Raw genomic sequence first — 1,013,764 nt, forward strand, 5'->3', positions numbered from 1 at the left:
GCTATCAGGAGGGACCAGTCCCTGGAGAGGGACATCATGCTCAGTAAGGTAGTGGGTCAGTGAAAAAGAGGAAGACCCTCGACAGCGAGTGCAACAAGGGGCACAAGCATAGCAATGATTGTGAGGATGGTTCAGAACCAGGCAGTGTTTCGTTCTGTAGTACACAGGGTCACTATGAGTTGGAACTGACTCAACAGCACGTAACAACAAAAGCAACAGATGAATGGCCAAAAAAATTGTGTCCATTTGTATCATGAAATACCACTCTGCAATAAAAAAGGAATGACCTATTGATACACACAAACATTTGGACAGATCTCAAGGGCATTATGCTGAGTAAAAAAAAGCCAATCTCAAAAGGTCACATACTGTATGATTCTACTTACATAAATGTTTTGTAATATTCTCAAAATGACAAAATCAGCATTGGGGAACAGAATAGTGGCTGTCAAGGCTTAGGGATGGGGAAGAGAGGAATAATGGATGTGACTATAAAGGAATAGCATGAGGGAGATCTTTGTACGAATGGAACAGTTCTTTATCTTGAATGCAATGGTGGCTACACAAATCTCCACGTCTGATAACATGGCATAGAACTATACACACAATTGTGTCTATGTCTAGTTCCTGAATCTGATACTGTACAGTAATTATATAAGATTTTTTTTAATCATTGGGGAACAGTGGATAAAGAATAAGTGGAACCTCTGTGCTATCTTTGCAAATTCCTGTGACTGTAATTATTCAAAATAAAAAGTTAAACATTAAAAAAGAGATATAAGAAGCCACTGCAGACATTATTTTTCTGGCCTTAAAAAGTAAAAAACATGTTATAAAATGCTTATGGTAGGGGCCATGTGGCCTCTAGTAACTGCGAGTAATCCCTGTCTGATAGCTAGCAAGAAAATGAAGGACTTTAGTCCTATAATCACAAGCAAATGAATTTTGCCAACCACCATGAGCTTGGAAGAGGACCTTAAGCTTCAAGTGAGATAGCAACCCTGACCGACATCTTGATTTCAGCTTGGTGAGACTCTGAGCAAAGGGCCCAGGTAAGTTGTGCCCAGACATGGAAATCATGAGATGATAAATATGTGTTGTTTTAAGCTACTTTGTGGTCATTTGTTATGCAGCAATAGGTAAGTAATATGCAGTCTAAGTGTGACAGGCCATTAAACAACTTGGAAATTTGTTTCCAGGGGCCATAGTTGAGAACTTCGTGTTCTGACAAAAGAAATCAGGAATATTGGGAAGGAGGAGCCAGTCTTGGAGTTGAAACAAATGCTCAGGGTCTTTCCTAAAAAATATGGTTCTCGGGTCAGAGTTTTGAATTGCCTCCAAGCCAACCCAGCTCTGCTGGCTGCTTGACCCTGCAGTCAGCTGACATATTCCAAATATGCTATTCACAATCACAAATGAATTGCACATTGATGGCACTTGCTCTGTTTCTTGCTGTAGATTTTTTAACCCTAGCTAATTCTCCTCGCAGCCTGCCTGGCCCACCTGGGGAGATAGCCTTGCATCCATGGCCCCAGCTGATTCAGCAGCCTTATCCAATTCACTGGCAACTGCATCAAGCCAGCCTGGGCCTCAGAAACTGGCTCTTTCTCCCTTTCTTCTAGGCCCCAAAACAGGGGCTGATAGGACATTCAGGCTGGCTTTCAGTGAATGCCAGAAAGGTCAAAGACATAGAGCAGGATTGCACAAGTGGGGCTGGGAGTTTTGTCTCAATCTTGGTTTCTGCTGCCACGTGTCATGGTCACACTCTGCTTTGCCAGCATTCACAAATGTTATTCTAGTTCACGTGGGCAAGGCTGGGGAGAGGTGGGAGCGAGAGCTGCTTCGTTATGCCCTCATAGATTTGATCAACCTCATTTTCCAGTCTTGGAAGGTGGTACAATATAGTAGAAAGAGCATGTTTCCTTATATTGGTTATGAGGTCTTGGGGGAAGTCGTTTAAACTCTCTGAGCTTCAGTTTCCTCATTTGTCAAGTGAAGATTAAAATACATATTTCTCAATAGTGTTATCAGGACTAAATGAAATAACGCATGTAAAAGCACCTATCAGCATAGTGGCTAGTTAATAAATATAAGTAACTTTCACCACAGAATCTCTCAGGCCAGTACCCTACCATTCACCCCCACCAGGTCTAACGCATGCTCTGGCTACTACACACTAAGCTCCTTTGTTCTGGGTGGGAGACAGCAATACTCAACATCACTGAATTAGAATGTGGTAGGCAGAACTTCTAGGAATGGTCCCCAAAACTCCATGCCTATTTCCCAGAACCTGTAAATGTGATAAAATATCACTCTCATGGTTACGTTACGTTACGTTACGTTATGTTGGTCTGGTCTGGTATGGCATGGCATGTTGTTATGGGATGCTATGCTGTTATGGGATGCTATGCTATGCTGCGCTGTGCTGTGCTGTGCTGTGCTGTGCTGTGCTGTGCTGTGCTGTGCTATGCAATGCAATGCTATGCAATGCTATGCTATGCTATGCAATGCTATGCTATGCTATGCTATGTTATGCTATGTTATATTTTGTTGTGTTATGTTATATGGCCCAGTTGACTTTAAAAGGGGAGATTATCTGGGTGGGCCTAATATAATCATGTGAACCCTTAAAAGCAGAGAACTTGCTCTAGCTGGTGGCAGAAGAGAGATTTTAAAGCTTGAGAAGGAGTTGACATGCTGTGCTATTTTGAAGATGGAGGAAGGCTTGTGAGAAGCAAATGCAGGTGACCTCTAGGAGCTATCACTGGTCCCCAGCTGACACCTAGCTAGAAAACAGGGACCTTAGACCTACAGCAGCAAAGAACTAGCCTCCAGATAAGAGCCCAGGCCAGCCAAAAGCTTGATCTTGACCCTGTGAGATCCTGAGCAGAGAACCCAGAAGCACCCAAGAGACTTTCGACTGAAGAACTGTGAGCTAATAAGTAGGAATTGTTTTAAGCTGCTAAGCTTATATTAATGTGTTATGGCAGCAATAGAAAACTAATACAGAGGTTTTGGAATTTTAGTTATATGAAGAGGCACTATCTCAAGCCCTAGAAGTTTGTTGCTATGAGCTTTATTCATTTAGATGTTTATGCATGTACTTATTCAAGGTACTCATTGAGTGCCTCCTATGTGTCAGACACTGTGCTAGACTTTGGGGATACAGTAACCAGCATAGATAGACCTGTGAAACTTACAGCCTAGTCCAGGGCAACATTCCTTCCCTCTGGCCATGTCTGGAGGCCATGACCTGGGTGGGCACCTACCCTCCAACAGAGAATTCTGACCTGCTATCAGGGTCCCCTTGGCCCCACCCAGAACCCAAGTGCTCAGTGACATTCCATAATGGTTATGATGGGAGTGACAGAAAGGTACAAGCTGGGCAAGTCTCTCCAAGGTCCAGAGCCTGGGCACTGCCGTTCTGCTCTGTAGCATAAGGACACTCCTCAGAGGTGTTTTGGGGGGTTGGGCAGGGCTCTCAGCATCTTGGGAAAGTCTGAGATCCAGATAAATTGATCATCTTGTCTGGGCTTCTGGAAGAATGGGGAAGGGGGGGAAAGTGAGTGTTATCTAGGGCCATTTTCAGGGTTCATAGTGGGCATTTGGAAGGGAAGGCCAGAGAGGGAGGGCACATAGTTAGAAAAGGACTTGGAGGGGTTTAGGAAGGGAGCTGTGGGCAATGAAAGACTGGCAAGAGATGGCAGAGTTGCACAGGGAAGAAGGGCAAAAGCCCAGGCTTAAGAAGCAAAAAGAGTTGGAGTAGGATTTCCAGAGTAGAGAGGACAGGAAGTGAGAGGTTCCAGCCTGGCCAAGCTCAGGTCTTCCCTCAGCAGCTGAGAGGCTGGGTGGAGCCCAGGCTTTGGAGACCCAATCTCTCTTCCAGGCCCTCCTGGGCAATTCTGGGGGGAAGTGCTAGGGATGGGGTCTGGGCCAGCTCAGCTCTCTAGCCCCTTAGCAGCCCTTCCTAACTCATTGGTAATCTGTTTACATGTTTGTTTGCAAGACTGGTTTCTACTTCAGTGAAGGGAGGAGGGGTTGGCTCCCTGCCTAAGCCCCCAGCTCTGAGCTGAACTCCCCTACAGGCTGGGCTGCCTACTCCCTGCCCCGTTTGGCTGACTTTCCACTACCCTCTCTGTTTTTACTTTGGCCTCGGACTGGCGTACAAGAAGTTCTGGGGTCTGGTCCTCTGGGACTGGCCAGGGAAGCAAAGGGCTCTGGTTCCCTAAAGGCACAGACATCTGGGGTGGGGGCGGGGTGGGTCTGGGCAGTAATTCAGGCTCCATAGGAGCCCTGAGAAAATCAAACTGAAATCCTGCCCAGGGAAATCTGCAGTTGTCCAACAAGAGCTTCACTTTAATACATGTGGCAATTTTTTTGCTGCTTTTATTCAGACTGCTGCAGCTGCAGAAGGAGAGGCCCATGAAGGGGACAGTGATACTGCAGCAGGGTGGCAGAGTATAGAGAAGGTAAAGGATGGGTTGCCACTGAAGGCAAGAATCTAGCAAGGGGAACTGGAAGAGATGCAGGCAGTTGGGGTGTGGGAGAGGAAATACTCAGAAATGCGGGACTGTGTTTGAAGTGAGAGAGGAAGGGGAGGGGCAGTGGCAGCCTAAGAGTGGGATGAGATCCTGACTGGGGTGGCACATGGTATGGATGATAGAGGCAGAGGCAGAAGAAGGAGGGTATGAGAGATCAATCCTTTTACTATGAATGGATATTGTCTGTTACTGTAACTCAGCATGTGAAGAATTTTTCTATTGCAAAAGTGGAGAGATAAAATTCTGGAAAGTCATTCCCAAGAATAGCTCTTTCACCCCTACTGGTCCATATAGGCACCATTTACACTTTCCGCCTCTGGGGTTTCTGCGGAGGCTTTTTTTTTTTTTTTTTTTACCACTTATAGTATGTGCTGGTGTTGGGGGCGGGAACTTACGTAACTGCTTTAAACAGAACGAAGTTAGTGCGTGCCGTATTTCTGGATTGAGAGGTTATTGTATGAGGGGCTGCATCCTGGAGGAATGATTGTGTATAACTTTTGTCTCTTTGGGCTTGTGTACAGTGAAATAAGGCTTATAAGTATATTTACTTTTTCCTGTGTATTGTTGGGAAGATGTGGTTTTGGGGGTTAGGTAATATTAAAGTGAATAAGTTATTTTCAGGTACAGTACAGGGTAAGCATGTGTCCTTGACATACTGTATCACCACAGGTACATGTAAGTACCACTTACGTTTTTCAGCTCTCGGGCTTCTGAACAGCAAGATAAGTCTTGCACGTATATTTACATTTTCCAGTGTGTTATTGGGAAAGTGCGGTTTTCAGGATTAGGTGATATTCAAGAGAATAAATTATTTTTAGGCATAATACAGTGTAAGCATGTCTGGCTCCAACAGATTGGATAACATTCACCTGTCAAGAAACCAGAAGGTGACGCAGAGAATGCAGCACTAAGAACAAGCAGATTTGAACAATTATGTGCAGCCAGTGCAGGGTGCTTTTATGTGTTACTTCATGTTTTCAAAAGTTTCATTCAATAAAATAAAATTGCTAAGATAAAGTGATTTTTTCCCTGCCTCATTCCATCTATCCTACCTCTGGAACACACTGGTACATATGTGTACCATATAATATTTATAAAAATCCATCATACATAACAAAAAATTACCAATACTCAATGATTCAGCATGCATTCCTTTAGTGAAAACAACATTACATGACAAAAAAAAATTACAAAAATAATTCGATAATGAAAGGGATAGGAGAGGGGCACCTGAATGAATCATCAGAGAAACTCTGGGGAAGTGGGTAGAGTTCATAATCAGAACTGGCAAAGGTCTGATGATTCATTGGGCTCAAGACCTGTCAGTCATCTCTACTCTGCCAATGGACTGAGAACTGGAGGTGTCCCTCAGCCAAGACACTGAAACTCAGTGAGTGCTACAATACGGGAAGAATACAGAGTTTTGAAACAGGAAGAGACAGGGAGTCCACTATATCCCTTTGAAGGGAGCTGACCTGTATATAAAAGTGGAAAGGACCTTGTGATCATCTAATCCAACCTCTTTATTTTACACATAAGGAACTGGAGCTTAGAAAAGGTAAATAATTTGTCCAAGGTCACAGAGTTATGTTAGTGAAATAGGCAGGCAGATAGGCTACTGAAAGAGGCCACATGGGCTACTAGAGACAACAGCCTCAGGTATTAGCCTAGATTAAAAAAAAAAAAAAACCTGAACCAGTTGCCATCTAGTTGATTCTGGCTCATGGTGATCCCATGTGTTGCAGAGTAGAACTGCTTGACCTTTCAAAAGCAGGTCTCCAGGCCTTCCTTCCAAGGTGCCTCTGGGTGAGTTCTAACCACCAACCTTTTGGTTACTAGTCAAGTGCTTAACCTTTTGCGCCAACCCAGGGACTCATATTAGCCCAGATAGGGTCTGAAAATACTTAGCAAACATAGTGCCACTTCTCATTCTTGCACTGGTGATTAAAAAAAAAAAAAGTTGCTGTCAAATCAATCTGACTCATAGCAACCATATAGGACAGAGTGGAACTGCCCCCATAGATTTTCCAAGGCTGTAATCTTTATGGAAGCAGACTGCCACATCTTTCTCCCCCGGAGCAGCTGGTGGGTTTGAACCACCAACCTTTCTGTTAGAAGCCAAGCGCTTAAACACTGCATCACCCAGGGCTCCTTGTACCTGTGGTAACCCATTGTTGTCGAGTTGATTCTGACTCATAGCGATCATCTAGGACACAGTAGCACTGCCCCATAGGGTTTCCAAGGAGCAGCTGGTAGATTCGAGCTGCCGACCTCTTGGTTAGCAGCTGAGCTCTCAACCACTACACCACCAGAGCTCCTGTACCCGTGGTAGACATTGTTAATTGATCACGGTACCCCCAACTCAATGTTAATTCTACCTCACAGTCCTTCTTAACAGAATACTCTAGGCAGCCACTACCAATATATCAGCACTGACATGGAAAATGAAATCAGTTTGTATTTTCAGGTCTAGAAGAGCAGCTCTATGTCACAGAAGGGTAGAACTAGTCCTAATATCTAAGTGGTTGGATGTCATTATTTAATGTTTTTTTATTGTAAACAATGGAAGAAAGAGTTGACCTCAGTAAGGGCAAGAACCAGGACTTCTTTCTAGACCTAAACAGTAGACACTTGTGGCCCTTTTTTGCTAGAGCACTGCCACTTATGGGACTCAGGTTCAATGACTGGCTCCCAGGCTTTGGATCTCCTGATACTGGTTTCAGATTCCCTGGAGAGAAAAGCTTATTGGACCAACTTGAAACAGTTTTAAACTAAACTCTGGAATAGTAAATGATGGAGGAGGACAGGATCATATACCATAGGACAAACTTCATCACTGCACCTATGAATTGGGGCATTTCTATTGAAGACAGTGTCAGTTAAGACACTTTCAGCTACAATTAATAGAAACCCCATCAAAAAATGACAAGCTATGAGGGAAATTCGTTATTTTATCAATAAGATGTTCAGGGGTTGGGATTTCTGGGATTGGTTAAACCATCACCAAGGACCCAGTGTCTTAGTTATCTGGTGCTGCTGTAACAGGAATACCACAAGTGAATGGCTTTAACAAAGAGAAGTTTATTTCCTCACAGTAAAGCAGGATAAAAGTCCAAATTCAGGGCATCAGCTCCAGGGGAAGTCTTTCTCCCTCTGTCAGCCTTCTCATCAATGTTCCCCCAAACTAGGAACTTCTCTGTACAGGGACCCTGGGTCCAAAGGACACATTCTGCTCCCAGGACTGCTTTCTTGGTGGTATGAGGTCCCCCACTCTTGCTTGCTTCCCTTTCCTTTTGTCTCTTGTAAGATAAAAGGTGGTGCAGGCCACACCACATTGGATCAGGAATGTGACCTTAGTAAGGGTAATACAATCCTACCCTAATCCTCTTTAACATAAAATTACAATAAAAAAAATGGAGGACAACCATACAATACTGGGAATCATGGTCTAACTAAGTTGACACATATTTTTGGGGTACACAATTCAATCCATGACACCCAGCATATTTGCATCTGTTAACAAAGAGGTTTCTATCCCAGAGAGGCTTCAGGGACCCCAAAGGGGACGAGGAGAAACAGGCTAGGGTAAAGGTGGGCTTTCCAGAGACCAGAGCCATACAGGCTTCTAAGAGGAGTTATAGAAATATCTGCTAGGCTTCCTAACTGTTATAGGCTGGCTTGAAGTACAAGAAAGGTTTCTTTAGGGGTAGATAAGGAAGTGCTTTCCTTGCCATGGGACTAGGGACTAGGATAGTTCTCTCAGGGGCCAGAAAAGCTTCTTAGGACAAGTGTAGAATTTCCCAGGGCCAGGAGGTAATCTGGCAACACCTCCCCCCACCCCCAAAGCTAAATTAATAAAGCAGGCTCTGGAATGGACAGAGAATCCCACCAACCCTAAGGTGCACCTACCAAAATCTTTCCAGGCAATGAGTCTGAATAGAGTGGTCGAGCATCCAGCTGAGAGGAAATTGAGGCCAAGAATGGGAATGGGGGTTGGGTACCCTATAAATTGTGCCCATCAGTGGGAATATCTGAGTTCTATTAGGAAAAGAATCAGTCTTCTGTAAAATTATTTATTTCTAGGGTTTTGTAATTGTAAAAAATTTTTGTGTCCCCTCAGCTTCTGAAGAAAGTTCCTTTTGAAAATCCCCATCTTGTCTTAGATTTAAGTGTAAAAGCCTTTGGCTACAGAAGGGTCAAGACGACTACGAGGATTATCAAGTTCCCAGAAGGGAGGGATGGAGGTGGTGGTGATAGACCTAGTTGGAGTCTTGGGATGAGAAAATAGAACCCAGGTAAATCAAGAGGTAGCATTTCTATTAGACTTAAAGGTCCTTCTTGGACTTTTCCCTCATGGAGAGGGAATGTAGATGACTGTACTTTGTAGTTTAGAACATTATTTTAGAGCTTCAGGCCTGAAGGCAAGATGGAGACAGTGAGGATTCAGGTTTTAAGGAAAGACTACCTCTAGAGGGAGTTAATTTTTCTTTCCCCCTTCACCACTGCCTCTGCCTTTGACTGTATATGTGAAATTGTGCAAGTTACCTAATGTAGTAGAGCTCTGGTTTCTTCATTTATAATGTAAAGATTCCAGGTACACCTATTGTGAGGATTAAATGAGATAATATAAAAAAATACTTAATAAAGTTCCTGGCCCAAAGCAGATGGTAAAATAGTCAATAAATTTAGTAAAGACACTTTTTTTCGCCTTGCTTCAGTGTACATATATATACATAGAGAGAGAGAGAGAGAGCCTTGGTAATGCAAACAGTTAAGCATTCAGCTGCTAACTGAAAACTTGGTGGTTCAAACCTACCCAGCAGCTCCATGGGACAAAGACCTGGTGATCTGTTTCCATAAAGATTACAGCCAAGAAAACCTCATGGGGCAGTTCTATTCTGTCACACGGGGTCACTGAGTCAGAATCTACTCAATGGCACATAACAACAGCAAGAACAACAACATATATATTTTAGGGTCTGGGCCTTCAGAGATGAAATGATATAATCCCTGCCCTGAAGTATCTTGCAGTGTAGAAAAGAAGATAGCTAAGGAAACATCATTTACAAAGGAGTCTCTAGTAAAGATATATATGTACAGGCTCAGTGGGAATATGGGGAAAATAAGGCCACAGTCTACTTGAGGAAAACAGGGAAGACTTACCTGAAGAGTTAGCATTCAATCTGGGCCCTGAAGGATGAGTAGGAATTTGCTCAGTGGACAAGCATGGAGAGGGTCTTTGGGATAGATGAAACAGCATATGCAAAGACAAAGGTCTGAGAGGGCATACTTAATTCAATATTGCTGGATCATTACATATGACCATATCAGGCAAAGAAGGTGAATTGAATGCAGTAGTCTGGGACATCTTACTGAAGAATTCGAAGCAGGAAAATGGCTTACTATGTTATCAGTAATATTTAGGATGGTTTGGAGGGATGTGAAATTAAACATTAGATGAAAGACTATTAACTATTTGGGACAAAACAAAAAACAAAAAAACCAAACCTGTTGTGGCCGAGTCGATTCCTACTCATAGCACCCCTATAGGATAGAGTAACACTGACCCATAGGGTTTCCAAGGAGCAGCTGGTGGATTTGAACTGCTGACCTTTTGCTTAGCAGGTGAATGCTTAATGTTGTTGTTGTTGTTAGGTGTTGTCGAGTCACGTCCGACTCATAGTGACCATATGTCCAACAAAGATACAGAAGAGCTAAATGCCACAATCAACCAACTCGACCTCATAGACATACACAGAACACTCATTCTTATCCAATGCACATGGACCATTCTCCAGAACAGAACACATTTTAGACCACAAAACAAGCCTTAACAAAATCCAAAACATCAAAATAATACAAAGTATCTTCTCCGATCACAATGCCATAAAAATAGAAATCAATAATAGCAAGACAAAAAAAATCAAATACACAGAAACTGAAAAACAGGAGTGGAGCCAACATGGCACTATAGACAGTAGCACTATGTTGTCCCTCTACAGCAAAGACCTGAACAACTAAGTAAAAGATACAAATGCCAATCCTGGAACCCTAAACATCAAATGAAGGAATAAAGAACTCAACCAAGCACCAAATGGAATAAGAAACAGAGAACGAGGAGAGCTACAGAGTGGAGGTCTCCTATCAGCTAATGCGGCCTGGACTCACCATCTTGGACCCCTCGGCCACCAAGAACGGCAAACAGGGAGTACGGGAAGGCACCTTCACAGAGTTCCCAGCATGAGACAGAGCACTCAGTAACTAGGGATACATGCTTTCCCAGCCCCCTACATTCTTCCCTCTGTGAGGCCTCCACTGATTTCCTGTGGGCTACAGTTGCTTGGCTGGGGAGAAGCTGGTGCCTTACTGCTCAAATTGGCCATGCCCCCACCGGCTGGCTCCTTCAGTGCCTTTTTTTTTTTTTTTTTACTTCTTTTTGTCTCTTCTCTCTGTAACCTCCTTCCTTTACTTTCTCCTGCCCAGCTGGCGCCATGTGCCATCTCTGCTCCTTGATAGGCAAGCCACACCACTCAGCTAGGGAGCCACTTCCCCGGTCTGCACCACCATGCCAGTGAGCTCCCTCAGGGCATTTCTTTTCTATTTTTTTTCTCAGTTTCTTGTCTCTCTCTTCCTTCCTTCCTTCCTATCCTTTCTCCCAAACACCTGGCCGCATGTACTTTCTCAGCCACTTATTGACGGGCTGTGCCACACTGCTCCACTCAGGAGCTGCAGGCACAGAGCTTCCTGGTCCTCACTGCCACGCTGGTGGGCTCTCTTGGGGTATTTTTTTTTTCTCAGTTTCTTGCTCTCTCTTCCTTCCTTCTTTTCCTTTCTCCTGACCACCTGGCTGCATGTGCCATCTCTACCATTTATTGACAGACTGTGCCACACCGCTTGGCTGGGGAGCCACCAGCACACAGCTTCCCTGGTCCATGCTGCCATGCCAGTGGGCACACTCTGGGTGCTTGCTTTTTTTCTTGGTTTCTTATCTCTCTATCTTCCTTCCTTTCCATTCTACTGACCACCTGGCTGTGTGTGCCTTTTTTTTTAAATTACTTATCCCTCCCTTCATTACTTTTCTTTCTCCTGCCCACCTAGCCATGTGTGCCATCTCCACCCCTTCTTGATGGGCTGTGCCACACTGCCCCACTTGAAAGCCACTGGCACGTGGCTTCCCTGGGTTCTCGCCACTCCACTGGCAGTCTCCCTCAGCACCATTTTTTTTTTGCCTTCTGGTTCTCTCTCTTCTTTCCCACACCCACTTAGCTCCACACATCACATCCTCTCCCTTCCCTCCTGCCTATCTGCACCGCACACTGAGTGCTGCACCCACCAGTGGCACAGGCACAGACCACCAGACCCCACCCTGCACTGCCCCACAGCCCCACCCTGTCGGCCCCAGTACATGCTACAAGCGACCTATCCCTACCTCTCCCCTTCTGCAGGACCTGCCCTGCTGCACCATAGCTGAGCAACCTGCCCTGTCCACCTAAACAAAATGGTGAGAAGTATCATGCCCACAGATGAGCAAACAACAGTTTTTGGCTATGACAAATGCAACAAAGTTCTAATCTCTAAAATCTTCAGGAAAATCCAACACCTCTACAACAAAAAGACAAACAAGCCAGTTGACAAATGGGCAAAGGATATCGCCTTAGTATCTAGTGGTGCTATAACAGAAATACTGCAACTGGATGGCTTTAACAAACAGAAGTTTATTCTCTCACAGCCCAGTGTAGGCTAGAAGTCCAAATTCTGGATGTTGGCTCCAGGGGAAGGCTTTCTCTCTCTGTTGGTTCTGGAGGAAGGTCCTTGTCACCAGTCACCCCTTGGTCTAGGAGCACCTCAGGGCAGGAACCTCAGGTCCAAAGGACACGATCTGCTCCCGGCACTGCTTTCTTGGTGGTATGAGGTCCCCATGTCTCTCTGCTCTCTTCTCTCTTTTATATCTCAAAAGAGATTGGCTTAAGACACTATCTAATCTTGTAGATCTCATCAATATAACTGCCACTAATACATCTCATTATATCATAGTGATAGGATTTACAACACATAGGGAAATCATATCAGATGACAAAATGATAGACAATCATTCAGTACTGGGAATCATGACCTAGCCAAGCTGACAGATATTTTGGGGGGACACAATTCAATCCATGACAGATATGAACAGACACTTCACCAAAGAATTCATTCAGGTGGCTAAAAGACACATGAGGAAATGCTCACGATCACTAGCCATTAGAGAAATGCAAATCAAAACCACAATGAGATACCATCTCACCCTGACATTACTGGCATGAATAAAAAAAACAGAAATTAACCGATGGTAAAGACTGCACAGACATAAAGGACATATAATCACTAGACCACGAGTTCCTCCAGTGAAAAGACCATATACTATTCATTTTCCATATATCCAGCTTCCAGTAGGAGACCTGACACAATGTAACTGACCAATTGACTCATTAAATTAATGAATGAAGCAAATGGATATTCATTAAAAACTTTACAATTGTGTAAAAGTTGGAAGATAAGAGAAATTAGATTTCAATGGTAGAGGGATAAGGAAGTGAGGAAGAGGAAGGATAGTAAAAGTTTCTGGTTTAGTTAAGGACAGCCTAGTTTGTGTGTGTGTATATGTGTTAGGAGTCCCGGTGGCACAATGGTTAAGCACTCAGCAGCTAATGAAAGGTTGGTGGTTCAAACTCACCAGCTGCTCTGTGGGGGAAAGATGTAGCAATCTGCTCCTGTAAAGATTTTGATTCCGACTCATAGCGACAATGTATGACAGAGTAGAACAGGTCCATTGGGTTTCCAAGGCTGTAATCTTCACAGAAGCAGACTGCCACATCTTTCTCCCATGGAGCAGCTGGTGGATTAGAACCACTGACCTTTCAGTTAGCAGCTGAACGCTTAACCACTGTACCACCCAGACTCCTTATAGCCTTGGAACCCCTATGGGGCAATTCTACTCTGTCCTGTATTGTTGCTATGAGTCAGAATCGACTGGATGGCAATGAGTTTGGTTCTCTTTTTCTTTTTTTTTTAAGTTTGTGTTGCCAATTCAAGCCAGGCAGGAACAATACCTGAGCAGAGCTGGCCTACTCTGAGGCCTTAGGGAGTAATGGGCCTAGGGAGAAGCAGAGGGATGTGCCCAATCCACAGGCGTTCCAATACAAACATCTGAAAACACTGCCCAAGGAACAAAAAACTGCAGGCCCTATGTGGCCTAAGGGAATTTGACCTTTGGGAAGGCTTCTTAAATCTGAGATGTTAGAATTAAGGAAGAAAGTTTGTGAGTTGTGAGGGGTGTGCATTCTAGGGTCATGTTGGGGCAGATTCTTAGAGGAAGGGGGCTTTGAGTAAGGGACACTGACAAGCTAGCCAAGGGAGAAAGAAGAGACTGGAGAAGTGAGGTTAGCTGGAGCTGCCAGGAAGGAGACAATGTCCCAGCAAAAGAACAATGAGAAGCCACCCTAGGGGAAAGAGAATTTGTCACTCCCTCCATTGAATTCTGATACCACTTACCCTGCTGCCTTAGTCATCTAGTACGGCTATAACAGAGATACCACAAGTGGATGGCTTTAACGAAGAGAAATTAATTTTCTCACAGTCTAGTAGGTTACAAGCCCACATTCAGAGTGTCAGCTCCAGGCGAAGGTTTTCTCTCTTTCTCAGCTCTAGAGGAAGGTCCTTGTCCTCAATCCAAAGGGTCCAAAGGGTGTGCTCTGCTCCTAGTGCTGCTTTCTTGGTGGTATGAGGTCCCCTGCTCTTTTGCTTCTCTTTCCTTTCATCTCTTGAGAGATAAAAGGTGGTGCAGGCCACACCCCAGGGAAACTCCCTTTACATTGGATCAAGGAGGCGACCTGAGTAAGGGTGGTATTACAATCCCACCCTAATCCTCTCAACATAAAATTACAATCACAAAATGGAGGACAACCACACAATACTGGGAATCATGGCCTAATCAAGTTGATACACATATTTTTGGAGGATGTAATTCAATCTATGACACACATAGCATGATAGTAATTTGCTGAAGTGCTTGTCTTACCACTAGGCTGTGAGCACAGGCCCATATTGGACTCTTGTGTGCATGTGCCCTGATGCCCTGCGCAATGATTGCAGACTGAATGAATGAGTGGATGAATGGATTATTGAATGAGAGGAGGAAGTGTATTTAATGTGATAGGCAGTTTAGGAAACTATCCAAAAGAAGAAAAAAGCTCTATGTGAGAGAATGTTTATTGCAGCATTCATTACCTGTAATAGTGAAAAAATTGGAAATACTTACGTAAATGATGGTACATCCACTCAATGGAATATTATGTGGCCATTAAAATGATTAATATGAAGACCTTGTAGCAACACAGGAAATGATTACGATATAATGCTAAGTGACACAGACAGAATACAAAGTTGCATCTATGCTGTGATTATAAGTATGTAAAAATGATATATGCATATGGCCAAGCTGTGAAAAGGGGAGCATAGAAAGTCAAAACTGATGAGTTGGAGTGTCAGGATTGTCAGTCATTTAGTTTTTCTTTTCTTTTGATTTATGTTGATATTGTTTATGTCATTACAGAGAAAAAAGTAAAGTTGGTGGGTGGGAGGCAAATTAAAACATGAACTTTAAATTTGGACTGAGAGGGCTGGTTCCAGAGACAGGGATTCCTACAGATATGAGGTTGCCAGGTGAAAGAAGACTGGAGCTGGAGCTAGGGCTGCTAGAAGGGATGTAATTAATGTCTGCCTGGCATCTACTTATGCAAGCCTGTGACCTGGGCAGGTTGTACCTGCACTGTACTGGAGAAAACAGGGAATTTGAAGTCAGAAGACTGAAGTTCTCCTGCTTATCAATTGTGACCTTAGGCTAGTTGGAAACCCTGGTGGCATAGTGGTTAAGAGGTATGGCTGCTAACCCAAAGGTCAGCAGTTCGAACCCAGCAGGCCCTCGTTGGAAACTCTATGGGGCAGTTCTACTCTGTCCTATAGGGCCACTATGAGTCAGAATTGACTTGACAGCAACTGGCTTGGTTTTTTGTTTTTTTTAGGCAAGTTTATTAACCACTCTGAGCCTCAGTTTTATCACCTGTAAAATGGAGCTAACAGTCTTTACCTCACAGAGCTGTGAGGATTAAGTGGAAAAGAATGTATACGAAAACCTTCTGTAAATGACGAAGCCTAAACAGCTATAGAGGGTTATTATCATCATTATAGTTATCATTATGTCTCCCAACTTGAACCGGAATTCCATCCATAAGAGATCTATTTCAGTAACAGGAAAAAACGTCTGGAAAAGTTTTAAAGGAGAAGCTATCAGTCATTCAAGAGTCAGTATAGCCTGGCCCAGTGGTTCGCAATTCTGGATCCTAGTAAAATCACCTGGGAAGTTTTTTCTTTTAAATGATGTCCATGCCCCGCCCCTAACCAATAAAGTCAGGATTTCTGGAGGTAGGGCTCAGGCAGGATTAATTTTTTAAGGCTCCGAATTTGCAGCTAAAGTTGAGATCCACTGGCAAAATAGGCTCTGAAGCAAGATAGACTTTGATTCAAATTCCAGATTTCGACTTTGGAGAAGTCCCCATACCTTTGAAATGGAAATAACAATGGTACATTCCTCACATAGTCGTGGTGAGAATTAAATGAGTTAATACATGTAAACCACTTTAGTACAGTTCCTGACACACAGTAAGTGCTATGAGGTGTTAGCTATTTTTGCTGTCATGTGTAGGTTCTGCTCCAACCCCATCCTGAGTGACAAACCCTGACCCTAACAGGTGAAATAGAAGGTGCAGCACAGCATTTGCCTTATTATCAGTCTTGCTCTGACTTTCTAACCCCAGGTTCCCAGTTGCTGGCCTTTTTGCATAGATGTTGTAACACCTTCAGTTTGGATACCTGACACATGACTTTTACAGCTGGCCCTTCTTAATGAAAATTAAGCATCCCCCTGAGGTCTCACATGCCTATTCCTCTTTTCATCACAGCCAGGTCTACTGTGTGCTATAGACTGGTCTTGATTATTGGGTAAACCTTGGCTTCCAGACTCTGTCAGTTAAACCAAATCCCATTTACCCTCTTTCATCTGAGCCTTCCCCCATGAGATTCCACCCAACGTGAATCTTGATTTCTGAAGCATTTCTGAAAAGGAAAAAAGCTACGTTTGTACACTGTCTTCCTGGAACAAAGGACATAGATAAGTGACTCCAGATTTCTTACCTAATGGGGAAGTGAGAAAGTAGTAGAAGGAGGCCAGGCATGTGTCTTCACTGTGGGTAATCTGCATTGGTGACAGAGCATCCACAATAACAGAAAATGTTTTGTACTCCGTATCAATTTCTTACGGCTGCTGTAATAAATTGCCACGAACTTAATGGCTTAAAACAACAGAAATTTATTCACTCACAGTCTGGAGGCCAGAAGCCTGAAATCAGTATCACTGGGCCGAGTGGCTGCAGGGCCACACTCCCTCCAGAGGATCTAGGGGAGAATCTGTGGCTCCTTGCCTCTTCCAGTTTTTGGTGGCAGCCTGCATTCCCTCACTTGTGGCTGCATCACTCCAGTCTCTGCCTCCATGGTCACATGGCTTTCTCCCTTCTCTGTGTGTGTTATAATCTTCCTCTGCTTCCCGCCTTATAAGGATACATGTGGTTGCATTTAGGGCCCACCTGGATAATCTAGGCTAATCTTCCCAACTCAAGATCCTTAATCACATTTGCAAAGTCCTTTTTCTTGCCATATAAGGTAACATTCACAGGTTCCAGGAATTAGGACATGGATATCTTTTAAGAGGCCATTATTCAGCCTTCTACACACTCCAAGATGTTTTCTCCTTTAATTCCCCTCAGGTCCTCTGCCTTGTCCCCTTCTGCCTGAGAAATGAGGCCATTCAGGCTTTGTGAATTTTGTTTTTGTCTTTTCTGTATATGTTTATGGTCTATTTGCTGTCTATTATTCATTTTGATGGCCTCTGCAGAGTCCTGTTCACCTAGTGGCCTGGGAATCCCAGCATTCTTATGAGAGATTCCCTGTCTTTGGCTGTGTGGAAATAGGCCTTGCTGGGGGCAGGGTTTGAAGAGACTGAGTGGTTTGTTTCTCTGGAGCTCATTCGACAGTTGCTGCCCTGGAGCTTCCTTCCCGTGCCTGAGTCCCAAGCCCTACATTTTAGATTCAGCTGCTTCCTGTTAGTACCCACTCCTTAGATATAGTCCACTTTGTATCATGCACTGGTGCCACTATGCTGTGGATTAAAAAAAAAAGATAATAGCAGGGAAGAAAGAAAAGTAAGCACGATTCCAATGCAGCATGCTGAATGGGATACTAGGAATCTTAAGGTGTTATAAGCCCACAAAGGGAGGTCCCTAATCCGGATCGGAGGTGTATGTTGGTGGCCAGGAATGGCTAAGGTGCCTCAAATAGAAGGTCTATATCACTTAACGCTAAATCTCCCTGCCCCAAGATACTCTAGGGCATAGTACATATATAGGAGTTAGTGCACTTGGATTGGAATCCCGGCTTTCTCATTAGATTGCTGCATGACTTTAACTGATTAACTTCTGAGCCTCAGTTTTCTCTTGTGCTAACACTGAGAAGAGGGGACTTGATATAATAGTTATATTAGTGAGCTGTTGTGAGGGTTCAATGAACAGTGTACAGGTAGTCCCTGCATTATGAATGAGTTCTGTTTCTAAATCTGCCTTTAAGTCGAACTTGTATGTAACTCAGAACAGTTAGGTATGGTTTGTAACTGACATTAGTTGTATCAAATGTTTAGTAGTTAGTCAAATGTTTGTCTTAGTATATAGTATATAGTGTACTTTTCTATGCATAAAAATATTAAAGAAATGCTTCCAGATACACTAAAACATTTTAATATAATAATACATTAATAATAATAATAATGTTATGATGTGTGTTACAAAGTAGCACATATTTGTTATTATAAATCATTGTATATAACTCTAATTTTTAATATAATAGGCTTTATGGGGGTTGGTTCATGACTGCGGGTTGTAAGTTCAATGTCCATAACCTGGGGACTGCCTTATGTGAAAGGCTTTATAAAATATAAAGTACCATAGCCTGCTCTAATTGTTGTTCTTAACCCGCCACTCCACTTTCTTCCTTACTTTCCTACTCTCCAGCTTCCTACAGGCTATCTCATGTTAATCTTTTATTTTAGCAAATTCAATCCTGATTCTTTCACTGTTTCATGACTCATCTTTGCTCTACACACAGAAGGGAACAATTCATTTCTCACCTATTGTTCTCCTTCCGGTCAATCTCTTGCCAGTTATACATTAACATTTACAAACAACCATTTATAGAGAAACGCTCCTTGTTTATCAGCCTTCCAAATTTATGTCCAGTCTAGACAAAACTTCTCTAGTGAGTTCTAGCCACTCATTTGGTCAACAAATATTTATTCAGCAGCTACTTATACCAGGTACTGTGTTAAGCACTAGGGGTATAAGTTAGAATAAGACAGCTCTGATCTCTGGCCTCACAGTCTCATGGAGGAACCAGACAAGTAAACAAGTGATTCCAGTTTAGTGTGAAGGTACCACTAGATGAAAGCACAAAGTTTTGTGAGAGCAAATGAAGGGACAGGATACTCAGATTTTGTGGGTGGGTGTAGTTAAGAGAGGCCTCCTGGAAGAAACGACATCCCAGAAGAAGTGATCTCTAAGATGAGGCCTAGCAGATGAGTAGAAATTAATGAGGTTGTGTGGAAAGTTTGCAAGCCAAAAGAATGGCATCTATTTTGGAGGAACTGAAAGAAGTTTAGTATGGCAGGGGCATTGAGTGAGGAAGGGTGTGGGGAGTGGAGAGTAATAGAAGATAAGGCAGGCAAGAATGACAGTAGCTGGATTGTACTGGTCCATATTCTAAGCTGTGTTTTGACTTTACACCCAGGGAAATGGGAAGCCATTGAAGAGTTTTCAACAGTTACATATCATATTTGCATTAACAAAAATCCTTCTCACTCATGTATGGGAAACAGATTGGGGGAGGGCAAGAATCAGATGCAAGGAAACCAGTAGGGAGGCTGATGCAGGGATACAGATGAGAGATAATGGTGGCCTGGATAGAGTGATGGCAGTGGGGACGGAGTAAGTTGGAACAATGCAAGAGACATTTAGGCAGTAAAATTGATAGGCTTAGTGATTGATCAGATTCGGTGAATAATGAGGAAGGAGTTACCACACTCAGGTTTCTGATTTGACCAACTGATGGATGGCAATGCCATGCATTGAGATAGAGACGACTGAAGGAGGAGCAGGTGCAGCATGGAAGAATATAGTAAATTGGGTTTTGAATATGTTGATTTTAAAGTGTCTGCAAAACATCCAATTAGATACATGGATATATAAAACTGCAAATCAGGAGAGAGAAAAATGTGAAAGTCAACTGAATAGGAATGGTCATTGAAGCCATGAGGATGGCTAGGATGGCCCAAAGACATTGTGTAGAGAGAGATGAGAAGGGAGGCTGAAGACAGCCCTGAAGAACCCATCTTTAAGGAACAGAAAGACAAATAGGAGCATAGGATCTGCCTAATAGTAAATGCACAGTAAACATTGCTGAATAAATGAAAGGAGACTGAAAATAAGAGGCTAGAGAAGTAAGAGAAAAATCAAGATAGTATGCCATCATATTGCAGATATAATTAATCCTCCTTGGGATGGAAAAAGAGGAGAGACAAGGATTCAGAGGGAAGGTCAGGCGTGAGCTAAATTGTGAAGGATGCCTAGGAGTTTACCAGGAAGATAAGGAAGGAAAATTTCATTTCAAGAAGAATAAAGAACATGTTCAAAGGCTCAAAAACATAAATGGTCATGGCCTACACAGACAAGATTATCTGATTTACTATACAGGTGCCTTAATTTCCTTTTAGGTCCTGTATTCATAACCAAGGGGACCTAGGTGTGAGATAGTAAACACATTTCATGCTGCCCTTCAATTTGAGTGGTAGTGATTGCTTGGAGTGATATGTTGAGAAGGTACCTGAGCCCACAAAGGGACTCAATGGTAGAGTGCCATAACTGATTACCAATGCCTACCACGGTAAAGAAGTTGTAGTACATGTGTCATGTGTTTGACATCCTGGCCTATACTTTTCCCTTTTGCTTTCATTTCTCCTTCACCATCTGAACCCTTGGGTGTAAGGATGGAGTCTCAGCTGATCATGAATTGGCAACTCTTATGAAGGATATAGTCTCCAGGAGAGAATAAATATTTACTGAGAACTATCCTCTAGAGATTCTGTATAGAATAGATTGTTCCTTTAGCCACAGACTTCGTTGTGTTGAACCAATGGAGGAAACCCCAAGTTTTGGGCTCCGTGTTGAAAGAAAATATGACTACTTTTATCCCCAGAATATGGAAAATGTCTAGATTTAACTATAAGGTACTAGCATACAGTAAAAGGGTCTGTTAATTGTGATCCGGTCCTTTTCTTTCTTTTTTTTTAACCTTAGTTTATGCTGTGTTTACTGACTCAGTGAGCACAGGAAAAGGGCAGCTTGCTCTTATAAAATCTTACAAATCATACAAGTGTAGTCAGCACAGTTTAGCACACTTTTTCTCACACAGTAACTACTCGAAGCTTATTTTGTGTCTCCGCTCTTATTTATATGTATTCTTCAACTCTCTATTCCTGCAAAACCCTCCATATGGGTTGTAATTCTCACAGCAGGACTGTTATATTGTGTGGTGAAGGTCTTGTTATATGGCAGAACTTCAGTGGGTAGTGAAAAGGGCTTACCTAAATCCTCATAGAAGGCTCTTGGGCCAGTTCTGGGGGACTCAAGGTAGCAATCACTCATCTTTAGAAAACTGGCTATGAGCTAGGTAATTGTTGCAAGCCAAACACCAGAATTGAAAGTGTGAACCCTTTCAAGGCCTGATAAATTTCAAGCAGCAGAGTGGTATTTTTAGCAGCTGCTAGTTGGAAATTCCACCACTTGTCTGTCAGTTTGACATACCATGGTGGCTTGTGCCCTACTGTGATGTGAGAAGCTATGACACAAGTATTTCAAATACCAGTAGGGTCACTCATGGTGTACAGGTTTCAGCGGAACTTCCAGACTAAGACAGACTAGCAAGGAGGACCTGGCGGTCTACTTCCAAAAAATTGGCCAGTGAAAACCTTATGAATAGCACCAGAACATTGTCTGATGTAATGCTGGAAGATGAGCCCATGTCTTAGTCATCTAGTGCTGCCGTAACAGAAATACCACAAGTGGATGACTTTCACAAAGAGAAATTTATTTTCTCACAGTCTAGTAGGTTAGAAGTCCAAATTCAGGGCGTCAGCTCCAGGGGAAGTCTTTCTCTCTCTGTCGGCTCTGGAGGAAGGTCCTTGTCCTCAATCTTCCCCTGGTCGAGAAGCTTCTCAGGCACAGGGACCCCATGTCCAAAGGATGCGCTCTGCTCCTGGTGCTGCTTTCTTGGTGGTGTGAGGTCTCCAACTCTCTGCTTCCCTTTTCTTTTATCTCTTGAGAGATAAAAGGTGGTGCAGGCCACACCACAGGGAAACTCCCTTTACCTTGGATCAGGGAAGTGACCTAAGTAAGGGTGGTATTACAATCCCACCCTAATCCTTTCAACATAAAATTACAGTCACAAAATGGAGGACAATACTGGGAAGCATGGCCTAACCAAGTTGATATACAAATTTTTGGGGAGACATACTTCAATCTATGACGTTCCATCCTTTGGCCCCCAAAAATCACATCCTTGTGACATGCAAAAGATTCATCCCACCATATCATAGCAAAAGTCTTAACTCCAAGTCCAAAATACAAAAATTCCTCTTCATCTGTGAAATCTAGAATGCAAGTCATCTGCTTCCAATGGTACGATGGCAGAACAGGCACAAGCTAGACATTTCCATTACAAATGGGAGAAACTGGATGGAAAGAAGGGATAACAGGCACCAAGCAAGTCAGCAGAACACGTTACATTAGCCTTCAAAACTTTTCAAATAGTTCTCTGTTCTCTGAGACAATTTATACAATAACCCTGCCCTCCAGCCTCTAGGTATTGGCCACACTCTCTGGATTCTGAGTGGAGGCCTCTCAGCCCTGGACTTCAGCTCCGCCTTCCAGGTTCCCTGGGACTGCAACTCTGCTCCCTCAGCTTTAGGTGCACCATTCTCCTAGTCCATCTGAGTGGCAATTCTACCCTTAAAAACATCAGAGCCCATGGCTCCCCACTTTGTAACCCCTGAAGTCATGGCCATACCTTTTGAGACTGAGGCAGCTCGGCTTCTTGTGTTGTCTCTTTAGCTTCTGCTTCCTGGTTTCTTGGCCTCTCAGCTCCTTAGGCCTCACACCCGCATCTGCCCTGCTGGGGTAAGTGTTCCAAAGCTCTGTAGATCCACTGCTAAGTGCCCAGAGGCACCCCACTCTGCCAGGAACCCTCCTGCACACAAGCACTCAGCTCTCTCACTCTGTGGGTCAGCTCCAGTGCCATCTTGTGCTGGTGTCCTGGTTCTGCTGCTATTGGTTCTGTGCTGTTGTGGCTTCTTCACCAATGTAGGTTCTCTGCTGCACTGGTCCTCTGCTGCTGTTGCAACTCTATTCATTCACAGTTTCAAAACCACTTCGCAGCACCCCACTCTCAGTACCAAATTCTGTCTTAGTCATCTAGTGCTGCCATAACAGAAATACCACAAGTGGATGGCTTTGACAAAAAGAATCTATTTTCTCACAGTCTAGCAGGTTGCAAGTCTAAATCCAGGGCGTCGGCTCCAGGGAAGGCGTTCTCTCTCTGTCAGCTCTGGAGGAAGGGCCTTGTCCTCAATCTTCCCCTGGTTGAGGAGCTTCTCAGGTGCAGGGACCCATGCCCAAAGGACACACTCTGCTCCTGGTGCTTCTTTCTTGGTGGTGAGAGGTCCCCAGCACTCTGCTTGCTTCTCTTTCCTTTTATCTCTTGAGAGATAAAAAGTGGTGCAGGCCAAACCACAGGGAAACTCCCTTTACCTTGGATCAGGGAGGTGACCTAAGTAAGGGTGGTGTTACAATCCCACCCTAATCCTTTCAGCATAAAATTACAATCACAAAATGGAGGACAACCACTCAATACTGGGAACCATGGACTAACCAAGTTGATACACACATTTTTGGGGGGACATACCTCAATCCATGACAGCCGCTCGTGATGGAAGGCACTCAAAATATGGCTGGGGAGGAGCTGCTTCCTCAAAGTAGAGTTGACCTTAATGACATGGATGGAGTCAAGCTTTCGGGACCTTCATTTACTGATGTGGCATGACTCAAAATGAGAAAAAAACAAAAACAAAAAAACCCTATAAACATTCATTAATAATTGAATGTGGAATGTATGAATTATGAATCTAGCAAAATTGAAGGTTGTCAAAAATGAAATGGGACACTGGAAGATCAGTATCCTAGGCATCAGTGAGCTGAAATCGACTGGTATTAGCCATTTTGAATCAGACAATCACATGGCCTACTACGCTGGGGATAACAAATTGAAGAGGAACAGCAACACAGACGTTCATCATCCAAAAGAACTGTTCAAGATCTCTCCTGAAGTACAATGCTGTCAGTGATAATATCCATATGTCTACAAAGAAGACCAATTAATATGATTAGTGCTCAAATTTATGCACCAGCTACTAATGCCAAAGATGAAGAAATCGAAGATTTTTACCAATTTCTGCGGTCTAAAATTGATCAAACATGCAATCAAGATGTATTCATAATTACTGGTGATTGGAATGCAAAAGTTGGAAAGTATGGCTTTGTTGATGGCAGAGATAAACAAAAAAAAAACCCAAACCCAGCGCCATCAAGTTGATTCCGACCCATAGCAACCCTATAGGACAGAGTAGAATTGCCCCATAGAGTTTCCAAGGAGCGCCTGGCGGATTCGAACTGCTGACCCTTTGGTTAGCAGCCGTAGCACTTAACCACTATGACACCAGGCAGAGATAGCAGGATAAAATTTTGCAAGACCAATGAATTCTTCATTAGAAATATTTTTTCTCAATAACGTAAACGGCGACTATATACTTGTTCCTAGCCTGATGGAATACACAGGAATCAAACTGACTACATCTGTAGAAAGAAGTGATAGAAAAGCTCAACATCATCAGTCAGAACAAGGTCAGGGTACAGCTGCACAACAGACCATCAATTGCTGCTATGCAAGTTCAAGTTAAAGCTGAAGAAAATTAGAACGAGTCCATGACAGCCAAAATACAGCCTGGAGTATATCCCACCTGAACTTAGAGACCATCTAAACAATAGATTTGAACTGTTGAACACCAATGACCAAAGGGGAGATGAGTTGTGGAATAACATCAAGGACATCATACATGCAGAAAGAAAAGGCCATTAAAAAGACAGGAATGAAAGAAAAGACAAAAATTGATGTCAGAAGAGACTCTGAAACTTGCTCTTGAATGTAGAGTAGCTAAAATGAAAGGAAGAAATGATGAAGTAAAAGAACTGAACAGATTTCAAAGGGTGACTCAAGGAGACAAAGTAAAGTATTATAATGAAATGTACAAATACCTGGAGTTAGAAAACCAAAAGGGAAGAACATGCTTGGCATTTCTCAAGCTGAAAGAACTGAAGAAAAATTTCAAGCCTCTAGTTGCAATAGTGAAGGATTCTATGGGCAAAATATTGAATGACACAGGAAGCATCAGAAGAAGATGGAAGGAATACACAGAGTCACTGTACCAAAAAGAATTAGTCAATGTTCAACCATATCAGGAGGCAGCACATGATCAAGAAACAATGGTCCTGAGGGAAGAAGTCCAAGATGCACTGAAGGGAATGGTGAAAAATAGGCTCTAGGAATTGACGGAATACCAATTGGATATTTCAACACTGGAGGTGCTCACTTGTCTATGTGAAGAAATTTGGAAGACAACTTCCTGTCCAACTGACTTTAAGAGATCCATATTTGTGCCCATTGCAAAGAAAGATGATCCAACAAAATGCAGAAATTATCAAACAATATCATTTAATATCACACACAAGTAAAATTTTGCTGAAGAGCATTCAAAAGTAGTTGCAGCAGTACATCAACAGGGAACTGTCAAAAAAACAAACCAGATTCAGAAGAGGACATGGAACGAGGAATATCAATGCTGATGTCAGATGGATCCTGGCTGAAAGCAGAGAATACCACAAAGATGTTTACCTGTGTTTTATTGACTATGCAAAGGCATTCAACTGTGTGGGTCATAACAAATCCTGGATAACATTGTGAAGAATGGGGATTCCAGAACCCTTAATTGTGCTCATGAGGAACCTGTACATAGACTAAGAGGCAGTCGTTTCAATACAACAAGGGGATACTGAATGGTTTAAAGTCAGGAAATGTGTGTGTCAGGGATGTATCATTTCACCATACTTACTCAATCTGTATGCTGAACAAAAAATTGAAGGAGGTGGACAATATGAAGAAGGCAGCAACAGGATTGGAGGGAGACTTATTAATAACCTGTAATATGCAGAAGACACAACTTGCTTGCCGAAAGTGAAGACAACTTGAAGCACTTACTGATGAAGATCAAAGACTACAGCCTGCAGTATGGGTTCCACCTCAGCATAAAGAAAACAAAACTCCTCACAACTGGACTGATAAGCAAAATCATGATATATATAGAAAAGATTGAAGTTTCCAAGGATTTCATTTTACTTGGATCCACAATCAGTGCCCATGGAAGCAGCAGTAAAGAAATCAAATGACATGGTGCAATGGGAAAATCTGCTGCAAAAGACCTCTTTAAAGTGTTAAAAAGCAAATATATCACTTTGAGGGCTGTGATGGTTAAGATTGTGTGTCAGCTTGGCTGGGCTATAATTCTCAGTGCTTTGGCAGTCGTATAATGTTGTGATCACTTCCCTGTTGAGATTTGATACATGATCACCACCATGATGGGATCTACTGTGAGTGGTACTGATGGGAGTAGGGCCTGTGGTGAGTTACTGCCCCGTCAGCCTTCATCTCTCCGCCCTCTGCCACCTAGTTCTTCCTGCTCTCCTTGCTGGGGCTTTCGTTTGTTCTGGATCCTGCAGCTGGCTCCTGTTCGTCTGACCTCCGGTTCTTGGGACTTGAGCTAGCAGCTTACTTGTGGTCTTGCCTGCTAATCTTGAGATTCATTGATTTTCACAGCCTGTAAACAACAGCTCTGCTCTCCAGACTGCCAATGTTGGGTTCACCAGCCCCTGTGGCTACATCAGTCAGGAGAAGCTTCTTTCCTGCCCCACAGACTTGGGATGTTGCAACCTCTGAAAACCATGCAAGCCGTTTCCTTGGTATAAATCTTTCTCTTTCTATATATATATATATATATATATATATATATATATATATATATATATATATATATATTATATGCTTTACTGGCTTCACTTCTCTAGAGAACCCAGCCTAAGACATTTGGTACTAAAGAAACAAAATTGTAAGGATGAATTTTCTAAATTGGTTCTTAGATCTGATTAGTCTTAAAAATGTTGATGACTCTGCTTCCAGTACTTAAGAGGACACTGCTAATCCATGGCGTGAGGTGGCAATTCAAATATGCAAAATATCACTACCAACGGATCAGGTATTGGGAAAGACAAGGCTCTGGGTAAATGCATCAACAATACCTTTCTACAATTTTGTCATAGTAAGAAAGCTTGTTGATTGGTCCTACTTTTCACTAGACAAACTACTGAAAGAAAGAGATCAGATCAGTGCTACAGAGTCAAAGCTCAAGCGCCACCAAATGACCTCAAAGAGTCCACTGATGCCTTGAAAGAAAGCCTTAATTCTTGTAGTAACAGAGCTGATATTGCTGAAAAACCAAACCCAGAATCTTATTGTAAGAGTGACTGAATTACAACACCAACTCAACTGCCAACCTCGAGAGGTGTCTGAAGTTAAAGTGAGGGCATTGACTGGGAAGAATTGGGGTCCTGCAGCCTAGGATGGGGACATAGGGGCAGATAATCAGAAAGCTGGAGACACTGAGCCCCTAAATTCCATCGAATCACTCTGCTAACAGAACTATTAGCCCCTCCACTCCCATCTAATGAGATTAACCCAGCTGCATCTAAAGCACCTTTGTCTGAGTCATTGCCTAGGACATTGCCTGAGGCAGATGCTTTACAAGACAATGCAGAATGTTCTCAAAACTTTCCTCTCTGATTTTGACTTTTAGACCGGTAACTAGATTTAAGTCCCAGCAAGCCCTAAAAGGTAAAGTACAAAGTTTAACCCAGGAGGAGGTATGCTACGCTCCCAAAGAACTGCTTGACTTTTCTAATATGTACAAACAGAAACCTGGGATATATGTGTGGGAATGGCTATTAAGGATGCGGGACAATGCTGCAAGGAACATAAAGATGGATCAGTCTGAGTTTATTGATATGGGCTCACTAAGCACAGATTCTTCATTCGACATTCCAGCTCGAGAAGTTAGGAAAGGAGCTAATAGTTTATTTGACTGGGTCGCTGAAGCATGGATTATGCAGTGGCCTACACTAAATCAAGTTGAAGTACGAGACTTGTCCTGGTATACTGTAGAAGAAGGTATCCAAAGGCTTAGGGAAATTGGCATGCTAGAATGGATTTATCAGGTTATATCCACAGACCCACACATGGAGTACCCAGAGGACAAACCTTTTATCACAACTGTGGGGAACAAGTTTGTGAAGGGAGCCCCAGCATCCCTGAAGACTGCTGTCATTGCTATTTTATGTAAGTGAATTAAGACACCTAACTGAATTAAGACACCTAACTACAGTGGGGCTGATTGGAGTCTGTGGTGGTAGGGGCCAAGTGCTGGCAATCAACAAAGGCAAAGTGGGCGTGGTTATCATAATGGACAGCAGAATCAAAGCAGTAATCAGAATAGTCTGACTCGTAAGAAGTTATAGCATTGGCTAGTTAGTCATGATGTCCCTAGGAGTGAAATAGATAGGAAACCTACTAAACATCTACTTGATCTGTACAAGTGGATGAAGTCTAGGTCAAGTGAACAGCAGTCTAAGTCGAATCTCCAGAATAGAGAGTCACGGCCCCTTAATCAATTCCCAGACTTCAGCAAGTTTACAGACCCCTTGATTGAAAGGGAGGTTGGGTCCCTTTGAGGAAGGACTCCAATACACTGCCAAAAACATACTATTAATCTTTATCCCAGCCTTCCCCAAAGGGATCTACAGCCTTTTATGAGAGTGACTGTTCACTGGGGAGAAGGAAACAATTACACTTTTGGGTGATTGCTGGATACTGGCTCTGAGCTGGCACTAATTCCAGGAGACCCAAAACATCGCTGTGGCCCACCAGTCAGAGTGGGGGCATATGGAGGTCAGGCTATTAATGGAGTCTTAGCTTATGTCAGTCTTACAGTAGGTTCACTGGGTTCCCGAATCCATCCTGTAGTGATTTCCCCAGGTCCAGAATGCTTAATTGGAATAGAAATACTCAGCAACTGGAAGAACCGCTACACTGGAACCCTGACAAATGGAGTAAGGGCTATTATGGTTGGAAAAGCCAAGTGGAAGCCATTACAACTACTCATACCTAGGAAAATAATAAACCAAAAGCAATATTGCATTCCTGGAGGGATTGCAGAGATTACTGCCACCATCAAGGACTTGAGGATGCAGGGGTGGTAGTTCCTACCACATCCCCATTTAACTCATCTATTTGCCTGTGCAAAAAAACAGATGGATCTTGGAGAATGACAGTTCATTATCAAAAACTTAACCGGGTGGTAAACCCAATTGCAGCTGCTGTTCCAGATGTAGTCTCATTTCTTGAGCAAATTAATACATCTCCTGGTACCTGGTATGCAGCCATTGACCTGCTTAAATGTCTTTTTCTCCATACCTGTTTTGAGGACCTTCAGAAGCAGTTTACCTTCAGCTGACAAGTCCAGCAATGCACCTTCAGTTGCCTATCTCAGAGCTATATCAACTCTCCAGTCCTATGTCATAATTTAGTCCAAAGGGACCTTGATCACCTTTCCCTTCCACAAGATGTCACATTGGTCCATTACATTGATGACATTATGATGATTGGACTTGGTAAGAAAGAAGTGCCAATGACTCTGGACTTATTGGTAGAACATTTGCCTGCTAGAGGGTGGGAAATTAATCCCATGAGAATTCAGGCACCTTCAACTTCAGTGAAATTTCTAGGGGTCCAGTGGTGTGAGGCATGTCCACATATTCCTTCTAAAGTAAAGGAAAAATTATTGTATCTGACTTCTCCCACAACTAAAAAGGAGGCACAGGGCCTAGTGGACCTCTTTGGATTTTGGAGGCAACATATTCCTCATTTGGGTGTGTTACTCCAGTCAATTTACCAAGTGACTCAAAAACTGCTAGTTTTTTTTTAATAATTTTTATCGTGCTTTAAGTGAAAATTTACAAATCAAATCAGTCTCACACAAAAACCCATATACACCTTGCTACATACCCCCAATTGCTCTCCCCCTGACAAGACAGCCCTCTCTCTCCCTCCGCTCTCCCTTTTCGCGTCCATTTCGCCAGCTTCTAACCCCCTCCACCCTCTCATCTCCCCTCCAGGCAGGAGATGCCAACATAGTCTCAAGTGTCCACCTGATCCAAGAAGCTCACTCCTCACCAGCATCCCTCTCCAACCCATTGTCCAGTCCAATCCATGTCTGAAGAGTTGGCTTCGGGAATGGTTCCTGTCCTGGGCCAACAGAAGTTCTGGGGGCCGTGATCACTGGGGTCCTTCTAAAAACTGTTAGTTTTGAGTGGCATCCAGAACAAGAGAAAGCTCTGAATCAGGTTCAGGCTGCTGCACAAGCTGCTCTGCCACTTGGGCCATACTCTCCAGCCAAACCTGTGGTGCTGGAAGTGTCAGTGGCAGATAGAGATGCTGTCTGGAGACTTTGGCAGGCCCCCAGTGGTGAATCAGTGCAAACCCTTAGGATTTTGGAGCAAAGCCCTGCCATCCTCTCCAGATATTCTCCTTTTGAGAAACAGCTTTTGGCCTGTTACTGGGCCTTAGTAGGGACTGAAGGCTTAACCATGGAACACCAAGTCACTATGAGGCCTGAGCTGCCCATCATGAACTGTGTGTTGTCTGACTTAGTGTCATGAAGTTGGATGTGGAGAGCAGCACTCCGTCATTAAATGGAAGTGGTATATATGAGATCGACCCCAAGTAGGACCTGAAGGCACAAGTAAGTTGCATGAGGAAGTGGCCCAAATGCCCATGGTCTCCATTCCTGTCACATTACCTTCCATCTCCCAGTCTGCACCTATGGCCTCATGGGGAGTTCCTTATGATCAGTTGACTGAAGAAGAGAAAACTCATGCCTGGTTTACAGACAGATCTGCATGGTATGCAGGCACCATTTGAAAGTGAACAGAGGCAGCACTACAGCCCCTTTCTTGGACTTCCCAGAAGAAGAGTGATGAAGCAAAATCCTCCCAATGAGCAGAACTTTGAGCAATGCACCTGGTTGTTCACTTTCCTTGGAAGGAGAAATGGCCAGATGTGTGATTGTATACTGATTCATGTCCTGTGGCTGATGGTTTGGCTGGATGGTCAGGGACTTGGAAGGAACATGATTGCAAAATTGAAGAAAAAGATTTATGGGGGAGATTTGGATAGACCTCTCTGAATGGGCCAAAGAAGTGAAGATATTTTTGTCTCATGTGAAAGCCCATCAAAGGGTGAACTCAGCAGAAGAGGATTTTAACAATCAAGTGGATAGGATGAAGCATTCTATGGAAACTACTCATGCTTTTTCCCCAGTTACTCCCGTCATTCCTCAATGGGTTCATGAACAAAGTGGCCATGGCGACAGGGATGGAGGCTATGCATGGGCCCAGCAACATGGACTTCTACTCACCAAGGCCGACTTGACTACAGCCACAGCTGAGTGCCCAATCTGCCAGTAACAGAGACCAACACTTAGTCTTTGATATGGCACCATCCCTTGAGGTGATCAGCAGCAACCTGGTGGCAATAGACACTTACTCTGAATGTGGGATTGCCCTCCTGCACGCAATGCTTCTGCCAAAACTACCATCCACGGACTTACAGAATGCCTTATCCACTGTCATGGTATCTCACATAGCATTGCTTCTGATCAAGGGACCCCACAGCAAATGAAATGCAGCAGTGGGCCCATGCTCACGGAACTCACTGGTCTTACCATGTTCCCCATCATCCTGAAGCAGCTGGCTTGATAGAACAAAGGAATGACCTCCTAAAGACACAATTACAGAGCCAGCTAGGTGTCAGTACCTTGCATGGTTGGGGCAATGTTCTTCAGGAGGCTGTAAAAAAGCCCAGTGCTGTCTATGCTTTAAACCAGTGTCCACTATATGGTGCTGTACCTCCCTTAGCCAGGATTCATGGATCCAGGAATCAAGGGGTTGAGATGGGAGTGGCACCACTCACTATTACCCCTGGTGACCTACGTGCAAGATTTTTTTAAATTGTGCTTTAGATGAAGGTTTACAGAACAAACTAGCTTCTCATTAAATAATTAGTACACATACTGTTTTGTGACACTGTTTTCCAACCCCACAATGTGCCAACACTTTCCCTTCTGAACCTCGGATTCCCAATCACCAGATTTCTTGTCCTCTCCTGCCTTATAATCCTTGTCCCTGGGCTGCTGTCCCCCTTTAGTCTCGTTTTGTTTTATGTGCCTGTCTAATCTTTTGTTGAAGGGTAAACCCCAGGAGTGACTTCATTACTGAGATAAAAGGGTGTCCAGGGGCCATAGTCTCAGGCTTTATCCAGTTTCCGTCAGGCCAATAAGTCTGGTCTTTACTTGTGAGTTAGAATTTTCTTTTATATTTTTCTCCAGCTCTTTTTTTTTTTTTTCTGTCCAGGACCCTCTATTGTGATCCCTGTCAGAACAGACAGTGGTGGTAGCTGGGCACCATCTAGTTATTCTGGACTGAGTCTGGTGAAAGCTGTGGTAGTTGTGGTCCATTGGTCCTTTGGACTAATCTTTCCCTTGTGTCTGGTTTTCTTCATTTTCCCTTGCTCCGATGGGGTGAGATCAGTGGAGTATCTTAGATGGCTGCTCACAGGCTTTTAAGACCACCAAAGTAGTATGTAGAACATTTTCCTTATAAACTATGTTATGCCAGTTGAGTTAAATGTTCCTTGACACGATGACCCCACAGCCCTCAGCCCAGTGATTCAGTCCCTCAGGGAGTTTGGATGTATCTATGGAGCTTCCATGACCTCACCTTGGACAAGTTGTGCTGGCTTCCACGGTATTGTGTACTGTCTTACCCTTCACCAATGTTACCACTTATCTATTGTCTATTTAGGGTTTTTCCATCCTCACCCCTCCCCTACCTCGTAACCATCAAAGATTGTTCCTTTTTGTGTGGAAACCTTTTCATGACTTTTTATAGTAGTGATCTCATACAGTCACCAAGCCCATATTTTCCAACTACCGATTTTTGATCCTTCTGTTTCCAACTTTCGCATTCCAATCACCAGCAATTATCAGTGCATCTTGATTGCATGTTCGATCAATTTTAGACTGCGGAAGTTGGTAAAAATCTTAAATTTCTTCATCTTTGACCTTAGTGGTTGGTGTGTAAATTTGAATAATAGTTGTATTAACTGGTATTCCTTGTAGGCGTATGGATATTATCCTATCACTGACAGTGCTGTACTTCAGGATAGATCTTGAAATGTTCTTTTTGACAATGAATGTAATGCCACTCCTCTTCAAGTTGTCATTCCCAGCATAGTAGACCATATGATTGTCAGATTCACAATGACCAATACCAGTCCATTTCAGCTCACTAATGCCTAGGATATTGATCTTTAGGCATTCCATTTCATTTTTGATGACTTCCAACTTTCCTAGATTCATAGTTCTTACATTCCAGGTTCCAATTATTAATGGATGCTTGCAGCTGTTTCTTCTCATTTTGAATCATGCTACATCAACAAATGAAGGTCCTGAAAGTGTGACTTCATCCACGTCATTATGGTGGACGGTACTTTGAGGAGGCAGCTCTTCCCTGGTCATCTTTTGATTGCCTTCCAACCTGAGGGGCTCATCTTCTAACACTATATCAGATGATGTTCATAAGGTTTTCACTGGCTAATTCTTTCCAAAAGTAGAGCATTGGATCCTTCTTCCTACTCTGTCTTAGTGTGGAAGCTCAGCTGAAACCTGTCCTCCATGGGTGACCCTGCTGGTATTTGAATACCAGTGGCATAGCCCCCTGCATCCCACCAACACATAAACCTGCACAGTACAGCAAACTGATAGATGTGTGGAAATGATGCTGTAGATTGCATGATTGAATTTTGCAAGACCAACAACTCCTTCATTGCAAATACCTGTTTTCACCAACATAAATGGTGACTATACACATGGACGTCACCAGATAGAATACACAGGAAACAAATTGACTACAACCGTGGAAAGAGATGATGGAAAAGCTCAATATCATCAGTCAGAATGAGGCCAGGAGCTGACTGTGGATCCAACCATCAATTACTCATAAGCAAGTACAAACTAAAACTGAGGAAAATTAGAACAAGTCCATGAGAGCCAAAGTATGACGTTGAGTATATCCCACCTGAATTTACAGACCATCTTAAGAATAGATTTGATACATTGAACACTAATGACCGAACACCTCTCAAGTTATGGAATGACATCAAGGACATCATACATGATGAAAGCAAGAGGTCATTAAAAAGGCAGGAGAGAAAGAAAAGACCTAAATTGGATGTCATAAGAGACTCTGAAACTTACTCTTGAATATCGAATAGCTAAAGTGAAAGGAAAAAATGATGAAGTAAGAGTTGAAAAGAAGATTTCAAAGGGCAGCTGGAGAAAACAAAATAAAGTATTATAATGACATGTGCAAAGAACTGGAGATGAAAAACCAAAATGGAAGAACATGCTCTACATTTCTCCAGCTTAAAGAACTGAAGAAAACAATTCAAGCCTCAAGTTGCAATACTGAAGGATTCTATGGGGAAAATATTAAGCGACTCAGGAAGCATCAAAAGAAGACAAGGAATACACAGATTCACTGTACCAAAATGAATTGATCGACGTTCAACCATTTCAGGAGGTAACATATGATCAGGAACCGATGGTACTGAAGAAAGAAGCCCAGGCCACACTAAGGGCATTGGTGAAGAACAGGACTCTGGGAATTGACGGAATACCAGTTGAGTTGTTTCAACAAACAGATGCAGCACTGGAAGTGCTCACTCACCTATGACAAGAAATTTGGAAGACAGCTACCTGGCCAACAGACTGGAAGAGATCCATATTTATGTCTATTTTCAAGAAAGGTGATCCAACCAAATGAGGAAATTATTGAACAATATCATTAATATCACATGAAAGTGAAATTTTGCTGAATATCATTCAAAAGTGGCTGCAGCAGTGTTTCAACAGGGAACGGCCAGAAATTTAAGCTGGATTTAGAAGAGGACGTGGAACCAGGGATATTATTGCTGACTCCAGATGAACCTCGGCTGAAAGCAGAGAATACCAGAAGGATGATGACCTGTGTTTTATTGACTATGCAAAGACATTCAACGGTGTGGATCATAACAAATTATGGATAACATTGCAAAGAATGGGAATTCCAGAACACTTATTTGTGCTCATGAGGAATCTGTACATAGATTAAGAGAACAAGGGGATACAGCATGGTTTCAAGTTAGGAAAGGTGTGCATCAGGGTTGTATCTTTCACCATACCTATTCAATCTGTATGCTGAGCAAATAATCCGGGAAGCTGGACTATATGAAGAACAGGGAAATAGGATTGGAGGAGACTCATTAACAACCTGCATTATGCAGATGACACAACCTTGCTTGCTGAAAGCGAAGAGGACTTGAAGCATTCACTGATGAAAATCAAAGACCACAGCCTTCAGTATGGGTTACATCTCAGCACAGAGAAAACGAAAATCCTCACAAATGGGCCCATAAGCAAAATCATGATAAACAGAAAGGAGACTGGGGTTGTCAAAGATTTTATTTTACTTAGATCTACAATCAACACCTATGGAAGCAGCAGTCAAGAAATCAAAAGACACATTGCATTGGGCAAATCTGCTGCAAAAGACCTCTTTAAAGTGTTGAAAAGCAAAGATGTCACCTTGAGGACTAAGGTGCACATGCCTCATAGGCATGCGAAAGCTGGACGGATGAGTAAGGGAGACTGAAGAAGAATTGACACCTTTGAACTGTGGTGTTGGAGAAGAACATTGAATATACCATGGACTGCCGAAAGAACGAACACATCTGTCTTGAAAGAAGTACAACCAGAATGCTCCTTAGAAGCAAGGATGGTGAGACTACATCTCACATACTTTAGACATATTATCAGATGGGATCAATCCCTAGAGAAGGACATCATGCTTGGTAAAGCAGAGGGTCAGTGAAAATGAGATGGGCTGATACAGTGGCTGCAACAATGGATTCAAGCATAGCAACAACTGTGGAGATGATGCAGGACTGGGCAGTGTTTCGTTCTGTTGTGCATAGGGTCGCTATGAGTCGGAACCGACTCGACAGTAACTAACAACAACTCATACAATATTCCCCTTTTCTGATTGACTTATTTCACTCAGCATACTGCCCTGCAGATTCATCCATGTCGTGAGATTCTTCACAGATTCATCATTGTTCTTTATCATTGCACAGTACTCCCATTGTGTGTATGTACCATACTTTGTTTATCCATTCATTTGTTGATGGGCACCTAGGTCGTTTCCATCTTTGTGCTATTGTGAACGATGCTGCAATGAATTTGGGTGTGCATATGTCTATTCATGTGATGGCTCTTATTTCTCTAGAATATATTCCTAGGAGTGGGATTACTGGATCATATGGTATTTCTATATCCAGCTTTCTAAGGAAGTGTCATACCATTTTCCAGAATGGTTGTACCATTTTGCATTCCCACCAGCAGTGCATAAGTGTTCTAATATCACCGCAGCCTCTCCAACATTTGTTATTTTCTGTTTTTTTTTTACTTTTTTATTTTTGTCAGTAACGCTGGGGTGAGATGGTATCTTATTGTGGTTTTGATTTGCATTTCTCTAATGGCTAGTGATGGCAAGCATTTCCTCATGAGTCTGTTAGACGCTTGAAGGTCTTCTTTGATGAAGTGTGTTTTCATTTCCCTTGCCCATTTTTGAATTAGATTATTTGTCTTTTTGTTGTAGAGATGTTAGATTTTCCTGTAGATTTTAGAGATTGGACCTTTGACAGATTTGTCATAGCCAAAATTTTCCTCAGTCTGTAGGTTCTCTTTTTACTTTATTAGTGAAGTCTTTTGATGAGTATAAGTGTTTAATTTTTAGAAGATCCCAGTTATCTAGCTTATCTTCTGGAGTTTGTGTGTTGTTAGTTATGGCTTGTACCCTGTTAATGCCATGTATTAGGGCCTCTACAATTGATCTTATTTTTTCTTCTATGATCTTTATAGTTTTTGGTTTTATATTTAGGTCTTTGATCTATTTTGAATTAGTTTTTGTGTATGATGTGAGGTATGGGTCCTGTTTCATTTTTCTGCAGATGGATATCCAGGTATGCCAGCACCATTGTTAAAAAGACTGTCTTGGGAGCACAACAGAGAACTCCTGAGGGATCAGGAGAACAGTGGGATGCAGACCCCAAATTCTCATAAAAAGACCAGACTTAATGGTCTGACTGAGACTAGAAGAATCCTGGTGGTCATGGTCCCCAAACCTTCTGTTGGCCCAGGACAGGAACCATTCCCGAAGACAACTCATCAGACATGGAAGGGACTGGACAATGGGTTGGAGAGAGATGCTGATGAAGAGTGAGCTACTTGTATCAGGTAGACACTTGAGACTGTGTTGGCATCTCCTGTCTGGACGGGAGATAGGAGGGTAGAGAGGGCTAGAAACTGGCAAAACCATCGTGAAAGGAGAGACTGGAAGGAGGGAGTGGGCTGACTCATTAGGGGAAGAGTAAGTGGGAGTATGGAGTAAGGTGTATATAAGCTTATATGTGACAGACTGACTTGATTTGTAAACTTTCACTTAAAGCACAATAAAAATTATTTTTTTTTAAAAAGACTGTCTTTTCCCCCATTTGATGGACTTTGGGCCCTTGTTGAAGATCAGGTGACCATAGGTAGATGGATGTACATCTGGTTTCTCAATTCTGTTCCATTGGTCAGTGTGTCTGTTCCTTGTACCAGTACCAGGCTGTTTTGACTATCGTAGCTGTATAGTAGGTTCTGAGGTCAGGTAGTGCGTGTTCTCCTACTTTATTCTTCTTCAATATCCAGGGCTTCTTCTCATTTCATATAACATTAATGATTAGTTTTTCCATTTCTTTAAAGAATGCTGTTGGTATTGGAATCAGGATTGCATTTGTTTGTAGATTGCTCTGGGTAGAATTCTCATTTTTATAATGAGCATGATATGTTTTTCCATTTATGTAGATATCTTCTGATTTCTTGCAATAGCATTTTGTAGTTTTCTTTGTATAGGTCTTGTACATCCTTGGTTAGATTTATTCCTAAGTATTTCATTTTTTAGGGGCTATTTTTTTAATAAATCATGTTGTTTTCCTAATTTCCTTTTCATTGTTCTCTTTGTTGGTGTATAGGAATCCAACCGATTTTATGTTTATCTTGTATCCTGCTACTCTGCTGAATCTTTCTATTAGTTCCAGCAGTTTTCCCATGGAATCTTTTGGTTTTTCTATGAATAGTATCATATCAAATAGGGACAGTTTTACTTCTTCATTACAAATTTGGATGCCCTTTATTACTTTTTCTTGCCTTAATCCTCTAGGTAGGACTTCCAGCACAATGTTAAATAGGAGTGGTGATAATTGCCTCATATGCATATTAAACCTAGCCAATGAGTAAGTGAAACAGAAGAAGAATTTTCACCTTTATGGTGTTGGCGAAGAATATTGAATATATAGTGTACTGCTAGAAAAATGAACAAATCTGTCTTGGAAGTACAGACAGAATGCTTCTTTAGAGGCAAGAATAGCAAGGCTTGGTCTCATGTACTTTGGACATGTTACCCAGAGGGACCAGTCCCTGGAGGAGGACATTATCCTTGGTAAAGTAGAGGTTCAGTGAAAAAGAGGAAGACCCTGGATGAGACGGATTGACACAGTGGCTGCAACAATGAGCTCAAGCATAAGAATGATTGTGAGTATATGGCAAGTGACTGGGCAGTGTTTCGTTCTGTTGTATATAGGGTTGCTATGAATTGGAACCAACTTGATGGTAGCTAAAAACAATAACAACATGTCTTTTGTTAAGATTGGTATGTTTTGGGCCATTATTTCTTTGAATACTTTTCTTCCCTTTGCTCTCTCTCTTCTCCTTTTGAGATACCCATAATGCATATGTTGGTCTGTTTGATGGTCCCTTAGGCTCTATTAACTTTTCTTTATTCTTTTTGTATTCTAATCCTCAGGCTGGATCATTTCAATCATTCTTGCTTTAAGATCATTTATTCATTCTTCTGCCAGCACAAATCTGCTGTTGAGCTCCTCTAGCAAATTTTTATTTCAGTTATTGTACTTTCCCACTTTGGGATATATGTTTGGTTCCTTCTTAAAATTTCTGTCTCTTTATGAATATTCACATTTTGTTTATACATCATTTTCTTATTTTGTTTACTTCTTTTTCCATATGTTCTTTTAAACCTTTGAGCACATTTAAGATATTGTTTTAAAGTCTTTGTCCAATAAGTTCATTGTCTGGGCTTCCATAAAAATGGTTTCTGTCGGTTTATTTTGTTCCTTTCCTGTTTCCTTGTATGCCTTTTGATTTTTTTTTTTGTTGAGAAATGGATGTTTGAATATTATAATGTAACTCGACAGTGAGATTCTCTCTTTCCCCTGGGTTTACTGTTTATTATTATTATTAAGGCTCTAGTAGTCCACTGATTTATTGACTTTTCCAAATTATTTTTACAAAGATTGTATTCCTTGTTGTGTGTGGTCACTAAAGTCTCTCTTCCTTTAGGTTTTGTTCAGCCAGTGTATTCAGAGAGGTATCCGTCAATGTCAGGAGTGTATTGAAGTTTCTCTTAATTAAATGTTTGCTTAGTTGCTGTAAACCTTTGAGTATATTCCAGAGTTCTCACATGGTATGAGTCTCTGCTTTTTTTAATGTTTCTATTAAAACAAAAACCAAACCAAACCCAATGCCATTGAGTTGATTCCAACTCATAGTGACCCTATAGGACAGAGTAGAACTGCACCATAGAGTTTCCATTAAGGGACAGAAAATCTGAGCTGTGTAGTCAAAGCAATTGTCAATAAGTCGAACAAAGCAGGAAGACTCATACTCCCCAATCACAAAAGATACTATAAGGCTATAGTAATCAAAACAACCCAGTCCTGGTATGTTAGAATTATAGATCAATGGAATAGAATTGAGAGTCCAGAAATAAACGTGTACATTAATGGTCAACTGATTTTTGACAAGGGTACTGAGTCTGTTCAATAGGAGAAGGAATACTTTCTTTAATAAATAGTGCTGGGAAAACTGGATTTCCACCTGCAAAAGATTGAAGTTAGACACATACTTCACACCATATATGAAAAATTAACTCAAAATGGGTCATGGAACTAAATATAAGGAATACAGCTCCTAGAACAAAACATAGAGGTAATACTTCAGGATATGGCTTTAACAGTGTATTCTTAGATATGACACCAAAAGCATGAGCAACAAAAGACAAAATAGATAAATTGGACTTCATCAAAATGAAAAAGTGTTGTCCATTAAAGAACTTTTTCAACAAAGTGAAGAGACAACCTAGAGATTGAGAGAAAATGCTTAAGAATCATATATCTGATAAGGGTTTCATATCTAGCATATAAAGAACTCTTAAAACTCAACAACAAAAAGACAAATGACCAAAGAAAAAACTGCACATGCAAAGATGTTGAACATCACTAGTCGTTCCAACAAATCTGAAACTCGTTGCTACCGAGCAAATTCCGACTCATAGCAACCCTATACGGCAGAGTACAACTGCCGCATAGGGTTTCCAAGGAGCAGCTGTTGGATTCAAACTGCTGACCTTTGGTTAGCAGCCAAGCTTTTAACCACTGCACCACCAGGGCTCCTCACTAGTCATTAGGTAAATGAAAATCACGACCCCAAGAGGGATCACTTTACTCTCACTAAGATGGCAATGACTAAAAAAATAGAAGACAATAGGTGTTGGTGAGGACGTGGAAAAATTGAAGCCCTCATCCATTGCTAGCTGGACTGTGAAGTGGTACAGCCACTGTGGAAAACAGCTTGGCAGTTCCTCAAAAAGCTAAACATACCATATGATCTAGCAATTCCAATCCTAGGTATATGTCCAAAAGAACTGAACGTAGGAATGCAAACAGATACTTGCACAGCAATGTTCACTGCAGCAGTATTCACAATAGCCAGAAGGTGGAAACAACCTACATGCCCATCAAGAGGTGAATGGATAAACAAAGTGTGGTATATACATATAATGGAATATTAGTCATAAAGAGAAATGAAGTCCTGATACATGCTACAACATGGGTGAACCTTGAAAACATTAAGCTGAGTGAACTAAGTCAGTCACAAACGGTTAAATACTGTATGATCCCACTTAAATAAAGTATCTAGAATAGGCAAATGTATAGAGAGCAAAGTTTATTAGTGGTAACCAAGGGTGAGAGGGAAGGGAGAATCATCGTTTAGAGAGTACTGACTTTTCATCAAGGTGACAGAAAAATTTGGGAATCGATAGTGGTGATGATTGCACAACACATTGAACATAATTAATATCACTGAACTGTACATGTAAACGTTGTTGAAATGCCAAACGTTTTTTATATATATCACAATAAAATAAAGGTGTGGGTCAGGTGCTCCTCCTTGCTGCTCCAGATCATCTATAATTAATCATACTACAACATCGTCAGATTGTATTGTATTTGCCTGTTCACTTGACTGTAAGATCCATGATCAAAGGAATTCTGTTTATCTTGTTAAACAGTTGCATCTCCACTGCTTTTTAAAGTGTCTGATACATAATGTTGATCAATAAATATTTGTTGAAGAAATGATGAGCTTACATTCTGCTTCTAGTAATGGGAGACTAATTTGGAGCAAATTTCCAAATGAAAACAAGTGGCCAAAATAATGTATGTTTGATGGCATAAGAGATCTAACACGACAATGAGGAAGTATATGTCGTTGTTGTGTTGTTAGGTGTTGTCGAGTCAGTTCCGACTCATAGCGACCCTATGCACAACAGAACGAAACACTGCCTGGTCCTGAGCCATCCTTACGATCGTTGTTATCCTTGAGCTCAATGTTGCAGCCACTGTGTCACTCCACCTTGTTGAGGGTCTTCCTCTTTTCTGCTGACCCTGTACTCTGCCAAACATGATGTCCTTCTCCAGGGACTGACCCTTCTGACAACATGTCCAAAGTATGTAAGATGCAGTCTCACCATTCTTGCTTCTAAGGACCATTCTGGTTGTACTTCTTCCAAGACAGATTTGTTCATTCATTTGGAAGTCCATGGTATATTCAATATTCTTCACCAACACCACAATTCAAAGGCATCAATTCTACTTCGGCCTTCCTTATTCATTGTCCAGCTTTCACATGCATATGATGTGAGTGGAAATACCATGGCTTGGGTCAGGCGCACCTTAGTCTCCAAGGTGACATCTTTGCTCTTCAACACTTTAAAGAACTCCTTTGTAGCAGATTTACCCAATGCAATGCATCTTTTGATTTCTTGACTGCAGCTTCCGTGGCTGTTGATCGTGGATCCAAGTAAAATGAAATCCTTGACAACTTCAATCTTTTCTCCATTTCTCATGATGTTGCTTGTTGGTCCAGTTGTGAGGATTTTTGTTTCCTTTATGTTGAGGTGCAATCCATACTGAAGGCTGTGGTCTTTGATCTTCATTAGTAAGTGCTTCAAGTTCTCTTCACTTTCAGCAATCAAGGCTGTGTCATCTGCATAACGCAGGTTGTTAATGAGTCTTGATGCCCCATTCTTCTTCATATAGTCCAGCTTCTTGTATTATTTGCTCAGCATACTGACTGAATAGGTATGGCGAAAGAATACAACCCTGACATATATCTTTCCTGACTTTAAACCAACCAGTATCCCCTTGTTCTGTCCGAACAACTGCCTCTTCATCTATGTAAAGATTCCTCATGAGCACAATTAAGTGTTCTGGAATTCCCATTCTTTGCAATGTTATCCATAATTTGTTATGATCCACACCGTTGAATGTCTTTGCATAGTCAATAAAACACAGGTCAACATCCTTCTGGTATTCTCTGCTTTCAGCCGAGATTCATCTGGCATCAGCAATGATATCCCTGGTTCCCACAAGCTCTTCTGAAACCAGCCTGAATTTCTGGCAGTTCCCTGTTGATATACTGCTGCAGACATTTTTGAATGATCCTCAGCAAAATTTTGCTTGCGTGCGATATTAATGATATTGTTCTATAATTTCCACATTTGATTGGGTCACCTTTCTTGGCAATAGGCATAAATATGGATCTCTTCCAGTCAGTTGGCCAGGAAGCTGTCTTCCATATTTCCTGGCGTAGACGAGGGAGCACCTCCAGCGCTGCATCCGTTTGTTGGAACATCTCAATTGATATTCCATCAATTCCTGGAGCCTCGTTTTTTGCCAATGCCTTCAGAGCAGCTTGGACTTCTTCCTTCAGTACCATCGGCTCCTGATCATATGCCACCTCTTGAAATGGTTGAACATCAACTCATTCTTTTTGGTATAATGACTCTGTATTCCTTCCATCTTCTTTTGATGCTTCCTGCGTCATTTAATATTTTCCCCATAGAATCCTTCTCTGTTGCAACTTGAGGCTTGAATTTTTTCTTTATTTCTTTCAGCTTGAGAAACGCCAAGTGTGTTCTTCCCTTTTGGTTTTCCATCTCCAGCTCTTTGCACATGTCATTATAATACTTTACTTTGTCTTCTGGAGACGCCCTTTGAAATCTTCCGTTCAGTTCTTTTATTTCATCAATTCTTCCTTTTGCTTTAGCTGCTTGACATTCGAGAGCAAGTTTCAGAGTCTCGTCTGACATCCATCTTGGTCTTTTCTTTCTTTCCTGTCTTTTCAATGACGTCTTGCTTTCTTCATGGATGATGTCCTTGATGTCATTCCACAACTCGTCTGGTCTTTGGTCACTAGTGTTCAATGCATCAAATCTATTCTTCAGTTGGTCTCTAAATTCAAGTGGAATGTACTCAAGGCCATGTTTTGGTTCTCGTGGACTTGCTCTGATTTTCTTCAGTTTCAGCTTGAGCTTGCATATTAGCAACTGATGGTCTGTTCCACAGTTAGCCCCTGGCCTTGTTCTGACTGACGATATTGAGCTTTTCCATCGTCTCTTTCCACATATGTAGTCAAATTGATTTCTGTGTGTTCCATCTGGTGAGGTCCATGTGTATAGTTGTCATTTATGTTGGTGAAAGGAGGTATTTTCAGTGAAGTTGTTGGTCTTGCAAAATTCTATCATTTGATCTCTGGCATTGTTTCTATCACCAAGGCCATATTTTCCAACTACTGATCCTTCTTCTTTGTTTCCAACTTTCGCATTCCAATCGCCAGTAATTATCAATGCATCTTGATTGCATGTTCAATCAATTTCAGACTGCCACAGCTGATAAAAATCTTCTATTTCTTCATCTTTGGACCTAGTGGTTGGTACGCAAATTTGAATAATAGTATTAACTGGTCTTCCTTGTAGGCGTATGGATATTATCCTATCGCTGACAGCATCGTACTTCAGGATAGATTTTGAAATGTTCTTTTTGACGATGAATGCAATACCATCCCTCTTCAAGTTGTCATTCCCAGCATAGCAGACTACATGATTGTCCTATTCAAAATGGCCAGTACCAGACCATTTCAGCTCACTAATGCCTAGGATATCGATGTTTATGCATTCCATTTCATTTTTGGATGATTTCCAATTTTCCTAGATTCATACTTTGTATATTCCATGTTCTGATTATTAAAGGATGTTTGCAGCCGTTGCTTTTCATCTTGAGTTGTGCCATATCAGCGAATGAAGGTCCTGAAAGCTTTACTCCATCTGCGTCATTAAGGTCAACTCTACTTTGAGGAGGCAGCTCTTCCCTAGTCATCTTTTGAGTGCCTTCCAACCTGGGGGGCTCACCTTCCAGCACTATATCAGACAATGTTCTGCTGCTATTTGTAAGGTTTTCACTGGCTAATGGCTTTCAGAAGTAGGCTGCCGGGTCCTTCTTCCTAGTCTGTCTTAGTCTGGAAGCTCAGCTGAAACCTATCCTCCATGGGTGACTGTGCTGGTATCTGAATACCAGTGGCGTAGCTTCCAGTATCTCAGCAACACGCAAGCCCCCACAGTATGACAAACTGACAGACACGTGGGGGAAGAAGTACATAGCCGCAAAAAAGAATAAAAAGAAAACTCAGACAGGGAGGTTTTCTCCTAAGACTGATTACAGATCAGTCAGTTGAGTGGGAACAGATCTTTTGCTAGACTCTTAGAATTCAGGGCCTGTCAAGGATAGAAAACACTAAAAAACTCTCTGGACTTTGAGTTCACACCTAGAAGGGATATACACTAAACAGAAGGGTAAACCATAAATTAAAAAGCCTTCACAAGAATTAAAGGTCAGCTTCAAACTATTTAAATGTTTATTTTTATTAATGTGATCTGGGATTGCTAGTGTCCTTAACCACCATCTAGAAGTCGTCATAAATCCTTTCTGGATAAGGATAACATTTGAGGCCTCAGATAATTTCTAGTATAATTTTTCAGTGTCTAACAATCAAAAATAACCAGGCATATGAAGAAGCAAGGCAAAGTGATAGAAAAGCAATAAAAATTATACACAATAGAAATATACCCTGAAGGACTGAAATAATGAAGTTACCAGACATATTTTCCAGTAATTGTAGATTGTGATTTTGCTTAAATATTTTTTTATAGGAAACGCTACCCATGTCTTTGTTTTTAATTAACTTTTATTAAGCTTCAAGTGAACATTTACAAATCCAATCAGTCTGTCACATGTAAGTTTACATACATCTTACTCCCTTCTCCCACTTGCTCTCCCCCTATTGAGTCAGCCCTTGCAGTCTCTCGTTTTGTGCCAATTTTGCCATCTTCCCTCTCTCTCTATCTTCCCATCCCCCCTCCAGTCAAGAGCTGCCAACACACTCTCAAGTGTCCACCCGATTTAATTAGCTCACTCTTCATCAGCATCTCTCTCCCCCCCGCTGACCAGTCCCTTTCATGTCTGATGAGTTGTCTTCGGGGATGGTTCCTGTCCTGTGCCAACAGAAGGTCTGGGGAGCATTGCCGCCGGGATTCCTCTAGTCGCAGTCAGACCACCAAGTATGGTCTTTTTATGAGAATTGGGGGTCTGCATCCCACTGATCTCCCGCTCCCTCAGGAGTTCTCTGTTGTGCTCCCTGACAGGGCAGTCATCGATTGTGGCCGGGCACCAACCAGTTCTTCTGGTCTCAGGATGATGTAGGTCTCTGGTTCATGTGGCCCTTTCTGTCTCCTGGGCTCTTAGTTGTCGTGTGACCTTGGTGTTCTTCATTTTCCTTTGCTCCAGGTGGGTTGAGACCAATTGATGCCTCTTAGATGGCCGCTTGTTAGCATTTAGGACCCCAGACGCCACATTTCAAAGTGGGATGCAGAATGTTTTCATAATAGAATTATTTTGCCAATTGACTTAGAAGTCCCCGCAAACCATGTTCCCCAGACCCCCGCCCCTGCTCCGCTGACCTTTGAAGCATTCATTTTATCCCGGAAACCTCTTTGCTTTTAGTCCAGTCCAATTGGGCTGACCTTCCTTGTATTGAGTGTTGTCTTTCCCTTCACCCAAAGCAGTTCTTATCTACTGATTGATCAATAAAAACCCTCTCCCTCCCTCCCTCCCTCCCCCCTTCGTAACCACAAAAGTATGTGTTCTTCTCAGTTTTTTCTATTTCTCAAGATCTTATAATAGTGGTCTTATACAATATTTGTCCTTTTGCCTCTGACTCATTTCGCTCAGCATAATGCCTTCCAGATTCCTCCATGTTATGAAATGTTTCAGAGATTCGTCATTGTTCTTTATCGATGCGTAGTATTCCATTGTGTGAATATACCACAATTTATTTACCCATTCATCCGTTGACGGACACCTTGGTTGCTTCTAGCTTTTTGCTATTGTAAACAGAGCTGCAATAAACATGGTTGTGCATATATCTGTTTGTGTGAAGGCTCTTGTATCTCTAGGGTATATTCCGAGGAGTGGGATTTCTGGATTGTATGGTAGTTCTATTTCTGTTTAAGATAACGCCAGATAGATTTCCAAAGTGGTTGTACCATTTTACATTCCCACCAGCAGTGTATGAGAGTTCCAATCTCTCCGCAGCCTCTCCAACATTTATTATTTTGTGTTTTTTGGATTAATGCCAGCCTAGTTGGTGTGAGATGGAATCTCATCGTAGTTTTAATTTGCATTTCTCTAATGGCTAATGATCGGGAGCATTTTCTCATGTAATTTTTTGCTTAAATATTTTTTATTGTGCTTTAGGTGAAAGTTTACAGCTCAGGTTAGTTTCTCATACAAAAATTTATATACACATTGTTATGTGAGCCTACTCGTCATCCCTGTAATGTGACAGCACACTCCTCCTTTCCACCCCAGATGTCCCGTGTCCATTCAACCAGCTCCTATCCCTTTCTGCCTTCTCATCTCACCTCCGGACAGGAGCTCCTCATTAAGTCTCATGTATCTACTTGAACTAAGAAGCACACTCTTCACGAGCATCTTATAGTCCAGTCTAATATTTGTCTGAAGAGTTGGCTTCTGGAGTGGTTTTCGTTCTGGGTTAACAGAGAATCCGGAGGATGTCTTCTGGGGTTTCTCCAGTCTCAGTCAGACCATTAAGTCTTTGAATTTGTGTTCTGCACCCCACTTTTCTCCTTCTTCATCAGGGACTCTCTGCCTGTTCCCTGTCAAAGAGGTCATTGGTGGTAGCCAGGCACCATCCAGTTCTTCTGGTCTGAGGCTGATGGCGTCTTTGGTTTATGTGGCCCTTTTTGTCTCATTGGCTAATATTTTTCTTGTTTCTTTGGTGTTTTTCATTCTCCTTTGCTCCAAGAGGGTAAGGACCAGTTGATGCATCTTAGATGGCTGCTTGCTAGCATTTAAGACCCCAGATCCCACTCTCCAAGATGGGATGCAGAATGTTTTCATAATAGATTTTATTATGCCAATTGACCTAGATGTCCCTTGAAACCATGGTCCCCAGACCCCTGCCCCTGCTACTCTGGCCTTCGAGGCATTCAGTTTATTCAGGAAACTTCTTTGCTTTTGGTTTAGTCCGGTTCTGCTGACCTCTCCTGTATTGTGTGTTGTCTTTCCCTTCACCTACAATAGTTCTTATCTACTATCTAATTAGTGAAAAGCCCTCTCCCTTCCTCCCTCCCCACTCTCGTAACCATCAAAGAGTGTTTTCTTCTCAGTTTAAACTATTTCTGGAGTTCTTATAATAGTGGTCTCATACAATATTTTTCCTTTTGCAACTAATTTCACTCAGCATATTGCCTTCCAGATTCATCCATATTATAAGATGTTTTGAGGATTCATCGCTGTTCTTTATCATTGGGTAGTATTCCATAGTGTAAATATACCATAGTCTGTTTATCCATGCGTATGTAGATGGGCACCTAGGTTGTTTCTGTCTTTTTGCTATTGTGAACAGCGCTGCAATGAACATGGGTGTGCATATGTCTATTTGTGTGAAGGCTCTTATTTCTCTAGGATATATTCCAAGGAGTGGGATTGCTGGATCGTATGGAACTTCTATTTCTAGCTTTTTAAGGAAGCACCAAATAGGTTTCCAAAGTGGTTGTCCCATTTACATTCCCAACAGCAGTGTATAAGTGTCCAGTCTGTCCACAACTTCTCCAACATTTATTATTTTGTGTTTTTTGGATTAATGCTAGCCTTGTTGGGGTGAGATGGTATATATATCACTGTAGTTTTGATTCACATTTCTCTAATGGCTCATGATCATGAGCATTTCCTCATCTATTTGGTAGCAGGCTGAACGTCTTCTTTGGTGAAGTGCCTGTTCATATCCTTTGTCCATTTTTTAATTGGGTTATTTGTCTTTTTGTTGTTGAAGTTTTGCAGTATCTTGTAGATTTTAGAGATTAAACCCTGATTGGATATGTCATAGCCAATTTTTTTTCCCCAGTCTGTAGGTTCTCTTTTTACTCTTTTGGTGAAGTCATTGGATGAGCATAAGTGTTTGATTTTTAGGAGTTCCCAGTTATCTAGTTTCTCTTCTGGTGTTTGTGCATTGTTCATTATGTTTTGGATACTGTTTGTGCAATTTATTAGGGCTCCTGGTGTTATCCCTATTTTTTCTTCCATGACCTTTATCGTTTTAGATTTTATTTTTAGGTCTTTGATCCATTTTGAGTTAGTTTTTGTGCATGGTGTGGGGTATGGGTCTTGTTTCCCTTTTTTGCAGGTGGATATCCAGTTATGCCAGCAGCATTTGTTAAAGAGACTGTCTTTTCCCCGTTTAACAGACGTTGGGCCTTTGTCGAATATCAGCTGGTCCTAGGTGGATGAATTTACGTCTGGAATCTCAATTCTGTTCCATTGGTGTACATATCTGTTGTTGTACCAGTACAAGGCTGTTTTGACTACCATGGCAATATAATAGATTCTAAAGTCAGGTAGTGTGAGGCCTTCCACTTTGATCTTCTTTAGTAATGCTTTACTTATCCGGGTCTCTTCCCTTTCCATATGAAGTTGCTGATTTGTTTCTCCATCTCATTAAAAAATATCATTGGAATTTGGATCTGGATTGCATTGTGTCTGTAGATTGCTTTGGGTAGAATAGACATTCTCACAATCTTGAGTCTTCCTATCTGTAAGCAAGGTATATTTTTCCACTTATGTAGGTCTAAAAGAGTTTCTTGCAGTAGCGTCTTGTAGTTTTCTTTGTATAGGTATTTTATCTTCTTTAGGGCTATTGTAAATGGTATTGATTTGGTGATTTCCTCTCAGAAGTTCTTTGTTGGTGTAGAGGCATCCAACTGATTTTTATGTAAGTCTTCTTTTTTTCTATTAGTTCCATAGTTTTCTTATGGATTCTTTGGGGGTTTTCTGTGTTTAAGACCATATCATCTGCAAATAGGGATACCTCACTTCTTCCTTGCCAATTTGGATGCCCTTTATTTCTTTTTCTAGCCTAATTGCTGTGGCTAGGACCTCCAGCACAATGTCGAATAAGAGTGGTAATAATGGCATCCTTGTCTGGTTCCTGTTCTCAAGGGGGCTGCTTTCAGACTCTCTCCATTTAGGACGATGTTGGCACTTGGCTTTGTATAAATGCCCTTTATTATGTTGAATTTTCCTTCTATTCCTATTTTGCTGAATTTTTATCATGAATAGGTATTGGACTTTGTCAAATGCCTTTTCTGCATCAATTGATATGATCGTGTGGTTCTTGTCTTTTGTTTTATTTATATGATGGATTACATTGATTGTTTTTCTAATGTTGAACCATCCCTGCATACCTGGTATGAATCCCACTTGGCCATGGTGAACTATTTTTTTTGGTATGTTGTTGAATTCTGTTCACTAGAATTTTGTTGAGGATTTTTGCGTCTAACTTCATGAGGGATATTGGTCTGCAATTTTCTTTTTTTTTTTTTTTGTGGTGCCTTTACCTGGTTTTGGCATCAGGGAAATGCTGGCTTCATAGAATGAGTTTGGGAGTATTGCATCCTTTTCTATGCTCTGAAATACCTTTAGTAGTAGTGGTGTTAACTCTTCTCTGAAAGTTTGGTAGAATTCTCCAGTGAAGTTGTCAGGACTAGGGCTTTTTTTTGCTTGGGAGTTTTTAAGTTACCTTTTCAATCTCTTCTTTTGTTATGGGTTTATTTAGTTGTTCTACCTCTGTGTTAGTTTAGGTAGGTAGTGTGTTTCTAGAAATTTGTTCATTTCTTCTAGGGTTTCAAATTTGTTAGAGTACAGTTTTTCATAGTAATCTGATATGATTCTTTTAGTTTCAGTTCAGTTTATTGTGATATTGCCCATCTCACTTCTTATTTGTGTTATCTGCTTCCTCTTCTGTTTTTCTTTTGTCAGTTTGGTCAGTGGTTTATTGATTTGCTTAATCTTTTCAAAGAACAAGCTTTTGGTCTTGTTAACTCCTTCATTTGTTTTTCTGTTCTCTATTTCATTTAATTCTACTCTAATTTTTATTATTTGCGTTATTCTAGTGCCTGAGGGTTTCTTTTGTTGCTGTCTTTCTATTTGTTCAAGTTGTAGGGATAGTTCTTTGATTTTGGCCCTTTCTTCTTTTTGGATGTGTGCAATTATTGATATAAATTGACCTCTGAACACTGCTTTAGCTGTGTCCCAAGGGTTCTGATAGGAAGTGTTTTCATTCTTATTGGATTCTATGAATTTCTTTACCCTGTCTTTAATTTCTTCCATAACCCAGAAGTTTTTGAGCAAGGTGTTGTTCAGTTTCTATATGTTTGATTTCTTTTCTCTGTTTTTCCTGTAACTGATTTCTACTTTTATGGGTTTATGGTCAGAGAAGATGCTTTGTAATATTTCGATGTTTTGGATTCTGGTAAGGCTTGGTTTATGTCCTAATATGTGGTCTGTTCTAGAGAATATTCCCTGTCCATTGGAAAAGAAAGTATACTTGGTTGCTGTTGGGTAGAATGTTCTGTATGTCTATGAGGTCAGGTTGGTTGATTGTGACATTTAGCTCTTCTGTGTCTTTACTGAGCTTCCTTCTGGATGTTCTGTCCTTCACTGAAAGTGATGTGTTGAAGTCTCCTAATATTATTGTGGAGCCGTCTATCTCTCTTTTCAATGTTGTTAGAGTTTGTTGTATGTATCTTGAATCCCTGTCATTGGGTGTGTATATACTTAATACGGTTATATCCTTCTTGTATATCATCCCTTTAATTATTATATAGTGTCCTTCCTTATCCTTTGTGGTAGATTTAACTTTAAAGTATATTTTGTCAGAAATTAATATTGCCATTCCTTCTCTTTTACGATTGTTGTTTGCTTGATATATTTTTTCCATCTTTTGAGTTTCAGTTTGTTTGTGTCTTTAAGTCTAAGGTGTGTCTCTTGTAGGCGCCATATAGATGGATGGTGTTTTTTAATCCATTCTGCCACTCTCTTCTTTTTATTGGTGCATATAAGCCATTTACATAATTATTGATAGGTATGAGTTTTTTTTAGTGCTGTCATTTTGATGTATTTTGTGTGTGTGTGTGTGTTGGTCACAATTTCTTTGTTCCACTTAATTTTCTGTGCTGAGTCATTTTTCTTTATGTATTTTCATCTTTTTCATTGTTGATTTTGTATTTGCTGAGTCTTTATTTATTTATTTATTTTTGATGTGTAAGTTTGTTAGTTTCCATTGTGTTTACCTTAAAATTTACCTCTATTTTTCTCACTTTAACCCATTCTTTTATTTCTTGATATCGCCTCAACTTCCTGTCCATATGAAAGATCTATGACTACATTATATAGTCCCTCTTTTTTGTTTTAATGTTTTGATCTTTTGCGTATTCATATCTCTGTCCCCCTATTTTCAGTTTTATCACTTTGATTTATTTTTTTTAACTTCCTTATCTGAGTTGATATCTGATTGTTTTGTCTCATGTTCTAGTCTTGGGTTGTTATTTGATGTTACTGATTTTCAACTGGAGGACTCCCTTTAGTATTTCTTGTAATTTTGGTTTGGATTTTACAAATTCCCTAAATTTCTGTTTCTCTGGAAATGCCTTAATTTTGACATTACATTTAAGAGATAGTTTTGCTGGATATATAATTCTTCCTGGCTATTTTTTTTCCTTCAAGACTTATATATATTATTCTTCTTTGCATGGTTTCTGCTGAGTAGTCTGAGCTTAGTCTTATTGACTCTCCTCTTAGATGACTTTTCTTTTATCCCTAGCCACTCTTAAAATTCTCTCTTTATCTTTGGTTTTGGCAAGTTTAATTATAATATGCTTGATGACTTTCTTTTGGAGTCTACCCTGTGTGGGGTTTGATGAGCTTCTTGAATAGATATCTTCTCATCTTTCACAATACCAGGGAAGTTTTCTGCCAACAAGTCTTCAACAATTCTCCCTGTATTTTCTGTTATTGTTCCCTGTTCTGCTATTCTAATCACTCATAGGTTATTCCTCTTGATAGAGTCCCACATAATTCTTAGGGTTTCTTCATTTTTTAAAAGTATTTTATCTGATTTTTCCTCAAGTAAGTTGATATCAAGTGCTTTATCTTCAGTCTTACTAATTCTGACTTCCATTGCCTCAGTTCTGGTCCTATGACTTTCTATTGAGTTGTCTAATTTTGAAATTTTATTGTTAATCTTCTGGATTTCTGTTTGCTGTCTCTCAGTGGATTCTTGCAGCCTGTTAAATTTGTCATTGTGCTTTTGTACAACCTTATGAAGTTCCTCTATTGCTTTCTCTGTGTGTTCCTTGGCTTGTTCTGTGTTTTTCCTGATCTCCTTCCTGGTCTCTTGAAGACCTCTGTATATTAATCTTTTGAATTCTACCTCCAGTAATTCCAAGAAGTTATCCTCCTCTGGAAGATTTCTTGGTCCTTTGTTTTGGTGATTTGCTGGAGCTATCATGGTCTGCCTCTTTATGTGATTTGATATTGACTGTTGTCTCCAAGCCATCAATAAGTTATTATATTCATTTATTTTATGTTTGCTTACTGTGTCCTAGCTCCTTGTTTTGATATGCCCAAATAGGCTGGTCGTGTGAGCTAGTTTGATTATTGGTGTCTTTGAAGCTCTCATGCCCTGTCACCAGGTCGTTAGAGCTGTTACTAAGTATGTGAGCCCAGGAGTCTGTTTCCTTTTCTTGTGGGTTCAGCTCAGGTGTCCAGGTCATGTTTCCCCTAGAGCATGGTGCAGGCACTCACCTACAGTCTTGGGTGGACAGGGGTGATTGGAGTAGGCACAGGTATCTGGCTGCAATAGGGGGTCATGTGCTGGGCAACGCAGGGAGTTGATGGCTGCCTCTGAGTGTCTGGGTGGAAGGCGTGTCCCTGTTCCCTAGAGCACATAGGTGGGTGGGTTTTGTAGCCAGATTATAGGCGCCCAGTGCTGTTCGCTCTAAGGGCTGGGAGGAACCACTTATTCTTGGACCCCTATTGCAGGTGGCTAGGAGGAGTGGGTGAAGCCACCAGCCCTCAGGCCCCTGATGTGGGTAGGTGAGGGCTCTGCTTAATGGGCAGGGCAGTGTCAAATATCACCAGTGAATCTGCCACTCCCTCTTAGAGATGATGCTATTGAAAACAGCCTTCAGGTATATAGCCTGTTGTTTGTGTTAATGAGGGCCTACACTGTTGAAATGAGCCCACACAGGTCTAGGTAGGGGTGAAAGGCATTTAATGTCCTTGGACCCTTTATGCCTGTGCCTAGGCGAACAGGCTGTGCCTACCCTGAGTTCCCAGCTTAGGGGAGCTGGCAGATTATTTTTTCCTGTTTGTTCATTTGTTCCCTCTCCAAAGCTTGGAGAATGGCTCAGAACATGTGACAGATCCTACTTCCAGCCCAGGGGTTGCAGCAGTCACTGAAGCCAGACTGGGACCTGAAGTGGAGCACAGAGGGAGATAGGTAAATGGGAGAGAGATACTTCCCAATGGGAGGAAGGTTTTTTTTTTTTGATCCACACTTTAGGTTAGTAGTTTGTACTTAACTTTTGCTGATTGAGCACCGCTTCTCACTGGTTCTGGACTCTTGAGCAGTCTCTTCACCACTCAGTATCTCCTGACGTGGAAAACACATCCTGAACACTACTGCTTGCCTCACCCCGGATGCCCAGCTAGTCCAGTCTGCAGGGTTCTGGTGCTGGCTAGGTCAGTTCTGGCAACACCTCGCTGCTTCTGGCCCATCTCTCCCTACCCCTGCTGCTCAGTCCAACTCCTCAACTTTGTCTTCGATGTTCAGAGTTCCTAGATCGTCATATGTAATTGATTCATTTGTTTTTCTTGGGTCTTTGTTGTAAGAGGGACCATAGAAAGGTTCTGACTACTCTGCCATCGTGGCCTTGTCTCCCCAAAATTGTGAAAAATAGATGAACCAAATGGAAATTCTGGAAAAATAAAAGATGTATAATAAGTGAAATTAAGAACTCAATGGATGAGTTTAACAGAAGATTAGACATAGCTGAAGAAAAAATTGATGAATTGCAAGAAAGGTCATAAGAAAATATCAAGAATGAAGTACAGAGAGAAAAGGGAATAGCATATAGAGAAATGTGTATAAAAGAGATATGGGATACAGTGAAAAGTTCTAAAATAGGAAGTAACTGAATCCCAAACATAGTGAGAGAGAATAGGGTAGGAATAATATTTGCAGAATATTATAAAGAAATGTGCAAATACCTGGAGTTAGAAAACCAAAAGGGAAGAACATGCTTGGAATTTCTCAGGATGAAAAAACTGAAGAAGAAATTCAAGCCTTGAGTTGCAATACTGAAGGATTCTAAAAGGAAAATATTAAACAGTGCAGGCAACATAAAAAGAAGATGGAAGGAATACACAGAGTCACTATACTAAAAAGAATTGGTCGATGTCCAACCATTTCAGGAGGTAGCATATGATCAGGAATGGATGATACTGAAGGAAGAAGTCCAAGCTGTACTGAAGGCATTGGTAAAAAACAAGTCTCCAAGAATTGACAGAATACCAATTGAGACGTTCCAACAAACAGATGCAGTGCTGGAAGTGCTCACTTGCCTATGACAGGAAATTTGAAAGGCAGCTACATGGCCAACCAACTGGAACAGATCCATATTTATGCCTGTTTCAAGGAAAGATGATCCAACCAAATGTGTAAATTATCGAACAATATCATTAATATCACATTCAAGTAAATTTTTGTTGAAGATCATTCAAAAGTGGCTGCAACTGTGTATCTTACAGGGAACTGCCAGAAATTCAAGCCAGATTCAGAAGAGGATGTGGAACAAGGGATAGCATTGCTGATGCCATGGATCCTGGCTGAAAGCAGAAAATACGAGAAAGATATTTACCTGTGTCTTACTGACTATGCAAAGACATTCAAGTGTATGGATCAAAACAAATCATGGATAACATTGCAAATAATGAGAATTCCAGAACACTTAACTGTGCTCATGAGGAACTGTACATAGATCAAGAGGCAGTTGTTCAAACAGAACAAGGGATACTGCATGGTTTAAAGTCAGGAAAGGTGTGTGTCAAGGTTGTATCCTTTCACCATACCTATTCAGTCTGTATGCTAAGCAAATAATCCAAGAAGCTGGACCACATGAAGAAGAACAGGGCATCAGGATTGGAGGAAGACTCATTAACAACCTGCATTATGCAAATGACACAACCTCGTTTGCTGAAAGTGAAGAGGGCCTGAAACACTGATGAAGATCAAAGACCACAGCCTTCAGTACGGATTACACCTCAACAAAAAGAAAACAAAAATCCTTACAACTGTACTAATAAGCAACACCATGATAAATGGAGAAAAGATTGAAATTGTCAAGGATTTCATTTTACTTGGATCCATAATCAACAGCCATGGAAGCAGCAGTCAAGAAATCAGATGACGCATTACATTGGGGAGATCTGATTCAAAAGACCTCTGTAAAGTGTTAAAAAGCAAAGATGTCACCTTGAAAACTAGAGTGTGTCTGACCCAACCCATGATGTTTTCAATTGCCTCATATGCATGCACAAGCTGGACGATGGATAAGGAGTACTGAAGAAGAATTGATACGTCTGAATTATGGTATTGGTGAAGAATACTGACTATATCATGGACTGCCAGAAGAATGAACAAGTCTGTTTTGGAAGAAGTACAACCAGAATGCTCCTTAGAAGTAAGGTTGGTGAGACTACATCTCACATACTTTTCACATGTTATCAGGAGGGATCAGTTCCTGGAGGACACCATGCTTGGTAAAGTAGAGATTCAGTGAAATAGAAGAAGACCCTGGATGAGAAGGATTGACACAGTGGCCAGAACAATGGGCTCAAGCACAACAATGATTGTGAGGATGGCGCAGGACTGGGCACTGTTTCGTTCTGTTGTACATAGGGTCACTGTGATTGAGAACTGACTCGAGGGCACCTAACAACAACAACAATATTTGAAAAGGTGATGGCTAAGAATTTTTCAGAACTGACAAAAGACATGAAACCACATACTCAAGTACTATAAACTGAAATGAACATAAATATAAATAAAACCACACGTAAGTACAACATAGTAAAATGGACATAAGCCAAAGACTATGAGGAAAATCAAAAGCAGCAAAATAAAAAAAGCATATCACCTTCTATGGAGCAACTATAAGAATGGAAGCTGATTTCCTGGAAGAAAGAATATAATCCACTAGGTAATGTTCAAAATTTTCAAAAAAGAAAAAAAAAAGATAACCTAGAAACCTATACTCAGCAAAAATATCCTTCCAAAATGAAAGAGAAATAGACATATTTTCAGACAAACAAAAACTGAAAAAAAAATTATCACCAGCACATGTACACTAAAGGAAATATTAAAGCATGTTGTTCAGGTAGAAAGATTTTTTTTTTTTGATGGAAGCTTAGAGATGAAAAAAGGAATGAAGAGTAATGAAAAGGGTTAACATAAGTGGAATCTAAATGAATATTTACTATACACAACAAACCTAATATCTGGTGTGGATTTAATTATTGTTGTTAGGTAGTGTTGAGCTGATTTTTGACTCATAGAGACCCCATGTGACACTACTGTCCCATAGGGTTTCCTAGGCTGTAATCTTTATGGAAGCAGATTGCCAGGTCTTTCTCCTGCAGAGCTGCTGTGTGGGTTCAAGCCACCAACTTCTGGGTTAGCAGCCAAGAGCTTAACCATCGTGCCACCAGGGGTCCTTGGATATAATTATAGAGTTAATTTAATTACAAAACGACAATTGCATGTCGTTGATGGGGGAGAATGAACTTAAAAGTATTCTAAGGTTCATGCCTTATATAGGAAGATTTCAAAGGACTAATTTATTGCTCAGCTGCTAACCAAAAGTTCAGCAGTTCGAATCCACCAGCTGCTCTTTGGAAACCCTATGGGGCAGTTCGACTCTGTCCTATAGAGTTGCTATGAGTCAGAATGGACTGGACAGCAATGGGATTAAAGACTTAGACAATCTAAGTAGGCTGGTTAGAGGGTGGGCAGAGCAAGATGGCAAAGTGAATGGACACTCCCATCTACTCCCCCAGCAACAAAGACACTGAACAACTAATGAAAACACGAACAGACTGAGATCTCAGAACTCCAGATAGCAGCTGAGGAAGTGGAGAACTGAGGTGTGTCCAGAAGTGGGGGAGAGGAGGAATGGGGTCAGCACAGAAACTGAGAGATCCTACCTGCTAACATCAGGAGTGTGAGTTCATCACAGCCATTTTGGGATGGGACTGGGCAACAATCCAAGCAGGGAACATGGAAAGGGAGCTTATCAGAAGATGCTCTAGCTGAATAATTTTTATGGTAGTGCGAATTCGCCATGAGAGCTCACGGGCCATGAAAGGGGGAAGAGCCAAAAGAAGACCTTAACGCTGTGTGAGAGTACTGTTGAATGTCTCTGAGCCTCTAAACTAAAAGGCATTAGGACCAGGAAGAACTGCAAAGGTGACAGACTGAAAGGCAAGCAGGAGGTAGCCCCCCTCCCCAGGACACCATGAGTAGCAGGTGTGCCAGTGCAGGGGAGCTGGTAAGGGAAAGGCTAAAAAAAAAATCTTCATCATCGCCATAGTAAAGTCCATCCCCACCTCGCACACTAGCAGAAGTGTCCAGTGAAGCCTTTCCTCCCCCATGCATGAGTATTGAATCCAAGAGACCAAGCGTACAGGCTTCTTGAATTTTCTCTCAATAAACAGAATAAAAAATTGTAAAGAAAAGATAACAAAATATCTCAAATTCAACAAAAACTTGCAAGAAAACACCAAAGCACAAGAGAAGAAGGAATACTCAAAAGCAAAACATGAAAAATAGGAAATCTTTCCCCAAGGAGGCCAGAATAATGCAAAGAATTGACAATTTTTGGACTATGGTGCTAAATACCTTTAAAGAAAGCAAAAAATACACTGGTGAAGTTCATGAAGCAAACAGAGGAACACAATGAGAGACTGAACAAGGAATTTGAAAACATAAAAAAGAAAAAGAATACTAGAGAACTGAAGAATAAAACGTCTGAGTTAGAAAAAGCAAGAGAAACACCCAAAAATAGAACTGACCAAGCAGAAGGTAGATTATCTGAATTAGAAGACAAAATATTTGAACTTATAAATCGCAAGAGAAACAAGAGAAAAGAACAAAGATAAGCGAACAAACCCAAAAAGAAATGTGGGATTCAATTAAGAAATCTAACATTAGAATTATTGGAATCCCAGAGCACCACCACAACAATATAGGCATAGGAACAATTTTCCTTAATCACAGAGAATTTCCCAGACCTGTGCAGAGAACCAAGACTGCAAATACAGGAAGCTACATGAACTCCAATCAGAAGAGACACAAAAACATCAGCTCTGCAACATATCCTAATAAAATTCTTGAAAAACAAAAACAAGGAGAGAATTTTGAAAGCAGCAAAAGAAAAACACAATTTAACATACCAAGAGTCTTTCAAAAGAATAAGTGTGGCTTTCTCCCCAGAAACTCTAGAGGCCCAAAGACAATGGAACGACATGTATAAAATACTGAACCAAAACAATTGCCCACCAAAAATACTTTACTCAGGAAAAGAGTCATTCACAAATGAGGGAGTAATCAAGATATCCCCAAACAAACAGAAGCTCTGAGAATTTGCCTCTACCAGACCAGCTGTGCAAATATTACTCAAGGAAGTACTACAAACGGAAAGGCAAGAACATTAAAAAATAAGTACAAAATAAATCTATCGAATATAGGTTGTACATTGATGTTAATGGAGACACATCAACAGAAATGGGGGAAGGAGGAGCATATCAAGAATGAATTTATTATATTAAGGTTGTATGTTAACAGTTATTCATATGCTAGATGCTGTAGGAATCGACTTGATGGCACTGGGTTTTTGGGTTGGTAGTAATTATGTCGTTGTCTTAGTCGTCTAGTGCTGCTATAACAAATTCCACAAGTTGATGGCTTTAACAAAGAGAAATTTATTTCTTCGCAGTAAAGGAGGCTAAAAGTACAAATTCAGGGCATCAGCTTCAGGTGAAGGCTTTCTCTCTCTGTCGGCTCTTGGTGGTATGAGGTCCTCAACTCTCTGCTTGCTTCCCTTTGCTTTTTATCTTTTGAGAAATAAAAGGTGGTGCAGGCCACACTCCAGGGATATCCCCTTTTCACTTTCAGCAAGCAAGGTTGTGTCATCTGCATAACACAGGTTGTTAATGAGCCTTCCTCCTATCCTGATGCCCTTCTCTTCTTCAAATATTGCATGAGACCACTACTATAAAAACTCATGAAAAGATTTACACAGGTTTGCTGTGAGTCAGAACCGACTCCACGGCACCTAATAGCAAGTTGTTTTCACCTTTTGGCTCTTGTGAATAATGCTGCTATGACCATTGGTGCACAAGTATCTGAGTCCCTCTTTTCAATTCTTTTGGGTATCTACCTAGGAGTGGAATTGCTGGGTTATAAGGTAATTATGGAAACCCTGGTGGCATAGTGGTTAAGTGCTAGGTTGCTAACCAAAAAGTCAGCAGTTCCAATCTACCAGGCGCTCCTTGGAAACTCTGTGGGGCAGTTCTACTCTGTCCTATAGGGTCCTATGAGTCAGAATCGACTCGATAGTAAGGTTTAACTCTTTGAGGAACCCCCAAGCTGTTTCCCACAGTGGCTGCACCATTTTTACAGTCCCACCAGCAATGCATGAGGGTTCCAATTCTTCATATCCTTGTTGACACTTGTTATTTTACACTTTTTGATAATAGCCATTATCCTGTGTGTGAAGTGATATTGTGGTTTGGATTTGCATTTTCCTAATAACTAATGATGTTTAACATATCTTTATGTGCTTTTTGGCCATTTGAATATCTTCTTTGGAGAAATGTCTATTCAAGTTCTTTGCAAATTTTTTTTCCATTTCATTTTTTCTTACGCCAATTGAGCTAGATGTTCCTCAAGACCATGGTCTCCACAGCCTTCAGCCCAGTAATTTGGTCCCTCAGGGAGTTTAGATGTGTCTATGGAGCTTCCATGACCGTGCCTTGGGCAAGTTGTACTGGCTTCCCCAGTATTGTGTACTGTCTTACCCTTCGCCAAAGTTACCATTTATCTATTGTCTATTTAGTGTTTTTCCATCCCTACCCCTCCCCTCTCTCTTAACTACCAAAGATTGTTTCTTTTTGTGTGTAAATCTTTTCATGAGTTTTTATAATAGAGGTATCATACAATATTTGTCCTTTTGTAATTGACTTATTTCACTCAGCATTATAATGCCCTCCGGATTCAACAATGTTGTGAGATGCTTCTCAGGTTTGTCATTGTTCCTTATCATTGTGAGTACCCCATTGTGTGTATGTACCATAGTTTGTTTTTCCATTCATCTGTTGATGAGGCATTTAGGTTGTTTCCATCTTTGTGCTATTGTGAACAATGCTGCAATGAACATGGGTGTGCATGTATCTATTCATGTGATGGCTCTTATTTCTCTAGGATATATTCCTAGGAGTGAGATTGCTGGATCATATGGTGTTTCTATTTCTAGCTTTTAAAGGAAGGGGCATATCTTTCTCCAAAATGGCTGTACCATTTTGCATTCCCACCAGCACTGCATAAGAGTTCCAAGATCCCCATAGCCTCTCCAACATTTGTTATTTTTCTGTTTTTATTATTATTATTCATGCCAGTATTGTCAGGGTGAGATGATAACTCATTGAGGTTTTGATTTGCATTTCTGTAATGGCTAGTGACCATGAGCATTTCCTCATGTGACTGTTGGCCACTTGAATGTCTTCTTTGATTTGTGTCTGTTCATAGCCTTTGCCCATTTTTTAATTGGATTATTTATCTTTTTGTTGTAGAGGTGTTGAATTTTCCTGTAGATTTTAGGAATTAGAACTTTGTTGGATTTGTCATAGCCAAAAAATTTTCCCGAGTGTGTAGATTCTCTTTTTACTCTTGGTGAAGTCTTTTGATGAGCATGTGTTTAATTTTTAGAAGATCTCAGTTATCTAGCTTATCTTCTGGAGTTTGTATATTGTTAGTTATGCTTTGTATCCTGTTAATGCCATGTATTGGGGCCTCTGGTGTTGATCCTATTTTTTCTTCTGTGATCTTTATAGTTTTGGGCTTTATATTGAGGCCTTTGATCCATTTTGAGTTAGTTTTTGTATACGCTGTGAGGTATGGGTCCTGTTTCATTTTTTTTTTTTTTTTTTTGCAGAAGGACATTCAGTTTTGCCAGCACCATTTGTTAAAAAGATTGTCTTTTCCCCATTTGATGGACCTTGAGCCCTGTGGAAGATCAGGTGACAGTAGGTGGATGGATTTACATCTGGGTTCTCAGTTCTGTTCCATTGGTCAATGTATCTCCCATTATACCCATACCAGGCTGTTTTGACTACCTTAGCTGTATAGTAAGTTCTGAGGTCAGCTAGTGCAAGTCCTCCTACTTTCTTCTTCTTCTTCAATAGTGCTTTACTTATCTGGGGCCTCTTCCCTTTCCATATAAAGTTAATGATTAGTTTTTCCATCTCTCTAAAGAATGCTATTGGTATTTGGATTGAGATTGCATTGTATTTGTAGATTGCTTTGGTTAGAATTGACATTTTTACAACATTGTGTCTACCTATCCATGAACATGTATGTTTTTCCATTTATGTAGTTTTCTTGCAGTAGTGTTTTGTAGTTTTCTTTGTATAGGTTTTTCACATCCCTGCTTAGATTTATTTCTAAGTATTTTATTTTTTTAGGGGCTATTATAAATTTTGTTGTTTTCCTGATTTCCTTTTCATTATTCTCTTTATTGGTGTATAGGACTCCAACTGTTTTTTGTATGTTTATCTTGTATCCTCCTAGTCTGCTGAATCTTTCTATTAGTTCCAGTAGTTTTCTCGTGGAGTCTTTTGGATTTTCTATGTGTAGTATCATATCATCCAGAAATAGGGACCGTTTTACTTCTTCATCACCAATTTGGATGCCCTTTATTTCTTTTTCTTGCCTTATTGCTCTAGCTAGAAATTCCAGCACAGTGTTAAATAGGAGTGGTGATAAAGGGCATCCTTGTCTTGTTCCTGTTCTCAAGGGGGATGTTTTCACCCTCTCTCCATTAAGAATGATGTTGGCTGTTGGTCTTGTATAGATGCCCTTAATTATGTTGAGGAAATTCACTTCTATACCTATTTTATTGAGAGTTTTTCAGGAATGGGTGCTGAACTTTGTGGAATGCATTTTCTGCATTGACTGAGATGAACATGTCATTCTTTTATTTATGTGGTGGATTACATTGATTGATTTTCTAATGTTGAACCATCCTTTCATACCTGGTGTGAATACCATTTGGTCATGGTATATTATTTTTTTTTATGTCATGCTGAATTTTATTGGCTAGAATTTTGTTGAGAATTTTTGCATCCATATTTGCCTCATCAACTTTCTGCTGTATTTCTGCAATAGTCTCCTAAGTGGGCTCCATGCCTTCAGTCTCTGCCCCATGTAGACCACCCTCCAAACACTGCCACTGTGTCAATTTTCCTAAATCACCACTTTGTATATACCCTCTCCATGCAAATGTCATCAAAGATCTCAAAATTACCAAAAAATTAATTTCAAACTTATTAATATGGTATACAATATTAAGAGCAGCTAACATTTGTATGGTACTAAATGCTAAGAATATTCTAACTGCTTTTTTATATATCGAATGTTTTAATCCTCAAAAGAAACCTTTTAGGTGGTGATTGCAATCATCATCCCTATTTTACAAAAGAAGAAAGTGAGGCAGTAGAGGTCTTAGAAATTTCCTAAGGCCACAGAGCTATTAAGTAGAAGAAATGAGATTCAAATCCTGGCAGTGTGGCTCCAAAGTCTGTGCTTTGAAACTACCTCATGACATTGTCTCTCTACAATGCCTTTCACCATCCGCTAATTTAATGACCTGTAATCTTATCACTTTCTCATCACCACCCATGCACCTACATTCTAGCCACCTCAAGCCAATTGCTCTTCCCTGAACACACCATGTCCTTTCACATATCTGTCCGTTTTCACATGCTGCCCTCTCCATGGACTGTTCTCACCACCAGATGTGCCTACCAAATTTGTTTGGCAAACTCCTGGTCATCGTTCTTTCTCAGCTTTTTTTTTTTTTTGCTAAAATGTAAATCTAATTCTGCAGTTCATGACTTCCCCTTCAATGAAACCCCACTGCCTCTAGGAAAAAAAAACATATATATATATATATATATATATATATATATATATATATATATATATATGCTCAGTGTAAACAATGTATAAGAGAAAGTTACGAACAGGCTAGAGTAAATTAGAAAGAAATGGAAACACAAGAATAAACTGCTACCTTTGTCACTTAACTCAATTTTTTTAAACACTGTATAATTAAATTTGAGCTTTTCTTTCTCTTTGAGAAAAAAAAGTGGGAAATGGTTCTTAAAATCACGTTTAACTCTTTATTAGACTGATTTCTCCAGTCTGGAGTTTCAACAAATACTTATTGAATACCCATTATGTGCCAGGAACTGTTCTAGGTGCCAGGAATATAGTGGTGAATGAGACAATGTCTCTGCTCTTATGAAGCTTATATTCTAGTGTAGGGGCACAGACACTAAACCCATAGAAAAACAGATACCTCAGTTAGCTTCAGGTAGTGAAGAAAATAAAGCTGGGTAAAATGGGATAGAGAGTGACTTGGTGAGTGTTCAGGGAAAAGAGTATTTTCACTTTTGTGGCCATGGAAGGCCTTTCTAAGGAGATAACATTTGAGCTGAGATCTGATAAAAGGAGGCTTTGCAGTTCTAGCTGTCAGTCTCTGCCTGTCAGAGACTTGCCATTTGTAGGAACTGAAGCTCTTTAACCTTCACAGTCAGCCTCACCCAGGCCCTGTCAAGTCTGAAAATATATCAGGAGTTTCTTCCCACTGGTGACTGAAGCTCAGAATTTTTCTGATGCCCTAATCACATGAGTTGCGTGTCTGAGGAAAGCCCTAGTCTGAAGAACTGGGTTTCACTCATTTGAGACATATTTATGGAATACAAATCTGTGTCAAGGATTATTTTAAGCGTCGAGGATACAGCAGTGAATAAGACAAAGGCCCCTACTTTCATGGAGCATCTAGTAACTTCTGTGGTGGTTGCTGGTTTAAACTCCACTTTTCTGCACCAGCCTAGCACTTGCCTAGTCTCTCTCCTTAGGTTAAGAGGGGAGACTCATGATTAACCAGCTGTGACTTGAATCCTCTTTAAACCATATCAACTCCCGGAATCTAGAAACTTCCATCCAAATTTCTGTGATTACTGCCACTACAAAAATATTATTCTTTTGGGTCCCAGACTCTAAACTGACTTTCTAAACCAGTGAAAATCAGACCTGAATTAGATCCAGCCCCCTGGACCCTGTGACATGAACTTTTGGTCATCTCTTTTCTTCAGGTTGGGCTCCCTTCTCCTCAGTGCTGCCTGCCAGTCTGCTCTGTCCTCTCTCCCTGTTGAGATCCCAGCATGCCTGCTGTGGTTATGATACTGATTCCCAGAACTCTTTCTAGCTTGCTTGCTCATTGCCTTATGATCAAAGCTAAATGAAAACAAAGAAGATGGAGGATGCTGTGCCTGGATCAGCAGCCTCTGGCAAGTGAAAGGTTCCTTCTAATCAGGAAGAGGTTGCTCTGGCAACCAGACTTCTCACTTCTAACTTACTCTAATCCCTCTTATCAACTGCTATTACAACTGAATGAGTTTTCTTTCCTGAGACAAGTTTCTCAACCATTTTACAACCTGCTTCAGGCCTCTGTGGCACCAATTAGCCTTTTCTTAAAGGGAACAAATTCTTTCTCTTTCTGAATGCTTGCAGCAATTATTTCAGTGCTTATTACATGCAAGGCAGTGCACTGGACCTTAGTGGGAAATAAGAAGATGAAAATATAGCTATGGTGTATGAGACAGAGCATTGGATTTGGAGTCAGAATACCTAGTATTTTAAAATAATTTTTAAATTTATAGAAGTCATGTCTAAAAGCTAAAATAGCACAAAGAAGCATACATTGAAAAATAAAAGTGCTCACCTCTCATTCCTATTTCTTACATGTATGTAAGAATTTTTCTTGTGTTCCTTCCAGTAATATATGAGCATCTATGTCTTTCTTGGAAGCCCTGGTGGTGTAGTGGTTAAGTGCTACGGCTGCTAACCAAAGGGTCGGCAGTTCGAATCCACCAGGCGCTCCTTGGAAACTCTATGGGGCAGTTCTACTCTGTCCTATAGGGTCGCTGTGAGTTGGAATCGACTTGACAGCACTGGGTTTTGGTTGGTTTATGTCTTTCTTATGTTTTCTCCACAAACAGGATCATTACTATACTTATTATTCTGCTATTTGAATTTTTGCATTTCGCATTTGAAATTAAGCATTTTCTATATCGCACATATCCATTACATTCTCTTTTAATGATTGCATAGTATTCTGTTGTATGGATAACTACATTTAAGCAATTCCTTACTGCTGACTAATTATATTATTTGCATTCTTTTCTATTACAATGAATTTACAATAAACATCTTGACACACATATTTTGATAGAAGCTCCAGTATTTGTGTTGCATAAATACTTAGGTGTGAAATTGTTGGGTCATAGATGTGCATATTTAGAACTTTAAACATTTATTGCCAAATTGATCTCCAAAGCAGTTGTGCCAATCTATCATCTTGACAACAGCATATGAGATTGAGTGTTCCTCAGAAAAACCTGGTTTGGAATCCTATTACTTTCTGGTAATGTGATTTTGAACAAATTACTTAACCTGGTTAAGCCTCCATTGCCTTCTCTGTGGAATAGAGATGAGAATGTCTTGATAATGTCTTCCTCACAGAATTGTTAGAATTAAAATTGAATAAGATACCTTCAAAAGGTTAAACACAGAGTTATCATATGACCCGGCAATTCACTCCTAGGTATATACCCAAGAGAAATGAAAGCTTGAGTCCACACAAAACTTTGTACATGAATATTCATAGCAGCATTATTCATAATAGCCAATAAGTAGAAACAACCCAAATGTCTATCAATTAATGAATGGATAAATGTGAAATGAGATTTGAAATGTATCCATGCAGTGAAATATTATGGTAATCAAAAAGAATGACGTACTCATACATGCCACAACATGAATGAACCTTGAAAACATTATACTAAGTAAAAGAAGCCAGTCACAAAAGACCATTTATACCAAACAGCCAGAATAAGCAAACATATAGTGAGAGAAAGCAGATTAGTAGTTGCCTCAGGCTGAAGGGGGTGGGAAACAACAGGGATGACTGCTAATTGGTACAGAGTTTTGGGGGAGACTGATGAAAATATTCTAAAATTGATTTTGATAATGGTTGCACAGCTTCATAATACACTAAACATCATTGAACTGTATACTTTAATTGGATGAGTTGTATGGTATATGAATTATATCTCAATAAAGCTCTTATACAAGAAAATATTAAATAAGATAGCACTCTGAACTTCCTCTCCTACTTGAAATGATCCCTCCAAAAAATCCAGAATAAATATAGGAAACAAGGGTTTTCAAGACATTGGCTATAAAGAAAAAAAAAATTTTTTTTAAATTAGGCAATGAAAAATAAGGAACAAATGAGGTGAGCCCTATGATTGACCCTGCTTACTGCCATGAGAGAGTTTCTAGGCCACTAGGTAAGGAAGGGGAACCCAGGTGATCCCAGCACACTCCTTGAGCTGAGGGAATGGAGCTGAGAGTCCAGGAAGACTAAAGCAGCTAGAGTTCCCAAGACAAAGTACTGAAGAGGCGCAAGTTATAAAAAAGAAAAAAAAAAGAGAGAACCCCTGAGAACTGCATAAGTTCCCCCTCAAGTATTCAGCAAAACACTGATCATTACATGCATATTAGAAAGCTACACAAGACCAGGGAAAAAGCTATCCAAAAGGACTAAAGGGTATACTACCTGGCATTCACATGGGGCCAGGAATAATGCCTGCTCCCGCTAGCCAGAATGACGAAACTCATAATTCACAAGGCATTGGGTGGAGTGCTTGGGAAGGTCTCGCCTCAGTAACAGAAAATAATTAGCCCTAAACTGAGCACTGTTCCAGACTCATCTAACAAATTGTAAAAGCAAGACCTCAAAGGATCAAACCCCTTCCAAGTTTATGTCCCTCAGCAAACTTCAAGAAGATTTATAGAAATACAAAAAAAAATATTAATTTCATCTGACAAGGTGAAATTCACAATGCCTGGCATTCAATCAAAGATTACCAAGGCATGTTAAGCATTATGCTTTTTTAAGAACTATATATGGAATCAAGAAGGAGCCCTGGTGGCACAGTGGTTAAAGTGCTCAACTGCTAACCAAAAGGTTGGTTGTTTTAACTCACCAACTGCTCCATAGGCGAAAGATATGGCAGTCTGCTTCTGTAAAGATTTACAGCCTTGGAAACCCTATGGGCCAGTTCTACTCTGTCCTATAGGGTCTCTATGAGTCAGAATTGACTTGACAGCACTAGGTTTCTATATGGGATCCAAAACACAACAGTAACTCAAAAGATTAGATAGGGAACTTAGGGGACAGTAAGTTTATGTTAATGGGAAGAAACAATTCAGAAAAGGAGGATTAGAATGGTTGCACAATTTGAAGAATGCAATCAATGTCACTGAATTGTACATGTAGAAATTGTTGAATTGCTGTATGTTCTGCCGTGTATATTCTCAACAACAACAAAAAATAAAATTAATTTGATTACTAAGCATGCAAAGAATCAGGAAAACATGACCCATAACTAGGAGAATAATTAATCAATTGGAACCAACCTAGAACTGACACATGTTAGAATTAGCAGAGAAAAACACATTAATATGTTTATTATAACTGTATTACATATGTTCACAGAGTTAACTAGAGATGTGTTGCTGTCTTAGTTGTCTAGTGCTGCTATAACAGAAATACCACAAGTGGATGGCTTTAACAAAGAGAAATTTATTTCCTCACAGCAAAGTAGGCTAAAAGTCCAAATTCAGGGCATCAGCTCCAGGGGAAGACATTCTCTTTCTGTCGGCCTTCTCATCAATGTTCCCCCAGACTAGGAGCTTTTTCACACGGGACCCTGGGTCCAAAGGATGCGCTCTGCTCCTGTGCTTCTTTCTTGGTGGTATGAGGTCCCCAACTCTCTGCTTGCTTTCCTTTCCTTTTTTTTTAATAATTTTTATTGAGCTTTAAGTGAACGTTTACAAATCAAGTCAGTCTGTCACATATAAGCTTATACACACCTTACTCCATACTCCCACTTACTCTCCCCCTAATGAGTCAGCCCTTCCAGTCTCTCCTTTAGTAACAATTTTGCCCGTTTCTAACCCTCTCTACCCTCCTATCTCTCCTCCAGACAGGAGATGCCAACACAGTCTCAAGTGTCCACCTGATACAAGTAGCTCACTCTTCATCAGCTTCTCTCTCCTACCCATTGTCCAGTCCCTTCTATGTCTGATGAGTTGTCTTCGGGTTCCCTTTCCTTTTTATCTGTTGAGTGATAAAAGGTGATGCAGGCCACACCCCAGGGAAACTCTCTTTACCTTGGATCAGGGATGTGACCTCGTAAGGGCTTTACAATCCCACCCTAATCCTCTTTAACATAAAATTACAATCACAAAACAGAGGACAACCACACAGTACTGGGAATCATAGCCTAACCAAGTTGACACATATTTTGGGGGGACATAATTCAATCCATAACAGTTGCTGTTATTGTTGGTTGCTGTTGAGTCAGCTCCAACTCATGGACACCACATGTACAACAGAACAAAATGTTCTCCAGTCTAGCACCATCTTCATGATCATTGGTTTGCTTGAGTCCATTATTACATCTGCTGTGTTTGAGGCTCATCTTCCAGGAATGTATCAGACAATATTCTACTGTGATTCATAGAGTTTTCATTGGCCAGTTTTCTAAAGTAAATTGCCAGATCTTTCTTCCTAGTCTGTGTTAGTCTGGAGGCACTGCTAAAACTTGTCCACCATGGGTTACCCTACTGGTGTTTGAAATACTGGTGACATAGCTTACAGCATCATAGCAGCATGCAAGCCACCATAGTATGACACACTGACAGATGGGTGGTGGAACTGCAGGCATAAAAGATATAAAAAAGAGTCTAATCAAACTTCTGGAGATGAAAAATACAATATGTGAGATGAAAAATACTCTGGATCAGATTAGCAACAAATTAGGATTTGCAGAAGAAATGATTAGTACATATGAAGGCATAGCAATAGAAATTACCCAAAATGAAACACACAGAGAAAAGAGGATTAAAAAAAATGAGTAGGGTATCAGTGAGCTGTGGAACAACCTCAAGCAATGTAACACATGTGTAACTGGAGTCCCTGAAGGAGGGGGCAAAAAATATTTGAAGGAATAATGGCCCAAATTTGATGAAAAAAAAGTGTAAACCCAGAGATCTAAGAAGCTCAACAAACTTCAGGAAACATGAACAAAGCCACACCAAGGCACATCAAAATTAAATTGCTCAAAACCAGTGATAAAGAGAAAATATTTAAAGCAGCCAGAGGGGAAAAAATAAACAGATTGCACACAGAGGAAAATGCTAACAGCAGCCAGGAAAAAAAAAAAAAAAAGACATATCACATTCAAAGGAACAAAGAATGAGATCAGGCTTTTCGTCATAAAAATGTAAGCAAGAAAACAGTGGAGCAACATCTTTAAAGTACTGAAAGGGAAAAAAACTGAATCTAGAAATCTTTCCATGTAATGTCTTCATCTGGCTTTGGTATTAGGGTAACACTGGCCTTATACCACGAGTTGGGAAGTACTCCCTCCTTTTCTATTTTCTGGAAGAGATTGTGTACAATCAGCATTATTTCTTCCTTAAATGTTTGGTAGAATTTGCAAGTGAAATCATCTGAGCCTGGGAAGATTTTAACTGCAAATAAAATTTCTCTAACAGGTATTTGACTATTCAGCTTATTTTGAGTGGGTTTTGGCAATTTATATCTGTCAAAGAATTGGTCTGTTTCATCTAAGGAGTCAAATTTATGGGCATAAAGTTGTTCATAGTATTGCTTTATTTTACTTTCAATGTCTGAGGGGTCAGAAACCACTAAAAATAACAAAACAAAGAGTTATAGCCAATAAGCAAAAAAAAAAAAAAAAAGTTTGGACTTGCTTGGTGCCAATGAACCCTTTCCCTCCAATTTCTCCTGTTTGAAATTGAAATGTCTACCTTGTGCCTGTCCCACCATTGTACTTTGGAAGCAGATAACTTGTATTCTAGGTTTCACAGGTCCACTGATAGAAATAAATTTTGCCCCAGAATGGAACACACCCAGAGTCACACTTGATTTCGATAATTCAGAAAATGAGATTTTGGACTTAGAGTTGATGCTGGAATGAGATCAGGCTTTTGGGATGATGTGAAATGGTGAATGTGTTTTGCACATAGGAAGGGTATAAATTTGGGAAGGCCAAAGAGTGGAATGTTATGGATTGAATTGCGTCCCCCCTAAATATGTGTTAGAATCCTAACTCCTATACCTGTGGATGGAAACCATGGTGACATAGTAGTTAAGAGCTACGGGTGCTAACCAAAAGGTCATCAATTCGAATCCACAAGATGCTCCTGGGAAACCCTATGGGGCAGTTCTACTCTGTCCTATGGGGTTGCTATTGGTTAAAGGCAGAAGGATGGGAAAAATATACCTTGGAAACCCTAGTCAAAAGGAACCTGGAGTGGCTATATTAATATCAGAAAAAGTAGATTTTAGAGCAAAGGATGTTACTAGGAATAAAGCAGGTCATTTAATAATGATAAAAGATTCATCAAGAGGAAATAAGATTCCTAAACATACCTAATAAAAGAACTTCAAAATATAAGAATGCAATCAATGTCACTGAATTGTACGTGTAGAAACTGTTGAATTGGTGTATGTTCTGCTGTGTACATTCTCAACAACAACAAAATAAAATTTAAAAAAATATTTTTAATGATAGAAAATACCCTGATAGAATTGTAAGGAGATATAGACAAATTCACAATTCTTGTTTGAGGTTTCAATGCCCCCTCTTAATATTTGATAGGACAAGTAGAAAATCAGTAATGATATAAATTTGAACAACATTATCAACAAACTTGACCTAACTGATATTTACGAAACACTCCACACAACAAAAGAATACGCTTTCTTTTCAAGTTTACGTGGAAGATTTGTCAAGATAGACCATATTCTGAATAATAAATTTTTTAAAGAATTTTAAGAATACTAAAAGTGTTCAAGCCATACAAAGTATGTATCCTGACCATAATGCAACTAAACTAGAAATCAATAATAGAAACATACCTGAAAAAATCCCTAAATATTTGGAAGCTAAATAACACACTTCTAAATAACCCATTAGTCAAAGAAGAAATCTAAAGGGTAATTAGAACATATTTTTATTTGAATGAAAATGAAAGCACAGCATATAATATTTGTGGGATGCCACTAAATCAGTAAACGGGGAAATTTATAGAACTAAAACATCTATATTAGAAAAAAACAAAGGTTTAAAGTGAATGATCTCAGCTTCTGCCTTAAGAAACTAGAAAAAGAACAAATTAAGCCCAAAGTAAGCTGAAAAAAAGGAAAAAATAAATAATAATAAAAATCAGAGTGAGAATCCCACACAGAGTGAGAATCAGTACATAGAAAACAGGAAAATAATAGACAAAAATCAATGAAACCAAAAGGTGATCCTTTGAAAAGATCAATAAAACTGAAAAGCCTCTAGCCAAACTGACCAAGAAAACAAAGAGAAGACATGCATTACTAATATCAGAAATGAGAGCAGTGACGTCACTACAGATTCTGCAAATATTAAAAGGATAATTAAATATTATGAACAACTCTATGCCTATAAATTTGACAATTTAGATGAAATAGATTATTTGAAAGACACAAACTATCAAAGCTCACAAGAGGAAAATTAGGTAACTGAATAGTCTTATATTTATTAGTGAAATTGAGCTTGTAGTTAAAAACCTTTCTACAAAGAAAGCACTAGGCCCCAGATGGCTTCACTGGTGAATTCTAACAAAAATTTAAGGAAAAAACCGTATCAATTCTATAGTAACTCTTCCAGAAAATTGAAAAAGAGTATTTCCCAACGCATTACTCTCGTAGCAAAACATTTTCTCCCATTTGTGCTTGCTTGCCTCTGTGCCTGATTTGCTCATTTTATATCTCAAAAGTGGTTAGGTTTAAGGCACACCGTACGCTGATATGACCTCATTAACATAACAAAGAAAATCCTATTCCCAAATGGGATTACATCCACAGGTATAAAACCCTTTGCCCTTGAATCAATTCCAACTCATAGCGACCCTGTAGGACAAAGTAGAATTTCCCCATAGGGTTTCCAAGGCTGTAATCTCTATGGAAGCAGACTGTCATATCTTTCTCCTGCAGAGCAGCTGGTGGGTCCAACCGCTGACCTTTCGGATAGCAGCTGAACATTTAACCACTGTGCCACCAGGGCTCCTTATCCAGAGTTATAGGGGTTAGGATTTATGACACGTTTTTGGGGGGGAGGGGCACAATACAATCCATAACCAAACCAAACCAAACCTGTTGCCATCGAGTCGATTCTGACTCATAGCGACCGTATAGGACAGAATAGAACTGCCCCCCATACAGTTTCTGAGGAGCGCCTGGAGGATTCAAACTGCTGACCTTTTTTCTTAACCACTATGCCACCAGGGTTTCCACAATCCATAACAGATGGGTCGTAATCCAATCTGAGTGGTGTCCTTCTAGAAGAGGAGAAGAGATATAGACAAAGAGTGGCCATGTAAAGACGCATTTATATAAGCCAAGGAATGCCTAGGGCTTCCAGAAGCTGTGAGAGACAAGAAAAGATCTTCCTGTGCAGAGGGTGCATGGCCTGGCTGACAAGTTGTTTTGGACTTCTAGCCTTCAGAACTGTGAGACAATAAATTTCTGTTGTAAATCACCCAGTTTATGGCATATTGTTATGGCTGCCCTAGAAAACCATACACCATGCAATAGGATGCTCTTCAGCATTAAAAGAAATAAACTCTTGATAGATGCTACAACATGGATGAATCTCAAAATAATTGTGCTGAAGTGAAAGAAGCCATACAAAACGTTCATAGTGTGTGATTCCATTTATGTAAAAATCTAAGAAATGCAAACTAATGTATAATAACAGAAAACAGATCACTAGTTGCCTGGGGACTGGGGACTGGGCTGAGTTGGGAAGAATTACAAACGGGCATGAGGAAACTTTCAGGGGTATGAATATGTTCATTACCTTAATTGTGGTGGTGTATACCAAAACCAAACCAAATCCTTTGCTGTCGAGTCCATTCTGACTCATAGCGACCCTATAGGACAGAGTAGAACTGCCCCATAGAGTTTCCAAGGAGTGCCCGGTGGATTCGAACTGCCGACTTCTGGTTAGTAGCCAAGCTCTTAACCACTACACCACCAGGGCATATATATGTCAAATTGTATACTTTAAATATGTGTAATTTTATTATATATCAATAAAGTTGTTAAAAAATTAAATGATAGTAGCAAGGATTTTTTTGTTAGAGATAGACAAGATTTTGTAGACAAAGGCAGATTTTATTCTAAAATTTATATGGAGAGGCATAGTCCCGAGAATTGCATAAGCAATCCTGAAAAAAAGAATAAAGTGGGAAGAATCACTGTACCCAATATTAAGGCCTACTATATAGCTAAGGAGTCCTGATGGTGCAGTGGTTAAGAGCTTGGTTATTAACCAAAAGGTCAGCAGTTCAAATTCACCAGCTGCTCATTGGAAACCCTATAGGGAAGTTCTACTCTGTCCTGTAGGGTCGCTATGAATTAGAATAGACTCCATGGCAATGGGTGTTTTTTTTTTTTTTTTTTTTGGTATATAGCTAAAGACCAGTCCCTGGAGAAGGTCATCATGCTTGGTAAACTGGAGGGTCAGCAAAAAAGAGAAAGGTCGTCAACGAGGTACATTGACACAGTGGCTGCGACAAAGGGCTTGAACATAGCAACAACTGTGAGGATGGCACGGGACCAGGCAGTGTTTCATTCTGTTGTACATAGGGTCACTATAAGTCAGAACCAACTCGACAGCACCTAACAACAACAGCATATAGCTAAAGTAGGAGTCCCTGGGTGGTACAAACAGTTAAACACTAGACTACTAGCAAAGAGGTTGGTGATTTGAACCCATCCAGAGGTGCCTTGGAAAACAGGCCTGGCAATTTGCTTCCAAGAGGTCACAGCCTTGGAAACCCTATGGAGCACAGTTCTACTCTGACACACATGGGGTCACCATGAGTCGGAATCAACTTGGCGGCAATTTTTTTTTTTAACAACATACAGCTAAAGTAAAGTTGCATGATATTGGCAGAGAGATAGACACATAAATCAGTACGGCAAATTAGAGAATCCAGAAAGAGACCCACACAAATATGTTCAACAAATTTTCGACAGAGATGTAACACTGATTCAATGGAAAAAGCACAGCCTTTTCAAGGAATGATGCTGGAGCAATTGAACATCCCTGGACAGAAAAATTAACCTTGATCTAAACATCACGCCTTAAACAAAATTAACTCCAAATGGATCACAAACATAAGTGTAAAATGTAAGCCTATAAAATTTTAGAAAAATAGGAGAATATCTTTGGAATACAGGACTAGGAAAGAAGTTTTTAGATATGACACAAAAAGCATGATCTATAAGGGGAAAATCTGACAAATGAACCTCTTCAAAACTGAAAACTTTTGTTCCCCGTTAAGAGAAAGAAAAGACAAGCTACAGACTGGGAAAAAATATTTGCAAACCACATATTTGAACAAAGACTTGTATCTAGAATATATTAAAGAACTCTCAAAACTCAACAGTATAAATACAAAGAATCCAATTAGACAACGGGCAAAAACATGAAGACACATTTCATCAAAGAATGTATTGTTTTTGTTGTTTGTTGTTTTTTTAGGTACTGGCCAGTGACTCACAGCAACACTATGTACAACAGTTCTGTGCCATCCTCAGAATTGTTGTTATGTTTAAGCCCACTGTTGTAGCCATTGTATCAGTCCATCTCATTGAGGGTCTTCCTCTTTTTCACTGACACTCTACTTTATCAATCATGATGTCTGTGATCATTAAGGTTGCAGTCATATGATGATGTGATAACTTCCATGATGAGATTTGATATAATGCTATCTATCACCTCCAAGGTGGAATCTGCTGTGAGTAGCCCATCAGTTGAAAGGCAGTTTCCTTGGGGGTGTGCCTTGCATTGAATGTAAGTAGGCTTTCTGGCAAGGCTTAGGGGGTTTTACTCGCACTGGATCCTGCAGCTGGCTCCTATTAATTTGACCTCCAGTTCTTGGGACTTGAGCTAGCAGTTTACCTGCCATCTTGCCAGCTGATATTGGGATTTGTCAATCTTTGTAGCTTGTGAGCAAGAATCCTACTGTCTGACCTGTCAGTCTTGGGTTTGTCAGCCCCTGCAGCTACGTGAATCAGGAGAAGCCTCTATTCTAACCCATGGACTTTGGACGTTCCAGCCTCTACAATTATGGGAGCCACTTCCTTGATATAAATCTCTCTCTAGATATTTATATGCTTTACTGGTTTTGCTTCTCTAGAGAAGCCAGCCTAACATATTTGATAACAAGAGTGATTCTAGAGAAACAAAATTTTAAGGATGAATTTTCTAAACTGCTTCTCAAGCCTGGTTAGTCTTAAAGATGTTGATGACTCTCCCTCAAGCAACAAAGAAGGCACAACTAATCCATGATGAGAGGTGGCAATAGAAATATGCCAAATATCACCACCAACAGATCAGGTATTGGTGAAAGGTGAGGCTTTTGACAATACCTTTCTACAACTTTGTCATAATGAGAAGTATAAGCAAGCTGGTTGGTTGGTTCTACTTTCACTAAACTAAGTGGTAAAAAAAGAGATAAGCTCAGGGCTTCGAAGATCAAGCACCACATAAACGACCTCAAAGTTTCCATTTATGCCTTGAAAGAAACTCTTATTTCTTGTAGAAACAGAGCTGATATTGCTGAAAACCAAACCCAGAGTCTTATGATAAGAGTGGCTGAATTTCAATGCCAACTCAATTTCCAAGCATGAGTGGTGTCTGAAGTTAAAGTGAGGACATTGATTGGGAAAAATGGCATCCTGAAACTTGGGATGGGGACCTATCGGCAGGTAATCAGGACACTGGATACATCAAATCCCTAAATTCTGTTGAATCACTCCTGCCAACAGAACCAGCCCTGGCACTTCCATCTAAAGAGATTACTCCATGTTTGTCTGCTAAACCATCCTCCCCAGTAAAACAATTAGCCCCTCCACCCTCATCTAATGAGAATAACCCAGCAGTGTCTAAAGAGCCTTTGTGTAAATCATTGCCTGGAGCAACGCCTGAGCAAGACAATGCTGAATGTTCCCAAAACACATCACCAGGACTGATTTTGGCTTCTAGACCTATAAATAGACTTAAGTCCCAGTGAGGTCCAAAAGGTGAAATACAAAGTTTGACCCAGGAGAAGGAATGCTACATTCCAAAAGAACTGCTTGATTTTTTTAATAAGTACAAACAGAAACCTAGGGAATATGTGTGGGAATGGCTATTAAGGGTGTGGGATAATGGTGCAAGGAACATAAAGATGGATCTGTCTGAGTTTACAGATATAGGCCCACTAAGCACAGATTCTTCATTCAATACTCCACCTCAAGAGGTTAGGAAAGGATCTAATAGTTTATTTGACTGGGTCGCTGAAGCATGGATTACACTGTGGCTTACACTAAATCAAGTTGAAATACCAAACCTGCCTTGGTATACTGGTATCCAAAGGCTTAGGGAAATTGGCATACCAGAGTGGATTTATCAGGTTAAACCTACAGACTTACACAGGTAGGTTCGGTGGGTCCCTGAACACATCCTGTAGTGATTTCCCCAGTTCCAGAATACATAACTGGAATAGATATACTCATCAACTGGCAGAATCCCCTCATTGTATCCCTGACAAATGGGGTAAGGGCTATTATGGTAAGAAAAGCCAATACGAAGCCATTACAACTACCCCTACCTAGGAAACTAGTAAACCAAAAGCAATATTGTATTTCTGGAGGGATTACAGAGATTACTGCCACCATCAAGGACTTGAAGGATGCAGGGATGGTGGCTCCCACCACATCCCCATTCAACTCACCTATTTCACCAGTGCAAAAAAACAGATGGTTCTCGGAGAATGACAGTGGATTATTGAAAACTTAACCAGGTGGTGACTCCAATTACAGGTGCTGTTCCAGATATGGTTTCATTGCTTGAACAAATTAATATATCTCCTTGTACTTGGTATGCAGCTATTGATCTGGATAATGCCTTTTTCTCCCTACCTGTTTTGAGGGACCACCAGGAGCAGTTTGCCTTCAGCTGGCAAGGCCAGCAAAACACCTTTACTGTCCTACCTCAGAGCTACATCAACTCTTCAGCCCTATGTCATAATTTAGTCCAAAAGGATCTTTATCACCTTTTCTTTCCACAAAATGTCACACTGGTCCATTACATTAATGACATCATGCTTATTGGATCTAGTAAGGAAGACGCGTCAATGACTCTGGACTTATTAGAAAAACGTTTGCGTACTAGAGGGTGAGAAATTGATTCAACAAAAATTCAGGTGCCTTCCACCTCAGTGAAATTTCTAGGGGTTCAGTGGTGTGGAGCATGGCAAGATATTCCTTCCAAAGTGAAGGATAAGTTATGGCATCTGAGTCCTCCCACAACTAAAAAGGAGGCACAACACCTAGTGGTCCTCTTTGGATTTTGGAGGCAACATATTCCTCATTTGGGTGTGCTACTCCAGCCTATTTATCAAGTAAATGGAAAAGCTTCTAGTTTTGAGTGGGGCCCAGAACAAGAGAAGGCTCTGCAGCAGGTTCAGTCTGCTGTTCAAGCTTCTCTACCACTTGGGCCATATGATCTGGCTGATCCAATGGTGCGTGAAGTGTCCGTGGCAGATAGAGATGCTATTTGGAGTCTTTGGCAGGCCTCTATTGGTGAATCACAGGACAGACCCTTAAGATTTTGGATCAAAGCCCTGCCATCCTCTGTAGATAGCTACTCTCCTTTGAGAAACAACTTTTGGCTTGTTACTGGGCCTTAGTAGAGACTGAATGTTTAAGTATGGGCCACAAAGTCACCATGTGGTGTGAGCTGCCCATCATGAACTGGGTGTTTTCTGACCCACAGAGCCATAAAGTTGGACATGCACAGCAACGCTCCACCATTAAACGGAAGTGGTATATACAAGATTGGGCCCAAGCAAGACCTGAAGGCCCAAGTAAGTTACATGAGGAAGTGGCCCAAATGCCCATGGTCTCCACTTCTGTCACATTACTTTCCATTTCCCAGTCTGCACCTATGGCCTTATGGGGTGTTCCTTATGATCAGTCGACTGAGGAAGAGAAAACTCGTGCCTGGTTTACAGATGGTTCTGCGCAATATGCAGGGACCACTCAAAACTGGGCAGTGACAGCACTACACTCCTTTCTGGAACCTCCCTGAAGGACAGTGGTGAAGGGAAATTCTCCCAATGAGCAGAGCTTTGAGCAGTGCACCTGGTTGTTCACTTTCCTTGGAAGGAGAAATGGCCAAATGTGCAATTGCATACTGATTCATGGGCTGTGGCCAATGATTTGGCTGGATGGTCAGGGACTTGAAGGAACATGATTGGAAAATTGGAGACAAGGATTTATGGGGAAGAGGTATGTGGATAGGCCTCTCTGCATGTGCCAAAGAAGTGAAGCTATTTGTATCTCATGTGAATGCTCATCAAAAGGTGATTTCAGCAGAGGAGGATTTTAACAACCAAGTAGATAGGATGATGTGTTCTGTGCAAACCAGTTATCCTCTTTCCCCAGCCACTCCTGTCGTTACTCAATGGACTCATGAACAAAGTGGCCATGATGGTAGGGATGGAGGAGAAGCATGGGCTCAACAACATGGACTTCCACTCACCAAGGCCAACTTTGGCTACAGCCACTGCTAAGTGCCCAAATTACCAGCAGCAGAGACCAACACTGAGTCTCCAATATGGCACCATCCCTTGAGGTGATCAGCCAGCAGCCTAATAGCAAGTTGATCGCATTGGACCGCTTCCATCATGTTCTTACTGGAGAAGACACTTACTCTGGATACACATTTGCCTTCCCTGCATGCAACACTTCTGTCAAAACTACCATCTGTGGACTTACAGAACGCCTTATCCTCCATCGTGGTATCCCACACAGCATTACCTTGGATCAAGGGACACACTTCACAGCAAATGAAGTGCAGCAATGGGATTATAATCATAGAATTCACTGATTTTACCATGTTCCCCGTCATCCTAAAGCAGCTGGCTTGATAGAATGATGGAATGGCCTTCTAAAGACACAATTAAGGCACCAGCTAGGTGGCAATACCTCACAGGGCTGGGGCAATGTTCTCCAGGAGGGTGTATGTGCTCTAAATCAGTGTCCAATATATGGTGTTATTGCCACATTGGCTGGTGTGATTGATCCTGATTACCAAGAGCAAATTAGATTGATATTACATAATGGAGATAAAGAAGAGTATGTCTGAAATGCAGGAGATTCCTTAGGGTGTCTCTTAGTACTACCATGCCTTGTGTTAAAAGTCCATAGAAAACTACAGCAACCCAATTATGACATTACTAATGGCCCAAGCCCTTCAGGAATGAAGGTTTGGATCATAGCACCAGGCAAAGGATCATGACCAGCTGAGGTGTTTGCTGAGGGCAAAGGTATCGGTGGTGGAAGAAGGTAGTTAGTTCTAAATACCAGTTACAACCATGTTCCAGTTGCAGAAACAAGGACTGTAATTGTCATAAGTATTTCTGCCCTGTATTGTGCATCAAATATTGTTTTCTTCACTTATAAAATATAAGAAATAAGCAGGGCTAGTGCATTTTTTTTAGTGCATATTCAGTTGTATGTGTGTTTCTTGTATCATGTTAAGCACAAGTATGACTTTATAATTGTCTTTATTCAGAGATTATGAATGGTTAAGGAGATGTGTACAGGTGCCAAGCTGACAAGGCATGTACTGTGACCATTAAAGTTATGTGTCAACTTGGCTGGGCCATGATTCTCAGTGATTTGGCAGTTATGATGTAGTTTGGTAGTTGTATGATGATGAGATTTGATTTAATGTTATCACCTCCATGATGGGATCTGCTGTTTGTAGCCAATCAGTTGAAAGGGAGTTTCCTTGGGGGTGTGGCCTGCATTGAATATAAGTAGACTTTCTGGCAAGGCTCATGGGCTTTTACTCCCATTGGATCCTGCAGCTGGTTCCTGTTCATCTGACCTCCTGTTCTTGGAAATGCTGCTAGCAGCTTACCTGCCATCTTGCCTGCTGATCTTGGGATTCATTGATGTTTGCAGCCTGTGAGCAAGAGCCCTACTGTCTGACCTGCTGCTCTTGGGTTTGCCAGCCCTTCGGCTACGTGAATCAGGAGAAGCCTCTGTCCTAACCCACGGACTTGGGACATTCCAGCCTCTGGAATTGCGTGAGCCACTTCCTTGATATAAATCTCTCTATATATTTATACACTTTATTGGTTTTGCTTCTCTAGAGAACCCAACCTAAGGCAATATCCTTCCCCGAGGACTTGTCCCTCCTGATAGCACGTGTAAAGTAGGTGAGACAAAGTTTCATCATCCTCACTTCTAAGCAACACTCTGGCTGGACTTCTTCCAAGACAGATTTGTTCGTTGTTCTGGCAGTCCATGGTATATACAATATCCTTTGCCAATACTGTAATTCAAAGGTTTCAATTCTGGTTGGGTCTTCCTTATTCATTGTCCAGCTTTCACATGCATATGAGGTGATTGAAAATACCATGGCTTTGGTCAGGCACACTTTAGTCCTCAAAGTGACATTTTTGCTTTTGAACACCTTTGAAGCATTAAAAGGTTTTTTGCAGCAGATTTGCCCAATACATCATTTGACTTCTTGACTGCTGCTTCCATGGTGCTGATTGTGGATACAAGTAAAATGAAATCCTCAACAACTTCAGTAGTTTCTCCACTTATCATGATGTTGCTTATTGATCCAATTGCAAGAATTTTTGTTTTCTTTATGTTGAGGTGTAATCCCTACTGAAGGCTTTAGTCTTTGATCTTCATCAGTGTTTCAAGCCCTCTTTTCTTTCAGCAAGCAAGGTTGTGTCATCTGCATAAAGCAGGTTGTTAATGAGTCTTTCTCCAATCCTGATGCCCTGTTCTCCCCATAGTCCAGCTTCTCGGATTATTTGCTCAGCATACAGACTGAGTAAGTATGGTGAAAGGATACAACTCTGACACACACATTTCCTGATTTTTATCCATGGATTATTTCCTTGTTCTGCTCAAATGACTGCTTCTTGGTCTATGTAGAGGTGCCACATGAGCAAAGTTAAGTGTTCTGGAATTCTCATTCTTTGCAGTTTTATCCATAATTTGCTATGATCTACACAGTCAAATGCCTTTGCATCATCAATATAACACAGGTAAACATCTTTATGGTATTCTCTGCTTTCAGCCAAGATCCATCTGACATCAACAGAGATATCCCTCATTCCACGTCCTCTCTGGAATAAGGCTTGACTTCCTGACAACTCCCTGTCAATGTACTGCTGCAACCATAATTACTGGTGATTGGAATGGGAAAGTTGGAAACAAAGAAGAAGGATAAGTAGTTGTAAAATATGGCCTTGGGGATAAAAATGACCCCAGAGATCTCATGGTAGAATTTTGAAAGACCAATAACCTATTCATCGTAAATGCATTTTTTCAACAATATAAATGGCAACTATACACGAAAAAAAATTTTTTTTATACACATGGACCTCACTAGATGGAATACGCAGAGATCAAACTGACTATATCTGTTTTTTTTTTTTTGTGAGAAGAGATGATGGAGAAGTTCAATATCAACTCAGAAAAAAAAAGGCCAGAGACCAACTGCAGAACAGACTTTTGATTGTTCCTTTGCAAGTTCAAGTTGAATCTGAAATAAAACAAGTTCACAAGAGTTGAAGTATGACCTTGAGTATATCCCTCGTTAACTTAGAGGCCATCTCAAGAATATATCTGACACACTGAACACTAATGACTGAATACCGGATGAGTTGTGGGATGACGTCAAGGACATCATACATGAAGAAAGCAGAAGGCCATTAAAAAGACAGGAAAGAAAAAAAGACCAAAATGGGTGTCAGAAGGGACTCTGAAACTTGCTCTTGAACACAGAATAGCTAAAGTGAACAGAAGAAATGATGAAGTAAAAGAGCTGCACAGAATATTCCAAAAGGTGGCTCGAGAAGGCAAAGTAAAGCATTATCACGAAATGTACAAAGACCTGGAGTTAGAAAACCAAAAGGGAAGGACATGCTTGGCATTTCCCAAGCTGAAAGCACTAAAGAAAAAATACAAGCCTCGATTTGCAATATTGAAAGAATCTATGGGCAAAATGTTGAACAATGCAGGAAGCATCAAAAGAAGGAATACAGAGAGTCACTGTACCAGAAAGAATTGGTTGGCATTCAACCACTTTAGGAGGCAGCATATGATCAAAACCGATGGTGCTGAAGGAAGAAATACAAGCTGCACTGAAGGCATTGGCAAAAAACAAGGCTCCAGGAATTGATGGAATACCAATTGAGACGTTTCAACCTATGGATGCAGTGCTGGAAGCATTCACTCATCTATGGCAAGAAATTTGGAAGATAGCTATCTAGCCAGCCAACTGGAAGAGATTCATATTTATGCCCATTCCAAAGAAAGGTGATCCAACAGAATGCGGAAATTTTCGGACAATAACATTAATATCACATGGAAGTAAAATTTTGCTGAAGATAATTCAAAAAGGTATACAGATTGCAAATGAGCACATGAAAAGATGTTCAACATCATTAAACATTAAGGAAATGGAAATCAAAACCACAATGAAATACTGTGACACCCATCTGTATGGCGAAAAGAAAAAACAGTGACAAAACCAAATGTTGGTAAGCATGCAAACAAATTGGATCACTCACGCGTGAAATGTGTGTAAAATGGTATAGCCGCTCTGGAAAACAATTTGGCATTTTCTTATAAAATTAAACTTGCAATGCCATATATAACCCAGCAATTTCACTCCTGGGCGTTTATCCCTGAGAAACGGAGACTTGATTGACAAAAAAAACCTGTCCATAAGTGTTCATATCAGCTTTATTTGTAATAGCTAAAATCTAGAAACAACCCAGATACCCTTCAATAGTTGCACAAACTGTGGTACATCTTCACCATGGAATACTATCCAGGAATTAAAAAGGAACAAACTGTTGATACAGCATATGCAGCAACTTGGAGGAATCTCCATGGAATTATGTGAATGAAAGAAGCTAACCCCACAAGGTTATATACTGTCTGATTCCATTTATATACCATTCTTTAAATTACAAAATTATAGAAACGGAGAACAAATTGGTGGTTGCCAGAGCTTAGAGATAGGATGGGGGGGGGTGCATATTGGAAGATGGTAGGTGTGGTTTTAAAAGGGCAATATGAGGGATCCTGTGGTGATGGAACTCCTCTGTATCTTGACTGGTGTTGGACACACAAACCTATGTGATAAAAATGCACAGAAGGAAACACACACACACATACACAACTGAGTCCAACTAAAATGGGGGAAATACTATGATGGGTGCATTGTATCAATGTCAATATCTGATTGTGATATTATACTACTTTTCTGCAAGATGTTACCATTGGGGACGTTGGGAAAAGGGTGTATGGGATCTCTCTGTATTATTTCTATAATTGCACATGAATCTACAATTATCTAAAAAATAAATATTTAATTAAAAAATCCTACCTAAAACAACTTGAAAAAATTAACTTATGTAAAAGCATCTGGCCCATTTTACATACTTAGCAAACATTCAGAAAAAGTCGTTATCATAACAAGTCATTCATTTAATCATTTATTTGACACATATTTTTTGAGGGCATAATACATGTCAGGAACTCTTCCAGGCCCTGGGTTATATGGTGATGGACAAAATAAAAAAGATTCCCATCCTCATGGAACTTACACTCCAATGAAGGCAGCTGTTAGTAAACCAAAAGGCAAACAAACAATTAAAATTACTCGTTTTGGTAAGTTCTCTGAAGGAAATAGGCAGAATGCTATAATAGAGAACAACATCGGTGAACCTCCTTTTGATAGAGTGACCTAGGGAGGCTTCTCTGAGGAGGAGATGTTGAATGCTGAGAATTGAAGGTGAGAAGGAAGAAGACGGACATGTAGAGAGATGAAGGTGAAGGGGTTGGGAGTAGAGGGCAATAAAAGGTGGTACAACATGTGCCATAGCCCTGAAGCATGAAAGAAGTTGCATGGGGAAGGAGGGAGGAGAAAGAAGATAGCTAATACAGAGGGAAAGGAGATGAGCTTAGAGATTTAGCTAAGATCAAGACTATGTAGTGTCCTATGTTGTTGTTGCTGTTAGGTGCCGTCGAGTTGGTTCCGACTCATAGCGACCCCATGCACAACAGAACGAAACACTCCCCGGTCCTGCGACATCCTTACAATCATTGTTATGCTTGAGCTCATTGTTGCAGTGTCCCATAGACAGTGGTAAACCCTGGTGGTGTAGTGGTTAAGTGCTATGGCTGCTAACCAAAAGGTCGGCAGTTTGAATCTGCCAGGCACTCCTTGGAAACTCTACGGGGCAGTTCTACTCTGTCCTATAGGGTTGCTATGAGTCAGAATCGACTCGACGGCAGTAGGTTTTTTTTTTTTAGGCAGGTAGACAGTGATGAGGGCTGGATTTTATTCTGATTGAAATGGAAATCATTAGAGGATTTTAAGCAGAGAAGTACCATGATTTACTTCATATTTTAAACAAATTATACACACTGGTATATAGGCAGAAAAAGGATGAAAGGGCCAATTTGAAGGTTGTTGCAGTCATTCAGTCAATCAAGGGATGGTGGTTTGGCCTACGGTAGAAGGGATTTACCTATTGACTTTGGTGAGTGAAGAAATGCCAATGTCGTGGATACTTTAAGGTTTCATGCTAAAATCTCAGATAGAAGAGCTGATGTTGAATGGGTAGCAGCAAGTATCTTCAGATGGTATTTTCCAGCAAATGGCTGGAAATCTAGAGAGCAGAAGGGACCAAAGATATAGATATGGGAGTCATTGTCATTGAGGGTATGACTGAATGTAAGGGAATAGATGACATCACTAAGGGAGAAAGAGAGACAAGAAAGGACCAAGGGCGGACTTTGGGGGAGCACACGTACTTATTTTATTTTTCTGTTAAAAATGACCTTTAACACTTCACCAAAGAAGACATTCAGGTGCCTAACAGATACATGAGGAAATACTCAAGATCATTAGCCATTAGAGAAATGCAAATCAAAACTACAATGAGATACCATTTCACCCCAACAAGGCTGGCATTAATGCAAAAAACACAAAGTAATAAATGTTGGAGAGGTTGTAGAGAGATTGGTGCAACCACTTAGGAAATTGATTTGGCACTTCCTTAAAAAGGTAGAAATAGAATTACCATATGATACAGCAATCCCACTCTTTGGAATATATCCTAGACAAATAAGAGGCTTCACAGGAACGGATATATGCACACCCATGTTCATTGCAGCACTGTTTAAAACAGCAAAAAGATGGAAGCAACCAAGGTGCCCATCAGCAGATGAGTAGGTAAATCATGGTATATTCACACAATGGAACACTACGATAAAGAACAATGATGAATCCGTGAAACATTTCATAACATGGAGGAATCTGGAACATTACGCTGAGTGAAGTTAGTTGCAAAAGGACAAATATTATATAAGACCACTATTATAAGGACTTGAAAAATAGTTTAAACAGAGAAGAAAATATTCTTTGATGGTCACGAGAGCAGGGAGGGAGGGAGGGAGAGGGGTTTTCACTAATTAGACAGTAGATAAGAACTACTTTAGGTGAAGGGAAAGACAACACACAATACAGGCAAGGTCAGCACAACTGGACTAAACCAAAGGCAGTTTCCCGAATAAACGAAACTCTTCGAAGTCTGGAGTAGCAGGGGTGGGGGTTTGGGGACCATGGTTTCAGGGGACATCTGAGTCAATTGGCATAATAAAATCTATTTAGAAAACATTGCATCCCACTTTGGAGAGTGGTGTAATTACAAGTATGTAAAATCATTTATGCCCACTGAAGGTAATATTCAGAAAGGGAAATCTGTTCATGTGATGAAATTACAGGTGTAGTTATGATTTTAAAATGTTCTTTATCACTGATATATCACCTTCAAATAAGCACTTAATAACTAAAAAGTAACTATTATGTCCTCTGGGAAAGGAATATTTATTTTCACAGCTGCTTAAAATAAATGCTTTCTATATCCCTTAGTATGGATTACACCTCAACGTGAGGAAAACAAAAATCCTCACAACTGGACCAATAAGCAACGTTATGATAAACAGAGAAAAGACTAAAGTCAAGGATTTCATTTTACTTGGATCTACAATCAATGCCCTTGAGAACAGCAGTCAAGAAATCAAACGATGTTGTGGGCAAATCTGCAAAAGACCTCCTTAAAGTTTTCAAAAGCAAAGATGTCACTTTGAGGACTAAGGTGCACCTGACCCAAGCCATGGTGTTTTCAATCACCTCATATGCATGTGAAAGAAAGCAATGAATAAGTAAGACCGAAGAAGAATTGACACCTTTGAATTATGGTGTTGACAAAAAATATTGAATATACATACCATGAACTGCCGGAACAATGAACAAATCTGTCTTGGAAGAAGTACAGCTGGAGTTCTCCTTAGAAGTGAGGATGGTGAGACTTCGTCTCACATACTTTGGACATGTTATCAGGAGGGACCAGTCACTGGAGAAGGACATCGTGTTTGGAAGAGGGTCAGCAAAAAAGAAGAAGACCCTGGACGAGATGGATTAACACAGTGGCTCAAACATAGCAACAATTGTGAGGATGGTGCAAGACCAGGCAGTGTTTCATTCTGTTGTACATAGGGTCGCTATGAGTTGGAACTGACTCGATGGCACCTAACAACAGCAACAAAATTGCTGAGTAAACTTAAATGGAGGTATGGAGGGAATCCTAGTCAGCTGGAATGCTCAACTTCTTCAGCACAAAAGATAGAGGCATTCAGCAGCAATATTCTAGCTGTCACAGGCACATTTTCTTGGGCACCTCCTTTAGCAACACCCCTTTTTTCTCCTTTCCCTATTCCAGGATTAGAAGCAGATGGCAGTAACTGGTAGATCTGGAAGGGCAGCCCAGGAAGAAAAGAGATTCTAATATTAGGCTCCTAGGTGTTGTGTTCGATGGCACTAGATGATGATGATACAGGTGTTGTGTTAGGCCAGTACTTGTTTCATTTATTTATTTGCTTTTAAATTATGTCAGCAACTGTACTCCATGACTCGATGGCACTGGGAACTCCATGAAAGAAAATAGAAAAAGAAACCATTTTCATCTATAATTCCACTGAACTCAATTGTTTTCATGTACCTTTCTTTTTTTTTAAATAATTTTTATTGTGCTTTAAGTGAAAGTTTACAAATCAAGTCAGTCTCTCACACAAAAACCCATATACACCTTGCTACACACTCTCAATTACTCTCCCCCTAATAAAAAAAATTTCTTTTTTTTAATTAGACAGCCTGCTCTCTCTCTCCAGTCTCTTTTCCTGTCCATTTCACCAGCTTCTAACCCCCTCCACCCTCTCATCTCCCCTCCAGGCAGGAGAGGCCAACATAGTCTCAAGTGTCTACCAGATCCAAGAAGCTCCCTCCTCACCAGCATCCCTCTCCAACCCACCGTCCAGTCCAATCCATGTCTGAAGAGTTGGCTTCGGGAATGGTTCCTGTCCTGGGCCAACAGAAGGTCTGGGGGCCATGACCACCGGGGTCCTTCTAGTCTCAGTCAGACCATTAAGTCTGGTCTTATGAGAATTTGGGGTCTGCATCCCACTGCTCTCCTGCTCCCTCAGGGGTTCTCAGTTGTGTTCCCTGTCAGGGCAGTCATCGGTTGTAGCCAGGCACCATCTAGTTCTTCTGGTCTCAGGATGATGTAGTCGCAGGTTCACGTGGCCTTTTCTGTCTCTTGGGTTCGTAATCACCTTGTGTCCTTGGTGTTCTTCATTCTCCTTTGATCCAGGAGGGTTGAGGCCAATTGATGCATCTTAGATGGCTGCTTGCTAGCATTTAAGACCCCAGACAACACTCTTCAAAGTGGGATGCAGAATGTTTTCTTAATAGATTTTATTATGCCAATTGACTGAGATGTCCCCTGAAACCATGGTCCCCAGACCCCTGCCCCTGCTACACTGGCCTTCGAAGCATTCAGTTTATTCAGGAAACTTTTTTGTATTGGTTTAGTCCAATCGTGCTGACCTCCCCCGTACTGTGTGCTGTCTTTCCCTTCACCTAAAGTAGTTCTTATTTACTATCTAATTAGTAAATCACCCTCTCCGACCCTCCCTCCCTCCCCCCTCTTGTAACCACAAAAGAATGTTTTCTTCTCAGTTTAAACTATTTCTCAAGTTCTTTTAATAGTGGTCTTATACAATATTTGTCCTTTTGCAACTGACTCATTTCACTCAACATAATGCCTTCCAGGTTCCTCCATGTTATGAAATGTTTCACAGATTCCTCACTGTTCTTTATCGATGCGTAGTATTCCATTGTGTGAATATACCATAATTTATTTATCCATTCATCCGTTGATGGGCACCTTGGTTGCTTCCATGTTTTTGCTATTGCAAACAGTGCTGCAATAAACATGGGTATGCATATATCTGTTCGTATAAAGGCTCTTATTTGTCTAGGATATATTCCAAAGAGTGGGAATGCTGGATCGTATGGTAGTTCTATTTCTAGCTTTTTCAGGAAACGCCAAATTGATTTCCAAAGTGGTTGTACCATTGGACATTCCCACCAGCAGTGTGTAAGTGTTCCAATCTGTCCACAGCCTCTCTAACATTTATTATTTTGTTTTTTTGGATTAATGCCAGCCTTGTTGGAGTGAGATGAAATCTCATTGTAGTTTTGATCTGCATTTCTCTAATGGCTAATGATTGTGAACATTTCCTCATATATCTGTTAGCTGCCTGAATGTCTTCTTTAGTGAAGTGTCTATTCATATCTTTTGCCCATTTTTTAATTGGGTTATTTGTCTTTTTGTGGTTGAGTTTTGGCAGCATTATGTAGATTTTAGAGTTCAGGCGCTGATCAGAAATGTCATAGCTAAAAACTTTCCCAGTCTGTAGGTAGTCTTTTTACTCTTTTGGTGAAGTCTTTGGATGAGCATAAGTTTGATTTTTAGGAGCTCCCAATTATCTAGTTTTTCTTCTACGTTCTTTATAACGTTTTCTATACTGTTTATGCCATGTATTAGGGCTCCTAACGTTGTCCCTATTTTTTCTTCCATGATCTTTATCGTTTTGGATTTTATATTTAGGTCTTTGATCCATTTTGAGTTAGTTTTTGTGCATGGAGTGAGGTATGGGTCTTGTTTCATTTTTTTGCAAATGGATATCCAGTTATGCCAGCACCATTTGTTAAAAAGACTGTTTTTTCCCCATTTAACTGTTTTGGGGCTTTTGTCAAATTTATGTCTGGATTCTCAATTCTGTTCCATTGGTCCATGTATCTGTTGTTGTACCAGTACCAGGCTGTTTTGACTACTGTGGAGGTATAATAGGTTCGAAAATCAGGTAAAGTAAGGCCTCCTACTTTGTTCTTCTTTTTCAGTATGCCTTATTTATCCAGGGCCTCTTTCCCTTCCATATGAAATTGGTGATTTGTTTCTCCATCTCATCAAAGAATGTCGTTGGGATTTGGATCGGAATTGCATTAAATGTATAAATCGCTTTTGGTAGAATAGACATTTTTATAATGTTAAGTCTTCCTATCCACGAGCAAGGTATGTTCTTCCACTTATGTAAGTCTCTTTTCGTTTCTTGAAGAAGTGTACTGTAGTTTTCTTTGTATAATTCTTTTACATCTCTGGTAAGATTTATTCCTAAGTATTTTATCTTCTTGGGGGCTACTGTAAATGGCATTGATTTGGTGATTTCCTCTTGGATGTTCTTTTTGTTGGTGTAGAGGAATCCAACTGATTTTTGTATGTTTATCTTGTATCCCGATAGTCTGCTGAGCTCTTCTATTAGTTTCAGTAGTTTTCTGGAGAATTCCTTAGGGTTTTCTGTGTATAAGATTTAGTCATCTGCAAATAGAGATACTTTTATTTCTTCCTTGCCAATCTGGATGCTCTTTATTTCTTTATCTAGCCTAGTTGCTCTGGCTAGGACTTCCAGCACAATGTTGAATAAGAGTGGTGATACAGGGCATCCTTGTCTGGTTCCTGATCTCAGTGGGAAAGTTTTCAGGATCTCTCCATTTAGGGTGATGTTGGCTCTTGGCTTTGTATAAATGCCCTTTATTATGTTGAGAAATTTTCCTTCTATTCCTATTTTCTGAGAGTTTTTATCATGAATGAGTGTTGAACTTTGTCAAATGCCTTTTCTACATCAATTGATAAAATCATGTGATTCTTGTCTTTTGTTTTATTTATGTGGTGGATTACGTTAATTGTTTTTCTAATGTTGAACCATCCCTGCACACCTGGTATAAATCTCACTTGTTCATGGTGAATTATTTTTTTGATATGTTGTTGAATTCTGTTGGCTAGAATTTTGTTGAGGATTTTTGCATCTACATTCATGAGGGATATAGGTCTATAATTTTCTTTTGTGGTGTCTTTACCTGGCTTTGGTATCAGAGATATGGTGGCTACATAGAATGAATTTGGTAGTATTCCATCCTTTTCTATGCTCTGAAATACCTTTAGTAGTAGTGATGTTAACTCTTCTCTGAAAGTTTGGTAGAACTCTGCAGTGAAGCCATCCGGTCCAGGGCTTTTTTTTTTTGTTGGGAGTTTTTTGATTACCTTTTCAAACTCTTCTTTTTTTATGGGTCTATTTAGTTGTTCTACCTCTGTTTGTGTTAGTTAGGTAGTGTGTTTCTAGGAATTCATCCATTTCTTCTAGGTTTTCAAATTTGAGTAAAGTATTTCATAGTAATCTGATATGATTCTTTTAATTTCAGTTGGGTCTGTTGTAATATCACCCATCTCATTTCTTATTCAGGGTATTTGCTTCCTCTCCTGTTTTTCTTTTGTCAGTTTGGCCAATGGTTTATCAATTTTGTCAAGTTTTTCAAAAAACCAGCTTTGGTCTTGATAATTCTTTCAATTGTTTTTCTGTTTTCTATTTCATTTAGTTCAGCTCTAATTTTTATTATTTGTTCTCTTCTGGTGCCTGCGGGTTGCTTTTGTTGCTCTCTTTCTATTTGTTCAAGTTGTAGGGATAGTTCTTTGATTTTGGCCCTTTCTTCTTTTTGGATGTGTGCATTTATTGGTATAAATTGGCCTCTGAGCACCACATTTGCTGTGTCCCAAAGGTTCTGATAGGAAGTGTTTTCATTCTCACTGGATTCTATGAATTTCTTTATTCCATCCTTAAAAAAAAAAAACACTATTCCATCCTTAATGACTTCTATAATCCAGTCTTTTTTGAGCAGGATATTGTTCAGTTTCCAAGTGTTTGATTTCTTTTCCCGTTATTGATTTCCACTTTTATGGCCTTATGGTCAGAGAAGATGCTTTGTAATATTTCAGTGTTTTGGATTCTGCTAAGGCTTGTTTTATGACCCAATATGTGGTCTATTCTAGAGAATGTTCCATGTGCACTAGCAAAGAAAGTATAGTTGGTTGCTGTTGGGTGGAGTGTTCTGTATATATCTACGAGGTCAAGTTGTTTGATTGTGGCATTTAGATCTTCCATGTCTTTATTGAGCTTCTTTCTGGATGTCCTGTCCTTCACCGAAAGTGATGTGTTGAAGTCTCCTACTATTGTTGTGGAGCTGTCTATCTCACTTTTCAATGCTGATAGAGTTTGTTTTATGTATCTTGCAGCCCTGTCATTGGGTGCATAAATATTTAATATGGTTATATCTTCTTGGTGTATTGTCCCTTTAATCATTATATAGTGTCCTTCCTTATCTTTTCTGATGGATTTAACTTTAAAGTCTATTTCGTCAGAAATTAATATTGCCGCTCCTGCTCTTTTTTGATTGTTGTTTGCTTGATATATTTTTTCCATCCTTTGAGTTTGTTTGTGTCTCTAAGTCTAAGTTGTGTCTCTTGTAGGCAGCATATAGACGGATCACGTTTTTTAATCCATTCTTCCACTCTCTGTCTCTTTATTGGTGCATTTAGTCCATTTACATTCAGGATAATTATGGATAGGTATGAATTTAGTGCTAACATTTTGATGTCTTTTTGTGTGTGTTATTGACAGTTTCTTTTTCCCACTTGATTTTATGTGCTGAGTAGATATTCTTCATATATTGTCCTTTCCTTATATTTGTTGTTGATTTTGTTTCTGCTGAGTCTGTATTTTTCCCTTGTATTTTATTTTGATGAGTAGGATAGTTTGTCTCCTTTGTGGTTACCTTATTATTTACCCTTATTTTTCTAAATTTTTAACTAACTTTTATTTCTTTGTATTGCCATATCTTCCTCTCCCTATGGAAGGTGTATGATTACATTTCTTAGTTCTGCTTTATTATTTTAATGTTGTCTTCTTTTATATGATAACGTTGCTATTACCCTGTGTTGGGCTTTTTTTTACCTTGCTTTTTTTTTTTTTGGATTTCCCTGTTTGGGTTGACTTCTGGTTGCTCTGCCCAGTGTTCTAGTCTTGGGTCGATACCTGATATTATTGATTTTCTAACCAAAGAACTCCCTTTAGTACTTCTTGTAGTTTTGGTTTGGTTTTTACGAATTCCCTCAACTTGTGTTTATCTGGAAATGTCTTAATTTCACCTTCATATTTAAGAGACAGTTTTAATGGATATATGATTCTTGGTAAGCAATTTTTTTCCTTCAATTTTTTAAATATGTCACCCCATTGCATTCTTGCCTGCATGGTTTCTGCCGAGTCGTCTGAGCTTATTCTTATTGGCTCTCCCTTGTAGGTGACTTTTCTTTTATCCCTCGCTGCTCTTATAATTGTCTCCTTATCTGTGATTTTGGCATGCGTCATTATCATATGTCTTGGTGACTTTCTTTTAAGATCTACCTTATGCAGAGTTTGATGAGCATCTTGGATAGATATCTTCTCATCTTTCACAATATCAGGGAAGTTTTCTGCCAACAAATCCTCAACAATTTTCTCTGTATTTTCTGTTATCCCTCCCTGTTCTGGTACTCCAATCACTCATAGGTTATTTCTCTTGATAGAGTCCCACATGATTCTTAAGGTTTCTTCATTTTTTTTAATTCTTTTATCTGATTTTTCCTCAAATATATTAGTGCCAAGTGATTTATCTTCGAGTTCAGAAATTCTAGCCTCTACTTGCTCAATTCTGCTCCTCTGACTTTCTATTGAGTTATCTAATTCTGTAATTTTATTGTTAATCTTCTGAATTTCTGATTGCTGTCTGTCTATGGGTTTTTCCAGCTTATTAAACTTTTCATTATTTTCCTGAATAATCTTTCTGGGTTCTTCAGTTGCTTTATCTGTGTGTTCTTTGGCTTGTTCTGCGTATTGCCTCATTTCCTTCCTGATGTCTTGAAGGGTTCTGTATATTAAACTTTTGTATTCTGCATCTGGTAATTCCAGGAATGCACTTTCATCTAAAAGATCCCTGGATTCTTTGTTTTGAGAGCCTGTTGAGGTGATCATGGCCTGTTTCTTTATGTGATTTGATATTGACTGTTGTCTCCGAGCCATCTATAAGTTATTGTATTAGTTTATGCTTGCTTACTGTGTCGTAGCTGCTTGCTTTGTTTTGTTTTGTTATACCCCTATGGGTTGCTTGAGTGAGCTAGCTTGATTATTTTCGCCTTTGGAGCTCTGGTGTTCTGTCCCCAGCTGGCTAGAGCTGTTATCATGTATATCAGTCTAGGAGTCCATTCAGTTTTCTTGTATGCATTCAGCTCAGGTTTCCAGGTAGCTGATATCAAGTGTGTGGTACAGGCTCTGTCCTACAGTCTTAGAGGGGCAGAGGTGATTGGCGTATATACCCATATCTGATTGCAGCAGGGGGTCACATTCTGAACAAGGCAGGGGGCTGAGTGCCAACCCCCAAGTGTCTCGGAGGAAAATGCGTCTCTGTTCCCTAGAGGGTGCTGGTAGGTGGGCTCTGCAGAGGGACCATGGACACCCAAAGATTTTGTTGTAAGGACTGGGACGTACCAGTTATCCCTGGGCCCCTGTTGCGGGTGGCTGGGCGACCCAAGTGGAGCCACCAGTCCTTAGGTCCCTGTTGCGGGTCGGTGAGGACCTTGTTTAATAGGCAAAGCAATGCCAAACGTCAAACACCCACCTCTCTACCGCACCGCTGAAATGGTTGGAGTTTGCCAACAAGGGCCTATTCTCCTGAAATAGGCCTACACAGGTCCATGCAGAAGGGAAAAGTGCTCAAGGTCCACAGACGGTTTATGCATGGACAGGAGCTGCTTCTGTCCTGAGCTCCCCCAGTTAATGGAGCTAGCAAATTATCTTTTCCCCCCGGTTAGAAATTTTTTCCTTCCCCAAGGCCGGGAGGATGGCTCCAGGTGCTCACCAGGGTCTATCTCAAGCCCGGGGATTCAGCCGCTAAAGCCAGCTTGGGGGGGGCGCAGTTAAATATATGCAAGTACTTAGCTTTTGCCGAGAGCGCCCTTCTCCTCAGGTTCCGGAGGTGTGAGTGGGCTGTGTGGCTGGTTGGTTCTCCCTGAGGAAATTGCGGCCAAACGCTAGGACTAGCCCACTGCCGCCGCCACAGCCACTCCGGGAATGGTCCCTGAGGACTCCCCGTGATTCAGGTCAGGAAACTCCTCTCCACCTCTGAACGGCCTCTTCCTCCCCCTGCCCCTCGGTTCTTTGTCTAAGCTTGCCTTTGATGCTCAGGGCTCCCAGCTTGTCACAATATACTCGTTTCACTTGTTTTTTCGGGTCTTTGTTGTAAAGAGGGCTCCACGGAAGCGTCTGTCTATTCCGCCATCTTGGCTCCGCCTCCTCATGTACCTTTCTTATAATCTTCCTCTGGAAATATGTTTTTATGTAGTTACAATGAAAATGGCTATATAATCGTGTGTTCTATTTTTGTCTCTTAAAGTAATTGTGTTTAGACTTTTCTATGTTTCCTGCAGTCCTCAGAATTATGATTTTTATTGCCCACATAATATTCATTCAGTCTATGTGTCATAGTTTACTTAACTACTCTTACTTTGTTGGACATTTGGCTGTTAACATTTTCTGAGATTATATGTAACTGCATTTTAAAATATATTTGCATATATGTTTTTTTTCCGTCTTTTGAATGATTTCCTTATGACAAATTTTCGGGGTTGGAATTTCTATATGAGAGGGCATGAATATATTTTATGACTTGTGATATATATTGCCAAATTGCCCTTCAAAAGAATTATCCTAAGTTATCCTGCTGCTGAAAAAGCATGTGGGTGCGTTTCCATCTTCTCCCTCTGAGCAAAACCAACATTGTCTTTGATAACTTTTGCTACTTTATTAAGTATAAAATGGTATCTTTTTATAGTTCCTTAGTACCATGGTTGAACATGTTAAATCATAACATCTAAGAACCAGAAGGAATCTTAGATCTGGGATTAGAACTCGTGGCTCCTGACTCCTAGTCCAGTGCTTTTTTTTTTTTTTTACTGTCTGTGTTTTCTTGTATATGAATTATCTGTTTCATGCCTTTTGCAGCTGCCTAATGGTGTGGCTTGTTGTTAGAGGGCAGGGGAGGGGGAATGGGACAAGTACCAAAAGTTCCTAAAGGGTTCAGGTTACCCCTGCCATATGTTGCTCTTCCACACTATGAAGAGATGCCAGGATGCCAGTCATCTCCAAACTAGTCAATAGAGGGATGAGAAAAAAAGGAAGCTGATGAAAACTGCAGAAAGATGGAGAAAACAATCAGTGAAAAGACTCAAGCTTGCTTTTGATTTCTGGACCTCTACTGGTTTTCAGGCATACATAAAACCCAAAGGTGTACACTTAATTGAAAATCAGTTACACCATATGCAAAGTGCTAGAAAAATTGGCAGAATTCTTCACAATCCTCCTTAATGTGTTCCTGAAGTTTCCCAGTGGGCCTGCTCGTGGGGATTGTATTTACTCATACTTTGTTGCCAGGCAAGAATCAAGGTGTTATATTTCAACCAGATGTCCTGAGCTCAGCTCTGCAAGAAAGAGTAGCAAAGGGAGACATGTGTTTTCCTTTACACAGACCTTCTCAAGCCATCACCAGCTTCTTTCAGTCTCATAGACGGATCTCTCCACTTGTCATGTTTTCCTGCTCCTGAGACTTCGGGAAAGCCACCCTTGGTTTCTTTAATCCATCTTGTGCATTACTAATTCTAAGCATCAAATTACACTTTCAGCAGATTTCTTCCTCCCTGACAAGGGCCCCGAAGATAACTGGACCTGTTGTTGCTGTTAGGTGCCTTGGAATCTATTCTTACTCATAGTGACCCTATATGACAGAGTAGAACTGCCCCATAGGGTTTTCTAGGCTGTAATCTTTATTTTATTTTATTTTTTTAATCTTTACAGGAGCAGATCACCAGGTCTTTCTTTGTCCCACAGAGCCACTGGGTGGGTTGGAACCACTAATCTTTTTGTTAGCAGCTGAGTGCTTAACTGTTGCACTACCAGGGGCCTACTGACCTTTAAAGCAGTCTGATTGCAACAGTTGTTTCTAGTATCAGGGAAAATCGTGAAAGACTTTGAATGGGCAAAAAAGGTTAGTGGATGTCCAGACTCTGTACCCTTCTGGGTTATCTATGCATTTCATTGGCTTTGAGCTATTTAACAACTCTATAAGTTATAGAAACTGATATTTTATAGTAATGCAAAAGATTTTTACTCACAAAAAGGAAAATGGATTTGTCTAGTGTAATGCAATTGGTATTGCCCTGTGGATATTGACTAGTTTTGCATCTATTTGAAAATTATTTCCAGCATTCCTGATTGCCTGTAGAAGTCTATTGAATTCTCCTTTGAACTAGTTGTAAAATCCTCCTGTTCCCCTCATTAATTAATGAGTCAAATAGAATCTTTAACATGTGCTTCTTTTATATTTGTTTGAGAGTCATGATTTTACCTTTTTTTTATTAAAAAAAAGATCCTTCAACGCTAGCTGGTCTTTCTGCAGTGGCTTTTAGGTGCCAACGGGCTTCTCCTTTTGACTTTTTGTCTGAACCCCAGACATTTGGCTCTGTTTACCATGATATTCTCAATTTTAAGTTTTTTTTTTTGAAGGAGAATTCAAAATGACAACTCTATTTAGATATAACTTCAACCAATGTTTCCTCCAGCCAGCTTTTCCCAGAATTCTGTTCTCTAGCCTCCCCAAAAAAAGTTTTGGAAAGAACAATTTACTTTGACAGCAAATTTGGCCCCATCAGAATCTGCAGAAAGAAGCTCTCTGACTTGTCCAGAGTATGTTTGGAGGTCGGAGCTTCTCATAAGTCAAGTGGTAGACTGCAAGTAAATTTTGACCTTTCCAACTCTACAATTTTATGTAGAAACCATTTGTATGAGAACTTTGTGTTTCTCATTCAAATTTCAAAATTTTAAGAGTTTATTTACAGGACAGTTTGGCAACTCCTTTTTCAAAAATAAATGTTACTAATTAAAGAATCAAGGTCAGTTGAACAGAGCCTTTTGGTGGTAGGATTCTGAAATAGTGCTGATAAGATAAAGATTTGTACTTAGCAGATTGAATACGGTAATGAGACTGGGTAAAATGGAGGACTACTCAAGGCAAAGTACAAACCAGCAAAATTATTGGGGTAGGGGAGTGGTAGGGAGTGGAGCTATAAGTCAGAAGCAAGGCTACTAATTTCCAGTTTCAAGTTTTTGGATCAGCAGATGTAAAACAAAACTGTGTTTTTAAAATGCTTTAAGATGGTTAGGTATAGATACATAAGCTAGTGACTCGGGAGAAAGGAGAGAGGAGCAATTGATTCTAGACCAGCTCATTGATTAACTTGATGGGCGTGATTCTTGGCATTTCTGGGCCTCAAATTCTTCATCTGAAAAATGGATGGGTTGGACTAGGTGGTCTACAAAGAGCCCTCCAGTTCTGACCTCTCGAATCAGTTGTAGAGACTGAAAAAAGAAAATGGGCACGTCTTTTGGGACTCTGGAAGTTAAACAAAGTAGAGCTTAGCTAAATTACGGGTGTCACATTTGGCCTTGCATGTGTAAAGCCTTTGAGCCCAAGGGCCCAAGTTCTGGTTGGGTAGTAGTGACACTGAGAGGATCATGCAACTTGTCTGGGCTGCCAGCTACTTCCCTCTCAGTAACCAGCCTCCTTTCCTAAGCAGTTTGGCACTTCCTAAGGGCAACTTCTTTCCATCAGGCATGACTTGGTGTCTTAACTCCTGCTTCTATGGACCCTGCTTTCTGTTTTTAGGTAAAGCTTAGCTTCTAGTCTCCTTGAGATGAATCAGTTTGTGAAAACTCATTCTTCAGTAGCCATTGCTGTAAAGTGCATTTCAGTCAAGCAAAGCCTATATGCCCAGTATTAACTGGAGATAGGTTCCTACAGGAAAAATAAAATATCTAAATTGACTGATTCGAACTTGTATGAAAAGAAGGGTTAAGATGGTGGTCAGGTCTGTTACAGGTCTATGGTGTTCTAGATATGGCCTCCTGGATATTCACTCACTGGTTCACACCGTTCTCATAAGTTCTATGAACTATGAGTGCCTATAGCCAGTGCTCAATTACTATTGGAAAAGTGGAGGGATGAATGAATGAACTAATGAATGGACAAATGAAAGAATCAAATGAACAAGTGAAAGAAACAAATCCTGCTGGCAAGTTTTCACTGAAACTATTCCTTTGCAGTAGCACTCCATGGATCCCCTCTTCCATTGTGCATACCATTTCTCCTTGACTCCACCCACTGCTGTCGAGTCGATTCTAACTCATAGCGACCCGTAGGGTTTCCAAAGCTGTGAATCTCTATAACAGCAGACTGCCACAGCTTTCTCCCACAGAACCACCGGTGGTTTTGAACCACCGACCTTTTGGTTAACAGTCGATCACTTTAACCACTGTGCCACCAGGGCTCCTTCTCCTTGCCTCTACTTCATACAATTTCCTGGTTCTCTCTTTTCTGCTGTTAGAATTTTCTTATTTAGTTTTGTTGTTTGCGTGGTTAAATGCTTGGATGCTAACCAAAAATTCAGGAGAAAGTTCTGTCAGTCTGCTTCCATAAAGATTAAAAAAAAAAAAAAACTTTTTTTTTTTTTTTTTTTTTTACAGCCTTGGAAACCTATGGGGCAGTTCTATACTCTGTCCTACACGGTCACTATGAGTCAGAATTGATTCAATGGCAATGGTTTTAATTTGGCTTGGCAGCAGTATCACACCTTCCCAATAAACTGTAAGATCACGTTGGGATGATGAAAGGGTACCACCGTCTAACATCTAATAAACTCCAACTTGAAAATTGTAGAAAACTTATTTTTTGGGTTTCTCAGTGTAAAAATAAGTTGGGCACAATGACATAATGGAAGTAATGTGGGCTTATCTATCAGGACAGACCTGGATTTGAATCCTGACATTATCATTTACTAGCTTGGGGAGTTTAGGCATGTTACTTCACTTCTCTAGGCCTGTTTTTATTTGTTTGTTGTTTATTGGGAAACATGTAGGAAAATGAGAAATTTACCTTGTAAGGTTGTTCCTGGAGATTAAATGAGATCAACATATGTAACTTTGCCTAGCATAATGCCTGGCATATAGTAGGTCTCAACACAAAGAAGATATTATCTTGATACCTTATATTTGTGTAGCATTTTACATTTTATAAGGCATCATCTCATACCATCTCTTACTTGTCCTAATTATATCTTTTCAATTTGGAGTTTGGGAAAGTTATTACGAAGCTAGAGTCTTCTAAGTCCTGTCACAGGTTGCTTATTACAGAGCCAAAACTGAAGCCTAAGAGTGACTGATTCCCTGTCCAGGGCTCAGATCCTTAGGATCTGTTCCCTAACTCATGACCAGGAAATGCATATTATGGGCACAGTCAAGAAACTCTTTGTCCAGACCAGCTCAGGCAAAACTTAAATGTAATGGATAAATATGGCAGTTTTAGTAATAAAAAGAACCTCAGGCTAAGAGTTGGGTATCCTGACTGTGTGTCCTTGCATAAATCATTCTGCCTCTCTAGGCTTCATTTTCCTCCTCTGTTAAATGAGGGCAAATGACCACTGTACCCACCACGCATAGTTGTTTAGAGGATGTGAGAACTCATAATGGCACTGTCAAGGATTCTCTTAGAGTCTTACTCTGCCAAAACTGAATCTGAAATCTCACTGTGGTCCTCATGTGACATGTAGCAATGTCTCTGTGGAATACAGTCTGTATTTTCAGGCCACGTGGTGGCCTGAACAGTGGGGCTGACACACACGTTGCAGGGGACACAGATGCAAATGACATTCAGCCTGGAACAAGGTTTTCTATTTTTGAATGAAAAATTCCCCTCACGAAGTGAGAGCCTTCCCATATGCTCAGCCACCCATGAGTAGCCAGACTTTATTGTAATAACGAATATTCCATGCTAAGGTTGTGCTCCCTTACAGGAAAAAAAAATTCTCTTTTCTTTGCTTCTTGGATTTCTGCAAACATTTCTATGTCCACTGTGGCAACAGTCATTTCCTCCAGCAAGTAAGAAGCTGGCTGCTGTTCCCCCTTCCTTAGTGTGTGTTTTATTTTATTTTTTTCTTAAATAGTCCTAGTAGCCTTGCTTATATATTTGTGCTCAATATTTTATTTTACTCTGTTTTCCACCTAGAGCAGTTTTATTCCTTCCGTCAAACTGAGACCCGTTATGCCTTCAAAACCCTGCTTAAAATTCATTTCTGCAGTCTTCAATCCGTTAACAAATATTTGGTACGCACCTGCTTGAGGCAGGCCCTAAGACGGGGTCTGGTCCCTCAAGAAGCATTAGCTATAAGCTTGGGAAATGAGACCCACACACTGGGTGTGTGTTGGGGGGGGGCAGAATTAACAATTCTGAGTGACTTGTGCTGAATGTCAGATGAGTTGTATAGGCAATGAATGTCACGGTGAACAGTGCTGTGGGCAGGCAAGACCAGAAGGGGAAAATTGAGCTGGGCCTTGAAGAATGTGCTGATTTCAAAGGGGATGGGGAAGGGTATTGAAAAGAGGAGGGATAGTAAGGTCAGCAAGGTAAAGAGGCAGGAGTGTGGATGTTTGTTCCTGGACCATGAGAGCCGCAGTTATGCAGAGGTTAGGTGGCTTGAAGCCAGATTGGAGGGCCTTGGATGGTAAGCTAAGGAGTTAAGCTACTAGTCTGTGGTCAATGGAAAGCTATTAAGGATTACTATATGGGAGGATGACGTGGTGGGACTCATATTTAAGCACATTTTTTCTAATCATAGTATGCACAATAGCCTTGGAAGTAGGGCAAAATGATGGTGGTGGCAGCAACCAGGCAGGAAGGAGAATAAATTCTGGCTTCCACCTGGTTTATCACTCTGTCACTCAAGAAATCTCACAAGTCTCTGTGTGTCTAGCTTTTGAAGCTGAAATTTGGGAAATTTTGTATCTATCTGCCAGTAGCTAGGAGGTAAAATTGATAACAGAGCATAAAATTTTTGAGCCAGTCAGAACTTAGTTCAAATTCAGACTCTACTACTTAGTTGCTACGTGAATTTTGGCTAGTCATTTATCCCCTTTAAGCCTCAGTTTCCTCATCTGTGAAATTCGGATAATATCTCACATAGAAGTTAATGAGAAAGACTGGTGCACAAGAGATAAATGTGGAACAAATGTCTTCCTTCCTTCCTTCCTTCCTTCCTTCCTTCCTTCCTTCCTTCCTTCCTTCCTTCCTTCCTTCCTTCCTTCCTTCCTTCCTTCCTTCCTTCCTTCCTTCCTTCCTTCCTTCCTTCCTTCCTTCCTTCCTTCCTTCCTTCCTTCCTTCCTTCCTTCCTTCTTTCCTCCTCTAGTTAGCTGTGTAATCCTGAGCATATCTTTCTCTGGGGGAGTTACCTCTATAAAACAAGAAGGCTTTCCCTTCCCAGTTCACCAAGCTAGAAGAAAAGCCTTACTTATCCAGTAACACATCTGTCCAGTCCTCCTTTCTCCTTCTTTACTCTATTAGGAGAGGAATACATTCATTCCATCAATGAACATTTATTGACAGCCTATTATTATGTGCCAGGAGTCCCTGGATGACTGAAAGGTTGGTGGTTTAGGTCTACCCAGAGGCACCTTAGAAGAAAGGCCTAGCTATGTACTTCTGAAAAATCAGGCATTGGATACCCTATGGAGCACAGTTCTATTCTGACACACATGAGGTCATCATGAGTTGAAATGGACTGGACAGAAACTGGTTATTATGTGCCATGCACTGTTTCTGGTCCTGTAGATAAAGCAGTGAACAAAAACCAAGAAAAATTTCTACTCTTGTGGAACCGATATTCTAGTTGTGGCTGCAGAGGAGTTGCACAATAAACAAACAAATATACACTGTCTGATGGCGATAAGACAAATACAGCAAAATAAGAGGACAGAGAATGATGAGAAATTGGTCAAGGAAAGGTTCTCTGAAAAGGGAACATTTAAGAAGAGGCCTGGAGGAAATGAGGAAGAAGTACTCCAGGCAGGAGAAAATTCAAGTAAGAAGACCCTTAGCAAGTTCAAGGAACAACAAAGAGGCCAGCGTGTCTGGTAGAGTGAGCAAGGAGAAGACTGGTAGGGGAGGCCAAGGAAAGGACTTGGAGTGAGATGGAGAGTTATTGGAGGATCTGGAGCAGATGAGCTACAGGATCTGACTTACATTTTAACAGAATGCCTCTGACTACAGGCTTGATGTTGTGTGCGATTGAATTGATACCGACTTATAGCAACCCTATGTGACAGAGGAGAATTTCCCCATAGGGTTTCTTAGGCTGTAATCTTTACGGAAGCAGACTGCAGACTGCCACATCTTTCTCCCATGGAGCAGCTGGCAGATTCAAATCACCAACCTTTCAGTTAGCAGCCCAGCGCTTAACCATTGTGTCACCAGGGCTCCTTCTACAGGGTAGGGAAGGACAAAGTATATCTATCTGATGGAAGTGGAAATGGAAAGGAGGAAGATAGATATATGGGTTAAGAGTTCAGGGGAAGGTGGTGGGAACATATAGGCCTTATCCCAAACTCTAAGGATGCAAAAAATGGGGCAGTTTTTGGCAAGGGCAAAGTAGGTAGATGCTTTTCTGTGTTTCTGCCATGTTCTTGAGTATTTGTATGTTTTTCCTCTCATCTCCTTTTGACGAAAGGCTCCTGGACAGCAGGGACTAACATTTACTATGCATTTATTATGTGCCAGACACTTTCACTTATAGCATCTCATTTAATCATAGCTAGATAAAAAAAATAATATTGTCATCTCCATTTTCCAGATGAGAAAACTGAGGCTCTCTGCAAGACAGGTAAAACTCACTTGTCCTAGGTCACACAGCTGGTAAGTGAATAAGCTAAGATTCAAACCAGGATCTAATCCAAAGTTTATATTCCTTCCAACTATCTGCTTAACATTAAGTGGATCAGAGAGTCAACTCTGTGATCTCTATGTCAATTATTTGTTCTGCAGATTAACCAGAGCTAAGAGGTACTGTATTTCAAAGCAGTTTCTGCCCAACTCCCTAACATATTCCACTCAATTGATGGGTATTCAGGGTCTTCAGTTTAGCTGACTTATTTTAATATTAAGCCCAAATTAGAAAGGAAAACTTGATGGGGCAGAAAGGCCAATGAGTTACTATAAACCAATTATATTTGAATTTCTGGATTACTTACTTTTCTGGATTATTCACAACCACTATGGTAGCATTAGTTTTATTTCTTTTGCATAGTGCTATACAGTTTGTATACAACAGGTGCTTCTTAAGTGATACTGACAGGTATCCTTTAGCCCAGTTCCCTTTTTGGAATTCTAGGTAGTCTAGGTTACCATAGCAGACTTCATGCCCTATTCATTTGATAAACAATACTGGTGCCTGCTACGTCATAGGTGCTCTGCTAGATACTAGTGATACCCAAATAAAAAGAACACCGTTCTTACCATCAAGGAACAGCTCAGGATTTAGTAGGGAGAGAGCCATGTGAAAAATTAAAAATACAATATAGTAGGTGATATCATTGAGCTATGCTCAAGGTACAATCTGTTTGGAGTGGGCTGTGGAGCCCAGAGGGAACATATGAGTTGATTCTTGAAGAATTTATAAGGTTTCCAAGGTGGTGATATTCCTGACAAAGAAAAAAGCTTGTGAAAAGGCACAACTGTGACAAAGCAGTCAACTAATTTAGTATCGTGGGAGCATGTGTTCCCTGTAGGATGGTGGAAGATGAGGTTGGAGAGGCAGTTTGAGACCAGATTATGAGTACCTTGTAGGTTACGCTAAGGAGTTGAGATCTTGTCTCCTGTATTACAGGGGTCAGACAAAATAAGTGAGTGACAAGGACAATATTAGAGAGAAGAGGAAGGAGATGGGGGTGGGGCGGGTGACTGTGGAATTTGATAGCCTGTGTTTGTATCAAGGGGTCAGTTCTAGCTGAATGCAGCCATAAGGGAATGTGGACACTCTGGGCTTATTTATTTGTTTCTTTAAACAGAAACAGGAAATCTGGATTTTTTTTTTTAATGTGAAATGTCCTGATTTCTAATTTTTTTTTAATTCAAAGTTTTAGCCAACGCTGCATCAAACACAACACAACAATTTGCTGGATGTAGCCTGCGGGCTGTCATTTTAAGACCTGTGGTGTAGGTAATGGGGTACTTATGGAAGCATAGACACTAACTGTGGAAACACTTAAAAAAATGACCATGTACATTCCTCACTGGATTGCCCCAGACCAACAATTCTACTGCATATAAAAACATATGTTCTTCCTCTGGCGGCTGTTGAGTTGAGCAAAGTGAGGCACAAGGTCAAATACAACCCCCAGGGCTTCTGAGGAAGATGGTGCAACTCAGGGTCTCAGTTAAGCTGTTAAAAACCTGATAGAACATGGTAAACTGAGACCAGTATGGCCCCTGAGCATGACCACCACCACCAGAGATGGCTTCATTTGTCCCCTTTTCATTTTAGGGGAAACAGGGACAGCCTCTTTGAACTGTGTACGCAACCAAGTCAATATAGTCAGTTACAACACAAATAAAAGACAATGTTATAGCTGTTCAAAATCCTCATTTTACAATTGGAGAAACTAAGGCCCCCAAAAGCACAGTGACTTGCAAATTAGTGGCTATGCCAGATCTCCTGACTCCTAGTCTAGCATTATTTTGAATAATCCTGGGCTGTGATAATTAAGGTAAATCAGCCTGGCAATTTCCCCAGCAGCTGGAGTTCCTGGACTGGACAAGCAGGACTTGAGAGCAGCTGTTAAATGTTTTTTTTCCTGTCTGTATAATGAAACCCTGGTGGTGTAGTGGTTAAGAGCTATGGCTGCTAACCAAGAGGTTGGTAGTTTGAATCCACTAGCTGCTCCTTGGAAATCCTATGGGGCAGTTCTAGTCCGTCCCATAGGGTTACTATGAGTTGGAATTGACTCTGCAGCAGTGGGGTTTTTTTTTTTTTTTTTTTGGGTGTAATGATGATATTCTTTGAAAACTTTATATTTCATGGGTTAAGGTTAATGAGAGGACACAAAGATGTTGTTGAAGCACGGAAACCATTCACAAAGTGTGTGGAAGAAAAGTTGGCTGTGGCTGAAATATTTAAGACCTATGGTCTCTGTGCTTTCTGGACTGACCTCCCACCAGATGATTTTGGTTTAGTTTTGTTGTTTTCCTTTTGTCTCTCTTCTATTTTACCGCTATTTTTCTCTCCCTCCCACCAGTCTAGGTTATAGGTCTTCCCATCCACACTCCTGGGCATTGTTGAGCCTCCTTGGTGGCATTCGTGATGGCTTTGTCATATCACTGAAACTGAGAATTACTTGCTTCTCAATTAATAACACGGGAATGGGATTGCAAGGTGACCAAGAAGCGTGAATATTTCCCTTCTACGGTCATTAAAAAAAAAAAAACTTTCTTTTCCACCACGGTCATTTAGCTCTCTATAATCTCCAACTAACTGTTGTTAATTATGACTTTTGATTTAACTAATCCTTTACAATCTTCATATCAGGATCTATTGTTCTGACATCTGCCCACTTTTTTTGTTGTTGCCTTGAATCCTTTTCCGATTGGTGCAGCTGTTAAAGATGCTGCAGTTGCAGCAGAATACATCTGGAACATTTGGCTGACTTGTTGAACTTCCCCTAGGGACTGCTCCAGGGGAAGGAGAGGAGGGGTGGAGGGGCCAGAACAGTTGCCTGCAAACAGAGATGCCAATACTGTCTGGCCATTCTGTGGACCACCCTTGTAAAAATCAACCTCATTCTGGCTCTCAGTTTCCCAATTTGCTCATTGAAGTCACGTGTTCTCCACTGAAAACTCCTGCTGCAACTGAAGAAGAGAAACTATTCTGGTTGTGAATTCTCTTATATAGCACTTTTTACGAAGTAAAGGGATTTTATACATGTTTGCTGAATTAACATATAAGAAATCTTAGGGGACTGGTTTGACCTTCAGGGGGCAACATCACTTCAGTCCTGCCTGGCACAGGTCACCTTCTTCCTCACTTAGATTGAGCCCCCAGACTCAGTCCAGGAGGGAGGCTGCCTGAGTCACACCCCATTCCCACTCCCTTTGGCTCCCAGGCTCCCGACTCTTCTTTTCTTCTGGCACGCCAGTGGATTACAAACACAGCAGACATGGTTTCATTCCAAACCCAGAACTGTTTTAATTAGTTTAACCTCTGTTAAACGCTTTGAAGTTCGAAAGTAACAGATAAGTGCTGAATGATGTTATTAAAAACTAAAGTTAATTGCAAGCATTTCTGTTAATCCTCGTTTCTGCCTTCTTTTCTTTGCTCTCCTCTTTTTCCCCCAAGGTTCCCAAATTCTTCTCAGCCTTCCCCTCCTTCCTTCTCCCCCGTACTGGCGCTAAAGGGTTAAATAGGGGTGGAGTCCAGGGATGAACGACAGCGGCAGTAACCTACCCGTACCGGGAAAGCGGGAAGAGCTGGGTGGGGCTGCCAGGCAGAGGCTAACCCACACGCCTCCAGGCCCCGCCCCGCGGTTTGAGGCGCCCGTGGAACGACAGGGGGCGGAGCACCCAGACTTGGCGGGACGGGTGGTTGGGCGTACCAGCAGCCCCTTGAGGGATGGGGCGGGGTCGGTCAGGGCCTCCTCCTTCACTCCTTCGGCGGGCAGAGCCGCCCCTCTCTCCCGCCCCTCCTCCTCTCTTTCCCACCCTTAGGAGTGGAGCTGCACATGCGGCTGCTCCTTGCTGTGTCCCGCCCAGCCACCGACGCACAGGAACGGGTCCCTGGAGCCCCCAGCCGATGGCAGGACAGTAGCCGCCTGTCAGGGGTCCTGAACGGTTGAGGCAGACGCGACGGCTCCTGGGCCTCAGAGAGTGTGTGTCTCCGGAGGCCATGGGCTACCCAGAGGTAGAGCGCAGGGAACTGCCGCGCCAGCGGGGAAGCCAGGGCTGCGGCTGTCGCGGGGCCCCTGCTCGGGCCGGCGAAGGGAACAGCAGCTGCCGGCTCTTCCTGGGTTTCTTTGGTTTTTCTCTGGCCCTCCACCTGCTGACGTTGTGCTGCTACCTAGAATTGCGCTCCGAGTTGCGGCGGGAACGGGGAACCGAGACCCGCCTTGGCGGCCCCAGCACCCCTGGCACCTCTGGCACTCTGACCAGCCCCAGTGGCCTCAACCCTGACGGTCCCATCATCCGCCACCTCGGGCAGTCGTCTCCTCAGCAGCAGCCGCTGGAACCCGGAGAAACCACACTCCCTCTCGACTCCCAGGACGGGCACCAGGTGAGTCACCTAGGAGGGGCGGCGGCAGCAGAGGCCCCCTTCCCTTGTGGATAGGGCGGGGGCCCTCCACCACAGGGCCCTGGGAGGACTCTGCCACCTCGAGCCAAGTTAGAGGGCAGGACCAGGAAGGGGGCAGGCCAATGAGGGGAGGGGTTGCCCCAGGGCAGGTTGTTCTAGGTCCCTGGCCCAGCTCACCCAGACTCTATGAATCCCTTGAATTGGCAACTCCGTCCGGTGCCTGCCTCTGCCGCCCCCGGCTACGGGCTACCTCAGGGAAAGTTGGCAACGCTCTGGCCCGGGCCGCGGAAAGGAGGTGCCCGCGCTGCCCCTCTGAAGGGTTAAGCGCGAGTAGCTTGGCCCCCTGGTCTTGGTGAGGTTCTCTGCCCACGGTGCTTGTTTTTTCGTGTCCAGGGCTGGTGGCAGCACTAGTAGACTCTCCTTTGGAGTTGGAGGTATAAACAGCTGTAATAAACGCTCCACGCCCGTTGAAACAACAGTTAACCGTATTTTCAGCGCGGGGTCATTGTGCGCTGACCAGTCGTGGGCTTGTTTACACTTACCTGCAACTTGAGACTGAAAGCCTGGTGGCGTAGTGGTTAAGTGCCACAGCTGCTAACTAGGAGGTCGGCAGTTCGAATCCACCAGGTGCTCCTTGCTGTTCTATTCTGCCCTATAGGGTCGCGATGAGTCTGAATCAACTCGACGGCAATGGGTTTTCTTTTTTTTTTTTTGGTTTGTCCTCAGTGCTCTAGTGAGGATTAGCGCCCCTGAGGAATCCTGGTAGAAACATGCGGTCTTGTTAGACTACTTTTGAAGAGCAATTTAAGAAAATCTATGGAAATAAAACTCACCCTTTGCATGCTATTTCTAGCTTTTTTGGGGGGGTGAAATGGGGGAGGTGGGTGTGAAGTGTCGTCACTATTTCTAGCTTGAGAACAGGAATTTATTGATGGGATAATTTCTCAGGAGTAGGGTCGCTGTGAGTCGGAATCAACTCCATGGCACACAACTACAGCCTCTCAAGAGCAGTTTATTTATATTCTATCTTTATGGTGTTTGTGCCCTGATTAGCAAACTTTGGTGTTTGTTTTTTTTTTTTTTACTTTCTCTAGCTCTTTATTCAAGTAAACTTAGTATAATTAAAGTATTGTCTCAATGTCTATGTTTTGTCTTAATAGGGAAAGCATCCAAGGATCTTTTTGAGGTGGTTAAAGAATAGTGAATTTGTACCTCTTGAGGAAGAGGGCAAGTTGTGCAAATAAGTTCCTTGAGGTTGGGGAGGCAGGCCTTCTATATTTACTGCCACATTCAAAGTAATTGTCATAACTCTGTAAACATTATTTGTGCTAATTTGACCACCTAGCCAAAGTTGTACTCTATAGCCCATCCCATTGCCTTTGAACGACTCTATAGAGGCATCATATTTATAATACTGTAATGTTAAGACTGACACATTTTTTACATTGCACATTGAAAAGTTGCCCTGAGCCTTGAAATGTCTTGCTTGCACACTCCAACTTATATAACAGCTTATCAAAGAAGGGAATCAGCAAACATGCTTCTCATACTTGAAACTTTAAACAGTGTGACTAAATGATAATTAACTAGGATTTTGGCTCCTTTATCTACCCATCCCCCCTACCAATGCCCAGCAGAAATATTTAGCAGCTGAACAATGAAATTCTGTGGAAAGATGAGGGAATTGAGCTTCTTTAGTCAAATGTGGCCAAACATTTTTTGGCATTCAGAATGGAGAGACACATCTTTAAGGACTGAGGTTAACAGAACAGCTGTACTCTAGGGCTTTTGTAATGACATGGGACTATCACAGGTGTGTAATGGAGTTTCTTGCCTGCTTTTTGCATGGCATTTTAAATTGCTCTGTCAGGTTTAAACACTGATTCCTATCTTCTGTCCTTTATTCTTTCTGTTTTAATGTTTTTGAGCAGTAGAAGCAAGCACACTGGCTGTTTATATTTATTGACATCAACTGGAGTCGATGTTTTTTTAGAGTTACGTGGGGCCATATGAATCAATTTTATTTGATCCTCTAGGAGGACATGTTAGGCCCTGGGTGAGGAGTGACTTGGTCAAGGTCACCCAACCAGGGCGACAACTAGTATGGAAGTTGATCTCCTGACTTGCAGTTCAGTGTTCATTCCCCTATGGCATACTATCTCCTGGGGACTCTTTTTGAAGGGGGAGTGGAGGTACATAGTAGATTTTTTACAAAGTAGAGGGCTCAGATCTGCACCATTTTCTTCTACTCTACCTACGTTTTGACCAGACTAAATTTAACCATGTATTTCTTATTCTTCCTTCACTTTCAGGAAAATTGGAGTACACTTTGAAGGAATTTTAGCCCAGATTCAACTTAAGTTTATTTTGAAATGTTAGCTTTAGTATACAAAAAGAAAAACAAAAGGAAAAGTTTATTGGCTATTAGGGTAAAATTGATACTGAAGCACATCTTGGGTAAAATTTCTAGTGCCCTGGTGCACCCTCTGCTGGCTTTGCAGGGACATTTAATTGCAGTATCTGCTGACAGTCAAGATTCTACAGTTGTGCTGACAGACAGATTTTGATTCATAAATAAGGAAGTAAACAGCCTTGTGGGATTTGGCCACGTAAGTCATATTTTTATATTTTAGTTTTTCAACACAAACAGCTGCTGTTACAGCAACTCTTGGATGGAGAGGGAAAAAGATAAAAATATGCACCCTTTAATGGGCAGTACATTCAGGTTTCTCACCAGTATATCTGCAAGAGGTGAAGGCAAGTTGATGAGAATAAACTGCAGGAAGGTATCATGAGACCAACTGGGCAGAATAGTCAGAGGCATTTCATTGTGAACACATGTAAGTCTATGCAGTTAGGCAAAAGTAAACATATGCATACTTAAGAGATGAACTACAAAAGTAAACATATCCATGGTTATGAGATGATGGGCTCTTGGCTCTCAGTTACAACTCAAAAAAGGGACCTAGAAATCACTATAGATGTATGTATGTTATCCTTCAATTAAAATAAATAAATAAAAGGATGCAGAAGGGCAGTCAGGATACATAGCAGAGTGATCACCAAAGTTGCCCATGAGAAATGTTGAAAAGTCTTCCCCAGTAGTGGAGACACAGTTGCTGATAACAAGTGACAGGGTTATATCAGATCTTCTGGAATTATATCTGTTTCCTTTAGCTAGAGCAACCATGTACCTGTAGACTTACCTAGATACTTGATGGAGATGATCTCAGTGGCTAGTTATATCCCATCAGTCCCCAACTTAGACAATACACAATATGATTGTTAGAGTGAAAAAATAAAAATTAAACTCACTGTTGATTATTCTGTATAGAAGTTTGCCCATTCGTGATTGTGGTCCTCAAAGGCCAAGAATATGGTGAGTGTCATCAGGAAGGGTGTTGAAAACACCAAAAGAAAACCCTTGTATTTTCTATGTAAAAGACTGAAAGTGGATTTGCATTCACAATTATACGGGAAATTTTGGTGACTACGCCTTAAGAAAAACATAACAGCTAATAAAAGTCCCCAGAAACCCAATTTTATGATCAAAAGGGTAAAAGGACTTCCTAGTTGTTTTTTCAGTCTGAAGAGAGGTAGGTTGAGAGAGGGAAATGATCAAAGGATACCAAACCATAAGAAAGATGAGTAAGGTTAGTATATTGGTAAAATTTAACAATTCAGTTCAATAAATAGAATGCTTGCTATGTGCCAGGCATTATGATAAATTATTTTAATGCTTGACAGATTGTTTTTTTGGGGGAGGGGGAAATAAAGGTAGTATCTCATTAACTCATTGCCCCAAGAGATAGTCTAAAGTGAAATTCTAAGGTTTAAAAAATTTTTAGAAATGAAAGTATGGGCTGCCTCCTTTTTCCACGAGACCAGAACTGGGTGGTATCTGGCTACCATTACAGAATGTTTTGTTTTTAATATTTTATTGTGCTTTAGGTGAAGGTTTACAGAGCAAAATAGCTTCCCACTCAACAATTTGTACACAGAATGTTTCAAGATATCGATCAAAGTCTGCTCAGTGTGTCAGCACTCTCCTCATTTTTGCCCTGGGTTCCCTGGTACCTTTCTTCGGTCAGGTTTTCCTACCTCTTCCTGCCTTCTCATCTTTGCTTTTAGGCAGATTTTGTCCTTTTGGTCTCATATTATTAACCGTTCTAAGGAACTAATTCCTCTCAGGTGTTATTATTTATTTTGTAGGCCTGTCTATTGTTTGACTGGGAGCTGGTCTATGGGAATGGCTTCGGTTCCATGTTAGAAGGGTGTCTTAGGGCCATAGTCTTGGGGGTTCCTCCAGTCTCTATCAGACCAATAAGTCTGGTCTTTTTTTATGGATTGATTTTTGTTCTACATTTTTCTCCCACTCTGCCTGGGACCCTTTATTGTGATCCTGGTCAGAGCAGTTGGTAGTGGTAGCTGGGCACCATCTAGTTCTTCTACTATCAGGGTCATGTAGGTTGTGATTCATGTGGTCCATTAGTCCTTTAGACTAATTGCTTCCTGAGTCTTTGGTTTTCTCCACTCTCCTTTGCTTTGGTTGGGACAAGACCAACAGTTGCATCTTAGATGACTGTTTCTAAGCTTTTAAGACCCCAGACGCTACTTAGTAAAGTAGGACGTAGAACACTGTCTTTATGAACTGTGTTAAGCAAATTGACATAGATGTCTCCCGAGTCAGTGGTTGTCAGACTTCAAGCCTAGTAACTTTGCCCCTTGATGTGTTTGGTTATGTCTAGGAAGTTTCCATAACCATGACCCTTGTGTGTTCTATTGTTTATATTAATATACTGCAGCATGTACAAATGTGTATGTAGTAATATCTGCAACCCAATCTATATCTGCAGGTGGGTGTGCTCCCTTGCACCCTCCCACTCTTTTTTTTATCATACCTCTCTACCTATATATCCATTTGTAGATTGTTTGTTAATACTATTGTTGTAGGGTTGTCTATGTTATGGTAATTACTGTGATTGCCCTTTATTCTTGCATTCCTCTCAGTGCCTTCTTTTGTCTTGGTTCTGTTGTGAGGATTTCCACCTTATTGTGTAATGTATTTATTTCCCTTTACCAGTGTTAACACGTGTCTTCTTTCTGGTTGGTGATTTTCTCTCCCTCCCCCTCCCATCCCTGGTAACCATCAAACAATTGTGTGTGTGTGTGTGTAAAACCCTTTTCTTGATTTTGTATAGTAGTGGTCTCATACAATTTTGTCTTTTTGTGATTGACTTATTTCACTCAGCATAATGTCCTCCAAGTTCATCCATGTTGTAAGATGTTTCACAGATTCATCCCTGTTCTTTATCATTGCATAGTTGTCCAGGCATGGGTCAGTAATGTGAAACTTGCCTTCAAAAATGGAGGGTTCTGAGAGACCAAAGAAAGCGGCGAGAAACTCCAGTGTGGTAGCAGAGGAGTTTATTAGGGAGACTTACAGATGAGGCAGTCCTGGGCAGCTGCAGGACCACAGCAGATCTCTGCACCCCACAGTGGGAGGGCAGAAGTTTTACAGTGGCTGTGGACAATAATGGCTACATGCTAGGGATTTATATAAGGATGACTTAGCAAACTGTACTGAACTAGTGGACCACATGAGGGTGCTCATGCTTGGCCTCTCAAAGCCTGTTTCCCCTTCAGTCCACCCCTCAAGGCTGGCTCTTACAATCTGGCACCCTCCCCCACTTGTGCTGTAGTGCAAGAGACCCCGTTTCCTCCCTGCCAGGAACAGAGATAGAAGTGGGGTTGGCCAGGTACCATATGGTGCCCGCGCATGTACAAGAGACAGAGAAAGTTACTGTGTGCCCAGAACAGGGGAAAGCCTTCTCTGATAAGGAGAAGGAACTGGGAGAGAGAAGGTGACCCAATTCCCAGCCTCCTTATCAGAGAATTCCCCGGGCTCAAGGCCTTTACTTAGTCAGCCTGGATGGGAGGCATAGAGGCAAACCATTCCCCCAACAGTTCACCCCCCAGACTCCCATCAGGGTGCCAGAAAAATAAGCTAAGCAGTACCAAGTCCTGGTTTGTCCATGTGGCCGTTGAGCTGCATGTCTGTGGTTTGGTGTATAACTCTGGTGGATGTTATATTTGTGTATCATTTGAGGCAGCATTTAATGAGGGTTACTAGTAGGAGTACCCTCAGCAGATTGATCAGGCCTATTTGTAGGAGAAATCCCAACCAGCTACCCCAGTTGTGGTTTAATCTAAGCCAACTGAATAGATCAAAGGGCTGCATTTGTCCAGTCCTGTGTATGTATAACATGTCCTGATTAATTTATATAAAAACAGCCTATATCTCCCAACATAGCACATTACATGAACAGTACACATTTCAGTACAAGTAATACAAAAGCTCCCTTTCTCAGCACAACTGAACAAGGTATTACCATTTCAAAAAAAAAAAAAAAAGCACCAAACCTGTTGCCTTCCAGTCAATTCCAACTGCTAATTCAGACTTGGTGTAGTCATTCAATGTACACTGGACCACCTGGTCATATTCTGCAAGTTCTCCATGTCCAGAGTAATGTCAAACCCAGTCTTAAAATACCGTTCTCAGAGGGAAACCGTCCTGTCCTGTGCCATTTAAATTTTTAACACACAGATAGAAATTTCCTTCTAAAGTTGGAGCACTTCCCACGGACAGGTTTTATATTTTAACAAATGTTTTCCATGAGTAATGGACTTGACTGTATTCAATTACCACATGATCTCCTCAGTACACCAGGTTACACATTCAGTTGGTACACGAGGTATCCTCCTTGTTGACAGATCAGCTGGAACAATGCGGGGAGATGTCTTGTCATCTCCGTTCAAGTGTTGACAGAGCCAACAATTGGTTCTGGTTGGTAGCTCTACCAAAAGCCTGTGTTGTTAGGGCTCATGGATGAGCGGTCTGTCCATCATTGTGAGATAGCCTGGGAGGAAAAAGTGACAACATTAACAATTCCCCCCTCCCTCCCCTATCTCCTGTGGGACTTGAGGTGAAGATTGCCTGGGTATTGCCACTCAGACTGTCTGTCCTAGTCTTGAGGCAGTGACCTCTGTGGGAGCTCAGATATTTTTTTAAAATAATTTTTATTGTGCTTTAAGTGAAAGTTTACAAATCAAGTCAGTCTCTCACGCAAAAACCCATATACACCTTGCTACACACTCCCAATTACTCTCCCCCTAATGAGACAGCCTGCTGTCTCCCTCCACTCTCTCTTTTCGTGTTCATTTCGCCAGCTTCTAACCCCCTCCACACTCTCATCTCCCCTCCAGGCAGGAGATGCCAACATAGTCTCAAGTGTCCACCAGATCCAAGAAGCTCACTCCTCACCAGCATCCCTCTCCAACCCACTGTCCAGTCCAATCCATGTCTGAAGAGTTGGCTTCGGGAATAGTTCCTGTCCTGGGCCAACAGAAGGTCTGGGGGCCATGACCACCGGGGTCCTTCTAGTCTCAGTCAGACCATTAAGTCTGGTCTTATGAGAATTTGGGAACCCAGATATTTTTTCAGGAACAGTTGTATACAAAAGAAACACATTTTATAGAATGGACAGTTTGATGAAACATATGGTGCAAAGGAGAAATGCCCTTGCATGGCACTGCTGCATTGAGACCCCAGACTGCCTGCCTGAGATGTGTAGTTCAGTCCCCTTCCATCAGCCATTCCATTGATGTCCTCAGTCACCCCCATGGCTTGAGGGTGATATAGAGTGTGAAGAGTTCATTCAAGATCCAGTGGAAGCCTCCGTATAGGATAAGAGGCCCTGATGTGATTTACCTTCAAGAACGCCCTGGCCTGTTGGCTCAGGAATCTGTCCCTGGACAGGTTTTAGCCTTGGCCAGGGTCTCATAGGCAGGTCAGCTTTTCTATGCTGTCTGGTGTTTTCCGATGACAGTGGCAGTCCATGTGTATAGGCACAGTCTAGGATGGTATGTGAATCTCCATGGGCTGCCCTCTCTTAAATCCAGGAGGTGGTCGGTTGTAAGAGTGGTCTGCTCATTGGTTGTTTTTCCCTCTCAGTGTAGGGGCCTTTCTGGTGACTATCCACACAAGTAACAAAAGCTTATTAGGAGTATAACTGATTTTTTTTTTTTTGCCCAGATGTCTCATCCCCATGGGGGTTTGCTTTATATGTCAGTCTGAGAATTGACAGTGGCCAGATGAAATGGCCAGGCTATTAGCTATAGCCTATGTCATAGTTTCTGTGTACACCACTAAAAATAGCCCTAATGGCAGCAATTCCACTCAGGGCTTGGAGGCAAAAGTTTACAAAAGTACATTAATACATCAATATCATCAATACATATAATTAGGGGTTTGTAGGGGTCCTGAAGGGACTTAGACATAGTCAAGCTTGGTCAGGGGTCACAATGATGGTGACCTCAGACCCAAAAGTTTTCCTCATTTTGCTGCCAGGTGTTATAGAGATCACAGTCATCTGTGCAATGGTACCTAAATACCTAAGACATACAATTTTTTCATTTTCTCATTGAACTTTAATTGTAACATAAGGCCTTTGGTCCTCCTTGGTGACAGAGGGACCTAGGCTTAATTCTCAGTTTTAATTATTTCTGGAAGTCAGATAATCTGGGCAAAGTTGGTAGAACCCTCAGTCAATTGTGGAGCCACACTGCCACCATACCAAGTACAAGCATGGGTTCAGCCCAGCTGCCTGGTAACATGGAGGTGGGCCCTCCTATTTTAGTTTTCCCCTTACTATTATAGCTGTGACTATGTTGTTGCTCAGTTATCTTGGTAGGGGCAGTTATCAGAGGATTCCAGAAAGGGCCTTTAAGGTCTCTTAAAGGCTGCTGAACACAAGCTATCTTGAAGGGCTTTTTGCTCCTTTTTTTCCCTGCTCTTTTAACTCTTGCTTTGTGCTGGGTGTTACAGTGTGTTCTCAGTTCCAGGGACCTGCTCAGCCCTGCCAACTATCTCCAGTCCTATTGTTGGAGGGCTTTGAGCAATGGCTAGGGTATTTTTCCCCTAGCCCTTGAATCCCCCATCTTTACAAACCTGCAGGTGAATGTTTCTGGTTGCTCATCCTGTTCATGGATGCGGCTGCTCAATATGTCAGCTGTGACCACACACGACTGCCACATATCTCTTTTTCACTGTAACTCTTTCTGCAAAGCTGTCATGTGCACTTCAACAGCTAGCTGGGCTTCAGTGGTCAGCCAAACAGCTCAGAGCAGCAGCCCTCTCACAGCCACTACCACTCTTCTAGCTTCTCTTCCACACTTATGAAGGTGCATGTCTGCTCACAACCGGGCTATGCCACTTGGCATTTTCAGGGCATGCCCATACTCAAGCAGTGGTCCACAAGTATCAAGTATACGGGCCAGACCTCCCCACATGGAGGTCACTGGCCAACCTGGGATTTCCCTTGCAGAGACCTCACTCCCATTCATGATTTCCTTGGTCTCCTGACTGGCTCACCAATTGTGTAGGCATGGACCAGTAGCATGAAACTTGCCTCCAGAAATGGAGGGTGCCGAGAGACTGAAGAAAAGTGGGCATCTCCAGTGTGGTGGTGACGGAGCTTATTAGGGAGACTTACAGATGAGTCAGTCCTAGGCAGCCGCAGGACCAAAGCAGATCTCTGCACCCCACAGAGGGAGTGTAGAAGTTTTATACTGGCAGTGGACAATAGTGTCTACACGCCAAGGGCTTACGTAAGGATGACTTAGCAAACTGTAGTAAACTAGTGGGCCACATGAGGGTGCTCATACTCGGCCTCTCAAAGCCTGTTTCCCCTTCAGTCCACCCCTCGAGGCCAGCGTTTGCAATAAGACATGCTCCCCATCTTGTGCCATAGTACGAGAGACCCCGCTCCCTCCTCTCTGGGAACCGATAAGATATAGAAGTGGGGTTCACCAGGTGCCATATGCTGCCTGTGCATGTGCAAGAGACAGAGAAAGTTACTGTGTGCCCAGAACAGGGGGAAGGCTTCTCTGATAAGGAGAAGGAACTGTCAGAGAGAAGGTAACCCAATTCCCAGCCACCTTATCAGAGAATGCTCTGGGACCGAGGCCTTTACTTAGACAGCTTGGATAGGAGGCATAGAGGCAGACCATTCCACCAACAGTAGTATTCCATTAGGTGTGTGTACCACAGTTTGTTTATCCATTCATTAGTTGATGGGCACGTAGATTGTTTCCATCTTATTGCTGTTGTGAATAGTACTGCAATGAACATGAAACTGCATGTGTCTGTTCATGTTACAGCTCTTAGTTCCCTGGGGTATATGCCTAGGAGTGGAATTACAGGATCATATATAGGCATTTCTATTTCTAGCTTTTTAAGGAAGTGCCACACTATTTTCCATAGTGATTGTACCATCTTACATTCCCACCAGCAGTATGTAAGAGTTCCAGTCTCCCCACAACCTCGCCATTATTTGTTGTTTTCTGATCACTGCCTGTCTTGATCAAAGATTCTATAGAAGAATCCTGATCAAAAGGGGGGAAATGCAGAACAGATTTCAAATTTTCATGGACTCTAGACTTTCTGTAGTCACGGAGGCTGGATGAAGCCCTGAAGCTATTGCTCTGAGGTAATCTTTAAGCTTCAAGCCAAAAATATCCCCTGAAGTCTTCTTAAAACCAAACAGTAGTTTAGCTTACCTAGTAAAAAATGTGTAAAATGGCAGGAGTAGTAGTATCAGTGTCATCCGAACCTGTCTAACTTCCTGGGGGACAATGAGAATCACTATCAGCACAAAGCTGATTCCACTGAGGTGGCGATCAGACATACCTCTACTCTCCAACCTTTTTACCAATTCTGACACCAGTCATCCTTCCCATAGCGCTCTCTGCTTCCCTGCTGGATTCGATAATCCGTTGCATTGGCCACACAGAACTCACAGACCATACTTAGAGTTAAGTGGTTTATTAAGGAACAGGGTACAACTTGGGATCAGGATTAACAGGCTACAACTCAGGAATCAGGATCAGGAGGCATGTATGCAGTCTCTCTTCTTCAGTGCAGGACAGCTCTCTTAGCTCCTTTTGGCCCCCTGAGGACAGGCTCCTCTCAGCCCCCTCAGGACAGGCTTCCTCTGCCACGGGGCACCTTCCAGGCCTGTTGTCACTGGCTCTGCCACTGGGCCCCTTGCTATCTTTAGTGTTACAGCTCTTGACCAGCATTACAGCTTTTAGGAGGTTCCTTGCCTCCTCTCTCTCTCTGCTTCTCCCTGCTTCTTTCCTTATGCTTCTTTCTGCTGCTTCTCTTCTTGCTTCTCTCCGACAAACCTCTGTGGGGCTGGCTGGTTATATACACAAACTCCTTGTCAGTTTCAAGGCATGGCACTCCCACCAGGGAGTGACCAGTCCCCTCTCAAGAAGCCACAGACACTTCGTTTGCATAGGAGGCACAGTCATCAACTGTGCCTACCACAACTCGATTTATTCACGTAATCTATTGACCAATCTCAGCAAGGTGCATACCAATCTCAGGGCAGGCTGCAGCCCAGGACCAGACAAAAGGTATCAAACCAAGTTATTTACAGTTTACCCAGGAAATGTCAATCAACCTGGCTAAAAGTCATAAACCCTCTGGGGTGGAAAACTAGGGCAAAAGTAACTTCTCAGGGCTTAGGGGAAAAAAATCTCTCAAGCTGTTTTTCCAAAGAACCGAGGTGAAAGGCCACATAAAGGAACACATTTCATCACAGTTGGCCTTAAGCATTATGCTCTTTTAAGAACCATCTCTGTAGGGTCAAATTGACAACAGCAACTTGAAAGATTAGATAGAAAACTTAGTATAACTAGATTGGCCATTAGTAAAGTTGAAAATATTAGTGTGTCCAGACTTGATATTATTTACATTAAGGCTGGTTAAAGAAAATGACTAGAAGTTAGTTGGTTAAAGGTCCGCATAATGAATAAATCCAAGGAACTTTTTAGGGGAGTGGTACCCAGATAAATCTATTTTCTGTACGTTTAAGTCTAGACTTTTCGGTGTGACATTCAAGGTTTTGATCAACTGGATCACTTATATCCACCTCATTTTCTCTCTCACTAACTATGCCTGCAACCCACCCACCATATCCATATCCTGTCTTGAATCATGCTTTAGTTGTTACTGCTGAATTGTTGTTGATAACTATTGTGTCCTTATATTAGAGCTCCTCAGAAATCTGCATTCTTTATTGTCTTTCTTCACAGTGCCTGACACAGTGCTGGTTACATTAAGGTACTCAAATAATTGTTGAGTTGAATATTATTTTGGGACTTTGGAAATGTTCTGTAAAAACAAAAACATTTTCTTTTGTGTAACAGGCCTGTTTTCCTTAGGTCACGCTAAGCCCATGAACCGTCAGCTATGCTTAGGTGAGTAAATAGTTCTACCGCTAATGTTTCACTGGTTTCTAGAATCATTAGAAAAAAAAATGGAGAAGAACCCTAACCACATGGATCATCTCCCAGTTTTGTACCTCATCTCTAAGATGGTGCAAAAAGCTTTCTGTAATGTATTGTTTGATGTTTTGTTTTATTTGCTTTTAGATTGCGTATCTCTCTCTTAGATCATGCGGAAAACAACCTGCAATTTATCTGTAACTACCTTATAGAGAAGATCTCTTTATACTAGAGAGTTTTTGAAGCCATTTAATTCCCAAGAATATTACTAAGACAATCTTCTTGTCTTGTTGCAGTGTGGCCCTCATAGAGGACCATCTTTATCTGATTTCTCTGTAAACAGCACCTAGTTCTTAATTTCTTTTAAAAAGTTTTCTATTGTTGTATAACACACGTGGAAAAAGGACACAAATCACAATTGTACAACTTGAATTATTATAAAGTTAACATACTCAGATAACCAGCACCCAGATCAAGAAATAGAACATTGCTAGCACTTCAGCACCCCTTTATGTCCCGTCTCTATCACTATCCCAGCCTCCCTTTCCAAAGTTAATGACTATCCTAACTTCTAACATCATTAACTAGTTTTGTTCATTTTGAACTTACATAAATGAAATCAAACAGTTTGTGCTCTCTTGTGTCCATTATTTTTGCTCAACACACTCTTTATGATATTAATCCATGTTGTTGAATGCAGCTGTAGTTTTTCATTTATATTTTTGTTCATTTGATTTTTCTTCTACACTTTTCTCCTGCTCTGCCTGGGACCCTTTATTGTGACCCTGGTCAGAGCATTTGGTGGGGTAGCTGGGCACCATCTAGTTCTTCTGATGGAGTCCCTGTTTTATGTGGCCCTTTTGTCTCATGGGCTAATATTTTCCTTGTGCCTTTGGTGTTCTTCATTTTCCTTTGCTCCAACTGGGTTGGAACCAATTGATGCATCTTAAATGGCCACTAACAAACTTTTAAGACCCCAGATGCCACTTACCAGAGTGGGATGAAGAACATTTTCTTAATAAACTTTGTTATGCCTATTGACCTAGATGTCCCCCAAAACCATGGTCTCCAGACCCCTGCCCCTGCTACTCTGTGCCTCAAAGTGTTTGGTTGTATTCAGGAAACTTCTTAGCTTTTGCTTTAGTCCAGTTGTGCTGACTTCCCCTGTATTGTGTGTTGTCCTCCTCTTCACCTAAGGAGATTCTTGTCTACTATCTAGTTAGTTTATTCCCCTCTCCCTCCCCATCCTCGTAACCATCAAAGAATGTTTTCTTCTGTGTTTAAACCTTTTCTCAAGTTCTTAAAATAGCGATCTCATACAATATTAGTCCTTTTGCAACTGACTCATTTCACTCAGCATAATGCCCTCCAGGTTTATCTGTTGTGAGTTGGTTCATGAATTCATCATTGTTCTTCATCATTGTGTAGTATTCCATTATGCGTACGTACCATAATTTTTTTTATCCATTCGTCTGTTGATGGGCACCTAGGTTGTTTCCATTTTTTCATATTGTGAACAGTGCTGCAGTGAACATGGGTGTGCATATATCTATTCATGTGACAGCTCGTAGTTCTCTAGGATATATTCCAAGAAGTAGGATTGTTGGTTTGTATGGAACTTCTATTTCTAGCTTTTTAAGGAAGCACCAAAATGATTCCTGAAGTGGTTGTACCATTTTACATTCCCACCAGTAGTGCATAAGTGTTCCAGTCTCTCCGCAGCCTCTCCAACATTTATTATTTTCTGTTTCTTGGATTAATGCCAGCCTTGTTGGGGTGACATCGTATCTCATTGTAGTTTTGATTTGCATTTCTCTAATGGCTAATGATCGTGAGCATTACCTTGTGTATCTGTTAGCTCTCTGAATCTCTTCTTTGGTGAAGTGTCTTCATATGCTTTGCCCATTTTTTAATTGGGTTGTCTTTTTGTTGTTGATTTTTTGCAGTGTCTTGTGGATTTTAGAGATTAGATCCTTATTGGATATGCCATAGCCAATTTTTTTTCCCAGTCTGTAGGTTCCCTTTTTACCCTTTTGGTGAAGTCTTTTCACGAGCCTAAATGTTTGATGTTTAGGAGCCCCCAGTTATCTGGTTTCTCTTCTGGTGTTTGCGCATTGTTAGCTATGGTTTTAGATCAAGAGGCAGTTGTTCAGACAGAACAGGGGATACTGAGTGGTTTAAAGTCAGGAAATGTGTGCGTCAGGGTTGTATCCTTTCACCATACCTATTCAATCTGTATGCTGAGCAAATAATCCGAGAAGCTGGACTATATGAAGAAGAACGGAGCATCAGGATTGGAGGAAGACTCATTAACAACCTGCATCATGCAGATGACACAACCTTGCTTGCTGAAAGTGAAAAGGACTTGAAGCATTTACTAATGAAGATCAAAGACCACAGCCTTCAGTATGCATTGCACCTTGACATAAAGAAAACAAAAATCCTCACAACTGGACCAACAAGCAACATCATGATAAACGGAGAAAAGATTGAAGTTGTCAAGGATTTCATTTTACTTGGATCCACAATCAACAGCCATGGAAGCAGCAGTCAAGAAATCAAAAGACGCATTGCATTGGGTAAATCTGCCGCAAAGGACCTCTTTAAAGGGTTGAAGAGCAAAGATGTCACCTTGGAGACTAAGGTGCGCCTGACCCAAGGCATGGTATTTTCAATCACATCATAAGCATGTGAAAGCTGGACAATGAATAAGGAAGACTGAAGAAGAACTGACGCCTTTGAATTGTGGTGTTGGTGAAGAATATATAATAGACTATTTTTTTTTTATGGACCGCCAAAACAGTGAACAAATCTGTCTTGGAAGAGGTACAACCAGAATGCTCCTTAGAAGCAAGGGTGGCGAGACTGCATCTTACATACTTTGGACATGTTGTCAGGAGGGATCAGTCCCTGGAGAAGGACATAATGCTTGGCAAAGTACAGGGTCAGCAGAAAAGAGGAAGACCCTCAACGAGGTGGATTGACACAGTGGCTGCAACAATGAGCTCAAGCATAATGATTGTAAGGATGGCGCAGGACCAGGCAGTGTTTCTTTCTGTTGTGCATAGGGTCACTGTGAGTCAGACCTGACTCAATGGCACCTAACAAGAACAACAACAGTTATGGTTTGTATTTTGTTTGTGCCATGTATTAGGGTTCCTAGCATTGTCCCTAATTTTTCTTCCATGATCTTTATCATTTTAGATTTTATATTTAGGTCTTTGATCCATTTTGAGTTAGTTTTTTTAAATGGTTTGAGGTATGGGCCTTGTTTAATTTTTTTTGCAGATGAATATCCAGTTATGCCAGCACCATTTGTTAAAGAGGCTGCCTTTTCCCCATTTAATGGACTTTGGGCCTTTGTCAAGTATCAGCTGCTTATAGGGGGATGAATTTAGGTCTGGATGGTCTTTGTGTCTGTTGTTGTACCAGTACCAGGCTGTTTTGACTACTGTGGTGGTATAATAGGTTCTAAAATTAGGTAGTGTGAGACCTCCCACTTTGTTCTTTTTTCAGTAATGCTTTACCTATCTAGAGCCTCTTCCTTTTCCATATGAAGTTGGTGATTTGTTTCTCCATCTCATTAAAAAAATGTCATTGGAATTTGGATCGGGATTGAATTGTATCTGTAGATTGCTTTTGGTAGAACAGGCATTTTTACAATGTTGAGTCTTCCTATCCATGAGCGAAGTATGTTTTTCCACTTGTGTAGGTCTCTTTTGGTTTCTTGCAGTAGTGTCTTGTAGTTTTCTTTGTATAGGTCTTTTACATCTCCGGTTAGGTTTATTCCTAAGTATTTTATATTCCTGGGGGCTATTGTAAATGGTGATTTCCTTTTTGAAGTTCTCTTTGTTGGTGTAGAGGAATTCAACTGGTTTTTGTATGTTTGTCTTGTATCCTGATACTTTCCTGAAATTTTCTATTAGTTTTAGTAGTTTTCTTGTGGATTCTTTGGGGTGTTCTGTATATAAGATCATATCGTCTGCAGATAGGGATACTTTTACTTCTTCCTTACCAATTTGGATGTTCTTTATTTCTTTTTCTTGACTTATTTCTCTGGCTAGGACCTCCAGCACAATGTTGAATAAGAGTGATGATAAAGGGCATCCTTGTCTGATTCCTGTTCTCAAGGGGAATCCTTTCAGACTCTTTCCATTTAGGATGATGTTGGCTCTTGGCTTTGTATACATGCCCTTTATTATGTCAAGGAATTTTGCTTGTATTCCTATTTTGCTCAGAGTTTTTATCATGAATGGGTGTTGCACTTTGTCAAATGCCTTTTCTGCATCAATTGATAATGATCAGTGACCTTTGATGTTACTATTGTAATTGTTTTGGGGCATATAAGACGGTGAACTCAGTCGATAAACATTGTGTATGTTCTGACTGCTCTACTGACAGTCCATTCCCCTGTCTCTCTCCCACTCCTTGGGCCTCACTATTCCCTGAGACATGATAATATTAAGATTAGGCCACTTAATAACCCTACGGTGACATCTGAGTGTTCAAGTGAAAGGAAAATTTGCACATCTCTCACTTTTTATCACAAGCTAGAAATGATTAAGGTTAGTGAGGAAGGCACATTGAAAGCTGAGATAGGCCGAAAGCTAGGTCTTTTGCGTCACTTAGCCACGTTGTGAATGCAAAGGAAAATTTCTTGAAGGAAATTCAAAGTGCTACTCCGGTGAATACGTGAATGATAAGAAAGTGAAACAGCCTTATTGCCGATATGGAGAAAGTTTTAGTGGTCTGGAGAGAAGATCAAACCAGCCACAATATTCCCTTAAGCCAAAGCCTAATCCAAAGCAAGGCCCTAACTCTCTTTAATTATGTGAAGGCTGAGAGAGGTGAGGAAGCTGCAGAAGAGAAGTTTGAAGCTAGCAGAGGTTGGATCACGAGGTTTAAGGAAAGAAGCCACCTCCATAACGTGAAAGTGCAAGGCAAAGCAGCAGGTGCTGATGTAGAAGCTGTAGCAAGTTATCCAGAAGATCTAGCTAAGATAATTGATGAAGGTGGCTACACTAAAGAACAGATTTTCAGTGTAGTCGAAACAGCCTTATATTGGAAGAAAATGCCATCTGGGACTTTCATAGCTAGACAGGAGAAGTCAGTGCCTGGTTTCAAAGCTGCAAAGGACAGACTGACTCTTTTGTTAGGGGCTAGTGCAATGGGTGACCTTAAGTTGAAGCCAATGCTCACTAACCATTATGAAAATCCTAGGGCCCTTCAGAATTATGCTAAATCTACTCTGCCTGTGTGCTATAAATGTAGCAACAAAGCCTGGATAACAGCACATCTATTTACAACATGGTTTACTGAATATTTTAAGCCCACTGTTAAGATCTACTACTCAGAAAAAAAAGATTCTTTTCAAAATATAACTGCTCATTGGCAATGTACCTGGTCACCCAAGAGCTCTGATGGAGATGTACAAGGGGACTAATGTTTTCATGCCTGCTAACACAATACCCATTCTGCAGCCCATGAATCAAGGAGTAATTTTTGACTTTCAGATCTTATTAAGAAATACGTTTCATAACGCTATAGCTGCCGTAGATATTGATTCCTCTGATAGATCTAGGCAAAGTAAACTGAAAACCTTCTGAAAAGGTTTCACCACTCTAGATACCATTAAGAACACTCATGATTCATGGGAGGGCGTCAAAATATCAACATTAACAGGAGTTTGGAAGAAGTTGATTCCAAGTCTTATGGATGACTTTGAGGGGGGTTCAAGACTTCAGGGGACGAAATAAATGCAGATGTGGTGGAAATAACTAGAGAAGTATAATTAGAAGTGGAGCCTGAAGATGTGACTGAATTGCTGCAATCTCATGATGAAACTTTAACAGGTGAGTAGTTCTCGTGGATGAGCAAAGAAATTGGTTTCTTGAGATGGAATCTACTCCTGGTAAAGATGGTATGAACATTGTTGAAATGACAACAAAAGATTTAGAATATGACATAAACTCAGTTGATAAAGCAGGAGCAAGGTTTGAGAGGACGGAGTCCAATTTTGAAAGAATTTCTACTGTGGGTAAAATGCTATCAAACAGCATTGCGTGCTCTAGAGAAATCTTCTGTGAAAGGAAGAGTCAACCAATGCGGCAAACTTCATTGTTGTCTTATTTTAAGAAATTGCCACAGCCATCCCATCCTTCAGCAACCACCGTCATGATTCATCAGCAGCCATCAACATCGATCCAAAATCATCCACCAGCAAAAAGATTACGACTCACTGAAGGCTCACAAGATGGTTACTATTTTTTAGCAGTAAAGTATTTTTAAATTAAGGTATGTACATTGTTTTTTTTAGACATAATGGTATTGCTAACTTACTAGACTACAGTATAGTGTAAACATAACATTTACATACATTGGGAAACCAAAAAATTGGTGTGACTTGCTTTATTGTGATATTTGCTTTATTGCGGTGGTCTGGAACTGAACCCACAGTATCTCCAAAGTGTCCTTTTATAATTTGTAACACTGAACCTTTTTTATTCCTGATGTTGGTTATTAGTGCACAGTCTCTTTTTTCTTGGTTAATCTTGCCAATTTTATTAGTTGATCCTCATTATGGATTGTTTGTTTTCTATTTCATTAATTTCTGCTATTATTTTTTCCTTTTAGATTTTCTTATTTCTACTTCCTTTGGAAAAAAAATTTTTTTTTGGATATAATTTGATTTTTTTAAAAACAAAATCTAGCTTCTTGAGATGATGCTTAGATTATTCCTGTTTTTCAGTATGTGCACTTTAGAGTATCAGTTTTTGTCTAAGAACAATTTTTAGCATGTCACATAAGTTTGAATATGTTGTATTTTCATTATTCATTTCAAAATATATTCTGATTTCCATTGTGGTTTCTTCTTTGGCTATTTTTAAGTTTGTTAATTTTCAAATATGGTAATTTTCTAGTTGTCCTTTTGTTATTGATTTACAGCTTAATTCCAGTGTGATTAGAGAACATCTTTGTATAATTGAAACTATTTCAAATTTATTGGGGCTTGCTTTGTGGCCCACCATATAGTCAATTTTTATAAATGCTTTGTGTGTAGTTGAAAAATAAGTGTTCTGTAATTGTTCCATGCAGTGTTTTTATAATTAAAACAAGGTCAAGCTTGTGTTGTTCAAACATTTTGTGTCTTCTTAACTTTTTGTCTACCCTATTCTATCAATTGCTGAGATAGTTGTGTTAAAAATCTCCCCTGATTATTGTGTATTAATCCATGTCTTCTTTTAGTTCTGTAAATTTTTGATTCATGTATTTTGAGATCATGTAATTAGGTGAATACAAGTCTAGAACAGTTATATCTTCCTTTTGAATTTAACCCTTTATTATTACAAAATATTTCTATTTATCTCTAGTAATGATTTTTTTTAATGATTTTTACCTTAAAGTCTACATTGTCTGATATTAGTATAGGTACTGCAGCTTGCTTTTGGATACCATTTGCACGGTATATCTTTCATCTTTTTAAATTTTACCCTTCCTATCTGTTTTAAGTGCATGTCTTGTGAACAAACTTTTTTTTTTTAATCCAGTCTATCTCTTTTAACTGACAATTTAATCAGTTTTCATCTAATGCAATTAGTGGTATATTTGGCTTTACATACACCATCATACTATTTGCATTCTATTTGTGTGGTCGTTCTATGTACCTTTTCTCTCTTCATTGCCTTCCTTTGGATTTTTTCTATTCGATTGTTTTTTTTTTTTTTACCCTTTGTTAACTTGGTAGATATGCTTTTAGTGGATATCCTAAAGATTAAAGCATGCATTGTTGACTTACTATAGTCTAATATAAACTGGTTCTTTGAACTATTCCTATCCAATGCACGAACCTTAGAATACTTTTAAGTCCATCCTCCCCCTGCCAACTACATATGCAATTGTCATTTTGTAATTAAATTATCTCTAAAAAAAATTTTTTTTTTGCTTTTATAATTAAGTCCAAGGAGCCCTGGTGGTGCAACGGCTAAGCTCTGGGCTGCTAACCCAAAGGTTGGTGATTTGAACCCACATAGCAGCTCTGCAGAAGGACCTTGCGATCTGCTTCCATAAAGATTACAGCCTAGGAAACCCTATGGGAAAATTCCACTCTGTCACATGGGTACATTGTGAGTCCAAAATCAACTCCATGGCACCTACCAACAACAATAATTAAATCCACACAAAATATTATTATATTGTTGTGTGTAGTAAATATTCATTTAGATTCCACCTATGCTTACCATTTTCCTCACTCTTCATTCTTTTTTTTTTTTTTTTATCTCTAAGCTTCCATCTGAGATCATTTCCTTCTACCTGAACAACACTTTTTAGTATTTCCTTTAGTGTGCATGTGCTGGTGATAATTTTTTTTTTTTTTAGTTTGTCTTAAAATATGCCTTTATTTCTCTTTCATTTTGGAATGACAGTTTCACTGAGTATAGATTTCTAAGTTATCTTTTTTTTTTTTAATTTTGAATGTATCATACCATTGCCTACTGGATTATATTGTTTCTGCCAGGAAATGAGCTTCCATTCTTATAGTTGTTCCTTTGGAGGTGATGTGCTTTTTTATTTTACTGCTTTTGATTTTCTTCATTGTCTTTGGCTTATGTCCATTTTATTACGTTTTGCTTGGGTGTGGTTTTATTTATATTTATCTTCATTGCAGTTTATAGTTCTTGAATATGCAGTTTATAGTACTTGAATATGTGGCTTGATGTCTTTTGTTGCTTTTGAAAAATACTTAGCCATTAGCTTTTCAAATACTATGTCTACCCTATTTTTTCTTGGAAACCCTGGTGGCGTAGTGGTTAAGAGCTACCACTGCTAACCAAAAGGTCGGCAGTTCAAATCCACCCTATGGGGCAGCTCTGCTCTGTTCTATATGGTAGCTATGAGTTGGAATTGACAGCAATGGATTTATTCTCTCTCCCTATGCTTTTTGGGATTCTGTTACAACCTATTTTAGAACTTTTCACTGTATCCGATATCTCTTTTACACACCTTTCTCCATATGGTAATTCACTTTTCTCTCTGCACTTTATTCTTGATATTTTCTTCTGACCTTTCTTGAAATTCATTGATTTTTTCTTCAGCTGTGTCAAATCTTCTGTTAAGCTCATCTGTTGAGTTCTTAATTTCACTTATCATACATCTTTTGTGTTTCTAGAATTTCCATCTGGTTCTTCTTTTTTTCAATATTATCGAGTTCTTTGTCAAAATCACAATCTTGTCTTTTCTTTCTTTGAATATTTTAAACACAATTACTGAAAAATATATATCTGGTAACTCCATTATCTCAAATCCTTGAGGGTATATTTCTGTTGTGTATAATTCTTATTGATTTTCTATCACTTTGCCTTGCTTCTTCATATGCCTGTTATGTTTGATTGAACGTTAGACATCGAATATGAAAAATTATACTAGAAATTATCTGAGGTCTCAAATGTTATCTTTATCCAGAAAGGATTTATAATGACTTCTAGAAGGTAGTTAGGTGCACTAGGAATCTCAAATCACCTTAATACAATGCTACGTTGAAATAATTTGAAGCCGACCTTTAATTCACGAGAAGGCTTTTTAATTTATGTTTTACCCTTCTGTTTAGTATATATCCCTTCTAGGTCTGAACCCAATGTCTGGAGAGTTTTCTAGGGCTCCCTATCCTTGACAGGCCCTGAATTCTAATTTTTGTCCCTTTAGTCCTAGGAGTCTAGTAAAAGCTCTGCTCCCACTCAACTGACTTTTCTGTGATAAGTCTTAGGAGAAAAACAGCCTTTCTGAGTTTTCTTTTTATTCCTTTTCATGGCTACATAATTCTTCATTGCTTTGTTACATCTTAGATGCCATCAAACATATATTATTTTGTCCTACTTGTTGTTTTCTGTTGGAAATTTGTTCCAAATTACTTACTCTTCCATTACTAGAAGCAAAATAAGCTCATCATTTCTTCAGCAAATATATATTGAGCACCATTATGTATGTATTAGACACTTTAAAAAGCAGTGGAGACGCAACTGTTGAACAGGATACAGAATTTCTGTGATCACGGAGCTTACGGTCTTAAGAACAGGCAAATACGATACAATGTGACGATGTTGTAGTATGATTAATTACAGGATGATCTGGAGCAGTAAGGAGGAGCACCTGACCCACACCTTTATTTTATTGTGGTAAATATATAACAAAACATTTGGCATTTCAACATTTTTTACATGTACAATTCATTGGTATTATGTTCAACATGTTGTGTGCTGTTTCCAAATTTTTCTGTCACCTTGATTAAAAGTCAGTATTCTCTAAATAACGATTCCCCCTTCCTTCTCACCCTTGGTTACCACTAATAAATTTTGCTGTCTGTACATTTGCCTATTCTAGATACTTTATATAAGCGGGATCCGACAGTATCTGCCCTTTTGTGACTTACTTCACTCAGCATAATGATTTCAAGGTTCATCCATGTTGCAGTATGTATCAGGACTTCTTTTCTCTTTATGGCTGAGTAATATTCCATTGTATGTATATACAACAATTTGTTTATCCATTCCCCTGTTGATGGGCATTTAGGTTGTTTCCACTTTCTGGTTATTGTGAATAGTGCTGCAGTGAACATTGCTGTACAGTTCTCTGTTTACATTCCCACGTTCAGTTCTTTTGGGTATATACCTAGGGTTGGAATTGGTGGATCATATGGTAGTTCTATGCTTAGCTTTTTGAGGAACTGCCAAACCGTTTTCCACGGTGGCTGTACCATTTTACAGTCCCACCAGCAATGGATGAGGGCTTCAATTTTTCCACATTCTCACCAATACATGTTGTTTTCCATTTTTTAAATCACAGCCATCTTGTGGTTTTGATTGTGTCCTATAGGGTCACTATGAGTCAGAATTGACTTGATGGCAACAGTGTTTTTTTTTTAATGACTAGTGAGGAGCCCTGGTGGAGCAGTGGTTAAGAGCTCAGCTGCTAACCAAAGGAAACAGGCCAAAGGAACTACATCTGTTGTCCTCCAAGGGAAGAAAAGGACCATCCATAGAGCAGCTCAGATATCAGCAGAACTGTTGGAAGGAGCAAGGGAAGCAGGGCAGTCTCAGTTTCAAAGGGGGGGCCATGGCCTCGTGGATCTCAAATAGTAGGGTCACAGCCTCCTAGGTTTCAGAGAGTTGGATCTTCACCAACGGATTTCTGCCGTTGAGGTATACCAGGGGGATAAGGCTGCCACCCCAAACTGAGGGGACAGGGCTGTCATGCCCAAGACAAAGAAGAATATGGCCTGCTAGGCCTGAGGGGGTGGGGTTACCACTCAGTTGGACTAGGAGAATGGGGCCACCCAAAGTCAAGGGAGCCAAGTTGCCATCCCAGTGAGCCTGGGAGGCAGAGCTGAATCCCAGGGCTGGGGGGCCTCCACCCAGAATCCAGAACGAGTGCCCAATAACTAGAGCCTGCAGCACAGGGCCATTGTCTGGATGGTCTCAGAGAACAGAGGATTGTTTTCAAGCCTCGAGAGCTAATGTAATTTGTTCTGCTGGGTTTTGAAGTTGCTTACTGCCCATTATTCCTTCTTTCCCTCCAATTTCTCCCATTCGTAATGGAAATGTCTACCTTGTGCCTGATCTATCATTGTACTTTGGAAACAGATAACTTGTATTCTAGATTTCCCAGGTTCACAGATGAAGAGGAATCTTGCCCCAGGATGAAATATGCCTAAAGTCTGATACATATTTGATTTAGATGCTTCAGAAGATGAGATTTTGGACTTGGAGTTTATTTAAGACTTTTGCTATGATGTGATGTGGTGAATGTGTTGTGCAAGTGGCAAGGACATGAATTAAACTAGATAACTGAAACACTGAGATATCAGTTTTTCAACCACCTCCAGATCTGTTATAATATACACCTGACCTGTCCACTAGCAATATCTGCCATGTTTATTTCAGTGCCAGAGATCAGGACCCTTCCCAGTTTACAGAAGAGTCATGTGTTGGCTGGGGGTATGGCTGTGGGTTCTTTACAGCCCTCCATCTGCCATGCTGGGAAGAGGAGGGGAAAGACAGTGGAAAAAGATTTTCCTACTGGTCGATTTATACTTAATCTTCCTTCAGTTTGCCGTTCCTTGCTGTGGTCACGTGGTCAACTTTCCAGTGTTCTTGCGTGGATGACTTATAGACGTTTAGTTGCTTTTGTTGGTGTTAGTGTGAGGACCATTGGGTTCTTAGACCTGTTCACACTATCATCTTCCCAGTATTCCTGACCCACACTTTTGAAATCAAGGAACATTTTCTGGATAAAACATCTTCTGATCTTTAACTTGAAATCTAAGTAAGAATTATATAGACTAGTGTAGGCAAAAGGCGCAGTATGTGGAAAGCCCTGGAGGTCAGAGAAAGCATGGCATATTTAGGGAACAGGAAAACCAGTTTCTATAAAACTACAGTTATCAAGACAGTGTGCTGCTCTCATAAGGATAGGGATATAGATAAATGGAACAGAAGTGAGAGTCCAAAAATAAATCCTCACAGTTTTGGTCAATTGATTTTTTTATTATTTGATTTTATTTTTGATGAAAATATACATAGCAAAACTCACTCCCATTCCACAGTTTCTAGATAAAATGATTAGTGACATTGGTTACATTCTTCTTATTGTGTCAGGATTCTCATTATTTCTATACTGTTTCACTTCCATTTTCTTAATCCCCCCACTTCCCAATCTTCTCATCTATGCTTTAAAATAGCTGTTGACCATTTGGTCCTATTTGGATAATTTCTTTGTCTTTTTTTAAAAGAAGTGTAATACTCAAGAGTGACAGTCTTTACTCTTTGGGCTACAGTGTTACTTAGTTTAAAAGTGACCTCAGGGGATAGTTTCAATTCAAAGTTTGAAGAGAAACTCAGGGCCATAGCCTTGGGGACTCCTTTAACCTCAGCAGGTCTAGTAAGTCTGATTTTTTTTTTAAGAATTTGAAGTTCTGTTCCACGTTTTTCTCCATTTTTTTAAAATCAGGATTCATCTATTGTATTCCTAACCAGAATGTTCAGTAGTGGTAGCTGGGCACCATCTAGTTCCTCTGGTCTCAAGGTGGAGGAGGCAGTGGTTCATGTAAACAATTAGTCCTGTAGTCCAGTTCCTTCTATGATTCTTGGATTTCCTTCTTTCTCTCTTGTTTCAGATGAATAAAGACCTATAGCTTAACTTAGATGGCCACTCATAAGCTTTCAAGACCCCAGACACTACTCACCATACTGGAAAGTAAAACATAAACTTTAAAAGAACTATATTATGCCAATTGACTGGATTGTCCCACGAGACCATGGCTTTAAGCCTCCAAACAAAGAGAATTATTCCCATAAGGTGCTTGGTTATGTCTAACTAGTATCAACATCTGTAACCACCACCTTTTTATGGCTGTTGTGATTGTTGCAAAACCATGCACACCCTAGCATTTGCCCATTCATCCCCTTTCCATATGTAAAGCTTATAGGCATCAGTTACATCAGACATGCTGTGCAAACTTCACCCATATCCAATGCCACCTTTCTCATTTCTATAAACAAAAAATGACTACTACCTAGGGAGTACTTATCTCCCCGGCACTAATGAACTTCTCGTTGTTGTTAGGTGCTGTCGAGTCAGTTCTGACTCATGGCGACCCTATGCACAACAGAACGAAACACTGCCTGGTCCTGCGCCATCCTTACACTTGTTGTTATGCTTGAGCTCACTGTTGCAGCCACTGTGTGGATTGCCACCTCGTTGAGGGTCTTCCTCTTTTCTGCTGACCCTGTACTTTGCCAAGCATGATGTCCTTCTCCAGGGACTGATCCCTCCTGAGAACATGTCCAAAGTATGTAAGACGCAGTCTCGCCATCCTTGCTTCTAAGGAGCATTCTGGTTGTACTTCTTCCAAGACAGATTTGTTCATTCTTTGGCAGTCGATGGTATATTCAATATTCTTCGCCAACAGCACAATCCAAAGGTGTCAATTCTTCTTCAGTTGTTCTTATTTATTGTCCAGCTTTCACATGCATATGATGCAATTGAAAATACCATGGCTTGGGTCAGGCTCACCAGAGTCTTCAAGGTGACATCTTTGCTCTTCAACACTTAAAAGAGGTCCCTTGCAGCAGATTTACCCAATGCAATGTATTGTTTGATTTCTTGACTGCTGTTTCCATGGCTGTTGATTGTGGATCCAAGTAAAATGAAATCCTTGACAACTTCAATCTTTTCTCCATTTATCATGATGTTGCTTGTTGGTCCAGTTGTGAGGATTTTTGTTTTCTTTATGTTGAAGTGTAATCCATACTGAAGGCTATGGTCTTTGATCTTCATTAGTAAATGCTTCAAGTCCTTTTCACTTTCAGCAAGCAAGATTGTGTCATCTGCATGATGCAGGTTGTTAATGAGTCTTCCTCAAATGCTGATAGCCTGTTCTTCTTCATATAGTTCAGCTTCTCAGGTTATTTGCTCAGCATACAGATTGAATAGGTATGGTGAAAGGATTCAACCCTGACGCACACCTTTCCTGAGTTTAAACCAATCAGTATCCCCTTGTTCTGTCCCAACAACTGTCTCTTGATCTATGTAAAGGTTCCTCATGGGCACAATTAAGTGTTCTGGAATTCCCATTGTTCGCAATGTTATCCATAGTTTATGATCCACACAGTCGAATGCCTTTGCATAGTCAATAAAACATAGGTAAACATCCTTCTGGTATTCTCTGCTTTCATCCAGAATCCATCTGACATCAGCAGTGATATCCCTGGTTCCATGTCCTCTTCTGAAACCGGCCTGAATTTCTGGCAGTTCCCTGTCGATACACTGCTGCAGCCATTTTTGAATGATCTTCAGCAAAATTTTGCTTGCGTGTGATATTAATGATATTGTTCTATAATTTCCACATTCGGTTGGATCACCTTTCTTCGGAATAGGCATAAATATGGATCTCTTCCAGTCAGTTGGCCAGGAAGCTGTCTTCCATATTTCTTGGCATAGACGAGTGAACACTTCTAACACTGCATCAGTTTATTGAAACATCTCAACTGATAATTCCGTCAATTCCTGGAGCCTTGTTTTTCGCCAGTGCCTTCAGAGCAGCTTGGACTTCTTCGTTCATTAGTTTCTGTATATGTACCTATTCATCTTTTTTTTTTTTTTGATTGACTTATTTCATTCAACATAAGGTCCTCCAGGTACATCTACATTGTAAGATGTTTTGGGAACTCGCTTTTCTTTATTGCTGAGTAGTAATCCATTGTATAAGGGTAAGTAAAAAAGCACTGCTACAAAATCATAAAACCCCAGTGCTGTCGAGTCAATTCTGACTCATAGCCACGCTTAGGACATAGTAGAACTGCCCCACAGAGTTTCCAAGGAGCGCCTGGTGGATTCGAACTGCCAACCCTTTGGTTAGCAGCTGTAGCACTTAACCACGAAGCCACCAGAGTTTCGAATCATAGAAAATCATACAAAATTATAGAAAGTTCTATTAAACAAAAATATAAAAATGTGAAGCTATTGTTTCTCGACATATCTTCCATCTAGGTCTATACCCATCTGAAGGCAGTGTTCCCACCTCTCTAACCCTTCCTGATGAATTCTGCAGCCTTTGATTTATACCATATCAAAACAGTGGTTTTGGCATCCTTGAGGGACTCAAATTGTGTTCCTTTTAAATTTTCTTTGAGTTTTGGGAACAAAAAAAGTCTGAAGTGGTAAGTTCAGGGCTGTAGGGTCAATGGGGTAAGGTTTCCCAGCAAAATTCTCATAGGATAGCCCTTGCTACCCTTGAAAAATGAACAGGTACATTGTCATTATGGAAAAAATATCCCTTGATGCAACTTTCCTGGCCTTTTTCTCACCAATACAATTTTCAGTTTTCTTAAAATGTCTTCGTAATAAGCCCCTGTGAGTGTCCCATGTCCTTTGAGAAAATCTATCACGATTACCCCTTTGGGAAGAGGCCCCGGATAAGTAAATCATTACTGAAAAAGAAGAACAAAGTGGGAGGCCTCACACTACCTGATTTTAGAACCTATTTTACCGCCACAGTAGTGAAAACAGCCTGGTACTTGTACAACAGCAGATGCATAGTCCAATGGAATGGAATTGAAAATCCAGACGTAAATTCATCCACCTATGAGCAGCTGATATTTGACAAAGGCCCAAAGTCCGTTAAATGGGGAAAAGACAGTCTCTAACAAATGGTGCTAGCATAACTGGGTATCCATCTGCAAAAAAATGAAACAAGACCCATACTTCACACCATGCACAAAAACTAACTCAAAATGGATCAAAGGCCTAAATATAAAATGATAGAGATCATGGAAGAAAACAATAGGGACCACTTTTGAAACCCTAATACATGGGCATAAACAGTATACAAAACATTACTAACAATGTACAAACACCAGAAGAGAAACTAGATATCTGGGAGCTCCTAAACATCAAACACTTATGCTCATCTAAAGACTTCACCAAAAGAGTAAAAAGAGAACCTACAGACGGGGAAAAAAACTTTGGCTATAACGAATCCGATCAACATCTGATCTCTAAAATCTACAAGATACTGCAAAACCTCAACAGCAAAAAGACAAATAACCCAATTAAAAAGTGGACAAAGGATATGAACAGGCACTTCACCAAAGAAGACATTCAGGCAGCTAACAGATACATGAGGAAATGCTCACAGTCATTAGTCATTAGAGAAATGCAAATCAAAACTACAATGAGGTACTATCTCACCCCAACAAGGCTGGCATTAATCCAAAAAACACAAAATAATAAATGTTGGAGAGGTTTTGGAAGGACGAACACTTATATACTGTTGATGGGGATGTAAAATGGCACAACCACTTTGAAAATCAATTTGGGACTTCCCTAAAAAGCTAGAAATTGAAGTACCATACGATCCAGCAATCCCACTCCTTGAAATATATCCTAGAGAAATGAGTCCTGTCACAACAATAGATATACGCACACCCATGTTCATTGCAGCACTGTTTACAATAGTGAAAAGCTGGAAATAACCAAGGTGCTCATCAACAGATGAATGAATAAACAAATTATGGTATATTCACACAATGGAATACTACACAATGGTAAAGAACAACAATGAATCCATGAAAGGTCTTATAACATGGAGAACTCCTGAAGGCATTATGCTGAGTGAAACTAGTTAGTCTCAAAAGGACAAATATTGTATGAGACCCCTTTTATAAGAACTCAAGTAAAGGCTTAAACACAGAAGAAAACATTCTTTGATGGTTCCGAAGGTGGGGAGGGAGGGAGATATTTACTAATTAGATAGTAGACAGGAATTATTTTAGGTGAAGGGAAGGGCAACACATAATACAAAGGAAGTCAGCACAATTGGACTAAACCAAAAGCTAGGAAGTTTCCTGAATACAACCAAACACTTCAAGGGACAGAGTAGCATGAGCGGGGGTCTGGGGACTATGGTTTCAGGGGACATCTAAGTCAATTGGCATAACAAATTTTATTAAGAAAATATTCTGCATCCCATTTTGATGAGGGGCGTCTGTGGTCTTAAAAGCTAGCAAGCGGCCATCTAAGGTACATCGATTGGACTCAACCCTCATAGAGCAAAGGAGAATAAAGAGCACAAAGACACAAGGAAAATATGAACCCAAGAGACAGAAAGGGCCACATAAACCAGCGACTCCAATCAGCCTGAGACCAGTAGAACTAGATGGTGCCCAGCTACCACCAATGACTGCCCTGACAGGGAATACAATAGAGAATCCCTGATGGAGCAGAAAAAAAGTGGGATGCAGACCTCAAATTCTAGTAAAAGATCAGACTTAATGATCTGACTGAGACTGGAGGGACCCCAGAGCTCATAGCCCCTGGACTCTCTGTTAGCCTAAAATTAAAACCATTCCCGAAGCCAGCCCTTCAAAGATTAGACTGGATTATAAGACATAAAATGATACTGGTGAGGAGTGTGCTTCTTAGCTTAAGTAGACACGTGAGACTATGTGGGCAACTCTTGCCTGGAGGCGAGATGAGAAGGCAGAGGGGGACAGGAGCTGGTTGAATGGACACGGGAGATACAGGATGGAGAGGAGTGTGCTGTCACACAGTAGGGTTAACAATGTGTGTATAAGTTTTTTGTATGAGAAAGTGAACTTGAACTGTAGACTTTCACTTAAAGCGCACGCACACACACACACACACACACACACAAACGATTAGCCCTTTGTAATACCCCGAAACAGTCACCATAACCTTCTGAGTGATCTTCCCTCTCTTGGCTCATCTTTGGGGTCCTCCCAACTTTCCTTAAAATAATGATCCATCTAAAAACTGTTGCTTCATGTGGGGCAGCATTCCCATAAACTTGTTTCATAGCTTCACTGATTTGGGACGATGTTACCACAATTTCGTGAGTTAGAGCCACCTGCCACAAACAGCCAATTCTTGAGGCAGGGATGAGGTGGGTAGCAAGAGCTTTATTGTATATCGGTATACAGGGGACAGGGGGAATGATCTCCTCTTAAACCTATCTCCCCCAGCTGGAAACTGGCTGAAGTCTTTATAGAGCAAAATCATGGATTTCAGGAACTTGTGAAATGTCATTCTCTCCTGGGGTGGTTTCGGTGATCATGGTCCCAAGGTATTATCTCGTCTGCCCAGGGGGTGACTGGCACCGTCTTAGTCACTGGTCATAAGACTTTCTTAGGCTTAGATCATATCATTTGTTTTCTACAGTCTGAAAAGGGCATTAGTCATTAGTAAAAATTTAACAAGGAAAAAGGAACTGAGCAGTAAAATTACATTTAGAGGCAGGAAGAGAAGAAAATGGTGCGAGCCTTGTTTAGGACACGACCAGGTAACCTGTTCCACTGTCCACTTGAGTTTTTTAAAAAATTTGATACTAGTCCTGACCTCAAAATTTTTGTTTTGGCATGGCACAAAAGTGTCCTTTTTTTTTTTTTTAAAGGCATCCTAACGAGACTAAGACAAGTGTATCACTGACAGAACTTCTCTGCAGCCATTCACTGATTGCAGAGACATGTTTTAACATGTTTTATTTGGAATACACCTGTGCACTATGAACTGGAACCCTAGTAGCAATACTTTTTGACTTACCCTCATATGTATGTTCCACACTTTACTTATGCATTCATCCATTGATGGACACTTAGGTTGTTTTCATCTTTTTGTTATTGTGAATAGTGTTGTAATGAACATAGGTTCATTACATGACATTACATAGACATTACATGTCTGTTCATGTTACTTCAATTAGATCCCTAGGGTATATAACCAGGAGCAGTCAATTAATTTTTGATAAAGGTACAAGAACAGTTCAATTGGGAAAAGGTACTGTGTTCAATAAATATTGCCGAGACAGATATAAACATGCAAAAAGATTAACTTAGACCTTCACTTTACACAGTATCCAAAAATGATCTCAAAGTAGATCACAGCCAATAAGCATAAGAAAAGATGCTCAGCATCATTAGTCATTAGGGAAATGCAAATCGAAATCACAATGAAATGCCACTTCATACCCACTAGGATAGCTATTATTTTAAAAAAGAGGAAAGTAACAAGTGTTGAACAGGATGTTGAAAAATTGGAACCTTCTTCCATTGCTGGTGGGAAGGTAAAATGGTGCAACCACTGTGGAAAACAGTGTTGTGGTCCCTCAAATTACCATATGACCCTCAATTCCACTCCTATGTGTATACCCAAAAGAATTGAAAGCAGGGACTCAAACAGATACTAGTACAATAATGTTCATAGCAGCACTATTCATTAGTTAAAATGTGGCAAGAACCCAAGTTCCCATCAACAGATAAATGGACAAACAAAATGTGGTAAATAATATAGTGGAATATTATTTAGCCGTAAAGGGAAAAGGAGTTCTGATACATGCTACAACAGGGAGAAACGTTGAAAACAGTATGCTTAGTCAGACACAAAACAGCAAATATTGTATGATCCCATTTGTATGAAACATCTAGAATAAGCAAATGTCTAGAGACAAATTTAGATTAATCTTTTCTGGGGAATGGAGTGAGGGAGGAATGGGGAGTTATTTCTTAATGGGTACTGAGTGTCTGGTGGGAATGATTAAAAAGTTTTGGAAATAGATAGTAGTGTTAGTTGCACAACATTGTGAATGTAATTAATGTCAGTGAAATGTACACTTAAAAATGGTTAAAATGGTGAATCTTGTTACATGTTATGGATTGAACTGTGTTCCCCGACAAAGGTATGTTGAAGTCCTAATCTCTGTACCTGTGAATGTGACCTTGCTTGGAAATGGAATTTTTTTCTGTTATCAGTTAATTTAAATAAGGTCATTCTGGAGTAGGGTGGGGCCTAATTTTAATCCTTTCTAAGTAGTGTCTTATAAATGGGAGAACAAACATGGAAACAGAGTCATATATGGGGAAGATACTGTGTGAAGAGACATTTACATGCAGCAAAGGAGCATCAAGGATTACTGTCAGAAACCAGACGCGAGGAGAGAAATTCTTCTCTCAAGGTGCTGAGAAGGAATTCACTTGGTTGAGACCTTCATTTGGATTTCTAGCCTCAGAACTGTGAGAAAATCAATTTCTGTTCCTTAAAGCCACCCTTAGTGTTATTTTGTTATGGCAGCCCTAGGAAACTAAAACACAGTTTGATACCAGAGAATGGAGGTGATGCTCTAACAAATACCTAAAAATAGAAGTGCCTTTGGAACTGGAAAATGGGTAGAAGTTGACAGAGTTTTGAGATGTGTGATAGAAAAAGCCTGGGTTGCCTGGTAGAGACTGTTGTTAGCGTTATGGATTTAATAGGTGATTCTGATGTGAGCTCAGAAAGAAGTGAGGGTTGCTGTGGGGGAAAATTTTATTGTCGTGAACAGAATGTTGTTAGAAATGTGGATTGTAAATGTACTTCTGGTGAGGCCTTAAAAGGAAATGATGAGCATGTTTTTGATCACTGGAGGAAAGACAATCCTTGTTATAAGGTGACAAAGATCTTTGTTGAATTATGTTCAAATATTTTGTGAAAAGTAGACTTGTAAGTAATGAGCTTGGATATTTGGATGAGGAAATTTCTAAGCAAAATCTTTAAGGGGCAGTCTTGTTTCTCCTTGCTGCTTATAGTAAAATGCGAGAAGAAATAGATAAACAAACCGGAATTTGAAGATTTGCAGAATTCTCAGCATATCCATATCGTGAAAATGAAGAAAGTGCACTCTGGGGAGGACACTAAAAGTTTGACTAGACAACCATTTGCTGAAGAGATTGGACATGTGACTTATGGACCCAATCAATGATCTCAGTAGAAACGCTCCCTGTTAGACTGAAGAGAACAAAGATGGGATGAAATGAAGGAAAGCTGTCTGATTCCTGGGAATCTATAGACAGGAAATGGGACACTGAAGCTACTTGGCTGTGAACACCTGTTGTCCTTTAAGAAAAGGAAAGATGATTTGGGGAGTAGTCCAGAATCCAGCAGAACTGATGGCACAAGCCCTGAGAATGGGGTCACTGTTTCCTCAGTTTCAAAGAGTGAGGCTTGAATTCCAGGGGGTGGTGCCACTGCCCTGGTGGGCCAAGGGAACAGGGCTGAGAGGGTGGGGCTACCATCCTGGTGTATCTGTTTAAAAGGAGAAAAAAGCCACTGCCCAGTGTTAAGTGGGTGGGGCCACTGTCCAGGTAGACTGGGAGAATGGAGCCACCCATGGTAAAGGGGGCGGGACCACCCATGGTAAAAGGGGCAGGGCCACCATCCCTATATACTGGAAGGATATGGGGTGCATGGCTAATGCCCAGGACTGAGGGGCCCCAGCCCAGAGGGCAGGACCACCTCAGAGAAGTGCCTGGAGAACAGAGCCTTGAAATCTAATAAGATTTGCCCCGTTGATTTTTGGACTTATTTGATACCCATCACCCCTTCTTTTCCTTCAATTTCTCCCTTTTGGAATGGTGGTGTCTACCTTATACCTGTCCCACCATTTTACATTGGAAGCAGATAACTTGTGTTCTAGGTTTTACAAGTCCACAGATACAGAGGAATTTTTCCCTAGGATGTATCATACCCAGAGTCTCACCCATACCTTATTTAGGTGACTCAGAAGATGAGATATTAAACTTAGAGTGGATGCTGGAATGGGTCAAGACTTTTGGAGATGCCGGGATGGGATGAATGTATTTTACATGTGGGAAACACATTAATTTTTTTAGGCTAGAGGGTGGCGTGTTATGGATTGAATTGTGTTCCCCAAAAAGATATGTTGGAGTCCTAACTCCTGTACCTGTGAATGTCACCTTGTTTAGAAATAGTTTCTCTTTTGTTATTGGTTAGGTTCAATGAGGTCCTACTGGAGTAGGGTGGATCCTAATCCCAATCCCTTCTGAGTGGTGCCTTAGAAAAGAAGAGACATGGAAACAGCTTCATATTCTAGGGGAAGATGCCATGCAAGGCTATACCTACAAGCAGCAAAGGAATGCCAAGAATTGCTAGCAGAAACAGAAGCTACGGGAGAGGCACAGAACAAGGCCCCGAGAAGGAATTGATACAACCAAGATCCTGATTTGGACTTCCAGCCTCCAGAAATGTGAGAAAATAAATTTCTGTTCTTTAAAGCCACCCACTTTGTAGTATTCTGTTACGGCAGTCCTAGATAACTAAGACATATATTTTACCACACAATAAAATTTTATTTTAAAAAAGGATCATAGGCTTAAATGTAAAACCCCAAATATTAAAACTTTTAAAAGAAACATAGGAGAAAATGTTTAGGACCTTAGATTGGCAAAGATTTGTTAGATAGAAAACAAAAAACATGGTCCATAACAGAAAAAAAAATAAGCAGGACTTCAACAAAATAAAAACCTTTTGCTTTTCAAAATAAAATATTAAAGTGAAAATACATGCAATAGACTAGGAGAAAATATTTGTGAAACACATATCCAATAAAGAATTTGTATCCAGAATTTATAAAGAATGCTTCAAGCACAGTAATAAAATGACAAACAAACCAATAAAAAAATGGGCTAAAGATATGAACAGCCATTTCACCACAGAAGATATATGAATGACTAACTGACACATGAAAAGACGCATAGCATCATTATTCACCAGGGGAATGCAAATTAAAACTACACTCACACTCACACTCACTAGGATGGGTATAATCAAAAAGAAAAGTGGAGATGTGAAGAAATGGGAACCCTCGTACATTGGTGGTGGAAATGTAAAATGGTGCAGCTGATTTGGAAAAGTTTGGCAGTTCCTCAATAAGTTAACATTAGAGTTTAGCACCCCCCCCAAAAAAAAAAAAACAAACAAACCCTTGCCATTTAGTCGATTCTGATTCATAGCGACCCTATAGGACAGAGTAGAACTGCCCATACGGTTTCCAAGGCTGTAATCTCTACAGGAGCAGATTGCCACACCTTGAGAGTTAGCATGTTGTTGTTGTTGTTAGGTGCCGTCGAGTCGGGTCCAACTCATAGCGACACTATGCACAACAGAACGAAACACTGCCCGGTCCTGAGCCATCCTTACAGTCGTCGTTATGCTTGAGCTCATTGTTGCAGCCACTGTGTCAATCCAACTCGTTGAGGGTCTTCCTCTTTTCTGCTGACCCTGTACTCTGCCAAGCATGATGTCCTTCTCCAGGGAATGATCCCTCCTTACAGCATGTCCAAAGTATGTAAGACTCAGTCTCGCCATCCTTGCCTCTAAGGAGCATTCTGGCTGTACTTCTTCTAAGACACATTTGTTCGTTCTTTTGGCAGTCCATGGTATATTTAATATTCTTCGCCAACACCACAATATGAAGCCGTCAATTCTTCCATCTTCCTTATTCATTGTGCAGCTTTCACATGCGTGTGATGTGACTGAAAATACCATGGCTTCGGTCAGGCACACCTTAGTCTTCCAGGTAACACCTTTGCTTTCCAACCCTTTAAAGAGGTCCTTTGCAGCAGATTTACCCAATGCAATGTGTCTTTTGATTTCTTGACTGCTGCTTCCATGGCTGTTGATTGTGGATCCAAGTAAAATGAAATTCTTGACAACTTCAATCTTTTTTCCATTTATCAAAATGTTTCTCATAGGTCCAGTTGACCCTGACGCACACCTTTCCTTACTTTAAACCCATCAGTATTCCCTCGTTCTGTCTGAACAACTGCCTCTTCATCTATGTACAGGTTCCTCATGGGCACAATTAAGTGTTCTGGAATTCCCATTCTTCACAATGTTATCCATAGTTTGTTATGATCTACACAGTCGAATGCCTTTGCATAGTCAATAAAACACAGGCAAACATCCTTCTGGTATTCTCTGCTTTCAGCCAGAATCCATCTGACATCAGCAATGATATCCCTGGTTCCATGTCCTCTTCTGAAACCGGCCTGAATTTCTGGCAGTTCCCTGTCCATACACTGCTGCAGCCGTTTTTGAATGATCTTCAGCAAAATTTTGATTGTGTGTGATATTAATGATATTGTTCTATAATTTCCACATTCTGTTGGATCACCTTTCTTGGGAATCGGCATAAATACGGATCTCTTCCAGTCAGTTGGCCAGGAAGCTGTCTTCCATATTTCTTGGCAAAGACAAGTGAGCACCTCCAGCGATGCATTTGTTTGTTGGAACATCTCAAATGATATTCCATCAATTCCTGGAGCCTTGTTTTTTGCCAATGCCTTCAGAGCAGCTTGGACTTCTTCCTGCAGTACCATCAGTTCCTGATCATATGCCACCACTTGAAATGGTGGAACATTGACTCATTCTTTTTGGTATAATGACTCTGTGTATTTCTTCCATCTTCTTTTGATGCTTCCTGCGTCATTTAATATTTTCCCCATGGAATCCTTCCCTATTGCAACTCGAGGCTTGAATTTTTTCTTCAGTTCTTTCACCTTGAGAAACGCCAAGTGTGTTCTTCCCTTTTGGTTTTCCATCTCCAGCTCTTTGCACATGTCATTATGAGACTTTACTTTGTCTTCTCCAGATGCCCTTTGAAATCTTCTGTTTAGTTCTTTTACTTCATCAATTCTTCCTTTTGCTTTAGCTGCTCAATATTCGAGATCAAGTTTCAGAGTCTCCTCTGACATCCATCTTGGGCCTTTCTTTCTTTCCTGTCTTTTCAGTGACCTCTTGCTTTCTTCATGTATGATGTCCTTGATGTCATTCCACAACTTGTCTGGTCTTTGGTCTCTAGTGTTCAATACATCAAATCTGTTCTTCAGATGGTTTCTAAATTCAGGTGGGATATACTCAAGGTCATATTTTGGCTCTCGTGGACTTGCTCTGATTTTCTTCAGTTTCAGCTTGAGCTTGCTTATGAGCAATTGATGGTCTGTTCCACAGTCGGCCCCTGGCCTTGTTCTGACTGATGATATTGAGCTTTTCCATCGTCTCTTTCCACAGATGTAGTCGATTTGATTTCTGTGTGTTCCATCTGGCGAGGTCGGTGTGTATAGCCACCGTTTATGTTGGTGAAAGAAGGTATTTGCAATGAAGAAGCCATTGGTCTTGCAAAATTCTATCATTCGATCTCTGGCATTGTTTCTCTCACCAAGGCCATATTTTCCAACTACTGATCCTTCTTCTTTGTTTCCAACTTTTGCATTCCAATCACTAGTAATTATCAATGCATCTTGATTGCATGTTTGATAAATTTCAGATTGCCACAGCTGATAAAAGTCTTCTATTTCTTCATCTTTGGCCCTAGTGGTTGGTGTGTAAATTTGAATAATAGTCGTATTAACTGTTCTTCCTTGTAGGTGTATGTATATTATCCTCTCACTGACAGCGTTGTACTTCAGGATAGACCTTGAAACATTCTTTTTCACAGTGAATGCAACACCATTCCTTTTTGAGTTGTCATTCCCAGCAGAGTTGACTATATGATTGTCCATTTCAAAATGGCCAATACCAGTCCATTTCAGCTCACTAATGCCTAGGATATCAATGTCTATGCGTTCCATTTCATTTTTGACAATTTCCGATTTTCCTAGATTCATACTTCATACATTGCAGGTTCTGCTTATCAATGGATGTTTGTAGCTGTTTCTTCTCATTTTGAGTCATGCCACATCAGCAAATGAAAGTCCTGGAAGCTTTACTCCATCCAAATCATTAAGTTCTCCTCTATTTTGAGGAGGTAGCTCTTCCCCAGTCATCTTTTTGAGTGCCTTCCAACCTGGGGGGCTCATCTTCCAGCACTATATCACACAATGTTCCACTGCTATTCATAAGGTTTTCACTGGCTAATGCTTTTCAGAAGTTGACTGCTGGGCCCTTCTTCCTAGTCTGTCTTAGGCTGGAAGCTCAGCTGAAACCTATCCTCCATGGGTGACCCTGCTGGTATCTGAATACCGGGGGCATAGCTTCCAGCATCACAGCAACATGCAAGCCCCCACAGTACGACAAACTGATAGACATGTGGGGGAGAGTTAGCATAGGACCCAATAGGCGTAAAGATGGATGAGTGAGCATGTCCAGCACTGCATCCATTTATTGAAACATCTCCATTGATATTCTATCGATTCCTGGAGCCTTGTTTTTCCCCATTGCCTTCAGTGCAGTTTGAACTTCTTCCTTCAGTACCATCAGTTCTTGATCCTATGCTACCTCTTGAAATGGTTGATTGTTGACTAATTCTTTTTGGTATCCTAGGGATTAGTGAGCTGAAATAGACTGATATTGACCATTTTCAATCAGATAGTCATATGGTGTACTATTTCGGAAATGACAAATTGAAAAGGAATGGCGTGGCAATCATCATCAAAAAGAACACTTCAAGAACTTTTGAGTACAAGAAATTTTAAGTACAATGCTGTCAGTGATAGGATAATATCCATAAGCCTACAAGGAAGACCAGTTAATACAACTATTATTCAAATTTACGTACCAACCACTAAGGCTAAAGATGAAGAGACTGAAGATTTTTACCAACTTCTGCAGTCTGAAATTGATGGAATATGCAATCAGGATGCATTGATAATTACTGGTAATTGGGATGTGAAAGTTGGAAACAAAGAAGGATCACTCTTTGGAAAACATGGCCTTGGTGATAGAAACGATACCACAGATTGCATGATAGAATTTTGCAAGACTAACGACTTCTTCACTGCAAATACCTTTTTTCCACAACATAATTGGCGACTATACACATGGACCTTGCCGGATGGAATACACAGGAATCAAATCGACTACATCTGTGGAGACAATGGAGAACATCAATATCATCAGTCAGAAGAAGGTCAGGGGCCAAATAGAGAACAGACCATCAATTGCTCATATGCAAGTTCATGCTGAAGCTGAAGAAAATTAGAACAAGACCATAAGAGCCAAAGTGTGATCTTGAGTATTTCCCACCTGAATTTAGAGACCATCTAAAGCATGGATTTGACTCCTCAAACGCTAATGGCAGAAGACCAGAGTAGTTGTGGAATGACATCAAGGACATTATACATGAAGAAAGCAAGAAGTCATTAAGAAGACAGAAGAGAAAGAAAAGACCAAGGTGGACCTCAGAAGAGACTCTGAAACTTGCTCTTGAACGTCGAGTAGCTAAAGTGAACAGAAGAAATGATGAAGTAAAAGAGCCGAGCAGAAGATTTCAAAGGGTGATTTGAGAAGACAAAGTATTAAAAAGACATGTGCAAAGACCTGGAGTTGTAAAACCAAAGGGGGAGAACATGCTCAGTATTTCTCAAGCTGAAAGAACTGAAGAACTAAAGAAAAAATTCAAGCATCAAGTTGCGATAGCGAAGGATTCTATGGACAAAATATTGAACAATAAAGGAAGCATTGAAGGAAGATGGAAGGAATACGCAGAGTCACTGTACCAAAAAGAATTGGTCGATGTTCAGTCATTTCAGGAGGTAGCATATGATCAAGAACCAATGGTACTGAAGAAGGCCAAGCTGTACTGAAGACACTGGCATAAAACAAGACTCCAGGAATTGACGAAACACCAACTGATATGTTTCAACAAACAGATGTAGCACTGGAAGTGCTCACTCATCTATGCCAAGAAATTTGGAACACAGCTACCTGGCCAACTGACTGGAAGAGATCCATATTTATGCCTATTCCCAAGAAAGGTGATCCAACCAAATGCGGAAATTATCGAACAATACCACTAAGATCACACACAAGCAAAATTTTGCTGAAGATCATTCAAATGTGGTTGCAGCAGTATATCGACAGGGAACTGCCAGAAATTCAAGTCAGATTCAGAAGAGGACATCGAAGGAGGGATATCATTGCTGATGTCAGATGGATCCTGGCTGAAAGCAGAGAACACCAGAAGGATGTTTACCTGTGCTCTATTGACTATGCAATGGGATTCTACTGTGTAGATCATAACAAATTATGGATAACATTACTAAGAATGGGAATTCCAGAACACTTAATTGTGCTCATGAGGAGATTGTACATAGATCAAGAGGCAGTTGTTTGCATAGAACTAGGGGATACTGAGTGGCTTAAAGTCAGAAAAGGTGTGCATCAGGGTTGTATCCTTTCACCATACTTATTCGGTGTGTATGCTGAGCAAATAATCCCAGAAGCTGGGCTATATGAAGAAAAGGGCATCAGTATTGGAGGAAAATGCATTAACAACCTGCAATATGCAGATCACACAACCTTGCTTCCTGATAGTGAAGAGAACTTGAAGCACTTCCTGATGAAGATCAAAGACTACAGCCTTCAGTATAGATTACACCTCAACATAAAGAAAACAGTAAACCTCACAACTGGACCAATAATCAATATCATGATAAACTGAGAAAAGTTCAAAGTTGTTAAGGATTTCATTTTACTTGGATTCACAATCAACACCTATGAAACAGCAGTCAAGAAATCAAATGAGGCTTTGCACTGGGCAAATCTGCTGCAAAAGATATCTTGAATGTGTTAAAAAGCAAAAATGTCACTTTAAGGACTAAGGTGCCGCTGACCCAAGCCACAGTGTTTTCAATTGCCTGATATGCATACAAAAGATAGAGAATGAATAAGGAAGACCAAGGATGAATTGATGCCTTTGAATTATGGTGTTGAAAAAGAATATTGAATATACCATGGACTTCCAGAAGAATGAACAATTCTGGCTTGGAAGACGTATAGCCAGGATACTCCTTAGAACCATTGATGGCGAAACTACATCTCACATACTTGGGACATGTTATCAGGAGGGATCAGTTCCTGGAGAAAGACATCATGCTTGGTAGAGTAGAGGATAAGCGAAAAAGAGGAAGACACTCAGTGAGATGGATTGTGACACAGTGGCTGCAACGATGGGCTTAAGCATAGCAATGATCATTACGATGGCACCGGACTGGATGGTGTTTTGTTCAGATGTACATAGGGTTGCTATGAATCTGAACTGGCTTGAGGGCACCTAACAACAACAACAATCTTTGGTCGAAGGGTGAATCTCAGGAGTGACTTCCATACCAAGTTTAAAGGGTGTCTGGGGGCCATACTCTCGGGTTTCTCCAGCGTCTGTCAGACTAGTAAGTCTTGTCTTTTTTTGTGAGTTAGAATTTTGTTCTACATTTTTCTCCAGCTGTGTCCGGGACCCTCTATTGTGATCTCTTTCAGAGCAGTTGATGGTGGTAGCTGGGCACCAGCTATTTGTGCTGATCTCCGTCTGGTGGAGGCTGTCGTAGCTGTGGTCTCTTAGTCCTTTGGACTAATCTTTCCCTTGTGTCTTTGGTTTTCTTCATTCTCCCTTGCTCCAGACAAGGTGGGACCAGTGGAGTATCTTAGATGGCCATTCATAAGCTTTTAAGACCCCAGGCGCTACTCACCAAAGTAGGATGTAGAACATTATCTTTATAAACTATGTTATGCCAGTTGAGCAAGATGTTCCCCGAGTCCATGGTCCCCAGCCCTCAGCCCAGTCATTTGGTCCCTCAGGGAATTTGGATGTGTTTATTTATTAAGTTTCTACGACCTCGCCTTAGTCAAGTTGTACCGACTTCCCCAGTGTTGTGTCCTGTCTTATCCTGCACCAAAGTTACCACTTACTTATTGTCTAGTTAGTGTTTTTACCTCCCCATACCTCCCCTTCCTTATAATCATCAATGATTGTTTCTTTCTGTGTGTAAACCTTTTCATGAATTTTTATAAGTGGTCTTATACAGTATTTGTAGTTTTGTGATTGACTTATTTCATTCAGCATAATACCCTCCAGATTCATCCATGTTGCTAGATGTTTCACAGATTCATCATTGTTCTTTATTGTTACATAGTATTCCATTGTGTGTATGTACCACAGTTTGTTTATCCATTCATCTATTTATGGGCACTTAGGTTCTTTCCATCCTTTTGCTATTGCGAATAATGCTGAAATGAATGTGAGTGTGCGTATGTCTATTCATGTGACAGCTCTTATTTCTCTAGGATATATTCCTAAGAGTGGATTGCTGAATCATATGGTATTTCTATTCCTAGTGCCACATCATTTTCCAAAATGGTTATACCATTTTACATTCCCACCAGCAATGCATAAGAGTCTAGTCTCTCCAGAGCCTCTCCAATGTTTGTTATTTTCTGTGTCTTTCATTCCTGCCAGTAATTTTGGGGTGAGATGGTATCTTATTGTAGTTTTGATTTGCATTTCTCTCTCTTTTTTTTAATGGCTAGTAATCCTGAGCATTTCCTCATGTGTGTGTTCATATCCTTTGCCCATTTTTAAATTGGATTATTTGTCTTTTTGTTGTAGAGCTTTTGGATTTTAGAGATTAGACTTTTGTCAGATTTGTAATAGCCAATTCTCTTTTTCCCAGCCTTCAGGTTCTCTTTTTACTCTTTTGATGAAGTCTTTTGAAGAGCATAATTATTTAATTTTTAGAAGATCCCAGTTACCTAGCTTATCTTCTGGCATTTGTGTTGTTAGTTATGGTTTGTATCCTCTTAATGCCATATATTGGGTCCTCTAGCATTGACCCTATTTTTTCTTCTTTGATCTTTATAGCTTTTGGTTTTCTATTTAGATCTTTTATTCATTCGGAATTAGTTTTTGTGTATGGTGTGAAGTATGGATCCTGTTTCATTTTTTTTTAACAGATGGACATCCAGCTTTCTCAGCACCATTTGTTAAAAACAGTGTCTTTTCCCCATTTAATGGACTTTGGGCCTTTGTCAAAGATCAGGTGATCATAGGCAGATGGATTTACATCTGGGCTCTCAATTCTGTTCCATTGTTCAATGTGTCTGTTGTACCAGTACCAGGCTGTTTTGACTACTACAGCTGTATTGTAGGTTGTGAGGTCTGATAGTGTGAGGCCTTCTATTTTATTCTTCTTCAATAATGCTTTACTTATTCGGGGCCTCTTTCCTTTCCATATAAAGTTAATGATTAGTTCTTCCATCTCTTTAAAGAATGCTGTTGGTATTTGGATTGAGATTGCATTGTATTTGTAGATTGCTTTAAAAAAAATTTTTTTTTGGGTAGAATTAACATTTCCACAATATTGAGTCTATGTATCTATGAGCATGGAATGTTTGTCATTTATGTAGGCCTCTTTTGGTTTCTTGCAGTAGTGTTTTGTAGTTTTCTTTGTACAGGTCTTTTTTGTCCCCGGTTAGATTTATTCCTAAGTATTTTATTTTTTTACGTGCTATTATAAATGGTATTGCTTTCCTGGTTTCCTTTTCATAGTTCTCTTTATTGGGAAATTACAGCATTCTTTAAGGTTACTAAAAATCATTCAAGTGTACACAAGATTTGGCAAATTCTATGGCATGTGAATTATATCTGAATAAAGTCGATACTTTTAAATAGTGTTTGGCAAGTAGAAAGAAGATTGTCAATAAATGTCTGAAGATTGTTGGTGTTTCTGGGTATGATGCCTATCTTTAGTGGGAGAGTATCTTTAAGACTTTTCATGCAAATTATCCCTGAACCTGTTCCCCCCTGATGTATGCATCTAGTGCCCCAATCTAGAATCAATTCAATCAGAAGTTCAAGGGATGGGGGTCTAGTCATGTACGGTATGAAAAATCTCTGTTGGTGATTCTGGTGTGCATTCCAGGGTGAAAATCTGTTATTTATGGAATTTGGATCGGTTGGTATGGTTAAACCTAGGGTGCACATTTCACCTCATGGCTACTTACAATGGAATGGGTGTGAAGTAATCAGGAATCTTGGCCCAGAACAATCTCTCTCCTTCTCCCTCTCTCTCTCACTGTCACTTTCATTCTCTCTGGTAGAAGCATCTAGTTCTTACTAGATCCTGCTTAGAAATCTCCCCAGAATAATAGAGTCGAAATGTATTATACAGATCATCTATTTGCAGTGGTTCTTAACCAGGGGTGCATATTAGTCTTACCTGAGGAACTTTTTTAAAGCATACATGTCCCTGGCCACACCTAAGCACTTATCATCAGTCTATACAGTAGGACTATGAACACATACATTTTGGGGAAAAAAAGCTTCTCAGATGATATGGATGCTCATCCCTATTTAAGAACTACTGCTCTAAAGGAGGAGCCCTGGTGGTGTAGTGGTTAAGAGCTATGGTGTGCTACGGCTGCTAACCAAAAGGTCAGCAGTTTGAATCCACCAGTTGCTCCTTGGAAACGCTATGGAACAGTTCTCCTCTGTCCCATAAGGTCACTATGAGTCAGAATCAACTCAATTGCAATGGGTTTTAACGGGCTCTAAAGGAAGAAGGAAGAAAGGACACCCTGGTGGTGTAGTGGTTAAGTGCTACAGCTGCTAACCAAAAGGTCGGCAGTTCAAATCCACCGGGTGCTCCTTGGAAACTCTATGGGAGCAGTTCTACTCTGTCCTATAGGGTTGCTACGAGTCGGAACGAGTCGGGTTTTTAAAGGAAGAAATAAAATAAACAGTATAAAGGAGATAACATTTGGTTTCCTGTGCCTGGCTTTAGCTGCCCTGTCATGGATCATTAGGTTTTTATCTCCTATGATATTGGGACTACCTTTGAAGATCACTGTTTCATAAGCTTAGGTAGTAGTGAATGCTTAATGAACATATCCGTGGAATACCATTTGGAAAATTAATTCATAAACTCTATGACTTTTGGCATGAGAAGGGTTGGATTTCAGAAAACTCTGATACACAGTTCCTCAACAAGGTGATAATGCTATGTACTTGGAATAGTCCAGGGATGAAGGTGGTTCCCTGTCTTTTGTGGCTTCCTGGGAATTGGTCTGCTGCTGACTGCTGGAGCCATTTAAAAATAATGGGCTGCTGAGTAATTATCTCCGTGCACATCCACCTGTGAGTGGGCCTGCACTTCAGAGATGAAGAGTAATTTTTATTGGAGGGATGGCATATAGTAGTGGTTGAAACTAAACAGCCACAATGAAATTGATTTTCAAAGGGAGATTACATCTGAATTTTATTTTGTGGTTCGTTGATTGTTATTCTTATTTCATTCTGCCACACCAATGGCCTGCAAGGGGAAAGAAACCTTGAATATTAGTAGAGTTTTGGATTGATCCACAAAACTCCATGGCTAGAATCATTGAATGCTTCTAAAGTACTTTGTTCTCTGTAGTCTAAATGCTTAGGTTGGGGGAAACTCTGAGGTTTTCTTAGGAAAAGGAAGGAGCTTAACACCTGTCACAGCTAGTTAAACTGAGGGGAAGAAAGAAGAAAGCTAGAGTTCAGGAGTTCCCTCAACTCAGCTACCCCTTCCTTGAGTCCCTGTTATGCCCAAGACACAACGCTAGTGTGGATTCTAGTTCTCAAAACTGATTTAGCCAACAAAGAATCAACCAAGGAGTACAAACCTACCTCGTTCTTAATGACATTAGACAAATCCTTCTGGTACAGTTTGTTTCTGCCTGGATTTCCAGCTGACATCTTTCCCTTCCCTCCTCCACACCAAATTTTACAAAATTAAACCCTAGTTTAATTTTCTCAATCACTCAGGCATAAAACATTGGAGACACTTTTTTTTTTTAATTTTCCCTTTCCTTTGCTACTCATATTTAGCATTCAATTGCCAAGTTGGTTCATACTTGGTGAAATTGGTTCATACTTAATAATGTCTCTTGTATCACTCACTCCCTTTCTTTCTAGTCCCACTGCTACCACCTTGGCTATGTTTTGATTAGATGATACTCAGATCCCTCCCAACCAAGAAAATCTGTAATTCCACCTACCTTCTTATTACTTCACTCCTGCAGTGGTTATCCAGCTATTGTTGTTAGGTGTCATCGTTTCTGACTCATAGCAACCCTATGTACAACGGAACAAAACATATGCTTGAATCCATTGTTGCAGCCGCTGTGTCAATCCATCTTGTTGAGGGTCTTCCTCTTTTTTGTTGACTGATCTGTTTTACCAAGCATGATGTCCTTCTCCAGGGACTGGTCCTCCTGATAACATGTCCAAAATATGTGAGAAGAAGCCTCGCCGTCCTTGCTTCTAAGGAGCATTCTGGCTGTACTTCTTCCAAGACAGATTTGTTCATTCTTCTGGCAGCCTATGGTATATTAAATATTTTTTACCAACACCATAATTCAAAGGCATCAGTTCTTGTTCAGTCTTCCTTATTCATTATCCAGCTTTTGCATCTTTTAATTTGTATGCCATCTTTGGAGAAATGTCTATGCAAATCCTTTGCCCATTTTTAATTGAGTGTGTATTTTTATTGTTGAGTTGTAAGAGTTCTTTATATATTCCAGATACTAGACCCTTATGAGAGATACGACTTGCAAATATTTCCTTCCATTATGTGGGTTGCAATTCTTTATTCTTGAAATGCTCTCCTCTTTTGGTTTTTGTGACAATGGCTCTCTTATTTTTCTTTTTTTCCTACCTCTCTGGCTGTTCCTTTTCAGGTTCTTTTAGAGGTTTCTCTCTAGCTCATCTCTTAATGTTGGTATTTTCCAGGTCTATAAGCAGCCCTAGTGCCCAATGGTTAAATGCTTGGCTGCTAACCAAAAGGTTGGCAGTTTGAACTCACAGCTGCTTTGAGGGAGAAAAGACCTGGTGATCTGCGCCCATAACGATTTCAGCCTGGGAAGCCCTATGGGAAAGTTCTGCTCTGTCCTATAGGGTTTCTATGAGTTGGAATTGACTCTATGCCACACAACAACAACATACCCTTGGGTCTTTCCTCTTGTTACTCTGTATATTTTCCCAGCACAACCTCTTTAAAACACATGGCTTTAACTGTCACCTATGTGAGATGACTTTGAAATCAAGATCTGTAGCCTAGACCTCTTTCCCGTGCTCCATGCCTACTGAGCTCCAGCATAATTTCTATTGGAAATTGTCACTTCAGTGTCCCGTAGACAATTTAAAATCAAGTTATCCTAAACTGTGTTTGTCTCCTCCCCACCTCAAGCCTGCTCCTCCTCCCCACCTCAAGCCTGCTCCTCCTCCCCTGTTCATTAGTCTCAGTGAGTAGCACTGTGGTCCATTTACTTATCTAAGGCAGAAATCTAGGAGTTGTTCTAGATTCCTTCTCACTCCTCCACCACATTTGAACACCAAATATTATAGATTATACCTCTTTAAAGTATGTTCAGTCTATCTTATCATTTTAGTACCTACTTCCTCGAATGCCATTACCACCCTGGTTTAGTTTACCTTCTACTTTTTTACAAAACTCAGTTCAAGTGTTTCTACTCCAGAAAACTTTCCCTGCTAATTCTGAAATAGAGGCTGCAAAAGACCTCTTTAAAGTGTTAAAAGCAAAGTTGTCACTTTAAGGACTAAGGTGTGCCTGACCCAAGCCATGGTATTTTCAGTTGTCTCATATGCATGCAAAAGATGAACAATGAATAAGGAAGAGCAAAGAAGAATTGATGCCTTTGAATTATGGTGTTGGTGAAGAACATTGAATATACCATGGACTGCCAGAAGAATGAACAAGTCTGTCTTGGATGAAATACAGCCAGAGTGCTCCTTGGAAGTAAGAATGATGAGACTTCATCTCACATACTTTGGACATGTTATCAGGAAGGGCCAGTCCCTGGAGGAGGACATCAGGCTTGGTAAAGTAGACAGTCAGCAAAAAAGAGGAAGACCCTAGACAAGGTGAATTAACACAGTGGCTGCAACAGTGGTCTTGTGATGGTTAAGATTGTGTGTCGACTTGCCTGGGCTACGAATCTCAGTGTTTATATATGATCACGCCCATGATGGGATCTGCTGTGAGTAGCCAATCAGTTGAAAGGGAGTTTCCTTGGAGTTGTGGCCTGCATCCGAATATAAGCAGATGTTCTGGCTTTTTGCTTGCTCTGGATCCTGCAGCCACCTCCTGTTCATCTGACCCCTGGTTCTTGGGACTTGAGCTATCAGCTTGCCTGCCAATCTTGAGATTTGTTGATCTTCACAGCCTGTGAGCAAGAGCCCTGCTCTCTGACCTGCCCATCTTGAATTTGCCAGCCCCTGTGGCTACATGAATCAGGAAAAGCCTCTATTCTGATCCACAGACTTGGGATATTTCAGCCTCTACAATCGTGTGAGCCATTTCCTTGATATAAATCTCTCTCTCTCTCTATATATATACACACTTTCCTGGTTTTGCTTCACTAGAGAACACAGCCTAAGACATTTGGTACTGAGAGTACTTCTAGAGAAAAAAAAATTGTAAGGATGTGTTTTCTAAATTGGTTCTCAAGTCTGGTTAGTCTTAAAGATGTTGATGACTCTGCTTCCAGCAGTAAAGAGGGTACTGCTAATCCACGGTGTGAGGTGGCAATACAAATACACAAAATACCACCACCAATAGATCAGGTATTGGTGAAAGGCAAGCCTCTGTGTGAACACGTGTGATATCTTTCTACGGTTTTTTCAGAATGAGAAGTATAAGAAAGCTGGTTGGTTGCTCCTACTTTTGCTAGACAAACTGGGAAAGAAAGAGATGCTCTCGGGGCTTCAGAGTCAAAGCTCAAGGGCCGCATAAATGACCTCAAGGCTTCCACTTGTGCTTTGAAAGAAAGCCTTATTTCTTGTAGTAACAGAGCTGAAATTGCCAAAAGCCAAACCCAGAGTCTTATTGTAAGAGTGGCTTAATTACAATGCCAACTCAATTGCCAACCTCGAGAGGTGTCTGAAGTTAAAGTTAAGGGCATTGATTGGGAGAAATGGGATCCTGAAACTTAGGATGGGGACATATGGGCAGATAATCAGGAAGCTGGAGGCACTGAGTCCCTAAATTCTGTTGAATCATTCCTGCCAACAGAACCACTCCCATCTGAAGAGATTACTTCATGTTTGTCTGCTAAACCACACTGCCCAGAAAAATCATTAGCCCCTCCACTCCCATCTAATGAGATTAGCCCTAGCCCAGCTACCTCTAAAGAGCCCTTGCCTGAGTCATTGCCTGGTGCATTGGTGAGGCAGATGCTTTACAAGACAGTGTTCTCAAAATAATTCCACACTATAGATTCTGGCTTCTAGACCTATAACTAGACTTAAGTCCCAGTGAACCCCAAAAGGTGAAGTACAAAGTGTGACCCAGAAGGTGGCACACTCCAAAAGAGCTGCTTGACTTTTCTAATATGTACAAACAGAAACCTGGGGAATATGTGTGGGAATGGCTATTAAGGGTGTGGGATAATGGTGCAAGGAACATAAAGATGAATCAGTCTGAGTTTATTGATGTAGGCACACTAAGCACAGATTCTTCATTCAGTGTTTCAGCTGGAGAAGTTAGGAAAGGATCTAACAGTTTATTTGGTTGGGTTGCTGAAGCATGGATTATGAGGTGGTCTACACTAAATGAAGATTAAGTACCAGATCTGCCTTGGTATACTGTAGAAGAAGGTATCCAAAGTCTCAGGGAAATTGGCATGCTAGAGTGGACTTATCACGCACAGACCCACACATGGAGTTCCCAGAAGACACACCTTTTACCACAATTGTGAGGAACAGATTTGTGAAGGGAGCACCAGCATCCCTGAACACTACTGTGATTGCTATTTATGTAAATCAGGTTTGACAATGGGGAAGGCCCTAACTGAATTAAGGCACCTAACTACAATCATTGCTATGAGTCGGAATTGACGCGATGGCAACAGATTTGGCTTTTGGTTTTAACCAAAATCAGGCTGATTGGACCCCATGGTAGTAGGGGTCAAGTGGCTGCATTCAATCAACAAAGACAAGGTGGATGTGGCTACTGTAATGGACAGTAGAGTCAGAGCAGTAATCAGAATAGTCTGACTCATATGGACGTATGGCATTGGCTACTTAGTCATGGTGTCCCTAGGAGTGAAATAGAAAATCTACTAAATATTTACTTGATCTGTACAAATAGATGAATTCTAGGTCAGGTGAATAGCAGCCTAACTTGAATCATGGTCCCTCAATCAATTCCTAGATTTGAGCAAGTTTAAAAACCCACAACCCCTTGAATGAAGGGAAGGCCGGGTCTCCTCGAAGAAGGACTCCAGTACATTGCCAAATATTTCTTCTGTTAATCTTTCTCCCAGCCTTCCCCAAAGGGATCTGTGGCCTTTTACAAGAGTGACTATTCATTGGGGAAAAGGAAATAATCAGAATTTTCCGAATATAAGCAGATGTTCTGGCTTTTTGCTCTCTCTGGATCATGCGGCTGCCTCCTGTTCACCTGACCTCCAGGTCTTGGGACTTGAGCTAGCAGTTGCCCACCAGTCTTGGGATTCATTGAACTTCACAGCCTGTGAGCAGGAGCCCTACTCTCTCACCTGCTGATCTTGGGTTTGCCAGCCCCTGTGGCTATGTGGGAAACCCTTGTGGTGTGGTGGCTAAGAGCTACAGCTGCTAACCAAAATGTCAGCAGTTCGAATCCACCAGGCTCTCCTTGGAAACTCAGGCAGTTCTACTCTGTACTATAGGGTTGCTATGAGTCGAAATTGACTTGACGGCAATGAGTTTGGTATTTTGGTTTGGGGGCTGTGTGAATCAGGAGAATCCTCTATTCTGATCCACGGACTTGGGATGTTCCAGCCTCTACAATCGCTTGGGTTGTTTCCTTGACATAAATCTCTCTCTATATATATTTATATACTTTACTGGTTTTGCATCTCTAGAGAACCCAGCCTAAGACAGGGCTCAAACATAGCAACGATTGTGAGGATGGCACAGAATCAGACAGCGTCTTGTTCTGTTGTGCATAGTGCAGCTATGAGTTGGAACCAAATCGAGGGCACCCAACAACATATAATTCTCTACTAAACTGCCTTCTCTGATAAACTGAGGTTCTTCCCTCCTAAACCCTGTCTTATACGACTTTACCTCCTCAGTACCTAGCATGATCAAACTTTTTTTCTTCTTCTTGCTTAATTTTTTTCAAACTCCCCATTCCTTCTTCCTTCATCCCCAGTAAGCCACTATTCTTCTTTTGTCTCAATGAATTTACCTATATTGATGTTTCATATAAGTGGGATCATGCAGTATTTGTCCTTGTGTTTCTGGCTTATTTCACATAGCATAATGTTTTCAAGGTTCATCCAAGTTTTGGCATGTATCAGAACTTCATTTCCCTTTATAGCTGAATAATACTTCATTTTATGTATCTGTCACCTTTTGTTTATCCATTCATCTGTTGATGAGCACTTGTGTTGTTTCCACCTTTTGGTTATTGTGATGAACATTGATGTACATGTGTCTGTTTGGGTCCCTGCTTTCAGTTCTTTTTGGTATATGCCCAGAAGTGGTATTGCTGCATCATATGGTAATGATGTGTTTAATTTTTTGAAGAACTACCAAACTGTTTTCCACAGTGGCTGCAACACTTGTTAGTTTCCTTTTTTTTTTAATAGCCATCCTGGTGGGTGTGAAGTAGTATCTCATTGTGGTCTTGAAGGACAAAACAGAGACAGGCACTTTGCTTTAGTTCTTTAGGTAGTCACTAGAGTGATTCAAACAGGCAAAAACCATACTTTGTTAATAAAGTATGTTCTACTCATTCCAGAAACAGGGTCCAAGATCCTAAACCTGACATGCAGCTGCCACTTCTAGCTGGGCAGGGGTAGTGCTCAAACCAGTATATTAAAACAAACGTAGTTTCATACTCTTCCTACTGTTCTGCAAGCGTCCACCCAGCTGCCATTATTTCTTGACTGTTCACCAGGGTTCTGACATAGCTGGTACTATCATTTTCTGCCTATTTTTGTCTTTCCTGTGGAAGGATGGGAGTGTGTAGCGTCTTACTCCACCATCTTAGTTCTGGTATCAGTGCTCAAACCTTCAAAGGAAAGAATGAGAATGTAGTGCTTTATTATGAGTCTTCAGGCAGGATAATGCTCAAGGAAACTGTTCTTTCTAGCTGTTCTAGCTTTTTTGTTATTATAGCTGTCCACTTATTGATAGGATTGTGATCTTGGTGGGATATGGACTTCTGTGAGGTGAACAAAAGAAGGTTAGTTGTGTTATGTCAGACATGCCATCTCGCTTTCTCCATTATGCTCCAGTAGAGTGTTGCAAGGTTATGACAGTGTCATAAATGGGATGAGGGGTTGGGAGGACAGGACAAACAGACTTTTTAATCAATATTTTTGGCATGGCTCTGGGAGATCACACAACAGTGGAGCTGAACAGAATTTGAATAGACTATATGATCCTGGTCCTTCTGGCCTTAAGCAGGTGAATCTAAAGTATTCGTGAGAAATGGTTGCTGAAAAGTCCCTAATTATCTCATTGAGAAGAATATCCAATGATGATGGGAAGAAAAAGTACAAGTAACACACGTAAAAGTGAAAAAATTATGTATGCCACGGAGTCTACAGGTGTACTTCAATATAGAGAAGAGATACGTTAGAAAAAGACTAAGTTGCAAATCCATAAAAACCAAACCAAACCAGACCCATTGCTGTTGAGTTGTTTTCAGCTCCTAGACATCCTATAGGGCATAGTTGAACTGCCCCATAGGGTTTCCAAGGCTGTAAATCTTTAGGGAAGCAGATTTTTCTCCTGCAGAGTGGCTGGTGGGTTCAAAGCAATGACCTTTTGGTTAGCAGCCAAGTGCTTAACCATTGCACCACCAGGACTCCTTAAATCTATATACAAAACCTTGTTTTTTTCATTGCCTTTCATTAACACATGGGAGGTTTCATTCCTGAAAATAAGCCTGGACTCCAGTGTGATCGAGAAAAGCAATATTTCATGGATATTTTAGGAAGGGTTATAATAAATTGGAGTGTTGGCTTTGAGTCAGTCTGATAAGGGTGAGGGTTTGAATCTCACCTCACCCTTATCAGTTGTGTGAGTGTGAGAATGCTACTTAACCCCTCTAAGCCTCAGTTTCCTCGTCTGTAAAATGGATACTATAAATTATACCCACTATTGCAGTCACTGCCAGTTACCTACCCAACATTATGTGTCCCTAAACAGAATAGCAGTTCCTTCCAACCTGACAGATCCCAATATTTTTTCATGTATCTGCCTCCTCTTCATGTCTTGTGCTTAAGTGTAAGCTGGCTGGTGCAAATCTAGGAAGTGAATCCTGATTGGCTGTGGTGATTAAATCAGTAATAAATATGTAAAACCCTAGCAATGTGTTTGCATTGTCCTATAAATGGTGACTATTGTGTGGATTTATGAGTTCCTATGTCTTCATGTGGCACAGAGGTTAAGAGCTCGGCTGCTAACCAAAAAGGTCGGTAGTTCTAATCCACCAGCCACTCCTTGGAAAGTCTACGGGGCAGCTCTACTCTGTCCTATAGGGTCGGTATGAGTCGGAATTGACTTGATGCCAGTGGGTTTTGTTTTGTTTTGGATGTCTTCAAGGACAGGCTTAATCATAATGCAAAGTAGACTTTAGAGATGCAAGTCTTGGTATTCAGGGGACAGTTGGTCCAGGATATGTGAACAAAGAAAATTTAAAAAGAAATATTAAAATAAGGAATTCTGGAAGCTTCAGAAACTGGAGACAAGTGGCCATTAGACAAGGTTGTACTGTGCTTATTAGAATGATAAGGGTAAGGTGACAGGAGCCAAGGAAGGAGTGAGACCTTTATTTGGGGAGGGCAGGGCAGTACTTCGGATTGTGGGTCCAGGAGATATATTTTGAACTTAATTCAAGGATAAAACCTATAGGTCAAATAGAGAGATCCTGGCTTCCTAGCCTTCTCAGCAGTTATTCCTTACTGTGCTAAGCACACATTCAGTGCTCAGAGAACTGAGCACTTTATCCGATGTGGAGTCAAAGGAAAGAAGGAATTACAGGGTAAAAGACTCTTACGTTGCTCCTAGGATCTGGGCTAAAGGAGTGAGCCAGCTGCCTTGGGAAAGACCCACATCTTATAGATGAGTTAAGCTGCTTTGCTTCAGGCTGTTTAATTTATGAGGTTGTGTCCTGTAACTGACTCTGGATATAAAATCTGCAGACAGAGGTTGGATCATACCGTTGTAATCAGGTTTTGCATTCTAAGTGGAGGATGGTGGAGAGCTAGTCTACATGGTACTACATAGACTTTGGAAAAGGAAGTCAGGGTTCGAATCCCAGCTCTGCTATTTACTACTAGCCTTCTCCATTTCCTCATTTACGCAATAAACATAATAAGTGATCTACTCTATAGAGTTAGGACAATTATAGAGGCCATGCATACGAACCTTATAACACTGCGCTTGGTACATAGTAAGTGCTCACTAAATGTTAGCTATTATTATTACTAGAAGTAGTAGTAGTAATAATAGTATTTTAATCATTATTGTGCTGTACTGAAGAGATAATAAAGAATTAAAGGGGGAGATGCTTGGTCAATCTTAAGAGGAGGAAATTCTTAGCTATTTTGTGGTGATGATGGTGACAGTGAAAAAAGGCTACCAAAAGTGTAAATGCCTAGAGAGCCTTCTCATGGGCACCTGAATTTCATCGCAGTTCCAGTATTAGGTAACATTTCCCCATTTATATGAGGCTTACAACTACCATACAGGGTTTAGCTTAAAAACCTTTTCAGTGCCTTAATACTTTAGGCTCTTCCTCTCCTTCTAAAATAGCGATACAAATCAAACCCCCAAAAATTACCTGAAAACTCTATTTTACATTCTTTCTTAAGAAATACTGTAGATTCCCCTCCCAAGAATGCCTACACTTTGCCAATGAATTAAACAACAAAGGGAAAGAAAAAAAAAAAAGAAAAAGAAATAATTTTGTTGTACCAGAAACAGCTGGTGTTTCCATATGATGGATCCATGGCATTCAAGCAAAAGCAGTTCATGAGTAGTTCAATACTTGGAATCTGACTGTTTGCTAAAAAAAAAAAAAAAGAAAAAAACCAGTCGTAGATTAGGAAAACTCAAGCAACATGTGTTAACTCCAGCTTGAGGGATTTGTTTTAAAAAGAACTTCCCGATAATCATCTACAGTTGAGTTAGCTATTTTCCCATTTGTAGTAAAGGTTTTTGTTCAGTCTGTTTCATTTGAAATTGGTCTTCAGAAATGCATTTGGGGCTTGATAACTGTGTAAATGATTTTCTCAAATAGCATTCTGATGATGCCAAGTGCTCTGTGTGCTTTTTATGACTTCACCACAATTCTGCATTTGAACCTGTATATGCTGAACAAAGCTTTCTCTGAGCTAGTCTAGGCAGGAACTACTGGACACTGTACTATAGTGGGTAAAAGTTGGAGTCACAGACCTGATCTTGAATCTCAGCTTTACTACTTAACTGAGCAATAATCTATGAGTTACTCAACCTCTCTGATATCTGTCCATGTAAGCTTCACGAGGGCAAGAATTTTTGTCTTTTGTTTACTGCTATATTCCTAGTATTTAGACCAATCAATCAATAATGGAATAAAATCAATAAATTCATTGTTAAATTATTGAGTAATAAACTTCCTCTGATGAAGCTGTTGTAAAAGTTAAATACAATAATATATGTAAAGCTTTTAGCATACTGCCTGGCACATAGTAAATGTGTATGAAATGTTAGTTATTTTAAATATTCACATTAATTATGTAACTTCTATGAATAAATTAAGTGGTGAATATAAACTGATACTTTACTTGGGTGGATCCCTCTTCTGATACAAGGTATGGGTATGGAGTTACCTTGAATTGAGTGGCCCACAATCAGGGGGCACACGAGAACTCAACACAACCATCTTCCATACTCCTAAATTGCTGAGGTTGATTCTCTTATTTCTGGAACTCCAGAGAAAAAGGCTGGATGAACATTGCTACTGGGATGCCAAAGGAGAAAATGAGGAGTTTAGGGTAAAGTAGGGAAAGGAGAGCAGGCATCTGGGAGGTGCCTCTTTAGGTCTGAAAGGAACAAAATTGGTGTTACCACAATGCCATAACATTTTTGCAGGAATGCCAGGCCTGGAAGGGAATTAGAGCGATTTTGATTGTTGAGGGTCTACCATGTGCCTAGTGCCAACCATTGGAATAAGGGATTTACACATGTTCTAATTCAGTCTTCACAGTTTCCCTGCAAAGTAGGTATTATCCCCATTCTACAGCTGAGGAAACAGGCACAGAGATTAAATAACAGTGAATAGCAGAACTAGGATTTAAACTCAGGTTTTTCTTGATTCCAAGGCCTGAGATCCGAAGCAACATAGATTTTATTTAGCTTTCTTGTCAAATTCCAACCCTTCTGGTAAGTGTGAGAATAACTAATGCAAATATTTGGTGTCGTGTAATGTCTTTGTTTTTTGTTTTTTATACGTAACTGCTATGCCCTTGCATTATTGTTTGTTCTGTTCTATTGTTTTAATTGGCAAGTTTGAGGTCCCATAGGTGCTTGCAAGCAGTTTTTCTGAGAAATGTAAAATTTTCTAGTTTATAAGCCTATGCATTTTTATAATTTGTAGTAGCAATTATAAAATGCAGTAGCAGTTATGTATGCCATTTTTAGTTTGTTGCATTTGGCAAGATCTGTGATGGGATGGGTGGTTGGGAGAGGTGTGAGAATATATATGTATATATGTATGTGTGTATGTGTACATAAGACAATAGTGGAAATTTTCTAAGTTGGCAAAATGGACAAGAGATTGGAGAAGACAGGTTTAAATTTCCCAGCAAAAATAATGGCATTTTGGGATTAAGTCTTGGATCAGTTTGTTTCACTCTGCTTCTAAGCTATACTATTTTTTGCAAAATTAATAATGGCAGAAAATATGGCTAGTTCGTCAAAAAGTCATTATCTTTTGCGTGAATTGACACGAGGAGGTATCTTTCTCTACCATTGGTGCCATCTTTATAGGAGAAGGGTAGGCCGTTGCTTAGATGTATGCATGTGTATATGTAGCAGGAGTTATGCTAGGACTCTCAGTTGAAAGGGTGGATGCCTTCTTTCTACATCATGAGAGGACAGGAGCTCGGACTGTACAGCTGAACTGCATGGTTTTGAATCTGTTTTGACATTAGCTTTGTGACCTTGAACAAGTTAATTAAGGAAACTGAGGCTCAGAGTTTATTTGAAAAATGAGAATAATATCTAACTTATAGGGTGGTTATGAGAATAAAATAATACATGTGAAGAACTTAGAAAAGTTCCTGGCTCACAGAAAATGTTCAATAAATGTTAGCTGTTGTGGTTGTTATTGTTGATTGCTGCTGTTATTATTACTGTTATTATTAGTAGTAGTATAGATGTGTTACAGACTGAAAATGAGTGGGGAGGCAATGCCATACAGCTGCAAAATTTTAGCTTTTGAGGCTGTAAGGCCTGGGTTTGATTACTGCTTTCACTGTTTACCAACTCTGTGACTCAAAGCTTACCTGACTGTTCCTTTATTTGTAAAATAAATAAAATAGTATTAATGCTTACCTTACAGTAGTATTGATGATTCACAATTTGGAAGTTATTGACCTTGATAAGAGCAGCTCCAGTAGCATGGTGGGGAACAGTTTTAAGATGGCAGATAATAGAGTATGTTTGTAAATGCCTGGGGATAATCTATACAAAAGGAGAGATTGATGATGCAGGAGAGAGACATGGGATAACCAAAGAAGTAAGTTTTTGAGAAGGGAGGAGAGAAAATGGAAAGTTTGGCCTTTGAGAGGGAGAGGATGAATTCATCCATTATACAGGGGGAAAGAAGAGCATATGTGCACAGATGGAGGTCAGCTGGTAGATCTGATGATGGGAAGAGGAGGGAGTGCCCACCTCTGATGGTATACTTCTCAGTGAAGTATGGGGAAAGATCATCAGGGGAGAGGGCAGAGGAGAGTGTTGTGAGGGGTTTGAAGAGAGGAAAAAGATATAAAATAGTTGTTCTGGAAAGGTGGAAAGTAGGCTTAATAGAGAAAGGTAGTGGATTTCAAACAGGCTGCAGCACTGAGTACCTGTTTAAGGTCTGTGATCATGAATTTAAATGCGACCTCTCATCAGGGTTGCGTGATTTCCTTCAGCAATATTCAACCGCTCAGGTACAAATTCAGAGCAGGTAAATGGTCAAATTTATCCAGACTTAAGGACTTGCCAGACTAGTCTATCCACAGAGGGGAGAGACAAGGAAATCGAGGAAGTGATTATAATGGCAGACCATTAAACATATTGGATAAGGAAGAAGAAGACAGGAGGAGTTTGAAGGCAGTGAGAAAGTGGTAGGCTCAATATACTTGAGTCTTGATGTTATTATTCATTCATTTACTCGTTCAACAAATATTTATGGACCACATACAGCGTGCCAGGAATTGTTCTGGGTACTGGGGAAACAAAGGTGAATAAAAACAACATGGTTTCTGCTTGCATGGAGCTTACATGTAATTGAGGGAAGCAGACAATTAAAAATGAAAAAATTAACAAGAAAAATATCAATGTGATTAAGTGCCATGCAGAGCATTAAATTAGGGTGTGATAGATGAGAACTGGGAGTCCCTGGGCAGTGCAACAGTTAAGTGCTTGAGTACTAGCTGAAGGGTTGGCAATTAGAATCCACCCAGAGGTGATTCAGAAGACAGGTCTGGAGGTCTGCTTCCAAAAGGTCACAGCCTTGAAAGCCCTGTGGAGCAGTTCTACTCTGCACACATTGGGGTTGCCATGATTTGGAATTGACTTTATGGCAACTAACAACAGATGGGAACTGAGTGACTACTTAAATTGGAATGGTCTGAGAAGGCTTCAGAGAGATAATTTGAGCAAGTGAACTGGTAGGGTGGAAGTTTTAGTTGAAGAATTGGAATTTCAATTAACATTTCAAGGTGTGGCAGCTTCTGGTAATAACAAGATTTAGACCGTGCTTGTGGGAATGGATGGCTTAGGTGGTGTGGAAGAAAGGGTCATTGGAGACAATAAGAAGGTTATGGAATGAAGAGGGGAAAGTGGTTCATGCGGATAGTGAAGTAGCCAAAAGTAATGAGATCAGCTGGGTGAAAAAGACTGTGTTGGGAATAAAATCTCCAGTAAAAGGGTAAGGGTGAACCACTGCTATAGATCAAGGTTTCTCAACCTTGGCAGTATTGAAATTTTGGGCTGGATACTTCTTTGTTGGGTGGGTGGGGGAACTGTCTTATGAGTTACAGGATGTTTAATGGTATCCCTGGCCTCTACCCACTAGATGCCAGTAGCACCTTCCTCCCCACAGCTGTGAAAATCAAAAACGTCTCTAGACATTGTCGAATGTCTCCTGGGGACAAAAATCTCCCTGGTTGAGAAACCACTGATATAGGTGTTAGCAGTGACAAGGAGAAGCTGTTATAAGCAAAGAGTTTGAGCCTCAAAGAAGCAAAGGGTTTTGCAGTATGGAGTGGAGTAATCCTCTGGGTGTAGTAATAGGGGAAACAAAGAAGACTCCATCTTTCTACCTTGTAGTATGTAGGGTAAGCAGTCTTCATTTGAGAGAACTCCAAGGGAAGTAATGTCTTTAGGGGCCAGCCAGGTTTCCATTAAACGAGGGAAGAGGTATTGGGAATGTTCTGAGGAGAGGTTGAATGCTTATTTCTTCATTAGGATGGATAGATTAGTATTATATAGTCTATTTATACATACAATTTGCATGTACAGGCTTTGCAATATATTTTAGAAAGTGTTCCCCATAAAAACATGTTTACACTTCTCAAAATCCACTCAGAAAAAATGAAATGAAAGGAGCAAAGCTTGAGAGGCACAATATTTAGATGCAGGGTGGCCAATAGCAGAGACCAAAACCAAACCAAACCCACTGCCGTTGAGTCAATTCTGACTCATAGCGACCCTATAGGACAGAGTAGAACTGCCCCATAGAGTTTCCAAGGAGCGCCTGCTGGACTCGAACTGCCAGCCTTTTGTTTAGCAGCTGTAGCACTTAAACACTACGCCACCAGGGTTTCCAATAGCAGAGAGGAGAGTCTAAATTTGAGGAAATAAAATACTTGATAAGAAGTATCCATATACATTTATTTTATAGTAGGTATTTTTTTTTATAGCATTATAATGCCCAACATGTAATAAAACTGAACTTGTTTTTCCATGGGTTTTTTAATGGCTTAGTTTATAAAAGGCTTTATAGAAACACTTTTAATATGACTTTTTCAATGGAACTTAATAGGAAATAAATTTCTCTTTTAAAATGTTCTCTTTTCATTGCTTGCCCTAGAACAACTATGTTGGGCTAGAAAATGAATACAGTGGTTGTAATGTTCAGGCATATAGCACTTGTCTCACAATAAAAGTGCAGTAAATGATTGGGGAATGAAGTCTAGGATTGAAGCCTTACCGATTGTAAAGAAATAAGTGTATCCTGCTCTCAATGGTGTTTCATTAATTTTTGCTACATGATCTAATTTGTTTCTGAATCCCCTCCGAGATGAATGAAATGCTGGTGAAATATCAAATACGTCCAGCTGCAAAGTAGGTTGTATGAACTAGGTTCTCCTCTAGGGTTAGCAGTAGTCTGGTGCGTGTTGACAACTAACAGCCAAACCAAATGTTCGACATTTGCCCAAAAGCAAAGTTGAGAAGCCAAGGAGGGAAAGGGCAGCTAGATCGATGGAAACAGAACAAACAGAATGGAAATAATGAGAATACTGGCACGTTGGAACTAATGGCACGGAACAATTTGTATAAAAATTGTTCACTGGAAACCAAATTTGCTGTGTAAACTTTCACGTAAAACACAATGAGAGACTATTAAAAAAAAAAAAAAAGAAGAGCGAACTGCTGGAAGAAGCCAGCAAACTAAGGAAAGCATAAGGGAGGTAGTGATTTACTTTGAGAAGGGACAATGAGGGAGAAGTGGAAGGAAGAGCCTTTACTGAGCACCTATTAAATTCCAGGCATTATGCATTAGGTGCTAAGGGATATATATACGTATATATATATATGACATTGTTTCTGCTCTGAAGAGACCTAATCTAGGTCGGGAGATAGACAAGTAAACTGTTAGTAGAATGCTGTAGGGTTGTGGCAGAGGGATTTGAACATTCCATATGGAGGGAAGAGCATATGTAAAATCGTGGAGACATAAAATAACCTGTCACATTTGGGGAACTGAAGTAACTGTGCCTAGAGTTAAGGAGGAATGTGATGCAGTGGTGGATGGAGCTAGAAAGGCCTTGTATGTTAGCTGAAGTAGTTTCAACTCTTTGGGAAGCCACTGAAGGATTTTAGGTGCAGCGGTTAAGCGTTCGGCTGCTGACTGAAAGGTCAGCGGTTCTACCCTCCAGCTTTTCCACAGGAGAAAGATGTGGCAGGCTGCTTCCGTAAAGATTACAGCCTTGAAAACCCTATGAGGTAGTTCTACTCTGTCCTACAGGGTCACCATGAGTCATAATCAACTCGATAGCAATGAGCTAGTACTGTGATCATATTTGTATTTTAGGTGACTATGACAGATGTATGAGGAATGGATAGACTAGAGGGAGGAAAGACTAGAACTAGAGGCCAGTTAAGATAACTGAAATATGAAAGGAAGAAGTGATAAATGGCCTGACTAAAGGTACTGAATGGAAGGAGGGCAGATTCAGATGTTATTAAGATAGTAGTGTCTGCATGGTTTAAAATCAGGAAGGGTATGAGTCAAGTCGTATCCTTTCACTACATTTATTCAATCTGTATGCTGAGCAAATAATCCAAGAAACTGGACTCTATGAAGAAGAATGCAGCATCCGGATTAGAGGAAGACTCATTAATAACCTGTGATATGGAGCTGACACAACTTTGCTTGCTCAAAGTTAGAGCAAGGATAGCTGGACAAGGTTGAGGTCTTAACTGAACAGAAGTTGGAATCTAGAGTACATGTGGAGAGAACAGCTTTAGGTAAGGAGGGGGAGCAACTAAGAGGAGTACATAGGTGTAGACAAGTGTGTGTAGGTGGCCAAAGAATCTGTTGTAATTTAATCTTTCTAACAATTCTGTGAGGTAGACATTATCCTTCTTTTTCAGGTAAGAAAACAGAGAGGCTGTAATGTGTCTAAGGTCACATAGGTAGTGATAGACTTAGCATTTGTCTAAGGTCAGATTAAGTGGTGATAGAGCCAGCATTTGAATCCTTGTCTGCCAGAGTCCATTGCCAGTTTTCTTCCCACTGTCCCACTTTCCCACAGCAGAAGAGAATGGAGCAGCAGTAAGGAAGATGGCATAGGGTAATGGTTGTCAGGAGGAGCTGGTAGCCACAGCAGCCTTAACTGCATTCTTCACTTTTTTTTTTTTTTGGTTCATTGTTGTCAGAGTCCCACAAAGAATTCAAGGGGTTAATATAAATATAGTAATATAAATATAAATATAAATATAAATATAAATATAAATATAAATATAAATATAAATATAAATATAAATATAAGACTGATGGACCAGAAAAGATAGAAATTATAATAGACAACATAGAATTGGGGGAAAAGGCATGTAGTATAGGTAAGGGCACCATTAGAGACAGCAGGAACATATTTTTAATGAAGCTAAAAAAAAAAAAAAACTTTAAAATTTCTCAATATATTTCATATGTGACTTCACAATCTTTCATCTTGCCTGTTTTAGTAGGCTTCTGGCTTAAAGACTCCCAATAGAAGTAGCTTTACTGTTCAAAAAGTTCAACATTCCTTTTTTTTTTTAATGGAAAAATGTGAGTACAATCTGCTATATATTATTTATTGCATACACTCACAGACACGCACACACGCCAAAAAATTCAATGCTAGATATTATTTGTAGAAACACAGATATACTGTAGAAATTGGAACACAGGCATGGAACTGATAAACACAAAAACCAGGAAAGTCGTGACCTCAAGGGAGGAACTACAAGAGAAACTGGAGAGAGTTACTTTTCCTGTAATGCTTTATTCTTTATAAAGCAGGCAAACAAACAAAAAAAGCTATCTAAGGCGAAAATGACAAACTCTTAAGATTTATTAAAACTTATTGGTGGGTATACTGTTATATTTTTTCCTATGGGTTTTTTTTTTCTGTGCTTAAAGTATTTTGTATGTGTGTGTGCTTTAGGTGAAAGCTTACAGCCCAAGTTAATTTCTCATTCAAAAATTTATACATACATCGTTTTGTGATATTTGTTGCAATCCCCACAGAGTGACAGCATTCTCCCCCCTATCTACTCCGGATTCCCTATATCCATTCTTCTAGTTTCTGCCCCTTCCTGCTTTCTCTTCCTGCTTTTGGACAGATGCTGCCCACTTGGTCCTGTATATTTGACTGAACTAAGAAGCATGTTCCTCACATGTGTTATTTTTTGTTATATAGGCCTGTCTAATCTTTGAAAAGTGGGCTTCAGGAATGGTTTCAGTTCTGGATTAGCAGAACTTCCGGGGGCCATAGTTTCAGGGATTCCTCCATTCTCTGTCAGACCTGTAAGTGTGGTCTTTTTACAGGAATTTGAATCTGTTCTACATTTTCCTCCTGCTCTGTCCAGAACTCTCTGTTGTGATCCCTATCAGGGTAGTTATTTGTGGTAGCCTGGCACCATCTTGTTCTTCTGTTCTCAGGCTGTTGGAGTCTCTGGTTCACGTGGTCCTTTAGTCCTCTGGGCTGGTATTTTCCTTGTGCTCTTCATTCTCCTTTGCTCCGGGTGGGATGGGACCAATAGATACATCTTAGATGGCCACTCGCAGGCCATCTGAATGTCTGTTAGCTGGCTGAATGTCTTCTTTGATGAAGTGTCTGTTCAAATCCTTTGCCCAGTTTTAATTGGATTATTTGCCTTTTTGTTGTTGAGGTGTTGCAGTATCTTGTAGATTTACAGATTAGACACTTATCGGATATGTCATAGCCAAAAGTTTTTTCTGAGTCTGTAGGTTCTCTTTTTACTCTTTTGGTGAAGTCTTTTGATGAGTGTGTTTGATTTTTAGGAGCTCCCAGTTATCTAGTTTCTCTTCTGGTGTTTTTGCATTGTTAGTTATGGTTTGTATACTATTTATGCCATGTGTTAGGGCCCCTAGCATTGTCCATATTTTTTCTTCTATGATCTTTATCATTTTAGATTTTATATTTAGGTCTTTGATCCATTTTGAGTTAGTTTTTGTGTACGGTGTGAGGTATGGGTCTTGTTTAAATTCAGGAAAGGTGTGTGTCAGTCGGGGTTGTATCCTTTCACCATGCTTATACAATCTGTATGCTGAGCAAATAATCCAAGAATCTGGACTATAGGAAGAAGAACACGGCATCAGGATTGGAGGAAGACTCATCAATAACCTGCATTACGCAGATGATACAGCCTTGCTTGCTGAAAGTGAAGAGGACTTGAAGCACTTACTGATGAAGATCAAAGACCACAGCCTTCAGTATGGATTATACCTCAACATAAAACAAAATCCTCACAACTGGACCAATAAACAACATCATGATAAATGGAGAAAAGTTGTCAAGGATTTCATTTTACTTGGATCCACGAAAGAAATCAAACGACTCATTGCATTGGGCAAATTTGCTGTAAAAGACCTCATTAAGGTGTTAAAAAGCAAAGATGTCACCTTGAAGATTAACATGCGCCTGACCCATGGTGTTTTTAATCACCTCACATGCATGCAAAAGCTGGGCAATGAATAAGGAAGGCTGAAGGAGAATCAATGCCTTTGAATTATGATGTTGATGAAGAATATTGAATATACCATAGACTGCCAAAAGAACAAACAAGCCTGTCTTAGAATAAGTACAGCCAGAATGCTCCTTAGAAGTGAGGTTCGCGAGACTTCATCTTACATACTTTGGACATGTTATCAGGAGGATCAGTCCCGGAGAAGGACATCATGCTTGGTAAAGTAGAGGGTCAGTGAGAAAGAGGAAGGAACTCAAAAAGATGGATTGGCACAGTGACTGTGACAATGGTCTCAAGCATAGCAACAATTGTGAGGATGACACAGGACCAGGCAGTGTTTCTTTCTGTTGTACATAGGATCGCTATGAGTTGGAGCCCACTTGACGACCCCTAACAACAACGATCTAGTTATAGTTATGTAAGCACCATTTGTTAAAAAGAAAAAAAAAAGGGACTGTCTTTTCCCCATTTTATGGACTTTGTCAAATATTAGCTGCTCCTAGATGAATGGATTTACATATGGGTTCTCAATTCTGTTCCATTGGTCTATGTGTCTGTGGTTGTACCAGTACCACGCTGTTTTGACTAATGTGCCTTTGTAATAGGTTCTAAAATCAGGTAGTGTGAGGCCTCCCACTTTGTTCTCCTTTAGTAATGCTTTACTTATCCAGGGTCTTTTCCCTTTCCATGTAAAGTTGATGATTTGTTTTTCTATCTTGTTAAAAAATGCTGTTGAAATTTGAATCAAGATTGCATTGTATCTGTAGATCACTTTGAGTAGGATTGATGTTTTCACAATGTTGAGTCTTCCTGTCATGAGCATGGTATATTTTCCATGTATGTAGGTCTCTTGGTTTCCTGCAGTGGTGTTTTGTAGTTTTCTTTGTATAGGTATTTTACATCCCTGGTTAGAGTTATTCCTGTATACTTTTTTTTAAAACCGGTAAGTGGTTTATTAAGGAACAGGGTACATCTCTGGATCAGGATTAACAGGCTACAACTCAGGATCAGGATTGGGAAGCATGTAGGCAGTCTTCCTTCCTTAGTGCAGAATAGCTCTTTCAGCTCCTCTCAGCCATGCAGACCTCCTCTCAGCCCCGAGGACAGGCTTCCTCTCAGCTCTGAGGACAGGCCTCCTCTCAGCCCCCTCAGGACAAGCTCCTCTTGGCCCTGTCGCCTGTTACCACCGGCTCTGCCACTGGATCCTTTCCAGGCCTCTTGCTATCTTCAGTGTTACAACCCTTGACCTGTGTTACAGCTCGTTTAGGAGTTCCTTGCCTCCTCTCTCTGTCTGTTTCTTCTCTCTTCTTTCTTCCTTCTGCTTCCTGCTGCTTTTCTTCCTGCTTCTTTCTGTCTGAAAAACCTCTGTGTAGTTGGCTGCATACAACTCCTTGTAGATTTCAAGACTTGGCCTCTCCCAGTGGGGGGCCCACAAACTGACCAATTTCCTCTTGGTAGGCCACAGACACTTCATTTGCATAGTCTATTGACCAATCCCTGCAAGGTACATACCAATCACAGGACAGGCTGCAGCCCAGTACCAGCCAATAATAAGTATCAAACCAAGTTGTTTACAGTTTATGCAGGAAATGTCAGCCAACCTGGACAAAAGTAACAAACTCTCTGGAATAAAAAGCTAGGGCAAAGGTAACTCGTCGGGGCTTAGGGGAAAAAATCTCTCAAGCTGCTTTCTGAAGCACCAAGGCAAAAGGCCACATAAAGGAACTCATTTCACTACAACCCTCTAGATAATGGGTGGCCTCTTCTCTCTTCAGGGACTTGTAGTTCACCTGTCCTTTCCTCTGTAATCTCAATTCGTCTTCAAAGTAGTGAAACTCAATATGTGGTAAATTATACGTTTGTTTGCTGATTGATTACACTACTGGGTAAAGTAAATGGATTTCAGTCTGTATATTTATTTATTTTACTTTTTCATCTCTAATTGGGGAAAAGCACAGTTCCCAGGTGAAAATTTCAGATTGAGTGCAAGAGAAGAGTGGAGATTGGCATCGTCCATGGAGGTCAGCAGGGCCTTTCTTCAGTTGTCCTTGAAATCCCTACAAGCGAAGAAAAGCTGCTGGTCTAGCTCGCTGCCTCTTACTTCTTGCCTTCATTCAAAGATATGAAGGTGGACTTTGTGGGTGCCGTGGTGGGGAGCCTAGCTGCCCCTCTATCTGCATCTGTGCCTTCAGAAGCTCCTTTTGCTGAAGACAGTTTGAGTCCTTCTTCCTTGCCACTCTTGCTATACTACATCCTTTTCCTTTCCCTTCTATGCACAGGATCTTCTCCCTAACAACCCTCCCTCCTGAAATTGGTGTCTGTTCTTCCTCCTCTCTCTTTATATTACTCTTGCCATTCCCAGTGCTGGCCATTCCTGTCCTGGAGCCCTCTGATGACAGCCTCAGGCCACTGGGTCATCTTTGTTCTTCAGCCAGCAAGACAGGAGGATTTCAGGGCAAAGAAGCAGCGCAGACATAGGAAAGCTGCTAGAGGACTCTGAGGGGACTTTATCTTTTTTTGAGTCAGAATTGACTTGATGACAACAGTTTTTTTGTTTGTTTTTGTCTTCTTGGGGGCTATTGTAAATGGTATTGATTTGGTGATTTCTTTTTTGAAGTTCTCTTTGTTGTAGAGGGATCCAGCTGATTTTTGTATCTTGTATATTGATTCTTTGCTGAAACCTTCTATTAGTTCCAATAGCTTCCTTGTGAATTCTTTCGTGTTTTCTGTATATAAAATCGTATCATCTGCAAATAGAGATAGTTACAACTCTTCCTTACCAATTTGGATGCCTTTTATTTCTCTTTCTTGCCTTATTGCTCTTGCTAGGACCTCCAGCGCAATGTTGAATAAGAGTTATGATAAAGGGCATCTTTTCTCTGGTTCCTCGTCTCAAGGAGAATGCTTTCATCTATGACCATTTAGAATGATGTTGGCTGTTGGCTTTGTATAAATGCCCTTATTATGTAGAGAAATTTCCCTTCTATTCCTATTTTGCTTAGAGCTTTTGTCAGGAATGGGTGTTGGGCTTTGTCAAATGCCTTTTCTGCACTGATTGATAAGATCATGTTGTTCTTTTGTTTTATTTATGTGGTGGATTACCTTGATTGATTTTCTAATGTTGAACCATCCCCACGTACCTAGTATGAATCCCACTTGGTCATTATATATATATATATATATATTTGGTATGCTGTTGAATTCTATCGGCTAGAAGTTTGTTAAGGATTTTTGCGTATATGTTCATGAGGGATATTGGTCTGTAGTTTTCTTTTTTTAAGGTGTCTTTGCTATCAGAGTTATGCTGGCTTTATAAAATGAGTTCGAGAATACTCCTTCCTTTTCTATGCCCTGAAATAGCTTTAGTAGTATTGGTGTTAGCTCTTCTCTGAAACTTTGATAGAATTCTCCAGTGAAGCCTTCTGGCCCAGGGCTTTTTTTTTTTTTTTTAATTACCTCTTCAATCTCTTTTTTTTATTATGGGTTTGTTTAGTTTTTCTACCTCGGTTTGAGTTAGTTTAGGTAGACAGTGTGTCTAGAAATTTGTCCATTTCCTCTAGGTTTACATATTTGTTGGAGTACATTTTTTCATAGTCCTCTGTTATCCTTTTTATTTCAGTTGGGTCTATTGTGAATCACTCATCTCATTTCTTATTTGGGTTATTTGCTTCCTCTCCTGTTTTTCTTTTGTCACTTTGGCCAATGGTTTGTCTGTTTTACTGTTCTTTTCAAAGAACCAATTTTTGGTCTTGTTAATTTTTTCTATTCTCTATTTCATTTATTTCTGCTTTAATCTTTATTATTTCCTTTCTTCCGTGTCTGAGGGCTTCTTTCACTGATTTCTTTCTATTCATTCAAGTTTAGGGTTAATGTTTTGATTTTGGCCCTTTCTTCTTTTTTATGATGTGTGTGTTTATTGGTATAAATTTTCCTTTAAGCCCTGCTTTTGCTGTGTCCCAAAGGTTTTTGTAAGATGTTTCATTCTCATTTGATTCTATGAATTGCTTTATCCATCCTTGATTTCTTCTATAACCCAGTAGTTTTTAAGCAAGGCGTTGTTCTGTTTCCATGTATTTGAATTTTTTTCCTTCCTTTTTCTGTTATAGATTTCTACTTTTATGGCATTATGATCAGAGAAGATGCTTTGTATCATCTCGATGTTTTGGATTCTGTTAAGGCTTGCTTTGTGGCCTAAAATGTGGTCTATTCTGGAGAAATGTTCCATGTGCATTGGAAAAGAATGTATATTTTTCTGCTGTTGAGTGGAATGGTCTGTATATGTCTATGAGGTCAAGTTGGTTCAACGTGGCGTTTAGATCTTCAGTATCTTTATTGAGTTTCTTTCTAGATGTTCTGTCCTTCACCAAAAGTGGTGTGTTGGTCTCCTACTATTATTGTGGAGCTTTCTATTTCTCTTTTCAATGTTGTTAGAGTTTGTTTTATGTATTTTGGAGCCCTGTCATTGGGTGCATATATATTTACCATGGTTATGTCCTCCTGGTGTACTGATCTTTTAATTATGTAGAGTCCTTTATCCTTTATGGTTGATTTTGCTTTAAAGTCTATTTTATCAGAGATTAATATTGCCACTGCTGCTCTTTTTTGGTTGTTGTTTGCTTGATGTATATTTTTCTATCTTTTGAGTTTTAGTTTGTTTGTGTCTTTGTGTCTAAGGTGTGTCTCTTGTAAGCAGCGTATAGATGCATTGTGTTTTTTTAATCCATTCTGCCGCTGTCTCTTTTCTGGTGCATTTAGGCCATTTACATTCAGTGTAATTATCGATGGGTGTGTGTTTACTGCTGTCATTTTGATTTTTTTTTTCATGGTGTTGACAGTATATTCTGCTTAATTTTCTGTGCTGATTTCTTTTTGTTTATGTATTTTCTTTTCATCTCTTTCATTATGTTGATTTTGTGTTTCCTGAGTCTTTATGTTTTCTTCTTTTTCATTTTGATGGGTAGGTTTGTTAGCTTCCTTTGTGGTTACCTCAAAATTTACCTTTATTTTTCTAAGTTTAAACTGATCTTTTATTTCTTGATATCGCCTTAAATTCCTCTCCATATTGGAATTTCTATGACTACAGTGTTTATTCCCTCTTTTCTGTTTTGACAGTGTTGTCATTTACATATTGACATCTCTGGTTCCATATTTTCAGTCTTTAAGCTTTGATTTGTTTTTGTGAGTTCTCTATCTGTGTTGATAACTGGTTGATCTGTCCTGTGTTCTAGTCTTGGGTTGTTGTCTGATGTTGTTGGTTCTCTAACCATAGGACTCCCTTTAATGTTTCTTGTAATTTTGGTCTGGGTTTTACAAACTCTGTTAATTTCTGTTTATCTGGAAATGACCTAATTTTGCCATCGTATGTGAGAGGCAATTTTGCTGGATATATAATTCTTGGCTAGCATTTCTTTCCCTTCAAGGTTTTATATATGTCATCCCATTGCCTTCTTGCCTGCATGGTTTCTGCTGAATAATCAGAGTTTAGTCTTACTGGTTCTCCTTTATAGGTGATTTTTTGTTTATCCTTGGCTGCTCTCAGGATTCTTTCTTTGTCTTTGGTTTTGGCAAGTTTGATTATGGCATGTCGTGGTGATTTTCTTTTGGAGTCTATCATGTATGGGGTGTGTTGAGATTTTTGGATAGACATCTTCTCATCTTTCATGATATTAGGAAAGTGTTCTGCCAGCAAATCTTAAACAACTCTCTCTGTGTTTTCTGTTATCCTCTCTATTCTGGTACTCTGATCACTTGTAAGTCTTTTCTCTTGATAGTATCTAAGAGGAATACTTGGATACTACCTGGGTTATCAGTCACTGAGTGTGTGGTGGATACTCTCACCTATGGTTCTAGGTGGGCAGGGCTATGTGGGGGTGTTTGGAGCAGGCACAGGTCTCTTGTTGCAGTTGGGGGTGATGTGTGGGGCAAGTCAAGGGGTTGATGGCTACCCCCAGGTGCCTGGATAGAGGGTGTATCCCTTTCCTATATAGCCCAGTGCTGTTGGCTGGAGGGATTGGGAAGCACCAATAATTTTCAGACCCCTGTCGTGGGTGACTAGCTGGAGTGGGTGGTACCACCAGCCCTCAGGCCCCTGGTGTGTGTGGGTGAGGCACCTTCTTAGGTGCCAGGATGATGTGGAACATGACAAAATTTGCAGCTCCTCCCCTGACTGCTGCAGGTGAAAATGATCTTCAGGTGTATGCCCTGCTTTTTTACGCTAATGAGGGTGTTTGGAGTTGAATAGGCCCACAAGGGACTGAGCAGAGATGAAGGGCACTGCAAGTCCATGGACCCCATATGCCAGTGGCTGGACAAAGGGTCAGGGCCCCCTGACCAGCCCTGAGGTTCCAGGTTTAGAGGAGATGGGTTGTTGAATGCTGCAGGAATGGTGTCGGAATGGGATGAGGGGTGGGTGAGGGGAAGGAAGTGCTTCTAAGCTGTGGCATTCCAGGGGGAGAGAGGCTATTTTACCTGCACGTGTGGTGGGTTGAGAGCTTGCATCTAACTTTCACAGGTCTGGTGTTGCTCCTGTTTTATTCTGGAGGTGAGTGCAGATCTGCTGCTGCTTGGCTGCACCAGATGTGGTGGGCCTCGGCTTGGGATGTTGCTGCTAACTTCAGCATGTGTACACTGTGCAGACCCGGTTAGCAGGGTGACAGCAATCCCACAATCTGTAGTTCCCCTTTTCTGCTGCTTTTGAATTGTTTCTCCTTCCACCTGCCACTCAGTCTGATTCTTCAGCTTTATCTTTGATGATTAGGGTTCCTAGATTGTCGTATATATTTGATTCACTTGTTTTTTCTGGTCTTTGTTATAAGAGGGACAGGAAGTCTTTGACTGTTCTGTTATCTTGGCCCTGATTCTCCTACTGACTTCGGTTTCTAGTTTAGCTTTCAAAGAGCTTGAAATTCCTCATTTTTGTCCTCACAACAAAAAAGAGCTGGAAAACTGAAAATTAACAAGTCTTATGAGATCTCAGAAGAATTGAAAATTGAGAATCCATCAAAGAATTGAGGTTATATGGCCAACTGCTGCCTTGAATGGAGATACAGACACGTGCTTAAATTATCCCAAATAAAATTAGCTTTGTTGTTGTTAGGTGCCGTTGAGTAGGTTCCAACTCATAATGACCCTATGTATAACAGAACAAAACACTGTCCAGCCCTGCATCAATCTCATGATCATTGTTATGCTTGAGCCCACTGTTGCAACCACTGTGTCAATCCATCTCGATAAGGGTCTTCCTCTTTTTCACTGACCCTCTACTTTACCAAGCATGATGTCCTTCTCCAAGGACCGGTCTCTTCTGACAACATGTACAAAGTACATGACATAAAGTCTCGCCATCCTTGCTTTTAAAGAGAATTCTGGCTGTACTTCTTCCAAGACAGATTTGTTCATTCTTTTGGCAGTCCATGGTATATTCAATATTCTTTGCCAGTATCAGAATTCAAAGACATCAACTCTTCTGTCTTCCTTATTCATTGCCCAGCTTTCGCGTGTGTATGAGGCAATTGAAAACACAATGCTTGTGTTGGGCACACCTTAGTCGTTAAAGTGACATCTTTGCTTTGTAACATTTTAAAGAGGTCTTTTGCAGCAGATTTGCTCAATGCAAGGTGTCATTTGATTTCTTGACTCCCGCTTCCATGGGTGTTGATTATGGATCCAAGTAAAATGAAACCCTTGACAACTTCATTATTTTCTCTGTTTATCATGATGTTACTTATTGGTCCAGTTGTGAGGATTTTTGTTTTCTTTCTGTCGAGGTGTAATCCATACTGAAGGCTGTGGTCTTTGACCTTCATCAGTAAGTGCTTCAAGTCCTCTTCACTTGCAGCAAGCAAGTTGTGTCATCTGCATAATGCAGGTTATTGATGAGTCTTCCTCCAAGCCTGATGCCATGTACTTCTTCATATAGTCCAGCTTCTTGGATTATTTGTTCAGCATACAGATTGAATAAATATGGTGAAAGGATACAACCCTGACGCACACCTTTCTTGACTTCAAACCACACAGTATCCCCTTCTTCTGTTCTAAGGACTACCTCTTGATCTATGTATAGGTCCCTCATGAGCACGATTAAGTGTTCTGGAAATCCCATTCTTTGCAGTGTTATTCATAATTTGTTATGATCCACACAGTCAAATGCCTTTGCATAGTCAATAAAGCACAGGTAAACATCTTTCTGGTATTCTTCGCTTTCAGCCAAGATCTACCTGACATCAGCCATGATAGCACTCCTTCCACATCCTCTTCTGAATCCAGCTTGAATTTTTGGCAGTTCCTTGTCGATGTACTGCTGCAACCGCTTTTGAATGATCTTTAGCAAAATTTTACTTGTGTCTGATATTAATGACACTGTTCATTAATTACCACATTCTGTTGGATCACCTTTCTTTGGGATGGGCACAAATATGGATCTCTTCCAGTTGGTTGGCCAGGTAGCTGTCTTCCAAATTTCTTGGCAAGATGAGCAAGCACTTCTAGTGCTGCATCCATTTGTTGAAACATCTCAGTTGGTATTCCGTCTATTCCTGGAGCCTCATTTTTCGCCAGTGCCTTCAGTTCAGCTTGGATGTCTTCCTTCAGTACCATCAGTTCCTGATCATATGCTACCTCTTGAAATGGTTGAAAGTTGGCCATTTTTTTTTGGTATAGTGACTCTGTGTATTCCTTCCATCTGCATTTGATGATTCCTTCGCTTCCTCATTTAGTATTTTCCCCATAGAATCCTCCAGTATTGCAACTCAAGGCTTGAAGTTTTTCTTCAGTTCTTTTAGCTTGAGAAATTCCGAGTGTGTTCTTCCCTTTTGGTTTTCTAACTCCAGGGCTTTGCACATGTCATTATAATACTTTTTCTTCTTGGGCCACCCTTTGAAATCTTCGGTTCAGCTCTTTTACTTCACCATTTCTTCCTTTCGCTTTAGCTCCTTGACCTACAAGAGCAAGCTTCAGAGTCTCTTCTGACAACCGTTTTGGTCTTTCCTTTATTTCCTGTCTTTTTAATGACCTCTTGATTTCTTCATATATGATGTCCTGATGTCATTCCACAACTCATCTGATGTTTGGTCATTAGTGTTCAGTGCATCCAATCCCTTATTGAGATTGTGTCTAAATTCAGGTGGGATATACTCAAGGTTTTTTTTTTTTTATATATATACTCAAGGTGTACTTTGGCTCTCATGGACTTGTTCTAATTTTCTTCAGCTTCAATGCGAACTTGCATATGAGCAGTTGATGGCCTGTTCCACATTCGGCCCCTGGCCTTGTTCTTAGTGATGATGTTGATGTTTTCCATCATCTCTTTCCACAGATGCAGTTGATTTGATTCCTGTGTATTCCATCTGGAGAGGTTCATGTGTATAGTTGCTGTTTATGTTGTTGAAAAAAGGTATTTTAAACGAAGAAGTCGTTATTCTCACAAAATTCTATCATGCTATCTTCATCATCATTTGAATCACCAAGGCTATATTTTCCAACACCAATACTTCTTTTTTGTTTCCAACTTTTGCATTCCAATCACCGGTAATTATCAGTGCATACTGATTGCATGTTCCATCAATTTCAGACTGTAGAATTTGGTAAAAATCTTGAATTCCTTTAACTTTGGCCCTAGTGGTTGGTGTGTTAATTTGAATAATAGCCAAATTAACTGGTCTTCTTTGTAAACTTAGGGATATCATCCTATCACTGACAGCATTGTACTTCAAGATAGATCTTGAAATGTTCTTTTTGACGATGAATTCGATGCCATTCCTCTTCAAGTTGTCATTCCCGGCATAGTAGACCATGTGATTGTGCGATTCAAAATGGCCAGTAGCAGTCTATTTCAGCTCACTGATGCCTAGGATATTGATGTTTATGCATTTCATTTCATTTTTGACAAGTTCCAGTTTTCCTGGACTCATACTTCGTACATTCTATGTTCTGATTGTTAATGGATATTTGCAGCTGTTTCCTCTTATTTTGAGTCCTGCCACATCAGCAAATGAAGGTCTTGAGAGCTTGACCCCATCCTCATCATTAAGGTCAAATCTACTTTGAGGATGTGACTCTTCCCCAGTCATATTTTGAGTGCCTTGCAACCTGAGGGACTCATCTTCCAGCACTGTATCAGAGAATGTTCTGCTGCGATTCATAAGGTTTTCACTGGCTAATTCTTTTCAGAAGTAGACCACCAGGTCCTTCTTCCTAGTCTGCTTTAGTTTGGAAGCTCAGCTGAAACCTGTCCACCGTCAGTGACCCTGCTGATATTTGAATAACGGTGGCATAGCTTCCAACTTCACAGCAACACAAAAGCCCCTATAGTATGACAAACTGACAGGTGCTTGGGGGGAGTTAACTTTAGCCCGAAGCAAATATATGTGATTAATTGCATTTTGCCTTCCAAATAGCCCATTCTTTTGTCTAGCTGCTTGGTGCCCAGTTGATTCCCAAGGCCTTAACCTTAACTGCATGCCCATTACTTCCCAAACAGTATTGATTCTCTCACCCTCTTCCCTTCCTTTCTTAACTCTTTCAAGGGAAGTTCATCATTTTTGTTTTCGACCTTTTGCTTCTGGCCTCTATGGAGCTGGTCCAGGAAATAATTTTAGAATTAACTGCTTAAACTTCTTCATAGCCCTATTGAGCTAGTGCTAGTTCATATCTATCTTATACATGTGTATCAAACTTTAGAGAATTTAGTAACACTATAATCATAGAAACAGCTTTCATTTCATATGAACTATTAGAAAGAAAAGTCCGTATTAGATATTTGTATAGCACTCTTGGGTATAAAAGCGATTTCTGGTATTCATTCACTTAAATATTCATGAACTCCTACTATGAGTGAGACCAAATGCTAGAGATACAGTAGGAGACAATACAGTAAAGGTCCTTGCCCTCAGGAATCTTATGTTTCTATGCGCACACCTTATTATTGTGTAGGGAGAGCACCATTACCTTCCTTTCCAGATGAGGAAAATGAAGCTTAGATTACTCAGCTAGTACTAGAAGCCAGGTTTTCAGAGCCCCAGTTTTGTCTTCTATACTGTACAGTTTACTTATTAGCATGTTAATACCTGCCTTTTGTGATCACTGCTGGATACATTTGAAGGTGTTTTGACCAGGCATTTTCCCTATGCTCATGAATCCAGTTGGAAAGGGGATATCTTAAGAAAGTTCTCCAACATTATTTACACTATTAGAGTATATACTGTACTTTGTGATTGAAATTATGCTTCAAAAGTTGAGGAGGGTGAAAGGGAGACCAGCCTAAACACACACAACAAAACACTTGTTCCTCTGTCCCATGATTCTAGTCTCCATTATTGACCCTGTCCTAGGAGCCCACTCTGCTTCTCTGCCTCACTTTAGGTGATAATCTATTTCATAAACCACTGATCTCCTTGCCCACTATCAAAACTATTGCTGATTCAGGCAGAATTATCCTTATGAATATAGCACTATGCCTTCCTCTTCTAATTTCCCTAGCCCACCATTTGCCAAATAAATGCCTTACCTGCTTTCAGGTAGTTCAGCAGTACTCCAGGAAATCTTGGACTACAGCTGACCTCCCAAATCACACCTTTCCAGCAAATGACCAAAGCCTATGTCGAGGCACTTTTGAACCTCTGATGCTCCTTAGCTAAGTCCTATCAATTTGATCTTCATGGACTCTCAGTCTTAACCTTTTCTATTTCTACTGCTGCCACTCTAATTCAGGTTCCTTGCATATACCCTCAACTCCTTTACTCCCTCTCACTTTTTTTTTTTCTTCACTTGGCAAAATCACAATCGTACTAACTTCCTGGCTACTTGGTGCTTGTACCTATGCAGTGTAATGTGGCCAAAGCAAAGCACACGACCACACTGTCTGGTGTCAATTTGAATTCTAATTTAGACCCTTAATGCTGTTCTCCCAGTCCAGTCACTCCCTCCCTTTTCTGGGAGAATATTTCACACCTCCTCTCTCCTCAAACCCCAGCACCATTCCCCCTACCTCTCTCAGATAACTTCCTTTCCTATATTTGCATAGTTTTTTTTTTTTTTTTTACTTAAGAGTTTACAAGAAAACTGGTGGCGTAGTGGTTAAGTGCTACAGCTGCTAACCAAAAGGTTGGCAGTTTGAATCCACCAGATGCTCCTTGGAAACTGTCGCTATGAGTAGGAATCGGCTCGATGGCAATGGTTTTGGTTTTTGCTTTCAAGTGCCTTTTCTGATTTAATCTCTCTCCTCTTCTTCCCTGGGAAATTGCTAGTTTCAGCAGCCTTCTTCTTTAGAGCAAATGACTTGGCTTTTTATTTGTTTTTAGCAGCTAGTTCCCCTGTCTCGGCTCAGAAGTCCTCACCATATACTACAGTGACCAATCTATGCTTGTATTTCTCATCCTGAAAAAGGAGGATCCTCAAACCTGCTATTTTCACTCACAGGAACATTGTGTGAACAGTTGCTTGTACTCTGACCTTTCTAAATCTTAGGGTACAAAGAAATGAACTTGCCATCAACATTCTTTGTTAGATTAGTGTACAGTACTACAAAAGATTACCTCCTTGGACTAAAAACTCAGTGATTATTTTTTTGGCTCCAAAGTGCAGTTTGAGAGTCAAGAAAAATGCCGTTTGTATTGTAGCCTACACTAACATCGACTTAAATATTAGTGTGCCTTGTTTTGCTATATCTTCATGTATTAACATTGAATTTTCACAGCAAAAGATAAAAATAAGCTTTAATTTTCTAAAAGTTTTCCTTTGTTTACTAAATGAGTCATCACAGGGTTCCTTTTAGGTACACAGAGTATATTTTAAATGACTTGACTGATAGAAATTCAGCTTATACTATTTTTCAGGAACATACCTTTTGTGTAAAATGAGCTACACTTGTACAGGCAGGCCCTAATTTTCACCATAGTGATGTTCCTGGAAACCACATCAGAAAATGCATCATATTTTCCCACAGGAACACTATTAGAATTGGGGGTTGTGTTCCTGACCAAAGACTCAGTATCAAATAAAACATAGATATGATCAACAATGTGTCATAAAGGCAAAGCTATGTTGTTGTTACTGTTAGGTGCCATCAAATTGGTTCCGACTCAAGTGACCCTATGTACCACAGAACAAAATGCTGTCCGGCTCTGTGCCATGCTCACAATCATTGTTATGCTTGAGCCCATTGTTGTAGCCACTGAGTCAATTCATCTCATTGAGGGTCTTCCTTTTTTCTACTGATCCTGTACTTTACCAAACATGATGTCCTTCTCCAGAGACTGATCCCTCCTGACAACACATCCAAAGTATATGAGACTCAGTTTCACCACCTTGCTTCTAAGGAGCATCCTGGTTGTACTTCTTCCAAGACAGATTTGTTCGTTCTTTTGGCAGTCCCTGGGATATTCAGTATTCCATATTCAATATGTCAGTTTGTATGAAAAACTGACAGACACCTGGGGGAAAGGCAAAAATATAGTAATTATAAATTTCTAGTCATTTACAATAGTTAAAAATTATGCTCCAAGTCCCATAAAAATGGACATAAATATTGTATATACAATCATTATTCAAGAGATGCCAATGCACTATAAAGTGTACATAAAGTACTTAAATACAACCCAACTGTATAATAAACTTTGCCTAAATTAACCAGCTAGCCACAAGAAATCTATTTTTAGCAATAAATTAATAATTGCTTTTTCTATTTTGTGATATAGACATTCTTGTGGAGTTGGGGCAGTGGATGATTTAAATGATCTAACCATGGCTTCCAAACCTGGCAGCACATCAGAATCACCCGAGGAGCTTTAAAGATGCAGATTTCTGGGCTTGATCCTCAGAGATTCTGTTTCAGTAGGCCTAGGGGCTCCAGGAATATGTGTATATATATTTAGAAACTCCTTGGTGATTTTGATGCATGGTCAAGTTTAGAAGACTAGGCATGGTTGGGCCTCTATTTTTCTTTCCACTCTCTTTGCTTTTTTCAGCAATCTGATACAATCAGAATCATTCTACTGACCTTAAAATTTGTGCAAGTAGTAGGTTTAATATATGTTTCTGGTATGCATGTGGCAGGTGGACAATGAATAAGGAAGACTGAAGAAGAACCGATACCTTTGAATTATGGTGTTGGTGAAGAATATTGAATATACCGTGGACTGCCAGAACAACAAACAGGTCACTCTTGGAAGAAGTACAACCAGAATGCTCCTTAGAAGTGAGGATGGCAGGAATTGTTCTCATGTACTTTAGACATGTTATAAAGGAGGGACCAGTCCCTGGAGAAGGACATCATGCTTGTTAAAGTAGAGGGTCAGTGAAAAAGAAGAGGACCCTGAAGGAGATGGATTTACACAGTGGCTGCAACAGTAGGCTCAAACATAGCAATGATTGTGAGAATGGTGCAGGACCAGGCAGTGTTTCGTTCTGTTGTACATAGGGTTGCTATGGGTTGGAACTGACTTAACGGCACCTAACAAGAACAATAAACGCTGTTTTGAAATTTGAAAAACATTTTAACAAGTCAGAACTAATTCACTTTTCTTTACTCAAGCGCTCCTACCTAACCCTTTAGTTTGGGCAGCTCAATCTAGCTTCAAATAGTCTCAGGGCCTATCTTAGGAAGTGATAGTTTTTTGACAGCCATCTTCACTGTTGATTGGAAAGCAGTAAAAATTGCTAGTCTTGAGTGCTCTGTGAAGGCAAAGACTAGATCTTACATAGCCTTTATTCTCTCCCATAAATCCTAACACACATAGTAGGAGCTCAGTAAATATTTACTGAACAATGAATGATAGCACCTCTCCCAGTTGAGAAGACAAGCATAAGATGGTGTTTCCTGGCTACTGCTGCTCTGTTTGCTTTTGAGAAAATCCTTTCTTCGACACATTGCATTCACGAGACCTGAAATGTAACCTAAATTTTATTACCATAGCATGTAGACCTGGGAGGGCACTTAGATAAGGTTATGCAGCTCTTTTTCAGATGAGGAAACTGAGGTCTAGAGAAGAGGAAGTGCTTTGTTTAAGGTTACCATGCCAAGGTTTTTTTTTTTTTTTAATGTGTTTTATCCTTTTTCATTTAGCAAAAATATCTACTATGTGCTGGCCCCAATGAGCTAATGGTCTGTTTTCTCTATGAAATAAGAGGCAAGGTCATTTTCTGAAAGGAGATGGAGCTGGGCAATAGCGCTCTGGAGGTTTGAGAAGAGAGTGGAGAAAGTTTGATAAAGTGGTTGCTGAGAGTTAAAAAAAGTATACTGACCAGAGAAACACACAAGATTGGTGAGCAGTGTTCAGGATCCTGCTACAAGTAATGATTTTAAGTCTATATACTGAGACCAATCTGCCTGTTGTGTGAATTTGCTCCAAAATCATTTACTGGATACATACACAGACAAAGTGGATAGTAGGAATGATCAGAGGTTGGAATTTCATTGTTATTGTTGTTGGCTGCTGTGGAATTGGCCTCCGATTCATGGTGACCCTGTGCACATGGAACGAAACAATGCCCAATACTGCACCATCCCCATGATCGGTTGCAGATCAGACCATTGCTATCTATAGGGTTTTCACTGGCTGATTTTTGGAAGCAGGTTGCCTAGTCCATCTTAGTCTGGAAGCTCTGCTGACACCTGTTCAGCATCACAGCAATATGCAAGCCTCCATTGACAGATGGGTGGTGGCTGTGCGTGAGGTGCGTTGACCAGAAATTGAACCTGGATCTCACTCATAGAAGCCAAGAGTTCTACCACTGAACCACAATGCCTCAAGGGCTTTGGCTAGATGAGTACAAAATCATTACCATGATCAATAAAAACAACAGCAACATCATCGTAGTGCAAAAAGAGCAGGAACGCATGACCGATAAGCAAGGTATGCATGGGCTTACTAACTAATCTGTAGTGCACAGTTTCACAGGGGTCTGTGATAAAACCCATGTGAAACTGTGCACTACAGGTTAGTAAGTAAGCACAAGTAAACCCGTGCATGCCTTGCTTACTGGTTAATCCACCCCTGGGCAAGAGAGTATTTTGGTTTTGGCAAGAGCGTTATCACAGTAATTCACCATGGAACCTAAGCTGGATAAGAAGGGAAGTGAAAAAAAATTCTGACGAATGGGGAGAAAGTAGAGGAGAAGAGGTCAGTGAAGTGGAGGTCTTGATGAGCTGAAAGAATGATGATTGTGGGAGTAGTTGAACCAGCAGCTTGGAAGGTTGTGGTCAGGGAATGCTTTGTTTAAATTAGTAATTATGGAGATGGAGCGGTAAAGGGTAATGCTAACTTCCAAGGTGTGGAGAATGGATAACTGACATGGAGTGGAAGAAGGTCACTAGAGATGAGTAGGTTAAGGAACTTAGAGGCCAGAGTATTAGTGCAATACCACACTTTCATTAAATTATCTTCCTTTTAAATAGTAGTAAAAATATACTCCACATCCAGGCAATTTTTACTCTATTCAAAAAAATCATTTAGAATCTAAGTTACTGGGTGGGGTGAGGTGAATACATTCTGTAGTCTGAGGCAGTCGCAAGAGCTAATAATGTTCAGTAACTATTTTCTCTACGTTCAATAGTTTTACTATTAAATTTATTGTCTGAATCAAGCTCTTTTTTTAGGTGGAAGATGGAATCTTTATTAGTGTTCACAAGAGACACTTTTAAATGTCATCTCTAGGACAGCTATTTTAGGCTATTCAAAGTCCATTCTCCAAGGACTTTAAAGAGCTCTGAATGGATATGTTAAATTACTTGTTGCGGTTAAGAAAGATATGTGAATTTTCAATGTCTCTTTCTTTGCTTTGTCTTCACACAAGCTGAGGTTTCCTCTTCTAAAAAGTATTTCCTCAGCTCTGCTACCCCCTCAAGAGACTCTCTCAACTCTCTTCTTCCTTTCATTGATATAAATATTCACTTTTATCACTTTTTATTGAAAAGAGCTATACAATATTGGGGAGCCCTGGTGGCGCAGTGGTTAAGAGCTTGGCTGCTAACCAAAACGGTGGCAGTTCAAATCCACCAGCCGCTCCTTGGAAACCCTGTGAGGCAGTTCTACTGTGTCCTATAGGGTCGCAATGAGTTAGAATCAACTCGAAAGAAATGGGTATACAATATTGGAGAGAAAAGGTAGCCATAATCCCACCACTATAACATACAGCTTTTGTCATTTGGAAGTATTACTTTTCTCTGTTTGCATACCTAAATACATTTTTCCCCCACGGTTTTAATTATAGACTAACTCCTATGAGGGTAAGAGGCCTGACTGTCTTGTTTGCCACTGTTACACCTAGCATGTGTCTATCACATAACGAGGGGCTCCATAATTAAATGCTAAATGAATAAACAGTGTATCTTTTAAATGTATCTTTTACTTTTTTCTATTTAACATATTGATCATTTCCCAATTTATTTATATTCTTTATAATATTTTTAAAACATTTTGTTGTATTAATACATCATAAATTACTAAACTATTTTCCTATACTTGGTTATTTCAAGTAGCTTACAGTATTTTACTATTACTGACAACCATGTAATATACATCTTCCTGCATCCATGCATTTGTTTACTTTTTTCTTTTGTTAAACCATTTTTTTAAGACAAATTCCGAGGAATGGGATTAACTAGACAAAAGGATATGAACATTTTTATCCTGTTCAGCTTTTTGAAAGAATTGTATGCATTCTGCCTTCATATCCTGACTCCTTCCTTAAGTACCTTGAACCTTGGCTTCTGCCCTTACCACTTCAGTGAAACACCTCTTTCAAAGGCCAACAGTGGTTTCCTAATTGCCAAATCAGCCTGCTTATTCTGAGTTCTAAGAAACTGCTTGACTTCTCTGGAACATTTAGTACTAATTACTTCCATTTTCTTGAAACTTTTCTCTCTTGGCTTCATGACATGATGTTATTTTGGTTCCATTCCTACCTCTCTGATTGATTTTCTTCCTTGCAGCCCCTGAAAGTAGCCTTTCCCAGGGTTCTGTCCTATTCCCCCTCCCAACACTTAGCATCTCCTGAAAAGTTATCTCTAGCCCTGATCTCTTTTTTAAGCTCCAGACTTGCATTGCTTGGCCTTCCATTAGTGTCCCATACCATATATTCATGCCTAAAAATGAATTAATTTCCACATCCCCCAGATCAGTACCCCTTAGCTATTCTGTTTCTGGTAATACTACTGCATTCCTGGATATATTATGGAGACATTTTGATCTTTTCTCCTTCCTTGCTCCATCCATTCCATCAGTTGCCCAATTATATAAATTCTACCTCTTCAATTTTATTTTTTTACCTTGTTTTCCATGCATTCATTCATTCATTCAACAAATATTTATTGTAAACTACCTTGTGCCAAGCTCTATTTAAGACACTAAGGATATAGCAGTGAACACAGATAAAATTTTGGCCATCATGGAACTAGTGGAGGAAGACACACAAACAAGTAAGTAAAATATATAGCATGTCAGATGATGAAAAGTTATATGGAGAAAAACTAAGGAAGTGGGATAGGAAAGATCGGGATAGGGTGTGTGTGTGTGTGTGTGTGTGTGTGTACGCACACAGTTTTAAATGGGATAGTCCAGGGAAGCTGAGAAGGTGACATTTGAATAAAGATTTGAAGGAGGTGAGGGGAGAACCATAGAGATACTGGAGAGGGAAGGGGAAACATTTCAGGTAGAAGGACTAGAGAGTGTAAATGCCCTGAGATGAGAAAAAATTTAGTGTTTACTGAAATAGCAAAGTGGCCAGTGAGGCTGAAACAGAGTGTATGAAGGGAAGAGTAGTAGGAGATGCCGTCAGAGAGGTGAAGGGAGGGGACCAGATCATGTAGGGCTCTGTAGGCCGTTGCAAGGACTTTAGCTTTTTACTATAAGTGAAATAAAAAGTCATTGGAGCGTTTTGAGTCAAGGAGCAATCTGATTTGACTTGTTTTAATAACAGGATAAGTCTGGTTCCTTGGTTGACAATGGACTGTAGCGAGGCAAGGGAAGAAGCAAGTGGTGAAAGGTTGTTGGATTCTGGATTTACTATGGATTGGATGTGGGATGTGAGAGTAAAGAGAGGAGTCAAGGATGATTTCAAGGTTTTGACCTGAACTAGAAGAATGAGTCCATCAATTACTGTTATACACGTACATGCGTATGTATGTGTGTGTGTGTGTGTGTTTAATCTCTTCAGTTCTTGGAACTTTTATATCTATATTACATTTATTATGTTATATGCCTTAATTACTTTTCACTGGGCTGTGTCAATAGTCTTAATAAAAGTTTAATAGTAAATTTGATCTTCTTTCCTGGCCTTTCTCCTCACATTCCTGTTAAAAATAATCAAAATTCACCGAAATTTGAACATAAGGTGTATTCTGAGCAGTTATTCTATATGCATATAGGGAGGCCGTTTTGATTCCAGGAAAAACAAATGGCTAGAAGAATCTAGGTGCAATGGGGCTTGAGAAGAGGAGGGAGAAATATAGAAACTCACCGTAGGCTAAATGAACTTATATGTAAAGCACTTAAAACAGTGTCTGAGACATGTTAAGTGCTTTAATGTGTTAACTGTTATTTTTGTTTTTACTCTTACTATTTTTGTTCATTCTCTCTCTGTGTTCCCACTGTAATGTTAGCTCCAAGAGAGTAAGGGTTTTTGTCTATTTTGTGCACTGCTCTATCCACAGTGCCTACAGCAGTACCTGGGACATAATAAATACACCGTAAATATTTGTGAAATGAATGATTACAGTTTTCTCAGCCTGAGATGTTTACTGCTGCTGCCTCTTCCCCCTACCCACTTTCCCTCCTAAGAACCTGTCCAACCTTTAAGGATCATCATGAATGCCATTTATTCCCTGGAACCCTTTGTGATTTCGCAGCCCTTCTCCCCAAACTAAGTTTAATCTTTAATTTCTTTGAACTTCCATAGTTTCCTGTTTATGCTTTCCCTGCATCCCTTACCTTTCTCTGCCTTTCATCTTAGTCATTTGTGTCTAGTCTTGCTTACTAGATTGTAAGTTCTTTTTTTGTTTTGTTTTTTGTAAACAATAATATTATTGTACTTTAGATGAAGGTTTACAGAACAAACTAGTTTCTCATTAAACAGTACACATACTGTTTTATGACATTGATTAACAACTCCATGACATGTCAACACTCTCTCTTCTCGACCTTGGGTTCCCTGTTACCAGCTTTCCTGTCCCTTCCTGCCTTCTGGTCCTTACCCCTAGGCTGGTGTACCCCTTTAGTCTCATTTTGTTTTATAGGCCTGTCTAATCTTTGGATGAAGGGAATGTTTATAAATTTAACTTTAAAATGTGTTTGGCATACACGCAGAAGCCATCTAAAAAATAGCATACATTTAATATGATACTAACATGAGTAATAATTTGATATAATGCTAACATAGCAAACGTCCAAAATATACTGGAAATACTAATTTTTATCTAACAAGAAAAATTTTAATTTGTGTATCAAGTGAGTTTTGTTTTTTATTGTCTGTTGTGTGGGACACAGTGCTTGATATTACTTTATATATGCTAATAAACGCGGCATATATATATATATATATATATATATATATATATATATATATATATATATATATATATATAAACTCACATATCCTGTTTGAATGCATAAGCAGAGGAGGGGGCACCACAGATTATCAATGTTTAGGGCCCTCACATGCCTTAATCCGGCCCTGGTGAAGAGGTCCCCTCCTTCTGTGAATGGCTCAGTGTGAATGCTTCCATTTGGATGGCAGGCAGGAAGTGGTTGCTTGATGGTGTGTGTTGGGTGGTGGTAGGGAGGGGAGAAGGTATGAATTCAGGGGGGTGTGTTGCAAGGCAGCCGTGGCTCTGATGAGGTTCTGCAGATGGTCAGTCCTCCTGCTGGGAACACCTCCATCGGTGGGGGTGGTCTCCTCCAGGTCTCTGCAGCAGAGATTTTCTGCCCTATTGGCCCCTCCTCTCCATCATTATAGTCCTCCCCTGACACCTGGGGCTGGGATTGTGAGGACACCAACTGCAAATGGAGGGGAGTCCTGTGTGCTGAGTGCAGCCAGTCACAGCTGGAGGCACTTCACACATCTCTCCTCACCTTTCCTGAACCACACAGGTGGCAAACCCAAGGGTTAGGATCACAGAGCTTTCTTTTTTTTTTTTTAAATTTTTATCGTGCTTTAAGTGAAAGTTTACAAATCAAGTCAGTCTCTCATACAAAAATTTATATACACCTTGCTATATACTCCTAGTTGGTCTCCCCCTAATGAGACAGCACACTCCTTCCCTCCACTCTCTATTTTCGTGTCCATTCAGCCAGCTTCTGCCCCCTCTGCCCTCTCATCTCCCATCCAGACAGGAGCTGCCCACAGAGTCTTATGTGTCTACTTGATCCAAGAAGCTCACTCCTCACCAGTATCATTTTCTATTCCCATAGTCCAGTCCAATCCCTGCCTGAAGAGTTAGGCTTTGGGAATGGTTCCTGTCTTGGGCTAACAGAAGGCCTGGGGATCATGGCCTCCAGGGTCCTTCTAGTCTCAGCCAGACAATTAAGTCTGGTCTTTTTATGAGAACTTGAGGTCTGCATCCCACTGCTCTCCTGCTCCTTCGGGGAGATTTTAAGTTCTTAAGGCACGAACCTTGTCTTACTCATTTTTATATTCCCTGTAGTGTCTAGTATAATGCCTTGACATGGTAGATGCTCAATAAACATTTGCTGATTGAATTGAATTAAATTTGTTCTCCTATTTGTATACTTACTTTTTATGAATTTTCAGATTTCTCAGTAATGCTTCCACAGTATTAAATCTCTATGCAATTTATTTCTTAGGTATTGTAAATTTTCAAGCTTAGAAAGATCATACTTTTTTATCTGCAGTTGCAAAAGTAAATTTGTCTTAACCAAATCTTGTTTCAACTGCCTAAGGATCTTGTACCAGTTCATAAACTTGTTCTGAGTGTATGATGGTAGAGAGGTGGTTTATCAAATATGATCGCATATGAATAGAAGTCAGTGATCTGTTAACCTTACCTAAGAACGAGGATGGAGAATTTGTGTAAAGTGCTGTGTTTTTGTTGTTAGGTGCCCTTGAGTCAGTTTTGACTTATAGTGACCCTATGTACAACAGAATGAAACACTGTCTTGTCCTGCACCATCCTCACAATCATTGCTATGTTTAAGCCCATTATTGTACCCACTGTGTCGTATCAATCCATCTCCTTCAGGATCTTCCTCTTTTTCACTGACCCTCTACTTTACCAAGCATGATGTCCTTCTCCAGGGACTGGTCTCTCCTGATAACATGTCCAAAATACATGAGTTGAACGCCATCCTCACTTCTAAGGAGCATTCTGGCTGTACTTCTTCCAAGACAGCATTCTTCTGACAGTCCAAGGTATATTCAGTATTCTTCACCAACACCATAATTCAGAGGCATCAATTCTTCCTTGGTATTCCTTATTTGTTGTCCAACTTTCACATGCATATGAAAAAATAAAATATGAGGCGATTAAAAATACTATGGCTTGGGTCAGGCGCACCTTAGTCATCAAAGTGATGTCTTTGCTTTTTAACACTTTAAGGAGGTCTTCTGCAGCAGATTTGCCGAATGCAATGTGTCATTTGATTTCTTGACTGCTGCTTCCGTGGGCACTGATTGTGGATCCAAGTGAAATGAAATCCATGACAACTTGATCTTTTTTCTGTTTATCATGATGTTGCTTATTGGTCTAGCTGTGAGGATTTTTGTTTTCTTTATGTTGAGCTGTAATCCATACCGAAGGCTGTATAGTCTTTGATCTTCATCAGTAAGTGCTTCGAGTCCTCTTCTCTTTGAGCAAGAAAGATTGTGTCATTGGCTGTTAACGAATCTTCCTCCAATTCTGATGCCCTGTTCTTCATATAGTCCAGCTTCTTGGATTATTTGCTCCGCGTACAGATTGAATAAATATGGTGAAAGGGTATAACCCTGATGCATACATTTCTTGACATTAAACCATGCAGTATCCCTTTGTTCTGTTCGAATGACTGCCTCTTTGTCTGTGTTTTATTGATTATGCAAAGGCATTTGACTGTGTGGATCATAACAAATTATGGATGACATTAATTCCAGTACACTAATTGTGCAGATACAGTATGTGTCACAAAATCCATACAGAGTGAAATACAAAGCACATACACTTTATAGAGTTAACTCCTCAAATTCTCACTTATAATTTATTTTACTGGTATTTATGCATAAATCATGGTTATCAAATTTCCTAGCCAATTGGAGAGGCAATGTAGAACTTTTAGAAGGGCTCATAGAAGACAGAAGCAAGAAGGAGACAGAAAAACCAAAAAACAGATCAAGGACACACAGCAGTATGGGCCCATTTAATGTAGGTGCTAATACATTTATATTACTTAAATAGGCTTTGATGACATTAAAGTATTGTAACATACTACAGTAATTGGTGCTCATAATAATGACCCAAATTAATCAAGAGATGATTAAATCATGATCATCCACCATATTCTATTTATGAAGATAAGCCGTGGATATTAAGTATTTAGATTTCCATCTAAAAGTTTAAATTAAAAATGGTTTGTGTATAAAGTAGTAAACCTTTAATTATCTGGACAGTTTGGCTAACTCATTCCTGAGAGATTCTGAATAATCAATTTTTTCCTACATTCCATATTACCTTCCTGTTTAGGTCTCTCTAACTAGGATTGAAATACAATGGTAAGGCAGTATGAGGCAAGCAATGACAGGAAAGAAAAAAAAAAGAAGAGTAGCTGTTGAGGCTGCTTATGTACCAAACACCTCATGGGATTTGGTTCATTGGTTTGGAGGTTCAGGATCATGGTTTCGTGGGACATCCCAGTTAACTGGCCTTGTACCATGCTTAATACTTCTGTTCTACCTCCTAGTTTGTTGTGTAGTGCCTGGGGTCTTAAATGCTTACAAGTAGCCATCCAAGTCACAACAATTGGTTTTATTTGCCTAGAGCAACAGAGGAAGAAGGAGAATCAGGAGTAGGAGGAGAAAATGGGGTGTTTGGCTAATTACCTCCACGAACAAACTGCCTCCTTTGCCATGAGACCAAAAGAACTGGATGGTGTCCACGTACCAATACTGGACATTTTGACCAAAGATTCTATAGAAGAATCCTGATCAAAAGGGGGGAAAATGTAGACCAGAATATCAAATTGTCATGGAATCCAAACTTTCTGTAGCCATGTAGGCTGGATGAACCCCTGAAACTATTACCCTGAGATAATCTTTAAAGTTGAAACCAGAAATATCCCCTGAAGTATTCTTCAAACCAAACAGTAGTTTAGCTTAATTGATAAAGAATGCCTGCATTGAGCATTGTGCTCTTTCAATATCTATTAGTATGGGATCAAATTGACAACAGTAACTCGAAAGGTTAGGAAATTTAGGGAAAAGTGAGTTTATGTTAATGCAAGAGGAGCAACTCAGAGAAGGAGGATGAGAATGGTAGACCAACTTGAAGAATGTAATTAATGTCACGGAATTGTACACGTAGAAATTGTTGAATTGATGTATGTTCTGCTGTGTATATTCTCAACAACAATAAAAATAAAAAATGAATTGTTCATTCACACTACATTTCTAATAGGATATACTATTATAGAAGAGATGCTTACTGATTGAAATGCTGTTTGCTTCATCATGTTCATGTTTTATTTTAAAAGGAATGCCATTTTTTTAGCTTTTCTCATTTATTCAGTGACTGCTGCCTGGAATTTTATTCGATGTTGTATAGCTAGAAATTGACAGAATCCTAAAGAGGGTTATCGGTTTGAATGAGGTTGGATAAGAACTTAAAGCTTTTTAGCCTTTGAAGTGAAGATAGGAAGAAGTCTGTTTTTGAAGATTTTTAATTTTAAAGCTCTTGGTTTTGTTTTAATTCATTTATATATGAATGCAGGAACAGAGCAGCAACTAAAGTCTGGCAATGTTTGTTACTTGTTTAACTTTATTCTGAAAACTTACATCTTCCTAAATGTCTTTATAGTGACTACCCAGGGAGAGAAAGAACCAAGAAGATTTCCTGAAATGGAACCATTTTACAACAGATGTGTTTTTGAATAATGGAGAAACTGAAAATTTAATTTTGAAAGTACTGCTGTACTAAACAGCCCTTATATTTGGAATAAGTTATTCAACTAATTTTTTATTCTCCCTGGGAACCAGTTAGCAAATATCTTTTGTGTCGTAGCGGGATTATAGCAAATGATTTCATGGGAACATTTATTCAAATGTTGTATTTTATTAACCAATAATATCTGGTCCTTTATGATATGGAACCTAACAATAAATGTTTGAATAAATGGGTTTAGGACCTATGTATTTTGGAAGAATTGTTTTCAAAACTTGGATTAACTATGATATTCAGAATTAGCATCTTAGGTCATCTAACAACACAATGTAAAATTCAAGATACGGTGAAATATACTTTAAAAAATTAAGACCTTAAGCAAAATATTTTAGAAAGAAACTTCCTTATTTTTCAGAATAAAATAAAAATTTCTAGCATCCCCACTCATATTTTTTCCAATATTTTGTCCCCTTGAGAAAGGCAGAAGAGGGTTTTTTTACTGTGGCCAATGCATATCAGGATTTGTTAACCTCTAAAGCTAAACAACCAAACCGAAGTCAGTTCAGGATGTGGTATGTTACGTAAATGTAGTATGTTGTACAGCATTACAAGCTTCTTATAATCTCTATAAATAGTGTCTTAGCATCATTAATTTACTTAAAATAATAATAAGCCCATTACATATTAAAATCAATAGCATTTTTAATGAAAAAACAGGTATAATTTCTACTGTTTCATGAAGAACATTTTTGGGTGAAATTTTTTTGCAAATGCATGGTGGTAAAGAATGCAATGACCACATGTAGTTCGGTGCATCTGGCTTAATCCATGCTAAAGTGCCAGCAGTTTTAACCATCACTATTTTTCTTTTTCTCTTAATAATAGCTTTATTGAGATATAATTCACATAGCATACAATTGACCTTTTTAATATATACAACTCAGTGTTTTTTAGTATATTCACAGATTTGTGCAACCATCACCACAATCCATTTTAGAACAACAAAAAGAAACCCCACAGCCATTAGCAGTCACTTCCCACTTCCTCCCTTAGCCAGCCACTCCTGACCCCAGTCCCTGGAAACTGCTCTACTTTTAGTCACTATAAAAAAAAAAAATAGATCGGACTATTCTGCACATTTCATCTAAACTGAATCATACAATATGTGAACTTCCATGTCTGGCTTCTTTCATGTACCATAATATTTTCCAGGCTCATCCATGTTGTAACATGAATCAGTACCTTGTCCATTTTTAGGGCTGTATAATATTCCATTGTATGGCTATACCATTTTGTTTACCTACTCATCATTTGACGGACAGTTGGGTTGCTCCTGATTTTTGGCTGTTGTGTATAGTGCTTCTATGGACATTTGTGCACAAGTTTTTGTTTGAATGCCTGTTTTTAATTCTTTTGTATACCCAGAAGTGGAATTGCTGAGTCATATGGTAACTCTGTTTATCTTTTTGAGGAACCACCTACATTAAACAAGAGGCACAGTGGCCAAATCCCACCTTCATTTCTAACTGTGTGGTAAGGATCAGCATGAATCCAATTCCCAAAGTATGGAAATAGACCCAGTCCTCACCTTTCCACTTCTCCATCCATTCTCACTGCTCACAGAGCATACTCTGTTCCTTGCTAGCCACCCAGAGCTGGGTCAGACCACCTGCCCATGCTGCATTTCTCAGACCCTGGCCACTGAGAACTAGGTCAGAGCTCACAAGTTAGAAGGACACCTTATTTCAGACTGCCAAATAGGCAGACACCAGCCCCTGCTGGTTCTCACTGTTCCTGCGGGTTTCTTAATTTGCTGGAATGATTCACAGAATCTCACAGAGAGTACACCATACTTCTGGCTACAGCTTTATTACAAACAAGATGGAAACAAATGAAGAGACGTATAGGGTGAGGTCTGGGAGAGGCCCAGCACAGAGCTCCCAAGTCCCAAAGAGGGACGCGTTAATCTCTCTTTGCATGGTCACCGGCCAGGAAACTCCATCTGAGTCTTAGGGCTCAGGTCAGCCTCACCACATGACCATGATAGATTATATCGTGCCTCTTGAGGCTTAGTCAGCATTGTGGTCCCCAGGTGGTCCCTCTTGATCTGGTCAGCCCGCATTCATTAGCCCCAGGTGTTGGGATGGCTTGAAAGAACCAAGAACAAAAGCTAAATTTCTTTCTGTAAGGTGATTCCACACCTGGCACCACCAAACTGCTTTTCAAAGCAGCTGCACCATTTTACATTCCCACCAGCAGTGTATAAGGGTTTCAATTTCTCCACATCCTCTCCAACACTTGTTATTCTGTGTCATTATACTAATATAGCATTCAGAGAGACTCTGTAAGTTTGGAGAACTAATAACAGAGTGCAAAGCAATGGCCAAGAGTTGGTTGCTCCCCGTAAAGCCCAACTTGGTCAAGGTAAACCCTTTTCATGGATGTTTTCTAGTCCTCCAGCTTGTTTCACAAGAATTTGCCATATAATATAATGGCAACAACCAAGAACTTTATTTGGTAGAAATTGCCTAGATCTTTTTTCTAAAAACTAAATGTAACCTAAATGTAAAAGCTCAAACTATAAACCGTTACAAGAAAATATAGGAGTAAATCTTTGTGACATTGGGTTAGGCAGTGGCCACTTGAGTATCTTCTTTGGGGAAATGTCTATTCAAATCCCTTGCCCATTTTAAATTATTTGTCTCTTGTTGAGTTGTAAGAGTTCTTTATATATTCTGGATAGTAGATCCTTATCAGAGACATAATTTGCAAATATTTTCTCCCATTATGTGGGTTGTATTTTCACTTTCTTGGTGGCATTCTTTGATGCACAGAAGTTTTTAATTTTGATTAAGTCCAATTTATTTTTCTTCTGTTTCTAGTATCTAAGAAACCACTGCCTAACCCAATGTCACAAAGATTTACTCCTATATTTTCTTGTAACGGTCTATAGTTTGAGCTTTTACATTTAGGTTACATTTAGTTTTTACATTTACATTTTGATTTAATTTTTCTGTATGGTGTGAGGAAAGGTTTAAACTTCTTTCTTTTGCATGTGGATGTCCAGTGGTCCCAGCACCATTTGTTGAAAAGATTATTGTTCTCACCATTGAATTGTCTTGGCAACCTTGTCAAAATCATTTGACAATAGATGGGTATCTGGATGGGAGCCCCAGTGGTGCAGTGGTTAAAACGTTTGACTGCTCACCGAAAGGTTGGCAGTTTGAACCCACCAGCCACTCCACAGGAGAAAAGTGTGCCGGTCTGCTCCTGTAAAGATTACAGCCTTGGAAACTCTGTGGGGCAGTTCTGCTCTGTCCTATAGGGTCCTTTGGCCATAGATGTGAATCTGGGTTACTGTACTTCTCTAGTAATTTTTTTTACAAGATGTTAGTAGCTATTACAGCAAGGGCTTTACACTTTTCCCTTGGATATATAAAATGATAAATTCTATAAGATATAATTTATTTATGTAAATGACTGTCATTTCAGCATTCGAGTCACCAAAGGTCAAGCAAGAGACCCTCCTTTCTTCAGGGTAAGATTCAGGAGCACTGCTGCTTCTTGAAGTAGTAAAAACTTCCCTGGCACCTAGGCTCCAATCCTAGCCAAAATGTGGACCAAAGTGAATAGCAAAATGGCTTTTACTGCTATGGTATTTCTCTTTTAGTTTTTCAAATGGACAAAAAAAAAGAAAGAAAGAAAGTAAAAAGATCTAGGTAATTTCTACCAAATAAGGTTCTTGGTTGTTGCAATTATATTATATGGCAAATTCTTGTGAAACAAGCTGGAGGACTGGAAAACATCCATGAAAAGGGTTTACCTTGAGTAAGTTGGGCTTTACGGGGAGCAACCAACTCTTTGTCATTTCTTTGTACTCTGTTATTAGTTCTCCAAACTTACAGAGTCTCTCTGACTGTTATATTAGTATAACTTTTAGGAGGTGGCCCGAGCATATGCAGCAGTGTGCATCGGAAAAGCGCCTCTTACTTCCAGTTTAGCCATGCCCCTTCACGGATTAAAGTAGGATCTCGTACGCTGAAAATCTGCTGAAATTGTTTATTAGCTCTAGTAACATTTTTGTGGATTCTTTGGGATTTTTCATATATAGCACCATGTCATCTGAGAATAAAATAGTTTTACTTTTTCCATTCCAGTTCAGATGCCTTTTATTTCTTTTTCTTGCCTGTTTGCTCTGGCTATAACTTCCAGCAAAATGTTAAATAGCAGTGGTGAAAGCAGGAATCCTTATCTTGTTCCCGATAATAGGGGGGAAGTGTTTACTCTTTCACTGTTGAGTGTGATGTTAGCTGTGGATTTTTCATAAATGCCCTTTATTACATGAAACACCAGTGGTGTAATAGTTAAGAGCTACGGCTGCTAACCAAAAGGTTGGCAGTTCCAATCCACCAGCCACTCCTTGGAAACCCTATGGGACAGTTCTCCTCTGCCCTGTAGGGTCACTATGAGTCAGAATCAACTCGATGGCAATGGGTTTGGTTTTTTGGCTTTATTACGTAAGGATGTTCACTTCTATTTCCAGTTCTCTTCGTGTTTTCATCATGAAAGGGTGTTCGACTTTGTCAAATGGCTTTTCTGGGTCAAGAGATGATTATGTGTTGTTTTTCCCCCTTCGTTCTATTAATGTACCTACCCTTCGTTCTATTAATGTAGACCACTTTAATGCAGAACTTTTATGTTTAATGTAGAACATAATTTGGTAGAAATTACCTAGGTCATCATTTTTTTGTCCATTTAAAAAATTAAAAGAGAAATACCGTGTTCCTCCATAGCAGTAAAAGCCATTTTCCTGTTCACTTTGGTCCACTATTACATTGATTGGTCCTATTATCCTATTATTCCTGGGATAAATCCCACTTGGTCAAGTTGCATAATCCCTTTAACATGTTGTTGGGTTTGATTTGCTAATATTTTGTTGAGGATTTTTGCATCTGTTTTTATAAGGGATATTGGTCTGTAATTTTCTTTTCTTGTTATATCTTCATCTGGCTTTGGTATGAGGGGGATGCTGGCCTCATAGAATGAATTAGGAAGTGTTCTTCAATTTTTGGAAGTGTTTGAAAAGAATTGGTGGTGATTATTTAAATGTTTTCACTGGCTAATGCTTTTCAGAAGAAGACTGCTGGGTCCTTCTTCCTAGAATTCCAGAACACTTAATTGTGCTCATGAGGAACCTTTACATAGATCAAGAGGCAGTTGTTCGGACAGAACAAGGGGACACCGAGTGGTTTAAAGTCAGGAAAGGTGTGCGTCAGGGTTATATCCTTTCACTATACCTATTCAATCTGTATGCTGAGCAAATAATCAGAGAAGCTGGACTATATGAAGAAGAACGGGGCATCAGGATTGGAGGAAGGCTCATTAACAACCTGCATTATGCAAATGACACAACTTTGCTTGCTGAAAGTGAAGAGGACTTGAAGCACTTACTAATGAAGATCAAAGACCACAGCCTTCAGTATGGATTGCACCTCAACATAAAGAAAACAAAAATCCTCACAACTGGACCAGTGAGCAACACCATGATAAACTGAGAAAAGACTGAAGTTGTCAAGGATTTCATTTTACTTGGCTCCACGATCAACAGTCATGGAAGCATCAGTCAAGAAATCAAAAGGCGCATTGCATTGGGCAAATCTGCTGCAAAGGACCTCTTTAAAGTGTTGAAAAGCAAAGATGTCACCTTGAAGACTAAGGTGTGCCTGACCCAAGCCATGGTATTTTCAATCACATCATAAGCATGTGAAAGCTGGACAATGAATAAGGAAGACCGAAGAAGAATTGATGCCTTTGAATTGTGGTGTTGGTGAAGAATATTGAATATTGAATATACCATGGACTGCCAAATGAACGAACAAATCTGTCTTGGAAGAAGTGTGGCCAGAATGCTCCTTAGAGGCAAGGATGGCGAGACTGCATCTTACATACTTCGGACACGTTGTCAGGAGGGATCAGTCCCTGGAGAAGGACATCATGCTTGGCAGAGTACAGGGTCAGCAGAAAAGAGGAAGACCCTCAACGAGGTGGATTGACACAGTGGCTGCAACAATGAGCTCAAGCATAACAACGATTGTAAGGATGGCTCAGGACCAGGCAGTGTTTCGTTCTGTTGTGCATAGGGTTGCTATGAGTTGGACCCGACTCGACGGCACCTAACAACAACGACAACATTTAAAAGTTTGGTAGTTTTCACCATGTGGTTCAAGACTTTTCTTTATTCTGAGGTTTTTGATTACTGATTCCATCCCTTTACTCGTTACAGATCTGGTGAGGTTTTCTATTTCCTCTTGAATCAGTTTACAAAATTCGTGTGTTTCTAAGAGTTTTTCCATTTCATCTAGATTATCTAATTTGTTTTTGTACAGTTTTTCATAGCATTCTCTTATAATCCTTTTAAGTTCTGTAAGGCCAGTGGTAATGTCCTCATTTTAATTTATTCAGTTATTTGCATCTTCTCCTTTTTTTTTCTATTTCAGTCTAGCTAAATGATTATTAATTTTATTGTTTTTTTTCAGAGAACCAACTTTTGGTTTAATTGATATTCTCTATTGTTCTTGTCTCTTTTTATTTCTGCCCTGTTGTTATGTACTGTTAAGTAGATTCCAACTCATAGCGGCCCAGTTGGACAAAGTAGAATTGCCTCCTAGGGTTTCCTAGGCTGTAATCTTTATGGGAGCAGATCGCCAAATCTTTTCTGCCAGGGAGCGGTTGGTGGGTTTGAACCATCGACTTTTTAGTTAGCAGGTGAATGCTTAACCATTGTGCCACCAGGGCTCCTTATTTCTGCCCTAATCTTTATTAATTCATTCCTTCTGCTAGCTTTCAGTTTAGTTTGTTCTTTTTTTTTTTTAATTTCTTCAAAGTGTAAAATTAAGTTTTTGATTTGGGTTCTTTCTTCCTCTTTAATGTAGATGTGTACGGTTATAAATTTCCCTCTGAGAACTGCTTTCACTGCATCGCATAAGTTTTGGTGCATTGTATTTTTATTTTCATTTATCTCCAAATATTTAATTTACCTTGTGATTTCTTCTTTGACCCATTGGTTGTTTAGTAGTGTGTTGTTTAATGTCCACATATTTGTGAACCTTCCAGTTCCCTTCTGTTATTTCTTTCTAGCTTGATTGCACTGTGGCCAGAGAAGATACTTTCTGTGATTTTGATCTTTCTAAATTTATTGAGACTTGATTTGTGGCCTAACATATGGTCTGTCCTGGAGAATGATCCATAACTATGGGAGATGAATGTGTATTTTGTTGTTTTGGGGTGGAATGTTTATATATATATATATATATATATATATATATATATATATATATATATATATATATATATATCCATTAGTCCTAGTTGTTTTATAGTGTTGTTTAAGTACTCTATTTCTTTTTTGATATTCTGTCTGGATATACTATCCATTATTGAGAGTGGGGTATTGAAGTTTCGAACTATTATTGTAGAACTGTCTGTTTCTCTCTTTAATTCTGTCAGCATTTGCTTCATATACTTTGGGGGCTCTGTTGTTAGGTGCATATATGTTTACAATTGTTATATTTGCTTGATGAATTGACCCTATTATCAATATATAACATCTCTTCATTACTTGTAACAGTTTTTGACTTCAAAGTCTATTTTCTTTTTATTTTTTATTGAGCTTTAGGTGAAAGTTTACAGCCCAAGTTAATTTCTCACACAAAAATTTATGCACATATTGTTATGTGACCTTAGTTGCAGTCCCTATAATGTGACAGCACACTCTGACCTTCCACCGTGAGTTTCTTGTGTCCATTCAACCAGTTCCTGTTCCTTCCTGCTTTCTCATCCTGTCTCTGGACAGGAACTGCCCATTTGGTCTCATGTGTCTGCTGGAACTAAGAAGTATACTCTTCTTGAGTATTATTTTATGTTTTATACTACAGTCTAAACTTTGTCTGAAGAGTGGGCTTTGGGAATGGTTTTAGTTCTGGGTTAACAGAGCATCCAAGGGTCATGGCTTAGGGGGTTCCTCCAGTCTCAGTCAGGCCATTAAGTCTGGTCTTTTTGCGTTAATTTGAGTTCTGCTCCGTACTTTTCTCCTGCTCCATCAGGGACTCTCTCTGTTGTGTTCCCTGACAGGGAAGTCATTGATGGTATCCAGGCACCATCTAGTTCATCTGATCTCAAGCTGATGGAGTCTCTGGTTTATGTGGACTTCTTGTCTCTTGGAATAATATTTTCCTTGTGTCTTTGGTGTTCTTTATTCTCCTTTGCTCTAAGTGGGTTGGGACCAATTGAGGTATCTTAGATGACCACTCACAAGCTTTTAAGACCCCAGACACCACTCACCAAAGTGGAATGCAGAACATTTTCCTAATAAACTTTGTTATGCCAGTTGACCTAGAAGTCCCTGAAATCATAGTTCCCAGATCCCAGCCCCAGCTACTCTGTCCCTCAAAGTGTTTGCTTGTGTTCAAGAAACTTTGGAAATGATAGTGGCATAGTAGTTAAGAGCTACAGCTGCTAACCAAAAGGCTGGCAGTTCAAATCCACCAGGTGCTCTTTGGAAACCTTGTGGGGCAGTTCGAGTCTGATAGGGTCGCTATTATTTGAAATCGACTCGACAGCAAAAGATGTGGTTTTTTCCTTTTTTACGCCAATTTACATAGATGTTGCCTGAAACCATGGTCCCCAGACCCCAGCCCCGGCTACTGTGTCCTTCAAAGTGTTTGGTTGTGTTCAGGAAACTTCGTAGCTTTTGCTTTAGTCCAGTTGTGCTGACTTCCCCTGCATTGCGTGTTGTCCTTCCCTTCACCTAAGAAGGTTCTTGTCTACTATGTAGTTAGTTAATTCCCCTCTCCCTCCCTTTTCACCCTTGTAACCAATCAAAGAATGTTTTCTTCTGTGTTTAAACCTTTTCTTGAGTTCTTGTAATAGTGGTCTCATACAATATTTGTCCTTTTAGGACTGAGTAATTTCACTCAGCATAATGCCTTCCAGATTCCCCCATGTTATGAGATGTTTCAGGGATTCATCATTGTTCTTAATCATTGTGTAGGATTCCATTATGTGAATATACTATAATTTATTTATTCATTCATCCATTGATAGGCACCTTGGTTGTTTGCACCTTTTTGCTATTGTGAACAGTTCTGCAGTGAACATGAGTGCGCATATATCTATTCACGTGACGGCTCTTATTTCTCTAGGATATATTCCAAGAAGAGAGATTGCTAAATTGTATGTAACTTCTATTTCTAGCCTTTTGAGAAAGCATCAGATTGATTTCCAAAGTGGTTGTACCATTTTACATGCCCAGCAGCAGTGCATAAGTGTTCCAGTTTCTCCCCAACCTCTTCAACATTTATGATTTTGTGTTTTTTGGATTAGTGCCAGCCTTGTTGGGGTGAGATGGTATCTTATTGTAGTTTTGATTTGCATTTTTCTAATGGCTTATGATTGTGAGCATTTCCTCATGTATCTGTTAGCTGCCTGAATGTCTTCTTTGGTGAAGTGTCTATTCATATCCTTTGCCCATTTTTTAATTGGGTTATTTGTCTTTTGTTGTTGAGATGTTGCAGTATTTTGTAGATTTTAGACATTTAGATTTTGTAGATTTTAGAGCCAAAATTTTTTTTCAACAGTTTGTATTTTCTCTTTGTACTCTTTTGGTGAAGTCTTTTCATGAGCATATGTGTTTGATTTTTAGGAGCTCCCAGTTTTCTAGTTTCTCTTCTGGTGTTTGTGCATTATTAGTTATGGTTTATATTCTGTTTAGCCATGTATTAGGAGTCCTAGCATTGTCCCTATTTTTTCTTCCATGATCTTTATTGTTTTAGATTTTATATTTAGTTCATCGATCCATTTTGAGTTAGTTTTTGTGTGTGGTGTGAGGTATGGGTCTTGTTTCATTTTTTTGCAGATGGATGTCCAGTTATGCCAGCACCATTTGTTAAAGAGACTGTCTTTCCCCCAATTAACGAACTTTGGGCCTTTGTCAAATATCAACTGCTCATAGGTGGATGAATTTACATCTATATTCTCAACTCTATTCCATTGGTCTATGTATCTGTTATACCAGTACCAGGCTGTTTTGACTACTGTGATGGTATAATAGGTTCTAAAATCAGGTAGTGTGAGCCCTCCCACTTTGTTCTTCTTTTCAGTAATGCTTTACTTATCTGGGGCCTCTTCTTTTTCCATATAAAGTTAGTGATGTTTTTTCTCCATCTTATCAAAAAATGCCATTGGAATTTGGGTTGAGATAGCATTGTATCTGTAGATCGCTTTGGAAGAACGGACATGTTCATAATGTTGTCTTCCTGTCTGTAAGCATAGTATGTTTTTCCACTTATATAAGTCTCTTTTGGTTTCTTGCAGTAGTGTGTTGTAGTTTTCTTTGTATCGGTTTTTTACATCTCGGGTTAGGTTTATTCCTAAGTATTTTATCTTCTTGAAGACGATTGTAAATGGCACTGATTTGGTGATTTCCTTTTCAAAGTTCTCTTTGTTGGTGTGGAGGAATCCAACTGACTTTTGTGTGTTTATCTTGTATCCTGATACTTTGCTGAAATCTTCTGCTAGTTCCAGTAGTTTTCTTGTGGATTCTTTAGGGTTTTCTGTGTATAAGATCATATCATCTGTGAATAGGGATACTTTTACTTCTTCCTTACCTATTTGAATGCCCTTTATTTCTTTTTCTAGCCTAATTGCTGTGGTGGCTAGAACCTCCAGCACAATGTTGAGTAAGAGTGATGATAAAAGGCATCCCTGTCTGATTTCCATTCTCAAGGGGAATGCTTTCAGACTCTCTCCATTTAGGATACTGGCTGTTGGCTTTGTATAAATGCCCTTTATTATGTTGAGGAATTTCCCATCTATTCCTATTTGGCTGAGAGTTTTTATCACGAATGGGTGTTGGGCATTGTCAAATGCTTTTTCTGCATCAATCGATAAGATCATGTGGTTTGTATCTTTTGTTTTATTTATGTGATGAATTACATTGATTGTTTTTCTAATGTTGAACGGTCCCTGCATACCTGGTATGAATCCCACTTGGTCATGATGAATTTTTTTTGATATGTTGTTGAATTCTACTGGCTAGAATTTTGTTGAGAATTTTTGCTTCTTTGTTCATGAGGGATATTGGTCTGTAATTTTCTTTTTTTGTGGTGTCTTTACCTGGTTTTGGTATCAGGGTTATGCTGGCTTCATAGAATGAGTTCAGGCGTATTCCGTCTTTTTGTATGCTCTGAAATACCTTTAGTAGTAGTGGTGTTAACTCTTCTCTGAAAGTTTGGTAGAATCCCCCAGTGAAGCCATCAGGGCCAGGGCTTTTTTGTTGTTGTTGTTGGGAGGTTTTCTTTTGTTATCTCTTCAATGTCTTCTTTTGTAATGAATTTATTTAGTGTTTTTAACTCTGTTTCTGTTAGTGTAGGTAAGTAGTGTGTTTCTAGAAATTTGTCCATCTCCTCTAGGTTTTCAAAGTTGTTGGAGTGCAATTTTTGATGATATTCTGTTATGATCCTTTTAATTTATATTGGGTCTGGTGTGTTATTGCCCATCTCATTTCTTATTTGGGTTATTTGCTTTGTCTCCTGTTTTTCTTTTGTCAATTTGACCAATGGTTTATTGATTTGGTTGATATTTTCAAAGTACCAGCTTTTGATCTTCACTCTTTCAATTTTTTTTTCTGTTCTCAATTTCATTTATTTCTGCTCTAGTCTTTATTATTTCCTTTCTTCTGATACCCCAGGGCTTCTTTCACTGCTCTCTGTTTGTTTGAGTTGTAGGGTTAATGTTTTGATTTTGGCTTTGTCTTCTTTTTGGTTGTGTGCATTTACTGCTATAAATTAACCACATCAAAGTTCCTGGTAGGATGTGTTTTCATTCCCATTTGATTCTTTGAATTTCTTTATTCTGTCTTGGGTTTCTTCTGTAGCCCAGGTCTTTTTGAGCAAGGTGTTTTTCAGTTTCCATGCTTTTTACTTATTTATTTTTTTCTTGCTCTTTCTGGTATCGATTTCGACTTTTCTGGCTTTATGGTCAGAAAAGATACTTTGTAATATTTTGATGTTTTGCATTCTGTTAAGGCTTGCTCTCTGGGCTAATATGTGGTCTATTCTGGAGAAGATTTCATGTGCATTGGAAAAGAAAGTATACTTGGCTGCTGTTGGGTGGAGTGTTTTGTATATGTCTATGTTTTTTTTTATGAGGTGAAGCTGGTTGAGCTTCGTTCTAGATGTTCTGTCCTTCACCAAAATTGGTGTTTTGAAGTCTCCCACTACTTTTGTGGCGCTATCTGTTTCTCTTTTCAATGCTGTTAGTGTTGGTTTTATGTGTTTTGGGGCCTTGTCATTGGGTGTATATATATTTATTATGGTTATGTCCTCCCGGTATATTGACCCTTTAATCATTTTATAGTGTCATTCTTTACTTTTGTGGTGGATTTTGCTTTAAAGTTAATTTTATCAGAGATTAGTGTTGCCACTCCTGCTCTTTTTTGATTGTTGTTTGCTTGATATTTTTTTTTCCATGCTTTGAGTTTTCTTTGTGTCTTTGAGTCTAATGTGTGTCCCTTTTAGGCACCATGTAGATGGATCATGTTTTCTTATCTTCTGACACTCTCTGTCTCTTTATTGGTGCATTTAATCCATTTACATTCAGTGTAATTATCAAAAGTAATGGGTTTAGCATTATCAGTTTGATTTTTTTTTTGTGGTGTTGACAGTTTCTCTGTTCCACTTAATTTTCTGTGCTGTGTCATTTTTATGTCTTTTCTTTTCATTGTTGTTGATTTTGTATTTGCTGTGTCTATGTTTTTCTTCTTTTTTATTTTCATGGATAGATTTGTTAGTTTCCTTTGTGGTCACCTTAAAATTTACCTCTGTTTTTCTAAGTTTAAGCCAGTCTTTTATTTCTTCATATCACCTTAACTTCCTTTCCATATGAAAGTTCTGTGATCAGAAATCTTTATGTCTGTATATAAATTCAAGTATATAGGCTTTCATTTCAAGCTAGATGACTCCCTTTAACATTTCTTGTAGGGCGCATCTAGTAGTAATGAACTTCCTAGTTTTTTTTTTAAACGGGAATGTTTTAATTTCTCCCTTACTTTGAAAGACATTTTAGCCATATGTAGAATTCTTCATTGACAGTTATTTTCTTTCAGCTGTTTAAAAATATGTCATGACACTGACTTCTGGTCTTCATGGTTTCTAATGAAAAAACATCTGTTAATCCAATTGAGAGTCTCTTTTTGTATATGATGAGTTGATTATCTCTTGGTGCTTTCAAGAGTCTTTGTATTTGGCTTTTGACAGTTTGATCATAGCGTGTTTTGGTGTGGATATCTTTGGATTTATCCTACTTTTATGAGCAACCTTGTATAATACTTGAGCTTCATGGATGTGTAAATTCATGTCTGTCATAAAATTTTGGAAGTTTTCAGCTATTATTTCCTCAAATATTCTTTCTGCCTCTTTCATACTCTCTTCTCCTTCTGAGAAGGAACCTTGATGGGACAGTGGTTAAGTGTTTGGCTACTAACTGAAAGACTGGCAGTTCAAACTGTTGTAGAGCAAAAATGTCAGAGTTTGGTTGAATTTAAAGTAAAGAGTTTTTATTGAGAGGCAAGACAATTCATAAGTTGGAAATTATAAAGTACAAAGGGTTTTGAACTAAGTGAATGAGGAGGACATAAAAACGAGGGAATTTTTATAAAATACAAGAAACTTTAGTTAAAAAAAAGATTTCAGTGATTTGTTGGCATTTAGGTAATAGTTATAAAATTGGGTGAGGGTACATTTGATTGGTAACAGATTGCGTACATTTTTAAAGTTGTTTTTTAAAAGTTACAAAAAAATCATTAAATTGGGTACATCTGGCTTTGAAACAATCATGAGACCCTCCTCGTGTGACTACAGGGAGGACATGTGTAATTCTGAAGTTTATCTTGAGTAAGCATTTGTTCTGAGAGTTGTTTTGGAACCAGTTCTCTGGGAAGGGTGTAAGCAAGTGAAATACTTAGAGCAAACAAAATCACATTGTTCTTTAAAATTGTTTACCAAGTAATTTTCTCAGGGTACACTGGAGAGTTACAAAAATGACAGGCTGTATTCTCAATGTAAAAGTTACTTTTAATTCAAAATCGAGTTCTAGCCTCAGATCTTAGCATAGCCACCATCTCATGTCAGGAGTCCTACATTAATTTGGGGTCCTCTTACTCAGTCCCCCCTTTTGATCATGAATCTTATTAGAAGGAGATTCCTTGATCACATTTTAAGTTTTTACCTTGCTGGGCTAGGAGTTTTATTTTTTGGGTGAATTGATTTTTTTTTTCTGAGTACTTGCAAAGGAGTAACTTGTTTTCAGCAAGTTCTTTTCTGTTGGATGGCAGTCTATTTCTACAGACATTTAAGACCCCAGACACTGTAATTAGACAGCTGGGCACTATTGGATGTTAAATAGTGGATTGGAAGAGTAAGATAAGAGACCTTATCTGACATGATGAGGAGGCCGAGCCTATGGTGAGTAGTATTTTTTTAAGTCTATATTTTTTTCTGTACGAATGGAGTTAGTAGCTTGTTTGAATGTATTAGACATACATTTTATACAGCATTTGATGATAGAAATGGAACAACAATGAGTATAATTAAACCAGTTTGTAAAACAGAATGAAGTCAAGATCCAATGCCTTTGAGTAACAACAAAAGATGTTTAAAAAGAGAGAGTTGGACATAGAAGAGATAGAATGAAGCCAAGTGCCTTTTTGGCAGATTTGTTTAATATCTTGTTTTACTTTCCCTGAAGAGTTTATTTAGGTACAGCAGGAGGTGTTGGCAATGGCACAGATTCCTTTTTGTTGAGCAGTAATTACAAGAGGATATTAAAAAATGTTTTAGCAGATTGCATGAAATTTGATTTTATAATTTTGGGAGGAGCCGCTTATTTCTGATATTGTTTGCTCCTGGCAATAAAGGCATTTGAACCTCAGTTTAAGTTTTTTAGTGAGTTCAACAGTTCAGACAGGGGTTTTATTTAACCTCCTTTAACTGAGACAGCTGGATCCAAGTTTTAACTTCCTGTAATTTAGCAGCACAAGGGTTAGTGAGAAGGAAAAAGTAGGGTTTCTTTTCAGCAGGGTTTTAATGAGTTTTTTGTTTATTTTTTAAAATATATATGTTCTTCTGGGGAGGTGTTAAGTAGGTTTTTGGATTTTAGTCTTTGTTTATTAAAGGTTTTTTTTAAACTGTGAAAAATAGTTTTTAGAGTTTTGGATTAAAGATTGTTAGTATAAGTAACATAGGGAAGGTCACTCAGTTTTGAGGTATTCTTTTTTTTTTAAGTTATTTTAGTATTTAGTTTTTGAGTCCACGGACAGAGTTATTTAAAGTATTTTGAATATATTTAGCTAGAATTTTGGCATGTGCTATAACATTTTTTAATTCTATCTGAGGTACAAAAATAGAAGTTAAATGATTACACTGTTGAAATATGGGTTTGGACTAACAAGGGAAAAATGTTTTTTGATATTTAGCCAATAGAATATTGAATATTAGCAATATTTTATAAAAAGCTAATAATAAATTTTTTTTTTACTTAGCTTGATGTAGTTAATTTTGATCCCATGCAATTCTGGAATAATAGTTTGAAAACTCCATCAGCTTTTGCATGAGAGTTTTAGAAATTTTGATTTAGTTCAATTGTATTTACATTTGAAACATTGTAGTCCTTTTTATAAGTTTGACATAATTCATTTTTATTGAAATATTTTGGTTAAGTGGAGTAAAACTTATCTGCAGATGACAAACTTAATATGGTTATGATTAATTTATAATAATAATAATACTTTTTAAAAGTGACGATAGGAATTAAATTACAAGACTAACGCAAAGCCAAATAAAGTTAATTACAAAAATTTAGACTAAAATATTTTTAATATAATGATTAACCTTATTTTTAAAATGCTTTAGATATAACACATAAAAGTCTTGAGACATAATATGCCCTATTTTGTGACATAAAAGAGCCTATAAGCTTTAATTATAATGCATATTTATTAATTTAATCTGATATTAATAATTTACCTAAAGACCTTGGAAATTATTTTAAGTTTATATGCCATAAAACATAATAACTGTCAAAATAAAGCTTGTTAAAATAATTTAGATTTTTATTTAACCTTTACTGTTTTTGTCTGCATTCCATTTTTCTTTGTTTTAAAAGTTCTTTACCTAGTTTGGGAGGGATTTTTTAAAGCCTTTCCTAGAGCAGTGTGAGTCTTAGAGGCTTATTATTAAGAAATAATTGGTTAATTTTAATGTATTTACATATATTTAAGCTGGCAAAGCATTTCAAAAGACAAGGAGCAATTAAATTATTTTCTTAAATTTTTATTATTTTTTGGTAAGCAGTTTAGCCTTTTTTGTTTCAATTTTTTTATTTTCATTAATTGTTGATATTATAAAAGTCTTTTTAAATTGAATTTATCAAAATTAGAGTCATTAACCTTAAGAAGGGCTTTTTACTTTGTTTTTTTGTATTGTTCGTTCTCATTGTTGAGGACTTAGAAGGCTGTTAAAATTTTCCCAGTCATGTAAGCCTTCTATTTTTTGTTATTCTGGAATTAATAAAAATTACTTCTGTTTTGAAAAATGAAACCCATTTTATATACTAAAAAAAAAACCTATTTAACTTAAAAGGCTTAGAAAGGTTTTGCTTCTAATCTTTTGTTTTTAAGGTTGACATAAACATGAAAACCATTGTTAGAACAAATTTATTTTTATTGATTTCTGGGGCTATTGCAATTGTTTAATTTATATAAGAGCTTATTTGTTATTAAACCAATTAGAGCAGATTTTTTATGAAATATTGTAATTTAATTTACAATACCATCCAGAGGCAGGAAATTATTATATTTTTATGATCCTTTTTTTGTATGCTTTATTGGATCTTTTAGAGAAGCAATTTAAAAATAATGTATCCTTTTAAGGCCTTGTTATGCTAATTAAAATGAACAATTTATTCTTTTTTAGTGTACTTTTTAAATATATTGGTTTATATTAAAGTCTTTTAGAGTAAGAAGCAGTTTTTCTTGGGAGAGAAAAGAACTGAGAATTTTAGAAAGCCCCATAGAAACCACCAGCCATAAACTTTAACTTGATACAGAAACTCAGACAGAGTAGAATTTAGAGCAGAGGAAATCTTTTAAAACAAACCAAAATAAAAAGGCGACATAAATTTATTGGTTTTTGAGGTCAGCTTAAAAAAAAAAAGTTAATGCAATACCATACAACACAATTTATTTTCCCAAAGTGATTACTGAGATTTTCAGTTACTTTAAGTATATTTAGCTTCTAGTGTTTTTGAACATGAACCCTAAACCAGCATCACAGCAGCGGGAAATCCAGGCTCATTTATTAAGGAATTAAGAATTAGGTTGTAACTTTGGTTTCCCAGAGTCAAATAAAATTCTCAGTAGGGAGTTATCTTCTGGGATTTCTTTGTAACATATCTATGAATGAAACCTGGTTTTATTTCTTCCGAACTTAACTCATTTTGCCTGCTAGAGACCTAGTTTTTTTATTTTAAAATACACTAGTCTCTCTAATTGGTAAGTATTTTAAAGTGGCTACTGATTTCTTAAACTGCTTTTGGTCAGGTGATACTAACTAGGAGCTGCCACCTCCCCTGAAAATTTTACAAAACAGGTCAGAAGCCGCCACCTCTCCCTGCGAATTGGCATTACTTATTTTCTTGCAAGATGTGGTGATTCCCACCCAACACTGAAAATAAAAGCGGGGCACTATTCTCTATTGCCTTGGAGGAAAAAAGCCTTGTGGAGCACTACTTTTGGTTTTCTCAGTGTTACAAAAACCTAGAGGGGAATGCTGAGGGATTTGGACAGTGTTTTGCTTGGACCAATGTGTACCTTTGTTTGCATCAGTGTTTGCTTGTGGGCGACAGGCAGCCTAGTGCTCTGGTCTGTTTCACAAGCATCTTATCCTGTCACAGGGATCTTTAATGCTCGTGATATGCACTGGTGACCACCGTAATAGCTTTTACTCATTGACTTGTGCCCGAATTTTACAGCTTATAGTCACCCGGAGCTCTTTGAAGGTAGAATTACCTCCATAGCTGCCAAGATTTTGAGGATTAGAATAACGTCCATCCATACAAAATTGTGCACCAATCCTAGGAGAAATTAAAGAGAAAACAACTCCAGACAAAAATGAAAGAGAAAGTAATCCTTAATAAAACTCAGAGAACTCTATGCAAAGAGAGTGGAGTTCGGATCCAAGAGGGGGCTTACCTGAGGTGACTCCTGTGGAGGTCCGGGGAAGCAGCAAGGCAAGATGCTTCCGCTGCTACCAAAGCCCTAGTTCCTGAGCCTCCTGGGAATCACTCCAGCAGCTCTCCTTTGGACCCAACTTCTGACATCAAGAAATGTAGAGCAAAGATGGCAGAGCCTGGTTGAAATTAAAAATGAAGAGATTTTATCAAAAAGCAAGGCAATTTGCAAATTTGGAATCACAAGATCCAGAGGGTTCTGAACTAAGTGATTTGAGGAGGAGATAGTCCAGGGAGTATTTATTAGAAAATACAAGGAAATTCATTAGAAAAAATTCAGTGATTGGTTATCATTTAGGTAATGGTTGCAAAATTGGGTGAGGGGACATCTGATTGGTAGGAGATTACATTTGTTTCTAAAATTGTTTTTTAAAAGTTACAAAGTAATTATCAAATCAGGTACATCTAGCCTTGAAACAATCATGAGACTCTACTTGCATGACTGCAGGGAGGACATGCATAATTCTTAAGTTTGTCTTGATTAAGCATTTGTTCTGAGAATTATTTTGAAACTCGTTCCCTGAGCAGGGTATAAGCAAGCAAAACCTTTTAAGCAAACAAAATCATGTGTTCTCTACAATTGTTTACCAAGTAATTTTCTCGGGGTACATTGGAGAGTTACAAAACTGACAGGCTGCATTCTCAAAGTAAAATTTACTTTTAATTCAAAATGAAGTTTTAGCCTCAGACCTTAGCATAGCCACCATCTCATGTTGGGAGTCCTAAATTAATTTGGGGTACTCTTACACACAGAACCTACCAGCCTCTCCATGTTAGAAAGATGTGGCAGTCTGATTTTGTAAAGATTTACAGCCTTGTAAACTCTGTGGGGCAGTTCTACTCTGTCCTATAGGGTCAATATGAGTCTGAATTAACTCGACATCAATGGTGTTTTTTTTTTTTTCTCCTTCTGAGACACCTATTATATTTATGCTTGTAGTTTTCTGATGTCTCACAGACTCTTAGGTTCAGTTTTTTCTTCATTGTCTTTCTGCTCTTTTGACTTGATAATTTCAATTGTCTTCAAGTTCATGGGTTCTTTCTTGTGCCAGCGCAAATCTGCTGTGGAACCCCTCTAACAAATTTTTCATTTCAGTTATTGTACTTTTCAGCTCCAGAATTTCTGTTTGGGCCCTTTTAAAAATTTTTATCTCTTTGTTGATGTTCATTTTGTTCATATATCATTTTCCTGATTTCCTTCATATTTTTGCCTATGTTTCCTTTAGCTCTTTGAGCATATTTAAGACATCGTTTTTAAACTTTTTGTCTAGTAAATCCAGTGTCTGGGTTTCCTCAGGGATGGTTTGTGTCATGTGGGCCATTCTCCTCCCCCCCCGCTTTTTTTTTCTTTTAATAGGGCTTCTGATTCTTGTTGTTGATGAACAGTGAATATTTGAATATTATAATACGGTCAATTTGGAAAGAAGATTCCTCCCCTCCCCACAGTTGCTTTTATTTTTGATTGTTGAATGCTGTAGTAGTCTGTTGGTTTAGTGACTTTTCCAAACTAATTTTTTTTTTTGGTATCTTTGTCACGTGTGGTCACAGAAGTCTATGTTCCTTTAGTTTATGTTCAGCTAGTGTTTTAGCAATGATTTCCTTGAATGTCAGCATCTAGAACAAAACAGAGACAAACGATGATACAAACAAAAATACCTCACCTAGTCTTTGCAGATTGGCTTTTTGCTGGAGCTGTCCTTGAAAACCTAGTGAGCTTACACTGAGCTTAGAGAGATCAGTCTGAGGTGAAAGCTTGGGGTTTCCTTGCATCTTTTCTGAGCATACATCTTGCCCTGGGTATGTTGTGGCTTTCTAAATTCCTCCGTATACATGGGTGCTTTTGAATGCCCTAATTTCCTAAGGAAACTCCCTGCTTGGCTTTTCCTCCCAGGCCTGCAATCTATTGTATGTCTCAAGCACCCTCTTTTGCCTACAGGTTGATCATTTGCCTTACACTGTTTTTGAGGGATGCCTGCTACTTTTCTTCTCTGAGTGAGTTCTGAGATAGGCAAAAAAAGCAATGAACACCTTACATCAGTCTTGCAAGTAGACACCAGATAGGTTAGAAGAAAGAAAAACAAATTAAAAAAAAAAAAAGGTCTGCTCTGCTCACTCTGGGACCAGGGTTTAGCATTCCACACTAGAAACATGGGCTGTTGTCTTTAAAAATGCCTTCAAGACAGGGAGGGGGTGGGCACTGGCAAGTAAAAAAGTCAAAAGGCTTTCCTATCATTTTAAGTTGCCTTTTCTTGATTTAATGTTCACTTGGTTACTGTAAACCTTCGACTGTTTTCAAGTGTTCTGACAATTTCTGCTTGTTTTCAACATTTCTGAGGGGAGACAGGAGCTCTGTACTACTTACTGTGCTTTCTTGCTGACATTGCTTGCTCTTTTTGTGTGTGTGTGTTGTGTGTGTGTAGTAAGTTTTGAAATAAAAAGGTTTGATTTCTCTAGCTTTGTTCTCATTTTTCAAGATTGTTTTGGCTATTCTGTGTCCCTTGAATGTTCATATGAATTTTACGATCAGCTTATCGATTTCTGCAACAATGTTAGGTGGGATTGTGGTAGTGATTGTGTTGAATCTGTGCATCAGTTTGGGGGGTATTGCCATTTTAATCATATTAGGTCTTCTGATCTATGAACATGGGATGCCTTTCCATTTATTTCTGTTTTCTTTAATTTCTTTCAACAATGTCTTGTAGTTTTCATTGAATCCATTTTGCAGTACTTTTGCCAAATTTATTATTATTTTATTTTTTTGATGTCATCGTAAGTGTAATTGTTTTCTTAATTACATTTTGTATCGTGCATTGCAAGTGTAGACTTACAACTAATTTTTGTATATTGACCTTGTATCCTACAACCTTGCTGAGCACATCTATTAGCTCTAGTAATGTGTGTGTTTGTAGATTTCTTAGGATATTATTTATGCGGTATCACTTCATCTGTAAATATAGTTTTACTTCTTCCTTTCCAATATGGATGGCTTTTATTTCATTTTCATCCCCAGTTGCCCTAGTTTCAGCCTCCAGTACAATGTTGCACAGAAGTGGCAAGAGCAGATATCCTTGTCTTTTATATGTTTTTAGGGGAAAAGCATCCATTTAGTATGATGTGGGTTTTTCATAGGTGCTCTTTATCTGGTTAAGGACCTTCCCTTATATTCTGAGTTTGTTGAGTGTTATCATCACGAAGGGGTGTTGGATTTTGTCAAACAGTTTTGCCTACTCTTTTTGTATTTAATGGTGCATTACATTAATTTTCTGGTGTTAAACCAGCCTTTCATTCCTGGCATAAATCCCATTTGGTCATGGTGAGTCATCTTTCTTTTTTTTTTAATTGTGCTTTAAGTGAAAGTTTACAAATCAAGTCAGTCTCTCATACAAAAACTTATACACACCTTGCTATGTACACCTAGCTGCTCTCCCCCTAATGAGACAACACACTCCTCCTCTCTACCCTGTATTCCTTGTGTCCATTCAACCAGCCCCTGTCCCCCTCTGCCTTCTCATTTCGCCTCTAGACAGGAGTTCAGTTGTATTCAGGAAACTGCTTGTGGTTTAGTCCAGTTGTGCTGACCTCTCCTGTATTGTGTGTTGTCTTTCCCTTCACCTAAAATAGTTCTTGTTGACTATCTAATTAGTGAATACCTCTTTCCCTCCCTCCCCACCCTTGTAACTGTCAAAGAATATTTTCTTCTGTGTCTAAACTTTTTCTTGAGTTCTTATAACAGTGGTCTCATACAATATTTGTCCTTTTGCGACTGACTAATTTCATTCAGCATAATGCCTTCCAGATTCCTCCATGTTATGAGATGTTTCACGGATTCATCATTGTTCTTAATCATTGTGCAGGATTCCATTATGTGAGTATACCATTATTTATTCATTCATCCATTGATGGGCACCTTGGTTGTTTCCATATTTTTGCTATTGTAAACAGTGCTGCAGTGAACATGGGTGTGTATATATCTGTTCATGTGAAGGCTCTGATTTCCCTAGGATACTTTCCAAGGAGTGGAGTTGCTTGATCATATGGTACTTCTATTTCTAGCTTTTTAAGGAAGTACCAAATGGATTTCCGAAGTGGTTGTACTATTTTACATTCCCAACAGCAGTGTACAAGTGTTGCTGTCTCTCCACGACCTCTCCAACATTTTTTAATTTGTGTTTTTTGGATTAATACCAGCCTTGTTGGGGGGAGATCATATCTCATTGTAGTTCTGATTTCCATTTCTCTAATGGCTAATGATCTTGAACATTTCCTCATGTATCTTCTAGTTGCCTGAATGTCTTCTTTGGTGAAGTGTCTGTTCATACCCTTTGCCCATCTTTTAATTCTGTTTTTTGTCTTTTTGTTGTTGAGTTTTGCAGTATCATGTAGATTTTAGTGATCAGGCGCTGTTCAGAATTGTTGTAGCCAAAAATTTTTCCCCGGTCTGTAGGTAATCTTTTTACTCTTTTGGTGAAGTCTTTGAGCATAAGTGTTTGACTTTTAGGAGCTCCCAGTTATCTAGTTTCTCTTCTGGTGTTTGTGCATTTTTAGTAATGTTTCGAATACTGTTTATGCCACGTATTAGGGCCCTTAGCATTGTCCCTATTTTTTCCTCCATGATCTTTATCGTTTCAGAATTTATATTTAGGTCATTGATCCATTTTGAGTTAGTTTTTGTGCTTGGTGTTAGGTACGAGTCTTGTGTGTCATTTTTTTGCAGATGAATATCCAGTGATGAAAGCACCATTTGTTAAAGAGACTATCTTGTCCCCATTTAACTGACTTTGGGCCTTTGTCAAATATCAGCTGCTCATATGAGGATGGATTTATGTCTGGATTCTCAATTCTGTTCCATTGGTTTATGTATCTGTGGTTGTACCAGTACCAGGCTGTTTCGACTACTGTAGTATGTTCTAAAATCAGGTAGTGTAAGGCTTCACACTTTGTTCTTCTTAGTAATGCTTTAATTATGCAGGGTCTCTTTCCCTTCCATATGAAGTTGGTGATTTGCTTCTCCATCTCATTAAAAAATGTCATTGGTATTTGTATCAGGGTTGCATTGAATCTGTAGATCACTTTGGGTAGAATAGACATTTTCACAATGTTGAGTCTTCCTATCCATGAGCAAGATATGGTTTTCCACTTATGTAGGTTTCCTTTGGTTTCTTGCAGTAGGGTCTTGTAGTTTTCTTTGTATAAGCCTTTTACATCTCGGGTTAGATTTATTCCTAAGTGTTTTACCTTCTTGGGGGCTATTGTAAATGGTATTGATTTAGTGATTTCTTCTTGGAAGTACTCTTTGTTGATGTATAGGAATCCAACTGATTTTTGTATGTTTATCTTGTATCCTGATACTCTGCTGAACTCTTCTGTTAGTTTCAGTAGTTTTCTTGAGGATTCCTTAGGGTTTTCTGTGTGTAAGATAATGTCGTCTGCAAATAGAGATACTTTTATGTCTTCTTTTCCAATTTGGATGCCCTTTATTTCTTTTTGTAGTCTAATTGTGCTGGCTAGGACCTCTACCACAATGTTCAATAAGAGTGGTGATAAAGGACATCCTTGTCTGGTTCCTGTTCTCAAGGGGAATGCTTTTAGACTCTTTCCATTTAGGATGATGTTGGCTGTTGGCTTTGTATCAGTGCCCCTTATTTTGAGGAATTTTCCTTCGATTCCTATTTTGCTGAGAGTTTTTCTCACAAATGGGTGTTGGACTTTGTCAGATTCCTTTTCTGCATCAATTAATAAGATCATGTGGTTCTTTTGTTTTATTCATATGGTGGATTACATTGATTGTTTCTCTAATGTTGAACTATCCCTGCATACCTGGTATGAATCCCACTTGGTTATGCTGAATTATTTTTTTGATATATTGTTGAATTCCATTGGCTAGAATTTTGTAGAGGATTTTTGCATCTAAGTTCATGAGGGATATGAGTCTGTAGTTTTCTTTTTTTTTTTGTGGTGTCTTTATCTGGTTTTGGTATCAGGGAAATGCTGGCTTCCTAGAATGAGTTTGGGAGTATTCCATCCTTTTCTATGCTCTGAAATACCTTTAGTAATAGTGGTGTTAGCTCTTCTCTGAATGTTTGGTAGAATTCTCCAGTGAAGCCATCAGTGCCAGGGTTTTTTTTGTTGGGAAATTTTTAATTACATTTTCGATCTCTTGTTATGGGTTTATTTAGTTTTTCTACCTCTGTTTGTGTTAGTTTAGGTAGTTAGTGTGTTTCTAGAAACTTGTCCATTTCTTCTAGTTTTTCAAATTTGTTAGAGTACAATTTTTCATAGTAATCTGATATGACTCTTAATTTCAGTTAGTTCTGTTGTGATATCACCCATCTCATTTCTTATTCCAGGCATTTGCATCGTCTCCTGTTTTTCTTTTGTCAGTTTGGCCAATGATGTATCAATTTTGTTAATCTTTTCAAAGAACCAGCTTTTGGCCTTCTTAATTCTTTTAAATTGTTTTTCTAGTCTCTATTTCATTTGATTTTGCTCTAATTTTTATTATTTGCTTTCTTCTGGTGCTCGAGGGTTTCTTTTGTTGCTCCCTTTCTATTTGTTCAAGTTGTGGGGATAATTTTTTTATTTTAGCCCTTTCTTCTTTTTGAGTGTGTGCATTTATTGCTGTAAATTGACTTCTGAAGACTGCTTTAACTGAGTCCCAAAGATTCTGATCGGAAGTGTTTTCATTCTCATTTGATTCTATGAATTTCTTTTTTCCGTCCTTAATTTCTTCTATAACTCAGTCATTTTTATGCAAGGTGTTGTGGAGTTTACATATGTTTGATTTCTTTTTCCTGGTTTTTCTGTTATTGATTTCTACTTTTTTGGCTTTATGGTCAGAGAAAATGCTTTGTAATATTTCGATGTTTTGGGTTCTGTTAACACTTGCTTTATGACCTAATATGTGGCCTATTCTAGAGAATGCTCCAAGTGCATTGGAAAAGAAAGTATACTTGTCTTCTGTTTGGTGAAGTGTTCTGTATATGTCTATGAGGTCAGGTTGGTTGATTGTGACATTTAGATCTTCCATGTCTTTATATTGAGCTTCTTTCTGGATGTTCTGTCCTTCGCCAAAAGTGGTGTGTTGAAGTCTCCTGGTATTATCGTGGAGCTATCTTGCTTTTCAATGCTGTTACAGTTTCATGTATCTTGAAGCCCTGTCACTGGGTGTGTAAATATTTTATACAGTAATATCCTCTAGGTGTATTGTCCCTTTAATCATTATGTAGTGTGCTTCCATATCCTCTGTGGTAGTACGTGATCTGCACAGTAAATTAGATGCGAGGACTTATTTTTTGCTGAGAGTGCTGTTCTTCGCTGGTTCCAGAGGCATGAGTAGTCTCTGTGCCATTGGCTCTCTTTGGCTAAGTAAACCACGTTCTGAATTCTACCACCAGTCCCGCTTTGGTCATGCCAGGGCATCGAGGCTGAAGGGCTCCGGTTCCCACTGATTCAGGTCCGGAAACTACTTGCTGCTTCCGAACTGTCTCTCACTCCCCCTGTAGCTCAGTCTGATTTCTTAACTTTACCTTTGATGTTCAGGGCTCCTAGCTTGTAATATATATAACCAATTCACTTGTTTTTTCGGGTCTTTGTTGTAAGAGAGACCACTGGAAATATCTGACTACTCTGGCATCTTGGCTTTTCTCGCCCCCCCCCTTTTTTATATACATATGTGTTCCTTGATTCCATTTGCTAGTGTTTTGTTAAAGATGTTTGTGACTATATTCCTAACAGATAATTTGTCTTTTTTTTAATTTTCTTGTGATATCTTTATCTGGTTTTATTATCAGGGTAATACTGACTTCATAGAATGAGCTGGGAGCTGTTCTTTCCACTTCTATTTTTGGGAAGGGTTTATTAAGGATTGGTGTTAATTCTTCTTTAAATTTTTAAATGTTTGGTAGAATTTACTAGTGAAGGCATCTGAGCCTAGGCTTTTCTTTGTTTATTTCTTTGTTTTTTTAATTACTCAGTCAATCTCTTTACTTTTTATATGTCTATTCAGATTTTCTATTCTTGAGTCAATTTTGGTAGTTTGTGTCTTTCTAGGAATGTGTCTATTTCATCTAAGTTATCTAATTAGCTTAAGTATGTTTCTTCATAGTATTCTCTGAAAATCATTATATCTGTAAAGACAATAGTAATGATCTTTCATTCCTGATTAGTAATTTGACTCTTTTTTTTCTTGTTCAATCTATCTAAAAGTTTGCAAATTTTGTTGATCTTTTTAAAGAATATAAATAGGATTTTAAGCAGGGTAATATGAAATTAATCATAGGAGCGCAGCTAAATAACCCCTACATGATGTCTTTGCTACCGGTGAGACCTTGGTCTGATGTTTCTTAACCTATTGGAACCTCAGTTGTCTCATCTTTAAAATGGTATAATAAAGACTTGTCTCACAGATTTATCTTGAAGATTAGGTGAAATAATATGTAAAATCTCTACCACAAAGCCTGTTCATGGTAGAGTTTTTATAAATCCCAGTATCTTAATTTCTGCACAAATATACTGACCTCAGGTTTACTGCATTATTCTTTGGTTAATTTAACAAATTAAACATTAGAAATTTCTTCTCTTTTTAAGAAGTCTGATAATCTTCTTTTTTGTCTACCTACCATAGAACCAAGATAATATTCCTTTTTACTAAGATTTAGGAACACAACCAATTTCTGAATATATTTAGGAGGAACAAAGATACTATGATATTAATTGTAGATGAGCCTAAAAGCAAAAATGTGTATACAATAAAATATACTTTTATTGTTTTCATCTTTCCCCCCTCAATAGTAATTTTATTTTCCTATTAAGTATCCGTAGTGATAATTTCCATCTTCTTGAATTATCATTCCTAATATCACTTTTTTTTAATATAACTTTAACATTTCTGAGAGACAATTATGACCTTCTAATGAACTATCTTGAACTTTACAATAATTCAGCACTGTTTACATAAAGAATAAGAAGCTCTAAAAAGTATTGAAACTCAAATTGTTTTATACATTATTCAGGTAAGGAAAAATATCTCTGATCTACTTGTAATCTTTTTTATTCATGTCTACGTTCTGTAATTAGTATTTGCATTCTTTTTACTGAGCATCTTTTGGCTGAATTTCTTGATTATCTAGTGCTGCTATAACAGAAATACTACAAGTGGATGGCTTTAACAAAGAAGTCCAAATTCAGGGTGCCAGCTCCAGGGGAATGCTTTCTCACTCTGTTGGTTCTGGGGGAAGGTCCTTGTCATCAATCTTGCCTTGGTCTAGGAGCTTCTCAGCATAGGATCCTCAGGTCCAAAGGATGCACTCTGCTCCGCGTGCTGCTTTCTTGGTGGTAGGAAGTCCCCACATCTCTCTACTAGCCTCTCTCTTTTGTCTCTCAAAAGAGATTGACTCAGAAGAGAATATTTTCCAAAAGCGTGCATCCTCATTGCTTGCCAGTAATTTGAGGAAATAAGAACATTTTTTCTGCCAAACTTTGAGTCAGTCAAGACTGGCATAGGAATTGAATGTTATTGTCATATATTTAAACTGGGTATATGCTCACCAAATTTTGTGATTTTTCTAAATCTAAGTATACAGAGCATATATTTTTCATTCTTGTAAGACAAGAAAGATTCGATGGTACCTCACTTCACATGTGCCAGGCCAGCTGCTGTAACATGTAACTCTAACCATTTTCATGAACCCTGTCACTGGCTTCACATTGAGGATGAAGTACATAGCTGGATAATTAGATTGCAAAGTGGGGTTATAGCTAGGTTGTGATAGGGACTCTGTAGCCCAGCCTGGCAGAAGTAAATCACAAAATATAAGCTTTGCACTGGAAAGCACTCCATACTCCCAGGGTCCGTGTCAGTAGAGTTCCCACCTCTCATCTGAATAATTTTCCAAGTCCAACCAGAAGACATTTTTCCCCATGGGATACTGACAGCAAAGGCTCCTGAATGGATGAGAATAATTCATTTTCAAGACCTCTGTCTTAGCTAACTTATGCTCTTATGATCTTAGGCAAGTTATTCAACTTCTCTGGGTTTCATTTTACATGCATACAAAATGTGGGTGGTGATAACAAGATTGTTTTGAAGATTTAATAAGATAATGCTTGTAAGTACTTAACACTAGTACTTAATGCCCAGCTCATTGTAAAGAATCTAAAGTAACCTTTCTCCTATGACCCTTCTGGGTGTCACTACTGGCCCATTAAAACTTTCTTTCCCTGCATTTGAAATTTCTGATTTTGGACTATTTGACCTTGAATATGGTTTAATTTTAGTTTTTTTATTTGGATAAGTTACTACTGGGTGCAGTGGGTGGTTCAGTAGTAGAATTTTCACCTTCTATGTGCGAGATCTGGATTTAATTCCCAGTCAATATACCTCATGTACAGCCACCACCCATAATGCTGAACAGGTTTCACTGGAGCTTCTAGACTGAGGCAGACTAGGAAGAAAGGCCTGACAATCTGCTTCTGAAAATCCATCAATGAAAATCTTATGGATCACAATGGACAGATCTGCAACCATTCATGGGGATGGTGCAGGTCTGGGCAGTGTTTCTTTTCATTGTGCTTGGGGTCACCATGAGTTGGGGGCTGACTCTGTGGCAGCCAATAGCAACAATGAGTTACTACGGCTAACAAACCATGTTTGTCTATCCTTCCCTATGCTAGCTCTGCCATTTTTGGTCTGCTTTATTCTGGTTTCTGCCTAGCCTATGCCTGTGTTAACTTATATATCACCACCAGCTTCTGGAATACTGTTGTGTCCCAGCAAGTGTTCAATTCTTGTCTGGACTGGAACAAGCCCACCTCAGCCAGGCTAAATGATAACTTACCAGGAAAAGTAGACCCTGCTCTTTGGCACAGTGTTGTGATGGCAGAAAATGGATCCCAATAGATGAAGAGGCTATCGGATTATAATAGACTTACTTCTGCTTTGGTGATATTACCAAAGTATGTTTATGGACTTACAGTCTCTTATAATTGGGAGATATTTTAAAGATTACCTAGTTCCATTCAATAAGAAGTTCTCTGCATTTTTACAAATGAGAAAACAGACTTGGAGAGATTAACTTGCACAAGTTCACATAGTTAAGAATTGACACATCCAGGTTTCAAACACAAATCTGACTCCAGAACTGCATTCCTCAGTACACTATAGTGACTCTCATGTACTGCTAGTATTCCTGAAAGATTGTTCTGTTCTGTATTCTTTTTTTATTTTTCTTGTGCTTTAGATGAAGGTTTACAGAGCAAATCAGTTTCTCATTAAGTAATTAATACACATATTGTTTTATGACATTGGTTGCCAACCCCATGACATGTCAACACTCCACTTTTTGACCTTGAGTTCCCCTATTACCAGCATTCCTGTCCCCTCCTGCATTCTCATCCTTGCCCTTGAGCTGGTGTGCCCATATAGTCTCATTTTGTTTCATGGTCCTATCTAATCTTTGGCTGAAGGGAGAACTTCAGGAGCGACTTCAATACTAAGTTAGAAGAGTATCCGGGGGCCATACTTTCTGGATTTCTCCAATATGCCGGACCAGTAATTCTAGTCGTGTGTGTGTGTATGTTTGCATATGTGTGTGTGAGAATTTTGTTCTACATTTTTCTTCCTGTCTTTCAGGGACCCTGTGTTGTTATCCCTATCAGAGCAGTCGGTGGTCGTAGCTGGGCACCATCTAGTTGTGCTGGACTCAGTCTGGTGGAGGCTGTGGTAGTTGAGGTCCATGGTCCTTTGGACTAATCTTTCTCTTGTGTCTTTGGTTTTCTTCACTCTCCCTTGCTCCTGACAGGATGGGACCAGTGTAGTATCTTAGATGGCCGCTCATAAGCTTTTAAAACCCTAGATGCTACTCACTAAACTAGGATGTAGGACATTTTCTTTATAAATTATGTTTGGCAATTGAGCCAGATATCCCCCAAAACCATGGTCCCCAGCCCTCGACGCAGTAGCACAGTCCCTCAGGGAGTTTGGATGTGTCTATGGAGCTTCTATGACTTTGCCTTGGTCAAGTTGTGCTGGCTTCCCCAGTGTTGTGTACTGTCTTACCCTTCACCAAAGTTACCACTTATCTATTGTCTATTTTTTCCCTCCCCACTATTCCCCTCCCTCGTAACGGTCAAAGATTTTTTCTTTTTGTGTGTAAACCTTTTCATGAATTTTTATAGTAGTGGTCTCCTATAATATCTGTCCTTTTGTGATTGACTTATTTCACTCAGTATAATGCCCTGCAGATTATCCATGTTGTGAGATGTTTCACAGATTCCTCATTGTTCTTTATGGTTGCCTAGTATTCCATTGTGTGTATGTACCATAGTTTGTTTATTCATTCATCTGTTGATGGACACTTAGGTTGTTTCTGTCTTTTTGCTGTTGTGAATAATACTACAATGAACCTGGGTGTGCATATGTCTATTTGTGGGACAGCTCTTACTTCTCTAGGATATATTCCTAGGCGTGGGATTGCTGGATCATATGGTATTTCTATTTCTAGCTTTTTAAAGAAGTGCCTTGTCATTTTCCAAAATGATTGTGCCATTTTGCATTCCCACTAGCAGTGAATAAGAGTTCCAATCTCCCTGCAGCCTCTCCAACATTTGTTATTTTCTGTTTTTATAATTTGTGCCAGTAATGTCAGGGTGAGATGCTACCTCATTTTGGTTTTGATTTGCATTTCTCTAATAGTGATTGCAAGCTTTCCTCATGTGTCTGTTAGCCTCCTCAATGTCTTCTTTGATGAAATGTCTGTTCATATCCTTTGCCCAATTTTTGATTGGATTATTTGTCTTTTTGCTCTGGAGGTGTTGGATTTTCCTGTAGATTTTAGAGATTAAGACTTTTTCAGATTTGTCATTTCCAAAATTTTTTTCCCCAGTCTGTAGGTTCTCTTTTTACTCTTTTGGTGAAGTCTTTTGATGGGCATAACTATTTAATTTTTAGAAGACTCCATTATTTAGCTTATCTTCTGGTGGTTGTGTATTGTTAACTATGGTTTGTATTTGTTTATGCTGTGTATTAGGGCCTCTAGCATTGACCCTATTCTTTCTTCTATGATCTTCATAATTTTTACTTTTATGTTTAGGTCTTCGATCCATTTTGAATTAGCTTTTGTGTATGGCGTGAGGTATGGGTCCTGTTTCATTTTTTTGCAGATGGGCATCCAGTTTTGTCAGCACCATTTGTTGAAAAGACTTCCTCGTATGATGGGCTTTGGGCCTTTGTTGAAGATCAGGTGACCATAGTTGGGTGGATTTACATCTGGGTTCTCAATTCTGTTCCATTAGTCAGTGTGTCTGTCATTGTACCAGTACCAGGATGTTTTGACAATCATAGCTGTATAGTAGGTTCTGAGGTCACATAGTGCAAGGCTTCCTACTTTGTTCTTAAATAGTGCTTTACTTTTCCAAGGTCTCTTCCCTTTCCATATATACCTAATGCTTTGTTTTTCTATCTCTTCAAACAATGCTGTTGGTATTTGGATTGGGATTTCATTGTATTTGTAGATAGTTTTGGGTAGAATTGACATTTTCACAATGTTGAGTCTACCTATCCATGAGCGTGGTATGTTTTTCCATTTAAGTAGTCTTTTTTGGTTTCTTACAGTAGTCTTTTGTAGTTTATTTTTGTATAGGTCTTTTACATCCCTGGTAAGGTTTATTCCTAAGTATTTTATTATTTTTTTAGGTGCTATTATAAATGGTATTGCTTTCCTTGGTATCCTTTCTGTAGTTCTCTTTATTGGTGTGTAGGAATCCAACTGATTTTTTTAATATAATTTTTATTGTGCTTTAATTGAAAGTTTACAAATCAAGTCAGTCTCTCACATAAAAACTTATATACACATTACTACATACTCCCAATAACTCTTCCCCTAATGAGACAGCCCGCTCTCTCCCTCCACTCCTTCTTTTTGTGTCCATCTCGTCAGCTTCTAACCCCCTCCACCCTCTCATCTCCCCTCCAGACAGGAGATGTCAACATAGTCTCAAGTGTCCCCCTGATCCAAGAAGCTCATTCCTCACCAGCATCCCTCTCCAACTCATTGTCCAGTCCAATCCATGTCTGAAGAGTTGGCTTTGGGAATGGTTCCTGTCCTGGGCCAACAGAAGGTCTGGGGGCCATGACCACTGGGGTCCTTCCAGTCTCAGTCAGACCATTAAGTCTGGTCTTTTTTATGAGAATGTGGGGTCTGCATCCCACTGCTGTTCTGCTCCCTCGGGAGTTCTCTGTTGTGTTCCCTGTCAGGGCAGTCATTGGTTGTAGCCAGGCACCATCTAGTTCTTCTGGTCTCAGGATGATATAGTCGCTGGTTCATGTGGCCCTTTCTGTCTCTTGGGCTCGTAATTACCTTGTGTCCATGGTGTTCTTCATTCTCCTTTGCTCCAGGTGGGTTGAGACCAATTGATGCATCTTAGATGGCTGCTTGCTATTGTTTAAGACCCCAGACGCCACTCCTCAAAGTGGGATGCAGAATGTTTTCTTAATAGATTTTATTATGCCAATTGACTTAGATGTCCCCTGAAATCATGGTCCCCAAACCCCTGCCCCTGCTACACTGGCCTTCGAAGCATTCAGTTTATTCAGGAAATTTCTTTGCTTTTGGTTTAGTCCAGTTGTGCCGACCTCCCCTGTGTTGTGTGTTGCTTTTCCCTTTACCTAAAGTAGTTCTTATCCAGCAGCTAATTAGTGAATACCCCTCTCCCAACCTCCCTCTCTCCCTCCTCTTGTAACAACAAAAGAATGTATTCTTCTCAATTTAAACTATTTCTCAAGTTCTTATAATAGCGGTCTTCTACAATATTTGTCCTTTTGCAGCTGACTAATTTCACTCAGCATAATGCCTTCCAGGTTCCTCCATGTTATAAAATGTTTCACAGATTCCTTACTGTTCTTTATTGATGCATAGTATTCCATTGTGTGAATATACCATAATTTATTTATCCATTCATCTGCTGATTGGCACCTTGGTTGCTTCCATCTTTTTGCAATTATGAACAGTGCTGCGATAAACATGGGTGTGCATATATCTGTTTGTGTAAAGGCTCTTATTTCTCTAGGATATATTCTGAGGAGTGGGAATGCTGGATCGTATGGTAGTTCTATTTCTAGCTTTTTCAGGAAGCGCCAAACTGATTTCCAAAGTGGTTGTACCATTTTACATTCCCACCAGCAGTGTATAAGTGTTCCAATCTCTCCATAGCTTCTCCAACATTTATTCTTTTGTGTTTTTTGGACTAATGCCAGCCTTGTTGGAGTGAGATGAAATCTCATTGTAGTTTTGATCTGCATTTCTCTAATGGCTAATGATCGTGAACATTTCCTCATGTATCTGTTAGCTACCTGAATGTCTTCTTTAGTGAAGTGTCTATTCAAATCTTTTAACCATTTTTTAATAGGGTTATTTGTCTTTTTGTGGTTGAGTTTTTGCAGTATCATGTAGATTTTAGAGATCAGGCGCTGATCGGAAATGTCATAGCTAAAAACATTTTCCCAGTCTGTAGGTAGTCTTTTTACTCTTTTGGTGAAGTCTTTGGATGAGGATAGGTGTTTGCTTTTTAGGAGCTCCCAGTTATCTCGTTTTTCTTCTGCATTCTTAATAATGTTATGTGTAATGATATGCCATGTATTAGGGCTCCTAGCATTGTCCCTATTTTTTCTTCCATGATCTTTATCATTTTAGATTTTATATTTAGGTCTTTGATCCATTTTGAGTTAGTTTTTGTGCATGGAGTGAGGTATGGGTTTTTTTCATTTTTTTGCAGATGGATATCCAGTTATGCCAGCACCATTTGTTAAAACGACTGTCTTTCCCCCGTTTAACTGTTTTGGGGCCTTTGTCAAATATCAACTGGTTATATGTGGATGGATTTATGTCTGGATTCTCAATTCTGTTCCCTTGGTCTATGTATCTGTTGTTCCAGTGCCAGGCTGTTTTGACTACTGTGGTGGTATAATAGGTTCTAAAATCAGGTAAAGTAAGGCCTCCCATTTTGTTCTTTTTTAGTAATGCCTTATTTTTCCTTTTTTTTTTTTTTATTTTTCCGGGGCCTCTTTCCCTTCCACATGAAGTTGGTGATTTGTTTCTCTATTTCATTAAAGAATGTCGTTGGGATTTGGATCGGAATTACATTAAATGTATCGATTGCTTTTGGTAGAATAGACATTTTTATAATGTTAAGTCTACCTATCCATGAGCAAGGTACGTTTTTCCACTTATGTCTCTTTTGGTTTCTTGCAGAAGTGTACTGTAGTTTTCTTTGTATAAGTCTGTTAAATCTCTGGTAAGATTTATTCCTAAGTTTATTTTATCTTCCTGGGGGCTACTGTAAATAGCATTGATTTGGTGATTTCCTCTTCGATGTTCTTTTTTTTTGGTATAGAGGAATCCAACTGATTTTTGTATGTTTATCTTGTATCCCAATACTCTGCTGAACTCTTCTATTAGTTTCAGTAGTTTTCTGGAGGATTCCTTAGGGTTTTCTGTCTGTGTATAAGATCATGTCATCTGCAAATAGAGATACTTTTACATCTTCCTTACCAATCTGGATGACCCTTATTTCTTTATCTAGTCTAATTGCTCTGGCTAGTACCTCCAACACAATGTTGAATAAGAGTGGTCATAAAGGGCATCCATGTCTGGTTCCCAATCTCAACGGGAATGCTTTCAGGTTCTCTCCATTTAGAGTGACGTTGGCTGTTGGCTTTGTATAAATGCCTTTTACTGTGTTGAGAAATTTTCCTTCTATTGCTATTTTGCTGAGAGTTTTTATCATGAATGTGTGTTGAACTTTGTCAAATGCCTTTTTTGTATCAATCGATAAAATCATGTGATTCTTATCTTTTGTTTTATTTATGTGGTGGATTACATTAATTGTTTTTCTAATGTTGTACCATCCCTGCATACCTGGTATGAATCCCACTTGGTCATGCTGAATTATTTTTTTGATATGTTGTTGAATTCTATTGGGTAGAATTTTGTTGAGGATTTTTGCACCTACGTTCATGAGGGATATAGGTTTATAATTTTCCTTTCTTGTGGTGTCTTTATCTGGTTTTGGTATCAGGGATATGGTGGTTTCATAGAATGAGTTTGGTAGTATTCCGTCCTTTTCTATGCTCTGAAATACCTTTAGTAGTAGTGGTGTTAACTCTTCTCTGAAAGTTTGGTAGAACTGCAGTGAAGCCATCCAGGCTAGGGCTATTTTTGTTGGGAGTTTTCTCATTACCTTTTCAACCTCTTCTTCTGTTATGGGTCTGTTTAGTTGTTCTACCTCTGTTTGTGTTAGTTTAGGTAGGTATTGTGTTTCTAAAAATTCATCCATTTCTTCTAGGTTTTCAAATTTGTTTGAGTATAATTTTTCACAGTAATCTGATATGATTCTTTTAATTTCAGTTGGGTCTGTTGTAATATCACCCATCTTATTTCTTATTTGGGTTATTTGTTTCCTCTCCTGTTTTTCTTTTGTCAGTTTGGCCGGTGGTTTATCAATTTTGTTGATTTTTAAAAAAAACCAGCTTTTGGTCTTGTTAATTCTTTCAGTTGTTTTTCTGTTTTCTATTTCATTTAGTTCAGCTCTGATTTTTATTATTTGTTTTGTTCTGGTGCCTGTGGGTTTCTTTTGTTGCTGTCTTTCTATTTGTTCAAGTTGTAGGGATAATTCTTTGATTGTGGCCCTTCTTTTTGGATGTGTGCATGTATTGATATAGATTGGCCTGAGCACTGCTTTTGCTGTGTCCCAAATGTTCTGATAAGGAAGTGTTTTCATTCTCATTGGATTTTCTGAATTTCTTTATTCCATCCTTAATGTCTTCTATAATCCAGCCTTTTTTGAGCAGGGTATTGTTCATTTTCCAAGTGTTTAATTTCTTTTCCCTCCTTTTCCTGCTATTAATTTCCACTTTTATGGCCTTATAGTCAGAGAAGATGCTTTGTAATATTTCAATGTTTTGGATTCTGCTAAGGCTTGCTTTATGACCTAATATGTGGTCTATTCTAGAGGATGTTCCATGTGCACCAGAAAAGAAAGTATAGTTGGTTGCTGTTGGGTGGAGTGTTCTGTGTATGTCTATGAGGTCAAGTTGGTTGATTGTGGCATTTAGATCTTCCGTGTCTTTATTGAGCTTCTTTCTGGATGTCCTGTCCTTCACCGAAAGTGGTGTGTTGAAGTCTCCTACTATTATTGTGAAGCTGTCTATCTCACTTTTCAATGCCGATAGACTTTGTTTTATGTATCTTTCAGCCCTGTTATTGGATGCATAAATATTTTATATTATTATATCTTCTTGGTGTATTGTTCCCTTAATCATTATATAGCGTCCTTCCTTATCCTTTCTAATGGATTTAACTTTAAAGTCTATTTTGTCAAAAATTCATATTGCCATTCCTGCTCTTTTTTGTTTGTTATTTGCTTGATATATTTTTTTCCATCCTTTGCGTTTTAGTTTGTTTGTGTCTCTAAGTCTAAGGTGTGTCTCTTGTAGGCAGCATATAGACGGATCATGTTTTTTAATCCATTCTGCCACTCTCTGCCTCTTTATTGGTCTACTTAGTCCATTTACACTCAGGGTAATTATGGATAGGTATGAATTTAGTCCTATCATTTTGATGTCTATTTTTGTGTGTTGTTGACAGTTTTTTTTTTCCCCACTTAGTTTTATGTGCTGAGTAGATTATCTTTATATATTGTCTTTTCCTCCTATTTGTTGTTGATTTTGTTTCTGCCGAGTCTGTATTTTTTTCTTCTTATTTTGATGAGTAGGATAGTTTGTCTCCTTTGTGGATTCCTCATTATTTACCCCTATTTTTCTAAATTTAAATCTAACTTTTATTTCTTTGTATTGCCGTATCTTCCTCTCCGTATGGAAGGTGTATGATTACATTTCTTAGTCTGTCTTTATTATTCTAATGATGTCTCGTTTTATATAATAATATCGCTGTTATCCTGTTTTGAGATTTTTTTTTTAATAATCTTGCTTTATTTTTTTGGATTTCCCTGTCTGGGTTGACTTCTGGTTGCTGTGCCCAGTGTTCTAGTCTTGGGTTTATACCTGATATTATTGATTTTCTAACCAAAGAACTCCTTTTAGTATTTCTTGTAGTTTTGGTTTGGTTTTTACGAATTCCCTCAACTTGTGTTTATCTGGAAATGTCTTAATTTCACCTTCATATTTAAGAGACAGTTTTGGTGGATATATGATTCTTGGCAGGCAATTTTTTTCCTTCAGTTTTTTAAATATGTCATCCCATTGCCTTCTTACCTGCATGTTTTCTGCCCAGTAGTCCGAGCTTATTTTTATTGGCTCTCCTTTGTATGTGACTTTTCATTTATCCCTCGCTGCTCTTATAATTCTTTATCTTTGGTTTTGGCAAGTTTGATTATGTCTTGGTGACTTTCTTTTAAGATCTACGTTATGTGGAGTTCGATGAGCATCTTGGATAGATATCTTCTCATCTTTCAGAAATCAGGGAAGTTTTCTGCCAGGAAATCTTCAACAATTCTCTCTGTATTTTCTGTTATCCCTCCCTGTTCTGGTAGTTGAATCACTCATTGGTTATTTCTCTTGATAGAGTCCCACATGATTCTTAAGGTTTCTTAATTTTTTAAAAATTCTTTTATCTGATTTTTATTCAGATATATTAGTGCCAAGTGCTTGATCTTCGAGTTCCAATATTCAAGCTTCTACTTGCTCAATTCTCCTCCTCTGACTTTCTATTGAGTTGTCTACTTCTGTAATTTTATTGTTAATCTTCTGAGTTTCTGATTGCTGCCGGTCTATGGATTTTTCCAGCTTATTAAACTTTTCATTATGTTCCTGAATAATCTTTCTAATTTCTTCAGTTGCTTTATCTGTGTGTTCCTTGGCTTGTTCTGCGTATTGTCTCATTTCCTTCCTGATGTCTTGAACAGTTCTGTATATTAAACTTTTGTATTCTGCATCTGTTAATTCCAAGAATGCACTTTCATCTAGAAGATCCCTGGATTCTTTGTTTTGAGAGCCTGTTGGGGTCATCATGGCCTGTTTCTTTATGTGACTTGATATTGACTGTTGTCTCCGAGCCATCTATAAGGTGTTGTATTAGTTTATGCTTGTGTACTGTGTCGTCGCTGCTTGCTTTGTTTTGTTTTGGTATACCTCTATGGGTTGCTTGAGTGAGCTAGCTTGATTATTTTCACCTTTGGAGCTCTGGTGTCCTATCCCCAGCTGGCTAGAGCTGTTATCATGTATATCAGTCTAGGAGTCCATTCAGTTTTCTTGTATGCATTCAGCTCAGGTTTCCAGGTAGCTGATATCAAGTGTGTGGTACAGGCTCTTTCCTACAGTCTTAGAGGGGCAGGGGTGATTGGCGTATATACCGGTATCTGATTGCAGCAGGCGGTCACACTCTACATAAGGCAGGGGACTGAGAACCAACCCCTGAGTGTCTCTGAGGAAAGCACTTCCCTGTTCCCTAGAGCGTGCAGGTGGGTGGGTTTTGCAGATGGACCATAGGCAAAAAAAAAAATTTTTGGTTTTAAGGACTCGGAGGTACCCGTTATCTTTGGACCCCTGTCGTGGGTGGCTGGGTGACCTGAGTGGAGCTCCCAGTCCTTAGGTCCCTGATGTGGGTGGGTGGGGACCTTGTTTAATAGGCAAAGCAATGTCAAACATCAAACACGCACCTCTCCACCGCACAGCTGAAATGGTCGAAGTCTGCCAACAAGGGCCTATTCTCCCGAAATAGGCCCACACAGGTCCATGCAGAAGGGAAACATGCTCAAAGTCCATGGACGGTTTATGCCTGGATAGGAGCTGCTTATGTCCTGAGCTCCCCCTGTTAGTGGAGCTAGCAAATTATCTTTTCCCCCAAATGCAAATTTTTTCCTTCCCCAAGGTCAGGAGGATGGCTCTAGGTGCTCAACAGTGTCTATCTCAGGTGCAGGGAATTCAGCTGCGGAAGCCGGTTTGCAGGTGGTGGGGGGCATGTTAAAATATACGCAAGTACTTAGCTTTAGCCGAGAGTGCCGTTCTTCTCAGGTTTAGGAGGTGTGAGTTTATCTTGTACCCTGCAACAATGGTGAATCTTTCTATTAATTCCAGTAGTTTTCTTCTGGAGTCTTTTGGGTTCTGTAGTATTTTAGTATACTATCATAAAAAAAAAAAAATTTTTTTTATATCGTCTGCAAATAGGGACAGTTTTACTTCTTCCTTACTAATTTGGGTGCCCTTTATTTCTTTTTCTTGCCTTATTGCTCGAGCTGGGGCTATCAGCACAATGTTAAAATAGGAGTGGTAATAGAGGGCACCCTTGTCTAGTTCCTGTTCTCAGGGGGAATGTTTTCATCCTCTCTCTGTTGAGAATGATGTTTTATTATGTTGAGGAATTTCCCTTGTATGCCTATTTTATTGAGAGGTTTTATCAGGAATGGGTGATAGAATTTATCAAATGCCTTTTCTGTGTCATGAGATAATTGCATGATTCTTTTGTTTTATTTATGTGGTGGATTATGTTGACTGATTTTCTAATGCTGACCCATCCTTGCATGCCTGGTATGAATCCGATTTGGTAATGGTTTATTATTTTTTTATATGGTGCTGAATTATATCGGCTAGAATTTTGTTGAGAATTTTTGCATCTATGTTAATGAGATATATCAGTCTGTAATTTTCTTTTTTTGTGGTGTCTTTGCCTGTTTTTGGTATCAGGCCTATGCTGGTTTCATAGAATGAATTCAGCAGTATCTTTTTCTATGTTCTGAAATACTTTGTGTAGTACTGGTGTAAGCTCTACTCCGAATGTTTGGTAATATTATCCAGTGAAGCCAGCTGGGCCAGGGTATTTTTGTTTGTTTGTCTTGGGGAGTTTTTTTTAAATTACCTTTTCATTCTCTTCCTTTGTTATAGGTTTGTTCAGATTTTCAGCTTCATTTTGTGTTAGTTTGTGTAGGTAGTGTGTTTCTAGAAATTTTCTGTTTCCTCTAGATTTTCAAATTTGTTGGAGTACAGTTTTTCATAGTACTCTGTTATGATCCTTTTTATTTCAATTAGGTCTGTCGTAATGTCCCCCGTTTCATTTCTTATTTGGATTATTTGCTTCTTCTCCTGTTTTTCTTTTCTCGATTTGGCCAGCGGTTAGTCAATTTTGTTGATCTTTTCAAAGAGCCAACTTCTGGTTTTGTTGATTCTTTCTGTTGCTTTTCTATTCTTAATTTCGTTTATTTTTGCTTTGATCTTTATTATGCCCTTTCTTTTGGTGGCTGTGGGCTTCTTTTGCTGTTCTTGTTCTGTTTGTTTGAGTTGTGTAGGTATTATTTTGATTTCATCCCTTTCTTCTTTTTTGATGTTTGCATCTATTGCTATAAACTGACCTTTGAGGACTGCCTTTGTTGTGTCCCAAAGGTTTCGGTATGATGTGTCTTGATTCTTGTTTCATTCTAGGAACTTTTTTATTCCATCTTTGATTTCTTCCATTACCCAGTGGTTTTTAAGCAGAGCGTTATTCAGTTTCCATATGTTTGATTTTTTTCTTTGCTCTTCCTGTTGTTTTATTCTACTTTGATGGTGTTGTGATCACAGAAGACACTTTGTATTGTCTCAATATTTTGCTTTTGTTGAGGGTTGCTTTGTGGCCTAAGATGTGGTCTATTCTCGAGAAGGTTCCACGTGCATTGGAAAAGAATGTGTACTTTGCTACTCTTGGGTGGAGTGGTCTGTGTATGTCTATGAAGTGAGGTTGGTGGATTGTGGGGCCTTTAAGTCTTCTGTGTCTTTGCTGAGTTTCTTTCTGAATGTTCTGTCCTTTACTGAGAGTGGTGTGTTGAAGTCTCCTAATATTATTGTGGAACGGTCAATTTCTCTTTCAGTGCTGTTAGAGTTTGTTTTATGTATTTTGGAGCCCTGTGACTGGGTGTGTAGATATTTATTATAGTTATGTCTTCATGGTGGATTGTCCCTTTAATCATTATATACTGTCCTTCTTTGTCTTTTGTGGTGGATTTTATTTTAAAATATATTTTGTCTGAGATTAGTATTGCCATTCGTGCTCTTTTTTGGTAGCTGTTTTCTTGGTATATTTTTTCCCATCCTTTGATTTTTAATATATTTGTGTCTTTGCTTCTAAGGTGTGTCTCTTGTGACAACATATCAGTGGGTCCTGTTTTTTAATCTCTTCTGTCCCTCTTTGTGTCTTTATGGGTGCATTTAAGCCATTTGTGTTCAGTGTGATTATTGATAGGTGTGAGTTTATTCCTGTCATTTTGTAGTGCTTTTTTTTTTTTTTGTGGTGCTGATGTTTTCTTTGTTCCTCTTACTCTCCTGTGCTGAATTCCTTTTGTTTGTGGGTATTTTTTTTTTGTTGTTTCTTTCATTATTGTAGATTATGTGTTTACTGAGACTTTATTTATTTTTTTTCTTTATTTTAGTTTGATGAGTAGATTTGTTAACTTTCTTTGTGGTTACCTTGAAGTTTACCCCTATGTTCCTAAGTTTAAACCAGTCTTTTATTACTTGATAATGCCTTGTCTTCCTTTGCAGTTGAAAGTTTTATGCCTACACCATTTCTTTCTTCTTTTATTGTTCTGACGTTTTGCCATTTACTGACTGACCTCTCTGGTTCCCTGTTGTAAGTTTTTTTTTCATTATGTTGTATCCTTGAGATTTAATTCTGTAGATTGGTATCTGGCTGATGCTATCTTATGTCCTACATTCTGGTTTTTGTCTGATGTTGCTTCTATAACTGAAGGACTGCCTTTAATAATTCTTGTAAGTTTGGTTTGGTTTTTTCATATTCCCTTAATTTCTATTTCTCTGGAAATGTCCTAATTTTGAGAGTTTTGCAGGATATTCTTGGTTGGTAGCTTTTTCTTTGAAGATTTTGTGTGTGTCATTCCTTTGGTTTCTTGACTGCATGGTTTCTGCTGAGTAATCAGAGCTTACTGTTTTCCCTTTATACATGACTTTTTGATTTTCTCAAGCTGCTCTCGGGATTCTTCTTTGTCTTTGGTTTTAGGGAGTTTAATTATGATTCGTATTGGTGTTTTTCCTTTGGGGTCTGTCCTATATGGGTTTTGCTGAGGTTCTTGGATGGTTTGTCATGATAATAGGGAAGTTTTCTGTTAGCAAATCTTCAATAATCTCTCTGTGTTTCCCAGTTTCTCTCCCTGTTCTGGAACTCCGTTCACACATATTTTTGCTTTTGATTGTATCCCACATCTTTCTCAGGGTTTCTTGATTTTTCTTTGTTGTTTTATCTGATTTTTCCTGAAACAAAATGGTATCCAAGAGTTTGTCTTCAGTTTCCCTGATTCTATCTTCTATTGTTTCTAATTTGCTCCTAAAACCTTCTATTGCACTGTCCATTTCTGAAATCTTGTTGTTTATCTTTTGGATTTCTAATTGCTATTTTTGTATGATTTCTAGTTTATTACAAATTTATTTTGACATTTTGTTCCTGTATTATTTTCCTGAATTATTCCATTGTTTTGTCCACATTTTCCATGATTTTGTCTGCATTTTTCTTCATCTGTTGAAGAGCCCTGAATATCGAGTTTTGAATACCCTATTAGGTAGTTCCAGTGCCTTTTCTTGTAGCAGAAGGTCATCTGGTATTTCATTTTGGTAGCTTTCTGGAGCCATCCTCTCCTTTTTTTTTTTTTAATATGTTTTGATATTGTCTGGTGTCTGTGGGATGTTCAGGAATTATTTTATTCACTGTTTGATTGTAAATTTTATTGTTTTGTTCTGCTTTTTTGTTTTATTTTGTTATGTCTAGGCAGGCAGGCTGGGTGTGTTTTGTTGCCTGCTCACCTGTGGGCACAATACTTCTCACCACCTTGTCCAGGAAGGCAGGACTAGTTACTCAGCTATGGTACAACAGTACAGGTCCAGCATATGTGGAGGGGTGAGGATGAGTAGTTTCCCACACAGACTGGGGGCAATGGAACAGGGCTGGGATGCAGTGCAGGAATGTTTCTGGTGGGCATGACACTCATTGCATGGTGCAGATGTGCAGGATGGAAAGGAGAGGATGTGATGTGCAGAGCTAAGTAGGTGGGTGAAAGAAGAGAGAGAAACAAAAGCAAAAAGAAAAAACGGCAAAAATGAAGTTAAGAAAATAAATAAAATGAAAAAAAATGTAAACAAAATGGCAGCTCACTAAAATAGGGGCAGGGTAGTCCTGACAAGGATGTGCGCTGGTGCTCTCTAGCCAAGCAATGTGGCTTGGCCTGTTCAGAAGGGGTGTGAATGGCACACATAGGTAGGTGGGTGGGAGAAGAAAAGGAAAGAGGGGAAAGAGAGAAGAAACCAACAGTCAAACAAACAAACAAATAAAAACTACAGCAACAACAACAACAAAATGTGTTGGTGGGGGAACTGGCCATTGGAGGTGGGGCATAATTGGGGTCGTGGCAAGCTGATGACTCTCTTGTCAGGTGGCATGGCATGGCATGGCCCATCAGGAAGGGGTGGGTGCAGTGCAGGGCCTAGGTGGGAGGGAGAAGGAAAAGGGAGAAAGGGAAATAAAAATAAAAATATGGCACTAAGGGAGCCAGCCTCTGGGGGTGGCACAGACCCAGGAAGGCTGTGTGTCAGAGTCTCTCGAGCCAAGCAGTACAGCAAAGCCCACCAAGAAGGGATGGATGCTGGTGGATGGGAGAAAGAGAGAAGAAACAAATGAACAAAACAAACAAACAAAATATATTAATAAATAAAATGGCACTGAGGGAGCTAGTGCAGACTCAGGGAGGCCTCGCACAGTGACTCTCCAAACAAGCTGTGCAGCACAGCCCCTCTAGAAGGGGTGGGGTTGGTACACAGGGCTGAGTGGGTGGGAGAAAGAAAGGAAGGAAAGGAGAGAGAGACAGAAGGGACAAAAGAAAAAAGCAAACAAACAAAAAAAAATCACAGTCTGTCAAGAAGGGGGGGAATGGCACATGGGGCTAGCTGGGGGGCAGAAAGGAAAGGAAGGGGGAGAGAGGTAAGCAACAAAAAAAGCCAAAAAATAAAAAAAACAAAGAAACAACAAATCGCAGCCCATCAAGACAGGGAGGGGATGGGACACAGAGCTAGCTGGGCAGCAAAAAGCAAAGGAAGAAAGGGAGAGAAAGAGAGAGAAACAACAAAAAATAATAAAAAATCAAAAAACAAACAAAAATACAAAGCAAACAAACAAAAAAATGGTATGAAAGGGGCTGCCTAGTGGAGGCAGCACGGACCCTAGAGGGAGTGAGCTGCTGTCTCTCCAGCCGAGCGACCGTGGCCTGCAGCCCATTGGAAAGCGACAGAGGCCTCATACAGGGAAGAACGGTGGGGGACAGGAAAGCACGTGTCTCTGGTTACCAGGTGCTCTTTGTCCTGTTGGGAGCTCTGTGAAGTTGCTTTCCTGTCCTCCTTGTCTGCATTCCTTGGTAGCTGTAGAGCAAGATGGCAAATCCTTGCCACGTTAGCTGGTAAGGGACCTCCACTCCATAGCTCTCTTTTCTCTCTGTTCTTTGTCAGTTTCTTATTCCATTCAGTGCTTGATCTAGTTCTTTATTCCTTCATTTGATGCTTAGGGTTCCAGGGTTGACGTTTGTTATCTGTTTTACTTTTTGGGTCTTTGCTGCACAGGGATGGCATGGTCCTTCTGTCTATATTTCTGTGTTTGCTCCACCTCTCTGTATTCTTGTTGAAATATCTTCAAGAATGGTCAGTTTACTATTTTCTTGAGACAGTTCTTTCCATTATTTGACAAATTTAGTAGCTGGTGGGGAAGATATTGAGTTAAAATCTGCTTCTTTGTAACAACAAAATCATGGAGTATTAGAGTAGGTGGGACATGGAAATAGCCTAGTTCATTCCCTTCATTTTTATGGTTGAGAAATTCCAACCCAGTGAAGGGAGATGAACAAGATTACATGGAGCTTCCAGAAATTTTGTCTTCTGGAGCTTGACAGAATAACTCTGTTCTATACGCTTCAGATCAGTACTATTAGTATTGTGATAATCCTAAATTGCTTAGAGACACACAAGAAATTAGCATAGCAGAATATATTTATTGTGAATAGATATGATTCAAATCAGGCAGTGTCATCCGAACATCTCGGGAAGGTTCTCTGAAGAGGGCACAATGAAAGTGGGTTATATAGGCCTCTGTTTTGTTAATTTTTCTATAGCTAGTGTCAAAGCATTGCATTGGGTAAATCTGCTGCGAAGGACCTCTTCAAAGTGTTGAAGAGCAAAGATGTCACCCTGAAGACTAAGGTGCACCTGACCCAAGCCATGGTATTTTCAATCACATCATATACATGTGAAAGCTGGACAATGAATAAGAAAGACCAAAGAAGAGTTGATGCCTTTGAACTGTGGTGTTGGCGAAGAATATTGAATATACCATGGAGTGCCAAAAGAATGAACAAATCTGTCTTAGAAGAAGTGCAGGCTCCATAGAGGCAAGGATGGCGAGACTGCGTCTTACATACTTCGGACACGTAGTCAGGAAGGATCAGTCCCTGGAGAAGGACATCATGCTTGGCAGAGTACAGGGTCAGTGGAAAAGAGGAAGACCCTCAACGAGGTGTATTGACACAGTGGCTGCAACAATGAGCTCAAGCATGACAACAATTGTAAGGATGGTGCAGGACCAGGCAGTGTTTTGTTCTGTCATGCATAGGGTCGCTATGAGTCGGAACCGAGTCGACGGCACCTAACAACAACAACAGTGTTGAAGCACAGGGCAGGTTACAGAAAGTAACCAAGGATATGCTATACATCCTAAAACAGCCTTTAGTCAGATCCTGGAGTTCCTGCTTCTAAAACAGCCTTTAGTCAGATCCTGGAGTTCCTGCTTCTCGAAGCTGGTTGCACATAGATAATTTTTCAAAAAAACCCAATGCCTAAGGCAAGATACTCTCTGCTAAGCTGCTTACTAAGCTATTGGTTTGATCTGAAGGTGACTCCAGGGAACCAGTTCCTTCAAGGTTCAAAAGGACATCTAAGGACATTCAGAAATCTGGATTCCAGCAGAATCAAAATGATTTTGTTAATCTTTAAGATAACTTTTATGTTTCCTCTTAATCTTACCTCTATGAAAAATATTCCCAGTTTTTTCACTCCTTCCTTGTATTAATACTTTTCAAAATTTTCAGAACTCTGCTTGTAACCTCCTCTGAATTGTTCATGTCCTTCTTTAAAATGGAGCACACAGAACTGGATCCCATACTTTAAAAAAAGAGACTGTATATACAGCAGAGAATACAGTGGAATTATGCCCTTCTGTAATCTGGTCATTAAACTTCTATTATTATGAACTAAGATTGCTGTAGACTTTTCTTTTAAGCAGCTGTGTCATGTTTTGGGTGCACATGAAATTGTGGCCATCTAAAACCTTAAGTCAAAGAAACCACCTTTGAGACAAGAGGCATTTATGAAATCATGGTTCTGAACACTGATACAGGAATTGTTTTCTTCAGCTTTGTATCTCTGCATGCTAGTTTCATCAGTAATCTATTTGCTTAGAGACTGCTTATAGACTTATTGGAAACATGAAATGGTATTTGTAATTGTGTATTAGACAATTATACCTGCATACCTATATTTGATTGGTTACTTTTTAAACACCAATGTTTTCCACATTTGGGATTCAAATCTTGTTTAGGTGGAAGAGCTTACAGACCTTAAAATTCAAATGGAATTGTGAAATTAATCTTTATCTGAAGCCCAGGTGATGAGAGGCTTTTTTTTTTTTTCCCCAAGCAAAACTAATAATACTCCTGAGTTAAATGAAAATGGTTTAACCTGGAAGCCAAGAGCATGTTGCTTCCTCAGTGCTGCTTTCTTTCTCCTCCCTCTAAGAGGAAGAGGGAGGGCATCATAACCTATGGGGAAAGGCTGCGGGAGCCAGAGCAACTGGAGTCAGATCCTGGAGTTCCTGCTTCTCGAAGTTGGCTGCACATAGATAATTTTCATAGATAGATAATTCTTCAGGGCTGACCTGAACAATATTGTTAAAGGAAAAGAAATTTCAGAAAGAAGAGAGAATCAAATTTTATTGGAATTTGGACACCTTTACTAGTCCTTGGATGATTGGGGATAGACCTTCAAGGAAAAGATCTTGAAGAATAAGGGAAGCAGTAAGGAATGAACCCTCTTTCCACCACTCTTTAGAAGATGTAAGAATTATTTTGTTACATTAACATTTTAGGAAACCCTGGTGGTGTAGTGGTTAAGTGCTACAGCTGCTAACCAAAAGATTGGCAGTTTGAATCCACCAGGCGCTCCTTGGAAACTCTATGGGGCAGTTCTACTCTGTCCTATAGGGTTACTATGAGTCAGAATCGACTCGACGGCACTGGGTTTGTTTTTTTTGGTAACATTTTAAGACATAAATACTTGCTCATTGCAATATATAGAAAAACTGTCATTTGCAAACATTCAAGATTTTTTTGCCTTTGAAAAACCTTAGCTCCATAGACTGCACTTTCTGAATCTCAATTTTCTTATGTATAAAATGAAGACAATAAGAGTATGTAGAATGCTCCTTTGCTTCCTGTTATAGACTGAATTTTGTCTTTCAAAAATATTTATTGGAATACTAATCCCTATACTTGTAGGTGTAATCCCATTTGGGAATGAAATTTTCTTTGTTATGTTAATGATCTCGTGTCTGTGTAAGGTGTGTCCTAAACCTAATCACTTTTGAGTTTTAAGGAGCAGCATACACACAGAGACAAGAAGCATAAACAGCAGAGGTGGTGGTGGCCTAGGGGGATAGGAGCCATGTAGAGATCTCCAAGGAACTGAGGAACACTGGGACTACAGAAGCTGAAACAAGGATCTTCCCCCAAAGCCAACAGAGAACGTTCCCCTACAGCTGGTACCCTAAATTCAGACTTCTAGCCCCCTAAACTGTGAGAAAATAAATTTCTGTTCTTTAAAGCCACTCACTTGCAGTATTTCTGATACGGCAGCACTAGCTAAGACACTTACTTCCCAATCACCCCAAGTGGAAAGTCGTCTGCCTCCCCACTTAACTCTTTTAGTGCCTTAAAGTACTCTTGGTACCTCATATACTTATGTGTATATGTGTTTGATCTTCCCTACTGGATTATAATCTCCTTGAGGCCAGGGATTAGTTGAGTTTTCATCTTTTTTGACTCTCCTAGTTCCTGCCCTAGTGCTTATATTTTTAATATTTTTAAATATTTACTGTAATAATTTTAGTGACCTTCTTTAAATCATGATTCTATCTCATCTTTTTCTGATAGAACAGTGGGAATTTATTCAGGCATAAGGATAGCATGAGCAAGCAATAAGTAGACAAAGAGAATGAAAAGAGCAAAATAAGTGTACTTGACATAAGAGAAGATTCAAGTTAGGATGCACACAAAAATGAAAACTTAAGTGGACCGTTTAAAATTTAGGCAGAGAAACATTAATGACTATTTCAAGAAGTCTCAAAGGGCTGAGTGAGATTACTCTTAGTAATAAATTGTTTGATTATATATGGTAACAGTCCTAGGCAGGAGAAGAATTAGAAGAGATGGGGCAGTGAGAAGTCAATTATCAATGTGAGAAAGCATTTAAGTCATACTTTTAAAAATCTTTGTTAGTTAATTACTGAGAGTTCTATTTCAAACATTTTATTGTGGTTTGGGTGAAAGTTTACAGAGCAAATTAGTTTCCCATTAAGCAATTTATACACATTTTTTTTCATGACATTAGTTGCAATCCCCTCAAAGTGACAGCACTCTACCCACTTCCTCCCTGAATTCCATGTTTCCATTCGCCCATCTTTACTGCCCCATCCCACCTCTGAATTTTGTTTTTGAGAAAATGCTGCCCTTTTGGTCTTGTATGGTTGATTGTTCTGGGCAGCACGTTCCTCACAGGTATTATTGTTCATTTTATAGGCCCGTCTATTGTTTGAGTGAAAGGTGATCTCTGGAAGTGGGTTCAGTTCTAGGTTTGAAGGGGGTCTAAAGGCCATAGTCCCTGTTCCACCAGTCTCTATCAGACTAGTACGTCTGGTCTTTTTTATGAATTTAAATTTTGTTCTACATTTTTCTCCCACTCTGTCCAGGACCTTCAGCTGTGATCCCAATCAGAGCTGTTGGTTATTGGTAACCGGGCACCATCTAGTTCTTCTGGTCTCAGGCTAGTGGAAGGTTTGTTTCATGTGGTCCCTTAGTCCTTTGGACTAATTGTTTCCTTGAGATTTTGATTTTCTTCACTCTTCTTTGCTCTGGACAGGAAGAGATCAACAGTTGTATCTTAGATGGCCACTCACAAGCTTTTAAGACCTCAGTCACTACTCACCAAAGTAGAATATAGAACATTGACTTTATGGACTATGTTATGCCAATTGGCCTAGATGTCCCCCAAGACTGTGCTCCTAAGCCCTCAAGCCCAGTGACTCTGTCCTTCGAGGTGTATGGTTATGGCTAGGAGGTTTTTATAACTATGTGCTCTACTATATACATGGATACACATTTGCAGCACATGCAAATGTATATGGAGAAATATCTTCTACCAAACCTATATATACTCCTGGGTGTACTCCCATATGCTATCCCACACCTGTTCAGCTTACATGTCTATCTATGTATCCAGTTGTAATTTATTATGTTATTACTGTTATTGGAGGATTGTGTATGTAATAGTATTTTCCGTTGTGGACTTTTACTCTCGCATACGTCTCATTGTCTTCCTTTGCCTTGGTCATGTTGTGCTGACTTCCCCCATATTGTGTATTGTCTTTCCTTTTGCCCAAGTTAATACATGTCTACTATCTAGTTACTGATTTCCCCTCCCACTCTCTCCCATTTTTGGTGACTACCAAAGAATGTTTCTTTCTGTGTGTAAACCTTTTCTTGACTTTTTATAATAGTGGTCTCATACAGTATTTGTCCTTTTGTGATTGATTTTTTTCACTCAGCATAATGTCCTCCAGGCTCATCCGTGTTGTGAGATGTTTTGAGACTTCATCATTGTCAGGGATCAAATTATCTCCCCACAAAAATGTGTGTATCAACTTGGTTAGGCCATGATTCCCAGTAGTCTGTGGTTGTCCTCCACTTTGTGATTGTAATTTTATGTTAAAGAAGATTAGGGTAAGATTGTAACACCCTTACCAGGTCACATCCCTGATCCAATGTAAAGGGAGTTTCCCTGGGGTGTGGCCTGTAGCACCTTTATCTCTCAAGAGATAAAAGGAAAGGGAAGCAAGCAGAGAGTTGGGGACCTCAGACCACCAAGAAAGCAGTATTAGGAGCTGAGCACGTCCTTTGGACCTGGGGTCCCTGCACCTGAGAAGCTCCTCGACCAGGGGAAGATTGAGGACAAGGACCTTCCTCCAGGGCCGACAGAGAGAGAAAGCCTTCCCCTGGAACCGATGCCCTGAATTTGGACTTTTAGCTACTAGACTGTGAGAAAATAAATTTCTCTTTGTTAATGTCATCCACTTGTGGTATTTCTGTTATGGAAGCACTAGATGACCAAGACAATCGTTATTCTTTAATGTTGTGTAGTATTCCATTGTGTGTATGTACCACTGTTTGTTTAAACATTTATCCCTTGATGGGCACTTAGGTTGTTTCCATCTTTTTGCTATTGTGAATAATGCTGCAATGAACATGAGTGTGCATATATCTATTCATCTCATGGCTCTTATTGTTCTAGGCTAATTTTTATATACCTAGTAGTGGGATTGCTGGGTCATATGGTATTTCTATTTCTGACTTTCTAAGGAAGCACCATACTATTTTCACAGTGGTACCATCTTACATTCCCACCAGCAGTGTATGAGAGTTATAATCACGCCACACCCTCGCCAGCATTTGTTGTTTTCTTTTCCTTCTTTTGATCATTATTACCGGGGTAGGTGACATCTCATGGTTATTTTGGCTAAGGATTGTGAGCATCGTTTATGTATTTGCTGGTTGCCTGAGTTTCTTTTTTGGTAAAGTTCATGTCCTTTACCCATTTTTTAATTGGGTTGTTTGTCTTTTTGTAGTTGAGGTGTTGGAGTTTTCTATAAATTTTAGAGATTAGTCTCTTGTCAGATATGTCATTTCCAAAAACTCTTTCCTAGTCTGTAGGTTCTCTTTTTACTCTTTTGGAAAAGCCTTTTGATGCACATAAGTGTTTAAATTTTAATAGCTCTTAGTAATCTAGTTTATCTTCTGCTGTTTGTGCATTTTTAGTTATGTTTGGCAGTCTATGCCATAAATTAGGGTCCCTAGGTTTGCCCATATTTTTTCTTCAATGATCTTTAGGTTTTACATTTAGGTCTTTGATTCATCTTGTACTGGTTTTTGTGTATTGTGGGAAGTATGGGTCCTGTTTCATTTTTTCACAGATGGACATCCTGTTTTTCCAGCACCATTTGTTAAAGAGACTATCTTTTCCCCATGTAATGGACTTTGATCCTTGATCAAAGATCAGCTGACCATAGGTGAACGGATTTACATCTGGGTTCTCGATTCTGTTCCATTGGTCTATGTCTGTCATTGTACCAGTAGCAGGCTGTTTTGAATACCGTGGCTGTATAGTAGGTTCTGAGATCAGGAAGTGTGAAGCCTTCTACACTGTTCTTCTTTTTCAGGAGTGCTTTGCTTATGCAGGGCTTCTTTCCTTTCCATGCAAAGTTTGTAATTAGCTTTTACGTATCATTAAAAAATGTTGATGGAATCTGGATTGGGATCTCATTATAACTATAGATCGCTTTGGGTAGTATTGACATTTTCACAATGTTAAGTCTTCCTATACTGAAACCCTGGTTGCCAAGTGGTTAAGAGTTCAGCTGTTAATCAAAAGGTCAGCAGTTCAAATCCACCAGGCACTCCTTGAAAAACCTATGGGGCAGTTCTACTTCCTCATAAAGGATTGCTATGAGTTGGAATCAACTCGATGGCAACGGGTTTTTTTATCCATGAGCATGGTATATTTTTCCATTTATGTAGGTCTCTTTTGGTTTCTTCTTATAGTATTTTGTAGTTTCCTTTGTATAAGACTTTTGCATCACTAGTTAGGTTTATTCCTAAATATTTTATATCTTCACGGGCTATTATAAATGGTATTGATTTCCTGATTTCCGTGTCGGAGTTCTATTTGTTAGTGTATAGGGATATGATTGATTTTTGTATGTTGATCTTGTACCCTGCTATCTTGCTGAATTTGTCTCTTAGTTCCAATAGCTTTCTTCCTTTTTTAATCCTTTTTTTATTGTGCTTTAAGTGAAAGTTTACAAATCAAGTCAGTCTGTCATACAGAAATTTATATACACCTTGCTATGTACTCCTAGTCGTTGTCCCCCTAATGAGACAGCACATTCCTCCTCTCCACCCTGTATTCCCCCTGTCCATTCAGCCAGCTCCTGTCCCTCTCTGCCTTCTCATCTGCCCTTCAGACAGGAGCTGCCCACATTGTCTCATGTGTCTACCTGAGCCAAGAAGCTCACTCCTCACCAGTATCATTTTCTGTCTTACAGTCCAGTCCATTCCCTGTCTGAAGAGTTGGCCTCGGGAATGTTTCCAGTCTTGGGCTAACAGAAGGTCTGGGGACCATGACCTCTGGGGTCTCTCTAGTCTCATTCAGACCATTAAGCCTGGTCTCCTTAAAAGAAGTTCGAGGTCTGCATCCCACTGTTCTCCTCCATCAGGGATTCTCTGTTGTGTTCCCTGTCAGGGCCCTCGTCATTTGTAGCCAGGTACCATCTAGTTCGTCTGGTCTCAGGCTGATGTAGTCTCTAGTTTGTGTGGCCCTTTCTGTCTCTTGGGCTAATAATTACCTTGTGTCTTTGGTGTTCTTCATTCTCCTTTGCTCCAGGTGGGCTGAGACCTATTGATGCATTTTAGATGGCCACTTGCTAGCGTTTAAGACCCCAGACACTAGTCACCAAAGTGGGATGCAGAGTGTTTTCTTAATACATATTGTTATGCCAATTGACCTACAGGTCCCTGGAAACCATGGTCCCCAGACCCCCACCCATGCTACTCTGGACTTCAAAGCATTTGGTTTTGTTTAGGAAACTTCTTTGTTTTTGGTTTAGTCCAGTTCTGCTGACCTCTCCTGTATTGTGTGTTGTCTTTCCCTTCACCTAAAATAGTTCTTGTCTACTATCTAATTAGTGAATACCCCTCTCTCTCTATCCCTCCCCACCCTCGTAACCATCAAAGAATATTTTCTTATGTGTTTAAACTGTTTCTTGAGTTCTCATAATAGTGGTCTCATATAATATTTGTCCTTTTGCAACTGACTAATTTCACTCAGCATAATGCCTTTCAGATTCCTCCACGTTATGAGATGTTTCACGGATTCATCATTGTTCTTTGTTGTTGTGTAGTATTCCATTCTGTGAATATTCCATAATTTATTTATACATTCATTTGTTGATGGGCACATTGGTTGCTTCCATCTTTTTACTATTATAAACAGTTCTACAATGAATATGGCTGTGCATGTATCTGTTCGAGTAAAGGCTCATATTTCTCTAGGATATAGTCCAAGGAGTGGGATTGCTGTATCCTATGGTAGTTCTATTTCTAGCTTTTTAAGGAAGCACCAAATTGATTCCCAAAGTGGTTGTACCATTTTACATTCCCACCAGCAGTATATCAGTGTTCCAGTCTCCCCACAATCCCTCCAACATTTATTATTTTGGATTCATTCCAGCCTTGTTGGAGTGAGATGGTATCTCATTGTAGTTTTGATTTCCATTTCTGTAATGGCTAATGATTGTGAGCATTTCTTCATGTATCTGTTAGCTGCTTGGATGTCTTCTTTGGTGAAGTGGCTGTTCATATCCTTGGCCCATTTTTTAATTGGGTTATTTGTCTTTTTGTTGTTGAGTTTTTACAGTATCATGTAGATTTTAGAGGTCAGACGCTGATTGGAAATGTCTTAACTAAAAACTTTTTCCCAGTCTGTAGGTAATCTTTTTATTCTTCCAGTGAAGTCTTTAGGTGAGCATAGGTGTTTGATTTTCTGGAGCTCCAAGTTACCTAGTTTCTCTTCTGGTGTTTGGGAATTGTTAATAATGTTTTGTATACTGTTTATGCCATGTATTAGTGCTCCCAGCATTGTCCCTGTTTTTTCTTCCATGATCTTTAATGTTTTAGATTTTATGTTTAAGTCTTTGATCCATTTTGAGTTAGTTTTGGGGCATGGTGTGAGGTATGGGTCTTGTTTCATTTATTTGCAGGTGGATATCCAGTTATGCCAGCACCATTTCTTAACAAGACTGTCTATTCCCCATTTAACTAACTTTGGGCCTTTTATAAATATCAGCTGCTCTTATGTGGGTGGATTTATATCTGGATTCTCAATTCTGTTCCATTGGTCTACATATCTGTTGTTGTACCAGTATTAGGCTGTTTTGACAACCGTTGAGTTATAATAGGTTCTAAAATCAGGTAGTGTGAGGTCTCCCGCTTTGTTCTTCTTTTTCGGCAATGCTTTACTTATCCAGGGCCCCTTTCCCTTCCATATGAAGTTGGTGATTTGTTTCTCCATCTCATTAAAAAATATCATTGGAATTTGGGTTGGGATTGCATTGTATCTATAGATCAATTTGGTTAGAGTAAACATTTTTACAATATTGAGTATTCCTATCCATGAAGAAGGTATAGTTTTCCATTTAAGTAAGTCTCTTTTGGTTTCTTGCAGTAGTGTCTTGTGTAGGTCTTTTATGTCTCTTGTTAGATTTATTCCTACGTATTTTATCTTCATGGGGATATTGTAAATGGTATTGATTTGGTGATTTCCACTTAGATGTTCTCTTTGTTGGTGTAGAGGAAACCAACTGATTTATGTATGTTTATCTTTATCCTGATACTCTATCAGTTTCAGTAGTTTTCTTGAGGATTCTTTAGAGTTTTCTGTTTATAAGATCATGTCATCTGCATATCGAGATACTTTTACTTCTTCCTTACCAGTTTGGATGCTTTTTTTTTTTTTCTTTATCTAGCCTAATTGCTCTGGCTAGGAGCTCCAGCACAATGATAAATAATAGTGGTGATAAAGGGAATCCTTGTTTGGTTCCTGTTCTCAAGAGTAATGCTTTCAGGCTCTCTCCATTTAGGATGATGTTGGCTGTTGGCTTTGTATAAATGCCCTTTATCATGCTGAGGAATTTTCCTTCTATTCCTATTTTGCTGAGAGTTTTTATCACGACTTTGACAAATGCCTGTTTTGCATCAATTGATAAGATTATGTGGTTCTTGTCTTTTGTTTTATTTATATGATGGTTTAAATTTATTGTTTTTCTAATGTTGAACCCTCCCTGCATACCTAGTATGGGTCCCACTTGGTAATGGTGAATTATTTTTTTGATATGTTGTTGAATTCTACTGGCTAGAATTTTGTTGAGAATTTTTGCATCTCAGTTCATGAGGGATATAGGTGTGTAATTTTCTTTGTGCTGTCTTCACCTGGTTTTGGTGTCAAATTTATGCCTGCTTCATAGAATGAATTTGGGAGTATTCCATCCTTTTCTATGCTATGAAATACCTTTAGTAGTAGTGGTGTTAACTCTGAAAGTTTGGTAGAACTCTCCAGTGAAGCTGTCAGGGCCAGGGCTTTTTTTTTTTTTTTTTGGTGGGTGGGGGGTGAGGCTTTTAATACTTTTTCAATCTTTTCTTTTGTTACGAGTTTATTTAGTTGTTCTACCTGTGTTTGTGTTAGTTTAGGTAGGTAGTATGTCTCTAGAAATTTGTCCATTTCTTCTAGGTTTTCACATTTGTTAGAGTACAGTTTTTCATAATAATCTGATACGACTCTTTTAATTTCAGTTGGGTCTGTTGTGATATCGTTCATCTCATTTCTTATTCGGGTTATTTGCTTCCTCTCCTGTTTTTCGTTTCTCAGTTTGGCCAATGCTTTATCGATTTTGTCAATTTTTTTAAAGAACTAGCTTTTGGTCTTGTTAACTCTTTCAATTGTTTTTCTGTTCTTTATTTCATTTAATTCTGCTCTAATTTTTATTATTTGCTTTCTTCTGGTGCCTGAGGGTTTCTTTTGTTGCTCTCTATTTCTTCAAGTTGTAGAGATAATTCTTTGATTTTGGCCCTTTCTTCATTTTGGATGTGCTCATTTATTGCTATAAATTGACCTCTGAAGACTTGCTTTAGCTGAATCCCGAAGATTCTGATAGGAAGTGTTTTCATTCTCATTTGATTCTATGAATTTTTTTCTCCATCCTTAATTTCTTGTGTAACTCATTTTTTTTTTTCATTCTTGAGTAGGGTGTTGTTCAATTTCCAAGTGCTTGATTTCTTTTCCCTGGTTTTTCTGTTATTGCTTTCTACTTTTATGGCATTATGGTCAGAGAAGGTGCTTTGTAATATTTCGATGTTTTGGATTCTGTTAATACTTGTTTTATGACCTTATATGTGTTCTATTCTAGAGAATGTTGCATGTGCATTGGAAATGTAAGTATACTTCGCTGCTGTTGGGTGGAGAGTTTTGTATATGTCTGTGAGGTCACATTGGTTGATTGTGGCATTTATATCTTCCGTGTCTTTATGGGGCTTCTTTCTGGATGTTCTGTCCTTCACTGAAAGTGATGTGTTAAACTTTCCTACTATTCTCGTGGAGCTGTGTATCTCACTTTTCAATGGTGTTAGAGTTTGTTTTATGTGTCTTGAAGCCCTGTCGTTGGGTGAGTAAATAATTAATATGATTATACCCTACTATTTTTTTTTTAGTACATTGTCCTTTTAATCATAATATAGTGTCCTTCCTTATCCTTTGTGGTAGATTAAAGTTTAAATTCTTTTTTGTCAGAAATTAATACTTCCGTTCTTGCTGTTTTTTGATTGTTGTTTTCTTGATATATTTTTTTCCGTTCTTTCAGTTTTAGAGTGTTGTGTCTTTAAATCTAAGGCAGTTCTCTTGTAGGCAGCATATAGACGGATCGCTTTCTTTTTTAATCCATTCTGCCACTGTCTGTGTCTTTATTGGTGTGTTTATTCCATTTACATTCATCATAATTATGGATAGGTATGAGTTCCATGCTCTCATTTTGATGTCTTTTTTTTTTGCATTTTCTGACAGTTTCTTTTTTCCACTTAATTTTTTGTGCTGAGTAGTTTTTCCTTGTATATTGTCTTTTTCTCTCTTTTGCTGTTGTTGATTTTCTTTTTGTTGTGCTTTTATGTTTTTCTTGTGTTTTATTTTAATGTATATAATTGTTACCTCCTTTGTGGTTGCCATGATATTTACCCCTATTTTTCTAAGTTTAGACCAAACTTTTATTTCTTTATATTCCCCTGTCTTCCTGTCCATATGAAAGATCTATGTCTACATTTTTTAGTCCTTCTTGACTGATTTAATGTTGTCTCCTTTCACATAATGACATTGCTGTTTCCCTATTTTGAATTTTTTTTTTAAATCTTGATTTATTTTTGTGATTTCCCTATCTGGGCTGATATCTGATTACTGTGTCCTGTGTTCTAGTCTTGGGTTGATGCCTGATATTATTGGTTTTCTAACCAGAGAACTTCCTTTAGTATTTCTTGTAGTTTTGGTTTGGTTTGGTTTTACAAATTCCCTAATCTTCTGTTTATCTGGAAATGTCCTAATTTCGCCTTCATATATGAGAGTAAGTTTTGCTGAATATATGATTCTTGGCTGGCAATTTTTTCCTTCAGTGCTTTATATATGTCATCCCATTGCCTTCTTGCCTGCATGGCTTCTGCCAAGAAGTCCGAGCTTATTTTTATTTGCTTTCCTCTGTAGGTGACTTTTCATTCATCCCTGGCCACTCTTTAAATTGTCTGTTTATCTTTGGTTTTGGCTCATTTGATTGTAATATGTCTTGGTGACTTTCTCTTGAGATCTACCTTATGGGGGGTTCAATGAGCATCTCAGATATCGTCTCAGCTTTTACGGAATCAGGGAAGTTTTCTGCCAACAAATCTTCAACAATTCTCTGTGAAAATTTTTCTGTTATCCCTCCCTGTTCTTTTACTCCAATCACTCAAAAGTTGTTTCTCTTGATAGAGTCCCACATGTTTCTTAGAGTTTCTTCATTTTTTAAAAATCTTTTATCGATTTTTCTTCAAGTATGTTGGTGCCAAATGTTTTTTCTTCAATCTCACTAATTCTGACTTCCATTTCCTCAATTCTGCTCCTCTCGTTCTCTTGAGTTGTGTAATTCTGAAATTTTATTGTTAATCTGAATTTCTGATTGCTATCTCTCTATGGATTTTTGCAGTCTATCAAATTTTTCATTATGTTCTTGAATAACCTTAATTTTTTCAACTACTTTTTCTGTGTTCTTTGGCTTATTCTGCATTTTGCCTGATCTCTTGAAGAGTTCTGTAAATTAGTCTTTAGCATTCTGCCTCTGGTAATTCCAGGAAGTCCTCTTGGTCCGGAAGATTTCTTGATTCTTTGTTTCGAGAGCTTGTTGAAGTGATCGTGGACTGCTTCTTTATGTGATTTGATATTGACTGTTGTCTCTGAGCCATTTACAAGTTTTTGTGTTAATTTATTTTATGTTTGCTTATTGTATCCTACAGGGTCACTATGACTCGGAATTGACTCGATAGCACTGGGTTTGCTGGGATTGTATCCTAGCATCTTGGTTTTTTTTTTGTTATTCCAAAATAGGCTGCTTGAGTGAGATAGTTTGATTATTTGTGCCTTTGAAGCTTTAACGTCCTGTCCCCAGATAGTTAGAGCTGTTACCAGGTATATGAGCTTAGGTATCCATTCGCTTTTCTTGCATGGATTCAGCTCAGGTGTTCAGATAGTCAGTCACCAAGTGTGTAGTTCAGGCACTGTCCTACAGTCTTAGAGGAGCAGGGGTGATTGGTGTAGGCACAGGTATCTGGTTGCAGCAGGGAGTCATGTTCTGAATAAGGCAGGGTGCTGACAACCATTCTCTGAGTGCCTGTGAGGAAAGAGCATCCCTGTTTCCTGGAACACACAGGTGCTTTTGGTTGTAAGGACTGGGTGGCACCCCTTTTCCTTGGATCCCTATCACTGGTACCTAGGTCACGTGGGTGGAGCCACCAGTCCTCAGGCCCCTGATGTTGGTAGGTGAGGACCCTCTTTAATAGGCAAAGCAGTGTCAAACATCAAAAACATGTCTCTCCACCACACAGTTGAAACAGTTAAAATCAGATCTCCGGTACATACACCGTTGAGGTCTGCAAACAAGGGCCTAAGCTCCTGAACTGGGCCCACACAGTCCATGCAGGGGTGAAAGGTATTCAAAGTCTGCAGAGCATTTATGCCTGGATAGGACCCACTTCTGTCCTGAGCTCCCCAGGTTTCGGGAGGTGGCAGGGTATCTTTCCCCTCGTTATTTATTTATACTTTCTCCAAGGCCAGGAGAATGGCTCAGGGTGTGCAGCAGGACTTATTTCAAGCCCAGGCAAATGGGCAGCCACTGAAGCTGGCTTGGGGGTTGGGGCACGGTAAAATAAATGTAATTAGCTTTTGCTGAGAGCGCAGTTCTCTGATTTTGGAGGCGTGAGTAGACTGTGCAGCTCACTGTCTCTCCCTGAGGAACTCGTGTCCCAAATGCCGCCCACCCTGCCACGGTTGTAGCAGGGAATTATGCTTGAGGGGCTCTGGCTCCCACCAAGTCAGGTCTGGCTACTCCTTGCCACTTCTGAATCATCTCTCCCTCCCCCTGCCACTCAGTCTGATTTCCCAACTTTGCCTTTGATGTTCAGGGCTCCTAGCTTGTCATATATATAATCGTTTCACTTGTTTTCTCTGGTCTTTTTTGTAAGAAGGATCACTGGAAGCATCTGACTACTTCGCCATCTTGGCCCCACCTTATTCAATCTCCAATAGCTTTCTTGTAGAATCTTTGGGATTTTCTATATATACGATCATATCTGAAAATAGGGATAGCTTTACTTTTTCCTTACCAATTTGGATGCCTTTTATTTCCCTTTCCTGCCTTACTGCTTTGGCTAGGACTTCCAGTACAATGTTGAATGAAATTGGTGATAAAGGGATATCCTTGTCTGGTTCCCATTCTCAAGGGGGAATGCTTTCAGTCTCTCTCCATTGAGAATAATCTTGGCTATTGGTTTTGTATGTGGTTGTTATTAAGTGCCATTGATTCAGTTCCAACTCATAGCTACACTATGTACAACAGAATGAAACAGTGCCTGGTCCTGTGCCATCCTCCTAATCATTGTTATGCTTGAATCTGTTATTGCAGCTACTGTGTCAATCTATCTCTTTGAGGGTCTTCCTCTTTTTCACTGTCCCTCTACCTTACCAAGCATGATGTCCTTCCCCAGTTGCTAATTCCTGGCAACTTCAATCTTTTCTCTTTATCATGATGTTGCTTGTTCTTCCAGTTGTGAGGGTTTTTTATTTTCTTTATGTTGAAGTGTAATCCATACTGAAGGCTGTAGCCTTTAACCTTCATCAGTAAGTACTTGAACTCCTCTTCACTTTCAGCAAGCGGGGTTGTGTCTTCTGCATTATGAAGTTTGTTAATGAGTCTTCCTCCAACCCTGATGTCTTGTTCTTCTTCATGTGGTCTAGCTTCTTGGGTTATTCGCTCAGTATACAGATTGAATAAGTATGGTAAAAGGATACAACCTTGATGCGCACATTCCCTGACTTTAAAACACGCAGCATCCCCTTCTTCTGTTTGAATGACTGCCTCTTGGTCTACGTACAGGTTCTTCATGAGCACAATTAAGTGCCCTGGAGTTGCTATTGTTGGTAATGTTATCCATAATTTGTTGTGATTCATGCAGTTGAATGCCTTTGCATAGCCAATAAAAGAAAGGCAACCATCTCTGGTGTTCTCTGCTTTCAGCCAGGATCCATCTGACATCAGCAATGGTGTCCCTCATTCCGCATCCTCTTCTAGATCCAGCTTGAATTTTTGGCAGTTCTCTGTCTATGTACTGCTGCAGTTGCATTTGAATGATCTCCATCATTATTTTACTTGTGTGTGATGTCAATAATATTGTTCCATAATTTTCGCATTCTGTTGGATCACCTTTGTTTGGAATAGGCATACATATAGATCTCTTTTAGTCAGTTCGCCAAGTAGCTGTCTTCCAAATTTCTTCCCATAGACGGTCTTTTCTATTTTTCCTGTCTTTTTAACGTGCTTTCTACATGTATGATGCCCTTGATATCATTCCACGACTCTTCTGGTCTTTGATTATTAGTGTTCGGTGTGTCAAATCTATTCTTGGGATGATCTCTAAATTCAGGTGGGTTATACTCAAAGTCGTATTTTGGCAGTCATAGACTTGTTCTAATTTTCTTCAGCTTCAACTTGAACTTGAATATGATCAACTGATGGTCTGTTCTGCAGCCTGCACTGAACTTGTTCTCACTGATGATATTGAGCTTTTTCATCTTCTCTTTCCACAGACGTATATGATTCCTGTGTATTCCATCCCGTGAGGTCCACGTGTATAGTCACCATTTATGTTGTTGAGAAAAGTTTTTTCCGTTGAAAAAGTCAATGGTCTTGGAAAATTCTATCCTGCAATCTTTGGCACTGTTTCCATCACCAAGGCCATATTTTCCAAGTACCAATCCTTCTTTTTTGTTTCCAGTTTTCACATTCCAATTGCCTGTAATTATCAATGCATCTTGATTGCATGTTTGATCATTGTTAGACTGCAGAAGTTGATAAAAATCCTCATTTTCTTTATCTTTGCCCTTAGTCGTTGATGCATAAATTTGAATAATAGTCGTATTAACAAACTGAGAGACGTGTGGGTTGGTTTTGTGTATATGCCCTTAATTATGTTCAGTAATTTCCCTTCTATTCCTATTTTGCTGCCAGTTTTTATCAGGAATGGGTGTTAGATTATGAAATGCTTTTTCTGCATCCATGGATGTGATTATGTGGTTCTTTTCCTTTGTTTTATTTATGTGGTGGATTAAGTTGATTGATTTTTCTAATGTTGAACCATCCTTGCATACCTGGTATCAGTACCACTTGGTCATGATTTTTTTGATATGTTCTTGGACTCTACTGACTACAATTTTGTTTAGAATTTTTACATCTCTCGATGGCACTGGTTTTTTTTTTATTCATGAAGGATATTGGTCTTTGCCTGGTTTTGGTATCAGGGTTATGCTTGCTTCATGGAATGAATTTGGGAGTGTTTCTTCCTTTTCTATATTCTGGAATAGTTTGAGTAGATTTTGTGTCAGCTCTTCTCTAAATGTTTGGTAGAATTCTCCAGTGAAGCCATCTGGGCCAGGGCTTTTTTGTTGTTGTTGGAAATTTTTTTTTTATGACCTCTTCAATTTCTTCTCTTGTTATGGGTCTGTTCGAATTTTTTTTTACCTCAGCTTCCGTTAATTTATGTAGGTAGTGTATTTCTCGAAATTTGTTCATTTCTTCTAGGTTTTCAAATTTGTCGGAGTACAGTTCTTCAAAGTATTCTGTGATGATCCTTTTTATTTCAGTTGGTTCTGTTAAAACATCACCCTGGTGGCATAAGTGGTTAAGAGCTATGGCTGCTAACTAAAAGGTCAGCAGTTTGAATCCACCAGGAGCTGTTTGGAAACCCTACTGTGTCCTATAGGATTGCTATGAGTTGGAATCGACTCAGTGGCAATGGGATGTCATTTTTATTTGTGTTATTTGCATCTTCTTCTTTTCCTTTGTCAGTTTGGCCAGCAGTTTGTTGAATTTATTAATCCTCTCAAAGAACCAACTTCTAGTCTTGTTGATTCTATTTTCTTGCTTTTCTTTTTCTGTTTGTTGGAGTTGTAGTATGAAGGAGTTGATTTTGGGTCTTCTTTTTTGATGTGTATATTTACTGCTCTAAATTGACCTCTGAGCACTGCTTTTTCTGTGTTCCATAGATTTTAGTATGTAGTGTTTTCATTCTCATTTAATTCTAGGAATTTCTTAATTTCTTTTATTATTCAGTGGTTTTTAAGCAGGATGTTATTTTGTTTCCATGTATTTGATTTTTTTTCCTTGTTCTCCTGTTATAGATTTCTAATTTTATAGCTTTGTGATCTGAGAAAACGCTTTCTATTACTTTGATGTTTTTAAATTGATTGAGAATTGCTTTGTGGCTTAACATTATGGTCTGTTCTGGAGAATGATCCATGTGTGCTGAAAAAGAACGTGTACTGTGTTATCGTTGGGCGGGGTGTTCTGCATATGTCTATGAGATCAACTTGGTTGATTGTGTTGTTTATATCTTCCGTATCTTTTTTGAGTTTCTTTCTAGTTGGTCTCTCCATCAAAAGTGGTGTGTTAATGTCTCCTGTTATTGTGGAGTTGTGTATTTCTGTTTTCAGTTCTGCTAAAGTTTGTTTTATGCATTTAGGAGCTCTTTCAATGGGTCTGTACACATTTATTATGGTTATGCCCTCTTGTTGGATTGAGCATTTAATCATTACATAATGCCTTTCCTTGTCTCTTATGCTGGTTTTTCCCTTAAAACAAAAAAACAAACAAACAAAAAAACGACCAAACCCATTGCCCTCAAGTTTATTCTGACTCATAGCGACCCTATATGACAACGTAGAACTGCCACATAGGTTTTCCAAAGAGTGGCTCGTGGATTTGAACTGCTGACCTTTTGATTAGCAGCTGAGCTCTTAACCACTGTGCAACCAGGCCTTAAAGTCTATTATATCAGATTAATATTGCCACTCCTTCTCTTTTTTGGTTTCCATTTGCTTGATATATGTATTTGTTCTGTCCTTTGATTTTTTTAGCTTATTTTTTAGCTTTGTGTCTAAGGTGTGTCTCTTGTAGGCAGAATATTGATGGGTTATGTTTTCTTATCTATTCTGCCACTCACTGTCTCCAGACTGGTGCATTTAATCCATTTACATGCAGTGTAATTATCATTAGGTATGAATTTACTGCTGTCATTTTGTTGTGCTTTTTTGTGGTGTTGATTTCTTTGTTCTGTATTCTTTTCTGCGCTGCATTCTATTTGTTAATGGATTTTCTTTTCATTTCCTTTGTTTTGTTGATTTTGTGTTCACTGTGTCTCTACGATTTTCTTCTTTTTATTTTGGTGAGCATTATTAGTTTTCTTTGTGTTTACACTGAAATTTACTTTTACATTCCTAAGTATAAAATAGCATGTTATAGTTTGGTATTGTCTTGACTTCCTGTCCCTATGGAAGTTGTGTAACTACACCATTTATTCCCCCTTACTATTTTTAAGTTTTTGTCATTTACAGTTTGATGTCGCTTGTTACCTGTTTTCTGTCCTGTAGCTTTATTTTATTTTTTTAATTTTTTTTTTTATCTGGGTTGGTATCCAGGTAATGTCATCTGTCTTAATCTTAGGCTGTTGTCTGAAGTTGTTCTCTGTCTGAAGAACTCCCTTTAATATATTTTTTAAGGTTGTTCTGGATTTTAAAAATTCCCTTAATTTCTGTTTATCTGGAAATGTCCTAATTTCACCACTGTATTGGAGAGACAATTTTGCTGGATATATAATTCTTGGATGCCAATCATTTTGTTTCAGGGTCTTATATATGCCATCCCATTGCCTTCTTGCTGGCATGGTTTCTGCCTAGAAATCAGAGTTTAGGCTTACTGATTCCCCTTTGTTGGTGACGGTTATTTTTCGCCAACTGCTGTTAGGTTTCTTTCTTTGTCTTTTTATTTGGAAAGTTTAATTATGATATGTCTATATTACTTTTTTTGACATCTGTCTTTTTTGGGGTTTGTTGAATTTCTTGGATGGATAGCTTCTCGTCTTTAACAATATTAGAGAGGTTTTCTGCCAGCAAATCTTCAAAAATTCTCTCTGCTTTTTTTTTTTTTGCCTCCTCCTGTTCTGTAATTCCGATCACATGTAAATTATTCCTCTTGATAATGTCCCACATAAGTCTTAGGCTTTCTTCATTTTTCTTCTTTTTTTTTCTGATTGTTCCTCAAACAAATTAGTGTCAAGGGATTTGTCCTCTATTTCACTGATTCTGTCTTCCATTGATTCACTCCTATTCCTATGTTCTTCCACTGCGTTATTTATTTCTGAAATTTTATTGTAATCCTCTGGATTTCTAGTTGCTGTTTTTTGTATGGTTTCTAATTGTCTATTTAACTTGTCATTTTGTTCTTTATTGTTTTCCTGAACTCTTCTAGAGTTTTGTCTTGTTTTCCTTCATGGCTTTCTTGATCTCTTGGAGAATCCTATATATGTCTTTCAGATTTATTATCAGGTAGTTCCATTAACATTTCTTCCTCAGGAAGGTTTTCTGGCACTTTATTTTGTTCACTTGCTTGAGGCATCTTGTCTTGCTTCTTTATGTGATGTGATGTTGTCTGTTTTCTTTGAGATGTTAAGGCGTTATTATACCTTTTTGTTGATGGTGTGTTTTTTTTTTGCTGCATGCTGGTTTATTTATTTATTTTTTGTTTTGATATATCCAGGCTGGTGGGGCAGGCATGCTATGTTGTTCACTAGTCTAGCAGCACTGCAGAGTTCACTACCTGACTCCACGTGGGCAGGTTAGCAGTTGACAGTGTGGACGCAGGTCTCTGTTTGCTGATTGTGTGAGGTAGCTGAGGACAGGCTGGGCAGGTCTCAACCACAGTCTGTTGTCTGTCCAGTGGCAGAGGAATGGGCACTGGCACTCATGAGTGGGTGGGGCAGTGGTTGTAATGGGTGTGGCTGGCAGGTGGGGGTGCAGGAGTGTGCTCTCCTCTGCTTTCCTCAGGTTGGCGTGGTCACCAGATTGCTCCCATGCCATTTGGAGGGGCAGGTTGGTCAGCGGAGAGTGGGTGTGTGGCAGGCAGGATGAGTGTGGCCACTGGAGTTGTCCTGTGCTGCTGGGGGGGCAGGTTGGTGGAAGGGCTGTGAGGTAAGGTGAGCGGGGTTGCCAGAGTGACCTCCCACTGCTTGGAGGGGTGGAGTGGCCATATTGGCAGACATCTCTTAGTGATAGTTCTTGAGTGATCTATATATGTATAGCATAAGAAAAGCAGGGTTATCAACTAGTGCTTTGTAATTGTAAAAATGGCACAGTGGCCACATTTGACATCCTCTAACTTCAGGAGGGAGAGGAACATCAGACTAAGGCAGATTTCTATGAGGTAGAGATCAGACATACCTCCTCTTGCCAAACTTTTTACTAATTCTATCACCAGCTGTCCCTCCCATGGCATGCTATACTTCTCTACTAAGTTGGATAATTATTTGCAATGGCCATACAGAACTCACAGATAATACTCACAATTATGGGATTTATTAGGGAAGTAAATGGTTACAATTCTGTATCAGGAATGTCTCAGGTTACAGTTCTTTGGTTAGGACAGCTTTTCAACTGTGCCCTCAGGCAGGCCTCCCTCAGCCCCTTGGCCTGGCCTCTGCTCTGCTCAGGAAAGTGTTACACATTTCTTTGGCTCTTCCAGTAAGTGACTGGAGGCACCCCACTCGGCGACTAAACCTCGGCCTGAAGGCCTTCAGCCCTCTCACTCTGTGGGTTGACACATCCACTGTAACGACCTTGCACTGTGGCCTGGCATTCCATCTTTTTCCATTTCATGCCAGTCTTCTGGTTCTGCTGCCACTGTTTCTTTGCTGCTGCTTCTCACCGTCTCATGTCGTCTCCGGTGTTCCAGCTCTCTGTCTCCATCTCCTGGATCTAGGAGGTTCTCAGCACAGGGACCTTGGGTCCAAAGGATGCCCTTCTCTCCCAGCTCTTCTTTTTGATGGTAGTGGGGTTCTCCCTTTCTACCTCTGGGATGGCTCATTATAAGCCTAGCTAATGGCAAAACTGACCCATCCCCTCGTTAGGGTTCCGTATACCTTATTTGCATGGTCCCATCCCCACAAGAGTGCCATACACATTATGTGGATTATTAGGAAGCTGTCCAATCCCCTTGGTTGGCCACAAGTACTTTATTTGCAGAGTCCCACCCAGTCATTGGTGGGAGTTAGAAGACCATGACAAGAAAGGGCATACAAAAGTGATCCGTTGCACCACAGTAAACAAAAAGCCTGGTTCTGCTACTTACTAGGTATATGAACTTGGCCGAATTACTTAATTTTGTTAAGCTTCATTTTCTTCTTCTGTAAAATGGGTTTTATAGTACCTATTACAGAGGATTGTTACAAAGATCAGATGAGGAAATGTGTGTCAAGTGATTAGCCAATGGTATAAGTGTTCAATAAACATTAATTGTTGCTGGTTGTGTTTTCATGAAGTTTATCTACAGTGGGCAGTGAAAAGCTGTGCTAGAGCAGGATGGTATTATAAGAGGTACTATGTCAGAGAGCTGGATGACATGAAAATAATGAAGTTTTACTGGGAGAAATTAGGTGAAAATATGATTATTGATAGTGTATTATAGCATATAACCTATAAAGTATTTTCCAGTACAGTATGTCATTTAGTCTATAATTCACATCAGTACACTGAAACCATTCTCTTGGAGATCTGATTTATTTTAGTAAGTGTGTGGGAAAGCCATTGTTTGATAAAGAAGCTTAAGCAGACGAAGAATACAGAGTAACTATTGCCACCCATCTCCCACCTACCACTCAACCTGGTCCCCATATCCTTAATCCCTTTGGTTGTAAGGGAGTTGATTTTAGTCAATATGTTCCCTGAGAATGTGATGAGTACATTCACATTTTCTCTTGCTCCCATTTTTGTCACCCATGAACAACCTTTACTCTTTTGAGCAGCACTTAAATGGAGCAATGTTTCAGTTTATGTGTGGTGTACAGTCTTTAAGGTTTCGGTTGAAAACTTCAATTAAACTACAAGAAAGTAATCAGGAGTATAATTGAGCAGGTGGCACAAATTTGTTCAATCTGTTTTTGAGAAAACAACTAGTTTTTAAGTATTAAATCAATCTCAGGGTCACTGTTTCATAGGGTGGGAATAAGGGAGGCGAGAATGCATAGGTTTTCTGAAGACATCTGAGGGTACAAGCCCTGCCTCTAATATGGCTAATTCCAATGGTGAATAAAAGAACCTCTTCGTGGTTGCATCCAGAAAAATTGGGAAGCTTGTCGTCATTTCTACTGTGATGTGACTTCAAAGAACCGGTTTACTTCATCTTGTATGTGTGTTGTGGTATATAGGAATATTTCAGACTAGCACATAACAAGGAATTTTAGGGTTTGAGATTAAAGTCTAATGTGTACTATATGCAGAGGCATAATTTCTATTAGGTATTGATCTTGTATATAAGGCAAAACTGGGCATATGTATTTAGCATAGGATTCTTATTTGAAAAGATTTACTTTTTTCCTTTTACAAAAATGGACGCCAAAATCATCAAAAATCTCTGGGTTGGAATGTACATTAAAAATCTTCCAATTCAACTCTTCATGTCCTTTGTCCACCACTTCTACAGTATCTCTATCAAATGGTCATCATTCTAGCCTTGAAAGTTGTCAGTACTGGAGAACTTGCCCTCACCGGATATAGCCCATACCATTTGCAGGCAGTTCTAGTTGTTACAAAAGACTTTTTTTATTTAAAATTCTCTTCAGGTGGCTACCCTGTGCCTGCCCTCCACAAAATCATAATCTGTCTTCCACATGACAGCTATTCGGATGGAAGACATATATCATGCTCCCTGAATTGTGCCCCCTCTCCCTCACTCAGGCCCAGGGAAAAAAAAGAGGATCCCAGAAACTGGGGATTGGTCAACCTCAAGTCCAACCAAACCTGGATCTTCTCCTTGGCAAGGAACAAAACAAAGTTTTCTCATTCTAGTGGAAGTAGGCTAGGGACGGATAGGGAGCAACAAATTAAAATGATAAATCTAGAAATGTCAGGTGGGAATAAATACAGAAGAAAATGTGAGGGGTATAAAGAGTGACTGTGGTAGGTGGGATTTGCTGTTTCTTTTACCAGCTCAAGGAAGGCCTCCTTGATAAGGTAAGACCTAGGAGAAATGAGGGAGAAGACCATGCATATACTTGAGGGAAGAACGAACCAGGTAGAGAGAAGAGCATGTGCAGTGCTGTTCAAGTTTAGAATGTGTTTGATATGTTTGAGGAATGGCAAAGATGCTACTGTAGCAGAAGCAGTGGTAAGAAATATGGTTAGAAATCATGGTGATTCATTGACCTTTCAGTTAACTCAAAGCTCTTGAACATATGCTGCTGTACTTGTTCAATTGTAATTTTGGATCTTTGTGAAGGAATTTGTTCATATCAAATTTTATTGTGTTTTATTATAGCCAGTGTAGTCTGTTAATTCCTGGTCCTGGCCATCCAAATACTAGCTATACCTCTGGGCTTCAAGCCAACAACAGATTCAATCAACCTGCTTTCTTTTTACTATTCAAACAATCAATTAAATAGGTTGAATGGGATGGGGTCTCTTAATTAGTATTTGGCTAGGGCCTTTTGCTTGACATTTAATCTGTAAATCCGTACTTTGAGTATGGTATTTCAAATAATTACCGGTTGTCTCAGGTCTACTGGGTCGCCTTTTTTTTGGCTCTTTTTGTAAGGCTGTCATGAGACACTATAAATACTATCCTATATCAGGATAAGAAAACAGCTATAGTATTCACCTCATCCAAAAAGTTAATATTTTGTTAAATAAGAAGAGGGGTTTTGGGAGTGACTTTTTTCTTATTTCTTTATTTGTTATTGTGGTAAATTTATAGATAACACAACATTTGCCACGGTAAAAATTTTTACAGGTACAATTTAGTGACATTAGTTATGTTCATTATGTGCAACCATCACCACTGTTTCCACATTTTCCCATTACCCATAAGAGGAGCTCAGTGCCCCCAAATGAGTGACTCCCCGTTTTCCCTCCTGTGATGGTTAAGGTTGTGTGTCAACTTGGCTGGGCCATGATTCTCAATGGTTTGGCAGTTGTGATGTAGTTTGGGAGTTATGTAATGATGTAATCATCTCCATGATGAGATCTGCTATGAGCAGCCAATCAGTTAAAAGGGAGTTTCCTTGGGGTGTGGCCTGCATCCAATATATGTGGACTTTCCTGCAAAGCTCTCTGGTTTTGCTTGCTGTGGATCCTGCATCCAACTTGTCATCATCTCACATCCAGTTCTTGGGACTTGAGCTAGCAGCTTACCCACCAATCTTGGATTCATCAGCCTTCGCAGCCCATGAGCTAGCAGCCTGCCATCTGACTTGCCGATGTTGGATTCATTAGCCGCTGCAGCTACATGAGTCAGGAGAAGCCTCCAGCCTGATACCTGACCCACGGACTTGGGACTTCCCAGCCTCTACAACTGCTTGAGTCATTTCCTTGAGATAAATCTCTCTCTCTATATATGTATACACTTTGCTGGTTTTGTTTCCCCAGAGAACCCAGCTTGAGATGCCTCCTCCCACCCATCCCCGGTAACCACTAATAAACTTTGGCCTCTATACATTTACCTATTCTAGATATTTCGTACAAGTGGGATCATACAATACGTTGTGACTTATTTCACTTAGCATAATGTTGTCAAGTTTCATCAACGTTGTTGCATGTAATAGGATGTCGTTTCTCTTTATGGCTGAGTAATATTCCACTGTATGTATGTACTAAAAAACCAAAACCAAACCCACTGCTGTTGAGTCGATTCCGGCTCATAGTGACCCTATAGAACAGAGTAGAACTGCCCCATAGAGTTTATAAGAAGCGCCTGGCGGATTCGAACTGCTGACCTCTTGGTTAGCAGCCGCCATAGCACTTAACCACTATGCCACCAGGGTTTCCATGTATGTACTACATTTTCTTTATCCATTCATATGTTGATGGACATTTGGGTTATTTCCACCTTTTGGAAATTGTGAATAATGCTGCAGTGAATACTGATGTACAAGTATCCATTTTTATTCCTGCTTTCAATTCTTTTGGGTATATATCTAGGAGTGGAATTTGTGGGTGATATGGTAATTCGTTTTATGGGAATTCTATGTTTAACTTTTTGAAGCGTTTTCTACAGTGGCTATACCATTTTACAATCTTACCAGCAATGGATGAGGGTTCCAATTCCTCCACACCCTTGCCAACGTCTGTTCTTTTCCACTTTTTTGATCATAGCCTTTATAAGTGAGGGCGAAGTAATATCTTATTGTGGTTTTGATTTGCATTTCTCTAATAACTAATAGCATTGTACATCTTTTCATGTATTTGTTACCACTAGAGGATAGCTTTAACAAACAGAAATTTATTTTCTTACAGCTTAGGAGGCTACAAGTTTGAATTCAGGGTGCTGGCCCTAGGGGAAGGCTTCCTCTTTCTGTTGGTTCTAGAGTAAGGTCCTTGTCTCTTCTGAGCTTCTGCTCCTGGGAAATCTTTATGTGCCTTGGCATCTCTCTTCCCCATCTCTGCTTCCTAGCTTTCTTGTTTAATGTCTTTTATGTCACAAAAGAGACTGACTTAGGACACACCCTATACTAACCTTATCTCATTAAAATAACAAAGAAAACCCATTCCCAAATGGGATTATAACCACAGATGTAGGGGTTAGGATTTATAACACATATTTTGGGGGGGACACAATTCAATCCATAACATTGGCCATTTGTATTTCTTCTTTGGTGAAATGGCTGTTGAAGTCCTTTGCCCTTTTTTGATTGGGTTGTTAATCTTTTTGTTATTAAATTGTAGGAGTTCTTTATATATTCTGGATATTAAACCCTAATCAGATATATCAGATAAATTTTTCTCCCAGTCTGTAGGTTGTCTCCTTACTTTGTTGATAAAGTTCTTTGATGAAAAAAAAGTGTTTTTAATTTTGATGAAATCTAATTTATCTATTTTGTCTTTTGTTGCTGGTGCTTTTGATGTCATATCTAAGAACCCATTGTTAAGAAATAGGTCCTGAAGTATTACCCCTACATTTTGCTTTAAGAGTTTCATGGTTTTAGTTCTTAGATTTAGGTCCATGATCCATTTTGAGTTAATTTGTATATATAGTGTAAAGTATGAGTCTGGTTTTATTGCTTTGCATGTGGGAACCCAGTTGTCCCAGCACCATTTATTAAAGAGACTATTCTTTCCTCCACTGAATGAACTTATTACCCTTGTCAAAAATCCGTTGAGCATAGATATACTAATTTATTTCTGGACTCTCAATTCCATTCCACTGGTCTATATTTCTGTCATTATACCAGTATCGGGATGCTTTGATTACTGTAACTTTACACAGACAGTCCCTAGGTTACGAATGTCTGACTTACAGACAACTTGTACTTAAGAACAGACTGCCATAAAGCCTATTATTTAGATTTTTTTTACTTAAATACATACAATGGTTCATAATAACAAGGGCACACACTACTTTGTCACACTTATGAAAACATTGCTTGTTTTGGAAGTGTTTCTTAAGTGTTTTATATGCATAGAAAGGTAAAATATATAACTATGTAACTATATACTAAGGGAAACATTTGACTAGCTGTTGCTATTCTCCCATATGTACCTGTTCTTACTTACCTACAAATTAAAATCAAAGACAGATTTAGGAACAGATCTTGTTTGTAACCCAGGGACTGCCTGTAGTATATTTTGAGATCAGGAAGAGTGAGTCCTCCTACTTTGTTCTTATTCGAGATTGCTTTGGCTATTTGGTGCCCCTTGCAGTTCCATATGAATTTGAGGATTGGCTTTTCCATTTGCAAAGAAAACTGTTGAAATTTTGATGGGAATTGTGTTAAATCTATAGATTGCTTTGGGTATTATTGACATCTTAACAACATTAAGTCTTTCAATCCATGAACACAGAATGTTCTTGTATTTATTTCCACCACAGCCAGTTGCCATTGAGTCAATTCCAACCCATGGCGACCCATGTGTTTCAGAGTAGGACTGCGCTCCATAGGGTTTTCAGTGGCTGTGACTTTTTAGAAGTAGATTGCCAGGACTTTCTTCCGAGATGCCTGTAGGTAGATACAAACCACCAATCTTTGGGTTAGTAGCTGAGCGCTTAACCATTTGTGCCACCCTTTCTCTAATTTCAGCAATGTTTCATAGTTTTCAGTGTACAAGTCTTTCACTTCCTTGGTTAAATTTATTCCTAGATGTTTTATTCCTTTAGGTGCTATTGTAAATGATAACGTTTCTTTAATTTCCTTTTCTGTTTGTTCATTGCTGATGTATAGAAATCTAACTGATTTTTGTGTGTTGACCTTGTATCCTTGCACTTTGCAGAATTCATTTAAGCTCTAGTAGCTTTCTTGTGATTCTTTGAGATTATCTATATATAGGATCATACTATCAGCAAGAAGGTATAGTTATACTTCTTTCTGATTTGGATAACTGTCACTTCTTTCTTTGTTTAATTGTTCTGGCTAGGAGTTTCAGCACAATAATATTGAATAGCAGTGGTAAGAGTGGCTCCCTTGTGTCGTTCTGACCTTAAGTGGAAAGCTCTCAGTCTTTCTTCACTGAGGATGGTGTTAGCTGTGGGTTTTTCATAAATGCCCTTCATCAGATTGAAGAACTTTCCTTCTATTCCTAGCTTGTTGATTGTTTTTATCATGAAAGGGCATTGAATTTTGTCAAATGCCTTCTCTGCATCTATTGAGATGATCATGAGATTCTTTTCCTTTGTTTTACTATGTGGTGTGTTACATTGATTCCTTTTCTAATGTTGAAGCACTGTTTCATTCCTGTGATAAATCCCAATGACCATGTGGTGTAATCCTTTTAACATGGTGTTGGATTCCGTTAGCTAGTATTTTGTTGAGGATTATTTGCATGTTTTCTTGTGTTGTCTTTGTCTGGTCTTGATATCAGAGTAACGCTAGCCTCATAGAAAAAGTTAGGAAAATTTCCCTCCTCATCTATTTTGTGTAAAATTTTAAGAAGGATTTGGTTCACTTCTTCTATAAATGTTTGGTAGAATTGTCCAGTGAAGCCATCTGTTCCCAGACTTTTCTTTGTTGAGAGGTTTTGGATTACTGATTCAATCTCTTCACTTGTTTTGGGTTTGTTGAGATCTTCTATTTCTTCTTGAGTCAATGTACAAACTTTATGTGTTTCTAGGGATTTGCCCATTTTTTCTGGGTTATCTAATTTGTTGGCATGTAACTGTTCATAGCATTCTCTTATCTTTTTTTTTTTCTTGTAGGATCGGTTGTAATGTCCCCACTTTCATTTCTGATTTTTAGGTATTTGCATCTTCTCTTTCTTTGTCATATAGCTAATGTTTGTCTATTTTATTGACAAGTTTATTCATTTATTTTGGAAAAAAAAAACAACAACTTCTGGTTTCAGTAATTCTCTCTATTGTTTTTGTGTTCTCTATTTCACTCTGGTCTCTTCTTTGTTATTTCCTTCTTTCTGATAGCCTTGATCCTTGTGTGCTGTTCTTTTTCTAGTTCTTCCAGTTTTAGAGTTAGGTTATTGATTTGGGATCTTTTTTCTATTTTAATGTAGGTTTTTTTTGTTGTTGTTGTTATAAATTTCCCTCTGAGCACTGCCTTCACTGTGCCCTGTAAGTTTTGGAAAAAAAAAGTTTTGGAATGATCTTTTATTTTTTGACTCTAAGTATTTTCTTGTTTATCTCTTGATTTATCGCTTAACTCATTAGTTGTATAATAATGTGTTGTTTAATTTCCACATATTGTGTATTTTCCAGTTTTCTTTTTGTTATTAATTTATAATTTTATTTTACTATGATGAGAGAAGATGCTTTGTACAATGTCAATCTTTTTTAATTTATTGAAACTTGCTTCATTACCTAACATATATTCTATCCTATTGAATGGTCCATGTGCACTGGATATATATTGTGCTGTTGTTGGGTGGAGTGCTCTCTATATATCTGTTAGGTCTAGTCTAGTTGGTTTATAATGTTGTTCAGATCCTCTATTTGCTTATTGATTTATCAAGATATTCTGTCCATTATTGAAAGTGGTGTGTTGAAGTCTCCAAATATTATTGTAGAACTCTCTAATTCTCCCTTCAATTCTTTCAGTGTTTGCTTTATATATTTTGGGGCTATGATATGAGGAGCATATGTAATTCTTATATCTTCTTGATGAATTGGCTTTTTATCATAATATAGTATCCTTCTTTTTCTCTTACAGCAGATTTTGGGTTAAAGTCTGTTTTGACTCATATTAAAATTGCCACCTCAGTTCTCTTTTGGTTACTATTTGCCTGAAATTTTTTTTCTATCCTTTACTTTCAACCTATTTGTACCCTTGGGCTTAGTATGTGTCTGTTGTAGACAGCATATAGCTGGATCATCTATTTTTATCTGTTCTTCCACTTTCTACCTTTTGATTGGTGCTTTTAGTCCATTTACATTCACGGTTACTACAGTTAAGGAAGGACTTCTGCCATTTTGCTGTTGTTTTTGAGTCTTAAACCTTCTTTGTCTCTCATTTCCAATTGTCAACTTTTATATTAAGTTGATTTTTTTTCTAGTAGTGAATTGTTTTGATTCCCTTCTTTCCTTTGCGAGTATTTTTAGATATATTTTTTGTGGTTACCATGAGGATTACATTTAACAGCTTATATTTATAATAACCTGGTATAAATTAATACCAACTAAATGAATAATTTCTTTTATGGGTTTCAGCACAAAGCTGGTTCCTATAAGGCAGAAGTTAAAGATGTCCCAAATGTCCAATTTTTCCAAACTGCTGTATCACTCCATCATCTCTAACATCAACTATTCCTCCTGCCCTCAGCACTCTCCCTCCTGTCTTTGGGTTCCATAATTCTCTGCAACATCTCACAGAACTCTTGAACCATATCAAGGAAATGGCTCACACAATTGTGGAGGCTGGCAGCCCCAAATACGTGGGTCAGGCATAGGCTTCTCTTGACTCAAGTGGCCACTGGGTCCGACAAACTCAGATCAGCAGGTCAGGTGACAGACTACCGGCTCACAAGGCTGCAGAAGCTGGCAAATCAGGTGAGATGACTGCTAGCCCATGGGACTGTGGAAGCTGGCGAATCCCAGGATTGACAGGTCAGATGGCAGGCCACTAGCTCAAATTCCAAGAACAGAGGTCAGATGACGACACAGGATCTGGGTGCAGAAAAAGACCCCTGCCAGAACACCCACATACATACCTTGGATGCAAGCCACACCCCAAGGAAGGGCATAACTTGAGCAAGGATGGAAATTGAGTCATGCCTTCCTTCAAGTCTGTGATTCAAGGTACACCTCACACTAATCCTGCCTCGTTAACATATAGAGGGTAAGATTTACAGCACATAAAATGGAGGATAATTAGGATAATTATATCAGATCACAAAATAGAGGGTAACCATACAATACTGGGAATCATGGCCTAGCCAAGTTGACACATAACCCCAACCATCTGAATGATTCCTCTTAGCATATTTTGTAGGGCAAGTCTAGTAGAACTCTCTCAGTTTATCTGGTAACGTCTTAATGTAGCTCTTATTCTTGAAGGACAATTTCACCAGAAATAGTATTCTTTGTTGACAGTTCTTTCCTTTCAGCTCTTTAAATATGTCATTCCACTCCCTTGTGGATTCCAAGATTTCTGAGGAGAAATTGGCACTTAATCTTATTGCAGATATATTGTATGTGACTGTTTGTTTCCCTCTGCTTTTAGGATTTTCTCTTTAGTTTTTGAGAGTGTGATCATAAAGTGTCTCAGTGTGGATCTCTTCAGGTTTATCCTAGTTGGAGTTCGTTTAGCTTCTTGTATGTGTAGATTCATGTTCTATGTCAGACTTGGAAAGATTTCTGCCATTATTTCTTCAAATATTCTGTTTTTTTCTTCTTTTGGGATTCCCATGATGCGTAGTTAGTTCTTTTGGTGCATTTCCATTAGGCTCCACTCAGCAGTCTTTAGCCTTCTCTCTTGTTGCTACTCAGTCTCCATAACTTTGATTACCCCATCAGATCACTTATTCTTTTTTTCTGCCAGCTCAAATCTGTTCTTAAATTCTTCCACTGAATTTATTTCAGTTATTGTGTCTTTCACTTCCAGTATTTGTTTGTTTTTTTTTATAGTGTCTGTCTCTTATATTCTTGTTTTGTTCATCATCATTTTCTTAATATCCTTTAGTTCTTTTTTTGTCTTCAGTTCTTTGAGCTTGTTTAATATTGTCGTATTATATTCTTCCAATATGTTCATCATTTGAGCTTTCCTCTTCTTTATTAATATTGTTCTAGCTATTCTAGGGACTTTGCCTTTCCATGTGAATTTTAGAATAAGCTTGTTTATATGCATAAAAAAATCTTTTGAGGTTTTTATAGGAATTACAATAATCCTGTGGATCATTAGGGGAGAATTGACACATTTTCATTGTGGTCCTCCAGTATATGAACACAGTGTGTCTCTGTGTCTTTTTAAGACTTCTTTGATTTCTTTCATCAGCATTTTGTAAATTTCAGCATACGCATCCTATGTGTGCATAGGTTTTTCATTTTATTTTGAGTGGTTGTAAATGGTATTGTGTTTTTAATTTAAATTTCTTTGTGTTCATTGTTAGTGTGTAGAAAACCAGTTGAATTTTGTGTACTGATCTATTGTCCTGTGACTTTGTTAAACTCACTTATAGTTTCTAAGAGTAGTTTTGCAGATTCTTTGAGATTTTCTACATAGACAATGTTATGGATTGAATTGTGTTCCCAAAAAATATGTGTTGTAAATTCTAGCCTCTATGCCTGTGGTTATTTTTTTTTTTATGCCTGTGGTTATAATCCCATTTGGGAATGGGTTGTCTTTGTTATGTTAATAAGACAGCATTAGTGTAAGGTGTGTCTTGAGTCAATCTCTTTTGAGATATAAAAGAGATTAAAGAGGAAAGCTAGGAAGCAGAGATAGGGGAAGAGAGATGTCAAGCCACGTGAAGATTTCCCATGAGCAGAAGCTCAAAGAGACAAAGTTCTTCCTCCGAGCTGATAGAGAAAGCTTTCCTCTAGAGCTGGCACCTGAATTCAGGCTTCTAGCCTCCTAAACTGTGAGAAAATAAATTTCTGTTTGTTAATTGTGATATTTCTGTTATAACAGCACTAGATAAGTAAGGCAGACAATCATTTTCTCTGAAGATAGAGAGTTTTCTTTGGTTTTTTCCTATCTGTATGCCTTTTGTTTCTTTTTCTTGCTTTATTGAACTAACTGAAACTTCCTATGCTATGGTGAATAAGAGTGTTCAGAGCTTGTATTCTAACCTTGTTCCTATCTTAGGCGAAAATATTCAGTTGTTCACAATTAAGTATGATTTTTGCTGTAGGATTTTTGTAGATGCTTTTTTTATCAAGTTGAGGTAATTCTCCTCTATTCCCAATTGCATGGAGTTGCTTTTATGAATAAATGTTGAGAACAAGTATTCTTGTTACTATCTTAGTGGGAAAATATTTAGCCTTTCACATGTAAGTATGATGCCAGCTGTAGGATTTTTATAGATGCTTTTTATCAAGTTGAGGTAATACCCTCCATTCCTAATTGCTGGAGTTTTTTCTTAATGAATGTTATATTTTATCAAATATTTTTCTGTGGTATTTGTTATGATCATATAGTTTTTATTCTTCAGCTCGTTGATGTGGTGGATTACATTGACTAATTTTCAAATGTGGAACCAGCCTTGCATACCTGGAATAAACCCCACTAAGTCATGGTATATAATTTTTTACGCATTGTTGGATTCAATTTGCTAATATTTTGGGGACAGTTTTCATGTAAGTAAAATTACAAATTGAATGTCTTCGATGGCTATAAGAATATTCAGATTGTCCATTTCATTTAGCTGAGTTTTGGGAGTTTGTAGTTTTCATGGAATTGGCCCATTTATTCTCAGCTGTCGTATTTATGAGCTAAAGTTGTTTGTAGTATTCCCTTATTATTGTTTTAATGGCTGTAGGATCTGTTTTGTTATCCTGTTTCACTCTTGACATTGATGACTTGTGTATTCTGTCTTATTTTTGTCAGTTTTGATAGAGGTTTGTCAATTTTATTGTATTTTCCCCCAAAGAACCAGCTTTTTCTTTCAATGACTTTATTATTTTCCTCCTTTCAATTTTATTGATTTCTGCACTTATTTCCTTCTTTCTGCTTGTCCTGGGTTCATTTTGCTCTTCCTTTTTTTTTTGTTTTTGTTTCTTGGGGTAGGAGCTTAAGTTATTGGCTTGAGACCTTTTCTAATTTCTCCTGTCAGCATTTAGTACTATATGTATTTCCTTCTTAGCACTGCCATAACTGTGTTTCAAAAATTTTCAATACTGTTATCATTTTTCACTCAATTCTATTTTTTTAAATTTCCATTTATATTTTTATTTAACCTATGGATTATTTGAAAGTGTGATGTTTAATTTCCACATATCCAGAAATCTCACATTGTCTTTCTGTTATTGATTTCTGGTTTCATTCCGTTATGGTCAGAAAACACACTCTGTATAATTTCAATTTGTTTAAATTTGTTGAGGTTTGTTTCTTGGTCAGAATAGATTGTTTTGGTGATTGTTCTATGAGCACTTGAAAAAAATGCATATTCTGTGGTTAAATGAAGTGTTCTATATGTGGCAATTAATCCAGGTTGTGTTTTTCTGATTTTCTATACCCTCGTTAATTTTCTGTCTTATAGTTCTATCAGTTGATGAGTATGCGGGCTCTTCAAGTCCCTTACCATAATTCTGGATTTATCCATTTCTGCATTTAGTTCTTAGCAGTTTTTGTTTTATGTATTTTGAGACCCTGTTGATTGTCGTGCACATATTTAGGATTGCTATGTCTTCCTGGTAGATTGATCCTATATCATTATGTAGTATCCCTCTTTGTAGTAATTTTATTTGCTCTGAAGCTGTCTTCGTTTTTTAGTACTGCTGTAACAGAAATACAACAATTGCATGGCTTTAACAAACAGAAATTTATTTTCTCACAGCCTAGGAGTCTAGAAGTCTGAATTCATGTGCCAGCTCCAAGGGAAGGCTCTCTCTGTTTGCTCTAGGGGAAAATCCTTGTCTCTTTCAGCTTCTCTTCCTCAGTCCCTTGGTGATCTCCATGTGGCATCAGTCTTTCCCCATTTGTGCTTGGTTGCTTCTGTGCCTAATCTGCTTTTTTAATATCTCAAAAGTGATTGACTTAAGACACACCGTACACTAGTATGACCTCATTAACATAAAAAAGAAAACCCTATTCCCAAATGGGATTAAACCCACAGGTGTAGGGATTAGGATTTACAACAAGTATTTTGGGAGACCATGATTCAATCCATAACAGAAGCTTACTTCATGTATTATTAGTATACTCACCTTTGTTTTTTTAATGTTTTTATGGTATTTTTTCACAAGTCATTTTACTTTTAAACTACTACATTGTTGAATTTGAAATGAATTTATTGTATAACTGAATAATTTTAAAAATTACTCTGCCCATCTCTGTCTTTTGATTGGTATATTTAGACCATTTACACTTGGAAAAAAAAAACCTGTTGCGGTCGAGTTGATTCCGACTCATAGTGACCCTATAGGACAGAGTAGAACTGCCCCATAGAGTTCCCAAGGAGCGCCTGGTGGATTCAAACTGCTGACCTTTTGGTTAGCAGCTGTAGCTCTTAACCACTGTGCCACCAGGGTTTCCATTTATGCTTAAGGTAACTATTAATATATTAGCGCTTCAGTCTGCGATTTTATTATTCATTTTTGGTTTCTTTCCTCTGGTTCTTGTTTCTCTATTTCTGTTTTCTTGCCTTTCTGTGGGTTACTTGAACATTTCTAGCTTGATTTATTTATGTTTTCATTAATTTATATATGTGTTTTTTGTAGTGGTTCCTCCGGGAATTACGATATACACATGTGACATAACAGTCTACTGGTATCAACATTTTACCACCTTGAATGATGTTTGGAAGCATCACTTACCTTTATGACTCTTTACCTTCCACTTGTTTAAGTATTGTTTCGAGTATCAGATGGTGTTATAATTTTTGTTCAATCATCAAATAAGATCCATAAAATTCATAAGGAAAAAAAGGATAGTCTATTGTTTGTACCTATATTTCTGCTCTTTCCATTGTTCCTTCTTCCTTCCTGATGCTTCAAGATTTTCTATTATCGTTTCCTGTGGTTTGAAGAACTTATTTTAGCCATCTTTAATGATAGACCCCCCAAGTGTCTGTCAGTTTGTTGTACTGTGGGGGCTTATGTGTTGCTGTGATGCTGGAAGCTATGTCACCGGTATTCAAATAACAGCAGTGTCACCCATGGCAGACAGGTTTCAGCTGACTTTCCAGACTAAGACAGACTAGGAAGAAGGACCCAGCAATCCTCACAACTGGACCAATAAGCAACATCATAATAAATGGGGAAAAGATTGAAGTTGTCAAGGAGTTCATTTTACTTGAAACCACAATCAACACCCATGGAAGCAGCAGTCACAAAACCAAAAGGCACATCACATTGAGCAAATCTGCTGCAAAACGCCTCTTTAAAGTGTTTAAAAGCAAAGATGTTACCTTGAAGACCAAGGTATGCCTGACCCAAGCCATGGTGTTTTTAATCCCCTCCTATGCATGTGATAGCTGGATGATGAATAAGGAAGACTGAAGAAGAATTGATGCCTTTGAATTGTGGTGTTGGAGAAGAATACTGAATATACCATGGACTGCCAGAAGAACAAACAAATCCGTCTTGGAAGAAGTACAACCAGAATGCTCCTTAGAAGCAAGGATAGCGAGACTATGACTCACAGATTTTGGCTTTGTTGTCAGGCGTGATCAGTCCCTGGAGAAAGACATTATGTTTGGTAAAGTAGAGGGTCATCTTAAAACAGGAAGACCCTCGATGAGATGGATTGACACGGTGGCTGCAACAATGAGCTTAAGCATAACAACGATTGTGAGGATGGCGCAGGACCAGGCAATGTTTCATTCTGTTGTATGTGAGGTTGCTATGAGTCAGAACCAACTCGACGGCACCTAACAACAACAACAAATGATAGGCCTTGTAGGATTATCTTTTTAAGTTTTCCTTCACCTGAGAATGTGCTTCTTTCTCCTCACTCCTGAAGGATAGTTTGACTGGATATGGAATCCATGGTTGACAGTTCATTTCTTTCAGAACTTGAAAACTGTCGTGCTACTTTCTACTGGCCTTCATGGTTTCAGAATAGAAACCCTCTGTCTTTTGAATTGGTGCTCCCCTATGGAATGTGTTGTCTCATCATGGCTGCTTTCAAGATTTTTTTTTCTTTTGTTTTCAAAGGTTAATTATGATGCATCTTAGCATACATTTTTTGAATTTATTCTTTTTGGAGTTTTGTCAACTCCCTGGATCTGCATCTTTTGCCAAATTTTGCAGTATTTCAGCTATTATTTATTTCTTTGAATACTCATTCAGCCCTACATCTTTTTTACCTCTCTTTCTGGGACTCCAATGATATGAGTTTTGGATTTTTTGTTACTGTCCCAGGAGTACCTGAGGGTTCATTTTCTTTTCATTCTTTGTTTTCTCTATTGTACAGATTAGGTTAATTTTGTTGTTCTGTCTTCAAGTTCAGTGATTATATGCTCTTTCATCTCCATTATACTATTGAGCCCAACCAGCAAATTTTTTAAATTTCTGTTGTTACATTTTTCAGTTATGTAATTTCCATTTGATTCTTTTTTATATCTTGTATTCATTTGCTGAGATTTTCTATTTTTTCATTTGTTTCAAGAAAACTTATAATTTCTTTTTGAAGTATTTTTATGATGACTGTTTTAAAATACTTGCCAGATTATTCCAACATCTGATTCACTCAGTGTTTGACATGAGTCGATTGTCTTTTTTCCTTCAAGTTGTTATTTTCTTGGTTATTGGTATCATGGGTAATCTTTGATTGTATCATGGACATTTTTTCTGTTAGGGTAGGAGACTCTTGGTCCTATTTAAATCTTTTATTTTAGCAAGCAGCCACCTTCATTAGGTTTAGTATGTGGGTTTTAGCCTACGTTTGTATGTTGTGGTTCAAATGGCAGTTTAATTTTTAGAGCTTTTGCAGTACTATTTTGGTCTGCTTGGTATCTAGTACCGCTGCCACTCCCACTGGCTCTTGCTGGTGATGCCTGAATAGACTGAAGGGATTTCTCCAGGCCTGCCACTGGGTGTCTATGACTGAAGAAGGTGTATGGCGGGATTTCTCTACCAGTACCCCTCCCCCTGACTGCCTCAGTGTCTCTGGTGTGGGGCAAAGAGTCTTGGTTACATGGGATGAGGAGGCTTCCTAGAACTGGGCCACCTGTTGTGACTTAAGTCCTATTTCTAGTTCAGTCTTCCCTCTCAGTATCTCTGGGTGGCAGTGGAGACTCTTGTGCCCATGGAACAAGGAGGCTTCCCAGACCAGGCCACCTGCCATAGCAGGGTCTCTTCTGCTGGCTCTGCTTGCTAGCCTAGGGTATCTCAAGGTGGAAGAGGGAATTCTCAGGTTTGGGAAGGAAGGCGAGTGCCTCCCCTGGCTGCTTATTTCTGGCAGGACTCCTGATTAATCCCCGGTGGTGTAAAGGTTGTCTGATGTTGTCAGAGGTATTTCCATTCAATTCAAAGGAGGAATGAGTCTTCCTGGGTGCCCATTTGCTAGGGTGGAAGATCTGGAAACACCAGGGTCTGAGTGACCTTTTTCTATTGGGTGGAGGGATGTAAGATGTCCTGCTGCTGTGCTGTTCTTTTAGTCTAGATTTTCTTTTTACCACCTTTCAGAGTTCTCCTTTGATTATGTCTTATGCCAGTTCTAGGGTTTGTAGTTGTGTTTAGTGGGGAGGAGAAAGGAAAAATGCCATCCAGTCCAAACCAGAAGTCTTCCTTTTTTTTTTTTTTAAATAATATGTTCTATGAAACTCGCCTAGAATTGAGGTTAAATTCACCAGCTTGCAGACATGGCTTTCTTTTTGAAAACCAAGACTGCATTTGCTTCTCTCCAGATTTCTGTATCTTTCTTATTATTCACAATTTTGTGTAGATAGCAGCTTGGAAATCGTAGTCCAGGGTCTTTTCAGTATTCTGGAATGTGATTATTCCAGGACAGGAAAGGAGCTAAATGCTTCTTAATCTCTACTTGTCTCTCTGTTTTTATTTTCTGTCTACTAATGTTTGTAGTGCCCTTTCTTGTCTTTCCAGTTTTCTTTAACAGTGGGCACATAGATGTAAAATAGGAATTCAGTAGTTTTTCTTTCTCTTTGCCACCTAACATTACAGTTTTTATTGCTGACTGCAATTTGAAATCCCTTTTTGATTTCATCAGAATATCTTTTTATGATGTTTAGGTCATTTCAGACTTTGACCTTTTTGGTGTTTTGCAAGTACATTTCAATTTTCATTGTTAACATTGGTTATATGCCCTTCATTACATCAGTAGAGTTATGTGTACCAAGTAGAGTCAGACTTGAGTTTAAATTTCACTTCTATGTCTTACTAGCTATGTGATTTGGGATTGGTTATTTAATCTCTGAGCTTCCATTTCCTTGTCTGGAAAATGAAAATAATAATAAGATCAAAATTCATAGGATTTTTACAAGAATTAAATGAGATAATACACATTAAGCATGTAGCACAGTTCCTAACACAGAGTAAGCACTCAGCAAATGATATTGCTGTTATTATGTATTTTTAAAATCCAAAATTACAGACTACTTTTATATCAGTTTCTTTTGATACCTATTCTTTTGTTCTTTGTGATTGTACAGTCAGAATTTTATTTTTGAGAGTCTTCGAGTCATCTTATGTAAATTAAAATTATCAGGGAAGGAGACTGCATCTCTTTTAAATTGTGAAATTTCATCTAATTTAATTGCAACTGGTATTCTTATCCCACTACTGGTGATGGTCCTCTTACTGAGTAGTAAATGCAAATATTTCGCAGCTCTGTCTCCATGCAATTGATGTGTAGGTGTTAAATTAGCCTTTCTGGTTAGCCATCCATAAATATTTCAAAATACATACCTCAAGTGGGTACCCAGCTTGCTTCTACATGTTACAGAAATTTTTTGCTTGTTAGACATATCACATTATCGTAGTTCTTGCCTGTATTTCTTGCTGTATTTTAGAATAAGTTCTTGGTTATACTACATCAGTATGCTTCCCTGGTGAAAAATGAAGTTTACCAGACATTTAGTTTGAATTCTCTGAACAGGAACTGTATCTAATTTTATATTTTGTACAGTACCCAACCCATTGTAATTCGGGTATTTATCACTAATGAGTGTACCTAAAATTATACAGAAATTGTATGAAGATTAGCAAATTAACATCATTATGAGTTTATTTTAACTAACCTGTTTCTTCTAGTGTGTTTTTCCTCTGAATTAGAGTGGGTAATCTTTTTAATCTTGGTAAATTCTTTAGGTTTCCTGTTTGATAGCTATAATTCTGGAACCTCCCAAAACTTTTTTGTTAGAGGCATGTTGGAATGTGTTTGAAATGTTTCTGCTGTAGTTCAGTTGCTTCTGGGCAGTATAATGTAATCTTAAGGGTCTGTGTTTTCTTCAGGCATTCAACCTTTACTGCTTTCTTCCTGTTCTTTTCATTTCCCATTCTTTCCCCTTGGTATAATGGAAATCCTAATTGTCGTTAGTCTTTTGGAGATGTTTGAAATTAAGGTCTTGTTAACTCCAATCCTCGAGTGTTCTAGCTTGTTTTTGAGGCACTGGTGTTATGGCCATATTGTAACTTAGATAATAATTTAGATTCTGCTATCATAAATCTAATTGAATAGCACAAGGTCTAATGTTTTCCTTCTTGGTATAATTCATTATGAAATGGTGGTGTACTGTGGCTTGATGCTTAACTTTCTCTATGAAATTTCATTGGTGAATTAATTCCTACCTATGGTTTATTTATATATTTGTGGAGTGTTCTTGGGAGTCCCTGGGTGGTATAAACAGTTAACACATTTGTCTGGTGTCTTAGTTATATAGTGCTGCTATAACAGAAATGCCACAAGTGGATGGCTTCAACAAAGAGAAATTTATTTCTTCACGGTAAAGCAGGCGAAGGCTTTCTCTCTCTGTCGGCTCTGGGGAAGGTCCTTGTCATCAGTCTTCCCCAGTCAAGGAGCTTCTCAGCACAGGGACTCTGAGTCCAAAGGATGTGCTATTCTCCTGGCTCCTGTTTCTTGGTGGTATGAGGTCCCCCTGTCTCTGGGCTCATTTGCCTCTTTTACATCTCAAAAGAGATTGACTTAAGGAACAACCTAATCTTGTAGATTGAGTCCTGCCTCATTAACATAACTGCCACTAATCCCGCCTCATTAACATCATAGAGGTAGGATTTACAACACGTAAGAAAATAACATCAGATGACAAAATAGTGTACAATCATATAATACTGGAAATCATGGCATAGCTAAGTTGACACACATTTTGGAGAACACAATTCAATCCATAACATTCTACCCTTAGGCTCCTCAAAATTCATGTATTTGCCACATGTAAAATACATTCACCCCATCGTATCATAGCAAAAGTCTTAATTAAACTTCAAGTCCGAAATCCAAAAATTCCTCTTCATCTGTCAAATCTGGAACACAAGTTATCTGCTTCCAAAGTACAATGGCAGGATGGGCATAAGCTAGACATTTCCATTACAAATGGGAGAAATTTGGAGAAAAAGAAGGCATAACAGGCACCAAGCAATGTAGCAGAACACATTGCATTAGCCCTCAAGGCTTGGAAATAATCCTCTGTTCTCTGATACCATTTGTATAATGGCTCTGTTCTCCAGATTCTGGGTGGTGGCCGCACTCTCCAGATTCTGAGTGGAGGTCCCTCAGCCCTGGGGTTCAGCCCCGCCTCCCATGCCACTGAAATGGCAACTGTGCTCCCTCAGCTTTGGGCGGCCCCATTCTCCTACTCCATCTGAGTGGTGACTCCACCCTTTGAGACTGAGACAGCTCTGCTTCCTGTGTCCCTTGTCTCTTTAGCTTCTGGTTCCTGATTCTTTGGCTTCTCAGCCCCTCGGGCCTCACAGCCTGTGTCTGCCCTGCTGGAGCAAGTATTCCAAAGCTCTTTAGATCCACCAATATGTGTCTGGAGGCACCCCACTCCACCAGTAAACGTCAGCCAAAAGGCGCTCAGCTTTCTTGCTCCATGGGTTGGCCCCAGCACATCTCATGCTGGTCTCCTCGTTCCGCTGCTGCCATCTCTCTGCTGCTTCTGTTTCTCTGATGCTGATTCTCACTATCTGCACCGTCACTAGTGTAAGAACTCTCCTTATTTCTTTCTGAGTTCTCACCAGAATTGTCTTTAGTGTCCATAATTCCACCAACAGCCTCTTCAAAATAATCTAGACTTTTACTATTAGGCACTTTAAAACTCTTCCAGCTTCTATCCATCCACAGTTTCAAAACCACTGCCGTATTTTAGGTATCTGTTAGAGCAGCACCCCGGTCTCTCAGGACCAAATTCTGTCTTCATCATCTAGTGCTCCTATAACAGAAATACCACAAGTGGATGGCTTTAACAAAGAGAAATTTATTCTCTCACAGTCTAGGAGGCTAAAAGTCTGAATTCAGGGTGCCAGCACCAGGGGCAGCCTTTCTCTGTCTGTCGGCTCTGGGGGAAGGCCCTTGTCATCAATCTTCCCCGGTTGAGGAGCTTCTCAGCGCAGGGACCCCAGGTCCAAAGGACACACTATTCTCCTGTCTCTTTTGTTTCCTGGTGATATGAGGTTGCCCAGTCTATTTGCTCCGGAATTGGCTCTCATTTAAAGTTGACCAGTCCCCTTGGTGCACTACAATTACCCTATCACACAGTCCTGCCCAACCACCTGGGTAGGAATTACAAGACCATGGCTAGAAAGGCCACACAAAATAATCAATAGAATTCCTGGGGTAGTATAAACAGTTAACACATTTGGTTGGTAACTGAAAGGTTGGAGATTCAAGTTCACTTAGAAGTTCCTTGGAAGAAAGGCCTGGTGATTTACTTCCAAAAAATTAGCCATTGAAAACGTTATGGAACATAGTTCTGCTCTGACACACATGGGTCTCCATGAGTCGGGATCAAGTTTATGGCAACTGGTTAGAGTGTTCTTGAGTCCTTTTTGGGAATAAACAATCATTTCGTAGTGGTTTCAGGTGTTTTTTAATTGATTGCACAATTGTATCCTTGCCAGCAGAAATACAGATGAAAGGAACTGAGCCCTGGTACCTGAACTGTAAATGATACTTCTCTGGACTTTCACGTCCTACTGCTCTTTCCTTTTCTCCTCCATTAGCCAAACCCATGACTTTGCTTTTCTTAAAGAAACATATTCTGCTTTCTGTTTGTGCAAGACCCTCTTGCTTAGTCTGATTCCACATTGCACTGTGTGTATGGAATGCCCTCTCCTCTTTGTCTGCTGTCAGCTGGAGAGAGCTAGAAATCTCACTTCCTTCATTAAACTCTGCTGCCCTGAATGTCACAGAAGTGACAGCTTCCTGAGGCATAGATCATATAAACACTTCTTCCTGTTAGGTTATGTGGATGTTCAGTATTTTTATACTGCTGTCTTGGTAGCTGTGCAGAATAGTTATCTGTGTTGTCTGGCATCTTAGATTTTTAAATCCACAAAGGAGAGAAATCCTATCAGACTTACTAAGTTTTCAGTCTCATAAGTAAGTAGACATTTAATAGATTGCTCTTTAATGGCACTGTGATTTAGGGCATAAGTGGACAAAGGCTCTGTGAAAAATTAGAATTCCTGTTGTAGCTTGTTGAACTAATAGATAATTGGGCTTATGGGCTTAGAAAATGAGACTCAGGTATTCAACATTTTAATTCTTGGCCATGCAGAATCTACTACAGTGTTTTAGAAGTCTTAATTCTCTTTCTTATAAGCTAGTCAGGTGATTCAAAGACTTGACTTCATAGTTTAGAAATCGTTAGTATGCATGCTGCCTTTGAGTTTACAAGCCATTGACTGGAGGTCTTAAATTTCTATTGTTAAGCTTTCTGTGAATCTGACTGAGCATGTGGTGGACTTCTACTCTGGAAATGCCACTATCCATCAACTACTTAATTAAAAACTTATAGGACAGAGACAAAGCCTTCCGCAATCAGAACCGTGCCTTCATTTCTTCCTTTCTACAATACCCTATCACTGTTGCTCCAACAGTTCCAAACTAATAGCAATTTCCCACGCTCGGTGCCGTACCTTTACACATATAATGCTATCTCCTCTTAAAGTGCTCTTCTTCTGTCTCTAACCCCTTGTTCACCTGGCACCTTCTTGACCTACCTCAAGTGTATGCTATCTGTGAGCATTTTTCTGAACCCTGCACCAGACAAAAATCGTTACTTCCATTTCTACTCTCCCATGTAGCGTCTTCAACACACCTTTAGTTTTCAACACTTAAGCATTGTATTTTAACCACTTGTGTTTGCAGTCCTACTCTCACCCTCGAAGATAGAAGTTGTTTGTTTTCTCAGAGTCTTGTAGAGTTGTTAACACAAACCATGTGTTTAGTAAATGTTGGAATGAATAAATGAGTGAACCAAAAGTAGGCATGTCAATGTAATTAGAAACCACAGCAGTGAGAACTTCTGCTTCCAGCTTTGAAAGACTAATTTGTGTCAGACCAACTATCCCTCAAGAAGTACTAGAAAAGCTGGATAAAATTACAAAAAAAAATCCATTTGAAGGCATCGGAGAAATACCAACACAATCAAGGGCCAAAATCCCAGAGAGAAAAGAGATGCATTGAGGGAAGCCCAACATTCTGTGCTACGTTTCTAGTCAAGGCTTTTACTAATGTAAATGGTATGGGTAGAGAGACTGAGAAACCAAATTGAAATTAGTACCTAAGAAGCAGAGACACTGAGCAGCAGTTTCAACAGTCTCACAATGCTGTAGATACAAAAACTAGAGTTCAGGGCTACCACAATAATCAGGACTTGAGGGTCTGAGATGCCAGAGAAAAGGAAAGTACACTGAGTTTAGTGATATTTTATACTACATTTTCCCTTAAGACATTTGCTGATTTCTAAGTGGTACAGAGCAAAGAAGTTGAGAAGTTGAGCAGAAAGTGGCAGATAAGAAGCTGAGTAGCTAAGCAGAGCTTTAGCAATTTCACAGTGCTAGAGAGAGAAACATTGGAGGTCAGGGTCTGCCAAAGAAAAGAAACTCTGGCAATTACCCCAGGTTTTCAGCTAGGAACCCCAAAGGGCTAAACTTTAGAAGTAAGGATGAACTGGTAAAATCCTTCACAAAGACTAAACTGCAACTTAAATTGAGCTCACTCTCAGGCAAGATAAAGGCGGTCTATCTGTTCCTTGCCACCTGCCAGAAGGAAAAGTAAATCTTGTCTGGAGGAAAATAACATCATCCAGAACACCTCTGATTTTTTAATATACAATGTCTGGCATTCAAAAAAAAAGTTGCTAGACCTCACAGGACTGAGAGAACAAACAGACAATAGAAAGACCTTGATAGGTGATTGAGACATTAGAGTTAGGAGACTGAAACTTTAACAATGATCAATATGTTCAAAAATGGTCTCTAAATTCAGGTGGGATATACTTAAGGTCATAACTTGGCTCTTGTGGATTTGTTCTAATTTTCTTCAACTTCAACTTGAACTTGCATATGAGTAATTGTCTATTCCATAGTTGGCCCCTGGCCTTGTTCTGACTGATGATATTGAGCTTTTCCATCATCTCTTTCCCACAGATGTAGTCAATTTGCTTCCTGTGTATTACATCTGGTGAGTTCCACGTATATAGTCACCGTTTATGTTGTTGAAAAAAGGTATTTGCAACGAAGAAGTTGTTGGTCTTACAAAATTCTATCATGCGATCTCTGGCATTGTCATTTCTATCACCAAGGCCATGTTTTCCAACTACCAATCCTTCTTCTTTGTTTCCAACTTTTGCATTCCAACTGCCAGTAATAGTCAATGTGTCTTGGTCGCATGTTTGATCAATTCCTGACTGCAAAAGTTGGTAAAAATCTTCAATTTCTTCATCTATGGCCTTAGTGGTTGATGCATAAATTTGAATAATAGTCGTATTAGCTGGTCTTCCTTGTAGGCATATGGATATTATCCTATCACTGACAGCATTGTACTTCAGGATAGATCTTGAAATGTTCTTTTTGACAATGAACGCAGTGTCATTCTTCTTCAAATTTTCATTCCTGGCATAGTAGACCATATGATTGTCTGATTCAAAATGGCCATTACCAGTCCATTTCAGCTCACTAACGCCTAGAATATCTATGTTTATTCATTCCATTTCATTTTTGATGACTTCCAATTTTCCTAGGTTCATACTTCTTACATTTCACATTCCTAGTATTAATGGTTGTTTGCAACTGTTTCTTCTCATTTTGGGTCATGCCATATCAGCAATTGAAGGTCCAGAATGCTTAACTCCACTCACATCATTAAAGTTGACTCTCCTTTGAGGAGGCAGCTCTTCCCTAGCTGTATTTCGAGCCTTCCAACCTGAGGGGCTCATCTTCCGGCAGTATATCAGACAATGTTCCTCTGCTATTCATAAGGTTTTAACTGGCTAATTTTTTCAGAAGTAGACTTCTGGGTCCTTCTTCCTAGTCTGTCTCTGCCTAGAGGCTCCGCTGAAACCTGTCCACCAAGAGTGACCCTGCTGTTGTTTGAAATACCAGTGGCAAAGCTTCCAGTATCACAGCAACATACAATCCACCACAGTATGACAAACTGACAGACACATGGTTGCATACTAATTACCGCAGACCAGAAGAATTGTGGAATGACATCAAGGACATCCTACAAGAAGAAAGCAAGAGGCCATTAAAAAAACAGAAAATAAAGAAAAGGCCAAAATGGATGTCAGAATAGACACTGAAAGTTGTTCTTGAACATCGAGTAGCTAAAGTGAAAGGAAGAAATGATGAAGTAAAAGAGCTGAACAGAAGCTTTCAAAGGGCAACTCAAGAAGACAAAGTAAAGTATGATTATAAAGACGTGCAAAAACCTGTAGATAGAAAACCAAAAGGGAAGAACACATTCAACGTTTCTCAAGCTGAAAGAACTGAAGAAAAAAACTCAAGTCTCAAGTTGCAATATTGAAGGATTCTATGGGGGAAAATATTAAACAACACAGAAGTATCAAAAGAAGATGGAAGGAATACACAGTCACTGTACTAAAAAGAATTGGTTAATGTTCAACCATTTCAGGACACAGCATGTGATCAAGAGCCAGTGGTACTGAAGGAAAAGGTTCAAGCTGCACTGAAGGCATTGGCAAAAAACAAAGCTCCAGGAATTGACGGTATACCAATTGAGATGTTTCAACAAAATGATGCAGCGCTGGAAGTGCTCACTTCTCTATGCCAAGATATTTGGAAGATAGCTACCTGGCCAACTGACTGGAAGAAATCTATATTTTTACCCATTTCAAAGAAAGGTGATCCAACAGAATGCAGGAATTATCGAACAATTATCATTAATATCAGACACAAGTAAAATTTTGCTGAAGATCATTCAAAAGCGGTTGCAGCAGTACATCGGCAGGGAACTGCCATAAATTCAAGTCAGATTCAGAAGAGGACGTGGAACAAGGGGTATCATTGCTGATGTCAGGTGGATCTTGGCTGAAATCAGAGAATACCAAGAAGATGTATGCAAAGGCATTCGACTGTGTGGATTGTAACGAATTACGGATAACATTTCGAAGAATGGGAATTCCAGAATACTGAATTGTGCTCATGAGGAACCTGTAGATAGACCATGATTTAAAGCCATGAAAGATGTATGTCAGAGTTGTATCCTTTCACCATACTTATTCAGTCTGTATGCTGACCAAATAATCCGAGGAGCTGGACTATATGAAGAACGGGACATCAGGATTGGAGGAAGACTCATTAACAACCTGCGATATGCAGATGACACAACCTTGCTTGCTTAAAGTAAAGAGGACTTGAAGAACTTACTCATGAAGATCAAAGACTACAGCCTTCGGTATGGATTACACCTCACCATAAAACAAAAACCCCACAACTGCGCCAATAAGCAACATCATGACAAACAGAGAAAAGATTCAAGTTGTGAAGGAATTCATTTTACTTGGATCCACCACAATCAATGACCACGGAAGCAGCATTCAAGAAATCAAATGATGTGTTGCATTGGGCAAATCTGCTGCAAAAGACCTCTTTAAAGTATTAAAAAGCAAATATGCCACTTTGAGGGCTAAGGTGCTCCTGACCCAAGCCACGGTGTTTTCTATTGCCTTATATGGGTGTGAAAGCTGGGCAATGAATAAGGAAGACCAAAGAAGAATTGATGCCTTTGAATTTTGGTGTTGGGGAAGAATTTTGAATATACCATGGACTGCCAGAAGAACGAATAAACCTGTCTTGGAGGAAGTACAGCCAGAACGTTCCTTGGAAGCAAGGATGGCAAAATTTCGTCTCACATGCTTTGGACATGTTATAAGGATGGACCAGTCCCTAGAGAAGGATATCATGCTTAGTAAAGTAGAAGGTCAGCAAAAAAGAGGAAGACTCTCAATGACATGGGCTGACACAGTGGTTGTAACAATGGCCTCAGGCATAACAATGATTGTGAGAATGAATGGTGCAGGACCTGGCAGTGTTTCATTCTGTTGTATACAGGGTTGCTATGAGTTGGAACAGACTCAATAGCACCTAAAATATATGTTCAAAAAGTTTGACAAGATGGAGAATTTCAGCAAAGAACTAGATTCTATATGAAAGAAGTCTCAGAACTGAAAAATATAATAACTAAAATAAATACTTGGTAGGTGAGTGTAACAGCAGATTAGACACAGCTCAGAAGAGGCTACATCTAGCTTATGAGAGAGATAATGAACTGGAAAATCAGACTGAAGAACAAAGTGAAAAAAAGATGGAAAAGACAAAACACGTAAACAACTTATTGACTTCATTTTAATACATTTGTTGGGAAGCCACACAAACATCAATTCAGCTTGTATAGTGGAGAGAAAATAGATTTATTCTGGGTGCCATCAGTGCTTCTTACTCTTTTACTGACTGAAGTTGGATCAGTGCCTCTATGAGACTCAGTTTCCTCATTTGTAGTAGGAGGACAATAACACATACCTTACAGGGCTGTTAAGAGAATTAAATAATGCATGCGAAAGTGCTTTGTAAACTACAAAGCCACACACATGATAGTATTTGATTTCTGTTGTGCATAATATACATACACTTAAGACATTTGTAGTATTTTGAGCAGTCTTTTAGAGTCAACAGATGCCCTAAAAACTCTTCAGGGTAAAACCCTATTCCATTCATTGCTGTGTATACTTGGTAAAAAGGGAGGGGTGTTTGCTGTGCTGAGAATTGTCCTGTCATGCCTCATTTCACCATCGCTGTCAAAAGTTAAATCTTTTTCTTTAAGATTGTTGGGATTTTTTTTTTCTGTTACTAAAGCATTTCATAAAAATATATCTTGTTTGGGTATGTTAAAGAGTTTTTTTTCTGGCAACTTATATTTTTGTTTTATTGCTATTTTTCTAATCCGTTCTCTTCTGTTATTAGTTGCCATCAAGTGGCTCTGACTCAGAGTAACATTACGTGTAACAGAACAAAATGTTTCCCCATCCTGGGCCATCCTCACGATTGCTGATATATCTGAATCCACTGTTGCAGCTATTGTGTCTGTCCATCTCAGAAATGGTTTCCCTCTTTTTTATGCTGACCAAACGTTACCAAATATAATATTCTTTTCCAGCAATTGGTCTTTTCTGATACGTGTCTAAAGCAAGCAAGATGAAGTCTCTTCATCCTCGCTTCTAAGGAGCATTCTGCCTATACTTCCCCCAAGTCTGATTTGGTCATTCTTCTGGCGGTCCATGCCATATTCAATGTTCTTCACCAACACGGCAATTCGAATGAGTCAGTCCGTCACCAGTCTTCCTTTTTCATTGCCCAGCTTTTGCACGTGTATGAGGCAAATGAAAATACCATAGCTTAGGTCAGGTACACCAAAGTGACATCTTTGCCTTTTAACACTTTAAAGAGGTCCTTTTGCAGCAGATTTGATCCAAGACAGATGAAATCCTTGACAACTTTAATTTCTTCATCATTTATCATGATGTTGTTTCCTGGCCCAGTTGTAAGGATTTTCATTTTCTTTATGTCCAGGTGCAATCCATACTGAAGGCTATAATATTTTACCTTCATCAGTAAGAGCTCCAAATTGTATTCATTTTCTGTAAGCAAGTTTGTCTCATCTGCATTTAGCAGGTTGTTCATAAGCCTTCCTCCAGTCCTGATGCCACATTTTTTGTATAGTCCAGCTTCTAGTAGTAATTGCTCAGCATATAGATTGAGTAATTAAGGTGAAAGGATACAACCCTGGCACATACCTTTTCCAATTTTAAACCACACAGTATCCCTTTGTTTTGTTGGAGCGACTGCCTCTTGATCCCTGTACACGTTCCTCATGAGCACCATCAAGTGTTCTGGAATCCCCATTCTTCATAAGGTTATCCATAATTTGGCGTTATCCACATAGTCGAATGCCTTCACATGGTCAATAAAACATAGGTAAACGTTTTTCTGATGTTCTCTGCTTTTGGCCAAGATCCATCTGGCATCAACAATGATATCCCTCATTCCACATCCTTTTCTGAATTTGGTTTGAACTTCTGCAGTTTCCCTGTTGATGTATGGCTGCAGCTGTTTTTTTTTTTTTTCCAATTTATTGTTGTTGTTCTTAGTGATCATCAAGTCAATTCCAACTCATGGCAACCTCACGTCTTGCAGAGTAGAACTGTTCCATAGGTTTTTTTTTTAAAATTAACTTTTATTGAGCTTCAAGTGAACGTTTACAATTCAAGTCAGTCTGTCACATATAAGTTTACATACATCTTACTCCGTACTCCCACTTGCTCTCCCCCTAATGAGTCAGCCCTTCCAGTCTCTCCTTTCGTGACAATTTTGCCAGCTTCCCACTCTCTCTATCCTCCCATCCCCCCTCCAGACAGGAGATGCCAACACAGTCTCAAGTGTCCACCTGATATTATTAGCTCACTCTTCATCAGCATCTCTCTCCCACCCACTGTCCAGTCCCTTTCATGTCTGATGAATTGTCTTCGGGGATGGTTCCCATCCTGTACCAACAGAAGGTTTGGGGACCATGGCCGCCGGGATTCCTCTAGTCTCAGTCAGACCATTAAGTATGGTCTTTTTGTGAGAGTTTGGGGTCTGCATCCCACTGATCTCCTGCTCCCTCAGGGGTTCTCTGTTGTGCTCTCTGTCAGGGCAGTCATCGATTGTGGCCAGGCACCAACTAGTTCTTCTGGTCTCAGGATGATGTAGGTCTCTGGTTCATGTGGCTCTTTCTGTCTCTTGGGCTCTTAGTTGTCGTGTGACCTTGGTGTTCTTCATTCTCCTTTGCTCCAGGTGGGTTGAGACCAATTGATGCATCTTAGATGGCCGCTCGTTAGCATTTAAGACCCCAGACGCCACATTTCAAAGTGGGATGCAGAATGTTTTCATAATAGAATTATTTTGCCAATTGACTTAGAAGTCCCTTAAACCATGGTCCCCAAACCCCCGCCCTTGCTCCGCTGACCTTTGAAGCATTCAGTTTATCCCAGAAACTTCTTTGCTTTTGGTCCAGTCCAATTGAGCTGACCTTCCATGTATTGAGTGTTGTCCTTCCCTTCACCTAAAGCAGTTCTTATCTACTAATTAATCAATAAAAGAACCGTCTCCCTCCCTCCCCCCCCCCCATAACCACAAAAGTATGTGTTCTTCTCAGGTTTACTATTTCTCAAGATCTTATAATAGTGGTCTTATACAATATTTGTCCTTTTGCCTCTGACTAATTTCACTCAGCATAATGCCTTCCGGGTTTCTCCATGTTATGAAATGTTTCATAGATTCGTCACTGTTCTTTATCGATGCGTAGTATTCCATTGTGTGAATATATCACAATTTATTTACCCATTCATCCGTTGATGGACACCTTGGTTGCTTCCAGCTTTTTGCTATTGTAAACAGAGCTGCAATAAACATGGGTGTGCATATACCTGTTTGTGTGAAGGCTCTTGTTTCTCTAGGGTATATTCCGAGGAGTGGGATTTCTGGGTTGTATGGTAGTTCTATTTCTAACTGTTTAAGATAACACCAGATAGATTTCCAAAGTGGTTGTACCATTTGACATTCCCACCAGCAGTGTATAAGAGTTCCAATCTCTCCGCAGCCTCTCCAACATTTATTCTTTTGTGTTTTTTGGATTAATGCCAGCCTTGTTGGTGTGAGATGGAATCTCATCGTAGTTTTAATTTGCATTTCTCTAATGGCTAATGATCGAGAGCATTTTCTCATGTATCTGTTAGCTGCCTGAATATCTTCTTTAGTGAAGTGTGTGTTCATATCCTTTGCCCACTTCTTGATTGGGTTGTTTGTCTTTTTGTGGTTGAGTTTTGACAGAATCATGTAGATTTTAGAGATCAGGCACTGGTCGGAGATGTCATAGCTGAATATTCTTTCCCAGTCTGTAGGTGGTCTTTTTACTCTTTTGGTGAAGTCTTTAGATGAGCATAGGTGTTTGATTTTTAGGAGCTCCCAGTTATCGGGTTTCTCTTCGTCATTTTTGGTAATGTTTTGTATTCTCTTTATGCCTTGTATTAGGGCTCCTAGGGTTGTCCCTATTTTTTCTTCCATGATCTTTATCGTTTTAGTCTTTATGTTTAGGTCTTTGATCCACTTGGAGTTAGTTTTCGTGCATGGTGTGAGGTATGGGTCCTGTTTCATTTTTTTGCAAATGGATATCCAGTTATGCCAGCACCATTTGTTAAAAAGACTATCTTTTCCCCAATTAACTCACACTGGTCCTTTGTCAAATATCAGCTGCTCATACGTGGATGGATTTATATCTGGGTTCTCAATTCAGCTGTTTTTTTAAAAATTATTTTCATCAAAATTTCACTAGCAGTGATATTAATGATATTATTCGATAATTTCTGCATTCAATTTGTTTGTCTTTCTTCGGAATGGGCACGAGTCTGTATCTCTTCCATTCAGTTTTCCAGGTAGCTCTCTTCCGAATTTTTTTTAAAATTTATTTTTATTGTGCTTTAGATGAAGAGTTACAGAACAGATTAGTTTCTCACTAAACAATCATACATATATTGTTTTGTGACATTGGTTGCCAACCCCACGACATCTCAACCCTCTCCCCTTCTCAACCTTGGGCTCCCCATTTTCATTCATCCAGCTTTACTGTCCCCTCCTGCCTTCTCCTCCTTGCCCCTGGGCTGGTGTGCCCATTTTTTTTCTCCAATATATGTTTGAGCTACTTGTATTATTGTTTGTTTCATGGGCCTTTCTAGTCTGTGGCTGAAAGGAGAACCTCAGACAGGGCTTCAGTACTGAGTTAAAAGGGTGTCCGGAAGCCATACTCTCAGGGTTTCTCCAGTGTCTGTCAGACCAGTAAATCTGGTCTTTTTTTGTGAGTTAGAATTTTGGTGTATGTTTTCTCCAGCTCTATCTGGGACCCTCTATTGTGATCCTGTCAGAGCAGTCAGTGGTGGTAGCCAGGCACCATCTAGTTGTTCTGGACTGAGTCTGGTGGACACTGTGGTACCTGTGGTCCATTAGCTGTCTTCCAAATTTCTTGACATAGGTGAATAAGTGCTTCAAGCATTGCATCCATTTGTTGAAGCATTTCATTTGGTATTCTGTCAATTCCTGGAGCCTTTTTTTTTTTTTACCAATGCCTTCAGTGTAGCTTGAACTTCTTCCTTTAGTACCAGTGGTTCTTGATCATATGCTACCTCCTGAAATGGCTGAACACTGACCAATTCTTTTTGGTACAGTGACTCTGTGTATTTCTTTCATCTTCTTTTGGTGCTTCCTGTGTCATTCATTTTTTGCCCATAGAATCCTTCAGTATTGAAGCTCAAGGCTTGAATTTTCTCTTCAGTTCTTTTAGCTTGAGAAATACCAATTGTGTTCATTTTTTTTGGCTTTCTAACTCCACATCTTTGCATTATAATACTTTATCTTATCGTCTCCAATCAACTAATTCAACAAACATTTGTTGATGCCAGATACTGTGCTAAGTGCTTGTGATAAAAGATGAGTCATAGAGAATTAATGGGAAAGTTAGATGCCTAAATAATTTGGATGCAGTGATATTAGTACTATAGGAGAGGCATGAGAGCGGAGAAGAGAGATCACCTCTGCCTGTGGTGCCACCAAGGTGACATTTGAACTAAGTGTCTAATGATTGGTAAAAATATATTGTGAAGAAGGGAAGATGTGCATTTCAGGTAGTGAAAATGATATGTACATGGGCACAGGAGAATTAAAAGATTTGATGTATTCAGCTATCAAAGGTAGTTTGGCATTGCTAGGATGTAGGATATGGGGCAAGAGAAGGGGGTTGAGTGATAGATATAGCTGGAAAAATTAGCAGGTCTTTAACTTATAGGGAAAAGGAATAGGAGTAATCATGAGGGATTTTAAGCAGGATAGTGGCATAATAACTTTTTAATTGATAGATAATTGACAGTGGTGTAGAAAATTTACTGGAGAGAAGTGAGAAGAAAGGTAGGGAGATCTGTTAGGAGGATGTTGCAATAGCTCGTGATAAATTATGAAGGCCTGAACTAGGGTAGTAACAGTAGGGATGGAGAGTAGAGCACAGATTGAGAGGCATAGCAGAGGTAGGAGATAAAACACATCCCTAGTCCTTGGTGTAGAGGTTTTCTCTAATAAATAAATGGATGGTTTGTATCTATTGTTCTCTCTTATTACTAAACTGAATACTACATAGAATACTTCCATTGGGTAAATAGGTGAGGACTTAGTGAGGGAGCCAGAGCAAATACAGAGAATATAAGAACATATGCAAAAAATGTGTGAGCAAGTAATATGAACACAGGTAGGTGGACACTGATGTAGAGGTGCTGAGGATTTGATGAAGTGACTAATTGGATCTGGGTGAGTTTGGTCAGGGTGGATATCCTTTGATGACTATTTTACGGCTTCTCTTCTTTCCTTAAATCTGTATCATGTCTTTCCTCTTCACTCTCAGCTCCATGTTTCTTCTTTCACTGAGAAAATAGAAAGCAATCAGCAATGAACCTCCAAAAAATCCTACCCCCACACTCATTCACCCAGCTGCATTTGTGCCTATTTTCTCTATCTTATCCTGCTTTATTTTTCTTCATATCACTTATCACTATTTGCATACTTTTCATTTATTTATTTCTTTACTGTATGTCTCTTCCCTTTAGAATGAGAGAGCTCATTGAGGGTGAGGATTTTGTTGTTCACTGCTGTCTCCACTGTACCTAGATGCATTAGGTGCTCCATAAATATTTTTGAATGCATAAATGAACTAATTGATGAATCCATCCTGGAGGAGATGAATCCTTAGGAGGATTTCCAAAGCATGAAAGGATAAGACTTGGTAGAAAAGAGGGGGAAGGACACTCCAGACAAAGGCAGTGTCATTTAGCAAGAATGAGCTCCTGAAGTTTGGGGATAGCAAGCATATTGTCTTACTAGTATGAAATGGCAGCTGGGATGTGAATGGAAGTTGTAGCATTATCTTCTTGCTTTTAAAATTCTATCTAGTCTTCAAACCCTTAAACCCTACCTCTCTAGGGCCTTGCTTGACACTACCAGTGTTCATTTTATAGCTACATTGTTAATTCCTTGGGGGCAGGGACCCTAGTTAAGTCTTATGTACAAAATATGTGCTAAACAAGTATGTAAATAAAAGGTCTACATTTTATGACTTTTGATCAGTGGGCCATGATGAAAAATATGTTATTACGCTCAGCCTACCCCCTTCGTTGCTTTATGTAAGGTAATAAGCTACTGGATAAATAAGCACTAACCCTCAGATATCAATTTTCGGACTTTATACTGGGAATACAGTCATATATGTCAGAACTTATCAAATTATTCACTTAAAATGTGTGAATTCTACCACAGATAGTCCCCGACTTACGATGTATTAGAGTTACAACCCACCACACTTAAAACCATGTTTTGTATTTTTTCGTACAGCTTATAGTTAGTAATATGTACTATATACAGTGTTGCAGTATGTAAGTTGCTGATGTTACCATTCTCAGATGTTCACTTGCAGATGTTCAAAGATCAGATTTATAAAGACACTGATAATAAAAGGTGAAAATAATGGAAACTAAAAAAAAAAAGAAGTATTTGATTTATATAAGAGCTGACTTACAAAGGAGTCATCAGAATGGAACCCAGTGATAAGCTGGGTGCTACCTGTATACGCTGATCTTATTTAAATATTTAGTAGAATTCTCCCGTAAAACCATAACGATAAATTCAATTTAATTAGTAGACACAAAACTATGCAGGTTGTCTGTTTCTCCGTGAGTTAGTTTTGTGGTTTTCTATCTTTCAAAGAATTGGATTAGTTCATCTGAGTGTTGAATTTTTGGACATAGAGAGTTTTTCAGAGTATCCCATTTTGTCTTTTTAATGTCCAAAGAGTGTGTAGTGTTAGCCCTACTTTCATTCCTGATATTGGTAATTTGTGTATTCTTTCATTTTCTCTTGGTCTGCATCTTAGGTATTGAGTAATGCTATAACAGAAGTACTACAAATGGGAGACTTTAATAAACAAATTTATTTTCTCATAGTTAAGAGGATAAAAGTCCAAATTCAGGGTGCTAGCTCTAGGGCAACGCTTTCTCTCTCTGTCAGCTCTGGAGGAAGGTCCTTGTCTCTTTTTGAAGTTCTCTTTGTTGGTTTAGATGGATCCAACTGATTTTTGTGTTTATCTTGTATCCTGATACTTTGCTGAAATCATCTATCAATTCCAGTAGTTTTCTTGCAAATTCTTTGAAGTTTTCTGTGTATAAGATCATAACCCAAAACCCAGTGCCGTCGAGTTGATTCTGACTCCTAGTGACTCTATAGGACAGAGTAGAACTGCCCCCATAGAGTTTCCAAGGAGCGCCTGGCAGATTCGAACTGCCGACCCTTTGGTTAGCAGCCATAGCCCTTAACCACTACGCCACCAGGGTTTCCAAAGTTGATATGACATAAGATCATATCAACTGCAAATAGGGATACTTTTACTTCTTCCTTACCAATTTGGATGCCTTTTATTTCTTTTTCTTGCCTTATTGCTCTGGTTAGGACCCCCAGCACAATGTTGAATAAAAGATTAGTGATAAAGGGCATCTTTGTCTGGTTCCACTTCTCAAGGGGAATGCTTTCAGTCTCTATCCATTTAGAACGATGTTGGCTGTTGGCTTTGTATAAATGCCCTTTATTATGTTGAGAAATTTCCCTTCTATTCCTATTTTGCTGAGAGTTTTTATCATGAATGAGTGTTGGACTTTGTCAAATTCCTTTTCTTCATCAATTGATAAGATCACATGGTTCTTGTCTTTTGTTTTATTTATGTGATTGATTACATTGATTACCTAATGTAGAATCATCCATGCATTCCTGGTTGGAACCCCATTTGGTCATGGTGAATTGTTTTATGTTCCCACCAGCAGTGTATAGGTGTTCCAATCTCTCCACAGCCTCTCCAACATTGATTATTTTGTGTTTTTTGGATTAATGGCAGCCTTGTTGGAGTGAGATGAAATCTCATTGTAGTTTTGATTTGCATTTCTCTAATGGCTAATGATCCTGAACATTTCCTCATGTATCTTTTAGCTGTTCTAGAGAATGTTCCACGTGCACTAGATTGGTTGCTGTTGGGTGGAGTGTTCTGTATATGTCTATGAGGTCAAGTTGGTTTATGTGGCATTTAGATCTTCCGTGTCTTTATTGAGCTTCTTTCTGGATGTCCTGTCCTTCACCAAAAGTGGTGAGTTGAAGCCTCCTACTATTATTGTGGAGCTGTCTATCTCACTTTTCAATGTTGACAGTTTTTTTTTTTAATGTATCTTGCATCCCTGTCATTGGGTGCATAAATATTTAATACCATTGTGTCTTATTGGTATATTGTCCCTTTAATCATTTTATAGTGTCCTTGCTTATCTTTTATGATGGATTTAACTTTAAAGCCTATTTTGTCAAAAATTTATATTGCTATTCCTGCTCTTTTTTGGTTGTTGTTTGCTTGATATATTTTTTTCCATCCTTTGAGTTTTAGTTTGTGTCTCTAAGTCTAAGGCGTGTCTCCAGTAGGCAGCATATAGACGGATTGTGTTTTTTTATTCATTCTGCCACTCTTTGTCTCTTTATTGGTGCATTTAGTCCATTTATATTCAGCATAATTATGGATAGGTATGAATTTAGTGCTATCATTTCAATATCTTTTTTTGTGTGATGTTGACAGTTTCTTTTTCCCACTTAATTTCATGTGCTGAGTAGCTTATCTTTATATATTGTCCTTTCCTCATATTCATCGTTGTTGATCTTCTTTCTGTTGAGTCTCTATTTTTTTTTTTTGTATTTTATTTTGTTTTGTCCGATAGTTTGTCTCCTTTGTGGTTACCTTATTATTTACCCCTATTTTTCTAAATTTAAACCTAACTTTTATTTCTTTGTATTGCCTTGTCTTCCTCTCCATATGGAAGATCTATGACTACATTTCTTAGTCTCTCTTTATTGTTCTAATGTTGTCTTCTTTTACATAATAACATCGTTGTTACCCTGTTTTGAGCGTTTTTCTAAATTTTGAATTTTTTTTTTCCCTTTCTGGGTTGACTTCTGATTGCTCTGCCCAGTGTTCTAGTCTTGGGTTGATACCTGATATTATTGATTTTCTAACCAAAGAACTCCCTTTAGTATTTCTTGTAGTTTTGGTTTGGTTTTTACAATTTCCCTAAACTTCTGTTTATCTGGAAATGTCCTAATTTCACCTTCATATTCGAGAGACAGTTTTGCTGGATATATGATTCTTGGTTGGCAATTTTTTTTCCTTCAATTTTTTAAATAAATCATCCCATTGCCTTCTTGCCTGCCAAGCTTATTCTTATTGGCTCTCCTTTGTAGGTGACTTTTTGTTTATCCCTAACTGCTCTTAAAATTCTCTCTTTATCTTTGGTTTTGGCAAGTTTGATTATAATATGTCTGGTGGACTTTCTTTTGACATCTACCTTATGTGGAGTTTGATGAGCATCTTGGATAGATGTCTTCTCATCTTTCACGATATCAGGGAAGTTTCCTGCCAACAAATCTTGAAAAATTCTCTCTGTATTTTCTGTTATCCCTCCCTGTTCTGGTACTCCAATCACTCGTAGGTTATTTCTCTTGATAGAGTCCCACATGATTCTTAGGGTTTCTTTGTTTTTTAAAATTCTTTTATCTGATTTTCTTCAAATATATTAGTGCCAAGTGCTTGATCTTCAAGTTCAGAAATTCTACCTTCCACTTGCTCAATTCTGCTTCTCCGACTTTCTATTGAGTTGTCTACTTCTGTAATTTTATTGTTAACCTTCTGAATTTCAGATTGCTGTCTGTCTGTGGATTTTTCCAGCTTATTAAATTTTTCATTATGTTCCTGAATAATCTTTTTAATTTCTTCAATTGCTGTATCTGTGTGTTCCTTGGCTTGTTCTGCATATTGCCTCATTTTCTTCCTGATGTCTTGAAGGGTTCTGTATATTAATCTTTTGAATTCTACCTCTGGTAATTCCAGGAAGGCACTTTCATCTAGAAGATCCCTGGATTCTTTGTTTTGAGAGCTTGTTGAGGTGATCATGGTCTGTTTCTTTATGTGACTTGATATTGACTCTTGCCTCAGAGCCATCTATAAGTTACTGTATTAGTTTATTTTATGTTTGCTTACTGTGTCTTAGCTTCTTGCTTTGTTTTGTTTTGATATGCCCAAATGGGTTGCTTGAGTGGACTAGCTTGATTATTTTCACATTTGGAGCTCTGACGTCCTGCCCCTAGCATGCTAGAGCTGTTATCATGTATATCAGTCTAGGAGTCCATTTACTTTTCTCATATGAATTCAGCTCAGGTGTCCAGGTAGCTGATCATCAAGTGTGTGGTACAGGCTCTGTCCTACAATTTTAGAGGGGCAGGGGTGATTGGTTTAGGTATTGGTATCTGGTTGCAGCAGGGGGTCACACATTGAGTAAGGCAGGGGGCTGAGAATCATCCCCTATGTGTCTCTGAGGAAAGTGTGTCCCTGTTCCCTAGAGTGTATACATCGGTGTGTTCTGCAGATGGAGCATGGGCACCCAATCTTTTTGGTTGTTTAAGGACTGGGAGGTACCAGTTATCTTTGGAACGCTGTCGCAGTTGGCTGGGTGACCTGAGTGTAGCTGCCAATCCTTAGACCTCTGATGTGGATAGGCGAAGACCCTGTTTAATACGCAAAGCAATGCCAAACATCAAGCACCCACCTTTCCGCTGCATAGTTGAAACAACTGGAGTCTGCCAACAAGGGCGTATTCTCTTGAAATAGGCCCACACATGTCCTTGCAGAGGGGAAAGGTACTCAAAGTCCATGGACCATTTATGCCTGGATAGGAGCTCCTTCTTCCCTGAGCTTCCCCGGTAGTGGAGCTGGCAAATTACCTTTTTCCCCAATTGCAAGTTTATTCCTTCTCCAAGGCCAGGAGGATGGCTCTAGGCAGTCAACAGTGCCTATCTCAGGCCCAGGGAAGTCAGCAGCTGAAGCTGGCTTGAGAGCGGGGGGCACGGTAAAATATACACAAGTACTTAGCTTTTGCCAAGAGAGCCATTCTTCTCTGGTTCCGGACGTGTGAATCGGCTGTGTGGCTGGCTGCTTCTCCCTGAGGAAACTGAGGCCGAACGCTAGTACCAGCCCACCACCACCGCTCTGGGAATGGTGCCTGAGGGCTCCCCGCAATTCAGGTCCAGTATCTCCTCTCCGCTTTTGAACTGTCTCTTCTTCTTCTTGTCCCTCAGTTCATTTTCTAAGCTTGCCTTTGATGTTCAGGGCTCCTAGCTTGTCATAATATACTCGTTTCACTTGTTTTTTGGGGCCTTTGTTGTAAAGAGAGCTCGCCGGAATTGTGTGTCTATTCTGCCATCTTGGGTCCCTAATTCTCTAATTTTTTTTTTTTATTCCGCCCTGATTTCTTTGATAACCTAATAGTTTTTGAGCAGGGTGTTGTTCAATTTCCACGTATTTGATTTTTTTTTCCTTGCTGTTTCTGTTACTGATTTCTACTTTTATGGCTCTATGGTCAGAAAAGATGCTTTGTATTATTTCAGCGTTTTGGATCCTGTTAAGGCTTGCTTTGTGGCCTAGTTTATGATCTATTCTGGAGAATATTCCATGTGCATTGGAAAAGAAAGTATACTTGGCTGCTGTTGGGTGGAGTGTTCTGTATGTCTACGAGATCAAGTTGATTGGTAGTGGCATTTAGACCTTTCCTGTCTTTATTTGGTTTCTTTCTAGATATTCTGTGCTTCACCAAAAGTGGTATGTAGAAGTCTCATGTTATTATTGTGGAAATGTCTATTTCTCTTTTCAATGCTGCCAGAGTTTGTTTTATGTATTTTGGAGCCATGTCATTGGGTTCATATATATTTGTTATGGTTATGTCCTCCTGGTGTGTTGACCTTGTAATAATTATGTAGTGTCCTTCCTTATCCTTTATGGTAGATTTACTTTAAAGTCTATTTTGTCAGAGATTAGTGTTGTCACTACTGATCTTTTTTGATTGTTGTTTGCTTGATATATTTTTTTCCATCAAAAACTCAAAGGAGTTTTAGATTGTATCTTCGAGTTAAGCTGTGCCTCTAGTAGGCAGCATGTAGATGGAACATGTTGTTTTATCTATTCTGCCACTCTCTGTGTCTTTATTGGTGCATTTAGTCCATTTACATTAGTGTAATTATGGATAGGTATGAGTTTAGTGCTGTCATTTTGATGTATTTTTTTTGTGTGTGTGGTGTTGACAGTTTCTTTGTTCCACTATATTTTCTGTGCTGAGTCATTTTCTTTATGAATTTTCTCTTCATCTTTTTTATTACTGTTGATTTTGTGTTTGCTGAGTCTTTATGTTTTTCTTCTTTTTTTATTTTGATAGGTAGATTAGTTAGCTTCCTATGTGGTTACTTTAAAATTTACCTTTATTTTTCCAAGCGTAGACCAATCTTTTATTTCTTGATAAGGCCTTAACTTTCTCTCCATATGGAAGTCCTATGACCACACTGTTTATTCCGCCTTTTTTTTTTGTTTTGACATTGTCATCTTTTACACATTGACATCTCTGTTTCCTTATTTTCAGTCTTTTAGCTTTGACTTGTTTTTGCGACTTCCCTGTGTGGGTTGATAACTGGTTGTTCTGGCCTGTGTTCTCTTCTTGGGTTGTTGTCTGATATTGTTTGTTCTCTAACCAGAGGACTCCCGTTAATATTTCTTGTAATTTTGGTTTGCTTTTTGCAAATTCCCTTAATTTCTATTTATCTGGAAATGCCCTAATTTCAACATTGTACTTGAGAGGCTGTTTTATTGGATATATAATTCTTGGCTGGCAATTTTTTACCTTCAAGTCTTCTTATATGTCATCCCATTGCCTTCTTGTCTGCATGGGTTCTGCTGAGTAGTCAGAGTTTAGTCTTACTGATTCTCCTTTTTAGGTGACTTATCATTTACTCTACCTTTGTCTTTGGTTTTGGCAAGTTTGATTAGAATATGTCTTGCTGACTTTCTTTTGGGATCTACCCTGTGTGGGGTTCATTGAGCTACTTGTATAGTATCTTCTCGCTTTGCATGATATCAGGTAAATTTTCTGCCAGAAAATCTTCAACAATTCTCTCTCTGTTTTCTGTTATTCCCCCCTATCCTCGTACTTCAATTTCCACTTACTTGTAGATTCTTCCTCTTGATAGTGTCCCACATAATTCTTAGGCTTTCTTCATTTTTTAAATTATTTTTTCTTAGTTTTCCTCAAATAAATTGGTTTCAAGGGATTTATCTTCAGTCTCACTAATTCTGACTTCCATTGCCTCAATTCTGCTCCTATGACCTATTATTGATTGTCTAATTCTGAAATTTTATTATTGATCTTTTGAATTTCTAGTTGATGTCTCTCTATTGTTTCTAGCAGCCTGTTAAGTTTTTCGTTCTGTTCTTGTATTGTTTTTCTGAATTCCTCTATTGCTTTGTGTGTTCCTTTGCTTGGTCTGAGTTTTGCCTGATCTCTTGGAGACCTCTGTATATTAATCTTTTGAATTTTATGTTGGATAAATCCATGACCATATCTTCACCCAGAAGGTTTCCTGGCCCTTTATATTGGCCACTTGCTGGAGCCATCTGGACCTGCTTCTTTATGTGATTTGGTATTGCCTGTTGTCTCTGAGCCATCAATAAGTTATATTTATTTATCATATGTTTGTTTACTGTTTCCTAGCTTTTTGTTTTGTTTTGATATGCCCAAGTAGACGGGGCATTTAAGCTGCTTTGGTTATTGGCATCTTTGAAGCCCTCATATCCTGTCTCCAGGTGGTTAGAGCAGCTACTAGGTATTGAGCCCAGGAGTCTGTTCATTTTTCTTGTGCAAGTGTGGCACAGGTGTCCAGGTCGTCGGTCACTGAATGTGTGGTAGAGACTCTCACCTACAGTCCTAGATGGACTAAGCTGCATAGGGATGTTCAGAGCAGGCACAGGTATCTGGCTGCAGCAGGGGGTTATGTGTGGAGCAAGGCTGGGGGCTGACAGCTGCACTTGGGTGCCTGAGTGGAGAGCATGTTCCTGTCCCCTAGAGCACATAGAGGGGTAGGTATTGCAGCTGTACCTTGGGTACCCGATGCTGTTGGCTGGAGGGACTGGGAAGCACCACTTATTCTCAGAACCCTGTCATGAATGACTAGATGGAGTGGGTGGTACCACCAGCCCTCAGGCCTCTGATGTGGGTGGGTGAGGTCCCTGCCTAATGGTTATGGCAGTCTCAAATGTCACAAATCTGCAACTCCCCTTTGTCTAGTGCAGTTGAAAATAGGCTTCAGGTGTATGCCCGCTTGTTTTATACTAATTAATGCATGCAGTGTTGAATTAGCCCACACAGGTCTAGGCAGGAGGAAAGGGCATTGTTACTCCATGGACTCCTTATGCCAGTGCGTAGGCAAGGGGACAGGGCCTCTTGATCTACCCTGAGTTCCTTGCTTAGGGGGTATTACTTTTTTAAAGCCGTGAGGCTGGTTTGGGTGTAGATAGCCCTGAATTCGGCTTAGAAAGCATGGCAGTTGTTGAATACTGCCAAACTGGTGTCAGAGCAGAGCAAGGTAGGGGTGGGTGAGAGGAAAGAGGCACTTCTCTGTCTTGAACCTCCTGGAGGTGGAGGAGTTATTTCGTCCCCATATGGTAGGTTAAATGATTGCAATTAACTTTCACAGGTCCAGCACTGTGTCCACCTGGCTCTGGAAGGTTGTGCAGACACACTGCTGCCTGTCCTCACCTGTCATGGTGAGACTCATCCCAAACGCTACTGCTTGCCCATGTGCATTGGCCAACCTCGCCAGCAGGCTGCTGGCAACCTTGCGACTGGTGCTTCTTCACTGCTTTTGAATTGCCTCTCCTTCCCCCTGCTGATCAGTCTGACTCTTCAGCTTTGTCTTTGATGATCAGGGCTCCTAGATTGTCATATATAATCGATTCACTTGTTTTTTCAGATCTTTGTTATAAGAGGGATGACGGGAAGTGTCTGACTATTCTGCCATCTTGGCCTCACCTTGCTAGAAGGTTCTTAACAACAAATCAATTTTATAATAGGTACAAGTCTATTCAGGTCATCCATTTCTTTTTCATTGAGCTTTGATAATTTGTGTCTTTCAAAGAATTGGTCCATTTTGTATAAAAAAAAGAAGTTATTTTTATTTTGTATAAGTTGTCAAATTTATAGGCATGAGACTATTGATAATATTCTCTTATTATCCTTTTAATGTCTGTGGAGTTAATACTGATGTCCTGTCATTCTTAGCTTTGATATTTTGTGTCTTCTCTCTATTCTTCTGGTCAATATGGCTATAAAAAAAAAAATAGGTTTATTAATTTTATTATTCTTTTCAACGGACCTTTTGGTTTGATTGAAAACAGAAAAGTAACAGTGACAAATAATTAAATTGATTTCTGCTTTTATGTGTTTTCTTTCTTATGCTTCAGATTTAACTTACTCTTCTTTCTCTATTGTTTACGTTGGAAGCTTAGATTACTAATTTTAGTCCTTTCTTTTCTTCTAATATAAGCATTTAATGATATAATTTTCATAGTCAGCACTGCTTTAGCTACGACCCAGAAATTTTGATATGTTGTGTTTTCATTTTCATGCAGTTGAAAATATTTTAAAATTTCCCCTGAGACATTGACTTGGATTATTTTTAATTTCCAAACATTTGGGGATTCTTTAGCATATCATTCTGTTATCGATTTGTAGTTTAACTCTATTGTGGTTAGAGAGCATACTTTATATGATTTCAATTCTTAAAATAATCACTGAGGTTTATTTTGCGAACTAAAATATTATCTAATTTGGTGAATGCTCCATGCGCACTTGTAAAAAACTTCTCATGCTGTATTGTATCGTTTTGTGCTTGTCAATTAGATCAAGTTGGTTAATAGTGATGTGCATTTCTATATACTTACTGATTTTCTGTCTACTTGTTTATTCATTGTTGAGAAAAGTATTAATATCTCCAAATATAGGCACAGCCAAGATGGTGGACTAGTCAGACACACTAAGCCACCCCACTGCAACAAAGACCCAAGAAACCAAGTAAAACAGAGATGTCAATCCTGGAGCCCTGAACATTATATGAAGGTACAAAGTGTTAGATTGGAAGTTACTGAGAAGAAGGAACTGGAACTGACAGAAAACAGAGAAGGAATAGAGATATGGAGTAGAGGTTCCCAAGCAAATGGCATGACTCAGTGTGGCTATCTTTGAATAAAACCAACAACCCCACATGCAGAAAGGCACCACCATGGAATTCCCAATAGGAGAAAGAGGTACAGCTCCCACACCTCCAGGCTAAGTAAGACCATGTTGGCTGGCTGCAACTCAAGGAAGAGCCCGGAGTCTCCCACTTGGTAACCACCGAGGCATACTCCTATGACCCCCATCCCTCTGGTGAACAGCAGCTATAAGCACCACCACAACCCCAACTGGTGAGAAATAGAGTACCAACCCATCCTATTGCCCTCTTCCATCTAGCCGCTTTTCTTGCCCTCATCCCCCCTATTTCTCTTCTCTGCCCTGCTGCCCAAAGGGGACTTGGCCTGGACCCCAGGTCCTATGCTGCCAGCTACAGACACCTCCCACTGCCCAACCCTGCCCAGATCCAGCCCCCGACATGGATGATGCTGCAGACAAATGAGCCATCTCTGCCCTTTCTCCCCCCTGTTGGGCCTGTCCTGCCTCACCATAGCTGAGTGACTGGCCCTGCACACCTGGATGAGGTGGTGAGAACTATTGTGCCCACAGACAAACAAGCAACGAAGAAAGCCTGGCCCACCCTCCCATACATAAACAAACCAAACAAAAAAGCAGGACAAAAAAAAAAAAACCCTACAATCAATAAGTAAAGAAAATAATACCTGAATGTCTCAGAGACAGCACACAGTATCAAAACATATTTTTAAAAAGACAGGACAAGATTTCTCCAGTAATCAACCATAATAAAGCATCAGTTGACCTTCCAGCAGAAGAAAAGGCACTGGAACTACCTGATAGGGAATTCAAAAGTCTAATATTCAGAGCTGTCCAAGAATTTAGGAAAGAGATCAAGGAAAACAGACAAAATCATGGGAAACACAGACAAAAACATAACCAAAATCAAGGAAAACACAGACAAAGCAATATAAAATTTCAGGAAAATAATACAAGAACAAAATGTCAAAATAAATCATTAGAAGTCATACAAAAACACCAATTACAAATCCAAAAGATAAACAACAAAATTTCAGAAATAAACAATGCAATAGAAGGTTTTAAGAGCGAATTTGAAACAACGGAAAACAATCAGCAAAACTGAAGACAAATCCATGGATGTCACTTTGTTTGAGGAAAAATCAGAGAAGAGGATTCAGAAAAATGAAGAAAACCCAAGAACTAGGTGGGATACAATCAAGAGCAAAAATCTGTGCATGACTGGAGTTCCAGAAGGAAACAGAGTGACAGAATGGATTAAAAAACATGACCCATCACTATGCTGTCTACAAGATCTAAAGGCCACAGTCTTGACCTCATAGACATATATAGGAGACTTCACACAGCAGCAACAAAGAATAAATTTTTTTCAATGCACATGGAACATTCTCTAGAATAGACTACATCTTAGACCACAAAGCAACCTTCACAAAAATTCAAAACATTGAGATAATACAAAGCATCTTCTCTGATCACAATACCATAAAAGTAGAAATTAATACCAAAGAGCAAGGATAAAAAATCAAATACATGGAAAGTGAATAACACCTTGCTTAAAAACCACTGGGTATAGAAGAAAACAAAAATGGAATGAAAAAATTTCTAGAATCAAAAGAAAATGAAAACACATGATACCAAAATCTTTGGGACACAACAAAGGCAGTGCTAGGAGGTCAATTTATAGCAGTAGGCACACACATCAAAAAAGAAGAAAGGCACAAAATTGAAATGCTAGCCCTACAAGTCAAACCAATACAAAGAAAACAGCAAAAGAAGCCCAGAGCCACCAGAAGAAAGGAAATAAAACAGATCAGAGCAGAAATAAATGAAATAGAGAATAGAAAAACAAAAAAGGAATCAACAAAACCAAAAGTTGGTTCTTTGAAAGGATCAACAAAATTGAGAAACCACTGGCCAAACTGACAAAAGAAAAACAGGAGAAGCAAATAACCCAAATAAGAAATTAAATGGGTGGCATTACAACATACTCAACTGAAATAAAAAGAATCATAACAGAGTACTATGAAAGACTGTACTCCAACAAACTTGAAAATTTAGAGAAATCGACAAATTTCCTCAAACGCATTACCTACCTAAACTAACACAAACTGAGGTAGAAAATCAGAACAGACCCGTAACAAGAGAAGAGATTGAAAAAGTAATTAAAAAAAAAAAAAAAAAAAAAAAACCTCCTACCAAAAAAACTGTCCTGGCCTAGATGGCTTCACTGGAGAATTCTACCAAACATTCAGAGACGAGCTCGCACTAGTACAACTCAAACTATTTCAGAACACAGAAGAGGTAGAAAGACTTGCAAATTCATTCTATGAAGCCAATATAACCTTGATACCAAAACCAGGCAAAGACACCACAAAAAAAGAAAATTACAAACCAATATCTCTCATGAACATAGATGCAAAAATTCTCAACAAAATTCTAGCCAACAGATTTCAACACCATAAAAAAAAAGTACCACTACGACCAAGTGGAATTTACACCACGTATGCAAGGATGTGTCAACATTAGAAAGTCAACGTAATGCACCATATAAATAAAACAAAAGAAATCACATGATCACCTAAATCAATGCAGAAAAGGCATTTGATAAAGTCCAACACCCATTCCTGATAAAAACTCTCAATAAGACAGGAATTGAAGGGAATTCCTCAACATAGTAAAAGACATCTATACAAAATGAACAGTCAACATCATTCTCAGTGGAGAGAGGCCGAAAACATTCCTCCTGAGAATGGGACCAATACAAAGATGCCCTTTATCACCACTCCTATTTAACATTGTGCTGAAAGCCCTAGCTGAGATATAAGGCAAGGAAAAGAAATAAAAGGCATCCAAATTGGTAAGGAAGAAGTGAAACTATCCCTATTCATGGATAATACAACTATATATAGCAACCCTATGTACAACAGAATGGAACACTGCCTGGTGCAGTGCCATCCTCACAATTGTTAGTATGTTTCAGCTCATTGTTATAGCCACTGTGTCCATCTATCTTGTCAAGGGTCTTCCTCTATTTGCCTGATCCCCTACTTTACCAAGCACATTGTCCTTCTTTAGGGACTGGTCCTTCCTGATAACTATACATAGAGAACGCTGAAGACTCTATAAGAAAACTATTTGAACTAATAGATTCAGCAGAGTAGAAGAATACAAGATAAATATACAAATATCAGTTGGATTTCTATACACCAATAAAGAGAACTACGAAAAGAAAATGAGGAAAGCAATACCATGTACAATAGCCCCTAAAAAAGTAAAATACTTCAGAACAAATCTAACCATGGATGTAAAAGACATACATAAGGAAAATTACAAAACACTTCTACAAGAAAGCAAAAGAGACCTACATAAATGGAAAAATATACGTGCTCATGGATAGGTAGAAACAAATTTGTGAAAATGTCAATTCTACCCAAAGCAATCTACAAATACAGTGCAATAATGATCCAAATACCAACAGCATTCTTTAACAAGATGGAAAAACTAATCATTAACTTTATATGGAAAGGTAAGAGGCACTGGATAAGTAAAGCATTATTGAAGAAGAAGAACAAAGTAGGGAACCTTGCACTACCTGGCCTCAGAGCCTACTGTACAGCTATGGTAGTCAAAACACCCCATGCATCTGTCAGTTTGTTGTACTGTGGGGGCTTGTGTGTTGCTGTGATGCTGGGAGCTATGCCACCGGTATTCAAATACCAGCAGGATCACGCATGGAGGACAGGTTTCAGCTGAGCTTCCAGACTAAGACAGACCAGGAAGAAGAACCTGGCAGTCTACCTCTGAAAAGAATTAGCCAGTGAAAATCTTACGAATAGCAGTGGAACATTGTCTGATATAGTGCCAGAAGATGAGCCCCTCATATTGGAAGGCACTCAAAAGACAACTAGGGAAGCACTGCCTTCTCAACGTAGAGTTGACCTTAATGACGTGGATAAAGTCAAGCTTTCAGAACCTTCATTTGCTGATATGGAACGACTCAAAATGAGAAGAAACAGCTGCAAACATCCATTAGTAATCGGAACCTGGGATGTATGAAGTATGAATCTAGGAAAATTGGAAATCGTCAAAAATGAAATGGAATGCATAAACATCAATATCCTAGGCATTAGTGAGCTGAAATGGACTGGTATTGGTCATTTTGAATTGGACAATCATATAATCTGCTATGCCAGGAATGACAACTTGAAGAGGAATGGTGTTGCATTCATTGTCAAAAAGTACATTTCAAGATCTATCCTGAAGTACAGTGCTGTCCGTGATAGAATAATATCCATATGTGCCTACAAGGAAGACCAGTTAATACAAATATTATTCAAATTTCTGCACCAACCACTAAGGCCAAAGATGAAGAAATTGAAAGATTTTTACCAACTTCTGCAGTCTGAAATTGATCAAACATGCAATAAGGATGCAGTGATAATTACTGGCGACTGAAATGTGAAAGCTGGAAACAAAGAAGAAGGATTGGTAGTTGGAAAATATGGCCTTCATGATAGAAATGATGCCGGAGATCACATGATTGAATTTTGCAAGATCAACAATTTCTTCATTGCAAATACCTTTTTTCACCAATATAAACAACCTTAACAACCTGCATCATGGAGATGATGCTTGCTGAAAGTGAAGAGGACTTGAAATGCTTACTGATGAAGATCAAAGACCACAGCCTTCAGTATGGATTGCACCTCAACATAAAGGAAACAAAAATCCTCACAACTGGACAAATAAGCAACATCATGATAAACAGATGAGATTGAGGTTGCCAAGGATTTCGTTTTACTTGGCTTCACAATCAACACCCATGGAAGCAGCAGTCAAGAAGTGAAAAGATGCATCGCATTGGGCACACCAGCTGCAAAAAAACCTCTTTAAAGCTTTGAAAAGCAAAGATGTCACCTTGAGGACTAAGGGACTCCTGACCCAAGCCGTGGTGCCTTCAATCACTTCATATGCATGAGAAAGCTGGACGATGAATATGGAACACTGAAGAATTGATGCCTTTGAAATGTGTTGCTGGCAGAGGATATTGAATATATCGTGGACTGCCAAATGAATGCACAAATCTGTCTTGGAAGAAGTACAACCAGAATGCCCCTTAGAAGCAAGGATGGCAAGACTACATCTCACATACTTTGGACATGTTGTCAGAAGGGATCAGTCCCTGGGAAAAGACATCACGCTTGGTGAAGAAGAGGGTCAGCGGAAAAGAGGAAGACCCTCAAGGAGATGAATTGACACAGTGGCTTCAACAATGAGCTCAAACATAGCAACAATTTTGAGGATGGTGCAGGACTGGGCGGTATTTCATTCTGTTGTGCATAGGGTCGCTACGAGTCAGAACTGACTCTACAGCACCTAACAACAACAATAGTCAAAACAGCCTGGTACTGGTACAATGACAGACACGTTGGCCAGTGTAACAGCACTGAGAATCCAGATGTAAATCCATCTACTTACGGCCACCTGATCTTTGACAAAAGCCCGAAGTCCATTAAATGGTGGAAAAGACAATCTTTTTAACAAATGTTGCTGGCAAAGCTGAATGTCCATCTGTTAAAAAAAAAAAAGAAACAGGTCCTATACCTTACTAAAAAAAAAAAAATACCTTACTACATACAGAAAAACCAATTCAAAATGGATCAAAGGCCTAAATATAAAACCAAAAGCTATAAAGAACATGAATAGGGTAAACACTAAAGAAAGAAAATTAGGGGCTCTAAAATATGGCATAAACAGGATATAAACCGTAATTAACAACACATAAACACCAGAAGATAAGCTAGCTAAATGGGCTCTTCTAAAAATTATACACTTATGCTCATCAAAAGACTTCACCAGAAGAGTAAAAACAGAACTTACAGACTGGGAAAAAATTTTTGGCTATGACATATCTGACAAAGGTCTAATCTCTAAAATCTATAGGAAAATCTAATACCTGTACAATAAAAAACCAAATAATCCAATAAAAATGGGTAAAGGATATGAACAGACACTTCATATTCAGCCGAGTAGCAGACTCATGAGGAAATGCTCACAGTCACTGGCCATTAGAGAAATTCAAATAAAAACTACAATGAGATACCATTTCATCCCAACATTATTGGCACGAATTAAAAACAAAACAAAACAAATGTTGCAGAGGTTGTGGAGAGATTGGAACTCTGATGCACTGCTGGTGGGAATGGTACAACCAATTTGGAAAACAATATGGCACTTCCTTAAAAAGCTAGAAATAGAAATACCATACGATCCAGCAATCCAACTCTTAGGACTATAAACCCTGAAAAATAAGAGTCATCACAAGAATAGATATATGCACACCCGTGTTCAATGCAGCATTATTCACAATAGCAAAAAGGTGGAAACAACCTAAGTGCCCATCAACAGATGAATGGATAAACAAACTATGGTATGTACATACAATGAAATACTATGCAACAATAAAGAACAATGATGAATGCGAAATATCTCCCAACATGGATGAATCTGGAGGACATTATGCTAAGCGAAATAAGTCAATCACAAAACGACAAATACTGTGTGAGATCACTATTATAAAAACACGTGATAATGTTTCCACACAGAAAGAAACAATCTTTGGTGGCTAAGAGGGAGGGGAGACATGGGGAAGGAAAAACACTAACTGGATAGTAGATAAGTTGTAACCTTGGTGAAGGATAAATACTGGGAAAGTCAGCACATCCTGACCAGGGCAAAGTCATACAAGCTTCACAGGTATAACCAAATGCCCCAAGATACCAAACTACTGGGCTGAGGGCTGGAGACAATGGTCTCAAGGGACATCTAGCGCAATTGGCATAACATGGTCTATAAAGAAACTGTTCAAAATCCGACTGTGGCAAGTAGCATCTGGGGTCTTTAAAAGCCTGCAAGCAGCCCTCTAAAATACATCCATCTACTGGTCCCACCCTGGCTGGAACAAAGGAGAGTAGAGAAGACCAAAGACACAAAGGAAAGATTAGTCCAAAGGACTAATGGACCACAACTACCACAACCTCCACCAGACGCAGCCCAGAACAAGTAAATGGCATCCCGTTACCACCAACAATTGCTCTGGCAGAGATTACAATAGAAGGTATCATGGATTGAATTGTGTCCCCCCAAAATATGGGTCAACTTGGTTAGGCTGCGATTCAGAGTATTTTGTGGTGGTTCTCCATTTTGTGACTGTAATTTTATGCTAAAGAGGATTAGGGTGGGATTGTAACACCTTTACTAAGTTCACATCCCTCATCCAATGTAAAAGGAGTTTCCCTGGGATGTAGTTTGCACTGCATTTGTCTTACAAGAGATAAAAGGAAAGGGAATCAAGCAGAGAGGGAAACCTCAGACCACCAAGAATGCAGCACCAGGAGCGTAGAATGTCCTTTGAACCTGGGGTTCCTCCAGAGCCAGCAGAGAGAGAAAGCCTTCCCCTGGAGCTGAAGCCCTGAATTTGAACTTCTAGCCTACTAGACTGTGAGAAAATAAATTTCTCTTTGTTAAAGCCATCCACTTGTGGTATTTGTGTTGTAGCAGTCCTACATAACTAAGGCAGAATTTGGTACCAAGAGTGGGGTGCTGCTGTAACAGATACCTAAAACGTGGAAGTGGTTTGAAACTGTGAGTGGACAGAGGACTCAAAAGGAAGTGAGGAGAACTGCTAACACCAGTGAGAAGGAGCAGCACAACCAGGAGACTAGTGCCAGACAGTGCTGGAGCCAACCCACGGAGTGAGAGAGTTGAGTGCCTTTGCACAGGAGGCTTTCTGGTGGAGTGGGGTGCCTCCAGGCCTTTATCAGTGGAACTACAGAGCTTTGGAACACTTGTCCCAGGAGGGCAGACGTGGGCATAAGGCCCAAGGGGCCGAGAGGCCAAGGAACCAGAAAGCAGAAGCTAAAGAGAAAAAGAACACAGAAAGCCAAGCTGCCTCAGCCTCAAAAGGTATGGCCAGGACCTCTGGGGTTTTGAAAGGGTGGAGCCATGGCCTCTGGTGTTTTTAAGGGTTGAGTCACTGCTCAGGTGGACTAGGAGAATGGTACGCCTAAAGCTGAAGAAGCAGAGGTGCTGTCCCAGTGGGCCTGGAAGGTAGAGGTGAAGCCCAGGGTCTAGAGGCCTCCACTCAGAATCTGGAAAGTATACCCAATACCTAGAGTCTGCAGGGCAGGGCCATTGTGTGAATGGTCTCAGAGAACAGAGGATTATTTTCAAGGCTTGAGGTCTAATGTAGTGTGTTCTGCTGACTGGGTTGGTGCGTGTTATCCCTTCTTTCCCGGCAATTTCTCCCATTTGTAATGGAAATGTCTAGCTTGTGCCTGTTCTGCCATTGTACTTTGGAAGCAGATAATTTGTATTCTAGATTTCACAGATGAAGAGGAATTTTTGGATTTTAGACTTGGTGTTGATTTAAGACTTTTGCCATGATATGATGGGGTGAATGTGTCTTACATGTAGGAAGGACATGAATTTTGGGGGGCCAAAGGGTGGAATGTCATGGATTGAATTGCGTTCCCCCAAAATATATGTCAACTTGGCTAGGCCATGATTCCCAGTATTGTGTGGTTGTCCTCCATTTTGTGATTGTAATTTTATGTTAAAGTGGATTAGGATGGGATTGTAACACCCTTACCAAGGTCACATTCCTCATCCAATGTAAAGGGAGTTTCCCTGGCGTGTGGCCTGCACCACCTTTTATCTTACAAGAGATAAAAAGAAAGGGAATTGAGCAGAGAGGGGGACCTCAGATCATCAAGAAATCAGCACCAGGAGCAGAGTGTGTCCTGTGGATCCGGGGTTCCTGCACTGAGAAGCTCCTAGTCCAGGGGAAGATTGATGACACGGACCTTCCTCCAGAGCCAACAGAGAGAGAAAGCCTTCCCCTGGAGCTGAAGCCCTGAATTTGAACTTCTATCCTACTAGACTGTGAGAAAATAAATTTCTCTTTGTTAAGGCCATCCATTTGTGGTATTTCTGTTATAGCAGCCCTGGATAACTAAGACAGAATGTCCCGAACAGAACGGGAGAAAAATATAGAACAAGATTCAAATTTACCAAAAAAAAGATGAGGCTTGCTGGTCTGACAGAAACTGGAGAAACCCCAAGAATATGGCCCCTGGACACTTTTTAAGTCAGTACTGATGTTACTCCTGAGGTTCACCCTTCAGCCAAAGATTAGACAGGTCTCTAGGGTCACTAGGAAACCCTGGTGGTATAGTGGTTAACAGCTACAGCTGCTAACCACAGGTCGGCAGTTCGAATCCACCAGGCACTCCTTGGAAACTCTTTGGGGCAGCTCTATTCTGTCCTGTAGGGTTGCTGTGAGTCAGAATCGACTGGACCACAATGGGTTTGGTTTTAGTTTTTTGTAGGGTCACTATGAGTCTGAATCGACTCAAAGGCAACAGGATTGATTTTTGTTTTTTTATAGAGCAAATATAACACATGTGAGGAACCTGCTTTGTAGTTCAATTCATGCGTAAAGATCAATGTGCACACCAGCCCAAAAGCAAAGATGAGAAGGCAGGCAGCAACAGGAAAATTGAATGAATGGGAACAGGGAAACTGAGGTGAAGAAGGGGAGAGTGTTGACACATAGCATGGTTGGTAACCAATGTCACAAAACAATTTGTGTACTAACTGCTTAATGAGAAACTAATTTGCTTTATAAACTTTCTCCTAAAGCACAATAAAAAAAAAAAAAAACTCCAACTTTAATTGTGGATTTTCCTATTCTTTTAGCTCTCTCTATTTTTTCATGTATTCTGAAGCTGTTATTACTTTTGAGGATTACATATTATATTATGTTATGTTATTTTATTACACTTTGAGGGTTGTGACCACTTCCTGGTGAACTGACCACTGTATTGTTCTGTAATGTCCCTATTTATCCCTAGTAATATTCCTTATTCTGAAGTCTATTTTGTTTTGGATTCATATAGTCACTTCGGCTTTATTTTGATTAGAGTTTGCATGGTATATCTATATCTATCTATATCTATATATGTATTTCCTTTTACTTTTAACTCATATGTGTCTTCATATTTAAAGTCAGTTTCTTATAGATAACATATAGTTGTTTTTCTAACCATTTTGACAATCTCTGTCTTTTATTAGGTGTGCTTAGATGATTTACACTTAATGTGATTATTGATATTTGATTTTGGTCTACCATTTTATTATTTGCTTTTTGATTGTCTCCTTTGTTCTTTATTCCTCTCTCTCATTTTCTGCTTTCTTTTGAGAATATTAGAATGTTTTTAATAGTCCTTGTTAGTCTATCTATTGGTATTTTTGTTTTATCTTATATTTGTATTCGAGTCCTTGCACTACGGATTACAATCCACATTCCTAATATTTCACAGTCTGGAGTTAATATTGTATCACATTAAGTAAAATGTAAAAGCCTTACCTTTTAATGGATCCATTTACCCTGTTGCACTTACCTTTATGCTATAATTATTGTATTTATTATATCTACATACATTGAAAATTTCACCACGCCATGTTATGTTTTGCTTTCAATAGCTATGTATATTTTAGAGAACTTAAGAGTGTAATTCTTTTTCTATATTTACCAGATATTTACCATTTCTGTTGCCCTTCCACCATTCCTGAAGATCTAAGTTTCCTTGTGATATCATTTCCCTCCACCCTGAAGAATTTCCTTTCAAGCATATCAGCTGGTGATGAATTCTCTTAGTTTTCATTCATCAGACAATGTCTTTATTTTGCCTTCATTCCTGAAGGTTATTTCACTGAATATAGACTTCAGGGCTGACAGCTTTATTTGTTCAGCAATTTAAATATGATTTTCTATTGTCTTCTTTTTTTTCTATTGTCTTCTTACCTCATGGTTTCTTATCAGAAGCCCACAGCCTTTGAATCTTTGTTCTACTATATGTATCATTTTTAAAGTTGCTTTCAAGATTTTTTAAAAAACTCCTTGTTTTTCACCACTTTGTTTATGATGTACCTGGGCATAGTTTGCTTTGAGTTTGTCAGGTTTGGGGTTAGCCTGAGCTCCCTGAACCTGTAAACATACCTGTTTTAGTTATCTAGTGCTGCTATAAAGAAATACCATGAGATGATGGCTTTAACAAACATAAATTTATTCTCTCACAGTTTAGGAGGCTCAAAGTCCAAATTTAGGGCACCAGCTACAAGGGAAGGCTTTCTCTCTCTGTTGGCTCTGGGGGAAAGTCCTTGTCATCAATCTTCCCCTGGTCTAGGAGCTTCTCAGTGCAGGGACCCTGGATCCAAAGGATGCACTCCCCTTCTAGCTCTTCTCTGCTCACTTCTCTCTTTTTTACCTCAAAAAGTTGACTCAAGATACAACCTAATGCTGTAGATTGAGTCCTGCCTCGTTAACATAAAAGCTTCTAACCATGCTTCATTAACGTCATAAAAGTACCAAAATACCATTGCCCTCAAGTCGATTCAGACTTATAGCAACCCTACAGGACAGAGTAGAACTGGCTCATAGGGTTCCAATGAGTGCCTGGTGGATTCGAACTGCCAACCTTTTGGTTAGCAGCTGTAGCACTTAACCACTGTATCACCAGGGTTTCTATTAACATCATAGAGGTTGGGATTTACAACACATAGGATAGTCATATCAGACCACAAAATGCTGGACAACCACACAATACTGATAATCGTGCCCTAACCAAGTTGACACCCATTTTGGGGGGACACAATTCAATACATAACAACAGCTTTCACCAAATTTGAGAAATTGTCAGTCATTTTTTCAAGTGTATTTTCTATACCCATCTACCTCCTTTCCTTCTGGGATTCCAGTGACATGAATGTTAGAACTTTTGATGTTCCACAGGCCTCTGAGTATCTGTTAATCTTTTCCAATATTTTTTCCTCTTTGTTATTTATATTAGATCATTTTTATTGATCTATTTTAAAGTTTACTTACTCCTTTCTATTTTAAAATTTCTGATCTTGTATTATTTGTTTCTAAAATTTCTGTTTCCATTTTATAGTTTCAATTTTTCTGCCAAACTACTATCTTTCAACTCATTTTGAGTGTGTTTATCTTTACTATGTGGAGCATAAGTATAATAGCTGTCTATTAGTTTTCTATTGCTGTGTAATAAATTACCATGCACTTAGCAGCTTAAAACAAAACACATTTAGTATCTCACATTTGCCATGGGTCATGAGTCTGAATGAGTATCACCTTGCTGGGTCTTCTGCTCAGGGTCTCACACAAGTACATTCAAAATGTCACCTGGGCTGCAGCCTCACCTGGAGATCAGGGTCTTCTTCCAGACTCTCAAGGTTGTTGGCAGAATTCAGTTTCTTGAAGCTGCAGGTCTGAGTTCTGCCTACAGTTCCCTACCACGTGGCCCTCTCCATGGGCAGTTCATATCATAGCAGCTTGGGTCTTCAAGGCCAGCAAGAGAATCTTTCTTCCCAGTCTGCTAAGACAGAGTCTGATGTAGTGAGAAACCTGTGAGAGCCAGAAGTCAACAGGATAGCCTTGTTTTTCCAGGTCACCGGTAAGTTTTCCACCTTTGACAGGGTGCAGTCTTACCGCTTTATTTGCTCTCTATTAAGAATACTACGTCATAAACACTCAGTATTTCTTTTTGATTTTATAGGATTGGAAAAGAAACTGAACCATTTTTTACAATTTGCATGTTTATTCAAACTATGAACAGATGTGTGCATATACTATTCAAACAAAGATATGGGTAAATTTTACTTTTTAATAAAAAACATCTAACATCAACTGCTTAGTTTGTTTTGATTTTTTGATGAAATTATTGAAGCAAATTTTTGCATCCATAGCCTTATTAAAAACTCTTGGTCTCCTTTAACTTTTCCAAATTCCTTCAAAGCTTTTATATAGCTGAAAACTTATGTTTGACTTGAAGGCTCAGGCCCTTCTCATGGTAGGTCTTCATCATCATCCACTTTAGATGGCGAGTCCACAGTTTCTTGCAGGTTTACATTTTGTGGCAGTTTCTTTGTTAATATCTATGTAATATGCAGCACTAACCTTATTTTCTGAGACACCAGTATAAATGTCATTTATCGAGTCCCGAATCTATCTGACGTTATCAGGCTTGATAGCTGTTTCATTTTGTATACTCTCTCCACTTCCAAATAACAAGCCATAGTTCTCACGCGTTTTCTTATGGTTTCTTCTTTAATCATTTTGTTTGATCACTTAAGAACGGAAATCACGTCAAGGACACTGATTTTCCCTAAAATCTCCAATGCCATCTTGCACATCTCAATCTTGGCAATCACTTTTTGAAGCAATAGCTTCCTGTAGTTTACTTTAGTATTTTGGATAATGCCATTTTTCAGAGGTTGTAGGACTGACATCATGAATGGGGGAAAATTAATTTAATATTGGGCAGGAACAGTGAGCAATGACAAGTAGTATTGTCAATGAACAAAAGAATGCTTCGATTTTGTTTTTTTGTGCTTTGTTGAGTTTATTTAAAAACTCTCTGTAAATTGCTCCCATCATCCAAGTTTTTTATTCTATTTCCATTCTATTGAAAGCTGATTAGTTCTGATATTCTTGAAGCACCATGGTTTTTCGCTCTTTCTGATTTCCCATGGTTTTTCAAATGTCCTTTTTGCAAATGTGTCAACAGGATGGTAAGCCGCTCTTTCGAGAACCAACCCCGTGAGCATTTTCCCCCCTTCATTTTCAGGGTCCTGTTAGGCATTGCCCTGTAAAATAAAGCAGTCTCATTGGCAATTGCAATGTCTTTGGGATCATATCCCCTTGTGATCTCTTTTAATTTTGCGAGCCAGTTTTCAACGTCTTTGTCAACCTTATTTGACTCTCCACAATCTACACTGCCAAGTGATTCCAGGTTTTTTATTGAAGCTATGAAGCCACCCACTAGGTGCTGAGAATCCATCAATTTTTAAAAGGTTTGCTGTTTCCTTTGCCTTTCCTTGCAGGTTGGGTCCTGAAATATGGACATTTTTGGTGGAGGCTCGAAGAAACCACTCAAAAACAGATTTGTTGATTTCTGCATAGTTTCCATCCCTTTTTTCATGTTTATATCGGTGCTGCTTATGTATTTTCCAATTAAAGGAACTCTAGTGACACAGTGTGGAGCCCTGGTGGCGCAGTGGGTAAGAGTTCAGCTATTAACTGAAAGGTCAGCAGTTCGAATCCACCAGCCACTCCTTGGAAACCCTATGGGGCAGGTCTACTCTGTCCTATAGGATCACTATGAGTCAGAATCGCCCGGACAGCAATGGGTTTGGTTTCAATGGGTCTGGTGGTGCAGTGATTAAGTGCTCGGCTGCTAACCCAGAGGCTGGCATTTTAAACTGACCATTCACTTTGCATGAGGAAGATGTGGCGGCCTGCTTCTTTAAAGATTTACAACCTTGGAAACCCTACGGGGCAGTTCTGTTCTGTCCTATAGGGTCAGTGTGAGTTGCAACTGACTGGATGGCAATGTATTCTTTTCTTTCATAACTGAATAAATTTGTGTTTGCAGCACTTGAACTTAATTACAGCTTTCTCGACGGCCTTTTCAGTTACCATTTTGACAATGTCAAATTTTTCTTTCGGAGATAAATTTTTCACTGTCTTGTCCATGACTGTGAAGGAATAACCTTTTTTAAAGAAGGAAAGAAAAAAATAAATAAGTTCTTATAAAAATTAAGGAATTTATGATCTCAAAAAACCTAAATATCTCAAACAAAATGAAAACTATTAATATCATTATATAGTTAAGTTAGCATATTTCAGTAAAATATTTAAGAAAAAACTGCATGAGAAAAATTTTTTTGCTTTTATATACATGTTGCACGTGTTAAGTGAGGAAATGCTTCTCTAATTTGGGGGCAAAACAAGAGATTTTGAGGAAAAGAATTTTAAGAAAATGAAGGAGTGGATTTTGAAAATTGTAATAACATGTATCAAAATTACAAATAAAATTACAAATAGCTAAAGTAAAAACTAAAAATTAAAGATAAGGAGAAGAGTAAAACCTCTCAAGACAAAAGACTATGTTTTGTTAGATTTTTTAAAATCTTTTTGTGTGTGTGCGTATGTGCACTTTAGGCGAAAATTTACAGAGCAAATTAATTTCTCATTAAACAGTTAATACACAAATTCTTTTGTGACATTGGTTGCCAACCCCTTTATTTTATTTTTTTAGAAGATTTTTTTAAATTGTGCTTTAAGTGAAAGTTCACAGTTGAAGTTAGTTTCTCCTACAAAAATTTATACACGCATTGTTATGTGACCCTAGTTGCTTTCTCTATGATGTGACAGCACACTCTTCCTTTCAACCCGGATGTCTTGTGTCCATTCAACTAACTCCTGTCCCTTTTTGCCTTCTCATCTCGCCTTTGGACAGGAGCTGCCCATATAGTCTCATGAGCTAAGAAGCACTATATGAGTATCATTTTATGTCTTATACTCCAGTCTAGTCTTTGTCTGACGAGTTGACTTCAGGAATGGTTTCCGTTCTGGGCTAACAGAGTCCAGGGGCCATGTCTTCCAGGGTCCCTCCAGTCTCAGTCAGACCATTAAGTCTGGCATCTTTACTAGAATTTGAGTTTGGCACCCCCGCTTTTCTCCTGCTCCATCAGGGACTCTCTGTTGTGCTCCCTGTCGGGGCAGTCACTGGTAGTAGCAGGGCACCATCTAGTTCTGGGGTCAGGCTGTTGGAGTCTCTGGTTTATTGTGTGGCCCTTTCTGTCTCTTGGGCTCATACTTTCCTTGTGTCTTTGGTGTTCTTCATTCTCCTTTGCTCCAGGTGGGTTGGGACCAATTGATGTATCTTAGATAGCCTCACTAGCTTTTAAGACCCCAGATGCCACTCACCAAAATGGGATGCAGAACATTTTCTTAATAAACTTTGTTGTGCCAGTTGACCCATATGTCTGCTGAAACCATGGCCCCCAGACCCCTGCCCTGCTACTCTGTCCCTCGAAGTGTTTGACTGTATTCAGGAAACTTCTTAGCTTTTGGTTTAGTCCAGTTGCACTGACTTCCCCTGTATTGTGTGTTGTCCTTTCCTTCACCTAAGATAATTCTTATCGTCAGAATCAACTCGACGGCACTGGGTATCTAATTAGTGAATATCCCTCTCCCTCCCCCCCCACCCTTGTAACCATCAAAGAATATTTTCTTCTGTTTGTAAGTCTTTTCTTGAGTTCTTATAATAGTGGTCTCATACAATATTTGTCCTTTTGCAACTGACTAATTTCATTTAACATAATGCCTTCCAGATTCCTCCATGTTAGGAGATGTTTCACGGATTCATTGTTATTCTTCATTGTTGCACAGTATTCCATTGTGTGACTATACCATAATTTGTTTATCCATTCATCCATTGATGAACACCTAGGTTGTTTCCGTCTTTTTGCTATTGTAAACAGTGCTGCAATAAACATGGGTGTGCATATATCTGTTCTCCAGTGAAGCCATCTGGGCCAGGACTGCTTTTTGTTGGGGGTTTTTGTTATTACCTTTTCAATCTCTCCACTGTTATGATCCTTTTTATTTCAGTTGGGTCTGTTGTAATATCCCCTATTTCATTTCTTATTTGGGTTATTTGCTTCCTCTGCTGTTTTTCTTTTGTCAATTTGTCCAATGGTTTGTTGATCATTTCAAAGAACCAACTTTTGGTTCTGCTGATTCTTTTTATTGTTTTTCAATTTTGTATTTCATTTATTTCTGCTCTGATCTTTATTGTTTCCTTTCTTCTGGTGGCTGTGGGCTTCTTTTGCTGTTCTCTTTCTATTTGTTCGACTCGTAGGGCTAACACTTGAGTTTGTTCCTTTCTCCTTTTCGATGTGTGTGCCTATTGCTGCTACAAATTGACCTCTAAGCACTGCCTTTGCTGTGTCCCAAAGGTTGTGGTATGATGTATTTTCATTCTCATTTGCTTCTAGAATTTTTTTTTATTCCATCTTTGATTTCTTCTATTTTCTAGTGGTTTTTAAGCAAGGCGTTATTCAGTTTTCACATATTTGACATTTTATCCTTGTTCTTCCTGTTATTAATTTCTACTTTTATGGCATTGTGATCAGAGAAGATGCTTTGTCTTATCTCAAAATTTTGGATTTTTTTGAGGGTTGCTTTATAGCCAAAGTTGTGGTCTATTCTGGGCAATGTATACTTTACTGCTGTTGGGCGGAGTGTTCTATATATGTATATGAGGTCAAGATGGCTGATTGTGGCCTTTAGATCTGTATCTTTGCTGAGATTCTTTCTAGATGTTTTATCCTTTAACGGGAGTGGCGTGTTTGTTGAAGTCTCCTACTCTTATTGTAGAATTGTCAATCTTTCTTTTCAGTGGTGTTAGGGATTGTTTTATGTATTATGGAGCCCTGTCGTTTCATGCATAGGTATTTATTATGGTTATGTTATCGTTGTGGATTGTCCCTTTAATCCTTATATAATGTCCTTACTTCTCTTTTATGGTGGATTTTGCCTTAAAGTCTATTTTATTTAACATTAGTATTGCCACTCCTGTTCTATTTTTGGTTGCTGTTTCCTTGTTATATTTTTTCTATCCTTTGATATTTCGTATATTTATGTCTATGTGTCTGAGGTGTGTTTCTTTTAGATGGCATATTGATCGGTCATTTTTTTTTAATCCATTCTGTCACCGTCTATCTCTTTACAGGGGCATTTAAGCCATTTACATTCAGTGTGATTATTGATAGACGTGAATCTATTGCTGTCATTTTATAGTGCTTTTGTGTGTGTGTGTGTAGCTGACGTTTTCTTTGTTCCTCTTACTCTCCTGTGCTGAGTTCCTTTTGTTTGTGAATTTCTTTTTGTTTCCTTTGTTATTGTAGATTTTGTGTTTACTAAGACTTTACGTTTTTCTTCTTTATTTTGATGAATAGGTTTGTTAACTTCTTTATGTTTACCTTGAAATTTACCCTTATCTTCCTAAGTTTGAGCCAGTCTTTTATTAGTTGATATTGCCTTGACTTCCTCTCCATTGAAAGTTCTATACCTACACCGTGTATTCCCACTTTTATTGTTCTGACATCATCATTTACAGATTGATGTTTCTAGTTCCCTGTTTTGAATCATTATTTCTGTTTTATCCTTGAGAGTTCATTACCTAGGTCGGTATTTGGCTGTTACTGACCTGTGTCCTTGATTCAGGTTGTTGTCTGATGTTGTTGGTTCTCTAACCGAAGGACTCCCATTAATAATTCTTGTAAGTTTGGTTTGTTTTTTAAAATTCCTTTAATTTCTGTTTTTTTTGCAGATGTTATCGTTTTACCATCATATTTGAGAGTTTTAGCAGGATATATTATTTTTGGTTGGAATTTTTTTTCTTTCAAGGTTTTATATATATCATCCCATTACCTTCTTTCCTGCATAGTTTCTGACATGTCATCAGAACTTAGTCTTATTGTTTCCCTTTGTACGTGACTTTTCATTTTTCTAGAGCTTCACTCAGGATTCTTCCTTTGTTTTTGGTTCTGGTGAGTGTGATTATGATATGTCTTGATGACTTTCTTTTGGGGTCTATTCTATATGGGGTTCATTGAGCTTCTTGGATGGTCAGCTTTTCATCTCTCATGGTATTTGGGAAGTTTCCTGTCAGCAAAACTTCAATAATTCTTTCTTCGTTTCCCATTTTCTTCCCCTGTTCTAGAACTCTGATCACACACAGATTTTTGCTTTTGATTTTAGGCCACATAGCTTTTAGGGTTTCTTCATTTTTCTGAATTCTTTTGTCTGATGTTTCCCCAAAGTGACATACATGGATTTGTCTTCAGTTTTGCTAATTCTGTCTTCCATTGTTTCAAATTTGCTCCTGAAGCCTTCTATTGCATTGTCCATTTCTGAAATTTTGTTGTTTATCCTTTGGATTTCTAATTGCTGTTTTTGTATGACTTCTAATTGTATATTTATTTTGACGTTTTGTTCTTATATTATTTTCCTGGATTTTTCTATTGCTTTATCTACTTTTTTTTTTAGCTACGTTTTTCTTGATTTTGGCTGTTTTTGATGGTTTTGTCTGTGTTTCCCATGTCTGCATTTTCCTTGATCCCTTTCTAATCTCTTGGAGAGCCCTGAATATTATACTTTTGAATTCCCTATCAGATAGTTCCAGTGCCTTTTCTTCTGCAGGAAGGTCAACTGGTGATTTATTCTGGTTGCTTACTGGAGCCCTCTTGTCCCATTTTTTTTTAAAAAAATATGTTTTGATATTGTGTGCTGTCTCCGAGACATTCAGTCATTATTTTCTTTATTTATTGATTGTAGGTTTGTCTGTTTGTCCTGCTTTTTTGTTTTGTTTGGTTATGATTGGGTTAGTGGGCCAAGCGTGCTTTGTTGCTTGCTCCTCTGTGGGCATGATAGTTCCCACCACCTTGTCCTGGTGTGCAGGGCCAGTCACTCAGCTGTAGTGCAGCAGGGCAGGTCCAGCAATGGGTAAGTGGCAGAGATGGCTCGTTTATCTGGAGCATGAACCAGGCCAGGGGGTGGAGAGAGGCCATGGCAGTCGACGGGGGTGGTCCCATGCTGATGGGGAGGGGTCCAGGGTCTGGGCTGGGTACCCTCGGGTTTGTGGTGGGTGATGGTGGGGCTCCAGAGCCACTGAGGAGGTGCCTGTGTTCATGGCCCTGTTCTCTCATGGCCCTCAGGAGCCAGTGGGAGGGGCCTGGGTTTTAGGCCGGGTTTCCTCAGGGCAGTGACAGGTGGCCAAGTGGTCTGGAGCCAATGGAGAGCAGCCTAGGGCCCAGGCTGGGTCCCCTCAGGACCATGGCAGGTGGCCAGGTGTGTCCAGAGCCAGTAGGGAGTGGCCTGGGCTCCAGGCCAGGTCTGCTCAGGGCAGTGGTGGGTGACAGGGGCATCCGGAGCCTGCAAGGAGGGGCTTGGGGTCTGGGCCTGGTCCTCTCAGAGCTACAGTGGGTGGCAAGAGGGGCCTGGAGCCAGCAGGGAGAGACCTGGGGTCTGCGCCAGGTCCCCTTTGGGCTGTGGCTGGCGGGGCAGAAGAAAGTGGTAGGAGGTGGTAGTGAAGGCAGGGGCAGAGGGGATTAGATGGAGGACGGCAACAGAGTGGGTTGGTACTGTGATTCCCTGCAGACAGGGTTGCCGGGATAGGGCAATTATAGCCACCGTTCACCAAAGGGGTGGAGGTTGTAGGAGTGTGCTCCTGTGATTACCGGGTGAGAGAATATGGACTTCCCCTTCCAGCAAAGTGGTCTTACTTCGTCCTGGGTGTGTCTGAACCATACCCCTATCTCCTATTGGGAATTCCGTGGAGGTGTCTTTCTGCATGCAGGGTTGTTGGTTTCATTTAAAGATGGCCACGCTGAGTCATGCCATTTGGCTGGGAACCTCCACTCTGTATACTTATTCCTTCCCCATTTTCTTTGCGTTTGTTCTTCTTCTCACTAACTTCTGATCTAATACTTTATCCCTTCTTTTAAGGTCCAAGATTCTAGGACTGGCAACTGCATCTGTTTTACTTGGTTTTTTGGGTCTTTGTTGCAGCAGGATGGTTTAGTGCATGTGACTAGTCTACCATCTTGGCTCTGCCCTGCTAGATTTTAGTGAAAATAAAGGAATTTATTATCTCTTGTCTTCTTCCAAACTTATGGATGTTGTTCTTCGCTGGAAAAAATGTATAGAAAAAAAACACAAACTAAAAAGACAAAAATGTAAAAAATAAATGTACTCAGAGAACACTAGCAATGCATAGTACGCACTCAGACACAGGAACAATGCATTTCACAGGTTCCAGTTTTCAGAGTATTTATTCGGCTGAACCAGTCATTTTAGTTCACTTGGATCCACAGTCAACACCCTTGGAAGCAGCAGTCAAGAAAAGACACATTGCATTAGACAAATCTGCTGCAAAAGACCTCTCTGAAGTGTTGAAAAGCGGAGATGTCACCTTGAAGACTAAGGTGTGCCTGACCCAAGCCATGGTGTTTTCAATCACCTCATATGCATGAGAAAGCTGGATGATGGATAAAGAAGACCAAAGAAGAACTGAAGCTTTTGAATTATGACGTTGGTGAAAAATATTGAAAATACCATGGACTGCGAAAAGAATGAACAAATCTGTCTTGGAAGCAGGACAATCAGAATGCTCCTTAAAAGCAAGGATGGCGAAACTACATCTCACATAATTTGGACATGTTATCAGGAGGGATCAGTCCCTGGAGAAGGACATCACGGTTGGTAAAGACAAGGGTCATCAAAAAAGAGGAAGACCCTCAATGAGATGGATTGACACAGTGGCTATAACAATGGGCTCCAGCATAAAAATCATTGCGAGGATGGCACAGGACTGGGCAGTGTTTTGTTCTGTTGTACATAGGGTCACTATGAGTCAGAAATGACTTAACAGCACCTAACAACAGCAACAACAATCGTTTTAGTGGAAAATATTCGAGTTTTCCTTCTTTGACAAGTTTTCGCCTTACACATGTTCTGGCTTTTGCAGGTTTTACTGTATAATGTAACACAATCACAGAAGTGAAATCTCATCACTTTTGCCATGTAACGTAACCTGGTGGATTTGAACTGCTGACCTTTTGATTAGCAGCCAAGCTCTTAACCACCGCCACCAGGGTTCCTTATTTATGAGAGTGACATCCTTTGCCGTATTGTGTTGGTTGCAAGCAAGTCACAGGTCCTGCCTACACTCAAGGAGAGAGGATTAGACAAAGATTTGGATATGAGGAGCAGGTAATCATCATGGAGTTCTCATAGGATCTGTCTGGTACAAGTTGCTTTCAAGTCTTTGTCTGATAATTCCAACATTGAATTTGGCATCTGTTGATTGGCCTTTCCCTTTAGAATTTATCACATTTTCCTGGTTCTTTGTATGTTGAATAATTTTGGATTGTATCATGGACATTGTGAATGTTATGTTTTGTAAACTATGGGTGATATTATAATCCTCTATAAAGAATATTTTTAGAAGCCTGTCAACCAAGTTAGGTTCAGACCACAAGTTTTGTCTTGCCTTCTGTGGCAAGGGTTCTAATCTCAATTAAGCTTTCCAAGTCAACTGTTTTATTTCTGTCCTGTATGTTTGCCACTCAGGTGTTTGTCTGAGTGTTGAGTGTTTGTTTAAATTTTAGTTTAGTCCTCGAAGTTTTGGTATGATCTTTTGTGTCTTTCCTGCACACACACAGTTTAGGACTGAGAATGGGACTTGTGTGGGCTCACACACAGAATTAGGGAATTCTGTTCTCTAGCTCTTTCCTCTCTAGAATCCCATTCACATTCTTGAGCCTGTGGGTGCCCCCTATCCTGTTTCCTCTTGCCGAAAACATATGGTGTCCCTTGGAGTTTTGGATGCTCATGTAACCATCACTATAAAAAACAAACAAACGGACAAAAACAAATGAACTCCATGACTGGGGTTTACTCTGTGGACGATGCCACTAGAGAAAAGAAAAACAAACAAACAAACAAACAAGATTACACCCCACACTTTTTGGCTCACAGGGTCACCAATTCTTGGTTGCTGTGCCCAGTAATACAAGGTTTCGTTTAGAATTTTCACCACTCGTGCCACTGCTCTGCCATGCAGCTCTGCAACTAGGGCCTACCATCAGGGAAAATATGCAATAGAAAAGAAAAATAATATATGGGATACTCACCCCAATGTAGGTTCCTTCTCTAAGTTTTTTATTTTAATCTGTTATTAGTATGTTTTTATTGTAGTGAATATACATGTAACAAAACATTTTCTGTTTCAACATTCTTCATATGTACAATTCTGTGACATTAATTATGTTTATCATGTTGTTCAGCCATCATCATTATCTGTTTCCAGATTTTTCTATTACTCTTAAGAGAACCTCAGTGTTACCTATTCCCCTCCCTTCTGCCCAACCCTGGTAACCACTAATAAACGTTGGTCATTATGTTTATACACTTGCCTATTCTAGATCTCTCATATAAGTAGGATCAGCAGTATTACTCAGCCATAAAGATAAATGAAGTCCTGAAACAAGCTACAATGTGGATGCACCTTGAAAGCATTATGCTAAGTGAAATAAGTCAGTCATTAAAGGACAAATATGTGATTCCTTCCCTAAGTTTTAACTCCTCTCCGCAATCCAGTTGCTTTCCCTCCTCCACAATCCACCTGATTTTGGTTCTTTCAATAGTCTTTAGGTTCTTAATTTTTGTAATTTGTCCAATATTTTTAGTTGTATCAGCAGGAGAGATAGGCTGTATTGGGCTTACTGCATCTTGGCCAAAACTGGAACTCATTCTTTTTTCTAGTACACTGTCTTTATATTTCAAGTGGATTTCTTGCAGAGCATTCAGTTGGATTGTGCTTTATTTCTATTCAATCTGACAGCCTTTGGCTTTTAATTTGGATGTTTAGAGCATATTCATTTAATGTAATTATGGATATGTTTGGGTTTAAATCTACCATTTTGCTATTTGTTTTCTATTTGTTCCGTCTGCTCTCTATAGTTCTTTTTTACTCTTTTTCTTGCCTACTTTTATTTTTGTAGTAATTAATTTTTCTTATATTTCTATTTTATATCCATTACTGGAGCCCTAGTGATTTTTTTTTTTTTAGTGATATAGCAGTTAAGAGCTAAGACTGCTAACCGAAAGGTTGGCAGTTCAAATTCACCAGCCACTTCTTGGAAACCCTATGGGGCAGTTCTCCTCTGTCCTATAGGGTCGCTATGAGTCAGAATCAACTCGACAGCAATAGGTTTTTTAAATTGACTTATTATCTCTACTCATTTGTTTGATATTTTAAGTAGTTGCACTAGGTTTAGGACTTATCACAGTCTACCTTAAAATAATAATATACTACCTCACATCTATTCTAAGAACCATACAATGATATACTTCTGTTTTGCTGCTCCTATCCTATGTGCTATTCTCATACATTTTACTTCTACATATGCATTGTTGTTGTTTTTTTTTTTTGCTTTAAAAAGTCATTTATCTTTTAAGAAGATTTTTTTTTTAATGATAAAATGTCTTTTAAATTTACCATTTATGGCACTCTTCACTCATTTATGTAAATCAAAGTTTGCTTTTTGTATCATTTCCTTCTGCCTGAAGAGCTTCCTTTAAAATTTCTTAGAGTGTAGGTCAGCTGGTGATAAATTCTCTCAGCTTTTGTTTGCCTGAAAAGGCTTTTATTTAGCACTCAATTTTGAAAGATAATTTCACTGGGTAAAGAATTCTAGGTTTACAGATTTTTCTTTCATCATTTTAAAGATGTCACCCTATTGTATTCTGAATAGCGTTGTTTCTGATGAGATGTCTGTTCATACCTTTGTTTCTCTATGTACTATGTCTTCTTTGGATGCTTTTAGCATATCCTTTTTATCACTGATTTAAGAGAATTAGATTATGTTGTACCTTACTGTGGCTCTGTTTGTATTTATCCTGCTTGAGGTCTGTTGACCATGGATCTTCAGGTTTATGATTTTCAATAAATGAGGAATTTGGGGGCTATTATTTCTTCACATAATTTTTTTCTGTTTCCTGCCTTCATCTTCTGAGAGTCCACTGCTTTCTTTCACATTAAATGAAGATTTTCCAAATAACATTTTAATTCCTTTAATGATTTTTTAACTTTTTTAAAGTTTTTTTTTAGTGGTTGCTCTAGGGGTTGCCATATACATATTAATTTATTATAATCTACTTCCTATTTTTATTAACTTAATTCCAGTGAGATACAGACATTTAACTCCTGTATAGCTCTATTGCCTCCTTCCCCTTTTATGCTACTATTATTGTACATATCTTTAAAAACAGCTTGGGGGCAGTGTCTGATCTCCTCCAACCCCACAAGGGGGAAGGAGAACCAAGATCAACAGCACAGGGCTGACTCCCATCAGGTGGAGGCCAGACAAGCCTCCTCTCTCCACCATGCTTACTAATTCTGACACCAACTGTTCCTCCCACTGGGTTCAGTAATTCATTGCAATGGCCACACAGAACTCATGACCATACTCAAGATTATGGGGTTTATTAGGGAAGTAACAGTTACAATTCAGGCTCAGGAGCACTCAAGATACAGTTCTTCCATCATGATAGCTTCTTTTCAGTTGTGCTCACAGGCATGCTTCTTCTCCCTGGCCCTCAATCTCTGCCCATAGCCACTCAGCTTTCTCTCTCCATGGGCCAGGAAGCCTACCACACCATCTCCTGCTGCTGGCTCTCTTCTGTGGGGTCTCTGCACTGGGGTCTCCCCTGCTGGTTTCTCCTTCTTGGTGGTGGGTTCCTCCTCTCTACTCTGAAATTGGCTCTCTTTTAAGGCAAAACTGACCAATCCCTTTGGTAGGCCACAACTACCCTATCACACAATTACCTGGGTGGGAGTTACAAGACCATGACTAGAAAGTAATTAATCATACCAAAATATTACATTTATACATGTTACAAACCCAGGAATACATTTTTATATTACCTTATATAATTTATGTCTTTTGAAGAAGCTAAGAGAATAAAGGAGAGCAAGAGAATACTTACAGAGTTTATTACATTAGTCTTTGTATTACTATTATCTTTTTTTATTTCTGTACATTCGATTTACCATCTGGTGTCACTTCCTTAGTTTGATGAAGCTTTGCTCTCATCCAGCTCCCCTGTGCTGTTATTGTCACTTTATTACATTTCTATATGTTATAGCCCAAAAATACAATTACATATATACAATTGTTTTTAAATTAGTTAAGAGAAGAAAGGAGAAAAATTTGCATTTTGCTCTCTTTTATAATTATATAATTAACTTTACCGGTGCTCTGTGAAGGAGCCCTGGTGGCGCAGTGGTTAAGCACTCGGCTGCTAACCGAAAGGTTGGCAGTTCGAACCCACCAGCTGCTCCATGGGAGAAGGATGTGGTCGTCTGCTTTCATAAAGATTTACAGCCTTGGAAACTCTGTGGGGCACTTCTACTCTGTCCTACAGGACCACTGTGAGTCCGAATCGACTCGACAGCAATGAGTTTGGTTTTGAGAGTTTTTTTGGTGCTCTGTGTTTCTTTGTGTGGGTTCTGATTGCTGTGTGGAGTTACTTTCTTTCAGCCTGAAGAACTTTCTTAGCATTTTCCTATAAAGTGACTCTGCTAACAATGAATTATCTTGTAATTATTTATCTGGGAATATATTTATATCCCCTTTGTTTTTGATTAATAATTTGATTCTTGGTTGATAGTTTTTTTGTTTGTTTTGTTTTCTTTCATCACTTTGAATGTATCATTCCACTGCCTTTGGCCTCTTGTCTCTGATGGAAACTCAGATGTTATTTATTGGGGTTCTTTTGTGATGAGTCATTTTTCTCTTGCTGCTTTCAAGATTTGAACTTTATCTTCTAGCAATTTTTCTACGATATGTCTGGGTGTGGTTCCCTTTGCCTTTACCTTTCTTGAAGTTTTTTGAGCTTCTTATATATGTAGGTTAATTTTTGTCTTTGTTTTGTTTTTAAATTCAAGTTTGGGAAGCTTTCAGCCACTATTTCTTTTAACACTTTTTCTGCCCCTTTCTCTCTCCTCTCCTTCTGGTATTCCCATGCATGACATGTATATTGGTGTGCTTAATGGAGTCCTCACATTGCCCTGAGGCTCAGTTCATTTTTATTCCCCCTGTTCTTTGAATTGCATAATCTGTTGATCTTTCTTCAAGTTCTCACATTCTTTCTTCTGCTTGTCAGATCTGCTGTTGAGTCCCTCTAGTGAATTTTTCATTTCAGTTATTGTAATTTTCAACTCTAGAATTTCCATTTGGATATATATATATATATATATATATATATATATGTATGTATAAAACCAAAGCCATTGCTTTCAAGTTGATCCCAACTCATAGAGACCGTATAGACAGAGTTGTATATATGGAGCCCTGGTGATGAAGCGGTTAAGAGCTACGATTGCTAACCATAAAGTTGGCAGTTCAAATCCACTAGCCACTCCTTGCAAATCCTATGGGGCAGTTCTACTCTGTCCTTTATTGTTGCTATTGAGTTGGAATTGACTTGACGACAATGGGTTTATATATATATATATTTCCTATCTCTTTATTGAGATTCACTATTTAATGAGACATGTTCATCATAGCTTCTTTTACTTCTTCAACCATGATTTACTTTAGTTTCGAAGATGTTTCTAATAGCTGCTTTGAAGTCCTATCAAAGACAGTTTTTATTGCCTACTTTTTTCTTTTTCCTTTCCTGTTTTTATACTTTTTTTTCTTTTTCCTTTACTGTTTCTTTGCATGTCTTGTAATTTATTTTTTGTTGAAAACAAAGAGAAAGAGAATAGCAAAAGAAGCCCTCGGGCACCAGAAGAAAGAAAATAACAAAAATTAGAGCAAAATTAAAGGAAATAGAGAATGGAAAAACAATTGAAAGATTTAACAAGACCAACAGCTGGTTCCATGAAAAGATCTACAAAACTGATAAACCACTGGCCAAACTCACAAAAGAAAAACAGGAAAGGAAGTGAATAACCTGAATAATAAATGAGATGTGCAATATCACAACAGACCCAACTGAAATTAAAAGAAAACAGAATACTATGAAATATTGTACTCTAACAAATCTGAAAACCTAGAGGAAATGGACAAATTTCTAGAAACACACTTCCTACTTAAACTATTACAAACAGAGGTAGAACAACAACAAAAAAAAACCCTATAATAAAAGAAGAGTTTGAAAAGGTAATTAAAAAACTCCCAACAAAAAAAAGCACTGGCCCTGACAGCTTCACTGGAGAATTCTACCAAACTTTCAGAGAGGAGTTAACACCACTACTACTAAAGCATAGCATAGAAAACAATGGAATACTCCCAAACTCATTCTATGAAGCCAGCATAACTCTGACACCAAAACCAGGTAAAGACAGAGCAAAAAAAAGAAAATTACAGACCAATATCCCTCATGAACTTAGATGCAAAAATCGTCAACAAAATTCTTGCCAATAAAATTCAACAACATATCAAAAAAATAATTCACGATGACCAAGTGGGGTTCATACCAGGTGTGCAGGGATGGTTCAACATTAGAAAAGCAATCAATGTAATCTATCACATAAATAAAACAAAAGACAAGAACCACATGATCTTATCAATTGATGCAGAAAAGGCATTTGACAAAGTTCAATGCCCGTTCTTGGTAAAAACTCTCAGCAAAATAGAAGGGAAATTCCTCAACATAATAAAGGGCATTTAGAAGCCAACAGACAACATCATCCTAAATGAAAAGAGTATGAAAGCATTCCCCTTGAGAACGGGAACCAGACAAGGATGCCCTTTATCACTGCTCTTATTCAACATTGTGCTGGAGGTCCTAGCCAGAGCAATTAGGCTAGAAAAGGAAATAAAGGGCATCCACATTGGTAAGGAAGAAGTAAAAGTATCTCTATTTGCAGATAATATGATTTTATACACAGAAAACCCTAAAGAATCCACAAGAAAACTACTGGAACTAATAGAAGACTTCAGCTAAGTATCAGGATACAAGATAAACATACAAAATTCATTTGATTCTTCTAAATAAACAAAGAGAACATCGAAGAGGAAATCACCAAATCAATACCATTTACAATAGCCCCCAAGAATATAAAATACTTAGGAATAAATCTAACCAGAGATGTAAAAAACCTGTACAAAGAAAACTACAAGACACTACTGCAAGAAACCAAGAGACCTACATATGTGGAAAAACATACCTTCCTCATGGACAGGAAGACGCAACATCGTGAAAATGTCTATTCTACCCTAAGTGATCTATAGATACAATGCAATCTTGATCCAAATTCCCATGACGTTTTTTAATGAGATGGAGAAACAAATCACCAAATTCATATGGAAAAGGAAGAGACCCCAGATAAATAAAACATTACTGAAGAAGAAGAACAAAGTGGGAGGCCTCACACTACCTGACTTTACAACCTATTATATCGCCAGGGTAGTCAAAACAGCCTGGTACTGGTACAACAACAGATGCATAGACCAGTGGAGCAGAATTGAAAACGCACACATAAATTCATCCACTTATGAACAGCTGATATTTGACAAAGGCCCAAAGTCCGTTAACTGGGGAAAAGACAGTCTCTTTAACAAATGGTGCTGGCATACTGGATATTAATCTGCAAAAAAATGAAACACGACCCATACCTCACACCATGCACAAAAACTAACTCAAAATGCATCAAAGACCTAAATATAAAATCTAAAATGATAAAAACAACCCCTTAAAAAAGGTCTAAATTTAATTAGATCAGATGGGGAGGAATTGATGTCCCATGACATTGTGGCAAACAGTAAAGCATCCAGCTGGTTAGCATGATACCATCAGAGAAAGAAACAGAGAGCCCTGATAAAACCACTGTCATCCCAAGGTATCTGTGTCCTCTGAGGAGCAACGTCAGAGGCTTCACACTGTGGGGGAAACAGACTTCACTAAAATAGTCCAGTTAGTCACTAAATACATAAACAAACAACAAATCCCAGATTTTTTTTTGAAGGGGGGATATCAGTATCCAGAATTGTTACAATATATTATTGAGATGCTTTGACTTTGGCCCTTCTTTTTGGATGTGTGCATTTATTGCTATAAATTGATCTCTGAGCACTGCTTTTGCTATGTTCCAAAGGTTCTGGTAGGAAGTGTTTTCCTTCTCATTTGATTCTATGAGTTTCTTTATTCCATCCTTAATTTCTTCTGTAACCCAGTGGTTTTTGAACAAGGTATTGTTCAGTTCCCATGTGTTTAATTTTTTTTTTTTCCTTGCTGTTTCTGTTATTGATTTCTACTTTTATGGCTTTATGGTCAGAAAAGATGCTTTGCAATATTTTGATTTTTGGGATTCTGTTAAGGCTTGCTTTATGGCCTAATACGTGGTCTATTCTGGAGAATGTTCCATGTGCTTTGGAAAAGAAAGTATACTTGGCTGCTGTTGGGTGGAGTGTTCGGTATATGTCTGTGAGATCAAGTTGGTTGATTGTGGCATTTAGATCTTCCATGTTTTTATTGAGCTTCTATCTGGATGTTCTGTCCTTCACCAAAAGTAGTGTGTTGAAGTCTACTACCATTATTGTGGAGCTGTCTATTTCTCTTTTCAATGCTGTTGGAATTTGTTTTATGTATTTTGGAGCCCTGTCGTTGGGTGCATAAGTATTTATTATGTTTTTTTTTTATGTCCTACTGGTGTATTGGCCCTTTAATAATATAGTGTCCTTCCTTATCCTTTGTGGTGGATTTTAGTTTAAAGTCTATTTTGTCAGAAATTAATATTGCCACTCCTGCTGTTTTTTGGTCGTTGTTTGCTTGATATATTTATCCGTTCTGCCTCTCTCTGTCTCTTTATTGATGCATTTAGTCCATTTACATTCAGTGTAATAATTGATAGGTATGAATTTAGTGCTGTCATTTTGATGTCTTTGTGTGTGTGTGTGTGTGTGTTTCGTTGACATTTCTTTGTTCCACTTAATTTTGGGGGCTGAGTCGTTTTTCTGTGTATATTTTCTTTACCTCTTTTTCACTGCTGTTGATTTTGTATTTTTTGAGTCTTTATGTTTTTCTTTTTTTTTTATTTTGATGTGTAGGATTGTTAGTTCCTTTGTAGTTACCTTAATTTTTACCTCTATTTTCCTAAGTTTAAACCAATCTTTTATTTATTGATATCGCCATGACTTCTTCTCCATATGAAAGATCTAGGACTACATTTTTTAGCCCCTCTTTTTTTTAATGTTGTCATCTTTTATATATTGTCATCTCTGTTTCCCTGTTTTGAGCATTTTGGCTTTGATTTATTTTTGTGATTTCCCTATCTGGGTTGATATCTCGTTGCTCTGTCCTCTATTCTAGTCTTGGGTTGTTATCTGATGTTATTGGTGTTCTAACCGGGGGACTTCCTTTAGTATTCCTTGTAATTTTGGTTTGGCTTGTGCAAATTTCCTAAACTTCTTTTTATCTGTAAATGCCCTAACTTCTCCATCATATTTGAGAGACAGTTTTGCTGGATATATAATTCTTGGCTGGCAATTTTTTTTTCCTTCAAGGCTTTATATATGTCCTCCCATTGCCTTGTTGCCTGCATGGTTTCTGCTGAGTAGTCTGAGCTTAGTTTTTATTGACTCTCCTTTTGTAGGTGACTTTTCATTGACCCCAGCCGCTCTTAAAATTCTCTCTTTATTTTTGGTTTTGGCATGATCGATTCTAATATGTCTTGGTGACTTTCTTTTGGGATCTACCTTGTGTGAGGTTCAATGGACTTCTTGGATAGATATCTTCTCATCTTTCACAATATCAGGGAAGTTTTCTGCCAACGAATTTTCAACAATTCTCTCTGTATTTTTTATTACCCCTGCCCCTGTTCTGGTACTCCAATCACTCGTAGGTTATTCCTCTTGATAGAGTCCCACATAATTTCTTAGGTTTTCTTCATTTTTTTTAATTGTTTTATCTGATTTTTCCTCAAATATGGAGGTATCAAGTGCTTTATCTTCAATCTCCCTAATTCTGACTTCCCTTGAGAGGCTGGAGGTGTTTTACAGTGCCTAGTGGTTAATAGCTCAACTGCTAAGCAAAATGTTGGCAGTTCAAATCCACCAGCAGCTCCTCAGAAACCCTATGGGGCAGTTCTACTGTATCCTATATGGTCACTATGAGTCGGCATCAACTCAACGGGAGTGGGTTTTAATAATAAAAGCCTAGATTGCCTTGAAGGTACTGTTGGTAGAATTATGGACATCAAAGGCAATTCTGATGAGGGCTCAGAAGGAAGTGAGGAGAGCTATAAAGTCTTTATTGTCTCAGAGAATATATATGGCACCAGCAACAGAATGTTGATAGAAATGTAGACATTAAATGTGTTTCTGGCGAAGCTTTAAAAGAAAATAATGAACATGTATTCAGACAATGGAGGAAGGGTGACACTTTTTATGTCATGGCAAAGAACTTGTCTGCATTATGTTCAAGTGTTTGGCGGAAGGTGGAACTTGTAAGTGATGAGCTTGGATATCTGGCTGAAGAGATTTCTAAGCAAGACCTTAAAGCGGCCGTATAGTTTCTCCTTGCCACTTATAGTAAAATGAGAGAGAAAAGAGATGGACTTAAAAATGAACTGTGCAAAATGAAAACAGAACTTAAAGATTTGAAAAACTCTTGTACGAACTAAGGACACGTGTCCTAAAATGTTCTCCAAGGAGGTGACTACACAATCTTTTGTTAAAGAGATTGAGCCGTGACTGATGGATCTAACCAACTACCACAGCAGAAAACCCATCAGCTCATACTGGTGGGGACCAAGAAAGAATGAGAGGAGAGAACCCTGTCTGCCTCTTGGAATTCTGCAGGCAGAAAACAGACCAGAGGAGCTACATCTGTTGTCCTCCAAGAAAAGCAAAGGACTGTCAGTGTAGAAACTCAGATATCAGCAGAACTGTTGGAAGGAGCACCGGAAGCAGGGCCTTCTCCGTTTCAAAGGGTGGGGACATGGTCACCTGGATCTTAATAGTGGGGTCGCTGCCTCCTAGGTTTCAAAGAGTTGGATCTTCACCAACTCAGTTCTGCCATTATGGCGTGCCAGGGGCATTAGACCACCACCTAAAGCTGAGGGAGTGGGGCTGTCATGCTCAACGAGCAGAAGAACAGGGCCTGCTGGGGCTGAGGGAATGGGGTCGCCACTCAATTGCACTAGGAGAATGGGGCCCTACAAAATCAAGGAAGCCAAGTTGTCATCCCAGTGGCCCTGGGAGTTGGAGCTTAAGGCCAGGGCTGAGTGGCCTCCACCCAGAATCCAGAGAGAGTGGCTAATACCCAGAATCTGGAGGGCAGGGCCATTGCCCAGGTAGTCTCAGAGAACAGAGAAGTATTTTGAAGCTTTGAGAGCTAATGCAATTTGTTCTGCTGGGTTTTGGGCTTGCTTGGTGCCTGTTATCCCTTCTTTCCCTCCAACTTCTCCCATTTGTCATGGAAATGTTTACCTTGTGCCTGATCTCTCACTGAACTTTGGAGACAGATAACTTGTCTTCTAGATATCACAGGTTCACAGATGACGAAGAATTTTGCCTCAGAATAGAATATGCCTAAAGTCTCACCCATATTTGATTTAGATGATTCAGAAGATGAGATTTGGACTTGGAGTGGATTTAAGACTTTTGGGATGATATGATGGGGTGAATGTGTTTTACATGTGGCAAGGATGTGAATTTTGGGGGACCAAAAGGTGGAATGTCATGGATTGAATTATGTCCCCCTAAAATATGTGTTTTAAATCCTAACCTCTATGCTGGTGCTTTTAATTCCATTTGGGAATGGGTTGTCTGTGTTATGTTAATGAGATAAGATTAGTGTAGAGTGTATCTTGAGTCAACATCTTTTGAGATATAAAAGAGATTAAACAAGTGAGCAGAGCACAGATGGGGTAAGAAAAATGTCAGGACACATGGAGATCTCCAAGGAGCCAGGAAGCAGAAATTGAGCCAAGGACCTTCCTCCACTGCTGACAGAGAGGGAAAGCCTTCCCTTAGAGCCAGTGCTCTGAATTTGGACTTCTAGCCTCCTAAACTGTGAGAAAATAAATTTCTCTTTGTTAAAGTCATCCACTTGTGGTATTTCTGTTATAGCAGCACTAGATAACTAAGACAGAGGGCCTCTTTGAGAAGATACCATTTAAACTGAAACTTATAGATGAGCAGAATTTAGCCACATTAAGAGCAAAGGTGCAAGACCAATGACTTCTTCATTGCAAATACCTTCTTTCACCAACATAAACGGCAACTATACACATGGACCTCACCAGATGGAACACACAGAAATCAAATTGACTACATCTGTGGAAAGAGACGGTGGAAAAGCTCTACATCATCAGTCAGAACAAGGCCAGGGGCCAACTGTGGAACAGACCATCAAATGCTCATATGCAAGTTCAAGCTGAAACTGAAGAAAATCAGAGCAAGTCCACGAGAGCCAAAATATGTCCTTGAGTACATCCTACCTAAACTTAGAGACAATCTGAAGAACAGATTTGATGCATTGAACACTAGTGACCGAAGACCAGATGAGTTGTGGAATGACATCAAGGACATCATCCATGAAGAAAGCAAGAGGTCAATGAAAAGATAGGAAAGAAAAGACGAAGATGGATGTCAGAGGAGACTCTGAAACTTGCTCTCGAATGTCGAGCAGCTAAAGCAAAAGGAAGAATTGATGAAGTAAAAGAACTGAACAGAAGATTTCAAAGGGCGTCTGGAGAAGACAAAGTATTATTATGACATGTGCAAAGAGCTGGAGAAGGAAAACCAAAAGGGAAGAACACGATCGGCGTTTCTCAAGCTGAAAGATCTGAAGAAAAAATTCAAGCCTCAAGTTGCAATCATGAAGGATTCCATGGGGAAAATACTAAACGACGCAGGAAGCATCAAAAGAAGATGAAAGGAATACACAGAGTCATTATACCAAAAAGATTTAGTCAATATTCAACCATTTCAAGAGGTGGCATATGATCAGGAACCGATGGTACCGAAGGAAGAAGTCCAAGCTGCTCTGAAGGCATTGGCGAAAAACAAGGCTCCAGGAATTGATGGAATATCAATTGAGATGTTTCAACAAATGGATGCAGCGCTGGAGGTGCTCACTCGTCTATGCCAAGAAATATGGAAGACAGCTTCCTGGCCAACTGACTGGAAGAGATCCACATTTATGCCTATTCCCAAGAAAGGTGATCCAACAGAATGTGGAAATTATAGAACAATATCATTAATATCACACGCAAGCAAAATTTTGCTGAAGATCGCTCAAAAACGGCTGCAGCAGTATATCGACAGGGAACTGCCAGAAATTCAGGCCGGTTTCAGAAGAGGACGTGGAACCAGAGAAATCATTGCTGATGTCAGATGGATCCTGGCTGAAAGCAGAGAATACCAGAAGGATGTTTACCTGTGTTTTACTGACTATGCAAATGCATTTGACTGTGTGGATCATAACAAACTATGGATAACACTGCGAAGAATGGGAATTCCAGAACACTTAATTGTGCTCATGAGGAACCTTTACATAGATGAAGAGGCAGTTGTTCAGACAGAACAAGGGGATACTGATTGGTTTAAAGTCAGGAAAGGTGTGCATCAGGGTTGTATTCTTTCACCATACCTATTTAATCTGTATGCTGAGCAAATAATCCGAGAAGCTGGACTGTATGAAGAAGAATGTGGCATTAGGATTGGAGGAAGGCTCATTAACAACCTGTGTTATGCAGATGACACAACCTTGCTTGTTGAAAGTGAAGAGGACCTGAAGCACTTTACTGAAGATCAAAGACCACAGCCTTCAGTATGGATTACACCTCAATACAAAGAAAAGAAAAGTCCTCACAACTGGACCAATGAGCAACATCATGATAAATGGAGAAAAGATTGAAGTTGTCAAGGATTTTGTTTTACTTGGATCCACAATCAACAGCCATGGAAGCAGCAGTCAAGAAATCAAAAGACGCATTGTGTTGGGCAAATCTGCTGCAAAGGACCTCTTCAAAGTGTTGAAGAGCAAAGATGTCACCTTGGAGACTAAGGTGCGCCTGACCCAAGCCATGGTATTTCCACTCACATCATATGCATGTGAAAGCTGGACAATGAATAAGGAAGGCCGAAGTAGAATTGATGCCTTTGAATTGTGGTGTTGGTGAAGAATATTGAATATACCATGGACTTCCAAATGAATGAACAAATCTGTCTTGGAAGAAGTACAACCAGAATGCTCCTTAGAAGCAAGGATGGTGAGACCGTGTCTTACATACTTTGGACATGTTGTCAGGAGGGAGTCCCTGAAGAAGGACATCATGCTTGGCAGAGTACATGGTCAGCGAAAAGAGGAAGACCCTCAACGAGGTGGATTGACACAGTGGCTGCTACAATGGGCTCAAGCATAACAATGATTGTAAGGATGGTGCAGGACCAGGCAGTGTTTCGTTCTGTTGTGCATAGGGGTCGCTATGAGTCGGAACCCACTCGACGGCACCTAACAACAACAACGAGCAAAGGGAGAAAAATTGTTCCAGGTAGAGGAAAAGTCATGTTGAAAGGCCCTGAGATGAGGAAGAGTTTGGCCTTTCTTAGGAAGCAAGGGAAAGCATGAATGGTATGAGAAGTTGGCAGAAGCCAGATCATGCAGGTTGGTATTTTAGACCATAAATAAGGAATTTGTTTAGATTTTATTTTGAGTGTAGTGAGAAATCATTAAATGGTTTCAGTCAGGAGTGCAATTGATCAGACTGTGCTTTAACATTACTGCCTGTAGAGTAGACAATGAATTGTAGGAAGTCAAGAATGAAAGACTAGTTAGGAAGCAATAGGGTCCTGTATTAGGAATGGTAACAGTAAAGATAGAAGTTAAAGGATTTTGGTTATAGTTTGAAGATAGTCAACAGGATTTGTTGATGGTTTTGACGTGAGAGTAGAAGAAAGGAAATAATTAGAATTATCTCTCCTTCCTAGCTTTAGTAGCTGGGTAGCTCAAAATGGGGTGTTGGAAGGGTAATTGTTAGCATCAACACCTGGGACAGTGACCTGTAAAAGGAGAAGCCTGGATGAGACTAGTAGAGCCCTGGGATTGATAGTTTAACAGCAGTCAACTCAGCAGCTGTCATGCTCTAATGAGGGCAAGTACAGGAGGAGGGACATAACCCATTGTAGGAGACTGAAGATGGTAATCTGCTCAGCCCACTCACTTGGTTGGGACCAGTTAGCATATGCAGAAGAGACTCTACCTGGTTCAGGGAAGAATGAGAAATCCCAGAGTTGCAGGATTTGGGGGCAAGTGATTGATGTTCTAGTCTTCATTGTGATCCAGATACCTTGATTTTACCCTCAGATTGATTGGATCCAAAGAAACACTTGTTAAATCCCTGGAAATAAAAGCCACACTCTTGTATTTATAAAAGAGGATTGACTAGGTAAAACTATGAGAAATAAGGTCATTTGCAAAGTCCTATTTCTGCCAACTCCTCCCCGTAATGCCCCAGGGAAGTACAAACTTTATTACTAAGGACTGCACTGAAAATAAAAAGGCCTTCCATGTGATATGCGGTAAGAATGCATGTAAACAAAGGGTATATGCTGTTGGTATTGCCTTTAAAAAATTATAGCTTTAGTATTATTACATTTCTTTAAAAAAGGAAAGCAGAACGTCTTTAGGATAATTGCTAAACCAACAACCGTCATTTGATTTTTTTCTTTGTGAAGACAGCATAGTATAGTGGGCTTTTGAGCCAGACTGCCTGAGTTCTAATCTCTGCTCTACCACTTACTTGTAGTGTGGTCTTTGGGCAAGTTAGTTAACCTTCTCTAAACCTAAGTATTTTTCATCTATAAAATGAGGATAATAGTACCTCTCTTAGTTATCTGGTGCTGCTATAACAGAAATGCCACAAGTGGGTGGCTTTTAACAAACAGAAATTTTTTCTCTCATAGTCTAGGAGGCCAGAAGTCCAAATTCAGGGCACCAGGTCCAGGGGAAGACTCTCTCTTTGTTGGCTCTGGGGAAAGGTCTTTGTGATCAATCTTCCCCTGGTCTAGGAGCTTCTCAGTTCAGGGACCCCGGTTCCAAAGGACACGTTGTGCTCCTGGCACTTCTTAGTGGTATGAGGTCCCCTTGTCTCTCTGCTCATTTCTCTCTTTTATATCTCAAAAGAGATTGACTCAAGATACAACCTAACCTTTTAGATTGAGTCCTGCCTCATTTACATCATAGAGGTATTACAACCCATAGGAAAATTACATCAGATGTCAAAATGGTGTACAATCACACAGTACTGGGAATCAAGGCCTAAGATGACACACATTTTGGGGGGACACAATAATTCAATCCATAATAGTACCTCTCTCATGAGCTTATTTTGTTGATTAAATATGTTGATATTTATAAAGTGCTTAAAACGGTATCCATGTTAGTGTTTGTTAAATAAGATAAAAATAAATAAGAACTTGGATAGGAGGCTAATCAAAGAAAGTAAGACTGGCCCAGAATACTGGATCCCTGGCTAGAGTAGGTAGGATAAAGAAAGGAGTGTGAATGGGAGTAGAGACATGGGCTTAGAGGCGGTCTGGTGGTGCAGTGGTTAAGTGCTTGGCTGCTAATCAAAAGGTCAATGGTTTGAACCCACCAGCCGCTCCATGGGAGAAAGATGTGGCTGCCTGCTTATGTAAAGATTACAGCCCTGGAAACACTATAGGGCCGTTCTACTCTGTCCTATAGGGTCACTATGAATCAGAATCGACTTGATGGCAATGGGTTAGAACTGGCTCGAAAGTGGGGGCGAGGAGTGCTTGTTATTACTTGATCATTCTCTTTCTGCCTGCAGGACAGGAGCCAATATAGACCTCTTTAGAATTCAAGACCTAGAGACAGGTGAAGGATGATCCCTAGATTGTCTGAGAACACTAAACTATGTACAAGGAATATAGATAATTCCCTGTTGGCATAAGGTATAATGGGATATTAGTCTCTGAAAGCCACTGTTTTTCCAAAGCTAAATATGGCTCCCAATGTGTCCTTTTACAAACTATTCCCCTCACTGAGATTTCTCCTCCTCCTCCTTCCTCTTCCTCTTCCTTTTCTTTCTCCTCCTCTTCCTTCTCTTTTTTCTTCCTTTTCCTCCCCTTCTCTTCTCTTCTCCTTCTCATCCTTCTTCTGCCCCCCCTTCTTCTTTTTGGTTATCACTTTTGTCAGAAGAATGAATGAAATAAAAGTTCTTTCTCTTATTGTTTACCTTTCTCCTAAAGAAGAGACTATAAACTCTTCATTGCATACATAATGTGTATTTTTCCTATTAACCAGGACATTTCCCCCTCCCTCCCATTTTGTTCCAAGTATTCCCATCCAATAGATTTATAATTACATTCTTTATATATTAGAGTTTTTACCAAGTGGTCCTTTATGAACATCAAATGGCAAAAGTAGTCACCTGTGGATGGATCAGGTTAGTAATTATAAGCAGCACATTTATTTCATCTGTGTAGTGCAGCAGAATTGAGGCCCCTTTTAGAGTTGTAGGCCTGTATTGGTTTGGGGAGCTCTCATCGATCTTCCTGCCTCTAGGCTCAACTTTACTCAAGCCTTTCTGGAAAGATGAATTTCTATTTTTACAGGGCCCTTGGGAATGAAATTTTGTAACCTCCTTCTAAGTTATTTCTGTGTTTAAGGCTTTCATTGTCAGGACATTTTTTGTTTTAAATGAGTAAAATCCCATTAGAAAGATAATTCCATCCACTTTTGGATGATCTATAGTAATGGTGCTTTGTTGCACTGACTGTAGTAGACTACATTATTTCAAATAAACCTCTACAAGCAAATCTTTTTTCTGGCCTCAATTCAGTAACAGAGAGCTTATAATACAAATATCTGATTTTGTTATGTTTGCTTTGTGGGGGAAAGAAGAGGACAAAACTGTGGAAGAGATGTGCGAGGTTTGCTTTTATAACATTTCCTCTTTGCTGGTAGGTCCCGATCACTTACTGATTTACTTTTAAAAGTGTGAGGTGAGCTCTGATTTCCCATTTCTATGGGTTGGAAATGTGATTTCTAGCAGTACATTAAGTTTTGAAAAAAGAAATTCTATGCGCATCAGAGAAACAGGAGGGTTGGTTGCGGGAGGATCAATTAATGATGAACTCTTACCTGTATTTAACACGAGTCCGTAGTCACATTCCAGGTGTCTTTTGGTCCTTTTGATTTTCTCATTCTTCTGAATATATCCCACGGCAGATGCAGTCAGACTAAGCAGAAGCCATTTAAACTATATTTCTGTAGTAATTAAAGTGGAAGCTACAATTAGCTGACTTAGGTTGGTCAGGTGTGATAACTTGTAGTTAACATTTTGTTTAGCCAAATTTATTTCAAGCTTAAATGTTAGTTGAAATCTCCCTCTCTTTGAAGAGTATTGATTGCATGATCCTAACTGTTCAATGTTAAACCATCTTAACCCAATATATCTCTTTTAGGAGGCGAAAGGTTATCATCGGGCATACATTAAGGATTTAATGTAGTCCATACTGCTTTCTTTATAACTAAAAGGTATTTTAACTTCATCCTAACAGATGCTGTACTAGCTGCTTAGCAGTAACATGTTCTTTTTTTATTGTGCTTTAGATGAAAGTTTACAAACAAACTAGCTTCTCATTAGTCAGCACACATATTGTTTTATGACATTGGTTAACAACCCCATGGCATGTCAGCACTCTCCCTTCTCGAGCTTGCATTCCCTATTACCAGCTTTCCTGTCCCCTCCTGCCTTCTAATCCTTGCCCCTGGGCTGCTGTGCCCCTTTAGTCTCCTTTTGTTTTATAGGCCTGTCTAATCTTTGGCTAAAGGGTGAACCTCAGGAGTGATTTCATTACTGAGCTAAAACAGTGTCAAGGGGCCATCCTGTCGGGGTTTCTTCAGTTGTCAGGCCAGTAAGTCTGGTCTTTTTGTGTGAGTTAGAATTTTGTTCTACATTTTTTTCTTTTTTTTTAAATTCTACCTTAGACGAAGTTTTACAGAACTAGCTTCTCATTAAACAGTTAGTACACATATTGTTTTATGACATTGGTTAACAACCCCATGACATGTCAACACTCCCACTTCTACACCCTGGGTTCCCTATTACCAGCTTTCCTGGCCCCTCGTGCCCACAAGCCCCTGCAAATGGGCTGGTGTGCCTCTTTAGTCTCGTTTTGTTTTATGAGTCTGTCTAATTGTTGGCTGAAGGGTGACTCTCAGGAGTGAATTCATTACTGAGCTAAAAGTCTGTCCAGGGGCCACACCCTTGGGGTTTCTCCAATCTCTATCAAGCCAGTAAGCCTGGTCTTTCTTTGTGAGTTAAAATTTTGCTCTACGTTTTTCTCCAGCTCCGTCTGGAACCCTCCCCTGTGATCCCTGTCAGAGCAGTCAGTGGTTGCAGCCAGGCCCCGTCTAGTTGTACTGGACTCAGTCTGGGGGAGGCCGTGGTAGATGTGGTCCATTAGTCCTTCAGATTAATCTTTCCCTTGTATCTTTAGTTTTCTTCATTCTCCCTTGCTCCCAAAGGGGTGAGACCAGTGGAGTATCTTAGATGGCCGCTCACCAGCTTTTAAGACCCCAGACACTACTCACCAAAGTAGAATGTAGAGCATTTTCTTTATAAACTATGTTATGCCAATTGAGCTAGATGTCCCCTGAGACCATGGTCCCCACAGCCCTCAGCCCAGCAATTCAGTCCCTTAGGGATTTGGATGCATCCATGGAGCTTTCACGACTTTGCCTTGTACAAGTTGTGCTGGCTTCCTCAGTCAGCAATAACATGTTCTTAAGGAAAAAATCTTACACGTTTAATTCTGCCTGGAGGGGCACTGCAAAGGACTGTGAACAGAAAGCTGAACTTTCATAATTAAGCCATTGTGGATATTTGTGTCAAGATGTCATTTTAATAATCCAAATGTTAATCATTCTGACCTAACTTGTCACATCATGTTTTATTTTATATTAGCCACACATCTCAGGAATGCTCAGTAAGAGGTGGTGGTGATAGAATCTACACCTGTCTTGGTATGTTTACACTGGGAGGTATTGATGGGAGTTCAGCATTGTGCAAAGACCTCCATAAGGACTCAGTCTCTTTATAGATTATATTCTTTATGTGGCTGCAGATACGAACTTAACAGCATCTTTTGGCTATGGAGTCATCATTCTCAAATGATTTGTTAAATTTTTTTTGTGTATCTCTCAGAAATGGGTTTTTTATTGAAATGTATCTTTGAAAGAATGCCGTGCTAAATAATTCATGTTTCTAGTCCTCCAATTCTACAACTACTGTATGCTCTTAGAATTTTAGGAGACTACTTGTAAACGTCAGATGCAAGTTTGAAAAGGTGCCCATCTTCATCTGTATACACAAAGAGCAAGGGTCAAGCATAAGCCAAAAGTTTCACTGGGGTAGAGGCTAAGACTACTGCCCGTGAGTTGGAAGAAACAGGGGCCTTGGATGAAATGTTCCATGGCGTAGACTAGATTGTTCTAGAGAGAAGGTTTAGTGTTACGGTATTACCTCTTTATGTTCTTAGAGCCATTTTGACAATCACAGTTTATGGATTATCCCAGTGTGTTTGCTTCTCCCTCTTCCTGTTGCCCATATTTGGGATTTTTAACTACTGTTGAGCACTGGAAACAGCATTTATACTAAGCAAGCATTGTTTTTATTGTGTTTTAAGTGAAAGTTTAGAAATCAAGTCAGTCTCTCATACAAAAGCTTATACACACCTTACTATGTACTCCTAGCTGCTCTCCCCCTAATGAGATAGCACACTCCTTCTCTCCACCCTGTATTCCCTTTGTCCATTCCACCAGCTCCTGTCCCCTTCTGCCTTCCCATCTCGCCTCCAGACAGGAGCTGCCCACATAATCTCCTGTGTCTACTTCAGCCAAGAAGCTCACTCCTCACCAGTATCATTTTCTATTTTAATAGTCCAGTCCAATCCCTGTTTGAAGAATTGGCTTTAGGAATGGTTCCAGTCTTGGGCTAACAGAGGGTCCAGGGACCATGAACAACAGGTTCCTCTAGTCTCAGACCATTAAGTCTGGTCTTTTTATTAGAATTTGAGGTCTGCATTCCACTTTTCTCCTGCTCCATCAGGGATTCTCTGTTGTGTTCCCTGTCAGAGCAGTCATCTGTAGTAGCCAGGCACCATCTAGTTCTTCTGGTCTCAGTCCGATGTAGTCTCTGGTTTATGTGGCCTCTTCTGTCTCTTGGGCTCATATTTACATTGTGACTTTGGTGTTCTTCATTCTCCATGGCACCAAGTGTTCGAGACCAATTGATGCATCTTAGATGGTCCCTTGCTAGCTTTAAAGACCCCAGATGCCACTCACCAAAGTGGGATACAGAATGTTTTCTTAATACATTTTGTTATGCCAGTTGACCTAGATGTCCCCTGAAACCTGGGTCCCCAGACCCCAGTCCCTGCTACTCTGGCCTTCGAAACGTTCCATTGTATTTAGGAAACTTCTTTGCTTTTGGTTTAGTCCAGCTATGCTGACCTCCCATATACTATGTGTTGTCTTTCCCTTCACCTAAAATTTAAAATAGCTCTTGTCTACTATCAAATTAGTGAATACCGCCTCCATCCCCACCCTTGTAACCATCAAAGAATATTTTCTTCTGTCTTTAAACTTTGTATTGAGTTCTTATAATAGTGGTTTCATACAATATTTGTCCTTTTGCAACTGACTAATTTCACTCAGCATAATGCCTTCCAGATTCCTCCATGTTATGAGATGTTTCATGGATTCATTATTGTTCTTAATTGTTGTATAGTAAAAAAAAAAAATTTATTCCATTATGTGAATGTACCATAATTTATTCATCCATTCATCCATTGATAGGCACCTTGGTTGCTCTTTTTGAGATTGTAAATATTGCTGCAATGAACATGGGTGTGCATATATCTGTTCATGTGAGGGCTTTTATTTCTCTAGGCTATATTCTAAGCAGTGGGATTGCTGAATAATATGGTAGTTCTATTTCTAGCTTTTTAAAGATGTGCCAAATCAATTTCCAAAGTGGTTGTACCATTTTACATTCCCACCAGCAGTGTATAAGTGTTCCAGTCTCTCCACAGCTTCTCCACCATTTATTATTTTGTGGTTTTTGGGATTAATGCCAGCCTTGTTAGTGTGTGATGGTATCTCATTGTAGTTTTGATTTGCATTTCTCTAATGACTAATGATCATGAACATTTCCTCATGTGTCTTTTAGCCGCCTGAATGTCTTCTTTGGTGAAGTGCTTGTTCATATCCTTTGCCCTCTTTTTAATTGGGTTGTCTTTTTGTTGTTGAGTTTTTGCGCTATCGTGTAGATTTTAGAGATCAAATGCTGATTGGATTTGTTGTAGCCAAAAACTTTTTCCCAATCTTTTTACTCTTTTGGTTAAAATCTTCAGATGAGCATAAAGTGTTTGATTTTTAGGAGCTCCCAGTTATCTGATTTCTCTTCTGGAGTTAGTGCATTTTTAGTGATGTTTTGTATTCTGTTTACACCATGTATAAGGGCTTCTAACGTTATCCCTGTTTTCTTTTCCATGCTCTTTATCGTTTTAGATTTTATGTTTAGTTCTTTGATTCACTATGAGTTAGTTTTTGTGCAATGGTGTTAGGTATAGGTCTTGCTTCATTTTATTGCAGATGAAGATCCAGTTATACCAGCACCGTTTGTTAAAGAGGCTGTCTTTTCCCCATTTAACAGACTTTGGGTCTTTGTCAAATATGAGCTGCTTATATGTGGATGGATTTATGTTTGGATTGTCGATTCTGTTCCATTGGTCTAGGTATCTGTTGTTGTACCAGTACCAGGCCATTTTGACTACTGTGACGGTATAATAGGTTCTAAAATCAGGTAGTGTGAGGCCTTTCGCTTTGTTTTTCTTTTTCAGTAATGCTTTACTTATCCAGGGTCTCTTTCCCTTCCATACGAAGTTGGTGATTTGTTTCTCTATCTCATTAAAAAATGTCATTGGAATTTGGATCAGGATTACATCTTATCTATAGATAATTCGGTTAAACATTTTTGCAATATTGAGTCTTCCTACCCATGAGCAAGGTATGTTTTTCCACATATGTAGGTCTCTTTTGGTTTCTTGCAGTAGTGTCTTGTGTAGGTCTTTTATGTCTCTGGTTAGATTTCTTCCTATGTATTTTATCTTCATGGGAGCTATTGTAAGTGGTATTTATTCAGGGATTTCCACTTCGATGTTCTCTTTGTTGGTGTAGAGGAATCCAACTGATTTATGTGTGTTTATCTTGTATCCTGATACTCTACTGAACTCTTCTATTACTTTCAGTAGTTTTCTTGAGGGTTTTCTGTGTATAAGATCCTGTCATCTGCAAATAGAGATACTTTTACTTCTTCCTTACCAGTCTGGATGCCCTTTTTTTCTTTATCTAGCCTAATTGCTCTGGCTAGGACCTCCAGCAGAATGTTGACTAAGAATGGTGATAAAGGGCTTCCTTGTCTGGTTTCCATTCTCAAGGTGAATGCTTTTAGACTCTTTCCATTTAGGATGATGTTGGCTGTTGGCTTCATATAAATGCCCTTTATTATGTTGAGGAATTTCCCTTCTATTCCTATTTTGCTGAGGGTTTTTATCATGAATGGGTGTTGGACTTGCCAAATGCCTTTTCTGAATCAATTGATAAAATGATGTGTTTCTTCTCTTTTTTTATTTATGTGATGGATTACATTGATTGTTTTTCTAATGTTGAACCATCCCTGCATACCTGGTATCAATCTCACTTGGTCATGGTGAACTATTTTTTTGAGATGTTGTTGAATTCTATTTCCTAAAATTTTGCTGAGGATTTTTGTGTCTAAAATCATGAGGGATATAGGTCTGTAATTTTCTTTTTTTATGGTGTCTTTACCTGGTTTTGGAATCAGGGAAATGCTGACTTCATAGAATGAGTTTGGGAGTATTCCATCCTTTCCTATGCTCTGAAATACTTTTAGTTGTAGTGGTGGTAACTCTTCTCTGAAAGGTTGTAGAATTCTCCAGTGAAGCTTTCAGGACAAGGGCTTTTTTGTTGTTGTTGGGAATTTTTTAATTAGTTTCTCAATCTCTTCTTTTGTTATAAGTTTATTTAGTTGTTCTACCTCTGTTTGTGTTAGTTTAAGTAGGTAGTGTGTTTCTAGAAATTTGTCCTTTTCTTCTAGGTTTTCAAATTTGTTAGAGTACAGTTTTTCATAGTATTCTGTTAATGATTCTTTTAATTTCAGTTGGGCCTGTTGTGATATCACCCATCTCATTTCTTATTTGGGCTATTTGCTTCCTATCCTGTTTTTCTTTGGTCAGTTTGGCCAATGGTTTATCAATTTCGTTAATCTTTTCAAAGAACCAGCTTTTGGTCTTGTTAACTCTTTCAATTGTTTTCTTTTTTTTATTTCATTTAATTCTGCTCTAATTTTTATTATTTGCTTTCTGCTGGTGCCCAAGCATTTCTTTTGTGGCTCTGTATTTGTTCAAGTTGTAGGGATAATTCTTTGATTTTCGCTTTTTCTTCGTTTTGGATGTGTGTATTTATTGCTTTAAATTGACCTCTGAGCACTGTTTTAGCTGTGTCCCAAAGGTTCTGATAGAAAGTGTTTTCATCCTCATTGGATTCTATGAATATCTTTATTCCATCCTTAACGTCTTCCATAAACCAGAAGATTTGAGCAAGGTGTTGATCAGTTTCTATGTGTTTGATTTCTTTTCCCTGCTTTTTCTGTTATGGATTTCTACTTTTATGGCTTTATGTTCAGAGAAGATGCTTTGTAATATTTCATTGTTTTGGATTCTATTAAGGCTTTCTTTATTACCTAATATGTGGTCTATTCTAGAGAATGTTCCATGTGCATTGGAAAGGAAAGTATACTTGGCTGCTGTTGGATGGGATGTTCGGTATATGTCTATGAGGTCAAGTTGGTTGGTTTTGGCATTTAGGTCTTCTGTGTCTTTATTGAGCATCTTTCTGGATGTTCTGTCCTTAACTGAAAGTGGTGTGTTGAAGTCTCCTACTATGATTGTGAAGCCATCCATCTCTCTTTTCAGTGCTGTTAGAGTTTGTTTTATGTATCTTGAAGCCCTGTCATTGGGTGCATAAATGTTTATTACGGTTTTACCTCCTGGTATATTGTCCCTTTAATCATTATATAGTGTCCTTACCTATTCTTTGTGGTATATTTTACTTTAAAGTCTATTTCGTCAGAAATTAATATCACCACTCTTGCTCTTTTTTGATTGTTGTTTGCTTGATATATATTTTTTTCCATCCTTTGAGTTTTAGTTTGTTTGTATCTTTAAGTCTAAGGTATGTCTCTTTTAGGAAGCATATAGATGGATCATTTTTTTTTATCCATTCTGTCGCTCTCTGTCTCTTTATTGGTGCATTTAGTCCATTTACATTCAGTGTAATTATGGATAGGTTTTATGAGATTAGTGCTGTCATTTTGGTGTCTTTTTTGTGTGTTGTTGACAGTTTCTTTTTTCCACTTAATTTTTTGTGCTGAATAGTTTTTCTTTATATGTTGTCTTTTCCTCTTTTTCGTTGCTGTCAATTTTTTTTTTTTTTTTGCTGAGTCTTTATATTTTTCTTGTATTTTATTTCGATGTGTAGGATTGTTATTCTCCTTTGTGGTTACCTTAATATTTACCCCTATTTTTCTAAATTTAAATCAAACTTTTATCTCTTTATATCTCCTTGACTTCCTCTCCATATGAAAGATCTATGACTACATTTTTTAGACCGTCTTTATTGATTTAATATTGTCATCTCTTATATAATGATATTACAAGGCAGGGGACTGACAACCTTCCCCCAAGTGTCTGTGAGAAAAGCCTGTCCCTGTTCCCTAGAGTGCACAGGTGGGTGGGCTCTGCAGCTGGACCATGGGCACCCACTGCTTTTGGCTGTAAGAACTGGGAGGCACCAGTTATCCTTGAACCCCTGTTGGGGGTGGCTAGGTGGTGTGAGTGGAGCCACCAGTCCTCACGCCCCCGATGTGGGTAGGTGAGGACCCTGCTTAATAGGCAGAGCAGTGTCAACTATCAAAAACTCACCTTTCCACCACATAGCTGAAACAGTTGAATTCAGACCTCAGGTACATACACCATTGAACTGTGCGAACAAGGGCCTAAGCTGCTGAGGTGAGTCCACACAGGTCCATGAAGGGGTGAAAGGAGTTCAAACTCCGTGGACTACTTGTACTAGACTGGGGCCACTTCTGCCCTGACTTCACAGCTTAGGGGAGCCAGCAGAGTATTTTTTCCCCATTTGTTAATTTGTTCCTTCTCCAAGGTCAGGACAGTGGCTCAGGGCAGGCAGCAGGACCTATCTCAGGCCTAGGGAAATCAATTGCCACTGAAGCTGGTTCAGGGGCTAGGCCAGAAGGAGGAGGGATCAGATAAATGGGAGAGAGTTCTTTCAAAATGGGTACTTTTTGATCTGCATGGTAAATTAGACGCAAGTACTTATCTTTTGCCAAGAGCACCGTCCTTCACCGATTCTAGAGATGTGATTAGACTCTGTGCGGGTCGCTCTATCTCGCTGAGGAAACCATGTCCCAAATGCTACCACCAGCCCTGCCGTGGTCATGCCAGGGGATTGGGCCTGAGGGGCACCGGTTCCTGCCGAGTTCAGTCTGGCAACTCCTCACTGTTTCTGAACCATCTCTCCCTCCCTCTGCTGCTCATTCTGATTTCTTAACTTTGCCTTGATGTTCAGGGCTCCTAGCTTGTCATAAAAAACCCACTTGTCATATATATAATCAATTCACTTGTTTTTTTTTGTATCTTTGTTATAAGAGGGACCACTGGAAGTGTCTGAATACTCTGCCATGTTGGCCCCACCTCCAACAGCAAGCATTTTTTGAGCAAATGTATAAAAACAAACTTAAAGGGACAAGTTTGTTAAGAAAAAAAAAGACGACCACATCTTTACCTTTCCATGTGGATAATCATGAAAACATTTGCTGAAGTTGGGGATTTTGTATTATATCTGATTTCTGGTTCCACACAAGAATTTATGTACTGTCTGATGTTTTTCTTCCAATGTATTTTAATTTTTAAGTTTACTTCAAGTCATTAAATATTTGCATTTGTTGAAGAATGTTGTTAGCTGTCATCAAAAAAAAAATTTTTTTTTGTCATCAAGTCAGTTCCAAATCACAGTGACCCTATGTACAACAGAATCAAACACTGCCCAGTCTTGCACTATCCTCAAAATTGTTGTTATGCTTGAGCGCATTGTCATGGATTGAATTATGTCTCCCCAAAAATGTGTTTATCGATTGCACTGGGCCATGATTCCCGGTATTGTGTGATTTTCCCATATATTGTAAATCCTGCCTCTATGATGGTAATGAGGGAGGATGGGCAGCAGTTGTGTCTGTGAGGTAAGACTCAACCTACAAGGCTGGATTGAGATATAAAAGAAAGAGGTGAGCAGAGAGACAGGGGACCTCATACCACCAAGAAAGCAGTGCCAGGAGCAGAGCACGTCCTTTGGACCTGGTGTTCCTGGGCAGAGAAGATCCTAGTCTGGGGGAAGATTCATGAGAAGGCCGACAGAGAGAGAAGGACTTCCCCTGGAGCTGACACCCTGAATTTGGACGTTTAGCCTTCTTTACTGTGAAGAAATAAACTCTTTGTTAAACCCATCCACTTGTCGTATTTCAATTATAGTGGCACTAGATAACTAAGACACTTATTGTTGCAGCCACTATGTCAGTCCATCTCATTGAGGGTCTTCCTCTTCTTTGCTAACCCTCTACCAATCATGATATCCTTCTCCAGGGACTGGTCCCTCCTGATAATATGTCCAAAGTATGTGAGACAAAGTTACACCATCCTTCCTTCCAAGACAGATTTGTTCATTCTTTTGGCTGTCCATGGTATATTCAATATTCCTTGCCAACACCAGAATTCAAAGGTGTCAATTCTTCTTCAGTCTTCCTTATTCATTTTCCAGCGTGTGAGGCAATTGAAAACACCATGGCTTGGGTCAGGTCCACTTTAGTCCTTAAAGTGACATCTTTGCTCTTTAATACTTTAAATAGGTCTCTCGCAGCAGATTTTCCCACTGCAATATGTCGTTTGATTTCTTTTTTTTTTATTGTGCTTTAAGTAAAAGTTACAATTCAAGTCAGTTTCTCATACAAAAACATATACACACATTGTTATGTGGCCCTAGTTGGTCTCCCTACAATGTGATAGCACACTCCTCCTCTCTACCCTGTATTTCCCATGACCACTCAACCAGCTCCTGTCCCCCTCTGCTTTCTCATCTCACCTCCGGACAGGAACTGCCCACTTGGTCTCATATATCTACTTGCGCTAACAAGCACACTCCTCACCAGTATCATTTTATGTCTTCTAGTCCAGTCTAATCTTTTTCTGAAGAGTTGGCTTCGGGAATGGTTTTAGTTTTGGGCTAACAGAATCCGGGGGCCATGTCTTCGGGGTCCCTACAGTCTCAGTCAGACGATTAAGTGTGCTCTTTTTACTAGAATTTGAGTTCTGCATCCCATTTTTCTCCTGCTCTGTTAGGGCGTCTCTCTTGTGTTCCCTGTCACGGCAGTCATTGGTGGTAACTGGACGCAATCTAGTTGTTCTGGACTCAGGCTGATGGAGTCTCCGGTTTATGTGGCCCTTTCTGTCTCTTGTGCTAAAACTTTCCTTGTGTCTTTGGTGTTCTTCATTCTCCTTTGTTCCAGGTGGGTTGGGACCAATTGATGCATCTTAGATGGCTGCTTGCTAGCTTGTAAGACCCCAGATGCCACTCACCAAAGTGGGATGCAGAACATTTTCTTAATAAACTTTGTTATGCCAATTGACCTAGATGTCGCCGGAAACCATGATCCCCAGAGCCCCGTTGCTGCTACTCTGTCCCTCAAAGTGTTTCGTTGTATTCGGGGAACTTCTTAGCTTTTGGTTTAGTCCAGCTCTGCTGACTTCTGTGTTGTGTGTTGTCTTTCCCTTTACCTAAAATAATTCTTGTTGTCTACTATCTAGTTACTGAATACCCCTTTCCTTTCCTCCCTACCATCATAACCATCAAAGAATGTTTTTTTCTGTGTTTAAACCTTTTCTTGAGTTCTTATAACAGTGATCTCATATAATATTTGTCCTTTTGCAACTAATTTCACTCAGCATAATCTGCCTTCCAGATCTCATCCATGTTATGTTTCACAGATTCATTGTCTTTTTTTATCTTGCCCAGTATTCCATTGTGTGAATATACCATAATTTGTTTATCCATTCATCCATTTGTTTCCTTCTTTTTGCTATTGTGAACAGAGCTGCAATGAACATGGGTGTGCATATATCTATTATTGTGAAGGCTCTTATTTCTCTAGGATATATTCTGAGGAGTGGGATTGCTGAATTATATGGTAGTTCTGTTTCTAGCTTTTTAAGGAAGTCCCAAATTGATTTGCAAAGTGGTTGTACCATTTTACACTTCCATCAGCACTGTATAAGTGTTCCAGTCTCTTCACAAACTCTCCAGTATTTATTATTTTGTGTTTTTTTGGATTAATACTAGCCTCTTTGGAGTGAGATGGTACCTCAATTGTAGTTTTGATTTGCATTTCTCTAATGGCTAATGATCGTGAGCATTTCCTCATATATCTGTTAGCTGGCTGAATGTCTTCTTTGGTGAAGTGCCTGTTCATATCCTTTGCCCATTTTTTAATTGGGTTATTTGTCTTTTTGTTGTTGAGGTTTTGCAGTATCTTGTAGGTTTTGGAGATTAGATGCTGATCAGAATTGTCATAGCCAATTTTTTTTTCCAAGTGTGTAGGTTGTCTTTTTACTAGTTTGGTGAAGTCTTTTGGTGAGCATAAGGTTTGATATTTAGGAGCTCCCAGTTATCTAGTTTCTCTTCTGGTGTTTGGGCATTGTTAGTAATGTTTTGTATACTGTTTATGCCATGTATTAGGGCTTCTAGCATTGTCCCTATTTTTTCTTCCATGATCTTTATCATTTTAGGTTTTATATTTAGGTCATTGATCCATTTTGAGTTAGTCTTTGTGCACAGTGTGAGATATTGTTCTTGTTTCATTTTTTTTACAGATGAATATCCAGTTATGCCAGCACCATTTGTTAAAGAGACTGTCTTTTCCCCAGTTAATGGACTTTGTGCCTTTGTCAAATATCAGCTGCTCATCAGTGGATGAATTTATGTCTGGATTCTCAATTCTCTTCCATTGGTCTGTATATCTGTTGTTGTACCACTACCAGGCTGTCTTGACTACCATGGAGATATAATAGATTCTAAAATCAGGTAGTGTGAGGCCTCCCAGTGTGTTCGTCTTCAGTAATGCTTTACTTATCCGGGGCCTCTTCTCTTTCCATACGAAGTTGGTGATTTGTTTCTCCATCTCGTTAAAAAAAGTCCTTGGAATTTGGATCAGAATTGCATTGTACCTATAGATTGCTTTGGGTAGAATGGACATTTTCACAACGTTGAGTCTTCATATCTATGACCAAGGTATTTTTCCACTTATGTAGGTCTCTTTTGGTTTCTTGCAGCAGTGTCTTGTAGTTTTCTTTGTATAGGTCTTTTATGACTCTGGTTAGATTTATTCATAAGTATTTTATCTTCTTGGGGTCTATTGTAAATGGTATCGATTTGGTGATTTCCTCTTTGACATTCTCTTTGTTGGTGTAGAGGTATCCAACTGATTTTCGCGTGTTTATCTTGTATTCTCATACTTTGCTGAAGTCTTCTATTAGTTTCAGTAGTTTTCTTGTGGATTCTTTAGCATTTTCTGTGTATAAGGTCATATCATCTGCAAATAGATGTACTTTTACTTCTTCCTTACCAATCTGGATGTCCTTTATTTCTTCTTGTAGCCTAATTGCTCTGCCTAGGACATCCAGCACAATGTTGAATAAGAGTGGTGATAAAGGGCATCCTTGCCTGGTTCCCGTTCTCAAGGGGAATGCTTTCAGACACTCTCCATTGAGGATGATGTTGGCTGTTGGTTTAGTATAAATGCCCTTTATTATGTTGAGGAACTTTCCTTCTTTTCCTATTTTGCTGAGAGTTTTTATCATGAGTGGGTGTTGGACTTTGTCACATGCCTTTTCTGCATCAATTGATAAGATCATGTGGTTCTTGTCTTTTGTTTTATGTGATGGATTACATTGATTGTTTTTCTAATGTTGAACCATCCCTGCATACCTGGTATGAATCCCACATGGTCATGGTGAATTATTATTATTTTTTGATATGTTGTTGAATTCTATTGGCTAGAATTATGTTAAGGATTTTTGTGTCTAAGTCCATGAGGGATATTGTTCTGTAATTTTCTGTTTTTGTGGTGTCTTTGCCTGGTTTTGTTATCCGGGTTATCTTGGCTTCATAGAATGAGTTTGGGAGTATTCCATCCTTTTCTATGCCCTGAAATACTTTTAGTAGTAGTGGTGTTAACTCCTCTCTGAATGTTTGGTAGAATTCTCCAGTGAAGCCATCAGGGCCAGGTCTTTTTTTGTCGATGTTGTTAAGGGTTTTATTAACTACCTTTCCAATCTCTTCTTTTGTTACAGGTTTGTTTAGTTGTCCTACATCTGTTTGTGTTAGTTTAGGTAGGTAGTGTTTCTAGAAATTTGTCCGTTTCCTCTAGGTTTTCAAATTTGTTAGAGTACAACTTTTCATAGTATTCTGTTATGATTCTTTTAATTTCCGTTGGCTCTGTTGTGATATCGCCCTTCTCATTTCTTATTTGGGTTATATGCTTCCTCTCCTGTTTTTCTTTTGTCAGTCTGGCCAGTGGTTTATCGATTTTGTTGATCTTTTAAAGAACCAACTTTTGGTGGTGTTAATTCTTTTGATTGTTTTTCTGTACTCTATTTCATTTAATTCTGCTGAAATTTTATTATTTGTTTTCTTCTGGTGCCAAGGGCTACTTTTGCTGTTCTCTTTCTTTTTGTTCGAGTTGTAAGGTTAATTCTTTGATTTTGACCCTTTCTTTATTTTGGATCTGTGCATTTATTGGTATAAATTGACCTCCAAGGATTGCCTTTGCTGTGTCCCAAAGGTTCTAGTAGGATGTGCTTTCCTTCTCATTTGATTCTTTGAATTTCTTTATTCCATTCTTAATTTCTTCTATAACCCAGTAGTTTTTGGAGCAAGGTGTTGTTCAGTTACCATGTGTTTCATTTTTTTTTCCTTGCTAGGTAAGTTAGATGCATGTGCTTATCTTTTGCCAGTTGAACACTGATTCTGGAGGCATGAGTAGACTCTCTGCTGCTCAGCCTCTCTCAATGTGGAAAACAAATCTCAAATGCCACTGCTTGCCTCACCGCTGGCACTAGCCGATCACAGCCTCCAGGGTGCCAGTTCCCACTGGGTTAAGTCTGGCAAATCCTGGCTGTTTCTGTACCATCTCTCTGCCCCGTTGCCGCTCAGTGCTACTCCTCAACTTTCCCTTTGATGTTCAGGGCTCCTAGATTGTCATATGTAATCAGTATTTTTTGGGGGTCTTTGTTGTAAGAGGGACCACAGGAATTTTCTGACTCCTCTGCCATCTTGGCCCTGCCTCCATTTGAATTCTTGACTGCTGTTTCGTTGAGTGTTAATTGTGGATCCAAGTAAAATGAAATCCTTGACAGCTTCAGTCTTTTCTCCTTTTATCATGATTTGCTTAAGGTCCACTTGTGAGGATTTTTGTTTTCTTTATGTTGAGGTATAATCCGTACTGAAGGCTGTGGCCTTTGATCTTCATCCATAAGTCCTTCAAGTCCTCTTCTCTTTCGGCAAGCAAGTTGTTAATGAGCCTTTCTCCAATTCTGATGCTACGTTCTTCATGTAGTCCAGCTTCTTGGATTATTTGAATAAGAATGGTGAAAGAATACAATCCTGATGCACACCTTTCCTGACTTTAAACCATGCAGTATCCCTTTGTTCTGTTTGAACGACTGCCTCTTGGTCTGTGTACAGGTCCCACATGAGCACAATTAAGTGTTCTGGACTTCCCATTTTTCTCGATGTTATCCATAATTTGTTATGATCCACACAGGGGAATGCCTTTGCATTGCCAATTAAACACAGGTATACATCTTTCTGGTATTCTCTGCTTTCAGTTAAGATCCATCTGACATCAGCAATGATTTCCCTCGTTCTACATCATATTCTGAATCTCGTTTGAATTTCTCCCAGTTCTTTGTCAATGTACTGCTGCAACTGCTTTTGAGTGATCTTCAGCAAAATTTTACTTGAGTGTGATATTAATGTTATTGCTCAATAATTTCTGCATTCTATTGGATCATCTTTCTTTGGAATGGGCACGAATATAGATCTCTTCCAGTCGGCTGGCCAGGTAGTTGTCTTCCAAATTTCTTAGCATAGATGAGTGAGCACTTCCAGCGCTGCATCCTTTTGTTGAAACATCTCAATAGGTATTCCATCAATTCCTGGAGCCTTGTTTTTTGCCAATGCCTTCAGTGCAACTTGGACTTCTTCCTTCAGCACCATTGGCTCTTGATCATATGCTACCTCCCAAAATGGTTTGAAAATCAACCAATTCTTTTTGGTACAGTGACTCTGTGTATTCCTTCCATCTTCTTTTGATGCTTCCTGCATTGTTTAATATTTTCCCCATAGAATCCTTCAATATTGCAACTAAAGACTTGAATTTTCTCTTCAGTTCTTTCAGCATGAGAAATGCCAAGCGTGTTCTTCCCTTTTTGTTTTCTAACTCTAGGTCTTTGCACATTTCACTATAATACTTTACTTTATCTTCTTGAGCTGCCCTTTGAAATCTTCTCTTCAGCTCTTTTACTTCTTCATTCCTTCCTTTTGCTTTAGCTACTCAACGTTCAAGAAGAAGGTTCAGAGTCTTTTCTGACACCCGTTTTGGTCTTTTCTTTCTTTCCTGTGTTCTTAATGACCTCTTGCTTTCTTCACGTATGATGTTCTTGATGTCATTCTACAACTCACCTGGTCTTCAGTCATTAGTGTTTCATGTGTCAAATCTGTTCTTGAGATGGTTCCTAAATTCAGGTAGAATATGCTCAAGGTCATACTTTGGCTCTCCTAGACTTGTTCTAATTTTCTTCAGCTTCAGCCTGAACTTGCATATGAGCAATTGATCATCTGTCCCGCAGTTGGCCCCTGGCCGTGTTCTGACTGATGATATTGAGTTTTCCATTGTCTTTTTCCACAGATGTAGTCGATTTGATTCATGTGTATTCCATGTGGTGAGGTCCATGTGTATAAAAAAAAATAAAAGTCACCATTTATTTTGGTGAAAAAAGGTATTTGCAATGAGGAAGTCATTGGTCTTGCAAAATTCTATCATGCAATCTCTGGCATTGTCGTTTCTATCACCAAGGCCATATTTTCCAACTACCAGACCTTCTTCTTTGTTTCCAACTTTTGCATTCCAATCGCTAGTAATTGTCATTGCATCTTGATTGCATGGTTGATCAATTTTAGACTACAGAAGTTGTTAAAATTTTTTAATTTTCTCATTTTTGGCTTCAGTAGTTCATGAGTAAATTTGAATAATAGTTGCATTAGCTGGTCTTCCTTGTAGGCATATGGATATTATCCTGTGACTCAGATGATTGTACTTCAGGCTAGATCTTGAAATATTCTTTTCGACAATGAATGCAATGCCACTCCTCTTAAATATGTCTATGTATACACACCACATGATTATCTGACTCAAAATGTCAGGTTCAGTTCACTAATGCCTAGGATATCAATGTTTATGCATTCCATGTCATTTTTGAATCTTCCAAATTTCCTGTATTCATACTTAGTACATTCCACCTTCCTGTTATTAATGGATGCTTGCAGCTGTTTCTTCTCATTTTTGAGTTGTGCCACATCATTAATGAATGTCTTGAAAGTTTGACTCCATCTATGTCATTAAGGTCGACTCTAGTTCGAGGAGGCAGCTCTTCCCCCATCGTATTTTGAGTGCCTTCCAACCTTATGGGCTCATCTTCCAGTACTTTTCAATGTTCCGCTGCTATTCATAAGGTTTCCACTGGCTAATTTTTTCAGAAGTAGACTGCCAGGTCCTTCTTCCTAGTCTATCTGAGTCTGGAAGCTCAGCTGAAACCTGTCCATCCTGGATGATCCTGCTTGTGTTTGAAATACCAGTGGCATAGCTTCCAGTATCATAGCAACGCACAAGCCACCACAGTATAACAAACTGACAGACATGTAGGGAATTGAAAAATAGGATTACTCAATAATTCTGCATATCTTAAGTTTTCATTCCCCTCTATTTGTACCAGGAAATTGATGATTTTGTTTATTTATTCATTTATTTACCAGCATTGTTTTGATATATAGTTGTAACCTGTACTAGTTGGAATATACTCAATTCCAGATGGACTAGTGTTGGTTCTTCTCTGTACAGCATGAGTGAATAAGATCATCTGTAGTTTAGCCAGGAGGAAAATGGCTTTTTGTTTTCTCTTTGTAGCAGCCCTTTGACAGTATTTAATTTGATACTGTTATCTGCAAGAAATAGAATAAAACTGGATGAAGCATGTATATTCAGATGTGTGGCTGACAGCACTTCTGAAAGCAGAAAGTGCTAATATTTTTACTTGAAAGAATCCTGGAAGAGAGCCCCCAAACGATCCACAGAAGAAAAATGATGCCCAAGTGAAGTCACATGAATCGGTGGATAATTCCAGTGAAACCCAGGAAGAACAGCATTAGTGTTAGTCTATAAGTATACACAATGCTTTACAATAGGTTGATTGCACTAAACAAAGAAGAAAATCCTTTCTCTGAGGATCTTACAATCTAAAGATACAAGTTGGTGCAGTACAATATGGAATGAGAATAATAAGTGAGCCCCATGGTGGGTGGTCTTTATAGCTGAAACACTGCAAAAACAAGTGCTTTTTTGGAACAGCGGAGGTGAAGTGGGAGTGGCCCAGGCGTGCAAAAAAGTGGAAGGCTGTCCTTTTGGGGCTGGGGAGTGCAAAGAAAGAAATGAGAGCTGGGTAGTGTGTCTGAAAAGAGGCTGAACACAAAAATGGGTAGAGATCAGATTGACATTGGCATGGTAGAGCCTGGTGATTTAGAAAACAAGGTAAAATGCCAACAGAGGAAGATTTAGAGAGGACAAACAACATAAAATAAGACTCTGTAATACAGAAATTACCACATCTTTAAAATCCCAGATCTGGAGAATACTGCTTGCAACAGCTTCTTGTCAGTATGAATGGCTTCACCATCAGAGGATAAAAAAGCCCCTAATGGTTCCAGTGAGATACTATATGTGAAAGTGATTTGTAAGCAGCAGAGCAGTACAAATGCAAGTCATTGTCATATTCTACTTAGCTTTACCTTCCTTAAATGTTTGTTTGGTGAAATATTTTAAGACAAAACATTAGCAGCAGAACTTCCTATTTTCAGAGATGTTGTCAGAGACAGGTTTGTTATCGTCTTTTATCTGATTCCATGTTAGCTCATTACAAGCTTTCATAGTAAATGTTCTCCAAAGGGCTCTCTCTACTTTCCTTACAATTGAACTAACACTGATGTTCACATCAGTGACCATATCCTTATTCTCGTTCCTGCCCTTTCTCTTACTACCCAGGCTTTTTCCACCTGCGTTCATATAGTCATGTATTTTATTTGGTCTCAGAATATCATTTTATACTCTGCCTACAAGGATTTGAGTTGGCTTACTGAGAAATATATACAAAACAGTATTAATAAATTGACAAAAAATAGGTATGAAAGGAAAATAAATATTAAAACTAAAATGAAGCCAAGGTTGGAAGAACTAGATGGTACCTGGCTACAACCGATGACTGAGAGGGGTATTCACTAATTAGATAGTAGACAACTATTTTAGGTGAAGGGAAAGACAACACACAATACAGGAGAGGTCAGCACAATTGGACTAAACCAAAAGCGAAGAAGTTTCCTGAATAAACCGAACACTTCGAAGGCCAGTGTAGCAGGGGCAGAGGTTGGGGACCATGGTTTCAAGGGCCATCTAGGTAAACTGACATAATAAAATCTATTAAGAAAACATTCAGACAGGAATTGGACTGGACTATAAGATAGAAAACGATACTGGTGAGAAGTGAGCTTCTTAGATGAAGTAGATACATGAGACTATGTGGGCAGCTCCTGTTTGGAAGGGAGATGAGAAGGCAGACGGGGACAGAAGCTGGCTGAATGGACACGGAAATACCGGGTGGAGAGAAGGAGTGTTCTGTCTCATTAGGGGGAGAGCAACTAGGAGTATATAGCAAGGTATATATGAATTTTTGTATGAGAGACTGACTTGATTTGTAAACTTTCACTTAAAGCACAATAAAAATTTAAAAAATAAATAAAATAAAATAAAATGAAGCCAGAGTAAGGTCAATACACCAAGTATATAGTAATTGAGGCCTTTATGGTTGTGCTCTAAATTTCACTCTGAGCTTCTTAGCAGGCAGATCAAGGGGGAAAATATTAGTTATAGGATTTGCAGGTGTCCATAGGGTAAAAATGAACAAATTTCTTAGAGGTAGCATAATTTCCCTGAGATCTGGGAGTTTTTATAAATGCCAATTTTATGAATTTGAATTTTATCCTGAAGGCAGTGGGAAGCCAGTGAAAGCTTTTGATTCATGGAATGACATACACAAAGCTGTATTTAGAGCAGGTATAGGAAAGCTTGAATGAGTAGGGGAATACTAGACATAGGAGAACCAGTTAGAAATGAGGATTTAACTAGTCTTGACATGGTATATTACAGAAAATAGAAAGAAAGGGAAAGCTATAAGGAAGGTTAGGAAGACGGACAGGGTCACTGCTTAATACAAATGGAAAGGGAGGAATCAACAATGCCTGTAATGTTCAGGTTTAGCTAGAGTGTTGATACCATAATTCCTTGCAAATGTAAGAGGATATATTAAAGTAGAAAGTCCAGAAGATTATGAAAAAGCTAAGACAACTGATATGGTTTCTTATTCTCATTTTGGAAAAAGGAAATGGAGAGCTACCATTTGTTTAGCACTACGTGTGTGAGTGTATATACATATACATAGATATCTATGTACATATATATGTATGTATTTCACTTTCTATTGTGGTAAAATATAACAAAATTTGCCATTTTAACCATTTTTAAGTGTACAATTCAGTGGCATTAATTACATTCACAATGTTGGGCAACCATCACTATTATCTATTTCCAAAACTTTTTAATCGCTCCAAATTAAAGCTCTGTACCCCTTAATCAATAACACCCCAGTTCCCTCCTTCCCCCCTCCACCCCTGGTAACCACTAATCTACTTTCTGTCTCTATGTATTTGCCTGTTCTAGATATTTCATATAAGTGAGATCATACAATTTGTCCTTTCATGTCTAAGCATACTGTTTTCAAGGTTCATCCATGTCATAGCATGTATCAGAACTTCATTTCTCTTTAAAGCTGAATAATATTGTGTTGTATGGATATACTACATTTGTATACTCATCTGTTGATGGACACTTGGTTTGTTTATACCTTTGGGTTATTATGAATAATGCTGCTATGAACATTGGTTGGAAACCCTGGTAGCATAGTGGTTAAGAGCTATGGCTGCTAACCAAAAGGCTGGCAGTTAAAATCCACCAGGCTTACAAGTATCTGTTTTAGTCCCTGCTTTGAATTCTTTTGGATATAGACCTCAGAGTGGAATTGCTGGGTTATATGGTAATTCTGTGTTTAACTTTTTGAGGAGCCACTGACCTGTTTTCCACAGTGGCTGCACCGTTTTACATTCCCACCAGCAATGCACAAGGGTTCCAGTTCTCCACATCCTCTCCAGCATTTGTTATTTTTCCTTTTTTGATGATAGCCAGCCTAGTGGGTATGAAATGGTATGTCTTTGTGGTTTTGATTTATTTGCATAGTAATTTATATTTTATGAAGTGCTTTTACATACAGCATCTTATTTTCCCCTCATGGGACAATCCTGTGAGGGAAGTAGTAGTGTCCACATTTTACAGAAAAATGTCTGAGACTTAATGATTAACTGATGCATCTAAATCCACATACTCGTAACTGCCTTGTCCCTCCCACTCCCCCCCCCACCGCCGCCATTGTACCACAGTGCCTCAAGAAGGCCTTCTGCATGAAGCTGTGGGTGTGATGATACCAGGGGACAAAATCAAGGCAAGGATAGAGTTTTAACATCATTGTCAACATCAGGTTTTTTTTTTTTTTGCTTTGCTTTGCTTTGCTTCGCTTTACTACGATTGTTACATACAATTATTATGAATAGGACTGCTTGCCCCTACACTAAATATCCCCAGATGGCTATGCTTTTAACATTTCATGTCTGCTTTTATAGTTCTTTAACCTCTTCCACTATTGTCAGCTGATACTGCTTGATGTATCTAGCAGCTCCCCTACTCCTAATCAATTGTGCCTTGGAAACCAGATAAATATGCTTGTTACTTTTAGACACAATTTTAAGAATGACTGCGCATTGAGTAAGGACCTAAGAAGTTCTCTTATGAGAACTCAACCCTAACGTTATGTTCTTAGGAGTAAAGAACATCTTTCAGTTTGATCATTCTTAGAATGTATTTTTTAGCTGTCTTCTAGGTTGTTGGCTAATTCTGTATAGTTGCAGTGCTGGATAAATTACCTAGAAAGGTGAGATGTTGGTATATATGTCCAGTAGGTAACCCCTTACCTTTACTTTTCAAAAACGGATGCTATCGATGGTGACAAGGGACTATAACAATACTTTACAAACAGGGTGGAGCCATGGCGGCATAGTGGTTAAGAGTTCGTGTGCTAACCAAAAGGTTGGCAGTTCAAATCCACCAGCCTCTACTTGAAAACCCTAGGGGGCAGTTTTACTCTGTCCTATAGGGTCACTATGAGTTGGAATCGACTCAACGGCAATGGGGTTTACAAACAGGAGGTTGTGATTTTTGTTGTTGTTGTTGTTAGTTGCCATCAAGTCAGCTCCAACTGTAGCAACCTTATATATAACAGAACAAAATGTTGCCCAGTCCTGTGATCCATAGGGTTTTCATTGCCTAACTTTTGGAAGTAGATCACCAGGCCTTTCTTCCTAGTCTTTCCTAGTCTTGAAGCTCTGATAAAACTCATCCACCACAGGTGACCCTGCCAGTATTTGAAATATTGGAGGCATAGCTCCCAGCATCATAGCAACATGCAGGCCACCACAATACAACAAATGGACAGATGGGTGGTAATGTGAATTTTTACTGAATAGAAATCTAGTTGTCAAAGGTTTGAAGTGACTGCCCAATCTCTTTTATCCTAGAATGACTTGCAACTCCCAGGCCCACATCCCCTCTGTTGGAAAAGACTGCGTATATTCCCTTTTGTCTCTAATAAGTCTTCCTTCCCTAAACTGCTAAGAAGCTTCCAGCCAGCACTCCCCTGGTTCACTTTTCCCCCCTGTGAGGGAGGCTTTTAACAAAGACCTCTTGACTATCCACAAGAGGCATTATTCCTGTAGAAAGTGCTGCACTCTTCAGTGTCAAACTCATGTCTCCAACTGGCTGAATAAAGCATTTTGAGACATTTAGTGCAGTGTGCATAATTCAGGTGTGTGTACTTTGGACAGCCAGGGCTTCAAAAGTACCCAGCCCACCTCCACACAGAAATGGTATTCTTTCCAAATTTACTTTTCAAAGTAATTTTTAAGATGATGCAAATCAGTAAGTGGTCAATACATTCATTAAGCCATCTGAATGGAGTGGAAATGAGAGAAAAGGAAGGGGAAAAGGTGATTTTACTTCACTGTCTGCTGAAATATGAAATTAATAAAAGTCAATATCATTATAGCTCAGCAAGGTCAATAACTAAAACGTTGCTAGGTAATATAATATTCTTCATAGTAATGGGAAAGGATAGTGTTTATTTCTTAGCACAGGAAGTTAGTAAGGGGCTACTTTTATTGTTAGCTAGAAATACATGTCGCCTTATGCACAGAAAAAATGGCTATGACTTTGGATTAGTTGCTGTCTATGGAAAATACAGTTGTGATATTAGCCACTTATGCCTCTGAATTGTGCTTTGGGAGGAATTTTCCAATTTGATGCTTTTCGGAGGGTCCTTTTAGCATTCATGTCTCAAGATAAAATTTACAAGTATGGTTGGTAGGATACAACTCCCGGTGCCCTTGCATAAATGCATTTAAAGTATGAAAATATTTTCTAGAAATAGACAGGGCAACCAGGCGTTGATGGGAACAAAGCCAATTTCTTAGAAGCCTCTTGGCCTTTCTTTAATGGTTCACCTATTTTGCATGTGACCATGTCAGTATATCCATTTTAAACTGACCTTTCAGAAAGAAATTTACTTCCTATTTTTTGGCTTTTGTATCTAAGTGTCTATTACAGGAACATACATTGATGGGCATTCAAAAGTCTCTGATGAGAAGTTTACTGGTGAATGAAAGTGTTTTCTAAAGGGAGCAAATTGTATGCTATCTAAAGATACTCAGATTTATCAATTTGGAAATATTGCACTGCAACTGAAGTATCCAGATTGAATGGTAAGCTATGAATTATGCCTACAGAATGCTGCAACTGCTCCCTTATGTGACCTCAACATTGGCATTATAATGAAGGTGAATTATTAAACACTAAAATAACCTCACTTACTGAATGAAAAATCAGCGACTTGGTGTGTTATGTTTGGACCTCATTACACAGCATGATTTGGAGTTTTCTGTCCACTGCATAGGTTAACTTTAGTGCCTTGTGGATAAAAAGGATACAGCAATGAGTGACTAGCAGGAATAAGGTTTAAAATAAACAAATGAGATTTGAGGCTTTAGATAATTTTTTCACTCTTTTTTTTAAAAGTATTTTTTAATTTGTTGTTGTTGTTAGGTACTGTCGAGTTGATTCCAACTCATAGTGACCCTGACGCACAAAACAACGTGCCATCCTCACAATTGATGCTATGCTTGTGCCAATTGTTGCAGCCACTGTGTCAATCCATCTCCTTGATGGTCTTCCTCTTTTTCGCTAACCTTCTACTTTACCGAGCATGATGTCCTTCTCCAGTGACTGACCCCTCCTGATAACATACCCTAAGTATGTGAAATATAGTCTCACCATCCTTGCTTTTCAGGAGCATTCTGGTTTTACTTCTTCCAAGACAGATTTGTTTATTCTTTTGGCATTCCATGGTATATTCAATATTCTTTTCCAACACCACAATTCAAAGGTGTAATTCTCCTTCTTCTGTCTTCCTTATTCATTGTCCAGCTCTCACATGCATATGAGGCGAATGAAAACACCATAGCTTGGGTCAGGCACAACTTAGTCCTCAAGGTGACATCTTTGCTTTTCAACATTTAAAGAGGACTTTTGCAAGCAGATTTGCCCAATGCAATGCATCTTTTTGATTTCTTGACTGCTGCTTTCATGAGTGTTTATTGTGGACCCAAGTAAAATGAAATCCTTGACAACCTCAATCTTTTCTCTGTTTATCATGATGTTGCTTATTGGTCCAGGTGTGAGGATTTTTATTTTCTTTATGTTGAGCTGTAATCCGTGCTGAAGGCTGTGGTCTTTGATCTTCATCAGTAAGTACTTCAAGTCCTCTTCACTTTCAGCAAGCAGGGTTGTGTCATGTGCATAACACAGGTTGTTAATGAGTCTTCCTCCAATCCTGATGCCCCGTTCTTCTTCATATAGTCCAGCTTCTCAGATTATTTGCTTATCATATAAATTGACTAGGCATGGTGAAAAGATACAACCCTGGAACACACCTTTCCTGACTTTAAACCATCCCCTTGTTCTGTTCGAGTGATTGCTTCTTGATCCATGTACAGATTCCTCATAAGCACAATTAAGTGTTCCAGAATTCCCATTCTCCATAATGTAATCCATAATTTGTTATGGCCCACACAGTCGAATAGCATAGTCAATAAAACACAGGTAAACATCTTTCTGGTATTCTCTGCTTTCAGCCAGGATCCATCTGACATCAGCAATGATATCCCTGGTTCCACATCCTCTTCTAAATCTGGCTTGAATTTCTGGCAGTTCTCTGGAGATATTAATGATAATTGATGTGATATTAATGATAATTTCTGCATTTGGATGGATCACCTTTCTGGGGAATAGGCATAATATGATCTCTTCCAGTCAGTTGGCAAGGTAGCTGTCTTCCAAATTTCTTGACATACACAAGTGAGCACTTCAAGCTCTGCATCCAATTGTTGAAACATCTCAATTGATATTCTGTCAATTCCTGGAGTCCTGTTTTTTAGCAATGTCTTCAGTGCAGCTTGGACTTCTTTCTTCAGTACCACCATTTCCTGGTCATATGTTACCTCCTGAAATGGTTGAACGTCAACCAATTTTTTTTGGTATCACGACTCTGTGTATTCCTTCCATCTTCTTTTGATATTGCCTGCGTCGTTTAATATTTTCACCATAGAATCCTTTGGTATTGCAACTTGAGGCTTGAATTTTTTCTTCAATTCTTTGAGCGTGAGAAATGCTGAACATGTTCTCTCCTTTTGGTTTTCTATCTCTAGGTCTTTGCACATGTCATCATAATACTTTACTTTGTCTTTTCAAGCTGCCTACGAAATCTTCTGTTCACCTCTTGTACTTCATTTTGCCTTTTGCTTTTGCTACTCGATGTTCAAGAGCAAGTTTCAGAGTCCCTTCTGACATCCATTTAGGTCTTTCCTTTCTCTCCTGTCTTTTTAATTACTTTTTGCTTTCTCCATGTATGATGTCCTTGATGTCATTCCACAACTCATCTGGTCATTGGTCATTAGTGTTCAACACATCAAGTCTATTCTTGAGATTGTCTCTAAATTCAGGTGGGATATACTTGAATTACATAGAATCAAATTGACTTTTTCAATCTATACTTCTCTGAATTTTGACACGTGTATAGATTTGTGTAACCACTGGCACAATCAGGACACAGAACACTTCTAACACCCCTGAAAACTTGCTCTGGGTGTTTGTTTTTTGTTTTGGTTTGCTTCTGGGTTTTTTGTTTTGTTTTTGCCTTTTAAAACAATTTTCATTGTGGTAAAATATATATAACATAACATTTGCCACTTTAACCATGTTTAAGTGTATAATTCAGTGACATTAATTATATTCACAATGTTGTACAACCATCATCACTATATATTTCTACAACTTTTTCTTCAATCCAAAAAGAAACTCAGTACCCATTAAGCAATAATTCCTGATTCCTTCCCTTCTCCCACACCATCCTCTGGTAATCTCTATCTACTTTCTGTCTGTATGAATTTGGCAGTTCTAAGTAACAAACTCCCTCAGTTTTTGTTTACCTGGTAATGTCTTAATTTTGCCCTCATTCTTGAAAGATAGTTTTTCTGGATATAAAAATCTTGGTTGACAGTTTTCTTTCAGCACTTTAAATATGTTATCCCACTTCCTTTTGGCCTCCAAGGTTTCTAAGGAGAAATTGTACTTAGTCTTAAATAGTATCCCTTGTATGTGACAATTAACTTCTCTATTGCTGCTTTTAAGATCCTCTCTTTCTTCTGTTTTCAAGAGTTTCACTGTATGTTCCACTTACACTATTTAGTCCCAGATGTCTAAGAATGGGCACAGCCTTCAGGCATTGCTTTCAACTCCCTTTCCATCCCACATGATCTCAGAGGTAAGTCACACTGAAGGGAGCATGAACACTCCAGTTCAGTTTTTTGAGCAGCTGCTGGACAGATCAGAATACACACACACATACACACAATAGTCTTCTCTGCACACTACAGAGAAGTCTGCACACTACAGAGTCAAAGATGAAGCCCCATCTCTGAGAGTATGGGCCATGGTCTGTGCCACATCAGCTGAGCCAGGAGAAGGATGGACCTAGGCAGTAGGAAAAAAAAAAGTTTTCATACTTCTTAAAAGTTGCTTTTTTTGATTCAGTGTTTGCTTAGTTGCTGCAACCCTCTAATTGCCTTTTAGACTTATTAGAGTTGGCCCTACAGATTTCTATTTGTTTTCCTTGTTGATCGTGTGTGGGGAACAAGTGTAGACCTTCTCACACTGCTGTCTTCCGGGAGCCACTCCTTCATTTCTGATGGACAGTTTTGGTGAATATTGAATTCTTGGGCGATGGTTTCTTCCTTTCAGCACTTTAAATATGTCATCCCACTGCCTTCCTGGCTGCCGTGGTTTATGATGAGAAATAGGCTGTTAATCCAATTGAGTATCTCTTGTACATTTTACATGTTGATGTGCTTCTCTCTTGCTGCTTTCAAGATTCTTTCTTAGTCTTTGGCTTTTGATAGTTTGATTATATTGTGTCCCGGTGTGAATCTCTGATTTTATCATACTTGGACTTCATTGAGTTTCTTGTAGTGTAGATCCATGTCTTTTGTCAGAATTGGGAAGTTTTGGCCATTATGTCTTCAAGTATTCTTTCTGCCCCTTTCTCTTCCTCTAGGACTCTCACAATGCATATGCTGGTGTCCTTAATGGTGTCCCAAAGATCCTTTGGGCTTGGTTCAACTTTCCTCATTCTTTTTTCTTTCTTCTCCTCAGACTGGATAATTTTAATTGTTCTATCTTCAAGTTTGATGATTTGTTCTTCTGCTTGCCCAAATCTGCTGTTGATCTCCTCTAGGGAATTTTTCATTTCAGTTATTATACTTTTCAGCTTCAGAACTTCTGTTTGGTTCTTTTTAATAATTTCTATCTATTTATTGATATTCTCATTTTGTTTATACATCATTTTTAATTTCCTTTATTTTTTGGTCTATGTTTTCCTTTAACTCTTCGAACATATTTAAGACAGCTGTTTTAAGGTCTTTGGCTAATAAGCCCAACCTGGGCTTCCTCAGGGGTGATTCTTGTTTCTTTATTTTATTCCTGTGAATGGGCTTTCCCTTTCTGTTTCTTTGTATGCTCTGTGACTTTGTCGTTGTTGAAAAGTGGACACTTGAACTTTTTTTGTGGTAACTCTAGAAATACAATTCTCCCCCATTCCTAGGTTTACTATTAATTTTTTTGATTGTTGAATGCTGTAGTAGTCTGTTGGTTTAGGGACTTTTCCAAACTACTTTTGCAGAGGCAGTATTCTTTATTGTTTGTGGTCACTGAAATCTCTGCTCCTTTAGCTTGTGTTCAGTTAGTATTTTGAGAGAGATTTTCTTGAACACGAGAAAGTAAAACAAAACAACCAAAAAAAAAAAAAAACCAAACCCATTGCTATCGAGTCAATTCTGACTCGTAGCGGCCCTATAGGACAGAGTAGACCTGCCGCATAGAGTTTCCAAGGAGTGCCTGGCAGATTCCAACTGCTGATCCTTTGCTTAGCAGCTGTAGCACTTAGCCACTACGCCACCAGGGTTTCCAATGAAAACAACAGCACCAACAAAAGCACCCCTGCCAGTCTTTGCAGAATGGCTCTGTGCTTGCATATTTATTCAACACTTAGCCAAGTTTACACTGAGCCAAGAGATCAGCCCATGGTAAAAGCTTAGGTTTTTTTTTTTTTTTTTTTGCTTTTTTTCTGTACATGCATCTTACCCTTGGTATGCACATGGCTTTCTAAATTCCCTGATTGTATTAGTTTCCTAGGGTTGTTGTAACAAAATACCACAAATGGCTGATTTATAAGAACAGAATTTATTTATCTCACAGTTCTAAAGGCTAGCAGTCCAAATCACGGTGTCATCTGGGCCATGTTCTCTCTGAAGGATCTAGGGAAAGATCCTTTCTTGTCTCACCTGGCTTCTGGGAGAACCAGACATTCCTTGGCTTTCAGCTGCAGCATAATTCCATTGTCATATTGCCATATTCCCTGTCTCTCTCTGTGTCTCATCTCCTTTTTTATAGTTCACCAATCAGATTGGATTAGTACACACCCTACTTGGTATGAACTCATGTTAACTGATAACATCTTCAAAACCCCTAGTTCCAAACCAGGTCACATTCACAGGTTAGGACATACAAATAAATTTTGGGGGATACAATTCAACCCACAATACTGGTGTAAATGGGTGATTTTGAATGCCCTATTTCCCAAAAGGTCCCTGGGTGGTGCAAATGGTTTGCACTCAACTACTAACCTAAAGGTTGGCTGTTTGAACCCACCCAGCAGCACTGCAGAAGAAAGTCTTGGTGATCTGCCTCTGTAAAGATTACAGCCAAGAAAATGCCACAGAGTAGTTTTGCTGTGTTACACATGGAGTCACCAAGAGTTGGAATTGACTTGACAGCAATCGGTTTTGTTTTGGTTGATTTCCCAAGGAAATTCTCTCCCTGGCATTTCCTCCCAGGCCTTAGGTATGTCTCAATTGTACTCTTTTGCCCTAGATGGCTATGGATTGATTGTTCACCTTATGGTGTTTTCTAGCAAAATGTCTGCCATTTTTCTGACCTGAGTAAGTTCTGAGCAGGGGTGGATTACCCAGTAAGCAAGGTAAGCACGTGCTTAGGGCATCAACAAAACAGGGGCATCAGTTGTCCAAAGCAAAGACCTATGGATGTCAAGCAGACAGGACACAAGGAAAAGCAAGTGCCACAGTGGAAGGGAACTGGCAGGGCACTAAATGAAACTGATGCTAGCTCCAGTGCATGAGAATGTGCCAACTGGAAATAAAGTTCACACAGGGTCACCAGGGCACCCACGTGCAAAGTTGTTTAGTCTATGAGGCCCCTACCGCTTCAATACGTTCATTGACATCTGTCTCCTTTGGGTCCCCTCCAGTGCAATTTAAACTCCTTTTTTTATCTTGCCAGATCTCTTCAGAATGTACTATTTCTTTCAAATAACAAGAGGTGGGAGTGGGCCGTCGAGTCTAACTCTTGTTACATTCACCCAATATGCAACCGGATCCAACATGAGCGGTTACTGGGCAAAGATAGATTATATTAATAGATAACAGGTCTCTGATCCATTTTGAGAGAACTGTCTTGTATATCCACATCTGCTGATACAGCAACTCCAGCCAGGAGGGCCAGCTATACTCTTTGCCATGATACAAACACAAGGATATGCTCTCCAGTCCCAGATGGTGCACAAAAATGAAGGAATTGAATAAATTGAACATTGCAATGGATTCAGTCTAGTTACTTTTTAAATGTATAGCATTTACATACAGTTATGTAACTGAGTTTTGTAAACAATAGTGATCGTAACTTTAACTTTAAAATATGTTTGACATACACACGGACACAATCTGGCATAAATTTAATATAATATAATGCTAACATGGGTAATAATTTAATATAATACTAACATAGCAAACATCCAAAAAATACTGAAAATATTAATAGTTACCTAACACAAAAAATTTTAATTTCTGGATCAAGTGAGTTTCATCTTTTATTGTCTGTTGCATGGGACACAGTGCTTGATAGTACTCTACCTGTACTAATAAATGAGGTATTAGGCACATTAAGAGAATGCAAAATTCAATATTTATTTATTCATTCATCTTCCAAGAAAGAAACAAAGGGCATTTAACAAAACACTGCATTTGTATTTTATCAGAATATTTACATGTCTCTGTGTAAGGAAACCGAAAAATTCATTGAGTAAATAAATGAATATTTAGATAATAAAAATTATATCATTGTGTTTTATTTTCGATTTCACTTCAGACTGACTTTTTAAAAAATGTTTGATGTTGTTATGACTCGCAAAACAGACTTACTCGTTGAGAAGTGGAGCTATTGTTACATCAATTATGTATGTATCTCTTAATATGGGAGTTGAACAATTGCACAAAAAAATAAAATGTACATTTTATAAATTTTGAATACGATAACAATTATGTTTTCCTTTTCATTTTGGACCCATTGGGGATGACCGTACATTCAGTTCTCTCATGTGAATCACATAAGATCATGCCAGCTGTACTATAATCAAGTGATTCGTGACGTATTTGATCCTTTCCTGCTCAAAGCCAACCAAAATGCGCCTTCAGATTGAGCAGACCCTTGTATTTGTATCATGCTCTTTGCAATCATTCTTGTCCCTGTTGGGTGTCAGTAGGAGTCCAATGAACTGTGAAGATGCAGCATTAAAAGATGGAAAGTGAGTGCATATGTTTTTAAACATTATTTCAAGACAAAAAACGCTTGTGGAGATCTGTGAAGGGCCCACCAACAAACATCGTATGAGAAATTAATGAAATTATTTCTGACTGCCTTGTAAGTACTAATTCTTTTGACTGGAAAAAATTCAAGCCTCAAGTTGCAATAGTGAAGGATTCCATGGGGAAAATACTGAATGATGCAGGAAGCGTCAAAAGAAGATGGAACGAGTGCACAGAGTCACTGTACCAAAAAAGTATTAGTTGACGTTCAGTCATGTCAGGAGGTAGCTTATGATCAAGAACTGATGGTACTGAAGAAAAAAGTCCAATCTGCACTGAAGACATTACCGAAAAACATGGCTCCAGGAATTGACCAAATACCAATGGAGATGTTTCAACAAAAGGATGCAGCACTGGAAGTGGTCACTTGTCTATGCCAAGAAATTTGGAAGGTAGCTACCTGGCCAACCAACTGGAAGAGATCCATATTTGTTCCAATTCCCAAGAAAGATGATATAACTGAAGGCGGAGATTATTAAACAGTATCATTAATATCACACACAAGTAAAATTTTGCCGAAGATCACTCAAAAGTGATTGCAGCAGTACATCGACAGGGAACTTCCAGAAATTCAAGCCGGATTCAGAAGATGATGTAGAGCTGGGAATATCACTGCTGATGTCAGATGGATCATGGCCGAAAGCAGAGAATACCAGAAGGATGTTTACCTGTGTTTTATTGACTATGCAAAAGCATTCGACTGTATGGATCATAACAAATTATGGATAACACTTAGAAGAACGGGAATTCCAGAACACTTAATTGTGCTCATAGATCAAGAGGTAGTCGTTCAAACAGAACAAGGGAATATTTCATAGTTTAAAATAAGGAAAAGTGTGCATCAGGGTTGTACCCTTTCGCCATACTTATTCAATCTGTGTGCTGAGCATATAATCCGAGAAGCTGGACTATATGAAGAAGAACAGGATATCAGTATTTGAGACTCATTGACAACCTGCGTTATGCAGATGACACAACCTTGCTTGCTGAAAGTGAAGAGGACTTGAAGAATTTACTGATGAAGATCAAAGACTGTGGATTACACCTCAACATAAAGAAAACAAAAATCCTCACAACTGGACCAATAAGCAACATCATGATAAATGGAGAAAAGATTGAAGTTGTCAAGGATTTCATTTTACTTGGATCCACAATCAAGACCCATGGAAACAGCAGCCAAGAAATCAAACGACACAATGCATTAGGCAAATCTGCTGCAGAAGACCTCTTTAAAGAGTTAAAAAGCAAAGATGTCACTTTGAGGACTAAGGTGCTTCTGACTCAAGCCATGGTGTTTTCAACTGCCTCATATACAAGCGAAAGCTGGGCAATAAATAAGGAAAACTGAAGAAGAACTGACGCCTTTGAATTATGGTGTTGGCAAAGAATATTGAATATGCCATGGATTGTCAAAAGAACGAACAAATCTATTTTGAAAGAAGTACAGCCAGAATGCTCCTTAGAAGAGAGGCTAGCAAGACTTTGTCCCACGTACTATGGACTTGTTATCAGGAGGGACCAGTCCCTGGGGAAGGACATCATGCTTGGTAAAGTGCAGGGTCAGTGAAGAAGAGGATGACCTCAATGAGATGGATTGACACAGCGGTTGCAACAATGGGCTCAAGCATAACAACAATCATGAGGATGGTGCAGGACCTGGCAGTGTTTCATTCTGTTATACACAGGGTTGCTATGAGTTGGGACCAACTTGATGGTAGCTAACAACAACATCCCAGACATGAAGAGCAAAATTACATGTTCCAAATCAATTTTTTTACTTACTAATTTTCAAATATAATTTTATGTGTTAATGTGCAAATTCAAATGTCAATTTTGTTTTATAAATTTTTGTTTAAATTATTCAAATTTGTTTGCTAAGGTAAGTCCAAATTTAAAAAGTGACATAATAATTGCCATCCAGGTAATATGAAATGGCAACAACTAAGTGTAGCACTAAAACAAAAGCTCACAGAAAAAAGAAAAGGATTTGTGAATTCCTAAAGATGATTCCAAAATTAACTTCCTTTTTAAAATGTAATGAATCAGCAGAGACTTCTTCCATTGAACCCTCGAGTTTAATGGGTGCAAATCATTGTACCAGTACCGCTAGTGCTGAAATTACTAATAGCGAAATGAATATAACAGAATTTCTTCCAAATTCTGCATCTATTCCTTCCTGTAGTAAAAGAAAAAATTAATAACGGTGTAGAAAGTGAGACTATTTTAGAATCTGATATTATCACATCTGCAGACCCCATAAATAACGGAAATACATATCCGGCTTTCTGGAATAACTTTTTTTTTAATGGTGTAAATTATTGGTTTGAAAGAGGGGCAAGTGACTATCAAGATCACAGTGGACCATTTGAAAAATTGTGTCGAAAATTTCTGGATGGTAAACAAACGAGGATCTGTAGCCAGAATATATTTCCAGGGTGCAAAGCTAATGGTGAAAAGTATAAGACGAAGCGGCTACTGTATTCTCCATCGGTCACCTCTGTATATTCTTTCGTTTGCAAAGTATTCAGTCCTAAATCGTTTAATTCTCAATTTGCTATGGATGGATTTAGTGATAGGCGCAACTTGAATATGACTGATAAACATGAAAACAGTTCAATTCACAGAAATTGTATGTTGTCATATTTAAACCGAAGACATGGTTTTGCCTTATCTCATCAACTGGAAAAACAAATTAATGAAGAACATCAGTATCGGAAAGCCGTTTTCAATGCGTTGTTGCTGTCATTGTAACAATCGCTAAATGTGGACTATCTTTTCAAGGAAGACATGAAATGTTTGGGTCCCCACAAAATGGAAATTTTGGAGTTTTACTCGAACTTGTTGCTAAATTTGATTCATTTTTAACGGGTCACATCTCAAAATATGGTAACACAGGAAAGGGCAACCCACTGTATATGTCTAAAACAATATGCGAAGAATTAATAATCAGTGATAAAGTTCAATGAACTATTTTCATTGAAATACGTATAGCTCGATATTTCAGTTTGTCTGTAGAATCCACTCCTCATCGTTCTCATACAGATCAGCAAAGTATTGTCTGAAGATACCTATCTCCAGCAGATGGAAAACCCGTCAAGCGATTTATCACATTTACCAGCTTAAGTTATACCGGTGAAGAAATTGCAAATCAAGTACTTCGTTATATATGTGAAGTTTGCAAAAGTGATTTTTCTAAGTGCAGGGGGCCAGTTCTATGACAAAGCTGACAGTGCGTCAGAACGTTATAAAGGCGTGCAACAGAAAATTTTAGAATGTAATGAATATGCCTTTTTCATACCATGTGCTGCACATTCACTTAATCTTGTAGGATGTAGCACAGTAGATTGTTTTCCAGAAGCAGTTGATTTTTTTTCCTACTGTTCATTCGCTCCACAAATTTTTGCCACCTCTGCTCATCGATGGGCAGTTCTGAAAACATATTTAGCAATGATCAACTATTAAAATGTCTTTCTAATACACATTGGGAAGCACAAGCTAGAGCAATGAGTGCAATCCTAGAATTGTATATTCAGATTCTAGACGCCTTAGAAAATATTGCTGAAAACCAGACACAAAAGGGAGACACCAAAAGAGAAGCTGAAAGCATTAGCAACAGGATGCGAACACTAGAGTGTGTATTTACGTTGGTTATTGGGAATAATATATTGCAGCATTTTTATCAGCCGAGTCAACTCTCCAAGATTCCGAAGGCACAGATCTGTAGCAGTCATTAACAGGGTACTTACATGATTTAAGGGAAGATTTTGAAAACACAGCAGAACAAACAGTTGGCATTGTTTGCTCCAAATACTGATTATCAAGCAGTTCACTGTTACAGAAGCATTAGAAAGAAACAAGTAAACGACAGAAGTGCTGCAGAAGCGCCATAAAGTGACAGAGACCAATTTCACATAACCACATACTACACCATCGTTAACACACTTGAATCTTGCATGAAAAGAAGGGCAAAATTGTGTGAAGTTCTTTCAAATAGAATTTTCCTTCTTAAACAATGTGGATATACCTGGTGAAGAATGCATAGGGGCACTCTAGAAATTAGTGCAGGCTTATCCTGATGGCTTAAATACGAACCTTTACAGAGAAATGTGACAATTTCATTCTCACATGACAACTAAGTTTTCAGATTCAGGAAAGACAAATTTTACTCGTGTAGGCTTGTTTTGCTTTTTGAGGCATGTATGATTCCACAAAAACCTGTTGCCGTGGAGTTGATTCCGACTCATAGCAACCCTATAGGACAGAGTAGAACTGCCTCACAGGGTTTCCAAGGAGAGGCTGGTGGATTTGAACTGCCGACTTTTTGGTTAGCAGCCAAGCTCTTAACCACTGCACCACTAGGGCTCCATAATGTTTCCGTAATAGAAGATAAAATCCAATGAGTATTTTCCAATGTTGAAATTGCTCTATGTGTATTCCTAACTTAAATGATCACAAACTGCACAACAGAATACTCATTTTTGTCCCTAAAAAGACTCAAAAACCCCTAGCATACAACAATGATTAAAAAAGACTTAATTCATTATTTTTATTATGTATGGAAGTAGATATTGTTCAGCAGCTTAACTGTGACGAAATCATTGAACAATGTGTAAGAGCAAAGAATAGTTTTTTTTAAATTATAACGTGTTAGAGATGAAAGACCTATCTAAAAATAAAATATAGTACTTTGTTGTAGTAGTTGTTTTCTGATCATTAAATTTTCTTTTATAACATCTTTTCATTTGTTCATTTATAATTATAGCATTTATTATGAAAAAAACGTCAAAATTGAAGTATGAGCCATTTAATGCAAAATACGTGAAAGTCAGTATTTTATTGTAGGAGATCAACAGAACTTAACATTGATTGTTGAAACAACTAAGTACTCTGACTCACTTTCTTTGTTGCAGAATATGTGGAATATTCTTTTTGTAGAAAATGTGGTATATGGTATAGTGCAAATCTTAGTACACCACATCCATGAAAGATTTTATAATCCAGTTCATCTCATTCCACTAAAATGGCATACACCCCTTTTGTATTCAATTGCTAATACTGTAGTTGCATAAAAAGAAGTTACATCATGGATAGCTAAGACACACACACACACACACACATATATATACATGTATATATATAACTCATATATCCTGTTCAAATGCATGGTTAAGCAGAGGAGGGAGCACCACAGGTAATCAGTGTTTAGGGTCCTCACATGCCTTAATCTGATCTTGGTTCTGAGGAAGGCAAAACAGATATGAGAAACACGCATCAGTCCTTCAGTCTGAAAAGTGAAAATCAATAATTTGTTAATAAGATCTGCTCTGCTTCCATCCAAGACCAAGGACTATGATCCCACGTTGGGAACGTGAATTGCTATTTCAAGCCATCCACCAAGCCAGGGATACAGACAGTAAAAAATCTACCCATCTTTTCTATCATTTTTAAGTTGCCTTTTTCTTGATTCAGTGTTCACTTGGTTGTTGTAAATCTTTGAGTTTTTCCAGAATTCTGACATAGTCGGTTCTGACAGTTTCTATTTGTTTTTTCAATGTTTCTGTGGGGAAATGGAAGCTTGGAGCTGCCTACTCCACCACCTTTTCACTGAAGCTTTACATTTTAATTGCATTTCATCTGTCAACTGCACTGAACTTTACTTTCTTTAGAAAACTAGACTAACACTGACCTGCCAGTATCTTTGGGGAGACTCTGCTCTTATAAATCTTGATTTGGCGTCAGTAAATATAATAGGGACAATGATGACCTATCCAGAAAGGGAAAGATGGCCAGAAGAGACAATTTTTTGAACTGAAAAGAGAAAGGATAATGAGATTAGACCAAAAGAAACTTAATATTCCTCCTTCCCTTTTTTCTTTGCCACCACCTTGGTCTGGAGCCCTGGTGATGCAGTGGTTAAGTGATATGGCTGCTAACCGAAAGGTTGGCAGTTCGAGTCCACCAGCCACTCCTTGCAAACCCTTATGGGGGCAGTTCTCCTCTGTCCTGTAGGGCCACTATGGGTCAGAATTGACTCGATGGCAACGAGTTACCTTGGTCTAGCACTGAAACTTGCTCATAGATCTTTTTCTTCCCCATTTCATCTTTCTTAAAACCTTACCACCCTTATCCATTCCTTACTTTTTATTTTCTGCATCCTACTGGAAATTCCCTATTAAGGTAAATTGTTAGTAGTTTTCCTTTCTCTCTCTCTCTCTTTAATATTTACTACTTTTTTCCTCCTTACCTTTCTTTAATGATGTCATCCAAATAAAACCTTTATCAGATAATCTTCTCTCCCATATTTTTATAAAGAGACTATATTATACATAACTGGAGCTGTGATAATTTTGTTTCTCTAAGAAACAACATTCTCTGGATGACATCTCTATCACTCTGACACCTTGTCATCTAAGATAGCATTCCAGGGTATTAATAATCTTCTCAATGGTTAGCATGAAATTCTCAAGTCAAAATAAACTTCAAGTCACTTTAACTTAAAATGATTTGGATAAAATCTGTAAGTCAAACTGTAATATACATATCACTGCCTATAAATTAAAAATTGATGCTTTGGAACAATGGTTTTTCAAGTATGTCATTTCTCGAGGAACTCCACCCCTACAAGATTCTGTCAACACCCCACCCTAAAGAAAGGAACAATAATTTATCACCAAACAACCAAAATTCTGGTCTCCCCTATTCCTTCCCACCAAAAATAAATAAATAAATAAATAAAGGTTGTAAGAATGTAACAAGAGTGACATAGATGAGAAGGGAGCTAGCTTACCCATTCATTTGTTTTCATCCTTTTATTCAACAAATATATATTGAGGAGTTGCTATATGCCAATATTGTTTTATATAAGGGTCCTTTGGTGGAGCAAACAATTAAGGCCTTTATTTCTAACCAAAAGGTTGGCAGTTTGAACCCACAGAGGCACCTCAGAAAAAAGTCCTGACAATCAACTTCTGAAAGGTCACAGCCTTGAAAATCATATGGAACGCAGTTCTACGCTGCAACTCATGGGGTCGCTATAGATCTATATAGACTCTACAGCAGCTGTTTTATTTATCATCTACCTTGTTTTCCTAAATATAATGTTCTGTAATTTGAAAACATCCATTCTTTAGTGGTAAGTAAACTATGGTTGAATTAGGCTAACCTTCAGTTCCGTTGGTAGCAAATGAAATTATTTAGTACTAGGTAATTTGGATGACTATGAAGTATAAGGTTCTTGTTCTCCCACTCTAGGATGTGTCTAGCCTGCAGAATCTTACCCATCATTCATAACCATCATTCATGTTTGTGAAATTGTACTTCTAGTTGTTTCCAATATCTTGACCTTATTTTTTTAACCTTTTTTAAATAATGATAGATTCATGGGTAGTTGCAAAAATAGTAAAGAGAGATCTACTGTACCCTTCATCCAATTTCCTCCATAGGTTACATTTTACATAACTGGAGTGAAATATCAAAACTAGGAAACTGACATTGGTATAATGTGTGTGTATAGTTTTTTGCGATTTTATCACACGGGAAAATTTGTGTAACTACCACCACAATCAAGATATGAAAGTATTCCAGTGCCACAAAGATCTCCCTCTTGCTACCTACCCCTTTAGTGTCAAAGCCACTTCTATCCAACTCCCACTATCCCTACCTCTTGACAACCACAACACATAACTTTGCCATTTTAAGAATGTTTTATTAAATGGAATCATACGGTATGAAATCTTTTCCCTGAGTATAATACCCATCCAAATTGTTGTCTCTATCAATAGTTTCTGCATTTGAATGCAGAAATTATCGAACAATATCAATATCGTATCACACACAAGCAAAATTTTGCTGGAGATCATTCAAAAGCGGTTGCATCAGTATATCAACAAGCAACTGCCAGAAATTCAGGCCGGTTTCAGAAGAGGACGTGGAACCAGGGATATCATTGCTGATGTCAGATGGATCCTGGCTGAAAGCAGAGAATACCAGAAGGATGTTTACCTGTGTTTCATTGACTATGCAAAGGCATTCGACTGTGTGGATCATAACAAATTATGGATAACATTGCGAAGAATGGGAATTCCAGAATGCTTAATTGTGCTCATGAGGAACCTTTACACAGATCAAGAGACAGTTGTTCCGACAGAACAGAGGAATAATGATTGGTTTAAAGTCAGTAAAAGTGTGCATCAGGGTTGTATTCTTTCACCATACCTATTCAATCTGTATGCTGAGCAAATAATCCGAGAAGCTGGACTATATGAAGAAGAACGGGGCATCAGGATTGGAGGAAGACTCATTAACAACCTGCATTATGCAGATGACACAACCTTGCTTGCTGAAAGTGAAGAGGACTTGAAGCACTTACTGATGAAGATCAAAGACCACCACCTTCAGTATGGATTACACCTCAACGTAAAGAAAACAAAAATGCTCACACCTGGACCAATAAGCAACATCATGATAAACAGAGAAAAGATTGAAGTTGTCAAGGATTTCATTTTACTTGGATCCACAATCGACACCCGTAGAAGCATCAGTCAAGAAATGAAAAGATGCATTGCATTGGGCAAATCTGCTGCAAAGGACCCCTTTAAAGTGTTGAAAAGCAAAGATGTCACTTTGAAGACTAAGGTGTGCCTGACCCAAGCCATAGTATTTTCAGTCACATCATATGCATGTGAAAGCTGGACAATGAATAAGGAAGACTGAAAAAGAAATTGATGCCTTTGAATTGTGCTGTTGGTGAAGAATATTGAATATACCATGGACTGCCAAAAGAACAAACAAATTTGTCTTGGAAGAAGTACAACCAGAATGCTCCTTAGAAGCAAGGATGGTTACATTGCATCTTACATGCTTTGGACATGTTGTCAGGAGAAATCAGTCCCTGAAGAAGGACATGATGCTTGGTAAAGTAGAGGGTCAGCGAAAAAGAGGAAGACCCTCAACGAGATGGATTGACACAGTGGCTGCAACAATGGGCTCAAGCATAACAACGATTGTAGGAATGGTGCAGGATGGGCACTGTCTCTTTCTGTTGTGCATAGGATCACTATGAGTTGGAACCTTCTCGATAGCACCTAATAACAACATCAATAGTTTGTTCTTTTTATTACTATTATTCAATGATATAGATGTACCACAGTTTGTTTAACCTGTTAAGCCTGTTTAGACCTGTGAAAAGGCATTTGGGCTGATTCCAGTTTTTGGCTATTACTAATGAAGCTGCTATGAACGTTTGCACTTTTAATGTAATTATTAATATGTTAGGGCTTAAGTCCGCCATTTAAATTTTTGTTTTCTGTTTGTTCCAGTTTTGATTTTTTGTTTTGTTTTTCCTGTCTTTCTATGGGTTGCTTCACAATAGTGTTTTTGTGTAGGAAACCCTGGCGGCGTAGTGGCTAAGAGCTACAGCTGCTAACCAAAAGGTCGGCAGTTTGAATCCACTGGGCCCTCCTTGGAAACTCTATGGGGCAGTTCTACTCTGTCCTGTAGGGTTGCTATGAGTGGAATCAACTGGACAGCAGCGGGTTTTTTTTTTTTTAGCAGGTGTCCTTGTGTAGCTTTTAAAAAGGTTGCTCTAGGTATTAAATTTTACATACATAACTTATCACAGTCTACTGGTGGTAACATTTCACCAGTTTGAGTAAGGTGTAGAAACCATACTTCTTTATGCCCTTTACCTTCCGCATTTTTAATATGTTGTTCTTGTTATCACTGGGTGCCGTCAAGTCAATTCCAACTCATAGCAACCCCATGTGACAGACTAGAACTGGCCCATAGAGTATTCTTGGCTGTAACCTTTATGGAGACATATCGCCAGGTCTTCCCCCAACCCCCAGAGCCGCTGGGTGGGTCCGAACTGCCCGATCTTTAGGTTAGCAACCGAAGGCTTAACCGTTGTGCTACCAGGGCTCCTTAGTTTTAAATATTTCCTCTACATACGTTGAGAACCACATCAAACAATGCTATAATTTTTGCTTTATCTTTCAAATGAAATTTAGAAGACTCCTGAAAAGAAAGGCCTGTTTTACTTTCCCATATTTTCGTTTCTGTTGTTTTTCTTCCTTCCTGATGTTCTTCTCTCATTTCCTTTTGTTTCAAGAAGTTTCTTTACCCATTCTTTATAGATAGTTATTACTGGTGACAGGCTGTCTTAGTTTTCCTTCTTCTGAGAATGTCTTGATTTCTCCTTTCACCTTGAATTTCTAAAGTACATTTTTGCAGAATATAGAATTTCAGGTTGACAGCACTGTTCTTCCAGTACTTGAAATACATTGTGCACTTCCTTGTGGCTTCCATGGCTTCTGATAAGAAATACACTGTCATTTAATTTGTTTTTTCCCTATAGGTAAGACGTCATTTCTCTGTGGTTTTCAGAAATATGACTATGATGTGTCTTGATGCAGAGTTCTTTGGATTTGCCTTATTTGGGGTTCTCTCAGCTTCTTGAATCTGTAGGTTTATATCTTTTGCCAAATTTGGGAAGTTTTCAGCCACAATTTCTTAGAGTACTTTTACAGCCCCACACTTTTTCTCCTTCTGGGGCTTAGATGACACAAATGCCCTATTTAAAAATCCCTAGTCAGTTCTTTAATTCTAATATCTTTTTCATCTCAGTGTTGGTGTCTGTTAACTGTCTTTTCTCTTTCAAGTTGAAGTTTTCCTGTTCTTGCTATGATGAGTGATTTTCAGTTGTACCCTGAACATTTTCAGGCCTCCTCTGACATTGAACCTGTGGGGGAAGAGGGATGCTTCCTGGTTCCTGCCAGGTGAGGCTGGATATCTAGTTTCCCCTTTCAATTTCTCTTGACACTCTGGTGGGGGAGAAGATGTCTCATTAATGATAAATAGAGGTAGGAGTTCAGGCTCCCCACTAGGCCTCCTCTGATACCACTGGTGGGGAGGGAGAGAAGTGTCTCCTTACCACTGGGTAAGGGTGAAAACCCGGGCTCCCTACATGGTGTCTATCGACACCATGGAAGGGGGCCTCATTACTGCTAAGTGGGGATGAAAGTCCTAGCTCCCTACTCAGACTTCTCTATCAACACCCCAGTGGGTAGAGGCCCCTCTTTACATCTGGGTAGGGTGGGATTCTAGGCTTCCCACTTGGCCTTTGCTGAAGGTGATAAGGTTGGGACCACGTATGTTTCTACGGTGTTGGGTATAGTAGGGAGGCGATTGTCTAAAAGTTTTCTATCTTTCTAGTCTGCTGTTTTCCTGATTCTTGACTAAAATGAACCAGCTTTTCTTGGGTCTTGATGTTAACCACTAAGAGATCCTTAAACATAGTAACATAATTGAAAGCAACATTGTGATTAAGTTGACTGTATCATATTGTCTTTCTTACAGTTTTTTAACAGCTTTAATGATATGTAATGGACATACAATAAAGCACACATATTTAAAGTGTACAGTTTGATGTTCCCATCCATCAACAAAATCAAGATAACAATTGTATCTATCACCACCACAAGTGTCCTTGTGCTACTTTGTATTCACTCCATTCGCCACCTGATTACCTCCTCCTCCCCCAAGCAACTCCTGATGTGATTTCTGTCACTACAGATTACATTCAAGATTGCATATTCTTAATGTTCAATGTATTCATACAGTCTGAACTCTTCATCTGCCTTCTTCCACTCAGCATAATTTTTTATATTCATCCATTTGGTTATGTGTATAAATAAGTAGTTCATTCCTTTTTTATTGTTGAGTAGTATTACCTTGCATAGATATATGATACTTTGTCCTTTTACCTCTTGGATATTTGGCTTGTTCCCACTTTTTGGCTTTTACAAATAAAGCTGCTATGAACATTAATGTACAAATGTTTCTGTGGACATATGCTTTCATTTCTCTTAAATAAATGAATGGTGAAATGGCAGCGACATATGGTAGGTAGAAACTGCCAAACTGTATTACAAATTTTGCCCTTTCACCACAGTGTATGAGAGTTCCATTTGTTCTACATCATTGTCAACACTTGGTATTATGAATCTCTTTAATTTAGCTATTCTAGCGGGTGTGTAGTATTATATCATAGTGGTTTTAATTTGCATTTCCCTAATGCCTAAGGAAGAATCCCTGGTGGCACAGTGTTTAAAGAGCTCAGTTGCTAATCAAAAAAGGTCAGTGGTTCAAACCCACCAGTAGCTCCACAAGAGAAAGATGTGGCAGTCTGCTTCCGTAAAGATTTATAGCCTCATAAACCCTATATGGAGCAGTTAGTTCTAGCCTTGTCTTATAGGGTCGCTATGAGTCAGAATCAACTCGATGGCTGTGGATTTTTTGGTAAATGACTAATGATGTTGAAAATATTTTCTTATGTTTTTTGCCATCTGAATATCTACTTTGGTGTCTTTCAAATATTTCTCCCATTTTTATTAAGATTTTTAAAATTATCTTATTACTGAGTTATAAGAGTTCCTATATATTCTAGGAGCCTTTGTGATGCAATGGTTAACTTTTCAGCTGCTAACCAAAAGACTGGCAGTTCGAATCCACCAGCCACTGCTTGGAAGCCATATGCGGCAGTTCTACTCTGTCCTTTAGGGCCACTATGAGTCAGAATCGAGTCGACAGCAACAAGTTTGGTTTGATTTTATATATTCTAGATACAAGTTCTTTATCAGGTATATGTTTTGCAAATATTTAATCCCTGTCTGTGGTTTTCCTTTGTATTATTATAATGGTGTCTTCTGAAAGGCAAACTTTTTAATGTCAATGAAACCCAGCTATTGATTTTTCTCTTTTATAATTAGTGCGTTTATATCATATTTAAGAAATCTTTGTCAAACCCAAGGACATAGATTTTCTCCTATGTTTTCTACTACACATTTTTAAATTTTAGCTCTTACGTTTTGGTCTGTCATCCATAAAAAAAATGACTTAATTTTTGTATGTGGTGTGTAGTAAGGGTCAAGTTTTTGTTTTGTTTTTTAATATATTTCAGCACCATTCTTTGAATAAACTTTCCTTTCCTCATTCTATTACCTTGGGAAGGTCTGTCTTCACACAGTAACATACTGTCTTGATTACTGCACCTTTACATTAAGTCCCAAGCAAAGTAGTATGAGTACTCTAGCACTGTTCTTTTTCACAATTTTTTCTACTATTCTAGGTGTTATACATTCCATTTCCATTTTAAAATCAAACTGTCAATTTATACAAATAATTCTTCTTATTTGAGTTTAATTTGTTATTCTTCTACCACTTCCTTAACATGAAAGCTGAAGTCTTTGAGCACGTTCTTGGTATTTTCTAATATAGGTATTTAGTGCAATAAATTTCCCCCTAATTATTGATTCTGACGTGTTGTATATTCATCACCATTTAGTTAGAAGTCTTTTTCTAATTTGATTTCTTTTTGGACCATGGATTAGTTAGAAGTGCATTATTTGATTTCTGAATACTAGATTTTCCAGATACCTTTCTGTTCTTGATTTGTAATTCCTTTATGGTGAGAGAACATACTTTGTGTGATTTGAATCCTTTTAAATGTATTAAGGCTTACTTTATGACCCAGCATATGATCTATCTTGGTAAATGTTCCATGAGCAGTTAAAAGACTGTGTACTCTGCAGATGCTGTATTGAGTGTTCTATAAATATAAGTTAATTCACTCCGGTTGACAGTGTTGGTAAAGTCTTCTCTCTCCTTACTGATTTTCTCTCTACTTATCCTATCAATTATTGAAGGAGGAGTAATGAAATATCAGATTATAGCTTTGCATTTGTCTTTCTCTACTTGCAGTTTTGTGAGTTTTTTCTTTATATATTGTGAAGGTCTGTCGTTACATGCATGAGCATTTAGGATTGTTATGTCTTCTTTATGAATTGACCACTCTATCATTATAAACAAATCATAAGGTTTTCACTGGCTAATGCTTTTCAGAAGTAGACTGCCGCATCCTTCTTCCTAGTCTGTCTTAGTCTGGAAGCTCAGCTGAAACCTGTCCTCCATGGGTGACCCTGCTGGTATCTGAATACCAGTGGCATACCTTCCAGCATCACAGCAACACTCAAGCCCCCACAGCACTACAAACTGACAGACGTTGTCTGATATAGTGCGGGAATATGAGCCCCCCAGGTTGGAAGGCACTCAAAAGATGACTGGGGAAGAGCTGCCTCCTCAAAGTAGAGTCGACCTTAATGACGTGGATGGGGTAAAAGCTTTCAGGACCTTCATTTGCTGATGTGGCATGACTCAAAATGAGAATAAACAGCTGCAAACATCCATTAATAATCAGAACCTGGAATGTACGAAGTATGAATCTAGGAAAATTGGAATTCGTCAAAAATGAAATGGAATGCATAAACATCAATATCCTAGGCACTAGTGAGCTGAAATGGACTGGTATTGGCCATTTTGAATTGGACAATCATATAGTCTACTATGCTGAAAATGACAACTCGAAGAGGAATGGTGTTGCATTCATCACCAAAAAGAACGTTTCAAGATCTATCCTGAAGTACAACGCTGTCAGTGATAGGATAATATCCATATGCCTACAAGGAAGACCAGTTAATGCGACTATTATTCGAATTTATGCACCAACCACTAGGGCCAAAGATGAAGAAACAGAAGATTTTTATCAGCTGCTGCAGTCTGAAATTGATCGAACATGCAATCAAGATGCATTGATAATTACTGACAATTGGGATGCAAAAGTTGGAAACAAAGAAGAAGGTTCAGTAGTTGGAAAATATGGCCTTGGTGACGAAAACAATGCCAAAGATTGAATGATAGAATTTTGCAAGACCAACGGCTTCTTCATTGCAAATACCTTCCTTCACCAACATAAACGGCGACTATACACATGGAAAAAAAATTATTTTATACATATGGACCTCGCCAGATGGAACACACAGAAATCAAATTGACTACATCTGTGAAAAGAGACGATGGAAAAGCTCAATATCATCAGTCAGATTAAGGCCAGGGGCTGAGTGTGGAACAGACCATCAATTGCTCATATGCAAGACCAAGCTGAAACTGAAGAAAATCAGAGCAAGTCCATGAGAGCCAAAACATGACATTGAGTATATCCCACCTGAATTTAGAGACCATCTCAAGAATAGATTTGACGCATTGAACACTAGTGACCACAGACCAGACGAGATGTGGAATGACATCAAGGACATCATCCATGAAGAAAGCAAGAGGTCATTGAAAAGACAGGAAAGGAAGAAAAGACCAAGATGGATGTCAGAGGAGACTCTGAAACTTGCTCTTGAGCGTCGAGCAGCTAAAGCAAAAGGAAGAATTGTTGAAGTAAAAGAACTGAACAGAAGATTTCAAAGGGCCTCTTGAGAAGACAAAGTAAAGTATTATAATGACACGTGCAAAGAGCTGGAGATGGAAAACCGAAAGGGAAAAACACGCTCGGCGTTTCTCAAGCTGAAAGAACTGAAGAAAAAAGTCAAGCCTCTAGCTGCAGTAGTGAAAGATTCCATGGGGAAAATATTAAACGACGTTGGAAGCATCAAAAGAAGATGGAAGGAATACACAGAGTCATTACACTAAAAAGAATTAGTTGATATTCAACCATTTCAAGAGGTGGCATATGATCAGGAACCGATGGTACTGAAGGAAGAAGTCCAAGCTGCTCTGAAGGCATTGGCAGAAAACAAGGCTCCAGGAATTGCTGGAATATCAATTGAGATGTTTCAACAAACAGATGCAGCGCTAGAGGTGTTCACTCGTCTATGCCAAGAAATATGGAAGACAGCTTCCTGGCCAACTGACTGGAAGAGATCCATATTTATGCCTATTCCCGAGAAAGGTGATCCAACCAAATGTGGAAATTATAGAACAATATCATTAATATCACACCCAAGGAGAATTTTGCTGAAGATCGCTCAAAAACGGCTGCAGCAGTGTATCGACAGGGAACTGCCAGAAATTCGGGCCAGTTTCAGAAGAGGACTTGGAACCAGGGATATCATTGCTGATGTCAGATGGATCCTGGCTGAAAGCAGAGAATACCAGAAGGATGTTTACCTGTGTTTCATTGACTATGCAAGGGCATTCGACTGTGTGGATCATAACAAACTATGGATAACATTGGGAAGAATGGGAATTCCAGAACGCTTAATTGTGCTCATGAGGAACCTTTACACAGATCAAGAGACAGTAGTTCCGACAGAACAGGGGAATAATGATTGGTTTAAAGTCAGTAAAAGTGTGCATCAGGGTTGTATTCTTTCACCATACCTATGGCACTAGTTTTTTTTTTTTATTCAATCTGTATGCTGAGCAAATAATCCGAGAAGCTGGACTATATGAAGAAGAACGGGGCATCAGGATTGGAGGAAGACTCATTAACAACCTGCATTATGCAGATGACACAACCTTGCTTGCTGAAAGTGAAGAGGACTTGAAGCACTTACTAATAAAGATCAAAGACCACCACCTTCAGTATGGATTACACCTCAACGTAAAGAAAACAAAAATGCTCACACCTGGACCAATAAGCAACATCATGATAAACGGAGAAAAGATTGAAGTTGTCAAGGATTTCATTTTATTTGTATCCACAATCAACAGCCATGGAAGCATCAGTCAAGAAATGAAAAGATGCATTGCATTGGGCAAATCTGCTGCAAAGGACCTCTTCAAAGTGTTGAAGAGCAAAGATGTCACCCTGAAGACTAAGGTGCGCCTCACCCAAGCCATGGTATTTTCAGTCACATCATATGCATGTGAAAGCTGGACAATGAATAAGGAAGACCGAAGAAGAGTTGACACCTTTGAACTGTGGTGTTGGTGAAGAACTTTGAATATACTATGAACTGCCAAAAGAAGGAACAAATCTGTCTTGGAAGAAGTGCGGCCAGAATGCTCCTTAGAGGCAAGGATGGCGAGACTGTGTCTTACATACTTTGGACATGTTGTCAAGAGGGATCAGTCCCTGGAAAAGGACATCATACTTGGCAGAGTACAGGGTCAGTGGAAAAGAGGAAGACCCTCAACAAGGTGGATTGACACAGTGGCTGCAACAACGAACTCAAGCATAACGAGTGTAAGGATGGCGCGGGACCGGGCAGTGTTTCGTTTTCTTGTGCATAGGGTCGCTATGAGTTGGAATCGACTCGATGGCACCTAACAACAACAAGAACAACAACATCATTATAAAATGATCTTCTTTTTCTGTGGTTATAGTCTTTGCTCTAAAATCTACATTTTTCCATTAATATAACCACTCCAGCTTTATTTTGATTAGTGTTAGCATGGTATATCGTTTTTTCATCCTTTTGCTTTTAGGCTATTTGTGTCTTTATATTAATGTATGTTTTTTTGTAGGCAGCATATAGTTGCCTTGCTTTTTTTTTTTTAATCCAATCTGACAGTTGCTACCTTTCAATTTAAGGGTTTGGGCCATTTACATTTAACGTGATAATTGATGTGGTTAGGGTTATGTCTGTCATGCTGTTACTTCCTTTCTATTTCTCTCATCTGTTCTTTGTTCCCTTTTCCCTTTTTCTTCCTTCTTTTGAATTATATGAGTATTTTTGTGTTTCTATTTTATTTCCTTTGTTGGATTATTGACTGTAACTCTGTTTTGTCACCTTAGTGGTTTTTTAGGATTTATAGTCTATGCAATAAGAAAAAAAATTATGTCATTACTCATATGATTACCGTTTCTGATGCTCTTCATTCCTTTATATATAGATCCATATTTCCATCTATATCATTTTACTTTTTCTTGAAGGATGTCCTGTAACATTTCTTATACTGTGGGTATGTTGATGATGAATGCTTCCAGCTTTTATATTTCTGAGAAAGCCTTTATTTCACTTTTTAAAATTAAGGTAATCTCTTTATTTTGAGATAATGGTATAAAACCAAACCAAACCCACTGCCATCGAGTCGATTTTGACTCATAGTGACCCTATAGGACAGAGTAGAGCTGCCCCATAGAGTTTCCAAGGAGCACCTGGTGGATTCTAACTGCCGACCTCTTGGTTAGCAGCCATAGCACTTAACCACTATACCACCAGGGTTTCCGATAATGATATATTCATATGCATATGTAAGAAAAAATACAGAGAGATTCTATGTACCCTTTATCTAGTTTCCCCCACTGGTTACATATTGCAAAACTGTAGTACAATATCTTAACAAGGATGTTGACATTGATACAGCCAAATATAGACCAGTTCCAACATCAGAAGATCTATTGTGCTGTCCTTGTATAACCACACCCACCACTGGTCCCCCATCCATAACCCATAACAATCAGTAATCTGTTCTCCATCTCTATAATGTTCTCATTTCTAGAATGTTATATAAAAGGAATCATATAATATGATTCCTTTTGAGTTTGGCTTTTTTCACTCAGCAAAGTTCTCTGGATATTCATCCAAGTTGTTGTGTGTGCCAATAGTTCATTCCTCTTTATTGCTGCAAACTGGTTACCCATTCACACATTGAAGGACTTGTGGTATGTTTCCAGTATTTTACTATAATGAATAAAAGTGATTTTGACATTTGTTTACAGGTATTTGTGTGAGCATGGGTTTCCATTTCTCTGAGATTTTTGCACAAAAATTCAGTTGCTGGGTCATTCGGTAGTTGTGTGATTGGTTTTATAAGAAACTGCCAAATAGTATAACCAAGACACTTGAAAGCTGTGACACAAACAGACACATGTATACCAATATTCATTGCAACACTATTCAAAATAGCCAAAAGGTGGAAACAACCTAAATATCCAGCAGTGGATGAATGGGTAAAGAAAATGTGCTCCATTCGTACAATGGAAAACTACTCAGTCTTAAAGAGAAATGACATCCTAATACATACTACAACATATATGCACCTTTAAAACATTGTGCTAAGTGAAGTAAGTCAATTACAAAAGGATAAATGTTATATTATCTCACTTATATGAAATGACAAGAATAGGCAAATGTATAGAGAACAAAATTTATTAGTGGTTACCAAGAGGTGGGACAGAAGCGGAAGGGGGAGCCATTGTTTAGGAAACAGTGAACTTCTGTTTTGATGATGGAAAATTTGGGAATGATTATGAGTAATGGTTGCATGACGTGATTAATATAATTGATATCACTAAATTGTACACCTGAAAAATTTCAGTTGAATTGACAAATGTTGTGTTATATTTTACAACAAGAGAAGAAACTGCCAAATTGTTATCCAGAGCAGCTGTCCATTTTACATTCCCACCAGCAGTGTATAAGCGAGCCAGTTTCTACATATCCTCACCAGCACTTGTGGTTGTCACTATTTTTATTTTGGCCATTCTGATTAGGTGTGTACTGATATTTTATTATGGTTTTAATTTGCATTTTCCTAATTGCTAATAAGGTTGAACACCTTCCATGTGGTTATTTGCCATCTGTATAGCCTCTTTGCTGAAATATCTATTCAGGTCTTTTACTCACTTTCTAATTAGATTTGTTTTTAATGTTGAGTTTTCAGAGCTTTCTTTTTGTATTATATATGTTGTTGTTGTTATTAAGTGCCATTGAGTCAGTTCTGACTCATAGTGACTGTATATACAACAGAACGAAACACTGCCCAGTCCTGTGCCATGCTCACAGTCCTTGCTATGTTTGAGCCCATGTTGCAGCCACTGTGTCAATCCATCTCCTTGATGGTCTTCCTCTTTATTGCTGTCCCGCTAACTTACCGAGCATGATGTCCTTCTCCAGGAACTGGACCCTCCTGCTTACATGTCCTGAGTATGTGAGATGAAGTCCTTGCTTCCAAGGACTACACAGGCTGTATTTCTTCCCAGACAGACCTGTTCGTTCTTCTGGCAGTCCACCGTATATTCAAGATTCTTTGCCAACACTGTAATTCAAAGGCATCAATTCTTCTTTGGTCTTCCTTTTTCATTGTCCAGTTTTCATGTGCATGTGAGGTGATTTAAAATACCATGACTTACATCAGGCACACCTGACTCCTTAAAGTGACATCTTTGCTTTTTAACACTTTAAAGAGGCCTTTTGCAGCAGATTTGCCCAATACAATATGTCATTTGATTTCTTGACTCCTGATTCCATGGGTGTTGATTGTGGATCGAAGTAAAATGAAATCCTTGACAACTTCAGTCTTTTCTCCATTTATCATGATGTTGCTCATTGGTCCAGTTGTCAGGATTTTTGTTTTCTTTATGTTGAGGTGTAATCCATACTGAAGGCTGTGGTCTTTGATCTTCATTAGTAAGTGCTTCAAGTCCTCTTCACTTTCAGCAAGCAGGTTGTGTCATCTGCGTATTGCAGGTTGTTAATGAGTCTTGCACCAATCCTGATGCCATGTTCTTGGTTTTGATTCTTTGTCAAAAATCAGTTGGGCCATAAAAAGGAATGAAATATCTCTAGATGCTACAACATAGACGAACCCTGAAAACATGTTAGGTGAAAGAAGCCAGATGCAAAAGGTCACATATTATATGATTCCATTTAGGAAATGTCCAGACTAGGCAAATGCATAAAGACAGCAGATTAGTGGCTTCCAGAGTCTAGGTTGAGGGGAGAACGTGGACTGACTGCTAATGGGTACAGGGTTGTTTTTTTGTGTGTGTGATCAAAATGTTCCACAATTAGATACTGGTGATGGTTCTACAAGAATACATATACTAAATACCTAAAAAAAAAAGAATTTTAAGGTATGTGAATTATATTTTAATAAAGATGTTATTTTTTAAAAAACTAGTTGGGCATCTTTTTGTGGGTCTTTTTCTGAGTTCTTTCTGTTCCATTCATTTATGTATGTATCCCTCTGCCAACGCCACACAGTAAGGCGTTAGTAGGCATTTTTTAGATGTTCTTTATCAAGTTTAGGCACTTCTTCTCTATTTTTACTTGCTGAGTTTTTTTTTTTTTCCATTAGTAGGTTTTGGGCTTTGTTAAATAATTTTTGTGTCACTTGTTATGATCATATGCTATTCTTCATTATCTTGTTGGTATTGTGGATTACATTTATTGATTTTCAAATATTCAACCAGCCTTGCATAGCTGGAATAAGGCTTACTTCATTGTGGTATTTAATTATTTTTCTATATTTTTAGATTTGATTTGCTAATTTTTTTCATAATGAGTTAAAATTTACAGAGTATAAAATACAGCATGGTAACCATTTTAAAAGGTACAATTTAGTGGCTTGTAGTAAATTCATAATGTTGTGCAACTATCACCACCATCTAATACCAGAACATTTTCATTACCCACACTAAGAAACCCTGGACCCATTAAGTAGTCATTCCTCATTTGCCTTTCTACCTAACCTCTGTTCTTGTTGTTAGGTGCTCTGATTCGTAAGGAACTTATGTATAACAGAACTCAACATTGCCCAGTCCTTAGCCACCCTCACAATCATTGCTATATTTGAGCCCATTGTTGTGCACAGCCCCAAGCAAACACTAATTTGCTTTCTTGTCTCTATGGATTTGCCTGTTTTGGACATTTCATATAAATGGAATCATGCAGTATGTGGCCTTTTGTATCTGGCTTCTTCCACTTAGCATATTGTTTTCAAGATTCTTTCATGTTGTAGCATATATCAATAGTTCGTTCCTTCTTATACAAGAATAATACTCCAGTATATGGATATACCATAATTGTTTATCTATTGATAAATGTCCATTGGTAGACATTTGGGTTGCTGCCTTTTTTTTTAGTATCATGCATAATGCTGTTCATGTACATTCATATGCAATTTTTTGTTTAAACATCAGTTTTCAATTCTTTTGATATATACCTAAGAGTGGAATTCATTACTGGGTCATATGGTAATAACTTTTTTCAGGAATCACCAAACTGTTTTCTACAGTGACTGCACTATTTTATATTTATACCACCAATACATGAGAGTTCCAGTTTCTCCACATCCTCAACAACACTTTGTACTTTCCTTTTTTTAATTATAGTCATCTTAGTAGGCATGAAGTTATATCTCATTATGGTTTGATTTACATTTTTCTAATGATGTTTAACATGTTTTTATGTGCCTGTCGGCCACTTGCGTGTCTTCTTTGGAAAACTATCTATTCCAGTCCTTTCCTCATTTTTTTCCTAAATTTTATTTATTTTGTTGTTGTTGCTGAGAACATGCACAGCAAAGCATACACCAGTTCAACAGTTTCTACATGTACAATTTAATGACATTGATTACATTCTTTGAGTTGTGCAACCACTCTCATCCTCCTGAGTAATTCCTCCCTCCTTAACATAAATTCACTTCCCCACAAGGTTCCTGTCTAAACTTTCAAGTTGCTATTGTCATCTTGGTCCCATATAGATATTCTTAAAAGAGCACAATGGTCAAGGCCGGACTTTTTTTTTACTAGTTAAGCTAAACTATTATTTGGTTTTAAGATGACTTCAGAGGATATTTTTGGTTTAAGGTTTAAAGATTATCTCAGGGCAATAGTTTCGGGGGTTCATCCGCTTTCCATGGCTCCAGAAAGTCTGGAGTCCATAAGTATTTGAAATTCTGTTCTGCATTTTTCCCCCTTTGATCAGGATTCTTCTGTGGACTCTTTGATCCAAATGTTCAGTAATGGTAGTTGGACACCATCCAGTTCTTCTGGTCTCATGGCAAAGGAGGCAGTTGTTCATGGAGATAATTAACCACATATTCCATATCCTCCTCCTCTTCCTGATTCTCCTTCCTCTGTTGTTCCAGGTGAATAGAGACCAACTGTTGTGCCTTGGACGGCCGCTTGCAAGCTTTTGAGACCCCAGGCACTACACAAAGAACTAGGAAATAGAAACAGAAGCACTAAACATGGTATTAGGCCAATTAACTGGGATGTCCCATGAAACCATGACCCTAAACCTCCAAACCAAGGAACCAAATCCCATGAGGTGTTTAGTTGGACATAAGCATCCTCAGCAGGTACTCTTTTTTTTTCTTTTTTGTCCTTGTAAATATCACACAATTTTTGCCAATTCAACTTTTTACAGATGTACAACTTATTGACAGCAATTACAATAATCAGCTGTGCAACCCTACCTTTAATCTATGTGATTTTTCCACCACCGTTAACCCCCTTTCTCCCCTCCCTCCTGCCCCTGGTAACCACTAATAAACTTTGATCTCTGTACATTTGCCTTTTCATGATTTTTTACTTAAGTGAGGTCATACAATATTTGTCCTCTTGTGATTGGCTTATTCCACTTGACATAATGTTGTCAAGCTCCATCCATACTATAGCATATATCAAGACTTCATTTCCCCTACTGGCTGACTAGTATTCCATTGTATGCATGTACCACATTTTGTTTGTCCATTCATCTCTTAATGGGCATTTAGGTTGTTTCCAGCTTTTGGCTATTGTGAATAGGGCTGCAGTGAACATTGGTGATTTTTTAATTACGTTGTCTCTTCGTTGTTGAGTTTTAATAGTTCTTTATGTATTCTTGTTACTAAACCATTTTCAGATATGTGATTTCAATATTTTTCCATTTTGTAGGTTGTCTTTTCACTTTCTTTTTCTTAAATGACTTAATAAGGTGAAATTCACATAATATAAAATGAACCATTTTAAAGTTAACAATCCAGTAACATTTAGTACATTCACAATGTTTTGCAACCACCCACCAAACCCACTGCTGTTAAGTCAATCCCAACTCATACTTACCCTGTAGGATAGAGTAGAACTGCCCCATATGGTTTCCAAGGCTACAAATCTTTACAGAAGCAGACTGCCACATCTTTCACCCATGGAGTGGCTGGTGGGTTCGAACCAGCAAATGTTCAGTTAGCAGCCAATCACTTTAACCACTGCACCACCAGGGTTCCTTTTTTCAACCATACCTCTATCTAATTCTAAAACATTTCCAGTACTTCAGAGTAAAACCTTACCCATCGGTCAGTTTTTCCTCATTTTCCTTTCCCCCCAGCCACTGGCAATCGCCATTCAGGTTTTCTCTATATAGATTTTCTGGATAATTCATATAAATGGAATCAAACATTATGTGACCTTTGTGTCTGGCTTCTTTCCCTTAGCACAATGTTTTGGAGGTTCATCCACATTGTAGCATATGCCAGTACTTCATTCCTTTTTATGGCTGAACGGTGTCCCATCGTTTGTACTCCAATTTGTTTATTCATTCATTTGTTGATGGACATTTGGGCTGTTTCCACCTTTTTGCTATTGTGAATAGTGCTGCTGTGAGTGTGCAGTTTTCAGTTCTGTGGCATACATACGTAGGAGTGGAATTGCAAGGTCATATGGTAATTCTATGTTTAACTTTTTGAGGAACTGCCAAACACTTTTCCACAGCAGCTGAACCATTTTACATTCCCACCAGCAAAGCATGAGGACGCCAATTTCTCCACATCCTCACCAACACTTCTTATTATCCATTTTTCTGATAATAGCCATCCTAGCAGGTGTGAAGTGGTATCTCATTGTGGTTTTAATTTGCATTTCCATAATGACTAATGATATTGAACATCTTTTCATGTGCTTATTGTCTATTTGTATATCTTCTTTGGAAAAATGTCCCTTTAAGCTCTTTGTCCATTTATTAATTTTTTTTAATTGAGTTGTTGGAATTCATTATATAGTCTGAATATTAAACCCTTATCAGATATATGATTATCAAATATTTCTCCCACTCTGTAGATTGTCTTTTCACTTTCTTAATTGTGTCCTTTGATGCACATTTTTAATTTTGATGAAGTCCAATTTATCTATTTTTTCTAGTGTTGCTCATGCTTTTGGTGTCATATCCAACATCGTGAAGATTTACCCCTATGTTTTCTTCTAAGGGTTTTATTTCTTATATTTAGGTCGTTGATCCATTTTGAGTTGATTTTTGTATATGGTGTGAGGTAAGGCTCCAACTTCATTCTTTTACATGTGATTATTCTGTTTTCCCAACATTCTTTGTTGAAAAGACTATTCTTAGCCCATTTAATGGTCTTGGCACCTTTGTCGAAAGTCGATTGACTGTAGATGTATAAGTTTATTTCTGGACTCTCAATTCTATTCCTTTGACATATGTGTCAGTTCTTATGCTGGTACACACAGTTTGGATTACTCTAGCTTTGTAGTAAGTTTTGAAATCAGGAAGCATGAGTCTCCCAACTTGTTTCTCTTTCGCAAGATTGTTTTTGCTATTCAAGTCCCTTGCAGTTCCTATGAATGCTGGGAACCATTTGTCCATTTTCATCAAAGAAGCTGTTGGACAATGAAGAACAATGATGAATCCATGAAACATAACATGGAGGAATATGGAAGGCATTATGCTGAGTGAAATTAGTCAGTTGCAAAAGGACAAATATTGTATGAGACCACTATTATAAGAACTCAAGAAGTAGTTTAAACAGAGAAGAAAATATTCTTTGATGGTTAAGAGGGTGGGGAGGGAGGGAGAGGGGCATTCGCTAATTAGATAGTAGACAAGAACTATTTTAAGTGAATGGAAAGACAACACACAATACAGGAGAGGTCAGCACAACTGGACTAAACCAAAAGCAAAGAAGTTTCCTGAATAAACTGAACACTTTGGAGGCCAGAGTAGCAGGGGCAGGGGTCTGGGGACCATGGTTTCAGGGGACATCTAGGTCAATTGACATAACAAAATGTATTAAGTAAACATTCTGCATCCCACTTTGGTGAGTGGCATCTGGGGTCTTAAACGCTAGCAAGCAGCCATCTAAGATGCATCAATTGGTCTCAACCCACCTGGAGCAAAGGAGAATGCAGAACACCAAAGACAAAAGGTAATTATGAGCCCAAGAGACAGAATGGGCCACATAAATCAAAGACTACATTAGCCTGAGACTAGAACAACTAGATGGTGCCTGGCTACAACCAATGACTGCCCTGACGGGGAACACAACAGAGAACCCCTGAATGAGTAGAAAAGCAGTGGGGTGCAGACCTCAAATTCTCATAAAAAGACCAGAATTAATGGTCTCACTGAGACTAGAAGGACCCCGGAGGTCCTGGTCCACGGACCTTCTGTTAGCCCAAGACTGGAGCCATTCCCAAAGCCAACTCTTCAGACCGGGATTTGACTGGACTATCAGACAGAAAATGATACTGGTGAGGAATGAGTTTCTTGACTCTCGGAGACACATGAGACTATGTGGGCAACTCCTGTCTAGAGGCAAGTTGAGAAGGCAGACGGGGACAGAAGCTGGCTGAATGGACACGGGGAATGCAGGGTGGAGAGGAGGAGTGTGCTGTCTCATTAGGGAGAGAGCAACTAGGAGTACATAGCAAGGTGTATATAAGTTTTTGTATGAAAGACTGAGTTGATTTGTAAACTTTCACTTAAAGCACCATAAAAAATGTTTTTTTTAAAAAGAAGCTGTTGGAATTTTTATAGGGATCATATTGAATCTGTAGATCAATTTGAGGAGTATTTCCATCTTCACTATAATAAATCTTCTAATCCATGAACACAGGATGTTTTTCCATTTCTTATGTCTTCTTTAACTTTTTTTTTTTTGTAGTTTGAATTGTATAAGTCTTCGATCTCCCGAGTTATATTTATTCCTAAGTATTTTATCCTTTTTGATGCTGTCATAAGTGGAATTGTTTTCTTAATTTCACTTTTGAAATGTTTGTTGCCATTGTATAGAAATAGAACTGATTTTTATATTTATCCTGTATTCTTCAACTTAGTTAAATTTGTTGCTTCTAATAGTTTTTTGGAAATTCTTTGGGATTTTCTGTATATAAGACTGTGTCATCTGTGGATACAGACAATCTTAATCCTTCCTTTCCAATTTATATACCTTTTATTTATTTTTCTTGCCTTTTTTTTTTTAATTACCATGTATAGAACTTTCAATACAATGTTGAATAGCAGTGGTGGAAGTGGGCCTCCTTGTCTTGTTCCTGATCTTAGTGGGAAAGCTTTCAGCCTTTCACTAGTGAATATTATATTAGCCGTGAGTTTTTTGTAGATGCTCTTTATAGGACTGAGGAAGTTCCTTTTTATTCCTAGTCTGTTCAATGTTCATGAAATGGTGTTGGAGTCTGTCACATGCTTCTTCTGTGTCAGTTCAGGTGATCATGTATTTTTTTTTCTTCGTTCTGATAATATGGTGTATTACATTGAGTGATTTTTGTATGCTAAACCACCCTTGCAACCCTGGGATAAATGCACTTAGTCATGGTATATAATCCTTTTAGTTTGCTTGTGGGATTGATTTGTTAGTATTTTTTTGAGGATTTTTGCATCTATATTTACAAGGGATATTGGTCTGTTTTCTTTCCTTGCAGTATCTTTATAGTTGGTATTAGGGTACTTAGGGCCTCATAGAATGAGTTAGGAAATATTCCTTCCTCTTCTTGTTTTTGGAAGAGTTTGGCAGGATATATGTTAATTCTTCTTCAAATGTTCGGTAGAATTTATCAGTGAAGCCCTCTGCACTGGGGTTTCTCTGTAGGAAGTTTTAAAAGTACTAGTTCAATCTCTTGTTAGAGTTCTATTCCAATTATCAATTTTCTTCTTCAGTCAGTTTAGGTTGTTGTTGTTGCTGTTAGGTTCTGTTGAGGCGGTTCTGACTCATAGCGACCCTATGTACAACAAAACTAAACACTGCCCAGTCCTGTGCCATTCTCACGATCGTGGCTGTGTTTGAGCCCAATGTTGCAGCCTCTGTGTCAGTCCATCTCCTTGAAGGTCTTCCTCTTTTTTGCTGGTCCTCTACTTTACCAAGCATGATGTTCTTCTCCAGGGACTGGTCCTTCCTGATAATGTGTCCAAAGTACATAAGATGGAGTCTTGTCACCCCACTTCTAAGGAGAATTCTGGCTGTACTTCTTCCAAGGTGAATTTGTTCTTCTGGCAGACCATGTTATATTCAATATTCTTCGCAGCACCATAATTCAAAGGCATCAATTCTTCGGTCTTCCTTATTCATTGTCCAGCTTTCACATACATATGGGGTGGCTGAAATTATCATGGCTTGGGTCAGGCACGACCTAGTCCTCAGAGTGACATCTTTGCTTTTTAACACTTTTATGAGGTGTTTTGTATCAGATTTGCCTAATGCAATACATTGTTTGGTTTCTTGGCTGCTGCTTCCATGGGTATTGATTGTGGATCCAAGTAAAATGAAATCTTTGACAACTTCAGCACCTTCTCCGTTTATCATGATGTTGCTTATTGGTCCAGTTGTGAAGATTTTTGTTTTTCTTTATGTTCAGGTGTAATCCATACTGAAGGCTGTATATAGTCTTTGGTCTTCATCAGTAAATACTTCAATTCCTCTTTACTTTCAGCAAGCAAGATTGTGTCATTGTCATCTGCATACTGAGTGTTGTTAATGAGTCTTCCTCCAATCCTGATGCCACATTCCTCTTCATATAATCCAGCTTCTTGGCATATAGATTGACTAAGTATCATGAAAGTTTACAACCCTGACACACACCTTTCCTGATTTTAAATCATGCAGTATCCGCTCGTTCTGTTCAAACGACTGCCTCTTGATCTATGTACAGGTTCCTCATGAGCACAATTAAGTGTTCTGAAATTCCCATTCTTGGCAATATTTTCTGTAATTTGTTGTGATCCACACAGTTGAATGCCTCTGCTTTTGGTAAGATCCATCTGACATCAATAATGATGTCCCTTGTTCCACGTCCTCTTCTGAATCCGGCTGGAATTTCTGGCATTTCTCTGTCAATGTACTGCTGAAACTGTTTCTTAATCATCTTCAGCAAAATTTTACTTGCGTGTGATGTTGATGATCCAAAAAAACCAAATCAAACCCACTGCCGTCAAGTCGATTCCAACTCATAGAGACCCTATAGGACAGAGGAGAACTGCCCCATAGAGTTTCCAAGGAGAGCCTGATGGATTTGAACCTCCAACCTTTTGGTTAGCAGCCGTAGCACTTAACCACTACACCACCAGGGTTTCCGATATTGATGATATTGTTCAATAATTTCTGCATTCTGTTGTATCGCCTTTCTTTGGAGTGGGCACAGATATGGATCTCTTCCAGTCGACTGGCCACTTAGCTGTGAGTTATTGTCAGAAATTACTTCATTATACATTGCGTGCCCATCAAAATGGAGTTATAATTATTGGTTTATATAACTGGATTTTAACTCATATAGGAGAAAAAGAGAAGCTACAAACCAAAAAAATACATTAATACTGGCTTTTATATTTACCTATGTAGCTGCCTTTACCACTGTGCTTTATTTCTTCATATGGCTCTTTATTGTCCTCTCATTTCTACCTGAAAGACTCCCTTTAGCATTTCTTATATGACAGGTCTGCTAGAAATGAACTCCCTCAGCTTTTGTCTATTTGGAAATGTCTTAATTTCTCCTTCATTTTTAAAGGATAGTTTTACTGGATATGGAATTCTTGACATTTTTTTTTTGTCTTCCAGTTCTTTATATATATCGCTCCAATGCCTGCTGGCCTTCATGATTCCTGATGAGAAACCAAATGTTAATGTTATTTGAGGATTCCTTATATGTGAGAAGTTGCCTCTGTCTTGCTACTTTCAAGAGTGTCTTTGACTTTTGACAGTTTGTTTGAAATATTTTGTGATGTAAATCACTGAGTTTATCCTACTTGGAGTTGTTTGAGCTTATTCGGTGTGTAGATTCATGTCTTTCTTCAAATTTGGGATATTTTTGGTCATTATTTTTTTCAAATATTCTTTCTGTCCCGAAACTCTCATTATGTGTATGCTGGTGTGCTTAATTGTACTATGCAGGTCTTTTAGGCTCTGTTCGTTTTTCTTCATTCTTTTTTTCTTTCTACTCCTCACATTGGTTAATCTTAACTGACCTATCTGTAAGTTCTCTGATTATTTCTTGTGCCTACTCAAATCTGCTGTTGAATCCCTGTAGTGAATTTTTTATTCCAATTATTGGACTTTTCGACTCCAGAATTTCTGTATGGTTTCTTTTTATAATTTCTATATCCTTACTGATATTCTCTATTTGGTAAGACATTGCTCTTGTGTTTGGTTTTTTGTTTTTGTTTTGTTTAAGTTCTTTGTCCATGGTTTTCTTTAGTTCACTGAACATATTTAATACTGCTGCTTTGAAGTCTTTAGATAGTAAGTCCAATGTCTGGACTTTCTCATAGGCAGTTTCTATTAATTTCTTTTTTCCCCCGTGTTTGGGGCATGCTTTTTTGTTTCTTTGAGTGCCTCATATTTTTGTTGTTGTTGAAAACTGAGCATTTTGAATATTATATGTGGCAACTCTGAAAATATATTCTTCCCCCTTCCCAGGATTTGTTTTTACTGCTTCTTATAAGTTTTGTTGTTCGTTGCTTTAGTGACTTTTCTCAACTAATTTTCTAACATCTGTGTTATTTGTCAAGTGTGGTTACTGAAGTCTCTAATCTGTTAGCTTAGCTGGTGATTCAACAGAGATTTTCTTAAATACCTGGAAGCAAAAAACAAACAAACTAAAAACTGAACTCCTAGTCTTTGCAGATGGGCTTTGTGTGTGTGTTGTGGCACGCCTTCAACTCTCAGTCAGGTAGTTACAATTCTGCCTTAGATTTCACTTCCTGCTTACATAGATCCTGGTAGTCAACTAGAGGTGAGAACTTAGGGCTTTCCAGGTCTTTTTTGAGTATGGGCCTAGTCCTGGGCATACATATGGCTTCCTAGATTCCCAGGAATATGTGGGCGCTGTTCAAAGCCCTTATTCCCCAAGGCATTGCCTCCCCCAGCCTTTCCTTTAAAACTTTTTGGTTTGTCTGTTGTTTGCCCCAACTGCTTTCCCATCTCTTGGTCTTCAAATATTTCTGACAATTGTACCCTTTTCTCCAAGCAGCAGCCTCTGCCCTGGGAGGATTCTGAGTTAGGCAAAATAAGCTCAAGCCCTTTGTTCCGGTCCAGGGAGCCACCAGACAGGTCAAAACAACCACAGTTCTTTGTAGATAGGGTCTATTCTGATCCTTCCGGTACTAGGAACCTGTACTGGGAATGTGGGCTGTTATGTTCAAGGCTGCTCCTGAGCTGGGGGCTTTGGGTAAGTTAAAATGCCACAAAGCTTTCTTACTGAGATTCAATTTTTTTTTTCGTTTGTTTGTTTGTTTTTCCCCTTAGAAGCATTCACTTGGTTACTGTAAACTTTTGATTAGTTTCCACGGTTTCAATAAGATTTATTCTGACAGATTTTGTGAGTTTATTCACTGTTTTTGTGGTGGGATGGTCTTTAGTGTACCCTACTCCACTGTTTCTACATTCCTGCTAATATATTTTTGAGGATTTTACATGTATATTCCTAAGAGATAGTGTACTTTCATTCTCTGCCTTTGGAATTAGAGTAATACTGGACTCATACATACAGTTGGGAAGTTTTCCCCCTTTTCTGTTTTTCTGAATGAGATTTTGTAAAATTGGCATTAATTCTTCTTTAGATGTTTGGTAGAACTTGCCTGTGACATCATCTGGACATAGACATATCTTTTTTGGGAAGTGTTTAATTATGACTTCCATTTCTCTGCGACTATAGGTCTGTTATAGGTCTGTTCAGTTATCTTTGTCATCTTGGTAGAGTTTTGGTAGTTTGCGGTCTCTGAGAAAGTGGTCCATTTATTCTAAGTTGTTGAATGAATCAGCATAAAGTTGTTTATGGAATTTTCTTATTATTCTTTTAATGGCTGCAGTATCTGAAGTGACATTCCATGTTTCATTCCTGGTATTGATTTGTGTCTTGTTTATTTTTAGTTTTGTTAGTCTTGCTGGAGGTTTATCAATTTTATTGATTTTTTTCAAAGAACCAGCTTTTTGTCTCATTCATTTCTCTAACGTTTTGGTATTTTCAATTTCATTGATTTCTGCACTTGTCTTTATTGTTTCCTTCCTTCTGCATTCTTTGGATTCATTTTGTTCTTTTTCTGGTTTTTTTGATGTGGAAACTTAGATTGATGATTAGATACATTCCCTCTTTTCTAATGTAAATATTTAGTGCTATAAATTTCTATTTATCTCTACTTCAGCTTCATCCTACATATTTTTCTCTGTTTTATTTTCATTTTTGCTCAGTGTCATGTACTTTTTCCTTTGATACCTACTTTTTCACCCATGAGTTATTTAGAATGTGTGTTTACTTTCCAAGTGTTTGGAGAATTTCCTGTTGTCTTTCTGTTACTGATTTCTAGTTTGATTCCATTATGGTTGGAAAATATGCCCTGTAAGATTTCAATTTGTTTAAATTTGTTGAGGTTTGTTTTGTGACACAAGATTTTGCATATCTTGGTGAATGTTCAGTGGGCACTTGAAAAAAACATATGCATTTTGCTGTTGTTGGGTGAAGTGTTCAACATATGGTCAATTAGATCTTGTTGGTTGGATTCGTTTTTCAGATCTTCTATATCTTTGCTGAGTTTTTGTCTCTTAATTCTGTCAGTTGCTGAGAGGGAGATGCTTAACTCCCCAACTATAATTTAATTTAAGATTTGTCTATTTCTTCTTTTACCTGTAATGATTTTTGCTTCATATATTTTTAGGTTCTCTTGTTTGTGTGAACACACTTAAGATGCCATGTCTTCCTGGTGGATTGATCCTTTTGTTATTATATAATGTTTCTCTTTGTCTCTAGGAATTTTTTTTTTCTTGCTGTAAAACCTATTTGATATTAATATAGTCGCTCCTGCTTTTGTTTTCGAATTAATGTTTACATGACATATTTTTTCCATCCTTTTCATTTATACATACCAATGTCATTGAATTTGAAGTGAATTTTTTGTAAACGGCATGTAATTGGTCGTTTCTTAAATCCAATATGCTAATCTCTAATTTTTAGTTGCTACGTTTAAACCATTTACTTTTAAAATAATTACTGATATTTTTTTAGCTTAATTTGCTGTTTTATTATTTGTCTTCTGTCTCTGTTTCTCATTCTACTGTTTTTCTTTTCTTGCTTTAACATTTTTAAAAATTCCATCTTGACTTTTTATAGTGTTTTTGAGTGTATGTCTTTGTACAGGTTTTTGTATAGTGGTTACTCTGAGTTTTACAATATACGTACAGTCATGCATTGCTTATTGTCTATGATATGTTTTGTGAAATAGCATGTTATGTGATTTGGACACTGTGCAAACACTTGGGTCCATGGGGCACAGCGCTGCTAGGTGCACGAACTGCGGGGCTGCTGTGCAGTGCATGGCCCAGACAGCTCCCACTGAGGATGCCTCAAGCAAGTGCTTGGCCCGGTCCCACCCAGCACACAGCCCCGCAGCCCCATGAAGGTCAAAGCGGGGAGGCTCCAGGCACAGCTTGGGCAGCAGGGAAGCAGTCTTGGCAATCTGGCACCCACACCCTAGTGAGGCCCCATGGTGCCTGCTGACCTTGGGTGCTTGGAAGCAGGATTGGGCACTCGCCTCTTCCAGTGATAGGGTCGCCTGTTCCACGGGTGGAGGGTGGTGAGGGGCACACTTGCTGCTGAGTTGGGTTATGGGCATTCCCTGGAGGGCATGCCACAGACCATGGACATATATGTGGTCAGGTGTTGCCCAAACAGATGTTATGTGGTACATGACTGTATATAACTTTTTCATAGTCTACTGGCATTACTGTTTTTACCACTTTGTGTGAATTGTGGAAAACATATTTCTATGTAGGTAGTTTTGCCTCCCCCCTTTAAATATCATTGTCTTGACTATCAGATGGCATTATAACTTCTGTTTCAAACATTGAATATGATTTATAAAACTCAGGAGGACAATAGTCCATTGTATGTATCCGCATGTATGCTCTTTTCTTTGTTCTGTCTTCCTAATGCTCCAAGATTCTATAAGTCATTGCAGCAAATTATTGAACCCAAGAGGGATAGCTGGAGCCAGAAGGTCAGAAAGTAAGGGTGTCACTCACAAGCTTACAACTGGCATCCTGAAAGGGTAGTGGGAAAAGAGTCCTGAATTTGTGCTCAGCAGGTCAGAAGGCTGGGGTGTCATGTGGACTTCCCAAACTTGCTGCTGACATCTGCCTATTTGTCAGTCTGAAGGATGGTATCCTTTTAACTTATGAGCTCTGACCTAGCTCCAGATGGTTAGGGTCAGGGAGAGAGTGCCATGGAGGTTGCTGGCGATGAGGATGAAGAAGTAGGAATGTGAAAACTAGGTCAATTTCCACATCTGGGGGATTGGATCCTTATCGTGCAGCGGGATTTCTGCTTGATGTGGGGAAGAAACAAATGTACCTGGGCCTCCTTCTGTTGCTTATTTGGACGTCAGAAAAGCCGGTCCTAGGTTGCATTCTTCTGTTAAATGTGACACCATAAGATGCCCTGCCGCTATGCTGTTCCTGTAGTCTTAGGGTCCCTAACCAGTCCACCTTCTTCATTATGCCTTTCAGAGTTCTCCTTTGGTTGTCTCTTTCATTATTTCCAGGGTTTATAGTTATACCTTGCTGGGAGTAGCAGATCGAAGTGGATCTATACCATTTTGTCTGGACCTTTGCCTTTATTTTTGAAAGATAATCTTCCTGGATATAGAATTCTAGTGTGATAGGTTTTTTTTTTCCTTTCTTCCTTCCTTTCAGTTTTTAAAGATGTTGCTCCACTGTCTTGTTGCTTGCATTTTTTCTTGTATTAAGTCTCCTGGTGTTCTTTGATCTTTTTGGATCTCTAGGTTTATACTTTAAAAAAAATCTCTTTTCTCTCTGCATTTCATTTTGGTTAGTGCTACTGCTATGTGTTCTTATTTACTGATATTTTCTTCCGCCATTTCTATTCTGTCGTGAATAACATCTAGGATATCTTTCACCTCAGATATTGTGGCTTTATCTCTAGAAGTTTGAGTCTTTTAAAAAAAATTCATATCTCTTTTCTTAACTTCATGAACATAATACATTTAAAATAACTGTTTTAATGTCCTTGCGTGTTAACTCTAACATCTTTGTCAGATCTTGACCAGTTTTGATCAATTGCTTATTGATCAGTTTTGATTGATTGCTTATTGTCCTAATTGTTGTTTGGGTTTTCTTGCCTACTTTATGCTTGGTCATCTTTGATTGTATGCAGACATTGTGAATTTTTATTTTCTTAGGTGCTGGATGTTTTTGCATTCCATAAATATCCTTTACCTTTGTTTTGGGGTACAGTTAAGTTACTAGGAAACAGTTTCATCCTTCCAGGTCTTGCATTGAAGGTTAGATGAATGGGTTCAGAGCAGTGCTCAGTCTAGTGCTAATATTCCCTACTTCTGAGGCAACATCCTTGTACACACTCAATGCCTCATTGAATTTTGACTTTTTCCATTCTTACTGGTACAAACATACATTATTCTTGGTCCTGTGTGATTGATCATTAGATACTGTTTCCTCTAATCCTTTAGATGATTTCCCACCACCCCCCCGCCCCGACCTAGCATAGTTTCCTCACATGAATGTGCTGATCAGTACTCTACTGAACACTCAAATGTGACCCTTTACAGGTCTCCAAGGTTTTCTTTCTGTGCTGCTCTCTCCTCTTTGCTACTCTGTCTTGTGAACTTTAGATACCCTTAGTCTCCTCAAACTCCCAGCTCTGTCTCCTCAACTCAGGGAGTCTGCAGAGTGCTGCCTGAGATCTTTCTTCCTGCCCTGCAGCCTGGAAACAATCCGTTGGGCTCACTTCATTTGTTTCCAGGCTCTCAGATATTATTCTCCTTTGGTACCTAAGGTCCAATGTCTTGAAAAGCATGTTTCATATACTTTATGTGAGTTTTATGTTTTTATTTATTTCAGGTTGGATAGAAAATCTGTTTCCTGATACTCCATCTTGATCAGAAATGAAACTCATATTATTTTAAATTATAAATTTCTACTGGTAGCTAAGAGGCATCTCTCACTCCAGAGAGGTCCCAGAACTTTCACTGCCTCAAGTTTTTTAGCCATAGCCTATTCGAAAAGTTAGATATACAAATATAATAGGGAGATCAAGTAATCATCTTAGCCATTCTCTTTTTTAATTTTAACACTATGTAACTGGAAATCTTTGTGCTTCTGCAAATCACCCCTCAAATTACTTTTCAATGTTAGACAGAAGCATTAAGGAATGTTTTGTAAAATGGAGTGATTTGTCCTTCTACACCCTGCCCACAATAAGGATAAGCTCTATCCATCCTACTTCTCCTAGTAAAGTATTATGGCTCCATAATCCCTGAATTTAAACCATTAAAATGTATCATTTGTATCTGTATTCTGAACCATCTTTTGAGATTCACTTAAGTTTACTGCCACTGTGAAATATTACCTTTTTTTTTTTATTAGTCTTTTCTAAACTCAGATCACTGAAATTTCAAACAGAACTCCCATGCTTCCAACATTGACAGATAAGTTTGGGCTCACCTCAGCCATGTTGTTCGTGTTCAAGTATAGACTTTGATAATATCCCATCTCAGTCATCATTTTTCAAAACTAAAAGAGACCTAATTTAGCAAAGTTGCAGGGTACAAGGCCAACAAACAAAAATCAGTTGGGTTTCTATACATGAGCAATGAGAAATCTGAAAAGGAAATTAGGAGAATGATTCCATTTACAATAGCATCTAAAAATAATAAAATACATAGGAATAAATCTAACCAGGGATGTGAAGAACTTATACAATGAAAACTATAAGAACACTGCTGAAAGAGATTAAAGAAGGCTTAAATAAATGGAAAGATATTCCATGTTCATGGATTGGAAGACTTAATATTGTTAAGATGTCAGTACAACTCAAAGTGATCTATTAGATTCAATGCAATCCCAATCACAATTCCAACAGCCTTCTTCACAGAAATGGAAAAACTAATACTCAACTTTATGTGGAATGACAAGAGGCCATGAATAGCTAAAGCAATGTTGAAAGAGAAGAAAATGGAGGGGGACTCATTTCTTGATTTTAAAACATATCATACAGCTACAGTAATTGAAACAGCCTGGTACTGGTATAACAATAGACACATCGACCAATGGAATAGAACTGAGAGTCCAGAAATAAACCCACACATCTATGGTCAACTGAATTTTGACAAGGGTGCTAAGTCTATTCAATGGGGAAAAAAAGAGCTTCTTCAATAAATAGTGCTGGGAAAATTGGATCTCCACGTGCAGAAAAATGAAACAGGATACATGCCTCACACCATATAGAAAATCAAATTAAAAATGGGTTAAATGCCTAAATGTGAAAACTGAAACCATACGATTCTTAGGATAAAATGCAGGGGCAATGCTGTCAGGCCTAGCTTTTAATAATGGGCTATCTAATATATAACAAAAGCACAAACAACAAAAGATGAAATAAATAAATGGGATCTCATAAAAATTAAAAACTTTTGTTCATCAAAAGACTTTACCAAAAAAGTGAAAAGAAAAGTACGACTTTTGCTTTCTACTCATCTTGACCAAAAGAGAAAGAAGGAAACCAAAGACTCCAAGAAGAAACTAGTCTATAGGATAGATAGTCTACATGAAGAAACTAGTCTATAGGACAAAAACTAGCCTATAGGACAAACAGTCTACATGAACTACAGCTTCACCTACCCTAAGACCAGAAGGACTCAATGGTGCCCAGCTACCACTACTGACTATTTTAATCAGGGCCACAATAGACGGACCCTGATAGAATGAGAGAAAAATGTGGAAGAGAACTTAAAATTCCTTTAAGAACAAAAACAGACCTACTTCACTGGTTGAGAGTGAACGACTCCCTGAGACTATTGCCCTGACATACGCTTCAAACCTTGAACCAGATTAACCCCTGAGGTCACCTTGTAGCTAAATAACAAATTAGCTCAAAAATAGTGAATATCATGCGTAAGTACTGTGCTCCTTTAAAAAAATCGCCTATGTGAGACCAAACAGTCAACAATTTAAAACATTGATGAGAATGTAAGAGGGCTGGGAAGCTAGATTAATAGAAATGAACAACCAGAATGGAAATAATGAGAATGTTCACACATTGTAAAAAACGTAACAATGTCACTGAATAACTTGTGTAGAAATTGTTGAATGGGTATGTAACCTGCTGAGTAAACTGTCAGAGAAAACACAATGAAATATTATTTTTAGCAAAAAGGGAAAAGACAACCTACCAACCAGGAGAATATCTTTGGAAACCATATATCTGATAAGAACCTAATGACGAAAATAAATATAAAAATTTGACAACTTAACAACAGTAAGACAAATAACCCAATCATAAAATGGGCAAAGGTTTTGAATAGACATTTCAACAAAGAGGACATTCAAATGGCCACTAAACACGTGAAAGGATGCTCAACGTCATTAGCCACCAGAGAGATGCAAATCAAAACCACAATGAGATACGATTTCACTCCCACTAGGATGGCTAAGATTTAAAAAAAATAAATAAATAAACAGAAAATAACAAATGTTGCCGAGGATGTGGGGCAATTGGAGCCCTTATTCATTGCTGGTAGGAATGCAAAATGGTACAGCCATTGTGGAAAACAGTGTGGTGGTTCATCAAAAAACAAACATAAAATAGAACTACCATATGACCCAGGATTTCACTCCTAGGTATATACCCAAAAGACTCAAAAGCAGACACTCAGATACTTGTATACCAATGTTCATTTCAGCACTATTCACAATAGCCAAAAGGTGAAAACAACCTAAATGCACATCAGTGGATAAATGGGTAAACAAAATGTGGTACATACATACATACAAAGGAATACTACTCAGCCAGTAAAAGAGATGAAGTCTTGATAAATGCTACAATATTGGTGCAGCTTTAAGACATTATGCTGAGTGAAACAAGTCAGTCACAAAAGGACAAATATTGCATGACCTCACTTATATAAAAAGACAATAACAAGCAAATGCATACAGACCAAAGTTTCTTAGTGGTTACCATGAGTAGGAGGGAGGGGAAAGGGAGGAGTTTATGGTGATAGAAAATCGCATTAAGGGTAGGTTGCACAGCTGATAATGCAATTGCTGTCAATAAGTTGTACACCTGTAAAAAGTTAAATTGGCAAAAGTTGTGTGATAGACATATTTACAATGATTAAAAAAAAAAGAGTAACTGCCAAGGCTGCTTATGTCCAGCTAAATACCTCGTGGGATTTGGTTCCTTGGTTTGGAGGTTTAGGACCATGGTTTCATAGGACATCCCAGTTAATTGGCCTAATATTGTGTTTAGTGCTTCTGTTCTACCTCCTAGTTCACTGTGTAGTGCCTGGGGTCTTAAAAGGTTACAAGCAAACATCAAAGGTACAATAACTGGTCTCTATTTGCCTTTTAAAAAAAAAATTTTATTTGCCTGGCACAACAGAGGTAGAAGGAGAATCAGGAATAGGAGGAGAAAATGAAACGTGTGGCTAATTACAGCCATGAACAACTGCCTCCTTTGCCATGAGACCAGAGCTAGATGATGCCCAGCTACCACTCCTGAACATTTTGATTCAAGATTCTATAAATGAATCCTGATCAAAAGGGGGGAAATGCAGAACAGAGTTTCAAATCATCAGGCAACTAAATAAACCCTGAAACTATTGCCATGAGATAATATTTAAACTTTAAACCAAAAATATACCCTGAAGTCTTCTTAAAACCAAATAATAGTTTAGCTTAACTAATAAAGAATGTCTGCCTTGAGCATTGTGCTCTTTTAAGATCTATCTATATGGGATCAAACTGACAACAGCAACTTGATAGATTAGGTAAGAAACTTAGGGGGCAGTGAGTTTATACTAATGGGAGAGGAAAACTCAGAGAAGGAGGGTGAGAATGGTTGCACAACTCAAAGTATGTAATCAGTGTCACTGTATTGTACATGTAGAAATTGTTGAATTGGTATATGTTCTTCTGTGTGTATTAACAACCAAAAGAAAGTAATTTATAAAAAAAAAAAAAAAACAACTAAAGAGATCTCACTCATCCTTATAATCTATTATTATCATACGGCAATCTTCCCTTTTGTGCCCATACTAATGTTTTAAATAGTTTCTCTATTTCCTTTCTATTTTAAGGCATGGAAACCCTAGTGGCGTAGTGGTTAAGTGCTATGTCTGCTAACCAAAAGGTCAGCAGTTTGAATCCACCAGGTGCCCTTGGAAACCCTATGGGGCAGTTCTACTCTGTCCTGTAGGGTTGCTGTGAGTCAGAATCAACTTAACAGCAGTGGGTTTTTTTTTTTTTTTAAGGTAAAGCCTCCAGAGCTACACATATTTCATATGTAAAACATTTATGTAACGGTATGGCAGAGAAAGGAGTCCTGGTTGCGCAGTGATTAAGCACTCAGCTGCTAACTGAAGGTCAGTGATTTGAACCCACCGTCCTCTCCAGAGGAGAAAGAAGATTCTGTGATCTGTTCCCATAAAGATTATAGCCTAGGCAACCCTATGGGACAGTTCTACTCTGTCCTATAGGGTCGATTTGAGTTGGAACCAACTGGACGACACACAATATGAACACCAATGACAGAAGAGAATAATGTCCCTATTTTTGCCCTTCTTGAATATGCCCAGTACTTTTTTTTTTTTTTTTTAGATAAAGCAACATATAGGTTTGATGTCTTAGGGCAATATTCTCATGTTCCTTTTTTGGCTTATACACATTAACTCAGACCACATCACATTGTGAGTTATTTATATCATTATTCACCAAATTCATTCCATTATCTATGTAATTGGTATAATTTATTTATGTAAGTTTAATTTTTATAATTTGTGGTAAAATCAACAAATCACAATAAGATTGCTTTAATTAACACTGAAATTTGAGATACAGAGATTATAGATGATAGTTACTTCCTACATCAATCTCAATATCCGTTCTATGTCTATTTTTTTTTTAATGCACCAAAAAAAAAAACAAACAAAAAAACCCAAACCCAGTGCCCTCGAGTCAATTCCGACAGGATGGAGAAAATCCTGATTCATGTAGATAAATAACTCTAAATAGCACAGGTTTTTAATACGTTACTCCATCTTGATCAAAAGTGAAACTGTCATATTGTTCCAAGTTATAAACTTCTGCTGGTACTAAGAGAAATCTTTCACTCCAGAGACTTCCCTGAGCTTTCATTGCCTCATGTTCTTTAGCCATAGCATAGTTGAAAGGTTAAATGTACAAATATAACAGGGAGATCAAGCTAATCATCTTGGCCATTCTCTTTGTTCATTTTTCAATGAACAGAGGTTTTATACATATATATAATATTTGCCATTCTGACCATCTTCAATGTATAATTCTGTGGCATTAATCACATCGACCACCATCCACCTCCAAAATTTTTTCATCACCCCAAACAGAAATGCTGCACCCACTAAACAGTAGCTACCTATCCGCCCCCTGCCCGCCAGCCCCTGGCAACCTTCCATCTACTCTGCAGTCCATTTTATGTGGAAACATAAAATATTTTTCATTTTGTCTGGCATATTTCACTTATCATATTGTTTTTAAAGTTTATCCATGTTGTAGCATGTATCAGCCTGTTCATAGCTGAGTAATATTCTTTAGGGTATATACCTAGGAGTGGAATTTCTGTATTATATATACTAACTCTGTATTTAACTTTTTGAAAAACCATCAAACTGCTGTTTTTCAAAGATGCTTCACCATTTTAAGGAGACCTGGTGGTGCGGCGGTGAAGCTCTTAGCTGCTAACCAAAAAGTTGGCAGTTCAAACCCACCAGCTGCTCCATGGGAGAAAGATGTGGCAATCTGCTTCCATAAAGATTACAGTCTTGGAAGCCCTATGGGGCAGTTCTGTGCTCTCCTTTAAGCTCACTATGAGTCGGAATCAACTCGACAGCAATGAGTTTGGTTTTCTACCATTTTACATTCCCATTAGGAATGGATGAGGATTCCAATCTCTCCACATTCTGTCCTCTCCAACACTTGTTATTTTTTATTTGTTGTTGTTGTCTGTATCACCATCTTAATAGGTGTTAACTGTTACCACACTTGTGGTTTTGATTTGGATTTCCTTAATGACTACTGGTTTTGAGCATGTTTTCACGTGCTTATTGGACACTTGGATATCTTCTTTGAAGAAATTCCTATTCAAGTCCTTTGCCCATTTTTTAATTGGGTAGTTGTCACTTTGAGGACTAAGCAAAGGTGTCACTTTGAGGACTGAGTTACGCCTGACTCAAGCCATGGTATTTTCAGTTGCCTCATGTGCTTGTGAAAGCTGGACAATGAATAAGGAAGACTGAAGAAGAATTGACACCTTTGAATTATGGTGTTGGCAAAGAATATTGAATATACCATGGACTGCCAAAAGAACATACAAATCTGTCTTGGAAGAAGTACAACCAGAATGCGCCTTACAGCCTTCTTGTCATGTATTTTGGATATGTTATCAAGAGGGACCAGTCCCTGGAGAAGGGCATCATACTTGGTAAAGTGGAGGGTCAGTGAAGAAGTGTAAGACCCTCAATGCGATGGATTGACACAGTGGCAGCAACAATGGGCTCAAACATAACAATTGTGAGGATGGCGCAGGACTGGGCAGTGTCTTGTTCTGTTGTACCTAATGGTCACTGTGAGTTGGAACCAACTCAACGGCTCATAACAACAACAAGTTTGTCTTTGTGTTGTTGAGTTGTTGTTAGTTACATGTGTTATAGAGTAGAGCTACTCCATATGGTTTTCTTGGCTGTAATCTTAATGGAAGTGGGTCACGAGGCCTTTTCTTTCATGGTACTGCTGGGTGGGTTTGAACCAGCAACCTTTAGGTCGTCAATTGAGTGCAAACCATTTGCACCACCTGGGGATCTTGTTGAGTTATAGGAAGGAGTTCTTTGTGTATTTTGATTATTAAACCTTTACCAGAGATATGATTTGCAAATATTTTCTCCCATTCTGTGAGTTGTCTTTTTACTCTCTATAGTGTTCTTTGATGCACAAATCATTGATGCACAAAAGTTTTTTTTTTTTTGTTTTAATAAAGTCCGGTTTATCTATTTTTTCTTTTGTTGCTTATGCTTTTGGTGTCATATATACGAAACCATTGCCAGATTCCAAGTCAAGAAAATTTGTTCCAATATTTTCTCCTAAGAGTTTTGTAGTTTTAGCTCTTAAATTTAGGTCTTTGATCCATTTTGAGTTAATTTTTGCCTATAGTGTAAGATAAGGGTCCAACTTCATTTTTTTTTTTGCATGTGATATCCAATTCCCCAATACCATTTGTTGATGAATCTGTTCATTCCCCATTTAATGGTCTTGACACTCTTGTTGAAAATCAATTGACCATATACATGTTGGTTCGTTTCTGGGCTTTCAGTTCTAGTCTATTGATCTTTATGTCTATCCTTATGCCAGTACCATGCGGTTTTGTTTTTAATTTAGGATAATTTTTATTATTTTGCTCCAAAGTGCTTTTTAAAAATTAATTATCTGTATAATAAAATTATTATATAAATTTTGAGGCAACACAATTATGCTACCAGATTACTTTTCATACTATTTTTATTACTGTAGCTTTATAGTAAGTTTTAAAATAAGGAAGTGTGGGTCCTCCAATTTTGCTCTTTTTCTGTATTGCTTTGGCTATTCTGGGTCTCATGAAATTCCATATGGCAACAGATTTTAATAGCTCCTCTTGCACTCATAGATTATTCTTTAGTTAACTTATCCGATGCTTAAGAGCAGTAGGAAACTTTTGCTTTGAATTTGGATCATTAATGATATCTGGTAAGTGCTCACATTCCTTAACAAAAATATAAGAGAAATATCCGAAACTCACAATAAGTGAGTAAACTATAATGCAATATATTAAAGTCTTCACTTGTTATTTTGTTGTTTTACAAGTGACTTTTATGACATGGCTAAGGCGTATGCTGAGCAGATATGTACAGGCTGAATCCAGTGCCAGGCAAGGTTTAGGAGCTTAAACCATAGTAGTGTCCTTGTTTTAAAATTTTATATAACAGAAATAAAAAAACATAGCCCTAAATAAGAGGGGAGCTGTGACCTGACTGATCACAAATAGGATTTAAATATATGCACAGAAATGACAGGACTTGATTTATTCTGAGATCTGAACAAACACTAGCTGACCTGCTAAAACAAGTTAATGAGTAGGTTTTTCAGCATTATATATTTGGTTTATAATATAGTCAGGCATTTGTGTTGATAGTTCTTATTTTTATTACAGTTTTTGAAATATTTAAATATATTTTTTTAATGATTTTCTCATTAAATTTTGGCAGAACCCCTGAAACACCTCTATATCCTAGAGTTCCGGGAATATAGTTTTAAAACCATTCAAAATCTAAGTATTTATTATTTTCCTCTGGCTAACATATTCCTCAGGTGTGTTGGTCCTCTAAAAAAAAATACTTTTATGAACCTTTCTCCAGTAGCTTATGGCTATGGTTTCTGTTGATCCTCTTTTGTTTTTTCAAAGGCTTCATAAACTTGCCAAGTATGGAGGTTAAACTTGCTAGTTTGTGGTTCTGTAGAGATCTCTAATGAACGTTGGAGATAGATGATTGATTATTTTGTTAATAATACCTTAGCCCTTTACTACAATGGCCATAAATCATGCCAAGTTGTGCCTTTATAAAGAGTAATTTTGATGTTTCACCTGTGCTTCTTTAAAATTCTTGGATGAATGTAACCCAAATGAATTTAGTTATATATAGTTTGTCATTTGGGGCTTATGAGTTACCACCAGTGGACTTAGAACATCTAAGATGTCTGTTTCATAAGACAGTTTGCAAAGTAAAGACTATCTTAATATCCCCTAGGAAAGTACTGAGTCAAAGAATTTATTTAATCTCTCTGATAGTCCTTTTTCTCTTCACAGTTTATCTTTTCACCATGATCTTCAAGTGTATCACTTCTTTGTATGTCATGTGGAATGACCAGAGCCATAAACTGAGCTAGACTACATTATTTTACTTGTGATGATATATAAGTTTTATGGGGAAAGAGAAATTTTGTGAAATTGCCCTTCAAATTATTAAAATTATAAGTTCAAGCATAGCCATTTCCATACAACATAGTTTTAGAATATTGAAGATAAATTAGTATTTCAGAACACTTTGCTGAAAATGCATGTGGATGTTAAATATGTAATATATGAAAGCAAACTTTCACTTTTCCCTGTTTGTGAATTAAATTATATGGGCCTCCAGAGACGAGCTTTCTTGTAGATTGATTCCTCTTCACATGATTTATGATTACTGTCATAAGACACACTGCTGATTTTTTTGTAACAAAGTCTAAATTCCTATTCTAGTCAAATCTGTAATGATTGCATTGAGTTGAGTTTCTGAGGGTTTATCTTTTAATTTGAATCTTTTGTATAATCTTGAAAGTGCAAGTTTTTCCCAGTGCTATTTACATTTGATTATAACAGTATAATACAAAAGTCTAAGTTAATATACAGGGGTTTTAGAAATGCTGACAAGTAGATACACTCCTAAATATAGTTGAGATTTTCATCAAACATTTATATTAAAGATGGTGAGCCAAAACTACAGATAAATAATAGGAAGCACAGTTTTGCTATTGGGTCCCAATAATATTGATTGAGAAACATATAACTAGAGGCAGGTGAGCCAGACTCCTGAACAGGGATAAACAGTGATCTGAAACTCATACCACTGAAGGTTTACAGTCTGAATGCCAGGAAGTACTTGTTAAATGTTTCCTCCATGATCTATTAAGGCAGTTCTGGCTTTTGAGTGCTCTTTCATTATCCTTTTAATAAAGCACATGCTAAATAAACCTTCTAAAACTTCTTGTGGTAAACCATAATTATATCTTATAGTTTTTGTCAATTGGAGAGTTCACTAGATTTTTGTGCTGGCTGTTAAATACAATTATCATTGGTACAAAGAAGAAAAGGTCTGGCTGTTCATCTCCCTTTACTTTTGAATTGCACTTTGGGTAGCCTCCTGTTGGAAATCAAATCTTTCTAATTCAAGTTTTCTTAGCAATGAAATGAGAAAAACAATGAATGACCTATAAATCTTTAGAATGATGGGGAAAAATATTTCCCTGGAATATTGTGACCCAACCCTCTACCTCAGGGTCAGTAAACATTTTCTGTAAAGGGCCAGATAGTAAGTATCTTGGGCTTTGTGGGCCATAAGGTTTCTGTTACAACTACTCAACCCTACTGTTATAATGCAAAAGTAGGCATAAAAAAAAATTAGGCATAGACAGTATAAAAATAAATGAGCATAGCTGTGTTCCAATAAAACTTTATTTACAAAAACAGGCAGCAACATGCCTGTAAGGAAGAAATACTAATGGCCAACAAGACAGGAAAAGATGCTGAGCATCATTAGTCGTTAGACACATGCAAACCAAAACCACAAAGAGATACCACTCACACCTATTAGGATGGCTATAATAAAAAAGACGGACTATAACAAGTATTGGTGAAGATGTGGAGAAATTGGAACCCTCCTACACTCCTGGTTGAAATGTAAATGGTGTAGTTTGGTTGTTCCTCAAAAAATTGGGCATAGAATTATCATACAGCCTAGCAATTCCATTCCTAAGTATTACCCAAAAGAATTGAAAACACATATCCAAACAAACCCACGTACATGAATGTTCAAAGTAGCACCATTCACAATAGCCAAAAGATGGAAACAACCCAAATATCCATCAATATAAACATACAAAATGCATATTTAGCCATGCAATGAAATATTATTCAGCTATAAAAAGAAATGAAGTACTGATGCATGCAACAGTTTTTTGAGCATGAACCTGAAAAACATTGTGCTAAGAAATTGTGCTAAAAAAAACATTGTGAAAGAAATCAGACACATAAGGTCACATGCTGCATGATTCCATTTATATAAAATGTGTCGCTGGCAAATCTATAGAGACAGAATGTATATTAGTGTTTGCCAGGGGCTTTTTTTTTAAGGGTATTAGAGGGGAATGGGGAATAAGCGCTAGTGGGTACATGGTCTCCTCTGGGGGTGATGAAAATGCTTAGAACTAGATGATAGTTGCACAGCATTGTGAATGTAGTGCCACTAAATGCCACTTTAAAATGTACTGTACACTTTTTAAAATTTTATTTTGTTGTTAAGAATGTACAGCAAAACATGCATCAATTCAACCATTTCTACATGTACAATTCAGTGACATTGATTACATTCTTCAAAGTTGTGCAACTATTCTCACCCTCTTTTTCTGAGTTGTTCCTCCCTCATTAACACAAACTTAGTCCCCTTAAGATTCTTATCTAATCTTTTGAGTTGCTGTTGTCACTTTGCTCCCATATAGATAGTTCTTAAAAGAGTATAATGCTTAAGGCAGACACTTTTTACTAATTAAGCTAAACTTTATTGTTTGGTTTTAAGAAGACTTCAGAGGATATTTTTGGTTTAAGTTTTAAAGATTATCTCAGGGCAATAGTATCAGTGGTTCATCCAGTCCCCATAGCTCCAGAAAGTCCGTATTGCATGATAATTTGAAATTCTATCCTGCATTTTCCCCCTGTGAATCAGGACTCCTCTATAGAATCTTTGACCCACATGTTCAGTGATGGTAGCCCGGCACCATCCAGTTTTTCTGGTCTCATGGCAAAGGAGGCAGTTGTCCATGGAGGCAATTAGCCACATATTCTATACCCGCCGCCCATTCCTAACTCTCTCTCTTCCTCTTTTGCTCCAGGTGAATGATTACCTTTATGATATGTGAATTTCAGCTAAAACAAAACAAAACAGGTGGTTGGCCATAGTTTGCTGGCCCCTGCTCTATGTAATACACAAATACTTTCCATATTCTACATCTACAAATTCTCTTCTGATTTCATTTTGGTTGCTTAAGAATGTATCATAGAAGTAGTAGTAGAAAGCCTTATTGGCCATGATGCAACTTTACTACTAAGAAGATAAGTCATGAAACACCACATTTTTTCAGTCTCTGAGGGCTTTCTCAGTTACTTTAGTATGTATGGATCAAAGAGAAACAAAACTTGCGGTTACCGGTCTTCATCAAAAATATTTATTAAACTATATATTTTTTTTTTATATAAGTATATAGGAGCCCTGGTGACACAATAGTTCAGCGCTTGGCTGCTAACCGAAAGCTCTGCGGTTCAAACCCACCAGCTTCTCCATGGAAGAAATGACCTGGTGATCTGCTTCTATAAAGATTACAGCCTAGGAAACCCTATGGGGCAGTTCCCTGTCATAAAAAGTTGCCATGATTCGGAATAGATTCAACGGCACACAACAACAACAACATATATGTGTATGTATACATATATGTGTGTGTTTGTGTGTGTGATGCATTGTTCAAAAATAATTCTATACATAACCTTTAGTCTCCATAGTGTTTATAATGGAAGACACAAACATTAATAAAGCATATACAAGTGAAATCCTATATGTGCACACATATGGTGAATGTAGATAATATAAATATTATTTCTAAGAGTATTTACACCTTTATTCTATAAATCAGTAGTCAACAAACTATGGCTGTTAAGCCATATCCAACCCACTGCCTATTTTTGTAAATTAATTTTTCTAGTAACAGTGTTATTGAGGTGTAATTCGCATACTATACAATTCTTCCATATTAAAGTGTACAATTCAGTGGTTTTTAGTATATTCACAAAGCTATGCAACCATTATCACAATCAGTTTCAGAACATTTTTATCACTCCAGCAAGAACATGTGTACCCATTATCAGTCACTCCCCATTTCCCCCTAATGTCCCCAGCCCCTGGTATACGCTGATCTATTTTCTGTCTTTATAAATTTGTCAGTGATAGACATTTCATATAAGTGGAATCACACAATATGTGGTTTTTTGTTACTAGCTTCTTTCGCTTAGCATAATATTTTCAAGGTTCATCCATACTGTAGCACATATCAATGCTTCATTTCTTTTTATTACTTAATAATATTTGATTGTGTGGACATACCACATTTTGTTTAACCATTCACCTGTTGATGGACATTTGGATTGTTTCCACTTTTTGATTACTATGAATAATGCTGCTATGAACATTTATATACAAGTATTTTGGGGACATATGTTGTTTTTTCTCTTGTGTGTATATCTAGGAGTAGAATTTCTGGGTTGTATGGTAACTCTATGTTTAACCTTTTTGAACAACTTCCAGACTGTTTCCAAGATGGCTATACTGACGTTACCACCAGCAGTTTATTTAGGGTTCCAATTTCTTCACATCCTCCCCAACACTTGTTCTTATCTGTTTGTAAGTAAAGTTTTATTGGAACACTGCCATACTATACATTTGTGAATTGTGTATGGCTACTTTCACACTTTAACAGTGAAGTTGAATAGTGACAGAGACAGTATGGTCTGCAAAGCCCAAAATATTTACTATCTGCCCTTTTTTAAAAGAAAAAGTTCACCAAAACCACTGCTTAGAGGTATTCTTATGAAGTTGAAGTTTATCAAGTCTTGAATGTCTTAGTGAAGTTTGTTAATTGGAGGAATTCTCTAGTATACTCATTTATGAGTCTCCAAAGTGGCCTATACAGAAACCTATAGTTGCTTAAAACAAAGTATATCTGTGTATAAGCGGTATCCAAGATATTCAAATTATTTCTGTTAGAAATTTCATGATTAAAAAAAGAGAACACGATTCATTGTTATAGTCTATCATCAAAAGCTTCGTGGCAAGTAGTAGATATACCAGAAAGGTAAGTACAGTATCGAAACATTAGATGCCAGTAAATATGATGTCCCAGAACATGTGAAATATGTATGTAGGAGTCTTGGAACATGGGGGAGGGGAGAACTAAGTTTGTAAGGCAGGAATGGTGTAGGGAGGGAGTTTGGAGGGAAAAGACATGCTCAACAGATTTTTGAGGATGAGACAGGTGCTAAATTTTAGAAAAATCTACTATGTTCACTTTGTTTCCAGAAGGTACAGCCAAGCCTGGCTTGCTTTCCACTAAAGCCCTTTGCTGTCGAGTTGATTCTGGCTCATAACAACCCTATAGGACACAGTAGAACTGCCCTATAAGATTTCCAAGGAGCTGCTGGTGGATTCAAACTGATGATCTTTTGGTTAGCAGCCTTACTGAATGTTGACTAGGATGGTTGAAGATATGGAGAACTGGTATCATGACCTTTCCTTTTTTGATAAGGGAAAAGGACTATAAATAAAAAGTGCCACCAAGATAGGAATGGAGGTGGATGGGGGGAAGAATAGAAAGGTGAGTCAGTCACAGAGAACCTTTGATTTTTGGATCCCCGATCAGTTCTGTTTACCTTCAACTGACTGTGAACAAATAACATTAAATGTGCTAGAAAACATTAAACAGCCATTAAGGAGACTTGGCCTGAAAGGAGGGGAGGGACTAAGGAGCCTTGCCCAGAAGTTATTTTGGTCTTGTGTGGCCACACAAATACGTGTAACTTAACAACTGTGTTCAACTATGAGGCACACTAGCATTTCTTTATTATTATTATTATTATAAAGTTGTACTTGTTTTAAACAAGGCCGATTTCATTATGGGGGAGCTTTATTCCTGGAGGATCTGCTAACCACAGCATCCCAGTGTTGGAGTTCTGTTTTAAATATATTGAAAGAAATCACAGCCCTAGGCTAGGGAGCAAGCCAGTAAAGCATATGATTCCTGGCTTGTTTGTTATGAATTAACAGGTAAGATCTTTGAAGCCAATCCAGAACTGGGAGACTGAATAACTTGACGAAGCATCTAAAATATAACATGTCTAAACTCTCAAACTATTACCAGAGCAAAACCACGTGTATATATACACACAAAATGAAAATAGATTTGAGTGACTGATATAGGATACTTTCTCCTTCACTCACTTGTACTCAGGACTATTTCACGTATAGAATCAATCAAAGCCACGTCCACAAATTATTTTCATTGATAATTCACCAGGCCACAGGGATAGTCATATTATTCAGAATCTAAGTCTTACTTTGATAATTGTTGTTGTTAGGTGCCATCGACTTGGTTCCGACTCATAGCGACCCTATGTACAACAGAATGAAACACTGCCCGGTCCTGCACCATCCTAAAAATTGTTGTCATCCTTAAGCCCACTGTTGCAGCCATTGTATCAATCCATCTCATTGACGATCTTCCTCTTTTTCACTGACCTTCTACTTTACCAAGCATAGTGTCCTTCTCCAGGGACTGATCCCTCCTGACAACATGTCCAAAGTATGTGAGATGTAGTCTCGCCATCCTTACTTCTAAGGAGCATTCTGGTTGTACTTCTTCCAAGACAGATTTGTTCATTCTTTTGGCAGTCCATGGGATATTCAATATTCTTCTCCAACGCCACAATTAAAAGGTGTCAGTTCTTCTCCAGTCTTCTTTATTCATATGATTCAGTCGCGTATGATGCGACTGAAAATACCATGGCTTGGGTCAGGCGCACCTTAGTCTTCAAGGTGACATCTTTGCTCTTCAACACTTTAAAGAGGTCTTTTGCAGCAGATTTGCCCAATGCAATGCGTCATTTGATTTCTTGACTGCTGCTTCCATGGGTGTTGATCGTGGATCCAAGTAAGATGAAATCCTTGACAACTTCAATCTTTTCTCAGTTTATCATGATGTCGCTTATTGGTACCGTTGGTATGGTTTTTGTTTTCTTTACGTTGAGGTGTAATCCATACTGAAGGCGGTGGTCTTTGATCTTCATCAGTAAGTGCTTCAAGTCCTCTTCACTTTCAGCAAGCAAGGTTGTGTCATCTGCATAACGCAGGTTGTTAATGAATCTTCCTCCAATCCTGAGGCCAAGGTCTTCTTCATATAGTCCAGTTTCTCAGATTATTTCCTCAGCATACAGATTGAATAGGTATGGTGAAAGGACACAACCTGACGCACACCTTTCCTGACTTTAAACCACACAGCATCCTCTTGTTCTGTCTGGACAACTGCCTCTTGATCTATGTACAGGTTCCTCGTGAGCACAATTAAGTGTTCTGGAATTCCCATTCTTCACAATGTTATCCATAATTTGTTATGATCCACACAGTCGAATGCCTTTGCATAGTCAATAAAACATAGGTAGACATCTTTTAACTTTAACTTTGATAGTTATGGAGTGTAAATGTATCTTTAGTCAATAAAAAAAATTATAGCATAAGGAATTAATATCAGTATGTCAGAGATAAATTTTTTTTTTTGCCAGAGATAAGTGCAGTTAAAATGAAACACAGTGGGGCTGAGAGACAGGTACACTATGGCCATTGGAGTTAAAAGTGGAAGCAAAGCAGTGAAGTATTTCTCATTAGACGAAATAAAGATAGTTTCCTGGAGGAGTTGGAAATTTTCTAACAGTCTGAATGACAGCAGAGATATTTTATGTGCCAGGATGGGGAATGTAATCTGGTCTTGTTTCTTAGCAGAACCAGAGGCAGCAGCAAAATAAAAGGATTTATGAAATAAGCAGAGAGAATGGGAGACAAGTCATCTCAGATTCCTTGGAGAATGTTTTTCTAATGAATGCTCTGGACCAGCTGTATCAATTTCCTCCCTACCCTCCTTCCTTAGTACCTCACAGTATAGCAACCAACCACTCTCACCATTCTATTAAAACCATTGTCAGTGTAGCTTCAGACTTAATTCCCAAACACATTGCCTTTACTCAATCCTCATTCTTCCCTACCTCTTGAAATATTTGGTGTACCTTCTCAGAATTGTTCCTTGTTCTCCATGATGCTGTACCATCTAATTTTTCTACTTTTTAAAAAATGTTCCTTCTGTATCCCTGTTTTTCTATTTTTTCGTCTTACTGATGCCTTACATGGTAAAAGCCTTTGGCTTATTGCTCCTTTTCTGTATTTATTCCCTTGTAAGACTATCCACTTTTCAGGTTCCAATTGTATAGTCACTTGTCAACGCCTCAGAAAGTAGACAGGTGATCTACTAATACAGTTAATGTAGTTTAACATACTAAGTGGCTGATGGCAAATCTTTCTTAAATGAAGAGGGGGAAATTGAGGCAGAGAGGCACTTTGTGATTTGGTAAGTGTCAAAATAACATATTAATGTTGGCCCTAACTTGAATTTAGATATCTGATTCCCAGACCTGTTTAGGACCTTTTAGAAGATATTTTCCCAGGTTTACTCCCTCAGTACATCTTGAGCATCTTGAGCACTTTTAGTCTCAGTATGATGGCTGCCTAAGGAAATTATCCTTAACCAACCCTAATAGCTCAGATTTGTATGTATTCACACAGGTTTGGTAAGTGAAATATATATAAAGGAGGCCTAGTAAGTCAATAGGACCTCTTTCAAGAGAAGAAATTTTTAAGTCCTCTCTTGTCAAGAGTGGTATGTGTACCTCTGTGAGAGATAATGTGTTCATATCCTACTTTTACCCATTAACTTGCTTTGCTACTTGGTTTATTTAATCCTAGCTCAGTTGATAGCACATTAATCAAAAAGTAATATCCAGCGCATGAGCAGCTCAGTAACTGAAATAGCCTGCTACCAAGAATCCCAAGATACATGTAACATACCTTGTATATTTATCAAAACTATTTTGGCCAGAAAGTATAACAAAACAAAGGGTGAATCACTTGACAACCAGCTTCTTCTTTTTTTTTTTTTTTTTTTTTAATAACTGGCTCATATTCATTCATTCATTGCTCAACATGTATTCACTGCTTTTTTAAAAACTTTATTGCGTTTTAGGCGAAAGCTTACAGCACAAATTAGTTTTTCATTCAAAAACTTATATGCAGGTTGTTTTGTGATATTGGTTGCAATCCCAGCAATGTGTCACCACTCTTCCCCTTTCTTTTTCCACCCTAGGTTCTCTGTGTCCAATCCTCCAGCTTTCCTGTCCTTTCCTGCCTTCTCTTCTTTGCTTTTGGGCAAGTGTTGCCCATTTGGTCTAGTATATTTGATTGAACTAAGAACCACATTTCTCAAGTGTGTTATTGTTTTATAGGCCTATCTAATCTTTGGATGAAAGGTGGACTTCCAGAGTGGCTTTAGTTCTGAGTTAGCAGGATATCTGGGGGCCACAGTCGCGGTGATTCCTCCAGTCTCTATCAGGCCAGTAAGTCTGGTCTTTTTTTGTGATCATGAATTTTCTTTTACATTTTTCTCCCGCTCTGTCCAGGACCCTCTACTGTGATCCCTGTCAGAGCAGCCAGTGGTGGTAGTCGGGCACCATCTAGTTCTGCTGGGCTCAGGCTGGTGGAGGCTGTCGTTCATGTAGTCCATTAGTCCTTTGAACTAATGTTTTCCTTGTGTCTTTGGTGATCATCATTCTCCTTTGCTCTGGACAGGATGGGACCAACAGACTTATCTTAAATGGGCACTAGAAAGTTTTTAAGACCCCAGAAGCTACTCACCAAAGTAGGATGTAGAACTTTTTCTTTATGAACTGTTATGCCAATTGACCTACCTAGATGTCCCCCTGAGACTATGGTCCCTAGCCCTCAGCCCTAGTAACTCAGTCCCTCAAGGTATTTGGATGTGTCTAGGAGCTTCTTTTTTTTTTTTAGGAGCTTCTATGACTTTGCCTTGACCAAGTTGTACTGCCTTCCCCTATGTTGTGTGTTGTCTTTCCCTTCACCAAAGTTAAATTGTCTACTACCTACTTAGTGATTTCCCTTCCCCACCCTACCCTTTCTCGTAACCATCAAAGATTGTTTTTTTCTGTGTGTAAACCTTTTCTTGGATTTTTATAATACCGGTCTCATATAATTTATCCTTTTGTGATTGACTTATTTTACTTTGCGTAATACCCTCCAGATTCATTCATGTTGTGAGATGTTTCACAGATTCATCATTGTTCTTTATCATTGTTTAGTATTCCATTGTGTGTATGTACCATAATTTGTTTACCATTCATCAGTTGATGGGCACTTAGGTTGTTTCCATCTTTTTGCTATTGGAATAACGCTGCAATAAGTGTGGGTGTGCATATATCTATCCGTGTGACAGTCCTTCTTCCTCTAGTATATATTCCTAGGAGTTGGGATTGCTGGATCATATGGTATTTCTATTTCTAGCTTTTTAAGAAAGTGCCATATCGTTTTCCATAGTTGTCATACAATTTGACATTCCCACCAGTAGTGCGTAAGAGTTACGATCTCCTCGCAACCTCTCCAACGTTTGTTATTTTGTTTTTTGCTTTCTTTTTCAGTGCCAGTAATGTCAGGGAGAGATGGTATCTCATTGTAGTTTTGATTTGCATTTCTCTAACAGCTAATAATTGCAAACATTTCCTCATGTGTCTGCTAGCTGCCTGAATGTCTTCTTTTGCGAAGTATCTGTTCATATCTTTTGCCCATTTTTTAATTGTTTGTTCTCCTTTGTTGTTGAGGTATTGAAGTATTCTATAGATTTTAGAGATTAAACCCTCGTCAGATATGTTGTAGCCAATTTTTTTTTTTCCAGTCTGGAGGCCCTTTTTTATTCTTTTGGTTAAGCCTTTTTATGAGCATTACTGTTTAATTTTTAGGAACTCCCAGTTATCTAGTTTATCTTCTGGTGTTTGTGCATTATTAGGTATGATCTGTATTATACTTATGTCATGTATTAGGGCCCCGAGCATTTTCTCTGTTTTTTTCTTCCGCGATCTTTATCGTTTTAGATCTTTGATCCCCTTTGAGTTATTTTTTGTGTGTAGTGTGAGGTATGGGTCCTGTTTCATTTTTTTCACGGATGGACATACAGTATTTGTTTTGTTTTGTTATGTTGTGTGTGTGTGTGTTTTAATTGTGCTTTAGGTGAAAGTTTACGGCTTGAGTTAATTTCTCACACAAAAACAATTTTTTTCTCTCCTTTTTTTACTGTGCTTTAGGTGAAAGTTTACAGGTCAAGTTAATTGCTCATACAAAAATTTATACACATATTGTTATGCGACACTAGTTGCAATCCCTATAATGTGAAAGCACACTCTCCTTTTCCACCCCAGGTTTCATGTGTCCATCCAACCAACTCCTGTCCCCTTCAGCTTCTCCTCCTGCCTCTGGACAGGGCCTGCCCATTTTTTTTATGTGCTTGAACTCAGAAGCACACTCTTCATGGGTATTATTTTATGTTTTATACTCCAGTCTAGTCTTTGCTTGCTCGACTGTGGGCACAACAGTTCTCACCACTTTTTTTTGTCCTGGAGAGCAGGCAGCAACAAACAGGGCTAGCCCACTTCACTGTATACTGGTTTGGTGAGGTAGCTGAGGGCAGACTGGGCAGGAACTGTCTTCCTCCTGATGTTGGTTCAGCTATGTGGGAGCGTTTACAGCCCCTTGCCTGATAGATGTGGGAGTGGGGGGTGGAAAGCGGTAAGGGCTTTCTTCTCACTATTCAGTAGCTGGTCAAGTGGTGGGAGGGGAGGGGCGGTGCAGGCCTGGTGCAGTGGCAGGCCTGAGCAGGGGATGCTCTAGCTGTGGCTGCACAGTGAGGACTGATGAGGTTGGGGATTGCCATACCTGGCTAGGTTGGGGGAAGAAATAAAAGAGAGAGAAAGAAAAAAAAAGTACAGCCAGTGGATGCGGGTAGGTCAGACCCGGGGGCAGGCAGGAAGGGGGAGAGGTGGTATATTGGCCTAGCCGGGAGGGAGGAAGAAAAAGAAAAAAAAAGGGAAAAAAAGAAAAATGGTATGGTAGGCGCTAGCATGTGGGGCAACGCAGACCTGCGCTGATGGCTCTTTAGCTGCAGTGTGCATGGCCTGATGGGAACGGGTAGAGGTGGTGTATGTGGCTAAGTTGGAGGGAAGAAGAAAAGGAAGAAAGGGGAAAAAGAATGGTGCAGCAGGAACCGGCAGGTGGGGGGTGGGGCGAACTCGGGGTGGTGGTGCACCAGTGGCTGTCTATCCAAGGCAGCGTGGTGTGGCCCAGCAGGAAGGAGTGGGAGTGGCATAAGGGGCTAGGTGAGAGGGAGAAAGAAAAGGAGGAAAGGGAGGAAAAATATGGTGTGGTGGGAGCTGACCAGTGGGGATAGGAGTTAACCAGGCTGGTAGCAGGCCAGTGGCTCTCAACCTGCAGTGGTGCACTGTGGCCTAGAAGGAAGGGGTAGAGGTGGTGTGTGGAGCTAGGTGGGAGGGAGAAAAAAAAAGAAAGGGGAAAAATGGCATGACAGAAGCTGGCAGGTGAAAGCAAGGCAGTCCCTGGCTGGTGCCGGGCCTGTGGCTCTCTAGCCAAAGCAGAGCTGCACAGCCCAGCAGGGAGGCATAGAGATGGCGTACAGGGCTAGGTAGCAGGAAGAAAGTGAAAAAAAGGCGCAGCAGTGCTGGCAGATGGAGGCAGGGGGAACTCAGGCTGGCAGTGGGCCTCTAGCTCCCTACCAACGGCGGTTCAGCGTTGCTTGGCAGGATGGGGTAGAGGTGGCATACAGGGCTGGTTGTGAGACAGAAAGAAAGGGGAAAAATGGCGTGGCAGGAGCCAGTGGGTGGGGGTTGGGTTGGGGTGGACCGAGGGTGAGGGCAGGCCAACAGCTCTCTAGCCAAGCGGTGTAGCATGGCCCATCAGGAAAGGGTAGGGTGGCATACAAAGCTAGGTGGGAGGGAGAAAGAAAAGGAAGACGGGGATAAGAAGGCACAGCAGGAGCCGGTGGATGTGGGCAGAGTGGACTTGGCGTGACAGCATACTGGTAGCTCTCTAGCCAAGCAGCGTGGTGTGGACCATCAGAAAGGGCTTGGGGTGGCATATGGGGCACAAGGGCGAGGGGTGGAAAAGTGTGTTTCTCTCATTACAGGGTGCTCTGTCTCCTGTTGAGAGCTCCATGAAGTTGCCTTCCAATACCCCCAGTCTGAAGCCATTGCTGGCTGTGCTCCAAGATGGCATCACTGTGCCATATTAGTTGGCACAGGCCCACCACTCTGTATGTCTCCTAGCTCTCTGTTTTCCTTCAGTTTTTTCTTCCATTTAATGTTTGGTCTAGTTCTTTGTCCCTTCATTTGATGCTTAGGTTTCCAGGATTGACATTTGTATCTGTTTTACTTAGTTTTTCAGGTCTTTGCTGCAGAGGGACGGCATGGTGCATCTGTCTTGGGTGCCATATTGGCTCTTCCTACAACCAAATTTTAGTTCTTGTTGTTGTCAGCTGTTTGAGATGTTGCAGATAACATGTTTAACACGAACTGGTACCAGACTCTCTTCTTGGAATAAGTAGAGAAAAGCTTCTAGATGATCTATTCTACCCTATAAAATTTAAATATAGCACTGATGCCAGCTGTTCAACTGCAGCTTAGGACACTTCATAAAATTTGTTCGATGAATCGTAAATTTTGGCAGCCAGTAATTTTCTTGAGACATATTTTTTGTTCTTTCAACAAATGTCCAAAATTTGTGTAATTTTTTTACATGTACACTCCCCAAAACAGACAACTGAAATAGTTGTGGTAAATGAAGTACAGTGATCTGCTTTCCATTTGAATAAAATATTGCCCTGTGAAGGACATATATGTTTGTAATTAACTTATGACAGGGAAGATGCATCTCCTTTAAGATTTTTTACTTTTTATTATTGAAAATTCAAACTTACACACAGAATAGTATAATGGGCCCCCTCCATACATAAATCCATACTAACCTTCAGTAACTACCAACCCATGGCCAATTTTTATGCAAAATTTGAATTTCGTTGTTGTTAGTTGCTGTTAAGGTGGCGCCAATTCATGGTGACCCCATGTACAGCAGAGCAAAACATTGCCTGAACCTGTGCCATATTTACAGTCGTTGGTATGCTTGAGTCCATTGCCGCATCCACTGTGTATTTGAAGTGTCTTCCAACCTAGGGGCTCACAGAACTGTACTGAACAATATTCTGTTGTGATCCGTAGGGTTTTCACTGGCTAATTTTTAGAAGTAGATTACCAGGCCTTTTCTTCCTAATCTTTCTTAGCCTGGAAGCTCCACTGAAACTTATCCACCATGAGTGATCCTGCTGGTGGCATAGCTTCTAGCATCACAGCAACACACAAGGCACTACAGCATGACAAACTGACAGATGGGTAGTGAAATTTTAATTTACAAAATTGGAAAATTAATTATGGACTGTATTTACATCTAGGAGTCTTTGGGTAGTATAAACAGTTATCACACTCAGCTGAAAACCAAAATTTTGGCAGTTTGATTCAACCCAGAGGAGCTTTGAAAGAAATGCCTAGCTGATCTTCTTCTGAAAAATCAGCCACTGAAAACCTTATGGGGTTGCCATCTGTCAGAATAAAACTCAACACCAATTGGTTTAACCGGTATTTATATCTAAGAACTTGATATAATGTACAAATAATTTGGGAAGGCCTGGGGATAGGAATATTAACCAAAAAAAAAGTATGTATTGATTCTAAGCCAGATTTTAAGTGCTTTCCTTATGTTAAATACTTAATTCTCACAATACTCCATTTTGTGGAAACTTTTATATTATTACAATTTTACAGATAAAAAGCATCTAAGGCAGAGAGAGGCAAAGCAACTTGCCCAAGGCATACACCTTGTAAGTGACTGACTTGGAATTGGATCCCAGGAAACCTAGTTCCAAAATCAGTGCTCTTAAAAACTACAAAAGAGATGTCTTAGGCTGGGTTCTCTAGAGAAGCAAAATCAGTAAAGCATATAATATATAGAGAGAGATTTATATGAAGGAAATGGCTCACACAGTTGTAGAGGCTGGGACATCCCAAGTCTGTGGGTTAGGATAGAGGCTTCTCCTGATTCATGTAACTGCAGGGGCTGGCAAATCCAAGATTGACAGGTCGGAGAGCAGAGCTGTTGCTCACAGGCTGTGAAGATTAATGAATCCCAAGATCGGCAGGCAAGGCTGCAGGTAAGCTGCTAGCTCAAGTCCCAAAAACCAGAGGTCAGATGAACAGGAGCCAGCTGCAGGATCCAGAATAAGCAAAAGCCCGTAAGCCCTGCCAGAGCGTCCGCCCACACTCGATGCAGGCCGCTTGGCCAATGAAACTCCCCTTCAACTGACTGGCTACTCACAGCAGATCCCATCAGGGGGGTGACCACATATCAGATCTCAATAGGGAAGCAACCACATAACATGATTGCCAAAACACTGAGAATCATGGCTCAGCCAAGTTGACACACGATCTTAACCATCACAGTCCACCCCTTGCCAACTTGGCACGTGTGCACATCTCCTTAAACCATACATAATCTCTGAATAAAGACAATTATAAAGTCATACTTGCACCTAACATGATATAATGAATACACATACAACTGAAAATGCACTAGCCCTGTTTACATCTTATATTTTATAAGTGAAGAAAACAAAAATATTTAATGCACATGTACAAAGCAGAAATACTCATAACAATTACAGTCGTCGTTTGTGCAACTGATCGCATGGCTGTAACTGGTATTTAGAACTACCTTCTTCCACCACTCATTCCATATTTCCTTTGCCCTCAGCAAGCATCTCAGCTGGTAGTGGTTCTTTTACTGGTGGAGTGACCCAAAACTTCATTCCTGATGGGTCTGGGCCATTAACAGTCATGTCAGAATTGAGTTGTTGTAATTTTCCATTGACTTTAATCACAGGGCATGGTAGTACTAAGAGACACCCTAAGGGATCTCCTGCATTCCGGACATATTCTTCTTTACCTCTGTTACATAATATCAATCCAATTTCCTCTTGGTAATCAGGATCCATCACACCAGCCAATATGTTAACTCTCTTCTTTTCCTGTTGATCCACAGGAATAAGGAGCCCAAAGTGAACAGGTGGCATCCTTAGCTACAAGTTCAATGAAGTCAGTGATGTCCCTCCAGATGGGAGCATTCCTCCCTTTGGAACTAAGACCTCGAGACCTGCAGAGCATAAGGTCACAGGGACAGAAAGCAAAAATCTTGCAAGTTGATCACTAGGGGTAATAGTAAGTGTTGCCACTCCCATTTCCATCCCTTGATTTCTGCACCCATTAATCCTGGCTTTGGGAGACACAGCACCATATATTGGATGCTGGTTTAGAGCATATACAGCTTCCTGGAGAACATTGCCTGAACCCTGCAAGCTACTGCCACCTAGCTGGCACTATAACTATGTCTTTAAGACACCATTCCATCCTTCTGTCAAGCCAGCTGCTTCATGATGATGGAGAACATGGTAAGACCAGTGAATTCCATGAGTATGGGCTCACTGCTGCACTTTATTTGCTGTGAAGTGAGTCCCTTGATCCGAGGCAATGCTGTGTAGAATACCATGATGGTGGATAAAGCATTCTGTAAGTCCACGAATGGTAGTTTGGCAGAACCGTTGCATGCAGGGAAGGCAAATCCATATCCAGGGTAAGTATCTATTCCAGTAAGAACAAAACGCTGCACTTTCCATAATGGAAGTGGTCCAAGGTAATCAACTTGCCATCAGGTTGCTGGCTGATCACCACGAGGGATGGTGCCATATCAGGAACTCAGTGTTGGTCTCTGCTGCTGGCAGATTGGGCACTTAGCAGTGGCTGTAGCCAAGCCAGCTTTGGTGAGTGGAAGTCCATGTTGCCGGGCCCATGCATAACCTCCATCACTGCCACCATGGCCATAGCTGGCTAAAGAGGATGAGTGATTTCCACAGAATGTGTCATACTATCCACTTGTCAAAATCCTCCTCTGCTGAGGTCACCTTTTGGTGAGCATTCACATGAGACACAAATATCTTCACTTCTTTGCACGTTCTGAGAGGTCTAGCCACATACCTCTTCCCCATACCTCCTTGTTTCCAATTTTCCAATCATGTTCCTTCCAAGTCCCTAACCAACCAGCCAAACCATTGGCCACAGCCTATGAATCAGTATACAATCACACATCTGGCCATTTCTCCTTCCAAGCAAAGTGAACAACCAGGGGCACCACTCTAAGTTCTGCCCATTGGGAGGATTTCCTTTCGCCACTGTCCTTCAAGGAGGTCCCAGAAAGGGAGTGTAGTGCTGCCGCTATCCACTTTCAAGTGGTGCCTGCATATTGTGTAGAACCATCTGTAAACCGGGCACAAGTTTTCTCTTCCTCAGTCAACTGATCATAGGGAACTCCCCATGAGGCCATAGGTGCAGACTGGGAGATGGAAGGTAATGTGACAGGAGTGGAGACCATGGGCATTTGGGCCACTTCCTCATGCAACTTACTTGGGCCTTCAGGTCCTGCTTGGGCCCAATCTCATACATACCACTTTCATTTAACGATGGAGTGCTGCTGTGCATGCCCAACTTTATGACTCTGTGAGCCAGACAATACCCAGTTAGTGATGGACCCCTCAGGCCGCATGGTGACTTGGTGTCCCATGGTTAAGCATTCAGTCTCTACTAAGGCTCAGTAACAATCCAAAAGCTATTTCTCAAAAGGAACATAGTTACCTGCAGAGGACGGCAGGGCTGTGCTCCAAACTCCTAAGGATCTGTGCTGTGATTCACCAATAGGGGCCTGCCAAAGACTCCAAACAGCATCACTATCTGCCACAGACACTTCAAGCACCATTGGATCAGCTGGATCATATGTCCCAAGTGGCTGAGCAGCTTGCACAGCAGCCTGAACCTGTTGCAGAGCCTTCTCTTGTTCTGGGCCCCACACAAAACTAGCAGCTTTCCAAGTCACTTGATAAATAGGCTAGAGTAGCACACTCAAATGAGGAATATTCTGCTTCCAAAATCCAAAGAGGCCCACTAGGCATTGTACCTCTTTTTAGTCATGGGAGGAGCCAGATACAATGACTTTTCCTTCATTTTAGAAGGAATACCTCGACATGCTCCACACAACTGGGCTCCCAGGAATTTCACTAAGGTGGAAGGTGCCTGAATTTTTGTGGGATTAGTTTCCCATCCTTTAGCATGAAAATGTTTTACCAATAAATCCAGAGTCATTGACACTTCTCCCTTACTAAGTCCAATCAGCATAACGTCATCAATGTAATGGACCAGTGTGATGTCTTGTGGAAGGGAAAGATGATCAAGGTCCTTGCATACTAAATTATGACTTAGGGCGGGAGAGTTGATGTAGCCCTGAAGGTGTATTGCTAGCCGTGCTGGCTGAAGGCAAAATTCTTCTGATGGTCCTTCGAAACAGGTATGGAGAAAAAGGCATTAGCCAGATCAGTAGCCGCATACCAGGTGCAAGGAGATGCATTAATTTGCTCAAGCAATGAGACTACATCTGGAATAGCAGCTAAATTGGAGTCACCACCTGGTTAAGTTTTCAATAACTCACTGTCATTCTCCAAGATCCATCTTTTTTCTGCACATGCAAAATGGGCGGGTTGAATGGGGATGTGGTGGGAATCACCACCCCTGCATCCTTCAAGTCCTTGATGGTGGCAGTAATCTCTGAAATCCCTCCAGAAATGTGGTATTGCTTTTGGTTTACTATTTTCCTAGGTAGGGGCAGTTATAAAGGCTTCCATTTGGCTTTTCCTACCATAATAGCTCTTACTCCATTTGTCTGGGATCCAATGTGCAGGTTCTGTCCGTTGCTAAATACGTCTATTCCAATTATGCATTCCGGAACTGGGGAAATCAGCACAGGATGGGTTTGGGAACCACTGGACCTACTGACTTCCATATGCCTCCACTCTGACTTGTGGGCCATAGTGACATGTTGGGTCTCCTGGAATTAGTGTCAGTTCAGAGCCAGTATCCAGTAATCCCTGAAAAGTCCAATTACTTCCTTATTCCCAGTGAATAGTCACTCTCATAAAAGGCAGTAGATCCCTTTGGGGAAAGGTGGGAGAAAGATTAACTGTATACATTTTTGTCAGTGTATTGGAGTCCTTCCTCAAGGGGACCCAACCTCCCCTTCAGTCAAGGGGTTTTGGGTCAGTAAACTCACTCGTATCTGGGAATTGGTTGAGGGGCCATGACTCTCTATTCTGGTGATTTGAGTTAAACTGCTGTTCACTTGACCTAGAATTCATCCACTCGTACAGATCAAGTAAATATTTAGTAGATTTCCTATCTATTTCACTTCTAGGGACACCATGACTAAGCAGCCAGCATCATAAGCTCTTACGAGTCAGACTATTGTGATTACTGCTTTGACTCTGCTGTCCATTACAGTAACCACGCCCACCTTGTCTTTGCTGATTGATTGCTGCCACTTGGCCCCTATCACCATGGGCTCCAATCAGTCCAACTGTAGTTAGGTTTTTTGTTCATTTAGGGCAGTTCCCATTGTCAAATCTGACCTACATAAAATAGCAATTACAGCAGTCTTCAAGGATGCTGGAGCTCCCTTCACAAATTTTTTCCTCACTGTTGTGGTAAAAGATGTGTCCTCTGGGCCCTCCATGTGTGGGTTTGTGGGTTGAATCTAATAAACCTACTCTAGCATGCCAATTTCCCTAAGCCTTTGAATACCTTCTTCTACAGTATACCAAGGCAGGTCTGGTACTTCAACTTGATTTAGCATAGGCCACCACGTAATCCATGCTTCAGCAACCAGCCAGATAAACTATTAGATCCTTTCCCAACCTCTCAAGCTAAAACACTGAATGAAGAATCTGTGCTTAGTGAGTCCACATCAGTAAACTCAGACTGATCCATCTTTATGTTCCTTGCACTATTATCCCACACCCTTAATAGCCATTCCCACACATATTCCCCAGGTTTCTTTTGTACATAGTAGAAAAGTCAAGCAGTTCTTTCAGAGTGTAGTGTACCTACTCCTGGGTTACACTTCGTACTTCACTTTTGGGGGCTTTCTGGGACTTAAGTCTAGTTATAGGTCTGAAAGCCTAAATCGGTGGGGAAATGTTTTGAGAATATTCACCATTGTCTCGTATAGCATCTGCCCCAGGTGACATCTCAGGCAATGACTCAGACAAAGGCAGTTTAGATGCAGCTGGGTTAATCTCATTAGATGGGAGTGGAGGGGCTAATGGTTCCGTTGGCAGGAGTGATTCAACAGAATTTCGGGGCTCAGTGTCTCCAGCTTCCTGATTATCTGCCCATATGTCCCTATCCCAGGTTTCGGGATCAATGCCCTCAGTTTAACTTCAGGCACCTCTTGAGCTTGGCAGTTGAGTTGGCATTGTAATAAGACTCTGGATTTGGTTTTCACCAATATCAGCTCTGTTACTACAAGAAATAAGGCTTTCTTTCAAGGCACAAGTGGAAACTTTGAGGTCATTTATGCAGCACTTAAACTTTGACTCTGAAGCCCTGAGCTCATATCTTTCTTTCACCAGTTTGTCTAGCAGAAGTAGGACCAATCAATCAGTTTCCTTATATTTCTCATTATGATAAAATTGTAGAAAGGCATCATCCATGCAATCAATCAGAGCCTTGTCTTTCACCAATACGTGATCAATTGGTAGTGATATTTTACTTATTTGAATTGCCACCTCACACCATGGATTAATGGTGCCCTTTTTACTGCTGGAAGCAGAGTCATCAACATCTTTAAGACTAACCAGACTTGAGAACAAATTTAGAAAATTCATCCTTACAATTTCGTTTCTCCAGAACCACTCTTGGTACCAAAATGTCTTAGGCTAGGTTCTCTAGAAAAGCAAAACATAAAGCATATAATTATATATAGAGAGAGAGATTTATATCAAGGAAATGGCTCGCACAGTTGTAGAGGCGGAAACATCCCAAGTCCATAGGTTAGGATAGAGGCTTCTCCTGATTCACATAGCCTCAGGGTCTGGCAAACCCAAGATCAACAGGTCAGAGAGCAGGGCTGTTGCTCACAGTCTGTGAAGATCTACAGATCTCAAGATTGACAGGCAAGACTGCAGGTAACCTGCTAGCTCAAGTCCCAAGAACTGGAGATCAGATGAACAAGAGCCAGTTGCAGGATCCAGAATAAGCAAAAGCCCCTGAGCCCTGCCAAAACATCTGCCCACACTCGATGCAGGCCGCACTCCCAAGGAAACTCCCCTTCAACTGATTTGCTACTCACAGTGGATCCCATATGGGGGTGATTACATATCAAAGCTCAAAAGGAAAGTGACCACAACATTACACAACTGCCAAAACACGAAGAATCATGGCTCAGCCAAGTTGACACACAATCTTAACCATCACAACAGATAGGTTAGAGAAAATAAATGTGATATCCAATTGAAGGTGAATCAGAAATGAAAGCTCTATTTTGTGAAATTATAATGTATGCCAATAGACAAATACTAACATTATAGAAATCTCATTAACATAACTTTTCAAGGCTATATCTGTTTCACTGTATAAAGTCATACTGTAGCTTCGACAGGAGCCCAACTGAGATAGCAGAAAGCCTCTGCTATAAGGTTTATTTTGTAGTCTGTATTGCATCATACCGTATCATCTTTATCAATTAAGATCCCTTTGGCAACAAGTAACAGAAAACCCAACTCCAAGTGGCTTTTACAGTAGGGCTCTGTTATCTCCCATAATACAGCAAAATCAAATGGTTCTAGGGTTAGACAATTCTGAAGCATGATGATGCTACCAAGGACCCCGATCTTTTCCATCTTTCTCTTTTACCTGAATGCTGACTTTTGTTCTTGAGCTTTTCCCCTAATGATTGAAATTTTTTTTGATATCATGTCCTTACACAGTTGTGTCCAAAGGTAGTGTGTTGGGAATCCCCAAAACCCACCCCCAGGTTCAATGATTCACTAGGAGAACTGACAGGACTCAGAATATAGTCGTGTTTATGATTATGATTTACCGCAGTGAAAGGACACAAAGCAAAATCTACAAATGGAAAAGACACATAAGGCAAATTCCAGAGGAAACCAGGTGCAAGCTTCCAAGATTCCTCTCCCAGTGGAGTCATACAGTGTGCACTTAATTCCCCCCAGCAACAAAAATTCAGGAACATGTGTTAAACATGTTAAATGTTTCTGTCCAGTGAAGCCCATTAGAGACTCAGCACCCAAGGTTTTTGGCTACTAACTGAGTGGTTGGTGGTTCAAGTCCATCCAGAGGCACCTCAGAAGAAAGACCTGGGGACCTACTTCCCAAAAAACCAGCCATTGAAAACCCTGTGGAGCACAGTTCTCTGATACACATGGGGTTGCCATGACTCAGAGTCGGCTCCACAGCAGCTGGTTTGGCTTGGTTTTTGGTCAGGTAGGCGCCCTCTACCTGCCTGTACTAAAGTTCCAGACTCCCAGAGGAAAAGCAGGTGTGCAGCATGGGCCACATTGTTCATAGAAACAAGGAGCCACTTTATCGGTTGGAGAATGAATTGTTGGAACACTCCCAAAATCCAAGCTCCCAGACGCCAGCCAAGGGCCAACCTTGTAAGCAGGCTTTTCCAAGAATAACAATCTCGGGCTTGCTATGTTAACTCTGTTCTACACAAGCTAGGAAGAGCAATTTCTCTTCATACGTTTCTCTTCATGTCAAAGGAAACACTTTCTCACAAGCTGCCTGGAAGACATTCCCTTAAGTGCCATTTGTCAAGATTGGATCACTTGCCTATACCATAGCTGCAAAGGAGGTCAGAAAGGCCTTGTATATTTTCATGGAAGGCAGGTTTTACCAGCAAGGAAAGGGCAAGGAGACTGGGGTAGAGAAAGACAACCAGTAGTCTCAGCCAAAACATCTTTGCAAAGACCTTGGTAAAGAATTCACTCTTTGCCCATATCATTCTCACATTTATTAACTGAACAAATACTTATTGAATGCTTCTCAGCCTGAAATGAGTAGGAGTTAAGTAAGCAAAAAAGGGAGTAGCAAGGAGAGATTCTGGGCAGTAGAAACAGCCTATGCCAAGACTGTAGTATAAGAAAGCATGGTATATTCAAGGAACTGAAACAAGACTGCTGTGGTAAGCACAGAGAATAAGAGGAAGAGTGTTTAAGAAAAACCAACTAGGTTTGCAATGTATTCAGGGGCCTGCAGAACCTTGTTAGGTCATGGTGAGAATTTTGACCTTTAGCTTAATAGCGATGGCAAACCATTGAAGGGTTTTAAGTAAGGGTTAGGAGACCACAGCCTTCAGTATGGATTACACCTCAACATAAAAAAAAAATTCCTCACAACTGGACCAATAAGTAACATCATGATAAACAGAAAAAATATTGAAGTGGTCAGGGATTTCATTTTTCTTGGATCCACAATCAACACTCATGGAAGCAGCAGTCGAGAAATCAAACATTTGCATTGGGCAAACCTGCTGCAAAAGACCTCTTTAAAGTGTTGAAAGCAAAGATGTCACTTTGAGGACTAAGGTGCACCTGACCCAAAACCAAAACCAAACCAAATCCATTGCCGTCGAGTCAATTCCAAGTCATAGCAACCGTATAGGACAGAGTATAACTACCCCATAGAGTTTCCAAGGAGCGCCTGGTGGATTCAAACTGCTGATCTTTTGGTTAGCAGCTGTAGCACTTAACCACTACGCCACCAGGGTTTCCATTCCAGCTGCTGAGGAAAACAATTTCTGACCCCTCCACTGCCACCCACCAGTGTCACATCATCTGTGTTTTTTTTCTTTTTTTTCATTCGTGGCACTTACCAACTTTGTAGTTTTTTTCATTCATTTGCCATGATATTTTCAATCGCCTGATATGCATGCGAAAGCAGGACAATGAAAAAGGAAGACCAAAAAAGAATTGATGCATTTGAATTATGGTGTTGGCAAAGAATATTGAATATACCAGGACTGCCAAAAGAACAAACAAATCTGTCTTGAAAGAAGTACAGTGAGAATGCTCCTTGGAAGTGAGGGTGGCGAGACTTATTCTCACAAAGTTTGGACGTGTTATCAGGAGGGACCGGTTCCTGGAGAAGGACATCATGCTTGGTAAGGTAGAAAGTCAGCGAAAAAGAGGAAGACACTCGATGAGATGGATTGACACAGTGGCTGCACCAATGGGCTCAAACATAGCAATGATTGTGAAGATGGCGCAGGACCAGACAGTGTTTCGTTCTATTGTACCTAGGGTTGCTATGAATTGTAACCAATTCTGTGGCACATAACAACAACTAAGAGGGGGACTGTGATCAGCTTCACATTTAAAAAACTCTTTTAAAGTTTTTGTTTGGAAATATTTAAACTCAATAATTTCCGAAAAGAGTACAGGGAGTTCTAGTGTACTCATACACCCGTATTCTTCAAGTGATAATATCTTACATAACTATTGTACAATTATCAAAACCAGGTAATTGACATTGTTGAAATAGTATTAACTAAACTATAGGCCTTGTTTATATTTCACTGGTTAGCTATGATTTGTTTTTAATAATTTTTATTGTGCTTCAAGTGAAAGTTTACAAATCAAGTCAGTCTCTCACACAAAAACTTACATACACACCTTACTACATACTCCCAATTACTCTCCCCCCAATGAAACAGCCCGCTCCCTCCTTCCACTCTCTCTTTTCGTGTCCATTTTGCCAGTTTCTAACCCCCTCTACCCTCCCATCTCCCCTCCAGGCAGGAGATGCCAACATAGTCTCAGGTGTCTACCTGATCCAAGTAGCTCACTCCTCATCAGCATCCCTCTCCAACCCACTGTCCAGTCCAATCCATGTCTGACGAGTTGTCTTCGGGAATGGTTCCTGTCCTGGGGCAACACAAGGTCTGGGGGCCATGACCACCGGGGTCCTTCTAGTCTCAGTCAGACCATTAAGTCCGGTCTTTTTATGAGAATTTGGGATCTGCATCCCACTGTTCTCCTACTCCCTGAGGGGTTCTCTGTTGTGTTCCCTGTCAGGGCAGCCATCGGTTGTGGCCAGGCACCATCTAGTTCTTCTGGTCTCAGGATGATGTAAGTCTCTAGTTCATGTGGCCCTTTCTGTCTCGGGCTCATAGTTATTGTGTGACCTTGGTGTTCTTCTTTCTCCTTTGATCCAGATGATCTCAGGATGATGTATTCTCTGGTTCATGTAGCCCTTTCTGTCTCTTGGGCTCATAATTACCTTGTATCCTTGGTGTTCTTCATTCTCCTTTGATCCAGGTGGGCTGAGACTCATTGATGCATCTTAGATGGCCTCTTGCTATCGTTTAAGACCCCAGACGCCACTCTTCAAAGTGGGATGCAGAATGTTTTCTTAATAGATTTTATTATGCCAATTGACTTAGATGTCCCCTGAACCCGTGGTCCCCAAACCCCTGCCCTTGCTTTTCTGACCTTCAAAGCATTCAGTTTATTCAGGAAACTTCTTTGCTTTTGGTTTAGTCCAGTTGTGCTCACCTCCCCTGTATTGAGTGTTGTCCTTCCCTTCACCTAAAGTACTTCTTATCTACTATCTAATTAGTAAATACCCCTCTCCCATCCTCCCTCCCTCCCCCCTCTCATAACCACAAAAGAATGTTTTCTTCTCAGTTTAAACTATTTCTCCAGATCTTATAATAGTGGTCTTATATAATATTTGTCCTTTTGCAACTGTCTAATTTCACTCAGCGTAATGCCTTCCAGGTTCCTCCATGTTATGAAATGTTTCACAGATTCCTCACTGTTCTTTATCGATGCGTAGTATTCCATTGTGTGAATATACCATAATTTATTTATCCATTCATCCATTGATGGGCACCTTGGTTGCTTCCAGCTTTTTGCTATTGTAAACAGTGCTGCGATAAACATGGGTGTGCATATATCTGTTCGTGTAAAGGCTCTTTTTTCTCTGGGATATATTCCGAGTGGGATTCCTGGGTTGTATGGTAGTTCTGTTTCTAGCTTTTTGAGGAAGCGCCAAATTGATTTCCAAAGTGACTGTACCATTTTACATTCCCACCAGCAGCGTATAAGAGTTCCAATCTCTCCGCAGCCTCTCCAACATTTATTATTTTGTGTTTTTTGGATTAATGCTAGCCTTGTTGGAGTGAGATGGAATCTCATTGTAGTTTTAATTTGCATTTCTCTAATGGCTAATGATCGAGAGCCTTTTCTCATGTATCTGTTAGCTGCCTGAATATCTTCTTTAGTGAAGTGTGTGTTCATATCCTTTGCCCACTTCTTGATTGGGTTGTTTGTCTTTTTGTGGTTGAGTTTTGACAGAATCATATAGATTTTAGAGATCAGGCGCTGGTCTGAGATGTCATAGCTGAAAATTCTTTCCCAGTCTGTAGGTGGTCTTTTTACTCTTTTGGCGAAGTCTTTAGATGAGCATAGGTGTTTGATTTTTAGGAGCTCCCAGTTATCTGGTTTCTCTTCATCATTTTTGGTAATGTTTTGTATTCTGTTTATGCCTTGTATTAGGGCTCCTAGGGTTGTCTCTATTTTTTCTTCCAAGATTTTTATCGTTTTAGTCCTTATGTTTGGGTCTTTGATCCACTTGGAGTTAGTTTTTGTGCTTGGTGTGAGGTATGGGTCCTGTTTCATTTTTTTGCAAATGGATATCCAGTTATGCCAGCACCATTTGTTAAAAAGACTATCTTTTCCCCAATTAACTGACACTGGGCCTTTGTCAAATATCAGCTGCTCATACATGCATGGATTTATATCTGGGTTCTCAATTCTGTTCCCCTGGTCTATGTGCCTGTTGTTGTACCAATACCAGGCTGTTTTGACTACTGTGGCTGTATAATAGCTTCTCAAATCAGGTAGAGTGAGGCCTCCCACTTTCTTCTTCTTTTTCAGTAATGCTTTGCTTATCCGAGGCTTCTTTCCTTTCCATATGAAGTTGGTGATTTGTTTCTCTATCACCTTAAAAAATGACATTGGAATTTGGATCGGAAGTGCATTGTATGTATAGATGGCTTTTGGTAGAATAGACATTTTTACTATGTTAAGTCTTCCTATCCATGAGCAGGGTATGTTTTTCCACTTAAGTATGTCCTTTTGAATTTCTTGTAGTAGAGCTTTGTAGTTTTCTTTGTATAGGTCTTTTACATCCTTGGTAAGATTTATTCCTAAGTATTTTATCTTCTTGGGGGCTACTGTGAATGGTATTGATTTGGTGATTTCCTCTTCGGTGTTCTTTTTGTTGATGTAGAGGAATCCAAGTGATTTTTGTATGTTTATCTTATACCTGAGACTCTGCCAAACTCTTCTATTAGTTTTAGTAGTTTTCTGGAGGATTCCTTAGGGTTTTCTGTGTATAAGATCATGTCATCTGCAAATAGAGATAATTTGACTTCCTCCTTCCCAATCCGGATGCCCTTTATTTCTTTGTCTGGCCTAATTGCCCTGGCTAGGACTTCTAGCACAATGTTGAATAAGAGCGGTGATAAAGGGCATCCTTGTCTGGTTCCCGTTCTCAAGGGAAATGCTTTCAGGTTCTCTCCATTTAGAGTGATGTTGGCTGTTGGCTTTGCATTTTTTTTTTTTTTTGCTTTGCATAGATGCCCTTTATTATGTTGAGGAATTTTCCTTCAATTCTATTTTGGTAAGAGTTTTTATCATAAATGGGTGTTGGACTTTGTCAAATGCCTTTTCTGCATCAATTGATAAGATCATGTGGTTTTTGTCTTTTGTTTTATTTATGTGATGGATTACATTAATGGTTTTTCTGATATTAAACCAGCCTTGCATACCTGGTATAAATCCCACTTGATCATGGTGAATTATTTTTTTGATGTGTTGTTGGATTCTATTGGCTAGAATTTTGTTCAGGATTTTTACATCTATGTTCATGAGGGATATAGGTCTGTAATTTTCTTTTTTTGTAATGTCTTTACCTGGTTTTGGTATCAGGGAGATGGTGGCTTCATAGAATGAGTTGGGTAGTATTCCATCATTTTCTATGCTTTGAAATACCTTCAGTAGTAGTGGTGTTAACTCTTCTCTGAAAGTTTGGTAGAACTCTGCAGTGAAGCCGTCTGGTCCAGGGCTTTTTTTTGTTGGGAGTTTTTTGATTACCATTTCAATCTCTTTTTTTGTTATGGGTCTATTTAGTTGTTCTACTTCCGAATGTGTTAGTTTAGGTAGGTAGTGTTTTTCCAGGAATTCATCCATTTCTTCTAGGTTTGCAAATTTGTTAGAGTACAATTTTTCGTAATAATCTGATATGATTCTTTTAATTTCAGTTGGTTCTGTTGTGATGTGGTCCTTCTCGTTTCTTATTCGGGTTATTTGTTTCCTTTCCTGTTTTTCTTTAGTCAGTCTAGCCAATGGTTTATCAAGTTTGTTAATTTTTTCGAAGAACTAGCTTTTGGCTTTGTTAATTCTTTCAATTGTTTTTCTATTCTCTAATTCATTTAGTTCAGCTCTAATTTTTATTATTTGTTTTCTTCTGGTGCCTGATGGGTTCTTTTGTTGCTCAGTTTCTATTTGTTCAAGTTGTAGGGACAGTTCTCTGATTTTGGCTCTTTCTTCTTTTTGTATGTGTGCATTTATCGATATAAATTGGCCTCTGAGCACTGTTTTTGCTGTGTCCCAGAGGTTTTGATAAGAAGTATTTTCATTCTCGTTGCATTCTATGAATTTCCTTATTCCCTCCTTGATGTCTTCTATAACCCAGTCTTTTTTCAGGAGGGTATTGTTCATTTTCCAAGTATTTGATTTCTTTTCCCTAGTTTTTCTGTTATTGATTTCTAGCTTCATTGCCTTGTGGTCTGAGAAGATGCTTTGTAATATTTCGATGTTTTGGATTCTGCAAAGGTTTGTTTTATGACCTAATATGTGGTCTATTCTAGAGAACGTTCCATGTGCGCTAGAAAAAAAAGTATACTTTGCAGCAGTTGGGTGGAGAGTTCTGTATAAGTCAATGAGGTCAAGTTGGTTGATTGCTGTAAGTAGGTCTTCCGTGTCTCTATTGAGCTTCTTATTGGATGTCCTGTCCTTCTCCGAAAGTGGTGTGTTGAAGTCTCCTACTATAATTGTGGAGGTGTCTATCTCACTTTTCAGTTCTGTTAAAATTTGATTTATGTATCTTGCAGCCCTGTCATTCGGTGCATAAATATTTAATATGGTTATGTCTTCCTGATCAATTGTCCCTTTTATCGTTATGTAGTGTCCTTCTTTATCCTTTGTGGTGGATTTAAGTCTAAAGTCTATTTTGTCGGAAATTAATATTGCTACTCCTCTTCTTTTTTGCTTATTCTTTGCTTGATATATTTTTTTCCATCCTTTGAGTTTTAGTTTGTTTGTGTCTCTAAGTCTAAGGTGTGTCTCTTGTAGGCAGCATATAGAGGGATCGTGTTTCTTTATCCAGTCCAAGACTCTCTGTCTCTTTATTGGTGCATTTAGTCCATTTGCATTCAGCGTAATTATAGATAAATAAGTGTTTAGTGTTGTCATTTTGATGCCTTTTTATGTGTGTTGTTGACAATTTCATTTTTGCTATACTTTTTTGTGCTGAGACGTTTTTCTTAGTAAATTGTGAGATCCTGATTTTTGTAGTGTTTGACTTTATCTTTGTTGAGTCATTACGTTTTTCTTGGCTTTTATCGTGAGTTATGGAGTTGTTATACCTCTTTGTGGTTACCTTAATATTTACCCCTATTTTTCTAAGTAAAAACCTAACTCGTATTGTTCTATATTGCCTTGTATCACTCTCCATATGGCAGTTCTATGCCACCTGTATTTAGTCCCTCTTTTTGATTATTGTGATCTTTTACATATTGACTTCAATGATTCCCTGTTATGAGCATTTTTTTTAATTAATCTTAATTTGTTTTTGTGATTTCCCTATTTGAGTTGATATCAGGATGTTCTGTTTTGTGACCTCGTGTTGTGCTGGTATCTGATATTATTGGTTTTCTGACCAAACAATATCCTTTAGTATTTCTTGTAGCTTTGGTTTTGTTTTTGCAAATTCTCTAAACTTGTGTTTATCTGTAAATATCTTAATTTTGCCTTCGTATTTCAGAGAGAGTTTTGCTGGATATATGATCCTTGGCTGGCAGTTTTTCTCCTTCAGTGCTCTGTATACATCGTCCCATTCCCTTCTTGCCTGCATGGTTTCTGCTGAGTAGTCTGAACTTATTCTTATTGATTCTCCCTTGAAGGAGACCTTTCTTTTCTCCCTGACTGCTTTTAAAATTTTCTCTTTATCTTTGATTTTGGCAAGTTTGATGATAATATGTCTTGGTTTTTTTTTTTTTTTTTTTTTTTGGATCAATCTTAAATGGGATTCGATGCGCATTTTGGATAGATATCCTTTCATCTTTCATGATGTCAGGGAAGTTTTGTGTCAGGAGTTCTTCAACTATTTTCTCTGTGTTTTCTGTCCTCCCTCCCTGTTCTGGGACTCCAATCACATGCAAGTTATCCTTCTTGATAGAGTCCCACATGAATCTTAGGGTTTCTTCATTTTTTTTAATTCTTTTATCTGATTTTTTTCAGCTATGTTGGTGTTAATTCCCTGGTCCTCCAGATTTCCCAGTCTGCATTCTAATTGCTCGAGTCTGCTCCTCTGACTTCCTATTGCGTTGTCTAATTCTGTAATTTTATTGTTAATCTTTTGGATTTCTACATGTTGTCTCTCTATGGATTCTTGCAACTTATTAATTTTTCCACTATGTTCTTGAATAATCTTTTTGAGTTCTTCAACTGTTTTATCAGTGTGTTCCTTGGCTTTTTCTGCAGTTTGCCTTATTTCATTTCTGATGTCTTGAAGCATTCTGTAAATTAGTTTTTTATATTCTATATCTGATAATTCCAGGATTGTGTCTTCATTTGGGAAAGATTTTGATTCTTTTGTTTGGGGGGTTGTAGAAGCTGTCATGGTCTGCTTCTTTATGTGGTTTGATATCGACTGCTGTCTCCGAGCCCTGAGTCTTATCTTGTTTTGTTTTCTTTCAGTATACGTGGATGGGCTACTAGATTGTGCTGTCTTGTTTGTTGTAGCCCTTGACTTACTTATGACCTATTACCAGCTGGTTTGGGCTGTTGCCAGATATATATGCCTAAGTCTATTCACTATTCTTGAGTAGAATCTGATTTTGGGTCATTCAAGTGTGTGCTGCACCCTAACACCTATCCACCTCGAGAAGTAGTGGTGATAGTTGTGTGCACCAGATTCTATTAGCAGCTTGGGTTCACCCTCCAGGGGGGCAGGATGCTGACAGTCTTCCCCCAAGTGTCAGTGAGGTGGGTGTGTCTCTATTCCTGTAGCACCTTGGTGGGAGGGCACTGCAGCTGTACCTTAGGCCCCCAATGCAAGTACCTCTACTGATTGGTAGGTGTCACCCTCCTTAGACCCCTAAGGCAAGAGGCTAGGTGGTCTGGGGGGAGCTTCAGCCCTCAGTTCCCTGTTGTGGGTCAGTTAGGGCTCTGTTGAATAAGCAGAGATATCAGACCTGGGAAACTTGTTTTTCCAGAAAATCCGCTAAAAAAAAATGCAGTCAGATCCCTATCAGAACTGCCTTTGGATTATAACCGCCACCTTGTTCCCTGTAAGGATGGAAGTCCGAGATTTGGATCATATATGCTTGGCTGTAGCTGGTTCTGTGTTTTTAGTCCAATTAGGGATGGATTTTTGGTCCCTGGGTTTTTTGTGGTTCCTTCTCTCAGGCCGGAAGAATGGGTTAGGAAAAGACCAAAAGAAAAAAAAAGGGGGGAAAGCAAAGCCACCTCGGAGCCAGAGCCGTTCTCCCTCTGGCTCAGGAAATTCCAATGTTAATGAAGCTGCCTGGGAAGGGTGGGGGAGGGTTCAGAGAGATAGGAGAGTAGCCCCTCGGAATATAGCCAAAGTTGCTCGTCTTGCTTGGAATGACTATTTTATCTGAGATTCCCGAGGGGCGTGTCACCTACGTGTGCTGGCTGTGTGTAGATTGCCCCCGGGGGTCTGGCCTGCTGAAGCCCCAGTCAGATCCTCCGCTGTCAGTCCAAAGCCCAGCGTCAAGTTTCCCCTGCTGGGAAGCTGCACTCCCGGCTCCAAAATCAGTCGATGCCTCCTGGGGACTTCTCCTCCCGCCAGCCGCGTTGCCGCGCCGCCCCCACAGACTGGCTGGGCCCCCTCCCGGGGTTAGTTCAGGGGAGTAGGGCTGCGCCCCGTGCTTGCGCCGTGACAGCGCCCGGTCAAAAGTCCGGCGCCAAGGTTCCCGAGCTGGGACCCTGCACTCCCGGCTCCAAAACCAGTCACTGCCTCCCGGGGACTTCTCCCACCAGCCTTGTCGCCACGCCGCCCACGCGGACCAGCCTGGCCCCCTCCCGGGTTCAGTTCAGGGGGGTAGGGCAGCACCCCTTGTTTGTGCCGTCACAAGATTTTTGAGTTCAGCTTCCCTGGGCCCAGAAGCCCAGCGCCAAGGTTACCTGACTGGGACGCTGGCTCCAGGCTCTGAAAACAGTCACTGCTTCCCCATATTTGTTCATTTTCCGTCTCTAAATCTGTGTTTGTTGTTCAGGTTCGTAGATTGTTATGTATGTGATCGACTCACTTGTTTTTCCAAGTCTTTGTTGCAAGAGGGATCCGAGGTAGCGTCTACCTAGTCTGCCATCTTGGCCCTGCCTCCCAACTGATTTTTGTATGTTTATCTTGTAACCTGATACTCTGCTGAACTCTTCTCTTAGTTTCAGTAGTTTTCTTGAGGATTCCTTAGGGTTTTCTGTGTATAAGATCATGTCATCTGCAAATAGAGAGCTATGAATTTTTAAAAGGTCCCTTTGACTGCAGTGTAGAGAATGGATTGAATGATGAGAGTATATGTGGGGAGACCAGTGAGGAGGTTACTGCAGTAGATGAGGTGAGATGACAGTGACTCAGACTAAGGTGGTTGCAGTGAAAATGCTGAAAATTAGATTCAATAATTAGGAGGTAAAATAAACAGGACTAAGTGATTTATTAGATGTGATGTTAAGAGAGAAGTCAAGGATGACTTCTTAGTTTCTGGATTAGAGAACTAGAGAGAAGGTGGTGCTATTCACTGAGATAAGAACTAGGTTTGTGGGAGGAAGATGAACAGCTTACCCTTGGATAGATAAATAGAGCTGTTAAGTAGGCAGTTGAATGTAAAACTCTGAAGCTGAGAAGAGGGGCTACATAGTAGCCTATAGTATAGACGCATCATGACTTATTTAATAACCCTTTCCTGTTAGACATCAGAATTTTTTCCAAATTTTTCCTCTTATAGTGCTTCAGTGAACATACTTGTAGCTAAATCTTTGTGTACATCCTTAATTTACTCCTCATTATAAATGTGTAGAAATTAAATTTCTGGTCAAAGAGCATGCATATCTTATTTTTAATTCTAATTTGTCAAATCCTAAAATTATTTCAATCCTGTATGCTTCTCTAAATCATTAGAAATATAATCAGATGCCTCATTAATAGTTTTAAACAGGAGTACTTGATGTGGAAGAATTTGAGACCTTCTGGTGCACTGTAATATTGTTGTTAAGCACTAAGAGACATCATAATCAATCAAAAAGTTGGTGGTGCCATCTTTGGAATCAGTGGGTCCCCAAGCATGGAACAAAGTTCAATATTCTAAGATACACTACAGCCTGGTCAATAATTAAAAGAAGCTGATAGAATTATGCAAAGGGAAGTAGCATCTGAAGTTCTATCAGCCACTAATATATGACATCAACATGTTATGATAGTAACCGTCTTAATGTATTCCTCACCACATTTTTTATTTAAAATTTTAGAGAATTTCTCCACTTTTTTAGAAAAGTAAATTGTGTTTCTGTAGAATTTGTTCCATACCTAACTTTTGCTCTTCCTTGAAGCAAAGCATGTTTGAGAAGTTACTCTTAAAGAGACTAATAAAGTCTCATATTTTCCTTGACCTTCTGCGCATTTACCATGCCAGAGCCATGTTGCATCTGAGAGTAGTGGAGGAGACTCTTTTGGAAACTTGGAAAGTCATGTGCAGTTCCATATTAGATCCAGAGAGTGCCTTGTTCAGCAAGTCATGTGAGTTCATATCTATTATGTTTCCCTTGTTGGCCAGAGCAGAGTTTGGCATCTAAGTAGAATGAGGAAACTTTCCTGTGTGCAGCAATGGAAAGAGCATTAAAAAAAAAAACTTTCAAATTTTTGGATAAAAGTACAGGGAAATGTATTTATTGCATTGGAGTAGGAAAATTCTTAACCTAAACCAAGGCTCAAACATAACATAAAAAATCGATAAATTTGACACATTAAAATTTCTGATTATCAGAGAGGCCGGGCCAAGATGGCAGACTAGGTGGACGCTACCGCGGATCCCTCTTGCAACAAAGACTCGGAAAAACAAGTGAATCCATCACATACATAACAATCTACGAACTCTGAACAACAAACACAGACTTAGAGACGGAGAACGAACAAATACGGGCAGACAGCGATTGTTTTCAGAACCAGGAGCCAGCGTACCAGGCAGGTGACCTTCGGAGCCCGATCTGGGGCAGAGCCCAGGGGAGCAGATGGCACAGACAAGGGGCCCAGCCCTACCGCCCAAACTCATCCTGGGAGAGAGCCTAGCTGGTTGGCGCGGGTGGCGTAGCGGCGCAGCCGGTGGAAAAAGCACCCGGGAGGCAGTGACTGATCTTGGAGCGGGGAGAGCAGCGTCCCAGCCGGAGCCGTCCCGCCGGGAGTTTGGCGGGAAGCGGGCATGGCGCGAGCGTGGGGATCAGCTATATTTCCCTAAAGCGACCCCGGGGACGGGCCCAGCCATTCGTGTCGGTGACGCCCACGCAGTTCGCGCGAGCAGTGCGACGCACCGGAGGGAGAAGTCCCCGGGAGGAAGTGACAGGTCTCCGAGCGGAGAGAGCAGCGTCCCAGCCGGGGAGCCGTCCCACTGGGATTTTGGCGAACGTGGGCAGGGCGTGAGCACGTTCCCCTGAATAGACCCCGGGGGTGGGCCCAGCTGTTCGTGATGGCGACGCCCACCCAGTTCACGCGAACGGAGCGGCGTGCCAGAGGGAGAAGTCCCCGAGAGGAAATGACTGGTCTTGGAGCGGGGAGAGCAGCATCCCAGCCGGGGAGCCGTACCCCCGGGATTTTGGCGGACGCGGGCGGAGCCTGAGCACGGGGATCAGCTCTATATTCTGAGGTGCTACACTCCTAGCTCTCTGATCCCTCCCCCGCCCTCCCCAGGTGGCTCCATTAACATCCAAATACCCTGAGCCAGAGGGAGAATTCAGATAGGGATCTGACTGCATTTTTTTAGCTGATTACCTGGAAAAACTAGTTTCCCAGTGATAGCTCGGAGACAGCAGTCCATATCAAACCACATAAAGAAACAGACCATGACAGCTTCTCCAACCCCCCAAACAAAAGAATCAAAATCTTTCCCAAATGAAGATACAATCCTGGAATTATCAGATACAGAGTATAAAAAACTAATTTACAGAATGCTTAAAGACATCACAAATGAAATTAGGCTAACTGCAGAAAAAGCCAAGGAACACACTGATAAAACTGTTGAAGAACTCAAAAAGATTATTCAAGAACATAGTGGAAAAATTAATAAGTTGCAGGAATCCATAGAGAGACAGCATTCAGAAATCCAAAAGATTAACAATAAAATTACAGAATTAGACAACGCAATAGGAAGTCAGAGGAGCAGACTCGAGCAATTAGAATGTAGACTGGAACTTCTGGAGGACCAGGGAATCAACACCAACATAGCTGAAAAAAAATCAGATAAAAGAATTTTAAAATATGAAGAAACCCTAAGAATCATGTGGGACTCTATCAAGAAGGATAACTTGCGAGTGATTGGAGTCCCAGAACAGGGAGGGAGGACAGAAAACACAGAGAAAATAGTTGAAGAACTCCTGACACAAAACTTCCCTGACATCATGAAAGATGAAAGGATATCTATCCAAGATGCTCATCGAACCCCATTTAAGGTTGATCCAAAAAGAAAAACACCAAGACATATTATCATCAAACTTGCCAAAAACAAAGACAAACAGAAAAATTTAAAAGCAGCCAGGGAGAAAAGAAAGGTTTCCTTCAAGGGAGAATCAATAAGAATAAGTTCAGACTACTCAGCAGAAACCATGCAGGCAAGAAGGGAATGGGACGACGTATACAGAGCACTGAAGGAGAAAAACTGCCAACCAAGGATCATATATCCAGCAAAACTCTCTCTGAAATATGAAGGAGAAATTAAGATATTTACAGATAAACACAAGTTTAGAGAATTTGCAAAAAAGAAACCAAGACTGCAAGAAATGCTAAAGGAGATTGTTCGGCCTGATGACCAATAATATCAGGTACCAGCACAACACAGGTCACAAAACAGAACGTCCTGATATCAACGCAAGTCAAATAGGGAAAGCACAAAAACAAACAAATTAAGATTAATTCTAAAAAATAAATAAATAAACAAAATAATACACATAACAGGGAATCATGGAAACCAACAGATAAACGATCACAATAATCAAAAAGAGGGACTAAATATAGGAGGCATTGAACTGCCAGATGGAGAGTGATACAAGCCGATATAGAAGGATACAAGTTAGGTTTTTACTTAGAAAAATAGGGATAAATAATAAGGTAACCACAAAAAGGAATATCAATTCCATAACTCAAGAAAAAAGCCAAGAAAAACGTAACGACTCAACTAACATAAAGTTAATCATTATGAAAATGAGGATCTCACAATCTACTAAGAAAAACGTCTCAGCACAAAAAAGTATGTGGAAAAATGAAATGGCCAACAACACATATGAAAAGGCATCAAAATGACAACACTAAACACTTATTTATCTATAATTACACTGAATGTAAATGGACTAAATGCACCAATAAAGAGACAGAGAGTCACGGACTGGATAAAGAAACACGATCCATCTATATGCTGCCTACAAGAGACACACCTTAGACTTAGAGACACAAACTAAAACTCAAAGGATGGAAAAAAATATATCAAGCAAACAATAAGCAAAAAAGAAGAGGAGTAGCAATATTAATTTCTGACAAAATAGACTTTAGACTTAAATCCGCCAGAAAGGATAAAGAAGGACACTATATAATGATAAAAGGGACTATTGATCAGGAAGACATACCCATATTAAATATTTATGCACCGAATGACAGGGCTGCAAGATACATAAATCAAATTTTAACAGAATTGAAAAGTGAGATAGACACCTCCACAATTATAGTAGGAGACTTCAACACACCACTTTCGGAGAAGGACAGGACATCCAGTAAGAAGCTCAATAGAGACACGGAAGACCTACTTACAACAATCAACCAACTTGACCTCATTGACTTATACAGAACCCTCCACCCAACTGCTGCAAAGTATACTTTTTTTTCTAGCGCACATGGAACGTTCTCTAGAATAGACCACATATTAGGTCATAAAACAAACCTTTGCAGAGTCCAAAACATCAAAATATTACAAAGCATCTTCTCAGACCACAAGGCAATGAAGCTAGAAATCAATAACAGAAAAACTAGGGAAAAGAAATCAAATACTTGGAAAATGAACAATACCCTCCTGAAAAAAGACTGGGTTATAGAAGACATCAAGGAGGGAATAAGGAAATTCTTAGAAAGCAACGAGAATGAAAATACTTCCTATCAAAACCTCTGGGACACAGCAAAAGCAGTGCTCAGAGGCCAATTTATTTCGATAAATGCACACATACAAAAAGAAGAAAGAGCCAAAATCAGAGAACTGTCCCGACAACTTGAACAAATAGAAACCGAGCAACAAAAGAACCCATCAGGCACCAGAAGAAAACAAATAATAAAAATTAGAGCTGAACTAAATGAATTAGAGAACAGAAAAACAATTGAAAGAATTAACAAAGCCAAAAGCTGGTTCTTTGAAAAAATTAACAAAATTGATAAACCATTGGCTAGACTGACTAAAGAAAAACAGGAAAGGAAACAAATAACCCGAATAAGAAACGAGATGGGCCACATCACAACAGAACCAAATGAAATTAAAAGAATCATTTCAGATTACTACGAAAAATTGTACTCTAACAAATTTGAAAACCTAGAAGAAATGGATAAATTCTTGGAAAAGTACCACCTACCTAAACTAACACAATCAGAAGTAGAACAACTAAATAGACCCATAACAAAAAAAGAGATTGAAACGGTAATCAAAAAACTCCCAACAAAAAAAAGCCCTGGACCAGACGGCTTCACTGCAGAGTTCTACCAAACCTTCGGAGAAGACTTAACGCCACTACTACTGAAGGTATTTCAAAGCATAGAAAAAGACGGAATACTACCCAACTCATTCTATGAAGCTACCATCTCCCTGATACCAAAACCAGGTAAAGACATTACAAAAAAAGAAAATTATAGACCTATATCCCTCATGAACATAGATGCAAAAATCCTCAACAAAATTCTAGCCAATAGAATCCAACAACACATCAAAAAAATAATTCACCACTATCAAGTGGGATTTATACCAGGTATGCAAGGCTGGTTTAATATCAGAAAAACCATTAATGTAATCCATCACATAAATAAAACAAAAGATAAAAACCACATGATCTTATCAATAAAAAAAAATTCTATAGATGCACAAAAGTCATTGGACAAAGTTCAACACCCATTTATGATAAAAACTCTTACCAAAATAGGAATTGAAGGAAAATTCCTCAACGTAATAAAGGGCATCTATGCAAAGCCAACAGCCAATATCACTCTAAATGGAGAGAACCTGAAAGCATTTCCCTTGAGAACGGGAACCAGACAAGGATGCCCTTTATCACAGCTCTTATTCAACATTGTGCTAGAAGTCCTAGCCAGGGCAATTAGGCCAGACAAAGAAATAAAGGGCATCCGGATTGGGAAGGAGGAAGTCAAATTATCTCTATTTGCAGATGACATGATCTTATACACAGAAAACCCTAAGGAATCCTCCAGAAAACTACTGAAACTAATAGAAGAGTTTGGCAGAGTCTCAGGTATAAGATAAACATACAAAAATCACTTGGATTCCTCTACATCAACAAAAAGAACACCGAAGAGGAAATCACCAAATCAATACCATTCACAGTAGCCCCCAAGAAGATAAAATACTTAGGAATAAATCTTACCAAGGATGTAAAAGACCTATACAAAGAAAACTGTAAAACTCTGCTACAAGAAATTCAAAAGGACATACTTAAGTGGAAAAACATACCCTGCTCATGGATAGGAAGACTTAACATAGTAAAAATGTCTATTCTACCAAAAGCCATCTATACATATAACGCACTTCCAATCCAAATACCAATGTCATATTTTAAGGGGATAGAGAAACAAATCAGTAATTTCATATGGAAGGGAAAGAACCCCGGATAAGTAAAGCATTACTGAAAAAGAAGAAGAAAGTGGGAGGCCTCACTCTACCTGATTTCAGAACCTATTATACAGCTACAGTAGTCAAAACAGCCTGGTACTGGTACTACAACAGGCACATAGACCAATGGAACAGAATTGAGAACCCAGATATAAATCCATGCATGTATGAGCAGCTGATATTTGACAAAGGACCAGTGTCAGTCAATAGGGGAAATGATAGTCTTTTTAACAAATGGTGCTGGCATACCTGGATATCCATTTGCAAAAGAATGAAACAGGACTCATACCTCACACCATGCACAAAAACTAACTCCAAGTGGATCAAAGACCTAAACATAATGACTAAAACGAAAAAGATCATGGAAGAAAAAATAGGATCAACCCTAGGAGCCCTAATACAAGGCATAAACAGGATACAAAACATTACCAAAAATGACGAAGAGAAACCAGATAACTGGGAGCTCCTAAAAATCAAACACCTATGCTCATCTAAAGACTTCACCAAAAGAGTAAAAAGACCACCTACAGACTGGGAAAGAATATTCAGCTATGACATCTCCGACCAGCGCCTGATCTCTAAAATCTACGTGATTCTGTCAAAACTCAACCACAAAAAGACAAACAACCCAATCAAGAAGTGGGCAAAGGATATGAACACACATTTCACTAAAGAAGATATTCAGGCAGCCAACAGACACATGAGAAAATGCTCCCGATCGTTAGCCATTAGATAAATACAAATTAAAACTACGATGAGATTCCATCTCACACCAACTAGGCTGGCATTAATCCAAAAAACACAAAATAATAAATGTTGGAGAGGCTGCGGAGAGATTGGAACTCTCATACACTGCTGGTGGGAATGTAAAATGGTACAACCACTTTGGAAATCCATCTGGCGTTATCTTAAACAGTTAGAAATAGAACTACCGTACAACCCAGAAATCCCACTCCTCGGAATATATCCTAGAGATACAAGAGCCTTCACACAAACAGATATATGCACACCCATGTTTATTGCAGCTCTGCTTACAATAGCAAAAAGCTGGAAGCAACCAAGGTGTCCGTCAACGGATGAATGGGTAAATAAATTGTGGTATATTCACACAATGGAATACTACGCATCGTTAAAGAACAGTGACGAATCTCTGAAACATTTCATAACATGGAGGAATCTGGAAGGCATTATGCTGAGCGAAATTAGTCAGAGGCAAAAGGACAAATATTGTATAAGACCTCTACTATAAGATCTTGAGAAATAGAAAAAACGGAGAAGATCAGATACTTTTGTGGTTACAAAGGGGGGAGGGAGGGAGGGAGGGAGAGGGTTTTTTATTGATCAATCAGTAGATAAGAACTGCTTTGGGTGAAGGGAAAGACAACACTCAATACAAGGAAGGTCAGTCTAATTGGACTGGACTAAAAGCAAAGAGGTTTCCGGGATAAAATGAAAGCTTCAAAGGTCAGCGGAGCAGGGGCTGGGGTCTGGGGAACATGGTTTGAGGGGACTTCTAAGTCAATGGGCAAAACAATTCTATTATGAAAACATTCTGCATCCCACTTTGAAATGTGGCGTCTGGGGTCCTAAATGCCAACAAGCGGCCATCTAAGATACATCAATTGGTCTCAACCCACATGGAGCAAAGGCAAAGGAAGAACACCAAGGTCACACGACAACCAAGAACCCAAGAGACAGAAAGGGCCACATGAACCAGAGACCTACATCATCCTGAGACCAGAAGAACTAGTTGGTGCCCGGCCACAATCGATGTCTGCCCTGTCAGGGAGCACCACAGACAACTCCTGAGGGAGCAGGAGACCAATGGGATACAGACCCCAAATTCTCATGAAAAGACCATACCTAATGGTATGACTGTGACTAGAGGAATCCCGGAGACAATGCTCCCCAGACCTTCTGATGGCACAGGACAGGAACCATCCCCAAAGACAACTCATCAGGCATGAAAAGGACTGGTCAGTTGGGGGCAGAGAGATGCTGATGAAGAGTGAGCTAATTAAATCAGGTGGACACTGGAGAGTGTGTTGGCAACTCTTGACTGGAGGGGGGATGGGAAGATAGAGAGAGAGGGAAGACGGCAAAATTGGCACAAAACGAGAGACTGCAAGGGCTGACTCAATAGGGGGGGAGGAAGTGGGAGAAGGGAGTAAGATGTATGTAAACTTACATGTGACAGACTGATTGGAATGGTAAATGTTCACTTGAAGCTTAATAAAAATTAATTTAAAAAAATTTCTGTTTATCAAAAGACACTATCAAAATGTGAAAAGAAAAAAAAATCCAAAAAAGACAACCCACAAACTGGGAGCAAATATTTGTAACAAATACAATATCCAAAATATTATTACCCAGAATATATAAAGAAATTCTCAATTTAGAAAAAATAAAGGCAACCCATTAGAAAAACTATTTGAACAGGCAGTTCACGGAAGAGGAAACATGAACGACCAATAAACATGAAAAGATTATCATTTTCGCTAGTAATCAGGGAAATGCAAATTACCATCAAGTTAACATTTCAGCCTATCAAATTTGAAAAAAAAATTACCGAGTCTGATATTTTCTACACTGCTGGTGGGAATGTAAATGGGTGCAACCACTTGGAAGAACAATACGGCAATATGTATTAAAGCTGAAGATGTGTATAACCTGTGACCTAGTGCTTTTACTCCTAGGTGAATTCCTCAAGAGATTCTTTCATGATAAATTGGGAGACATGTACAATAATATATATTATAAAGGTGCATTGTTTATAATAGCAAGAAATTGGAAACAACTTAAGCCTCATGAACAGGGAAATAGATAAGTTATGGTATATTCATACAGTGGAATACTATAGAATAGATGAAAATGAATTAGAGCTATATGAATCAATATAGTTGAATATAATAAACACAGTTTTGAACAAAAATAGCAAGTTGAAGAAGAATATACATATATAATGAAACAGTTTATATAAAGTTTAAAAAAAATCCTGAAGAATTCCATATATTTCTTAGAGGTATATACATTTTATGTAGGTGTATATAGAAATGCATTGAACCGCCATCCACTGCTGGTGTTAATGCAAAATGGTACAGCTGCTGTGGCGGTTTTTCAAAACATTGAAAGTAGAACTACCATATGACCCAACAATCCCAATCCTAGGTATACACCCCAAAGAATTGAAAGCAAGAACACAAACAGAAACCTGTATACCAGTGTTCATTGCAGCACTATTCACAATAGCCAAAATGTGAAAACAACTCAAATGTCCAAAACCAGACGAATGGATAAACAAATTTGTACATGCACACAAAGAGAAATGATGTCCTGATACATGCTACAACATGGTTGAACCTTGACGACATTATGCTGAGTGAAATAAATCAGTCACAAAAGGACAAATATTGTATGACCCCACTTATATGAAATATCTAGAATAGGCAAATGTATAGACATCAAAGTAGATTAATAGTTACCAGGGAGGACAGGGAGGAGGTAAGGGGGAGTCATTGCCTAGGAGGCTATAAGTTTCTGTTAATGGTGGTGGAATAACTTGGAAAAGCACAGCCACCACCCATCTGTGGGTGGAGGCTTGCATGTTGCTATTATACTGAACAGATGTCAGCAGAGCTTCCAGACTAAGATGGACTAGGAAGAAAGGTCCCATTCTTCCGAAAATCAGCCAATGAAAACCCTAAAGATCACTGTGGTCCCACGCACAATCCATCAGGGGAATGGTACAGGACTGGGCAGCGAACTGTTCCATTGTGCATGAGGTCGCTAGGAAACAAGGGCTGACTCAGCAGCAGCTAACAGCGACAACAACGATTGCACAACATGATGACTGTAATCAATGTCACTGAATTATATACGTAAAAATTGTTGAACTGGCAAATGTTTTGTTCTATATTTTTGCCACAATGAAAAAAAATGAATGGAAATAATAAATACAAAATTCAAGGTGGTAGTTAACTGTTGGGCAAAGAAAGGAGAGGTGATCAGGGATGGGGGACACAATACAAATTTAACTGTGTGTTGGCAAAGATTTATTTCTTAAGTTCAGTGGTAGGTACATGGATTACTGTTCTTTGTGACTTTTTATAAATTTTAAACATTAAAAATATTCTTTTGAAGAGCATTAGATTGGATTTGGAGTCAAAAGATCCCAGTTTGACACTAACTAGCTGAATAATCATAGGCAAGTCACTTCTTAAGAGAGAAATGAACAGATTTTATGACTGCAAAAGTTGGGAATATTTAAGCTCATTGTCAGACTATAAGATGTACTTGTCAATGACTGTCTGGCAGTATCTGTGTTTTTCTGTTTCACCTACATTAATTAAAATAAAAAGAAAATTATGATTAAAGGCCACAAAACACTAAAATAAAACGTTTGCAGTATCAGAAACCTTGCCTTTGATCTAACACATACCTGACCACATTGTGTTTAAATAGTCTTGAGTTTGTTTTTCTATCCCTGGCTGCAGTGATATCTTGTAGACAGGCGATGGGCCTACAAATAGAAGGTTCTGGATGTTTGAGAAGCAGCTACCTGTACTTAAAGGACCTGAAGCAAGCAAACCTAAGTGATCAAAGGGAGAATTCAATAGTTGCTGTATGTTTTCTTTGGGATGTTAAGATTTATGTGGATGGCTGAAATAGTTATGTACAGCTGATCAAGAGGTACTAATATATCTGAGATGCATCCATATCAACTCTTCTCTGAGCATTCCCTGTATTAAAATGTGTTTTGTCTTTTAGCATTTGAAAAAGATGATTCAAGGGATGGTATTTTTTCAGAACTTGTTTTATAAAAATAGTTCACATAGCATCACTGAATTTGGATTGCTCTTAATCACCACTGTCCTAACTTATATTTGAGAAAGGGTGTGCTTTACTTTCTAATATTCATTTGACAAAAAATAGATAAGATTTGATTATTTCTTTTAAAATATACAACTCAAAGGATTATAGATGTCAGAGTTGGAAGCATAGGGTTATTCCATCTGATGAGAAAGCTGAGGTTGTGATTTAATCATTGCCTACATATCCGTGAAATATTATTACAAAAAGATGCCAACCAGTTGTTCCTCCTCTTGAGAAGAGAAAGCTAAAAGAAAAAGGCTTAAACTACGTTGAGAGTGATGAGGTCAGACATAAGAAAGAAGTGCTCAGTAATGGGGTTTGTTAAGTACTAGAACTGTCAACTAAGTGAGATAGCTGAATCTCACTCCCGGGAAAAACCTTATGAAATAGTATAGACAATCATCTGACGTGATTGGCTAGGGGAATGACTTTTATTTAACTAATTGGCCCATAGGGCTCCTTCTAAACTTGGATTCTGTGAAAATAATTTAATTGGAACCTGTTACCAAAATAAATATGTAGTTATGAGTACTAGGTAGAATTGTTTAATAAGTTTATAGTAAATGTCCACTAAGTTGGCAAGAAAATTAGAATACCCTGGGGCCTCACTATAATGTTGTCATAGAATCTTCATTATTGATGCTGTTGTTGAAGCTAGACCATTAATCTAACAGATGAGGGGACTGAAGATCAGAGATTAAGTGACTTGCCTAAGGTCATAAAATGGCACTTCCAGCACTAGAACCTTGCTCCATATTTCTATTCCTGGCTCAGAGCTTTCTATCTCATCACCCTTGTGACCTCGGGCTTTCTGTTCTGGCTCTGCTTTGAGATGTAGCTGCCTTTGTTGTTACTGTTGTTGTTGAGAATATACACAGCAGAGCATACACCAATTCAACAATTTCTACATGTACAATTCAGTGACATCGATTACATTCTTTGAGTTGTGCAACATTCTCACCCTTCTTTTCCAAACTGTTCCTCCCCCGTTAATATAAAGTCACTGCCCCCTAAGCTTCCTATCTAACCTTTGAATTTGTTGTTGTCAATTTGATCCCATATAGATAGATCTTGAAAGACCACAATGCTCAAGGCAGGTATTCTTTACTAGTTAAGCTAAACTGTTGTTTAGTTTTAAGAAGATTTCAGGGGATATTTTTGGTTTAAGGTTTAAAGATTATCTCAGGGCAATAGTTTCAGGGGTTCATCCAGCCTCCATGGCTCCAGAAAGCCTGGATTGCATAACAATTTGAAATTTTGTTCTGCATGTCCTCCCTTTTGAGACATGATAAGGCTGCCTTTTGAAACATCCTAATTCTCCCAAGATAAGTGCTAGACTAACTTAATGTCAAATTTTGTGCTGTATCAAAATAGAGTTACAAGAAGTGTAGGAGAAGCTTCAAGAACCCTGAAATTAGGAGACTGGCTTTATCTGCCTCTGGAGGTGACTGGGCAGTTAACTATAGTCACTTAACTACACTCAAAGAGACATATCTGCTTGCTTTCACTACTGAATCAACAATGCTTGGCACAGAGAAAATACTCAAATATCTATTTGATCTGTTGAATGAATGGATATGAATAAAATTAACCTTCTTTATTATTAGTCAGACATAAATTGTCACACTGGACCACTGGCTATTTGTAAAACTTGGCACATCCTCTCTTTCTTTTTCAAAATGCATTCCCAAGATAACTTTTTTTTTACCCTCTTTGCTTAGAAAAATTAAACTCAACTAAACATTCTCAGGTAGGATCTTCCATGTTGGTTTATCTCTTATGGTAGAGTCAAATTCAGTCTAATAATTAATAATGTGTTGTGCAGTTAAACTCAGCACCAATACAAAATGCTCTAATTAAGCGACAAAGATACTTGATGAAATTAAGTAGCTGTAGTCCCTACTTGCAGTGTAACTCAGAAAATCCTGATCAGGACATGGTATATGTGTAGAATGACCTGAACCTACACAAATGACAAATAGATGTCCTAAATTGTTTACATGCATGTGTTTGGTATGTAATAAGCCCTGATATATAAATACCTAGTATACATTAGTATACAAAGTTCTGAATTTAATGATAAATAAACCAAGGCTTAAGTTACAGCATGTCTACCATTTATTAGGCATTATGCTGGAGGCTCTCTATATTTTTTTCTGATGTTCACAACAATCCTATATTATAAGCATTATCCTCAATATACAGTCAGGGAAACAGGCTTAGAGAAGTTACGTAGTCTACCCGCTGTCACACTGTAAATAACGCACGTTGTAAACAAAATCTATTCTTGAAATGATGTCTAAATTCAGGTGGGATATCCTCAAAGTTGTACTTTGGCTCTCATGGACTTGTTTTAATTTTCTTCAGCTTCAACTTGAATTTGTGTATGAGCAATTGGTTGTTCCACGGTCAGGCCCTGACCTTGCTCTGACTGATGATATTGAGCTTCTCCATTGTCTCTTTCCAGAGGTAGTCAATTTGATTCCTGTATATTCCATCCATCGAGGTCCATGTGTCTAGTCACCATTTATGTGGTTGAAAAAAAAGTTTTTGCAATGAATAAATTGTTGGTCTTGCCAAATTCTATCATGCAATCTCCAGCATCGTTTCTATCACCAAAGCCATATTTTCCAACTATTGATCCTTCTTGTTTCAGCTTTCGCATTCCAATCACCAGTAATTTTCAATGCATCAGACTGCAGAAGTTGGTAAAAAAATCTTCAGTTTCTTCACCTTTGGCAGTAGTAGTTGGTGGGTAAATTTGAATAACAGTCGTATTAACTGGTCTTCGTTGTAGTCGTATGGATATCATTCTGTCACTGAGAGCATTCTACTTCAAGATAGATCTTGAAATGTTCTTTTTGATGACGAATGTGATGCCATTCCTCTTCAATTTGTCATTCCAAGTATAGTAGACCATATGATTTTTCCAATTTAAAATGGCCAATATCAGTCCATTTCAGTTCACTAATGCCTAGGATATGGATCTTCAAGCATTCCATTTCATTTTTGACAACTTCCAATTTTCCTTGATCCATACTTACATTCCACATTCCACTTACTAATGGATGTTTGGAGCCATTTCCTCTTGTTTTGAGTTATGCCACATCATCAAAAAAAAAGGTCCTGAAAGCTTTACTCCATCCACGTCATTAAGGTTGATTCTACTTTGAGGAGGCAGCTCTTCGGCAGTCCTGTTTTCAGTGTCTTCCAACCTGAGGGGCTCATCTTCCAGCACCATGTCAGACAGGGTTCCTCTGCTATTCGTAAGGTTATCACTGGCTAATTTTTTTTTCAGAAGTAGATCACCTGGCCCTTCTTCCTGGTCTATCTTAGTCTGGAAGCTCTGCTAAAAGCTGTTCACCATGGGTGACCCTGCGGATATTTGACATACCGGTGGCATAGCTTCCAGCATCACAGCAACACACAAGCAACCACAATACAACAAACTAGCAAACTAGGAGCAAAATTATATAAATAAGGAGAATTTAAAATCTCTTTTATTTTTTTTTAACACATAATATCTTAAGAGGATTTAATCCACTAAATAGGCAAATTTAAAAATGTAACATGTATATTTGAATGGCTCTTATATGAGATGCTGTTAAAGAAGAAAAAGAATGCCATATATGAGTAGAGTTAAAGTGAGTGGGACAGATAAGTGTTGTTGGAAGCAAGAGAAAAAAAAGGCTATAGGCTAGTGTACAGTCTGGGAAAAAGCTATGAAGGTGATTGGAGTTGAATTCATCCCTTGATACTGGGTAGGATATGGATTACTGGGAGAGGGCACACTAGACACCTCTGCCATGTTTCAGAAACACAGTAATTTCAAATTGTGGAAGTTAGAAGGGAGATAATTGATTTCCTAGCTTTTGCCTCTGCTGTCACAATTATTCTATCCAGAGTAGATAGTGTGAGATGGGTTGGGGAGTTATTTCCTAGACCTGATCTTGCTTGTGTCTGCCTAGCTACCACTTCTAATGCCATACACTTTCGAAGTACAACAGTACCTTAGAGATCATCTGGTCTACTTCCTTCATTTAGTAGATTAGGAAGCAGGCTCCTGTCACAGATTAGGTCAGAGAGCCATCAGTGCCTACCCAACTGATCACTTACAGGGAATACTCACAGAGGTATCATTTAAAGAAAGAAGTGGTGGTAGGAAAAGGGCTTGCGTATGTCAGTGTAAAGAAAGTGAACTTTGTAATCAAGCCCTGATTTCCCAGACCTGAAACTTCCAGGACCTTTAGTAAATAACTTAGTATCTCTGAGCTTAAATTTCCTCAAGTGCAAAATGAAACTAAGAAAAACACTTCCTTTACAAGTGGGTAATAGGAGTAGAGGAGATTATGAGTGTTTCGTAGTAAAAATACTTTGTACGTTATGAAACCTTATACAAATGCAAGTTGTTGCCTTGACAGGATACACCAAAAACAACAACAACAAAAAAAACAAATTGTACAGCCAGCAACAGCAACTGTGCTGTTCTTAGAGTTGTATATTGGCTTGGCTTTCTTTCTCATCCCTATTTTGTTATTTTTTTTATGTCATTTTGAGGAACCCACTTCAAATAGTATTTGTTTGTTTTGAAGTGTATAAGTAAATTTCAGTAGATAGTGTTATGAAAAAGGCTTAAGAGTGTCATATAGCTGAGGAGAATTTCAGAATTCCAAGAGTTAGAATCCGTTTTTTTGCCTTTTAGTTGCTCTGCAGGGGGTGAGATCAACCCCCTATCCAAAATTGGACTTGGATGTTGAGACTGATGACATCACACGTGTACTAACAGAGTATGAAAAGGTTTATTACTCACATAATGAGGCTTTCTGGGGAGAGCTGGACAGGCTCCCAAGCTGGTCTATAATGGCTTGAGAAAAGGGAAGGGTGAGTGGCTTTGGTTTTTATTGCAGTTAGGGTTTGGTGTTGGGGTGAACGTTCCTGTGCTGGCTGGGGTTTACATGGTTTGGTTTTAACTTCTCCACCAGCACCAAGGGAGGCAGTGTCCTGGCATTCTTATCAGCTTGCCAACATGTAGAAGAAAAAGGGGAAGGGAAATGGTGAGGCCTGAAAGGTGTCAGTGGCCAAACAACAAAAATGGAGTCAGACTATTACAATTCACCTCTGATGTTTGATTGACAGTAGAAATGTGTCATATTTTACTTAATTGAATTTGAACTTCTTTACATAAATTATTATGGCATTCTATGAGGCTTGTAGCTTGAGGCCAGTAAGGGAAATAAAAGTTCTATTGAATAGCTTTCTCAAGTGCCCACCATTGTACATTGTGTGAAGTGAAACATTTGCCTTGGTCATTATCAATACTGTTTAGAACTCCAAAGGAGGTAAAAAGTGTCTTGTTGAAGCCTTGTGTTGTGGCTTTAGTGTGTACAAAGACATGTGTGACCTTTTGAGTATCTGTAAGGCAAAAGACTCTCGTAGTTCTTTACCCCAAAGAGGGCAATCTTGAATAAGGAATTGTCGTTATTGCCATTGGCCTGACCAGACAGCCAGACCATTGGCAATGTCCCAAGATTCTCTAAATTTGTGCAGATGGGGCCAATTGTTAGCTAGGGTACCCAGTGCTAAGACAACTGCCTGAAGCTCAACCATTTGTGCTAACTCTTGGAAACGAACAGCTCTCCAGCAAGCTCCCTCATGTGTGATGGTGGTGCTGCTGTCTGCAAAGTATACAAGCTCCCTTTTCTGATTAATCAATTCATCCCAAAGGCTCCCTAGATGGTCAGTGGGTCCAGGAGAGGGGTGACCTCCTTCATCATCATGGCCTCTGGCAAGGGACCAAGGCCAGGGGATACTTTCTCTTGTAGGTAGGATATGCTAGAGGGCCCAGATTTGGCTTTCTCTTGTAAATACCATTTTCATTTCAATAAGGAAGCCTCTGGTGTAGCAAGGCCTACAGGGTTCTGCCTCCCATGATCCAAGGCATAATGGATAGCTGAGTACAGAAAGACAGAGACTTAGGGCCTGTGAGAGCCTCTGTCTCCAGAAGGGCACAGAACGGTATGGGGCTGAGGATGGCAGTTTTTTGCACCAGAGGCCTATGTACAACTTATGATTATGATGGATGGTCCAGAGACTACACGAGGCAGGGGAGGAAGTTGCTAAAGCTTCCATAGAGAAGGAGTCTCTGAGGGCACTAACAGGAGTACCTGTAGATTTTAATTTGGACAGATTCTAGAGCCTTTTGTTGGAAGGGATCCCATCTAAGGTGGGCCGATTTGTAAGTAGCAGCATCAGTAAAATTCGTAAATGAGGAATACATTGCCTCCAAAACCCCAAAAGGACTAAAAGATGTTGAACTTGTATGTCCTTAGTGAGTGTGTCAAATGAATTTCCTCAGAAGAAATTGTCATCAATGTAATGTCATACCTGTGCTCCTGGAGAAAGGTGGATGCAGTTAAGATCTTGCCTGCAAAGATTGTGTGCAATGGCAAGGCTCCCATGGGTAGCCTGGTAAAGGTGTATTTTGTCCCTTTGAAGGTGAAGGCAAGCTGCACTTGAGAAGCTATAGAAATAGGCGCTGAATAGAACATATTAACCAAATATACAAAAGCAAAATACTTTCTAGTTGCTGGTTGGATGGGAAGTCCCTGGGTGGCACAAATGGTTAAAGGCTCAACTACTAACTGAAAGGGTGGCAGTTTGAACCCACCCAGAGGTGCCTCAGAAGAAAGACCTGGCAATCTGCTTCTGAAAAGTGGTAGCCTTGAAAACTTTACGGAGCACAGTTCTACTCTGCAATAAATGAGTTTGCCATGAGTCAGAATTGACTCAAGGGAAACTGGTTTGGGTTTTTTTTTTTTTTTGGTTGGTTGGATGGACGGATGGATGGAATCAGTAATTTTATTATTAATACGGGAACCTTAATCAGGGGTACCATGGCATTACCAGTTACTGTTGATTCGATTCTGACTCATGCCAACCCCATGTATGTCAGAGTAGAACTGTGCTCCATAGGGTTTTCCATGGGTGATTTTTCAGAAGTAGATTTCCAGGTCTACTTGGACTCAAACCTCCAACTTTTCAGTTAGCAGCCTAGCATGTTAACCATTTGCAACACCCAGGGATTCTACCATGGCAGTAAGGTTGTAGTAATCTACTGTTAAATGCCATTTATTTTTATCAGGTTTGAGCATTGGCCTGTTAAAGGGGAAGACAGCAGAAATAATGGCCCCTTCCTTCAGTGCTCCATAGGGTTTTCAATGGCTGATTTTGGGGGAAGAGGATTACCAGGCCTTTCTTCTGAGGGGCCTCTGGGTGGACTCAAACTTCTAACCTTTCAGTTAGCAGCCAAGTGTGTTAATTGTTTGTTTGCACCACCTAGGGACTCCAGGTCTTGTATAAAAAAAAAAAAAACCCGTCTTGTATAAAAAAAATTTTTTTATAATGGATATTAATTCCTGTAGGCCTTGTTTTAGTCTATATGGAGCCACATTAACTATTTTAGCCAGGAGGGGGGCATGGTGTCCCATTTTGCCAAGCCTATTGTAAGTGCCAAAGACTTAATTTCATTTCAGTTTATTACTATTTGGGTCACAACATCAATGCCTACTATGGAATCTTTTAAGTCAGTGGGTGCTATGGGGAATTTAGGCAAGATAAGGTGAGGCATACCTGTTTGTCCTCTATTTTTATGTTTGATAACTAGTGGGATCTCCAGATATAACTGGAACCGCAGTATTGATTAGCAAACCATGAAGGTTTGCCAATTGGTGCATCTCAGTAGATATTAAAATTATTTTAAACCTATGTCGTAAAGGTATAAAAACTAATTGGAACCCTTTTATCTTTCTATTGTGTAAATTGTTTTAGTAAATTTTGGATTTCCAATTGGGTCAAATCGCAGACCCCTGTTTTAGTTTTTTGTTTCCTCCTCCTCTATTTTTTTTTGTTTGTTTTATTTTTGTTTTGTGATTACTGAATATACTTTGGGGAGGGGGATTCTCTCTACCCTGCTCATATTTATAAATTTCTTCCTCCAGAGAGTACCAATTCAATATCATCAGGGTTAAGGGCCTGTTCCATTGTGATTGTTGCCTTATTGGATTTAAGGACTCCAGGCTTTAGTCGGGTTTGATTTAACCCCTTGGCATGCTGACAAGCTATGGCACTCAATCAAACTCAGCATCTTTGTCCTTTTACAGTTGTCCAATAGATGTAATGGTATCCTTTGGTCCTTTAAAAAAGGTAAGAGTAAAGCATTCACAACTTTATATAAAGGTCTGTGCCACAGGGTGTCATGGGTGTCTCTCTCTATAAGTCTTTGGATCAAGATCTTTTTTTTTTTTAAGATGATGTAGGTGGCAGCAGTAGCAAAATCATGTCATAGGGTACTAGTGAGACACCTGAATTTAGGAGTATGAACTTCAACATGCCACATGGTGGCTTCTCTTCCTAAGTGACCACTCAGTGGGCCTGTATATTGCACAGGATATAGTCTGTCACCTGAGTGCTTTGTAGAATGGAGCCAATGCCTCATTAAGACATTGCATCCATCATGGTTTATGCTGGAATCAAGACACATGATTCAATCCAAAACACACAGATAGGCCTGAGCCAAGACACATCACCCTATTTTAAGGAGGGCCCCAATCTCATGCTCCTTTCCCTGAATGTCAATTACTCAAACTCCTGACTTAAAAAAAAAAAACCAAACCCATTGCCGTTGAGTCAACTCTGATTCTGTAGGACTGAGTTAAACTTCCCCGTAGGGTTTCTAAGGCTGAAATCTTTATTGAAACAGACTGCCACACCTTTCTCCTGTGGAGCGGATTGTGCATTCGAACCGACAACGCTTTGATTATTATCCAAGTGCTTTAACCACTGTGACACCAGGGCTCCTTACTTAGGTAGGTTAATTCTAAATAAGCCTCGGTAGGGTTTGGTAAATGCAGGACAATGCAGCACAACTCAAAGCACAAGCTCACCAGCAGGAAACAGCACAACTCAAAGTGCACCCTAACCAGCAGGCAGCAGAGCCAGTTAGCAAGCCAAAAGGCGAGAGAAGAAAGACCCCCAGGTGGTGATTGTTGTCTCCTGGACATCCTACTCACAGAGCCAGTTGTCTTGTGGTTTCCCTACAAGGGATGGAACCAATTCCCCCACCCAAAATGTGGTTGGAATGTCAAGACTGATGGCACCACATGTGCACCAAGAGGGTACAAAAAGGTTTATTACTGACAGAATGAGGTTTCTGGGGATAGTAGGGCTGGGTCCCAAGCCTGTCTGAAATGGCTTGACCAAAGGAGCAAATGGTTTTGATTTTTATTGTGGTTAGGTGGTAGGACTGAGATGAAGGTTCCTGTGCTAGTTGGGGCTTACATGGTTTGAACTTCCTCGATGACACAACACAAAGGAAGTACCTGAACCTTCTTATCTGCTTGCCCCAATGTGAGAGGGGTCGGTCTTGAAAGCTGCCGTACATCATACATCATACATGTACATCAAAAATTGAATCAGATTCTTCATATCCAAACTCCCTGAGGGATGGAATTGCTGGGCTGAGGGCTGAGGGGACCATGGTCTCTGGGAACATTTAACTCAATTGGCATAACAGTTTATGAAGAAAATGTTCTACATTCTACTTTGGTGAGTGGCATCTGAGGTCTCAAAAGCCTGTGAGCGGCCATCTAAGATACTCCACTCGTCTCACCCCTTTAAGAGCAAGGAAGAATGAAGAAAACTAAAGATAGAAGGGAAGATTAGTCCAAAGGACTAACAGACCACAACTACCACGGCCTCCACCAGACTGAGTCCAGTACAACTATATGGTGCCCGGCTACCACCACTGACTGCTCTGATAGGACTCACAGTAGAGGGTCCCAGACAGAGCTGGAGAAAAATGTGGAACAAAATTCTTGCTTAAAAAAAAAGACCAGACTTACTTGTCTGTCAGAGACTGAAGAAACCCTGAGAATATGGCCCTCCGAGACCCTTTTAGCTCAGTAATGAGGTCACTCCTGAGGTTCACCTTTCATCCAAAGATTAGACAGGCCCATAAAACAAAACGAGGCTAAAGGGGCACACCAGGCCAGGGGCAAGGACTAGAAGGCAGGAGGGGACAGGAAAGCTGGTGATAGGGAACTCAAGGTTAAGAAGGGAGAGCTTTGACATGTTGTGGGGTTGTTAACCAGTGTCATGAAACAATACATGCACTGTTTAATTGTTCTGTAAACCTTCATCTAAAGTATGATAAAAAATTTGAGTCAAATTCTTTATTATAATTTTTGTCTGTAAAAATAAATTACGGTGCCACCAGTAGAAAGTAAAGTAGAAGGTTACTAGCTAAACAAAGAGGGTTAGAATGAAAAGGAAAACGTGTCTAATTTCTAAAAAAAAAAAACTACTAGCATTTTTTAACACATTGATTTCTTCTTAAATCAGTGGGCCTTCTTTCTGCTGTTATATTGAAAATTAAAATGTAGTGGTGATATTTATTTTCCTTCCACTATGTAATTTATTTTCAGGCATCCTATGTAGCTTTAATATTATGCTTTATTCTGAAAATATATGGTTTTACTTCTAAAGAGTTCTTATCTTAGAATAAAGCCAATTATTGCCTTATAAAAGCTGAGCTCTCTGGTCTGAGTCAGTGGACTTGCATTTTCTACAACAAACTAATTGTGCTATCTTGGGCAAATCATTTCATCTGTGCCTCAAATTCTTCATCTGTAATTTTGTTCATCTAATAAAAGGCTTTTAAGTGTCTTCTATGAGATAGGAATTGAACAAGGTACTAAGGATGCAAGCTGAGTAAGATCTCACAGTCTAGTGGGGACACAGATGTCTGCAATTACAATATAGTACAGTAAGTGTCATGACAGAAGTGTGCACAGGGTCACAGGTACTAGGAATAGTGATTATGTGGATAATACCTTTCCTGTATTCCTCAATATGAGTGGAATAAATTGAGAGCAACCTTGTTAAAGTACTTTGAGGTGTATAAAGCAAAACAAAAATGCAGATAGATGTTCTGCTTTCTTTCATCTAATATATTCATTTTGAGCTTAAATACTTAGAGCTTTTGGTACTCTTAAAATATAGTTTTGGAATTTGAATGACCTTAGGGCAGTATCTGATATATTTCTAATTAGGATTCATTTTTACTTTCTAATGATCTTTTTATTTTAATGATCTTATTCTCCAGCTTACAGAACTGTGTGTTCCTCTTACCCGAATGGATGAGTGCTGCTGAAGCAAATGACACAACTGTGCAGATTGCTAGTACTATAAAATTATGGTCTCTAAAGACCTCAACTGGGCCTTTAGTGCACCATTTAACAATCATTTTATGTATCCTTAATTATTTTTTATCCCGTTCACAGTGGCTGCCGACCCAATCCCTTACCACCTTTCTCATGACCATCATTCCATGCATCCTCCAAGATACAATCCCTGCCAACCTCACGGTCTGACCTCCTGTCATTTTCTAAGACAACAGTTATGCCCCAACCCCACCTATCTATTGAGTGGGCCAAGTCATTTTTGGTCTGTATACCTTTGCACATGGAATCCACCCCTACACCAGACTTAAATAACTTCTTTTTTTGTAAGACCCAGCTCATATATCTCCAGCTTTGTGAGGCCTTGTTTGGCAGCCCAGGTATATCTGGCCCTCCTTCCTTTGCACCACTGCTAGAGATAGTATTTTCTGCTATTATAGAATTTATCATACTTCATTCCATTTGTTTATTTTTATAATTGTCTCCTCTAATAAACTGTGACGTCCTAGACAGCAGGGACTATCTAATTTACCTTTGAATTCTCGATACCTAATATACTGCCTGGCACAATCCTAAATATTTATTGAGAGACAAAAAGGAAGGAATCAACATAAATATTAAAAAATATACAGCTTCTTTGAGAACACAAAACCACTTTTTTCTTACTTTTGATTTTCTAAGTTAACTTTCAATGACATACACTTGTTTCCTATTTCTCTCAACTTTTAAGAAAAATTTCTTTCCATTTACTTTTCTTCATGGCAGATGCTGATTTTTTAAAAAAAAAACGAATTTCAATGAGACACTGAACACCATCTGTGCTTTCAGGTCTAGGTAAAAACCTCGGGCTACTTGAGAATAGGAGCTCTGTACTAGGAGTTTCCCAGGCTGATGGTGATTATTATTCTACAAATATGCCTTGTATTGTCCCACTTTGACACAAAAATGTATACAACTTGTCCCATAACAAATTATAAAGTTTATTTTTCTTTGAGCACCTCAACAAAGAAAAAAAAATGAAGTGTTAGAGTTTGCTACTTTTGGCCCATGAAAATTACTTTTATGGTAAAAGATTGTTGTTGTTGTTGTTAGTTGCTATTGAGTTAACCCAGACTCATGGCAACCCGATGCATAGTGGAAGGAAACACTGCCCAGTCCTGCACCATCCCCATGATCGGTTACGGATTGGATCATTGTGACCCATAGGGTTTTCATTGGTTGATTTTAGGAAGTAGATTGCCAGGACTTTCCTCCTGGTTTGTCTTAGTCTGGAAGCTCCACCGAAATCTGTTCAGCATCATAGCACCACACAAGCCTCCACTGACAGACAGGTGGTGGCTGTGCATGAGGTGCATTGGCTGGGAATTGAACCCAAGCCTCCAACATGAGAAAGAGCTTTCTCTTTCTAGAAGGCAACAATTCTACCACTGAACCACCAATGCCTCATAGTAAAAGATACCACCACAGAAAAAGCAAGTGATCAGGGAACGTGTGCATGTATACCCACACATTTACGCTATTATGCAGCAGCCTATAAAAAAAAATTTTCTGCATCTGAATTTCTCTTCAAACAAAATAAACTAAAATTCCAAACACATTTTACTTCTGACTTGGAACTAACTCAGGGACTACTTCTATAAAAAAGACATGGAGAAAATGGAGTATAAAAGGCCTGGGTTTAAATAATGGTTGTACCACTTACTAGTTGTGAGACCTTAGGCATAGCGTTTATCCCTTTAAGCCTTAGTTTCCACTCTGGAAGATACTACACGGGAATGTTGGAAGTAAGTAAATGAGATAGTATATGCAAAAATTACTAATCCAGTGCCTGGAACTTAGTGATATCCAGTGAATGTTATTTGAATTCTCACTTCTTCAGCGTGAACAACTGAAACAAAAATAGAAAGAGAGAGAATGATTGAAGCAGACGGTGAAAAGCAAAGAGGTATGGAAACGGAGTAATAATTATGTGAATGGCACTTCCGTGATTCTCTGAGTCAAAAATACCTGTCTAAAGTCCAACACCCATTCATGATAAAAACTCTAAATAAAATAGGAATAGAAGGAAAATTTCTCAACATAGTAAAGGGCATCTATAGAAAACCAACAGCCAACGTAATTCTTAATGGAGAGAGGCTGAAAACATTCCCCTTGAGAACAGGAACAAGACAAGGATGCCCTTTACCACCACTCCTATTTAGCATTGTGCTGGAAGTCCTAGCTAGAGCAATAAGGCAAGAAAAAGAAATAAAGGGCATCCAAAACTGGAAAGAAAGAAGCAAAACCGTCCCTATTTGCAGATGATATGGTACTATACGTAGAGATCCCTAAAGACTCCTGATAGAAAGATTCAGCAGAGTAGCAGGATACAAGAAAAACATTAAAAAATTAGTTTGATTCCTATATACAAATAAAAAAATATATGAAAAGGAAATCAGGAACACGATATCATTTATAATAGCCCCTAAAAAAATTAAATACTTAGGAATAAATCTGACCAGGGATCTAAAAGACCTATACAAAGAAAACTACAAAACACTACTGCAAGAAAGCAAAAGAGGACTACATAAATGGAAAGACATACCATGCTCATGGATAGGTAGAGCCAACATTGTGAAAATAACAATTCTACCCAAAGCAATCTGCAGAAACAATGCAATCCCAATCCAAGTACCAACAGCATTTTTTAAAGAGATAGAAAAACTAATCATTAACTTTATACAAAAAAGGAAGAGGCCCTGAATAAGTAAAGCACTGCTGAAGAAGAAGAATGCAGGAGAACTCGCACTCAGAAACTACTATGCAACTATAGTAGTCAAAACAGCCTCGTACTGGTACAACAACAGATAAACATTGACCAGTAAAACAGAATAGAGAACCCAGATGTAAATCCATCACCTATGGTCACCTGATCTTTGACAAAGTCCCAAAGTCCATCAAATGGGGAAAAGACAATCTTTTTAACAAATAGTGCTGGGAAAACTGGATGTCCACCTGCAAACAAAACTCGAAACAGAACCCATGCCTCACAGCACACACAAAAATGAATTAAAAATGGGTCAAAGACCTAAATATAAAACCAAAAACTGTAAAGATCATAGAAGAAAAAATAGGCCAACTCTAGAGACCCTAATACATGGCATTGACAGGATATACACCATAACTAACAACACACAAACACCAGAAGATAAGCTGAATGACTGGAATCTTCTAAAAATTAAACACGCACATCAAAAGACTTCACCAAAAGAGTAAAAAGAGAATCTACAGACTAGTAAAAAAAAAATTTGGCTATGACAAATCCGACAAAGGTCTAATCTCTAAAATCTACAGGAAAATCCAACACCTTTACAACAAAAAGACAAATAATCCAATTAAAAAATGAGCAAAGGATATGAACAGACATTGCACCAAAGAAGACAATCAGGTGCCTAACCATTAAAAAAAAAAAAAAATCAGAGAAATGCAAATCAAAACCACAGTGAGATACTGTCTCACCCCGACATCACTGGCAAGAATCAAAAAAACAGAAAATAACAAACTTTGGAGAGGCTGCGGGAAGATTGGAACTCTTATGTACTGCTGGTAAACCAAACCAAACCAAGCCCTTTGCCTTCGAGTCGATTCCGACTCATAGCAACCCTATAGGACAGAGTAGAGCTGCCCCATAGAGTTTCCAAGGAGTGCCTGGCGGATTCGAACTGCTGACCCTTTGTTTAGCAGCCAAAGCACTTAACCACTACGCCACCAGGATTCCTGTGTACTGCTGGTGGGAATGCAAAATGGTACAACCGTTTTGGAAAACAATATGGTGCTTCCTTAAAAAGTTAGAAGTAGAAATGCCATATGATCCAGCAATCCCGCTCTTAGGAATATATCCTAGAGAAATAAGAGCTGTCACATGAATAGACATATGCACACACATGTTCATTGCAGCATTATTCACAATAGTAAAAAGATGGAAATAACCTAAGTGCCAGTCAACAGATGAATGGTTAAACTATAATACATACAATGGAACACTACCCAGAGATAAAGAACAGTGAGGAACCTGCGAAACATCTCACAACACGGATGAATCTGGAGAGCATTATGCTGAGTGAAATAAGTCAATCACAAAAGGACAAATATTGTATGAGACCACTACTATAAAAACTCATGGAAAGGTTTACACACAAAAAGAAACAATCTTTGATTGTTACAAGGGAGGGGAGGGAAAAACACTAACTAGACAATGGGTAAGTGGTAACTTTGGTGAAGGGTAAGACAGTAGACAACACTGGGGAAGCCAGCACGACTTGACCAAGGCAAGGTCATGGAAGCTCCATTAAAAAAGCAAACAAACAAAAAAACCATTGCCGTCAAGTCAATTCTGATTCATAGTGACCCTATAGGACAGAGTAGAACTGCCCCATATGGTTTCCAAAGGAGCGCCTGGTGGATTTGAACCGTAGACCTTTTGGCTAGCAGCCGTAGCGCTTAACCACTATGCCACTAGGTTTTCCGGAAGTTCCGTAGACACATCCAAATTCCCTGAGGGACCAAATTACTGGACTGAGGGCTGGGGACCATGGTCTCAGGGCACATCTAGCTCAGTTGGCACCTGCTCCTGAGACCATTTATGAAAGTGATTTTTATGAAATTTTTTCCCAGGGTCTAGTGAAACTACCCACCTGCTTACCTTGGCCTTGTCCTTACTTCATTGATCACTAGTCATGCTTCTATTATTTTTCCTCCTAACTTCAATGATTTTTAAAGATAATTTCATCAGTTATAATGTGGATGCTACTAACATTGAACGACATTTTTCTTTTCATAAATTTTGTAAAAGAACTTTTTTTAGTAAAACATTTAGTTTGCAGGACCCCATGTTATAGTTTGCCATTACTTTATTTTCTGTATTTGACAGTATTGCCTACTGTATTTCGAGCAGGCTTTTTGATCAGTTAGTACTGAAAATAACAGGCAAGTGTTTTCATTGTTCCCAATCTTCCTGCTCTTTTTATCCCTATATTCTTTTTTCTTTCTTCCTGACTTTTCATCTTGCTCTTTCTCAATACATTTTTTCCTATTTATCTTTAAAAAATATTTTCTTGTTAATGTGCCATAAGTTGTCATTTATAAAACTGTTTCTATCAATAAATGACTTCTTGAATTTACTACAAATTTTAATTGAATTATTCAAAGCCAGCATGGCTCCTTGTTTCCTCCCAAAGACAAAAAGCTGGTCATGCCCACACCTGCTAATCTGAGCCTTGGATTCTTGCTCCTTTGAAAGCCACAAAGTAGTGTTCAGAAAAATTTGTGTTTTTTTTCTAAATTCCAGAATACTGGCTGCTGATTATTAGGCAAGTTAGGCATATATTGTGTATGTCATCATTAAGGCTGTTAGAGCTCCAAGTATAAGAAATCCTGGAAGCTGAAAAAAGTGACCCAAATCTCCATAAACCTCAAAATATTAAACTTCCTTAACCATTATTTGCATAGATGTCATGTAAGAATGCCCTTGAAAATCAATAAATAAATAAATTCAAAGAAAAGCAATATTTGTATAATAAGTGACTTTTAACCAATGAAAAAGATAGCAAGTACAGTAATTGATGGTGTATCTTTTGCATATCCCATGGAAATGCTGCTTGAAATACTACGTTGGACAGTATTGGTTGAATATGAAATAAGCTTGCAGAAATGATCAAGTAGCTACTTAGATATCAAATTCTAGCCTCTGGTGAAACATTCTGAGACCTTGAATGTGGAGGTATGTTTGTAGAGCAGCTTTTCTCGAACTTCGCTTTTCAGAATCCTAGTGTAGCAAAAGATATAAATAGTTTGACTTGAGGGGAGTAGAGCATTTCCAGAGACAAATAAGTATGGGGAATACCACATACTGTATTTCCTCCTTGGATACTTATATACGAGTTAATATAATAAAGGCAGTTTTAAAAAATGCCTGTTATTTACCTTTATTTTGCTTATTGCTTCCAAAACTTATTTGATGAGAGATCATTTTATCATGAGCCAACTATTAGTGTCTTATGAGACGATAATTTTTCTCAGGGCACAGTTTGAAAATTTTTGTTTTATAATAACCTCCAAAATCCATTAGCTGGCTAAGCCATTCTGTTAAATGCTCTAATTGGAAATCTGCCATATCTTTACTTTAGGCAGTTTGATAACGTATCTGATGTTCCTCATCAGTGAACTGGAAAAATAAAGTCTAGACAACAGTCAGTAAACTGTTGAATCAAAGACCACAGTTAGAGTTATGGCTCAGTCCAGCTCTCCATTCCTTATCTCTACAGTCAGTCCGTGGTGCTGCTGCCATACAACCCCTGGGCCACTACAACAAAACCTGTCTTCTGGCTTTTATTTCAAACTCTTTTGTTTTGACTGTGTCATGAGATTGGTAACTTTTCGTTATGTTAAAGATTAGTTGAATTACCTGCTATCGTTTAAGAGACTCATCGTTGTTGTTGTTAAGTGCCATTCAGTCGGTTCCAACTCGTAGCAACTGTATAGGACAGAGCACAGCTGTCTCGTGGGGTTTCCTAGCCTGAAATCTTTACGAAAGCAGACTGCCATATCTTTCTCCTACGGAGCCACCAGAGAGTTCAAACTACCAACCTTTCGGTTAGTAGCCGAGCACTTTAACCGCTGCGCCACCAGGGCTCCTTAAAAGACTCATTAACCAGTGTTAAATAAAGGCTCATTGAAACATTTTTTTTAATGGAGTTGTAACAATTTTCTATAATTGTAAGGCAGCTTTTTTTTTTTAAAGACCATCTTTCTCTCTCTATTCTCCAGGGCGCATATGAATAAATCCTGTTTCTGCTCACACTATAACATGCTACAGAGAGTTGTGTATGTAACAGGCAGCTCAATTGAAAGTCAATACCTACAGTCCAAAGTGTCTGCCCTTGTGGTTCATGAATGGTAGTGGAAATACCCACTCACAAGGAAATGTAGATTTGTGAAAGCAAAGGAACATCCAAGGGAATTGGTGGTATCCAGGGAATTAATAAGTAGTCCCCTTTACCATACACAGTTGAAATGTGCTGTGGTAGGACCTAGTGCTGCATGGATTCCATATGTTGTTATGCCAAGCGATCTCCCAGGGGGATCCTGGGGCTCAGGAACTTATCCCAATATGATCTTACCATTCCATCTTTAAGTTGGCCTTTCCATTTTAGAGCTTGACATTGGTGGCACATTTCAGACTTCGTACGAATGTTGGATTTGAGGGGGGCTCCTCTTTGAAACCACTGTTGCTTTTCTCTGCCACAGTGTCTCAACACTGTAAGGAGGATCACTCACTTTTGGCAGCCAAGCATCTCCTCTTGCTGAACTTCAGAGTCTACTTTATGGTAAAGAACAGACTCTCCCTTTCAGTAAGGACATGGCCTTACTGAACAAGAGGATGCAGGCTTGCACTTTGTGTGGTCAAACATTCCTTAGGTTAGGAATCAGGCTCATTTGCCCTTGAAAGAGCATACCACCTTTCCAGTCAACTACCAAATGATTTTCACGTTATATACCTCTTTCATTCGCCCTTAGAAGAGATTATCTCTCATGTTTGGCCCTTACGTGATTATTCCTTTCAGACTGACTTTCAGAGTTTCAAAATTATCATTTGTTTTTCAGTTTTTACCAATCTGGACTTTTTCATCTTTGAAATGGCATTTTCTAGTTCTAATATCTTGAGAGTATCCACAATGAAAAAAATTAAGTTCAATAATGTAAATATTTAGAAACACCTCCTATTCATATTATGACAGATATAGAAATTGTAAATTTCTGAACTCAATCAAAATTTTAAATGAGATGCATCCAAAGTGAATTTTATGAACCCCCGACCTGTATTTTAAGTGAGACCATCCCAATTTTGTTGAATTATTTGAATTTCTCTCTAGCTGTTTTCAATAGTACGGTACAGGCAGAAAGTTACTTTTACTCATAGAGATTAAGTCCAAATGGCTTTAAAGCCAATCATCAAACCACTTTAGGCATGCTCATTTTCCTTCACTTCTGTTGCTCTTCTATCCTCCCTTCTTAGGGAAATGCATTTATTTATCCCTTTATCTCTTTAACCTACACCCACAGTTGAACCCTTCCAAAAGCTGTAAATTGGGCTTGAAACTTCATACCCTAAATCCTTCAGCTTCTTCCCTTCGTTTATTCAGGAAGTTCTTGAAATCCCACACACACATTTTATCAGGTGGCCTTAGATAACTAATTGATAGAAAGATCGTGTACCCTTTGCCTCCCTCAGTCTAAAAAGTACTGGAAGGCTTGACCTTAACTTGTCACACCATAATATGTACTTATGCTTCTGCCTAGTCAGAAGAATAATATATTATTTCCTTTTGAAAATATTCTCTTCGATACTCAGTTGTCTATATGCTCTTCATGACCATCCTTCATAAGTTTCTCCCTTACTTTTTAGGAAGGAAATCAAACTCCTCTGTTCAGTATCCCACAAATGTGGACTACTGATGAAGACTTGTATGTGATGGGTGGTAGGGAGGGAAAGGAAGCCAACTCTGGCATCGAGAATTGGTGATCAGCCAGATAGTTAGTTGAAGAATGGCATTATCAGCTAAGGTTGGGGAGCAACGTGTGAAAGAACTGGATGTGAGTCCAAAACTGTTTTAGAGTTAGAGTGGACCCACTCTCTATATAGAGCTATGACAGTGTTTAACCTGTTGAATTTACTTATTGCTATCTTGCATAAAGCTCTTCAATAGCTGGTCTCTGCAGTTAGAATATATTCTAACCTCCCTTCCATCAACTTGTATCCCTGAAGGCACAGTAGTTAAGAGTTCAGGCTGCTAACCAAAAGGTCAGCAGTTCGAATCCACTAACTGCTCCTTGGAAACCCTACGGGCAGTTCTACTCTGTCCTATAGGGTTGCTATGAGTCGGAACCAACGCGACGGCAATGGGTTTGGTTTTTTTGGTTCCATCGACTGTAAGATCCTACCTACCTCTATAATCTCATTTGGTACTATGCTGCATTGCATTCAACTGTGCTCCAACCAACTAGCCTTTTCTTTCTTTTGCTCAAATTTGCCAAGATCTTCCCTACTTCAGGTTTCATTCGCTCACTTTCCTTTGCCTGGAAAACTCTTCACCAAACTTATGTATGGCTGCCTTAATTCTCCTCTTTCAGGTCTCGGCTCACATATTACCCTCTCAGAGAGGTCTCCAAACCCACTGTTTTCTGTTTATTTCCTTCATAGAAATTATCATGTTTAATTTGTTTTTTTGTTTACTTGTATCAGTCTTGCCCAACTAGAATGAAAGAAGGATCTTTGCTTGTCTTATTTACCTTCGTATCTCCAGAACATAGAACAGTGCCTGGCATATGGTAGGAGCCCAAAAAGTATCTGTTAAATAAATGAATGAATGAAATGAAATTAGTGAAATGTAGAAAAGCATATAGGAAATAACCTAAATGTCCAAAAATAGGAAAATGATATAGTGCATTTTATTTTATTAAATTCAATATAATCTTTTTTAGCTATTGTGGATAACAGGAATAGTAGGCAGGAATCTGAATATTTTTGTTAGAATAAGCAAAAAATGAAGATTATAATAATAACCTATGATGAAATATGTATACATATGGTGGCATAATGGTTAAGTGCTACGGCTGCTAACCAAAGGGCCGGCAGTTCGAATCCGCCAGGCACTCCTTGGAAACTCTATGGGGCAGTTCTACTCTGTCCTACAGGGTCACTATGAGTTGGAATCAACTCGACGGCACTGGGTTTGGTTTGGTTTTTTGGTACGGACAATAAAAGGAATTTTGTGTGGGGATGGTGAGATCAGCTATTTTTTCCTGAATTTTAGTATGTATTAGTGTTGTTTTCATAACAAAAACAATCAAATAATGTATCTAGGAGTCTAGATGGCCAAAAGAATTATCAATGGATGAACCTTGTTACTATGGAGAATAGTGCTGGAAAACAGCAAAACAAATTTAAAAAATCCTTATTAGAGTGCCAAGATTTGTGCTCCAAATTTTGTCTTGAGGGATATGGACGACTTGGAGAGATTTAGGAGAGTTGGGATACAGAATTATTGAAAAACCACTAAAGAAATTCATTTTGTTTTTCAGGCCAAATAGCTCTACATATAACCTCCATTGAAAGGTGAATAAACAGCAGAGGACCCAACTTATAGTAAATTATAGAAATAAACTTTTGGAGATGAATGTCTTTTTTTTAAATTGTACTTTAAATGAAGGTTTACAGAACTAACTAGTTTCCCATTAAACAGTTAGTACACATCTTGTTTTATGACATTGGTTAACAACCCCATGGCATGTCAACACTCTCCCTTTTGGACCTTGGGTTGGAGATGAATGTCTTAAAGGCAATGAATATGTAACAAAAGGGGCTTGTGGTATCTCTTACCTAGGACAGCCCTTAATAACAAGGCGTCTAGATGTTTGCCTTTTATGCTAAGTATAGTTTCACCTGAAGGCAAGGAAAAGGATAGGTTTTCCAAAGGATTCTTTCAGTTTTGTCATTCTGCTTCTCTGTCTTTGAGAAAACAAAAAAATGTTTTTACCATCTACTATACAGACTCTAATTCTTTTAGCAATTGTTTACTAAGCATCTACCTTGGAGATTGTAAGGTGAGGAATAAATATGATGCATATGATGGGTGCAATGACTTAAAGAAGCTTAAGGGTTAGTAAGCTACATTGGATAAAAAAAAATGAACAAAGGAATATAATTTCTACTAAGAAAAAAAATAAGATGTAACCTCTACAGACCACCCCAACAATCCTTCAACACTCCAAATTTGCTACTCTTTTGTAGAGACTTGAATTTTATTCTTTATTCTGTATTTGACCATTTCCCTCTTTAGAGATATTCACCATATGTTTCATTTCTTTATATAAAATATTTCTTGACCAGTGCAGTACAGCGGAAAGAATACTAGATTTGGAGTTAAGAGATCAGTTTATCCATTCCAATTTTGCTCAGCATTAGCTGGGTAACTCAGTTGCCTTATCTGTAAAATAAAAATGATAAGACTTGCCATGCTTTCTTCATATAAGACAAGGACTTTGTATACTATAAAGTGCCATATATATGGGATGGCATTATAAAGACTGCTAAAGTAAAGAAGAATATAAATGAGACAAACTGCTTGAAGAAAAAGAGAAGTCTGATGGATGTAAAATATAATGAGAAAGAAATGTAGATTATAGTGAATTTTTAACCTACCCTTTTACAGTTCTCAGGCATCAAGGACAGATCTCAGGCCCAATTTTGACCCAACTGAGGTGGAAAATTTGGAAAGAGGATGAGAAACCTTCAAATATTCTCATGTTCTTTGAAAGATAGGATCTGAAAAATCTTATTGACTGGTGTACTGGATTGAATGTTATTGTTGTTGGGTGCCATTGAGTCTAGTCTAACTCATCGCAACCCTATATGACACGGTAGAACTGCCCCATACGGTTTCCTAGGCTGTAATCTTTATGGAAGTAGATTACCAGGTCTTTTCTTCCATGAATCTGCTAGTGGATTTGAACCTCCCACCTTTTGGTTAGCAGCCAAGAGCTTTAACCATTGTGCCACCAGGGCTCCGACTAGGTTGAATACTGTTCCCCAAAAATTCATGTCCACCTGGAACCTGTGAATTTTACCTTATTTGGAAATAGTGTCTTTGCAGATGTAATCAAGTTAAGATGAGGTCATACTGGATTAGAGTGGGCCCTAAATATAGTAAAACCGGTGTCCTTATGAGAAAAGGGAAAGTTAGACACAAAGGCACACACAGAGGGAAGACTCAGACACCAGTGGGAGAAGAACATGTGAAGAGGGAGGTAGGAATTGGAGTGTTGGAAGCCAAGGATTGCTCGCAATCACCAGAAGCTAGGAAAGAGACAAGGAAGGATCCTACCCTAGAGCTGTCAGTGAAAGTGTGGCCCTGCTGACAACTTGATTTTGGACTTTTAGCCTCCAGAACTGTGAGAGAATAAATTTCTGATGTTCTAAGCTAGCTAGTTTTGTGCTTTACCCGTGTTTTATTGACTATGGAAAGGCATTCGACCATGTGGATCATAGCAAATTATGGATAGTGTTGTAAATAATGGGAATTCCAGAACACCTGTAGATAGACTAAGAGGCAGTTGTTCGAACAAAGCAAGGGGATACCGCATGGTTTAAAATCAAGAAAGGTGTGCATCAAGGTTGCAACCTTTCATCATACTTATTCAATCTGTATGCTGAGCAAATAATCTGAGAAGATGGACTATATGAAGAAGAATGTGGCATCAGGATTGGTGGAAGACTCATTTAAAAAAAAACCCATTGCTGTCAAGGTGATTCTGACCCATAGTGAATGATTCATTAACAACTTGCAATATGCAGATGACAAAACCTTGCTTGCTGAAAGCGAAGAGGACTTTAAGCACTTAATGATGAAGATCAAAGATTACAGCCTTCAGTATGGATTTTGCCTCAACATAAAGAAAACAAAAATCCTCACAACTGGACCAATAAGCAACATCATGGTAAAGGGAGAAAAGATCAACATTGTCAAGGATTTCATTTCACTTGGATCTATAATCAATGCCCACGGAAGCAGCAGTCAGGAAATCAAACAACATATTACATTGGGCAAATCTGCTGCAAAAGACCTCTTTAAAGTATTAAAAAGCAAAGATGTCACTTTGAGAACTAAGGTGCACCTGACCCAAGCCATGGTGTTTTCAATCACCTCATATGCGTGCGGAACTTGGACAATGAATAAGGAAGACCAAAGAAGAATTGATGCCTTTGAATTATGGTGTTGGTGAAAAATATTGAATATACCATGGACTGCTGGAAGAATGAATAAGTCTGTCTTGAAAGAAATACAGCCAAAGTGCCCCTTGGAAGTGAGGATGGCAAGACTTCATCTCACATACTTTGGGCATGTTATCAGGAGGGACCAGACCCTGGAGAAGGACATCATGCTCGGTAAAGTGGAGGGTCAGTGAAAAAGAGGGAGACCCTCGAAGAAATGAATTGACAAAGTGGCTGCAACAATGAGCTCAAACATAACAACAGTTGTGAGGATGGCGCAGGACTGGGCAGTGTTTCATTCTATTGTACATAGGGTTAGCTATGAGTCAGAACCAACTTGACGGCAGCTAAAAACAACAACAGTTTGTGCTACTTTGTTTCAGCAGTCCTAGGAAACTGATATAATTGATGTCAATACTTTCTGACTTCTGAAAAATCCAAATGGATTTTGGATAGCCTATTTTATAGAAATGGTGGGAAACTTTCACAAGGACATTGTTGTGTTGATCTTCTAGTAGAAATCAAGCTGTTTGGATTTCTGGTGCAGAGTTAATGCTCCCAAGCAGAATGGGTTTTCTCTGCCTTGGCAGAACCACCTAGTACTCTTAGATGTTGTGTACCTATCCCTTATACCTTAGCTTTGACTTGTGTTGGGAAAAAATTATGAGCCTGAAGACTCACTATAACCCCAGTCCTCATGAACCTAGCAGAATAAATTTTGTATTACAGGCCCCTATCCCTCAACAGCTTTTGGTTGGATCTCTGAAAACTCTACATATGTTCTCCTTATGTAGACATTTGTTTAGAACACTCCACATCTGCTTTTGTCTTCAAGGTCCCACAAGCACAATTCATTCAATGCTATATAAAAATGGCATGAAATGAGGATGATGAAACCTGCTGTAACTATGACCATTGAGTTCCTTCCCGCCACCATCTGACATAATCGCATCAGCTACAGTCTAGTTCCACTCATTGCTTCCCAGGAGTGACCTCAGCATAAGTATATTTCTCCTCTTCAGGCTTAAATTTGTTTCTCATGGAATGTGTCTTGATGAGTTGAGAAGAAAATGAGGGAAAGGAAAATAAGTAATTATCACCAGTTAGTAACCTCATAAACTTAGCTTTTCATGGGACTTCTAAAATAACATGCACAATGTATTCAAATATAGCTGTTGTCTCAGAAACTCCAGACATATCTGAGCTCCAGTTGAAATACAGTTGAATAGGAAAAAGCATTTTCAGTTTACATCTTTAATTTGAAGCAGACTTTGCTCCGATGGTAGTTCAATTGCAGATAACTTTTCATATCTAGTTTTGTTACAGTTGGTGGTAGTGATGGTCTTTTTAACACAGATATATTTGATTCTTCGATACATTTTTCATAAATTTGGATAACTGGAAAACCAGTGAGATTGGTCTCTGTTCATTTGTGGATTTTCAGGATACTTTCTGTGGGGCAGTTCTACTCTGTCCTATAGGGTCGCTATGAGTCGGAATCGACTCGACAGCACTGGGCTCTGGGTTTCTTTTCTTTGATGTACTTTTGTCTCCCAGCACCTAACTATAGCTTCAGCCTTACCTGCGAAAGCTTTATCTGTCAAATAGTTGACATCCTAATGAGGAAAAACAATTAGCAACCTTAGGTATTATTTCTGTTAGCCTTCTTTTGCTAGGGCTGATGGGTCAGCCTTTGGCTTTGATCAAATCTATTAGCTCAAGAAGTTGTGAAACTCTTTCCTTAGTATAGTGTGGTGATAGCCAGCCTCTGAGATGGTTCCTGCTTATCCCTGTCTCCTGATATTAATACACTTGTGTTGTTTCCTCCCATAATCAATAGGGATGACCTGTGTAACCAATAAGACATTGTGGAAATGAAAAAAAATGTGGAAATGATGCAGTGTAATTTTCAAGGCTAGATCATATAAAACATTGAGGTTTCCAGCTTGCTCCCTCTTGGAACTTGTTCTGGGGAAAGCCAGCTGCCATGTCATGAGGGCACTCAAATAGCCTATAGAAAGCTCTAGAACTGAGACCTCCTACCAACATCCAGAAAAGATCTGAGGCCTTCTGCCAACAACCAGCTGAGTAAACCATCTTAAACTTGAATCTTCCAACCCCAGTAAAATCTTCAAATGACGGCAGCCCCAGCTGATATCTGAATTACAACCTTATGAGAGATCTTGAAGCCAGAACCAACTAGCTAAGCTGCGTCTGAATATCTGACCCCGTAAACAACGTGAAATAATGAATGTTTGTTGTTGTTTTAGGACACTAACCTTTTGGGTTATTGGTTAGCTGTAATGGATAACTAATAAAGGAGTCAAGGTTTGTGAAATTCAAACATGATCTGATTTGCTAATGAGTAGACCCAAGGTAGAAATTTTTAATGAACAGTTTTTTGAAAAAACAGTCATCCTTATAATCAGAAGGCTAAAGAGAAATATAATTCATGAAATCTCCACTTTTTGTTCATGTTATTGTTTGTTTATTCATTCTAAAAAAACAAACAAACAGACAAACCCATTGCCATCAAGTCAAGTACCGACTCACAGTGACCCTATAGGACAGAGTAGAACTGCCACATAGGGTTTCCAAGGCCATAAATCTTTTCAAAAGCAGACTGACTGCCACTGGTGAGTTCAAAATGCCAACCTGTCTTAGTGGCTGAGTGCATTAACCACTGCACCACCGGGGCTCCTTTTATTCATTCTACCAGTCACAAAAAAAAAATCTGAGAAGGGACTGCCAGTGTTAGAAACAAACAAATGTGTCCCCTCTTCCTTGGCTTGACTTGTTAGTATTCAGAAGGAATACAGATTTGTTCCCATATTGCCAAATAAATAAGTCCTGGGACTATTCTCAGGAAAACCTGGTGGGGTAGTGGTAAGTGCTATGGCTGCTAACCAAAAGGTTGGAGGTTCAAATCCACCAGATGCTCCTTGGAAACTCTATGGAGCAGCTCTACACTGTCCTATAAGGTCACTATGAGTCCAAATCGACTCGACAGCAATGAGTAGGACTATTCTCAAGAACAACAACAAAAATAAAATAAATTAGTAAAAAAAAAAAAGATTCGGGTAGGGGTAGTGCTTTGGAATCCATCAATACCAACCTCAAACTTCATTGTTCCCTCACTCTTACCTAATGCTCACTGCAAGAATAAAGGAAAACATAGAGACGGAAAGTAGATTAGGGGTTACCATGGGCCAGGGGGAGGAAGGAATGGGAGTTACTGCTTAATGCATGCTGGCTTTCTGTTTGGGGTGATGAAGAAGTTTTGGAAACAGCAGTGATGGTTGCACAACATCGTGAGTGGGATTAATGCCACTGGATTGTACACTTGAAAAGGGTTAAAATGGCAAAGTTTATGTTGTATATATTTTTTTATATTTTATTACAATAAAAAAGGATGAAGAAAGGGAACAGAAAATTTTAAGTAGGTGAGGCAGAGACTAAAGTAACTTTTTCAAATGCTAATGAAAGTCAGTAGGTACTTTTCGGACAATTGTTTGAAATGGAAATCACCCTGTGGAATAAGGCATGAGAAGGAGCACTGGTGCTGCCCCTGCTAACTGAAAGGTCAGCAGTTTGGACCACCAGCTGCTCCATGGGAGAAAGATGTGGCAGCCTGCTTCCACAAAGATTACAGCCTTGGAAACCCCATGGGGCAGTTCGACTCCATCCTGTAGGGTCGCTATGAGTCAGAATTAACTCAGCAGCAACGGGTTTGGGTTTTTTTGTTGTTGTCTTTGTTTTTTTATTGAGTTTGGAAGAATGAAGTGGGACCCAGGGCTGTGATGAGAGTTACTGGTGTTTATTGAGAGGTCCAACCCAGAAATAATGCAAGTACCTTTCTAGCACCAGTGAGAAAGGCTCTTGAGGACACTTGCCCCTCAGTGGCCTGTACTTTGACATACTAGACATTTGGACTAGTGTGATTTCCTAAATATTGGGGCAAATGAAAAATGGCTGCCTACTTTTTTATTTTTTTAATTAACATACAGTAAAATTTACTGTTTTTGTACAGTTTATTGAGTACGTATAGATTCGTGTAACTACCACAACAATCCGAATACAGAGCAGTTCCATCATCCAAAAAATATCTTTTATATTACCTCTTTGTAGTCACACCTTCTTCTTTCCCCTTTTCCCTAGCAACTACTAATCTGTTCTCTATCACTATAGTTTTGTCTTTTCAAGAATATTATATAAATATATGTAAATACATAAACAGAGTATGTCCTTTGACACTGGCTTCTTTCACTCATTATAATGCCGTTCAGATTCATATGACTTGACGCATGTATCAATAGCTTGTTCTGTTTTTGCTGAATAGTATTCCTCAGTATGTATGTACCACAGTTTGTTTACCCGCTCATACATTGATGGAAATTGGGGTTGTTTCCAGTTTTGGTTAATTATGAATAGAGCTACTATAAATTTTTGTGCGTGGGCTTTTACATGATCATTAAAAAAAAAATTGCCATCTAGTTGATGATCCCAATTCATACCGACCCTATACGACAGAATAGAACTGCCCCATAGAGTTTCCAAGTAGCACCTGGTGGATTCAAACTGCGGACTTTTTGGTTAGCAGTCATAGCTCTTAACCACTGCACCACCAGGGTTTCCTATGTGAACATAAGTTTTCATTTTTCTCTATGATAAATACCTAGGAGTGAAATTGAATACGTTAAGTCTATGCTTTACTATATAAGAAATGACAAACCGCTTTCTGGATTGGCTGTGCCAGTTCACGTTACTGGCAGTAATTTATGAGAGATTCACTTGTACCACATCATTGCCAGCACTTGGCATTGTGGGTTTTTTTTTTAATATTAGCTGTTCTAATATGTGTTTAGTGGTGTCTAATAGTGATCTTAATTTACATTTCCCTAATAGCTACTGATTTTGAACATCTTTTCATATCCTCAAAGCCTGTTTTTTATTTTGCAAATAAGGACATTTAAAAATTTAAACATAAAAAGACATTTGAACATCAAAAAAGTAGATAAATGTAACTTCCAGAAATACTCATCACATTGTCTTGATAATTCTCATTTTTTTTTAATTTATTGTGCTTTAAGGGAAAGTTTACAAATCAAGTCAGTCTCTCATACAAAAACTTATACATATCGTGCTGTGTACTCCTAGCTGCTCTCCCCCGAATGAGACAGCACACTTCTCCTCTCCACCCTGTATTCCCCATGTCCATTCAACCAGCTCCTGTCCCCCTCTGCCTTCTCATCTCCCGTCCAGACAGGAGCTGCCCACGTACTCTCATGTGTCTATTTGACCTAAGAAGCTCACTCATCACCAGTATTACTTCCTATTTTATACTCCAGTCTAATCCCTGTCTAAAGAGTTGGCTTCAGGAACGGTTCCAGTCTCGGGCTAACAGAGGACCCAGGGACAATGACCTCTGGAGTCAATCTAGTCTCAGTCAGACTGTTAAATCTGGTCTTTTTACGAGAATTTGAGGTCTGCATCTCACTGTTCTTCTGCTCCATCAGGGATTCTCTGTTGTGGTCCCTGTCAGGGCACCATCTAGTTCTTTCCGTCTCAGGCTGATGTAGTCTACGGTTTATGCGGCCCTTTCTGTCTCTTGGGCTCATATTTACCTTGTGTCTTTGATGTTCCTCATTCTCCTTTGCTCCAGGTGGGTTGAGACCAATTGATGCATCTTGGATGGCCATTTGCTAGCGTTTAAGACCCCAGACGCCACTCACCAAAGTGGGATGCAGAACATTTTCTGAATACGTTTTGTAATGCCAATTGACCTAAATGTCCCCTGAAACCACGGTCCCCAGAATCCTGTCCCTGCTACTCTGGCCTTGGAAGCGTTAGGTTGTATTCAGGAAACTTCTATGCTTTTGGTTTAATCCAGTTGTGTTGACATCGTCTGTATTGTGTGTTGTCTTTCCCTTCACCTAAAATAGTTCTTGTCTACTATCTAATAAGTGAATACCCCCTCCCTCCCTCCCCAGTCTTGTAACCATCAAAGATTATTTTCTTCTGTGTTTAAACTTTTTGGGTTCTTATAATAGTAGTCTCATACAATATTTGTCCTTTTGTGGTTGACTAATTTCACTCAGCGTAATGCCGCCTTCCAGATTCACCCATGTTTCACGGATTCATCGTTGTTCTTTATCGTTTCACAGTATTCCATTCTGTGAATACACCATAATTTATTTCTCCATTCATCCATTGATGGGCACTTTGGTTACTTCTATCTTTTTGTTATTGTAAACCATGTTGCAGTTAACATGGTGTGCATGTATCTATTTGTGTGAGGACTCTTATTTTCTCTAGGATATATTCCAAGAAGCAGGATTGATGGATCATATGGTACTTCTATTTCTAGCTTTTTAAGGAAGTGCCAAATATATTTCTTAAGTGGTTATACAATTTTACATTCCCAACAGCAGTGTATAAGTATTCCAGTCTCTCCACAACCTCTCCAACATTTATCATTTTGTGTTTTTTGGATTTATATCAGCCTTGTTGGGGTGAGATGTTATCTCATTGTAGTTTTGATTTGCATTTCTCTAATGGCTAATGACCGTGACCATTTCCTCATGTATCTGTTAGCCGCCTGAATGTCTTCTTTGGTGAAGTGCCTGTTCATATCCTTTGCCCTTTTTTTAATTGGGTTATTTGTCTTTTTGTTGTTGAGGTTTTGCAGTATCTTGTAGATTTTAGAGATTAGACGCTGATCAGAATTGTCATAGCCGAATTTTTTTTTTTCCCAGTCTGTAGGTTGTCTTTTGGCGAAGTATTTGGATAAGCGTAAGTTTTTGATTTTTAGGAGCTCCCAGATATCTAGTTTCTATTCTGGTGTTTGAGCATTGTTAGTTATGGTTTGTATCCTGTTTCTGCCATGTGTTAGGGCTCCTAGGATTGTCCCTATTTTTTTCTTCCATGATCTTTATTGTGTTACACTTTATATTTAGGTCTTTGATCTATTTTGAGTTACTTGTTGTGCATGGTGTGAGGCATAGGTCTTGTTTCATTTTTTTGCAGATGGATAACCCATGATGCCAGTAATATTTGTTAAAGAGAATATCTTTTCCCCATTTTACAGACTTTTGGCCTTTGTCAAATATCACCTGCTCATAGGTGAATGAATTCACATCTGGATTCTCAATTCTGTTCCATTGGTCTATGTATCTATTGTTGTACCACTACCAGGGAATTTTGACTACCCTGGCAGTATAATCGTTCTAAAATCAGGGAGTGTGAGGCCTCCCACTTTGCTTTTCTTTTTCAGTAATGCTTTACTTATCCGGGGCCTCTTTCCATCTCATTAAAAAATGTCATTGGAATTTGATCAGGATTGCATTGTATCTATACGTTGATTTGGGTAGAATAGACATTTTTAAAATGTTGACTCTTCCTATCCATGAGCAAGGTATATTTTTCCACTTACAAAGTCTTCTTTAGGTTTCTTGCAGTATTGTCTTGTAGTTTAATTTGTATAGGTCTTTTACGTCTCTGGTTAGGTTTATTCCTATGTATTTTTATTTTATCTTCTTTGGGGCTATTGTAAGCGGTATCGATTTGGTGATTTTCTCTTCAACATTCCCTTTGTTGGTGTAGAGGAATCCAACTGATTTATGTATGTTTATCTTGTATCCTGATACTCTGCTGGACTCTTCCATTAGTTTCAGTAGTTTTCTTGAGGATTCTTTGGGGTTTTCTGTATATGAGATAATGTCATCTGTAACTAGAGATAGTTTTACTTCTTCCTTACCATTTTGGATGCTGTTTATTTCTTTATCTAGCCTTATTGCTCTGGCTAGCACCACCAGCACAGTGTTGAATAAGAGTGGTGATGAAGCACATCCATGTCTGGTTCCCAATCTCAAGGAGAATGCTTTCAGAGTCTCTCCATTTAGGATGATGTTGGCTGTTGGTTTTGTGTAAATGCCCTTTACCATGTTGAGGAATTTTCCTTCTATTCCTATTTTGCTGAGAGTTTTTATCATGAATAGGTATTAGAGTTTGTCAAATGCCTTTTCTGCATCGATTGATAAGATCATATGGTTTTTGTCTTTTGTGTTATTCATACGATAGATTACATTGATTGCTTTTCTAATGCCAAACCATCCCTGCATACCTAGTATGAATCCCACTTGGTTGTGGTGAACTGTTTTTTTGATATGTTGTTGAATTCTATCTGCTAGAATTTTGTTGAGGATTTTTGCTTCTAAGCTCATGAGGGATATTGGTCTGTAATTTTTTTTGGACTGTCTTTGGCTGGTTTTGGTATCAGGGAAATACTGGCTTCATAAAATGAGTTTGGGAGTATTCCATCCTTTTCTATGCTCTGAAATACCTTTAGTAGTAGTGGTGTTAACTCTTCTCTGAAAGTTCTCTGATCCAGTGAAGCTGTCAGGGCCAGGGATTTATTTTTTTGTTGGGAGTTTTTAAATTACCTTTTCAATCTCTTCTTTTGTTATGGGTTTATTTAGTTGTTCTACCTCTGTTTGTGTTAGTTTAGGTAGGTAGTGCGTTTCTAGAAATTTATCCATTTCTTCTAGGTTTTCAAATTTGTTACGGTACAATATTTCACAGTAATCTGATATGATTCTTTTAATTTCAGTTCGGTCTGCTGTGATATTGCCCAGCTCATTTCTTATTTGAGTTACCTGCTTCCTCTTCTGTTTTTCTTTTGTCAGTTGGCCAGTGGTTTATCGATTTTCTTAATCTTTTCAAAGAACCAGCTTTTGGTCTTGTTAACTCTTTCAATTGTTTTTCTGCTCTCTATTTCCTCTAGTTCTGCTCTAATTTTTATTATTTGCTTTCTTCTGGTGCTCTCTGGGTTTCTTCCGTTGTTCTCTTTCTATTTGTTCAAGTTGTGGGGATAATTCTTTGATTTTGGCCCTTTCTTCTTTTTGGACATGTGCATTTATTGCTATAATTTGACCTCTGAACACTGCTTTAGCTGTGTCCCAAGGGTTCTGATAGGAAGTGTTTTCATTCTCATTGGACTCTATGAATTTCTTTATTCTGTCCTTAATTTCTTCTATAGAAGAAGTTTTTGAGCAAGGTGTTGTTCAGTTTCCATGTGTTTGATTTCTTTTCCCTGCTTTTTCTATTATTGGTTTCTACTTTTATGGCTTTATTGTCAGAGAAGATGCTTTGTAATACTTCGATGTTTTGGATTCTGCCAAGGCTTGCTTTATGGTCTAGTATGTGGTCTATTCTAGAGAATGTTCCCTAGAGAATGGCTGCTGTTGGGTAGAATGTTCTGTATATGTCTATGAGGTCAGGTTGGTTGATTGTGCCGTATAGATCTTCTGTGTCTTTTTTGAGCTCCTTTCTGGATGTTCTGTCCTTCACCAAAAGTGGTGTGTTGATGTCTCCTACTATTTTTGTGTAGCTGTCTATCTCTTTTTTCAGTGCTGTTAGAGTTTGTTTTATGTATCTCGAAGCCCTGTCGTTAGGTATGTAAATATTTAATATGGTTATATCTTCCTGATATATTGTCACTTTAATCATTGCATAGTGTTCTTCCTTATACTTTGTGGTGGATTTAACTTTAATGTCTATTTTGCCGGAAATTAATATTGCCACTCCTGTTTTTTTTTCATTGTTGTTTCCTTGATTTATTTTTTTTCCATCCTTTGAATTTTAGTTTGTTTGTGTCTCTAAGTCTAAGGTGTGTCCCTTTTAGACAGCATATAGACAGATCATTTTTTTTTTATCCATTCTGCCTCTCTCTTTCTCTTTATTGGTGTATGTAGTCCATTTACATTCAGTGTAATTATGGCTAAGTGTCAGTTTTGGGCTGTCATTTTGATGTCTTTTTGTGTGTGCGTTGTTGACCGTTTCTTTTTTCCTCTTAATTTTTTGTGCAGAGTCGTTTTTCTTTTTATATTGTCTTTTCCTCTTTTTCATTGTTGTTGATTTTGTTTTTCCTGAGTCTTTATGTTTTTCTTGTATTTTATTTTGATGTGTAGGACTGTTAGACTCCTTTGTGGTTACCTTATTATTTGCCCCGATTTTTCTACGTTTAAACCAAACTTTTATCTCTTTATATCACCTTGACTTCCTCTCCATATGAAAGATCTTTGACTACACTTTTTTGTCCCTCTTTATTGATTTAATGTCATCTTTTACATAATGAAATTGCTGTTTCCCTGTTTTGAGCATTTTTTTGTCTTGATTTATTTTTGTGATTTCCCTATCTGAGTTGATATCTGGTTGCTCTGTCCTGTGTTTTAGTCTTGCGTTGTTATCTGATGTTATTGATTTTCTAACGAGAGGACTCCCTTTAGTATTTCTTGATCTTTTGGTTTGGTTTTTGCAAATTCCCTAAACTTCTGCTTATCTGGAAATGTCCTAATTTTGCCTTCATATTTGAGAGACAGTTTTGCCTGATAGATGATTCTTGGCTGGCAATTTTTTTTTCCTTAAAGGCCTTATATGTCATCCCATTCATTGCCTTCTTGCCTGCATGGTTTCTTCTGAGTAGTCCGACCTTAGTCTTATTGACTCTCCTTTGTAGGTGACTTTTCGTTTATCTCTAGCTGCTCTCAAAATTCTCTCTTTATCTTTGGTTTTGGCAAGCTTGATTATAATGTGTGTTGCTGACTTTCTTTTGGGATCTACCTCTTGTGGGGTTCAACGAGCATCCTGGATAGATATCTTCTCATCTTTCGCGATATTAGGGAAGTTTTCTGCCAACAAATCTTCAACAATTCTCTCTGTATTTTCTGTTCTCCCTACCTGTTCTGGTACTCCAATCACTTGTAGGTTATTTCTATTGATAGAGTCCCACATGATTCTTAGGGTTTCTTCTTTTTTTTTAATTATTTTATCTGATTTTTCTTCAAATATATTTGTGTCCAGTGTTTTAAGTCTCAATAATTCTGACTTTCATTCTGCTCTTCTTTCTACTGAGTTGTCTAATTCTGAAATTTTATTGTTAATCTTCTGAATTTCTGTCTGATTGCTGCCTCTCTATGGATTCTTGCAGCCTATTAAATTTTTCATTATGTTCTTGAATAACCTTCTTAATTTTCTCAACTGCTTTATCTGTGTGTTCCTTGGCTTGTTCTGTATTTTGCCTGATCTCCTTCCTGATCTCTTGAATAGTTCTGTATATTAATCTTTTGTATTCTATCTCTGGTAATTCCAAGAAGACTTCTTCATTCAGAAGATTCCTTGAGTCTTTGTTTTGGGAGCTTGTTGAAGCAATCATGATCTACTTCTTTATTGTTATTGACTGTTGTCTCTGAGCCATGTGTAAGTTATTGTATTAATTTATTTTATGTTTGCTCACCGTGTCCTAGCTTCTTGCTTTGTTTTGTTTTGATATGCCCAAATCAGCTGCTGGAGTGAGCTGGCTTGGTTATTGGAGTCTTTGAAGCCATAATGTTCTGTCACCAGATGGCTAGAGCTGTTACCAGGTATATGAGCCTAGGAGTCCATTCACTTTTCTTGCATGGATTTAGCTCAGGTGTCCAGATAGTTGGTCACCAAGTGTGTGGTGCCAGCTCTCACCTACAATCTTAGAGGAGCAGGGGTGATTGGTGTAGGCACAGGTATCTGGTTGCAGCAGGGGGTCACACTCTGAGCAAGGCAGTGGGCTGACATCCTCCCCTCAGCGTCTGTGAAGAAGACATGTCCCTGTTCCCTAGAGTGCACAAGTGGGTTGGCTTTGTAGGCAGACCATGGGCACCCAATGCTTTTGGCTGTAAGGACTGGGAGGCACCACTTATTCTTGGACACCTGTCATGGGGGGCTAGGTAGCATGTGTGGAGCCACCAGTCCATGGGTGGCTAGGTGGCATGGGTGGAGCCACCTGTCCTCGGGCCCCTGATGTGGATAGGTGGGGACCTTGCTTAATAGGCAGAGTGATGTCAAACGTCAAAAACCCACCTCTCCACAGCAGAGCTGAAATAGTTGAAGTCAGACCTCAGGCACGTACACCATTGCACTATGCCAACAAGTGCCTAAGCTGCTGAAATGGGCCCACGCAAGTCCACACAGCAATGAATGTCATTCAAAGTCCGCAGACTGCTTGTATTTAGACAGGAGCTGCTTCTACCCTGAGTTTCCAGCTTAGGGAGCTGGCAGATTATTTTTCCCCTGTTAGTTAATTTTTTCCTTCTCCAAGGCTGGGAGAATGGCTCAGGGCATGCAGCAGGATCTATCTCAGGCCCAGGGAAATTGACTGCCACTGAAGCCATCTCAGGTGCTGGGGCAGAGTGAGGAGGGATCAGATAAATGGGAGAGAGTTCTTTCAAAACAGGTGCTTTTTGATCCACACAGTAAATTAGATGCAAGCACTTATCTTTTGCCAAGATCATTGTTCTTCGCTGATTCCAGAGGCGTGAGTAGACTCAGTGCTGCTCACCCTGTCTTGCTGTGAAAAACATGTCCTGAAGGCCACCGCCAGCCCCACTGCGGTCACACCAAGGGATCAGAGCTAGGGGGCGCCAGTTTCTGCCTAGTCAGGTTTGGCAACTCCTTGCTGCTTCTGAACCATCTCTCCCTCCTGCTGCTGCTCAGTCCGATTTCTTAACTTTGCCTTTGATGTTCAGGGCTCCTAGCTTGTCATATATACAACTGATTCACTTGTTTTCTGGGTCTTTGTTGTAAGAGGGACCACTGGAAGTGTCTGACTACTCCACCGTCTTGGCCCTGCCCCACTCATTCTAATTTTATCTCAGGCACATTGACAGTTGATTGTGAATCAGCATTGATCTGCTGACCAACCTTTCGGTGCCCCTATCCAGGACCAGCTCTTAAGGCATCAAGATTATTGTACAAATGCATGGGTCACTGTAGTCAACTTCTAACTAGTCTCTGCCTCAATTTGCCTTACTGATGGGTCCTATTAGATAAATCTTCATTGACTCTATATGATTTACGAGACCACACACAAACTTTCTGACATAACGCTGAGTTCCTTCATAATTTCTCTCTGCCTCCCACCATTCCTTCTACCTCTCTGCTTTTCCAGCAACCCCACTTACTTTACTGTCCTCCATGGAATCCCAGTTTCATCTTTCATCTGGAGTGTTTGCTCTATTTCATCAAGCTTACTCAAATCCTATTTATTTTTCAAGCTATAACTCGGTGTTTCACAGAGCATATTCTGGGAAACACTTGTATTAAAATAATCTGGAATGTTTATTAAATGTAAACATTCCTGGGCCCTGTTCTGACCTTACTGAATTTAGACTCTAGAGATATGGAGCAGTTCTACTCTGTTGTTTAGGGTCACTATGAGTCAGAACCAACTCGATGGGAATGGATTTTTTTTTTTTTTGGTTTAGGGATGGGCCGCAGGAATCTGCATACGTGTCCCATATATTATCCTTAGGCACAGCTGAGTATGAGAACCCTTGGTGAAACTATCATGTGTGACTCCCAGTCCATGGTGATTTCACCCGCTTCTGAAAAACTATAGAACTCTCTTCCTATTTAAATTTGATTGTAGCACTCATTCTGGCATTTTATCTATTATTTTATATCATGTTTTAAATGTTAAGTATATTTTAGTATGTAAGCCACTTAAGAGTAGAAATTCTCTTCATACCCTCTTTAATGTGTAGCATAATATGCACATAAAGTCTCAATATATATATACTTACTGAACTGAGCTAAAGAAAGTAAATCAAAGAGAGAATGTAAGAGTTGATGAGTGAGACAGAAAGAGAAGAGGCAGTGAAAGAGAAATCAAAGTGTGAGTGTGTGCTCGCACACACACATACACACACATTTCCTTATTGTTTAATGGAATCCTATATATATTTTTTCACTTGTCTTGCTCACTCCTAGACTTTGTCTCTTTTCTGTTCTCTGGCCCTTTGTTTAAATAAGGACAGGTTACATATAGATACATAATAGCTAGAAGAAGTCATTTTATATGCAGTAAATTAAACCAAATTTAGATGTCTGTAAATGAAGGCAAGTGTGTCTTCGTATTTCTTTCACTGCCTCTTCTCTTTCTGTCTCACTCATCAACTCTTACATTCTCTCTTTGATTTACTTTCATTAGGATGTACTGGGTTTAATTTACTGCATGTGCCTTCTGGGACTGGGACCCACACACCTTCTTTTGCATATAGGTACTTAATATGTGTTAGAAACTTGGTGAAATATGAAGACGCACTCACCTTCACTTGTAGTCATCTAAATTTGGACATATTGTTTCCATTTTCTCTGCTACTAGAGCTTTGAGATGATTCGAGGAGAGCAACAATTGTTCCTAATCATTTTTTCAAAAGCATAGTTACTCTCTGAACAATGATGATGTAAGACATTGGGAATCTTGCCTTTGATTTCAAATATTTTCTACTCCCGTTGCTAAATTAATTTAAGCCTTTGAACATCCTATTGATAATTTTAAAATATCTTAAATATGAAAGAGTGGTGGTATATCTCTGCTGTTATAATGTTTTGAATAGCCAAGCATGATTGTCCCTGAGACATATGTTTGTGCCACTTGCCCCCCAGTGCTGTTACTTATACCATCAAAATTTCCTATATTATCTTCTTTTCCTGCTCAGACCCTTCCCGTTTTTCAAGTTCCACAGTAATTCCCAACTCCTCCACGAAGCGCACTGTTACCACTTCAGCCCATAAGGATTTCTTCCTCCGGTGAACTCTTCGTACTTCCTTGTCAATAGTTCTCATTTCACACTTAACATATAGATTGTCTAGAAGCACACTATTTTCTTGTTGTTTCTCTCTTTTAATTTTCTATGGATAAATGTCTTGTGAGCTAGCCAAAATTCTTTGATATTAGGGACCTTTCTTTGACTACTTTTATAGCACTGAAGAAATGAATGGATGAAGAATTAGGTAGTTGTAGCAATACACTGATCTTTATAGAGATGATTGTTGCTGATGAGAGCTTGTGGAGAATGCTGCAAAGGTAGTTTCTTAAAGAGAAACCAGTGCAACCAGTTGCCTTTCTTAAAAGCAACCAGTGTAAAAATAAATTTTATATATAGGCATTTCTACTGGGATGTGACTTACAAATAACTTTAAATAATGTATGTTTTTCATTCCATACTTGTTTTGTAAATGTATTCATAATTTGCAGTGAATAATGAGAGTGTGATTGAGGCCACATCATTACTTGACCTGCATATTGATGCATGGCAGGAATGGCAAAACTGCTCATTTCGGCTGTGTTTGCAATCAATATTAATTACTATGGCTGAATCCATCATGTGATGAATCCCATTGATGGTCAAGATAACCTTTAAAAAACAGATGGCCAGTGCCTTGGTCTGTTGGTTTCACACATATGGATGTGGTTTTATATTTTGAAGGACAGGATGTCAGTGTACAACATTGCTGTGACTTATTCGTAGAATAGGTCTGTTTCAGAGGGTACCTGTATACTTTTTTGCCCTTTTACAAGGTCTAAAGGAGTGTAGTGGCAGTGTAGTTGTTAAGTGCTACAGCTGCTAACCAAAAGGTTGGCAGTCCAGATCTACCAGGCACTCCTTGGAAACTCTATGGGGCAGTTCTACCCTGTCCTATAGGGTCGCTATGCGTCGGAATCAACTCGACATCAGTGTGTGTGTTTGTGTGTGTGTGTGTGTGTGTGTGTGTGTGTCTGTGTGTGTAAAGGAGCAGGAATAACTTGAGCTTCTGTCATCTCACATTCCCTTTGGTTCAGCAGCCATTTATTCAAACTGGAAACCTAGGCATCACCCTTAGTTCTTCTCTCTCTCTGACTCATTCAATACAATCAAGGACCAAGTCCTCTACAAGCTATCCTCATAACATCTCTTGAGTCCATCCATACTGTACTCCCTTCCTTACTGCTATTGCCTTGTTTTAGGTTTTCCTATCTCACCAAGATTAACGGTTGTCCTGCCTATAGTCTCATCTGCCTCCAATACATCATCCATACTCCTGTTGGAGGATTCATGTTATTACTGCTTAATATGCTTCCATGGATCCCATTGCTTACATGATAAAATCTAGTCTTTAGCATGGCATCCAAAAAAAATAATAAATAACTTCCCATTATCTGCCTAACTTTCCAGACTCATCTCTGGAAGATCCCATTTGTATTCTCCAACAACATTGAATTAGAACTTCCTGGATATGCCATTCTGTTTTATGCCTCCATGCCTTTGCACACACTGCTCTTTATGCTTGGAATTTCCTTCTTTATCCTACCATCCTACCTCATAAAGGATCTGAGCAAGTTCTGTTTCCTCTTTAAAGCTTTTCCTGACCACCTTAGGTAAAAATGAACACCTCTCTCTTCTGTGTCCCGGAAACCCTGGTGTTGTAGTGTAGTTAAGTGCTACGGCTGCTAACCAAGAGGTCGGTAGTTCGAATCTGCCGGGCGCTCCTTGGAAACTTTAAGAGGCAGTTCTATTCTGTCCTATAGGGTCGCTATGAGTCAGAATCGACTCGACGGCAGTGGGTTTTTTTTTTCTTCTGTGTCCCCACTACTCCATATATATGCTCTCATGTTAGCACCTGTAAGATCAGTATTGAGTTATTTGTTTATATGTCTGACTTCCCCAATTTAGACTAGAAACTTCTTAAGGGCTCGGACTATGTCATATTCCTCTTTTATGCTCAGCCCCTTGCATAGCACCAGGCCCATACCATAGTAAGCACCCAATAACAGTGTTTTAATGATTGAATGCTTGACAGTCCCCTTTAGTAAGTTTGGTTCATAACTTTTACAGCTCCTTTTCTGAAAGAGATAGAATTCCTTTTGAATTGTTGGCATTCTCAGATGGAAGCAACTAGAGATAAGATGTCCTCACCCTGCTCAGTTTCTACACTTATTTTATTATCTTTTCTATTTGTGCATTTAAAATTTTCTATGTTTTATTGATAAGTTCTAACTTAATAATTTAACCAGATTCCATTGAAAGTCCAATTAAATAAAAGCCAATTTAATAACATACATTATAGTTTTTGCCAGTAGTAATTGGTGTGTTCACCTATGTGTGCATCTGTTATTTTTCAGCTCTCACTTATTTGTTAATTAGGTTTAAAGCTGTGGTACCTTGTACACATTGGTATCACATCCCACATGGAAAAGCCAATCCTCAGTGAAAAGATATGATGTAAATCTTGTGACTCTATTGAATGAAAAGATTTCACTCACATCTTTCCACTTGCTTGGCTAGTTCTGGAAACTTTTATTTTTCCCTTTAATACAACTGAAATGTAAGTAAGGCAAGGAGCAGTGCATGACCTAGATTCCTATTGTTCAACACTGTGATTCTCAAACTATGGTCCATGGACCAATGGCATTATCATCACCTGGAAATTTGTTAGAAATGCACATTCTGAGGTCCCACCCCAGTCCTACTGAATCAGAAACTCTGGAGTGCGGGTCAGCAATATGTATTTTAACAGGACCTCCAGATAATTTTGATGCACGCTAAAGTTTGAGAAGCACTGGTCCAACAAAACTGGAGCTCAGAAGTCCTGGGTATGTAGTTGACTGCCCTGCCACCTCCTCATTCTGGAATTAATTGTTCTGTGGACATGTTATATCCTACAGAAAAACTTCTTAGCGGTATTCTGTCATTATGCAGAACTGAAGATCAAGGAAAATCTTTGTGTGCCTTTCTTCATGGAGAGAAGGAAACCTGGCATTATAGTAAACTTGAATGTCTACAGAAACTCTCCCAGTATAGATAAGATATTAAAAAAAAAACACACCTTTTAAAATACATGGCTAAGCTGGCCTAGAAGGAAAGCCAGAAACAATGAGACACCACAAATATAGAGCAGCAAACCAGAGATAAGTGAGCTACTGTGTTGACACTTGCCTGGTTTTATCTGCTGATCTCTGTTGGCCTTGAGCCCAGGTTTTAATGGGCCACTCATTTTTGGGATAAGGAGATAAAGCTTGTGACCTGAACAGAGTAGGTCAGATTGTAGATCCCCAAACAAAGCATTTCCAAAGGGTAATGAGCTTATTGGGCAAACTAGGGGAGAAAATGCTTTACAGGTGGAGGTAATGGAAATACTTGTCTATCTGAGTCTTGGCTGTAATTGGAGTGGGGAAAAAAGATTCTCTACAGATTTCCTAATAAAAATCCCACACTCAAAAAGGTTTAGGGCTAGAATTCACACTACTTTGTGTGACTTGAAAAACCCCAAACCAAAACTTTAAAAGATGTCCCGCATTGTTAATGCCTTCAACTACCTGACATATACAGTGCAAATCATTTTTGAAAGATCTCATTTAAACATTGGCTTCAAAGAATTCCCACAGATGAAGTTCCCATGAATATACATTTGCAATAAAAAATTACAAAACTTATGTGAAAATAAGCCATTATAAGTGACTAAGCAGAAAAATGAACTGCAAGAGCACACCTCCAAAGGTAACAGATATAGGAATTAATAGATACAGATTATAAATAAGCTAAGTTTGTTTAATACGGTTAAATTAAAGAAGGCATTTAAAGTATGATGAGTGTACAGGAGACTATCAAATGTAAGCAGGAATATTTGAAAAAAGAACCAAGTAGAATTTCTAAAAATGAAATATGTAATTATTGAAATTAGAAACTCAATAGATCAAATAGATTAGACACAGATGAAGAGAGAATTAGGGTACTGAATAAATTATAAAGATTGTAACACAGAAAACAAAAACATGGAAAACATGACAGATTAATAAACATGGAGGATCAAGTGATAAGGTCTATCATGCTTAATTGGAGTTTCAGAGGGAGGAAATGAGGACAAGGCAATATTCAAAAAGATAGTGGCTAAGAATTTTCTGGTATTGATGAAGAGTACCAATTCTCAGATTTAGGAAGCCCAATAAATTCCAATGAAAAATAATAATCCAGATTTAGACACATTGTAGTGAGAGTATGAAACTCCCAAAACAAAGAAAAGCTCTAAAAATCAGCCAGGCAGAAAAGACAGATTACGCTTAGAAGGATGATAGTTGAAGTCGACTATAATGACAGCTGCCTGACAGCCACAGTACAAACTAGACAACAATGGAATAGTATCTTCAATAGTTTAGAACAGGGGTCAGCAAACATTTTATGTAAAAGACCAAGTTATAAATATTTTAGATTTTGTGGACCACATACAGTCTGTGTTGTATATTTGTTGTTTTTTGTTTGTTGTTGCTGTTCCTTGAGTGTTAAAAAAAAACATTCTTAGCTCAAGGGCCATACAAAAACAGACTGCAGGTCATAGTTTGCTGACCCCGACCTATGAGATAACTGTCAAATGAAAATTTATTCCCACTGAAACTATCAAGTGAAGTAAAGATGTTTTCAGGTATAGAACTGAAAAAACTAAAGAAACTTGCAAAAAATATACTTCACAAAAGAGGAAAATGATCCCAGAATCTAGATTTGAGATATAAGAGAGAGCGTGAGCAAAGAAAAATTAAACATGCGGGTAAATCTAAACAAACATTGACTGTATAAAATAATAATGATGTCCAATCTATTAAAGAAAAACTATATAGAATGAAAACGTTGTTGTTGTTAGGTGCCATTGAGTCAGTTCTGACTCATAGCTGCCCTATGTACAACAGAACAAAACACTACCCAGTCCTGTGCCATCCTCACAATCATTACTATGTTTGAACCCATTGTTGTAGCCACTGTGTCAATCCATCTCATTGAGGATCTTCCTCTTTTTCTCTGACTCTCTGCTTTACCAAGCATGATGTCCTCCTCCAGGGACTGATGCCTCCTGATAATAAAAATACCAGACAATAATAAGATATAAGTTAGTAAAGGATGATCTATATTCATTGCATTGTTAAAGAATAGATTACATTTAAAGCTTAAATTAAATATACATGCTGAAATTTCTAGGGTAAACGATAAAGGAAAAGAAATATAGTAGACAGCTTTCAAAGCAGTAGAGAAAATGGAGTGAAGGGGGGGATCCTCAATCCACAACAATGGCAAAAGGGAGTTGGAAAAAAATATATGTATATAAAAATATAAAGCACAAAATTAGATGGCATGCTGATAATTACAGTGAATGTAAATGGACTAAATTCTCTGATTAAGGGACAAAATTGTCAGGCTTTAAAATGTAAATTCAGAAATATGCTATATACAAGAGTCCCAACTAAAACATAATGATACCAGAAGGTTAAAAGTAAAAGAATGGAAGGCAAGTACAATAAAAAGAAAGCTAAGATAGCTGTATTAATATCAGACAAGGCAGACTTTAAGGCAAAAAGAATACACTAAGCATAAAATAAATTCTATATGTATATAAAAAGAATACAGTATGTTTTTGGTTAAGCATGGTAGATTGACAACGTGTTTCTGTCATTTAGTGGAGTTTTGTGAGATACAGGACTTAAAATTATAAGAATCCATAAGGACAAAGATAGCAGGTGAATAAACATCAATTCATGAGGGAGCTCAGTACATTTTGAATAGAACAGAAAGAAGATACAGGAGTGTGTACTAGTTATCTATTTCTACATAGCTAATTACTCCACAAGTTAGAGGCCTAGAGTAACACTTATCTCACATAATTTCTGAGAGTCGAGAATCTGAGATTAGCTTAGTTTGGTGGTTCTGGCTCAAGGTTTCTCATGAGGTTGCTGTCAGGAAGACTGCAGTCACCTGAAGGCTTGAATGGGGCTGGAGAATCTCTTTCCAAGATGGCTCACTAACATGGATGTTTTTAGGAGCCCTCAGTCCTCACTGCATGGGCCTGTCCACAGGCTGCTTCAGTGTCCTCATGACATGGCAGCTACTTCCAGCGCAAGTGATCCAAGAGAAAAGGCAAGAATGAAGCTGCGATGCATTTTATGACTTCATCTCCAACATTGCACACCATCATTTCTGCTTTATTCTATTCATTATAAGCAAGTCATTAAGTCTAGCTCACACTCAAAAGGAGGGAAATTAGGCTTCATCTCTTGAAGGGAGGAGTATCAAAAAAAGTTGGGGACATATTTTAAAACCATCACAGAGTGGTAACTGACTTAGCAAGGTAAAGTAACTACAATATAAAAGCCTACAAAATGAGGTACTCACTAGAATGAACCAATTTGCCTGGCGTAAGAGATTTGTGACTTTCAAGCACTAAGTCCTGCAAGAACCAGGGGTGATATGCAGTAATTAAAACAGTTGACTTGATTGAAAATCCTTATATATAGCAGTTGAAGTTTGAGCTCTCTTCTCCCCCAAAACACACCACACCACCAGCAGCACCACTACCAATAAAGAGAATGAAGCTCCTGCACAGTAGGAGAATAGAGGATTCCTGTCTTAGGATATTTAATGGTCCTAGAGAAAAGACTTCCAAATATTAGTATTTGGGCCTCCCCCAACCAAATAATCAGCTTGCTTCCAATGACCCTGCAATACAACCTACCCATTGACAAGTCCTAACAATGCACACACAACTTTGAGTCGGATTTTTAATGACTCATTCTTAAATATGAACACTATAGGCAAAGATTACTAGATAATTGTGGGAGCCTCAAACACTGAATATAGGCTAAACAAGTCACAGTTTCATATAACATTCCAGTTAATTAGCCTAATAACATATTTAGGGTTTCTGTTCTACCTCCTAGTTTGTTACATAAGCCTGGAGTCTTAAAAGCTTGCAAGCGGCCCTCCAAGGTACAGCAATTAGTTTCTATTTGCCTGGAGCAACAGAGGAATAAGGAGGAAATGGAATGTGTGACTAATTGCCTCCATGAACAACTGCCTCCTTTGTCATGAGACCAGAAGAACTAGGTGGTGCCTGGCTGCGATTACTGAACATTTTGATCAAAGATTCTATAGAAGAATCCTGATCAAAGGGGGACAATGTAGAACAGAATCTCAAATTATCATGAAATCCAGACTTTCTGGAACCACAAAGGCTAGATGAACCCCTAAAACTATTGCCTGAGATCATCATTAAACCTTAAACCAAAAAGATCCCCTGAAGTCTTCCTAAAACCAAACAATACTTTAGCTTAAGTAGTAAAGAATGTCTGCCTTGAGCATTGTGCTCTTTTAAGATCTGTCTATATGGGATCAAGTTGACAACTGCAACTAAAAGATTAGATAGAAAACTTAGGAGGAATTGAGTTTATATTAGTGGCGGAAGAATGACTCGAAAAAGGAGGGCGAGAATGGCTGCACAATTTGAAGAACGTAATCAATGTCACTGAATTGTACATGTGTTCAGTTGGTGTATGTTCTGCTGTGTATATTCGCAACAAAAAAAATAAAATAAATTATTTTTTAAAATAGGCTAAACAATAGCCAAACAGAAATGAGGAAATTGGAAGAAATAAACTGTGAAGAAAACAGAAGAAAAATAAATTCTCTCTCTCTGTCTCTCACACATGCATACATACATATTCTGAGCAAAGGGAAAAAAAGGGTATAATTGTGTACTAGCTTCTTGGCTCTGTGATTTGGTATCTTTTATTATTTTTATAAAATTTTAAAATTTTCAGCTATTATCTTTTATAATATTTGTCCTGGCCCATTCTTTCTCTCCTTTTTCTTCTGTGATCCCAACTACATGTATATTAGACCTGTATGTTGTGCCACAACTCTTTAACATTCTGTTCTGCTGTTGTTGTTTCATCTTTGTTCTCTTTGGTTTCAATCTGTGTAATTTCTATTGCTTTATATTCAACTTCACTAATGATTTGATTAAAGCCATTTTTCATCTCTGTTGCTGCGGTGATGTGATATATATATATATATATATGTATATATATATATACACGCATTGCCGTTGAGTCAATTCCAACTCATAGCAACCTTATATGACAGAGTAGAGCTGCCCCATAGGGTTTCCAAGGAGTGGCTAGTGAATTCAAACTGCCAGTGAATTTGAACTGCTGACCTTTTCATTAGCAGCCTAAGCCCTTAACCACTGCACCACCAGGGTTCCATATATATGTGTCCATTTCATTCTTTCATATAGTTTCCATCTCTTTGCTGAAATTACCCATCTATGCATGCGTATTGTCTACTTTTTCCAGTAAAGCACTTAACCATTTTTAAGTCATAGTTATTTTAAACTCCCTGTCTGTTGTTTCTCTCATCAGAACCTAGTCCTATTGACTGTTTTGTTTCTTGACAATGGGTTGTGTTTCCTTCCTTTTATGTGTGTGTTTTTGTGTCCCATAAGTTTTTATTGAATGTAGACCTTGTGTGTAGAACAGCTTACCATAAACAACCATTGTCATAAAAGTTAGGACAATTATCTCTATGTTCACTATACATTTACCAAGCAAAGATTTTAATTGTTGCTATGGGTATTGTTAAATTATAAAGAACTGTTTCTATTGAAGGATTCTAGTTCTGTGCTGTGCTTGGCTAATCTTACAGAATTATGACCTTTTCATGTTAGTTTTATTTCAAATTTAGTTGAACACAGAACTTACAGTGTCAAAATAAATCCTTTAGATGTGGTGGTAAAAATAATGTGAGCTTTACTGAAAACCAAAAAACCCATTACCATTGAGTCAATTCTGACTCATAGTGACCCTATAGGACAGATTTAGAACTGCCCCATAGGTTTTCTAAGGAGCGGCTGGTGGATTCCAACTGCTGACATTTTGGTTAGCAGCCGAGCTCTTAACCACTGCCACCAGAGCTTTACTGAGGAGTAACTAAATGTAAAGTGACATCTGTGCTGAGAAGGTTGCATGACCTTAGCTGCTATACTTTACATTTGAAAAAAAAAACAAATAAAAAATTACTAAGTTTGAGATATACGTACATGAAACATTTCCATTTTCTTTTTGTCCATTAAAAAAAAATCGAGGCATAATGAACATACTCCATCAGGTGCTCCTTGGAAACTCTATGGGGCAGCTCTACTCTGTCCTATAGGGTAGCTATGAGTCAGAATTGACTTGATGGCACTGGGTAATGAACATACTATATAACTCACCCCTTTAAGGTATATAGTTCAGTGGTGTTTATTATATTCATAGAGTTGTGCAACTATCACAACAACTTAATTTTAAAACATTTTCATTACCTCAAGAAGAAACTCCATACCTATTAGCAGTCACTCCCCATTCCCACCCATCCTCTAGCCCGAAGCAACCATTAATATACTTTCTATCTCTCTAGATTTGCCTACTCTGCACATTTCATATAAATGTAATCAACCAATATGTGGTCTTTTGTTATTGGCTTCTTTCACTTAGCATAATATTTTCAAGGTTTATCTATGTTGTACCATGTATCAGTACTTCACTATTTTTTATTGCTGGATAATATTCCAAAGTATAGATATACCACATTGTATTTATTCATTCATCAGCTGATGGACATTTTCATTGATTCCACTTTTTGGCTATTATGAATAATACTGCTATGAACATTCATATAGAAGTTTTTGCATAGCCATATGCTTTCATTTCTCTTGTGGGTATATACCCAGGAGTAGAATTGGTGGATCATATGGTTACTCTATTTTTAACTTTTTGAGGAATTGCAAGACTGTTTTCCAACGTGACTGCAACATTTTGCATTACCACCAGCAATGTTTAAGGGTTCCAATTTCTTCACATCCTCGCCAACACTTATTATGGTCTGTATTTTTATTATAGCAATCCTAGTGGATGTGAAGTGGTATCTCATTGTGGTATTGAATTGTATTTTCCTGAGTAATGATGCTGAACATCTTTTCATGTATTTATTAACCATTTGTATATCTTCTTTGGAGAAACATATATTAAAATTCCTTAACCACTTTTTAATTTGATTGTGAATTTATTATTGATTTGTAAGAGTTCTTCATACGTTTTAGATAGAAGTCCCCAAGTGTATGATCTGCAAATATTTCATCCCTATATGTGGATTGGCTTTTCACATTCTTGATGGTGTTCTTTGAATAACGAAAGTTTTTACTTTCGAAGAAGTCTAATTTATCTAGTTTTTATTTTCTTGTTTGTGCTTTTGGTGTCACATCTAAGAAGCCATGGCCTAACCCCAGGTAATGAAATTTTATTCCTATGTTTCTTCTTGGAGTTTTATCATTTTAATTCCTGAATTTAGGTTTATGATCTACTTTGAGTTAGTTTTTGTGTACGGTGTGAGGTAGGGGTCCAACTTAATTATTTTGCATATGCATATACAGTTGCCCCAGGACCGTTTATTGAAAAGGCTATTCTTTTCTTATTGAATTGTCTGGCATCCTCTTCCTTGTCCTTAAATTTGAACTGAGTGTATGAGGTATGGGTTGTTAGAAAAGGACGGGGAGGAACTCTGGTGACTCAGTGGTTAAGAGCTGAGCTGCTAAACAAAGGTCAGCAGTTAGAATCCACCAGCCACTTCTTGGAAACCCTATGGGGCAGTTCTACTCTGTCCTGTAGGGTTGCTATGAGTTGGAATCAACTCAGTGGCAAAGGGTTTTAGAAACTAAGCTTTAAGCTCTTTGTCATGAATATAATATGGTAATAAACTTGATAAGATATTGTCTGACTACAAAGTATTGGGGGGGTAATTTTTCACATTCTTAGAAATTGTTTAGCTCCACTATCTGCAAATATATGCCACATGTACGCTTCTTGGATAAATACTTGCAAATGTGAGTATGCAAAAGTCAACTGAGATTTTGAGTGCTTTTTCTGCTTACCAGGATCATTTCAGGTGTGAATGTCTTTTGCCAGATGTGAACTAATACTACATTCTATTTCAACTTCTTTTTCTTATGCAATTAGGCTTTTAGGACATTGAAATGATGCAGATAAAGAACACACTTCCTGAGGTTTATTTTAATAGAAAAGTTTCTGACCTGTCAGTCAATTTTGAACAATCCCCAAAAAGAGGTATTTGCTATGAGTTCTCCTTTAGAAGTGAACTTAAAAAAAAAAAGTCACACAATTACAATTATCTCAACAGAGGCAGAGACCAAAAAAATCTTCCAGCTTTAAGAAACGTATTTCAAATGCTAGGATAAACCAATAGAAACGTAGAAGACATGAGCTATAAAAAACATTAAAGATCATCTAATATTTAGCTCACAAATTTAGTTTTTTCAACATGCAGTGTTTCAAAAATTTACTTTCCACTTTTTTTAAAATAGGGATATTTCAAATATAAGTTTAAATTTCAAACTTTCTCCAAAACCTGAAAGCTCTGGCAATCCTGGGCCTGCATTCACACATGGTAACAGTGGACAGGAACTCAGGAGTCAGGAACTGACTCTTCAGGTCACCATTCCCTGTTTTCCCAAGATGCCAAGTTTCATTTCCATTAATCATTACACATGAAGTCCTTGGGTGGCGCAAATGGTTAAGTGCTTGAATACTAGCCTATAAGGTTGGAGGTTCAAACTCACGCAGAAGCACCTCAGAAGACAGACCTGGCGACCTGTTTCTGAAAGGCACCATAGGGTTTCCAATACTCCTTGGAAGCGAAGATGGCAAGACTTCATCTCACGTACTTTACAAATGAGGCAATTATCAGGAGGGGCCAGTCCCTGGAGAAAGACACCGTGCTTAGTAAGGTACAGGGTCATTTAAAAAGAGGTCGAGAATTAACTCAACGACTTAGAACAACTAAAATCATTACACTTACACTTGTTTTTCATGCAGCAGCCCAATTCGTTTATTTATGTTACCTTCCTGAACCCTCATATCTAATCTAATACTTGCCCCCTGTAATAGTTTCCCAGGACTGCTGTAACAAATAACCAGAAACTTGGTGGCTTAAAACAACAAAAATTTATTCTCTCACAGTTCTGGAGACTAAAAGTTTGAAATCAAGGTGTCAGCAGTTTTGGTTTCTTCTGGAGCCTCTGAGGGAAAATTTATTCCATGCCTTTCCCCTAGCTTCTGGTGACTGCCAGCAATCCGTGGTGCTCCTTGCCTTTAGATACACCCTCCAAATCTCTGGCTCCATCTTCCAACTTTCATCTCCTCTGCATCTGTATGTCTCAAATCCCCCTTTACCTATTTCATATAAAGATACCTGTCATTGGGTTTAGGGCCCACCCTAAATACAGGAAGGATCCCTAGAGGCACACTGGTTAAATGTTTGGCTGCTAACTGAAAAGCTGGCAGTTTGAACCCTCCAGCAGTTCAGTGGAAGAAAGATGTGGCAATCTGCTCCAATAAAGATTGTTGTCGTTGTCAGGTGCCATTGAGTCAGTTGCGACTCATAGCAACCCTATGTACAACAGAACAAACGCTCTCAGTCCTGTGCCATTCTCACAATCATTGCTGTTTGAGCCCATTGTTGCAGCCACTATGTCAATCCATCTCATCCAGGGTCTTCCTCTTTTTCGCTGACCCTCTACCTTACCAAGCATGATGTCCTTCTCCAGGGACTGGTCCCTCCTGATAACATGTCCAAAGTATGTGAGACAAAGTCTCACCATCCTCATTTCCAAGGAGCATTCTGGCTGTACTTCTTCCAAGTTAGATTTGTTCATTCTTCTGGCAGTCGATGATATATTCAATATTCTTCGCCAACACCATCATTCAAATGTGTCGATTCTTAGTCAGTCTTCTTTATTCATTGCCCAGCTTACGCATGTATATGGGGCAATTGAAAATCATCGCTTCAGTCAGACATACCTTAGTCCTCAAAGTGACATCGTTTCCTTTCAACACCTTAAAGAGGTCTTTTGCAACAGATCTGCTGAATGCAATACATCATTTGATTTCTTTGCTGCTTCCATATGGGTGCTGATTGTGGATCCAAGTAAAATGAAATCCTTGACAACTTCAATCTTTTCTCTGTTTATCATGATGTTGATTGTTGGTCCAGTTTTGAGTTTTCTTTTCTTTATGTTGAGGTGTAATTCATACTGAAGGCTGTGGTCTTTGATCTTCATCAGTAACCGCTTCAAGTTCTCTTCGATTTCAGCAATCAAGGTTATGTCATCTGTATAACATAGGTTGTTAATGAGTCTTCCTCCAATGTTGGTGCTGCATTCTTCTTCATATAGTCCAGGTTCTCAAATTATTTGCTCACCATACAGATTAAGTATGGTGAAATGATACAACCCTGATGCACACCTTTTCTGATTTTAAACTATGCAGTATCCCCTAGCTCTGTTTGAATGACTGCCTCTTGGTCTATGTACAGGTTCTGCATGAGCACACTTAAGTGTTCTGGAATTCCCATTCTTCACAATGTTATCCGTAATTTGTTATGAACCACACAGTCGAATGCCTTTGCATAGTCAATAAAACAAAGGTGAACATTTTTCTGGTATTCTATGCTTTCAGCCAGGATCCATTTGACATCAGCAATGATATCCCTATTCCACGTCCTCTTCTGAATCTGGCTTGAATTTCTGGCAGTTCCTTGTCAATGTACTGCTGCAGCCGTTTTGGAATTATCTTCAGCAACATTTTACTTGTGGGTGATATTAAATGATAAATTATTCGATAATTTCTGCATTCTGTTGGAGCACCTATCTTTGGAATGGCTACAAATATGAATCTCTCCAGTCAGTTGGCCAGGTAGCTGTCTTCCCAAATTTCTTGGCATAGATGAGTGAGCACCATGTAGTGCAGCATTCGTTTGTTGAAACATCTCAATTGGTATTCCATCAATTCCTGGAGCCTTGCTTTCCACCAATGCCTTCAGTGTAGCTAGGAGTTCTTCTTTCAATGCCATTGGTTCTTGATCATACGCTACCTCCTGAAATGGTTGAACGATAACCAATTTCTTTTGGTACAATGGCTCTGTGTGTTCCTTCCATCTTCTTTTGATGCTCCCTGTGTTGTTCAATATTTTACCCATAGAATTCTTTAATATTGCAACTCGAGGCTTGAAATTTTTTCTTCTGTTCTTTCAGCTTGAGAAATGTTGAGCGTGTTCTTTCCTTTTGATTTTCTAACTCCAGGTTCTTGCACATTTCATTATGATACTTTACTTTGTCTTCTCAAGGTATCCTTTGAAATCTTCTGTTCAGCTCTTTGAAGTCATCGTTTCTTCCTTTTGCTTTAGCTACTCTCCATTGAAGAGCAAGTTTCAGAGTCTTCTGACATCCATTTTTGTCTTTTCTTTCTTTCCTATCTTCTTAATGACCTCTTGCTTTCTTCATGTATGATGTCCTTGATGTCATTCCATAACTCACCTGGTCTTCTGTCATTAGTGTTCCATGTGTCAAATACATTCTTGAAATGGTCTCCAAATTCAGGTGGAATATATTCAAAGCCATATTTTGGCTCTCATGAACTTATTTTAATTTTCTTCAGCTTCAACTTAAACTTGGATATGAGCAATGGATGGTGTATTCTGCGGTCGACCACTGGCCTTGTTCTGACTGATGATATTCAGCTTTTCCAATGTCTCTTTCCACAAATGTAGTCACTTTGATTCCTGTGTTGTCCATCCTGTGAGGTCCACATGTATAGTCACTGTTTACATTTTGAAAAAAGGTATTTGCAATAAATAAATCGTTGGTCTTACAAAATTCTATCATGCAATTTCTGGTGTCATTTCTATCACCAAGGCCATATTTTCCAACTTTGATCCTTCTTCTTTGTTTCTCACACTTGCATTCAAATCACCAGTAATCATCAATGCATCTTGACTACATATTTGATCAGTTTCAGACTGCAAAATCCAAACCAAAAACCAAATCCAATGCCATCTAGTCTATTCTGACTTCATAGGGTTTGCAAAGAGCAGCTGGTAGATTTGAACCTCAGAATTTGGTAAAAATCTTCAGTTTCCTCATCTTTGGCAGTAGTGGTTGGTACGTAAATTTGAATAATAGCCATATTAATTGGTATTACTTGTAGGCATTTGGATATTATCCTATCACTGAAAGCACTGTACTTCAGGATGGATGTTGAAATGTTCATTTTGAAGATGAATACCACACCTTACCTCTTCAGTTTGTTGTTCCTGGCATAGTAGATCATATAATTATCTGATTCAAATAGCGAATACCTGTCCCTTTCAGCTCACTAACGCCTGGGATATCAATCTTTATCTGTTCCATTTCGTTTTTGACAACTTCCAATTTTTCTAAATTCATTTTTGTATGTTCCACGTTCCCATTATTCATGGATGTTTGCAGCTGTGTCTTCTCATTTTGAGTCCTTCCACATCAGCAAATATAGGTCCTGAAAGCTTTATTCCATCCACTTCGTTAAGGTTGACTCTACTTTGAGGAGACAGTTCTTCCCCAGTCGTATTTTGAGTGCCTTCCAATCTGAGGGGCTCATCTTCCTGCACCATGTCAGACAATGCTCCACTGCTATTCATAAGGTTTTCACTGGCCAATTTTTTCAAAAGTAGACTGCCAGGTCCTTCTTCCTAGTCTGTCTTAGTCTGGAAGTTCCACTGAAACCTGTCCATCATGGGTGACCCTGCTGGTATTTGAAATACTGGTGGCATAGGTTCCAGCATCAGAACAACACACAAGCCACCATAGTACGACAAACTGACAGACAAGTCATGGCCCATAAAGATTACAAGCTAAGAAACCCTATAGGGCAGTTCTACTCTGTCCTGTAAGGTCTCCATGAGTCAGAGTCTACTAGATGGCAGTGGGTTTGTTTGTTTGCTTGCTTGCTTGCTTGCTTGTTTCTAAATCCAGGATGATCTCTTCTCAAGATCCATAGCTTATTTACATTTGCAAAGATACTTTCTCCAAAGGTTCTAGGAATTAGGACTCCTGCATATCTTTTTGGAGGCCACTATTCAACCCACTACACCTCCGTTCTACAAATAACAAAACTGAATCCAAGATAGGTTGTTATTGTCCAAAAACATACAACTGGTTTGTAACACAGAATTAATTGAAGAACCCTAGTCTCTTGACTCCCAGATGAGTGTTCTTTGCACTATGTTCCTATTTCACTTCTGACTGGGTTCGTACCAAATAAAATATGAAATAAACAGAAATGATAAGAAGTTCCTTCTATCTCTCTATTGCTTTGCAATTTTGCTTGTGATTTTGTCTGATGGAGACCTTTAAAAGATACAGTCCCTTTGAACGTTTTTGTTACCATCTATAGAACCAAAAAACCCAAAACCAAACCCACTGCTGTCCAGTCGATTCCGACTCGTAGCGACCCTAGAGGACAAAGTAGAACTGCCCCGTAGAGTTTCCAAGGAGCGCCTGGTGGATTCAAACTGCCGACCTTTTGGTTAGCAGCCATAGCACTTAACCACTACGCCACCAGGGTTTCCCATCTATAGAAGCAGCAGATATTAGTAAAGAAACCAGTTACGTGCTAATTTAAAAGCTATCTGAAGAAAATATTTTTTTTTAAATTCAAGTCCCAGCTCTGCTACTATCTTGCTGTGTGACCTTTGATAGATCTCCTCATCTTCTCTGGGCTTCAATTTGCTCATTGTAAAACAAAGAGGGTGGACCAGATGATTTCTAAGGTCCCCTTCAGCTCCAACTTTCTGGGATTCTGTTTTTGCACAATTATTCTAAATGTAGCTAGTCAGCCACACTGAGGTTCAATTATCCAGCTAAGCTTTCTGGAATTGTAGCTTCCAGAAGAAAAAATAGTCTATTGCACCACCACTGCTTTTTTGGTAGGGGTACTTTATGTTTGGTTTCCGGTGGTCAGAATAGACTTCTACTGAGCCATCAAGACTTCTCCCCTAACCCCTTGTTTGCTGCATTCCTTGACTTCCCCATACACATAATAATGCTCACTTACACACCCTTGTTATCATTTTCCTGCCCCAGTCTATAGCCACTGAAGAGCAAGGCAACTGCCAGACCAAGATATTAAAGGCTGGCAGTATGAATTTACCAAGTTCTCCTTGGAGACTCTACGGGGCCGTTCTACTCTGTCCTATAGGGTCGCTATGAGTGGGAATCGATTCGATGACAATGTGTTTGTTTTTTTGGTTTTGGGTATACTGCTACTTTAGTTTGTTTTATTTGTACCTTTAATCTGATTATCTGGGACAAATTTGTCAGAAATATGAAATTAGATATTTTAAAACTATATTTACTTATATTTTCCTATACTTACTCCACTCCATAACTCACATTTAGAAAAGAAAAAAAAATTAAAGGGTTTTCTGCTTAACTTCCTATCACTTTTCCATTTTATACATATGTTTTTTCATCCTTGCTTTGAAATGTTGTGTGTACTGTGGAGTTGATTTTGACTCCTAGCTACCCCATGTGACAGAGTAAAACTGCACCATAAAGTTTCCTAGGCTGTAATCTTTACAGCAGCATATGGCCAGATCTTTTCTCCTGCAGAGTGGCTGGTAGGTTTGAATCACTGACCTTTCAGTTAGCAGCAAAGTGCTTAACCATTCCACCACCAGGGTACCTTCTCTTTGAAATAATAGGGTCCCCCCCACCAAGTTAAATGAACTTGACCTTGCCAGGATAGACAAAGGATTAAAATCAAAGGAACTTCATTTTTTTGTTGTTGTTGTCGTTGGCACCATCTTGAGATCTGGCGTGGAGAAAAAAAAATTAGCACAAATTTATGTGCTCCCCTTTCTTACCCGTCTTTCTTCTTTTTTCCTACAGTAGGAATTCAAGACTATTAGACCCCTTGTTATACACCCCTCCCGTAACCATCCTTCCCCCCTCAAATGTATACTAGCATTGAACTGCTGCTGTAAAAACTGCCCGAGTTTTCTTTCTTTAACCACAGGTATTTAAGCTCAAACCTTGGAATTTGAAATCCTGAACCTAAATATACCTTTTCCTAACTTGTAAATATTCTCCCTCTGTTGTTCAGAAACTACTACACTACCTTTTTAGAGTGAAATATCAAAAGAGAACTAGGAGAAATTTTAAGTTATAAAATGCAGGATCTGTGCGTTCAAAAGGTATATTAAAATTAGGTGTACTCTTCCATTTAATCCTTGAGGGTTCTACTTTTACTTCTGGCAAAAACTATTTGTTCTCGACATTCAGTTAGTTACCTCAATGGACCAGAAATATTCTTTCCTCTCTCCTCTCTAAATCACCAATTGTTTGCTTCTTGAGAGATAGGTGTTTAAGGCCATAATGCATTTCTTCAAATGAGGCCCCTTGGGTAACATAGCCCTCATGTCACCTCTACCAATTAAGTTGTCTGTCTGGTTAGGTCATTCATTGTGGAAACATGAGAGGGACAAGGATTCATCCCATACTACTTCTAACACAGCATGTCAGAGCTTGATACTATTGTCACAGTCTTAATGATTTTGACTTAACAGGAGATAGGAACATAGATTAAATTTGATTGGTATGAAGGAGGTGGGGCAAAGAGGGCAAATTAGTCAGTTGCTTCCTGTGGTCCCTCTTACAACAAAGGCCTGAAAAAACAACTGAATCCATTATATGTGATAATGTAGGAGCCATGAACCTCAAAAGCAAAATTGAGGAATTGGACTGAGCAGCAGGGGGAGGGAGAGACAGTTCAGAAGCAGCGAGGAGTTGCCAGACATGACCCGTAGGAAACAGCACCCTGCAGGTCAGATCGGCTGGTGTGCATGGTGAGGCAAGCAGTGGTGCTTGGTACGTATTTTCCACATCAGGAAAGACTGAGCTGTGGAGACTCTGCTCAACCCTCCAGAACCAGGGAGAAGCAGAGCTGAACTGACAAAAGTACGTGCAACTAACCTACCGCGCAGATCAAAAAACACACCCTTTGGGAAGAACCTCTCTCCCATTTACCTGCTCCTTCCCTCTGCACTGGTCTGGGCTGGCTTCAGCAATTGCTGCATGCCCTGGGCCAGAAGTAGGACCCATCCCATGTTCTGAGCCATTCTCCCAGCTTCGAAGAGGGAACAAATTAGGAAAAAAGAAAAAAAATATGCCAGCTCCCCTAAGCCAGGAACTCAGGGGCAAGCACAGCTCATTTGCCTAGGCACAGGCATAAGAGGTCCACAGACTTTGGATGCCTTTCACCCCTGCGTAAACCTATGTGGGCCCATTTCAACAGTGTATGCCCTTGTTAGCAGAGTACAACAGGGTATATACCTGAAGCCGAATTTCAATTGTATCCGCTATATGGTGGAATGGTAGGCTCGTAACATTTGACACCACTCAGCCCATTAAGCAGGATCATCACCTACCCACATCAAGGGCCTGAGGACTAGTGGCTCCATCCCTGCCACCTAGCCACCTGTGACAGGTGTCCAAGAAAAAGTAGTGCCTCCCAATCCTTACAGCCAACAAGATTGGGTGCCGTAGTCCAGCTGCAAAACCCAGCCTCCTAAGTGCTCTAGGGAATAGGGACACACTTTCCTCCCAGACACTCAGGGGCAGCTGTCAGCCCCCTGCCTTAGTGCATGACCCCCTACTGCAGCCAGATACCTGTGCCCACTGCAATCACTCCTACCCATCCAGGAATGTAGGTGAGAGTCTGCACCACACACATGGTGATCAACTACCTGGACAACTAAGATGAATCCATACAAGAAAAGTAAATGAACTCCGGGGTTCACATACCTAGTAACAGATCTAAACACCTGGTGACAAGACATGAGAGCTTCAAAGGGGCCAATAATCAAACTAGCTCATTCGAGCAGCCTATTTGGGCATATCAAAACAAAAACAAGAAGCTACGACACAGTAAGCAAACATAAAATAAATATAATAACTTATTGATGGTTCGGAGACAATAGTCAATATCAAATCACATAAAGAGACAGACTATGATGGCTTCAGCAAGCATCCAAAACAATGATTCAAGAAATCTTCCAGAAGAAGAGAACTTACTGGAATTACTGGAGGTAGCATTCAAAAGATTAATATGCAGAGCTCTTCAACAGATCAGGAAGGAGATCAGGCAAAATGCGGAACAAGCCAAGGAACACATGGACAAAGCAATAGAGGAACTTAAGAAGGTTATGCAAGAGCATAATGACAAATTTATCAGGCTGCAAGAAACTGTAGAGACACAGCAAATAGAAATTCGAAAGATTAACATTGAAATTTCAGAATTACACAACTCAACAGAAAGTCATAGGAGCAGAATTGAGGCAATGGAAGTCAGAATCAGTGATATTGAAGATAAAGCACTTGATACCAACTTGTATGAAGAAAAATCAGACAAAAGACTTTTAAAAAATGAGGGACCATGATTTCAGGGCCCATCGAGGTCAATTGGCATAACAAAGTTTATTAAGAAAATATTCTGCATCCCACTTTGGTGAGTGGTGTCTGGGGTCTTAGAAGCTAGTGAGCAGCCATCTAAGATGCATCAATTGGTCCCAACCCACCTGGAGTAAAAGAGAATGAAGAACACCAAAGACACAAAGAAAATAAGATCCCAAGAGACAGAAAGCGCTGTATAAGCCAGAGACTCCATCAGCCTGAGACCAGAAGAGCTAGATGGTGCCTGGCTACCACCAATGACTGCCCTGACAGGGAACACAACAGAGAGTCCCTGAGGGAGCAGCAGAAGAGTGGGTTACAGAACTCAAATTCTAGAAAAAGACCAGACTTAATGGTCTGACTGAGACTGGAGGGACCCCAGAGAACATGGCCCCCAGAGTCTGTGTTAGCCCAAAACTAAAATCGTTCCCGAAGCCAACTCTTCAGACAAAGATTATACTGGACTATAAGACAAAAAATGATACTTGTGAGGAGTGTGCTTCTTAGCTCAAGTAGATTGTATGGGCAGCTCCTGTCTGGAGGTGAGATGAGAAGGCAGAAAGGGACAGGAGCTGGCTGAACGAACAGAGGAAATCTGGGGTGGAAGGGAATAGTGTGCTGTCTTATTATAGGGATAGTAACTAGGGTCACATGACTATGTGTCTATAAATTTTTGTATGAGAAACTAATTTGAACTGTAAACTGTCACTTAAAGCCAAAAAAATTGATATGATCTCAAACTGGACATGATTATGGAGGTGGAAATATGTATAAGGTCATATTTTTTTAATAAACAATTTGGACTACGTGAGATAATAAAGCAGTGATTTCTTTTTCACACTGTTTTCTAAGCAGCTCTGTAAGTTCCTGATTTGGAGGATGGCCACAGAACTCCAGTTTTCCCCTCTAACTCATTTCATCTGAAAGTTCTACTTTTTGTGCTTTAGAAATTTAGCTTCAGTTTAATAGTTTTTTTGAGGAAAAATTTCCCTGGCTTTTAAAAAATCTTTTAAAATTCTATGAGAGAATTTCTTCCAGATTTGTGAATATGCTTATATAAAAAACCTTAGGTATATAACATAAAAATGTGTTATTATTTATTTAAAGAATTTTTTATTGAAAAGAAAAAAAATTGGAACTGCCCTAATTGCAGTTTCTATTTTATTTAATAATTTAATAATCTGAACCAATTTCCTTTTCCCCATCCTTGTTTTCAGCAGTCGGAATACCAACTGTCACCGTGTTGCCTGATGTATCTAGAGCCAGGCTCTGACAGAGACAGAGCTCCTTTGCTTTCATCTCCTCTTTGCAATTACTAAGGCTTTCAGCCGACATTTGTACTCCTGTAGCTTGGTGGTTGCCACTCTTCTGTGATTTTTAAGTGCTGTCCTCTATTATGAAGTATAGTCCTGAAGAGAGGCTATTGTGTAGTGGGGATAGAACTGTTGAGCTCTAGTGGATGGTTCTTTTTTTTTTTTTAATAACTTTTATTAAGCTTCAAGTGAACGTTTACAAATCCAATCAGTCTGTCACATATAAGTTTACATACATCTCACTCCCTACTCCCACTTGCTCTCCCCCTCTTGAGTCAGCCCTTTCAGTCTCTCCTTTCTTGACAATTTTGCCGGCTTCCCTCTCTCTCTCTCTTCCCATCCCCCCTCCAGACAAGAGTTGCCAACACAATCTCAAGTGTCCACCTGATATAATTAGCTCACTCTTCATCAGCATCTCTCTCCCCCCCGCTGACCAGTCCCTTTCATGTCTGATGAGTTGTCTTCGGGGATGGTTCCTGTCCTGTGCCAACAGAAGGTCTGGGGAGCATGGCCGCCGGGATTCCTCTAGTCTCAGTCAGACCATTAAGTTTGGTCTTTTTATGAGAATTTGAGGTCTGTATCCCACTGATCTCCTGCTCCCTCAGGGGTCCTCTGCTGTGCTCCCTGTCAGGGCAGTCATCGATTGTGGCCGGGCCCAAATAGTTCTCCTGGTCTCAGGATGATGTAGGTCTCTGGTTCATGTGGCCCTTTCTGTCTCTTGGGCTCTTAGTTGTCGTGTGACCTTGGTGTTCTTCATTCTCCTTTGCTCCAGGTGGGTTGAGACCAATTGATGCATCTTAGATGGCCGCTTGTTAGCATTTAAGACCCCAGACGCCACATTTCAAAGTGGGATGCAGAATGATTTCATAATAGAATTATTTTGCCAATTGACTTAGAAGTCCCCTCAAACCATGTTCCCCAGACCCCCACACTTGCTCCGCTGACCTTTGAAGCGTTCATTTTATCCCGGAAACTTCTTTGCTTTTGGTCCAGTCCAATTGAGCTGACCTTCCATGTATTGAGTGTTGTCTTTCCCTTCACCTAAAGCAGTTCTTATCTACTGATTAATCCATAAAAAACCCTCTCCCACCCTCCCTCCCTCCCTGCCTCGTAACCACAAAAGTATGTGTTCTTCTCAGGTTTACTATTTCTCAAGATCTTATAATAGTGGTCTTATACAATATTTGTCCTTTTGCCTCTGACTCATTTCGCTCAGCATAATGCCTTCCAGGTTCCTCCATGTTATGAAATGTTTCAGAGATTCGTCACTGTTCTTTATCGATGCGTAGTATTCCATTGTGTGAATATACCACAATTTATTTACCCATTCATCCGTTGATGGACACCTTGGTTGCTTCCAACTTTTTGCTATTGTAAACAGAGCTGCAATAAACATGGGTGTGCATATATCTGTTTGTATGAAGGCTCTTGTATCTCTAGGGTATATTCCCAGGAGTGGGATTTCTGGGTTGTATGGTAGTTCTATTTCTAACTGTTTAAGATAACGCCAGATGGATTTCCAAAGTGGTTGTACCATTTTACATTCCCACCAGCAGTGTATGAGAGTTCCAGTCTCTCCGCAGCCTCTCCAACATTTATTATTTTGTGTTTTTTGGATTAATGCCAGCCTAGTTGGTGTGAGATGGAATCTCATCGTAGTTTTAATTTGCATTTCTCTAATGGCTAATGATCGAGAGCATTTTCTCATGTATCTGTTGGCTGCCTGAATATCTTCTTTAGTGAAATGTGTGTTCATATCCTTTGCCCACTTCTTGATTGGGTTGTTTGTCTTTTTGTGGTTGAGTTTTGACAGAATCATGTAGATTTTAGAGATCAGGCGCTGGTCTGAGATGTCATAGCTGAAAATTCTTTCCCAATCTGTAGGTGGTCTTTTTACTCTTTTGGAGAAGTCTTTAGATGAGCATAGGTGTTTGATTTTTAGGAGCTCCCAGTTACTGGGTTTCTCTTCATCATTTTTGGTAATGTTTTGTATTCTGTTTATACCTTGTATTAGGGCTCCTAGGGTTGTCCCAGTTTTTTCTTCCATGATCTTTATCGTTTTAGTCTTTATGTTTAGGTCTTTGATCCACTTGGAGTTAGTTTTTGTGCATGGTGTGAGGTATGGGTCCTGTTTCATTTTTTTGCAAATGGATATCCAGTTATGCCAGCACCATTTGTTAAAAAGGCTATCTTTTCCCCAATTAATTGACACTGGTCCTTTGTCAAATATCAGCTGCTCATACGTGGATGGATCTATGTCTGGGTTCTCAATTCTGTTCCATTGGTCTATGTGCCTGTTGTACCAGTACCAGGCTGTTTTGACTACTGTAGCTGTATAATAGGTTCTGAAGTCAGGTAAAGTTAGGCCTCCCACTTTCTTCTTCTTTTTCAGTAGTGCTTTGCTTATCCGGGGCTTCTTTCCCTTCCATATGAAATTGGTGATTTGTTTCTCTATCCCCTTAAAATATGACATTGGAATTTGGATCGGAAGTGCGTTAAATGTATAGATGGCTTTTGGTAGAATAGACATTTTTACTATGTTAAGTCTTCCTATCCATGAGCAAGGTATGTTTTTCCTCTTAAGTATGTCCTTTTGAATTTCTTGTAGTAGAGCTTTGTAGTTTTCTTTGTATAGGTCTTGTACATCCTTGGTAAGATTTATTCCTAAGTATCTTATCTTCTTGGGGGCTACTGTGAATGGTATTGATTTGGTTATTTCCTCTTCGGTGTTCTTTTTGTTGATGTAGAGGAATCCAAGTGATTTTTGTATGTTTATTTTATAACCTGAGACTCTGCCAAACTCTTCTATTAGTTTCAGTAGTTTTCTGGAGGATTCCTTAGGGTTTTCTGTGTATATAATCATGTCATCTGCAAATAGTGATAACTTTACTTCCTCCTTGCCAATCTGGATACCCTTTATTTCTTTGTCTAGCCTAATTGCCCTGGCTAGGACTTCTAGCACAATGTTGAATAAGAGCGGTGATAAAGGGCATCCTTGTCTGGTTCCCGTACTCAAGGGAAATGCTTTCAGGTTCTCTCCATTTAGAGTGATATTGGCTGTTGGCTTTGCATACATGCCCTTTATTATGTTGAGGAATTTTCCTTCAATTCCTATTTTGGTAAGAGTTTTTATCATAAATGGGTGTTAGACTTTGTCAAATGCCTTTTCTGCATCAATTGATAAGATCACGTGGTTTTTGTCTTTTGTTTTATTTATGTGATGGATTACATTAATGGTTTTTCTGATATTAAACCAGCCTTGCATACCTGGTATAAATCCCACTGGATCAGGGTGAATTATTTTTTTGATGTGTTGTTGGATTCTATTGGCTAGAATTTTGTTGAGGATTTTTGCATCAATGTTCATGAGGGATATAGGTCTATAATTTTCTTTTTTTGTAATGTCTTTACCTGGTTTTGGTATCAGGGAGATGGTGGCTTCATAGAATGAGTTGGGTAGTATTCCGTCATTTTCTATGCTTTGGAATACCTTCAGAAGTAGTGGTGTTAACTCTTCTCTGAAAGTTTGGTAGAACTCTGCAGTGAAGCCGTCCGGGCCAGGGCTTTTTTTTGTTGGGAGTTTTTTGATTACCATTTCAATCTCTTTTTTTGTTATGGGTCTATTTAGTTGTTCTACTTCCAAATGTGTTAGTTTAGGTAGGTAGTGTTTTTCCAGGAATTCATCCATTTCTTCTAGGTTTGCAAATTTGTTAGAGTACAATTTTTCGAAATAATCTGATATGATTCTTTTAATTTCATTTGGGTCTGTTGTGATGTGGTCCTTCTCGTTTCTTATTCAGGTTATTTGTTTCCTTTCCTGTTTTTCTTTAGTCAGTCTAGCCAATGGTTTATCAATTTTGTTAATTTTTTCAAAGAACCAGCTTTTGGCTTTGTTAATTCTTTCAATTGTTTTTCTGTTCTCTAATTCATTTAGTTCAGCTCTAATTTTTATTATTTGTTTTCTTCTGGTGCCTGATGGGTTCTTTTGTTGCTCAGTTTCTATTTGTTCAAGTTGTAGGGACAGTTCTCTGCTTTTGGCTCTTTCTTCTTTTTGTATGTGTGCATTTATCGATATAAATTGGCCTCTGAGCACTGCTTTTGCCGTGTCCCAGAGGTTTTGATAGGAAGTATTTTCATTCTCGTTGCTTCCTATGAATTTCCTTATTCCCTCCTTGATGTCTTCTATAACCCAGTCTTTTTTCAGGAGGGTATTGTTCATTTTCCAAGTATTTGATTTCTTTTCCCTAGTTTTTCTGTTATTGATCTCTAGTTTTATTGCCTTGTGGTCTGAGAAGATGCTTTGTAATATTTCGATGTTTTGGACTCTGCAAAGGTTTGTTTTATGACCTAATATGTGGTCTATTCTAGAGAATGTTCCATGTGCGCTAGAAAAAAAAGTATATTTTGCAGCAGTTGGGTGGAGAGTTCTGTATAAGTCAATGAGGTCAAGTTGGTTGATTGTTGTAATTAGATCTTCCGTGTCTCTATTGAGCTTCTTACTGGATGTCCTGTCCTTCTCCGAAAGTGGTGTGTTGAAGTCTCCTACTATAATTGTGGAGGTATCTATCTCACTTTTCAATTCTGTTAAAATTTGATTTATGTATCTTGCAGCCCTGTCATTGGGTGCATAAATATTTAATATGATTATGTCTTCCTGATCAATTGTCCCTTTTATCATTATATAGTGTCCTTCTTTATCCTTTGTGATGGATTTACGTCTAAAGTCTATTTTGTCAGAAATTAATATTGCTACTCCTCTTCTTTTTTGCTTATTGTTTGCTTGATATACTTTTTTCCATCCTTTGAGTTTTAATTTGTTTGTGTCTCTAAGTCTAAGGTGTGTCTCTTGTAGGCAGCATATAGATGGATCGTGTTTCTTTATCCAGTCTGTGACTCTCTGTCTCTTTATTGGTGCATTTAGTCCATTTACATTCAGGGTAATTATAGATAAATAAGTTTTTAGTGCTGTCATTTTGATGCCTTTTTATGTGTGTTGTTGACAATTTCATTTTTCCGCATACTTTTTTGTGCTGAGGCGTTTTTCTTAGTAAATTGTGAGATCCTCATTTTCATAGTGTTTGACTTTATGTTAGTTGAGTCATTACGTTTTTCTTGGCTTTTATCTTGAGTTATAGAGTTATAGAGTTGTTATACTTTTTTGTGGTTACCTTTTTATTATTTACCCCCTATTTTTCTAAGTAAAAACCTAACTTGTATTGTTCTATATCGCCTTGTATCACTCTCCATATGGCAGTTCAATGCCTCCTGTATTTAGTCCCTCTTTTTGATTATTGTGATCCTTTACCTATTGACTTCCATGATTCCCTGTTATGTGTATTTTTTTTAATTAATCTTAATTTGTTTGTTTTTGTGATTTCCCTATTTGAGTTGATATCAGGACGTTCTGTTTTGTGACCTTGTGTTGTGCTGATATCTGATATTATTGGTTCTCTGACCAAACAATATCCTTTAGTATTTCTTGTAGCTTTGGTTTGGTTTTTGCAAATTCTCTAAACTTGTGTTTGTCTGTAAATATCTTAATTTCACCTTCATATTTCAGAGAGAGTTTTGCTGGATATGTGATCCTTGGCTGGCAGTTTTTCTCCTTCAGTGTTCTGTATATGTCGTCCCATTCCCTTCTTGCCTGCATGGTTTCTGCTGAGTAGTCTGAACTTATTCTTATTGATTCTCCCTTGAAGGAAACCTTTCTTTTCTCCCTAGCTGCTTTTAAAATTTTCTGTTTATCTTTGGTTTTGGTGAGTTTGATGATAATATGTCTTGGTGTTTTTCTTTTTGTATCAATCTTAAATGGGGTTCGATGAGCATCTTGGATAGATATCCTTTCGTCTTTCATGATGTCAGGGAAGTTTTGTGTCAGGAGTTCTTCAACTATTTTCTCTGTGTTTTCTGTCCTCCCTCCCTGTTCTGGGACTCCAATCACCCGCAGGTTATCCTTCTTGATAGAGTCCCACATAATTCTTAGGGTTTCTTCATTTTTTTTAATTCTTTTATCTGATTTTTTTTCAGCTATGTTGGTGTTGATTCCCTGGTCCTCCAGATGTCCCAGTCTGCATTCTAATTGCTCGAGTCTGCTCCTCTGACTTCCTATTGCGTTGTCTAATTCTGTAATTTTATTGTTAATCTTTTGGATTTCTACATGTTGTCTCTCTATGGATTCTTGCAACTTATTAATTTTTCCACTATGTTCTTGAATAATCTTTTTGAGTTCTTCAACAGTTTTATCGGTGTGTTCCTTGGCTTTTTCTGCAGTTATCCTAATTTCATTTGTGATATCTTTAAGCATTCTGTAAATTAGTTTTTTATATTCTGTATCTGATAACTCCAGGATTGTATCTTCATTTGGGAAAGATTTTGATTCTTTTGTTTGGGGGGTTGGAGAAGCTGTCATGGTCTGCTTCTTTAAGTGGTTTGATATGGATTGTTGTCTCCGAGCCATCACTGGGAAACTAGTTTTTCCAGAAAATCCGCTGCGTCCAGTCCAAATCCCGGCAAGACAGTTCCCCGGCTGGGACGCTGCTCTTCCTGCTCCAAGACCAGTCACTGCCTCCTGGAGACTTCTCCTACCGGCTGCGTCCCACACCGCCCGCGGAACCGGCTGGTCTCCCTCCCGGGGTTAGTTCAGGGGGGTGGAGCAGCTCTCTGTGCTTGTGCCGTACCTGACTGGTACGCTGGCTCCAGGCTCTGGAAACAATCGCTGCTTCCCCGTATTAGTTCGTTCTCCGTCTCTAAATCTGTGTTTGTTGTTCAGGGTTCGTAGATTGTTATGTATGTGATCGATTCACTTGTTTTTCCGTGTCTTTGTTGTAAGAGGGATCCGAGGTAGCGTCTGCCTAGTCTGCCATCTTGGCTCCGCCCCCTGGATGGTTCTTTTAATGTGATATCACACCATCCAATAAGCCACAGAGGAATGCACTGAAGGGAAATATTTGAGAACCACTTCCATTCTTCTCCAGCACTACTGTTCATCATGGGGATAGAATTAGTTCTGTGAGAGACACACAATTAGGGTACATCTGGCAGGCTAGATTTGCTGCTAATGACCTCACCAAATGGTCCATGTTAATCATAAAAAAAAAAGTGGCCATCAAGTCAGTTCCGACTCATAATGACCCTATAGGACAGAGTAGAACTGCCCCATAGGGTTTCCAAGGAGCAACTAGTGGATTCAAACTGCCAACCTTTTGGTTAGCAGCCAAGCTCTTTACCACTGCACAACCAGAGCTGCATGTTAATCATAGCAACCAGCAATTGTTTACCATTGCTCCAGGTTGCCATTTGCAGAAGTCTTTGATTGTTTGGTAATGAACTGTCCTTAGCCCAACTGCTGACCTCAGGTCTGTTTACCACAGGAGATGTTTTCAGAATCACACTAGTCCTGGTAGCATAACACAAAATTCTGAAAGACCATGTTGTCTGAGTATTGGAAGTTCCAACTATTATAGGTTACATATATACATGTAAAATTTCTTAAGTGTTCTTACCCACTCTATTTATGAATTCCTTACAATTAAATAGCATTTTGCATTCTCCAAAATACTTTTGCATGTGTTTTTGTTTAATTCTTACAATAGCCCTGTGTGTGTTTCTAAACTCTTAGCCTACTACTTTTTCCTGTTACACGCCAGTTATATTTGTTACAGAGGCAGTGTGTTTTAATAGAACCAGGTTGTCTGGATTTGAGACCCAGACCTTTTATTACTTCCTAGTGATGTGATCTTAGAGAAGTTATTAAACCTCTCTGTGCCAAGGTTTTCTCATCTGAAAAATGGAGATGATAATAGTACCTACCTCAGAGGATTGTTGTGAGCATTGTTGTTGTTAGTTGCCGTTGAGTCAATTCTGACTAATGGCAACCCCATGTGTGCAGAGTAGAACAATTCCATAGGATTTTCAAGGCTGTGACCTTTTGGAAGCAGATCTCCAGACCTGTATTCCAATACACCTCTGGGTGGGTTCGAACTACCAACCTTTCAACTAGTAGTCAAGCACTTAACAGTTTGTGCCACCCAGAGACTTCTGTTGTAAGCATTAAATGAGTTGCTATATGGAAGGTACGTGGAACAATGCCTTTAATAGTTTTATGTTAGTGTTTGCTGCTATTATTACTTTTGTTATTATCGTCCTTGTAATAATGAGCAGCAGCATTATTATATAGCATGGTGGTTAAGATCTCAGTCTTCAAAGTCAGGCTTCCTGGATTCAAATACAGGCTGCACCACTGACTAGCTGTGTGACCTTGGACAAGTTACTTCACCTCTCTGTGCCTCAGTTTCCACATACATAAATTGCTGTCACACTAGGCTGCTGTGACTATTAAATTAGTTAATCCTTGTAAGTTTAACCCAATGTTTGGTGTATAGAACCCCATTTCCCTTATTCATAATATCTTAGCTACAACCTCAGATCCATGAGGCGATTGCATGGCAGTTGTGTATTGTATACGGCATATGTAATTCATCAGTCCTTTAGAGTTTCATTGCACAAGCCAGTGATTTAGTTGTCATGATAGGAATATATTTGTCATATAAAAGCTATTTTTGGTCAGTCAGTGTAGCGTAGTGAAATGAGCATACACTGGAGATCTGGCTCTATTTCTGAATGGCTTTCCAAGTGAAATTCTGGAGCCTAGAGAAATCACTTTAGCAAGAGTAAAAAATAATCACTTCCCAGTCACCCTCTTTTCTCTCTGCCTGCTTATGCGTTGATACTGCATTTTTCAGCCAGTGAGGTAGGTCTATAGTGGCAAGACAGCGTAATATCATTATATTTAGGGACCAAAAAATGTTTCCGGTTTGTAATTTTTTCCATTACTGTACTAGAAGTCAGTTGGAAAAATGAGATTTATTTAGCAGTTATTTTAGATGTAACTGTGCTAGACTCCATTTATTAAGCACTTAAAGGAAATCCTATGTACAGATTCACAGGCAAACTCTCAGTTCATGGGGTAATTTTATTCCAAAAGATCATTTCTAGGTTGGTTGTTTGGTACTTGTCTGTTTTCCCATAGAAATGATGTTATTACAGTAGGAAAGTCTTCCTGTTAACCCACACAGTTGGATTTAACCTGTGAAAGGACTAAATACTGCACATGCAGTTCATAAATCATGGGTGAGAATGTTGTGTCAATACTAGTAATTAAAACAAAAATATAATTGAATAAGAAATAGTACCTTGGATGCTAAAACATTATAATAACAGAGTTAATTACAAGTTGAGGAGATAGATGGAGTCTTTGAGAGAGTCTTTCTAAAGAGCATTTCTGGGCAATTTTAATGGCCATTAGACGTTGATATCACAGGTTTTATGTCTAATTTCACTTCAGAAAGGATGGCTTTACTTTTCTTTGATACAGGTGTCTCATAACATTGCTCTTAGAACTATCAGCAATGATTACAGTTATTTAGAGTTCACAAATAGAACAAAAGGACCAAGAGAGGCTTTCTTGAGGTAACTGGGCAAGAGAAAGGGGAAGAAGGAAAAGTGTAAAGGGAAGGTATGGGTCTCTGTGAGAGTATGCTATTTTTTAAGGTGAAACTGACCACTGCAAATGATCAAAGAAGAGAAGTGGGGAGTCCAGCTTGTGCACAGGATCCCAGTGGAAAGAAAGACAGTAAGAAGATTTCTGCGATGCCCCAGCACCTTTTTAACTTCTATTCACACATTCTTTCTATACCGCAGTTGTTTTTATGTATCCTATCTCCCAGTGCTACACTAGCTTTTGGAGAACTTCTTATTCACATCTCCTCTTGCAACAATACCTAGCACTAAGTAGGTGCTGAACACACTGTATACTGACCTGAAATCAGATAGATCTCATAGCCAAATCCATTAGCTTTTTATTTGACTAAGGCATTAAAAAGCAATAAAATTGTGCCCTCAACTTGAATAATACTAGTATTTGCCAGCATTGAATTCAGAATTGTGATGGCACAAATAGAGAACAGAAAATCTCTGCATGAATTGTCTGTTTGGTTATAGACATATTCTCTTCTCCCTCATTTCATGGATGACACCTTTACTTTAGCTCCTCTTTCTCCATCTCCTTGCCTTGGAGTGAGGTCGGGTCAAACAGACTTTTTGAAGACTCTAAACATGGAACTTAGGGGACTCCCTGATTGACAAACTCTCTGGACACAGATTTTACAGCTTCCCTCAGTAACACATAGCAACATGCTGGTTCCTAAGAGGTGGTGCAGATTGACTATTGGTTCTTGTTCTTCCTCTCTTGCTTTTGTTCTGTTTGACCCCTTCTCTGATGCACTCCTGCTAGAGACAAAGCTACATGCTGAACCGTACAGAACAGTCTGTAATGAAACAACAAGCTGCTCCCAATTTTAAATATTGCATGTTGGGACAAGGCAGAGTTCCTTTTCCTCTAAAGCTGTAACATTAAAAAATTTTTGTTTGATATTTAGTTACTTCACCTGGCAGTTTAACAACTGTTGATGTTTTAATTGCTTCTTTAAAGGGTTTCATCTACATTTCTAGGTTTATTTTTATTTTACTCTGAAGGAATGTCAATATTAGCCATTACTTTGCCCAGTGAGTTACCATTGCAAGATCTTGGAGTAAAATCCACTAATTACTGGAGCTGGTAACTTAAGACCCTGCTGAGAAACTTGGCAGTTTCGCTTTTCATGAGGAGCCATCTCTTCCTGAGCTAGCAATCATTTATTGTTCTGATTCAATTTTAAGCGGGTCTTGTACCATCAAGACTCTGCTTTGTTCCCTTGGAAGAGATTGAGGTTATTCTGTTCTAGGTGAAAGAAGAATCTTAAGTCACTCTTAACTCAGACAAATGCACAATTCTAGGATGTGACTAAGAAAGACAGTGAAGTAAAAATCCCTTAGGATCTTACTTCATTTTTATTTGTCTATTTGTAAATCTACTTCCAGGACCAAATAGAATGCTTTGTTGACATGCTACTTAATGTGTAACCAGCTGGCCATTTGAATTCTCTGAACAAAACTACTTAGATTCAAAGTGTTTTAGAGATGAAAGTGTCCTCTGAGATCATCTAGTCCAGCCGCCTGTAAGGGCTTTAACTTGTATCCATTAATTAAAGGAGGGCTGGCTGAGCTCTCTTCATTGCTCATTTGTTATACATCCTTTGAATTATTCTCATCAAGAAATGTTTATTAAGTGTTTACATGCTGAACCCAGTCTGAGGGAATTTGCTTCAGAAGGCATGGCTCTTGGAGTTTTCAAGCCTCCATGCTAAAGCCAACAACACTGGCATACCACATATTGACTCACATTTTCTCTTCTGAAGTTTCTTTACACTTCTCACCTCCCTCCCCTCTGACACACATTTCAAGGATATTGAAACAAATATCTTAATTTTTTCTTAATTATTTCTCTTTATTTTTCTGTTCTGAAATAGCTCTGCCAGATGAGGCTTCCTTTTGCAGGACATGCATTACCCTTGTCATAGAAGATCAAGGATTAAATGAAGGAGCAGTCAACTAACTGATTGAGAAAGGGGCACTGGCTAAGACTGTTGGGGAGAAGTGGGCTTAAGTGCTGGGTGTATTATTTGACTTCTCATTACCTTTTCTTGCCTTTACCCTAGCTTTCCTGAACTGGGTATAAACAACCTTTTTGGGAAATGGAACCAATTACTAGTTCAGCTATTTGGTTCCTCCTCTGAAATTAAGAAAGTGCTTAAAATCCAGAAACTTCCAAAAGAAGTTCCTGACTTTTTCTCCTGGTCAATTCCTATGCCACTGCACTGAGCTTAAGTTCAGCATCTTCTTTGGGCTGTGATTTTAAGATTGTAAATCTGAAATATTTTCTTCTTTGCATCCTTCCTCAATAGGTTGGCACTCAGACATTGAGAATTTAAGACATTGTTACCCTGTGAGGAATTTCAGTGTAAACTATTGGTAGTTATAAAATTATAGGTTCACAGAATAGTGTTAGCACCTGTTCTTGCCAGTATCAGTTTAACCGAGCCTCTGTCTCTGTTGATGTACTATTCATCTTAGCCCTTCCAAGCCCAAGGTTTTTATTTTCATTTATTTATATTTTTGCTTGACTTCCCTAGACTGACTGTAAGCTCCATGTGGGAGAAGACTATCTGTCTTCTCCACTGCTATAAACCTGTATATCTCACATGCCTAACGTAATGCTTAGCACATAGAAAGTTCTCAATAAATATTTGTGACTGCCTTAAGCAGTCTCTAGTCTTATCCTAGTTCTTATCCTAATTTAGCCTTTGGCACAATTATGCCTCATTATTGATGAAACAAAGTCCTCTATGCCCTTCTGTTTTAGAGTACAGACTACACCCCAGCAGCCATCATCTACTTTCCTATTTCTAGCAGTAATACTTCTCTTATCACCCACTCTTTTAAACTCTTCAAGTGCCCTCTTCTCTCACCAGATTTCTCTCTTAACTAACCATCCTCCTTCATTTCTGACTCATTCTTTCCTTTATTTATTGTTCACTGTTGTTTCAACATTGCCTGGGTTCAAAACATTACACGCAGTGTACCATCTTTGCAGTCAGCCTTCTACTTGATCTCCAACAGAGTACAAATTTACATTTATACTTGTATTTGTATAAAAAGTATCAACTCCTTTCTACTCCACAGAAAGACTATCCCAAGTCATAAACAATGGAGAGGATATTTGGAGCACAAGGACACAAAGAAGCAGGATAATTTCATTTTTTTTAAAGGCAATTTTAAAAATATCACATTGAGGTGATGGTGTGAAAGTACTTTCCTGAAGTTAAATTTGCAAGTGTCTGCCTTCTTCTTCTTTCCTTTGGATATCATGCTGACACATTTGCCATTTGAATTGGATTTTGTGGAGCTTTTGAATTTGGAGTGGTGGCATGGAATGCTGTGGCTTACAGAATTTCTTTGTATTGTTGCCTCCTGAGAGCCAGGATGATGGGATATATTCCAGTGGTGCTGTCTATATTCCTAATCTTCAGTGAAAATTGACAACAGCAGCATAAAGTCAGGTTTATTGGCAAAAAAAAAAAACAGATCTTTGGAGAGTGAGTTCTACAGTATTTATGTAGAAGAGAAAATAAATACTTTTAGATAAAGGTAATATCTTATTCTTTGCCATATTTCCACACATACCTTAAAACATTCAATAAGTATACGGCAAAGTTGAAATTGTTGCCTTGATGAAAATTTCATTTCTTAGGATGTGGAATAATTCAAGCAAGGAATTGCTACTCTGGTCTTAATTCTGAACAGGAAGGAAAAACTGGTTGGTGAGACAGTAATGGTAGGAACCTTAGGAAAGAGTGAGCATGTCATCTTAGAGTTTGTAATAACAAAGGAAGGAAATGCTGTTTATGGTCCCACATCTATTATTATAGGCTTTAAAAAAAAGATTTCAAAAATTAGAGGAATGGGTTAACAGTGAGGGAAAAATTACATTGATGAAGGGTACAGTTGCACAGCCAATTAATGTAAGTGCTATCAATAAGTAGTACACCTGTAAAGAGTTGAATTGGTAAAAGTTGTGTGATAGGTATATTTACAGCAGCATCAGAAAAAAAAAGAATAGCTAAGACTTAACATTGTAAAAATGTCTATTCTACCAAAAGCCATCTATATATACAATGCACTTCCGATCCAAATTCCAATGACATTTTTTAATGTGATAGAGAAACAAATCACCAACTTCATCTGGAATGGAAAGAAGCCCCAGATAAGTAAAGCATTACTGAAAAAGAAGAACAAAGTGGAAGGCCTCACTCTACCTGATTTCAGAACCTATTACACAGCCACAGTAGTCAAAATAGCCTGGTACTGGTACAACAACAGACACATAGACCAATGGAACAGAATTAAGAATCCAGATACAAATCCATCCACATATGAGCAGCTGATATTTGACAAAGACCCAGTGTCAGTTAATTGGGGGAAAAGATGGTCTTTTTAACAAATGGTGCTGGCATAACTGGATATCCACCTGCAAAAAAATGAAACAGGATCCATACCTCACACCATGCACAAAAACTAACTCCAAATGGATCAAAGAACTAAACATAAAGACTAAAACGATAAAGATCGTGGAAGAAAAAATAGGGACAACGTTAGGAGTCCTAATACAAGGCATAAACAGAATACAAAACATTACTAAAAATTATGAAGAGAAACCAGATAACTGGGAGCTCCTAAAAATCAAACACCTATACTCATCTAAAGACTTCACAAAAGAGTAAAAAGACCACCTACAGACTGGGAAAATATTTTCAGCTACGATATTTCCAACTAGCACCTGATCTCTAAAATCTACATGATTCTGCTAAAACTCAACCACAAAAAGACAAACAACGCAATTAAAAATTGGGCAAAGGATGTGAACAGGCACTTCACTAAAGAAGACATTCAGGTGGCTAACAGATACATGAGGAAATACTCTTGATCATTAGCCATTAGAGAAATGCAAATTAAAACTACAATGATATTCCATCTCACTCCAACAAGACTGGCATTAATCCAAAAAACACAAAAGCATAAATGTTGGAGAGGCTGTGGAGACATTGGAACACTTATACACTGCTGGTGGGAATGTAAAATGGTACAACCACTTTGGAAATCAATTTGGCGCTTCCTTAAAAAGCTAGAAATAGAACTACCATACGATCCAGCAATCCCATTCCTTGGAATATATCCTAGAGAAATAAGAGCCTTGCTCTGAGCATCTTCACTCTATAAGAATGTTTATTAGAAAAGGACAAATATTGTGTAAGACCACTATTATAAGATCTTGAGGAATAGTTTAAACTGAGAACACATTCTTTTGTGGTTACGAGAGGGGGAAGGAGGTGGGGAGAGGGGTATTCACTAATTAGATAGTAGGTAAGAACTACTTTAGGTGAAGGGAAGGACAACAGTCAATACATGGGAGGTCAGCACAACTGGACTAAACCAAAAGCAAAGAAGTTTCCTGAATAAACTGAATGCTTCAAAGCTCACTGAAGCAGGGGCAGGGGTTTGGGGACCATGGTTTCAGGGGACATCTAAGTCAATTGGCAAAATAAAATCTATTAAGAAAACATTCTGCATCCCACCTTGAAGTGTGGCATCTGGGGTCTTAAACACTAGCAAGCAGCCATCTAAGATGCATCAATGAGTCTCAACCCACCTGGATCAAAGGAGAATGAAGAACACCAAGGATACAAGGTAATTACGAGCCCAAGAGACAGAAAGGGCTACATGAACTAGAGACTACATCATCCTGAGACCAGAAGAACTAGATGGTGCCCAGCCACAACCCATGACTGCCCTGACAGGGAACACAACATAGAACCCCTGAGGGAACAGGACAGCAGTGGGATGCAGACCCCAAATTCTCATAAAAAGACCATACTTAATGGTCTGACTGAGACTAGAAGGACCCCAGTGGTCACAGTCCCCAAACCTTCTGTTGGCCCAGGACAGGAACCATTCCCAAAGGCAACTCATCAAAAATGGATTGGACTGGACAATGGGTTGGAGCAAGATGCTGATGAGGAGTGAGCTACTTGCACCAGGTGGACACTTGAGACTATGTTGGCATCTCCTGTCTGGAGGGGAGATGGGAAGGTAGAGAGGGTTAGAAGCTGGCAAAATGGACACAAAAAGAGAGAGTGGAAGGAGGGAGCGGGCTGTCTCATTGGGGGGAGAGTAATTGGGAGTATGTAGTAAGGTGTATATAAGTTTATAAGTGAGAGACTGACTTGATTTGTAAACTTTCACTTAAAGTACAATAAAAATTATTAAAAAAAAAAAAAGAAAAGCTATCGAGGCTACTTGTGTACAACCAAACACCTCATGGAGTTTGGTTCTTTGGTTTGGAGGTTTAGGGTCATAGTCTACTTCCCAGTTAATTGGCCTAATATCCTGTTTACTGCTTCTATTCTTCCTCCGAGTTGGTTGCATAGTGCCTGGGCTCTCAAAAGTTTCCAATCAGTCATCCAAGGTACAACAATTGCTCTCTATTTGCCTGGAGTAACAGAGGAAGAGCGAGAGTCAGGAATAGGAGGAGGATATGAAATGTAAGGCTAATAGACTCCATGCCTCCTTTGCCACGAGACCAGAATAACTGGATGGTGCCCAGCTACCATTACTTCTGCAGAAGAATCCCAATCAAAAAGAGGGAAAATGCAGATTATGTTCCTAATCATCAGTGCAAATTGACAGCAGCAAATTCTCGTGGACTCCAGGCTTCCTGGAGCCAGTGAGCCTGAATAAACCACTGACACTATTGCCTGGAGATAATCTTTAAACTTTAAACCAAAAATATCTCCTGAAGTCTTCTTTAAACCAAATAATAGGTCAATATATTTAGTAAAGAATGTTTACCCTGAACATTGTGCTATTTGAAGAACTATCTATATGGAATCAAATTGACAACAGCAACTGAAAAGATTAGATAGGAAACTAAGGTGACAGTGAGTTTATATTAATGGAGTAGGAACAATTTGGAAAAGGAGGGTGAGAACTGTTGCACAATTTGAAGAATGTCATCAATGTCACTTGTACATGTAGAAATTCTTGAACTGGTATATGTTCTGTGTATATCTTCAACAACAACAAAAATAAAATGAAATAATTTTTTTAAAAAAATTAGGGGAATGAAAGATGAATATGTCCGCCTTGTCCTGGGATACTACATTTTCAAAATTATCAAATTTCTGGATAGTAGAGAAGGGGGCATCTAAACTAGTGATACTCAAATGTTCTTCTGTCCCAATACACACCAGAAGGGACATGACACATGCCCAGTAAGAGCAGCTTACTCCAGAAGCTACAAAACACACATCACAATTTGTAGAGAGCCATGTGTAGTTTGAAACACCACCCAAAAGGGTATTCTCCCTTCCCTAGTCCCTACACATGCATCATTGATCTGTGTGACTACGCAGGAAGTTCTTTGATAAGTCCAGATGTGACAAGATAAAAGGAAGACCGTAGAACCAAGTACACATTCTAAAGAACGTAATTCTAAGAAAAGTGTCAGGAAGGGCAGAGCCTTGTAAAAATGGCTAAGAACCACTGAATTTGTGTATATACATTCTATGAGTATATAAAAAAATATCTGTATAAATCTGTATGTATATACATTCTATGATACCATGATACCGTGATACTCTGTATTGGCAGTTTTTTTTTTTTTTTGTCAAAATCATAATTCTCAAGAGAAAACTCATTAGCTCCTAAAAGCTTTTTCCTCTAAATGTTTATTTTCCCTCCTCGCATACCTTTCCTCTTTCTTTCCTTCCCCTGTACCCACCTGAGGTAAGCTAAATTATTGCACCTAGAGTGATAACCAGAGCCCTATTTGATTATACTTTCTGCAAAAGATTGTTTGTGCCATCTGAACTAAGTATAAATACACTTGTTTTTTTCTTTTGTATGTAAATGTTTTGGAAAAAAAAACTTCACAACCACATTTTTAAAGGGATAAGTCAATATTTATTTCATCAAAGTAATATACTGCTCTGTCTCCACCAGTCACCCAATGAAATATTCTGTCTTATGGAAGTATTAAGCACTGTTTTGTACTCTAGAATGTCACCTGAAAGATTAAGGATATAGTCCAAACATTCTAGTATCCCTTATTGAACCATTATGAATTTATCTCTTGTCTACAAATGTACATAACTTCTCTTGAACCTCTTTGTTTGTTTTGTTTGTTTTACCCATTTCTATTTCCAGCCTAAATCACTTCTTAGTATAATGATGATAATGAACTCACAAACCTTGGGTAAAGAGGTGTATATTTTGCTTGATACAAATGTTTAGTATTGTTGCAATATCTCTTTTAAGTGAATAATTCAACAATTATTGAAGTTATTCAGCTGTTATTGAGCCCCTACTTCCATACCCATCACCTTTGAGGCATTAATCCAGATTTTAGCTTTGGTTTTCAACAGAATCACTGTGATGTACCTAAATAGATATGTGTGTGCATGTGTGTGTGTGTGTTTTATTCCTGCTAAGGGTTTACTATATTTCTTGAATCTATAAATTTATATTTTTTACCAAATTTGGGGAAATTTTTACCATTTCTTCAAATATTTCTCTGCCCCATTTTCTCTCTTCTTCTGAAATTCCAATTACATATACGTTAGACCTTTTGATATCATCTCACAGGTCTCTGAGGCTCTGCTATTTTTTTATGATCTTTTTTCTCTCTATTGTTCAGATTGGATAAACATCTATTGATCTATCATCAAGTTCAAAAGGAACCCTGGTGGCTCAGTGGTTCAAACCCACCAGCCACGCTCTGTGGGAGAAGTGGCAGTCGGCTTTCAAAAAGATTTACAGACTTGGAAACTCTATGAAGCAGTTCTACTCTGTCCTATAGGGTTGCCGTGAGTCAGAATCGACTCTATGGTAATGGGTTTGGATTTTTTTTTTTTTTAACCATCAGGTTCACTGGCTATTCTGTCATCTCCATTCTGCTGTTAAGTTCATACAGTGAGTTTTTATTTTTGATATTGGAATTTTCTGTTTTGAAATTTTCGTTTTGTTCTTTTTTATAGTTACTATTTCTTTGCTGACATTTCCTGTCTTTTCACTAATTACAAGTATATTTTTCTTTATGTCCTCGAGCATAGTTACAATAAAATAGCTGCTTTAAAATCCTGGTCTACAGATTTCAGTGTATATATCATTTCAGGGTTAGTCTCTGTTGACTGTATTTTCTCTTGAGAGTGGGTCACATTTTTTTTTTTTGTATGTTGAGTAATTTTGGATTGTATACTGGATATTATAGAAGATATGTTGTAAAGACTCCGGTTTCTGTTATGTTCTTCCAAAGATTATTATTTTTTTAAGCAAGTACTTAACTTAGTTGAACTCAAACTGCAAACCCTATGTCCCCTACAGTGAGAGACAACATAAATCTAAGTTCAGTAGTTTTAGGTTTAGCTTGGGTGCTTGTAATCTGCCCTGCACATGCATGATTCAGGGACCAGCCAAAGATTCAGACAGAGTTTTTGTGCAGAATGTGGGGTTCTCCTTTCTGGCTCTCTCCTTTCCAGGATTCCACCCCCCTCACTTTCTAATGGCTGTGGTTGTCCATGAGTGGACTCTGTCCTCAGGTCTTCAAGCCAGTGAGACTGCCAATTACTATCTGAGTTTTAACCACCTTATTCAGTGCCAAACACTGTTTTAAAAAATGGAAAAGTAACCAGTTTCCCTTTAAAATGTCACCTCCCTTCTCATATTTGCCATCTGTCTACTTTTGCTTATTCTACAGTGCCTTTAGGTAGTTCTTTTTGTTTGTTTGTTTTTTCTATTTTATCCAGGAAAACCCTGGTGGTGTAGTGGTTAAGAGTTCGGCTGCTAATCAATAAGTCACAGTTCAAATCCACCAGGTGCTCTTTGGAAACCCTATGAGGCAGTTCTACTCTGTCCTACAGGGTCGCTATGAGTTGGAGTCAACGGCAATTTTTTTTATTTTATTCAAAGATTATAGTTGTTATATGCAGAAGGGTTGGTGTGACAACAGCTTACTTGGCCATGACCAGAAGTAGAACAGTCTGCAATGTATCTACACACCCATTTTAGAAGAGGGGACTGAGGTTCAAAAAGGTTAAGTGACTTTCCTAATGTCATTTGGCTAGAAAGTGAAAGATCTACAGCTTAAATCTGGGTTTTCTGACTCCAAATCCAGAGCATCTCTATACGTAACTTTTAAATATCACTAATTCTCTTCTTCAGGCATCATTCTGCCATATGGAAGAGTCTTGGTGATTGTTTTATATCTCCTCATGTAATACCTCTTCCTCCTATCACTTTAATTAGTTTTCCCTATAGATGTTTACGAGTCGGAATCAACTCGACAGCAGTGGGTTTGGTTTGGTTTTTTATAGATGTCTACTAAAAATTTTCCAACTTCCTGCTAACGTCCTTTAGGTTCCCACTATATTTTAGCGGTGGATTTCATTGCATAAAAGGAAAGTGTCTTTTGCCTTTCTTTTCAAATGACCTTTCTGAATAATGTCCATCATCCTCATTGAATAGTTTATGGTACTCTTAGATATCATATCTGTGTTAAAAGTACAAGCTCAGAGACTGTAATCTTATATAACTCAGATGATTCTACTCCTAGATATGTTACCTTACCCACCCTCATAATAAATTTTACCTTTTCTACCCTTTCATAAATCTCATTAGGCCCTTCTTTTTTTTAATATTTCTCTGCTGTTGTAGCATCTTATACAGAGAGAACTTTGTGTTGTCTACAGTTTTAATTCCATGCTCTTCCGAATCTTCAGCAAAGATGTTAAGATAGGCTGTGTGACATAGTAAATAGAAAGAGTATCACGCCAGGTGTATATTTATGCAAAACTTATTTTCTGAGTGCCTACTCTACAGTAGGCAATTTGGTGGGTGCTGGAGATATAATAGTGAGCAAAACAGATATAATGCTTGCACTCCTAGGGCTTTTATGGTCTAATGGAAAAATCAGACAACAAAACAAGCAATAATATAAATAAAACAACTAAGTATGGACATTGGGGCGTCCCTGAGTGGAAAACAGTTAAGCACTCAGCTACTAACCAAAATGCTGGAACTTCCCAGAGGCACCTTGGAAGAAAGACCTGGTGATCTACTTCTGATAAATTAGCCATTGATTCTACTCTGACACACATGGGGTTGCCATGGGCATGGGTCAGAATAGACTCAACCCCAACATTTTTTTAATAGACCACACTTAGCCTATCTGTGATAGAGAAAGGCAGAGGAGGCCCTCTAGAGAAAGACAGATTCTAATCCCAGTTCTGCCACTAACTTGTATGACTTCCTTGTCATTTTCCCTCTCTTGACCTCAGTTTTCTCATAAGTAATATGAAGTTTTGAGGTAAACTAGGATTCAGTGTACTTTCCAATTAGTTAATTCTTCAGACTCCATAACCAAAAAAAAAAAAACTGATTGCCATTGAGTCAATTTTGACTCATAGCAACCCTATAGGACAGGGTAGAACTGCCCCATACAGTTTCCAAGGAGAGCCTGGTGGGTTTGAACAACCGACCTTTTGGTTAGCAGCCGTAGCTCTTAACCACTCCACCACCAGGGTTTCCTCAGACTTTATATTGAGATATAAATACCATAGAAACAGATTTTGGAGTTAGATCTGTGGGGTTTATTTTAATTGTGGCAAAATATATATAGAACAAAACCCTTGCCATTTTAACCATTTTTTAGTGTACAATTCAGCACATTAATTATATTAATTGTGTTGTGAAATTATCGCCCCTGTCCATTTCCAAATGCTATGCTTTTCATCGCCGTAAACAGAAACTTAGTACCTCTCAAGCAATAGCTCCGCATTTTCCCTACCGCCATCCCCTGGAAACCACTGATAAACTTTTGTCTCTATGCATTTGCCTATTCTAGATATTGAATATAAATGGGATCATACAATATTTGTCCTTTTTCTTTTGACTTATTTCATTTAGCATAATATTTTCAAGGTTCATCCATGTTGTAGCATGTATCAGAACTTCTCATTTTTATTTATGGGTGAGTAATATTCCATTGTATATATATAAAAAACCCATCACCATCAAATCAATTCTGACTCAGATCGACCCTATAGGACAGAGTAGAACTGCCCCAGAGGGTTTCCTAGGCTGTAATCTTTACCGAAGCAGCCTGCCCCATCTTTCTCCCGGGGAGCAGCTAATGGTTTCAAACCACCAACATTTTGGTTAGCAGCCAAGCGCTTAACCACCATACCACCAGGGCTCCTCTTGTATATACCACATTTTATTTATCCATTCATCTCTTGATGGACACTTGAGTTGTTTCTTCCATTTGGCTTTGTGAATAATGCCGCAATGAGCAATGAATGTACAAGTATCTGTTTGATTCGCTGCTACCAATTCTTTTGGCATATACCTAGTAGGAGAATTACAGGCTCATATGGTGATGTTATGTTTAAGTTTTTTGAGAACCACCAAACCCATCAGCAATGCACGTGTGGTCCAATTTCTCCACATCTCGCCAACACTTGTTATTTTCCAATTTACTGATAAGAGCCATCCTACTAGGTGTGAAGTGGTATCTCATGGTTTTGATGTGCATTTTCCTAAAGACTAATAATGTTAAGCATCTTTTCATGTGTTTACTGGCCACTTGTATATCCTCTTTGGAGAAATGTCTGTTCAAGTCCTTTGCCCAATTTTTTTTTAAATTTTTATTCTGCTTTAAGTGAAAGTTTACAAATCAAGTCAGCCTCTCATACAAAAACTTATACATACCTTGCTGTATAACCCTAGCTGTTCTCCCCCTAATGTGACAGCACACTCCTCTCCACCTTGTATTCCCTGTGACCATTCAACCAGCTCCTGTCCCCCTCTCCCTTCTCATCTTGCCTCCAGACTGGAGCTGCTCACATAGTCTCATGTGTCACCTTGAGCCAAGAAGCTCACTCCTCACCAGTATCATTTTCTATCTTATAGTCCGGTCCAATCCCTGTCTGAAGAGTTGGTTTTGGGAATGGTTCCAGTCTTGGGCTAACAGAAGGTCTGGGGACCATGACCTCTGGGGTCCTTCTAGTCTCAGTCAGACCATTAAGTCTAGTCTTTTTACAAGAATTTGAGGTCTGCATCCCACTGCTCTCCAGCTCCACCAGGGATTCTCTTTTGTGTTCTGTGTCAGACCTTTGCCCAATTTTTAATTGGGTGTTTTGTTTTTGAGTTGTAGGAATATTAAATCCTTATCAAATATATGATTTCCAAATAAGTTTTCCCTTTCTGTAGATTGTCTTTTAACATTCTTGATAATGTCCTTTGATGCACAAAAGTTTTTTTTAATTTTGATGAAATCTGATTTTTTTTTCTTTTGTTGTTCATGCTTTTGGTGTCATATCTAGGAATCCATTGTCAAAAACTAGATCCTGAAGCTTTACCCTTATGTTTTCTTCTAAGATTTTTATGGTTCTAATTTTTTTTAATTCTTATATCTAGGTTACCCATTTTGAGTTAACTTTTTTATTTTTAAAGTTGGTGTGAGATGTGGGCCCGATTTCATTCTTTTGCATGTGGAGATCCAGTTGTACCAGCACCATTTTTTCTTCCCCAGCACTATTTGCTGAAGTGACTATTCCTTCCCCATTGAATGGACTTAGCACCCTTGTCAAAAATCTAGTGATAATAGACATATGAGTTTATTTCTGGGCTATCAATTCTATTCCATTGGTCTATATGTCTATCATTTGGCCAGTACCAAACTGTTTTGATTACTGTAGCTTTAAAATACATTTTGAAATAGGGAAGTGTGAGTTCTTCTACTTAGTTCTTTTTCAAGATTGTTTTGGCTATTCAGAGTCCCTTGCAATTCCATTTGAGGATTGATTTTTCCATTTCTACAAAAAAGGTTGTTGGAATTTTTACAGAGATTGCATTGAATCTATAGATTTTTGAGGGTAGTATTGACATATTAACAATATTAAGTCTTCCAATCCGTGAATACAGGACGGTTTTCCATTTATTTATATCTCCTTTAATTTCTTTCAGCAATGTTTTATAGTATTCAGTGTACAAGTCTTTCATCTCCCTGGTTAAATTTATTCCTAGGTATTTTATTTTTCAAATGCTACTGTAAATGGAATAGTTTTCTTATTTTCCTTTTTAGATTGTCCATTACTGGTGTATAAAAATATATTTTATTTTCTGTATTGACCTTGTACCCTGTGACTTTGCTGAATTTATTTATTACCTCTAGTACCTTTCTTGTGGATTCTTTGAGATTTCCTGTATATAGGATCATGTCATCTGTGAATAGAGATAATTTAACATCTCCCTTGCCATTTGGATTCCTTTTTCTTGCCTAATTGCTCTGGCTAGAACTTCCAGTAAAATATTGAATAGCAGTGTTGAAAGCAGGCATCCTTGTCTTCCTTTTAGGCATATGGATGTTATCCTATCACTGACAGTGTTATACTTCGGGATAGATCTTGAAATGTTCTTTTTAATGATGAATGTGACACCGTTCCTTTCAATTTGTCATTCCTGGCATAGTAGACCATATGATTGTCTGATTCCATTTCAGCTCACTAATGCCTAGAATATTGATCTTTATGCATTCCATTTCATTTTTGACAACTTCCAATTTTCGTAGATTCATACTCCATACTTTCCACATCGTGATCATTAACGGATGTTTGCAGCTGTTTCTTCTTAATTTGAGTCATGCCACATCAGCAACTGAAGGTCCTGAAAGCTTTACTCCATCCATGTCATTAAGGTCGACTCTACTTTGAGGCGGCAGTTCTTCCCCAGTCATCTTTTGAGTGCCTTCCAACCTGAGGGGCTCATCTTTCAGCACTATATCAGACAATGTTCCGCTGCTATTCCTAAGGTTTTCACTGGCCAATTTTTTTTAGAAGTAGACTGCCAGGTCCTTCTTCCTAGCCTGCCTTAGTCTGGAAGCTCTGCTGAAACTTGTCTACCATGGGTGACCCTGCTGGTATTTGAAATACCGGTGGCCTACCTTCTAACATCACAGCAACACACAAACTACCACAGTATGACAAACTAACAGACAAGTGGTGGTTACAGCCCAAATGCTCCTTAGAAGTGAGGATGGCAAGGCTTCATCTCACATACTTTGGACGTTATCAGGAGGGACAAGTACCTGGGGAAGGACATCATGCTTGGTAAAGTAGAGGGTCAGAGAAAAAGAGGAAGACCGTCAAGGAGATGGATTGACACAGTGGTTGCAACAATGGGCTCAAGCATAATGATTGTGAGGATGGTGCAGGATCAGGCAGTGTTTCATTCTTTTGTACATGGGGTTCGCTATGAGTAGGAACCAACTTGACAGCACCTAAAAACAACAACAATCCTTGCCTTGTTCCTGATCTTAGGGGGAAAAGCTTTCAGTCTTTCTTCGTTGAGTATGATGTTAGCTGTATGTTTTACATAAATACGTCTTATCATATTGAGGGATTTTCCCCTCTATTCCTAGCTTGTTGAGTGTTTTTTATCATGAACAGGTGTTGGATTTTGTCAAATGCTTTTTCTGCATCAGTTGAGATAATCATGTGGTTCTTTTCCTTTGTTCTATCAATACGGTGTGTTACGTTGATTAATTTTCTAATGTTTAACCACCCTTGCATTCCTGAGATAAATCACAATTGATCATGGTGTATAATCCTTTTAATATGGTGTTAGCTTCAGTTTGTTAGTATTTTGTTGAGGATTTTTGCATCTATATTTATAAGGGATATTGGTCTGTACTTTTCTTGAAGAGTCTTTTTCTATTTTTCATATCGGGTAATGCTGGCCTCATCAAATAAGTTAGGAAGTGGTCCTTCCTCTCTATTTTTGGAAGAATTTGAGAAGGATTGGGGTCAATTCTTCTTGAAATGTTTTATAGAATTCTCCAGTGAAGCCTTCTGGTCTGAGGCTTTTCTTTATTGGAAGATTTCGGTTGCTGATTCGATCTCTTCACTTGTTATGGGTCTGTTGAGATTTTCTGTTTCTTCTTGAGTCAAGTTAGTGAGTTTATGTGTTTCTAGGTATTTGTCCATTTAGTCTACATTATCTAATTTGTTGGCATACAATTGTTCTATTCTCTTATGATCCTTTTTATTTCCGTACCATCAGTAGTAATGTCCCCATTTTCACTTCTGATTTTAGATGTTTGCATTTTCGCTCTCTCTCTCTCTTTTTTTCTTTGTTAGCCTAGATAAGAGTTTGTCAATTTTATTGATGTTTTCAAAAAAACCAACTTCTGGGTTTTTTGATTCTTTCTATTATTTTTCTAATCTCTATTTCATTTATCTCCACTCTGATCTTTATTATTTCCTTCCCTCTGATAACTTTTGGCTTAGTTTGCTCTTTTTCTAGTTTCTTAAGCTGTAAAGTTAGGACACTGATTTGAGATTTTTCTTCTTTTTTAATGCAGATATTTACCTCTGTCAGTTTCCCTCTGAGTACTGCCTTTGTTGCATCCCCTGAGCTTTGGTATGTTGTGCTCTCATATTTGTTCATCTCTAGCTATTTTCTGATTTCTTCTTTGACCCATTGGTTACTTAATAGTGTGTTATTTAATTCCCACATATGAATATAATTTTCAGTTTCCTTCTGTTAGTTGATATTTAGTTTCATTCCATTGTGGTCAGAGAAGATACTTTATCTGATTTCAATCCTTTTAAATTTATTAAGACCTGTTTTGTGACCTAAAATATGGTCTATTTTGGAGAATTGTCCATGTCCACTGTAGATGAATGCATATTGTGCTGTTGTTGGTACACCTGAATTTGATACCCTTTCTGAGCCCCAATTTCTACATCTACAAAATGGAAATAATAACTACTTCAAGATGCTGTGGTGAGAATTAAATGAGATCAGATACAGAAGGCTGATTAACAGAAAAGCTACAGAATAAACTTGTACCATTTTTCCTTTATGCATATTTCAAGGAATGGTAAGTAATTTAAAGCATTATCTTCATATAAAAACATATTTATTATAAAGTAGAACACAAAGTTTATGTGAATTTTTAAGATAAAACATTTTTTTCTATTTTGTTGTATACCCGCAGACATTATCAATAGCCTCTTCTGTTCTTATGGATACTTTCATAGAAAATTTTAAGAAGCACTGTATGAAAATACTTAGTATGGTACTTGGTGCATAATAGGAACTCAATAAATGATAGACATCACTATCAACATAGATTTGGGGAGTGCTCATCATTTACTATTTTCCATCTAGACCAGTCTCCTTTGTATAAAAAAAAAATTCTCTCCTAGTCCCACAACTTCTGTTTTAACTTATTTTTATTTTTAAGCAATCTTTGGTGTGTGCGATCTTGAAAAAAAAAACCTTTTGAATACCCGAATAAATTGCATTCATTGGTTTCCTATTGACTACATCCTTATTTACCGCCTCAAAGAACTCTTGTAAATGAATCAAGACATGATTTCTACTCACAGAAAATGTGTTCCCTTTATCCAATGGGTTATGTTGCTATTTACATAATTGATCTCATATAGATTGAGGTGTTTGAACTTAAAACTAAGAGACTATTTCAGAACCATAGTAAGCTTATAAGGCCCAGCTTCTACTGTTTGTGCTAATAAATAAAGGGATATCATGAGTAAATATGATTCACAGGTAATCCTCAGACCTTCCTTAACCTTTTGTTTGAACACATTTCCTCATCAGAAACTACATGCCAGAGAAGGAAAATTGACTAATTTCACTTTTTTCTTCTCTATCAAGACATCCCAGATTAACTCTATTCCATGCTAATCACCCCTTTACTCCGAATGCCCCTGCCACTTAGGTTTTCAATTTTTTTATAATTGCATTTTTAATGAAATATTTTTAAGCCAGTCTAGGGCTTTCATGTTCCTTGTGTTTTAATACCCACAAAAGATCACAAACCTCTATATGAGCATGAAATGATTTTTAGGTATATATATGTATATATAGGTCACTGTGAGTCGGAATCGACTCAATGGCACTGGGTTTTATATATATATAAATTAATGATGGTAAGTAGTTATGGAGATGAATTAGCCCCATACTGAGTTATTTCCCAAAATCAAGAGTGGACTAACTCATCATTTCTGCTAAGGAAGCTGAAAACATACTGAAAGTGAAAGGCAACTTGAACTCTGGAAAGAAATCATTATTCTGAAATAATCTGCTTTACTGTGAAGTGACATTTCTTCAAGAAATGTGTTACCTTTTTCCTATAAAGAGAGCTTGCACTCCTTTAGCAGTAAAGTGAGTTAATTCCCTTTCAGTTTTGTCAAAGCCTTTTCTAAACTCCATCTTAGTTTCTCCAGTGAAGGCAATCAACTCTGGTGGTATCTGTACACACAGGTTGATTTGAAAAATTCTCTGAAAGATTTAAACATAGGGTTCTTTTGAAAGTAACTGGTTGGATTCAATCTAAATAGATTTTTGACAGATCCTTGTGGCATTTTTGACTGGTTAACAGCAGGAACTGTAATAGATTTTGTAGTCTAGCAGGAGTTGAAACTTGAGAAATGGCCACTGATGGTGAAAACCCATAGCTGGAAGATAATTAACCATTTGGAGCACTAGAAAATAGGGCAGAAAAACCACTGTTAAGTTATTATATTTTTTTTGTCCCCATTACAAAATGTCCTTGGGTGCACTTACAAACACATTGATACCAAATATAACTAGGATCACACCTGGGCTATTCAGTTTCTCCAAGCTCATTAACTGGAAAGATATAGATTAATTGGAGGGAGTTCAGAGAAGAGTAACAAAAATGATTAAGGGGTCAGAGTGATTGATTTATGAGCCAAGATTAAAACAATTTTGTGTACTCAGTTTAGCTAAGTGATGACTAAGAGGGAGGAGGGTAGGGACACAACTGTCTGAAGGGTGTAAATATTGAAGAGAGAAGAGAATAATTTACTATGCAACATGAGAATATAACTAGGACTAATAAGCTGTAATTACCCTGAGGAATAACAGAATAAATATTTTAGAGAAACTCAGAACCATGAAACTGCCAATTTGTTTCTCAAGAAGACAGTGACAGACATTCACAACCCTAGTTTCATCCGGATTAAAAAGTATATAGTGTGAAATAATCATCTGATGCCAGTAAGCCTCCTATTCCCCCACTGCATTTTACATTATTATGGCACATTTCAAGTCCAGCCTAATACACAGGTCTATGTAATTTTGTCTTTATCAACACTGGTGAGTCTTTCAATAGTAGCCGTATAAGACCCCTTCCTTTTAGATTCACTGTGAATTTAATTATGAAGCACCAGAATAAGGGATCAAATCCAGAGATGAGAAAATCTTGGGTTTTGCCTGGAATTATAAACAAATCTAAAGTCGTAGTGTTTGTGTTTGGAATCTCCAGTAATAAACTTCCAAATTGTATTTCATATCTAGAGAAGTTCGATCTTAACATGTCTGAAGAAAAAAAAATGACAACAAAAATAAATCTTTGTAGACTTCGCGATTTGTGTAAACTTTGGAATGTGGTTCTTCAGAAAACAAATTAGTCTGTGGGTAACTGCAGGCTAAGTTATTTGGCTAATTCATATTGTCCTGTCATGACATTCCAGAGCATTGCTGTTTAACCTTGCCAGATAAGATTTTGCATGTCACTGTAGTGAAAGCAGCTTCTTTTATATGCATACTTTTCTCCTTTTTCTTTGCATTTTTGGGATCTTCCTAGGGTGATCCAATTTTGGAAAAACATTTTTCTTTTTTTTTCGTCACCATTGTCTTGACAAGTTCTTCTGGTTTTGTCTTAGGTTACATACTTCTTTGTCCACTTTTTTCATCTAGGTAAATAATGTCTTAATACAATATTTTATATAAACTTTTTGTTTTAGGATAGTTTTAGATTTACAGAAAAGTTGTGATGATAGTACAGAGTTCCCATATACCCCACTCCCAGTTTTTCCGATTATTGATGTTTTACCTTAGTTTGATATATTTGTCATATCAAGTGAATCAATACTGATAAATTATTATTAACTAAAGTTCATACTTCATTCAGATTTACTTAGTTTTTACCTGATGTCCTTTTTCTGTTCCAAGGCCACATTACATTTAGCCATCATGTCTCCTTAGGCTTCTCTTGACTGTGACAGTTTCTCAAATTTACCTTGTTTTTGATAACCTGGGCAGTTTTAAGGATTACTGGTCTGATATTTTGTAGCATTTCCCTCAGTAGGGATTTTTCTGGTATTTTTCTCAGGAAGGTACATACTGTCAACATGGCTTATCACTGTTGATATTAACCTTGATCATCTGTCTTAGGTAGTGTTTGTCAGGTTTCTGCACTGTAAAATTAATGTTTTCCCCCTTTTCATACTGTAGTCTTCGCAAAACAGTCACTATGCACACCCCCACTTAAAGAATGGGAGGTTATGCTCCACCTTCCTGAGGGCAAAGTATCTGCACAAATTATTTGGAATTTTTCTGCATGGGAGATTTGTCTATTCTCATCCACTTATTAATTTATTTAATCAATAATTTATATATAACTGTATTGATATGTTGATATTTATTTTTTACCTTGGGTCATAATCCAATACTACTTTATTTTATGGCTCAAATTGTTCAGCTTTGGCCACTGAGAATTCTTTCAGTTGGCGCCTGTGTCCCTTTGATATACCCCTGATGTTGTAGAAATTTGTTTGTTCGTTTTTTTTTTCCCCCAGAACTTCCTTACTTTCTGGTAAAATAAGATGCTCTAGACTCATCTTGTGTATTTCCTGCCCCAGCCCTAGAAATAGCCATTTCTCCAAAGAGTTCTGGTCCCTTTAATTGTAGAATGATATTAGAAACCAAGATCTGAGTGCTAAGTGTGCTCATTGCTACTGGAATGTCATTGCTTCTAGGCCTTCTCAACTGAGAAGAAACTGCATGCATGTATCGAAAACCAAACTTGTTACTGTTGAGTCAATTCAGATTCACAGTGACCCTATAGGACAGAATAGAACTGCCCCATAGGGTTTCCAAGGAGCAGCTGTTGGATTTGAACTTCTGACCTTTTGGTTAGCAGCCAAACTCTTAACCTCTGCGCCACCAGGGCTCCATATGTATATATACTAGCCTGTATATGTACACATGTCCATAAATATTTTGAAGCGTTAGCATCTGTATCTATATTAAGCTAAACATGCGTTCATAATGATGTCTCCAACTCTATGGATCATTCTAGTCTTCGGTGCTTGCCTGTAATTTCCCATCCCTATCACCATCCATTTTACTTAATCATCAGATTTCAATATACATGTATAGTGGCTTCAGAATTGTTAACCCATACCACTGTGGAAACAGCTTTATCAACTAGAGTACAGTGCTTAAGTACAGTTACATTTGCCTTTAGTCTTACAAACTCTACTCATTCCCAAGGTTTTTTAGGTCAACCTTTTTCCTCCCACCCACTTCGCTGAGATTGTTTTGTATACACGTAATATAGTTATAATCTTTTGTCACATTCTGCATTCCATCCTGAGATCCTCTGACTTCCTAAATGATTTTTAAATTTTTACATACATTAAGGTTCACTATTTGTGTTATATGGTTCTATGGGTTTTGACAAATTCGTAGTGTCATGCATACACCATTACAGTATCATGCAAAATAGTTTCACCGTTCTAAAAATTCTCCTGGCTCCACCTATTCAACACTCCCTTCCCCTACCCTCATCCTCACAAACCTCTGGCAACCACTGATCATTTGTTTACTGTTTCTATGGTTTTGCCTATTCCATAATGTCATATAAATGGAATCATTTAGTATATAGTCTTTTCACACTGGGATTTTTTCACTTTGCAATATGTATTTTAGATTCGTACATGTCTTTGTGTAGCTTGATAGTGCATTTTTTGTATTGCTGAATATTATTATTCCATTATAAAGATGTACCACAGTTTTATTTATCCACTCACCTATCAAAGGACATCTTGATTTCTTTTGTTGTGGCAGTTATGAATAAAGGTGCTATAAACATTCATGTGTTGGCTTTGTATGGAAATAAGTTTCAAATTACTTGAGTAAATAGCTACAAGCGTAGTTCTCTGGGCCATATGGTAAGACTGCTTAGCTTTGTAAGAGTCTTCCAAACTGTCTTCCAAAGAGGCTGTACCATTTTGCATTCCCACCAGCCATGAATGAGAGCCTGTTGCTCTGCATCATCACCCAGCTGGTATTGTCAGTTCTTTTTTTTTTTTTCATTATGATGGGTGTGTAGTGGTATCTCATGGTTGTTTTAATTTGTATCTCCCTAATGACAACCTTGCCTAATTTTGATTGGATAAAGCCTATAAATGTTTTAAACAGTGTTTTTTGTTTTACTGACCAATTCTCCCTTCATTGGAATTGAGGGAGAATGTTTATAAAGTATTAGGCTTTATTTATTTTGGGGAGTAAAAGTGTTTAAAATTCAGGCTGCTACTCATATGAATCCTCTCCGAGCCCCAGTTTCTTTATCTACAAAGCAGAGATAACATTTCCTTCATGTAGCTCACAAATTAGAAGCATTAGCTAAAAAATTCTCAGATGGTACCACTTTTTCAATTCCAAAATGCTATATAATACAAAGATGTATTGTCATTAAGTATAAAAAAAAATTTTATCTGGAAGCCTCCCTTCTTCCTGCCTCCATCAGATTCTGCCAGTGAGTTTTTACATATTACACTGTTCCGTATCAGTATTTTACTTCTTCAGAATTTTCCACCCAAGTTGACTTTCTTTGGAAAGTCCTTAGTCTCCAATAAACAAAGTCATGATCCTTCCATAGTAACTTTCCTTCTCAATCCAAGTACAGTTGTTCCATAGCTCTAAACTTATTATGACTATAGTCCATTTACCTCCCTATCCAACACACAGTCCTCTATTACAATCATCGTATCAGTTAAGGTTTATGTTCAGAAAACTGAAACCAAGCATTAAGAAACTTACTACAGGGAATTAGGCTTTCACAAAAGGGAATTAGATATTTACAAAATTATTGTGGAAGGTTGCCATTGGACTTTTTGTTACAAGATCATAATGCTATAGCTGCAATAAAGACAGAAAAAACTATTTCTATGACTACTACCCATGCCACCACATACCCAAATGGCTGGTGGCTAGGGAGGGGAATATTCAGCCTGTCTTAGGCAAAAATACCAATAGCTTAGATGGGAAGTATTTTAAATAATTATGTAGTATTATTAACCACCTTTCCAAATTGGAGTATGGTCATGGAAATAAATCAAATCGATTTTAGTTTGTAAAATTTTTCTATTAGATGACAATGTTATGCATTTTGGTTTCTTTTTATATTATATTTAAAGTAATTTCAGAGATAGGCTATATTTGTGTTTTTCTCACTCCCTTAGTTTATTTTGTAACTCTTCCTGGGTTTGTAATTGATTCCAAAGGCAATATCCGTTTAACCTGAGTGTTAGGAACTCCTAGGAACCCCACCTTCAATATCTCTTTTTTTTTTTTTTTAGGAAGACTATATTTGTAAAAATGTATTAAGCCTGATTCTTCTCAGAAAGCAAATGTGACTACATTTCTTTTTTCCCAGTTGGTAATAAAACTTTAAATAAATTTTTTTAAAAATCAGGCTGCTACATTTTTATAAAAGTATAGATTTCTTGTGCTTCTGTTTTAATCAGCTATGATATAGGCAAAGACAGCATCTGCTGAAGTGAATGCTAAGTCACTGGTGGCAGAGAATCAATCCCATGTGATTCTTGTGCAGAAAGTAGAGGGAGTTTTATTTATAAGCAAGATGCCTGTAAGAAACTTTTTTCTGGATGTATCCAGAGCTTCACTTTATACTCCCCTCCCTCACCATATACACACACCACTTTCAACCCTTGCCACCTGAACACGGAGACAGCATTGAGGAAGACTAAAATGTACTCGGAACATATATGTGACATGCTTAGTTCTTGCTTTAGGACCAGGTAACCAGAGTGATTAATTCCTTTTCCCATCATGATGTGGCTGGCATATGTATAATTCCTTCCAAAAGCATTAGTTGCGTCTTATTTTGATTGCCCTTTAACATTAACTTAGATCTGTCCTCTCTGCGTATACCCAGTGCTGCCATGTTGCCCCTGTCTCTCCCAAGCTGAAAACTTGGCTTTCCTCTTTCAATTGGATTGCATCCTACCCACTCTATGTGCCATTCCTTCACGGTCACACTAGGTGAAAAAAGTTAATTGGTTAAATCAATTTTATTTTAAATGTTAGTGGGCAAGAAAGCAACTAACACTGAATATCTACAATGCACTTTCGTGCATGTTCTCATTTAATTCACACAACACCATGAGGTGAATGCTATTCCCATTCTAGATGAGAAAATTTACGGGTAAGTGGCTTGCTTTAATACTTTTGCTCATGCTATTGCCTCTGCCTAGGATGCTCCCTCAGTTCCACCTCTATCTAGCAAGTTCCTACTGAACATTCAGAAGCGACTTCAGATGTTACCTTTCTAGATGGTGGTTTCTGATACTTGCCGTTGGATAAAAGCCATCATGCTAAACTGTGACTGTGTTGAGGGCAAGGACCATATCTTCTTGATATTTGTATTCCTAGTGTATTCCATGGTATCTTTTGCATTTCACAGTAGTGTATCAGTCAGTGTCCACTGAGTTAAGTGATTTGGGAATCTCTGGAAATGCAGGTATTTTTTGTGTGTTGCTGTGGGGTGGGTGGGTTTTGGACCATTTGAGTGAATTTGTTCAGATAAATGCTGAAGCTTGGGGAAGCAAAAGTAAAACATGGCGATAACTATAAGTGAAGCCCGCATAGATGTTGAGGCAATGATTTTCAGAATGAAGACAGTGCTTACCGTATCTATATTTTTTTCTTTTGGGAAACAAAAAAAGATGTACTTTTCTCATAATGTAAACTACCAAAAGTAAAGTTTGATAAAACCTATTTGGCTAGTGGTTATGCACAGAATATAACTGTAAACCAGGGATACATCCTTGGGAAGGGGGTTACCATCAAAAAGAGGGACTGAATAAAATGTTTAACATTTATTTATCAAAGGGGTTAACGAGTTAAATTTTTAAATAGTTGAAAAACACTGAAGTAGAAACTTAGGAAAATTTTGGTAGCCTAATATCCTTTACAAAAAACAAACTCCTTGGTGTTACATATATTTGTTGTAACATAATGTGAGCTTTATTGGCAAGAAATAATGCAAAACTGGTCTAATCAGTTCTCAAGCAGGATATGGCAGCACTTTCCCTACAACTAGGTACCAGCTGATGAGAGATGAGTTCTCTGATTATTATTTTAACAGTTACCAAGTCAAAATGAAAATTCTGACTGGCAGGCGCTTAAGGATCTCAGTACTAGCATAATTTCTCACATTATATTTTGCTTAGAACTGGACTCTGCATGGTCTCGGTTCAATGTCAATTCAAGACCCCAGCAAGATACTGTACAGCTGACTTGATTTGGCAAAGAAATGTGAGAACTTGTTTAAAGCTATTAAAAGCATTCTTACTGAGTTTAGGCAGTGCTAGATGGGACTTGGCTCACTCCGGAGCTGGGGTAATCAGAGAATGAGCAAATGTTAATTTAGGTCCTTAGGCAAGTCCCTAGGCAAACACACAAGCTTTGAAGTGAGAGTATTTCTAATTGCTTGCCTAACACCTGATTGACATGATTCTGAGGTTAGGCAATTACCCTAAGAAACTAATCCTAGCTGATCGTTTACTATGGACCCTCAGCTCCTTCACAGAGAGGTGTGTTATATAAGCTGGTAGTGGTCTACCGGAGTCCAAGGTGTATATTCCTGAAATGAAAATTCTACTCAGAGTTAAAGGAAAATATTTCATATATTTAAACAAACTCATATATGTAATGGAATAAAATGTAAAATTCCTCTAACATAGAAGACATCAAAGAAATTTTAAGACTTAAGTCTGTCCCTCCCCACTCCTGCAAGGTGGAGGGGGTTGAGAAGTGTGGGTAAAAACTTAAAAAGCAGTGCTTTAAGTTATGGAAACCCTGGTAGTGTAGTGGTTAAGTGCTATGGCTGCTAAATAAGATGTCAGCAGCTCAAATCCGCCAGGCGCTCCTTGGAAACTCTATCGGGTAGTTCTGCTCTGTCCTATAGGGTCTCTATGAGTCGGAATCGACTAGACGGAAGTGGGTTTAGTTTTGGGTTTTGAAGTTATGGCTACTTTTGTGGAATGCCCTTCCCTCTCAGCTCTGCCCAGTAGTCTCATGTGGACTTCTCAAAAGTAAGCTCAAAAGTCATCCTCCCAAGCCCCTAACCCAAGCAGAATAAGTCCTTCTCTCTTCTGTGTTTCTGTTGATGTTCCTCCATGACCTACTATGGCATTCATCCCATTGATGTGATTAGTTGTTTATCTGCCCACTAGATCGAGCATGAGTCTCTGAAGGACAGGGTCTTCAAGATTATTTATATCCCCAGTACCTTACATAATATTTGACTAGAGCAAGTATTCTGTGGTCCTCTCCTAATGGTCTAGTTGAAGTCACAGAATGTAAAACTAGGTTGTCTTAGTTATCTAGTGCTGCTATAACAGAAATACCATAAGCAGATGGTTTTAACAAACAGACATTTATTCTCTCACAGTTTAGGAGGCTTGAAGTCCAAATTCAGGGTGCCAGCTCTATGGGAACGCTTTCTCTCTCTGTCGGCTCTAGAGGAAGGTCTTTGTCATCAGTCTTCCCCTGGTCTAGGAGCTTCTCAGACAGGGACCCCAGGTCCAAAGGATATGCTCCAACCCTGGCTGTTCTTGCTTGGTGGTAATGAGGTCCCTCTTTTCTTTGCTTGTTTCTCTCTTTTATATTTCAAAAGAGATTAACTCAAGATACAACCTAACCCTGTAGATTATGTCCTGCCTCACTACTATAACTGCTTCTAATCCTGCCTCATTAACATCATAGAGGTAGGATTTACAACACATAGGAAAATTACATCAGATCACAAAATGGAGGACAACCACACAATACCAGGAATCATGGCCTAGCCAAGTTGACACACACTTTTGGGGGACACAATTCAATTTGACACACATTTTGGGGAGATGTAATTCAATCCATAACACTTACTGAGTTGTCGTCAAATTTTATGTCAGTTATGCCTTAATTTTTTTTAAAGAATGGATAAAAATCATTATGATTCACCATACTAACAGGCTCAAAAAATCACATGTTCATATCAATTAATACAGACAAAGGGTCCAACAAGATCAAATACCAATTCATGATTAAAAAAAAAAAAACTCTCAGAAAACTAGTAGTGGAGGGGAACTTCCTCAACCTAATGAAGGACATCTACAAAAAACCTACAGCTAACATCATACTTTATAGTGGAAAAAATGGACATTTTCCCCCTGACATCAAGAACAAAATAAGGATGTCTGCTCTTGATATTTTTATTCAACATTATGCTGGAGGTGCTAGCCAGTGCAACAAGGAAAGAAAAAAATAATAAAAGGTAGCCAGATTGAAAATAAGTAAAACTATTAAAAAAATTTTTTTTTTATTTATACGGAAACAATTTGATCATCTACGTAAAAGTCACAAGGGATCTACAAAAAGTATACTACAACTAGTAGCGAGTATAGTAAGATCAGAGGAATCAGGAACACTGCTGGAAAAATTTAAATTTTCAATGCCATTCATAATAGCATCAAAAATATGAACTATTGTTAAGATGTTGTATTGATCTATAGGTTCAACCCAGCCCCAATAGAAATTACAGCAGAATTTTTTGTAAAAATTGACAAGCTGATTCTAAAACTTATCTGGAAAGACAAAGGACCTGAAATATGCAAAACAACTTTGAAAAAGAACAAAGTTTGAAGGTTCACATTACCTGATTTCAGGGCTTATTAGGAAGCTACAATAATCAAGACATATTGTCTTGTCTTTAAATGAAGATAGACAATAGATCAAAGAGCAGAATAGTGAGCCCAGAAAATGACCCACACACCTCAGGTCAATTGATATTTGAAAAGGTGTAAAGGTGGTCTGATGGAGATGCTAGAACATTTGGACATCGTTATACAAAACAAAACACCTCAATTAATACCTCACACTCTATACTTTTTTTTTTTTTACTCTATACAAGGAAACCCTGGTGGTGTAGTGGTTAAGAGCTACAGCTGCTAACCAAAAGGTCAGCAGTTCAAGTCCACCAGGCACTCCTTGAAAACCATACGGGGTAGTTCTACTCTGTCCTATAGTGTTGCTATGAGTTGGCATCAACTCAAGAGCAATGGGTTTTTACTCTATACAAAAATTAACTCAAAATGGATTATAGACCTAAATAAAAACTATCAGGAAAAGATTATTTTAGTTCTCACACTAAAAACATGACCCATAAAAGAAAAAAAATGATAAATTGAACTTCATCAAAATTGAAAACTCTGTTCTTCATAAGGAAACCATTGTGGCATAGTGGTTAACTGCTACAGCTGCTAACCATTGTTAAGACAACTTAAAGATAAGCCACAGATTGGAAGAAAGTATGTGTCCGCGCGCGGGCCCGCGCGGTCGGACCGGCCGCCGGGCTCCCCCTCCCGGCGGCCGCCCGGCCGCAGCGGGGCACTGCGCGCAGCCCCCCGGCCTGGGGGCGGAGGCCGGGGGAGAGACGGGGGGAGGGCCAGGCCTCCCCCACGGCTGCTCCCCGCGGGCCGGCTGCCACGAACCGCGGCGGACGGGCGACCCCCCTAGGTTACATATCTGATCAAAGAGTTGTATCTAGAATATATAGCGAACTCTTAAAACTCAATATTAAGAAATAAACAACTCAATTAAAAGCTCCCTGAGGGACCAGATGACTGGGCTGAGGCCTGGGGACCATGGTCTCGGGGTAAATCTAGCTCAATTGGTATAACATAGTTTATAAAGAAGATGTTCTACATCCTATTTTGCTGAGTAGCATCTGGGGTCTTAAAAGCTTCTAAGTGGCTGTCTAAGATACACCACTGGTCCCACCTGTCTGGAGCAAGGGAGGATAAAGAAAACCAAAGGCACAAGGAAAAGATTAGTCCAAAAGACTAATGGAGCATAACTACCACAGCCTCCACCCGACAGTCTAGCACAACTACATGGTGCCCAGTTACCACCGCCAACTGCTCTGACAGAGAATGCAATAGAGGGTCCCGGACAGACCTAGAGAAAAACATAGAACAAAATTCTAACTCACAAAAAAAAGACCAAACTTACTGGTCTGACAGAGACTGGAGAAACTCCAAGGGTATGGTCTCCGGACACCCTTTTAACTCAGTACTGAAGTCACCCCTGAGGTTCACCATTCAGCCAAAGATTAGACAGGCCCATAAAAGAAAACAAGACTAATGGGCACACCAGCCCAGGGGCAAGGACAAGAAGGCAAGAGGGAACAGGAGAAGTGGTAAGGAACCCAAAGTCGAGAAGCAGAGAGTGTTGACATGTCATGGGGTTGGCAATCAATATAACAAAACAATATGTGTATTAATTGTTTAATGGAAAACTGATTTGCTCTATAAACATTCATTTAAAGCACAATAAAAAATACATAAATAAAGATTTGAACAGACACTTCACCAATAAAGATACATGAAAAGATACTCAATGTCGTTGTTGTTGTTGTTAGGTGCCGTCAAGTTGGTTCCAACTTATAGTGACACTATGTACGAAACACTGGTCCTATGCCATCCTCACAATCCTTGTTATACTTGAGACCATTGTTGCAGACACTTTGTCAGTCCATTTCATTGACAGTGTTCCTCTTTTTTGCTGACCTTCCACTTTACCAAGCATGATGTCTTTCTCCAGGGGCTGGTCCCTCCTGATAACATGTCCAAAGTATATGAGGTTAAGTTTTGCCATCCTTGCTTCTAAGGAGCGTTCTGGCTGTACTTCTTCCAAGATACATTTGTTCATTCTTCTGTCAGTCCATGGTATATTCAATATTCTTCACCAACACCATAACAAAGGTATCAGTTCTTCTTCAGTCTTCCTTATTCCTTGTCCAGTTTTCACATGTATATGAGGAGATTGAAAACACCATGGCTTGGGTCAGGCGCATCTTAGTCCTTAAAGTGACATCTTTGCTTTTTAACACTTTAAAAGATATCTTTTGCAGCAGATTTGCCCAATGCAATGTGTCCTTTGATTTGTTGACTTCTGCTTCCATGGGCGTCGATTGTAGATCCAGGTAAAAGGAAATCCTTGACAACGTCAGTCTTTTCTCCATTTATCATAATGTTGCTTATTGGTCCAATTGTGAGGATTTGTGTTTTCTTTATGTTGACGTGAAATCCATAATGAAGGATGTGGTCTTTGACCGTCATCTGTAAGTGCTTCAAGTCCTCTTCACTTTCTGCAATCAAGATTGTGTCATCTGCATATCATAGGTTTTTAATGAGTCTTCTTCCAACCCTGATGCCACATTCTTCTCCATATAGTCCAGCTTCTCATGTTATTTGCTCAGCATACAGATTGAATAATTATGGTGGAAGAATGCAATCTTGACACACACCTTTCTTGACTTTAACCCACACAGCATCCCCTTGTTCTGCTCAAACAACTGCCTCTTTATGTGCAGGTTCCTCACGAGCACAATTAAGTATCCTAGGATTCCCATTCTTTGCAGTGCTGTCCATAATTTGTTATAATCCACACAGTCGAATGCCTTTGCACAGTCAATAAAACACAAGGTAAACATCTTTCTGGTATTCTCTGCTTTCAGCCAAGATCCATCTGACATCCCTTGTTCCACATCCTCTTCTGAATCCGGCTTGAATTTCTGGCAGTTCCCTGTTGATGTACTGCCACAACTGCTTTTGAATGATCTTCAGCAAAATTTTACTTGTGTGTGATATTAATGATATTGTTCAATTCTTTCCACATTCTGATGGATCACCTTTCTTCAGAATGGGGACAAATATGGATCTCTTCCAGTCGGTAGGCCAGGTAGCTGTCTTCCAAATTTCTTGGCATAGATGAGGGAGCACTTCCAGCACTATGTCCGTTTGTTAAAAAACATCTCAGTTGGTATTCTGCCAATTCCTGGAGCCTTATTTTTTGCCATTGACTTCAGTGCAGCTTGTTCCTGATCATATGCTACCTCCTGAAATGGTTGAACGTCGACCAGTTCTTTTTGGCACAGTGATTTCATGTATTCATTCCATCTTCTTTTGATGCTTCCTGTGTTGTTCAATATTTTGCCCATAGAATTCTTTAATATTGCAACTCGAGGCTTGAAATTTTTTCTTCTGTTCTTTCAGCTTGAGAAATGTTGAGCGTGTTCTTCCCTTTTGATTTTCTAACTCCAGGTTCTTGCACATTTCATTATAATACTTTACTTCGTCTTCTCTAGGCGTTCTTTGAAATCTTCTGTTCAACTCTTTTACGTCATCATTTCTTTCTTTTGCTTTAGCTACTCTCCATTGAAGAGCAAGTTTCAGAGTCTCTTCTGGCATCCATTTTGGTCTTTCTTTCCTGTCTTTTTAATGACCTCTTGCTTTCTTCATGTACGATGTTCTTGATGTCATTCCACAACTCATCTGTCTTTGGTCATTTGTGTTCAATGTGTCAAGTCTATTCTTGAGATGGTCTCTAAATTCAGGTGCAATATACTCAAGGTAGTACTTTGGCTCTTGTGAACTTCCTCTAATTTTCTTCAACTTGAACTTGCATTTGGACAATTGATGTTCTGTTCCACATTCGGCCCCTGACCTTGTTCTGACTGATGATATTGAGCTTTTCCATGGTCTCTTTCCACAGATGTATTTGATTTGATTCCTGTGTATGCCATCTAGCGAAGTCCACGTGTATAGTCGCCATTTATGTTGTTGAAAAAAGGTGTTTGCAATGAAGAAATCATTGGTCTTGCAAAATTCTATCATGCAAGACTGGCGTCATTTCTGTCACCAAAACCATATTTTCCAACTGCCAGTACTTCCTTGTTTCCAACTTTTTCTTTTCAATCACCAGTAATTTTTAATGCATCCTGATTGCATATTTGATAAATTTTCAAACTGCAGAAGTTGGTAAAAATCTGCGGTTTCTGCATCTTTGGCCTTAGTGGTTGGTGCGTAAATTTGAATAATAGTCTTATTAGCTTGACTTCCTTGTAGGCGTATGGATATTATCCTATCGTTGACAGCGTTATACTTCAGGATAGGTCTTGAAATGTTCTTTTTGACAATGAACATGACCCCATTCCTCTTCAATTTGTCATTCCCAGCATGGTAGAACATATGATTGTCCGATTCAAAATGGCCAATACCAGTCCTTTTCAGCTCACTTATGCCTAGGATATTTATGTTTATGCACTCATTTTCATTTTTAATGACATCAATTTTCCTAGATTCATACTTCATACATTCCGCGTTCCAATTCTTAATGGATGTTTGCAGATGTTTCTTCTCATTTTGAGTCCACATCATTAGTCCTTAGGAAAATGCAAATTAAAACCACAATGAGAGATGACTACACACCTATTAAGATGACTATAATTAAAAAGACTGACCATACCAAGTTTGGATGAATACCTGGAGCACCTGGAACTCTCGTACACTGTTGGTGTGAATGTAAAGAGATACAGCCACTTTACAAAAGTTTGGCAGTTTCTTATAATACACACTTACCATATTATCCAGCAGTTCCACTCCCAGGTATTTCTTAAGAGAAATGAAACCATTCATCCACCGAGGACTTATACATCAATGTCCATAACAGTTTTATTTGTAATAACTGAAAGCTGGAAACAACCCATTTTGTCCATCAAAGGGTGAATGGATAAACAAACTCTGGTACATTCATACAATGGAGTACTAATCATCAATAAAAAGGAATTAGCTATGACTACATGTTACAGTGCTTGTGATTCTCAAAATAACTGAAAGAAACATGAGGATATGCTTATGAAAGAAACCGGATAAAAAGAGTGTGTATTGTGTGATTCTATTTATATAAAATTCTAGAAAATGAAAAATAGTCTATAGTGACAACAGAGAGGGTATCAGAGATGGGGGTGAGTGGGGAGGGATTATGAAGGGCCAGGAAGAAGCTTTTGGGGGTGATGGATATTTCATTATTTTGATTGCGATGGTGGTTTCACAGATGTACATACATACATCAAAACTTATCAAGTTGTGCACTTAAATACGTGCAGTTTTTAAATAATTTAGAGGTGAAATTCACTTAACATTAAATTAACCATTTAAAGTAATTCAGTGGCATTTAATATATTTACAGTGTTGTGCAACCACAGTCTCTAATTCCAAAACATTTCCACCGCTCCAAAGTAAAACCCCTTACCCATTAAGCTTCTCCCCACTCTTCCTCTCCCACCGGCCCCTGGTAACCACCAATCTGCGTTCTGTTCTCTATAGTTTTATCTATTCTGGATATTTCATATAAATGAAATCATACAGTATGTGGCCTTTTGTGTCTGGTTTCTTTAGCTTAGCACAACATTTTAGACGTTCATCCATGTTGTGGCATGTATTCTTTTTTATGGCTGGATAATATATTGTGCATATATATGACAATTTGTTTATCCATTCATCCACTGATGGATGTTTGAGCCATTTCCACTTTTTGGCTATTATGAATTATGCTGCTATGAACATGCATATATATTATACATGTACTTGTTTTAGTACTGTTTTCAGTTCTTTTGAGTACATACCTAGGAGTGGAATTGCAGGATCATAAGGTAATTCTATTTTTAACTTTTTGAGGAACTGCCAAACTGTTTTCCACAGTCACTGAGCCATTTCACATGCCCACTAGTAATGTGCAAAGGTTCCAATTTCACTGTATCCTCACCAACACTTGTTATTTTCCTTTTTTTTTTTTAATAGTTGCCATCCTGATGGGTGTGAAGTGGTACCTTATTGTGGTTTTGATTTGCATTTCTCTAAATACTAATGATGGTGAGAATCTTTTCATGTTTTTGTGGCTATTTGTATATCTTTTTGGAGAAGTGTCTATTCAAATCCGTTGCCCATTTTTTAATTGAATGTTGTTGTTGTTCTGAGTTATAAGAGTTTTTTATATATTCTACATACTAGACCCTTATTGGAAACCCTGGTGGTGTAGTGGTTAAGTGCTATGGCTGCTAACCAAAAGGTAAGCAGTTTGAATCCACCAGGCGCTCCTTGGAAACCCTATGGGGCAGTTCTACTTTGTCCTATAGGGTCTCTATGGGTCAGAATTGATTTGACGGCAATGGCTTTGTTCATACATCATTTTCCTGGTTTACTTTAGTTCTTTGTACACAGTTTCCTTTAGCTCTTTAAGCATAGTTAACACAGTCTTTGTCTAGTAAAGTCCAATGCCTGGCCTTCCTCAAGGACAATTTCCTTCAATTTATTTTTTTCCTTTTAATGAACCATACTTTCCTGTTTTTTTGTATGCTTTGTGATTTTTGTTGAAATGTTGATTTTTAAATATTTAAATGTGATAATTCCGGTGTTTTAGTCCTGATTCTCTAGAGAGACAGATATATACATAGATGTATGTGTGTATACACACACACACAGAGGAAGAGAGATTGATTGGCTTACTTAAGGGGATTGGCTCATGGGATTGTATGGGCTGGCAAGTCCAAACTCCATAGGTCAGGTGACAACTGGATACTCCTTCTGGCTCACAAGATTGTGGGGAGGCTTGCAATTCCAAAATTCATAGGTCAGCCAGCAGGCTAGAGATTTCTGTAAGCTCATGGACCAATATCCATAGGTTAGGCAATGGAAAGAGTGCAAGAGTGAAGAGAGAGAGTGAGTTCTGCCAAAATATCTATTTATAGTCTGCAAGGAGGACACATCCTAAGGAAAGTCTCTTTTCAAATGATTAATTGATTACATTAGATGACATTATGGAAGGTAATTACATCACAGTACAGTACATCACATTACAGCACAGTACATTACGTGACATCACCAACAACTAGACTAGTGCTTTGACAAACTTCTGTGAACCATAGACTAGCCAAGTTTACACATAAAATTAATCATCACATCTGGATAGCAGATTCTTCCTCTTTCCTAGAATTCACTGTTCTTGATTATTGATGACTGCAGTTGTTCATTTGTTTCATGACTTCTCCAAACTATTTTTTGTAAAGACTGAATTTCTTGTTGTGTGTGGTCCTTTATCTTGTGTTCAGTTAGTGTTTTGACAGAGATTTCCTTAAACTCCAGCAGCTAGTAAAAAAGTCTCCCTTTCTTTGAGGATTGGGTCTGTGCCCAGACACTCATTTAACACTTACCCAGGCCACTTACAATTCTCTGTTAGCCTTCACTTCCTGCTTTCATTTAGCCCAGAGATCAGCCAGCAGTGAAAGTTTAGGATCTTCTCAATTCTTTCCTGAGCCTGTATCCTGTCCTGGACATGTCCGTGGCTTTCTAAATTCCCGCTTTTGAATACCCTAATTTCCCAAAGAAACCCTCTGCCCAGCTTTTCCTCCAAGGCTTTACACGATCTATTTTATATGTCAACCATAACTTTTTGCCCTAGGTGGCTGCCAGTTTTTCATTCACCTCACAGTGTTATTGAGCTGTGCCTGCCACTTTTCCACCCTGAGTGCATTCTGAGCTATGCAAAAGAGAGATGAGCACCTTCTTCAGCCTTTCAGGTAGCCCCCAGAAAGGTTGGAACAGACAAGCACAATAATCTGTGAATAAGGTCTGCTCTGCTCCCTTCAGAACCAGGGACCAGATCCCACACTGGGAATGTGGGCTGCCATCTTCAAGATTGCTGCCAAACTGGGAAGGGGTGGAGCAAGGGTAAGTAAAGATGCCACAAAGCTTTCCTTCTGTTTTTAAATTGCTTTTTTTTTTTATTCACCATTTTCTTGGTTGATGTAAACCTTTGACTGTTTTCCAGAGTTCCAACAAAGGTGGTTCTGACAATTTATGCTTGTTTTTTTGATGTTTCTGTGGAGGGACGGACATTTGGAGATGCCTACTCTGCCATTTTGCTGATGTCCTATGCAGTTTATTGTATGTGTATAAAGGCATAAAAAATAGTCAGTCTCCATTGTTGAGAATGAAACTGGTTATAACTCAATCCCATAGTATGTTTTGTGTTTCAGTGGTTGTAAGAGAAAAGACATAGGGTTTGGGGTCAGGGATTGAGGGAAACAGACAAGTTGGATCGTAGAGACAGGAGCTATGCTTAATGATCGCTTGCCAGCATCCTTTTTCAGGTGAGGGTTATCAGATACTGGTTTGAGTTTTGTAGTGGCAAAGGAAATTTTCTGTTTCAAGGTTCCTGGTTGATTTTAAAATAGCCATATGATTAATTTCATTATTATATCTTATGAAGTAATATATGCACATGGTTTATGAACTATATGTATAAAAGTTTACAATTTAAGTGGTTGTTCACTACTGCAGCCCTCCCTACCTCCAGCCCTAATCCTCTAAAATTGTTATTTTTAACTCTTTTTACTGTTCCTGTTTAGTTCTTCTGGTGATTGTTTCCATGTATACTGTTATTTCTTGTCTTATTCATTTTATATTTTATTTATTACCTTTCTGCTGTAATAAATGAGGCCTTATATAACTTATACCACCTCTCTTTCCAATGCAGTTATCATTCTTTTTAGTTCCTTTCTTGGTTTGTTTGTTTAATGTACTTAGACCTATTTGTAAGATGAGGCTATTAGTTCCCTGCTTTTCTTTTTATCTCTCACCTCTTCTACATACTAATATTTGTCATTTGTGCTTTTAACGTTTTTTATTGCCAAGAAACATAACATTTATGTTTTGTTCTATATCAATAATTAAGTGTCCTGTGATTTTGTATATTGGTGGTTCCCGAAAGTTGAAAATCAGTATACAGTGTTTATATTATTTGACTATTTAAAATTATTCTCTCTCTGCCAAGTGTTATTATGATAACATTATATTTTTTGATTTGTATAACTATTTGTTTTTTTACTGGATTTTCTAATTGCCTTTATTTTTTCCTTGCACTGTCTGCAACATCCATAAGTTTATCTCATTTCATAATGGTGGATGAAGTCTTCAGCCCCCTCTCCCTCTTAGTCCTGGGTGCCTTCCCTGGAGCCTTTCTTTCGTCGTCTTACTTCATTTCAGACTGAGTGCCCCTTAGGCTTACTGTGCAGCTGTCATCCTTGGACTTACTTTATTAGCCTCTAAGTTTAGGACCACTTCTTTTCAGAATCCAGCGTGTATCTCTGTCTTTCTTTACTCTCTCATTTTGCTGGAGTACATCTTTAAGCAACTTCCTAAGAAAAGCAATGTGATAGGTAAACTTAGAGTCTTTGCAATTTGAATGTCTTTCTTTTGCTATCTAACTCAATTGATAGTTGGCTAGAAACAAAATTATCATTTCAAAATAATTTTTCCTTAAAATTCTGAAGGCATTTCTCCACCATACTCTAACAGCCAGTATTGTTGGTGTTTCTTTAACTGTTAATGTTTTCTATTTGGGAGTTTTTAGGATCTTCTCTTTATCGTTCATGTTCTGAAATTTTGTAATATGTCTAGGGGTTGAGCAAAATGAATAGCTACCCCAAATATGAAGCCTTCCAGTCAACAACCCCTACTCATGTATATAGAGCCATTATTCTGGGAGACCTTTAAATCCCAGAACGTCTAGGGCATTAATGCCCACACTGGCTACCTGAATTCTTATCAGACTACTTGTTTAATCTCTTTAGAGAAGAAACCTCTGATTTTTTTTAATGCCTTAGTACTAAATACTTTAATACTAAGAATTCTACACATGGGAGTGAAAGATGATTATTAAATATGCAGACTTCCAGTAAATTTCTCACATTTCATTCTCACCCTTCCTTACTTGGCATTTCCAAGTTCCAAACCTCTCTGGGGGCCTACAAGGAAGACCACAGGAAGTGGATAGGTGCTGACTGATGAAGAAGGTAAGAGAAAATGACAGAGAGGGTTTATAGCACCTGTCCACTTCCTGTCTTTCAGAAAATATTGAAAACTCTTTTGTGCTGATTCTATCATTCTCTTCATTGTACCTTTTTTTATTTGTTTAATGTCATTTTAATTGAGTCTTGGGAGAAGAAGACTAACAGTTTGGTTAGTCAGCTATCTTGATCCAAATGTTTAAATACTTGTTAAATTTTAAAGTTTATTAGGATTTTCTAGAAAATATTTGTAATTAAGAGCAATCAGCTATGAACTTTACAAACCTGCATTGTTTACTCATTAGGAGAAAGAGGATTCATTAGGGTTAAAACTCTGTGGAAAGAGACTAATAGACATCGATGAAATCTAATTCTCCTTTGCTCCATGGAAAGATGGCTTTAGTCCCTAAAACTAACAAACAATGGATATGCATAAAATTCAGTCTAATGAATAGGATGTTTTGCTATACTTCCATTCATTGGTCTATATTTTATCCTAATTTCTTTTTGAGTGGGTAGCTCTGTTAAGATGCTATGGGAAATTTTATGAGACAATACTCAGTAGGAGCCTTTCTTCACTCAGTGTCATGGTCATAAGCAAGAGTCAGGAATTTTCCTCTGAGAAAATAACATTTCGATAGAAACATGCTAATGCTGGAATCTAATCAGGAGCCATATTGAAATATTTCTTTCTCAGTTTTACAGCTACTGAAGCAGAATTGGTCTGCCATGATGTCATATAACCAGTTGTTTACCTCAAGGGAGGCCCTGGCGACACTAGCACAAGAAGCACTAAAATGCCAAGTTAACTGAAACAGCATTACAACTAATCTCACAGTGAAATGGTCTTCCCAGCCTTTCAGTTTTCTTACCACTCCTTTTCTGTACTTGGTGATTTTAGTTTTACACTATGTAAAGTTCTGAACTTGTGTCCCAGGCGCTTTACTGTTTTCTCCAATGGTTTGAATTTCGGGCATTTATTCTGGGCTGAATCTCTTCTGCATACATCACCATTGATTAACCTGCCTGCCCCTTGCCTAAATTGATACCTGTATCTTAAATTTGCCTTTGAATTCAACCCGTACTGTACTTATCCTATCCTGCCTCACCCACTTTCTATACTCATGTTTCTGTGAGTCAATCCTGCATTAATGGTGCACTGGCCACATACCTATGTTCAGATCCTTGTTATTCACCCAACCCCATGGGTCTGTCTGGACCATTGATTGTTTCTAGCTTTTGTTTCATCATATGAGCCCTAGTTATAACAGCTGAGCTCTTGTCTACAACATATTTCAACATCAGTTTAAACTGAATATGACTAACTCATCATTCCCTAAAATTCTTTTCACTACCTAATTTTTCTACAATATTTGGAACATTATTGGCCTCTCAGAATCAATAGTCATCTGTTTCTTAATTTGCTTTTTACCTGTATCTTGTTTCTCCCCCAAGACTTGTTCTGACTGTTGCAACTCTTTTGTCAATTTTATTCTTCCTCCATACCTGTTCTTGAACGTTGTGGTCAAATATGGCTTGGAGGTAGTTTATGTGGTTTACGTCTCCACTGGGAACCAGAATGGTCTCATAGAATGCTAATGATGATAAAAATTTTGGACAAGCAAAAAGAAAAGCCTAGTTTAAATTAAATGGATTGCACAAGCAATCTCATTTTGGTCATAGCACTACTCTAGCCTGCATTAGTCCATCTTTGTAAAGGTAAACTGCAACATTCTTATAAAATTTTCAAGGGTCATTTATTTGAACTAACATTTTCTGAATTCAGAGCTCAGGGTTGGCTGGAATTGGTTTTACCCCAGCTCTGCTATAGGTTCTCTAGGTATGTTATAATTTATAAGCTGATTCTACTCACAAATGATGACAGCCTATATTGATTTCCAGGTATTACAAGTGGAAGTGTATGTTTTTCTCCTTATGTGTCAAAGTGCTTTTCACTTTGGAGGGATGGGGAATTGCAAATTAAAGAAGCAGACACTCCCAAGGGAAGGGAGTGACATCGAGTTTACATTGTTGCCCTTCTTCTTATTCAAATATATCACTACTGATTTCACCCACACTTGTGGGGAGCAAAGGCTAAAATGTTCAACCAAAAGTCCTTTCTACATGGCATACATACAGGCTGCTTTTTGATTTGTGGCTGCAGCTGCTATTTGTAGAGACTGTCACTGTCTGTATTTTGTTGTGTTCAACTTGTGGTCAGCTGAAAGCCTTTGCTCAAAGAGTTTCCAAATTCCAAATTGCTGCATTCCAAGCTGGTCTCTGCTGCTCTTTCCCCTAGCAGCCCACAGCTATGTCATGCTATTTGAAGCTATGCTTTTTAGTACATCTTTTGGAGTATCTTATGCCACCCCTGCTTGTGGTTATGCCACAAAGTTCACCATACCAAAGATGCTTGGATATCCTTCTGTCATTACGTCTCTTTTATGTACATGTCAGCAATCAACATTGCTTTAATGCTGATAGACCAGCTGACTTCCAGAACATTAGTAGTGGTGGCCTTTTCTTGATATTTCACATTAAACATGACCGTGACAATCCATGTCAGATGAGATAGATGTAGCATCTGTGGTGGGTGAATTTCAAAGTTATACAAAAACTGGACATACTTGTATTGTCCATTGATGAGAATCAGCTTGTATTCAGTAAGCTTTTATTTTTCTAGCTCTGTTCTGGTATTCGGAAGAGAGCTAAGCCTAGGGCGTAGGAATCAGAGACATGGTCCCATACTCCCTTTTTGCTTTGGAAGTTGTATGTTTACAACTCACTTTTTATGTTGATGTGAATTTTAAACAGATTTCACCTTGTCCAGAGGACAAGTTCACACAGGTTCTAAACCAATAAATGTACCTACTCTTGAAGAGCTTCCTACTTATTTGGGGAAGAAAAATCCATATAAAAGGTACATGTTGTTGTTGTTAAGTGCTGTCAAGTTGGTTCCGACTCCTACCAACCCTATGCACAACAGAACAGAACACTGCCCAGTCCTACGCCATCCTTACAATCATTGTTATGCTTGAGCTCATTGTTGCAGCCACTGTGTCAATCCACCTCGTTGAGGGTCTTCCCCTTCTCTGCTGACTCTGGACTCTGCCAAGCATGATGTCCTTCTCCAGGGACTAATCCCTCCTGACAACATGTCCAAAGTATGTAAGATGCAGCCTCACCATTCTTGTACCTAAGGAGCATTCTGGTTGTATTTCTTCTAAGACAGATTTTTTTATTCTTTTGGCACTCCATGGTATATTCAATATTCTTCGCCAACACCACAATTCAAAGGTGTCAATCCTTTGGTCTTCCTTATTCATTGTCCAGTTTTCACACGCATATGATGTAATTGAAAATACCATGGCTTGGGTCAGGCGCACCTTCATCTTCAAGGTGACATCTTTGCTTTTCAACACTTTAAAGAGGTCCTTTGAGGAAGATTTACCCAATGCAATGCATCTTTTGATTTCTTAACTGCTGTTTCCATGGCTGTTGATTGTGGATCCAAGTGAAATGAAATCCTTGACAACTTCAATCTTTTCTCCATTTATCGTGATGTTGCTCATTGCTCCACTTGTGAGGATTTTTGTCTTCTTAATGTTGAGACGCAATCCATACTGAAGGCTGTGGTCTTTGATCTTCATCAGAGAGTGCTTCAAGTCCTTTTCACTTACAGCAATCAAGGTTGTGTTATCCGCATAATGCATAATAAGTCTTCCTCCAATCTTGATGCCCCGTTCTTCTTCATATAGTCCAGCTTCTCGGATTTTTGTTCAGCATACAGATTAAATAGGTATGGTGAAAGAATACAACCCTGACACACACCTTTCCTGACTTTAAACCAATCAGTATCCCCTTGTTCTGTCCGAACAACTGCCTTTTCATCTATGTAAAGGTTCCTCGTGAGCACAATTAAGTGTTCTGGAATTCCCATTCTTTGCAGTGCTATCCATAGTTTGTTATGATCCACACAGTCGAATGCCTTTGCATAGTCAATAAAACACAGGTAAACATCCTTCTGGTATTCTCTGCTTTCAGCCAGGATCTATCCAACATCAGCAATGATATCCCTGGTTCCACGTCCTCTTCTGAAACCAGCCTGAATTTCTGGCAGTTCCCTGTCGTTATACTGCTGCAGCCATTTTTGAATGATCTTCAGCAAAATTTTGCTTGCATGTGATATTAATGATTAAAAACCCAGTGCTGTCGAGTTGATTCCGACTCGTAGTTACCCTATAGGACAGAGTAGAACTGCCCCATAGAGTTTCCAAGGAGCGCCTGGCAGATTCAAACTGCCGACCCTTTGGTTAGCAGCCGTAGGACTTAACCACTATGCCACCAGGGTTTCCATATTAATGATATTGCTCTATAATTTCCACATTTGGTTGGATCACCTTTCTTGGGAATAGGCATAAATGTGGATCTCTTCCAGTCAGTTGGCCAGGAAGCTGTCTTCCATATTTCTTGGCATAGACGAGGGAACACCTCCAGCGCTGCATCTGTTTGTTGAAACATCTCAGTTGATATTCCATCAATTCCTGGAGTCTTGTTTTTCACTAATGCCTTCAGAGCAGCTTGAACTTCTTCCTTCAGTACCATCGGTTCCTGATCATATGCTACCTCTTGAAACGGTTGAATGTCGACTAATTCTTTTTGGTATAACGACTCTGTGTATTCCTTCCATTTTCTTTTGATGCTTCCTGTGTCGTTTAATATTTTCCCCATAGAATTCTTCACTATTGCAACTCAAAGCTTGAATTTTTTCTTCAGTTCTTTCAGCTTGAGAAATGCCGATCGTGTTCTTCCCTTTTGGTTTTCCATCTCCAGCTCTTTGCACATGTCATTATAAAAGTTTGTCTTCTCAAGATGCCCTTTGAAATCTTCAGTTCTTTTACTTCATCAATTCTTCCTTTTGCTTTAGCTGCTCGACATTCGAAAGCAAGTTTCAGAGTCTCCTCCGACATCCATCTTGATCTTTTCTTCCTTTCATGTCTTTTCAATGACCTCTTCCTTTCTTCATGTATGATGTCCTTGATGTCATTCCACAACTCGTCTGGTCTTCGGTCACTAGTGTTCAATGCGTCAAATCTATTCTTGAGATGGTCTCTAAATTCAGGTGGGATATACTCAAGGTCATATTTTGGCTCTTGTGGACTTGCTCTGATTTTCTTCAGTTTCAGCTTGAACTTGCATATGAGCAATTGATAGTCTGTTCCACAGTTGGCCCCTGACCTTGTTCTGACTGATGATATTGAGCTTTTCCATCGTCTGTTTCCACAGATGTAGTCAATTTGATTTCTGTGTGTTCCATCTGGTGAGGTACATGTGTACAGTCACCATTTATGTTGGTGAAAGAAGGTATTTGCAATGAAGAAGTCATTGGTCTTGCAAAATTCTATCATTCGATCTCCGGCATTGTTTCTATCACCAAGGCCATATTTTCCAACTACTGATCCTTCTTTGTTTCCAACTTCTGCATTCCAATCACCAGTAATTATGAATGCATGTTGATTGCGTGTTCGATCAATTTCAGACTGCAGCAGCTGATAAAAATCTTCTATTTCTTCATCTTTGGCCCTAGTGGTTGGTGTGTAAATTTGAATAATCATCGTATTAACTGGTCTTCTTTGTAGGCATATAGATATTATCCTATCACTGACAGCGTTGTACTTCAGGATAGATCTTGAAATGTTCTTTTTGACGATGAATGCAACAGCATTCCTCTTCAAGTTGTCATTCCCAGCATAGTAGATTATATGATTGTCTGATTCAAAAGGGCCAATACCAGTCCATTTCAGCTCACTAATGCCTAGGATATCGATGTTTATGTGTGCCATTTCATTTTTGACAATTTCCAACTTTCGTAGTTTCGTACTTTGTACATTCCAGGTTCCAATTATTAATGGATGTTTGCAGCTGTTTTTTCTCATTTTGAGTCATTCCACATCAGCAAATGAAGGTCCCGAAATCTTTGCTCCATCCACGTCATTAAGATTGACTCTACTTTGAGGAGGCAGCTCTTCCCTAGTCATCTTTTCAGTGCCTTCCAACCTGGGGGGCTCATCTTCCAGCACTGTATCAGACAATGTTCTGCTACTATTCATAAGGTTTTCACTGGCTACTGCTTTTCAGAAGTAGACTACCAGGGCCTTCTTCCTAGTCTTTCTTAGTCTGGAAGCTCAGCTGAAACCTGTCCTCCATGGGTGACCCTACTGGTATCTGAATACCAGTGGCATAGCTTCCAGCATCACAGCAACACGCAAGCCCACATGGTACGACAAACTGACAGACACGTGGGGGAAAGGTACATATGGTTTGATAAATATTAGGTGATCCATGTACCCCACAACTGAGAGGTAAGAAAAGCCAGAGATAGAGCTGGTCTGTAGTAAAATTTCACGCTAATGCCACATTATGGTAATTTATCCAAAGAAAGATATTTTTTTTTCTTCTGCTTAGCAGTCACTTGAATCGTTAAACAGTGATTTTTAAGTCAAACTGCCTAGGAACCAGGATTCAATTACTACTTTTTAACTCCATGTGATGAAAAAGGTTGGTTGTGCGTAGCTTCAGGTTTTAGTGCATAACTTCAGTCATCTTCAGACATATCTACAACAAGTAGTGTCAATCCTTGGCACTGACAACTAAGATGTCCCAGGTGCCAGTTTCCTTTGACATTTGGGCTAATTGTTGTCACCACCTCCCACCCCACTGGTAGCAGCTCCCATGGGGTACTGTGAGAAATGTTGAATGTTGTTTTGTTTGCTCACTCTCAGGAGCTAGCACACTCTGTTCAGCAACCAGCATGTGCTGTGCTTCCCTTTTTGTCCCACTACTTTTAAAACTCTACTACTTCCTGTTATGTAGTGCTATCATTACACTGCAAAGAAACTCAGGGTTGTTTACATGTTGTCTGTGTATACTAAAAATGATGTCTAGTTCAGTGACTTCCATATGGTTAGACCTCACTGTTCAGCAAACAACAATGCCTCAAGTGACCTTCTCTAGACCTTTTGTTGATAATCAGAGAGAGTGTTAAATGTTTTTATAAGATTGGAAATATGTTTGATGCCAGCTTCTGTATTCATTTTATTTCCTGTCATCCGTCAAACGAATTTGGACAACCCTACTTCACTCATTGGTACTGGGATGCTCACATCTTGCTATGGTGGAATCACTTGGAGGTTTTGTTAAATGTCTCATGACATAAATGCTTTTATTTTACTTACCATTCCCAGCTTATTGCTGATGGGTGGTGGTAGTGATGATAGTAGTTACAATAAGAAAATAGATTATTCAAGAGTATTAGAAAAGAGAGGTAGGTCCAAGATGGCAGAATAGTCTGATGCTTCATGTGAAAAAACAAGTGAATTGGATATATACGACAATCTAGTAATCCTAAGCATCAAAGACAAAGCCAAAGAATGAGACTGAGCCACAGATGGAAGGAGAGAGAACTCAGAAACAGCAGAAACAGGGAATTATGGGTAATCAGTGTCCTGGTAGCTGAATCTGCACAGCATAGACATATTGAGGCAAGCAGCAGCATCCCAAGCCAAAACTCACCCCATATGGTGCAGCCAAACAGCAGCGAGTCTGCATGCACCTCTAGAACCAAATATGAGTGACACCAGAGCTGCGAAAGTTCAGTACAAGCTCCCAACCCACCATGCACACCACAACCCTTCCCTCACAGGAGCTCCAGGGCCGAAGAGCACTCCCTTCCCTTTATTCACCCCCCTTCCTGCTCGGACACCAGTCCAGGGGCATTCAACACTGCCAAGCCCCCTAAGCCGGGAACTCATGCCCCAGTCCAGATGCACCAGCCCCTTAGCCCAGCCCCTGGCATAGGGGGTCCACAGACTTGCAGCACCTTTCACCCCCACCAATCACCCATACCAGTGCCTTGTTAGCTGACCCAGCATGGCACGTCCTCATTAGGACAAAATTACAGGGTTCCCAGCCAAAGCCCATTTTCACCTATAGGAGCCAAGTGAGAACTGCAGATCTATGGCATTTGACATTGCCCTGCCCCCTAAGAAGGGGCCTCAGCCCCACACCAGGGGCCTGAAGGCCAGTGGTACCACCCACTCCATCTAGCTACCCTGAGAACCAGTGGTGTCCCCCAATCCCTCCAGCCAATGGAACCAGGTGCCCAAGGACCAGCTGCACTACCCCCACTACTATGTGCTCTAGTGGATGGGGCATGCCCTCCATCTGGGCATGCAGGGGCAGACTACAGCCTCCTGCCTTGCCCCCTACATTACCCCCCACTGAAACCAGAGACCTGTGCCTGCTCTGAACAGCTCCACCCAACCAAGACTGTAGGAGAGAGTTTCCACACCACATACTTGTTGATCGACAACCTGGGCACCTGCACCCTGACCAACTGGCAAGCAGCAGAGCACACATACAATATCCAACCCAACAGCCAGGGATAACATGCCTGGATCCATAGCCAGGTGACCACCAGGGCAGATTCATCACCTCACCAAAAATGCTGCCTTCATCCAGAGCAACCCTACAAAACAGTGAACAGACTCCCAGGCTCGCACACGTAGTAGCTGCTCTGCCCACCTGGAGACAGGAGGTGAGAGCTTCAATGTGGCCTCATTAATGACCAGAGTACCACACATGCCCAGCCCACTTGCACATATCAAAGCAAAACAAAGCGACATTTCAGGATGCAGTAAACAAACATACAATAAATAAATAAATATAATAACTTCTTGATGCCTCAGAGACAGCAGTCAATATCAAATAATATAAAGAAGCAGGACAAGATGGCTCCAGCAAGTGACCAAAATAAAGAACCAGAAAACCTTCTGGAGGAAGATAAGACAATAGAACTACCTGACAAAGAATTCAGACAACTAATATATAGAGCTCTCCAAGAGATCAGGAAAAACACAGACAAAACCAAGGAAAACACAGACAAAGCAATAGAAGAATTCAGGAAAGTAATACAAGACAGGGAAAAAAAGAGGATTTAGCCATTTCAATCTACATATAATGAAATGGTTGTGGGGGATGAACAATACAGCAGCTTCTCAAATGATGGGTCAAGGACTACCTACATCAGAATCCCCTAGTGAGCAAGTCTAAAAGTGAGATTCTAGGGTACTGCCTCAGGCCTACTCAATCTAAACCTGGAGATTGGGAGTCCTTTTATTCTTCATTTAACGCCTTATGATTAATTTCCTATAAATCATCTAGTACAATCAAGTACATTAGCCATGCAGTATAAAATGATTTAGATTTATTCTATGTCATGGTAAAAGAAAAAAAAGTATCAATAGTTTTGTAGGCGTAGATATTAGGGAAAAAAAATGTAGCAATGTCTAGAGAGTCACTAGCAATAGTGGATGTATCCCTCATGTCTCATTGTTAACTAATTGTTTCCAGCTGAGATCCCTGTAATCTGCATGTATTGTTTACCATTTAATTTTCTATAGAAAACAAGGGTATAATCACTTAATAAAGTGTAAAGAATCAGATTTTTTCCCCTTGGGCAGCCAACATTCCTGATGTTCTTCCCTTGAGCAATAGGAAAGCAATACTCTGAAAGACACCTGTTTTGTTCATATTCTTCGACTTGCCTCTGGAAGCCATTCTAATGAATTCAAAACTCAAAATAGAATTCCAGCATTTCTGTTTGAGCATCAACTGATTTTTGTCTTTTTTTTTCCCCCCTTCTAATCGAGACTCAAATAAATACAAGCACTGTAAATAGGGGTCCTCTTTCAATTTAAGCAGTGTTTTGTGTTGTTTTCGTCTGGTTTTTATTGAGAAAATAAAAACTATTTTAAAAACCATTTTCATATGCAGGCAGTCTCCTTCTAAGCACTTGACTTATGAATGTCCCATACTTATGAACAGTCTCTCTTGAGGGACTTTGCACTGCTCCTATTACCCGTGGAAGCTGGAGTTGTTTCTGCTGTCCGCAGGGTTTCTCTCTTAGCCCTCCTCTTCTGGGAGTTCCCACAAGCCCTCATCAGACACTTTGACACAGTTAATGTGTGAGTACCTTCTACTGTCACCACTAGGACATGAGAAGCTGTTGTAGCCCCTGCCAGAGCATCCTTGCAACCAGCTCCTGTCCCCCTCTGCCTTCTCGTCTTGCCTCCAGACAGGAGTTGCCCACATAGTCTCATGTGTCTGCTTGAGCCAAGAAGCTCACTACTCACCAGTATCATTTTCTGTCTTATCATCCAGCCTAATCCTTGTCTGAAGAGTTGGCTTCAGGAATGGTTCCAGTCTTGGGCTAACAAAGGGTCCAGGAACCATGACCTCCAGAGTCCCTCTAATCTCAGCCAGATCATTAATTCTGGTCTTTTTACGAGAACTTGAGGTCTGCATCCCACTGTCCTCCTGCTCCATCAGGGATTCTCTATTGTGTTTTCTGTCAGGGCAGTCATTGGTGATAGCCGGGCACCATCCAGGTCTCAGGCTGATGGAATCTCTGGTTTATGTGGCCCTTTCTGTCTCTTGGGCTCATCTTTACCTTATGTCTTTGGTGTTCTTCATTCTCCATTGCTCCAGGTGGGTTGACACCAATTGATGCATCTCAGGTGGCCGCTTCCTAGTGTTTAAGACCCAGACACCACTCACCAAAGTGTGATGCAGAACGTTTTCTTAATACATTTTGTTATGCCAATTGACCTAGATATTCCTTAAACCATGGTCCCCAAGCCCCCGCCCATGCTACTCTGGCCTTCAAAGCATTCCGTTGTATTCAGGAAACTTTTTTGCTTTTGGTTTAGTCCAGTTGTGCTGACCTCTCCTGTATTGTGTGTTGTCTTTCGCTTCACCTAAAATAGTACTTGTCTACTATCTAATTAGTGAATACCCCTCTCCCTCCCTCCCTACCCTCATAACCATCAAAGATAATTTTCTTCTGTGTTTATAATATTTCTTGAGTTCTTATAATAGTGGTAAGACCTTGCTTTTGACAATGGATGCTTAGATATGACACCAAAAGCATGAGTAACAAAAGAAAAAAGTTGATAAACGAGACTTCACCAAAATTTAAAACTTTGGTGCATCAAAGAACTTTAAGAAATTGAAGAGACAACCTACAGAATGGGAGAAAATATTTGGTAACTATATGTCTGATAAGGGTTTAATATCCATAATGTATAAAGAACTCCTACAACTCAACAACAAAAAGACAAACAACCCAATTAAAAATTGGGCAAAGGACTTGGGTAGATATTTCTCTAAAGAAGATATACAAATGGCCAGTAAGCATATGAAAAGATACCCAATGTCATTGGTCACTAGGAAAATGCAAATCAAAACTACAATGAATACCACTTCACACCCACTAGAATGACTATTGTCAGAAAAACAAAATAATAAGTGTTGACAAGAATGTGGGGAAATTGGAACCCTAGTGTATTACTTGTGGGAAGGCAAAATAGTGCAGGGGCTGTGGAAAACAATTTGGTGGTTCCTCAGAAAGTTGAGCATAGAACTACTATATGACCAAGTAATCCCAATACTAGGTATATATCTAGTAGAAATGAAAACAAGAACACAAACCAAAACCTGTACACTAATATTCATTTGTAGTATTCTTCACAATAGCCAAAAGGTGGAAACAACTTAAATGTCCACAAACAGATAAATGGATAAACAAAATGTGATATATACATGCAGTGGAATATTATTCAGCCATAAAGAGAAATGAAGTTCTGATACATGCTGCGACATGGATGAACCTTGAAAACATCATGCTGAGTAAAGTAAGTCAGATACAAAAAGGACAAATATTGTATGATCCCACTTGTATGAGATACCTAAAATAAGCAAATACACAGAGATAAAAGTTTATTAGTGGTTACCAGGGAGGGAGGAATGGGGAATTATTACTTAAGGCATACTGATTTTCTGTTTGGAGCAATGAAAACATTTTGGAAATAAGTTATGGTGACAGTTGACAACATGGCGAATATAATTAATGTCATTGAATTGTACACTAAGAAATGGTTAAAAGGGCCAATTTTTTGTTTTCTATATTTTACCACAATAGAATTTTTAAAACCATACTCACTGCCTGTTTATTCAGTATATATACATGACTCTGATCAGTGTTAACTAGATGTTAAGCCTGTAGCAGATTATAACCAGCCAATTTGAAGGTACTGGAAAAGATGTCACAGGTAGGTAAAGTGAAATCTGATAGGTTGACAACAAGGTAAAAGACAAAAAAACAGAACAAAACAAAACATTTAAAAGCAGTTTAAAAACTCAAAAACCAACCACAATGAAACACTACTTCACATATCCCAGAATGACTACAATTAAAAATACTGACAATACCAAGTGCTGGTGAAGATGTAGAACAACTGGAACTGTCATACATTGCTGGTGAGTGTATAAAATGGCAACAGTCACTCTGCAAACAAGTTTGGCAGTTTCTTCTATAATACACTTACCATACAACCCAGCAGCTCCACTCCTAGAAAAATGAAAACATGTCCATAAAAAGACTTGTACATGAGTGCTTACATGAGCTTTATTCATAATAACCCCAAACTGGAAATAAGCCAAGTGTCCATCAACTGGTGAATGCATAAAAAATCACGGTAGAGCCGTACAATGAAATATAATTCAGCAATAAAAAGGAATGAACTACTGCTACATGGAACAGCATGGATGAATCTCACAGACATTGTGTTGAATTAGAGAATCCACACATAAAAGAACACATGTTATATGATTCCATTTATGTGAAATTCTAAAACAGGGAAAACTAAGCTACAGTGATAGAAATCAGAACAGTGCTTTCCTCTGGAAGGCTGGAGCATGACTGGAAGGGGCATGAGGTAAAATTCTGGGGTGACAGAAATGTTATGTATATTGATTGGGTAGTGATTACAAAGGTGTGTACATTTGTCGAAACTCTTCAGCTGTATGTTTAAAATCTGTGCATTTTATTGTATGTAAATTGTATCTCAAGTAAAGTACAAAAATTTTAAAAGGAAAATAAAAAGTCCTTCAGAGGATCTCCCTGCTGCAGGATAAAGTCTGAATACCTTAGCATGACCTGGCCCTTATTTATTATCCCTTGGTTCATTTTTCACCATTTCTCCCCACTCCAGCTACTTATTCTAAGCTACTTGCATTTCCAGAAACTGCTTTTCCCTTTTTCCTCTGAACCTTAAAACACAATGCTCCCTCTGCCTGGAATAACGTTTCTATTTCCCATTTATCGTCGAATCCTAGACATCCTTCAGGACTCAGAGAGGTAGCACTTCCTCCAAGAAGGCTTGTCCATTCCCAGTCTATATTAGGTGTACCTCCTCTTGCTCCCAAAGTACCTTATGCTTCTTTCTAGCAAAGCATTTATTAGTCTGTAATATAACTGCTGTGATTTAAAACAAAACAAAAACTCAAAACCATAGTGGAATGGGACCATTTAATGTGCAGTCAGTAGTCCTCCCATGTTCAGTAATTTCTGAGTTAAATAATATAGACTAATTTCTATCAAAAATAGCTGAACGAAGTTATCAAGAAAACTCTACCGTCCAGAATGACTTATTCTCCTAGAGTTGCAAATGATTGAGATTTTATTGTAAACAGCAGTTTAGTTTTATACTATTATTAGTATTGTAGCTTATTTATATCATAGGTTAAATAACCTTCTGTGGGTTTATCTGGAAACCTAGTCAGACTTTATCATGTTGATTCTATGGAGAAATGCATTTTACATTCCTATCAAATGACTCAAAAATACTACTCAGTTGAACCATGTGAAATTGCTGATATTCAACCATTTTTGACGTATGAAAGTAGCAGTTTCATATGGTTCAACTTAAATGAGTTTTGGAATACAACCCTATTGGTAAGTTGGAGATTACCTCCATTTATTAATTTTATATTTAATACATGAATATATTAAATATCCTGTAAGATGCTAATCTTGTACATTAAGACTATTGGGTATAATTGTTCCATGTAGACAGTAAAACACAGGATTTGGAAGGGAGCTTGTACACAGTGTTAGGGCTTTTTTGGGTCCTACCCATTTTGTCCCAAGTTAACAGACATGCAGCAGACAGTGATACATGAGGACCTTGGAATTGCTCATATTTTGAACAGATTCATTTGTTCTTCTTTCTTAAGCCTCAAACTCTCTAACCAGTCCATTTTTAAGATGAATTTTAATAATAATAGTAATAAAAAATAGTAATAGCTAACATTTATTATGTGCATATTACATGCTGGATACTATGCTAACTAGTCGAGCAAAGAACTATCAGTATCCCTATTTACACATACGGAAATTAAAGCTTAAGTAACTTGTCCAAGGTCACACAGCTAGTAAGTGGCAGAGTTGGAATTAGAATCAATGTTCATCTTCGTACCATACCGTCTGCTGTTTACCACATTTTTTTACCACAATGAAGCACTCATTCTGAAAGATTATGATTCAATTCAGTGAGTATATATTTAAGCTATGATTATCATTGGTGAAACCAGGCTCATTCACATATAAAACATTAATGTATTTTTGTATTATTATGAGAGAGCATCATAAAACATTAGAGGACCAAATACCAAAATGAGTTCCCACAAGTGCTGTAGAAGTCTAGGACAGGGAGGGAATAATTTTGGACTTTGTCATGACTAACTCCCAGGAAAGAATTGGCATAAATTTTACCCCAGTTTTGGATGCACAGCATTCTGGGAACAACCCAAAAGTTCAGCATAAATAGGAATGTGGCAAAAGCAGGGGTGTATAATAATGAAGTCCAGGACGGAGCAGCAAACTCAATTGTAATTCTGAGTGGGCATCATTTGTATGTGAAGGAAGTTAGAAATCAGCGGCTAGGCTCTTTGAACCCCAGAAATAAATGGAGAAATGGGACTTGCAGGATGACTCATTATCTATTCAGAATAGAAGAGAGGGAATTCAAAGATGAACCAAGATTTTATGCCTACATGATTCGAATAATAATAGTATCAAAAATAAAAGAATTTGCACAGTGTAGGGGAAGATAAGCCCAGACTTCCAAAAAAAACCAAACAAACCCACTGCCATCTAGTGAATTCTGACTCTCAGTGACCCTATAGGACACAGTGGAACTGCCCCATAAGGTTTTCAAGGCTGTAAATCTTTACAGAAACAGACTGCCACATCTTTCTCCTGTGGAGTGGGGTTCAAACCACCGATGTTTCAGTTAGCAGCCCAGAGCATAACCACTGTGCCACCCAGGATCCTTGCTCAGACTTTTTTTTTGTTTTGTTTCTGAAAAGCATTTAATAATATTGGAAATGTTACCATGTAAAATTAAAATAGTAGGATAGATAGCATAATCCCAATTTTATAATTGCAAAGATGAAGATGAGTTTGTGGTTTTATTTTCTTTGTTTTGCATTACTATTTTCTAAATTCCCAACAATGAATATGCATTACTTCCATTATCACAAAAATATGTACTGTTTTTTAATGAACCAACTTTGGAAAGCTCTTCAGCCATAAGTGCTCCACCTTAACATACAGCTACTCTATGACTGACAGTTCTACTCCTAGCCATATACTCAACAAAAAATGCACACATGTGTTCATCACATTTTATATTTTAGAACTTAAACACCTGGAAATGATGCAAATGCCCAGCCACAGTAGAGCATTGCTCAGACTTTTGACACATTGAATTTAAGGTGAAGGTAGCCTGTCTACACTAAACTAGCTTTTTTTGTGTGTTGGTTATGACTGACTGCAATCAACCTTTGACTCATTGACTTGTTATTTTTACAGATGACTCTACTGAATTTCTTCTTCCCTGAAAAAAAGCCATATTCTGAAGAGGCAAGTAGGAGTATTCACCGCAATAAAAGAAGCAAAAGCAGTGAAGGAGCAGATGGTAAGTCGACTCAAGTGATTCCTCCTTTATCACTCCTCAGTTATCTGTTACTTAGAGTACCCTCTGAGAAAGCCCTTCCTAAGCTGCTTCACCATCTCATGCATTGTCAACAGACCCAAGGTCACAGAAGAAGGGTTTTCCAGACTACCAATCAATCCAAGAGCCATAGTAGCATTTGTATCTCTCAAGATTACCATTTGTATGGACCTCATCTTTCCTGGGGACATCCTACATCTACTAAGGCCACCAAGAGGATTCAGTCTTATTCTTGGAATTGATACAGAGTTGTGCCATGCTGGTACTTAACATGATGTGTTAATTCCAGCGATAAAAGTATCAATGTTGGTATCAGCTACCATGCCCAAATCTGAACTAGACTAGTTTGTAAGTCCTTTGAGTGCAGAGGTTCATTTCTCTTTTTGTATCCACAGAATCTAGCCTAGTACCTGGAACATCACTGGTATTTGTAATATAAGTTGATGATGTCAATTGTTCCTTCAGCTAGGTGATGATGGGCCAATAGAAGCCATCCCTATTGCAGATGAAACAGATTTGAGTTAACTAGCAATGCAGTCTGTGGGGACACAACAAAATGTTGAGCTAGCTCCTGGGCAGGCCTTTGAATCACTCTGATATTTCAGTATTGCTCTGTCGATTGACAGAATGCTATCTGTTTGGCACAGGAGTTTGTAGAATGCATAGCTCTGGGCTGCTGAAAAGCCATCTGGACTCAAAGACAGCATGTCTCTGGCTACATCTGCCAATGATATGTGTCTGGGGGGTTACAAAGCAATACTACTTTATAAGGAAGAAAATGAGATTTTTAAGCTGACATTTGTCAATGTGAATGAAGGCAAATGATGGACGCACTTCCAGAAGGCATGAGCTACTGAAGAGACGGTACCAGTTCTTTGTCAATAGGGGCAAAAAGAAGTAGAACCAGATGAAGTCTGAAACAGAGCTCAGAACAAGGACCCTGTAATAATTTAAAAAAAAAAACAGAGCGGTAAGATAGGTGGAACTTTCTTGTCAGTGGATGTGGCAGCAGTTTGAGCCTTTGAATGGAGAACAGGACCAGTGGGGCAATTCTCTGGAGCAGACACTTTGCATACAATTGATGACCAAGTTTAAGCCTAGGAAATGTGATTCATGAAGTAAAAGACACCCAGTTTTCACATATTACTTGTAGCCAGTTTTCTGGAAGTCTTCTGCCTGTGTGGAAGCTGGGAGCTGAGAGGCATGATTGGTCCTTTCCTAATCACTCCACTCTCTGACACATGTAGGTCTCTTCCCCTGAAGCTGCTCCCAGTACCACCAAATATTTCATAATCCCTTGTCGCTAAGGACAAGAAAGGTGGTAAGAGCAATGTCACCTTCTATAGTGGGCACGGCCTTCCCTTCTTCTTCCTTAGAGTGTTTGTTCTGTCTTGATACAAAACAGTTTTTCTCTCCGGTCAAGGCCAAAACCTCTCATTAATTTTTACTACTTCTTATCTAAGTCCCTCCTGATGTGATACTTTTTCAAGACTAATCACTTTGTACCAATGCCAAGTTTCTTGTGCAATCCCAGGTTGGTTTTTGTTTGTTTGTTTGTTTAATCATTATAAAAAAAAAAAAATCATTATAGCTGGGAGGAATTCAGGAACCCTTAGAGTTAGGAGTATACAATGCCTGAGGGATCCGGGCATTTGATTGGATTTCCAGCCTTTCACCTGGGAGGCTACAGAACCACTTCTTTAGATGTGGTGGATTGTATAGAATCCAAATCTCCATTTATTTTGTACCATTCCTGTTGCTCTGCTGAGTGTGTGCTATATTCATTCAATACATTCATCAAATATTTACTGAGTAAACACAGCAGTGTATATAATACTAGAATGAAAGCACCATAAGGGTATTGGTGTTTGTTTTGTTTACTTTTACATCCTCACTGCCTAGAAAAGGACCTGGTGTAATGGACCCTCAATAAATATTTCTTGTTGTTGCCTTCAAGAAGCTTAACTTCCAGTGCAAAGAGACAGACAATAAACAAAGTTGCTGGTAAATAAGTGCTGTAAAGAAAAATAGCAGGGAAAGAAAGAAAGAGAATGATGGTTGTACTGTAAGGTGATCAAGGAATGTCTCTTTGATAAGGAGGCATATGAGAAGAGACATGAATGAAATGAAGGTGTGAGCCACCTGACTATCTGGGAGAAGAAGAAACAGCAAACGCAAAGGCTCTGAAGCAAAGGAATGCTTGGTATGTTCCGGGAAAGTCAGTGTGGCTGGGAGGAAAGTGAGCAAGAGGGAAAGGGAAGGAGATGAGGTTAGAGAGCAAGATGCAGTCTAGGGCCTTGTAGGTCAAGGTAGAGGCTCTGGCTTTTACTCTGGGTGAGATGGGGAGTCATTGGACAATTTTGAGTAGAGGGGTGACAGGATCTGACTTTGTTTTAACAGGTTTCCTTTGGCTGCTGTATTGAAAACAGCTGCAGGGAGACAGGGACAGAAGCAGGGAGACCCATTAGGAGACTGTAATTATCCAGGCAAGAGGTGAAGGTGGTTTAGGCCAGGGTGGATGGTAGTAAAGAGTGATCAGATTCTGGATGGATTTTGAAGAATTGCTGACAGGCTTTTCTGATTGTTTAGGTAATGGGTATGAAAGACAGAAAAGAGCCAAGAATGACCCCATGGTTTTGAACACAGTTTTGGACAGTTTTAGTTTTAGGAACTAAACAAACAAAATTGACATCGTCTGAGCTGGAGAAGAACAGAGGAGGAATAGATAGGGGAATGTGGGGAAGGAACCAAGAATTCAGTTGAACATGTTAAATTTGAAGTGCCTATAAGACAGCCAAAAGGATATATTAAAGAAGTAGCTGGATATATAAATCTGCTGTATATCACTGTGTCCCAAGGCAATGAATCAACTCTGTTTTGTTCAAATAACGGACTTCCTGAATCCACCAGCTGCTCCTTGGGAACTCTATGGCGCAGTTCTACTCTGTCCTATAGGGTCACTATGAGTCAGAACCAACTTGACAGCAATGGGTTTTTGGTTGTCATTTAAGAAATGAGTCAGTTTGTAAACTGTTCTGAGCAGAGAAAGAAGTAGGATGATGGGATAAGTAGATCAAAGTAGAGTGAGTTGAGGCCAAAACTTTTTTAAAAAAGAAAACTATACCAAGAGGAAAAATAAATAAGTTATGATAAAAATTTAGCTCTCTGGGTCAGGTTTGCAACACAAGTGTCAAAAAAGAAGTTGTTTACCTCGAACAAAGATTTCAGGAAGAAAATATTTCTCAAAGGTCAAAATAGAGACAAGTTTAAAAGGGAGCAGAAAAATCAGTTCTAGTTCCTTATATAATTTTCCTGATCTGTTACTATCTTTTAATTTCACTTCGGTTCTCCAGACTTTATTATTATTTGATAAGCTTTCCAGGCACTACCAGAAGGAGTGCAAAGATGAATAAAGCCCTCAGAGAAGCTTACAGTTTAGTGAGGGAGCAGATACGTGGCAGGTAAAATGAAGCAAAGATAGGGTGAAAGTGTTGAATGTGGGTTCTGGAGTTTTACCTAATACTGAGTGTGGTAGAAGGTACTCAGACATTTGTTAAATGAATGACCTAACGAACAAATGGGGGGTGGGGGAGTCTAGATTTTTCATCCAGGAACTATAGATATTAAGCTTGATGATCTCCACTAATCCCTGTGGGATAAAAAAAAAATTAACAAGTAGTTCAAGAACACTTAGGAAAAGGATGGGAGATGGTGATCCTTAGGAGCCCGAATAGGTTCACCAAGAATAAACCAAGCTATGGAAGCCTGTTTTCCTGTTTTGATCAGACTACTAAACTCATCAATTAGAGGCATTATCATAGGCATAGTCTATCTTTCCTTAAAAAAAAAAGTCAATGGAGAAAATACAGATAAACCAAAAAAGGAGAATAAAATCACAGTTGCACCACCCATAGATAAAAAAAAAAAAAAATCCGTGGCTATTTCCAGGGCATATCCACTCTTTCTGACCAATCTTTTAAGAATGTTTGGACTAATCTCAATTTATCCATTTGAATTATTCTATAAATGAAGGCATTGGACTAGCTTAAGACTTCTTTAAGTGTTAAAAAACAAAGATGTCACTTTAAGGACTAAGGTGAGCCTGACCCAAGCCATGGTGTTTCCAATCACCTCATATGCATGTGAAAGCTGGACAATGAATAAAGAAGACTGAGGAAGAATTGATGCCTTTGAATTATGGTGTTGGTGAAGGATATTGAATATACCACACACTGCCAAAAGAATAAACAAATGTATCTTGGAAGAAGTACAGCCAGAATGCTCCTTATAAGGAAGGATGGAGAGACTTCGTCTCACATACTTTGGATATGTTATCAGGAGGGACCAATCCCTGGAGAAGGACATCATGCTTGGTAAAGTAGAGGGTCAACAAAAAAGAGGAAGCCCCTCAACAAGATGGATTGACAGTGGCTCCAACAATTGGCTCAAGCATAACAACAGTTATGAGAATGCATAGGACCGGGCAGCATTTTGTTCTGTTGTACCTAGGGTTGCTATGAGTCAGAACTGACTCGACAGCACCTAACAACAACAACACGACAAGCTTAACCAAACACAGGGTTAGTGCCCCTACAATATAAATCCTGACACTTCATATCTTCAGCTCTTAGAAAACAAATGAAGTTCTTTTTTGTTTGTTTAACTACACCTCTACCTTAAATTCACTTCTCCTGTCAAATTGGGTGGAAGGATTCCAGATACAGTTTTCAAGTTCATTTTTGCTAATTATATGAGTCCTTTTGGTTGTTTTTGTGGGCTCTGTGAGTCACAATGGTTCCAGAAACCTGTACCAGAATTTCCTGCTGAGGCCCATCCTTGTGATGTGTTTCTGAAGTAGTAACAGGCCTAGGTGGCTTGCTTGGTCATCTCCTGCAGGGTACTCCAGAAATCTGCAGAAATTTATTTTCCAATTAGAATGAAAGATAGAATATATTCAGTAGTCATGAGATCTTAGAATCAGATAACATGAATCCAGAATTCCCAATGAGGTAGTTTCCATATTTTACAAGTATTATTATAAAAAAAAACATCTGTTTTCTTCCTGTAGTATCATTTTCAGGAATCAATCAAAATCTCAATATCTCCCCACCTCCACCCTCCACTGTGTTCCTGAATAAAAGTGCAGCATGATATAATAGAAAAGGTACCAGACTGAGTCACAAGTTCTAGATCTCAAACCTTACATCACTGCCATTTTCCCAGCCATGTGACCTTGAAGGAATCACAATCCCCCTGAGCATCAATTTCTTTGTCTGTTAAATGAGGGTAATTATCTCTGCTTAACTCATACAGTTGTTGTAATGATCAAAAGTATTAATGTATGCAAAAGCATGCCAGAAATTAAGTGCTATTACTCTGTTCTCTCTGGAAAATGAACATAATAGCATGAACTATAGCCTTCAGTGTGGATTTCACCTCAACTTAAAGAAAACAAAAATCTCACAACTAGACGAAAAAGCAACATCATGATAAACGGAGAAAAGATTGAAGTTGTCAAGGATTTCATTTTACTTGGATCCACAATCAATGCCCATGGAAGCAGCAGTCAAGAAAACAAAGGATGCATTGCATTGGGCAAATCTACTGCAAAAGATACTTTTTAAAGTATTAAAAAGCAAAGACGTCACTTTAAGGACTAAGGTGCGCCTGACCCAAGCCACAGTGTTTTCAGTCTCCTCTTATGCATGTGAAAGCTGGACAATGAATAAGGAAGACCGAAGAAGAATTGATGCCTTTGAATTATGGTGTTGGAGAAGAATATTGAATATACCACAGACTGATAGAAGAACGAACAAATCTGTCTTGGAAGAAGTACGGCCAGAATACTCCTTAGAAGCAAAGATGGCAAGACTTCATCTCACATACTTTGGACATGTTATCTGAAGTGACCAGTCCCTGGAGGAGCATATCATGCTTGGTAATGTGAAGGTCAGCAAAAAAGAGGAAGATTCTCAAGGAGATAGATCGACAATGTGGCTGCAACAATGCACTCAAGCATAAGAACGATGACGAGGATGGCACAGGATCAGGCAGTGTTTCATTCTGTTGTACCTAGGGTTGCTATGAGTCAGAACCGACTCGATGGCACCTAACAACAACAACAAGCGTGGCTTCCCAGGCATTTTAAACAGTCATATGCATTAATTTACGGATAACATTTATAATTTCTGCAAAGATGCCCTCTTTCAGCTTGATTGTCCTTTTTTGTGCATGCCCATGAGAAGAAGACTCCAATTCTCAAACTGTGGTCTACCTCACCACAACAAATGATCACATCTCCGCATTTCTCTGTGTCACTCTTTCAATCTGTCTGTGTAGGTGTGTCTCTTTTTGTTGGTATCTCTAAAGTTTTACTTGGAAATTTTTCTTCTTTGTAGTTTTTTTACTTCTGGACAGATTTAAAAACTTTCAGAAAAGTTAGTATTCTTTTGTACTATTATAAAAGGGTAAAGGGGGAAAACAAATAAGATTGAAATATATACTTCATCTTTCACTTCTTAAAAATAATAATGAAATAAGGCATAGCTCCTATTAAATGATACAGACAAACACAGAAGGCTATGACCTCAAAGAAAACAGACTTTCTGCCTGACCAAATATTAGCACAAATTAAGAATTGCTCCCATTCTAGTGTTGCTCTTATAGTTATTACCTTTCAGTGAGTTATTACTGTTTGGTATTACCAAATGAGAGAAACCAAAATCATTTTGAGAGCTTATAAAGTTTCAGGGGCTTGTTCACAAGGAAAAAGTAAAGCTTCTGAGGACTCACCTTGTGTGTAGAATTGAAAAGGATTGCTGATTTCAGATGTAGACTCCCTAAAGTGTCCTGCTAGTCATGGACGTCAACAGCTTAAGTGCTATCTTACTTATCTAGTGCTGTTATAACAGAAATACCACAAGTGGATGGCTTTTGCAAACAGAAATTTATTCTCTCACAGTTCAGGAGGCTAGAAGTCCAAATTTAGGGCCCCAGCTACAGGGGAAATCTTTCTTTCCCTGTCAGCTCTGGGGGGAGGTCCTTGTCATCAAGCTTCCCTTGGTCTAGGAGCTTCTCAGTGCAGGGACCCCAGGTCCCAAAGGATACACTCTGCTGCTCGCTCTTCTTGCTTGGTTGTAATGAGGTTCCTCTTCTCTCTACTGGATTCTCTCTTTTATATCTCAAAAGAGATTGACTCAAGATACAATCTAATCCTGTAGATTGAGTTCTGCCTCATTAACCTAATTGCCTCTAAGCCTGCCTCATTAACATCATAGAAGTTAGGATTTACAACACATAGGATAATCACATCAGATCACAAAATGGTGGACAACCACACAATATTGGGAATCATGGCCTAGAAAAGTTGACACACATTTTGGGGGGGACACAATTCAATCCATAACAGGTGCCTATAGCAGAACACTGTGGAGAGTAGCTTCACATCAAATAAGACACTAACCTGTTGCCATCGAGTTGATTCCAACTCATAGTGACCTTACAGAACAGAGTAGAACTGCCCCATAGGGTTTCCAAGGCTGTAAATATTTACAGAAGTAGGCTGCCACATCTTTCTCCCATGGAGAGTAAGCTAAAACATCTTAGCTTCCTTATATTCCAAAATGTCCCTTAGAGCCACATTTTCATTGATGGAACTAATCCTTCAGTAAATTATCTCAGAAGGCCGTCACCACTGGCACTTGGTTAATAAGCATCTTCAAAATATCAATTACTTGTAAGACATTGTATCATATTCTGTAGTTGGTATAACCACCAAATTCCTGTCCTCAGTCAGTACCTAATGCCTAAAGTGAACTGGGTATAAAGGTTAATTAAAGATTAGACTGCTTAAAAAATATTTATAGGATTTTTTTTTCAGTTACAAAATGAATACATACCTCATTGTAACAAATACAAGCAATACATACTCACATAAGGTAAAATGTTAACACTCCCCCCCACACACACTAAATAAGTGCTATAAAGGTAAGACATATTTAAAGAATATCTTACTTGCCTAAACAGTACTTGGTAAACAGGCTCCACTGACCTGAGGTTCACTAAAGGCCTTTTCACTCTGTCTCGCTCTCTCTCGAGTTCCTTCTAGTTATTTGTTTCTAAATGTTAGGAAAAGTGGTGAACTCTAAGCCAAGAAATTTGGATTCTGGTCCCAGCAATGCCATTAGCAGTTACACTAGCAGTCTGACCTTGGACGAGTCTTACTTCACTTCTCTGATCTTAGTTTCTTCTGAAGTGTTGGGCCAGAATTAGTAATTCTCAACTAGGGTGTAGGAGATTGTAAATCATCTAAGGAGTTTGAGAAAACTATAATAAGATAGGTACTATTACTGACAAAAGTATATTATGACACAGTGGCTGCAAGAATGTGCTCAAACATAGCAATGATTGTAAGGATGACACAGGACTGGACAGTGTTTCATTCAGTTGTACGTAGGGTTGCTGTGACTCAGAGCCAACTCAACAGCACCTAGCAACAACAACAGATGTATTAGGATGAGAAAAAGACATTAAACCACTAGAATAGATGATCTAAGTGTTTCCTTCCAATTCTGATAAAATTTTCTCCTAACTATTCCTGATTTCTAATATATAATGTTAATAGCTAGGTGAGTTTTAGCCAATCAGAGAGTGCTTGGATGATGAAATATTCAGGGTTTCAATTTGAATGATCAAATAAACCTTTCATTAGCATTCATAGAGAGGCTCAGTAAGGATTAAGAGCATACAAATGGTCTCAAGACGGGAAGGCTAAGAAGGTTAATCTGTTAGTGAAGTGGCAAACTCCTTTCTGTGTGGCTCCTCAAAATATCACAATCAGATGTAGGTGTGTAGGCAGAAGGCACCTGTTGGCTCTGTAGTGTTTTGCTTACACAACTCTACCTGAACCTTAGATTCTACTCCTAGACCTGTAGGGCCTCTTCTTTCTCAAACAAAAGGAACTACTGCAGCTTTCTTTCTTTTGTTTTTCATTCATTCAGTAAATGCTTATAAGCACCAACTAGTTTGCCCCTGGATGGTGCAAACAGCTAAGCACTTGGCTGCTAACTGAAAGCTTGGCAATTTGAACCCACTAAGAGGCACCTCAGAAGAAAGGCCTGGTGATCTGCTTCCAAAAGGTCACAGCCGTAAAAACCCTGTGAAGCATAGTTCTACTCTGAAACACGTGAGGTTGCCATGAATTGGAATCTACTCAATGGCAACCGATAGTTGTTAAATAAATGTTAATTAAGCACTGTTCATGGCACTAGGGATTTAATGGTGAACAAGACCCTACCCATCAAACTCACAGTTGGATGATTTCAATACAGTGTAGGGTGCTATGGGGCAGATGGGCACCTGATCTAGATGTAGCATGTCAGAGGAGGTCTCCTAAAGAGGGTAACATGTGAGCTGTCACCTAACAGATGCTAAAAAGTTAGTCAGGTGAAGATTTAAGGAAAGAGTGCACGAGGCAGAGAGAACATACATGTTGGAAAGCTTGGAGAAAAGAGGGATCATGGCTCATTTGAGGAACTAGAAGAAGTTTGCATGGTTAGAGTATAGAGTTCTAAAGGGGAAGTGACAGTAAAGGAACTGGTCAGTAGAGGCCAAATCATACAGGACTTTGGAATCCACATTATGGAGCTTATAAACTATCCTCCAAGGCAATGGAAAGTACAGGATCGATGTCAAGAATAGATTAGATGGCAAGCTATCTTCAAATGCTAGACATACATACTCTGATCCAGTAATTCCATATCTACTTCTAGATATAGTCACACATAGGAAATGATTTATCAACAAAGATGTGCTTTGTTGTACTACTTGTAATACCAGAGAATTGGGATAACCTAACTGTCCATTATTTGAGAACTGACTAAATAAATTATGATAAATCTGTAACTGGTAACCATGGTTGCTCTGAGAAAGAGAACTGAGTGTTTGAGGTTGGGCTGAGGAGGGAGTTGACTTAAATTCCATGCTTTGGTATCTTTTGAATTGTATAACATGTGCATGTACTACCCATTTTAAATAAATAAATGAAATTTAATTTAAAAAATGAGCATGATATGCCATTTTTCTGCTGATCACCAAATGCATTAGCAACAATGTAATAACATTTTATGCTAATAAGAAAGTGGAGAAACTCATATTCCTAGAGCTAATATAAATTGTTATAACTCTTGAATATTAATCCAACTCTCTAGTAAAATTAAACATTAGGATACCTTGTTCCAGCATTCACAGTTTTGGGAATCTATCCTACAGAAATAAGAATACCCATACATGAGGATGTTCATTAATGCACTGTTTTAGTGTTGAAAGGAGGGATAACTTTAATATGTATCAATAAAGAAATGGTTGAATAAATTATGACATAGCCATACTATTGAATAGTATGTAGCTGTTAACAGAAATGAGTTAGAGCTATATGTATAGGTCTGAAGGAATAGCCATGTTCTATTGCTAGGTGGATAAAGCACGTTTCAGAGGAGTGTGTATAATATGATCCCATTTTCATAAAAAGATAACAGATTTTAAAACACTGAAAAGTTTATATATATATATATATATATATATATATATATATATATACATAGAAACAGGTCTGAGAAGGAAAGATACCAAACTGTGAATACTGATTACCTCGGGGGAAGAGGACAAGGAAGTTGGATAGGAAAGGGATAAATATTAAGTGGTTCTTTACATGGTTTTGTATTTTTTTTACTTTTAATAAGCATGTACAATTTGTAAAAATGTAATAAAGAAAAAAGTGGATAAGATGGGTAGGAAAGGAGGTGGGGCTAAGATGGTAGAGTAGTCAGACACTTCCTGTGGTCCCTCTTACAACGAAGACCTGAAAAACAAGTGAATCAATTATATATGACAATCTAGGAGCTCTGAACATCAAAGGCAAAGTTGAGGAACCAGATTGAGTGGCAGCGGGAGGGAAAGACAGTTCAGAAGCAGCAAGGAGTTGCCTGACCTGACCCGGCAGGATCCAGCACCCTGCAGGCTGCATCCAGTGGCGTGCGCAATGAGGTAAGCAGTGATGTTTGGGATGTGTTTTCCACATCTGGAGAGACTGAGCAGCAGAGGGTATACTCAAGCCTCCAGAACCAGTAAAAAGTGGCACTCAATTGGCAAAAGATAAGTATATGCATCTAACTTACCATGCAGATCAAAAAACACCCCTTTAGGAGACACTTCTCTCCCATATACCTGTTCCCTACCCTCTCTGCACTGGTCCCAGGCTGGCTTAAGGGATTGCCACATCCCCCAGGCCAAAGTAGGACCTATCACACACCCTGAGCCATTCTCCCAGCCTTGGAGAGATAACAAATTAACAACAGGGAAAAAATAATCTGCTAGCTCCCTTATGCTGAGAACTCATGGCAGAAATACCTCCTTTGCCTAGGCACAGGCATAAGCAGTCCACAGACTTTGAATGCCTTTCACCCCTGCATAGACCTGTGTGGGCCCATTTCAACGGCATAGGCCCTCATTAGCACAGTACAACAGGGTATGTGCCTGAAGCCTAACTTCAACTGTATCAGCTATATGTTGAAGTGGCAGGTTTGTGACATTTGACACCACTCTGCCCATTAAGCAGTGTCCTCACCTACCCACACCCGGGGCCTGAGGACTGGTGGCTCCACCCATGCTATGTAGCTACCCACAACAGGGGTCCAAGAGTAAGTGGTGTCTCCCAGTCCTTACAGCCAACAGCATTGGGCGCCCATGGTCTGGCAGCAAAACGCACCCACCTACATGCTCTAGGTAACAGGGACACAATTTTCTCTGAGACACTGAGGGGCAACAGTCAGCTGCCTGCCCTGCTCAGCACGTGACCCCCTACAGCAGGCAGATACCTGTGCCTACACCAATCACCCCTGCTCATGTAGGACTGTAGGTAAGAGACTGCACCACACACTTGGTAACTTACTACCTGGACACCTGAGCTGAATCCATACAACGAAAGTAAATGGACTCCTGGGCTCCAATACCTAGTAACAGCTCTAACCACCTGGTGACATGACATTGGAGCTTCAAAGGCTCCAATAATCAAACTAGCTCACTTGAGCAGCCTATTTGGGCATATCGAAACAAAACAAAACAAAAAAGCTAGGACACAGTACAAAAACATAAAATAAATACAATAACCTATTGATGGCTCAGAGACAACAGTCAATACCAAATCACATAAAGCGGCAGCCTATGATACCTTCAGCAAGCACCCAAAATAAAGACTCAAGAAATCTTCTGGATGAAGAGGACCTTTTAGAATTACCGGAGGTAGCCTTCAAAAGATTAACATACAGAGCTCTCCAAGAGATCAGGAAGGAGATCAGTCAAAATGCAGAACAAGCCAAGGAACACACACACGAAGCAGTAGAGGAACTTAAGACACTTATACAAGAGCATAATGACAAATTTAACAGGCTGCAAGAATTCACAGAGAGACAGCAAATAGAAATTAAAAAGATTAAAAATAAAATTTCAGAATTAGACAACTCAACAGAAACTCGTAGGAGCAAAATTGAGGCAATGGAAGTCAGAATTAGTGAGATTGAAGACAAAGCACTTGACACCAACTTATCTGAGGAAAAATCAGAAAAAAAAAGACTTAAAAAAATGAAGAAACCCTAGGAATTCTGTGGGACTTTATTAACAGGGATAACCTACAAGTGATTGGAGTATCAGAACAGGGGTGGATAACAGAAAATACAGAAAGAATTGTTGAAGATTTGTTGGCAGAAAACTTCCCTGATATCATGAAAGATGAGAAGATATCCAAAAAGCTCATCAAACTCCACATGAGGTAGATCCCAAAAGAAAGTCACCAAGCCATATTATAATCAAACTTGTCAAAACCAAAGGTAGAGAATTTTAAGAGCACCTAGGGATAAAGGAAAAGTCATCTACAAAGGAGAGTCAATAAGGGTAAGCTTGGACTACTCAGCAGAAACCACGCAGGCAAGAAGGCAATGAGATGACATATACAACACCTTAAAGGAAAAAAAATTGCCAGCCAAGAATTATACATCCAGCAAAACTGTCTCTCAAATATGATGACAAACATAGGGCATTTCCAGATAAACAGAAGTTTAGGGAATTTGTAAAAACCAAACCAAAATTACAAGAAATACTAAAGGGTGCCCTCCAGTTAGAAAATCAATAACATCAAATAACGACCCAAGACTAGAACACAGGACACAGCAACCAGATATCAATCCAGATAGGGAGATCACAAATCAAAGATAAAATGTTGAAAATAAGCAAAAAGAGACTTCAATATGTAAAAGATGACAACATTAAAACAAAAAAGAGGGACCAAATAATATAGTCATAGTTCTTTCATATGGAATGGAAGTCAAGGTAATAACAAGAAATAAAAGATTGGTTGAAATTTAGAAAAAATAGGGGTAAATATTACGGTAACCACACAGCAAACTAACAATCCTACACATCGAAATAAAAAACAAGAAAAACAAAAAGACTTGGCAAATACAAAATCAACAGGAATGAAAAGGATGAAAAGAAAATACATAAAGAAAAACAACTCAGCACAAAAAAATTAAGGAAAACAAAGAAATTGTCAACAACACACACACACACACAAAAACAAAAAAATGATGGCACTAAACTCATATATCAATAATTACACAAATAGCAAATGGACTAAATATGCCAATAAAAAGACAAAGAGTGGCAGAATGGATTAAAAAAAACCTGATCCATCTATATGCTGCCTAAAAGAGACACACCTAGGCTTAAAGACACAAGCTAAAACTAACAGGATGGGAAAAAAAATACATCACGCAAACAACAATCAAAAAAGAGAAGGAGTGGCAATATTAATCTCTGCCAAAACAGACTTTGAAGTAAAATCCCCCACAAAGTATAAGGAAGGACACTATATAATGATTAAACGGTCAACACACCAGGAGGACATAACCATAATAAATATTTATGCACTCAATGACAGGGCTCCCAAATATATAAAACAAACTTTAAGAGCATTGAAAAGACAAATAGACAGCTCAACAGAAATAGTAGCAGACTTCAACACACCACTTTCGGTGAAGGACAGAATATCCAGAAAGAAGCTCAACAGAGACATGGAAGATCTAAATGCCACAATCAACCAACTTGATCTCATAGACATATGCAGAACACTCCATCCAACAGCAGCCAAGTGTACTTTCTTTTCCAAAGCACGTGGAACATTCTTCACAATAGACCACATACTAGGCAATAAAGCAAGGCTTGACAGAATCCAAAGTATCTTTTCTGACCAAGAAGCCATAAAAGTAGAAATCAATAACAGAAAAAGCAAGGAGAAAAAATCAAACACGTGGAAATTGAACAACACCTTGCTCAAAAATTACTGCGTTAAAGAAGAAATTAAAGATGGACTAAAGAAATTCACAGAATCAAATGAGAATGAAAACACATCCGACCAGAACCTTTGGGACACACCAAAGGCAGTGCTAAGAGGTCAATTTATAGCAATAAATGCACACATCCAAAAAGAAGAAAGGACCAAAATCAAAACAGTAACCGGACAACTCCAACAAATAGAAAGAGAGCAGAAAAAGAAGCCCTTACGCACCAGAAGAGAGCAAACAGTGAAAATTAGAGCAGAATTAAATGAAATAAAGAATAGAAAAACAATTGAAAGAGTTAACAAGACCCAAAGCTGGTTCTCTTAAAAGATCAACAAAATCGATAAACCACTGGCCAAACTGACAAAAGAAAAACAGGAGACAAAGCAAATAACCTGAATAAGAAATGAGACAGGCGATATCACAACCCACCCAACTGAAATTAAAAGAAACATGACAGAATACTACAAAAAATTGTTCTCTAACAAATCTGAAAACCTAGAGGAAATGAACAGATTTCTAGAAACACACTACCTACATAAACTAACACCAACAGAGGTAGAACAACTAAATAAACCTATAACAAAAGAAGATATTGAAAAGGTAATTTAAAAATTCCCAAAAATAAAAACCTTGGTCCTTAGGGCATCACTGGAGAATCCTACCAAACTTCCAGAGAAGAGTTGACACCACAATTACTAGAGGTATTTCAGAGCAGAGAAAAGGATGGAATACTCCCAAACTCATTCTATGAAGCCAGCATAACCCTGACACCAAAATCAGGTAAAGACACCACAAAAAAAGAAAGTTACCAGATCAGTATCCCTCATGAACACAGATGGAAAAATCCTCAACAAAATTATAGCCAATAGAATTCAACAGCATAACAAAAAGATAATTCATCACGACCAAGTAGAGCTCATATCAGGTATGCAGGGATGGTTCAACATTAGAAAAATAATAAATGTAACCCATCACATAAATAAAACAAAAGACAAGAACCACATGATCTTTTTTTTAAAGTTTTATTGTGTTTGAAGTGAAACTTTACAAATCAAGTCAGTCTCTCATACAAAAATTTATAAACGCCTTGCTATATACTCCTACTTGCTCTCCCCCTAATGAGACAGCCCACTCCTTCTCTTCACTCTCTATTTTTGTGTCCATTCAGCCAGCTTCTGACCCCCTCTGCCCTCTCACCTCCTCTCCAGACAGGAGCTGCCCACGTAGTCTCATGTGTCTACTTGATCCAAGAAGCTCACTCCTCACCAGTGTCATTTTCTATCCCATAGTCCAGTCTGAACCCTGTCTGAAGAGTTTGCTTTGGGCATGTTTCCTTTCTTGGGCTAACAGAAGGTCTGGGGACCATGACCTCCGGGGTCATCCTAGTCTCAGTCAGACCATTAAGTCTGGTCTGTTTACAAGAATTTGGGGTCTACATCCCACTGTTCTCCTGCTCCCTCGGGAGTTCTCTGTTGTGTTCCCTGTCAGGGCAGTCATCGGTTGTAGCCGAGCACCATCTAGTTCTTCTGGTCTCAGGCTGATGTAGTCTCTGGTTTATGTGGCCCTTTCTGTCTCTTGGGCTCATAATTACCTTGTGTCTCTGGTGGTCTTCATTCTCCTTTGCTCCAGGTGGGTTGAGACACATTGATGCGTCTTGGATGGCTGCTTGCTAGCGTTTAAGACCCCAGAAGCCACTCTCCAAAGTAGGAGGCAGAATGTTTTCTTAATAGATTTTATTATGCCAATTAACCTAGATGTCCCCTGAAACAATGGTCGCCAAACCCCCTCCCCTGCTTCGCTGGCCTTTGAAGGGAAGAACCACACGATCTTATCAATTGATGTGGAAAAGGCATTTGACAGAGTCGAATGCCAATTCATGATAAAAACTCTCAGCAAAATAGGAATACAAGGGAAATTCCTCAACATAATAAAGGGCATTTATGCAAGGCCAACAGCCAACATCATTCTAATTGGAGAGAGTCTAAAAGCATTCCCCTTGAGAACGAGAACCAGACAAGGATGTCCTTTATCACCACTCTTATTCAACATTGTGCTGGACGTCCTGACCAGAGCTATTAGGCTACAGAAAGAAATAAAGCGCATCCAAGTTGGTAAGGAAGGAGTAAAATTATCTCTCTATGCAGATGATATGATCTTAAATACAGAAAACCCTAAAGAATCCATGAGAAAACTACTGGAACTAATAGAAGATTTCAGCAAAGTATCAGGATATAAGATAAACATAGAAAAATCAGTTGGGTTCCTCTACACCAACAAAGAGAACTTCCAAGAGGAAATCACCAAATCAATACCATTTACAGTAGCCCCCAAGAAGATAAAATAATTAGGAATAAATCTAACCAGAGACATAAAAGACCTATACAAAGAAAACTACAAGACACTACTGCGAAAAACCAAAAGAGGCCTACATAAGTGGAAAAACATACCTTGCTCATGGATAGGAAGACTCAACATTGTGAAAATGTTAATTGTATCCAAAGCGATCTACAGATACAATGCAATCCCGATTCAAATTCCAATGACATGTTTTTTTCAATTAATTTTTATTGTGCTTTAAGTGAAAGTTTACAAATCAGGTCAGTGCCTCATAAAAAAATTTACATACACCTAGCCATACAGTCCTAATTACTCTCCCTTAATGACATAGCAGAGTTCTTCCCTCCACTCTCTTTCCTTGTGTCCATTTCGGTAGCTTCTGGCCCCCTCTGCCCTCTCATCTCCCCTCCAGACAGGAGATGCCAACATAGTCTCAAGTGTCCACTTGATCCAAAAAGCTCATTCTTTACCAGTATCATTTTCCATCCCCTATTCCAGTCCAATCCCTGTCTGAAGAGTTAGCTTTGGGAATGGTTCCTGTTTTGGGGTAACAGAAGGTCTGGGGACCATGGCCTCCGGGGTCCCTCCAGTCCCAGTCTGACCATTAAGTCTGGTCTTTTTCGAGAATTTGGGGTCTGCATCCCACTGCTCTTCTGCTCCCTCAGGGGTTCTCTGTTGAGTTCCCTGTCACGGTGGTCATCAGTTGTGGCCAGGCACCATCTAGCTCTTCTGGTCTCTGGTTTACGTGGTCCTCTCTGTCTCTTAGGCTCATAATTACCTTGTGTCTTTGGTGTTCTTCATTCTTCCTTGCCCCAGTTGGATTGAGACCAATTGAAGCATCTTAGATGTCCACTTGCTAGAGTTTAAGACCCCAGACGCCACTCTCCAAGGAGGGATGCAGAATGTTTTCTTAATAGATTTTATCATGTCAATTGACTTAGATTTCCCCTGAAACCATGGTCCTCAAACCCATGCCCCTACTATGCTGGTCTTTGAAGCCTTCAGTTTATTCAGGAAAACTTCTTTGCTTTTGGTGTAGTCCATTTGTGTTGACCTCTCCTGTATCATGTATTGTCTTTCCCTTCACCTAAAATGAAACTTATCTACTATGTAATTAGTGAATACCGCTCTCCCTCCCTCCCCGCTCTCATAACCATCAAAGAGTATTTTCTTCTCTGTTTAAACTGTTTCTCCAGTTCTTATAATAGTGGCCTTATACAATAATTGTCCTTTTGCAATTGACTGATTTCATTCAGCATAATGTCTTCCGGATTTCTCTGTTATGAAATGTTTCATGGATTCAGCATTGTTCTTTATCAATGCATAGTCTTCCATTGTGTGAATGTACCATAGTTTATTTATCCATTCATCTATCGATGGTCACTTTGGTTGCTTCCATCTTTTTGCTATTGTAAACAGTGCTGCAATGAACATGGGTGTGCGTGTATCTGTTCATGTAAGGGCTCTTATTTCTCTAGGATATAGTCCAGGGAGTGGGATTGCTGGATCCTATGGTAGTTCTATTTCTACTTTTTTAAGGAAGCACCAAGTCGATTTCCAAAGTGCTTGTACCATTTTACATTCCCACCAGCAGTGTAGAAGTGTTCCAGTCTCTCCACAACCTCTCCAACATTTATTATTATGTGTTTTTTTGATGAAAGCCGGCCTTATTGGAGTGAGATGGAATCTCATTATAGTTTTGATTTGCATTTCTCTGATGGCTAATGATTGTGAGCATTTCCTCATCTGTTAGAAGCCTGAATGTCTTCTTTAGTGAAGTACCTGTTCATATCCTTTGCCCATTTTTTAATTGGGTTTTTTGTCTTTTTGTGATTGAGTTTGAGCAGAATCATGTAGATATCAGAGATCAGGCGCTGATTGGAAATGTCATAGCTAAAAAAATTTTTCCGAATCTGTAGGTAGTCTTTTTACTCTTTTGGTGAAATGTTTGGATGAGCATAACCCAAAAAATTCATTCTCATTGGATTCTATGAATTTCTTTATTCCCTCCTTAATGTCTTCTATAACCCAGTCTTTTTTGAGCAGTTTCCAAGTATTTGATTTCTTTTCCCTGGTTTTTCTGTTACTGATTTCTACTTTTATGGCCTTATGTTCTAAGAATATGCTTTGTAAAGTTTCGATGTTTTGGATTGTGTAAAGGCTTGCTTTATGACCTAATATGTGGTCTATTCTAGAGAATGTTCCATGTGCACTAGAAAAGAAGGTATATTTTGCAGCTATTGGGTGGAGTGTTCTGTATATGTCTATGAGTTCGAGTTGGTTGATTGTAACAGTTAGATCTTCTGTGTCTTTATTGAGCTTCTTACTGGATGTCCTGTCCTTCACCAAAAGTGGTATGTTGAAGTCTGCTACTATAATTGTGGAGCTGTCTATCTCACTTTTCAATGCTGTTAGAGTTTGTTTTATGTATCTTGCAGCCTTGTCATTGGGTGCGTAAATATTTGTTTATGGTTATATCTTCCTGGTAAATTGTCCCTTTAATCATTATATAGTGTCTTTCTTTATCCTTTGTGGTGGATTTAAGTTTAAAGTCTATTTTGTCAGAAATTAATATTGCCACTCCTGCTCTTTTTTGATTGCTGTTTTCTTGATATATTTTTTTCCATCCTTTGAGTTTTAGTTTGTTTGTGTCTCTAATTCTAAGGTGTGTCTCTTGTAGTCAGCATATAGATGGATCATGTTTTTTTATCCAATCTGCAACTCTCTGTCTCTTTATTGGTGCATTTAGACCATTTACATTCAGCATAATTATAGATAGGTATGAGTTTAGTGCTGTCATTTTTATGCCTTTTTTTATTAACTTTTATTAAGCTTCAAGTGAACGTTTACGAATCCAATCAGCCTGTCACATATAAGTTTACATACATCTTACTCCATACTCCCACTTGCTCTCCCCCTATTGAGTCAGCCCTTTCAGTCTCTCCTTTCGTGACAATTTTGCCAGCTTCCCTCTCTCTCTATCCTCCCATCCCCCCTCCAGACAAGAGTTGTCAACACACTCTCAAGTGTCCACCTGATATAATTAGCTCACTCTTCATCAGCATCTCTCTCCCACCCGCTGACCAGTCCCTTTCATTTCTGATGAGTTGTCTTCGGGAATGGTTCCTGTCCTGTGCCAACAGAAGGTCTGGGGAGCATGGCCGCCGGGACTCCTCTAGTCTCAGTCACACCATTAAGTATGGTCTTTTTATGAGAATTTGGGGTCTGCATCCCACTGATCTCCTGTTCCCTCAGGAGTTCTCTGTTGTGCTCCCTGTCAGGGTAGTCATCAATTGTGGCCGGGCACCAACTAGTTCTTCTGGTCTCAGGATGATGTAGGTCTCTGATTCATGTGGCCCTTTCTGTCTCTTGGGCTCTTAGTTGTCGTGTGACCTTGGTGTTCTTCATTTTCCTTTGCTCCAAGTGGGTAGAGACCAATTGATGCATCTTAGATGGCCGCTTGTTAGCATTTAAGACCCCAGACGCCACATTTCAAAGTGGGATGCAGAAAGTTTTCATAATAGAATTATTTTGCCAATTGACTTAGAAGTCCCCTCAAACCATGTTTCCCAGACCCCCACCCCTGCTCCGCTGACCTTTGAAGCATTCATTTTATCCCGGAAACTTCTTTGCTTTTGGTCCAGTCCAATTGAGCTAACCTCCCATGTATTGAGTGTTGTCTTTCCCTTCACCCAAAACAGTTCTTATCTACTGATTAATCAATAAAAAACCCTCTCCCTCCCTCCCTCCCCCCTTCGTAACCACAAAAGTATGTGTTCTTCTCGGTTTTTACTATTTCTCAAGATCTTATAATAGTGGTCTTATACAATATTTGTCCTTTTGCCTCTGACTCATTTCGCTCAGCATATTGCCTTCCAGGTTCCTCCATGTTATGAAATGTTTCAGAGATTCGTCACTGTTCTTTATTGATGGGTAGTATTCCATTGTGTGAATATACCACAATTTATTTACCCATTCATCCGTTGATGGACACCTTGGTTGCTTCCAGCTTTTTGCTATTGTAAACAGAGCTGCAATAAACATGGGTGTGCATATATCTGTTTGTATGAAGGCTCTTGTATCTCTAGGGTATATTCCGAGGAGTGGGATTTCTGGGTTGTATGGTAGTTCTATTTCTAACTGTTTAAGATAACGCCACATAGATTTCCAAAGTGGTTGTACCATTTGACATTCCCACCAGCAGTGTATAAGAGTTCCAATCTCTCCGCAGCCTCTCCAACATTTATTATTTTGTGTTTTTTGGATTAATGCCAGCCTTGTTGGAGTGAGATGGAATCTCATCGTAGTTTTAATTTGCATTTCTCTAATGGCTAATGATCGAGAGCATTTTCTCATGTATCTGTTGGCTGCCTGAATATCTTCCTTAGTGAAATGTGTGTTCATATCCTTTGCCCACTTCTTGATTGGGTTGTTTGTCTTTTTGTGGTTGAGTTTTGACAGAATCATGTAGATTTTAGAGATCAGGCGCTGGTCTGAGATGTCATAGCTGAAAATTCTTTCCCAGTCTGTAGGTGGTCTTTTTACTCTTTTGGTGAAGTCTTTAGATGAGCATAGGTGTTTGATTTTTAGGAGCTCCCAGTTATCTGGTTTCTCTTCGTCATTTTTGGTAATGTTTTGTATTCTGTTTATGCCTTGTATTAGGGCTCCTAGGGTTGTCCCTATTTTTTCTTCCATGATCTTTATCGTTTTAGTCTTTATGTTTTAGGTCTTTGATCCACTTGGAGTTAGTTTTTGTGCATGGTGTGAGGTATGGGTCCTGTTTCATTTTTTTGCAAATGGATATCCAGTTATGCCAGCACCATTTGTTAAAAAGACTATCTTTTGCCCAATTAACTGACACTGGGCCTTTGTCAAATATCAGCTGCTCATATGTGGATGGATTTATATTTGGGTTCTCAGTTCTGTTCCATTGGTCTATGTGTCTGTTGTTGTACCAGTATCAGGCTGTTTTGACTACTGTGGCTGTATAATAGGTTCTGAAATCAGGTAGAGCAAGGCCTCCCACTTTCTTCTTCTTTTTCAGTAGTGCTTTTTTTTTTTTTTTTGCTTATCCGGGGCTTCTTTCCCTTCCATATGAAATTGGTGATTTGTTTCTCTATCCCCTTAAAATATGACATTGGAATTTGGATCGGAATTGCATTGTATGTATAGATGGCTTTTGGTAGAATAGACATTTTTACTATGTTAAATCTTCCTATCCATGAGCAAGGTATGTTTTTCCACTTAAGTATGTCCTTTTGAATTTCTTGTAGTAGAGCTTTGTCGTTTTCTTTGTATACCTCTTTTACATCCTTGGTAAGATTTATTCCTAAGTATTTTATCTTCTTGGGGGCTACTGTGAATGGTATTGATTTGGTTATTTCTTCTTCGGTGTTCTTTTTGTTGATGTAGAGAATCCAAGTGATTTTTGTATGTTTATTTTATAACCTGAGACTCTGCCAAATTCTTCTATTAGTTTCAGTAGTTTTCTGGAGGATTCCTTAGGGTTTTCTGTGTATAAGATCACGTCATCTGCAAATAGTGATAACTTTACTTCCTCCTTGCCAATCCGGATACCCTTTATTTCTTTGTCTAGCCTAATTGCCCTGGCTAGGATTTCAAGTACGATGTTGAATAAGAGCAGTGATAAAGGGCATCCTTGTCTGGTTCCCGTTCTCAAGGGAAATGCTTTCAGGTTCTCTCCATTTAGAGTGATATTGGTGTTGGCTTTGCATAGATGCCCTTTATTACGTTGAGGAATTTTCCTTCAATTCCTATTTTGGTAAGAGTTTTTATCATAAAAGGGTGTTGAACTTTGTCCAATGACTTTTCTGCATCTATAGAATTTTTTTTTTATTGATAACATCATGTGGTTTTTATGTTTTGTTTTATTTATGTGATGGATTACATTAATGGTTTTTCTGATATTAAACCAGCCTTGCATACCTGGTATAAATCCCACTGGATCAGGGTGAATTATTTTTTTGATGTGTTGTTGGATTCTATTGGCTAGAATTTTGTTGAGGATTTTTGCATCTATGTTCATGAGGGATATAGGTGTATAATTTTCTTTTTTTGTAATGTCTTTACCTGGTTTTGGTATCAGGGAGATGGTAGCTTCATAGAATGAGTTGGGTAGTATTCCGTCTTTTTCTATGCTTTGAAATACCTTCAGTAGTAGTGCTGTTAAGTCTTCTCCGAAGGTTTGGTAGAACTCTGCAGTGAAGCCGTCTGGTCCAGGGCTTTTTTTTGTTGGGAGTTTTTTGATTACCGTTTCAATCTCTTTTTTTGTTATGGGTCTATTTAGTTGTTCTACTTCTGATTGTGTTAGTTTAGGTAGGTAGTACTTTTCCAAGAATTCATCCATTTCTTCTAGGTTTTCAAATTTGTTAGAGTACAATTTTTCGTAGTAATCTGAAATGATTCTTTTAATTTCATTTGGTTCTGTTGTGATGTGGTCCTTCTCGTTTCTTATTCGGGTTATTTGTTTCCTTTCCTGTTTTTCTTTGGTCAGTCTAGCCAATGGTTTATCAATTTTGTTAATTTTTTCAAAGAACCAGCTTTTGGCTTTGTTAATTCTTTCAATTGTTTTTCTGTTCTCTAATTCATTTAGTTCAGCTCTAATTTTTATTATTTGTTTTCTTCTGGTGCCTGATGGGTTCTTTTGTTGCTCAGTTTCTATTTGTTCAAGTTGTAGGGACAGTTCTCTGATTTTGGCTCTTTCTTCTTTTTGTATGTGTGCATTTATCGATATAAGTTGGCCTCTGAGCACTGCTTTTGCTGTGTCCCAGAGGTTTTGATAGGAAGTATTTTCATTCTCGTTGCTTTCTAAGAATTTCCTTATTCCCTCCTTGATGTCTTCTATAACCCAGTCTTTTTTCAGGAGAGTATTGTTCATTTTCCAAGTATTTGATTTCTTTTCCCTAGTTTTTCTGTTATTGATTTCTAGCTTCATTGCCTTGTGGTCTGAGAAGATGCTTTGTAATATTTCGATGTTTTGGATTCTGCAAAGGTTTGTTTTATGACCTAATATGTGGTCTATTCTAGAGAATGTTCCATGTGCGCTAGAAAAAAAAGTATATTTTGCAGCAGTTGGGTGGAGAGTTCTGTATAAGTCAATGAGGTCAAGTTGGTTGATTGTTGTAAGTAGGTCTTCCGTGTCTCTATTGAGCTTCTTACTCGATGTCCTGTCCTTCTCCGAAAGTGGTGTGTTGAAGTCTCCTACTATAAATGTGGAGGTGTCTATCTCACTTTTCAATTCTGTTAAAATTTGATTTATGTATCTTGCAGCCCTGTCATTGGGTGCGTAAATATTTAATATGGTTATGTCTTCCTGATCAATTGTCCCTTTTATCATTATATAGTGTCCTTCTTTATCCTTTGTGGCGGATTTAAGTCTAAAGTCTATTTTGTCAGAAATTAATATTGCTACTCCTCTTCTTTTTTTCTTATTGTTTGCTTGATATATTTTTTCCATCCTTTGAGTTTTAGTTTGTTTGTGTCTCTAAGTCTAAGGTGTGTCTCTTGTAGGCAGCATATAGATGGATCGTGTTTCTTTATCCAGTCCGAGACTCTCTGTCTCTTTATTGGTGCATTTAGTCCATTTACATTCAGCGTAATTATAGATAAGTAAGTTTTTAGTGCTGTCATTTTGATGCCTTTTCATGTGGGTTGTCGGCAATTTCATTTTCCACATACTATTTTGTGCTGAGACGTTTTTCTTAGTAAATTGTGAGATCCTGATTTTTGTAGTGTTTGACTTTATCTTTGTTGAGTCGTTACGTTTTTCTTGGCTTTTATCGTGAGTTATGGAGTTGTTATACCTCTTTGTGGTTACCTTAATATTTACCCCTATTTTTCTAAGTAAAAACCTAACTCGTATTGTTCTATATTGCCTTGTATCACTCTCCATATGGCAGTTCTATGCCACCTGTATTTAGTCCCTCTTTTTGATTATTGTGATCTTTTACATATTGACTTCAATGATTCCCTGTTATGAGCATTTTTTTTTAATTAATCTGAATTTGTTTTTGTGATTTCCCTATTTGAGTTGATATCAGGATGTTCTGTTTTGTGACCTCGTGTTGTGCTGGTATCTGATATTATTGGTTTTCTGACCAAACAATATCCTTTAGTATTTCTTGTAGCTTTGGTTTGGTTTTTGCAAATTCTCTAAACTTGTGTTTATCTGTAAATATCTTAATTTTGCCTTCGTATTTCAGAGAGAGTTTTGCTGGATATATGATCCTTGGCTGGCAGTTTTTCTCCTTCAGTGCTCTGTATACATCGTCCCATTCCCTTCTTGCCTGCATGGTTTCTGCTGAGTAGTCTGAACTTATTCTTATTGATTCTCCCTTGAAGGAAACCTTTCTTTTCTCCCTGGCTGCTTTTAAAATTTTCTGTTTATCTTTGGTTTTGACGAGTTTGATGATGATATGTCTTGGTGTTTTTCTTTTTGGATCAATCTTAAATGGGATTCGATGAGCATCTTGGATAGATATCCTTTCGTCTTTCATGATGTCAGGGAAGTTTTCTGTCAGGAGTTCTTCGACTATTTTCTCTGTGTTTTCTGTCCCCCCTCCCTGTTCTGGGACTCCAATCACATGCAAGTTATCCTTCTTGATAGAGTCCCACATGATTCTTAGGGTTTCTTCATTTTTTAAAATTGTTTTATCTGATTTTTTTTCAGCTATGTTGGTGTTGATTCCCTGGTCCTCCAGATGTCCCAGTCTGCATTCTAATTGCTCGAGTCTGCTCCTCTGACTTCCTATTGCGTTGTCTAATTCTGTAATTTTATTGTTAATCTTTTGGATTTCCACATGCTGTCTCTCTATGGATTCTTGCAACTTATTAATTTTTCCAGTATGTTCTTGAATAATCTTTTTGAGTTCTTCAACAGTTTTATCAGTGTGTTCCTTGGCTTTTTCTGCAGTTTGCCTTATTTCATTTGTGATGTCTTGAAGCATTCTGTAAATTAGTTTTTTATATTCTGTATCTGATAATTCCAGGATTGTATCTTCATTTGGGAAAGATTTTGATTCTTTTGTTTGGGGGGTTGTAGAAGCTGTCATGGTCTGCTTCTTTATGTGGTTTGATATGGACTGCTGTCTCCGAGCCATCACTGGGAAACTAGTTTTTCCAGAAAATCAGCTAAAAAAAATGCAGTCAGATCCCTATCAGAGTTCTCCCTCTGGCTCAGGCTATTCGGATGTTAATGAAGCCGCCTGGGGAGGGTGGGGGAGGGATCAGAGAGATAGGAGAGTAGCACCTCAGAATATAGCCAGAGTTGCTTGTCTTGCTTGGAATGACTATTATATCTGAGATTTCCACGGGGCGCGTCGCCTATGTGTGCTGGCTGTGTGGAGATTGCCCCCGGGGGGTCTGGCCCTCTGGAGTCACGGTCAGATCCTCTGCTGCCAGCCCCATGCCCAACGTCAAGGTTCCCCTACTGGGACGGTGCACTCCCAACTCAAAAATCAGTCGCTGCCTCCCGGGGACTCCCCGTCCCGCCAGCCGCATCTCCGCGCCGCCCTTGCAAACCAGCTGGGCCCCGCCCCCGGGATCAGCTCAGGCGAGCGGAGCAGCTCCCCGCGCCTGCGCTGTGACCATGCGTCCCGGCTGGGACGCTGTTCTCCCCGCTCCAAGACCCGTCACTGTCTCCCGGGGACTTCTCCCACCGGCTGCTTAGCCACGCCGCCCAGGGTCAGTTCAGGGGGGTGGAGCAGCTCCCCACACTTATGCCGTGCCTGAGCCCCACCAAAATTCCGGGGGGATGGCTCCCCGGCTGGGACGCTGCTCTCCCCGCTCCAAGACTGGTCACTGCCTCCCGGGGACTTCTCCCACCAGCTGCGCTGCCACGCCGCCTGCGCGAACTGGCTGGGCCCCCTCCCGGAGTGAGTTCGGGGGCCAGGGCTGGCCCCCTTGTTTGAGCCATCTGCCCCCTGGGCTCTGCCCCAAATCGGGCGCCGAAGGTCACCTGACTGGTAGTGTGGCTCCAGGCTCTGAAAACAATCGCTGCCTCCCCGTATTTGTTCGTTCTCCGTCTCTAAATCTGTGTTTGTTGTTCAGGGTGCGTAGATTGTTATGTATGTGATCGATTCACTTGTTTTTCCGAGTGTTTGTTGCAAGGGGGATCCGCGGTAGCGTCCGCCTAGTCCGCCATCTTGGCCCCGCCTCCCTTTATGCCTTTTTTTATGTTGTTGACAATTTCATTTTTCCACTTACTTTTTTGTGCTGAGAAGTTTTTCCTTGTAAATTGTGTGTTCCCTTTTTTCATTGTAGTTGAATTTATCTTTCCTAAGTCCTTATGTTTATCTTGGTTTTTATTTTGAAGTATGGAATTCTTAGTTCTCTTTGTGGTTACCTTAATATTTACCCCTATTCTTCTAAGTATAAACCTAACTTGTATCACCCAATATCGCCTTGATTTCCTCTCCATATGGAAGATCTATGCCTCCTGTATTTAGTCCCTCTTTATTGATTATTGTCATCTTTTACGTAATGACATCAATGATTCCCTGTTTTGAGCATTTTTTTTATTAATCTTATTTTATTTTTGTGATTTCCCTATCGGTGTTGATATCAGGGTGTTCTGTTCTGTGTCCTTGTGTTGTGTTGATATCTGATATTATTGACTTTCTGACCAAAGAATTTCCTTTAGCAATTTTTGTAGCTTCGGTTTGGTTTTTGCAAATTCTCTAAGCTTGTGTTTATCTGTAAATGACTTAATTTCGCCTTCATATTTGAAAGAGAGTTTTGCTGGATATATTATTCTCAGCTGGCAATTTTTCTCCTTCAATGCTCTCTATATGTCATCCCATTGCCTTCTTGCCTGCATGGTTTCTGTCGAGTAGTCTCAACGTTTTCCTATTGATTCTCCTTTGCAGGTGCCTTTTCATTTATCCCTGGCTGCTTTTAAAATTTTCTCTTTTTCTTTGGTTTTGGCAAGTTAGATGATAATATGCCTTGGTGATTTTCTTTTGGGATCTACCTTGTATGGGTTCGATGAGCATCTTGGATAGATATCCTTTCATCTTTCACGATGCCAGGGAAGTTTTCTGCCAACAGATCTTCAACAATTCTGTCTGTATTTTCTGTTATACCTCCCTGTTCTGGAATTCCAGTCAAACACAAGTTATTCTTCTTGATAGAGTCCCACATGATTCTTAGGTTTTCTTCATTTTTTTTTTCATTCTTTTATCTGATTTTTCTTCGAATACATTGGTGCCAATTGCCTTATCCTCAATCTCCCCAATTCTGCATTCCAATTCCTCAATTCTGCTCCTCTGACTTCCTATTGAGTTGTCTAGTTCTGTAATTTCATTGTTAATTTTTGAATTTCTGAATGCAGTCTCTGTATGGATTCTTGCAGCTTATTAAATTTTTCATTATATTTGTGAATAATCTTTTTAATTTCTTCAACTGCTTTATCTGTGTGTTTCTTGGCTTTTTCTGTACATTGGCTTATTTCATTTCTGATGTCGTCCCTGATGTCTTGAAGCATTCTGTATATCAGTCCTTTGTATTCTACATGTGGCAGTTTCAAGAGTATATCTTCATCCGGGAAGGATCTTGATTCTCTGTTTTGGGGCTTTGTAGAAGCAATCTTGGTCTGCTTCTTTATGTGATTTGATATCGACTGTAAACCCTGGAGGCATAGTGGTTAAGTGCTACGGCTGCTAACAAAGGGTTGGCAGTTTGAATCCACCAGGCGCTCTTTGGAAACTCTATGGGGCAGTTCTACTCTGTCCTATAGGGTCACTATGAGTTGGAATCGACTCGACGGCACTGGGTTTGGTTTTGGTTTTGTTGTCTCTGAGCCATCTATAAGTTATTGTAATAATTTATTTTGTATTTGCTCACTGAGTCTTATTGTTTTGTTTTGTTTCAGTATACCCAGATGGGCTACTAGGGTGCTTTAACTTGATTGTTGGAGCCTTTGAAGCACTTATGTCCTGTTACCAGACGGTTAGAGCTGTTACCAGGTATATGAGCCTATGAGTCCATTCAGTATTCTTGAATAGAATCAGCTCAGGTGTCCTGATGGTTGGTCACCTAGTGTATGGTGTAGGCTCTCAGCTACTGCCTTAGAGGAGTAGTGGTGATGGTTGTATGCACCAGTTTCTGGTAGTAGCATGGGGTCACCCTCTGAGGAGGGCAGGGTACTGACAGCCTTCCCCCAAGTGCCAGTGAGGAAGGAGCATCTGTGTTCTCTAGGGCGCTCTGGTGGGTGGGCTCTGCAGCTGTACCTTAGGCACCCAGTGCTTGTACCTGTAAAGACTGTTAGGCACCACTATACTCAGACCCCTTTTGCAGGTGGCTAGGTGGTGTGGTTGGAGCCTCAGCCTTCAGGTCCCTGCTGTGAGCAGGTGAGGGCTCTGTTTAATAGGTAGAGGGGTATCAGATCTCCAAAACCTGCCTCTCCACTGCTCAGCTGAAACAAATACAGTCAGACCTCTAACAGAATTGCCTTTGAATTGTAATAGCCACCTGATTCCATGCAGGGGTGAAAGCCAAAGACTCTGGATCTCTTATGCTTGGACTAGAGTTGCTTCTGTTCTTATCTTCCAGTTTAGGGAAGTTAGGAAAGGATTTTTCCCCTGATTGTTAATTGCTGCTTTTCCCAGGCCAGGAGAATGGTTTAGAAAAAAGCAGAGCACTTTTATCTCTGGCCCAGGGTATTCAAATGTTAATGAAGCCAGCGGGGGCAGGGAGGGAAGGGATCAGATAGATAGGAGAGAGTAGTGCAGTAGAATAGACAAAATCACTTATCTTGTGTGGGGAGGGCTGTTTTATCTGAGATTCCAGAGAGGTGTGTAGCCTGTGTGCACTGGCTAGGTCTCTGCAGAGATTGCCCCATGGGGTAGGGCTGCCTTGTCTCAGGAAGCCACTGTCAGCCCTGCTGCACTTGTGCCAAAGCCCGGCACCAAGGGATCAGGTCTGGGGCACTGCGTGCCAGGCTCCGGAACTAGTCACTGCTTCTGTGTGGTCTCTTGTTCCCCTCAGTCAGGTCGGTGTGTAGCCTGTGCATGCTGGCTGGGTCCCTGCTGAAATTGCCCTGGGGGGGTAGGGCTGTGTCCTGTGCTTGCCTTGTCTCAGGAAGCCACCATCAGCCCCACCACACTGGCACCAAAGCATAGCACCAAGCGATCAGGGCTGGGGTGCTGCACGCTGGACTCCTAACTAGTCCCTGCTTCAGCGCGGTATCTCACTCCTGTGTCACTCAGATCGATTCCTTAGTTCTGTGTTTGATGGTCAGGGTTCATAGATTGTCAAGTATGTAATCGATTCACTTGTTTTTTTTGAGTCTTTGTTGCAAGAGCGTTCAGTGGAAGCTACTGCCTAATCAGCCATCTTGGTCCCGCCTCCCCAATGGCATTTTTTAATGAGAAGGAGAAACAAATCACCAACTTCATATGGAAAGGGAAGAGGCCCCAGATAAGTAAAGCATTACTGAAGAAGAGCAAAGTGGGAGGCCTCATCCTACTTGTTATTAGAACCAATTATACCACCATGGTAGTCAAGACAATCCAGTACTTCTACAACAACAGGTACATAGACCAATGGAACAGAAATGAGAATCCAGACATAAGTTCATCCACATATGAGCAGCTCATATTTGACAAAGGCCCAAAGTCTGTTAATTGGGGGAAAGACAGTCTCTTTAACACATGGTGCTGGCATAACTGGATATCCATCTGCAAAACAATGAAACAAGACCCATACCTCACACCATGCACAAAAACTAACTCAAGATAGATCAAAAACCTAAATATAAAATCTAAAACGACAAAGACCATGGAAGAAAAAATAGGGACAACACCAGGAGCCCTAATACATGGCATAAACAGAATATAAACCATAGCTAACAATGCACAAATACCAGAAGAGAAACTAGATAACTGGGAGCTCCTAAAAATCAACCACTTATGCTTAGCCAAAGACTTCACCAAAAGAGTAAAAAGACAACTTACAGACTGGGAAAAAAATTGGCTACAACAAATTGAATCAGCTTCTAATCTCAAAAATCTACAAGGTACTGTAAAACCTCAGTAAGAAAAAGACAAGTAACCCATTTAAAAAATGGGCAAAGGATCCCACTTTGGAGAGTGGGGTGTGGGGCTTTAAACGCTAGCAACCGGCCATCTAAGATGCAGCAATGGTTCTCAGCCCACCTTGAGCAAAGGAGAATGAAGAACACCAAAGACACAAAGTAATTATGAGCCCAAGAGACAGAAAGGGCCACATAAACCAGAGACTACATCAGCCTGAGACCAGAAGAACTAGATGATGCCCAGCTACAACCAATGACAGCCCTGACAGGGAACACAAAGGAGAACCCCTCAGGGAGCAGGAGAGCAGTAGGATGCCAACCCCAAATTCTTGTAAGAAAAACCAGACTTAATCGTCTGACTGAGGCTAGAAGGACCCCAGTGGTCATGGTCCCCAGACCTTCTGTTATCCCAAGACAGGAACCATTCCCAAAGCCAACTCTTCAGGCAGAGATTGGACTGGACTATGGGATAGAAAATGATACTGGTGAAGAGTGAGCTCCTTGGATCAAGTAGATGCATGAGACTATATGGGCAGCTCCTGTCTGGAGAGGAGGTGAGAGGGCAGAGGGGGTCAGAAGCTGGCTGAATGGACACGAAAATAGAGAGTGGAGGGAAGGAGTGTGCTGTCTCATTAGAGAGAGAGCAACTAGGAGTATATAGCAAGGTGTATATAAGTTTTTGTATGCTAAACTGACTTGATTTGTAAACTTTCACTTAAAGCACAATAAAAAATTTTTTTTTAATTGGCAAAATATATGAACAGGCACTTCGCCAAAGAAGACATTCAGGCAGCTAACAGACGCATGAGGAAATGCTCATGATCATTAGCCATTAAGAGAAGTGCAAATCAAAACTACAATGAGATTCCATCTTACTCCAATAAGGCTGGCATTCATCCAAAAAACACATAATAATAAATGTTGGAGAGGTTGTGGAGAGACTGGAACACTTATACACTGCTGGTGGGAATGGAAAATGGTACAACCACTTTGCAAATCAATTTGGCACTTCTTTAAAAAGCTAGAAATAGAACTACTGTACAATCCAGCAATCCCACTCCTCAGAATATATACTAGAGAAATAAGAGCCTTCACACAAATAGATATACACACACCCCTGTTCACTGCAACACTGTTCACAATAGCAAAAATACGGAAACCACCTATGTGTCCATCAGTGGATGAATGGGTAAACAAATAATGTTATGTTCACACCATGGAATACTATGCAATGATAAAGAACAACGATGAATCTGTGAAATATCTCATAACACGGATGAATCTGGAAGGCACTATGCTGAGTGAAATTAGTCATTTGTAAAAGGACAAATATTGTATGAGTCCACTATTGTAAGAGCTCAAGAAAAGGTTTAAACACAGAAGGAAACATTCTTTGGTGGTTACAAGGGTGTGGAGGGAGGGTGAGGGGTATTCACTAACTAGATTGTAGACAAGAATTACCCTAGGTGAAGGGAAGGACAACACACAATACAGGGGACATCAGCACAACTGGGCTAAACCAAAAGCTAAGAAGTTTCCTGAAAACAACCAAACACTTTGAGGGGCAGAGTAGCAGGGGCAGGGGTCTGAGGACCATGGTTTCAGGGGACATCTAGGTCAATTGGCATAACAAAGTTTATTAAGAAAACGTTCTGCATCCCACTTCAGTGATTGGCGTCTCGGGTCTTAAAAGCTAGCAATCAGCCATTTGAGATGCATCAATTGGTCCCAACTCACCTGGAGCAAAGGAGAATGAAGAACGCCAAAGACACAAGGAAACTATGAGCCCAAGAGACAGAAAGGGCAATATACACCAGAGACTCTATCGGCCTGAGACCAGAAGAGCTAGATGGTGCCTGGCTACCACCAATGACCACCCTGACAGGGAACACAACAGAGAATCCCTGATGCAGCAGCAGAAAAGTGGGGTACAGAACTCAAATTCTAGTAAAAAGACCAGACTTAATGGTCTGACTGAGACTGGAGGGACCCCAGAAGACATGGCCCCCAGACTCTATGTTGGCCCAAAACTAAAACTATTCCCAAAGCCAACTCTTCAGACAAAACTTAGCTTGGAGTATAAGACGTAAAATGATACTTTTGAGGAGAGTGCTCCTTAGCTCAAGTAGATAAAAAAAAATGCTATGAGACTAAATGGGCAGCTTTTGTCCAGAGTGGACAAGAGAAGACAGAAAGACACAGGAGCTGGTTGAATGGACATGGAAAATCCGAGGTGGAAAGGAGGAGCGCACTGTCACATTATAGGCAGAGCAACAGGGTTATGTGACAATGTGTGTATAAATTTTTTACGAGAAACTAACTTGAACTGTAAACTTTCACTTAAAGCACAATAAATTTTAAAAAATTGGGAGGAAAATGAACTGGAGGGGGCATAAGGAGGACAAAGTAGGCAGTTAGGAGGCTGCTGCAGTGATACACATATGGAATTATGGTGGGTGAACTCAAGTTGCAGCAACAGAGACAGAAGTAGATAAATCTAGTTAACAGGAAAAAATAGAGCTTGGTGATTTGATTGAAGAGAGAAAAAGACGTGCCAAGGAAGCCACCCAGGTTTCTCACAAGGTGCTGTACTATTCACTGCAATAATGATCACATTATTTATTATTGTATCTCTCCTCTAGTGCATGGCTTAGAATATATTAAGAAGTTAATTAATATTTGAAGAATAAAGGATCAAACAAATGAGTGCTGTATCAATATCAAGGGAATTCTTCCCTGTCTTAGTTATCTAATGCTGCTGTAACAGAAATACCACAGTGGATGGCTTCAGCAAAGAGAAATTTATTTCTTCACAGTAAAGTAGGCTAAAAGTCTGAATTCAGGGTGTCAGCTCCAGGGGAAGGCTTTCTCTCTCTGTCGGCCCTCTCATCAATCCTCCCCCAGACTAGGAGCTTCTCTGCGCAGGGACCCTGGGTCCAAAGTACACGCTCTGCTCCTGGCACTGCTTTCTTGGTGGTATGAGCCCCCCCACCCCCATCTCTCTGCTTGCTTCTCTCTTTTATAGCTCAAGAGATTGCCTCAAGACACAGTCAAGTCTTGTGGAATTGAGCTCTGCCTCACTAACACAACTGCCACCCATCCTCCCTCATTAACATCATAGAGGCAGGATTTATAACATATAGGAAAATCATACAATACTGGGAATCATGGCCCAGCCAAATTGATACACACATTTTTGGGGGGCCATGATTCAATCCATCACACAGCTCCTTGAGTGAACCTAGTACTGCAGTACATTAGATCAGCTGTTTAGGGTCTGGCCTTACTGAATTCTGTACGCCCCAAACCAGGGTTCTAACCAACGTATGCTATTTGTCAAATGGTTACTGGAAAGAAGGTTGCTTTGTGCAGACCTATTTCCATATAGCAAAACAACTTGTAGGCCTGGCCTGCTGCCAGAAAGTTAGTACAGGTAGTCCCCAACTTACAACGGGGTTCCGTTAGGATGGCTCCGTCATATATTGGCTCTGACATAAATGGAAAACCTTTTTCTTTTCTTTTTTTTAGTTTTCATTATTATTGCCTTTTATTATCAGTATCCTTATAAATATGACTTTTATGTATCTTTGGAAGTTGGCAACATTACATATAAACTTAAGGATATATTTTAATATGTACATATTAATGAGAAGATGTACAAAAAAGAGACAATTATAAGTGTGGTTCGTTGTAACTCAAATATGTCATAAGTCGGGGACTATCTATAGTTTCATTTTTATAGATAAAATTCAGCACATCATTATCTTATGTTGTGACAGAAGAGCAGGAAGAAGATTGACTTGGTAATTCGTTATGTTCTGATGCTAATCTGTTTAGGAATATGATTTCTAAAAAAGTAAATAGAAAAAGAATTTCTCCTGATAGCTTCATGTTCTCTCCTGAGAGTATGCTCCGTTATTATAAATACAGCAATTTGATTCTCTCCTTGAATTTCAGATATATTTCGTCTCTCAAAAAAAAAAAACTAAGCTGAAATGATTAGATTTAAAAGTATGAATTATGTGCTTCCAAAAATGAAATTTTGTATTTTAGGTCACACATTTAAACATATATTTTGTTCAAAAGAAAAAACACACTTCTTACATGAATTGTAAAGTCATCAGTTTGTATAGTGCATTATCTTTACAAGTCACCTCCAAATCTCTTTAAAAACATAAATTTACATTGTAACCTATTTAAAGAAGAAGGGTATATTTGTGGTAGAAATATTTTATCTCAGGTTTTGTTTTCAAATTTCAGTTCAGCATTTTGAGTCTAATCTGTTCTCCTCATCCCCTAGCATAACACGTAAAATCCAAAAGCTATCAGAAGCAAGGCCAAAATTTAGTGGGAGCTTAAGCTTCCAGTGCATGGATGAAACACAAGAAAAAGTATTCAGTCAATATCAAGAAGCAAGTTTTCTGACCCTCAGTTTATCTCTGAGATAGCTTGGGGTAAGGAAAGAGCATAGAATTTAAAATCACACAGACCTGATTTCAAATCCTAGCTCTCTTCCTTTAAAGTTTTGTGGCCTTAGGCAAGTCATGTAACCTTTCTGAGCCTAAGTTTCCTCATTGTATAATGACGGTAATGATATTTCCTTCAATAAGGTACTGTATTAGAGATAATGTAAAATGCCGAAGCCAATGCTGGCACATAACAAGTACTCCATAAATGGTAATTATTAATATCAACTGTAAAATGAAAATAATACTAATACCATCTATTTCTCAGGTTAAGGCAGAATAAATGAGAAGACTTTTCTCAAACATCACAATCTTCTATCTACTTGATAGCTGAGAAAAGAAAATGTCCTGCTTATCTCACAGAACTGTGATGATCAAAAGAGGTAATAAATGTAAAAACACCGAGAAAAATATAAAGTGCTCCTCAAGCACTTTAGCTCATCTGTATTTTAAATAGGGCTTATCTTGGGAGTTCCCTTTTTGTTCTCACACCAATAAATTAAAACAATTAAAAAATAAAAATTGTATATCGCAAATGACCGTTACTATTGATAATTTAACCATGCCATCTGATTTTGACCATCCTGCAGAAATATAGAGAAAGTAAATTTTGAAAATGAAATATAATCATTCTCAGTAGAACCCAATTATTTAGAGGTATTTTATTTGACAACCTCAAACAGCCAGAACACAACCTAGAACCTCAAAGGAAGGGAAGATGGAAACTCTATGATCTGGGAGCAAAATCTCAATCCACTGAGACCTTTCACTCTACCACAGAAAGGGAGGAGTAATGCCATCCTCACTAAGCCTTTCAATTTAGTGCTGTATATAAAATAAAGGTTGCTGATGTAATTAGTTGTCTGACAACCAATTAGAAAGGGGAAAGAGGTCTCCTAGATGTGAGAAAACTGATACCCTAACAAGGGACATTTACCAGTATGAAAAATAGAAGAATTGTAAAAATAGAATAATTAGGAAAGTGAAATCATTTGGGAGCATTTAATGTACAGGTACAAGTTTCCCTTAATTCATGCTAAGGGTCTCACTGTATGATCCAGTGAGAGATTTTCATAGTGATTGTCTGCCATGTTGAGACAGGGAAGTTTCAAAACATTTTAGAATTTTTCCATCAGATTTCAAAGCTTGCTGTTTGTGGAGTAAGCTTTAAAACCAAAAAATCTGTTGCCATTGAGCTGATTCTGACTCACAGCAACGCTGCAGGACAGAGTAGAACTGTCCCATAGGGTTTCCAAAGAGCTGCTGACGGATTCCAACTGCCAACCTTTTGGTTAGCAGCCAAGCTCTTAACCACTGTGCCACCAGGGCTCTGGAGAAAGCTTTAGTTGCCAGAAAACTCATTTCAGTGGAACCTCTTGTATGGTGCCAAATAAGCGTGAGGTGTTAAACTATGCATAAATACACTAGATGAAGAGTATGTAGCATTGTAATTGAAAGAAATCTGAGGTAGAGTATTCAAGCCAATTCTAATAGAAGCTGTTTAAAATATGTAATACATTTAAAAATATTTTGAGCAGATTTTTAAAAATTGGAATGTTGTTGTTGTTAGGTGCCATCGAGTCAGTTCTGACCCATAGCGACCCTAGGTACAACAGAACGAAACACTGGTGCTGCACCAGCCTCGCAATCATTGCTGTGTTTGAGCCTGCAGTTGCAGCTACTGTGTCAATCCATCTTGTCCAGGGTCTTCCTCTTTTTTTGCTGACCCTGCAAGCATGATGTCCTTCTCCAGGGACTGGTCTTTCCTGATAACATGTCCAAAGTACGTGGGATGAAATCTCTCCATCCTCACTTCCAAGGAGCATTCTGGCTGTACTTCTTCCAAGTCAGACTTGTTCATTCTTCTGACAGTCCATGGTATATTCAATATTCTTCACCACCACCACGATTCAAAGGCATCAATTCTTCAGTCTTCCTTATTCGTTACCCACAGCTCTTGGGACTTGAGCTAGCAGCTTACCTGCAGTCTTGCCTGCCAATCTTGTAATTTGTCGATCTTCGAAGCCCGTGAACAAGAGCCTTGCTCTCTGACCTACCGATCTTGGGTTCGCCAGCCCCTGCAGCTATGTGAACCAGGAGAAGCCTCTACCCTGACCCACAGACTTGGGACACTCCAACCTCTACAACCGAGTGAGCCATTTCCTTGATATAAATCTCTCTCTATATATACTTATACACTTTACTGGTTTTGCTTCCCTAGAGAACCCAACCTAAGACACCATTCTTTGCAATGTTATCCATAATTTGTTATGATCCACACAGTCAAATGCCTTTGCATAGTCAATAAAACTCAGGTAAACATCTTTCTGATATTCTCTGCTTTCAGCCAAGACCCATCTGACATCAGAAATCATATCCCTCATTCCTTGTCCTCTTCTGAATCTGGCTTGAATTTTTCTGGCAGTTCCCTGTTGATGTACTGCTGCAAATGGTTTTTAATTATCGTCACAAAATTTTACTTGTGTGTGATATTAATGATATTGTTTGATAATTTCTGCATTCTGTTGGGTCACTTTACTTTGGAATGGGCACAAATATGAATCTTTTCCAGTTGGTTGGCCAGGTACCTGTCTCCAAATTTCTTGGCATTCACAAGTGAGCACCTCCAGTGCTGCAACCATTTGTTGAAACATCTTAGTTGGTATTATATCAATTCCTGGAGCCTTGTTTTATGCAAATGCCCTCAGTGTGGCTTAGACTTCTTCCTTCGGTACCATCAGTTCTTGATCGTATGCTATCTCCTGACATGTTTCAATGTCAACCAAATCTTTTTGGTAAAGTGACTCTGTGTATTCCTTCCATTATCTTTTGATACTTCCTGTATCATTCAATATTTCACCTGTAGCATTATTCAATATTGCAACTCAAGGGCTTGAATTTTTTTTTCTTTTTTTTTCCTCCCCCCCCCTCGTAATCACGAAAGAATGTTTTCTTCTCAGTTTAAACTATTTCTCAAGTTCTTATAATAGTGGTCTTACACAATATTTGTCCTTTTGCAACTGACTCATTTCACTCAGCATAATGCCTTCCAGGTTCCTCCATGTTATGAAATGTTTCACAGATTCCTCACTGTTCTTTATCGATGCATAGTATTCCATTGTGTGAATATACCATAATTTATCCATTCATCCGTTGATGGGCACCTTGGTTGCTTCCATCTTTTTGCTATTGTAAACAGTGCTGCAGTAAACATGGGTGTGCATATGTCTGTTCGTGTAAAGGCTCTTTTTTCTCTAGGATATATTCCAAGGAGTGGGATTGCTGGATCATATGGTAGTTCTGTTTCTAGCTTTTTGAGGAAGTGCCAAATCGATTTCCAAAGTGGTTGTACCCTTTGACATTCCCACCAGCAGTGTATAAGTGTTCCAATGTCTCCACAGCTTCTCCGACATTTATTCTTTTGTGTTTTTTGGATTAATGCCAGCCTTGTTGGAGTGAGATGAAATCTCATTGTAGTTTTGATCTGCATTTCTCTAATGGCTAATGATCCTGAACATTTCCTCATATATCTGTTAGCTACCTGAATGTTTTCTTTAGTGAAGTGTCTATTCATATCTTTTGCCCATTTTTTAATTGGGTTATTTGTCTTTTTGCAGTTGAGTTTTTGCAGTATCATGTAGATTTTAGAGATCAGGCGCTGATGAGAAATGTCATAGCTAAAAACTTTTTCCCAGTCAGTAGGTAATCTTTTTACTCTTTTGGTGAAGTCTTTGGATGAGGATAGGTGTTTGATTTTTAGGAGCTCCCAGTTATCTAGTTTCTCTTCTGCATTGTTAGTAACGTTTTGTATACTGTTTTGCCATGTATTAGGGCTCCTAACATTGTCCCTATTTTTTCTTCCATGATCTTTATCGTTTTAGATTCCATATTTAGGTCTTTGATCCATTTTGAGTTAGTTTTTGTGCACGGAGTGAGGTATGGGTCTTGTTTCATTTTTTTTGCAGATGGATATCCAGTTATGCCAGCACCATTTGTTAAAAAAGACTGTCTTTTCCCCATTTAACTGCTTTGGGGACCTTGTCAAATATCAGGTGCTCATATGTGGATGGATTTATGTCTGGATTCTCAATTCTGTTCCATTGGCCCATGTATCTGTTGTTGTGCCAGTACCAGGCTGTTTTGACTACTGTGGCGGTATAATAGGTTCTAAAATCAGGTAAAGTAAGGCCTCCCACTTTGTTCTTCTTTTTCAGTAATGCATTATTTATCTGGGGCCTCTTTCCCTTCCATATGAAATTGGTGATTTGTTTCTCCATCTCATTAAAGAATGTCATTGGTGTTTGGATTGGAATTGCATTAAATGTATAGATCACTTTTGGTAGAATAGACATTTTTATAATGTTAAGTCTTTCTATCCACGAGCAAGGTATGTTCTTCCACTTGTGTAAGTCTCTTTTGGTTTCTTGAAGAAGTGTACTGTAGTTTTCTTTGTATAAGTCTTTTACATCTCTGGTAAGATTTATTCCTAAGTATTTTATCTTCTTGGGGGCTACTGTAAATGGCATCGATTTGGTGATTTCTTCTTCGATGTTCTTTTTGTTGGTGTAGAGGAATCCAACTGATTTTTGTATGTTTATCTTGTATCCTGATAGTCTACTGAACTCTTCTATTAGTTTCAGTAGTTTTCTGGAGAATCTCTTAGGGTTTTCTGTGTATAAGATCATGTCATCTGCAAATAGAGATACTTTAACTTCTTGCTTGCTAATCTAGATGCCCTTTATTTTTTCTAATTGCTCTGGCTAGGACTTCCAGCACAATGTTGAATAAGAGTGGTGATAAAGAGCATCCTTGTCTGGTTCCCAGTCTCAATGGGAATGTTTTCAGGCTCTCTCATTTAGGGTGATGTTGGCTGTTGGCTTTGTATAAATGCCTCAAGGGCTTGAATTTTTTCTTCAGTTCTTTCATCTTGAGAAATGCTGACTGTGTTCTTCCCGTTTGGTTTTCTAACTCCGGGTCTTTTCACGTTTCATTATAATACTTTACTTTGTCTTCTCAACCTCCCCTTTGAAATCTTTTGTTCAGCTCTTTTACTTTGTTACTTCTTCTGTTCCCTGCAGCTAATCTATGTTCAAGAGCAAGTTTCAGAGTCTCTTCTGACATCAGTTTTGGACTTTTCTTCCTTTCCTGTCTTTTTTAATGACCTTTTGCTTTCTTCATGTATGATGTCCTTGATGTCACCCCACAATTTTTCTGGTCTTTTGTCATTAGTGTTCAGTGTGGCAAATCTATTTTTGAGATGATCTCCAAATTCAGGTCAAATATACTGAAGGTCATATTTTGGTTCTCATGGGCTTGTTTTTATTTTCTTCAGCTTTTACTTAATCTTGCATATGCGCAGTGGATGACGTGTTCCACAGTCGGCCCCTGGCCTTGTTCTGACTGATGATATTGAGCTTTTCCATGTCTGTTTCCACAGATATAGTCAATTTGACTCCTGTGTTTTCCACCCTGTGTGATCCACATGTATAGTTGCCATTTATGTTTTGAATAAAGGTATTTGCAATGAATAAATCATTGGTTTTACAAAATTCTATCATGTGATCTCTGGTGTCGTTTCTCTCACCAAGGCCATATTTTCCAACTACAGATCCTTCTTCATTTCCAACTTCTGCATTCCAGTCACCAGTAATTATCAATGCAACTTGATTGCATGCTCGATCAATTTCAGACCGCAGAAGTTGGTAAAAATCTTCAATTTCCTTATCTTTGGGATTAGTGGTTGGTGCATAAATTTGGATAATTAATGCAGTTGTATTAACTGGTTTTCCTTGAAGGTATGTGGATATTATTCTATCACTGACAGCGTTGTACTTCAGGATACATCTAGAATTGTTCTTTTTGACAGTGAATGCAACATCATTTCTCTTCAGTTTGTCATCCCGGGCATAGTAGATCGTATGATTGTCTGAGTCAAATGGCCAATACCCGCCCATTTCAGCTCACTAATGCCTAGGATACTGATGTTTATGCGTTCCATTTCATTTTTGACAACTTTCAATATTCCTAGATTCATACTTCATATAATCCACATTCTGATTATTAAGGGATGTTTGCAGCTATTTCTTCTCATTTTGAGTCATGCCACATCAGCAAATATAGATTCCTAAAGCTTGACTCCATCCACATCATTAAGGTCGACTCTATTAGAGAAGGCAATTCTTCCCCAGTCGTATTTTCAGTGCCTTCCAATCTGAGGGGCTCATCTTCTGGCACTAAATCAGACAATGGTCTGCTGGTATTCGTAAGTTTTTCACTGGATAATTCTTTTCAAGAAGTAGACCACTGGGTCCTCCTTCCTAGACTGTCTTAGTATGGAAACTCAGCTGAAACCTGTCCACCATGGGTGACCCTGCTGGTATTTGAATGCCAGTGGCATAGCTTCCAGCATCACAGAAGCATGCAAGCCCCCACAGTATGACAAACTGACAGATACGTGACATAAAAATTCGAATAACAATCAAATATTCTAAACATAAAAACAACCCAGGATATAATTTAATACTTCCTGATACAAGCTGTATATTGGAATCTTACAGGACCTTAAAAATATCATTTATGAGTATTAATTATTAGTCAAAACTGTACATGTAAATGTTGAAGGTCAGACTGATTCTGATCTCTCCCACTTACCAGTCGTTTAACTTGAGGCTTGTCAGCCTTGGCATCATTTCACAAGATTGCTGTAATGAATAAAATGATTTATGTGCAAGTGCTATATAAACTGTAAAGTAATATACAAATGTGAAGTCTTATTTGTCCTAAATGTTGAATACAGAAAAAAGCATGGTTTAAGAGTTTATTGGTTTGGGGATTTCAAAGAAATAGGGGGTTACAAGAACACCAAAGACCTAGTTATGTTTAATCTATTACAAAACATTGACATAAGGTAGCAACCATGGCAGCAGATCTTGCTGGTTATAGCCCCTTGCCTTTTTTTCAAGCCAGCCCCCTCCTGGACTGTCTTCTTACCTCTTCACTTCTAATCCTCATCTATCCTTTCATAATCTACTTCTGGGCTTTGTTCATGGCTGTCTTAATTACCCAGTGATGCTATAACAGAAATGGCACAAGTGGGTGGCTTTAACAAACAGAAATTTATTTTCTCACAGCTGAGGAAGCTAGGAGCCCAAATTCAGGGCACTGGCTGTAGGGGAAGGCTTTCTGTCTTTATTGGCTCTAGGGGAAGGCCGTTGTCTCTTTTCAGCTTCTGTTCCTGGGTTCCCTGGCAATCTTCATGTGGCGTGTATCTTCCCCCATCTGCTTGAAGCCTTGATGAACCTTCATCCAGATAGCTCATTTTGTGTACATTCTTCCATTTGTATACTTAAGATACTTAAATTTTCTAGGTCCTTTTCATGTGCTTCTCTCATCTTTCCAGCTAGATTAGTGGATAGGGATCCCTTCTACCTCAGTGTGGCACCTAGCACCTTAACTAGAAAATAGTTAAGTAGTTAATGAGTGCTGCAGATTGAAAGAATGTACTACAGACCCATGCTAAAGCAATTCTAACATACCCCTCTTCTAATAGACCACCACCCGTCTGTCAGTTTGTCATATTGTGGTGGCTTTTGTGTTGCTGTAATGCTGGACTATGTCACCAGTATTTCAAATACCAGCAGGGTCACCCATGGTGGGCAGGTTTCAGTGGAGCTTCCAGACTAAGACAGACTAGGAAGAGAGGCCTGGTGATCCTACTTCCAAAAATTATGGAAAACCAAACCCATTGCGTCAAGTCGATTCTGACTCATAGCAACTCTACAGGACAGAGCAGAACTGTCCCATAGTGTTTCCAGGGAGCAGCTAGTGGATTTGAACTGCTGACCTTTTGGTTAGTAGCTGAACACTTAACCACTGTACCACCAGGGCTCCCATGAAAATTTTATGGATCACAGCAGAACACTCTTAGACTCGCTTGCTTTGGACACTTCATCAACAGGGATCAATCATTGGTGAAGCAGAGGGTCAGCGAAGGGAAGGGAGATCCTTGGTGAGATGGATTGGCACAATAGCTACAACTGTGGACTTGAACATGCCATCAATCGTGAGGATAATGTAGAACCAGGCAATGTTTTCTTCTGCTGTACTTAAGGTCACCGTGTGTCGAAGTCGACTTGACGGCAGCTATGTACCTATCTATCTATCTGTCTGTCTGTCTATCTATCTATCATCTACCTATTTATCATCTACCTATCTATCATCTATCTTTTTAGTAGAGAAAACTACATTTAAAAGATCTTAAGAGATAGGCAGTAGACAATGCAGATATCAATGAAGCCATGAGCAGTTGTATATAATAGCAAATAGTGACAGCTCATTGAGAGACTAAGGGAAAGAGTTGTTATTAGGGCCAACCTATGGGCCCTTTCCAATTATATTCCTGTTCCATAGTAATATTCCTGTCCGCAAACAACTTCTTGAAAGGCCAATACTGTATAATATACACAATGTTCCATTTTCACATTTAAATACAAATGAAAAAATAAAAATTAGATTGTAATTTATCATTAAGTATTTATTATCTTTCCCTCCATTCTCCAATTTTCAGCACTTCTCTGACCACTATAGTACAGCATGGCAGCTCTCAAACTTTTACTGGCATAATACACTGATTGGATAACATTCACGTAAAGGACACCTTCTGCGGGGTCCTTAGGGTTCTGTGCATTTTTCTAGCACACTGGTTATAACTAGATTCATATTTTCCCTGCTCAAGAAAACCTACCAGAATGCAAATGAAAATGATACTGTTATAAAAATACCATTAAACCTGCTCCAGTTTTTTTTTTTAATAAATTATTAGTGACCTTCATTACTTCATTAGTAGCAAGATATTTGCAACATACTTCAATACTTCAGTTGTAAATCACTGCGGCAGTGAAACAGACATTGAATTTCAAATTTAAAAACTTGGGTTCAAGTTGTAGGTCTGTCACTTACTTGCTTTGAAACTTTGCACTAGTTTATTGATCTCTGAGCTCATTTCCTGTAAACTGGCAATAATGGTAATACCAACTTCACTGGATTACTAAGGGAATTACAGCAACACACACAAAAAATAGCATAGCGTGCTTACGAAAATGCCTCAAAGGAGGAGGGCACAGTTGGCAAAAAAAAATGTATGACACAAAAGTTATTTGTGTAAAAATATGGTAAATGCAATGTTATTTGAAAAACACATTTCAAAACATAAAGCCCTGGGCAAACAGGAGTTATACATCCCCATATGTTGTTGTTGTTATTAGCTGCCATGGAGTCAGCCTCCCACTCATGGTGACCCCATGCACATTGGAATGAAATTCTGCCCATGACTGACTGCAAGTGGAACCATTGTGATTCATAGGATTTTCATTGGCTGGTTTTCAGAAGTAGATTGCCAAGCCTTTCTTTTTTTTTTTATTGTACTTTAGGTGAAGATTTACAGAACAAACTAGTTTCTCACAAAACAGTTAGTATACATATTGTTTTATGACATCTGTTAACAACCCCACAATAGGTCAACACTCTCCCATCCCAACCTTGGATTCCTATTCCCGGCTTTCCTGACCCTCCTGCCTCCTAGTCCTTGCCCCTTTAGTCTTGTTTTGTTTTATGGGCCTGCCCAAACTTTGGCTGAAGAATGAACCTCAGGAGTGACTTCGTTCCTTACTCTCAAGGTTTCTCCAGTCTCTGTCAGGTCAGCAAGTGTGGTTTTTCTTTTTGAATTAGAATTTTTTCTACTTTTTACTCTGGCTCTGTCCGGGACGCTCCACTGTGATCCCTGTCAGAGCAGTCAGTGGTGGTAGTGGGGCACAATCTAGTTGCACTGGACTCCGTGTGGTGGAGGCCGTGGTAGTTGTGGTCCATTAGTCCTTTGGACTAAACTTTTTCTCGTATATTTAGTTTTCTTCATGCTTCCTTGCTCCCAAAGGGGTGAGACCAGTGGAGTGTCCTAGCTGGCTGCTCCCAAGCTTTTAAGACCCCAGACGCTACTCACCAAAGTAGAATGTAGAATATTTTCTTTATAAGCTATGTTAAGCCAATTCAGCTAGATGTTTCCCAAGATCATAGTCCCAAAGCCCTCAGCCCAGCAATTTGGTCCCTCAGGGAGTTTGGATGTGTCTATCATGTTTCCATGATTTTTTTTTATTGTGCTTTAAGTGAAAGTATGCAACTCAAGTGAGTTTCTCATACAAAAACTTACACATTGTTATGTGACCCTAGTTGGTCTCTCTATAATTTGACAGCACACTCCTCCTCTCCACCCTGTATTTCACATATCCCTGCAACCACCTTCTGTCCCCCTATGCCTTCTCATCTCACCTCCAGACAGGAGCTCCCACTTAGTCTCATGTGTCTACTTCAGCTAAGAAGCACAATCCTTACCAGTGTCATTTTATGTCTTATAGTCCAGTCTAATCTTTGCCTGAAGAGTTGGCTTCAGGAATGGTTTTAGTTTGGAGCTGACAGAATCCAGGGGCAATATTTTCTAGGGTCCTCCAGTCTCAGTCAGACCATTAAGTCTGGTCTTTATACTAGAATTTGAGTTTTGCACCCCACTTTTCTCCTCTTCCATCAGGGACTCCCTGTTGTGTTTTCTGTCGGGGCAGTCATTAGTGGTAGCCCACACCGTCTAGCTCTTCTGGTCTCAAGATGGTGGACTCTCTGGTTTATATGGCCCTTTCTGTCTCTTTGGCTCATAGTTTCCTTATGTCCTTGGTGTTCTTCATTCTCCTTTGCTCCAGGTGGGCTGGGACCAATTGATGCATCTTAGATGGCCACTTGCTAGCTTTTAAGACCGCAGACGCCAATCACCAAAATGGGATGCAGAACATTTTCTTAATAAACTTTGTTATGCCAATTGACCTAGATGTCCCCTGAAACCATGGTCCCCAGACCCCACCCCTGCTACTCTGGCCCTTGAAGTGTTTGGTTGTATTCAGGAAATTTCTTAGCTTTTGGTTTAGTCTAGTTTTGCTGATGTCCCCTGTATTGTAAGTGTTGTCCTTCCCTTCCCCTAAGATAATTCTTGTCTACTATCTAGTTAGTGAATAAGCCTCTCCTTCCCTCCCCACCCTCATGACCATCAAAGAATGTTTCCTTCTGTGTTTAAACGTTTTCCTGAGTTCTTATAATAGTGGTCTCATACAATATTTGCCCTTTTGCAACTGATTAATTTCACTCAGCATAGTGCCTTCCAGATTCATCCATGTTATGAGAGGTTTCACTATCATTGCATAATATTCCATTCTGTGAATATACCATAATTTGTTTATGCATTCATTAGTTGATGGGCACCTAGGTTGTTTCCATCCTTTTGCTATTGTAAACAGTGCTGCAGTGAACACGGGTGTGCATATATCTATCCGTGTGAGGGCTCTTATTTCTCTAGGATATATTCCAAGGAGAAGGATTGCTGGATTGTATGGTAGTTCTATTTCTAGATTTTTAAGGAAGCGCCAAATTGATTTCCGTAGTGGGTGTACCATTTTACATTCCCACAAGCAGTGTATCAGTGTTCCAGTCTCTCCACAACCTCTCCAACATTTATTATTTTGTGTTTTTTGGATTAATGCCAGCCTTGTTGGGGTAAGGTGGTATCTCATTGTAGTTTTGATTTGCATTTCTCTAATGGCTAATGATCGTGAGCATTTCTTCATGTATCTGTTAGCCGCCTAATTGTCTTCTTTAGTGAAGTACCTGTTCATATCCCTTGCCCATTTTTTACTTGGGTTGTTCATCTTTTTGTTGTTGAAATTCTGCAGTATCTTGCAGATTTTAGAGATTAGATGCTGATTGGATTTGTCGTAGCCAAAATTTTTTTCCCAGTCTGTAGGTTGTCTTTTTAGTCTCTTGGTGAATTCTTTGGATGAGCATAAGTCTTTGGTTTTAGGAGCTCCCAGTTATCTAGTTTCTCTTCCGGTGTTTATGCATTGCTAGTTATGGTTTGTGTACTGTTTATGCCATGTATTAGGGCTCCTAGCTTTGTCCATATATTTTCTTCCATGATCTTTATCATTTTAGACTTCATATTTAGGTCTTTGATCTATTTTGAGTTAGTTTTTGTGCATGGCATGAGGTATGGGTCTTGTTTCATTGTTTTGTGGATGGATATCCAGTTATGCCAGCACCATTTGTTAAAGAGGCTGTCTTTTCCCCATTTAACTGACTTTGGGCCTTTGTCAAATATCAGCTGCTCATATGTGGGTGGATTTATGTCTGGATTCTCAATTCTGTTCCATTGGTCTATGTATCTGTCTTGACTACCATGGAGATATAATAGGTTCTAAAATCAGGTATGTGAGGCCCCTCAGTTTGTTCTTCTTCAGTAATGCTTTACTTATCTGGGGCCTCTTCCTTTTCCATATGAAGTTGATAATTTGTTTCTCCATCTTTTTAAAAAATGCCATTGGAATTTGAATCGGGATTGCATTGTATCTATGTTTAGCTTTGGGTAGAATAGACATTTTCACTATGTTGAGTCTTCCTATCCGTGAGCAATGTATGTTTCTCCGCTTATGTAAGTCTCTTTTGGTTTCTTGAAGTAGTGTCTTGTAGTTTTTTTGTACAGGTCTTTTACGTCGCTGGTTAGATTTATCACTAAGTATTTTTTCTTCTTGGGGGCTATTGTAGATGGTATTGATTTGGTGATTTCCTTTTGGAAGTTCTCTTTGTTGGTGTAGAGGAATCCAACTGATTTTTGTATGTTTATCTTGTATCCTGATACTTTGCCGAAATCTTCTATTAGTTCCAGGGGTTTTCTTGTAGATTCCTTGGGGTTTTCTGTGTATAAGATTATATCATCTGCAAATAGAGATACTTTTACTTCTTCCTTACCAATGTGGATGCCCTTTATTTCTTTTTCTAGCCTAACTGCTCTGGCTATGACCTCCAGCACAATGTTGAATAAGAGCGGTGATAAAGCGCATCCTTGGCTGGTTCCTCTTTTCAAGGGTTATACTTTCAGACTCTCTCCATTTAGGATGATGTTTGCTGTGGACTTTGCATAAATGCCCTTTTTTACGTTGAGGAATTTCCCTTGTATTCCTATTTTGCTGAGAGTTTTTATCATGAAGCAGTGTTGGACTTTGTGAAATGCGTTTCCTGCATCAATGTATAAGATCATGTGGTTCTTGTCTTTTGTTTTATTTATGTGATGGATTACATTGATTGTTTTTCTAATGTTGAACCATCCCTGCATTCCTGGTATGAATTCCACTTGGTCATGGTGAACTATTTTTTTGATATGTTGTTGAATTCTATTGGCTAGAAATTTGTTGAGGATTTTTGCAACTAAGTTCATGAGGGGTATTGGTCTGTAATTTTCTTTTTTTGTGGTGTCTTTTTTTTTTTTTACCTGGTTTTGGTATCAGGGATATGCTGGCTTCATAGAATTAGTTTGGGACTAGTCCATCCTTTTCTATGCTCTGAAATTCCTTTAGTGATAATGGTATTAAGTCTTCTCTGAAATTTTGGCAGAATTCTCCAGTGAAGCCGTCAGGACTAGGGCTTTTTGTTGTTGTTGTTTCAGATTTTTTAATTACCTTTTCAATCTCTTCTTTTGTTATAGGTTTATTTAGTTGTTCTACCTCTGTTTGTGTTAGCTTAGTAGGTAGTGTGTTTCTAGAAATTTGTCTGTTTCCTCTAGGTTTTCAAATTTGTTAGAGTACAATTTTTCATAGTATTCAGTTATGATTCTTTTAATTTCAGTTGGGTCTGTTGGATATCATCCATCTCATTTCTTATTTGGGTTATTTGCTTCCTCTCCTGTTTTTCTTTTGTCAGTTTGGCCAGTAGTTTATCGATCTTGTTAATCTTTTCAAAGAACTGGCTTTTGGACAGTTAAGTCTTTCAGTTGTTTTTCTATTCTCTATTTCATTTAATTCTGCTCTAATTTTTATTATTTGCCTTTTTCTGGTACCTGAGGGCTTCGTTTGCTGCTCTTTTTATTTGTTCAAGTTGTAGGTTCAATGCTTTCATTTTGGCCTTTTCTTCTTTTTGAATGTGTGCATTTATTGCTATAAACTGATCTCTGAGCACTGCTTTGCTGTGTCCCAAAGGTTCTGGTAGGACTTATTTTCATTCTTATTTGAGTCTGTGAATTTCTTTATTCCATCCTTAATTTCTTTTATAACCTAGTAGTTTCTGAGCAAGGTGTTTTTCAGTTTCTATGCATTTAGTTTTTTTTTTCCTTGCTTTTTCTGTCATTGATTTCTACTTTTATGGCTTTATGGTCAGAGAAGATACTTTGTAATATTTTGATGCTGTCAATTCTGTTAAGGCTTGGTTTGTGGCCTAATATGTGGTCTATTCTGGAGAATGTTCCATGTGCTTTGGAAAAAAAGTATACTTGGCTGCTGTTGGGTGGAGTGTTCTGTATATGTCTATGAGAACGAGTTGGTTGATTATGGCATCTAGATATTTTGTGTCTTTATTGAGCTTCTTTTTGGATGTTCTATCTTTCACTGAAAGTGGTGTGTTGAAGTCTTTTACTATTATTGAGGAGCTGTCTATCTCTCTATTCAATGAGTTTGTTTTATGTTTTGGAGCCCTGTTGCTGAGTGAGTAAATATTTATTATGGTTATGTCTTTCTGGTGTAGTGACGCTTTAATCATTATATAGTGTCCTTCTTATCCTTTGTGGTGGATTTTACTTTAAAGTCTGTTTTGTCAGGGATTAATATTGCCACTCCTGCTCTTTTTTGATTGTTGTTTGCTTGATATATTTTTTTTCCATCCTTTGAGTTTTGGTTTATGTCTTTATGTTTAAAGTATGTCTCTTTTAGCCAGCATATAGAGGAATCATGTTTTTTTAATCCATTCTGCCACTCTCTGTCTCTTTATTGGTGCCTTTAGTCCATTTACATTCAGCGTAATTATTGATAAGTATGAGTTTAGTGCTGTCATTTTGATGTCTTTTTTGTGTGTGTGTTATTGGCAGTTTCTTTGTTCCACTTAATTTTTTGTGCTGAGTTATTTTTCTTTATATATTTTCTTTTCCTCTTTTTCCTTGCTGTTGATTTTTTATTTGCTGAGTTTCATGGTTTTTTTTTTTCTTTTTATTTGGATGTGTACGGTTGTTAGTTTCCTTTGTGGTTACCTTAATATTTGCCCCTATTTTTCTAAGTTTCAACCAATCTTTTATTTCTTTATATCGCCTTGACTCCCTCTCCATTTGAAAAAATCTATGACTACATTTTTTAGTCCCTCTTTTCTGTTTTAATGTTGTCCTGTTTTGCATAATTACATCTCTATTTCCCTGTTTTGAGCATTTTAGCTTTGATTTATTTTTGTGATTTCCCTATCTGGGTTGATATCTCGTTGCTCTGTCCTGTGTTCTAGTCTTGCGTTATTGGTTTTCCTACTGGAGGACTCCCTTTAGTATTTTTTGTAGATTTGGTTTGGTTTTTGCAAATTCCCTAAACTTCTGTTTATCTTGAAATGCCCTAATTTCACCATTGTATTTGAGATACAGTTTTGCTGGAAATATAATTCCTGGCTAGGAATTTTTTTTTCCTTTAAGGCTTTATATGTCATCCCATTGCCTTCTTGCTTGCATGGTTTCTGGTCAGTAGTTTGAGCTTAGTCTTATTGACTCTCCTTTGTAGGTGACTTTTCATTTATCCCTAGTAGTGGGTGATCTTTATCTTTAGTTTTGCAAGTTTAATTATAATCCGTCTTGGTGACTTTCGTTTGGGATCCGCCTCCTGTGGGGTTTGATGAGCATCTTGGATAGATATCTTCTCATCTTTCACGATATCAGGGAAGTTTTCTGCCAACAAATCTTCAACAATTCTCTCTGTATTTCCTGTTATCCCCTCCTCTTCTGGTACTCCAATCACTCATAGGTTATTTGTCTTGACCAAGTCCCACAGAATTCTTAGGGTTTCTTCATTTTTTTTAAAGTCTTTCATCTGATTTTTCCTCAAACATGTTGGTGTCAAGCGTTTTATCTTCAGTCTCACTAATTCTGACTTCCATTGCCTCAGTTCTGCTCCTATAACTTTTTATTGAGTTGTCTAATTCTGAAATTTTATAGTTAATCTTCTGGATTTCTGTTCTGTATGGATTCTTGCAGCCTATTAAATTTGTCATTATGCTCTTCTCTCATCTTCTTAAGTTCCTCTATTGCTTTCTGTGAGCTTCTTGGCTTGTTCTGCATTTTGCCTCATCTCCTTCCTGATATCGTGATGAGTTCTGTATATTAATCTTTTGTATTCTACCTCCAGTAATTCCAGGAAGTTCTCTTCATCTGGTACATTTCAGGATTCTTTGTTTTGGGAGCTTACTGAAGCCATCGTGATCTGCCTCTTTATGTGATTGGATATTGACTATTGTCTCCAACCATCAATAAGTTATTGTATTTATTTATTTTATGTTGGCTTACTGTGTCCTAGCTTCTTGTTTTGTTTTGATATGCCCAAATAGGCTGCTCAAATGAGCTAGTTTGATTATTGGTGCCTTTGAATCTCCAACATCCTGTTACCAGGTGGTTAGAGCTGTTACTAGGTATGCGAGCCCAAGAGTCCATTTACTCTTCTTGTATGGATTCAGCTCACGTGTCCAGGTAGTCGGTCACCAAGTGTGTGGTGCAGGGTCTCACCTACAGTCCTAGACAAGCAAGGGTGATTGATGTAGGTGCAGGTATCTGGCTGCAGTAGGGGGTCACACACTGAGCAAGGCAGAGGGCTGACAAACACCCCTGAGTGTCTGTGAGTAAAGCTTGTGCCTGTTCCCTAGAGCACGCAGGAGGGTGGGTTTTGCAGCCAGATTATGAGCATCCAAAGCTGTTGGCTGTAAGGACTGGGAGGCACGACTTACCCTTGTACCCTTGTCATGGGTGGCTATGTTGTGTGGTTGGAACCACCCGTGCTTAAGCCCCTGATGTGAGTAGGTAAGGACCCTGCTTAATAGGCAGAGCAGTGTTAAATGTCGCGAACCTACCTCTCCACCATATAGCTGAAACAATTGAAGTTAAACTTTAGGTATATACCCTGTTGTATTGTGCTAATGAGGACCTAAGCTTTTCACACAAGTCTATGCAGGGGTGAAAGGTGTTCAAAGTCCGTGGGCCCCTTATGCCTTTGCCTAGGCAAAGGAGCTGTTTCTGCCCTGAGTTCCCAGCTTAGGGGAGCCAGCAGATTATTTTTTCCCTGTTAATTTGTTCTCTCTCCACGGCTGGGAGAATGGCTGAGGGCACATGATGGGTACTACTTCTGGCCCAGGAGACCCAGCAATCTCTGAAGCCAGCTTGGACCCAGTGCAGAGTGGGAAGGGGGCAGGTATGTGGGAGAGAGGTTTTTCCCAAAGGGGTGTTTTTTGATCTGCACGGTAGTTTAGACACATGCACTTATCTTTTGCTGATTTTTGCTGATTCTGGAGGTATGAGTAGACTCTCTGCCACTTGGTCTCTCCCGATGTGGAAAATACATCCTGAATGCCACTGCTTGTGTCACTGCTGGCACCAGCCAATCCCAGACTGCAGTGTACTGGTTCCCACCAGGTCAGGTCTGGCAACTCCTTGCTGAACCATCTTTCCCTCCCTCTGCTACTCAGTCTGATTCCTCAATTTTGTCTTTGGTGTTCAGGGCTCCTAGATTATCATGTATAATAGATTCACTTGTTTTTTCAGGTCTTTGTTGTCAGAGGCACCACAGGAAGTGTTTGGCTACTCCACCATCTTGGCCCAACCTCCTTCCAGGCCTTTCCTAGTCTGTCTTAGTCTGGAAGCTCTACTGGCACCTGTTCAGCATCATAACAATACACAAGCCCCCATTGGCAAACGAATAGTGGCTGTACATGAGGTGCATTATCCAGGAATCGAACCCCTGGAATGCAATAATTCTACCACTGAACCACTGCTGCCCCTACACCTGTTTAATTCTTTTCCTCGTTGCCAGGCCCTTAGCTCAAGCCCTGAACTATTGTCTTCTTCCTGACCTTAATGTAAATTTCTCAGCCCCTCTTCCTTCAGAATTATTCCCTTGTAGTTTACCCAGCTAACAGTCTCAGATTCATGTTTTTTTTTCCATTAGAACCAACTACACTATACTAATCTGTAGCTCCTAGAGGTTATTCTTACTATGGTCATAGTGATGAACTTTAATGCAGCCTGAGGCAGGAAAAAAAAATCTTACTTATCTTAGAGTTGTCCATCTTTCCCCCACCCTCAGAGAATGCTTTGATATATACTCAAATTCAAGCTCTTCTCTTGCCCTCCTTGTACCTCCAGTACATACCCACACATGGCCCAGTGCAGAAAGACAGCTTTGGGGGTACAGGGGAAAGGGATTGACCAGCAAAAACAGGACAAGAGTGAATGGCCTAGAGAAGACAGGACCTGATTTCTCTAGGATGTGTTGATATTCTTAACATTTGTATGGGAACCTTCATCAGTTATTGTTGTTGTTAATTGCCATCAAGTTGGCTCCATCTCATGGTGACCCCACACATGAAAGAACAAAACATTTCCCAGTCCTGTCGCATCTTTGTGATTCTTGGTATGTTTGACTCTATTGTTGTGGATATTGTGTCAATCCATCTCATTGAAAGTTTCCCTTGTTTTTGCTGATAATCTACTTTACCAAACATGATTTTCTTGTATAGTAATTGGTCTTTCCTGATTACATGTCCAAAGTAAGTGAGCCAAAGTCTCACCATCCTCACTTCTAAGGAGCATTCTGGGTACATTTATTCTAAGACTGATTTGTTCATTTTTCTGGCAATCCATGGTATATTCAATACTCTTTGCCAACACTACAATTCGAAAGCACCAGTTCTTCTTCTGTCTCCCTTTTTGATTGTCCAGCTTTCACATGCATACAAGGTGATTGAAAAGATCATAGTTTGGGTAAGGTGTGCCTTAGCCATCAAAGTGACATCTTTGATTTTTAACACTTTAAAGAAGTCTTTTGCAGCAGATTTGCCCGATGTAATACCTTAGTTGATTTCTTGACTGCTGCTTCCATAGACATGTATTGTTGATCCAAGTCATCTGTTAGTTCGTCCTACTGTGGTGACTGTGTGTTACTATGATCCCGGAAGCTAGGCAACTAGTATTTCAAATACCAGCCAGGCATCCAGGGCGAACAATGTTCAGTGGAGCTTCCAAATTAAGACAAAATAGGAAAAAAGGCCTTGCAATCTACTTCCCAAAATTAGCCAATGAAAACACTATGGATCAGAATATTGTCCAGGATTTTGACTTGCTTACTTTGGACATGTCATCAGGAGGGATCAATTGCTGGAGGATATCATGTTTGGTAAAGTGGAGGGCCAGCAAAGGCAAGGGAAACCCTCAATGAGTTGAACTGGCATAATAACTACAACAGTGGACTCAAACATACCAATGAGCATGAAGGTAGCATAGTGTTTCATTCTGTTATACATGGGGTCGCCTTGAGTTGGAAGTGTTTCAATGACAACTAACAACAATATAGCCACTGTACTGTTCTAAGATTTAACCCCACATGTTGCATCCCAGTAGAGCAAAACAAGATTGGAAAACTAGGACAAAATGCCACTCGCAGTGTTTCCTGGGCCTCCACAAGCAGCTCCATCTCTACCAGTTGCTCCTCCTACTCGTTCTGACCCATATTGGAGCTCCCTCTGCCTTATCTCCGATACCCTTCTCCCTCATCCACTAATTAGTTGTCTTGGTTGGGTGAGAATGAAGCCCCTTCAATTCCTAAGTCTCTATCCAAAAACTGTTATGTGTATACAACAGGAGAGTTGTACAAGAATATACAGTAGCAAAATCTAACAACCCAAATGCCCAACAACAGGGTACAGTATGGATGCACTATGATATATTCATGCCATAGAATATTAAACAGCAGTCAACAAATGAACTGCAGCAACACTGAGTGATATGGATGAATCTTACCAATATAATTTTAAGTGTAATAAAATTAAATCCCAAAATATTAAATACAGCATAATACCCTTTATAAAGTTAAAAACAGCTAAAATTTTTTTAAAAGACTTTTAGGAATAAATGTAAATGTGATACAATTACAGGAAAAGAAAACCAAGGGAATGATGAATATGGGCTTCGGGATAGAAGTTACCTTGAGTAGGGAAGAGGTAGGGAGTTAAAAGTAAGGAGGACCCATATAGTTGGATAAGGTTTTTGACAAAGTCCTAGCTTTTGTTTTGGGTGATAGGTACTTATTGCATTGTTTTAAACAACTTGATAAATAAATAAAATTGCCCACATGCAGACCAGTGTGAATTGAGATATGCTGTAAATGTAAAATACACACCAGATTTCAAAGACCTAATATCAAAAAAGAAATGTAAAAGAATATCTAGTTAATACATATTTATACTGATCACATGTTAAAATTATAATATTTTGGAGATATTGGGTTAAATAAAATATAATATTAAAGTTAATTTTATCTAATTCTTTTTACTTTTTTACTGTGGCTAAGAGAAAATTTAAAATTACATATGCGACTCAGATTCTTGGCTCACATTATGTGTCTATTGAACAGTGGTGCTATAATACTATAACACTGGACTTTGTATGTATAACTAGCTATTTTCAGATGTAAAGCTATTTTGTTTGTCTTTTTAGACTTAATGCTTACTTTTTATTTTTGATTCCTAGACCTTTAAAGTTTTAATGAATACAAAATACATGCTTCTTCTAAAAAAACTAAGCATTAGAGAAATTTACCATATAACACAGCGAAAGTAACACTACAATTTCAGTTCCCAGATATTCTCACTATTAACAATTAAGTGAATGTTCTAGGTGTTCTTTGTTGCTTTCCTCTGACACCAGAGAAGCAATGGAAAGTTATGACTTGTGTGTGTGCCAAGCAGAGAGCTAAAGCAGTGATTCCCACCTCTAGATTTATAATACTCTGTTGTTAGCTTCATATGGAGCCCTGGTAGCCCAGTAATTAAGAGCTTGACTCCTCACCATAAAGGTCGGCAGTTCGAATCCACCAGCCACTCCTTGGAACCTATGGGACAGTTCTACTCTGTCCTATGGGATCACTATGAGTCGGAATCAACTCGACGGCAACGGGTATTATCAGCTGAATTTTGGATTTTTTTCCCCTGGCTGAGTCTCTTTCCCCCCTCTCCAAGAAATGTGCCATTTGGCATATAATTTTACTAAAAAGCTAAAGTAAACTGAAATTAGCATTTCAAGAATTTCCTAATACCTCTTGGAAAAAAAAAAATCAGAGACCAGATGGGATATTATAAAAGTAGAAATAAGAATCACTGTTTCAGTGTATTGATCTCCAACAAAGTGCCTGATCATTTTTCCCAGTGGGTCTGAAGCAGGCTTCTGATGGAAGTGTAACGATCTGGAGAAAACAAGATGCATCCATTTCTCTTTAGTCATAGGCTTCTCTCTATCCAAAGGAAGTGGTTTAATGGAAGTGGTTGTAAAGGGAAAAAAATCCAAAGGTCAGATTTGGATTCTGTGCTAGATTTTGAAAATTTTCTTGCCAAATTGCCTATATAAAAATAATTAATAGAGGAGTAGCCAATCTTTTCCTCCAAGCCTCAGGTTAAGAGCTATGGAGATTATAGAAGCTATTTTACTTTGTTCACATTATTTATTGATAAAGTTAAAGATTTTGAATGCATTTCTTGGAACAGACACCAAACAGTTTGTCCTTTTTTTTTTTTTTTGCCTCCATTCACTAAAATATATTCTTCATGCAACAGCATATTCTTAGGAAACATACCAATGAATTTTTAAATTGTATTCTATATGATCCCAGTCCCTGCACCAGCTGAGACCTGCAAGAGAAAAATAAATACAAACTGCTCTCTTGTTGCTATTCTGATTAGGATCTCTTTCCTTTCCCTTCTGTAGGGAAATGGCTGGCTTTAACTAGGCATTCCAACCAAGGATTTTCTGAAACTCTTCTTTTTAAATGATTGTTCAAAGCTATCCCTGCTCCAGGAAGTTTTCTCCAGTCAATCCTATCTACTCTTGAGTCAATTGCCATTTTTCTTCTAATATAACCCTCTCTATACCTCAATTCCAATTTATTTGTCTATTTCTGTCACATTTGTTTACCTTGCTTCCTCATTTCATTAGATAGGTAGTTCCTTGAGGTAAGAGACCATGTCTAGGTCTAATTACAAAATAATATAAGATACATGTTCAGAAAATACTTATTAACACAATTATTACTTAGAACCCATTTGTCCAAAACTCTGCCTATGTTTATCTTATTCATGCCTTTGTTTAAAAACCATAAATGCAATTTGAATTGGCAAATATTGGGTTATATACATTTTTTACAACAATTTTTAAAATGCCATTAATACACATGATGCAGTGAACTTCAGAGATCACAATTGGAGCTAGAAATACAAATGGACAACTTGAAAGTTTTATATATTAATGTGAAAAATTAATGCATCTTTTCACATTTTAGTTTGCTTTTATTATATAAAAATGTGTCCTGTTTACAGAGTACTTATATGACCTTATTTATTGAGTAGAATGGTAGATTAGAGAAAGTATTAGGTTGGAAATTAATCTAGAATTCAGATTTAGTTCAGCCACTAACTAGCTGTGGGACTTGAGTCAAACCTCTTTTCAATTTCTTGGGCAAGGGTATTGTAGGATCAATAGGTCAGAAATATATCAGGAAGTACTTTGTAAATTAAAAAAAAAAATTAAACACCATATAAATCTGAAGTTCCTCAGATGTGATTACATTTGCATTTCCAAGATTCACAGGGACATTCATTTCCTATTAGCTTCCCTTGTAGTTTGAGGATGTGGCCACAAGGTGCTTTGGCTTTTGTCAGTATAGTAAAAAAAAAAAAAAAAAGCTAGCCTTCGGACACAGTTGCAGTTTATTTGAGAAATAATATTAGCTCACTTTCCTCTTTTTCAAAACTTAAAATTGAACATTTCATTAAAATAGCTAAACATAGCAATATAAATATATTACATATGATACACACAGCAAAATTCCAGACCACCTTAGTAGTATGTTGTGACATCATTGTTAACTGTTATAATCGTCATTATTTTCTTTTTTGAAAGCAGCTTTTTAATTATATAACACATCCTCATCAGCACTTGTTATTGTCTGTCTTATTGATTATAGCCATCCTAGAGGGTGTAAAGATCCCTGAGTGGCACAGTTTGTGATCGGCTACTAAACTAAAGTTTGGTGGTTCGAACCCACCCCTGCAGCCCACGGAAGAAGGCCTGATGATCTGCTGCCATAAAAATTACAGCCCAAAAAACCCTACAGAGCACAGTTCTACCCTGTAACACACGCAGTTGCCATGAGTTGGAATCGACTCGACGGCAATGGTTTTTTTTGGTTTTGGTTTTTAGTGGGTGTGAAGTGAGATCTTACTGAGGTTTTGATTTACATTTTAAGTGCACGGTTTAGTACCATTAATTATATTCACAATGTTTTACAACTATGATCACTATTTCTAAGAATTTTCACTCTGTACCCATTAAGCAATAACTTCCCATTCTCCCCTACCCTAGCCCTTGATAACCACTAATCTACTTTCCGTCTGTATGCCTCTGTCTATTCGAAATATTTCATATAAGTGGGGTCATACAACATTTGTTCTTTTGTGTCTAGGTTATTTCACCAGCATACTGTTTTCAAGGTTCATCCATTTTGTAGCATGTATCAGAACTTCATTTCTCTTTATAAATGAATAATAATCCATTGTATGGGTTTCCCACATTTTGTTTATCCATTCATCTGTTGATGACATTTGAGCTGTTTCCACCTTTTGGCTATTGTGAATGATGCTGCAATGGACATTGGCGTACAAATCTCTGTTTGAGTCCCTACTTTCTTTCTTTTTTTTCTTTTTGCTGTATACCCAGAAGTGGGATTACAGGGTCGTATGATAATTCTTGTCTTGGAAGAAGTGCAGCCAGAATGCTCCTTAAAGCAAGGATGGTGAGACAACGTCTCACAAACTTTGAACATGTTATCACGAGGGATCAGTCCCTGGAGAAGGACATCATGATTGGTAAAGTAGAGGGTCAGTGAAAAACAGAAAGACCCTTAATGGGATGGGTTGACACAGTGACTGCAACAATGAGCTCAAGCACAGCAACAATTGTGAGGATGGCTCAGGACCCGGCAGTGTTTCGTTCTGTTGTGTATGGGGTCGCTATGAGTCAGAACCAACTCAACAGCACCTAACAACAACAACAACATAATTCTGGAATGCTGGTGGCAGAGTGGTTAAGAGCTCAGCTGCTAACCAAATGTCGCCTTTCAAATCCACCATCCACTCCTTGGAAAACCTATGAGGCAGTTCTACTCTGTCCTATAGGGTTGCTATGAGTCAAAATCCACCTGACAGCAACGGGTTTGGGTTTTTTTTCTTTTATGATAATTTTATGTCTAACCTCTTGAGGAACTGCCAAACTGTCTGTCTTTTTATTGTTGAGTTCTTTATATATTCTGGGTCCAAGCCCCTTATAAAATATATGACTTATAAATATTTTCTCCCATTCTCTGGGTAGCCTTTTCACTTTCATTTACAACACAGATGTTTTAAATTTTTATGAAATCCAATGTATCTATTTTTCTTTTGTTGCTTGTGTTCCTCATTTTTTCTTTTTTAATGCTTATAACTTAGGAAAAGAAAAATCCAGGGTATGTTTTCTACTCCCCATATGATTTGATGTTCAGCCACAACTCAAGTGGCTCTATGATTTTGCTCTGATTTCAGATCTCCACAGCTTCTTTGACAATGGTGGTCTGCCTTTGCCATCTTAGTTTCTTCTCATACTTGGCTCCCTGCAGAAGAATTAGGTGGTGTAAACTGAGAGACAAGAAGGCAGTATTTACTCTCTCTCACCCTTCTGTAGGGGCCTTTCCTTCCTGTCTTGCGGAAATTAAGTGAGATTATAGTCATATAGTTATGTCTCTGCCTTAACATCTAACCAATCTATACATGGCCTCTTCAATAATTCATTGAATTTTGCCTACAGAGACCTACTATAGTAAGCTCTCTGTAACACTTAGCTATGTTAGCCGTCAGGCCCTAGCAAGATGTATTTTTTCTGAATAGCTTAGTTACAGGGTACGTACCTCAGGAAAATAATTTGTCTGAACTGATTACTATAAAAGATCAAATTTCTACTAGATCAAAAATCTTACACACTTAAATAAAAAACCTTTGATGACCTCTAAGGATCCTTTCAACCATGAAATTAATTTTAAGCAGGGCGTTGAAATTATTTCAAAAAATTATTCAACATATTTAGTTCATTTACTTCTGACTAAATAAAGCAAATGCTATGATAAAGACCTCCAACTATGTTGTATATATCACTACCATCTATTGCATTCCTACTCTGTTCCAGGCACTGTGCTAGGTGCTCATATAATCCCTACATCTGAGGTGGTGATTATCCTTATTTTACATATAGGCACAGACAACAACCTCAGTGAGGTTAAGTAATTCAAGAAGAGGCACAGGTAGTGAGAAAAGATAAGAGCAAAAGCAATGTCTTCCTTGTCTTATTTTGCCTGTCTGGGCAGGTATACATTTTGTCTTCTTGATGCTTCCGGACCTTATTTCTACCTTAAAGTATTCATGTTGACGTGATTCTTGGGCAGGCTGGGCTTTCGAGCTACTTCGCTGGAACCGTTTTCTAACCATGAACATTCCCTCAGGTTATAGAACATCAGCTCACTTTATTGTCTCTTGGTAGAAAAAGGTTAAAGTGAATTTTTTGAATGAAAGTTTAAAATATTGGTAAAGCTCTAAGACATATACCCACCTCCAAATTGCCATCTTAGTAGTTTCCATCTCTCTTTACCACTAGATACTTTAGGTCAGTTGGATAGGAAGCTATTGACAACGGTGTACAGTATCATTAATGGTTATGACTCAAAGTTTAGGTTCAATTTTCCCATTCCTACACCACAAAAAAAAAAAATTGAACTGCCTGAACTGTAAAATAGAAGATAATTGATCAGGAAAAGTTTAGGTTGCATTGCAAACTTTTTTCCCCTTGTTTTGAACATCTTAGGCTTCTAGGGACTGGAGATAGTAATTATAAATAACAGAATTAGATGGCCATATCTTTCTTTTCCTGTTCCAAGTGAATGGTGGATTTTTGTCTCATAAGCTGTAGCATACATAACTACAGACATTGAATTGAAGCCATGGAAGAAGCAGGAGACATTATATAGAAGTGGGAGAAACATTAGTTGAACACAGATATAATTGTCAGAGGTCAGTCACATTATCTAGAAGCTTTTTCAGATTTCTTAAGCACCAACTTTAGGTGCTCAGTTCATTGAATTCTTGTAACAATTCAGTGAAGTAAGATTTATTATTCCCATTTTCAGATAAGCAAACTGCAGCTCGGAAAGATTAAGTAATTTTCCCAAAGCAACACATATAATTAGTGGCACATGTAGGGATCGATCCGAGATCTTTTTGACTTCAAAATTCTACTACACTACATCCCAGCAACTTAGCAAGATCAAGCACTTACTTTTATCTTGAAACATGCAGCGCTATAACCAGCCTGGTGCTAGTAATGCAGTAGCATCTGAAGCATATTAATTCGGGGAGAGGGTAGGAAGTTGGGGAAATAGCCTTAAGGACCACAGAATGGAATCTAAGCAGAGGTTGTCAAGTGAATATATGAGCCTCTCTACTAAAGCCATGATTTTGAAATTGTATACTTTACACCAAGCATCCCAACAAGTGCAAGTCACTAGTTCTTAAGAGCTGAAAGTGTGAGTGTGGGAAAATGTTTCTATTGTTACTTTTGAGACTTGAAGGATCTGCTATTGCAACTCCCCAGGGGTCCCTACTACCACCAGTCTTACTTTAATTTAACAGTAACTGTATTTTGGTGTGTGTGTGAATGTAGAAGCTTATTTTAGGCACAGGAGCCAATGTTTCTCTGACACTTACATCTTTCTCCCAAGAAACACAAAGGGCTTTACAAACCCACGAAGGAGTAATGTATAGAAAAATAACTTGGTCTACACCAAAAGTCATTGGTTTAACATCCACAAATTTCCAGTGAAATTAGGAAAGACACATAAACTTAGTAAATCTTTATCTCTTCAAGTTTTCCAAGATACTCTTTTGCTATGGTTTATTCCTTAAATCATTACTACTATCAGAAATCTTCTTAGATATTTTAAAAAGTCCATTTCTAAGGATGTTGTATGCTCCACTCATTTTTTTCTTAAAAAAGAAAATAGGGGAACTTCTGGTTCCTCCAAGATGGAGAAACCCCGTTCCTTCCAAGTCCTCCCTCTTACAATGAAAAATCCTGAACATAACACAGCGAACAAGACTCCGAAAAGGGGAAGAAGAAAGATAAACTGCCTCAGAACTTGAGTAACAATGTAGTGGGGAGCTCTCTGGGTTTTCTTATGCCTCCCATATATTCTTTTTTTTTTAATTTTATTTTTTTGAACTTTAGATGAAGGTTTACAGAACAAACTAGTTTCTCATCAAACAGTATGCACATTGTTGTATGACACTGGTTAACAACCCCATGACATATCAACACTTTCCCTTCTCAACCCTGGGTTCCCTATTACCAGCTGCCCTGTTCCCTCCTGCCTTCCAGTCCCTGCCCCAGGTCTGGTATACCCCTTTAGTCTTATTTTATTCCATGGGACTGTTCAATCTTTGGCTGCAGGGTCAGCCTTAGGCGTGGCCTCATTACTGAGCTGAAAGGGTGTCTGGGGGCCATATTCTCAGGGTTTCTCCAGTCTCTGTCAGGCCAGCAATTCTGGTCTTCCTTTTTGAGTTGGAATTTTGTTCTATATTTTTCTCCAGCTCTGTCTGGGACCCTCTATTATGATCCCTGTCAGAGCAGTCAGTGGTGGTAGCCAGGCACCATCTAGTTGTACTGGACTCAGTCTGGTGGAGGCCGTGGTAGACATGGTCCATTAGCCCTCTGGACTAATCTTTCTCTTATATCTTTAGTTTTCTTCATCCTTGCTCCCGAATGGGTGAGACCAGTGGAGTATTCTAGATGGCTGCTCACAGGCTTTTAAGACCCCAGACACTACTCACCAAAGTAGAACGTAGAACATATTCTTTATAAACTCTGTATGCCAATTGAGCTAGAAGTTTCCTGAGACTGTGGTCCCCACAGCCCTCAGCCCAGCAATTCAGTCCCTCAGGCCCATGTGTCTATGGAGCTACCATGCGCTTACCTTGTACAGGTTGTGTTGGCTTCCCCAGTATTGTGTACTGTCTTACCCTTCACCAAAGTTACCACTTATCTATTGTCTGTTTAGTGTTTTTCCATCCCTACCCCTCCCCCCCTCGTAACAATCAAATATTGTTTCTTTTTGTATGTAAACCTTTTCATGAGTTTTTACAAAGTCGTCTCATACATATTTGTCCTTTTGTGACTGACTTATTTCACTCAGCATAATGTCCTCCAGATGCATCCATGTTATGAGATGCTTCACAGGTGCATCGTTGTTCTTTAGCATTGCGTAATAATACTCCACTGTGTGTATGTACCGCAGTTTGTTTATCCATTCATCTGTTGATGGGCATCTAGGTTGTTTCCATCTTTTTGCTAATATGAGCAATGCTGCAATGAACATGGGTGTACATGTATCTATTCATGTGACGACTCTTACTTCTTTAGGATATATTCCTAGGAGTGGGATTGCTGGATCAAATGGTATTTCTATTTCTAGCTTTCTAAGGAAGCGCCATATTGTTTTCCAAAAAGGTTGTATCATTTTGCATTCCCACCAGCAGTGCATAAGAGTTCCGATCTCCCTGCATCCTCTCCAACATTTGTTATTTTCTGTCTTATTGATTCGTGCCAGTAATGCCGGGGTGAGATGGTATCTCATTGTGGTTTTGATTTGCATTTCTCTGATGGCTAGGGATCGTGAGCATTCCCTCATGTGTCTGTTGGCTGCTTGAATTCCTTCTTTGGTGAATTGTCTGTTCATTTCCTTTGCCCATTTTTTAATTGGATTATTTGTCTTTTTGTTGTAGAGGTGTTGGATTTTCTGGTAGCTTTTAGAGATTAGACCTTTGTCTGATTTGTAATAGCCAAAAATTTTTTCCCAGTCTGTAGGTTCTCTTTTTACTCTTTTGGTGAAGTCTTTTGATGAGCATAAGTGTTTAATTTTTAGAAGATCCCAGTTATCTGGCTTATGCTCTGGAGCTTTTGTGTTGTTGCTTGTGATTTGTATCCTGTTAATGTCGTGTATTAGGGCCTCTACTGTTGATCCTATTTTTTCTTCTATGAACTTCATGGTTTTTGGCTTTATATTTAGGTGTTTGATCCCCTTTGAGTTAGTTTTTTTAAATATGATGTGAGGCATGGGTCCTGTTTCCTTGTTTTGCAGATGGACATCCAGTTTTGCCAACACAATTTGTTAAAAAGACTGTCTTTTCCCCATTTGATGGACTTTGGACCCTTGTCAAAGATCAGGTGACCATAGGTGGATGGATTTACATCTGGGTTTTCAATTCTCTTCCATTGTTCAGTGTATCTGTCGTTGTACCAGTACCAGGCTGTTTTGACCACCATAGCTGTATAGCAGGTTCTGAGGTCACGTAGTGCGAGTCCTCCTACTGTATGCTTCTTCAATGGTGCTCTACATATCCAGGGCTTCTTCCCTTTCCATATAAAGTTAAAGGTAAGTTTTTCCATCTCTTTAAAGAATGTTGTTAGTATTTGGATGGGTATTGCATTGTATTTGTAAATTGCTTTGGGTAGAATTGTCATTTTCACAATATTGAGTCTACCTATCCATGAGCATGGTATGTTTTCCCATTTATGTAGATCTCTTTTGGTTTCTTGCAGCAGTATTTTTTAGTTTTCTTTGTATGGGTCATTTACATTCCTGGTTAGATTTATTCCCAAGTATTTTATTTTTTTAGGGGCTATTTATTATAAATGGTATTGTTTTCCTGATTTCCTTTTCATCATTCTCTTTATTGGTGTATAGGAATCCAACTGATTTTTGTATGTTTATCTTGTATCCTGCAACTCTGCTGAATCTTTCTATTAGTTCCAGTAGTTTTCTTGTGGAGTCTTTTGGATTTTCTGAGTATCAAATCATCTGCAAATAGGGAGAGTTTAACTTCTTCACTACCAATTTGGATGCCCTTTATTTCTGTTTCTTGCCTTATTGCTCTAGCTAAGACTTCCAACAGAATGTTAAATAGAAGTGGTGATAAAGGGCATCCTTGTCTTGTGCCTGTTCTCAAGAGAAATGTTTTAAGCCTCTCTCCATTAAGAACAATGTTGGCCATTGGTTTTGCATAGATGCCCTTTATAATGTTCAGAAATTTCCCTTCTATACCTATTTTATTGAGAGTTTTTATCAGGAATGGGTGTTAGACTTTGTTGACTGCCTTTTCTGCATTGATTGAGATGATCACGTCATTCTTTTCTTTCCTTTTATTTATGTGGTGGATTATGTTGACTGATTTTCTAATGTTGAACCATCCTTGCATACTTGGCATGAATCCTACTTGGTCATGGTGTATTATTTTTTTTGATATGATGCTGAATTCTATTGGCTAGAATTTTGCTGAGAATTTACATCCATATTCATGAGAGATATTGGTCTGTAATTTTCTTTTTTTGTGGTATTTTTGCCCAGTTTTGGTATCAGGGTTATGCTGGCTTCATAGAATGAATTCAGAAGTATTGCTTCCTTTTCTATGTCCTGAAATAGTTTGAGTAGTACTGGTGTAAGCTCTTCTCTGAATGTTTGGTAGAATTCTTCAGTAAAGCCATCTGGGCTAGCGCTTTTTTTTGTTGGGATTTTTTTTTTTTTACCTTGTCAATCTCTTCTCTTGTTATGGGTCTGTTCAGATTTTCAAAATCATTTTGTGTTAGTTTGAGTAGGTTGTTTGTCTCTAGAAATTTGTCCACTCCCTTTAGGTTTTCAAATTTGCTGGAGTATAGTTTTTTCATAATACTCTGTTATGATCCTTTTTATTTCAGTTGGATCTGTTGTAATGTCCCCCATTTCATTCCTTATTTGGGTTATTTGCATTCTCTCCTGTTTTTCTTTTGTCATTTTGGTCAGTGGTTTGTCAATTTTGTTGATTCTTTCAAAGAACCAACTTTTGATTGTGTTGATTCTTTCTATTGTTTTTCTGTTCTCTATTTCATTTATTTCTACTCTGATCTTTATTATTTCCTTTCTTCTGGTGGCTGTGGGCTTCTTTTGCTCTTCTCTTTCTACTTGTTCAAGTTGTATAACTAAAGTTTTGATTTTGTCCCTTTTTTCTTTTTTGATGTGTGCATCTAGTGCTATAAATTGACCTCTGAGGATTGCCTTTGCTGTGTCTCAAAGGTTTTGGTATGATGTGTTTTCATTATCATTTGATTCTAGGAACTTTTTGATTCCATCTTTTGATTTCTTCTATTATCCAGTGGTTTTTAAGCAGGGTGTTATTCAGTTTCCATGTAATTGATTTTTTTCCCTTACTCTTCCTGTTGTTGATTCCTACTTTGATGGCATTGTGGTCTGAGAAGACACTTTGTATTATCTCAATGTTTTGAATTTTATAGAGGGTTGCTCTGTGGCCTAAGATGTGGTCTATTCTGGAGAACATTCCATATGCATTGGAAAAGAATGTGTATTTTGCAGCTGTTGTGTGGAGTGTCCTATATATGTCTATGAGATCAAGTTGGCTGATTGTGCTCTTTAGCTTTTCTGTGTCTCTGCTGAGTTTCTTTCTAGATGATCTGTCCTTTACTGAGAGTGGTGTGTTGAAGTCTCCTACTATTATTGTGGAACTGTCAATTTCTGTTTTCAGTGCTGAGTTTATGTATTTTGGAGCCCTGTCATTGGGTGCGTAGATGTTTATTGCAGTTAATTTTTCATGATGGATCATCCCTTTAATCATTATATAGTGTCTTTCTTTGTCTTTTATGGTGGAATTTGTTTTAAAGTCTATCTTATCTGAGATTAGTATTGCCACTCCTGCTCTTTTTTGGTAGTTATCTGCTTGATATATATTTTTTCCATCCTTTGATTTTTAATAAATTTACATCTTTGTTTCTAAGGTGTGTCTCTTGTAGACCGCATATTGATAGATCCTTTTTTTATATCCAGTCTGTCACTCTGTGTCTCATTATGGGTGCATTTAGACCATTTACATTCAGTATAATTATTGGTAAAAAAAGAAAAAAAAATTGGTAGGTGTGAGTTTATTGCTGTCATTTTGTGGTGCCTTTTTTTTTGTGGTGCTGACTTTTTATTTGTTCCTCTTACTCTCCTGTGCTGAGTCCCTTTTGTTCGTGGATTTCTTTTTCATTTCTTTTGTTTTTTTAGATTTTGTTTTTATGGAGACTTTACGTTTTTCTTCTTTATTTCGATGAGTAGGTTTGTTAACTTTCTTTTGTGGTTACCTTGAAATTTACCCTTATCTTTCTGGGTTTGAACCAGTCTATTATTACTATTACTTGGTATCGCCTTGCCTTCCTCTCCATTAGAGATTTCTATACCTATACCGTTTATTCCCTCTTTTATTGTTCTGACGTTGTTGTCATTTACAGATTAACCTCTCTGGTTCCCTGTTACAATTTTTTTGCTTTTGGATAGTCCTTGAGAGTTCATTTCTTAGGTTGGTATCTGGCTGGTACAATCTTTCATTCTAGATTCAGGCTGTGGTCTGATGTTGTTTGTTCTCAGACCGAAGGACTCCCTTTAATAATTCTTGTAAGTTTCATTTGGTTTTTACATATTCCCTTAATTTTTGTTTATCTGGAAATGTCCTAATTTCACCATCATGTTTGAATGAAAGTTTTGCAGGATATATGATTCTTGGTTGGCAATTTTTTTTCTTTCAAGGTTTTATATATGTCATCCCATTGCCTTCTTGCCTGCATGGTTTCTGCTGAATAATCAGACCTAAGTATTATTGTTTCTCCTCTATATGTGACTTTTATTTTTCTTAAGCTGCTCGCAGAATTTTTTCTTTGTCTTTGGTTTTAGCGAGTATGATTATGATATGCCTTGGTGTTTTTCTTTTGGAGGTCTATCCTATGTGGAGTTCGTTGAACTTCTTGGATGGTCAGCTTTTCATCATTCATGATATTAGGGAAGTTTTCTGTCAGCAATTCTTCAAAAATCCTCTTTGTGTTTTCCGTTTTCTCTCCCTGTTCGGGAACTCCAATCACTCACAAATTTTTGCTTTTGACTGTATCCCACATAATTCTTAGGGTTTCTTCATTTTCCATCATTTTTTTTTCTGATTTTTCCTCAAACAAAGTTGTATCCAAGTGTTTGTCTTCAGTTTTGCTGATTCTGTCTTCCACCATTTCAAACCTGCTCTTCAGCCCTTCTATGACACTGTCCATTTCTGAAACTTGTTTACCTTTTGGATTTCTAATTGTTGTTTTCAAATGATTTCTAGTTGTGAATTTATTTTGGCATTTTGCTCCTGTATTATTTTCCTGAATTGTTTCATTTTTTTTGATCTGTATTTCCCGTGAATTTGTATATGTTTTCCTCATGTTTGTCTGCTTTTTGCTTCAACTCGTGGATTGCTCTGAATATTAGAGATTTTAATTCCCTATGATAAAAAAAAAAAATTATCAGGTAGTTCTAGTGCCTTTTCTTCTACTGGAAGGTCATCTGGTGTTTTATTTTGGATGCCTACTGGAACCATCCTGTCCTTTTTTAATATGTTTTGATATTGTCTGCTGTCTTCGGGACATTCAGTAGTTATTTTCTTCATTTCTTGATTGTAAATTTGTTTGTTTTGTCCTGCTTTTTTGTTTTATTTGGTTATGTCTGAGCAGGCAGGCTGTGCATTCTTTGTTGTTTGCTCATCTGTAGTCACAGTATTTTCACCTCCTTGTCCAATGGGCAGCTATGGTGCAGCAGGGGAGATCCTTCTAAGAGGAGGAGCTGGAATGGATTGTTTGTAGCATGTAGTATGGCCAACAGGGCAGGCCAGGAATCAGTGCTGGGCAGGTTCCAGTAGCCTGTGCCTGTGCTGCTCAGGGTTGTGATGCTCAGTGCACAGTGCAAGAAAGAGGGGGGAGGTTGTGATGTGTGGAGCTAATAGGGGTATGGGAAAGAAGAGAGAGAGGAGAGAAAAACAGGAGCCAAAAACAAGCAAACAAATAAAGAAAAAATAAGATTGCTGAGGGAGGTTGCTGTTGGAATGGATAGATAAGAAATAGAGAAATGGAGAAATCAAAAAGGGAAAAAGAAAGAAAAAATAACTAGATGAAAATTTGGAAAAGAAAAGAAAACCCCCCAGGAGTCCCAGAGTCCCACCAGTGGGGCTGCTAAGACTGGGGAAGTGGCTCCCAGGCTGTGCAGTATAGCCTGTCTAAAGGGGGTATAGATGTCACACAGCACCAGGTATTCAGGAGACAGGAGAAGAAGAAAAATGTAGAGAGAGGAGAACTGAGAAATGGAGAAAGACAGAAAGGGAAAATGAGGGAGATAAAAGAAAGAAAGGAGGAGGGAAAAAGAAAGAGAAATGACCCCAGGGGTCCCACCTACACGGCTGCACAGATTGGGGGAGTGGCTCCTAAGCAGTGCAGTGTAGCCTGGCTAGAAGGGGCTCCCAAGCTGCGAAAAGGAAAACAAACAAACAAAGCAAAACAAGAAGAAAAAAAAAAGCCCCAGGTCTCCCACCAGCATGGTATCGCTGGCCTGGGGAGTGGTTCCTCAGTTGTGCGTGGCTTCACAGCCTTTTAAGAAGAAACAAAGATGGCACATGGAACCAGGTGTTCCAGAGAAAGGTGGGGGTGGTAGGACACACAGAAGAAACCTAAAGAGACAGAAAGAACCAACGCCAGCTCAGGCACTGAGTAGGGCGAATCCAAGCAGCCTAAAGCCAAAGCAGTTGCCTCCCGGCCAAGAGACTGCCGCTGGCAGGAAGGTGGGGGTGGGGGGAGGAAGCGGGGTTAGAAAGCATATATTGCTCATTAGCCGGTGCTCTGTCTTCTGCTGGGCACTTCCTGAAACTGCTTTCTGGTACTCCCAGTCTTCCGATATCTGAAGTGGGTGGGGCGAATCCAAGGGGCATGGACACTGCACTTCCCGGCCAGCCGAGCCACCGCAGCCAGCCAGGAAGTGTGAGGTAGAGCAGCAGGGAGAGAATGGGAAGTTATAAAGCGTGTAGCGCTGGTTACCGGGTACTGTCTTCTGCTAGGTGTTCCACAAAGCTGCTTTCCCATGCTGCCTGTCTGCCAATCCCCGACAGGAGTCCAAGATGGCAGATCCGTGCTGTGCTAGCTGATGGGGCCTTCAGCACCTGTCTCTCCTCTCTCTCTGTCCTCCGTCAGTTTCTTATTGCATTCGGTGCTTGGCTGAGTTCTTTATCTCTTCATTTGACACTTCAGGTTCCAGGAATGATGTTTGTCTCTGTTTTACTTAGTTTTTCAGGTCTTTGCTGCAGAGGCACAGCATCCTGCTTCTGTCTATGACACCATGTTGGCTGGAAGTCCCTCCCATATATTCTTGACAGGGCACTGCAAAAGCCTCCAATTAATAACTGCTAACAGGCACAGACCACAAAAAAAAAAAAAAAAAAAAAACTCTAGGAAAAGCCTGTTCCTCACATCCAAAGGAAAGGGAGAAGGGTGGCCTAACAACAGAAAACTCCTGGAAATATGTGCCCTACTTCCATCCAACACCAATTGAAAAAGCCACAACCCCCCTTGCAGTGGTTTCAGTAGGGCGTTGTAGGGAGTTGATCTTCCAGTCTGCTCTTTTACCCCATGAAAGCAAGTGGCATGCTCCTATTATACTGCTGGTGTAGTGTCCATGGGACCAAGAAGGTAGCTGATCTTCCATCCCCCATTCTGTGAAAGCAGACAGTGCTTCAATTCCTGTGCCAGAGTAACGTTAGCAAGGTCCAGTGTTGAGGTAAGCCTTCACATCCACCCAGCAGCAATGAGACTTTACAGTTAGGTGCAAGGCAGAGCTAGTCACCACTAGACTTCACCCTCCATCCCCATGTCAGTGGGCCCAATTGATAGTTGAGTCTCTACCCCCATCCAGCATCAGCAAGACTGAACAAAGGAGTGCATGACAGGGCTATTCAGCTCTCCACTTTTCCCCCATCCCTGGTACCAGCAAGGCTCAGTGGAAAGCTGAACCTACAAATCCACCTGGCAGCAATGGGACTAAAAGAAACAGTATGAATCAGAGCTAGCAGGCACCCCTGTCTCCCCTCTCCTGGTGGTGTCAGTAGGGCCTAGTAGGGAGCTGAACCTCCGCCCTCAGCTTGCATCAATGAGACTTAACAAGGTCATAAGAGGCAGAGTTAGTTGACTCCCTGCCTCTCCCCCAACCATCCTCTGATGTCAGCAGGACCCAGCAGGGAGCTGAGCTTACACCTCAATTCAGAGGCAATAAAGCCATGTGAGTCAGTGCCCCACATCCACCAAGAAAGTATCAGCAGGGCCAAGGGGGTAACTGAACCTCCACCGTTTGTACAAGAACGTGTAAGTCAGTGGTCTACTTTTGCTGGGGTCGTATGGGCAGTGCAGAGCAGGAAGCCAAGTGTACATATGCACCAAGCCCTTACATTGCACCTCAACATGGTGCCCACCTGCTAAAAAAAAAAACAGGATTAAGTAGGATCCAGAGTTTCATAATATAATATCCAAAATCTCCAGATTACGTTCAAAAATCACTCATGAATGAGAAAACACAATCCAAAGACACAAACACTGAAGTGAATCAGCTGTTGGAATTATCCAATAGGATTATAAAACATCCATAATAAAAATGATCCAAAAAGCAATCACAGATTCTGTCGAAACAAAGGAAAATGTACAAAATGTCTATAAAGAAATAGAAGTTGTAAAAAGGAACCAAATAGAAATTATAGAATTAAAAAATACAATAACAATTTTAAAAACTCAGCAGATGTGCTCAATAGTAAAGTGGAAATGACAGGAAATAGAATCAGATAACTTGAGGACAGATCAATAGAATTTACTCAGTCTGAACAACAGTAGGAAAACACAATGAACAGAACCAGTGGGACAATAACTGAAGATCCAACAGTCATGTCATTAGTGTCCAAGAAGAAGAGAGGAGAGTTATTGAAAGAGGATTTGAAGAAATAATGGTTGAAAACTTCCTAAATTGGGAAGAACACTCTACTCGGATTCAAGAAGCTGAGTAAAACCCAAATGTAATAAACCACAGCAAGAAACATCATAATTAAACTTCTGAAAACTGAAAAAGAAAGAAAGAAATCTTGAGAGCAAAACAGTGCATTACTCCAACTCATAATGACCCTATAGGACAGAGTAGAACTGCCCCGTAGAGTTTCCAAGGAGCGCCTGGTGGATTCGAACTGCCAACCTTTTGGTTAGCAGCCGTAGCACTTAACCACTATGCCACCAGGGTTTCCACATTACTTATAGGAAATAACAATTTGAATGTCAATGAAATTCTTATCTGAAAACATGGAGGCAGGAAGAAAGTGGTATGTTTTTCAAGTTCTGAAAAAAAAACTGACAAACACGGATTCTATATCCAGAGAATCTCTTCAGAAATTAAGGGGAAATGAAGGAAAACTAAGGGTATTTTTTGCTAGCAAACCTACACTTAAAGATAGTTGAAGAAAATTCTATAAACAGAAATGATAACAGAGGAAGGCTTGAAACTCCGTAAAGAAAATAAATACATCACAATCATAAAAATGGGGTTAGATATAACAGGCCATCCTAGTTCTCATGAGTTTTGTAAATAATTTTTAACAATTTTTAAAGGTATTTTTGTTGTTGAGAGTATAGACAGCAGAACATATACCAATTCAACAATTTCTACATGTACAATTCAATGACATTGATTATATTCTTCAAGTTGCACAACCACTCTCACTCTCCTTTCTGAGTTGTTCCTCCCCCATTAACATAAACTCATTGTCCCCTAAGCTCCTATCTAATATTTCAAGTTGCTGTTGTCAGTTTGATCCTATATAGGTGGATCTTAAAAGAGCACAATGCTCAAGGCAGACATTCTTTACTAGTTAAGCTAAACCATTGTCTGGTTTTAAGAAGACTTCAGGGGACATTTTTTACTTAAAGCTTAAGGTTTAAAGATTATCTCAGGGCAATAGTTTCAGGGGTTCATCTAGCCTCTGTGGCTTCAGGAAGTCTGGATTCCATGAGAATTTGTAAAAGTATTTCCTCTACATATATTGCATACCACGTAAATGGTACTATAATTTTTGCTTTAACCATCAAAGGTGACTTATGTGAGGGAAGGAAGTCTTGTAAATCATTTTTGATGGTTGAAGCAAAAATTATAACACCATATTATGTGGTACTCAGTGCGTGTAGAGGAAATACTCAAAGCAATATATACTTACATTGAAAAAGTGGGGAGAATACTCAATATCATTAGGCATCAAAGAAATGCAAATAAAAACCACAGTGAAATATAACTTCACACCCACTAAACTAGGGTGGCTATAATAAAAAAGACAGATAATAACAAGTGTTGGTGAGGATGTAGAGAAACTGGAACTCTCACACATTGCTGATGGGAATGAAAAACGATGCAGTCCTTTTGGAAAATAGTCTGGCAATTCCTCAAAATGCTAAACATAGAGTTACCATATGACCCAACATTTCTATTACTAAGTATATATCCAAAATAATAAAAAACAGCTATTTTAACAAATACTTGTACATAGATGTTTTTATCAGCATTATTTGTAAGTGTCAAAAATGGAAACAACCTAAATGTGATATATCCATACATTATTCAGTAACAATACTGGTATGTGCTATAACATGGATGAACCTTGAAAACATTATGCTATGTGGAAAAAGCCATTAACATATTTTATTATTCCATTTATCTGAAATGTCCAGAATAGGCAAATCTATAGAGACAGAAAGCAAATTAATGGTTCCCAGGGGCTGGGGGTAGGGAGAAATAAGGAGTTACTGCTAAAGGGTATGGAGCTTCTTTTTGGGACGATGAAAATGTTCTAAAATTGATAGTGGTGATGTTTGCACAACTCTGTGAATATACTAAAACCACCGAATTGCACATGTTAAATGGGTAAGTTTTATGGTGTGTAAATTATCTCGATGAAGCTGTTACCAAAAACAAAAACTGGGGAGGGTAAATGGACTTAAATAGAAGTAAAGTTTCCACACTTCACTTTAAGTGCTAAATCACCAGTTATCAGTAGACTGTAATAAATTATATAGGTATATTGTAATACCTAGAACAACCGCTTAGAAAATTGTACTAAGCAAAATACTCAAAAACACTATAATCTGGATAAACACCATTCACCTTGTGGAATCTTCTGTAACCGTAGGTGTTGGAACCTCAGGAGACCAAAAGTGTCCTTTGAGAGCAAACCTTTCAGACCCAGCCTGTTTGAGTGTTATCAGTGCCACTCACGGTGGCAGGAATGAGATTTAAAGAGACGGAAAAAACAGAGGCCTAGCACGAACTCAAAGCTCATGGAACAAGGAGTTCCATGACATAAAGCAAAGGTATCTGAGAGAGGAATGATGAAGAACAAGCATTTGTATGTTATGTGATTCTCACCAAAATATTTCAACCTTGACATCATGAGATGTATCTTGTCAATGTTCAAGTGAGGAGCCTTGGAGTGGATTATCAAGGAGGAAGTTCACATAAGGTAAAGAAACTGAGGATCAGAGTGGTTATGTATCTTCACTCCAAGCTTTGGGAAAAAGGGCTCTGTATCAGCAGCCAGATGCCACATGGAACAGTGGGAGAAGCACTGCACACAGCGCAGACCTAGCTTCCAGTCCTACCTCCACCGTGTCCTTCCTGAAACACCTTTGGAAATTGCCCCATCTCTCTGGATCTCAGTTTGAGCATTCATTGTTGAGAGGCCTTGTAGTGGTTAGGGGAATTGACTTTGGAGCCAGATATTTGGTGTTCAAATCTCAGCTCTGCCACTTACAAGTCAGTGAACTTTCTATGCCTTGGTTTTCCCATCTGTAAAATGGGGACAATATTAGTATCCACTAGGATTGTTTAATGATTAAATGAGTGTGTGGATGTAAATTTGTTAACACAAGTTCTGGCACACAGTAGGCACTATATAAGTATTTCCTGTTATTATTGATCATTTAATTCAATTAAAGTCTATTGAAAATCTACTATGTTTAAGGCTAAGAGGCTTGCTTCTGCACATCGACCTTCACAAAATTAAAGATTATTCTCATATCCCACTAAAAAAAAAAAAAAAACTATAAATAAATAAATATAGGATTCTTTTAAAATGTTCAAGTAACCCACAGGAACGCAATAAAGAGAAAACGGGAATGAGAAGTAGAGGAAACAAATCATGTAATGGTAGCATTAAGCCCTAACATATCAATAATTAACTTAAATAGTCTAAATACACCAATGAAAAGACAGAAATGAGCAGACTGGATTATAAAATGGGAACCAACTATATGCTGTCAACAGGAAACTCATTTCAGACACAATGAAATAAGTAGGTTCAAAGTGAAAGTGGAAAAACATATACCATACAGAAATTAATGAAAAAGAAGGAGGAGTGGCTATAAAAATTAAGGATATCAAATAGTCAAATTCTGAGCAAGGAAAACTTTGAAAGACAAAGGGGGTCATTACATAATGATAAAAGAATCACTCCATCAGAAACACATAACAATCCTAAATGTATGCACACCAAACATCAGAGCCTCAAAATACATCAAAAAAAAAAAAAAAGAAGAAGAAGAAAGAAACAAACAAATCCACAATTATAGTTGGGGACTCCAGTGGCCTACTCACAGCAATTAATAGAACTGTTAGACAGAAAATCAGCAAGGATATAGAAGAACTGAACAACACAATAAACTCACAAGATCTAACTGCCATATACAGAACACTCCACTCAACAACAGCAGCATATACATTTTTTTCAAGTGCCCATGGAACATTCACAAAGATAAATCCTATCCTGGGCCATAAAACACGCCTCGGCAAGTTTAAAATAATTGAAATCATACAGAGTATGTTCTGTGATCATAATAGAATTAAACTGGAAATCAATAACAGGAAACTCTTTAAATAGAAATTAAACAACACACTTCTAAATAATCTATGGGTCTAAGAGGAAGTCTCAAAGGAAAAAAATTTAAATACATAGAGCTAAATGAAAATGAAAATACAACATATCAACATAGGTGGGGTGCTACCTAGTGGGGCCCTGGTAGCACAGTGGCTAAGAGCTTGGCTGCTAACCAAAAGGTCAACAGTTCAAATCAACCAGCAGCTCCTTGGAAACCCTACGGGACAGTTCTACTATGTCCTATGGGGTTGCTATGAGTCAGAATCGACTTGACAGCAATAAATTTGTTTTTTTTTTTTTTGTTTTGGGGGTGCTATCCATCTCCCAGGTAGCACAGTGGTTGAGCACTTGGCTGCTAACCGAAAGGTTGGCAGTTTGAACTCACCAGCCACTCCACAGGTGAAAAATGCCACAGTCTGCTTCCATAAAGATTTACAGCCTTGGAAACCCTATAGGGCAGCTCTACTCTGTCCGATAGTATAGAGTCTCTGTGAGGTGGAATCAACTCAACGGCAATGGATTTGGTTTGGTTTGGTTGCCTACTTCCCAGATCTTGACTTCTAATACCATTTACCAATAAAATGAATCAGGTATCCTTGAAGAAATAACTCATTCTAGGACTAGGGTTGGAAATAACAAGATGAGCCTGAAACATCTTTAGTATCAAAAATGCTTCAAAGAAAAAAAAATGAGGTATATAAAAGAGACACAGGCAGCAACTAAAAGAGCTCCCAGTGGCCAAAGCCGGAGCAATCTGAACAGCAAAATAAAGTAGTGTTGGATTATAAACCAATGCATAAAATAAATGTCCATGAGTCCCTACTGATATAAATAAATGAGCAAATAACTAAATGGGGGAGAATAGGCAAATCACCCATGGAGAAGAATTTAAAATAATTTATGTGGGTATTCTATCCTCGAAGGTGGAATATAACTGCCCACTCCTTAAGTGTGGGCTGTGCATAGTGACTTCCTTTGAAAGAGTACAGTATGGAAAGGGGAAATGGGGGGGACAAAAGAGTAACTTTACAGTAGAGAAACCTGATAAACACTATTTCAACACCTCAGCCAGGTGATCAAGTTTCGAATCAACAGTGATAAGTCATGTTGATAGTATATACCCTTGATATGATGTGATGAGATTGACGTTTTATCTCTGTGATCTTTCTCCCAAAACCCACAACCTCAGTCTAATCACGAGAAAAATATCAGACGAATCCCAATTGAGGAACATTCTACAAAGTATCTGACCAGCAATCCTCAAAACTGTCAAGGTCATCAAAAAAAAAACATGGAAAGTCTGAGAAAATGTCACAGTCAAGATAAACCTAAGAAGGTATGATAACTAAATGTGATGTGGGATCACGGATGGGATCCTGAAGCAGCAAATATGGCATTAGGTAAAAACTAAGGAAATCTAAATTAAGTACAGACATAGTTAAAAATAATATATCAATTTTTGGTTCATTAGGTGTAACAAATATAATATTAGCAAACGTTAATAATCAGGAAAACTGGGAGCTGAGTATATGGGAATTCTCTGTACTAGTTTTGCAACTTTTCTGAAAATCCTAAAACTATTCTAAAATAAGTTTTTTTTTCTAATATGTGGGATGAAGTTAAAGCAGTGCTGAGAGAAGAATTTATAGCACTAAATACTTACATTTAAAAAGAGGAAAGATCTCAAAAAAAACAAGCTAAGCTCCCACCTCAAAAAGTTAGGAAAAGGACTGCAAAATAAGCCCAAAACAAGCACAAGGAAAGAAATAATGCAGATAAGAATAGAAATCAATGAAATTGAAACACAAAAAGCAACAGACAAAATCAATGAAACAAAAACGTAGTTCTTAGAAAAGTTCAGTAAAATTAACAAACCATTAATAAGACTGACAAGGATAAAAAGAGAGAAGACAAAAATTGGCAATATCAGGAATGCAACAGTATAACACCACAGATCCTGAAGCTATTTAAAGAATAATAAGGGAATAGTATGAACACCTTCATACACATAAATTCAACAACGTAAAAGAAATGATCCAATTCCTTAAAAACCACAATGCCAAAACTCAACAAAGATGAAACAGACAATCAGAGTAGCCTTATAACCATTAGAGAAATTGAAGTTGTAACTTAAAATTCTTCCAAAAAGGAATCTCCAGGCACAGATGGTTTCACTGGAGAACTCTATCAACCATTTTAGGAAGAGATTATGTAAAATTGATGTTAATTCTTCTTAAGCCAACTGCACCATCTCCTGCTGCTGGGTCTTTCCTGCCACCACTTCTCATCATCTTCAGGGTTACAACTGGCACTCTCTCTCTTTCTCTGTCTCCTGCTTCCATGAGCTTCTCAGCACAGGGATCCCGGGTCCAAAGTGCACACTCTCTGCTCCTGGCTGTTCTTCCTTGGTGGTGGTAGGATCCTCCTCTCTGCTCTAGATTTGGCTCTCTTTTGAGGCAAAACTGACCAAACCCCTTGGTGGGCTACAATTACATTACCATATAGTCCAGCCCAATCACCTGGGTGGGATTTACAAGACCATGGCTAGAAAGGCCACACACAAAAAAGTATTGATATTGCACCACAGGCAGTCTGCTTCCATAAAGAGTACAGCCTTGGAAATCAAACGGTGCAGTTCTACTCTGTCCTACAGGGTCACTATGAGTCAGAATCAAATTGACAGCAATGAGTTGGTGACACAATGCTTAAGCACTCAGCTGCTAACCAAAAGGTTGGTGGTTTGAACCCACCTAGTGCCTCCATGGGAGAAAAGTCCTGGCAATCTGTTCCTGTAAAAATTACAACCTAGAGAACTCTATGGGGCAGTTCTACTCTGTCACATGAGGTCACTGTGAATCAGAATTGACTCAGCAGCAACCAACAACAACAATTACCCTGATACCAAAGCCACACAATGACAATACTAAAAAAGAAAACTAAGGACCAATATCTCTCATCAAACTAAATGCAAAAATCCTCAAATGCTAATGAATCAGAAGACTTAATATTGTGCAAATGTCAATGCCGCCAAAAGCAATTTATAGATATAATGCGATCCCAATCCAAACCCCAACAACATTCTTTAATAAAACGGAAAAACTAATCTCCAACTCTATATAGAAAGGAAGGAGACTCCGAATAACTAAAGCAATATTAAAGAAGAAGAATAAATTAGGAGGCCTCACACTTCCTGATCTCAAAACTTACTATACAACCATGGTATCAAAACAGCCTGATACTGGTTCAATGATAGACACATAGACCAATGGAATAGAATTGACAGCCCAGAAGTAAATCCATCCATCTACAGGCAACTGATCTTCAACAAAGGATCAAAGTCCATTCAATGGGGAAGAAAAAATCTCTAACAAATAGTGTGGCAAAACTGGGTATCCATATGCAGAAAAATGAAACAGGATCCATACCTCACACTATCCACAAAAACTAACTCAAAATGGATCGAAGATCTAAATGTTAAAGCTAAAACTATAAAGTTCCTGGAAGATAACATAGGGTCAAAACTAGGGGACCTAATTTTCAGCAAAAATAGCCTATGAAACAAAGCTAAAAATGCACAAACAATAGAAGACAAATTAGATAACTGGGACCACCTAAAAATTAAATGCTTATGCTCATTAAAAGACTACCAAGAGAATAAAAAGAGAACCTACAGACTGGGAAAAAATCTTTGGCAACGACATATCTAAGAGTCTAATTTCTAAAATATATAGAAACTTCAACAACTCAACAACAAAAAGACAAACAATCCAATCAAATAGTGAGCAAATGACATGAACAGACACTTCCCCAAAGAGGACATTCAGGCGGCCAACAAATACATGAAAAGATGCTCGCAATCATTAGCCATTAGAGAGATGCAAATCAAAACTACAACGAGATACAATCTCACCCGTGTAAGAATGGCAATGATCAAAAAACAGAAAACAACAAATGCTGGAGAAGTTGTAGGGGGATTGGAACTCTTATACATTGCGGGTGGGATTGTAAAATGATACAACCACTATGGAAAACAGTATGGCACTTCCTCAAAAAGCTAGAAATAGAAATACCTTATGATCCAGCAATCTCACTCCTGTGTATATATCATAGAGACATAAAAGCGATGATACAAACAGACATATGCACACCTACGTTCATTGATGCATTATTCACAATAGTAAACAGATGGGAAAAACCTAAGTCCCCATCAGCGGATGAATGAATAAACAAACTGTAGTACATGCATGCAATTAAATGCTACACAACTGTAAAGAATAATGAGGAGCCCATGAAACATCTTTTAACGTGATTGAATCTGGAGGACATTATGCTGAGTGAGATAAGTCAATCACAAAAAAATAAATATTGTATGGTCCCGCTATTATGGAAAATCAAGAACAGATTACACAAAGAAAGCAAAGTTCTTTGATGGTTACCGGGGATGGGAGAGACAGGGAGAGGGAATCACTTTCTAGATAGTAGACACTTAATACTTTTGATGATGGGAAACACAAGACCAAATGTGGGTGAAGTCAGCACAACTTGACCGAGGTAAATAAAAGCACTAAGAAGTACATGAGAAAAAGGGACAGTTTGGGTAAAGCTACAACACACACAATTTTGCAACAACGGTAAAAACAACCAAAAAATATGTGTGTGGCTACATGGGTAGATATGGCTGCACATATGTTTATAGAGTGGCATACATGAGTAAATGCATGTGCACGTATAGGTGTATCTGTAGGCATATGTATGATACGTTTGAGTGTGCCTCATATATATCCATCCACATATGTTACAAACCGTGCCGGGGCGCAGTTACAGAGGCTTTCTAGACGTATCGAAACAACTGGAGGGATTGGTTTTCTGGGTTAGAAGGCTTGGAACCATAGTTTCGGCAGGGGGGCAACTTAGTTAATTGGCATAATGCAGTTCACAAAGATAATGTTCTACATTCTAGATTAGTGAGTAGCATTTCCGGTCTTAAAAGCTTTCAAGCAGCCACCTAACATACAACTATTGGTCTCTATTCTTATGGAGCAAAAGAGAATGAAGGAATGCAGAGACTCAAAGAAGAAACTAGTCCATGGGACTAGTAGCCCACACAAACCACAGCCTCCTCCAAACTTAGACCAGAAGAACTAGATGGTGCCCAACTACTACTGATGGTTCTGACCAGGGACACACAGAAGGTCCCATATAGAATGGGAGCAAAATGTAGAACAAAACTCAATTTCCTAACAAAAAAAAAAAAAGCTAGACCTACTGGACCGATATATACTAGAGGAACCCCCAAGACTATTGCTCTAAGATAACCTTTGAACGTGGATTTGAAGTTATTTCTGTAGGTCACCTTTCAGCCAAATAATAGATTGGCTTATAAAATAAACAGTATCACCTGTGAGTAATGTACTCCATTAAAAATTTAACTATATGATACCAAATAGTCAACATTTACCCAAAAGCAAAGATGAGAAGGCAAGGAGGGTAAGGGAAACTAGATCAATGGAAAAAGAACCAACAAATGGAAATAATGAGAATGCTGACACACTGTAAAAATTGTAACCAATGGCATGGAACAATTTGTGTAAAAAATTATTAAACAGGAACCTAGTTTGCTGTGTAAACTTTCACCTAAAATGCAATAAAATATTATTAAAATTTTTTAAATTCTCAAAAAGCATTAGCAAATAGAATCCCAAAATGACTAAATGGAATTTATTCCAAACTTTATGCAACATTTTGAAAATCAATAAATTTAACGCTACATCTCAACAGGCTGTGAGGCATTGGTTGTTCAGTGGTAGAATTCTCACTTTCCATGTGGGAGACCCAGGTTCGATTCCCAGCCAATGCACTTCATGTGCAACCACTACCTGTCTGTTAGTGGAGGCTTTCAGATTGCTATGATTCTGAGAAGATTTCAACAGAGCTTACAGACTAGGAAGAAAGGCCTGGCAATCTACTTCTGAAAACCAACCAATGAAAACCCTATGGAAAAAAGAAAAGAAAACCCAATGAATCACAATGGTTCAATTTGCAACCAATCATGGGGATGGTGCAGGAACAGGCAGCATTTCATTCCATTGTTCATAAGGTTGCTATGAGTCAAGGATGACTCGATGGCCACTAACAAGACCAACATCAACAGATTAAAGAGGAAAGACCATATGATGATAACAATTGATGTTTAAAAAACATCTGTCTAAATCCAAAACCCCTACTTGTGATAAAAATTCTAAGCAAATTAGGAATAAAGGGGAACTTCCTCAAATTATCAAAAGCATCTATGAAAAAAAAAACTACAGCTTATATAATACTTTATGATAAAAGGCTGATTTCTCCTTAAAATTGGAGCAAGGCAAGGACATTTGCTCTCACCACTCTTATTCAACATAAAACTGGAAGTTCTAGCCACAGCACTGAGGCAAGAAATAAAATAAAATGAATACTACTAGGAAAGAACAAAACAAAGCTATTTCTATTTGCAGATGATGTGACAGTCCATGTAGAAGCCCCCAAGAAATCTATCCCCCCCAAAGAAAAACTCTCCTACAACTACCAAATTTTTTCGCAAATAAAGTGCACACATAAATAACGCACCCAATATACCCATATACCACACCTCAGAGGATAATGCACTAGGGGGTTGTGTGGATCACAAAAAACTTATAACATGCACATCATTTTGTGTAAAAATGTGGTAATACATAAGTTTAGCAAAGTTATATGATACAAGATCAACACACAGAGATCAATGACATTTCTGTATACATCTGGTAACAAATTAGAAACACAACCATTTACAATTGCTCCAAAAAAGCAGAAATAGCACATTTATTCATAATAGCCATATAATGGAAACAGCCAAAATGTCCTTCAACAGGTTAAACAAATTGATACCTCCATACCATGAAATACCACTCAGCAAAAAAAAATTAACAAGCTATTTATACATTACTGTATACTATTAATGCATCTTAGATGAATCTCCAGAAAATTATGCTGAGTGGAAAACAAAGTGAATACCTAGAGGTCACCTAATATATGATTTTATTTATGTACTTTTTTTTATTGTGCTTTAAGTTAAAGTTTACAAATCAAGTCAGTCTCTCATACAAAAACTTATATACACCTTGCTATGTACTCCTCATTGCTCTCGCCCTTATCAGGCAGCACTCTCCTCTCGTCCCCACCCTGTATCCCCCGTCCATTCAGCCAGCTCCTGTCCCCTTCTGCCTTCTCATTTCACCTCCAGACAGAAGCTGCCTGCATAGTCTCATGTGTCTAGTTGAGCCAAGAAATTCACTCCTCACCAGTATCATTTTCTGTCTTAGAGTCCAGTCCAATCCCTGTCTAAAGAGTTGGCTTTGGGAATGGTTCCAGTCTTGGGCTAAGAGAAAGTCCGGGGACCATGACCTCCGGGGTCCTTCCAGTCTCAGTCAAACCATTAAGTCTGGAATTTTAAGAAAATTTGAGGTCTGCATCTCACTGTTTTCCTGCTCCATCAGGGATTCTGTTATGGTCGCTGTCAGGGCAGTCATCAGTTGTAGCTGGGCACCATCTAGTTCTTCTGGTCTCAGGATGATGTAGTCTCTGGTTTATGTGGCCCTTTTCTGTTTCGGGCTCATAATTACCTTGTGACTTTGGTGCTCTTCATTGTCTTTGCTCCAGGTGGGTTCAGACCAATTGATAAATCTTAGATGGCTGCTTGCTAGTGTTTAAGACCCCAGATGCCACTCACCACAGTGGGATGCAGAAAGTTTTCTTAATACATTTTGTTATGCCAATTGATCTAGATGTCCCCTGAAACCACGGTCCCCAGACCTCCACCCCTGCTACTCTGGCCTTCAAAGTGTTCAACTGTATTCAGGAAACTTCTTTGCTTTTGGTTTAGTCCAGTTTTGCTGACCTCTCCTGTATTGTGTGTTGTCTTTCCCTTCACCTAAAATAGTTCTTGTCTACTCTCCGATTACTGAATACCCCTCTCCCTCCCTCCCCACCCTCATAACTATGTTTGATGGTTTAAACTATTTTCTGTTTAAACTATTTCTTGAGTTCTTATAATAGTGGTCTCATTCAATATTTGTCCTTTTGCGACTGACTAATTTCACTCAGCATAATGCCTTCCAGATTCCTCCATTTTATGTGATATTTCACAGATTCATTGTTGTTCTTTGTTGATGTGTAGTATTCCATTGTGTGAATATATCATAAATTATTTATCCATTCATCTGTTGATGGGCACCTTGGTTGCTTCCATCTTGTTGCTATTGTAAACAGTGCTGCAATGAACATGGGTGTGCATATATCTGTTTGTGTGAAGGCTCTTATTTTTTTAGGGTATATTGCAAGGACTGGAATTGCTGGATCATATAGGGTTGCCATGAGTTGGAATCGACTCGACAGCAGTGGGTTTGGTTTTGGTGGTTTTATGGTAGTTCTCTTTCCAGCTTTTTAAGGAAGTGCCAAATAAGTTCCCAAAGTGGTTGTACCATTTTACATTCCCACCAGTAGTGTGTAAGTGTTCCAGTCTCTCCACAACCTCTCCAACATTTATTATTTTGTTTTTTGTATTAATGCCAGCCTTGTTGGAATGAGATGGTATCTCATTGTAGTTTTGATTTGCATTTCTCTAATGGCTAATGATCGTGAGCATTTCCTCATTTATATGTTAGCTACCTGAATGTCTTCTTTGAAGTGCCTGTTCATATCCCTTACATTTTTTAAGTGGGTTATTTGTCTTTTTGTTGTTGACTTTTTGCAGTATCATGTAGATTTTAGAGATCAGATGCTGATCGAATTTGTCATAGCCAAAAACTTTTTCCCAGTCTGTAGATAATCTTTTTACTCTTTTGGTGAAGTCTCTGGATGAGCGTAAGTGTTTGATTTTTAGGAGCTCCCAGTTATCTCATTTCTCTTCTGGTGTTTGTGCATTGTTAGTAATGTTTTGTGTACTGTTTGTGCCATGTATTAGGGCTCCTAGTGTTGTTCCTATTTTTTCTTCCATGATCTTTGTCATTTTAGATTTTATATAAAGGTCTTTGATCCAGTTTGCGTTAGTTTTTGTACATGGTATGAGGCATGGGTCTTGTCTCATTTTTTTGCAGATGGATATGCAGTTATGCCAGCACCATTTGTTAAAAAGACTGTCTTTTCCCCATTTAACTGTTTTGGAGCCTTTGTCAAATATCAATTGCTCATATGTGGATGGGTTTATGTCTGGATTCTCAATTCTGCTCCATTGGTCTATGTATCTGTTGTTGTACCAGTCTCAGGCTGTTTTGACTACTGTGGTGGTATAATAGGTTCTAAAATCAGGTAGTGTGAGGTCTCCCACTTTGTTCTTCTTTTTCAGTAATGCTTTACTTATCTGGGGATTCTTTTGCTTCCATATGTAGTTGGTGATTTGTTTCTCCAACTCATTAAAAAATGTCATTGGAATTTGGATCAGAATTGCAGTGTATCTATAGATTTTTACGATGTTGAGCCTTCCTATCCATGAGCAAAGTACGTTTTTGCACATATGCAGGTCTTTTTTAGTTTCTTGCGGTAGTGTCTTGTAGTTTTCTTTGTATAGGTCTTTTATGTCTCTGGTTAGATTTATTCCTAAGTATTTTATCTTCTTGGGGGCTATTGTAAATGGTATTGATTTGATGATTTCCTCTTTGACATTCTCTTTGTTGGTGTAGAGGAATCCAACTGATATTGTATGTTTGTCTTGTATCCTGGTACTCTCCTGAACTCTTTTATTGGTTTCAGTAGTTTTCATGAGGATTCTTTAGGGTTTTCTGTGTATAAGATCATGTCATCTGCAAGTAGAAATACTTTTACTTCTTCTTTACCAATTTGGATGCCCTTTATTTGTTTCTCTAGCCTAATTGCTCTGGCTAGGACCTCCAGTCCAGCCCAATGTTGAATAAGAGTGGTGATAAAGGGCATCCTTGCCTGGTTCCCATTCTCAAGGGGAATGCTTTCAGACTCTCTCCATTTAGGATGATGTTTGCCGTGGGCTTCATATAAATGTCCTTTATCATGTTGAGGAATTTCCCTTCTATTCTTATTTTGCTGAGAGTTTTTATCATGAATGGGTGTTGGGCTTTGTCGAATGCCTTTTCTGCATCAATTGATAACATCATATGGTTCTTGTCTTTTGCTTTATTTATGTGATGGATTACATTGATTGTTTTCCTAATGTTGAACCATCCCTGCATTCCTGGTATGAATTCCACTTGGTCATGGTGAGTTATTTTTTTTAATTTGTTGTTGAATTCTATTGACTAGAATTTTGTTGAGGATTTTTACATCTCAGTTCATGAGAGATATAGGTCTGTAATTTTCTTTTTTATGGTATCTTTACCTGGTTTTTGTATCAGGGATATGCTGGCTTCATAGAATGAGTTTGGGAGAATTCCATCCTTTTCTCAGCTCTGAAATACCTTTAGTAGTAGTGTTGTTAACTCTTCTCTGAAAGTTTGGTAGAATTCTCCAGTGAAGCTGTCAGGGCCAGGGCTTTTTGTTGTTGTTGTTGGGAGTTATTTAATTACCTTTTCAATCTCTTCTTTTGTTATGGGTTTATTTAGTTTTTCAACCTCTGTTTGTGTTAGTTTAAGTACACAGTGAGTTTCTAGAAATTCATCCATTTCTTCTAGGTTTTCAAATTTGTTGGAGTACAATTATTCATAGTAATCTGATATAATGCTTTTAATTTCAGTTGGGTCTGTTTTGATATCACCTATCTCATTTCTTATTTGGGTTATTTTCTTCCTCTCCTGTTTTTCTTTTGTCATTTTGGCCAATGGTTTATCAATTTTGTTAATTTTTTCAAAGAACCAGCTTTTGGTCTTGTTTACTCTTTCAGTTGTTTTCCTGTTCTCTATTTCATTTAATTCTGCTCTAATTTTTATTATTTGCTTTCTTCTAGTGCCTAAGGGTTTCTTTTGTTGATCTCTTTCTATTTGTTCAAGTCATAGGGATAATTCTTTGATTCTGGCCCTTCTTTTTGTATGTGTACATTTATTGCTATAAGTTAACCTCTGAGCACTGCTTTTGCTGTGTCCCAAAGGTTCTGATCGGAAGTGTTTTCATTTTCATTGGATTCTATGAATTTCTTTATTCCATCCTTAATATTTTCTGTAACCCAGTCATTTTTGAGCAAGGTGTTGTTCAGTTTCCATGTGTTTGATTTCTTTTCCCTGTTTTTCCTGTTATTGATTTCTAGTTTTATGGCTTTATGATCAGAGCTGATGCTTTGTAATATTTTGATGTTTTGGATTCTGCTAAGACTTGCTTTATGACCTAATATGTAGTCTATTCTAGAGAATGTTCCATGTGCATTAGAAAAGAAAATATACTTGGCTGCTGTTGAGTACAGCATTCTGTGTCTGTCTCCGCGGTCAAGTTGGTTGATTGTGACATTTAGATCTTCCGTGTCTTTATTGAGCTTCTTTCTGATTGTTCTGTCCTTCACCAAAAGTGGTGTGTTGAAGTCTCCTACTATTATTGTGGAGCTGTCTATCTCGCTTTTCAGTGGTGTTAGAGTTTGTTTTATGTATCTTGAAGCCCTGTCGTTGGGTGTGTAAATATTTAATATGGTTATAGCCTCCTGGTATATTGTCCCTTTAATCATTATATAGTGTCCTTCCTTATTCTTTGTGGTGGCTTTAACTTTAAAATCTTTTTTGTCAGAAATTAATATTGCCACTCATTCTCTTTTTTGATTGTTGTTTGCCTGATATATTTTTCCCATCTTTTGAGTTTTAGTTTGTTTGTGTCTTTAAGTCTAAGGTGTGTCTCTTTTAGGCAGCATATAGACAGATTATGTTTTTTTGATCCATTCTGCCACTCTTGTCTCTTTGTTGGTATGTTTAGTCCGTTTACATTCAGCGTAATTATGGACAGGTTTCAATTTTGTGCTGTCATTTGTTGTCTTTCTTTGTGTTTTGTTGACAGTTTCTTTTTTCCACTTAATTTTTTGTGCTGAGTAGTTTTTCTTTATATATTGTCTTTTCCTCTTTTTCATTGTTGTTGGTTTTGTTTTTGCTGAGTCTTTATGTATTTCTTGTATTTTATTTTGTCATGTAGGATTTTTAGCCTCAATATTTACCCGTATTTTTCTAAGTTTAAAGCAAACTTATTTCTTTATATCACCTTGACTTCCTCTCCATATGAAAGATCTATGACATTTTTTAGACGCTCTTAATTGATTTAATATTGTCATCTTTTACATTATGGCATCGCTGTTTCCCCGTTTTGAGCGTTTTTTTTTTTTTTTTTTTTTGTCTTGATTTATTTTTGTGATTTCCCTATCTGGGTTGATAGCTGGTTACTCTGTCCTGTGTTTCAGTCTTGGATTGTTATCCGATGTTATTGATTTTCTAACAGAGAACTCCCTTTAGTATTTCTTGTAGCTTGGGTGTTGTTTTTGCAAATTCACTAAAATTCTATTTATCTGGAAATGTCCTAATTTCACCTTCATATTTGAGAGACAGTTTTTCTGGATATATGATTCTTGGCTGGCAATTTTTTTTCTTCAAGGCTTTATATATGTCATCCCATTACTTTCTTGCCTGCATGGTTTCTGCCAAGTAGTCCGAGCTTATTCTTATTGACTCTCCTTTGTAGGTGACTTTTTTTGTTTATCCCTATCTCCTCTTAAAATTCTCCTTTTTATCTTTGTTTTTGGCAAGTTTGATTATAATATATCCTGGTGACTTTCTTTTGGGATCTACCTTATGTGGGGTTCAATGAGCATCTTGGATAGATATCTTCTCATCTTTCATGGTATCAGGGAAGTTTTCTGCCAACAAATCTTCAACAGCTCTCTCTGTATTTTCTGTTCTCCCTCCCTCTTCTTGTACTCAAATTACTTGTAGGTTGTTTCTTGATAGATTCCCAAATGATTCTTAGGGTTTCTTCATTTGTTTAAATTCTTTTATCTGATTTTTCTTCAAATATATTGGTGCCAGGTGTTTTATCTTCAGTCTCACTAATTCTCACTTCTATGTCCTGAATTCTGCTCCTCTGACTTTCTATTGAGTTGTCTAATTCTCAAATTTTATTGTTAATCTTCTGAATTTCTGACTGCAGTCTCTCTATGGATTCTTGCACCCTATTAAATTTTTCATTATATTCTAGAATAACCTTCTTAATTTCCTCCACTACTTTATCTGTGTGTTCCTTAGCTTGTTCTGCATTTTGCCTGATCTTCTTCCTGATCTCTTGAAGAGTTCTGTATATTAATCTTCTGTATTCTGCCTCTGGTAATTCCAGAAATACCTCTTCATCCAGAAGATTCATTGATTCTTTGTTTTGAGAGCTTGTTGAAGTGATCATGGTCTACTTCTTTACTGTTGTCTCCGAGCCATCTATAAGTTATTGTATTAATTTATTTTATGTTTGCTTATTGTATCCTAGCTTCTTGCTTTGTTTTGTTTTGATATGCCTAAATAGGCTGCTTGAGAGAGCTAGCTTGATTATTTGCACCTTTGAAGCTCCGACATTCTGCCACCAAGTGGCTAGAGCTGTTATTGGGTATATAAGCCTAGGAGTGCATTCGTTTTTCTTGTATGGATTCAGCTCAAGTGTCCAGGTAGTCACTCACCAAGTGTGTGGTGCAGCCTTTTACCTACAGTCTTCTAGGGTAAGGGGTTATTGGTGCAGACACAGGTATCTGGTTGCAGCAGGGGTCATGCTCTGACCAAGGCAGGGGGCTGACAACCATCCACTGAGTGTCTGTGAGTAAAGCACATCCCAGTTCCCTAGAGTGCACAGGTGGGTGGGTTCTGTAGCCAGACCATGGGCACCCAATGCTTTTGGTTGTAATGACTGGGAGTTACTGCTTATCCTTAGAGCCCTGTCATGGGTGGCTAGGTGGCATGGGTGGAACCAACAGTCCTCAGGCCCCTGATGTGGGTAGGTTAGGACCTGTTTAATAGGCAGGGTGGTATCAAACATCAAAAAACCCACCTCTTCACTACACAACTGAAACTGTTGAAGTCAGATCTCAGGCACGTACACCATTAACTTCTGCCAACAAGGGCCTAAGCTCCTGAAATGGGCCCACACAGGTCCATTCTGGGATAAAAGGCATTCGAAATCTGTGGGCCATTTGTGCCTGGACAGGAGCAGCTTCTTCCCTGAGTTGCTAGCTTAGGGGAGCTGGAAGATTATCTTTACTCCAACTGCTAATTTATTCCTTCTCTAAAGCTGAGAGAATGGCTCAGGGATCACAGCAGAATCTATTTCAGGCCCAGGGAAATCGACAGCCACTGAAGTCAGCTTGGGGGCTGGGGCCACTGTAAATTAGATGCACGTAGTTATCTTTTGCTGAGAATGCTCTTCTTCTCTGATTCTGGAGGTATGAGTAGACTGTGCAGCTTGCTGTCTCTCCCTGAGGAACCTGCATCCCGAACGCCACCAGCCTTGCTGAAGTCGAGCCAGGGGATTGTGCCTGAGGGGCTCCGGTTCCCGCCAAGTCAGGTTCAGCAACTCCTCGCTGCTTCTGAACCGTCTCTTCCTCCCCTTGCTGCTCAGCCTGATTTCCTAACTTTGCCTTTGATGTTCAGGGCTCCTAACTTATCATATATATAATTGCTTCACTTGTTTTTTCGGGTCTTTGTTGTAAGAGGGATCACCAAAAGTATCTGACTACTTCTCCATCTTGGCCCCACCTCCTCTACGTAATGTTCTTGAAATGACAAAATTATAAAAATGGACAACAGAGTACTGTAGTATATAAAAACCAAAACGAAACCCGTTGTCGTTGAGTTGATTCCTACTCATACCAACCCTATAAGACAGAGTAGAACTGCCTCATAGAGCTTCCAAGGAGTGCCTGGTGGATTTGAACTGCTAACCTTTGGGTTAGCAGCCATAGCACTTAAACACTATGCCACCAGGGTTTCCAATGTAGTATATAAGAAGTCTTAATATCAGAGTGATTCCTTCTGCTTTATTCCTCTTTGCAAGATTCCAGGATCTTTGTCTTTCCATATGAAGCTTAGAATAAGTTTGGGATTTATTTAATTCTAAAAAAAAATTATTTCATCAGAATTTTGTAATTTTTAGCCTACAAGTCAATGTTAAGTCTAAACATAAGTATTTTATCTGAAAATAGGAATACTTTTATCCATTCCAAACTATTTCCCTTTATTTGTTTTTCTGCCTTTTGCAGTGGCTAGAACTTCCAGCAGTGAGTTAAGAGTGGTGAGAACAGACATCCTTGACTTATTCCCTATCTTAGGAGGAAATCATTCAATCTTCCACTATTAAGTATGATGTAAGCTGTAGATTTTTTGTAGGTGCAATTAATCAATTTGAGGATGTTGTCCTCTCTCTCTAGATGCTCAAAGTTTTTATCATGAATGAGTGTTGAACTTTGTCAAATGCTTTTTCAGCATCAATTGATGTGATCATTTGATTTGTTTTCTTCTTTACCCTATTGATATGTTGGATTGCATTAACTATAAAATTATGGACCAGCTTTACATCCCTGGAACAAAACCAACTTGGTCATGGTGTGTCATTTTTTTTTGTACATTGTTGGATCTGATATACAAATATTTTATTGAGGATTTTTTATGTCTAAGTTGATGAGAGATATTTATCCTTAATTTTCTCTTTTTTATTAGTGTTTTACCCTCCCATGTAACCATCAAAGATTGTTTCTTTCTGTGTGTAAGCCTTTTCATGAGTTTTTATAATAGTGGTCTCATACAGTATTTGTCCTTTTGTGATTAACTTATGTCACTCAGCTAGTGCCCTCCAGATGCACCCGTGTTGTGAGATGTTTTGCAGATTCCTCATTGTTCTTTATAGTTGCATAATATTCCACTGTGTGTATGTACCATAGTTTGTTTATCCATTCATCTGTTGATGGGCACTTAGGTTGCTTCCATCTTTTTTCTATTGTGAATAATGCTGCAATGAACACAGGCGTGCATATGTCTATTCACGTGATGGCTCTTATTACCCTAGGATATATTCCAGAGTGGGATTACTGGATCATATGGTATTTCTGTTTCTAGTTTTTTAAGGATGTGCCATAATGTTTTGCAAAATGGTTGTACCATTTTGAATTCCTACCAGCAGTTCATAAAAATCCTAATCTCACCACAGCCTCTCCAACATTTGTTATTTTCTTTTTTTTTTATTAGTGCCAGTGAGACAGTATCTCATTGTAGTTTGATTTGCATTTCTCTAATGGTTTTTTTTTTAATGGTTACTGATTGCAAACATTTCCTGATGTGCCTGTTAGCTGCCTGAATGTCTTCTTTGGTGAAGTGTCTGTTCATGTCCTTCGCCCATATTTTAATTGAATTATTTGTCTTTTTGTTGTAGAGGTGTTGAATTTTCCCATAAATTTTAGAGATTAGATCTTTGTCGGATATGTCAGTCCAAAGTATTTTTCCCAGTCTGTAGGTTCTCTTTTTGTTCTTTTGGTGAATTCTTTTGATGAGCATAAGTGTTTAATTTTTAGAGGATCCCAGTTTCTAGCTTATCTTCTGCTGTTTGTGTGTTGTTAGTTATGGTTTGTACCCTTTTATGCTCTATATTAGGGCCTCTAGTGTTGACCCTTTTTATTCTTCCATGATCTTTATAGTTTTGGGATTTATATTTAGGTATTTAATACATTTTTAATTCTTTCTTGTGTATGTTGTGAGGTTTGGGTCTTGTTTCATTAGTTTACAAATAAACATCCATTTTTGCTAGAACCATTTGTTAAAAAGACAGTCTTTTCCCCAGTTAGTAGAATTTGGGTCTTTCTCAAACATCAGGTGACTGTTGTCAGGTGCCATCGAATCGGATCTGACTCTTAGTGGCCCTGTGTACAACAGAATGAAACCCTGCATGATCCTGCGCCATCCTCATGATCATTGTTATGCTTGAGCCCATTGTTGAAGCCACTGTGTCAGTCCATCTTGTTGAGGGTCTTCCTTTGTTTTGCTGACTTACTTTACCAAGCATGAAGTCCTTCTCCAGGTACCTCCTCATAACATGTCCAAAGTCTGTGAGATGTAGTTTCACCATCCTCGCCTCTAAGGAGCATTCTGGCTGTATTTCTTCCAAGACAAATTTGTTCATTCTTTTGGCAGTCCATGGTATATTCAATATTCTTCACCAACACCATAATTCAAAGGCTTCAATTCTTCTTCAGTCTCCCTTATGCATTATTCATTTCCCACCTGCATATGAGACGACTGAAAACACCATGGCTGCAGTCAGGTGCACCTTAGGATATGAAGTGACAGCTTTACTTTTTAATACTACAAAGAGGTCTTTTGCAGCAGATTTGGCCAATGCAGTGTGTCATTTGATTTCTTGACTGGTGCTTCCATGGGTGTTGATTGTGGATCCAAGTAAAATGAAATACTTGACAACTTCAATCTTTTCTCTGTTTATCATGATGTTTCTTATTGGTCCAGTTGTGAGGATTTTGTTTTCTTTTTGTTCAGGTGCAATCCATACTGAAGACTGTGGTCTTTGATCTTCATCAGTAAGCACTTCAAGTCCTCTTCACTTTCAGCAAGCAAGATTGTATCATCTGCATAACACAGGTTGTTAATGAGGCTTCCTCCAACCCTGATGCCACATTCTTCTTCATATAATCTTGTTTCTCAGATTATTTGCTCAGCATACAGACTGAATAAGTATGGTAAAAGTATACAACCCTGATTCACACCTTTCCTGATTTTAAACCATGCAGTATCCGCTTGTTCTGTTCAAATGTCTGCCTCTTAATCTGTGTACAGGTTCCTCGTGAGTACAATTAAGTGTTCTAGAATTCACATTCTTGGCAATGTTATCCCATAATTTGTTATGTTCCACATAGTCGAATGCCTTTGTATAATCAATGAAACACAGGTAAACATCTTTCTGGTATTCTCTGCTTTCAGCCAGGGTCCATCTGATATCAGCAATGATATCCCTTGTTCCACATCCTCTTCTGAATCTGGCTTGAATTTCTGGCAGTTCCTTATCGATATATTGCTGCAACCACTTTTGACTGATCTTCAGCAAAATTTTACTTGCATGTGATATTAATTATATTGTTCGATAATTTCCACATTCCATTTCTTTCTTTGGAATAGGCATAAACATGGACCTCTTCCAGTCAGCTGGCCAGATAGCTCTCTTCCACATTTCTTGGCATAGACAAGTGAGCACATGCTGTGCAGCATCCGTTTGTTAAAACATCTGAATTGGTATTCCATCAATTCCTGGAGGCCTTTTTTCACCAATGTGTTCAGTGCACCTTGGATTTCTTCCTTCAGTACCATCAGCTCTTGTTCATATGCTACTCCTGAAACGATTGAACGTTAACCAATACTTTCTGGTACAATGATTCTGTGTGTTCCTTCCTGGTGTTCAGTATTTTGCACATAGAATCCTTCACTACTGCAACTTGAGGCTTGAATTTTTTCTTCAGTTCTTTCAGCTTGAGAAATACCCTGCATGTTCTTCCCTTATGGTTTTCTAACTCCAGGTCTTTACATATATCATTATAATACTTTACTTTGTCTTCTCCAGCTGTCTTTTGAAATCTTCTGTTCAGCTCTTTTACTTCATCATTTCTTCCATTTGCTTTAGCTACTCGATGTTCAAGAGCAAGTTTCATAGTTTCTTCTGATATCTGTTTTGGTCTTTTCTTTCTTTCCTGTCTTTTTAATTACCTCTTGCTTTCTTCATGTAAAATATCCTTGATGTCATTCCACAGCTTGTCTGGTCTTTGGTCATTACTGTAAATGTGTCAAATCTATTCTTGAAATGGTCTCTAAATTCAAGTTGGATAAACTCAAGGTCATAGTTTGGCTCTCGTGAACTTTTTCTAATTTTCTTCAGCTTCGACTTGAATTTGCATGTGAGCAATTGATGGTCTGTCCCACAGGCGGCCCCTGGCCTTGTTCTGTCATGATATTGAGCTTTTCTGTCGTCTCATTCCACATATGTAGTCGATTTGATTCCTGTGTTTTCCATCCAGTGAGGTCCACATCTATAGTTGCCATTTATGTTGTTGAAAAAAGGCATTTGCAATGAAGAAGGCATTGGTCTTGCAAAATTCTATTATGCAATCTCTGGCATCATTTCTATCACCAAGGCCATATTTTCCAACTACTGATCCTTCCTCTTTGTTTCCAACTTTCACATTCCATTCATCAGTAATTATCAATGCATCCTTGTTGCATGTTCTATCAATTTCAGACTTCAGAATCTGGTAAAAAATCTTCAATTTATTCATCTTTGGCCTTAGTGGTTGGTGCGCAAATTTCAATAATAGTTATATTAACTGGTGTTCCTTATAGGTGCATGGATATTATTCTATCACTGACAGCTTTGTACTTCAGGATAGATCTTGAATTGTTCTTTATGATGATGAATATAATGCCATTCCTCTTCAATTTGTCATTTCCAGCATAGTAGACCATATGATTGCCTGATTCAAAATGGCCAGCCAGTCCGTTTCAGCTCACTGATACCTGGAATGTCGATGTGTATGTGTTGCACTTCATTTTTAACAATTTCCAGTTTTTCTAGATTCATACTTCATACATTCTAGGTTCTGATTATTAATGGATGTTTGCAGCTGTCTCTTCTCATTTTGAGTCGTGCCACATCAGCAAATGAAGGTCCCAAAAGCTTATCTCCATCCACTTCATTAAGGTCAACTGTACTTTGAGAAGGCAGCTTGTCCCCAGTCATATTTTGAGTACCTTCTAACCTGAGGGGCTTACCTTCTGGCACTATATCAGACAATGTTCCACTGCAATTCATAACGTTTTCACTGGCTAATTTTTTTCAGAAGTAGACCACCAGGCCCTGCATTCTAGGTTGTCTTAGTCTGGAAGCACAGCTGAAACCCATCCACCATGAGTGACCCTGCTTGTATTTGAATACTGGTGATATAGTTTCCAGCATTACAGCAATGCTCAAGCCCCAACAGTATGACAAACTGACAGTTGTGTGGGGTCAAGTGACCGTGGGTGGCTGCATTTACATCTGGGTTCTCGATTCTGTTCCAATGGTAATTTTCTCTGTTGTTGTACTGGTACCAGGCTGTTTTAACTACCGTAGCTATATAGTAGGTTCTGAGGTCAGGTAGTAAAAGGCTTACTTTGTTCTTCAGCAATGCTTTCCTTTCAGAGAACCAACTTTTGGTTTTGTTGATTCTTTCTATTCTTTTTCTATTCTCTATTTCATTTATTTCTGCTCTGATCTTTATTTTCCTTTCTTATGGTGGTTGTGAGCTTGTTTTGCTGTTCCCTTTCTCTTTGTTCAAGGTGTAAAGATAATGTTTTGATTTTATCCCTTTCTTCTTTTTTGATGTGTGCATCTATTGCTGTAAATTGACCTCTGAGCACTTCCTTTGCTGTGTCCCAAATGTTTTGGTGTGATGTGTTTTCATTCTTGTTTGAATCTAGGAAGTTTTTTATTCTATCTTTGATTTCTTCTATTACTCATTGGTTTTCAAGCAACGTGTTATTCAGTTTCCATGTTTTTTTTTTCCTTGCTCTTCCTGTTATTAATTTCTATTTTAATGGTGTTGTGATCGAAGAAGGTGCTTTGTATTATCTCAGTTTTTTTTTATTTTGTTGAGAGTTGCTTTGTGGCCTAAGATGTGGTCTACTCTGGAGAACGTTCCATTTGTGTTGGAAAAGAATGTGTAGTTTGCTGCTGTTGGGTGAAGTGTTCTATATATGTCTATGAGATCAAGTTGGTTCATTGTGGGCTTTAGATCTCCTGTATCTTTGCTGAGTTTCTTTCTAGATGTTCTGTCCTTTACTGAGATGGTATGTCGAAGTCTTCTACTATTATTGTGGAACTGTCAACTTCTCATTTTAGAGCTGTTATAGTTTGTTTCATGTATTTTGTAGCCCTGTCTTTGGGGGTGTAGATATTTATTATGGCTATGTCATCATGGTGGATTGTGCCTTTAATCATTATTTAATGTCCTTCCTTGTCTTTTATGGTGAATTTTGCCTTAAAGTCTATTTTATCTGAGATTAGTATTACCACTCCTGTTCTTTTTTGGTTGCTGTTTACCTGATATACATTTTTTTTTCATCTTTTGATTTTTAATATATTTATGTCTTTGTTCCTAAGGTGTGTCTCTTGCAAACAGTATATTGATGGGTCATGTTTTTTTATCCATTCTGTTACTCTCTGTTTCTTTACAGGTGCATTTAAGCCTTATACATTTGGTGTGATTATGAATAGGTGTGAATTTATTGCTGTCATTTTGTAGTGCTTTTTTTGTGTGCGTGTGTGATGCTGATGTTTTCTTTGTTTCTGAGTGCTGAGTTCCTTTTGTTTGTGGAATTTCTTTTTGTTTCTTTTGTTTTGTAGATTTTGTGTTTACCGAGACTTTATGTTTTTATTCTTTATTTTGATGAGTAGGTTTGTTAACTTTGGTTACCTTGAAATTTACCCCATCTTCCTAAGTTTGAACTAGTCTTTTATTACTTTTATTACTTGATATCACCTTGAATTCCTCTCCATTTGCAAGTTCTATACCTACACCATTTATTCCCCCCTTTTATTGATCTGATCTTTTTGTCATTTCCAGACTGATGTCTCCAGTTCTTTGTTGTAAATCTTTTAGTTTTGTTTTATCCTCAACAGTTCATTACCTAGGATGGTATCTGAATGATACTGTCCTGTGTCCTAGATTCAGGTTGTTGTCTGATGTTGTTGGATCTCTAACTGAAGGAGTCCATTTAATAATTCTTGTAAGTTTGGTTTAGTTTTCACATATTTCCTTAATTTCTGTTTATCTGGGAATGTCTTAATTTCACCATCATATCTGAGTGAGAGTTTTGCCGGATATATTATCCTTGCTTGGCAATTTTTTTTTCTTTCAAGGTTTTATGTATATCATCCCATTGCCTTCTTGCCTGCATGGTTTCTACCAAGGAATCAGAGCTTAGTCTGATTATTTCCTCTTCGTATGTGACTTTTCATTTTTCTTGAACTGCTCTCAGGATTCTTTCTTTGTCTTCTGTTTTGGTGAGTGTAATTATGATATATCTTAATGACTTTCTTTTGGGGTCTGTCATGGCTTCAATTGTGTCCCCCTAAAATATGTGTCAACTTGGTTCGGCCATGATTCTCAGTATTGTGTGGTTATCTTCCATTTTGTGATTTTCCTATGAGTTATAAATCATAATTTCTGCCTGTGGTTAAAGAGGATTAGGGTAGGCTCTAGCACCCTTGCTCAGGTCACATCCCTGATCCAATGTAAAGGGAGTTTCCCTGGGGTGTGGCCTGCACCACCTTTTATCTTACAAGAGATAAAAGGAAAGGGAAGCAAGCAGAGAGTGGGAACCTTATGCCACCAAGAAAGCAGTGCTGGGAGCAAAGTGCATCCTTTGGACCCAGGGTCCCTGTGCAGAGAAGCTCGTAGTCCAGGGAAGATTGATGAGAAGGACAAGACAGAGAGAAAGCCTTCCCCTGGAGCTGACACCCTGAATTTGGACTTTTAGCCTACTTTACGGTGAAGAAATAAATTTATTTTTGTTAAAGCCATCCACTTACAGTATTTCTGTTATAGCAGCACTAGATGACTAAGACAGGATTTGGTACCGAGAGAGTGGGGTGCTATTCTAACAGATACCTAAAATGTGGAAGCAGCTTCGAATCTGTGAATGGATAGAGGGGCAGCAGCAGCAGAGAACTTGCAGCAGCAGGACCAGGAGACCAGTGCTAGACAGTGCTGGAACCAACCCACAGAGCAAGAGAGCTGAGTGCCTGTGCATGACCCATCAGAGGGATGGAGGCAGCACAGGGCCTACATGGGAGGGAGAAGGGGAAAGACAAAAAATAATAAAAATATGACACTGAGGGAGCAGCCCTGTGGGGGCAACACCCCAGGAGGCTGTGTGCCGGAGGCTTACTAGTCACATGGTACATCAGAGCCCATCAAGAAAGGGAGGGTGATGCACGGTGCTAGGTGAGTGGGATAAAGAAAAGGAAGAAAGGGAGATGAAACAACAAAAAGGAAAAAAACAAAAAAATGACACCAATAAAGTTGGCCTCTGGGGGTAAAAAAGACCCAGCAAGCCCGTGTGCCAGAGACTCTCTACCTGAGTGGTGCAGTAAGGCCCTTTGAGAAAGAGTGGGGATGGTGAGCAGGGCTAGGTAGGAGACAGAAAAGGAAGGAAGGTAGAGAGAGAGAAGAAACAAAAACAAACAAAAAAATATGGCACAGAGGGAGCTGACCAGTGGGGTGGCATGGACCCAGGAACACCATGTGCCAGTGGCTTTTTAGCCAAGTGGTACAACACAGCCCATTGAGAAGGGGCAGGGGCAGCACACAGGGCTAGGTGAATGGCAGAAAGGAAAAGAAGGAAGGGATGGAAAGAGAAGAAACAACAAAAAATAAGGCACTGAAGGAGCTGTCCAGTGGGGTTGGTGTGGACCTGGGGAAGGGGTGTGCCAATGGCTCTCCAGCCAAGCAGTGCAACAGTGCCTGTGAAAAGGGGTGGGGCAGCTCATGGGGCTAGGTGGGTGGGAAAAAAGAAAGGAAAGTGGAAGAGAGAAAGAAGTCAGAAAAAATATGGCACTGAGGGAGCCTGCTGGTGGAGGCAGCATGGACCCAGGGAGGCCATGTACCAGTGGCTCTCTAGCCACATGGTGTGGCACAGCCTGTCAAGAAGAGGAGGGACGGTACACAGGATTAGTTGGGCAGGAGAAAGGAAAGGACGGAAGGGCAAAAGAAAGAAGATGCAAAAAAAAAAAAGCCAAAAGAAAACAATTTTTTTTAAATGGCACCCAGTGGGGTGAGGCAGACGGCAGGCAGCAGTGAGCTGATGTCTCTCTAGCTGAGCGACCATGGCCCATTGGAAAGTGGTGGAGGCCACATACGGGGAAGAAGGGTGGGGGTAGGAAAGCGTGTATCCCCAGGTGCTCAGTCTCCTGTTGGGAGCTCCCTGAAGTTGCCTTCCCATATTCCCTGTCTGCGTTCCTTGGTGGCTGTAGTGTAAGTTGGCAGATTCCTGCCACGTTAGCTAATAAGTGACCTCCACTCTGTTCTCTCAGTTTCTTATTCAGTTTGGTAGATGATCAAGTTCTTTTTCCCTTCATTTAATGCTTAGGGTTCCAGGGTTGATGTTTGTATCTGTTTTACTTAGTTTGTCGAGCCTTTGCTGCAGGGGGACAACATGGTGTTTCTGTCTATAGCACCATGTTGGCTCTGCCTCCACTTTGATTTCTTTTTTTCTCTTCTTTATTGTGAAAGTTTACAAATCAAGACAGTCTCTCATACAAAAATTTATATACACTTTGCTATATACTTCTAATTGCTCTCCCCCAAATGAGACAGCACACTCCTTCCCTCCACTCATTCTTTTAGTGTCCATTCGGTCAGCTTCTAACCCCTTCTACCCTCTCATCTCCCCTCCAGAAGGGAGATGTCAACATAGTCTACTTGATCCAAGAAGATCATTCTTCACCAGTATCATTTTCTATCCCATTGTCCAGTCCAATCACTGCCTGAAGAGTTGGCTTTGGGAATGGTTCCTGTCTTGGGCTTACAGAAGGTCTGGGGACCATGACCACCAGGTTGCTTCTAGTCTCACTCAGATCATTAACTCTGGCTTTTTTTTACCAGAACTTGGGGTCTTATCCCACTGTTCTCCTGCTCCTTCAGGGGTTCTCTGTTGTGTTCCCTGTCAGGGCAGTCATCGGTTACAGCCAGGCACCATCTAATTCTTCTGGTCTTAGGATGATGTAGTCTCTGGTTTATGTGGCCCTTTCTGTCTCTTGGGCTCGTAATTACCTTGTGTCCTTGGTGTTCTTCATTTCCCTTTGATCCAGATGGGTTGAGACCAATTGATGCATCTTAGATGGCTGCTTGCTAGCGTTTAAGAACCCAGATGCCACTCACCAACGTGGGATGCAGAATGTTTTCTTAATAGATTTTATTATGCCCATTGGCTTAGATGTCCCCTGAAACCATGGTCCTCAAACCCCTGCCCCTGCTACGCTGGCCTTCGAAGCGTTCAGTTTATTTAGGAAACTTCTTTGCTTTTGGTTTAGTCCAGTTGTTCTGACCTCTCCTGTATTGTGTGTTCTCTTTCCCTTCACCTAAAATAGTTATCTACTAAGTAGTGAAAACCCCTCTCCCTCCCTTCCTCCCTGCCTCCCCCTTCTCGTAACCATCAAAGAATATTTTCTTCTCTGTTTAAACTATTTCTCGAGTTCTCATAATAGTGGTCTTATACAATATTTGTCCTTTTGCAACTGACTAACTTCACTCAGCGTAATGCCTTCCAGATTCCTCCATGTTATGCAATGTTTCATAGATTCATCACCGTTTTTATCGATGCATAGTACTCCATTGTGTGAATATACCATAATTTATTTATCCATTCATCTGTTGATGGGCACCTTGGTTGCTTCCATCTTTTTGCTATTGTAAACAGTGCTGTAATGAACTTGGGTGTGCATATATCTGTTCGTGTAAAGGCTCTTATTTCTTTAGGATATATTCCAAGGAGTGGGATTGCTGGATCATATGGTAGTTCTATTTCTAGCTTTTTAAGAATACACCAAATTGATTTCCAAAGTGGTTGTACCATTTTACATTCCCACCAGCAGTGTATCAGTGTTCCAGTCTCTCCACACCCTCTCCAACATTTATTTTGTGTTTTTTGGATTAATGTCAACCTTGTTGGAGTGAGATGGAATCTCATCGTAGTTTTTATTTGTATTTCTCTAATGGCTAACGATCATGAGTGTTTCCTCACGTATCTGTTACCTACCTGAATGTCTTCTTTAGTGAAGTGTCTGTTCACATCTTTTTCCCATTTTTTAATTGGGTTATTTGTCTTTTTGTAGTTGAGTTTTTGCAGTATCATGTAGATTTTGGAGATCAGGCATTGCTTAGAAATGTCATAGCTAAAAACTTTTTCCCAATCTGTAGGTAATCTTTTTACTCTTTTGGTGAAGTCTTTGGATGAGCACAGGTGTTTGATTTTTAGGAGCTCCCGGTTACCCACTTCCTCTTCTTCATTGTTAGTAATGTTTTGTATAGTGTTTAGGCCATGTATTAGGGCTCCTAACATTGTCCCTGTTTTTTCTTCCATGATCTTTATTGTTTTAGATTTTATATTTAGGTCAATGACCCATTTTGAGTTAGTTTTTCTGCATGGTGTGAGGTATAGGTCTTGTTTCATTTTTTACAGATGAATATTCATTTATGCCAGCACCATTTGTTAAAAAAGTGTATCTTTTCCCCATTTGGGCCTTTGTCAAATATCAACTGCTCATATGTGGATGGATTTATGTCTGGATTCTCAATTCTGCTCCATTGGTCTATGTATCTGTTGCTGTACCAGTACCAGGCTGTTCTGACTACTGTGGTGGTATAATAGGTTCTAAAATCAGGTAGTGTGAGGCCTCCCACTTTGTTCTTCTTTTTCAGTAATACTTTGCTTATCTGGGGGCTCTTTCCCTTCCATATGAATTTGGTGATTTGTTTCACCATCTCATTAAAAAATGCCCTTGGAATTTGGATCGGGATTGCATTGTATCTCTAGATCACTTTTGGTAGAAGAGACATTTTTACAATGTTAAATCTTCCTATCCACGAGCAAGGTATGTTTTTCCACTTATGTAGGTGTCTTTTGGTTTCTTGCAGTAGTGTTTTCTGGTTTTCTTTTTGTAAGTCTTTTACATCTCTGGTAAGATTTGTTGCTAAGTATTTTGTCTTTTGGGGGGCTACTGTAAATGGTATTGATTTGGTAATTTCCTCTTCGATGTTCTTTTTGTTGGTGTAGAGGAATCCTACTGGTTTTTGTATGTTTATCTTGTATCCTGATACTCTGCTGAACTCTTCTATTAGTTTCAGTAGTTTTCATGAGGATTCTTTAGGGTTTTCTGCATATAAGACCATGTCATCTGCAGATAGAGATACTTTTATTTCTTCATTTCCAATCTGGATGCTCTTTATTTCTTTATCTAGCGTAATTGCTCTGGGTTGGACTTCCAGCACAATTTTGAATAAGAGTGGTGATAAAGGGCATCCTTGTCTGGTTCCCGATATCAAGGGGAATGCTTTCAGACTCTGTCCGTTTAGGATGATGTTGGCTATTGGCTTTGTATAAATGCCCTTTATTATGTTGAGGAATTTTCCTTCTATTCCTATTTTGCTGAGAGTTTTTATCATGAATGGGTGTTGAACTTTGTCAAATGCCCTTTTTGCGTCAATTGATAAAATCATGTGATTCTTGTCTTTTGTTTTATTTATATGATGGATTACATGAATTGTTTTTCTAATGTTTAACCATCCCTGCATACCCACTGCCATCGAATCGACCCTACAGGACAGAGTAGAACTGCCTGATAGAGTTTCCAAGGAGCACCTGGCGGATTCGAACTGCCGACCTTTTGGTTAGCAGCCATAGCACTTAACCACTATGCCACCAGGGTTTCCCATCCCTGCATACCTGACATGAATCCCACTTGGTCATGGTGAAGTATTCTTTTGATATGTTGTTGAGTTCTATTGGCTGGAATTTTGCTGAGGATTTTTGCATCTAAGTTCATGAGGGATATAGGTCTGTAATTTTCTTTTTTTGTGGCCTCTTTACCTGGTTTTGATATCAGGGATATGCTGGCTTCATAGAACGAGTTTGGGAGTATTCCATCCTTTTCTATGCTCTGAAATACCTTTAGTAGTAGTGGTGTTAACTCTTCTCTGAAAGTTTGGTTGAACTCTGCAGTGAAGCCATCCGGCCAGGGCTTTTTTTGTTGTTGGGAGTTTTTTGATTACCTTTCCAACCTCTTCTTTTGTTATGGGACTATTTAGTTGTTCTATCTCATTTTGTGTTAGTTTAGGTAGGTATTCTGTTTCTAGGAATTCATCCATTTCTTCTAGGTTTTCAAATTTGTTAAAGTATAATTTTGCATAGTAATCTGATATGATTCTTTTAATTTCAAATGGGTCTGTTGTAATATATCACCCATCTCATTTCTTATTCGGGTTATTTGCTTCCTCTCCTGTTTTTCTTTTGTCAGTTTGGCCAGTGGTTTATCAATTTTGTTAATTTTTTCAAAGAACAGCTTTTAGTCTTGTTAATTCTTTCAATTGTTTTTCTGTTTTCTATTTCATTTAATTCTGCTCTAATTTTTATTATTTCCTTTTTCTGGTGCCTGAGGGTTTCTTTTGTTGCTCTCTTTCTATTTATTCACGTTGTAGGGATAATTCTTTGATTGTGGCCCTTTCTTCTTTTTGTATGTGTGCATTTATTGATATAAATTGACCTCTGCGCAATGCTTTCATTGTGTCCCAACGGTTCTGATAGGAAGTGTTTTCATTCTCATTGGATTCTATGAATTTTTTTATTCCATCCTTAATGTCTTCTATAATCTAGTCTTTTTTGAGCGGGGTTTCGTTTAGTTTCCAAGTGTTAGATTTCCTTTTCCTGCTTTTTCTTTTACTAATTTCTACTTTTATGTTCTTATGGTCAGAGGAGATGCTTTGTAACATTTCAATATTTTGGATTCTGCCAAGGGTTGCTTTATGACCTAATATGTGGTCTATTCTAGAGAATGTTCCATGTGCAGTAGAAAAGAAAGTATACTTGGCTGCTGTTGGGTGGAGTGTTCTGTATATGTCTATAAGGTCAAGTTGGTTTGATTGTAGCATTCAAATCTTCCGTGTCCTTATTGAGCTTCTTTCTGGATGTCTTGTCCTTAATTGAAAGTGGTGTATCAAAGTCTCCTACTATAATTGTGGAGCTATCTCACTTTTCAGTGCTGACAGAGTTTGTTTTATATATCTTGCAGCCTTGTCATTGGGTGCATAAATATTTGATATGGTTATATCGTCCTGGTATATTGTCCCTTTAATCATTATATAGTGTCCTTCCTTATCCTTTGTAGTGGATTTAACTTTAAAGTCTATTTTGTCAGAAATTTATATTGCCACTCCTGCTCTTTTTTGATTGTTGTTTGCTTGATATATTTTTTTCATCCTTTGAGTTTTAGTTTGTTTGTGTCTCTAAGCCTAAGGTGTGTCTCTTGTAGGCAGCATATAGACAGATCATATTTTTTAATCCATTCTGCCGCTCTCTGTCTCTTTATTGGTGCATTTAGTCCTTTTACTTTCAGCGTAATTGTGGATAGGTATGAATTTAGTGCCGTCATTTTGATGTTTTTTTTGTGTGTGTGTATGTTCTTGACAGTTTTTTTTCCCAGTTAATTTTTTGTGCTGAGTAGTTTATCTTTATTGTCTTTTCCTCTTCTTCGTGGTTGATTTTGTTTCTGCTGAGTCTCTATTTTTTTCTTATATTTTATTTTGATGTGTAGGATAGTTTGTCTCCTTTGTGGTTACCTTAATATTTACCCCTATTTTTCTCAATTTAAACCTAACTTTTGTTTCTTTATATTACCTTGTCTTCCTCTCCATATGAAAGATCTGTGACTACATTTCTTAGTCCCTCTTTATTGTTTTAATGTTGTCTTGTTTTACCTAATAACATTGCTGTTTCCCTGTTTTGAGCATATTTTTATCTTGATTTATTTTTGTGATTTCCCTGTCTGGTTTGACGTCTGATTGCTCTGTACAGTGTTCTAGTCTTGAGTTGATACCTGATATTATTGATTTTCTAACCAGTGAACTCCCTTTAGTTTTTCTTGTAGTTTTGGTTTGGTTTTTACGAATTCCCTAAACTTCTGTTTACCTGGAAATGTCCTAAATTCACCTTCATATTTGAGAGAAGTTTTGCTGGATATATGATTCTTTGCTGGCAATTTTTTTTCTTTCAATGCTTTATATAAGTCATCCCATTGCCTTCTTGCCTGCGTGGTTTCTGCCGAGTAATCTGAGCTTATTCTTATTGACTCTTCTTTGTAGGTGACTTTTCATTTATCCCTAGCTGCTCTTAAAATTCTCTGTTTATTTTTGCTTTTGGCAAATTTAATTATAATTTGTCTTGGTGACTTTCTTTTAAAATCTACCTTATGTAGAGTTCAGTGAGCATCTTGGAGAGATATCTTCTCTTTTTCCACGATATCAGGAAATTTTTCTGCCAACAAATCTTCAACAATTCTCTCTGTATGTTCTGTTTCCAGTATGATTTCTTGACTACTGCTTCCATGGCTGTTGATTGTGGATCCAAGTAAAATGAAATCCTTGACAACTTCAATCTTTTCTCCATTTATCATGAGTTGCTCATTGGTCCAGTTGTAAGGATTTTTGTTTTCTTTTTGTTGAGGTGCAATCCATACTGAAGACTGTGGTTTTTGACCTTCATTAGTAAGTGCTTCAAGTCCTCTTCACTTTCAGCAAGCAAGGTTGTGTCATCTGTGTAATGCACGTTGTTAGTGAGTCTTCCTCCAATCCTGATGCCCTGTTCTTCATATAGTCCAGCTTCTCGGATTATTTGCTCAGCATACCAATTGAATATGTAAGGTGAAAGAATACAGCCCTGATGCACGCCTTTCCTGATTTTAAACCAGACAGTATCCCCTTGTTCTGTTCGAACGACTGTCTCTTGGTCTATGTACGGGTTCCGCATGAGCACTGTGCTGGTAAGATTGTGTGTCAATTTGGCTGGGCCATGATTCTTAGGGCTTTGGCAGTCATATAATGTAATCACTTCCCTGTTGAAATTTGATTTGTGATCACTCCCACGATGGAATTATATAATGTTATCACTTCCCTGTTGAAATTTGATTTGCGGTCACTCCCACGATGGAATACCAGCAGGGGTGGGACCTGTGGTGGCTCACCGCCCCCTCAGCCTTCATCTCTCCACCTTCCACCACCTACTTCCTTCCTGCTCACCTTGCAAAGGTTGTTGGCTTGTTCTGGATCCAGCAGCTGTCTCTTGTCTGATGTCTGGTTATTGGAACTTGAGCTAACCATTTACCTGTCCATCTTGGGATTCATCGATCTTCACAGACTGCAAGCAAGAGTCCTGTTCCCCAACCTACCAATCTTGGGTTCCCCAGCCCCTGCAGCTATGTGAATCAGGAGAAACCTTGCAGTCTTGCCTGATGACCCTGGGGATTCCTTGACCTTCACAGCCTGTGAGTGGGAGCCCTGCTCTCTGACTTTCTCATCTTGGGTTCATCAGCTTCTGTGACTCCATGAATTGGGGAAGGCCTCTATCCTGATCCAAGGACTTGGAGTGTTCCAACCCCTACAATTGTGTGAGCTGTTTCCTTGATATAAATTTCTGTATATATATATTTGTATGCTTTACTGGTTTTGCGTCTCTAGAGAACCCAGCCTAAGACAAGCACAATTAAGTGTTCTGGAATTCCCATTTTTCGCAATGCTATCCATAGTTTGTTATGATCCACAGAGTTGAATGTCTGCATAGTCAAGAAAATACAGGTAAACATCTTTCTGGTATTCTCTGCTTTCAACCAAGATTCATCTGACATCAGCAATGATATCTCTTGTTCCATGTCCTCTTCTGAATTCAGCTTGAATTTCTGGTAGTTCCCTGTTGATGTACTGCTGCAACCGTTTTTTAATTATCTTCAGCAAAATTTTACTTGCATGTGATATTAATGATATTGTTCTATAATTTTTACATTCTGTTGGATCACCTTTCTTTGGAATGGGCACAAATATGGGTCTCTTCCATTTGGTTGGCCAGGTAGCAGTCTTTCAATTTTCTTGGCCTAGACATGTGTGTACCTCCAGTTCTGTGTTCATTTGTTGAAACATCTCAGTTGGTATTCTGTCAATTCCTGGAGTCTTGTTTTTTACCCGTGCCTTCAGTGCAGCTCTAAATATTATAATACACATACGTAATTTTTCACAGTCTTCTTACAGCAACAACTTAACTTTTCAAGTGACGTATTGAAACTTCATCTCTTTTTAGGTTCATTTAAACCTTCCCACTTTTTAAATATAACTGTCTCAAGTATTTCCTGTACTTATATTGAGTACCTCAACAGATACTGTTAATAATTTGTACTTCAGTTATCAAATATGATTTAATGAGAATTATGATAGTTTATTAAATTTTCCCCTATTTTTACCTATTCCATTGTTCTTTTCTTCTTGACTCCAAGCCTTCTATTATCATTTCCTTTTTGTTTGGAGAGCTTCCTTTCACCATTTTTTAAGGGTAGGTCTGCTAGCAAGAGATTCACCTAATTTACCTTTGTCTGAGACTGTCTTTAATTCCCTTCATTCCCAAAGGTTAGGTTCAACCTGTAGTTGACAGTTCTTTTCTTTAGTATTTGAATAATGTTGCCACTTCCTTCTGGCCTGCTTGCTGTCACATAAGAAGTCTCCTGACAATCGAATTGTGTTCCTTTATATGTAAGTATCATTTCTCTCTAGTTGCTTTCAAGATATTTTCTTTGTCTTAATTTTGATAACTTTAATTATGATGTTTCTTGGTGTGGATTTCTTTGTGTTTAGCTTATTTGGGGTTCACTCACCTTGTTGAATCAGTAGGTTTATGTCATTCACCGAGTTATCAGAAGTTTTTAGCCATTATTTCTTCTAATACTTTTTCAGTCACACTCACTTTCTCCTCTCTTTCTGGGCTTCCTGTGACATGAATGTTAACTTTTTTGTTATTGTTCCATAGGTCCTTGATGCTGTGTTCATTTTTTAAGTACATTTTCTCTCTGTTGTTCAGACTGAATAAATTCTATTCATTTGGCCACAAGCCCCCTGATTCTATCTTCTGTCATCACCACTCTACTATTAAGTCTATCTAGCAAGCTTTTTTTTTGTTGTTGTTGTTATTTTAACTTTTAGTTTTATAATTTCCATTTCATTCTTTTATATAACTTCTATTTCTTTGCTGGGTTTTTTTTTTTTTGTTGTTTTTCATTGGTTTCAAGAGAATTTTAAATCAATTTTTGAAGCAGTTTTATTGTGGATGCTTTAAAACATCTTTTAAATAGTTATAACATCTGATTCATCTCAGTATTGCACCAGTTGATTGTCTTGTCTCATTCATATTGTGATTTTCCTGGTTCTTGGTTTTTTTTTTTTTTTGTATGACAAGTGATTTTTTAATTCAAACCTGGGCATTTCGGATGTTATTTTAGGAGATTCTTGATTTTACTTAAATATATTTTAGCAGGCAGTAGTCCTGTTTAGGTGTAGTGTGTCAGTTCTGGCCTACTTCTGTGGGCTGTAATTCCAAAGACAATTTAGTTTTCTGAGTTCTTGTAATGCTATTCTGGTCTGATTCATACTCTGACTCCACTTGAGCTCCTGCTGGACACTTGCTGGTGCCACCTGTAGGGGCAGAAAATACTTCCATGGGCAAGCCAGTATTTTCAGGTGGGAGGTCAGGAATGCCAGACTTGTCAGACAAAGAACATTGTCCCTCACCTATTCTCCAGCCACCCAGAGCCAGTGGAATTTCCACTCTATTTCTGTTGATGCCTCCAGAGAAGGAAATCACCTAACAGGTCACCTTCTGCCACTAGGTGGAATACCAGAAGCCACAGACTATGTAGGGTCTTTGCCACTGGGTTCAAGGGTCTCTGAGCCACTTGCTGGAGGTCCAGGAGATGCTAAGCCTAGGTTACTTTCTGCCATTAAGTGGAGGTCTGGAAGATACCTGGCCTGGATCATCTGGTGCTTCTACATGGACGGCCAGGGGCTGCTGGGTCTGGGTAGAGGTTTGGGAGACACCTGGCCAACTAGCACTGCTGGTTCAGGAGGAGGGGCCCACCTGCTATCCCCTGGTGTAAGGCAGAGGATAAGATGACCTCCCAGGTTCCACTGTTGAAATCAGGTGCTCCTGCCACTGGGTATGGGTATGCTAAGTCCTTGCTTGGCTTCCCTTTTCCTGGTCCTTTGGCCAGAGAGAGCAGGCTTTTCTGTTTTTATTTTTGTCTATCCTTATTGGTGGTTCCAAGTTTCAGGCCTCTCCAGCACCCAGGATGGGATATATGGGAGATAAAAAGAAAACTCACCCACATGTAGTTCCTCAAGTCCTGAGGTCCCTAGCCAGTCCATCTTCTTTCTATCTTTCAAAGTCCTTTTATGATTGTCTGTTGAATTATTTCCAGCATATTTAGATGTATTTAAAGGAAAGGAGTCACCTTGTCCTGGAACCAGAAGCCTGATTTATACATTTTTAAATTGTGATAAAAGTTATCATGTTGTCTTTATCTTCCTTCAGTCTGCATTTTTCACTCAATATCGTGTTTTTGAGATCCATTCATTTTGATAAAAATAGATATAGTTTATTCATTTTAAGTAATGTAGAATTTGCAATTGTATGACTAGGCTGCAATTATCTATTCATTCTCCTATTGGTAGACAGTTAGGTTTCCGTTCCTCCCTATTACAAACAATGCTTCAGTGAATGTTCTTGTACATGTCTACTTTTGCACATGTGGGAGAGTTTATTTAGGTCTATGCCCAGAGTGGAATTGCTGAGTCATAGAATACACACAGCATCAACTTCATCAGATATTGCCAAATTGCTCTTCAAAATTGCTGTACCGATTTATACCCTCACCAACTTTTCCCCACACTAAGGTCATAAAGATATTCTCTGGTATTTGCTTCTAAAACTTTTTAAATAATGTTTTTCTCCAATTTAGGTCTTTAGTACATATCTGTAATTTATTTTTGTGTATGGTCTGAAAAAGAATGTAATTCTATTTTTTCCATATGAATAGCAAATTGCCCCAATGCCATTCATTGAATAGTCCTTTCTTTCCTCCATTTATTTGTAATTTCATATTTTACATTCCCTTATATGTCTAGGTTGACTCTGGAATTTAAAAAATAACTCCCCAAAATGAGATTAAAATATTGAGTTAAAGTGAAAATTTTTTATTAGGGGTCCCCCAAATAAAACCTTGACCTTAAGCCAACTTTCTACTAGGAGAAGACCTTTAAGAATTGGGGTAGAGATTAACATTGATTAAACATCTATTATGTATCAGAATGCAATCAATGTCACTGAACTGTATATGTAGAAACAGTTGAATTGGCATATGATTTGCTGTGTATATTCCCAACAACAAAATAAATCAATAAAAAGAAAACCCCTGTAGAACACACTTCTACTTTGACATACTAATTTTTTGTTTTGTTATGTTTTGTTTTTTGCCTGGAATACTTAGCACCATACTTTGCACGTGGCAGCAGTCAGTAAAATGGTTGTTAAATTAAAATAATATGGAAAAGGGCCATCAATATGACTAAAAGGATAGAAAGTTGGGTCTGGGGAGGAGAGGACAAAGGAGCTGGAATATATGAGACCAAAGAGAAGCGGACATTTCATGACTGCTTCTATTCCACAGTAACCCACCAGCCAGTGCTGTTGAGTCAATTCTGACTCATAGCGACCCTGTAGGACAGAGTAGAACTGCCCTCATAGAGATTCCAAGGAGAGCCTCGTGGATTCAAACTGCCAACCCTTTGGTTAGCAGCCATAGCACTTAACCACTAAGCCAAGTTATTTTTAAGGCTCAGACAAGTTTTTCTCCATTTCTGCAACCAACTGAACAACAGACAATGGGCTTAAATTGTAGCAAGAGCAACTTCCATTATATACGCAGAAGAATTTCTTGACACTGAAAGGGATTCACTGTTAGAAAAGGTTACAGCAGGAGGTTGCAAACCAGCCTTCCGTAACGTTCCAAACTCTTACCCCTTGTAATTCACAGGGGTCTAGCCACATGATCTCTTTCACTTCTGTAATTCCAGCTGCATCATGAGTCCTTAGAAACAAAACCTGGTATATAAAATCACTAATTATTGCTGTTTAAAATGCTAGTGATTTTAAAGGTTTTCTTTAAAAAGTTATAGTCAATGCTAGCATAAAACCATGAATAACACCAAAATATTTAACTGTCTATACAAACTTCAGAAACCCTGGTGGCGTAGTGGTTAAGAGCTACATCTGCTAACCAAACAGTCGGCAGTTCGAATCCACCAGGCACTCCTTGGAAACACTATGGGGCAGTTCTACTCTGTCGTATAGGGTTGCTATGAGTCAGAATTGACTCAACGGCAACGGGTTTGGTTTTGGTTTTATACAAACTTCTTCACGGTATCAAACAGAATGGGAGCAGATACAACTAGGCCAGAGCTTCATTAGGAGATAACAGATTTATTGGACTTACTCATTTAAAAAATTAAGATTATAAATAAGATATGCCAAAAGTCCTATAAAATTGCTGTGATGGTTAAGGTTATATGTCAACTTGGCTAGGCCATGATTTTCAGTGATTTGGCAGATATTATGTAATCATCCTTCATTTTGTGATCTGATGTGAGCAACCAATCTGTTGAAAGGGGAGTTTTCTTGGAGGTGTGGACTGCATCCAATACATATAGATGTTGTGGCAAATTGCTCCCTCTCTGGATCCTGCATCTGATTCATCATCCTCTGACCTCTGGTTCTTGGGGAATGAGCCAGCAGCCTGCCGTCTGACCTGCAGATTTTGGGATTCACCAGCTCCTGCAGCCCTGTGAGCCAGCATCCTTGTTTCTGACCTGCTGATTTGGGGTTCATTAGCCCCTGCAGTCATGTGGGTCAGGAGAAGACTCCAGTATGATGTCTCATCCATGGATTTGGGACTTGCCTCTACAACTGAGTGAGCCATTTTCTCTCACTGGTTTTTCTCTTCTAGAGAATCCAGCCTAAGACATTTGGTACTAAGAGTGCTTCTAGAAGAACAAAATCATAAGGATGAGTTCTCTGAATTGATTGTCAAGTCTGGCTAGTCTTAAAGGCACTGATAACTCTGCCACAGTAGTAAAGAGGGCACTGCTAATCAATGGCATGAGGTGGCAATGTAAACACACAAAATATCATCACCAATGGTTCAAATATTTATGAGAAACCAGGCTCTGGGTGATTGCATATTTGATACTTTTCTACAATTTTGTCAGAATGAGAAGTATAAGAGGCTGGTTGGTTGGTTCTGCTTTCACTACAAAGTGGTGAAAGAAAGAGATGAGCTCAGGGCTTCAGAGTCACAGTTCAAGCACTGCATAAAGCACAGGAAAGTTGCCACTTGTACCCTGAAAGGAAGTCTTATTTCTTATAGTAACAGCTGATATTGCCAAAAACTAAACCCAGAGTCTTACCGTAAGAGTGGCTAAATTACAATGCTAACTGAATTCCAAATGGTGTCTGAAGTTAAAGAGAGGACAGTGATTGGAAAGAAATGGGATCCTGAAACTTGGGATGGGGACATATGGGCAGATAATCAGGAAGCTGGGAACATTGACCCCCTAAATTCTGTTGAATCACTACTGCCAACAGAACCAGCCCTCTTACTCCCATCGGTTGAGATTCACCCAGCTGTGCCTAGAGATTCTTTGAGATATCGCCTGGGATGGCATCTGGGGCATTGCCTGAGGCAGATGCCTTACAAGACTTTGCTAAATGTCCCTAAGACCCCTGCCACCCATTTTTTCTTCTAGACCTATAACTGGACTTAAGTCCCAACCAGCCCCAAGAGGTGAAGTACAAAGTGTGACCCAGGAGGAGGTACACTACACTCCAAAATAACTGCTTGATTTTTCTAATATATACAAACAAAAACCTGGGGAATATGGGTGCTAATGACTATTAACGGTGTGGGATAAATGGTGCAAGGAATATAAAGTCAGATCAGTCTGAGGTTATTGATATGGGCCCACACCCCACAGGTTCTTCATTCAACGTTTCAGCTTGAGAGGTTAGAAAGGATCTAATAGTTTATTTAGTTGGTTCACTGAAGCATGGATTAAGTGGTGGCCTACACTGAATCAAGTTCAAATGCCAGACCTACCGTGATATACTGTAGAAGAAGGTATCCAAAGGCGTAGGGAAATTGGCATGTTAGAGTGGATTTATCAGATTGGACCCACAGACCAAACCCACCCATGGAGTGCCCATAGGACACAACTTTCACCACAACCATGAGGAACAAATTTGAGAAGGCATCCTTGAAGACTGCTGTGATTGCTATTTTATGTAAGTCAGATTTGACAGTGGGAACTGCCCTAAGACACCTAACTACAATGGGGCTGATTGGACCCCAAGGTGGGAGGGGCCAAGTGTTGGCACTCACGAGGTGGGTGTGGTTATCATAATGAACAGCAGAATCAAAGCAGAAATCAGAATAGTCTGACTCGTATAGATTTATGGCACTGCCTACTTAGTCATTGTGTTCCTAGGAGTGAAATAGATAGGAAATCTACTAAATATTTACTTGATCTGTACAAGCGGAATAATTCTAGGTTAAGGGAATGGCAGTCTAACTTGGATCACCAGAATAGAGAGTCACAGCCCCTCAGTTAATTCCCAGACATGAAACAATTTACAGACCAGGGAGGCTGGGTCCCCTTGAGGAAGGACCACACTACACTGCCAAAAATTTATACAGTTAATATCTCTCCCAGCCTTCCCCAAAGGAGTCTACGTGTTCACTGGGGAAAAGGAAATAATCAGACTTTTCAGGGATTACCGGACACTGGCTCTGAACTATAATTCTAGGAGACCAAAATGTCACTGTGGCCCACCAGTCAGAATAGGGGCATATGGAGATCAGGTTATTAATGTGTGTTAGCTCAGGTCCATCTCATAGTGGGTCCAGTGGGTCCACGAACCCATCCTGGAGTGATTTTCCCAGTTCCAGAATGCATAACCGGAATAGACATACTCAGCAACTGGCAGAACTCCCATATTGTATCCCTGACATGTGGTTGTTGTTGTTGTTAGGTGCCGTTGAGTCAGTTCCAATTCATAGCTACCCTATGTACCACAGAATGAAAGACTGCCAGGTCCTGCGCCATCCTTACAATCATTGTTATCTGACATGTGGAGTAAGACCTACCTATTATGGTAGGAAAAGCCAAGTGGAAGCCATTAGAACTGTGCCTACCTATGAAAATAGTAAACCAAAAACAACACTGCATTCCTGGAGGGATTGCAGAGATTAATGCCACTACCAAGAACTTGAAGGATGCAGAGGTGTTGATTCCCACCATATCTCCATTCAACTCGCCTATTTGGCCTGTGCAAAAAAACAGGTAGATCTTGGAGAATGACAGTGGATTATTGTAAACTTAACCAGGTGGTTACTCCAATTGCAGCTGCAGTTCCATATATGGCTTCATTGCTTGAGCAAATTAATACATCTCCTGGTACCTAGTATGCAGCTATTGATGAGGCCAATGCCTTTTTCTTGTTTCCAGTTTTGAAGGACCACCAGAGGCAGTTTGCCTTCAGCTGGCAGGGCCAGCAATACACCTTCACTGTCCTACGACTGTCCTATGTCAGGGGTATGTCAACTCTCCAGCCCTATGTCATAATTTAGTCTCTGCTTTCAGCCAAAATCCATCTGACATCAGCAATGATATCCTTCATTCCATGTCCTCTTCTGAATCTGGTTGAATTTCTGGCAGTTCCCTGTCGATATATTGCTGCAGCCGCTTTTTTAATGATCTTCAGCAAAATTTTACTTGCAGATGATATTAATGATATTGTTTGATAATTTCCACATTCAGTTGGATCAGTTTTCTTTGGAATAGGCACAAATATGGATCTCTTCCAGTTGGTTGGCCAGGTTGCTGTCTTCCAAATTTCTTGGCATAGATGAGTGAGCACTTCTAGCGCCTCATCAGTTTGTTGAAACATCTCAATTGGTATTCCGTCAATTCCTGGAGCTCTGTTTTTCTCCAGTGCCTTCAGTGCAGCTTGGACCTCTTCCTTCAGTACCATTAGTTCCTAATCATATGCTACTTCCTGAAATGCTGAACGTTGACCATTTCTTTTTGGTATAGTGACTCTGTGTATTCCTTCCATCTTCTTTTGATGCTTCCTGCATCGTTTAATATTTTCCCTGTAGAATCCTTCAGTATTGCATCTCGAGGCTTGAATTTTTTCTTCAGTTCTTTCAGCTTGAGAAACGCTGAGCGTGTTCTTCCCTTTTAGTTTTCTAATTCCAGGTCTTTGCACACATCATTATAATACTTTACTTTGTCTTCTCAAGCCACCTTTTGAAATCTTCTGTTCAGCTCTTTTACTTCATCATTTCTTCCATTTGCTTTAGCTACTCGATGTTCAAGAGCTAGTTTCAGAGTCTCTTCTGACATCCATATTGGTCTTTTCTTTCTCTCCTTTCTTCAATGACCTCTTACTTTCTTCATGTATGATGTCATTCCACAGCTCATCTGGTCTTCAGTCATTAGTGTTCAATGCATCAAATCTGTTCTTCAGATGATCTCTAAATTCAGGTGGGATATACTCAAAGTTGTATTTTGGCTCTCTGGACCTGTTCTAATTTTCTCCAGCTCCAACTTGAACTTGTATATGAACAACTGATGGTCTGTTCCACAGTCAGCACCTGGCCTAGTTCTGACTGATAATATTCAGCTTTTCCATCGTCCCTCTTTCCACAGATGTAGTCAATTTGATTCCTGTGTATTCCATCTGGTGAGGTCCATGTGTATAGGCGCTGTTTATGTTGTTGAAAAAAAGATATTTGCAATGAAGTAGTCCTTGGTCTTGTGAAATTCTGTGTATATGAATGCAGATAGGTAGATATAGCAAATATCTTTGTTTTCTTCCTTCCTTTATTCCATTAACCCCCATTGCCTCGGAGTCAATTCCAACTCATAGTAACCCTATAGGACAGAGAAGAACTGCCCCATAGGGGTTCCAAAGAGTGGCTTGTGGATTCAAAGTGCCGACCTATTGGTCAGCAGCTGAGCTCTTAACCACTATGCCACTGAGGCTCCATTACTTATTTTAAAATATAAGATGTAAACAGGGCTAGTGCATTTTTGGTTGTACATATGTTAGTTGTATCATGTTAAGTGCAAGTATGATTTATAATTGACTTTATTTAGAGATTATGTATCGTTTAAGGAGATGTGTATAGGTGCCATGTAGACAAGGGGTGGACCATGATGGTTAAGGTTATGTGTCAACTCGGCTAAGCCATGATTCTCGGGGGGTTGGCAGATATTATGTAATCATCCTCCATTTTGTGATCTGATGTGAGCATCCAATCGGTTGAAAGGGAAGTTTCCTTGGGGGTGTGTCCTTCATCTAATAGATAGGTAAGTAGGTAGGTAGGTGGGTAGGTAGATTAGATAGATAGATAGACAGGCAGACAGACAGATAGATAGATGTATGTTCTGGCAAAGCTCTCCCTCTCTGGATCCTGCATCTGATTCATCATCCTCTGACCTCCAGTTCTTGAGATGTGAGCCAGCAGCCTGTCATCTGAACTGCAGATTTTGGAATTTGCCAGCTCCCACAGCCCCAGGAGCCAGCGCCCTGCTTTCTGACCTGCCGTTTTGGGGTTCATCAGCCCCTGAAACCACATGAGTCAGGAGGAGCCTCCAGCCTGACATCTGACCCATTTGGGACTTGCCAGCCTCCACAACTGAGTGAGCCATTTCCTTGAAAACTCCCTCTATCTCTCTCTCTGTCTTTCTCTCTCTCTATCTCTGTGTGTGTGTGTATGTATATATATATACACACATATATATGCATACATATGTATACACACATATATATATATACACACACACACACACACACACACACACATACACTTCACTGGTTTTGCTCTTCTAGAGAACCCACCCTAAGACAACTACTCTGGAAATGATCTTCCTGGAAAACCAAAAACCCTACTAGTGTTCTGAATATTCTTTTCAGAACTGAAAAAAATAATATACATCTGCAGCACTGTTTGAAACAATGCTTCTTTGAAATGGAGTTTATTCTGAGTGGGTGTGCATTCAGTAGCCACCCCCAAAGCCTCAAACACCTGGTCTCTTCCCAGAATGTAATCCACACAATCCCTTGAGAGAAGACATCATCACTATTTACAAATACAAGTGGCGTTACTATGAGTTACAGTTTTCTGGAAGTTTTCATGCATAGTTCGTGATTTTAAAGCAAAGAAATTCACATGAGAGTAAAATCACCAAGTATTAGTTCCATTCTGAAGGCAAGCGACTTGAGGAGCATCTCATTTGGCTTTTTCTATGTCTTTTCACTGCAACATATGTAAGTCTCCTGTTGAACCTCTCTGGTCCACTGTTGCCTCTAATGAAGTCATGTTCTGTGCTCAGGGCAGTAATATCCTCAGAAGCAGATGTCTCCCGTAAAGCATGACCTCATTCCTTGGAATGGGAAGAGTTAGCAGTAGATTGTTGGGGTAATGTGTGGGGGAATGGGTTTGTTTAGAAGTAATTTTCTTAAATAATGTATTCATCTTTTATATAAATTTCTATAAAATAAGCAAATGTAGTTTTTTGCTATTTTTTGTTAACCCAGGAGGAACAACCACTAGGCCAGAAGAAACAAAGCCCTCACAGAGCACAGACACTTCCATTCTGTTGTTTGTTAAGGACAGTGTGACAGATTTGAGTACAGAAGGATGAAACTTGGGACTTCCCAGATGTTAAATCTAGGCTCTGTATCAGACCCCACTGAATCACAGCCTAGATTTCAACAAGCACTTTATAACAGCCCTGGAGCTTAGATGAAATAAACTGAAGTACACAAGGAAAGTTACTGACCCAGGTGATCCCAGAAAATTAGGCAAGTAGGAGCATTGCTCGAAAAGGAAAGGGTAGAGGAAAAGAATGGACCAATTAGAAAGATGTAGCTTATAGCCAGTCCAACCTTGCTCAGGACTGGGCTTTCCAGGCCTTTCCTATCCTTTACAAAAGCAAACTTAGAGCAGTTCCTGAATATTTACTTCTCACATTATGAGAAGTATGCACAACATCCTGAGCTCTCTGATACCCTATAACCAGGCCTTTTAGTCACAGCCCTCATGTTCTAGAGTGTTCCTCACTTCTGTTTGTGTCTATGCAGAAAGTGAGCACCTTAAGGAAAAAAGGCCTAAAGAGCTAATTTCCTAAAGACATAAGGCAAAGGCCTTTCCACAAACAGTATCACAAAGAAATATAATAAGCTACTTACCATCTGAGTCCAGTAACTAATATTTGTAAATATAATCACTACATTCCCATATGAGGTATGTTTCAGTTATAGCTGTGCATTAAAAAATGAAGATATACCAATAATTCTGTAAATATTAATTGATGGTGATAAATACTGAAATTATATTTCCTTCCCCAACAAACACTTTAGTCACCTTGGCCAGCAACCAATCCTCCTCCCAAGAGCTCTTTAAACTTCATTCTTACCATAAAGCCTTTTCAGATCGAACTTCCCAGACTTTCTTACTTATGCTGCTTGAGCCAATCCATCCTCTCCCCTCCTTCCGCACCCTCATCTTTCACCCTTCCCACCTCCGATTCCTCTGGAGATGATAACATTGGTGCCTAAATGAAAGTAAGAGATCATGGACTTTTGTGAAATTAGTGTTGATGGGTGAACTGGCCCTCAAGGAAGTGCTACTAACTAGGAATAGCTATTACTTTTTTTTAATGGAAGTTATTGTACATTTTTTTCTACCCAAAACCCAAACACCCAATGACATCCTAAGGTGAAAAAGGACTTAGTCCCAATCAAGATATTAGGGAACAAACAGCTCCCATGTTCTATAAACTAATCCAAAGCATAGAAAGAGACAGAATGCTTCCCAGTTCATTTTATGAAATTGGTATAACCTTAATAACGAACTCTTCCAGAAATAGCGCCAAAAAGGAAACAAAATATTAATCTCCCATAAAAATCCAGCAAATAAAACCCTGCAATATATTTGAAGTATAATATATCATGACTAAGTAGGGTTTCTCCTGGGAATGCAAGGATTGTTCAGTAGTAGGAAATCTCTAAATATCACATCATGCCATGTGCTCAAAAGATATCAACCATGTGATCAGCTCAGATGCCACAAATGTCTTTAATAAAAACTGAACATTCTTTCCTGGTAATTCTTAGTAAACTAGGAATAAAGGGACATTCTTTAATATGATAAAGAATGTCTTGGCCCAATAAACAACAAAGTGTTTAATGGTAAATATATTAGACATCCCTGCCAAATCAGTAATAAGACAAAATTGTTCATTATAACTGCTAATGTTTAACATTACTCTTGAAGTTCTAGTGAATGCAATGAGGCAAGAAACAGAAATGGGATATGTAACTATTTGGGGAATGATACAAATGATCATTATTTAGAGATATGATTCTGCAGGGAGAAAATCCAAGAGAATTAATTTAATACACATTATAAGAGAGATCATCAAGTTGGCCAGGTCTTACATTTTTCTGTTCCCTGTGATACAAACACAGTACTTGCAATCTTGTGTTCAACCACGTATAAGTTAAATATAATTGAAAGAATTAACTGAAAAAAAAACTTTCTACAGGCGGTAAAGTCCTTCACATTCATTTCAGAATCTTGCTATGCCTTGCAATAATCATTATGAACATCAATTCATATTAGATGAAAGGCCTTGGTTATCTGAGTTTTCTGTTTTGCTGGCATTTTGATGAATGAAATTTATATGGTTAGGAAAATTTGCAAAGAAACTAATTATATTTATGGAGTGCCTAGAGACTATCTTAAACACGCTTCTTATGTTATATCGTACAATTCTTATAACAACAGTTATGTGCCCAATCTCCCTGCAAGAGAAAAGGTATTTGGAAGATCGAACTTCTGCTGAGTACAATGTGTAGAGGATGGCCAGTATGCAGCTACGAAAGCAGATACTGCATGGAGAACAGGGGTAACAATACTGAACATATAAAAGGCAAGATAAACACTTTAATGTTAAATAATAACCGCAGGTAAAGTCAGGTAGGTATAGCCTTCTTGGGGGAAAAAAAATTGGATTGGCTCTTTCTAAACCAAAATAGTGAACAGTACCTCAATCCTACAGCAGGTGCTAATATAAATGACTGGAGCACACACAAGCTGAACACCAGAAATCTTCAGCTTGTGCCATCAATGACTTAGGATGAGCCCCTTCTCTGATAAAAGGGACACCACATGCACAGCAGCACAACAGCTAGCCATCTTGCACTATTCTGGAACCCAGTCTAGAGCCATGTTGCATGTGGGTTTTTTTTTTTTTAACTTAGAAATGAGTTCAATTTGAGGAATGTAAGTTTCAGGCTTGAGAAGACAAAGTAAAGTATTACAATGAAATGTGGAAATATCTGGAGTTAGAAAACCAAAAGGGAAGAACACAGTCAGCATTTCTTAAGCTGAAAGAACTGAAGAAAAAATTCAGGCCTCGAGTTGCAATATTGAAGAATGCTATGGACCAAATATCGAACAATGCGGGAAGCATCAAAAGATGACAGAAGGACTACACAGAGTCACTGTACCAAAAAGAATTGATCGATATCCGACCATGTCAGGAGGTAGCATGTGATCAAGAACTGATGGTCTTAAAGAAGTCCAAGCTGCACTGAAGGAATCGGCAAAAAACAAGGCTTCAGGAATTGACAAAAGTGAGATGTTTCAACAAACAGATGCAACTCTGGAAGTGCTCACTCATCTATGCGAAGAAATCCAGAAGACAGCTACCTGGACAACCAGCTGGAAGAGATCCATATTTGTGCCCATTCCAAAGAAAGGTGATCCAACAGGATGTGGAAATCATCAAACAATATCATTAATATCAAACACGAGTAAAATTTTGCTGAAGATAATTTAAAAACGGTTGCAGCAGTACATCAACAGGGAACTGCCAGAAATTCAAGCCAGATTCAGAAGAAGATGAGAAATGAAGGATATCATTGCTGATGTCAGGTGTGTCTTGGCTGAAAGCAGAGAATACCAAAAAGTTGCTTACCTGTGTTTTACTGACTATACAAAGACATTTGACTGTGTGGATCATAACAAATTAAGGATAACATTGCAAAGAATGGAAATTCCAAAACACTTAATTGTGCTCATGCAGGCCTGTACATAGACCAAGAGGCAGTCTTTTAAACAGAACAAGGGGATGCTGTGTGGTTTAAAATCAGGAAAGTTGTGCATCAGGGTTGTGTCCCTTTACCATTCGTATTCAATATGTATGCTGAGCAAACACTCTGAGAAGTTAGGCTATATGAAGAAGAACGCGGCATCAAGACTGGAGGAAGACTCATTAACAACCTGAAATATGCAGATGATACAACCTTGCTTGCTAAAAACAAAGAGGACTTGAAGCACTTACTGATAAGGATAAAAGACTACAGCTTTCGGTATGAATTACACCTCAACATGAAGAAAACGAAACTCCTCACAATTGGACCAATAAGCAACATCATGATAAACAGGGAAAATACTGAAGTTGTCAGGATTTCATTTTACTTGGGTTGACAATCAAAGCCCATAGGAGCAGCAGTCAAGAAGTCAAACGACGTATTGCATTGGGCAAATCTGTTGCAAAAGACGTCTTTAAAGTGTTAAAAAGTAAAGATGTCACTTGAGAACTAAGGCGTACCTGACCCAAGCCTTGGTATTTTCAATCACCTCATATGCATGCAAAAGCTGGACAATGAATAAGGAATATTGAAGAAGAATTGATGCCTTTGAATACGGTATCGGTGAAGAATATTGAACCGCCATGGACTGCCAGAAGAACAAACAAATCTGTATTAGAAGAAGCACAGCCGGAGTGTTCCTTAGAAGCAAAGATGGTGAGACTTTGTCTCACGTACTACTTTGGACATGTTATCGGAAGGGACCAATCCCTGGAGAAGGACATCATGCTTGGTAAAGTAGAGGGTCAGTGAAAAAGAGGAAGACCCTCAATGAGATGGATTGACACAGTGGCTGCAACAATGGGCTCAAGCATAGCAATGACTGTGAGCATGGCACAGGACTGGGCAGTGTTTCATTCAGTTGTACACAGAGTTGCGGCTCAACAGCCCTGAACAACAAAGTTCCAGGTAACAGGAATGCACTTAAGTGGCAATGTCATAATGGTAGTGGAGACATGGGCTGGGACTCAGGGAATATCATTCTCCATAAGGTTTGAAACCCTGAAAAGAAATGGACTGATGAGTGAGTATGTAGATAGAGAAAAGCAGGGACCTGAAGCCTAACCTTTGATATTAGTAGTATTAAGATTTCTGTCTATTCCTAGGAATATATCCTAGAGAAATAAGAGCCATCACACAAATAGACCTATGCATACCCATGTTCATTGCAGCATTGTTCACAAAATCAAAAAGATGGAAACAACCTAGATGCCCATCGACAGATGAATGGATAAACAAACTGTGGTACATACACACAATGGAGTACTACACAACGATAAAGAACAATGATGAATCTCCGAAGCATCTCACAACAAAGATGAATCTGGAGGGCATTATATTGTGTGAAATAAGTCAATCACAAAAGGACAAATATTGAATGAGACCACTACTATAAAAACTCATGAAAAGGTTTACGCTCAGAAAGAAACTCTTTGATGGTTTCAAGGGAGGGAAGGGGTAGGGATGGAAAAACACTAAATAAACAGTACGCAAGTGGAAACTTTGGTGAAGGGTAAGACAGTACACAATACTGGGGAAGCCAGCACAACCTGTACAAGTCAAGGTCATGGTAGCTCCATAGACACGTCCAAACTCCCTGGAGGACCAAATTGCTGGGCTGAGGGCTGTGAGGACCGTGGTCTCAGGGAACATCTAGCTCAATTGGCATAACAGAGTTTATAAAGAAAATATTCTACATTCTACTTTGTTGAGTAGGGTCTGGGGTTTTTAAAGCCTGTGAGCGGCCATCTAACATACTCTACTCGTCTCACTGTGTTGGGAGCAAGGGAGAATGAAGAAAACCAAAGACACAAGGGAAAGATTAGTCCAACTACCTCAGCCTCCACCAGGGTGAGTCCAGAACAACAAGATGATGCCTGGCTACCACCACTGACTGCTCTGACAGAGATCACAATAGAGGGACAGAGCTGGGGAAAAATGTAGAACAAAATTCTAACTCACAAGAAAGACCAGACTAACTGGCCTGACAGACACTGCAGAGACTCTGAGAGTACGGCCCTCGGACACCCTTTTAGCTCAGTAATGAGGTCACTCCTGAGGTTCACCATTCAGCCAAGATTAGACAGGCCCATAAAACAAAACAGACTAAAGGGGCACACCAGCCCAGGGGCAAGGACTAGAAGGCAGAAGGGGATAGGAAAGCTGGTAATAGGGAACTCAAGGTCGAGGAGGGAGAGTGTTGCCATGTCGTGGGGTTGATAACCAATGTCACAAAGCAATATGTGTACTATTTGTTTAATGAGAAGCTAGTGTGTTCTGTAAACCTACATCTAAGGTACAATAATAGTAAAAATAAATAAAAATTTTAAAAAAAGATTTCTGTCTCTGTTATGTTAGCCTCTTTAAAAAAAAAAAAAAGGCCAAAGAACTATGCATGTATCTAAAGGGACCAATGGATATAATTTATTTAGACTTTCAAACAAACTTTAACTGAAATTTTGCACCAAAGGTTATTATGTTTTAAGTGGTGTCACTACGAAATTTAAGGAGCAATCTTACCAAAAGGACCTAAAAGCAAGGATAAAGCATAGTAATAAATACACATCTCGCTAAGTTCAAAACCATAAACAGCACAGTTTCTCTAATAGCTGCTTCTGGTTTTATTTAACATTCTTATATATGGCCTGGGTCAAAGAGTTTGCAGTGAAATCTCTAATTTCGCAAATTGATAAATTATTTAGTCCAAAGATCCATTCAAAGCTCTGCCACTTGCTAGCTGTGTGAACCCTGACAAGTTGCTTAGTCTCTCCTGTACTGTTTGTTCAGCTGTAAAATAATGGAATTGGACATAAATATCTCAGCTAGAAATTCTATAGCTTAGCTCAGTTTAGCTCCCCTCTCTGTCTATAACGAAACAACACATAATCAAGTTCTTTAGTTGATTAGAGCAATGTTAGAGAGTGACTATTAAAGGGTCAAGGACCAGAGAAAGCAATTGTTATACGGAATTATTCACTATACAGAGTTCATTGCAACCAGATTGGCAAAGCACTGTTTCTGCCAGCCATCTGCTTCAACGTAAAAATAGCTTTTTTATACAGGACTGTACTTTATAATTGGATTTAACCCATGCCACAGATTTCTTAACTAATAAATTTATAGATCTCTTAATATAACATTTTGAAGCTGAGGTACATAAAATTTTGAGTAAGAGGTCACCTAATCCATACCTATATTAGGCAGGAGGAGAGAGAAATGCAGACAAGTTAAGTGATTCACCCAAGTTCAGAGAGTAAATAAGTCATAAAGCTATATCTCTGAACAATTAGTCCAGTTCTATTCTCACTACACTCAGTTCCTAAAGCAAGCAGAAATATGGCCATTTGAGTCCACAGACCAGACATGTTTTGAAACTGTTTTGGCAGCCCTATCAGGAGGTATGTGACTTGATAATGATAGTGATGAAAAATTAAAGTGATGATTATAATTAATATTTATTGAGTGCCTATATGTGCCGGGAACTGTGCTAAGTACGGTGCATGATCTCATTTAATCCTCCTAACATACCTTGTGAGATAGATATTATTTTCCCAATTTTCATAGGTGAATAAACTAATTCAGAGAAGTGAGGTAAACTTGCCCAAAGCCACACAGCTATTGAATGTTAGGAACAGAATTCAGAGTCAGATCTGAAAGATAACAAAACTCATTATCTTTCCACAAACAGTGTAACCCAGAACGCTAATTCAACAAGAGATAGGTATTTTGAAAAGAGTTGTATGGCCAGATAAGTCTGGGAAATACTGCGTGGTGCTACAGTGGTTAAGAGCTACAGCTGCTAACCAAAAGGTTGGCAGTTCGAATTCACCAGGCGCTCCTTGGAAATTCCATGGGGCAGTCCTACTCTGTCCAATAGGGTCACTATGAGTCGGAATCAACTCGAAGGCAACGGGCTTGGTTTTGGTTTTCTTGGAGAGTCACATTGTCCGTTAGTATATTAAAAGACCTGAGAAGTCTTCGGTGAAGAAACCTATTTATTTTTTTCTTAACACTGTGTTTATCAAACTCTTTTATTGTGGTAAAATAGGTATAACAAAAAATTTGCCACTTTAATCATTTGTAGGTGTACAATTCAGTGACATTAATTACATTGACCATGTTGTGTAACTATCACCATTATCTATTTCCAAAAGTTTTTCATCACCCCAAACAGAAATTCAGTACCCCTTAAGCAATAACTCCATGCTACCCCTTACCCCCAACTCCTGGTAACCACTAATAAGATTTTATATCTATGATTGCTTATTCCAGGTGTTTCATCTAAGTGGGATCATACAATATTTGTCCTTTTTTGTATCTGACTTATTTCACTTAACGTTTTCAAGGTTCATCTATTACGTAACATGTATCAGAACTTTATTTCTCTTTATGGATGAGTAATATTCCATTGCATATGTACATGTGTATGTATATACACACCCCAGTTGGGTTCTTTCTGTTACCTGAAGTGGGTCCCACCCAGTGTGGCTTCTAGTCAATCAAAGCACACCAAGGTGAGGAGAGGGGAAGAGTGTTTATTGTGGGTGCATAAGCAAGGAGCAGAGAGAATGTTTCTTAAACTCTGCTCCTCAATTAGCTGAAAGCTTTGGCTTTTATACAGTTGTCTGTGGGAAAGCACATACACAGGCATGTGTGCAAGTGCAGAGTAGCTTTTGACATAGTATTTTCTTAGCATGTTCGACATTTTCTTAGCATGTTACAAAGATGGCATCTAACTCTGCCTTGGGGTGGTAGATTTACTATGCTAATGAGACCTTTGGGCGACCTTTAAGTCTTAGCAAGCTCAAGCTGGTTTAGAAGCAGGAACTTATCTTAGTTTTGAAAAACAGTCTGAAAGTCCATAGTATTCTTTTGTGGTTCTAATCAGGACAGAACAGAAACTATGTTAAGTTTTGGGAAGAGACTATACTTTTTCGGTTCAGCTGAGATATTTTGATACCTCAGCTGGGCCTTGCTATCATTTCCACCTTTTGACTATTGTGAATAATGCTGCTATGAACATTGGTGTACAATTATCTGTTTGAGTTCCTGCTTTCAAGTCTTTTGGGTATATACCTAGGAGTGGAATTGCTGGATCACATGGTAATACTATGTTTAAGTTTTGAGTAACCACCAAACAGTTCTCCACAGCTCCTGCACCATTTTACACTCTCACCAGCAATGCACAAGGGCTCCAATTTTTCCACATCCTCCCCAACACTTGTTATTTTCTGTTTTTCTGGTAATAGCTACCATACTGGGTGTGAAGTGGTATCTCGTTGTGGTTTTGGTTTGTATTTTTCTAATGGCTAATGACTTTGAGCATCTTTTCATGTAGTTATTGGCCAGTTGTATATTTTCTTTGGAGAAATGTCTCTTCAAGTCCTTTGCCCATTTCTTAACTGGGTCGTTTGTCTTTCTGTTGTTGAGTTGAAGGAGTTCTGTATATATTCTAGATGTTAAACCCTTATCAGGTATATGGTTACCAAATATTTTCTTTCGTTTTGTGGGTTGTCTCTTCACTTTTTTGATAAAGTCCTCAGATATTATCTTAGTTATCTAGTGCTGCTATAACAGAAATAACCACAGATGGGTGGTTTTAACAAACAGAAATTTATTTTCTCACTTTAGAAGGCTAGAAATCCGAGGTCAGGGCACCAACTCTAGGGGAAGGCTTTCTTTCTCTGTCAGCTGTAGAGAAAGGTCCTTGTCTCTTTTGAGCCTCTGCTCCTGGGCAATCTTCATGTGGCTTGGCATCTCTCTTCCCCCATCTCTGCTTCCTAGCTTGCTTGTTTAATTTTTTATATCTCAAAAGAGAGTGACTCAAGATACATCCTGTACTAAACTTGCCCGTTAATTAACATAACAAAGATAATCCATTCCCAAATGGGATTATAACCACAGGAAGAGAGGTTAGGATGTACAACACATATTTTTGGGATACACAATTCAATCCATAACAGGTATCGTATCGATGATCTATTGTCAAAAATGAGGTCTTAAAGCTTTTGTTTTTGTTGTTGTTGTTAGGTGCCATTGAGTCAGTTCCAACTCATAGCAACCCCACGCACAACAGAACGAAACACTGCCCAGTCCTGAGCCATCCTTACAATCGTTGTTATGCTTGAGCTCATTGTTGCAGCCACTCTGTCAATCCACCTCGTTGAGGGTCTTCCTCTTTTCCGCTGACCCTGTACTCTGCCAGGCATGATGTCCTTCTCCAGGGACTGATCCCTCCTGACAACATGTCCAAAGTATGTAAGATGTAGTCTCTCCATCCTTGCCTCTAAGGAGCATTCTGGCTGTACTTCTTCTAAGACAGATTTGTTCATTCTTTTGGCAGTCCCTGGTATATTCAATATTCTTCGCCAACACCACAATTCAAAGGTGTCAACTCTTCTTTGGTCTTCCTTATTCATTGTCCAGCTTTCACATGCATATGATGCGATTGAAAATACCGTGTCTTGGGTCAGGAGCACCTTAGTCTTCAGGGCGACGTCTATACTCTTCAACACTTTGAAGAGGTCCTTTGCAGCAGATTTACCCAATGCAATGCGTCTTTTGATTTCTTTACTGCTGCTTCCATGGCTGTTGATTAAAGCTTTTACCCCCGTGTTTTCTTCTAAGATTTTTATAGTTTTAGTTTTTATATTTAGGTTATTAATCCATTTTGAGTTAATTTTCACATATGGTGTGAGGCATTGGCCCAACTTTATTCTTTTGCATGTGGAGATCCAGTTGTCCCAACTCCATTTGTTGAAGAGACAATTCTTTCCCCCTTTGAATAAATAGACTTAACACCCTTGTCAAAAATCAATTGTCCATAAATGTATGGGTTTATTTCTGGACTCTTAATTATACTCTTCATTGGTCTATATGTGTATCCTTGTACCAGTATCAGACTGGTTTGATTACTGTAACTTTAAATTACGTTTTAAAATTGGGAAGTGTTCTTTTTCAAGGTTGTTTTGGCTCCAAATTTTTTTTTTTAACCAAGAAAGCTTTTTTTTCCAAAAACATCTGTTAATATCACGTAGGACGCTGATGCTGTCTAGAACATTTTAAAAACACTGCACTTGACCACACAACCTCCCATTCATCTTTCTGATCCACTTCAAATATTGTCTCTCTTAAGCCTGGCTTTTTTCATCTTAACCACTAAAGCAACCAAAGACTCTGTGTTGCAGGTTATTTCCTTAGCAAGAACACATACTTATCACTTTGGGAACATCTTTGGTAACACAAAAAACTTTAAGGAGAGAGACCATTAAACTTTTGAAATGTCAGCAGTTAATGGGGCTGTTTTAGTAGTGTCACAACCCCAGTAATATTTTTGAGTCTTTCCCTAACCAAGCCAGAAAAATTTCACAGCTGATAATAATGTAAGTTATATTTATGGAGCCTGAAGCCCAGGGGATGGGCTCCTGCTGCAAGGGCTGGGGAAGAAAGCCTTGGATGAACACAAGTTCTTCTCACCTCAGAAATACTTTGGAGATTGGGATGGGAAGGGATGTGGTGGGAATCAACTTGCACAGCCCTACCTTTTCTTGCCTTTTGGTCACACTTAGAGCAGATGCTGGAATTGCAGTCTGGACTGTGAACATGGGCATTCCATGTGGCTCTCACTCAAAATTCTCTCTTCTTTGAAGCTAATGGCTTCTATCTTCCTCAAATGTATTGAGCCTGCCACACATATTTGTGCGTGCAATTCTAATGGTGTAAGGTAGAACATGAAATAAACTCTTAAGATGTCAAAATTTGAAGATACAGACTACGTTTTTTAAAAAAAATAACAATTTCCAGTTCTATACCTCCTCATCCGCCAGCCTTTGCCTTTAAAATAAAAAACCAAACGTGTTGCCTTCGAGTCCAACTCATAGTGACCCTATAGAACAGAGTAAAACTGCCTCAGAGGGGTTTCCAAGGAGTGGCTGGTGGATTCAAACTGCCAACCTTTTGATTAGCAGCTGAGCTCTTAGCCACTATGCCACAAGAGCTTCTTCACTAACTAGCGCTTAAATGTTAGTGATGTACAGCTGTCTGATGCAACTCTCTATATAAAGAGAGGAAGGCATGAAACCTGGGAGCCTGCTACCTGTATAACCAAAGAACAAATAAAATTAAATTGGCATATATTGAATGCCTACTATATGCACAGCACTTTCACTTATTTAGCCCACAAAACAATTCTATAAATCAATAGAATTATGCCCATTTTACAAATGGGCACGTTTTGAGACTATTATTATTGATAGCCTTAACATTACTTGATTCAGTGGAAGGTGTAATTAATCTTCGTTCACATCCCAGCTCTACCATTTCCTTCAGTCACTCATTTATTCATTCAACAAAAGCTTTATTGAGCACCTACTATCAAAGAAATATTTTAGGCATTGGAGATACAGAGATGAATAAGACACAAAACTCGCCCTCAAGGAATTAACAATCTAGTAAGTGAGACTGTCGCATAATCGGAAAATTTCAATTTGATATGTGCAACAGTGTATTATAGGGACACAGAAGAATTGATACCTGACTGAATCTTAAAGGCTTTTGAGAGAAGGAGGGCCTGGAGAAGGGCATAGCAGGTAGAGGGAATGGAATAAAGCAAGGTACAGAGGCAAGAGGCGTGCAGAAGGGGATGCAAAGGGGCTACACGCAGTTCAGTGTTGCTTTTAAACTAGTGGCCATTTTATAAATTTATTGTTAAGTTTTTAAAACACATCTAGAGTAACATTAACATTTCTGAAATTTCAGCTTACCTTAAAATACCTACTGGCTGTGTGACCTTGGATAATTTATTTAATTCGTGTCTTCATCTGTAACATAAGCATACTAATACCTACTTCGCTGGATTGTTTTAAGGTCTAAAATGTAAAGCAGCTAGCACAGTGCATTAAAAAACCTGTCACCGTTGAATCGATTCTGACTCATAGAGACCCTATAGTCAGAATCTACTCGACAGCAACGGGTTTTTCTGCATTGTTAGTACATAGTTCATATATATTCAATACGTGTTAGCTTTACTTATTATGTCATTGACCTTCATCATGATCCTAAGCTTTGAATAGAGACAAACTATATAGGGTTCCCATTTAGCAGATGAAGAATCAGAAAGAGAGGATCAGTTGCCCTATGGTCAGCTTGTGGTTGAGTCAGGACTAGAATCTGGCTATGCCTGCTGCTAACCCCCATGGCCCTGATTCTCTTAGAAGACCCTGTTTTCTTAATGTTACATAGACAAGTTGTCTGCTTGCATTGATCAAAACATGTCAGATCTCAATTTCACTCCTATCAAAGCAGTCCCAGGGACTGTACAGATGTTTGTCCAACTCTGATGCATTTATGATTTTTGCCTGCAGAAATCATGGTTACAAATGATGGTCACAAATAGAGGAAATTGAAATGATATAGAAATATAGCTTGTTGCCATAGAAACAGACATGTGACAGTGGTAGTGCTCTGGGTAGGTATGAATAAGGTTCTGAAGCATATAGAGAAAATAAATGAGTGTATCTAAAAGGTTCTAGAACGCAGCAGAGGTAACGGCTTTTGCTCGGAGTCAGGATGCTCACTTCTAGTACGGGATAGCTCTAGTTCCCTGGCATTTTCTCTCCAGAAGCTGAAAAGCTACAATGGGAAGCCCCAAGTGAAAGCAGTAGATCGGGTGGATATGGGCTTAGAATTCCACATTGAGGCTCATGAGAATTATTGACCAGCCATGATGAGCTATGTTAGAACAATAAGTAACTCTCATACTGCTAAGACAATGTACTCATTACCACTTGGGGGAAATGTCTTGATACAATCTAATGACAATCTTGTCCATACTTTTTCACCCTCATTTTTCCCCAAAGGATATGCCAAATGGCCATTTTGGGAAAAAAAAAATAAAAATTTTAGTTAGCTCCCTACCTCACACTGTGTACCAAAATCTGTATCAGATGAATTATGTAGCTTTAAATATAAAAAAAATGAAACCATAAAAGAACTATGAAAAATATGAAGAGTTGCCTATATGATATTACATTAGGGGAAAACAAAGGCCAATATTTCTCAGTACTGTAGAAGCAAAAATCTTTCTAAAAAATAGAAAACTAAATCCAGCAACAATATATAAAAAATGATAATACATCTCAGGAAGTTTTACACTTAAAAAGAAATGGAATTTAAACTACACAAGATACTATTTCTCCCCATCAAATTGGCAAAATTTAAAAAGCATACTTTACCAGCAAGGCTGGGGGAACAGGCTCTGCCATATATTACTGGTGAGAGAGCAAAATGGTACAACCCTATGGAGCGAAGTATTGCAACATTTATAGCGTAACAGAATCGCATATGCACTAACTCTTTCCCAGGCAAACTCCCATTTCCAGGAATTTACCCTGGAGATTCTCTTCTGTAAATATTAAACAATCTATGGGTAAAGTTATTCATCGCGGTATTATCACAAAATATCGGAAACAACCTAAATGCCCGTGAATGAATAAACTATGGTACATTCCCCAATGAGTATTAGGCAGCTATAGAAAAGAATAAAGAAGCTCTCTAGAAACTAATATGGAATGATGCTACCTTTTGAATCATAAAAAAGGATAAATAAGAATATTAAAAAATTACATTAGGGAAGGCCAAACTAAGCATGGGAAACTCTGGTGGCACAGTGGTTAAGTGCTATGGTTGCTAACCAAAAGGTCAGCAGTTTGAATCCACCAGACACTTCTTGGAAACTCTATGGGGCAGTTCTGCAATGTCCTATAGGGTCGCTATGAGTCACAATCGACTCAACAGCAATGGATTTGGTTTTTTTTTTTTTTTGAACTAAGCATGACACTGAAGGCAGTGACTATAAAAGAAAAGATGGTTAGGTTTAACTACACACAAGAAAAGCCTTTCACATCCTTTGACCCATCAATGACCCTTTCTAATAATTCATCCTAAGAAAATCTTTGGACAAGAGTATAAAGATGTATATATGTAAAAACATTATAGGGTTTACATATACCCTATAGCATAGGGTCGCTGTGAGTTGGAAGCGACTCAACAGCAATGGGTTTGGTTTTGATTTTTTTATAGCAATGTTTATAATAGTGAAAAATTGGGAACAACTTAAATGTCCATCAAAAATGATTAATTAAATACTAGAAGTCCCTGGGTGGTGCAAACAATTAAGTACTCAACTACCAGCCAATAAGTTCATTGTTTGAACCCACCCATAGGCACCTCAGAAAACAGTCCTGGCGATCTGCTTCCAAAAGGTCGCAGCCTTAAAGATCCTATGAAGAATTTCTACTCTGAGACATGTGGGGTTGCCATGAGTAAGAACTGACTTGACGGCAGCTAACAATAACAACAGATCCATAATAAAAATAATAATGTATAAATGTAGTTATTGATACGGAAAGAAGTTGTCAAACAATATTGATCCCATTTTGTAAAAATACATATTTATATGCACAGAAAATTTCCGGGTATGCATAAAAATATTAATAGTGTTTATTTGTGGGTAGTTTATTAAGCTTTTTTTCCTCATTGCTCCTTTTTTGAATGTATTTTTGTACATATATGCATGCATATGTATTTCTAGTATAAAAATAATAAGAGGTTTTTTGTTGTTGCTGTTTTGTTTTCTTTTGTTTTCCTGAGCTAGCCAGTATATTTTCTGAAGTCCCCTTCTTTGGTGTTTTCCTAACCAATCCTAAGTACTTTGAGGATAGAGTTGTGTTTCGTTATTTACTATGTTACCTTCCTTAGGCATGCTCAGTAAGGACCGATTGGCTGGTAATTGTCTGATTTCCTCAAAGCCTGCTTTGAAGGCCGATGTAACAGTGCTAAACCTTTAGCCAGCTGACACGGTCAGAAACTTGGCCAGGGCTAGCACAACTTGGCTGTGAGAGCAGTGTGGCTGTAACAGCTGTCATCCCACTGCTCCCCCATGCTGTGTTGGCTGACGGGCTGGTAGCTGGCTGTTTGGGCTGGGCCTTTTCTGTGTAAAACCTTTCCCAAACAGCTTTCATGTTCAAGAGGAGGACCCTCTCAGGTTGAGTTGCTGCCTGTTAGTAATATCTGTGTAGCTATACTTCCCTGCCAGAACCTCCATGAACATTCTCAAGAACTCTGCATGCTGTTAATAAAAATAAAGGATGTTGTTGTTGTTGTTGTTAGGTGCCGTCGAGTCAGTTCTGACTCATAGCGACCCTGTGTACCACAGAATGAAACACTGCCCGGTCCTGCACCATCCCCATAATTGTTATGCTTGAGCTCATTGTTGCAGCCACTGTGTCAATCCACCTTGTTGAGGGTCTTCCTCTTTTCCGCTGACCCTGTACTCTGCCAAGCATGATGTCCTTCTGCAGGGACTGATCCATCCTGACAACATGTCCAAAGTACGTAAGACACAGTCTTGCCATCCTTGCCTCTAAGGAGCATTCTGGCTGTACTTCTTCTAAGACAGATTTGTTCATTCTTTTGGCAGTCCCTGGTATATTCAATATTCTTCGCCAACACCACAATTCAAAGGTGTCAACTCTTCTTTGGTCTTCCTTATTCATCGTCCAGCTTTCACATGCATATGATGCGATTGAAAATACCACCATGGTTTGGGTCAGGAGCACCTTAGTCTTCAGAGTGACATCTTTGCTTTTCAACACTTTAAAAAGGTCCTTTTTAGGAGATTTGCCCAATGCAATGCGTCTTTTGATTTCTCGACTGCTGCTTCCGTGGCTGTTGATTGTGGATCCAAGTAAAATGAAATCCTTGACAACTTCAGTCTTTTCTCCGTTTATCATGATGTTGCTTATTGGTCCAGTTGTGAGGATTTTTGTTTTCTATATGTTGAGGTGCAATCCATACTGAAGGCTGTGGTCTTTGATCTTCATCAGAAAATGCTTCAAGTCCTCTTTACTTTCAGCAATCAAGGTTGTGTGTTCTGCTTAACGCAGGTTGGTAATGAGTCTTCCTCCAATCCTGATGCGTTCTTCTTCATACAGTCCAGCTTCTTGGATTATTTGCTCAGCATACAGATTGAATAGGTATGGTGAAAGGATACAGCTCTGATGTACACCTTTCCTGACTTTAAACCGTGCAGTATCCCCTTGTTCTGTCCAAAGAACTTCCGATCTATGTATTGGTTCCTCATGAGCACAATTAAGTATTCTGGAATTCTCATTCTTTGCAGTGTTATCCATAATTTGTTATGATCCCCATGTGTCTGTCAGTTTGTCCTACTGTGTGGGCTTGTGTGTTGCTGTGATGCTGGAAGCTATGCCACCGGTATTCAGGTACCAGCAGGGTCACCCATGGAGGACAGGTTTCAGCTGAGCTTCCAGACTAAGACAGACTAGGAAGAAGGACCAGGCGGTCTACTTCTGAAAAGCATTAGCCAGTGAAAACCTTATGAATAACAGCGGAACATAGTCTAATATAGTGCCAAAAGATGAGCCCCCTAGGTTGGAAGGCACTCAAAAGATGACTGGGGAAAAGCTGCCTCCTCAAAGTAGAGTTGACCTTAATGACATGGATGGAGTAAAGCTCTTGGGACCTTCATATGGTGATACGGCACAACTCAAAATGAGAAGAAACAGTTGCAAACAAAGTAAAGGACAGGCAACAAAAAAAAAAGGAAGAAGAAGACAAAGGACTGGGAGAAGAGGAAAGGAGAAAAAAAGAGGATACAAGAATGAAGATTCATGACCTTAAGTGCGGCACGTTGCTAAAACCAACCTAAAACATTCCCTGCCCATGATAATACCTACTGTTGCACATGAGATCACTTTGCCAGGAAAATCCTCCACAGACATTGGTTTTTCCAGGGGCCTGTGCAAGCTCTAATGGCCACACTGGCGTTTTCCAGGTTAGAAACTTTACAGACCTCTGATACAGTCTGCTCTTATAGATAAAGATCATTCCGGGCTTGTTGCAAGAGTCAAATGAGATAATAGATTTAAATATGTTCTATAAATTATAAAATAATATACAAGTGGTTTATGTTCTTTTTGTAAGCCTGAGGCACTGACAGTGGTTTAATGTCATACAGTACTGTCTTCATGGGAGTTTGGAACAGATTTTAAATACCTGTATCTAAAGAAAGTCAAATCCATATACAAAAGAGAGATTTGAGACTCCTGGGGGCGGGGGAGGAAATGACTGTCTTGGAAAGACCTAAACTGTGTATATCTGGGGAGTGATTGTCGCCTAACTATATTAGAAAAGCTTTGGGTTTTCTGAGCATCCTCAATTGATAAGAATTGTTTTCTTTATAAGTAATCCTCAAGAAAATGCTTGTGGCATCACTATTGATGGAGCTGTTGACACTTCCTTAAGTGCCCATCAACGTATGCTAAATTACAATGGGAGTGCATGTGCCCTCCACATAACTGAATTATAGTTGCACTGTTTTAATAGCAAATAAAATTAAAATCATGATAGGGAAGTTACCAAAAAGTAAACTGTCTCTGCTCTGCTCCTTCTATGAAAATGACCCCTTTTTCCTTCCAGCTTCAACACATGAGACTTTATATCAGTTCTTCACCTGGATGCATGACTCTTCAATCTCAGGACTTGCAGAATTAATGGAATGCCGTCCTAAGGTTGTTGAGTTCTGCATTTTGGGGCATTTCATCTCTATGGAGAAGTACCCTCTCCCTCACTCCGAAGACTGAGGCTGAAAGATTTTTCTCCCCAGGGAAGAATCATCCCTGTAACTTTCTTGGCCTCAACAGTTAGGAAACAGACAAGGAAGTTTTGATAGTTGGGAGATACCTTGCCAAAAGCCTGACGCTTGGCCAGGGTTTTCTCAAATTTACAATGTCTCAGGGCTCCGTCCTACTGACTATGTTAAAAAATAAAGATTTTTCTGTGAATTTCCAGTGACTTAATTTTCTATTTTCTTTTTTTTTTAATAGGTCCAGTTAAAAACAAGAAAAAGGGTAAGTTAAGCTCCTGATTTCAAATAATCACTAGAGATGTTCCCTGCCATGTGTTTTCTCAAATTAGAAGAAAACATCAAGGGAATAGGGCTTTTGTATTATACTCTTTCAGCATTGGTTGTCCGTTATTTTATTCAATCACATATGATCTTCTTGAGTATTGTAGCTTCCAAACAACAAAGAAGAAATAGAAGTTGTTTTTCATTGATGGCCCATGAAAAATAGCATTGCTTCTCTAGCAACATAAAAAAGTTGTTTTTTGTTTTTGCTTTTTCCTTGCTCCCTCCTCCATTCAGTTCAATTTACATCTCTTTTATTTGTCCTTACTCTTTTCCCATCCTTTCTCTTTTCTCCTTTTATTTTTCCCCTACTTTATCAAATCAGTGATCAGGTATAAATGGAGTCCTCAGATAGCTTGTAGAAACTATGTATACTACCTACTGAGAGGTGACAATACCCTATTTATTGGCCTAGCAAGCTCTCCTTACTCTATTTCCCAAATGGCCTGGGAAGGTATTTCTTGCTTTGGGGTTTCAATATCATTTTCTCTGTGATGGAAAAAAAAAAAAAACTAGAGTATTATCCTGATCTTTCAGTCTTCAATAGAAGGAGCTTTTCGATCAATGGTTCCATTGTGCCATTGTTGGGTTAGTAAGTCCCCAGTGTTCTTGCAATGGGACTCACTCAAGTGCTTCTATAAGTGCTTGCTTACTTGAAGAAGAGGATCCAAAGATAGAACAAGTTTCAAGGTTAGGATTAGGTAATATGGTCCACTTCTTAGGACTAAAAGAACCAATTATTAAACCAGTTTAAATGCCTATTTTTTTCTGGGTTCTGATCTGAGAAGAAGATAAAGTGAAACGAATGATGTTTCATTAAAATACTTTAAGTGAAATGACTCTATTAAGATTTCTGAAGCTTTATAGGGTATATTATCAGCCCCAGGCTAGGCCAAAGAGACCGGCTTCAGCTGCAGCCCACCACTTGTCTGAGCACTAGGGTACTCTGGTGTTTTGAGGTGCCATGGTCCATGTGGAATACCTATGTCCCTGTTGTAAAGAAGCTGAGGATTGGCCTGGACTCCTGAGGGCCTGAGCTGAGCAAGGTTGGAAAACAGCCATAGAGCTGGAGTGAGGAAACCTTTCTCCATGGGGCCCGGGCATTCACCACCAAGATATTCTGTATTTTAAGAAAGTGAATTTGATTTTCAAGCATGTAGGTTTTAACTCTTGTCACATCCATTTAAGACAGAAATTATAACAAGCCTCGAAAGCTCACTTGGCTTGGGCACGGATACCTTCTGCCCCTACCACAAGCCCAAGGGTGACTTCCCTCTTAACGGGTAAGCTAAGAGCACTTTCTAATTACAGCTACTCTTTTGTTCTACTGACTCATTTATCAGACAGTGAATAAGCATTTTATATTTGTCAGGTATTTAGCAGTAGAGAGATGAAGGAAAATGATCCCGCCTTCAAAATTCTCCCAGCGTAGTTGGAATCATGCAAGTACATACAAATAATTACATTACAGTATATTTTTTAAATGCTATCATAGGAACATGTTCAGGGTGCTGTGGGAGCACAGAGAAGGAGCAAGTTGTTCTCCCAGGGGAAGTGAGGCAATGTATCACAAAGAAAGCAGCATTTGACCTAGACTTTGAAGAATGAGGAAAAAAGAGGAGCAAGGACAACCCCAGCAAAGAGAACAGCATTCTGAACTCTCTCAGAGGCATGAAAGAACAAGGCCTTTTTGGGAGGAACAGCAAGTAGATTTACCAGAGTATAGGGCGTGTGTATGATAGAGAGCAGCACCCAGTTGCAGTGTTATCCGGTGAGTGAGTACTGAGAGAACACAGTTGCTAATGACAGCGTAAGGCAATTATCTAGGCTAGAAGCTCTGAAGTTACAACTCAGAGATTCCAATGCCTCTGGCAGGGACTCAGATCACTGCCCAGCACTGCCACCTTGTGTACGGGCCATTACTGGGAGAAGAATGCACACAGGCCTTAAACATTTACCATGGCTGAAAGTGATTTAGAAACCATTTAATACATATCTCCTTGGACATAGTAAATAGGCACATGCCTGAAGAGGTGCATTGAGTTTTTCACTTAAATTTCATCCTCTAATGGGATTTCCCCATCCCACAAGTTTCTCTCTCTCTCTCTCTTTCTCTCCCTCTTTCTCACTCTTACTCATTTACTTTTGCTTATTTTTTCGGCAATGTGAGCTTAGCTAAAAGGTTAGGGAAATGCCCCATTCATAAAGTTTAGTTTTGAAAGGAAAGTGTATATTCTTTCATCTAAGATTATTATAGTACAAAAGACTCTGGGCTTTTGCATCATGAAGTGCTCTGTGAAAGTAAAGAAATCTGGAGAAGGAATTCAATCCTCTAAAGTCATCCTCTTGGTCCAGGGATCATTGGTACATGCTCCTCTCTGGGCCCAAGTTTTGGTAAGTATGCAGGTGTGGGAAGCACACTTGCCTAAACCTGGTTGCTGATGAGCACAGAGGACCAGCTATAGAACTGGATCACATCAAGAGCTTTTTCCCAAATGCCTTCTAACATTTTCATAAGTGAACATTCTCTGTTTATACTGCAACCATTATTCTCTTTGACTGGAGGAGTTTCTGGCTGTAATTCTTCCAAAGTTACATTAGCAAACGCAGGAGGCTCACATTCTTGAAGCTGAAGTTATGCTACCCACAGAACATCCTTTAGCTTGAAAATCACTGTTAAGCCTGGAAATGCTGGGACACAGGACAGCCTAATATGTACCATCCTCTGGGTCTACCCCACCTGGAGAATAATCAGGGAAAAGTAAGCCTTACAACCATGCTAGGTAAGTTTCCTGATTGCGGGGGGTCAGTCAGTCCTCTTTATGGAACCTCAGCCTTGGAAGGAAACTTAGAGAGATTATTGAGGCCAAGCTCATTTCACAGATAGAGAAACTAAGGCTCAGGGAGAGGAAGGGATTTGCCCAAAGTGCATTTGTGGCAGAGCTGGGGCTTACATCCTTATCTCTTGACTACAGATTCCATGTTCTTTCCACTACACTAGCTGTAATTGAAACTTGGGTGCTGAATAAGCCTGATTTGGAAGCTGCCCAAATCTGAATGGAGATGGTTTTCCTGTTCAGCATCTTGAAATAAGCTAGATCTAGAAACTGGGCAGATCCAATCTTCTGCTGCTAAATGCCAGGAGAACTCTAAACATCACACCCCTAGGACTTTAAGGCTACAGGGAGGGACTCTCCCCGGGAGGCATGCTCTCTGGACTCTGGACTTGCCTTTCCTTCCCAGCTGGGGAAGTGGCCCCACAATGACCCTGTTGTTTCATTCCAAGTGCAGATGTGGTTAGACATGGACAACTGGCTTCTTGAGTGGTGTTGCCATGAGAATTTGGTTTCTTGAACATAAGGCATTATTACTAAAGGAGGACTTGATAAATCAGGATGGGATTCTCCTGCCAAAGCATCTGGGGAGCAGAGAATCTGAGTCAGTAAGAAGATTTTTAAGTGAGACTTGAGAGGGTTGTATTTAAAATTAAGAAACTACCACAGATGAAGACACTGTGATGGAATCTGGTAAAAAGCCTTCCATTCCTGGTACCTCCACAAAACCGTAAGGACATGGTGAGGGGAGAAAGAAGATATCCACCTATGACCACCTGCAGTGCTTGAGTGGGGCTACACAAAGCAGAGGAAGTAAATAGGAGGAACTGGAGGTTTTGGTTTAAGACCACAGTTATGACCCAATTAAACATAACTAAATCCCAGTAGAAATGTTGGAGGGGCTAGGATATTGGAATAGGAGAGCTGAGACTGTTCTGGAAGGATAGCAAGGAGGAAAGGGGGAGGAGTCGGTGGCTTGATTAATAATGCATTTGAGAATAGGGCCTCTGAGGAAAGATTCTGGTAAGCTGGATTTTTTAGCCTATAAAAAAGGAGGGTGATAGGTGACTTTGAGTATACGAGGGTTATTATATGTATGATGGTAACTATACTTCTGTATCGCCACAAAGAATAAAATAAGAGCTTAAACTGACACAGGAATGGATTTCAGTTAAATATATGGAAGCACTTCCTAACAGTGAGGGGTAATAAACATTGGAACATGTTACCAAGGGAGTTTTCAGAATTTCCTTTCCCAGAGGTCTTTAAAAATAGGATTTAGAGAGGTCAGCTGATAAAGCAAAACCTGCGCCCTCCTCCTCAGCTCCTCAGCTCTCTCTACTCTTTGCTTCCCCTTCCTCCTGTTCTCTCTCTCTCTCTCTTTCTGTCTCTGAATGCCTCTTCTTTCTCAAACTCTTTCCCATTCCTCATTCTCAAGTAGAATAGCCCCCATCCCAATCCCCACTCCCTATACATCCTGACTCCCTTAGAAAACCTCCCTGGAGCTGATGGGGGAGAACACAGCAGAGCCTGCAGGAATGTTGTTCCTGAGGTCAAGCTATTCTCGTAGCTTCCTCTTGTTATCCACATCACATCTACCAAACTAGGTGGTAAACATAAGAGCCACACTCTTCAATAATAGCCCAATTCTAAAAAACCACAAAGTGACCCATATGTCTGGCCACTGGGCAGTTCTCATCCTTTGGACTCAGCTGAAATATAATCTCCTTTTTGAAGGCTTCCCTGACCTCTTCAGCATTTTGTCCTTGCTGTTAATGGAGCCCTTCTACTATACTGCCACCGTGTCTGTTTCCTCACTAGACTGTGAGCCCCTTGAGGGCTCCTTGAGGGCTATTTATTTTTATATCCTAAAACCTAGCTCAGTAAATGCTTATTGAATGAAAGAGGATAGGGAGAGTATAATTGTGTATGTGTGTGTGTCAAGTGTGATAAAATTGTCCAGCTCTTTAACAAGAGGAACTTCCAGAGGGCAGACTTTATGTCATTGGAATTCTGTAGAATTCCTGCCAGTATACTCCTAACAGTAAATAACTACAAATATAACCCTGAGTCTTGCTTTTCAGGAAAGAAGGCAGGACCTCCTGGGCCCAATGGCCCCCCAGGACCTCCAGGACCTCCAGGACCCCAAGGACCCCCGGGCATTCCAGGGATTCCTGGAATTCCAGGAACAACTGTTATGGGACCACCTGGTCCTCCAGGTCCTCCTGGTCCTCAAGGACCCCCTGGCCTCCAGGGACCTTCTGGTGAGTTCCTCTGTCTCTCTGCTCCCCTAGGCTTCTTACAAGTACTTTAGTAGAGCAGGCGTGTATGATCCTGAGACCCACTGCCATCAAGTTGATCCTGACTCATAGCGACCCTATAGGACAGAGTAGAACTGCCCCCATAGAGTTTCCAAGAAGCACCTGGTGGATTTGAACTGCCGACCTTTTGGTTAGCAGCTGTAGCACTTAACCACTACGCCACCAGGGTTTCCAGCAACCCTACAGGACAGAGTAAAACTGCCCATAGGATTTCCAAGGATCAGCTGGTAGATTTGAACTGCAGACCTTTCGGTTAGCAGCCGAGCTCTTAACCACTTCACCACCAGGGCACTTTCAAATGATGGAGATGGGGTTGGTGTGCAGATTTCCTAGGCCAGTATAGGGCTAGAAATTGAACAAACCAGTATGTCCTGGCCTGCTCTAACTTCTTGTTTGTACCAACCTGTCAAGAACAGGCCACCTGTCCTTGCCCCATCTCAACCCTTCCATCACAATCCCTCCCTGACTTTACGCTTCCCTGTTTTGGGCCTGTACGTGCCAGTAAACTCATATGAGCCAGACACAGAGGCTCTGAGAGTTCACTAGAATTCATGTGGAGCATGGATTTGGTCTGCTCTGATTCCCAGCATCTTGCTGATGTTTGCATGGAAATAGACTGTGGGGAGGAATGTTGGGGATTGGACAAAATGATAAGCCTTAGAACGGTTTCATCCCATGAACTCTGATGTACCTTTCCCATAGAGGTAGATAAGGAGTTACTGAGTTGAAAGGAGTTGGAAACATGCAAGTCACTCAGGATGTATGAAGCAAACCTAGGCACCAAGACTGTCCTGTCTAGGAATCAAGTGCTTCTTGCATTAGATCCTTAACCCCACCATACTGCCCATTCAAACATCACTTAATCCTTCACATCTTTCCCCTTGAGTCTAGAAGGGCATCCAAAAGGTATGAATGCAGATCCATACCTGCCTAATTGGAGTTGACTGGAGTTGAACTGCCTGAGCTTATGTCAATTGTTATTTCTTTCCCCAACTGCTCTCCTCTATCTTTGGCCTTTAAAGAAATGGACTGTTTACAACTGATTTCCATAGGTCCAAGAATACTGAGCAAAACTCAGGTTCTTTGACTCATAGTTTAAACACAGGACTAATCAGTATCGCCATGGCTGTTGGCACAAGAGATGGAGTTAGGGATTTTTTCATCCAGTCATTCCCATTTCAAAAATATTGAGCACTTTCTATGTGCAGGAGACATATCACTAATGGTCCCTGTTTTCATGGAGTTTATGTCCTAGAGAAGAAGAGAATTAAAGAAACAAAATAATTACAAATGGTAATGGGCTCTATGAAGAAAATAAATCGAAAGGGAGCAAAAGGCTAAAGCACGGTGATAGAGAAGAAAAAAGCATTGTCTCAGGGGTGCACAGTGACAGGAATGCCTTCTTATCTATCTCCATGTGTGCCCAGTGGGGCTTGCCTTGGGACAGCATTGGCAAAAGGCCAGTTTCCCCGCTGGGTGCTGGAGCCACTAAAGATGCAGGCAAGGGACAGGAATGAAAAGGAAAGGGTATCTTCTCCCATCTCAGGGCTCTGCATTGTTCTCTGTCTCTCCTCAGGTACTCTCTTAACTGGAGAGTAAGCTCAGACAGGGCTGGTTGCAGACAGCAAGTTTCGCTGCCACTGTTTGCCTAGGTGGAGAGAAAGGAAAGTAGAAAGAGCATGCTTTCTGATTAGCCTGTCTATTTTGCAGGTGCTGCTGATAAAGCTGGAACTCGAGAAAACCAGGTTGGCTGGGGATTGCTTTCTTCCTGGGGAAGAAGGAAGGCCATAGTCTAGAGCTACCTTTGAGTTTGCTCCCTATTAAATCTGCTGAGGCTTTATTTTGTAAGAACACCCTGCAAATTCTGAGGTTTTTCACTCACAGTCTCCTCCCGTCTGTAGGACTAGAAAAGCTTTGCCCCAGGGCTTGCATTCAGCTAAGGGAACCAAATCTTGCTAGGGCCATTTTCTTCACTCCGCTGGAGACAGGGGTCGTGATATCTGAGCTCCGTAGGCAGCTGAAAGGAACTTCCAGACAGGCCTATTCACCTAGGCCTCTGACTCCCCAGATACTTTTTCAGCACTCAGACTGCCTGGAATCAGGAGCTTAGAAGTTTGAGAGATGTCCTTGAAAAACAGCCAGCCAGCTCCAGGCCAAGTCCAGCCTGGGCTTCTTTCTGCCTTAATAGCCTGGAGGGCTCCTCCCTGATTTGTCTCTACTGGCAGGTTCTGCTGCCTTGCCTTGTCTTATCTCAGCCTCCCTCACTACAGCTGTTTGGCCACAGTGAGAAATCTACACAGCTGCACAGTGCTTGATGGTTTGCAGGGAATTTTATATCCAAACCTCATTTGATCTTCAAACATCCCTGTGAAGGAGGCCGGACAGAGATTCTTATGATCCCCATTTTACAGTTGAGGAAATAAGGCTCCGAGGCATTACATTTGGCTGGGGCTACATAGCTAGGGAGTGGCAGAGCTACAAAATCGTGTTACCCTCTAGTAGAAATGTGTTCACTAGCATCCTAAGGCAGGGAAGAGGGATCAGAATTTGGATACAAAAGGAGACTAGAAACCAGAGGTGGAAACCTGAGAACCTGTGGCTAAGCAAGCAGCCATTATTCACCGTGACTACTATCCTCTCTATCCTTCTCATCCTCCCAGCCAGCTGTGGTGCATCTACAGGGCCAAGGGTCAGCAATTCAAGTCAAGAATGGTAAGAGTCAAAGTAGGCTCTCTCCCTAAAAAGGACTTCCCCCTCCCTCACCCCCAGCCTCCAAATAATCACCCAGCCTAGTTCTTCCCAAGACCCTGAGGTGCCCTTGGCATAGGGGGCCATTCACTACTCCATCCTTCCCTCTGCTGGCTGTCCTAAGTAATTGCTTGCACCGAGACCAACACCCAGATTGCATTTAGAATCACTGATGATGGAGCTGAAAGGAACTTGAGACATCATCTAGCCTGGGGAATTTGGAGGCATGGAGGTTATATTAGAGTCACCATGATAAACATTTACACAGTCCAAATTAGAGAAGGTAAAGCTACATAAAATGAAATTCTTGTCTGATGAGTCGCCACAGAAAATGGGGGGTGGGGCTTCTCTCTGGGTTGGGAGCATGTTAAAACCTCCAGGGAATATGAGATGCTAGTGTCTATCAAAAGGGAGAATGAGTTTAATAAGGTTCAGAAACACTTATTTAATGCAATCCCTGCATTTGTATGATGGGGAAACAGTCCCAGAGAGACTGGATAATACCATAATAAACCATACTGTCTTATGTTTGTATGGTACTTCAGAGTTTTCAACATGCTTTGTCTTATATTTCATTCAGTCCTCACAACAAACCCATGAGGTAGGTATTACCTCCTCTTTACCAAGACAGAATCTGAAGCTCATAGAAGTCAATTTGCCCAAGATTTCACAGTTGTTTAAGCTGCGATTGAAAAGTATTGCTGTCTGACTCTTCCCACTACACTATGCTACTTCAGTGACATGTATATACACTCCACTGAATGATTAGGTTTGTTTTCTTCCCCAAAGAGACTTGAACATTCATTAAAGAACAGAAGCTTTGAAATAATGTCCAGTCCCTAGGGTGGAAAACAAAACCTAAATCCATGAACCCCCAGGAACCTTGAGAAGCAACAATCTAACCAAGATGCCAGATGCTTACAGAGCTTAGAATTGAGAGAAGGGACTGTGAGTGTGGAAATAGTAAATGAAGGTTAAGAAACCTGCTACACGGGGCTAGCTTCCAAGAGCCCAGTCAGTGCTGAACTGGCTATTCTGAGCTTCTCTAATGATTGGGCTTAGCTACTCCCCTAACTAACACCTGGTTGGTTGCCTGACTAATAGCTTCAGAAATGTAAATAGGAACAGAATGGCACAAAAACCCAAGCAGTCCTGCTGAGACCAGGTGCCATAGATTCTAGGGCATTGGGTGGGCCATGATCACCATCTGTCCAGGGTGGACCGAGACAGGATTTAGGCTTGTTTTTGTGTCTGAATGAGTGGCCTCAGCATTTATTCTGTGCCAGCAGTTGCGGATTTTGCCACCATTACCACATAACAAGATTGTTTCCAACCCCTTTGGGTCAATCCCTATTAGTAGCCTGGCTGACCTACCAGGAGCAGAAGTGAGGGAGTCAGGAGGGAGGATCTCACACAAAGCAGTCCATAGAAGTGGGAGATCCAGCACATCCCCTCCTAACTCCTATCCCATCTATGTATCACCTCTAGGAAAGATGACCACCTTTTCCAGAAGGCCTGTTTGCTCACACCTCAGAGAGACAGGCCTCCTGAGACTGGCCAAGCATGGACACTCAAGACATAATTTCTTGAGTGAACACTGGGTGGTTTAGAGGGGAAAAGGCCCCAAGGACTCTCTCCTCTCATGGTGGGAAGGAACACCCCTCTTCCTGCAGGTTAGAAAGGGAGGTTCCCCTTGCCCCAACCCCATGCATGATGGTTCCCACTGTTCAGCCAAGGCAGTGTGAACACTTCCACCCTTAACTAGGGTGGGGATAAGAGACAAATGCTTTGCCAAGGGTGCCTCAGTTCCCCGAAACCCTCCTCTATCCCCCTGGATGCTTCTAGCGTGCCTTGCAGTTCATCCCCTACTCTCATAAAGATCCCTCTCACCTATGGTGCCTTGTTCTGGTGGGCACTCATTTTGGCTGCCACACTATCTGAATCACCCCTGATCCCTAAGGTTCTTCAGTTAGACAGTTTATTGTGCTGAGTGATTTTTCTGGGGACCCAGGAAGGCTTTCCAGAAAGGAGAGGGCATGGAGAAACCATGAAAAGGAATCGCTTAAGGGAAAAGGAGAAAACCCATGAACCTATGAGACAGAAGAGGGATTCAGGAGCTACAGCTGGGAGAGTAAAATTGAATAATAATACCTAGTCTGCCACTCAATGTCAGAATTTTGCCTGTACAGACCCCAGAACAACGCAGAAGATAGGGTAGCATGCCCACCCTCCTCTTAAACCAAAACCAAGGCTGTAAATCACCACATCTCTCTCCTGAGGAGCGGCTGGTGGGTTCGAACCACGGACCTTTTGGTTAGCAGCCAAGCACTTTAACCACTGTGCCACCAGGGCTCGCCTACTCTCCTCTTACACCGCCCCCCAAAAAAAATTCCAGCTAGGAGGTGTTGGGTAAAGACCCTTCCAGATGGAAAGGTCAGGAAAGGAGGAGGACTGACAAGTAGACCTCAGGGGCCCTGAGGCAGGCCTGGCAGCTGCTTTACAAACAAAACACTTCCCTGCTTCCACATGCTAGTCTTGAAAGTTTGACCTTCTGGGCTGTCCAGGTTGCAGTAGGATGAGGTGGGAGTTGTGTAATGTTAACTAGTTCTTATTTCTGTTGCCCAGATCAGTCTGACATGTACTGAGTGATTGCCCTTCTCTCATACTGAGATCTTTCAGGTGGAGTGCTCAATGACTGGTCCCGCATCACAATGAACCCCAAGGTGTTTAAGCTACATCCCCGCAGTGGGGAGCTGGAGGTACTGGTGGACGGCACCTACTTCATCTATAGTCAGGTAGAAGTGAGTACGGTCTTAGGCCTAACTCTTCTTATGCCCAGAATGCAGATCCGGTGCAGGCCACATAGGGGCACTGTGGAGCCAGCCAAGACCAGCCAATGGCTAACTTCCTGCTTTGGCAGAGGGGGCTGGATGGGCAGGAGAGCACTGGGAGGGAGCTGAAAGGAGGAAAAAGAGAGGGGTTGCTTTGTTTTTTTTTCCCCAGTCAGATCATTGAAAAACTGAAAAAAGGTCCCTCCCATACACTGCTATCTATTCCCTCCTGCAGGGCCCCAGGCCTATGGCAGATGCCTCCTTGTTTCCCCTCTGAGCGGTTTGGTTCTACTGCCAAACTTTGTCTCAGTAGATTCTTTGAAAGTCATTTCCAGGTCCGCTGAGAACCCCACCCCACAACACTGCTAGCTGGGGCATTATAATGTGTAGTGCTCCTGCAGACTTTCTTTCCACCTCAGAAAGATTTCTGACTGTCTTTCCTTCCTCTTTCTCCCATTTTTTTTTCCTGTTTTTCTGTTTCTCTACCATTCTTACCTCCTTTCTGCTGTTTCTCCCAGCCCTTTTCTCCCTCTGCTTTTGTCCTTTTCCTGCCCCGGCCCACTCCCCAGGTCTGCCAGTGCTCATTCATTTCTAACCCCAGTCATTTGCCTTTACTAGGGTGGCTTCTCAGAGCTAGAGGTAAATGAGCCTGAGGTTGGGGCTTCTGTGGGGCAGGCAGCAAGCAGGTGATGGATAGAAGGATTACGAAACCAGCAGATGGGTCTCACAGGACAGTGGCCAGAGAAGGTGGGCTAATAAGCATTTACATCCTGGCATAACTTGGGGCCTGACCCAAGATATTATATGGCACCTGAGTATACTGCTCCCTTCTGAAGAGCCTGTAGAGGGAGTGGCCTTTCATAAAGTGATTTAAGGTGAGGAATGAAGGTCCTACGGGCTAAGCTCTATTTGGGTTGGGGGTGGGGTCAAAGCTTGAGTTGGGTTGTGATGGATAGGAGTAGTGAAGGGTGCAAAAATTAATTTTATGGGTCTAAAAGAGAATTGGGAGTGGCCTCAGGCCTTGGACACCATGCAGGCTGGAAAAATCACAATGAGGACAGGGCATTGAGTGTAGGTTAGTGCTTCTTTCTGGGAAAGAGGTGAAATTAGGGACCTGGACTTTGCCCTTCTTAATTCTTTATCTCATTTGGTGGATAGCTCCACATCTCTCTGGATCTGTTTTCTCAGCCTTCACACAAGATGGCCAAGGGGAATTGTGAGAATCTGTGAGAGCAGTTTAGCTGTGAGGGGTGAGGGATTAGGGAAGGGGCTCCAAGCTGAATGAGCTTCCCTTAAAGAGCTGCAGAAATGGCAAGTTGTTACTGGAACTTGCTAATCAGTGACTTCTAAGTTTATACATGAATACTCTTTGGGGCTTGAAACTGGAAGTTAATGTTCATTTGTTTCTGTAGCATTGATTGAACCCCTGATATGTACAGAGAACAGTGCTTCATGCCAAGACTGGGCAGGGTAAGAGGGAGAAGGGAAGGTAAAAGGGGGAATAAGGCATGGTTCTTGCCTTCACAGAGCTTACAACACATGTGTTATTGTAAGAAAGTTTTGCTCAGCCACTGGGCTCCATGGAGGGGGAAGGGGCAGTACATAAGCCTGTCATTCTGTCCTTCCTGTTGGCCAACTAGCACACCCTCAGGTGGCACTGCCCCCTTCACAAGGTATACTGGCAGCTCGTCTGAGAAGGCCCTGTCTGTTCTCATCACAGGAGGGCCCCCACCCTCTCTTTCCTCTCTCCCCCAATCCCTTCTTGTTGCCTCTCACCCAGGTATACTACATCAACTTCACTGACTTTGCCAGCTATGAGGTGGTGGTGGATGAAAAGCCCTTCCTTCAGTGCACACGCAGCATCGAGACAGGCAAGACCAACTACAACACTTGTTATACCGCTGGTGTCTGCCTCCTCAAAGCCCGGCAGAAGATCGCAGTGAAGATGGTACATGCTGACATCTCCATCAATATGAGCAAGCACACCACCTTCTTTGGGGCCATCAGGCTGGGTGAGGCCCCTGCCTCCTAGATTCCCCCTGTTCTGCCCCTGCCCCAGGTTTGAAAGCCTGGACTCCCGGAGCCTCAAGTGCTGCTGTGGAGTGAGGTGTATTGGTGTTGCAGCTGCAGAGAGAAATGCCCCAGTGCTATTTATTCCCCAGTGACTTCAGGATGACAAGGCCTGCTTGACTTTCCAGAATGACCTTGAGTTAACAGGACAGTTGATGGAGCCCCAGAGTTTACATGAAGCAGAATCTTTTTCTTTGGCTCCTTGTTGACTGGCTTATGGCACGACTCTTCAACCCCAAGGTCCCTGTTGTCAGATTCATCATTCATTGCATTAAAGTGAGGGTCCAGGGCAGCAAGCAAGAGAAAGCAAAAGTGCACTCCGGACTCTGGAGTGAATATCTGACCCCAGGGGGGACTTCAGCCTTGGGGGCACACCAATAGCAAGCAGAAGCTGAGCAGCCCTGGCTCCTATCTTGAGTGGGAGCAGGGATAGGGGGTGAGGGGAGTGTTGCAACTGAAGGAGAGGGACAGGGAGGGGAAGAGCAGGTGCTTGTGGCCAAGACCAGAGAGAAAACGGCCAGTGGTGCATCCTCGGCAATGGAACCATTCTTGCTGCTCTGAGTTGAAGCTTCCAAGAGGGTCCAATGACTCTTCCCACCCAGACTGAGAGCCACATTGTAGGCAGCTTTCTGGGCTTTGGAGACAGGAGGTCTGCTCTTTTGAATAACTGCAGGGAATGGCTGTAAACATGCCTGCATCAGAACGTAAATCCATACTTGGGGCCACATGCCTTACACTTTGTTTACAGCTGTGCTGTATGCTCAGAAAATTCCCCAGGGTCCCTTCCCAATTGTTCCCTTCCCAGCCTGACTAGACCTCCTGTCTTCTTTCTCCACAGAGCCTACCTCTGTCTGAGACAGGTGCCTAACCTGGGACCTGTGTTTATGAGTCAGGGATACTCTTTAGCTTACTTGGACACAGAGAGAAATTTCCATTTATAAGCAACACAGATATTCATCTAGTGGAGTTGTGTCTGAGGGAAAAGCATTGGGCTGGATAACCTCCAGGAGTCCCTTCAAGTTCCAATATTTGCAACTTTTACAGACATCTGCCATAATAGCCTACTAAAACTCCCAATCCCTAGACTGCCCTGGGCATCAGCAAGTCAGAGCCTTTCTATGTGATCTAGAAAGGGCAAGCAGTGGGGGATAGGACAAAGAGTTTTTGTTTGTTTTTTCCAAGTTTGCTGCAACCCAAATGGTCATTAGCTCAGTCCTTATCTGAAGAGACAGCAGCTGATGCCCTACTGACCCTAGCTTCAGAAAGCCACCACAAAGCATAGTCACCACAGATTCCAGTGCTGCTGTCCTAGAATCCAGGCTCAGGAGACACCCACATCAAGGCATTGGGCAGGGCTCAGGTTCAGGTCCAAAGTCACCTTCCCTCCTACTTCAAGCTTCCCACCAGCTCATAAGATGGGCCTTATTTCTAACTGGGTCCTTACAGGATGTTCCTCTGCCTAGACCCAGCCTGGCTTCTGGATGCTAGCTCCAGACCAAAGCTGGGAGGGCCAGCCTTGTACAGTCTGCTGCTCTTGCCCCTTAAACATGTTTCCTTTTGAAGAGAAGGGGGATAAGTTCCTTCGGGCAGCTAAAATCCACTAAGAACAACAGGTACTTACTTCTCAGCTGTGCTTTCCCTTTCTAAGCAACCACACTGCTTGGCCCTTCAAAGATCAGGGCAAGAGATGTTGGGATATGCCTTCATTGTCTGGTTGTTAATCATGGCCTTGCAACCCAAGATGAGGCAACCTTTATTTAGGCATATGCCTGGCCCCAATTCCTACCAAGTGCCTTGGACAGTCAGTCCTCAATTGTAGCAATTTTCCTCCTTAAAATTGGAAAGTACTTCCTCTTTTATTATTCTTCCTTCGAAGAAGGTAGGGCAGATAATAGTACAAATTCCATTATTTAGGTGAGGTTCAGAGGTTAAGTGATTTAACCAAGATCTCCCCAATTTAAGCCACAGACCTGGGGCCTTCAGCCAGGTCTGATTCCAAAGCTAGTACTATTCCATTACACCATAGCATTGTGTTGAATTTGGGGGCCTAAAGAGATCCAATAAAAGTGGTAATGTGGAACCAAAATCCTTATGGGTCTGATGGAGAAACCCAGAGATGACCGTTTTTATTCCTTGGTAGTGCCTGTTCTCTTGGCTTTCCAGGGGCACTGTGGCAAAAAAGCAGGATGTTTCTTTGGGAAACAGCCATCAGCCTTCAAGCCCTTATTCAAAAGGGTCTTCTTGGCATCATGTCCAGCCAGCAGGCTTCTAAACTAGTTGCTGTCAAGTTGTTTCCAACTCATGGTGACCCTATGTGTATCAGAGTAGAACTGTGCTCCATAGGGTTTTTGATAACTGATTTTTCTGAAGTCGATCACCAAGCCTCCTTCTGGGACACCTCTGAGTAGACTCAAACTGCCAACCTTTTGGTTAGCAGCCAAGCACATAAACCATTTGCACCACCCAGGGACTACAGCAGGCTTCTAGCACCCACAAAGCAGTTATCCCTCAGGCTCTTTCATCCATCTAACAAACCAGCAAATCATTGTCTATGGGGCCCCTGCTGTGGGCAATGTCCTCCTCTGGTTATCCTACAGATAGGTTCCGGAAGCTGGCCCACTTCGCACAGCTATTAAGTGACTCCTTTTCACTTCTACCATACCACAGAGACCTTCGTGCTGCCAGCATCTCTCAGGGGTGGAGAGAAGACTTAGGAGAGGACCGGTTCTAAAGCCAAAAGGGTGTGAGAAGAAGGAAAAGGCTTCTTAATCATGTCCCTAAAGGACATTTTGATACCCATTCTATTCTCCAGATGTAAAGCAAATTATGGGGGAAATAGGATTCCTATAGAATCCTTTATTCATTCAGAACCCTCAAAAGGAACCCTAGAGGGAAGGGGGTTGCTGAGGGAAGCAAGAGGTAGCTGGGGAGCTCTGTTGCAGCAAAGTTATTCACAAAGTGGTGAAGCAATTTGCTGATAAGATGATGTGGAAATAGATTTACAGTTTGGAATTACGCTGGCATGAGTGTGCCAGAGGGTCAAAGCTAGCATAGGAAACAAGACAAGAACATTTGTGGGCAAGCAAATGACAGAGGTTTGAAGGAGAATTAAGCAGAGGCCTTTTTGCCAGCTTCTTAGGCTTCAACAGCCAAAGCTGGCACAAATGGCAAATGTAGGGGCTGCTCAGCTACAAGGTCTCCGGAAAATGTAGTATTTGCCTTATTTCCCCCCTTCATTCATCCTGAGCCAAATTTCTTTTTCCTGAGCAGGAAAGGGCAAAGAACCCTGGAGTTGAACAAAGACTGATCCATGTATGGGTACATGTGTTTTATGTAACTTCTGGTGGATGCAAATAGATTCAGAGAAGTTCAGAGCTAGAAAGGCCCTTAGAGAGAATCTAGTCCAACCTACATTTTTATCTGATATGGCATTCTGCTTTGCTACTCATTTGGAAACTGAGGCCCAGGGAGGGAAAGTGACCTATCCAAGGTGGTGAACAAGCTTGAACTAGTCACCCTCCTGACTCAGTAGAGTAAGGGGTAGGGCCGTCCCTGCCCCACACAGGCCCCCTTCTCTTTTCTACCCACAGGCTTGAGGCTGGAAGTACTCAGGCCCCCCTGGTGCAGCCTCAGGCTACATCCCTGCCTAGAGGCTCCTTGAGGCCATGTTAGCACAAAGAAGGAAACTGATTTTTAACTATAATCCATTTCAGAGCTCTCTCCAGGAGGGGTTGGGGTGTGTCATTTCTCTACTCCAGAAGCTTCCAGCTGGGATGGGGGGGTGGGCTTTGTTGAGCGAATGGCCTGGAATAGGCCCAATGCTGCTTTGGGGGTCAGCATCGAGTGTGAGATACTGTGTATATAAACTATATATAATGTATATAAACTGGGATGTAAGTTTGTGTAAATTAATTGTTTATTCTTTGCAAATAAAGCTTTTTTCCCCCTGTTCTTGAAATCAGTTTGAGCACTTCCTACATGCTGGGTGCTTCTTTGCAAGTGACACCACACATGAGCTAGGGGAAGGACCAAGGCACCCATTTCTCAGGGGGGAACAGAAACAAAGTAGTCTGGATTTCCTGTCAGAGCATCCCACATCCTCTCTGTGCCCCAGAGCATATGCTCCCGTCCCTATCACCTTCAACCTTCTATAACTGCATGCCCACTAGGCTAGATGTCCTTCCAAAAGGAACATGGTCCTGGGGCAGAGACGCATAGCATGAGGCCACCCTCTGCTTGAGACTGTGGTATATATAACAGATATTTCAGGCCTGGGCCCAAAATAGTATGGGTAGATGCAGCCTCCGGCTCCTCACCGCAGTGCCATCCTATTCTGCAGATGAGGAATCAATGCTCAAAGAGTTTAAGTAGCCCACCCAAGGTCACGCAACTAGTGTGTCAGCCTGGTCTGATTCCAAGTCCATTGGACTTTCCACTCTACCATGTGGCCTCCACAACTTTACATGGAGAAGCCATGCAGAGGCTAGAAATAAGGAAAAGACTCACGGAAAGATTGAAAGAACAGACAGTAGCTGAGGAACATGTAGCCCTAGAGAGTTCGGGGCACCTTTGACAACCCTGCAATTTTTGCCCCCATTGTATAGGTGGAGAACTTGGCACTTATGCAGCAATGTGCATGTGACAAATCTGAAATGACCAGGTGTACGTGGGCTGTGTGTTGGAGCCCAAGCTGGTCCTCTGGCTGCCTTAGGTAAAAGTGGTTTTCAAAAGGAAAACAGCCACGGAAAACCTGGAAACCATTTAAAAACACATTATGGGGGCTCAGAAAATGGGATCTCTGGCAAGAGGAAGTAACGGAGACAACAAAAAAGTGGAAGTATTTCTTTGCCCCACTGTGTACAAATCATTACATGAGGCAGGTGCCCCAGGCAGATCCAGCAGACCACACTGTGGCAAATGCACAGGATGTTCTGGACTAAATTGACAAGTTTGATGCAGGTGAATCACTGGGACCAGACGACATCCACCCAAGAGGGATGGAACAGGGGAGCTGTGGGACAAATGGTGTAAGATGTCATTGCCAAAAGCCAAGAGACTGAGGGACTCACTGCTTAGAAAGAGAGTTCTTTATGGCTGCCTGAAGCTAGGCACCTCACTTCCACCCTGAGCAGGCTGGCTGAATCTCTGGCAAAGAGCAGAGTTATAGAGCCAGGTGAGTACAGACAAGTTGCTGGGGAAAAGACAGCCAGTCTCCTGGAGGGGAAATTGGGCCCAAACCTGATCCATTCTATTCGAGCTTTATGAGGCAGAAACTAAGTGTGGACTATGGGGTAGCAGGAGGTATCTATTATTTAAACTTTCCAAGGACTGTTGACAAGATCTTATACTGTAAACTTTCTTCTAAAAATTGAGTTGCCATGGAATTTAGGGCATTGTTTGTTCAGAGACAGGAAATGGACAAAATGGTCGGAAGATAATAATTTTGTGTAGCTCTCTAGTTTACAAAGTTCAATCACATCTGATATCATTTGATTTTCCCAAGAGCCTTTAAGGTAAGCAGAAGAGGGATTATTAGTTCCATTTTACAGATGAGGAAACTCAGGTTCAAAGCTAACTGATTGCCCAAAGTCACATGACTTGAGGATGGTAGAACCTGAACTCAAAGACAAGTGGATCTTAAGGAATCCAGGCCTGCAAGAATCTCTGTGTCAGGAGATGGGACTGTTTGGGAGCTAGAGAAGAACAGACATGCACAGGGATCCTGGAGCCCTCAACGCAGACTAGTTGGGGCACAAGCAGTATCAGAGATGGGCTTTTTATTCTGTCCACTGTTTTCCTCAATACAGGTGCTGAATGAGAAAGCATGTGTGAGGGGGCCTTCAGGATACCTCTCCCCTAGGGCCTTCCCTGCCACTTGAGGCTATCTCCCTTGTAGCCCAGTGGAACAGGGCAGAGAAGAGCTGGAAGGAGAGAGATGAAGGGGAAGGGAGGGGAGTGCAGAAAACAACCAAGTGGACAGCCCCTCCCCATCTTGTTGTTGTTAGGTGCAGTCAAGTTGGTTCCGACTCATAGCGACCCTATGTACCACAAAACGAAACATTGCGCCATCCTTACAACCCTTGTTATACTTGAGCCCATTGTTGCAGCCACTGTGTCAATCCATCTCACTGGGGCCTGGCCAAAATCTTAAGGCCTGGTCAAATCTTGGCCTCCCCATCTTGAGGCTTGGCCAAATCAGTTTTGTCCTCCAGATTCACCAGTTCCACACCTTCTAGCCAGGCTTCTGGCGATGTCTGTCAAACCATCACCAGCTACTGGGTCTCTGACATGCCAAAAGTGATCTTATGCTGGTCAAACAGTTTGTGTAGGGCATCAATATAGAGTGCGTGGTATTTAGTGATAGTCTTCTGGCTTGGGTTCTCAATCTTGGGCAGTGGTAGAGGCTCCCCCACTGCCAGGGGGAACAGAGAAGGAAAAGGGAAAAGCATCAGAATACTTCACTCCTCAGAATGGGCCCCAACCCTCGAATCCAGGTTCTCCTCACCCTCACCCTCACCCCACCACTACCCTAGCCAACCTCTCTGCCTCTGGCACACCCAGAGTTCAGATTAGGCCTCAGAACTGGCTCATGTATCCTAAACCAAGGCTTCCCACAGAAAGGCCCACTCACCAATGGTGGTTACAGGCTGAGCGTAGGGCAGAGGGCCTCTGGAGTTCCTGATGAAGCGCGTCCACAGAAAGCACAAAGGTAGATATGTGCCATGCTCTGGAACCACTTCTGCAAGCAGTGGACAAAGCCTCAGGATTGAAAATAGGCTGATCATAGAAGTCTGTCTCCCCAAAGAAATAACTGGAGATTAGAGCCACCCTTCAGAGGAAAGGTGTGTTCCTTGAGGCCCAAAATGGTAGGGACCCAGCTGAAAGCCAGACATGCTGACTGTCAGTGGTCCCTAGGACTGCCTACAGTCTCCTCAGGCCCCAACCTAGCTGTACATAGGTCCAGGCTAAGTGGGAGGGTTCCACAGCCTACCCCAGGCTGCCTGTAGGGACAAAGCAGCAGCAAGCTAAAGGAAGCAAGCCCCAGACTCCTGTGAGCCCACAGGCCTGTAACCCTGGGAGAAAAGACCCAAGGGCTATTTCATTTGTCTTTCTTCCCTTTAACACACATGCTAAGTTTGGCTCTCTCTGAGATGTAATTGCAGCCAGCCCCCTTTTATAGAGTAACTGTGAGAGGTTAGTGAGAGGGAGAACAGGCTCAAGGCTGGCCCTCTAGCCTTTCTTCCTAAGCAGAAATGCCTCCAGGCCCTCGCCCCAGCTCTACCCCAACCCAGAAATGGCTTTCCTCCTCTCTCTCTAAGGATACCATTTTCTCAAAACCCCCTCCTCCTTCCCTGTTAGGCTTTCGGAACCTCTCCTCCCAGCCTGGACCAGAGCTATCCTTACCCATGCCAAAGGGGCATGTACACAAAGGCACTCTGATTCTTTAAGACCAGGGTGGTAGAGCCTGGCTGGTTGTATCTGCACTCTGCCAGGCCACTGACACCACGATGAGCAAACTTTCCTCCTTACTTCTTCAAAGGAGGGGAAGATCAAGGAGCCTCACATCAGGCAGGTGAGCCAGGGGTGACTTTTTAAGACCAGAGGGGATCACAGAGTTAGCCTTTTATCCATTCCCCCCACATCTCTCCCTTGGAGAATCATTTTTTTCTTTGGCTTTACCTCCTAGGAGCCAATTCACCTGCAGATATTGTATAGTCTCTGGGGAAAGGCAACCAGAAAAAGGCTCCCAGTGTGAGCATATAGAAGGTGAGGCCAGAAAAGATCTTGGAGAAGCCTGTGATCTCTGTGACAAAGTGGCCAAAGTAGGAAAGGGACACGATGCCATGAGGGTGGCAGACAAGGATGTAGTTGTGGTTGGGAGAGATATCATGAGTCATCCAAAGCTGTGGAGGAAGATGGAGTCAGGAGTGGTCTAGCCAAGGAAGTGTGTTCCTCTTTTGCCTAGAGACCTCGAAGGGAAAGAGCTGCTATGTCCAACCATGCAGGTTGGATAATGTACAACTCTAGGGGGCGTGTCATTCACAAAGGCCTCAGTGTGAATGGCACCCTCCATCCCCCACCCTGACCCAACTGCTAGCACTGGAGTTGGGGCTGGTCCCTGAGTCTGAGTAGGAACCTGGGGATACTCACATTGAGAGGGAAGTAATCACAGTACCATTTCCACAGGTGCCAATGCCTCACACAGGTAAGCTGGCAGCCACCTGAAAACAGAGCCAACATAGCCAAGTTTTGCCCCACCCCCCATTGTCCTCTTCTGAGCCCTTTTGGGACTGCCACAGGGTATTCTCACCTCCTGCTGTTTCCCAGCTTCTTAAGTGACAACTAGGATGGAGCTATAGCAAGCCAGGGCCAACTTAGGACAAACCTAACTCTCTGCTTCACTAACTGCCTCTTCCCCAACTCACTCCAGTTCTGGTTTGGGCCTTTCTATCACCTTAACGGAAACCCTGATGGCGTAGTGGTTAAGTGCTATGGCTGCTAACTAAAGGATCAGCAGTTTGAATCCACCAGGCACTCCTTGGAAACTCTGTGGGGCAGTTCTACTCTGTCCTATAGGGTCGCTATGAGTCGGAATCGACTTGATGGCCCTGGGTTTTTTTTGTTTGTTTGTTTATCACCTTAATAGGACTGCTTTTCTCAGCTTCTCTAGCCCAGGGAATGCCAGCTGAAGAGCTGCCTGGGACATAGCCAGAATATCTCAGGATTATAAGGTGAGAAAAGGAAAGAGGTGATCACATGTGGCAACACAGCACCAGTAAGGCCCTTACCTCGCTCAAGGGTCTTCCAGTCAAAAGCCAGCCAGGTGAAAATGAACACAGTGATTGGCCAGTATGATGTGAACACCACCAGGTGGAGGTTGCCACAGGTCACATAGTGATTGCTGGAGGAAGCCCAGCCTAGAGTCAATGAATTGTGAATAGTCCCTCACCCTTACCCTCCCTCCAGAGTCCTGTCTACCCCAAGGTTTCATGCTGTCTCACTCATGCTCACTCAAAGCTCTCACTACCTCACCCCAGCACATGGCTCACATGCTCACCAAAGTAGGAATGGGTCATGATCTCATGAGGGGGACAAACTCTTCTCCTCCCTGGCCTTGGGAACCTGACTCAGGTCTTGAATGCAAGATGTTTTCCTCCCCACCTGTACTTAACACAGTAAGCCCTCTAGTCCCCAGGACCAGCTCCAGCAGGGCTGTGGGCTGCATCTGGAGTCTGTTTAATGGCAGAGAGCCAGTGGTGAGTCACAATGATCTGGTCATCAGAAGTTGGGGGTCCTGGAAAGATAGAACCAGGGACACTTTTCCTTCGATTCACGGTTTCTTCATATCGTCTCTGCGAAGCTATAGTGGAAGTAATACCAGAGAAAGAGAAGACCTAGCTTCAGTCAGGTTCAGAACACACAAGACTGGCAAACAAGAAACAAGGAAAAATGTAAGATAGAATAGAATAAGGTACTGGAAGACTGTAGGGTAACATGTTAGGAAAGATTTAAGGAAGAAGAGAAGTCATATGGGGCCACACTCTCTTGGAATTATTACTGGACTCAGTTTTTAAAAGATTTGTAAGACTGTGAGAGAAGAGTGGGTCCAAACAAAGGTTAGAAAAGACAGAAAACACTTCAAGTGAACATAGCAGATTGAACACAACTGTTTATCTTGACTCCTTGCTGGAGGTGCATGAAAAGTACCACGAAAAAAGTTTTAAAAGAGAGGTCCACAAGGAGAAACAGAATTAGAGAGGAGCCAATGGTGGATGAGAGATATGAGCAAAAATTTTGCATGCTGAAAAGTAGATGGAGAAGGGCTTAGAACAAAGAAAGTTTGTTCTGCAAACAGCAAGCTTGCTCTGCAAATCCCATCTGCAAGGGGATATGCCAACAAGAAGCAAGCCTGTTTGCACTGGAGAATCTAGGAAAGACCCAGAATTTGGAGGCACCAGGTGTCACAAAAGGCAAGGGTGAGGCACAGGACTAATAAACAGGAAGATTGATTGAATGACAAAGAAGTAGTTAGAGCCCAGGTTCCTCCTCTCCCCTGCACAACTGGATAATGGAAAGATTATTATCTAAACCAAATAGACTCTAGACTCAGATACTTACAGCAGGCGTGGCTAAGGTATACACAGCTAAACTGTTAATCAAATAGGAAGATAGAATAAAGACATTCCAGATATACACAAAACTCAAACCATTTGCTGTCAAGTCGACTCCAACTCAGAGAGACCCCATGTGCGTCAGAGTAGAACTGATTTTTCAGAAGTAGATCACCAGGCCTTTTTTCAAGGTGCCTCTGGGTGGATTCCAACTGCCAACCTTTTAGTTAGCAGCGGAGTGAGTTAACAGTTTGCACCACCCAGAGGCTCAGATATACACAGTCGCATAATTTGTCTCCCATGTCTCTTTCTAAGGAAACTATTGGAAGATGAGCGCCAACAACATGAGAGAGTAAGTGAAGAAAGAAGGCATGGGAGCCAGGGAAAAAAAGAGGGACCAACAAAGAAAGCGACACGGGCCAGGACTAGGACGAGGCAAGCAAGGTGCCCAGAGCACGGAATTTAAGGAGACAGTCCCCAAGTCATGCAAGTACTAACCCCACACTTACACAATCCTAAGAATGAGCACCTTCTTCAATTTTGCACCAGACCACCTGAAAGGCTCTGGAGGTGACAGCTGTGCATGAGGCCAGATTGTAACAGGAGGATGGATGGGGGCTCTAACACCAATGTCCTCAAGGAAAAAAAAAGAGGAGCGAGGAGACATACAATTCCTGATGTGTTTGTACATATTGAGAGATTAACGTATCTGTGAAGAGTTTGGGGATGAATTAGTGATAAGTACGTAGATGACTAAATAAATAAATAATGAGGCAATAACTCCAGGGAAAACAAGAAGTTGCACAAGAAAGGAAATGTAATCTTAGTACACCAAACAGCTCAAATTGTAAATAATATTTTCCTAGTCAAAGGACTCCCTGGGTAGAGCAAACAGTTAAGCGCTTGAGTACTAGCCAAAAGGTTGGCAGTTTGAACCCACTCAGAGGCACCTTGGAAGACAGGCCTGGTGATCTGCTTCCAAAAGGTCACAGCCTTGAAAACCCTATGGAGTGCAGGGGTATCAAAAATATCGAATACACCATGGACTGCCAGAAGAGCAATCAAATCTGTCTTGAAAGAAATACAGCCAGAATGCTCCTTAGAAGCAAGGATGGTGAGACTTCATCTCACATACTTTGGACATGTTATCAGGAGGGACCAATCCCTGGAGAAAGACATCACACCTGGTAAAGAAGAGGGTCAACGCAAAAGGGGAAGACCCTCAATGAGATGGATTGACACAGTGGCTGCAACAATGGACTCGAACATAACAATGATTGTGAGGATGGCACGGGACTGGGTAGTGGTTCGTTCTGCTGTACATAGGGTTGCTGTGAGCGGGAACCAACTGGTTAGCACCCAACAACAACAATAACGACAGCAAAATATTTGTCATGGTAACTGGTTACCTCTGGGGAGTGAGATTAGGGATTGAATTGAGGCAGAAGAGATAACAGCCTAGTGGCTCCAGCCCTCCTACATTGGACCTGGCCCACGGAGGCCTTCAATAAACGGTCATTCTCCCTCCCCATGCCCCAGTGCTATATCAGCTCCTAGGCCTTGGGGACTTTTCTCTATCATGGGCACACAGTGGCAGTAGGGGTGTAAGTATAGGACAAGAACTCAAGAAAGATAATGGAATAGAACCCAACATCTTAAATCTTCCAGGTTAGAGCAGGATCTAGAGACAAGAATTAGTTACAGGTACCACAAGGCCACCAACTCTGGTTTCTGAGAATCCTGAAGCCAAGACTGAAGAAGAAAGGCAGCCTTGTTAACCAAGAGGAAGAACCCCGCGCTCAGGGAGGAAAACTGCTCTTCTTGAAGAATAGTCTCACCAAATACCAAACAGCCCTTTTGAAAAAGCAGATGGGCAAATGGTCCTCTCTGAAAAGCAGGTGACTAAGCAGACCAGCTCTGAAAAGACCAGTTCTGGCAGACTAACCTCAGATTTTTTGAGACCTGGAAGCTGGAGGGATGAGAGGGGTGGTAGCCCACCCCTCCAGCCAGGTGGGAGACTCAGCCCTTACTAAACAGAAAGAAGGCCTATGCCACAGGGTGGGGAAGTGTCCAAAAGTCCAGCTGGAGTCCTCATCCTCAGTAGGAGGCCATTCTGAGCTAGTCTCTTCCACCTTTTAGTCAGGAATTTTCACATATGCAGAAAGCCTAGCTTCCTCCTTGCTCCCTGGCCTAGCGTATAACCCAGGGACATATCTATACCAAACCTCCCAGTCATTAGTGAGTGAGAAGATGCAAGAGGCAGAGAAAGGAACGCATATGCTGGAATCAGGCCCCCACGGGCTCATCTCCCCAAGCCCAGCTCCTCCACTTCCTAGCTGTGTGATCTTGGACAGGCCACTTATACTACATGTATCTCAGCTGCCTCATTTGTACAGTGGAGATTATTCTCCACATATGGTCTTAGAACAGTGCCTAGCAGGAAGAAAGTGTTCAATAGACGTTAAGTATTGTTATGTGAGTGTTAGCTATCATTCTGTGTGTGTAGCTATTCCTATGTATCACTACGCATAGTATTCGTTTCTACCTCATGAGATCGTCATGAGGCTAAAATGAAATAATAGGTGTGAAAGTACCTGGTACAAAGTAAGTGCCTAGTACATATGAATTACCTTCTCCTTCAAGGTCCCTTCCAGCTCTGATTGCCCACCATTCCTAGGGTTAATACTAATCTTTTCAGCATTGAGAGGGCCTGGCGCCCACCCCAAGCAGGCCTCTGAGCTCCCCATTCCCTGTCCTCTGGCTCGATGGTGGGTTGAGAGAAGGAATGCCCACCTTCTCTATTCACCGGTATGTCCCTGTGCCAACCCTAGGCTCCCGGGGCCTACCTGCATTCTTCATTGCCAGATATCTTACAAGGTCATTTTAGTTCATGCTCCTGCCTCCAGCCAGTACTCATCTCAACCACCAGGCAAATGAGAATTTTTTCCAGGTCCGCCTCCCACAGAGCTGGTTTACTTTAGCTCTTAGAACACAGTGGCCAGCACATAAGTAATTTTCACAAAGTGTTTGTGGTGTAGGTGTTCAAAAATGGGATGGACAAATGGATGAATCCCTCTGGATAAGAGGTTTTTCAGAGTCTCCCTCTGACACTGGACCAACTCTCTCCCACTGAAGGTTTGCTTGAGTCCCTGCAGTTGCAGATAAGCCTTGTTCCTCGGTTAGCCTCAGTGGAACTGCTCTCCACCTTCCAGAACATGCCTTCCGTGCCCCACTGTAGACCCAGGAGGGCCCACGATATACATCTGCACTCAAGACATGCACACACACACATACACACACACACCTGCATAGGTAAACATCCATATGTGAACACACATGCCCACATGTGCACACACATGCCCACATGTACACACATTCACACCTGCATAAGCACACACCCATATGTGCACACACATGCCCACATGTGCACACACAGATCCCATGATACAGCTTTGAGTTACACAGATCAAAAACACATTTGTCAAAATTCAGTGAAAGAAGACTTCAGGGAATACTTTTGGTTTAAGGTTTAAAGATTATCTCAGGGCAATAGTTTCAGGGGTTCATCCAGCGTCCATGGCTCCAGAAAGTGTGGAGTCCATGAGAATATGAAATTCTATCCTGCAATTCCCCCCTTTTGATCAGATTCCTCTACAAGATCTTTGATCAAAATGTTCAGTAGTGGTAGTCAGGCACCATCTACTTCTGGTCTCACGGCAAAGGAGGCAGTTGTTCATGGAGGCAATTAGCCACACATTCCATATCTTCCTCCTATTCCTGACTCTCCTTCTTCCTCTGTTGCTCCAGGCAAATAGGGACCAATTGTTGTACCCTGGGTGGCTGCTTGCAAGCTTTTAAAACCCCAGGCACTACACAATGAACTAAGAGGTAGAACAGGAGCACTAAACACAGTATTAGCCCAAGTAACTGGGATGTCCCATGAAACCGTGACCCTAAACCTCCAAACCAAAGAACCAAATTCCATGAAGTATTTGGTTGTACATAAGCAGCTGCTCTTTTTTTTTTTTTGTAATTATTATGACTATATCTAACACACTACTTTTGACAATTCAACTTCCTACAAGTGTACAACTTATTGACAAATGTGATTTCTCCATGCATGTACATGTGTGCATGTGACCTTTGTGTATGGGTATATACGTACAAATGTAAACACGTGTCTACTGTCCATGGATAGCATCTCCAAGTATGTGTCTGTGTGCTGTGGGGCTGTGTGAGTGTGAAAGCATCTAAGTCCAGCCAGGTGTGTGCTGCAGGCTAAATACATGGACACGTGAAAGACTGGAAGTATTTATTAATGCAAAATATAATTACCAAGGGCGTAGTCTAAGCCAGGCACTGATCTAGGGGGCGGGATTATTTCAGTGAGCAGAGTAACCAAACAAACAAAAAATACCCTACCTTTTTTGTGTAGTTTACATTCTGGTGGGGGAAGACAGACAATACAAATTAATTAATTAATTAGTATGCTATAATGTGATACCACCAGTTGCCCTCCTGTAGACTCTGACTCATGGCAACCCCATGTGTGTAGAATAGGACTGTGCTCCATAGTGTTTTCAGTGGCTGATTTTTCAGAAGTAGATTGCCAGACCTTTCTTCTGAGGCACCTCTGGGTAGATGCGAATCTCCAACTTTTTGGTTAGCAGCCAAGCATGTTAACCATTTGCACCACCTAGGGACTCCCATAAGGCAATTAGTGCTCTGAGGCCCAAATGCCTTCACAGGGGAGTCTCATTGGTGAACACCTACCATGCACCCCGCCGTTGCCTGGGTACCTTCCCTATATCCAGCATTGTCCTATCCAGTTCTACAGAAAATATATGAAGGGTGTTGGCTGGAATGGTGGTTCTGTGAAGAGACTTGTGGGAAGTGAGGCTAGAGAGGGTAGCGGGACCAATCTCCAAAAGTCTGGACACTAGGATGAAGAGTTTGGATTTAATCCTGTGGGCACTGAGGAGGCAGGGTCAGCTTCTGAGCAGGGATGGTGACTTGTGCCAAATGCCACCTGAGGACAACTGTCAGGCATAGGGTGGCTGTCAGAGCCCAGGGGCCCAGCTGTCTCCATGATTGACAATGCTCACCTTCTCCTCTTGCAGGACCAGCTCTACCTCCACGTAGAGTAAGTGGATGGGCTCATGGGGGCTTTCACGGGCATAGAAAGGCCTGCTGGCCCAGACCTCTCTCCCCATTAGACTGAATTATTGTTTGGGGTAGGAGTAGCCCATCCCCCATTAGGATCCAGGCCTTTGTTAGGGAAACTTCCTGAGACAGTCCCCTATGGAGGAGCAAATCTCTGTGAACATTAAACACAGGTGGGAGGTGAGGGAGGAGAGGAGCCACAGGTGATGGCCACGATTCTGATTTTAGTCCTGGGTGGAGAGTGGGGATGAGGAATGCAGGAGGAGGAGCACTTCCTGCAGGGTGGGCGAAGCAACTTATGAGCTTAGTTTGGGCCACTATTTGTGAGAAGGGCCTGTGGGACAAGCAGGCCCTGTGAGGGCTAGTAAATCCAGCTGCAAGTTTCTAAAGTGTATTCTGCTACCTCTGGGCTTCCAGAGATTTGCCACAAGGGCAGTTTCAGGGGGATAAAGACGGGGAGGCTGAGCGGGGAACTCTGGACTCCCCACCCCCCACTTAAAACAGAGGACCAGCTCTCTTTTGATCTATTTATGATTGGAAGTCCATGAAAGATTGTATTTAACAAAACGATTCTCGGGAGTGGAGTAGAGGAAGAACATTCTGCAAGGCCCTGAGGGAGCCTAGCAGGAGAAGGATCTGCACATTCCCGCCAAGAAGAAGCTGCCTCGGCTCAGCCCCAGCTGGGGGTGGGTCATAGGCCAAGTGCATGTGGCTGCGGAGACATTTCCAGGGACCACAGCCAAGGCAGCAAGAGGAGACTGGGGCCGGCCTGAAAAAGAGTAAGAGCTGCCTGCTAGAAAGAAAGATTGTCTGGGGTCTGAGTGGTTACTTCTTCCACTGATCCACTCCCAATGGGGTCCTCATGCATGTCAAGCCCAGCCTTGAGGATTTGTGTTGTTCTCGCTTCTTCATGTGTCTGTCCCCTGCATGCCAACTACTCATCCTGGCCCCCCGAGTCAGGGAGAATTTAGGGCAGGAACTGGGTCTTACTGTTCTCATATGTCCAGCCCCTAATACAGGCCACACAGTAGACACTCACCGATGTTTGTTAATAACATGTCTGAGTGAATGGAAGCCCGACTTGTGTGGCATTGGGGGATTTCCAAGGCTTGGTTTCCCCATGTGTAAACAGGAGGTAATGAGCTGTCCTTCTCAAACTTGTAAGAACTCAGAGAAGTAACAAATAGCAGTCGCTTTAGGAACTGTGAAATGACGTCCACGTTTAGGTTGTTGCTGTCACTGTCTGTAGATTAAGCGGAGGAGAGAGTGGCTTTTTGATTTTGATCAAAAATTCCATAGAAGAATTCTGTTCAAAAGGGGGAAAATGCAGAACATTTTGATCAAAAATTCTATAGAAAAATTCTGATTGAAAGGGGGGAAATGCAGAACAGAATTTAAAATTCTTATGGAATCCAGACTTTCTGAATCCATTGAGCCTGGATGAATCACTGAAACTATTTCTCTGAGATAGTCTTTAAACCTTAAACCAAAAATATCTCCTGAAGTCTTCTTTAAACCAAACAATAGTTTAGCTTAACAGTAAAGAATGTCTGTCTTGAGTATTGTGCTCTTTTAAAGAGCTATCTATATGGGATCAAACTGACAACAGCAACTCAAAAAGTTAGATCAGAAGCTTGGTGGGCAGTAAGTTAATGTTAATTGGGGAGGAACAACTCAGAAAAAGAGGGTGAGAATGGTTGCACAACTTGAAAGATGTAATCAATGTCACTAAATTGTACATGCAGAAATTGTTGAATTGGTGTACGTTCTGTGTATATTTTCAACAAAAAAATAAAAGAATTTTTTAAGTTAAAAAAAAAGAAGGGGATAGTTGTATGTGGGGAGAATGGAGGAGCACTGGGAAGAGAAGGCCCAGAACTATACTAACCTGCCCTGGGATGGACTACCCTCTGAGAAAGGGCGTCAGAGATTCAAGAACAAAATCAATGATAGTGTGAGCATTTGGAATATTCTAGAAGCTCTGTCTCTCCATCCCCACAAAGAAGGCCATGTGCCAAGCTGAGGTACCTGCACGCATCTTAACACCGAACAGAGAAAAGGTCAAGGCTATTTGGAGGTTTCCAGTCCTGAGTCTTATCACCCCCCTACCAATTATGGCCCCATCCCACCTGCGCAAAATCCCTGGATATTCTGGAGCTCAGAGACTGTCAGGGCTAGAAGGGTCCTCAGAGGCTTTTCATTCCAAACCAGTCAAAGGAGGATTCTTCTTCACCATAATTGAGCCCCCTGCCAGTGAAATCCTTCTTCCTACTCTCAGATCCAGGCCCCCACCCCCACTATTCCTACTCTACCACCACCATCATCAGTTGTCATAGAGTTGATAGTGACCCCACATGTTTCAGAGTAGAACTGCACTCCATAGGGTTTTCAATGGCTGTGACCTTTCAGAAGCAGATCTCCAGGACTTTCTACTTCTTCTTTTTTCAGCAGAACACACCAATTCAACCGTTCCTACATGTACAATTCAGTGACTTTGATTACATTCTTGGGTTGTGCAACCATTTTCACCTTCCTTTTCTGAGTTGTTTCTCCCCAATTAACATTAACTTACTGCCCACCAAGCTTCTGATCTAACCTTTTGAGTTGCTGTTGTCAATTTGATCCCATATAGGGGAAGGAGATGGACAGGAAAGGCCAAGCCCACACTTGACCATTTCTCCCAGAAGATTCACCCCTCCACCTCCAACCTCATGTCACTGGTGACTGTAACGGATCCCAAACTACCATGTGTGCTCATGTGGTTCCACAGTATATGCAAAGGGAGGATAAAGAAACTGCTCTGGGTACATAAACCATTAATGAGAAGAGCAGAGGAAGAAAAAGAGATTGGACCCAAGACAGGATACGAATCTCTATTCCTAAGCACAGTTGCAATTTTTCATGTATTTTTTTATAGTTCAGCAGTAATTTGGTTTTAGCCTTTCTTCTATTTGGCCATAAGCTCCTTGAGGTTAGAAATCTCTATTTTGCTCATTGTTATATCCGTAGTGCCTAGAGCAGTGCCTACTGGCTGAATTACTGAACAAATAAATGAATGAGCAAAGGTCAGAGATAGGAGCAGGGTCAGGAACAAGGTTGAGGTCAGTACAGAAATGTGGCCTGACCAGAGCAGGGAAAGCTTACGGCCTTCGAGCGCTAAGGGGCAGGTGGGAGATTGGCTTCCTGTTGCCCAGTTCCCCTTACCACCTTACATCCAACACAGCCTGGTGATGTAAGCCCTCCTCAGCAAGTGCTCAGGATAGAGTGATTCTCCAGATGCTGAGCCTGTTGGAGCTGTGAATGCAGGACATGATAGGACGATTTCCTAACACTGTGTGCTTTGTGTCTAAGTAGGATGACTTGAATATAATGGCTTGCGTTTGACAATTTCTCAACAGCCCTTGAACTCACTGGAAATCTCCCTCTGATGTGGCTAGGAACCCAGTCCAGTCAAACACTTAAAACACTTAGGGACCGTTAAAGTCGGAACTAACGAGGAGGCCGGTTACCATGGAAACTGCCACCCCTGGTGGCCTCTTAAGGGAAGAAAGAATGAGGGCGGCAAAGTGGAAAAGGGCGGATTTGGGGGGAGCTGGAGCTGGAAGGTAGAGACTGGTGCATAGTGGAAGGAAGGAATTACTATTTATTACCAGCTTACCAGCTCCTTGGTGCCAGGCACTATGCTGAGCACTTGGCATACTTTTTTTTTTCTTTGTGTTTTAGGCAAAAGTTTCCCGTTCCATAGTTTGTACATAAAGTGTTTCATGACCTTGGTTTCAATCCCCACTATGTGTCAGCGTTCTCCCCATTTCCGCCCCAGGTTCCCCCTTTTCTTTTGTCATGATTTCCTACCCCTTCCTGCCTTCTCATCTTTGCTTTTGGGCAGATAATGCCCTTTCGATCTCGTATAATTGATTGTTCTAAGGAATACGTTCCTCTCGGGTGTTATTTTTTATCTTATGGGCTTGTCTATTGTCCAGCTGGGATATGATCTCCTGGAATGTCTTCCTTTCTAGGTCAGAAGGGTATCTTAGGGCCAGAGTCTTGGGTGTTCCCCCAGTCTCTGTCTGGTCTTTTTTGTGAATTTCGTTTTTTGTTCTACAATTTTCTCCTGCTCTGTCCAGGACCCTGTGTTGTGATCCCAGTCAGAGCAGTTGGTAGTGGTAGCTGGGCACCATCTAGTTCTGGTCTCGGGGTCAGGTAGGGTGTGGTTCATGTGGTTCATTAGTCCTTTGGATTAATTACTCCCTTGAGTCTTTGGTCTTCTTCACTCTCCCCTCACTCTGAATGGGAAGAGACCAGTTAACTTTTAAGACCTCAGATACTACTCACCAAAGTAGGACACAGAACATTGTCCTTACATATTATGTTGTGCCAATTGACGTAGGTGTCCCCCAAGTCTATGTTTCTTTGATGTCTAGCCTAGGAGCTTCATCCTATGAGGTGCTTGGTTATGTCTAAGAGGTTTCCCTGACTATACACTTTGTGTGCACTATATGAGCCACGCCTACAGCCATGTATGTACAGCTATTCGCAATCAAATCTGTATTTGCCAGTGGATGTGTTCCTTTATAGTCTCTCTCATCTCTTGGTGTATTTGTCCACCCATAAATTACTGTTTGTTAATGCTATTGCTGCGAAATTGTCTAAGCTATAGTAGTTACTGTAGTTGCCCATTATTCTTGCATTCCTCTCAGTGTCTTCTCTTGCCTTGGTCATGTTGTACTATATTATGTATTGCCTTTCCCTCCACCAATATTAACTCATGTTTTCTAACTGGTAATTTTCCCTCCCTCTCCCTCCTGTCCCTGGTAACCATCAAATAATGTTTTTCTTTTTTTTTCCTTGTGTGTAAATCTTTTGTTGTTACTTTATGGTAGTGGTCTCATGCAATATTTGTCCTTTCGTGATTGACTTATTTCACTCAGCATAGTGTCCTCCAGATTCATCCATGTTGTGAGATGTTTCCTGGATTCATCATTATTCTCTGTCATTGCGTAGCACTCCATTGTGTGTGTGTACCAGTTTGTTAATCCATTCATCTGTTGATAGGCACTTAGGTTGTTTCCATCTTTTGACATTGTGAATAAAGCTGCAATGAACATGGGTGTGCATATGCCTATTCATGTGATAGCTCTTATTTCTTTAGGGTATATACCTACGGGTGGGATTGCTGGATCATATGGTATTTCTATTTCAAGTTTTTTGAGGAATGCCATATCGTTTTCCAAAGCAGTTGTACTATTTTACATTCCCATCAGCAGTGTATCAGTTCCAATCTTCCCACAACCACACCAACATTTGTTATTTTCTGTTTTTTTGATTGGTGCCAGTAATGCCAAGGTGAAATGGTATCTCATTGTAGTTCTGATTTACAACTCTCCAATAGCTAATGATTGTGTGCATTTCTTCATATGTTAGCCACCTAAATGTCTTCTTTGGTGAAGTGTCTGTTCATTCCTTTGCCCATTTTTAAATTGTACTGTTTTATTGTTTAGATGTTGATGTTTTCTATAAATTTTATATATTAGTCCCTTGTCAGATATGTCGAAGCCAAAATTTTTTTCCCAGTCTGTAGGTTGTCTTTTGACTCCTTTGGAGAAGACTTTTGTTTAGCATAAGTTTTTAATTTTTAGGAGGTCCCATTTATCTGGTTCATCCTGTTCTGTCCGTGTATTTTTAGTTCTGTTTGGCACTCTATTCAACAGTTGGCATACTTTTGATCATTACAGCCCCCTGCAAGAAAAGCATTAGTTCTCTTTCCCTTCCAACCTCACTGACTGGCAAAGCATACGCCATTAATCAGCAAGATGGCCTATCTCCATTCCCAGTGCTTCTTATTGGAAAAGGTAACCTTGAACTCCCTGCCATTGGGAGCAAGGGTAGGGATAGGAAGGGTGGTCGGCTTCAATGCAGAACTGGAAAAAGCACATTCAATATTATAATAACTATGGTTTCCTCAACACAAACTACAGACAGTAAAGCTCAACATTTGTAAGCTGGTTTTTCTGCACTTTAGGCCACAAAAACAAACTCACACAATAGTGCTTGATGTTCAAAGTGACCTGTCATCCCTCCGGCAGAAAGTGAAAAAGCAATCCTGTATTACAACAACGAAGCAGGCTCTAAGTGACCATTTCTATCATACTATCAAAGCCTAAAGGATGTCTCTCTCAGTATCAACATAATGGTCTTCTAAAATTACCATTGCTTTGATTCATTTTAAGTCATGGTATTTAATTTCTTTGAAAAAATCAAATGACAATAAGGGAAGGTGTGAAGTATTTCTGTTTATTTAATCTAAGATGGGAGAAGATGGAGTAGACATACTTTTCCTTATTCCATCTGCTAAGTATGACTAAAAAACCTGGATACTATAAATAAAACAAACAAAAGGAGACTCTGAAAGGTGGCAAGAAGGCAGACCACTAAGGTCTTCAGGACCAGAGGAACAACATGGTGATGAGTCTCCTGATTTTTTGTTTGTTTGTTTGTTTGTTTTTGCCACATATATCCCAGGCTTGGAGCTGAATAAGCTGGTAACCCAGAAATACCAACAGGCACGGAAAAGGAAGCCCCAACAAAAGCCCACTCTCTCTAGCCAAAAAAAAAAAAAGGAAAGAAACAACCTAGCAACACAGACAAATTTTAAATAATAACTCTTCTACACCAACCAAAACCAGAGAAAAAACTGTGGCCCCACCCCCACCATCAAAGGCTGAGTAGGTAACCTAGACTTCCACCCTCATGTGGCTGTAATAACACACTCCAACCACTCCTTTCCCACCCTCTCCACTGCTGAAGTGGTGTCAGAGAAGGCCAAGTACAGAGCTGGGGCTATCATCCTTACTTACCAGCAGATAATGATGCCCCCGCCCCCCACACACACACACTATGCCAGTGGAGAGAACATGGGGGGCTTAGAATTCCACCTCCATCTGGCAGTAATGAGGGGTTCCTCCCTCTCCCTGCTGAGGCAGTATCAGAGAATGCCTACTGGAGAGCCAGAACTTTTACCACTTCCCAGTGGTAACGAGGCCAGCCCCTCCTTCTGACTTGTCACTGGCGGCAGTAAGGAGGGGAGCAGTAAGAAGGCACTCCTATCCCTCCCAAGCAGGGAGATATTAGTGGAGACCTAGTGTGCAGCAGGAACTCTCATTCCTGCCCAGCAATAACAAGGACCCCCCCCACCTCAGGTATCAATGGAGGCCAAGTGGGTGGATTTCTACCCCCACCTGGTAGTAATGAAGTGACAATCCCCTCCCCATGCCAGTGGCAATGTTAGGGAGGCCAGCTAGAAGAGAAGGCTGAAATGAGATCCAGAGTCTTATGACATAAAATGCCAAAGTTTTAGTCAAATATCACTTGCCATACCAAGAACAAGGAAGATCTAAAACTGAATGACAAAAAACAACTGGTATATGCCAACACTGAGATGACAAAGATGATAGAATTAACTGACAAAGATTTTAAAGCAGCCATTCATAAAAAATGCTTCAATGAGCAATTACAAACATACTTGAAACCAATGAAAAAATGGAGAGTCTCATCAGAGAAGTAGAAAATACAGAGAAAAACAAAGTGGAAATTTAAGAACGGAACAATACAATAACCAAAATAAAAAAAAAACTCAGTGGATAATCCAACAGCAGAATGGAAAGGACAGAGGAATCAGTGAATTTGAAGATAGAAGAATAAAAATTAATCTGAACAACAGAGAGAAAATAGACTAAAAAAAATTAACAGAGACTTAGGGACCTGTGGGACAACAACAAAGGATCTAACATTCATGTCACTGGAGTTCCAGAAGAAGAGAAGAAAGAGGGAGGGGCTGAAAAAGTATTCAAAGAAATTATGGCTGAAAACTTCATAAATTTGGCAAGACAAACAAACCTACAGATCCAATAATCTTAGTGAATTACAAATGGGATAAACCTAAAGAAATCCACAAAAAGACAAATCATAGTCAAACTTCTGAAAACTAAAGACAAAGAAAAAAATCTTGAAAGCAACAAAATAGAAATATCTTACCGAAAAGAAAAACAATTCAAAAGACAGGATTTCTCTTGAGAAACCACGAAGGCCAACAAATGTGGCACAATAGCTATGACACGTATATTTTCACAACAACAACCAAAAAATGTGTATGGTTGCATATATATGTGTAGGTATGTATATGTGTGCATATACATTCATACATATATATAAGCACATAGGGGGCAGAGTTATGGACACTTCTTAGACATAACCAAACACCTTGGGGGATAGGTTTTCTGGGTTTGAAGGCTTAGGCTCATAGCCTCGTGGGACAACTCAGTCAATTGGCATAATATAGTTCATAAAGTTTATGTTCAGCATCCTAGTTTGGTAAGGAGTGTCCGGGGTCTTAAAAGCTTGCAAGCAGACATCTAAGATACAACTGTTGGTCTCTATTCATCTGGAGCGAAAAAGAAAGAAAGTAAACAAAGTCTCAGAGAAGAAATTAATCTACGGTACATTCTAATAGTCTACATGGACCATGGCCTCATCTACCCTGAGATCAGAAAACTAGATGGTGCCCGGTATTGGTGTTATCTAGGGTATTGCACCATTCCTGGGCATGTGGCACCACTGAGCAATTTCTGTTAACCTGGTATGGCCCAACATCCTTCCTCAAGCATGGTAGTGTGTTAATTAAAAAATTAATGAGCTTGACTTGCATATTTGAGCAGATATTGTGGTAAAGTTATCTAAAAAAGGGACATCAAATGTTTGGACAAGAGTGCAATTTCAGTGCTTGCCATAGGTGCCATTTTCTGTAGATACACCGCTGGCCATACTGAGTTAATAGAAACTGCTCAGTGGTGCCATGCACCCAGTGCTGATGCAATACCTGCCATACCCTAGTTATGCCTCTGGGCCTGGCTATTAATACCGACAATTTTGATCAGGTCCACAAAAGATGGATCCTAAGGGAACGGGAGAAAAATATGGAACAGAACTCAAATTCTTAAAAGTCCAGACTTACTGGACTGGTTGAGACTAGGAAACTCCCTGAGATTATCGCCCTGAGATACCCTTTAAACACTGAACCAAAAGTATCCCCTTGTTGTTAGGTGCCATCAAGTTGGTTCCAGCTCAGCGACTCTATGTACAACAGAAAGAAACACTGCCCATTCCTGTGCCATTCTTACAATCATTGTTATGCTTGAGACCATTGTTGCAGCCACTGTGTCAGCCCATCTTTTATTGAGGGTCTTTCTCTTTTTTGCTGACCCTCTACTTTACCAAGCATGATATCCAATGTCTTAGGCTGTTTTCTCTAGAGAAGCAAAACCAGTAAAGCATATAAACATACATATATAGAGAGATATAGGGTCGCTATGAGTCGGAATCGACTTGACGGCAGTGGGTTTGTTTTTGGTTTTTTTTTTTTTTTGGTATACAGAGATTTATATCAAGGAAATGGCTCACAGGATTGTAGAAACTGGTAAGTCTCAAGTCCATGGGTCAAGCTGGAGGCTTCGCCTAACTCTAATAGCTGCAGGTGCTGGCAAACCCAAGATCGGCAGGTCAGACAGCGGGGCTCTGGCTCACAGGTTGCAGAGGGCAACAAGGTATACTTATTTCCCTTTTTGCTAAATAAGAAATTGTCTCATAAAATAAAGAATATCACCTATAAGAATTGTGCTCCTTTAAAAAACTATCTATAGAGACCAAATGGTCAACAATTACTCTAATGCAAAGATGAAAAGGACAGGGAAACTAGATTACCGGAAATGGAACAACAGAAAAGAACAGAAATAAAGAGAATGTTAACACTTTGTGGAAAATGTAACCAATGTCACTGAACAATTTGTGTAGGCATTGTAAAATGGCAACCTAAACAGCTGTGTAAACTTTCACTGAAAACATAACAAAATATTATTTTTTTTAAAAAAGATAAAAAGTGGCACGGTATTTTTCAAGTGCTTAAAGAAACGAATTGTGAACCCAGAATCCCATATCCATGAAAATATCCTCAAGAATGAACAGAAAATCAAGGAATCTCAGATGAAGAACGACTAGGAGAATTTGTCACCAAGAGACGTACCCTGAAAGAATGGCTACAGGAAGTTCTCTAAACAAACAAACAAACAAATAAACAAAGACAAAAGAAGAAATCCTAAAAAAGAACATCAGAAAGGAAGAAGGAACATGGTGAGCAAAAATATGGGTAAATACAACAGACTTTTTTCCTCCTCTTGAGTTGTCTAAATCATATTTGACGATTGAAGTTAAAATCATGAAATTGTCTGATGTGGTGCTGAATGTATGTAGAAGATATTTAAGACAATTAAGTTGCAGATGGGTAAGGGTAAAGGGATGAAAAGGGAGAAAAGCTTTCTATACTTCACACAAACTGGTAAAATAGCAACACCAGTAAACTATGATAAATTAGACATACATAATGTAATACCTACAGCAAGCACTAAAAAATGTATAAAAAGAGATACACCCAAAAACACTATCAATAAACAAATTAAATTCTAGAAAGGGTTCGAGTAAACCATAGGAAGGCAAGAAAGAGAAAACAGAAATGAATACAGAAAGAAAAAATAGGAAACAAAATAATTAAATGGAAAACTTAGCCCTAATATATCAATAATTACCTTAAATGTAAATGGTATAAATACAGCAATTAAGAGAGAGATTTCACAGCAAAGATTGTTGAAGATTTTGCTGGCAGAAAACTTCCCAAACATTTTTAAAGACAAAAAGCTGACCATCCAAGAATCTCAACTAACCCCATACAGGATAGACCCCAAAAGAAAGTCACCAAGACAGATCATAATCACACTTGACAAAACCAAAGACAAAAAAAGATTCCTGAGAGCAGCTTGAGAAAAAGGAAAAGTCACTTACAAAGGGGAAACAATAAGACTAAGCTCTGATTACTGAACAGAATCTATGCAGGCAAGAAGGCAATGAGATGATGTTATGGATTGAATTGTGTCCCCCCAAAATGTCTGTCAACTTGGCTAGGCCATTTTCTTAGTCATCTAGTACTGCTGTAACAGAAATGGATGGCTTTAACAAAGAGAAATTTATTCACTCACAGTCTAGGAGGCTAGAAGTCCAAATTCAGGGTACCAGCTCCAGGGGAAGGTTTCCTTTGAGTCAGCCCTGGAGGAAGGCCCTTGTCATCAATCTTCCCCTGGTCTAGGAGCTTCTTAGTGCAGGGACCCTGGGTCCAAAAGACATGCTCCTCTCCTGGCTTTTGTTTCTTGGTGGTATTAGGTCCCCTATCTCTCTGCTTGCATCTCTCTTTTATATCTCAAAAGAGATTCACTCAAGACACAACCTAATCTTGTAGTTTGAGTCCTGCCTCATTAGCATAACTGCCTCTAATTCTGCCTCATTAATATCATAGACGTAGGATTTACAACACATAGGAAAATCACATCAGATGACAAAATGGTGGACAACCACACAATACTGGGAATCATGACCTAACTAAGTTGACAGATATTTTGGGGGGACACAATTCAATCCATGACATTCCACACTTTGGCCCCCCAAAATTTGTGTCATTGCCACATGTAAAACACATTCACCCCATCACATCATAGCAAAAGTTTTTTAAATCAACTCCAAGTTAAAAATCCAAAAATTCCTCTTCATCTGTGAAATCTAGAATACGAGTTATCTACTTTCAAAGTACAATGGTGGAACAGGCACAAGCTAGACATTTCCAATACAAATGGGAATAATTGGAGGGAAAGAAGGGATAACAGGCACCAAGCAAGTCAGCAGAATACATTATATTTGCCCTCAAGGCTTGAAAATAATCCTCTGTTCTCTGAGACCATTTAGACAATGGCCCTGCCCTCCAGACTCTAGGTATTGGCCACACTCTCCAGATTCTGAGTGGAGGCCCATTGGTTCTGGGCTTCAGCTCCGAACTTCCAGGCCCGCTGGGATGGCAACTCTGCTCCCTCAAATTTGGGTGGCCCATTTTCCTGGTCCACCTGAGTGGCGACTCCACCCTTTGAGACTCCAGAGGCCTCGGCCTTACCCGTTGAGACTAAGACAGCTCTGCTTCCTGTGTTCCTTGCATCTTCAGCTTCTGCACCCTGAATTTGGTCTTCTAGCCTCCTAGACTGTGAGAGAATAAATTTGTTTGTTAAAGCCATTCACTTGTGGTATTTCTGTTATAGCAACACTAGATAACTAAGACAGATGACATATAAAATCTTGGAAAAAAAAAACTGGCAAACAAGAATAATATATCCTGCAAAATTATCTCTCAAATACTGTGGTGAAGTTAGAACATTTTCAGAAAGGCAGAAAATAATGAAATTTGTAAAAATCAAACCAAATTTGTAAGAAATATTAAAAGGAGTCCTTTGTTTAGAGAACCAGCAACATCAGACAACAACCGGAGTCTAGGACACAGGACAACATCAGTCAGATACCTAAATAGGTAAAAACTCTCAGTAACAAAACAAAGCTAAAAGACTTGAAACAGGGAAACAGAGATGGCAATCTGTAAATGGCAACATCAGAACAGTGAAAGGGGGAATAAACGGTGTAGGTATAGAACTTTCAAATGAAGAGGAAGTCAAGGTGATATCAAGTAATAAAAGACTGATTCAGACTTAGGAAGATAAGGGTAAATTTCAAGGAAAACACAAAGTTAACAAACCTACAGAGCAGAATAAAAAAGAAGAAAAACATAAAGTCTCAGTAAACAGAGAATCTATAATAAAGAAAGAAAATCCACAAACAAAAGGGACTCAACACAGGAAAATAACAGGAACAAAGAAAACTTGAGCACCATAAAAAAAAAAACACAATATGACAGCAATAAATTGAATGTAATCACAATCAATAACCCCACTGAATGTAGATGGCTTAAATGCACCTGTAAAGAGACAGAGAGTAACAGATTGGATAAAAAAGCACAACCCATCAATATGCTATCTACAAGAGACACACATTAGACACAAAGACATAAATATATTAAAAATCAAAGGGTAGAGAAAAATATCAAGCAAACAGTAATCAAAAAGGGCAGGAGTGGCAATATTAATCTCAGATAAAATAGACTTTAAGGGAAAATCAACCATAAAGGATAAGGAAGGACATTATATAATGATTGAAGGGACAACTCACCAAGAAAACACAACCTTAATAAATATCTATGCACCCAAAGACAGGGCTTCAAAATACATAAAACAAGCTCTGACAACACTGAAAAGAGAAACAGACAGTTCTACAATAATAGTAGGAGACATCAATATACCACTACCACTCTTGGTAAAGGACGGAACATCTAGAAACGAACACAACACAGATACAGAAGATCTAAAGGCCACAATCAACCAACTGGACTTCATAGACATATATAGAGCACTCCACCCAACAGCAGCAAAGTACACATTATTTTCCAGTGCACATGGAACATTCTCTAGAATAGACCACATTTTAGGCCACAGAGCAACCTCGATAAAATCCAAAACATTGAAATAATACAAAACATTCTTTCTGATCATAGTGCCATAAAAGTAAAAATCAATAACAGGAAGAGCAAGGAAAAAAAATCAAATTCGTGAAAACTGAATAACGCCTTGCTTAAAAACCACTGGGTAATAGAAGAAATCAAAGAGGAAGAAATTTTAAAAATTCCTGGAATCTAATGAAAATGAAAACACATCATACCAAAACCTTTGGGACACAGCAAAAGCAGTGCTCAGAGGCCAATTTAAGCAATAAATGCGCACATCAAAAAAGAAGAACAGGACAAAATCAAAACATTAGCTTTACAACTTGAACAAATAGAAAGGGAGCAGCGAAAGTAGCCCACAGGTACCAGAAGAAGGAGATAATAAAGCTTAGAGCAGAAATAAATGAAATAGAGAACAGAAAAACAATAAGAAGAACCAACAAGACCAAAAGTTGGATCTTTGAAAAGATCAACAAAGCTGACAAACCACTGGCTAAACTGACAAAAGAAAATAGGAGAGGATGCAAACAACCCAAATAAGAAATGAGATGGGGAACATTACAGCAGACTCAACTGGAATAAAAAGGATCATAGCATAATATTATGAAAAATTGTACTGCAACAAGTTTGAGAACCTAGAGGAAATGGACAAATCTCTAGAAACACAATACCTACCTAAACTAACACACACTGAGAGAAAAAATCTGAACGGACCCATAATAATAGATGAGACCAAAGAGACTTAAAAAAAAAAAAAAAACTAACAACAACAACAAAAAGAAATCCTGGCCCAGACAGCTTCACTAGATAATTCTGCCTAGCATTCAGAGAAGATCTCATATCAGTACTACTCAAACTATTTCAGAGCATAGAAAAGGAAAGAGTATTCCCAAATTCATTCTGTGAAGCCAGCATAGCCCTGATACTAAAGCCAGGCAAAGATACCACAAAAAAGAAAATCACGGAACAATATCTCTTATGAATGCATATGCAGAGATTCTCAACAAAATTCTAGCCAACAGAATTCAGCTTCATATCAAAAAAATAATATACTACGACCAAGTGGGATTCACACCAGGTATGCAAGCATGGTTCAATATTAGAAAATTGATCAGCATAATTTATTACAAAAATAGAACAAAAGAAAAAATCACATGGTCATGTCAGTAGATGCAGAAAACGCATTTGATAAAGTCCAACGCCCATTCCTGATTTAAAAAAAAAAAACTCTCAATGATAAAGAACCGAAGAGAAATTCCTTGATATAACAAAGGGCATCTATACAAAATCAAAAGCCAACATCGTTCTCAATGGAGAGAGGCTGAAAGCATTCCCCCTGAGAACAGGAACAAGGCAAGGATGCCCTTTATCACTCTTCCTATTTAACGTTGTGCTGAAAGTCCTAGCTAGAGCAATAAAGCAAGAAGAAGAAATAACAGGCATGCAGATTGGAAAGGAAGAAGTAAAACTATCCCTATTCGCAGATGATATGATCCTATACATAAAGAACCCCAAAGATTCCACAAGAAAACTACTGGAACTAATAGGAAGATTCAGCAGAATAGCAGGATACAAGATCAACAAACAAAAATCAGTTGGATTCCTATACACCGATGAAGAGAACTTCGAAAAGGAAATTAGGAAAACAGTATCATTTATAATAGCACCTAAAAAGATAAAATGCTTAAGAATAAATTTAACCAGGGACATAAAAGACATATACAGGCATACCTCGGAGATATTGCAGATTTGGCTCCAGACCACTGCAATAAAGCAAATATCACAATAAAGCGAGTCACATGATTTTTTTTTGTTTCCCAGTGCATATAAAAATTATGTTGATTTCTACATTTATTGATAAAAATGCTAACCATTATCTGAGCTTTCCATGAGTCATAATCTTGTTACTGGAGGAGGGTCTTGTCTCGATGTTGATGGCTGCTGACTGATCAGGGTGGTGGCTGCTGAAGGTTGAGGTGGCTGTGGCAATTTCTTAAAATAAGACAAGAATTAAGTTTGCTGCATCGATTGACTTTTCCTTCCACTTGAAGACTTAGAGGCTGTTGTAGGGCTATTAATTGGCCTAATTTCAATATTGTTGTGTCTGAGAGCATAAGGAGGAGTGAGGAGAGAGAGAGAGAAGGAGGAATGGCTGGTCAGTGGAGCTGTCAGAACACACATGACATTTATAAATTAAGTTTGCTGTCTTATATGCGTGTGGTTCATGGTGTCCCTAAACAATTACAATAGTAACATCAAAGATATAACAGATATAATAATAATGAAAAAGTTTAAATATTGCAAGAATTGTCAAAATGTAACACAGAGATACAAAGTGAGCACATGCTATTGGAAAAATGGCACCAATAGACTTGCTCAATGCAGGGTTGCCACAAACCTTCAATTTGTAAAAAATGCAGTATCTTGGAAGTGCGATGAAATGAATTGCAACAAAATGAGGTATGCCTCTACTAAGAAAACTACAAAACACTATTGCAAGAAGCCAAAAGACACTTACGTAAATGGAAAAACATACAATGCTCATGGATAGGAAGACTCAAACACCGTGAAATGTCAATTCTACCCAAAGTGATCTACAGATATAATGCAATACCGATTCAAATACCAACAGCATTCTTTAATGAGACGGAAAAACTAATCACCAACTTTATGTAGAAAGGAAAGACATCCCGGATAAGCAAAGCATTATTGAAGAAGAAGAACAAAGTAGGAGGCCTTACACTACCTGATCTCAGAACCTATTATGCAACCAGGGTAGTCAAAACAGCCTGGTACTGGTACTGGTACAATGACAGACCAACGGAACAGAATGGAGAACTCAGATGTAAATCCATCCACCTATGGTCAGCTGATCTTTGACAAAGGACCAAAGACCTTTAAATGGGGAAAAGAAAATCTGTTTAACAAATGGTGCTGGCAAAACTGTATGTACATCTGTAAAAAAAAAAAAAATGAAAGAGGACCCATATTCACACCATACACAAAAACTAACTGAAAGTGGATCAAAGACCTAAATATAAAACTGGAAATGGTAAAGATCATGGATGAAAAAATAGGGACAACACCTGGGGCCCTAATGCATGGCGTATAAAGAGAATACAAACCATAACTAACAATGCACAAACACCAGAAGATAAAGAAGATAACTGGGAGCTCCTAAAAATTAAACACTTATTGGCCCCTGGACACCCTTTTAACTCAGTACTGAAGTCACTCCTGAGGTTCACCCTTCAGTCAAAAATTAGACAGGCCCATAAAATAAAATGAGACTAAATGGGCACACCATCTTTGTGGCAGCAATGAGAAGGCAGAAGGGGACAGGAAAGATGGTAATGAGGAACCCAAGGTCGAGGGGGGAGAGTGTTGATATGTTGTGGAGCTGGCAACCAATGTCACAAAACAATATGTGTATTGCTTAATGAGAAACTCATTTGCTCTGTAAACCTTCATCGAAAGTAGAATAAAAAAAATTAAACACTTATGCTCATCAAAAGACTTCACCGAAGAGTAAAAAGAGAACCTACAGAATGGGAAAAAATATTCAGTTACAACATATCTGACAGGGGTCTAATCTCTAAAATCTATAGATTACTTCAACACCTCAGTAACAAAAAGACAAATAATCCATTTTAAAAAATGAGCCAATGATATGAACAGGCACTTCATCAAAGAAGACATTCAGGAGGCTAACAGACACATGAGGAAATCATTAGCCAATAAAAAAAAATTTTTTTATATATATAGAGAGAGAGAAATGCAAATCAAAACTACAGTGATATACCATCTCATCCTGATATCACTGGCACTAATCAAAAAAGTAGAAAATAACAAATGTTGGAGAAGTTACAGAGAGATTGGAACTCTTATGCAGTGCTGGTGGTAATGTAAAATGGTACAACCACTGTGGAAAAAAATATGGCACCTCTTTAAAAAGCTAGAAATAGAAATACCATATGATCCAACAATCCAGCTACTAGGAATATATCCTAGAGAAATAAGAGCCTTCACATGAATAGACATAGGCACACCCATGTTCATTGCAGCATTATTCACAACAGCAAAAAGATGGAAACTACCTAGATGTCCATCAACAGATGAATGGATAAATAAATTAGGCTACATATACATAATGCAATACTATGCAAAGATAAAGAACAATGATGAATCTGGGAAACATCTCACAATATGGATGAATCTGGAGGGCATTATGCAGAGTGAAATAAGTCAATCACAAAAGGACAAATATTGTATGAGACAACTATTACAAAAACCCAAAAGATTTACACCCAGAAAAAAACAACAATCTTTGATGGTTATGAGGGAGGGAAGGGAGGGGAGGAGAAATTACTAACTGGGTATTAGACAAACATTAACTTTGGTAAAGGCAACAACAACAACACACAATATAGAGGAAGTCAGTACAACCTGACAAAGGCAAAGTCTTAGAAACTTCCTAGGCACATCCAGACACCTTGAGTTACTGGGGCTGAGGGCTTGGGACAATGGTCTTGTGGGACATGTAGGTCAATTGGCATAAAACAGTTCATAAAGAAAATGTACATCCTACTTTGTTGAGTAGCATCTGGGGTCTTAAAACCTTGTGAGCTGCCATCAAAAATACATCTATTGTATTTCGCTCTGTCGGGAACAAAGGAGAATGAAGAAAAAAGACACAAGGAAAAAATTTGTTCAAAGGCCTAATGGACCATATGAACCAGAGCCTCCACCAGCCTGAGCCCAGAAGAACTGGATGGTGCTGGGCTACCATCACCAACCACTCTGAAGGGGATCACAATAGAGAGTCTTGGACAGAGCAGGAGAAAAATGCAGAACAAAATTCAAATTCACACACACACACACACACACACAAAAGGCCAGACTTACTGGTCTGACAGAGACTGGAGGAACACCCAAGACTATGGCCCCCAGGCACCCTGCTGACTCAGAACTGAAGCCATCCCCAAAGATCGCCTTTCAGCCAAAGATGGGAAAGGCCTATAAAACAAAAAATAACACTCATGAGGTACGTGCTTCATAGTTCAATCATGTATAGGAGACTGATGGGCACGCCAGCCCAAAAGCAAAGATGAGAAGGCAGGAAGGGACAGGAAAACTGAATGAAAGGAAACAGGGAAACTGGTGTGGAGAAGGGGAGAGTGTTGACGCATCCAGGGGTTGGTAACTAATGTCACGAAACATTTTGTGTGTTAACTGTTTAATGAGAAACTAATTTGCTCTGTAAGCTTTCACCTAAAGCATAATAAAATAAATAAATAGAGGAAGTAGATGGAAAATCAGCAAGAATATAGAAGAACTCAACAACTCAGCAACCAATGGAATCCAAACGTTTGTAGAACGTTCCATTCAACAACAGCAGAATATACATTACTGTCAAGTGCCCATGGAACACATACCAAGATAGACTATATCCTGGGCAGTAAACAAACCCCAACAAATTTAAAAGAAATGAAATCATACAGTGTGATCTCAGACTACAAAGGAATTGAACTAGAAATCAGTAACAGAAAGATAAAGAAAAATCTGCTAACACTTGGAAACTAATAACACGCTTCTAACCACTAATGTAAAGGTTGGCAGTTCGAACCAACCCAGCAGTGCCATGGAACAAAAGGCCTGGCTATCTGCTTCCATTTAGATTACAGCCAAGAAAACCCTATGGAGAAGTTCTATGCTCTCTGTAACACATGGGGTCTCCACGAGTCAGAATGGACTCAATGGCAACTAACATCAACAACAACAAATAACTCTTGGGCCAAAAAAGAAGTCTCAAGAGAAATTAAAAAATACATCAAGTTGAATGAGAATAAAAATACAACATATCGAAATTTGTGAGACACATGTAAAACTATTGCTGAGAGGAAATGTCTGAAATCAATAAGCTAAGCTCTCACCTTGTTGTGGGTTGAATTGTGCCCTCTAAAAAGTTTTGCTGAAGTACAAATCCCCAGTACCTGGCTATGTGACCTTATTTGGAAATAGGGTCTTTGCAGATGAGCCCTAATCCAATGACCAAACCCATGCCATGGAGTTGATTATGACTCATAACCACCCTATAGGACAGAGTAGAACTGCCCTGTAGGGTTTCCAAGGCTGTAATCTTACTGCACCTCAACATAAAGAAAGCCAAACTCCTCACAGTTGAACCAGTAAGCAACATCATGATAAAATGAGAAAAGACTGAAGTTGTCAAGGATTTCATTTTTACTTGGATCCACAGTCAACACCCATGGAAGCAACAGTCGAGAAATCAAAAGACGCATTGGATTGAGCAGATCAGCTGCAAAAGACCTCTTTAAAGTGTTAAAAAGCGAAGATGTCACTTTAAGCACTAATGTGTGCCTGACCCAAGCCATGGTGATTTCAATTGCCTCATATGCATGTGAAAGCTGGACAGTGAAGGAGGAACACTGAAGAAGAATTGTTGCCTTTGAATCATGGTGTTGGTGAAGAATATTGAATATACCATGGACTTTCAAAAGAACAAACAAATCTGTCTTGGAAGAAGTACAGCCAGAATGTTCCTTAGAAGCAAGGATGGCAAGACTTGGTCTCATATACTTTGGACATGTTATCAGGAGGGATCAGTCCCTGGAGAAGGACATCATGCTTGGTAGAGGGTCAGTGCAAAAAAGGAAGACCCTGCACGAGATGGATTGACACAGTGGCTGCAACAATGGGCTCAAGGATAACGATTGTGAGGATGGCGCAGGACCACACAGTGTTCTGTTTTGTTGTGCATAGGGTTGCTATGAGTCAGAACCAACTGGACGGTACCTAACAACAACAGCAATCTTTATGAAAGCAGACTGCCACATCTTTCTCCCACGGAGAGGTTAGCAGCTGAACGCTAACCACTGCACCACCAGAGCTCCTTCAACCCAATGACTGGTGGGCCCTAATCCAATGACTGGTATCTTTATGAGTGGCAAACAGGGATAATACCATGTCACAGCAAAGTTAGAGATCTGAGTGGTGTTGCTGCAAGTCAAGGAATGCCAAGGATTGCTGGCAACCACCAGAAACTAAGAGAGACGCATGGAACAGATTCTCCCTCAGAGCCTCCAGAAGGAACCAACCTTGCTGGCTCCTTGAATTTTACACTTCTAGCTCCCAGAACTTTGAGAGAATAAATTTTTGTCGTTTTAAGCCACCAAGTTTGTGGGCATCCATAAGCAAAAAAGTGAACCTCACCCTAAGTCTCAAGCTTTACACAAAAATTAAAATAAACTCAAAATAGATCACAGAGTTAAATGTAAAACCTAAAGCTATAATTTTTTTAAGTTAAAAAAATGGACAAAATCTTTGGGATTTAAGGTTAGACAAAGAATTCTTAGACTTGACACCAAAACACAATCCTTAGAAGGAAAACTTAACAAATTGGACTTCATCGAAATTAAAATTTTTTGCTGCACAAAACACCACGTGAAGAGATGAAAAGACAAGTTACATGTGAGAGAAAATATTTACACGTCACATATCCTACAAAGAACTACTATCCAGAATATATAAAGAACTCTCAAAACTTAATAGTAAAAAATAAGAAGTCCAGTTAAAAATTCAGCAGAAGACATAAGCAAACATTTGAGGAAGAGGATATACAGATAGCAAATAATCACATGAAAAGATGTTAAACATCCTGAGCCGCTCCAAAAAAAAAAAAAGCCCATTGCCTCCAGTGAATTCCAACTCACAATGACCCTACAGGACAGAGTAGAGCTGCCCCATAGGGTTTCCAAAGAGCAGCTGGTGGATTCGAACTGCGGACCTTTTGGTTAGCAGTTGAGCTCTTAACCACTACACTACCTGGGGTCCTCAGCCATTATCAAAAACTCGTTGCCGTGGATTCCGACTCATAGCGACCCTATACCAAAGCAAAAACCCTTTGCCTCGAGTCAATTCCAACTCATAGTGACCCTATAGGACAGAGCAGAACCGCCCCATAGGGTTTCCAAAGAGCGGCTGGTGGATTCGAATTGCCAACATTTTGGTTAGCAGCCCAGTTCTTAACCACTGTCCCACGAGCACTCCTACGCAATACAAATTAAGATCGCATTGAGACGTCACTATACACCTATCTGAATGGCTAAAAGAGAAAAAATAACGACAACATCAAAAGCTGGTGAGTATACAGAGAAACTGGATCCCTCATACACCGCTGGTGGAAATGTGCCACTCTGTGTACAGCCACTATGGAAAATATTTTGTAAGTTTCTTAAAAAAACTAAATATACACTTACAGTATAACCCAGTAATTGCACTCCTGGACATTTACCCCAGAGAAACGAAGACTTACGATCACACAAAAATCAATGTTTATAGCACTGGAAACCCTGGTGGCGTAGTGGTTGAGAGCTATAGCTGCTAACCAAAAGGTCAGCAGTTCAAATCCACCAGACGCTCCTTGGAAACTCTATAGGGCAGTTCTATCCTGTCCTATAGGGTCGCTATGAGTCAGAATCGACTCGACGGCAGTGGGATTATAGCAAGTTTATTCCTGATAGCCCCAAACTGGAAACAGTCCAGATGTCCTTTAACTGGTGAATGGTTAAACAGACAGTGGTACAGCCATACCACAGAATACTACTTCGCAATAAAAAGGGAAGACAATTTGACACGCTTGGACAAATGTCCAACTTTCCTCTTTTGTAACAAGGGGGAGATGGTCTAGAGGGCCTTTGTTTCAGGTGGTGGGGTCATGATGAGAGGACTTTTGCGAGAGCTTGGGCGTTTTTTTTTTTTAAAGAACTCTTACCAAAAATACAAACCTACTGCCGTCGAGTCGATTCCGATTCATAGCGACCCTATAGGACAGAGTAGAACTGCCCCATAGAGTTTCCAAGGAGCGCCTGGCGGACTCGAACTGCCGACCTCTTGGTTAGCAGCCGTAGCACTTAACCACTACGCCGCTAGGGTTTCCGAAGAACTCTTAGAGACTCAAAAAAGCCAGAAAGAAGTGGCATGATGAATACTGGCTGTGGTGCTTCATGGGGTATCCCAGCTCCATTTTGGAAGCCGGAGCACGGGAGAAAGGGTGTTTAGCGTAGGTGCATTCTATTCGCACAAACCAAGACATCTGCGTGGTTGTGAAGGGTGGCTATTGCCTTCTTAGGCTAAGATGGGATATGGTGGCTATGAAGCTTAAAAACCGAAAGGACTCTGCTCCCAGGAACGTAAGGAAATGCCTTTGTCCTGATACACAAAGATCAAGGATTTACCCGGCAAAGGACCTGAAAGCCTGGAGAAAGCCACATTGCCTCCTGGACACTCGGAATAACGCCAAGTCCAGTATCAGAGCATACTCAGCTGGTAGAATAATAATTTTCATATGGCTCTCAAGCAAGGCCAGTGTGTGCATTGTATCCACACTCGTAAATGGAGGTAGGGAGAAACAGTCAATGAAAAATTCTGCAAGTGGAAAAACTCTGCAGGTGCAATTACTGCACAAGTTATGCAAAGGCGGGCTCTTATAGGTCGGATTTGAACTCCCGCTAACGCCGGAAGCACCCGTTGCTACGGGGTCTCCTGAGGGTGTTTCTACGGTCTCCCAACAGCCAATCCTAGCGCCAGGCTTGTTTGAGGGGCGTAGCCATGGGGAGACAGTGACCAATGGCAGAGAGGCCCGTGAATACGGGGATGGCAAACTGACTGAGGTGAAGGCCTGAGCGCGCAAGCCAGGGGCAAGCTGAGGAACTGTAGCTTGTTTCTCGGCTTGAGCTGTTAGTCTGAGCTGTAGCCACCACACGTGGACTCCTGTCTGCTGTTAAACATGGAAGATCCACAGAGAGAACGCCAGCGGATGGTACGGCGCCACCACCTCGAGAAGAAAGAGCTGCAGGCCCGCATCCAGGCCATGAAGAACTCGGTCCCAAAGAGCGACAAGAGAAGAAGAAAGCAGTTGTTCCTAGAAGTAGCCCGCCTCGAGGCCGAGATGGAGCAGAAGCACTGCCAGGAGTTGGAGAAGTTCCAGGAGAGCTTCCCTGACAACAGCAACCTCGAGGGTGTCGCTGAAAATCTTGCCAAGATGGATCTCGAGAACCAGCCTCCCCGCCAGTCCAGGGAACAGAAAAGGCGCGAAAGAAGGGCGGCCTTGGTGAGGGAACGCCAGGAGAGGGTCCTCGAGTCTGAGATGGAGCATCTCGCTGGTTTCCGCCGCGACGAGGAGGAGAAGCTCTCAGTCATCTTGGGGGCCAAGAATCTGGAGATGAAGAATATGCCGGCCGACGGCCACTGCATGTACCGCGCCATCCAAGACCAGCTGGTGTTCTCCGTGACCGTGGAGAGCTTGCGGAGCCGCACCGCTGACTACATGCAGAGGCACATCGATGACTTTCTGCCCTTCTTCAGCGACTCCGAAACCGGCGACGCCTACAGCCGCGATGAATTCTTGAGCTACTGCAAGGACATCGTGCGAAACGCGTCGTGGGGAGGCCAGCTCGAGCTGAGGGCCCTGTCGCACGTCCTGCAGACCCCTATCGAGGTGATCCAGGCCGACTCGCCCGTTGTCGTCATCGGGGAGGAGTACGCCAAGAAGCCGCTGGTCCTCGTCTATGTGCGCTACGCCTGCAACCTCGGCGAGCACTACAACTCCGTGAAGCCGCTGGAGGCAAGCGCCGTCGGGGGTGCAGCCCCCCGCCTCTTCTAGGGCCGCCACCGCCGCCGCCGCCGCCGCCACGAGCCACGCCGCCTCCGGAGCTGTAGCCGCCGCCGCGTCTCCTTAGTAGGATCGATTTTTTTTCTTCTCTGCTTTTTCTTGCTTCTTTTTGCTTAAAATGCCTTGGCTTTCCTACCTTGTCTTTCTATCCACTTCTCTCCTTCCTTAAGTGCTTCTTTGACCGCGTGGGGGGCGGGAGACGATAAGAAGGAAAACATCTTGGCAAGCTCTAACTGTGTCTTTCCCTTAAGGGTCTTTGCCTCCCTCGCCGACGGAAATTGGTCGTATTATGGAGAGCTTTGGAATAACTGTTGGAACTTTGGGTTTGATTCATTTATAAGGTGGAAAAATAAGTTTAGTAAAATACCAGCTTTGTGTCTTACGATTGTCCTATAAGTATAACGGATTACTTAGAGAAAGTTGGAGTTGATGGGATTGAAATGCTTTGTGGATGTCTTTTGCTTCATTCTTTGGAAAAAAAGCGTATTATGGGTATTTGTTTTGGTTTGCTTTTATTTATTTTTACATTATGTAAGCCGGGCTACTCAGGAGACGTTTCAAGTTGTGAGCGAGAGTTCCAGTAGTACTTTTGTTTTGTTTTTTCATAAAATCTTGTGTGGTTCCGAATTAATTTTTCTGGTTTAGATGTTTACTAAGTTCTAAGTGATAGAATTTGTTAAGTGTGGAAGTTAAATGTAAGTGTAAACGGTAAAAAGGAAATTTACATAAACCAATAGGCTAGATAAGGTTTACAATAAGGTGTGAAAGATCAGAACTTAAGTTTCTTCATTAAAGACAGGAAGGAATATGTCTTTAAGTAGCTAATCCATTTTGGTATATCTGCAACTGGTATGAAGCGTGAAAGATCTGAACATAGTCCCTTTTCTTAATTCTTACAGATAGAAAAGTATTTAAAAAGCGATAAAACAGTATTAAAAAGAATTAAAACGATTGATCCATTTTGTTATATTTATAACTGGTATGGGGCAAAAAAGAGAAATATACTTCTGTTGATATTTGAGACTCGTTGCCATTTTGAATTTGCCAAAAGAATAGTAAAGGTGAAATGATTTGCAGTAAACGGTCTTTGGAGCTTTAACCTTCAGATCCTTTTTTCAGTGAGTTTACTTAAATTCATTAAAAAATTCCTTGTACCTTCCAAATGTTCTAAAATAAATAAATAAATATATATAAATGCAATTTGTTTAAAAAATAAAAGCAGTTTTCAAATACCTGGTTCTGTATTTTTGTGTAGCTGACTTAGTTCAATCAGAATTTGTATTGTATGCCAGGATCTACTTCAGCAAGGGGATCCCAGAGGGTTAGGGAGCAGGGGCAGGGGGTGGAGGGAGGGGGAGAGAGAAGGCTTTTGGAAGGAGAAATGGACTGTGATCTTGGTAGCAGCCTGGAATGGAGTATTTCACAGGGGGAGGATTTAGGGAGGAACTTTATAGTTTGATTTAAGAATGTTCTCATTCTGCATACAAAAAAGAACCCCTACTCCCGAATAACTTGCCAATCTAGGACGACATTGCAAGAGGGGGAAAAATGCCCCTGTGTTTGCTTTTGGGGTATTTGCAAAATACAAATATGGAAATTCTGCCAGATATAGCATTGTGAGTGTGTGTATCACATAAGTTTCAGCCAGTCAGCTTGCTCAGACGAGGAGAGACTTGAGAAAAACAGGTTATTTGGGTGCACTGTGAGAAGAGATGCTTTTATAGGGATGGAAACAGTAGGGAAGGATGTAGGAGTTGAAGAGAAGGAGGAACAGGTGGCAGGAGGGGGCATAGGCAGGCGAATGAGGATAGGCCAGGAAAGGAGGCATAATCTGCAGAAGGGGGCCTGGCTGTGAAGGAGGATAAAAATTGGGGAAGGGGGCATAGTCTAGGAGCGGCACAGTCTGAGGAAGGGGACCTGGCTCAGGAATAGGACGTAGGGGCTGAAGAGAGTCAGTCAAAGGAGGGGGCCTGCATGGGGCCTGGGGCATAGGCTGGTGAAGGAGGCCTGACTGGAGATATGGGCAAAGGCTGGTGGTGAAGGGCTCTAGGAATGGGAAAGGTGTTCTACTGGGGTGGGCTGCGCAGTGTGGGGAGGGGGCCTAGCTGAGCAGGAGGGCACAGGCTGGAAAAAGGAAATTTACCTGGAGAAGAGGCCAACATAGTGGGGAAGGGGTCGTGGAAGGAAAAAGGGAGTCTAGCTAGGACTGAGAGTTAGTCTAAGAGTGGGGCCTTCTGTGAGGGGGGACACTGGCTAGGAAAGGTGACCTGGCTGAGAATGGGGCTTTAGGTGGGCAAAGGTATCAGCAGGGAAAGCATGTTTATATGGGAAGTGGCCCTAGCAGGGGAAGAGGAATATCCTGGGAAAGAGGAAACCGACTAGGGAAGGGGGCTTAGCTGGGTAGGGAGGCACAGGCAGAGGAAGGGGACATGGCTGGACAAGGGAATCTGGCTGTGGTCTGGGGCACAGGATGGGGAAAGGAGGAACTGGCTATGAAAGGAGGAATAAGTCAGCTGAGGAAGAAAAAGGCTGGGGAAGGGCACCTGGCTGTGGGAAGGGGTCCAGCAGGGGGAAGCAGACATAGAGTTGAAAAAGGGCCTGTGCTGAGGAAGATAACCTGGCTAGGGAGTCTGTCAGTAGAGTCTCAGGTTGGGAAACAGGACCTGGCTGGGAGAGGGGGCGTGGATGGTGTAGAGGACTTGGCTGTGGAAGTAGGCCTGGTAGTTAAAGGGCCTGAGAGTGGAAGGGTCCTGGATGAGGAGGGGGAAAGCCTGGGGTTAAGGACTGCCTAGGGAGGGCAGTGCCAGCTAGGGTAGGTTGCCTAGCTGAGGAATAGGGCCTGGCTAGGGTGTGGACATAGGATGGTAAGGGGGCCCATTGAGGTACAGGGTGGGAAACAGTTCCTGGCCTGTGTCCTGAGAGATGGACTCAGGCTGATAAAATGTCTGACTCAGAAAGGAGGCCAATCTAAAGAAGGCGTAGATTGAGGAAGAGGGTCTGGCTGGAGATAGGGGAATAGGGTAGGAAAGGGAAAACAAGTTGGGTCAGGGAACCTGGCTGGAGACAGTGGGATAGGTGTGCGAAGGGCACCTGGCAGGAGAAAGGGCCCTGGCTGGGGTAGAGCCCCTGAGTGAGCGAGGTGGTTCAGGCTGGAGAAGGATGCCTGGTTGCCAAAGGGAACCTGTCTATCCAGGGGGCCCAAACTGGGGAAGGGTAACAAGCTGGGGCATGGGGCTAGAAGGGGATACTGACTAGGGAATGTGGCCTGGCTGTGGATGGGGGTATAGGTGGATTAAGGGAGCTAGGAAGGGGAAGCCATGTCTGGCAAGGGAGGGGCCCAGGAAGGAAAAAGGGACCTGGCTGGGGAAGGGGGCATGGGCTGAGTATGAGATCCTAGGCAGGTGAAGGAGGCCTGGCTTGGGGACAGTGGCTGGCTGGGCAAGGGGGGCTCACTGGGAAAGAAGGCAAAAATGAATGAATAGAACCTGGCTAAGTGAGAGGGTCAGGCTGAGAAAGAGATCCAGGAAATAGGCAGTTCGAAGGTTCCTGACTGGGGAAGGGTAATCTCCTGGGGCAGGCAGCATAGGGAGGGGAAGGGGTTCTGACTGTTGATGGACTTGGCTGGGGAAGAGGGTAGATTCTGGGGAAGGGGGACTACCTGGGAAAGGTGGCCTGGCTCTGTAAGGGGGTATAGGCTGAGGAAGGGGGCCTGCCTGGAGAGCAAAGAATAGGTTAGGGAAGGGAACCTGGCAAGGAAGGAGGAATAGGCTGGTGACAAGGCCCCTTCTTGCTGAAGGGGGCCTGGTTGGTATAGGGTACATAGGACGAAAAAGAGTTTCTTGGCTTTTGAAGGGAGGAAATGCTAGGGAATGGCATCTGGCTGGAGGAGGAGGCACTTGCTAGGGAAAGAGTCCTGGGAGATATGAGTGCATTAGGGTCTGGCAGAGGGCCCTGGCTGGGAAAGGGGCACTGTTGGAAGGTAAGGCCCTAGCTAGGGAAGGGGACCAGCTTGGCAAAGAGGGCACAGGGTGAGGCAAGGGCTCTAACTATAGAAGGGGGAATAGATTGGTGAAGAGGACACTGCCTGGATAATACAGGCCTTGCTTGGGAGCCTGGTGATGCCCACAGAATTCTGTGGCAAAAGGCACCAAATATAGTAGAATTCCCTGAATACGAAAGAAATAACTGTCCCTGTCTTGGAACCCATAAAATCTCACTGGGTCTGTCTCCAGCTGCCTCCACTGCGTCTGCCTTCAGCAGGAAGGAGATGTAAGAATTAACCCCAGGCCGAACCTAACCAGGCCCAGAGCATAAACCAAGAGGGAGCCTTCACTGGGATGGACCAGGAGATGAGGGATTTGCAAAGTCTGTTCCGTTCTGTAACAATAACCACAGTCACTGAGGATGATGACCGTCCTGGGCAATCTCGTATGTGAAAACCATGGAGCACTGTTTCCAAAAAGATCAGAATGCCAATTCCAGAAGCAACTTTCATTTATTTGTTTATTGTTTTCCTTTTACTCATTATTATGCCCTCTCCCCTCTTGCCATAATTTTTTTTTTTTTTTAGGCAACCAAAAATAAGCTACCTCTTTTTTTTTCTATGTAGATGTGCACTCTGGGTTGGAAGCTCAGCTCACCCACCCACTTCCTAGCTATGACCTTGGACAAATAGTCTCTCTGAGCCTCAGCTTCCTCAACTGTAACATGGAACAATTAATACCTCTCTTAGAGATATCTCTTGGGAATGCTTGGAAATTAAGTGAGAATACTTACAGAGAACCCAATGAATGCCAGTGCCAGTTGCCATCCAGTTGATTCTGACTCATGTTGTTGTTAGGTGCCATCCCACTGATTCCGACCCATAGTGACCCTACGTGCAACAGGATGAAACACTGCCAGGTCCTGCACCATCCTTACAATCATTGCTGTGCTTGAGCCCATCGTTGCAGCCAACATGTCAATTCATCTCCTTGAGGGTCTTCCTCTTTTTTGCTGACCCTCTGCTTTACCAAGCATGATGTCCTTCTCCAGGGACTGGTCCCTCCCAATAACATGTCCAAAGTATGTGAGACGAAGCCTCGCCAACCTTGCTTCTAAGGAGCATTCTGGCTGTACTTCTTCCAAGACAGATTTGTTCATTCTTTTGGCAACCACTGCCGTCGAGTCGATTCCGACTTCTTTTGGCAGTCCATGGTATATTCAGTATTCTTCACCAACACCATAATTCAAAGGAGTCAATTCCTCTTCAGTCTTCCTTATTCATTATCTAGCTTTCACCTGCATATGAGGCAATTGAAAATACTATGGCTTGGATCAGGCACACCTTAGTCCTCAAGGTGACATCTTTGCTTTTTAACACTTTAAAGAAGTCTTTTGCAGCAATTTTGCCCAATGCTATGTGCCCTTTGATTTCTCGACTGCTACTTCCATGGGCATTGATTGTGCATTCAAGTAAAATGAAATCCTTGATAACATCAGTCTTTTCTCCACTTATCATGATGTTGTTTATTGGTCCAGTTGTGAGGATTTTTTGTTTTTTTATGTTGAGGTGCAATCCATACTGAAGACTGTAATCTTTAATCTTCATCAGTAAGTGCTTCAAGTCCTCTTCACTTTCAGCAAGCAAGGTTGTTTTATCTCTATATCACAGGTTGTTAATGAGTCTCCCTCCAATCCTGATGCTGCTTTCATCTTCATGTAGTCCACCTTCTCAGATTATTTGCTCAGCATACAGACTGAAAAAGTATGGTGAAAGGATACAACCCTGACCCACACCTTTCCTGATTTTAAACCACACTGTATTCCCTTGTTTTGTTCGAATGACTGACTCTTGGTCTATGTACAGGTTCCTCATGAGTACAATTAAATGCTCTGGAATTCCCCTGATTTGCAATGTTATCCATAATTTGTTATGATCCACACAGTCGAATGCCTTTGCATAGTCAATAAAACACACGTCAACATCTTTCTGATATTCTCTGCTTTTGACCCAAATCCATCAGACATCATCAATGATATCCCTCGTTCCACATCATCTTCTGAATCCGGGTTAAATTTCTGGCAGTTCCCTGTTGATGTACTGCTGCAACTGCTTTTGAATGTTCTTCAGCAAAATTTTACTTACATGTGATATTAATGATATTGTTTGATAATTTCCACATTCTGTTGGATCACCTTTCTTTGGAATGGGCACAAATATGGATCTCTTCCAGTTGGTTGGCCAGTTGGCCAAATTTCTTGGCAGAGATGAATGAGAACCTCCAGAGCTGCACTTTTTTGTTGAAACATCTCAATTGGTATGCCACCAATTCCTGGAACCTTGTTTTTCGCCAATGCCTTCAGTGTAGCTTGGACTTCTTCCTTCAGTACCTTGGTTCTTGATCATATGCTACCTCCTGAAATGGTTGAACATTGATTAATTCTTCGGTACAGTGACTCTGTATTCCTTCCAACTTCTTTTGATGCTTCCTGCTCCTTCCATATTTTGCCCATAAAGCCCTTCAGTATTGAAATCTGAGGCTTGAATCTTTTCTTCAGTTCTTTCAGCTTGAGAAATGCCGTGTGGGTTCTTCCCTTTGGTTTTCTAACTCCAGGTCTTTGCACATTTCATTATAATACTTTGTCTTTTCGAGCCACCTTTTGAAATCTTGTGTTCAGCTCTTTTATTTCATCGTTTCTCCCTTTCTCTTTAGTTGCTCTACGTTCAAGAGCAAGTTTCAGAATCTCTTCTGGCATCCATTTTGGTCTCTTCTTTCTTTCCTGTCTTTTTATTGACCTTTTGCTTTCTTCATGTTTGATGTCTTGATGTCATCCCACAACTCATCTGGTCTTCAGCCTTTAATGTTCAACATGTCAAATCTATTCTTGAGGTGGTCTCTAAATTCAGTTGAGATATATTCAAAGTTGTATTTTGGCTCTTGTGGACTTGTTTTAATTTTCTTCAGCTTCAACTTGAACTTGCATATGAGCAATAGATGATCTGTTCCATGGTTGGCCCTTGGCCTTGTTCTGACTCGTAATATTGAGCTTTTCCATGGTCTCTTTCCACAGATGTAGTCGATCTGATTCCTGTGTATTCCATCTGGTGAGGTCCAGGTGTATAGTTGCCATTTATGCTGTTAAGAAAAGGTATTTCCAATGAATAGTTGTTGGTCTTGCAAAATCCTATCGTGTGGTTTCCAGCATTGTTTCTATCACCAAGGCCATATTTTCCAACTACTGATCCTTCTTCTTTGTTTCCAACTTTTGTGTTCCATTCACCAGTAATTATCAATGCATCTTGATTGTGTGTTTGATCAATTTCAGACTGCAGAAGTTGGTAAAAATCTTCAATTTCCTCAACTTTGGCATTGTGGTTGGTGCATAAATTTGAATAATAGTCATATTAACTGGTCTTCCTTGTAGCTGTATGTATATTTTCCTATCATTGACAGTGTTGTACTTCAGGATAGATCTTGAAATGTGTTTTCTTGACAATGAATGTAATGCCATTCCTCTTCAATTTGTCATTCCTGGCATAGTAGACCATGTGATTGTCCAATTCAGAATGGCCAATACCAGTCCATTTCAGCTCACTAATGCCTGGGACATTGATCTTTATGTGTTCCTTTTCATTTTTGATGACTTCCAATTTTCCTAGATTCGTACTTCCTACATTCCACATCTCAATTGTTAATGTTTGCAGCTGACTTATGGTACCTCAATAAATAAGTGTCCAATAAATGTTAACTACTGTACGTATCATTATCAAGGAGCCCAAGGAACATAACATTAACAGCTGTGGCAGCAACCAAGTCCTTGATTTTATCTAGGGTGGCTTTGGGGGCCCCTTGGCTTCTTCTCACAGGTCCTGTGGTAGGAATAGAGCCTCTACCAGGGCTGCCTGCCCCAGCTAATACCACCAGTGTTTCCTGGGCTGCAGTCTGAAAGCAGGAGCTCTAGAAGCTCATCCACAGCGCCCTCCTGGGGACAGGGTGGTCTACGTGCAGGGAATCCAGTTACAGTATTTTCCTTCCAGGCTTTTTCTACATAATTATGCAGACACATTTTTTTAGACACATTTTTTAAAACAAAATTTGTATCATTCTCTTCAGACTACTTTTCTTTTACATAACAAAATATTGTAAGCATTTCCTTGTGTCCTTAAACAGTCTTCAGTATGATGATTTTAGTGGCTGGGTCCTAGCCTATGATTGTGCCATAATTTATTCATCCAATTCTGTTGTTGGACACGTATTGTTTTCAATTTCTCACTACTATAAATACGCCACTGTAATATCCTTGTAGCTAAATATTTGTCTGGATTTCTAATTATTTGCTTTTGATAGATTCCTAGAAGTGATCTAGGTCAAAAGGAGAGGCTTTTAATGCATACTAGTAAATTGCCCTCCAGAAAGATTGCACCAATTCACACCCTGGGGTACAAGAGTGTTATTTTCCCATATAGTTCCCAACACCGAAAATGATCATCATTTGTTAGGGGGAAAATGAATTAATTGACCCTTCTTTGATTACTAGTGAGGTTGAATATTCCTCTGTTTACTGGCATGTCCTTCTCACTCATTCAAGAACAAATATTTTGTAATTTATTGCCTGTTCTTGAACCTTGCTTAGTTTTCTATGATAAGTTTGTCTTTTTCTTATGGGTTTTTAATAGGTCTTTCTGTATTAATGAATCTGACAGCTTGTCATTCAAATGTTTTAAAAGAAAGTTTTCTTCTTTACATCATTAGCCTTTCAATTTTGTTTCTGATCTTTTGTATGTGCTGAAGTTTAAAATTGTAATGGAATCTATCTATCAATCTTTTCTTTATGGTTTCTGTCTTGGTGTCAATATTGGATCAATATTTGTCTATACTTTTAGTTTTTTAAAATATTTTCTCTTTATATTTAATTTTGTTTAACATATCCACCTGGAAATTATTTGAGTGTAAGATAAGGATGTAAATTGATTTTCCCTAATTATGGTAATTAACCAAAAAAAACACCATTTATTAAATAATACACCATTTCACCACTGATGTGAAATGCTACCTTCCTCATATATTATATTCACACAGAATAGCTGCACTCCAGTGACCTCAGTCTGAAACTGTCAGCTGTCTGTTCATTCATCCATTCCATATTTACTCAAGAGAACACTGATAAACAATAGAGTTAGAAAGAGAAAAGATCCAGTCCCAGCACTCACTGCCCAGTGGAGGTGACAGACAGGAAAATAGATAGAAATAGATAGAAAGCAGCATCACTAGTACTGTGATGAAAGGAAGCACAAAGGAATGATATGTCATCAGACTTGGGGTATCAGGAAGGCTTGAAGAGAACACAGCCACAGAACAGAGGCAAGGAGTGAGTGAACAGAATAGGGTGTCTTACTCAGAATTGTTACTAGTTCAATACAGCTGGAGGGTAGAGGTGAGAGTGGTGGAAAGAGTCTGGAAAGGGAGGCAGGCCTCGTCTACCAGCTTAAGGGGTCAGGCTGCACTGAGGGCAGTGATGAGCCTGCAGCTTCTGCCTAGCTGAGGTCATTGACATCAGACAGACTTGATGCTCATTCCTTACTCTAGGTTAGTGGTTCTCTAATTAGAATGTGCAGAAAAATCACCTGGGGAGCTTCTGAAAATGCAGGTTCTAAAGCTCCACCCTAGATTTTGGAACTCTTGGTGGGGAGGGGGAATCCAGGAATCTAAATTTCTCACAAGGCCCCCAGCAGTTCTGAGGCAGTGGTCAATGGACCACGCTTTGATAAACACTGGTTTGGTTCAATTGTTTGGAGCTATTGTGAATGTTCTCTTATTTACTATTTTCCAACTGGTTATTGATGGTGTACAAGGCAATTAGTCATTTTTGTGTATTGATCTTGTATCCAACCATCTTACTTAACTGAATCCTTAATCTGCAAGTAGCTTACAGATCAATAGGAAAACGAACAATAGAAAAATGAGCTAAGGATATGAACAAAGAAAATTTTACTTATGTGTGATATATATATATATTATTGTGCTTTAAGTGTAAGTTTACAGTTCACATCAGCATCTCATACAAAAACTTACACACACACGGTTATAGTTGCTCTCCCTATAATGTGACAGCACATTCCTCTCTCCACCCTGTATTTCCCATGTCCGTTCAACCAGCTCCTGTCCCCTTCCGCCTTCTCATCTCACCTCCGGACAGGAGCTGCCCGCATAGTCTCATGTGTCTGCTTGAGCTAAGAAGCACACTCCTCACAAGTTTCATTTTATGTCTTATAGTCCAGTCTAATCTTTGTTTGAAGAGTTGGCTTCAGCAATGGTTTTGGTTTTGGGCTAACAGAGAGTCCGGGGGCCATGTCCTCTGGGGTCCTTCCGGTCTCAGTCAGACCATTAAGTCTGGTCTTTTTACTAGAATTTGAATTTGAGTTCTGCACCCCACTTTTCTCCTGCTCCATCATGGATTCTCTGTTGTGTTCCCTGTCAGGGCAGTCATCAGTGGTAGCTGGACACCATCTAGTTCTTCCGGTCACAGGCTGATGAAGTCTTTGGTTTATGTGGTCCTTTCAGTTTCCTGAGCTCATATTTATTTACCTTGTGTCTTTGATGTTCTTCATTCTCCTTTGCTGCAGGTGGGTTGAGACCAATTGATGCATCTTAGATGGGCGCTTGCTAGTGTTTAAGACCCCAGACGCCACTTGCATTTTCTTATTATATTTTTTTATGCCAGTTGACCTAGATGTCACCTGAAACCATGGTCCCCAGACCCCCATCCCTGCTACTCTGGCCGTTGAAGTGTTTGTATTCAGGAAACTTCTTAGCTGTTGGTTTAGTCAGTTGTGCTGACCTCCCCTGTATTGTGTGTTGTCTTTCCCTTCACCTAAAATATTTCTTGTCTATTGTCTATTTAGTGAATACCCATCTCCTTCCCCCCCACCCTTGTAACCATCAAAGAATGTTTTCTTCTGTATTAAAACTTTTTCTTGAGTTCTTACAATAGTGGTCTCATACAATATTTGTCCTTTTGTGACTGACTAATTTCACTCAGCATAATGCCTTCCAGATTCCTCCATGTTATGAGAAGCTTCACAGATCCATCGTTGTTCTTAATTGTTGCATTCTGTGAATACACCATAATTTATTTATCCATTCTTCCATTGATGGGCACCTCATTTGCTTCCATCTTTTTGCTATTGCAAGCAGTGCTACAATGAACATAGGTGTGCATATATCTGTTTGTGTAAGGGCTCTTCTCAAGGATATATTCCAAGGAGTGAGATTGCTGGATCGTATGGTACTTCTATTTCTAGCTTTTTAAGGAAGTGCCAAACTGATTTCCAAAGTGGTTGTACCATTTTACATTCCCAACAGCAGTGTATAAGTGTTCCAGTCTCTCCACAGCCTCTCAAATATTTATTATTTTGTGTTTTCTGGATTAATGTTAGCCTTGTTCGGATGAGATGGTATCTCATGGTAGTTTTGATTTGCATTTCTCTGATGGCTAATGATCGTGAGCATTTCCTCATGTATTTGTTAGTCACCTGAATGTCTTCTTTTGGTGAAGTGTCTATTCGTATCCTTTGTCCATTTTTTATTTGGGTAATTTGTCTTTTTGTGGTTGAGTTTTGGCAGTATCACATAGATTTTAAAGATCAGACATGATCGGATTTGTTATAGCCGAAAACATTTGGTGAAGTCTTTGGATGAGCATAAGTGTTTGGATGAGCCTAAGTGTTTGATACTTAGGAGCTCCCAGTTATCTAGTTTCTGCTCTGGTGTTTGCATTGTTAGTAATGATTTGTATACTGTTTATGCCATGTATTAAGGCTCCTAATGTTGTCTCTACTTTTTCTTCCATGATCTTTATCATTCTAGATTTTATATTTAGGTCTTTGATCCATTTTGAGTTAGTTTTTGTGCACAGTGTGAGGTATGGGTCTTGTTTCATTGTTTTGCAGATGGGTATCCAGTTATGCTAGCACCATTTGTTAAAGAGACTGTCTTTTCCCCATTTAACAGACTTTGGGCTTTTGTCAAATATCAGCTACTGATAGGATTTATGTCTGGATTCTCTATTCTGTTCTATTGGTCTATGTATCTGTTTTTGTATCAGTACCAGGCTGTTTTGACTACTGTGGCAGTATAGGAGGCTCTAAAATCAGGTAATGGGAGATTTCCCATGTTGTTCTTCTTTTTCAGTAGTGCTTTACTTATCCAGGGCCTCTTTCCCTTCCATATGGAGTTGGTGATTTTTTGCTCCATCTCATTAAAAAACGTCATTGGAATTTGGATTGGGATTGCATTTTATCTATAGATTGGTTTAGGTAGAGTAGACATTTTCACAACGTTAATTCTTCCTATCCATGAGGAGGGTATGTTTTTCCACTTATGTAGGTCTCTTTTTGTTTCTTGCAGTAGTGTCTTGTAGTTTTCTTTGTATAGGCCTTTTACGTCTCTGGTTAGATTTATTCCTGAGTATTTTATCTTCTTGGGGGCTATTGTAAGTGGTATTGACTTGGTGATTTCCTCTTCAAAGTTCTCTTTGTTGGTGTAGAGGAATCCAACTGATTTTTGTATGTTTATGTTGTATTTGGTACTCTGCTGAACTCTTCCATTATTTTCAGTAGTTTTCTTGAGGATTCTTTAGGGTTTTCTGTGTATGAGATCATGTCATCTGCAAATAGAGATACTTTTACCTCTTCCTTACCAATTTAGATGCCCTTTTTTTCTTTATCTAGCCTAATTGCTCTGGCTAGGACCTCCAGCACAATGTTGAATAAGAGTGGTGACAAAGGGCATACTTGTCCGGTTCCCACTCTCTAGGGGAATGCTTTCAGGCTCTCTTCATTTAGGATGATGTTGGCTGTTGGCTTTGTATAAATGTCCTTTATCATGTTGAGGAATTTCTCTTCTACTCTTATTTTGCTGTGAGTTTTTATCATACATGGGTGTTGGACTTTGTCAAATGCCTTTTCTGCATCAGTTGATAAGATCCTGTGGTTCTTGTCTTTTGCTTTATTTACATGGTGGATTACATTGATTGTTTTTCTAATGTTAAAACATCCCTGCATACCTGGTATGAATCCCACTTGGTCATGGTAAATTATTTTTTTGATACGTTGTTGAACTCTGTCGGCTAGGATTTTGTTGAGAATTTTTGCGTCTAAGTTGATGAGGGATATAGGTCTCTAATTTTCTTTTTTTGTGGTGTCTTTACCTGGTTTTGGTATCAGGGATATGCTGGCTTCACAGAATGAGTTTGGAAATATTCCATCCTTTTCTACGCTCCGAAATACTTTAGTAGTAGTGGTGTTAAACTCTTTTCTGAAAGGTTGGTAGAATTTTCCAGTTAAGCTGCCCGGGCCAGGGCTTTTTTTTTTTTTGTTGGGAGTTTTTCATTTACCTTTTCAGTCTCTTCTTTTGTTATGGGTTTATTTAGTTCTACCTCTGTTTGTGTTAGGTTAGGTAGGTAGTGTGTTTCTAGAAATTCGTCCATTTCCTCTAGGTTTTCAAATTTGTTAGAGTACAATTTTTCATAGTAATCTGATATGATTTCTTTAATTTCAGTTGGATCTGTTGTGATATCGCCCTTCTCATTTCTTCTTCAGGTTATTTGCTTCCTCTCCTGTTTTTCTTTTGTCAGTTTGGCCAAAGGTTTATTGATTTTGTTGATCTTTTCAAAGAACCACCTTTTGGTCCTGTTAACTCTTTCAATTGCTTTTCTATTTCATTTAATTCTGCTCTAATTTTTATTGTTTGCTTTCTTTTGGTGCCTGAGGGTTTCTTTTGTTGCTCTCTTTCTGTTTGTTCAAGTTGTAGGGATAATTCTTAGATTTTGGCCCTTTCTTCTTTTTGGATGTGTGCATTTATTGATATAAATTGACCTTTGAGCACTGCTTTCACTATGTCCCAAAGGTTCTGGTAGGAAGTGTTTTCATTCTCATTGGATTCTATGAATTTCTTTAATCCATCCTTAATTTTTTCTATAACCCAGTAGTTTTGGGGCAAGAACTTCTTTAATCCATCCTTAATTTTTTCTATAGCCAAGTAGTTTTTGGGCAAGGTGTTGTTTAGTTTCCAAGTGTTTGATTTCTTTTCCCTGCTTTTTCTGTTATTGATTTCTACTTTTATGGCCTTATGGTCAGAGAAGATGCTTTGTAATATTTTGATGTTTTGGATTCTGTTAAGGCTTGGTTTATGACCTAATATGTGGTCTATTCTGGAGAACATCCCATGTGTGTTGGAAAAGAAAGTATACTTGGCTGCCATTGGGTGGAGTGTTCTGTATATGTCTGTGAGGTCAAGTTGGTTGATTGTGACATTTAGATCTTCTGTGTCTTTATTGAGCTTCTTTCTGGGTGTTCTGTCCCTCACCAAAAGCGGTGCGTTGAAATCTCCTACTATTATTGTGGAACTGTCTATCTCTCTTTTCAATGCTGTTAGAGTTTGTTTTATGTATCTTGAAGCACTGTTGTTGGGTTCATCAATATTTATTATGGTTATATCCTCCTGGTGTATTGACCCTTTAATCATTATATAGTGTCCTTCCTTATCTTTGTGGCAGATTTAACTTTAAAGTCTATTTTGTCAGAAATTAATATTGTCACTTCTGCCCTTTTTTGATTGTTGGTTGCTTGATATATTTTTTCCCATCTTTTAAGTTTTAGTTTGTGTTTTTAAGTCTAAGGTGTGTCTCTTGTAGGCAGCATATAGATTGATCGTGTTTTTTTTTAATCCATTCTGCCACTCTCTGTCTCTTTATTGGTGCATTTAGTCCATTTACATTCAGCGTAATTATTGATAGGTATGAATTTAGTGCTGTCATTTTGATGTCTTTTTTTGTGTGTTGTTGACAGCTTCTTTGTTCCACTTAATTTTTTGTTCTGAGTAGTTTTTCTTTTTTTATTGTCTTTTCCTCTCTTTCATTGTTGTTGATTTTGTTTTTGCTGAGTCCTTATGTTTTTCGTGTATTTTACTTTGATGTGTAGGATCGTTAGTCTCCTTTGTGGTTACCTTAATATTTACCCCTATTTTTCTAAGTTTAAACCAACCTTTTATCTCTTTATATCGCCTTGAGTTCCTCTCCATATGAAAGATCTATGACTACATTTTTTAGTCCCTCTTTATTGATTCAATGTTGTCATCTTTTATGTAATGTCACCTCTGTTTCCGTTTTGAGCATTTTTTATCTTGATTTATTTTTGTGATTTCTCTGTCTGGTTTGATATCCAGTTGCTCCGTCGTGTGATCTAGTCTTGGTCTGATATCTGATGTTATTGATTTTCTAACCAGAGGACTCCCTTTAGTATTTCTTGTAGTTTTGGTTTGTTTTTTGCAAATTCCCTAAACTTCTGTTTATCTGGAAATGTTCTAATTTCGCCATCATATTTGAGAGACTGTTTTTCTGGATATATGATTCTTGGCTGGCAATTTTTTCCCTTCAAGGCTTTATGTATGTCATCCTGTTGCCTTCTTGCCTGCATGGTTTCTGCTGAGTAGTCCAACCTTAGTCTTATTGGCTTTCCTTTGTAGGTGACTTTTTGTTTATCCCTAGCTGCTCTTAGAATTCTCTCTTTATCTTTGGTTTTGGCAAGTTTGATTATAATATGTCTTGTTGACTTTCTTTTGGGATCTACTCTGTGTGGAGTTCGATGAGCATCTTGGGTAGATATTTTGTCATCTTTCACGATATCAGGGAAGTTTTCTGCCAACAAATCTTCAAGAACTCTCTCTATATTTTCTGTTTTCCCTCTCTGTTCTGGTACTCAGTCACTCATAGGTTATTTCTCTTGATAGATTCCCACATGATTCTTTTTTTAAAAGAAATTTTTAAATTCTTTTATCTGGTTTTTCTTTGAATGTATTGGTGCCAAGTGTTTTTTTCTTCCATCTCACTAATTCTGACTTCCATATCCTGAATTCTGCTCCTCTGACTTTCTATTGTGTTGTCTAATTCTGAAATTTTATTCTTAATCATTTGAATTTCTGATTGCTGTCCCTCTACGGATTCTGTAGCCTATTAACTTTTTCATTACGTTCCTGAATAATCTTTTTAATTTCTTCAATTGCTTTATCTGTGTGTTCCTTGTCTTGTTCTGCATTTTGCATGATCTCCTTTCTGATGTCTTGAAGAGTTCTGTATATTAATCTTTTGTATTCTACCTCTGGTAATTCCAGGAATATCTTTTCATCCAGAACATTCCTTGATTCTTTGTTTTGGGAGCTTGTTGAAGCGATCATGGTCTGCTTCTTTATGTGATTTGATATTGACTGTTGTCTTCAAGCCATCTATAAGTTATTGTATTAATTTATTTTATGTTTGCTTACTGTATCCTAGCTTCTTGCTTTGTTTTTTTTTATATGCCCAAATAGGCTGCACAAGTTAGCTAGTTTGATTGTTGGTGCCTTTGAAGCTCTAATGTCCTGTCGCCAGATGGCTAGAGCTGTTATCAGGTTTATGAGCCCAAGAGTCCATTCACTTTTCTTGTAAGGATTCAGTTCAGTTGTCCAGGTAGTTGGTCACCAAGTGTGTGGTGCAGGCTCTCACCTACAGTCTTCGAGGAGCAGGGGTGATTGGTGTAGGCACAGGTATCTAGCTGCAGCAGGGGGTCATGCTCTGAGCAAGGGAGGGGGCTGACAACCATCCCGAGTGACTGTGAGGAAAGCACGTCCCTGTTCCCTAGAGCGCACAGGTGGGTGGACTCTGCAACTGGTCCATGGGCACCCGGTTGTTTTGGCTGTAAGGACTGGGAGGCACCACTTATCCTTGAACCCTGTCACAGGTGGCTAGGTGGCATAGGTGGAGCCACCCGTCCTCAGGCCCGTGATGTGGGTAGGTGAGGACCCTGCTTAATAGGCAGAGTGGTATCAGACGTCAAAATTCCTCCTCTCCACCACACAGCTGAAACAGTTGAAGTCAGTCCTCAGGCACATACACCATTGCACTGTGTGAAGGAGGGTTTAAACTGCCAAAATGGGCCCACACAGGTCCATGCAGGGTTGAAAGGCATTGTAAGTCTGTGGACCACTTATGCCTTTGCCCAGACAAAGGAGCCGCCACTGTCCTGAGTTCCCAGTTTAGGGGAGCTGGCAGATTATTTTTTCACCATTTGTTAATTTGTTCCTTCTCCAAGGCCAGGAGAATGGCTCAGGATGCGCAGCAGAGCCTATCTCAGGCCCAGGGAAAGTGGCCGCAACTGAAGCTGGCTCACAGACTGGAGCAAAGGGAGGAGGGATCAGATAAATGGGAGAGAGTTCTTTCAAAACATGTGCTTTTTGATCCACTCAGTAAATTCGATGCAAGTACTTATCTTTGGGGAGAGTGCTGTTCTTCGCTGATTCTGGAGGTGCAGGTAAACTCTGTGTCACTTAATCTCACCTGCTGTGTGAAACGTGTCCTAAATGCTACTGCCAGCCCTGCCACGGTCGTGCCAGGGGATCGGGCCTGTGGAGCACTGGTTCCTGCTCCTCACTGCTTCTGAACCATCTCTCCTCCCCCTTTCACTCAGTCCAAGTTTTTAACTTTGCCTTTGATGTTCAGGGCTATTAGCTTGTCATATATATAATCGATTCACTTGTTTTTTGGGGTCTTTGTTGTAAGAGGGATCTCTAGAAGCGTCTGACTACTCTGCCATCTTGGCCCCACCTCCTAATTGACTCAGGTTTTAGGGGGTATTCAGGAATTTTAGGTAGTTCTTGATCTGAACAGATATGTGCTCAAATGGACTTGGCAGATTTAAACCCTGTTCATGTAGTGGTTAAGAGCTACAGCTGCTAGCCAAAAGTCGGCAGTTCGAATCTGCCAGGCACTCCTTGGAAACCCTACTCTGTCCTTTAGGGTCGCTATGAGTCAAAATCAACTCAATGGCAATGGCTATGGCACGGTATATCTGTTGAAAAACTCAAAACTCCAAACCATAGGGTTGCTATGAGTCAGAATCGACATGACAGCAATAGGTTTGGTTTGGTTTATGTTCGTTGAATTGGCAAAGAATGTTGAATTTTGAATATACCATGGACTGCCAAAAGAACAAAACAAATCTGTTTTGGAAGAAGTACAGCCAGAATACTGTACTATTTCAATTATAGTATAATATATGACAAGAGTTCATCTCACATACTTTGGACATGTTATCAGGAGGGACCAGTCCCTGGAGAAGGACATCATGCTTGGTAAAGTAGAAGGTCAGCAAAAAAGAGGAAGACCCTCAATGAGATGCATTGACACAGTGGCTACAACAATAGGCTCAAACGTGACAATGATTGTGAGGATGGAGCAGGACTGGGCAGCGTTTCATTCTGTTGTACATAGGGTTGTTATGACTTGGAACCAACTTGATGGCACCTAACAAAAACAACAACATCGGTTGAATTAGTGGTCCATAGGAAGGGGGGCATTTGGGCTAATAGACTGGAAAATGCCTCCAGGATCTCTTTGGACTTTGCATCATCATGCTCTAAGGCTTGAAATAAGCATAACCAAAAAAGGATTCCTCAGAGGTGTCCTTGCAAGAAACATTAACCCAGAAAAAAACAAAACCCAGTTCTGTCGAGTCGATTCCAACTCATAACGACCCTATAGGACAGAGTAGAACTGCCCCATAGAGTTTCCAAGGAGCGCCTGGGGAAGAAACATTAGGGAAGTTTAAAATAGTTTCCCCCTTTTCATCAAAGGTGATGGAACAATTCCATTTCATTTGGAAGTTTTGTCCTAAAAGGCTAATGGGAGCATCAGGGAGTAGTAAGAAAGAATGGAGATCTTTGATAGTTCCACAATTAATTTGAACAGATTCAGTTTTTGTTAAAGTTTGAACTTGATTATTTACCCCAGTAATATTTGTAGTGTGTTTACTCCAGGGCAGAGGCTGAGATAACGAGTTGGGGTTTATAGGCAAGACAGTTGCTGCAGTATCTATGAGAAATTTACAGGGGTTCCTGTAGATTAAAAGAGTTGTTTCAGCCTGCTGATCAAGGGAAATAGCTGGTAACAGCCTCTGATACTCCCCAGAGCTCTGTCACTGTGAATCACAATGCTTAGGAAAACTTGCATCTGCCTCTATTAACTGTAGCCACCAGCCATTTGTTTTTCAATTTAAAACATTCAGTTTTCCAGTGACCAGGGTTTTTATAATAGTGGCAAATGCTGGATTTAGTTTGTTTTGGATTGGACCAAGGCTTGCCCCGGGTTTGTAACTGCTGTGACTGTAATTCCATTAACTTGTTCTGCTTAGGCTGCTTTCCTTGTTGTAGGGTCTAGGATAATTTAAAGGTTAGATTGGTCAGCTCAGTAATGGGTACAGTTTTCCAATCTAATTTACAGCAATTGACTAATGCAGACAGTTCTGAGTGCAGGCCATTTAGAAACATTGAATTAAAAGCAATTCTCGCTCCCGCTTCATAAGTGTCAATCCAGAATGTTCCACAAAAATTTGGGCCAAACAATCCTTGTAATTATAAACATTTTCATCCTTTTCTTGCTTAAAACTTTGGACTTTTGCCCAATCTATTTTCCAAGGAAACTCCTTCAGAATAGCATACAGAAGCTACTTGGCTTTGGCTCTTGCCTCGTCTAACAATTCAGAACCAGATGCAGTGGCTTTTATAGTTAAAGATTTTTCTGGGTTTATAAAAATGACGTGGCGGCAGCATCTGACCTCCTCTAACTTCATGAGGGAAAAGAGAATCAAGATCAACAGCCCAAGGCTGATTCCTATGAGGCAGAAGTCAGACATGCCTCCTATCTCTGCCATCTTTACCAACTCTGACACTAACCGTCCCTCCCACGACACTCTACTTCTCTGCGGAGTTCCATTAATTCTTTGCAATGGCCACACAGAACTCACAGACAATATTCGATTATGGGGTTTACTAGGGAAGATACAGGTCACAATTCAGGTTCAGGAATGCACAGGATACAGTTCTTCCATGAGGACAGCCTCTTCTCAGCCTCCTCTCTCTGGCCCTTTGGCCTCTGCCCTGCTTGAGCCAAGTGTTACAAAGCTCTTTTGGCTCCTTGGCCTCTGTCCTACTCAAGCAAGTGTTACTCTTTTAGCTCTGCCAGTAAGTACCCCAGGGCACTCCAGCCCCCAGTAAGCCTTGGCCCGAAGGGGCTCAGCTCTAGCTCCATGGGTAGGCAAGCCTAGCTCCACCAAGTGCCTGGAGGCATGCTATGCAACCAGCAACCCTCTGGCCCGAAGGCACTCAGCTTTCTCGATCCATGGGCTGGAAAGCCCACTGTGCTGTCTCCTGCCAGACTACTGGTTCAGCTGCCCCTGCTGCTGCTGTTTCTCTGCCGCTGCTTCTTACCATCTTATTGTCTTCAATGTTACAGCTCTCTCTCTGTCTCCTGGGTCTAGGAGGGTTTCAGTGCAGGGATTCCAGGTCCAAAGGACACACTCTACTCCTGGCTATTCTTTCTTGGTGGTGATGAGATCCTCTCTCTGCTCTGGAATTGGCTCTCTTTTAAGCCTAGCAGGATGGTAAAATGACCAGTCTCCTTGGTGGGCCACGAATACCTTATTTGCACAGTTGCACCCAATCAATTGGGTGGGAGTTACAAGGCCATGGCAAGAAAGGCCACACAAAAGTGATTCATTGCACCACAGGCCACCCCCAGGCTCTTCTAGGTATTGACCCTTTCATACTTGAAGGATTAACTTACTCTTCCCAATCATTTTACCAGTCCAAAACAACCATTAACAATAATTAGTCCTTCAGTAGGGCAAAAGAGTCCTAAGGGTGAGGTTATTCAGGTACTGGCCATTCAGGTCTGCTGCAGGTATCCATCTGGTCTGATTAGGTTCTCCAAAAGTCATCTTGGCTTCACCCGTTCTGATGTCTGATAAAATTTAACTGAGAGAAGATTATTCCCTTGCTCTGAGCCTTACAAGGTAACAGCATAGTAAAACCTTTAACGGACTTTAGGTTTGGCCACTGTACTCAAGTCCAGCAGTGCCTCCCCGTTATTCTTTCACGCTCACAGCTTCTATAATTACAGTTTTTATAATCACAGTTAACCCTGTTAACAATCAACACTCACAGCTGAATCATATAATTCTATCAGCATCTTCCCAGAGGAGATGACAGGAGATGGCATGGTGGGCTTCCCAGCCCATGGAGCGAGAAAGCTGAGTGCCTTTGGGCCAGAGGCTTGCTGGTGGAGTAGCATGCTTCCGAGCACCTATCAGCAGAGCTAAAAGAGCTTTGTAACACTTGGCCAGAGCAGGACAGAGGCTGAGGGGCTGAAGGGCCAAAAGAACTTTGTAACAATCAGCCTCTCTCACCCATAATTGAGCCTCTCCTGGCTAGACTAACATATTTATCAATTGATGTAAATTAGATAATCTAGGGTCATAAGCTTCAGTTAGGATTTTAAAATCCTCTGTGAATTTTTGGGCTAATAGGGGTTAGGAAATACTTTTATGATTGCTCAAGGTTATGCTTTAGACCAAGGAGAGAAAGTAACCTGTGGAGGTTCCTTAGCTTCCTCTGGTGGTTTTATCTTAAAAGGCATCTGATATTGGGGTTTAGAAACTGCAGTTATTTCTACCAGGTTAGAAATGGGAGCAGAGGATTAGGGGTTCAGAGTCAATATCAGCAGCACAGAATGGAAGGTCAGAATGGAAAGGTGGAGATGGGAGAGGTGAAGCCATAGCAGAAAGAGAAGGGGAAACAGCAAGGGGAGAAATTGAAAAGGAAGCCTTTGGCTCAGTTCGATTTAGAGAGCATTCCAAGGCTCTCTGTGCCTCCTTTAACTTAACTTTTTATAGCTATTGTTAATTTAGAGACCGTATCTTTTAAAAAGGTCAGTTTAGACTCTGGTTGTCTCTTAGAAGCTTCTAAGTACCAAATAAAATATGCATATTGTCTTAGTCATCTAGTGCTAATTTATCATGAATATTCAGGACTGACCTTCATGCAGGTGCTCAGGGTTTGGAGATTACTGTGCATTTTCTCTAGACAAGGGTTTGATCCCCTGGAATGGAGGAAAAGGTTTTTTTTTTCCATTAGCATATTAAGTCTCCACCCAGAGGTGGGGTGCTTATATGTATTTTTCACTTAATGAGCTGATAGGTCACTCGAAGTGTTAAGATGGTGTAGAAAACCTGCTAAAACCACTTGAGGCCCTCAATGGCTGTTCTGTGGTTATCTTGTCAAGGACAATTTCAGAAGAATGTGTAGCCTGCTTGGTGTAGGAGGATAAGCCAAAGCAGGAGTCTCTTAGAAAGGTTGGGTTCTGAGGCTGTTTGCCTCAAGGGTGTTCTAGAAAGACAAAAACAAACACAATCGGACTGGTGTGCCTGGGGGCACATCCAAAGCTCCCTTAGAGTTTGCACTACCCATCAGGATAGCAGTTTCAAAGTTGACAACCCAAACACAAATCAAAAAATCAATCTCAAGAGAGCTACTGTGCAAAGCACAGAATTCAAGCGACCCCCGAGAGAGTGCACGGGCAAGGAGACCAGTCAACTCGGCTGGTATCAAGCTCATGTCCAATGAAATCTGAGAGTGTCGCAGAGGCTTCAGCACCCTAAGATCCCCACTTCTGACACCAAAAATGTTGAATAATTTCTGAGAGTTAAAATGCTAAAGACTTATTAGTCAATCATACAATTTGCAAATTGAGCTACACACAGCATGAGACTGGGTGTTGCACCTGAGATGAGGTAATTTGGGGTATTTATAGTCCAAGAAACAAAGGAAGTTCAAGAATTTTGATGAGTCTTTTGGATATTCATCAAAATGTCTCTTGAAATCCTTTCTTCCTCAGAATTGTGTTTGGCTAAGAAGACAAACAATGAAGGTCTGAGGGGTCAGTGCCTGCCACCAGCTTGTCTGGAATGTAGAGCTTTTCTAAGAGGGTTCATTACACAGAAATGTAAAGAAACAAGCTAGTTATTATCTCTAAGGTTTAGGTTACTTATTATCTTAAACATCTGCCCTATGAAGCCAGGTTTTGGCATGTTCTTCGGACTTGGCAGGGATGTTATCCTCAGTTTTCACATTTTGTTTTAGTCTTCACATAGATTTCTAGCCTCCAGCTTGTGAACTGATTTTAGCAAAAGAGCCTTAACCACTGAACTAGATCATCGCTATGGGCCCTTCTCAAGCTCCCTCACACACTCACTCACACAAATCTAAGACTTGTCTCTGACTATTGTCTGTTGCCCTGCAATTTCACCAGGCAGAAGCAATAGGGAAGCAATTTGGGTTTGACTTAAGACAGTTCTGATAATCAGAGGTATTCAAAGATACGGAGGTGAGCTCCCTGTTCCTGGAGGCATGTAAACCCAGTCTGGATAATCACCATCTCACAAAGAGCTTTTCAGGCCATTCAAGCACCTGATGGGAATTTTTATACTTTCCACTTAATCTGAGAAATCGGAAAACAGAAGAGGTTTCTTTTTGCTTGGGGGAGGGGAGTGGACAAGAAGGAAGGCACAGAAAGCCCCAGGGCATTTGGAAGGCAAAGGTGGGAGTTGGGGAGTCGGGGGGAGCACTGAGGGGAATGTGTTCTCTATCCCTCTTTTGCTCAGTTAAGTTCCCTTTCTACACGCAGGTAAATGTTAATCCCTCCTTCAGGGCCTGATTAGTGTTTAGAGATTTGAAAGCATACCAGCCATGGTGAGCCGAAGGAGCAACCTGAGGGAGAGATACCATAACTACGATGTTGACTCCAGCCCTTGTTCCACAGTGTAAAACCGCTCCTTCATCCCAGCTTGGAGAGTTGCTCAAGGGATCTATTCTAATGAATCGTCTGGAATGACTAGAACACATTCTCAAGTGTGTAAATAGTGCTTTGAAATATTTGAGGGGGCTTGAAAACAGCTTGTGCTTTTAAGTATATTGAGCTCCACAAAATATATCAAGTATCTCTGATAACAGGCACTTCTTGCTGTGCAGGGCCCCAGGAAGGCCGAGAGGGAGGAGTCCAAACTAGTAAGACTACATTCGTGCTCTCAAGGAGGCCTCACAGCCTCCAAAGTGAGATCCACACAAATCCAAGTTTCCCCTAACCCAAAAAAAAAAAAAAAACCCAAGGCCCACCAATAAGTGTTGTGATGGAGTAAGAAGATGAGGAGAAGGGGTGGGAATAATCTGGGCCAGGTTCGGGCCAGGCGGGGGGAGGCAGAAGAGGGAATAGGTATCCTTGAAAAAGCAGCTTAGATTTAGGTGGGCAGCGCTAAAGGGAAGGGTATTCCAGCAAGAGGGGACCCCACTAGGCAAAATACACAGAGGTGGCAGTCTGCATGACACATGTAGAGAACAGTTGTTGGTTCCATCTCTAGCATCCATCTCTATTTCCGAAAAAAAAAAAAAAAAACACTTTTCTTTTGGGGTGCCGTTTTCCTCAACCTCTTGGGGTGAAAGGAGTTTGCCCACAGTGCCAAGGCCTCTAGGTCTGCCAATCAAAGCACCGCGTCTTCCTGGCCACAGTGATTGGTTTGAGATAAGCCTATGGCCTGGGCCCGTCCAATCAGAGTGAAAGCCTGGATTTGATGAGCGCATGCGCATTGTTCCTTGTTTGAATTTGTGAGGAACGGAGTCTGGAGCCTCTGCCATCTTGGAACCGTTAAGAGTGGGAAGGGGGCAAAGGTAGCAGTTACCAGGGGCGGCTCACGTGGAGCCAACATGGGGAATCACCTAGTGGAATCAGCCCCTAGCAAGAGTCTAATAAGACCCTTCCTGGAACTGGAGGTGAGTTCAGAATTTGAGGAAAATCCAAATCAGGAGTTTGTTCGAAAGAGGAAGGAAATGGGTAGCAAGAAGCATTGTCCATGTTTTGATTTCATGTTCACCGAACAACTCTATCTGGGTTTCTTAGCTACCTTGATTCCAGGAAGAGGGCGCTTGAGGGTATTCTAGTCCCTGGGGAGTGGCTTCCCTACTGAGGAGAAGTAAATGGAAATTCTGGGGCGTGATATGTCAGCCTGAAGTGAATTGAGGTAGTATTTGTCCATTCCCAAGAACTCGGGCCGAACTGGGGGTACTGGGAATATCCAGTTTCTGATACTAAGGGCAGGCCCATGTGGCAGCTTCCATCAGTGTAGGGCCCAGGCTCAGCAGTTAGCCAGCGGCGGAGATAGTTATTTCTGCAACCTGCTCACCCTTTGAGGGAAAAAAATCTTACGTATTGAGGAGTTAGAATGCTACTCCATGGGCAATAAGCTGTTTGGTTTCTACTCATGACGACAAAAATTTGTTTTTTAAGGAAAGAATGAGACATGAGAGCTGTGCTTTGGAGGTAATGAAACATAGCTTTTGGAGGAAAGACAGAGTTGAAGGCAAGAAAGCAGAGGTAAGAAGACAGAGGCTCTCTTTTAATATATGTCAGATGACGCTGACCTGGACTAGGGCAGTGGCAGCAGGGAGAGAGGAGTGGATTAAGGTGATAGATACTGGGAGTAGAATTAACATTTGTTTTATGTGGAGAGTAAGGGTGAAGGAAGGATCTGAGGTGAGTCTCCAGTTTTTGGCTTTAGTAACTGAGATCAAACCAAAACCCAACCAGTTGCTGCCCAGTTGACTCCCACTCACAGCGACCTTATGTGTCAGGATAGAACTGTACAACACAGAGTTTTCAATGGCTGATTCTCAGAAGTAGATTGCCAGGCCTTTCTTCTGAGGGGCCTCTGGGTGGACTCGAATCACCAATCTTTAGGTTAGCAGCAAGGGCATTACCTGCACCACCAATCCCTTAAACTGCCCTTCAAGTACAGTGTTCCAGGTTTCATGTGTACAACCCTTGTACACTGAATTTTTTAGTACCTCTGAGCTAAACTATGAGTCAGAATTGACTCAATGACAGTGAGTTTGGTTTGGTTTTTTTGGAGCTAAGCTTAAAGGGGTGTGTGTGTGCGTGTGCGCGCATGTGTATGTGTGTGCACGTGCGCTATGTGTTTATGTATGTGCACATGCAAACTGTCTTAGGAAGGATATACAAGAAATTCCAAGGAGACAAACTCAGTGGCTGAGGGACATGGTGTGAGTGCATTGCTTATTCAAATATAAATATAGTTAAAATTTAAAAACACACATTTAAATTTAAAAATGAAGTCAGTAGCAAGTTGAATGTGTGTTGACAGTCACCCAGCAGTAACCCTCAATGGTACTGTTCCCAAAGTCAGAATTATTCATCAATGATGATAAGACAGGGAGCTTCAGCAGGACAATGCAGGGAGGTCTCTGGCACTCTCTGCAGGTGTAGTGCACTAGGCATGCTTCTTCCTGTAGTCCACTAGTAGATAACTATTTGACCAGCATTCATAGTCTCTCTCTGTCATATACCACCCCTTTCAAGAAAAGTTAAATCCATATTTTAGAAGTTACATGCTTTTTTCCTGAATTCAATCTCACAGTAGATTTTGAGTTCAACATCATTTTGCAAAGCTCTTTCTGTTCCTTCTGCTTCTACTGGTGCAGAGACCTGATGCCCACTATAATGCTTCGTCTAACAACAGAACAACTAACCCTGAAAACAGAAAGAGTCCACAGCAGAAGCTTTGAAATTCAAGAGCTTTTTTGCTTTTTTTGTTGTGTTGTTTTTTACTTTGGGCCAGGTCAAATTTTTGGCCTTGGTGTATTTCCCTCACTGCCCTTTGAAGATAAGAAGGGAAGGTCCCCAGGAGCTATGGGGAGTGATGAGTAGATGGGATGGGGGTTGGGGACAGCAATTCTTATAGTTTCATTTGCATAGAATAAGCACTAGAAGAATAGACACCGAATTTTAATGGAGGTTTTCTGCCAGTGGTATTATCCAAAACCAAAAACCAAACCCAGTGCCGTCTAGTCAATTCCGACTCATAGTGACCCTATAGGACAGAGTAGAACTTCTCCATAGAGCTTCCAAGGAGCGCCTGGTGGATTCGAACTGCTGACCCTTTGGTTAGCAGCCGTAGCACTTAACCACTACACCACCAGGGTTTCCAGTGGTATTATAATCCAAACCAAACCCACTGCCGTCGAGTCGATTCCGACCCATAGCGACCCTATAGGACAGAGTAGAACTGCCCCATAGAGTTTCCAAGGAGTGCCTGGCGGATTTGAACTGCCGACCTCTTGGCTAGCAGCCGTGGCACTTAACCACTATGCCACCAGGTATTATTAAAAAAAAAAAGTGAGTTTAATTTCTACAGATTATCGACAGTATATATTACATTTTCTTTTACATTTGATTTCAATAAAAATGAATCAGTGCAAAAATTCCCAGATACTGCAAGAGACTCATTAAAATGATTTTGTAGTATTTTTTCTGCAAACAGAATACTTTTCTTTAAGGAAAAAAAAATTTAATTGCAAACGCTTTTTTTTTTTTTTTTTGGATAGAAAAGCAATAAGCCATGTCTTTCTTTTTCCTAATGAATAACGATTTTCCCAAATAGGCTTGCTCCAAATGTTAAAATTTTAAACATTTCAGTGATGTAGTGTACTGTGTACGCAGTAGCTAACATGATGAAAAATTAAAATCTTCCTTAAAACACTGAAAATCAATGTAACTAATAGTTAAATTAAAAATAAAAATATTATTTTTCTAAAAATAATTTCATATTTTAAGGACTTGTTAGAAAAATGAAGCTGGAAAGTAATTTGCAAAATAAACCATACAAAGCAAATTTACTATAAAATTGTCATCCTTCTAAATTTTTAGGTATTTTAATGCTTTTATGATAGTATAAAAACTATAAATATTAAAAATAAATGTTTAAAAAGGGGAAGTGACTAAGGGAACATGAGAGGAGCTTCTGGGAGTGGTGGTATTATTGTCCCGTTTTTTTTTATCTGAGCTCCGATAACATGTGTATTCATTTTGGAAAACTCATGGAGCTGCGTCCTTATGAAATGGGCTTTTCTGTATGTGAGTTATACATCAGTAAATCTTATTAAAAACAAAAAAGAGGAGGAAGTCAAACAGCTGAATGTCACAAGATTTCAGGATAGGAAAAAAACTAGGTTGTTGGATATTGTGAATAATAGTATTAATAATAATAATAACGACCATGTAATAATAGCTAATAATAATTGTAGTGAACACTTACCATGTACCAAGCATGGTAAATTTAATCCTTCCTAACCCTATGAAGGGAGTCCTGGTGGCTCAGTGGTTAAGAGCTCAGCAGCTAACCAAAAGGTCTACAGTTTGAATCCACCAGCCGCTCCTTGGAAACCCTACAGGGCAGTTCTACTCTGTCCTATAGGGTCGCTATGAGTTGGAATCGACTCAATAGCAATGAATTTGGATTTTTTTTTAACCCTATGAAGGAACCCTGGTGGCGCAGTGGTTAAGCGCTTGGCTGCTCACCTAAAAGTCAGCGGTTTGAACCCACCAGCCACTCCATCGGAGAAAAAACCTGGCGATCTGCTCCCATAAAGATTACAGCCTAGGAAACCCTATTGGGCAGTTCTGTTCTGTCCTGTGGGGTTGCTATGAGTCGGAATCGATTCAACAGCACACAACAACAGCCGTATGAAATATTTACTATTATAATCTCTATTTTACAGATGAGGAAACTGATTGATGGAGCAGTTAAGTATCTTGTCCAAGGAGATTATTTTACTCTTTTGAGAAGTTTATAGTGAATAAAAAGAGAGAACAGTAATTAATGCAGAAAGCAGGGAGGTTGATTTTATGTTGTACATTGGTTGAGTGCATTTGTGGTTTGAGGAGAGAAGCTAGAGAGAAGGGGAAGGAAAGTCTGAGGCCAGAAAGGGATGGATCAAGAACCCATATAGGTACAGATTTGCCCAAGAGAAAAGCATCTTCTAAGATCTGAAGAAAGGAGAGGCCTGTGCAGTGGAGAGCTGGAAGAGCCCAGGTCTAATGGGCTTTTCTCTGTCAGGTAAAGTAGGTGGTGAGGACCTTTGCTGAGGATGAGGAAGTCAGGAATAGGTTAAGGAAACTTGAGAAAATCTGCAGTAAGGATTGCCCAGTGTTCATCAAAGTTAAAATGACTACAGTTTCTTATTTCTGGATCCCACCCCAGGCCTACTGAATTAGACTGTCTGGAGGCAGAACTCCAGCATTGCATTTTTAACAGGCTCTAAGGGTGATTCTGATCACCCTTAAGTTTGAGACATGCTAGCATATGAGATCCACAGGCTCAAAGATGAAGAAAGATGGGTTCACCCTGTGAGACAGAGCATGGAAAGGTCATTTTCCCCAGGAATTGGGAGTTTTTAATAAACTCTCCAAGTGATTCTGATGTAGGCGGTCTGTGAACTAACTTGAGAAATTTTGCCTCTAGGGTGACTGGAGCCAGATTGGCTGGATTTGATCCTAAATACTACTGTTTATTACCTGTGCAACCTTTGGCAAATTAATTAACCTCTCTGTGCTTCAATTTCCTCATCTGGAAAATGAGGCCAAGAGTAGATAGTACCTACTTCATAATGTTGGTGTAAGGGTTAAATGAGTTAACATATGTAAAGCGCTTGAAACACAATAAACAGTGAACACTCAATAAATACTAGCTGTTAACATTGCTATTTTTATTATTCTTCTTTTTATTCATATTTGGGGAGCCCAAGACTACTGAACGTGTGACCTATGAAAAGTAGGTTAGGCAATGGAAATGTTCAAGCAGATTCATGAAAATTGCCCAGAGTCTTGTGACCAAAGTTGTAATAAGGGTTGCAAACTCAGATGCCCATGAGGGTCATTAACATAAATGGGTGAGGGAAACCAAACTGTTTGGATTGTGGCCCAGCATAACACTAACTGCAGAGTGTACATACCTAGCAGCCACCAATTTGGGAGCTCTGTGAGTCGACAACCACTCTGTGTGTGCGTGCATATGTGTATGTGTGTGTGTGTGTGTGTGTGAAGCCCACACCTTGATCTCAGTTTGGTAGAGGTCTTAGGTTCTGAGAGGGAGCAAAAGGACAATCTTTGCTATTCAGGTGCCTCTGAACTTTCTGGCCCCTAAAACTCATTGCCCACCCCCTTCACTTTGCCAAGGTGAAGGCGTTCTTCAAATTTCTCTTCACTTCCTTCAGGTTTCTCTCTTCAAAACAAAGGACTCATTTTTCTTCATTCAACACAATTACTAATGGATGTCTCTGTTTCATCCCCTACTTGGCTCACACACACAGCTTAAACAAAAGGTTTGTGGCAGTCATGCTTGGACAGTAGATTAAAGAACAAACCCCAGGTTTTGAGGGGTGAAAGATGAACTAGGTAAAAGCCAAAGCTCTGGGCCACATGAGAGTCCTACACATTAGTTCTTCCTTAGCAAAGGGATCGAATGGAAAAGAAAGTGGTGTATTAATGAAATAAGGACTTAGAGATGAAAAAACAGATATTTGCCATGGAGAAAGTGTTCTGATTCTAGAAACCTAATCCCAAACCCTGGACTCTGGCCTTAGGTTTAGGGAGAGAAAGTCCTTATTTGGAAAGGGAAAGAATTTGATTTAGTAAGCTGCTTACTCAAGTTAGATCAAAGCAGCCTTTGCTCTGATTTCCATGGCCTCCTAGACTCCCAGGTGGAAGAGCTTTATCTTAGAACATGTTATTTAGTCCATCTTGCCACTGCCACCTCCCACAAACAATGCCTCAATGTCTTCTCTATTCCTCAAGCAGATTTATGAGTTGTCATTTTCCCAAGTGATCTTTCTCTCCGAGAAAGGAATTTTACCTCCCAGGAAAGCACTGTTCTTGAGTATAAATCAGTTTTCATTGAATGTAAGCCCTTTATTTCAGTGCCTCATATCTGTCAAGGTCAGGTGCTGGAAGTCACAATGATCTGTGAAAGACTTGTTCCTTCTTTCCACAAAAGAGCCCCATCCAGTAAGAAAAGCGACAGTAGGGAAAAAGACTTAAGCCCAGGTTTATAGTCACTAATATGGAAATCCAACCCCAAACCCCTTGGTACCCTTGGGAAGTGACATTGGAGAGTAAAGCACAGATCGTTCTACAGAAGATATAGGACATCGTGCTTCATTTTCTCACACCTTCTAGCCCCCTTTCATAAGGAGAGCACAAATACCTTACTATTGGAATTATGTTGACTTTTAAGAGTGGGCAGCCTTTCATTGCACACAGCCTGGGGATAGAGGCAAATGAGACAGGTGAAGAAAACATGAATTCTAAGGAGGGTGAGGATTCTAAGAATTAGCTGCCTCCCCTAGGAGAAAGGGGGAGCTACTTTCAAGGCTCCAGGGCATTATCTCTGGACATTTGGAGAGGTGGCGGGGGCCTCACCCCCAGGAGGTATGTCCTGCCAAGGTGGCTCAAATGAGAATCCTACAGTCCCATCTCTTAGCAGCCTCCCCCTCAGGCACTGTGCTAGGTGCTGTGTTATAGAGTTAAATAAAGGCTTGCTGGATCAAGCCTTTAGTTAATTAGAATTTAGAGGATCGAAGGCCTTTGCCAGCTAGTCCTTCACAAGATTGATGAGAATAGGGATGACAGCCCCAGTTGGGCATGAAGGTAGGCCCCAGGATGGAACATTAACGGGACCTAGTGGTGTCTTAACATTCCCCATCCAGTGTTGCAGCTCCAACCTCCCAGCTGCTAATCACCACGCCCCCTTCCTGGCTGGTGTGGGGCAATGAGTAAGGAAGACTGAAGAAGAACTGATACCTTTGAATTATGGTGTTGGCAAAGAATATTGAATATACCATGGACTGCCAGAAGAACAAACACATCTGTCTTGGAAGAAGTATAGCCAGAGTGCTCCTTAGAAGTGAGGATGGCAGGGCTTTGTCCCATGTACTTCGGACATGTTATCAGGAGGGGCCAGTCCCTGAAGAAGGACCTCATGCTTGGTAAAGTAGAAAGCAAAAAAAACGAAGACCCTGGATGAGATGGATTGATACAGCGGCTGCAACAGTGGACTCAAACATAGCAACGATTGTGAGGATGATGCAGGACTGGGCATTGTCTCCTGTTATACATAGGGTGTTGCTCTGTGTCAGAACCGACACAACAGCACCTAACAACAATAGTGGTGTCTGCTCCTAGACAGACTGCTTTTTTGTAGGAAGGTCACAACTGTTGCAGAGAGGCTTTGTCGAACTGTGGGAAAAGCTTGCTTTGAAAATCAGTCTTATGAAGTTGGGATTCTACTTTTTAGCTCTGTAACTTTGAGCAAGTTACTTCACCACTCTGTGCCTCAGTTTCCCCATGTGGAAAAACCTCTTAAGTGTGTTATGAAAATTTAATGAAGTGTGGGTAACAGCAATGTTCTTGGTTGGTGCAAACAGTTTGCACTCGGCTACTAACCTAAAGATTGGTAGTTTGAATGCACCCAGTGGTGTTGCAGAAGAAAGTCCTGGCATTCTGCTCCTGTAAAGAGTACAGCCAAGAAAACTCTATGGAGCAGTTCTGCTCTGTTAACACGTGGGGTTGCAATAAGTTGTGATCGACTCAACGACAGTGAGTTTGGTTTTAGTTTGGTATAAAAGCACTTGGCACATAGCATGTGCTCAATAAGTGTTACTTCCTTTCTTTTGGCTTGGCAGAATACGTTTACTAAGAAAACCTGAGATATGGAAAGGCCAGCCCTATCTCTTGGACTGGTGCCAAATTGGAGCCCTCTAGATGACATGCCCAAGAAACAAAAATACAATCAGAAGAAGGTTAAATAAAGCTTTTCTCTGCCGGCCTGCCAGTGTCACAGGAACTGATAGCCTATGTGCTGTCCTTCAAATACATAGTTGACTTTAACAAGATGGAAAAACCAATCGCCAACTTTATATGGAAAGGAAAGAGGCCCTGGATAAGCAAAGCATTACTGAAGGAAAAGAACAAAGTAGGAGACCTCACACTATCTGATCTCAGAACCTACTATACAGCCATGGTAGTCAGAACAGCCTGGTACTGGTACAATGACAGACACACAGACCAATGGAACAGAATTGAGAACCCAGACGTAAATCCATCCACTTACGATCAGCTGATCTTTGACAAAGGACCAAAGTCCACTGTGGGGAAAAGGCGGTCTTTTTAACAAATGGTACTGGCAAAACTGGATGTCTACCTGTAAAAAAAAAAAAAAAACAGGACCCATATCTCACACCATACATAAAAATTAACTCAGAATGGATCAAAAAGCTAAATATAAGATCCTGGAAGAAAAAATAAGAACAATGTTAGGGTCCCTAATACATGGCATAAATAGGATACAAACTATAACCAGCAATGCACAAACACCAGAAGATAAACTAGATAACTGGGAGCTCCTAAAAATTAAACATTTTTGCTCATCAAAAGACTTCATCAAAAAAGTAAAAAGAAAACCTACAAACTGGGGAAAATTGGCTACAACATATACGACAAGGGTCTAATCTCTAAAATCTATAAAATACTTCACCTCTACAACAAAAAGACAATTGACCCATTAAAAAATAGGCAAAGGTTATGAACAGACACTTCACCAAAGAAGACATTCAGGCAGCTAACAGAGCTCAGCTGCTAACCAAAAGGTCAGTAGTTCGAATCCACCAGCCACTCCTTGGAAACCTTATGAGGCAGTTTTATTCTGTCCTGTAGGGTTGCTATGAGTCAGAATAGACTCGACTGCATTAGGTTAACAGACACAGGAGGAAATGTTCGGGATCATTGGTCATTAGAGAAATGTAAATCAAAACTGCAATGAGATACCATCTCACCCTGACATTACTGGCACTAATTTAAAAAAAAAAAAAAACAAATGTGGAACTCTTAGGCACTGCTGGTAGGAATGTAAAATGGTACAACCATTATGGAAAACAATATGGCACCTCCTTAAAAAGCTAGAAATAGAAATACCATACGATCCAGCAGTCCCACTCCTTGGAATATAACCTAGAGAAATAAGAGCCGTCACACAAATAGACATTTGCACACCCATGTTCATTGCGGCATTATTCACAATGGCAAAAAGATGGAAACAACCAAAGTGCCCATCAACAGATGAATGGATAAACAAATTATGGTACATACACACAGTGGAATACTACTCAACGACGAAGAACAAAGATGAATCTGCAAAACATTTCACAACATGGATGAATCTGGAGGGCATTATGCAGAGTGAAATAAGTCAATCACAAAAGGACAGATACTGTATGAGACCACTATTATAAAAACTCAAGAAAAGGTTTACATACAGAAAAAAACAATCTTTGATCATTACAAGGGTGGAGAGGGGAAATCACTAACTAAATAGTAAACAAGTGCCAACTTTGGCGAAGGGAAAGACAACACACAACATAGGGGAAGTCAGCACAACTTGACCAAGGCGAAGTCATAGAAGCTTCCTAGACACATCCAAACACCTTGAGGATCCTAGTTACTGGGGCTGAGGGCTGGGGACCATAGTCTCAGGGGACATCTAGGTCAATTGGCATGACATAGTTCCTAAAGAAAATGTTCTACATCCTACTTTGATGAGTAGCATCTGGGGTCTTAAAAGCTTTCCAGCAGCCATCTATGGTACATGTCCTATCCTGTCCAGAGCAAAGGAGAATGAACAACACCAAAACCAAAAAAAAAAAAAACAACAAACCCAGTGCCGTTGAGTCGATTTCAACTCATAGTGATCCTATAGGACAGAGTAGAACTGCACCATAGAGTTTCCAAGGAGTGCCTGGTGGATTCGAACTGCCAACTCTTTGGTTAGCAGCTGTAGCATTTAACCACTACACCACCAGGGTTTCCGAACAACACCAAAGACACAAGGAAAACATTAGTCCAAAGGACTAATGGACCACGTGAACCACAGCCCCCACCAGCCTGATCTCAGAAGAACTAGATGCTGCCTAGCTACCACCACCAACCACTCTGACAGAGATCACATAGCAGGTCTTGGACAGAACGGGAGAAAAATGTAGAACAAAATTCAAATTCACAAAGAAAGACTAGACTTACTGGTTTGACGGAGACTGGAGGAACTCCCAAGACTATGGCCCCTCCGGACACCCTCAGAATCGAAGTACTCAGATTCTGGTAACTCAGAATCGAAGCTACCCTTGAAGTCCACCTTTCAGCCAAAGATTAGAAAGGCCTATAAAACAATAACACACGTGAGGAATGTGCTTCTTAGTTCAATCAAGTATATGAGACCTGGTGGGCAACACCTGCCCAAAAGCAAAGACGCAAAGGCAGGAAGGGACAGGAAAACTGGACGAATGGACACAGGGAACCTGGGGTGTTAAGGGGAAAGGGGAGAGTGCTGACACATTGTGGACATTGCAACCAATGCCACAAAATGATTTGTGTATAAATTTTTGAACGAGAAACTAATTTTTGCTGTAAACTTTCACCCAGAGCACAATTTAAAAAAAAGACATAGTTGATCCTCTTGGTCCTCAGGCATGTTCTTGGATTCTTACCTTTACACCAAGCTCTCCAAAGTCTGGTCTTCTTGTGACCAAAAGCAGTCATTTTCAAGATACCAGGCCTGGGGAACAGTTTGTCTGTGTGAAGCTAATTAGTCCATGAAATATTTTGAACTTTGCTCCCTCTTGCCTTGAGTCTTCAGAAATCCTGTTCTTTGGTTGTTCCCCATCTTCCCCTTCCTTCACTTGTCTAACTTCTAAAGGTCTCAGCTTAAATATCACTTCTACATACTCACTAAACTAGGCTGGTATAAAAATGGCATGACTGGGGTGGCGTCTGACCTCCTCTAACTTCAAGAGGGGGAAGGACAATCAAGATCAACAGCCCAAGGCAGATTCCTATGAGGCAGAGGTCAAACATGCCTCCACCCTCCAACCTTTTCACCAATTCTGACACCAATGGTGCTTCCACGGCATACTCTACTACTCTGCTGGGTTTGATAATTTGTTGCAGTGGGCACACAGAACTCACAGACAATATTCAGGATTGTAGGGTTTATTAGGGAAGTAATTCAGGTTCAGGAATGCTCAGGATACAATTCTTTGATCAGGACAGCCTCTTCTCAGCCATGCCTGCAAGCACACCTCTCTCTGGGCCCTTGGCCTCTGCGCTGCTTGGGCAAGTGTTACAAAGCTCTTTCAGCTCTGCCAATAAATGCCTGGAGGCACCCCATTCTGCCAGTAAGCCTCCTGCCTGGAGGTGCTCAGCTTTCTCGCTCTGTGGACCAGGAAGCCCACTGTGCCATCTCCTTTCAGTCTCCTGGTTCTGCTGCCTCTGCCACCGCTGTTTCTCTGCCACTGCTTCTTCCCATCTCTGGTGTTACAGTGCTCTCTTTCTGCCTCCTAGATCTAGGAGATTCTCAGCACAGGGATTCCAGATCCAAAGGACGAGCTCCATTCCTGGCTCTTCTTTCTTCATAGTGGTTACACCCTTCCTGCCTTTGGGATGGCTCATTTTAAGCACAGTGGGATGGCCAAACTGACCAATCACCTTGTTAGGGTTCCATATGCCTTATTTGCATGGTTCCACACCCACAGGGGTGCCATGCACCTTATTTACATTATTAGCAAGCTATCCAGTCCCCTTGCTGGGCACAAGCACCTTATTTGCATAGTCCCACCTACTCATCTGGTGGGAGTTACAAGGACTGTGGCTAGAAGGGCCATATTAAAAAATCCACTGCATCAAAGCTGAGTACTTGTACTTTGCCTCAGCACTTTGTGCACTTAAAAGCAATGAAACAAGTGCACCTTTCTGTGTAATGACTATTTTCCCTACTAGATTGGGGAAGGTCCAGTGAGGGAGGGACCATGCTTGTTTTATTCAACTCTATGACACAGCACCTAGCATAGTGCCTGGCATGTGGTATGTGCTCAAAATATGTGTTGATTAACTGACTATATGACCTTTAAGATCCCTTTTATCCCTGCAGTCACATAGGCAGGCTGTTTCTCTACCTCCCAATGGCAAGACCATGGCTAACCAGCCAGACTCCAGTCTAGGAAGGGTTTGGGACACCATGGGGCCAGATGCATAATGGCTCTGAAAATGTGACATCTCTTTTTTTCCTCCCTCTTCCTTTTCCCCCTCTTTTTCATGACCATCCCTATTGAGGTGGTGACAGAATTGTGAGCAATCATTCCGGCCTCTACCACAGTAGAGAGGAAGACTTAGCCACCAATCCTAACAGCTGTTTTGGGTTCTGACAAAGAGCAAGCCAGAATGAACAGGGCACCAGCTCTGGGGGTTTCAGATCCCAGAACAAGGTCCTGAGTCTTGGGGGTGATAAAGACAGAGTCCCTAACTGCTCCAGGCTGGCAGATATGTAGGTGAGGCCTAGATCAGGTAGCCACAAATGGCTCTGACTCTGGCTGCCAAGAGAAATGTGATTTCTGGTGTTAGAGGTCAAGAAGCTTCCCTCCTGCTGAGTGCTGGAGAAGATTTCCGGAATGAACAGGGAGTGCAAAGAGACAGCAAGCCAAGAGAAAGTCCTGAAGGAACCATCCATCAGAGGCTCATATTGCAACTTCTCTTCTATGCGTTGGCTTAAAAATCAAATTCTATTCTGGACAAATTTTTTCATTGCATGCAAGCTGCCCTAATTTCAAGAATGTCAGATATGTGGCCAAATGCAATTACATTATAGGCACAGCACTCACTTGAAATGTGGCACAAATTTCTAAACCAATTTTAATCACATTACAGAGAAGGCAGACATGCTCAGCAATCTGAAATTCCAACTTATCCAGAGAGCCTTTCCTGATTAGTTAGAAGAGTGGCCAGTTCACTGGCTCTGCTCTGCCTGTTCACTCTCTGCTCTCAGGTATGCATTTGTCCTTATTCTTGTACACAATGTAGATGGGTCTGTCGATTATTCATTTCTGCCCTGGTTACTTGTTTGCTCAGTTACTCACATGTCCTATATGCCTGAGCAGCCTTTTGGCTGTTTCAGTCTGGTACCCTTTGTGATTACGGGCCTGACCTTGAGTTCCTTCCATGCAGAAATGTCAGGGGCAGAAGGGACAGTGGAAAAGTAGGGACTGGCCTTGAACTGGCAATGCCATGGGATAGTGGGCTGTCATATTCTGGAGACAGTTCCAGGCCATACAGATGTGCTAAAGGATAGGAAGCCTACCAAGGAAGTACCTTGGGAATGCTGCCAGTTGGTTCCCACTTAGGTCGAGTGGTATATGGCAAGATAATGTCACTCAGGTTATATCTTGGTCCCTCCTATTGGATGCCATCTAGTCACCTCTCGTTACCAGCTGGCAACCCCCAAAGCTAGAAATAGGGGATGTGGCTCTAGAGAGGCCAGAGAGTTGACAGAGAGGTTAAGATGGAGGAGATAGTTTAGGATAGAAAGAAATGGAAAGGTGCTCAGCTGGTTACGATTCAAGTCTAATACCTGAAACTGGTACGCCCATTCCAACCCTCAGCTGTGAATAACTGCAGGACATTAGAGCACAAGTTGAGCTGCCACAGGTTTGAGAGGCTTCAAGCAGGGATGCAGTGGAGAGAATCTCTGTTCAAGGTGAGCTTCTATAGCAGGGGCAAGCCATGAAAGACCCCTGTTCAATTTCCAGATGTAGTTGTTGCTCAGGTTGATGTTCAACAGCAAAAGAGAACCCGATAAGGTACACCGGGCCAGGTGAATCATGTGGTTGTCTGGGCTATTTAGGCTCACTATGGAGCTTAGTTTGGCTACATAGTAAGCAGCCATGTCACTGTTGAGTGAGTTGGCTGAGAGGCTCATAACCTGAACGTAACACAAGAGGTGGAGGCCCCTGCCATTGGCCAGATTGTTATGGCCTGGGAGATTGGATGCCAAGATGAAGGAGCAGAGCCAACAAAGCTGGCAGAGGGCCTCTGAGACCAGAACTTTCAGGTTGTTGCCCTGCAAGTCCAAGTGTTGAAACCTCGGTTTGGCCTTCATTGCACCATCTCCTGAAGGCTTTTAGAATGTTGTGGGAGAGGTCAAGTTGTTTTACAATCCATGGGAGCCCTGCCAGAAAAGTTTGGAACCTGAGGCCTTGGAAGGGAACACTCTCAGCCTGACCTTTAGAGTAGGGAGAAAGAGAAGAGTATCCTGTGAATAAGAGAAAGAGCAGGGTGGAGTTAGGGAGGAAGAGCTGAACCCCATTCAATTAAAAAGAAAGATCCTGAGCACCTTCCATGTCACATATGTTACCTCACAACAATGACTCTGAGAAGTATGGTTGCTGTTCCTGCTGTACAGATGATGAAAGAAGCTCAGAGAAGCAAAGTGCCTTGCCCGGTGTACAGGATTTTGATCTAAGTCTAGCTGACTCAAAGCCCATGCCCTTTCTACTATTTATCTTGCCTCCTTGAATGTATTTTTTCCTAGTTCAAAAAAGCCCTTGTTCCCTATGGCAACAGGAAATTTGTTTTTATCCATGAATGAATGAAGAAGGCTGTGGTTAAAGAATACAATACTGTATCAGGCAATACTACAGTACAATACAGTCATTACAATTCTTGAATATTAGAGCTAGAAGAGACCTTAGAGACCCTCTTCCTCCGACAACCCTCTCATTTTAAAACTGGGGGAAAAAAGGCTCAGAGAGGGGAAGATGCTTATCTAAAGGGACAGTCTGTTCACCGTGCACCCCCAGGAGCTCACTATGTAGAATGAAGAGAGTAGGGAGAGGCCACAGTGAATCTATTTCTGGATGCTGCCTACCCAAATGAGTCTTCGTTGGAAATGGGGCACCCAATGCAGGACAGGAGGAACATATTTCTAGCCCTTTCCCTTGGAAAAAGGGTCAACTAAGGAGGTTCTCTTCCTACCTCCTACTGGCCCCCTGTAACATATCTTACTGGGTAAAAGTGGGTTTTGAGATAAAAACAGATGAGTTCACTTCCCAACTTCACTAACTAGCCTAATAGCTTTGGAAATTTTCTGTAACTTTCCTGAGTCTCAGTTTCCTCATCTGTAAAATAATGATACTAATACCTCTCTCACAGGGTTGTTGTGGGGGGTTCAATGTAATGACCTACACAAAGCACTTAACACAAAGTATGCATCTATAAATATTCATTTGTCCCTTTTTATCTATCAGAAACCTCCATATTTTTACCACAGACTGGGCCAGAAAAACAAAAGTCCCCATCCCCAGCATGGAGAAGATGTCCTTACCTATAGACAGCCTTGGGATACCAAACAAAAAACCATTTTCGTCGAGTCAATTCTAACTCATGGTAACCCCAAATAGGACAGAGTAGAACTGCCCCATAGGGCTTTCAAGGCTATAATCTTTACTGAAGCAGACTGCCACGTCTTTTCTTCCACAGAGCAGCTGGTGGGTTCAAACCACCCCCCTTTCAGTTAGCAGCCAAGCGCTCAACCACTGAGCCACCAGGGTTCCTTAGCCTTGGGATAAAAAAAAAATAGAGAGGCAGAATTTTCACTGCTGCCCATGGGCTGCAGAGACAGCAGGTCCAGGAACAGGCTGAGTTCCAGCTGGGCCATGTCGTTGGGTTCCTTCAGTTTTCCCCCAAACCATAAGCTTGGTCTGTGCCTTGGTGCTTTAAATTAGGCCCATGCCAGGGCAGGAAGTCCAGATATAGGAACAGAAAAGCAGGAACCAACAATTCTCCCTGAAGATGAGGAAGAGACGTTGGACAGGTGATTGGGAAGGAGGGTGGAGGCCTTTGAAATGAAAAGGTAGTAAGCAGATGAAAATTGCTGAGCTTTTCTGAGAGGAACCATGTCTTGGGGTACCAGAAAATGAACAAACTGGGATGCCTCTCTGGAGGCATTATAGGGAAACCCCTCCATTGGGAGGGAAATCCACACTGTGACTAGAAAGGCGAGTCTCCCAGCCCTTCTGTTGTGGAGCTTTGATTCAGAGATGAGAGGGCAGTCAGAGGGTGGAAGCCAAGCTGAATCTGGGATGGCTCTTATCACTTGGCAGGTATTATGCTGGGTGCCCCTCCCTCCACTCATTCAGTGAATTAGTGCCATTCCCTGTGCGGAACAGAAGAGCCTCGAATCTCACCCATATTAAAACACAAAAACTGTACCATGACCCTACTTAGTTCTTTAGCCCTATTGCCTTCCTTTTTCAGCCATACTCTTTGAAAAGTTTGGTTGCTAATTTATTACTCTGGGTAAAAAAAAACTCCATGGACTTCATCTCTATCCCCACTACAACTTCCCTAACCTAAAGTCGGCTCATCTCTCACCTGCCTCCAATCTCTGCCCTCCTTCAAGGCAGCTGGACCACCAAGCCATCAATTGGGACCATGTCACTTTCTTGCTTAAAATTCTTTAATGGTGAAGATTACTTACAGACTGGGAAGAAGTTTTTAGCTATGACATTTCCAATCAGCGTCTGATCTCTAAAATCGACATGATACTGCAAAAGTTTAACAACAAAAAGACAAATAACCCAATTAAAAAATGGGCAAAGGATATGAACAGGCACTTCACTCAAGAAGACGTTCAGGTAGCTAACAGATCCATGAGGAATGCTCACAATCGTTAGCCATTAGAGAAATGCAAATCAAAACTACAATGAGATTCCATCTCACTCTAACAAGGCTAGCATTAATCCAAAAAATACAAAATAATAAATGTTGGAGAGGTTATGGAAAGATTGGAACACTTATACATTGCTGGTGGGAATGTAAAATGGCACAACCACTTTGGAAGTCAATTTGGCGCTTCCTTAAAAAGCTAGAAATAAAACTACCATAGGATCCAACAATCCCACTCCTTGGAATATATCCTAGAGAAATAAGAGCCTTTACACGAACAGATACATGCACACCCATGTTCATTGCAGCACTGTTTACAATAGCAAAAAGATGGAAGCAACCAAGGTGCCCATCAATGGATGAATGGATAAATAAATTGTGGTGCATTCACACAATGGAATACTATGCATCGATAAAGAACAGTGATGAATCTGTGAAACATTTCATAACGTGGAGGAACCTGGAAGGCATAGTAGTTGCAAAAGAACAAGTATTGTATAAGACCACTATTATAAGAACTCAAGAAATAGTTTAAACAGAGAAGAAAATATTCTTTGATGGTTATGAGAGTGACGAGGGAGGGAGGGAGAGGGGTATTCACTAATTAGATAGGAGACAAGAAAGAACTATTTCAGGTGAAGGGAATGACAACACACGATACAGGAGAGGTCAGCACAACTGGACTAAACCAAAAGCAAAGAAGTTTCCTGAATAAACTGAGTGCTTCGAAGGCCAGCGTAGCAGGGGCGGGGGTTTGGGGACCATGGTTTCAGGGGACATCTAGGTCAATTGGCATAATACAATCTATTAAGAAAACATTTTGCATCCCACTTTGGAGAGTGGTGTCTAGGTTCTTAAAACGCTAGCAAGCGGCCATCTAAGATGCATCAATTGGTCACAGCCCACTTGGAGCAAAGGAGAATGAAGAACACCAAGGACACAAGGTAATTATAAGCCCAAGAGACAAAAAGGGCCACATAAACCAGAGACTACATCATCCTGAGACCAGAAGAACTAGATGGTGCCCAGCTACAACCGATGACTGTCCTGACAGGGAACACAACAGAAAACCCCTGAAGGAGCAGGAGAGCAGTGGGACACAGACCTCAAATTCTCATTTAAAAAACCAGACTTAATGGTCTGACTAAGACTAGAAGGACCCCGGAGGTCATGGTCCCCAGACCTTCTGTTGGCTGTTGGCCCAGGACAGGAACCATTCCCGAAGCCAACTCTTCAGACAGGGATTGGACTGGACAATGAGACGGAGAGGGATGCTGGTGAGGAGTGAGCTTCTTGGATCAGGTGGACACTTGAGACTATGTTGGCATCTCCTGCCTGGAGGGGAGATGAGAGGGTGGAGGGGGTTAGAAGCTGACGAAATGGACGTGAAAAGAGAGAGCGAAGGGACAGAGCAGGCTTTTTTTTTTTAGCAAGGTGTATATGGGTTTTTGTGTGAGAGACTGACTTGATTTGTAAACTTTCACTTAAAGCACAATAAAAAAATTTTTTTAAGTCTTTAATGGCTCCACACTGCCCACCAGATCAAATCTAGCCTCTTTTGCCTGGCACATGAGACCCTTTCTGATCTGGCCACTCCTTGTCTGTGTTTAGTTCTTGTCACTCCACTGCAACAAACTTGCATTTCAGTTATATTTAACTACTTGCAGTTATTGGAATATAGCCATACTGCTTCACACTTCTCTTTATTTGCACATGTTGTTGTTAGGTGCTGTCAAGTCAGTTCTGACTCATTGCAACCCTATGAACAATAGAGGGAAATACTGCCTGGTCCTGCACCATCCTCCTGCTTCTTATCCTTGAACCTATTTGTCATGGATTGAATTGTGTCCCCCCAAAATATGTGTTAACTTGGTTAGGCCATGATTCCCAGTATTGTGTGGTTGTCCTCCATTTTGTGATTTTCCTATGTGTTATAAATCATAATCTCTGCCTGTGGTTAAAGAGGATTAGGGTGGGAGGTAACACCCTTACTCAGGTCACATCCCTGAACCAATATAAAGGGAGTTTCCCTGGGGTGTGGCCCACACCACCTTTTATCTTACAAGAGATAAAAGGAAAGAGAAGTAAGCAGAGAGTTGGGAACTTCATACCACCAAGAAAGCAGCACTGGGAGCAGAGTGCATCCTTTAGACCCAGGGCTCCTGAGTGGAGAAGCTCCTAGTCCAGGGGAAGACTGATGAGAAGGACCTTCCTCCAGAGCTGATAGAGAGAAAGCCTTCCCCTGAAAGCTGATGCCCTGAATTTGAGCTTGTAGCCTGCTAGACTGTGAGACAATAAATTTTTCTTTGTTAAAGCTATCCACTTGTGGTATTTCTGTTATTGCCGCACTAGATGGCTAAAACCCCATTGTTGCAGCATCTGTGTCAATCCATCTCATTGAGGGTCTTCCACTTCTTTGCTGACTCTACCAAGCATGATGTCCTTCTCCAGGGACTGGTCCCTCCTATTAATATGTCCAAAGTATGTAAGACGAAGTCCCACCATCCTGGTTTCTAAGGAGCATTCTGGTTGTACTTCTTCCAAGACAGATTTTTTCATTCTTTTGGCAGTCCATGGTATATTCAGTATTCTTCACCAACAACCACAATTCAAAGGCATTCTTCTTCGGTCTTCCTTATTCTTTGTCCAGCTTTCCCATGCATATGAGGTGATTGAAAACACCATGGCTTGGGTCAGGCGCACCTTAGTCTTCAAGGTGACATCTTTGCTTTTTAACACTTAAAAGAGATGTTTTGCAGCAGATTTCCCCAATGCGATGCTTTGCCTGATTTCTTGACTGCTGCTTTCATGGGTGTTGCTTGTGAATCCAAGTAAAATGAAATTCTTGACAACTTCAGTCTTTTCTCCATTTATCATGTTTCTTATTGGTCCAGTCATGAGGATTTTTGTTTTATGTTGAGGTGTAATCCATACTGAAGGCTTTGATCTTCATCAGTAAGTGTTTCAAGCCCTCTTCACTTCCAGTAAACAGGGTTGTGTCATCTGCATAATGCAGGTAGTTGGTGAGTCTTCCTCCAATCTTGATACCACATTCTTCTTCACAAAGTCCAGCTTCTCAGATTTTTTGCTTAGCATACAGATTGAATAAATACGGTGAAATGATACAACCCTGACGCACACCTTTCCTAACATTAAACCAAGCAGTATCCCCTTGGACTGTTTGAATGACGGTCTCTTGATCCATGTACAGGTTCCTCATGAGCACAATTAAGTGTTCTGGAATTCGCATTCTTCTCAATGTTATCCATAATCTGTTACGATTCACACAGTTGAATGCCTTTGCATAGTCAATAGAACATATGTAAACATCTTTCTGGTATTATCTTGCTTTCAACCAGGATCCATCTGATATCAGCAATGATATCCCTGGTTCCATATCCTCTTCTGAATCTGGCTTGAATTTCTGGCAGTTCCCTTCCCGTGTACTGCTGCAGCTGCTTTTGAATGATCGTCAGCAAGATTTTGCTTGCGTGTGATATTAATGATATTGTTCAATAATTTCTGCATTTGGTTGGATCACCTGTCTTGGGAATAGGCATAAATATGGATCGCTTCCAGTCGGTTGGCCAGGTAGCTGCCTTCCAAATTTCTTGGCATAGATGAGTGAGCACTTCCAGTGCTACGTCTGTTTGTTGAAACATCTTAATTGGTATGCTTTCATTTCCTAGAGCCTTGTTTTTGTTTTTGCCAAAGCCTTCAGTGCAGCTTGGACCTCTTCCTTCGGTACCAACAGTTTCAGATCACATACTACCTCCTGAAATGGTTGAACATCTACCAGTTCTTTTTTAGTATAGTGACTCTGTGTATTCCTTCCATCTTCTTTTGATGCTTCCTGCATGGTTTAGTATTTGCACATACCATTCTTTATTCCTGGAATGCTCTTTCAAATCTTGTCCCTCTGGCAGCATTTGATCTGTCCTACAAGATGCAGCTGAAACGTGATCTTTTTGGCGAAGCCTTCCTTGATCTCCCACCTTTTATTGGCTTCAGCCTTCTAGTCACCTAGGCAGCATCCTTCTTACACTCCCTGGCCAGTTCCTGCCATGTCTGGTCTTGTTTATCTCACCCTCATTTTTCTTCAATTGAGTCTTATTCTGTACCAGGCACTGCTAATAATTGTGCATTTCTTTAAATCTTCACACCAACCCTGTGAGTTTGGTATCATTATTATCTCCATTGTATAACTGAGAAAACTAAGGATTGAAAAATCAAGGTCAGTTCCCCAGCATCACCCAGGTCACAAAGCCATAAGTGGCATAGTGAAGATTCAAACCCACACTGACTCAAAAGGCTTAACCATGGCCCTAAAGTGCCTTTCTGGCCTAGCCTTTACATGGTTGAGGGGTACGGTAACTCCAGGAGGCACTTGCTGAAGCTGGGCAGAAGTGGAGGTGAAATCTCTCTAGGGCCATGTGCCCTGATACCCTATAGGCCACAGAAACTTACCTTGGGGCAGCCCAATGGCTAGTATCTGTGGCTTTTTCCATCAGAGGCAGAGAGCAGGGTAGAGCAGGAAAGAAACTAGAACCATTCAAAGGAGAAAAAGATGCAAGACTTTAGGTACTGACACTGCTTCAACTGCTCACACAAAATCTCCTGGCCATTCCTAGGCAGAGAAGGTCAAAAAAAGTCCTGGACAAGACTGAAAGGTGGCAGGGAGATGGCAAGTTGGAGCAAGTGAGGCAGGGGTTCAGGCTCCAAGTGCCACCTGGTGGTCAGACATAGAAAGGCAAGTGGGTGGATCTACGGTCCTAACTTGGCACAAGCCTTTCATTTACCTGAGGGGCAGAGACCCTGGGTCCTGGCTCACAGCATTCATTCTTTCCTTCCTTCCTTCATCCATCCATCCTTCTATTCAATCATTTGTTCGTTTCTTCAACAAAGGTTTGTTGTACCAGGCACAGTCTAGGCTCTGGGAATACAGCAGTAAACAAAACAGAAAGTACTGCCCTCATGAAACTCATAGGAGAAAAGCCAAACTTGTTGCCATCAAGTCAATTCTGACTCATAGCGACCCCATAGGACAGCATAGAACTGCCCCATAGAGTTTCCAAGGAGGACCTGGTGGATTCAAACTGCCAACCTTTTGATTAGCAGCCATAGCACTTAACCACTAAACCACCGTGGTAGGAGACAGACAAAAAATCAATAAGAAATTATATTGTGTGTTAAATGGTGATGAACGCTAGGGAGAAAAAGCAGGGAAAGGGGAGGGGCAGGGAATTTGTCATTTTAAGTATGATGGTCTGGGAAAGCCCTACCGTTATTGTTGTTGTTAGGTGCCGTTGAGTCTGTTCCAACTCATAGCGACCCTATGCACAACAGAATGAAACACTGCCTGGTCCTGCGCCATCCTTATAATCGTTGTTAAACTTGAGCTCATTGTTGCAGCCAATGTGTCAGTCCACCTCGTTGAGGGTCTTCCTCTTTTCTGCTGACCCTGTACTCTGCCAAGCATGATGTCCTTCTCCAGGGACTGATCCCTCCTGACAACATGTCCAAAATATGTAAGACGCAGTCTCGCCATCCTTGCCTCTAAGGAGCATTCTGGCTGCACTTCTTCCAAGACATATTTGTTTGTTCTTTTGGCAGTCCATGGTGTATTCAATATTCTTCACCAACACCACAATTCAAAGGCGTCAATTCTTCTTCCGTCTTCCTTATTCATTGTTCAGCTTTCACATGCATATGATGCGATTCAACATACCATGGTTTGGGTCAGGCACACCTTGGTCTTCAAGGTGACATCTTTGCTCTTCAGCACTTTGAAGAGGTCTTTTGCAGCAGATTTACGCAATGCAGTGTGTCTTTTGATTTCTTGACTGCTGTTTCCATGGCTGTTGATTGTGGATCCAAGTAAAATGAAATCCTTGACAACTTCAATCTTTTCTCCATTTATCATGATGTTGCTTATTGGTCCAGTTGTGAGGATTTTAGTTTTCTTTATGTTGAGGTCCAATCCATATTGGAGGCTGTGGTCTTTGATCTTCATTAGCAAGTGCTTCAAGTCCTCATCACTTTCAGCAAGCAAGGTGTGTCGTCTGCATACCGCAGGTTGTTAGTGAGTCTTCCTCCAATCGTGATGCCCCGTTCTTCTCCATATAGTCCAGCTTCTCGTATTATTTGCTCAGCATACAGATTAAATAGGTGTGGTGAAAGAATACAACCCTGACACACACCTTTCCTGACTTTAAACCAATCAGTATCTCCTTGTTCTGTCTAAACAACTGCCTCTTGATCTATGTAAAGGTTCCTCATGAGCACAATTAAGTGTTCTGGAATTCCCATTCTTCGCAATGTTATCCATAGTTTGTTATGATCCACACAGTCGAATGCCTTTGCATAGTCAATAAAACACAGGAAAACATCCTTCTGGTATTCTCTGCTTTCAGCCAGGATCCATCTGACATCAGCAATGATATCCCTGGTTCCACGTCCTCTTCTGAAACCGGCCTGAATTTCTGGCAGCTCCCTGTTGATATACTGCTACAGCTGTTTTTGAATGATCTTCAGCAAGATTTTGCTTGCGTGTGATATTGTTCAATAATTTCCACATTTGGTTGGATCACCTTTCTTGGGAATAGGCATAAATATGGATCTTTTCCAGTCAGTTGGCCAAGAAGCTGTCTTCCATATTTCTTGGCATAGATGAGTGAGCACCTCCAGTGCTGCATCTGTTTGTTGAAACATCTGAATTGATATTCCATCAGTTCCTGGAGCCTTGTTTTTCGCCAATGCCTTCAGAGCAGCTTGGCCTTCTTCCTTCAGTACCATTGGTTCCTGATCATATGCCACCTCTTAAAATGGTTGAATATTGACTAATTCTTTTTGGTATAATGACTCTGTGTATTCCTTCCATCTTCTTTTGATGCTTCCTGCTTCATTTAATATTTTCCCCATGGAATCCTTCACTATTGCAACTCGAGGCTTGAATTTTTTCTTCAGTTGTTTCAGCTTGAGAAAGGCTGAGCGTGTTCTTCCCTTTTGGTTTTCCATCTCCAGCTCTTTGCACATGTCATTATAATACTTTGTCTTCTCAAGCTGCCCTTTGAAATCTTCTGTTCAGTTCTTTTACTTCATCAATTCTGCCTTTTGCTTTAGCTGCTTGATGCTCAAGAGCAAGTTTCAGAGTCTTCTCTGACATCCATCTTGGTCTTTCTTTCCTGTCTTCAATGACCTCTTGCTTTCTTCATGGATGATGCCCTTGATGTCATTCCACAACTCGTCTGGTCTTTAGTCACTAGTGTTCAATGCGTCAAATCTATTCTTCAGGTGGTCTCTAAATTCAGGTGGGATATACTCAAGGTCATATTTTGGATCTCGTGGACTTGCTCTGATTTTCTTCAGTTTCAGCTTGAACTTGCATATGAGCAATTGATGGTCTGTTCCACGGTCGGCCCCTGGCCTTGTTCTGACTGATGATACTGAGCTTTTCCATCATCTCTTTCCACAGACGTAGCCAATTTGGTTCCTGCATGTTCTACTGGCGAGGTCCATGTGTATAAAAAAAAAATCGCTGTTTATGTTGGTGAAAGAAGGTATTTGCAATGAAGAAGTTGTTGGTCTTGGAAAATTCTATCATTCGATCTCTGGCATTGTTTCTCTCACCAAGGCCATATTTTCCAACTACTGATCCTTCTTCTTTGTTTCCAACTTTCGCATTCCAATCACCAGTAATTATCAATGCATCTTGACTGCATGTTTGATCAATTTCAGACTGCAGCAGCTGATAAAAATCTTCTATTTCTTCATCTTTGCCCGTAGTGGTTGGTGCATAAATTTGAATAATATCATATTAACTGGTCTTCCTTGTACAAAAAAACTTGTAGGTGTATGGATATTATCCTATCACTGACAGCGTTTTACTGCAGGATAGATCTTGAACTGTTATTTTTGATGATGAATACAACACCATTCCTCTTCGAGTTGTCATTCTCAGCATAGTAGACTATATGATTGTCAGATTCAAAATGGCTAACACCAGTCCATTTCAGCCCTACTGAGAAGGTGAAATTTGAGAAAAGACTTGAAGAATATAAGGGAGGTAGTCATGAGGATGTCTATGGGAAGAGGGTTCTAGGATAAGAAAACAGCATGAGTAAAGACCCCAAGGTAGGAGCAGATGTGATGTGATTAAGGCCAGTGTGGCTGGAGTAGAGTTAACAAAGGGAAGAGTAATACAAGGTAAGCACAGAGAGGTAGGCAGGGGTAGATCACGTGGGGTTCTGGGGGCCTCTGCAAGGACTTTAGCTTATTTTATAAACTGAGCAAGATAGGAAATCATGGGAGGGCTTGAAGCAAAGGAGTTACATGATCCGAATTACGTTTTAGAAGGATTACTTGGGCTATTTTGTTGAGAATTGACTGTAAGAAGGCAAGGGTGTCTGTAAAAAAAAAAAAAAGAAACAAGACCCATACCTCATACCATACACAAAAACTAACCAAAGTAGATCAAACACCTAAATATAAAACCTAAAACAATAAAGATCATGGAACAAAAAAATAGGGACAATGTTAGGAGCCCTAACAGATGGCATAAATACAATACAAGCCATAACTAACAATGCATAAACACCAGAAGATAAACTAGATAACTGAGAGCTCCTAAAAATTAAATACTTACGCTCATCAAAAGAGAACCTACAGACTGGGAAAAATTTTTGGCTTCAACATATATGACAAGGGTCTAATCTCTAAAATCTGTAGAATACTTCAATACCTCAACAACAAAAAGACAATCCATTAAAAAATGGGCAAAGGATATGAACAGACACTTCACCAAAGAAGACATTCAGGCGGCTAACAGACACATGAGGAAATGCTCGTAATCATTGGTCATTAGAGAAATGCAAATCAAAACTGCAATGAGATACCATCTCACCCTGACATTACTGGCACTAACCCAAAAAAATAATAATAACAAAATAACAAAGGTTGGAGAGGTTTCAGGGAGATTGGAACTCTTAGGCAATGCTGGCGGGAATGTAAAATGGTACAACCACTATGGAAGACAATATGGTGCCTCCTTAAAAAGCTAGAAGTAGAAATACCATACCATTCAGCAATCCCACTCCTAGCAATAGATCCTAGAGAAATAAGAGCTGTCACACAAATAGACATATGCCACCCATGTTCAGTGCAGTGTTATTCATAGTGGCAAAAAGATGGAAACAACCTAACTGCCCATCAACAGATTAATGGATGAATTATGGTACATACATACAATGGAATACTACTCAACGATGAAGAACAAGGATGAATCTGTGAAACATCTCACAACATGGGTGAATCTGGAGGGAATTATGCAGAGTGAAATAACTCAATCACAAAAGGATAAATACACAGAAAATTACACAGAAAAAAACAATTTTTGATCATTACGAGGGGAGGGGAAATCACTAGATAGTAAACAAGTGCTAACTTTGGTGAAGGGAAAGACAACACACAGTTTCAGGTATCACACCCAGACAAGACTAGGATGAGGTAGATTACTCAGGCCAAATCAGGGTACAGTCAGAAGAGAAAGACAGGTGAAGGGTTGTTAGAGAGGCAGCCAGCAGATCTACTACAAGAGATAGAAGCACATTTTTATAATTATGGGATAACTGTTGCTGCTGCTGTTTGGCATTGAGTCAATTCCGACTCATAGTGGCCCTATAGGACAGAGTAGAACTGCCCCATAGGGTTTCCTAGGCTGTAATCTTTATGAGAGCAGATTGCCAGGTCTTTTCTTCGATGGGGGCTGGTGGATTCAAACCTCCAACCTTTCAGTTAGCACCCAAGCACTTAACCATTGTGTCATCAGAGCTCCTTGTGATAACCATTACCCAATGACGTTGAGTCGACTCCGACTCATAGTGACCCTGCAGGACAGGATAGAACTACCCCATAGGGTTCCCAAGCCTGTAATCTTAAGGGAAGCAGACTGCCACATCTTTCTCCCGCGGAGCCACTGGTGGGTTCAAATCGCTGACCTTTCTTTTAGCAACCGAGTGGTTAAAGCTGTGCCACCAGGGTGATAACCATTAAAAAAAACTCGTTGTCATTGAGTTGATTCCAGCTCATAGCAACCCTGTAGGACAGCGTAGAACTGCCCCATAGGGTTCCCAAGGAGCACCTGGTGGATTCGAACTGCCAACCTTTTGGTTAGCAGCAATAGCTCTTAACCAGTACACCACCAGGGTTTCCAGATAACCACTGGAAGGTATAAAACCCTAAATGATTGACAGTATTGTTTCTGGTGAAGGTATTGTTTCTGGAGAAAGGGCCTAGGTAAGGGTGTGATAGGGTAGAAAACTTGGCTTTTAATTTAATGGCATTCTTTACCCATGTGGAGCTTTTTGTTTTTTGTTTTAAACAATGTGCAGGTGTTACTTTTGTAATGAAGCAACTTAAATACATTAGTTTCAAAGTAGCACTTTTTTTTTTAACCCTATCCTATTATTCTTTCTTAATGGAGTTTATTAATCTTCATTTTAGATGGAATTATACTTAGAATTCTATGTTTAGACCTATGCCGTATTTCTGAAACTTCCATTGTTTATGTTTACCTTCACAATTTTGACTACATATGTATGACATATGGATGTTATACAACATCTCTACTGCCATTTACAAGGAGCCCTGGTGGCACAAATGGTTAAGCACTCAGCTGCTAACCAAAAGGTCGGAGATTCAAACCCACCCAGTGGCTCTGTGGGAGTGGAGATCTGCTTCTGTAAAGATTACAGCCTAGGAAACCCTATGGGGCAGTTCTGCTCTGTCATATGGGGTTGCTATGAGTCAGAATCAACTCAACGGTTTCTAACAATTTGTACTACCTGCTCAGTCTAAAACTGCTCTAAAAAATAACGTCTATTAATAATAATTTTTTAAAAGAACATGAATTTACTGCCATTTACTTAATTTTTTTTAACTTAATATTAGATCTATTCACTTTTTAGGAAATTTATTTTTTCAAGGAATACCATACTATAAAAGGAAAACTGAATATCATTTGCCATATAAGAGTAACAGTAAAAATACAGTGGAGACAAAACAGTGATAATAGTTAACACCTACCGAGTGCTTACTGTGTGCCGAGCACTGTTCTAGATGCTATGTATGCGTAGCCTTTTTCATGTGGGAAAACTGAAGCATGGAAAGGTTAAATAATTTGCCCAGCATCACTCAAGCTAGCAAGTGGCACTAGGCATTCTGGCTCTAAAGCCTGTGCTCTGTGATACTGACAGAGGGATAGACACATAGGTAGTCTAATAGAACAGAATAGAGAACCAGAGATAAAAAAAAAAAAAAACTTGACGTACATAAATTTGCCCAACTGATTTTTGACAAGGGTACAAAAGTAATTCGTGGAGGAAGGATAGTCTTTCCAACAAGTAGTGCTGGAGCAATTGGACAACCGTAAGCAAAAAAAATGAACCTCGACCTAAACTTCACACTTTATACAAAAATGAATGCAAAATGGATCATGGACTTGAGTGTAAAACATAAAACTATGAAAATTTTTGTAAAAAACATAGGCGAAAATATTAGGGATCTAGGGCTTGGCAAAAAGTTTTTAGACTTGACACCAAAAGCACAATCTATAGAAGGAAAAAATGATAAATTGCATTTGATCAATATTAAAAACATTTGCTCTATGGAAGACTGTATTAAGGGTATGAAAACAGAAGCTACAGACTAGGAGAAAATATTTATAAACCACATATCTGACAAAAGACTAGTATCTAGACTATATAAAGAACTATCAAACTTCAACAGTAAAAAACAATCCAGTTAGAAGATGAGCAAAAGACCATGGACTAGACTTTCACCAAAAATGAACAAATGAAAAGATGTTCAGCACCATTAGCCATTAGGAATATGCAAATCTGAATGGCTAAAATAAAAAAATAGTGACAACACTAAATGCTGATGAGGATTCAGAGAGTCTTCTCTCTCACATTGCTGGTGGGAATGTAAAATATAAAGTAACAGAACGCTTTTGGCTACAAGTATCAGAAAACTAAAAATGGCTTAAGTAATTAGGAAAATGTACTATCTAACATACTGAGAAGCCCTGAAGTAGGGACTCTGGAAAATTGTTTGGCAGTTTCTTATAAAACTAAACATGCAACGACCGTATGACCCAGCAGTTGCACTCCTGGGCATTTATCCCAGATGAACGAAAACTTATGTTCACATAAAAATCTGTATATGAATAATCATAGCAGCTTTATTTGTAATAGCCAAAAATTGGAAAAACCCCAGATGTCCTTAGTCAGTTAGTTGAATGGTTAAACAAACTGTGGTTCATCAGTACCATGGAATGCTAACTCAACTAAAAAACTCAGTGCCGTCGAGTCGAAAAAGAAAGAAATTTATTGGTACACTCAGCACCTTGGATGAATTTCCAGGCAATCATGCTGAATGAACAAAGCCACTTAGAAAAGGTTACATACTGTTTGATCCCATTTTTATAGCATTCTTGAAATAACAAAATTGTAGAGGTGAGAGCAGATCTGTGTTGCCAGCGATTAGGGATGAGGGGAAGGAGTCAGGTGGATGTGGTTATAAAAGGGCAACATGAGGGATCTTTGAGGTGATTGCATCTTTCTGTATCGTGACTGTGGTGTCGAGTACAGAAATATATCCACATGATAGAATTGGATGGTGTTATACATGCACACAAACATATGCAAATGAGTGCATGTAAAAATGATGAAATCTGAATAAGTTCTGTGGATTGTACCAACGTCAGTTTCCCTGTTCTGATATTGTGCTACAGTTATACAAGATGCCACTATTGGCAGAGGTGGGGTGAAGGGTGCACAGTCCTCCCCACAACTTCCTATGAATCATTTCAAAATAAAAATTTAAGAACCAAAAAAAAAAAAAACGCTAGAAGAAACCATGATAAATTTTAAACAATAAACTTAGGATGTTAGGTCAGGAAAGTTTGGAAACCTCTACTATGTGTGTTAAAAAGAAACAAAAACAAAACCTTAATGGATTTATTAGCATTCATACCTGAAAATCAGTTTCTCAATGAGATCAGAACTACTTATGATCTGACATTAAGAAGGGAATATTCAGGATGACACATAGTTCAACATTCTTATTTTACCAACGGGGAAAATGAGGCCCAGAGACAGGAGACTACTTGTCCAAGGTCACACAGCAAAGGAGAATGGTGGAAATAAAATACTCTTGTTTCCTATTTTCAGTGAGAGTGATAAGGGGCTTGAGGGAACAAGGCCAAGTGCCTTCACCTCTTCCTTAAACTCTGTAAAATGGCAAGTTATGAGTTATAACACTGCCATTGTATCGATTCTGACTCATGGCGACCCCATAGGGTTTCCAAGGTTGTAAATTTACAGAAGCAGGCTGCTACACCTTTCTCCCTCGAAACCGCTGTAGTGTATGTAAAGCACCTAGCCCACTGCCTGGCATATAATCAGCGCTCTATAAACCATAGTTTCCTTACCCCCTTTCTTGAGAGAGGGACTGCCATGCCTTAAATGTCGGGAGGGACCTAAGACCCAGACTGCAACCACAGCAGGGAGTCACCCTCGCCTTCCAGTACCACCTGAGTTTCTAGAACTCTAGGAGAGATTGGGAAACCCTGGTGGCGTAATGGTTAAGTGCAATGGCTGCTAACCAAAGGGTTTGCAGTTTGAATCCACCAGGCGCTCCTTGGAAACTCTGTGGGGCAGTTCTACTCTGTCCTGTAGGGTAGCTATGAGTTGGGATCGACTCGATGGCACTGGGTTTATTTTTTTTTGGTTTAGGAGAGATTGATCCTAGTGATATCCAGGGGGCAGGGCTGAGGGTCACCATGGAGATGACTGGGGAAGGGAGGTAAGACTTCAGTTTCTATGGCAACAGCCTGAAAAGCAGAATGTGACTCGGAAAAAAAGGTTGGGGAGCAAGGAGTTCTTTCCATGGAAGTGGGGAGGGGGCTTGCTAAGGTATACCTAGGGGTGAGGGTAGGGGAATTGGAGAAATAAAGCAGCTCATCTCCATGGCAACAGGTAGGGGAGGGCTGGACCCAGGGAACAGCTGGAGGTGAAGTTTTCTATCTCCGATGCTAGAGGGCCACTACGGTTCACTTAGTTGAACCTGTTTTAAACAAATGTTCCTCCATGTACCACCTAAATTCATCTCTCATACCACCAGTATGCCTCCATACTTTGGGAAAGACTGGACCAATGTATCTACTATAGTCTCTCAGAGCTATTATGGGGAGTGGTTGAGGCATTTTTTTTCTCAGTTCTTTAGAAATAAGTGCTATACAAATGGTGGAGTGGCTATACAGTAGCCCCTGCTTGTCTTCCGTGATCAGTGAGCACAGAGATTTTGTCTGTCTCATTCACTCCAGCACTTAGAACATAGTCTCTCACATAGCAGGCATTCAATAACTATATGTTGAATGAATGAATCACCTATCACTTGTTGCCTCCAACTGTAAGTTCCAGTAATATTGAAATGCTTCAAGTTTCCTGTGTATGCTATCACCATTCAAGACTCAGTTTAGGCATCTCTTTTAAGAGGCCTTCTATGACCCCTGACTAGGCTCCCCTCCTGGCTGATTCCATCATACCCTCTGGTGTATCACTGTAACCTATACCAGCATTTACCACATTGCACTGGAATCATTTGTTTGCTTCTCTTCCTCACTGTTTTAGTTACTAGTGCTGCTATAATGGAAATACCACAAATGGATGGCTTTAACAAAGAGAAATTTATTCTCTCACAGTCCAGGAGGCTACAAGTCCAAATTCAGGGTTCCAGCTTCAGGGGAAGGCTTTCTCTGTCTGTAGGCTCTGGAGGAAGGTCCTTGTCATCAATCGTCCCCTGGTCTAGAAGCTTCTCAGCACAGGGACCCCAGATCCAAAGGACGCGCTCTGCTCACAGGTCTCCTTTCTTGGTGATAGGAGGTCCCTCTCCTCTTTCCTCTCTTCTATATCTCAAAAGAGACTGACTCAAGATACAACCTCACCCTGTAGATTGAGTCGGGCCTCATTAACATAACTGCCTCTAATCCAACCTCATTATCATAGAGGTTAGGATTACAACACATGGGGTAATCACATCAGATCACAAAACGGAGGACAAACACACAATACTGGCAATTGTGGCCTAGCCAAGCTGACACACATTCTGGGGGGACACAATTCAATCCATAACACTCACCTAACTCTTAGAGCCTCAGGAGGAAAGATTATGCATATTTATACCCCAGCATCTAGCGTAGTGTCTGGCACATAATAGGTCCTCAATACATATTGAATTGAACTAAATGCTTCCCTATTGCTTATAGCCCATCAAGTCTATACTCTTCCTGGCAGACGGTAAACCCTCCGTAATATGGGCCAACCTACTGATTCAATCTTTCTTTGCTTTCTAGCACAAATCTATTACATGCTCATTTCTTGTTCTGTAGCATAGTATACTGTTTTTTTCCCTTCTGTAGTATAGTACAGTGGTTAAGAATATAGGCTCTGGAATCAGATCTGGAGTCAGTAGAGTTGGGTTCAAATCCCAGCTTATGGTAACACTATTGGGCCAGTTACATGAACCTCTCCAAGCAACGGTTTCCTCATCTGTAAAATGGGTATCATAGTGTCTATTTCTTAGGCGGTTATAAGGATTAATTGAGAAAATGCCTGTATAGTACTTAGCATAGTCACCTGGCAGGAGTGAGCACTCAGAGAAGTTAGATATTATTATTACACATTATTCATTCAGCATTAAATCCCTACCTAACAGAAAGATGAATATGACACTCTACCTGGTCTCAAGGAGCTTTCAGTCTAGCGAGACACCGGTGTGGCTAAAGATAACCAAAGTATAGTATTATGTTGTTGTGTGCCCTTGATTCCAACTCATAATGACCCTGTAATACAGGGTAGAACTTCTCCATGGGGTTTCCTTGGCTGTAATCTTTACAGCTTTACAGGAGGAGATCACCAGGTCTTTTCTCCCAAGGAGCCACCGGTGAGTTCAAACTGCCAAAGTTTTGGTTAGCAGTCGAGTGCTTAACCATTGTGCCACTAGGGCTCCTTCAGTACTATCATAGGGAGATTAATAAAGTGATGTAAGAGCTAAGAAGATGGAGCCTCACCTTCAAGGGAAAGACCAGAAATGCTTCCTGGAGGAAGTGATCCTTGAGCTAAGTCATGAGTAATGAATAGAAATTTGCCAGGCAGACAAAGGAGAGAAGGGTATTCCAAGCAGAAGGCACAGCCTGCGTATATGCATGAAGCGCTAACAGAAGGAGAACATGGTAGGTTTGGAGAAATAGAGTTAGCTCAAGGTGGAACTTAAGATCCGTGGAGAAACAATGAAAAGGATGTCAGGAAGCAGATCAGAAAGGATTTTGTAAGTCATGTTAATGGAGTTTGACCCTTAAGAGAATGTCTCTCAGGGCTAAAATTATTCTCTCCATTCTTCTGACACCTTGCACAAACCTTCATTATAATACTTATCAAGTTGCTATTTGATTATTTGTTTACCTTTCTCTTCCATTGAACTGTGGGCCCCTTAAGGGATCAAACCCCATGTCTTATTCTTCGAATTCCCATTTTTTGTAGGGTTGCTGGGAAACCCTGGTGGTGTAGTGGTTAAGTGCTACGGCTGCTAACCAAAGGGTCAGCAGTTCGAATCCTCCAGGTGCTCCTTGAAAACTCTGTGGGGGAGTTCTACTCTGTCCTGTAGGGTCACTATGAGTCAGAATCGACTCGACAGCACCGGGTGGGTTTTTATAGGGTTGCTGTGAGTCAGACTCGACTTGCTGGCAGTGGGTTTGGTTTGTTTTTTTTTTTTTAGTAGGTAATGGAAACGCTGGTGGCATAGTGGTTAAGTACTGTGGCTAACTAAGAGGTCAGCAGTTCGAATCCACCAGACACTCCTTGGAAACTCTTATGGGGCAATTCTACTCTGTCCTATAGGGTCACTATGAGTCAGAATCAACTCGGTGGCAATGGGTTTGGTTTTTCTTTTGGAATAGGTAATGTCCCTGAGTGGCACATATGCTTTGCGCTAGACTGCTATCCTAAAGGTTGGCGGTTTGAATACACCTAGTGGTACCACAGAAGAAAGGCCTGGCAATCTGCTTTCTGTAAAGATTATAGCCAAGAAAACCCTATGGGTAGGTGGCAGTGAGTTTATGTTAATTAGGGAGGAACAACTCAGAAAAGGAGGGTGAGAATGGAAGTACAACTTGAAGAATGTAATCAATGTCATTGAATTGAACATATAGAAACTTCTGAATTGGTGTATGTTTTGCTGTGTATATTCTCAACAACAGCAACAAAATAAATAATTTTTTAAAAATCAACTAAAGGAAAAAAGAAAACCCTATGGAGCAGCTCTACTCTGTAATACCTGGGAACACCTGGGGAAATGACTCATTGGCAATGGCTGTAGTGTTTTTTGGTTTTAGCATTCAGGTAGCACACAACTAATGTGGAAAAAAGGGAAGGGAGGGACTTATCCAGGGCCACATAGCTACTCAGTATCAGAGGGTAGGACTCAAATCCAGATCTCCAGACAGTATGTTTACATGCATTATCACATTCCTCAGAGTTGGATATAGAAATAGGAACTGAAATTTTTCATTTGATCTTCGTTGTATTAGTTTAATGAACTTCCTGCCACTAGTCGGGCAAATTCAAATCTCAAAAATACTTTGTGAAGATAATTTCGACGCTAAGGATTAAGTAATTATTTCATAAATAGCTGTTGGCAAGTTACAGCCTGTTTTTGGCTTTTCACTGCACACAATTCAGTCTCATTTAGTGCTTTTGCCAGCATTATAGGTACGAATATCAATAGAATGTTGCCTACTCAAGACAAAACAGCAGTGGACCCTCTAAAGTAGGCCGACAACACCAAAAAAAAAAAAAAAACCTGTTGCCGTTGAGTCAATTCTGACTCATGCAACCCTATAGGACAGAGTAGAACTGCCCTATAGGGTTTCCAAGGAGCGCCCAGTAGATTCGAACTGCTGACCTTTTGGTTAGCAGCCAAGCTCTTAACCACTGCACCAGCAGGGCTCCAAAGTAGGCCAAAGAAGATCTAAACTGCCAAGCACCTCAATTCAGATAAAAACAAAAACAAACCCATTGCCATCGAGTCGATTCTGACTCATAGCTACCTTATACGACAGAGTAGAACTGCCCTATAGAGTTTCCAAGGAGCGCCTGGTGGATTCAAACTGCCAACCGTTTGGTTAGCAGTTGTAACACTTAACCACTACACCACCAGGGTTTCGTCAATTCAGGTAGGCAGGGAAATGTCTAAGGACTACTTTAACATTTCTCTCATGAATCACAAGATAACAGAAGATAACAAATCTGTGTTAAGATCCATACATGACAAATGGACACCCATCTTCTCTATCAGGGATCTCTATCATATTGAGAAATACTTGAAAAATCATCGCATTTCTGTAGTCTTGCATACTTAAAATGCTTTCTACTATGCTCCTGGACTCTAGTTTTTCCCCACTCTAACTTACTCTATGTAGTGTTGCCCAGTTAATCTTCTTAGCTGTGTGAACTTGCGAATGTCACCTAACTTCTCATCTGCAAAATGAGAGAGCTGTGTTAGATTAGTGCTTTTTGATTGTTACTTGAAAGGTTCCTCAGGTGCCACTGAGTGGATTGGGAAGAAGATGTCTGGAGGCTGAGTTGGCAGGCTTCTGTGTACCTCCATCAAACACAGCAGCCCTACTTTTACCCCTTTTAGAAATTGTGGACCTGCCTAAAATTTGGTGTAGAAAAAAAGTTCTGCTACTACAGAAGTTTAAGTACTATTATGATTTCTAAGGGCCTTTCTACTTTCCCCAAACTTGGATTTTTTAAAAATCTGTCTTGCTTATCTAGTGCTGCTATTGCAGAAATACCACAAGTGGATGGCTTTAACAAAGAGAAACCTATTCTTTCACAGTCTAGCAGGCTAGACGTCCAAATTCAGAGCACCAGCTCTAGGGAAGGCTTTCTCTCTGTGTTGATTCTGGAGGAAGGCCCTTGTCATCAGTCTTCCCTTGGTCTAGGAGCTTCTCTGCGTAGGAACCCCAGGTTCCAAGGACACGTTGTGCTCCTGATGCTGTTTTCTTGGCGGTATGAGGTCCCCTGTCTCTCTGCTCGCTTCTCTCTCTTATATCGCAAAAGAGATTGGCTTAAATTGTAGGTTAATCTTGTAGATTGAGTTTATATAACTGCCACTAGTCCCATCTCATCAACATCATAGAGATAGGATTTACAACACATACAAAAATCATACCAGATGACAAAATGGTGGACAGTCACACAATACTGGGAATCATGGCCTAGCAAAATTGATATACATATTTTGGGGGACACAATTCAATCCATGACATCTCCCATACATGATAGGGATTTAATGTGATAAAGTGCGTACACACAGAAACATAATAAGCAACTAGTTTTTAATATTATTTTAACCACTTTTTAAAAATCTTGGTATTGTCTCAGAATAAGAGGCAATGCAATACTTAAAATGACAATTCAGATGTGTAATATGCACTCTGAAAGTAATTGACAACTCCATAAAGACTGTCTTTTGAAAGCTATAGAAAATGGCTTGTGAAGTTCAGGACCAACTCAGATTCCACATTTTTTCCCCTTCTTAGGCAACAGTAAGATATGTCTTAACCCAAGCAAATGTAGAGGACAAATTATCTTTAGTCTCAAAATTACTGAGTTTCTAAGTGTCCTCCAATAGTATTATCTTCCCCCGCCCCTCCGGCCAAGGCTGGCCTGAAAGTTCAGTTTACTGGAGTCACTAGAGGTGCCAATGCAAATAGGTAATTTTCCAGAGCCTCACTATCTCCTCAGCTTCTAGGGCAGGTTGCCAAGGGAGGTCTATTAGAATCGCCTGGGAAGTTTTTTTTGCATCCTATGCTTTTTTTTATGCTTACGCCCTACTCCTTCCTCTTGAAAACATCGTTCTCCTTGGAGCTGCATTCCGTCCCACATTGGAGGTGGTCTCCACCTTTCTAAAATCCTACTTAGCTTAAGGTTGATGGAGTAGAAATAATTGAACTCAAAACAATGGCTTTGTCACAAACTGGTTGGGCAGATCACTTAACCTTTCCTGTCTCAGGTTTTCCCTATGATTTTTGAGATTCCTTTCCAACTTTGAAATTTATGACTGCATAACATGTCTAAGAAGCCGTCTGAACTACTCGTTGCATAACTTGTCCCTTCTTTGTTTTCCTGCAGCCTGTGCAATACAACATATCACCTAATTATATGCTGTCTTATATTGCCCTCTAGTTGTTTAAAATATGAAATTTTTTTTCTAAACTTAGTTTTTAAAATATATTTTGTTTAAAAGTTTATTTTCAGGTGAAGGCAGTTTGCCTTGTACTTAAATCTCCTCAAAGAACTTGGGGCATATCCAAAAAAAAAAAGGTAATTATGTAGTATATATTTAAGTTTTTCAAAGCAGTGATATCCCTTCTTTCCAAGTCCTGGGATTCTATTTTAGCTGCTGTCCAATAGGAATATAATGTGAGTCACCTATGTAATTTTCAATCTTCTAGTTAGTACATTAAAAAAGTAAAATAAAAAAAGTGTAATTAATTTTAATATTTCACCCAATATACCCAATATATTATGATTTCAACAGGTCATCAATATAAAAATTAATGAGATATTTTACATTCTTTTTTCATTATAAGTTTTTAAAATCCTGTGTGTATTTTTCACTTAAACACATCAATTCAAAAGAGCCACATTCAAGTGCTCAGTAGCCACATGTAGCTAAAAACCAAAACCAAACCCAGTGCCATCGAGTCGATTCCAACTCATAGCGACCCTACAGGACAGAGTAGAGCTGCCCCATAGAGTTTCCAAGGAGCGCCCGGCGGATTCGGGCTGCTGACCCTTTGGTTCTCAGCGGTAGCACTTAACCACTAAGCCACCAGGGTTCTAAAAAAAAAAAAGTAGCTACCATATTGAGTAGTGCAGTTCTGCATAATTGGACTGCTTTCCGAACTGATCATTTAATTTTCTATTCCTATAATGACATTGAGCATTTAATAAGTACCAGGCACAGGGCTAGCCAGAGGGGTGCAAAAAAGAATACGGTTCATTCTGATAAGGAAGACAGATTTGTAAATCACTAGCTATGATACAATGTTGTGTTAAGAGAGCAGGGGCAGATTATACAATAGGCAAGGTAAGCACGGTGCTTACCAGATCATCTGTAGTGAACACTTTCACATGGGTTTCAAAGAGGTGGTGAGACCCATGTGAAAGTGTTCACTACACATTAGTAAGCTTTTTTGCTTACTAGTCATCCACCCGTCAGGGATTGTGAATTTGAAAAGAGGTTTTGATTCTGTAGCAAGGTGCTCTGGTGTTGGGAGAGAGACGGATGCCAGCCATACCTAGTAGTGGAATCTTTGATGTGGTGAAAAAAGGTGAAATTGTTCACTACTGATGATCTGGTAAACACTGTGCTTACCTGGCCTATTGGATAATTCACCCCTGTATAATAGAGATATACAGGGGAAACCTTGACAGTGGGAGGTAGGACGGGCAGCGCAGGCGGGGTTGAGGGGGATGGGTCAAGGAAGGTTTCACGGAGGAAGAAACATTTGACCTGGGAACTTGGTGGCAAAAAAGGACGCCGCCTGTGGGGTGGCCAGAGTTGCAGGTTACCAAATTACCTGGACTGAAAGCACGTTGCTGTGCGCGTGGAGGGGGTGGCTTGAAGGGGAGGAGGGCGGGCGAGGATTGGCTGTGCAGAACCCGGAGCTACATCTGGTGGGCAGACGGAAGCCAGGTAGGGGGCGCTACTTCCATTACGTCCTGGTGCGTCCAGACCCGCATTCCACAGATGGCGGCGCGGAGACTGGAGACCCTGACTGGCGGGGCTCCTCAATCTAGGTACTGACTTGCGAGGTAAGGCGCGTGCCTGACTGGCTCCTAAAGCTCGCGCCCGCTCACTCGCTTTCCAGCGTCGCCAAACCCCGGCCTCAGACCCTCGAAACTTTGAAGCCCAGTGTCCGCCAAGAGAAACAAATTGTAAAACAGCGCCTAGGGTTTTTCTTGTTTGTTTGCCTTTAATAGATGTCTACAATAGGCTGCCTGGCAAAACGAGTCTATGGAAACGGTTGCCGGGGCCGGCAAAGAGCTGCTTCCGGAAGGTTTTTTTTTTGTCCTTTTTTGGACGCTTTGGTAACAATGAGCCAGCTGGACCATCGCAACGCCCCTTCCGGTTTCATTACGTCTCACTGAGCTCTTTACAAATGTTGCCTTTGACCCCGGAAGTGAGGTCTTCCGGGTTCCTCCCTCCCACAAGATGGCAGCTGCTGAAGACGAATTACTGCTGCCGCGGCTCCCTGAGCTGTTCGAAACCAGCAAGCAGCTCCTGGATGAAGTGGAAGTAGCGACTGAACCCAGCGGTTCCCGGATAGTCCAGGACAAGGTGTTCCAGGGACTGGCTCTCCTTGAGAAGGCTGCCGAAATGTTATCGCAGCTCGACTTGTTCAGGTATGGGGGAGAGGGTAATAAGGACTGAGAGCGAAGGTAATAATGGTTACTAAGGGAGGAGTCATTGAGGCTGGGTGGAGACCTTTAAGACTAGGAACCTTTCATCCCTATCTCCCACTGCGATCTTGTGTGCGTTGTTTACATTCTCCGCCTCTTCTCCGAAATAGCTAATATCCCACGACTCTGCTCCCTAGTGTCAGGCTGACTGCATAGGTATTGGAAGTGAGCACTCACTCAGCCAGCCACTTTCATGGAAAAACTGGCCGCTGTTCCCCGTGCCTCACCCCTTTGCCCCTCTACCTCCCCAGCTCTCTCCTCCCCCAGGAAGCAAGAGCCACGTTTGAATGTCCAGCCAGGCTTCACAGCCTCCTCTTTGTTCTTTCTAGCCGAAATGAAGATTTAGAAGAGATTGCTTCCACCGATCTGAAGTACCTGTTGGTGCCAGCATTTCAAGGAGCCCTCGCCATGAAACAAGTCAACCCCAGCAAGCGTCTAGATCATTTGCAGTGGGCTCGAGAACACTTTATAAACTACTTAACTCAGTGCCATTACTATCATGTGGCAGAGTTTGAGCTGCCCAAAACCAAGAACAGCTCAGCTGAAAATAACACTGCTAGCTCCTCCATGGCCTATCCTAGCCTCGTTGCTATGGCATCTCAAAGACAGGCTAAAATAGAGAGGTGGGTCAGTAGCTGTAATTTGAGGGACACCTAATGGTAGTGGCATTGGGGAGGTGCATGTTCTTTTGGGAGGGAAAGAGCACAATGGTGCAAGTCATTCTCTTGGTTCTTACTGAGCATAGACTTTGGTGAGAGCAAACTTTTCTGAGTTTTTCAGGATGCCTTTGTTGAGGTGATCGTACCTCACCATCTGATCCCTACTATCTTATGATTACCAACATCAGCAATATAGTTTAGCAAAGTATCTCCCAACCTTTTCCACGTGACAGCCTAACAATATTCTTATGGTACATTTTTTTTTACACTGGGGTAAATATCCCTGACGGGCACAATATCTTGTAGCTGTAATCCACATAAAATCAATTGATTGAGAAACTCTATTCTAACAGAGCATTAGATCAGGTATATAACATCCTGAACTGAGCTTAGTCCTAGCATGGCTTCATCATGTGACCTTGAACAAGTTGCTTACCCTCTCAGTTAAAAAACATTTAATGAGTGTCACAGTGCTTAGGAACTGTACTAAGGACTGGGAGTATACACTGTATGGATGTTTGTGTGGGTATGGTTGTATGAGCATGGATGTTATGAGTATAGGTGTCCTGTACCTTGGCGGAGCATACAGCCAGATGCACAAGATACTATGGCAGAAGACAGGAAGGACACCTAACCAAAGAGAGTGGGAGAGGGAGAAGGCTCCCTAAAAGAGGTGACTCCTTTGCTAAGGCTTTTAAGGATAAATAGGGGTATTGTCCAGAGGAAGAGGAAAGGAGGGTATTATCTAGCATTAGTAAAGCAACAGGGTCATTAAAGAACATAGTGCTGAGATGGGGATGTGTGAGAGGAGAACAGCAACTCTGTGCAGTTAGGGGATGGTGGAGAAGGGGAAGGAATGATGCTGAAGAATGTTATAAGGTTCAGATCAAGGAGAGTTTAGGCCGTGAGGAAAGTGAAGGAGTATAACCTTGTTGCTAACAACCTGGAAAGAAGTTCAAATCCCAACCTCACAATTTAATCACTCTGACTTTAGGCAAATCACTTAATCTCTCTCTGCCTCAATTGTCCCGTCTGTAAAATTGGGAATAATAGTAGATGCTTTCTCATAAAGTAGTTATGAGGATGAAAAGAGAGATATCTATAAAGCACTTAGCATAGTGTCTGACACATAGTAAGCACTCCAGGTCAGCTATTATTGTTGTGTCTTTGTGGCTAAGAATATGGGTTGTGGAGTTAGAGACCTGGGTTCGAGTCCCAGCTTTACTTATCTGAGACCCAGGTTTCCTCATATGTGAAATCTAAGTAATACATCTATCTCATAAGGTTAGGCATAAATGAAATAAAGCACATAGAACACCTAGCACAGTGTCTGGCACATAGTAAGTAGTCTGTAAGTGTGAGCTATTGATATTAAAAAAAAAGGCTGTGCTTAAGAGCTTAAACTTTGGTTGGTGGCTGGGATCCATTAAAAGTTTTTTAAGAGAGTAGCATGGCCATATTTGCATTTTAACTAGCACACTCTGGACGGTGGTTAGGGAACAATGTGAGGGAGAAAATTAGACCCAGTTAGGTGAAGGACTCAACTAGAAATGATGAGAATTCAACTAGTGCAATGGCAGTAGGGATGGGGGAGATGATATTTATTTAGGAGGCTTGAATCTGCAGAAAACCTGGTGATCATTTGGTTGTGGGAGATGGGGTAGAAGGAAGCAAGGAAGAAGTCCATGTTTCTGACTTAAGTGAATGAGTGTGGAAGTCATTGAGATGGGGAATAGAGGAGAAGAGCATATCAAGTGATAGGGGAGAGTATGAATTCCTTATTAAAACATGTTGCACTTAAGGTGCCTAGGAGACATTCAAGTAGAGCTATGTGGTAGCATGAAGCTCAAAGGAGAGGCCTGGTCTAGAGACCTGTAAGTTTGTATCATTTTTTCAAGAAATATTTATTGAACTAGGCATTGAAGAAGCACACCAAGTTCGTACCCTCATGGAGCTTTTATTCTGGTGAAGACAATAAGCTAGTAAAAATGTAGCTTAAGGTTGTAAGTGCTATGAGAAAGTGTGGTTTGAGGATAGAGAGTGACAGGGAATGATTTTTAAGGGTATGGGATAGACTGATACTAAGTGGAATTCAGCATCATGTTCTTTGTAAGAAGCGGGGGGCAGCTCATAGGCATATATAATTGGTAGCTGAAACCATGAGTTTAGTATCCAAATTTTTATACAAAAAAGACTGTAAATGCCGTAAGCTGTGGTAGACAAAGATGAGGGAGTGATCACATCTGGTTGGAGGGATGAGGAAATTATTTCAGAACGTGATGGTATTTGAGATGGACCTTAAAGAATTGTTAAAATAGAAATTACTGATTTTTCTGAATGTAAAAGCAATGATGCTCATTGTAGAAAGTTGCAAAAACAGATATATGTAAAAAGAATTAAAAATAAGTCTCAATCCTAGCACTCATATAATTAGTGTTAACTTTCTGATATATTTCCTCCCAGATACATAGTTATTTCAGTTAATAAATTCGGGATAATGGAGTAAATATAGGTTTTTTTAACCTAACATTTTGTAAGCATTTCTTATGTCTTAATATAGTTTTTAAAACTGTGATACATAATGGTTACATAATATTCCATCCTGTAGTTGTACCTTAATACCGTAATTATTTAAAATAATGTGTTGCCAAATACTTAGACTATTTATGTTTTTTTGCTGTTCTAAGTAATGGATGAATGGACACCTTCAACTGCATCTCATTGTTTCCATAGGATAGATTTCTAGAAGAACTAGTGGTAGCCTCAAAGGGTTTAACTATTGATACATGGTAACAATGTTGCTTTCCACAATAACAGTTTCAGAGTCTGTCCTACTGCACTAGTCTTGAGTGCAGTCCTTTAGAGAATCCAGTTAGTCAAGCAAAAAGGTATCTCTTTGTTTCGATTTACATTTCTTTGGCTAGCAAGGTTGATCTTTGCAATTTTTTTAAATGTCTGACGAGTAGAGATATAAATACTGTCTTAATGCTAATGATTCCTCCATTTATATCACTAGCCCAGACCTCTCCTGAACTTAAATTCATACTTCCAACACCCTCCATAGGTGTTTCACAGACATATCAAACTTAACAAGCTTTAAATTTAGCCCTTAATTTTTTGAACCCCCAAATCTGCCCCCACACCCAAGTCTGTGCTGTCTCAGTAAATGGTACCACCATTCACCCGGGTATTTAATCCAGGAACCTAAGACTTAGCTTCAATTCCTCCCTTTTTCTGAATCCCCACATCCATTCTATCAGCAAGGTCTGTCAATTTTAACTATAAGATGTATCTTATATCCTTCTTTCTGTCCATTTCTACTAGCATACCTTAATCTAGGCTACCAGTGTTTCTCATCTGAAATAGCCAAACTACTAACTACAAGGCCTTGCATAATCTGATGGCTGCCTCTCCAGTCTCATCGTCAAACCCCTCCTCCTCCCCCTTTCACTAGACTCTAGCCACACTGGCCTTTCAGTTCCTTCCCCCCTACAGGGTCTTTGTACATGGTGTCCCTTCTGTGTGGAATGCTCTTCACATGGCGAATTCTTTATCCTTAGGTTTCAGCTTAAATTTCACTCCTCAGAGAGGCCTTTCCAGACTAGTCTCTCTTTAAGTAGTTAACATCTGTGGTTCTGTCTCTTAGCCTCATGTTTGTTTTCTTCATGGCACTTATCTCACTTGCAACTATTCCACTTATCTGTCTTTCTGGTTTTTGCCTTTCTCCCCTACTAGAATGTATACTCCATGAGGGCAGGAGTCATTTCTCTCTTGCTCACTGTGGTATACCTAGCACAGGACCTGGCATAAAACATGTTTATTGTTGACAAGCAGGAGGAACAACACAGGCAAAATCCCAAAGAGAGGGAATGGAAAATAGTCTGGTTTGACAGAAGCTAAGAGTACTATGGTCAGAGGTCTGCATAAGGAAGTGATGTATAAGATGTTAAAAAGAAAGAGAGACAGAAAGACAAGTTAGCATGTTATAATACTAGTTCAACAAGGATGAAGTGATAAAAATGGAGTTACAGCCGTCAGAGATACTACTTTTACAAGAAGCATTTATGTGACTTGAAAACAAATTGTTAAGATCCTTATTTACTTTCTGTACGTCCCCCTCCATCATGATTACCTACCAACACCATCCTACATAAAAACCCCTAAATGGTAGTCCTCTCCCTCTCAAAATCTGTTTCTTCACCTACATTATCTGTCCTCATTCCCATCTTTGAGGAGTAAGTGTGAGCCTGGTTCATTAACTGTACCTCCATTCTTTTGACAGAAATAGAGAAGTAAGAAGTGGGAGCTGGGTAAGTAATAAGTCCAGGTTTGAACTTACTGAATTTAGGTCCTAAAGTGACAACTGGATAGCCTTATCCATAGACGGATGGAAATGTGCAACTAAAACTTACAAGACAGTTTTGGGGCTAGTGCTAAAAATCTAGGAATGTGGATTTGGTTAGTGTGGATGAGTTTGCCAAGGAAAAATATGCAGAGAAGGGGAAGAAAAGCCAAGAATAAAACCTTGGGGACAGGTTAACAGAGAAGGAAGAGGAAGGAAACAGCAATTAGAGGTAAGAGACTCAAAAAGGTACAGATGGAAGTACTTATAGAAGCTTGGGAAATGGAGAGCAAATGCCGTGTCCTCTGTGAAGCTTCTCCCTCTCTACCCCCCGTCCCAGATACGGTAACACTTATTTCATGTTACCCCAGATACTGTAACACTTAGTTCATGTTACTATTGTGGCGTAACTGTTTGTCAGTCTCTAGACTTTGAACTCCGCAAAGTCAGAAACCTTGATTATTGTATCCTTGGTATTCTAATTGTATCCTTGGTGCCCAACCCAGTAATTTGATTGTAGTAAATATTTCGAAGTATCTTCGGGAGGATCAGATGGAGAGAGTGGTCATCAGAAAGATGGAAGGAATATGGCATAACAGAAAAAGCATGGACTTTGGAGTCAGAAGCAGACCTGAGGTGACCAATTTCTACTACTTAATAGATGGGGGTATCATCTAGCCCCCTGAGCCTCAATTTCTTCATGCCCTAACAGTGTCTGTATTATATTGGCACTTACAAAACACTTTCATGTGTACCATTTCATTCGATCCTCTTAACTCCGTGAAGCAGACATCCTTATCCCCATATAAGACATAACAGGCTCTGAGAATTGGTTTGCCTGAAGTTACATAGCTAATGAGTGGCCAGGATAGGATTTAAATCTAGATCTTCAAATTCTCATTTCTAGTGCTGTTTCCAATATAGTACAGAGAAGAGGAGAGTGGTAATTTGAAAAGGTAGAAAATGGGTTGAGGGAAAGTTTTCTAGGACAGGAGAAAGGTATCATTAGAGTGAAAAATTGTAGCTACTAATGACAGGGAGGATAAAGAGTAAGGTGTGGAAGAATATGTTTGGGGACTGGATTGATAGCAAAAATGAAAGAAATGGTAAAGATATTGCCTTTTGCGACTAATTTCACTCAGCATAATGCCTTCCAGATTCATTCATGTTATCTGTCACGGATTCATCATTGTTGTTTATCATTGTGTAGTATTCCATTGTGTGAATATACCATAATTTGTTTATCTGTTCATCCATTGATGCGCACCTTGGTTGTTTCCATCTTTTTGCTGTTGTGAACAGTGCTGCAATAAACATGGGTGTGCATATTATCTATTTGTGTGAGGGCTCTTATTTCTCTAGGATATATTCCAAAGAGTGAGATTCCTGGATCATATGGTACTTCTATTTCTAGCTTTTTAAGGAAGCACCAAATAGATTTCCAAAGTGGTTGTACCATTTTACATACCTGCCAGCAGTGTGTAAGTGTTCCCAAACTCTCCACAACCTCTTCAACATTTATTATTTTGTTTTCTGGATTAATGCTAGCCTTGTTGGGTTGAGATGGTATCTCATTGTAGTTTTGATCTGCATTTCTCTAATGGCTGGTGATTGTGACCATTTCCTCCTGTATCTGTTAGCTGCCTGAATGTCGTCTTTGGTGAAGTGCCTGTTCATATCCTTTGCCCATTTTTTTAATTGGGTTATTTGTCTTTTTTTTGAGGTTTTACAATATCTTGTAGGTTTCAGAGATTAGAGCCTGATCGGATTTGCCGTAGCCAAAATTTTTTCCCAGTCTCTGGGTTGTCTTTTTAGTCTCTTGGTGAATTTTGATGAGCATAAGTGTTTGATTTTTAGGAGCTACCAGTTATCTGGTTTCTCCTTGTGTTTGTGCATTGTTGTATTCTGTTTATGCTATGTATTAGGGCTCTTAGCATTATCCCTATTTTTTCTTCCATGGTCTTTATCATTTTAGATTTTATATTTAGGTCTTTGATTCATTTTGAGTTAGATTTGTGCACATTGTGAAGTATGGGCCTTGTTTCCTTTTTTTGCAGATGGATATCCAGTTATGCCAACACCATTTGTTACAAAGACTGTCTTTTCCCCATTAAACATACTTTGGGCGTTTGTCAAATATCAGCTGCTCATAGGTGGATAAATTTATGTCTGGATTCTCAATTCTGTTCCATTGGTCTATGTATCTGTTGTTGTACCAGTACTAGGCTGTTTTGACTACTGTGGTGGTACAATAGGTTCTAAAATCAGGTAGTGTGAGGCCTTCCACTTTCTTCTTCAGTAATGCTTTATTTATCTGGGGCCTCTTCCCTTTCCATCTGAAATTGGTGCTTTGTTTCTCCATCTCATTAAATAATGCCATAGGAATTTGGATCGGAATAGCGTTGTATCTGTAGATTGCTTTGGGTAGAATACACATTTTCACAATGTTGTGTCTTCCTATCCATGAGCAAGGTATGTTTTTCCACTTATGTAGGTCTCTTTTGGTATCTTGCGGTAGTGTTTTGTAGTTTTGTTTGTATAGGTCTTTTATATCTCTGGTTAGATTTATTCCTAAGTATTTTATCTTCATAGGTGCTACTGTAAATGGTTTCGATTTTGCTGATTTCCTTTTCAAAGTTCTTTTTGTTGGTGTAGAGGTATCCAACTGATTTTTGTGTGTTTATCTTGTATCCTCATACTTTGCCAAAATCTTCTCTTAGTTTCAGGAGTTTTCTTGTGGATTCTTTGTGGTTTTCTGTGTGTAGTCATATCATCTGCTAATAGAGATACTTCTTCCTTACCAATTTGGATGCCCTTTCTTTCTTTCTAGGCTATTTGCTCTGGCTAGGACCTCCAGCACAATGTTGAATAAGAGCGGTGATAAAGGGCATCCTTGTCTGGTTCCCGATCTCAAGGGGAATGCTTTCAAACTCTCCGTTTAGGGTGATGTTGACTGTTGGCTTTGTATAAATGCCCTTTATTATGTTGAGGAATTTCCCTTCTGTTCGTATTTTGCTGAGAGTTTTTATTATGAATGTGTGTTGGCCTTTGTCAAATGCCTTTTCTGCATCAATTGATAAGATCATGTGGTTCTTGTCTTTTATCTATGTGATGGATTACATTGATTGTGTTTCTAATATTGAATCATCCCTGCATACCTGGTATGAATCCCACTTGGTCATAGTGAATTTTTTTTTTAATATGTTGTGAATTCTATTGGCTGAAATTTTGTCGAGGATTTTTGCGTCTAAGTCTATGAGGGATATTGGTCTGTAATTTTCTTTTTTTGTGGTGTCTTTATCTGGTTTTGGTATCAGGGTTATGCTGGCTTCATAGAATGAGTTTGTGAGTATTCCATCCTTTTCTATGCTCTGAAATACCTTTAGTAGTAGTGGTGTTTACTCTTCTCTGAAAGTTCGTTAAAATTCTCCAGTGAAGCTGGCAGGGCCAGGCCTTTTTTTTTGTTGGGAGTTTTTTAATTACCTTTTCAATCTCTTCCTTTGTTATAGGCTGTTAGTTGTTCTACCTCTGTTAGTGTTAGGTTAGGTAGGTAGCGTGTTTCTAAAAATTGTCCGTTTCCTCTAAGTTTTGAAGTTTGTTAGAGTACAGTTTTGCATAGTGTTCTGTTATGATTCTTTTAATTTGTCGGGTGTATTATGGCATCGCCCCTCTCATTTCTTACTCGGGTTATTTGCTTCCTCTCCTGTTTTTCTTTTGTCAGTTCGGCCAGTGGTTTATCGGTTTTATTGATCTTTTCAAAAAACCAGCTTTTGGCCTTATTAACTGTTTTCAATTGTTTTTCTATTCTCTATTTCATTTAATTCTGCTCTAATTTTTATTATTTGCTTTCTTCTGGCACCCAAGGGCTTCTTCTGCTGCTCCCTGTTTGTGTGAGTTGTAAGGTTAATTCTTTGATATTGGCCCTTTCTTCTTTTTTGGATGTGTGCATTTATTCCTCTGCTGCTTTTGCTTTGTCCCAAAGATTCTGGTAGAATATGTTTTCATTCTCATTTGATACTGTGAATTTCTTTATTCCGTCATTATTTTCTTCTATAATCCAGTAGTTTTTTTTTAGTTGTACTTTACATGAAGGTTTACAGAACAAAGTAGTTTCTCAAGAAATACTTAGTACACGTATTGTTTTATGACATTCCTTAACCGCCCCACAACATGTGAACACTCTCCCTTTGCAACCTTAGGTTCCCTATTACCAGCTTTCCTGTCCCACCCTGCCTTCTAGTCCTTGCCCAGGGCTGGTGTGCACCTTTAGTCTCATTTTGTTTTATGGGCCTATCCAATCTTTGACTGAAGGGTGAACCTCAGGAGTGACTTCATTACTGAGCTGATAGGGTGTCTGGGGGCCATACTCTCAGGGTTTCTCCTGTCTCTGTCAGGCCAGCAAGCTTGGTGTTTCTTTTTGAGTTAAAATTTTGTTGTACATTTTTCTCCAGCCCTGTCCGGGACCCTCTATTGTGATCCCTTGTCAGAGCAGTCCGTGGTGGGAGCCAGGCACCATCTAGTTGTACGGTACTCAGTCTGGTGGAGGCCATGGTAGATGTGGTCTGTTAGTCTTTTGGACCCAATCTTTCCCTTCTATCTTTAGTTTTCTTCATTTTTCTTTGCCCCCATAGGGGTGAGACCTGTGGGGTATCCTGAATGGCCGCTCACAGGCTTTTGAGACCCCGGATGCTACTCACCACAGTAGAATGTAGAACGTTTTCTTTATAAACTACGTTATGCCCATTGAGCTAGATGTTCCCTGAGACCACGGTCCCCACAGCCCTCAGCCCAGCAATTCAGCCTCTCAGGGAGTTCGGATGTATCTATGGAGCTTCCATAACCTTGCCTTGTACAAATTGTGCTGCCTTCCCCAGTATTTGTGTACTGTCTTATCTTCACCAAAGCTACCACTTATCTATTATCCATTTAGTGTTTTTCCATCCCTACCCCTACCCCTACCCTCCCTCGTAACCATCAAAGATTGTTTCTTTTTGTGTGTAAACCTTCTCATAAGTTTTTACAGTAGTAGTCTCATACAATATTTGTCCTTTTGTAATTGACTCATTTCACTCACCATAATGCCCTCCAGATTCATCGTTATGAGATGCTTCAAAGATTTATCATTGTTCTTTATCATTGCATAATACTCCATTGTGCGGGTACCACAGTTTGTTTATCCATTCATCTGTTGATGGGCACGTAGGCTGTTTCCATCTTCTATTTTGAACAATGCTGCAGTGAACGTGTGTATATGTCTATTCATGTGACGACTCTTCTCTAGGATATAGTCCTAGGAGTGGGATTGCTGGATCATAAGGTTTTTCTATTTCTAGCTTTCTAAGGAAGCGCCATATCGTTTTCCAAAATAGTTGTGTCATTTTGCATTCCCACCAGCAGTGCATGAGAGTTCCGATCTCCCTGCAGCCTCTGCAACATTTGTTATTTCTGGGTTTTTTTATTCCTGCCAGTAATGCTGGGGTGAGATGGTATCTCATTGTTGTTTTGATTTGCAGTTCTCATTTTTTTTTTTTTATTTTTTAATGGCTAGTGATCCTGAGCATTTTCTCATGTGTCTGCTGGCCACTTGCATGTCTTTGGTGAAGTGTCTGTTCATTTCTTTTGTACGTTTTTTAATTGGATTATTTGTCTTTTGTTATAGAGGTGTTGGATTTTCTTGTAGATTTTAGAGATTAGACCTTTGTCTGCTTTGTAATAACCAAAACATTTTTCCTGGCCTGTAGATTCTCTTTTTACTCTTTTGATGAAGTCTTTTGATGAGCATAAGTGTTTCATTTTTAGAAGATCCCAGTTATCTAGCTTATTTCTGGAGTTTGTGTGTTGTTCATTGTGACTTGTACCTTGTTACTGCCATGTGTTAGGGCCTCTAGCATTGATCCTTTTTTTTTTTTATTCTGTTGACTTCATGGTTTTTGGCTTCATATTTAGGTCTTTGAGCCATTTCCAATTAGTTTTTGTGTATGGTGTGAGGTATGGGTCCTTTTTCAGTTTTTTGCAGGTGGACATCCAGTTTTACTAACACCATTTGTTAAAAAGACTGTCTTTGCCCCATTTGATGGATTTTGGACCCTTGTCAAAGATAAGGTGACCATAGGTGGAAGGATTTACATCTGGGTTCTGAATTCTGTTCCATTGGTCAATGTATCTGTCGTACCAGTACCAGGCTGTTTTGACTACAGTAGCTGTGTGGTAGGTTCTGAGGTCAGATAGTACGAGTCCTCCTAGTTTCTTCTTCTTTAGTCGTGCTTTATTTATCTGGAGGTCCTTCCCTTTCCATATAAAGTTAATGATAAATTTTTCCATCTCTTTAAGAATGTCGTTGATATCTGGATCGGTATTGCATTATATTTGTAAATCACGTTGGGGAGAGTTGTCGTTTTCACAATGGTGAGCCTGCCTATCCATGAGGATGGTATGTTTTTCCATTTATGTAGATCTCTTCTGGTTTTCTTTCAGTGGTGTTTTGTAGTTTTCTTTGTATAGGTCTTTTACATCCCTGGTTAGATTTATTGCTAAGTGTTTTATTTATTTTTTTAGGCCTATTATAAATGGTGTTTTTTCTTGATTTCCTTTTCATCGTTCTTTCTATTGGTGTATAGATATCCAACTGATTTTTGTGTGCTTATCTTGTATCCTGCAACACTGGTGAATCTTTCTATTCCAGTAGTTTTCTCATGGAGTCTTTTGGGTTTTCTATGTATAGTATATCATCTGCAAATAGGGAGAGTTTAACTTCTTCATTACCAATTTGGATGCCCTTTATTTCTTTTTCTTGCCTTACTGCTCTAGCTAGGACTTCCAGCACAATTTTAAATAGGACTGGTGATGAAAGGCATCCTTGTCTTGTTCCTTTTCTCAAGGGGAATGTTTTCAGCCTCTGTCCATTAAGGATGTTGTTGGCCATTGGTGTTGGATAGATGCCCTTTATACTGTTGAGAAATTTCCCTTCTACACCTGTTCCATTGAGAGTTTTTATTTGGAATGTGTTGGACTTTGGCGAATGTCTTTCTTGCCTCAGTTGAGATGATCATGTGATTCTTTTCTTCTCTTTTATTTATGTGGTGGATTATGTTAATTGGTTTTCTAATATTTTATCATCCTTGCATACCTGGTATGAATCTTGCTTGGCCATGGTGTATTTTTTTAATATGATGCTGAATTCTGTTGGCTAGAATTTTGTTGAGAATTTTTCCATCTGTATTCATCCATAATTTTCTTTTTTTGTGGTGTCTGTCCCTGGTTTTGGTATCAGGGTTACACTGGCTTCATAGAATGAATTCGGAAGTATCATTTCGTTCTGTGTGTTCTGAAACAGTTTCAGTAGTAATGGCGTAAGCTGTTCTCTGAAAGTTTGGTATAATTCTCCAGTGAAGCCGTCTGGGGCAGGGCTTTTTTTGTTGTTGTTGTTGTTGGAAGTTTTTAAATTACCTTTTCAATCTCTTCTCTTGTTAAGGGTCTGTTCAGATTTTCAACATCATTTTGTGTTATTTTGGGTAGGTAGTGTGTATCTAGAAATTTGTCCATTTCCTCTAGGGTTTCAAATTTGTTGTAGCATGGGTTTTCATAATTCTCTGTTATCCTTTTTATTTTAGCTGGGTCTATTTTTTTTTTTTATTGTAGTATCCCCCATTTCATTTCTTATTTGGGTTATTTGCATCCTCTCCTGTTTTTCTTTTGTCAGTTTGGCCAGTGGTTTGTCAATTTTGCTGATCCTTTCAAAGAACCGACTTTTGGTTTTGTTGATTCTTTCTATCGTTTTTCTATTCTCCATTTCATTTATTTCTGCTCCTATCTTTATTATTTCCTTTCTTATGGTGGCTGTGGGCTTCTTTTGCTGTTCTCTCTCTGTTTAAGTTGTGTAGCTAAAGTTTTGATTTTGTCCCTTCGTTTTTGATGTGTGCATCTATTGATATAAATTGATCTCTGACTGCCTTTGCTGTGTCCCAAAGGTTTTGTTTGGTATGATGTGTTTTCGTTCTCATTTGATTCTGGGAATTTTTTAATTCCATCTCTGATTTCTTCTAATACCCAGTGGTTTTTAATTTAAGCAGGGCGTTACTCAGTTTTCATGTAATTTATTTTTTTACCGTACTCTTCCTGTTGTTAATTTCTACTTTGATGGCATTGTGGTCAGAGAAGATACTTTGTATTATCTCAATGTTTTGGATTTTGTTGAGGGTTGCTCTGTGGCCTAAGATGTGGCCTATTCTGGAGAACATTCCATATGGTTTGGAAAAGAATGTGTATTTTGTAGCTGTTGGGTGAAGTGTTCTGTATATGCCTATGAGGTCAGGTTGACTGATTGTGCCCTTTAGCTCTTCTGTATTTTTGTCGACTTTCTAGATGTTCTGTCCTTTACCCAGAGTGGTATATTGAAGTCTCCTACTATTACTGTGGAACTGTCAATTTTCTTTTCAGTGCTGTTAGAGTTTGTTTTATGTATTTTGGGTCCCTGTCAATGGGTGCTTAGATGTTTATCATGGTTCAGTCTTCATATTGGATTGTCCCTTTAATCACTATACAGTGCCCTTCTTTGTCTTTTATGGTGGATTTTGTTTTAAAGGCTATTTTATCGGTGATTAGTATTACCACCCTGCTCTTTTGTGGTGGCTGTTTGCTTGATATATTTTTTCCATCCTTTGATTTTAATAAATTTACATCTTTGTTTCTAAGGTGTGTCTCTTCTAGACAGCATATTGATGGGTCATTTTGTTTAATCCGTTCTGTCGCTGTCTTTTCTCTTCATGGGTGCATTTAGGCCATTTACATTCAGTGTTAATTATTGATAGGTGTGAGTTTATTGCTGTCATTTTGTAGTGCTTTTTTTGTGGTGCTCACGTTTTCTTTGTTCCTCTTACTCTCCTGTGCTGAGTTCTTTTTGTTTGTGGATTTCTTTTTCATTTCTTCTGTTTTTGTAGATTTTATTTTTTTGAGACTTTATGTTTTTCTTCTTTATTTTGATGATTAGGTTTGTTAACTTTCTTTGTGGTTACCTTGAAATTTAACCCTTATCTTCCTAGGTTTGAACCAGTCTATTATTACTTGGTATCGGCTTGCCTTGCCATCTGTTAGAAAGCTCTATGCCTACACTGTTGATTCCCTCTTTTATTGTTCTGACGTTGTTGTCATTTACAGATTAACCTCTCTGGTTCCCTGTTATATTTCTTTTGGTTTTGGATAGTCCTTGAGAATTTATTTCCTAGGTTGGTATCTGACTGGTACAATCTTGACTCCTAGATTCAGGTTGTGGTCTGATGTTGTTTGTTCTCCAACCAAAGGACTCCCTTTAATAATTCTTGTAAGTTTGGTTTGGCTTTTATATATTCCCTTAATTTCTGTTAATCTGGAAATGTCCTAATTTCACCATCATATTTGTACAAGAGTTTTGTAGGATATATTATTCTTGGTTGGCAGTTTTTTTTCCCTAAGGTTTTATATATGTCATCCCATTGCCTTCTTGCCTGCATGGTTTCTGCCGAATAATCAGAGCTTAGTCTTATTGTTTCTCCTCTGTACGTGACTTTGTTTTTCTCGAGTTGCTCTTAGGGCTTTTTCTTTGTCTTTGGTTTTAGCGAGTGTGATTATGACATGCCTTAGTGATTTTCTTTTGGGGTCTGTCCTATATGGGGTTCATTGAACTTCTGGAATGGTCAGCCTTTCATCTTTCATATTAGGGAAGTTTTCTGTCAGCAATTTTTCAATGATCCTCTCTATGTTTTCTGTTTTCTCTCCCTGTTCTGGAACTCTGATCATTCGTAGATTTTTGCTTTTGATTGTATCCAAAATCATTCTCAGAGTTTCTTCATTTTTCCTTGTTCTTTTTTCTGATTTTGCCTCAGAGATATATCCAAGTGTTTGTCTTCAATTCATTGATCCTGTCTTCCATCATTCCAAACCTGCTCCTCAGCCCTTCTATGATGCTGCCTATTTCTGAAGTCCTGTTGTTTATCTTATGGATTTCTAATTGTTGTTTCTGTGTAATTTCTAGTTGTGAATTTATTTTGCGATTTTGTTTCTATATTATTTTCCTGAATTCTTCCGTTTTTTGTCTGTATTTTCCATGAATTTGTCTGCCTTTTCCATGAATTTGTCTATTTTTTCCTCCTTTTTGTCCACTTTTTTCTTCACCTCTTGGATAGCTCTGAATATTAGATTTGAATTCCTGTCAGATACTTCTAGTGCCTTTTCTCCTACTGGAAGGACATCTGGTGTTTTATTTTGGGCACCTACTGGAACCATCCTGTCCTGTGTTTTTTTATGTTTTGATATTGTCTGCTGTCTTCTGGACATTCAGTAGTTATTTTCTTCATTTATTGGTTGTAGATCTGTTTGTTTCATCCTGCTTTTTTGTCTTATTTGCTTATGTCTGAGCAGTTGGGCTGTGTGTTCTTTGTTTGCGTGTCTGTGGTCACGATACTTTTCACCTCCTTGTTCAATGGTCAGGTCCAGTCGCTCAGCTATGGTGCAGCACGGCAGGTCCATCTGAAGGGGAGGGGCTGGGGTGGGTTGTTCGGCACATACTAGGGCTGACAGGACAGGCTGGGAATCAGTGCGGGGCAGGTTTCGGTAGGCCATGCCTGTGTTACTCAGGGATGTAACGTTCAGTGCACGGTGCAGGTAGGAAGGAAGGAGGGGGGAGGTTGTGATGTGTGGAGCTAATATGGGTAAGAGAAAGAAGAGAGATCGGAGAGAGAATCAGGAGCCAAAAACAAACAAAAAAGAGTGGTAAGACAGCCTGCCGTTTGAGTGAGAGAGATATGAAACCAAGAAATGGAGAACAAAGGGAAAAAGAAAAAAAAAGTAACTAGATAAAAATTTGAAAAAAAAAAGCGTCTAGTGTTCCCACCAGTGTGGCTGCAAAGACCAGGGTGTGGCTCCCAGCCTGCACAGTATAGCCTGGCTAGAGTGGGTATAGATGTCACATGGTGCCAGGTATTCAAGAGATAGGAAAAGAAGGTAAGTATAGAGAGACGCGAACTGAGAAATGAAGAAACACGGAATTAAAAAAGAGAAAGAGAAAAAAAAAAGAACAAAGAAAAAAATACCCCCAGGGATCCCACCGACTTCAGAAGTGGCTCCTAGGCCATGTAGTGCAGCCTGGCTAGAAGGGGCTTCCAAGTCACAAAAAGAAAAAACAAACAACATGACAAAGCAAAACAAAATAAAGCAAAAAAAAAAAGCCCCAGGGAATCCCACCAGCATGGTGTCTCGGGCTGGGGAGTGGTTCCCCAGTCCAGCAGCCGGTGCTTCACAACGTTTCAAGAAGAAGCAAAGATGGCACACAGAGCCAGGTGTTTGAGAGAAAAGGGAGGGAAGGTGGTGGGAGGCATGGAAGGAACCAAAAGGAACAGAAAAAACACCACCAGCAACAGACAAATGTCACTCAGACCAGTGTGGGCAGGATGAATCCAAGCAGCCTGGGACGGAAGCATTTGCCTCCCGGCCAAGAAGCAGGCGGGAAGCAGAGGAGGCTGGGTGGGAGAAGAAGAGTGGGGTTAGGAAAGCATATATTACTGGTTACCAGGTGCTCTGTCTCCTGCGGGGAACTTTGTGAAGCTGCTTTCCTGTACTTCCTGTCCACCAATCTCCGATGTGGGTGGGGCGAATCCAAGCGGCATGGATGCTGCACTTCCAGGCCAGCTCAAAGGTAGAGCAGCGGGGAGAGGATGGAGGGGTGGGAAAGCCTGTATCGCTAGTTACCGGGTACTCTGTCTCCTGCTGGGAGCTCCATGAAGCTGCTTTCCCATGATCCCTGTCTGATGATCTCCGGCAAGAGTCCAAGGTGGCAGATCCGTGCTGCATTAGCTGATAGGATCCTTGGCACGTATCTCTCCTCACTATCTGTCTCTGTAGGTTTCTTATTCCATTCGCCGCTTGGCTGAGTGTTTTATCTCTTCATTTGACACTTTGGGTTCCAGGAATGACGTTTGTTTTATTTAGTTTTTCGGGTCTTTGCTGTAGAGGGATGGCATGGTGCCTCTGTCTGTGTCACCATGTTGGCCAGAAATCTAACCCAGTAGTTTCTGAGCAAGGTGTTGTTCAGCTTCCATGTGTTTGATTTTTTTTTCCCTTGGTTTTTCTATTACTGATTTCTACTTTTATGACTTTATGGTTAGAAAAGATGCTTTGTAATATTTCGATGCTTTGGATTCTATTAAGGCTTGCTTTATGACCTAATATGGTGTCTATTCTGGAGAATGTTCCATGTGCACTAGAAAAGAAAGTATACTTGACTGCTGTTGGGTGGGGTGTTCTGTATATGTCTGTGAGGTCAAGTTGGTTGATTGTGGCATTTAGATATTCCGTGTCTTTATTGAGCTTTCTGGATATTCTGTCCTTCACCAAAAGTGATGTGTTGAAGTCTCTTACTATTATTGTGGAGCTGTCTATCCCTCTTTTCAATGCTGTTACAGTTTGTTTTAGGTATTTTGGGGCCCTGTTGTTGGGTGTGTAAAATTTTTACATGGTTATGTCTTCCTGGTGTATTGATCCTTTAATCATTATATAGTGTCCTTCCTTATCCTTGCAATGGATTTTACTTCAAAGTCTATTTTGTAGAGATTAATATTGCCACTCCTGCTCTTTTTTCATTGTTGTTTGCTTGATAGATTTTTTTCCCATTCTTTGGGTTTTAGTTTGTGTTTTTAAGTCTAAAGTGTGTCTTTTGGAGGCGGCATATAGACAGATCATAGGTAGGGGTGATTGGTGTAGGCACAGGTGTCTGGCTTCAGCAGGGATACACACAGTGAGCAAGGCAGGGGGCTGACAGCCACCCCTGAGTGTCTGTGAGGAGAGTGTGTCCCTGTTCTCTAGAGCACATGGGTGGGTTTTGCACCCGGACTATGGGCACCCAGTGCTGTTGGCTGTAAGGACTGGGAGGCACCACTTATTTATGGACCCCTGTCACAGTTGGCTAGGTGGCGTGGGTGGAGCCACCAGTCCTGAGGCCCCTGATGTGGGTAGGTGAGGACCCTGCTTAATAGGCAGAGCAATGTCAAATGTCATAAACCTGCCACACCACCATATAGCTGATACAGCTGAAGTTAGGCTTTAGGTATATACCCTGTTGTACTGTGCTAATGAGGGTATATGCTGTTGAAGCAGGCCTACGCAGGTCTTTGCAGGGGTGAAAGGCATTTAAAGTCCGTAGACCCTTTATGCCTGTGCCTAGGCAAAGGAGCTGTGCCTTCCCTGAGTTCCCGTCTTAGGGAACCTGGCAGATTGTTTTTTCCTGTTTATTAATTTGTACCCTATCCAAGGTTGAGAGAATGGCTCAGGACATGCAACAGGTCTTGTTTCTGGCCCAGGGGATGTGGCAATCTCTGAAGCCGGCCCCAGGGACCGGTGCAGAGTGGGGAGGGAGCGGGTAAATGGGAGAGAGGTTTTTCCCAAAGGGTTGCGTTTTGATCCACGCAATAGGTTAGACACATGTACTTATCTTTGCCGATTGAGTGCCACTTTTCACTCATTCTGGAGGCTTGAGTAGATTCTCCACTGCTCGGTCTCTCCTGATGTGGAAAACCTGTCCCAAGCGCCATTCCTTGCCTCCCCACTTGCACCAGCCAGTCCAGCCTGCAGGGTGCCGGTTTCTGATGGGTCAGGTCTGGCAATTCCTTGCTGCTTCTGAACCATCTCTCCCTCGCCCTGCAGCTCAGTCTGATTCCTCAACTTTGCCTTTGATGTTCAGGGCTCTTCGCTTGTCATACATATAATAGATTCACATGTTTTTCGGGTCTTTGTTGTAAGAGGGACCACAGGTAGCGTCTGACTACTCCGCCACCTTGGCCTCCTTCCTGAAGCTATAGAAATTTTAAGCTGAAGAAGGAAATTGAATTCTGCATTGATTGGCCATGTGGTAAGGGTGATGGTGGCATGGAGTCTACAAAAGATAAACAAAAGGATAGGTAAGCAAGAGTGACTGCTCAGCTATAGTTTGGTAGCATGGATTTGTAGTTGATCCATTTGACACAAATTCGTGATTCATTAGCTCTCTTCAGCAGCTTGGGAACAGGAAAAGGAAATGGTGAACATTGCCCAGAGTCAGAAGGGTCACAGGGTCAGGGTGATAGAGAGTGTTTCCATGGAATAGTTCACCATGGAGAGTCAAGAACAGTGATGAAGGTCTGTTGTTGTGTGCCGTTGAATTGATTCTGACTCATAGTGACTCTATATGACAGAGTAGAACTGCCCCATAGAGTTTCTGGGCTGTTATCTTTATGGGAGTGGATCACCAGGTCTTTTCTCCTGCAGAGCAGCTGGTGGGTTTGAACAACCAACCTTTTGATTAGCAGCCAAGTGCTTAACCACTGTACCTCCAGGGCTCCTTGATGAAGGTCTAGGACAGTGGTTTTTAATCTGTTTCTTGAAGGCCTAAGATTCCATCACAGTGCCTGGATAAAGGGTGTTGAAAGCCCTCATCCAGTTTAACCAAGTCAGTTTTGTGTTCTTCTGCTAAGACAAAAAGGTTTAAAAAATACTGGCCTAATAGAACAGGAGTTTAGGAACTGAAGTCCCAACAATGACAAAGAGCAAAGTTAGCAGGAGCAGGTAAGTAGTAAAGAAGAAAAGACCACAGAGTGCAGTTAAACCATATGAATACAGAGAATAGGAAACGAAGCAAATGAACCTTATTCAGAGGACCACTGGACTAACCCAGAACTTACCCTGGATTGTATATATCCTAAGGCTCTAATATTCCCCCCCCACCCCGTGATTAGGTACATTCAGGAAAGGAAGTGAAGGTGGGAGTGGTACCAGGAGTACATGTCGTCAAGTATTATCTCTAATAGAATTCATGAGCTAGGAATTGACCTTTGTAGTGTTTTACTCAGACGGATACCTGTGATGATAGTGTGACAGTTATTTGTAACATTATATAGAATGCTCATTTTTTAGTCCTTTTCTGTACTTCCTAGGTGATCATATGTAGTCCCATCTCCAACCCTTGATCCTTCACTAAACTCCAAATTTGTGTATCCAATAGACTGTTTGAGACTGACTCTTGAAAAGACCTCTCGGAGTTAAATTTCAACAATGAAATCTTGATTCCTGACTCCTCCTCCCCCCATCCCTCACCCAGCCTATCTTCCTCCATCTTAGTAGATGGCAACCCCATTCTCACAGTTGCTCAGGTCAAAAATCTTGGAATTTATCCTTGACTCCTCACTTTCTTTCAAGCCCTTACTTCCAATTAATTAGCAAACCCTGTTTTATATTTTAAGTACATCCACATCTTACCACATCTATCACTACCTCCCTATTTCAAGTCACCATCTCTCACGTGAATTTTAATTGATTTCCCTGCTTTCACCCTTGCCTCCAGCCCCACAGTCAATACTCCACACAACATCTAGCATGACCCTTATGATAAAAAATCTTTTCATGTCACTCTTTTGTAGTCATGTCACATATTCTATTTAAAAGCCTCCAGTGGCTTTCCCATCTCTGCAAACTGTAGCCCTGGCTAGCTCTCTGGCCTCATTTCCTATCACTTTTCACTCCATTCCAGCCACATTGACCTTCTTGCCATTTCTCAAATATAACAGGCCAACATTCTCCCACCCCAGGGCCTATGTATTTGTTTTCCCGTCTTCGTAGAACATTCTTCCAGATATCTACCTGGCTTGCTTCTTATTTCTTTGAAGTCTTTGCTGAAATGTCTTCTCTTCAAAGAGGGCTTTCTTGACCACTTTATATGTAATAATACCCCTACTTCTGCACCATCACTTTATCCACCTCTTACTTTTTGATTTACTTCATAGCACTAATCACTACCTGACTCATCTGTTTCTTTCTGTCTTCTCATGAAAGCTTCGTAAGAGCAGAGACTTTGTTTATACTTTGCTGTGCCCCTCCAGCACTGAGAACAGTGCATGTCACACAGTAGGTCCTCAGTAAATAATTGTTGAATGGATGAGTGAATGACAGATGACATATTAGAATGCATCCTGAAAAGCAGCCAGTTGCCGTTAAGTCGATTATAACTCATGGCAGTCCCACGTGTTTCAGAGTAAAACTGCACTCCATAGGGTTTTCAATGGCTGTGATCTTTTGGAAGTAGATCACCAGGCCTTTCTTCCAAGGCACCACTGGGTGGATTTGAACTATCAACCTTTCAGTTAGTAGCTGAGTGATTAACTGTGCCACCCAAGGACTCCATCCAGGGTAGTTATGAGTCTTTAACCTTTCATAAACCAATTATTTCCTCATTTGAATTTTTTGTTTATAACGCGTTTTCATTAACGGAAGCATGCTGAATCATTGAGTGTGTCTGAATTTTTGATAGGTAGTACTGATCTTTTTTCTTGCCCCTTCCCACAAGCCTACCCTAAGTGTTTAATGGTGCGTATGAAGTACCGCTAATTATGCCCCAGAATCCCCACTGGGGTCTATTGGTACATATGTGTAACAAATACAAATTTTCAAAATTTCTGTTTTTCCTACCAAAAATTCAGACACCTCATACAATATCGTGTAAAAACAATAATTTGCAGCACATGCCCATTTCTTCGGTTTCAGTCAGAAAGGCCCCTGCCTTGCAGCAGCACACACTGTCAGTGGCGCAGCAGCTTCCCAATAAACCTTCAGAGGCAGAAAAAGTACTTGGTCCCTAGAAGTACCCATGAGCACGAAAGGGTTAAATTATATAAGGATGAGTCAGAAGAGCTGGGAATTTTTTGTTTCCAGAAGAAAAGAAGAGACGATCATTTATTAAGCCGTTTTACAAGGAATTCCTGCATCAATGGGAGGTAAATGACCCCTAAGATTCTATGATTCTTTGAAAGCGTAACTCCCAAATGGAAGCATGTGGGAAGCGTTGTATGATATTAGTCACCCAGCCTAGTAAGGGTTGATGTGTAAACTAAGGCACTCCCATCCTTAAAGATAATGGCAGGAGTTGCTCATACTAGGTTACTTCTATATTTTTCTGGCTTCAGAATATATTTCTCAGCCCCTGCTGGTCCCTTCCTTTCCTTGTAGTCTAAGGGAACAGCCTGGTGGCAAGCTCTGGGGTATAGAATCTGTATTCTTGACAAGGTGAAAATCAACATACTTATAACCTGATAATTTGAAAAGGTAAAACCTTATTGTAGCCTTCTTTTGAAGGAATACCTCTTTATTTTTAAGTGCATGGGTAATGCTTTTCTGTGGAACAGATACAAGCAGAAGAAGGAGATGGAACGTAGATTATCTGCGCTGAAATCTGCTGTGGAAAGTGGTCAAGCAGATGATGAGCGTGTTCGTGAATATTATCTCCTTCACCTTCGGAGGTGGATTGGTATCAGCTTAGAAGAGATTGAGAGCATTGACCAAGAGTTAAAGATCCTGAGAGAAAAGGATTCCTCAAAAGAGGTAAGCCTCACTACTGCCCATAAAGCTCAAAAAGTTACTGTCACAAGATGTTAGATATCTACGTAAGAGTAACCAAATTAAAATTCTTCTGAGATTCCATAAAATTATTGGTCTTACTAAGATTAATAGAGGAAAGCTGAAGGTCCAGTAGGATAGATTTCTCTTTATAGTAGTAGTTCCCAGTCCTTTCTAATCTGTCATACACTTCTAGTCACTTGTGTTTTTGTGACATGCCGTGAGAGAGGGAGACTTCTCTGAAATAAAAATTGGTTTTTGCTGTGGGAAGTCATGACTTGTGGTTGACTATAACAAACAAAGGGGAAGAGAAATAGGATGGGAAAGGAGAGGAAAAATAAAACTGGAGGAGAGACAGAAAAGACTAGAACGAAGAAGATAAAACGAAAGGTCAGGGAATATGTTTAGGTTGGGGAAGGAATCAGAATTTAACATTACACAATGAATTAGTTATACACTTTGAAATCACCCAAATATGAGACACAGCAAGGACATCTCAATGTACAAAATGCCAGATATGCTGACAAAGAAAACCTGGTATAACATAGTTTTGGCTTTTTGAATATCATTACCCTGTTTTGGCACCGCTGCCTCAGAAGAATAGGCCGTACTGCCACTTGCTCTTTGGTTCAGGTTGCAACATAAATTGAGTTGAGTTTATCAGCTAGTCACAGGAATTTATTTAAGTCCTCAGAGAAACATCTTCCTGATTTGATTTGTACTAATTAAATTAGCCCAGGTGCTCTTGCCTCAGGGTAACATCAACCTAGTTCCTCCATGTTAAAGGGTCAAAGAATCAATAATTACTATTCTAATGCCAAAAGGTCCCTCGAACATATCTAGAGTGGTTTTCAAGCATCTTGAGGCTGGAACCTTCTGGATCCTTTCCTGCCCGCCCTCCCCCTTTTTTTAGTAAACGCTCTCTCATGTGGTGTTAGGATTGGCTCTGAAAGTGATGGAGCTGGAACCAAGTAAACACTGTTTCTTTGACCATAGATTGTTTCAGGGGCTTTAGAAGAAGGGTCTTAATAATTCAGTGTTTCCACTTAAAGCCAGGCTGAGGGCAAGTGCTTCAAATTGAGCTCAAGGGAGTTATATGGAACATGGAAGAAGGCTGTAGTATCTCCTTTGGAGGAGGTATTTTAAAGCCAAGTAATTTTTTACTTCTGGTGAGATAGTTGCTGTAAGAACATTTTCTTTATCTCTTTTTAGTGAGGTACCTAGGCCTTCTCAGCAGAGTTAAGCAACTTCTACCATTAGTATCCTGAGACTGATAAACAGGGAGTGAGTGAAATTTAAATCAAGGGCTTTTCAAGGTTTTGAAGGCTTAAGGACCTACATAGTGAGGTGGGCAAAATGGCAAATGAACATCTGATCATTTCTTTTTTTAGGCATCAACTTCTCACTCATCTCGTCAGGACAGGCCGCCAATGAAACCCTTCATTCTCACTCGGGATATGGCCCAAGCCAAGTAGGTAGAACTTGAAAAAGTAGGTTGCCTTTGTAGGCCTCCTGCTTTTATAGTTCAATTATGATGCATTAATAACAGACAGAACAGGTGTTGTTGAAAGGTCATGGTTTCAGCTGTCGAGGCTCTTCTTTCATTAAAGAGATATTATTGCCTCTCCTGATGCTTTCTCTGTGTCCGTCTTGATCAGACATTTCCCTCTCAGACTCAAGCTTTAAAACAGACTCAAAAGGAAACAAAGATGAATAAAACAGAAAGGAACAATCTAATGGGGAATTGTATACTTAAACTTTTTTTTCCCCATTGTTGCCACCCTTCCTACATTCAGCTGCAGTTCTCAAAGGACATATTTGACTACCTAGAATTTAATTCTGAGCTCATAAGATGCTTTTCCATAGGGTGGCAGGAGAGTCTCCTTCCTCTTTATACTTTTCAGACTTAGCAACCATAAATACCCCTTCCACCGTGTCATTACTGCTCTGTGGGTCATTGACCTCTGGGGTTGCTTATTGGGAGATGATCCTGGACTGTTTATCTTCTTATTAAAGCTCTTTAATGCCTATTTCTGGATGCTGCTTTTTACATATCCTTATAGAAGTTTGTACAGCTTTTCAGGAGATAGCTGGTTAGGGGAACAAGAATAAAACAGACCCAGGCTTTGTCACCAGAGAGAAGAGGCATTTTAATTATGTTATACGTGTTTAGTTTTTTAAATGCAATATGATTCTTGCAGGGTATTTGGAGCTGGTTATCCAAGCCTGGCAACTATGACGGTGAATGACTGGTATGATCAGCGTCGGAAATATGGAGCATTACCAGATCATGGAATAGCCAAGACAACACCAGGTATAAAGCAGTGGTAGGAAGGTAGTTATACTTCTGGTCTCTCGCTCCCCAGCAGTTAAATTCATACCAAGTATTGTTGTGCTTTAGGAGCAGAGGTACTCTGGGCAAAGATTGTGCATAATAGATTCTAGGTAGTATTGTGTTTATTATTAAAATATATAGCAGAAAATTCTGGAAAGACAGGATAGTGGCAAAAAAATAGCATTTGTATCTCCAAATCCCTATATAAAAACAGAGCAGCTAGATAGCATAACCAAAATCCATGGACAGCAGTCCCATTTCTGGTAATAGCATAGTAGCTTGTATCAAACCAACCTCTATGACAGTTAGCAATTACAAACTGAACAAAATACCTAAAGGCACTGGACAGTGACCAAAAGCAGGCATGAATGGGAGGGCAGTCAATACTTAGAAGAAGGGAATGGCACTTCGAACTTCTAAAGAGCAAGGGCTTTGACTTATATCCTTGATGCCCAACCTGGTTGCTAGATTATAGTAGGTACTTAGAGGTGTCTTTGGAAGGGACAGATGGAGAGAGTAGTCATCAGAAAGATAGAAACAACATGGCATAGCAGAAAAAGCATGAATTTTAGAGTCAAACAGATGTGGTTGGCCAACTTCTACCAATTAATAGGGCATTATCTAGCCCCTCTAAGCCTCAATTTCCTATCACATGTATTACTTAATTTGATCCTCTTACAACCCCATGAAGCAGACATTCTTTTCCCCATTTTAGGATGAGAAAATGGGCTGTGAGAGTTGACTTGCCCAAAGTTACATAACAAAAAAGTGGCCAGGCTAGGATTTAAATTCAGGTCTTTAAATTCCCAGTTCTAGTGCTGTTTCTACTATAGTATAGAAAAGAGAAGAATGGTAATTCTAAAGGGCTTTCCATTTTTTACAGTTTTTCACCTGTGAGTAGGCTACAGTTGCTATGCTGTGGTTATAGCTAAAACTTGAATGGAAACCTGCAGTCTTATTGGTTGAGGAATAAGAGAACTGAGATCAGGGGGTGACTATAGCAGCCGAAAAGTGAGGGAGGATAGCCTAGAAAGGAGAGAAACACAGAGGGGGGGCCCTAATTCTGTATTTAAACTCTGCCCAAATCTCTGGCTGACCCCTAAACTGCACACACAGGATAGACTTGAAGGCTAAAATCATTGAATGGAGAATTCAGCTGCTGCCCAATGCAAGGGAGATGAAATTTGGAGTTTTGGTTCTAACCAAGTTAATTGCTTGCTGAAACAAACAAACAAAAAAAGAATAAAACAGAATCCAGAATCCCTACAGCATTTCATTTTCACTGTCCAGGATGCAATCTCTACAGCATTTCATTTTCAATGTCCAGTATTCAATCCTAAATTACTGTTGTTGGCATTCTTAGTTGTCATCTAGTTGATTCCAACTCATGACAGCCCCATGTGTGCAGAGTAGAACTGCTCCATAGGGTTTTCAAGGCTGTGACCTTTTGGAAGTGGATTGCCAAGCCCGTTTTCTGAGGTGCCCCTGAGTGGGTTCAAACTGGCAAACTTTGGGCTAGTACTTGAGCACTTTACCATGCATGCCACCCAGGGGCTCCTAAATTACTAGACATGAAGATAATAATAATAATAATGAGTCATACTCAAGAGGAAAGGCAGTCAGGGGAGACTAACCTCAAGATGACTCTGATGTTAGAATTAGCAGAAAAGGACTTTAAAGCAACTATCATAAAACTATGCTCTTGGACAGAAAGAAAAATATACTTGTAATGAATGGAAAGATAAGTGTAAGCACAATCCCACTTTGGTGAGTGGTATCTAGGGACTTAAAAGCTAGCAAGTGGCCATCCAAGATTTATCAGTGGGTTCTAACTCACCTGGAGCAAAGGAGAATGAAGAACACCAAAGACACAAGGAAAGTATGAGCACAAGAGACAGAAAGGGCCACATAAACCAGAGACTCCATCAGCCTGAGACCAGAAGAACTGGATGGTACCTGGCTACCACCAATGGCCATCCTGACAGGGAACACAACAGGGAGTCCTTGATGGAGCAGGACAAAAGTGGGATGCAGAACTCAGATTCACATAAAAAGACCAGACTTAATGGTCTGACTGAGACTGAAGGGATCCCAGAAGACATGGCCCCCGGACTCTCTGTTAGCCCAAAACTAAAATCATTCCCAAAGCAAACTCTTCAGACAAAGATAAGACTGGACTATTGGGTATAGAGTGATACTGATGCAGAGTGTGCTTCTTACCTCAAGAGACTAAATGGGCAGCTCCTGTCCAGAGGTGAGATGAGAAGGCAGAAATGGACAGGAGCTGCTTGAATGGACATGGGAAATCCGGGGTGGAAAGGAGGAGTGCTGTCACATTATAGGGAGAGGAAGTAGGGCCACATAACGATGTGTGTATAAATTTTCGTATGAGAAACTAACTTGAACTGTTAACTTTCATTTAAAATCAAAAACCAAACCCGTTGCCGTCGAGTCGATTTTGACTCATAGCAACCCTATAGGTCAGAGTAGAACTGCCCCATATAGTTTCCAAGGAGCGCCTGGTGGATTTGAACTGTTAACCTTTTGATTAGCAGCTGTAGCACTTAACCACTATGCCACAAGGGTTTACCTTTGACTTAAAGCACAATTAAAAAAAAAAGGGAGGCGGGGCCAAGATAGCGGAATAGCTAGGCACTTCCTGCAATCCCTCTTACAACAAAGACCCGAAAAAACAAGTGAAACGATTATATTTATGACAAGCTAGGAGCCCTGAACATCAAAGGCCAAGTCAGAAAACGGACTGAGCGGCACAGGGAGGGAGAGACGGTTCAAAAGCGGAGAGGAGTTGCTGGACCTGAATTGCCGGGATCCTTCAGGAACCATTCCTAGGAGCAGCTGCGGCGGGCTGGTAGTAGCGTTTGGCCACAGTTTCCTCAGGGAGAAGCAGCCAGCAGCACAGCCTACTCACACCTCCGGAACCAGAGAAGAACGGCACCCTTGGCAAAAGCTAAGTACTTGTGTATATTTTACCACGCCCTCCTGGCCTTGGAGTAGGAATAAATTCACAATTGGGGGAAAAGATAATTTGCCAGCTCCACTAAGCGGGGTACAGCAGGACAGAAGTGGCTCCTGTCCAGGCGTAAACGGTCTGTGGACTTTGAATACCTTTCCCCCTGCATGGACCTGTGTGGGCCTAATTCAGGAGAATTGGCCATTGTTGTCAGACTTCAACCGTTTCAGCTGTGTGGTGAAGAGGCGGGTGTTTGATATTTGGCACCACTTTGCCTATTAAATAGGGACCTCACCTACTCACGTCAGGGGCCTAAGGACTGGTGGCTGCACTCAGGTCACCCAGCCACCCGCGACAGGGGTCCAAGGATAACTGGTATCTCCCAGTCCTTACAGTCAAAAGCACTGGATGCCCATGGTCTGTCTGTAGAAACCACCCACCTGTGCGCGCTAGAGAACAAGGACACGCTTTCCTCACAGACACTCAAGGGACAGATCTCAACCCCCTGCCTTGTTCAGAGCATGACTTCCTGCTGCAACCATATACCGGTACCTACACCAATCGCCCCTGCCCCTCTAAGACAGTAGGACAGAGCCTGTACCACCCACTTGATGATCAGCTACCTGGACACATAAGCTGAATTCATATGAGAAAAGTGAATGGACTCATAGACCCATATACCTGATAACAGCTCTAGCCATCTGATGACAGGACGTAAGAGCCTCAAAGGCAAAAATAATCAAGCTGGCACACTCAAGCAACCCATTTGGGTATATCAAAACAAAACAAACCGAGAAGCTAGGATACGGTAAGCAAACATAAAATAAACTAATACAATAACTTATAGATGGCATGGAGACAACAGTCAGTATCAAGTCACACAAACAAACAGACAATGATCACCTCAACAAGCTCTCAAAACAAAGAATCAATGGATCTTTTGGATGAAGGTGACTTCCTGGAATATACCGGATGCAAAATTCAAAAGATTAATATACACAACTCTTCGAGACATTAGGAACGAGATTAGGAAGGAGATCAGGCAATATACAGAACAAGCCAAGGAACACACAGATAAAGTAGTTGAAGAAATTAAAAAGGTTATTCAAGAACATAATGAAAAGCTAATGAGCTGCAAGAATCCATAGAGAGACAACAATCAGAAATTCAGAAGATTAACAAAAAACTTACAGAATTAGACAACTTAATAGAAAGTCAGAGGAGCAGAATTAGTGAGATTGAAAACACTTGGCAACAGTATATTTGAAGAAAAATCAGATAAAAGAATTTCAAAAAAGGAAGAAACCCTACGAATCATGTAGGACTCTATCAAGAAGAATAACCTACAAGTGATTGGAGTACCAGAACAGGGAGGGGCAACAGAAAATACAGAGAGAATTGTTGAAGATTTGTTGACAGAAAACTTCCCTGATATTGTGAAAGATGACAAGATATCTATCCAAGATGCTCATCGAACTCCACATAAGATAGATTTTAAAAGAAAGTCACCAAGACATTATAATCAAACTTGCGAAAACCAAAGATAAAGAGAGAATTTTAAGAGCAGCTAGGGATAAACAAAAAGTCACCTACAAAGGAGAGTCAATAAGAGTAAGCTCAGACTACTCAGCAGAAACCATGCAGGCAAGAAAGCAATGGGATGACTAATATAAAGCATTGAAGGAAAAAACTTGCCAACCAAGAATCATATATCCAACAAAACTGTCTCTCAAATATGAAGGTGAAATTAGGACATTTCCAGATAAACAGAATTTTAGGGAATTCATAAAAACCAAACCAAAACTACAAGAAATATTAAAGGGAGTTCTTTGGTTAGAAGATCAATAATATCAGGTGTCAACCCAAGACTAGAACACTGGACAGAGCAATCAGATGTCAACCCAGACAGGAAAATCACAAAAATAAATCAAGATGAAAAAAACTCTCAAAACAGGGAAACAGTGATGTTATTATGTAAAAGAAGACAATATTAAAACAATAAAAAGGGACTAAGAAATGTAGTCATAGATCTTTTATGTGGAGAGGAAGAAAAGTCAATTATAAAGAAATACAAGTTAGGTTTAAACTTAGAAAAATAGAGGTAAGCATTAAGGTAACCACAAAGGATACTCACTATCCTACTCGTCAAAATAACATACAGGAAAAAAATAGAGACTCACAGATACAAAATCAACAACAACGAATAAGAGGAAAAGATAATACATAAAGATAAACTACTCAGCACAAAAAATTAAGTGGGAAGAAGAAACTCTTAACAACACACGAAAAAAAGACAAAATGACAGCACTAAACTCATACCTATCTATAATTACCCTGAATGTAAATGAACTAAATGCACCAATAAAGAGGCAGAGAGTGACAGAATGGATAAACACAATTCATCTATATGCTGCTAACAAGAGACATACTTTAGACTTTCAGAGATAAAAACAAACTAAAATAAGAAGAATGGAAAAAAAATCAAGAAAACAACAATCAAAAAAGCAGGAGTTACAGTATTAATTTCTGACAAAATAGACTTTGAAGTTAAACCCACCACAAAGGACAAGGAGTGACACTATATAATGATTAAAAGGACAATATACCAGGAGGATATAACCATACTAAATATTTATGCACCCAACGACAGGGCTGCAAGATACATAAAACAAACTCTAACAGCATTGAAAAATGAGATAGACAGCTCCACAATTATAGTAGGAGACTTCAACACGCCACTTTCGGTGAAGGACAGGACATCCAGAAAGAAGCTCAATAAAGACACGGAAGATCTTAACCAACCAGCTTGACCTTATAGACATATACAGAACACTGCACCCAACAGCAGCCAAGTATACTTTCTTTTCTAGTGTACATGGAACATTCTCTAGAATGGACCACATACTATGTCATAAAGCAAGCCTTAGCAGAATCCAAAACATCGAAATATTACAAGGCACCTTCTCTGACCATAAGGCCATAAGAGTAGAAATCAATAACAGAAAAAGCAGGGGAAAGAAGTCAAAGACATGGAAACTGCACAATACCCTGCTCAAAAAGACTGGGTTATAGAAGACATTAAGGATGGAATAAAGAAATTCAGAGAATCCAATGAGAATGAAAACACTTCCTATCAGAACCTTTGGGACACAGCAAAAGCAGTGCTCAGAGGTCAGTTTTATATCAATAAATGCACACATACAAAAAGAATAAAGGGCCAAAATCAAGAATTATCCCTACAACGTGAACAAATAGAGCAACAAACGAAACCCTCAGGCACCAGAAGAAAGCAAATAATACAAATTAGAGCAGAATCACATGAAATAGAGAACAGAAAAGCAATTGAAAAATTGAACAAGACCAAAAACTGCTTCTTTGAAAAAATTGATAAACCATTGCTCAAACTGACAAAAACAGAAGAGAAAGCAAATAACCCAAATAAGAAATGAGATGGGCGATATTACAACAGACCCAACTGAAATTAAAAGAATCTTATCAGATTACTAGGAAAAAATTGTACTCTAACAATTTGAAAACCTAGAAGAAATGGATGAATTCCTAGAAACACACTACCTACCTAAACTAGCACAAACAAAGCTGGAACAACTAAATCGACCCATAACAAAAGAAGAGATTGAAAAGGTAATCAAAAAACTCCCAAAAAAAAAAAAAACCCTGGCCTGGACAGCTTCACTGCAGAGTTCTACCAAACTTTCAGAGAAGAGTTAACACCACTACTACTAAAGGCATTTCAGTGCATAGGAAAGGTGGAATACTCCCAAACTCATGCTATGAAGCCAGCATATCCCTGATACCAAAACTAGGTGAACATGCCACGAAAAAAGAAAATTACAGACTTATATCCCTCATGAACTTAGATGCAAAAATTCTCAACAAAATTCTAGCCAGTAGAATTCAATAACATATCAAAAAAAAATAATTCACCATGACCAAGTGGGATTCATACCAGGTATGCAGGGATGGTTCAATGTTAGAAAAATAATTAATGTAATCTATCATAAAACACAAGAACCACATGACCTTATCAATTGATGAAGAAAAGGCATTTGACAAAGTTCAACGCCCATTCATGATAAAAACTCTCAGCAAAATAGGAATAGAAGGAAAATTCCTCAACAAAATAAAGAGCATTTTATACAAAGCCAACGGAAACCCTGGTGGTATAAGGGTTAAGTGCTACGACTGCTAACCAAGAGGTCGGCAGTTTGAATCCGCCAGGTGCTCCTTGGAAACTATGGGGCAGTTCTGCTCTGTTGTATAGAGTCGCTATGAGTTGGAATCGACTCAACAGCAGTGGGTTTGGTTTTGGGCTATACAAAGCCAACAGCCAACATCATCCTAAATAGAGAGGGTCTGAAAGCATTCCCCTTGAGACTGGGAACCAAACAGGGATGCCCTTTATCACCACTCTTATTCGACATTTTGCTGGAGTTCCTAGCCAGAGCAATTAGGCTAGATGAAGAAATAAAGGGCACCCAGATTGGCAAGGAAGAAGTAAAAGCATCTCTATTTGCAGATGACATAATCTTGTACACAGAAAACCCAAAGAATCCTCAAGAAAACTGCTGAAACTAATAGAAGAGTTCAGCAGAGTATCAGGGTACAAGATAAAATTAAAAGAATCAAAAATCAGTTGGGTTCATCTACACCAACAAAAGGAACACAGAGGAGGAAATCACCAAATCAATACTGTTTACAGTAGCCCCCAAGAAGATACTTAGCAATAAACTTTACCAGAGACGTAAAAGACCTATACAAAGAAAACTACAAGACACTACTGCAGGAAACCAAAAGAGACCTACGTAAGTGGAAAAACATACCTAGCTCATGGATAGGAAGACTTAATATTGTAAAAATGTGTATTCTACCAAAAACGATCTATAGATACGATGCAATTCCAATCCAGATTGCACTGGCATTTTTTAATGAGATGGAGAAACAAATCATTGACTTCATATGGAAGGGAAGGAAGCCCGGGATAAGTAAAGCATTACTGAAAAAGAAGAACAAAGTGGGAGGCCTCACTCTACCTGATGTTAAAACCTATTATACTGCCACAGTAGTCAAAACAGCCTGGTACTGGTACAACCACAGATACATAGACCGATGGAACAGAATTGAGAACCCAGATATAAATCCATCCACGTATGAGCAGCTGATATTTGACAAAGGCCCAAAGTCAGTTAAATGGGGAAAAGACAGTCTCTTCAACTTATGGTGCTGGCATAACTGGATATCCATCTGCAAAAAAATGAAACAAGACCCATACCTCATACCATGCACAAAACTGACTCAAAATGCATCAAAGACCTAAATATAAAATCTAAAATGATAAAGTTCACAGAAGAAAAAACAGGGACAATGTTCAGAGCCCTAATATGTGGCATAAACATTATACAAAACATTATCAATGCAGAAGAGAAAACAAGGTAACTAGGAGCTCCTAAAAATCAAACACCTATGCTCATCCAAAGACTTCACCAAAAGAGTAAAAAGGCAACCTACACACTGGGAAAAAGTTTTTAGCTATGACATTTCCGATCAGCGCCTGATCTCTAAAATCTACATGATACTGCAAAGACTCAACTACAAAAAGACAAAAAACCCAATGAAAAAATGGGCAAAAGATATGAACAGACACTTCACGAAAGAAGACATTCAGGCAGCTAACAGATACATGAGGAAATGCTCATGATCATTAGCTATTAAAAAAAAAAAGAGAGAGAAATGCAAATCAAAACTACAGTGAGATTCCATCTTGCTCCAACAAGGCTGGCATTAATCCAAAAAACACAAAATCATAAATGTTGGAGAGGTTGTGGAGAGAGTGGAACACTTACACACTGCTGGTGGGAATATAAAATGGTACAACCACTTTGGGAATAGATTTGGCACTTCCTTAAAAAACTAGAAATAGAACTACCATATGATCCAGCAATCCCACTCCTTGGAATGTATCCTAGGGAAATAAGAGCCTTTACACAAACGGACCTGTGCATACCCATGTCATTGCAGCACTGTTTACAATAGCAAAAAGATGGAAGCAACTAAGGTGCCCATCATTGGATGAGTGGATAAATAAATTATGGTATATTCACACAATGGAATACTATACATTGATAAAGAGCAATGATGGATCCGTGAAACATTTCGTAACATGGAAGAATATGGAAGGCATTATGCTGAGTGAAATTAGTCAGCTGCAAAAGGACAAATATTGTATAAGACCACTATTATAATAAGTGGAGAAATAGTTTGAAGAGAAGAGAATATTCTTTGATGCTTACAAGAGCGGGGAGGGAAGGAGAGGGGTTCTCACTGGTTAGATTGTGGATAGGAATTGTTTCGAGTGAAGGGAAGGACAACACACAATACAGGCGAGGTCAACATAACTGTACTAAACTAAAAGCAAGGAAGTTTCCTGAATAAACTGAGCGATTCGAAGGCCATCATAGCAGGGGCAGGGGTTTGAGGACCATGGTTTCAGGGGACATCTAAGTCAATTGGCATACTAAAATCTATTAAGAAAGCATTCTGCATCCCACTTTGGTGAGTAGCTTCTGGGGTCTTAAATGCTAACAATCAGCCATCTAAGCTGCATCAGTGGGACTCAGCCCACCTGGAGCAAAGGAGTATGAAGAACACCAAAAACAAGGTAATTATGAGCTCAGGACACAGAAAGGACCACATAAACCAGAGACTGCATCGGCCCCAGACCAGAAGAGATAGCTGGTGCACAGCTACAACCCATGACTGGCCTGACAGGGAGGGCAATGGAGAGCTCCTGAGGGAGCAGGAGAGCAGTGGGATGCAGACCCCAAATTCTCGTTAAGAGACCAGACTTCATCATCTGACTGAGACTATAAGGACCCTGGAGGTTATGGTCCCCAGACCTTTTGTTACCTCAAGACAGGAGGCATTCCCAAACCCAACTTTTCAGACAGGGATTGGACTGGAGTATGGGATAGAAGATGATACTGGTGAAGAATGAGCTTCTTGGATCAAGTAGACACATGAGACTATGTTGGCATCTCCTGTCTGGTGAGAGGGTAGAGGGTGTCAGAAGCTGGCTGAATGGACATAAAAAGAGAGAGTAGAGGGAAGGAGTGTGCTGTCTCATTAGGGGGAGAGCAATTAGGAGTATATAGCAAAGCGTGTATAAATTTCTTGTATGAGAGACTGACTTGATTTATAAACTTACAGCACAATAAAAATTTTTTTTAAAAAGAAAAAAACATCTTGGGAAAGCACAGGAATGAGGGCTCTGCTCTCAGCTCTGCTACTTTGGGCAGGCAGTGAACTGTAGAATGTTATTAAATATTCTTCAGTTATGAAATGGAGAGAGTGAGATCTAAGAAATACAAGTGCCGATAAGCTTAAGTAAAATCTAATTCCTAACAAAATAGATCTAACCAGAGAAATAGAAACTATAAAACATTGTGGAACTGAAAAATATAATACCTGAAATTTAAAAATCACGGGATGAACTTAATAGATTGTCCATGACAGAAGAAAGTGTCACTTAACTTGAAGATAGATCAATAGAAATTATCCAATCTGAAAAACAGAAAAAGATTGGAAAAACATGAACAGAGCCTCAGTGACCTGTGGAACAACGTAAAAAGTTCTAACATACATGCAGGTGGAGTACCAGAAGGAGCGGCAAGAGAAGGGAGCAGGAAAAAAAAAAAGTTTTTTTTTTTTTTTTTGGAGAAATGACAGCTGTAAATTTCCTACAAATTTAGTTTCAAGAAGCTCAGCAAATCCCAAGCAGGTTAAATAAACATCATAGTAAAACTGCTGAAAACTAAAGATAAAGAGAAAATCTTGAAAGCAGCAGAGAAAAATTGTACACTACATATGGGACAACAATGATGTGATTGGTTTCTTCTCGTTAGAAAAACTGGGGACCAGAAACAGTGAAATATCTTTAAAGTGTTGAAAGAAAAAAAAAAACTGTCAACCCAGAATTCTATATCCAGTGTAAATATCCTAGAAAATGAAGATGGGATTAAAACATTTTCAAATAAACAAAAACTAGCATTATGATAAATGTTGAAGCAAGTTCATCAGGATTAAGGGTATGGTACCAGATGGAAACATGGATACTTAGGAAGAAAGGAAGAGCAACAAAATGGTAGTTATATAGGTAAATACAAAGGACTGTCTTTTCCCTCTCACCTAAATTTTAAAACAATTTATGACTGCAAAAATTATATCTTGGTGGAGTTTATAATGTATGTAAATTGTCTTAGTCTTTTAGTGTTGCTGTAACAGAAATACTGCAAGTAGGTGCTTTAAAGAACAGAAATTCACTTTCTCATAGTTCAAGAGGCTAGAAGTCCAAATTTAGGGTGTGGCTCTTGGGGAAGAGCCGTCTTTGTCTATTTTAGCTCCTAAACCCCTTGCCATCTAGTCCAATTCCAACTCCTAGCAACCCTATAGGACAAAATAGAACTGCCCTATGGGGTTCCCAAGGCTGTAAATTTTTTTTTTAATTTTTATTGTGCTTTCAGTGAAAGTTTATAAACCGAGTCAGTCTCTCATACAAAAACTTACATACAGCTTTCTATATACCCCTAGTTGCTCTCCCTCTAATGAGACAGCACACACCTCCTCCCCACTCTCTATTTTTGTGTCCATTCGGCCAGCTTCCTACCCCCTCTGCCCTCTCATCTCTTCTCCAGACAGGAGCTGCCCACATAGTCTTATGTGTCTACTTGATCCAAGGAGCTCACTTTTCACCAGTATCATTTTCTATCCCATGCTCCAGTCCAATCCCTGTCTGAAGAGTTGGATTTGGGAATGGTTCCTGTCTTGGGCTAACAGAAGGTCTGGGGACCATGACCTCTGGGGTCCTTCTAGTCTCAGTCGGAGCATTAAGTCTGGTCTTTTTACAAGAATTTGGGATCTGCATCCCACTGCTCTCCTACTCCCTCAGAGGTTCTCTGTTGTGTTCCCTGTCAGGGTAGTCATTGGTTGTGGCTGGGCACCATCTAGTTCTCCTGGTCTCAAGCTGATGTAGTCTCTGGTTTATGTGGCCCTTTCTGTCTCTTGGGCTCATAATTACCTTGTGTCCTTGGTCTCCTTCATTCTCCTTTGCTCCAGGTGAGTTGAGACCAATTGATGCATCTTAGATGGCCACTTGCTAGCGTTTAAGACCCCAGATGCCGCTCTCCAAAGTGGGATGCAAAATGTTTTCTTAATAGATTTTATTATGCCATTTGACTTAGATGTCCCTGAAACCATGGTCTTCAAACCCCCGCTCCTGCTATGCAGGCCTTCGAAGCATTCAGTTTATTCAGGAAACTTCTTTGCTTTTAGTTTAGTCCCATCGTGCTGACCTCTCCTGTATTGTGTGTTCTCTTTCCCTTCACCTAAAATAGTTCTTATCTAGTATCTAGTTAGTAAAATCCCCCTCCTTCCGTGCCTCCCTCCCCCTTCTCGTAACCATCAAAGAATATTTTCTTCTCTGTTTAAACTGTTTCTCACATTCTTATAATAGTGGTGTTATACAATATTTGTCCTTTTGCAACTGACTAATTTCACTCAGCATAATGCCTTCCAGGTTCCTCCATGTTATGAAATGTCTCTTGGATTCATCATTGTTGTTCATTGATACATAGTATTCCGTTGTGTGAATATACCATAATTTATCTATCCATTCATCCATTGATGGGCACCTTGGTTGCATCCATCTTTTTGCTATGTAAACAGTGCTGCAATTGTGCTGTTCTTTATATAACTCCGAAGTGATTAGGTTTGGGATCTACCTTACACTAGTAGGACCTCAACTGACTGATCCCATTGCATTAGATTGCATTGTGGGAGGTGATTGCATTATATTAGATCAGATTATTTTGCATGCACAGGTATAACCAAAAAAAAAAAAAAACCAAAACCAAACCCATTGCAGTCGAGTCAATTCTGACTCATAGCAATCCTATAGGATGGAGAAGAACTGCCCTATAGGGTTTCAAAGGAGTGGATGGTGGATTCAAACTGCTGACCTTTTGGTTAGCAGCCAAACGTTTAACCACTGCACCACCAGGCCCCCGGCCACAGGTATAAGGATTAGTATTCCAACACGTATTTTGGGGAGACACAGTTCAGTCAATACAATGAATGTAATACATCTGATGGCTATAGCAAAAAGAACAGGGATAAATGGAACTATATGTTTCTAAGATTCTTACATTTTATGTGAAGCCGTCTCTATTAATTATTGCTGTGTTACAAACTACTCCAAAGCTTAACAGCTTAGAACAACAAATATTTATTATGTCACATGGTTTCTGATAGTAAGGAATCCAAAAGTAACTGGGTGGCTCTAGCTCAGGGTCTTTTATGAGGTTGCAGTCAAGCTGTTGACTAAGGCTGGGTGATCTGCTTCCAAGCTCACTCATGTGGCTGTTGACTGGAGGCCTCACCATGTGAGCCTCTACACAGGGGTGATCCCAACTTAACAGCCTCCTTTTCCCAGAATACTCACCTGAGTTCTCATGACCAAGATGGAGGCCTCAGTGTCTCTTATAACTTTTTAAAGTTGAAGGTGGCATGCCATCTCTTCTTCCATAATGTAATGGTCACACAGACCAACCCTGATCCAGTATGGGAAGGGGACTACATAAGGGCATGAATACTAGGGGGCAGGGATCATTGGGGGCCATCTTTTAGGCTCCCTACCATATGGTACAATATTAATTCTTAAGTAGACTGAGAAGTTAAGAATGAATATTGTATTCCCTACCGCAGCCACTTAAAAAAGGAATGCAAAGCAACATAGCTAAAAAGATGACAAATTAAAAGGGAAGAAGGCAAGAAAAAAAGAGCAGAGGAACAAAAAATAGATGAGAAGAACAAAAAACAGTTGGCAGACTGGTATATCCAAACCCTTAAATGTAAATGGAATAAACTCTCAAATTAGAAACCAGAGATTGATTTATAAATCAGCAACCCAACTGTATGCTGTCTGTATGCAAGAGCTTCATGCTGTATGCAAGAGACGCATTTTAAATATAAAGATGTAGATTAGTTGAAAGTAAAAAGATTGAAAATATATATAACATGCTAACAGTATAAGAAAACTGGAACAGCGATAGTAGTATTAGGTAAAGTAGACTTAAATATAAGAAGTAACATATCATAGTGATAGAAGGGGCAGTTTTTCAGAAAGACAGTACTTATAAATGTATTTGTGCCTAATAACAAGCTTCAAGTTACATGAAGAATGGATAGAATTAAATGGAGAAACAGACAAATTACAATCATGGTTAGAGACTTTAATCCTCTTAGCAAGTGATAGAACTACTGAACAAAAAATCAGTAAGGGCCCAGAAGATCTAAAAACACTGTAAGTCACCTATTTTTACCTATTTGACATTTGTAGAACAACTATATCCAACAGCTGCAAAATAGCACCTCAAGTACACATAGTATGTTTACCAAGATAGACCATACACAGGGGCATAAAATAAGTCTAACACACTTCTAAATAACCCATGAGTCAAAGAAGAAATCACAAGGGAAATTAGAAGATATTTTAAACTGAATGGCAATGAAAATACAACATCAAAATTTGTGGGATACAACTGACATAGTGCTTAGAAGGAAGTGTATAACTTTCAGTATTCATATTAGCAAAGAAGAAAGATAAAATCTGTTGCCTACAGTTCTACTTTAAGAACTTGGGGTGGGGGGATACAAGAAAGGAAATAATGGTGGGAAATCTCAGAGTGATGGTGATAGTGATGCCCAAAAGCTGGACATATGTATACCCCCATAACCTGGCTGCTTCACTCCTGGGTATATACCCAAAAGGAATGAGGCCGTGTGTCCACAAAACACATGTGTAAGAATGCTCATAGCAGCATTATTTGTAGTAGCTCAGATGGAAACTACCTAAATGTCCCTAAATAATTGAATGGATAAATAAGTTTAGGTATATTCATATGTTGGTATACTGTATGGCAAAAAAGTTAAACTCACTGTAGTTCTTCCACTATAAGTGACAAATATAGATGAACTTTGCAAACATAATTATGAGTGAAAAATGCCAGACACGAAAGAGTTTATACTTTATGATTCCATTCATATAAAGTTCAAAAACAGGTAAAAGATATATGCTGGTTAGAATTCAGGACAGCAGTCACTCGTAGTGGGGGATCATGAATGGAATTTGAGGGAACTTCTCGGCAGTTAGTAATGTTTTTTTATCATGTGTTCAGTATGTGAAAATTCATGAAGCTTACTTAGGCTTGTGTACTTTTCTACACGTATGTGAGACTCGGAAACTAAAAAAAAAAAAAAAACCCACAGTATTTTCAACAATGCTAGATGACAGTTATATCCCCGAGGAACTGACAGACCTGAGAACAGGAAAAATCCAAAGCCATTAACAGCTTTTTACTAGAAAGTATGGCAGTCCAATTTAACAATAGCAGCTGAAACTAGGAGTGGTTTTACCTTTCAGTAAATACTGGGTGAGTACAAAGGACCAATGATAAGAAAGAAGGTCTGAAAGGGATAGATCAGTCCAGTCCCTAATGAAATCTTCAAACTGACCCACGAGGTCTCCCTTTCAGGACAGGGTCTCACATTGAGCAGAAATTGCTGAGAGTAGAAATGAAATTGAGCAGGACAGGGACAGTAGAAAAGAAGGAAAGAAAAAGCCCAGATAAAAATGGAGGAGAACAGAACCAGGAACTCTAATCAATCAAGCCATTATATGTCTGCAACCTACATGAGAACAGCAGAAAGTGTCCTCTGTGACGTTAGAAAAGCCACTCTGAACCATGCTTCTTTCTTAAAGTTCAAGAAATCTTATATAAAAATGAATAGATTGTGATGGTTGCACAACTTTGAATATACCGAAAACCACAATACACTTTGTTGTTGATACGTGCTGTCGAGTCTGTTCCGAATCATAGCAACCCTTTGTACAACAGAACAAAACACTACCCGACCCTGTGCCATCCTCACAATACTTGTTATGCTTGAGCCCATTGTTGCAGCCACTTGTGTCATTCCATCTCATTGAAGATCTTCTTTTTCGGTGACCCTCTACTTTACCAAGCATGATGTCCTTCTCCAGGAATTGATCCCTCCTGATAACATGTCCAAAGTATATGAGATGTAGTCTCTCCATCCTTGCTCCTTGGAAGGAGCATTCTGGCTGTACTTCTTCCAATACAGATTTGTTCATTCTTTTGGCAGTCCATGATATATTTAGTATTCTTCACCAGCACCATAATTCAAAGGCATCAGTTCCTAGGTATTCCTTATTCATTGTCCAGCTTTTGCATGCATATGAAACAATTGAAAACACCATGGCTTGGGTCAGGTGCACCTTAGTCTTCAAGGTGATATCTTTGCTTTTTAACACTTTAAAGAGGTCTTTGCAGCAAATTTGCCCGGTGCAATGCATCATCTGATTTCCTTACTGATGCTTCCATGGACGCTGATTGTGGAGCCAAGTAAAATGAGATCCTTGAAAACCAATCTTTTCTCTGTTTATCATGGTGTTGCTTATTGGTCCAGTTGCAAAGATTTTTGTTTTCTTTATGTCGAGGTGTAATCCATACTGAAGGCTATGGACTTTGATCTACATCAGTAAGTGCTTCAAATCCTCTTCACTTCAGCAAGCAAGGTTGTGTCATCTGCGTAACGCAGGTTGTTAATGAGTCTTCCTCCAATCCAGATGCCCGGTTCTTTATGTAGTTCAGCTTCTTGTATTATTTGCTCACCATGCAGATTAAATAGGTATGGTGAAAGAATACAGCCCTGAGGCACACCTTTCCTGACTTTAAACCACGCAGCATCCCCCTTGTTCTGTTTGAATGACTGCCTCTTCATCTATGTACAGGTTCCTCATGAGCACAATTAAGTGTTCTGTAATTTTTTTTTAATTTCCATTCTTTGCAATGTTATCCATAATTTGCTAAGATCCACACAATCGAATGCCTTTGCATAGTTAATAAAACAGAAGTAAACATCTTTCTGGTGTACTCTGCCTTCAGCCAGGATCCATCTACCATCAGCAGTGAGATCCCTCGCTCCACTTCCAGTTTGAATTTCTGGCAGTTCCATGTCATTGTACTGCTGCAGCCACTTTTGAATGATCTTCAGAATTTTACTTGCGTGTGATATTAATGGTATTGTTCGATGATTCCCGCATTCAGCTAGGTCACGTTTTTTGGAACAGGCATGAAGTATGGATCTCTTCCCAGTCGGTTGGCCAGTTAGCTGTCTTCCAAATTTGTTGGCTTAGACGCATGAGCTTCCAGTGCTGCATACATTTGTTGAAATACCTCAATTGGTATTCCGTCAATTCCTGGAGCCTTGTTTTTCGCCAGTGTCTTCAGTGCAGCTTGGACTTCTTCCTTCAGTACCTCAGTTCCTGATCATACGCTACCTCCTAAACTTATTGAACATTGACCGGTTCTTTTTGGTATGGTGAATCTGTGTATTCCTCCATCTTCTTTTGATGCTTGCTGCATCGTTTAATATTTTCCCCATAAAATCCTTCAGTATTGCAACTCGAGGCTTGAATTTTTTCTTTAGCTCTTTCAGCTTGAGAAATGCCGAGCGTGTTCTTCCCTTTTGGTTTTCTAACTCGCGGTCTTTGCTCCTGTCGTTATAATTCTTTACTTTGTCTTCTCAAGCTGCCTTTTGAAATCTTCTGTTCAGCTTTTACTTCATCATTTCTTCCTTTTGCTTTAGATACTCAACATTCAAGAGCAAGTTTCAGAGTCTCTTTTGACACCCATATTGGTCTTTTCTTTCTTTCCTGTCTTTTGAATGACCCCTTGCTTTCTTCATGTATGATGTCCTTGATGTCATTATACAACTCGTCTGGTTTTCGGTCATTAGTGTTCAGTGTGTCAAATCTATTCTTGAGATGGTCTGTAAATACAGATGGGATATACTCAAGGTCGTACTTTGGCTCTCGTGGACTTGTTCTGTTTTTCTTCAACTTGAACTTAAAAATGAGCAGTTGATGGTCTGTTCCGCAGTTGGCCCTGGCCTTGTTCTGACTGATGATATTGAGCTTTTCCGTTGTCTCCACAGGTATAGTTTATTTGATTCCTGTGTATTTCATTCATTGAGGCCCATGTGTATAGTCGCCATTTATGTTGTTGTAAAAAGGTATTTGCGGAGGTGGGGCCAAGATGGCAGAGTAGTCAGACGCTTCTGGTGGTCCCTCTTAAAACAAAGACCCGAGAAAACAAGTGAATCAATTATGTATATTACAGGCTAGGAACCCTGAGCATCAAAGTCAATAAATCAGACTGAGTAACAGGGGAGGGAGGAATGGTGCTGAAGCAGCAAGGAGTTGCCGAGCCTGTGGCAGCGCCTCAAATCCAATTCCTTGGCACGACTGCAGTGGGGTTGATGGTAGTTTTCTGGGACATGGCCGCTTTAGCGAAAGAAGGCAAGCAAAGTGGTGCACCCCTGACCCTGTAGTGTGACTGCAGTGGGGCTAGCTGTGGCATTTAGGACGCGGCTGCTTCAACGAAGGAAGGCAGCCAGTGTGCTGGCACCCCTGATCCCCTGGTGTGACGGCAGCGGGGCTGGTGGTGGAGTTTAGGACACAGAAGCTTCAGCAAAAGAAGGCAAGCACAGGACACAGCCCTAAACCCCTGGGGCAGTCTCGGCAGGGACCTAGCCAGCGCACACAGGCTACACACACCTCTGGAATCTGAGATAAAACAGCACTCTCCTCTCGGCATAAGTGATTTTGTCTGTTTTACCGCACCAATCTAGTATTTCCTCCTCTTGAAAGAACTGTCTCCTGTCTATCTGATCCCTCCTCCCTCTGCCTTAGCTGGCTTCAATAACAGTTGATTTCCCTGGGCCTGAGATAGGTCCCGGTGTACTCCCTGAGCCATTGTCCTGGCCTTGGAAAAGGAACAAATTAACAAATGGAGGAAAATACTCTGTTGACTCCCCTAATCTGCAGACTTAGAGCAGAAGTGGCTCCAGTCCAGGCACAAGCGACCCATAGACTTTGTCTTTCACTCCTCCATGGATCCAGGTGGCTCCAGTACACCAGATCGGATCTGGCTGTTACATTGCAAGGGCAAATCTGTTTGAGGCCAGAGTGTAACTGTTTCAGCCGCACGGTGGAGAGGCAGCTTTTGAACGTTTGATACCACTCTGCCTACTAAACAGGGCCTTTACCTACCCACAGCAGGGGCCTGAGGACTGGATGCCCCAACCACGCCATGTAGCCACCTGCAAAATGGCTCCAGGAATAAGCAGTGCCTACTTTTTTTTTTTTTTTTTACCAGTCCTTACAGGTAAAAGAATTGGGTACCTATGGTATGGCTGCAGAGCCCACCTGCCACAGTGCTCTACAGAACAGGGACATGCCCTACTCAGACACTCGGGGGAAGGTTGTCAGCCCCCTGCCTTCTTCAGAGTGTGACCCCCTGCTGCTACCAGAAATTTGTGCATACAGCAGTCACCACTGCTCCTCTAAGATAGTAGGTGAGAGCCCACACCACACACTAGGTGACCAACAGTCAGGACACCTGAGCTGAATCTATACGAGAATAGTGAATGGACTCCTAGGCTCCTATACCTGGTAATAGCTCTAGCTGTCTGGTACCAGAACATTAGTGCTTCAAAGGCTCCAGTACTCAAGTTAGCTCACTCTAATAGCCTATTTGGATATATCAAAACAAAACAAAGCAAGAAACTAGGACACAGTGAGCAAACATAAATTAATACAATAACTTATAGATGACTCGGAGACAACAGTCTATACCAAGTCACATAAAGAAGCAGACCATGATTGCTTCAACAAACTCCCAAAACAAAGAATCAAGGACTTTCCCATATGAAGATGTATTCCTGGAATTACGAGATTTAGAATACAAACGATTAATATACAGAAATCTTCAAGACATCAGGAACAAGATGAGGCAAAACACAGAACAAGCCAAGGAAAACACAACTAAAGCAGTTGAAGAAATTAAAAAGGTTATTTAAGAACATAATGAAAAATTTAATAAGCTGCAAGAATCCGTAGAGACACAGTAATCAGAAATTCAGAAGATTAACAATATAATTACAGAATTAGACAACTCAATAGAAGGAGGAGCAGAATTAGTGAGATTGTAAACACTTGGCAACAATATATTTGAAGAAAAATCAGATAAAAGAATTTTAAAAAATGAAGAAACCTTAAGAATCAATGTGGGATACTATCAAGAACAATAACGTACAAGTGATTGGAGTACCAGAACGGGGAGGAATGACAAAAAATAGAGACTTGTTGAAGATTTGTTGGCAGAAAACTTCCCTGACACCATGAAAAATGAGAAGATACCTGTCCAAGATGCTCATTGAACCCCATACAAGTAGATCCCAAAAGAAAGTCACCAAGACATATTATAATCAAACTTGCCAAAAACAATATAAAGAGAAAATTTTAAGAGCGGCCAGGTATAAGTGAAAAGTCACCTACAAAGGAGAATCAATAAGTTTGGACTACTCGGCAGAAACAATGCAGGCAAGAAGGCAATGGGATGACATATACAAAGCGTTGGAGGAGAAAAATTGCCAGCTAAGAATCATATATCCAGCAAAACTGTCTCTCAAATATGAAGGTGAAATTAAGACATTTCCAGATAAACAGAAGCTTAGGGAATTTGCAAAAACCAAACCGAAACTACAAGAAATACTAAAGGGAATGCTCTGGTTAGAAAATAGTATCAGATATCAACCCAACACTAGAATACAGGACAGAGTAACCGGATATCAACCCAGATAGGGAAATCACAAAAATAAATCAAGATTTAAAAAACGCTTAAAACAGGGAATCAGTGATGTCATTATGTAAAAGATGACAATATGAAATCAATAAAGAGGGACTAAGTAAAGTAGGCATAGATCTTCCATATGGAGAGGAAATCAAGGCAATATGGTATAAGTTGGGTTTAAACTTAGAAAAATAGGGGTAAATATTAAGGTAACCACAAGGAAGACTAACAATCCTACACATCAAAATAAAAAACAAGAAAAACATAAAGACTCAGCAAAAACAAAATCAACTGCACTGAAAAAGAGGAGCACCCAATTTACAAAGAAAAACTACTCAACACACAAAAAAATAATTGGAAAAGGAAACTGTCAACAACACACAAAAAAGGCATCGAAATGACAGCAACTAAACTCATACCTGTCTATAATCACGCTGAATGTAAATGGATTAAATGCACCAATAAAGAGACAGTGGCAGAATGGATTAAAAAAAAAAAAACACGCTCCGTCTGTATGCTGCCTAAAAAAGACACACCTTAGACTTAAAGACACAAACTAAAACTCAAAGGGTGGAAAAATATATATCAAGCAAACAACAATTAAAAAAGAGCAGGAGTGGCTATACTAATTTTTGACAAAACAGACTTGAAACTTAAATCTACCACAAAGGATAAGGAAGGAAACTGTATAATGATTAAAGGGATAATATACGAGGAGGGTATTACCATATTAAATATTTATGCACCCAACGATAGGGCTTCAAGAGACATAAAACATAACTCTTAACGGCATTGAAAAGTGAGATAGATAGCTCCACAGTAATAGTAGGAGGCTTCAACACACCATTTTCAGTGAAGAATAGAACATCCAGAAGAACCTCAATAAAGACACGGAAGAGCTAAATCCCACAATTAACCAACTTGACCTCATAGACATTTACAGGACACACCACCCAGCAGCATCCACGTATACGTTCGTTTCCAACGCGCATGGAATGTTCTGTACAAGAGACCACATATTAGGCCATAAAGCAATCCAAAACATCAAAATATTACAAAGCGTTTGACCATGAAGCCATGAAACTAGAAGTCAATAACAGAAAAATCAGGGAAAAGAAATCAAAAACATGGAAACTGAACACCTTGCTCAAAAACGATTGATTGTAGAACAAATTAATGACAAAATAAGAAATTCATAGAATCCAATGAGAATGAAAACACTTTCTATCAGAACCTTTGGGATACAGCAAAAGCAGCACTCAAGTCAATTTATATCAATAAATGCACACATCCAAAAATAAGAAAGGACCAAAATCAAAGAATCATCCCTACAACTTGAACAAATAGCAAGAGAGCAACAAACAAAACCTTTAGGCACCAGAAGAAAGCAAATAGTAAAAATTAGAGCAGAATTAAATAGAAAACAAAAACAATTGAAAGAGTTAACAAGACCAAAAGTTGGTTCTTTGAAGCAATTAACAGAATTGATAAACCATTGGCCAGACTGAAAAAAGAAAAACAGGAGGGGAAGCAAATAACCGAATGAGAAATGAGATGGGCATTATCACAACAAACCCAAATGAAATTAAAAGAATCATAACAGAGTACTGTGAAAAGTTGTACGCTAACAAATTTGAAAACCTAGAGGAAACGGACAAATTTCTAGAAATACACTACAGAGGTAAAAGTAAATAAACCCATACCAAAAGAAGAGACTGAAAAAGTAATTTAAAAACTCCCAACAAAAAAAAAGCCCAGGTCCGGATGACTTCACTGCAGAGTTCTACCACACTGTCAGACAAGAGTTAACACCACTACTACTAAACGTATTTCAGAGCATAGAAAAGGATGGAATACTCCCAAACTCATCTTATGAAGCCAGCATAACCCTGATACCAAAACCAGGTACAGACACCACAAAAAAAGAAAATACAGACCAATATCCCTCATGAATTTAGATGCAAAAATCCTCAACAAAATTGTAGCCGATAGAATTCAGCAACATACCGAAAAAATAATTCACCACAACCAAGTGGGATTCATACCACGTATGCAGGGATGGTTCAACATTAGAAAAACAATCAATGTAATCCATCACATAAATAAAAGACAAGAGCCACGTGAACTTACCAGTTCATGCAGAAAAGGCATTTGTCAAAGTCCAACACCCATTCATGATAAAAAACTCTGAGCAAAATAGGAGAAGGATAATTCCTCAACATAATAAAGGGCATTTATACAAAGCCAACAGCCAACATCATCCTAAACGGAGACAGACTGAAAGCATTCCCGTTGAGAATGGGTACCAGACAAGGATGCCCTTTATCACCACTCTTATTCAACATTGTGCTGGAGGTCCCAGCCAGGGATTTTAGGCTAGATAAAGAAATAAAGTGCGTCCAAATTGGCAAAGAAGAAGTAAAAGTATCTCTATTTGCAGATGACGTGATCTTATGCACAGAAAACCCTGAAGAATTTCCAAGAAAACTACTGAAACTAATAGAAGAGTTTAGCAGAGTATCAGGATACAAGATAAGCATACATAAATCAGTTGGATTCCTCTATACCGAAAAAGGGTCGAAGAGGAAATCACCAAATCAATACCATTTACAATAGCCTCTCAGAAGATAAAATACTTAGGAATAAATGTAACCAGAGACGTAAAACACCTATACAAAGAAAACTACTGCAAGAAACCAAAATGGAACTACATAAGTGGAAAAACATATCTTGCTCGTGGATAGGAAGATTCAACACTGTAAAAATGTCTATTCTGCCCAAAGGAATTTATAGATACAGTGCAATTCCGATCCAAATAAGGTGGAGAAACAAATCACCAACTTCATATGGAAGGGAAAGAGGCCCCAGATAAGTAAAGCATTACTGAAAAAGAAGAACAAAGTGGGAGGCCTCACACTACCTGACTTTAGAACCTGATATACCACCACAGTAGTCAGAACAGCCTAGTACTGGTACAACAACAGGTACATAGACCAATGGAACAGAATTGAAAATCCAGACAAAAATCCATCCTCATGTGAGCAGCTGATATTTGACAAAGGCCCAAAGTGGGGAAAAGACAGCCTCTTTAACAAGTGGTGCTGGCATAACTGGATATCCATCTGCAAAAAAAATGAAACATGACACATACCTCACACCCTGCCCAAAAACCAACTCAAAATGGATCAAAGACCTAAATATAAAATCTAAAACAGTAAAGGTCAGGGAAGAAAAAATAGGGAGGATGCTAGGAGCCCTAATACATGGCATAAACAGCATACAAAACATTACTAGAAATGTACAAACACCAGAAGAGAAACTAGATCACTAAAAAAAAAACTGGGAGCTCCTAAAAGTCAAATACTTGTGCTCATCCAGAGACTTCACCAAAACAGTAAAAAGATTACCTACAGACTGGGAAACTTTTTAGCTATAACATTTCCGATCAGCAGCTGATCTCTAAAATCTACATGTTACTGCAAAAACTCAACTACAAAAAGACAAATAACCCAAATTAAAAATGGGCAAAGGTTATGAAGGGGCACTTCACTAAAGAAGACATTCAGGTAGCTAACAGATACATGAGGAAATGCTTACGATCATTAGCCATTAGAGAAATGCAAATCAAAACTACAATGAGATTCCATCTCACTCCAACAAGGCTGGCATTAATCCAAAAAACATAAAATCATAAATGCTGGAGAGGTTGTGGAGAGACTGGAACACTTACACACTGCTTGTCGGAATGTAAGATGGTACAACCGCTTTGGAAATCGATTTGTTGCTTCCTTGAAAAGCTAGAAATAGAATTACCATATGATCCACCAATCCCACTCCTTGGAATACATCCTAGAGAAATAAGAGCCTTTACATGAACAGATATATGCATACCCGTGTTTACTGCAACACTGTTTACAATAGCAAAAAGATGGAAGCAACCAAGGTGCCCATCAACGGATGAGTGGATAAATAAACTATGGTATATTCACACAGTGGGATACTACGCATCAATGAAGAACAATGATGAATCCATGAAACATTTCATAACATGGAGGTATCTGGAAGGCATTATGCTGAGTGAAATTAGTTCCAAAAGGATAAATATTGTATGAGACCACTATTATAAGAACTCAAGAAATAGTTTAAACTGAGAAGAAAATATTCTTCGAATGTTACAAGATGGGGAATGGAGGGAGGGAGTGAGAGGGAGATCCACTAATTAGATAGTAGACAAGAACTAATTTAGGTGAAGGGAAAGATACAATACGGGAAAGGTCAGCACAACTGAACTAAACAAAAAGCAAAGAAATTTCCCGAATAAACTGAACGCTTCGAAGGCCAGAGTAGCAAGGGCAGGGGACTGGGGACCATGGTTTCAGGGGACATCTAAGTCAATTGGCATAATAAAACCTGTTAAGAAAACATTCTGCATCCCACTTTGGAGAGTGGCATCTGGGGTCTTAAATGCTAGCAAGCAGCCATCTAAGATGCATCAATTGGTCTCAACCCACCAGGACCAAAGGAGAATGAAGAAGACCAAGGACACAGGTAATTATGAGCCCAAGAGACAGAAAGGGCCACATAAACCAGAGACTACATCAGCCTGAGACCAGAAGAACTAGGTGGTGCCCGGCTACAACTGATGACTGCCCTGACAGGGAACACAACAGAGAACTCCTGAAGGAGCAGTGGGATGCAGACCTCAGATTCTCATAAAAAGACCAGACTTAGTGGTCTGGCTGAGACTAGAAGGACCCCGGAGGTCATGGTCCCCAGGCCTTCTGTTAGCCCAAGATGAACCATTTCCAAAGCCAACTCTTCAGACAGGGATTGGACTGGGCTATAAGATAGAAAATGATACTGGTGAGTAGTGAGCTTCGTGGATCAAGTAGACGCTAGAGATTATGTGGGCAGCTCCTGTCTGGAGGGGAGATGTGAAGGCAGAGGGGGACAGAAGCTGGCTGAATGGACACGGAAATACAGGGTAGAGAGGAGGAGTGTGCTGTCTCATTAGGGGAGTGCAGCTAGGAGTATACAGCAAGGTGTATATAAGTTTTTGTATGAAAGACTGACTTGATTTGTAAACTTTCACTTAAAGTGGAATAAAAATTTAAGGAAAAAAAGGTTATTTCCAATGAAGAAGCTATTGGTCTTGCAAAATTCTGTCATGTGATCTTTGGCATTGTTTCTGTCCTCAAGGCCGTATTTTCCAACTACTGATCCTTCTTTGTTTCCAACTTTTGCATTCCAGCCACGAGTAATTATCAGTGCATCTTGATTGCATGTTTAATCAATTTCAAACTGCAGAAGTTGGTAAAAAGTCTTCCATTTCTTCTTCTTTAACCTTAGTGGTTGGTGTGTAAATTTGAATAGCAGTCATATTATCTGGTCTTCCTTGTAGGTGTATGGATATTATCCTATCGCTGACAGCGTTGTACTTCAGGATAGATCTTGAAATTTTTTTTTGACGATGAATGCAACATCATTCCTGGCATAGTAGACCATATGTGTAAGTGCTTAAAACTATAATTATGAAAACTTTACATAATGAAATAAAAAAAATTTCCTGATTTGACAAAAAACACTGTGTACCTAAAAATTTCCACACATTCTAATAAAATTAGTAGACTTTAAAGGAAAAAAATGCATTGAGCATCTCAGCAGAAACATCCAAAGCAAAGCAAACCCATTGCCATTGAGTGGATTCGGAGTCATAGCAACCCTGTAAGACAGAGTAGAACTGCCCCACAGGTTTTCTAAGGAGCAGCTGGTGGATTCAAACTAATGACCTTTTTGTTAGTAGCTGAACATTTAACCACTGAGCCACCAGAGCTCCAGCAGAAACATCAGGTGGTTTATAAAGGAAAGAAAATTGACCGTCATGCTTTTCAACACCAACACTTTATGCCATAAGAAAAAGGAGTAATAGTTATTTAAGGTACTCAAGAGGGAAAAAGATTATCCAAGGATATATCTGGCAAAACTGACTTTCAAGTGTAAAGGGCACACACGTTTATCAAAATGCAGGAACTCGGGGAATGTTGTTCCCTTGAGCCCTTCCTGAGGACTTTACTAGGGAATGAGCTTCCGATAACCAAAAGGATGAGAGACACATTGACAGAAGGACTGGTGGTGAACATTGAGCATACAATTAACTTGTATAACTAAGACTAAACAAGGGTTAAAAGGAAGAGAGTATGGTATGTAATGCTTATATGTTCAGCGCTCATAACGTAAAGTACAACTATTTGTTAAAAATGTTCTCCATTTTATGGGGAAAATATATGCAAAAAATTTAACTGCTCAATAATTATATTGCTGGTAGTATTAGTATTGTTCTGAGGCTGTGTAATAACTGTGTAATATAGGATAATGTAAATGAATTTGAGATTTTCTAATTCTGTCCTCTTTCTTTGGAAACTAGGACGTTTAGTGTAGAGGAATACCGATGTAATTCATGCAAATTGTTAAAAAAAACCCAATAGTCTTGAAAAGGCTCATGAGAAATTTAAACACACACATCTTTGCTGTGTTCACTGTAAAGGCTTAGAAACAATGACCAGCTCAGTAGTAATGAGCATGCCTAGTACCCAGATTGTGGTATTGAAATACCGTTCCCATTAAAAGAAAACTGGAACAACTTGGAGAAATAGCTAATTCCAAGTCAGGGGCAGGAAATGTACAAGATGAGCTTGAAAACTCTTGTCATACAAGATAGGGGAAAAGCTTCAAAGACTGCTAGGGTCATATCAAAAGGATTCTGGAGCCAGTTTGAAAGTGTTCCCACTGGCCGAAGATGAGACAGTTTGAGCTTCTAAAAGGATAATTGCCAATAGCAACGAACATATCCAGCGCCTGGATCTTGGTTTTTAGATCCAGGTTTTTAGATGCTTGCTTTAAATGGCTGATTCTGGGGCTGGGGCAGGGAATGTACAAGATGAGCCAGCAGCACCTTCTAGTGCTGGAAAACAAGAGATAAAAAAAAAAAGTTTGTGGTACATCAGATGGGCACAAGAGCCAGTTGAAAGAACTCTCAATGGCCAAAGCTGGAAGAAATTGAGCAACAAAATGAATAACATAGTATTGGCTTATAACTCAACCAAATAAATAAATATCCATGCATTCATAGTGATATAAATGATTGAATATATACATGGTGAGATAAGACAAATCTGTCATAAAGAAGAATTCTAAAGAATTGATGTTGGGCAATGCATAGGGACAGAAACCCTGGTGGCGTAGCAATTAAGTGTTACAGCTGCTAACCAAGAGGTCAGCGATTCAAATCCACCAGGCACTCCTTGGAAACTCTATGGGGAAGTTCTACTCTGTCCTATAGGGTCGCTATGAGTCAGAATTGACTCGACGGCATTGGGTTTCGTTTTTTTGGTATATACATAGTGACTACCAAAGACTACACAGTAGAAAGGAGGGTGGGGAGTAACTTTACATTTGGGAACTCAACAACGAACACTACCTTAGCTAGGTGATGACGGTTAACATCATCACTGATAAGTCATGTCGATATCGTGTACCCTTGCTGTGATGTGATGAGAAGGGCACTTCACCTCTGTGGTGACCTTTCCCAAAATCCATAACCCCAGTCTACTGATGAAAAAAATATCAGACAAACCCAAATCTAGGGACAGTCTGCAAAATACGCAGCAGCCACTCCTCAAAACTGTCAAGGCCACTCTGAGAAACTGTCACAGACTAAAGGAGACTAAGGAGATATGACAATTAAATGTAGTGTTGTATCCTGGATGAGATCCCAGATCAGAAGGACATTTGGTAAAGAACAGGAAATCCAAATAAAGTATGGACTTTAGTTGCTAATAATGTATCAGGGTTGGTTCATTAGTTGTGACACAGAAACCATGGTAATGTAAGCTCCTGACAATAGAGGAAACTGGGTACAGAGTACATGGGAACTCTGAACTATCTTAATTTTTTTGTAAATCTAAAACTATTCTAAAATTAAAGTGTTTATTTAAATATTCTAGAAGAATAATTGCAGTTGATTGAAACCCATCAAATATGTTTAAATCCATGAGTTCAAAATTATATTTAAAAACAAAAATAAACTGTTCAACTTCAAAAGATGATAGGGAACGAATTTACTATCTTGAGAAGTGGCAAATAAAGAGAATCAAGCATATGTCTTTTCTACTGGATAACTAAATAAAAAAAGAAATTATAAAATTAAGAGTATCATGATTTTGAACCCCCCTCCCCCAGTAAATTAGTGGCTCTGGGCATGGATCATCAGTAGCTGTTATTAACATCACAACAGATGAGACACAGATATTATATGCCTCCTGATCAAGGAACACAGCACCAGCTATAATGCTAAAGGGATCAGACAAGTCAGATCAAGTCTCTATATCCAGCTGCCAGTCTGCAGGAAATACAGAAGATGGTCTTGGGACTGCATTAGGACTATGTAGTCAGCAAAATCCAGGCTTTGGGCAACTAACTACAGGTCAGGTGCCCCATCTTCTTTAACAGATAACTTGGAAGAAAAGAAGGATGGAGAGGGAACCTGTAGATCAAAAAAAAAAGATGCGAAATATTTTCAAGTGGGCAAGATTAACCTCAAAAACATGCTAAGTGAAAAGCCAGTCGCAAAAGACCACGTATTGTATGAATCCCATTTATTTGAAATGTCTAGAAAAGGCAAATCTGTGGAGACAGAAGTCCCTAGGTGGAGCAAACAGTTTGTGCTTGACTGCTAAGCTAAAGGTTGGTGGTTCAAACCCACCCAGTGGTACCCTGGAAGATAGGCCTGGGGATCTGCTTTTGTTAAGATTACAGCCAAGAAAACCCTTTGGGGCAATTCTACTCTGTAACACATAGGCTTGACATGAGTCAGAATCAACTCAAGAGCAACTAAACAAAACAGCAGCAACTTGTATGCAGAGGTACATTAGAGATTGCCAAGCGCTGGGAGAAGGGGGCGGGGGAGTGACTATAAATGGGCACGAAGAATCTTTTGGGGGTGATAGAAATTTCTAAAAATTAGTTTGGGATGATGATTGCACAACTCTGTACATTTACTAAAAACCATTGAATAAAAAATGAATGTAAAAAGGCAACTGTGGTGTCTAAGGATACACACTTGGGTAATAAAGCTATAATAAACTCTAGGAGGTTATTACTGTGAAAGGTCATATAGTGGTTACTTGTGGAGGGAGAAGAGACAGTTGTGATTTGAATGAGGCACATGGAGAGCCTTCTGGGATGGATGGAGACTTAAAAGAGTTATTTGCCTTTTTAAAACTTACTAAGTGTGTTGGGGGGGTGGGGGGCTCCTGTATCTGTTTTGTTTTCTAATAAAAGGATTTTTTTTTAAGAACACAAGACTTTTAAGCTGTTGAGACAGATTAGATCCTCACGTATTTCATTTCTTATCACAGTAATAAGATTATTTCTCATGAGCAATCTCAGGGTAGCCAGGAAAAATGCTGCTTTGCCTTACCAAGGAAAAAATAAATGCAAAAGGGAAATGTAGCAGTTAGTTTAATTTCTTTTGGGTGTATACGGTGGGCAAATGCCATTTGGACCTGTTGCAAGCATGTGCAAAATAACACATAAGGTATTCTTTTCCAGTAGACCCAGCTGCCCCATGATTTTCAATTTTACACAAACAAAAAACTAGATGACTATAATAAAGAAAATGAATGGAGGAGGAAAAGTCACCTCTAGTCCCACCTCCCTAGCAAATCACAAATCATAAAATCATAATTTTTTTTTACCTTAGTATTTTTGGTTTTCTGAGGTTTTGTTTGTTTAGGTTTTTTTTTGTTGTTGTTGTTTTGGCCATTTTCGCAAGGATTTTTTTCCCAAAATAGAATTTCATTCTGAGGGACAACTTTGACATGTTCTTGACTTCTCCTGAAAACCATTCTTTCTTACTGCTATTTAACACGTGATGTGATGTGTTAAGTAATACAAGTACTCTACCCACTTCCGCTGGGCACAGGGTAGACAGCCACCTTGTTCTCATTTTCTGTGGTTGTATTCAGAATGGAGCGGAGACGCCTGATGGCTTCTTAACCTACCAGTGTTAATTTCTCACCCCACTTTCTCATTTTCCCACTTCAGCAGAGTTCAAAAAAGCAGCTCAGCAGCAGGAAGATCAGGAACAAAAGGAGGAAGAGGATGATGAGAAAGCACTACACAGAGCCCGGGAGTGGGATGACTGGAAGGACACTCATCCTAGGGGTTATGGCAACAGACAGAACATGGGTTAATCTTCCCACAACAAGACGAGACTAGAAGGGCGTGCATCTTCCCCTCCAAGGAAAGCTGTACAGTCTCCGGCTCCCTGGGCTCCTGCTTCAGCTGTGTAGGACAAAAGCAAAGATGCTTCATCTTGCTTTGTGTTCAATAAAGTGTCAAACAATTATGTGTGTATTTGTACCCTAGGTGATGAACCAAGAATCTTGTTGCAGCATTCTTATCCTTATCATGGTGTATTTTGATTAAGTGGAAAGAAAAGAGCACTGCGAAATGGCTCTGTATAATCAATGGCTGTATGAATTCTCTTTAAAAAATAATAAACGTCTCTTCTATTACATGAGCCTCTGCAGAACAATACGAGTATCAGCTGCTTTTTTGGGGGGAGAGGGGGGCGGTCAACTGTGGGTCCCTGTGCTTTTGGAGAGAGCCCGGTCATCTCCCTTTGATCTGGGCAGTGAATTCCCCAACATCAGAGCTGCCTAGATTAGTTGAGTGTTCTCCTTTCTACTGGGACGTAGTGTGAAACCAGTGTCAGACACGCCAACAGTGCTTTACAAGGGGGGAGCACAAAGGCCAGGACTTTCCCTGCTGCACAGCACTGTTTTCAGGAATTGGAGCAGTAAGTGAATGAACCCTGAATGGTTAGACTGTATTCCCCAATCCTGTCTACCTAGTCCTCCTTGTCTTGGCCAGAAGCCATAGCTTGGGTTTCTACAAATTGAACATTTACTGAAGGTCTGCTACATTTAAGATACAGTGCTGAGAGCTGTAGGGGAGGCAGAAAAGAATTAGATACCCTTAAATAAGATGAGGAGGAGAATAAGATAAACAGATAAAGCACTATTAGAGTCATCTTTGTGAGTTAAGCTGAGGCCAGGGCCCTTGTTCTCACACTAGCCGTAATCCTTTTGGTGACCAGTAGCCTCAGACAGACGCCTAGCTCCTAAATTAACTCCGTAGACCATTTTGGCCCCTTCCTTGCCTATGCTGTGTAATACTTGGCACAGCCCGAACCTGGCCTGGGCAAATGTACGATGGCAGTCATTTCGCTGGTTAGTGAGATGCCTGGGATCATACTGATAGCTGGATGCAAAGGAGGGGGACCCCAGATGATACTGAAAGGTACCTACTTTCTGGAGTAGAAAGAAGACATGTCCTCAGCACTGGGTTGACACCCTAAAAAAGCAGTCATGTGTTAAATGATCTGTATAGAAAACATACTTTTGTTCTGTATGGCTTTGGTACATTTAGGTTTTCTTTTAAGAGGAAGATGACTCACCCCTTCTTACCTTCTGCAGCCTAGCTTAGGAAAGGGGTTTGAAAAAGAGACTGAGTTCCCTCTTGTTTATAGAATGGTAAGTGGGGGGCTGTCAGGTGATGAGTAGGAGGTTGTGTTCAGCGGGAGATGACAGGAAGAAGACTACCAGTGATACATTTGTATACTGCTTAATAAAGGACTCATCTTGCCCTCACAACATAAGCTCCTGAAGCATGGATTAAATTCCCCCAAGGATTTGCGAGGCAAACAGGCTGCCTCTCTAGCAACGGCCTATTCCTTGCCCTTGGAACTCCACCCTGAGTCAGTTGATTCCCAAACTTTGGGCCAGGTTGAGGTTACCCCCTGGGTCCAAGTCTGTTTAAGCTTGATTAAGCCCCTGCACACATTCTGATACCTAAGAGGCAACCCAAACAAGGTGGGTTTGAATCCTGGCTTTAAAAGTCACAAGCTGTGTGACCTTGGGCAATAAAACTTTCCTGAGCCGCAGTTTTCCTTAGTGTGTAAAATGTAGACAACAGCTGTCTCATGGGGTTGTTAGAATAAAATGAATAATGGCAGCTATCAATAATAAACTCAGGCAACTGAAGAATAAGTATCTTCTATTTTTTTTATTTGTATAAGCTCAATGACTACAGTCTGTCCACTAAGAGGGAAAGGAAATGGATAGGATTTGGGCCTGTTATGTGCTAGGCACTGGACCTAGCACTTTCACATACTATTAATATTCACAACCACCCTATGAAATAAGTAGCATTATTCCCATTTTACAGATGAGAAAACAAGCTCAGAAAAGCTGAGTTATTTCCTTGTGTTCACACTAGTAAAAAGCTGGACTTATGTTATTCTCCATGTGCTTTCCCAATTGCTTGTGCTTTTAGTTATGTTTTAAAGCCACTTAAAGAGGGAGCAGCTTTAAAAAGCCACACTAAAACTACCACTTAAACACCATTGGAGCTCTAGAAATTCCTTCTTAGCTGACTCACCAAAGAAAAGGTTATGCCAGCTCCCCCGCCATTCCCCACTCAGCGGGGAGGGGTGGGGAATAAGAGGAGGGAGGCTGTGAGCGAGCCCGTCTTTCTCCATTTTCCTCCCCAGTTCAGACTTCCTGACTGCAAGAGAAAGCAAAAAAAAAAAAAAAAACCACCTTCTCTGCTCCCGCCAGAGCAAGGGCTTTCAGGGTCCTAGAGCGAGCTGAGTTTGGTGGATTCTAAGAAGTGAAGACTTCTTAAAGCTTTCAACAGGTAATAATACTGCTTTACAGTTTGCAGAATGCTTTCGCGTACACAGCTTATTTAACTCAAAATCTGTCAGGAGGCAAGAGAGGATATCTTCATTTTACCGAGGAGGAAACTACCGCGGAGAGATGAAGTGAGGGACTTACTTTTGTCACACAGCTAGTAAGTAGAAGGGCCCAGGCTTAAATCCTGATCTCCTGACTAGAGGTCCAGAGATAAGTGTGCAAACATATTCGTTTAGCCAGAGTGTTTGCCCTCAACGGCTCTCATGTGGCAGCTAGTTAGATTTGGAAAAGGGGAATTCTGGGCACTAATTCTTTTAAAGTCTTTGCACAGTGATTTGTCCTTTCCACTCTTGTTCCTCTCAACACCCCTGTGCGAAAGAGTGGGTAGGGGGCTGAATAAGCTGATCTCAAGCCCAAGAAGTTGCAGATAGAGTCTCCATTCTCAGGGCTCTACCCCTCCCTAGCTGGCGGATCCCTGGCAAATTCTTCAGTTCTGTCATTTAAAATAATTTGAAAAGGGGGAAACTTTTGAAACTAAACCCACCTCTGTACATCATCTGAACTCCAGGAAATCCTCTTCTGCTTACTCATCAGCACAACAGGCACAGTGCCCCCTGTTATGGATTGAATTGTGTCCCCCCAAAATAGGTGTTGGGATCCTAACCCCTGTATCTGTGTATGGGGTTTCTTTCTTATGGTAACGAAGCTGTATCAGTGGAGGGTGTGTCCTAAACCTAATCACTTCTGAGTTATAAGTAACAGCATAGACACAGAGACAAGTGAGCACAAACAGGGGAAGAGAGATGTGGTCTGATGACAACAGAGGCAGATGAATCTACAAGCCCAAGAACTCCAAGGATTGCAAGCTATTAAAAGCTGAAATAAGGAGCCCTGGTGGTGCAAATGGTTAAATGCTCAAATGCTAACCGACAGGTCAGCGGTTGGAACCCACCAGCCACTCTGCAGGAGAAAAGACCTGGTGATCTATTCTTGTAAAGATCACAGCCTAGGAAACCCTACGGGGCAGTTCTGCTCTGCCGTATAGACTCGCTGTGAGTTGAAATTGACTAGAAGGCACACAACCACGGAAGCTGAAATAGACAAAAAGGACTTTCTCCTAGAGCCACACCCGAAATTCAGACTTCCAGCCTCCTAAACTGTGAGAGAATAAACTTGTGTTTGTTAAAACCATCCACTTGTGGTATTTCTGTTATAGCAGCACTAAGAAACTAACCCATCTGTTAGGCACCCTACAGCAACATGGTATTGTTACCACTGTCTCCTCGCACGACACAACTCCCTAACACCTGTGCATCATTTCCTTACAGTTTCTTTTAACCCATTCATCCAAGGTACAGCTCAACCAGGTCAGGTCACTCATATCCCAGAACAAAGAGACATAGGTTCTAGTCCCACCTCTGCCACTGTCATAGCCTTTCCCAGATGCAGATAACATCTATCCTACCCACCCACACAGGCCAGACTGAGGAGTAAATGAATATGGAAGCCACATCAAAAAATTACAAAACATGACACGAGAATGAGGAGCGAGAGTAGTAGGCTGTTGATAGGTTAGGAGGACTAAGAAGGGAATGTATTTTTAATTCAGCATTTCACAACTTTATTTTGACCTACACTCCTCCAGTGCTTTCTCGATTTATCTTCTATATGTTGCCACCAGCCCAAAAGTTTATGACATACTTGTCTTTGTGTGCTGAGATGATTGGCAAAGGACAGAATTGCTATGTGCAGTGGAAACTGAGAACCAGTTTTTACACATCTGTCTGCTAGGCCATCTTTGACAAATGTATGTGAAAGGCTGGTGAACAAAGTCTTAAATTTCAGCTTCTTGTCTCAACTGCCAACAAATCTCTCAAGGGAAGAACAACTCAGCAATGTCTTAGGCCAGCCTAGCCTGGTGTGGCAGCAGGAATAAAAATAATAGCTACTGTGTATTGAGCATCTACTATATACTTGGACAAAAATGAACAAACCAAACCTGTTTCTATCGAGTCAACTCTGACTCCTGGCAACACCGCGTGTTAGAGAGTAGAACTGAGCCTCATGGCTGTAATCTTTTTGGAAGCGGACCACCAGACCTTTCGTCCATAGTGCTGCTGGGGGGCTTGGAGCCGCCAACCTTTTGATTAATGGTTGGGTGCAAACCGTTTGTGCCACCCAGGGACCTATATACTAGAAGCTCTCTGTGTATTATTTTTAACCCTCACGACAATGGCCCAAGGTAGATATTATTATAGTCTCAGTTTGGAGGTGAGGAAACTGAAGCTCAGAGAGTGATTTGCCAAAGATTACTCAGCCCGAAGTGGTTGAGCTGGGCCTGGCTTCCAGGTCTGCCTGATTCCAAAGGCCCTTCTAGTCTACCACACTACCTCTCTAGAAGCACAGGGGCTATATGGAGGTGGTGAATATACCCTGGTGGCACACTGCTCTGGGGATAACCCCTCACCTTTCTCAGAACAAGTTTTGAGCAACAGTTCCATTGGCTTTACCTACTGGGCCCTTCAGGGGTGCAGCTGAGACCTGCTCACTGGGGGAAAAGCCCCACTCAGAAACCTACGCTTCCTGGGGCCCCACATCACCCAACCTGTAGGAGAATGTTCCTGCTCCCAATGCCAAGTCCACCTACTCTCCCCTCCCAGCTCTAAATGGCTTTTGTTCAAGTAAATCTTTAAAACCCTCTATCCTAGCCTCGAAACGAAACACTGCCTGGTCCTGAGCCATCCTTACAATCGTTGTTATGCTTGAGCTCATTGCTGCAGTGTTTTGTTCTGTTGTGCATAGGGTTACTATGAGTCAGAACCGACTCGACAGCACCCAACAACAACATCCTAGCCTCTAAGGATCCCTGGTGGCACAATGGTTAAATTCTTGGCTGCTAACCAAAAGGGTGGCGGTCCGAACCCACCAGCCACTCTGTGGGAGAAAGATGTGGCAGTCCGCTTCCCTAAAGATTACAGCCTTAGAAACCCTATGGGGTAGTTTTACCACGTCCTATAGGGTCGCCATGAGTCAGAATCGACTCAATGGCAATGGATTTGATTTGGTTTTTTATCCTAGCCTCTCACTCACTCAGGGATTCCTACATACTTTCTAAGCCAGTCAAAGCCCCCTGTTGTCTACCAGGCTTTCTCTGACAACTAAGACTAGACCTAGCTCATTTGTGCATGGAGTTTGGGGAATATAGGCTGGGAGGAAAGGTTTCTGCCTGAATTCTGAGGCCCCTCAACATTCAACTCCAGATACAGCCTCCACTACCCTGACACCTTTGGCACTGACTCAGAGGCATTGCAAGATTTGCAGAAGGACTTCCTTCCCGGGCTTATTTAATCCATTTTCTCCTTCCCTTATTTGTCTTCTCTCTTAGTAAGCTCCACTGCATCTCTAGCTTCCTTGACCACATGCACACTGATGGCAATCACTAGCCCTAATCTTTCCCTCAGCTCCCAGACCCATATCCTATGACCTACTACACAGCACCTCTTGATGAACAAATGTAACTCAAATTCAAGAGTCTTAAAATGAACTCATCTCATTTCTCATCCTCTCACCCCATCACAGCTTCCTGTGTTCTCATCACCTACTTCGTGCCCATCCTGGGAAGCTCAGCATTATTTCTGGCTTTTTCTTCCTGACAAAGAAAGCATTCGATGCTTGCTGAATGAATTACTGCATGAATGAGTTCCATCATGAATCACACTTCTTCATCAGGCAAATTCACAATAATTCAGCCTCTTTCTTTTCATATTCAAACAACTTTACATAAAAGAAGACACAGAATCCCTTCTTCACCTTGAAGCAGCAATCATTTTTCTCTCAGATTTCCTTTCATCATATCACTGAAGAGACCACATTTTTATGAAGTGTATTCAATGAGGAGGTCTACTTTATATTTTGCTTTTAAAGCTTAACATATCATATACTACAGAGTCTGCCTTGTGATAACTTCAATGACTGCAGCTTAGTCTATAATGTTTGTATATAATAGCTTATTTGGCAGCCCCAGATTTTGAACATTTAGATTGTTTCCAGGTCTTTTCAGTTTGTTCCTTTATTCATTTAACAAAGTAAGTTACCTTATTTTCTTGTGTAGTCATAAAATGTCCCTGGAGGGATACAGAAGAAACTGGCAACAGATGCTGCCAGCAGGGGTGCTCGGTGGTTAGTGGCCAGGAGTGGGATGGAGATGACTTTTCGCCAAATACCCTATTGCTCCTAGAAGCTGGGTGTAGAGGTGAGATCTACATGCACAAACTGTAATTCCCTGATGAGTGCTATTTCAAAAGTCTGTATAAGGTACCTTGGGAACCCGGCTGAAATACCAGGCTAGAGAGTCTCAGGGAATCACATGTTCACTAAGCCTTGAAGGAAGGGTGGGGCCGGTCTACGCAAGACCCAGGGTAGGAAGGTGGAGGGAGGCGGGTGTCTGATCTGGAAGGGGCCTTCAAGAGCTTGGAGTTCTGGACCTTGTCTATCCTGGGTATTTTAGTCCCCTCCACATTCACGCTTGGCCCCAGAGGAGCCAGGCCTGCCTCTTTTCCATCCTTCCTTCCTCCGCTGCAAATTCTGAGCAGACATGCTCCAATACATCTCATCCTCTATGTGGCCGAGCAGCTCCAAGGAGCAACTTGAAAGACGCAGCTAGTCCAGGAGGAAGAAAAGAGGAAGCAGGGGAGAAAGGAGTGGCACGTTGGGTAGCCATCTGGGGCACATTAGTGAATGAAATCACAGCCCATCATTCAAAAAAAGCTCCCGCAGCTCAACTCTGAAAGGTTGCATCGCTTACTCTAATCGGGGAGGCCCAAACCAGGGATTAGAGATCCGCTAAATCTCCCTGGAAAAAGCTAAGGAATCAATATGCCCTTGCAAGAGTCAGGAATTGAAGGAGGACATGGAATGTGTGTCTAACTGCCTCCATGAACAACTGCCTCCTTTGCTATGAAACCAGAAGAAGAACTGGATGGTGTCTAGCTACCATTACTGAATGTTTTGATCAAAGTTTCTATAGAAGAATCCTGATCAAAAAGGGGAAAATGAGGAACGGAGCTTCAAATTCTCATGGAATCCAGATTACCTGGAGCCAAGGAGGCTGAATGATCCCCCAAAACTCTTACCCTGACACAATCTTTAAACCTTAAACCAAAATTATCCCCTAAAGTCTTCTCTGAGCCAAACAATAGTTTAGCTTAATTAGTAAAATATGTCCGCCTTGAGCATTGTGCTCTTTTAAAAAATTATTTGAGATCAAATTGACAACAGCAACTGAAAAGTTTAGATGAGAAGCTTAGGGAGCAGTGAGTTTATGTTGATGGTGGTGGAATAATTTGGAAAATGACAGCGAGAATGGTTGCCAACTTGAAAAATGTAATAAACGTCACTAAATTGTACATGTAGAAATTGTGGAAATGGTGTGTCTCTTACTGTGTATACTTTCACCAAAAAATAAAATAAAATATGCCTTTGTACTTGTAGGATACTTGATATCATTTTTGTGTTTGATTCTCCCAGAAACTCTTTTTTTAAAAAAATTATTTTGTTGTTGTTGAGAATACACACAGCAAAACATACACCAATTCAACAGTTTCTACATGTACAATTCAGGGACATGGATTACATTCTTCAGGTTGTGCCACCATTCTCACCCTCCTTTTCTGAGTTATTTCTCCTCCATTAACATAAAGTCATTGCTCCCTACGTTTCCAATTTCATCTTTTGAGTTGCGTTGTAAATTTGATCCCATGGAGATAAATGTCGAAATAGCACAATGCTCAAGGTAGACGTTCTTTGCTATGGCAGAATCCTTATCAAAAGAGGGAAAATGTAGAACAGAATTTCAAATTCTCATGAACTCCAGACTTTCTGGAACCATGGAGGCTGTATGAGCTCCTGAAACTAATTTCCTGAGATAATCTTTAAACCTTAAACCAAAAATATTAATATCACCTGAGGTCTTCTTCAAACCCAGCAATAGTTTTGCTTAACCGGAAGCCCTTTTTAATTACATTCAACAGGTATTTTTTTGAGCACTTTCTATATTCAAGGCCTTATGCTGAGCACATTGGCCCATTCCCTCAGGACACTTACCACAAACTCAAGAGTAAAGTCATTTTTGTGTTTTTTTTTTCCAAGTTTATCTTCTCCACTAAACTGTAAGTTCAATGAAGGCAGAAATCATGTTTGTCTTCTTCAACACTGAGTCCTTAGCACCTAGAACCCTGACTGGCAAACAGTAGCCACTCAATAGTTACAGAAAAAATAAATCCAGAAGGTCTGGGATGTAAGAATAATCTTTAATTTTGTGAAAGCTGATGTACAAAAGCAAGCCTCTTAACTTTAAACATATAGACGTTCAATAGACTTTAATTGAATTAAATGATTAATAATAATAGGAAACACTTATATAGTGCCTACTGTGTGCCAGACCATGTGTTAAGAACATTACACCCACAGGCTCACTTAATCCTTAAACAACCCTATGAAGTGGATACTAGTATTGTCCCCATTTTACAGACGGGAAAACCAAGGCATAGAAAGTTCCCTGACTTGTAAGTGGCAGAGCTGAGATTTGAACACCAGATGTCTGGCTCCAAAGTCAATGCCCCTCACCACTACAGGCCTCTCAATGAATGCTCAAACTGAGATCCAGGAAGATAGAGCAATTTCCAAAGGTGTTCCGGGAAGGACATGGTGGAGGTAGGACTGGAAGCCAGGTCTGATCTCTGTGCAGTGCTTCTCCCACTCTTCCATGTGGTATCTGGCCGCTGATGCAGAGCCCCTGGGAATAGAGACACAAAGAGGAATCTGAGAGGTGTATATACTTGTGCAAAAAAATAGCACTAGTAGAATAGGTGGCTCTCAGCGCAAGACAGGAGGAGCCAAAGGAGCAGACACTAATGCAAAAGCAAGTGTGGCCCCTTTCTTAAGCAGGGAAAGATAGTGTATTGCTTCTCAAAGGTCCTATCTGGGCCTACCCATTCTCTTTTACTGCACTAATTTGTCAGCTAGAGCCACCTCGAAGCCATTTCTGCTTCATTGCAATTGGCTACACATGGAGATAGAACAGGTAGGCTACATATAATGTAGATAAGACAGTCTGATCTGGAAACCCATGTGTGTGTGTAGGAAGTTGGGGCGGGGCAGAGAGCAGGGAAGACTGGTGGAAAGATTAGGAAAGCCTAAAAGTCCCCAGCAGGTAAATACACTCGGTGATAAGTGATTACAGCAAGTACCTATAGTTAACTCTGCTTAAAAGGTTCTAGCCTTCTGTCAGGGCTTCTTGCCACAACACAACAGCACCATGGCCATGGGCTTGTTTTCCAGGCTGGATCTTCAGGAAGGCCTCCAAACCCTCTCTGTTTTGCAATGGATCCCATCCTATGTATTGTTAGGTAAGCGAACCTTAGGGACTGGAGGGCACAAGGGAACAGGCCAAGAAAGAGGCCAGGAATCTCCAGATGAGGAGGGATCCAAAGAGATCATCTAGGTGGTCCCCGGACTCTGGGAAAAACTGTCTCCCCACCCAGAAAGACAGCCACTGCTGTGCTCACCAGTAGATTTCTCTTCTTCCAACAGAGGGCACAGAGGCCAGGAATGAGGCTGTGGCCGTTCTAGTTTAAAGATCACCCCAGCCTGCTCAGAAACTGTACCCTATGTAGTAGCTGAAGAGAGTCATATTTGGGGATGGGGAGAGGAGAAGGGCCTTCCAGAGGGCGTGTTACTAGGTAAGTGCAAGGGGATTTTCTAGTATAAGGCTATGGTAAGAGAATTCTGGAAACATGAGGAATGCCTGTGGCTCATTAGACAGAATTTTCTGAAAGGGCCAGTTATTCAGTGGACTTAGGGCACAGTAGTCATTAATAACTTAGGCACAGTAGTCATTAGCACTGGGCAAATGGGCCAAGAGTTCCAAGCTTTGCCCTGCTAGAAACCAGGGCTTTGTGAAAACACAGAACCAGTTTGAATGTTTTCTTTCTTTCACCTGCATTTTTAAATCTTTGCACAAGAGAGGCAGCAGGTTTTAGAGTAGGGTGGGGTGGGGTTGTGTTCCCTGAGCACATTGGGAGGCTGAGTTGAGATCATGACAAGGGGAGAGAGAAATGAAGAGAAGGCTCCCACAAGGTTGTGAGACTAAACAAATAGGGCAGAGCTAAAGCAAGCTAGGAGACTAACCCTTTATATTCGTAGAGTACTTTACACACTACAAAATGCTGTCACATGGCACAGAGCTGGTGGAAGAGGCAGTGCAAAGAGATGTGTCGCAGGCCTCTCGCTGCATGTCCCAGTGTCATGGCCCAACTGAGCTGCAGAGAGAAGGAGTGTCATAGTTTGAGGTCTTTGCTCAAGGCAGCCTACTCTGCCTTCTTCCTTTCTTCTGGGTTTTTCCGGGATGCACTTGGGCTGACTGTCTACTAAAAACAGGATAAACACACTTATAGCTAAGTGAGCGTCTCAGGCTCATTTGGCACCTATGGCCTTCCTTACAGTCTGTTTTGCCTGATAGGAACATAACTGCAATGACTTTCTTTTAGTTATTATTTTGCATGGTATATCTTTTTTCATCCTTTTCTTTTCAACCTTTCTGCACCCTTATGTTTTAGAGATATCATTTGTAAATAGCCTATGACTGGCTTTTTTTTTTTTTTAGTACGGTCTTTCAATCATGGCATTTATATTTAATGTACTTAGAATATATTTGGGTTTTAATCTACCATCTTTTTTTTTAATTTGTCCCACCTGTTCTAGCTTTATTTTTCTCTCCTTTCTTGACTTCTTCCAGGTTATCTTTATAATTCGATTTGTTTCTCTCTACTCTTTCAGATGTTATACATCCTATTTCCATACTTTTAGTGATTATGCTAGAAATTACAACACAAATTCTGGATCTTACCAAAGTATCTCTAGCACCTAACACGATGTGATGCCCACAGAGGTGCTACGACTTTCAAGTCAGTTCAATTCAACAGTGATTGGGCAAATACTAATGATAAGGCCTTAGGCTGCCCTTGCTGAGACTACAACAATGAATCAAGCAGGCTATGACTCCTTAATATCAAGTAGCTGAGATAAGCTAATCATTCATTCAACCATTGCGCAAATTTTATGTGTCTGTATACTGAGGCACCGTGCCAGGCCCTGGACATATACACGAATCACTGCAATGTAAGACAGGCTGTGGTAAGTGAAAGAAAGAGCCACAGCAAAGTAATATTAGGGTGTCAGAGAAAGAAAATATTACATGAAGTTGAGAGGACCAGGGAAGGCAAGAATGGAAAGCAGTGTGGCATGGTGAATGGAACGTGATCCCTGGTGTTTATCACACTTGGATAACAATTAGCTATGTGACTTCAGACAAATACTGTAATCTCTCTAAGTTTCAGGATCCCCATCCTCTCAACCTAACCAAACCAAAAACCTGTTGCCGTTGAGTTAATTCCGACTCATGGGGACCCTATAGGACAGAATAGAACTGCCCCATAGTTTCCAAAGAGTGTCTGGTGGATTCGAACTGCCAACCTCTTGGTTAGCAGCCATAGCTCTTAACCACTACCCCACCAGGGTTTCCCCGCTCAGCCTAGTCTACAGTATATACTCCATACAGAGAAATTTTCTTCCTTCCTTCCTTCCTCCCTGCTTTCCTTCCTTCTCTTTCTTTCCCTCTTGCCTTCATTCCTTCTATCTTGCTCAGAGCCTCGCTCCGTGCTTCTTCTCCTTGAATGTTGTTCAGAATCATGGCTGATTACTGAGCATTACTGAACAAAGGAAACGAGGGGAGAGGAAATAGAGAAAAGGGAGAGAGGGAGGAGGGAAAAGAAAGAGGGAGGAAGTGAGAACAGAGGAATGATATAATGGATTGGGGGGGAAGTGGAATGCCAATATTCACAGCCCCTAGGATTAGGCAGTGGCCCTGACAGCCCACTTCCATTTGGAGGATAGCTCTCATGTGTCTCTTCCTTTCTGGGTTTCTATCATCACCTGCCTAAACTACTGCCTAAGATATCTTCTTTCCTGGCCCCCTAGCCTCTACTCTCTACCCTCTTCAATCTAGTCTACTGCTTGCCCCAGAAGAGCCTTTCAAAAGCATTTTTGATCACATCCCTCTTCTGCTTAAAAATAGTCAGTAGTTTCCCACTGCCTACTGCACAAACACAAACGTGTTAGCCTGGGTACTGAACGCCTTCCTCCACTTTCTGGCTCTAATCCCCAACCAGCTTTTCTCCCTACTCTTTCCCTATGTGAACCTTGTATTCTAGACAATCTATTCATAAAACAAATGGGAGTGCGTGCTTTCCTACTCCTTCACCTCTGTTTCCATTATTCCCTCCACTGGAAAGGTGCCCTAATCTCTCTTCCTGGACTATCCACAGACAACCCCTCCTTTGAGATATTCCTCAAGTCATACCTTCTCTGCAAAGGATTTCAGGCAACCCCAGACTACCTCACCTCTGAAAATTCAGAGCACTTTGTAAAAAGTGGCTGGGTGGCAGCCCTTATATCCTTTCTCCCCTCTCCACAATAAACTCCATGAGAAGAGGGACCATATCTTATCACTAGTATATTTCTCACCCAAGCTTGACACTAAATTGAGGGTCTTTCTATATTTCTTCTTCCTCAGTAGAACCTTTAAGTCCACCTTTCATTCTTTTTTTGATTCCCTTAGACATCCTTTTTTTGGTGGGCCTTCCCCCTTCCTCTTGTTTCTGATACTACAAAAAATGGAACACAGTCTCGAGAGTCAGATAAACAAGTTCTGCCACTCACTTGCTATGTAACTTTGTACAAGCAAGTCACTCGCCCTCCACTGTCATAAAAATAGAGCACGGTACCTGCTTCCCAAGATGATTCTGAAGATCAGTGAGGTGAGAAAATCTTCAATAGATGTTAATTTTCTTTCTTTCTATTATAGAAATTGACATTACTTGGAGTCCAGTGACTCTACTTCATAAGACACTGCCAACCTTGCCACTTGATTCACAGAGGAGTGACAATTGCTTTTGAGGGAGGCATGAGTGTACTCTGATTTCACTATACCTACAGAGAGAATAGGAATCCTGATGGTGCAGTGGTTAAGCACCCAGCTGCTAACCCAAAGGTTGGTGGTTCGAACGCACCAGCCACTCTGCAGGAGAAAGAAGTGAAAGCCTGCTTGCATAAAGATTACAACCTTGGAAACCCTATGGACAGTTCTACCCTGTCCTATAGGGTCACTATGACTCGAAATCAGCTCGATGGAAACGGGTTTGTTTTTTTGTTTGTTTTTGTTTTTTACAGGTAGAATATGAGTACATTCAACTAGGTCCTAGAAAACTAGGAACATAGAGACTTTGATGCATTCCTAGCATTTCCACAGACCCCTTCAAGGCATCTTTCATAATTCCATTTCCCTCATCGCCTACATCTATCTAATCAGCTGCCATACCCTGAAAATTCTACCTCCATGGTATCTTTCAAACTGGTTTGAGAAACAGTGACCTATTTCAAGTTCCTATTGCCTCTCATCTGAATCACTGCAACTCTTAGCTGATCTCCCTGCCTATAGTTTCTCCTGCTCCCAAATTATCTTCCTGAAACACAGGTATGAATGATCATGCTACTCCTTTGCTTAATAACCTTCACTGGCTTCTGGTTCCCTTTTAGGCCAAATCTCCCCAGCTTCCTACTTCATGGCTTCCCCATGCTCCTGTACACTTGCAGGTTATGGTGCTACTCACAGGCCTTGGAATCTTCTGTCACTAGGCCTTTGTTCAAGCTCTTCCTTGTGCATGGAAGGCCCTTTCTCCACCAATCCATCTTTCAAAATCCTACCCTTCCTCCAAAAATCAAGTTAAATTTTACCTTCTACAAGGAGCTTTTCCCAGATTCCCCAATAGTAATGAATAATTCTCTTCTTTGGGTTCCCATTTGAACCCTAACTATATGGTTCTTACTGTCTGGGACATATCAGTTACTTATGGTATCAATCTTTCCCACTAGACTATGAGTTTCTGGAAGGCAGGAACTTTGTTTTTTACATGTATTTATATGAGTTAACACACATAAAGTGCCTAAAATAGCTCTTGGCACATAATAAAATGGGGACAATGAAAATATTTGCTCCATTCATTCTTCTCCTTCAAGTTCCCCACCCTGTCCTCAAAGCTTGTAGCACAGAGAATTCACATGAGGAGGGCTCGGGCAATTACTAAATTACCTTTTACTTCCATAGGTTCTTATATTTACAGTTAGTTTTCATTCAACAAACAGTCACAAAGCCAAACAAATGCCTCTTTGACAAACTAGCCATGTTCTTGAACTTCTGAAGGCTTCAAGCCAACTGACTAGATTTGGCAGGCACCACTAATGCTCAGATTTAGGTCATTGTCCTGAAACATCATGCTTCCATGTATAAGGACAATGGGTTCTCACCTTACACTGGAAGCACCTGGTTACCTATGACCTTATACACACATGCACACCCCGTAACCCTCAGAAGGCCTTTCTCTGTTTGGAATAAGGGCAGTGGTTTTCTCTTCCTGTTACCTTTCACCTGCCACTTGGAGAATTTTGAAATCAAACTTCTCCCTCTGCTGCAATTCAATATAACAAGTATTTATCAAGAGTTACCCTATGCTGGGCACTGTGCTAAAGGCTGCTTTCAAGTAATGTGTGGAGGATGTGCGGAGGTGAGAGCCCTGAATTCTGAGCAGGTGAGCAGCAAAGACATCATCAAGGAGATGTTTAAGCTAAGCCTTGAAAGGTGAGAGAATTTTTATAGGCTGAAATTTGGATAGAGGGAGAGGAGGACAAACAAAATAAGGCGTAAAAAAAAAATAGAGATGTGAAAATACATGGTGGCTGAGGAAATGGGGAGTAGTCTAAAGTGACTGAGCCCCTGTTTCCCATATTTCAGCCATTTGCATCCCATCTTCTGGTTCCTTCCACATTTGTGTACCACCTATGCTATTATTAACACTTTTTTCCCCAAATTAACTCATTTTTGTAACCTAATACATTTTTAAAGAAAACTTGCATCACTGCCGGGAATGATGAGCTTGATGTGCTAGATTAATTTTTATTCACTACACATTACAAAGGAGCCCTGGTGGCACAGTGGTTAAAGTGCTTACCCACTAACTGAAAGGTTGGTGTTTCGAACCCACCAGCCACTCTGGGGGAGAAAGATGTGGCAGTCTGTTTCCATAAAGATTACAGCCTTGGAAACCCTATGGGGCAGTTCTACTCTGTCCTGTAGGGTCGCTATGAATCAGAATCAACTTGACAACAACAGGTTTGATTTTGGATTTACAGATTACAATAACTTTCTTTCCATCCACAGATCACTTCAGATAACCTGGCATCCCTACAGCAGTACGAGGACCATATTTTGAGGCTAGGAAGGTGTTTGGGGCTAGTCCACAAAGGGCCTTAAGTGCCAGGCTAACATGTTCAGACATATTCTATCAGCAGTGGGAAATATTGAAGGTTTTGGAGGAAGCAAAAAACATTATGTACTTGTGCTTTAAAAAAAAAAAAACCCCGGTTTCAGCATGGACAACGAACTGGAAGGGAAAAGATCAGCAGCTGAAGAGCAGACAAAATGCTGCAGTCCAGGCCAGAGGAGATCAAGTCTGGGACCAGGGCAATGGCAATGGACCTGAGGCAGTAGGATGGATGGGAGAGATTTTCTGGAAAGGGAGAAAAGTCAAGATGGCGCCAAGATATTCAACCTGTGACATTCATCCTTAGGTTTGAAGGATGAATAGGAAAATCAACCTCAGGCAATGAGTTGGGGGAACAGCGTTTAGCATGCACAGAAGCCCTGAAGCAAGAGAGCATAATGAGTTGGAGGAAGTGAAAGAATAACAGTATGGTGAAATGCAGAGAACAAAGAGGTGGCTAGGGGTTGGATCATGAAGGGCCTTGTAAGCCAGGGTTAGGAGGCTGGACTTGATTCTGAAGGGCCGTGGGAAACCATGCTAAGATTGTATGCAGTAGAGTGACAAAGTCAAACTTCTATTTAGCATGCTGGCTGCATCATGGCACAAACGGAAAGGGGGAGTTATTGCTTAAGGGGTATCCCCACTAGCAGCGGATGAGGGTTCCAATTACTCCACATCCTTGTCAGCATTTGTTGCCTTCTGTTTGCTTTTGCTTTAAATCTTAGCTATAATAACAGAGGAAACCCTGGTGGCGTAGTGGTTAAGAGGCCGGCATTCAAATCCGCCAGGCGCTCCTTGGAAACTGTATAAGGTCGCTATGAGTCGGAATCGACTCCACGGCAGTGGGTTTGGTTTTTTGGGGGTTTATATTAGTGAGAGTCAAATGATATTGTGGTTTTGATTTTCATTTCCCTAATGACTAATGAGGAGGTTTTCTTAAGGATGATGAAAAAATTTGAAAACAAAGAGTGGTGCTGGTTGTACAGCATGATGAATGTAACTAATGTCACCTAAATGTACACATCAAAATGGTTGAAAGGTCAAATCTTTTTTTTATTCACTTTTTTATTGTGGATATATATATATAACCCTATGAGGCAGTAGTACTCTAGCCTACAGAATTGCAATGAGTTGACATCAATTCGACAGCAAAGGATTTTGGAATGACTAATGACATTGATCATCTTTCCATGTGCTTGTTGGCCATTTGTATTTCTTCTTTGAGGAAATGTCTATTCAAGACCTTTGCCCATTTTTTGATTGGGTTGTTTGTCTTTTTGTTGTTAAGTTGTAGGAGTTCTTTACATATTCAAGATATTAAACCCTTATCCAATATATGGTTCCCCCAAATTTTCTCCCAATCTCGTTGTCTCTTTATTTTGTGGTTAAAGTCCTTTGTTGAACAAAAAAAATAATAATTTTGATGAAGTTCTATTTTTCTATTTTGTCTTCTGTTGCTTATGATTTTGGTGTTATATCTAAGAGTCCGTTGTTAAAAACCAGGTTCCAAAGTAATACCCCTATGTTTTCTTCTAAGAGTTTTATGGTTTTAGTTCATGCATTTAGGTCCTTGATCCTTTTTGAGTTCATTTTCATATATGGTGTGAGATATGAGTCCAGCGTCATTCTTTTGCATGTGGAAACCCAGTTGTCCCAGCACCATTTATTGAGAGACTATTCTTTTCCTGTTGCATGGACTTAGCACCCTCGTCAAAAATCGGTTGACTGTGGATATGTGCGTTTATTTCTGAACTCACAGTTCTATTACATTGGTTTATGTGTCTGTTCTTATTGCAGTACCAGACTGTTTTGATTATCGTAGCTGTATAGTATGTTTTGAAATGGGGAGGTGTGAGTCCTCCTAATTTGTTCTTCTTATCCAAGATTGTTTTCACTATTCTTGGCCCCTTGCAGTTCCATTTAAATTTCATAAATTTCCATTTCTGCAAAGAAGGCTGTTGGAATGTTGATAAGTATTGCACTGAATCTACAGAGCACTTTGGGTAGTATCAACATCTTAGCAATGGTAAGTCTTTCAATCCATGAACATGGAATGTCTTTTCATTTATTTGCGTCTTCTCTAATCTCTTTCAGCAATATTTTATAATTTTCATTGCACAAGTCTTTCACATCCCTGGTTAAATTTATTCCTAAATATTTTATTCTTTTAGATGCTATTGTATACAAAATTTCTTTCTTTTTTATTGTACTTTAGATTTAGGCTTACAGAGCAAATTAGTTTCTCATTAAACAAGTAATACAAATATTGTTTTTTGACATTGGTTGCCAAACCCAAGACATGTCAACACTCTCCCCTGCTTGACCTGGGGTTCCCCATTACCATCTTTCCTGTCCCCTTCTGCCTTCTCATTCCTGCCCCAGAGATGGTGTGCCCATTTAGTCTCATTTTGTTTTATGGGCTTGTCTAATCTTTAGCTGAAGGATGAACCTCAGGAGTGACTTCAGTACTGAGTTAAAAGGGTGTCAGGAGGCCATACTCTCAAGGGTTTCTCTGGAATTTTCTTTTCAGATTTAACAAATTTCATTTTTAACAAAGTTGCAAAAGCAATTCAATGGAGTAAAGATAGTATTTTCAACAAATGGTGCTGGAACGATTGAGCATCTATGTGCAGCAAAATGGACCTTGACCAAAACCTCACACCTTATACAAAATTTAACTCAAAATGGATCATAGATCTAAATGTAAAACTATAAAACTTTTAGGAGAAAACCGTCATAACCTGAGGTTAGGCAGAGTTCTTAGATTTGACACCAAAAGCACAATCTGTAAAAGAAAAAAAATTGATAATTTGGGGTTCATCAAAATGTAAAAATTCTTCTCTGAGAAAATCTCTGTTAAGAGAATGAAAAGACATACAGACTGGAAGAAAATGTTTGCAAACCACATACCTGACAAAAAAAGAATGTATCAAACCCAGAATGTATAAAGAACTCTCAAAACTCAACAGTAAGAACAATGAGATACCACTTCACCCCTATTGGAATGGCAATGATAAAAACAAACATACAAAAAAATGGAAAACAGCAGATGTTGGTGAAGTTTTGGAGAAACTGGAACCCTTATGCATTGCTGGTGGCAATGCAAAATGGTGCAGCCACTGTAGAAAACTGTTTGGCAGTTCCTCAAAGACCCAGCAATCCCACTCCTAGGTATATATCCAAAAGAAGTGAAGGCAGAAATGCAAACAGAAAGCTGTACACCAATGTTCATTGCAACATTTTTCACAGTAGCCAAAAGGTGGAAACAACCTAAATGCCCATCAGCAGATGAATAGACAAACAAAATGTGGTATAGACACACAATGGAACACTACTCAGCCATAAAGAGAAATGCAGTCCTGATGCGTGCCACTACATGAATGAACCTTGAAAACATTATGCTGAGAGAAATAAGTTAGTTGCAAAAGGATAGATATTTTATGATCTTACTTCCATGAAATAAGCATGTATATAGAAACCAAAGATTATTAGTGGTTACCAGGGTTGGGAGGGAAGGGGAAAGAGGAAGTTTTTGCTTAGGGAGAATTGAGTTTACATTACTGGTGGTAGGATGATTTGGAAAAGGATAGCAAGAGTGGTTGTACAACTTGAAGAATGTAATCAATGTCTCTGAATTGTACATGTAGAAATTGTTGAGATGGCATATGTTTTGTTACGTATATTTTCAACACAATAAAGTTAAAAACTAAAACTCAACAGTAAGAAAAGAAACAACCCAATTAAAAAAATGGACAAAAGATTTGAACAGACACCTCACCCAAGAAGATATACAAAAGGCAGATAAGCACATGAAAAGATGTTCAGCATCATTAGCTATTAGGGAAATGCAAATTTAAATTATGAAAATCTACACCCCTATTTTTATTTATTAGAACGGCTAAACTAAATTAGGACCCTACCTTATGTGAACTTCCTCCTTGATAATCCACTCCAAGGCTCCTCACTTGAACATGGACAAGATACATCTCATGATGTCAAGGCTGAAATATTTAAGTGAGAATCACACATAACATACAAACGCTTATTCTCCATCCTTCCTCCCTCAGATACCTTTGCTTTATGTCATGGAACTCCTTGTTCCGTGAGCTTGGAATTCCATAGGCTTTAGCTCTTTTGTGTTAGGCCTCTGTTTCTTCCGTCTCTTTAAATCTCATTCCTGTCACCATGAGTGGCATTGATGACACTCAAACAGGCTGGGTCTGAAAGTTTAGCTCTCAAAGGACACTTTTGGTCTCCTGAGGTAACACCTGCAGTTGCAATAGATTCCACAAGGTGAATGGTGCTTACCCAGATATGGCTCTTGGCTAAACTTTCTTTAGAACTGGTAGATAACTGAGAGAGATCAGATATAAGGGACACAATCCATCTATGCATTTTAAATAACATCACATTTAAGTAGCATTATAAATACTGACTAAAATATTAATCATTTAAGTTTACCTATTATTGAAAACAGAAAACGTTTATTTATACATGTATTTATGTATGCATCCAGTCTACAAATATTTGTTGAACACTTACAGTGTACCACGCACTGTTCTAAGTACTGGAATTTCAAACAAAATTTATCTGAGGCAAGACATAAAAGAAACGATATACTTAGACTACCTTGAATTAGTAATGGTTCTTATTTAACCTTATCTGAGTGTCCTTCAGAAGCTTAACCAGCAAATTTACTCTCATCCTTAACGAAGATCACAGGCAGTAGGACTTTTATCTATGGCAGACTTCCCGTAAAATTCCTTCCACCATTATTTCCTGTTTAATTAACATGCTTAGAACAACCATCTCAGCCACTTCTTGTACGGGAATTCAGCCTGTCACTAAGGTTTCTTCTACCTCATAACATGATTTTTAAAAAAAATCTCCATTCTGTCTTCTTTTCTCTAATTTCATCCAAATCCAAAATGAAAGAGCCAAACCTGCTAGTAGGTAACTCTTGAGTTTCTTCCCCTTCTCTGAAACTTTATCCACTGGGATGTGGTTTCCTGGTCAAAGAAGCAGTTCTCTTAGCTAGGTCTTTTTTTAAATTCACAGTATGTGTGCTTAGCCCCTCTGTCTCATGAATGCAGATTTTAAAATAGAGTTCAATTCCCACTGCTGTGAGATGTAACATATTTGCATTTCACAGCCTGCTGTGGCCCTTTGCTAACAGAGATAAACTTTTCCCCTTCTGAGCCTTTGGGGCATTTTGAACATGACAAAACAGAACCACAGTAAAGCAGTTTCTAATCCATGTTTTCTTCTCAGCATCCAATAGCCTGTGCGTGGCAGGCAACCCCTCTTCACTGGAATATGCTGACTTGGCAATTCAACAAAGAAAGGAAGGTCAAGCTCTTAGAAAGGATTTCCTGAGGACCCAGGATGGGAATGTCAGCCACCGGCCAGAGGCGCTGTTCTTTCCCCTTGTCGAGTAATGCTGCTTGCTCTTTGACCCCAGCTGAGGGCATACTCTGAGAACTTTGTGGTTTGGTTGTTTCCTCAAATTAAAAATTTCAGCCATCAAGAGGACCCAGATCCAAGGGCGCAGAGATCAGTCTTGACCACAACAGAGCTAGTCCAGTGGTGGGGGGAGGGAGAGGAAAGCGCCACACCAGCCTTAACTCATTCCTTCAGAGATCAGGGTTATGACAGATGTGCTGAAACTTGAAGGGAGCTGAATAACATAAACCCTTTGTGTCCCCTCAGGAGCTATTCCCATTCTCTTTATGCCTTACTTTCTGGTGTTCACTAAGTTCTGGACCTTGGCCATGTTCTTGTTAGCCTGGCTCGTCTATGATTGGAACACTCACAGTCAAGGTGAGGGGAAGGGGCAGAGCGGTGGTCCCTGTCTGTGCAAAGGATGGAAAAATGACTCCAGGGCCATAGAGAAGGAGGTAGAGGGAGAGAGTGGGAAAGGCAGAGGGAGAAGAGGTGGGGAAAGAGAGGAACAGGAAAGACAGGGGAAAGGAGGGGAAAAAGTGGAGGGGGGGAATGGAGAGTGGAAAATGGAGGGGAGGGAGAGACGAGCAAAGCTCAGCAGGGACAGAGATCTCTGCCAGATTGCCCAAGAAGTATTAAGAGGTTGAGGTTTCTGGGGCACATGCCCCCAGCCTCAGGCTGTCTCCCTTTCTCACTGGCTCCAGAGGAGCAAGGGTTTCTTATGCCTCGGGGGCTGGATTCAGGGACAGTATCTACACCTTTAACAGAGCCCTGGTGGTGCAGTGGTGTTGTTGTTGTTGTGTGCCATTGAGTCGATTCTGACTCATAGTGACCCTATAGGACAGGCTAGAACTGCCCCATTGGGTTTCCAAGAAGCAGCTGGTGGATTTGAACTGCCGACCTTTTGGTTAGCAGCCTGAGCTGTTAACCACTTCACCACTGGGCCTGGCAATAGGGTTGTTATGAGTTAAAGTCGACTCCACAACAATGGGTATCTATATCTCTGAGCCCTAGAACTATGGAAGTGTGAGAAGGAGGACTCTCCTGTGACCAGAGGGTAGAGAGTTTGGCAATGCCCTACCTCTTCTTCCTTCCCTTCTGTTTCCACAGGTGGTAGGCGTTCAGCTTGGGTACGAAACTGGACTCTCTGGAAGTGTTTCCGAGATTACTTCCCAATAAAGGTAACCACTCTAGCTCTGGGTGCTCTCAGTCCCTGTTTCCCAGAATCCCCCCACCCCCAGCTTCACGTTCGCAAAGACTTTGGTGGCCAGCAGTGAAGGTCAAGGCCCAGAAGCATAATGCAGAGCAGAGGTCCAAGATGGATGGGCAGGTGGGGGCCAGATGGAGAGCAGGTTTTCCCCACAGTGGCAAACCCAGGTCAGCATTTCTGAATATCATGACCCCTGGCAGTCTTATGACCATGATGATATCCCAATAAACATGGATTTGGCACTCCTCAAGGGAAATGCAGGCTAACTGCTGGGGCTGAGCCTACAGCTACTCTCTTCCTTCTTCCTATCCAATGCTCTGACTCGATCTCCTTTAACAGCTGGAGAAAACTCATGACCTCTCTCCCAAACACAACTACATTATTGCCAACCACCCCCATGGAATTCTCTCTTATGGTGCCTTCATCAACTTTGCCACTGAGGCCAATGGATTTTCTAGGATATTCCCAGCCATCATCCCTTCTCTAGGGACCTTGGAGGGGGTCTTCTGGATCCCAATTGTGAGAGAATACGTAATGTCAATGGGTGAGTATAAGAAATCATCCCATTCTCTGACGCACCTTAGGGCCCCAGCCCCAATAAACCCTAAGAGTTCAACTGTCACTCCTGCTGGAAGAGGGGTTGGTAGAAAATGAGTCCAGAACACACTGGGCCAGGAACAGGAGTATGATGCCAAACATCAACTTCTGTCCAAGATTTGGGAGGAAGTTAGGCAGCAGTATAAGTTACGGGCTTTCCTAAGAGTAACCAAGAATCCTTTCAGAGGAGGAACCTGAAGTGGTGAGTTCAGAGTCAAAGCCAAATTGGAAAGCAGAAGATGAAAGCCAAGTATCAAACACAAATACACGAGAAATAAGGCATAAATGGGGCAGCTCATATGAACTTTGCCAGACTTTTTCTGGGATGTCACTTGGCTTCTTTTGGTCAGTCATTCGTGCAGCAGCTCTCATTCCAGGATGTCTTAAAGACATTTTAAACCCTCTTATACTAGCTGATCTGCTCCTGGCCCGTGCACTTCATCTCCTGGGAAACCCTTCACCCTTGCATAAGGTACCAAGGAATAAAGGATAGGCATCCATCAGAGTTCAGGACAGCTTCCCAATGGCAGGCCTTAAGCCAGGGCATAGTGACAAATATCCTTCTCTTTGGATGAATACCCATCTTTCTGGACACCAGAAAATAACTGAAGCCAAACATGGGAAGGTAAGATACACGTATCTGGAGGGGCCAGGTGAAACCACTTGAGCCCCAAAGGCTGTTTATGCTTCCCTCTGGGGTTGACATGGCCCTGAAGCAGGGATCTCTCTCAATGATTGGGACCTGGAAGAAATTTCTGCCATCCCAGGAGAGAATAAAAGACAAGCACAGGGCAAAAATGTGAGATGAAATGAAGAAAGACTCTGTAACTATTGTTGAACAACAGGATATCGGCCTTATTCCATTGTTCTTCTGCACTTAAGTTTGAGTTTGGTTTTAATTAGCCTCCTGGGTCTGTCTACTCTCCAGAAACTCCAGCTAATGGCTCCCCTATGGCAGGTTGCTCTTAGGGAGAAAGCAGGTTGGTGGTAGCTAGATCACTCCTACAAGAGTGAACTCTGGAGGGTCTCCAGTGCTGCCAGGCAAGCAGAGTTGAGGACAGCAGTGGTTCAAGGATAGGGAGGGAAGAGGGTGGGCTCAAATACTATTGAGCTGAGAGGTAGTAGGCTATGGGGGCAGATAAACTCAGTGCAGCCCCGACCATAGGGGTACAGACCTCCAGGGTAAGGAGCTGACTCTAAGGATCAATCTCAGTCTAGGGCTAACCCAGCATGTGGATGTCAAAGACAGAGAAGGGCAGAAACAGCAATAGTTAGGAAACAGAATTGTCTCCACTAGGAAGAGCCCAGAGGAATGCCTTACCCAATGCTCAGGCACCAAGTTTGTTACGTCACTTGATTCTTTGGTTTCACAGGTGTGAGTCCAGTGAGTGAGTTGGCCTTGAACTACTTGCTGACCCAGAATGGCTCAGGCAATGCCGTGATTATTGTGGTGGGTGGAGCTACTGAAGCCCTCTTGTGCCGACCAGGAGCCTCCACCATCTACCTCAAACAGCGCAAAGGCTTTGTGAAGCTGGCACTGAAGACTGGGTGGGTCCCTAGGTTCTGGCACTCTATTGTTAGGGTGCCATAAGCCCTCTGTAGCACCTCTCCAGGATGGTGCCCTCCCTGAGAAACCTGTTAGAGGGGGCCCCTCTTCACTCCAATTGCTTCTCTCTACCCCTCTCATTTCATTTAGAGCAGGAGCCACAGCCCTTACACTGTGCTTTAAGGGTGTTTGGGCCTCCAGGCACATTTTGGTGGGCACTTTTGGAGAAAGAACAACAGAAGATCTTTTATTTTCTACACATTAACCTGGTAGGCTGAGGGACTGGGGGAAGGGGGCCTCACCCATTAACCCATTAACCTATCAAGGGCTTGATGTTATTGGGATCACAAAGGTAAATAAGACAAGCTTACTGCCCTAAAAGAGCATACAAGCTGGTTTGAGGAATAAAAAAAAAGAAATTTTTTTTTTTTTTAGGAATAGAATGTATTAATTCAGCAGTTATTGAACAGCTTTTCAGGAATAGTATAGGAATGAGGATATAAAAATAAATAAAAGCTGATCCCTGCCTTTAAGGAACTCACAGTGCAATGGGGAAGACAGACACATGCACATATAATTACCAAGTATATCCAAAATCCAACCACTTCTTACCACCTCGACTACCTTCCCCTGGTCTAAACTACTGTTATCTTTCTCCTGGATTATTGCCTCCTAATTGGTCTCCCTGCTTCTAGCTCTATCTCCTCCATCCCAATAATCTGTTCTCAACTGCAGCCAGGATGATCCTATTAAAAGTAAGTTAGATCATGTCACTACTAAAAATGTCCTAATGACTCCCATTTCACTCAGAGCAAAAGCCAGAGTCCTTACAAAGGCCTGCAAGATCCTAAATCGTCTGGTCCCTAGCCCCCTCTCTGACCTCATTAGCCACTACTCTCCCCATTGCCCACTCTATTATGCAACACTGGGTTCTTTGCTGTCACTCAAACAGGCCACACACTCTTGCCTTAGGGCCTTTGCTGTAGCTGTCCTCTCTGCTTGGAACACTATTCCTCCAAATGACTGCTTGGCTCATTTCTCTAACTCCTTCAAGTCTTTGCTCAAACATTATCTTCTCAGTAAGGTCTACCCTGACCATCCTGCTTTATTTTTTTTCCTGTTGCACTTATCATCTTCTATGTATCATCTATTTTATTTTTATTTATTTATTGTTTATTGCCTGTCTTCCTCCAAGAAAAGGTAAGCTCCATGAGGACAGAGTTTCTGTGTTTATCTGTTGTATTCACTGACGTATCTCCAGGGCCTAAAACAGTGCTGGCAATTGAAAGAACTCAAATATTTGTTGAATGAATTAAGTGCTATAATAGAAATATGTTCAATGTGCTATGAGAACACCAATTGATGGAAAGACCTTGATGCATAAGTAGGTGATATTTGAATTGTGAACTGAAATACTTGTAGGAGTTATAAGTCAGAACTCAGGCATTCGATGAGAACCTACTGTGCCAGGCCCTTGGAATTCAAAGATGAATAAGACAAAGTTCCCACCTTTAATTGGCTTGTTGTCTACTGGGGAAGCCAGACAGGTAAGCAGATGACCATAATAATATAGGGTTAGTGTAGTGTTAATGTAGGGTAGAGGAAGCATTAAATGAGGGATTCCTAGTCCACACTGGGGGAGATTAGAGGTGGTCAAAGAAAATTGCTCCAAGGGAATGAAATACGCACTGAGTATCGAAGGGCAAAATATAATTAGTCACATGAAGACAGAGGGAAGGCATTTCAGGCAGAGAGCAGAATGTACAAAGACACATAGATAAGAGAGAACTTGGCACCCCTGGTATGGCTGAGAAGATCGCAAGGAAGGAGTGGGGAGTTCGTCAGTTTGTCATACTGTGGTGACTTGTGTGTTGCAATGATGCTGGAAGCTATTCCTCTGGTATTTCAAATACCAGCAGGATCGCCCATGGTGAACAGGTTTCAGTGGAGCTTCAAGACTAAGACAGACTAGGCAGAAAGGCCTGGTGTTCTACTTCCAAAAATTAGCCAGTGAAAACCCTATGGATCACAATGGAACACTGTCTAATATAGTGCTGGAAGATGAGCCCCCTAGGCTGGAAACCAAAAACCAAACCCAGTGCTGTCAAGTCGATTCCGACTCATAGCGACAGTATAGGACAGAGTAGAACCGCCCCATAGAGTTTCCAAGGAGCTCCTGGCGGATTCGAACTGTCAACCCTTTGGTTAGCAGCTGTAGCACTTAACCACTACGCCACCAGGGTTTCCCATAGGTTGGAAGGCACTCAAAATACACAGTGGCCGCAACAGTGGGCTCAAACATACTAAAGATCATGAAGATGGTGCAAGGCCAGGCAACATTTCATTTTGTTGTATGTGGGGTTGCCATGACTCAGAACCAACTCAACAGCAACTACCAACAACAAAGCAGTGTGGTACAAAATGAGGAGCTATGGAAGAGCTCTAAGCAGAGGAGTGATATGCCCAGATATGCACTTTAGGAAGATTGCTCCGGATGCTGGGTGCAATGAAGGCAGTTAGATCACTTGCAATTAGTTTCTTCTCATCATAGAACAAGGAGCAGCAGCTCCCCTTAATGGGTTCAGGTGAGAGGATACGGTATGTCAGGAATGGGCCACGAAGTTGGAGATGTTTGATGCTTGGGCTTTTTTCCTGTAATGGGAAGGCGGAGAGGTTTCCCACCTTGGAGAGGGCTTTGCTAGGAAGCTTTTTTGGAGAGCTCATACTCTTACCCCCTCTCTGCAGGGCACACCTTGTCCCTTCTTATTCCTTTGGAGAGAATGACGTTCACAACCAGGAGACTTTCCCTGAGGGCACATGGATAAGATTCTTCCAAAAAAGATTCCAAGACATATTCAAAAAAATCCTGGGTCTAAATTTCTGTACCTTCCATGGCCGGGGCCTTACTCGTGGATCCTGGGGCTTCCTGCCTTTCAATCGGCCCATTACCACTGTTGGTGAGCTTTCCAGCACCCCAGACCACCCTGGTCCTTGACCACCCCCTCCCCAGGTCGTCCATTAAGTCCTAGGGGACCCGGCTCACAGCTGGGATGGGCAATGGGAATTCCAGTGGGTGTGGTTGAGGACAAAGTGGGAGGACAGCTAAAAAGGTAAGGGTTATGGCCATGGGGTGGAGGGTGGAGAAAGAGTTCGACAACTGCCATGATAGCATTATTATTCATGCACATTCCTTCAGCTCTTTTCGGAGCTTGCTTTCATTTTCTTGGGAATGCTTGGGATTACGTGATTGGTGAATGAGGGACAGGCTGGGGCTGGAGCAGAGGGAAAGAATGAAGGAGAGCGGACCCAGATACTGATTTCCAGTACATGTTCCCCTCTGAGGAATGGATAGTTTGAATGGATTAGGGGAGAATCTGATACTGAGGATTGTTTCTTCTCCTCTTCCATAGTTGGGGAGCCCATGCCAATTCCCAAGGTTCAGAATCCCAACAAGGAGACAGTGGACAAGTACCACGCTCTCTACATCAGTGCCCTGCGTAAGCTGTTTGACCAGCACAAAGTTCAATATGGCTTCCCTGAGATGCAAGCGCTGACAATTATATAAAAGGAGCCCTTACTAAACCCCCAAAGCTGTGAGGGATCCAAGTAGGGCTACAGGGAAGGAAGACTTTGGGAGAGCAGAGGGTCTCAGAGATGATGGGGGCCAAACCAGAAAGTACCTAAAGAATCAGGGTCCTAGCAATGAAATTCTGTTCCAAGTGGCTGAGGCAGGCTTTAGAGAAGGAACCAGCAGGAGAGCAGAGGGCTGGGGAGGGTTGGCTAGCAGAAGTGACTCTATCACCCCTGGTTTTTCTAGAGCAATAACCCAGTTTAGGAAGCAGGGTCTTGTGAGTCATCCTTTCTACAATTTTTTTTGCCCCCTGACTCCAGCCTATTCTCTGATCAGAGTAATTAGAAGCCAAAGAACACTGTGCCCCTTCCTCCTAATCCTTAGTGTTGTTGTTGTTGGGTGCTGTCGAGTCCGTTCCGACTCATAAGTGACCCTATGTACAACAGAATGAAAAACTGCCTGGTCCTGCACCCATAGTGGTAGCCACTGTGTCAGTCCATCTTGTTGAGAGTCTTCCTCTCTTCTGATGACCCTCTACTTACCAAGCACGATGTCCTTCTCCAGGGACCGGTCTCTCCTGATAACATGTCCAAAGTACATGAGACTAAGTCTTGCCATCCTCTCTTCTAAGGAGCAAAATCCTTAGTGACGCCATCACTATTCAGGTTTAGGCTTACAGCCTTGTCTAGAACAAGGGTGGTTTGTTTCCTCACAGGTCCTTTCTTTACAACTGGGGAAATTCCACAAGGTAAAGTGGGGGCTTTGACTATGGACTTCTGACTCAAGCAGACAGGCTTCCCCCAGGAGTGACAGAGTTCTAGACTATGACAAAAGCTTTTGTACCCAATTATTCTGTTTTTCTCTAAAAATAAAACTCTAAATATATAAAACAAGGTGTGACTATTTCCTAATTATTCTGTGGTTCACTTCTGGGCTTCCCTGAAACCTAAGATTTTCTCTTTTGGCCAGAAAGCTAGTGTATGGAGAGCCATTTTCCTCTTCTCCATCTACTCTTTACATTGCCCTTGACAGAAAGGTGAGAGAGTGGAACTAGAGCTTCTGCACCGTGTCGGAGACAGGAGCAAAACTATGGCAACTGGCACAAGTACCCACTGAGTACCAATCTCTCCTGATGCCACATAACCACCCTGGATCAGAGGGAGGAAAGGAACCACAAGACCATGTACCAGCTGAGAGTTTTCTCTTTGTCATGTACCTACTGTGTACTACACCATTGCTTTCATAATCTTTGTTTCTTAATGCTAATACCAACCCTGTGAGGTGAAGATTGCCATCATCTCCATTTCACAGTAGCTAAAACTCAGAAAGGTTAAGTAACCTGCCCAAAGCTACACAGTTTTGTGTAGAGCTGAGGCTCAAACTTGGAAAAAAAAAAACCCCTATGCCATCGAGTTGATTCTGACTCATAGTGATTCAAACTCAGGCCTTACTAATTCCAAACCAAAGCTCTTTTCAATACACCACTATGCCTCCCATTCCTCATTTTCTGGAGAAATATTTATCAGCTTTGTTTTCCTAATTAAAGTCCCATGACACCTCACCTAAATTAGCTCATAACTGTGGACAAAAATAATACAGATTCTCCTCAGAGTGGTCACAGATTAGGTCCCAGGAAAAGTAACGGATTAATTAAAAAAAACTTTGCACATCAATGTAATAGAATTGAGAGTCTAGAAACAAACCTACACATTTCTGGTCAATTGATTTTTGACAAAGATGTCAAGATCATATAGTGGGGGAAAGAGTAGTCTTTTCAACAAATAATGTTGGAAGAACTGGATACTCATCTGCAAAAAAATGAAGTCGGACCCCTACCTCACACCATATAAAAAAGTTAACTCAAAATGAATCAAAGACCTAAATGAAAGAGTTAGAAGTATAAAACTCTTAAAAGAACACATAGGAGCAAATCTTCATGACTTTGGATCAGGCAATGATTTCTTAGACTTCTGTAAAAACGGTGTGGGGATGGTATTTGACATCATCCAATTTCACAAGGGGGGAGGAAAATCAAGACCAACAGCCCAAGGTTGATTCCTATGAGGTGCAGGTCAGACATGCCTTCTCTCTCGGCCATCTTTACTAATTCTGACACCAACTGTCCCTCTCACAGCACTCTCTACTTCCCTGCTACTTTCAATTATTTATTACAATGGCCACACAGAACTCACAGACCACACTCAAGATTATGGGGTTTATTAGAGAAGTAACTTGTGGCCCAGTGATTAAGAGCTACAGCAAGCTACCGCTGCTAACAAAAAAGTCAGCAGTTTGAATCCACCAGCTGCTCCTTGGAAACCCTATGGGGCAGTTCTACTCAGTCCTATAGGATCTCTATGAGTCGGAATCAACTCAATGGCAACAGGTTTGGGTTTTTCTGGGTTTTAGGAAAGTAACAGTTACAATTCAGGCTCAAGAATACTCAGGAATCCAGACATAAATCCATCCACATATGAGCAGCTGATATTTGACAAAGGTCCCAAATCAGTTAAATGGGGGAAAAGACAGTCTTTTTTTAACAAATGATGCTGGCATAACTGGATATCCATCTGCAAAAAAAAGGAACAAAACCTATACCTCACTCCATACACAAAAACCAATTCAAAATGGATCAAAGGACTACACATAAAATCTAAAACCATAAAGATCATGGAAGAAAAATAGAGACAATGCTAGAGGCCCTAATACATGGCATAAACAGTACACAAAATATTACCAACAATGCAGAAGAAAAACTAGATAACTCGGAGCTCCTAAAAATCAAATACCTATGCTCACCCAAAGACTTCACCAAAAGAGTAAAAAGATTACCTACAGCCTGGGAAAAAGTTTTTAGCTATGACATTTCTGGCCAGTGCCTGATCTCTAAAATCTACATGATGCTGCAAAAACTCAACTACAAACAGACAAATAATCCAATTAAAAAATGAGCAAAAGATATGAACAGACACTTCACTAAAGAAGACATTCGGGTAGCTAACACATACATGAGGAAATGCTCATGATCATTAGCCATTAGAGAAATGCAAATCAAAACTACAATGAGATTCCATTGTCACTCCAACAAGGCTGGCATTAATCCAAAAAATACAAAATATCAATGTTGGAGAGGTTGTGGAGAGACTGGAACACTTATACACTGCTGGTGGGAATGTAAAATGGTACAAAAATTTTGGAAATCGATTTGGCACTTCCTCAAAAAATTAGAAAAAGAACTACCATACAGTCCAGCAATCCCACTCCTTGGACTATATCCTAGAGAAATAAGAGCCTTTATGCGAACATATATGCACACCCATGTTCACTGCAAGACCGTTTACAATAGCAAAAAGATGGAAGCAACCAAGGTGTCCATCAATGGATGGATGGATCAATAAATTATGGTATATTCACACCATGGAATACTATGCATCGATAAAGAAGAGTGAGGAGTCTGTGAAACATTTCATAACATGGAGGAATCTGGAAGGCATTATGCTGAGTGAAATTAGTCAGTTGCAAAGGGACAAATATTGTATAAGACCACTATCTAAGAATTTGAGAAATAGTTTAAACAGAAAAGAGAATATTCTTTGAAGGTTACGAGAGGGGAGAAGGAGGGAGGGAGGGAGGGGGCTATTCACTAATTAGATAGTAGATGAGAACTATTTTAGGTGAAGAGAAAGACAACACACAATACAGGTGAGGTCAGCAAAACTGAACTAAACCAAAAGCAGTTTCCTGAATAAACTGAATGCTTCGAAGGCCAGCATAGCAGGGGCTGGGCATTTCAGGACCATGGTTTCAGGGGACATCTAAGTCCACTGGCATAATAAAATCTATTAAGAAAACATCCCGCATCCACTTTGGAGAGTGGCGTCTGGGGTCTTAAAAGCTAGCAAGCGGCCATCTAAGATGCACCAATTGGTCTCAACCCACCTGGACCAAAGGAGAATGAAGAACACCAAGGACATGAGGTAATTACGAGCCCAAGAGACAGAAAGGGCCACATAGATCAAAGACTACATTAGCCTGAGAGCAGAAGAACTAGATGGTGCCTGGCTACAACCAATGACTGCCCTGACTGGGAACACAACAGAGAACCCCTGAAGGAGCAGGAAAGCAGTGAGATGCAGACTGCAAATTCTCGTAAAAAAGACCAGACTTAATGGTCTGACTGAGACTAGAAAGACTCCGGTGGTCATGGCCCCCAGACCTTCTTTAGCCCAGGACAGGAACCATTCCCAAAGCCAACTCTTCAGACAGGGGTTAGACTGGACAATGGGATAGAAAAGGATGCTGGTGAAGAATGAGATTCTTGGATCAAGTAGACACTTGAGACTATGTTGGCTTCTCCTATCGGGAGGGGAGAGGAGAGGGCAGAGTGGGTTAGAGGCTGGTGGAATGGACATGAAAAGAGAGAGTGGAGGGAAGGAGCAGACTGTCTCATTAGGGGGAGAGCAATTAGGAGTGTACAGCAAGGAGTATCCCCCACATGTGTGTCAGTTTGTCGTACCGTGGGGGCTTACGTGTTGCTATGATGCTGGAAGCTATGCCACCAGTATTCAGATGCCAGCAGGGTCTCCCATGAAGGACAGGTTTCAGCTGAGCTTCCAGACTTAAGACAGACTAGGAAGAAGAACCCGGCAGTCTACTCCTGAAAAGCATTAGCCAGTGAAGACCTTATGAATAGCAGTGGAACATTGTCTGATATAGCACTGGAAGATGAGCCCCCCAGTTTGGAAGGCACTCAAAAGATGACTAAGGAAGAGCTGCCTCCTCAAAGTAGAGTCAGCCTTAATGACGTGGATGGAGTAAAGCTTTTGGGACCTTCATTTGCTGATATGGCACAACTCCAAATGAGAAGAAATAGCTGCAAACATCCATTAATAATCAGAACATGAAATGTACATAGTATGAATCTAGGAAAATTGGAATTCGTCAAAAATGAAATGGAACGCATAAACATCGATATCCTAGGCATTAGTGAGCTGAAAGGGACTGGTATTGGCCATTTTGAATCAGACAACCATATACTCTACTATGCCGGGAATGACAACTCGAAGAGGAATGGTGTTGCATTCATCATCAAAAAGAACGTTCCGAGATCTACCCTGCAGTACAATGCTGTCAGTGATAGGAAAATATCCATACGCCCACAAGGAAGAACAGTTAATACAACTATTATTCAAATTTATCCACCAACTTCTAGGGCCAAAGATGAAGAAATAGAAGATTGGTATCAGCTGCCGTGGTCTGAAATTGATCGAAATGCAATCAAGATGCATGGATAATTACCGCCGATTGGAATGCAAAAGTTGGAAACAAAGAAGAAGGATCAGTAGTTGGAAAATATAGCCTTGGTGATAGAAACAATGCCAGAAATAGAATGATAGAATTTTGCAAGACCAATGACTTCTTCATCGCAAATACCTTCTTTCACCAACATAAACGGCGACTATACACGTGTATAAAAAAAAAATTTTTTCTTTTTTTTTATACACGTGGACCTGGCCAGATGGAACACACAAATCAAATTGATTGCATCTGTGGAAAGAGACAATGGAAAAGCTCAATATCATCAGTCAGAACAAGGCCAGGGGCCAACTGTGGAACAGACCATCAATTGCTCATATGCAAGTTCAAGCTGAAACTGAAGAAAATCAGAGCAAGTCCACAAGAGTCAAAACATGACCTTGAGTATATCCCACCTGAATTTAGAGACCATCTGAAGAACAGATTTGATGCACTGAACACTAGAGACTGAAGACCAGACCAGAGTTGTGGAACAACATCAAGGACATCATCCATGAAGAAAGCAAGAGGTCATTGAAAAGACAGGAAAGAAAGAAAAGACCAAGATGGATGTCAGAGGAGACTCTGAAACTTGCTCTCGAATGTCAAGGAGCTAAAGCAAAAAGAAGAATTGATGAAGTAAAAGAACTGAACAGAAGATTTCAAAGGGCCTCTCGAGAAGACAAAGTAAAGTATTATAATGACATGTGCAAAGAGCTGGAGGTGGAAAACCAAAAGGGAAGAACACCCTCGGTGTTTCTCAAGCTGAAACAACTGAAGAAAAAATTCAGACCTTGAGTTGCAATAGTGAAGGATTCTATGGGGAAAATATTAAACGAAGCAGGAAGCATCAAAAGAAGATGGAAGGAATACACAGAGTCAGTATACCAGAAAGAATTAGTCAATGTTCAACCATTTCAAGAGATGGCATATGATCAGGAACCGATGGTACTGAAGGAAGAAGTCCAAGCTGCTCTGAAGACATTGGCGAAAAGCAAGGCTCCAGGAATTGATGAAATATCAATTGAGACGTTTCAACAAACAGATGCATTGCTGGAGTTGCTCACTCATCTATGCCAAGAAATATGGAAGACAGCTTCCTGGCCAACTGACTGGAAGACATCCATATTTATGCCTATTGCTAAGAAAGGTAATCCAACCAAATGTATGTGGAAATTATAGAATAATATCATTAATATCACACGCAAGTAAAATCTTGCTGAAGATCATTCAAAAACAGCTGTAGCAGTATATCGACAGGGAACTGCCAGAAATTCAGGCTGGTTTTTCAGAAGAGAACGTGGAACCAGAGATATCGTTGCTGATGTCAGATGGATCCTGGCTGAAAGCAAAGAATACCAGAAGGATGTTTACCTGTGTTTTATTGACTATGCCAAGGTATTCGACATAACAAATTATTGATAACATCGCGAAGAATGGGAATTCCACCAGAACACTTAATTATGCTCATGAGGAACCTTTACATACATGAAGAGGCAGTTGTTCGGACAGAACAAGGGGATACTGATTGGCTTAAAGTCAGGAACGGTGTGTGTCAGGGTTGTATTCTTTCACCATACCTATTCAATCTGTATGCTGAGCAAATAATACTAGAAGCTGGACTATATGGAGAAGAACGGGGCATCAGGATTGGGGGAAGGCTCATTAGCAACCTGCTTTATGCAGATGACACAACCTTGCTTGCTGAAAGTGAAGAGGACTTGAAGCATTTACTAATGAAGATCAAAGACCACAGCCTTCCATATGGATTGGACCTCAGCATAAAGAAAACAAAAATCCTCACACCTGGACCAATGAGTAACATCATGATAAATGGAGAAAAGATTGAAGTTGTCAAGGATTTCATTTTACTTGGATCCACAATCAACAGCCTTGGAAGGAACAGTCAGGAAATCAAAAGACGCATTGCATTAGGTAAATCTGCTGCAAAGGACCTCTTTAAAGTGTTGAAGAGCAAAGGTGTCACCTTGAAGACGAACGTACGCCTGACCCAAGCCATGGTATTTTCAATCGCATCATATGCATGTGAAAGCTGGACAATGAATAAGAGTTTACGCCTTTGAATTGTGCTGTTGCAAAGAATATTGAATATACCATGGACTGCCAAAAAAAACGAACAAATCTGTCTTGGAAGAAGTGCGGCCAGAATGCTCCTTAGAAGCAAGGATGGCAAGACTGCGTCTTACATACTTTGGACGAGTTGTCAGGAGGGACCAGTTCCTGGAGAAGGACATCATGCTTGGCAGAGTACAGGGTCAGTGGAAAAGAGGAAGACCCTCAACCAGGTGGATTGACACAGTGGCTGCAACAATGAACTCAAGCATAACAACGATTGTAAGGATGGCGCAGAACCGGGCAGTGTTTCATTCTGTTGTGCATAGGTTTGATATGACGCGGAACCGACTCAACGGCACCTAACAACAACAAGCAAGGTGTATATAAATTTTTGTATGAGAGACTGACTTGATTTATAAAGTTTCACTTAAAGCACAATAAAAATTAAAAACAAATAAAAGAATACTCAGGATACAGCTCTTGCATCAGGACAGCCTCTTTCAAACCTTGCTGTGCTCATAGGCACGCCTCTCCCTGGCCCTAGGCCTTTCCACAAAGGCACTCAGCTTTCTCTCTCTGCGGGCGGGGAAGCCCATGGCACTGTCTCCTGCTGCCGGGTCTCTGCTGCCAGGTCGCTCTTGCCACTACTTCTCACTGTCTTCAGGGTTACAGCTTTCTCTCTCCTGGTGTCTTGCTTCCAGGAGCTTCTTAGCACAGGGATCCCAGGTCCAACGAACGCGCTCGCCACTCATAGCTGTTCTTCTTTGGTAGTGGTAGGATCCTCCTCTCTGCTCTGGATTGGCTCTCTTTTAAGGCAAAACTGACTAATCCCTTTGGTAGGCCAAAATTACCTTATCACACACCTGCCCAATTACCTGGGTGGGAGTTACAAGACCATGGCTAGAAAGGCCACAAACAAAAGTAGTTTATAGCACCACAACATGACACCAAAACCACAAGTGACAAAAGAAAAAAATAGATAAATTGGGCTCCATTAAAATTAAACACTTTTACGCTTCAGAAGACACTATCAAGAAAATGAGAAGACAATTCACAGAACAGGAAAAAATCTTTGCAAATTACATATCTGATAAGCGTCTTACAGCTCAACAGTAAAAAGACAAATGACCAAACTTAAAAATGGGCTAAGGATTTGAATAGGCATTTTTCCATACAGAATATACAAATGAAAAGTTGCTCAATATCATCAGTCATTAGGGAAATGCATGTTAAAGCCAAAATGAGTTGCCAATTCACTCCCACCGTTGTTGTTGTTTTTAGGTGCCATTGAGTTGTTTCCAACTAATAGTGACCCTATGTATAACAGAACAAAACACTGCCAGGTCCTGTGCCATCTTCACAATCGTTATGCTTAAGCCCATTGTTGCAGTCACTGTGTCAATCCATCTCATTGAGGGTCTTCCTTTTTTTCCCTGACCCTCTACTTTACCAAGCACGATGTCCTTCTCCAGGGACTGGTCCCTCCTGACAACATGTCCAAAGTATGTGAGATGTAATCTTGCCATCCTTGTTTCTAAGGAGCATTCTGGTTGTACTTCTTCCGAGACAGCTTTGTTTGTTCTTTTGGCAGTCCGTGGTATATTCAAGGTTCTTCTCCAACACCACAATGCAAAGACATCAATTCTTCTTTGGTCTTCTTTATTCATTGTCTAGCTTTCACATGCATAGGAGGCGATTGAAAACACCGTGAATTGGGTCAGGCACACCTTAGTCTTCAAGGTGACATCTTTGCTTTTCAACACTTTAAAGAGGTCTTTTGCAGCTGATTTGCCCAATGTTTTTGTGTCTTTAGGGTCTGTAGGGTCGCTGTGAGTCGGAATCGACTTGACAGTACTGGGTTTTTTTGGTTTTTTTTTTGGTTTACGTGTCTTTTGATTTCTTGACTGCTGCTTCCATGAGTGTTGATTGTGAATCCAACTAAAATGAAATACTTGACAACTTTAATCTTTTCTCCGCTTATAATGATGTTGCTTATTGGTCCAGTTGTGAAGATTTTTCGCTTTTACTTTGAGGTGTAATCGATACCGAAGGCTGTGGTCTTTGATCTTCATCAGTAAGTGCTTCAAGTCCTCTTGGCTTTTTGCAAGAAAGGCTGTGTCATCTGCATATCACAGGTTGTTAATGAGCCTTCCTCCAATCCTGATGCCCTGTTTTTCTTCATATAGTCCAGCTTCTCAGATTATTTCCTCAGCATACAGATTGAATAGGTATGGTGAAAAGACACAACACTGACGCTCACTTTCCCAACTTTAAACCACACAGTATCCCCTTGTTCTGTTTGAACAACTGCCTCTTGGTCTATGTACAGGTTCCTCATGAGCACAATTAAGTGTTCTGGAATTCCCATTCTTCACAATGTCATCCATAATTTGTTATGATGCACACAGTCGAATGCCTTTGCATAGTCAACAAAACACAGATAAACACCTTTCTGGTATTCTCTGCTTTCAGCCAGGATCCATCTGACATCAGCAATGATATCCCTGGTTACACGTCCTCTTCTGAATCCAGCTTGAATTTCTGGCAGTTCCCTGTTGGTATACTGGTGAGCCGCTTTTGAATGATCTTCAGCAAAATTTTACTTGTGTGTGATATTAATGCTATTGTTCTATAATTTCCACATTCGGTTGGAGCACCTTTCTTAGGAATAGGCATAAATATAGATCTCTTCCAGTCAGTTGGCCGGATAGCTGTCTTCCAAATTTCACTGCATTTATTTCTTGGAACATCTCAATTAGTGTTCCGTCAATTCCTGGAGCCTCGTTTTTCGCCAATGCTTTCAGTGCATCTTGGACTCCACTAGGATGGGTATTATCAGAAAAACAGAAATTCGTAAGTGTCACTGAGGATGTGGAGAAATTGAAACCCCTCATACATTGTTGGTGGGGATGCAAAATGGCGCAGGTGTGGAAAATATTTTGGCAGTTCCTCAAAAAGTTAAACATAGACTTACCATATGACCTAGCAGTTCGACTCCTAGGTATACACTCAAGAGAACTGCAAACTTGTACATGAATGTTTGTAGCAGAATTATTAATAATATTCAAAAAGTGGAAACAACCTAATGTCCACCAACTGATGAATGGGTAAGCAAAAAATAGATATCTACATAATGAAATATTATATTATTTTATTGTAATTTTTTTTTACATAATGAAATATTATTTGGTCATAAAAACGAATATGTTCTGATAAATGCTACAACATGAATGAATCTTCAAAACATTATGCTAAGTGAAATAAATCAGTCACAAAAGAATAAATATTGTATGATCCCACTGTCTTAGCCATCTAGTACTGCTATAACAGAAATACCACAAGAGGATGGCTCTAACAAAGAGAAATTTATTTCTTCACAGTAACTTAGGCTAAAAGTCCAAATTCAGGGTGTCAGCTCCAGGGGTAGGCTTTCTCTCTCTGTTGGCCTTCTCATCAGTCTTCCCCCGTGGTCCAAAGGACGTGCTCTGCTTCTGGCAATGTTTCCTTGGTGTTTTGAGGTCCCCTTGTCTCTCTGCTCGCTTCTATCTTTTGTACGTCAAGAGATTGCCTCAAGACACAATCCAGTCCTGCAGGTTGTCCTGCCTCACTAACACAACTGCCACCCATCCTCCTTCATTAACATCATAGAGGCAGGATTTACAACATATAGGAAAATCACACAATACCAGGAATCATGGCCCAGCCCAATTGATACACACATTTTTGGGGGGACATAATTGAATCCATGACACCCACTTTTATGAAATGTGTAGAATTTGACATATGTGTAGAGCCCAAAGCTCATTAGTGGTTACCAGGAACAGGAGGGAGCGGGGAGAAGGACTCATTGCTTAGGAGGCACTGACTTTTTGTGAAGGGTGATAGCAAAATTTGGAAACAGATATTGGTGATGATTACACAACATGATAAACAGTTAATACCACTGAACTGTGCAGGTAAAAAATGTTGAAATGGAAAATGTTTTCTTATATATATTTTACCACAGTAGAAAAGCATATGCTAAGTGAAAGAAGCCAGACACAAAAGACCACATATTGTAGGATTCCATTTATATGAAATGTCCAGAACAAATCTGTAGAGACAGCAAGTACATTAGTGTTTGCCGGGGGAGAATGGGGTATGACTGCTAATGGGCATGAGGTTTCTTTTGGTTGATGAAAATGTTCTGAAATTAGACAGCGGTGATGGTTGCACAACATTGTAAATATATTAAAAGTCATGAAATTTTACTTTTTTCAGTAAAAAAGTAATGTTTAAGAAAAATTAACCTGAAAGTGTAAGCTGTATTAAAGTTTAAAAAAAAAAAACACAATAAAAATCTTTCAAAATACTTTTATTTTGAAATTATTGTAGATTCACAGGAAGTTGCAAAAGTAGACTCCAGCTTCCCCAAAAGGTGACATCTTATATAACCGTAGTACAATACAAAAAACAAGAAATTGACATTTGTACAATACCGTTAATTAGATTACAGGCCTTATTCTGTTTTCACCATTTTTACGTGTGTGTTGTTGCTAGAGCCCTAGTGGCACAGGTGGTTAAGAGCTCGGCCACTAACCAAAAGTTTGGCAGTTCGAATCCACCAGCCACTCCTTGGAAACCCTATGAGGCAGTTCCACTCTGTCGGTTAGGGGAGCTATGCATCAGAATCGACTCCATGGCAACGAACAATGGGTGTTGTTGTTCGGTGACTTGGAGTCGGCTACTACATGTAGCAACCTTATGTGTAACAGATAAAACGTTGTCTAGTCCTGCACCATTCTCACAAAATGTACTCATTTTTGCAACTACTGTGTCAATCCATCTCATTGAGGGTCTCCCTTATTTTCACTGTCCCTTTAGCAAACATGACGTCATTCTCCAGCGATTGCTCCCTTGTGATGACATATCCAAAGTAAGTGAGACAAAGCCTCGCCATCCTCACTTCTATGCCTATAAAATTCGATCCCATATATAGATTTGTGTAACCACTACCATCATGATATAGAACTTCCTTGCACTATCCCTGTACAATTAAACCCACCTCACCTTTGTCCCTGTTCCCTAGCAATAGCTGATCTGTTCTCCATCTCTATAGTTGTGTCATTTCAAGGACGTTATATAAATGGAATTATACTTTATGTAACCCTTTGGGGTTGACTTTTTTCACCATTATTCTATAACGCCCTTAAGATCTATCCAAGTTGCCAAATATCAACATTTCATTCCTTCTTATTGCAGAGCAATATTTCATGGTATTGACGTACCACAGTTTGTTTAACCATTCACCCACCAAAGGACATTTGAGTTTTTTCCAGTGTTTGGCTATTATGAATAAAGCTGATATAAACATTCATGCACAGGTTTTATGTGAACATCAATTTTCATTTCTCTGGGATAAATGCCCAAGAGTGTAATTGCTAGGCTGTATGGTAATTGCAAATTTAGTTTTATAAGAAACTGCAAACTATTTTCCAGAGTGTCTGCTCCATCTTACATCTCCACCAGCAATATATGAGTGATCCAGTTTTTCCACATCCTCATCAGCACTTGGTGTTTTCACTATTTTTTTTTTAAAAATTAGCCAGCCTGATAGGTGTGTAGTGATATCTCATTGTGGTTTTAATTAGCATTTCCTAATGGTTAACAAAAGAAGCCTGGTGGAGCAATGGTTAAGAATTCGGCTGCTAACTAAAAGGTTGGTGGTTCGAACCCATCCAGAAGCTCTGTGGGAAAAGGAACTGGAATTTGCTCCTACAAAGATTACAGCCTAGAAAACCCTATGGGGCAGCTCTATTCTGTCACATGGGGTTGCTATAAGTCAGAATTGACTCAACAGCACCTAACAACAACATGGCAAAAGGGACTTTGTAGATATTAATAAGTTAAGGATCTTGAGATAGAAAGATTAGTTCAGATTATCCACAGTCTGCCCTCACCTCATTGTTGTTGTTAGGTGCCATGGAGTCAGTTCAGACTCATAGCAACCCTATGTATAACAGAACAAAACATTGCCCGATCCTGTGCCATCCTTACAAACGTTGCTTTGTTTGAGCCCATTGTTGTAACCACTGTGTCAATCTATCTCATTGAGGGTCTTTCTCCTTTTTGCTGACCCTCTACTTTACCAAGTGTCTTAGTCATCTAGTGCTGCTATAACAAATACCACAAGTGAATGGTTTCAACAAAGAGAAATTTATTCTTTCAGTCTAGTAGGGTACAAGTCCAAATTCAGGGTGTCAGCTCCAGGGAAAGGCTTTCTCTGTTGGCTCTGGAGGAAGGTCCTTGTCATCAATCTTCCCCTGGACTAGGAGCTCCTCCACACAGGAACCCCAGGTCCAAAGGACACGCCCTACTCCCGGTGCTGCTTTCTTAGTGGTATGAGGTCCTCATGTCTCTCTGATTGCTTCTCCTTTTTATATCTCAAAGGAAATTGACTTAAGACAATATCTAATCTTGTGGATCTCACCAATGTAACTGCTGCTAATCCATCTCATTTACATCATAGTGCCTTAGTTATCTAGTGCTGCTATAACAGAAATACCACAAGTGGATGGCTTTAACAAAGAGAAGTTTATTTTCTCACGCTGAAGTAGGCTAAAAGTCCAAATTCAGGGTGTCAGCTCCAGGGGTAGGCTTTCTCTCTCTGTTGGCTCTGGAGGAAGGTCTTTCTCATGAATCTTCCACTGGACTAGGAGTTTCTCTGTGCAGGAACCCCAGGTCTAAGGGACGCCCTCTGCTCCAGGTGCTTCTTTCTTGGTGGTATGAGGTCCCCCTGTCTCTCTGCTCACTTTTTTCTTTTATATCTCAAGAGATTGCCTCAAAACACAATCTAATCTTGCAGATTGAGTCCTGCCTCATTAACACATTTGCCACCTATCCTCCCTCATTAACATCATAGAGGCAGGATTTACAACATATAGGAAAATCACACAATACCAGAATATGGCCCAGCCAAGCTGATATGTACATTTTTGGGAGGACATAATTCAATTCATGACACATAGTGATAGGATTTACAACACATAGGAAAATCACATCGGATGGTAAAATAGAAGACAATCATACAATACCTAGCCAAGTTGACAGATATTTTGGGGGTACACAATTCAATCTATGACACCAAGTGTGATGTCCTTCTCCAGGGACTAGTCCTTCCTGATAACAAGTCGAAAGTATACAAGATGAAGTCTTGCCATCCTTGCTTCTAAGGAGAATTCTGGCTCTACTTTTGCTATGTAGGGGAGCATATTTACAAGTTCCAGGCATTAGGATGTGGACATATTTGGGCGGAGGAGGGAGAGAATCACTATTCAACCTACCAAGTGGATCTTGCTTTTTCTATCAAACCTGGGGACTCTTCACCAAGCTCTAGGTCCCAAAATTTTTCTATTTTTTTCTAAAGTTTGTGTGTGTGTGTGTGTTTTAAGTGAAAGTTTACAAATCAAGTCAGTCTCTCATACAAAAATTTATATGTACCTTGCTATGTACTCCTAGTTGCTCTCCCCCTAATGAGACAGCACACTCCTTCTCTCCACCGTGTGTTACCCGTGTCCCGTTTAGCCAGCTTCTGTCCCCCTGTGCCTTCTCTTCTCCTCGTCAGACAGGAGCTGCTCACACAGTCTCATGAGGAGCCAAGAAGCTCCTCACTAGTATCATTTTCTATCTTACAGCCCAATCCAATCTCTGCCTGAGGAGTTGGCTTTGGGAATGGTTCCACTCTTGGGCTAACAGAAGGTCTGTGGACCATGACCTCCGGGGTCCTTCCAGTCTCAGTCAGACCATTAAGATTGGTCTTTTTACAAGAATTTAATGTCTGCCTCCCACTGTTCTTCTGCTCCATCAGGGACTCTCTACTCTGTTCCCTATCAGGGCAGTCATTGGTTGAAGCCAGGCACCATCTAGTTCTTCTAGTCTCAGGCTGATGTAGTCTCTGATATATGTGGTCCTTTCAGTCTCTTGGGCTCATAATTACCTTGTGTCTTTGGTGCTCTTCATTCTTCTTTGCTCCAAGTGGGTTGAGACCAGTTGATGCATCTTAGATAGCCACTCACTAGCGTTTAGGTCCCCAGACATCACACACAAAAGTGGGACGCAGAATGTTTTCTTAATAGATTTTATTATGCTAAATGACCTAGATGTCCCCTGAAAATATGGTCCCCAGACCCCCACCACTGCTACTGTGGCCTTTGAAGCATTCGGTTTTTTCAGGAAGCTTCTTCGCTTTTGGTTTAGCCCAGTTGTGCTGACCTCTCCTGTCTCGTGTGTTGTCATTCCCTTCACCTAAAATAGTTCTCTACTATCTAATTAGTAAATAACCCTCTCCCTCCCTCCCTCCCCACTCTTGTAACCACCAAAGAATATTTTCTTCTCTGTTTAAACTATTTATTGAGTTCTTATAATACTGGTCTTATACAATATTTGTCCTTTTGCAACTGACTAATTTCACTCAGCATAATGTCTTCCAGGTTCCTCCATGTTATGAAATGTTTCATGGATTCATCATCGTTCTTTATCGATGCGTAGTATTCCATTGTGTGAATATACCATAATTTATTTATCCATGCATCCGTTGACGGGCATCTTGGTTGCCTTCATCTTTTTGCTATTGTAAACAGTACTGCAATGAACATGGGTGTGCCTGTATCTGTTTGTGTAAAGGCTCTTATTTCTCTAGGATATATTCCAAAGAGTGGTATTGCTGGATTGTATGGTACTCCTATTTCTAGCTTTTTAAGGAAGAGCGAAATAGATTCCAAATAGATTTATACCATTTTACATTCCCACCAGCAGTGTATAAGTGTTCCAGTCTCCACAACCTCTCCAACATTGATTATTTTGTGTTTTTTGGATTAATGCCAGCCTCGTTGGAGTGAGACGGTATCTCATTATAGTTTTGATTTGCATTTCTCTAATGGCTAATGATCCTGAGCATTTCTTTGTGTATCTATTAGCTGCCTAAATGTCTCCTTTGGTGAAGTGTCTGCTTGTATCCTTTGCTCATTTTTAATTGGGTTATTTGCCTTTTTGTTGTTGAGTTTTTGCAGTATCATGTCGATTTTAGAGATCAGATGCTGATTGGAAATGTCATAGCTAAAAACTATACCATTTCGCATTTCCACCAGCAATGAAGAAGGCTTCCAATTTCCCCACATCCTTCCCAATGTTTTGCCTTTTTTTTTTTTTACCTTAGCCATCCTAGGGGGTGTAAAATGGTATCTCATTGTGGTTTCGATTTGCCTCTCTCTGATAGCTAATGATGCTGAGTATCTTTTCCTGTGTTTGGTGGCCATTTGACTGTCCTCTCTGGTGAAATGTCTCTTCAAGTTCCTTGCCCATTTTATGATTGGGTTGTCTTTCTGCTGTTAAGTTGTTGAAGTTTTATATATATTTTGGTTATTAAATTTTTGTCAGATATATGATGTCCGAAGATATTCTTTCAGTTGGTAGCTTGTCTTTTTACTTTTTTGGTAAAGTCTTTTGATGAATGAAATATTTTAATTTTTGTAAGGTCTCATTTATTTATTTTGTCTTTTGCTGTTTGTACTTTTGTTATTATATTAGATAACCCGTTGTTAATCCATGCTTCAGTATAGATTACACCTCAACATAAAGAAAACAAAAATCTTCAAAACTGGACCAAAGCAAAAATCCTCACAACTGGACCAATGAGCAACATCATGATAAATGGAGAAAGATTGAAGTTGTCAAGGATTTCATTTTACTTGGATCCACAATCAACATCCACGGAAGCAACAGTCAAGAAATCATATGACGCATTGCATTGAGAAAATCTGCCTTAAAGACCTCTTTAAAGTGTTTAAAAGCAAAGATACTACTTTAAGGACTAAGGTGAACCTGACTCAAGCCATGGTGTTTTCCATCACCTCATACGCATGCAAAACCTGGACAATGAATAAGGAAGACCGAAGAACAGTTTATGCCTTTGAGTTGTGGTGTTGGCGAAGAATGTTGACTATACCATGAGCTGCCAAAAGAATTAACAAATCTGTCTTGGAAAAAGTACAGCCAGAATGCTCATTAGAAGTGAGGATGACATATTATCAGGAGGGACCAGTCCCTGGAGAAGGACATCATGCTTGGTAAAGTGGAGGGTCAGTATAAAAGAGGATGACCCTCAATGAGATGGACTAACACAGTGGCTGCAACAACGGGTTCAAGCATAGCAATGATCATGGGGATGGCGCAGGACCAGGCAGTGTTTTTGTTCTGTTGTACATAGGGTCACTATGAGTCGGAGCCTACTCAACGGCACCTAAAAACAATAACAGTGACAATTGTTAAGAGCTAGGCCCGACAACGTTGCCCCTGCATTTTCTTCTAAAAATTTTATGGTTTTGGTTTGCACATTTAGGTCCTTAATCTTTTTTGAATTTGTTTTTGTGTATGGTGTGAGGCATGGGTCTTGTTTTGGTTTTCTGCATGTGGAAATCCAATTTTCCCAACACCACTTATTGAAAAGAATTTTCTTTCCCAATGAAATGGATTTTCTTTCCCAATGAAATGGATTTAGCATATTTGTTAAAAATCAGTTGACCCTAGATATGCAGGTTTATTTCTGAACTCTCAATTCAATTCCATTTGTTTATGTGTCTATTATTATACCACTACCAAGCTGTTTGGATTACTGTAGCTATATAATATGTTTTAAAATCAGGAAGTGTGAGTCCTCCTACTTTGTTATTCTCTTTCAACATTGCTTTAGCTGTTCGGTGCCTCTTCCCATTCCATGTAAAGTTGTACAAAAAACTCTTAAAACTCAACAATAAGAAAACAAACCACACAATTTAAAAATGGGTGAAAGATCTGAACAGATGTCTCACCAAAGAAGATATACAAACGCAAATTTCCATATGAAAAGATGTTCAACATCACGTATCATTGGTGGTGGTGATCGTGGTTGTATGCCATCAAGTCGATTCCAACTCACAGTGACCCTATAGGACACAGTAGAACTACCCTATAGGGTTTCCTGGGAGCAGATTGCCAGGTCTTTTCTCCCACAGAGTCTGTAGTTTTGACTTTACCAAATGTCATAGAGTTGAAATTATACAGTGTGTAACTTTTTCAGACTGGCTTCTTTCAGTTAGCAAATATGCATTTAACTTCTTCCATGTCCTTTTGTAACTTGGTAGTTCATTTCTGGAGGTTCATTTTTTAGGTTCGAATCACTGACCTTTTGGTTAGCAGCCAAGTGCTTAACCAGGGCTCTGTCATATGTCATTAAAACCAAAAAACCAAACCCACCACCGTGGAGTCAATTCTGACTCATAGAGACCCTATAGGACAGAGTAGAACTGCCCCATACGGTTTCCAAGGAGTGGCTGGTTGATTTGAACTGCCAACATTTTGGTTAGCAGCCATAGCTCTTAACCACTATGCCATACGTCATTAGGGAATTGCAAATTAAAACAAAGGTGAGACACCACTACACACCTATAAGGATGGCTAAAATTGAAAACACAAAACAAATGGTGATGAGGATGTGGAATAATGGGAACTCTAATTCATTTTTGGTGGAACAGCTACTTTGGAAGACAGTTTGGCAGTTTCTTACAAAGATAAACATTATCTTACCATACAATCCAGCAGTAGCACTCCTAGGTATTTACTCAAATGAATTGAAAACTTATGTCCACACAAAAACCTGCACACAAATGTTTATAGCAACTTTGTTCATAACTGCCAAAAATTGTAAACAACCAAGACGTCCTTCAATAGTGGAATGGATAAACAAACTGGAATAGCCATATAATGGAACATTATTCAATGATTAAAAAATAAACTACCAGGTTACAAAAAGACACAGAGGAAGCTTAAATGCGTACTTGTTAGGTGAAAGAAGCCAGTCTGAAAAAGTTACGTACTGTATAATTTCAACTCTATGACATTCTGGAAAATTCAAAACTATAGAGATCAATGATTGTCACAGGCTGAGGCGGAAGGAGGGAGGGATGTACCGGTGGAGCAAGGGCATTTCAAAGGCATTAAAACTATTCTGCATTATACTCTAATTGTGGATACATGACATTATACATTTGTCAAAACCTATAGAACCTTAATTTAAACTGATAAATTAGTGAGCTTTGATGTAAACTATAGACTTTAGTTAATAATAATGCATCAGTATTGTTTCATCAGTTGTAACAAATGCACAATACTGACGCATGATGTTAATAATAAGAGAAACTGTATGCAGGGGAGAGTAGGGGATATAGGAAACTTCTGCACATTTTTTCTGTAAACCTAAAATTTCACTAAAAATTAAAGTGTATTTAAATTAAAAATTACATGTTAATTCCTAATTTAAAAACTCTTTAATAACTAGGAATAGTTATTACGTCATAAATGGTGTCTATCTCAAACCAGTACTCAACAACATATTCAGTGATAAAACCCTACAGACATTTCCATTAAAATCTGAAACAAACTAAGAATGTTCTTTATTAGAAGTATTTACTACTATTTAAAGGAACCCTGGTGATGCAGTGGTTAAGTGCTCAGCTGCTAATCAAAAGGTTGGTAGTTTGAACCCACCAGGTGCTCCACAAGAAAAAAGATGTGGCAATCTGCTTCTGTAAAGATTACAACCTTGGAAACCCTATGGGGCAGTTCTACTCTGTCCTACAGGGTTGCTATGAGTAGGAATTGACTCAACAGCAATGGGTTACTACTATTTAGAAAATAGTATTTGCTACTGTTTTCACAGTTCCGGCCAAAGCAATAATGATTGCAAAGAAATCAAAGGACTCAGTATTGGAAGTGAGACAACAGACTTATGTTTAAAGGTGACTACTTTCTTATCACAGATAAAATTCCCGTAGTAATACCCAAATTTTGTTTACACTGACTCAACAGCAATTGATAATAAGCTGAGGTCTGGAGCAGGAGAGGGAAAGAATGGTAAGAAATGGGGTAGTAGATGTAGGCAGGGATCAAGGTACATAAAGTCTTGTAGGTCATAGTAAGGACTCTGGATGCTATTCTGAGTTAGATGGGAAACCACTGAAGAGTTTTGAATAAGAGAGTGTTGTGGTCTGATCCCCTTTACAACACTTTTTACTTTTTTTGTCAGATAACATCAAACTTAAAAATGTTTTTATGAGAAAATAAATGTCAAATCCACAAAAAATCCAGAAAAGCTACACCTTGGAATTGAAATATTTTGACTTTGGATTCCATTAATGCATAATGAGCCAAAAAACACTTTTGGCAGAATTATGTATTTCTTAAAAACACACAAAAATAGGCAGAGTGAGATATCAAAGAAGACATTTCTTCCTCAAGAAAGTATACTTTGGTTTAACAGCTGCAGAAAGACAACTGGTTGATGTAACATCACGATTGGAGTATGGGGTGATCTTCAAGTACCTGCACAGAAGCAGTAAAGAAGTCCCTAGCAAAGTTAGTTGAAATCATTCAAGAGGAAGGCTATTATTTGCAAACAGGTGTTTAATATCAATGAAACAGAACGTTTTATAATCAAATGCAGTCACAAATCTACATTGCCAAGACATACAAATCAAGGCCAGGCTATAAAGTGGAAGTGATTGAATTATTAGATTCTCAAAAGAACTCAGCCATGAAGATTTTATTGAAATAAGAGGGTGTTATGGATTGAAGCGCATCCCCCAAAAATGTGTGTCAACTTGGCCAGGCCATGATTCCCAGTATTGCGTGGTAGCCCTACATTTTGCTATCTGATGTAATTATCCTATGTGTTGTAAATACTAACTTCTATGATGTTAATGAGGTGGAATGGAGGCAGTTATGGTAATGAGGCAGGAAACAGCCTATAGGATTAGGTTGTATTTTGAGTCAATCTCATGTGAGATATAAAAGAGAGAAGTTAGGAGAGAGAAGAGGGACCTCATTACCACCAAGAAAGAAGAGCTGGACCAAAGCCCATTAAATGGGGAAAAGACAGTGTTTTTAGCAAATGGTGCTGGCATAACTGGATGTCCATCTGTAAAAAAAAAAAATGAAATGGAACTCATACTTCACACCATACACAAAAACTAACTCAAAGTGGATCAAAGATCTAAATATAAAAGCTAAAACAATAAAGATCATGAGAGAAAAAATAGGAACAACACTAAGGGCCCTAATACATAACATAAAATCAATACAAACCATAACTAACAATGCACAAACACCAGAAGATGAACTAGATAACGGGGAGCTCCAAAAAGTAAACACGTAAGCTCATCGAAAGACTTCACCAAAAGAGTAAAAAGAGAACCTATAGACTGAGAAAAAAATTTTGACTACAACATACATAAAAAACAAGGGTCTAATCTCTAAAAGCTATGGAATACTTCAACACCTCAACAAAAGACAAATAACCCAATTAAAAAATGGGCAAAGGATAGAAACAGACACTTCACCAAAGAAGACATTCAAGCAGCTAACAGACACAGGAGGAAATGCTCACAACCATTCCAAATTAGAGAAATGCAAATCAAAACTGCAGTGAGATACCATCTCACCCTGACATTACTGGCACTAATTAAGAAAAAAATAAAAATAACGGTGATGGTTAAGGTTGTGTGTCAATTTGGCTGGGCCATGATTCTCAGTGGTTTGGCAGTCATATGGTGTTCTGATCACTTCCATGATGAAATTTGATCACCTCCATGATGGGATCTGCTGTGAGTGGTCAATCAGTTGAAAGAGAGTATTTTGGGGGTGTGGCCTGCCTCAATTATAAGTGGACCTTCTGGCAAGTCTCACGGGCTTTTGCTTGTTCTGGATCCTGCAGCTGGGTCCTGTTCATCTGACCTGCAGTTTTCGAGACTTGAGTTAGCCACTTACCTGTGGTCTTGCCTGCTGATTTTGGGATTCATTGATCTTTGCAGCATGTGACCAAGAGTCCTGCTCCCTGACCTGCCAATCTTTGGTTTCCCAGTCCCTGCAGCTATGTGAATCAGGAGAAGCCTCTATCCTGACCCATGGACTTGGGATGTTACAGACTATAACTGTGTGAGCCATTTCCTTGATATAAATCTCTGTATATACACTTATATGTTTTACTGGGTTTTCATCTCTAGAGAACTCAGCCTAGGACATTTGGTACCAGGAGTAGTCTAGAGAAACAAAATTGTAAGGATGAGTTTTCTAAACTGGTTCTCAAAGCTGGTTAATCTTAAGGATATCGATGACTCTGCTTACAGTAGTAGAGAGGGCACTGCTAATCTATGGCATGAGGTGGCAATTCAAATACGCAAAATATCACCACCAGTAGATCAGGTATTGGTGAAAGGCAAGGCTCTGGGTGATTGCATGTATGATACCTTTCTCCAATTTTGTCATAATGAGAAATATAAGGAAGCTGGTTGGTTGGTCCTACTTTCACTAGACGAACTGGTGAAAGAAAGAGTTGAGCTCAGGGCTTCAGAGTCAAAGCTCAAGCGCCACATAAATGACCTCCAAGTTTCCACTTGTGCCTTGAAAGAAAGCCTTATTTCTTGTAGTAACAGAGCTGATATTGCTGAAAACCCAAACTCAGAGTCTTATCATAACAGTGGCTGAATTACAATGTCAACTCAACTGCCACCTCGAGAGGTGTCTGAAGTTAAATTGAGGCTATTGATTGGGAAGAAATGGGATCCTGAAACTTGGGATGGGGACATACGAGCAGATAATCAGGAAGCTGTAGACACTGAGCCCCTAAATTCTGTTGAATCACCCCTGCCAACAGAAGCAGCCTTCTCACTCCCATCTGAAGAGATTACTCCATGTTTGTCTGAAAAACACCCTCCACAGTAAAACCATTAACCCTTTCACCCCCATCTAATGAGATTAACCCAGCTGCCTCTAAAGAGCCTTTGTCTGAGTCATTGCCTGGGGCATCACCTGAAGCAGATGACTTATAAGATAATGCTGAATGTTCTCAAAACTTTTCCCCACCACTGATTTTGGCTTCTAGGCCTATAACTAGAATTAAGTCCCAGCCAGCCCCAAAAGGTGAGGTACAAAGTGTGACCCAGGAGGAGGTACACTACACTCCAAAAGAACTGCTTGAGATTTCTAATATGTACAAACAGAAACCTGGGGAATATATGTGGAAATGGCTATTAATGGTGTTGAATAATAGTGAAAGGGACATAAAGATAGATTAGTCTGAGTTTATTGATGGAAAGATGTAATAATTTATTTGGTTGGGTCGCTGAAGTATGGATTATGTGGTGGCCTATACTAGAGAAATTTGAAGTACCAGACCTGCCTCAGTGTACTGTAGAAGAAGGTAACCAAAGGCTTAGGGAAATTGGCACGCTAGAGTGGATTATCAAGTTAGACCCACAAACCCACACATGGAGTACCCAGAAGACACACTTTTTACCACAGTGCTGAGGAACAAATTTGTGAAGGGAGCCCCTGCATCCTTTAAAACTGCTGTGATTCCCATTTTATGTAAGTCAGAGTTGACACTGGGAACTGCCCTAACTGAATTAAGACACCTAACTACAAAGGTGTTGGTTGGATCCCATGGTGGTAGGGGTCAAGTGGCAGCACTCAATGGACAAAGACAAAATGGGTGTGGTTACCCTAATGGACAACAGAGTCAAAGCCGTAATCAGAATGGTCTTACTCGTATGGACTTATAGCATTGGCTACTTAGTCGTGGTGTCCTGAGGAGTGAAATAGATAGGAAATCTAAATATTTACATGATCTGTATAAGAGAAAGAATTCTAGGTCAAGTGAACAGCAGTCTATTCTCTATTCACCAGAATAGAGAGGCACGGTTCCTCATCAATTCCCAGACTTGAATGAATTGAAAGACCCACAACCACTTGAATGAAGGGGAGGCTGGGTCCCCTTGAGGAAAGACTGCAATACACTGCCAAAAACTTATACTGTTAATCTTTCTCCCGGCCTTCCCCAAAGGGATCCACTGCCTTTTACAAGAGCGACAGTTCATTGGGGAAAAAGAAATAATCAGGCTTTTCAGGGATTACTGGATGCTGGCTCTGAACTGACATTAATTCCAGGAGACCCAAAACATCACTTTGGCCCACCAGTCAAACTGGGGCCATGCAGAGGTCAGGTTATTAATGGAGTCTTAGCTCATGTCCATCTCACAGTAGGTCCAGTGGTCCCCGAACCCATCCTGTAGTGATTTCCCCAGTTCCAGATGGATAACTGGAATAGATATACTCAGCAACTGGCAGAACCCCCACATTGGATCCCTGACAAATAGAGTAAAGGGGTATTAAATGGTAGGAAGATCCAAAGGAAGCCATTACAACTGCCCTTACCAAGGAAAAAAGTAAACCAAAAGCAATACTGCATTCCTGGAGGGATTGCAGAGATTACTGCCCCCATCAAGGACTTGAAGGACGTAGGGGTAGTGATTCCTACCACGTCCATTCAACTCACCTATTTGGCCTGTGCAAAGAACAGATGGATTTTGGAGAATGACAGTGGATTATTGAAAACTTAACCAGGTGGTGACTCCAATTGCAGCTACAGTTCCGGATGTAGTCTCATTGTTTGAGCAAATTAATACATCTCTTGGTGCCTGGTATGCAGCTATTGATCTGGCTAATACCTTTTTGTCCATACCTGTTTCAAAGCACGATCAGAAGCAGTTTGCTTTCAATTGGCAAGGCCAGCAATACACCTTCAGTTGCCTAACTCAGAGCTACATCAATTCTCCAGCCCTATGTGATAATTTAGTCCACAGGGACCTTGATCTCCTTTCCCTTCTTCAAAACTTCACATTGGGTCTGTTATATTGATGACGTTATGCTGATTGGACCTAGTAAGAAAGAAGCATCAATACCTCTGGGCTTATTGGTAAAACATTTGCATGCTAGAAGATGGGAAATTAATACCACAGGAATTCAGGCACCTTTCCACCTCAGTGAAATTTCTAGGGGTTCAGTGGTATGGGGCATGTTGAGACATTTCTTCTAAAGTGAAGAATAAGTTATGGCATCTAGCTCCTCCCACAACTAAAAAGGAGGCACAACACCTAGTGGGCCTCTTTAGATTTTGGAGGCAGCATATTCCTCATTTGGGTTTGCTACTCCAGCCTATTGATCAAGTAACTCCAAAAGCTGCTAGTTTTGAGTGTGCCCCAGAACAAGAGAAGGCTCTGAAACAGGTTCAGGCTGCCGTGTAAACTGCTCTGCCACTTGGCCCATATTATCCGGCTGATCCAATGGTGCTTGAAGTGTCAGTGGCAGATAGAGATGCTGTTTGGAGTGTTTGACAGGGCCCTATTGGTGAATCACAGCACAGACCCTTAGGATTTTAGAGGAAAGCCCTGCCATCGTCTGCAAATAAATACTCTCCTTTTGAGAAACAGCTTTTGGCTTGTTACTGGACCTTAACAGAGACTAACGTTTAACCATGGGATGCCAAGTCACCATGCAGTCTGAGCTTCCCCTTGTGAATTGGGTGTTGTCTAACCCACAGAGTCATAAAGTTGGACATGCAAGCAGCACTCCATCACTAAATGGAAGTGGTATATATGAGATCGGGCCTGAGCAGGACCTGAAGGCACAAGTAAGTTACATGAGGAAGTGGTCCAAATGCTCATGGTCTCCACACCTATCACATTACCTTCCATCTCCCAGTCTGCACCTATGGCCTAATGGGGAATTCCTTATGATCAGTTGACTGAGGAAGAGAAAACTCATGCCTGGTTTACAGATGCTTCTGTGTGATATATAGGCACCACTCAAAAGTGGACAGCAGCAGCACTATAGCCCCTTTCTGGGACCTCCCTGAAGGACAGTGGTGAAGGGAAATTCTCCCAATGGGCAGAAATTCGAGCAGTGCACCTGGTTGTTCACTTTCCTTGGAAGGAGAAACGGCCAGGTGTGCTATTGTATACTGATTCATGGGCTGTGGTCAATGGTTTGGCTGGATGGCCAGGGACTTGGAAGGAACATGGTTGGAAAATTGGAGACAAGGATGTATGGGGAAAAGTTATGTGGACAGACTTCTCCGAATGGGCTAAAGAAGTAAAGATATTTGTGTCTCATGTGAATGCTCACCAAAGGGTGACCTCAGCAGAGGAGGATTTTAAAAATCAAGTAGGTAAAATGCCATGTTCTGTGGAAACCACTCATCCTCTTTCCCCAGCTACTTCTGTCACTGCACAATGGGCTCAAGAACAAAGTGGACATGGCAGCAGGGATGGAGATTATGCATGGGCTCAGCAACATGGACTTCCACTCACCAAGGCTGACTTGGCTACAGCCACAGCTGGGTGCCCAATCTGCCAGCAGCAGAGACCAATACTGAGTCCACCATATGACACTATCTGTCGAGGTGATCAACCAGCAACCTGGTGGCAAGCTGATTACATTGGGCCATTTCCATACAGACATGGCAGTGTTTTGTTCTTACTGGAATAGAGTCTTATTCTGGATGTGGATTTGCCTTCCCTACATGCAATGCTTCTGCCAAAACTACCATCCGTGGATTTATAGAAAGCCTTCTTCACCATCATGGTATCTCACACAGCATTGTCCCGGATCAAGGGACTCACTTTATAGCAAATGACATGCAGCAGTGGGCCGATGATCATGGAATTCACTGGTCTTACTACGTTCCCCATCATCCTGGAGTAGCTGACTTGATAAATGATGGAATGTCCTTCTAAAGACACAATTATGGCACCAGCTAGGAAGGGAGTTGCCATACTTTAGGCTGTGGTGATTGATCCTGATTATCAAGAGGAAATTGGATTGATATTACATAATGGAGGTAAAGAACAATATGTTTGGAAAGCAGAAATCCCTTAACCCAATCATAAAACAGGTGAAGGACTTGAATAGACATTTCATCAGAGAGGACAGTCAAATGGCCACCAAACACATGAAAAGATGCTCAGCATCATTAGCCATCAGGGAGATGCTGATCAAAACCACAATGAGATACCATTTCACTCCCACTAGGATGGCTAGGAAACCCTGGTGGTGTAGTGGTTAAGTGCTAGGGCTGCCAACTAAAAGCAGAACTACCGTATAACCCAGCAATTCCACTCCTAGGTATATACCCCAGACTTGAAAGCAGAAACTCAAACAGAGACTCATACATCAATGTTCAGTACAGCACAATTCACAACAGCCAAAAGGTGGAAACGGCCTAATTGCTCGCCAACAGATGAATGGATAAACAAAATGTGGTAGACATATACAATGAAATACTACTTAGACAGTAGGAAAAATGAAGTCTTGATACATGCTACAGTATGGATGGAGCTTGAATACACTACGCTGAGTGAAATAAGCCAAATACAAATGGACAAATATTGTATGACCTTACTTATATAAAAAGATCAAAAAAAGTTAATTTTACAGGTGCAAAAGCTTATTAGTGGTGCTTTGGTCATCTAGTGCTGCTATAATAGAAATACCACAAGTGGATGGCTTTAACAAAGAGAAATTTATTCTCTCACAGTCCAGTAGGCTAGAAGTCTGAATTCAGGGAGCCAGCTTTGGGGGAAGGCTATCTCTCTGTTGGCTCTGAGGAAGGTCCTTGTCATCAGCCTTCTGTTGGTCTGGGAGCATCTCAGTGCAGGAACCTCAGGTCCAAAGGATGTGCTTTGCTTCTGGTGCTGCTTTCTTGGTGGTATGAAGTCCCCCTGTCTCTCTGCTCACTTCTCTCTTTTATATCTCAAAGAGATTGGCTTAAGACACTACCTAATCTTGTATATCTCATCAATATAACTGCCACTAATCCATCTCATTGCATCATAGTGATAGGATTTACAACACGTAGGAAAATCACATAAAATGGTGGACAATCACACAATCCTGGGACTCATAGCTCAGCTAAGTAGACAGACATTTTTGGGGGTCGCGATTCAATCCATGACAAGTGGTTACCAGGTACAGGAGGGAGGAGGAAAAGGGAGTTAAACAGTGATGGAAAAATAGCATTAATTAAGGGCAGGGTTGCACAGTCAGTTGTTGTAATTGCTGTCAACAAGTTGTGCACCTGTAAAAAGTTGGATTGGCAAAAGTTGTATGATAGATATATTTGCAACAATTACAAAAAGAGAGAGAGAGAGAGTAGCTGTTGAGGCTGCTTATGTACAACCGAACACCTTATGGGATTTGGTTCCTTGGTTTGGATGTTTAGGGTCATGGTTTCATGGGATGTGATGGTTAAGACTGTGTGTCAACTTGGCTGGGCTATGATTCTCAGTATTGTGTGATTGTCCACCATTTTATGTGATTGTCTGCCATTTTATGTGATTTTCCTATAGTGGTAAATCCTATCACTACAATGTAATAAAATGGATTAGTGGCAGTTATATTGATGAGATCTGCAGGATTAAGTAGTGTCTTCAGCCAATCTCTTTTAAGATATAAAAGACAAAAACGAGCAGAGAGACATGAGGACTTCATACCACCAAGAAAGCAGTGCTGGGAGCAGAGAGCATCCTTTGGACTTGAGATTCCTGTGCTGAGATGCCCCAGACCAAGGGAAGACTGATGACAAGGACCTTCCTCCAGAGCTGACAGAGAGAGAAAGGCTTCTCCTGGAGCCAGCACCCTGAATTTGGACTTGTAGTCTACTAAACTGTGAGAGACTAAATTTCTCTTTGTTAAAGCCATCCACTTGTGGTATTTCTGTTATAGCAACACTAGACGACTAAGACATAAGACATCCCAGTTAATTGGCCTAATAACTTGTTTAGTGCTTCTGTTCTACCTCCTAGCTCATTGTGTAGTAACTGGGGTCTTAAAAGTTTACAAGCAGCCATCCAAGTCACAACAATTGGTCTCTATTCACCTGGAGCAATAGAGGAAGAAGGAGAGTCAGGAATAGGAGGAGGAAATGGAATGTGACTAATTGCTTCCATGAAAAACTGCTTCCTTTGCCATGACATCAGAAGAACTGGATGGTGCCCAGCTATCACCACTGACCATTTTGATCAAAGATTCCTTAGAAGAATCCTTATCAAAGTGGGAAAATGCAGAACAGGATTTAAAATTATCATGGTCTCTAGACTTTCTGGAGCCATGGAGGGTAGATGAACCCCTGAAACTATTTGTCATGGATTGAATTTTGTCCCCCCAAAAATGTGTGTATCAACTTGGTTGGGCCATGATTCCAAGTATTGAGTGGTTGTTTTCCACTTTGATTGTAATTTTATGTTGAGAGGATTAGGGTGGGATTGTAACAGCACCCTTACTGAGGCCACCTCCCTGATCCAAGGTAAAGGGAGATTCCCTGGGGTGTGGCCTGCACCACCTTTTCTCTTTCAAGAGATAAAAGGAAAAGGAAGCAAGCAGAAAGTTGGGGACCTCATACCACCAAGAAAGCAGCACCAGGAGAAGAGCGAGTCCTTTGGACCCAGGGTCCCTGCACCTGAGAAGCTCCTAAATCAGGGGAAGAGTGAGTATAAAGACCTTCCTCCACAGCCAACAGAGAGAGAAAGCCTTCCCCTGGAGCCGACACCATGAATTTTAGCCTACCTTACTGAAAAAAAAATTTTTTTTTCTTTGCTGTGAGAAAATAAATTTATCTTCGTTAAAGCCATCCACTTGTGGTATTTCTGTTATAGCAGCACTAGATAACCAAGACACTATTGCCCTGAGATAATCTTTAAACCTTAAACCAAAAATATCCCTTGAAGTCTTCTTAAAACCAAACAATATCTTAACTAGTAAAGAATGTCTGCCTTGAGCATTATGTTCTTTTAAGAACTATCTATATGTGATCAAATTGACATCGGCAACTCGAAAGATTAGACAGGAACCTTAGTGGGCAGTGAGTTTATGTTAATGAGGGAGGAACAACTCAGAAAAGGAAGGTGAGAATGGTTGCACAATTTGAAGAATGTGATCAATGTCACTAAATTGTACATGTAGAATCTGTTGAACTGGCATGTGTTTTGCTGTGTATATCAACAACAACAACAAAACAAATTAAACATTTTTTTAATATATTTGGAAGGTCCTGAGAGTAATAAGGAATGCCTACGTTTATTTGAGAAATATTTAGCAGAAAAATATGACATCTTCATTCTAAACTTCAAGTACTTGTACTTTTTTCTATTTTTTTTATAATTCATATGCCATAAGATTCATCCTTTTAAAGTACATAATCCAATGGACTTTAGTACATTCAAAACAGATTTATATTTTAAGACATCTTAGACAGTTCAGTCCATGAGGGAAAACAGCCCTCAAAAGAAGCATTTGTGATACAATGTTTTTTTTTTGTTTGGTTTTAGAGTTAATAAGGGTTCTAAAAACATATATTTGAATTTATTTTTATCTTTTCATTACCAATTTTACACAATAATCACACGATTTTTACCGTGTGAGATGAGTTTTCAGGAACAAATTACAATGTATTATGTTGCACCAATAAGATATAAGAGTTTACCTTACAACAGCTTAATATCTCAACTTAGTCTAGAAATCAATAAGTTATTTGCAAACAATATGTTTACTTCAAAAACTGAAGAAAATAAACTGAAAAATCATTAGCATTGATAAGAATGCTCAACAAAGTAGCTAAGTACAAGATAATATATAGAAAATTTAATTTTTCCAGTATACCAATAATAACAAATTAGAAAATACAGCTGAAAAATGTTCTACAAAAATTTATTGAGATATATAAAGGAATATGTGAATCAATGGAGAAATATATCATGTTCCTGGATGAGAAAACTGAATGCTAAGAAGATATTATTTCCAAATTAAACTGAATGTTTAATGCATTTCCCATTAAAATCCTAATAAGATTTTGTTTGGAACTTGAGAAAGTTATTCTAAAATTCACCTGAAAGAAAAAATTCAAGAATAACCAAGAAAGTTTAGAAAACTAATAGTAATCAAAAGGAACTAGCATAACTAGATATTTAAAGACATTGTAAATATTTAAATATTAAAACAGAACTGTACTAGTACAAAAATAAAGACTCCTCGCAAATAAATGGGGGAAGAGATGGATTGTTCAGTAAATGATATTGCAAGAAAAATAAGGTATTTATTTGGGGGAAAAAACTATAATGTTACCTCATACCATACACCAAAATATATTCCAATTAGATTAAAGATTTCATTTAAATCATCAATCCATAAAAATAGTAGAAGAAAATGTAAGGTAAGGAACCTCAGAAAATGGGCTTAGGATTTAGAGTATCTCTGCCTGCAGTGTCTTCATGGTCTTTTCCCTTAGTAGAAAATAGAGGGGCCTTCCTCAGAGCATACAGTCTTCTCCTTTGTCCTGGTGCTTTCTAGGCCAAAGTGAGAACCCAATCCAATCGCACAACACTATTATTCGAATGTGCAGCAAAATCAGTGGCCATGATCTCTCAGAATTTGCTCAGTTAAAAAGAATTGAATGGGAACCCTGCCCAGGCACCCCTCAAGTCTTCCCTCAGATATCACAGGCCCAAGCTTATCCTGTGGTTGCGTAAACAGAGTATCAAGAGAGACAATGAAGAGAGGTTGGAGGGAAAATAGATGGGGGTTGGGCTTCTTGTTGGAGGGAGGGAAAAACCCTTCAGAGTTGACTTGCCTACAGCCCCTAGGTCTAAGGCTATTACAGGAAAACCACCCTATCTGGGCCTCCACAGCTTCAAGGGGAGAAATTAAGGAGAACCTAAGAACTTTTTTATAGGGTCACTATGAGTCAGAATCAACTCAATGGCAATGGGTTTGGTTTTGGTTTGGTTTGAATCTCTGGCTAGGACCCCGGTGACACAGTGGTTAAGAGCTTGGCTGCTAACCAAAAGGCCAGTAGTTTGAACCCACCAGCCGCTCCTTGGAAACCCTATGGGGCAGTTCTACCCTGTCCTATAGGGTCACTATGAGTCACAATCAACTCAATGGCAACAGGTTTGGTTTTTTTGGTTTTTTAATCTCTGGCTCCCAGGATCTTGTGGAACTTTTTCTCAATAACCAGTTTTCCTCTGTTTTGCCAGTAACTGGAAGAAAACAGAGTTCAGTGATGGCCTAGGACAGGGAAGTGGTGAGTTAGAAAATAGAGCAGTCAGGCTGGTAGCTGGAGGGGAACTCCACCCCCTTTACAAACCCAAGGTAACACAGCTCAAAAACATCTATGCAGACAATTCCTCCCTGAAGACAAGCAGAGTCTGGGAGATCTCACCCTTTATCCCCGAGATGTTTCACATCATATGACATATACAGCTCATGCTGCTCCTAGAACATTAGTTCAGAAAATGTTTCAACCTGAATTGCTGTCTGTCCCACATCACTCAATGCTTTCAAGCTATTTCTGCACTATTTTTCCTTTATTTTAACAAATGTTTATGGAGTGATTACTATGTGTCAAGCACTGTTCTGGATGCTAGGGTCATAAAAAAAAAAAAGGGTCATAGCACTGAATAAAACAAAGACTCTGCCATCATAGAGCTTACATTCTAGTTGGGGAGGCAGACAATTAATCAATCAAGCAAGCAACACCATCAGATAGTGATAAGTACCATAAAGAAAAATAAAGCCAAAGATGGCTGACTAGGTAGATGTTACCTCGGATCCCTCTTGCAACAAAGACTCAGAAAAACAAGTGAATCGATCACATACATGACAATCTACGAACCCTGACCATCAAACACAAATCTAAAGAGTTGACCTGAGTGACAGGTGAGCAAAAAGCTGCACCCTGAACCAGCGACTGCTTCTAGAACCCGTGACACACTCCACAGCCTTGAGCCCTCGCGGTTCCCTGGTGCTGAGTGGCAGGGCTAATAGTGGCTTGCTGAGGCGGGGCAGGCACAGGACACAGCCCTAACCCCTAGCCCCCTGGGGTAACCTCCACAGAGACTCAGCCAGCGCAAGTAGGCTGCACAGTCACATGGCTACTGAGAGAACGAACGAGCAACCACGGGGAAGCAGCGACAGTTTTTGAGGCCTGGAGCCAGCGTCCCAATCAGAAAAACTTGGCGCCAGACTTTGGACTGGGTGCAGGGCAGCTGAGCATGGCATCCTGAGATGGCGCAAACACGGGACGCAGCCCTAGCCCCCAGAAGTGACCTCGGGGGAAGCCCAGCCAGTGCACGCAGGCAGCGCAGTGACGCGGCTGACAGGAGGAGAAGTCACTGGGAGGCAGTGACTGGTTTTGGAGCCTGGAGTGCGGTGTCCCAGCCAGGGAACCTTGGAGCTGGGCTTTGGACTGGGAGCGGAGGAACCGACCACGGCTTCTGAGACACCATGTGCACAGGACGGGGGCCTGACCCTCGGGGGCAATCTCGACCCAGCCAATGCACACAGGTTACACGCCCCTTGGGAATCTCAGATAAAACAGTCCTCAGCAAGCAAGATAAGTAACTTTGTCTATATCCGTGGGTGCTACTCTCTCCTATCTATCTGATCCCTCCCCTCCCCTTCCCAGGCAGCTTCATTACCATTGGAATTTCCTGGGCCAGAGAGTGAAGTGCTCTGCAGTTTGTTTGTTTTGTCTTTTCCTAACCCATTCTCCTGGCCTGAGAGAAGCAGCTACAAAAAACCCAGGGACCAAGAATCCTTCCCTGACTTCATGAAATTGGACTAAAAATACAGAACCAGCTCCAGCCAAGCATATGAGATCCACAGTCTTGGGCTTTCATCCCTACAGGGAACAAGGTGGCTATTATAATGCAAAGGCAATTCTGATAGTGATCTGACTGTAATTGTTTTAGCGGATTACTGGAAAGACAAGTTTCCCAGGTCTGATATCTCTACCTGTGAAACAGAGCCCTCACTGACCCACAATGGGGAACTGAGGCTGAAGCTCCACCCAAAGAACCTAACCTCCTGCCATAGGGGTCTGAGGGTAGTGTCATCTACCAATCTGTACAGGTACATGCATTGGGTGCCTAAGGTACAGCTGCAGAGCCCACCCACCAAAGTGCTTTAGGAATAGAGGCACACCTACCTCACTGGCACTTGGGGGAAGCCTGTCAGCATCCTGCCCCCTTTGGAATGTGACCCCATGCTGCTACTAGAATCTGGTGCACACAACTATCACCACTACTCCTCTAAGCAAATAGGTGACAGTCTACCCCACACACTTGGTGGCCCAAAATCAGATTCTACTCAAGAATAGTGAATGCACTCTTAGGCTTATATTTCTGGTAACGGCCCAAACCAGCTGGAAAGAGGACATAAGTGATTCAAAGGCTACAGCAATCAAGACAGCACAATCTAGTAGCCCATCTATGTATATTGAAAGAAAACAAAACAAGATAAGACTCAGTGAGCAAATATAAAATAAATCATTACAATATCTTATAGATGGCTCGGAGACAGCAGTCGATATCAAACCACATAAAGAAGCAGACCATGATAGCTTCTACTACTCCCCAAATTAAAGAATCATAATCTTTCCCAAATGAAGATACAATCCTGGAATTGCCAGATGCAGAATATAAAAAACTAATTTACAGAATGCTTCAAGACATCAGGGATGACCTCAAAAATGAAATAAGGCAATCTACAGAAAAAGCCAAGGAACACACTGATAGAGGAGTTGAAGAAATCAAAAAGATTATTCAAGAGCATAGTGGAAAAATTAATGAGCTGCAAGAATCCATAGAGAGACAGCATGCAGAGATAAAAAAGATTAACAGTAAAATTACAGAATTAGACAACTCAATAGGAAGTCAGAGGAGCAGAATCGAGCAATTAGAAGGCAGAGTGTGGGAGTAGGAGGATAAGGCAATTGACACCAATATAGTTGAAGAAAAATCAGATAAAAGAATTTTTAAAAATTGAAGAAACCCTAAGAATCATGTGGGACTCTATCAAGAAGAATAACTTGTGTGTGATTGGAGTTCCAGAACAAGGAGGGATAACAGAAAATACAGGGAGAATAGTTGAAGATCTGTTGGCAGAAAACTTCCCTGACATCATGGAAGACGAAAGGATATCTATCCAAGATGCTCATCAAACCCCATATAAGATTGATCAAAAAGAAAATCACCAAGACATATTATCATCAAACTTGCCAAAACCAAAGATAAAGAGAAAATTGTAAAAGCAGCCAGGGATAAAAGAAAGGTCTCCTACAAAGGAGAATCAATAAGAATAAGTTCAGAATACTCAGCAGAAACCATGCAGTCAAGAAGGCAATGGGATGACATATATAGAGCACTGAAGGAGAAAAACTGCCAGCCGAGGATCATTTATCCAGCAAAACTCTCTCTCAAATATGAAGGTGAAATTAAAACATTTACAGATAAACACAAGCTTAGGGAATTTGTAAAAACCAAACCAAAGCTACAAGAAATACTAAAGGAAATTGTTTGGTCAGAAAATCAATAACATCAGATAACAACACAACACAAGGTCACAGAACAGAACATCCTGATATCAACTCAAATAAGGAAATCACAAAAAAAAATTAAGATTAATTTTAAAAAGAAAAAAATGCTCAAAACAGGGAATCATTGAAGTCATTATGTAAAAGATCACAAAAATCAAAAAGAAGGAATAAATACAGAAGGCATAGAACTGCCATATGGAGAGGAAAACAAGGCGATATAGAACGATACAAGTTAGGTTTTTACTTAGAAAAATAGGGGTAAATATTAAGGTAACCACAAAGCGGTCTAACAATTCCATAACTCAAAACAAAAACCAAGAAAAACATTACGACTCAGCAAACATAAATTCAAATACTACGAAAATGAGGAACACACAACTTACAAAGAAAAACGTCTCAGCACAAAAAAGTAAATGGAAAAATGAAATTGTCAACAACACACACAAAAAAGCATCAAAATGACAGCACTAAACACATAAAAAAAACATACTTATCTATAATTACACTGAATGTAAATGGACTAAATGCACCAATAAAGAGACAGAGAGTCTCAGACTGGATAAAGAAACATGATCTGTCTATATGCTGCCTACAAGAGACACACCTTAGACTTAGAGACACAAACAAACTAAAACTCAAAGGATGGAAAAAAATATATCAAGCAAACAACAAGCAAAAAAGAGCAGGAGTAGCAATATTAATTTCTGACAAAATAGACTTCAAAGTTAAATCCACCACAAAGGATAAAGAAGGGCACCACATAATGATTAAAGGGACAATTGACCAGGAAGATATAACCATATTACATATTTATGCACCCAGTGACAGGGCTGCAAGATACATAAAACAAACTTTAACAGAACTGAAAAGTGAGATAGACACCTCCACAATTATAGTAGGAGACTTCAACACACCACTTTCGGAGAAGGACAGGACTTTGAGTAAGAAGCTCAATAGAGACACGGAAGACCTAATTGCTGCAATCAACCAACTTGACCTCACAGATCTGTACAAAACAAACCACCCAACAGCTGCAAAGTATACTTTTTTTCTAGTGCACATGGAACATTCTCTAGAATAGATCACATCTTGGGTCATGAAACAAACCTTTGCAGAATCCAAACCATTGAAACATTGCAAACCATCTTCTCAGACCACAAGGCCATAAAAGTAGAAATCAATAAGAGAAAAATCAGGGGAAGGAAATCAAATACTTGGAAACTGAACAATACCCTGCTCAAAAAGGACTGGGTTATAGAAGACATTAAGGAGGGAATAAAGAAATTCATAGAACGCAACGAGAATGAAAACACTTCCTATCAAAACCTCAGGGACACAGCAAAAGCAGGGCTCAGAGATCAATTTATATTAATAAATGCACACATACATAAAGAAGAAAGAGGCAAAATCACAGAAGTGTCCCTACAACTTGAACAAATAGAAAGAGAGCAGCAAAAGAATCCATCAGGCACCAGAAGAAAACAAATAATAAAAATTAGAGCTGAACTAAATGAAATAGTGAACAGAAAAACAATTGAAAGAATTAACAAAGCCAAAACCTGGTTCTTTGAAAAAATTAACAAAATTGATAAACCATTGGCCAGACTGACTAAAGAAATACAGGTAAGGAAACAAATAACCCGAATAAGAAACGAGATGGGCCATATCACAACAGACCCAACTGAAATTAAAAGAATCATATCAGATTATTGTAAAAAATTGTACTCTAACAAATTTGCAAACCTAGAAGAAATGGATGAATTCCTAGAAAAACACTACCTACCTAAACTAACACAATCAGAAGTAGAACAACTAAATAGACCCATAACAAAAAAAGAGATTGAAAAGGTAATCAAAAAACTCCCAACAAAAAAAGCCCTGGCCCAGATGGCTTCGCTGCTGAGTTCCACCAAACTTTCAGAGAATAGTTAACACCACTACTACTAAAGGTATTTCCAAGCATAGAAAATGATGGAATACTACCTAACTCATTCTATGAAGCCACCATCTCCCTGATACCAAAACCAGGTAAAAAAAAGGACACCACAAAAAAAGAGAATTACGACCTATATCCCTCATGAACATAGATGCAAAAATCCTCGACAAAATTCTAGCCAATAGAATTCAACAACATATCAAAAAAATAATCCACCACGACCAAGTGGGATTTATACTAGATTTTTTTTTATGCAAGGTTGGTTTAACATTAGAAAAACCATTAATGTAATCCACCATATAAATAAAACAAAAGACAAAAACCACAGGATCTTATCAATTGATGCAGAAAAGGCATTTGACAAAGTCCAACACCCATTCATGATAAAAACTCTCAGCAAAATAGGAATTGAGGGAAAATTCCTCAACATAATAAAGGGCATCTTTGATGGCACTGGGTTTTTTTTATATATATACAAAGCCAACAGCCAACATCATTCTAAATGGAGAGAGCCTGAAAGCATTTCCCTTGAGAACCGGAACCAGACAAGGATGCCCTTTATCACCGCTCTTATTCAACATTTTGCTAGAGGTCCTAGCCAGAGCAATTAGGCTAGACAAAGAAATAAAGGGCATCCAGATTGGCAAGGAAGAAGTAAAATTGTCTCTATTTGCAGATGACGTGATCTTATACACAGAAAACCCTAAGGAATCCTCCAGAAAACTACTGAAACTAATAGAAGAGTTTGGCAGAGTCGCAGGTTATAAGATAAACATACAAAAATCACTTGGATTCCTCTACATCAACAAAAAGAACACCGAAGAGGAAATCACCAAATCAATACCATTCACAGTAGCCCCCAAGAAGATAAAATACTTAGGAATAAATCTTACCAAAGATGTAAAAGACCTATACAAAGACAACTACAAAGTACTAGTGCAAGAAACTAAAAAGGACCTACTTAAGTGGAAAAACATACCTTGCTCATGGATAGGAAGATTTAACATAGTAAAAATGTCTATTCTACCAAAAGCCATCTATACATACAATGCACTTCTGATCCAAATTCCAGTGACATTTTTTAAAGTGATGGAGAAACAAATCACCAACTTCATATGGAAGGGAAAGAAGCTCTGGATAAGTAAAGCATTACTGGAAAAGAAGAACAAAGTGGGAGGCCTCACTCTACCTGATTTTAGAACATATTATACAGCCACAGTAGTCAAAACAGCCTGGTACTGGTACAACAACAGACACATGGACCAATGGAACAGAATTGAGAACCCAGATATAAATCCATCCACCTATGAGCAGCTGATATTTGACAAAGGCCCAGTGTCAGTTAATTGGGGAAAAGATAGTCTTTTTAACAAATGGTGCTGGCATAACTGGATATCCATTTGCAAAAAAATGAAACAGGACCCATACCTCACACCATGCACAAAAACTAACTCCAAGTGGATCAAAGACCTAAAACATAAAGACTAAAACGATAAAGATCATGGAAGAAAAAATAGGGACAACATTAGGAGCCCTAATGCAAGGCATAAACAGAATACAAAACATTACCAAAAATGACGAAGAGAAACCAGATAACTGGGAGCTCCTAAAAATCAAACACCTATCTCTAGGGATATACCCTAGAGAAATAAGAGCCTTTACACGAACAGATATATGCACACGCATGTTTATTGCAGCACTGTTTACAATAGCAAAAAGCTGAAAGCAACCAAGGTGTCCATCAAGGGATGAATGGTTAAATAAATTGTGGTATATTCACACAATGGAATACTACACATCGATAAAGAACAGGGATGAATCTGTGAAACATTTCATAACATGGAGGAACCTGGAAGGCATTATGCTGAGTGAAATTAGTCAGATGCAAAAGGACAAATACTGTATAAGACCACTATTATAAGTTCCGGAGAAATAGTATAAACTGAGAAGAACACATTCTTTTGTGGTTATGAGAGGGGGGAGGGAGGGAGGGTGGGAGAGGGTTATTTATTGATTAGTTAGTAGGTAAGAACTACTTTAGGTGAAGGGAAGGCCAATGCTCAATACATGGACGGTCAGCGCAACTGGACTGGATCAAAAGCAAAGAAGTTTCCGGGATAAACTGAATGCTTCGAAGGCCAGTGGAGCAAGGGCAGGGGTTTGGGGACTATGGCTTAAGGGGACTTCTAAGTCAATTGGCATAATAAATTCTATTATGAAAAAATTCTGCATCCCACTTTGAACTGTGGCGTCTGGGGTTCTTAAATGCTAACAAGCAGCCATCTAAGATGCATCAGTTGGTCTCAACCCACCTGGATCAAAGGAGAATGAAGAACACCAAGGTCACATGATAACTCTGAGCCCGAGACAGAAAGGGCCACATGAATCAGAGATTTACATCATCCTGAGATCAGAAGAACTAGATGGTGCCTGGCCACAACTGATGACTGCCCTGACAGGGAGCACAACAGAGAACCCCTGAGGGAACAGGAGAACAATGGGATGCAGACCCCAAATTCTCATAAAAAGACCAGACTTAATGGTCTGACTGAGACTAGAAGAATCCCGGTGGTCATGGTCCCCAAACCTTCTGTTGGCCCAGGACAGGAACCACTGCCGAAGACTGCTCATCAGACATGGAAGAGACTGGACAATGGGTTGGAGAGAGATGCTGACGAAGAGTGAGCTACTTGTATCAGGTGGACACTTGAGACTGTGTTGGCATCTCCTGTCTGGAGGGGAGATGGGAGGGTAGAAAGGGTTAGAAACTGACAAAACGGTCACGAAAGGAGAGACTGGAAGGAGGAAGCGGGTTGACTCATTAGGGGGAGAGTAAATGGGAGTATGGAGTAAGGTGTATATAAGCTTATATGTGACAGACTGATTGATTTGTAAACTTTCACTTAAAGCACAATAAAAATTATTAAAAAAAATAAAGCCAATAAAGGATCGGCTTGTTGTGGTGAGTCCTATTTCAGCTAGGGTAGTGAAGCAGACCTTCCCTGGTAAGGTGTTGTTTGAATAGAGATCTGAATGAAGTGAGGGAACCAGTCATACCCATAGCAAGGGACAGAACAGTCCAATCAGAGGCAGCAAGGACAAAAGCAAGGGGGAATCCGCTTGGCACATTCAGGGAACAGCAAGATAGCCTGGTAACTTGTTAGAGTGGAATGAGCAATGGGGAGAATGGAAGATGAGGTGACAGAGGTAGATGGGAACTAGATCATGTAAGACCTCATAAACCAAGGTGATGACTTTGGATTTTATTCTAGGTAAGATAAGGAGTTATTGGAGAGTTTAGATTTTTTCTTATGAAAATTTTCAAATTCATCACCTAGATTCAACAATCATCAACTGTAAAAATGGCACGGTGGCAGTGTCTGACCTCTTCATCTGACTTGACAATGGGGAGAGAGAATCATCAACATCAGCCCATGGCTGATTTCTGTGAGGTGAAGTCATACATACCTCCTCTCTCCACCATCTTTACCAATTCTAACACCGCCATCCTCCCCACGCCACTCTCTACTTTTCTGTTGGGTTGGATAATTCATTGAAATGGTGATACAGAGCTCACAAACCACACTTACAGTTATGGGGTTCATTAGGGAAGTAACAGGTTACAATTCAGGATTAGGAATGACTCAGGACACAATTCTTTCATCAGGACAGGCTCTTCTCAGTCGTGCCCACAAGCAGACCTCTCTCTGGCCCTCTACCTCTCGGCCCTTGGCCCCTCAACCCCTTGGCCTGGCCTCTGCCCTGCTTGGGCAAGTGTTATAAAGCTCTCTAGCTCCACTAATAAGTGCCTGGGGGCACCCCACTCCACCGGGAAGCCTCTTGCCCAAAGGCACTCAGCTCTCTCACTGTGTGGTTCAGCAAGCCTAGGTCCACCAAGTGCCCAGAGGCACCCCACTCCGCCAGGAAGCCTCCTGCCTGAAGGAGCTTAGCTCTCTCAGTCTGTGGGTCAGCACACGCACTGCAGCCACCTTGCTGCACGGGCTAGGAAGCTCACTGTGCCGTCTTCTACTACTCTCCTGGTTCTGGTGCTTCTTCTTGTAGTCTCAAGCCATCTCCAGTATTACAGCTCTCTCTGTCTCTTGGTTCTAGGAATTTCTCAGCGCAGGGATCCCAGGTCAAAAGGACACACTTCACTCCCAGCTCTTCTTTCTTGATGGTAGTGAGGTCCCCCCTCTGCTCTATAATTGGCTCTCTTTTAAGACTAACAGGATGGAAAAACTGACCAACCCCCTTGTTAGAGTTCCATATGCCTTATTTGCATGGTTCCATGCCCCATATTTGCATTATTAGCAAGCTTTCCAATCCCCTTGGTGGGCCACAAGCACCTTATTTGCACAGTCCCACCCAATCATTTCACAGGAGTCACAAGACCATGGTGAGACAGGCCATATAAAAGCAGTTCATTGCACCACATCAAGATATTGGCACTTGCAAAGGACTTGAACAGATATTTCTCCAAAGAAGAAATACAAATGGCCAACAAGCACATGAAAAAATGTTCAATGCCATTAGCCATTAAAAAAAATTAGGGAGATGCAAATGAAAACCACAATGATATATCATTTCACACCCACTAAAATGGCTATGATTAAAAAAAAACAGAAAATAACAGGCGTTGGCAAGAATGCAGAGAAATTGGAAATTGGAACCCTCATCCATTGCTTGGAGGACTGATAGTAAAATTGCACAACCACTGCGGAAAATGGTTTCTTGCTTCCTCAAAAAGTTAAACTACCATACTAACCAAACCACCATATGATCCAGCAATTCCACTACTAGGCATATACCCAAAAGAATTGAAAGCGAGAGCACGAACAGAGACTAGTACACCAGTGTTCATCGCAGCACTATTCCCAATAACCAAAAGGTAGAAACAGCCTAAATGTCCATCAACTGATGAATGGATAAATAAAATGTGGTACGTACATATAATGGAATATTATTCAACCATAAAGAGAAACAAAAGTTCTGATACATACTATAACATGGATAAACCTTGAAAACATTATGCTGAGTGAAATAAGTCAGTCACAAAAGGACAAATGCATGATTCCAGTTACATAAAATATCTAGGATAGAGAAGGGTATAGAGACCAAAATTTATTAGTAGTTACCAGGGGTAAGTGGGAGGGAGAGGAAGAGGGGGACTCGGTGCTTAGGGAACACTGAGCTTGTGTTAAAAGTGATGGGAAAATTTGGAAACAGGTAATGGCAATGGATGAACAACATGATAAACATAACTAATGTCACTGAATTGTACATGTGAAGAATGTTGAAAAGGCAAATGACTTGTTATATACATATTTTCCATAATTAAAAAAAAAGATAACACCACTTGCTTCATCTGTTCCATTTTTTCTTTTTTGCTAAAATATTTTAAAGCAAATTCCACTCTTATATACGTCATATGTAAAAACAATGGCCATTTTCTTACATAAAAATAAAACCATTACCACACCTAATAAAATCAACAATAATTCCTTGGTGTCATCTAATACTCAATCCGTAGTCAAATTTCCTCCCTTTCCTTGAACTTTTTTTTACAATTGGTTGGTTTATAATGTCCCATAAGTTATTTTAATTTAGATCTGTCCTCTCTCTCCTCTCCCTCACTTTTTTCATACCATTTGCTTCTTGAAAAACTAAATTAATTGTCCTGTAGAAAGTCCCATATTGAATTGTGTCCCCCAAAAATGTGTGTCGACTTTGTTAGGCCACATGTGGTAGTCCTCCATTTTGTGATATTCCTATGTGTTATAAATCATAATCTCCACCTGTGGTTAAAAGGATTAGGGTGGGATGTAACACCCTTGCTCAGGCCACATCCCTGACCCAATGTAAAGGGACTTTTCCTGGGGTGTGGCCTGCGCCACCTTTTATCTTACAAGAGGTAAAAGGAAAGGGGAGCAAGCAGAGAGTTGGGGACCTCATACCGCCGAGAAAGAAGAACCGGGAGCAGGGCGCATACTTTAGACCCAGAGTTCCTGTGCAGAGAAGCTCCTAGTCCAGGGGAAGATTGATGAGAAGGACCTTCCTCCAGAGCCGACAGGGAGAGAAAGCCTTCCCCTGGAGCTGATGCCCTTAATTTAGACTTTTAGCCTATTTTACTGTTAGGAAATAAATTTCTCTTTGTTAAAGCCATCCACTTGTGGTATTTCTGTTACAGCAGCACTAGATTGTCAAGACACTAGATTTGTCTATTTGCCTCCTCTGATGTCTTCTAACTTGTTCCTTTAGTCCTCCTATTTCCTATAAGCTGGAATTTAGCCAGAGGCTTGCTTGGATTGAAGTTCAACTTTGGAGTCAAGAATATTTTGTAAGTAGTGCTGTGTATTCCATATTGCATCACATGGGCAGGCACTCAACATTAGGGTTGTCTGACAACCTCTCGAACCCCACTTCATTCTATTTTTTCTAAGTTTTACTAACATCCTCTTCTGAATCCAGCTTGAATTTCTGGCAGTTCTCTGTCGGTGTACTGCTGCTACCACTTTTGAATTATCTTCAGCAAAATTGTACTTTCTTGTGATATCAATGATATTGTTCAATAGTTTCTGCGTTCTGTTGTCTTAGTTATCCAGTGCTGCTGTAACAGAAATACCACAAGTGGATGGCTTTAACAAAAAGAAATTTATTTTCTCACAGTCTAGTAGGCTAGAAGTCCAAATTCAGGGCGTCAGCTCCAGGGGAAGGCTTTCTCTCTTTGTTGGCTCTGGAGGAAGGTTCTTCTTGTCAATCTTCCCCTGGATTAGGAGCTCCTCTGCACAGGAACCCCAAGTCCAAAAGACACCCTCTGCTCCCGGTGCTGCTTTCTTGGTGGTATGAGGTCCCCAACTCTCTGCTTGCTTCCCTTTCCTTTTATCTCTTGCAAAATAAAAGGTGGTGCAGGCCACACCCCATTTCCTTTATGTTGGATCAGGGATGTGACCTTAGTAAGGGTGTTAAAATCCCATCCTACTCCTCTTTAACATAAAATTACGATCACAAAATGGAGGACAACCACATAATGCTGAGAATCATGGCCAAGCCAAATTGATACACACTTTTTTTTGGGGGGGGGGATATAATTCAATCCATGACACCTTTCTTTGGAATGGACACAAAAATGGATCTCTTCCAGTTGGTTGGCCAGGCAGCTGTCTTCCAAATTTCGTGGCAGAGATGAGTGAATGCTTCTGGCACTGCATCCATTTGTTGAAACATCTCAATTGGTATTCCGTCAATTCCTGGAGCATGGTTTTTCACTAGGGCCTTCAGTGCAGCTTGGACTTTTTCCCTCAGTACCACTGTTTCTTGATCAAACACTACCTCCTGAAATGTTGAATATCAGCCAATTCTTTTTGGTATAGTGACTCTATATAGTCCTTCCATCTTCTTTTGAGACTTCCTGCATCTTTCAATATTTTGCCCAAAGAATCCTTCAGTATTGCAACTTGAGGTTTGAATTTTTTCTTCAGTTCTTTCAGCTTGAGAAATGCCAAGCGTGTTTGTCTCTTTGGGTTTTATAACACTTTGTCTTCTCAAGTCGCCTTTTGAAATATTCTATTCAGCTCTTTTACTTCTGTTAGCTTTAGCTACTCTACATTCAAAGGTAAGTTTCAGAGTCTCTTCTGACATCCATTTTGGTCTTTTCTTTCTTTCCTGTATTTTTAATGACCTTTTGCTTTCTTCATGTATGATGTCCTTCCACAACTTGTCTGGTCTTTGGTCATTAGTGTTCAATGTGTCAAATCTATTCTTGAGATGGTTTCTAAATTCAGGTGGGGTATACTCAAGGTGGTGTTTTGGCTCTCATGGACTTCTTTTAATTTTCTTCAGCTTCAACTTAAACTTGCATATGAGCAATTGATGGGCTCTTCTGCAGTTGCCCCCTGGCTTTGTTCTGACTAATGATATTGAGCTTTTCCATTGTCTCTTTACACAGATGTAGTCAACTTGATTCCTGTGTATTCCATCTAGCGAGGTCCATATGTGTACTCACGATTTATGTTGTTGAAAAAAGGTATTTCCAATGAATAGGTCTTTGGTCTTGCAAAATTCTATCATGCAATCCGTGGTGTCATTTTTATCACTATGGCCATATTTTCCAACTACTGATCCTTCTTTGTTTCTAACTTTCCACATTCCAATCACGAGTAATTATCAATGCATCTTAATTGCATGTTTGATCAATTTCAGACTGTAGAAGTCAGTAAAAGTCTTTAATTTCTTCATCTTTGGTATTAGCGTTCCATGCATAAATTTGAATAATAGTCATATTAACTGCTCTTCCTTGTAGGTGTATGATTATCCTGTCACTGACCACGTTGTACTTCAGAATAGATATTGAAACGTTCTTTACGACAATGAATGTGATGCAGTTCCTCTTCAATTTGTCATTCTCAGTGTGGTAGATCATATGATTGTCTGATTCAAAATGTCCACACTAGGATATTGATCTTCAAGCATTCCCTTTCATTTTTGATGACTTACAATTTTCCTAAATTCATACTTCGTACTTCCCACATTCCAATTATTAATGTATGTTTGTAGCTGTTTCTTCTCATTTTGAGTTGTGCCACATCAGCAAATGAAGGCCCTGAAAGCTTTACTCCATCCAAGTCATTAAGGTCGACTCTACTTTGAGAAGGCAGCTCTTCTCCAGTCTTATTTTGAGTGCCTTCCAATCTGAAGGGCTCGTCTTCCATCACTATATCAAACAATGTTCCTCTGCTATGCATAAAGTCTTCACTGGCCAATTTTTTCAGAAGAAGATCACTGGATCTTTCTTCCTAGTTTTAGTCTGGAAGCTCTGCTGAAACATGTCCACCATGGGTGACCCTGTTGGCATTTGAAATACCAGTGACATAGCTTCAGGCATCACAGCAACACACAAGCCACCACAGTATGACAAACTGATAGACATACAAAAAGTACAAACCTTAAAGAAAAGGATTGGTAGATTCAACCACATTAAAATTAAGAACTTAAAAAAATATAAGACTGTAAAGAAAGTGAAAAGACGAGCTACAAACTAGGATTGATGTAATTCATTGAGGAACTATTGAGTACCACTATGTGCTGGCTCCAGAGACCATGCCCTCTATACCTTACTGCATATTGATATACTGACATATGGAGCACCTATCTGGCAAAGGATTAATATACAGAATATATCAAGATCTCCTCGAAATCAATGATAAAGTGAAAAACAACCAATAGAAAAATGGCCAAAAGACATAGCCAGTTACTCTCCAGAAGACATATGACCCATAAACACATGAACTTACCCTCAACCTCATTAGTAATCAGGAAAATGCAAATTAAAACCACAATAAGGTACCTTTTCACAATAAACTGATTGGCACACATTAAAAACTCAGTTAAAGCCAAGTGTTACAGAGTATATGGAGCAATTTGAACTCTCACACTCTGGTGAGAGTGTATATTGACATAACGACTTTGGAAAACAATCTTGCATTTCCCATTAAAACAGAATACGCACAAACTCTATGCCCCAGCAATTCCACCCCTAGGTATATATTCTAGAGAAACTTTTGCACACGAGCACCAGATGACACGTATTAAAATGTCCTAGAAGCATGGTTCATCATAGCAAAAAAGCAGCTGGAAACAACCCAAATGTCCATCAACAGGAGCATAGATGAATAAATTGTGGTGTATCCATAATTATACAATAGAATACAAAAAGTAGAGCTACATATGTCAATAAGGATGAATCTCAAAATCTGTGTCACAGAATATATTACATGTCATTATATTACATCACAGTATATGTCAAAAGTAGGCAAAACTAAACAATAGCTTGTTTAGGGAGACTTACATAAGTGAGAAAACTACAAATAAAAGCAAGGGACTGATAGACAAAACACATCAGTATAGTGTTGTAGGAGGGATTGAGGCACACGAGGGTCTTCAGAGTTAGTGGAAACATATTATTTCTTAACCTGAGTGGTAGATACACATGTGTTCTCATTATTATTCTCAACTGTACGTTTACTTTATTTTTATTCTCTTATGTGTATATTTCATAGTAACAAAGAAAAAAAAGAAAAATCCTAGCAGATCTGAAAAGCAACAGGTTGGGGAAGAGCTAGAAGGCCATGCCTGTTTCTGCTAGTCCACTTTTTGTGCCATGTCAGATCTCTCTTATGTTCATTGGATTACCAGAACTCCTTTCTGGCACTCACACTTGGTCCATGCCCCTCATACCAACCTTTCCCAAGTGGTCATAAATTAGCAGCCTTGGACCATATTTGTTTTCAGCTGCATTTTGCTTAGACAGCACAGGTATTGTTATTTTGAAATTTGAATTGTTCAATAAAAACAAAACACACACACATACATATATACATGCATACATACCAAACCCATTGCCATCGAGTCAATTCCAACTCATAGCAATCCTACAGGACAGAGTAGAACAGCCCCATAGGGCTTCCAAGGAGTGGCTGGTGGATTTGAACTGCCAACCTTTTGGTTAGCAGCTGAGCTCTTAACCACTGTGCCACCAGGGTTCCCATGAACATGTAAAATATTTACAGTTGTCTAATTTAAGAGGTAGGTGATATACAGGTGTTCATTATACTATTAAATCTTCAGCTTCCCTGTATGTTTGAATTTTTTTACAATTAAAATTTGGAAAAATGAAGTTTCAATGCCTTAAAAAGGAGCACGCCCTCTCTTGTTCATCATAATTCCCACTAGTCCCTATCGTGTAATTCTCAGCTTAGTTCCCTTGTTTACAGTACCTCTGGTCCCTAGAGACATTTGCGTTTGCAACCTCTGGCTCAACTTGTAGGTCTTGACCCCTGCTATATTTCCCTGTCCTCTGCGTGAAAACAGGTTATGGTGTTTTGGGGCATTACACATGTTTTTCTCATTCCCATAGGCTGAATAAACCATACACTAAGTTTAGTTTTTGAACAGGTTAAAGGATCATAGAAGCTGATGCAATTCCCCACTACCCTGCAGTGAAGGAAAGCCCTCTTCATCCATCCCCAAATTGCTTACAGTAACTTTGGCAAGTGCTGTTGTTAGTTGCCGTCAAGTTGATTCCAAGTACCTTCTAAGATAAAGGAAACCCTGGTGGCGTAGTGGTTAAGAGCAACAGCTGCTAACCAAAAGATTGGTAGTTCCAATCTACCAGGCGTTCCCTGGAAACCCTATGGGACAGTTCTACTCTGTCCTGTAGGGTCACTACGAGTTGTAATCGACTCGGTTGCAATGGGTTTGGTTTTTCTGGTTTCTAAGATAAAGGTGGGGCCTAGGAAAAGGCAAGCCACACCAGCTAGCTTCTCCTAGAAGACAAGATGAAGAACTTTATGATTCTTTATGACTCTGGTGGTCTCTCTGGAACCAAAGGTGAAATGGGTGGGAACATCGAAGAACAACCTCAAAGAATCTGTGGGGTAAACTAATGTATCAAGGACATTAATATATGAGATGAACGGCTATTACCTGGGGGATGCAAGCAACTGTTCCTATACTTGTAAGTTAGAAATAATCCCTTGAGGGTACATAGACACTAGAGAGTTTGGAGCCAATAAACTGTTCCTCTTCAGACTGATAGGCTCTTAGTCACTCAGAGTTCAGTCACATTGGGGAAACAAACACCTTTCCAGTTAGCAGTTGCCTAGCCACATTCTATGATTGGACAAGTCTTTCTTTGCAAACCATGGCTTTCATTCCTGCAGCTGTCACAGCACACTAAGCAAATCCTCCATCCCTGATTCCCCCAGCTTGGCTATCCCTGCACACACCATACAGAGAGAATTCGTCAAATTGTTTAGTGTACAAAACAGATCTAGAAGGCAGGTAAGGTTACTTGAATAAACTGCAGCTGGCTAGTGACACCGCATGACAGGCCAAAACAGATAAGGAAATGGCAGGGCCTCAGTAATGAAATTATGAGTGACTTTTGTTCTCTTTATGCTTCCCTGAATACTTGAAATTTTTATGATTTACATGAATTTCTTTTATAATCAGGTAAAAACAACAAACCAATTTTATTTTGAAAAAAGCAAAGCAAACAACTCATTATTCCCAACCTGTAGGCAGCAGGCTGCTGAAGATTGGAGGGAGTGACTTAGTTATTACAATGGCTCTGGAAATCCCTGCAAGGCACAAGCATTGTCTAGAATGAATAAATAATATCCCTTGCATGTGTTTTTTTTCAAATATATGTGAATATTGTCATGATGTATACCCATAGAGGCTTTAGTTTATTATATATTTTCTCGATCAATGGATATTAAAAATACTACTATTATCATGTGGTGATGCATAACATTTTCAACATTAAAATACTAAAGCAAGAGTTGGAATCTACTGATAAAAGGGAAAAAATATCAACTCTGTAGCTTGAGTGTCTTTTCAACAACTTACATACTTTTTTGAGGGAGAAAGGAAGAGACAGAGGGAAAGAATTAAAAATGCACACATTATTAAATGTTAACTCAGGAGGCTTACTTCCTGCAGAAGACAGTTTACAAGAATGAGAGATAGTGTGGGGAGGGAATTAATGTAGGTCCAGAAAGTTCTATTCTAGAAAGACAGAGTGCTAATATATCCAGTATTGCCAGGGGCTAGTCCCCACCCTCAACCACAGGGATCTGTCAACACATAGGTAGGGTGGGGCTGCAATACCTGAGTGCTGACATTTGCTCTAGGGCCCAGCTGGTATCCAATCAACAGGAAGATGTGCAGTAAGAGGCTCTCCAGGTGTGGGGAGGCAAAGTATGTAGAACTTGCTCTTTTGCCTAATTGACTCAAAGGTCAACACTTGTCTTCCTTTCTCTCATTCTTTCTTCTTCTCCTTTGTAACATGTCCCTTTCCTCTATTTCTGTAAGCCTCTTATCCCCCACTCAAGGCTCCAGGATACACTCCTCCATAGGACTCCAGTGATATCATTACATGTAAGAAACCATCCTGATCCCACTCACTGCCTTTCGGTCAATTCTTACTCGTAGCTACCCTATATGACAGAGTAGAACTGCCCCATAAGGTTTCCAAGACTGTAAATCTTTACGGAAGCAGACTATCACATCTTTTCTCCTGCGGAGTGGCCGGTGGGTTCGAACTGCCCGCTTTTCGGTTAGTAGTTGAGCACTTAACCACTGCGCTGCCAGGGATCCTTACCAAAATGCTCACTGAGTGCCTAGGACTTTCTGGGCATTAGGAACAAACAGTGACAAATAAGACATAGCCCCTACCCCTTTAGAAGCATACAGTCTTTAGGTGGGGAAAGCAAAAAAAAAAAAAAAAAAAAAAACCATACAACCAAATTTGCTTTAGTAGACATAAAGTTACAGCAAGGTTAGAGATGGGAGTCAGAGAGAAGAATGAGGCTTTGCTTCCCCCTTCCCACTTTGGCCTATATTTGGGACTCTACTAGGAACCAGGCTCCACACGCCCATCCCTGATCATGGAAGCTGGTGCTGAGACCTGGGAGACTGGCTTACTTCAACAAATCAATGACATGGGAAAAAATGAGAGTAGGAAGGGGAATTGTTCAATATTAAAAGCAAATTAAGGTCTTGCCAAAAGGATCAAACCTGAGTCTGATCCAGCCTTTAAATTCAGCTGCGAATCTGCAGGAAATACAGAGGAACATGCATCCTGAGTATGCAATAAGCAAAATTCAGACTGTGGGAAACTCTACAGGTCAAATGCCATGAGTTCTTCAACAGATAAATCATAATGAAAAGAAAGGGACGGAGGGCGACCCTACACATTAAAACAGACTTAAACTGTTTTGGAACAGTTTCAAAGGAAGGAAAATATACATGTATTTTGTAGATGCAGACTTAAACTCTTCAAAACTCTTGGCAGGTCATGAAAGACAAGGAAAGACCAAGAAACTCTCACAGATTGGAGGGAACTATGTGGACGGACATGGGAGCCCTGGTGGTATAGTGGTTTAGAGCTCGGCTGCTAACCAAAAGGTCAGCAGTTTGAATCCACCAGTCGCCCCATGGAAACCCTATGGGGCAGTTCTACTCCCTCCTATAGGGTCACTACGAGTCGGAACCAACTCAACGGTACCTAACAACATGTAGGCATGACTAAATGCACTATAGGATCCCGGAACAAAAAATGGTGAAAATCAGTGGAAAAACTGGTACAATCTGAATAAAGTCTGGAGTTTACTTAACAGTAATGTACCAGTGTTGGTTTCTTAGTTGTTGTCAATATACCATGGCTATGTAAGGTGTTGGAAACCCTGGTGGCATAGTGGTTAAGAGCTACAGCTGCTAACCAAAATGTTGGCAGTATGAATCTACCAGGAGCTCCTTGGAAACCGTATGGAGCAGTTCTACTCTGTCTATTATAGGGTCGTTATGAGTTGGAATCGACTCAACAGCAACAAGTTTGGTTTGGTTTATGTAAGATGTTAATATAAGGGAAGCTGGGTGAAGGATACAGGGAATTCTCTCTAGTAGCATTGCAACTCTCCCATAAGTCTAAAACTATTCCAAAACAAAAAGTTAAAGAAAGAGAACTTGCCACAACATGAATGGATCTTGAAAACATTATGCTATGTGAAAGAAGCCAGAAAAAATTGTATGATTCCACTGATATGAAATATCTAAACTAGGTGAATGCATATAGACAGAAAATAGAGGTTACCAGAAGCTGGGGGAAAGGAGAAATGGGGAGTTACTGCTTAACGGATATAGAGTTTCTGTTGGGGTGATGAAAAAGATTTAGAAATAGATAGTGATGATGGTTGCACAACACTGTGAATGTAATTAATGCCACTGAATTGTACACTTAAAAATGAATCAAATGGCAAATTTTATGTTACATATATATATATAAAACCACAATAAAAATTTTAAAAAGAGAAACTTAAAAAAATATCAATTTTTTTTTAAATGAGCAAGCTAAACCATAGTCATTAGGGAAGTACATTTGGGAAATAAAAGCATAAAGAAATGCAAGGAAGAGATGACTATAAATAGCAGGATAATGGTTATTTGGGGAGGAGGAAGAGGGTTATGATTGGAACTGGGCACATGGAGATTCTTCTGGGGTGGATGGAAAAGTTCTGTTTCTTGACCTAGTGTTGGTTACAAGGTGTTTGTCTTTTAATAATTTATTAAACCACACATTTGCTTTAGGTGGTTTTCTGTATCTGAGTTTTAAGATAAAAAATTAAAGAGAAGATAGACACTTCAGACATCTAAATATAACCAATCAGTAGAACTTGTTTGAATCCTGATTCAAGTCAACCAACTGTAAAAAGACATTTAAAAATGGACTGGGTATTAGACATTATTGGGGAATTATTAAATTTTTTAAAGGTGACAGTGGCATTGTAGTTATGTAAGAAAATATCCTTATTTTTTGTAAATGCATAGTGAAGTGTTTAGAGGTGAAATGACATGATGTCTTACAATTGCTTTAAAATACTCCAACGGGTGGGGGGAAGCTGGGGAGATAGAAAAAACAAGTATGGCAAAATGATAATAGTTTTTTAAGATAAATGATACCAAAAAAAATTGCTGTTGAGTCCAACTCACAGAGACCCTATAGGACAGAGTAGAACTGCCCCATAGGGTGTCCAAGGAGTAGGTGGTGGACTCGAACTAAGGACCTTTTGGTTAGCAGCAGAGGTCTTAACCACTGTACCACCAGGGCTCCAAGATAATGATCCAAAAACCCGTTGCCTTTGAGTCGATTCCAACTCATACCGACCTTATAGGATAGAGTAGAACTGCCCCATAGAGTTTCCAGGAAGCACCTGGTAGATTTGAACTCTGACCTTTTGGTTAGCAGCCGTAGCACTTAACCACTTCACCACCAGGGTTTCCAGATAAATGATTGGTCCATGAAAATCTGTTGTATTCTCTAGATTTGTGCGTGCTTGGAAATTTTTATAACAGAAAGTTAAAAAGGGGGGTATGGGCCAGTCCCAAACCAGGTTGCTTCAGGGCAACAGTTGGTCTCAACAGAGACAGAGACCTAATCCCAGATGCTCCACACCCCACCGACCCCCAAAAGTCCCTACCCACAAGCCATCTACCTGAGGTCACAACTCCTGAGGTCTCTAAGTGGCCTGCAAGGAGAGTTTTCCCTCTGTGTCTCTGTGTCCTTAGGACTGGGTGGCAGTCAATCTTACCTCTCGCCATCCTGATGTCCTAATCGCAAGAAAGAGAGTCAAAGGGAAAATGGGTTTGGCCTAAGGCTCAAATCTGATGAGAAAGTCCTTGGTACACCAGAGCCTGCCCTTGGGAGTGTGTGGGTCTGGGATAGAACAAGGAAGAGAGAGGGCAGGTAAAAACTGCTCATAGTCACATGTGTTCACTACTGAGGGAGCTTCCAGAGGCTGGCAGCACCTTTGGTTGGGACACTGTTCTGGGACTTTACTTCTCTCAGGCTTCCGGGCACCATGCCTTGCTCCAAGCAGCCTAATTACTTCCAGAGTCTGACGCTTCTGCAGTGGCCTTTGAGCTACCTTGCCATCTGTGAGTATCAACCTAAAAGTCAACAGCAAACAGTTAGAGTCAAAGATCAGGGCCAGGCCATGTGAAGTTTCATCTCTGGCTTTTGGTCATCTGAGATGGTACTACAGAATAAATCCAAGGAGTCTTGAGTTCCATGAGCACACTGGAGAAGAAAGGGATAAAGCCCTAGGGTACAGTGGAAACAGACTGCGGGATGGGGGAGGGGTGAAACAGGGGCATGATGGATAGGAGTAGACCTAGCTAATTTCAGGCATTTCACTATCTAGAAAGAGAAAATGCGGCCCAGGGAATGAGCATATGTCCATGATCTTAAGGGAGTATGGGGAACAGGACAGAAGTCTGGCATCACAGACTTATAGTGGTATAGCTTGTTTGAACCACAGATTTTTCCATTCCAGGAGGGGACTGTGGTAGCATAGGGGGAAACAGAGGAAGAAATGGTGAGTGGGCAAGAAGACAAGAATGGTAGATGGGAAACAGTAGAGGGATGCAGATGTTGGGTGGGTAGGGTGTAAGGAGGTATATCGGTAGTATGTAGGCAAGGGAGGTGGTCTAGTGGCTTAGCAAAGCTTCGGGGATGATGGATAAGGAGGGGGAGAGGAGGACAGGAAACATGAGGGAAAAGATGGGGATGAATGGGAGCAAGGGAAAAAGGCTAGTGGCAGTCAGGGAGCAGGAGTAGAGGGATGGTGTGAGGGTACGGAGGCGGGTGGACAGAAATAACAGTAGGCAAAGAAATAGGGCTGGTGTGTGGTAGATAATAAAGGAAATGTTTGAAGGACAAATGGACATGGATGATGGACGGGTAGGAGCTGGACTGTGCAGAAGGCCAGGACCAGAGGCTTGGGAGCTTAGAGGACTGGCAATCAACTGGACATGTTTAAGTTCTGCTGGCATCACAAATTTGGTGACCTGCTCCATTGTCAGTTTTGATCTTGCAGCCGTTGTTCATTTACCTGCTGTTTACATCTTTATGGCCGCTACCAGCATTTTACTTTGCCTGGTTGTTCCTGGACTGGAAGACCCCTGAACAAGGTAAGACTCATGGACCTAGACAGAACAGGGTCTAAGAATGCTCCGCCTTATCTCATCATGCCACAGGACTCTCACCCAGGTTCTCAGAGGCACAGGAGTTGGGTCAGTCAGGAAGGATCATTCTGGAGTCTCTTCCTTTCCCACCTCTCTAGCAGAGCTATGGTCCCTCCATGCTGCTAGGGAAGCCCTGGCTGAGTGAGAGATGTGGAGTGGCACACTGACATCACCCTTGCTGGTATTTCTGTCTCAGGTGGCAGGCGTTCAGCCTGGGTAAGGAACTGGTGTGTCTGGACCCACTTCCGGGACTATTTCCCCATTACGGTAAGTGTCTCTTCCTCGGTGTTCCTTACAGTTCCCAAAATACTAGCATTTATGTCAAAAGAGTACATCCCAAAGGAGTCTGAGTCCAGGCTAGATCCAACATTTCTCCTGGGTACTCTTTACTATGCTAGGATACTTTGGATGCCCTCAGCATAACCTGCAAGATTACACAGGCAGAACGCAAATACCATTCAGTTCAGTTTAACAAACATTGATTGAAAGCTAACTCTGTACCACAGTTTAGGGTGCAGAGATTGAATAGGACGTGGTCCTCTGCCATCAAGGAGTTCACATGTCACTGGTAGGACAGACAAGTGTATAATTATGAGTTGGCACAAGGTATAGAAGTAGTTCAGATGAAGAACGAATTAGTTCTTTCTGGGGGATAAGGAAAGGCTCCACAGACATGGTGATATGTAAGTGGAATTTTCAAAGCGGAATAAAAATTACCGAGGCAGACATTTGAAGGGGCTTAGAGAGGAGAAAACACCAGGAAGAGATTCTAGAAATGTACTGCCATGCTGATCCTCTGTTGGAGTAGACAACAAATACTGCCCCGATTTTTACTCCTTTTTGGTTGGAGTACTCTAGAGCAGAGCTTCCCAAACTTTTTCACATAAGGGCACTTGTAGAAAATGATAACATGCATAAAGTGCACTGACATAAATGACTGAGACTACCCAGGAGCTCTGGTTGCCCCAACACTGCTGATTGCCCAAAGGCTGAGAAGACCAATATCTCAGCCCCTTGAAGCCCATTCATAGCATATCTGTTGGAAAACCTTGCTTTAGAGGGCACTCTAATCCCTGAAGCATCTTCATACTTGCTTTTCCATGTGATCTCATTCTACCACCCCTGGCATTTCTCTCCATGACTGCAGATCCTGAAGACTAAAGACCTGCCACCTGAGCACAACTATCTCATGGGGGTGCACCCTCACGGCCTCTTGACCTTTGGTGCCTTCTGCAACTTCTGCACTGAGGCCACAGATTTCTCGAAGATCTTCCCAGGCATCACTCCTCACTTGGCTACGCTGTCCTGGTTCTTCAAGATCCCCCTTATTAGGGACTACCTCATGGCCAAAGGTGCTTCGGACCACACATCCTGGAAATTCTGGTCTATTTCTCTGCTTGAAGATGCAACTTAATAAGCCAAATCTCCTGCCCCTCACTTCCTATCATCATAGCAAAGTAGTTAAAAGCATAAGTTCTGGAGTTGAACTGCCTGCGTTTGACTCCTGGCTATGCCACTTACTGTGTGGTCTTGAGCAACCTCTATTTGCCTCAGTTTCCTCGTCTGTAAAATGGTGCTGATGATAATAGTCCAATATCAGATGTTGTATGATGACTAAGTGAGGTAATGCAAATATTCAGCATAGTGCCTGCCACAAAATATGTGCTCAGTAGGTAATAGTTACTGCTTTCAATAGCAGTAGAGGAAATGAAGGGTCAGAATTACAGTAGGGATTCAGAAAGTCCTCTGGTTATACCACAGAAAATCTTCCTACTGTAGTTTGGACCCAGTGCCTCCTGCAAAGTGGAGATTTTGCCTCAAAGTGAAACTTGTTGTGTTTGCCCACAGCCTTCTCTTCTCCACACTCTTTAGTCCCATCTTATGTAGCCTCTTCTCCTAGGACCCATGGGAACAGAGGGCATACAACAAGCTAGTGAAGAGCAAAAAGGAAGGTGCTCCCTCTCAGCTGTTTTCTCCTTTCCAGCTCATTTTGCTTCTCTATCTGCTTCATGGTTCTTTTCAGGTGTGTGCTCTGTGAGTCAGCCAGCCATTGACTACCTGCTGAGCCATGGCCCTGGTAACCTCGTGGGCATTGTAGTGGGAGGAGTGGGAGAGGCCCTGCAAAGTGTGCCCAACACCACCAACCTCATCCTCCAGAAGCGCAAGGGGTTTGTGCGAACAGCTCTCCAGCATGGGTAGGTGTTCCTCCCAGGGGAGGATTGGGTGACCTTTGAACAGCATGGCCCTGTAGGTGATGCCAAGATGAATCAGACATGAGTCTTGCTCTCAAGGAGCTTACTATTGAGTAGGGGAGATAGATGTAGAATTTTTTAAGGTTTTAGGTCATCCACTCCTTCTGAGCTAGTTGGACCAGTTCCCAGGAAGCCAAACCATAAACCCAAGTTCAATATCAGGGGAATCAGGCTAGAGGTGCCCTAACATATAAATGATGCCAACATTATCTCTATCAATATTGATATTTACATCTGTCAAAGATAAGCACAAGAGGCAGTACAGTATAGTGATTATGAGTTTAGGATCTGGAGCCAGAGGCCTGATTTAAAACCTTGACTCCATTTCTTACAATGTACTTTGGGACAGGTTACTTAACCATTCTGTGCCTTGGTGTTTTCATCTTTATGACATGGCTGCTAATAACAGTACCCACTTTATAAGGTTATTGTGGGCTTAAATTAATTCATCCACACAAAACACTTCCTAGGTGCCTGGTACACAGTGAGAGATCAATAACCCACTGCCAGGTGAGTTGATACCAACTTACAGCAACTCTACAGGACAGAGTAGAACTCCCCGCTAGGGTTTCCAAGGCTGTAAATCTTCATGGAAGCAGACTGCCACATCTTTCTCCCAGTGGAGTGGCTGGTGGTCTCAAACTGCCGACCTTTCCATTAGCAGCCGAGCGATTAACCACTGCACCGCCAGGGCTCCTCTCAAGAGATCAATAGATGTTAGTTACTCTGACATACGGATAAAAAGGGAAGGTAAAGAACAGGAGCCCAAGGATGGGGCTGTGTGATATCCCATCGGGTCAGCAGGCCCGTTCACTGGACCCAGGGACAATTGTCCTATTGCAGACTGAGAGAAGAGAGAAGTATTTCTTCTAAGGACCTTGCCTGAGTGGCCTATTCATTAGTTTGGAGCATAATGTAGAGGAGAGAGCTAAGCTGGGAGGAAAGAGTCCTGGGTTCTAATCCAGATTCTGCCACTCACTGACTGCCTGAGTGATCTTGCCCCTCTGAATCTGGGCTTCTGTATCTGTAAGATAAAGAAAACAATTCTCCTCTGTTTCCTCCACTCTCTTTGTTGTGAGGAGCCAGTAAGGTAATGTATGTCAAAGTGCTGAGAAATTGTTATTAGCAATTCACAAAGGTTATATAAGAGAGGCTATGTTCTCTTTGGAAACCCTGGTGGCGTAGTGGTTACATGCTACGGCTGCTAACCAAAAGGTCAACAGTTTGAATTCACCAAGCACTCCTTGGAAACTGTATGGGGCAGTTCTACTCTGTCCTATATATAGGGTTGCTATGAGTTGGAATCTACTCGATGGCAACGGGTTTGGTTTTGGTTTCCTGTTTACTCCTCTCTCACAGGAAAACTTAAGGAACCTGATTCTCTACCAAGGGCACTGCCAGGTTGGATTCCCATGGCAAACTTTGCTCTGCTCTACTCCCACAACCCAAGGACAGAATAACTTATACACGGATTCCTTGGGGGAGGGGTATATCATATATGCATCTACGCAAAGTTATCTTCATAATCTCTGTGCTTCCTACTTAACAGAAACAGAGTCAGATATTCCCCTTCCTGACACCTACCAAAAGGTTTTCTTTTCAGGATGTAGGTCTCTGGGGGATCTCTGCCAAAACTCGTCTTCCTTCTCAACACCCCCATGTCTTTTCAGTGTCATCCTGGCCCAGAGATAGCTCCCTCACTGGCCTTGAAATTTTCAGGACAAGAGACACTAAATATGGGAGCCCTGTTGATGCAAGGAGAAATGCTTTATACCACAGGGATTTTATCACAGTAGTTGTGGGACTGGACATGAACAGATGTTCTTTCAGGGTGGTTCCCACCCCTAGCCTGTGTTTGGGAAATGAATCAGGGTTTTCATACAGGGCTCATCTGGTTCCCACCTTCACCTTTGGAGAGACTGAGGTATATGAGCAGGTGTCATTCCCTAAGGACAGCTGGATGTACAAGTTCCAGAACTGGTTCCGCAGTATCTTTGGTTTCTATTTTTGTGTCTTCTATGGACAAAGCTTCTGCCAAGGCACCATTGGGCTCCTGCCATACGCTCGGCCTATAGTCACTGTGGGTGAGTACTGATCGTGGTCCCAAGACCAACTTAGCTCTTTCTCAACTTTAACCTTAGCCCTCCCCATCCCTGCCCCCACCATAGAAGAGAGCATCAGAGTGGAAGTAGCTGGGCTCTGATTTGGGGTGTGAGAGATCAGGCAGGATGTGAGAGAGTCAGGCCCAGGGAAGGTAAAGGAAGAGAATTCTAACACTTTCCCTTTCTCCTTTCCCATCTCCCTTGGCAGTTGGGGAGCCTCTGCCAGTGCCCAAAATTGAAAAGCCAAGCCAAGAGATAGTGGATAAATACCACGCACTCTATATGGACGCCGTGCACAAACTGTTTGACCAGCATAAAACTCAGTATGGCTGCTCAGAGACACAAGAGCTAGTTTTCCTGTGACTGAAAGCCACAGAATCAGAATGTCAGAAAGTCAGAAAGCCTGTCCTGGAGAGGAGACTCATCTGCCTGATAACCAAAGGGGTCTGGAGGAGAAAGGGACATGAAGGAGGGCTGTGGAGGGAGGGGCAGGAAAAGGTGAATTAGGAAATCCTTTCTTGCCACAGACCTTACAGGAGTTCTTCCTGAGGAGCTTCATTTAGTCATTCCTCCAGAAAGGGGAATCCTGAGGCCCTTCGTGCCAATGAACGGGGCATGCTCCCTGCCCTGCTCCCTACTGACTTTCCTATCTGAGCCTGACACTGCAGGACATCTGAAGAACTTCTGAAGGACTCCAAATGATCACCAGGAAGCCTGAGTAGCCACCGCTCTGGGTTTTCTTTTTGTTTTAGTTTTCATGGATTTTTTATTTGAGATATAATTTGCATACCATAAATTTAACCCATGCAAAGTGTAAGTAAAATTCAGTGACATTTGTATATTCACAGAATCATGCAACCACAGACAGTAATTTTAGAATGTTTTCATCACTTCCAAACTCTGGGTACCAAACTCTGGGTACCATTAGCAGTCACATCCCATTCCCCAGCCCCTGGCAACCACTAATCTACTTTCTGTGCATGGATTTACCAATATTGGGTATTTCATATAAATGGAATCATATATGACCTTTTGTGACTGGCTTCTTTCACTTGGCATAATACGCTCAATGTTCATCCATGTTGTGGCATGTACAGAATTTCTTTTCTCTTTATGGCTGATTGTATGTACCACATTTTGTTTATCCATTCATCTGTTCATGGACACCTGTGTTGTTTCCAAACTTGAGCTAAATGTTTCAATGAACATTGGTGTACAAGCATCTGTTTGAGTCCCTGCTTTCAGTTCTTTGTGGTATATACCTAGGAACAGAATTACTGGGTCATATGGCAGTTCTATGTTTAACTTTTTAAGAAATCACCAAACTGTTTTCCACAGGAACTGCACCATCTTTCATTCCCACCTGTGATCTATGAGGGTTCAAATTTTTCCGCATCCTCGCAGACTCGTGCTATTTTCTGTTTTTCTGGTAATAGCCATCCTAGTGAGTATGAAGTAGTATCTCACTGTGGTTTTGATTTACATTTCCGTAATGACTAATGATGTTGAGCATCTTTTCATGTGCTTATCGGCCATTTGTGTATCTTCTTTGAAGACATGTCTATTCAAGTCTTTTGCCCATTTTTGTTGTTGTTGTTGTTGTTTGTTTGTCTTTTTGCTGTTGAGTTATGGAAGTTCTTTTATATTCTGGATATTAAACCTTTATCTGATACACCAAAAAAAATCCTATGGAGCAGTTCTACACTATAACACGTAAGGTCGCTATGAGTCAGAACTGACTCCATGGCAATGAGTTTTGGTTTGTTTTTTTATCTGCTACATGGCTTCCAAATATTTTCTCCCATTTTGTGGGTTTACTTTTCACTTTCTTAATAATAACATTTAATGCACAAAAATTTAAATTTTTATGAAATCCAGTTCACCTATTTTTTCTCCTGTTGCTCATGCTGTTGGTGTCATATCTAAGAATCCTTTGCCAAATCCAAGGTCATAAATATTTACCCTTATGTTTCTTCTAAGAGTTTTATGGTTTTAGCTCTTATATTTAGCTCATTGATCCATTTTGAGTTAATTTTTCTTTACGGCTTGAGGTATGGGTACAGCTTCTTTTTTACTTTTTGCATTTGGAAATCCAGTTGTTCCAGCACCATTTGTTGAAGAGACTGTTCTTTCTCCCATTGAATGGACTTGACACTGTTATCAAAAATCAATTGACCACAGATAAAAAAAAAAAAGGTGGGTTTATTTCTGGATTCTCAATTCTATTCCATTGCTCTTTGTCTGTCAATCCTTATACCAGTACCACACTGTTTCTATTACTGTAACTTTGTGTTGTTGTTGTTGTTGTTGTTAGGTGCCGTCAAGTCGGTTCCGACTCATAGTGACCCTATGCACAACAGAATGAAACACTGCCCGGTCCTGCGCCATCCTTACAATCCTTGTTATGCTTGAGCCCGTTGTTGCAACCACTGTGTCAATCCACCTCGTTGAGGGTCTTCCTATTTTCCACTGACCTTGTACTCTGCCAAGCATGATGTCCTTCTCCAGGGACTGATCCCTCCTGACAACATGTCCAAAGTATGTAAGATGCAGTCTCGCCATCCTTGCCTCTAAGGAGCATTCTGGCCGCACTTCTTCCAAGACAGATTTGTTCATTCTTTTGGCAGTCCATGGTATATTTAATATTCTTCACCAACACCACAATTCAAAGGGGTCAGTTCTTCTTTGGTCTTCCTTATTCATTGTCCAGCTTTCACATGTATATGATGTGATTGAAAATACCATGGCTTGGGTCAGGCGCACCTTAGTCTTCAGGGTGGCATCTTTGTTCTTCAACACTTTGAAGAGGTCCTTTGCAGCAGATTTGCCCAATGCAATGCGTCTTTTGATTTCTTGGCTGCTGCTTCCACGGCTGTTGATTGTGGATCCAAGTAAAATGATATCCTTCACAACTTCAATCTTTTCTCCATTTATCATGATGTTGCTCATTGGTCCTGTTGTGAGGATTTTTGTTTTCTTTATGTTGAGGTGTAATCCATACTGAAGGCTGTGATCTTTGATCTTCATTAGTAAGTGCTTCAAGTCCTCTTCACTTTCAGGAAGCGAGGTTGTGTCATCTGCATAATGCAGGTCGTTAATGAGTTTTCCTCCAATCCTGATGCCCTGTTCTTCTTCATATAGTCCAGCTTCTCGTACTATTTGTTCAGCATACAGATTAAATAGGTATGGTGAAAGAATACAACCCCGACACACACCTTTCCTGACTTTAAACCAATTAGTATCCCCTTGTTCTGTCTGAACAACTGTCTCTTGATCTATGTAAAGGTTCCTCATGAGCACAATTAAGTGTTCTGGTATTCCCATTCTTCGCAGTGTTATCCATAGTTTGTTACGATCCACGCGGTCAAATGCCTTTGCATAGTCAATAAAACACAGGTAAACATCCTTCTGGTATTATCTGCTTTCAGCCAGGATCCATCTGACATCAGCAATGATATCCCTGGTTCCATGTCCTCTTCTGAATCTGGCTTGAATTTCTGGCAGTTCCCTGTCAATATACTGCTTCAGCCGTTTTTGAAGGATCTTCAGCAAAATTTTGCTTGCGTGTGATATTAATGATATTGTTCTATAATTTCCACATACATTAGGTTGGATCACCTTTCTTGGGAATAGGCATAAATATGGATCTCTTCCAGTCAGTTAGCTAGGAAGCTGTCTTCCATATTTCTTGGCATAGACGAGTGAGCACCTCCAGCGCTGCATCTGTTTGTTGACACATCTCAATTGATATTCCATCAGTTCCTGGAGCCTTGTTTTTTACCAATGCCTTCAGAGCAGCTTGGACTTCTTCCTTCAGTACCATCGGTTCCTGATCATATGCCACCTCTTGAAATGGTTGAATATCGACTAATTCTTTTTGGTATAATGACTCTGTGTATTCCTTCCATCTTCTTTTGATGCTTCCTGCGTCGTTTAATATTTTCCCCATGGAATCCTTCCCTATTGCAACTTGAGGCTTGAATTTTTTCTTCAGTTCTTTCAGCTTGAGAAACACCATGCATGCACGTTCTTCCCTTTTGGTTTTCCACCTCCAGCTCTTTGCACATGTCATTATAATACTTTACTTTGTCTTCTCGAGAGGCCCTTTGAAATCTTTTGTTCAGTTCTTTTACTTCATCAATTCTGCCTTTTGCTTTAGCTGCTCGACGCTTAAGAGCAAGTTTCAGAGTCTCCTCTGACATCCATCTTGGTCTTTTCTTTCTTTCCTGTCTTTTCAGTGACCTCTTGCTTTCTTCATGGATGATGTCCTTGATGTCATTCCACAACTCTTCTGGTCTTCGGTCACTAGTGTTCAATGGGTCAAATCTATTCTTGAGATCGTCTCTAAATTCAGGTGGGATATACTCAAGGTCATATTTTGGCTCTCATGGACTTGCTCTGATTTTCTTCAGTTTCAGCTTGAACTTGCATATGAGCAATTGATGGTCTGTTCCACAGTTGGCCCCTGGCCTTGTTCTGACTGATGATATTGAGCTTTTCCGTCGTCTCTTTCCACAGATGTAATCAATTTGATTTGTGTGTTCCATCTGGCCAGGTCCATGTGTATAGTCACCGTTTATGTTGGTGAAAGAAGGTATTTGCAATGAAGAAGTCGTTGGTCTTGCAAAATTCTATCATTTGATCTCCAGCATTGTTTCTATCACCAAGGCCATATTTTCCAACTACTGGTCCTTCTTCTTTGTTTCCCACTTTTGCGTTTCAATCGCCAGTAATTATCAATGCATCTTGATTGCACGTTCGATCAATTTCAGGCTGCAACAGCTGATAAAAATCTTCTATTTCTTCATCTTTGGCCCTAGTGGTTGGTGCGTAAATTTGAATAATAGTCGTATTAACTGTTCTTCCTTGTAGGTGTATGGATATTATCCTATCACTGACAGCGTTGTACTTCAGGATAGATTTTGAAATGTTCTTTTTGACGATGAATGCAACGTCATTCCTCTTTGAGTTGTCATTCCCAGCAGAGTAGACTATTTGATTGTCCGATTCAAAATGGCCAATACCAGTCCATTTCAGCTCACTAGTGCCTAGAATATCGATGTTTATGCATTCCATTTCATTTTTGATGATTTCCAATTTTCCTAGCTTCATACTTCGTACATTCCAGGTTCTGATTATTATTAGATGTTCACAGCTGTTTATTCTCATTTTGAGTCATGGCACATAAGCAAATGAAGGTCCTGAAAGCTTTACTCCATCCACGCCATTAAGTTCAACTCTACTTTGAGGAGGCAGCTCTTCCCCAGTCATCTTTTGAGTGCCTTCCAACCTGGGGGGCTCATCTTCCAGCACTATATCAGACAATGTTCCGCTGCTATTCATAAGGTTTTCACTGGCTGATGCTTTTCAGAAGTAGACTGCTGGGTCCTTCTTCCTAGTCTGTCTTAGTCTGGAAGCTCAGCTGAAACCTGTCCTCCATGGGTGACCCTGCTGGTATCTTGATACCAGTGGCATAGCTTCCAGCATCACAGCAACACACAAGCTGCCACAGTATGACAAACTGACAGACACGTGGGGGTGTAACTTTGTAGTACATTTTAAAATAATGAAGTGTAAGTCTTCCTAACTTTGCTTTTTTTTTTCAAGATTGTTTTGGCTATTAGTGGTTCCTTGCAATTTCATATGAAGTTGAGGATCAGCTTTACCGTTTCTGTGGGGAAAAAAAAAGCTGTTGTAATTTTAATAAAAATTGCATTATGTCTTCGTCATCTAGTGCTGCGATTACAGAAATACCACGAGTGGATGGCTTTAACAAAAATAAATTTCTTTTCTCACAGTTTAGTAGGCTAGAAGTCCAAATTCAGGGAGTCAGCTCCAGGGGAATGCTTTTTCTTTCTGTTGGCTCTGGAGGAAGGTCCTTCTCATCAATCTTCCCCTGGACTAGGAGCTTCTCAAAGCAGGAACCCCAGGTCCAAAGGACATGCTCTGCTCCTGGTGTTTCTTTCTTGGTGATAGGAAGTCCCCTACTCTCTGCTCACTTCCCTTTCCTTTAATCTCTTGGGAAAAAAAAAGGTGGTGCAGACCACACCCCAGGGAAACTCCATTTACATTGGATCAGGGAGGTGACCTTAGTAAGAGTGTTACAATCCCTTTAACATAAAATTACAATTACAAAATGGAGGACAACCACACAATACTGGGAATCATGGCCTAAATAAGTTGACACATATTTTGGGGGGGCACAATTCAATTCATGACACATTGTATCTGTCTATCGCTTTCAGTAGAATTGATGTCTTAGCAATATCAAGTTTACCAATCCATGAACATGGATATTTTTCCATTTATTTAGATCTCCTGTTATTTCTTTCAGTAGTGTTTTATATGTTTCATTGTAAATGTCTTTTGCCTCCTTAATTAAATTTATTCCTAGGTATTTTACTATTTTAGATATTTTTATGAAGGAATGGTTTTCTTAATTTCATTTTTAGATTATTTCTTGCTGCTGTATAGAAACACAACTGATTTCTGTGGGTTGATCTTGTACCCTACAATTTTGCTGAGTTTATTAGCTCTAATACTTTTCTTTTGGGTTCTTGAGGATTTTCTATATATAGTACCACGCCATCTATGAATAAAGATAGCTTTTCTTCTTATTTTCCAACTTGAATCATTTTTATTTCTTTTTATTGCCTAATTGCTCTGGCTAGGACATCCACTACAATGTTAAATAGCAGTAGCGAAAGTGGGCAACCTTTCTTATTCCTGATCTTAGGGGTAAAGCTTTCAGTCTTTCACCATTGAGTATGATGTTTGCTATAGGTTTTTCACAAATGCCCTTTTTAACCAGTTGCTCTCAAGTTGATTCCAGCTCATGGTGACCCCATGTACGTCAGAGTAGAACCATGCTCCACACAGTTTTCAGTGGTTGATGTTTCAGAAGTAGATCACCAGGCCTTTCTTCTGAGGTGCCTCTGGGTGAACTGGAACCTCCAACCCTTCAGTTAGCAGCCAAGTTCATTAACCATTTGCACCACCCAGATACTCTAAATGTCCTTTATCATGTTGAGGAATTTCCTTCCTAGTCCCAGTTTGCTGAGTACTTTGGATCATGAAAGGGTGTTGGATTTTATCAAATGCCCTTTTGTGTAAATTAAGAAAATCACATGGTTTTCAATCATGTAGTACTTAAAACTGGAGTTACAAATCAAAAGTACAATAATACTGGCTTTTATAGTTGCCCATGTAGTTATGTTTACTGGAAATCTCTCACCATTTCTTGTAGGGCAGATGTAGTTGAAACAAACTCCCTTAGCTTTTGTTTATCTGGGAATGTGTTAATTTCTCCCTCATTTTTTGAAGAATGGTTTTGCCAGATATAGTGTTCTTGGATGACAGTTTTCTTTTAGCCCTTTAAATATGTCATCCCACTGCCTTCTGGCTGCCATGGTTTATGATGAGAAGTCAGCTGTTGACCTTAGTGAGAATCCCTTGTACATGATGCGTGTTTCTCCCTTGCTGCTTTCAAGATTTTGTCTTCGTATTTTGACAGTATAATTAAAATGTGTCATTGTGTAAATTTCTTGGAATTTATTACATTTCTTATATGTGTAGATTCATGTCTTTCATCAAGTTTGGAGAGTTTGGGTCCTTTATTTCTTCAAATATTCTTTCTGTCCCTTTCTCTCTCATTTCTCCTTCAGGGACTCCCATAATATATATATTTGTCTTCTTGGGGTATCTCACAGACCCCTTAAGCTGTGTTCACATTTATTCATTCTTTTTTCTTTCTGATCCTCAGAAGGAATAATTTCAATTGTCCTATTATCGTGTTCACTTTTTCTCAAATCTGCTGTTGAACCTGCTGGTGAATTTTTCATTTCAGTTATTGTATTTTTCAGCTCTACGATTTCTTTTGGTTCCTTTTTTATAATTTCTGTCTCTTTATTGATATTCTTATTTGGTTCATACATCATTTTATTGATTTCATCTAGCTCTTTGTTCATGTTTTCCTTTAGCTCTTTGAGTATATTTAAGACCGTCATTATGAAGTCTTTATTTAGTAAATCAAATGTCTTTGTTTCCTCAAGGATTGATCTGTCTGAGGTAACCACGGAGGCAGAAAGGAGTAGTGTACTTTAGTGATTTCTAGAGGGCTGCCCTACAGAGGGAAGAGCTATATGTTTTTGGATCCAGGCTTTCAGTCAGGCTGTTCAACACCTACCCATACAATTAATAGTTGATTGGTCCATCATGCAGGCCCACAAAGACCCCTCACACTCTGGGTCTAATTAATCTTTCCAGCCTTATCTCTAATCACTACCACCACATACTCTATGATCTACAGTAGGAAGCTGAACTACTTAATATTTTCTGAACATTTCACATATTTCTGTCTTTACTCATTTTCCTTCTACATGGTAAACCCTCCCCATCTTTTTAAGCCTGCATCAAATATCACCTCAGTGAAGACTTCACCAGACAGAATTAATAACCCCTTCTTTCATTCCTCCACAGATGTTTATCGTCTCTAGTATGGTACTTAACATATACATTTCAGTAAAATTATTTGCTACTAGGCAAGTCTTTCCTGCTAGTTTGAGGGCTTCTTAAGAACAGAACCTATCGTATTTGTCGTAGCATTCCCAAAGTCTAGAGCAGTGCCTAGCTTATGGTAGCCACCTAACATATATTTCCAGGGATAAAAGAAGAGGTTTCATAGGAGAAAAGTGCTAAAGAGATAGATAAAGTTAGGGCATATGGGTCAAAAGTATACTATATAATGAAAGTCTAATAAGCTAAGTCAGATAGCATAAAACTACATAAAAGAACAACTGGTACAAATGAGGAAAAAATTAAACTTCCCCATAGGGTTTCCAAGGAGTGGCTGGTGAATTCGAACTACCAACCTTTTGGTTAGCAGCTCTAGCTTTTAACCACAGCACCACCAGGGCTCCAGGCTAGATTTAGTGACTGAATTCTAAAGAATAGAGTATGGAAAGGGAAAAAAAATAGTGACTTTTCAGAGGAGAAACTGAGCCAAAACTACCTTAATCATGTTATCAAGGTTAACAACACAAGTGATAAGGTATGTTAGTATCATAGTGAGAAGTGCACTTTATCTCTGTGGTGTTCTTCTCTAAACCCATAAAGCCAGACTAATTATGAGAAAAAACATCAGACAAATCCAAATTGAGGGACATTCTACAAAACGTTTGACCACTACTCCTCAAACTTGTCAAGGCAATAAAAAACAAGGAACGACTAAGAAACTGCCACAGACAGAGGAGGCTTAAGAAGACATGATGACTAAATGCAATGTGATATCCTGAATTGGATCCTGGAACAGAAAAAAGACATTAGTGAAAAAACTGGTTTAATCTGAATAAAGTCTGCAGTTTAATTAATAGTAATGTATTAATGGTAATTTCTTAGTTTTGACAAATGTACCATGGTTATTTAAGATGTTAATATTAGAAGTGTAAAATGGGACTAGTAGTAGTAGCGTCAGAACCTGTCTAACTTCAAGAGGGATAACGGGAATCAAGATCAGACCAAGGCTGATCCCTATGAGGTGGAGGTCAGACATACCTCCACCCTCCAACCTTTACCAATTCTGACATCAGCCGTCCCTCCCACAGCACTGTCTACTTCTCTTCTGGGTTCAATAATCCATTGCAATGGCCACACAGAACTCACAGACCATACTTCCAATTAAGTGGCCTATTAAGGAAGTAACAGGGTAAAACTCAGGATCAGGATCAACAGGCTACAACTCAGAATCAAAATCAAGGAGCATGTAGGTAGAAGTTTCCCTTTAGTGCAGGACAGCTCTTTCAGTTCCTCTTGGCAAGAGAGGCTTCCTCTCGGCACCCTGAGGAAAGGCTCCTCAAGGACCCCTGAGAACAGGATCCTTTTGGCCCCTTCAGGATAGGCTTCTCTCAGCCCCCTCAAGGACAGGCTCCTCTCAACCCAAGAAGAGAAGGATAGGCTCTTCTTGGCCTGCCGTCTGTCACCACCTACCCTACCGCAAGCTCACTTCTGGGCCTGTCACTATCTTCAGTGTTACAGCCCTTGACCCATGTTACAGCTCTGTTAGGAGGTTCCTTGCCTCCTCTCACACTCTGTATGTTCTCACTTCTTCCTTCCTTCTGTTTCCTCCTGCTGCTTCTTTCTGTCTCAAAAACCTCTGTGGGGCTGAATACTTATATCTATAAACCCCTCACCAATTTCAAGGCATGGCCTTGACACCAGGGCCACGAACTGACCAAACCCCTCTTGGTAGGCCACAGACACTCCATTTGCATAATAGGCTACAGATGCTTCATTTGCATAATAGGCTACAGACACTTCATTTGCATAATAAGCTACAGACATTTCATTTACACAGTCTTTTGACGAATCCCTGAAAGGTGCATACCAATCACAGGACAGGCTGTGGCCCAGGGCCAGGCAAAAAGTATCAAACCATCTTTGTTTACAGCTTACCCAGGAAATGTCAATCGACCTGGACAAAAGTAACAAACCCTCTAAGATAGAAAACTAGGGCAAAAGAAACTCCTCTGGGCTTAGGGGAAAAATCTCTCAAGCTGTTTTTCCAAAGAACCAAGGCAAAAGGCCACGTGAGAGAACTCATCTCACCACAAGTAGAAATGGGGTGAGGGGTATACAGAAACTCTCTATATTATCTCTGCAGCTTTTCTGTAAGTGAAAATTATTCCAAAATAAAGTTTATTTTTTTTAAATGTACAGGATGGCCAAGACGGTGGCATAGTCAGACACCTCATAACATCCCTCTTACAACAAAGACCTGAGAAAACAAGTGAATCAGATATAAATGACAGTTTCGGAACCCTGAGAATCAAAGGCATAGCTAAAGAATCAGGTCGAGTGCCAAGGGAAAGGAGAGACTGTACAAAAACAGTGGACATGGAGAATTATGGATTCCCAGTTCCCTGCCAGCCAAACCTGCACAGTGTGGCCATATTGAGACAAAGCAAGCAGTGTTCCCAGCAGAAGCCCCCACCACCTGGTGCAGCCAAGCAGGAGTGACCCTGCACCACATCCAGAGCCAGGCAGGAGTGCTCTTCGCACTGTGAAAGTTAAGTGTGCTCACCTCATCCACCACGTCCCTTCAGTCCCCTGTGGTGGAGGTCCACAGACCTGTGGTGCCCCCCACCCCTCTCATCCATCTCTTTATGCTCGCAGTCATGGTCCAGTGGCACCCACCACCACCCCGTCCCTTCACTCAGCCACTTGCCCCAGGGGCCCACAGATTGATGACGCCTGTCTCTTCACCTGGACACCAGGGCCAGGGACCCATAGAAGGGCAGCACCCACTTCTCTGCCCAGCCACCCATGTCAGGGGCCCCTGGACTGGTGGCACCTGCTCCTATGCTCAGCTGCTCACACTGAGGGCCCATGGACCACAGATGCCTGCTCCTCAGCCTAGCCATCTGCACTGAAGGCCCACAGACCAGCAGTGCCTCCTACTCCCTCCAACCACTTGTGTCAGAAGCCCAAGGAATGGCATGACACTTTCCCCTGTGTTGCACTCTAGTGGACAGAGACACGCCCTCCTAGTGGGAAACTGTGAATTGACAGCATCCCCCCTGCCTCACCCCCTGCACCACCACCCCCTGCAATTAGAGGTTTATGCCCACTCCAACCACCCCTGCCCAGCCATGCCTGCACGAGACCATCAGTGAGAGTTACCATACCACCCACTCAGTGACCAATGACCCATACACCCTCACCTGGCCACCCAGCAACCAGCAGTGCACACACACAACACCAAACCCTGTGACCAGTGAGAATGCTTCCTGCACTTATGCCCAGGTGACTGACCAGACAGATACAGCACCTCACCAGCAACACCACATATATCCTTAGCCGCCTCACAAGACCAGCAAACAGAACAATGTTCACACATCCACCTGCTGCCCACCCAACTGGAGACAGGTGGTGAGAGCTCCAATGCAGCCAGACTATCACCCAGAGTAGCATGCATGCCCGCCTACTTAGATATATCAAAACAAAACAAAATATCAGGATGCAGCAAACATACAGTAAATAAATATAATAACACCTTAATGCCTCAGAGACAACAGACAATACGAAATTGCATAAAGAAGTAGGACAAGATGGCTCCAGCAAGTGACTAAAATAAAGAACCAGAAAATCTTCTGGAGGAAGAAATGGTAATGAACTGCCTGATAAGGAATTCAAAAGACTAATATATGGGGTTCTCAAAGAGAACAAGAAAGACAGCAAGGAAAATGCAGAAAAAAAACAAGGAAAACACAGACAAAAACACAAGAAAACAATACAAGAACAAAATGACAAAATAAATAGACAATTAGAAACCATACAAAAACAGCAACTAGAAATCCAAAAGGTTAACAATAAAATTTCAGAAATAGACAACTCAATAGAAGGCCATAGGAGCAGAATTGAATCAATAGAAGACACAATCAGTGAAATAGAGGACAAATCCCTTGACACCAATTTGTCTGAGGGAAAATCAGAAAAAAAATGAAGAAAGCCTGATAATTACATGGGAGTCCAACAAGAGGAAAAGTTTACTTGTGTTCAGAATTCCAGAACAGGAAGAGACAAATACACACACACACACACACAATTGCTGAAGATTTGCTGGCCCCCAAAAATTACTTCATATCATGAAAGTCAAGAAGATATCCATCCAAGAAGCTCAACGAACTCCATACAGAATAGACTCCCCAAAGAAAGTGACTAAGACATATAATCAACCTTCCCAAAACTAAAGAGAAAGAAAGAATCCTGAGAGCAGCTCGGGAAACCGAAAAGTCACCTACAAAGGGGAACCAATAAGACGTAAAGTCTGATTACTCAGCAGAAACCATGCAGGCAAGTAGCCAGTGGGGTGGCATATATAAAACCTTGAAAAAAAAATTGCCAACCAAGAATTTTTGTTGTTGTTTTTGTTAGGTGCCACCGAGTTGGTTCCAACACATAGCGACTCTATGTAAAACAGAACGAAACACTGCCTGGCCCTGCACAAGCCTCATGATCATTGTTATGCTTGAGCCCGTTGTTGCTGCCACTGTGTCAGTCCTTCTTGTTGAGGGTTTTTTTCTTTTTCACCAACTCTTTACCAAGCATGATGTCCTTCTCCTGGGACTGATCCCTCCTGATAACATGTCCAAATTATGTGTGCCGTAGTCTCACCATCTTTGCTTCTAAGGAGCATCCTGGTTGTACTTCTTCCAAGATTTGTTTGTTTTTTGACAGTCCATGGTATATGCAATATTCTTCACCAACACCATAATTCAAAGGCATCAATTCTTCTTCAGTCTTCCTTATTCACCATCCAGCTTTCCCATGCATAGTAAATCCCAGGTAGATTCATCACATTTGGCCAATGGACTTAACGTTGTTTATCCAGAGTGTAAGATCACTTTCAGATCTTAAGAAATCTTGCATGCCAGAATCCAGATTCTAACTGGTTCTCAGCCAATAGAGTTTGTTCTGCCAGGTTTACAAAAAAAAAAACTGCCATCGAGTCGATTCTGACTCATAGTGACCCTGTAGGTCAGAGTAGAACTGCCCTACAGAGTTTCCAAAGAACCAGGTCTATAACAGCAAAATTATGGAAACAATCTAAATGTCCATCAATAGGGAAAAGGCTAAATAAGTCATGGAACATCCATACTGTGTACTACTATTAAAGGTAACATTGCAAAATTGTTATTTTTGACAGGAAAACAGTTATCAATAAATTTTTAAGTGACAAATAGGGTTTACTAAGCAGTATTATACAATGATCTAATTTCCCTAAAAATAATGTTGTCACTGTTGTTATGTGCTGTCGAGTCAGTTCTGACTCATAGGAATCCTATGGGACAGAGTAGAACTGCCGCATAGGGTTTCCAAGAAGCGTCTAGTGGGTTCTAACTGCCAAACTTAAAAATAATAGTGCACGTGTATATACAGCTCCTGACATCCAGAAACTTGCTTGGCACTCACTGCTGAGCCATGTTATTCTCCTACTAGACATAAACCATCTCAAAGAATACCAACTTTAGACTAGGTTACTCCTACACCACGATAAAGTGAAATAATACAAGGCCACTTAGTAATTTTGTTTAAACACAAACAAAACATAGTCACTGTGCCACCTTTTCTTGGCCAAAATTAATGACTGCTACTTCATTACCAATTACATCTTTATCTTCATTCCTGTTCCTCCTCCCTAGAGATAAGATTTGAGATACCCAATCATAGAATTGTCCTTGTCTTCTGACAGCATCTAATCTAGGTCAAACCCCCATCTCCTTAGATACTTCCCCAAACTATGAACCAAAGTCCAAATCCTATAATAGATTCTAACACCCTCTTCCTGAAACACCCCATGGTTCTCCATGGTGTGTGTTGCCCTCACTGCAATGAGTAATAAACCCAACTTGTTAAACTACAGGTATGTTCTTGGTGGGCTTTGGCTGGAGGACATTGGTAATAGAGAAACAGATAGATAGATATCGACATCTATATATTGAGTGAAAAACAAGGCTCCAGGAATTGACGGCATACCAGTTGAGATGTTTCAACAAACCAGTGAAGCACTGGAGGTACTCACTTATCTATGCCAAGAAATTTGAAAGAGAGCTACCTGGCCAACCAACTGGAAGAGATCCATATTTGTGCCCATTCCAAAGAAAGGTGATCCAGCAGAATGCGGAACTTATCAAACAATATTATGAATATCACATGCAAGTAAAATTTTGCTGAATATCATTCAAAAGTGATTGCAGCCATACATCAACAGGGAACTGCCAGAAATTCAAGCCAGATTCAGAAGAAGACGTGGAACCAGGGATATCATTGCTGACGTCAGACAGATCTTGGCTGAAAGCAAAGAATACCAGAAAGATGTTTACCTGCGTTTTGTTGACTATGCAAAGGCATTTGACTGTGTGGATCATAACAAATTATGGATAATATTGCAAAGAATGAGAATTCCAGACACCTAACTGTGCTCATGGGGAATCTATACATAGATCAAGAAGCAGTCATTCAAACAGAACAAGGGGATACTGCTGGTTTAAAGACAGGAAAGGTGTTCATCAGGGTTGTGTCCTTTTACCATACTTATTCAATCTGTACACCAAACAAATAATCCAAGAAGCTGGACTACATGAAGAAGAATGTGGCATCAGGAGTGGTGGAAGACTCATCAACAACCTTCGATATGCAGATGACACAACCTTGCTTACTGAAAGCGAAGAGGTCTTGAAGCACTTACTGATGAAGATCAAAAACTACGGCATGGATTACATCTCAGCACAAAGAAAACAAAAATCCTCACAATTGGACCAATAAGCGACATCATGGTAATCAGAGAAAAGTTTGAAGTTGTCAAGGGTTTCATTTTACTTGGATCCACAATCAACACCCACGGAAGCAGCAGTCAAGAAATGAAACAACACATTGCATTGCGCAAATCTGCTGCAAAAGACCTCTTTAAAGTGTTGAAAAGCAAAGATATCACTTTGAGGACTAAGGTGTGCCTGACCCAAGCCATGGTATTTTCAATTGCCTCATATGCGTGCAAAAGCTGGACAATGAATAAGGAAGACCGAAGAACAATTTACGCCTTTGAGTTGTGGTGTTGGCAAAAAATATTGAATATACCATGGACTGCCAGAAGAACGAACGAGTCTGTCTTGGAAGAAGTACAGCCAGAGTATCTCTTGGAAGGGACAATGGTGGGACTTGGTCCCAAGTAAGTTGGACATGTTGTCAGGAGGGACCAGAACCTGGAGAAGGACATCATGCTTGGTAAAGTAGAAGGTCAGCGAAAAAGAGGAACACTCTCAAGGAGATGGACTGACACAGTGGCTGCAACAATGGGCTCAAACATAGTGAGGATGGCGCAGGACCAGGCAGTGTTTTGTTCTGCTGTGCATGGGGTCACTATGAGTCAGAACCAACTCGACGGCACCTAACAACAACCTGTTTATATCTATCTGTCTGTCTAATCTATCTGTCTGTCTGTCTGTCTATCTATCTATCTATCTATCTATCTATCATCTCTCTATCTATCTATCTAAACCAAACCCGTTGCAGTTGAGTCGATTCAGACTCATAGTGACCCTATAGGTCAGAGTAGAACTGCCCCATAGAGTTTCCAAGGAGCGCCTGGTGGATTTGATCTGCCGACCTTTTGGTTAGCAGCTGTAGCAATTAACCACTACACCACCAGGGTTTCCATATATGTATACACACACACACACAGATGTTTATTCACAATTTCAATGTCATTTCTATATCCACTGAATTTGTATGTGATCAGTGGTCATGCAATCTCATGGTTACCGTTATATCTAATCAGCATAACATCATCAGTATTATGAACACAGGATTTTATTTGGATTTATTATTATCTGAATATATACTTTCAAAATACAAGTAAGTATTCTAGATATAACTTGGAGTTAAAAATCTTGTGTGCTTTACGTGGAGTCCCTGGGTGGTGCCAAGAGTTAAGTGCTTGGGTGCTAACCAAAAGGTTGACAGTTTAAATCCATCCAGAGTCTCCTCAGAAGAAAGCCCTGGCGATCTTCTTCTGAAAGATCACAGCCATTGAAACTGTGGAGCACAGGCCTACTCTGACACACGTGGGTCGCCATGAGTCAGAATCCATGGCAACTGGTTTGTTGTTGTTGTTGTTGTTTTTAATGCTTTATATGCTCAAATTCTATCAGTCAAAGTACCAATGTGTATATAGTGTGTGTGTATATATATACATATATACATGCACGCACTTATTTGTAAGAGTTAAATACAATAATTAATGATAATTGTGAAAGCTTTTAATTTTGTATACAATAGCTAAGACCTTTTAAATAGTTGACTACATATAGAAACAGATTTATAGTTAATATGAACATTAAGAAAGACTGTTACCTAGATAACTGTAGAAAAAACATTCTTTTTGAACCAAAAATGTTTATGAAAATTTTAACTGTAAAGATTGAATCATATCTCAGTTCTGTTCTTTATAGAATTATTTGATGTGCTACCATTAATAACATTAAAAATAACTTTTAGGAACGTATTTAATTTTAGTTACCTAATCCCATTTTAGGCCATGAATTGTTCTCTTCCACTGACCTCAGCTGAAAGTGAACATTTCTTTAATATGGCGTATGTGCGAAATAGTGGCCATAGGAAAAAGGGTGCAGCTCACGGTGCTGAGAAGTTACAGTTCCTGCACTGTAATGCCAATTAAAAAAAAACACTACTGAAAACTCTAAGTTGTAATAAAAAAAAAAGTACTATTAAGTTGTAATAGTACTTATTTTTTACAAAATTTCAATTTTCTTCTTATATTCCTGGGGTTTATGCTTAAATGGATAGTGACGTTCAGATTCCTCCTGAGCTTCAGTTGTATCTGTGCATAAGAAAGGATTTGGATTGATATACCTGGAGGTATAAATAATGACTGATATTATTTATGACAGTCTCCCCCACAACATTTCATTCTGTAAATTTTCAAGCATTGACAAGTTGAAAGATAAGTACAGTGACATTTTGCTATATTTTCTCTATCACATATCTATCCATCAATCTATCTTTTTTTATACATTTCAAATAAATTGCAGGCATCAGTACACTTCACTTGTAAATATTTCAGCATGCATGGAGTTCAATATTTTTTAATTTTGTTTTTTGGGTAAAGTTTACATTCAGCTAAATGCACAAATCTTAAGTACATTCAATGCATTTCGAAAATTGCATACATCTGTGTAACTCAAAGGACACCCCGGTGGCATAGTAGTGAAGTGCTACAGCCGCTAATCAAAAGGTCAGCACTTTGAGTCCACCAGGCGCTCCTTGGAAACTCTATGGGGAAGTTCTACTCTGTCCTATAGGGTCACTATGAGCTGGAATCGACTCGACGGCACTGGGCTTTTTGGTGTAACCCAAACTCTTAACAAGATATAGAGTGTTTCTCCATAAACAACTGCCTCCTTTGCCATGAGACCAGAGAACTGGGTGGTGCCCAGCTATCATTACTGAATATCTTGATCAAAGATTCCATAGAAGAATCCTGATCAAAAGGGGGGAAATGTAGAACAGAATTTCAAATTACCATGGAATCCAGACTTTCTGGAGCCATGGGGACTGGATGAACCCCTGAAATTATTGCCCTGAGATAATCTTTAAAACCTGAACCAAAAATATCCCCTGGAGTCTTCTTAAAAACCAAACAATAGTTTAGCTTAACTAGTAAAAAATGTCTGCCTTGAGCATCACGCTGTTTTAAGAACTACCTATATGGCATCAGACTGACAACAGCAACTCAAAATATCAGATAGGAACCTTAGGGGGTAGTGAATTTATGTTCATTGGGGAGAAATAACTCAGAGAAGGAGGGTGAGAATGATTACAAAACTTGAAGAATATAATCAATGCCACTAAATGGTACCTGTAGAAACTGTTGAATAGGTGTTTTTTTTTGTGCATGTGTGTATATTCTTGACAACAAAATTAATAAAATTATATTTAAAAAAAGATATAGAACATTATCATCACCCAAAATTTCCTTTATGCTGTTTCTCTGTCAATTTCTGTCCCCAAGCTCCTCAGAAGGAAATTTTCCATTATAAATTAATCTTGCCTGTCATAGACTTTCATATAAATGGAATCATACAGTATAAACTCTTTGTGTCTAGCTCATTTCACTCAGCATTGTGTTTTTTGTTTTGTTTTAATTGAACTGTAGATGAAGGTTTACAGAACAAACTAGTTTCTCATTAAACAGTACACATATTATTTTATGACATTGGTTAACAACCCAACGACATGTCAACATTCTCCCTTCTCAACTTTGGTTTCCGTATTACAGCTTTCCTGTCCCTTCCTGCCTTCTAGTCTTTGCCCCCCGGGGTTGGTGTGCCCCTTTAGTCTCATTTTGTTTTATGGGCCTGTCTAATCTTTGGCTGAAGGATGAACCTCAGGAGTGACTTCATTACTGAGCTAAAAATGTGTCTGGGGGCCATACTCTCAGGGTTTCTCCAGTCTCTGTCAGGCCAGTAAGTCTGGTCTTTTTTCGTTAGTTAGAATTTTGTTCTACGTTTTTCTCCAGCTCTGTCCGGGGCCCTCTACTGTGATTCCTGTCAGAGCAGTCAGTGGTGGTAGCCGGGAACCGTCTGGTTGTACTGGACTCAGTCTGGTGGAGGCAGTGGTAGTTGTAGATTAGCATTTGTTTTTGAGGTTCATCCATGTTGTTGTATGTATCAGTGGCTTGTTCCTTGTTATTGCTGTATAGCATAAATGTGCCACAGTCTATTTATCCATTCTCCTGTCGATGGGCACCTGGACTGGGGCAGCTTGGGACAATTATAAGTAAAGCTGCCATGAACATCCTTCTACAAGTCTTTATATGGACATATATTTCTCTTGGGTAAATGCTTAGGAATGCAATTTCTGGTTTATAGGATGTGTATGTTTAGTTTCATAAGAAACTAACAACTAGGAATATATAGCAAGGTGTATATAAATTTTTTGTGTGAGAAACTGACTTGATTTGTAAACTTTCACTTAAAGCACAATAATAAAAAAAAAGAAACTAATAGGCCCTTTCCAAAAGTGGTTGTATCATTTTACACTCCCTTCTACAATGTATGATAGCTCTGGCTTCCTCACACTCTCATCAATGTTTGGCATTATCAATCTTTTTAACTTCAGCCATTCTGGGGAGTGTGTAGTCGCATCTTTTTGTGGTTTTAATTTTTCAGCTCCCTGGTAACTAAAAATATTGAGCACTTTTTCATGTGCTTGTTGGCCATTTGTATGGCTTCTTTTATGAAGTACTGTTCACATCTTTTGCCTACATTGTGGGGTTGTTTGTGTTTTTATTAGTGAGTTGTAGTAGGAGTTCTAGATACAAGTACATTGTCATATATGTTTTGTGAATATTTTCCTCTCAGTCTGTGGCTTATCTATTCATTTTCCTAATGGTGTCTCTCTTTGTCTTTATTGTGGTAAATATGTATGTAACAAGATATTTGCCATGTCAACAATTTTATGCTTGTAATTCAGTGACATTAGTTATGTTCATCATGTTGTTCAACTCTCAAATGGTCTCATTTGATGAACAAGTTTTTTGTTTATTTGTGTTTTAATAGGCTTTATTGTTTAGAACAATTTTAGATTTACTGAAAAATTGAAAAGGCAGTACAGAGTTCCCATACACCCCACCCCAGTTTCTCCTATTAGTAATAGCTTACATTAGTATGTATATTTGTTACAATTAATGAACCAATACATTGCTTTTAACTAAAGTCCATACTATATTCAGGTTTCCTTAGTTTTTACCCAATGTCCTTTTACTGTTCCAAAATCCCATTCAGGATACGTTACATTTAGACGTCATGTCCCCTTAGGCTCCTCTTGGCTGTGACAATTTCTCAAACTTTCCTTGTTTTTGATGACCTGGACAATTTTTATGAGTACTGATCGGATATATTGTAGGATGCCCTTCAATTAAAATTTGTCTGATGTTTTTCTCATGATTAGACTGGAGTTATGGGTTTAGGGGAGAAAGACCATAGCAGTAAAGTGCCATTTTCATCACATCATATCAAGGGTACATACTATCAACATAACTTATCACTATTGATGTTGACCTTGATCACCTGGCTGAGATTGTTTTTGTCAGGTTTCTCTACGCTACTCCCCCCTCAACCTTTCCATACTGTACTCTTTGAGTGGGAAGTTATGCTCCGCCTCCGTGTGGGCAGAGAACCTACATAAATTATTTGGAATTTTTCTGTACTGGAGATTTTCTCTAGTAAAAAAAACAATAATTTTGATGAAGTCTTGTTTGTCAAATTTTTCTTGTATGGTTGTTGTTTTCTGGGTCTTAAGAAAAATTTGCCTGTCTATGGGATTTTTTCCTTATCCTTCTGTAATGTGAATAAATTGCTTTTGCAAAAATTAGAAATAAGTATGTGGGTTTTTTCCCTCTACTTTTTTGGACTTTTATTTCTAATTCATTTTTAGACAGTTATGCCAGCTCTGCTGGTTTGGCAATATCGTCACAAATTAAAAATGAAAAACTCCAAATTTTGAAAAAGAAAGATATTTGATGATACATAAGATTGCAAAGCCATCTCTGATACCCCAAAACTATCAATATATGAAGAATCAATAACAAATTGCTTTGGCGTCAATTGCTGACTGTTCCGTTTTTCTGCTGTCCTCCCACCTGGCAGGCTTGTCCTTGCCTACTCGGGGGCTAGAGCTTCCTTGGTAACTTAGGGATTTGACAGCCCTTCTTGGACATCTAGAAAGTCATACATTCAATTCATTCAGCAATATTTATTAATCATCTATTATGTGCTAGGCTATGGGAGAGGGAACAGAAATAAATCAGGCACCTGTCCTGTCCTTAAGGAGCTCAGTCTACTGCATGAATACACAAATGCAGTCAACGTTGGCACTTACTTTGTGCCAAGTATTCTCAGCTGCAGACTGTATAAAGCTTTGCACATAAAAGGAAAGTGAGGATGATGTCAGGCTACAGTAGTATGTTCACAAGAGTACCAGACAATTTGGAGGAATATAAAATGTTGAGCTCAAGATTCATTAGGTTCTTGGTTTTCCAAAACGTTGCGTAAGGTCATATTAGGTTGTTGTTGGGTGCCATCGAGTCTATTCTGACTCATAGTGTTTTCTAGTCTGTAATAATTATGGGAAACAGATCAACAGGTTTTTCTCCTGCGGAGCTACTGGGTAAGTTCAAACCACCAGCCTTTCGATTAGCAGCTGAGCACTTAAACATTGCACCACCAGCGCTATATATGGTTATATACTGTTAATTTTGGTTTTGTAATCCTGAGTTATTTCGGAAAGGAATTTAATGTATTACAGAAGGTTACCATGGGAAAACCAATCTTTAAATCAGAAATAAACCAAGCAGTATGTAACAGACCCTGATAGTCTCCTATTCAATACCTATTATTCCCATCTTCCTTACTCAGAGAACCCCAACTTTGTCTGAGGCAGCAATATGCCCAACTTCCCATACACAAACCTGGGGGTGGCTACATGACCTAGTTCTGGTTAATGTGGTGTAAGCAGAAGTCTACCGAGTGGGGCTTCTAGAAAGGCTATAGATTTCCTTATTAAAAAAGACTTTAGCTTGCCAAATCCTTTAGTCTTTTACCCTATGCTCTTATCACTTTCTTCTTGCAAAGAACATGGACAAAGTGCTCAGAACTTAAGCAGTCATTTCACAACCACGAGGATAAAAAACACACACTAAAAAGGTGGTGAAACAGGAAGCTGTAAGGATTCTGGTTCCTTAATGACTCTATTGACCAGCTGCACATACACTGGACTGTATACCTCAGAACTTTTTGTTAAAAACAAAAACACCTATTTTGTTGAGCCATTGCAATAGGGTTTCTGTTACATGCAGTCAAATGCAGTCCTAACTGATACATGCTACCTTAAAAGAGAAAGGCTTACAGAAAAACTTTTTTTTTATTATTATTAATAGAAAGGTAAAAAATCTTCCTTCTCGGCCATCTAAGGTACATCTGTTGGTCCCATCCTGTCTGGAGCAAAGGAAAATGAAGAAAACCAAAGACGCATGGGAAATATTAGTCCAAAGGACTAATGAACCACATGAACCAGAGCCTCTTCCAGCCTGAGCCCAGAAGAACTAGATGGTGCCTGGCTACCACTACCAACCACTCTGATAGGGGTCACAATAGAGGGTCCAGGATAGAGGGGGAGAAAAATGTAGAACAAAATTCAAATTTGTGAAAATAGACCAGACTTACTGGTCTGACGGAGACTGGAAGAACCCCCGAGACTATGTCCCCTGGACACCCTGCTAACCCAGAACTGAATCCATTTCCAAAGACCATCATTCAGTCAAAGATTAGACAGGCCTATAAAACAAACAGTAACACCCTTGAGGGACGTGCTTCTTAGTTCAGTCAAGTATACGAGACCAGATGGGCAATACCTGCCCAAAAGCAAAGACGAGAAGGCAGGAAGAGACAGGAAAATCAGACAAATGGACAAGGGGAACCCAGGGTGTAAAGGCAAAGGGGGAAAGTGCTGACATATTGTGGGGATTGTTCGTAACCAATGTCACAAACCAATCTGTGTATAAATTTTTTAACGACAAACTAATTTGCACTGTAAACTTTCATCTAAAGCACAATAAAATTAAAAAAAAAAATTAAACCCAAAAAAACAAAAAAAAAGAAAAGTCTTCCTTCTGATTTGACAAACAATGGGACTTCCTGGCAAAGGTAGAAAAGTATTGTCTACATTTCTACATGCAAAAAAAAAAGAAAAGAAAAATTCTTTTATTTTCTTGGTCTGTATCTGCCCATGGTAAAAAAGAGCAAGAAATCTAAGAGAACAGAAGACATAAGTTAACTCCTGTGGTGGTACAAATGGTTGATGTGCTCAACTACTAACTGAAAGACTGGAGTTTCAAGTCAACCCAGAGGCACCTCAGAAGAAAGTCCTGGCAATCTACTTCTAAAAAAATAAGCCATTGGAAACCCTATGGAGCACAGTTCTACTCTGACACACACGGGGTTGCCATGAGTTGGGATGGCAAGTAGTACTGGTGTTGGTCCTCTTATTAAATGGGATCAAGACATTAGTGTTCTCTTACTAGAAAGGTGTCTCCTAAAATGTGTCCTGGAGTAATGGGTCTTTGAATGCACCTCAGGGGGGAAAAAGTTATTTGGACTAATAGCATGGTGAATACTACATATAAAACCCCTTCCTCTTAGAAATTCACAGTGGACATTATGATATAAAAAAGGCTTTGAATAAATTCTGTTAGTAAAGAAAACTGCTTAATGTTGTTGAACTCAACCCCTTAAAAACTTAGCAACACCTATTACCTATTACTGTACTGGAAAATGCACTTTGGGAAACTGCATTAGAGAAATAAAGGCAACTTAAAAAAAAT

At 39.8% G+C, this 1,013,764-nt stretch overlaps 6 protein-coding genes and 1 non-coding gene across 10 annotated transcripts; 5 read left to right on the forward strand and 2 right to left on the reverse strand.

Annotated features, from left to right (window-relative positions):
* The first annotated feature begins 108,251 nt into the window (after positions 1-108,251).
* Positions 108,252-746,622, forward strand: EDA (ectodysplasin A). Its single transcript, XM_023551453.2, has 8 exons — positions 108,252-108,924; positions 592,850-592,955; positions 730,044-730,067; positions 735,045-735,224; positions 736,992-737,026; positions 737,942-737,993; positions 740,700-740,824; positions 742,641-746,622. The coding sequence occupies exons 1-8, from the start codon at positions 108,541-108,543 to the stop codon at positions 742,890-742,892; spliced, it is 1,158 nt and encodes a 385-aa protein (XP_023407221.2). The 5' UTR covers positions 108,252-108,540; the 3' UTR covers positions 742,893-746,622.
* On the reverse strand, positions 481,947-482,038 carry TRNAS-AGA (transfer RNA serine (anticodon AGA)). The gene has a single exon. It is a non-coding gene; the product is annotated as a tRNA-Ser (tRNA).
* Positions 746,623-749,187: 2,565 nt separating the features above from the next.
* On the reverse strand, positions 749,188-752,007 carry AWAT2 (acyl-CoA wax alcohol acyltransferase 2). The gene is given in 9 exon segments (XM_023551399.1): positions 749,188-749,342; positions 749,562-749,618; positions 749,621-749,692; positions 749,695-749,759; positions 750,335-750,455; positions 750,606-750,834; positions 751,082-751,152; positions 751,720-751,875; positions 751,989-752,007. Coding segments are annotated over 9 exon segments (945 nt in total).
* Positions 752,008-781,481: 29,474 nt separating this feature from the next.
* OTUD6A (OTU deubiquitinase 6A) lies at positions 781,482-782,357 on the forward strand. The gene has a single exon (XM_003412685.1). It carries the CDS (start codon positions 781,482-781,484, stop codon positions 782,355-782,357), a length of 876 nt encoding a protein of 291 aa, XP_003412733.1.
* A 63,170-nt stretch (positions 782,358-845,527) lies between these two features.
* Positions 845,528-902,328, forward strand: IGBP1 (immunoglobulin binding protein 1). 4 transcript variants are annotated; one of them, XM_064278510.1, is made up of 8 exons: positions 845,528-846,193; positions 846,580-846,873; positions 851,192-851,219; positions 867,956-868,017; positions 868,426-868,621; positions 870,028-870,107; positions 870,838-870,950; positions 901,839-902,328. In XM_064278510.1, exons 1-8 carry the CDS (start codon positions 846,003-846,005, stop codon positions 901,982-901,984), a joined length of 1,110 nt encoding a protein of 369 aa, XP_064134580.1. In that variant the 5' UTR covers positions 845,528-846,002; the 3' UTR covers positions 901,985-902,328. The 4 variants fall into 4 exon arrangements, with proteins under 4 accessions (XP_064134580.1, XP_064134579.1, XP_010591035.1 ...); XM_064278509.1 differs by having other exon boundaries at positions 845,532-846,193; positions 901,836-902,328; XM_010592733.3 differs by lacking the exons at positions 851,192-851,219; positions 867,956-868,017 and having other exon boundaries at positions 845,534-846,193.
* Positions 902,329-911,369: 9,041 nt separating this feature from the next.
* On the forward strand, positions 911,370-930,285 carry DGAT2L6 (diacylglycerol O-acyltransferase 2 like 6). Its single transcript, XM_003412684.4, has 7 exons — positions 911,370-911,898; positions 923,635-923,745; positions 924,478-924,548; positions 924,917-925,121; positions 926,548-926,722; positions 929,466-929,677; positions 930,131-930,285. Exons 1-7 carry the CDS (start codon positions 911,808-911,810, stop codon positions 930,283-930,285), a joined length of 1,020 nt encoding a protein of 339 aa, XP_003412732.3. The 5' UTR covers positions 911,370-911,807.
* Positions 930,286-983,992: 53,707 nt separating this feature from the next.
* AWAT1 (acyl-CoA wax alcohol acyltransferase 1) lies at positions 983,993-990,521 on the forward strand. The gene is made up of 7 exons (XM_003412737.4): positions 983,993-984,365; positions 985,293-985,400; positions 985,651-985,721; positions 986,602-986,806; positions 987,478-987,649; positions 989,591-989,790; positions 990,017-990,521. The coding sequence occupies exons 1-7, from the start codon at positions 984,290-984,292 to the stop codon at positions 990,169-990,171; spliced, it is 987 nt and encodes a 328-aa protein (XP_003412785.1). The 5' UTR covers positions 983,993-984,289; the 3' UTR covers positions 990,172-990,521.
* Positions 990,522-1,013,764: the final 23,243 nt, after the last annotated feature.

The sequence above is a fragment of the Loxodonta africana genome, chromosome X (genome assembly GCF_030014295.1).
Source record: "Loxodonta africana isolate mLoxAfr1 chromosome X, mLoxAfr1.hap2, whole genome shotgun sequence".
Taxonomy (NCBI): Eukaryota; Metazoa; Chordata; class Mammalia; order Proboscidea; family Elephantidae; genus Loxodonta; species Loxodonta africana.

Coding starts and splice junctions, on each gene's coding strand:
- EDA (XM_023551453.2), top strand. CDS start 108,541: ATGGGCTACCCAGAGGTAGAGCGCAGGGAACTGCCGCGCCAGCGGGGA. Junction 735,225..736,991: donor TGGCCTCCAGGGACCTTCTG/GTGAGTTCCTCT, acceptor TCTATTTTGCAG/GTGCTGCTGATAAAGCTGGA. Junction 737,027..737,941: donor CTGGAACTCGAGAAAACCAG/GTTGGCTGGGGA, acceptor TCATCCTCCCAG/CCAGCTGTGGTGCATCTACA.
- OTUD6A (XM_003412685.1), top strand. CDS start 781,482: ATGGAAGATCCACAGAGAGAACGCCAGCGGATGGTACGGCGCCACCAC.
- IGBP1 (XM_064278509.1), top strand. CDS start 846,003: ATGGCAGCTGCTGAAGACGAATTACTGCTGCCGCGGCTCCCTGAGCTG. Junction 846,194..846,579: donor TCGCAGCTCGACTTGTTCAG/GTATGGGGGAGA, acceptor TGTTCTTTCTAG/CCGAAATGAAGATTTAGAAG. Junction 870,108..870,837: donor CGGGATATGGCCCAAGCCAA/GTAGGTAGAACT, acceptor TGATTCTTGCAG/GGTATTTGGAGCTGGTTATC.
- DGAT2L6 (XM_003412684.4), top strand. CDS start 911,808: ATGGCCATGGGCTTGTTTTCCAGGCTGGATCTTCAGGAAGGCCTCCAA. Junction 925,122..926,547: donor AGAATACGTAATGTCAATGG/GTGAGTATAAGA, acceptor TTGGTTTCACAG/GTGTGAGTCCAGTGAGTGAG. Junction 926,723..929,465: donor AAGCTGGCACTGAAGACTGG/GTGGGTCCCTAG, acceptor CCCTCTCTGCAG/GGCACACCTTGTCCCTTCTT.
- AWAT1 (XM_003412737.4), top strand. CDS start 984,290: ATGCCTTGCTCCAAGCAGCCTAATTACTTCCAGAGTCTGACGCTTCTG. Junction 985,401..985,650: donor CTGGAAGACCCCTGAACAAG/GTAAGACTCATG, acceptor TTTCTGTCTCAG/GTGGCAGGCGTTCAGCCTGG. Junction 986,807..987,477: donor GGACTACCTCATGGCCAAAG/GTGCTTCGGACC, acceptor GGTTCTTTTCAG/GTGTGTGCTCTGTGAGTCAG.